Source organism: Camarhynchus parvulus, chromosome 1 (assembly GCF_901933205.1).
Source record: "Camarhynchus parvulus chromosome 1, STF_HiC, whole genome shotgun sequence".
Taxonomy (NCBI): Eukaryota; Metazoa; Chordata; class Aves; order Passeriformes; family Thraupidae; genus Camarhynchus; species Camarhynchus parvulus.
In genome coordinates this window covers 42,474,887-43,628,319 of record NC_044571.1, presented here as the reverse complement: position 1 = coordinate 43,628,319, position 1,153,433 = coordinate 42,474,887, and the positions used below count along the sequence as shown (strand labels likewise).

Sequence of the window (1,153,433 nt, the reverse complement as noted above, 5' to 3'; positions counted from 1 at the left end):
CTTACTTAAATCTTTCAGTTACCTCCATAAACAATAAAAGATTAGATAATCCTTTGTGACTTTAATTTACTTAGAGCTTTTGTACAGAATGATGCTACTGTTTTGGAGACCACTGCACTGATGACAGCTAACAACAAAACACTGATACAGCTGCACACTTCCTCCCTGCTCCCGTGGAACAGCGTACAAATGAGAGTCTTGCCTTGGAAATGAGAAGTGTTGTGGGTCAGGTCGGGTCTTTCAGGTCTGCCCCCTCCCAATGTCTTGCCCACCCAGCCTGTTCTCTGGGGAAGTGCAGAGTGGGGCAAAGCGAAAAGCCTGAGTGATGTGCAAAATCTGCTGATGACACCTCTGGAATACTGCACTGAGATTTTGGATCCCTCACTCAAGATGGATTTTGAGATATGAAGAGATGTATATGCATCATAAAGCTACCCAAATCATCCATTGTCTGGATAGTATGTTCTACATGAAACAGGGAGAGGGAGCTGGGGCTGCTTAGTCTCCTGAGGAGGAGGCTAAGGAGTCATTTCACAGCAGTCTACTAGTACCTGAGGGGGAGTTACAAACATGAAAATGGCCAGATGATACAGCAAAGACAAATGGCCACAAGCTGGGTCTTGAGAGGCTCATATGAGGCATTAGGAAAATAATTGTAACCAAAAAGGTAGTGCAATACTTAAACTGGTTGCCATGAGCAGTCCTGGGCTCTGCACCTCTGGGGGTCTATGAGACTCAGCCAAAGTCACAGCCAGCCTGATCTTATGGCAAACATATCTACTTCAAACAAAACATTAACAAAATGGCCTTTAGAAATATAAATAAAACAGCTCTTTTTATAATGCCATGACTATCTGTTTCTTGGGTTTATATTATAAACATCAAGAATAGTTCATTGCTGCTGACAGCAGCTTGGAATCTGTTTGCCTAAAATTTGATTTGAAAAGAAATTACCAGTTTCCAAAGAGTAAGGTGTCTAAACAAACATATATTTAAAGCTTTAAAACTACAATCCTGAATGTATCTAAGCATAGTCAAGAACTGAGAATTACATCTAACATTTCAGAATGTTTCAATTTGTTAAAATCAAGATATGCTGTCAGGATAGTGCAGGATCACCAGTGCTGTCTAAACAGTCTGTGTTATCTGTTGTGTCAATACAAAAGGAATTTCAGTTCCTGGGATTCGTAAACAGGATCATTCAGAAGTGTAAATTGAATAAAAAATATTTTAAAAAATATATAAAAAAGAAGGAAAGATTGTTCAATGTCAAGTTTGTCACCGACACATTAGTTTAAAGCTGATTTATTTTATTTCATTAAAAGGACGATCATATGAGAGGCTAATTCTTTTTCTGGATGGTTTTGAATGGAATCAACTTGAACTAGAACTTGAGTGGAAATAAACAAAAACTGATGAGCAAATTTGTTGAATCTCAATGTTTTGCTTATTTAAACAGGCTGATGATCGTCAATCAAAACTTTCTTCAAATTAAGGTAACAAATCTTTTCAAGAACATGTAAACATTTTGTTTATAAGACATTTCTAGACAGCACTGAGGATCTAAGGTAAGAAATCAAATATGCCACTATTGCAACCTGTTTCTCACTCTAAAGATTATTTAGGCTGTATCTTGCTATGGAAAACTGTGAGGTTTATTAAAAAAAAAAAGAAGAAAAAAAACATGTCGTGTTCCCAAATTATGGGAAAAAATATACAAAATGCTTCAAGCACTTTTTTTTCTGATTCACATCACTTACATTTGATTAGTTTGAATGGATTAAATGTAACCCTTAAAAGCAGAAGTCTTCTAGCTATTTCAGCATTTATTCTCCAACAATGAGGTCTTCTGTACCCCAGGTGGATGCAGACAGCTAACATGGAGAGGAAGGCAAGGGGCATGATGCAGTGGAACTGAGACACAAGCTTATTATCAGAGAAATCTGAGGGAACACAGATATAGTTCTGCTACCACTGTTTTCTATTTACTAGCTAAGATTAATTATCTGTTTGCATGTAGAAAGCCAAATGGCTATGAAAGTCGTATTGGCTCCCTATAAAGAGGTAAGAGACCTCTGAATCAGATACTCTTAAACACTTTAAATGGTGTAAGATACCTAAATGACCATTTTTAGACTTCTGAATTATCCAGTAATTGCAATATTGCAGTGCTTGCACTCAGCTCTGAGATCTGAACCTGACTTCTAATGGCTAATCTGAAAAACTGATGCAGTTATCTCTTTCTAGAATTAGAGCATTTGATTGTCAAAGAAGAGGAATAAAAAAAATTTCAAAAAAATCTGTGAATTTAGACTAGCACAGCTGCTGCTGTTTTTAATGAGGAAAAGAACATGAAATGCAAAAAAGGATGGTGAGTTAGTTCCACTGACAGGGCATTCAAGCTGATTTCCAGTTGTTCTGCCCTGAATAAATGTACTGATACTGCAGTAAAGACTTCACAATGATTTCCATGTCTCATACTTGGCTTTGTCACCCATACACATCAGCTGAATGCTGGAAATAAAACTAATTAAAATCCTGCCCCTTTTCACAGTAAGAAAAGATTTCAAACAACCATTGCAGTCTTAAGCCAAAGTAATTATAAAATACAAACCTGTATCAGATATATTGGTATCCTGTAGTTATTAATGTTTATAGCCAAGAGAAACTTAATTTCAAAATCACAGTTTCTTCCATATTAGTTGCACTTCTCAAAAAGAATATCTTTCATGTGGAAGTCCTAGCTTTCAAACTTTTCAAGCCTTATAACCCTGACATTATCATGCTTCCTGCAGACTTTTGCTCCTATTGTAGTAACATGGAGATGAAAAAGACTTCATGGATTACTGAGTCTGGTCCCCTGCTGTGTATATAATCCTGAGCCCACTGAATTCAGTGGGAGTTTTAGCTTTTTCTTCAATAGTAGCATGATTAGGTGTAGAGTATCTCAAAAGTGTTCAAATTAAAGTCGGGGGGGGGGTTTGCACATTTTTCTAATGACTTGTTAAAGACAGTATTAAAAGGTCTTAAGTTCCAAATGTAATTGGTTCAGTGTAGTTGCATTTTGTTTCTAAATTCCTTATTCTATGAAGAAAATCTGAAAATAACACTAAAGAATTTATTCCCATTCATTCTACTCACGAAAGGTCACACTGAGCTTATGTGTCTCAACCAAATGACAGACTAGAGGCAAAGGGCCACAGCCTTTAAGCTGATTTAACTCTTCATAACCATAAGGATCCAGGGAATTGTAGCAACAACAGTTGCAGATAATAATCATAGGGGAAATAAGAGTTTACTGTCCCTGAAGATCTGTATTTATCCTGTTCTGTTTCCTTAATAAGGTTAAAGACAAAAGATTAGTCCACTGGATTAATTTTCCAGATCCACATTTTCACAGAGTGAAGAGGATATATCTGAGGTACTATCTCACATCTTCAAGCTGTATTAGGAAAGAAAGACAGCAAAGTAGAGTCAAAACATATGTTAGCTTACAAAACCTGCTGAAACAGTTAGTTTTCCCCAGTATATTTAAAATTAAAATTTATGAGCCAACATCAGTTATTAGAAGTTACTTGTCTGGTCAGAGGCAGTGAAATTTCCTTTATATGATCAACAGAGAGAAGTGGAGTACCTTGGGAATATAAATCAGCATAAGCACCTGTATTAGATTGCATGGATTCATCCTACCAGAGAAAAAAAACAAAACAAGCAAAAAATCAAACAGCCAAATATCCAAAATCAACAAAAAAAGAGCATCAGTTTTTTTGTTGTTTTTTTTTAAGAATGTAAAACAATTGAACTGATGAAAAATATTAGCTTGTAGGGTTACTTTAACCTTGATTTTAAATTATGCCATTATATTTAGGACATCAACACCTTTAAAGATTTTATAACAAACCTAATATAAACTCCCAACAAATGTGTGCCTTTATTCTACAAAACTGAAAAACCCCACACTATAGTACAACATGGATCCTCAAATTAGGTATGATAAATTTAAGTCAAACTTCACCAGCAACTTCTCAGTGTGAGAATTAGGAAATTTGCTCACACCTGGTCTCTTCCATCTTTCTAAAATTCCATTGGAAATTTTGTAGTTCAAAACTTCTAGCTATTACCCATAGGGGTTTGTAGCTGAAACCATGACTCAGTGTCTGTTTGGTTTTTTTTTCTCTATTTTGTGTCATAGTATATTAATTTTGTGAATGTCTCATTTTTCATACCATTAAAAATATTAAAACATGCAACACTGTTGTTTCTGAAAGTAATTCCAGAACTTTCTGCATTGATTAAGGAAAAGGGAAAATTATATTTCAAAAAGCTTTACATTTGTTTTCTCTCAGCAAGTGGTTTCAAATTATATAAAGCAGCTCAAAGGAAAAACTGTAATAAGATAATAAATTCATTCAGGTATATTTAATTCTTTCTAATAAAATGCCAGAGTAATTCAATAAAAAATATTCCTGGTCTAATTACAGAGTTTTCATGATTGACACAAATCCATATGATCGCTTTGAAATATAACACCTTTATTTGAGTAAATTAGAACAAAATCTAAAGCACTTAAATATATGCAAATCCAGAGTTAAAAATGGATTAGGTACCCCTTACAACTCCCATGAAAAATTACAATTTTACCATGCTGTAGGAAGATTTCACTTTGTATAGATCAACATTTGTATTTTTCATATTGTTGGAAAAGGAACTAGTTGCTTCTCCAACCATTACTGTAATTTCTTTTGCTAATTGTGACTGACCATTTTCAATGTTGATTCAGTTCTTTAACATAAATATTTTTCTCTTTTCTTTTTTAAGTAGTAGGTTCTCTAAGTGTTGTCACTCTAATGTTAACACTATCAGAAGATTACTTCATATGTTCCTTTTTTTGATAGAAAATGTCTCATGTTGTTTTAATGTTGTCTTATGTTTTCTTCAAATCTTTTTATTTTGCCTTTAAAGAATCACACAACCATTTAGATTGCAAAAGATCCTTAATATCATCAAATCCAACAATTAACCCAGAACTGCCAAGTCCACCACTAAACCATGTCCTGACGTTACACATCTACAATATCTTTTTAATGCCTCTAGGAATGGTGACTCAATCACTTCCTTCAGCAGCTTGTTCCAATGCTTGACAATTTTTCCAGTGAAAACTTGTTTCCTGATATCCAATCTAAATGTTCCTTGACCCAGCTTGAGCCCATTTTCTCTTATCTCTGTATCTCTTCATATCTGGGAGAAGAGACTGACCCCTACCTTGCTACAACCTCCGGTCTTGTAGAGCAATAAGGTCCCCCATGAGCCTCCTTTTCTCCAGGTTAAATAACGCCAGCTCCCTCAGCCACTCCTCACATAACTTGTGCTCTTATCCTTTTACCAACTTTGCTGCACTTCTTTATTCTAAAGATATGTCTTGATCAGCAAAATGATTGCAGGTATGTTTTAAAGGCAGCTGTTGGATGATGTGATAAATAAAATTAATTTTTTTATAGACAGTTGCTAAGATGAAGATTTGTTTCTTTGAGACCTGAATTTGATTTCTTTCAGAGCTCACACGAGTCACCAGGAATTACTAATATTACATCTATGGTATCTATATTATCTTTAACCTAGTGGTAGTTTGCAGCAACATATGTAAATTGCATAGCATTGTGTGATATAGACATGTACAGAAAACCTCAGGAAGGGAACTATAGCAACCAGTACTTGTGCTGAAATTAAAACATTATCACTTCACTCAGACTATTTACCATGTCTTCATTTGAGCTCTTAATATGGGGATATGCTGAAAATCTTCCCAGACCAGAAAGCATTCCTGATGAGACATCTAGATTACTTTAGAAAGCATTGTCTTAATGGAGCCATCCTCTTTTTATGTATTTATAAGACACTCAGATTCAATTCATTGCACTACTTTAGAAGATTCAAACTAACTTTTCTGGCATGAAAAATGTTTTAATCATGAAGCCGTAGGTGGGGTTAAATTTAAAATTATGTTAGTTGTTTCCAGAGTACTCGGACTTACCATCTAAGGAGTTACTTCAGGGACCTCAGTGTAGCTCTGAGCTGATAAATGGAAAAGAACTAAGATCGCAATATCTTCTGATTTTCTGCATTTATTAAATGTTAGATCACTACCAACAACAGGTTGTCTCTGGCACAAGTTTATAAGGAGTGCTAGAATTAAACAGTGTGGGTGTGAGGTAATCAATGTCATTTGGCTTCAGGTTCTTTTTTATTTGCTAGCAGTAAGCCAGCTCAAGTACAAACAAATTATGCAATGCAGACATGCTGTTGCACAGAATCTGAATGAAGATTTCCACAGTTAGGGAATACATTACTGCATATTACAATAGAAATAATATTCCCTTTCCACTTGGAGTTTTCATTTGCAGAAGAGCCCTTAACAAAATAAGTCATATGCAGTTTCTGGATTTTTAGAGGTAGCAAGCATAAACCACAAACCAAAAAAATTAGTTTCCTTGTATTACCTATTGTACTCATGGCAGTAATCCCAGTTCTGCAAAACATTTCCTGCAATAATTAAAAGGAGATTTAAATTATCTGAGATTTGATTATCTTATTTACAAACCATGAACAACTGAGGTGTAGATCTACAAATGAACACACGAAGCTTTGTGGATGCTGAATTAAAAGATCACATTACAGGGAAATACCTGATTTTTAGGAGTCCTGCTATTTGACATTGTCCTAAATTACTTACCTAGGCTACTCTTGCACTCATGCTGAGGGAGGATTAAGTGCCCAAGTCCAAGAGTCAAAATTAGCAGTTGAGTGTGAGTCACATACAATAGATTACAGAGTAAATCATAAGATCTTCTCTCTTCAAGGTTTAATTTTGTAACTGTAGGAATGCACTTATCTTCAATCAGGATCCCCAACAGACTTTATGTAGTCCTTAGCTGCTTAGGCTTAATGGTAAAAATGAAAGGTCTCAGACTATACAGAAGCTGAATAAAAAAGGTATTTGCCATTTAACATCTTGTCTTTATTTCATATGCAACTGCCTACAGGGACAATTAATCAGGATTTAAGTGCCTTATTTTTTTGCAGACCAAATTCTTATTGTGTGCTATCTAAAAAAAAACAAAGAAAATACAGTGTAGAAATGCACTATAAAATCTAACAGTCTTGAACATTACTGTTTTAATTGTATAATAATGCTCCATGAGATGGAACAGGGTCATTTCTCTGACACGCGTTTCAACTCCACAAGACTGCAGTCCTTTAGATAAAATAAAAGCTGGTCAGTATCCTCTTCTGATTCCATTAAATGTTTCTGATAAAAAGATATATGTCTATATATGTCTATATATATGTGTCTATGTGTAATAAATATTAAAAAACCCCAAACATAAAAACTTTTTTTACCCGGCTGAAAACCACTATAAGATATGCAATAGAGCCACTTGCATGATTCTGAGGTGAATAAGAGAGGGAAATATGGATAAAATACCTGACTTTACATCTTGCAAAACACAAAAATCCCTTTCAGAGTAAAGAAATCCAAAATTTTTTTATAGCCAGAATATATTTTCATAAACGGTCAGATACTGAGTTTTTTAAGTGATCAAGTAAACATATCCACGATTTATTTCTTGCACCCCATGCACTTCATTTTAGTCCCTGAAAAACTTCAGTATTATATCCATAGGAGTTATATATTACAGCAAAAATTACTTTTGATAAACTTGTCAGTGAAAATTAAAATGGTATTTTTAAAACCACTAATTTGTCCCTCTTCAGAATATAGGCATTTGCACTAATCAAATACAGTGTAATACAATGTGATGTAATGGCATCATTACCTCTCCTGTCTTTTTCTCTGCTTTTCCTTTTTTTTTAAACTGAAGATTTAAAAAAAATTTATAACCCATAGAAAACCCACAGGAATGTGAAAGAAATGTGTATACACCTGTCTGCTCCTGGGAAGCAATGAAGTAATTGCTTATTTTGTTTTACTTGTTTGCATGGTTTTCTTTTCCCTACTAAACTCTCCTTACCTCAACCCACAGATTTTCTGGCTTTTAGCCTTCCAATTCTCTCCCCTACTCCACTGGTGGGGAGGTGAGTGAGTGGTTCCCTTGTGCTTGATTGATGGCTCAGGTTAAACTGTGACACTCACTTTTGATATATCATGTGGTGTGGACTCACAGAATCACAGAACAGGTCAGTTTGGGAAGTACTACAGTGGGTCATGTGCTCCAACCTCTCTGCTCAAGCAGGGTCGTCCTAGATCACATTGCACAAGCCTGCACCCAGGATGTTCTTGAATAACTCCAGCGAGTGGGAATCCACATCATCTCTGGACAATCTGTTCCAGTGCATGGTCACCTGTTGGAGCCCTGGACGCTGAGAATTTTAAACTTTCTGTGCTGAAAGGCACAGATTCACAAGAGAATGCTACATCTGACCTAAGGCTGTGGAGAAGGCTTCCAAAATTAATTGAAAACACTGGGAATATGGGTGTGTATTTTGAATAGAAGTGTGTAATATCACAGGGTAGAAAACTTAGAGTTTAAGGTTTTAGAATATACAATATATATAAGGCAAGATGGGGGTTTTAGGGCAGCAGCTGGCGTTTTTTCTTCACTTTCTTCACGGGTCTGGGTGGTATTTTGTAATTGGACAGAAAAGTCCACATTGAAGGACACGAGTGGTTAGTTATTGAGTTAAAAGTGAGTAATTTAGATGTCATTTCTCAGCTGGATAGCTTTTCCTTAAAAGACCTTGTAAAGATAGATACGGGGCCATTTTTGTAGCTTGTTAGTGAAATACTGCAGAACTCACAGCTTGTAAGACTGTTATATAGATAAGAAATAATAAACACCTGAGTCTGAACACGAAATACCATCTTGAGCACTTTCAATCCCAATCCTGACAAGGAAAAGAAATGAAGATAGAAATGCCATACTCACTTGCACAGTAAAGTTGTTCTTCCTTGTGTTCAGGTGGAACTTCCTGTGCATGTTTCTGACCATTGCCTCTTGCCCTATTGCTTGGTACCATTGAGAAGAACCTGGAAACTGCCTCTTGTCACCCTCCGTTCAGATAATGGTAGACATTGATGAGGTCCCCTCTCAGTCATCTCTTTTTGAGTCTGAGCAGGCTCAACTCCCACAGCCCTTCCTCATAAGAGAGATGTTCCAGCCCCTAATAATCATCATAGCCCTCCGCCAGACCTGCTACAGGAGTTCCATGTGTCTCTTGTACTGAGAAGCCCAGAAATGGACACAGCATTCCAGATGTGTCCTCATCAGGGCTGAGCATGTGGCAGGATCACCTCCCTCATCCTGCTGACAATGCTCTTTCTAATGCACCTCAAGACATCATTGTCCTTCTTGGCCACAAGGGTATTGCTGCCTCATGGACAACTTGTTCTCCACAAGCTCCCCTAGGTCCTTCTCTGCAGAACTGCTGTCCAACAGAGGGCCCCCAGCCTGTGCGGTTGCACGGGGTTATTCTTCCCCACGGGTAGGACTCTGCATTTGTCTTTGTTGAATTTCCGATGGTTCTCCTCTGCCCATCTCTGCTGACTGTTGAGGTCCCTCTGAAGGGCTGCACAGCCCTCTGGGGTATTGGCCACTCCTCACACGTTTGTGTCCTCAGCAAACTTGTGGAGGACACATCTGTCCCTTCATCCAAGTCATTGATGGATAAATTAAGCAGTACTGGATCTGGTATGGAACCCTGGGGGATACCACTAGTGACAGACCTTCAGCTAGACCCTGTGTTACTGATTGCAGCCCTCTGGGATCTCCTGTTTAGCCAATTCTAAATCCATCTCACTGTCCCCTCATCCAATCCATGCTTCCTGAGGTTAACTATGAGTATGTTGTCAGAGACAGTGTTGAAAAAACCCAATCCCACAAAAAAACCAAAACCAAAAATCTCTATTCAACAAACACCTTCTGAGTGAAAATGCAATGACAAAGCTTCAAAATGCACCAGTGGAAGGCAGTGAGGATAATGATACATTGCCTAAAGTCTGTCACCAAAGCTTCAGATTGTGTGGGCTGTAAGAAAAAAGGCAGACTAAAACTGCAAAAACCTTTAACAAATATTAACGCGTTAGACATGCAATATGTAAAGTCTTCTGTTTTAGATTTTCATAAAAGCACAGGCTCAATATCTCACAGAGCCAACATTTTTTCATGCAAACCTGTAGTATCTTCAGGAATATTTAACTTTGTGCATGAAACAACTTTGTCACATCTGCTAATTCTCCAGGCCTTGAGAAAGTAGAGTTAGGCCAAATAGCAAAGACAATAATTAACACTAGGCAGAAATTTCCTTGATTTTATTAGTCTGAAGCCAGAAAAAAAAAAAAAAAAAAAAAAACCTGGGCATGCTGAGATATTTTCTCCCAAACAGTAAATGAATTTTTAAAGATAAATGCCCTTAACAACATAAATGGAAAAAATTACACCTAACTATTTTTTTTAATTTTAATAAGATGATTAATAGTCTTCTCTCTTTGTCTCTCTCTGAGTAGTATCCTTAAAATAAAAGTATCTCAAGTTGGGAGATAGGTAGAAAGGAGATGGAGAAATGTAAAGTTAGCATAGAAAAACCATATGCCTTTCCACCAGAAACTCACTTTCTCAGTAGATATTTCTTTGCTCTCATGCTTCATTAAGGTTATTTTAGAGCCGTGGAAATGAAGTCTTGTACTTTGTTAATAATCTATAATGAAAGAAAAAGGAGGAAGGTGTTTTCTTTCTCCTTTTCCCATTAAAGTTAAGTATAATGTTTCAGGCTAGCAAACTTTTTCATTGTAATGGATTTTCTTCCCTGGCAAACAAATGGGATATTTCATTTGCTCAGACAGATCTGTGATGATGCACATACAGCTCTACATATCTATTGTGTAGGTGTTTCCAACTGAATATAGTAGCTAAAGCCAGTAAAGCAGAGCCAGAATGTTTTGTGGAATTGACTCAGGGAATAAGGTCAGCACAAAGGGACACCCCACACCATTACCACCATGTTTCATCCACCACTTTGAATTTTTGCCATATTTCTGATTTATAATTACATTCTATACCCTTAAAAACTGGTTAAGCAGGAAATTGGTTTTTGGCTGGAATAATACAGGCACATCGTTCTTTCATAATGCTCAGAGCCTGCATCTGGATGATCTGAGTCATATTATTTGGTTGGTATTATTTATACCAGAGATGTTAATGGTTTTAAGAGCTTTAGAAAGTGGAGGGGGGGAGGGAGGGGGACAGTGGTCCATTCCTTCATATGGACGCGGGTGATTTTATTAGGTTGTACCACAATGATATAATGCATTCGGGTTTTCTTTTGCATGATACTAATATTAGTATAAGGTTATTGCTTCAGCTTTAGTGAAGCTAGATTTGGGTTTATCACTCCATGGTATCTTTATCTCAGCAAATTTTATCTATGATATGAGTATCAGTCTAGCTGTTGCCATAGGCATAAAAGATTAGAAGCAAAAAGGAGCAGTAAAGAACATACACATGCAGACTCATTTGCAGAGTTCCAGCAAGAGCTTATCTGTATTCAATCACTTCAGCCAAACTGCTTCTCTGCCAGGGTCTGCTTCCAGTTTCAGTGTTACTGGCTCATAATACCACCCTAGATACATCAAAGTACTGTTGTAAGATTACATATTTGATTTGTCACTCAGTCATGTGAGTTGTGGTGTTCAAGTGCATGTGTTGCCTCTGGATATGTTTGTTGTATCAATATATGCCAAGTTGTTTCATTACCCATTTTAGACCCTAATATTTGAAAGGAACTCTACTTATGTAGATAACAGCACACATTCTAGTCAGCATTGTTTAAATCAGGTGCAGAAACACTGAAGGATAAAAGTTTTAAAAAGCTTAGAAGGAAGATTCTTGGATCATGTAAACTGTCCACTTATAGTTTGTATCTAAGATTGTTTTATTTGAGAAAATAAATTAATGTCAGGGAAAGGAAAATGAAACAGACATTAAAACACACACACACAAAAAAAAAAACAACTAAAGTTCAAATTTAAAGCCATTTTTTACAGGTTTGTTTTGGATGGGGTTTTTTTTGATACAGAAAATTCATTTGGACTACAATATGAAATAATCAGGTTCTTTATGTAACCTCATTTTAAAGTTTATAGTATTCAAACAATGAATCTAAGATGATGCTATTCTCAAAACCCAAGTTTTTTCAGAATTAAAATATGCAAAATTTTGAAATCAAACTCCTCAAATCCTCATGTAAAAGCTTTTATATGCATACCTTATGAGGTTAGGTGTTATAAAATGGATCTCAACAGTTTATTAGATGACATTGTTGGGAAAGCTATTTGTCAGTAAATATGTTGAATACCTTCCTTTTAAATCACACATTCTCAAATCCATGTAAGACATTAATGTCTGCAGACACTGTCAATGATGAAGTCTGGAGCAGAAAGTGGAACTGCTACTATAACTTAAATTTTTTCTTATGCCACAAAACACATATTTCTTACTCATCCCCAGAGTTTGCCATATCCATTGTAAACAGATGTAACCAAGCTTTTCTGCTTTTCTCAGGTACATTTCTGAGCTTTCATAAATAGAAAATATTTTTTGAAACATATTTTTGGAAACTTATCAACACAGATTATGTAGCAGAATATTTGAGGGAAGGTTCTCAGGCAGGATATGTAGGACACAATGATTACATGGATGATTATGATTAGATGTTTGCTATTGCTGATACCGCATCTAAATGTTGTTAATGACATATCTAAATAATAACTCTGTCATCTGTTACATCAGGTTATAATATCATCAATGCTTCATCCCTCCTGTTGTGCCCCAAGCTTCAGTGAGACCCCCTTGCTTTCTGAATTCATCAAAGAATGACATGCAGCTAGGTCCACTTAGTCTCAGATTTGGTCACTGATTCTCAGGGCTAATGAGTTATATTATAAGCAGATTTGGCTAGAAACAATTTCACTCTTTGATCTTGCAGAATGTACAATTACAAAGCAGTAAAACTCCTGTGTAGATATTTTAGGATTTTATCTTTGTATTTGACCAGATCTCAATGCTTTTTTTCACTCATTCAAGAGTGAGTGTTCCCTGTCTTTGGGCTGGACTACACTGCAGGCATCCCTTTGGGAGGGGGTATCTACCCAGAAGCTGCCTTCAGCCTCAGTAGGCCAGTTTGCCCAGATAACCCAATCTCTAGAAGTATTTTGTACGCTTTTGCAGGCTGAAGTGCACCAAAATCACATCTCAGCCCTGCCAGTCTCTGGAAGGACTACATCAATTATGACAGTTTCTCCTGAAATACCCACCTGGTATTCTTGTTTCAGGTGATTGCTCATCAGAGAAAGTAGAAATGGACAGGGGTGCGTGGAGGGGGTGGAGTGGGGGTTGTGTGTGAAGGACACACTTGAAGACTCAAGTCTCTTTTCCCACCAACACGTACTACTACTCTAATGACATTGGTCAGGAATTCATAATGCATTTTTGCTATTTCATCTGAAATACTGGTATTCTATGTGTTCCTAATAGCGTGTTTATCAGTACAAAAATGTTTCCATAGCAGCACTATTAGAAGCAGTCCTTGAAAAAGTTGTCAAAAATCACACTATACCAACTGAAATTTGCTGAGGTAATGTTAATTTAGCAGTACCTAAATGGCTAAGTTCCTAATACCTAATTATGTTAATAAATATTTACTAAAAATAAAAAAAAACAAATAAACAAAAAAACCCTTTAAGATCCTTGAAATGTTTTAGAAGGGTTTTTTAAGAGCTGTACTAAAAATCCTTTATCAAGTTTTGGATATCTAAAAATACTTGCTACAGAAGTATTTTTAAGGTGGATTTCAATGTTGATTAAATGTCCCATGGGACTTAAGAATTTATGATACAGACACTAGTATATTCATCATATTCTTTAGAATTTTTAATTTTATTTTTGTATTTTTGGTCATTCCCAACAAGAAATCTGCTTGCTTAGGAAAATGTGATAGCAGATTCTTCTGTTCATCTCAAAATAACTGTTATCTTTGTAATAGCAGCATAGCTCCTCCAAGGTTGTTGAGGTGAAAATCTACTTTATGTTAAACAAAAACAAGAGCAAAAGTACACACCATCTCTTCTTAAGCCCCATGTGTCATCTCTACTTTTCAAAGGCACTACTCGCCTCAGGGAGATGAGCAATTAGTTGCTCCCTCCTGATCTGCCTTAAGCGACTAGAAGCTGGAAGTACTATCAAGACCTTAATTCTTTTTCCCTTGCACCTGAAGGCAGCCTGGTTTTGATCCTCTCTGGCTCTGCAACAGGAAAAATAGGGGACATTCCCATAAACGATGCGGATCTTATTCATTTGCCTATTGCCACACCTCACAGATGCATAGGCACAGGTATGGCCAAGACAAGGCCAGTTCTCAATGCCAGGATAATGCTGTCCTGTTGTGCACAGGGCATACCCTCTTCCCCAGTGTCATGGTCTGCTTGTGCTTGAAGAGATAAAAATGTCAGATACTTGATGGGAATAATTTGAAGGGCAGTAAAGATGTTGCAGTTTCTGTTATAGTATCTGATTGTTCAGTCAATTCACTTACATACACAAGGTTGATAATGAGCATACTTCCAGTATATGAGAATTATAAAAAAAAATGATTATTTATTATACCCTTATGTTTTACAATTGTTCACTCAGACCACAGCAGTTACAATTGCACTGGATATTCACCTGGCAAGTCGGCATCTAATGCCTAATGTTACAGACAATTATTTAATTGTCTTCTGTTCTATGAAGATTAACAGAGAGCAAGATCTGTGAACCAAACTCACAGTTTAACAAATAAGAATAACAGTATTAAATAAGTTCTATTTTTGATCATCATTGTAATCCATCAAAGAGTCAAACGCATTGTTTTCAATAGTCATTCTTATCAAAGATTAACGAGTAATCCTTGAAACAGGCACACTCAGGTTAATTTTTAATATCACCTTTGAGGAAGGCTACAACAGTAGCTATCCTCTTTTCTGTGTCACCTGAAATTCAGTTAATCTAATTTAAATAGTACAGAAAAAACAGAAATCAAAGGGCGCTTATTTTGTCTGGGGATCAACTGATGTGTTTCAAGATTTTGTAAGGATGATGCCATGAGAAGAAAAGCCAACAAAAGTTAATCCAAACTTAGAAATGACACTGTCATTGATCAATTAACATTCCTAGTCACAGAAACATGTCAATATCTCTTTACAGAAGAAAAAAGAAAACAAATGAAAACTGCATCTGATGCCTATTAAAAAAAATATGTATGTTTAAATGAGTTTTCTGTTTGCTTATTTAGTTTTCTAGAATTAGCACAACTAATGGTGGGATGGAGGCAATAATTCTGATTGTATTTTTAAGCCCCAGGCAGCTTAATTTTAAATGTCTGCTATATTCTTTGTTCACACTTGCAGAACAGTTTGGCATCATAATCAGATGGAATCAAGTTCTCTGGAGGCATATACAACTATAGCTATAACTCTACTTAAATCCAGTGAGTTTTTTGTTTGAATTTGAAGAATTTTTTGTATTTGCTTACTTTGTTAATGCAAATATTTAAGATAGAAGAATAATCAAACAAGAATAAAATGAGATGTTTGGTTTTTTGGTGTTTTTTTTGCGATTAATTTTCTGTTTATTTTGGAGGCCTTTCTGGATTAACAAACATAAAAATCCTTATTTAAACATGTAAATTGGAAGGAATATATTTGTTTTTCAATTCTATTATATTAGTCCATATCTTGTGGTTGAAGAATAGGATATGTGCTAAATTTTTGAAAGTCTATTGTAAAAAAAAGTATAATAATGATACTTTGCCACAAAATCTGGAGGATTTTGGAGGACTGCACTTAAAATATACTTTTATGGGGGGAGGGGGCAGCCTCCTCGCTCAGACAATGGGTGATACAAAAAGGGGAAATAGCCTTAAGCTGCATCAGGGTAAGTTCAGGTTAAACGTCAGGAAAATTTTCTTCACTGAAAGAAAGGCTAAGCAGTGAAACAGGTTCTCCAGGGAAGCGGCAGAGTTACCATTCCTGGAAGTGATATAAAAATGAGTGGATGTGGCACATCACAATATGGTTTAATGGACATGGTGGCAAGTCAGAGGTTGGATTTGAAGGTCTTGGAAGTCTTTTCCAACTTTAATGATTCTATAATTCTACTGAATGCTGTATCTGCAGTTGAAAATGGAAAAATACCCACACGCTGTTATTAGCAACAAATTTTCTCAGCCTGGACATAATTAAGCATGTGCTACTTAAGCATTTCTGGAACTCAGCAACAGCAAACATAATAATTATTGAGAATGTTTAGGATCTTGAAGTCAGGATATTAAAGTCCAGAGTATTTCTGGCTCTGAGAAATGTAGCAATGCAAAAGTTTGAGGGACTTTGTCTAGATGTTGTTAGTACATTATGTTGTTGATGAAGTTCATTATAAACAGGCTGAATTATAACCTCTTATATACCAAAATACTCCTGGGAAAAAAGAAAAGATGGTTTGTTGGTTTTTTATTTGCTATGGAAGCTTGTGTAATCCACCCCACGTACAAAACTATGAATTCTCTGGAATACAGGCAGTAAGATTACATTGCTGGAGGACTGCTGCAGGCATACTTTCTGAAATATGAAGGACAGACTCATCTTGACACCTGCCTTACAGCCTTTTATGATACTTCCAAAAATATTTTGTTAAATTTCAAGTAAAAATGTATGTAGATTTTTTACACAACTATCTTAAAATACAATGCAATATCTGAATCATCAATTTTTATTGGTTGAAAGTGTTAAATCCCTGGCACAGTGCCTGTGTTGCTTCTCTTTAGACCTGATTTTCTGTTACAGTTTTGAATGAATCAATAGAGAAAAAGTAAAACTGATTATTAAATAATTTACAGGAGACTGAATAATTTTTACAAAAACAATTTTACCACATGAATGCTGAGGCATGTTATTTGTCCAAATGCAGCCTGTTAAAATATATCCCGCATGTGTACCTGAAAATTAAACCTGTTTGTAAGTCGGGAGTCTAAATTACCTTGCATAAAGGAAAAATGGTAATTTTATTGTTGTTTCTTTTTTTTTTCCATTTGAATAGTCAGTATCATCTAGTTTCATATCATGAATGATCATATCCCAGTGTTGCATCAGCCAGGCTACCAGGGGCTCTCCTGACTGGTGACCAAAATATTTTCATATATCTCTCAGTTCATCCAGGCGTAGGGATTTTTAGGTAAACACCTTGAAAGTATTAAGGAAGACAGAACTATTCCTGGTATGGGTATTTGCACTGGTAATTAACATTACTCATTTTATTTATATCTGCCAGGCTGTCTTTTTCAATTTAAGAGAGTTCAGGGTCACAAAATATTTATTTCCATCATATTAATTGTTTAATAGCCTACATTCATGGTTAGTAATCTTCTTTTACATATTTTATCTCCTTTTTATTTAAGCTGAAATGGATGCTGTCAAGTCTATTGAAATTTTTCTCCTTGACACACAGACAAAATTGAAAAAATTAATGTCTGGATTTTTTCTGTCTCATTTCCTATTTATTTCTCAATAACAGAGAATAGTTAAATATTAAATTTTATGCATGTATTCCTTCACCTCCATCTCTCATCACCTTATTAAGCAGAAATTAAATACTTATTTGGAGGCACTTAATTTAAATGACTGTCCTTTTACTTGTTCTAATTGAGTTCCCAGATGCCAAATGTAATTAATAATCAAAGTCTGTACTTTGACAGGGTGCTACACAATAAGCTTCTTTTTATTTTCATATAAAAATTACTTTCTATTTAAATTCATTATTCTCATATTCATTAAATTTATTTTCATGGCAAGAGGCAGCAATTTCAGTTTGTTCAGAGATCTACATGGCAGCATCTAATGGGAGAAAGTAAAGCGACCCAGGAGAATTGGTTGATCTTCAAGGAAATCCTTCTCAATATTAAGGGAAAAAAAAAGTTCCACTCTATTGAGGGGGGAAGTCAAGGGAACATCTCACTGGGACAACATGAATGTGCAGAGAATGTACAGGTATGTTCAGCATGTCTGAGCTTTCTAGCAGAGAAAATCTGCTCAATTAATAGTACAGATATGGTTGATTGCTCTATTAACAGTCATTGTTCAGAATGAATGCAGCATAAACTGTTTCTGACTTCCTGTCCATATGTACACCTTTGCACACTGGTGTGAGTATTTAACCACCCCTTGCAACCAGCCAGGTAACCACATTCACATTGCCTCACACCTGGGAGTGCAGGTTCCTCTGTGTGCACACCCTTCCTCTTGGCGCTGCAGGTGTGCCAGCTCGAATTCTGATTTCCTGCCATGGAAGGCATGGTAGGTATCATCTTTGTAGGTCTGCCCACACGACATCAAGTATGTGTGCCAGGCTGTGTCCACTGCAGCCCAAGGTGAAGCTCCCTGTGTGCAGACCCTCTGGGATAGCTGCTTCTACCACTATCTCTCCTCACTGTTACAAATACTCATGTTCTTTTATTTTCTTTTCCTGTTGAACTGTTTTTTTCCTGTTGTCCCAACAATCTCTTGGTCATTCCCAGATCACTGCCTGCTTAGTGCGCCTGATCAACAATATTGTTTTGTCTAGGAACTACTGTTTCCATCATTTAACTGGCACAACTCTGTTTGCACTTTTGTTTCTATAACAGACTGGGCTATTTCTTTATCATCTTCAAGAGAAAGGCAAACCTTAAACCTGTCTTCAGTTAGGTAAGTTGGAGGATTTAAAGAGCTAGAGGCTGGAGTGCTACACGTCAGTCCCAAAAAGAGTATGAAGCAATTTCTGCTGAAAATCGCTTTCATGCACATAAAGGGCAAGAAGAAAATTAGGAACACCTAGAATGGATTATCCTTTTTTTATGTTAAAATATTTATTTCAACAAGAAGAGAGCCATAATTACAACTAAAAAAAAAAGACAAAAATATTTTATGCTGCAGAATGGATTTGTTTAAGGCATCTTTAAAATTGTGATTGTGTCTTGAGTCTGGCTCTACCGATAAACAAGATTTGCTGACAGAAAAAGCATAAGTTTTATTGAAGTGAAGGCCTATAGCAACTGATGTGATATTTCTCAATTTATAACAGACTAACATAAAAGAATGATTTTCAGACACGTTGATCATACCTCACTTAGGAGTTGGGTATATTCAGTTTATCTACTTATATATTTTTCAAGGAGAATTAATTAGTACAAATCTGACCAGATAGATAACAATTGAACCATGATCATAAACCTATGTAAAGGTGCACAATTTTTTTTTTTAAGACAGCCAATAGACTTCGTCTGATTGAAGTCACGGAAGCTATATTGTACTGTTTTGTTATTTTCTGTTTTGGGTAAGAGATAAAATATTTTTATTGAATCATCTGCATAATTGAAGGATCTGTCATCAGATGTAAACTTTTGGGTATCCCAATTTCTTTCCTCCATGCATTATGATTTCTATGTAAGGTAGGGTGATGATTCCAATCTTAAATCTGACATTTTATGAATTAGCTAGAACAAGAGAATTTGAAATACAGAATAACTTAAAACTTAAATGACATTGGTCTAATTCCCTAGATGAGTGCCACCTTATTCAGAAATACTTTTGTCCTTTCATGATAATTTGCAAGCAGACAGCAAGTAGAGTTTCTGTGCTGTCCCAAGTAGAGTGATCTTATAGGTATATGAATTGTTTGAAGACAATTGAGTGTTGTTGTGGGTGCCATTGAACACAATGTTGTACATGTACCACATCTCTGATTTTCCTCAGGAACACTGGCATGTATCACTAAAGTTAATGTTGACTTCTATCTGTCATCGGATGGATTTATTTTATCTTTTTGTAGCAGGGTGTAATGCTAGATGATCAGTATTAAAATACATTTCATACTTACATCTTTCAAAATACAGTACAAAATCAGCTTATTCATGTTCACTACATTTTGCATGTTGTTTCATGATACATTAATGTGACTCAGGAAACCCTGTTTTATGAAAAAATATCTGCACCATTGATGTCAATGGGAGCAGTGAATACAATTGGACTAGACTTCCTAGAAATCTGGGCATCAGATTTTTAGTTCTGTAACTGCAATGCTTCTTCTGAAGTGTCTGTTTTTTAAACTTTTGGGGTTTTTTTGACAACTATGAAGACTGACTACACATTTGTATATCATCTGTAATTATGATATATATTCTTGCCTGGCTTCATCTAATTTAGTAATTCCACAGTGACTGTCAGGGGGCTTATTTACCATGCAGTGCAACACTACTTTAACAAAAGCTAAGCTAGCTGTGAATAAGGTTTTCTACTGGGCAGCAAGAAGTCTTCTTGCTTGCTTTACAAGGCAGAGCAAGTTAAAAACAATGTTAGTTGTGCATGTGGAAAAACAATATACTCTGTCAACACATCATTGTGCCCGGAGTGATGAGCCTTGACTTAGTTTAGATCTTGTTTCATTATCTTTGTATGGCTTACACCGTGTATGTAATGACAGTAAGAAAACTGAGGAAAAAGTACATCTTGTAGCACAGCATGTTCTGAGGTTACCAGTCCGTGTCTCTCCAATCACAACAGATTATTAATGCATGGAATAGAGGTATTGAACTAAACAGGACTCTTAACATAACTATTCTAGTGGAAACTAAGTAGGAGAGGGCATAGAACCACTCCAGATATGCCTGTCGGACAGATTCTGCATCATCAGAGTAGACCAATCTCTAGTCTGTCAGTATTTCAGTCATCATTTGATTTTGAACTTTTATTATGTTGTTTAAGTCTCTTAGAGGCAGTTATGGAAAGAATGAGGCAGTTGTGGAAAAATGAAAAAGAATGAGGCTCTTATGGAAAGAATATATTTTTGTATTCCCTTCTCAATTAAAAAGTGTTCTAATTTCACTATATTTTAAACCAAGTCTCCAATACCATGACCAGTCTCACTATTTGCATCTTGAAGCTGAGCCAAACGATACCACAACTAACAAATAGCATGTTCTTATTGACAACAATCAGGGTCAGGCCTTGGAAATTGGTTTATAAAGCAACCTTTTTTTCTTTTGAATATATATTTCATTATATGTATCCACTTTCACTCTTGGGGATTTCTTTTCAGTAAAAACTTTGTGCAGAAAAAAATGCACATTTTGGTGAACTCCCCAAAGATTTGGTTTTCATATAAATATACTTTATTTTCATTTTATTGAAAGTATACTAAATATGTGTACATGAAAAGGAGCTCGCCTGTTCTCTGAAGTTAGACAAATTGCTTCTAACATCACCACTTTTCATGTTACTCAATCAGTATATTGTCATGCAAGATTTATTAGCTTGCAATTTATATTTAAATTTAATTTTATTGTAGTTATTTCTAGTGCGAATTGCTTTTCCTCTTGTGCTTATTTATATGTCATATCCATAATCCTTTCAAAAGTTTAGTAATAATCCTTTTCCAAAAGCTGTCCAAGCATCACTAATGCGAAGTTGATGCAATCTGCAACATTGGAAAACTTCAAGTCCTCTCATCCACAACAGAGGGACATCAAATTTTCACAGAAAAAAAAATCTATTTTTCTTACCTAAAACACCTGTTGTAATTATTAATTTATTACCTTCAGTACTTATTTTCTGATTGAAGGGTTGTGAACAGTTTTTGAAGTTGTATTTTGGATGTAAAGATATTTCATGAACAGGACAACATAAGATGGCATCAAAAATAGAGCTCCAGCATTTTAATTTACTCCATACAAGCAGGGCATTGTAGAGAAACTTCTGGCTTCAGTGAAGCACTGTGTGGCTGTGAAAGAGCTTGAACATTCAGAACACTATTGAATCTATGATGAAAAATTCAGCCTACTGTAACTATCGGAGAATTCCACAATGCAAGTGAGACAGTTGGCTTACAGAGCATTTCTCACGTGCAACACTGCAGATCCAGAACTGAACTCTAGTTCTCCAATTCGAAATGTTTAATCCTGTATGAGGACCAATTGTCCCAGCACGAAAAATTGTGAGAAGCCAACTGTGCAACCCAATATGATCTTCATATATGGTTACTCATGTGGAATAATCTCAATTTTTAAGATATTAAATGTGTGAACATAGGGTCACTTATGTAGATACTAGCTGTACAATGCAACAGTATTGCAAACTTTAGATACTGGGAAGTTTTTTTTGTTGTCTTTAACAGAACAGTATTTTCTGTTTTTTATGGTTGTGAAGAGGCATGGCTTTTATTTTTCTGTGCTTTATAATTAAGTATAAGCCTCAAAGCATCAAGAACTATATACTAAATTCTGATATGTCTTGAAATTGATAGTATATTAATGTGTTAAAATAGTCTCTTTTACTGAATTTAACTAAGTTATCCATTGCAGTTCTTTTCCATTTTAAAGCACACTGCTTTAATTAAATTATGTGTTGTTTCCCCTTTTTCAACTTTGATTACAGCAATAGAATCAAAAATGTGTGCTGTGTTTCTATTTGAAATATATGAAGATCAAATATGGTAGAAAATTATAATCTAAGTGATCAATGGTATTTGCTGTTCAAATAATGAGTTTAAACAATTAATTTGTTATCAAGTGTGCTACACAACAATAGTCTAAGTGTGCATTTCCCAGCTCACTAAGTGAGCTAGATGAGAAGCAGACATTCTTTTCTTCCTCCAGTATGCACTACAGGCTACAAGCTGTAAAACTGGGTGATAAAAGTGGCAAACCTTCAGGACTACACTGGAGGGCACACAGACATGACAGTGCTGCTGCTACTTCTCCTGTCCACTGTCCATAACATATCAAAACTAAAAACCATAGGAGAGATAGTTTGCACTTCCAGAAAGATATAAGAAGGTGACCTGTACTTCCTGAGAGAAGCTTGAAAAAAAATGCTTGTCATTGTAATTCAAGACTTTGTTAGGTTCATATTAATTTTCATTGCAAGTTAGGATCCCAAAAACTTTGTATTTATGGTTTCATTTACTGCTGAGCTCTTAAAGGGATGCAGAAAATACTTATGTGAAAAAATATTTTTACTAGAAAGCTGAAGTGTCTCTAGAATTTCATGAAATGTTACTGCCTATTATGTGCTTGTCAGATGAAGTCATTAATTTTCATATAATCTTTTTACCTAATATCAATTTTTAAGCATAGAAAATGTCCTAGCTTCAAAATATTCATATTCAAGAAGACAATTCAACTAAAATTAAATGGGCCTTACCATAAATAAGTATTTACATAATAAATAATTGTATATATTTCTATTAGTTACTCTTAGAACACATATTTTAGCTGTCACATTTTTGCAGTGATCAGTACTAATAACCTAGGTGTCCTAATCAAAACTGGAACTTCATAAAAATAATTCTTTTGGTAACTGATAAGGTTTTTTATAAAAAAAAAGATAAATTTGGGCTCATTGGTTGCATAAATCTTAGTGTGTTTTTAAAAAAATACTAATGTTAAAATTTAAAGGACTTGAATTAGTCTTGTTTTTAACTATTTTTCATTAATTTTGGCATATGCTTACCTTTCAGGATGTGATTTTTTACATCTTCCTGTGCTAATTTTTAGCAATGAGAACAATGGCAAAGACAACAGAGTGAGGAAAAAACCAAAACTTTTCTCAGTTTTTTTTTCCTCATTGAAAAAAAGTGCAACTAATCACCTGAAAAATTGAAATAAAATGAGGCATTTTACAGAGTGGATGTTGTTCTTTTTTTCTTGTTCACAAAGAGAGTTACTAAAAAAGTGAATTATGGTCCTGGGTGATCTCTGATCTTCAAGTGAAGACACCGTCTATGCTCCAGTAATTTAAAGACCATAACTTGGTAATCACAAACCAAAAGTGAGATACAGAGTTGTTCAGATGTATGATATTGTAATTGCTAAGTTTCATCTGCCAAGTGTAAAGATTTAGGAGAAAATTTTAATTATATTTTCCTTAAAAAATAAATTACATGGAAAATGTGGTCTAAAGGAACCAGGCATAATTCACCGAAAAAGATGTGTGTCATACAAAAAGCATTAGAAATTCAATTATTGCATTCCATTTTTTGCACTTACAAGAGCTGCACAGCTGAACTTGTTTCTCATATCCATGGGGAAGCCTTTGGCAGCAGGAGTAGTGAGTGTTCCACAACATGAAACAGAGATACTTGACTGGGTCAACAAAGAAAACGTGCTTCCATTGGAAAGGTTGTGTATCTAGGCTAATTAACCCTGTTCTTCTACGATTACCTGTACAATATAATTAGACCTTCTGAGTTAGCTCATTTATTGCTTGCCTAGATATCTGTGCTCCCCATGACTCATAGTTCAGAGAAGAAATGTTTATTAGCATAACTAGGCTTTAAAATGTGTGGTGATTTAGCTAATTAAAGGACTTCCAATATCTGTACTTCTGAAAGTCAGCTCTTAAATCAAAAAGAAGATGATACCATTGTCCAGAAAATATTTTAATGAGTTTTTTATAGATCTCACAATAGAATGTTTTAACATATAACTTGTTGAATAGACTATTTCAGAACGTCTGAAACTCTTAAGGTTTCTATAAATTGTTCAATGCATTTAATTGGAAGCTATAAATGCATTATAATTGCTATACTTAATCTTAAGGGAAATTTTGAACACAGTCGTTAAAGAAGCACTGTCATAGGTTGGGTAAGCATTCAAGACCAAAAAACAGCTTTAAAATGGAGTTACATTTAGCCTAGTTAGTGTTTTTTGAATGCTATACTTTAGCTTTGAGAAAAGGCTATAAAGACAATTCTAGGCACCCAGAAACCCTGGGAAAAAAACCTGTCTTGATAAACAGTGAAAGGATGACAGTAGTTGTTTTGTTTTCTTTGATCTGTGTAGTCATGAAACGAATATGTTTTTCACTTACAAAATATTATGTGAAGAAAGGACTTATTAAATAACTCGCTGAATTGAGCAAGAAATAACACCCTCTCCTCTCCTTTGTTCTCCTTCCTCACCACAGTGGGTTCATCACAGACTATCTTTTCCTCTTCTATAAGCAGTTGCAATCTGACAGGCCAACAAAAAAAAGAACAAAGGAAATTACAATGATCATAAAGAAAAACAACCTCCTAGACCTGACAAGTAGAAATTCAGCACTTAATGGAAAAAAAACCAAACAATTACTCTGACTGGTAAAAGCAGACAACCTTGAGGACTCTAAAAAGGCTAAAATGTCATAGGTCAGAGTGCATACTGAGACACTTTGGAATAATGTAATTCACATCTTGTTCACAGCTGTGAGCTCAAGAATGCAGCTGTACTGTCTTCTAGAGAACCACTGTCCAAACACTCACTAAAAGAAGAATGACAAAATTGAGTATCTCACAGTAGTTCCCTAAAGGTTCATATGCTTCACAAGATACCATTCATTACTCTTTCTTATGGTTCTTGGCCATTTTACCTCTCTTAACCTGTTTCCAGAAATGCAAATAAAATGTCACCAGTTTACTCTTCAAGTGCTCCTTAATGTTTGTGCTTTTCTTTCCACAAATGGAAGATAAAAAAAAGAAATCTTTCCAGATGGGTTGAAAAGGCTACATTAACTACATTAATATAATTCCTCTCTTTCGATTTTCATCCTCTTTATTCAGATCCCCAAAGAAAAAAGTCTGACTTTTTTTTTGTTTGTTTGTATTTTAGTTAAGAAAAAAGAGTAAATGATGGGGAAGAAAACAGTATAGTTGGCTATAGATAAAAAGAGATGTGAAGAACAGGTGTGATTTTCTATGTTAAAGGGAAAGAAGCATCTTGGAGCCAAAGGAAAAATAAAAGACACTGGAGTAAACAGAATTTTTCCCTTCTGAAGTTTGGTAGTTGTTGCATCAAAGTGGTAACTGCTCCATTTGCATGTTCTTAAAATTCTTTGCTTAAATTGTATGTCAAAATACACTTTTAAGTTTTAATTATAACAAATGTGAATGCATCTTTGTAAGTAAGATTTATTCTAAGTTTATGCATACAGAACTATAATATTTAAATTAAATTTTAAAGGGATTTTAACTTCCTACATAAATCCAGATTAGATGTTAAATAGGTTTAATCTACTCAGCAAGTATATTTTTCTCTTTAACCTTCATTGGGAAACCCACAGTTTTTACATCTGCAAAGAGTGTCATAATCTTAGTTTGGTTTCCAATAGACCTACCAACTAACTTACTCTAAATGTGGAGGCGATGATTACGGAAATAAATTTTTCATCCAGAAAACATTTGGGCCAAATGAAGAGTGTATAGTGATGTTTGAGATTTAGAATAGACAATGCAAATTTCCTGGTTTTATGTACATAAACCAATTTCTATTCTGTGCTGTTTACTTCAAGAAACAACAGAAAAACCAAGTGATTGACGTGATTGTGGACTGTGGATTGTGGCAGGTATTTCACTTTTATTTCTCAATTGACTCTGACTCTGCTCCCCAGAATGAATGACAATGTCATCCAGAGCCAGATTATTGAGGAATTAAGCAATTTACACCATCGGCTATGATGCATCTCAGCTCTGTTCTTTTTGCTCACTTCACATTCACTCCTTCCCTTAGGAGATTAATTACTTTTATAGCTTCTCTCTGTCTTCTTTCCTCTCAACATCCTCCACATGAAACTGGAACTAATGACCTTTTGCATCACAGACAATCTACTTGACATTTGCTGTCCTGGAGGAATTGATCTGAACCTGGATAGGTTACCTTCTCTGATACCTGAGAAGGTAAACACCTGGAGAAATTTTTCACAATTTATATTGACTTCTGTCCATTTTTCCTAAAAGTGTTACTTTGCCTAATAAAAAAATATTAACCTTAACATACAAACAATGGATTACCCCGCTCATGATATTATTCTGGGTTCTGAGAATTGCATTTTAAGGTGTCTAACTCTTCTGACTTACAATATGAAGATTTTAAATTCCCCATCGAGATCTGAGACTTGTACCCACCAAAATGAAACAGCAGTTGTTACAATGGTCAGAAATACTTTCAAAGCTGGAAAGGGTTTGAGAATCTCCTTTTCAATTTAAGAGTTAAGAGTAAAAAGACAGAAGGTTATCTTATATAAAATGCAAAAGTTTTTTAGTGTACAGAACAAAAATACAAAGGAGTGGAGATTTTCATATATGCAGCTCTAAGGAAAAGAAATGTTGCAGGGATTAACAGAGGGATTATTTGAAACTAACAGCCAGAGTCTGAGAAAGCTTACAAAATAATATGAAAACTTTTGCGATCAACTACTGTAAATTATATATTAAGTGCTGTACAGACAATCCACAATTAGCAATGACTTATACATGTCTTATAAATTCTGCTTATGAAAATAAAAATTAAAATATGTCTAAAATAATATAAAAATGACCAAAAAATATCACCTCATCCATAATAAAAATGTTTGCATGCTTACATAATATTTAGTTCCTGGTACTGTTTTTTTATTATATCTATTATGCGGAGTAACATCCATTTTTGTATCAGAAGGGGAAAACAGATGATATAAATACTTAAGATCAAAGAACGGCATCAGAAAAACATGCCAAAATCAAATCAACAGAAATGCACATAAATACTTGAAGGCAGATTGTTTCTCTGATGAATTGCATCTCACAGACAAGAAAGAACCTTCATGAGATAATTAAGCATTAGCCAAATGCTCTACTTTTCTCAAGACTGATGTTGAACAAAGCAATGGTTATGAATAGTCTGCTGAAGGCCACACTTCTGTGAGCAGACTTCTCCCACTTCTGTCAGCCTTCTGCCCCATGACACAAATGGCTCATGGTGTCCCCACCCTGAGTCTAGAGGGCTGGTGTGTCTGTCTGCTTGGTGGGCACCCTGAGCCAGCAGCCGCTCCTAAGGGCTAGTGACAGTCACAGGAGTGTGGGTGAAGAAAACAGTTTTCAATGGGTTTCAACAGTCTCCAACCAGCCAAGGCCACTCCAAGCCTCCAAGAGAGACAAGAGACCTGCCCTGTCCCTGCTACCACAGATGTTTAGCACTTGCTATATTTCGTGATCAGAATTATCTGATAAACTGCAGAACTACATCATAAAATAGTTATGCATCTCTGAACAACTTTTACCTGTAAATAAACTTGGGATTTGTTTTCACAAACCATAATTCTTGGATGCCCTTTACCTCTCATGAGAAAGAGGGGCTACACTGAAGTTTATTTCTTATTCTCTGAAATCTGACACTGGTGCTGTCAGAAAGAAGCCCTTCACTTCCAAAGACATAACACTGTTACAGAGTGTTATTTCTACTCGTAGAAAAGAATAAAATTAATGTCCTGACATCTGATTTTATAAGGGCTCAGTTTTGTGAGAGGTTATGGTGCCTTTCTGTGCCCCTTATCTCTCCTAATAATTAGGGTTCCTTGCTTTGAAAATGCAGAAGGGGAAAAAAACCCAGGGCAAGAGAGCTGCAAGGATACAGAAATTGATGCCATGGCTTGTGAAATGAATTCTCCTTTCAAAACCTCTTCAGGATGAACTGCTCACATACAATATGAGCCAAAAAGCCCACAGAGATTGTGATGCCAGATCAAATAATCTACTTGCTTCAGAACCTTAGCTGAATACTGCTATTTTTATCTGGTGCTGACATGCTAGAAATGGGGTGGAGGGGGGTGAGAAGGGGGAAGTGTTCTTCAGATTCAGCCATTATATTTATACATAGGAATATTTTTTCTTTCCTTGGATTAGGTATCTGATATTGGCAATTTCTAAGAGATGCGTGTCCTAAGTAAACTCTTGTCCTGAATAAAACCTGTTGTGACTGATACCTTTATTTTCAGTATCATCTGATAAACCCACAACGAGTACAATCAAATAAGAGAAATAGCTAGAGGAATTTTTTTTTGTTCATGTGTTGAAAAAAGACTCAAGATTCACTATGTACATTCCAAAGGCTTCCTTTTATTTTTATGGTAAAACATTCAGACCTAAATTCTTGAAGACACTAAGGGTAATGACATTATTTCACAGTGCAATGCCTAATGGGCAGGCTATGACCCAGACCTCAGTTAAGGACTTATATTCTACAAGCAATATAAAGGAAGCATATGAAATAAATAAAGGAATAAATAAACAAAATCTCAGCAGAATGATGAAAAAAGAGTGCAGTACAGTGGAAAGAGAAAGCTGTAACCATTACAAATATAGAACACAACTAGCAGTTTGATTTTCACATGCATTCACACTGCATGATTTTTGATATTTCATTTGGTCACTTCTGTTAGGAACAGAATTGTTCATGCAGGCAACACAAATTTCTCAGAAGATTTAGGTAAAGGAAGATCTCCATCTAAACATAACAGACAAATGATCTTACATGCTTTTTTGATTCTTGATGTAAGGTACTGGTGAAATTTTCAAAGCAAGGGGGAAATTTGCTTGTGAAACTCCAAGGCTAAGAGCTGTGGGAAGAAACATGACACCGGCTGTAATCCTAGACATTAAAGTCAATTTATGTATCTAAATATTAGTTTCAGGAGACCATTTCCCTGTGTTCTAAGAGAAGGCTTTCAGCTTGCCCAGATTTCTAGTGAGTTCAGCTACTCAAAACAGAGCTGCCTGCTTAAATAAGAGAGAAGATATTCTTTTGAAGAAATGTAATCATTCAAGTTATTAGGATATAAAATAAGTCTCTTCATTTATGAGTTGTACAGCGGGTGATTAGGATTTTATTCTAATACAATTTATAGAAGTATTTCTACTTCAGTATTCTATTGCAAGCATAGGAGGTCTAAAAAGAGATGGACTAGAGACAGTTGAAATAATTTCTTGGGCTTCTACCTACAATACTTACACATAGTAAGTAAGAGCTCTGAAAGGAAGGCTTAGGCAGTAGACCATTATGAAGCAGGTCACCCACTCAGAAGGACAGTGTGGTCTCCTTCCTTCCCTCTCAACCTGACCTCTATTTCCCATAACTCTGCTCAAGGGATAACTCCCAGTGATGGTCCTAATGCGTGTGCCTAGTCCTAATGGCTGCATCTAGCCCAAAGTAAATTCAGGAGAAACAGATATAAGTGCAGCATCCATGGGCTAATTTGGGCAATGAAACCATCTAATTGTATTGCTGGTTGAGATCTGGCTCAAAGAAAGTTTAGAACAACCTAATATTTGGAGTCAGCATGTAAATATGACAATAAACTCATTGTCTTTTGCAATACATACTGAAAAGCCAAGGGTCCATTGAGGTCTTCTGCACAGTGGAACCTTTCCTAGGGAAGTTATGCATCCCAAGGTTACTCCTTGAGATTGAGAAGATCCTTATCATGTCAGATACTCAGTAAGTGAATTTAGAGTAAGTACACTAACACTTTGAAATTTCGCTAAGTCATTATAAGGGATTGATTGTGCACACATTATCCTTCAGACCTAAAGCATTGAACAAGTCTGGGACTAAATATGGATCCAGATGAACCTATACTCACCTCTGAGAAGGAGTTTAGAATATAAAGGGTGCTTTTGTGAATCTCATGGCTTAACAGGCTCCCTGACGATTTTGTCTGATCCTGTCCTCTATGCAGTAAATAACCTAGTGTACCTGACCATTACCACCACATTTACTGTCAACCTTTTTTAAATTGCTGCTTTGTATCAATAAACATATTGCAACTTCTCTGGAATGGGTCACTTCACTACTTTTGCAACAATTTTGTAAGCTGGAGAGAGAAAAGAAGGATGCTGGTTGCTCTTCCAATGAAAAACTCAGTATGTCAAGCTTCAAAATTAGAGGATGACTGGAAAAGAAACTTTAGTCTTCTGTGTACTCCCCCCCTTGATGTATCAGGATGCATAAATTCTATCAGTACCTTTGTAGTGGTACTGTAAAATCAATGAGTAATTGCTATTTCAAGTTGTAACCTCCGCTTTTCTGAGCAGGCCTGCAAGAAATTGTCAATACTCTAGAGATATGATCTCCTGATTTAATAATTCTAGTTCAGCCCTTCAGAAGCTGAATCTTGTCCAAGAGTTCCAAGGTGTTTGTGAGTAGATCAGTTTCATTTCTTTGACGACTTCATACACAAGACTATGAAGGAATGTAAAGGGTAAGGAATGCAAGAGGTGAGTGATAGGTTTAAGAACATCAATAATGTTTAAATTAGGGATTTATATATCCAAAGAAGCAAGGAGAAGGAACATATAATTTTAAAAAAGCATCATGCATTTTAGATCAGAACAGATTGCTTTTCATATTGGGTAAATTTGTAACTCTCTAGTTTCTGAATTATTTGCTTAAGGTATAATTATTGTAGCAAGCTATGTACACTACTCTAAACATCACTTGTCTTAATCAAGATATTCCCATTCAACCTGCCATCTGTACTGAAATCTCCATCAGTTCCATCTGTGTGGAAGCATCAGACATCTCAGGAGCTTTCTCTGTAGAAGCACTGCTTTAACTCTCAGCTGAGTGTCCACATTTATAGAAGCAATCTCTTATTCAATATATTACATATTCCATAGAAAATTTGCTACTGTTTGTGGAAATTGACACAGCTAGAGACAAAAAAATGGGCATGAAAATAAAATATTTTAAATAAATTTTCTTGCCTATATTTCAATTACAGATTTTCCTCCTCCTGAGGACAAGATATGTTACAGTAACATTACTTCATAGTGAGATAGATCTTCAGAATTCTTGACAGGTCACACAGTCTCCGTTGACATGAAAACATAAAGCTGTGGCTGCAACTAAAGATGTTAAGTGCTGTCCCTCAAAGGGGAGGGAGACGCAGCCACCAAATTATTTACAGCATTACTGCCTCTTGTGGTGCCCTCAGAATAACTGAATCCTTTCTACATAAACTACCCTGTTTATTTTTCCCAGAATATGATATGAAGCTGCAGACAGACAGCCTCAGAGGCTACCTTCTTTCCTACTTAGTCCTGGATTTGTGCATTTCTCAGATCTATTCAGGGTTAAATTATTCTTCATATTCATTTCATCAATCCCTGAAAGTATCCTGTAGACATTACTGTGGTTTTTTTCCGCTGGAAGTAGGCTAAGATTCAACAGGTTATGTATGCAATTCTTAATTGTTTGTCTCTTTTAAAATACACTGAAAATCATATTTAACTGCTAAAGACATCTGATACTTGAACATCACAAAGCATATATGGTAAATAGTACACAGCAGAAAGTATGTTTGATTTATGATGCTAACTAAATTGATGTAGAAAGCCTGCTGGGATCCCTTCCAGCCTGTACCTGACATCATGCTGTGGGTGTTATACTTCATTTGCTGTGATAAGTTTAGTTTTCAAATGACAGTAAGAAATAATATTGGAGTGAGGGAACACACAAAAGAATAAATTCCATCATTTTAAAGGCAGATTCACTGCATCTAGCATTTCCAGCCAAGATCAGTATTCAGTCTAAGAATGCTTAGTTAGTAGAATTCAACTTCTTCATCTTTCTAGATTATTTGAGGCTCGATCATGGTATTCTACCAAGACATATTTGACAAGTCACACTCGGAGAACTGGATATAGGAAGGATTATACAAGTCGTTAAAATGTGAAGAAACAGTACAGAAGAAAACAGAAAACAGAACTGTGCAGAAAGAATAGTTTATTGCATTCTTTCCTCTGACATACTCTGTATCAATAAATACATCATCAAAGTAAGGCATCAACTAAACCAATCTGTTTGACAAGACCACAGTTTTTAAAGTTGATGCTTCTTTGGGTTGCCTCCATACTGGCTGGCATTCATCAGAGAGTTAAAACTAGTGCTTCTACAGAGAAAGCCCCCAACAAGTCTAATGCTTCTGCACAGATGGAACTGGTAAATAAAGGAGCCTTCAATATAGATAGCATGTTGTAACCAGTGGCCAGATCCCTCTTGTGGAGACATGGTAAGTACCTGCGAACGATGTGCACAGGTTGCTGATCTGTTGGTGAAAACCAAGACCCACTGTCGGTGAAGGAAGAGTTGGTTTGTGAAATGATGCAGGTCTTTTTATTAAATCAGGAGGTCATATCTCTAGAGTATTGACAAAACAATTGGCCCTAATAATATCCACCCGAGGATGGACTGATGTCACTGCAAGGCTGCTTCTCCTAACATCTGAGAACCTGTAGAAATCTCTGAGAGGAGTTGTGAGATCAAGAGACTTCCTAAAAGAGTGGATGTAGCGGGTTGACTGCTGGCTTAGATAGTCAACAAAGCTATGGTCAGCCCTATCTATAAGAAGGGCATAAAGGAGAGTTCAGGAAATGATAGGGTCATCAGTCTTACTTCAGTTCCCATGAAAGTAATGGAACAAATCCTCCTGGGAGCTATCACCTGTCAAATGAAGCACATGACTGGGGAAACCAGCATGGTGTCACCCAGAAAATTGTTCTTGACAAAGCTGACTACCTTTTATGACAAAGTGACCCACCCAGTTGGTATAGGGCAACTGGTGGACATTGCCTGCAGTATCTACTCCAAGGCTTTTGATAATGTATTCCAGAAACTTCTCCTAGAGAAACTGATGTATTTGAGTTTAGATAAGTGGTCTGTGGGGTGAGTGGGGACATGGCTGACAGGCAGCACCTGGAGGTGGCATTAAGCTACTCCTGTTCAAACTGGCAGCCTGCCATATGTGGGGTCCCCCAGAGACTAAAATTGGACCTAACACTATCTAATATCTTCCTAAGTGACCTGGATGATGGGATCAAGCATATCCTGATGGAGTTTGCTGATGATGCCGAACTGAGTGGGAAAGTGGGCACTTTGGAAGGGACAGCCACCCTACAGGAAGACCTGAATAGACCTGAAAAGTGGGCTAACAAGAGCCTTGTGAAGTTCAACAAGTACAGGAGTCACACCCGGGAAAACAATCCAAAATTGTAGCACAGGCTGGGAGTGCTACCCAGTTGTGGAGCAGTTGTGCGGAAAGGGACCTGGGGATTCCAGTGGGCATCAAGCTCAATATAAGCAAACAGCGAGCAGCTGCTCTGGCAAGGAAAGGCAACAGGGTTCTGGGATGCAACAACAGTGGCATCACCAGCAGAGATTAAAAAAAACATGATTCCACTCAGTGCTTGTCAGGTCATGTGTGAAATATCATGCTCAGTCTTGGTCCCTGCCATAAAACAGATGAGGACAGGCTGACAGTCCACAGAAGGGCCACAGAGATAATCAAACAAATGGGAAAAAGTATGAGGAAAAGCTCAAAGAACTGGGTTTGTTCAGCCTTGAGAAAAGAAAGCTTAGGGGAGTCTGTATCATCATGCACCACTATACACAGTGTGCCTACAAAAAAAGATGAAGACTTCTTTTTCTCAGGAAGCAACCTGGAAAATACATGGGATAATGGGTACATATCCATTCTGATTGGACATAAACTTATAATTTCTCTACAATGAGAACAATCATCCATTGGGATAATGTCCCCAGGGAAGTGGTGAATTCTCCAAGAATAAGATTTTTTAAGATTTGCCTGGACAGATTGCTGCCCTCTTGTCTACACCATGTTTTTGCCAGGAAAAGTAGGACCAGATGGTGCATGAGGTCCTTTCCAACCTGGTATTCTATGATTCTATGATAGAAGTATTGGGGTACATTTCTGATGACATTAGATATTCTGCTTAAACTATTGATTTCTAGATCCCCACTGACTGCATTTAAAACTTATATACCTAGCTGGTATTATTATGCCTACATTCACTCTTCAGAATTCAGTGTCTACAGCCAAAAATCACACACCTCTTTAACTTCTATTCAGTTGCCTGAAGACATCTGAGATTCTATCAGCCATCTAAGACATTGAAACAGATGGCTGTCAGATATGATGTGATCAGTGAGAAAGCCAGGCACTTCTGCAGCAGCAGTTAGAGGCCAGGTGACCCTGAAAAACATCTAAATTTTCTTTAAATAGCTAAATTTAATCAGCAATGAATCAAGGGGACAGTGCATTTGTTTGTGAATGACAAACAGTGGGAACACTTGGGAAATTGATGGATATTGTATAACAGTTCTAATTATAAGCATATAGATGAGTAAAGCCTGTGTACATAAAACCTTTTTAGTCTCATTATTTACGGACAGACTAGACTTGGAGGAATTTTGTAATACTTTTTTTAGTAAGAGCTATTCTCTGTCTGACTTCACACAACTATTATACTCTTGCAGTACTGACCTCAAAGAAACCATTGTTCAGTTCATATCTGTGAGTTATATTCTCACGAGAAGAAAGAAGAAAAACTGATGAACTCTTATTCCTAAATGCATACATGATGTGCATGTTAAGTAGAAAAATATTCTGCCAAACTCTACTGTGTTACAGACACAGCTCTTTAAATGGCAGGAATGTACAACTGGGAGGACAATACCACACTCCAAGATTGACTGCTGCAATACTCAATTCTGATGAATCCAGGATCTAGTAATATTGTGTTACTAGAATATCTGCACTGTTGCCATTTATTTTCTTCTTTAATATTTCAAAACTTGAACCAAGGAGCTTATTAAAGGTAACTTGGCAGGTAATTTTTCACAATTTGCATCACTAAAATCATATATCTTGAGCTGGAAGAGACATACATTGTGTCCAATGCCCCACTCTTTGCAGGACTACCTAAAAGTAGACCATATGACTAATACGTGTAGATGTTCCTTGAACTCTGGCTCACTTCTTGCCATGACCACTTCCTTGGAAAGCCTGTTCAAGTACCCCACCACCATCCCAGGGAAGAGCCTTTTTCCTAATGTCCAGTTCATCAAAATATAACCATTATATTTTTGAGATATTATTTGCAAAACTCCATTTATAAGTAATATTACTGCGGTAATATTTTCACAGACATTGCAGATTACAAGAAAATGCTTGTAGTTCAGAATTTATAAGATTTTTATGTGAAAATAAGTGTGAGTCTCCCTTTCTTAGGAAAGTTAGATTTAGGTAAAATAAAATGTCTATTGACATCTCTGATCAAACTTTGTATTCAAGCAGTAATAGCACCATGCTAAATTGGACCAATTATCTACTTAATTCATAGTTACTATGATCTCCATCACTGATTTTGTATTATTTTATCCCTTTATTCACTGACTCCTCCCTGCTGGAATTTTCTTTCCTAGCCTGTTCTTAACTAAGGTAAAAGTTGGTATTATGAGATAAAAAATGGACCATCAGAAAAGGCAGTAACTAACAATCAAAGGGATGGTCATCTTAACTTTATTTCATATTAGTTTTGATGACGTCAGAAAACACTTTTTTAATTTATTTAACTTCAGAAACCCAACAGGGTTTACAATTTTGTTCAAAGATCTCTGCATCAGACCTATTTTGACTCAAAACGATCGGTATTTGACCACTAAATATTTGCAAAACTGCATCTTACTTGGTCTGGTACCTTCTGTGATTTTAATTCAGTACAATAACACAACTTTGGGCAAAAGGCACATCAAAAGGCAAAGCAAGAGATAAGAGAAAAACAAAGCAAGGCAAAGAACTCTTTCATTGTAAATCCCTGCTAGTAGTGGGAAAACAGAAAGCACACTGTGTGTGTATATATATATATATTTATATATATATACACCTATGTATACGTATAAAATTAAAATTCTGTGACTCTTTAGAGAAGTTTGTATCTGTACAGCTATCCTTATGCTAATTTTGGAAAAACACTTTTGGTTTTACATTTCTACTTATGACCAGTGTTTAACCTTAGGAATTCATTGTATTATAGCACTGAGAATTATAAATGAAATATTTGTTATCTTTCCTTTCTCATCTTAATAATATTAAGATGAGAAAAGAGAGATAATACTTAACTTTTTTTCAAAAGTTTTCAATATTTCTGATGAAGCCATTATCAACATGACTTATTAATTGAAATCTTAAAATAAAAAGATTTTCCATATTTTGTCCTCATGTTTATGTATTCACTTAAAATATTCCTAATGAGGTCAACAAAAATAGTCTCCAGGCACTCTAAGCTGGCACTTTCTGGACTCCCAGCCATAATTGCCAGGTAATTTACATTTGACCTGTACCTCCAAGTCAGAATGTTAATGCGTTTTGCAAGGTGAATTCAAACCTGTCCTTAATTAGGGTGCCAAATAGGAAGAGTTATATTTTATCTGGAATATAACCTCAGCACTTCTGAATAACAGAATTAATGTGGAGGATCATAAAATATGCATTGGTAAGCACTTCCTCTGCTATAGAATAATAATGAATTGATTTTTGAAAAGTTGAATAATTTCTGTTGCATCATCAACTATTGGTTTTTTTCTTTTACTTTGGAAAGAAAGAGACATACATATATATAAATGTGACTACACATATAGCTAGATATTACAGACATGGATGGACTGAAATTCTGTTGTCTCAGAATGATAATTTTTATTTTTCATACTTTGTGTTCATCCCTCATTCATGTATATCCAAAAATCTCAGCATCTGGAACTGCCACAGAAAGTAGTAAAAATGGTTACCCAAAAATTCGAAAAGAAAGTAAATTACTTTTTTACACCTAAGGAATTTATTTATTCTGAAGTACGTTTCTACGTATCCGTTGCATTTCTTGACCACAAACTTACAAAAATTGAGAGCATAAAATATCACAACTAATCAAATGCCTACAACAAATGGGTCTACAATTTGAATGTAATCCAGTAACTGGGTAATCCATTTCTTCAAGATGCTGCTATCTGTCTAGCCTTTCACTCAGTATCTTCCAGTGATTATAATCTCCCTGCAAGATTTATGAACAGCAAAGTCTCCACTTAACTAAGTGCTTCTTTTACTCTGAATCCTGACCCAACACAGAACTGAACCGGTGATTTTCCCTTACTATAAAGAATTTATCCTGTTACTATTTGTAAAGCAATTATCATAGCCCACAGTAAAGGATGCTTTTAGTTGGCATAAATTATTTCTGGGAAATAAGGGTTTCTTTACAGAAACTTTCTTTTAAAAGGATATATATATTTTGTGAATGTTGCTATTTTTTTAGGATTGAAAGGAAATAGCTAAACAAGCAAATTAATTAACAAATACCAACACAAAGTTTCTCTTGCTTGGCAGTCCTGTAAAGCTCAATTTTTGTCAATGTATCCGTAGGCTTTTTATTGTCTGACTGACCAACACTGGCTTTGCTAGGCCACTTCCACATGCAACAACACTAAAAGGAGAAGGAGATCTTATAAACTACCAGTGAAAGCCATAAAATTTGGCACACAGATGGGAGAGACAGTTGTAGACCTCTAACATGAAGCAAAGGATTGTTCCAGTGTAAAGCAGAGCTGGTTTTGGTTTTTTAAAGAGATCTATCATATCACTGAAATATGACTCTTTTTTTCCTTCTCCTTTTTTTTCCTATGGGTTCCTTCCTTTGAAGTGTCTCTGACTGATCTTTCCCTTGTAGAAACATCCTTGTCCTTCCTGGAACCCGTGAAAGATTGAGGAGCTGTATTCAGAAACGATCATTAAAATTGAAGTTTAAGAACCAATAGGTCTGTACTGAAATAATATAGCCCTCTCCTCTGATGGGAGCAGATTATCCCTGTGCAGCCACTGCAGCCATGGAGTTCAGTTAAATATCCCCCTTTCAAAGAATAACTTACCTTTAAAAGGTATAAATTCTTTGGGAATACATCTGAGCACTTTTGTCTTCCAACATTTCTAAGGATTTCCAATATTTCCTGTTCCCCTAAATTTGACTGTCTCTAAAATAAATAAAATCCATTTTAATTTAAAGAAATTTATTTTAAAAACAAAAGAGATAACAAAACCCTTTAAAAGGTTTTAAATAGATCCAATGTTTTTGGGGCATAGTCTTTAAGTAACACTATAAAGACCTTGAATAACATCAAAAAGAAGAAACAGCTGAACAATTACACTTCTCCTTTTTGACAAAACTGTCATCTCAACTAATTTTGCCAGTGAAGTATCACTGCAAATGTCCCCATTCCTAAGACTCTTGACTTTGACCTTAATTTTTCATATGTTGGGTCAAAGACTCATTGTATTAACAAATCCCTTGAGGAAAGATCAGCTTCTAAAAATATCTATTTTTAGGTTGACATTTTATTAAATGAGTTTAGATCAAATACTGGCACTTCAAAAAGACAGAATTTGGTACTTGCAAAAGCTAATTCTCTGAGATATTTTTGTTTTCACTTTCATGTAATTTTGTATAGATTGGAAAACAGGAAATAATTTTCCCTGAGATTATTTTGTTTGTTTTTCTAAACTCCTGAATTAAAGAATTAATTCCAGCTGTTCCAAATATCTTCTTTTTTGTCATGAGTTTTTCACATAAATCATATTCAAATCCCTTTTTAGAAAGTATGTGGAATTCATCCCCTAACTGAAGAAATTATCAAATTCAGAATTCTGAAGTGTAAAGGGCAGCGGAGCTGGACCAGGAGCCAAAAGTCTTAAATGAAGAACAAATTATTGGTTTTCCAGTTTGGGAGATTTTCAGGTGTGATTTATATTATATAATCCTATATATGTCTGAATATTGAAAGCATGTTAGGTCTCTACATGTAACTGACTCAGCACAAGTCACTGATGTTTAATCATATGCATTTCTAAGTCTAGTTATCTGCCCAAGAAATGATTGCTTCTAAATGAAATTGAGGTTGTCATGGTTGATTTCACTGAAATCAAAGATGAATTTGATAGATATCTATCAAGGATTGATATAGAAAAGAGGTTATTACATACAGAGGGGAAATATGGCATTAAATTCTATACAGCACAGCGCAACGCGTGGTGTTGCGTGGTTTTGTCCTCAAAGTCTAATCTCCCACGTCAAGATACAATTATTTTCTTTCTGAATGAGTAGTTTGAGCCAGAAATAGTAATCAAATTATTATGGTAACTGAAGCAGCAATAACACTGAAAGGAACAGATCATTTTCCCATCTGTTCATCAGGACATGAATACAAGTAAGAGCGTCATTGCACATGGGTATTTCACAGCTCTAATTTATTAATTGGAAATGTAAACAAAACTGCCATTCTAAAGGATCTTGGTGTGTATAATCTATTGCTCTTCAACCTTAAACTGAAGTGACTAAATACATTTCTATGAATACAAAAATAGCAGATTTCCATGGAAATTTCTTTTAGAAATAAGTATGCAAATAAGAACAAAGCAATTATCTAGGAGCTGATCGTTACTTTCTCCCCTACTATATGAAACATTAAAGGTTGAACTACTACTGTGCTCACTGCCTTTGTGACCCTCTGATGTAGTAAAAATCTCAGGTGTTGCAAAAGAGGTCATGTGTGTGAAATGTAAATCTGGCTGCAGAGCATTAAACTTCTGTTATTCTCAGCTAGTGGACTTAGAGATGACTGCTAGAACATTCACAGCACCACTGCATTGATATACTGAGCAAAGAATTAAAATGATACATTATTTTCTTGACCCACTTAATATTTCAATAAACAGCAGCTGAGCAGAAAAAAGAATTTGGTCTTGCATATAAAAAAAATTGCAACACCATGCATTGTATATTAATAGTTTTTCCACCTCAGATTCTGGAGTTAATATAATCAGCCAACACTACCAAATATAATCTGTTTTAAATTTTAATTTGTTTAGATGCAGCACTCCTAAAGCTTTTCCTCAAAGGCTGCAGCAGAGTAACTAGCCTGCTTGCCATTACTAATTCTGTCCTTTACCACAACAGATAGGATAAGTTTCAGCTGGAAGAGATTGCAACCAATATTTTTTTATCCACACCATGCTTTTAAGATATTGAGGAAAATTGTTCCTGCCAGAAGGCTCAAGGCTTGTTTTTCACATCATATTCAGTGTTTTTTTGGCTGAGTATCTATGTTCTGCTGGATTTGATGGGAGCTAAAGTAGCTAGTTTAAGGACCCACTGTCTAGTATAGATTAAAACAAATGCCCTCCAAATGTTGAAAAAACTATCACAGCCAAAGTTTATTTAATGCAAAAAATAGAAATGTCTATTACAGCTAGATAGCCAGTGCAGAGAAGCATACACTCTCAAGAAGGTATTTATCAAACTTTTTTAAATAGTACTGTAAGATGAAAAAAGTTCCCAGCTGCAGGTATCTATTTCTCACTATTGGCAACAAAAAGACCAAACAGCAGATAGCTCATATGTGGATCTCGAGTGTCTGTATGTCTAAATTAGAGCAGATAATTAATCCTTTCTCAGAGATGCCAGAAATTCTTTTAAGTTTCTAGTGTTATATACTATATGATGACAAAACTTCTTTTCTGCATTTGCTTCCTTCCTGCTCCATAGTCACATGAAAATTTCATACTTTTCTGCTACAAATATTTTAAAAAGCCTCAGTCTAGAAAAGAACTGATACTATTATTAAATTTGAGATCTAGGGACAATTATAGAAACTTATAAGGCAACAATTATAACTTTAAAGAAAGCAACCAGAAATGGGAAATAGCAAATATGAAATATTATTGTGGTCTTGCATTCATTGCCAGAGATTTTCATAAATGCTAAAACCTAAGGTTGATTCAAACAGGCATTGATTCATGTGGAAGGGGGAGATTTTCTCAACCCTTAGTGTGAAGAGGCTTCTTCAACCATTTAATAGTTGATTTGTCTGTCCATGCCAAAGGAAATCTGAGACGCTTGTGCCTGACCAGTCTGTCAGTGTCCTATTGTGAGGACATTTCACTGGACAATCCCAATTGATTGGGGGATGGTTTGAGTGATTTATTCATGGACACACACCAGCACCATAAGGGAGAGCCCTCAATGGCTCTTCCCCTTGTATTTGGGATACAAACATACTGAGGATTGTAGGCAATAGTATCTGATTTCAAAAACATATTCAAAGCAATACATATACAAGCTCTAATCCCCAGTAAAAGTGCTCAGCATGCATAAAGTGTGGTTCTAACCCAATAGGTGTCCCTATGGGGGAAAAGACAGGTTCAGTCTGTAAACTGATCCTAGCACTTACAACGGAGCTTTTAATTTTTCCCCATTCTCAACTTACTTTTATGCTATTTTGTTATGTGTAGGTGGAGCTTGAATCACTCTAGCCATACATACCTTTGTTACTGATTGGTGTAAAATTCTCTCATTTCAGTTTTAAATATACAGTCAAAAAAATCACAGCAGGCATGCCCAGTGAGGTGTGGTCATACCTTGGAAGTGGGTAACTTTGGCATAAAGTGCATTAATATTACAATTAGGTTATAGTGAAACAAGCTCATCTCAAGAGAGAAATTCCACCACAGGTGCCAGCTCAGCAGCAGGAAATCATCTTTCTCCCCTGGTTAACAGATCCTCTGCAATGCACCTTTGACTTCCACTCTTCACGGGGGTTTCAACAGAGCCCAGCCAAGGTATCTCCACTCTGCTCCAGCATTTGTTCCATCCCCCTTGGCAGGTGCTTACAGTTGCACATTGCACATATGAAGAATCATCGTGGAATAGGGTTTGAGCATGGCAACAGTGTTCCGTTCAGGGAGCAGCAACTACATTTCTCTCTATAATTCCTGTACCATTGTAACTTCTGTTAGGGAATGCTAATTTTATCCCCAGCCATTTTTCCATGCAGGCATTAGACAAAATCCTGAAATAAGATTTTAATTTAGAAAAAGGGAAATCATCTCCAGTTCAACTGTCTTAAAATATATATTTCCTAATTTATCAGAAATATATGTCATCTGTAGCATCAGTATTCTAAGAACACCTCTTACTCTCATGAACTTCAGCTTTAATAGCTCACTGAGCTATGTATTTGTATTGCATCAATGGCAATCATAATTAAGAGAAAGGAATAACCTCCAGGACATTTTGATATTTAGGACTGCAGTGGGTTGCACTTAGCTAGCTGCCCCATCAAGGTGGTTTCTTCAGTAAGATGGTGGGGGAAATGAGACAGAAAAATTTATTTGTCAAGATAAAGAAACAGTGTTTACTTACCAATTGTCATCACAGGCAAACAAGACTTGGGAAGAAGTAATTCAATTTACTGCCACTTAAAAATGAAGAATGGTAAGAAAAAAGCACCAAAACTCAAAACCCATTTTGGTTTTCAACTGTCCTTCTTCACTCGATGTCACTGCTGCATTTCCTACACTTCTTCCCCCTACCGTGTGGCACAGGGTGATGTGTACTGGGTCTGGCAGACAGCTAATAGTATTTCTTCTGTGATACTCTTTCAATCTCACACTTTGCTCCAGCATGGAGCCCTTTCCCACTCCTCCTTCTCTGACATGGGTGATCACAAGGTTTTGCACCTTGCTGTCTCACAACCACTGCATACTGATTATTACTGTTTTTTAAGTATGCTTCATGGGCTCAGCCATTTCCTGAGGTTGTCCAGGACTGACTGGAACCAGCTGTATCCAATCTGGGGCATCTCTGCCCTCTCCTTGCAGAGGCCATCCCTGCAGCTTACCCACTACCAAAACCTTGACACCTACATCCAATAAACAGCTTTATAAAAGACAAGAAGAAATCTTGCTTCAGCTAAAGAGAGCATGCTGGCATTATTTTAATGGCATATCTAGCATTACAATACTAGTATTTATCTTTTAAAGTATTAATTTTGGGGCTCTATACCTTAAAAACACCGTGATCAATCTGGCAGCCTCAGAGGATCTCTCCAGATATATGTCTAATGTCTTCAACAGGCAATCAGTTGGCTACATGCGTAGGTGTAATAGAAATGTTTATTGTGTGGTGGGTAGAAAATGGTGAGAGAAGCAGAGACTGAAACCAATTTAGCAAATGCACTGTACTTGAAGTCTGGCTGGCTGTTATTCAAGTCATTGATTCTTCAGGAGAAAACCTACATCAATATGGCTAATGGAGAAAATACAATAACCTAAAGCATAGCTTTCACATTTCTAATCTCTCGTGCATAGAAATGGTACAAGTTTGAGCTACACAGGCAAAAATTCTTCTTTTGAGGAAGCAATAGCTTGATACTGTTCAGGACTGGTGACATTTGATGTTAACATTACTTTTATCGATCTATATATCATCTATATCATCAGCTAGCGCATTCTAACCAAGAAAAAATAAAGAAGACATACTTTTGTTTTCCATTTTGCTCTGAAAAGAAGAAGGAGCAATATAGGACATAGGAATGACCTCCTCCAATGCCAGCTATCTAAAAATAATTGTTGCCTCTTTTAGGCATGCTATCCATTGGTTAGACTTGATAACCTGAAAGGCTTTTTCCAGCCTAAATCTATGACTCTGTGATCTAGGTTCCTTCTATATCTAGTGAAAGGCAAAAATGTTTTCTGAATTTTTCCTGTTCGATAAAATATGTAGCATGGATAGCTTTCACAGTGTCTCTTCACCCCTTTATATGTAGACTCAGGTTCCAGAGTACTACTGAGGTGTAACTGCACTGTCAAATTTGACACCCTATTTAAAATGTGGCACTAAAACCTTGTGCTTTATATTTGTCTACTTATTTTCTGTTAGACAAAATATCAAGAACAACTAATGCTTCTTTAGAGTGTAGTAATTTTCTCCCTGTTCAAATTTAGTTTCTTTCTTTTCTTCCTGTCAATTCAACAAGGCTTAAGCAGTACTCATTAAAAATTGGCTTTTTTTTTTTCCTATAATATTCCTTATCAGTGATGTTATCAGTCCATATAATCTTGATGGATTTCAGTAAAACATTCAATACTGCCTTTCACAGAATCTTGGACAAAATGTTCAGCCCACAGCTGGGTAAACACATCATGTGATGGATGAGCAAGTGGCTCATGGGTTGGGCACAAGGAGTTTCAGTGAATGGGGTGACCTTAGATTGGTGGCCTGTGACTAGTGGTGTTCCGCAGGGCTCCATCCTTTGAGCTGCATTCTTCAAAATCCTCATAAATGAGTTGGATGCAGGACTGGAAGAGATACTAAATAGGTTTGCGGATGATAAAAATTGGGAGCAGCTGTTTAGTCCCTGGAAGGGAGGGAGGTCCTGCAGAGAGACCTTGACAAATTAGAGGGTTGGATAATCACCATTTGTATGAAGTTCAACAGGGGCAAATGCCAGATTCTGTACCTGGGATGGGGTAATCCTGGATGTATATACACACTGGGGAATGAGATGCTGAAAAGCAGTGTCATGGAAAGGGATTTGGGGTTGTGAGTTGACAACATATTGGAGAGCTCACAGTGAGCTCTGGTAGCCAGGAGGGCCACCCGTGTCCTGGGGTGCATCAGGTACAGTATTGCCAGCTGAGCAAGGGAGGGGATTGTCCTGCTCTGCTCTGTGCTGGGCCCACTTGGGTCCTGTGTGCAGTTTTTGGTGCCACTATATAAGCAAGATATTAGACTACCAGAGAATGTTCAAAGGAAGGCTCCCAAGAGGGTGAAGGACCTGGAGGGGAAGCTGAATGAGGAGTGGCTGAGGTCACTTGGTCTGTTCAATCTGCAGGAGACTGAGGGGAGACCCCATTGCAGTTACAGCTTCCTCATGAGGGGAAGAGAAGGGGCAGGCACTGATCTCTCCTCTGTGGTGAACAGTGACAGGACTGAGGGAATGGCCTGGAGCTGTGTCAGAGGAGGTTTAAGATGAGTATTAGAAGAATGTTCTTCACCCAGAGGGTGGGTGGGCACTGGAACAGGCTCCCCAGGGCAGTGGTCACAGCACCAGATTTGCAGAGTTCAAACAGCATTTGGACAACAGCCTCAGGCACATGGTGTGATTCTTCTGATGGTCCTGTGTGGGGTCAGTGGCTAGACTTGATCCTTGTGGAATTTTCTAACTCAAGATATTGTATGATTTTCTAGTTCTTTGCCTTTGATATTTCAGGTGGAAGCTTGTTCATCTGATCAAGTTGTCATATTATAAGAGTCATTCAGACATTTATGGATTTATGTGAACTTACACAGGTATTAAAAGCATCAAAAGACTGGAATATTAAAACAAAGTTACTCCTCAGGCAATAATTTCACTAGATAAATGGTGCCTCGGGGCTAGTTTGTACACATTACTTATATTGTGCGCTTTCAGGCTTGTTTGTAAGGATATAACAAAGAGGTTCATTAGGAGATTTGGATGCTGCAAGAGTATTTTAAATTTTACAAAATTTGAGCCCAATACTTTAACTGTGAAAGAGAGAAATTTTATCTCCATTCAGCATCTTTTCTCCTTGCATTCCAAAACTTCTCCAGAACTCTCATTTACCCATATGAAGAGATATTTTATTCAGTCTCACAAGTTTTTCTTCACAGAGCAAATATCGGTTTCTCTATAAGAGACAATCTCTTAGGCTGAAGTTGTGGGACAAAAAATAGACCTAGTTTGTATATATACACATACTCTTCTTTAGTCTGGATAGGGGCAGTCTGTTTTCCTGCTTTCTGGGACAGGCCTTCCATGAAAGATTTTTGCTGCTTCCCTGAAAAACCAGAACCTTAATAGAAATTGCATATTATTTTTTCTTGCTTGATATATTTAGTAATTATAAAACTAATCAAAGAGAGTGCTAATAATTGATTTCTTTTAGTGCTTTCAGCAAAGCAAGAAACTATAACGAATATATATATCCCTGTGTTTTTACTGTTCCAGGATATCAGTTGTAGTTACTGGTGCTACAATTGTGTCAGGACAAGATATTATGCTAAATGAACTTGTGGACTCAGCAGGTTGTTTGCTCTTGGTTGTCTTCATTATTCCTAAAATGTTTCTCAAACTATACATATATCTTAACATATGTAATCCCAATACTAGAAGCTCAAGACAAAGTTAACTTACCCCAATATTCTGATTCTGGCAGTATGATATGATTTGAGAAAATGTAGAAAACCACAATACATACATTGTAATTCTTTCCTCCAGATCCTCCAGGATCCTCTTCTCATTTAATTAATAGAGAGACTAGGACTTCTTAAAATAGATTTTACCTCTGTGTGTTTTAATATACTAGCCTTCATAGGTTCAGTCTTTCTTGAATATTTCTAGACATTTTCTACATACTTTTTTTCTCCCCAGGAATGAGTTGTACAATTTAAACACAAATAAAGAAAAAAATACTTTTTTAAAATTTGAATAAAGATCATTAGGGGAAGAAAGATATTTTTTAAACAGCCTAAAGAACAAAAAAGTCTGTAGTGACACTCTTGGTGGTGGTCGGGACAAAAGCATTTCTTAGAAATGTCACAGAAGAAAACTACCGCATTAATCAGAGAAAGAAAACATACCCTGAGGCAGGAGGACTTGTTCGGTTAAAATTTTATTCTCTTTCATAAAATATTTAAAATACACTTGAAGAATAATGTTTACAGTTAGTCGCTAAAGAAAAATGAAATTACTACTTTAGAATATGTGGTTAATAATTTAGACTTGATATTCAGGATGAGGTTAGAGTTAAAAGTTGGACATAAACCACCAGTGTTTAGAGTAGTGTTCATCACCTTCTGTTTGTACTCACTTTTTAATTATTATTGTTAACAGGTAGTACTGTGAACAAAGGAAAAATAATTTATGTTTTTAAAACAGATTTGAAACAGAGTTTAAAATATCATTGCAGCAATTAATAAAGGTCTTAGATCCACCTTGTATTGATTAACAATGGAGGCTTAATAAAATTTCTGTGCTATTTCCACCTCATCATGAAATAAACAAGGTTCTTCAAAGGTGGATGGGTCAGATGTGTGAAATATAATTTTATTTTAAATGAAATGGTTTTGCAAGACACTTGGGATATGGAAATAGCTCTCAAAATGGACCAATATTAAGTAATTATTCTTGTCATATGAAATGATATTACCTATTTTAACTGCACGTGCGTAATTAACATTAGTGATCTGACATAGTCCTGAATTTACCTGGCTTCAGCTCCCATTTAACTTTTAAATATAGATTAATAATGAATGTTCAATCTTTCCATACTAAATTAAAAATGCACTGGTATATAAACTCTAGTTCATGTCTACTGGAATCAGGGATATTTTAATATTAAAAAATTAATCACGTGTCAATAAAAAAATAGTTTTTAGAATGTGTTAATATTGTGCCCAGCACCTCAAATTCACTACTCCAGAAATGCCTGGTAACTGTTTGCCAGTGATTTGTTCAAGTAACCTTATTTCCTTTTCTTTTTCCTTTACCTTGCATAATCAGTTCAGTCTCTAAATATCACAAACCAGACTCTATTACTTAAAAACATTTTATAAATGTGAGTAAAAAGATGTTAAATCTTTTCTCTGTAAGTAATTTTTTAAAGAAAATTCTTACACCCCCATCTCCCAGAAACTTTACAATCTATTATGAATATTGTCCTTGCAAACTGGGCCCTAGATATTAGAAATATCAGTCTGTGAAACATTTTACATGTTCAAAATTTGTAGAAATCTTATTTTTTACCTTTTTTTGTTATTTTTTTAACCAGAAGATATTTATTCCAATAATATGCATCAAAATTTAAAGTTAATATTTTATAACTTTTCAAAATGAGATGTGTAAGTATAATCTGAATATTTGTCAACTATATTTCGTATGAAAAGCCTACACAAAAGACTTTTTATAAAAATAGAATTTTCTCTAGAAATTTTTTCCTTTTAAGAACATACAGGACCAGCTTTGAGTCCCACAAATGCATCAAAATGTAGAGCTCTTATTTTAGTATTAAAGATTATTCCTGTATCTCTTTGGCAACACAGTCTTTTCCTCTATTTCCTAAGCTGAATTATTTCTCTTTTCTGACTTCTTAAACTATCTTTTCACTCCTTGAGTCTGCTCATAATTTCCATAATTTCCTTAACTCAGAACAGCTTCAACATTCATTAATTCAGTTTTCATTGCATCTCTCTCACACAGATTATTAGCTTAGCAAAGACTGAAAACATTTATTCTATCATTATGTCTGATATCCAGCAAGAAACCCTGATCAAGAGTCAGGCTGCAAGTATCCTAGACACAGTGAAAAAACCACACCAAAACTGCCAGAGTCCCTACCCTAAAGATATTCAAACTGTGTACTGGCAGTCATTAACTTCCTCCCAGTATAGGAGACATAAAATTACTTTCCACCTCTAATGAAAAAAATACAGCAAAAACCTTTTCCTTCATGGAAGCTATTGATTTATTCTAGTTGGATAATTGGTCCCAAGAGTCATGATCAGAAAGTGAAACAATTCCTGTGTCTTGTTAAGTGTATTAATTTAGCAAACTTGCAGTACCGTTGTGAAAATTACCTGTCTTCAAATACAAGCTACTTTCCCACTCTTTGCTTCAATGACTGATGACAATTAAAAAACATAAACCAATCTTTATTCCTACTTTATTTGTCTTTAAAGAAAAAATAAGGTAGACCTTGTCATATCCATTCAGTACCAAAAATTCCTTCTGATTTAATCAGAAACTCTAATTTGGACCTGGAAAACTTACAGAAAATACTTGCATGAAAAGTTGGAGTGTCCTTATGGGAGAGAAAATGGCAAATAATTGTATCTTGAGCATGTATTATTTATTAGACCATTATAAGAATAACAAAGCCAAAAGGAGAGCCAGAACTGTCCTTTTGCATGTGAGTGCCTAAGCCAGAACTTCGTGAGTAATTTATACACGAAGCTTTTTTTTTTTTGGTTAAAATTCTTGCATCATTAAAAAGTTGCTGCATGGGAGATAAAAAGGTTCCCCTTTCCTGATTTATTTCTGGTCTCAGTTACCCTTGGATACTTGATTGCTCAGTGGCTGGGTTTGCACATCCATTTTTACAGAATGATTCTTTTTAATGAAATTCTGTTGTCCTGAGATGTGTGGGATTCATCATTAAAACCTATAAACACTTTCTTAATCTCAGGAAAAATTCTAAATATTTATCTCCTATACAAAAAATCACTATCACTACAACCAAAATGCAGTCTGAAAAAAAAGTGTCATGCAGAGGACAAGTGGCTTCCCACAAATTCTAGAACATAACAGACCTTATGTGAGAAATTTAATATGTTCTTATAGCACAGCTTGTCTAAACATAGGTATTTTAGCAAGGTGCAGACAGCTGTCTGAAGATCTAGGCAAGACTCCTGGAAACAGAACCAAGGGGTATTTAGATTCCTAAGTCTACATATAAATTAACTTTGCAGACTGATATTTGTTTGCACATGACAAAAAGTATAAAAATAGAACTTTTAAAGAATTCCTTTGAGATTCAGCCACAACTAAAACCACCAGCAATCAAGTGCTGCTGCATTTATATATGCTGGAGATTGTGTAAATTTTGTAATCACAGAAAATCAATAATATTAACTGACAAAATAAAGCACAAATTACCTGAATCTCACTTTCTATTGCAATGTCTCTTTTATAGTCTGAGACTATGAAATGGCTTGTCAGATCATGACAATGGGATGCATTAACTATAATTTTATGTCTTGGTTTAAGCACATTTTCAACTTCAGACCCTACGCAAAGTTTTCAAACACTGAGCATTTATCTAGTGATTTTTTACAAGGTATTGACTTTAATTATTAAACTGGTTGAGCTACTCAGTCAAGACATGGACGCAGTGACACCCTGTGACTTCATTATGAAAGAAACAAAACAACAAAATAAATTTTATTTTTCTTTTCATGCGAGTTATGATTCCATTTGAGAAAACAATTAAAGCTGAGAAGAAATCGTGTGTGAGACTCTTGAAAAAAATTCTACTATTGCAGAGTTCTGCTGGCAGGTACACACACCTTCTTTCTGTGAAAACTTCTAACTTTAAAAAGTGGTATATTTTCATAAGACTCTTTCTGTGCAAAGACAAAAAATAGGAAAGATTTTTCCAAATGTAATATTTAAGCTTCCTTTCTACAGAAAGGAGTTTTATTGGTTTTTGTTATCTGCAAATCTTGTTCAAAGTGCAATTTTACAACAGCAGTATCATAACCTAATAAAACTCAGGATTCTAATTTTTTTTTTCATCAGTAACAGTCTCAGCTCTGCAAGCCAATTAATTTGCGATAATTTACTAGGCCCATTTCTTGTCTAACACAGTAGAATGCATCCTATATGCCTTCAGTTCCTTTTGTTATTTTCTCCTTTGACTTATCAATAAAACAACATCTTTCTTTATCCTCTACTTATTTTCCAAAATATTTTACATATTTTTATTCAGAACTGTTTTCTTTATTTATTTTGATGACTTTGATTCACTTTTTGGTCTTTTTGAGTACATGGACACTCTATTTTTAAGATCAAAAAAAGATTAGAAATAAGTTTTAATTTTAGTATTGCAACATCTTATATAAACCATATATGTTAGTTTTCCCTTGTTGAAAGAAGGCTATTTCTTTAAAACTATCAGCTACAGCAAAATTGACCCCATAAATGAAGGTCATTGAATTGATTAAAATATCAGAAGCTGATACACAGAGCCTTACACTTCTAAACTGCAGTTAATATGGTCCTAAATGCATTTGAATCTTGCTGCTTGAATTGTATTGCTCTCAGGCACATATTTCATTACCACTGAAAATTTCAGATAAAACTAAGTTCTTCTTACGACTAGTGATAAGCCTTTAAATCCAAGCCCTCCGACTGATAATGCTGGAAGGTTATTATTTTATCCTTCTTTATGATTAACCTTTTTGTCTTTAAAACTCAAGGTATGTCTCCAGAGGCTGGAGGACAGCTGTGATAACAGGAAGGGAAGAGTGTTTTGCTTTTGATTCTGCAATAGCTTGTGTGTAATGTTCAAACGTGCAAGTTGCAGTATCTGATATTCCACGCTAGAAGGAGACTCTACTCCTCAAAGGTCTCTTTGATACTGACAGTGAACCATTGCCACAGCTCGGCTCAACAGCAGCCATGAAATACTGGGAACCACTTCACTGATTGTTAACATATGAATATCTCTAGAAGTAAGCAACAGGTTATGTAATATCAACAGTTAAACATTGATTACCTAAACATTATTAATGAGAGACTAATAAATTTCACCTACCCCTAATTGAAAATGCCTTATCTTATGTTTTGAAAAGGAAATAAGCTGAAGTTTTGTCTGTCTATAAATGTTTGTGCCTTCCTGTTATATCACCTGAAGCTGCAATAAAAGAATGAGGCCAATAAAACATGCAATCTTGACACAAATAACCTACCAGCTGAATTATATTTGTTAGCTTTCCATAGTTTCTTATGTTTTTGTAAACTAAATCAACAGACAATCAAAATTGTAGTAGCGCTGTGGTTGAAAGGACTGCATAATATATCCCTGCTTAGTGGGTGATCAAAATATTTTGCTGACAATCAGCAGTGAAGAGTAAAACTTCATAACATCCACATCAATATCTTACCATTTGTTCTCCCCATGTCTGATCATTAAAGAAAACAGAAAAGCAGCAAGGGTGCAGTGGTTTGGTTTGGGGGTTTTGTAGCTGTTTTATTCAGCTTTCAGTCACAAATATCAAGAGTCTGTGATCAAAAACTTATTAACTTTCTTGGTTTGTGATTAAAGTGCTCTTTCATGTGGCCATATTCCCTTATGCCTGTCACTTCTGTTGTATTTATATACTACAGAAAAATTATTAAAATTCATACCTAAGTGCCTTAACTTTGGTAAGCCTGACCTGGAAAACTACTGTGTAAGATCAAGTTTTCTCTTGCCAGCTTTGTCTCACTGCTTGAACAATTGATATTTTCTTCCTTTCTCATATGAATTTGCTGTCAGCATTTTTCCACCTGAGAAAGCCCTTTATAAAAAATCAGCAAAAATATATTCAAAGAGTAGGTCAGAGCTTTGGTGTCTATCAAAATCTTTTCTTCAGGCACTCTCCATTCCCATTGTTTTACTATGATTTTGGTTTTTTTTTCTGGAAGAAAGCTTTGTTTCTCTCATCACAGTTGAAGTCAATTTGTCTTAGTGTTTGCTTTTGTTAGAAGTTTTCTCTAGCAAACTGACTGGCTTTAGTATATTCACAAAAAGCCTAGAGGAGGTCTTCTTTTATGTTTTACAGCTCTTAAATTTCATACATGTTAGACAAAAATGCAGAGGCCAAAACTTTTCAACAAATGATGGCTTGCAGAGCAGAAATCCTTTATATCCTTCTAAATATAAGTGGCTGAGAATGTTAAGACCCTATTCATATACAAGTGAATTATACTTGCCCTGAACCTCTGGAAAGTGTGATGCACATTTTCAAGTGCATTTTTAAGTATATCAAGACACATTTTATTGCCATTTACAACTATTATAAATTTGATAGGTGAAGTTTTGTTAAGCCAATAGCATTCGCTGTATACATAAATGTGATAGGTTCAAGTTTCCATGTATTTCCCTCCTTATGTTTTCTGGGTTTTTTTATTATATTGTTTATACATATTTTCAGAGGAACATTTTTGTTAAATAATAGCATGAAGTCATTCTCTTCTGTGTATACTCCACTGCTGATAATGTCTGTTTCCTCACACTGTGTCAGATTTGCTGAAACCAATCTCAAAGTGCCAGGGATGATAAAAAATCAGGAAAGGATCAGAAAATAAATTCTTTACAAACAGTAACCCTAAATCCTGGGGTTTATTTTCATCCAAAAGTCTCTGGAAAACAGCAGTATCAGAACAGAAAACATGGAAATAGAGGGAATAAAATAAAATTCTGAGAGGGAATAGAATGTTCTTCTTCTGTTACACATACAGATAGCCACAGTGGACTTTACCCAATCCAGCGACAGCCACCTGCAGCGTAAGCTTTAAGTTATAAGATATTATCAAGCTGATTTGACACAGGAAGTTCTAGAAGATTTAGCTTTCCATACAATTAGATTAGTTACCCTGTGGAAGCATCAATCTATATTGACTAGGAAAAAAACCTGAACAAGCTGCCTTGTACTCTAAAGTCTTCTCTTAGACAGCTGTAGTAATAGTAAATACTTATTTGTGGAGAGAGCATAAGTAGCAAAACTCTACTAAAATCCATGGAGCTATCTGATTTTACAGCAGCTGCCGAAAAATCTTCTTCCTCCTAATTTTTTTTACATTGACAGGCTTGTTATAGTGGTAAACTGAAGCAAAGTACACTCTAAATTATAAATTGTAGTTGATAAGAAAGAATGCAAAGATCTGTTGGGAGATATGACTAAAGAATATGTAAGTATAAAAATTAGAAAAACTTAGAACTATTTAGTAGTAAGTCTTCATAGACAAAATTTGTAAATTGCTTACAGGTAACACAGTTAAATTTTTTTCTCATATTTCAAATGGATAAAATAGACTGAATAAAATAGAGAACAATTGTACCATACCTTTTGGTTTCTTTGGACTTTGATCCAACTGCCTCCTTCTTCCCAGTTTGACTTCTGTTCAAGCTATCTGAGATTATTTTCAAGTACATAAAAGATGTATTTATGTACATAAAACTTCACTGGTATTTTTCAGAAGTAAAGTGTAATTTTTTAATTACTTTTTCTACTGGTTCTGACCAGGAACGATTTAACTTTCTTTACAGCAGACTATATGGTGCTGTGTTTGGAACCTTTGGAACCTTTGCTAACACATCAATGTTTTGGTCATTGAGAAAGAATTCTTGTAGTGTCAAAGTTTTCCCTTTCCCTCCCTGCAACTCTGTTTCCTGAGTGAACAGACTGAGGGTGTGTTTTCATTTCAGCCAGTACAGAGATTATTTTCTCACAATTACCATGAGGGGAGAGGAGCCTGGAGGCGTGTGGGAATGTATAGGGTGTTATTCTCTACCATGTCCCTTTATCACCAAAGAGGTGGGGAGGAAGGGAAGGGGCTGCTTGGACTTTAATTTCCAGCTAGTTTTAAACTGCAGCATGGAAATCAAGAAGCTGGTAGAGGACACAGATGGGACAGTTGACGTAAATGGGACAAAACAACAGTCCATATCACAAGGTGTGATATTTAGCAATAAAAACTGTATATAAAGGAAGGTTGTTGTCTTCCAAAGGGGAAATTACTTAGAGGCTGTCTGGGCGTTATTTTGCTTGTGGGAGGTGCTGAGTGATTTTTGGGTTTTGGGTTTTTTTCATTACTTGTTTGTTTTTCGTGTGTTTTTTCCTCTTTCCCCCACTTAGTGATCTGTATTTATCTTGATCCACAAGCTTTTCTGCTTTTGCTCTTTCTATTCTCTCCACCATTTTACTGGTGGTGAGGAGAGTGAGCAAGAAGTTGTGTGGCTGCTCAGCTGCTGACTGTGGTCAACTCACCCCACTTCTATAAACAGTTTTTTCATTCAGTGGTTTATATTTTGCTGAATCTTTGCTCTTTAGGAACTGAGTTCAAAGGCTGTCATCACTACCCAAAGAATGCGCTGAAAATTGGTTCATCAAAATAATTGCAATTAAAAAAATACACAGAGAGAAGAATTTTTTTGTTTTAAATCCCATAGTTATGTTGTAGTCTGTCTAAAGTTTTGAGTCCAGAAACAGAATTTGGGTAATTTAACATTAACATATATTTTTCTTCTTAAGAAACAAAATGATAAAATCAAGATGTAAAGTAACTTTAAAACAGAGCAAAGAGTTTCTGTGACACTCCCAGTATTTCTTAAGGGTTCTAGCTTGTCTCTATGAAGAAATTACTTTATTGATAAACTACTAGTTTGTATCTCAAAAAAAAATCAGTGTCTACACTCAATACTGTGACCTCCAGAAGTCCCTTTCATCCAAGCCATTCTGTGATTCCATTATATAATTAAAATAAAATATACAGATCAATTTTTAGCATGAAGAACTTGACATTTATCACAATATTATAATGCACTTCCATGACTTTTGTTCAAAGTTCTGTCTTTGAAATACATTTACTGAGACATCTTGCAGGTTTGGAATTTGGAACAATTAATTAACCAGCTGAGAACAGGAAATAAGAAAAGTGTCAGATTTAAGGTGCTTAAGACTTTCTTAAGTGACTGCAAGTTTTTAAAATATTTTTGGGTAACCTTAAGAAGCATGACTTGATGCAGGTTAAAGAATGAATAGGTATTTAGCATCATGTGGTTATTATAAGCACATATATATTACTTAGATCCTGACTCTGATTCCATAACATGTTTAATATTCTGGTTGCTCCTGCTGAAGTCATATATATTTCTGCAGTGTTGAGGTCAAATTAAAATAAAAGACCTCAGGACATAAACAAGAAAAATGCCTGAAGTTAGCTGATCACATTTAGAATTAACAAAGTGATACAACTTCTAAATTAATCTATTAAATGTAAAACATCTGCTTGTGTTGGGTTGAGCCATCCAGTAACAGATTTGTTCCATTCATCTTTGTCAAAGTGAGCTACTTTTGCTTGCATACCCTGGAGAGCTACCCCCATTTTTCCAGCTGTGCTAACATTAGTGATTTAACCAAGATCCAGGTAACTCTTTACCTGGAGCCTTTTGTTTTCTCCTTAGGATTCAGCTTTTTTCCAAAGTTATTTTTAATTCAAACAACTCTTTAGTCACAAAAAGCACAGTGTCAAGCACAGAATAACAAGATAGAGGCACAAGCTCAGCCATAGCACCAGGGTATCTTGCCTTCAAGGCTTTCCAGTTGGAGCTGACAAGCACCTGGCTAGTGACAGGCTGGTCTGTAACACTGCATGAGCTCGCTTGTTTCTGTTTGCAAATTACCATGTAAACATGGGTAGAGTAAAACAGAGAAAATCATTGCTGTGACTCGTCTGTCAGATTTAGTCTCTCTGTGGATTCACTGTGCTGATAAATAAACTGAAGCTTTTAAGATTCTCACAAAACAAATAAATGCTCAGTCCTACAGCACTTTTCTCCATCTCCAGCATCCTCAGATAGCAGAATTCCAAACACAAATTACACTGGTTTTTGTAACGGCTAGAACTTCAGTCATAATGTTAGCAGAAAATGAATATAAAATAAATTCTATTTCCTTTTACATGGATACAAATTTAAATCTACCACAGATTGTAAGGCTACTTTATTATTTTTTTTTATTTCCAATATTCACTAGTTTTTTCCTATCATTAGCATATTTAGGTGATAATACTTTTGGGCTGATTAGAGCTCAGTACTTGTATTCCTTCTGTATGCAGCTGGTTTCATTTTGATAGTCAAAACAACAAATTTTGTTAATTTCTTCAGTAACTTATCTCACTCAAATTCATTTTAAAGTTCCATATTGTGAACAGCAGGAGTGCGATCCCTCAGCTAGCAGAGGCCAGGAAACAATAGTGTTATTTGAGTGCAAATGGTAATTCTTTTTTTCTGTCTTGTTTTTTTAATTTCATTTGGCTTGTATTTATGGCTAAAGGCAAACAGCATTCTATTTTACTTACCCAGAAACCAGCTGATATATTGAAATAATCATTTTTGAAAATATTTAGTGTCCTTTGTTTGCTGTAAACAAAACAGGATATTGACACTAAAGATGTTGCTGATGCTTACATTGCATCTCCATCAGAAGTGGGTATATTGTAGCTGTGCATACACCCGATGAACTAACTAAGACCATGCCATTAAAATTGACAACATATGAATTCATAATGTCAGAATATTTTTATTGTGTCTGTATTTCATTTTAAGTTTCCCACCATTACCAATACTTTTGTTATTCACTGTGTAATAGAGATCATCACTAATTTTTTCAGAACTGTCATGAAAATTTCCACCAAAATCTCACCATAATTGCTATTTATGAAAACATTTAAGCCCTATCCTTAAATAAAGCTGTCTGATATTATCGATGAGTTGAAGTTAAACAGTTAAGCTACAAAATGTCACTTCTGTTCTGATCTTTGAAAATATGTTATCACAGACACAAAAAACTTCAGATTACAATCATGAAATAATAAAAGTGATTTTTCTGCAGTCTTGCAGAATTTTCATACTTTAACTCAGAAAGATAATTTTTGGCCTTTGATTGTAATAGTGTAATTATTTTCTGATTTTGTAGAAGGCAAAAAAGACACCAGTATATTTACAACACAGGCAATGATAATTTTCAAGTTTGTTTGTATTATGTTTATGTAATAATAAGCTGAAATAGGTAAATTAAAAATGCATGAATGTATGGAGCTGCAGTGGAGCTTTTTTACCACATTTCCTGATTGCTATTGTTGGCAGGAAGGATTATACTATTCACTGAAACCTTGGATTGGATTTTCTTAGAATTTATTCAGTAGGATCTTATTTTGTAAGTAGCTACACTGGCTACACTGTTAAGAACATCTGGCCTTAAACAGATCCAAAATTACATCATAGAATGTGAAACCACATATCGGATTAAAAAAAACCTGAACCTTTATAGGTTGTGGTGCAACTAATCACTATAGAGCTGCTCACTTACTGCCCAATCCTCTTTCCTTACTGGTAAAGAGGACTGGAAAGGTCAAAGTGAGAAAACCATTGAGTTGAGATAAAGACAGTTTAATCACCAAAACAAAAGCTGTATGCAAAAGCAAAGCAAAACAAAGAATTAATTAAATACCTCCCAAGGGCAGGCAAGTGTTCAGGCATGCCTAAGACAGCAGGGCTTCATGATGTATAATGTTTACTTGGCAAGACAAATGCCATCACTCTGAGCAGTCCCTCTTTCTTCTTCACCCTGTTTTATAGACAGCATGACACCACACAGTATGGGATACCCCTTTGGTCAGCTGGGATCAGCTGTCCTGGCTGTGAACCCTCCCAACTTCTGTTGAGCACCACCTGCTCACTGGTGAGGGGCTGTGAGAGGCAAAAACACCTCAACTCTGTAGAAGCACTGCTCAGCAACAATCAAAGTGTCTCTTCATTACCAACTATTTCCAGTACAAACCCAAAACACAGCCCTAGAACATCTACTATGAAGAAAATTAATTCTTTTCCAGTCAAATCCATCATGGTAGGTAATTTAACTGCTAAGGTGTTCAACGATGCTTCTTTTTTATGGTAATAATGGGCCAAACAGGCTTTAATTATTTTGCATTAGTTCAACATATGTGTGCTGTGCTATCACTGAAAATAACTTGCACATTAGTGAAAGATGAATGTTTGAATGTGTTGAGAAATAAAAGATACTTGAACCTGTGAATTACACGTCTAGGGCAAGGCTCCTGTGTACACAGGTGTGAATAAAAGTGAGCTTAACACTTCCAAGTATGTAAAAACTCCAGGTATTATTCTGGAAATATTTTTGTTACCAGCACCATATTTTTTGCTAGCCCAAGGCATCTCAAAAGACACCAGATATTAAATGGAGACACCTGAATTTTACTCTTAGAGTGGTATTTATTTGCAAAGAGATAGATATCTAATGTAATTTCAGTTTCTGTAAGATATTTCTTCTGGCCTTGAGCAGTAGCAAAAGATGACAATGGGTCATCTCATATATTCTGTGTCATTTTCATTGCCTGATATTCTTGTCTCAGATATTCTGGGGCATCTGCCCAATTTCCACTGACAAAAATGAAATTATGAAGGTGAATTTGAACAAAGTGCTCTCATTAAAGGCTCACCTACATGCTCCTGTATTTAGATACTTACAACCTGGAGCTAAACTGTGCCATTGAGTCTGGATTTAAAATGATTCCATTCTTTTTCTCATTGATTTGAGTTGTATTTGAAAAATACAATCTAAAAGTACTTCTGAGTCTAAGACTGCATAATTTAGATTCTATTCAGTGGCACCCAGCTATTCTAAAAGCACCTCTTTATGATTTTGGACACTCTTTTGACAAGCTAGATGAATATGTGAAATAATCAAGTAGGGTAAAAGCTCTAACAGTGATACTTATTAAATAAACTCCAGTAATCCAAAGCCACCAAGGGTTAATCTGGGTCACCATAAGAGAAAACAGATGCCTGACATTGCGATTCTGTGGCAACTCATTGCTCCAAAATGCTTTCCTAACTTTTTGCGGCAGTGCTGTTTTACATCAAATCTAAAAGCAATAAGCTGTGAGACCATGTAAGTATATTTGCTTTTTTTGGGGAGAAAAGGGAAGAGGGAACAGATCTCCTGATTCCAAAATCAATCACTGGACATGTAGTAACCTCTGGAATCCCTTTGGTTCACAGTATTGACAGGTCCTTTCTCTGTCGCATGAGGACCAGTTTGAGTAAGCAAGCCAGGCCCTGCTATCCCAGCTGACTTTCATCTCACAACATTCATTCTCATAGGACTTACTGGTAAGGTATTTTTAAATTTCATTTATCATTCTCATTTCAGGTAATTTAATTTTTCTCTCCCCCAATGCCATCATTGTCTGTGTATGAATGTATATGCTCCACAGCTTCTTTGAAGAGGAAATTGCCTTTTAGCTTCTTAGTCTCGATATGATATCACATTTCTTTTCTTTGAAAAGTCTAGGGTCATATGCTAAGGCAAAGTGAATCCAATTACTGCTGCAACCTGTTCATTTTTTTTCTTGTCTACATGCTTCTCCAGAACATTGTGCATATATTTCAGGCATTTCTAATTTATCAGAATTGCATGATTATTTGTGGTACCAGTCTGAACTTGTCCTTGAATTTGTTACAAGAGGGCAGCTGTGAGGAGTAAATGGATTCTAATATTGTATTAGGTGTAGTTTTTGCCTTCAGTGATGGAGTCCTTTGTCCTTAGAACCTAGTTTAAAACAGCTAGAGTATTCTTTACCAAAATAAAAGATATTAGGAATACAAGTAATTTCTATGTTAGAACACCAGAAAGTACATTTGGAAACAAATACTTAATTCTTTCTTGCATCATACATATTAATCAAAACTTGTTTTATTGATCTCTAGTTATGAAAATGCTGTAATCACATTTAATTAATTTGACACTTTGAGATCATTAGCTTAAAAAAATTAACTAGAAATCTGTTACTTAAATATTCTTTATTTCTCCATATTTCATATTTCTATGTAGCAGGAATGAAAACATTCTTTCTTCCCTGCTCTTCACGAAATTTTTGTGTGTTTTTGAAATTTTTCAGCTATACTATCATGCCTTCTCCACAATTCCTTTCTATTAAAGTCACCTTATTCTTTAAATTTTTTTAGTACATAGTTTTTTTCCCTTGTCAGAAGTTATTAATGACAAGACCAGCTTTAATTTAATTTCCAAATTTCTAGATGCTTGTCATTTTTAGAAGCAGTTTCTTTTTTCTTGATAAACCTTTGATATTTGCTTTAAGATTAATGTCTTTCATATTTTGAGCAAAATCAATATTGCCGTTTTGATCACATGTGTTTATTGCATATACAGGATATATAATAAATATCTGGAGAAATATACGACCAAAGAGTCAGTATGTGTCTACTTACAATTACTGAAAATAGGCTTTGGCATTTTTTTCCTAACATATCTTTTCTATAGTTCAAGGCAAAGGTCCCTGTCAATGTTATTTTAATTATCTAAATATCATGATATCTAAAGAAAGCATGTCCTTTCTTCCTTTTAAAGACTTTAAACTATATCAATTTTGAATATAGTAGGAAGATGATTGATAACCAAGAGATGTGCTGTCTGAATATAATTTAGTATTGAAAGAATATTTTTTCTTTCTTTTTGAATACTGTAAAATTTTCAGCCTGAAAAAGAATATATGATCTCATTAAAAACAAACAAACAAACAAACAAAAACAACATAAAATATACAACCAAACAAAAATTTTAAAAATTCTCTGGAAATATTCTAAATACCATTAGTTTGAAAGAGCCTTTCTGACACAAACCGTGATGTCACTGTTGCATGTGAACAAAATGGTTAAATGACTGAAATCAAGAGAATATTTCAACCATGCATACTCATTTCTAGTGGGAATAAAATTATAAAGAATTCTTTTCTTAATTTTATTATTTGTGAATCAGGCCTTTAACTGACATAAAAGAGTCGTATACATTCCATGAAAATGAAGTAACATAGTTAGACAAAAAAAAACCCAACCAACCTATTAACCTTCATCACATTAAGATAGGTGGTGGCATTCAATCTTATTTACAATTAGTTGCCAAAATAAAACAGTGATCCATGTGAACATCATGTTGAAATAAGGAGCTTTAACTGACATCATAAATTCTTTTTTAAATTAATGGATTTTCAGAGAATAAACCAGGTACCATTCTGTTATCACCCACACAGAGAAAATTAGCAAAGTTCTGATAAAGCTTAGCCTTCAATGAATTATGTAAAATAAATCTGACAGGGAAACAAAGGCAGAGCTACCAGCCTGTTTCAAGAGTGAATATTTTTTCAATACTCTAGGCTAGGTACGCAGGCAAAGAAATCCTAAAACTCAGTATGTGTTATTAAAAAAAACAACCAAACAAAAGCATGATAAGTACAGGAAATTTTTCAAGTTTTATAGAATTCAATCTTATTTACATGCAAAAATTTATAGGAAAATTATCATCATATTTCAGGTCTTTTATTGGGCCTAATTAACTTGCATGTTGAACCTCAAGGACACTAAAAGTTTTAGATTTTTTTTTTAATAACAATGGAAGAGTAGACCAACACATATTTTTGGCTATAGTAAGAAGTATATTCTTGGCAAGAACTATTTTGTAGTTAAATTTGCTGTTTCACAGTTGTTTATTTTTATGTTTTATCAATATAAGAAGAAAAACTTTCCTATTGCAAACACTGTGCACTACAAAATAGGTGATCTTTGTACCTTAATTTCTTGTTTCTTGAGAGATTATCTAATTTGCTTAGCTGAATATGACATTACAACATGTGATAGTGCAGCCATTTTTTTGTTTGTTTTATAGATATCTAACAGAAAAAATGCTTCAGAAAGGAAAACTTTTATTGAAAGGAAAACTTTTTATTGAAAACTTTAAAGAATTGGGGTAGATTATAAAGGATTTGAATGTTAATCAAGCTGATCTCAAAAGATTTTCTTTTCCATTTCTTAATACAAGGTCTTTCAATGTCTAAAAATCAGGAAATCAGCTGCTTTGATGCTTGAAGTTTTGTATTATGTAATGAAGTATCTCCAGTGGATTGAACTTGGTTGGATGGCGCATGCCCACCAAGCACCTTTATGACTCCCTCTTCATAAAGAGGATAAAGGGAAAAATACAACAAAAGTCTTGTTGATTGTGATAATGAATGGAGTGTCTTTAGTGATAGTACAAGGAGTAATGGGTGATTAAAAGAAGGGACATTTTTTAGAATAACAGGAAGAAATTCTTTACTGTGAGGGTTTTGAGATATTCAAACAGGTTGGCCAGGGAAGTTGTGGATGCCTCACCTCTGGCAGTGTTGGACAAGGCCATGTTGGGTAAGGCCTTGAACGACCAGATCCAGTGGACAGTGTCCCTGTCACTAGAAAAAAATAACTCTTCACCTGAGAAACACCGATCTCATAGAATGCCAAAGAAGAAATTGTGTTTGTAATATCTAGCAGAGGAACTTAATCTTATGTAAGAAATAAAATTTAAAATAAATTATGACATTTTCTTCTTCCTCTGCACTTTATAACTTACCACACTTGTTTTCTTATATCTTTATATTGTGAGATGATTTTTGTAATGCTGCAGATGTTTAACATGCATTGGATGCAACAGTCCCTATTGTTACAAAGCAGACACTGTAAATCACAACAAAACCATTAATGCAAAGTCTGGATCAAACTGCAACAATAAATCATCTTAAAAAACATTTTGTCACTTCTGTTCTTCAGTTTTCATTAAGGCCATTGAAATTTTAAGTACAATCTTTTGCAAGTGAAATTTGTCTTTTGCCAAGTTTTAACTTTTGAAGGTGATCAGACTTCCTGGAAAAGTTGAACTGTGCTATAGCTGAATTGACTGGTTTTTGAAGATGAATGGAAATCATAGACTTTATGCACTTATTAAATTCGCTTTTGCTTAGATATGGAATATGACAGCATATTTTAATTTGCTCAGTTTCTTTACCATTAGATAAGAATATAAAATGTAGCCTTTTACATTTTCCATGGTAAATCCCAAACAGTGTTATAATGATGAATGTCCTGCACTTTCTCATGAACAAATTGATTATCACAGACTCATCAATTCAGAGAAGGTTTGGGTTGGAAAACAATTTAAAGATCATTCAGTTCCAATGCCTTTGCCATGGATGAGGAGACTTACACTAGACCAAGTTGCACAAAGTCCCATCCAGCCTGGTCTGGAACACCTCCAGGGATGGGGTATCCACAACTTCTCTGGGCAACCTGTTCCAGTGTCTCACCACCATCACCGTAATGAATTTCTTCCTTATATCTAATCTAAATGACCCTCTTTCAGTTTAGGGCCATTCCTCCTTGTTCTTTCTCTACATACTCTTGTAAAATGTCTCTCTCCAGCCTTCTTTTAAGTCCCTTTTAGGTACTGGAATGTGTCTCCTCCTCTCCAGCCTGAATGACTTCATAGCAGAAGGGTTTCCAACCTGTGATCAAATTTGTGGCCCTCTTCTGGACTCATCACAACAAGTCAAAGCCTTGCTTGCGTTGGGGGCTCAAGAGCTGGATGCAGCATTCCATAATGTAATTCCTATTTTGGAGGAGTTTAAGCAACATCTTCTAGTAAAAGACATTCAGTCTATGGTCCTCCTCCCTATGAACCAAACACCTATGAAGGGAATATCCATAGTGCAACTATGACAATAGAATAATTTTTCTGAACATAATTGGATTTTCAGCCAGTGCTTTGCTTCAGCTGGGAGAAGAGCTGAAAAGTGCAGTGATAAAGACACATCACTTGAAAGACTAAACAAAAGAAGTGTTGATGAAAGGGGACTTGGTACTTGTTTGGCATTTTTTCTTGACTTCATGGAAATTAGAGACAAAAACAAACAAAAAATGTGTTTGAATATTTTGTGTAGCATATTTAAATTAATTGGAAGAAAATATCTGACATAATTAGTGCAGAGAAGGAATGGTGATTTTGAAATATGTCTTTTTGCTATTTCCTTGTTTGAGAAATTGCCATAGTTATAGTCATGTTGAAGAAGACAGATTTTGGTCATCATAAATACTTGAAAAACACTTTATGGTAACTTTCTGCATTTTCAAGACATATTTTAGTATTCAGTTACTTTGCAAATATCTGGGTGGCTAAGCTAAATTTCTCAGAGTTCCAAGTTTTTAAAAATTAAAATTCAATATTTTTCTCTGATGGTAACATGCTAATAATTTGCCATTGGTATGTAAAAATTTTGAGAGCCTAACACTTAAAATAGGAACCTAAATTACATCCTTCCTGTATAAATATATATTATTAAATTATGTTTTCATTTTTCAAGTATTTGTCAATTTTTTAATTGTTAATAGCTAACACATTTTCTTATCATATCTGTTAAACAGCTATCTATTGCAAACCAGAAACTCAGTATATTCATTTTTTCAGAGAATGATGAGTGCCATCAAAGAGATGAGCTGTTCTAGAATTTAGTAATTACCACCCCTTCTCTAATTTTTTAGGGATCTATAAAATATTCTAAAAGAAACTGTCCTCCCTTATATTCCAAAGGAGAGAAAATAATACCTAGATAATTGACATAATTTTCCATTACTGTCAGGGACTACACAGAAAATTGAACAAGTGAAATAATGCATAATTACAGGTCAAAAGCTATATGTTATCCAAGGTCTCTAACTGCCTCAGACAATCCCATTTCATTTCCAGGTTTCATCCCATTTTTTTCTGCATGTGATTTTACAAAAATAGCAGTATCCCTGCAGTTAGTTTTTTCTTGGATGATACTTTAATGCATTCCCATTCTAAAATATGACAGGAAAAATGGCATCAAAGATTAGATGTCAAATTTCTTTTAGTGGTTACAGAAAATATGGTCTCACTCCAGTTCTATTTAAATCAATCAATAATAGATCATGAATCAGCAAATATAAAGGCATGTATTTTTCATTTTTGCTTTCCTATCTGTAAATTAAATATTTGGCCCAAAAAACCACTCTTACTTTCTACTCTTCTTCATTAATCTCAAATGGATTTTGCTCATCTTTTACTTATGTTAACACTCTTCAAATATTCTGATCTCCTGATTTAAAGAGTTGATTTGCAGCATCGTTTATGTCAGTTATTAAATGTAGATTTCCATAGAATCAGAAATGGAAGATTCATAAACTCAAATGAACAGACAAAGGTCTGGATTCAAGTCAAATCACTGCCCTATTACAGAAAAATTGGCTGCTGTTCTCATAGTGCTGAATCCATCAACATCAGTGCTCAGTACAATCTATGTGTCTTAAGGAGAGTCGAGGTCAGTCTCTCAAAGGAAGATAAATGCTTTTTTTCTTCCAAATGGCACATCTGGGAATGCTTGGACACGCAGGGTATGGTGCTTTGTAGGACTTAAAGGTCAAATTGGAGGTAACTAGAAAATGTAGTGACTGACTTTTACTGTAGGCTGTGCTTGAATTGCTGGTTGAGACTGGGGTGAGTTTTATTAGCAACCATTTCAGCAGACAAGACTTGGCTAATTGATAGCACTTCACTTTCAAATCCAAGACACAAATCCTAGCACACTCATCTGGTCTGTGAGGCCTTCTGCTCTGCACTGGTGAGGTCACACCCAGCTTCATAGAGATGATTAAGTGAAGACTGAGGGTAAAAGTATTCTTTAACGTAGAGAAGAGAAGGTTTGGAGGAGGGAGATCTCATTGATATACATAAATACTGAATTATGTTTGTTAAGGGTCTGGATGATGACTCAGCAAGTTTGCAGATGACGCTAAACTATGATGAGTGGCTGAATATGGTTCCTGAAAAAGTCAGATGTATCAGAAATTTATGGTACGTTTGCTTTTACATATCTTCAGGAACTTTGCTAGTAAGATACATGCCTTGATAATCACAGGGACCATATGTGATATAGGAATCCCAGCAAAGGCTACAGTTCACTGAGAATAAGTTCACATGGCTTAAACAATGCTATTGGTGAAGGGTTTGTTTATCTGTTAAAGTGTAATCTTTATTGCAATGCTGATATTGTGCCAACACCAATCATCTTAAACAACATGTGCATGCTCAAGATTAAATTGAAAAGTATCTCAGAAATAGAAAATAAACAGTTCAGAGTAGAAAATAAGAGCCTTTAATAGCACAAGAGTTCATATATTAATGACTAGTTATTTGCAAAGCTGGAATGTGAAATCACTTTCAAAGAAATAAAACTCCTGATAGAGCTATAAACTCTAATGTAATTTTATGTTTAACAAACACCTATAATCAAGGTAAGAGAGGGATATGAGTTATGGTGTGAGACATCCAGAACATAGGGAACTCTCCAAAAAATATTTGTTAAACCCTAGCCACTCGTGTCTAACAGAACATTAAAATTTTGAAAACAAAATCTTTTGAAGTACCAGGAATGATACCTACAGCTGAGCATATGCTAGGATGCATTTATGATTATTTAACTTGTAATCTTTTGTTTCCCACTGTTAGCTAATTGCTGACCTTCCCTCTGGTTAAATTACCCTTTTTACTTTTTTTTTAAGAGTGTCTAGCCATCTAGACAACAAGATGCATCTAGATGAAACTAATATAGAAAAACATTGACTCCCACCTTTGATCAAAGTCAAGTCCTGTTTTTGAGGAATATTAAATGGCACATTTCAGGATAGATTTAGTAAAACATAGATCTGTCAAGGTGAAAAGATGGTGAACTTACATCTCCTTTTTGTGAGGAATACCCCTGATTTCTGAGGGAACCAATTTTTCAGCCTTTCTTGGAGTAGCATAATTTGATTAATGAATTATGGAGTAGCACAAGTTTATTAAATATTTTTTGAGCAAAGAATTCAAATCGATGAAACTAATTTTCTAATTAAAAAAAGCTAGCCATACTTCCCCAAAAGCAAAGAGTCAAACAAAAGAAGTGGTTTTCTTTTCTTTTGTTCTTCATGTCATCTATGCTTCCAATACCTATCTAATAGAAAAATATATTAAGAAAAGGTTTTAGAATACTATGATCAGAACTCAGGATGTAATACTCAAAACTATTTTTGACACTAGAACTTCATAATCATCATGAAAAACCCTCAAAATAACTTGCTTCGTTTAACATAGTAGGCAAAAATAGAAAAAGAATTAACCCAATCTATCTCTGTACCACAGCACTGAGCTACCCTTCAGTATGCCATAAATATGTACTTGTAAATCAATGTCAGTTAGTTGCACCATTAGCAGATATTTTTAATCTGGCTCACTGAGTTGGGTTACTGAAGCATATGACCAGAAATATTTTCATCAGATTTACTCCCATATGCAACTGATTTCTTCAGTCTACAAGCATGTCACTTAGTTTCTGGCTATGCTGATTTGTCCATCTTTGCTAAAATTTTATCTATGTGTCTAGTGGCATTACACACAGAGGCGAAAATGTTTGTTCTGGAAATGTTCATCCTGACTTAATGTAGTACAAAAACATTCTAAATTATCATAACACTAGCACTTCATGAATGCTATAAAAACTAATTAATTATAGTTCATAGAGTATTTTTATTTCTTAAAAGTGATTATGATTCCTATTTTCTCCCAGTGAAGGACTTATTTATAAAATACCCAATTATTTCAGTTAAAACTTATGGTAAAATCTCACTTGAAATTATAAAAATTTGTGAGTTTTAATTAGTAAATTCTAATATAATTTGCATAGAATATAAGAATTAGGAGAGAAACTAGACTGCAAATGAATGGGTTTAGTCTCCACCAGTATTTCTGTATTAGTATGCTAAGACTTTAAAAATTATATACCGATGTTTTACACTAATTTACCAATATAAAATATTTACACAAGGGAAATTAATAAATATTTACTTATCTGTGGTTCAGACAAGATAAAGGAGCACAAGAATTAATGAACTGCTTTACCTAATAAAACCGCATTTTTCAGAGAAAGAGGAATCATACTGTCACAGTAAAAGCCCTTAGTTTGACTTCAGACCAACAGATCCATAAACAGAATGAATAAATTTAGAATTGAAACAAACAAGTTTCTAGAAGTTTCTTCAGCGATATTCAAGAATAATCTTTAAATTTGATAGTGAAAAGCGCTGGCCTTCAGTAAACCTATGACAGGGATTGTCAATATGATAGCACAGAGAACAGGGACACTCGGAGTTCTGTGCTTATATGGATGATGTTCCCTTTTCAAATATATTTCCTGAAGAACTTTTGAGAATTGTCTAAGCATCACATGTCTGAGGTTTTCACTAACAAAAAAGGACAGTTATGCACCCATGAAGAAATTAACATTTGTTTATGCACATTGGTTTTAGAGCTAGTGCAAAGATGAGAAGAAGACAAATCAATGTATGGTTAAAACTTCTTAGTTTTAACTACAATTAAAAAGAAGTTCCTGTTAAGGAGTAGGATCAGCTTCTGACGTCATCCCTCAATTTAAATCTAGAAAACTGAGAAAAGAAGAAGAAAAGGCTCTTAGATGAGGTTTGTTCTTCCAAACATACATGAACTTTTCCAAGGGAAAAGAGCTGATGTTTCAGGCACAGCTCCTTTCACTAAGCATGCATTTTTGGAGGGTGAGGACACAGATGAATAAATAAATAAATATAAAAATAAATGAAGTATCTTTTTTCTCAGCGTACTACAATCAATTGAATCAAATCCCCGAACAGCTGCCATGCACTCCTACTAGGACCTTTCTAGGTTTGTTTGCTTGAAGAGCAGCAAAAGAAGTATTCTCTTCTCATTGCCAATAGTCAATTGATTAAGCCACTTTCCTAGATTTAGGAACTATGAGTTAATTTTTGTTCATAAGAATCTACCTGGGTAAGAGTGCAGAACACTCAGGTTAAAAATCTATGTAAAAGAAAATAGCTGCTGCCATCTCTCTGGTAGCACCTCTTCATCTGCCTGTTTATCTACAATAATCTGATTTATGATAATCTAATTTATGCTAGTGCCAGGAGTGAGAGAGAAGCTATCTCTATCAGAATAGTTTCTGAGAATATAGTGGAAAGTAGTTAGTAGGAATGTAGATAGGGTGACATTCCACTTTTCATGGAAAGTGGCACTAGTAAAACCTGTCTTTTATTTTGTTGAGAAAAAGAGGAAATAATATTGTCTCACCTCTGCTAATATGATATTGTGTCAAACTGTAGTTGCTCAGGATGGTGGGATCCCTTCTCTCAACATAAAAGAAAATCTTCATCTTTAAAAGGCAGAAGTGCAGTACTGCCTCTTGGATACTAGATATTATGGCATTATTTAAAACATTCTTGATAATATGGTATGGTTTTGCACCCAGTTGTGTTTTAAGGTATGCAATTGACAGACCTTTAACTTGGAGTATTAAGGAAATACCTTCTGTACAGCACTTCTATTTCAAACTCAGGTCTATGAATATGAATTGCTTTATGTCAAATTTTAGGTTGTATTATGTTTCTCTCTTTTTGTCTGTAAACCAAATCATACTTTTGGTATGTTTGTTCATTTATGAAAGAAAATAATTAATGACAGAGAAAGGAAAGCAAATGAACAGATTTTTAGCAGTTGTATGGTTTAGGTTTATTTTTTCTTCTGATCCAACACATGGACAAACTGCTGTCAGCAAGTGCCAAGCTGCCTGATCATGGGTCTGACTAGCTGTTACATTTTTCGTCTGACATGGTAGGCATCTTCCTGCATCAACTTCAGATGTCAGCAGCAATGAGGGCCCTTGCTTTTTCTGGAACTATAAAGTTGGAAAAGACCATCTGCTCAGCCTTCTGTTATCTGAACTCTTCCCTAGAAATAGTTTTCAAGAATATATTAAGAACTGCAATAAAAGAGATAAAGTGTAAAATATTGGTAAGATAATTTTAACCCTTTCCCTTCATGAGATATATGTTTTGTTACAGATGCTTCAGCAATGAAAACCAAAAGGAAATTTGTGCAGTTAACAGCAATTTGGTTTAGGCCATTGAAATGTTCAGCACTACAGTTTTTTACCTCATAATGAAATGTTTTCTGTACAGTTTTAAATGTTATTGCAATATATTTAATAGTTAAGATTCTTTTGATGTTCTGCTCCCATACGAAGTTTGGAAAGTGCGTATTCAGCAGTAATCTGTGCCAGAACTAGAAATCTACTAGAACACTCCCAAAATAGCAACAGATGAAATTTAGCTTATATAGAGTTTTATTTAGCCTAAGGAATGAGTATGGATTTAATGAAAATTACTGTGTACAAAGTATTGGCTTTTCTTTCTTAAAACATCCACTCTACTACTTATATACACAGTTTTTTAATTCACATTTTGTGGGCTGTATGCCCTGTTACCAAATTCAGCAATGACAGCACAACATAAAAGCTACCTAGCTGTGTAAAGAGCACTGGGGTCCCAAATATGAGTAGTGCCAAACACAAAGTTAATTTTGAAAGCCAGCAAATGAGAGCTCAATTTTATAAGAGTTGCAAATAGTATAAAAGAAACTTTATTTTAATTTTCAGTATTTATACAGACATAAATCTGTAAAAGACTTCACATTAAAAAAAATTAAGTTTGTGGGAACATTTTCATTGTCTTGAATGAACTGTGGATCGGGATTTCCCTTCATTAGCCCCTCACTGATTGGGAAGCACGAGATACCATAGGCTGTAAAGCTATTAGGTTTTTCAATATGGTCTTAGTGCAATGGTTTTTAACACTGAATATTTTTCCTCTTTTCTTTCTTTTGAAAGCTATTATTACTGGGAAAAAGAGGAAAATCATAATTATGTTTTCCATAGAATAGAATTAGTTTGAAATGCACTTTCACAACAATTCATTTTGTAAAGTTTTAATTAAAGAGCAAGAATTATTATCTTCTCAAACAAAACAATGAGTGCAGTGGGGTGCAACGATCACCTTATCAATTTTAATTATCCCAATGCCTCACACTTATCTTTTCCTGATATTGAATCTCATTCTTGAACTGTACTGATCAAAAGAAATGGTATGCTTTTTTATACAGTTCTTTTGCTCTCAGCCACAGCCAATGTTTTTGTTGCCTTGGTAATATGTATCTTTATATTTAAAAATGAATGAAAAATTTATGAAGTTTTTCCCAGTCCCTGGGATATTTGCAATGAAAAACTCCTGCTTAATTTCCAGTGAAATGAATTATCCTGATGTCATGAATTGCATAAAAATTATGGAAGTACCAACAATGTTTCCTACAAGTATGCTCATAATTATTCTTTAAATTCAAAATCCCAACTAACTGTCCCCAAATGCTGTAAAGTTTATTGCATGAAGTTGGTCCTATGTTCTATTTTGACTTAAACATGATTAAATTATCAAATAATTTACTGTTTCACTGGAACAGTTTGAACTTGTGAAGTAATTATTTTGAGTCATGAAAACCCGCTGCATGAAGTCAAACTACCAAACCTCAACAATGTGAAGTCTGGCATGTCTGGCCTCCATCTCCAGAGACCTTCAATTTCCTTTCTCCTTGGGGATATCATATATGATAGCATGAACATAAAAATGGAATTTAATTATCATCCTTAGGAGCGTTTACAAAAACAGAAATTTACTGTATTGGTGGGTTTTTATGAGAGGCTAATTTACCAGGGAACTGGAAGGCCATTGGGGATTGTTCAGATTAGCAGCCAATGAAAAATATAGACAATCTAGGCTTTTTAGAAGAGAAATGTAGTATGAACAGAAGACAGTAAATAAGGCAACTATTGCTTTAGGCAAGAACTGTGTGCTTCTCCAGTCTTCTCTTCCATTTTATTCTTTTAATTTAGTAAATGAAAAAAAAAGAAAACATATACACACTACTTTCTTTCTCGAAAACATATATTAATTATATAAGCCCACCTGACAAGTAAACCAACATGATTTATTACTTTCAATGTCAAGACTCAGATCAGGAAATTTCAAGGAAAAGAGGGAACAGGAACCAGTATGGTGTTGCACAGGAGAAATGACATCAGCTGTATGTTTTCTGCATTCTGAATACAAATTTGCTGTAGATTCTACAATGTCAAATGAGCAAAATGATTATGAGGATTACAGCTTTCTCCTGACATTACTATCATAATTTTTCCTGATGGATAATCCTTTAGATATCTTTAATTCATGAGTGTCAGAAATGTGACTTAATTCTTCCGTTTCTACTAGTGGTATTATGTCTGATTTGTCACTGAGTCAGTGCTTTTAGTAATACCTCATGCAGAAACATTGAAATGAATAATATAATCAATACCCCTCCAGGTGAGCGTTCACCCATAGAAAAGAATATTTGGCATTTACTTTGTGTTCAGTCTTCAGTTGTTTATTGACCTGGTTTGAGGTTTTGTAGGAAGTCAGTGACATAGGGGATACATAAAATACCCAGTTGTGATGGTATATTTTTCCTATGCCTATGGAAAGACTGAAAAAGAAACGTAAGTATATGCAAATTTTTAATTACTTTTAAGAAGTAATATACAAGACTGAGGCATTCTGTGAAACAAGTCACATGTTCATTTTTCGCATGAACATTGTTCATTATGAAAAAAAAAAATTACTATTAAATATTAAAATTTAGTTCTGACAATTTAAATACAATCTGATATTCATAATTGTATGGCTTTTAATAAGCCCAAGATGTCTGAGATCAGAATGAGTTTGGGAAGTCCTTGGCAAGTCTGAAATAAGCCCAAAATATTGCAGGGTACTTATTGTAACTCTTTCATGCCTGGATTAAAATGTTGTAGTTATCATTGAATAAGAAGCAAGCTAAGGGTAAAATTATGGCCAAAAATTTGATGTTTTTTAATTATATGTCATTGTTTTCAGTAGTATGCTCTACAGTTTAGGAAATTGTTATTCCTTGACCTTCCTCTTCAGAAAGAGAACATATAATAAGAATGTTGGAAAAGCATTAAAGAGGTGCACATTCTTGAGCTTTTCTATTTTTTTTTTGTCTTTGATATAATGTCAAATTATAGTTACAAACCTTTACTACACCTTATTCCCAGGAAATTTGGGAAAATAAACATAAAATAATAAGGTCAGAAATCTAATTTTCCATTGTAGCGGTAGTGCAAAAGATTTTGTTATGTTTGTTTGTTTGTTTGTTTTTTTAATCTGAGCTGTGTCTGTTGACTCTGTTTAGATACTTCAACTTTTATGTAGTGACAATATAGCAATGGTAATTTTGTAATTATAGTCATCAATGTCCCACACGACAGTAGTCACATTTTTCTAGTTATACCAGAGTACAATAAAAAATGACATAAAAATAAATTTGGGTACATAATGGGTAATTTTTTAAAAATTACATGTATATTTTTGCTGTATTAGATGTCTTCCTTCTCTTCCTTCATTAAAATAACCTTATGTACCATTTTCCTTTTGAGTACTATTTTATGGTTACAACTTGAATAGTTCAGTCTCTGATTTGGTGGGACTGATGAGTTCCATAAGTCCAGAAAATGTTTTGGATATTCATTATCCAAGTGATTGCTTCTATTTACTTCAGCATTGATTGTCCAACCATAACCTGTGAATCCAGAATAGAAAGTTCTCTCCACAGTGAGCATCACTTTCAGAAAGCTTCTTCTTAAAATCCTGTTTATGTTCCCCTGTTAGTGATTCCAGTAAGTCATGAACAGCTAGTAAGGTTGATAAATTTGTGTAGTTATTTGTAACTAGTCTTTCCAGCAAGACCTTCTGCTTGGCCTTTTTAACATTAAGACATCAACAGACCTATTCTAGTTTATTTATAGTTATTCAATTGTATTAAGTCTTTCAAAATCCAAAGGAAAACATTTCCCTGTTCAGCAATAAGATAACACATGTCTCAAAGAGTTATAGTTTGAGACTGAATGCTGGTTCTGCTGCCTGGAGTGAGATTTTTCTGCTGTCTCCTTAATGTACAGATATAGTGGGATTTTTTTTCCTACAAAATGACAAAAGGCTGAGAGATTTCCATGTATTTCCATTGAAAGTGTTTCAGTAGATAGAAAATGAACTAATTGTATGCAATTTTTCGAAGTTCACCATACACAAAAGTCCATGGATTCATGGGATAAACAGAATTATCATGTAAGAACATTTACTGCCCATAACAATAACAGCAATGCTTTCAGCATTCATACACATACAGATAAAATGCCACTGTCTCATAGATAAAGTTTATTTCAGAGATTAAAATGAGAAAGTATGAACTTCACTAAAGTGCCATAAAAATTAATCACAACCACTGATAATTTAAGTGAGCATTTTTAGCTAGCAAACTTAAAAAAAAATAAAAATTCAGGGAGACCCTGCAGAGAGACCTTGACAAATTACAGGGCTGAGCAATCACCAACCATATGAAGTTCACTAAGGGAAGTGCCAGATTCTGCACCTGGGATGGGCAAACCCTGGAGAGTTGAGATGCCCTCTGGGAAATGAGTGGAAAGGGTCCTGGTAATTGATGAGTTTAATGTGAGTCAGCATTGCCATGGCAGCCAGGAGGGCCATCCCTGTCATGCAGTATGTCAGGCACAGCTGGGCAAGGGAGGGGATTGTCCTGGGGTATCTTCATCTCAAGTGCTGTGTGCGGGTTTGAGTGCCACAGCATAAGGAAGATCTAGAGAGTGTTCAAAGGCGTGCAGTAAAGATGGTTAAATGCCCTGAGGGGAAACAGTATGAGGAGCAGCTGACATCACTTGATGTGTTCAGCCTAGAGGAGACAGGGGAGTCCTCATGGCAGTCTGCAGCTTCCTCATGAGGTGAAGAGAAGGGGTGGAGCTCAGCACTATGGTATCCAGTGTGCAGAGCCAGGAGTTGGACTTGATGATCCTTGTGGCTACCCTTCCATCCAACTCAGCATATTATGTGATTGTGTGATTCTGTGAAATTTAAGCAAGAGGACAAATGAAAAGAAAGCTTATCTGTGATGTTCAAATTTATTTAATTTTTCACTTTTTTTTCATCTTGAAAAAGACCACTCATGTAGAAATTATTACAATATCAAAAAAAAGGACTCTCTTAAACACTGTACAAACCTAAGAGTTTTCTCTGTTGTAAGATGGTATCACTTTCATTTCATTTAGGTTGCAGATTGAAAAGTATTAGTTTGAAGCCATAGAATTGATCCTGCATTTCTCCTTGTTGTTGAAATCATAAATGTGCAAGACATAATACCATTTATCTTGTAATAGAGACAGCATTTAACTACAAAAACCCTTTGCAAGAGCTAGGACAATAGCACGCACATTTCAACATAAGGCAAAAGCCATTATTTCTACAACATATCAAGAACAGGGCATACAATTCTTGATGTCCAGATCCTCATGTATTTCCTTTTTCCACTTGTCAAGTAGTCAGTGAGAACCAATTAAGGCCAGTATTTCTTCAGGGCAAAAAAAATAATTATCTGCTCAATTACTCAAAAGTGATAAAGCTCTCCATTTCATTTTCGCTTGTCTTTCCACTCTTTTATATTTCAAATTCCATGATAACTCAGTCTCCTCTTTACCTGCTTTTCTGTTGGTTTAGTTTTTTTGGTTGGGTTTTTTATTTTTAGCAAGGAAAAGTACCAAATTCTGATCTTAATTCTTTTTTTCTCTTAGTAGTCAAGTCAGTGCAAGTCTGAGGTTCATTTTTTGTATAACAGGATTATTCATTTTTTTATCTTCTATACCCAATATTATTACTTTATTTCCCAGATATTTTACCCATTTTTTCTCTAATTTATTCTAATATTTACACATACAGCAGCTTAAAACTTTACAGTGGGGATAGAATTACAAAACAAGATAGGATGACCATGCATCTTTTTGTAAAAGATATGCCCCTTAGAGTGATTGTACATCTTGTGTTTTAAGGACAAAATTCTTATTTAATTCATTTGTCACAGCAAGGGAAAACTTCAATCAATCAAAGCTTCACATGGCAGCACTAGGGCTGTAACTGATGATTAAATCTGGCTCCTTTTATAGTATTCAAAGAAAAAGAGGGTTTCTTAATAAGAAATGCAAGGTAAAATAGTCTTTTTTGTTTTGTTTTGTTTCTTGGACAAGGCCCAATAGCATATATTTAAGAAAAAACATTTAAGTTAAATTTGCCAGTTAAAATGTGACATTAGTCTAAACTGGTGTATTTCCTACTTGAAATCCTAAAGTAGTGAAAGAGAATGAGAGAAAAAAATGGAGATGTACTTCTTTCCTGGAAATGTTGAGTGAGCACTGAAAGCAGAATGCATCTTTGTTTTTCCTTAACTATAGGTTCATTTGTCATGGCCAAGAATTCTTTTATGAAGGCTATAAACCTTCATAAGCTGGCTCTCAGGAAAGTACATTCCAGTCTCACCCACTTACAAAGAGAGGAGGACTCAGTTCTCACAGAGATTAGCCGCTAGTGGTGTGTTCTTGGCTACTGAAGAGATGAAGGCAAGCTTCAGAGATGTGTGTGGAACAAAAGGCAAGGCAGTTCTTTTGAGCTTAAGCACAGGCCAGCATGACTTTCAAAAGAGAACTAAAGAGGAAGACTCCTGCAAAAAAGAACCACTGTGCTGGTATTACTTTCAGAACCTTTAGTAAGATAATTTTTTGATGGATGAAGAACATGAGATGGAAGTAAAAATCTGGAAATTAAAGAGCGAATAACACTATTACACACTCCTCTGGCATTTCTTCAAAACAGGACATGAACTGTTTTCACTGAAAGCTATAACAAACACTATGCTCTGATCGCAAGAAATAATAGTATGAATTTCTTTAGAACTTTTCATACTGAAAGATGTTGAAATTCTTTTAAAATTTTATCAAAAAATTCTTCAGAAAGAAAGAAAATAGAGAGCAAGAAAGAGATCTGATTTCTAGAACTGGAGATAGAATCCTCCCATATGTTCATACAATGTCATATAAAGTTGAAGTTTAAAATTAAAAAAAATCATAATTCTCGCAATAGGTATCTGTCAGGGTATAGTTTGCATCCTGAATTCAAGTTAAATCGATCAAGGTGTAGCCGTAACAATTATGAATATAATAATTATAATTATATCGCCAAAAGCTAGCTACTTTAATTTGCTAAAATTTTATTGTCTGGTCTTAAAAAAAAAAAAACAGCTTTAGCCTTAGCTTTGTCTGAAGAATTTCATAAGCTGCATTTACTATACTTGTACCGATTTCCTCAGGTTACAGGAGCCGTGCCAAAGAAATATTCAGAAAACTGTGCCAAGAAATAAAAGTTCAGCACTCTGGTTAAGTGGTCTTTCTCTGACCAAAGATTGCTTGTAAAAGTATCAAACTGAAGTGTGCAGTTTATGCTGAATATTTATGCTAAGTGACTTGCCCTAAAACTGGCAACTGCTATCACCTCAGCTCCTGTTTAACAAGCTCTTTGAAGTAAAGACAGTGAGTAATTAGAAAACCAAAGTAGAACAAACACAGGGAGAAAAAAACCTGCAAGGATACTGTGAATTCTTCTAACCCATTACAGAATCATTTGGATACGTAAAATATGTTGTAACTACTTAATATGAGTTACCATCAGGTAACAACTGGTAGTTTGTAATACCATATCAGTTTTTTGAGAAAAGGGAGATATTAAGCTATATATTCTTTTTATATGATTATCACAACATTCTTTATCCAGGAATTGAAATTCCATTGTCTGGAAAGCACAGAGTTTTTATTTTCTCATGTCAAAATCTGTTGTGAATTTTTTACAAATACAAATCCTGTAACCCAGTAAACATTTGGATCTTCATGCTCTCATTCAGCATAATTTCTTGCCATAAAACCTGATAAAAGAATCTTCATATTTGAAATGAAAAAAAACCTTGAATATAGAGATTTAAAGCACTCATTTTGGTGTCCCACAGTGCGTTCAGCAAAAAAAAGTCTGTTAGTCTGTTTAAGACTTTTCTATGACTAAAGTGAGATTATTTGTCTTAAGATGAAAAGAATATGGACCATGAATTTGCAGAGTTACTGTTAGATTCTCACTTTCATAATTTCTGGCTTTTGGTGTTAAAAGATCTGTTAGAGTTAGAGCATACAAACAAGGGAGAAAACTGAATAATGTATTCTGCTATAGAATCTGAGAATAATTTAAGTTGGAAGGGACTTGCAGAGGTCATCAGGTCCAAACTCCAGCTCATAGCAGGTTGAACAAGATCAGGTTGTTTGAGGATCTTTCTGGGGAAGCCTTGAACACCTCTGAGATTTCGCTATCTTTTAAATCACTTGCTGTAGTGTTTTACCACCCTCACAGTGATTTTCTGTTCTCCCTTAATCATGGTTTCCCAAGTTCTGACTTGTGTCTATTATCTTTCATCCTATCACTATGTACTCTCACTCAGAAAAGTTTAGCTACATTTCTTTATATATGCGCACTAGGGAAACAAGAAAATAATAAAGTGTCTCATTTTTCCTCTAAGGCTCTACAAAACCAGGCCTGTCAGCTTCTCCTCATGATAAGCCTGCAGTTGCAAACATCTTCTTTCTTTTTTTGAAATTAAGCATGGTCATCAGGTAAGTAATCACCAAGAACTTTCAGAGATGACAGAGGCCTCATAGCATCATCAGCCACCTTCTGTAGCACCCCTTTTTATAGTCTCTCTGGACTTAAGCACATATAAATGGTTCCTAACTTTATCTTCCTTCATTGTGGGCAATATTTCACTCTCAATAGGCACAACTTCGTCAAAAAAGGCCTGAGAGCAAGTTTTATGGAAAAAAGAAAGGCAAAGAAGACATCCAATATGTTGTGTTCTTTGACACTTGATTTCCTGCCCTGTTGAACAATAGGCCTCAGTCTTGATGTAGAGTTCTTTTTTCTGTCAATGTCCATACTGAAGTTCTTTCAGTTGTCCTTTCTATAGTTTCAGCTTCAGTTAGTTGTTGGAATTTTGAGAGTCTGTCCCAACACCTTGTTCCTTAACCTACCTCCTTTCAGTTATCTCTGTCGACTCTTCAAGTCATTTTAAAGTCTTTCTCACTAGAATTAGCAAGCCTGCTAGCAAAGATGCTATTTTCTCAATTTTTCAAACATACTATGTAGCAGTTCTCATTCTTGAGAGAAAACCTGAAGCCCTAAGACATCACCTGCCCAGTGAGGTGTTGAGCTACAAGGTGCATGCAGTCTTAGCTGAGTCCTTCTCCCTCACTGGAAGGACTGAGGAGAACATTATCTGCACCCCTACACCCAGAGCTTACCATTTCACTTTCTTTTTCTTTTTCTTGTTCCTTCCTCTATTTCTACCTATCTGAATTTTTTTGTTTGACTGGGGTTTTTTCTGACAGTGGGGGTCAACAGCAGCTCTTTTCACTCATCAAAGCAAATTTATATTATTCACAGACTTATAGAGAAGGCTTAATTTGCAAGTCTAAGAAGACTGTTTTTGAGAAATATGAACCTCAAATTGGAACTATTTTATATTGGAACTCAAATTGGAACTATTGGAAATATGTTCAAGTATTTAGAACTATGTTTGAAATTCAGGGTTGCAAATATGAAATGTAAGTAAAAATGAGGTAAAACATTTTCAGGAATACATTTCACCTACAAAAATTATGCTGTGATTTGTTAAAAGTAGACACCAGTTCTCTGCAAGGATTCAAAAGATTATTTTTTTAAGGTTTTCATTTTCTTTTATTAATATAGTTTCTTCCTCTCTTTTATGAGAAAATTAATGAATTTAAAGTAATGAAAAATGGAAAATAATTTTTACTTTGCTTTATTACTCTCAGTTTGGCATGTCTAGAATTTCTAGCATTAACTCTTCAACTTACCTTAACATGCTGATCCATTCTGCTCTTTATTATATAGAGAAAAACCCCAGACTTTCACCCAGTGTATATTTTGAATCATAACAGTGGTTTGTGTGCTAGCAATAAGTGACAATTTTTAACACTATACATTCAAAATTTTATAGATATTTAATTTTCTATGAGTAGGGAAGATAAAATATGGGAATAGGAAAATGTCTAGATTAAATTAAAATTTAATGAATAGCATTGGTTCATCTCCAGTTGTAAGGCTGGATTCAGCCTGCATAAATTCATGAATAGCCTGAGACAAGAAATTTTTATGAGATTCTCAACCACATATTTATCTTGGCTTTGAAAGAAAGGGTATGTATTATGCTGAAGTCTCTCTGCACTTGTTTTCACAGGCAGAAAGAAAACAAAATCCATTCTATGTGAATAATTAGGAAAAAACAGGCAGCTTTATAATAGTGTTATTTTTTACCTCAGTCCCACGCAGTCTTTCACATTGATTTCTTATATTCTTATCCTGAAGCAGAAAAGACCCTGCTCAAAATTCTCATCAGCCTGACAATGTGAAAAGGATTCTGTGCAAACAAACATAGTAAAAACACAAAAGGAAGGATGAATCATAAGGTGGCAGCAGCCTCAGAGAGTGACAGGTAACATGTTATCAAAGGAATTAAGGTAAATTGGAAGCAATACAGGGACAAAATCTTTTTTTAATGGTACCAAATTTTGACTTACTTGGAAACGTTTTATTTCTGCATTGCTCTATCTACTCTTACACTTTTGATAAGGAGACTTCTGATAGACCTTTATAAATTGAACCATATAGAGCTGCCATTTTCCTGTATGATCAGAGAAGGGTTTGGGCTGAAGGGCACATTTAAAGGTAATCTAGTCCAAACTCCCTGAAATAAACAGGAACATCTTCAACTAGATCAGGTTGCTCAGAGCACTGTTCAATCAGACCTTGAATGTTTTCAGACATGAAGCATCTACCACCTCTTTGAGCAATCTGTTCCAGGGTTTTACACTCTCATTGTTTAACAATCATTTCCTGGTGTAGAAATGTGGAAGGAGAATTCCTATGTTTTCAGACTGTTTTTTAGAAAAATATTAGCTTCTCAACTTGAATTCAATGTGTCAGAACTCACAAATAAGAAGAGCACAAGATAAAGGGAAATGTGGGGAACTTGTTAGATTAAATACAGAGGTACCTTTTTTATTCTTGATAATTAGGCAATATTGGGACACAGTCATCTCATCCTGTTAGTGAGACTGTTCAACTGAATCAAATGAATCCCACTGTACCAAATGCTAACTTAGGGGTACTGATTTTGGAGAACATCTAGACAACTTAACCATAAATCCGTACACCGTAGAAGTGTTAAATTATACAAAATGGACTCACACGCTGATGCAGTATTTTAAAGTGTTTTCAAAAGAAAAATCAAACTTTGGAGTAATATATCAGTATCTTATCTTGCAAAACCATCTTTCCACAAAGTGGATATTATTCCTTTAAGACTTTAAAATCAATTTAATACTGTGTTGGTTACCCCCAAATGAATGCTTGCAAGTGACTCAGAGTATAGATGTTACATATAGTCAGTAGTGTGTCAATAAATAATGCAGATATTCTTCTTTCACTAATTCTCTTCTACTATATTTGTAAATTTTAAGAAAATAATTTTTCGACAAAATGGCATTTTCCTTGCCAATTCAGAAGGCTAGCCAGCAACATAATTAGCTGATTAATAACTGTTTTATTTGTAAAAGAAGTCACCTTTGAAATGAATTTGTTCAAATATGAAAAGCTATATATTTGACATACATTTTTATTCCCTGCTGGTGAAGTGCCAAGGAATCTATTTTGGTCTTGTTTCACCAGCCTACTTAATCACTATAAAAATCACTCAAAGGATCAACCAATGCCTAAATGACATAGGGCAAACATCTTGAAACTTATATAGAGAATTCCAGATGAAATACCACAAATAATATGGTTTTATCTTCCTTGTGTTGCTGTAATTTTTATGGTTATCAGGCTTTCAAGTAAATCAGAAAAAGGTTTTTTTTTAATATCAAACTACTAAATATAAAGAGCTTGTTTGCTCCTTTTGAAAACTAAACCTCTTTAAATACTTACCATAAGGTGTTTCATCAGTCATAGGAGATAGATCTTAATTAACCTTTCCAGTACCCTTGCATTGTAGTTAATTAAACCTGTACAAATCACACTAGCTTAATTCTGATTTGCAAACTTACAATGATCAAAATGGTGAGTATAACCCCATTTTGAAGCTTTCAACTCACCTTGCAATTTAGCTTTTATTAAGAATACACACTTTTAAAGAAACAATACCTTCATATTAGGTTTTTCTTGGTGTGTTCAGGCAGCCATTATTTCTATAGCAAGTTGATGGCAGTTACTGCTCCCATACTGTGACAGTTACCTTGAAAATAATTAGGTATAATACACAGATACACATTCATACACATAAACACAGATTTAAGAATAGTCTTTATACAGTTTCCTACATGGGAATAAAAATTCTACTGACCACCTATACCATTATAATTAGAGGTAAAATTGAACATTTAAATCTTTATACTGAATAGCAAAACATGCCAAACTTGTATTTGGGAGTATGTGAACAGGAGCACATGTAAGAGCCAGCGAGTTTTCAAGATGAAGGCAGCAGATCCACCTGAAGTTCAAGAACTACAGTATGCTGACTTGTAGCCAGATTCTCAGTGCTCACATTTTCTTTCCCAGCATGGTGTAAACATGGCACCCCAGAGAATTTAGGAGTTATTCACTTAGCCTTCTTATGTACAGAACTGCTCATGTTTCTCTGCTTGCTCTCCCCTTGCTCCATTCATCGAACACTGCAACCTATTTTGTTGTAAGTAAAAGTAGAAATTTTAGGAGGAGATTGATGTATATAAGCACAATGTTCACACCCAAATAACTCTTCATCTTCATTGAAAAATGTCAACAAGCTATATGAAAAGACCGGAACAGAAGAGTTGTAAAAGACCTGCATTCTTTTTTATTTTATTCAAATTAAATATTTGAAATGTACACAACCATTAGTTTACAATTCAACAAAGAAGATGTAGAGTACCTTCCTTATTTTTTAATCTTCTTATGGCTATCTTCCTGCTCCAAATCTTAAAGCAAAATATCTTACAAGCAATGTTAGTTTTTTCACTACATAAATCCTCAGCAGTTTCTATTTGTTCATATGATGCTGATCTGTCTTGTTTCCCCAAATGAAAAAAATTTAGACTTCAGTTTTAATTTAAGTCTTAGCATATCAGTATAAATTCTATATTTCATTTAATAAGAAGAATGTATAAAATAACCAGAGTTGCATTTAATGAAGATGGATTACAATCATGCAGAATTATACATGGATACAGTTAGGACTTGATTGTGTTATGTTTTATTTCCATGTCACTTTTCTCACCTAATCTCCAGGCCAAGGTGTTTTCAGTTAAAGAATTAACAGGATCATATTAAACTGGTAAAATACATATTTTAAAACTTTATATTTAATTTTAATCTATTTTGAAGTTCCTGATATTAGGTAATCTTATTTCACTTATCAATCAAATACACAGCCTCCCACATACACAAAAACAAACAAACAAACAAACAAACGAAACCCTCAAAAAGTAAACATGAAAACCCAAAACAAAATACCAAAATGCCCCCAACCTAACCCTTTTCTATCCAATACTTCATAGGTCTTGAAACAGTAGCCACATAGGGACTTAAAAGTGAATTTATGCATATATAACGTCTATATTGAAACTCTGGCATAATGTCAGAACCAGTGAAAAATTCTCTCCTCAACAATATTATGTAGATTGCTCATAACAGTAATTTTATTAAGAGATAAAATGTCCTGCACTGGTGGAAACTAAGTAAAAGCCTGAGTGTATTTTATGAATATATGTCATCCACAATAAAATCTTGGAGCGTAAACGATCAGTCACTAGTAGTCTAGTCTAGAGTGGAATGGATTATTTACATTCCACCATATAAGAGCAAGCTGTTCTAAATATATTTTCAGCCTTACTGATAAGAGGGCCTCAGTTTCATAAGAGCTCCTAGGAAAGTCCAGGTCTCTTCCTTGAACAGTGTAATAGATTTAGACTAAGTTTACCTCAAAATTTGCAAACTGTAGTGTTCACACATTCCATGCTGGGGCACACCTTAATTAATGAGCAAAGATTTTCTTAATCAGCGTTAGAAAATAGTGAGTTTTAATATTTTTTATTCAGACTTCCATAGGAGAATGTTCTATGAAAAAATCCAGCAAGACTGAAGAATTTTATCTCCTATAAGATCTGCATGGGATTATATGGCAGGAAAAACCCTAACGTGCTTAATTGGATTCTAATCTAGTACAATGACATTGTACATCCATAAATATCTGTCCTACAGGCCGAAGTTTTCATGCATCTTTCTTTCATTTCTGTGCTACCGGGATGTAAAATGGATGTGTAGTCTCCCAGGCTACATTTACATTTACTTTCTGGACATTCTGCTGTGATCTGGAGGGATTGGATGCTCAGCTAGCCTATGTTGGTCACCAGAAAATACACTGTTTTATTCAAGGTTCATTCTAAGGCCAAATCTTGAAACTATTGTGCCAAAAAACTCCCAGTGACTTTAATACTAAGACATTTATTGTTCTGTTGACAAAATATAGAATGCCTATGAACAGGCTATATTGAGAAAGAAATGTAGGCAAATCAAATTGGGAGAAAAGTCCTCAAATTTAGTGATCACAGGACCTAATCTGATCTGTTTGGCAGGAAATTACTAATTTTCACACAGCTTCTCAATTGAGAAAGACAGTATTATCCCATCTTTCTTGCTTGCTCTGAGCAGAAGGATTGTGCATCTGTCTTCTTTCACCTCCAGCTCATAAAAAGGATGGGATGGACAGCTTCTATATTTGTTATGCATTAATTTACTTCAATAGAACAAGAGTTCAGGTGACCTCATTTCTCCTTCCATTAATTTATCAGCTTGGCATTTTTTCTTATGACATTTTTAATCTATGTGGTTTGTTCATTTGTGACTATAAATAAGATTATCTTAAAATAATGCTTCTTGACTTTCAGCATGGCCATTAAGTACCTACTTCACACACTGAGAAGCTCAATAAAAACTTGAATTGTTGTGTTTAGGCATTGACCTGTGGATAAATTAATTGATAAAAGAACAGGAATATAATTTCTTTGCATACATATGTTTTCATGATCAGATTTCCCTTGTAGGACAGCGAGTGAACTATATTTTGTTTATTTTTTGCTTTTAATATTCCTTTAATTTTTTTTAATTAGGGTCCAATGAATTTAATTTCACATTAATTTCTAGAGTTATCTAAATAATTTTATTAAAATATTGATTTGGGTATTTGAATTCTCAAATAAATCAGTATTTTTAGATATATGAGTTACTTTAAAATTTTAGTGAAAAAAAGCAGTCATATAGCTCCCACTTTCAAAATCCATGTTTAGCAAGTTAAACAATGGGGATTTCGGAGGGAGCCTTTTTAGCTTCTGTTTTGGTCAAATGAGAGACTTCTAATACAAACACCCTGATGCTAATAGGAAACTTTCTAAACTTTTCCCTTTGGTTCCCCCCTTAAGAAATTTATAAATAGGAAATATTACATATTGAAAAAAGTATTCTATTGTTATCAATGAAATCTTAGTAGAGGAACATAAACCTGTTCAATAGTGTATAGGGATTTTAAAAATTCCAAGAAATCCCAAAGAAAAATCAGGAATTGCATCTTGAACATATAGTAAAAGGAAGTATTTTCTCATTTTTATATGTGAAAAGAATAAAATGTTGCACTAAGGTCTATCAGAGGAATTCTGTTTTCCACCTGTCAGTATGGAATATCTTTACATGCAAGAAAATACCAAGCATAAGATACTGACATATTTTTATGTGTGATAATTTTTAATTCTTTACTGTGTGATTGCATGGGATGGTTTTGATACAGCATAAAAGGTAAAGCAGTAGTTGTCAAAAGTTTAAATTGTACAAGTCTGCAGCAGCTGACATGTCCTTCGTAAGACGCATTAGATATAGTCTTTCCTTGAGGTTTAAACAAATGTTAGGTTTTGTCGTGTGCTGGGCAGAAATAATGTTTTATTGATCAGTTAGAAAAGGCACAGACGAGATCACAAAAGTTATGAAGCATCATGAAGCATTGTGTGGAGCCCTTGAACATTAGTGGAACTAAAAGAGCATAAATAAACAAATAAAATCAGACAGAAAAGAAAATAAATCCGGCAAGAGGAAATAGCATTGTTCCAAAAATCAACCATCACAACAAAGCAAGACAAGTCTTGGAAACAAATCAAAACTGACGTAGGAAAAATGAGAAACACAAACACATGGAATGAATCATTCATAAGTTTGTTTGAACACACTAGGGAGCCCTGTGAGGTTTATAATTCACTTCAGTGAGGGTAGAATTAAAATTAGAGACAGGCTTTTAGATGTACTAAGACATTTCATTTGCTAACTGCCAGAATTTAAGCACTATACTAATATTAAATGTAACTGCCCTCCTTTCCTGTCTGAGCTGCCTTTAGCAACTTGGAGGCAATATCTTTCCTGCTTTAGACATCTGAGTTCAGTAGATGATTATCAGCCTAGTTACCAGAAATGTTGCCTAGGTTTCTTTTAATAAAAAAAAACGAACCAACCAACCAACCAAAAAAAAAAACCCTCAAAAAACCAAAGAAAAAGAAAAAAACAAGCAAATAAACAAAACAAAAAACAAACCAAACCAAACCAAACTAACAACAACAACAACAACAACAACAACAAAAAAAAACAAAAAAAAAAAAACCAAACCCAAGTGTCAAGTGTCTGAGAAATTGTCAAGAAGTAATAATAGGACATCCCAAAGACACAGTTAAGTCTGAACTTTCACTTCTCACTTTAGTTAGTGGTCTGACTAAAGGTGAAACACTGGGCATCTCCACCCTTTCACCCTCAAGATTTCTCTCAAAAGATGTTTAGACACTGCAGTGTAGCTGAGTCTTTCTGAAATTATTACATTTGGGACTGAGGGAGTGAAGCTGACCCTGAGAAAATGGGGAAGAGAGGTGTTGATTTAGTGCTGATTTTGTTTTGCCTACTTCTACTTGAAATGGTGATTAAAAAATTAACAGGCAATAAATTAAGTTTGTTTTGCCCAAACTGATTTTTATTTTTGCTAATAATAATTAGTAGCAATCTCATTGTCTTTCTATCTACCTTTGCTTTGCCATTCCCATTCTTACTATTTTCTACCCTAATCCTGCTGAAGGATGAGAGTGAGAAGGTGGTTAAGTAGAAGCTCAGATTTTCACCAAGGCTAACTTACCTCAAACAAGTGAATACAAACCTCCACTGTTATTTTCCATGGATATATTAACTGAAAAGCAGGAAAAATATATTTAATATGTATATAATTTATTTTCATCTTCTCCCTTACTAAAATATTATCTCTGAGTTTATCCAGTTCATTAACAGATTGTGGAAAAGAGATGAAAGAATAATTTTGCTATTTTTCCTCACTTTCACAATATTTTATTCAATTTAGCACCACTTATCTTTTAATAAATTTAGTTGAAATTAAATATTTACAAAACAAATCAGGTGATTTCAGACACGGAAAACCAGTTTGTTTCTCTTTGGAGCTAATGTTGTTTTGCAATGACAGCAAATACGTTACTCTTAACCCATCCAAAAAACCTCAAGTAAACTTCACGTTTTATCCACTATCATATGCCTGTCACTTAGTCAATAAATTTTTTTCTACAAGACTTTAGACTTGTTGAACACTTAGAATTTAGTAAATAAAAGGAATCTCATGTGTTGATTAATATACTACACATAAAATTAATTTAGTTTTTCTGTTGAGCAACCTTGTCCTTTGTTAGCAGTGTGCAGTCAGAGCAAAAAAAAACCAGTGACTTGTTTAAAGTGTACAATGCTGTAAATTCTATGAATTTCAGCTGTTTTGTTTCACATTGGAGCAGAAACATGAAAAGCTAGTGACTACAGTAAACAGTTTTGACTTGAATTAATAGATAAGTCTCTCAATAAGTACAAAATGTAAATTTGAGGGGAATTGCTAAAACATGCTAGAGTTTTCTAATATAGATACTGTCTCCAGGGGTGGAAATATTCTACATGCCCTTGCATATATCATAGTCTAATGAATATTCAGTATACCTCAGTCGTCCAAAGAGTGAACAGTGTCTCTGTTATGTTGTAAAGAGAAAACAGTAATCCAGACAGTCTTTCTTCATAAAACTTGATTTTATGTAGTCTTTTCACTTAGCCACCACGGCTAAATTTTAAAAGGAATGATTTTTTGGAATTTTTTAATAACTTAAAATCAAATGGGCTTAAAGTTTGCTAAATTAATGCTTTGAGGGGTGTTTTATGTTGAGTGAATTTGCCAAAGCTCTCTGATTTTCTAAAGTTTTCAGTAAAGCCTTTTTTGTTGTTTGGACCTCTTGAGAATATTTTCTTGGTAGAAGATATTCTTCTTTCTCCTGTGCCTCTTACTCAGAATATGTAAACAGCCATAAGCCCTGTTGTAAGTCTCATCAAGTGAGTTTTTTGGGGCCTTACATGCTCCTTACCAGATTGTGTAATGCCAGCAGGGTACATGAGCAGGGGCTGAGGTATCATTGCAGCCACTCAGGCTCCATGTCAGGAGCTGGACTCCCCCAGGCACAGGCCTTGGACAGCCTCAGACAGACCTGCTTCCCTTCTCCTCTCCTTGCTCTATTTAGTTACTGTGATTACGCTTCTTATACTTGGGGAGGCAATAAAACCCCCTCATCACTACTGGAGGAGGAAGAGGACTGTACATCCCCACCCATGACCTCTGGTTCCCAGTGGGAACACTTCAGCTATTCGTATGTTTTTCCAGATTACCCTTCTCTTCCTCCAGTTTCTGTACTTTTTTTTCCATGAAAAAACAGCATAAAAAGGAGCAAGTCCACAACAATGCCTTCTATTAGGGAACCAGGGAGTTTTTATTTCTTATCCTGTTCATAATTTATTGCCTAAATATTTTGCCAAGTCTAATCCCCATGCACTCACATTTTAGGATTTAGCAACAAACCTGAGCAATGCCTTCCACAAGGGCATCCCTTGCTGCACCAAGCCGTTGTTGAGGGCAATGTCCAGCTGCAGTCTCAAATCCCTGTCGACGGTTGGTCACAAGGTTTTCGGGGTGAAGGAAGAGACGAGATGGGCTCCATGATCAGAAGGCTTGATTTATTATGTTATGATATATATATATATATATTACATTATAACTATATTAAAAGAAAAAGAAAAAGAGAGTTTCCAGAAGCTGCTAACTACCTAAGAATAGAAAGTAAAGAATGATCAACAAACCTTGCTCTCTCGGACTGTGTCCGAGAGAGCTCAGTTCTGGATTGGCCATTATTTCCAAACACTCAATCTGGGCCAATCCAGAACTGACCTGTTGCATTCCACAGAAGCAGATAACCTATTGTTTACCTTTTGTTTCTGGGGCCTCAGCTTCCCAGAAGGAAAAAATCCTAAAGAAAGGATTTTTGTGAAAAGGATGTCTGTGACAAATCCCTGCCCCTAAAACCCACAGAAATCATAGTACAGTTAACTTTGGTCTGAGAAATTGGTATCCCATTGCTGATGGTAAAATTGATTTAACAGAACTCTTTTGACCAAGAGAGAAATGACATAGGCTGGGAGTAAGGTTGGTTGAGCCAATATTGGTGTCCCCATCCATACAGTGCTGGCTGCTGGTTACTGTGAGATTTTCTACACATTTCTCTGAGACACTAGGACTGCCAACTCTGCATCGTTGTAGATCACCTTTCAGGTCCATGTTCTTACTATTATTATTTTTACTAGGTAAAAGTGGAAATGAGTTTCCTACACTTTATTTTTGTATCCTAGTGGGTAACTCTTTCACCTGAGATTTAAATTTCAAACAGTCTTTATTTTAAAAGAATTGGGGTTACTTAGTAAATGCACCATCTGTAACTAAGGAGCTACAACACATTACTTTCCCCTGAGTATAGTTTAGATTCTTATTTGCTGAATTCGAAAGTGCTTCCCTTATAACCTTCTGGCTGACTGCAGCTTTTGAAACAAACTAGGAAAAAAAAGGCTCTTTTCTTTATGCCAGAATTTTGCTACAGCTGTGAGGGATATCATCTGTTTAATGATACTAAATTAACTACAACATTTTAAAAAGAATGGTGAAAATTGTATTGTTCAAGCTTGCACATTCTTCCTGCTGAAATATTATCCAACTTTTCAGATGCCAGATCTTGCAGTATGTATCAGTTAATTACAAATATTAGTATATATAAAAATAGAACTAGAAGTGTGAAATAAACTGAGGTAATCAATGCCAGAATTAAAAGAACAGAAACTAGGTGGAAACAAAATGAAAACAAAATGATAAATACATAATAAAAAAAATCTCTGAATATACTTGGATCTGATGAGCAATCAGATTGTTACTATAAATATATCCCAATTATAAATATTTAAATAGTATTTTCTATACTATATTGATTTATATGTAAAATATGCATACATAAATATTCAGACTATTTTTGTTAAACTAGATTTATCATTTTCAGCTTTGAGGGAGAAATTGTTATTTCTTCAGTTATTCAGCTGCAGTCAGCTTTAGAGAGTAATCAAGAATATCTGTTACAATTATGTCATAGTTAACATTAAAAATCAACTCAGTACAGTTGTAACATATTTCTAAAAGTACTAAACTATAATACAGAAAAGTTCATATATTTTTTTTCTATTTTGATCAAGTAATTAGGTCTTGTAAAATAAATTTAATGTAATAAATATTTTCTCATTATCAATCATGTATATCCTAGTAACACAGAGTTTTAAAAATTCATTACACCTAGTAGTCCCAAAGGTAAAAATTTTATTCACTTCTAGAAGCATATGCCTTACCTATTTTCAATAGTTTATTTTTGGAATAATGTTTAACCTACTTATTAAAAGCTGTATAATGACATGTGTAACACATTCCTTCAGAATAATTCTCTTCAAAATTATTAGATTAGGAATGAAGGGCAGTAAACTGTGATCACATGAATAACAGATAAAATTCCTAGAGAATTATTTTTTTAATCTGTTTCAAAGATGCTAATAATTATTTTAGTCATATTTGAAAAGCAAATAAAATGTTATCAAGAAATAAAAATATGCTCAATATAGTGTATTTGAAAGTAATGGGTTTTGTGATATTTGAAAGCCAAACTTAGCAATAAATTAAAATATACATAATTTAGTGTATATGGAAGTGTGATATGGCTGGTATCATCCAGGGCAAGAGTAACAAATCAGACAGCTTCTTTCCTTTGTCAGAAGCCAAGCTACATGCTTCACTGATGAAAAATTATGTTTAGAATGTATTAGAAAATTGAATGTGCTCTGTGGTACTCCTTATTCTTTGATTGAGCTTCATTGTACAGAGGTAATGAAATTTAATTATGACAATAATTCAATTACTAGTAAACTATTAGATGACAGCAGGTCAGCTAGAATGAACTGGAAATTTCCAATTCAGCAATTACACAGTTAAATCAAGATTAAAAGAGAAACAAGGAGGAACTGCTCAAATAATTGGCAAATTGAAGCTTTAAAAATCACTTACAGAATAAATTTATTTACTGGAACAAATTAACATATTCTTATAATACTTTGGCCTAGAGATTGTATTTTAAATTTTTTGCATAAGATTAATATCTGTCTTATTTTTGCCCTGGGTATTGTTTTATCCTGGATGCTGTTTGGAAACCTGGGAAAAGTGCCTACAGCACGTTGAATCAATTACAGAACTGCCCCAGCTGGTGAGAAGAATTTTGTTCTGTTTTGCAGCTGAGACTTAATGTAGGATGCTAATGGCTACAGAGAAACTAACTTGATTTATAATCCCCAATTAAATCTTCCTCTGTAGTAGTTAATTAAGAGCAATGCAACTGCAAATTATTCTCATTCTAACTTCTATAAATCATATACAGAATAAAGAAAAGAATAATTATTTAAAAAACTGTACTTGGAATATACCATTGGATTCTTAAGTGTGAATTTAAAGTGAAAGATGTGACCTTTTTTAGAGAAGGGAAACTTCCAAAGGACTAGTGGAATGGCCACTGTTCCTTTTAGTCTAAGCATGTCCTACCCTAAACCAGGACAGCATCATTCAGGTTGCACCATTCTTGCAATGTGTGAGAAAGACTAATAAACTGTAGATTGGGAAATACAAGAAAAGGAAAATTAGCATGCTTTGAACCATTACAGTAAAACTGATGTCATAGTAGCTCTGTGTTTTGTTGTACCTATATATAGTGCAGTTTTGAGGAAAGAAAGAACTTGTTTAAGCTGAATTTTATGTTGTCTTGAACATACTCTGTGAATTCACAGGTGTATAGGTGTATATACAGGTGTAGATACAAACATCTTTGTAATGAAATATTTCTTTACCACCTAATTATCATTGCAGGTTTATTTGTTCTTCTTTTTTATTTTAGTTTTGTATGACTTCACATAAAATATAGTTTTACTCAAATTAATAAAACTATTAAATCATAAAAAAAGAAAAAAGCTATAACTAGTTAGAATATACTTGACCAAAAATTAAGGCAGCTAGATGAGACTGGATTAAATACATCACACATTTAACCAAGACAGATCATGTCCAGTTTAACTACTGTATTCTTAGACAGGATAATTGATTTTTTTTCACAGTAGTAAAATATTTTTGATCTAATCTTTCTAGACATCAATAAAGACTTCGATATACTGCCACATCACTAGGAAGTCTGGGGAAAGTAGAGATTTGTAAAACAAAAAAAAGGATTGCTCAAAGGGAAAGATACAGTTGTTAATGATGAAAGGGGACAACAAGTTTATTTGTTCAGGAAGAGGCTCCTCAACAGCCTTATTTAATATTTAATATTTTCACCAATGATTTTTAGTAAAATAATGGTTTAAAAGTTAATAAAATTGCTGACAGACAATAAGGAAGCAGTAAGACTTTGGATGATTGGAATATTATTAGATTATTTTGAGAACTTTATTTATTATCCAGAAATGTAGGTCACACACTTCGGCATTAAAAAAAGTGTTTCTGACACAATATGGAGCCTCTTCATTTAGGAAAGAGAAGAGGAATTGAAGAATGCAGCTATGTGTGTAAATCATCCAGGGGATGCCTATATGTTTCAAGGTACAACAAGTCTGGGAAAACAGCAAACACATCCTCAGAATGTATTCTATATAAAGATTTACAATAATTTAGTACTAAGAGCAATTGACTTTTTTTTTATCTGTTTAATGACTGAATATAACAGTTGGTTTTCAGTGTACTGATGCACTTCACATAATTTTTTCTTACAACAATGTCATTTTTTTCAGCTGACCTTTAAAGAAACACTCTCAGAGACTTTTTCTGCCTTCTATAGGTGAAAAGTCCCTCATTTAGCCTAACTACAGTCCTCATGCAAATTTATTTTTTTATTTGATTAAATGGATAGTAATTATATAGAAATACAGAAAATACTTCATTATCATTGTTGAATGGAACATCATGGAAAGTGAACTGTTCAGAACCACCACCTACTTTTATTCAAGTTTTTTAACTCTGATTCCTTTTCCTCTGTAGCTCTTCCTATTCTTTTTAATACAGAATTAATAAACAATTTTAATTTTCTTCATTATAGACAGTAACAAAATCTTATAGTTTTGTAGACAATTGTTAGATGACATAAAACATTTCATATTCTAAATGTAGATGTGTTGTGTATCTTAGCACATTGTATGTATAGATATATTTCTTTGCCTCTAAATAACATCTTCCCTTCTGCCATTAGAAGATTCTTCTTTACCCAAGGCCTTGCAATCTGTGTCTTCTCCTATCTTCTTTATGGAGTGAAAATATTCAGAATTCAGTTAATACATCATGTTTGACCCATTAAAACTTACCCTGCAGAGCAATTGCTTCTGTAGCAAAATTCCAATCTTTCTTCCTCAGGCACCCCTTTAAAATTTATTCTTAGTCTGCATTTTCCCAGGTTATTTTACCCTGTAATGCGACTAGCATTACCCAGAGCTAAAAAATGAGTGATTCTTAATCTGTGCTGAAATGCGTAATTTTGATATTATTTACTTTTTACTGTTCATATTTATAGATGAGTAAGTAAGACTTGATTTTAGTAATATATATTTATTATATAATAATTAATTATATGCATATTATATTTACAGGTGCTAATAAAATCTGTCCTCTGTTTTTGTACATGAAATTATAGGAGGCGTCATTTCAGACTGCTTATTTGTTCATTTTGTCACAGCTTGGACCTAAAATGCAGTTTAATAAGGAGCCTGAAGCTTATTTGTTTTTGAGTTCTTTGAGTTGCCATTAATGTTTCAGAGATTAAACTCTCTTCAAAATCCAGTTTGGCTGCATTATTTTATTTTTAATGATTTCTTAGAGTTTTTTTAAATTATTGTTTCAATAGGAAACAGAACTGTGTCGTTTCATTTATCACTTCTCATTAGATTAATTATTTTTATTATACTGGAATTGAAATGGTAGATAATAACTTCTCCTCTATGAGTTAAGTGCAAACAATCTGATCTATGCTTTTGTCATACTTCAACTTAATTGCGAGGCTAAAGGTTTCTGCTAGCTGGCAGGCTTAATAGTGAATGTCCTGCCAGCTCTCATTTTTCAGTCCACTGCTTGCATTTTTCAGCTCTGCAAAGTGAAAGGGTTGTTTTTTAAAATTAGACTATGCTGAAAATAAAATGACAACTTTCTCTTGTCTGTTGCTTCTTCCTTCCTAATCCTTCAAACCAAAATATTTTCCTTGTAAAGCCTGATGTAACAAACTGGATTTGGATGATTAGAAAATGCACTGCAGGAGTTAAACACTAGAAGAGCAAAATACCCAATGGGTTTAAGAGAAAGTTTTCACTTCCTTGTTACGCACAGTTCTCTTCTTATAAGTGATAGCCACAGATGTAGCTAAAACTTTTTTTTTGGTGAAATGTAACCCCCACTCAAACATAAAAATTCTCTTACTGCCACAGGGGAATAGTGCCTGCCTAAGACCAAGTCTCAATGCATCATATAGTTACTTTAAAGACTGGCTAATATAACTGAGACATAAAAATCATGCTTATATATAATCCTATTTCATTTTCGTAAGTGTTCTAGTGTCATGATGAGTTTTTGTTGACTGGCTCAGATTGTACTTCCTCTGTATTGATGGTCCTAGTTACAAATCACCTGATGCTGCCATGTTTCTCAGCAAAGGAAATTACTGCTAGCAGAGATCACAGTTGTATTTGCCATGTATTCTTTATTCTTTCATGTCAACATGAGAATTTTTTCCTCATGGCCACTTTTATATCACTTTTCATGAAAAGAATACTTACATTTGTTCTAATGTTCTTTTAAAATAATTGGTCTGGAATTGCAGCTTATGAACCAATCTTCAAATTCCAGTAAGTGTATGAGATGAATAGGTCTTTTTGAGGCCAAACCCATTTATCACATCACTGGTTTATTACAAAATCCTTTAGTCTTCTGGCTGATCACTTAGTCTGCAAGAGGAAGTGCTGATAAAAGCAGCCTCTGCTATCAGAAGGAGAAGCTGAAACGTGGTCATGAAGCAAAGACATTCATATCACTATGCATGTCAGATATGGGAGGGGAGGGAGGGTGGGGGAAGGTGCCATAATGTGTTTCTATAAATAGTGTGGAAAGTGGAATAATAGACACTACACTTCAATGCCCCGCTGACAGAAATTATATGGGAAGCTGGGACAGACGGTAACTTTTATATAAGATAGATTAACCAAGGGAGATAAGAATGAATTTTCATAAACTTAGTGTTTCTCTCAAGACATGAAGGAGAACTGGAAAATAACAAGCCTGCAGAAAGGAGAAATAGAAGTCAGGAAGAGGTAATGATGAAAGAGAATGTCACTTTTACTTTGAAAAAAAACAGAAAATAATGTAGTATTTAAATATTCAAGGCAGAGAAAGGATAAAAAAATATATGTTCTCTGAGTCTTAAACGGAATAGACTACACCCAGACTACCTAAATAATACTATATGATGCCAAAGTTACAGGTTTTATGTATTTAAAATGCCAAAGTAAATCAGCCTCACTTCTGTGCCTCATGAGATCATTGAACTGCCCCTTCTCAAAGACACATGTAAACATGGGAGGCAGAGAGGTTATCTGTAACAAAGTGGAGAAACTAACAGGATAAAGGCTCCGTGTCTTTTTGCATTGCATAATTCTGTGGACTCATGTCAGGAACCCCATACGCCAAAAGCATGGGTAAGCCTTAGGTTGTGACAAGCTGAAATGAATGGGTTTTTTTTATTCCATCAAACTGGTTGAATAAAAAAAGGTGTGATTATATCCTCTGCTGGACGTATATGAAAGTTGACCTATTTCCATATGGGTACTAAGGAGAATAGGCTAGACTACAGTAATTTTCTATTATATTCTCTTTGAAGAAGGTTTTTTTCTTTAATTCCTAAGACACTCTATGCCTATTGCACTTACAGAAAGGACCTAAACAAAATTTTCAATACTATACTTGTAAAAACAATAGCTTATGCTAGGATTGGGCTTGCAGAGTAAATTCTAATTTTGAATAAATAAAACCACAGGAATTAAGACCTTATAAAACACGCCCCAAAAGCTATTTATTGAACCAACATCTATTTAATGTATTTTAACAACTAGTAAAATTATTATTTTGAAAAGATTTCTCAAACCAAGAAAGGCATAGCTAAAATCTGAAGAAAAACTGAAATACATTTGAATGACAAATAAAATAACATACTCAGTAATTTCCATTGAATGAAGAACCTTTATGATTACTCCAGGAAAGAGAGAGGGACATTTATCCAGGGAGTGGGTTGAAAGCCATATCCTGCGTTTCCTGAGCCTCCTACATAGTTGGGCTATATAGCCACATATCCAAAGAGCTTTTAGAGACTATAGATAAAGCAAACAAATGGAAACACAATTCTTTATTATCAATTATGCTTTTATTGTAATTAATGATAAACATTCATAAATAACATAGGGAAGAGGAACACACTGTTGTTTGGTGGGATGTCTGTTACCGTTTTTTGGCATGGCAATTTTGTATTCCTGATTGTTAATTGTTTCATCTCAAGTGATAGCATTGTGAGTTCTCCTAAATAGATACACAGAGGCAATATTCAATCTAGAGTATCTCTCTTTGTATTTTGATCTTCATGCATTCCAAACCTCTGAACAGAAATTGCTCTGCAATATGACAAAATTATGTTTTATCAATAATGCCAAAAGCAAGCTTTAAAGCCTAAATACCTTAGTCTAAATTTTAATTCTGCCATTAGATTGACAGAATATGCATGACTTTTAAAATATTGATGAATATTTTGTTTTCATATCTCTATTTTTTAATCAGTATGTCATGTTTTTATACCTGCATTCTCATATAAAGCTGGTAGTTTACTTAAAAAGGAATTATGGTCTGGTGTAGTCACAAGTTTTTAAGACCCGAATCCCTGAAAAGCCATGACTTAAAAAAAATCTTGTAATTTGTTTGATACAGATACATTACAACTCTGAAGGTCCTTCTCTAGCTTAAATCTGAATTTGAAAACCATAGTCTACATTGACTTCCTGAACAGGCATTAATGCCTCCTGCTAATTTTCCCTAAGATAAAGCAAATAAATGCTACATGTATAGTTCTTATTGTACTCTGCTTAATAATGTATCTTAGGTCTTTGCCTACCCTGCAAGAATTGGAAGAACAGACAGTTTTTTTAAGAGAAAAAATGCTCCTGTTCTCATTAGTAAATAGACCAAAAAAGAACAAAAGATGCATGATAGAAAAAAGCATGGCATGAAGTATTACTGAGGAAGTGAGGGATAAATTCTTGTACAGTTGGAACAGAAGTCCCTGCAAAATAAGAACAAAGGGAAGAAAATGTTTTTTAGAATGCATTTAAATTCTATGTGCTTTAGAAGCTTTGGTTTCCCCCAGTCTATTAATTTCCTTACAGTGCTGCTATTGTGTTTAGTTATTTTTCAACTCTAAAAATTTCATGGTTTACACAAGTAATTTTTATCCATTATGTTTATTTCCATAGAAAAACAATAAAAATTCTGTTTCAAGTAATAATAATATTACCTAATTTATTTTAGTGGCACTTCCATGGATTGACATCTATGTAAATAAAATGACCATCACACCCAAAGCAGGAAAACTATTCTCTTTTAATCACAAATATCTGCAGAGGACTGCCATCTCAAAATTGTAGGTAATTTCTCTTTTCATAAGTTAATGCTGGCTCATTTTCATGGTAACATCCTATTCAACAGTGACCAGTTCTGCATTTGTACTTAATTCTCTCGGCATTTTCAGTAAATGCTTGAGACCTGCCAAATGGGTGCCATGACAAAAAGGTCTTAGCTCAGAGTTTCATGAATACAAAACTGCTACTCTGGTATTTAAGTACGTGAAAGATTGTTTTGCCACAAATTATTTAATTCTATGTCTCTTGTCTGGACTAAATTCTTTTTTACAATTCAAATAATGTAAAATAACTCCCTAATTCCACTCTTCTTTCCCCAATACTGTTTTAAGTAACCTCAATGTATTGTGCCATTTTAGAAGCTGCTAAGTTATTTTTTCATATAAATTCTCTATAAATCTGTGTCATTTATCTGAGTGGTGCTACACCTCTCAGAAATATGTTAGTATTGGTAAAATCAGGACTGAGTTTTTTAGCTAATTGCTTTTTGCTCACAGAAACTGCTGGAGCTCTCTCAACAGACTGAAGTCCTTATAAGACATCAGTGTCAAAAATGTAATGAGCTCAGCTAACATTCTACCTTCAAATGTCAGAGTAATTTACAGACATATATGCCTGTTTAAAAGATTCCTTTTTCAATCCCATCATGGGCTTAATGGCTTAAGGACAATAGGCAATCTTCCAAAATGCATAAAATTTCATTTATTACAACATTCTCTCCATTCTCCTGAAACTCTAAAAGGACAATCAAATCAATATTACATAGCATATAAAGCTCTGACACCTATATCTCAGCTATATCTGAAGTAATCACAATTAACTTTTTATATTGTTTCAAAGGCATATTTTTAGAAATGTCTGATTCATTTAAATGTATACCCTGGAGGGCAAAGGGGTTAATTTGCTCCATAAGGGTCTCTGTCTTCCCATTACCTACAAAGTAATCTGACAGTCTCATTCTCTCTCTACCAAGTGAGACCAATGAGTCATTTGTTTACATGATACTCATCCATCAAAACTCCTGGAAAGACAAAAATGTTGTTACTTGGCTTCAGTCAAACAAGTTAGGCAAGAGACCTAGTAATTAATAGCCCTGCCATGGCTTACATCTTTCTTTTAAGAAAAATAAAGCCTTTGAAATTACTTGGTGTGAACAGAAGTTGTCATGCTACCTTCCTTTTTCCTGCTCACTCATTTGTTACGGTATGCTTAAAAGGATGCATTAAAGGCTACAAACAAATTAGGCTCACTTGTAAGTTATGGACAATTATCAGAGGAACTGAACAGGAAGATGCTGAACAAAAAGGGGAGAGAAGCTTGCTTTGAATTTCTTGTGTGGTTCTGTTGCAAAAGGACTTTTAAGACCCTTGTGAGCTGTAATTCAGTGACGTGACATCAAGGCTCAGTCCCACAAGTCACTGACCCATCACAACAGCTGTTTGCCAACTTGCTGTCAAGAATCTGACTGTGGGAAGTTACTGGTAAAGAATCTATAATGCCTTTGGAAAAAAATTCAGCCCCACACCTTTTCATGATATTACTGGATAAGCTCTTATTTCCTTGGTGTCAATCTATAATGAGACTTGCTGGCTCAGGCTACAAGTTTGCTGAACTGATGTAAAACAACAGGTACCTATTACTGACCACTTGTTTGGCTTGTTCGTTGACTTTTTTTGCTCTCTTCAAATCAGAAAGAAAGATGAAAGTCCATATTATGATCAGAGTAAAGACATATTAGTTATATCAGCATAATATATGCTAATATAGCATAAGCATATTAACATGAGAGCAGTGGCTGTAACAGGATTGACACGATCTTATAACTATGCTGTTGAAACAGTCCAAGAAATATTTGTCAATTCCAAATTGAGACAGGTGGTGAGAAAAGATAACTGATGTTGGTTAAAAAAACAGGAATAGAAAGATATCCCTGAATGAAAATTAGCTATTTATGTATATTGCTTTCTACTTATCTTGAGGAAAGAAAAAAAGTAGATTACATCCTATGATCTGCACCACTGTGTTCTCCCCATATGCAGTTTGCTTTATTGATGTTGAGGGTGTTTAGGCAATGGCTAATTAGCAGACATTATTTCATGAAGGTAGTCCACTTTTTTTTCAGATAAACAAAAGCTGCACCTCATAATAATACCTGAACAATATTACTATCCTAAATTAATTAACTTTCAACTAGCCATGAATTGTATGAGTGTGAGAGTCAGCAGCAGATGCTTTTTTTTCTATTTTGCAGTATAGACATGGGCACTGAAACCAGCCTGTCTCAGTAACAGACCAATGCAAAAAGGTCTTATATCAGAAGTCTGCAGAATTGCTGTTGTACCTGACCCTACTTAACACCAGTTGCAGAATGCTTCTAATGGCCTGTAGCAATATAAATGTCTGAAGTACAAAGGAGTCAAAACACAAGCCAGTATTCTCCACAGAATAGATGTCTCAAAAACGAGACCTGAATTTTTCCAAAGCAGAAAGTTCATGATCTGACATGATCCCTGGGAGTGAGCTGTGCCTCACAGAAGAGAATAAAAAACTGTCCAGGAGTCTTTGTAGATATGAAAATTCCATCTTGATCCCAAATGTGATTTTACAACTAAGCTGACCCTCAGGACAAGGTGACTAAATGCTTTAAAGATCCTTTGCAGCAGGCTGCAGTCCAGAATTATAACTGTCAATGACCTTTGTTTGCTAAGTACCCATGCTAGCTATGGTTTTAACCTGTAGTATGTTGATTCCTTAACCTGCTATCAGGAAAAAGGTACTTCTTTGCTTTAATATAATGGTTTTCTCATTAACATGTGTTTTCATTCATGGTGCCACTAACATTTTCTGTTATCAGTTGTAACTGTGAGGCTGCTCTCTGAGAGGTGACAATAGTTGTAGCCCATTGTTAAAACACCCTTGTCATTTGTCAGTGGTTAGCATTGGATTTACCAACACAAGCCAAGGATGTCCTTCTAATGTTTTTTTATATCTTTCTGATCATTCAGAGTTGTTAAGAAACTTTATTCTAGCAGCAGTAATTGTAGGTATTTTAGCTAAACCTTTGAAAACCAATGTCTTAGAAAAAGAGTTTATTGTACTTGTAATGGAGTTTGCAAGGGAAAAATTGTGAGCACTCATGTTTAAAGTTACCATTACTTCACAGATCATAGTGGTAACTGTGCTTTAAGGAAAATGTTTTTAATCCTCTAAGGAGATTGGTTAAGGAGAGGAAAAAAGTAGGAAACCAGTCAACTATATTCCTCAGAGAAACGTTAAACCCTTCAGCTGGATGATAATAACATAAAAAGACCAGGTCTGTTAGAAGCAGCAGGTGGGAATAGATGAGGTTACAAAAGACATGTTTTTGCAAATAAAGTATTATTTTATACACTGAGTGGAGATAATCTATGGGCATCTCATTGTAAATACACACATTTCTTCAGCATTCTATGGTCATTTATACTCAGTGAAAGAGATTCAGGCACTCATTCTGTACAGTTTCACAGTAAGTAGAAAAAAATCAAGCTCAGATAATTCACATCAAGAGTGTGAAATATGACCTCACTGTAGACCCTCAAAAAGCTTCAACTTCAAGTGTTAAACTTGCTGGAAAATATTTTTTAAAAACCCATGTTTTCATAGTCAAATTATCAGAAAACATTTTTTTTCTATGTGAAAGAGTTCAAAGAAAGCTTGTTGATTTCAAATAATTATTTTCTGTGTTTTGCTCCATAACATTGAGTTTTCATGGTTTTTTGCTTTTCATTAGAGAATGAATATGTAACTAGCAGCTGATTTAGACCTGTTTTTTTAAGCCTAAAATTTGATTTTATATGGGTAGTTTTGGTTTTTTTCTGTGTGTTGTGAGTCAACCCTGCTTAAAATCTGGTATAATCTCAATTAAATCCTGAAAGACAAACAGACACTGTGCTGCTTCTGAAGCATTTTAAATAGCTTAGCTACATTTTAAGGGTTCAGATGCTTTAGGAGAAAAATAAAGTAAGAGAATTCCCAGTGAGTAAGTAATGACTATGTTTTGGTGTATGCCAGTTTTCATGCTGGCCTGCAAACATTACAATTTAAATACTTTCATAATGGAAATGTGAAAGTTCAGGAACTTTGCTCTTCTAAATGCAGAGTCTAGAGGCCTTTAAAGTTAGACCTGCCAATGAAGAGGGAATTTCAAGGAAGAATTAATTTCTTTTGAACTAAGGAACCCCAAACCTCTCAAATTTAGACACCCAAATAATAAGGTGGGACTTTGAGCTATGTCTTCTACAGTAAAATACTGCCAACACCAGTAAATGAAATCATACTAACTTAGTCCAGATTATTTTAAAAATCATTTATTAATGAAACAGAGGTTAATGAGGTGTTCTTATATTTCTACCAAAAAAACAAAAAGACTGTAGAGAGAAGGAAAAGCAGAATATACTGCAATTTTAACTAGGCAACATAAAATTGTTGTTAAAGAAACAATATCAGCTAGTTTTTGTAGTAACATTATAAAAGACATATTAAATAAAAGCAAAAGTAAAATGTCTTTGCAAACGGAATCCTCACATTAGTATAAAATACAGAGTGCAAGAGTAAACAGAAGGATTTGAATTAAAAAAAACCTCCAGTCCTTCACACTTCAACTATTTTTGTCATAGAAGTACTTTGTGTCTGCTTTGCTCTACAAGTTCTAGGTAAGTAAAAGCACAAAATTATTAAAAATTAAGATTGTGGGGGTTTTTCTGATAAATTTTCTTTCTAAAAATTATTTTGAAATAAAACTTTATTTTCCACCACCCACACCATGGCACTCTAAAAGAAGGTCAGCTTTTCTCCTTTCTTCCAGAAATGCAAACATTTACAGTCTCCTTTATTGACTCACATCCAAGCTCATAATGTTTGTTTGCCACTAAAACAAGACAACTGTGTTTTTCTGAAAGACTCACACTGTGAGCAGGTGTTGATTCTGCTGGGGAAAGAATTAAATATAATTTATGACAGACAGGCATATGAGCTGTTTTTACCTTATCCTGTTGAAAGAAGGCAATAGCAACTTTTCTGATAGAGAAGCCAGACAACTGGTTTGATAAACCACAAAGAGAAATTCTTTGGATCAATTAAATATCAGAACATGATTTCCCTGGATTTAATGCTGTACAAGCGTTTGTTACCCAGGGTGCTATCTGCTAAAGTATTCTATGTAAAGAATCTCTTGGGAACAACTCATGGGAAACAGTAGGTGTAGCCTGGGTATGGAAAAGGACAACACAGATATAGGAACTTAGTTGTGCACTACTGCACAGGAGTGAACTTAAGGCAACTTCAGGTTGAGATGGCTGTAACATTCTTTGCCTTCTGATTAATTTCCTTTCATTGAAAGACCCAAATTTTTTCAGCATCCAACCTTGTAGACAAACTTATTCTTAGCAGAGGAGTCTCAGGTTTGCTACATTCTACAACTGACACAGCATCACTTAGTATTCAGTACACCTTCTGTCTTGGTTTCTGCATTGTGTAGAGCTTAGATGAAAGTAAGTTGACTGGTCTTTGAAATGTTTAATAGAGAATTTAATACACAGTAATCCTATTCTCATGTCAGCTCAATTTTTTTAGTTGCTCTCAAAATCATTTTGTTGGATGCTTTGAACCTTCTGATTAAATCAGTCGTAGCTGTAGTAGCCAGACTATTGTGTACTATATATAAATATTTGATTTTGTAAAAGAACATTACCAAATTAAGGAAGTATATTTTATATATTTTCAAATTTTAACTATAGCATTTACCAGAGCTATGAAACAAAAACTCTTGTTACAAACCTGTAGGAGAAGTTCAGTCTCATGTATGAAATGGAGTCTGCTCCTGCATTAATCCTTACGTTCCTCAGATTGTACTAAAATATCTCATAATCTTGGTTTAGAAGAGACAATATAAAACTTCGTCAACTTGTTTATGGCAAAAGGTGCACTCCCAGAGGAAAAAGGTGACAGCAAAATATCTACACAGAAAGCTGACAAATTTGACGTTTGCCTCAGTAATATTCTTGAGGTAAATATATAGTAAGGTCCCTTGAACAGCATTATGTTTTAAATTGATACAATAAAGTAGTTACAATGAGAAAACAATGTTTCTTGACTGTTGTGATTTTTAAATCTCGGTCTTGTGTTTGAATAAAGTAGACTTCTGCTGTGTCCTTGAAATATGAATTTCCTAGTGAAATCAGGAAAATAATATACCAGTATGGTAGTTTTGCTCCTGCTGAGAAAAATAATCTTTGCTCCAGCTAAACAAGTTTGTTTTGGTTTCTTTTTTTGATGCAAAAATGCTTGTATAGTATGTTAATATTCATAAGAGTTCTTTTAGCATAATTATAAATTATCTTATAGTTGGTTTAATTTAGCCAATAATTACAAGTAGGCTTCCCAGTAAAAAATTGCTCTAAATAATTGTTTTTAAAATGTGGGAACTATCAAATGGAACATAAAACATATAGCAAAATACATAAATTATTCTTTGGATAAAATATGACTGCATGATTAATGTATAAAAAGTGCAGAGCATAGACCTTAAAGTAAATGTTGTATCTGCTATACATAAGTGAACAAGGGTAATCTAATTATACTTTCATACCTATTTTTTCAGAATTTAAAGCACTTAAAATCCGAACACGTCAACATACACGCACACACACACACATATATGACTTTGCCCGAACAGGATGAAATGAATTCTCTTTCATTCATATTTCCCTTTATTATCTTAGGACAAGTAAGTGAACAACCAAATCTTTCTTTTGCTAGTTCTAAAAGTTACACAGATGTTATCCAGAGAGGTTTATAAGGGAGTTCCTCTCCAACAAGACATTCCCTGCTAAAAGTTTTACTTAGGTTTCTACATTTCTTCCCAGTAATTCCCTTTTGTTTGCCCACTTTTAGCCTTATACCTTTCAGTCTGCACTTACAGCCAAAGTACTGTTACTTTTGAAGAATCCTATGTGAACTGAGGTGAAGTTTCTCTTAACGCAAATGTTGGCACTTTCAGTTTAAAATTATTTGGCCAAATGAGGTACCATTTCAGTTTCAGCATACCAGTTAAATAGTCAGTGCTTGCATATGTCAGCACTTGTCTAAGCCTATGTGTCTGTTTGTGGGTGTAGATGTCCTTTTATATGGGATCAGGAAATGGGATGTAAATAACCTTGCTCAATTGAAAAAGCTCTGGAAAACCTCACATCGTCCTGCTCTTCAGGAACTCTTGGAAAATTTCTCTTTAGTGTAATGAATTTAAGATTATTAAACTGTGCCATTCCATTATTACTACTTTAAAGTTTGTTTACAATGCATCGTATGCTTAGGACTCTTCGGCACATAAACTCTGTAAAGCAATGAAGAATATTGAGCAGGTGTCAATTTTCATCCTCTGACAAGCCTCTGACTAGTGGGCTGTCTTTAAAAACGTACACCAGGGAAAGGGAATTTGAATTCATGCTTTGCAAGAAATTGATGGTTGACATATATTCTGTATGGATTCTCACCATTTTAGAAGGCCAAACATAGAGCTGCTGATGGCACAGGGAAATTTACTTTGCTTCATCTGCAGGATTTGCTGTGACTTGTTTAGTTAGTGTATTTTCGTATTTTTTTTACTTTTATGTGTAAATTTAAAAGTTCTAAATATATATTTTTGCCTCAAATAACTCATGGTAATGCTCTAATTTTTAGTAATACAGTTATTCTCAAAATTTTTAACTTTTTTAAAATTCTTTGTTATTGATTAAAATTTTTGATTAAATTATTGAATAAATCAAATATGTCCAAATTTTCTGAAAGATATCTTGAATGTTACTTTTCTGTTATATTTTAGTGTTGCTGCCTTGTAAGTAATCTCTAGGATATTGCAGCCAGTTGTGAAAATGAACTAATGAAAATTTTAATTTTATGTAAGTACAAAAAAACCTTTTTCAACAAATGCTCACAATAATAAAAAAATTATGGAATTCATTGTTTTAGATACAAGACAAATATGTCATTTATCTGTCTATTTTAAAGTAAATTAAAAAGAGAAAAAGTATAGGAGACATATATGGAGTCTCGCCACAGAAATATATATGTTTGTTTCAATGGAGTAATTTTTAAAGTTGAAATAACATTATATTGTTGTATCTCTTTTGACATTTTTAGGCTTCTTGAGATTTTACTATTTCAGGAAATTGAGCTGATTTCTTATACATACATATATAGATGACATATGGATATTCTCACACAGTTCATCAGATGTTTATACAACTGCCATAAATAACATCTGTAGACTGTAAAGCTATTAAGGTCTTTGAAGAGAGCAACATTTTCATGTCACCAATATAACTAAAGGGACCAGAAGAAATTAGTTATTTGGTCTCATCTCCCCTTAAACCAAGAAATCTGGTGTATAGGATTTATATAGTATTTTCTTTTCTCTTTTATAGAACATATGGAGAGAACTCTTACCATTTGGTGCTATGACTCTACCACTCAAAAGTAGCCAGAAAAGGTGAGACAGCTCAATTTCTGTAGAAACACTGACTGGCAAGATAAGATATCTGACTGCTGCTAATAGTAGTGTATAAAACACTCTTGCTTAAATCTATCTACTACAGTCCTCTCAGTGATAATGGGGTCCTATAGATGGGTCTCCTGAGGCTTTTAAGTGTCTGAATTCACAGTACTTAATATAATTAATTTCTGAAGTCTTTAATAATAAGAATACCCACTGAGATTTTTTATTAAGTAGACCCATTTTATACTCTGATGTGTTTTAATTCATATTAGGCTTTTTTTTCTTTTTTTTTTAATCTAAAACAAGAAACCAGCAGTGCTAGCAAAGGAATGTCTATCTTACATTTAAGTGTATTTTTCCATGTCTTCTAACATTCTTGTGTAAAAAAAGTAGTACTAGAAGAGATCAGAACAAAACTTCTCTCAAAATTCAGCTAGTTATTCGGTAGCAGATTATAGTGATATACAGTATTTGGTCCTAAATCTGGAATTCACTACTATAGAGGAATATTATAGGGTCTTCAGCAGAAGAACACTTTAGAAAATAGCAGAATAACTCAGTAATGAGTTAGAGATGTTTACAGTTGGAAGGCTTGCTGAAAATAATGCCTCTTTTTGTAAAAGCATTCCCTTGGGAACTTTCTTCGCTGCTGTTTAACCATAAAATTAACATCTCATCACATAATTTGGAAGCGTTGTAGCAAAAAAGCTGTCTCCCATTTCCAGATGGAGTATGGCTGTGAACAGTTATTACTGAAAGACACATAATGGTGTCCTGAAAAACATTTAATGAAAGTCCAAGCAGAGTAGATGGCTAATGTTGTTGACTATATGGTGCTAGATGTGAAATAGGCATTACCTTAATTATTATGTATACTAAACTTTAATAGATTCAATTTGATGTTATCTATATTCTACTTTATGTGGAAAATCAAATGAGAATGCATGGTATTGAACTCTATAACACATGACACTTCATTTTCACTAACAAACATAATGTAGTTTCAGTAATCTTTAAGGATTTTGTAATTATTTAGAAAAGAAACCAGAAGATGCTATTCAGAATGGGTATGCATGGGCAGATCATAAGGCCTGCTCTGGAGGAATTCGGGAAGACAGAGAAAATTGATGAACGTATTAGAGGACATCTTTCAAGTACTAGAAAAATAACCAGTACTTTTTCAGTACTAGAAAAATAACCAGTACTTTTTCAGTACTGCGGAGAAATAGAAAAATAAGCGAACAGGTTTGTCAGGGATATCACATAATGTATCATTTTACAAACCAGCATCTTCAGCCTCATGTCTTCAATAAATTGAGCTGATAAACATGGAACTAATCTCTAGATAAGAACATATAGAAACCCATATTTTTCTCATTGGAGAATGGGATAATTAGAAACAACTATTTCATTGTATTTTTAGGACTAGAACAATGGGCAGTGAATGAAAGTGAGGATGGCATGCTCAAAGAAAAATAAATAACAATTTTTTGCTCATTATTTTTCTTATGCTGCCATTTCTGTCTCATAAATTAATCAGTGGTGCATATTATGTGTTTCTCATCCTCTGTACACTAAATATGCACGTAATTCCTCACTAATCTCAGGAAAGTAATCTGAAATAATCATACTTGTAATTATAGACACTGCATTTACATTGCTCTTTTTTTTTTCAAAGAACCTTAATGTCACTAATAATCTGCTTTATGCAGATAAATAGAAATGGGGAAAATTAATCCCTGAGAGCCTTTACAGCAAAGAAATTTGAAAAGCTGGGCATAATTTACCTTGTCCCTATTGTACCTTTCAGCACTGAAACACAAAATGTCTTCAAAAACACAAAAAAATTAACATTAGAATTAAGTGACAGATATAAACCCCCAGATTCCGCCACATGAATTCAGGACTTTAAATGATTTATGAATTAGGCAATGACTGATCAAGATTCACATTGAGCTCAACGGAAAGTGATAAAACATTCTCAAAGTCATCTTATAATGGTGTGTTTCCCTATTATGACTTTATTAATAGCTGAAGGAAAGCTGTGAAGTATAGTTTAGTTTTCAAAACTAATTTGAATGAACCCAGACTTTAGCCTTTTTTACAAAAACTGGCCTATTCTCTTTCAGTAAGCATGATTACTGACAGTTCAATGGTATAAAGCAAAGGTATGGCTTTTTTCACTTTTTTTCATCATTGATGACTGTTACACCAGATTTCTGAATTTCCTAGATATCCATATATCAAACTGCAGAGATAAGGGAAACATCATTCTAATGTGTAATTTAATTCCTAATCTGAAGAATTTTTACCATTAGCACAGACAATTATGTAAAAATGTTTCTGTCAGTCATCTTGAATGATATCTTGAGTACGGAACAGAGGCAGCTACAAATTACAAGTAAATCCAATTATGGAATAGAATGTCATTTCATTCACTTTTTGAACTACTTGGCACATTACTTACTATTTTATTTTGTTAAATTTTTTTAGATTAAGGTTGTGTGAAAAAAGGTGCTATTTGGAGCTGAGCTTACATGTGAGCCTGGTAAGGCTGTAAGCAATAGTAAAAAAAGTCATCATCTCAAGCTGTATGAGAAGACAAGTTCAGTAGACTAAACAGACCTTAAAAGTGCTCCATATTTGTTTATGCAAATCAGATAGAGAAGTCTTACTTGAAAGTTTTGACCAATTTGTAATGGTTTAATACTTTCAATGAAAAATATAGAGCAAGTACAATAATAGTTTACACCCACTATTTGAATAGTAGTATTTAAATAGGGGTAAAAATAAATGTTTGTATTTTCTTCTATGTTGCTATTTGACTTGTAAATTGGTCCTTTGTTTGAAAAAAAAATCCAGAGGAGAAAAGTTATTTAAATATACTTTTGTCTTTTTTTTTTTCTGTTAAGGGATTTTTCGCTGAGATTTTCTGAAAATAATAGTTTCACTGTACCAAGGGTACCAAGGGACTGTGTTATCAGCATGGCAAAATAGCATACATGCACAGAACTTATGGACTTCAGTCCTTTCTTTTTTGATCGTTATTTTTTCTCTTTTTCTAGTGGCTTTGTATCAATAGCGGACTTCTCTAGCATTTCAAATTTTCAAGTGCAGAATCTTGGTGAAGTACATGCTTTGCCAGTTTAAGTCTTCTTTTTTGCCTTGCCTTTGTCAGAAATATATTTCAGCTTATTTCAGCTGTGCTTTTAGAAGTATAATATCTTAAAATAGGAAGTGGAAAATTTTATAAAAGATGGGTATTTCTGGATGTCATTCCTAATATGCCTCCTTCTGAGTCTGACAGAGGTCACTTTTTAATAGAAGTCAAGTATGTCAGCTTTTAAAAGAAAATGCACAGAGGCGATAATCTTAACAAAATAGTTACAGTCTAAGGTTCAGTGAATACCAACTGGTGTCTTATATAGTTGCTTTACCAGAATACAGTAGGTGTATAAATAAGAGATGTAAACTAAATGTAGGAAAAATTTGCAGATTTTGTGATATATTGTAATGGTCCTTCCATTTGAGTTGGATTCTGAGGAAAACAGTGCTTGAGATTCTAGAAAATTACTGTTCTTTAAAATGAATTCAAGTAACTGAAATGAAGAGAAGAAGTATTGCATTATGAAAGGATGATTCTCATATATATACGAAAGTGAGATGATCTTACAATTTTCAATTTGGGGAAACTAGCACTCTATATAACAATATACTTCACTGAAGCAAAGTTACTACATATTAAATCATTCTATTTCTTTAAAATAGTCCCTTCATAAAGTAAGTTACTTCCAAGTAGCTGTTAAATTACTGGCAATTTAGCCCTAGGGATTTTTTCAACTCCTGCTACGTATTGTTCATATAAATTACTGAGAATTGACATTATCAATAATCAATTTTCTAGGCTCTTTTACTTTCTTTTACAGTTTTTCATGTTTTTGGTGTTTTCTCTTCTTCTTGTAGTAATGTCTTTTTCTACAGAATTATGACTTTATAGTAGTATTTTCTATTGAGAAAATTATATTTGTGGAAATATTTGAGATGAATACTGCTGGGACTTTACATATAAAGAACTTATCACAGAGTCTTCAGTGAGGGCAGAAAAGTTGTATATATTACCTATAGTTGCTGGATATCACAACTTCCAAGTCTTCTTCCTGGTATTCCTTTTTAATTTGGATCACAGCATCTGTGAGTATACTGATATCTCTTGATAAGGAGTATCAGCATTGTCAGGAAAGGTTTTTTTTCAGTATGTACCAGCTGTCACAAGATAATTTTCAGTTCTTGGAAGTATTTTGATGTTTATTCCAAGTCTAAATGTAAGTAGTTCTGACAATGTTATGCACAGCGCTGTAAACTTCAAATGGAAGAATTCTTTTCCAGGGAAGAATTTGTTTGGTGGGTATTTCACTCTATCATATTTCTCTGTTTGCATATTATTGTTTTCCCTGCTTTATTTATGATTTCATTAGAAATGCCATCTTCAGGCAATTGCCTCATAATTTTAAATTGCATCCAGATCATCTTAGATAAAACTGTTCTCCCTTCTTGTAAAAGAAACACAGGAAACTTAGTTTGAGTACAATCACTTAGTACTCAACAACTAGTTTGAACAATTTTCCAACAATGACAGAAGTCAAAGAATAGTGAATAAATAAATGAATGAACAAATAAATAAGCACGCAAACCTCAAAGTGTACATAACCAGCAAAATCATCATTCTCTAAGCTTTTTCTAGGGAAAGGTTCTAATAAAAAGCAGCTTGCATCAAGATTACCTGTAACCTATATGAGTGACCAAAACAATCGTAGTTGTTGCTATATCACATTAACTTCTCTCTTCTTTTCAAGAGACAGCATGCTTTTTTTTTAAGTGTACAAAGAGGATCATTAAAAAGAATACAGAAGAAAGCAAAGGGAAACATGGAAATACCACTGATACAGACAATTGTAATGTTGAAACAGGAGGCTGCTGTAGGCTGCTTTAGCTTGCAGTCAATTTATAATAAAGCATAATTAAATAGTATTAGTAGTGGTGTTGGTGGTGAGCTATTTGAATTGAAAAAAAAACCAAAATGCAAAAAAAAAAAACCAAACAATTCTTTTTACTTGGGTTCTGGAGCAGATGGTTACATTTAGTCTGGATAAGAGATTTTAAGGTGATCTCATGTTTTTTATATCTTCCCTTGTTTACCTTAAGAACCACCAAAATTATGTGCAATACATCTAGTTTGAAGGGGTTTTTTTCATTAAAAAGAAAAATGGTAACATGAAAATAGCTGAACTTAATAAATAAATTGCAGAATTATTTTGAACAGAGAATATTATTTTATTTTGAATAATAATTTTTCTGCTTTTGTTGTGGTACAGGAGGTAGATTTGTCTCTTGTTTTGAATCTGCATTATCTACATCATTGATCATAGTATTTACTGTCTTGATTTTTTAGGAAATAAGGAAAGAACAGATATACATAAATATGCATATTGTGAATAAGTTTCTTATGTTTATATTTGAATTAAAATATATTTTACTACTTACATGAAATTCCTTTATTCTGCTCAGAAACATTCTACACAGGAAGACAAACTCATGCCCACTTCAAGAATCTGGTTTATTACACGTAGAGGGAGGGGAAGAGGTGAGAGGAAAATATCTCCGATATGGAATACCTTTGTCTCTAAGGTTAAAATGTAGATTTTTTTTTTCAGAACTAAATAGATAAATCAGATATTTAAAAAAATAAGTATTTTATCTCTGCCTCACTCAAGCCATACTAAGAGTACATTAAATTGAAAACTGAGATTGCTAAGGTGATTCATGTGCTTAATGACCAAATTGAAGATCCCCAGCAGAATCCTTCTATGTTTAAAAAAGAAGCATGTTTTTGTGTGTGAATGTGACATATTTTTAATGTACTTTCATCTATTTTTTTTAATACTAACAAATATATAATGTCTAATACTACTTGTATTCTAATACCTTTTCTTTTATTTCAGCTTTTCACCTCATATCTAATCATCTGGGACAAAATCCCTATATTAGCTCACAAAAGTTCCAATCACAATCTTCAATTACTAATATTTTTTTCAGATCAATTTTATTCTAACAAAATTTGGAATCCCTCATGTGACTGCTTTGGAAAGTGAAAAACAAAAGGAGCACTCAGTATAACAGTTAAAGGCCCAGTGATATCTGAGGTACCCTGCTGTGCCTGAGATATTCAGTGAAGATTTAACACATATGAAACAAAACCTATAAGAGTCTGGTGAGGTCTTGGGGAGGCAGCTGAACAACAGATGGGAGACTTAGGCATCTAATGGCATTGAATCAAGTCAATTCAGTTATGTTTAAATAAACACTTGGTACATGTGGAAAATGTGTCAGTAGCTTCACTGTAGTAGCCTCGAAAATTCTGAAAAAAAATTGAGATTTTTAAAGTACAAAATGCTTTCAGTTCTGACTCAGTACAGCTGATGTAAATTAAGATCTTATCACTATAGCATTCTTTTAAAACATATATGTAATTTCAGTATATGCAGTATATCCTTCATATATGTGATCCCTGTACTTATGTACTTGTGTAAAATGAATAGGGAGCTGCTCTGTTGCCACGATAAACCGCCTATATTAATATACGGAATGACTACCTAACAATTAAATAGAACCAGAACACTACTAAATTGATTCTTGATGTAATTCTGAGAATCAATCTGGTTTTTGGTGTATCAACCAGGCCTTTATTATATTCTGGAAAACAAAAATATTATAGGAACTCAAAAGTGCAAATGGAAGAAGTTTGCTGTACTTCCTTTAAAGAGTTACAAAAAAGTGTTGCCAGAAAGATGTCAGTGGAACTGTGAAGTCTTTCAAATTAAGTTTTGAAAAGAATATGCATTATCAGACAAACAAACTCCTACTATAAGAGTAGTTTGCACAGTAAATCTGGTGGAATGGACTTTTTTGTTGAGTAATTGTAGTAAATCATATGTGTAGTAAATCATCAATTGTAGTAAATCATGTTGCATTGTAGTAAGTCATCAGGTCTGGGTTGTAGTCGTACTGAAAGTATAAAGGTCATGCCATTCAAAGCAAACCATATTGAAGTAGATATGCGACTTCTTATGCAAGTTATAGGCCCTTGCACATTGTATTACTATTCACTTGATTTTTTAAAAAAAAAAATTTTTAGTGTTACTTCACATTTTGCTTGCAGTTGTCATAAAACATAAGGCATTAGCAACCTCCTTACATGTGTAATAGGAGCTGTCAGACAGCATCCTTCAGCAACCCTTCATTTTACCTAGGCAGTTTTAAACAAAATAAAAAGCATAAATCCTAGTAGAATTTTCATCCCAGTTCCCTCCATCCTTTGAATTTTTACCATGAATGCTCTTGATCTCTACCCTTATCTCAGCTGCTATTCTCTAATCAGTGTTTTAAGCAGTCTTTCTGCTTCTAGAAGGATATGAATAGGTGAACATAAACCACATTACCAACCAAAAATCTTACCTGAGTAGAATAACATTAGGGAAGCGATACGATCTACTTTTTTAAAAGAATTTTTATGGGACTGTAATATGACAGTCTTCCCTTTCAAGGCAACTAAGAATTAAGATAGATTGTGGATCATTAAATACAGCTGTGACATATATATACAAGGAATGGACACACAGTTCAAGATTTTGGACCCAAGGGACAGCAAAACATACTTTAACTATCATTTATCATTTATCAGGTACCTTATGCTCACTAATCAGGATTTACTGCCTAGTCAGAAAATGAAACTATGTGTATACAGCTGTTACAAGATACCTTCAGATTCCATAGTTTTCCTCTTGAAATCATTAGTTTGTTCCTGAATATCAAGTCAGATAACATTTTTTTCTGTATTGCCATACACATTTATTCTGTTAAACTCCTAAAATATTATTTTAGTCAGTGTTAAAAATAATGTTACAAAAAATTTCTACATTTTTAAAGATAAAGACCAAAAATTAAAATAGCAATGTTTAAACAAAACTCCAGTACCAAGAGTGGTGTTTCAATACCTAATTCTTTTTTCAGTCAATGTCCTTGCAGGAATTCCATTAGACATTTTTCTTTCCTGAAATTGCTTGAGTAAGTTACTTCTATTTTAAATCTGTAAGAAATATGCTGATTTTTAACACTTGCTGCTTGCACTAAGCGGTTTTGATTTTTAAAAGTGAAATTTGGCAAGTGAGTCATACATATGTCCTGACTGCTTGCAAATTGACTTTGAAAGAAGGACGTTATGCCTTCACAGAAATTAAAACTTTCTGAGAATATTTTGAGGGGTTTTTTTTCAGAAAGATCTGAATTACCTTCATTTTGGTTAGGAAAAATGCTGATTAGTGTCCCTCTGCACACTATCTGATCCTTTCAACAAGGTAATGAAGACCTTTTGACACCATATAAGTTGTTCATTCTTTCAGAAATGCTGTCATTGTTGGTGTTTAGTTAAATTTACAGATAGGTTTAGATATAAAACCAAGGAATTCTTTCTAAATCATGTCCAATTCTTTATATATCATTATGTGCCAGAAGAGTGCATTTATAGAGTCTGCTTATATTCAAAATATGTAATATATACTTAAATAGTTTTACATCCCCTTTTTTACGGTAACCTGATCCCCATATTAATTTTACATTAAAGATAACACATAGTTCCCAGGGAAGTCTTTTGAAAAAGAAATATTTTGCTCATGGGAAGAACAAAACAGAGATTTTTGAAGGTTAACTTGGTAGGCCACCTCACTGGAATCCTTCCTGCAATGTTCATAGCTTCTCATTAGTGTGTGGTCTGATGAGTTGTAGAGACACTGTTTTCTTGGTGTAAATGGGGAGGTGGATATATAATTTTCCACAGAGCATTCAATTATTTATGGTTTGATTTAGAAAAGCAATGAAATTAAAGAGAGGAAAGTTTAGGGAGAAGTCCAATGTTAAAATCCTTCATGAAACAAAATTACTATGACTATTTGCCAATATATTCTCATGTGAAACTATTAATTTCACTTTCCCAGGATCTCTATAAAACTACTCAGAAGGTCTCTTCTCCTTACAGGGTCTGTTAGGCATATGAAGTTATCAATATTCTTAAACCTTTCAAACAGCATAGATATTATGATAGGCACCATACAGAAAGCCTGCAAGAACATGAGCATTTGGCTGTTCAGAACAGAGGCAGAACAATATGGGCTAAGCAAGGGAAACAAACATAAATACTGAACAGTTGCTTGTGAGGGAAATCCAACATCTTTTGTATTGGCTAATAAAATGGTCCAATAGGGAAAAATACTGATAATTAATAGGATCGTTCATAATGAGCCTATAGAGGTGGTCACACAAACATCTAAAATGAGAGTGTGTGATCCCAGGTGTGCTCTATTGCAATGAAACAATAAGGAACTAGATTTTCCAAATGGCTTTATTGAAACTGAAACCTTGAAAATTGATAATAAAATCTCAAATTTCTTTCTGAGGCTAAGACCTACACATATTTTGCAACTGATTTATAGGAAGAGCAAAATTTTTACCTTCAATTGAAAAAGGCACCTTGATAACACATTTGGAGAGTCTACTGAAAAATACCAAGACGAAACATTATTTTTCATTTAAGTGTTTATTCAAGACTTAGTGTTTGTTTGAGCTCACAGCGTACACAATAAAAAGTATGCAGTTTAAAATTCTAGAAGTCTGCCTTTGTATACACTAGTCAGAGTCTGGATAACCAGATGGTTTGTTGATCAACAATCAACAAAAATCCCATGCCAAAGCCTCCAAACCTCACTAGATAGGAGAAAAAACCTTTTATTCAGCCTAATAAATTTCTTAATATTTTTTTTCTTACTAGCACCAGTGAAAGACACAATTTTTAACATGTTATTCAAAGCTTTTGTTGATGACATAATACTGCTGCAGTTTCCAGAGAACATGAAGTAATGCTGCAGTAGTATTCTTTTCCTTTAGTATTACATTATTTGAAATATCATATTTCACTTGATGAATGTCATGAATCAGGGAAAAAATGTTTTCCTTCTCTGTAAGAAGATATGTTCTAAGAGATTTAACTCAAAAAATAGATGTTTATCATATAGAATCCTAAAGTTAGAAATAATACAAGCGGATGTATGATCTTCATGCTCTGTGGAATAAGCAGTCTTGCTGAAATAAAAGAAATTTGAACACTTCTGAAAACCATTTTTATAAACCACCCCTTTTTGTGTTAAATGACAATGTCTTAATGTTTCATATCTGCATAAGTTAATATATTATGGGGAGAAAAAAACACAACTCCAAAAACCCACTGAAAATAGCGTCACTTGCTGTATAAAACTGTGCTCTTTTAAAAGACAGGTGTTTTAAAGGATAAATTTATTGCCTCTAAGGAAATGCAAAACATTTTTAGCACTTTTGGTTTTTCTGCATCTCTTACACACACAACAAGCTCAACCAAAATCTCAGCCTTCAGATTTTGCACATAATTTTTTTCTCTTGAAAATAAGATAAATCAGTCATTAAAAAGTGAAGACCTGCAAAAGTAAACCTTGTTTCCTTCTGTAGGGTCTGTTTCATATGCATAGAGACTGAATAACGTCTTTTCAAGACAGAACTGGGTTACACAAATATTTTAAGGAACCCATTTCACCTATGCAAAATTGTTCCCATGTTGCCTTCAAATGGCCACTTGTACCACTCTTCATATCACTTAAAAGGATGCGAAAAGCAACACTGTGAACATACTTCATAGATTAATTTATCCTTATGTGCTGATTTAGCTGTTATCATTTCCCCATGGAAATGGGAAAACTGCAAACAAAACAATGTGCATGTAGATGTTTTTGTTTCCTTCAACCAGACAATTTCTTATTAATTGCTACTCATGATGTTATTTTGCATAATTTGCATTCTGAATAGTCCAGGAGAGGAAGAAGAAATTAATAAATAGGGGACTTCTGTTTTCATACTGAATGGCACTGCCAGAACACATTCCAAGAACAAAATAAAATAACAATAAAATTGGATGTGCAACTTTACTCAGAGGCACCTAGGAGAGAATGCAATACTGTGCCAGTAATTCCTTTAAGTAAGCAGATTAACTTGTATTTTACAGTTTTACTTAATGAAAGAACACTTTCTCCAAATTCGAAAAGAGACAGTTGATTTTTCTTAATGTTGTTTTTGTTGTTCATATAATTAGGAGTTACAGAATCTTATCACTCAACATATAGTGAAGAGAGATACTGCTACAGGGGGTAGGAAAAAACCCCACAACATCAAAACCAAATTTACTCCTATATGTAGAAGAAATACTAAAGAGAAAGAAACAGATAGTGATAATGCTGCTTAATAATATCAGTTTCAATTATTTATATGCTGCTTTTTTGTGTTTCTTAAGGTAGTAATTGCAAGTTTTACCAATATTTTCCAAACCTTCTGAGAGAAATAAAAAATTATACTATATTATAATAAATAATTTCAAGTTAAAATCTGCTGGGGTGTTTATTTTCTTATTTAAAGAAAATATCTTGTTTTATTTAAAATTTATTTAAAATGTAGGTGAATTTCATGCAGACAGCACAGGAGCCAAAGATATATATATATATATATATATGGTGTCTGGAGAAGAGGAGATTTTTATTTATTGCATTGCTTGAGAAGAAAAAGGCAATAGAAAAGAAGTCATGGGATGCATGACTTCAGAGAAGATCCTGATTTAACATATTGAAAACACAAATGAAGTAGCCTTGGGATCATTTCAGGAAAAAATTATGCAGTGATAGGTTTTATACTGCTGGAGGAGTTTAGAGTTCTGGAAGTTACCCATGCATGTTGCGACGAGACCTTCTCAAATATCCAAATATCCAACAGTTAGGAGCATTAGTTCTTGGTTCCTCTGCAGAATGGAAGCATCCCATCATCCGTTCAGCATAATTCATGGTACATTCAGAGTTGTACAAATGTAACTGATTTTTGCAATGTGCAAATCTTTTAAAAAACATTACTCAAGAAGGTCCAAAAACATACATAGCCATATATTTATCAAATAAAAATAGAAGTACAGCTGAAAGAGCAAATACTTGAAAGCTCATGCAGATTACTTCCCTTCTGGTTTTGTGTTTTATTCATTTAAACCATAGTCATATATCAATGACAGCATGGCTAACTTAATTTAATTTCTGATTGTGGAATCAGCTGCATTTTGTGAACACGATCTTTGAGACAAAACAGGCTATGGTGCTTTTCCAAAGCAAAGTGTCTGATGTCTTACATTTAGAAGAGACAGATAGAAGCCCCAGTTCTCATTTGGACCATGAGAGTTATTAAGGTTCTTCACTTGTTATGTGATCCAGCACATTCCTCCATCACTGCAGAACGCAATGTTCTAAAGCAGTACCCATCCCTCACATGAGCTCACACGGGACTACAGCATGCCTCAAGAAAAAAAGGATGCTTCACTGCTGTGGAAATGAAAGGGTTTCTTTCCATCTCTCTGTTGTCCTTCTAAACTGAAGAAAAGCAAATATTAAACTGACCATTTAAACTAAGATAAGCACTGTTCAGCAGCCTCTTCACTAAAGTAAATAAGAAAACTGCATGGTTCTTTACAGTACTGTATGTTGGAACACCACTAGACATAGGCTTAGAAAATAATGTTTGTCTTCTCTTTGCTGTCATTTTAAAAACAACTCTTAAAATATATTTAAAGCCTCTCTCTGGAAAAACTACCCCGTGGGCTGTGCTGCCCTCAACGTCATAAACTCCTATCTTGCTTTAAGACAACAAAAGGGCAGCTTAAGCAAAACCATCTTAAAGCTTGGCAAATTTTTGCGTTCACCCACATGGAATCTGGAAGAAAAATTGTTGAAAACACATCTGTCATGCTGTTCATAAGGATATGCAAATTTAATGGGAAAAAATGCCTTCTCTCATGCTACATATAGTTTCCAATATCCTGTTTTATTAACATATGGGAAAGATTTTAGAGGAAAAAAAATGTCTTGATAATTTTTTTAACATTTCTGTTTTCTTACAGTATTTTCTACGTGCATTTTTCATGTGCAATTATCAGTAAGAGGTTTTGCCACCAATTTTCAAAGAACTGATTGGTTTGGTATGGCTTACAAATTCATTGCTTATAGAATTTAAAGTCTATCATATTTTTTCAACTGGAAGACAGTTCCTAAAATGAAATCTCTGTTATCTATGCTGTCATAAGTAACATTTCAAGACTAAGAAAGGCAGGCAAATAAAAGGAATTTAGGTCTGAGAGAATTTCAGCTGAAATCTCTTAAGATAGATGTTCAGATAGATTCTGCATTTTAATTTGCCATGTTTCTGAAGTCTGGCTAAAGAACATGAAGATATAAATTAGATATATATATATGCACATGAAGTAACTTTAAGGGACAGGAGCAGAAATAACTAGAATATATATCAGAACCCAAAATGAGAGTTAACTGAAGTTTCTGCTTATTTGGTTTAGTATTTTTTTTCTTTACTTTTTTTTGTTTAAACATGCATTCTTGCAAAACCAAAATGGGGCAAATCCAAATGCATGCAAATATTCATCTAAGCTGGAGTTTAAACAATCTTCTATCTGCTGGGAGATGTTCTACAGAGGATGAAAATAACTACTTTCATCCCATTTTCCTAAAGAGATAAGGCTGATGCCATCATCCTGCATGCAATCTGCCTGCCTTTACCCGTAGTACCCATTAGCAAACTTGACTAAAGCAAGGCTTTATAGTTACATTCTCTGTAAAAATGAAAAAGAAGTTAAAAATGAGAAGAAAGAGTGCACATGAGTGCACATAAAATGACTGACCAAGAGAAAAGCTTCAGAATGAGGTCATGTGTTCTTAGAAATCAGACAATCCAAAGAGGAAAAAGACTTCATAAATGGGGTACAAGTTCAGTAGACCTATGCAGAATATTAAAGAAGAAAACCAGCCAATGACAGAGCTGGAACTGGGTCGAAAACTTAAGAAGAAAAATTTTTAAAGTCAGTCTTAAATTCTTAGTCACTACGGTGGTGAAGAAATAAGTCCATGATATACTCAGAAAATATTTTTTCACTGATAAAAAATAATTCCTTATCTTATTAAAAATGTTTAAAGTATTTATAATTTTAGCACTCCTTTACAGAAAATTATCTTCAAATTATTTTCAATCTTCCAAAATCTGGAATTACAAAAACAGAGTGTAAAATTTAATATTGGGTTTTACTTTTTTTTCACTCTGATTTTAGAGTGTGATCAGTGATGGAGATGTTCTGAAATTACTAATCAAGTATTATTTGAATTACTCTTTTTTCTGCCTTCTATACTTACATTTACAAGAAAAAATATTATGTGAGAGTCAGTATTTTCTTAATTCACCCTCATGCTAGCAAGGTAATGACAGGTACAGTGCAAGTTCTTCTGACTTTACAAACATGCCATTTTTTAAATACCTGAAACCTGAGTTGGAATTAAAAACTTTGCTGAGGTTGTCAAAGAGACCATTATGGTTAAGAAATTTACATACACAAATTGTACTTGCTTTTCCTCCTGAGGTCTTCAAAGACAGCTACTTATTTTCCCTGATTCCACAAAAGAGTTAAACATTTCCCATTCTAGTTGGTTTTGGAGCTGGGCTTGGTGATGCCACACATGCTGGTCATGCTTAGTGCGAGAGAAAAACAAGCCACAGAAAGATGCTGGGGGTTGTATTGCTTAAACCAAAGAATGTTAAATTCTGCTAGGAACAGATATTGCTATTCCCAAGGGAAGAGCTGGCCCTAGATATTATTAACTCATAGGTCTAGTTTTAAGATGTTGAAGGCAAATTTATTTTAGTCTTTCTGACTTAAACATCCAGATCTTTCTTATATCTGACCCAAATAATTCCCCCTTGGTGACAAATAATAGCAAATGTACAAACTACAAATCTCCATAGTGATACTTAGCTGTTAAAATAAGGTTATTCCTAGGACATTCTTCTCTCCAGGCAAAGTTTAGAATGCCATGATTTATGTTGTTTTCTTTTGCCTCGTTTTGCCCCAGTTAAAATGCAACAAGATTGTTATGTCTTATCAGTTGTCTCAAAGATTGGTTTTTTATGCCTTTTCCATTTTTCTTAAATATTTTTTCTTAATGATTCATGCTCATCCTATATGTTCTTTTTGTCTATGCAAAGTCCTTTGACTTTGTTTCATGAGTAGGTAAAAGGGAGAAATTCCTCTATTACTCCATGCCTGAACAGGGAAAATGCCAAAAAGGAAAAAGCAATGAACAACTGGTTCATCTGTTGTTTACCTGTTTAGACTGACAATATTATACTACTTCACCTCAAATTGGTATCTGGTGAAATTTCAGAATCTGCAGATTTTGGTTTCCAACAATGAGTGAGGCTAAGTATGTTTTTCTAACTATATACATGTACATCTTTCTTACAATATACAAATCATAAATATGAAAAAATGCAAAATAAGGCAAAGCTCTGAGAACAGGTATACAAATTTGTTTTATTTTAGATTTCAGAACAGATACTTTACTTCACAGTTTACAAACCTCTCAGAAAAACTGTTGACATTTTACTGCTAGTATCAAAAGGAGTAGGTTAATCAATCTTAAGATACTTAGAAATAAAATATTGCTTCAAAATTTTTGTTCTAGTTGCTTAAAAATTACTTGGAACATATTTTCATAGGATAATTTTTGTTTACTCTAAAACAGGAAACCAAGGTTAGATAAGTTACCCCTTGGAACTCCTTTTGTGTTAAGGCCACCTGAGGTGACCATTTCAGATTTAAATACCCAACCTTTGGGCACCTAACATTAAACTAGATTATTTGCTTCCTTAGATTACAAGGAAAGAATAAAAAATGCCAGAAAAATTAATTCAGGACAGCATTTAAAAATTCACTGATAAATAATTTTAGTACACATTATTTTATTCAAGTTATACACTATTATAGGGTAGTCATCCAGTATTTTATGCTACTTAATTTCAGCACTATTAGTATACACTAATAGTGCATACTAATACACTTAGTATACACTATTTTTTTGTGCTATTTAACTTCAGCAAAATCTATAGTAAGCACATTCATGTGTTGCTCAGTATACTCGTAGTTATTGTGATCTCCTAATTTAATGGGGACAGATGAAAAAACACTACTGATAGTCTGATACCAGTAGCTAGGGATTTATTTTTTCACCAGCTGGAAGACAAAAAATTGCAGATTACAGAATTTTATTCACTTCAGGTGTCCACAGAGAATTGCTTGTTAAACTGAAAAATGCCACAAACGTGTGTTCCATGGCTCTGAAAAATACAGATATTGTTTTCTCATAGACATGTTAAATTAAAAAAAAGGAAAAAGAAAAATAGCCAACTGGATTGTAGGTAATTGGTATTTTATGGCCATTTTCTATGTCTCCAATCTAAGTTTTCAATATTACATTAGTTGTAAAAGAATACAAATGTTATAAGTATAAAATTCTTGATTCCATATTTCTCTGTTTATTTGTTTGTTTGGAGTTTTTTGCCTAGAAATTTTATTACTACAGAACTTTTAAATTTCCTTCATGTGAGTTATTCACTCCAGTGTCTTGAGACTTGTATCTTAGAAGAAACCAAACTGCACTGTGAAAATCCTTATTTCCACTGGGATTTTTATTTTTAGATTTTTTTTGCTTTCCCTCCATCTGCCTTTGAGCAATTTTTTGTGCTTCAAGCATGAACAAGCAATATTAATCCAATTCCTAGTTTTTGTGAGGCACATTAAGTTAGATGAAATGCACCTCAGATCACCTCTTTAGGAGCTATGCATTTGTTTAACTGTTTCATCATTTCACTGACATAAAATCTTTGCAAAACCCAGAGCTATATACTATGAAAAATATGAATATGTCTGAAGTGGATGTGAAGATGAGAAGGAAAAGCAAACATGTAGGCACCATATTGCTTTTTTGACTCTGAAGGGTTCTACTCTGATTTTCAAGCTAGCAATCAGTCAAAACCATCACATTTTAGGATTATAATTCAGTCACCTCAACTTACTCACAGGTAAGGTACAATAGCAGACAGTTAGTACTTGCTTTCAGAAAACACTTCAAGGACTATGAAGAAAAAAGGGCAAACAATCAGTCTCTCCTTTTCCCCCTTCCTAGTTTTGAGTCCATTGCAGCAGAAAGAAATGAATGTTGGCTTTTTCCTCCTGCCCATCCACAGGGCAAGGTATTATCTTCTGTACTCAGGAGGAGAATCAAGGTTGATCAAAGCATTTCTCACTTTACCCTGCTTCTATTAATTAAGATTCACATTCCCTTTCTGTTACAATGTTGTTCCTTCAATATTTTGTATCAGTTTTTATTTACTGGCAGTAAATATTGTGTAGAAATAGCTTCAGATGCTCTACTCTAAATGAAAGTAACCCTTCAACATACTTAGCTGTTTTTTACTATTTGTAGTTGTATATTTATATTTATATGTATTTACATGCGCTCTCTCTCTCTCTCTCTCTCTATATATATACTGATTTAGACTTATAAATTCAAGCCAGGAGGGACTAATTTGTAGGCCACTACAACAGAGCTTGGAACTTTTGTTTGATTTTTGCTATTAAGCTGGATAGTCTTTCTTATTTCTTTGCCAGAAATAAATAATTTCTTTGCTTTGTCTGAGTTCTCAGTAAGTTTACCACATAAGAATTATGTGCGCTTGGATTGTTTTCCCAGAGCACACAATATTCATCTATTGCAATAGAGTTGTGTATATGTGGTCAAGATCTTACATACCTGAGTGGTTCTTTTGGGTGGGTTTCACACCTGAATACATTAATGGTCGTTCTGATAGAAAATACTTTCAAACACTTGCAGAAAATTTAGTCAGATCTTTGATTGTTGAAAAAGGCAAATGAATACAGAAATAATACTGGATCTTAGTATTTCAGTCAAAAAATTAAGCAAACTCATTCATTAACTGATTAAAACTAAAAACTAAAAAAAAAACCACTCAAAATCCAATGCTTCCTTTCAAAAACCCTATTTTTTTGCTGGTTCTTGTCTAATGAATAAACTATTTGAGAACTTACTGTAGTAAAAATTGGACTGTGTGTGTGGATAATAATTTTTTTTTTTTTTTTTGCTTATATTAGGATCAGAGGATAATTCAGACTGGGACATGAGGACTTTAGAGTCCAACCACCTGCTCCAAGCATGGCCATTTGTGAGGTCAGACCAAAATGCTCAAGACTTTGTCCACCCTGGTGTTCAAAACCTCTAAAGATCTAGACAGAGACTACATAACTTCTCAGGGCAATCTGGTCCACTGTCCTAAAGAGGATAACGCTTTTCTCCTTATAGCCAGTCTGAACTTCTCTGGTTTTAGCCTCAGAATCATTATCCAAAGTCCATACCATCTTTACGACCCTTTGCTGAATATTCCTACTTTTGATATATTTTTTTTTATTATGAGCTCCAAAGTGGATGTAGGAACTAGACGAGGAGTGCTGAGTAAAAGGGGATAATCACTTTCCTTGATCTGCTGATTGTGTCCCCATAAATACACCCCGGGATTCTGCTGGTCATCTTTGCTATCTAGGTATTCTTTTGGCTGATGTTCAACTTTTGTCCATTCCTCAGCTGTCATTCCTCAACTTGTATCACTGGTCAGGGGATTTTACATCCCAAGGGCAGGGCTTTGCTTTAGTCCTTTTTGACTTTCACTATGTTCTTGTCAGCTCATTCCACCAATTTTCTATTATTCTCATAATGACAGAGTTACCCTCAAGAATATCTACTGGTTTCTGTGATTATTAATTTGAATATGCCTTCCGGTTATAAATTACTTAATACCAATACTCTTGGAAATGAGGCACTGTGCTTATACAATAGAAGTAAAGGTTTTTGGCTCTGTTGAACATACATATCTTGACCTTTCCTAAAAAAATATTTGTCATTTGCTTTACATCATCCTTACAACTGACCACCAGAACCTGGATTTTTTAGCTCTTTTAATTCTATCTGCACTCTAACTTTACTCAGAGATTCCTGTTATGATTACTCCTTCATGGTAAGGCTTGCCACAGTGTTGAAGATGAGTAAGAAGGAGGACCCTGATTATTAACAGTCCTGTCAGTCTCACTTCAGCCTCTGGTAAAATTCTGGGAAGGGTTATTTTGGGAGTTATTGAAAACCACTTGAGAGACACTGCTGTCACTTGTCATAGCCAGCACAGATTCACCAGGGTTAACCATTAAGTTCTGCTTAACCAACTTAATTTCCTTTTACAATAAGATCCTTCAACTAGTTGACCAAGGCAAGACAGCAGATGTGTATTTTTTTAAAATTTTCTTTTTTTTTTATTTAAGCAAAGCTTTTGATACTGTCTCTCATACTCTCTTCAGGACTAATGTCCAACATACAGATAGACAAATCCATAATACATTTGACGAGAAACTTGCTAATACATTTGGCTCTTACATTGGGATGGTGGCAATCATCAGTGGGGTGCTGCAATGTTTAATTTATAAGCCCTGTCCACTTCAGTATTTTTATAAATATTCTGGATGAAGGAATTGCACATTAGTTTTGTCAACAATATAAAATTAGGAGGTTCCATGGACTCAAGGGTAAAGGCCTTTCAGAGAGATCTGGATAGAATACTGAACTTCAATCACCAACCCTATGAAATAGAGTAAGAACAAGTGCTGGATGCTACACTTAAAATTGTGTAGTCCTTGTTGTACATATAAGTCGGGAATGAGAGTTTGGAAAGAATTCCTCTGGAAGCAGATCTGGGAGTATGGGTTTACTTTAGGTACTCTTGCAAGGAGCAGGGAGTTGGATTTGATGATTCTTACTAATCCCTTTCAATTTGAGCTATTATATGATTCTATGAATCTTTGACTTTTGTATCATTGAATTAAATATCTATTGTTACTGTGCTCACAGCTACGGAGTTTGTTTCTCTGAGACTCCCATGCAAAGTTTCCCTGTCTTGTCATCAGCACATTTCACAGATATACTCGTGGTTTAGTTCCAAGATAATTAGAGTATTATTTAAAATCATTTTCTCAGTCAGTCATTGTGGAACTTTGTTCCGCAAATAATCACTTCTTATAAGTAGAAAAACTCATATTTCTCTAAAGTGTTTATTATGTATTGTGTTAATCAAGAGTTTGCTGTAATAGAGCATATTTGTAATAAACTTATGAACAGTTACTTGAAATACCTTTTCAGAAATTCAGGAGTGAATGGCACTACAAATGACAACTAGGAGCAGAGTGCAAATACAGTACTAAAGTCATAGACAATCCCATTACTTGGAACACGTCCTTTTGTTTATTTCTGTGTACAATATTCAGCACATATTTTTATAGCAGGACATTATTAATAACTTTTAAATAGAGCAGCAATTTATTTTGCATATTATTTCATGATAACATTGTAGAGTACTAAAAGCCAAAAATTTTAGTTTCCATTAAATCATGAAGTCTAGAAATCCCCCTTATTAATACTGGTAATAATAAAAAGTTGAAAATTTTGATTAATTGTTCCTGTGTTAAAGTGACATCTATTTAAATTTGCAGAGTGCAGCCATGCTTTAGCTGTCATAACTGGTTTGTTACCCACATTCAGCAGATCTTTCCTTTTACATGGTACTCAAACAATGCTAGTTCAGATTCATTGAGATAAATGGAAATCATTATGTTGAAATTATTCCCTTAATTAAATATTTTATGATGAAGACTCTATATGTTATATGAGGGATTAAAAAGAAAAAAGTAAAGTATCATGTATGATGCTAAGTCAAAGACAAGCTACCACAACAAACTGAGAAGGGCATTCAGTGATAAGCCTCAATAATCAATCTTAAGTATTCCAGTGGTCTGTTAACACAACCTGTGGTAGCACCCGTGATCAAATGGTATTCGGCTTTCCTTGGCAATCTTTCATGAGTCCTTTCCTACCTTTTAAAAAGCTTCAATCTAAGAGTCCCTATTGTACTGTGAAAAACAGATGTAATGGATGCTTTACTAAAACCATGATCTGGGAGATGTAAAAGCAGAGATCAAATTTATAAGAGATACCCTGTTTCCAGTGAAATATATTATGTTGTGACTCCCTCTGGGATATGCAAACTTTCTTTTATCTTAAAACTGTTTCTGGGAGCTGGACAGAAAATCATATACAGCTTGACCTTTACCGATTCATGCACACTTTCCATGGGCTACTTGAGTTAGTTAATAAATTCTTTAAATCACTCTCGGAAATCATATGGACACATTTGGTGCACTACTCTGCTGTCTCCATAGAACTTGAGCTTTAGACATAACAGATTAAGATAATATAGGCCTCCCAGCTATGACTTCTGCCTTCTGTGTGTCTACATGATTGTTAGGAAAGGTATTAAAATTTAGGTGTATTAAATTCCTTTACACATTTGTCTCTGAGACAGAAGCAGATAATGATTACAAGCCTCTGATTTCCCAGGCGGCTGCTCTAATAGTAAGAGATTCTTGTAAAGGGAGTAACACCATTTCTTCTGTAGTCAGAGATTCCTAAATTTCTTTGCAGCTGAACACAATTTGCAATGTACTTTACAGAACCAGGGGAAGACATGATTATACAAATACCCAATAAACTATAACCATAATGGCTACTTAGCCATTCTATGATTCTAACCCCCTAGTTAGATAATTGCCATGCAGGGATCTAGCAGAAAAGTAGTTCTTTAATAAAGAATATGTTAGTTGTTTTTAATCTAACTGTGTGTTATTCCAAATTATTCAGGCAGTTTTAAGTTTGAAGGAAGCAGAAAAAAATATTTTGCTGACTGGCCATGTCAAGCATGGAAGACGAATAAAAGAAATTAATTCTGCATATCAACTGAGAACCTAGGGAGTGGCGAATGGAAAGGGTTTAAGTGTCACAGCCCAACACATGCAAACAGACTTCTTTGTGGTGAAAAGTAAGTTCTGGTCAAGTCTTGTTACACTGTGACTTTATTTGTTTGTTATATATGTTGATTAATTTATCCTCGAAAATTATATTGTATTATGAAGGTAATATTTGCCAGGGAACTTGGAGGACTAAAAGACATAAGCATCAAATGAAAAATTTGGTATTCAGTGCAATAGAAATAGGCTCAAATATTAAGGAATTTCTCAAGAAATACCTCCAAAAATGCAATCTTTTGGTATGCAACAGAAACATAAGAAAATGTCTTAAAATATGTATTTCTGTATACAGATATAAATGTATATACATAAGTATATATTTGTAACTGATACACTACTATGGCTCAAGTAATAAAATAAAGCAAGAAATTATACATGCTACAGAAGTACATTTTGGTTGGAAATACGAAATTGCCTCCACAGGAGACTGCTTTAAAATATATAATAATAAAACATCAAGGAGTAAATGCAAGAAATACATGTAAAATAACTTCCAAAATATTTAACATCCTAATTTTCTTCTCTTCCATTCTGCCACATATCACAAAAATATTACTCTTCTTTGTTTTGACATCTTTTGCTCTTGAGGAAGGAAACAGGAACAGAGCTGTGGAAAAGGCTCATAAACAAAGTGAAACTCCTTGAAGTTGTGTGCATTACTTAAATGAATACATGCACATTTGAAACTACTGAAGAAATTATTTTTTAAAATAGATGAATTGCTTTAATTTGCTGTTTTATGATAAGTACTTATGTGAAGTGTCTGTGGAATAAAACACCAGAATCTTCAGCTAAAGATTTTCTTCATTAGAATTTCAATATAGGGAAGAGACCCTATTAGATATGATATTTACTTCTGTCTATAATTCTTGTATTTTTTTAATTTAATCATCCTATAGAAAGTAGTTTAAAAAATGCAAGAAAGACAAGAAAAATGGGAAGTCCAGAGATTTTCTTGTCATTGCTCTTGCTGCAGATATTTTTAGGAAGTTATGCTCTTAGCCTCTTAACACTCAATCAAAAGAGTGTTAATATGAATTAAAAGATCTGAATTGTACAATGTTTCTAATACAACAGTTTCTAGCAAAAGAAAAATTATCCCAATTAGAGATTAAATTACTTCTGTTAATAGGTATGAATAAGTATGAATAAGTACTCTGATGTGCTCACGTATTTTAATGATCCCTAGCATTTATTTTTGGTGAACCACAGTATGTCACTCTACCTCTTCAGCTACTTAGGTATATTGCCCACAATTCACTCACACTTCATCTTTATTAATAAAGCTCTATAAATATTTAGGCATATAGGCTAAAGAAAATAATCTAGACTTATTCCACAGTCAGTGAAGAATTAAGTTTTTAAAAGGCTGCTTCACCCTAAGGTTGTTATTCAATTACCTTAAGAAGGGGCAAAATACCCTCTGCAGGTTCAACTCTTCTCTACTGACTAGAGAGCTGGAATTAAATGGCTGCATTTGTATGCCTGAAAGACATAAACATAAATTGCATCCTTATTGCGCTGGACTCTAACAAATGGTTCTTATCTGTTTGTTTCAAATAATTTTTGTACAGTATACTTTGTATTACCTCCAAACCCATAAATTTAAGGTAATGTTTTATTAGATGAAGCAGTATTTGCATAAAAATAATATATTAATATTTGCTATACGTGTATTACTGCTCCTTTCTACTTTTCTCCATATTTACTTTTTCCATTGTCATTTTTTCTATTTTTACTATTATTGGTGAGTGAGTACATGATTAACTATTTAATTGTATCATTAAGAATTTACTGAGCCAATATTTTGTTAACTATCTAGTCCCTTTTAATGCTAGATAAGGCTTCTTAACTAGTCCTTTTACAACACCATAGACAGATTCTTCCTTTTCTTGGCACATGAACAATAAAACATCATTTTTGTGGTTATTTTATGTCCACAGGAGATAATTATGAAAATGATATGAGTATAGCAAACATAATGCTTATTTTAGGTTTTCCTGTATTATCTGTTAACAAGTCATCAGGTAATCATCACTGATTTATACGCTATGAAATGAAGTTTTACAATTCCATTACTTTCCACTGGAGAAAGAGATAAATTCTTATTGCTACCCAGGCAGACCAAACTACATGAAATGGTTTAAAAACATTGAGCTATCATGATGTACCTAACTCTATATCCTAAATCCAGTGTTCAAGATTTTATTGAAGTGAGACTGAGTTGTCAGAACTACAGAGTAGATATAGCTTGAAAATTAGTGATGAGCATATAGGAGGCTGCAGATTTATCATGTTCTTGATTCTAAGAATAAAATTAGTGTCACCTACAGTACAAGATACTCTTTTTAATGCACATGGTTTCCAATTCAGTAAATGCTTTTAATTAAAATGAAAGTGTTTATTGTGCATGGTATATAAAAGGGAGAAAGGAGCTTATTAACTTGAACTACTACTTCTGAGGTAATAGACCTTTGAATCCTTAAGCAGCTTTTATCTGATCAAAGTACATTTCTAGTATATTGTTTTCTGCATCCAGAGACTGAGTCTTATAAGGATCCCAGAAGTAATTTTTTTCCTAAAATTACAATTTATTATAATAAGGATTCTAGAGGCCTTGGTTTAACTCTGCCAAAGAGATAGAAAATATTAGTGTGGACTTTTGTTTACCCAATATCGATGCCTGGAACCTGGTTATTTTTCAGGTGCTGAACTTCTTATTGCCTAACTTAGGCTGAAGTTCACTAATGGTTACATGCAGATGTGAAATACAGTCATGCTCCCCTGTAGCTGGCTTCAGTCACTCATTGTTTCCAGTAGCTGGATCTAGACCCTACTCTCCTCTGGTAGCTGGCATTTAAGCCTTCAAACTCCCTGGCCACTTTGCTCTCTTGTTTTATCTGTCAGCTTGTGTGACTGTGAACTCTCTTAGTAGCTCATATATGAGGCTGAAAATGAAGAGATCACGCCTGTAGATGATAGTCAGAATTAGAATTTATTCCAAAGCCAAATTAGACTGTGATGATAAGGTGTGAGGCTTAGTCCAGCAAGGAGTTAGGAAGTTAGCTATGTAATAAGAATAGGTAATGAAATTGTACAAAACAGCACAAATGGATAAAGTAAAATCTACACCAATCAGTCTTGTCAGAATTCTACACTTGCCATTCTACCTGTTACAGCAGTACTGACACCATACAGATTAATGGACAAAACACTCATTAGTATCAGAGTCAAAATTGTGATATAGAAAGTTTTTTAAGCATCAACTCAGATTCTCTTGTATATGATTCTCCTTCCTAGGTCATTTTGAGTGTTACATTTAATGGAGACAGTCTCTTGTAAGCAGCGAGCTGGTGATTGTCACTCAGTCCTCAGCATCTTGGTTTTCCCAGCGGGAAGAATGTAGGGCCAGGAAAGGTCCCTTCCCTTAATCTTAGGTACATGTGGGCTTGTATTTATACACTCAGTGGTCACAGTCTGCTCAGCTGTCCGAGGTTCCCAGCTTAACTGAGAAAGCAAACATTTCCTGAGATTCTGTAGTGCAAAGCCTGTAGTTTTTACTAATAAATGGGGAAAAAATGATCTGACTTAGTGAGTGACAGTGCTTAGATTTAGTTTATTAAGTTTGCCATCAGAAAATTAACTTTATATAACTCATTATGAAGGACACAATGGCCTAGGTGAGAAACGTATAGACTTTAAAAACTTAGAAGTCTTTTCATATCAGTTTTTTTTTTTACCTTTTTGAAAGTAAAAAATGTTTTGCATTGAGACAAGTACATGGGCTTATTAATCATTGTCCATAGTTCCAAGAACTCAAATCCCTCAGGCAGTAAAGCCCTCAGGATTTGGCACTTAAGCACAGTTGATATACAGGCACTGTAGTTAAGAGTTCAGTCTAACAGTGGGAGAACTGCATGATTCCACTTGAGAAGAGATAAAGGCAAAAAGACTGACATTTGAGAAGTATAATCAGAGAAACTGGGAAGAATTGCAGCCAGACCATAACTGTGATCTCTCTAAAAAGTTTGTGAATTCTTTGTCTATAGAAAGTCACGCAGACTGTCAAGTCTTCAGGGATTAATGTACCAAATAAAATTTGCCTTTTTTTATATGAAGAATATTTCAGCCCTTCCTGCATGTCTGGGCATTTACATGTCAGCATAGTGCTAAATGTTCTTCTTGCATTACAGACTGAATGGGAGGTCCTTAAAGGAGCTGCTAGACTTCTAGTTTGGTTTGACAGAATAGTTATATCATTAAATGAACCAATAGGACTTTATATCTACTAAATTTGATTCTGAGTGGTTACTTATTAGTTCACAGCCCCCAGCTACCCTAGACACATTTTTGTGATTTGGCAATTAATTCATTAGTATTAGTACTATTTTTGCATCAACTTTTAAAGAAATTCTTATTGCCATTTACACAAAATCACAAAGTAAAGGTTACTTAGATTTGCAAGCAATGACTCAGGAGCCATTCATGTGCCATTCAGCTATTCAGGTCCCCAGTGAAGCACAACTCACTGTATTGCATTATTTGATACCTGTTCATATTAGAGCATTTTATTTTAGGGGGAAGAACCTCAAAAACACACAAAACCCTCACCCTTTATTTTTTTTTAATAGCCATGATGTCAGATGCATTATAGGCATGCTTGGATTCCTTATATGGCCAATCATTTTTATACAAAAACAAACTACCCTCATTTTCATTTTTATTTTCTTCTTCAGTGTTTAAAATCACTGCTGAGAGCTCTCAAAAAGTCTGCTTCCTCTATTAGGTGCCTACTGTTCAGTGATCATTCTTGCTTAACATTTATGCAAGAGACAAGCTTTGCCTTGCTTCTGTTTCTAACTGATAGTGCATAACAAGAGCTTCACAATTTTTGCTTAAAGACTTAGGAAATCTCTACTTTTCTCCTCTTTCTTCTGCCATCTACACACAATCTTTCCTAAGCTAAAACAAAGGAATGTTTCCCAGATATGTGTTTTTATTCCTATACATTTCATTAACATTTTATATATTATTATAAACTTATATTAGACACAATTTTTTGTTATCTTCTGCTTTTCCCACTGAACTTGGAGAGGAGAAGGGGATACTTTTTTTTGCAACTTTTGTAAATTAAGATCAGAATAATTTTTTTAAAAAATGCAAAAGTGATTTTCTCTCATTTTGGATGATTATGTAAAACTTGTTTTCATAGATTACATGATAACTGTTGATGGTTTCATTTTAAATTTTAATATGGTGATGAACTAATCCACTAATCCTTACTGAAGGCAATGGTGGGAACCTTCAGTTATACATCAGAACAGCAGTTCAGCAGGCACTCACAATATGCCAGAAGCATAAACTCCTATAACCAAATATAATGATTTATGGATTTCTGAATCTTCAAATGCCTAGAATTGGTACTCCTATTTCTGCCAAAATTAAAGCACAAATCTTATTCATTTGAATAGGAATCTTAATCCAGTAAAATATTATGCATAGCATTTGTAGAAAATTATAGCTGGATAATTTTCTGAAGAATTCCACATTATGTTCAAGAATATTTAAATGCCAGAAAAGTAAGGCATGTGAGAAACTCCCTGCAATACTGACAAAAATAAAATGCAACATTTTATGGTGAATTTTCAAGGAAATATACTGCATTTGATTATTTTGGGTTCCAAAATCTCATTGAAGTTATCTGTTACTGAGGAATGAAAGACTGGCACAGAATCAATAAATATTCAGAGAATGTAAAGACCTCAATAGTATTCTATAAAGAAAACATTTCGGCTGCTTAGCATATGCATGCTTTGAATACCCATTTAAAACAGGGAATTAGAATCAAAATGTAATTTTTAGAACTCACACTTTTTCTAGGCTTCTAGGGTTTGACTGGTGAGAGAGTGGGTACTCAGCTCATTGGTAAATAGTATCTCAGGAATGGACAGGGTCTTCTTTAATTGTAAGATCCCTAACAGTGAGAGAAGCCAGAAACCAGTAGCATGACATTTTCAGCCTCCAACATCTCCAGATATAGTTTATTTGCAGAAAATAGTTTGGGCCAAACTACTGCATCTAACACAGCCTACCATAAACCAGGGGGAAATGGTGCAGCATCTCATAATTCTATAAGATGCAGGTGTAGACAGGGAAAGGAAAAGAAAGAGAAGGGTCAGACATATCAATCTTATGTCTGACATATACAAAGTGATGTGGTGGTTTTGGGGTGCTGGTTGAGGCTATGTTATGTTCAGCCTGAGGCATGGATTTCGATCAGTAAAGCTGAGTTTATGTAAGGTTAAAAATTGGATACCACACATAATACCCATTCATACCCATTAGTGGCTCCTAGGATGGCAATTCTTCTCATACAATCTTAATATCTACAGTCTATTTTATTGCATTTCATCTGGTCAATTTCATCTGAATTCCTAATTCATGCAAATAATTAGAACTTTAGAATATACAGTTCAAGTATCCATTTTGATTCTACAGTTTAATGGAGAACAGCTGTAATTTAGCTTTACACAGGTAACAAGATAGCTGAGATTAATTTTATCTCTAAAGGCTTCATTGGGCAGAAAAGTATTACTCCATTTATGTCCACATAAATAATCTGTATAAGGATTACTCACTTGAGGTATGCAAAAGTGGTAAAGAAATGAGGACTGATTATACAGAAATGTGAAAAAACAGATCATCAAATCCCTGACTTCACTGCAGTACAGACTTCTCCCTCGAGATCTGGGATACAGTGCTTTCTACTACATTGCAAAACAATCCTTAAGTTCCTATATCAGTTGAGAATATGGTCTCCCCAAAATTGCCATGCCAGAGCAGGTGGATTCCTGAAAGGAGGCTGTGAACCCATGGAAAGCCCATGCTGGAGCAGGTTCCCGGCAGGGACCTGCAGATCTGTGGAGAGAGGATTTCTTGCTGGAGCAGGTTTCCTGGTAGGACTTGTAACCCTGTGGGAGACCCATGCTGGAGCAGGCTGTTCTTGAAGGACTGCACCTCAGGAAAGAGTGATGCACGTTGGAGCAGTTCATGGAGGACTTTTGGCTGTGGGATAGACTGACACTGAATGGGTTTGTGGAGGACTGTCTCCTGTGGAAGGGACCCCACACTGGAGCAGGGGAATGACTCTTTGCCCTGGGGAGCAGCAGGAACAATGTGCTATGAACTGACCATAACTCCCTGTGCTCTGTGCTGCAGGGAGAGAGGAGATAGAAGGAGGAAAGGGAAGGTGTTTTTAAGACTTATTTTGCTTCTCATTATCCTGCTCTAATTTTGTTAGTAATTAATTGAATTAAAATCCCCAATTTAAGTCTGCTTTGTCCACACATCACAGCTGGTGAGTGATCTCTCCCTGTCCTTATCTCAACCCATGACCCCTTGGTTACATTTTCTATGCCCTGTACATTTGTAGAGATGAGTGAGTGAGTGGCTTTGGTGGGTGCTGAGCATCCAGGCAGAGTTCACCCAGTACATATGGCATCATATTTTGAATCATTCTTTTGTTATAGTTTGACATTCCAAAACCATTGCTTTTAGCAAAACAGTGAACACAAAATTAGAGAATTAAAGGCAGAATTAAAGGCAGATAGTATGTCTTAGAAAATTCTTATTTAAAAAAAGATTAAATTGTTAAAAAAATGATTGAATTCCATTCCTGCACAACACTGTAAGTTAAAAAACCAAAAATCTTTTAAATAGTTTTTTGACAATTTATTTTCTAAAATACCAGATTTTACAATATCACCCCCCTACTACCCCAGTTATACACCATTTCATAGATTAGCATAAAGCAAAACTAGTTACAATCAAAATAAAACATGTTAGTATTCTCCTAAGATGATTTCATTGACATTTCATTTCTACTAGATTAAATCAGTTCTTAACCATTGTCATTAGGTTAAATCTCTTCTTAAAGAGATGTCCCAAGAAAAATTGCACTTGAATTATTGAATGTCCTTCTTTTCTCTTTTTCCATTGGAAATGCACATCAAACAATGCAGGTATAGAGTCTGTAAAACATAAAATAACCTGCGCAACTTTAAAAATGCTATCAAGTCAAGAGTTGCAGAATTTTATTCTCAGTATTGGTGAGACTTCCTTGGACTTGTCTGCCAGAGGGTCTGTGAGCCACGAAGATTTTTCATCACTATAATCCATCCTGTGATGAGTCTGCAGACAACATTCAATGCTCTACACTGTGTTTGCATAAGTAAGGCTTATCAGTTCAAACAGGACTTCAACACTGAACATATTTTTGAGGTCATAGCCTTAATGTATTCTGAATAATACCAAATCACAAGAACTGAATGCTCTTGCTCTTTTGAAGATGATTTAGCCCCAAAAAAATTGATAGCCACACCAGTAGAATACGTAGAACAAAGTGGACAAGAATTGTTTGCTCACAGGAATTGTTCTCTATGTTTAAACACAATAGTCAGGAAATAGCAGAAGAAAGCATAAGAAGGGACAAAAACCGGTTTTTTTCCTTCACATACACAAGATATAGTTAGACTGCGAAACTTTTTCACAAAAGTTTACATAATTAAAAAGAATGCTGTGTTAGCTTATGAAAAAGGGTAGTTAGGTTGGTGCCTATGGGTTACATAGGCACTTAATTAGACAAATTACAATTTTTTGAAGGACAAAGATTATTAGAGGGAAATATGTGCTTTCTCTTTTGTTATGCCCTTTATGACAGACTGACATTTGGCTGCTATCAGAGCTAAGATGTTGATCTAACCCAGTACTTTTGACCTCATGTTTTTTATGTTCAAGAAGAAAGGTACAGGCCAAGAACTGGAAATATCCCAAGCATTATTATGATCTGAAGACCTCTGCAGAGTGATAGAGGAGAATACTTGCTGAACAGGCTAGGAGTCTGACTGTGGTGATGAAAGCAAGAGCTATGAAATTTTAGGTTTTACACCAAAAGAGTTTCAGGAGGAATCTCTAAACAGAAATGGCTTAAAATTTGCTTCCTTCATATAGGGCAAAAAAAAAGTATTATTATACTCAAGATTTTATTTGAAAATGTCCTATTTCTGACTGAAGATTGGCACATTGAATGAAAGCGCTCTAGAAAAACCATTGACATACATACTAGCAAAATTAATCTTCTCCATGTACTTCAGACAAAAGCACCATGTTGCCTAAATCTAATTCTAGTTTTCATGCTTGTATCTTCTAGAGTTTCAGTATTTTTTAATCTACAAAGATTGATTCGCGTTTTCTGAAAACTTGTAATCAAAAGTGTATTTTTCATTCCTGGAAAATGCCTCTTATGTGCAAAAATGTTTTTAAGATTGGAAATAATAACCCATTTTTAAGGTTGGAAAATTTGTTTTGTTATTCTGCATTATTGTTCCATTTCTCTTTTAATACTGGGAAAACTGGGTTTGATTCTGTGTCTTACCAAAATCTTATGGGAAGTAGTCTTCCTTCCTGAAGTTCTTGAGACAAGCTTCAATTCTCAAAGAATCAAAGAAAAAAAAATTATTTGTTTTCTGCAAAATACACTTCAACATAAAGATTTGCCCACAATCTAAATTGTACTTGAACTGGACCATACTTATCTATCATTTGAGTAAATACTAACATTTTATCTAGCAGGCAGTCTAAATTTCATTTTCTCAATCCCTCCTTCTGTCCCTGTTTCCCTACCTGCCTTCCTCCCTTTGGCTGTACATCCGACTATCCCATCCTTACTTCCTTTCTAGAGAGCCAAACAGCTGATCTTGGTAGGAATAACCATGTCTGTATAAGTTTGTAGACATTGTTATCATCATGGTCCGTCTCCTTTTTCAGCTCTGCCAAAGCAGAATGTTAGAAGTGCTAAGGACATTTATCAAGACAATCTGCAGTTGATGCATTTTTATATCCTTTTCCATTTGAGCTCAGCCAAGAAACAGGATTTGCTCTGAAAATAGAAATGCCCAATAAATCAAGCTACACTCTTTTGCAATGTATTTCAGTATTTAATCCACTATCAGTAAGCTTATACACCATAAAACTTTCTCCCCATTGACTGCTCCAAAAGCAGAATTTGCACAAAGCACAGAGCATAAATTTTACATTATTGATATTCTCTCGATTATATGTCCAAGGTTTTGCAACCTGATAAAACAACAGAGTTCACAGAGAAAACGTTTCCTGTAAAGAATACAGAAATTGCCGATGTAAGAATTTTAATCACCAAAATAAATTTGTTTAATAATTTCATAGTTTAAAAGTTTATAAATCTGAGGGCATATTCATGTACACATGAACATGTGAGAATTGTTCTCTCTGTTTTAAACAACATGGGGAAAAATAATAAATTATCATGAACATATGAAACAAAATAGGTACAATTTTGAAAACTCTTTGGCATCTTCGCCAGGACATAAAGATGAATCCAAGACAGCATTTACAGAAAACTTCTAATATTCTTTGATAGAACTGATCACAAAATTTGTTTGTGAAAAGAATGTTTTAAAACACAATTACTAGCAGTCCCAAATAATGGTACCATGCACAGTTCAGCTTGAAAAGGTGTAGAGGGTCCTGAGAAATGGTTATAAATTAGACTGACCTTATGCTGCCATCCATTAAAAAAAGCCAAACCTATGTCCCAGCAACATGTATTAAAATATACATGCAGAATTGTGAAGTCACAACCAAATAACTGCAGATTTTTCTGTTGTCTTTCTTATTTAGGATGTATCTCTCATAGGATGCAATAACTCTCTTGCTCATGAGGAACACAAAATAACTGTATTGCACTCATTTTGTGTCAGAACAAGCCTTCTAATTTTTTTCCCAAGCAGCTATTTCTTTACATTCTATAAGGAAAGAAGCTAAATTCAGGAACAATCAGATTACAGAATGTTTCACATTTTAATTTGCTTCTTTCATGATCCTGAAGCCCAAAATGTTAACTAGACTTTAGCTTGTGTTGCTAAAGCAATGGGGAAAAAAGCAGAGATGTTCAATTTGGTGTCTTAATAAAAAAAATCCCTTGGGCTTTCCAGGAAATTAATTATGGTTTTGAGACAGCTACATATTGCAACTGATGTTAAGAGAGTTCTAAAACACATCTTGTTGTAAAAATTAGTTTCCACAAGGGATACATTTAGATGCCCATCGTGTTTGTTCTATTTCATGCAATGGTGCATTTTTTAATGTTTAAACACGTAGTTGGATTGCTTCCTGAAAAGCTTTTAAAACCTGTCTTCTGTTATTTTCACTGTTACAGCGTAAGTGCATTACTGTCTTCCACTTCTCAAATATAAGATTTACTCATGGTGAACAATTTGATCTCTCAAAAGACAAATCCCCTGTACTATTGTTATCTCTAAGGTTTAAAATTCTGTAAAGCTACTACATAACTTTGCTCAGTAATTAAAATGGGTAGTGCAGTTAGTACCATATTAGTATTAAGTAAAGCATCCTATGTTTTTGCCAGAAATAATTAGCATGTCAATGTGATAATTAATAATTAAAAATTCAAATTGTCATATTTAATGCCTTGCATGTATTCATAATTGTCATTGACTGTTTCAGGACCTTAATTTTAATTAAAAATAAACAACAATGAAAGTATGTAGCATTTTCAGATAAAATATTAATTCGCTTATTGTGAATTACAATGTCCAGTGGGAAATAAGGAATTTGCTAAGCTGCCCTAATTGCCCTACAAAGTGTCTGTAAAAAAATTAAGTTTTATGAAAGGCATTCCAGTTATTTGACAAAAAGCAGCATCTACTGGTTTATTCAGTGCAGCAATTTTTAGCAGTCTAGCAGAAAGTAATGGGATCATTAAAACTAAATTCTCCTCTCCTGTCTGCACAATAGACCACTTATTATCTATTCCGCTCTTCTTCCTTGCAGAGAACTCTTATTGCTGGCACTGGTGTTTCTACACATGAAGGAAGATCAGAGTGGCCCTATGAATCTGTCCTGTTCACATGAAAGAAGAAAATTTAGACAGAAGAATTTAACAAAAGATTATGACTGAATTTTTCTTTTAGACACTGAATAGAATGCCAGCTGATACCTGTTGGAATTTCACATAAAGATTGAGAATAAACAGCTGGGAGTATATGTCCCTAATTTCCATGACAAAAAAAAAATTCCTTTTTGTCTGTCTCACAGGTTTTTAACATAGTCCACTGTTGTAATAACTTAAGGGTTGCCTGATTCTACTTTTCCTAGATGCCTTGTGATGCTATAGCCTTGGCTCAGCATATTACCATGCAAAACTAAGCCAGACGGGACCCCAAGACAGAAAATATTGTCCTAATTTCTCAGACAAAGTGAATGTGTCTAGAAGCAGAGAGCCTATGAGACATTTCTCTGTTCAAGGGACACCACTGACAAGCTTCAACACACATGAGACACAGAAGAACATATTTCTCTTAATTTTTTTAATTGCAGTCAATAAAGATGCTGGGAGTTAATAATGAAAGGTAACTGGCTGTTTAATTGAAGTGTTCAGAATTTCTCTCATATGCTCTGCTCCATTTTTTTTGTTGTAAGCACTCAGTGTGAGGTCTATCATAATATGGTGTTCAATATCTAAATTTCCCATAATTCAGAACATGTTGCTTCTTTTACTCGGAATATACATAGTGATTTCCTGTGGGACATATAGTATTAGGGCTTCTCTTTGGTGTCCATCCAACCTGAAATACTTGTAACTATTTCTATTATTTACAGTTTTCTCTATTGATTGTTTTAATACACTTGCCATGACAATTAATTGTTCTGCCCTTTTTTCTCTCTCTCTCAAACCCCTAAAAAGCCCAAAAACTATAACCACCATAAACCTCATCCAAACCACAAAAAAAAAAAAAAAGCACAAAAAGGCAATCCTCTGAAAAAGACACAGACATATTGAAAGATTTGGTTCTTACAGAGACTAATATAAAGGAATTCACATTAACAGAAAATGCATGAAAAGAAAAACAATTTCAGCATAGGATGATGTCTCTAGCATTCTCTATGTAAATCAGAAGGAAAATGCAAACACAATTATTTCCCATATGTTCTGTCAAAAAATAGAATAGAATTTGCAAGGACCGCCTTCAAATACATGTCTATTTAAGTGAGCTGGAACATCAGTTTAAAACATATACAAAGACAAGACTTGTGGGTGTGTAATTTTAGTTGCCTTTGATGCAATTGGATCCTACTACTTAACTCACATGCAGGTATGTATGTATAAAATTTTTATCTGCTCTTTGAATCTAGATTCCATCTGTGAAGTGTGACATCATCACCACTCTGTTACTTGATACTTAGAAGGGCGAATGAAAATTCTGACTAATGAATCTAAACAGCAAGTTACACAAACAAGGTGAATAAAATGTGACTTTTTTTTCTTTCTTTCTCCCTTTTTATGGCAATCCTGAAATAGAGAGTGTGATCATATAATTAGGGACTATATTATAAAGCGTATGCACAAAGAACTAACATTTCATCTGACCTTAATGCTAGTATTTCCTCCTTGCATATGCTCAACAATTTAGCACTCTCAGAGAATCTGAGTAAGTGTACTAAAATGTATGGGACAATTCTGTGTATCATGACAAAGCCATTTGGATCTTCCCTGACTGAATTCAATTCACAACTAAGTTGCAAAAGCCAGATACCAAACCAAAGCCCCAAGCAGCTTAGATGGGTAAGAATACATAGCTAATATGTACACACAATAATTTGTTGATAGTGCAAATAAAACACTGAGAATCTGACCATGTCATTAGGAATAAAGTTGTCACAATACTAACACATACCATCTCCAGTATTCTATCAGTGCTACTTCCCAATAATAATAATTTAAACTTATATATGCAAGCTTTCCAGTTTATATCCCTATTTCTGCTATTTTACCCTTGTTGAGCTGATCTGATTCCTTAAGAAGTTGGGTGTTGGAAAGGTTGTGGCAAATTTTCAGTATGACAAATTCTTTGCCAATGGACATAGAGTACTAATTGTCGGGAATTATACCTGCTTCCCCTAGAATTCACTGAGGACTACTTTAGGACATTTTCTAATACACAGTATGCCTTGCTCTTTCTTCATACATGATCTTTTTTTTCTCTTTTTCATCCCCATAACCTCTTCACCCGTCACTTTAAGTTGCTTTCCTTTGATGGCAAACAACTGGTGATCCATGACCTTCAGGAAGCCCTGGGTTTTCCAGCTTCATCCTGTGCCTGCATTTTAAAGACTGCTCTCATGTATTATATTCTACGGTCATAGGTCGTTCTGCACTGAATGCCTACTGGTTAGTACTATTAGTGAAAGTTACGGTGATAATGGTCTAACAACAAACCTGAACAAAGATAAAACAACAACTAAAATGAATCATCTAACAGTCATCTGTCTGTGCTACTGTTGCTGTTAACTAACGAAAACAAATGTTCCCAGCAGACCAAGACACGTCCCTACAAAGCAAGCCTCACAAATCCTAGTCCCAAATCCATGCAGAGTTAATGAAAAGCCTGAGGTCTGTTACTGGGAATGGAAGTACTATAATTAGAGGTCTACAGTGTTATGGTCTACTCTGGTGCCATATTTCCATTTAAAGGTTAAAATTCTTTTCCCAGGAAAGGTCCTCTTAGAAATTGTACTTCTAGTTAATGAAGAGAAAATCATTGAAATGACAAAACTGTAATTATTTGACAATTTTCTTTTGTAAAATCTTTAAAGAAAATGAAAAAACTATCCAGCAAATTGAAATATAGCTCTTCAAGTGTAACTATTACAGAAAATTCATGGTTTATCCCAGAAAATACTGTAGTGATTTGCCCTATTCCATTTAGTGAAAGATCTCAATAAAATTGTATTCAGATAGCTGGGTTGGGAAAGGAGAGATGGGGCGATGATAAGAACTAAAGTTATGTTTGAAATGTTTATGAAACTTGTCAGAGATTCAGAACTTTATGCGACTTTAAATAATTCAGCAAAATCCATGACATTTCAGGTTATCAAGAAGAAGTATTTTTCCTAATTCTGGTGCAGATGGCTTTACTTTTGTACAATATAAAGCTGTTATCACAATGTATGCAATTGCATTTGCAAGAGGTTTTATTATCTGGGTGTCTGCCTTGACAAATATTTTCAAGAGCTATGTAACTGCAGTGGGTAAATGCAAAATGCAAATAGCTCTTTGATGATGTGTTACTAGGTCTTCGTTTGAAAATTTTTGCAGTGATAGTGTTTTAGTAGAAAAATATATATTGGATTCCTTGTAGAACTTGTCTTATTGATGGTCTAATGCTTTCTGAAAATGTCCCATGCTTTATATGTAAAAAACCTAAAACAACAAAACCAAAAAACAATAACAACAGCAACAACAAAAACAACAAACAAACAAAAAAACCAACCAACTCAAACAAAGAAAATACAGTCTTTTGTAACTATAGCTAGCTTATATATGGAAGTTCAGCAGTATCACAAATTCATTTATTCTGAAAGAATAAACAGTAGGTTGAGGTTGAGATTTCTCAATCCTTAGAGATCTTTATGAATGCAACTGGACAAGGCACAGTTATCTTTCTGTAACTAGACCTGCCTCTGAGAGGGAAGTTGGACTAACTAATCATCTAGATTGCCTGAGGTCTGTTAAAAAGATTTTATGATGAGCATAGGTCTCTAATGTGATATAGAATCATTAAGGTTGGAAAAGACCTCCAAGTTCAACAACTTCAATCCTAATATGGGAACTTTTGAGTTTTTCAAGACATCCACACACAGAGCAGACATGGTAAATGGCTTCCAGGACACATAAATCATTCTGTAGGGTAAACAAAATAAAGAAACCTTAAAAAGGGAAGCAGAAACTTCCTGTTTTCTGATGTTGAGGTTTCAGTAAAAGACTGTGAGGTTGGGAAGCTATGTGTGGCAAAATTGTAACTTGCCAATCTATAATTCCAGATAGTAATTATGCCTTGGGTGATAACATGTCTTCCCAAATAATGTGCTTTCTGCTTAAAATGACAGCATGCACCCTTTAAAGAGCAGATGACACAGATTTATTCTTTTCAGCATCCCACAGAGACACTTCTTATTAAGACCTTAAACTAACAGTTAGAAGTAAACTGAACATCTTGTTAATGTGTTCTAGATATGCTGATAAACCCTCATACAAATATATTGTATTTCTAAACTACTTATGATATTCTCCACAGGTTGTGTATTTCAATATTACCATCCATCAAATTGGTCTATCTTGGTTAAAAGCAGCAGAAAGCAAAACATCAAACCTACATGATCAAGCCCTTGTTTTGGAGAAGAGACAAGTGCTAAATGACCTAGAACTGCACTTAGGATAAGCCAGTAGGAAAAGGACAATTTAAAAAAATAAAATTAAAGGTGAATGTAGAAACGCACCCACTGTTCTTCTGGGTTTCTCTTAAGGGATATGCTTGTTCTGTAATAATCTGCTTAGTTGCTCTTTAAAGAACAATTTTGTGGGTGTTTACTTTTATTCTTCATACTTAGCAGCGTCGGTATAGCTGAAATATTTAGTTGCCATTATATCACCTCTGCTAATAACAAGAGGTAACACTTTCTCCTCAGTTACACCTTCTGTAGAAAACCTCATGTTATCCCTCATTCACCAAAATGCAATGACTCTGGGAAATCGCTAAGCTGCGACAATAAAACACAGCTAAAGGGGATGTTAAGCAGAATATCTTTTTGCCTTGGAGACAGAAATCCTCTCATAATCGGAACAGAAACCAATGCCATAGACCAGGGACATATAAATGCATTATATACACCTGCCTGGAGACCAGCCCCTTGTACCTGCTATGTTTCTTTCTTTTATAGGTACCTCTTCACCAGAAAGATAATCAGTAGTTGGAAAGACTTGAGAAGGTGTGTGAAGAATTGACACATGGGCATAAGTCTTAATTAAATTCGGTGTATAATGCTTAAAAAAAAAAAGTTACAGTGTTGGTACTGTTAAAAAAAAAGTTACAGTATTGGTACTGAAGACAGAGAAAATATCTTAACCATGTGAAAATAAAAATAAATAATGTGATAAATTTTGAAAGAAGTTGTTATATAAAATATTTTTCATAATGAAATATAGAATGGCTTTGCAAGGGAACTAGAAAAAATTTCTAGTGCCTTGCACACTTAAATAAAAAAATTATTTTCAAGCATTCAAAAAATTCAGCATCTATCCATAAAAGCTTTTTTAAAAGGTATAGTCCCATTTGCACTCCCATTTAAAATAGCTCTAGCACTAGATTCAGCTGTACATCTATTTTTCAAATATTTTATTATACTTAATGCATATTTCATGCTTCTGCTTATCACTTGCAGCAGATAGGGAAGATTTTTTCTCTGGCCTTCATATACAATGTTTAAGGTTTTTTCACTTTCATATCAAACATTAGATGGTGATCACAGAAAAAGATAGTGTGCACAGCAGAATGTATAAGTTTTTTCGCTGCTGTTCAGATCTGGAATTTTCCTTATTGATGTCTTGCTCAAGTACTCAGTGTTTATGTGACTTTGGCACAGGAAGAAATTCTCAGCACATTAATTTTTGACAAACTGCTAGGGATTATTATTTTTACCCCTTTGGCATGGAGATCATCAAATTGCATACTGATGAAAGTAGAATACTTGCAACACACTTGATGTTTCTTGCTCTCTTTTCCTAGAACTTCACAGCTGTGAGTGTTAGTCTTTCTTCAAGTGTATATATATGTATAGATTTCCTCGGTTTCAGAAACTGCAAAGTACTTGGTGAGCTGTAGTTTGCCAGTTTTTACAGTGGATTCTTTACACACACTGCAGATAAAATTTTGACTGCTTGGGTGTATGTGGTTGCAATGGACAAAATTCAGTGACAAGTTGACAGCTTATTCTACTTCAAAATACTTTCTGACAAAATCATTATTCTTCTTTTTCAGTGCAATAGTTCTGCAAGCTTTTACCAAATACTCTTTGTCTGGAGCCCTCTAAGATTTCTTTTGTTATGTTTCTTTTCTCTTAATGTTCCCTCCAATCCAGCTTTCATCACCTACTTATCCCTACCTATACGAAAATCTGATTCAATTTATTTAAATGCTTCCAATTTAAAAAACCCAACACGTATAAGCCTGTCATTGCTTCATTTTGGATTTTCTCACACAGGTATTGGAGATACTGGCTTTTACACATTTCTGTAAATATTCTTCCTTTTCCATCTTCTTTGATAGTTCTCAATCTGGTTTCCAACCTACATTGCATGAACATTAGTCGCTCCCTATACATAATAGAGTTTTCCTTTTGGTTGCCATACTTTTTGTTGATTTTCTTTGTTGGGTTTTTTTTTCCATTACATATAATTTTATTTGTGACACAATTCTAAAATACACACATTGCTGGTTTTCTTACCTGTTTCTGTTTGTTTGTTAAGCTATCTCTGCATGCACATAGCTGTATCATTGCCTCTGTTTCAATAATTTGACTTTAGGATCAAGTTTCTTGAGCAAGGCTGTACAACATCCCTAAGTTTTTCCAGTCTAGTTATCAAGCCAGCTGAGCTGAAGCTGTACTCCCAACATGGGCAACGGATGGACCAGAGAAAAAAGTAACTTAAAATTATATCAGAACACCGTGTTGTTTAGAGAGCTATGCTGAACTTTCAAGTGACATCAGGGAAAAGACTCATTTTACCTTGGAGCATCTCTTGCAGGAGAGTCAAATCCAGCCACCTGAGCCAAGACTGATAGAGTTCCACATTCCCTGGACCAAGAATAATGAACTTGAGCTTGTATTCCCAGTAGGCACAAAAACTCACATCTACAATACATATGCACATATAAACACCTTCAGCCACACAGATCACACAAAGCACTCACATGAACACACTATCAAAGGCCTCATCCTGTGCCTGTTTTCTATCACACATCCATTAGTGCAAGATTTATCCATACGTATAATATGGATAACATCCACAAGTTGGACACAGCCTCTCTAGCTATCACCTGGACGTAGGAGAGCACCTGAGACCATAGTGCCACTCTGCTGAAGCCCACTGGGACCGGGGCTAACTCTGTACGCTCCTGTAGCCATGACAGAAGTAGGGAAGAGCTGGAGACTGGAGTTTGCCCAGGTAAACCCGAAGAACTGCAAAATCTACAGTGCACACTGTTACAGGCCCAGCAGCAACCAGGACAAAGAAAAATGCAGAAGAGCCCCAACCACTTCCGTGCAAGGGGTTAAATATAGCCACAAACCAGGGGGTGGATACAGAAAATTCACCAATAGGAGGATTTCAAGGGTGTAGCAAGGTGATTACATCAACACTGTGGGACCAATCAGGATAGGGGAAGGAGGGGGAAAATTCATATGGGTCAATGGGGGGGTATCATGGATTAGGGGATTTCCAAGTGGGTGTTTCAATCGGGGATTGGCCCAGGGAGTGACTGGCAAGGAGCATTCAGGAAAAAGGGGCAGGGTTGTCTTGATAGGCAGGGAAGGGACTAGAACAAAGGGCAGAGAATAGCTTGAGGGTCAGCTTTAAGGGAGGGTACAACTTAGGGAAAAACCAACTTGGGGAAAACATGGGGAGATAACAGAATGAACTATTTAACAGTAACTTAATGAAATAAACATTAACTGCAACACCACTCCAGATCCCCTTTGCTAACACACCTATGAACTGGGAACCTACAAACGCACACCCCCCCACACTGACACAGCACAGATTCCTCAGGAGTTGTCCTTGAACCCATGGTCCATGCAGCAGGTGGTCTGAGATCCTTAGCCTCTCCATCTGCCTCCCCCTAGATACAAACATGCACAGACTCCATGGTCCCCCCAGCTGCTGGCTTTGGTCCCACGGATGGCCAGCTCCTCCTGTGGTCCTGGTCTTAGAAACATCTCTCCATCTCCTAGGCCGCTTCCAGCTGGCCACTTCACCAGCTGGCCAGGTAGTCTAGTTTGAGCTAGCTAGTGATCACACTGTTGGCAAACCTTTGAACATCAATCTCTCTCAGTTTTCTGGAAAAGACTCCATCATATAGGTATGATGAGTGACAGTTTTTAACATTACAGCCCTCAGCACTTTAGGTTTATGAGATCAGTTCCTGTCATTTCCCACATTGAACAATTTCCATTTCTATTTCTATAATTTTTATTTCTTTCTTGAAAATGTTTCTAAGATAGGACATAAAAAGTAGATATGGGAGTCTAAGCCAAAAAATGAGAGTAAATATTTAGATATAGACATATGAACTAATCTGACATTCACTAAATGTTATAAAAAAATAAAAACACTTTGCAAAAAACCCTCTAGCACCATGCATTTTATTTCTACTCCTTTCCCTAGTTCTTTTGTTTTCCTCTTTATTAAGATGAAAAGCAGTAAATTATAGGCCTTGACTTCACCAAAGCCATATCCAGAATACAGTACTTTAGATATTATGAAAAATATCTAAGCATTCTTTTTATGTTGTGAGTTTTACACAGCAGAAATTTCCTCAGACCATAGTAGTGAATTCATTTTATAGAAACTAAAGAAAGTCTGATGTGTAAGAATAGCATTTTAAACTCTACTTCTGAATATATTAAGGCTTAAGTAAACTGTTAAGAAATATTATAAATAGGAACTTCTGGAAAGTAAAAGATACTCTTTAGACTTTGCAGAATATCTTCATGACTTGAACAATGGCAGCCATACCAAGCTAAGACAATTAAATTTCTGCAACTTTTGCAACTGTAAAAATAAATTAATACATGAGAAGTGTGTGCCATAATTTTAACCAACTTCTGGAACCTTTATGTTCATTTCTTGGTTACCAAGTGTAAGAGATAAAACAGAGAAATATTGGAATAGACATTCAGCCAACTGGAATGACTACTGGAAAAAGGTAGGGAAGGGGAAGATTTTAAAGAGATAGAAAACTTACTTGTAAAATATAGGATGTCACCGCTAAATCGTTTGATAACAATTTTCTAAATATTAAAAGAGAATGTAGGAGTATTTCCAAATTTCTAAAAGCAACTTCTATGACTTTTCACTATTTTAGAGCCAAAAATTAAAACATATTTTTTCGTAGGTAGTTTTTTGTCTACAGCAAGAACCAGACAAAACCAGAACACCTCAATTTCTTATTAGACCTACACAGACCAAGTTTATCTATTTTCACTAATACTGTAAAATTTGAAGTGTAATATACAACTTTTCAGGAGATTAAAATCTTCACAGTTAGAACACTTTCCTATAAATCTAGCTTTAGTTATAGTGCTAAAGAAAGTTTCTGTAACATTACAGGCTTTTCTCACAAGTCAGCATATGACACAAGTAATATGTGTTAAAATGTGAATAAAAGGTAAAAAAATATGCTCCAGCAGCTTTATCCTAAGACAATAAAGCAAAAAAAAATTTTTTTTTGCCTTTGATTTTTTACTCATTCTAGAAAAGTGGTGGTTATATTTCTAATTTTTCCTTTAAGAAAAATAGAATTTAATTCATATGAGGTTTATATCTGCAACTATCAGCTTCTACATGGTAGTTTTATTTTTCATGTTTCTTTTTATCATTGAATTTCAGAAAATCTTAAAGGGTTCTGAATTAGAAGGGACCCATAAACATAATCAAAATCCACCTCCTGGCCCTGCACAGCACCATCCCCAAGAATCACACTATGTGCCTGAGAGCGCTGTTCAAATTCTTCTTGAGCTCTGTCAGACTGGTGCTGTGACCACTTCTCTGGGGAGCCTGTTCCAGTCCCCAAACACCCTCTGAGTGAAAAACCTTTTCCTAATATCCAACCTAAACCTTCCCTTACAGAGCTTAAGGCCATTCCCACAGGTCCTGTACTGGTCACCACAGAGAAGAGATCAGTGTCTGGTCCTCTTCTTCCCCTCAGAAGGAAATTGTAACTGCAATGAGGTCACACCTCAGCCTCCTCTTTTCCAGGCTGAACAGACCAAGTAATGTCAGCCACCCCTCATTTGGCTTCCCTTCAAGGCCCTTCACGATCTTTGTTCTTGTTTGAACGCTAATAGTTTTATATATATATATATATATATATATATGTATGGGGTTTTGGTTTTTTTTGGCACTCAAAACTGCCCCCAGCACTTGAGATGAGGCTGCCCCAATGCAGAGCAAAGCAGGACAATCCCCTCCCTTGCCTGGCTGTGATGCTGTCCCTGATGCCCCCCAGGACACGTTTGTCCTTCCTGGCTGCCAGGGCACTGCTGACTCACATTTGTCTTGCCACCAACCAGGACCCCCAAGTCCCTTTTCCAAGGCATTGCTCTCCAGCATACTGTAATATGGACTGAAACAAAATATAAGAAATTGAGAGGTCTTAGAAAAGTAATAATGGCAGAAGATTGTTATTAGAGGTTGGAAATTTGTAAACATAATCATAATTTGTAAACATAAACATAGCCTAGTATATTCAGGCATTGGAAGACGACGCAGACACAGTAGTTGTAAATTTGTAGCATAGTGATTTGATGTTCCATTTAATACTGTAACAGAATATATAAAGGACAACATTATTTATATAGAGAAGATATAAAGCTGTGTTTATTTCCTCGAATTTTATATGGTTTTTTGAAAAATCGCTTATACCTTGTCTTCAATAAGATTTATATAAACTCCTAAAAACCCTTCTGTTAACTGATTTTGGGGAATCTTTCCTTGGAATGATGAAATAATTCTTCAAGTTTAGTAAATAAAAAAGTATTCAAACTTTGACATAAAAGAAATTGACATGTTATGGGGGAAAAAAAGGATTTGTATGATTTGCTATGCACTGAGAAGTTCAAAAATATTTTCTTCTCATAAAAATTCTTTCATTATATTTCTGAAGCAATATGTGTTTTTGGAAGATACCTTTTTGCACATTATGTTGATGCATAAATATCTAAAACCTCTACAGGTAAGAGTTCTCTTTCTGATGCAATCTTATCTGAAATTCTTTGAGATGACATAACAGCACTAGTTTGAACCCTTAGAAATAGCAAACAGCTTCCAGCAAGTGCAAAGCAATAAGCTGATTATTATAATCACGTCTTAGGGTTTCAGAAGAAGCTATGCAGTCTATGTTCTCTGATATGATGTCTTTTGAAACACTAGCTATTTAGACCGGCCTTATAAACATAACATGTGAACAACTATGACTGTCCATCACATCACATTATTAACTCTTGTGTTCTATTAGTATTGTTCAATCACATCAAATTATCATTACATTACACCGTGATGATATTAAGGCTTTTAACATACTGCTAAGAAAGAAAAGCTTTTAAATAATAAAACACAGCAGAGAAATGTTTCTTGAGCTTGCCACAAGAACCAGTACTGGAAATATGTCTGCATATTTTTCCTTTCTTTCTTTTTTATTTTTTTTTCTTTTTCGTTTACTTTATTGTACATGTAAGCAGGATCTGAATTCTTTTGGGATTATTATATTTTCTGAAAGAAATGGCAAGTAGATAAATATTTCTTGTAACCTCATAGATTGTGGAAGACTTAATGAAGCACACTGCAGCAGAACCAGTTCTCTCCCTCTGAAAAGGATGGAATAGTGGCAGCAAAACATGCTATTCCTCAATGAAACAATGAGATGCATCTTGAGAAAAGTCCATTACAAAGATAAATACTAAAGCATTAGATGAAAAAGAAAAGCAAATAATCAAAAAAACCTCAAATATAATAGACATAAAAAGAGTACAATAGATACAACATTCAAGGAATGAAGTATCCATGGAAATATACAGATATGGAGGGAAAAAGTGCCCCCCCCCCCAAACAAAAGTGAAAACAAAACAAAAAAACCCAAATGCTGTCAAGAACTAAGCTAGGAGATTGATACAGAATCAGCATTCATTAAGAACTGAGATATTTCTTACTTTTCAAAACCAAATTGAGGAAAAGTCTAAAATCTAAAGGAGAAATTTCTATATATATTTGATCATCTTACTTATGTTATAGAAATGGTATTTTCCTAAAATGACAAAATCTATGAAAAAATACAGGGCTTTCTGTTTGGAATTTGGAAATTTGGAATTTTTTCTAGAGTAGTCTTTTCAGAACTGTCATCAACTCCAATAAATTCTCTGGCTTCTATGAAAGGGTGTAAAATTTTTCATTGAAGTCTTGTTCATGGATCTGTTAGAGAGTTTTCAGTATCACTGAAATATACTTTGCAATTTGAAAATGTTGACTCATGGATTAGGCTTGGCAGAAGAACTCACACAAAATGAATTTAGATATAAGGAAAAGTCACATTTGATCAAGATTCAATGGAAAATTGGCCCAGACCTTATTTTCAATCATTTTGTCATTCTGTCTTCCATAAGTTCCACTTGCAGACAGATGAGAGAAATGAAGTGCATTTATCATACAGGTAATTCTTTCACTACTTTGCTGCTCACAAATGTGAAGAATTTTATTCAAAGCACTGCATCCTTCACAGAAACAGAAAAGAAACAGTGTATTCCATATTTCCCCTTAGTTATACCTTGCTCACAGAATCCCATGTTATTTTTAATCAAGGTTATGGTGCTCCTTAATTCACATTAAAAAAAAAACAAACAAACACCAAAAAAACCAAAGAAACGAACAGAATAAAACCAAAAAATCAAAACCACCTTACTTCCCTTTGGTTAACCTGAAAATTTCTGTTCATTTCAGATTCAGTTAAAAAGATACTTTAGATGAGATTAATGATCACTTCCAGCCTTTGAAAGGAAACAAGTTCCTTTATAAGGCAGAAATTTTTTTGTGTGATATAATGGACTTTAAAAATGATGCAATTATAGGTTTTTGTTTCTTTATGAGTACCACTCTCAATCCAGCTCTCAAAACAGCAGGGAAAACAACACCAGTAAATTTGAACACTTCTTGGCTGTTTTTTGCATCCCAAAACCAGAGCCATATTTTAGAAAATACCCGCTAATTTCATACTGCTGATCAATATTTTTTGAAAGTTTTTGGTTATGTTATTATTTCCTTTAATCAGGTTGGCTGCATTGGAGTGGCCACAATTCATGTTTTACCTAGAGAAAGCCAGAAGAACACAGGGTAGAAATACTGTCTAGAGAAAACTAGTAAAGGACAGCATTTATCTCACCCTGCTTCAAGTCTCCAAGTCCCATTCTGGACAGACAATTCCAGTGGGTTCCAACAGACCCATCCTAGACACAGCTGAACCCCTATGCGTAGGTGGTGGTGCCTCTGGGAAAATGTGTTTGAGAAAATGTAGCATGGTGGCAAGAAAATGCTGCCCCAGGAGGGAGAAGTGGAAAATTTAAACTCAAACAAACAAAAATAAACCAAAAAACAATCTGAAAAATAGCTCTTCAGACATTAAGGTGAGAGGTGAAGTAAGGGAAGGAGATGTTACACGGAGAGGACCACATCAGCATGGATGTCCACACTGCAACCATGGAGGTTCCCACACCAAAGTGGGGGGATAGTTCCTAGGGGAATTGAGGATCGAGGAGAATACATCTGCTTGGGTAGGGAAAAAGCATTAGGAGGAAGGAGAGGTAAAGTTGAAATGTGAACTGACCACAACACTATTTCTCATCACCCCTGTGCTGCTCAGACTAAGGGTAGGTAGAGAAGTCAGGGGTGAAAGATTAAAACTGAGCTGGAGGAAAAAGGGATGGGTTTGGGAAAAGTGTTAAAATTATTTTCTTTGTTTCTCACAATCCAGCTCTATTCTATTTGGCAATAAATTGAATTTCTTTTCCCCAAATCAACTGTTTTGCCTATTACAGTAATTGATAAGTGATCTCACTGTCTCTATCTTGACCCTTAGGATTTTCCATTTATTTTCTCTCTCTGTCCTGTTGTGGAGAGAGGATGAGAAAGCTGTTGGATGGCAGTATGGAAGCCGGTCAAAGTCAATCCACAACTGTTTTTCAAAGAATTTGTTGAGCTTTTCATAAAAGAAGCTCTAAGTATTGTTATCTTACAGAGAGCTGGTTTTAGATAAAAGTTTTATGTTTTAGTGGAAGAATAATAAATAAATGTCTGTCAAACACCTTTTAAGAGTTGATGGCACAATAAATCAATATTCTCTTAATTTACCTTTTATTGATAATCCCATTTCTCAGTTCTATCTAGTTTTTTATGTCTTTTGTATAGACTATTGCTGTGATTTCTGGAGGAGAGAGGTGTTTCTTTGATTGTTTATTTTGTTTAGGTCTTGGTGTGTTTTGTTTATTTGTTTGTTTTCTCCTGTCACCTCTCTTCTTCACAAGTAGACTTCTATAACCCTATACTCATCGTTATCTTCCTGCAAATTGTATTAATTCCTCATAAAACCAATTTTCCTGAGTATCTAATTACTAGAGCTGCTTTAGTTTAGTTTTGTTTTTTACTGTTTGTGCTGTTTTTGGCTGGGGTAGGTAGATTTAAGTTTTTTCACAGCAGCTAGCATGAGGCTATGTTATGGATTTGTGCTGAGAACAGTATTAATAATGCAAAGATGTTTTTGTTAGTGCTGAGCAGCACTTACACAGAGACAAGGCATTTTCTGTGTCTCGTGCTGCCTCACCAGTGAGGCTGGGGGTGCACGAGAAACTGGGAGGCAACACAGCTGGGACAGCTGACCCCCAACAGACCAAAGGGGTGTGTCACACTATATGGCTTCGTGCTCAGCATATAAAGCTAGGGAAGAAGAAGAAAAGGGAAGGAGAAGAAAAGGGAAAATCTTTGGAGAGATGGTGTTTGTCTTCCCAGGCAACTGTTACATGTTATGCATCCCTGCTTTTCTGGGGATAACTAAACACCTACCTGCCCACAGTGATAAAATAAAAAACAACTAGCTGAAAACTGGAGATCATTTTCACTGTGAGAGAAGGATGATCTGTCTTAAGTTGGTATCAGCTTTGAACTTTGAAGTGCTAGTCACAAGGCCGAGTCAGACCATGATCGGAGTTGAAATAAATTTTATCTCTAAAACATACTTTGTAAAATCTTGGTAGAACTGAAACTATTTACCACAGAAATGGCCTGGAAGAACATATATGTGAAGTTAAAACAATCTGAGAAGTTATAACCTGGAGAGTATACAGTATACTGTTATACCTGGAGAGTATACACTATACAGTAGTGACCTTACTGTTCAGCAGAAAAAATTATTAATTCAGTCACTAATTTTACATTTCCAATACCATCTATATATCATTTATCAGTGAACAACTACACAGTGTTTACTGGTGCTGTTTATTTTCTATTTTCTTTGTTTGATTATTGTTTCTTTATTTTTAATGTTTTCACTAATTGCATACCTCTTACTTAAAGCACTTAAAAAGAACAAGCGCTTTAAAAAGCCCCAATCTATCAATACATGGATCCCTGGTGGTAGAAAGCATATTTTTAAAGGTGTGAGCAGATGTCAAGCTAAAGTGGAATGGTTAATCATGCTAATTGCTCATTTACCTAATTTCTACAAAAATATATCTAACATGAATACCACTCATGACTCTGTGCACATTTCTGGCAGAAGTTCAGGTTGTCCTGAATTTCCATATTAAACTTATGAACCGATGCCAGACTCCCCTCCACTTTTTTTTTCCCTAACACAGAAAGAGCAAAAGGGTAATAAATTGACAATGATGTTCTTTGCCTTACTGTGATCCTAATTCCTCTCCTGTTGTTTCCAGCAACCCTGCAATTCTCTTGCAAGTGTAAACTGTTGCTGAATGAATATGGATTTACTCAAATAAACCTACACGAATTTTGAATAATATTCTTCTAGAAAAAATTGCTGTCATGAAGTGCTAGGAATAACTGATGTTAATAACTAAGAATAGAAGGACAGTTTACATATCTACAATTTCTACAAGCAAAAAGATCTCTTTATGCTTCTTCTACAATTTCATTACATATACCTTTAAATATCCATGTGTTCCCTTAAATACTAATGCTACTTTTACAGAGATAGCCTTTAGAAATGGTCTTGTGATGTTATAATAAAGATTGATTTTTAAATGAAATTTACTGTCGGATTTCTGTTGGGTTTTGTTGTTACTGTCTCTAGTACAGCATGTTGACCTTGGTAGAAGTGAAGGAACAGGGATATGAAAAAAAGAATCGTAAATGAATCCTGGCACTGTGCAGCACTGATGTGGAAAGTGGCAAAAATTAAATAAAATGTCTGCTCTCAACTCTTATTTCTGCTAGAGATGCCTGATGTGCTATAAAGTTTTGTGATTTACATGGAATCTCATTTTGGTCAATGTCATTAGGCTTATGTTCAGTAGTCCATGGCAGAAGGCCATGAAGTAGGAAGTACTCAGTTTTGGATTGGTTGAATAAAGGTCCATGAGTTTTGGAACTTAATTTTCTTTCCATTAGAAAACCCCTGAGAAAAAAATATTGTTATTCCTTTCACTTTATTAATAATAATAACAAAAGACTAGAATTTCTGGTCTTGTCCCATTCATGGCTAGAAATTCTGCAATAAAAGCCTTTTTATTAGTATTTTATCATTTCTGGATCTGAGTTGCAGATAGAATCCTTAACAGGAAATTAAAAGCAAAGGCAAAGAATTAAGAATCTCCAAACTGCCCAGTGATTCAAAATTAACTTAAACCTTGGTTCAATCTTAATTTACCCTGTGTTTTTCTATTATATCCAGTATTTAAAAGAAACTTTGTTGCATTCTTTCAATATTTAAATATTACAGTAGAGTCAAAGAGGAAAGGATTAATTTATTTTATCTTGAGTAGCCTCAGAGGCAGTCATCTTGATTCTGTCTTCAGTCAATGGAAAAAGCTAGAAACCAAGAAGATATTGATCTTATTCTGTGTTCTGAGTCACTCTCTAATCTAATTTATGATTGATCTAAATTAGATGAGCTGAATCTTGGATCATTGGTTGCTGTTATATACAGTTAACATATTTAGCTATATGTAAGTCTGCAATCTCAGACTTTGAAAACTAATTGCTTAAATTCTTTCTTATGCATCTACATTCAAAAACATTTCTTGGGTGTTCAAGATTCTGGAATCTGTCCTAAGATTTTCTAGGGTTTTGAATAAAATTGTACTCTAGAAAATGAATAGGCAACTATACCTGAAAGTCTCTCCTCTAAAGTTCTGACTTGAAAGATTTCTGTGATGTTGGTATAAACACAACCAAGTTAAAGGTGCTCATTGAGATACATATGCCCCATAAAAAGACAACAGATACCTCTTAAAATAAATAATTTTTAAGAAAACTTAGGGACAGTCATTACAAATGCTGTATGTCTGCATCATTGTAAAACTCGAAGGAAATAGTTCTTCAAATTAAAAACATAGGAATAACAAGTAGGGCAAGCTCACCTGCAAAAAAGCCCCACTTCTATCACAGCAACTATTAAAATGACACCAGTCCTGCAAAAGAATTTATGTCAGTTTTAGCAGCTGCCAAGCAGTGTGCCTGTCCTGAAGTGAGATAGGTACTCTTGGGACTCTGTAGTCTTCTCTACAACCTTTCCTGTATCTCCCATGGGTGTTTGCAGTTGCATCACAGAGATGTTTCTGAAAATGACAAGGATTTGGTTTCTAAAGTCTCTACATAGTTTCTGGACATAAAAAGGGAAATTCTGTAGGAAGAGGAAGTTGGAAGCATCTCACACGATTTTTTTATTGTGTAAACAGATAGGTCGTTAGTCTAAGCCAGGTATAGCTGTATCTGATGAGGAGAGATAGGCACTTTTAAAAGTCCAGGATAGTTATCTGAGAAAAATAGGGTAACTATCTTCCACTAGATCTTCCTGTTCACATTGGAACTTTTTCTTTATGTGTATTTTAAAGTACAATGTTTTATTAAGATATTTCTTTTCAAATCTCATTTAAAAATTACCACATAGAAATACACAGGACTATCTTTGGTAGTGGTGATATTACATGTTGGAAAAAAAAATTGTACTTACTAAGGCAGCATATATGCACAGGGAATACTGTTCTGTGGGAATCTGACTCCTGTGAGAGGAAGGCCCTTGATTGGTTCATGGGCCTATGTGGTTTGGTATAAAGGGAAAGTAGGTCTGATTTTTTTAATGAGTATAATTCTGGCAGCTCAAAATGGGGAACTCTGATTACGTTTTCTTTCCATAAGAACATAAGACATGAAGGAACGTTCTGTACCTAAGTCTTGTCCCAACACAGATGCAAGCTAGAGTCATAGTCTGTCTATCTAATGTTGGAGCTGGACAACCATCAGGATTTCCCTGAGAAAGTATACATTAAGATTTTGATATTTCAGTGGCAAGCACTCCAATTTTACAACTTTTGCTATTTAAATTACCTAAGAGACATTGCAGTTAAAAGTGTTGGGCATTAACTGCATATACACATCATCACTAAAAAAGAATCAAATTAATTAAAAAGCAAAAAGTCTTGGAAATATCTTTCAATTGTAACTTGGAATCCAAAGGCATTCTAATTCCTTGCTAATAGGTTCCATAAATAAGACTAGTGCTTTATCATTTCAGGGTTAAAATTGCCTAGAAAAGGACACTATGCACACAAAATTAAAATGGCCTGATTGAATTCAAATATGATGCAAGAGAGAGCCCTGCTGGCCAAGCTTAATAAATACAATCCCTATTTTAGTACCCTAAATAAATATTTTACCTTAAAATAAATAAGTGAAAAGCACATTCTGGAATATTTACCTTCAATTTAAATGGTTCATTGACAAATCCAAAAACATATTCATACAGTGCTTCATTATCCCATTGCCCTTGGTAGTGGTGCTATTATGTAACATCCTCCCCAGTGGAATAAATGGACTATGAAATGTTTTACCACAAGAAAGCAGGCAAGCCCCCTCACTCCCTGCTTCTGGGTGCTCTAAAAATGTGAGAATAAATACGAACTTTTAAGTTGCTAATCACTCTGTATTGTATACCCAGGAAGTTTTAGTTAAGAGAAGCAAGAATTATGCACCCAGAAAAAAAATAGAAGGCTGAAAAGGAAATCCTTTTCTGCTTCAAATGGGCAGCAAGGAATATAAAAATATTTATGCAGCTTGACTAAAAATCTAAACTATAGCTTTCTGAAATATACTTCTGTCATATGTGGGTGGTCATGGGGGTTCCGGGTGTTTCAGCAGATTTTCCATGTACTTAAATTTGTTCTCCTGCATAAAAGCAAGGAAAATTTCAAGAACAGTTGGATTTAAATAAAGCTGTATTCAGCAGACCAGCATCAGCTCCAAATGAAAGTCAGCATAAGTAGGATACAACACATACAGGAAAGACTTAATTACTGGAAGAAAATAAGAAGCAACAAAAAAATTCTTGTCTCAATTTATTTTATAATTTAGTAGATATATTAATCTCAGTCATCAGCTTATAAAAGAATCACTACAAGAGAAAAAATTGAGACTGGAGTAGAAGCAAGAAGATCTCTTTATGCCTGTGCATTTTTTAAAGAAGATTTTTTGTAATATTCCATTCAAAGCATCAATAATATCCCAGTGAAAAGCAGGTGCAGCACTAAATACTTTTTAATGTGGAATATTAATTTCCTAAACTAATTCATCCAGTAGTTCAACTAGGCATCTAGTGCAATACGAGGCACAGTAAGAAGCCCACAGTACCTGCATGTGGTTGGCAGACTTGACACAGAACCTACAGCAGACCCACAGCCAGCTGCAGCACCAGGTGGAGGTCATATAAAATATGTTACAGCCTCCCAAGCTGCACTAAAAACCTTTGATTAAGTCATAAGATACTTTTGTGCACAGAGGTGTCTTGCTGCAGTTCAGGGGAGAGCTAAGGGAAGAGTCAGTTACCCCATCAAAGTTGCCTGAGGGAAACCTTTCTGGTCTGTGAGTGCTAGTTTGTTGGATGAGGATATCCCTGGATCATACCTGTTTGCCTTCTGTAGATATCCCAGACAGCCTGAAACACCTCAACACTAGAAGTCTACACTTAGGCAAGAGGACCAAACTCCCTCTCAGTACTGGCAGTAAAGACTTGAGAGCAATCCAGCTCTTCAGGCAAGAGACATTTACATCTCCATTGGAGAGCAGCCCTCAGAATCAACAATTGTATTGGCTGAATTGCCCCTAATTGTAGTAGCACCTTGGATGAATTAGTAGCTGGTTAAGTAACCTTTTGGTGTTTGTTCATAAGGAAAAAAAATTAAAAGTTCATACTGATTGCAGTTTTTTTCCTGGGAAAATATAAGGCAAGAAGCATACAAGGTAATGCTTTGAAATGTTCATTTTGGGAAAAGGTTAAATAAGCTAAACAGAATAAAAATAAAAAATAAATTAATTTCACTTATAGTTTACAGGTGCAGAACTCTGGTTGTTTTTAATGGAAGGAGTTGGTCATGTCAAGATTATACATCCACATTTTAGATATATATGACTTTGTACATAAAATGAGGAATCTAGAGTGTGAATAAAGATGAATACCTACTTGAGGGCAAAACAGGAAGAATGGTCTGTACAGCCAGTCTATACATCTTGTACCATAAACCCACATGTCAGGTTTTGTGATGTTATGCCTAGAATTTAAATAGGAGATTAGCTGTGGTCCCAAACAATATATACAGGAACTAAAAGATATCATTAGCATTTACAAATATGCTCACCAGAAGTATATTTAACCACCTTTTGTATTTTAGCAAGCTATCATTGGATGCAATCCAATTACTTCCTGCACAGATGCTGTGCAGGTACACAGTGCCCCCATGACAACTGCTTTCCTATTGTTGTTGCTGACAGGCTGTGTATCCATAAATTCACAGGAAAAATGCTGGCATTTTCATCTCTTCTTTTCATCCTTCTTAGTTTCTGTATCTTTTGAAATACTGTGACCAAAAAAAGAGTGAACAGATTATGTATTTTTTATGTATAAAATGGCAATTCCCAATGTCCAGTTTCTTTTTTGATTTTCATTATGCAATGAGCTAATATTTTCGCAAAAGTATCCACAGTAAATTCAAGGTCTTTCTTTTCAGTTATAGTGGTCAGTTCTGAGCCCACTGATACTTTATGAGATATAAATAAAGTAACAGGAAATTTAAAAGCTAGGTCAGATCATGTCACTAATACAAAGCTTACTTCTACATATGAATGAACCCCTACGCAGGAGCCAGCTCAAAGTTTCTCAGCTGTGTAAGCAAAAGTGAATTTAAAATAGGCTGGCTGGATGAGAAATGTTATGTGACATTTGAGTTATGGTAAGGTATACATGAGAAGTATCCATCCCTGCCATCACTTCAGGATGGAGAGTCTGATTCTCACTAGAGCTCTTCATCCTTCTGCTGTGCAGGCAGGAGAATACTGACAGCCATCAAAGTCCAATGTATTGGTTTTCCTCACCTGGAAATACTACTATAGCTTAGTAGCAGAAACTTCCACCTGCCTCTGCCTTTTTTGTCTGCTTTTTATCTCACAGTGTCTTCCAACTGCTTCAAGCAATTCCAGCCAGCACCAGCTGAGCATACCTTCTGTGCAGTAACAGCATGACTGCACACCAAATGAAGAGTATGGCCAGTGACCCACAGGCTGGCTGGCTGGCTGAGGGAGTACTTTGAGCTCATTCACCAGTGGATCCTTAAAGGTGGTGCGAAAAGGAATTTGTGCAGCAGGACAAGAAGGTATTGAAGCTTGCCGTATAATTTCAAGATACAAATGAATTGCACTGTAATACCCAAGGTGGGACTTGCAAGTTATACGGAATAGAGCAGATCAGTCCCACATCTACTACAAATAAGTAAATCCATGGTTAAGTGAGGTTTAGTCAGATGTTATGCAAATGCTTTGGGAAATCCAGGCTTTACTCCAGTTCTCAACCTTTAGTGCTATTCTTTGGTGATGTCCGATCAATAAATTATTTTTTGTTTGCTTGTTCTGTGTGCTTTTCCTCACATTCCTAAATCATCAGTCACTTCTTATAGAATCCTTCATGTCATACAACACTGAATTCTTCTACACATTTTGAGCATACCCAGCACAGTCAGCCATCACATCACACTCCGCAGACCATGCTGCAGCTTACAAAATTATAGCTGACCATATTAAAATAGATTCAGTGTTCCTTTGCTTGTCATGTTTTTTGACCAGGTCAGTCCTGATGCCATTTTTGTGATCTGCATGATAACATTTGCCACTGACTACAGTTCATCGGTTATTTACCACATGCTCTTAAAAATTCTTAGAATCTCTGTGTTAGCACTGTCTTCAAACTAGATATGTGGAATATTTTTTTTTTTATGATGAGAGTGGTGAAACACTGGATCAGGTTTTCCACAGAAGTAGTAGATTCCCCATCGTGGAAATGTTCAAGGTCAGGTTGAACAGGGCTCTGAGCAACCTATTCTAGGTACAAATGGCTCTGCTCATTGCAGGGTGGGGAGAGAACTAGATGACTTTTAAAGGTCACTTCCAACTCAATCTATTGTGGTACTTGGTTGCCTTGTGTCAGGGAAGAGTCCTCCATGGCCTTAGTGTTGTGCTCGATCATCATGGCTTTCTACAAGATAAAATACTTTCTTTTCATTTAGACATCTTCCTGGAAGATCTCAAATGAAAAATTAATTCCTTTCTGTCTACCTAGTGTAGCTCATTAATCAGTATGTCGGGGCCATTTAGTTTAAATGGAACTTCTGAAGAAGATCCAAAGGTATGTTCTGCTAATTAAATGAGTTGCTCAAATCTTGCCTCCAAGAACGATCTCAGGTGATTTAGTGGGAAAGGTGGGGAAATGTAAAGGTATGCCCACTTATTGTGCAAAAAGAAGTTTTGGTTGGGAGAGGATGGAAGTTCTGTGGATTTTTGCTATCTTCTAGTCCAACTAAGCATAGTAACTGCTTCAGGTTACCCCAGTCTTAGAAGAATTTTTTTTCTTTTCAACTGAAATCTATAGAAGCAAGAGGCTCAACAGTGTGACAGATTGTTTCTAGTTATTAAAAAGTTTGATAAAATATTCTTGATATTTTCTAGTTCCCATCAACTCACTGTTATACAGGCATGATTTTTTTTAGAAAATTGAGGAAATCACTGAAAAAACAAAAAGCTCAATAAAGAAAGGGAAAACACATATCTACTCTGAATGTCCCAGTCTTGCAGTCAGTCAGGTGTCTAATGAACACTTCTGAGATAAGATCCAATGCTATTTCACTGTTAGCGCACATGAAGGTGTTATTTCTTAACAATTGCATGTCTCTTACTCTTTTTTTTTTTTTATTTCATTCAGCAGTAATTTTTCTGCTTCAGGAATTTGTGCCTGAATTACCTGCAAAATTGTATGAAAACTTGCTTCTTAGATTTGTTATTTGCTTGTTCCTGTTCAGGTTTGATGTTTCTTTTCATCATACATGCCTGTGCATTTTAGTGGGGCAGTCAAGTGTGCTGACACTGATGAATAATTTAAAATTCTCAATATACCTCTCATGCATATTTCTGAAGCCTGCTTTTTGCATCACTGTACAGCCTTCTCCTCTGTTTCTGTCATACCTGCTTGCAGCATGAAATACAAAGTGTGTGGCAGGAATTTCAGCCCCATAAATCTGACTTTTTGCCATAGATCCCCAGGCATTGTGGGGGCTCTGCCCTCTACATCCCATCTCCCCCATGGGGTCCCCAGGAGGAGACAAAGGAGAGTGTGGGGGGAGAGATGCAACCCCAGAACCCCATGCAAGGCCCTATCTGAGGAGTCCACACTCACCATGGGCGTGCTGCTCCTCAAGGACCTGCAAGCACCACAGGTCAGCTGTGACTCAGATCCCTGCATGGGTAATGCTGTAAAACAAACAAATGGTTACCGAAGATACACAGATTTCATGAAACATGCTGGAAAGCCTGGCTGTTCTTTTAGATAAATATAGATGTCTGACTACAATGAAAAAACAGACTATTTTAACATCATAAGATATAGGCAATAAAGAATAGGAAAAAAAGGCTTTACTTTTAAAAAAATAAAACAAGCTAAACAAAAATTTAAGCTATAGCAGTAGATTCAACACCCTCAATTTTTACAGAAAAGAAAATAAAAAAGAAAAGAAAATATTAAAAAGGAAGCCCCAAGCTCTGGTCTCATATCCTTACAAACAAATCCCTGTGAAATCGATGAAAACTATGAAAACATACAGACACAGAGCTGGGGACCTTGCTGTTATGTGGCATAGCATAGGAGTGAAAACTGGGAATTAAATATTTGGAATGTAGAACTTCTGTATTGTTCCCTACATGCATCTCAGTGAGCCTTAAAGGAGCATTCCAGCTGACCAGGAATAATCACTCAGTACTATGTGGGAGCCTACAGTACTTGAGTTACCTGCTCAGGGCTGGATAGTATCATGTGGGATCTTGAGACCAAGGCTTAGAGCATCACAAATGGCACTGGGCACCTGTGAAAGGAGAAAGCGCACCTGGGATGCTTAAAAATGAAGGATGGTATTCATATTTTCTACTCTAGGTCATCTGAATATCAGCCTTCTAGTCTAAATTGACAAATAGATGTAGATAAGGTCTTCCAGAAGTAATTAATCTTATTTTTCTTAGAAACTTGCTATAGGATAGAAAATTGAGGATAATCTGTCTCATTTCTTTGACCTAGAGGGAACATAGTTTATAGATGTGCATAAATATATATATATACACATTAGTTACCATTTACCATAAAAATGGCATTTTCCTATGAGGGGCTGCGTCATGGAATCATAGAAACCATAGTTTTGGTTGGAGGGGACATTTAAATGTCACCTAGTCCAAGCCCTCTGCAAGGAGCAAGAATATTTTCTAATCCAGGTTGCTTAGATATCTGTCCAACAAGACCTTGAAGGTTTCCAGGGATGGGATATCTCCCACCTCTCTGGGCAATCTGTTCCAGTATTTTACCACCCTCAGTCTAAAATGTTTCTTTCCTATTTCTAGTCTGAATGCATTACTCCTAGTAATTACTCCTACTCTAGTTTAAATCCATTACTCCTGTAAGAGGTCCCTCTCTGGCTCTATTTTAGATCCCCTTTAGATACTGGAATGCTGTTTCAAGGTCTCTGTAGTCTTCTCTTCTTCAGTCTGAACTACCCTTTCAGCCTGTCTTCATAAGAAAGGTATTCCAGCCCTCTGGTCATCCCCACAGTCCACTTCTGGATGCACTTGAATAGGTTCATGTTCTTCTTGTGCTGGAAGCACCAGATCTGGATGGAGAATTCCAGGTGGGGTCTCAGAGTACCAGAGTAGGGGGAGAATCACCTCTCTGAACCTTCTGGCCATGCTACTTTTGACTCAGCCCAGAATACAATTGCTTTTCCAGGCTGCAAGCGCACATCATTGGGCCACGTACAGTTTCTCATTGGCCAGTTCTCCCAGTCCTTCTGCTCAGCATTTCCCTCAATCTGTTCAGACCCCATCCCATATTGAGAATGGGAGTTAGCCAAACCCGGTGCACTTGACCCCATTGAATTTCATAAAGTTGCCATGGGCACAATTCTTGAGATTGTCAAAGTTCCTCTGGATGGCATCATGTCTCAGAGGTTGTCAACAGTGCCATTCAACTTCTATTATCTGGTGGAACACTCGATCCCACTCTGTCCATCCTGCTCTTAGTTTGGGTATTCACACAAAACCTCTGCCTTACATCTGTGATTCCACAGGCAATAATACTGGAGTTAAGTTCAGGATTGTGCACACAACCCTTTAAGATGACAGTATTTTTGCATATCATGGACTTGCTGTCTGATATCTGATAAATGTACCTTGGCCAGCATAGCCCGTTTTGCATTGTGTAGTCATCCTTGTGTCATTACAAGTGTACACATAGGAACTTGCCTGCAGCAAGGGTAGAACCTCTGGTTTTCATTTAAACAAATACATTTCGAAACAGTTTGATGAGAAGAACCTTAATAGCACAAAACTGATACCACGTCTCACATTACTTTTGCCTCTTGCCTGACCCACAGCTGCAGAATGGGTTTGTGACTAGCAGTGGTAGTATAGCATGGCAGTAAGTGAGGCTGTAACACAGTTACATTATATTTTATCACTTTAGAGAATGTGTTTAATTGGTGAATAGATCGTTCATAAATGTTCAGCTTTACTGTAGTTATGACCAACACCATTAAGCTGTGTAGATTATTAAGATTCTCTCAGCTGCTTACCTTTCATTTTCTTAAGATCTTGAGCATCCACTGCATTGTAAGTCTATATCTCAGCTACATTCAACAAATGTTTCTTTACTGTCAGTATATTTAAATCAGCTGAGTCCAATAAACATTCACAGCCACTAAAATTGCTTTTTATCCAAATAAGCACAGATCAAGCTGCCTCTGATCTAATGAAACCTTGTTCAGAATTTTACCCTTTTAAATGGTAGTAGCACTTCAATTTTTCAAGTCAGTGTACTTGAACACTATAGTCAGTGTATTTGGAACACTATATTTGTTCTGTTCACAACCAATGAGAGCCATCTAGCAGCTTCCATCCAGTTGTCATTGAGAGAATTGTCCTGGTTTTTTGGTCTTAAACTCAATGAGCCAAATTTTGCATGCTATAACTCGAGAAACATTTGCTACAGACTGACTTTTGCTGAGCACACAGCAATGTAAAAGACGCTTAATGTCATGTTTTATAGCTGGTGCCTTTATAGCCTCTGCTTTTTTACAATATGCAATGTTTACTGTTGCACTTTTCTACTTCAATATCCAGCAAAGAAATTAACTGAAAATATTACAGACATACCATAGTTGATGAGAACAATAAAGCAGTGAACTGTGTAAGTAATGTCTGAGCTGTGAAGAGATAGTTTCAGCCATAACTTTTGAAGGTTTTGTTTGCTTGTTTGCCTCCTTTAAATTGAAGAACCATTAGTATATCCAGATAGAACATCTATGTCGATCATTAAAATAAATCAAAAATTTTTGAAACACATTTTAGCACTAAATTTCTCCATGCAAAAACCTTGCATAAGATTGTATATATATCATGTAATCAGGCTTTTCTGACATTTCTGTGCTTCTGCTTCTATTCTGTTCTGCCATTCTGCCTCATTCACAGAAGGGAACAACTACAGCACATAACAAGACAGCTGCTTAAGGGAAATTTCTTTCTAATATTGGATATAAGACTGAAGTACTTGAAGATCATAAAACAGGGAACTATTATGGCTCAGCTGTATTTTTCATTTAATGAAAAATTTTCTTCAGTGCTCTCTTGCTTCCAATTTTCGGGACAGCCCTCCACAAAAGCATCTATAAGTGCATCCTTATATGTAGCTTTCCTTTAAGAGTCCTCTGACGCTAACAAAAAAATCTTTGCATAATCATATAAATGCCCACAGGTGATTGCATGACTATAATCCCCTCTGACTGTAATCTTCTTTCACATTAATACTTGCTTGAGTATAGTCTTGTCTTACATTAACAAACTGCGTGTGCAAACAAATTATTTTCTTGCAAAGAAGTGATTGCCAAATTTTGTTTAATGTGATGATTACTATTTTACTCTCTGTGGACATTATTATTGTTTCTCCACAATCAGACTCACTTGTGTCTTTTGTGATTGTTGACATTTTAAACACACACAATTAAAGTCTTTTTGTTTAGTTGATTTTATGTATCAAATTTGTATTGGAGCATTTGATGCATTTAAAAAAAACAGTAGTGAGTTGTTAAGCAGAGATGCTCCAGAAATGTTATCAGTATTAGGCTAGTAATTGCCATATGAATATGTGTGCATAAAGGATCTTCTGTCTACACCTACCTCACAGTCTTACATTTTTAATCCAAGAATTTTCTTTGCTCTTTTGTTTACAGTATCACATAACGATCTATTAACTGACATAAATCGATAACTCTACTTGGAAGAACGGCTTTCTTTTTATGGAGAGGTGGTGCAAGTGATGTCACAACGATGTTTCTAGATGACTAACATATATATTGTTTCATAATTCTTCAGATTTTGGAGGACTTACTTTTAAATAAATATAGAGACATCCACATTTAAAACCATGCTTTCTTCACGCAACAAGAGTAGCCAGAGGATATATATTTATATGTAGGCAATTATGAGGATTTAGTTGATCTTAAATAAAATTAGTTCAGGTAACTGGTGTATTTAAAATGTTAATAGTTGTACAGCAATTGTAATGACATTACACAAGGCACAAAAAATGAGACTTTCTTGTATTTACTGGCTACTCTAAAATTGAGTAAAATAAAGACTTTTTAAAAAAATCCTTAATTAAATGAAGCTTTGATTACTTATCTCTCTGCCCGTCTGTTTATCACCTGTTTCACAATATTTTTTTAATGATTAATAATTTCTGTAACATTTGAGAAGAGTGAAATGCTCGAAGAGTATTTATTTTGTGTTTCATCAGCCAGGTGGCTGGAAAGGAACTCCTGGCCTGTATATTTGCAGCCTGAGAAAGGCTTAAGCTCATCAATTTTCTACTCTGTTTGGCCTGTTAGCAGCCAAAAAATTACTAATGGATCAAGATGCACCCCTTCTTATGTAACGGGTAATTAATGAATGAATGAGTGAGTCTGAGTGATCCTGGAAAGTATGTGCAAGGTTGGAGAGAAAAAATGTAGGGAAATGTGGGAAGTACTTCAAGGGAAAATACAGATACAGGACATACATCAGGGGATCTGAATTTGTTCAGTCATTGAAGTATAGTTCAGCAAGTTATAGGAAATCAAGCTGCACCTTTTTCCGTGCTCAGAAAACAATTTCATCACTCTTGTTAGAAATAAATGCTAAAGAAACTGCTCATCCTGTTGCTTGTCTTATTTACCAGTCTACAGATGACCTCTGCCAAAGTACCATTGTGTGCCTTGTTCCATACTGTATTTATATCGATTTCCACTCACAGTACCCCTGCTCATTTCTAACTTCTCTATAAAGTCTATGTCCCTTTCTTAACTTTCCAGACAAGGGTAACTGAAGGCAAGCATTCCTATGGAATAAAGAATAACTGAATTACACTGTGTCCTGGAAAATAAGAGGTATTTTGATTTTGCTTCTTCCTTTCTTGATTATAAGCTCTTATGCTAAGGACATTCACTCATTTACTCTTTGTTTATATGACAATAAGTAATTAGAGGCACAATATTTTTAAGTGACAACAACAGCCAGCTCTAGTTAAAAGGGAGTGACAGTGAAAGCACTGTCATATGTTTCATTGAAATTATGTAAAATATAACAATATTTAAAACAATCAATTTTGAAAATATGTGCCCATTGGCACTCTTTCATTACCCATTTATTACATTTATCACATTTGTCAGTGGTCTTGTTTAACCAACAAAAGAACTGCTGTACAGGATTATGATCTTCACAATATCCCCATTGGGACATGCACGTTAAAGAAAGGAGCAATTTAAAGAAAAGGGGAATTTATCTAAAGAGATGGCAGAAAGTTAACAAGCTGTAGTGAAAACATAAATGCCCATTCTGTATTAATACAGAGGCTTCACTGCTTCACGTGTTATAATATTACTAATTCCCATACTTCAGTGAATGAATGTTTTTGGTGGGTTTTAGTCTTCTCACTCTAATGAGTCCATTTCTTTTTCATTTTTTCACCCTACAGACAACACTGCTGCAGGAGTACAGCAGTGAGTTGGAGGCTGCAGTAAATAGGTCACAGCAATTATTTCACAACTTTTCTTTCAATCTCCTATGACTTTAGAACATTAGGTGTAGACATGATGATGAAAATATCTTTGTCCAGCTCAGCAACATGCTGTGAGAGGCAGTTTGTGGAATAAGATCCTGAAAAAGACAGCAGCATGAGAAAGTATAAAAATATAACATGAGGGACAGAAAGAAAATGTCTTTGACATTAAAGCAGTATAAAAGGGTAAGACCTGATTCTCTTTGCAGTTGCTACTCTAAATCAAAAGCAGTAGAGTTAACATTAGTTTACCTGAGAAGACATGCAAAGCTTTAACTTTCAGAAATACCTGCTCTTTTGTCTAGAAAAATAAAATATGAAAAGAAAACGTGATGAGGCAAAGGGTAATTCCGGAAGCAAGGGCACAAAAAATTAATTCTTCTTTAAGTTTTGATCTTATTGGTAGCATTTAAAAAGTTGTTTGCTTGTGAAACTTGCAGGTCAGTGTACAGTGTACACACTGAAATCAGTTATCTTTTACTGTTTTACTTACAGAAACAAAAACCTGCAAATTGTGACACATAAAAAGACATAATAGATAGATGACTCCAGGCTAAAGCAGAATTATTTTTGCTTTTTTTCATAACTGTGATGAGAGGAAACAGTCAACTAACTTGAGCTGAAAGTTAGTGGTTTTTTATGCACAGAAATAAACATTGAGCAATTCAATCAACAACCGAAACTGATCAATCAACCCAGTTCCAATGTCATCAATATATGAGGCCTATTAAGAATTCTGCAACCTCAGACATTACATTTATGACACTTAAACCAGAAGTCCATTAGAAACAGTTGTATCTCTTTCACTGATCCTAGAACAGTTTTTGCCTTGATATATGTCCTGTTCAATGTGCTTGAGTTTTTTGATTTTTGTTTGTTGAGGGGAATTATTTCTTTTTCTTTTTCTTTTTTTAGCAGTATTGATGAAAGGATAAATATCTATCACAAAACTGAAGGATTTTTTTGGGTGGCTCTCTCTGTTATTGGCAGCTGATAATTTCACCTATTTCCAAAAATATTCATAAAAGAGATCTGGTTAAAATTCAAAACCCAAAAACAAATCAAAGGGAAAGGATGAAGGTAAATGGTCCGCTATATTTTAAGTGGTTAGGAAACAAAAACCTCAGATTACCCTAAGGTTTCATAGGGTATAATACATGCTTATTTTTGACACTAAGTATGTATTTTACATGCTTATTGTCAAAAAATTTATTAACTTATTCCAGGTCCCTGCAATCAATTTAAATATAAATATGATTGGTTTTTTTCAACATGCTTTCTGAGAAAAGCCTCTTTATCTGGTTGGAAAAATTTGAGAATATACCTAAAATCTGCTTATCTCAGTATGAACTGCCTCATGTCTCACTATGAAAGAGTATAAATTCTAAAATTGTGGTCCTCTGCAATTTTCTTTTTCCTATTTTTTACCTTTTTGAATGCTCGCTCAAGTAGTCATTAGACATACTCTTGCTGAGCAAACGTAGCTGCAACAAATAAATATGGAATGACTCCCCCATTCAAGCTGTTGTGATTTTCAAATTGAGTTTTAAGAACTACTCTTTACTTCTTGGGTTGTTTTGTTCTTTTTTAAAAAAAAAAAAAGTTCAAAAAAGGTTGGTTATTCAAAGTTATGACAGCCACATAGAAGACATGTTGCATGATGTCTTTGGGAAGGCCTGGGGACTTTGGAGCTTGAAGCCTAAGTCTGCTATCTGCTAATTGCATAATGAAGTGCTGACTGAAAGTTTGAGATTGACTTGATTGATTGATATATTTTTTGATTTCAAAAAAATAAACAGGAAAATAAAGATGAACAGGACAGGACTCATGCAGATTTAACAGCTGTACAGACAATATGAACAATCTAGACTCAAAATTAACAATATGGTGAGATGAATGAAGTATAATGCCTTATCTAATGATGACCGTTCATTATTTATACATGTTCTTTACACTGGATATCAGTGTGCAAAGCAAAGCGTTTAGACAATAATATCCTTCTGGAACATAAAACCAAAAATAGGCATCTTTAGGTCATTATTCTTGTTTGTTTGTTTGTTGATCTGTTGCCCATAAGCCGAAACTGCTTTACATCTGCCTGTTTAATAAAGGAAGACTCATGCTATAAGTTAAGAAGTAGAGCAGCAACGGGTATTAAATGCCTATTTCTTTGGAGCACTATCTATTTACCTATGCATCTGTTATTCCTGTCAGATATCAAAACCTCAAAACTTTAAAAACTTTAGAAACATAAAAGACCAAAACGTCAATCTCATTACTTTAAAATTTGATGCTGACCGATCAAATGTTATCAAGGATCTACAAGGATCTACAAACTGAGTTTTTAGGCATTTTGCCCCCTATGGGCTAGATAACACCCCGCATTTAAAGACAAGGCATAAATGTGTTAGATGATCTTAGGCACAATAATGAGCATGAAGAGCAAAAAAAAAAAAAAGGCAGTATATTTCTCCCTGACCTGGTGCATCAGATCTAGTAATACACTGCTGAAATGTAGAGGAAACTTTGAACAAAGTAACGAAGTGATAGTACCTTCTATAAACCTTTCAATAATGCACGCTGAACCTGATCATTAATACCAGGAATATTGCAATTATAGACAACCAATTATAGACAAGAAGGATAGAGCCCCATCTTAGAGGTGTAAATATTTTTCTGCTATGTAATGCTATGTCATGTCATGCTCTGAATGGATATCCTTTACTTTCACAAACAAAATGAGGATGACTATTAGATTTGGTATTTTTCTCTAGAATTAGACTGTAGCTACCCAGGACAGGATTTATTATTCACTGTTTAGCTTCAGCAGAATATTAGCCAAAGATTACTAAAACCTCCTCATTTAACCACCTCTGTGAGATATCTTGGATGGCTAAGAGCTATACTTCTATGTCTCAGAAGTCTAATTTGTTGGGGTGTGTTTGCGTTTGTACTTCGGTTTGCACCCAGTTTTACAAGGTTTTACTGTTCATAAGTCAAGTTTTATAAGTTTTAAGTTTTATTTCCATAGACTTGTATTGTGTTAAGATGGCGACCTGAGCAAGGGGAATTCCAGTGCCCCTCCCCACCTCCAGTGTCCGTTACCTGTCCATCGTGCCGGGCCCTCCTTATTTTATGTAAAATCAGTTGTCATTCTCCGTGTCCCCTCCTTTGTTACCCTGGCGACCCCCTTGTCCATCACCCCCAACCCACTCCCCAAGTCTAGAAAGTTCCCCGGGGTTTGGGAGGTGATTGGGCTAGGGGGGAAAGCCACACCTATGTTCTTATCTGATTTGTCCTTTGTGATTATGTAATGTCTTGTAATTGGTCATGTTCTGTTTTCCCTCCCCCTGGGGTCGGTCATAAAAGGCCAGACCAGGGGGAGGATCGGGGTCAGTTCTCTGTGACTCCCCACCCTTCTGTTCCTTCCTTGCCCTCAATAAACCCGTCCTGCTTCACGGAGAACTGGCTGGCTCACGCCTCTTTCTTCACTCCACTGCTTCAGCGATTGCCGCCCCGGAGGTTCAGGTCCATCCTCTCTGGGTCGCCTCCTGACGCTAGACCGCGCAGGGGACCCAGGTGGCCGGGGGCCAAGTCCTGCTCTTCCGCAGCTCACTTGTCCCTGGCCAGGACAGACTGTGGCCGCTCACTTTCTCTCCTTTGAGTCTGTGCTTTGTGGAGCAGCCGGCCTTCTGTCACGAGCAACCGCACTAATTCAAAGTGATATCCTTTTTTTGTTTTTTTCCACAATAGATTATCTGTCAGGAAGCAGAAGAATTTTATTCAAGACCCAGCTTAAAAACAAGGGGCTTAAACCAGCAACTAATACATTCAAAGAAAACAACTGTAAGCAGAGAAGGCATTTGGATAGCAAGTTTTCTTTTCTTCAATAAAAGCTGGGACACTGTTTAGCAAAGAGGGAAGAGGATGCTCAGGGGACACCTTGTCACTCTCTACAACTACTTGAAAACAGGTTGTAGCCGGGTGGGGTTTGGCCTCTGCTGGGCAACCAGCAACAGGACAAGAGGACATAGCCTCAAGCTGCACCAGGGAAGGTCCAGCTGGAATTTCAGAAGGAATTTCTTCACTGAAATGTTTTTCAGACATTGGAACAAACATCACGGAGAGGTGGTGGAGTGACCATCCCTGGAGGTATTCAAGGGATGGCTTGGTGTGGCACTTAATGCTGTGCTGTAGTTGACAAATATGATGATCCATCAAAGGTAGGACTAGATGATCTTGGAGATCTTTTCCAACCTTAGTGAGCTATGATTCTGTGATTCTAGCATGGCAAGATCCTAGGTTAGTAAGACCTATCTCATTGGGAAATTATAAAAAAGAAGGATAACTCAATTCCTACTAATAACTGTGTATTGAGGAAAATGGCTCTAGACATATTCTATTCCATGATTTTTCACATACATATATATATACACACATATAGCTTAGAATACAGAAAAAATACTGTTCTAAGTCTCTAAAATACCAGTATTTTACCAGTATATGATCTAATTAGTGCCTGACAAAAGCCTTAGACCATTTCATATTTTTTTGTTATATCTAAAACACTTAAAGAAGCATTAGGACTGCTGTTCTAGTGCAAGCTCAATAACATGCTCTAGAATGAGATAAGAAAAAAATAGCCGTGTAGTAACTTGTTTGCGGGTTTTGCTGTTGGTGAGTGGTCGCTGAGAGATATTATTCTGCTTTTATTTATTGGATATAGTAGTACTGACAGCCACACTTCTCTTGCTTTGACCAGATAGAGCCAAACTGCAGGATTCTTTACACTTTACATTTTTGTAAATGTCTTGAAAGATTAATATTATTTTCATGATCAAGTCCAGTTTTGTCTTTGGCATTATGCGATTTGCTAAGTCAGCACTTAGTGTGTGACTTGAATTAATGATTAACACTATATAAAATGTGTTAACTTTTCAGTTGTAATTGTAATTAATGAAAATTAACAGGCCTATCGGCTATAAATCAAAATTACCATACAGAAAAACAACCATCTAGCTAATTTTTTTTTCAGGGATTAACTTTATTTTTATGGAAAACTGTTCCACAGTAAAAACATAACTGCATAATGTGATAAGAAAGATTGTAAAATTGCATAGTAGTGACTTATAATAGTTTTCAAAATTACTTGTCCTTAGCAAAGTCAAACCCATAATGTAATATACAGGATGCAATAAGAAATAATATGGTTTGCCTTAAAGCATTTTTATACCTTTAATTTAAGTAATGTGTGTTATAGTCTTAATAAAATAGTAAAAGAAGTCTCTTAAATACAATAAAACGTTACCCTGTGTCTGCAAAAAGAAAACACTGGTCAGCATAAGGTTTGCAGAATTAAAAAACCAAAAAAATAAGCCAAGCAAACAAACAAAAGAAAAACCCTCACATCAACAAATTACCCAAGATATTTTAAATACAGAAATTATTAGTGACAGTGAACTGAGTTACTTTTAGGATTTTAATTTCCAGTTGTTCCAAATTATTGATTGTATAAATTCTGCTTGCTTTTCTGCTAGTTTTATATTTGTCACAACAAGTAAATATGAAAATGTGGCCTCATCTTTGTGGTATGTCAAGCAAGGACACTATCTTATAGACATGTCATAATGATGAATTAAATAAAACTTGAGAAGTGCTCATATTATGCTAATGAACTCTACTGCCAAAGCTAAAAATAAATAGTTTCAAAAATAGCCATTTAGAAACCTTTAGAGTGGCAATTATTTAATTACACGGCACCTTTAAAGAACTGAACGATAACTCAAGTGACTATAAGTATTTATCCAGTTATGCAACTTCAAACCTGCAGCTAAAAACAGCATTCAAAGTGTAGAGTTCAGGTGACATAGATTGAGGCAGTTCCATGGAGTTAAGTTCAGTGACAACTGTTTGTGATAATTATGCCTTGTTTTAATTGTTTAGTTGCTGTAACTGTCTTTGATTTTTGAGGTGTCGCTCAGCTTTCTGTTAAATTTATCATTAAAAATATCATGAAGGTGTCATGAGCTAAGCTTTTAATATGTTGTTACACATAAAAGCCCTGACTGTAGCTTCAGAAAGGTCCCAGTGGGGCTGAAAGATGCATTAAATAAAATAAGTATAATGCTCAGATATTATGATAGTCCAGTTTTAATGGATTATTGATGATGTTTTACACTGTTAATTTCTATTTGCTGCACAGGGGAGCAAAATGAAGCCCCACAGTGTCTTTAATTTAGGTCAGACTGAAAGAAAAACTTGGTTATATCTAACTGCTTTGATCCAGCTTTTGTGTTTGAAGACACCTGGTAACTGTCTACATAAATTCAGTAGGTTCTTCCCTTTTTGATCTGAATTCTTTCTCCAGAGCTTTTGTAGCAGTAGATATAACTTCCCCTATCACAGTAGTCAGATTATTTACTCTTGAAACAAGACCCACTGGAATTAGAAAATAGGCTGACAAGATCTTAATGTCCTGAGGGACACAAGTGACAAGCAATGCTCTAAAACCACTCTGCATTTACAGACTTCACTGAGATGCCAAAAGCAAACCAAGAAAAAAACAAGAGTTTAAGTCTCTTTCATTTAAGAGGTGAGAGGTAGAGATGCTCTCTTTTTATATGATACCCTACCAAACAGCTTGGGTAGATTTAGGCACCCCTCAGCCCACCATGTTTTCAGTGCTTAAGCACTTGACCCAGCCTTCTGACCTGGGCAGAAACTAAAAGTGCTGCAGGTGTTCTGTTCTAGTGAGATTGAGCTGCTGTGGAGCAATAAATAGGAGACATGGCCAAAAGACAAAGAAAGCCTCATATATGATGCCTACATTTCCACACTTACTGCGCTGTTTCTTGCACAGCATTTGACTATGAGCATTCAATACAATTGAATTTGATGGTTTTGCATTGCAGCAGTATTTTCCTCTATTACTGAGCTATAAAAGCCAGAGATGTCAAAAGGAACAAGGCAGACAATATTATTCACAGGTTAAAGCTCAGACAACTGAGCCTTTATGCAACTCCCAACCAACCAACACATTTCTACGCAATGGAAATACAGCAATTGTTCTTAATGTAAATAAGGCCAAAACAAAGTGTGTTGAAATTCTTGAAGTTGCTAGAAGAATCATTATAAATATCTAAATTACTAGAACTGATAGTAAATTTAAGGGTTTCATTCTAGAGACAGAAGAGGATTTATGTTTCACCTCTAGATAGTTCTACCGTAGATTCCTGGCCTTCCAGTATCAAAAGAAAACTGAGTTAAACTGTCTGTGACAGAAACTAATAGTCCCTGAGACTCATCAGGGAACATCTGTTAAATAAATGTACTGAACTCAAAGATTTTACTACAGTTTTTAGAATGCATTTCAAAGAACAGAGAAAGGGTATTTTGAGTGATAGGGAATTTTGCCTGTTAACATCCTGTCTTTTGGGGGTGACTGCATTTTCTTGGGATCAGCAAGCAAACAGTGTAATATTGATAATGTTTGTACCTCTCAATAAGGGGTATGTTAATTTTAATAATTTCTAAAAAAATGTCTAAACATGAAACAGTTATTTAATGTTTGCCACCTAGCTAGTGGACACTCCTCTCAACACACTATCCATATAGTTCATACAGCATCATAAAAATGAGATCTCAGGAACATCAATAGTATTAACCATTTCCAGTACTTTAGGAATGGGCTCAAGATTATTTGCTGTGTTTTGGAGACTTTTATTTTGTTTTGTATTTTTTCCCCATTGTCATCTCTTTGCAGAAGTTCAAAACTGCTAAAGAATCTCCACCATCTAGATTTATTTGTAATATCTACCATCATAAATATTAACATATCTATTCCTAGCTAGAGATTGTTGTAAGATGTGAAAATATAACACCAAATTCTCATTAGCAAGTATAAAGACAAGTTTATTAGCCTTTTGATCATTCTTTAGCAGCAAATTTAGCCCAGTATTTTAGTTGTTAGAAACCATGGATTATGGGCCAGATTTCAATACTGACCTTAGTATTTGTTTTACCTTTATTTGCTAAAAATGTGCAGTCACTGTTCCTTCCTTTCCTTTTTCTGAGCAAACCCACCAAATTCTGCTAAGAAAACACATGATATTACTTTCATTCTAACCAGTGGTTTTGTATACTGCTGAAAGATACATCTCCTACTTGCTTAATGTCTTACATGTCAGCAGTGCCCTACTATACAATAGCTGTCTTCTACCACATCTTATGCAAAACTCTTGCATATCTGTAAAACATGCCCTTCAATCTTTTCTTCTCATATTGTGCTGTCACAGAGACTACAGATCTCCAACTGACTGTAAAACTTCAGGTTCAGAGACTTTTGATACAATTACTAGTTTTATGCAAAATGCATAGAACTGCACCACAGCCGAATCCCAGGGTTTGTATTTATCACTAGTAGAATTTCAACAGAACTCCAACTGGTCTATTTTTTAATTAAAAAATCTAAATTAAATCTACAGTCTAAACAAAACTAATTAAAATTAAAATCTCACTGAAAAAAAATCTTGATGTGGACAAAAATGTTAAGGTTCAGTAGTCAGTAGTTTTCTATTCCTTGCAAACTAATTTCAGGATAGAGATTATTGGCTTCCCTATAATAGCAGGTAAAACATTGATTTTAACTGAATTTTCTTGGAGTTTTCTATGTCTGTAAATGTTTGACTAAAAATAACACTTTTTCTATGAACCTAGACTATTGAGCACTCACTTCAGAGATAAAAAATAATTTTGATAAAGTCTGTGATAAAAAAAGGACCAGTTTCATACAAGTCTGAGAATACTTTCTTTACAGTTAGATGAAAGAAAGAAAGAAAGAAAGAAAGAAAGAAAAGAAAGAAAAGAAAGAGAAAGAAAGAATATCAAAAAAGTAAAAAAAAATAGTAAAGTCCAAAGACCTTTATTTGACTTACCTGCTAGAAAAATGCTGAGACTGACCCTGTCAGCATTCATAGCTATCTGGGATTCCCCAGATGTGTAACTTTTCTGTTGCAAGCTGACTCAGCTTTAAATGGAAACTGAAATGGATTTTGAGGATCGCAATAATGGCATTGAAGTCTGAGGGTGCCTTAACCTAATGCCCAATATTTCATTCTTTAGAGGAAAGAAATAAGGAGGGATATGGTATCTTCTCTACCATAACCATGTCTGTATTCATTAATCTGTATGTAGAGAGTAGCATGTAGTCATTTTTGTATGTTGTTTTGTTATAATAATAAAAATGCAATTAAAAAGAGAGTGAAACTAATATATCATTGTAAAAGCACATGTAATATGTCATTAAATGCATGATAATATCATAATCAGTTTCTTTTTATGTCATAAGGAAAAGTATGATTTTGCTTAGAATAGATTAAATCTTATTTATTGTTTTTACTTCAAAAAGAGAAAAATCTTTAAATAAACTGCAGACCTCAAAATGACCCTCACTTCAAATGTCAGTTACAACTAACCTCTGTTTCTTGTGTATCATCTATGACTAATGCATTTGCCTTAAACACATATTTTTATTCTGATTATCAGATTAAGTGAATTTTTTGATCCTGGAAATTGCAGAAAAACTCTATTTTGGTCTTCCTGATTATGGTGAAAATTCAAGGAAATTTTTCTTTCACTTTTGCTAGAAAAGAATCCTATAAAAATGGCTTAGCTCCTCTTTATTAAATTTGGAAAAAACCCTGAATTTTTCATGATAACTAGTTCAACACACAAATATAAATTCAATTACTTGCCTTTTTTCAGCCTTACTGGGACAACAATCCAAATAATTCTGCTTTCTAGAAATAGTTATTATATCCTCCCTCATGCTCAGATATTTGTAGTATAGAAATGAAATAAGATGAAAAGACCTGGAAAGAAAAGACAATATATAGAACACACCAAGAGGCAACCTGAAGGGAGATGGAAAACTGTAGGTCAGGGTGGACTCTTGCAGGGAAAAATCTCTTGTAAACTGAAGACTCATCTCCCCAGTTATATTCCCCAAACCCCTTTCAGTATTTCAGTCTCTCTCCTTCTCCCACCCCTAGAGCCCAAATACTATTTTGATGATAAATGTGTTTGATGTTCCAAACACAATAAAAAAAAATGAAATGCTGCAACTCTATTTTGTCTATGCTCCTTAGAAGTCTTGAGTTCATTCTGCTTTCTATATTCACATACATTCTACTTTCATATTCAACAGTGTTTCATATGTGTCTCATAAAACCTCTCTTTAGCACATCAAATTTCAATGAAGATGTGAATTGACTTCTGGAAATAAAATAAGTTGGACAAGAAGCTCTCAGTATTTTCACTCAGTATTTTTACTTGGCATATTCACTCCTTTTACTTTTTCTTCAGAAATGTTGAAGATTCCACAGCTCAAATGCATGTGGGAATTTTTTTTTAACTTCCTGATTTTTTACTAACTGAAATCCATTGTGTTTACATGATCAATTTTGTGTAAAAACCACAGAATCTTACAGTGCATTTTGGCTCTCACTGTACTGTATGTGCATTTTATGGACAAAAATAGAGTTTCATACCTCCTTCTACCTCCATTCGGAACATTCTTTAGTGTCTTGGTCTGTGTGGTCTTGTATTTTCCCTAAAGAACTTGGACACTACAACTAGACATGAAAATACAAAAGGATCTCATGTCCTTCAGAACTGAATCATCAAAACAAATAAACACAAACCCCCAGGATGATAAAAAAATCTTTCCTTGCTTCAAAGAATTAAATTATCTTTTCAAACCCTTCTCATTTTTGTTTTTATCCCACAATGTCTGATTTCTGTACAAATATAGGGAAAATTGGAATAAAATGTTAATAAGATCTTTAGGAAAAGAGCCTAAAACAACATTTCATGTCTAATTAATTATATTCTCTATTAAAATCTGTAATGGATTTGTGCAACCTGAACAGAGAAATTGCAAAATTCAGGAATAAGCATATTTACCTAAACAAATTTGAGCCGAGGAAGTTCTTATTCCCTTGAGGACTTGACAGGGTTGTGTGATTGTTTCTTAATTAGCAGCTCAGCCTTGATAGTGAAGATACAAAAGAAATTGAAAGTCAAAAGCTGCCATTTATTCTGACTATATGTTATTCATTGCAGTTTTCATTGTAAATCTGTTTAGCCTAGTGGCTTCTTGTAACTATTTTGTTGAAATAAACACTGCTGAAAAAAAATAATAATTGAAGCATGAAATAGCTGAAAGAACATAGATGACTAATGTTTCAAGGTCTCTAAAACTAAGAGAAGCTAAGCAACATGCATCACTGGAGATGGGCTTCTGAAGTGGGAGGAAATTCATATCCCAGTATGCATGAATGCTAGCCCTTTCTTTCCAGTCCTGCTGGAAAATCATTCTCCTTGCAGGAATATTTGCAAATGAATTCACTCTGTCTTTGAAAGATACGCTTTACCAACCCTGAATGATGAGCAAATTATTTGGTAGCTGGAATAAAAAATGTCTCAAACATAGCTGAAGACTCCACAAAGGTGTTGTTAAAATGAAAAAGAAGCAGTTTGTAAAAAAATAAAGCATAAAATGACAGAAGTCTCCTAAAAATCTAGTGTTTTAAATTCCTCCAACAGTCATGTCATTTGTCTGAAATAAATAAGAGAAACAGAGATGTTGAAGCAATTTTAGGGATTTAAATTGAGATTTTTCAGCTAATATCTATATGCCACAAATAGAGATTTCAGATCATACTTTCTTACTTCAGTTTAGAAGGAGAAAGTCCACAAACTAACCCCCTGACTGATTTCATAGAATTTTTAAGGTTTTCCTAGCATGAATATCTCTCATAATTTTTATCTCATAAGAATTTGTTCACATATCACAAAATATTTTTAAGTTCAAGTACAGTATCTGTACCTTAGGTTGTTTTCCAGATTTATAGATGTGAGACATTGCTAAGTAATAGCACTAGATGCACTGGAAAATAGGTAAATTAGCTCTTAAAGATGGTCAAACTTGAACCTAAAAGTGCTTGTGAATTTAAATTTCCATATTACAGCCTCATATTTCAAGTTGAAATGAATTTGTAACAGTCTGAACATTCAGGCATCTATTTAATTTAGTAACTTAACTCTATTTAATTTTTAGTCCACTATATTACCTCAAAAAATTTGTACAAGATTTCCTCTGGTAAAAGAGATATGTTTAATGCAGTTGGGGTACATTTTTAGCTTGATTAACACATCTCACAATCCTTAAAACAAATTAGTCTGGCGTACCTAATATTCTGCCTCTGGATATTCCCCATAAGCCTTCAATTGCTTTACATCTGGGGCAAAGTCGTTAAAAAGCTTTTATGTTTGAAGTGTAAATTAAGCAGAATTTCAGAGTCAATGTCCAAAGTAGTGTTAATGTTCTGCCTCCTGCAAATGTTGAAGTATTTGACACACCTGAGTTTTTCACAGAAACATGAAGTCACGCACCTGCAGTTTGATTTTGTATAAGGCTACATATACTGGAATGTTGATTGACCTTTGAAAGTATCTGCTACCTTATTTTTGAAGTTATTTGGAGCATAAAAAAAAAAAACAAACCTGCTGTGATCTAAATTTAAGCTTCTTGCTCCCGAGGTTATTTATATGTTTAATCATAGGATCATAAAAACAGGGCAGGATAGGATTACAGAAGGTCAGCCATTTTCTGTCAGGATCAAGTCTAATAAAACCATTCTTGACAGGTATTTACTGAAGATGTATTTAAAAACTTCAAGTTATGTAAATTTATCAGCTATGTAGGCAAGGTATAATTTGGAAATGGTTCCAATTTGTGCCAATCTACTGGAAATAGTGTCGGTGTACTTGAGCTTATTGTCCTCAGTTGATCTGCTCTGAGTTTCTGAGGTCTCTTCTGGAATGCAGTTCTTTTAGGAGAAGAGAAAACCAGGCCTCTCCCTACAAAGCCTGTATGACTATGGTTCACAAGTAATTTCCCTACAAAACTTCTCTAGTGTCCACGGATCATGCCAAGTCATCCTCTTCCAGGCCATGGTTGTTTGCTGGCACCTTGGTATCTTGACTTAGAAACCTAAATGTTGTATATGTGAGACAACCAAAATAATACAATTAAGTTGGCCACATTATGAAGAATGTAGCCTTAAAAGAACAATATTTCTAGTATTAAGCAGAACTTTTCTTGTAAAGTGTTTTGAGCGACTCCAAACTGAGTCTAGGGAGAAGGGATGAAGTAAAAACTATGTGATTCTTCCTATGCATCTAACAGGACATAGAAGGACAGCTTCCCACAGAGGGATTTCTTTGCCTCTTTAATCATTACACAAAGTTAAACTCCCTTCCCACTTGGTGAAATCTTCCATAGTCATGCCATGAGCAGGAACAAACAAGGGTGATGCACACAATGCACCTGATGGATAGATCTCTGAACAAATGGGTACAAACAACTTAGTGGTACCAAGATTATATGCTAAGAAGCGTGTCAGGGACAATACCAAATGCTAGATAAAAATACCTGTGTCTCTGTGGGTCTTCTAGAAGGGAAACAGGGACTTCTTCCTAAAGCATGTTATTAGAACAGTAATGTGTAACCACTGTAATTTAATACTCATTCAGTCAAGCTGTTTTGGGTTTTTTTTTCAATTTAAACCCACTATCATGACACCTAGTTTATTATCATCTTCTATGGTTAAAAAATTAGGATGTATATTAAAACAGTTAACTTTCTTTTTTCACTTTGGTTACATTTTCCCTAAACTCTATTACTCCAGCTCTATCCAGCTGGAAGTCCTGATAAGAGTTGTGTTATAAACCTTTCAGCTTAAAGAAAATTAAGTCCCCTGAGTCTTTGTCTCTTGATTATCCATATGGCTTAATTTTTAATTTACTCACAAGCTCTCTCCTCAGAGAAATCTCTAGTCTCCTCTAAGACAAACTTGGATGCAATTCTGCTGTATAGTTCACACCAGAGTATGAACTATATAGTTTACTTCCAAAAGCAAATTTCAAAGACTACATGATACTGGCTTTTTTGTTACTGACACGCTGTAGGCAATGCCACACTTAGTAAGTTGTGCACCCTGTAACATCCTCATTAACACTCTCACGTCATACCATGGGACACACTATATAGGCTTTGAATTTAGTGCTGCAAAGACACTATTTATTTTAACTAAATTAAGTTCCTCACATTGCTTGAGAAACTTTATACTGAGTCAAAGTCCCATTATGCACATGTAAGAAAAACAGTAATTAGGCCCTAGGGCTAACAAGACACTACATGGAGGCAAAAGTAGACCCAGTCAAGTTCTAGGCAGTGCAAATACCATCACTCTGCTTTTGAGCGTTGGTCTCTCTGTAAAAATACAGGCATGAGCCATCCTGCAGCACTAAACTTCAAAGCAAGAAGCTGCTTCCTGGAGATCTCTGCAGTAGCATAGATGAATCTAGTAGATCTGGGATGTCTGCACTTTTATTGCAGATAATGTATTTCAAATATTCTGTAGAGTTCATAGATGAAAATAATAGTTTGCACATAATAATAATAATTTACACAACATAAATATATTTAGCAATAGTAGTGGGGCTATTGGACTGTAGGTTTTTTTTTCCTAATAGAAAGGGTTTAAGTTCATCATAAAACAATTGACAAAAGACTATCATAACTTTTGCTTCTAACCTTGATGTATTCATCTTCAAAATTTGTGGAGTATTCATTGGGCTTTCCACAGACCAGTCTTTATCTTGAAGTAGAAGTACTTGATGATAAAGTGAAGCAGAAACTGTTACCCAGCGAATAACCCTTCAACTTGACACTAACTTCACAATGAGAAAAGTAAAAGAGTAATGAATTTGACTAAGTTTCAGGACAAATTTAGTTGATTTTTTACAGTTTGCCAGTAAACTTTTGTGTGATTTTTACCTCTTGAGACTATCTGGTCAGTACTCCTCCCATGTGTCTACCCAGAGTAAAAGAACCTCGGTTTAGCCCCACACATGAAGTGTCCAGGGCATTACAGAAGGTGATAGCGCCTCTTTGGAAACATCCTTAAGATGCCATTGATGGCAGTTTCCCCTAGATAAAAAAAATGCTCTAAAAAAGATTTGGTTATGGTGTTTTCAAAATCTGTTTGTACTGTTTCTTATGTTTAGCATAATAAAACTGAAGACAGTGTATTTCAACCAGGTATTGCTCTACCTTTTTCATAAATATTACACTTAATAGTACAACAACATTCAAAATATTACAATGGGAAACGTTATTTTATTTTTATCCTTATACTTGCATGTTCTTATTCTGTTTTTATCATAGCTTCCAGTACTGTGATCACTTTAGGTTTATATGGAAAATGTTTGAATAAATTAAAGATTGCAGTCTATTGTATTCCAGGAAGAAAAATCAATGGGCTTTCTGAAGGCAAGCTTAGATAACAGAAAGGATGTATTTAGGATAATGAGAAATTTCTGCCACAGCTAATATTTATTGAAATTTGCAATTCAAACCTGATGCTGAAAGTCATATGCACACCACTAATCTTTATCTTGTGTCTTATCCATCAGCTTCAATATCACTGGATACTGAAGCTTTAGTATTATGAATCTCTATAAAGATTAGGCAATCAGCTTTATGAACCTAAAAATATGTCACAGAAAATATCACTGATTCTTGGCCAGAGGTGCTCAGGCAGCTGCACACGAAGATTTTTGGAAGTGTGATTCAGAACTGTGAGGCAACTCCAAACACACTGAGATGTCTGTGATCTAAGTGTCTTGCTGAGCCAGATGCTTAAATCTCCATTGGAGATAATAGAGAACTAGTCACTGGATGGATGTAGTCATTCAAAGGACGAGAACTACCCAGTAGACCAAATTACTGTATTTATTTCAGCTCTCTAATCTCCATTTGATTGTAGTTACAAACCAAATAAAATATGAAGAACAATATTGGTTTTAAAAGAAGATGAGAGGTACCTAATATATTTTGCTCAATTATCATGGAATAAAACAACATGTCTTATTTCTACATGAATTTGACATTCTTCTTTTGCTGCCAATATTCATATCAAATATCTTCAGCATAACTGAAAAGTCTTTGCAAACAAATACCTCTCTGCTGCATTTCCTATTTAGTAAAGAAATCAGAAGTAAAACGTGTTCAACCTTGGATCTATGCTACACATCCAATATTCATCTTATTTAACTTTGAAAATATAACTAAGGAAAATGTCTATGAGTGTCTCTTCCAAGGCTGCCATCATCGTTTATCTTTTCTTATTTACCTAGACTGTGGTTGCTTTGCATAACATTTTAACCTTTAGTGTGGTTTTGTGTAACTCTCACATAGTGCCAGCAAGGTCAGTGCAAGTTCTTATTCTGTAGTACTCCATGTCACAGATCAAACAATGTCTGAGGAATTTCCTGCTCTTGCTGCATCAGGTTCTTCATCACTATTAATGCACATGTGTTTCAGAAAGCCCTCAGAGAGCATGGGAGCGAAGAAATGCAAAACATCAAAAACCTACTAAAATGAAATTCTACTTGTTTATATGAGAGGAACTTTCATTTAGAATAAAACTTTAAGGTTGAGTGTTATGAAGGGTGAAGGACTTCCTAGTCACTGGGTATTTCTGACCTTGATCCTTTTTTTAATGGGTACGATACAAGACAGGAACAGTAAAGAATAAAGGAATCCTAATTCTGCACTAAAGAGTGAAAAATTTTAAAAAATCTTAAGTTTTGGCAAAGGAGGATGGTCTTAAATATACACAAGATGTATTTTTTTAGATGCTTTCCTGAAAAAAAACCATTACTTAGAGGTTAGTGTATTTTCTATAGTGACAAATACTTGCATAGCTTGCCCTTAGATTTATTTTTTTTTCTCCCACAGATATCAAAAATTCATACTTGGATAATTTCAAGGAAATAATTGCTTTGTGTGCTACCATTTTTGTTGGTTTGGGCGGGGGTTCTAGTTGGTTGGTTGCTTTGTTTTGTTTTGCTTTTCATTAAGTGGTTTTGTTATTTCCCCCCTCCCCCATCCCAGCATTTTGGTAATCATAGAGGAATATAATTGTGCATGACATAGTACTGAATGAACTCCTGTGTAAAGGGAGTACATAATTTCTCGTCCTTAGCAAGGAGACACAGCTGTGGTGCTGATACAGGTAATTAGCTGCTTCTTACAGCTGTTATAGGGTGCATTCACTGCTGCCTGGCTGCTCTGTGCTACATAAACAGACTGCTCCTATTTGAACAAGGTAGAAATATTAATATACAATATATACAGTCTAGAATTCTATCCACATTAAACAGTGCAAATAGCTTTATGTTTAAATGGTTATAGTAAGATCTGACAAGCTGGAAGTCTTGTTCTGTGTGGCTAATGTTGAATTTGTCATATAAGCAGGCACAACTGATGTCTTTTAAATTATTGAATAAAAATTATTCAACATTTTTTACATCTGTAGAATGTAAATAAAAGCATTACTAGCAGTCAAGTGCAATGTTTGCATGATACTTTTTACGTGTTGTAGCACCTGGGGAAGACCTGTGTGGTAAATGTTAGAAATCTGAAATTTGGCAGAGATATTCATTGACCAGGGAAAACCTGTTTGCATTTAGTCAAGAGATTTTGAAGCAATCCTCTGTATATTTGACAGCTATATTTTTATGGGCAACTGAAAAATGACAAATGTAATGACCCATCAACATTTTATCTCTCTTATGCCACTGTATGAATACTCATAGTGGAAGTTTTCAGTTTGTGATTGTCCTGCCACTATCAAACTGGAGCAGGAAAAGAAAACCATGTTAAGATAGAGGAATGTAGAAGTTGTTTTCCACATGGGAGAGAGACATGATGAAATGTTTCAAATGAGCACTGTTATCCTAGAGTTAGCAGGGCATTCATTATGTAGTGACTGCCTTGATACAGCAATCATTTGATATGGCAATCAGAAGGTAATTTCTCATGCTGTGAAAGTGGTATGGAAAATGTAAGAGCTTTCTCTGGTAAAAGAAGCAGACTTGTGTCAGGCAGGACTGGAAATCCATCTGCACATTGTCCTGAGCAAATCGGGAGCATACAGGGATATATACAGAAGGATTTGTGCAGTCATATTAGTGCCTATTGCAAAAGTATAAATCATAAATATATTGTATAATTTCAGAAAAGCAATAGCACATGACTTTCTTCAAATAAACCAGTACCTTCCATAGAAAAAGTTCATTATGATTTGATTTGTTAGTTATGTTAGCTCTTTTTTCCTAATTTAATTACATTCTATGAAATTAGAAAACAAATAATATCAATCTATAAACTAAAGTACAGCATGCAAAGGAGAAAAGTAATTATACTGTGGATGTCATTCTGCAATCATATTGAGCCTTTTAGTGGGCAGATAAAGTGCTCTGGGTGCATATGCAAATATGTTCATATTTGTTGTTCTATTCCATATAATGGAATGCATTTTGTTTCATAAAATATTGCCTGCAGTTTCTTCAAATAACAATACAGTAGAAACATGGTAAAGAGTAACAGAGAATTAGAAGTGCTGCTAATAAAATACAGTCTAATACAAAAATTTTCATATTAAAATAAAAATTTAAAAAATTAAATACTTTCTTTGGTTTTTTATTACAGGACTGGAATATATAATTTTGTGGTCTACATACACTTTGTGTATGTATCAAAAAATCAAATCTGGCTTGATTTTTTGCCTCTCAAATTACATTGTTGGTTATGGATAAAATTTCAGACACCTGCACAAAGTTCTTATTAAAATCTATGTCAATGAGAACTGCCATGTGTTTCATTCTTACTTCATGTTTCATATTTATATGATTATGAGAACACTTGAACACAGCCTGCACAGGTGATTTTTAATCTCTAACTATCATTATGTACTTCCCAGGCCAATTCACTAGACCGCCAATGAAATTATCGTTCAGTGGAAAGGAGATTTTAATAATCTAATTGCATTCAGACTTATACCCTCTGCATCATTATTCAGTCAGGTACAGTACAAAAGGACAGAACATCCTGCTGACAAATGATATCCCTCGCTCTGAGTAGTTGTTTACTTGTATTTAAAAACTAAGCTTTCGCAGTTCTTGCAAGAAGAATATCTTTCTACAGAATCACCAGCTTTTATTATGTCTTAATCTTTATGTGGATGTCATTTTAGTGCAGCTATTCCACATCCAGTCTTCAATTCTTATTTTTCTATAAGATAAATGTCTGAAAAATGTTAGGAATGTTTTAGAAGTGAACCTTAGTTCCAATTATCTTCAAAAAGCATGTATTTGATTGTTGTAGATGAATGTCCAGATATAATAAAGAAAGATACATGCATAAAAAGAGGTGTAAGATATCCTTGATATCAACATGAGGCTAAAAATCTGGGAGGCTGGAAGAATGGTGGGATGCAATGGAAGCTCCAAGAAAGAATGCTTTCGAAGGCATGTTTCTTTTTCTTTCCATTTCTGTCTATACATTTTTGAGTACTGAGAATTGCCTATGAGTGCTAAGTAAACACTGAGGAGACTGAAGGAGGGTGGAGTTACTTAAAAATCCTAAATGCTGAGTTGATGTTTTCTAGATAAACAACTTTGTATAGAAGGATACTTGAACTGGAATTGCTTTCTCAAAATTATACTGCTTGCATTTTATTTACAAGAATATTCAGAAACAGTCCCCTAAAAATACAAGTTCCAAAGACGCTGTTGTTTGTTTCAGTAGTACTACTACTGAGCTAAGAAAGGAAAATATTTCATCTGAGTGTGTGTCATGAGAGCATATTCTTCTTCTTTTATCACTTGCTCAAAGTTAGACAGGACTACAAATTAAGCAGCTTGTTTATAGGCAAAATGAGACAACACAAAGAAGACATGAGACCGTCCTTTTGTAGAAGAGTTTCCATTCACTCAGGGCTCTGAGGTTCACTCACTGTATTGGAAATTTGCTGTAAGGTTTAGCCTGAAACTGAAGATGGAATTGTGTACTGAGCTTTAACAGATAACATGCAAGTTCGCCTTTGTGGGCAATTGCCCAGTAGGCACCAAACCACAAAACCCTTTGCAGAAGAACCTGCAAGCTCATTTTCAGCCATTAATTAAGATGGAGCTCATAGTGAAAGAGGCCCCTGCACGTTGGATTTTCTGTCATATGTCCTAACTTCACTCTGATTCAGTCAAAAGTTTTTAAAATCTTGCAACATAATGTCATTTTTGTATCATTGGATTATTGTACACTGTCTCACGTGGATGACTGTCAATGAGCTGCATTTCATTACTTTATGCCTTTGATTTTCAGTGAGCCATTATGAGTCATTAAGTGATCAGAGTCATTTGTGCAGAAGTGCAGCTTCTACACTTTTCATCTCACGGTCTATTTTTGCACATGGGATATGTTTCCATATTTGTGTTAAATATATATGTATATCTATACACATATATATAAACACTTTGCAGTAACCTGTTGTGAATATATTATTATAGATTAATGCAGAGTTTGTAATTACAAGGAACCTCAATCCATGAGAAACAGATGATAGTAAAAATTCTCTCTCACTTTGCATGTGCAACTGATGACAGGGAGTTGGTATTTTTGACATGATTACCTGAACATTTTGCTTTACAGCTGATGCTAATGAATATAACATAACTCAGCCATGCATTTGGATTTTACATAGTCCTCTAAGAGTCCTTGAGCATGGGAGTGAATCCTAGCTCTGAGTGAAAGTCAGGGAAAGCAGTCAATGTTGTAAATGCTCAACACTTCATGCAAATCTCTGCAGAGCTGAGCCAAAAGTGAATATACCCCAGAGAATTGACAAAATTGCTTTGTTTCAAATGCACTTAGTCATGGCACCTTAAGGAGAAGTAACAGATTCTTTTCCTCAAAACAGCCAAACATGTGAATATATGTATATTCATATATGTGTATATTTGTAAACCTTTGAAAAGCTGATGTTTAGAACAGTGCTAAAACACCTTTTGAAAAATCAGTACATGAACAATACTCGAGTTCATATACTTTCATCAAATGGTACAGCTGAAAAAAATGTATTGAACTTAGATCTTGAAAAGTTTATATAAATTTTTTTCCTAAGTAAAATGAACTAAATTCATTATGCTGTTGTTTTAATTACCAAATAACAAGCATTTCAACAACTAGGTGTTGACCAGAAATTTATCCATAAAGAAAATGTAGGGATAGTTTTTTTTCAAAACAGAATTAAGTGTAAATTATTTTTTCTAGACGCAATCTATTTCATCCTGGCAAAAAACCCCAACCCTTTACTAAGCTCCAGAGCTCCTTCTGAATCAACATTTACATCTTATGTTTCAACTGAGACTGGAAAGCAGTGTTCTAGACTCAATAACACATTTCCCTGTCCTGTTTTTATGAGAAGGTCAAAATCAAAACTGGAACAGGGCAAAGACAATATAAAGATTATATATTGTGATCTGAATAGTAGTAGATGCTTTTTTAAAAATATATAAGCCTTTAAGCACAGGATATAATGTTGAAATGTTTCAAAGCTCATTCCTATTGACTCCCTTTGCAGTCTAAGACATTTCCTTTTTTAAAAAAATAAAGGAAATTTTATACATCAAAGTGAAGGTGAATGTTTACCAAGGAAGAGGAAATAGGATCTGTGCTCAGGATCCAGGATCCATCCTGCTGGTAATATAAAGGCTAATCACTGTAAATGTGGGGCTGGGACACAAACAAATGAGGTTTGTTTTATCAGGCTGGCCTCTCGGTGTGTCTTGCGCATGGCTATTTTTAGCTCCTTCCATCAGCTTTTAATCTTAGCAAAGCACTAGCAAAAAACCTTCATCAGCGTTGGGGGAAGGTATTTTATGCATAAAGAAGTTAATCCCAAAACATCTATTCTAATACATTCTTCTGCCATCCTTATTCATTGTTGGAAATAGAGAAGCAATATACCATCAATAATAATTATTATGGTTAAGCTTTATTGGAACAGCACCAGAATTTCCAGATGATCTTTACTTTCTAAACAGCCCTACTGATTTCCCAGTGTGCTGGAATAACACTTGTGCATGATTTATGTGCCAGATCTTCAGCTGGTCTAAAGCAGTGCAATTTTATTAAATCCAGTGGATGTATGTTGTTGCACAAGAGAGGACCTGAACAGTCTTCTGTTCTTCAAAAAGAACCCCAATGGATTATTGAGTTTACATGAAATAATGGAACTACTTGCAGAACAAGGTGAACTGTGGAGACTAACAGCTGATCCATGAAACCAAAAAGCTCCTTAAAAATTAATAAAAATATACTTGCCTTACAAATGCTCTACAGATTCTCAGTGCAAATATCCATATGGCTGCTTTTCTGTAGTATCTAGATTAATGTTATTTAAAATGAGAGGAAGCTTTAAATGTCACTTGAGGATGCAATTTTAAGAAAAATTGCTGAGGAAAAATAAAAATGGCTCTTTTTCTGGTGTTTATTTTCACAGAAATTCACAGCACCAATCAGTCACTGAACCTGACTTACTTTAACCCAAGGCATTAATGCAAAAAAGATGAAAAATATTGGCCACAAAATAAAATTTAAAATTCCTCACTAAACAGCACTCTGCCATAAGTAAGTGAATGTACTCCTAGAGCATCATTTTAACCCCTCAAACAGAATCATTAAACACAGAATCATAGAATGGTTTGGGTTGGAAGTGACCTTAAAGATCATCTACTTCCAACCCCCTCTCCCATGCCATGGGTAGGGACACCTTTCACTAAATCAGGTTGCTCAAAAACCCATCCCACCTGGCCATGAACACTTCCAGGGATGAAGCATCTGCAGCTTCTCTGGGCAACCCATCTTGGTTGAGCCTCACCTCTCAGTAAAGATCTTCTTAAAATGTAATCTAAACCTATTGCTTTCTGTTTAAAGCCATTCATACTTGTTATATCACCACTATTACATGCCCTGTAAAAAGTCCCTCTCCAGCTTTCTTGTAGGCTCCCTTCAGGCACTGGCAGACTGATGGAAGGTCTACCTGGAGTCTTTGCCATGCTGAACAACCTCACCCCTCTCAATCTCAATTCATAGGAGAGGTGGCTCAGTCAAGTGATGATCTCCATGTCCCTTCTCTGGATACACTCCAGCAGGTCCGTCTTTCTTAAACTGCAGTCCCTAGAGCCGGATGCAGCACTCCAGGTGAGGTGTAACAAGAACAGAGGCAGAAAATCACTTCTTTCCGCCTGGTGATCTTGTTTCACATACTTTGCAGACACAGATTGGAGAAAATCATCATAACATATATGTTATCATCATAACATACATGCAACAAATTTTGGGTTATGTCACATTTTTTAATTCCTAGAATTTTATTTATGTGAATGTTTTCCTGTGGCTCATGAGAGTCAATATGTGTTGACCTTGGTAGGAACATGAAAGTCACCAAGATAAGGCCATGTAAAACATTGTTGTTCTGACTTAGATCTAGAAAGAAAAGTTTTTGAAGCCACTGTATGTTACTCAATGCTGTCATTTATCGGTAGGGTTTCATAGTTCAGAAGTAAGACCATACGAACATTTCCAGACCATTTCAAAACAAACTAGTTGGCAGATGAACAATAACTTTTTTACTGATACATCTGAATCTGTGAGAAAACATTTGTCCAGCTCTTAAAGGTAAATGATGGTGAATCAAGCACATGTTATTGAGTAAAGGAGGAAAATCACCACCCTAAAGCCCACAGTGTTTTGAAAATCTGTAGTATAAAACATTAAATTTTACCTTCAATTAACTATTAGCTCTAGTGTAGTTTGTTGTCACTCAAGGTCACTATTTAATTTTAAATTAATTAATTATAATTTCACCTCATCAAGAGTCATTACCTAATTATTCTTTGATTGTGTATTACTGTTACCTAGCTTAATAAGACAGTTGAAATGAAGCCTTTAAGTAAAATTGAATTTAACTGTTTTTTTTAATGGATTTTGCTTTAAAAGATTATAACAACAATAGCTAATAAATGGTGAGTAAAAAAGTGAGGTAAGATAGGATTACGAGGAATCAAGTCATGCCTCAAAATATTTTTTGTATCCCAGGACAGAAGTTCTAATTCAGGTGTTGAAAATACAGCTTAAGTGTAAGTCTTGCACGGGTATGTAACAGTTAGATGAGAACATCTCTGCAGAAGGCTGAAGGATGAATGGGTACAGATGCGGTTTCATCTGTGCTACACCTTGGACTACTAGTGATAGAAAATGCAGATATATACCAGCCTACAATCCATTATACATGTTGAACTTGTTTGGAGGGGCTTTTTTACCACCCCTGACTCTTATCTGTCAAGATTTTATTGGAGTTAAAATGCCTTGGGGAAATAGATTCCTTTTTTTCAGAGGGTTGGTCTATCAGAGTTGTAATTTGTAATTTTCCTTTTGAGACTGTCAGAGGCCCTCTTTGCAACTCAAAAGTTTAATTACTACATTTGCAAGAGTCATCACTCAGCCACTGCAGGGAAGATGAATAGTGCAGCGCTATTAAATAAAGGATACTTTCTAGAGCTATTTTTAAAAGCAGTTATGACAAAAGTGCCACTGTTCTTTGGGACAATACCTTGATGTCTCATCTAAATTTCTACTGTCGCTTAGAATAAAATGACCTTCTGTCTATTCCATGGACTTACCTTTTAAAATGTTCCATAGTTCACAGCTATTGCTAACGTCAGCTTTGCTCATATCTGAAATTTTATAATGATAAATTAAATTGTGAATTCCTTATTGGTTTTACTATATTCAGCTAATTGGAGGATAGAAATGGAATCTTCAAAGACTCATTCATACATAGATCCAAATCAAACATGATTTGCTGGGCAGGTTCAAAACCTTTTTCTGCTTTCCCTCTGTGGACATTTAGATGTTCAAACAGAACAAACACTAGTACATATACAAAGGACTGTATTTCACCTCAAATAGTTATCAGAAGTTCTCTTCTGATGTTTTGCTTCACTTGTCTAGACAAAGAACAGCAACAGCAAAGAGTCGTACTTTTGTAACTAACCCAAACTCTGTCAATTCTAACAACAGCTATGAACTCAAAGTTCTTATTTGTAAATTAGCAACAAAAGTCAAGAAATATTTATTTCTATATTGTTGTCACTTAACTCATATCTTTATTTAAAGTATTTATTTTGACAGTTCATCATATCACTTAAAGCATCTACCTGGGAGATCAACCCATAGGAAACAAGTTTCTCTTTGTGTCAGGTGTTTCCTGGAAAAGTTAGTGCTTACATTAGACAATGATGATGTGTTCGTTGCATGATCTCAATTCCATAAAACTTTGCCCCTACATCTATATAAATCAAATATTCCATCCACATGCTATATATTTTAACACCATCCCTTCAATGAACCAAAATATTACTATTTTGTTAAAAGTAATATTTTCTTCATAGGGCATTTCTTCTTCATTTTCTCAGCTTCAAGGAATTTCCTCACTTTTGACTTTTTGATACATAATGTTTACTTTATATATCAAACAAGTAAAGTAAACATATTGTATATGTTTACTTTATATATCAAAAAAGTAAACATATTATATATGTTTACTTTAGATATATAATCTTTAAATTAATAATTTTTAGCTGATAATTAGCTAAGGACTAAGATATGCATTACAAATCGTACAATGTGATGGAAATTGTACTGTCACTGACTGTCATTTCTATCAATATTAGAAAAAAAGTTACTTTTTCCTGGCAATTTACCTTCAAAGAAACTGATTAAAAATTTATTAAATTTCCATCATTTATAGCTGGGAATTTTAAAATATCTGCAAAACAATACATTATATTTATTATTTGGTAAAATTATTTACCTTTTTAAAAAATTTCTCCTCCCTTACTCCTCTCTCCCGCACCCCCTGGTGATTCACTGTGATCACTCCTCTAGGTAGTCAGTGAGAAACACAATTTTTCATTTTCATGTCTCTCACCCTCTCTCTCCTTCTTCTTAGCACCATTTTATTTCTCAATATTTTTAAAGACTGCTCTTGAATATTGATAAAATCTGCATTTAATAAATATCAGTCAACTCCTTTCTTAGTGTAGGACTACTTTAATTAGTGCAGTTGTACCATCTTGGAGGTTTGCAGAAAAATACACCCCAACACTTAATCATGTTGGAAATCCAACCAGTCATTTTAATGATGGAAAGAATCTTAAATTCCACAAGCACAATGACAGTTGAAGTATATATCTCTTAACTGTGATTTCATGATTCATGGTTTCAAGTATAGTCTGACATAGCCAATACCTAGAGTGAGTGCTAAGAGGTTTTCCTGTTTGATTATGTTTTCCCTGTGAATATCAGTGAAATTTCATGGTTCAGTTTAGCTTGATCCATAAGTTACTGTAAAAAATGTATAACTTCATTACAAATATAATATCACAAAATATAGACCCTCATTGAACACTGAACACAGCATACGTATTTGAAAATTTGATTATCTACTTCACTGCTTGCAATCTAGTATTTTTAACAAAAACACAGTTGTATTTCACTGAAATTTGTTTAGACTTGCTATACAAGGAGACTTAGCTAGAAATACAAAGAATTTCTGTTCCAGTTAAAATATATTAACAAAAAAACAACCAAACAAGAAAAACAAACAAATTTACACCTATAGAATGCATAATCCCTTTGTAATGATGAAAGGCATAGACTAGAAGTCAATTGAAAGACCAAGATTTTATTAGGTATTTGATTAAATTCAGTGTTTCACAACCACTGGGAGAGTGTATGTAAGGTAAAGGTAAAGATAAAAATACCTTTTGGTAATGTAGCTAGTTTGGCATTTGTGTAGAAGCCAAATGAGATGGAGCTGTCTTAAAAACAGGGAGTTGGAAAGATTGATCATTTTAGAGAGTCTGTTCATTTACCTATTTTAGGCTCAAATCAATGATAGCCATATTATACTTACTGCATCTCACATTCTCCTATTCCAAAACTTAATTCTTCTTCAGGTGGGAGCATGGTAAGAACTTAATGATCTGTCATTGGTAGTAAGCACAGAAAGAGCCTCAAGAGACTAAGCTGACATCCAAAATTATGTTTAGCTTGATTTATTTTTTTTCTGTTTTGTTTTGGTTTTTTTTCACAAAGAATGAAAATAAAATCAAGTAATTGAAATAAAATGGATGCAACTGCTTTTATTTACCTTTGAGATATACCTGGAGAAATTGTAGACACCACTTAAGATTCTTTCTGTAAGTTATCACATTTCCTTAGCAACGTACTTGAAGAAGAATTGAAATTATAAACTTTTAAAGACACCAGCTACAAGTTTGTAGAGGCAGAATTAGATATAGACAAGGGAATTCTTCAGAGTATTTTTTGTCTTTAGTTGCTCCTGTGGAGATCTACATCGTCCTTCAGGCTGTCATCCCCTGCAAGACATTTTCTCTCCAAATAATACATAATTTAGTGAAGTACTAAGTCAGAGGTGCTTTGTGATCCATCCTTGATATGAACATGGCAAGGGAGCCTTAGAATTCAGTTTGTATAATATCCTACAATATTTGTAGTGAAAGATGCACATGATATGTGTCCTGTTGAATTATAGGTCACACATATCATCAAGAGCTAACATCTTCATATCTTCCTTCAGTTAAAATTTGGAGACATTTAAATCAATGGAATCACAAAATGATAATACTAAACCTGGTTTTCTCCAAGCCCTACCAAGGCTCATCATACCTAAACTGAAAGCAGGTGAGTTAAAAAAACATAGCTGCCATACACTGACTCAGGAACCTGTGAAGAACAGACACTGAAGATCAGCTGCAATTAGATGCAAACAATCAAAGGGGAGCAAAGTTTGAGGTTAATAGATTTTATTTCAAGGGATCCACAGGTCTAAATAAAAGAAAACCAGGGAAGTTCCACTGGATTCTGGTCACCTACATTACCTCATTGCAAGCTGTCTGACTCTATTTCTGTCTGTTCCAAACTCTTAAAAGCCATTATTTAGACATAGTTTAAGTGATAGTGGAGCCAAAATCCTTATCCAGAAGGCTACATCAAATACACTGTCAATAACACCCCACGCTGGCTTTCAAATATTCTTTAAAGGTACCCTGAAGCACTCCAAACCATTCTTAATGACATGCAACATACATCTGCAATTTCATGTTAAAAGGAATTCCACTCTGCTGGATGGAGTAAAAACCCTCTTTATCATTTCAGACTATGAACACAAAAAAGCACTGTTTGCAGAAGAGCACAAGGCTCAGAGGAGATTCATGTGCTGCTCAACACTAATATTTTAGTATGCCTTAGCTTCAGTTCTACTTGTCCTGGAACCTGCGATAATTCACTATCCTTGTTTAAATTAGCAAATTACAAATGCAAATACATAAATATAGAAATACAACAATAATAAAAAAATCCCTCAATAATAACTTGGATTAGACATTTAATGATTTCTCACTGGAAGCATAGTTTAATCTTTCTCACTTTGGTATATCCTCTTTGGAAATAAAGAAGTCTTCTGACAAAAGAGGCCATTTTAAAGGCTAGCTTAGCAGTAGGACACCCTTACAGCCTGCTTATTGATCACTCAGAGAGGTAGGATAGGTAGGATTGGCATTGCTTAGTGTCTGCCATGTTCATTAAGGCAAGTCTGATTTAAGGTGTCTGTAATGTGAATTCCTACTTCTCACTTAGCCATTCTGGGTTACAGAAACAGGCATTTCCAAGGAGCAATAGATCTGCCCTGTTCTGAGCAGTTTTTAGAATAGGATGAAATGCTCATTACCTTCTGTCCATTAAGAGTGAAACCCATCTCAGACATTGTAAAGCCAAAAGCTGAACATCTGAATCACAGTATGGACATTGGTTCGCATAATGGTAAAAATCCGCTCAGATCAGTTTTATAATTTTAGGTACTCAGGAATTGGCACCCACCAATTTTCCAGATAAAATTCTCCATTTAAAAGCCCCCTAAACTGAGCTATGCAGCCTAGGGAAAATCAGCAAAATACATTCTATTCCCCTCAAGCATGTTTAACAAACCTTTGTCATATATTTACATATGACAGGAAAAAACTAATAATTGGATAAGCCCATTCTCTTGTCAGTTTTTTCAGCACCACTGTATTATTTTCTTTCTTATCAAGTGAAATAATACTGAAAAATAAATGGTTACTTTTGTTAGAATCCTAGCAAAACCAAGAAATCTTGTCTGTCAACATTTACTGCATGAATACAAATTTAACCTATTTACCACTACATCGGAAGGATAAGTTGTTATTAAGATACATTTTTAAAAAATCAGAATATACTCAAGTTATGGTATAAAATCCACACAGTCTTCTATTCAGTTAATGAAACTTTCCACTGCAGCATGAGAACACTGTGGACATTATGTGTCTAATCTGTCATTCCCACATCACTTTTGGTAGAAAAATTAAAATTGATTAAGATTGTAGAGCTTGTTTAGATAAATATTTTGAAGGTTTTCCTACTTAATTTCATTTTATTTTGTTATTGAGAGCAGTATATCTCAGAGAAATACTGTACCTTTTGTGAAACAAATGCAATTTATCAGGAAAGTACAGCCTGAAAAAAATTGTGGTTTTTTCTTCTATTTGCCTGTATATGACACGAGTAAAAATGTAGATAAGAATAACTCTCACTTACTTAGGTATTGAAAACTTGAGAAAAATGGTCAATATATAATTAATGGATACATGAAAATGCTATTACAAAGGTCACACAGGTTATATTTTACATATAACTTATTGGTTTTTATTTGAAGGCGTTAAGTAGAGGATGCTATTTAAACCTTTCTTAATTTTAGCATTCACTAAACCATTCTGGAAATTGTCTTCTTTGACAAAAGATGTCCTTTCATGCTAAGTTTCAAATAAAAAACTTTCATTATTTGTTGTAATACTAAGCTACAGTGTCGCAGAATTTAATGAGAGCACCTCTGTGGGAAGGTACTACCCAGTCAATGTGCAGCCTGAAACGCTGGTTTTACAATTCGTAGTTCTTTATCCCACATGTATTTGGATAATAACCACAATCTACAAAAGGTGAATAACTGGAACTTTCCAGAGGATTAGTGATGAGCATTTTCCATTAAGTGATTATTTTCAAGTATCTTTCCCATCTTGCACTACATCAAGTGCATCAAGTATCATTCAGTGTCTCTACGGATTACAAAAAATGAATTTTCTTGCTTTTCAGATCTGTAAGCTATGGTAAGTATTTGAGTAACCAATATCATCTTCATAATTTTTATCATACTAGTTTCAGGGCAGAGCAGAATGTGGGTGCTGAAGCACAATGAAGAAAAAGTGCTCATGTGGCTTATAAAGTTACCTCTACTCAGACTAACACATTGTTGAGATCAAATAATTCCTAAAGTGTAGTACCAGCATGCGCTTTAGCTGTAACTATCATCCTACACACACCAGAGGAAAAACATCCTGTGTTTTTGGTGATTTCACACATATTACAAAAGGGATATAAACAATAATTAAAAAACCTGCCAATCTCAAGCTGTTCTAAAACTTAAAGAGGAACAAGTTTAAGAAAGAGGAAAAATTTTAGTCACTGTGAAATGTTATGAATTCTTTTGAATTTGTCTCACTGTAAGAAACTTCAGAGAAATATGCTAATTAAAAAAGTTAAGGAAAGACACTCTTTTATTCATTAAGTGACAATCAAATATCTCTCTTTGATAGCTATAAAGGCTTGTAACAGATTGCTTGCCATGTTGCTGTCCTCCTACTTCAAGGGCAGTTGCATTACAGGATTCTACCTCAGATTGTATTTTATGGCTTGCCCTAAGCTGGGCAGCATTAAAATTCAAATATTGTCATACTGGATCAGGGCATCTGGGTCCACTGTCCTAACCCTGACTGTAAGAAGTTCATAGAATTCATACTCAAAAGTTTCTGAAGCAAACTTCTGATCTGCTGTACAGAGAGAAATGTTTCCTTATTTTTTCTCTAGTTAGTGGTTGGCCTAGGATGTGAAGCTTGGAGGGTTTATTTCCCTCTGTGCATGTGCTCACACAATACTGTATGTGGAGTTTCTGAATGTGTGTATATGTAGGTGCGGTATGATGGGATAATTGGTACCTTATTACCCCTCTAAACAGACAGACAGTGATTTTTTAATAAGATGGTAAGGCAGTAGCTGGATAGCTAAAAGAAAGAGGGAAGGGCAGAACTGTGATTTTTTTCTCACACTGTCCTTTCACAAGGGGAACATGAGACAGCAAGTTGTTTTTTCAGCTGTCTAGATAAGGCTACCTTAAGAAGACCATCCATGGAAACCACTGATACATACATGTGGCAGCAGTCAGAGCAAGTTATCTGGTACAGATAAATTATTTCTAGGTGCAACCTTAAAAAAAAGAATAATTTGACTTGGTGTCAATAGTCTCACCCTGTAGAAAAAGTTGCTATCCCCTTTGCAAGTATGTATTCTTTGTGGTCTTGGAATACACTAAATACCAGACATTAGTCAAAAGACTAATGTCTTGTGCTTTGCTCTGTCAAAGCCCAATAGTCACTGAAGCAGCAGAAGTAAAGCTCAAAAGCTCACTAGGCACACAAGTTTGTTGCAAATGATATATTAGGGTTATATTAGAAATATCAGCTAGATATTTCATTAAGACTTTATCCTGTCAGAATATAGTTTGGATAAATTAAGGGAAAGTGTTGGAGCCCTGGGCGCTGAGAATTTTAAACTTTCTGTGCTTAAAGGCACAGACTCTCAAGAGAACACTGCATTTGACCTGAGGCTGTGGAGAAGGCTTCCAAAATTGATTGATAGCACTGGGGTTATGGGTGTGTAGTTGGTTAGAAGTGTGTAATATCACAGGGTGGAAAACTTAGAATTTGGGGTTTCAGAATATAGAAATAAATATGAAGCAAGATGGAGGTTTTAGGGCGGAGAGAGGTTGTTCTTCTTTGCCTTCTTCCTTCTTCTGCGTGGGTCTGGGTGGTTTGTAATTGGACAGACAAGTCCACATTGCAGGATTCAAGGGATCAGTTATTGGGTTAAAAGGGAAAATAATCTAGGTGTCATTTCTTAATTGGATAGTTTAGCTTTAAAAGACCTTGTAAGAAGTGATAGCTAGCCATTTTGTGCCTTGCTAATGAAAGGCTGCAGAACTCACTGTTCTGGAAACAATGAATAGTTCAGTCTGAACGTGAACTATCATCTCAAGTACCTTCAATCCTGAACCCGTCAGAGGTAGAAAAAACAAGCAGAGAACCCACAGGAAAGTATGTGTACAAAAGCTCAACATTATAAAAGTAGAGGTGCTGTCCAGAACCTTTTGAAAATACTTCCTTCTAGCAGAGAGCTTAGTAAATGTTTTGTGTCATGATACTTTTACAAATTTTCACTTTCTTTTTTATAATTGTGTATCTTTCTTATCTAAAAATTGTTATCTATTATCATAGAAATTGATAATTACTATAGTTTTGTTTGATTTATATAAATCTTCTTTCTTCTCATTCTCCATCTTTGTAACTGCCTAAATTCAGATAGCTTTTACTGCACTTACTGCTTCCCAGTATTTTATGGAAACAGTCTCACTTGGTTGAGAAACCACAATTTCACTTTTTTCTTTTAGATATACTTCAGCTGAATTTTTTGACAGTCACATTTCTTTTCACATCTGATTTCTATTGTGATTAATAATGTAGCCTACATATTCTCTTCTTTATTTGGCACCAGATAAGTTGCCATCTTACAGCTGAAATTCATTTGATATTTGTCCTTGTCAGTGTGTCCTTGCATGTTGCCCTACTTCAGTATCTTCAAGATCAATTGTTGCTTCCTATGTGATATTCCAGTCCTTCTCCATCTTAACATTTCCTCCTAGCTTTGATGCTGTTTTTCTTTTTACAGATTTGTTTATTGACAACACTGTGAGCCTCCACTCCTGCTGAATTCCCCTGCACACTTAAAAAAAATCAAAATTGTCTGCAATGTAGGTATAAAACCTTATCCCATTATAAGCTAGAAAGTTTATTTCTGAAATGCAAAGCATCTGACACATGTAATTAAAAATACTAAACATTTCAAAGCAGTCTTGATATATGACTAGTCAAAGAGCTTAGAAGTCTTGTAAATTAATTTTTCACTATGATCATCTACATTTTTTTGAAGATGCTTCATTTTTAATCCCAGCAAGAAGTCTTGAATGTAATATACTTGAGAGTCTCTTTGCAACTGTCTTTTCAAATGCAATAGCATCTGGACATATCTTAACCAACATTTTTAAAGTCCTTGATTAAGCTTTTACTTGATAAGTTCAAAGACTTGTAGCATACAAAAACAAAACTCCATGTAAATATTATTCAGTCAGACATATTTTTTACTCCCCAGTGACAGCTATGAAATGAAATTCCTATTACATTTTTCAGCTGGGTTGTATACCAAGGAGTCCCAAAAGACTGAAGCAAACACATATTTTACAGTGTATGCATGATAAGCATTTTGCCTCCAGGATATCTGCCATTTGACTACAAAATGTATTAGATTTGCGTTCTGCATATCTAATAATTATTATAATGTTTCCTATCAATAAATTAAAATATAACAGTTCTGATAGTAAAGGAGTAAAATACCATTCAAAGTCAACTTATTTTCGTATTTCTCTTGCCAAGAAGTACTCAGTAATAAACCTTGAGGAAAAAACCCTAAAGGCAAATAAATAAATCAAAGAATTGTGTGGGTTTTTTGGATTTTGGTTGTTTTTTTTTTTTAATAAAATATGTACTTGGTGATATGCTTCCCACCCTGCGATAGTTTCCTCTACTCAGAACACAAAAAAAAAATAAAATTGATGCTTGAATTATTGTATGGTCTACTGACACAGTTTCCACAAGAGAATGCATGTCGTTGCTAAATTACTACTTGGACAATTCAATATCTCTATGGTCTAGGCAGTTTTATTTCAAGTACTCACTTCTTTTACTATTGACTGGAGTTAAACTTCCTTTTCTGAACAGTAAATTATCTCAGATACCAAAGAGATGTTGCTGAGATTCAGTGATATGATACAGATATGTTGACATGTCATCCCACTGGAGAGAAACAAAATGAAAACATAACTCATGGTTCCAGGTTGTAACCCAGTGACAAAGACTCCTCCGTTCTGTGCTCAGTGATGCATTCAGGAGAATTAGCCTATCAAAATTTCAGTTACAGAAAAGAGCTCAGTATTACCCAGTTAGTTCTAAACAGAAACATATAAAAATAAAGAATTTAATTGATCCTTTTTTTTTTTTAATACATGAGTCCATTGAAATGCATTTGTTGATTTATGACCAAGCTGGAAAAAAACATTTTTTAAATATTCAATTTGGCAATATTTTTCAATATAAATATGCAAGTTTTATGTACATATTACATCTGTTTTCTCTGCAGCACTGTACATTTTGAAATAAAAGTCTTCATAAATTATAGCAAAATGATCATTTATGGAAAGTGGAACATTTGGCAAGAGATACTTTTTGACTTGTCTCCTTGTGGGCTCCACTCACACAATTGTGGTACATTGCCTAGCTTCTTCTTCTTCTCTGGGCTTCCAAGTGGCTGGGGCAAAGCTGTCAATGTGCGTGCAAGCCAGCCCAAGGCCCAGGGTCTGAGGTACCAGGTGGAGGAGCTCTGGAGGAGTTGAGCAGGCTGTGCAGCAACAGAGACTTGACTGAGGCTTCACAGACACCCAAGGACTTGAACAGCTCACTGCAGGAGAGCAAGGACAGAAAGAGCCTATGGTTGAACAAGTGGAAGAACGATACTCCAAGGATGGAAGCTCTTGGAAGATTTTGACTTCTGGCATCAGGAGAGAGGTGGAGGGGAACATTCCAGACAGGACTGGATCCATCCTGTAAATTAACAGCTACTGGTACAGCTGGTGGTGCAGGTATTGCTTCAGAATTTATGAGCGTGGATCCCTCTTAGAAGTGTAAGGAGTGCTAGCAAGAGACAAGATATATCTGTCACATTGAGGTAAAGGGAGCTTTGCTAACAGGGTGAGGGCAAACTTTAAGTATATCAGGGATTAGAGTGAACAGTGAGGATAACAGTCAGGGGAGCTTAATATAGAAAACAGTCAAGGCAAGGGACTATGGGCAGACTCATCTTAAAATAACTTGATGAAGTCTCTTATGGGGACTTGAAGCCTCCTGCTAGGAAATCAACAAAAACAAGACAGCCCTGAATTGTCCTAAACCAGCTGTCCCCACTGCAAAACCCACTAATTGATTCAGCAGAAAAAACCCTAAATTTCCAGGGTGCCCTGTAAAGTACAACAGTTTATGATCTAAATTCCTATAGATTTTATTGTGGCAGGCAGGGGCAAGAGAGTTCTGGCATGGAGCAGAGAGAATTTTTGGGACTATGTAAAATTTACTATGGGGTGTTTTAAGGAATTATTTCAAATGTATTGCAAGATGTATGGGGCATGGAACAAAGGAAAGGAAAGAATGACAATGCATAGGGATGGAACAAGTATGGAAAAATGAAGGGACCAACTGTTATACATTCATATATTCTTATATTTTCATTTTCATGCTTCATATCTCATTTGGGCTCTCCAGTGTTCCACAGTCACTCCAACCATATTAGACAGACAGTCAAAAACATCCTTATCAGTAATCCATCCCTCTGAAGCCGCTGGATTTGACTTTCAGTGGTTTTCTGGAATCCAAGCCCTTTATTGTTAAGAACTGACATGCTTCTTTCTCCTTAATTCATTATTTATTTACTGCTAAGGTTAGCTGCATTTTTCATAGATTCATCTTAATCTTCACATAGCAGAATTCTCCTTTTTTAAAAACAGTATTCCCTGTTCAGTCAAACTATCCTTTGACTTGTTGACTTTTTTTAAGCTCATATTGAATTAGAATGAGACTTTTATTTTTGACATCATTAATTTCAAGATGTAGACCATATAAATCTTAGTAGAAAAAAAATTGGAATGTATTTACTGAAACAACAGAGGAGAAATTACTCTTGATTTAGTCCTTCAGTGGGTGGAATTCTGTACTTAATACAGACTATGAGGTTAATGAGCTAAAATTTAATATCTTTAAGCAAACAGAAACAACAAAAACAACAACAAAAAATCCAAGCCAACAAAAATTCTTAGTAACTTTTATTTTAAGACAAATATGAACTTTAAACTGAAGAAGAAAATTAAAAGGAATATCTGAAAGATTAATGCTAGCTTGCAGACAAAATGAAGGTGCTGTAAAGATTAGATATTAGAAGTTCAGAGTAGATATATGGTACCTATCAAAAGCCATTCAAAAGCCATTACGTTTCAACAGGAAAGAAAAGACAGCTATTCTAAGTAAGAAGTGAAAGTTTTAGCCAAATGAAAAATTAGACATGGACATAAACTCTAGAGCTATAAAATAAGGGAAAGTTGTTGAGAAGGACGGTAAATACATTCAAGTGATCTGCAGCTGAGGTATTGAAAAACACATAATAATATATGTGCACTAACTGTTGCTTAGCCTTGTGTGATTGATAAGTAGAACATAGAATAATAGAATAATTATGTTTGGAAAAGACCTCTAAAGATCATTTAATCCAACTCCCTGCAATGAACAGCAATATCTAGATAGGTTGTTCAGAGCCCAGTCCATCCTGACCTTGAATATTTCCAGGGATGGAGCATCTGCCACCTCTCTGAGCCACCAGTCTTTTATCAACCTCATCGAAAAAACTTCTTCCTTACATCTAATGTAAATTAACCCTCTTTTATATCTGTGTTTAGGTAACATAGGCTTGTGATAGACTTAGAGACACGCTATTGAATACGGTTGAGACTCCTGTCCTACTGTGGGAAAGACCAAAAACACAGTGGTAAATTACACCTGCCAAAATCCCTGGAATACAGCTGAAAACAGCAGAGGTGGTGATCCTCTAGCATGGACTGAGCTCTGCTATCCACCTTTGATTTCACTTGTGTGCCTCTGCCTGGGTAAAGCTTTGGGGATCCCCCAGCTGGTGAGGAAATGAAAATAAATTTTCCCGTTGCATTTCATCTGTGGTTTCAAGGTTTTTCCTGCAATCTGCCTGTGCCAGCTCACATATCTAGGAAGTTAAATATAGAATCATAGTAAGACGTTTCAAGAAATATTTGAGCAAAAGTCTGCCAAAAGTGTAAGAAAAAACCACTAAAAACCTCGTAAGTGCTTCAAGAACAGGAAATCTTCCAATGAGTGGGTGCAGCCACTAGATGGATGTAATAGGAATATCCTAGAAAGGTAAATCAAAACCAAAAGGATTACATTATTTTTTTCACAATATTGTTGAAATACTGTGGAATATTCTCATACTGAAGGCATTATTTATATGGATGAAACAGGTGGATAATTCCAAATCAAATCTAGGTAGCAGCAGTTTTAGAATAAATTAATAAAATTAACAATTTGGCCAAATGCCGTTTACCCAAGTAAGACACTGAAGGGACTCAAATACAAATGTCAACAACCTATCTGTTTGAACCAGCCCCAGCAGAAAGTGAAAATTATTGCATTTAATAGCACATATTTGAAAAGGGACTTTATCAGTAAAGGAGAAACTACAGCAGTTCAACCTTCATTTTATTAAAGATCAAATTTATAGACACATAACTATATGCAGCATGCAAAGGGGAAAGGACTACAAATATTATGTGTCAGAAATTCTTACCTCAAAAACCTATGGGAATTTTTAAATAAATCTAATAACATATCTATTCATGTCATCTAGTCATAATGCATTCAAATTTCAAAATTCTGACAATGGTCTTCAACTCCAAAGGCTTTTAAAGAAAAATAAAATAAGGTAAACAGAAGGCTGTGTAAAAAGATGGCCACTTAGTACTTGATAGGAAATAGAAGGTTTAAACAAAAGAGAAGTTTTCTCTCTCAAGGAAATTTGCAAATGTTGCTATTTGAGAACATTGTGGCTCAGTATATTTGTAAATATTATAGAAAAAATAATAACAAGACTACTAAGCTTGCTGGTCATATTGAATTATTCAAGATATATGATTAGAGAGAACTTTAAACAAAAATCCCACTATATTGACACAGTGCACAGTGAAAATGAAATCCTATGCCAGTGAATGCAAAAAGCAATGGAGGAAAATGTTTCAACTACACAGATAAAATATTATCTGTCAAATCAATTAATATAACTTAAGGAAAGAGGTAAATTTATTTAATGGGTGTCTAAATAAAAATAAAAAATAAAGGATATGAAGGTCTTTCTTCATTCTTTTGACATAATTAAGTCATGAAATTTGTAGTCTGTATACAGAGCAAAACTATAATGGAATTAAAACAGGACCAGAAGCCACAGAGGACAGATTTATTAGTGAACTTCAAGAACAATAAGTCCAAATGAAATCTATATCTGAAAAAATCCTTAGAAGAATAATTTCCAAAAGTAATGACAGTAGAAACACTATTCTTCACTTACTTTTGTACTGATCATCCTAAGTGTATGCTAATAACCTTTGGATTGATTTTATCAACTTTGCATTACAAGAGGAATAATCCATTTAAAGTTTTGAACAAGCTCATACATTGTCTGTATAAGCCAGCTTTAACAAAATAATCTCGGCTGATATTTTTGTATTTTTATTAATATACATAAAATCATTTTTCCTTTCTGAAGTTGTCTAAGATTTATTCATTTCTAAATTGACTCTATGAGAATTATCATTTAAAACTAGTTTAGAAACAAAATTCAGAACTGAAATTTAGCATATTCTAGGTAATTTTTTTTTGAGATAAATACTATTTTGCTGTGATTTTTCATAATTTTTTTCATTAAACAATAGCAGAAAGCTAATTTTTAGTCTTGGTCCCAGACTACCCACCTTCCCAGTGTATCCCAGACTGTATGTTCACACAAATTATGATCATCTGTGTATGATGGGAAAGAATTTGTTTTAATAAACATTTAAGTTTTCCTGTTTTAAATGGAAGACATATGGACAAAACTACGACACATAGAGACTCTACACACTGAAATACTAAAAGTTATTTCTGCTCATGCTGCTCAGAATCCTCAGGTAATAGCTCACCACTTTAAGTCAAGGAGAAGCAAAACTTACAGCTTGTACCTAGAAGCAAAGAGAAAGTGATTTGCATAATGCCCAATTTTAATGCAAAATTAATTTTGAGATGAAGATTTTTTTACACAGCCATTCAGAACCACTCAATCACCTGGGAACATCCAAAGGTATTATTGAGTTCAACTCATCTTTCCATGTGAAATTCTGAGTAAACTGTGTTTTATATATCTCATTCTTTTTAGATTAAAACCAAATTATACCTCTTACCATGTTCATGATTATCTGCCTGTTCTGGAATGTAAGAATTTATTTCTGTAGACTTTAAATGTATTTTGCTAGTAGGAACAAAAACATTCAGAAGGGTCCAAACAGATGCAGTTATAAATCTCACAATTACTCCATTTTATCACATTTCATCCTGCACTGCACATAATCAAACCCTTCCTGCCTCGGGTTTATATTAAGGATTGGTTTGGGGATTTTTTCTGTGGCTGTGGCTGTGGCTCTGGCTCTGGCTCTGGCTCTGGCTCTGGCTCAGTAAGGAGTTCACTGTTCATCCATGCTGACTGTCTGCTGAATTTGCTTAACTTTCTCTCCAATTCAGTTTTCCAATGGAAATTCCAAAAGCAAGCTGAATTTTACTCTCCTGAAATCCAGGGCTGTGGCTATGCTATTGATTTTTCTCACTTCTCTCAGGATTTTAATCTCCCTAATCTCATGGTTATACTGCTGCCAAGGCTGCCCTCAGCCTTCACATCTGTAGTGGGATACTCTTTCTTTGTAACAGATCCAACAGAGCACCACAACTATTTGACCCATCAATCAAAAGCATAAAGGAATCAATATTTTATTTTAGAGTAACATAAACCTGCCTGTTGACATTAACTTGTTTGTACATCTGATGAGGTTCTAACCCAATATATTCTCATAGAACTTACTTTCTTAACGTGATTTAATCACATGGTTATATCAACCACAATACTGCTTTTAAATCTTCTGCAAAAGTATCTATCGACACAAAAAATACCTTTTTAACATTATCACCTTCCAAGTCATGTGTAAGCATTTTTTTGGGGACAAATCATGAGCTGGCTGACAGTGAATCTGAGAAAGCCAGGTGATCCAGTTCACTTTAATATCATATTTGCTTCAAAAGCTTCTTTTAAGGTAAAATGGCAAATATTTTTAGTCTACAGGAAAAATGTCCTAGTAAACTATTCCAGATCAAATTAACAGTACTAACTCCATTTTTTTCCTATTGTTTTACCATTTTAAATTATTTAAAAGGCTACTCCATTTACTAACCTCTCCAAGGAAATTTAGAATCCCTCATTAAATTCTTCCCCAATGTTATCATTCTTATCACCTTGAAGTAGCCTCCCACTACACTGTCATGCAATCCCTTAAGGGTTATCTAATTTAATAATCTTTTAGAATTTTAGTATTATTTATATCAACTACACTACAGAAACTGTTGCTAAAATGATTCTCAATAATAAATATGTGTTCATCTTTTGTATAATTTAGTGGTTAGAGAGTAAAATTGCAAAAGATCTCTTTTTCAGGACCTGTCTCAGATGTGTATCCAATTAAGATACTATTCTGCTCTGCAATTTATTTATTTATTTATGTATTTATTTGCTTTGGCACTTCATTTGGGTTTTAGCACTTATTTTAGTCCATTGTAATTTATCTTATTCTTTTGTGGAAGATTTGGTCTTCTGATTACTGATAAGTCCCTGAAGAAATTATGCACACTCATCTAGATTGTTTATCACTGCTTAAATGGAAAGAGAGACCTGTGGGGAAAAAACAGGGTTTCTTTGCTTGAAAACTTTAAAATATTAAAGCTAATACGAAGTCAATTACTACTGCTGACAATGCTCATTTTCTTTTAAGAATTACTTTGATACAACTTTTTCGAGGGAAGGACAAGAATTGCAGATAGAAGGAAAGAATTACAGAAGGAAAAGAAGGAGAAGAATTACAGATTCTGTAACTTTGTTTCATGCTTAGCTGAGATTGAAATTGCCCTGTAAAAAAGAGGTATCTGACTTTGCAACTGTTTAAATATGTTAATAAATGCAAATGTATCCAAACCAAAAGAATAAAAATGCTAATGGCCTTCAAATATTTACAATAGAGCATCAGTGATACATAAAATTAATAGATTTGCAATCTGACTGCTGTTTATATGTGTGGTGAGAATAGATGAGATTTTACAGCAAAATTTTGACTCTGACAAAAAGACATTCTTATGTTCCTGGAATATTCATGTAAGATTGCACATAAACACATATTCTTCAAGTATAAAACTAAGCTTTGATATACTTGCATCCTCTGTTTTGAAAGAGGAACCCATATACACTTGTAATTACTAAGCCATTTTTAATGCAATTATGATTGCAGTGCAAGCTGCTGAATATTATCAATGTCTTTAACAGATATGATGTGGTGTATTCATGTGGGTGTATGATACTCAAAAATGTGATTCTGAATGTTTTCACTAATATCCTGATGTTGAAGAATTTTTTTTTCTAATGGGAGAATAAATGCAGTTGCATACACAAAAAAAAGACAGAAGAAATAAAGTACATGCTGTTTCTTTTACTATAACATATGGATCATTTTCATCCCTTCTCACTATCTCTTTCCACCTTTTCTTTTTCACTCTCTTAGAGGATTGAGGAGATTTCAACAAAAATTTTCAGAGTAATGGATGGAAACAGCTGTTTTTCAGCATTTTTTTCTTTTTAAAATTTGTTTGCAATACTGTTAAAATTATATTTTAATCAATTTTTATTAAATTCAACCTTAGTATTTCCTAATTTTTGGTAAATAGCTCTTCTCTGGATTTAAGAAGTTGAAGGAGGAATTGTTGGGTAGAGTAGGTTTGTTAGAAGCTGGTGTCTTTATTGTATTTAACTGCCCAATTTTGAATCACCTCCAGTTCTAATCTCAAATATCCACCTAGCTACACTATGTCTTTACCAAGAGACTCTTTTAAGGGAAAAAACTTTGGAATGTGACACCTTGGAAAAAAAGTTATAAAAACTTAACAGCAGGAAATTATCTGGGGAAGATAACAGCAAGATGACAATGAATACACTTGCATAAAGCACAGATGGTGAGAACTTACCCTGGTGTCTTCATTGCCCACTCCTTCACTTTGTTTGCCTAATTGCAAATCAGAAGATAAAGCCCTGAGCCACATTTTGAAGATAATTTAGTGATGGCAAATATAGTGTGACAGTTTTTTATCTTTGTGCTATCCATCTGCATCTTCTGTACCATTATTCCACTATGGTTTTTAACAGACAACAAAATCAATATATGCATAAAATTCCTAGCTGAAAGATTTTATAGAGAGATTTTATATGGAAATATGCAAGCACATAGAATATACATTTCTCTATATATTCATATTAAATATGGATGTATATACACACCTCCACTCACACACTTTTTAAGATCTCATTTGAATTTTTCACAGCTTTTTACCCATCTAGGCTTCAGCTTAGAAGGACAAAGAATATTTTCCTGTGGTTTTGGCTGAGGTAGAGTTAATTTTCTTCACATTATATGGGGGTATGTTTCATATTTGTGCTGGGAGCATTGTTGATCATATAGAGAGAGGTCTTTGTCATTGCTGGGCAAGGCTTGAACAGAGCCAAAGACTTCTCTGCTTTTTGTACTGCCATGCTGATAGGCATGTTGGGAAAACTGGGAGGAGACACAACCAGAACAGCTGACCGCAACTAACGTATGTCCATATGATATCATGCCTAGTATATAAAGCTGGGGGAAGAAAGAAAAATGGGGATAAGGAGACATTTGGACTGATGCTGTTTGGTGTCCCAAGTCACTGTTACCCATGGTGGGGCCCTGCTCTCCTGGAGATGGCTGAGCACCTGCCTGCCCATGAGAACTAGTGAATTAATTCCTTGTTTTTGCTTTGCTGATGTGTGTGGCTCTCCCTATTAAGCTGGTTTTATCTCAACCCACAAGTTCTCTTCCTTTTACCCTTGCGATTCGCTGTCTGAGCCCTTTGCGGGGAGTGAGCAAGCGGCTGTGTGGGGCTCGGCTGCTGCCTGAGGTTAAGCCATGGAATGTCTTTAAAAACTAAACTTATATGCTCTACTCTTCCTGGAACCTCTCAGTGCTAAGGAGAGATAGGAGAATTACTGCAAAGAACCGAAAAACATTGAAAATTCAGGGAAGCTATGTGAGCTTTTTTACAAAAATACTCCTATCATTCATAGAAGAATCTGATATTTATATGACAATGAAGCTTTCATGAACACAAATGCACATACACGAAAAATCATGTTATTTTAAGGTCTTGGAAAGGATTTAACAAAGGGACAACAAACATTTTTGATTGCTACATATGCTGGGTTAGGAATATTCCAACCGATGAATACTAGAGAAATCAAATTACTCTGTATTTCTCAGAAACAGTGATCAAGCTTCTTTCATTCTCTCCCATTCTCTCACCTTCCTTCCCAGGTTATAGGTGAATGCGTAACAAATATTACAAACCTTTTTGTTAAGCATGTTGTGTATTTTCTGAAAGAACTCCTCTATATTATTCATTCTTTATCTCAAGTCCGCGGGCTCGCGCACAGAACACACAGACACATAGATGCATATGTACCTATGCACATTGTTTATTTGTGCTTAATCAATATAATCAATATGTACATGAAAATATACCTATAACATTTTTTTTAATCTTACAAAATGGTTAATATAGACAGACTTCTTTCAGATTCTATGGTAGTATAAGGATCTGATTTTCTAAATTTATAGTTGATATTCATCATTATTTGGCTAATTTCTCTGTAAATCTCCAGCTAAGTTACAAATTTAATGTGAAAAAAGAGCTAGAAATACTTTTTAAAAAGGAGAACTTAGCCTTTATATCAATAACATATAGAAAAGATTCATTTTCTGAAAGTATCTTACACAGGAACTGGAGGTGATTGGATGACTATCAGGTATGAGCACCCCTGTTCTGCAGATAAATTTACTATGCCACATGAGTTTCAGCCCATTTCTCCTGAGTACATAAATAGTATTTACAAAGGTAATTTAACGAGATTTGCAGCTTGATTCATAATAATTATAAGCAGAAAATCTTCTCTGAGTGCTGTCTTAATGTCATATTACAGTCTTAAGTAACTGAAGTATTGCAAAGGAATTGCAAATAACAAATTATTTTCCATGTGGCCTAATATGTTCAAAAGAAAAGTGCTGGCAATAAATTGTTATTCATTTGCTTGACACACATTAAGAAAAAGAATAACATGAATAAATACACCTTTACTGTGGAAATGTTTTCTCTTTTTATCTAGTTGTCTTAATTTTTTTTTAATTTTTTTGCTTGTTTTTCTGGTTACCTAGCCATTTAAGTAGCATTCCCTTCTGCTGATCAGAGAATAGAAGATGGCTGAGAATAGAGAATAGAAAGCTTATCAAGTCTGATGTGTAATGTGACAGCAGTATTAAAGGTATTTCTTGAGTTACTCTGTTAAATTCCCATAATAAAACAAAATTGCTCATACTGAAAAAAAAAAAGGATATATAATCAGTATGATCTTGAGATACATTGACCAGTAAATGAATTACAATACAATGTGTACACACATTCTTATTTTCCACAATGACCTGGATTCATTCCATCCTCATTTTAAAAACTTCATGGAGGCTGGAAAGTGAATTTCTGTTATGTTTTCTCAATTTAACAACCTTTGAATGCCAAAACTAGATAATTCCCAGAAGAAACGATGCAGGAAAATGCAGGTCGGGAGAGCACCTGGTGTATTGCAACCCCTATGCAAAACTTAGCCATGGGAGCACTGTATGATCAGCACACATCACAATGCCTAAAAATAGTATGGCTTGGGCTGCTGGTCCTCACACCAAATATTTCACTCTTTAGGTCCACTCTAGTGGTGCTGCATCATTTGCTAAGGTACACACAGCCTCTCTTCAGAGTTTTGAGGACAGCCTTGTCTTCCCACTGGGAAGGGTGGCTTCCTTCAGAGTTTTTTCCTGTCTTGATAAGATGTGTTACCTTTCAAGCGACTGCAGTCATTGTGGGCAGCTGGGCTAAGGTTTAGTGCCAATTATAAGTGAAATGTCTTGAAGACGTGTCTGTTTTCTTGCTTTGACCTCCATCCTGCAAGACCCTTTCTCAAAACGAAATCACCTACTTGCATCCTTTCACCTTAAAGTTTCACGAGCACATTCTGCAAGTTTCTACAAACAACCCAGTATTAAGAAAATTGGAATTAGTGGCAGAGAAATGTGCTCTTCTACCAAGTGGAAAACTTATATAGGCTGATCATCCCAATTATATTCTACAAGCTAATCTAATTTTTATATTTCATCAAGAGCAAATAGTGCCACATACCAAGAGTATAGTGTTTTTCTTTAATAGATTTATTGAAAGCTGAAGGAAACTCCTGGCAAGAATTTGAAGTAATCTGCAATTAAAATACTGCATGAATATAAAAAATATATTTAAAATTATTAGTGATGCTTAAAAAAATAGAGTGAAAATTAGGATAATCTCTCTGTGAGATTAAATTTTTGCATAAACTAATAAAAATTATCAGAACTGAGCAATAAATAAATGACCCTGCTTTGTTTAGTCAAGAGTTATTCTTCTATGTTAATACTTTCTGAAATGCTTAAGGCAAAAGTAACAATAAATTAATGGATACAGGTTTTTGTTGGGTCATTTGAGATTTTTTTGGTTTGGGTCTTGTTTTTTGGGGTGTATGGGTTTTGTTGTTTGCATTTTTTTCCATCTGAAAGGAGTTATTTTATTTTTTTACAGGCTCTAGATGAAGCTGTTAGAACAAAACAAAAGGAAATAATCCAGGGTAGGAAATAACCCAGAATTTATACAGATTGTATAGAGTCCTTACGTTAAAACACTAAATGCATAGTCAAAATATAATTTTTTAATGATGTACAATTCTCTGCACAAATATCACCTGAACATTAATTTTTCACACTCATAATAGTTACTTATGCAAGTGAACTTTCAAATATTATATATTCAACTGGGAATGCTTCTGGAAGTACAACTCTCATAGTCTCTCCAGCCAATACAATCTTTACTACTTTCTTGGATTTCATTTTTATCTATAATTCATTAATTCATGAAGGTCAAAAGTCCTTCAGCTAGTGTGAAAAAACTCAAGAGTTTAAAATCCCACAGCAGAAAAAGTAAAAAAAAAAAACCTTAAATATCTTTAACTTTCCACTTCTGCCTTTTAAAAGGTTGATCAGTCCCTATGTGACAGTAATAATAATGATGATTTCTTGAAGAGTAGATGTCCTCAATTATGCAGTATAAATTGAAGGTAAAAACAAAACTCTATTAGTATGCATCCTTGTCTTTTTTTTGCTCTTTCACAGTTTCCTCATAACAATGCACTTTCTCTTCTACTTATTACAAAGAACTATTCCTTTAACTACTCAAGAGTCTTTCTAACAGTAATACATTAAGCTCAAAAGCACCCGGATTGTGGTATTTGAATAGCTGAAGGGAATTTTTATTTCCCTTTAGTTTTTTGTCTTAAACAAAAACAGGATAATAAATTAAAAATGTGAATGTCACAAGAATTGAAAAATTATTCAAAAGCATCACCTGGAGAAAAACAAAAATTGCCATCTGCATGCAATTTGAAAACCTTGTTCCTTTGTTATAATGTATCTTGTTTTATTTTCAGTAATTGTAATTAAAACATAGCAGCAGTTGTAATTTAGTAATGCTGATAAATTTCTGGACACATCCATTCAGTGAATTCATTCCAATCTATTGTTCTCTGATGATCCAATGTAAACCAGGAAACCAGTCTCAACTAGGAGAATTTGGATGCTGAAGCTATGAGAAAAGAACTGCAGTACTCAGTTTCCCTCAGTCTCAAATTTATTTATAAACAATACAAGTATAACAGCTGGTTAGTGATTTCTATGTTTTCATGTGCACAGAGTTCACACTAATGAAAAATTATGGCTTCATCCTCCCTGGTCCATTTTAGACCTCTATGAAGGATCCAGAGTATCCCCCTATTCAGAGCTAATTAGCATTTTTTAGTTAGTTCATAAGTACAGCTCCAAAATAACACAAATATAAAGCTGTCAGCAGTTGTCTGACAACTTGGGTCATCTTTTCTTCTTTCTTTCCCATATGTACCAGATCAACCTAAACAGACAGAAATGAGTAGGCACACTCTAGGTCTCATTTACCTGAGTAGGCTGTACTCCTTTGCCAAAGGAAAGTTATGACTGACCTGGGTCAAAATTCAGTATGTAAGGCTTGAATAGGGAGTGAGTCCAGTAAAGGTCACAAAGGGAATCTTTGGTTACGACTGGGGCATCTTTCATTCTAGAAGAGATGGAAAGGGCTGTGATTGTTCAGCTTGAAGAGAGGCTCAGGGAAATGTATAACAGAAAGACAGACTCTTGTCAGTGGTGTCCTGAGACAATCCGCGTAAATTGAAACACATGACATTCTGTCCGAATTTAAGGAAACATTTGTTTACTGTAAGGGTGGGCGAACACTTGAACAGGTTTATAAGGGAAGTTATGGTGTCTTTATCTGTGAAGATATCTAAAACCTGACTGAATGCTGTCCTGGGAAACTTTCTGTAGGTAAAGCTACTCTTATTTGGGTAGAGGGTGGCTGAAACAACACCCAGAGGTGTTTTCTGACTCCAGCCATTTTGTGATTCGGTGATTTGGCTTTTAAACTTTCCTTTTCAGCCACCCCACTACTTGCATTGATTCTCTTTGCCCTGTCTCAAGGAGGTATCATAAGCCTGGTGGACACACATGCATGCCACCTCTAATGAGCTCACATTTCTTGGTGAGATTAAAAATAATACTCTGGAATGAGTGGGTCACTGTTTATATGGTCCACATTATCTCTGTGGGTTTTTACATTTGCAGCTGCGGAATGGGTCAGCTTGATGAAGAGGGGTGCTCAATGCCCCTTTCAGAGCCCTAGAATTATTCCTATGAGAAATAGGTTTTTTGATCACTTTTTAACATAAAATCAAGTATCTTAAAAACTTCCTTTTAGGCTAGGCAACACATCAAGGAAAATATTAATCTTTCCTTAAACACAAACTTCTTAGAATTAGATAATCAAGTTTTTCTGGTTCTTGTAGGTTGACTTTAAAGCAAATGAATGCAGGTAGCTCTGTAAGGTAGAAATTCTAAACCTCAGGATTGTATATCAAAGAAATTATTTTAAGCTTACATTGTGAACAAGTTATACATTAATATCTTGCACTGCATTTTTTAAACTCTGTTAGGAAATTATTGTTCTCACCCAAATGAGGCTACATAATCACAAAAAAAGGAAGTCACATTAAATCATATTTAAAGAAAATTTATGTTTCTTATGAGGGTTAAAATATGAATCCATCTATTAACCATTATTAAGTTGTAAATTCACAAATAAGGTTCTTATCTGGGTCACCTTTATTCATAATTCTGTTTGGGGCTTTTGCTGTTTTTTTTTATTTGGATTTTACTTGGTTTTTTTTTGGAGGGAGGTTGGTTGGTTGGTCAGTATTTTTACAGGCATGTTTAAATATCACTACAGCTTGCTGAAAAATCCAGAGCCTGATTTAGGAAAGTCTTATTTATTCAAGCATCTTCTCTAGTTTGAAAATATATAGGTTATGAAAAAATAATTATATGGGTAATGAGCTCAAGATATGTCATGGAACAGGGATGTTGTGAAGTGAGTGCTGAAAATAATTAAGTTTTCATTGTTATGTGAATATGGAGTAGTAGTAAAGCAATTAAAACCTAGAATCTAATTGCCTTACTTAGGCCTTACCATCACCTTAATTGATATTTAATCATATTTAAGCATAGATTAAATATGAAGCCCCATCATAGATTAAATATGAAGCATTGCCTTTTGAAGGCTAAGCAAAACAAAATCTGTATAATTGGTTCAAGTGCAATAGTTTTTTATCAGGAACTCTTAGAAGCAAGACAATTATCTGAAGAATACTGTGTTACTGTTAAAAAATGTAAAAAGCCAAGAAGAAAAGAAACACTGTTACAATGACTGAATCTGTCTAGAAGTAACGTAAATTTGTTATGTCTTTAAGAATTTTTGCTAAATATGAAGCTAAAGAGAGTTCCAAGTAAAACGCTAAGTTGAAATACATTGACAAGTTTTGTTTCAACAATGAGAACCCCTACTCCATGTTCCCAAATACTTATTACTTCCAAATTAACCAGATATAATTCTTCCATAGAATGGAGTCCAATATTCAGACATGAATAGTGTTTATCTGCTTTAAAATATGAAACATAATGTTCATTTGATTAGACAAAAAACTACCTACAATTAACCAATTGGAACTGTAATTTTAATATTCATGTAGAGATGGGTAGACATACATACAGATTATTGACAATTGTTGACACGCTAATCCAGGTGGTGGAATATCTGACTCTTTCTACCTTCCTCAGATTGAAGAATCAGGAATGCTATTAGTATCCAAAAGAGGTGTGTGAACTTCTGTCACCTTCAGCAATTCGGATAAATTATACTTTAATTTTTAAAAACTACATTTTAAAGTTCACATCCAGTGGGGGTTTTACTACAATGTGTATAAATAAACCAGGCAAAAGAGCAATAAGAGTTACAGTTCTTTCATGACCTTTCTAACTGAAAAGCCATTTGTCTTTTTTTTTTCTTCTATTTATGAACCTTTATCCTTTTCTACATGTGTTCTCACTTCAAAAGAATGACATAATGACTTCTTGTTTTTAAACACCCATCTAGATCTACCACAATGAGCTAAATATTAATAAGAGACCGGAAAGACAAAATGAAACAAGAACAAGATAATTGGGGAAAAAAAAGCCATTGCTAGACACTAAAGGTAGATAACCATCAGATTCACTGTATTTACAGAGGCAAATGTGAGAGATATATAGGTGACTGCTTCTTTGCTTCTCCATTTTTTTCACACATCCAATTTTTTTCCTAAATTAGTTTCATTAGCAGAGATGCACTACCAGGGAAATCAAAGATGTAAAAAGGACTGGTAGGTCACCTCATCTTCAGAGAATGTAAGCATCTTAAGCACTGCACAAGCAGGGCCTGATTCATTCTGGCACCTGTATTTTCATCTATTGAATGTTACAAAAATTCACAAGCAGTACAGATGTTTCCTATTAGAGGGGCGAAAAAGATATTGTGGTATTTATTATTCTTCTGTTTATTTTTCTTCTACCAAAATAGAAAACCTTTTTTTTTTCCTTAAGATTCCAGCTCTTCAGAGAGCAGTGGTGAAAAGACCTCCTTTTCCTTTTGAAATGTTCTATGGTTTGTCTCAGACTTTTGTGTGGTTCATCCCCCATCTCTATTTTTATCACTTTCATGAAGAATTAGAATAACCAGTTTAATTTTGAAAGTGCTAAATGTTCCCATTTGAAATCTAATTGCAGTCCATCTGGCCTTAGTTAAAGCAACTGCTAAATAGAAGATATTAAGTAGAACATAATTACATATTACATTTCAAAATTTGAAAATTAGAAAGTAACTTGATTGAACAAACTGTGTTGCAACACTATATATCACAGAGAATGTGTATTCATTCCAAAACTAACTGCTAACTAGGATAATTTATATAATTATTATCATGTGCTTCCTCTTTTTGAATTTTTCTCTTTGACATTTTTACATTAAGAAATCATTAAGTTTTGTATTTTAATGTAATTTTTTCATTTAAATTACCCGCAGGTACTCATTATGGTTATGACTATGCCTGACTTTTAGCACTAATATATCTCTGAAAACGCACTGTTTATAATTCCAAATCCTCAGCTTTATTATTTAAAATTTTAACTCCTCTCTGAAGCTGGATTAATATGGTTCCTTTTTCTTCAGCAAAACTATTTCAGTTTAGAGAAGCTGGGGAGTTTTTTCCCTTTTATTGCACATTCCTTTCTCATGGGCTTAAATTCAGTTATAGAGTTAAATATGTATTTCCCATACCTGCTCTAGAACTTTCCGTTTTCCTTTCCAGTTGTGAGTGTGGACATGTTCTTACACCAACATGTATGACATGATGTTGACATTAGATTTTCTTTCTTTTCACCACTGCTTACCCCAGCTTTTCCTTTCTGCACCCCTTCGGTTGTGTCTTCAATTGTTCTTCTGTCCTTTATTGTTTCTTGTCAGTGCAGACTGTTACTTGGTTTAACCTCCCCTTTTCTCATTTTCAGCTGCTTTCATATTTTATTTTTTCAGTCTCTCTTGCATACAAGACTGCATACTTGGCCCTTGCCTATCCTTCTGCTAGCCACCTGTTTTCCCATGTTTAAACAGTAGGAACTGGCGACAAGAAACAGCGGAACCAGTCTGGTCTTCTCTCATGCAAAAGGTTACAAACCACTCTGGACACCAATCACAGCAGACTGGTAATAGGAGACTATGACCACATCTGATATACGGTGATATTTTCATTTAAAAATTCCAGATAAGTGCATGTCCAGTCCCAGTATTTTTAAAAATATTAAGGTTTAATCCTAACACACATCTCTACAGTTTAGAATTTAATGCCCAGCTATGTCTGCAGTGATCTTTATATCAGGTAAACAACAAAAGAAAAGAAAAAAGAATGCAGAGACCTGCAAATGTATTGTTGACATATCACTCTGAAGACACGAAGCAAATACATATGAGAAACTGCACCACTCCCTGAAGAATTCTGCCTTAAATATACCCCATAAAACTGGAAACACACACCAACCTCTTCACACTGCATCAAGTTTATTAAATTGTGTATTTACCAAAGAAGGATCTGAAGACATGGCAATTCATAAATACATATTTCACATAAACTAGTCAGTGAATTGCTCAGTAGTAGGTGCTCTTTCTTTTCCTTTCTCTAGCAGAGAAGTTGACTAGAGCAAGTATATGTAATGTTTAATGTTTAAAGAGTGCTAGAAAAGTCTATTTTCTTTTGTAAAATGACTTTATTCCTCTTAAAAATAAAATGTTCTGTTCACCATTTGACTTAGCGTAAGGCATTAACTGCTAATCTGATAACGTTCATAAAAGTCAAGGGTTGCTAAAGTATCTGCTAAAGTATATGGATTTCAGCATCATGAAAGAAGTACGTGTAGTATAATATTTTTCATCAGAATTTTTAGGAAGAACGCTACAGATACAAAGTGACCAATGATATGAAATAAGGGCATTTAAGGCATCAGCAGTACAAGTGCTTGGCTTTGGTGGACTGCTGATGAATTCAATGTTATGCTCTGCTGTCAAAAGAGAGAAAAACCCTAAAGCCTGTTTAACTATGCATAATGATCTGCTTTTGACTGCAATTTTTTGCTGTTACTGGGGAAATCTGTGATGACAGGATCACATTTCAACATGGAGTTTATCTTTTTGCTGTAAAAAACAAATGCTCTTCAAAGGAGTACAACCATTTACTTCAAGTTGCTCAAACTGGGATGTTCTGGTTTTGGGTGGGGTAGAGTTAATTTTCTTCACAATGGCTAGTATGGGGCTGTGATTTGTATTTGGCTTGGGAAAAGTGTTGATAATATAGAGGTGTCTTTGTTATTGCTGGGCAGGGCCAAGGTCTGTTGCTTTTCTGTACTGCCATGCTGTTGAGGAGTCTGGGGGTGAGTGGGAGGCTGGGAGAAAACACAGCCAGAGCAGCCAACTGAGCAAAGGCATGTTCTGTATCAGATATGTCATGCTTAATATATAAAACTGGGAGACAAAGGAAGAAGGGGGGACCTTTGGAGTTTGTCTCCTCAAGAAACCATTGTGCATAACAGAGCTCTGCCTTCCTGGGAATGGCTGAATACCTGCCTGCCAAAGGCAAGTGGTCAATTAATTCCTTGTTTTGCTTTTCTTTTGCATGTATTATCTCTGCCTATGCATTTTCTCACTTTTAGTCTCCAGAATCTCCACCCAGTCCCATAGCTGGAATAGGAGCTGCATGGAGAGAGGCTGCATGGAGCTTAATTGTCAGATGGGCTTAAAGCACTTAAAGAGGGATTGAACAACATTTCCTGTTTCTTTCAAGACAGCAATTACTCAATTTTTGCAGTATCTCCTTGCAGATATTATTCCATTTGTTTCCATTGAATGACAGACACGTAATTACCTCTAGCAAAGATGCAATAAAAGTTTGAGACACCTAAAAAAATATGGGTTTTTATGCGGAGTCATAGGTTAGAAATAATATCAAGATCAGGAATGTGTCTGTAGACAGGTAGTTGTCCGAATTTGGAGTTGAGGATCCAATTACACATAGAAATCAACAGCTCAATTACTTACCTAAAGTTGAGTTTGTGCTATTTGAGATCACAGATTAACAAAATGGTTTGAGTTGTAAGAGACCTTAAACAAAATGTAGTTCCAACCCTACCTGCCATGGCCAGGGACACCTTCCACTGGTTGTCAAGAGTGGGCCTCGGAAAGATACTTTGGCAGATTCCTCATGCTTGAGGAATGATCATGCCCTCCTGCAACGGCAAACAGAGGCTGAGCAGATTCGTAGCTTGCACAGACGAAACCCACATTTTAAAAATGCACATCCTAATTTATGCACAATTTATTGAAATGGAGACCGCCAAATCGGATAAAACAAGTGTTTTCCTTTGAGCTTTTAAACTGTTTAGGAAAAAAAAGCTAAGATCTCCAAAGCAGTCAGCTTCTTAATTCAAGTCAGAATTAAAATACAGATATTTAATCCTATCTTTCTTTTTATTTTCCCATATCAGAAAACAAAAGCAAAAATAAACCCCAAACCTATGAAAAATCTAAGTTCAGGGATATTAAATACAAAGATATACAATAGAATGAAAGAATAAGTTCTCAGCAAGTGCCTTACTTATAAATGTCTCTCTTTTTTCTGCTGTTTTTCCTTTTTTTTTTTTGTTTTATGTAAGGATAAAAGAAAAATCACACAGAAATTATGCAGTCAAACACTACCTTTGTTTCATTCCAAGGCAGCTGTGGACAGAAGACAAAGGGATATGCCTGATTAGACCATTGGATACCATAGTAAATCCTAAATGTCAACTAGGCCATATGAAATAGGAACCTTTGAAAAGAATATTTTGTGGAATGGTTTAAATGTCTTCCAAACCTCTGTAATTACAAGAATGAACATGTGTCAGTGATGGAAAAGCCATCTCTCTTTCGTGGTTATAGCAAGAATGGGGTGAATTGTCACTCAATGTACATATTTTTTTTACCCTAGATACCTGAAAGTTGAGTATGTTTAGCTACTAGAGTATATAGATTTTTAAATATTAAAATACTGATATGAAATTTTAGGAGTGGAGCTAAAATACAGAATTTGCTGATACCTTTCTTGATTTATTTTTAATCTCCTTACTGAAGAAAGAAGTCACTCTCAGAATAAAACTAGTGAAGAGAAAGACATTTAGTCTTCATTACATCAGTTCAGTTAGAAGGAAAACAAACATGATAATGTGGGTTGTTAGTTTTCCTCTCCTTTGTAGTTAATATAAATGTGTCTTTTTAAACTCTCTATTGCCTAGAGCATTCCAATCAGCATTAATGTTAGGCAAAATTACTTAATGCACTTGAAAATGAAAGACAGAAAACACAGTTAAAAAGAGGTAACAGCTTGTTCATTAAGAGTATTGGAAAGTACAGAAGTCAGAGAATGTGAAAAAGAAGGAAATTTTTTAACAATAAATATGTTCTCCAAATTTTCTGAAATTAGCTTTTAGTTCTTTTACCTATTCCAATAGTAATTCAGATTTACTGGCCACAATCTTCAACTTGACTGTAATTGAGAACAGCAAGACAAAGTCCCCTAATGGAAAGAGCACTCGAGAAAAGCTCCTAATAAGTAGCACAGAACATTCAGGGGTAAGGATCTAGTGCATTTTCCCGCACTTACCAATTCAAAGTGCTGCATTTATACCACTTCCTAAGTGGGAAGAAATTATTATGTCAGAGCATTTGGTTATCTAAGATGATACCAAAAATAAGTCTTAAGTTAACTTAAAAATCAATAAAATATATGTGTGAGTAAATGATAGAGTTGATGTGCTTAAGCCATGCCTTTCCTCTTTGCAGGACACTGTTGCTGATGAGGGGGATCAGCTTCACACTTGTGTGAATGACTAGGGAGGCCCCCTAGGAAGATCATCCTAATATGTTAGCCAACAAATAGAAAATCCAGCAAATAGGAAAGGAATTTTATTTATGGCTATGGAAAGAAGAATATTTCCTTGAATATCCATATCTTGAATAGCTTGATTATGAGTGTTTGAGATCAACAAAATCCCTCACAGAAGCACAGTCCTGATGTAGATATTCACAGGAGAAAATTGTGGACTGTGAATCGACAGAAAGGCAGAGGCTTAGTAGTGATCTTCTCTCTTTTATGTAGACCAAAAACAAGTAGTAGGGAAAAAATGAAATAAGAACTTATTTACTTGGGAAAAGAAAGTTAAAGGGAAGTTTTCACCGGAAGTGATAGGAAGGGAAGGAATGGATTCTCATGTTGGCATAAAATACTATAATAGACAATAAATTTAATGGATGAAAAAAAAAATTACTTTTTTTTCAGACAAAATCTATTACTCTTGAGGGAATTTATAAGAAAAAGTGACAATAATTTAAATACAATTACAAATATACCACCCATCACATCTTCAAGACTGATTTCTACATAAGACAAAAGCTGAATCTGAGATCCCAAAGGTAAATAGGGCAGGATAAGAAAATGACATATGAGGAGTAAAGAAATAAATAAAAGCCAGAGAACCTTCATGAAACTAAGATTGCACATCTATGGAGAAAATATTAACCAAATCTTTCAGAAAAGGTGCCATGACTCATTGCTACCTAAAGTTTTTTAGTCAAATTTGGCTCCAAACTTCGGTGATACAGATAAAGAACATATGAAATAGGATTTTTAAATTGTAACTTAGTGAGACAGTGTTGAAGAAAAGAATGCTCAGTTTGAATGACTAGACAACAGAAACAAAGATATTTATTTTTTGTTTGACTAGATCATGTAAGAAAGAACTATAACCTGAAATATAAGCAGGTTTCAATCAAACATTATTTTCATCCACATAAAGAAAATTGTTTGAGGACAAAATATATTATTTTTATTATAAAAATTGAAGTTAGCTCTTCAGGTGTGATTAAAAGAAGATGGACAAGAGACAACCAATGTGAGTAATTCATATTTTGAATCATTTCTGAACTACTTAGTTATTGTTTTAATGAAGGAATTTATCAGCATCAGTCAGATGTCTAGTGCAACTTGAATGCTCTACTAAATTTTACATAACAGCTGCTAGTCCAGAAAGCACAGGTTTTCCTCGTCTTATGCTTTACCTCCCAGTTCAGTTCAAGTGTCTCTTAAATCCGCGTAGCAATGGCACTAGACACTGTTCAAGGAGGTGAATAAATCCCCAAGTGTTTTCTGTACCAATTAGGGACAGAAAAGCATGGACGACCAAGATTATTATGGCTGACATGTACAGTCATTATCAAAATAAAAGCACTTTAAGTGCTTTAGAAAGTAGAAAACTGACCTTTTCACAAATGTTAAGTGTCATGGCAGAAGAACCTCCATCGTAGTGCAGAGTGCTTCTGTAAGTCAGCATTTTAATTACCTGAATGATTTACATTTCCAGTTTACTTGCCTGCTCTCCACAGCCAGCTCATCTTTCATCTTATGTGTGCAATCACAAGCAGTGTGAAATGTTATTAAAATGCTTAGGCATAATTGATAGAGTCAAGTTCCCAGCATGCCTAAATTACTTTCATCAGAACATTTTTTCTAAATTTATTTTTAAGATCCTGCCCTAAAGGTTTTCTAAAGCCTGGCCTCCAAACTCAAGATCACCGTGGTTTCTTATAAAGGACAGTGTCTAATTCTATGAGCCAATGTAAGCAACTAGTGCAAAAAAAGAATCCCAGTGCAGAGGCAGGGAATGCTATGCAAAAGAAAAGTCTGGGTAGGAGGAAAAAAAATATAGTCTTGGAGGAAAGGAAACACAGAATTAAATGTGTTGGTTATCCCTATTCACTTACAACAGAGGAAATTGGGATAAATGCCTTCTTAATAGTGATTTCAGAAAGGTATTCCTGCTTTATCTTTTGCATAAGTGTCCCCATTCAGTCAAATGTAGAACGTAGACTTTTCTGATTACCCAAGGACGAACATGGTAAATATACTTAGCTTTCTTCAACTACTTGAAAACCATTTCCCCCCAGTATTAATTAAAAGGAAGTTGATTATTTTTCCAAGGTGATTCTCATTTTCTGGGTCTATAAAGTGGCCATATAACTAAAGACTTTAATCTACACATCTTGTTCTGAGAAGCCTTTTTCTTTTAGGCAAATCTAAGCTCATGTTCCAAACAGCCTAATTTCTAATTACTCCATCCCGAGTAAGAGGCTGTTTTATTCTTATCAGCAGAATTTTATTAAAAGAGAATCTGCAATCTTCAGCAGACAAGATACATTATCTGAACTCTGCCTTCATCACCTAATCAAAGCTGATTTATAGAAACTTGTGCATCTCTGTGGTACTGAATATTTTGTTGAAAAGACCATATTGCAAAGGAATGATACCTACATCATCAAGGACAGAATGTTATTGGATTTATAAGCTGCCAGGCACCACAAAAAACATTGCTGGCTGAAGCTATACCATTTACCGTGTGATGTCACACTGGATACAATATAACAGGATCTGGTGATATCATTAAAGGATAATAGTAGTCCTGTCCCTTTTTAACTAAGAAATAATTCAGCGCCTAGGAAGACAAATGAGGTTAAATAGCTAATAGCTTATGTCCTGAGATTATTGCAAGGAAATATAGTTAATGACTGCCTTAACTCTTATTTTATGAACAGGCATCAAAAATTGGTTTGATAATTAATATTTGCAACTATTTCTGGGGTTAAATTATGCATTTAGAATTTGCTTTTTAATTACCTACCCTTACTTAAAATAGCTGTCTTGTTAAACTAAAACGTTCATTTTAGGAGAATCAGTGCTTAGAATGTAACTCCAAGAAAAGGCAATTCAGTCTCCTTCACTAAACAATTCTGGTTATAAAGGGGTCAGATTATCCATCTGTGTGTCAGCTCTTCAAGCTGATACCTTCTCACTTTTTTTTCTGAAAGGCACAGTTTTCTTGAAATGAATTACACTAGCAGTGTCATGTTTCTCGTAGGTAATTGCTTACTTCATATATTGCAACATAAAACCTTAAACCATAAAGCTGATTCTCTCTCTCTTTGGTCTCCATATAAATTTTGTCTTGTGTTTCGTGCTTACAGCTGTAGAGACAGTATTTGATGTGCTAATAATACAGATAGCAGACACCAAGGGCTTTGTTGGAAACAGCTTCTATATTTTATTGAGAAAATAAACTCCTTAACTTCTACTGCCAGGAAATCATTTAATCACAGAAACTCAAACTGAAGTACTAATGCATTGGTGGCAAAACTGTATCTGCAGTGAATCTAGGAATTTATCTTCTTTTATTACTATTGCTTTCCAAATGATATTTTTAACAATCAGACAACACAGAGTGTAGTTTAAGGAACATCATTTGCAAGGGACTGTTGTTAATGGGTAACCTGAAGGGGAATCCCACGGTGGGGGTGTCTGGGACACGGGAAAGAGCCTGGAAGGGGAGGTATGTATGCTGTTTTATCCTAAAACCAGTAAAAATATTCCTGGCTTGTTTATTTACCAGTGAAGACATAGCTTGGAATTAGCTTTAGTTCTCAGTTCCCCAGATTTAAGATACTACTACCAAAGCTTTTTGCAGTGCATTTTGTTATCTACTCAGAAAACCATATACTTAAACCAAGAAATTTAATTATTATGCTCTTTAGACCAGCAAACCTTCTATTCTGGAAAATCTAAGTTTTTTATTTTATTAAGGTCTCCCATTTTCAAGAACCTTCTCAGCTCAATTTATCCATAATTACAGATTTTCATCTCATATCTGTTGTTGTTTAAACCCAGCTGGCAAGTGAACACCACATAGCTACTCACTCCCTCCCTTCTATTAGTATGGGGGAGAGAATTCAAAGTGCAAATAAGGGAGAACTTGCATGCTGAAATAAAAGACAGTTTAATATTTAAAAGCAAAACCCATGCAGTCAAGTGAGCAAAACAATTGGTTTATTCACCACCTCCCACAGGCAGGAAGGTGTTCAGCCATCTCCAGGAAAGCTGGGCTTTGTCATGTATGACAGTTCCTTAGGAAGACAAAACCCTGAATTTCCGCATTCCACGAAACTCTCCCAGACTATTTACTGGGCATGATGATCTATTACATGGACTATCTCTTTCTCAAGTTCTGGTCACCTGTCCTGATTATTTTCCTCTATTTTAGCTTTTTCTGCTGTTCCCCTCTAGCAGAGTATGAGACACTGTAAAGTCCTAGGCTAAAGGCTGTTTTGGCTTGGAAACAGCCAAAATATCAGGGTGTTACCGACATTGTTCTCATACCAAATCAAAAACCCTCAGCATTGCAGCAGTACTAAGAATATGAACTCTGTCCCAGACAAAACCAGGACAGTCACATTACCATCAATGAACTGCCTCTGCTCTGCAGATTATGCCAGCCTTAGTTTGTTTCTTGCTTTTTCCTAAAGAAAATCTCCCTGGGTCTCCTACTGAGGCAGTGCTCTAGACCTGGCTGATAAATTTAATATATTCCTACCTTCAGTCATCTCTGAGTACTCACTTTTATGCAGTTTTTACAGTTAATCATCAATACATAACTTAGAAGTGGACAGCTCAAGAAAATTAAAGTTTATTTTGTAAACAGTAAACCCAAAACATTAATAAGAAAACATGATCTATATGGATTTTTTTCCCTCTATTAAGTCCTTTCTTTCTTTTTCAATTTTATTTGCTTTTAATTAGACATGTACTAAACCTATCTCTTTATGTTTATAAGTTTATAAACTTAGAAGCCCCAAGCAAAGGGGTACAAGATAAACAAACATAAATTACATCATAATCACTCAGTGCGTCTAAATTATTAGCATACAACCACACCTGTATGGTTCAGTTCTAAACATAACATAGAATCTGTTTGTGCTTGTGCAAACAGGTATAGCTAAAAGACAGAAACTGAAAATATTGTGGGACTAGGTTTATTCAGGCTTTTTAAACTAGTGTGTGAGCATGTTTACAACAAAGTCAAAATCAATAATCCCTTTTATCAGGTGAAAGTAGCAACAGGTGTAACTTTTTTTGTAAATTTCCAACAACTTTCCATTACTCTGTTTATAAGTTATATAAAATGTTCTTACAATTTATGCCTGCATAAATTGTACCTTGGTACTCCTCAGAGTTTAATATCCCTGTTTTGTTTCTCTAATAGGTCTCCCTCCATATAAGGGGTTTTTATTTTTCTTTCTTAAATATACTGCATCTCTTGGTCGAATACCTGTGTTTCTATTTTTGCTGACATTTTCTTTTCATCTACATAATTGCTTTACTGTGAGTCTTCTTATTAAAGAAGAAAGAGAAGGTTTTATTTATGGAGCTAAATATTTAGCTTTCTTCATAATCTAATAGCTCCTCTATTGCATGCATTTTTCATAATTTGATCACAGCTAGTCAAATCCAGCAGTCACTCTGAGCAAAGGGCCTATTATTACATATAAGCTGGTATGTTATGGAATACATAGAATTCCAAAGTATTATTTTCCTCAAAGCACTGTTATTGAAGGTAGTTCACATCTCTAACTGTGGAATAAATACGCAGTTACTACCCTAGTTAAAGTAAATTGCCATATCAGTTCTCCTTCTTGAAAATAACAGTGTGAAATGAAATGATCCTTGTTTGGAGCTGTAAGGCAGGAAAACTATCCAAGGATAGCTTAAATGTCATGGGAAGTTTTTTCAGGCTAATTGAATCTAAATCTTTTTGGCCTTCATTTTTGCCAGGTGAAGATTCTTTCTGATATTAAGAAATCTAAATCCAATTATTTACCTGTGGGTCAGGAATCTTTTCCTTTAGAAAAAACAAAAACAAAAAGCCAAAACCAAAACCAAACCAAACCAAAACAAAAAAAAAAAAAAAAAAAGCTGTTTCTACTCTCATAGGCAAAATATGAGGAAGAAAGAAACTATCCATAGCATCTCAGATATGAGAAAAAAGTGGATTTATATTACTACTTAATACTTATTACTTATTACTACTGACAACTATGCTACACTTCCTACTGTGTGATCACAGTGTCTAATAATTTTCCTTGTTTAGTTCTATGAATAAAGAACACATTTCTAAAAATTAAAGGTTTCTTTTGTGTTTTTCAGAAGGCAGAATGTATATCTTCCTTCATAATGAATAATTACATATTCAGAAACAAATATGGCTCTAGTATTTTGACAGAAAAATATTGAGGATATTTGTTTAACTGCTACTTTGCAGATCCCTGTTTTAGGTCAAAAAAACTGCAGCCATTGCATAAGTACATTAAAAGTTCAGGTACTCATATATATCTAAAGTAGCATGGCAGCAATAATATTTTTGTATATTTATAATTTTTGCGTATAATCAGATATTCCAACACTCTTGATCAAAGCCAGTAGTAGTAGTAAAAAAAAAGTAACATGCTCTAAATATCTCCAGTGGCTGCCTGCTTAAAGATCTCTTAGGGGATGTGAATGAAGTAATTCCTTTCACCTCTGGGGAAGGGATATGAACAACCTGTCATCACTGAAAACAAATAAAAAAGGCTGTCTGGGATGACAGAGTTAAGAAGACTCTCAGTTCCCTGCAGCTAAACAGAAGTATTTGTATTCTGTGTTGCTGGAATAACTCACTGTACTCCATACAACTGCACGTCAGATAAAGGACTGCTGAGTTGCAGGATATATTTCAGTTACTTTAAAAACGAAATTATTTATAATAGTTTGGTAGTGCAGGAAATGGGAGCTGGAAAGTTCCCTAATCACAAGCCCATAGAGGGACACTAGATGCATCGTCTGCTTAGCAGAGACAAACTGAAAGGTACTGTAGGCTTCTAGCACTGTAATACTGAATTCTCTTTGCTAGGAACGGCCACCTGAGTTTGCAGATCCTCCTCCAGAGCAGGGGCTTGTCACACTTGTCTTGTCTGAACCTTGTTTGCAGTTTTACTTTAGCTGTGAAAATATTTTTTCTAATTTCTTTCTTTTTCTAAAATATATAATACATTTTTTTCTTTCTCATGACTGTATCTAAGTTAATCTACTTTTGCTTATTTCAATATGTAAGGCTTCCAGTTTTTGCACAAAGAGTAGCAGTAAGCACATACTCTTTTTTCTAGCAAGCTACTTATGGCTCAGATATTGATGTTGTGCAGAGAAATACAATTCTGGACTCGCAGCAGAAGCTCCAGGAACTGGGGATGCACAATGTGGAGGAAAGAGCACAGACGCAGGATGATGGGAAACAGAGATATGGTTGACACTGGACATCCCACAATTGTAGGAAACACATTCATGATAGGTTTAAGCAATGCAGCCCAGGATCTGAACTATTTTTTGCCATGAGAGATCAACAGACAAGTCTCTGGCATAAAATGCACCACATTATAGTGTAAAATTGCATGTAACTTGCAGACCAAGAACAAAGTATAGTTTTATTAAATCCATTTAAAAATACAACACAAAGGAGACTCCTAAAAGATAGAAAGGGAAATAGCTGATGAAAACATTATGCTCCTTTCAAGCAAAGAGTGATGCTGATGATTCCCCACATACACACCAAAGAGATTGCATTGACCTTAAGACCAAGAGAGACAGTGGAAGGGTGACATGGCAAGAGGACTGAATACTGGGGTACACACAGAGCATGTGTATCTTGCACTTCCCAGGATTTGCTGGGAAATCCAGCATCCAGAGGAATTCTTCTGCATTAAGTATAGCTTTCTTCTTGCTATGTTCTTCCAGCACATTGATTGTCCACAAGAGACACTTGGGACACCATCTAACATAGTCCTGTGGAGGTTCATACATGAGCCGCCTGGAGAAGAACACCAGTTCCAGAAAAGAAATGTTTGCAGCCCCAGGGAGAGTATGGTGCCCTCTAAAAGGGCCTGTACACAGAGCAGAATGTCTTTGGTGCAGCTGGATTGGCTTCAGCTGTGTTGTTAGATTCACACTTGGGAAAACAAGGAAGGGTGAAGCCAAGCATTTATTCAAATTAATCTGTGCTGTCTTTTTTTCACTGTGTTTAGTAAAGACACTGCCAATGTTCTTTGAATAAGAAGTGCAGGCAACTGTAGCCACTGCAGGGCTCGATGATCTTAAAGGTCTTTTCCACCCTTAGAGATTCTATGATTCTGAGATTTGAACTGAATTAATAAACAGAAATTATTTTGAGAAAGGGAGATACTCTTTGCAAATTTAGTCTGAAGTATATTGTTGATTTTTCAATTTTAATTTCTCCTATTAAGTGATAAAATAGTGGGGAAAATATATTCAGGTAGACATCATACTTAACAACTGAAAGAGATGGCATTTGAAAGCAAATAGAAATTATGCCTTTCATTTATATGCTGTTTTTTTACGGGGTTGTATTTCTCTTGAAACTAGATTGCACAGACTTCAAATATTAGAGTTTCACTTTAAAGCAAATGAACAAATGATTTATCTTTGCCATCTACAGAAAACAGTTCCAAACCTTTTTAGAAAACATATTTTCAAAGTGATAAAGAAATTGCTAGAAAATGAAAAAAATTATATCCCATGGATCAATTTATACTTTCAAAAATACAATATTTCTCATTCTTGTCTGAAAATCATGGTTTCTTTAGATAAAGGACTTTTTCTATCACCAGAATTACACACAGTTCTAATCTAGACTTTAAAGAACTCTCATGTTGCTCTCTTTTTGTGGGTGGTGATTAGGTACTATATGATTTTTCTTTAAATAAGTACAGTCTGAAGGATGCTATTTTCTCCTGACAAACTAATATGAAGTCTGAGACAATAAGGAAATAAGTAAAGAAGTTGTGCAAATGAATAATTTCAGTCATCCACCATTCTGTGTCAGTAAGATTTCAGTTGATACTGAAAAAAAATTATAGAATGCTTTGATGTATTAAAACTAGCAGAAAATAAGAGTAAAAGCTGGTATTTATTTCCAGCAGAGTTCAATACCTTAATCATACTCAATAATATTTTGTTTTGAAAATAACATCAATAGAAGAAAAATAGCTAATTATTTGAGTTAGTTGCTTCTCAGCATGTGTAAATCTTCCACAATTTGGCCCTGCATATTTCTTCTAAACTTAAGGAATATGTCAGTTCTAGAAATATTTAATTAAATTTATCACATTAGTAATAAAATATTTTGAAACTTTGAAAATTTATCCCAGGAACTGAATTTCTGTAAAGAAGGTATTACACAGTGTTTGATTTAATATGAAATGCATATCTTACTGGAAAAAAAAATTGAATGTGATTCTTCCAGTAGGGTTTGATCATCTGGTCAAAATAAGTATGCTATTTGCAGACATCACTTGGATTAATTCTGCAAGGGCATGTCTTTGGGGAGGACTTAGTTAATTTTGGTGATTTTTTTTTTTTTTTTGACAGTGCCTGGTGCAAGGCAGAATCCAGGCTGCTGAAGCCTTTGAATGCTATTCTGTACATTTTCATAGTTTCTCAGGGCAGGAATGACACCCTTTCCTACATAGCCAAAGATGGTTTTTTTTATAAATCCTTCGAGTTTCAATCTCTTTGCCATATCTAGAGTGTTCTGTCATTGATTCTGTCACAATTCTGTGAGTGATCCAATTTCCCTCCACCACAGCTCCACCCATTGTTAGAAGCAAGAAAACTTTGGCCACTCTAAGAATGTAGAGTAAGCAGCAATTTAAGAGATAGTGTATAAATATTAATCACCTATGTGTAGCCATAAAGACTAAGCACCTTTTCTACCATGAATCTTATAGCATTGGAACGAAAGGCATGGTGAAAAAAAAAAAAAAGGACTAGCTTTTTGGTTCCTGGGAGAGAAGGACCTGCATCCATGCCTCCTAAAATATCTCCCCAAACAGAAGGATCATGTCTCTAACTGTTAACATGCCTTTGACACATTACTGCTAGGTCAATATTGCAGACTTCCTTTTGCTCTGTGCTGTATCTGCCAACCTCACAAGCATATTTTTATTGTTTCTCTGTCTGATTTCAAAAGCTGAATCTAATCTATGATCTCCACAGGAACCCTGATATTTTAATAGTAGTTTGCATGAAATTCCCTATGTAGTAGGGTTCAGTTCTAGATTTGGAACAGAAAAATATTTGTGACTGAAGATATTACAATCTCTTCTACAACACATAGTATAAAGAAGAGCAAATGTCTGCTGTCTGATGAAATTATTGACTGGTGAAAAAAAAGTCAGGTGTGCAAGACGCATTTTTGTAAGTACCTCTGCATATAAAAAATAGTAGCAATTCCTCTATGTCCTAACATAGCATACAAAAACAGAAGTCCAACAGCTGTGACAAGCTGCTTCTACTAAGCAAAAAAAGCTCCATATATTATAAAAGGTACTTTTGACACATGGAAGATAACTTGGAACACTGGGAAAAAAAGTGGCATTTTTTCTGTCCTATTCAGAGTCCTGGGATTCTGAATTCAGCCCTTTGATATTTAACTAACTTGCAGGGCATATGCTTTTTGGAAAACAGTGTATGGATTCTGTATAAAAGGCATCCCAATATTTGGATTTTATTTCCAATACTACCTCAGTTAACATTTACAAAGGTTTAGCCTCTAGGAAATATTTAGCACATTATTTAGTATGGACTTTTTTTATCACTGGTCAAAATCATATACTCATTCTTGAAGATTCAGGCTCTAATTCCCCATGTTTTAATGTCAAACACAATAATTCTTTCAGACACCTCATATGTTTGAATGTAAGCATTCAACTAAATATTTACTGTAGTAAAAGTTCAACATTTAGCAATCATAAGAGTAAATCCCATTTCTTGGGTTTTTTTCTGCCCCTTTTTTATTCTTTGAAATACAGAAAATCTGCCTCTCTTTCATTCAAAAAAAGTCTTAGTTGAACACATGTAAATTTTTTTAACATATATTTTCTCATATGTGTATAACTAAATCATTTAAGTGCCTAATAGAAAGTTTCTCATGGTCTTTTTGTCTTTTATTGGAGAAGGCAGCTATACAATACAAAACTCATTATACAAGTCTTTTAAAAAAGTAATCAACATTTTTTCTTCTCTATGGCAATTATCATATATTTTCTTTATGTCATTTGTCCTGCATGTATAAGTCATATTAAACATATCTGTTGTATTTCTGAGTTAGGATTACTTTAATTAATGTTCACAATCAGGTTTTTATGAGAAATAATTCCCTCCTTTGGCTATTTTAGGAGTAATTGATGTCATAATAATGACATTAAACTTGAAATAATCTGTATATATTTTATGACTGGTCTATCCAGTATTTCCAAGACATTTGTGTATACCATATTATTACAACTAGGAAAAAAAACCAAAGCCTTTTAAAATATTACTTTTTAAAAAATGAAACATTTCGTATAGCTCCAAAAGCAATGCAATTAGTTATTGAGTTTACTTACAGTTAAGAAATGTAAAAATGGCATCTAATCTGTACTCTTCAGTATTTCAGATATATTATGAAGGCATTCAGATACATTAATAATCACTGTGAACTTTACATATATATGGAAAATCATAAAAGTTTTAAAAGGAAGGTCTTAAAAGCACTACATTCATATTAAAATAAGTAGGGAAAAAACCTCGGAAACCAGCAAAACCAAACCATCTTCATTACATACTTAAAATGGCACATAAAGACTCACAAATCAAGAAAGATACATTTAATGCCACACATATAACTGAGAGAACTTGGTAAAATTATTTAGGAAAAAATTAATTTGAAATAAACTGCTTTTAATTGGAATTACTTGAATTTCACTTTAGAAAATAACCATGCTTGTAGTTCTGGAAACATCTGTAGACTTTAGTGAATTATACAATGCAGGGGGACACAATGGAATAACAGAGCTCTAGAATTAATGCAGTAGGCAAAGAGAAAACAGAGAAATATGCATTCAGGAGGAGAATATAGGGCAGAAGATGATAATGGAGATAGACATGAGTGCACAGGTAAGTGGTCTAAGGATGTCAGATTTCCTGAGAACAGCCAATGGCAAAACAGAGGCTAGTCAAAAAAAAAAATTAATTAGGGAGAAGAAAAAGCACATGTGCATCATCTGGTATTTTTGCACAGCCACTACAGGGTCCTTTTGCTGATTAGAAGAAAAATACAAACACCAGGTAGGTTGTTTCAGTTTTGACTTCATTGCTACTGAAAAGAAAGGAACATGCTTTTCTCTGTTACCCTGCATCATTTATAGTTCGCCTGCACAGCTGGTGGCTGAGAATTATTTCTGTGCTATTTCTCCCAGCTTCCCTCTGATATTTTATGATTTGTATTCTACTATCTTACTCTCTCGAATGCATCAAGAAATTAACTGAAATGCCATACTGAAACGAGGGACAAAACTAATACTAGCAAGCTGAGTAATATCACTTGTTTATAGAAACTCATGAACATCCCCCCCCCCCCCGCCCACCGAATTCTCCCTTGGCTTTGTTGTATTATTTTGAAAAAAATATTTTCTTTTTCACAGGACAGGATGTCTCGGTACATACCAGTGCCTTTGAGCACTACATGGATGAATGTCTTTGTAAGTCTGCATGATATATGCTGGCAAACTAAAAATCCAGATGATCCATTCTGCGCTTTAAAACTGGTTCCTTTCTTCTCATACCCTTCTGGTTTCTTGCAAAGGACATGTTAGGGTCTTTCAGAGGTGGAACTTGTGTCTGGATCGTGAATGGTTCCAGTCCATGTAGAATAATCAGAACAAATTAATTATATGCACAATTTAACATTAACTTACATTATATATGACAAAAAATTAAATATGCAAAGATTTTTTTCTAATTCTCAATGTCTTTAATTGGGAGATATAAATATAGTCGTTTAGTAGCTGTGCACAATGATACAGCATGTAAAAGTACCTAATATGTACTTGCTTGTTGGAGGTTATTTTGCCCATTTCTGTACAAGGTATAAGCAGTAATGCAAGCTGGAAAGACAAGATTAATGTATTATTTTGGCTTGATTTGAGCATTACAACAATGATTACACACAGAAATTCATGTATTTGTACATGCAGCTCAGTAGCTTGCTAAGTTCAAGCACATGATAAAATGGAGACAGAAGTCATCCTTAGTCACTCACCATAAAAATATTTAATGGTTTTGAAGTAACTTTGAAGATACTGACTCATCAACGATTAAGTGACAACTGTGAGCCCACATTTCCCCCATTCATAATGTTCAATAGCATCTCTAAGTGTTCGTTGATTTGTTTTTATGATGAAAGCTGCATAGAAGGATTATTTATTGCCTCTGTGTTCTGTGCTGTTATCCTCTTTGCTCTTCAAACCTTGCCAGGCCAATTAATATTCCTTATCGCTAAGAAGGGTAGTTCTTTTTATCCCTGAATAAATGTAGCTTTACAGCAGCTCCCAACACACCAATTATTCTAGAATACCAGTATGATTCCATTATATTATGGATAAGCGCAGACTTTGCTCTACTCATCAAACTTGAGACACTCAGAATATGTTATATAAAGCATTAATAATAATTTTTGCTTTCTCCCTCAATTTTTTGAGCTTATCCTTTCTGAGAAAAATGATTTCTCGACAAGGCTAAAAGCAAAAATCTTACATCTATGTATCTATTGTAATGATTTTTTGTTTTTCACAAGTGATATTTTCATTTTCTGTTTACACTTGAAGCCAAACTGATGAGAATTTACCGAAGTAATTGACTGATGGAGAAAAGGAACCTAAATAACTCAAATTATGCACAGGAGTGGATACCCAGCTTCACACAGGTGACGTTCAACCCAGTGACCTGGATTTTCAGTGGATGTCACATGGGTCTTCTAGACCTGTTCTAAAATAGATCAATATTAATATTTCATTCCTGTCTTTCTTCTCTAGCCACTACAGCTATATTATAAAACTCCAGTGTAGTGCTTCTTTGGCACCACATTTAATTAAAAAATGTACCCCATTTCTCCAGGTCCTACAACTGTGAACACCTTCTCTAACACCAAAGTATCTTGGCTCCTGTCAGGAGTGATGATAACTGAGATTGCTTAGCCCTATCACACAATAGTAGTACTAAGTATGGAATGAAACAAAATTTAGATTATAATTTGATACCTTTCAAATTGTTTGAACCAATAATTAAGTTTGTGAATTGATAGAAAATGAAGACAAAATGCCTTTCTGACATGGGCATGACAGTCCATTTTGCAGAATCTCTTATGAAGGGGTTTTAGGCACCATTTTACAAGTCTCTTATCTGAACTCTTCTCAGAAGGCTGCATTACAGCATTACTTACAAACAGCGGAGGATTTACCCTAAAATGAGAACATTTCAAGTTAAAACCGTACCTAAATTGTGTATAAAAACAGCCTGAACTACGATTTTCTCATTGTGACAGTTCATATAACTAATTTTATGTCATTAATTATTAAAATTCACATTTTTTCAGAAATCTTAGAAAGTATCTTTTATTCATCAAGGTATAACTCAATATATATGTCAGTCCTATTTCCTATAGGACAAATAATTGAAAAAGGTCAGACTAAGATTCACTGCCCATTCTTCTAGTTCCAAAATATTTCAAAGTAATTTACTGTTGTGACTTTTTGCTTACTCTTAAGATTTAGGTATGATTAACTATCTATAAAAAAAATATCCTTGCAAGTTATTTCCTTAGTTTTGTCACTTCTTATGAGCATGACCACATAAGGGGATGATAGACCTGGCTGTGCAGTAAAATGCATTTAGTTTTGAGAGTTCTCTGATTTATGTAAAAACTTTTTAGGACCACAATTATATATATTAAAAACAGTAGTTAAAAAAACAAACAAAGAAACAAGACAAATGAAAACACCACAGAAAACAGAGAAAATAGTCTTGTTCACATTTATTTTTTTTCACATCACCATAATTTTACCAATTAAGTTTTTTGTGTTTGTATCTTGATGGAAAGTGCAGAAAAGAGCTTTCCTCATAAGAGTCACAAAAGATATGATCCATTTCAATCAATGTTAGCATATAATTTCAGACTACAAAGTATACTGAGGATATTTATATTTTGTTATCTTTTTTGAAAGTATTTCAGGATCCTGAAGACTACTCAGAGCCTTGACAGACCAAGTTAAAAATAAAATCATAATGTTGTCACACATTTTCTATATCAGTAACTGATTTGATATATTCGTATTTGTGTAATATATGAACAATATCGAAGACACATATTCACATTTGTCCTCTCCCTTTCTCCTGAAATAACTTGTATTCTATTTATTTGAAACTGTTCCAGAGATAACCACAGGATTTTGATAGTGCATCCAAATCAAAGAGAGGCACCACCTATAATTTTGATCTTTAAAGTGGAACAACTTATTTTACAGGAGAACATTTCTGACTTCTATAACATCTTTATAATGTTATAAACTGCACTGTGGGTTTTTTAATTTTTGAGTTCTTGCTCAAGGCATTTATCTAAAGGTTCATGCTACAGAATGCCAGAAACAGTATGATCCTTTTATTCAGAAAAAAGTTCCAATGTCACTTAGAAGCACGTGGGTGGTAAAAAAGGAAACATATCTCAGTAGCCATAAATAGAATTCTAGATATCTTGCTCTGCATTATAGCTGCATTGTTGTATTCCATGGTTAGGGAGAGAGGTTCATGTGGATCATATTGCAGACTGGCATAAATAGATAGCCCAAATCTTCAAGGATCAGGCTGGAGCAAAGACTGACTTGAGTAAGGAGAGGGAAGATAAAGTCATTGATGGGGTGAGGGGTTTGCTTTGAAATTTGAAGAAGATGCTTTTTTGGAAACGTTGTTATGAAGTTACATAAGTAGGAGGAGAAGAGAGATAAAAGTGACGAACTGGAAAAACAAAGTTTTTCCAGTATTTTCCATTAAAGAAACAGAACACAGGCAGAATTCTATTTCAGTGTCATCAGGTACTTCAGATTCCTGGTAGTGCTCTACATTTTCTGTATTTTCTAAATTCTTAACACTGTCACTGGGTGGTTGGAATTAGGAGACATATTTATATATCTCCTTTTATTGAATTAATTTTTTAAGAAAGAAAATACAAAAGCAACATATCACATGATTAAATTATGTTCTCCAAGGAAGAAAATGATGTCCTTGTGAGGATATTAAAGGCCAAATCATGGTCTGGTTTAATGATAATTTGTATTATTTCCATGGGTGTTAAATTCTCAGTTTTGAGGGGTTTCAGATTTAGAGATGAACTAACTTTTCAGAAAAAAAAAATATCTATTGGGAATACTTGTGGTAGATTTAATTTCTTTGTCTTTGAAGATAAAAATCATGACCGAGAGAAGAAATTCTAAGTAGATGTGATTGCTTATGTAGAAAAATACCTTCACTATGGTTTGAGCCATATTTCCAAGAAAAAACACATGGGATGAATCTAAATTTTTGAGAAAATGGAGTCCATCTATGCAGTCCATTTTAGTAATTTTTTAGTTTTGCTACCTTTTAAAAGGTTGCCAGGTACTTATATCTTCATTCTGGGCTTAAACGGCTAATCCTAACTGGTTTGAAGTTTAATAGTTCAACATTAGGTCTCAGAATAAAATATCATGTACACAATGCTTCATTTCACAGATGTACATATATATTTAATTTATATAAGCAAAGTATATATAGCATAAATATTTCAGATATTTATTGAAAAAAGGAGAAAAAAGAAAATTATTACAGGAGAAATGCCTGTGTCACAAATATAACTATAGGACATGGAGAGGGAAATTAGATTTTATTAATTTGTGGCAATTAGACATAACCTGTAACAATAAGGAGAAATTTTTATCAGAAATTGAATTAGTTTTTTAATTATGAATCATGAGAATTTTTTTTATATTTCAGCAAATACTTTTACATTATATTCCATTTGCAAGACTAATGTTAAATACTGTACAGGTTAATAGCTGTCAAGTATTTCCTATATTCAGTAATACTGAACAGAAATTGTTCTTCTATTTAGAACACAAATAAACTACATTGTTTATAGCCTGCTTTTTTCTCCTACATGCCTGCATAGATGTGATACTCAGAGTAGCCATTATAATGCCTTTTGAATTTGTGAGGGTGAGAAAATACGCATCTCGTAATGCCATAATGCAGAGTAAAGAGACCTTGTCTCAAGGCACATGAAATGGTAAATGCTGGAATAGGCAGTGGGCAGGCTCTTGTTCTTTGACTGGCGGCTGCTTTAATACTGTTAACACTCTCAGTAATTTAGTTCTGACAAGTGCTACTGTCATCCTTAGGGGTGCAGATAGACTGGAACTGCAGTAGTGAGCAAACCTGCTGATATGGAGAAAAATTCCTGTTATTCTTCTGGCTTTTCTCTCTTCTATTATGAACCAAGTTATTTTTAACATGTGCAGGTTTTATGCAAAGGCATCCTTGGACAGGTTCTGTCTCAGTTAAAAACCAACTCAAGTTCCCACAGCAGCAATATCCAGCCTTGTTTCTTCATATCATTGACTGTAGTAGTGAACTGAAACGTGTGAATGTGAAACAGCAAGCATTGGGATCGATTTTTTAATATATAAAAAAGAGACCAAGTGGAAGAGAAATAATTGTATTGTTTCATCTACAATTAAAAATATACGACAGCTAGCCATTGATAGTAAACTCTCTCCACAAGAGTCAAAATTTTATAATTTTACTCTGTATTTTACTCATTGTTGATCACATAAAGGAGAAGTGTGTGGTAAGTAGTGTTCTCACAAGTAAAGTCACTCCTCAGGTTCATTCAAGAACACAAATGAAAAATAGAATCATATGGTTAATGCATAATATCATCTTGGGACAAATTTAAGTTGTATAGATAATTTCACTTTGCTTCTCTATGCCTTAATATTTTTTAAATTTTTATGTACTCTTTTTTATAGTTTAGTTTGCAGATAATTTTAATATATTCCAATAACAGATTGCAGGGAGAGTTAGTAGTTTTGTTGGCTTTTTTTAATATAAATTATTCATATTGTTAGACATAGGCTCTTATATTTAAATCTTTTGGAGTAAAGCTTTTCTTATTCTCAATGTTTTTTTCTTTTCTGCTCTTCCTCTTAGAACACAGAAGACTGGCTTTTTTGGGTTTTTTTTTTCCCTCCAGAGCTTTTTTGTGTTGTTTATCTCTACCCATTATTGCTTCTATTGAAAATGTTTTTACTCCTTTGGGCTTCTGTAAAAACAAGCCTAGAGCCTGGCTGTAGAACACTTAACCTCTGATTCTGACCTTTCACACAGAGAATGAAATTCTTACAAGAACTGTTTTCTAACAGGAATTGTCAGTCAGGGTAGAGTTATAACTTATGCTGAAAAAAAAAGGAAAAAAAATCAGTGTACATTTTTTTCCTTGACTAAAGCATGCTGCTGTGTTTATCTCTGTGGGATTTAATACCACTGAGATTGCAAGTCTTAACGTTTGTGCACCACATACCAATAGACCACATGGGGAATAATTTCCTTTTTAAAAAATTAAAAGCTATATCTGGAATGTAATCAAAGGATGGATCCATGCAAGAAAGAATTGTATAGTCTTGTTCTTACTGGGCATGCATGATAACCATGGAAGCTATTTGCAATCAGACAAATGTCTACTACTATAATAATATGGTTAAACATCTCTATATTGATTGTATAGTCTGGTCACTAAATAAAATATGGGGATTTGTGACTGAGTCTGGGAAGGGAATATTTCTTTCTTCTCAGCTGTAGGGAATAGAATCCCTGTAAAAAAACAGAACAAGATTTATTCTGTGAGAAATGTCAGGGTTCAGGTTTTGTGCCTAAGGCTCTTTCTCCTAACTCAAGGTGACCTCACCCAGACTGCATACAGGAGAAAATTTCCAGCCTTTCCTGAACCCTGTAATTTACCTGTGTGCTGGCAGCCTGCTGTCCAGCACAAACCTAAGCTGTGCTTCCCCACAGTTAAGAACACCCACTACCACAGGCACGTGCTTGAGCTGAATGCTCTGACTTTCCTAGGCTTTCCCCCAGTGGTTTAATTGATCAGACTGTAAATGGACCTCACCCTTTCAGCAAAGGCACAGCTGCTAGTACCAGAGCATTGGTCCATGTTAATTTTTATTCAACACCAGAGGGAAAAAAAAAAAACACAATAAACTTCAAGAAGATTCACACAGCAGGGAGGAAGCCTTGAATAACGGTGCTGTGATTCCCTCTGCAATGGGAAGGATTCTATTCTCCTTTAGGGAAATCTGGTATTACATCACAGAGGATTAAGACACAGCTTTTACTGAAGTCCACTTGTAAAATTTTCCTGTCTATTATGATGTACTAGGCTATAATATGCTAGGAAAAAACACTGTTCAAATAATCCTCAACACTCTGATTTCCTTTGGTAACTGAGAATAAGGCAGTGCAAGGCAGTTGCTACCCCTGAATCAAAAATATTGTTCAGAAATATAATATCTCTTCAATGAATATTTAGGGTCTTGGCCTTGACATAATCATCCATGGTTGAGAAAAAGCACCATATTTTCCAAATACAGTGAACAGGCCTTTCAGAGAAGGATCACTGGGTAATAGCAGGATAAGGAATTACAAAACACTGCAGGTTTCAAACTGAGGGCTGTCTTGGGAAGCATTTGGAAGATCATTTCTCTGTCAAAGAGAGGCTCATTATTTTCTCCACAATGTTATTCCATCTTTAAAGTCAATATATATTAGCTTTACTTTGAGGTGAGTCATTTCAATTGTTTCAGAACTTTTCCCAAACAAAATTCCTACTGTTCTGAAAAGAGTACGGAATTCTAAATAGACAATAGGGTGTAATTTCACATTTTCTTACCTCCTTTGAAATATATTTTAGTCCTTGAACAATTTAAGAGTTTAAAAGAGCCAAAACCCCTATCTCTTCGGTGGATGTGTTACAGCTTTTCTTGCAACTAATGAGAACAATGAGATGGAGATTATTATAAACAGCCACACTGAGAAGTTTAAACACAGTTTGAACATTAGTGGCATGACTCTATGACTCATTTTATAATGTAGTGCCCAAGGCTGTTTAATTAAATCCTCAAATGGCAATAGTAGTGTTCTCCAATTTTATCAAAATAATTGCTGCCAATGTAAATTAGTTTAAAACCTGAGAGTTGATGAAAATACAAAATGTTGTCAGGGAGGTCAAGACGGATAAATGCAATTTTATGCGCAAGATATGTCACAGTTCTGAATCTTTCCTTAAAGTAAAGCTTTTTTTTTTTTTAATTGGCTATGTGAATAGTATTTTTACCTTTTTGTTGTTTGCTTGTTTGTTTGTTTGGGGCGTGGGGGGAGGAGGAGATGTGATAGTGATGACTTGAGCATATGTGGATTAAGATTCCCTGGAACAATTGATGAGAAAAATAGGCAACCAAGGTTGCTTCATATAATGATAGAAAAACAACAGACACAAGAAGACATGGATTGCTCCTTTGCCAATTAGAAAAATAAAACATTTAAAGACAGGAAAACTTTGAAAAAGGGATATTCCTTAAGATAATCAGGAAAGACTAAATTAAAACTTAAGATCTTACTACACTTTTTACTTACTCAATAGACAAAAAAAATCTAGATTATCCATACACCAGGTGACTGCTTATATCCAGCCAACAAGGTGTAAAATTAGCATCTCCTTCAATTTTGTATAATATTTTCTGTATATTTGTATATATAATGTGTTACAAATGAGTTTGGTTTGAATTAAACTCCTCTGCTAGTTCCCATGGACAAGACTTCGACCGTCCACTAGACAGAGACCTGAGAAACTCAGCATCACCTTGAATATCAATCAACAGTTGAATGAGTTTTGAAAATCAGCCTTTTTGATTTTTCACCTACAATGGCAAGTAGGCGCTTTATCTATCTACTTTCTTGCTCGCTATATCTATCCATTAAAATGTACTAAAATCCTTTTTAATGTCACAATTTAATTTCACAATCAATCACATGCTGCAAATAGATAATCAATGTTTAAATATGCATATGGTTATATTTCTTCTCCAAGAGGCGCTGAACGCTCATGTTACTTTCACAGCCATGATATAAAGAGCACTAAATATCTCTGTTCCTTAAGGTGACTGCAATAAGAAAGTCTTATTTTGACTCAGAGGAAATCACAGTCTCTCTTTTGTTTCCCAGTCCTTATGCTGCTGTGATTGTTTTTTTCAGGTATAGTATTTTCTCTTTTCCTAACAACATCTGTGATCTCTGCTTAATAGTATGATAAAGTGCATTGCAGATTCTGATTTGTTTAAGTAAACTCCAGATCCCTTTGTCAAGCTATTGCTGTGACTTTACTATTCCTTCTCTGCCTTAAAATTACTCAAGAAATATTCTGTGGTCCATTATGCTAAATCAATAGCTTTTAAAATGTGAGTTAACAATCCACACACTGCATTTTCTTCTCCAAGCAAGAGCAGCATATCCAAATATCCCCTCATAGACCTCTTCAGATTTGGATTCCCACAGACTTCAACATTATTATTCATTATCTTTTTTAAACTGCTTAGTAGAATTGTTCTTGCCATGCTCAGCTTGAGAGAATAATGTACTTTCATACCGTGTAAAACCTCTCTGTATAATAGTTGAAAAGATTTTTTGCTTGTGAGAAATATGAAGCATTTTGGTTTGATTGCCAGTGAAATGCAGAAAATACACACATAACCATTTGCTTTTTAGGGGGCTGTAGTCAGGGGATTAAGCATCTATGAAATCAATTGCATGCTTGGTATCTCTACTATGCATCATTCATTTCCCCTGCTTCTATTTCATTAGATTGCAGGATTTTTCACCTCATAGTAGGGATATTAAGCATTTCATCAGCAGTAGGAAAAATACTTGGTATCTGCATTATGTTGAATTCAATCTCTAAATTGATTCAATTTACAATAATTTCAACATAGTCAAAATCAAAGTACTTCAAAATTCTTTCAAAACCTGTCATCAGGGGGAAGGGGTGGGGGAGAGGGTGTAGGAGGGGGAGAGGAAGAGGAAAGTAAAATGCGAACATCCAAAGAAAATTTTCTGAACAACTTCTGAGTCAGAATCCAACACCTGAATACACATTCTACATCAAGCAGTGACATATAACTTTTCTTCAAGTACATATTTGTGCAGAGAAGAAAAATTGACCTGGGATCATTATTAGCAGGAACTGTCATTGTAATTGTTTTTCTCTCCAGGGTTCATCTCACAATGGAAGCTTCTGCTTGAAATAAAAAAATGAAGAAATCACATATGTGAGTCTGAGACTATGTAACATAAATAATCTAAATTCATATCCTTATGTAAGTTCTCCAGAAAAATACAGGGAAAAAGATATCATTCAAACATATTTAAATTTTAAGCATAATAACACTTTCATATCACTATGTCTTTGAAAATCTTAAAAATAAGTAAATCAATAATGGACAATGAGTATATGCTTAGGATTTTGAATTTGCAATATATCCTAGACAGGTAGCTAACACCAGACCATTAAAATTTATTCTTTATTTAAAAAAAAAAAGAAGCTTTTATGCAAACTTTTAGTTGACATCCATATTTTAAAAGAAATATAGAATAACTCTCTCTTTCATATAGTAACATTGTTGTGACCTTTCTTTCTAGGTTACATTATATAACACATTCTAAAGTATTGTTTTCCAGCTAAATTGAATAATACCAGAGATAAAGGGTGTTAAACTGTTTAGAAAATTCTTTATTACTCCTTAGAAGATGAGAGATCAGGCAGTTGGCAATTCTGGTCCCTTAATAATTCTGCTTTATTCCATGGCATTACTTCACTAGACTTTCATATTTTTACCCCACTGCTACCAACTTCTCCATTCTTTAAAAACAAGATTGTGCAATATGTACCTGTGTTATCTTCAATTTCTACTGTAATTTACCACTAGTCCTTGACATGTATTAACTTCCTGCTATGGATGCATTTCTTTAGTTTCTAGAAAACAGTTTTCATTTATTTTAGTCTTCTACAAGGGTGACAGTATTATTTTTGGTTTTTAAACTATCTTGATTCAAGCTTCTGTTCTCGTAAGTCACCAGTTTATGGAATAAAGGACAATAGAATGAATGTTTTGATTTGTGGGGGACCAATGCAGTGAAACAAAGGATTGCATTTCAAAGTCATGTTCATTTTAACATTTTTCTATGCAATATTTCACTATCTTTATATTTATATATCAATCAGTTGATTGAACTCCCCCAGGTTTTCTACTGCAACTCAAGGACTTGAAAATCAGAGACACATGAGATTATTCTTCTCATCTGACTATGCACATAAAACCTAGGGAGATTAAGGAAATACTTTAAACTGTGAAATTCTCTCTAGGTTTTCTATTTCATCTTCTGAGAAGAAAAAGGCTTCTGTGCAGAAGTGTCATCCTGAACATTTATTTTGTGATGAAAACAAAATAAACCCATTCTAGAGGTATGCTTTTTCTCCACATGCTAAGAAGACAATCTGGTATCTGTAGCTCAAAAGCCAATGTCTGACAGGATTATCTCAAGGAACTGAATTACATGTCAAGATATTAAAAATTTGTGCCTGTGATTTTTCGACTCTTTGGCTTATTTCTTAAGCTTCAGTTAAATTTCAGGTAAGGTGTTTATAGCTGCAGTTGATACATATTATGTTCTTCTAAGGCTTCCATATGTAACTTTTGAGACTAAAACTGGTTAAAAATGTCAGAACATCTTTATTGACAGTTTGGTTTTGAAAAGCCTGCTCAGAAGGAAAAACACTTGAAAGATTGATATCTTTCTTTTTTAAATGTCATTAGAAAAGTTATTTCTTAATTGATATCCAGTTTTGATGCTTTTAATAGGTTTTTTAGAAGCATGAAAAACATAGAATAATAATACATATAACTTGATAAGAGCATATTCTGAGTGGAGGATGATTAGTGAAGACCCAGTTGTTGATCTACGTCTGAAGAGTACTGTCTGTACACCCGTGTATTTGGTACCCTTGTAATCCTTGTACCAAGGATTTAGAATGTTAAGCACAAGAATTTAGGTGATTGATACCAGTTTAACTGTAGATCTTCATTAATCCATCCTAGATAGCCTTAATCATTTATTCTTGGTCTGCTCTTGGACCTCAGCACCTTCTCCTATCCTTTGCAATTGGATAGCATGGTACAATTCTGTAAACTGTTTATTTTGCTATCTTTTCCTGCTTTTCCTGAAATTTCCGAAGCAGAAAGTTAACCCTTATCTGAGTGGCCTTTTTATTAAAAAAGAAAGAAAGAAAAAGAAAATTACGATATATCTTTTAAGCAGCTTTCCTTCTGTCTTTGTGTTTCAGAACTGCTTCAAGAAAAACAAGGTCAAGTGGATGGTATGTAACAGAAGTAACAAATTGCTGAGTTATGGGAGACAGCAAGGTGGAGGAAAAAAACAAGGGACCAAAGAAAAATCCAAAAGTTAAGGCTATTAATGGCTACCATATAAACAGTTAACTACAGATTAGAACACAAATAAAATTACTAGACAATGAGTAAAGATTTGTGTATCTTGATCAAGATGTTTCATTTCTAGATATAATTAATACGCTTTTTCTTACGTGAGATTACTTTTTATGCCATAATGATTCAGACTTTCATATTGTCTATTAGAGTTTTCAGTGTGTTGCTTGGAGAGGATAATGCTTCTCTTGTGTTTAAGAACTGGTTCATTTTTAGGATGTTTTTTAAAGGGAAGAAATATACAGTGAGACTTAAGAGAAATCTGAATGTGTGGGCAGCAAATTAGGAATGAAAGACCCAGAATCAGCTCTTTAATCAACAAACTAAGACTAATATTTTGAGATAAAAGTGATATCTTCTGAGTCACTGTCTGACTGGTTACATTAAAACTCATTATTCAACCAGGAGAGTACAAAGAGTATGAATATCTAAGGTATTTTAATTTGTATGTCATAAATAATTTTAACAAGTCCTTAAGTTGTTTTTTTTTGAGTCAGAATTCTCAGAATAGAGAAAACTTTCATCAATGTCCATTTAAACTATAAAAAACCAAGAACTTACTATGCTTGCTTGAGCAGTTTCACTGACTTCATGGCTTTTGATATAAGGAAGCTGAAAAGCTCAGCAACTTTAGAGCTAAACTCTTTATTTAGGCAATTTGCCAGAGATGACTAATTTGTATTGTGTCCACAGGAAACAGAGTGGAAATGTAAGTAAAAGAATAGCAAAGGTAAAGATTTTAGATATTATTATATAAGTGAACACCTGTCTGCAAATTAAAACAGTTTAAAATTCAGATTTGGTTTGCCTCTTCTGTTATGAAAAATGTCTGTCTCTTTAAATCTGAGTATAGAGTTGAGAAAACAAGAGCAGTTCTATGTTACTTTACAACTGAAAATACATGTGTGTATATATACACACATTGAAAAACAAAGAAAAAACCTGATTACCTGAAAACCTGACAAAAGTGCTTAGAAAATAGACAAGCCAGATTGCCTTTAGACTTCAAAAACAATGTCTACTAAATTCATTCATTAACAGCACACTTCATGACAGTGCTTAGTTATTGAACATTAACAATCAATATTGTTTTAAAGTTTATTACATTGTCTTCAACAAAGCCTCAACACAAAGTTTACAATGTGTCTTCAACACTTAAGTTCTGAATTACCCTTGTGTGTGTGTAAAACTCCACATCACCGATGCCACTGCTGGCTGCAGTTTGTGGTGGTCCTTGGTGAGAACAAGGTGATCAGCCTTGAGAGCTGTTGGCAGGATAAGTCAGATGTGCACTATTTTATCTTCTTTCTTCTGCAGTTTTTCTCACTTGTCCCTGCTGTTTTCATGCTGCTTGCTGCTACAGTTCCCTCTCCCATCCTCGGGAGGGAAATCATCTCCTCCTGATGCTGCTCTGAGGGTGAAGGATATCTTTCCAGTTCTCATGGTATATTTGGTTGGAAGTCCTGTGGATTTGCAGACCCCTGTGATTATATTGTCCTCTGCAACTGTGTCTTACTTGGGTGCCTCTTATATGCAACTTCTCTTTTCCCCTTTGGTGGTCACATTATTCTCATACTTATGTAAATTGCTGAATTGTCTGGTTCACAACGTTATGCCCTGACAATGCAACAGAATGCTTACATACTGTTCTTGCTTACATTGTTTCAATGTGCTTATATTCAAGTTAGAATTAATTGCATGATGATCAACTTATTTATAATTCCTAGATGTCACAGTGGTTCCTAGTACTTGTAAAAACACTGTCTCTGCGCCTGCTGTGGAACATACAGTCTTCTCAAAAAGAAAGAACACCCTCTGCATTCTCCCTGTCCAAGCTACATAAAGCTTTTCTGGCAAAGGAATTCCAGCCCGTATCTCTATAAACAGGATTGTTAGAAACCTCCAACTTCTGGCCTTTCATGTTTAGCAATCACTATTTATACTTCCTCTTTGCAAAGATTATTTCTAGGATTTTGTCTAGACCATAGTGTAAATTTTGAAGAACAAACATACTGATCAGATGTGTGCAGTTCAGATGTGCTGAGGTCTTTTGTGCCTTTTTTTCTTGCCACGAAACCTCAAATCTTGCTGGCTTGCTAAAATAAATCATCTTTGTCTATGCTATTGGGAACTGCCTTCTGTTCCCAATAAAAAGCTGATTATAACATTAGGGACACTTCAGCATTGAAAGCCAAGGAGATTAATGTCTGCACTGAAAAGTCTTGGCTAAGAAAAGGTAAGTGCTGAATGAAAGAGATGTGGCTGTTTGCAAAGAGAAAGAGATTTAAATGGAACTCAGAAGAACTGGAGCTACATATTAACCATGATGGAAGAGAATTCTACTGATAATTTTTCTTTTAGTTCTTTGGGCACACAAAATCCATAAATCCTAACCAAAGAGCCACATTTGTTAGGTTGTCTCTCCAAAGTAATTAGGTGCAAAGTGGTGACATCAGCTAAACTCTTTCCTTTGTAATTTAATAGAAAAAGAACATGGAATTCCATCCTGCAAGTCATCAGTAGAACTTTTTATATAACCGAGTCTTGCCTGTATTATCAATTGCAACTAAATCAAGTATTTATCTTCTTTTTTTCTCATTTAAAAAAGAACTGCAAAATTATTCTGATTTCTCCATACATGTTGGAGAATTATTTTTGAAACTATTCTAGTGTGGGTTGAAAAACATAGTATAGGTAAATTAAAACTTAGAATTCTTCACAAACTATGCATGCTAACTGCTTGCAGTGTTATATATTTTTGGTATCTGATGACCTATTATATTTAATTGCTTCCACTTCTATCTGCTGTCTCATTTAGATGAAAAGTAAACAATCAAAAGTGCATGAAAAATGCTGTGTCCACAATCGAATGCAAATTTGTACCATAGGACAGGTCTTCTATATCAAAATACCATTCAAAAATGCCTACATTGACAATATGTGAAATATTTAATATAAAATATGGCTTTTACATCCTCTAGGTTAGTTTTACTCAGTTTCTCTAGGTAAATGTCCCTTCCACCCTCCTGATGTAAAGATTCCCAAAAGGAGAAATTGTTCGTTCAAACTCTTAAATCTGCCCCAGCACTGTAAGTGCATCTAAGGCTGATCTGAGACCAGAGCTCCTGAACTGGTTAACTTTAAAAATAATCAAATACTTGTTAATGCATATCTCTTTCAAACTGAATCAATGCTCAGGGGTAGCCAGAGGATTCACTTTGAAACCTCATTACTGCTCTTAGCAAGCACACTAATGTGGACACAGATATTTAAAAGATGTCTGTGCTTTTATTTTAATAACTTTTGTCTAGAAATGTAAGCTATTGCGCTTATAAATACAATAACAAACTTTCTTAACACATATTAAAAAAGCCCAAACATTCCTACAAACACACATTATTTATAGGAATAATATTCTTAGCAACAAAGGGATGTGAAAGTGTTTGAGAGAAAAAAATGTGCAATTGAAACAAATATTCACAAATAATCTGTTTTTCCAACTTTCCATCAGCTTCCTTTCCTTTTTGTACTTATTATTTTTTGGCTTGGTTTCAGTTGTTTGCTTTTTTTTAAGTGTTATGGTATTGCTTGTGACATACCAATAGCTAATTTAGTTTCTTTTAATTTAAAGCAAGTTCACATCTTTCTTCTTTTTTTTTCCTGTAGTTTCTTTTATCTTAGAAATATTTGGGACTGTCTTAAGACTCAAGCTTAATTTTGCCTGCTTTGACCTGTGATTATTAGTACACATATCAGTCATTTAGTCAAACATTGTAACTCTGCCCTGAAAGATTAAGTGAATTTCCATCATAGAACACATTTCTTTTCAACTAGAGACAGGTTTTATTGTGCTAAAGACACAGATGTGTGTTTCATTATGCAGTTTCTCAATGCTACTAATGAAATGACATTAGAAAAACATCAATTACTTAAATATAGCACAGAACATACAGAGTTTATCTACAACAGAATTAATTTTGTCCATCCTAAATTGATTTTTGGATCTGAATTAGCTTTTTATATAAGTAGCACTACAGTAGCATTATTACAATAATAATCTATAAATTAATAAATCATGCTGCAGCACTGAACAAATCCTAAAATGCAGAATTTTATTCAATAAAAATAGGGGAAAAGTTTTGTTTCCATGGTTTTCTAAAAAATTAATATAAAAATTAATGAGTATTGTAGTGACAGAGATAATGTAACTATTAAAGATATAGATGCACTTGAAAAATAGTTAAAATGGAAGCTTTCTGAAAGTATCTATAAAATGCTTGACTGCATTTAGTTATATTCCTTTCTTTGTTTCTTTTTATTTTTAATGGCTTTTATCCTTTTGTGGTTTTTTTCTGTTCTCTGTCCATAAGATTTGTATTACTGTCATGATCTTCTGATATGTAATGTTATGTTTGTCAGGTATTTCGGCTTAAGGCTAGAAAAGATTGAGTTGCTAGTAATTTTAATGCCTGTGCAAATAATTCTGATTTAATCTAAACTCATGTATATTTAGAAAATATATACTCTAGATAAAAACAGACTTTAGAAATACTTATATACAAAGTTCTTCCTGTACTGGACTATGTTATTGCTCTAACATTCATATTGTCCTTTCCATGTTCTACCACCACTAACTTGCTGCCTCTAATAGTGAGGGGAAATCTACCAAATTGTTTCACTGAAGATTTGAATGTAAAGCACATGATCTCAAAGGGATGAAGCTGATTAATCCGGAAACATCATATTTTCTCTGGAAGAAAATAAGATTAAATAAATGAACTCATGTCTACCTCTGTGCAGTATAAGGCTGTTTAAAGACTATCAAAATTATCAAATTATTTTCCCATAATTCTGTAACAAATCCACTGAAGACTGTTTTGTTGGAGGGGATTTTTTGGGGATGCTTTATCAGTTCTTCTGATAATGGCACTGAGGAATCATTCTTCCATTTGTTTTTGCCAACTTCATGCTAGGTTTAACCTTGTTTAGCCTTACCTTTATCATATTTAGTTGCATCAGCCCAGCTGCTTCTGCTTGTCAGGTTGTACTGCTGTAGGTGTAAAACCATCTTGATATGGTTAGGGAAATGCATCCCCCCTAACTGAAGCCATGTAAAATGTTGACAGTCCGTTTAAACTCTCATCAGAATCATTGCTGAAAGAGAGAAAGAACAAAGCATCTATAATTCACACTGCTTAGCAATCTATATCTCTGAGGGGAGACAGGAGTCAGCCTTTGGAACAACCTTCTCTGCAGACTATCAGGGGAACCAAGATGATCATATCAGATAAAATTCCCAGCTTTTACAAGATTAGAAGGAATGACTTGAAATTGACTCTTTATTCCAAAGCAATCATAACTGCTGTTTTTTATTCTAATTCTTCCTGCGCCTCTTCATTATTTTCATTCTTAAATCTCTCTCTGCCCTTTTGTTGCCTCTCCCCTCCATCAGCTTTCTCCATTCTCATCATTCAAACAGGTGATTAACAAATGCTGGTTTTTCTTTCCAGCAAAATGCTTTCCTTCTCTGACCCTTGAAAAGTTTTCCAACAGCTGTAACAGCTAGTTTAGTTCTTCCTTGCAATTTTACAACCTCAAATAATTTTTAGAATCTATTTATTACAATTCTATAATTCTTCCTTCTAGAATGCATTTAGTTCTTCATTACACTGCTATTGTAACTGAAAAACATTATGTATTTCTGGTTTCAGGAGCTCTTCAATTTGACTTAGTGACCTGAATACAATTTTAATATACTGAAGATAAGCATGCAAAAAACTATATGTTTGTGGAATGGCATTTTCCCCGCAACATTTTTAGAATAAATGGTGGCATAAATGTGTTGACAGCAGCTAATCTCAGAGGATGAAGTATGCATTCCTAATAAGCTCTTTACTCATGTTAAAGGAGAGTGAATGACAGGCAGTGCAAGATCTTATCTAAAAGGCAAAATACATTGCAGTGCATAATAATGCACATAACAGGTCTGCTCACTTATGAGCTGTGGATAAATGCAAGAAATCACTACAATAATATGCCTGAAGACAGAACACTTTTTCTCCTTGTGTGGGTGAGTGTGCTGTAGAGATCAATTAGATCAAGTAACTCCTGCAGACAGTAAGAATAGCAGTAATAAAACCTAAAGCAAAGAACATATTGCACAGTGAGCTGACAAGGTCAAATTGATAGTAATGATGTGTGGTGGCAGCGCTGCAATAAGGTTGTCTTATACTGTATGCATCTGATATTGCCTTTCATTACCAATATCCTGGTGTACAGTCAGAAGCTTACTAAAATGATAGTGATTACCCAAAGGGCAAAAGCAAATAAGACAGGCATTTCAGTTCTTGTGCACCCTTGCAAACTGCATGAAGGCAGAAAAAAATTTCCCTCATGCTAGATCTACAATGTTTGCTACCACTGGGATAAAATTGAGTTTATACTGCCTTTTGTCCATTTTTAAGCTGATGTAGTTCTTTAAAGCATGTATGACCTTAGTGAGTTTATTAAGCTAGACTGTCAGAGACCATGAAAGCTCTCTTCAGTACAAGCCTACAAGCATGTACTATAAATCAGCCTGTAAGACATATCATACTCAAGATGTACTGTTCTGGAAACTTCAAGTTAATATTGGGTGGGCACTTGAAATCTTAGGGCCGGGCCTGGTTTGAATAAACCCCAAATATTTGGATGAGAGTCCAGTATTTTTGCAACATAGCATTTTCATAGCTTTTTAAAAACCAAACCAGACCAAACTAAAATTAATCCTATGCTTTACATGAGATAAAATACCTTCTACCACTCCCTGAAATTCATCTTCCCTTACAAAATAAGTAATTTAAACACAAGGCGCTTTATTCTGTACTGAATAAGACCTGTTCATAGACAGAAAGGTTAATGAAAAACAGAGTGTCCTTTGCAATGATATACCAAACATTTCAAAGAAATGCATCTGGGAAGTTACTTCTGGTCTTGTCTGATGTCCTCGCAGCTTACACAAAATGTGAAGGGCTGAATAAGATTAAGCAGAGAATTTTTCCATGAGGTATTTCTCTGGCTCATTTAAGCATTTAGGGGAAAAGTAGGTTTTGTAATGTGGTAATGTGCAATGCTCCTGTCCACACAAAAAGTTTTAACCCTGAAAATATTGAAGTGATATTCAAAGCAGAGGTGAACATTCAGAAAATGGGAATTTGTGAACTTGACTGCTCTTGACTTTCCTTCTCATTACAACATTAAAATGAATAGCTGCTCTTTCCCTAATGCATGACATTTTGTGGGAATTATGATTCTTCTCTTTTGTGGTGTTAACTATTCAAGGAATCAAGGCTGGCATAGCAGGACTTCAGTGAAGTATGCTAGTCAGGTCTGCCCACATACTCTGGATTTTTCTGTTTGTGCACTTGACAGTGCTTTGAATATTTGTCTGACACAGCTGAGAGCATTTTTTGGCTGTGACTTCTTGTACAACTGTGCCATGTTTGGGGAAAGACACCTGTGAGGAAAAGGCTGGGTGTTGACTATGATTCAGACGTGGGTAGGAACAAGAAGGAAACAGTGCCCCTGACATTTGGACTACCCAGATGAGTCACCTCAGGTATTTAGTTATTGCAGAAGAAAAAACATAGAATCACAAAATGGCTTGAGTTGGAAGGCACCGCCTTAAAGATCATCTAGTTCCAACTCTCCTGCCATTTAAAAAGGTTGCTGAAAGACCCATCCAACCTGGCCCTGAACACTTCCTGTGCCTGTTCCAGTGCCTCATCAGCCTCACAGTAAAGGATTTCTTTCTCATATTTAATCTAGATATTATCCTCTTTCAGTTTACAGCCATCAACTGTTCTACTGCCGCTAAATGCCCCTTTAAATCATCCCTCTCTGGCTTTCTTGCAGTCTGGCTTTTGTTTCAAACGCTAATTTAATATTTTAAATAAAGGTTTCTGAGTGTCAGATGCATGATTCATACAGACTAGAGGCTTCTGAGGAGTTGGTGTGTAAACCATGGCAAGCATATGCCACTTCTCTCTACTCAGCGATGGCCGCATTTCTACCCTCAACATCCTCTTACTATGCAGCACTGACATGGCTGTAGCTATAATGCTGTCTCCTACTATCATACTCCTAGTCCCTTGTTCCTGTCAATCTCCTGTCAATCACTTCCTTCAAAAACTTATTTTTTTTTAAATGTGTGGGCCCTCTCTTCTGTCATTACTCAATGGAAACTTATATTCTTTTTGGAGAATCACTACTGGTTATACATATTCAGGGAAGTTATCTCATAGTCATTGTTACATGTTTGGTCTTAAACATGTTTGATATGCTTTCTGAATACTGATTAAGTTTTTAATTTACGTTATACACTTTTTCTTCCCAAAAGCTGTATTTCTCACAAGACTTCTCAGGAAACAAAAATGTCATCTTAGAAAATACCACAGTAACTTGTCCTTGTAAATAATTGCTTAAGAATTCACTTTCACGCTTGCAAATATTCGGGAAAGTTGATGTAAGTTAATAACCCTTCTGAAAATGTATCCAAGCTCATAAGCAGCTAAATACACCTTTTAAAAAAAATCTTAACATCAATTTTTCAGTTCCTTTTTAACCTATGCAGGACTTTTGTAAAAAATTACACATACTGCACTTCAGTTACTAAGCACAATATTTTCTTTTTCCCTAGGTTTTCTTTTTATAAGACGAAAATCCACTTTCTTAACATGTGTCTTTTTTATTATATTCTTCCTTTTCAGATTAACTGTAAACAGACAAAGTCATTTCTTACCTAGATACAACATTTTGGAAGTTTGCTAATATCACATTATTATTAAAAGAATATTATCCCAATGTCTTCTTTTACGTACATTATATATCTTTGATCAAAGAGCCTAAAGATTTTTCGGTGCTTCAGTTATTCCATACACTCTCCTTGTAACAGCAGGTATGATTATGACTAATGCAGCCTGCATCAAGATGACTTCCCTAATATGCTGAGATTAAAAAGGAAAAACAAAAACACATTCATTATGTTGCAGCTCTGAGTTTTTGTGCTGAATAGGAAAACACATACGTGTAAGCAGTATTACAATGGTTGTAATTACTTCTGCAGTAAAAAATGCATTACAATTTGCTGTTCTTTATCAGCTGGAAAACCCTTCCTTTTGAAACATTGCATGCGCTTTCATGAAGAACAGAACAAGAGAGACTCCTGCTGGTTCAAACTCTACAGAAATTAGCACTATTTTACTAACTCTCTTTTTCCTATTCTTTGTGTACTTACACTGTCATTCTTCCATTACACCAAAAGGCTTTCAAGCTGAGTGAATGCACTAGATACTCTCCTGCAGCTCAGAAGAGCTGACTATTTGATTTTGTTTTTAATTTCTGGGATAAATAAGTAGAAGGAAGAAGGGCAGAACTTAAGGATATACACATACAATCACACAAATACCACATAGTAATTTATAAGGTTCTATTATGTCTATAGCAAATTATGAAGCTACTTGTTCCATATGTGCTGCTCTTAGCTGAGAGTGTGACTATTTGGTGAAAATATTTATGTATATACATATCTCTTATGCAAAAGTAAACCAAATCAAACCATGAAGAAGAGCACAATTCACAAAATTGTTTCATTTAGCTCAGTTCTATTCTCAGGCAAAATTTTAAATTACTGTGACAAAGTATTCCTAGTAACAATGACTTATACTGTTGTTTTTCTCACAGGATGTTTGCTTTGTTCTGTGCACAGGAGGATGGCCACTGCTTAGAGAAGGAAGGAAGAAATTTTGACTCAGTATTCCCTCACCCTCCTCCTGCAATATGTGCCTACGTACTTCACAAACGTGCACTAGAAGGAAGTTTGCACTTTAATTTTTATAGTGCTCACCTTTATATCTGAGGGCTAGATATTTAAAAGGATTTAAGGGCTGGGCAAAGGTGCTTAATATCCGAGTCCCAGTTGATGTGGTGAGAGCTACACATTATGCAGAAATACTGGTGTGTTTTTGAGGACTACAGCTCAGGAGTGTGAGTGTGCCCTAGCACAGCCTTTACTGCACCACAGGGACAGCACAAAGACATCTATGGAAGCCCCAGATCCAGCCTGGTATTTTTAAATATCAGAGCAAATTCCCATGCAAAGATAGTAGTTGCATTCCACAAAATACTAAAAATGACAGTCCGCCTGAGCCACCCCAGAAGGATAAATGACTTCAGCAACCCTTCCTTTTGGAGTAAGTGTTTCTATCCATTGCTGGGTTTTGTACACTACAAGGAGATACTCTAATTCCAAAATTAATATTGCCAAACCTTTTGCCCAGTTGCCCTTCAACCCCTGAAGTACCAACCTTTACTCGTAATAAATTTTTGGGGTGCTTAATTATCTGCATCAAATTATGGTGTTTTGTCAACAATGAACAGATCTTTCCTGATCGCAGCAACCACTGGAATTTAATATTAAGGGTTTTCCCTATTATGTCAGCTAGGGTTAAAAATTAGTTTTCTCAGAGATAATTAACCTTACAGAAAATATAAATGGAAGAACAGTAACATTTTCTTTTATTGAATAAATTAGCAGCCATACAGTCTTCTTGGAAATGGAACATTCTCATTAAAAACCTTTCTCTTTAAGGGGACTTGAATGAACATATTCAGAGCCCTCCTGGCTCCCACTCATTTCAGATTACAGTTGTCAAGATGAGACATTTCTGAAAATAAATTTTATGTACTTCATCTTGACAAATGCTCCTGTACTACATTAAAGCAAAGGGAGAAACGTCAGTGATTTTTTTCAGTATCACAGTACATATATATAATAGGTTTTACCATAGAATCCTTTTTGCAGAATTTTTCAAAAACTTTCATAAATCTGAGTCATCCTCTCTCCCTGTCTCTCTCCTCTCTTTTTCTTTGATGTCTTTCCTACCTTCTTCTAGGAATAGTAAAGGTCTTCACTAACACATGAAGTACAAGAGGGCAGCAGTCAAAAAGGAAAGGTGATACAACACCATGCAATTAGAGTTGGCACCGAAGTGTACAGGACCATCCAACTGTAAATGGCATGGTGCAGTGGGCACAGCAAAAGACATGTTGCTGTCAGGCGAGGAAGGGCTCAGGCTGTCGCTGAGGTCACAGGCTTCACCTCAGCATGATGTATCCCAGCTGGGAGATCTCAAAGCACCCCCAGGCTCCTGTCCTGGGGGCTTAGAGCACATGCCCCCTGTTAGAATGCACCTGACACACCAGGCCCTTCCTGGCAAAGAAGTTGCAAGCCTACAAAGAACCTCAAGGCAGGTGGTCCAGCTCCCCAAAGGGAAAGCAGCACACAACACTGCAGCACACAGAGCCCAGCTGAAGCTGTGCTGTCATCATGGAGGGTGCCAAAGCAGGGGAGGAAAAGCCCAGCACAAGGTGAGCATACTGACACAGTTTGCACTAGGGGAAGCAGCTTTTTCTCTCATTCATCTGAAGTGACAGGAGGCCAATTTTGTTTCAACGTGCTGATGCTGATTGAGTTTTAATTTGTACCTGTGAACCAGATACAGAATACAGTTTTGCTTTGTGGGTACAACTGCATGACAACTTCCTACAATATATGCTTTCTGGATAACTACAGGCTGTTCTATTATTCAGTATCATCAACTTTTTTAGCAATCAGTTAAAGTGCTAACTCGCACTGCATCTGTGGGCTAGACTAATTTTCAGCTACTCAATACCAGTAAATTATTTAAAGCACTATGGAGAACTTGTGTTTTCTTACTGCTTGACAACTTGCAATACATGAGCCAAGGATTTAGTAAGGCTGGGAACTTCCACAGCAAAAGTGGATGATTGCAAGCATTTTCCTCTGAAGTCTGAAACAGCAGGGTAGAGGGTACTTGCAGTAGACAGCTGTCACCTGCTCAAGTACATTTATGTTGCTTCACCCTGGCGACACTGGAGATGTAAGTTGGTTCAGAGAACTCATGTTTTTATTTAGGGTTTTGATAGTGTGCTATTTAGAGCTTCAGCTTAGCCTTCAAAGCAGAGATGAAGTTAAATGTATTTTACCACCTAAAGAGTTATGTGGGACATTGATGTATTAAGTTGAAAATACAGAGCCAGGCTGGAAGAGAAATTCAGCTTGCTCTAGGAAGTCAGGGGCAAGGACAGGATGGTGGCAGGACAGAAACTCTCCTTGGTTCCTTTCACATCATTAAAATAGGACACGAAGAGATATTCCAGGTATAGTTATTTCACTCTTCATTTCACAGAGGCAGTTGAATTTCTTCAATACTATGATGGAAAGGTTTTAGTGATATCAATATTGCTGCAGCTACTTCAGAATTTGCAGCAGTGAAGTGATACTCTGTGAGGATGTTGCAAGGAGCATGCTTGACTCTTCTGAGCCAGGTGCTAATTAAGAGATAAGCAGAATTTACCTCTAAGTAAAAAATCATTAATCTTAAAAGTTTCAAAATCTCTGCTTACCTTTACGCAATCCATTAAATTTTCTGCAGTTGGGCAATGTAAACATGTTCATTAAAAAAAAGTTGTATTTCACAAAACTAAGCTGATTGATCAAGTTCATTAATATTGTGTTATTTATAAATTTATCACCACAGTTACAAACAGATGGTCTTGTAATGCTTTTCTACTTTTGCATGGCTGAGATAACAGCAAAGCCTATTATCAGTTGTTATAGCTGTCTAAATGTAAATATAAAGCTGAGCTAGGTCTCTTATATAAATAGGAACTATTGTTTGGGACCCAGAAGCTTTTAAAAATATACCCAAAAACACAAATATTTTTCTCTTGCTGCTGTTAGGCCTGAACTTGAAGTTGTTAATCAGAACAAATAGATCCTTTTCTCTATTCAGACTCGATGTAGTCAATATGTAGTATGGTGCTGCATGTGTTTATTAATCTTGGTCTTCCTCTGCATTACCACTTTGGACTCATTAAAAATAGCAACCTGGCTTTTAAGTGGAGCTGTGAAAATTAGATAATAAATGCTTTTGCCAAAGAAATACAATGGTGTATTTATTTCTATGTTTGACCCAGAGGGATTGGCATAAGTTTTCAAATTAATTAGCATCCCTTAGGTCACCATAAATTTAACACTCTCTTGTTTCTGTTGAGAATATACTAATTGCAGATTTTTTTTGCTGATGAGCATCATATTGTATAATAAATATATGGAAGTGTCAGTGAAGCATCCATTCTTTTCAGCATATTTGCATGCAGAGGACATTCCCTAAACATACTCATTATAATTTTTAAGAAAGAAAAAATACAAGTTACTTCTAGATTAGATTATTTTATAATACTTTTGATTTACAATTTCTGAACAAAACTAAAATTTTGAAACAATGGTTTAAATGCAGATTAATAATATATAATTTGGTTAAAAAAATTAGATTGTCCCGCCTCAGATAATAACATACTTGTCCAAAAATAGTATGACTGACATTGTTAGGGTAATTTGCAGGGAATGGTACTATTAAGATGACTTAGTGAAATAATCTAATCCAAATGTATTTTACTTCAGTGATGGTTTTCAAATATTTTTGTGCTGAAGCAAATATTCCAACTACATAAAAAATTTATTTTTAATAATTTCTTCTCATTCTGATCACCAAAATGTTGCATATTTTGTTCACACATGGAAATCTTAGTGATATTGATGGGTTTCATATTTAGGAGAGACCATATTACCTTCTGCATCTGCACATTCACAACCCATCTTCTCAAATAAATCTGTAGTGATGTTTTCTATTCCATTTGTAACACAACATTAGGGATTCTGGAAGCAGTAAGAGAAGATGAAATTTGTGATAGAAAGATTTTGATAAAACTCAGATTTCACAAAAGCAGAAATAGGCTTGAAGTTAGATTTTGAAGAGTCATCACTAGGTTTCAATATGTGAGCATAAGAGCACAAAAATCAAAAATAACAGTTATGCTTTCAGAGCAATTGTTTCTCATTTTAAAATTAAACTTTGTTTGAGAGAAAAAGAGAGACAGAAAAAAAAACTCTTTTTGTATGAGAAAAAAAAAACCAACAAACTCAAACCTCAGATTATCTTATTATTATTTGCATGATTTGTACAGTGCAACTTTTAAAATCAGGAGATTTAAAAAAATAAGAAAGAATCTTTTTTATTGCTGCTTATTACACTGTATTGGTGTGCATTGTGTTTAAAAACACTACTTGCATCCTGTTTCAGGCATAGTGCAGTTTGATAAATGAGTTTAATACACAGATGTTTACCTCAGAGAAAATTCTGCCTATACTTCGGAGAGGCTTTGGTGCATAAAATCTGTTTATCACATTTTCTAATACAGAATGTGGTCAGCATTTGTACCATGGGAAAAGCTGAAATATTTCCCATTAGTCTTTACAAAAATCATTTATTAATTACAGAAACTAAAATAAGTGTAACCAAAGACTTTGTGCATTGAGAAATACCGTGATACATTTATTTATAGGTTGTTTCAGGAAACTGATGCGCATATGTATGCAGATGACAACACCTTCCTGGCCACCAACATACTAATCCAGCTCTCATTTCACAGGAAAACTGAGTAAGGGGGGTTTCTTTGTTTTATGAGGGTTTAGTTTGGTTTGTGGTGGTTTAATTTGAGGGGTTTTTTTTAATAATATAAGGCCAAATTCCTTCAAAGAAAGAAGTTTTTATTACAGAGAAGCTATTGTTTTTCTGAGGTGCATGCCATCATTTCAAAGGATGATCTAATGACATTGACATCTGAGAGTGATTGAATGAATGAGCCGACTTGGAACTTGCCCAAATCATGTTTTTCCAGAATTACCTATCACATCCAATACTAGTGCCATCCATTACACTCTACTTCATTGCATCTTCACATCACAATTTGCAACAGAAATATGTTCCACAGAATCTGCATTTTGCGATTTTCCTTTGCTAAAGACATTATTGTTTTATACAGTTCGTGGTCATATATACTTAGTGTAAAATCCATCAAGACATACTCCATGATTTTCACTTTTTCTGCAGTGATTGAGTCATGGCTTTGAAAAAAAAAAAAGAAGCCATTTTACCAGTAATTCTTATATAGAAATGAAAAAGCATATTGCTACAAAATCAGAATATTAACATGCATGCCTTTGTTTTTGAAGTTAATGGTAAGGGGACTACAGAATTAAGAGGTTATAAAAAGAACTGGACATTGTATATCTTTATATACTTAAAATTTTATAAAACATTAAAAAATACATATGTGAAATATAGATGACCTAGTGTACTTACTTTTTAGGACCTCTGTGATTTGATATTTTAAAAGATGTTGACTTCCATGCATTTCAATCAATACCATATTCAATATTTTTCCAGTAATGAAAATTTTTCTTTAAATGTCTATACTTAAAAAAATGTATTGATGTAAGACTGACTGTGAATCTAAATAGTAATGGTGTGTAACACTGTAAAGTATAACTTTATTGACAACTTTATTGAAAGATTTATTGTATCGTGGTGTGATTCTTGGGCTGTCCTGCACAAGGCCAGGAGTTGGACTTGATTATCCTCGTGGCTCCCTTCCAACTCTGTGTGTTCTGTGGCTGTATGAAGCTGTGAGAAAGACAAGGCACAGTGTGCTCTGACTGACAGAGCAGAGGGTCACAAGTGATGCTATGGCTCTGCTGGATTGCCTGGCATGCTGAGTCTGGGTCATCTGGCAACAACGCTTGGTGACACGAATGACATGCAAAGGTGAGTAAGAACCACACCAGCCCCTGGCTCCGTTGATGTGGAGACTGTGCTTTGAGGCAGGCATGGCCTTCCTGGATAATAGGGGCAGCATTCTGCCTATGCTGCTGATATTTGCCAGGGGGCAGGGTGTCAAGAATGAGTACAAAGTGGGAGGAGAATAGATTGAGAGCAGGCCTGAAGAGAAGGCCTTGGAAGTCTTGGTGAATGAAAAACTTGGCATGAGCCTTCAATGTGCATTTTCAGCCCAGAAAGACAATCATCTCCTGGGCGGCGTCAATAGAAGTGTGACCTGCAGGTCAAGGGCAGTTGTTCTCCCCATCTTATCCCCTCTCATGAGATACCACCTGCTATCCTTCCAGTGCCTAAAGAGATCCTGGAGAGAGTTGGATGGAATTTTTTCACAAGATGTCAATAGGATAGGGGTGGTAAGGCACTGGAGCATGTTGCCCAGAGAAGCTGTGGATGCCCCATCCCTGCAAGTGTTCAAGGCCAGGATGAATGGGGCTTTGAGCATCCTGTTCTAGTGGAAAGTGTTCCTTTCAGTGGCAGGGAGGTTGGATCTAGGTGATCTTTAAGGTCCTCTCCAAATCTCTGTGATACTGTGATTAATTAAATAACCTTGCATAGGTGAAAAATCATTGAGCTTAGTTTTGTAGAAATGTTTGACAGCGACTAATTGCCAATTGATTATGGAAGACAAACTTCAAGAAGGCAGAAGTAGTCAGGTATCAATGCTCAAAAATTAATCTAATTTTCTGATAACTGAAAATTGCTATGCTCAATTCAGAAAATATAAATCCACAATACCACAATTTCCACAAATGTGGGAAATTATTCATACGATTATATTTAAATGTTCTCCTGTTTAGAATTAGGATTGCAAGGTGTTTGTTTTCCTGTGTTACATTTAATAGGTTGTTCCTGAAAATGAAGAACTTGGTAGTTCCCCTGAATGTAATGAAAATGTAAATATAAGTTACTTGCCTGAATATATGATCACTGAATTGGCTCTGAACATCTCAATTTTCAGTGTAGAGTATGTTCATTTAGGTATGTGATATATTCTAATAGGAGACATGCTACTAAATCTCTGTGAATCCCCTTGAAAATTGAGCTATGTAAGAAAAGGTATTAAAAGCTTTTATTCATAATACTACCATAGCTATTATGATGAGTAAATGGCTTAAGATATTTGACCTTTTCTAGGAATAGATGTAATGCTACTTTGTTCCTCAGCCAGACAAGAAAAATTATGTGTTTTGAGTTGGTTTTTTTTTAATAAGTTATTTAACAGGAATATATCTTCACATAGTGCAAATTATTCTGTACTAAAAATCCTTCTTTTATGTGTTTTTTGATTCATACAGGGCTCAGAATTTTGCATGCTTTGAGTTAGTTCACCATTTTTCATTATAAATCTAGAAACTTTGAAGACAAAGACTAAGGTAAGGGAAAACCAATAGTCTTCTGAAGATACAGGGAAGCATTCCTGTGTATTTCTCCACTTTAAAAAGTATTACTTTGTGACCCCTGAGAAATAAATAGTATTGAGGAATTGGGGGAGGTTATATATTTTTTTCTGTTTGGAATGGAGCCTTTCCAGGGTTGCCTACCAAACAGGCAAATTCAGAAAATATTCTGCTGGATGTAATTTTATCATATTGTATCATGTTTCTTTTTCTGGTATCAAATTAATTTATCCTGAAACATCTCAATACCATTGATTCTATAGCAGCTGATATATCTTTCTGGCATAAATACTAGCTAGTTTTAAACACTGTTGGTGACTCGTATGTTTTGGATATTAAGCCACAAGCCTCAATAGAAATAAGGTTAGTAACTTTTCTTCACGCAGGACTGGTAAATTGCAGATTATTCCAGCAATATTTTCCATCTGTGCCATTTCTTCTATTACAACTTGTCTGATATTATCAATCTTATACCTACAACAACTCTTTGGAATTTCTTTACATCACCATCCACACAAAAGAAAATTACAACTGTCCTCAAAGGCATAAAATATATAAATGCTGTAGTCACATTTTTAGATATATTGACTCCATTTCAACTTTTATTCCTTATTCTATTTTTATTATTTCCATTTGGTTAACACAGTCCTATTGATGTTGCATGAGAAATCTCTCTGTGGCTTACATTTTCTCAAGAAGATCACATTTATTTCTTATTCATTTATGTGTCTTTGTTCCCTTCCTAGAATATTTATTTATTTATTCCCTTGAAGTATCCTACATATTTTCATCTTTCTCTAGAATAACATAGGTAAAATTAAACTTACTCTAGGAGTATTAATTTTCCTCCAATAGCAGTACATTGGCCTTGGGTGAGTCACTGAATTGCAGGTTTCGACTGTAATTCTATTATTTATTTAAAATTAGCTTTACCCTTATGTGTCTTTCTAAATCCAAAACAAAAATTCCACGGCAGTAAGTCTTGATGAAGATGCATAAGATAGTGCTTCTTCATACTCTTTTCCCTTTTACATTTTTAAGAGTTCAGCTCTGTAAGCAAATTGCTTTAGCTCAATTCATCTCTTGACGGTTCTGTTGTAGTCAATAGTTAGACTAAAAGAATGTTTCTGGGAATACTAGAAAATACTGCTAAAACACGGATTTTGAACTCAATAACATGAATATTCAATACAGAACTGCAATCCCAAGAGTTTACTTAATAGTTTAGTCAGTGAGGTCCAAGACTTGCATAACTGAAAAAATTCATTTAACTCCAAGTTATTTATTTTCCCTGGATAAAAAAGCTGGAGTAGACCTGTGAGGAAAGGAAACAAGTGAAATCCATGTGTTCCTGACAGTGTAATACTCATTTATTGAGACAAAACCTGTCGTCATCACAACTTTAGTATGAATTATATATACACTGATATGTAAGAACATAGAAGGGAACATTTGATCTTGGTTTTTCTGGTTTATTTTGCTCCTGAATTTGATTACAAGCAAATTGAAAATGGGGGAAATAGAATCTAAATCTCTAACCACTGCAAAACACTCACCACAGGAACTGGACCACCACTAGGTTACAGGGAGGTTTTTATGTTTACAAAGCCAAAGAGACACAACATTTGGTTTTTCTTAGAAAAGTAGCTAGAAAGTAGAAGAATTTATCTTGGAGAAGAATTTATTTTAAAATAAATTAATTTATTTATTCTTCTTGGACAATAATTTATTTTGGACATGGCCCTCAGGATCTAGGCTACAATGTACTGCATGTTTTTATATTTTCAGAAGATTGTGGGATCTTAAAAATCATGTAATTAGAATGTCAATGGGGACAACATAAAATTATTCAGTTGGATTTATTTGAATATGTTTATGCAGTTCTGTTTTCAGAGCCATCACTGATTAAAAATTTGTGTTTACCTCTAATATATTTCTTTTGCTGCTCTTTAGTATTAATAAATCATTACTTTATCACATATGTCTACATTGCATTCAGATATTGAAATTAAGTAGCCTCATGAAGACATGAATCACTTGTCACAAAAATGAATGTAGAAAAGATAAAATGTTAAAAAAGAAGCTTTGATAAGTACATATGTGAGGAGATATAAATGGAATAAAATTTATTTTCCTGTGTAACCTAATCTGTTCAGTTCGGAAACACTGCAGAAACTTTTCTATGCAGTTGGCAAGCTATTCATATTCCAAAAGTGACTGCACTTTTTAAGGGAAGGACACCTTCAGGTAGTTACTGTGCTAAATAAATGCCAGTAAGGCTCTTACTTCTTCATTAGTTATAATTCTATTATGTCAAAAAGAAAGACTGTAAAATTCCAGAGAATTTTTTGTGACAGAAAACAGACTATAGCACCAAACATGTATTGCAGGACTTCAAGAGATTTATTTTCATAAGAGTTGAGGAGCTACATAGAGGTTGTTTCACCACTGCATGTCCCATGAGCATATGGTGGGTTGAGGTGGTGTCTGCCATTTTTAAGAAAAAAAAAATTATTTGCATGTGCAAAAGCATTAACAGTAAAGAGAGAAAATTAACACAAGAAATGTATAACTTGGCAACAAATTTAAATGCCTTGATTATTATGATTAATGCTGGTGTGAGAAATATTCCAATCACCACAAATCAAAACCAGAAAGATTATATAAGAATTCTCACAGCATGGATTAATTTTAACTACATCTTTGACAGCACAAAGGGCTTTCAGTATATCCCTGGACACTTTCCATAGGTTTATTTCCGCTGGGTTTGCTTTCCAGTGTACACTTTCCAACTTTGACCTACCTATTGAGACAAGGACCATGTCCCTTCCTCTCTCATATCCTGACTACCCTCACTCATCATAGGTGTCCACATGCCATTTTCAAGTATATCTTTCATCTGTGCTTCAATGCCAATATGACAGTCTCCCTAAAATAATAATACTAAAAAAAAAAAAAAAAAAAAAAAAAAAAAAAAAAAAAAATTGGAGGACTAAGAAAAAAGAAGAAAAGCATCCTATAATTTATGCTACTATGATCAAACTTCCACCATCTCCACCATTCAGTGGAACAACTTTGATAGTCCAACTGAAATAAAAACATCTGAAAACATTTTATCTGACTTCTTTTACTGAAATGCAAATCTTTAAATGTTATAATTTCTAAGTAATTACTAAATAAATATAACCTGAATATTACTTCAGCCTCCAGAAAATGCCTAAAATATACTCTACATTACTTTCATTTTCCAACAAACTTATTTAATGTTCATTTTCTTTACTGTTTTGCTTTTAAAATGCTGAGCCACTTGATTCATCATAAAATAAATTTTTGAAGCACAGAGAGGAAACAAAGCAGGCAAAACACTTTATTTAACACTGGATAATTTTTTTTAGAAAGTTTTATCTTGCTTGTTAAAGTAAGATGAGACGTTTTCTATTAACTAGGCTGGGAAGCCTTAGGGGCCACTGAAAGCTTTTTAATTGCATATTTAATTAGAAATGTGCTAGAGAGCTGGTGTTCAGCTTTTCTGAAGCTCATGGCTCCTGACAAAATGTCTGCTTTTAAGCCATTTTGTCTCTTGAAATGTTTTCTAAAAAGTGGGTTAAACAGAAGAAGCTTTAATTTTGCCTATTTTCACTTCAAAGGGATTTTACTGTTTTATCAATCCTACTGTAAAACCAAGGTGAAATGACATCTTCAAAAGTAAGCATTTTCAGGTAAAATAAATCTCCTAAAAGAGCAAACTTTAAAGATTCTAACAATTAGTTTCTCTGCCTATCCCACCAGAAGGATGGAAGATGAAAGAAGGAAAGAAGAGGAGGATTGTGTCCGGTTACTACAGGTGCAGTTTGCAGAAGCAAACCAACAGCGACTTCATCCAGTAGCCAGTGTCTGGAGGTGAAGCAAAGTAAATTCATAAATATTACCTTTATATCCTGGGTAGAACAGTGTTGACAGCCCTGCCTGCAGTTGTGAGGATGCACAAGATTTGCTCTATACCTGGACAAAACATGACAAGCCCAGTATGTCTTGTGCCCAGTTCTTGGTCAGGGCACCTTTTCCAAAAAAATTTTCTGACAGAAGTTTGCTTGGAATTTAGGTTTCCTCAGAAGTCCTACCTTCCCCTGAGGTAGTTTAGTGGATAAAGGAGGGCAGTCCCAACAAAAGCTGACAGCACTTCAACCCTTAGCATTGCAGGTATGAATACACATTAGTTATGGTTGGATAAAAATGCTTCTGAAACACAGGCTATAGCCAGTAAAGTAAGCTGCTGACTTTTTAAAGAAACACAGCATTTGAATAAGCATAGTCTCTTGGAGGCAGAAGGGAAAGCTTTTTTGTTGTTGCTTTACGTGACAAGCACTGTTTTTTAAATATTTTGCATTAAATAGAAAAGTTAGAAATACATAGAAATTTGTTGATAAAGTGTGATCTTGTACAATGAAAGGTAAATATACGCTGAAAAACAACTCAGTAATTAAAAATCGTGTTATACTAGACAGTACATCTAAATGAACAGAATGTGGAAATGCCTTTTGATACACACAAAAGAGAAATTTAGCAAACATGACATAATATATAAATGGTAATATATAAATGATAGTGCTAATGCGTTGCTGTCCTTATATCATTTTCACCCAATAGCACGGCCAGAGAATTGAGACTCCCTAGACTACCCTACTCACATAACTTAATCTATGAATTTCATGGCTAGTAAAATACAGCAAGTAGCACCCAGACCTTGTATTAAGACCAGAACTGGAATGTTTCTATTTTTTGAGTGAATCAGATCCATACATCATGATTGCCCGTGTATTTCATGACAAAACTTGGCAAATATATTTGAAGGGTAGGAAATAAGATTTGTTAGAAGTAACTTGATTTGAGTAAATAGACTTGAATATCACCCAAGACTGACTCTTATGAGGCACTGTCATTTAATTTCTGTCATCCATGATTAATTATAAAGTTTTTCCAAAATGTGATCCATTTGGAATTATTTCAACTTTAAATTTAAATGCTCAAAGACTGATCTTTGACAGTAATAATATTTCCAATTTTCTCTTGCTCTGCAACCTCGCAATTTTTTCATTTAACATTTTATTAATTCATTTATTTATTAATTCATTTATTTATTTATAAATGGGGAAGTTCTTTAGTATGTGTTTGTACATTCATTCCAGTAGCATAGGCTAAGCAAATATTTCAGACTTGACTATGGAAAAAAGAGGAATTCGGGTTAGCAAATATGTTCATGCAATAACCAGAAGTGACATCACTATTGCTATTAGGTGCAAAAATAATACTTATAATTTAATCATTACTTATTCAAATAAAAGTTACAGATTTGACACAGTTTTATGAAGTTAAAGTAGGGTGAGTTCATTCACACCTTTTGTTATGAAACCAGAGTTGAATACATTGATTAATTTACCCTCTGCTCTTCAGATTAACACAGATAGAATTTGGTCTTGTCATATCTGCACAAACCAGTAAAACCAGGGTGTGAGGCGAGATGAGTGCCATTATTATCAGTACACCAACAATGCTCAGCTCTGTGTTTCCACATCAAAACCAAATAGAGCTGATTCTTCAGCAACTCTGTGTTGCTCTGCAGTCCTGGGAGGAAATTGGCTGGTTTAGCCTAAATTCTGTTACATACTGATGCAGTCTGGCAAGAAAAATTCTTTGAAGTCGTGACTGATGGCCATGACTGCACCTTCAGTTGAAAGCACCTGCCAAAGGAGTTCTTATGTTTGGGACAGTCCTAAACTCTTACTAGATTATTGTTGATATTGGATGCACAGACAGCCACAACATCTGAGAAAAACCTGAACGCCAAGCAGCCAAGTGTGACTCAGATTTTGCCATATCTTTCCCTCCTCCCTCAAGTTCCCAGGCAATGCTAAGCTTCTCTAATGCAGTCTGTGTTGGATGATCCTTCTAATTACGTTTTCACATGTGGGGATCATTTTATATTAGATATCACACAAAGACAAATTGAAAGAAGGCTTAGGCGATTATGTTTGCCTTAGAGTTTTCTGAGAGAAAGAGAAGAAATTTGTCTTAGTGGCCCTTCAATCCAGGGACATCCAGTGCATCTACTGAAAACCATTTGCAAAAATCCCAAAAGACTGAAAAGGCAAGCACAATAAAGTTGAAGCTATCATCTGTCACAATCATTTTCCTTAAAAGCTGTGGTGAATTAGTTACCCTGAAAAAAAAAAAATCCACTGGGTATTTTGTGTACCACAGCAACAGATTTAAGAATCAAACTCAATGTTTTTATCTCAAATATTTTTAATCTAGATTGACATTTTAGAGATGAACAATGGAGAATGAGATACAGTTGAAAGCGCTATGAATAAATGATAATCTTTTACTCATTTCATGTTAGTTCCACACTCTTAAGCTTTTTAGTAACCAAATTTGTTAACATGTCTCCACAGATATGCTTAATCCATAAAACTTAAAATAAGAAATGTCTTAAATGGAGCAGGGCTGAAAAGCACTCTGGCTGTTTGCCATATTGGTTTGAACTACTGACATATTTTACCCAATGTTGTAACTTTTCGTTTCACCGGTAACAAATGACTAAAACAGTGTCCTTACAGAAAAGAATTCTTCTTTCAAATACACCCTTGTTTATTTCCAACATGAAAACTCATAACTGGTGGAAAAAAACAGCTTCAATGACATTTAATTTAAGGCTTCTCAGATGAAGTTGCTCACTTTAGTTTAGAAAGAAAAACTGCTCCCTACACTGGATGAAATCCTCAGGCAAAGTCTGTGGAACACCTTCCAGGTTTTGTTCATCAGGTTTAAGAGTATCCTATTTACATATGTTGGCATAACCCCTTTAACTTATCAAACAGGCTGAACACCATTGCTTTCTTCTTTAGGTTTTTCCAAACCGTTCTGGATAAATGCAGATTTCTTTCTTTTATTTATATTTCCTTTTGTTTTTTTCTTGCTGTCTGTGAAGAGAGAAGTCTTGTGATTTCTAATTATTTTTCTTTTTTTCTGTGGGCCATAAGACCACTCCAGAGTTTCTGGAACACACTTCTACTTTTAAGTTTCAGGGAAGACATAGTTTGCTTTGAATGCTTGCTTATTGCTCAAGGAATGATTTACTAGAAGCAGCAAATAAAAGACTCTAAGGCCATAGCAGGTTTTTAGCTGGATGGAGTCTACAGAGGATTAGAATACATTAAAAAAAGTGCAAAAAGAACTAAAATTAGATATGGAAGCCAGGAAAAATCTCAAAGGCTTCAGAATAGGAGATGAAGCAAAGTGAAACGTCACTACACTGCATTTGCGAACAAGGATTCTGATTCTCAATAACAATTTCTGTATTTTTCCTTTATTTTACTTTCTGACAGCACCAGATTTTGCCTCACAAAGAGAAAGGCAGACTGCTTCATTGAATATGAGAGAACTCAGTAAGATTAGGAAGGCTTTCCTTTTCTGAGAACAGATGATTGTCTACATGTAACAAGGCACCTGCTCCTATCTAATAGTTTCTCCAAGTTCCCCTTTTGCACAGATTGACAGCTTGTGCTATGTAAGGCAGCAGTATTCCCATCATCAAGAGATCAGCAGGAGTCCTGCAAGGTAGATACTATCAATCAGTTGATCATAAGTCAGTAAGTGCCAGGGATATCTCTTTGCACAGAGCCCAGCGCTGCTTTCTAGCAAAACAGCTCAGGAGTCAGCAGGAACTCAGGGGCATACGTCCACTTCCCCATTACATAATTCATTGGAATTGCTAGAGGAATTAGAGCAAGATGAACACACATGTCTATGTCTGTGCATACCTTGTCATGCATGTCTGTGTGTGCAGGTATCTCTGTACATAGATCTGTGCTTCAGGATATGATGGGAAGGTTGTTTGGGGTTTTTTCCCAGTTAACTTCCTTGAGATCAAAACAGCTGTGTAAAGTACAAGTGGCCTTTTGCTCTAACCACGTCCCCTATGTCTTAAAATCACCTTTGAATTCAGCAGATATTTGCTAGGAGGGTATCAGAGGAGCCAGTGATTTGCTTTTCCTCATCCTCACCAGTTTATCAGTTTTAGATTCCTACAATGTTGGATTGAGAAACAAGGTGCAAATACTTGAGTTCTCATTAATTTTGAACCTTGCCTATTTAATTAAAAGAGAAACTACCTAATGAACAACAGAAAATGTACAAAATATAAATACTTTATTAGAAGTGGTTGCAACATTTATGGTTGGAATAAGGTATTTCTGTTTTGCAGTGCCGTATTAATTTCTTCCATCTCTCCCTCTGGAGGTCTTGTATTTTATAATGATGTCTCTAAATTTCAAATTTAGTAATGTTTTTCAGCTACAGAGTCCCATTTTGACTATCCAGTCTCATGGATCATTACTTAACAGTTTACAGTCAGTAATTATGCTCTTTGCCTACTGAATATTTTGTATAAATAGATTGCTTTAAAATATATACATATGTATATTAAATAATAAGGAAATAAAACTCTTTAATAGATTTTTTTATTATTATTTCCTGGTGTGTTATTTAAAACCAAGAGTAATTTTAAAACTTAGGAAAATGTTGGCTAAATAGACAGAAACTGATACTTGTGGTAGCATTCTAGTGTTTCATTTATTCACTATAGTCCTAAAATGAAAGAGAGTTGCACTTTTATATATAAAATATGAAAGACAAATATCATATAAATTGATTACTTTTATCCAAATATGAATCTTTTAAGATTATTTTATTGCTCTTTCACTTGCTAGTTCATTCTTCTAGTTTCTCTTATCATGTCGTTCCATAGAACTGAATCAAAATTATGTATGCATATAAATTTCCCAAAACTGTAAATGCTAATTATTTCTTTGAATGCAAAGTGTTTCTGGAGGGTTTCTTGATGAAGAACCAGATGCTTATTATGAAAAATAAATACTGTTTATTCCTGTCGGAAATTCCAAAACAACATCTAAAGCCTTGGGACATCTGTTGCCTAAACAGGCAAGAACTGCCACAGGAAATCTGTGCCCCTTTTATTAACCTCAAACTGTGACGCTAAAACATATTTGCTGTGTAAGTATTTGAACCTTGAAATGTACCTGAAAGGGAAACACCTTTCCCCTTTCCTCCTGTGACTGAAATTTCAAGACTAACTGATGCCCAAGCATCTTATCAGGACTAAGGACATTACAAAAGAACACATCAAATTAATAATCTGCATTCTAGTACCACTATACAGGGTACTGAATCACACTATAAAACATTACACTTCAGGACCACTTTGATCCTGCCTGAGACTCCATACAGAGAGTAAGAAAAAATATAATTGTACTTGAAAAGGAATAAAAGTGATTGCTTATGCAAAACAAGCCTTTAAAATTTCCTACTGTGACAAGCCTAGAAGCTGTGATATATTTAGGAGTAAATTAATAGTGACATGGTCTTCAAACTCATCTGAATGCGCAGTGGGAAGCAGCATCAATCACTTTTCTTACTTCTTTTCACTCTCAGTTGATTCCAAAACATGCATCTAATCCATTTATATCATAATTAATCCTGGCCTTCCCTTAAATGTTGCTCTTTTCTACTTGACATCCTCTGACTTCCACAAATGTATATTAAGATGCATCAGAGAACAGTGTTTTGATTGCAAAAGAGACCACAGGTATCTTCATGCAGTCTACATATGAACAAGTCTATGGGAAAGAATATTTGTGATGTTACCTTAGATAAAACCTAGAATCACAGAATGATAGGTTGAAAGGGACCTTAAAGATCATTTAGAATAAATTGCCTGTTATGGAAAGGGGAACCTTTCATGAGATCAGACTGCTCAAAGACCCATCTAAACTGGTCTTTAACACGTCCAGGGATGTGGCATCAAGAGCTTCTCTGAGCAATCTGTTCCAGTGCTTCATCACTCTCACAGTAAAGAATTTCTTCTGAATATGCAGCCAAAATCTACTTTCATTATTATCTACTGCCTCTTGTCCTGTCACTAGAGGAGTTGGTAAAAAGTTTTTCTCCATCTTTCTTATAAGCCCACTTTAGATACTGAAAGGCTTTTGAGAAATCCAAGTAGATGACATTTGTGCTTCTTCTCCTGTCGCATTCAACAGACCAGGGAAAATGAAAGGGAACATAATTTTATTTCTAATATTATTTCTATGTTTGGAGGTAGATCTATAAATTCTATCAATTAGAATTGGGTAATATCTTTTAACCCAGCAAAGAACTTATGTCTAATTAATAGAGATGGTGAATTAATTGTGCAGGTAGTTTGTGTATTTGGAGACTGTTATTTATTTATTTTATTAGCATATCAGTGAACAGATCAGAGAAGAAGCACCAAATCTTGGAAGTCCAAGCTTGCCCATCAAGATCCTTTGGATGCTCTCTACACTGTCATAGTTTTCCTTAGTGGAACTAACAGCTCTTTTAAATTCTCGGAATCACTGTGTTCTGCTTCTAACTAAAGGACTGAGGTCTCTTCTCATTTTCTGTGTTGATGAGAAGAGTACTCAGGGAATGAAAATGTGTAGATTTCAATGCTATCAAGACTGTTAGAAAAAAAGCTTCAACACTAACAACTGCTGTATGTCTAACTATTTCTGTGCAGAACTTCACTTCAGAGACCTAAAAAGGGGGCCTCTACTCAGTGGATCCCAAACAAAGACAGAAGATATTTGTCTAGGTATCCACTTAGCTCCCTTAAAAGTTTTCAGCAGAAGCCTTCTAAAATGTCAAAAAAGGCTGCAAAGGTCATTGGGAGGGTGGGGAGATGTTGACTCATCTAAAATCACACAAAATTTAAATTTAGGTGTTGAAAAACTATTTTAGTCTTATCATCAATTCAAAGATGCTTTATAATTACTGAAAGTTACTTGCAAAATTAAGAGAAATCAGCTAATTGCTTAAATGTTTAGACTAGTCACCAGATCTACTGATAAATCTTAGTTCTTACTGGAACACCATTACAGACTTTAGGGATGTATTCTTTATTAAATCTCTGAATAAAATTCACCTGTTTTGAAATTTTTAAGAACCTTTGCATTAACATATTTATTCTCTATGTCCCTAATCCGTATTTGAAATCTTTTTCTGTATTTTTTAAGATAAAGAAAATTAAAGGATTTCTATTTACTGTAACATCCACAAGGTATAAATCTTGTGATGTAGATCCTTTGAGTAAAATGCTATTATTTGTATTGACTCATGATATTTTGATTTAAAACTTAATACATATACTGATAATTGTTTCACTATGTCAAGTGCAATGTCAAAGTATTTTCTGAGCTGAAATGTCAATGTCATGCAAAACCCCTATTAGCCTCTATTAAAATTCAGCTAGGTTAACAGTAATATTTGGACATTCTCTAAGAATTTAATTCCTAATCAGGCCTTAATGTATTCAGAAGGACTAGTCTGCAGTGCATGCATTCAGGACACTGTATTATGGATTCAATCATATTTTGTATGTCCAGAACAGAAGGAACAAAATGCAATATAACAGGATAATACTTCTCTAATCTAGAATGAGTTGTCATGTAAAAAGCCAAAAGGTTTTTAATGCAGATTAAAATTAATAAATTCCACAAATATCTTTGACGTAAAAACGAATTTTTTTCAACAAATACAATGCTATTGGAGAGCATTCAATATTTAAAAGTGCTGGCTGTTTGCTCCAAGACTCTGAGAAACTTCACTCCCTCCCCCAAAGTCCATCATGAAGTGAAAGATGCTTGGAACCTTGAAGAAGCAAGCCAAAAGCAATTACTTAATATAAAATTTGTCAAACTGCCTACCAGGGGTGATGGGGAGTAAGATTTATTTTTATGCTGTGGAAAGTGTGCTTTGTGCTTTGCAGACAGAATCAAGAAAAACTGTTTGCCCTGAGGATCTTGCAGGCTCCTTACAAAAAGCTTTCAGTGTTTGCACCTTCTGTGTAAGCCCTGAGGAGCAAAGATCTTTAAACATTTGAGAAGAAGAGAAAATATATAAACTATGTCTTCAAAAAGGTCAAGAACAGGAGTTGATATTGTAAATGCTAGAAACCCCTCCTGTTCCAGGCTGGTGAAGGAAATTGAACATAGGGGTCAAGAAACAGAGAATCTTATATAAATCACAGAAAGATAAATAAATATATCTCATTGATATCTCTGAGCTTTGTAAAAAGGCTACAGTTACCTATCTAATCAGTTATTCTTTCTGTTAGTCCCTCGGGGAAACTGGAAGCAGTTCCACATCTATCAGTAGACAACTTCAAGTTCTCCTGACTGATCACTATTTCTCTCAGTGCACCAGAAATAAAATAAATAATTCTGTCCTCTTTACAAAATATCCCTTTGTATCTTTATGATCTTTCCAAAAGAAAAAGGAAAGACTTAAAGAGATAAGAATATACAGGCTTTCATACAAATTGTATTAACTTACATTGCTAAAGGCTAAAAAGGCAACTTCAACATTTCTGAACATTTATGAAAATATACTCGCACTTTGTCTATATTAAGAAAGGTTAATGTCTGTGTTGAGTATTTTACTTTGCTCTAGAAACCTCTATTAAAAATGTAAGACCTTTTCTGAATTTTGAAGTCTTAAATGTTCTTTACTTTTACACAGTTACACCATCATACACGGTTTGCCATACATATTTTACTGTATTTTTAAAATACCATTCTATCTATCAGTTTCTTCAGTATTTGTCCTGAGTAAAAGATGTCCAACATTTTATGAAGTATGTCTCTTTGCAGTTTGCTATTGGCAACTTAGTGAAAGAAAAGTAAAGATAACTCACATTATTTCAGTCTGGATATAACTTTCATCAAAATACTCTGAACAATTAGAAAGAGGTCTCATTTTCCCCTTCTGAATCTGAAATTAGTAAATTTAAATACATATATTGTTTTCTGCTAAATAAAACTTCAACACCTAAGTTCTACATATTTCTAAATATCTCATATGATCCATGTGCATGTCATGGTTCGGTGTGGAAATTGAAAATAGTGTGAAATGTAAAGCTAAAATTCAAGGGGAAATATTTTACATCTAGATTCCTATTGTTCTTCCACTAAACAGTGTTCTGGCAAAGAGAGGGAGTAGTGTCTAATTTCTATCTTAAGGCACATTATGTCAATCACAAAGCTTATGGCATTGTCCTGTATCTTTTTTTTTTGTTTGTTTCTTTTAACCTTTCAGAGCTGAAGAACTGACATCCATTATGTATACATTTTAGATCAGAAGGAAAGTAATGGAAAATGGTTGATTCCAATAGCCTTGAGTATTTTATCCTGCTACTCTGCAGTGCTCAGATGTTAATAATGATGGTAAAGAGTTACCAATCAGTTAAGTAGAAGGAAAGAAATCCTCAAACTGTAAGACCTTTCCTACAGGAGAGATTTTATATCATTATTTTTGAAATATGACCTTCTCAGCAGCATATGTAATTTTACTTCAAATTAAAACTAATATACTGTCAAAATCAGTCTCCCAGTTACTGAGCATAGCAATTCCATTCCATGGGCAAAAAGAGAGCTTGAAAAATATTGTTGAAAACTTTATACCACAAAGAAATTAAGATATCCTTGAATCCTAAATAATAATAAATATCATCTATACACTAGCAGCGAATATTAAATGCAGATTCATCTTGCTGTCAGACTTGAAAATAAGATGTAAAATGAAATAAAATAGAATTTACTCATATTAGGAGCATTTTTAACTCTTCTGCCTACTTCTATAAATTAGTATAATAAATAGTGAAATAAAAACATCCATACTGCTCATAGGCTAGCAGTTATTTGCTGCTAGGTTTCTTTTGGCAGATGATTTAACTTATATTGTGTTATATTTATGGTGCTAAGCTACATCCTGAATCATAAGTTAGTTAAGACCTTACAAGAAGAAAAGAACAAACACAATAGGAAGAAAAGTAGGATATTCTAGAGCTTGTGACTGAACTTCCTTATTTTCAGTGGTTGTGGATCTTTAGGTAGAAGAAAACCAGTTCAGGCTAATGAAAAAACTTTTTGTTGTGACTCTGCGGTGATTGATTACTTCAGAGTGAGAGGGTAAACATTTCTGAGAGGTGCACAAACCACTTTCCATCTTCTTTACTTTTATTTCATCTTATAAGATTTGGTTCTTTTCTCTAGAAAGAGAACACCTCTGTAAGTACTCTCAAACATTAAATCAATTCAGATAGAGATTAGAGGTAATTATATCTTCAATCTGTGAGGATGACCTCATGTTCAGCTTGCAAAAAATGTCATCTGAGTACGTGACACTCCTAACGGCATTCATCCAGCTTCCAAGGTATTTATCTCACACACGAAGTCACACAAACTGCACACTGAAATTCTATTTTGACCATATGCATATACATCTTTTCCCTGTGGCCCCCAGAGGCATAGTTTTAGACTAAAAATGATACTCTGAAAGGAGGACCCAAAACCTTCCCCATTGGCTGAGCCTAAGCTGCTAGGCACTATAGATCAGTGTATCTGCTTTCCTGCTCTCATTTTAATCCTCTTATTCTTACGTTTGTATGATTACTCACCAAAGAGAAAAGGCAGAAGACTATTTTGTAGTGCACAAGGCTAGTCTTTTAACTGCCAAAGGGTTTTTTTGGAGGATGGCAAAAATTGACATGGGGGTAGAATCAAGCTGTTACTCTTCCCAGGAGAATATTTTTACCAAGAATCATGCAATAATATATAATCTGTCTTTGTTTTGTGTTGACAACCAGTGCAGCTGTTGGGCACTGAACCCAGCGCTACCTGCTGTGCAAACATCTATGAATATTAGCTCCAGAAAGATTATTTTGAAGCTAATTTCCTGATTTCCTCCACTTACTATGCTTTGTATGACAGAAATGGTTTATTCTTTTAAGTGAAACTAGAAAAACAGAAGAATGCCTGATTTCAGACTGTACTCAACACTGAGGTCACTTCCTGAGTCCCATGTCCAGTTCCAGGTCCCTCACTTCAATAAAGACATTGAGGAGCTGGAGCACTTCCAGAGAAGGGCTGGTGAATGGTCTGCAAGAGTAAGTCCGATGAGGAGCAGCTGAGGGTGTTTAGTCTGGAGAAGAGGAGGCTCAGAGGAGCTGTTATCATCCTCTACAACTGCCCAAAAGGATGTTGTAGCAAGGTGGGGGGCAGCCTCCTGTCCCAGGAAATTACCAATGGAAGAAGAGGCCACAGCCTCAAGCTGCATATGGGGACTATCAGGTTGGACATCAGGAAGAATTTCTTCACTGAATCAGTGGTTAAGCATTCGAATGGGCTGCTGGTGGAGTCACGATCCTAGGAAGTGTTCAAGAAACAATTGAACATGGCCCTTGGGGCTGAAGTTTAGTTGACATGTTGGTGTTTGGTCAGACTCAATGACCTTGGAGATCTCTTCCAACTTTAATTATTCTGTGATTTGATGTGTCAACTTTTTATAAAGGGAAAAGTCAGTAGCAACTTGCAGCATCCAAAGTCACTGTAAAGTAGCTTAAGTTATCAAAGGATAAATTCATACTACATAATATTTTGAGCCATGCTGAACCAGGCTGTGGTGCGACTCTGACTTTCGATGGCACAATCAGACCTTGGCAGAGATTTTTGGAAGCTGAATTACCTGCACCAGCTATGCTTGGGTGTCACCCAAGAGCAGGGCCTCACCTGGCATTATGCAGTCATAGATTGCCCTCCCTAAGTGCCTTTAACACCAGCTGAGAATGAGGACTGTGGTCAAATGGGGCAAGAGCCACCACTCCTTTATAGCACTGTTGGCTGAAAAATGAAAAAGGAGGACATGAGTAAAAGGTTCATTGTCACAGGGCAGGGAAGCCACCTGAAGAGCTTCTATGCTATTTTAATATACACATATAAATGCACACATATATAAATAGCTGTGTATATGCATATGAATTTATATATGTGTGTGTGCATGTGTATGTTTATATGTATGTGTACAGATTATATATATTTCTGTATACATAAAATAGTTGGAAAGATGAAAATGAAAAGTTGACTGCTTATATAGAGTTGACCAAGGTACTACAGACACAGTAGATTATGAAGGATGTTATAATATATTAGAGGGCAATAATATAGAAGATGAAGTTAACTGTAAATTATTGCAAAATGTAGCACACAGAGAGAAATTATTCCACCTTCATATGTTGAAATCTGCACTTGATAATGACCATTAGTACTCAAAATCAAGACAGAGTTTAATAAAAATACTTGCTCAGTACTTGGCAAAAGTAAAAAACCCAGCTGAAGTGTAAAGAATTATTAGGAAGGAATTAAGGAACACCTATTCATTATACAAATATACATATATACTTTACAGCACTGTGAAGTTCTTCTCCCCTCACCTCTGAAAAGGATACAGGAGAACCCCAAGTGTTCCAAAGGGATACAAAAGCTAACCTAACCACAGGGTATATTATAAAAATGTGTAGAATGAGAAGTCTTAAAAGCATCAACAAGAACAAACTTTTCTCTGACTTTTCCCATGTAAATTCTAGGATGATGGAATGAAATGTGTGTATTATATAAAATAACAAGCTGTCTAGAAAAAAAGGCTTTATTATGCTTTGAGTTTTTACAGAACAGACATTTTAATCCCTTCCTACAACTGAGCCTCATTAACTTAGAAAACAGTTAATTTACCCATGAAAATAGAAATGAATGCCTTAAGGAAAAGAAAGAAAAAAAGAGAAAGTATATATTTCAGGCTTGTTTAGCAACCATCAAAGTTTATATTGTAATAATTTGGGCTCCTGATAATCAGAGACAACATATTACTTAAGCCCACAAACTGCAAGGCAGGCTCCAAAAGGATCTGCATTACCATTATGTCCTTAAATGAAAAACAAAAAAAACTTTTTGCACCATTTCAGGACTATATCAGTGCATATAGTCCTGAAATGGTGCAAAAAGTTTGGTATTAATCACGAGGTACATTTATACTAGTCAATTTTCTTTTTTATTTAATATGAATTATTTTTGTTTCATTTAATATGAACCATTTGTTTATACAATACTGTAGAATACTCTGCCCTTAATGGCACCCCCAGAAGTCTTCACTTTCAAGGAACAAGGATAAAAACACTTAAAAATTGTTTTCCTAGTTGAGACCTCAGATCCAGCAACACAGCCATTCAAAAATATTTGACCATACTTAGGCTTAAGATTTTGATGCTCAATCAGTTTGAAAAACAATTTCCAGAGACTAATTTAGGTGGAGCATAGATAACTAAGCCTGTACTCTGACTCTCAAGACTTCTTAAGAACATGAACCCTTGGGAAGCTCAATTCTTCAGATAATCAAAATTCTGCCTATTTTCATGTCTAAAGGCATCTGAAATTGATAGTTATGATTAACAGCTTTCCAGACCAAGCTTGTCTTCCACAGAGTCCCCAAAGCTCTTTATTCCCATTTTTAACTTTCTTCACTTTGAAGGTCAGAGGTTTGGAAGCAGCACAAGAAAGAGGGTGTTCACAGAACACATTTATTGGATAAGTACAATAAAACCCCCCCAAAACTTAACTACTATTTTCCTGAAGAAGGAGGCCAGAAATGTTATCAAAGTCTTTTAGATAAGGACTTAGTGCTTAAGACATTCATCCAGTACAAGAAATGTTCTTGGTTTATTTCTCCTCTCTGTGAGGAGACTTAAAACCAGAGTTTCTATTTATGTGCTTTACATTTCAAATACTTAATCAGCCCTCGAAGCTGAATACAAACTCCAGATGGCCCAGGGGAAAGCTGTAAGCACTAAATTACAGCCCTTGTTCTCTCACTTTTTCTGTATCCCATCTTGTCTTCTCCAACACAGTCCAGAACTGCTTCAGACCAAGCAGAAAAACTTCCTACAGTGCATATGGAACTCCTCAGACTCTCATTTCTCAGCCTAACCCAGAGTTACCTGGCTCCATATGTCCATCACATGGCCCCAGATGTGAAAATATGGCAAGACCCAAGAGGTACAGTCATTGGGCAGTGCAGTGTTTCAGTACTTGCCCAACTAGTCTTGGACTAACAGAGGCTTAGTCTATTCCTCTTGCACAAACCGTTTTAGTTTAAACTGTATCTTGATATTATAAAAGCCCAGCAGTTTTTGCCTAAGAAAAGCCCTGTTGTGCCAGAGGAGAGTGAGGAAGGCTGTTCCTCCCCTTGCAAAGTTTAGCCAGCAGTTGAAAAAAATCAGGTTGTTTTAAGAATATATATGACATATCATCCACACAGATGTAAGACTGCAGTGGAATAAGTCCTCAGGACCAGCCCAGAATTCCTCCTTTGGACACTTGAGGACATGTTAACCCATCTCTTTTCCTGAGGAAGACAGTCTGCACTGACCTTGAGTCAGATTGAAGGAGTCTTTTCAAGGGTCAGCCTAATGGGAGAGAGAATAAGATACAGTAGCTTGTCCTGTGTAACACTTTCAAGAGTTTTTGAAGCTCTTATGTATTAACAGGTTATGGCTGTTAGTGTTATTGTGCCTGGACTAGTATAACTGGTTTTATTATCACTAAAATGCTAACTAGATTTGCAACAAATTCTTAAATACCTATACATGGGGTGATCTATTTCATATAATCGAAGATTTTGTTTATAACAAAGAGAGTGACTATTGCCAATTTTTTTTTAAAGTCTATTATTTAGCTGCCGAAGGTTACAAGCTGGCATGAACTGTGGAAGATGCTGAATTTTCAGTGTGCAAAATACTTAATCCAAAAAGGACAGGGTTTAAGATACATAATTTCCTTCTTAATTTGCTTTTGGATTTCCAAATAAAATGGAAACTTTTTGCCAGTATGTCATTTCTCATACTTATCACGTTCATGTGAGAAACGTATTCCAACAGTTGGGTAACTAATATTTAAATATTAAAAATTTTTGAAGCACCCTTTGTTATGATCTTTTCTTTGTTTTATGAAATGACCTACTGAAAAGTAGTTTTGGTTAAGGTTTTCTTTATTGATATTTCAATATCCTAAAAAATGCGCATTTTAGGTTCCCAAATACTCATCAGGTCCTCTGCTGCACAAACAAATGTAATTACCTTATTTTTAGTCTAAGATTAAAGGTTGGTGATAATAAATGTCAATATAAAAGAACATTCTGATACTTACCAAGCACATAAGTTAATTAACTATTAGATCCCTTCTTCAGCAATTGCTTCTCAAAATCTGTTACCAGCAGTTAACAGCTGGTATAGTAGCTAATCAGAAGAAGCATTTCCAAGGACAAAGATAATATAAAAACAGGCACAAGCTTTGGTAGAGATTACTTTTTCCCCCAGAAAACTGCTAATATTGTACAAGGTAGCATTTACTCTGTAAAATAAGATAATTGAGCAGCAAGCAATACTGCAATATATCAATGTAGCATCATTAAAAATTTTTGGTTACAAAGGTACAAATAATTTTATTAAATTTAAGACGGCATCTTGTTTCAAATATTATTTAAATTTACTGCATAATCTTGGGCATTAGTCTGATTCCAATAAGAATATTTAGCTCTTTCACACACATAGAAAAAAAGCATTTTCTTGAATAACAAATGGTACTAATATTAATGCAAACATTGTCAAAAAGGTGAACTTATTATCAGTGTATGTTTTATCCAATGGAAAGTGAATTAGAATTTCAATTTGGTGTCCTGAATTTGCAGTTATGTTCATCTTAGTGATTACAAGAAAATGCATTTTAAAAATTATTACATAGAAATCTGTTTTCAGTGCTCATGTGAAAAAGGATAAATGGAAGTAAACATTGATGTTCTTTTTAAAATCTGTTTGTGATTTTGCTTCTCAATTTTAACATTTTTTATTTAACAAGACCTGAAAATAGAGCTATTTAAAAAGTTCTCATTTTATGACATTCAAATAGTACAACATAGGGTTTTGTCTTGTTTAAGAAAGCACAAATTCATATAAAATAAATAAAGCTTCAAGTAGCATTTTACGTCATCTTTAAAAAGGGGGAGAAGAATTTTCAAATGTCAAAAGTCTAAGAAGCAATTTGAAAGTAGTCTTGTTTTCTCAAAGTGAACAACTACAGCTTTTCAGAAAAATGCCTTGTTTTGCATATTTTTACCTACAAGGTGGAAACAAGTAGTAATCCCTAGAAGCTTCATGTCAGGTTTATAATATCGTTGCATAATTTTATTATGTCCAAGAAACCTAATAGAGTTGCTACAACGTTGGAATTGGCATTTTGTTTTCATGAATGTTTGGATTTTCCTGGGGAGAAAAAAAAATCTAAAGGGCAGCAAAAACTCTTATATTATCAATAAATTATTTGATCTGTAAATTTTTGTCTCATACAGCTGTATCGTTCAAAGGAGAACACGCAGAGTTCACACGAACATAAGGCCTTCGTTATATAGTACATTATACATTTTACTTCATAGAACAGAATCGTAGAATGGTTTGGTTTGGAAGGGCCCTTGAAGATCACCTAGTTTCAACGCCCCTGCCATGAGCAGAGACACCTTCCACTAGACTAGGTCGCTCAAAAGCCCTGGCCTTAAACACTTCCATGGATGGAACACCCACCAACCTGTTCCGATGTCTCACACACCTCGCAGCAAAGATTTTCTTCCTGTCACCTAATCTAAACCTACTGTGTTTCTTCCTATTAAATGGAGGTCTGATTAGAGAATGACAGTGACATTTAACTTTCAGCAGAAATGGATTTGGTTTACAGTAGTCATTTAAAAAATTAGAAAGACAAGCATCATAATATTATAACCAACGTTGTTTAATCCATTTATATTCATGAATTTAAGTGAATGTGATAGGTAGAACGGCAAGTCAGATCTGCTTGAGACTAAATTACCAAAAAAAAATCCTTCATAAAGTAAAGCATAGAAAAATGTCCATGACTTAGTTTTTTGTTTCCTACACAGTTCTAAAAATCAGTTTTACTTTTCTTTTGCAGTATGTTCTGAAACACAATACATATTTTCAGTATGGCTTGTAAAATATTTTCATGGTGTATCTCCATAATCACATACACTGTTATTTCAACAGTGCGTAAAAACAAACCAAAAAATGAAAACATTTTGATATAGAGAGAAGGCCTAAGTGACTCAATTTACTCTAGATCTCACAACTGATAGTTGATTTTTTTCCAGGTTCTATCTCTGGCTCATTCCTTGACATAGGCAAATTACTAAGGAATGCCTTAAAAATAAAAGTCTAGAAACACTGACTACTTCTAGAAATAAATATAAAATTCTCAAAATTTAATCTGACAGCAATGAATGAGTATTTTACCCTGTTCATATCTTAACATATTTGAAAGTAGTAGAAATTGTGGTAAGCAGTAAATACTAAGGGGAAGAAGAAAAAGGATGGAACATTTTGGGTGATGGCATTTGTCATTCCAAGTAACTGTTACTCATGGTGGAGCCCAGCTGTCTCGGAGAACACTTGCCTGCCTGTGGGAATGGGAAATGAATTCCTTGCTTTGCTTTGTGCCTGTGGTTTTTGTTTTACCTAATAAAATGCCTTTATCTCACCCCACAAGCTCTCTTACTTCTACCCTTCCAATTTTCTCCCTATCCCACCAGGGGAGAGTAAGTGAGCAGCTGTGTGGGGTTGAGTTACTTACTGGGGTTAAATGGTGACATTCCCTCTTTTTGGGAGTGTGAAGCATTTGCATAGATTGTTTTCCTTAGAAGTGATTTAGGCAAAACAGAAAAAAGATACATGCAATATTAATAGATATGCATGACACAAAAGCAAATATTTCTTAGAAAGAGATTTGTTACTGTATAAAACACATCAAGTTACAAATTGCTTTACTATTTAGTGATGAAAAATTCAGAGAAACGATCCCAAGGTTATTATTCCATAAACAATATGACTGACAACTTTACAGAGTGCTGTGACTCCTCCTAGCTCCAGTGACTGTTAGTAAAAATTCTAATTTCCCTTTAGAGATAATTAAGAAGATAATTTCATATTCCATTGAAATTAAATTGGAGACTATGTGAAAAGACCTGAGAATAAGTAAGTTTATTTTATTGAGTTTTATCTTTATAATGGAAATTTTTTATCTGTTCTCACTTAATAGTAACATAATGAACTTGTATTAACTTTTAGCATCTTGGAGTCTTGCATTATAGGATCTGCATATATGAGGTCATCTACTGTGTCATCTTATTGCAAAAGTTCCATACCTTCTCAGCAAGCTCTCACAGGCAGCTCCTCACAGCACTGACTCCTTCTTGTTCACAGCACAACCAAAACACTCCAGTTCTCTTTTCAACCAGCTAACCCACTCTTTTATAGCACTCATCCTTATTGGACACAGCTGAGGCCTGTTAAGGGCAGGCCTATTCCTAATCTTTGGTAATTAGGACAGCTGCAACTCGTCAGGGGTGAGACTACGTTCTGCACTATCTTTCTCTTATATTCCATCGCCCCACAATCTATATGTGCAAAGGAAAACAAAAGAAAAAGTTATTTTTCCAAGAATGGTAACTTAGGATTTTGAACTCCAGATGGTAATCTTCACTGGGCTAAGATGTTAATTTCTCTACTATATGGTTTTATGGGTAATCATAATGCAATTAGTCCTATCTTCTGTAAATTTTCTAATTTTTTCTCTGGATATCTCTATCACCTTTGAAAACAAAATTTCAGTGATTAGTTGGGACCAAATCAATATCTTTTGCATAGATGAAATCAGCACTGTTTTATTCATTTTCAAACTCCTAGCAGTGCAGGGTTTTACCTAAGTATTTTGAATAAGCAATCTTATTTTAGTGCTTTGAACAGACAATTTCAGGTATGGAGCTGAACAACTGAATAGAAATTAAAGGATTTGGGAACATTTACTTTAGTTTAGCATTATTCCATTCAAATGTGCTAAACAATGCCTGGTTGTATATGAGGTTTTGTGTTTGTTTATTTTTTTAACATCTGTAATTTCTGTCTCCATCTTCCCTGTTTTACCTCAGTAAACACAGTATATTTGTGCATTAAATCTTTTGTTTTTAAAACATTACAGTTAGCAAAGCGTACCTCAATTTCTACATAGATTAAAATTATATCAGTCTTGTCCTTTGCCAATTGCACATTCTGCTTTCCTTTATATCCAAATCACAAAATCATAAAATGGGTCAGGTTGGAAGGGACCACAGTGGCCCTGGTCACTTGCTCATCTGGTCCATCCTTCCTGCTCAAGCAGGGTCATCCTTGAGCTCATTGCTCACGTTTGTGCCCAGACGGGCACAGCAATTTTTAGGAAGAAATGTTGGCTTTGCCTCGGTTGACAACCTAAGACCTTTTTAACATCTTGTCAGTTGTTCACTAGTTTTTTGTTTTTTTAAATATCTGAGTCATGACTAATGTGTTTGAAGAAAAAATATAGAAAATCTCTGATAAAAGACAGGCTCAAACTCATTTGTTTGCATAGATGATAATATATCTAAAGCAAATCACAAATATACATATTTAAGGAGTAAATTTTTCAAATACCCACATAACCTGGAAAATCATATGACTTCAGACAAGATTTTTTTGCATTATTTAGGATAAATATATTTTCTCTGATATCATATAGAAATATCCTTTCTCCAATTCCATTTTCATTTGAAAGAAAAATAAAACAGTTCTTGATACACACAAGTCCCAATGTATTTGCAGGTTTCCCTAAATGCCTGATTAAAAACTCATCTAGAACTTTAATCCCAGGCCATCAATGCCAAATATAAGCAAACTGAAATATAAATTTGTATAGATTTACTGATCTTTTCTTTTGTTCCATTCAATCCTATAATTTATTCAAGTAGAGATGCAAACACATCTTCTCTTTTGGAACTGTTTAGTTTTCAGAATGCATCTTGTATTACATTCCAAGAATTTTGATTATTGTTGTAACAGTGGTAGAATTTTATTATTTTTTTGAAAATCACAAAACCTTTTCTAAATAGGAATTAATTGTATCCATCCTGTGAGATAAATGATACATTAAGGTCTTTTTACTCAGCATGGTGTACAACTAAGCAGCTATGGCTCAATATGCACCAATAGGTTGAGATGAATATCATTCATTCAAGGATTATGTTAGTATTACCTGTAATACCTGCAATAACACCCCTGAAGTTGGAGAATGAGTTGTAAATAGAATTTGGAATTTATGGTCACACAGACAACATTTTTTCTGCTTCCGAAAGCAAAAATTTGATGCCTTTAATGACAAATGGTGATGAAGACCTCTTTCACTCTCCTACCAAAGACAAGAGTAAAGCTATACATAGGTACATCCTGTTGCAATAATTCACACTAAGAGAGATACTTTGAATATTGTGTGACAAATATTTGTCCATAATGACAAATATAAGAAGAATACCTCTCTTCTAGGTGTGAATGGGGACAAGGTCAATGCCATCACCACTGGCAGCTCTTTGCAGTTTTGCACTTTACCAGTAGGATTTTACAAAAAGCATTATTTTTCCAATGTAGAAGCTATTCCAGTATTTCAATGCACAGTGGAATATGTAAATTTTATTACTTGTGCATAACTTATGTTTACATTTTATCTTCTGTTCCTAACAGGAGAGAAATTGCGACAGAACACAATAACAGAAAACATTAACTCATAAATATCATTACTTTTTTATTCTTCTCATTGCTATATAAAAGACAGTTGCAAAGTCATTTCATGATATACATATAGAAATAGTACAATAAAAAATCAGTCTGATGGTTCTGAAGTTAGCAAAGTAATTTTAAACTGCCAGAAAAAAATGCCTTGTTTATTCTCCAGCAACATTCAAAGTATTGAATACCACTGGAGTAAACTGATATGAGACTGAAATTGGTAATACCATTTTAATAGAATATTTTTATGAATCTGCTTTCTGAATGCACTAAGGACTTAGAAAAGCAGAAATTTATAAGGATGCCTAAATAGTATATACTGATAGACACCCTACAGAATCAGTGAGCACAATAACATGCCATTTTTTTCAGAAAAGTTTAGAAAATTGACAAGATAATATAAATTTTAATATAGAATTCCAAATAAAAACTATTGGGAAATATACTTAGGACTTAATATGCGAGAGAGGGGAATAGAACTGTTAATTGTCTTTATCATCTCAATTCTGACGTTGTCTCAAAAGTATTGAAATCATTGTTCTAACGTTTTCAATTCTTTCTGTTTTTTTGCTTCAACTTAAGTATAACTTTTACTTCCTAACTCTTGTTTTGGTCTCTATTTTTCTTATTACAGTATTTACCTTCTTTCTATTTTTGAGAGCAGTCATGACAGTTTTTATGAGTTTTTGTCCTGTAGTAGATACTTTAAATGTATTAAATCCTATGAGTAAGTCAGTAGTGGTCTGGAGATTTATTTATGCCATTCTAAAGCACACATATAATTTGTGTTCATATTATTAATTTGGTACACTCCAATTAGCAGTGTAGCAGTGCAGTGTCACGTGTCCTACTCAATGTTTGCAAGCTTAAGGACATCAAGAAGTCTGACTACTACAAAAGATTTTAAACACCCTCTACCATAATATTTGACTCTTTCAACCTGCCTTAAGTATAAATGTTTACTACTGGTGTCAATTGTGACATCTACACCTCCTTTCAAATCACCAGGCCAAAGCCACAAGTCCATTTTATATCTCCCAGGGTGAGCTGCTGGCCTTCAAGGCACCTCATAGACCAAAAGTGCTGGGACTTGTCACTGTCTCAGGACTAGGTGTGTGTTGGAGGACAGCTTGTATTCTTTTTAACTGATGCAATGAGGGCTTGGCTGGTTGGCTCATTTTCTTCTGCCAAAAATCTATGCAGCTCAAAATAATTCTAAATTCATTGGATTAGTTTGAATTTGAAATTTTGTTCCTTTTTCTTTTAGCAGTTACAAAACTATATTTTTTTTCTATTTCTAGCCTTCTTTATTTCCTAAACTGTATGGAGCAGGCCACTCATTCTTATTATGTGAGATAAATCCCAATGCCTGCGTAGTACTGACAAATGCAAGACCTACATGTTGGCACTCTGTTAGTTGAAAAGCACAGAAACTGAAAGAGCCTGGTCTGTGTATCCTGTTTGACCCTGTGGTAACACCCAAGGCTAGGTTTTTGGTTATACTACATTAACTTGGAAGACGTTTCATCCTTTCAGTCAAAACCTTTTTATATTGGTTTCTCCTCTTTGCATTTCAAACTAGAACTTATTGACAAGCAGTGTGAGAAAATCAATTAATATACTATAAGAATTGAATAAAATTCTGTTTTTTCTAATATTATTTAGTAACTGATGTTCTACAAGAGACAGCAATGGCTCTAATAAAAGAAAAAGTAAAAGAATTAATGCAAACAAAAGGGTATCTATTTGTGTAGAATCAGTGCTTAGAAGCAGTGAGTCCTTCAGCATCTTGTGATGCTATGTGCAGTATGATGAAGCCAAAGCATTTTGTTTCATCCACTTATTTCACAGTCAGTATAAGACTCTGCAAATCCCTGTCCTAGGCAACATTTTGCCATTGTCCTAAGATGTGGTATTGACCAGCTTGCTGTGTTTCTGATTCCCTTCTCATTCTTTTGAGCTTTCTAAAATTTATTTATTTATTTGTTTGTTTATTTTTGTGACTGCAAGGACTTCAACAAAAATAATTTCCTCATGTCTTTACAGTGTTCTTGGTAGTAACAGAATTGCTATGTAATAGTAAGTGAAATATACTGGGGACTCAGATAAGAGAAGACAGATCTCCAGGGGATAAAATTTTGTACAAGAGATAGAGGCAAGAAGATAAAATCCCTCATCCACCCATGTCCTCAGAATAAATATTTCTAAATATGTTGGGAGACAAAAAATATGTCTTTGTAGAATTGGTAAGAATCCATTTTATAAGAAAATGAAAAGTAAATTAGTCATTGAAACACTCTATTAAGGGTCTGGTAAGACTGAAATGTGCACATCATCTTGTGTGGAGATTCACACAAGTAGCCTAACCATTGCATCATAAACTTGCACAGGTTGAGATGTTAAATGCAACTTAATCTGAGAAGTCCTATTTTCATAGAACTTGAAAGTATACAGAAAAGGCTTTGTATGTACTTATAATAATTGTACAAGTCTTATTTTGCAGTTAATTTGTTTTATTGTATTTGTTTGGTTTTTGTTTAGTAAAATAAAACGTGTAAATCCCTGAAGATTAATATATTGTTCATTGTCATTTTACTGCCTTGCTGTACTTTTTAAGTCTTCTTCTGAACTTCATTCTTGACAGTAAGGAAAGCTCTGAAATTGGATATATATTATCTTTGAGTACTCTCACATAGGAGCCAATTGTTGGCTCCTATAACAACTTTGGGTCCTTGGTGTCTGTCAAATGACATTATTCTAGGAAAAACATGTAAGGTAAAAGCATTTGACATAAACACTTAATCAGGATTCAGAGTCTTGACAAAGTTTTACTGTGTTCCTAGAAAACTATTCTAGCTTAGATTATGGAAGTATCATCCTTCAGAGGCTTAAAACATTTGAATTCACAAAAGAGTGACTACTAGCAATTCCCTGGTTTTTGCTCCCTCCATCCTTTAGCAGAAACTATTAATATTTGCACATCACTTATTGCAAAATATTTCCTAAGATACATGTCAAAGACTGTTGTAAATGCTCAAAGTGCTAGGTTCTAGCCTTCTCCCTACATATTTTAGAGGATTTCTGAAAGGTCAGATTACTCTGATTAAGTTCTAAACCTCCTCTTCCCAGGGACCTGGCTAGCCATCTAGGTCTCAGACTTTCCATTCTTACAGAACTGGGTTTAAAACATAGGAAAACACATATGGACTTAGTATGGACTTATTAACTATTTTTGACTGTGTACCTGTTTTTCTAATATTCTTTTTTATATACCACATATAAAATTGTTGCAATGGAAACTACATTCCATGCAAATGTCAATAAAATTGTCCAAGTCAGTATCTTTAAAAAATTACATTTTGTAGCACAAAAAGCTAGCTCTGTTATGGTCATAATTCCCAAAAAATATCATCCTTTGAATGACAAGAGTGCACAGCTTTGATATTAATATATTTTAATATATATACTTGATCCTCTTCCTGTTTCTCATTAAGCTTCCAAAAGAGCTAATGTTCCTTTTGCAGCCCTCTTGGTCTAATGGACTATAAACCACAGACTGTGGATTCATATTTTCTTTGTAATATATAGGGTTTTGGGATTTTTTCATAATAATTACTTTAAACAAGGGATTACTTCCCTTGTTCAATCAAGCAAGAGACAGCATGCTCAAGTGAGTAAATCTAGTGTCTATTGCAGCCCCAGTGACCACCCTCTAACCACTGTTAAGCTCTTGTCTGGTGTTAAACAGGTCTAGTCAGGCACATCCCCTGGTAGGCCCACTTACCAGTTCGATCAGGAAATTCTTTTGCACACACTCCAGGCACCTCCTACACTTCATGCTCTCTGCTGTGCTCTATTTCCATTGGGCATGTGGCAGACTGAAGACCCCCATGAGCAGAAGGGCTGGTGATAGTGACAATTCTGCTAGGCACCTGTAGAACTTTTCATCTGCATGTTCATCCTGGTGAGGACGTCTCTAACAGACACCTACCAAGACATCCACCCTGGGGTCCTTCCCCCTGATCTTCACCCAAAGGCACTCAACCTTGTTGTCAAATTCATCATCATCATCATCACCATTGATTTCAATACAATGAAAACGTGTGGCTAAGATGCCACTTTAAATTGCATTTCTATATTAGTGATATTTTCCCCTGTCTTCATGAATATTCAGATTTCATCAGTCAGTGCATGCTAGCCTTTTTGGCCAATGAACAACTAAAGCCATCAGAGGTTTCCAGAGTAGTAAAAAACCACAATAGTCACATTCAAAACAACCACTCAATTGACATTCTGAATTTGATTTTTTGGGGGGGGCTGAAAGTCATGCAAAGAAGGAAAGTTTGTACTATAGAACCAGCCACATCAATCTTGACGTGGGTATGCAGGTCTTCTAAAAATCACATACTGTGAAAATTCTACACTGTAATAAGAGCTACCAGATAACCTTACAATGCTGAAGTTTACCTTTCTTATCTCTTAGGGCATTATTTCCCAAGGTAATTATTATACAGAAGATATATGTCTATAAGGTTCTAAATTCATTTATCAAAGTTTAAATATGAGCACAATGTAGTAAATTTCACATTAATGTCAAATTACTTTTTAAAGCAATCTTTACATGATTACTTTATAATGATGTTTAAATTTTTAATTGCTAATAAGAGTGTCTTAAGGAGGTATAAAATAGAAGGACTACTATTGGTTGGTCTGATAAAATCACCTGCAGATATCTTTCTACATTTGCTCCCTATTAAATCAGGAAAAACATCTAAATCAAGATTCCAGTAAAACTAACAAATCCTCCTTCACAATTTAAGAGCCTTATTATTTTCAGCAGTGAAACGTATCACCTACTCTAACATGGGTTTTGAAAGCATACTTTATTGGTATTGCTTATTGATACATATAGACAAACCACACACATCCTCATGGTAATACAGCTATTTTACTCTCGGCAAATAGAGAAAATTGACTAGAAAGAAAGGCATTTAGTAACCCAGGCACAGAAACCAGTAGCAAGCAGTAATTGGAAATTATGTGTTTGCTTGGAAACTGCTGAGAATACTGCCTAGTTTCAACTGAAGAGAAAAATAAAATAAGCAGTAAAATAGGAAAATCTTTTTCTTCTTAGGTGTGATTGATCTCAGTTTGAAGAAATAGCATCAGAGAACATTAGATACTTTCTTCAGTCTCAAAAATTTCTCCCACAAATATTAAAAGACATCCAAAGATTAACTAGATAACATTAGACAATTCAGATGGAGTTATTAGGTTATGGGTGCATAGATTTAAACTCAGATTAACAGTAATGAAATATGCCTACTAAGAATAATGGCCCTTTCAGAAAAGAGTACATCTAATCAACTGTGTTATGCACCATTGAGTTTTTGTTCAAGGGGCTTGCTGTTTAATAGCTGTTTGGTGGCATTTGGAACTGGATGCAGTTATTAAACAACGTAAAAAGCTAATTTGTTTCTTGGCAGGAGGAGTTAGCCCTTTTGCTCTCACTCAAATTCAGATAAAATGACCCACAAGTAAAATAACTGCAGAGAAGGAAGGGATACGCATGTGATAATGAAGAAACTGACAGCCTATTATTTGCAATCCTGCAGTCTTCTGTTGGAAAATTAAATTGAATAGAAATGTAGATGTATTTCCAAGTACCCTGAATCTGAAATAACTCGGAATAAAATCAAGAATATTTTCTGTAAAACAGGTTTGTTTTGCTTATTTTTCATTTACCTAATGACGACATACTACAATGTAGCCCATGATAGAACATCAGAAGGTATTACAACAGCACAAAAGCTGGCAAGGATGGCAAGATGCCTGGCCTGGCACCTTTATTCAAGAAAACCCTTCCTGAAATTTGTTTAGAATGATATAAGAACAGTATTCATAAGAAGTATGCAACTGGTTCATTAATGAATCCTTTCAACAATTATGAGGTTTACTGTAATTTTTACTTGGTTTCACAGTATCAGGGATACCCAATATACAGATGCAATGAATTCAACAAAGCAATTAGCTTTTGCTAGAGATTCAGATATCGTTCCCAATAGCTTCTTTATAAAACAGCAACAAAAATATCATTACTACAGGTGTCAATGACTATCTGATCTGTTATACTCAAAGGTGGTCTACAAAGAAAGAAAGAAAGAAAGTTAGGATAGGCCCTCCATAACTGCCACACCAGAATCATTCATTGCATCTGTTTTGAGGAAACTTGAAATTCATCTGACCAAACAGGTACAGATAAACAAGCAAATACACATCATTCTAGCATGGGTGTGAGCCCACAGTGTCTATTCATTTCTATTGTGTAAAAAAATTTTAAATACCTGGCTCAGATTTTGCTATCCACATCCTATTAGATGACTTCCAGACACAGTGATTGAGTACATCTGATCATGCTATGGGCCAGGTCAAAACTGAAAGTTTAAATTGCCTCTGAAAACACTCATATTTGATTTTGATTTTTGAAATACACTAACAAAATTCATAGAATAGTACATATGGTTTTGTATCTGTGTATACTTAACTAAAGTGGGTCCACCTCCGTGTTATGCCAGCCAGTTTAAAGCCCATACTGACAGAATCAGCCTGGCTTTATTGTATCACCTGAGAGTACAGAACTGAAATTGTGTGGAAGGGTTTAGAGCTCTATTATTTTGTAAATGTGGATGGTCATAGAAGCTTCAGTTCAACTTGGAACAAATTAATTATCCAGCCACTGAGGTTTGCCCTTGTTTCTATGGAGGTATTTGCAAACTAAATGGGGACAGATTGCTTTTGGCACCGGTATGAAATTTTCATACTGTTAAATTATTACCATTGTCCTTGATCCTGTTTTAGCCTGTCCTAACTTGTGGTCTTGAACAAATGCTCAGGTAAGACAAACTCTGCATGTTATTGGGATTATTCTCAGTAGATAATTTGGATATAGCCACCCTGTTTGACACGGATGGATTCAAAATGTGCCCTGCAACTTATTTTTAAGGTCAGAAGACCACTTCTAATCTATTTTTTTTTTACTAGTATAGGTGTATTCTGCATGAATAGCACAGTCCCTGGATCATTTTGGTCCTTTTCAACCATTACTCTCAAAACTACTACTACTCTCTTGTATGGGCAAGTCTGTATCGATTTATACTCCATCCTGTGTAGTGCCCTAACACTGTTCCAGGAGGCATTGGTCTATAGCTCAGCTTTCCCTTCCTGCGGACACTCCAGACTAACATGCTCCCCCAATTATACTTACCTGTGCCCTGGAAGAAACCCATAGCCAAGTATCATGAAGACATTCAGACTTGAGCTCAGAGTTAGAGGACAGCTACAGCCTTTGTTTTACATAACTGTCTACTTAAGCTCAGTTATCATTCTTCTACCCTTAATTGTGTTGTTTCAAAGATATGGACTGCCACGTCAGTATGCCTGTCAATTATTGTGATGAGCACCATAAAGGACTTGAGTGAGTGATTCTTTTCCCCATATTTCAGGATTCATATTTTAATTTTATTTTTCTGCCAAAATTTAAATGAGCCCTCAAAATATCAAGATTACACAAAATTTAAAGTTTCAGAAAAATTCTCTTCAACATCATCAATTCAATTTTATTTTTAAAGAAAAGAAAAGAAGAGAAGAGAAGGAAGGGAAGGGAAGGGAAGGGAAGGGAAGGAAGGAAGGAAGGGAAGGGAAGGGAAGGAAGGGAAGGGAAGGGAAGAAGGGAAGGAAGGGAAGGGAAGGGAAGGGAAGGAAGGAAGGGAAGGGAAGGAAGGGAAGGGAAGGGAAGGGAAGGAAGGAAGGGAAGGGAAGGGAAGGAAGGGAAGGAGGAAGGAAGGAAGGAAGGAAGGGAAGGAAGGGAAGGGAAGGGAAGGAAGGGAAGGAAGGGGAAAGGAAAGGAAGGGAAAGGAAAGGAAAGGAAAGGAAAGGAAAGGAAAAAAGGAAAGGAAAGGAAAGGAAGGAAAAGGAAAGGAAAGGAAAGGAAAGGAAAGGGAAAGGAAAGGAAAGGAAAGGAAAGGGAAAGGAAAGGAAAGGAAAGGAAAGGGAAAGGAAGGAAAGAAAGGAAGGAAGGAAAGGAAAGGAAAGGAAAGGAAAGGAAAGGAAAGGAAAAGGAAAGGAAAAGAAAAGGAAAAGAAAAGGAAAAGAAAAGGAAAAGAAAAGGAAAAGAAAAGGAAAAGAAAAGAAAGGAAAAGAAAAGAAAAGAAAAGAAAAGAAAAGAAAGGAAAAGAAAAGAAAAGAAAAGAAAAGGAAAAGAAAAGAAAAGAAAAGAAAGGAAAAGAAAGGAAAAGAAAAGAGAAGAGAAAAGAAGAGAAAAGAAGAGAAAAGAAGAGAAAAGAAAAAGAAAAGAAAAAGAAAAGAAAAAGAAAAGAAAAAAGTATGAGATAGGGAAAGTTTCAATCTTTAAGAAATTGCATGGAGAAATTTCATGCATCCATTTCCTTTCATGTGTCGCACAACTGTATCTAAGACTACTATAGCATTATATATGTATTCTCATTTGCATAAATCCATATGAACCCATATGGGAAAAAAATTCCATATGCTAACCTAATACTACTATTAGTTTAGCTGATAGGATTTAGAGCATGATATTTTCTTCCCAAGTGTTTAAATGGATGTTTCCAAACAAATTTCTGTCTGAGATAGATGTGGCACAAAGGAGGTGATGCCACAAGATGACTTTTAACAATCACCAATTAAGTCCTGACAGAAAAAAATGCCAGAACTGCAGACTCACATAGGTCTGAATTAATTGCTATCAATGCCTTAGATGATTTTTAATGAAAAAACTAATGTTGAGGAAGCCTGTTGACGAACAAGTGCTTATGGGATTTACAGGCACTGTTTTAGAGGCAGATATCAGAAAGTGTAACTGTTTTGGAAGGACACTTAAAGAAACCCATGTAAATGACAGAAAACCAAGCACATCATAGCATCTGTTTTGTGGCACAGAATCATTTCACATGTAGCCTATTCTTAATTTTCTCAGTCTTTTTCAGTCTGATATAGTGCTTTGAGAAAATGTTTGGAATATTGCAAGACAAAAGGGGTAGAATGTCAAATAGTTTACATATTTAATTCTACTGTTATGGGAAATACAGTTTCTGTCATTGTGAAGTATTTACCTCAAGAGGTATACATACAAGATTTCTCATACAATAAAGCATGGCATTTCTAAACATGTCACTTCCATTTCAATACAAAAGTAATTAAACATAATTAACCTGGAGAACACTTTTCTCACATTTTCAGCAAGTTTTTCCTGAAATTTATTTTATAATTTTCTCCAGAATTTCCATCTGAGTTTCTCTTCTTTATGAAGTACCAGGAGCAAATAAGCAATTTTAGCCACTTCAGATTCTAAGGAATATGAAATTTGGTATCATTTTACATAAAAAATCTATTCTTTTTTAAAACATGGAACACTTGGAAAATAGTTTCAAATTCTTAATGGAAACAATATTAATATTAAATCCTCTGAATGGTTCAGCATACTTAAAATTATTCCTTTCATAATTATTTTAAAATATCAAGAGAGATTTTGACAGTGAATTATGTTGTTTGTCATACTGCTATTTATCACAACAAATGAAGTTAAATTTGGAGAAAATCAAACATAATCCTATTATTCACATCAACCTGTCCTTTGCTGTACTACCTACCTTAATTTTATTTTAGCAATGTTCTGTGAATCCACATAATGTGTTAATTAAGATGTTAGGTGGGTTAGGCCATTTTAAGATTATATGTTTAGTAGGAATTCAAATTCAGCAAAAGGCTAAAGAATTTATAATAATTTTTAACTGTCAGTCATTGTTTCTGTTTAGGGATATTTCTGTCAAACTACAATTTCAAATGAAAGAGAATATATTATCTGATAAAAGTCACATTAATTTTACAGATTACTAGAAGAAGAAATTTGGCACGAGATATTAATGCTGAATTCGGGGTGCACTCAGCAGTCACTTTCTTAGGGATTTGATCAGTGTTTATCCCCAGAAATGAAATAAATAAATGAGCTTTCTGAAGAACTTAATTAGAATCCACTTGTAAAGAGAGAAATTTTTTCCTCTAAAACATAATATTCCAGACTTTCGTATCAGATGGCAGCTAATAACACTCTCAGTGTATAAATACTGATCCTGCGTCCACTTCAGACTAAGTTATGTTTTCATACTAAGCACAGTCCAGTAGCAATCCTATTATAACTCTATTTTTCTTTTCTAGGTCATGCCCAAAATTAACCACAGACATGGAATGTTAGGATGCCGACACTGAATCCCCCACACATAGTATTTAACTGTCAGCTCACTGTCAGGATCATTTTGTGCTGTTTTAAAGAGCTCTCCTCAAAATAAATGTGCCAGAGAGAAGCCCACTTCTCAGCAGTGTGGGTGGAAACAAACTTGTTGTCTCTCAGGCTTGGGCTAAGGACCAATCCCCCTTTTATTTTAGCAATATCATCATAACTGTAGGATTCTGCTGCCTCTGAGACATATACACAGTGTCATGGTATTTCAGTACATATCTCCCACACCCTAAGGGAAGACTCAAAAGTGTTTCTTTACCTTGGCTTTATATCATCAGCAATTTTCATTTTATAGAGAGAGTTGAAAATAGGAGTTTTTTTCTGGTGGCAAGTTAGAGCTAGAATCTCGACTGAAGAAACAAAGATGTTGGAACACAGTACAAAGTCTAGGTGAACTAGGTCAAGAGGCTTAGATTTTTTTCTTTCATCAGGTCTTCAGTAATTTCCTGCTCTTTTGTGAATAAAACATCCTTTTTTGCAAAATATAAAATTATTGATATCTTCTGTTTGTTTTTCAAGATAAGTCTATCTTATTAATGATTGCATTCCACAAGTATTCTCTTTTCAATTTTTCCTGAATTAAGGTGAAACTGTTAGCAAAGTAAAAGACCATAATTTTTTAAAAAGTGTTTGAATCTTCAGTCTCACAGTTTTGACAATGCTGTTATCAGGATTTAAGTGATGACTGCTAGAAGCCAAAATACTTGATTTAGAATAATATAGATAACGTAATAATAGAAGCCAGTAATACACAGAATGATGTTTTAAATAAGTCAGCAGACTTCAAAGGCACCAAAAAGTTGTTGCTACTGGATTATTTTTTCATACTGAAAACTACTTCACACCTCTTCACCAGTCTTGTGATGGTATGTCATATTTTGATGCAGTTCTTCTCCAAATTAATTTTGCCCTCATATCTACTTCCCTTTTAAAACAATGAAATCACGTTGGATATTGATTAATAAAAGCCATTAGGGAATTTAAATTCTAAACAAAGGACATGTTTGTGGGAGCTTTTGCCAAGACAAAATGTTAAACCATTTAAATTTTTCAGACTTAAGGAGTAAACCTAATATTGTGCTCCATTTTAGATGACTGTTCGTGTAATAAATGCCCTATAGCTGTAAGTAAACGTTTTTAAAATTGTAGATAGAAGCAATATAATTAAGGATTTCAGTCTGGATTCATGGTGCTGAAAATTATTAAAATGCAATAGACTGAGAGGTTGGCAGTAATAAGAATAAATCTTTGCTCAGGAATCTTTTAGAAAAGAAAAAATTGCATAATTCTATGAACATAAGTAGAACAGGCATATAGAGTTAAAGGTTTTAATTTTTCTATTGTACTCTCTATTGTATCCATCCTACATTTTAAAAGATGCCTGTGAAACTCGTCACTCCTGGAAAAGCCTTTAAACAGGAAAAAATTAATGACTTTCACAAACAGCATTCACTTTTCTACATTCCTATCCATCACCCTCCTTTAAAATGGTGAAAATAAGTAAACTGTACATTTTGCAAATTTTTTGCCCTGTAAGGTGTTTTGCAACTTCTAGAAAGCTGTTTCAGGGAGCTGTCAATCTTAGGGTGTTCTACTTTCACACAGACTGGGCAGAAAAGCTATATCCACAGAAGGAGAAGATACTGCTAATGTATGTAAAAGAATTTGAGAGGGACCATGGGCAAAATTCTCAGAGATTATCAAGATAATTGTGACACTGCTACAGAAAAGTGTATTAAATATTTCCAGGTTTTTGTTTTTCTTTGTTGTTCAGTTTTTAACTCTGAGCAAGTGTAGTGGTAGACATGTTATGTACAAAGCATGCTATTTTACTCACAATATTTTTTCCTATAGTAAAACTCCACTGTAGTATCATTACAGTATCATACTATACTAATATCATCTGAACTGATATTTTTGATGAAAATTTATTTGAGATTTCCTTAATATATTAGCTCATTGTGTGATTTTTCTTTTAAGGGAGAATATTTCCTTCTTTTAGATTTAAAAACAAAATATTTTAAAATAAGACCTGGTAATGTTGGAAGAACTCTGCTATGCCTACTGAAAGAACAGAAAAAAAAATATAATGCTTTAGTCCATCATGATGCTTCTTTCCAGACTGCTTCTTCCTATATGTAATTGAACATGATAAACAAAACTACCTCCATGTAGCATAGGAGTCCCAAAAAGAAAAAAATGTGGGGATGAAAGGATTGTCTTTATTCATGTACTGCAGTTCAAATTAATTTATTAAGAATTAATTTTGGGTTGTCCAATAACCTTATCATAATGGTCCGTCCTGATTTGTTGGATTAGGAGTACACAAACATAGAGCACTTTAACAGATGTCCTGGCTTTGTATAAAAGAAACTCTCCACCATATATTTCTAACAGTGTCAAGGAAATCTGCAGGGAAATGTCTGGGCCATATGTTTGATGTTGGATATCAGGCAAGAACTGACCTTCTAGATAGAAATGTTCAAGCCAAGAGCCTTAGCAATGTCCTTTTCCTTCGCTTTACTTACTCTGTATTCAATGTAGAATAAGCATGCTGGGGGATTGAGAGCTGATGTCTGTCTCATGTGAGAGGCAGTAATAGCTCTCATTACATCTGCCACTGCAAGTGAAAATGCAGATTCAGCTGACAAACCATCTAAATTTGGCTGAAGGATGGAAAGCAACTTGGCAAATCAGAAATTAAAACTACCATAAGCCTTTGTTTAGTTACCCCATCTTTACATAAGTACTGAGCTAAGTTCAGCAAACTACTCTTGCAGAAAATAATAAAAAAAAGCAGGTCAGGCCTATATCTTTTATTATGAGAAAAGTATTAAATCTCTTAATATACACATAATCAAAGACAAGTGAATGTTTTGCAGAAATTCAACTTTTTTCCTTTTTAAAATTGCCTTCTCCACTGTAATGTCACATAATTTTTTAAAAGCAGTTTGTAGAAGTGCGGTTTCAAAGGCCTACATATTTCAAGTTGTCATAATCTTTAAGGTTGCTACTGGGAAGAGTCAGGCTGATGGATAGTCATCATAAAGACCCTTTTTTCAGCTTGGCAAAGAGGTAATTACATGGCTTCCAAATGCTTCCAAATGAACAAAATGGACTCAAGTCCCCTTTGTTTCAAGTGAACAAAACCCATCTTCTTTTAGATCAATATTATATCTATTTAAATGGAGGTTACTGATTTTTCTCACTGAGAAATCTTAAGTCTATAGAGTTTCAACTATATATCTACAGTCTGACTATCTCATATTCAGTAATTTGTTGTCCTGAGTGAATGCTGCTTGAGGGGTTAAGGGATGATAGAGGTACTTCTCTCTCTGAGTGAAATATTTCTTATTGCACACATGGAATATTAATGCTTCTTTCATTTCTGTCAGCCCTTCTTTACACCTAGCAAAGAGAATGCATTAACACAAAGCATTTCAATTTACAGTTTGTATTATTTCAAATGACCAGAAGGACTAAATACATGTAAAATGCGTCTCAGGTTTTGACTGTAAGCAAAACCATCCCATCCTTCAACATGGCAAGAAAACCATCCCATCCCAGACATCCGGAGAAAAGAACAACCCTGAAAAGGGAGTAGCTTAAGTGACAGATGCAGCTGTGGAAATAAAAAAAAATGGAAAGGCCTTAGACATGCTTGGATCTGGTAGTGTTGTGTCACTATGTTTGAAAGATATTCCTATTAAAAATCAGTCTATAGCATAAGAGTATGTTAGCAGTGAACAGAAATCTAAGCCACCTAACTCTGCCTAAGTGGGGTTAAGATTGCTTCAACCTATAGAAACAGCTTATTTTACTGACATACAAATTTTCAAGAGTCAAAGAATTCAGTAGCTTTTCTGTAAGGGTCCTTGAAACTAGGGGGAAATGGAAAAAGCTGTGAGCACACCTCCTGCGTAATGGGAGATGGCATTTATTTTCCAACTTATTTTCCAATTTTGTGTATATTCTTTGCAATAAAATATAATAATAACTTTTATTCTTAACTACATAAAAATTTTGGCACATATTTTGGAGTTTTTCAGAGTGTCTGGAAGAGTACAGTGTTGACAGAGCCATGGCTAGAAGACATAGGAGCACTGTGAGAGGTGGGTAGTGATAGTTGCTAGTGGAAGAAGTGCCTTCTGGTAGAAGAAACAATGAACATGTCGCAAAAGCAAGTCCCAGTATAAGATTTTCAAAACATTAAAATGTAAATAAAGGTTACTGAAGGAAGGGCAAGTCAACTAGATGGTCAACTGCTAGAGGAAAGACTATAAAACCATTATGATTATATAGTAAGGATTAATTATTATTAGCGTTCTTATTTCTTTGTACCCTTATTAGGTTTTTTAATATCCCTTGAATAAAAGCATTATTTTTTAAACTTTCATGCCTGCACATGGAAAACTTAGATAAAACTTTCCCAAAACCTTAATACAATTATCTCAGGTCTGCCTGACCTAGTGTTTTAGAAGTCCTTAAATATCATTTCAGCTTCTGTTGCTATCTGCCAATTCTTGCCAGGAGGATTACACAATCTTTTTTAGAAAAAGGATTATATCAAATTATGAAATTAATCCAATTATCAGATCAATAATATTATTTCTAAATTAATCCTTAGGCTCCATAGAACAAATTTGGATTGTGATAGTTTTGCTTAGCTATCAGTCCTCAGAATAAAAAAGTATTTTCTATTCAGTGGCATTTGATATGGGAAAGTTTCAACTACATAACAGATGCAACATAAACAACATAACTTGCAGGTTATTGTGAATGTTGATACTATGGCATAAAGGTAGCCTGCCTGAATTATGTGTTAATTAGTGTCAGAAAACTACCTGATTCCCAACACTGAACTATCCTACAAAGGATTTAATATAGGCATTAATTAAATGAAAAACATTAATTAAAGAAATAATCAGTGGGTACAGGTTGATAAATATCTGCTGCTAAATACACAGAGACACTATTGCATACAAATGTTGAACACAGTTCAGCAATTCCTGTTGAGATGTCTTAAATGTTTGAAAAGACTCTGTTCTCAATGGTGGTCACAAAAGATGGAGTTTCAACCTAGTTGAGAGTTGATAACTTAGAACTTAAGTTAATGACTTTTAAGATTCCAGGATTAAATGTTGAAGAGTATCTTGATGGGTGAGAGGCTACTTGCTTGTGATTGTGTAACATAGATGTTGCTGAAGCCATCAAATGCTTTTAACAATGCAGAAAAAACACAAGTCTCTGTATCAGATATGGCGATTTTAAGAGGCTAGAGAGTAGAAATCATTGCAAAAAGAAAAATGAAAAAACCCAACAAAAAAAAAAAGAGGATTAAAACTGTTTTTTAATAAGAGATTGAATTTCTCCTTGCATTTTTTAAGATGATGGTTTCATTCATTTCCCTCCTTGTCTAAGAAATTAGGTCACTTTTCTCACCTTAATAATTTCCCTGAAGAAAATCTCATTATTAAAAAAGGTCTTTCAGTTTCAGATATTTTGGGTAAGAAATTGTGTATGTATATAATAAATAAATAGACCCAATGGATAAATCAGGTGTCACACAGAAGTTGAAAATTGCAAAGGTAAAGGCATTAATTTGTTTCATGAAAAGCCCTAGTTCAAAATTCAAGACTCAAAATAATTTTTAAAATACAAGTTAGGAAAAAAAATATAGCTGGAAGAATACAGTAGTTATGTTCCAAATAAAGATATATATATATATACACATATATATATTTATAAAGTGTTAAAAGTTCTTTTCATCCAAATTATATTTTGAGGGCTTAATATTTGTATGCTTGTATGCTTCAAAGGGATAGATTCATGTCTGCTACATCTCTTGCAAAAATTTATCTGCAGTCCTTACATCATGGTTCACATGAAGTTTTTTTTCAGATCTCAAAACTTTACTTAAAAATAAATCTTCAGATTTCTTTTCCAGTACTTTTTATCAAGCATCATTATGACTGTGATCCATGAAGCATAATAAACTTTTAATATTCCCAAAAGGGGAAATGCAAAATATGAATCTAAATTGCTAGCATGATGAATATCTATGAATATATAAACATTTAAACTACAGTGATGTTATAAAGAAAAATATATTTCCCTGGAGTATATGTTCAAATAAGGAAGACTGGACAAACGTGTTATCTCACAGAGAAGATAGGAATTGTGAACAGCTTTGGAATTAAATAGTTTCCCTAATCTGCAGGAACCTAATAAAGCCTCTTGATGAAGCCAATTGCCAAGACAATCTCTTCTGTGCAAGTCTGTAAGAAGTTTAGACTGGAAATAAGTGAAAGGATCTTCTTTCCTTTAAGAAGAATCTCTGCCCTTTTCACACTGCTATCCTCCTGTGCACATTTTAGTGGGCAGCTTTTGTCTTATCATTTTCTCCAGACCTCCATGACTTTAGAGGTCAAGCTGAAACACTTGCTAAATTAATTAGTACCATAAAATGTTCCAGCCATAGCAAGGAGTAGCATAACTCTCGCCATTTAACCTAGTATTAGGGGGAAAAGGAAGGAGCATCCTTTCCTTCTCTACCCCATCTCTGCTTCTAGTTCTTTCTTCTCATCCTTCTATGCTTAATGTAGCTCTAGCTAGAAAGAGTTTTGTGCATATTTACCTCTCCCCACAGATTATTTTCACCCTATTTTCACTGACACATAATCTGGAGCTACCTTAGTTTTTTGTAATTCATCTAAGTAACGAGCAGTCTGGATTTCTATCAGCACACCAAGTCCAAGATGATTTCTTATAAAACTGGGAAATACATTTTCAAAATTTTCCATGTTCTCAAAGACATGCTTGATCCCAATGAAATTAAAAATAAAAATAGAAAACCTTTAATTTAAATTGCTACAATTTGGACGCTAGATAGTTTTCTTTAAGGTTCTGTCAGAAATCACTTCCATCATTGAATTTTAAAAATCATGCCTCTGACACTTGTAACTTAAAACACTTTCACCAGTCTGAAAACTTTTGCTGCTTCAACAGGTATTTTCTATCGCTACTTGCTGTAATCTCTGGGAAATTTTAATTCCCTCCCCCTTTGCTACTACCTAGCACTATATTATGCAGATACTTCATATGATGGTTAATTCATACATAGTTTCAAAGTAAAATACCATCATAAATCATAGAGTCACAGAATATTCTGATTTGGTAGGGACCCACAAGGATTATCAAAGTCCAACTCCCCAAGAATCACATCATGTGCCTGAGAGCATTGTCCAAATGCTCCTTGAGCTCTGTCAGGCTGGTGCTGTGACTACTGCCCTGGGGAGCCTGTTCCAGTGCCCAACCACCCTCTGGGTGAAGAATCTTCTCCTAATATCCAACCTAAATCTCCCCTGACACAACTTCAGGCCATTCCCTCAGTCCTGTCACTGTCACAAGAGAGAAGAGATCAGTGCCTGCCCCTCCTTGTCCGCTCACAAAGAGTTTGTAGGCTGCAGTGAGGTCTCTCCTCAGTCTCCTCTTCACCAAGATGAAGGTGAAGGATCCAACTGACCTCAGCTGCTCCTTGTAAGACTTCCATATGGTTAAATGCAAGAAGAAATAGGTGGCTGACATGTCAAAACTGATATAAGTTCTATCCATTAAAAATGCAAGTCAGCAAACATTAAGAGGCAATCTAACACTTTTACATTATTAAACTGTTTTGCATATTTATACATATGCATGATTTGCATGCCAAATGAACTTGGAGTAATACACATATAGCAGAGGCACTTCTACTGACCCAGAGTGGAAATGACTGAGAAGTTCTTAAAGGTCCCTTTCCAGTGATAGCTCTTTCCTGAGGGATGACAGACACTCATTCCACATGATAGGAAATATTGTGATGATGCATGATACTAAAAAGGCCAGGCCTGTCTACTTCTGGTCCTGCTTGGCCAATTAATTACAAAATTCTAAAAAAAGCTACCAAGAAACCAAGTCTTTTAGATTTGATAACTAAGATTTTTTAATTTTCTTTGTGCCAAAGATTAGAAATTTAACAGAAACTACCCTAAGTCGCATACTAGAATTGCAGCTAGTTTCAATGAATTCATAAAGAGAAAAATGGTACACAATTAAAAAAAAATGTTCTAGGAAACCTTATAAAGGAAAAATTACCACACAATTAGGAATACATGAGTACTGATCATTGTCATTGACATTATGTAAAACTGATTTTTTCTTATGATTTTTCTTCTCAAATGCTTTAAAATGTAACTTTAAAATCCTTAATATTTAGTGAAGTAATAGTTTTGGAAAATTTATAAAAAATGATACTTTTAAAAATTTTAAACATTTATGAATTTTTTCTAAAATTATTGAACTGAATTCTGTGATGCTAACTAGCCTTGAGATGCTTTTAAATATAAAAAAAAGCATATCTTGAAGGTATCCAACATTAACCTGTATAAGATATCAAAGAGAATTTCATATATAGTCATACATACAATGTCAAACTTTTTGAGAATTATTACAGTAAGAACTTCTAGTGTTAAAAACTTCCTGATATCTTTTTTTCATCTCTGTGCTTACAGTCATTATAGATTTTTCATTGATTTATAAGTGAGTCACACACATCTCAGTTTCCTTACACCTCTAGCCATTCATTCAGGGCAGGTGATGGTAATGTATGTTTGGAGTTAAGTCTACAGCAATATTTCACACCTTGATAAAGTGGGGTAGGTTGGATTATTAGTTTTCATATTATGTAGTGGAGCAAGACTGCTTTTACTAGGCTTAATAATTGCTCTGTTTAGGACTCTTTTAACCATAAAGCCTTTTTTGTTCAGTAAGATGTCTTTCACTAAAAAAGCATGTGTCCTATAATTTTTATCAAACCTGTCATTCTCTTATCAGTCAAGTACAAACAGTCCTGCATCAATTACATCTTAAATTGCTATGTTTTATTTAGAGCAGTTCTATACACACTTCCATGTAACTTAAGGGTGACTGAATCTATTAAACTGCAAATTCTTCACAAAATTATGAGGATTTTCTATATTATTCTTTCTAGGCATTTTCTAAAGGACTTCAGCAGAATTTTTGCTGGATTTTTTTATTTTCTTCTTTTTTTCTCTGGATTTTTTTTCTCCTGAAAGAACAGGACTCTCCTACTGTAGAAGACACAAAATAAGCACCAGTTTATTACATCAGGTATCGCTTCTACCTGGAAATGACAATTACATTTGCTCAGGAGAGGTGGAGAGAATTGTTGGAATATTATTATGAACAGTCATGTAGCAGTTATCATAGTCAGGACAAAATAACCTGTTATTTTCCTTAATTCAATTTTGGTTTTTAGCACCAGCTGTTCAGTAGAACCTACAGACTGGGTCTTAAGGATATTATTTTCATCTGCAATATTTTTATTGCAGGTGATTTGTAGCAATCATTTAAATTCACATCTCTTATGTCAGACAGGGCATAAAAAACAAGGACTTTGCTGTTTTCTGATTGGAATAGTTGTGATTTCTGCTGGTAATATTTATGCCCTTTGTCCCAGAAATCCTACATCCATGTTCACAATTTTTCATAGACCGGGTAGAGTTCTGAATATTGGTTTTCCAGTTCAATTCGGTACAAATGCACAGAATTCAATAGTTGTTCAAAAGTGTGACCTCAGCATCTAGATATGCTCTATAATTAGTGGAGATCACCAGTGCACTCAATATAGTCCAGCCTCATGATAGACACATCCCTAAGCTCCATTAAGCTGCATTCCCAGCCTCATAGGAGATATGCTTTGGATATTGTAGGGAAGACTCAGTTCTTGAAAAATTGATTTCTTACACATTTTGTGTACCTTATTGTATCCTGTCTGTCTCCAGCTGCCACCAAGAAAGCCACAGGTCTTCCCCAAGTTCTGTATTTTATCTTTCAAATGTCTGCAGGTGCCTCAGAACTATTAGGGCATAAATAATGATACTAGACAGATATGCTTAGACAGGTGAATCCCTCATGAGGCTATCTGGATATGAACTCTATTATTCTGGCTGAAAACCTCATTCCCTTGCTCATACTGTTTTCAAAGAGATATTAGAGCATGAGAAGTACAGCCATACTTTTTCTGAGCACAAGCTGACAACACCTGTGTTCTGATGACAGATAGTAGTGAAGGCTTATGGAAAACTACAAGAAAAAACTGTATGATGGAAAGGCTACTGAGGTACTACTGGTGGAGCCAATCTCAATCTTCTTTACAAGACATTTTTAAGGCGCAGATAAGTCAAATGTCTCTGACAGTGACTGTAGTGATCCAGAATTAATGCCTGGGCTTGGGTTAAATAATATCTTGAAGTGCATTCCTGCCTTTCATTCATGTGTTGCTCAAATTGTAGACAGCAGAGAACAGCAGAAACTAAGATAATGGACTTGAGTTTGTTTAGGGTATTCTTTTCTTTTGGTTTTTAAGCCAAAAAGAAAAAATCTTCATCAGGTATTTGCCACTCCTGAATAGCATAGCAAGTAACCCAATGCTCTGAATTTCTATAAAAAAGTAGATAAAAATTATCAATTTTAATATAAATATATGGATATTAAACTTTACCATTATGCATCTATAAAATTAAGGTAAGATCTACCAAAAATCCTTGCAATTTTTGATAATCAGTGGAGGAGATTAGTCTAAAAAAAAGCCCAAATCTTCAACAACAGATCTGACCATAATGGTTATTTACACATATCACTTCTGAAAAGGAGTAGTTATTTACCAAACACTGATAGGTGGAGGGTTTTTTTTCTTTATTTCAAACAGATACTTAGAACATATATGAGTACAAAAAGCATAATTTATTTCCTCATGAGAAAGGACTTTACAGGTCTGCAGATAAGCCCTTTTCTTAATTCAGGGTGGTATCAAGATTTCACAAATGATGTAAAATGTATTTGGCCTCTTAGAGACTATCAGCTAAAGTGTCAGCTAAAGAAATTTCTTTCTTTGCCTTTCCTCAGGGTGCCCAGCCCAGTTTTGAACACAATTACATTAAAAAAACACCTGATACAGCACAATATGTTCTATCATAAATATGTATAAATTCAGCTTCCTTTTACTTGTTTCTGGTCTGGCTTTTAGGAAAAAAACCTCTCTTTTGTTCTAGAAAACAATTTATGAATAAACATGAGAAATACTTATGAAGGACTACAGACTTTTGAACTTGAACATGGTTAATAATTCTGAACATGGTTTCACCATACAAAGGGATAAGGAGAATTTTCAACATAAAGGCTCACCTAAATAGGGAATCAATCAAGTAATGTGCATCAGTTTAGTCAGAGACCTGTCTGAACTCTTGATCCAGTAACTGTGTCTGGGCTTCAAAATCCCAATTTTAAAAGTTTCAGTGGCTGTTATATAGTCATCAAGCCACCCTCATCAGAGCTACTTAAAGAATTAGTAAAATCTTAGGAGTGTGAGTTGAGATTCCTGTAATGTTCTCACTACCACTACTGATTTTCTATAGCTGGAAAGTAATCAGTTTTCTTCTCTCATGGAGAATCTCTCCTTTTTATGAAGCACTTTAGTCTATCTCACAAAAAAATTAGTTCTGCTTCTATATAGTACCCTCATTTTTCACTTGGAAAATGACTCAACATAATCCCACCTTCACCACTGTAAACTGGGGAGAGGGGGCTCATGTTCTTTAATCACTTCTAGCTCAAGGTGCTTGACAGAGATCCACTTTATCTTTTTACTTAGTCAGTATTAACTACTGTAACAGAAAATGTGTTTTTTCACTACATTTTCTTCAGAACCTTCTCCCTGATATGAAGCTTTATCAGTTAAAAGTGTAATTCCCAGTAACAAAGATAGCACCAAAAACCCCGTAGCTGTATATTCCTTTAAATGGATTCAAGTTCCTACAAATCCTTTGCTTTCATTTTGGCATTGGTTTTGTAAGGGGTATCTCCCTAGCCTGGAAGTGAGCAAAGCAGCTTTTAAATAATTACAGAAATACAATGAAGGGTTTATCACCTCCTATGAATCTACATGAAGTTGTCATACTCGTCAACAAACAGAAAGAAACTGTTTTGCAGAATTAGAAAATAAAATGTTATCTTCAGGAATTGCTGGTTTGTTTTTTTTTTAACCTGGGTGGGGCAGTAGCCTTGACTGATACACTGTGTGTTTAAATATATATTTATTTATTTATTTATTTATTTATTTATTTATTTATGCATATAGGTCTAGCTAGTGGATCTAGAAGTCCTATCTGTGGATCAAAGAGATGGAGTCTGTCTTAACAGCTGTTTAGAAGAAGGCAGGAAGAAAAAAAAAAAGGAAGGAAAGGAAGGAAAGGAAGGAAAGGAAGGAAAGGAAGGAGGGAAGGAAAGGAAGGAAGGAAAGAAAGGAAGGAAGGAAAGGAAGGAAGGAAAGGAAGGAAAGGAAGGAAAGGAAGGAAGGAAGGAAGGAAGGAAGGAAGGAAGGAAGGAAGGAAGGAAGGAAGGAAGGAAGGAAGGAAGGAAAAGAAAGAAAAGAAAGAAAAGAAAGAAAAAGAAAGAAAGAAAGAAAGAAAAAAGAAAGAAAGAAAGAAAGAAAGAAAGAAAGAAAGAAAGAAAGAAAGAAAGAAAGAAAGAAAGAAAGAAAGAAAGAAAGAAAGAAAAGAAAGAAAGAAGCATGCCTATAGTATCCTTTATGTGACATTACTTGCCATGTCGCAAACTGTGAGCTGCGGTTCAAAGGTGAGAAAAAGATTTTAGTAAGCCAAACAGACATCTCTAGTCCTAATGGAAATAACTCATATTCCTACAGATAGTACCAGAGACAGCTCACTAAACACATAGTATTTTCCAAAAGAAAAAAAACAATGAGGAAACATGGCTTTAAGCAGCACATATTTCCATGTGATAATCTCTGCTGCCTTTCACAGATAGCATGCAAGCAAACAAGAAAAATTAGCAGATAGCATGCAAGCTGCCCAACCCTTGCACAGCTGCAAAATATCTGCACTTTCTACAGTGCTTTTTGTCTATTCAAGAAATCTTTTGTTAGGGTGTGGGATACTGGGAGATGAAGCACTGGGTATGAGGGTGGCTTATTATTGTACAGGACATGAAGGAAAGATTGGAATGAAAGGTAGGAACCCAAGGAATATGATGATAGAATCATAGATTGGTTTGGCTTGGAAGGGTCCTTAAAAATCAATTCCAGACCCTCTGTGATGAACAGGGATGCCACCCACTAGATCAGGTGGCTCAGGGCCCCATCCAACCCAGCCTTGAGCACTTCTAGATTCTCTGGACACCTGAGACACTTCTCAGAACCCTCTGAAGATCTTCTGCCGAATATGTAAGATCATTGGTCAGCTGGACCAGATGTCACAAAGGCATACCAGAGGAACAGGCTAGAAGGAGACAAGATTAAAACTGACAGAACAATTATGGACATTGACAATGGGCTGTTGCAAATGGAGAAGACTGAAGAAATTAGTATAGTTCTAGAGAACAAATATCAGGAATTTGTAGGAAACTAGATACAGTGAATTTTATTAAAGATTAAATATTTTTGGGGGGTTTTTTAACACTATACTTCTTTACAGCAAAAATCCCCTGATTTTCTGACAATGCATTGGCCATGTCTGGTAACTAGTAGCAACTTTATATTTAAGTTATAATAGAATGCATGATTCTGAATTACTATTTTATCATTCTTTTCTGTCTTTATCCATATGTAATACTGAAGAGTATTTTATTTTGGAAAACGTTACTGTAAACAGAGATTGAGGTAATAAAATGACAATTAGAGAGAAAGGACTCCCTAAATTACCTAATGCATTGCACTGCTATTGTACCATGGATGCCCGAAAGATCTGATACATTTTGTTCAGAGCAGTAATAATAGTGCTGAACAAATCTATTTCTGGGACTGCCTTAGAAAGTTAGCGCAGAGATTGATTTCTCTCTATCAAGAAATTTTGTACTCTTCATTCTAATTTTTTCTGCCCTTTTTTTCACTCTGGTTTTCTATATTAACCTTCATTTATTGCTCTAAATAATTCTACTTTCTTCATTGAATTTTGTCTTCTGAATATTTGTAGATGCTAAGAAATCTTACCCTTTTCCCTCAGAAGTTAATCCCTCAGAAGTCACTGTTTCTACTCCACTGATAGCGATTATTTTCTTCTATTCTGAACTCTGTCTAAATTGTCAGTACCATTCTGGAATGAGGTGGCAAATAGAAAAATTCAGCTGGAGGAAATAATTTCAGTTCTATGTTAGAAATTCTGTTCTTTGTTACAAGAGCCACAAGGATGACTAAGGGGTTAGAACATCTCTTGTACGAAGAAAGGCTGAGATAGCTGGGTTCGCTTGAGAAAGGAGTTGACCTCCAGAGATCCCTCCCAGCCTCAATCATTTTTTGATTCTGTGAATCCATGCCTTTATAGAAGATGAAAAAGCATTATGTCCTTTTCCTGATACAAATGTGCACTCGTACAAACCTTGAAGATTATTTTTCATGTTTCTTCATTCCAAACTTTTCATTGCTATTTTCATACTCAATCTCAGTGATTTAGAATTAATTATGTCACATAATTAACAATTATGTCGCAGTGTCTTCTGTTCCAGAAAAATATTATGTCGCTTTAATTTCTGATCTTTAATTGTATTGCTTTTTCATTGACATTTTCAATGTTTCTTTAATTATCATCCAGAAACTTGTATGAGTGTGTTCTATTTCACATTTTAAAACTGAACTGCATTTCTCAGCAGTGAATCAGGGTGATCTTAAAATGTTTCTCCAAGAACTACCAGCTGAGACAAGAGAAAGGGGAGGAAACAATGAGTTCCAGGTCATCTTCTGCATACTCCTGATCTTTGGTTGTCCCAGGACCTGAATGCCAATATGCACACAAAGGAGTGTTCAAATATTTTCTTTGGCAGCTCCAAAAAATATCATCTTAATTGGAGACCCACAGTATGAGAGAAGAACATACTTCTTAGCAGAGAGATTTGCTACTTTCTTCCTCTGTAATATATTTAGCTGACAGAGTTGTCAATTCTTCATCTTTTCTTTGTCTATCCATTTTCTTGACATTTAAAATAGGGAAAATATCACATACGCAGTTTATTGTGTATATATTTGAAAACCCCATAATTAGTTGGCATACAATGCCTTGCAATGATGCATTCATTATTCTTTTGTGATTTGGAAATAGCTTTTTTGATTTTTAATTTTTATTTCTGTACTAATTTTCTCCACTAGCATATTGTTTAAAATTGTAAGAGTCTGCAGCTTGATATTACTTTTTATTTTCCAATCTAAATTGGCCTCTGTTGTCTTTTTATGTCTCTTCAGACTTCTTTGGGTTACATTTCAGCTTTTTCTATAATCAAAGCTGAAGTCTCCTGGAAAATGTTACAATGCATTCTATTAAAAATCAAAATTTTATATTATTGTTTAGAGACTCCTGCTTTGTTAAAAGCATTTGGATAAACATGATTTTCTTGCCATCTATGCTTTCACTTGTTCTTGCTTTCCCATATGCACTTGTCTATTCTTTCTCTAGCTTGTAGAAATAAACATCTTGTCACTAGGTTTGGGGTTGTTTTTTAGTCCTTCAGCAGTTGTCCCATGGACATACTGGCTCCACAAAAAGGAAAGACAGAGGTCCTTGCAGATTCTTTCTGCAGCTTAGTTTCTGTAGAAGAAAACTTGAACATATTTTCTAGTGGATAACCAACATATGTAAAAAAAGACCCTTCATCTTTTTTTTCTCAGGCTACTCTGTAAGTTGCCTGAAATATACCATGATATACTGACATTGTGTCCTTGTCTTCTTCCTGGACATTATTTTACCCTTTCCTCTCTAAATGACTTTAAAAGATATCAATTTAGCTTTCAAGAATATTTTTTTTTATCCAGCCTATTTTTACTGCTACCTGTTTTTCTGATTCACTCTTCTCTTTCTGTATAACACTATTCTATTCTAATAATACTATTTTTGGAGGGCTTCTCATAATATTGCCTTTTTCAGAAGTATTAAAAGCTGCTCACATAAAGAAAGCTACAGTGAGACCTTTTAAGGCATTGAAAAAACTTGAGGGCATTTTATTTATTTAAAAAATTCTTTTAAAGTAAAAATAAAGTATTCATCATGTGAAAAAGTTTTGAGAACTGACTGCTATCTCCACAACAGCCACCCATGCAAAAATCTTCATCAATGGGTGGTTTCCCTGGGTTCCAGAGCAGTAAATACATTTTCACTGTTGTTGAGAAAGAAAACACAGTAACAATAAACTTTCTGATGGCTAAACATTGATAAGAAATGTGAAGAGCAAAAGAACAGAAAAGTCCAGCTGAATGAATTTGAAAAAAATTCACTCTTCAAACAGAATTAATTCTAGAAGATTAGGTACAAAGCAATGATATTTAATAACAAGTAATGCCAGCTAATGGAGTATATATTCTGGAAATACCTAAATTAGTGATGCAATAAACTGTTAAGTCAATGCCATACCCACATGATTAAATGTCAGACTTATTTTAAAGCAAGGAGAAAGAGGACCGACTTTGTGTTTTATGCATCACTGATGAGATAGCACAGAAAAAGTCTTCTGGAGTTGCCATTTGTGGATAAATATCAGTCAGTCTCTCTAGCTCAGTAATTGGGAACTGATAAGAAATTTCCTTATATTGTTCCAATGCATCTATGACCAGAAAACAATTACTAAAGTTTTTGCTAAGAAGTGGAAAAGGGAATAGTGAATATACCAAATCAAAAGGGAAGCACAAATAATCACTTTGATTATAATAATGAACAGATGCCCTGGGGGGGTTTATCTGCAAATGCGTCATCATTTTTATGCACGTATATAGTAAAGGAGAGTTTAATGGTTCCATGCTTCTTTTGGGAGAGCAGTGAGATGTCTCTATGGATGTTCTGAGTCAGCTGTTCTGATACTGAGTATTATGAGAGAAGTTTAGCCTGAGGAATTATCAAGAGGGAAAGGCAGACAGCCTACAAAGTAATCTCTTGACAATTCTTCACATCAAAGAGTACGAAATTAGACCATGTAATTCTGAGTCACAGAATCACAGAATATCCTGAGTTGGAAGGGACCCTCACGAATCATCAAAGTCCAACTCCTGGCCCTGCACAGCAACATCCCCAAGAATCATACCATGTGCCTGAGAGCATTTTTCATATTCTTCTTGACCTCTGTCAGGCTTGGTGCTGTGACCACTTCCCTGGGGAGCCTGTTCCAGTCCCCATCCACCCTCTGGGTAAAGAACTTTCCTCTAATATCCAATCTAAACATTCCCTGATGCAACATCAGGTCATTCCTACAAGTCCTGTCACTGATTACCACAGAGAAGAGATCAGTGCTTCACCTCTTCATCCCCTCAGGAGGAAGTTGTAAATGAAATGAGGTCTTCTCTCTCCTCTTTTCCAGGCTGAACAGACCAAGTGACCTCAGCCACTCGTCATACAGCTTTTCTTTAAGGCCCTTCACCATGTTTGCTGCCCTCCTTTGGATGATGTCTGACAGTTAAATGTCTTTCTTATATTGTGAGACCCAAACCTACCCCCAGAGCTCAAGGTGAGGCCGCCCCAGTGCAGAGCAGAGCAGGACAATCCCCTCCCTTGCCTGGCTGGCCATGCTGTACCTCTGTGTCCCAGGACAGCCCTCCTGGATTCCAGGACACTGCTGACTCATGTTCAACTTTCCACTGACCAGGACTCCCAGGTCCCTTTCAGCAGCACTTCTTTCCAGCATCTCATTCTCCAGTCTGTACATGCAGGGTTGCCCCATCCCAGAGGCAGAATATGGCACTTTCCCTTGGTGAACTTCATATGGCTGGTGATTGCCCTGTCCTCTAATTTGCCAAGGTCTCTCTGCAGGATGGTGCCAACACTTACTAGGAGTAAGGATTTGATAATATTTTGCCTATGTTGAGCTTGGACTTCTGGGTGGAGGGAATTAAAAATACACAGTGTTTCAGTCTGCTTTATTCTACTCATCCCATGACAAGTTTTTAGTCTTTTCCCCTTGTTCACTTTCCAGTATGTCCAACTGAAATGCAATATGCTCTCCATATTTGGAGGCTTGAAGGCTCATATTGCTTTAATATTAGTTTGCTCTCTGTATTTCTTTCTCATTTACAGATTTCTCTGCAATTTTTCTCTTTGTTACTGCATTTTTTTAAACTAGTGTGTCTATTAGCCTGAATGGCTTACATACTGGTTCCCATTCTTGTCAGCTTCCATTCCTCTTGTTTTCACCATCTATCAAACATGTCAACTCTTGCTCTATGCAAAGCAAAACAAAACAAGATTGTGTTATGTGCCCAGGAAACCTGTTAAGATGTTTTTCTTTAAGTAATTTTGCACAGAACTTTGGTATTTTTCCAAACTGAAGAAAACTCTATATTTCCAAATGAATTCAGCATATGATCATGCAGAAATAACTTTTCTTATATACTGCCTATAAAGATGGATTTATTTGTCTACAGCCATGATTATGGGTGGAGAATGGAAGATGGAAAACACACTCATTCCTGTTCCTTATTGCCACAACTTAACAAGCAGCTATAGGGCCTGCAAGTCAGACAGCAATTCTGGACATATCTGTTTGGCATACGTGGAAAAAATGGAAATTGGCAGTCAGAGGGAGTAACTACCAGTTTTAGTGCAAAAGTGGCATTGTAAGAAAGAATACCCTGGATGAACAAAAAACCACATCCATAACTCACCTCACAGGCACCTGCATACAAAGATGATCATCCTCGTTTGTGTCCCATTCAGCATTGAATGAAGAGGTAGCAGAGCAGACACCTGGCCAGAGGAATCCCACAGGACAGGGCTCTAGAAGAGAAGGAAGTCCAAGAGACTTGGTCAATATTTAAGCACCACTTCCTCCAAGTCCAAGGTCAGCATATGCCATGATGATGAAATCAGGCAAAGGGGGTGGGATGACCATGGACCTCTAGCAAATATCAGACAGAAGAAATTTATGAGATGTGGAAAAAGAGACAGGCCATGTGGGAGTACTATAGGAGCATCATCAAGGTATGCAGAAATGCAATGGAGAAGGTCAAGGCCCACTTGGAATTGACCCTGGCAAAGAACATCAAGGACAACAAGAAATGTTTCTACAAGTACATCATCACTAAAAGATTAGGGAAAATGTGCTGCTGAAGCATGTGGGTGTCCAGGACAGAAAAAGAGGACACAGAGAAGGCAGAAGTATTGAATGTCATCTTTCCCTGAGTCCTTACTGCTGACCTCAGCCCTCATGAGTCCCAGATCTCAGAGGTAAGAGGACATGATTGGAGAAAGGAAGATTTCCCCCTGGTTATAGGGGATTGTGTTACAGGTTAGCTGGGCAGACTAAAAATCCATAGGTCCATGGGCCCTGATGGGATGCACCCTAGGGTGCTGAAGGAGCTGGGGGCTGACCTACTAGAGAACAGCTCTATACAGAAAATCCTGGGAGTCTTGGTGAATGACAAGTTGGCAACTAGTCAGCAGTATGGCCTTGTGGCCAGGAGGGCCTGGGGTAAATTGGGAAGAGTGTGGCTGGCAAGTCCCAGGAGATGATCCTGTCCCTATACTCAGCTTAGCCTTAGTGAGGCCACATATGGAGTGCTGTATCCATTTCTGGGATCCCCAGTACAAGAGAGACACAGAACTGCTGGAGAGGGTCCATTGGAGACCACAAAGATGATGAGAGGTCTGAAGCATCTCTTATGAGGAGAGACTGAGGGAGCTGGGCTGGTTTATTCTAAAGAAGAGAAGACTGAGAGGGGATCTCATCAATGCACATAAATATCTCAAAGGTGTGTGCCAAGAGGATGGTGCTAGACTCTTTTCAGTGGTGCCCAGAGACAGGATGATGATAGAATGGCCATGAACTAAAACAGAGGAAGCTTCACCTCAACATGAGGAAGAATTTCTTTACATTGAGGATGGCAAAACATTGGAACAGGCTGCTGAGGGAGGTAATAGAGTTTCCCCCCCTGGACATTCAAAGCCCACTTGAACACATTCCTAAGCCCTCTGCTCTAGGAGACCCTGTCTTGGCAGAGGGGGTTTGAGTGAGTGAGCTCCAGAAGTACCCTCCAACCCTAAAAATTCTGTGCTCATAATTCAGAAGTTTAAGCATTAGTTTTACCTTTTGTTTGGGGCATATTGTGAAACCAGCAGCACCTTAGAATTTTGTTATTGCATTTTGCTTAATAAAGAGGAATTTAAGAACATGCTTAAAAGATATGAGTGAACTGAGGTCCAAGATTGAAATCAAAATTCTCATAGTAATTGAAGAGTTTCTCTATTAAAAACGGTAGACATTACTCTGATAATGGTAGACTGTGTGCATGCCTCAATGGTCTGTATACATAAGTCAAAAATAAAAAATATTATCTGAGTGCTCTGAAGTGAAAAATTGTCAAAGCAGAAGAGATTGGGCAAAGGAAAGATAAAAAAATTTATTGGAATAGAAGTAAAGGGAGGCTGTAAAAGGAAACTGCAAAAACAAGGCTGCCACTACCTAAATCAGTGGAGACTGACTTTGAGATCTAGAACACAACCATATATAAGGAATATATACAATAAAAACTTATTTTTTCATATAACTATTTTTTCTTTCCTTTTTTTCCTTTTATTTTTCCGTGTTCATTGACTACACAATTTCGTATTTCTCTCTTTGAATGGGAAGTTTGGCTTACTCTCTGACAAGACAATAAAAAAAGAAAGAATATATTTTATAACTTTCTATCTGAAAATATGGGACATCTTCTGTAGGTTTGAACAACATGCAAAAGCTGGGCTCCCAAGTTTAAGTTTCTCACATTTGAAAAGACATTGAAGTATTGTTCCTGAATTCTCATGTGACTTGCACATGTGCCCCAGTATTGGTGAGTTTAAATTTGAGGCCCTGATTAAGTGTAATTCCCAGTTCTTCTTGTGTCAATGAGCATGATGTTTTATATTTTTACGTCTGCTTCCAAAAGCACTAATAATTCTGTTAGATTTTTCAAGCTTTCCTGCTGTAAACCAGAACTGAGAAATAAAGGGGGAAGAAAAGCTGTCTTTAAAAACAACAACAAAAACAACAAACAAAATTAGAAAAAAAATCCCTCAACGTCGTGATTTTTCCCTTCCCCTCCTATAGGTTTGATTTCTGAAAATAGTCTGACAAAATTTCTCTACTAAAATTACTGAGAGACAATGAATTCTTGTAGGAAGATTTTTTGCAAGAATTCCATTTTAAATCATCATGAGCACTATGTCATATATGTCAGAAACTATTTATCTTCTCAGTCATAACTGTGAAACAAAAAATAAGCTTTGAATCATCACAAGCAATGTCAAAGAGGTAAAGCACAAAGCCAGTAATCAGTCCCCAAAGGAATGCTGTGACTTTAGATAAGTTACATAAGGAGAAAGAACCTGAAAAAGATTGAATTTATTGTTTCTTGTGAATTCTTAGTGCAAATCAATCAGCTCTAAATCTTTCTCCAAATACAGAGTACATATTTTTCCTTATTTTTGGTTAGGTTTTGTTTGGTTTGGTTTGGTTTTTTCCTAATTACTTAGTTAACAAGTATATCAGGTACTATGTTGAATGTTTCAGCTAATTAGAAATGCCTGACACTACAACTTAAAATAAGAAAATGTGCGCTGTGGGACAAAGATGCCTGGTTTTACTGCCCATCCAACTGTATTTTTTATATATTTGCAAAAGTAGCTTATAACTGAAGCAGTATAGAACTTGTGATAATAAAAACTTTAGGGCTTACAAAATCTCATAAAAAGCTCATGGACTATTTCTAGAAAAGTCATGAATTATTTATGAAGCAACTTTCAGAACTAGGTTTTCTGTTCTACTTCCATTTATATGTCTCAGGGTCATCAATTTCAGTTTATTTTAACATATGAAAGATAATCTTTCACTTTTTCACTAGAAAGTAATAAACTTTGGGCATAGTTTCAAATAAAAAGAAGCCAGTCATTTATGATATATATGTAAGACACATTTATTAAGTAAAAATAGACATTTAAAAAGAACAAACTTTTAAGTGTCCACAGCTTCAAGACAGCTTAAAATTTGTGAGAGCTGAAATGATTCATTCCTGTTTCATCTGAAAATTAAAGTTGAATAAATAATTTGCAGCTAATATTTTTTTTTCCTAGCAAAATCATCCTCTTCTCTTTGAAAACTGAGTAACAACTTTTGAGTCCTGCAGTAGGTTGATTTCAGTGGAATTCCAAGTGTCCACCAAGCTGCTCTATTACTCCCCCTCCTCAACATGACAAAGGAGAAAAAAATCCTTGAGACAAAGGCAGCTTGACAAAGAAAAGCAAAAGCAATGCTGAGAAGCAAAGGAGAAAAACATTAATTCTGTGTTTCCCCAGTCACTTCTTGAGAAGCAGGGCCTCAATATGCAGAGCAGTTGCTCCAGAAGGCAAATATCTTAATGGCAAATGACTTACTGAAAAATGCCTGCCCAATCCTTCTTTCTCTTAATGTTTCATGCTGGGCATGATGTTATCTGGTAAGGAGCACCTCTCTGGTCAGCTTGGGTCAGCTGTTCCAGCTGTGTTCCCTCTCAGCCTTGCTCACCCTCAGCCTACAGGCCATTGGAGGGCAAGTTAGAAGAGGCAGCACTGATGTTGTTATGTGCAATGCTGCTCAGCAGTCACCAAAACACTGGATTGTTACCAGCATTGTTCTGGTTACAAACACAAGGCACAGCACTGTAAGTGCTGCTACAAGAAAAGTTAACTCCTTCCCAGACAGGCTCAATAGAGTTTCCTGGTAAGAGAAAAAAAGGTCGTGTGCTAGCGACTTCCACCATATCAGCATATAAATAAAAAGGGCAGAGTTTCTGTGGACAAAAATGCTATTACCTCACATACTGTTAGACAGATCAACCACATTCCACCCTCACAGAAATACTTAAAAAATCTTTATTAGTCTCTAGCAGAACTTTGGAACCAACAAGTGCGGAGACATCTCCATCAGACATGGACCAAGGAGTAAAAACGGATCTAGAAGGTGTGTTCATCCCTGAATGTTAGCATCTCCATGTATGAGGCAGTTTTAAAGTTGTTTCTTTCAACCATCTAGGGGAAGTTAATGAAGGAATGGAGAATAAGGGAAGCCTGAATTGGAGAAGAGACTCTCTCAGTGTTTATGAACTGAAAGGGCAAACTGGTCAGCTTTGGTCAGCTCAGTAGTGGGGCGGGTAGGAGGGTTTCTATTTGCATTTTAGTGCAGACTGTGTATCTCAGATCATCTATATAGACTACCCCTTATAGAACATGGGGAGCAATTACAACTTCTACAGTACAATTTATTTCATTTTAGGGAGATCAGCTAAATTTGATCAGATGAAGTTTGCAACAGATGCACATATTTCTCTCAGCTGAACAGAAACAGAGCTAAGGGCAGACATCCCATCAGTAGATGTTGAAAGCCAAGTAAGATGAATCCTGCCTGGGGTCTCTTGCCTTCAAAATACTCACGAACTCATAATCTGTCTTTTGAGATTGGATCAAAATTCTCAACTAATTTTCTCCAGCAATTGTGGAAATTGTAGCATATGGCAATGAATCATCAGTTGCTGACTACTTTGAGTCACTGCACATGTAAACAACATACTGTTTACCACTTCTGGAAAGACCAATTCTCAATATCTGTTCAAATAATGAAAAAGTTTCAGTAGCAAAACAATGAAGATAAATCACTGAATGTCTATTTTATGGGGTAAAACTCCTGGTATGAGTTGACTAAATTAATATCACTGCCCAAAATATTTTTTGGGGCTCAAATAATTTTCACCTATCTGTCACAACAAGAAAATATCAGATTGTACAGCACTGAACAGCATGTAGAAAGAAGCTGAATTTTCTAGCTCAAACACTGAATTCTCTGCCTTAATGCTGCAGTTATTTACCTCATCTAGTGAGGTATTCTAAAGCCATTATCAAAAATGGAAGGGCAGGGAAAGGAGGGAGGGAGGATGGGAGGGAGAAGCAGCCAGAAATTAAAAACCTATTGCTAAGCTTAATACAGTCACCTTTGCAGCTCAGCACAGGAAAGAATTTTTCTAAGTAAATATGTATTCTTTAGCAAGAAAAGAAAACTAGACCTATGAATCAAAGACTATCACGGGTTGAAGGGGATCTGCTCCTTGCAGTGCGGCTTCTCTCCAGCCTCTCATACCCCAATTTGTATGTACAGCCAGGATTACACTGCCCAAGGTGCAGAATCTGGCATTTTCTCTTGTTGAATTTCAGATGGTCATAGAATAATAGAATCATAGTATCACAGAATCATAGAATGGTTTGTGCTGGAAGGGAACTTAAAAGTCATCGAATTCCAACCACCCTGCTATGGTCAGGGGTGCCACCTACTAGATTATATAATTGCTCAACTCCCTAGTTTATCCAGATCTCTCTCTAAGGCTTCTTTATCCTTGAGGGAATCTATATCTCCTCCTAATTTAGTATCATTAGTAAACTGCCTTCATATACATGCAACTCCAGCCTCTAGGTCATTTACAAAGGAAAGAGAAATAAAAAGGGAATGGACAGTATGAAAATAAAAAATTTCTTGATAAATATTATTTTTAAGTGGCATGAATAATGAAAGTTTCGGTCTTTTGGATAAAGAAAACAAAACAATGAAGTTAATTTATAAATTTTATTACAGGTGGTGTTAATTTCATTTAATATAACATTGACTTTACCTAATTTCTTCAGGTATTTCTGTAGTCATTTGACTACACATACTATTTAAAATCAAAAGTAAGCCTTTACTACGCCTCTTTTTATAATACTGTGAAGGAAGAGACAAATTTTCTGTTTCTAACAGAGGTTACCTTCCTATATTGAAGTCTTTACTTCTGAAATGAGAGAATCAAATACTGTATAGAGTAGGTAAGCCACTTCTCCAGGGAGCTCAGTACAGCATGACCATTCAGTTCTCAAGGAAAAAAAAAGCTTAAAAAATGGCTTGAAACACATAGTAACACTACTTTCTTCTACTCCCTTAATTAATTTTTTCACTTGGAAGCTTTTAGGCAAGCAAAAAACTTTCTAGAAATAGCATCACATCACACTTAATAACTTACTCATATACCCACAAGAAGAGTTAACTTTCATGGTGTTAAATGATAATTCCTGCTAGAACCACAGCCAGTCAAAGAACATTTCAAATAGTGTTGAGCTGCAAGTTTAGGCAGTGTCCTTCCAGCCTGATGGATAAAAAGGATTGTCTGGTTAAAGAAATTGAATTCTGCATGAACATACTATGGTATTACATGGATCTGCAGTAAAGTATTGATTCACCTTCTTCATAAACAATAGGCAGAAATATATCCAAAATTTAATATGGAGGTACAAACATTATAACAATGAATAAAGTTATATTTTGTTTTTATATCTCCATTCAGAATTACAAACTGTTTTTATCCTTCTGCATTGATCAATTACTAGAGCATACTACAACAAGTACTACTAGAAAAATTCTAGAAGTTGATCTATTTGATTTTTTTTAAAAGTATTAATTCCCTTTCAGGTTATGGAATCCTTAATATCAGGTGATAAGTCTATACCATTTTGAAGTTCATGTAATCCAAGATCTGTAAGCTGTACTTTGCTCTAATGCTCTATTTGATGTCCACTGCAACTACAGAGTCTGAAACCCATAAACTGCACAAGTTTGCTCTGCAATGCTGCAACACCCTGTAATTACTTCAGACAGTTTCATCAATGACTGCAAATCAATTCTTCACAATACTTCTTTTTTAAATGCTGGCAGGCACATGGAAGTTTGTTTTCAGTATAGCCGTTTGGGCTGTAGACAGTTTCCAAAAATCTGCATATTCAATCACTATTTCTTTACTCTTTGATATACTGCCAAAATATCTCTAAGACATCACTATAGAATTCTAATGACTCTGTCAACCTGTTGCATATAACTGACAGTTTTAACCTTTATGTTTTGAGAAACATTCAATAGTTTCTCCCATAACACTTCCCCAAAATAACTGGTTTTGTATTTATTGATGATGGGCTTCAACCAGCCTCCTGCATGCCAGGCTATTCAAAGCTGCAATATAACACACAGTTAAATAGAGAATTATATTACATAGATTTCACCATCTGGCATAGGAGCATGATTTTTTTAGATGCTCAAAAATTATTTTTCATCAAAGAAGACTTCATTAGATAGTTTTTATACAGCCATGACACTCTTCATCATATGGAAGTGTGCAAAAAGAACATTAAAGTTCAAGCTGTACACACTTGAGGCACATCTATATAGGGTGTGAAAAAAGAAATTTTGATGATTCCAAAACACTTAATCTTTGTGGCAACTCAGTCCTGTAAATACTATAGCTACATTTAAATAACAACAAGCTGAAATCTGTAAGTTCAATTTACAAGGAAAGCTTACAAGGGTGCAGTGCAATTTCATATTCACAATGTGATTAATACGTAGGCTTCAGGTAAAAGGTGATCCAGACATTCTTGTGCAATGTCTAATACATGCCAGCTCTTCACTAACTCAGAAATTTTTCTACTGGACTTCACTCTATTTGTCTTCTGATATCATTCTTAATTGGTAAGAGGAATTAAAAAGATATTATGGTTTGAAATTTTTGTTAAGGTTAGAGTCTTGGGTCACATAAATAAAGTAACCCCTTGAATTTCAACAGAGCTGTATCAATATGGTTCTGTCATTCACTTACTGAAGGAGTATACCTATTTACAAGTTTATTTTAATTTGCATTACCATAAACATGGTTTTCTGTAGAAATCCAAACTAGAAACAGGTTGTCACTGTTTTTCATTAGTATTGCATGCTTTAATGTAGTACACTTTGAGGAATTATATACTGTAAAAGTGGAATATGATAAATTGTTAGAAATGTTTTTTCATGTAGTTTTAGTGATTTAAAATAGACTGATATACAAGAAAAAAACAGTGATAGAAAAGAATCCAGGAACAGTTTTTTAAAAAAACTGCAAATTCACAGAGATATCTGTTAGCACTGGTCAAGATAAAACTTGCAACTCTCAAGGGGTCTAGTGAAAACCTCAGTCAGTAAGTGTCCACGTCCTCTTATGAGTAACTTTTCCTTTAATCTGGTTGACAGTTCTTAAAAACCGTGACAAATATTTTTAAAAATTAATTTTTAGAAAAGAATAAACTCTGTTTTGAGCTCTGCAATAAAGAAAGACAACAGATCAGTGAAGTTACCCTGCTGATCCATTGTTTTGACACTGCCAGATTTGTCTCACTAACTTTGCAACACTGACTTCTAACTCAGAGTAACCAGAGAGAAGGCTGAAGCAAAACAATAAAATAGGAGCCATATAATGGGGAAAGGAAGGTAAGCTTCAGGCAAAAAGGCTTGAGTGGACAGTTGCTTTTGTTCCAGGAAGCTGGTGTTCTGAGGAGCCACTGGTGCTTGAACAGCTCATGACTGATTGTGCACAGGAGAAGCCAAGTCATTTGAACTATGAGTTGGCCATCTAAGAAGGAAATCTGAGCACAGATATGCTCGGCTGCTCAACTGCAGTGCAGGGACTCCTTCAGCTCACCAAATCCCCACACTGTAAACAAATGGTACCAAAAGCAAGCAAACGTGATGGATTCTTATTGCCACCTCTAACCTTGTCAGCTGCAGCTGGCAGATGGATTAATCCAAACAGTGTATTTTACTGGAGCCTAACAGTGTGGGGGCAAGAGCAGTGTAACTGAATGTCTAAAATCTATCCTTACTGGAATTGTTGAATTATTAGGACAATAATCTGCACTAGCATTTCTGTGTCAAATTATTTGATAAGTGAGTAGTCAGGAGAAGTGAGAGCAAGAAGACCTCAATTTTATTCCTTTTCTGCCAGCATGCATATCTTATTTCTGCTAAAAAAATCTATAGAGTACTTTCTGGTTGGCTACAGAAAGCTTAAGGTATTTTTATTTATCATTAAATAATCTAACAACCTATTTCCACATGTGATTGGAAGGTCAGATGGGCTCAGTTAAAACTCATATCATTACCTATTTCAACTCTTCCAGGTACTTGGACTGAATCTGTTATCCTATTGGCTTTTTTCTCATCAGGATTTGATGTGCTTAAGTGTATGGATGCAATCAGCTAAATGTTGGCGTTTTTTGACAGGACATGAATAGTATTTGCTTAACCAAAGAAACTACAATTAGAAGTCATAGACTATGTTTTAAACACAGGGTGGTATGGTTTCAGCTACACCATTTTAGCGCAGACTAGGTTTTTTTCTATAATCTGAAACCTTTGAAAAGGAAGTTCTCGTTGCCCATACTGAGGCAACTAACATGAGTAAGAGAGTCAGCATTTGGTCCTCAAACCAAAATTATATTTCAAACTGTAAATTTTTGCTAATGGATCTGTCAAAATCCACATGAGGCAGAAAAATAGATGATTTTGTGTACAAATCTGAATCCCTTCTCCTGGTAAAAGGTCTTATAATGAAAATATCTGAGGGGAAAATGCTGTGATGGGCCTTTATATCTAGAATATTATGGATTGATAAATATAAATCACAAAGCTATTATTCATAGCATGTCTACTTTCTACTGGTAGAACTAATCTCATCTGGGTGGGAGGGTGGGGCTGGAAAGGGGTAAAGCAATGGACTACCTCTATTTTTGTGAACAAGTCACAATCTGTCTAGAACTTGTTTTCCTTTGCTGAAGCATGGCTTTGCCTAGTAACTACTGTTATTAGATTATGTTTCTTTCCTAGCTTTCAAATATTTTATCCAGCTCAGCACAAGCTTTAAGGCCCCAGAGGGATCTAAAACTTCTAAGAGCTTTTGCAAAAATAAATGCCTCAAACCAAACAGCACCTCAACAGGTAAATTATTTGAAGTTGGTTTCTCTCAAAGAGAATTTCAGCTCTTAAGGTGAGCCAACATTTTAGAAACATCTTATATATCCATCATCAAACTCAAATTAATAAATTCCCTAACATCTCTGTAAAACCAGGACAAATTAACTCTTGTTTTTATTTGGAGAGACTTTCAAATATTTTTTTGACATTCATTTCATCTTTTTTTTTCATTTTGCAGAACTATGATTTTTTTTTCTGCTTACTTCTATATCTAGAATGGACACAATTTTTTTCATTGCATATGTTTCAGAATCACTTAATTATTAGTGTGCTTTTTGTTTTTTCTCAGCATCATTGAAAATGCCAGAATTTATTTGGGAAAATATTAATCAGCTAATGCTTCAAGAGCATAAAAGGGAAAAGTAGCTATTTTTTGTTGATGAATTTTCTTCCTCCTGAGGAAGAAATTGAAATATTTAGGGAGGAAATTTGTTCTGTCTTCTTCTTGGTGATATAAGAATACAGAAAACATTACTCAAAATAAGAGATTTATTCTGCCTGAAATGCAAGCACAGGATAATCTGAACTACAAGAAGGCATTGAAGAACAGTTCTTATCCACACAGGAGGTCAAAGAGACAAAGGTAGTGCGTGCTTTAACAGATCCGTGCAAGAAAACCCCTCATCCGTTCCTTTGTGAAGAAGCCATCGCCTTCAGTGTATACACAGGCAATCAGATGGAATTCAGGAAGTGGAAAGCTTCTTTTTCTCTGACAAAGCAACTCTGTCACACAAAAGTAATGGTTTTATTCCTCTAAAGTAAAAGAGGAGTAGTCCTGCTCAGATAATAATGAAATGCTTTTTTTAACCCACTCTGTTTTCTTTGGCAAAGGTAATTAACATTTTCCAAAAGTGGAATGCTTCGTCGTAGGTCAAAGAAGGTCCACACATATAAGACAACATATTTGCAAAGATTGGACTAATCCACCTGGTTTAAAAAGGCCCATTGAAATTAATGTCTTCACATATATTTAATAATATGTATTATTGAACAGGGTTTCATTTTTATAATTGTTTTGCGGGAAGCTGAATGTCGCAGACATCTCTTTGTGAAAATCCTTTTCTTTAGGATTTTCCCTTCTGAGAAGCTGAGTCCTCAAAAACAGAATGTAAACAATTGTTGTCTGCTGCTGTGGAATGCAACAGGTGGATCTGTGATTGGTCTCGTGTGGATGTTTTGATTCAGTGACCAGTCATGGCAGAGCTGGGTCTCACTCTCTGTCCAAGCCAGCTACTTTTGTTATCATTCTTTTCATTTCTATTCTTAGCTTAGCCTTCTGGGGAAACCTTTCCTTCTATTTCTTTTTAGTGTAGTTATAATGTAATATATATATATATATCATAAAATAATAAATCAAGCCTTCTGAACATGGAGTCAACATTCTTGTCTCTTCCCTCGCCTGACAACCCCAGTGACCACTGTCACAGCTGAATTAAGGAAAAATTATATATTTTGAACAAATGAAAAAAATTATAGGCTTACATTTCTCTTCCTCAAAGTAAAATAACCTACCCTTCAATCACATTTATAGGTTTATAAAAAGTGTCCTGGATAATTCCAAGGAAAACCATGTTTTGTGCAATATCAGTATTACAAGAAAATCCAGAAAAGTAAAGCAAGTGAGCCCCCTTGTGTCCTGATTCACATCTAATAAAACTGTCATTCAGAGGTTCTAATAAAATACCTTGGAAATAATTACATTTTCTATAAGCAAGTATGATAGATAGTACACAATCCTAAATGCTCATAAAATCAATATATAGATTTTTGGCATAAGTTAGCATATCTTGGTTTTGCTCATGGATTAAATAGAAATATATGGTTCTCTTCAGTCTCTAAAATTGAGACTGCTATCTCTCAGATAATTCATGGTCTAAAATGTCCCATTGATTTTTTTTAACTGAAAATGAAACCTATCATTCTACTTGCAGAATATTTTGATGAAAAATACAGTCATTTCTACATGGATTTTTAAACTGTGTTGAGCCTGTAAGGTAAAGTATTGCTTGTTAAAATTCCAAACATTATTTTCTGACTTTTGTAGAAAAAAATGTGCATGAAATTTTTCTGGTGTCATAATAGACATGGTCACTGAATTGTTTTTTGTTTTTTTTTTTTCCACAAAATACCTATTAACTAAAAAAATAATAAAATCATAAGTATCTGACAACAGGTATGGTAAAGCAGGCCGTCTAACAAAACTGCTCAATTTTTTTGATTTGGGCTTGGTTTGGAGGGGTTTTTTTGTTTTTTTGGTTTTTTTATTTTAATTTAACTGAAGAGTGTTTGCTGTAGAGAAACAGATAATCCATGAGCACTCAGACAACCTCCAGCAGAACCTAAGATCTCTGGAAAAGAATGAAGGGAGAGAGAGAGGAAAAAGATTAGAAAAAACTGTCAGGCCCTCAAGATGAATTCATAAGCAATAAGGAAAGGGAATTAATGACTTTACAAGATGAGGGAGTAGCTTATACATAAAGGAGCAACTATCATCCTATCTCATTTAGGAGAAAAATTATAAGAGCCTGGTGGCAGTGAGAGATCAATGACTTAGCAGTGCTAGTGAAAGATACAGCTGTTTTAGATTGCTCAGCAATGTGATTTTCTCATGAGGGAATAGGGGCACAAGAGGAATCAGCCACTCTGCTCTCAGCTAAAATGGGTGATCTCCACTTGTCTTTTCTCTATGCTTTTGTTATAATTAATTCTATACAGACACAAGTAAATCAAGCCACAAGTGACAGATACCTTTTGTAAAGCACAGATCTCTTCTCACCAAAGTTCCACTTACAGCATTAACTATCCCCTCTACACAACTTGAAAATTTGGGATATTTTCAAAAGTAAAACACTTTAATTCATGGGGCACTAATAAAAGAAATAAATACACCAATACTTGGGTCCTAAGGCAATCGTGCAAATATTTTGACTCTTTTTACATATTATATAAACATTCTGATGAGAAGCTTGGCTGCTGTAGCCACATAGACCTGCAAAAGGAACATACATGTCTCAAACAGGCATGTCATGTTATCACCAAAGCACCCAAATTGCTCCTGTAATCATCCCGAAACTCATTTGCGAAGGCTTGGAAATGTAAAGCTAGATGAAAACAGAAAGACTGGCTTCCTGATTAAGATATAAACTGAAGTTACTACACTGTGACAATTGAGGACATTGTTCAAGATTGCCTCTAAGAGATTTTTCTTCATTATTAATGCCAGGAGCTATGCCAGGGTGAGATGGCAGCCCCTGTAAACACCTTGGCTGTGCCCAGCCATGGACTTGGTGACAGCAGTCCTAGGGTGGATCTTCTGCTCTTGCAACTCTCAGAATCTCATTATGGCATCAGCAAAACACCTCTCCTGTGAGCCAGGACCTTATCACAAGTCCAATTAATATTTTAACAGTCTAAGAGTCCACATAATCTAATTATTACAGAAAGACTCATTAATCATCTTCTTACATCTTTTAAAGAGAAAATCCTTAGATTCTACCATTTTTCCCCTAGTATTGCGCTTCTCAGTCCAGTACTTCTTGGGAGCATTTTGTGCTGAATATTTCAGCCTTCCTCAGGAAAGTCAGGGCCCCCTGAAATGAGTGGGGCAAATGCAGAGGGTATGGTCCCATGGCCACTGTCCTGTTTGGGTCTCTGAAGGTACATTTCTTTTCCCTCCCTGTCACTTCCTCCTGGACACCCTTTGGGGGAGTGCAGTAAGTGCCCCTTCACCTAGAGGCATAAGGGGCAGATTTTCTCCCTGTCTGCTGGCAAGAGATAATTAGTTTGTCCTCCTTAACTTCAGACTTTTTCATGCTTGATATGCATATCTTTGTTCCTAAGTCACACCTTGCTTTTTTTCCTGTAACTCATGTCCTCAGGACAAAAATTGCATTTCTACACGTATGCCTGCACTGGATCAGCCCAGTAAATTTTGTCCATAAGTGACCCCTTGAGGACTCCTATGAAGAGCAATATCTAGATATACAATGCAGTTCCCACCACTCTGGCAGTCTAAGATTGTTTTCAGCTCCCAAACACCATCCATGGATTGAGGATTGTCTTAGACCTGTTAAAGCCTCTTTACAGTGCCCTGCATTTGATCAGTCCTTGAATACTTTGACAAATGTCTTGAATCTTGAAAGCTTGAATCTGCAATTCCTTTTGGCAATGTTCCACAGGCTATGGACAGGCACTACCCTTCAATGTTTTTCTAGTTCTTGTCTAGAAAAGAAAAATTACCTTTTACCAACCCTCTTCATGATGCTCATTTTTCATTTCTTTGCTACATGCTTCCAAAACTGGGCCAGACTTCAAAATATTTAGGTAGATAGAAATTCCCTAGACATTTAGAAACTGTCGTGCAGGTAAGTCATGCCACAGAAATCACACTATATGATTTGCTGTTATCTTGGTATGTCTAAGCACTTATAAAAACCTATGGGAAATTATGAAAAGCAAAAAAATACTTCTATTAGCAGTGTATCTTACTTTAAACCATTATAATGTAAAGGGCTTGCATCAGGCTGACTGAATTTACCATGTGACTGAATGGTTGCTAGGATCAGAAAGAAAATTCTTCTCAACGAGGATATTGACAGATAATATTCTGAGCTTCCTTTCACTATGGAGGCATGTTGTCTCCTCATGTCATTTATGAATTACATTGATTTAAAACTGAAACAGAATCATGCCTTGGCCCTCATCCCCTGTCCTTCCAATTATAAGTTACCTCAGAATTCTGATGACTGTGCAGTGCCATTACAAAATATAACTGATAGTGTTGTTTTGGAGATTGTGTTGTTTCCTTTTTTTTCAATTTAGCCTGGGCAGATATTTGGATTTACACATTGCCAATGTTGAGCCAAGACATAAAATCTAATAAAACATTTTTTCAAGAGTTTTAATGGTTCTGTAACCAGCATGTAACTCTCTCTGAGGCATCACACGTCTATAATCTGTCTTTTGTGGTTATATCGTACTTTGTATGCCCTTTTTATGACTCTAAAATAAGAATGATCTCATATGACAATTCCTAGTTTCCACAAGGAGTATAACGTCCCAAATACTACTTTTTAAGTTACACATTGCCTGTGTAAGTCTCATTAACCTTTCTCACTGGTAATTTTTTTTGTTCTCCACTTTTAAGCTGTTAATACCATGACAAAATGCTAATGTAATTCCCAGTAACAGAATTTAGTAATTGTCACAGAATTCCACATTACCTAAATAATTATGCACTCTGGTAGGCCATCTAAACCAGATTATTCTCTGTATCACATACATAGCTAAACCAAATTTTTAAAATCTCTTTCAGGGAAATATTACATAGAGAATACCACTGTTCCTTTTCCTTAATTAATTTTACAATCTTAATTGCACTACATTTTGAAGAAAAGAATATATACAAGCTGTTAACATGTCAATCATTGAGAATGTTTATAACCAAGTAAATATAATAAATCCTATGTTACTTTCTTTTATCAGAAAGTAAATTGACAGGGTTTTTTTAAGAAGACACTAATTAAGCAGTGATAATATTTTTACTCTCCTCTTTCCTTTTTTCCATAAGGAAAGCAGTGCTTACTGGCCAAGACATTTGCCCTTTATACACTATGTTCTGTCCTAAATAACAGAAATAACAGAACTAAAACAGAAGCTGAAGACATCTGCAATGGTTGAATGAATTGATGGATATTTAAGTATGCAGAAAACCTGTTGGATCCCTGTGTGCAAAGAATATGAGCAATAGTACAATGTCCAGATGCCAGCCACTGACAAGTAGAGCATACAAGGGTCAATAGTGAGGCCTGTTTTTTCAACATCTTTATCAGTGAACTGAAGGATAGCAGAGCAACAGCAGGAAAGCTTTTAAGGAGACTAAATTGGGTTGGAGTGGCTGACAAAATACATGGCAAAGTGTCAATTCAGAGTGACCTCAGAAAGTAGAGGACTTGATCAACAGAAACATCATGAGATTCAAGAATGATGGAATCACAGAATCATGTATTTGAGAAGGGACCTCTTCAAATTATCCAGTCCAGCTCCTCAGTTCAGGCAATCAGATTGAGTATGTTTTCTGAGAGTCTTCCTTCTCCAGGCTGAACAGTACCAGCTTTCAGGCTCTTCTCATATGAAAGATGTTCCAGTTCCTTACCACAAAGCTTTATTCTGGACAAACTACAGTAAGTCTACGCCTTTCTCACACTCAGCTGCTCAGAACTTAACATGGTACTCCAGACGCAGTCTCACCAGTGCTTAGTAGAAAAAGGTTGCCTCTCCTGAACTGATGGTAGCATATTTGGCCTTCTTTGTTATGGGAAAGGATTTCTGCTGTCCACCAGAACCCTAAAGTTCTCTTTAGGGCTGAGAAGTGCTTTCCATACTTGGCACTCAGAGAATCCTGGTGTCTGGAGTTACTCAACCCAGGAAGAGAACTTTGCTTTTCATTTTGCTGAGCTTCACAAGATTCCTCTCAGCCCATTTCTCCAGCCTGTCTAAGCCCCTCTGGATGGCAACACAACCATCCATCAAGTGTTCCTCTCAGTTTTGCAATATCTGTGAGGACTTGCTGAGGGTTTGTTCTGTCTCAGTATCCTGGTCTTTAATGAAAATATTGACGTTTTGTCCTCAGTATCAACCCCTAGGCTATACAACTAGTTACTAGCCTCCAGCTGGACTTTCTGATTCGGATCAAAACTAAGTGGATCTGGTTATTTACTCAATTTCAATGCACCTCACTGTGTACTTATGTAACTCAATTTGCCTGCTTATATTTGAGGATGTTGTGGGAAACAGTGACAAGTGCTTTGCCAGTCAAGATGAAATTCATGCCAAGCTGAATTTGATCTATATTCAGGATGCCTTTGTTTTTTCTAGAAGACACATGTTCAGGGTGTTTAAATCTCATTTATATTAAAAAAGAGTACAAGTACACTTCTTTCTCTTCCTGTTTATCTAGATACAGGTAACTTTCCAAAGGTCCAGCTCACTAAATTTCAGCAATGACTACCAAATTCTGCCTTCAGTTAGGAAATATACATGGGATGAGATTCTCGTGTAGACAGAAGGAGCAAACACTGATTCCTACAGACACTGCATGCAGTGTGTAATTCATGTGGAATTCACAGTTGCAGGATGTTGAGAACTCTAAAAGTATGTTTGAGTTCAAGTAAGGACAAGTAGAAAAATTAATGTAAGAAAAGAGCAGGTAGATAGAGACAGTAAGCAAAATAGAATATCTTGCTCAGGAAAGCAAGAAACCTCCGACTTCTACTAATTGAAAAATTACATGATGTACAGGATCAGTCTGTACATCTTCTTTTGGTTATAACATTTCTCTAAAAATCTACTATCATCCCCAGTAATATTGCTAATTTTTTTCCTTGTACCAGTATCATGGTTTATTGTTGCTATACTTAATGGAAAAAGGATAGAGAAAAAAAAAGAAACAAAAAGCAATAAGAGAGCTTGAATAATATCGGTGAATACAGCAGGATTACCCAAATACTACAAGTTAAGAATGTACATAAATAATGCCTGGGATATGAGCCTCGCCTTTCTCATGTTTAAAGTACAAGTATTTATTTGTTGAAAAGCTAACATAGGTCAAAAATTTTGTAACATCAAAATTCTACATCATAGATAGATGGTGCTTCCTTTTTTATTTTTTTTTAAACAGGGAAGTACTTCATTTGACTTTAAATGTATATGGCTGTAACTGCAGCTCAATCAGAAATTATATCACCTCTGTTGAAAGAAATAGGGGTTTCCAAGGACTAGTTCCACAGATGGCTGAACTCTGAGTGGTTTGTACTGCTGTGTTGTAGGAATTTTGAAAACAATCATTATTTCTTGTTACCATTCAGTGACAACATTTTACACTGCCTTCAAAATACACACTTTGGTTGTCAGGAGGTGATTTGATTTCTTTTTCCAATTCATGTCCACATAATATTGCAATAGAATACTCTCTTTTGAAAAAAAAGTCTCCATTTTCTTACTGTGAACTGCAAGATTATATGTTAATTACGGTCATACATCCTGTTATTTAAAGAGAAAATTAAGAGTGGTCTACGTCTTATGTTCTGTCGGCCATTAACTGATATCTGAAATCTGCACACGTTTACATGGATTGATAAAAGAAGTTAAATCATTAGGCTGCAAGCAATGAAAGGTTGCTTATAATAAGATTGACAAAACAATGGCAAATAAAACTCAAGTGTGGAAAGACAAGGAAAAACAACTTATATTCTTTCCTAACTTACCGGTGAAAGTGTTAGTAAAGGCAATGAATATGTATGTTATTACTGTTAAGCCTACTTATATCATTTCAACTTGTTAAAATGGAAATGTTTTTAATATTCCTTACTGATGGTAGTACTTATGCAGAAAGAATAATAGTAGTTTATTCAAACTTCAAGTCACAGAATTATTAGTGAGAAATAATTTGGCAGGTAATGTCTTTTTTGTCTTAATGAATTCTTTATACATTGATGTAACTGTTTTCATCATCATTAATATCATTGCAAATTTTCATTATTCGTAAACTATGAAATAATAAGAAGGCTTCATTTCACCACCAAGGCAAAACTGTTCACTTCAGTTGCCAGTGCATGAATGAATCATTCCTGGAGAATTCAAACTTCATGATAGATTTTTCTATACAGGATATTAAAACCAAATTAGCATCGGTAGTGTTGTCTTTCTATTATTTGTATTTTGTTAAAAAAATAACAAACTGCAGGAGTGTTTTTGTGAAACAAAACAGATTTATATTTGTATGTAATTCAGTGTTCTTTTTATGGTGAGTTTCAACAAAAAAATTAGCTCAGCATTTATGATAATGGAAACTTAAGGAGTATGTTTTCTGCCAATCAGTGTGGTCATCGAAGGATATGCTTCATTACTAAGGTTAATAAAAAAGCAATTCTTGCAAATATTCCAGTAATAGCTGAGCTTTCTAACTCAATATGAGGACCTCCACATCTAAATTTACTTATGAATAAACATGACATAAACTTATCTTGTAAATGCAAATTAACTGATCAAGAATAGTGTCTGAGCCATACTAAAACACCTGAAATCAGGTGTTCACTACAATTATTCTTTGTTCTAATAGCAGGGGAAATCACAGAATCACAGAATGACTAGGTTAGAAGAGACCTTCAAGATCATCAAGTCCAATCCATGCCCTAAACAACTTAACTAAACCATGGCACCAAGTGCCATATCCAGTCTTTTATGAACACACCCAGGGATGGTGATTCCACCACCTCCCCAGGCAGGCCTTTCCAATATTTTATAGCTTCTTCTGTGAAGAACTTCTTCTGTAATATCCAACCTATATTTTCCCTGATGCAGCTTGAGACTGTGTCCTTTGGTTCTGACAGTTGCTGCGTGGACAACAGGCACCTTTCAGGAAGTTGTGGAGAGTGATAAGGCCACCTCTGAGTCTCCTGGTAGAGTAAAATCTGGAACACAGTCCACTTATTTGAACTTACACTGTTTACCATTCTTTAATTCTCTTTAACATTTCCAGGTGTAAAGTAAGTTTTTGGTTGAAAGGGAACGTATTTGGGCTCCTGTCTCTTGCATTTAGTTTTATTGTATTATAGGATGCTGTTTACTGCTCTGGAAGTGTAACTTATATGGTTTTCCTTGACCTACAAGGTCACCTGTGTTTTCCCATAAGAGTCAAAACATGCGAAAGAAATTCAAAGGTATCATGAAATGTAATATTACATGGGATTTTCATTTTAAGTATTTTTGGTTTGATCTCAATGAGAGACACAAACTGCATTTCTTATTATACAGATATTAACTTAAAAAAAAAATTTGACAAAGAACCCTCAATGGAGCAAATTTAAGACCTGTTTCTCATGTGGATTCTTCATCTACTAAGTTAGGAACAGATTTTTCTTCTGTTCTCACTTCATGGTACCTTCGACTTTGAATGTTCATCTACAGAAGTATAGGCAGTCCCCAAACTTGATGATCTTTTCAGCCTGAACAAGGAGGGTACAAGCATAACCTTGAATCCTCCTTTTTTTCCATACTCGGGAGAAAGAAGCAATTTAACCGGACCTTGCACTTCATGCTCGCTGGAGAATTGATACTGGAGAATAAAAGGAATTGATGTGTGCACTGTCTTTTTTCGAAGTGGAGAGCAAATGGTTCCTTTCTCTAAAAGAGTGGTTATTAAATGCCCATGGTCATAAAAAGATTCAAGGTAAATTGTCCCAAATAATTTAAGTGCCTAATCTTTCAGGAGGAGTAAGATTTCAAGGAAACCTGCATACTTAGCATTTTTTCTTGACTACCTCTACCATATCTAATATCTAGCATGTAATTGGGACAAGAAATTCTCCTTATGCACTGAATAAGATACACAGGCAGCAGTATTTAGATTTTGGGTTTTGGCTTTGAGGTATAGAAAATGAAGCACCAATTCTTTTGTTTTGATGGCATCAACTTTCTGTTTTGGATGGTCAATTATGAGTTTTTAGCCAAATTTATCTGAATTCATTGAAGAAAACAAAGTCTACAGCTGCAGTTAGCATTTTTATCAAATCATTGAATGAAATTGGGTGGGAAAATAAAAGAAAACAAAATGACATTTTAAGTTAAAATTTTTGACTTCCAGCTGTATAATCACTCAGTGAAGTAAATTATGTAAATAATTTCCCCCAAAACAGACATACTAGTTTTCAATTTAAATGACATAAAATGAAACAGATTTAGATTATTCAAAAACCCACCTTTTTTTTTCTTATTTATTTGTAATAAATTATGTTAGGAAAAAAAACCCACAGTAGTCTGTGCCTCAGCATTTTTCTTTTGCTTTTGAGCATTTCTAGCATTTCTAGTTTCTAGCAGTTAAGCAAGTAAATCCAGAATTATTTATATTTGTGAGTCTCATGTAGTTATTCTGTAACAGTAAATTGATCTAGCTCTTGAGGGACAAAAGGTGCAAATAAACGAAAGCAAACAAAAAAAAACCTTTCTGTTGGGTTACTTCCATAGACTAATTCTAAAAAATTCTATGACTTTTTCTTTAGTTGAATTTATTGTGTTTGTCCTGTATGTCACCTTTTCAAAAGAAAAGAGAATATTTTCTTGCCCATTTGTTTGGTCTGCTAGGAGAATAGCCAAAGTTTTTTTTCAAGTTTAACTATGTAACTTATACAGTCTTGATATGAGGCTTTGATTCTTTGTTTGATTCTTTGTCAGTTGTTTCCTGCATTGTTTAATGCCACTAGGAAAAAAAGAAGGAACTTTAATCACCCACTGAGATAGATTTCTATCCAGCTGGATCTCTGACCAGAGACATCGCCTATCAAAGACAAGGCAAAAAAATTGTCCTGGAACTGTCAAAAATCTTCACATTTACAATCAATCCTTGAGGGAAAAACCTTTTTCTCTCTCTTTTTAAAATGTTTTCCTCTGGCCTTTCGTGTTAATATATGTTCTCTGATCATAGTTGACTTTGAAAACTGATCTGTAAAAAAAAAGGAAAACATTCCTTTTTGAGTAGGTTAGGACCAGTTTGCTGTAACCCAGTTTACACTTTTACCATTGAAGAAATTGCTAGGAGAAAATGCAAGTTTGTAATTTGGGTATTCTGTTCCCAAGTTGCAAACTTACTTTTAGAAGATCATTTAGAAAGGAAGCTCATGCAATGGGGTGATAGTAATACCAGCTGATACTGAACAAACAGAAATTTCTTGTTGGGTGTATACTATATGATGCTATGAAGACAGAAAAATAAAAAACATGCCAGCCCTGTCTTGACTTAGCACTGCTGAGGCCAAGCATTGCTGTGTCTTGGGCTCCCCAGTGTACGAAAAGCATGGAACTACCACAGACACTCCACTGAAGCTTACCAAGGGACAGAAAACATCTCCTCAGTGAGCAAAGGATGAGAGTGCTGGGATGCTTCAGCATGGAGAAGAGAAAGATCAGGAGGAATGACATCAGTGTACACAAATAGCTGAGGATAGAGGCAGGCTTTTTGCAGTGGTGCCCAGTAACAGGACCAGAGGCAATGGGAACAAACTCCAAACCAGGAATTTACATATAAGCATCAGAAAACACTGATGTTTCACACATTTTCACTTAGAGGATGATCAGGCTGTGGAGCAGATGGCCCAGAGAGATTCTGGATTCTCCATCCTTGGAGATATTCAAAAGCTGTCTCAACAGGGTCCTGGGCAGTCAGCTCTAGGTATGTGCTTCTGTACTTTGATATTTACCTCTTTTACACCACCATCAGCACTTAGACAGTTATACAATCCAGGAACTGATCCGGGTGAAACACAGACCACCAAAAAAAAACAAAACAAGAAAAGAAAAATAAGAAAAGGAAAAAACAAAGGTTCTGATTCAGCTGTCTTGAAGCCACTGAAATATCAGTGCCCTATCATGGTTTGACACTGGCGCAATGCCAGTGCCCCCATGAAAATACACTCTCCCTGGTTTCTGCTGTGAGGTGTGACCAGGAATAAGCAAAGCAGACCCCCACTTAGAAAGAAAGAAAGGAAACTTTATTAACTAAACTACAACTCTAAGTAAAAGGAAACACACAGGGAAAATGAAAACCTTCCAAAAATATTTCCTCCTCCCCCCACCAAATTCCAATACATCCATCCCCCAAATCGCCAACTCTCGATCCATCACCACCCTTTAGATAATCAATTCTCAGTTCATCAAGAGGAGAGGAGTCCTTCTTGTGCCATAGGCTTCCCCTGGAAACACCGTTGAAACCTCATGTGTTTCCATGTCACTCGTGGCACCACCTGGAGAACATCTGCCATCGTGACCTCTTCCTTCCATGTCCAGTGCTCTCACCACTGCACATGCATCAGAGCTACTTCTAGGGTTGTCCTTTTAAGGATGTTTTGTCCCGTTCCAAAAAGAGCACAGTCTCACCTTTGGGACACCTGTCCCCCCCAAATTTCACCCCCTGGGGCTGAGGGGTACCAACACTGAACCCTCTTGGCTCTGAGCCATTGCCTCCCCCTGGATGCAGTCTCTGTGTCACAAGGAACATGGTTCTGTCCATGGCTATAACAAGAAATGTCCAGCTAAGGCCACTCCATCATCTCTTCCCACCTAAGATTCTTCTCTACTCTTCCGCATCTTTCGCTTGCACGAACCTTCATCATACTTGCCCATTTCTTCCTCTATTTCATCTCTATCTCTCTTCTAGGAAGGTTAATGTTCTGCAAAGTTTTCATTGTCCAAAAAAGGGTTAAAAACTTGGGCTCTGCCTGCTCATGAACTCCCACAGCGGCTGGACACCTTCTCGCTGCACTCCCCCTTCTTCTTCTTGGCTGTGCTGCTGGCACATATTATCAACTTTCAAGGTAACACAGTCACAGGCACGGGCTGTACTCTCTCTCTCTCTCCTGAGGGGGCTGCCCAATGCCTCCTGGTGCATCTCCCACCCTTCCATCCTTGGGGCCTCTTCACCTCCCATGTCTGTCCAAGCCCCGGCCTACCTCACCCATCCGCATGGCTTCCCCTCCCGGGCCCAGCGACAGCAGCTGGGCTGGGGGAGGTCTGACCTGTCTGCCCAGCGGAACCCAAGAGAGGGTTTCCTGGGAATGCTCTGCTTTTAACCCCTGTGTTCTCAGAGGCATAGCCATGTCCCCAGTGGCCACACCAGGTGCCAATATTCAAATCTGAGCATCCATTGGTGTGACCACAGCATCCCAGAAAACTTACTTCCTCTCAAACCATGACATGCCCAAAGAAAGAGAACCCTGGCTAAAGGAGAAGAGGAAAAGACCACTTAGCAACACAGCTAGGTTTTTGTAGCCACAGTGGGACCTAACAGGCAGCCTTATCCTTTACCACTCAGCTACTGCTGTTTTAAGTCTGCTGTACAGTAAGCATGTAATAAGCCAGGAGCAGAGAATAAAACCATCCATAACCATATAAACGACAGATTTATTACATCCCCAGACCCAAAAGTACTGTGGAGTCAGATGTAGAGACATCCCAATACGTACAGTCAGCTTCACTTTCGCAAGGGTTATTAGTTTTGCCTCAGCCCCAGCTTTGCAGGGCTCAGACAGCTTCTTGCACGGCAACTCAACTGTTTCTCCTAAGCCCTAGAGTCAGAAGGGCTCATTACCTGGGACACTGGAAAAATACACAGAGACAGCTCTTGCCTGGCACTGTGACTGACCTAGTGAGCTTGATCAAGACTTGGCTCTCTGGAGACCTAGGCCAAGAGCAGCTGACACTGAACCAGAGCTAATAAGCTGTGCAGCTTTGAAACTTCTGGGGCATTTGGATCTCTTCCTGCCATCCTCCTCTGTGCTTATTGCGGGAGCACAGTGGAGTGCTATCAGTGCCTTTTAGACCTGAGCTGTCTGTGGAAATAATAAACTTCTAAGACATAATATATGCATATATACTGTAGCTCAGTAGCAGGACATCTAACTCCCCTAAGAGCTTACCTATTGTCTGTTAACTGGTCAGATAACTCTAACAAGACAAGCTGTCTCCCAGTGTGTTTTTTTGGCACAATGGGGTTAATACTGGTGTGGCATTTCCCGACCGACAACAAACATCTTACTCTTGAATGAGATTTCGCAAGGTAAGCTGGATTTCTGACAGATGGCCATTCACTTTACAACTGTAAAAGCCACACCAAACTTCCACAAAGTTGAAGGCTTCTATATATTTTTCTGGAAATGTGTGAATTTTCTCACATGAGTGGGAATGCCGATTTCACAGTTACTTCTCAAGGGATTAAGTGAAGAAACCTGTGTGCTTTATGTCATCTCAGTGGTAAGTTACATTTGATTTCTAATCAATACCATTTCTTTTGCTAGCTTTAATATAGATACTTTGATATAGTGAACTATTTTATGTAATACTGAAACATAATAGTAGTTCTTTTCATCTTATACTGTGCAGTAAGCAATTATGATCCAGATCTTTCATCCAGAATCTTTTGTCTGTTCATTTGTCTTAATAAATAACTTACCTTTCATATGTAATTTGCCATCATTAAAACCTGTGGGGCAGTTACAAAACTTAAACCATTGTTAATCTGAGGCAAAGATAAGATCCAGCCCCCCCTAGACTTCTCCCTCTGAGAAGAGTTTTAGAAAGCAAGGGGGTACCCTTGGCCTCTCACGACTCAGTGGCAGTTTATTGTTAAATTTTGTCCAAAGCTCCCACTCTGCCTGTGACAGGCTCCTTTATAAAACAGGCCTTTTCCATGCCTGCCCTGAGTGTTTCTTTCCATGTTTCACACATTACCATTAGCTTGCTCCCAGAGCAAGAAAAATAGGCAGATAGAACAACAGTCAAAAGAAGGAAGTTTCAAGAGTAGGAGTTAGAGAAAAAATGTAACAAAAGAATAACTTGAGCTGCCAAATAATTATATGCAGAGTGAGAAACCCTGAAACTGGCATCTGACACAAGCATAAATATGCTAAAAAGACCTTAGTGGATGAATCTGAGAGAAGCTAATCCCATATAATTCCAATATTTCCACTAATGCAAGAAGTCCTGATAAGGTGATAATGTAATTAACAGCTATTATTAATTTCATGCCTTATTTTTATTTTGTCTAAATACTTTTTATTAGTAGTTTCTTACTTACTGCACATAATCCTCTTTTCTTGGTTCTCAGAGGTCTGGGTTTTTTCACTTTGGTTTCCCCTAATCTTTCTAATTACTTTTGAACTGTCCTTGGTTTTATTTTTTAGAAATACTCAGCTGTGGCCATTTTAACTTTTTCTTTTTTACTTTATAATTCTATGTTTTCCTATAGCAATTTAATTTTTCTATTCTTTCTCTCCACTCACTTTTTCTGTTGATCTGTCACATCTTTTGTCCTAGCCTTCCTTCAGCCTCTAGCTCAGAACCCTTTTGCCCCTACTCTTTTTCATTTTAGAAAAGATTCAGGAATGAACTAGAATGTCTAGAGAAAAGGATTTAGCAGAAGAGATGAAAGAATTAGGTGAGAAAGCTGACACAGACTTCTAAACTTATACAGTTTCCTAAAAACAGGAGGCAAAAGTGTATCTTAGCATTCCCTGTGCTTCATTAAAAAAAAAAAAAGTCCTATGTTCCTATATAATAGGAACATTTTATGTTCCTATTTATGTGTAGATCCTTAAGAACTGAAAGCAGCAACCTCCCTAAACTAGCCAGTTAGATAGTATGAATAAAAAGAAATTATGTGAAAATATCTGTATCCTTGGGGGTTTTTTTTCCACTGCTCCTGAGACAGAGGGGTATCCAGACTCCTTACAGTATGTAAACATTGTATCTGAAGATGTTTTATCTTCTGTTCCGCACTCATGTGCACTAGCATGTAGCCAAGATAAGTAAAACAGTTATCTAAGTTTCAAGAGTGTAATTCAGGCAGCTGTGACTTAAGGTAAACACACATAACCCAAATTTCACCTGGAAAATGAATCAAGCATATAAGTGAAGGCTAATGGGAGTGACCTTTTCATTCAAACATCTCAGAGGCATTTTTGAGGAACTCATACCCTGTCAAAAACGTTCCCACTGCTCTCTATGAGTTTTTAAGTCAGAGTCAGTCTATCAAATACACAGAAAGAGGCTACAAGGAAAATATTTATTCTCTACATATGGCTTTGTCTGAAAAAGAAATCTAGTATTTGAGAATTCTTTGACCTAGAAGACAAAAGCAGAGAAAAATTCTGCGGCCATATATATCAATAATAAACTTGCTTACCTTTGACAGAAGTTGCCTCTGTGTTAAACTTTGGAGTTGGTTCCTTCAGCAGGGTGGAAGTTGTTGGCAGGTGATGCATCCACAGAATGATTTACTGAGAGAGGATATGAACAACTGATGCAACAGGAGGAATAAGTACATGACCATGCACTAGATTACACAGCATGAGATCTGACTTCTGGGGGACAGAAAATATCACTGGATGGGAACACACATGGATCAAGAATTCAGTGCACTGCTGGAGAACCATTACATTCCAGGAAGATGCTTTTCTTGGGAAATAACTTGCAGACAGCATCAAATAATGCATCCCCAGTAGAATACATTTTCTGCCTTTAGATTATTATAAACTTCTGATTACAGGCATCAGAAAAAGAAGCAAGCCTAACTTAAAATTGCTAATTATAAATTCCTTGTCATGTATAAACAGTTGATTAAATTGAGTTTGTTATGTTATTTTCCATTTTCAAAGACAGTGCAGTAAAACAACTAAACTTAAGAAGAATCAACTGTAAGTTCAGATAACAAGCATTGTCTAGCATTGTATTAACCATAACTAAAATATAAGGAAGAAGGAATATATGGGTAACAAAAATTATACTACATAGTCTAGATACCTGAATCAATTGAAAATAAGTTCAGAGAAAAAATTCCTACAGTAATTAATTTACACTCCTATGGTCAAGTTAGATAAAGTTATCAGCCAGGCTAAAACAGTGCCAGTGAGACTTCCAAGGTGCTTAAGATGATGTAAAATAATGTCAGGGTCAATGGTATCTGGAGAAGATGTTAAAATGAGTAAAATGAGCCATGAAAGAACATTGTTAACAGCCTGAAGATGAAGAACATTACAAATGTTTTCAAGGGCAATGTTGACAGAGCCTTCCCATTTTAAATTAGCACTATTGTCAGGAGATAGTAGGCATGGAAGTGAATCTCTGTGTTTTTTTGGTTTTTTTTACTTTGAGCACCTCTGCAGGAAGAATAATCAGTTCTTCTGATGGTAACTCTTGAAATTATTAAATAGCTCATAACACTTAAATTTCAAAATTGAATGTGCTTGTAACTATATAAGGTATTACCCCCATTGATAGGAAAATAAAAAATTAACACATTACAAAGTAAAAATAGATACAATAGAGATAAAAAATTGTAGCATCACATAGTAGAAACACAGGAAAACCTTACTCTATTCTTGGAATAGCTTAAAATAAATATTGTTGAGTGCTGCTTCGAGGGAGGAAAAAAGATTTACATTAGAAATGTAAAAGATGTCATAGAAAATAAATGGCTTAGCACTGCAAACAGCTTTTTCTGAACAGTAAAAAACTTATATGGGTTACAATCTATATTCTCACATAGAAGGAAATATTAAAATCTGGTGTGTAGGTTATACTTGTCACTGTTTACAGCAACATGGATTATGTTTTCACAAAACCCACAATAACTACCAATATTCTTACACAGTAGGTGGCAAGAATTTCCTTGGTTTCAATTGATTTAGATGCTAAAAATCATTAGTGACTTTGAAAATCCTTATCATTATCCTTATTTGGAAAATTGAAAATAAATATCTAGGGAAAATGTCATCCAGAACTCAATACACACACACATAAGTCAGAAAACCTCAGTCTTTTCTTAGTTACATATTCTCACTTCCAGTGTTTTGAAGAAAATGCAGAGCTGAATTTATTCTGAAATAGAGCAAATTACAGTTCCTTGAAAGAATTATTTAATATTGGTGTCATAGTAACAAAATCATAGTCAAAACACCAGAAAAATTAGAAAACATTGTGTGAGACAGATAATAGTAGTAGAACAAAAGTAGATATTTTAAGGATTCATACACAGTAATCTGAAAAGAAAAAGGGGGCTGGGGAATGGGGGAGTTGTGGTCATTTTTATAGTTTTTATCTACCTTTCTTCCTCTGCATGCCTTTTCCCTGTTCCAGTGTGGCCTCTCCACAAACCACTGTTCTTTTAGGGTATATCCCGCTGCTCCAGTCTGGAGTCATCCACAGGCTGCAGTGTAAACATCTGCTGCACTGTGCTCCTCTCCATGGGCTGCAGAGACCATTCCTACTCTACAGAAGTCCCACAGAGAAATTCCTGCTTCTCTGTTTGGGTAGAGGTGGGGATACGATCACAATGTTTGTATTCTTTTTTATTGTTATTTCACACTCATACACCAATTTGAGGCTTTTTTTTTTCCTATAGCCTGCTTACTTGGTATGAAGATAAGCATGTAAGCCCAAAGAAAGAAACATTGAGATTGAAATGAAGAAAATAAAAATCTTCTCTTTATAATTTTGTTAACAGATATGAGAGGACCCTGATGAAGCAAGGACCTTCAGTTCCTTCTCCTGTGGTATCTATAACAACGGAAATAAAAACAATCATATTTTCAATTTTGTATAAATAACTAGTTGTCATAGAATTAGATTTATATTATATTCTACACTTTCCACACATAAGTGCTTTATATAAATCATACCTTGGGACATGATAAGTATGATTTTTAGCAGTGTTGCCTTTCATTAATGATGACAGGGTTCACAGGACACTCATATATTGTTTTGACAGTAACAGTGTTTAATGCAGTTATCAGTGAATTCTCAGTCTTACAAACCTTTATTCAAGTACCTGATTTTAGTAGTAAAAAGCAGGTTTTTATATCAAACTGGCCACACAATAAGGCCTGCCATACCAATTTTAACATACAATAAATAAAAATCAGTGCACAATACATGTGGTAAACTACTGGACTTTCTCTGAATCCTTAACAACTGTGAGATTAGAACAAGTGTATGTATTTTCTCCAGCGGCAATGTTCTTTGTGAGGAAACTTAATAACATTTTTGCTTAGTAAATATTTAATTATTGGAATTTTCTTATTTTATTATCTCCCATTCTTTAATGTCAGAATAATCTTAGAGATTGTTATGCTTTTTGTTCTATATAATTAAACTACATCTCAGCTGATATCCTCAGTATCTAGTAGAAAGCCAAGAGACTAAGCAAAACATCTGGGTTTATAATAGAAATGTTGACAAACCATTAAACACAAAGACACTGTTGGGAATCTCTCTTTTTCTTTTAGACTTTCTCAGTAATAATTTGTCCTTCACCAAGGAGTTTTACTATAGAAAATAAATCTGGAATGTTTTAATTTTGATTTCAATAGGAATTTGATATCAAGACTGCAAAGGAAGCAAATTAAACCAAAAGATAAAATCACATAATGGCAACAGGTTTTCTGTTCTTTCTACTCTTTTTACACATATTGAGATCTGAAATACCTTTGGAGGCAGAAATTTATTATCCAAACTCTTTATGAAGAGTCATTAGTACTATCTAATTCTATCTAATACTAGAACAGAATGATTAAAAGTCAGAAAGGTCCGAACAATTTTTTTATTTCTTAGTGATCGTGGTGTCTTCTACTATCCCTTTTTGATAATTTTTGAGTATAATTTTGAACACTGATCCATAAAGCAATGATTTGCCTCACTTTGTGCCTGTGGTTACACTTGTGGTGTGCCAGCCCAATAGTCCATCCCTGCTGCAGGTCTGTGTTGCCCTTTCCCATTCACTACAGTTATTTCCAGATAAAGCTCAGGCTGGAGTTCCTGACTGTGTGCATGCTAAATGTACAAACCACAGAATTTTCCTGTGTACCTGTATGGAGACATCAGGAGACCACAAGACAAAACAAAAAATAGTTAAGTAGTAGGAATACTATGTCAGCATTGTACCTATAATTTAATTAATTCTACTGCATGTATAAAAGGAAACCTTGAAGACCATGCTAGTGTGCAATTTGAAGGCATCATCCCTATTACTGGAAAAGAGGGTTTTATGGTTTTTGCTGAGCTGATAGAATTTCGCTGACCTGAGGGACCATCATGAATGGTTTGAAAAAACGAATGCATTTACCAAATGAGTTTTTCTTCCTGCATAATGATGACAACAGGATTGTAATTTTACACACATGGGAGCTGTATTACAGCTTATACCTTTCTTGTAAACATGCATATCCTTACCATGATTCATGTTAAATGTAGTAATTATTTTAAGTCCAAACTCCTTAAATTAAATGATAAGTTAAAGTTTTCTATATTGATTTATTTGTAATGTAATAGGTACAAAAAAAAATCCTGGTAAGAAAAAGTGTTCCTATGCTTCCCAATATCAACAATTTAAAAAAAATTGAAATATCAGAAATTGAGGAATTCTATGGCCTTAGTATTTGATATTTTCAATATTATTGTGTAATGTATCTCGATGACAAAATTAAAACATTTCTGAAAAGCAAAAATTATAGTCATGAGTTATCACAATATTTTTTAATTATTTCTTTTGGTTTAACATAGTTGGCATGTGTAGTAAGAATTTCACCTGATTCAGAGGTATTATTGCCCATTGTTGGCATTACTCTTTAATTAATCTTGATTCTGTCCTTAAAATACATTAGAAATTAAAGATTTCCTGTGATTCTTTAATGAAGGTTTGATTTTGATTATATTCACTTACTATGTAAATTAGGTCTAAATTACTGCATTTATTAATAACATATCTGGATATGCAAAATAAATGTCATATAAATTTCATTAAACATGCTTGCAGTTTTGAGCTTTTACAGAAATGTATATTTAATTGTGTCACAAATTAACAGATTGCTTTACTTGGTACAACAATGTTTCTTGTTAGCTGATTTAAACATTTACAAATGTGGTACAGATGTGGACACTTTTCTTCTCTCACAACTAATAGGAGAAAAAATCTATGAAGTTAATTTTCATTTCAAAATGCAGATTAGGCTACACTGATTTCCCCATTGAATTGCAATCTGTAATCATATTAAATTTATACCATGTTCCTTCATGCTTTTCTGAACTGTATTTTCTGATGCAAACTTGTTTCTAGTGCAGGAATCAACAGTTTCTAACAATGTTTCTAATTATTTTGACTTTTAATAATCAAATATTTAGAATTTAATTTTTCAGACCTTCAGAACACTTGAGTTGCATTTCAAGAATTGAAAATGAGGACAGATTATATGTCAATGATGCATACATACAATTCAAAATGAAAAGTTAACAAACTTAATCTTCTGTTTACTTATTCCAATAAAGGAAAGATGAGGAAACAGTAAGTCTTCTTTGCAGTTTCTTTTTAAAAATCTGAACTCAGATGTTAAATGTTAAATATAACTTCTGGTTATACTCCCATTTTCAAAAACCAGAAAAGATGCTGAGAGAGGTTAAGAAATTTGTTTAATGCTTTAAGAGAAACTAGTGGCAGAACTGTCAATAAAATGCCCAAGTTCTTTAACTGTTAGGACATACAAATGTTTGGCTAAGCCAGGAAAACTTCCCTCTGGTATATGCAGACAAGACTGCACTTTACATATTTGAATCTGTTACAGAAATAAACTTATATATTTTGTATCTTTTTCTTTAACCTTTATTCTGTCTATAATGGGGAAGGTCTTAATCCTGCAAAGATTTTCACAAGGTTTTACACAGCATTAAGTACTGCAGGGAAGTCACTGGAACAGCTCACAAACAATAAAGCTCAGCCTATGTAAATCTTTTATAAACAAAGCCATAGTTTCAGTACCCCAATATTCTGTGTCCTGCAAATTACTTCTATGTTGCTTTTTATTAAGATATTTTCAGAAAGTAGCTATAATATAGTGAAATGGTAATTAATGTTCAATTAATTTCATTTAATTAGAAAGAGAAATGAGGTATCTGTTATATTTATCTGCCTTAAATCAAAGGAGTTCATCATGATAAGTACCATTATACCTCATGACTAATGAAGCCAGAATTAGAGGACAGAATGAAATTCTGGTGAATTTCTTTTTCCACTTTCAAAGCAAATGGAAGAAGCCTTACAAAGCCTTTATATCTCCATTACTAATATTAGTGTAGAATTGATAAGAATTATTCAGCTACTATTATGGAGCAGGGAAGTGGCAGATAAAGCAGCTTTTCTCCTATCTCACAAAGTATGTTCCAGTTCTCAAATCCTCCTATTTCTAAAAACTCTCCTGTTCCCTGATGTATATATGTGATTCTGCATAGATAAAGGAAAGTTCAGTCAGGGCATGTCTGCCTAAAGCTCACTGTGTCAAGCAGCTATTCAGTCTGCCCGCTTTTCCAGCTTAGTTGACCTTGGTATTTCCTCCTTTTTAGCTAAAATTTAATTACATCACCCAGGCATGATCAGACCTACTTGTTCTGAAGAGATGGGCCCCTGCCTCTTGAAGAGAACAGCACTGAAACTCTGGGTAGGCACCTATTTTGTGGACTGTGTTTTGGAAAAATAGTCTCATGGTAAAAATCTGCAATGTGGGAAAAACTAATTTTCCCCCCTGAGAGTGAAGAGACAGCAGAATGGTGACCTGGAAGCACCAACAGCCCTTTCCTGAATGCAACTTACGTTAGATGAGCAGTGAATTAAAGAAAAACATTTTCAGGAGTCATGATTTATCAGTGTACTAGTTCTGTCTTTTTTTTCCTTTTTTTTTTCCCACTCCATTATGCTTGGTTACAGAGAGGCTTTGATTCAGTGTCAGATTAAAAAAAAAACAGCCCAGAATAGAATTTTTCAGTTTCCAGGAGGAAAGCTTCAAAGAGCTAGATCATTATGCACAAGGTGGGCAGTCCTGCCTTTATGCTGTTTTATTACATCGCTCTCTTTGGTGACCCTCTTCAGAACAGGACTCATTCCCTACATGCCTACAGGACCATTCTGACATATCAATGTTCCCAGCAGTCAGTGCAGATTGGATGACTAAGGAACGATTATTCTTTGCTTTTAGATGTACCTTCTTCCTTCCTCGGACTTTATAGGGATTTAAGTGGGATTTTTAAAGTAGGTCCAATCACCACTGTTTGGGAACTCATCTAACATTTTAGTTAGATGCTAAACTTTAGTTAGTGATCATGAGCAATGATTACTTTCACTACTCATGTAAAATTGGATTCCAAGACTTCTTCAAGTCACAGCAATATAGATCTCCTTATTCTGTGCTTACAGCAGAAGATATACAGGCTTAACCCCAATTAGATTTTAAATAGAATCTCAGAGTAATAACAGCAGGAAAAATTGCTGCTGCACTTAAGGGCTTAAGTACTGCTGTATTTAAGCAACTGAAGAGTAATCGAGAGATCTATATATGTACAGAAGAGAATCAGAAATATTGGAGTAGGTTTTTTTAAATCTTTCGTTTTCACATTATTAAAAGAAGTAAAACTAAACCTCAAAATTTTGCCCAATTAATTGTTTAAAATTAATGTAATTTTAGAATTATTTCTCCTAATACTTAATTTTGCCTGTTCCTCTATGGTTTTGGTTACTGTTTTAGCTATTAATTGCAACACATGGGAAATTCTTGGTGGAAAACTCCTATGTGAAAATAATCTAAATGTCAATAACTTGTCTGCATATCTGTTTTGTGTGTTAATAGTATTATGAAATTTAGCTGCCAGGTGACAACACGCTCAGAAGTAGTTGCTGTCCTTTTCAAACTGGAGATTTACCTTAATAAGGCTTTGCTAAGATCTTTCTCTTTCATTTTTTTTCTTGTCTGTTCTATTGTCATTATGGAAATGTCGGATTAGAAAAAACCAAAACAAAACAAATGTATCCATCTTAAAAAGTGTGAAATTACTCCATCTAAAAATTCTGTAAAATAATTTCAAAGGAAGCCATGGTGATTTATTTAGATTTTAGCAATTTAACTATTTCACATTTAACAATCAAACTACATAAAGCTTCTAAGAAATTAAAGGAGCCATGACTTAATATTAGTACAGCTTTAAATTCTACACCTAAAAGTACATTTCAAAAAAATACATTTTCCACCAGCTGGAAAAGGTGTTGTGGCACAGCATGTTATTAAGCAGCCTTTCAGATCCTAATACTGCTAATTTGTTACAGATGTTACTTTTGAAATGTTTAATGTCAGAGATGATGATGATGATGATGATGATTATTATTATTATTATTATTACTATTTTCAAAAATGTGCAGCTATTGTTCCTGTGAATTTTTCATCAATTGCTTTCTGGTTTACTTTGTGTGGGGTCTGCTGTTTTACCTATTTCTTAAACGTGACCTCTGAAAGATGTTCCTTGTACAGGAGATGCTGGTCCCAGCCTGCTGCAATCCAGGAGAGCTCAAAGGCCTTCACTTCGGACTACTGTTTATAGGGTCACAAGACAATTGGCTTCTGTCATCTGTCAGTTTCCTTCCTGGCTGTAATCTAAAATGGTAATTGCTAGAATTTTTCAAAAGTCTAGTAAGAATAATGCTGTTCCACTCTGGCTATGACTCAGTAAATCAATGTTCCAAGGCTAGCAAGGGATGACTGATTCTGTCTCATCCCCTTCCTTGGTCAGGCAGCAGAAGTTCCTGGTACAGACAGTGCTTCTGATAATCTCAAGGGGAAGAGCATCACCTGCAAGTCATTTATCAAGGCCCAGGCTAACAAGAATTTCTGACGCTGTAGAGCAGTCTGTGTTGGGGGAGGCGGGGATGCACCACCCCAGTGCTTTAAAATAGAATTTTATAGATAATCAGAATTGACACAACTCAAATGTGCTCTGTGTAGAATAAAAGACATTTACTGTTTTCATTTCTGAAATTAATCTCCCTCAGTGTTAGACCCATACCCATAATGGCACGTGCCCTTAATCACTGACACAGAACCTCTCCACAGAATTATCACTTGCAAGTGTTAGATGAGAGCAGCACGAGAATAGATCTCCTTAAAAGCACAGCATAGCCATCATGTCTTCTGGATATGAGCATATTAGTTCTGCAAGGACAAAGCTGTGATCTAATAATGGCATTAGAAGGAATCGGGGAAGAAAGCTCATTCATGAAATATTGCTCAAAATGGGTAACCCAAAGAGGAGGCTGTAGGACATAGATCTTTGGCTCTGTCACTTCGCTCATAACAGCCACACAATAAGCATAGGAGAAATCCGTGTGCCTGTGAATTACCAGTTTAGGTAATTGCTCTTATACAGGTCCCAAAAACTATGGCATAAGGAACAAGGACAGAGGCTGAACCAGGAGCTGAATGCCGTTGACTCCAATTGTTCTACAGGAGTGGGATATAAAATGATTTTTGACTCATTCCTCAAAAGAATACAAATAATTTAAAATGTATATTTAGGTGGAAGGGATGGCGGCTTTGTTTATTTATTTGTATGGTTTTTTCTGGATCAAATTCTGCCCTAGTTACTGCTCTAGCACTTAGAGCACATTTGTTGCAAGTAGTTTGGTCCAAATATTAAGACATTACTTTTCATTTACACACACAGATTCACAGCTAATTGGAAGTGGCCACTCACTACTTCTCCAGCACAGCCGCGAGTTTTACAACCATACCAGGAGTACCTGGTGCCCAAGCTACATCCTTTATTTCCTTTCAGACATTTCTTTCCACTCCCTAGTGTTTTTCTCTTCATTCTAATGCAAGAGCTCAGTTATCTCATGGAACTGGTCCTGGAATATAGAATCATTTGTTTTCAAATGGTCTTCCGCTGTTCAGTGATCTGTGTGAAACTAACCAGTAGCTGAAATTCAATTCCTGCAGCACAATTGCTTCACAAAAAGTGCAGCTATCATCAATTTTATTAGAGGGATTAGGCAAACCCTTAGAGACAAGGTTAACACTGAGAAATTTTTCTGTCAAGCACCTTGCAATATTATTATTTCCTCTTTGTGTTACTCTGTAACTACATGGAGCACTACAGTCACAAATGCTGCCAACTTGTCAAACTTGTCAAAAGCACTCCCGTAGCTTTCTAATTATTATATATCTGATATAATTATCAGGTAGCCCCTAGTCAACATTTCCATGCAAGGAACTGAGAGAGAACATAGAATGCCACATAGCTCGCTTCTATGTTTTTTTACTAGAATTACTTTTAGTAGAATTACAGTTTCTTGGGACACCAGCTGCTCCAAAGACCTAACCCAAGTCCCTCCTTCTGCGCCAGCTTTGTCCTCAGGAGAATGCAACTGCTCCATCCCTTGTTGGCACTGCAACAGGCTGTTTCAATAGGCTGCTCCTCAGGCAGGAGGTTTGCAGCTTCCACCATGACACTGTGCCCTGCTAGTGGAGTGGCCCAGTCATCTAGTCAGAGGGGTTTTTTGATATCTTTGTCCAAAATTCTTCTCCACACATTTGGCTGCCTAGCAACCTGCTTCTCAGGAAGAGTCTGAAGCCTTCTATAGCTCCACACCATATCCCTCAGCTGCATGTGGATTCCTTGGATACCTTAGATATTTAAAATATCATTCAAAAGAACATTTTTAAGTAGATATTCTGTTATCTGACTCCTCATTTTCATTTGACGATCTTGAAAAAGTGGTTTTTATTTGGTGCTTTCTTTTCTTATGTCTCTACTTTTATGTTAAAATTAGATTTTTGCTGTGGGGTTCAACTTGGTTTTGTTCCTAAACATGAAACAAAAGATCTTGAAGGTCTGGATAAGAAGGCATGGATACTGTCCTGGTATTATAATGTCAAAATTCCAGCCATAATCCTTGTCTTAACATTTTTCTTTACACTTAGTTTTTAATTGGTCCACACAACTCCTGAAGGCTTGTATTACCTTATCTAAAAATGTATTAACAGTTCAAAGTATATTTGCTTTCAGTGATGAAGTATGCATCTTGAAGGCAATTTATCTTACATAGGCTTAAAGATTTGTAGGTTTTTGTTGATAGGTTGCAGAGCATAAAACATGGAATGAAAAATTACTGCAACATGACTTTTGAACTATTCTGTCAAAACACTTCATCACTCAGCTACTGGGACTAGCTTTGCTGCAGTGAATTAGTGCCTCTTTCCTCTCTTCTCCCTCTTAAAATCTTTTGATGTGAAAGGGTGAATGTTGCCACTCTAGTTATCACCAAAGAAAGGATAGAAAGCCTAATATACAGGGTGAGACGCATCAGGGTGACAAGTGCTATTTCAGCATCATTAAAAGGAAGTAATTTTCAGTTGTTGAAGTGCAGGGTAGAACAATTCAGTAACTGGATGGCACAAGATAGCTTGAGAGCACATGCATTTGACTTGTGTTCTTGCCAATTTCTGACCTTAGTAGTGGTGTCTGATAGACACAAAGTCATCTAGATATCACTCATTACCTATCTATCTAGCATGAGCTAGGGAGGGAGGGGGTGTTATTATTTTTTTCATGATTGACAGGCAGACAAGCATTATTTTTCATGCTTCTGTAAATCAAAATGAAAGTCAGATATCAGAAGCTACATTGTCCATGGCCTATTTATTTTAAATTATTTTCTCAGTTATGCTACTGCAAACTAAATAGTGTTACTCTATTGAATATAAAGTGTTTTGGGTTTTGTAGCAAGATTATAAGAAAGTACATGAGTTAATAGGGTTGGAAAAATACAGCAGGAGTGTTACAAGGCCTTCTGAAAAAAATATCTACATTCTGTGATTCCAATTTTTAGGAACTTTGAAGAACCCAGGAAGAATGTAATAACTTTTCTCTATGCAGAAGTCTTGGAGATCCAAATCTATAATAACTTTCTTTCTGAAATTTCCATTGAAGTCAATGCAGTTTTGAACCCTTATCAAAAGCAAGATTAAGCTTCATTGCCTCTCAATGTTTTCTTTTCTATAATAATTTCTTTTTTATTTATTTAATAGGAGTACTGAAAATACTGAATTTAGACATTATAAGGAAAAGACAAATTAAAATGTTTGGTCCCTGCAAAGTTTTGGTAAATGCAAATATCCTTACCTCTGAGTATCAGGATCCTTACTTAAATGTCTGGAAACAGTCAGAAGAGTTATTCAGAACACTTCCTACAAACTGTAGCATTGTGACTATGGTGGGATGAGAGCTTTAGGGAGCACACCTTGACACCTCTTGGTAACAAGGACTAGTCCTAGGATTTACACCTGTCAGGGAAGAAAAACACTCCTGATGTCAGCAAAGCAGATATTTCAAACACACTTTTCCATTCACAAGGAATGTGATAAAAATGTTGGGAATACTACTTAACCCCTGTATCATTGTTTCCTCTTTTCTCTTTCATAGAAGGCAGTGTTTTAGAAACTTGCTGCCTCCAATGCTGTTACACTGCATTATGTGACATCAACAGGATATGTGCTGAGGGTAACTTGTGCAGTAACCTAGAAAGACCACATATTGAGACTTTTTGTGGAAAGTCTATAACTAAAATGCTTCATTAATTGATTAACATTTCTTCCTATCACCCTACAAATTGATTAGGCTACAGTGTTTGTCCCTTGTTTACTGTGGTGCACAAAGCAACTTCTTTTTAGGAGTAATCTTTTTTTTTCTCCCTTTTCTGGGAAGAGGGATTTTTTAAAGATTAGGGAGGCTAAGTGTACACGTGTAAAACAAAATGGACACACACACATGGAGCTTAGCAGTGATACATAATTGTCCACACTCTTGATTATTAGTGCAGGCCATGTCATACTTTAAACTCATGCAGGCTAGTTTATTCTAGATTAAGACAGGGGCAAGTTTGGGGTTATCTGTTAGATCTAATCCTAATAAACATTTAAATTCTCTTCCTTATTTGGGGAGGGGAAAAGAAGATGTGTGCAAGATGTATGTATGTGAGTTGAATGGATATGGGTTTACCATGCTATTTGGCCCCATAATCAAAGATGATTTCCTAGATCATTTAACTAGAATAAATTTAAATGTTGAGTACCACATTATACATTACAAAATATCATTTGTATTCATCTTAAAAGCAAATACAGTTGTGACATAATCTATGATAAATTTCTATTCAAAATCAGTTATTATGAAAGACAGTAAGCAGAAAGATCTTAACTGCACCAGTGTTATTATTCCTGAAAATAAGCTATTAAATCATTTTGTCTCTTTGTTCTCTTAGGAGTTTGTTTGCAAACAGATGCTGATTTCTATGAATGTATTCACAACATATTTACTGAAGAACTGAAATTCACAATACACTTAATGCACACAATATATTTACTGAGCAGGTGAAAACAAAGTACAATTTATGTCATGATTAGCATGGCATATATTAGCACATATGACTGCTGATTTGTAATAAAGATAGTCAAGTATACACTACAATGAAAAGAGCATCTGAATTACAGATTAATGTCTTTGTAGCAATGGCTTACTGCCTTTCTACTTTAACAAAATGCTGATACAAATGCAAATGCACTGATGTGTGTTATGAGGTGTTCTATGAAAGCCATGTCCTTCTGCCCTCTAGTTAAACCTGTGATCCTGTTTCCAGTTTATAATGATGAATTTGAGGTATCACTGCTTTCAGAATCTAGGGGGGATTTAAAATTTTATTGTAGAAGAAATAAAATTAAAGAAATTTTCTAAATATATCCCTTTGTGATAATTACTTTATGCTCTAATTTTCATTAAACTTGAAGCTAAAAAGTGCTGGATTGAACTCAAAGAAGGGGATTGAACATGAAAGGATGACAGTTTCTCATTTTTACTTCATAGAAGTGATATTTGATGCCTCATTCTCTAAGGAGCTATGCTTGTACATATTCAGTTAAAATGTTGCTGACCATTTAAAAAATATTTTCTGAGTCAGCTTTCTTAATTTCAATCCACTAATTGGCATGAATCTATAGAAAGATATGGGCTTTTTCACACCACAGTTTAGCCAAAGCACATTCTTGGTAAATCTATTTATGTTGTATTTCCTCATAATGAAAACATTGCAAAAAGATGGGATAAAACCTGATATATTTGGGGTTATTTACTATCAAATTCTATCAAATTTCACAAATTTTATGCATACATTTAGAAAGCAGAGTAAAAGTAAAATGCCTGTTACTAATATAATAGTAGAGGAATGCTTATTCCAGTTCTAAACAGAATGTTCTTCCACAAACCATTGCTTGCCTAGCAAATAAAATGACTTCTGTATTACTTTCTCAATATTTCAAATAATTTTCTAGGATGGTTTTGCTAAGTAGGAAAGTTTACAGCAAGGAATACTTCCAGAAAGTATATATAGGAAGAGAATTACTGTTTTCAGGGGCTGTATTTCCACAAGTCATTTGCATTCAAGCTGATGAGCAAGTTCAGCAGGGATTTAGGACCAAGGGGATTAACTATGACTGGTAATATTCATCTTCTTGCTTAACTTTTTGTTTACTTTTCTACAAGGTTTGTTAAGAAGCCTGAGTCTGCACTAATCCTTCAGTATCTACTCTGGACAATCCTTGACAGAGAAAGGATAAATATGAACATAATAATTGGTGTCACTGAGACCCTCCCATGGATTACAATCTGTTGCTCCTCTTCTACACTGTAGGGAAAATTGCAGAAAAACTTGAGTCTATACTAAGGAAGTTAAATGTTTTATAACCTGCATCTGTTTTCTTGGTTTTGATTCCAAATTATTCTGGCTATTTTCCTAGTTTTATAAGATTTGTAAATTAAGGTATTTTCAATAAGACTGCAGCAAATATGAGAAGGACTGGAGATTTTGACTGAAAAAGCTAAAAATAAAAGTAATTTAGCAAATCTTTCCAAAAATATTAGCTATTCTACTATCTGTATCCAAGAAGAATTTTTATCTTCCTTACATATACTATTTTCAAAGCAAACTCTTCACTTTGTTTCCCTACGTAGCATTTTCTTCATATGTAAAAAAGCACACAGAAAAGGAAAAAAAAATTCTTGAATATAAAACTCTACATGTCTTTTATTAGTTGTGAGAATTTTTTGCCAATTAAGAAAAAATTTTGAAAGTAGATATTACACAATAAAAGTGAGGCAGCGGATACAATGAGGACTCTTCAAAAAAGAGATAGTGGGACAGAATGTAGTGAAGATGGTTTGTCTTCCACAGAAAAGAGGAGTAGTAACAGTTTTGAGATTTTATTTTACACTGAACTATGAATTAGAGAAACTATCACTCTGCTCAAGTAAAACCCACGAGATCCAAGGAAGTGCCAAGGCTGAATAAAGTGTGAAGCATAAAACCTACATATTTCTCTCCAGGATAGGCAATCTGGGAAACAAACACTACCACAGAGATTGCATAAATGTTAATAAGTTATATATTAGAAAAAAAACCCTGTGGATCCAGAATTTTTGGGCAGGAGTCTGCATGAGTAAGACATAAGAATTTCTATAAAGATCCGAAGCCTTGACAAGTCTTTATAAAACTACATCAAGCAACAGAGTGTAGAATCTAAAGGAATTCAGAGAATTCCCAATTCAGTTATTTTCCTGCAGACAGGATGCCATATGGCCAATTCCATAATATAACCTACTTCATTTTTAAAGCTGTTTAACTTTCCCAATTTTTGCCCTTCCAGCACTGTGTTAGAAAGGCTTTTCTAAAACCTTATTTCTTTTACTATTATAGGTCTCTTTTTATTATCTTACTCTAACATTTGTTATCATGTTTAGTTGACTGGGTTAATTTATATGCAAATTATTACGAAATGAAACAGCGATAGATAAATGTTATAAAACCATCATCAATTTCACAGTTAATGTAACACATTTGAGGTAGGAGGCCAAGGAGGTTATAGGAAGCAGGGTGTCAGCTGCTGGTTGCTCTTACACATGGAGAAAGCCCAAGAACTTGACTTGGGCTTAAGTGACGGTGCCTTAAGCTGCCTTTGGTGGCTTAAGCTAAAAATCTCATTTATAAAAGGAATAAATAGGTGAAACAAAAGGTACAGAGAGGAAGTGGCTTCACACATGAACACCTGACACTGCATCAATGGCTCAGTATGAGTTAGACCCTTGTACCTATGAGAAAAGCCCCCAAGGCAAGACCTGCATGAACATTTATAGAAATATTCATAGCCCCTCACCTGTGCCTCAAAAGTTACAGAGCAACTCACAAGGGTGTTGACAGCTGCACATAATCTAGTGGAGTATCCAAAAATCTAATACTCATCCATTTCTGGATTCCACAAATAGTTGACAGGTGTCCTTGTTAGAGCAACACTCCTACCCCTTCTTTCTAAGAAAACTGAATGAATGTTAATGGCTAATCACATATTCTATCCACAGATCTGTTGTACAGGATAAATTTGTTGTTTTAGGGATTCAATTAGATGTGTCTATGATGCTGCTTATACAACTTTTTTTTCCTAGTCCAAGTAAAATATTAAACAAAATGTTTTAATACTGACAATGAATTCAGGCCTTAGTTGGATACTATTAGGAACATTAAGATTATGGTGATGGGAGGGGAGAGCCAGTCCAAACAAAGCTCTGTCAGTGGTATGAACCTATGATCTAAATCACGGTTTCATTTTCCTTTTTGTTTCTCCTGTGGATTTTTATATATTATTCCTTAATTTTTGGCTTGTGTACCTCCAGTTAAATTTCATTGCTCTATTTAATTAATACTGGAGTTCATCTTTGGAAAATATTCAATTTTTACATAACTTTTACTTAGTTGCCTCTTATAAGAATTTCACATCTTTACTGCCTTTCCCACATTTGTCAATAAACATGGAAACTGCATCCTCATTGTCTCTGCTGTGGTCTCAGCAACTGAACAAACCTTTTTACCTTTTTGTACAAGCCTCCCCATTATCTGTGCATTACAATTATGAAAAACCAACTAACAAACAGGTGTCTGCATTTTCAGAAAGCCAAAACAAAACCATAAAAACCCAGAAACACTATTCACAAGTATTCTCTAATGAGGATTTAAGTTCTCATTTTAATGGGACATGAGATGCATACTAAGCTGTAATGTGTGATAAATAGGTAGCAACAAACTTTTTTAATCTGAGAAAAATTCATTACGCATTTTAAAGGACAACAAAATCTCTCATATAAACCATAAAAGGTTACTTTTAATTTATTCAGTAGGATGTCATGGTTAATAAAAACAAAATTATTTTTCAATATCCTACAGCTTTGAGATGTGCTTAAAGCCTTCATACAGATATTCACCTGATAATATAAAGTTCATGGTTTATTCATCCACAGCAGCTGTTGTAAACCCTAGACTGTCATTTATTTTTCTGCTCTAGAAACAGATTTATAGTCTGATTTTAAATACAACAGATATTTAGCCCTCAGATCTGTTGCAAAAACAATCACTTCAATACTACTAGATCCAGAAAAAGAGGGGGGAAAATATTGTCATGATAATAAAGAAAAAAGTAAAAATAAATTGACTTTACTCTATTTTTCTTTTAAATATCCCTTCTGAAATCTTCAGTAAGAAGACAAAAAAAAATTAAAAGCATGTTGAGATAGTACCAAAAGAATTTCTTTTACTTATTATTGCAAAGCACTGATGAATATGTTTAAAGAGGATTTTCTTTGTCCCTCTAAGAAATTGAGAGATTTGCTCAAAATCACAGTGATTTAGAATGGCATTCATCACAAAAACATGAGGATTTCCATATATAAAATATACTTTTCCTGTTTTCATTAAGAATTATACCTCCATCACCTCCTCTGATGTCTTTGGAAAATTTTAAACATATTTTCAGGAGTAAAAAAGCAGTCTCTAAAAACTGTTTTAAGAGAACGGACTCTCTTAAACCCAGCAGGAAAAACTGAACAGGAGAAAAAAGATGCCTTTTCTGAAATAATGAATGTTCGGACGTGCTTTATGTTATAGGTCATAATTTGTTACCAGCGACAGCGGTAATGTACTATGAGCAGTCATTACAGAACTTACGCATTTCCACCACTATGCATCTGCACAATGCATATATTATCATTCTCTGGAGTCTTGGCACTATGGTGTTAAAAGACCAGACACACCAATTTAAAAATATTCAATAAAATAATTAACACATTATTAAATCCTCATATATTTATTAATCCATTTATTGCATTAAGACATTCTGATGAGTCTAAGTACATGAAAATGATAACAGGCACCAAGGATCTCCATTTCATAAGAGCCCTCCTCACAGACTAGGAAACAGGTGGAAACATTTGGACTTTTACACATTGCTCTCCATGTGGAAGCCCCCATCCCAGTGACACTACAGCAGGGCCAGTTTCCAACTCCCCAAAGTCCTGCTCTGCCTGGCCATCCACAGCCAGTGTCCCAGCCCAGACTTAAACTGATCATGTCCCCAAGGAGGGGACCAAAACTCATGGCTGAAACTGCCTCAGTGTGCCCTGGCTGCTTTGCCCCTCACTGGGGAGTGGGACAGGCCCTGGTTCCTGTCCTGACACCCCACAGGGACACCCCACAGGGACATCCCACTGATCCCAATACCCCTGGAAGAAACCAGCATACAAGGTACCTGATAAACTAATAATTACTTATACAGGAGGCCATCTGTATTTTAATTATGGGATTCATAAACCTGCAAAACAGAATTAAGTACATGCAAAGTCTTTGTGTTTGTATTTAAAAAGGGAAAATGCCTAGAAAGTCATCATATCAAAACTTTCCCAAAATATGCTTTTTGCTAACATAGATATACTGCTGTAGCAAAGTTGCATGAACACTGACAGTAACTGTCAAATTTTGTTTGGGTTCAGGATCAAAAAACATGCATGAAATAATAATGTTTTCACATGAATAGCAAAAACTTATGCTTAAATATCCTTTCTGTATCTACTGCAGGCTACAAATGTATACTTTTCATCTATATCCCTAATCACTTACTCTAAGCCAAACCTCAGATCCATTCGTGTGAGTGATCACCTGTTTCCTCAGGCCAACAAGAAAGTTAATCCACACCAAAACTTACTCTTCAGATATGCGCAGTCACACTTCCTCATCTTCCTGTGCATTCCCAGCGGTGCTGTGGTTTAATTAATACCCACTGTCTGAATATGTTTGGCTTCTCTGAAGCAGTGGCTCTATAAACAAAGTTACTAGATTTTTATTAATTTCATTTCATTTATTCATTTTATTTATTTTTATTCAAGAGATAGAGGTTCAATAGGTTGAAAGAATATAATGCACGATATTAATCATAATTTCTCACCATGACTCCAAATTGGATGCTTGCTTTAAACTTTTAAAAAGTTATTTAAGGCCTCTAGGTAAACTGACCACTTTGCAAAGACACTAGAGATTCTAATTACATTGCAGTATTATGAAATTCAGATCACTAACTTAGGAGCTTGGATACAGATATACCAGAAAAAGTCATAGAATGCACTCATTAAAAACTAGGCTGTGATCTTCCTTTATCAGTTTGAAATAAGAAATATTTTCTCTACTATTTTATCAGCCATGAATGTCTTAGACACTGGTGCTGACTCCTCAGGTCAGCCAATGAAGAAAGTTATGACCATTTTAGTTACAGTACTTTCCTCAGCCAGTTAATAAATATATATTAAACTTGCTGATTAAAACAAGTGTGTAACACCATTAGATTCGCTCATTGGCTTCAGCTACTTCACAAGCATTTGCCATAAAATTACTTTTCTATCCTCATTTGGATAAATTAAACAGATTGTTTTACAATCTGCCTAGTGTCTAGAACTTCTTATACTTCTTTTCAGAATCTAGTTGTATTTTCAGTCATCTTCACATGTGCAGCCTGAATACATTCACCAAGACTAGAGGCAGCGCTTATGACACCTTCCTAAAGCTTTTTCTCCAATATCTATTTGCATATTTCTGTTATTTAGAGCACCTGAACAAGACATCTTTTTGAAGGATTTATTGACAATGTTCACAATCTGAGATAGAATTTCTGTTTTGCAAATGTGATCACCATTCTTAGACTGGATATTAGAAATTGCAGGCAAATTCCTACATTGAATCTTCTCTTTAGAAGATTGGATTAGGTAAGCATAATGCTTTCAGCTTCTCTCTGAACTTCTGACTGAAGCCACTAGAGGAGTCATAAGGAACTAGGATATCCTACAGTGGAAGTACAAGTATTTATCTAAGCATATAGCAGGAAGTAGTACATTCTTGACGTATTAAATAGTTCAAATATTATATATAATAAATCATATTCGAAAGATCACTTTGGCAAAGACAGTGTTGGGCTACACCCCATGTCCTTAACATGTCACAGGAGTTTATTTAATAATTTTCTATTCTTTGTTCTCCTGTACAGAAAGAGAGAAGCAACAATAAAATCAGCCACACTCTTCAGTAAAAAATGTAAGATTCACTTTCTGATTGATTCTACTCTTATCATCTTTCCAAAACAGCTGTGGCCTTAGATGTTCTTCAAGTTTAAAATTGATATAAAAGCTTAGTGCACATAAGTATTAGTTCTTGTCTCCTGCTTTCCAGGTTGATTATATAACAGTATTGCTAAGACATCTCCTCTAGTGTCTTAATCAGCACATACATGCAGCTGATTTTAGTGCTCTGTTTTGCCATTTTTTGACTTGGGACCACTGCTCTCATTCTCCCTATTTTTCTAAGTCATTCTGAACTACCCTCTATTGCATACATGATCTCTCTCATATTCTTGCAAGTATAGGCATATGCATTTTATATACATTTATGTATATTTTATATACATTTCATATCACTTCTCTTCCCAATTTTGTTTAATTACCCAGAAATATGTTTCAAGATCCTAATTTTTTTTCATTCCTTTGGAGCTACAAATTCACTAATAATTTTAGAGCAGGAAGGCAACCAACAAAAAAAAATCCAAATTTTCCAGACTTATCATTTCCTGACTGGAAGTGACTAGTAAATGCAAAGGAAAAAAAAAAATTAGGCTAGCCTTTACATATCCATGATGGTTTTTTTCCCCTGATACTCCAACATACTTTTGCTGTATTGCATTAAAATTGATGAATCTCTATGTCACGATCTGTGTTAATCAGGACATAATTCTGTTCTTTGGCACCTCTATGTTCTCACTGTCTTTTCCAATTTTGCATACTTTTATTGTTATCGGTAGGCTTTCTTACCTTTTGTTGACCTTTTGTTCTATATGAACACCGTTATCAGACACACAAAAGACTTCTGGTGTCTTCTCACAGAAGCCACTCTTTTACCAAAACCTTACCATGAAACTGTGCAGGAAAAACAGAGAGCTCAGCTAGAATGTTAACTTAGGTCCATCATTTAAATGCCTGAATTTAGATTGGCTAACATTTGATCAACAATAACTTTTACATGAAAATTGCCCTGATAATAGAATTGATGGTGGCAAAACCAAATAATACTGATATTTACTTTTAAAGGTATTTACTTATGAAGAAAAAAATACATTGTCCTTGCATAGAAATTCACATTTCAATCATTTTTATTGAAATACATTATTAGAATCATGATTCTCATAACCTGAAATTAACTATACTTAACAATAATTAAGCTTGCCATAAAAGCTTTTTTAATCTTTCTTGGAAATTTAAAATTCTAATTCCTTGTATCCTCCTTCCACAATTTTCTATGCCAAGGATTAGCTCACCACCAACCTCTCTTTCTAGGTGAAGTAAAAAGCTCTTTCTGGGGTGAAAACAAAGTATAGCACAAAGGACAATATATTCCAGAGTTGAATCTCAAGAGGAGGGACATGGAACAAAACTACAGCATCTGTACCCTTTCACATCTCAGCAATCTACAGAATGTTGTAGCCTGAAAAGTCCACACATATCCCTTGTGCCAAACTTCTGCAAATTCATTGCATGCCTTCAATTTCATAGTATACCAACTTAATTCTGATAAGCCAAAAGATACTCTCATATAATTTCAAGCACTTTTAACAGATAAAAAGCATCAACACATTAAGAATTGTGTCCTAAGGCTAGAAGGGTTAAAAGAAGCCTCAGGACCAAACACTGTGTACACAGATATGACAAATCTCTGCTAGACTGTGTTAGCCCTGCAGGGTGGCTTACACTAAACCAGTCACTTCCTGGTAGTGAAATCAGAATTACCTCAAGTCATATTCAAGTTCTTTCTTCCCTTAGGAAATGCAATTATATAAACACTAAATGGCAAAGAAGCCAACCAAGTATTGCCCTCTGTTATTACTACATTGAATCAAGCAACATTGACTTTCAAAAAAGTCAAAAAGTACTTGCCATGACTAATGAGCAGGAGGGAGGACACACACTCTTCCAGGTAAGATGCAATAGTAAAATTATTGATATTAATAAATTTAATTCTTTCAGACTTTGTAAATTCACTTAAATTCCAGATTGTAGACATTATAGATATCCTATATTGTCAGCTAAATGCATCTTCAGATTTCATTTCCTATTTTTATTAGAGACTTTATTTATTTCCATTCATGCGGGCATTTAGTGCCAGTTCATACAGTCTGAGGAACAAAAGATGCAGAGATATTGCTGGCAGATGCAAAATAGCACCAACAGAAGCATGGCTGTTCTGAATATAAGGTAAGGGAACAGTCAGGAGAATCTCCTGAGGCCCATCATAGAGTGTTGGATGCCTATGTTTGGGCAAGTTAATTAAGTCATTGACTTCCAATGACTACAGGACCTTAGACATATAATTTAAATATAAGTGCTTGTGTATAATCTTCTTAATTTGGAGCCAAATCCCACTGTGGGCATCTGCACTCTGAAATCTCTTTGAAATCCCTCATGCTTGTTCCATTTTCATAAGCGTAGGTGCCTAGACTAATTTCAGACATCTAAGGTCTCCAGGACATACACACAACATGGCAAATAGAGTCCCTGAACTAAGGCAATATGAAGTCTTTCTGGGATGCACATAAGCAAGGATGAGCAAAATAGCATCATAAACATTATTGCATCCATTAGCAGAAAAAGATCTTACGGAAAGTGCTATAGGAACTCTACATATAACACCTGGCAGGATTCAGCTAAGTTTTGGGCAGTTAAATTAAGTTCAGTCAATGAATATAATGCCAGGTGACAGTCATAGATCTGTAATTTTTTTATAGCAATGTCACTATACTAATTGAATTCTAATTCACTAAATTGTAGGCTATATGCCTAAAACCTTTCTGGGTGTTCTATTTAATACAACTGTTTTTCATTTCCTTCCTGGCATTGTTAAAAAATTATTTTGCATACCTTATTTACTCAGCTGCAGGTATCACATTGCTGTAGGTTGAATTTCAGTAATACACTACATTATTTCTATGCGATCTTCATGTACCTCAGAGGGATGCTGTAAAAAATAATAAATGTGTTTGAATTATTTGGAAAATTTTAAATTGAGACCAATGGAGAAAACTAGAAAAACTTAAATCACAAATGAGAAAAATCATTGGATCATAGAATATCCTGAGTTGGAAGGCACCCACAAGGATACTCAAGTCCAGCTCCTGGCCCACAAGGGACACCCCAAGAGTAATACCACATTGTCCAAATGATTCTTGAGCTCAGACAGGCTGGTGCTGTGGCCACTTCTCTGGGGAGCCTGTTCCAGTACCTAACCACCGTCTAAGTGAAGAATTTCTTTTAATATCCAACCTAAACCTCCCCTGACACAATTCCAGGCCATTCCCTAAGGTCCTGTCATTGGTCACGACAATGAGAAGAGATCGGTACCTGCCCCTCCACTCTCCCTCATGAGGAAGCTGTAGGCCACTCTTATTCAGGCTGAACAAAACAACATCAGAGGAAATTGTGCTAAGGTGCATCACAGGAGGTTCAGATTAGACACTGAAAGAACAATAATTCACTGAAAGTGTGGTTAGGTATCAGAATAAGTTGCCCAGGGAGGTGGTGGAGTCACCAACTCCAAAAGCATTCAAGTGTGGGGGTATGGCACTGGAGACTATCACTTAGGGGTGACCATGATGGTGCTGGGTTGACTGTTGCACTAGAGGATCTTGAAGGTGTCTTCCAACCTTAACGGTTCTGTGGTCAGGCATAAGACTAGCATAAATACAGCAGAGTCAATAGGTCCTATCGTAGATAAATAGTCTTACCCTACATATTTGTAACAACTGTCATAGCAGACATTTGGGAAATGAAAAATATAATTTGCATTCCATTAGAATTAAATGCACAAAAAACATTCTCAGTTAAAATAGAGATTGTCCATAGTATGATTTCCATCAGATTAAGCAGACTGGTTTTAGGAAACTAGTGTAAATTCTATTTGCAACAAAGGTCCATTGTATACCACTTCTGAGTAAGTGTTATGCTCTTTCCCAGGTGCTTATATATCTTACAATGCTAACAACATAACTTTTCAATACTGACAAATAACTATTTTTAAAATTAAAATCTAAGCTACAAAATTTGGACTTCAGCAGTATTTAATACAAACGGTGGAATGGTGAGAAGATTAACAGGCTAAAATAAGACTGTCAAAATCAACACAAGATAATGAGTGGTGAGGGATTTAAGTATATAACTAGAAAGCCTCAACTCCTTGTGAGGCTTCAGAATATGTAATCCTGTAAGAACAAGGATGAAGTGAGATAACATTGTAAAAAATTTAATTTTTCCCCAACTATTCAAATTACAGGAAGAAATCTTTTTTCTTGTAATCCCTTGTAATCAGGCAAGATCCCATTGCTTTCTACAGCTACCTGACAGGAAGGTATAGCCAGGAGGATGCTGGTCTCTTCTACCGTGCCTGCAGTGAGAGGACTGGAGGAAATGGCCTTAAACTGAGACAGGGGATATTCAGATTTGATATTTGAAAAAAATATCTTTACCGTTGTGGTGGCCAGGCATTAGAATAGGTTACCTGGGGAGCTGGCGGAGTCATGATCCCTGTAGGAGTTCAGAAGATGTCTGGACCTGGCATTGTGCGATATCATTTAGTGAGTCAGGGGTTGATGGGTGGATTTGATCTTAAAGGTCTCTTCCAATCTTGATTCCATGAGTCTAAGTGAAAGTAATAGAAGAAAACAATGGGAAATCTCACAGAAAAAATTAAACCCTCTCATATCATTTGACCTAGTCCTTCTCTCAGTGTACTCAACCTTTACAGAAAGAATAAAACATCTCATTGTTGTAAAATCTCTGAAGGAAAATCAAAATGCAGCACAATCAAGTCTTGATTATGTAACTGGTTTCATTAAAAATTTCACGGATATTATACATTATATTTTAAGTGTATATTTTATGGTAATTTATTATTGAAAAAAAAAAACCCAGACAAAAAACACACAATACCCCCCCACAGAAAAAAAAAAAAAGGAACCCCGAAAAATACCCCAAAAAAACACAAAAACCCCCAAAACAAAGATAACAATCAGAAAAAAAAAACCCAGTCTTCTTGATTTGAACTTACTCATACTCTCAAAAGGAAATGTACTTTTCTGTAATCATCTTGGAAGACATTCATGTAATGACAAAGTTATAGCTAGAATGTTGTAGCTTGCTCTACGACAACTTTTTTCCCAGCCATCTTAAAAGCAGGTTTCCATGGCTTCAATTTCCCCAAAAATGAAAGCAGAGTCAAATAGCATTCGAAGACCACTCTCTCTCAAAAATAATCACTAACATGGAAAATTACTTTGAGTAGTTCTAAACTTCATCCTGTCAATACATCCACAAGTTTTCTCACATTTAAGTTTATATTTATTGCTTTTTTTTCTCTGTAGGCTTAGACAAAATGTCAAGAAAAATCAATGTGACAAAATCAACTTGAAGATGAAGATGAACAATTTCCATTGCTGTAAAAAAAGTCACGAATACATACATACTTGAGAGCAGATTTTGGCTCACTGGATATAGAAAAAACCCAACATTATGAATTTTCATGGACAATGAATATAAAGCAGTAGCAGCTCATTCCTTTTCCATATTCCACTCATTAAGGTGATATTCTAAATTAAAGTGCAAAAACTGTGATGAAATTAGCATTTCCCATTAAATACCTTAAGCAATTCCCTAAGCATCTGCTGCTTCTCTGTGCTTGATATCTAAAGAACCTAAGCATTTTGTCTGAAACAGTGAAGTAATTTTATTATTCATATGGCCAAGTACTCAGAAGTCAAGAAGTGAAGTCTGTTTATTGTGTCACTGACTCCATATGAGAATGGCTGAAATGGAAGAGTGCATTGGCAGATGTTATTACACAGGATTGATGAGGGAATTCAGAGGAAAGAAAGGACCATTCAATTGCATTTAGAAGGCAAAGAGCATAGAACATTGCCCATGAGGCTGGCCAGAATGGCTCAGATAAAAAAGATGTCTGCTATGTATTACTTCTGCTGATAATAGATGAATTCTGCTATGGCGTGGATTTTTATTGCTCCCAGACACAACACAAATAACATTGCTTAAGATGTGCCTTAATTTCTGCACGACTCTGACATTTCATCTACCTGTTTGAAATATTTAAGTATGGATCTGTTTACAGAGCTTTGGTGTCCTTTTCCACAACATTATTCACCTGCTCTATAATTAACCTTTTGTTTAGCAATAGCAATTAAAATAATTAAAATTAAATTAACATTCTGAACTGTATAATATTTCATGCTAACCCTACAGCTCTGGACTTCATTGTAATTTGAATTTAGGCAAGGTTCTGAAATAGATTTTCCTCCATATCATCCTATTAAAATAATTATAAGCATCTTTTAAAAGGTACACTCTTCATGAACCTAAGCTAACTTTAATTTTGACATCTGACCTTGCCACTAATATATTACAGGTGTTATGGCTCACCAGGAAACATCAAATATTTAAGGAATTATATGGAATATTATTTTAATTGTATCCTTCATACTGTTATGGTATTCAATTGATTCTGATTGTTTAAATCTGTTATAGAAACTGTTTGGCTTTTATCATATCCCTTATAATTTCTTGTTGTTCTTTATTTTTCACTTATAGCCTTCTTGAAACTTACCTTCTCCACAGAACTCTTTGAACATCTGTTAAAAACTCTCCCATAACAGTCCAGAACATTTATCTGCTGAAAATTCTGTTCTGCTGCATTAGATAACAGTTCTTATCTATTACAGAAGTCTTTAGCTCAAATTTATTTCATTTTATATCACCTCAGCTGATTCACAGCTTCTTCCTGCCAAAGTAATTTGTTTCTATTTACATTTTTTCCCATTCTACTGTTGTGAATGTAATGTCTGATTTGAATGAGCCCATTAATCTATTTTCAACTTCTTAAAATATAAATTTATATTCCATCCACAGGTGAATACCGTAATCCCTTCAAGCATTGGTCTGGCTGTCATACAGCAGGAAACAAAAGAAATACATTGGTTTCCTGCTAATTGCTAGATATGTATTCCCAAAATAGAACTTTCTTCTGTTGTGCAATAATGTTGTTGGCCTTTCACTTCAAGCCTATCCAAGTCATCCCTCAGTTATTTTATCCTTCTTGCAACTATAAATTACTTATATTTCAGCTTCTTGATCAGTTGAACCTTCATTAAGAAAACCTTAGATGAGACCTCGACTACTGACATGAAGCATGGAATTCAACTGACTATATAGTAAGAAATACATTTTGAGTGGGTGGTCCATCTCATGTTGGAAATCTGGAATAGGTTAGATGACTCATTTCCTGTTTCTCCCATTCAATACAAATACGTGTCACCTGAATTACTTGAAAGAATTCTTCTTTGGCTTCTTCCACAGTAGTATTTATCTGCTAGAAACGTCTCCACTGTGTGATAGGCTGACCACTGCCAGCCATGAAGCACTCACACAGCTGCTGGCTGTCTTCTCCCCATAAATCCAGTGGGCTGGGAGAGGGGTAGGAACCTACCTGTTCTGCAGTAATAAACACCTATGTGTTTACAACCCTTTTAGTCAGAAATCCAAAACAAAAACAAAACAAAACAAAGCAGAGAACCACCCCAAACAAACAAACAAACAAACAAAAAACCACCAAAAACAAAACCAAAACCCAATTCTTGGCTTTTATCTCCAGTCACAGCAGTCTGAACTGTAAAGAGAGGGGAGGGAAATGTTGCCTTATGAACTGAACTTCTGCATCTGGGAAGAAAGAAATTAATAGCTTTTGTCTTACTTATTTCATGTTTTATGCCCTCTTCCACACAGATCATCTTTGCTTGTGCATTTCCTGCTAGTAGTAAAAGCTGATTTTAAACAGAGTAGCTAATTTTCTCATCTCCTCTACCCTTCTTTCCACCAAGCATAACAAAAGCAGGAATAACCAGCCAGTTGCCATACTGAGAGCCAAGCAAGTCTTTATCACTTCAAATATAAACAGTCATTATAAACTTCTTTTTAACTGAGCATATTTTCCATATTAAACAGAGCTATAAACTAGGTACAATTTCATAATTTCGTTATAAATCTTAGAAATTAAAGGAAGAAATAGCAGATGACTACAGATTAAACTTTTTGTGCATGTGTTTCCTTTCTCTTGTCCTCTATTATGTACGATCCTATCAAGATGCTAACAAAAGTGTCTCAGCTTCAGAAAAAAATCCACAGCACTCCAAAATTATATTGTTTTCTACATTTTTTGTTAGAACAAATATAGCCTGCTTTGAGGGTAGTAGTGTTAATTGAATGAAACGAAACTGATCTCTGTAATTCCCTTTCTAGTTCTTCAATTCCTTAGTGGTCTTCACGACCAGCCTAAACAAACAAAATAAAACAAAACAAAACAAAATTTAAAAAAAATAAATAAAACAAACAAGCAAAAAAAAAAATGCTTTTCCAGAAGGTTTTCCACCTCTCTTCAAAGATTTTCCATCTATTTCCTTTGGTTCTAAGTTAGCCCTTTTTTTTTTTTTTTTAAATCATTTCAATATCTATATCAATACATGCCTTATTTTTAGACATTTAGCAGTCTAGTGCAGTGTAATTTGTTCTGATACACCCAGAATAATAAAAAAAAAAGTTAATTGATTAAGAAAGGAAAAAGACCCTTCATGCAGTAGGAATGGAATTTACCTGCCTTATACTCAAGTTATTCACCCTTTCTAATCACTGGGAAGAGGTAGATTTGTTCAAAGAATAATTCACCTGTCCTATCCCAGCTTTTTTTCACCCCTCAAGGATGACAATTTCTCTCTTTTGAATATAAAGGTTGACTGGAATGACCGAATAGCTTTTAGTTAATTAGAACAGAGAACTCTTGGGCTTAAGAGTACACCTTGAAGTATGCTCCATCTGTTCTCAGAATTCATACCCCTTAGAACAAAACTGAAATTGATATCTCAATTCCTTCTTCTAAAGGGTGACTAATTTCTTCCAAACACTGCAGGAGCATAGAAGATTTTAATTCCATGCCTTATTCTTCCCCTTTCATTTATGTATTTTTATGTTTGTTTATTTATTTATCATAGAAGCATACATATGTAGTGATCTTTGAGTAAATGCATAATCTACCATAAAAACAAGGACTTGAACCTGGAAATCACACTCCAATTACTTAATGAAAAGTAAAATAATCTTGCCAATGTGAATCTGAATATATTTATGACAAAATCTAATAATGTTATGATGTAACAGGATAAGGTAGATTCAACCAACCATACTCCAGCCAGGAAACTGGAGTCCAGATTCTGGAATTGTAAATCCAAGTATTTTTTAGCTCTGGCACATTTTGTTCCAAACAGACCACTAGTCCAGAACGAGGCACAAATCTGAATGTGAAAAAGACTCTGTTGGATGCTTCTGTAGTCATTCCTATTGCTTGAGTCTCCACTTGGCTCTTTTCACTGTCTCATCAAAAGCCTGTTTTATTTGCATCTGGGAATGCAGGACAGATCTGAGTTGGCAGACAAGGCATGCAAAGGAACGGGCTGTAGATTTTACAGTAGAAGCAGACCTATTATGCTGCACTAGATGTAAAACGTTTTTGGCACACTAAAATTCTCATATCAAAAATCTCTCTGTTTTGCACCAATAAATGTTTACATGGTCAGTCAGCAGTTAACAGGCTCAGCATGAAGGCATTAGCAGTTTTGGATTAGGAAAATATGTAGAGATAATCAGACAGTTAAATCTCATGCAAGTCCTCATATGGACCCAGAGAGCAGATATTTTTTAATATTTAACACATAGGGGCAATTTGCTTTTGTCTGCATTCAATAGCAATTCATCCATTTCCATCTAAAATACCCCTCGTAAGGTCAGATTCCTTTTGAAGACAAGCACAATAACCATCTTGTTCCATTTATTTGTGGCACACTACCACAGACACAGCCCAAGCTGGTGGCTCCAAGGAGGAACCTCGAACAAAGGACCCCCTGGGTTTTTATCCCCTTTTATCCACTCCAAGTCCAAGCACACACAACTCTCATTCACCTTCCCAAGTCTTTGGCTTCTGATGTGTTTCTCAGTGTCCATTCACCTGGCTGCCCTTTGTTATCCCAAAATTTGGCAGCTCCCAGCCTCTTTTTTGGGGCTCCCACCGAGAGCTCGAGCCGCATTTCAAAGTGCATCTCAATCTGCATCCTGCAAGCCCAAATACCTGACCAGGGCTATTCCTCAGCAGTGCGTCAATCCTCGTGGTACACTGATGTCAGTACAGATAACTCTGTATAGATTCACAGATTTATATCAGCTAGGATTTTTAATTTCCTTTTTCTGCCTTCACTGGTATGTGCTGTTGGTTTGGATAGATTTGGATAGACAACCTCTGCCTTGTTTACTTTCTGAAGATGAGCTGCACAGTACAATGAAATTATGCTGATAGAAAAGTGACATCAGAAAGCCCTTGGGGAAATTTCTTTGTCCTGTCATCCAAGTTTAATTAGGCAAAACTAGAAGATGAAGAAAAAAAGCTTAGCTGACATTGATTGCCATTTATGTGTTTCTAAAGACTATAATTCCCTGTGACTTTCTACAGAAAATATAAGAAGTCATCTTATACTTGATTATAAATCAATTTTAAGACAGCATTTTATTTTTTCAATGTAATTAAGTGAATAATGAAAAATAAATTAATCACTTCCAAAGTGAAAATGTTTTTGCAGCTCTCCCAGGCTCTTTTTGTTTTGCAGTATATGATACCATTTCATCCTTTTTTTTTTTATGATTTAGGTACTACACACAGTATATACAGAAATAAGTGACTAGGTTTCTTTTTCACTCATGTGGAAAAAAGAGACACTAAGAACTTTGTTTCAGTTCAAAACATTTGAATTTTTTTGTTTCATGTAACAGCTTGATAAAATTCAACCATTACCACTGACATTCAGGGTAGATAATTTTTTGTAACTATAGCTATACACAAAAAGAATTTTAAAAATCCTTCTACAGTGACGGTCTCTGAGATGACTATGCTATTCAGGGAGAAGATCCTAAAAGTACCTTTTATTCTCTGAAAGATGTCTAGTGTTCAGTAGTAATGAAAAATTCAGTTGAATTTTAAAATTTGTTAGGAAAAAAATACAGATAGCAAAGGAAACAAATACTACTGCAAATTAATATTACATGTGGATCTATTAAACTTTGTACAGCTCTTGTCCTGCTGTTTCAAAATGGATGTGATTAAATAAATCTTCAGAGAGGAGAAAAAACATCATCAACAAGCATCTGAAGGAACTTGGAACTAAGAATCTACAGACTGGAAGAGCAAAAAGCAGAACATGAGAGAGAAAGAGAGAAAGAGAGAAAGAGAGAAAGAGAGAAAGAGAGATGATGTTGAAGTTGGTGGCCATGAATATCACAAAGATGAACAGTGAATGATGAACTGCTCATTGTTTTCACTTTTCAAAAACTAGAGATACATTTCACCTGGTTTTTCTACATTATGGTCTCATGCAGAAGATTAAAAAAAAAAAAGAAAAAATCCAAGGAAAGTGGACTTAATTTATAACTTTTACACTCTAGTCAGCATTAAATTTCTCAATGGTACCACTGGCCTAATAAATAATGGAATTTTTCATGTGTGAAAACTATGCTTCTTGAGTTCATCCAAAATTCTCTGAAAGTGACCTCTTTGTAGGAGCCTATGGAATGCAGATCAGAGATTTCAGAAAGTGCAGGGAATATGAAGATCTCGTACATTAGAATTAAATTTTAGTAACAACTCTTTGCAAGATCTTTCTTCTTTACAGTCTCTTCCTCCATTTGAAAAGGAAATCACATTGTTCTCTTTCTGTCTAACACTCTGAACATAAAACATTTTCATATTACATGGTGCGACATAAGGTGCCAGAAAGCTAGGACATACTGGAGGAATATATTTAGTATGGGAAGGACCCTGAAAGAGTAAATTCTGGAAGACAGATCGTAGTATTTTAAGTGTTTTGCCTGCAAAAGCTATTTTTCCTTTTACTATTCCCTTGTAAGCAGTGTTAAGTGTCATGATTATGGTTCCCAGCTCAGTCTTCCATGCTTCTGAGCCAGATGGTGAAAGAATTCAGGTTACTTACATCACAATAATGTAGCAGTTTTATTTTCCAATACTAAAACAGCATTTCAAGAATATGATATGTTTCGTATTATATGAATCGTAGAAGAGCTGAGGCCTTTTAACAACTACTTTATTTCATTTAAGTATTTTCAATGTAGAAGAATTAATGAAATAAAACTAGCTCATTGAAGTCATTAAACTGAATGGTTTCTGCCATAAGCTATAGTAGTTGCTGGATAGATAATGCAGTAACAGCCATTCCCATGGTTTCAAAACAGCAAGTGCAACATTTTGCAGAAGGGCTCTATCACAGGAACTCTCTTATCACATTCAAATACTTGGGGCTTTTACTTGCCAGAGTAAATTGTCTGCACTGTGTACCCCATGGACTTTAGATATAAATTTTTTTAAAAGCCAAATGGACATTTAATATTATTTTGTTAACAATATACCCTGCTCAGTTTTCAGCATAACCTTTTTTCATTCTTATGAGGATCAGTTATTGTAGCTAAGCAAGATCTTAGTATTTTACTTAGATATTTCTTTCATTATCTTGCAACCTTTCCTAAAGACATTGAATTATTATGAATTATAGGTAAAAGTGTATAAAATTATTTACAAAATGTGGTGCAACAACCTTATTAAAAATGACACCTGTATGCTCACAGGAGTTTGCCCTTTTTTGTCACTCTGCTTTCTAGCAAATAATTTCTGTTCCTTTTAAAACCTATGTGAACTTAATAGCTTTACAGACAGATAATACTGGGTTGAAATTTGCTAAAGTAGGTGTCCATGTTGTAAGCTTTCCTTGCAAATTTTGCTGGTACTAGTCCATTCAGAGTGGCAGCCCCAGAGGCTTGCTGTGTGATCAGATTCCAGGCTGTCCTTTCTATTTAAAAGGAAAGCAAATCAAAGATTTAGACATGTGCATAGCAAAGAATCCTGTTGGCTTGATGTACTTTGTGAAGCTAAATATGTAATTGGGAGGAATGAGCCATGTGTCAGTTTAATTAAATATATTAATCAGTCCTGTAGGCTGTGTTATGCAGTTTTGAAGAAGTTCTGCAAGTATGTAAATTTTCTTGGTGACTGAATGAAGTAATACCATTTTACTGCTCTTTCCCACATTCTTCTTAGCTTTAAACAGTTTAGGCTGAGAACTTCAGTTTTGGTAATCCAAGGGTCTGTTTGTTCTGATAAAAAAAATATGATCTAGCCTGGAATGCTGATCAGATCCACACAGCATTTACAAAGTGGATAAGTTGATTGCTCTGTTATGAGGCACTCAAATGACTCTGCTGTATCCAAGCAGGGCATATTCAGGAGTAAATTCATCTCACACCTTGTTTCAGAAAGGGCAGCTTGCAGAAATCTGTTAGTGTCAATTCTCTCTGCCTGCAGTAGATCTCCAATACTACTCCAGAATGTTTTGTTGTTGCAAACAGCCTGTGTGCCTTAATGCCATTGCCAGATAGAACTGTTTAGTAATTGAATCCCTTCTTGAGTTCAAGCATGGATTTCAACTCACTTTAATTTAGCTTAATATGTTTCTATCACACTCAGTAAAAATCTCATAAGTATTATAGGTGAAATTTGGGCAGATTTATTATACACTACAACAGACTACATTTATCTGATTTTTTTTGTTATCTGAATATCCTTCTAGACTAACAATTGTATTGTTATGGGGATTATTTCCATTTCCTAAATATGGGAGTCTAACACTGTACAAAATACTTGAAGCTTTTCAATCACCTGCCTCATGGCAGCTGACACAAGATGGGACCTGCAGGTGGGCACATCTCAGTGGTGCCCAGACTAGGGGAGGGCAGGGCTGAACTGGAGGCCAGCCCTGCTCCAGCATCACTGGGGCAGGGGCTGGTGGCCCCAGGAGGGAGTCACATTGAAAAAATCTAGAAAACAGTTATATGATCCTGATCAATGAAAATCCAAAGAGATTTGCTGGAGTAAATTTAGACATGACTAGACTCAGATGATAGAATTTTAAGATGAACGTAACCAAGACTTCCTACACATTTATTTTTCAAAAGCTTTAAAATCACTAAAAACATTCAGAGACACCAAAAAGCACATTCCAGACAAATCTACCAGGAAGCTCTTTTGTATTAATCAATATCTTACTCAATGACAGAACCACAGTATTAGTGGTTTTATATTAAAACATTATCCAAATTCTTAACACACCCTTGAGGTTCTGAACAAGTTATTCTGTTACAGCCCAAAAATAATTTTTGTTCAGGTTACCCACAGGCAATGCAGAGTTAAGCAAGAAGCAGTGAATTGCAAATATTACTGAAATACCCATTATGCAGATCTAAAGATAATTTATGGTTTAAATTAATTTGAAAAGATTCAGAAGCAATTTCTGAAACACATATGAAGGGATTCACTTAACTCTAGATTCAACACTTAAGTGCTAGCATATGGCTTAACAATTTGTGTGAAATATACAAGTGCTGACTGGCTGAGAAAAAGCCATTTTTTATTCTTCACTCATTAATTTCAAACAGCTTGAATTCCTCAGCAGAAGGGGGACAATAAAAATAGATTTTTTACCATATGCCATTAGCAAAAGACAGTCCAGAAATAACATTGGTGTGTCACTTGACAATGGCCACCTCACAAACAAGGCAGAAAAGGCAGAGAAGTGTTATGCCTTCTTCATTTTGTTCTTTAGCACTCATGAAGGACTAAAGGGATCGCAGTGCTCTGAGCTGAAGGACCAGAATGACAAACTCCCAGTGGACCCTGAAGTTGTGCAGGAACTCCTCCTCAAGCTGGATTCCTATAAGTTAAGGGTCCTGATAGGATTCATGCAAGAGTATACCCGAAGAGCTGGCTGATGTCATTTTTAAGCTTCTCTATGATTTCTGAACAGTCTTGGGAATCTGAAGAGGTTCCAGTTTACTAGAAGCTGGCTAATATTGTCCTGGTTTTCATGAACGGCAAGAAGGATGACACTGGAAACTAAAGGCCTGTCCGTTTCACTTCAGTGGCTGGTAAAATTATGGAGATGATTATTCTGAGAGTTATTGAAAAACGCCTGAACAACAATGCAGTCATCAGAGTGTCTTCATGATGGGAAAATCCTACTTGTTGAGCTTAATTTCCTTGCACAACAAAGTAACCCACCTAGCTGATCAAGAGAAATTACTATATTCTCTTTCAAGAGAAACCATTTGATGTAATCTTTTTGGATTTCAGTAAAACTTTTGTTGCTCTCACAGGATCCTTCTGGACAACAAGTCCAGCAAACAGCTGCATAAACACATCATGTGCTGGGTGAGAAACTGGCTCACAAGTAAGATTGAAAGGGTCACAGAGAATGGGGTGACACACGCTGGTGGGGTTCCACTCATTCAACATCTTCATTAATGACTGGGATGCAGGACTTGGAGAAACACTATGTTTACTGATGGCACTAAAATCTGAAGAGTTGTGATCTCCCTTGAAGGCAAAGAAGCCCTACAGAGAGATTAAATTTGATGACTGGGCAATCATCAACCTTATGAAGTTTAAGAAAGGAAATTTCCACATACTGCACATGGGACAGACCACTGTTGGAACACCATTGGATGTATGCACAGTCTGGTTAACTGGGCTCTGGAGAACAGTGCCACGAAGAGCAGCCTGGGCTTCCTGGGCATTGACAAGTTAAATATGAGTCAGGAGTGCCCTGGCAGCCAGAAGGGGCCAGCCCTGTCCTTGGGGGCATCAGGCACAGCATCTCCAGCCAGGCCAGGGAGGGGATTGTCCCACTCTGGTCTGCACTGGGGTAGCCTAACCTTGAGTATTTTGTGCAGTTCAGGCCGCCACAATACAAAAAAGACTGTAAGCTATTAGGCAACATGCGAAGGAGGGCCAAAGAAAAATGGTGAAGGGCCTCGAGAGAAAGTTGTATGACAAGCGGCTGAGGTCACTTGGTCTGTTCAGCCTGGAGAAGAGGAATCTGAGGGGAGACCTCATTGTAGTCTACAACTTCCTCATGAGGAGAAAAGGAGGGACGGACACTGGTCTCTTCTCTGTGGTGACCAGTGACAGGATCCAAGAGAATGGCCTGAAATTGTATCAGGGGAGTTTTAATTTGTATATCAGAAAAATATTCTTCCCCCAGAGGGTGGTTGGGTGCTGGAACAGGCTCCCCAGGGCAGTGGTCACAGCACCAACCTGTCTAGGTTCAAGAAGTTTTTGGACAATGCTCTCAGGCACATGGTGTGACTTGGGGATGGTTCTATGCAGGGCCAAGTGTTGGACTTCCATCATCCTTGCATTTCCCTTCTAATTCAGGATATTTTATGATTCTTTGACTTACAGTTTAAAATTCCTTTTACCTTTCAGTGCGTACATGGAGAGTGTTTGTCATAATCCAAAAAAAGGTACCATTAAAAATTATAACTCTTTTTGTACCCAGCCTTATTGTGGAAGTAGTGAGTTAGTTGCTAGCTAGACAAAAAGAAAAATGAGAAATCTCAATTTATAAAATTGAACTTCAGAATTATTTATTTCAATATGAACTATTATAGAAGCTGTCATTATTGTAGCTTATTTCTAGCTACAGCACTGTGACTTTTGTAAAATATTAGTGTAAATTTTAAAATTGACCTTTTTCTGACCCTTTTTCTGGTTGGGTTCATATAGTGTCTTTTAATTTGTAGTGCGTTTTTTCTACTGGTTCTGGTACACCTTAAGTGGATATTAAGACTTTATGTGTATCACTTCTTTTTTTCTTTTTATTCACTATTGCTCCTTTATGTTACTTGAAGTCATTCTGACCTCTCAAACACCCAGAAAGCACAACTTGAAGAAGCTATTATAAGTGATGTCTATTTGAGGCAAAAAAGAACATGTCATTTTGGCAGAATCACAGTGTATTTCTGTTATTGTGTCACAGTAAGAGAACAGTCTCTTCTCAGGGACAGCAGGGGAAAGGGAACTGTATTTTGCCTTATAGCTTTCTCTTCTGTTGATCTGTTAAAAATGCACAGGTTCATACATATGTAAGATTATATATGTTTGCAGGAATGAACCTTTGAAAAATACAGCTATTGTGCTTTCTTTAGGACTTATTCAATGAGTTAAAAATTATTTCAAAGAATTATTCTAAATGAGCTCCAGTTTTTTCCAGGTGAGGACAAATGAACTGTGTGGGTCTTAATATCTGGTTATTAGACTCAATGAGAATCTGCCCTTTCCTATATTAACTATATTATTTCCTATATTAACTATATTCTCTTTCAAGAGCTAATAATTTCAGTGAAATCATCAACTATAACCTCTATTTTTTTCCTAAAATTAATGTTAAATTATTAAATCTCATGTCTTTGTGAAAAGGAAAATTAAATAAAGCAACAACCTAGTCTTCCAGACCTTGGATGCACTGTGAAGATTTCATACTATCAGTGTTTTTCCTTACCTTCCTCCCCTGTCTTTCAGCAACTTAAGTATTGTCTCGTGACTTTATCATGTTGCCAAGTGATAGATTTTTATACCCCAGAAAAATTCTTCTCAGAAACAGCATGAAGTTTAGCTGAGTGGAGGAGTTCAGAGTCTACTACCTTTTTGACAAAACCTTCCTTGATCTGCTTAAACTCACTCCTCTAAGTCTCTGTCCTGAGGTTTAAGGTCTGCAACTAAAAAAACCATTTCGCTGAAATAATTTAACTCTCACTTCTACCTGCATGTGAATCCTTTTATGGCACTAGCATCGATCAGCAGGTCAATAAGTATTTTTCCCGACCATTGTTTGCACTCCAGTTGCTAATAATGGTATGAGAAAAGACATTACAGAACAGAATGGGATTCTTTCATATCTAGTCATATGAGATTTCATATATTTGAACCCCAAATATATGATGAGTGAAAGTTTACATAGAAGTCATTCAGCTGAACAGCATAGTGTGTCATTTTTAGTAGCATTTTTAGTCAGCACAGATTAACAACTGTGAGTGAGATGGGTGGGTGAAGTGTGGCATAGATACAAGAAACTAGCACAGAAACAAATAAACTCAAATTTTTTCCAGATATAAACATATCATTACTTTTTTTTTCTTTTCTTATAAAAGTGTGGATAAATTTTCCAGTGATATCATGAATATGACCTCTGGAATTGATTCTTGAAATCTGAGTGGAGCTTAACAGAGATCTTGCTCTGACCTGGCTTCTCTTTCAAGAGCTAATAGAGAAAAAATTGATACATTATTTCTTTACCCAGCTTTTACAGGATTTAAAATATATTTCTTTCAGCACGTTTATGTATTTGCAGGTGATAGTTCTTTCAGTGATGACATTTTAGAGATATGAGGGTCTCTCAAAAGGCAGACTGGAGTTGTAGGTCTGAAACTTACTCTCACAAGAATGGCTTGGCAACTGTCTCTGGTCTTGACCAACATCTAAGACATTTAAACTAATGTGTTTTATCTCTTGTAACTCTTTAATACAATCCATTTATAAATTTAAGTATACAAAATATGCTATATATGATAAGCAGTCTTCTCTTCCACTGTGAATAATACACAGTATTCACATTATGTTAGAAATTTGGTGTAGTCCAGTCAATTATCAGGACTATTAACAACAATTTTTATCTGTGATCAGATTGGGAGCTAGACCTACTTACTAAAGCCTAACTGACATTTACAGTGGAGTGATAATGTCACTTCTGAAAGATAAGAAGTGGCAGGGAATAATCTTTCAAGAAAGCTGCCAGAGCTTATATTCAGGTTTAGCTGTAGAAAGGAATTTTTAAACTCCATATACCATACCATATGAATTTTCAAATCCAGATCATTTTCAGCAAAACTATACATAAGACATTTTTTTCTATTTTATAATACAGATGAAGCAGCAGTTTTAAGGAGCTAGTAAGATCCAGGTACCTATGAACTTAATTCCAAATTCTTGATGCGTCAAGTGTAAAACAAAATATTGCTTAATTTCTACTCAAGTTTGTCTGATGCAAAGAGTAATTTCAGACTAAAAGCAGCAAAAAAATTATTCCTTCCATTCCTCAATGTAGAAAATAAAAATCTTAGAGAACAAGTTTCAAACCATCTTTTCAAGGCACAGTGACCCAGCAGTCATTGACTGTTGTTCTGTTTTCACCTCTTAATCACCATGGACCACTTGGTGCAGAGGGAGTGTAGCACAATCCTCTCAAACAGATGTTTGCCAGTGCCTGATGTTAAACACAGTTTTTAAAATACCTTTCTGGACGCTGAGAAATATGCCTAAACTTCAAGATCTCCCAGGGAGTTTGTAAACTAAGTGAAAATCAACCAGCTTTTTTAATGTTTCCTTAAAGAAAAACAGTATTTGTGGTAATGTCTTTCTTTACTTTTAAACTGTCAGTTTGGGCAATTTATTAGGGTATATGATATTAAAGTGGACCAGTTGCCTGACCTATAACACGTCATTCTTTTTTACATATTTTATTTTTCTCTTGTAGCAATAAACCTTTTTACCAAATTGTATTTTAACATAACTGTGTTGGCTTTACAACCACAGAAATGTGAGTGATAGTGTTGAAAAAATCACTGAGCGTAGTAAATCTTTTGAATTCTGCCAACATCCTCAACATTTCCCTTAAGTTTGGGGTTTTTTTTTCATTCAGAATGAAATTTACTAGTCAGCAGCAAACAGCCAACACCTGGCTTAACACCAAATTGCTTAGGCTGGTTGTGAATTAAATCATGCTAACAAGTTCTTTCCTATGCACCACAATAAAGATAGCTGACAGTATTTTCAGATTCAGCACATTCTCTTTGATGTTTCTTCATGACCTTCTGTCTCCACTAGGTTTCAGTGCTTTCAGAAATATCACCACTGCAGTTATATATGCTGTGGTCTGCCATTTGTCTGCATCCACAAAAATAATTTTCCTATCCATTTACATTACATCCTACAATATTTATTAGGTTTTGTGTAGGCTTGCAGGAAAAACTTCTTGAATATCTCATGTAACTGGAAATGCTCCCTCTGCAAATGAATTTATGCCATTGAGAGAGCTGTGGCTATAAGTTTTTAGCTTAGTAATAGGTATAGCTTTGAAGTCCCCTCTAGGAACATTTATGTATAGATGTGTCACCATATGAACATGAAAAAGCCCAAATTCAAGGAAACACAAAATTTTTACTACAAGATGTTTTTTAGAAGCTACATGATTTTTTTTTGCATTATTATTACTTAATGTGATATTGTGCAGTTATGTGCATTCATAAAATTCCATAGGGTCCTTATTTAATTAAATTATTTTGGTGTGCCTACTGGCACAAATAGACAATGACTTATGATTCTATACTTTTGAAGTATGAAATGATCTCTGTGCAAATGGAGAAAAACTTACCCAGTTGACTAAAGTGATGCTGATAAATCACCATGCACAGTGAAACAGGTTATTCAGCTCTCTGTGGGAGGTAATCTTAGAATACTGCTCCATGTTAAAGCAAACCTTTTTCAAATACAGGGACTTAAAATCCCTTAGAGACAGCAAAACCCCATTAAAGTTCTCTGTCTTAGGTAATTTCTTTTCACTAATGAAGATCATCCAATCAACTGGGATATTTCTAAAAGGTTTGAAGAAAAAGAAATTAAGATTTCAAGGCAGATATAGTACTTGTACTAAGCAAGCACTTTCCAATGTCTAGATAACAGTGATATTAGTTTGATAATAGTTTTAAAAACAAATCTTCTGAATCTTTCAGAAATTAATCTCTGAATTTCTATTCTGTGAAATCTGAAGAATGTTTTTTGTGACAAATTCCAACTTCTTGTAAGGCACAGTAATAATCATATAGAATAGATGAAAATATTCAAATAGAATAGATGAAATAAATTATCGATCTACAGGATAGAAAAATTTAAAGCTTTAAAAGTTATAATAAATGTTCTATAATAATCAGAAAAAACATGGAAAAAACCATATTGATGAATTTTAATTTTTCTTAAAGCAGATTATTAGTGGATGCTTTTTAAATGAAAAATACATGGAAAAATACTGTTAGAAAACAGCTACAACACTGATAAATGGTAAAATCTACACGAAAAATAGTCATATCATAGATATCAGTGTCAGAATAGGGACACAAACATAGGTGCAAATTTTAGCTTTTTAAAGTCTTGGTCAGAAAGTCTAATCTGGCATTCATTTCAGCTCAAGTCTGAGACACACAGAGTCAGGTATTTGAAGGTTGTAGCTGAACCTCACACTTGAACACTTCACTCAAGCACATTTTTAGGCAGTTTGTTTCGGGTTTTTGGGGGGGTTTTTATAGATTATAGGTAAAGAATTTTGATTTGTTTCTCTCTACTTAGCATTTCATAGGCTGTGGCTACAGATCTGAGTTCAGAGGCATGGTATATTTTGTATCACAGCAACCAATAGTACTGACTCCAGAAGTCTCCAGCTCAAATTCAGAGTGTCTGCTAAGATAAAGGTCCATACAGGTAAAATTGTCCAAAGAGCACACATAGAAGGTTACACACATGCCCTGGTTTCGTAAATTTATGTAAATTTTTGTAAATCCATTCTCTCAGTGAAGTTAAAGGTGAGACTGGAGGGAAACAACTTCATCTGCTTCCTTCATCATCTGGAAAAATGTTCCAAAGGTTTTTTGACCAACATACAGAGTTTGCTGCCACTTTACAACATGTTTTTAAGCCAACAAAGCCAACAAAGAGACTGAACAAGAATACTTACTGAATTGCTACTCATGCACACCTACAACTTCGTTGCACTAGTGAAAAGGAAGATTTCATCCAGCTTTACTATATTTCACCTTAATATGCCCTCTCGCCCTCCCAAAACATTATTAAAAGTGCCTGCCAGGGGATCCATCTCTTTCAGACTGGAGCATGCTCATCCTGATCAAGCCAGCTAATTAATTATGGTGATCTGCCAATGACTGGGAGCAGTTACCACCTCTCAAGTAATTATGTTTTATTTACAGTGTGGTTTGATTATTTTTTTTTTTGCATTCCTTATTAGCCATAAATTGATTCTTCAAGTTAAAAAAAAAAACCAAAAAAACAAAACACCAAAAAAGGGTAGAGCATGGGTTAAAAAACATCTTCTGTTTCTCTGTATGGATATATGGAGGGAAATGCCTGCGTGGTGCAATAGTAGTTGCAATATTCTTGTTTAGATATTCATCAAATTCAAGGAACATCAGTCTTCTAGCTACCCAAAAGATTATCCAGAAAATTGAAACAAACAAACTGCAAATTAATCAGTGAGGTGTCTGGGAGGCTTTAACTCACTCCAGCTGACGTGTTCTGGTAAGGGAACACACAGAACCTCCACTGTCATCCTCCACATCCCTGCAGCTCTGCCCACTGTGTGCACTGATAAACACAGTGTGTTACACAGATTGTGGATACAGCTTCTGGGGGCTATTGCTATGAGAACATTCACAATACAATTCCAAAACTATATCCACACATTCATTAGGGAGAAAAAAAGCATATTTTTTGGCAATCAGAATGAGATCTAAAGGTCTTCACTTCCTGAAGGGACGGTACAAGAAAGATGGGCATTTACAAGGGCATGTAATAAGACAAAAGGGAATGTCTTTAAAATGAGAGGGGTTAAATTTAGGTTAGATATTAGGAAAATTTTTTTTTACTTTGAGAGTGATGGCATACTGGAACAGGTTGCCCAGAGAAGCTGTAGATGCCCCATAATGAATACAAAATCTGTTTAATCATTTCTGTTCCCAGCATACTTTAAAATCAACAGAAAATCCAGAAACTCTTCGGAGAATTCAAAATCTGGCTGACTGCCTTCAAAATTTTCTCCTCTTTTTTTTTTTTTTTTTCAAGTTCTAATTTGTCTTGAAATACCAAAAAAAATTAGAGGTTTTTTTCCTTGATAGCTTTAAAAAATTGTCAAAGGGCATTTTTTTCTGCCTGGTAGAATTGGACCAAAAATTCTGTTTACTAGTATTTGTCCAAATAGAATTTATTCTATGAAACTGTGTGAAGATTTGCAATAGCATTTACCTTTTCAGCAATTTTTCAAATACCATCTAATAATCAAATACCATCCAATAATCAAAACTTTGGAGCTCTATATTAAAGTGCTGGGGAGATGATCTCAAGAGAACAATATAGCATTATGCAATTATTTTTCAGTTTTTGTCATCAGTTTCTACACAATGTCACACTTTACAAACCTCAGTCAAATAGATCTCTAAGCAAAGAAGCTGTAGTAAATGGAAATCACTGTAAGTCCAATGGATTTCATACTGACACAAGACATAAATGAAAAAAAATGTATATGCACAGTTCTGCCTTATTTTGGAACACAATCCAGCTGTCTCTGAAAAGTGTGGCAATTTTTCCGTAATCTTCTGAGACTGAAGAAAATTCATTATGCCTTTGGTATTTATAAAATTCATTGCACGCTGGCACCCAGGACTCAAATTTTCATAAATCCGTTAAATCTATTTTCCATCATTCATTTTTGAAACCAGGGGAAGTACCTACAAAATTAGATGCAGTTTCTTATGAGGATAACAAAGTCTTGGCATTTTAGAAGTTAAAAGCTCTAAGTAGTGTGGGCTGGTGATAGTGGGTTTGTTTCCAATTATTATTCTGTAAATAAAATGTGATGGTCTTATAATTAGACAAGATAAATATACCGTTCAAAATCTAGGAACAAGAAAATGAAGTTTAAAATTATGATCTTGCTAAACTAGTTATTACCTACAACCAATGTGAGCTTGACATGAAGAAATTATCTTAAACAATATTTAATTCAATTAACTTTTGTCCTCCGGTGTATTTCCTATTACACTGTAGAAATACCATTCTTCTAGACATGCTATTTACTGTTCAAGATTTGGGTAACTCAAACAATGAATTCTCAAAAGAAAATCATATAGTCCTTTTATGGGTAATAACTTTCCAGAATTTGTTTAATCTCTCCAATCAGCACTACTTCTACCAAAGAAGCAAAATGATGGTTAAGGGTGGAATACGCACAGACATGAGCAAGGTCATAAAATAAAGACAGAAAGCACTTTGGCATTTAAATTTTCCACAGTGATTTGATATTTTGCTCAGAAAATCTAGGCCAGTATTTCTTCATCATATACACTTTTGTTTCCATGTTTATTAATTGTCCTGAACAACTTTGCTACTGGTAAATGCTAATTTCATAGTGATGGCTCCATAACTTCTATTAGTATACACAAATTTAAACTCCCTGCTCTGTCCTGAATAGCTCCTGATTTTTCCATGGAAATGCATTGCCAGTCTAGTTCATTCTTCTTAACCCATAAATAAGACTGCAGTCCTGGGAGTTCAGCACGCATCACTGAATTTTAGCCTAAGCCAAATGCTCCACAAATATTTTCTAGATAATTTTCATATTCTTTGCATTTTTCAGTGTGAAAGAACAATAGAGGCTGCCTCTGCCTCCATCTTTGAATATGTTTTTACCCTGTCATGTTATTGCTCATACTTATAAATTAATTTTAGAACTTAAATTTTTTTCTTAGGTTTAGACCCTTAGCTTGAATTGAAAAAGTGATCATAGTGTAATTTAAATCCTCAAACACCTAGTAAAAGCTTCAAGCATTTAATTTTGTATTAAATCTGCCCTGACTCATCCAGTCATATATAATCTTTTGTAAGACTTGTTTTTCACACAAATTGAGTGTACTTTGAGGTTTCTCTGAGAAGCTCAGTCTGGATCCTGCTGAATCCATCCTGCTGTACACAGTGTTTAAAATGCTTTACCACTTCAAAGGACTGCTGTTTTAGTCTCCCATTTCCTAGGAGTTTGCCACAGCTATCAGGCATTCAAGCTTAGTGGGATAGCTGATGGACAGCACTGCACAGATGGGACACGTGACACCAGCTGATCCAAGGGATATCCCAAGACACCATGTTCAGCATTGAAAAGCAGATGAAGAAGGAAGAGGGAATAATGGAATTTGTCTTCCAAAGGACCCATTGTGTGTGATGGATCCCTGATTTCCTGAGGCTGTCTAAACACCTGACTATCCATGGGAAGTGGTGAACGAGTTCCTTAGTTTGCTTTGCTTGTGTGTGTGGCTTTTTCTTTACCTATTGAAGTGTCTATATCTCAAATCATGATTTTTCTCTTTTTCTCTTCTGATTCTCTTCCCCACAGGCAGTGAGTGAATGTCTGTGTCAAGCTTAGTTGCCAGCTGGGGGTAAATCAGGACATTCCTTTTGTGTACAAGTGATTATTTATTAAACTGAAGATAACTGTAATGAAGTACAAGACTGTTACTTTCACTGAGAGTGTGGGCTATGCACCTCTGTGGAATACTGCATCCAGATTTCTGCCCTCTCTCCCAAGACTTGTTGATGGAGTCTGTGAAGTGTTTAGGAATTAAGAATTTACTAGGTCCTTCTTGCTAAGCAGGTAGGAGAGTGGCAAGAGAGGTCTTAGAGGCTCCAGAAAAGTTGGAGCCCTCTGTGAGGACATTTTACTGGATGTTTCAGAATGCACATGTGCTCAATTAAGATGAAAGTTTTTAAAACAAAAACATAAATTATTTATGTTTGATATTAAATTATGATATCAGAAAGCAAGGTAAGGTGTTTGGCAGGAAAAATTTCCCTTCACCATGCCAGAAACTGCAGTGATGCCTTATAGGTGCCAAAAAGGAGAATCAGAAAGGGATGACAAAAGATGCCTCTGTTTTCCAACAAGAGCTGAGGTCTTGCTGAATTTTTTTTCTGCTTCAGACAGCTGTCACACAACAAATGTTCTTTTAGGTGCCCAGCAGACTAGCAGACATTGGCACATGGGTATTAGTAAACTGAGCTGAAGAAAGATCCATTCTCTGTCCCCGAGGCAAAGTGACACAGCAGAGCCACCTCCTCACAGCGTAGCACTTGGCTACGTGTCTTTTTCAGGCCTTATGTAGTATGTTTCTGGCAAGGAGACCTGTTTGTTATTTCTATCTATTTTTGCCAGTTCAAAATCTCTGAAGAACAATCTACAGCTCACTCTGAGATTATATGACACATACTCTGAAGATCTGCAGTGTATCATAAAAAATATATGGAGGAGTATGAGAATTCAAAGTCTGCTGGGACAGGGCTAGGGAAGTAAACAGAGCAGAGAGACCCAAATATGGAGCAGTGCTGTCCATAATGCCTTTTGGGAGTGTTTCTTAGTGTCTTCTCTCATCAGTTTGTATTCAGACAAAACTGGAGTGAACATTTTGGAACAGCCAAAACTGTACCAGAGATGACACTAAGAATTCAGTAGCCAAAACAATCACAGGTTGGTGCAGAAGTTTATCCTTTGGGGATATCTTTTTGTGGTGGTGTTATTTCTTTTTGTTCATGTTTTGGTTTGGTTTTTCTTAACAGAGACATAGTCAGCAAAGGTTTAGTTGAAATCATAGCAAAAAACTGATCAGAGCTGTCCTATTTCAGCTAGGAAGAAAAATAGTGCTCTTATGCCAAAGAAAATACAATTCTTAATGATCTGGTAAAGTTTTCAAGCTAAGCCAGAGACTCACTACAATTCACCAGACATAGCCAGAAGGACAGATTGGACAACAGAGGCAGTTTCTACAAGCATGTGTGCTGGCCTTCTCTCACAGTGTCAAAGTCCATAGTTGTTTCAACAAAAAGAGGTCACACAGACCTAAGATGTTTGTTGAGCTCCCTTGTGTTTCCCTTCCCTCTCTTGATGGCACCCTCAACTTTACACCCCTTTTTCTATTCTCTGAGTGTGATAAGTTTGGTCAGGATCACAGATCCAATCCTACCCTCTACACCTGTGGTAAATTTAGCCATAGAAGTCCTTGCAGCAGTGAAACAAAAGTAAGGTGCAAAAGTTTTTTAAGGAGTTTTTCCATCTGTATTTAGGGTAACTGTGGGGATTAACTGGATGTGCCCTCCACTACAAACCAAATAAACAGAGCTGAATATATATTTTTCCAGGTTCTAATGTGCAATGTTTGAAAAGACAATCGATCACCTGAGTTTCTAAAGCTGTTTAGGACTGGCACAATGAGTTTAAACCAAGCTCTTCAAATGCAGTTCTAACATATATTGATTCACACATACTAAGCTGACAAATGTGGTAGAAAGTACCTTTGATTTTAGTTGTTCTGTTAAATATTTTGGAAAATTGATCTATTCATGCACAGTATCATTGCTAGCTTTTTACCCCCTTAAGAGTTCATCTTTGTGTTTTAAATCTTAGTATACAGTTTCTGGGGATTCTAAAAGCATTTTTTATCACTAATCAGATCTTTATCTATCATCACATGCTTTCCTTCAGCAGTAATTGTCCTTGAAATCTGAAAAATAAAGTCTGTGCAGCAGCCTAACTTAAAGTAGTATGCAACACTTTTTCCTTCTCATTTAGCACTCCCAGAAGACATCTCATTATTAACTTCTTGCCTTAGCTTTAGAATTTCTTCTTCTAACATCTCTCTGCTTTATCTCAGCTTTTTTAACATAAGGGAGAAGCACTTGTTACAGTAACAGTTTGGCCCTATTAACTGGGACAGCTTCCTATTCAGCTGAGCAACAACACACTTTTGATTTATTCTTTACATTTCTCTTATGCTCTTTAATAAGTTATAACAGTTGTTTTATATATATTTATATACAGTTCCTCTAAACTGCATGTTCGTTGCAATTTTTTTTCCTCCTCTGACAAGGAACTATCCATTTCATTTTCATTTTCACTTACTTCATTAAGCACAACTACTGTTGGCATTTAAAGCTCTAGCTTACAGCAAAAATTAATTACAATTAGTCAAGCTGCTTTGCCAAAGGACAGGAGTTGCTCCGTTTAACCAGAGGAATAGATAACGAGGGCAACTGGTACTGCATATGCAGATCATCTGTTCTACTGCTTGAGATCATTGCATTAAATCAGACTTTCATCATTTCGGAACAAGATGTTTTAGGGTCTGAAGAGAAAGGCATCTGAGGAGCAGCCACACATCTGGTGTTGTTTAGCCTGGAGGAAAGGAGGGTGTGGGGAAACTTTATCACTCTCTACAACCACCTGAACAGAGGTTGTAGCAAGGTGGGAGTTGACCTTTTCTCCCAAGCAACAAGTGACAGGACAAAAGGGGAAATAGCCTCAAGCTGCATTAGGGCTGGGTCAGGTTTTTCACTGAAATTGTGGTCAGGCATTGGAACAGGCTGGCTAGGGAGTTGGTGGAGTCACCATCCCCAGTAAATTTTCAAAAAATACCAAGATCAGACTTTTTAATATAAATTCCAGACCGGTATTTAGCGCTATGGTTTAGTTGATATGGGAGTGTTGGAACAAAGCTTTGACTTGATGATCCTGGAGGTCTTCTCCAAACTTAAAGATTCTATAATTCTGTTTGGCCTTTCACTTTTTCTACTATTTCTGCCTCAAAGAAGATGAAACTATTCCACTTTCCAGCACTCCTACTATCCTTACCAATAGCTAAGCGCTTAGAAATATATCAGGTGTCCCAAAAGTCAAAAAAGTCACTTCCATTGAATAAGTCCTGATATAAACTGTGTTTTTCTCACAGAAGCTATACATACACTCTTTCAAAACATCCCTACACCTCACATTCTTCATTCTTCCCCATCCTAGACTACTCATGAAGATGTTGAAGCCTGAGATCTGGTCTCATTTTTTCTATCCATCTTTCCTATCTATTGACAGAAGTGACTTCTTAACCCTGCATGAATAAACTCCTCCCTCCCCCTCCAAAAAGCAGTGAATTTGTGAATTTCAAAGCTGCTCTGCTACTCAGTAACTAGAGTGTGAAAACTTTCCCTTTATCTAGGTCTAAGCTCTTGTTGTTTCTTGCTGCTCCCAATCTGCCACTGTTTTGCTCCATTGATCTCCAAGGTTTAATTTTAGTAGAATTCCTTTCCTGACCCAAAGGACACCTAAATTCAACGTAATGAAGCACAAAATAAAGAGCTAAGCCCAGGATCTAGAAGGTAATGATTTGACTTGTATTTGACTCAGGTCCATTCATGTTCCTTACTCCCACACATTTCACCAAAAAATTAAAACCCAGCTTCATGGGTTGGTGGTCCTGCTTAAACAGGAGAGTTGAAAGTAATTAATGCCTGAGGTCCCTTCCAACTTCAACTATTCTGTGATTCTGTGATATGCATGGTTTTTGACTACTGGTTTATGGGGCTTGAAACAAAAAAAAAAAAAAAAAAACAAAATTGTCTTAGAGAAAAGAAAAATCAGTGAAAAACAATGCTCTGGATGAAACTGGATGACGAGAAACTGGGACATCTAGATTTCCAAAGCTACAATATTTCAGAATAAATATCTCAAGTAGAGATGGATTGTAACTTGTCTTCCTCTCTTTTGACAAACAATTGTTGAGACAGAATTTTTAGCTTTTGAGTGGGGTTTCTGGTCAGCACATGAACTGCCTATTACAAGTGGCCTCTGTATTGGAATGCTTTCTTAAAGTGACTGGATTCTTCTAAAAATCAATTTTTAAGATTTATGGGAATTTGAACTCTTATCCATCCAGTCCAGTCAATACCCGTGGGATGTCCCAGAGAGCTTCCAAAATGTGTTGTTCAACTGTGGTACATTCTAAGAAAACTACGGCAAAAGACATTTAAACTAATGCTAGCGTGGAAAAGGACAAGAGTTCAAAACTGTAATTCAAATAATATAGCTAATGTGATATTTTTTAAACATTTATAAGAGATGTTGTTCCTCCAGATGGTTCCTCTTCTAACTTTCCAATGAAATTTTGCCTAAACTGGAAATTAAAAATAATTTAAATTATTTTTTAGCAAAACAAAACCTGGGAAATATGCAAATGCTGATAATTTCTGTGTCATTCCTACAATGTCTCTAAAACAAAACAATAAAAGCTGCAGAACTTTAAATGCTTTAGTAATGGGTCTTTTCTTTTTGATTCCAATAAAATTTTTTCAGGCTAAAACCATAAAATTGTGATTTTGGTTTTTTAAGGCTATTTTAATGGTGCTTTTTGTACTATACATAGACTGGTTTTCTTTCTTTCCTTTTTTAATCAGGTTGCTTCATTTCAGTGTTTCTTCAGAGTACAAGAAAGATATATTGTATTGTGTTCAGGAAAAATACATTCAGTCTTTTCAGATAAGTCGGGAAAAATACATTCAGTGTTTTCAGATAAGTGGCTTATATGTGGAAAAAAAAAGCAGGATTAAAGGAAAAAAAACAAGGACAAGGAAAGGGAATGCATACCAAGTGGCCTTCCATCACACAAGAGATAGAAGAAATCTCCAAAACCTGCACGTCAGAGAAGTAATAAAGCAAACAAGAGAAAAGTGAACAACTGCAGAGTACATAAATGCCATGAGTAGATACAAACACAGAGAAATTAATGAAATGTTCGTTTAGAAGAGGCTGAATTATAAGTGCTATTCATATTTGTATTTATCTCTGAAGAGAGCTTACTGAAAGGCAAAGTAACAGTGGGGAGCAGGGAGGGTAATATAAGAACTTAGGCTGTTATAATAATTGTTCAGGTGGTTAAGAGAAAAGTGTGTATAGGAAAAAAACGTGAGGTTCTAGGGGTGGAAAAATTCTGAAAACAGTTAAAAAGTTACTCTAATCAGGGCTGTTATGTACCACCATTATAAAGTTACAGAGAAGACTTCTGAATTATTAAATGTTTCACAGTATCTAGACTCATTTTTGAACAAACATCTATTCTGGCTATATGCTGATTTACAAAGATATAAAACAAGATTATAATCTATGGAGACGTACAAAATGCATGCTTCTACCTTCACATAAATCACATTTCTAGGAGTCCCCTTTAAAAAAATTGTTGCCATTTTGTAGGTAATAGGGACATCTTAGAGCAGATACAGACTATCAGTCCCTAGATTACATTAATTCCCTGATTAATTTGATGTCAGGCCTCAAGCACACAAAATAAGGAACAGGGAGGGTGACTGATTACTTACCCTCACCCCATACATCCGATTCCATTTAAAAAAGACAGACTTGAGCACGTCAACGCTTATGTCCTCCACTTAGTAATGCCTACTGGACTGTCCTTTATCATCCTGTCAATGCTTGGAAAGTCATACAAGTTTTCAACTGGAAATGTCTCCATCATCATCAGAATTATAAGGGGCATTTCATGCATGTGAGGACATACTGACTATCTACAGTGATAAGTAGTAAAAGAGCAAGGGATGATCCTAAGCAAAGTGATACCATCTGATTTGTACCCATATTGCTTTGATTTAGATGCCTGTAGGCAAGTGTTACTTTGGAGAGAGCCAGCCCAGCCCAAATCCAGGGAGCAAGCTGACATTTAAGCAGTGAAGGCAGTCATGGCTCCTGCCCCTGACCATTCTTTATCTAGTAACACACACATACTCTGTTGAGGGCAAACCATTTGCCTTATAATACTTCATCTAACTGAAGGACGCCTGTAAACAACCTCTTGAATGGTTCAGCTGTGCCGTATCACAGTGCCATGCTCTCCTCTTAAAATCATAGTTCCACAACAGCTGTTTTTCCTAGAAATAAACCCTGTGCTTTTCCTTCATTTCAATTTGTAACAGTTTACAAGTCCATTATTTTCAGACCTGTATCACATCAATGAATTTGTAACTAGCAGAAAAGGAGACCAGAGTATTTATATTTGAAGATACTGAAAAAATAAGTTGATTCAAACTAGAGGCAGCTGAAGAACTGGATCCATACACTACATCCATCAGAGCTGGGTAGTAAGCTATGCTATGGTATAGAATTAGTGGCTTTGAAAAATTCAAGTGTCAATGTGTAGCTGAAATATAAAACCCTGTCTTATGTGATAGAAGGAAAGAAAGTGTAGAAGCAGGCTTTCTTTCATGAGCTTTATCTAGATTTTAAAATGGACACAAAAGTTCTGACATTGGACAGGACTAAAGTAATCTTCAATCATGGTGTCCTTATCTGAAGTAAAGTGTGCTATGCTGTAAAGACAGTGTCAGGCTTCATAAACTGGCCATATTAATATTTAAAGAAACAGTTTTATTTATGTATTTATTTTTTCATGGAAAAAGGCTTTTTAAATTTTATTCATCAATATCATCGACATAGCTATAATTTAAGCTCAAATATTTTACCCAACAAAACATTTTCTCTGAACTCATATATACTTCTCCATGCAGTGCAAAGGACAGTTGCCTCCATTCTTTTCAGTTCCAGTTCTCACTATCACAAGATTAATGTGCTAAAGTATTGACCAAGACTCAGAATCTTGCTTTATAATTTCAACTTGAATGTTTTAACATAATGCTGTTTATATTCTAAGTGCCCAATAATAAAACAAAAAAATTAATTATTATCCATTTTTAAAACAATAAAACCTTAGAGATTTCTTTTTCTTTGTAGCCACACTTACTCATTTAATTGTAAGCAAAGTTTCAATTTTGTTTTCAACAATCATCCCATGATCTTCAGATAGATTATTCTTTTCTATAAAAGTATCCATAAAATCAAGTATTTTTTGGGATTGAGGACTGAGTCTGTGTTTTTTTGACAATTACTTTCTTTGTCTTTTTGATCTACTCTTTGTTTAGTTCTGGCTACTAATTCAATGTTTGAACAGGTATTTTTTCCGATCTGTTTTATATTTTCTCACAATAAATATACATATTTATAAAAGCAAGGATCTAACTTGACAAAAAAAGTTGAATTTCACAATGCCTTAAAAATATCATGGATTTTACTACCTGTCCGTATAAAATATGAAAGAACAGCAATTCAATTACATCTCCATCCCAGATGAAAGTTGTGGGAGGAGAAAACAATGTCATACACATTATTAAAGAGATTTCATCACTGCAGATTTAATGAAAGATGCACCAAAGTGAACCCTAGCATTTCATTACTTACAAAAAGCTCCATGTGCTTACATGAGGCAAATCAATGAGACTTAGACAGCCAATAATTCTGCAGCTTTAAAAAGTCTACAGGAACAAAATTACTTTTCTTCACCACAGACATATATGCATAACAATGGCTTTTATCAGTATTGTATTAATCTGTGCTTAAAAGGAATTCATTTCCCAAAGTGATAAGAAAAGTGATTGTTTCTATCAAGAGTGAAAACATAATAAAATGAGAGAGAAAACACATACTGCTAAAAAAACCCTTTTATTTTTTTGGCTGCAAAGCAGCCTTCTTGAACAGAAAACTCAGTTAAAGATATTTGTGGGATAGGGGCTGAATTTGTTGCATCTGTTGTGATGCATCTCTTTTTCCTCTTTTCTATAAAAATGAGTGTGTAGAGCACACAGGTAGAAAGTGTTTGTGTTGTTCTGTACCAATATTTGGTACACAGAATACTTGATAAAATTCTTATTTTAAAAAGAACAAGCTGAAAGACTTGAAATTCCTCTTCTTCTGTAGTAGATGAAAAGGCCATGATAAGTCTACACGAAGCAGTTTTGAGGACAATAGAAAAATCTGTTAAAATTATAGGTCATACCATGGAAACAATGTACAACTAAAATGTTGATTCCTAAGAGAAACAAAATGCGTTTTTCAGGAACAAGTAAATAACAAATACTCAAAGAGATGAATAAAGGTATTGTTAATAACACTAATGGAGAGACATTTAATCCCTTTGCCTCTGTATATAAAGTATTGGAGTGCTTCAACACCAGTTAGAGATTAAATTTCAAACCATTCTCCTTCCCCCCACCCCCTCTGATGTGAGAGGGACAGAGGCAGACTTATGGGTTGAAATAACCAATTACTGTAATGCAGTGGAATAATGCATAGAGCAACAATATTGACAGCAAAAGTATACAAAAGAGAAAGTGTTTTACACAAAAAAGGTGTTCAACACTTTGACTCAGTTCGCAGAGTCAGAGACAATGAAAAACAGTGATGGACAGACCCCTGGAATGCTGGATCATCTGCACTGCACAGCATCACCTGCTTCTGGACCACTCCTCTGTTCTGGTTTGATTGAGATGTGGAAATCAAATGTGCAGGGCAGCTCCTGTAGCGACAACTACGTAATGCAAAAGATATTATGGCATTTCATATCCAGAGAAATAGATCCTCTCAAAACATTTATTCTGTAACATGAGAATGATACAATATAGGATTAAATCCAGAGGATTAGAAACTAGACTTCCTTTTGAATAAACTGAAGAGATTGGCAAAGAGTTTTAGCACTTCTAAATCTTATCTTGTCATCAATTAATCAATACTATCAGGATTATTCTTAATAAAACCTTTTAAGCACACTGGATTACTGAATGTCTTAACCTATGGAGCTCATTTGGTACAATTTGTATCCAGACAAGTGTGTAAGATTGCATTCTTCTTCAGCAACCTTGTTTAATTGTTAATTGTATAGAAAATTTGGGTCCTTAAATATTGACTCCTGAGGTGAAACAGGTAATCAATGCACAAACATGATTTATTCCTACCAGTAAAGTATTCCCACTACCCACTTACCCACTACTTCACACATTAGACTGGCAACTTTTCTGGTTCTCCATATTTAGAATTTAAAAGTCACTTTAATTCTATATAATTTTATTCCTTGGAGAAAGTTTTATGCCTGTAAATGTTATCCCTATTTGCAGACCCCTGATTTATTTCCTACACTTGATAAAAAACTGTCCTCACAAACTGAGGAAAACTGCAAAATGTTGTCAGGACATTCCTTCCTTCTTTGGGAGCTTGGTAAGCAACCATGTTCTATTGAACTGATTCTCTCAAAATTACAGGATGGTTCACAGAGAATAAACCAATCGTAAATTCTTAAATAGTGCTAAAGCTTCTTCCTAAACTAGCAAGACAAGCCAATATAGCAAATTCCCACATTTGATCTGCAGTTTCTTCACCCAGACCATCCACTACATTCCTGTTTCTGTATTTTCTTCAGTGAAATCATTATTTTTTCCTCATTGTCATCTGTTTTCTTCTCTCATCTAGGTTTAGATTGACTGTTAGGAAGAAGTTCCTTACCGTGAGGCACTGGAGGAGATTTCCCAGAGGAGTTGTAAATACCCCATTCCTGGAAGTGTTCAAGGCTGGAAATCTGATCAGCCTGGTCTGGTGGAGGGTGTCCCTGCCCATGGCAGGGAAGCTGGAACTATATGGTTTTTAAGGTTCCTTCCACCCCAGGCCATTCTATGATTCTATAGAAATCTCTTTTTATAACAGTTCTACCAAAGGTTTGGGGAGGGTACAGCTGAATATGTTCTTTACTGGATCTGGGTCTTGAACTTTTGCTTTGATATGGAGATATCTATTCTTTCACATTTCTTTTTTTTCCCCCTTCATTTATATCAAAAAGTTCTTTGAGGCATAAGCAGTTTCTCTAAAAAAAAGCAAAGCCCGGTGAGAATCACAACATCTGCCAGGGCTTACACATGCTGTTATACACCATTTAGTTAACACTAATTGTAACCAGTCCATGAGGCTCAGCCATTGATTGATGAAATTAATGGTCAGTTTCTGGCTGATACTAACTGAAGCAGTAGGATTCATATATATCTATCCAACTACAGAACTAATGAATCACAGGTCACAGCTGCATTGCTATTACATGCTTAACAAAAACGTATTGTTAACAGGGCAACCAGGGAATGTAAGGGATGGCTGCTTTTTACTACCCACCTCTTTTTGAAGAACAGCCAGGGCACTTGAAGGGTAGTAAATTGGCCTGTTCCCTCCTTACAACAAATCTTTTTTTGTCAATGGTACTTGAAGATAGCCTGCTGTTGTGGTTTAACCAAAGTTGGCAACAAAGCACCACAGAGCCACTCACTCACACCCCCACCAACAGGACTGGGGAGCAAATCAGAAGAGTAAAAGGGAAAAAGCTGATGGGCTGAGATAAAGGCAGTTTAATAGGGAAAGCAAAACTCATGCATGCAAGCAAAGTAAAACAGGAAATTCATCCACCATTTCCCATGGCAGGCAGGTGTTCAGCCGTCTCCAGGAGAGCTGGGCTCTGTCATGTGTGACAGTTACTTGAGAAGACAAATGCCACCACTCTGAATGTTCCCTCCTTCCTTCTTCCCCAGGATTTATATGCTGAACATGATGCCATAAGGTTTGGGAGATCCCTTCAGTCAGATGCTGTTACATGTCCCAGCTGTGTCTCTCCCAGCTCCTTGGTGGGATGTAAGAGAAAGAGAAAAGACGCTGTGTAAGCACTGCTCAGCAGCAACAAAACCATCCCAATGTTATCAACACTGTTTTCAGAACAACTCCAAAAGACAACTGTGAAGACAAAATTAGCACACCCACTGAGCTGATTTCCTGCATCTTGTCTCTGCTGGTCTCTGTCTGCACAGAGGACTGGCCATAATTTTGCTGGGGGCAGCTCTCCACTCCTGCAGAGATGGCCTATGGCAGTGCACATAACAAAAACACTTTTGCTTCAGTCTTTTTAATGTTCACCTCTCTTTCTTATGGAATTATAAACACTAAGACATGCCTGTAGAGATTCTGGGCATTGGTCTAGAAAGCTTCAGTTGCATATTTTCAAAAGTAAATGACTCTTCTCCATTAACTTTCTTACAAAGAACAATATGTACAAATCTTTCTTGCATAAGACAACTCCCACTTCTTGAAAGGTGATGTGGGATCACAGCATTGCTTAGTCACGTCTAATAAAGAGTTACCAGCACTGTCTGTTTAATTTTTATCAGGTGTTCTTGGAATTTCTCTGTGAAAGTTAAACTTTTTCATTAAATTAGTGTCATTGAATAAAAAGAAAAGCTTTGAATACATTTAGAAGTTTTGTTCCAAACTCCAGTCAATACAATTAAGGAAGTAAATAATTTTGCCTAGCTATATGCCTCCTGAAGATGAACAATTGGTGAAACTTATTATTTAGTGAATTCACTTTTTTCTTACCTGCAAAAAGGTTCCTGGTCTTTCCAGATGTAGTCTTGATGGATTGAGCAAGAAGCATGTACACTATAATTTTTCACTATATTTAATAAAGGGAACTTTTTCTAAATGTCACCATTTAAATTGCATGGGGCATGAAATCTACTTTTGAAATGAAAATTAAAGCCCTTTCCCAAATAAAAAGTCTAATCTTATAGCCAAAACCACTTCATATTTCCTGACATTATTAACTTTGGAGGGCTGCCTGTAAGATGATAAAACTATCTGACATACTAAAACTGAATTTCCTTCATATAATTACGTTAAAGAATACTTTAAATATATAAGGTTCTAAGACTAATATTGATGTGAATTTAGCAGTATTTTCATTTACTAATAATAAACCTAAATGACCTTCATTTAAGCATGCTAATGGTAAGATAAATACTAACATATTACTTCTGAAGAAAACTATTTTTGGACTTGAAATGGTGCTTAATGTCAAAAAAAGATAACACTGCAGTAATCTCAAGGAAGCTCAACATTAAATATACTCACTTGCTATTGAAGTTATAATACATGCTGTATTTTCTGTTTGAAAATGTGAACAAAGATTTTTATCACATTCTAAACAGTTGTAATAGCACTCATACTTTCTAGCAATCCATAATTAATTTATTCATTATTGTACACCTAAAGCCAAGGGTTTTTACAGTTATTTAAGAAGAAACATATAAACAGAACTGAAGATTTTCAAATGTCCTCAGCTCAGAGTTTCTAAAACTCAAACTAGATAGAAAAAATAAGAGAAACCCATAAAACACTTACATAAAAAAACCCATATATATATATATATATATATATATATATATATATATATATATATATATATATATATATATATATAAAAATATCTCTCTTTAACCCTGTATATAATATCTCTTTGGAGGCTATTAGGTCTTGATTAAAAAAAAAAAGTTGCCTTTTCTGTAGTTTTGTTTTTGATCAAAAGACTTGGTGCTATCTCCATTTCAACAGTCTGTGTTATAAGCAGAACAATAAGATAGACAGATGTATAAAAATAAAGTTTACTTTTTATGTCAGTATAGCATTCTCCCCTGATGCAGAACAAATACTGAAGACTTTGATCCTGTGTTATTTAATATCTTACTTTACAATAAAGCCCAGATATATATTTTAGGATAAAACATCTTGAGAAAATAAACATGAAATATCAACTGTGTTCACAGCTTTTTTATAGTGGAAAAGTATGGAAAAGTTACCAACTTTTTTCATAGGCAGCAATAAAATGTGCTTTCAGATGTTTAATTAGAAAGGAAAAATAAGTCAGATGACTTAGACACTGGGCTGAATTTTGAAAACCCAGTTTTAATTTCTGAATTCAGAACTCCTCTCTACTCACATACTTGTTAATTTTATCATCACCTAATCTACAGTGAATTTTACTGCTCTCCCAAGAACTGGCCCCAGATCAATTCCTTCACATTCCAGCTGATAGATCTATGCTTACCCTGGCCCTTAAAACTTGCAAATCTTCTGTTTACTTTTTTTTTCAGGTAATGCATCTTCCACAGATTTGTCCAGGATAAAGCTGCACTCAAACCAATCTGTTGGCACTGGGTGCAGCGGTCAGAAAAGCTGCAGCCAACCAAAGATTTTCTTTTATCTCAGTTGTATCCCTTGTCCTGAGCGCAGTGGATGCATCCCGATTCAATATTGAAAGTCCCCAGTAAAAACTTGTTTGGTTTCATTTTCCTCCGGGGCTAAGGGCGGTGACACATGCTAGCACCAGTGCCAGCACTGTGACACACCACAAGAGGAAGTGCACGGTGGCACAGGGAGCACAGACCACAGCTGGGATTCCCCTGGCTACCCTCAAAGCCACGGAACTGGGTGTGCTGTGACATGGGCTGAGCCTGAAAAGCAGGGAGCTCGTCGGTCCTGCTACCCCTTTTCTCCTGTGATTTCATGCATGAGGTGATTTGTGAGACTTTATTCTGTGTTTGCTTTGACCCTCCTTTGCATTACGAAATTGAAAGACAGATGTTTAGTGCTGAAAAAACAAGTCCAGTTACAGCGCTGCTGAGTCCCCATATTTCCGTGCACCTGTGCTGTAGAAGTGTTGCCAAGTGCCCAAAGTTCACAGAAATGAGCCTGTGGCAGCACAGGCTGACAGTGAAAAGGAAGAAAAAAGAGAAAGTAGCAATGCCCTTTAACATTGATCAGAGTAATTTTGGGGTGTTTCAACAGAGAACCTTTAAATATCCTCCTTGAGCTAGTACTGTCATGATACCTTGAGTAATTTATACTGTTCTTGTTTTGTATAATAGTGTTCTCTTAAATTTCAAGTGGGTTATATGTAGGGATGCACAGACACACACACACACCCCTACCACAAAATATTTTTTTGACATTTCCACTAGATAAAAAGCACTTGAGTCACTGCCTCTTGCAGACACCCAATTGCAGTTGCCAGCTATAAAAGAGCATTAGTGATCTCTCTGTGAGTGTTTCTTATCTCATTCCAATTTAAAAAAAAATTTAAAAAGCATAAAACCATCTTTATCAGCTTCTTAAACTGTACTATATTTGATGTGGACTGTTCACAAGATTCCGTGTACCATCTGAAGCTTCTGTTGTCTTTAGGTATCAAAATTTTGAAGCTCTCAAGGATAAGTTTAAAAATAAGTAACTTCAGACTTGAAAAGGTTGCATTCACATCTGAAGCCAGAGTATCCTTTGCTTGGAGAAAGACACAGTCCTAGACAATTCAAGGAACATATCTTAAACACTCCTTAGGAATGAATCACCCTTAGGAGGAGCATAACTTTCTTACTTGGCTGACAAGGGAGTCTAAGCTGACTAGATCGTATTTCAGCTTCTGACTTTCAGACGTTTAACAGAGGACAGAGGAAGAAAACACATTTGTCTGTGGGATTCATTGTCACTATGAATTGTTACAACAGAAAAACCTAAGTTTCCTGCCATTAACAATCTTAGAGACAAGGGTTATTGTCCATTAAAGAAAAACATTTTGTCCAATATCCTTCAAGATTTCTTCTGTGAATCTGAAATTTGAAGCCTGCCGTATGTGCAGACACCAGATGTCCTTTTCAACTGCCAGATAAGGTAATAAAAGACAGCAAGGAATGTGGAAAGCCATTATACCTACCTGAATACTGCAAACCTGCAGGAAATGTAAAGTTGTTGCTACTGCAATACACGCCAAAAATGCATGTGGCATGCCACAGCATATCTGTAAAGAACAGTAGCCAAAAAAATGTTTTGAAGATGTCAGATCAAGGGAAGTACATTCATTCCTATTTTACTGGAAGCATTTTCAAATTACAGTGCTGTCTCACTGTCATGAACATAAAGCTGTGACTTCCTTTGGTTTTCTATATCACTTCACACAGATTTTCTAAAAATGCTTATGCGACAAATGTTTTCAGAGACTAGCTCTATCACAGAAGCTCCAACTGAGCTTTCATGCAGGCTGCAAACAAGATCTCATTTAAGCAGCACTGCACTGACTTTTATCACCTTTATTACCTGTTGTCTTTTCTGTTGCAATCAATATGGTGAATGTCTATGTAAATGAAACATTTTCAGAGCCGAGCTCAGATCTGTATCCTGCAGGAGGCCACCGTACAAGTCTTACCCACCCAATACAGACTGCAGCATTTTGCTTTTGAAACATGAGGCGTCTCTGAACCTGCAACTTTATCAGACCATGCTGAATAAGGAAGTGAAATTAAAGCAATATTTTGCCAGAGTCCAGAAAACTTTAACTCAATCTTGAGAATAACAGATTATTTCTAACCTGATGTAAAAATAATCACTAAAACCTGCAATTTTTTGTTTTCAAGGGCATGGTAGAAATGAAAAGGGAAAAAAAAACAGAGACAGACATTTCAAAAGGAGTAAATAAACACATCAAACTTGAAGTTTCTTTAAACCTTCTGAGAGGACATTCTATGGAACTGAGAAAGGAAATACTTCTTGATTTATATTTTGGAGGATGTGGTTCCATTTCCTCCCTTATATTATGAGGAGTCAGAAAGACCACTTCTGTGATCAATCTATGATGAGGGATCTTGTTTTCATTAGGCATGACTTATATCTAAAATCCTAAATTACTACTGCTTCCTACTGTGCTTCTGAATATGCTACCATAAAGATATTAGTATTCAAGGTTAAATCACTTTTTCCATGTTCTTTGAGAACACAAAAGGTCCAACAAAAGTCACTAATTTGCCAAATAACCATACCAAATTAGATCCTTCACAGGCTCACTCAGTTCCAATGAATTCATATTGTGTCACTTGAGTATATGATAAGAACTTTTGAAGGTGGGGGTTTTTGACAGTATTTCTTGGGTTTTTTTCTATCAGCTGATTGAAGGCTTAACTGCTGAAAACTGTTAGATATTGCACGAACGGATTTTTATAGCTAGTCAAACTAAAGTCAAATTACTGAATTAATGTATTTTCAAGGGAGTAAATTAGAAACCACATTAACAATTTTTCCTCTATATTCTGGAACACCAAAAAGACAGAACTAAAGCTCTACCAAAGCCAGAGTGATTTGCATTTTTGAAATCGTGACATTAGTCAACTAAAATAAGAATTAATCTTGTACTACCTAAAAGTATACCTCTCCTAATCAAATCACAATAAGCCAACAGATTCTTATGGTTTACATCTGTTTATACTGAAAGAGAGGCATAATCTGTTGCTGTGTGTTTTTGTAAACAAAAATGGCAAAATGAGGCTGTGAGCTCAGCTGGGGACTCCAAATGTTCTTGAGATATTTTTCAACATATCATGATCATAATCATTGATAACAATAATAACAGCAAATAATTTATGCCAGTGGGATCACTATACATATAAGAACTCAGTAAAGCATTACAAAGCATTCTTATAATTTATGATTACAATTCTACCAAGGATAGTTATAACTAGTAATAGTGATATTAATAGCAACTAATTGTAACAGTAAGCAAAATGATATCTCTTGATGCAACTCTTATAGAAGCTTTATAAATATTTTTTGCTGAAACCTAAAATAAACCTCCTTTAAAACTTCAAGTAGTTGGACTTGATGCCTAAGAAGATTTGTGTGCTGAAGTCTTCAACAGCTGCTTAAAATTAAATATCAAGAGTTTAAGAGCCTCCTTAACACCAATATCATAATTTACATGGAAACTGAGGGAAATAAGCTGTCACCTAAAGACCCCTATAAAATACCATTACAGAATTCCAAATCTGAATACTCTGCAGGCTTCTACATTGTATCTCTTCTGACTTGTATTTTACAACCAATTTCGTCTTGTGCCAAAAGCAAGCGGAGGCAGCTTATATACTGGGATTTCATGTAAGTGTTCCTTCTTCCTTGAATAAAGCCCATAATTTAGAATAACTGTATGGAAATTCTAGCTTTATATATCTGCCAAAAGCCCAGAAAGACTTTCAGTTCCTAGAGAGAGAGAAGTTGTGAATGTTCCAGCCTTGAAATGGTTTAAAGCCAGGTTAAATGGAACACTGGCAACCTAGTCCAGTGGAAGGTGTCCCTGCCCACAGCAGGGTGTTTGGAACAAAATGATCTTTAAGGTCCCTCTCAACCCAAACTAGTCCGTGATACATGATTCTATGATTCTATGCTAGTGATGATGAGTTTGGTGTCAATGCATCAGCTAAGAGCAGGATTCAAAAAATTAGCTTCCCTTCTTTCCCTTCTTTGACTTGTCTAATGTATTTCTTATTATTATAGTTCTTATTATTTCTCTTACTTAGGTAGGTCAAAGTTGGCTGTTAGTGGACATAGTTTATTGAACTAAAGATTTAGTATACTTCCTTTTAAATAAATAGGTATTTAGAATTAAAAATTTATATACAGACAAATAAATCCAAAAGATTTTTTGAACACTATCCCTAAATCTTTTGTGGATCTTAAGCGTGATTTTGATTATCAAGACCTGATGTCTGAAGACAGTGAAAAAAATCAGAAAGTCAAGTCAATCAAGGCAACAGGTGACAAAAGAGCCAAAGCCCCTTTCTAGTGCAGATTTTGCACTTCTTTCTCCTTTCTCAGTGCAAATGCTTTAACTCAAAATACAGAGAATGATCCCAGAGCAATACCAGGGCTGGAGCTCTATCTCATCTTTTCCAGAAGAAAGGTCTGACTTTAAGACCATACCCTTTCTAGCATTCCCTCTCAGTGGTTCATTGCCCACATTTTATTTGTCTCTGGAACAGTTTCCATCAGGACAGGGAAAAAAATCCCCATCTAATCTTTGCAGTAGCTTACATTTCCTATGACAATCTGAAAAATGTGAGAAGCTGACCAGTCTCTGCATCCACTACTCAATTTTCAGAACAGCAACTTTCTCTTGGCAATTCTGAAACTCTTCCCTGTCCTGTCCTGACTTCTTACCAGTTGTTCCCTCAGCATTGGAAAGAGCTGCCTATAAAGCCAATCTTCATTTTTGATTTTTGTTAATATAACTGTCTTTCATTGTTTTAAATAACTTGTGGATGAGCATATTTTGGTTTTCATTATGATTTTTAAAAGTAATGTGTTTTTCTGCAAATGCACAAGCACAATCACTCAAGCTCATGGTGAGGTCCTGGATTACATGTGTCTTTTAGGTCATGCCTACTATTGAATTAATTTGACATTTGCACATGTAAGAGCAAGCTGACAGTCCACTATGAACTGCAGAGGAAGCAAGGAGTTGAGCAATTTGGGCTCACTCTGACCTTAAATGTAAATCAAGGATCATTTCTAGCTGCAATTTAGACACAAACACAGTCTGCTGAATTGACCATAATCAGTAGCCATCCACTCAGTGTAATTGTCTTACCTAGCAGAACAGCAGCACATAATATGTCTTACAAAATAAACTCCAAAAACAAAGTAAAACAAAACAAAAAACCCATGTAAACATTTGAAGCCCTTTCCAAGACCAAATTCAGAACAACAGCTCAAGATGTTTTCAGATTCACCAGATAATTATCTTCTTGCTTGAAGGATGGCCAGGAACAAAATACATTCAAGAATTTAAATACAGTGAGCAGAATTTAATTGGTCTGAATCTGCTAATCAAAGCATCAAAGCAGATGGACTAGATCTACAGGAATCTGTGTTTAATTTGAAATAAATTGTATCATTCCAATTTATTTCGACAGTCTTAAGTTATTCCAGGCAGTAACAATTTAAGACATCAATATAAATTGAGACAGTTAAATATAGGGCATAAAGGGGTCAGACAAATTAAAAAAAAAAAAAAACAAAGAGCAACCATTGCACAGTATTCCAAAGCAATAAAACAGAATGCAGGTTTGAATAATGGCTCACAATTTGAATAAAGCATGAGAATATTAACACGTATTTAAATACAAAATAATAGTGTGCAAGGACTAGACCAAATTTTTTGTCTTTGGGAACAAGATTAGTGCATTTGTATTTGATTTGGTTGACTGTCAGAAGTTTTATGTCTGTGAGGCAACCAAAATCACCAGACATTTTTTAAATGTCATTACAGCTTTTGCCAGCTTTTGCCCCATATTTTGATTCATCATTACTGTAAATTACTAATGGCTGAGGACTACATTCTGTTAGCTTAGTATCAAAGTGGATTATGTCTGAGGATTTAATGAAAGATAGAACTCATAATTAAAAAAAAAATAAGGTGTTTCTTCTACCCTTTCTTATGACAAATCTAAGGTCAGCTTCCTAAAAGTCTCATAAAACATGCTGAGGTGGAAATCTAGACAACAATTATTATTTATTATTTTAATTTCTTCTTAGGCCATTTTATGGTTTATAAGAAAGGATCCAGCTACTTCATTATTGTTCATGGCAATGTTTACCCTGTCAAGACTCCAACATCCAGTAAAAAGTCAGCAAAGCAATCAATAAACAGAGGTGAGAGACAGCATCTCAGCCTGTCTCATGAAGGAAGGTTTAGCAATATTATAGACATCTTTTCCACTGTGTGGTTTTCAGTGTCTTGTGGGTTTTTTTCCATTCTGTCGATGAATAAAAAGCCAGGATTGCCTAATTCAAAATGGAAATCTTGTTTTTCCTTATACAGATTCACTTCCTGTTCCTTGTTGTATATACTGATGAATGTATATACTGATACTGTTGTATATACTGATGACGCTGAGAATTTTTGTTCTGTTTTTACAGTACTGCACATAACAGAAGTACTGGGGCTATGATTCCTAGATTCTATGACAATACAAACAATTATCTGTAATAAGGACAGAAAAAAAAATCTCTTTCAGTTGTTCTATTTTTCTTATGAGGGGTAAACAAGAGGTTTGCATCTTTGTTCATTAGCTAAAAAAAATAAAATTAGAATGAGATTCCAGACTCTGACTGTCAGTCTAATGGGAATAAGGGAAACAAATGATCACAGAATTTGCTATTCCTCTCTACTTGCTATTGCAAAACGTTGGTAATTGGATTCAAGTACATTCCACTAATATTAACTATGATCAAGCATCATATGAAATGGAATCATCTGTAACATCAGTCGGAGGAAGGTATGGTGAAAAGTGGAATCTGTCAAGGGAGAGATAATCTGCTCTTTATTTTTAATGTAGTTAGAATAAAATCCAGAAGAGGTTTGGATAGGATCCGACATCACACTTAGCCAGATTTCATTCTCGATGGCAAGGGCTCTCATCTATCCCATCCACAGTGGCAATTGTTACAGAAATTGGTCAGGCGGTTACTTATAGGTGAATTTATCTTGCACACAGGTTCCAGTAAATAGCTTGATTCCCCGAAATAGCAATCATGAAAACATGTATCACCCTTGGCTAATCTGTCAATACAACCATCTGATTAGCAAGGACAGAGGGAACAATGAAAGAAAAAAAAAAAAAAGAGAAAATGGGATTCATATCAAGATAATATACTTACTTCCTACAGAAGAACTTTAAATAATTCTTTAAAGAGTACTGGCACAGTAAGACTGCAACAATTAATGAGTTATAAATTGTACAGAGAACAGTATAGGAGTTCCTTCCAATTCCCACTGTAATTCTACTGATTTCATTGCAAACCTATTAAATAAGCATCCACCATTTCTACATTCACACATACCAGCAAAATTTATACAAATATGCTCTCACGAGACAATGGTGCTTCATCCTTTTGCAAAACACCCAAATGTAGAGAAAATACAGCTAACAAAACAACTAAAAGCCCTACTACAGGAACTAAAGAATCATCTGCTCTCTCTAATTACAAGCCATATTTCTCAGAATGTGCCCTCTCTAACACATATCAGTGTGTGCCTGTGCATTGCTTTAATTGCCTGGAAAAAAAAAACCCTCTCTCACACACTTACTTGCCTCCTTGGGAGAAGCTGACGGCACAAATATGCAGTGGATGTTAATTATTCAATGCACCTACCCTAAGACACTCAGGTATTATGACGATAAGTGCAGTGTAAGAGCACATATAAAAAATACTAGAACAACACACACTGCAAGAGTCTGACAAAGCTGGAATAAATTAAAAGCTGGAGCAGCAAGCAAACATTAATCATTCCACTAGAAAAATGTTCCTTAACAGATTTTGAAAACCTATGTCCATGCTTCTTTTCTATTATTCATATTAGCACTAACCCATATTGCTTTTCAGACTGATTGATTTTCCCTTGTTCTTCCAGAGTACTTAAGAATTGTGCGCCTCTCTGAGGTCATCTGTGCCTCAACAAGGCACGTTCAGTGTCTGGCACGCCTTCCTCAGCTGCCACTGAAAATACCTGTGTAATACTTTAATTTGGCCCTTAAAATTCTACGACTGCAAATCTATTCTAACCAAGACAGGCTCTGTATTGTTGCATAAAGCCACTAGAAGAAATTGAAACAACTCCAGACAAGGTATTATGAGATCCAGCACAGCATTTGTTATATATATGAAAACAACTGTTCTTTTTACAGAAAGTTTTTTGTTCACTCTTAACTCCAGGAAAATGAAAACATGAGAAATGAACAAGTTTGACTTCAAGGTTAATGCAGCAGAAATAATTTCATTCCAATCCATTCTCTTTCTAACCTGTGATTTACTTATTATTATTATTAATATATAAGGGATTGTGAGAGTTCATTGGTACTTAAAACAAAATTTATTAGGAAGGAATAATATTTTTAACATGCAGGTGCTCCTAAACATCAATACCGATTTTTAGAAAATAGAAAAATCCTCTAGTTTAGATATTTACAAAATTACAAAGAAATATGTAGTCTACATCTGCCACCTACTGCAAGAATAAAATATTGCAGCTTTCCTGCCTGAACCAAAATAGAAAGATTAGATTGTTTTACGATTAAAAAAAAAAGGAAATAAATAAAATTTAAAGTTAGGACCAAAAATTTTTAAAAAATTGCTAATAAAAACGGGATGAAAACATAGGTGCACTCTAAAAAGATATATATCTATAGTTTGGAAAATGCATTTTTTATTTGCTGTAATTTTAAAAATGGGGATTCAAACAGCATGAAGAAAATGACCCTATAATTTCAAATGTTTAACTCCATTGGATGATTGTCTATGAGTAACAACTGTAAGCATCATAGTGAAAGTATGAATGTTGGACTTTCTTCAGTGTTTGTATACTTCTCTTTATATATAAATATAATCCAGCTTTAAAATCTCATTAATATATGCAGAAACAGCATAAAAATAACTCTTTTTTACAACTCAAAAAAAAACTCAAAAAAAGTTGTGGCGGGATTTTGTTATTGGGTAACCCCTATAGATATTTCTACATTCGAGCACTGATTTCCCTATCATCTACACTCTTTTTAACTTTCTCCATAGACCTGTGTTGAATTAGTCCAACTGTATATACGTATGCCTATAGGCTTTGAGGCCATGAAGCTTTTTCTGACTGCCCTATTTAGCAGCAGAGACCAAATTTGCATGAACTGACTGCAGTGGTGCACAGCCATCAGCTTTTTTTTTACCTAATCAGGCCAGTAATAACATCACCTGGGAAAAGAGATGGTGTCAAAGTGATATTAGTAGAGCTCTCTTTAAAGCACAGGCAAATATTTAGTGTTTACCTGGGCAGATTGGGGCACATTCCTTTTCACCCCCATCAACAGACCCAGATCCTGATGAACAGCAAAGAAGAGTCTTCAGTTCTTCACAGATTCACAGAATGTTCTGAGCTGGAAGGGACCCACTAGGGTCATCAAATCCAACACTTAATCAGCTCCTCCTTATGAATACTAACCATCAGCTTTGAGGAAAACCAAGATGGCTTCCTCAGGCTTCAAAAACCATTTTTTTGGAATTCCATATGAAGAAGATTTTTAAAATAAAATCAAGCCAGCTTGGAATAAGACCATGACAAGGCTTCACAGAGACAATACTTCACTCAAAGGCAGCCGTCTTCATCCTACCTCTTAACAGAAATTTGAGCGCTACCTTTAACAGACTAATGCCTGAAGAAAGTTATCTGCTAGCAGAATAAACCTTAAGCCACATTACAGATGTCAGAATTCTTTTATTTTAATCACAAATTATCCTTCTAATCTATTTCTACCTGGGAAGATAATATTTCTCATTTTCAAGGCATCCATCTAAATTTATTCAGCATTTCTTAGGCCCACAATACCTACAATTTTAATATCATTCTTTCTGTACAAAGATGTGTCATGAATGAGACCTCTGCCTTCCAAAGAACAATGCTATTGAGAAAGTGGAACTTTTACAGAATATGTTTCATTTGAAGCATGTCAAGCATTTTAAGAATATATATATTTTTGTATAAGCATTTAAGTTCATGTTCCTTTTTTTAATTATTTATTTCATTTTTTAAAATATTGCTCAGAAGTTTGAACTGTGAACACACAATGTCCCCCTTGGGGGGATTGCACCAAAGAAAATTTAGTCTGCTCATTTTCTCTTCTCTTATTGGCTAACTTTCAGTTCTTACTCTCCAAGTCCATCTATCACACTGGTCTCTTTCTCTAAAATACCAGAATGGGCAAAGTTACTTTGATTATTTACTTCTGTTTTCCTGGGAAGGAAAAAGACACTGGGGATTTTGTTTTTGCTAACACTGCTGGCAACAAGACTGTTTTCAGATGGGCATTTCATCCTTCAACGTGGCTGTTTTCCACTTGGATCAGGGAGATGCTGCTGTTTATTCCTAGCTCGGATAACCAGCTTCTTCTCTTTCATGGAGACTGGGGAATAGGTGAGTAGAAGATGGTATACATCATATATCACCTGGGTTCAAAATGTAGTCTCAGGCCAGGCAGCTCATTTCTGTCCCACTTGCTAGTCTTTCTCTTACTCACTGTAAAACTCAAGCCCTCTTGTGTGCCACTGCATCCAGTTCTGCTGGGGAAAAAAAATGAAGGGAAAATAAGGAAGAGAGCATACTAATGGAAAAAGGCCTATCTTTTGTTGAAAGACCAAATATCAGCAGAGTGACAGAATTTATTCTGTTTGACAAGAATCCCTCCCAAACATGACAGGAAGCTACGTTATCCGAATAATGAGGATTCCTGCTGGGGTAATTCAGGGAAATGCATGGACAAGTTTATGCAAATACAATGCCTCATTTAACACCTAGGATATACAGACAAGTTCAAGAAGGCCTAGTGTTAATAAAAGCACATTAGAAGATTTTGAGCATATTCAAAATCCAGTCACATTTTGCAATAGACATACCTGTCCTAGAAATTCAGTATGGTCTCTAGGGGATTTACTGTATATTTCTGAACAGCAGAGCAAGTGCAGCATGGTTTATAGAGATTTACTACTATAAAAATGCAGAAGGCAGCGACCTGTATAACTGCATATAATGATGCTATCCAAGCTTTGCATTAAGAGGAATTTCTTTCTCTTACCCTACCCACCTTCCTCTGCAGAAGGGGATTTGAATTGGAGATAGCATCAGTCATCTTAATGCCACGCTGTTAACCACCTGTGTGTTTCAGGTACTAGACACTAATTTCAATAGGAAACTACTGTACCAGAAGGTGTATCATGTAAGAAATTACCTTTATTTTTCTTATTTTTTCCTTATTAGGAGTTCATTTCTATCTGCTCTTTGCATTTTAGAGGAGCCCTTCCTTAGACACTGTGTGACACCAAGTGGCATTGGAACTTCAATACTTGTGGAGATGATTGCTCTGAAAATCACAGCTGAATGCAGTCAAAATGCCCAGGGTCATGGCAGGGGAGAGCCTTGCTCTGTTCATATTTCAAGCGAAGCATGCAAATGGGAGAATCTACATATGCCCAACCTTTTTCATCTCTTCATACACACAGAAACTGAAAAAACATTTGTCAATTTAAAGTAAGTTTCTCTTACTTTAAGTGACTGAGAACACCGTGCATCTCTTTTCTTCCTCAAACAACAACTCCCAAAAAACATAGTTAAGATTGCAAGACTAGATAAGTGACTGCTTTTTTCACTTACCACTATGAAGGACTGTTGTAGCACATCTTGCTCTGGATACCACCTACCTTTTGTTTTATTTTTTCAGTCCACAAAGTGAGCACACAAACACCCTTTCTGTTATGCAGTTGCAGTATCCCCCTCAGATAAATAAGGGACCTTGCAATAGCTTGTTCAGCCCACTGCTAAGTTTCTTAATAATTGAAATTAAGCACAAAAAAGCAGGAACAAGCGGATTATTCCCCATTAAAAGCAGTGTGATAGAGAGAAAAGTTGCTTCAGTTTTCTATCTTCCAAATATTGATCCGAGGCTTGCTGTCTCTGTTTCTGACACAGAATTCAAATTTGTATGCTGTGTGCATATATAAACCTTACTACTAGTTTTGCCACAGAGACCTATTCTAGTTCAATAAAGGGCTAAATTTGGCCCAGTTATTTGCTGCACATTATAGCAGATGACTTTTATGATAGCTGGTGACCTTCCAGACACCTCTGTCTTTGGAGCCTTTCTTCAAAATTGAACATAAAATAAGTCGATAGTGCAAGACAAAAATATGCTATAGATAACTTATATTAAAAAATTATATATTTCTGAAGAATCATTCCCAGACTGGTTTGTGGTTTAAATATGTCAGCTAAATTAAACTACAACTGAGGAAACCATGAGAAAAGGATCAACCTGCTGAGTGTCATGGTGTCAAAAAGACAGGACTAAAGGGGTCTTTGCTAACAAATTATCAGGTCTCAGGGTTACCACTGGAGAATGCAGCAAAGCCAGAGATCCTTTGAAAATAAAAATGTCCATTGTTGCAATCACAAAGAATGGGCTAATTCCCTCCACTCTCTTTTCTCTAATCCCTGGTCAGTGAAACTTATTGCTTCTAGTTACAAGGGCAGTATAGAAGAATCATTCACCTTACGTTGCACTATGAGACTATAAGAAAAGAAAAAAAAAGGTCAAAAGCTGGATTCTTCAAATTATATTCAATATCTATTGTTAAAACAAGCTACATAGCTAATTTTTCAGGATTCTCTAGAATCCCTATGAGTACTTTATCAGATGTCAGATTAAATTGGTTATCCTAAACAAAACACAAATATTAATCATGGTTTCCTACTGAAAACTAACTAACTAACATAATAAATGAAGTTACTTTGTGCCACTCCTGTGGAGAGAAATAATAGCTATCGAGTCAGTGACCCTGTCTCCTTTGGGATCTTCTCTTCCCCTGGGATTGTATGGATGGCACACATCTACTGCAATTATCCCTAGACTGCAAGAACACCCCCTTTTCTGTTGAGGATGGCTCCATGGGGAAGTACCCAGCTGCTTATACACCCGTATTTGAGAACATGAAGACTCTCAAGGAGAAAGGAATACTTCAAAAACTTCTAGATTTGTCATCTGTGGTTTGCTACCTGTGTTACAAAAGGTCTGCCTGGCTTTTGACTGAAAAAAATTACCTAGAAAATTCACAGCATAGGAAAAAAAATTGTACATACTGTAGGAGAGGTGCTCCTGAATTCCCATGTATTTCATAGTGCTTTCATCCATAAAATACAGTCTTCAGGTGCTACCTGCTGGGGACCAAGGCAGTGTGAAACGTGATCCTGCACCTACCAGCCGGCAGAGGGAGCAGGATGAGTAAGGGACAGTCAAATAGAGAACGAGAAATTTGCATTTTCATTTTTTAGGGACAGCACTGAAAAAGTTATTAAAATCAGTTTTGAAAAGTAATTAGTTCCTTCCTTCTAATATTCTTGTCTTCTCTGTGTACAGCTTTGATAAGTGTACAATCTGATGTCAGAAGTTCTTTCAATTAAAATGTAGACTAGAGGTGATAGATTCCACAGGACATCTGTAAATCTGCCCCATAAAAGAGCCCACTTTGTAGTGGTGTATTAAAGAGAGCTAGTCCTGCATGGTCCCTTACATTCATTAAAACCTGGATGTTTCTACACTAAAGAGAAGGATTACAGCATGGAACTTAACTAGTAGTATACAAAAAATGAGCAGAAGCATGATGTCCCTTGGCAAGTAATGCTGTGTAAACTCTTCTGCCTCAGAATGAATATTTCTAAAAGCCTAAAATTTGTCATTACTGATTAAAAGTCAATGACATAACACCCACAAGGACTGTGGCCTCTGAGTAAAGGTGGAAAACACAACACAAAAAAGATCCTTATTATTATTATTATTATTATTATTATTATTATTATTATTATTATTATTATTATCATCATCATCATGATCATCATTATTATTGTTGTTGTTGTTGCTGCTGTTGCTGTTGTTTTGTTTTATTTTACTGTGCAAACGCTTACACAGAGAGCAAATCAGCAAGGGGGTAAAACACATGCAGCCTACAGCAATGTCTAGCTATCTCAAAGGAAGTAATATCTATTTTACAGCACTGCAGCAGTGCAGCCTCCCCCTGCACTGAGAACTGTCCCTTGTGTGCGTTGTGCTCTGCTGTACCAACACAAAGGACAGGGTTTGTCTCACCTAACATGAGCTGCTCTCTGCAGGATCCAGGGAGAGAAATAGGCAATTCTAGAGCACAATCCTCGCCATTTATTTCAGACCTTCAAATTAGGATAAGATTAGCTGCACCCTAGAAAGGAGCCCAGAGTGATTAGAGCGCATGTGGGAGTCTGGATTTGAGAAATGAACCCCACCCACGCTGTCTGCTCCCGAGGGCCCATTGTCTCCACACGCTCGGCAGGCAAAGAGCAGAAGCTGAAGCACTGGCAAATTAAACAGTGCTCTTATGGCTCACTGCTCTACTCATTGGAAAAGCTGGCTTTGGGGAGATTTTTGCCCATAGTGCTAGTCTTAATTTTAATTAAAATATTCTAAATTCAATGAGCAAATTCATCACAAACCTTAAAGAAATAAAAAACTAATAAATCAGTATGATCTCCAAAACTGAGGTACACTCTAAAGCTGTCTTCATGCTTCATCAAAGAGCCTCTGACTAGAATTTTGCTCCAAACTGGCTGATTTCCTGATACAGCTGTACAGAAAGATTACAAAACTGGTCACAATTTGTACTGTCATTACCCCTCTGCAACCAGCACATTAAGGTTGCCATTTACCTGCTATTGTGAGACTCAGAACATTTCAGCCACTATTTTAGCAAACTACCTTAATCACAAAAGTGATGGAGTGATAACAAATGAAAAAAGTTTGTGATTTGGGGATTCTAGTGGTCATTTTGAACTCAAACTGAATCACAGCAATGTTAGAGTGAGTGGAAGAATGATATTGGTTCCTGTGATTGCAAAATATAAGAGTTGTATTCTATTTTTAAGGGTTTTTTTAAGGATGAGAAAGTCTATTTGATGTTAATGTTGAGGTAATAGTTTCATTCGTTTGTTGGTTGGAATTACCTGAGACATCCAGACATTCCCATTTTCCCTCCAGATTCTCTGAAGGGAATAGAATAGCAAGCAGCGTCTTGTGTCATTTGCTGACTGCTTCCTTTTTTCTTTCTATTGCCTTTAGAAGTTTATTTTATTTCAGATGGTTTATTCCTGCCTAATAAACTGTTCCAATAGCAGTGGCCTGTTCTGTAGGACTGTCTTTTGTAATAATATAATGGAAAACAACACTCATCTAAGAGCAAACACTAACATTGTTGCATTCTATATAATCTCTAGTCATAAAGGCATTAAAAGTATTTTTAACTACACAGAAAATATGTCTCTTTCCATACAATATTTCACTTTTAATGCCACTATGTTCATGACTTTGAGTATGCAGAAGATAGATGAGTTTTGGTCTAGTTCTGAGAAAAGAGGACCTGTCAGAGTTCTTGCTGATTCAGGCACATCCCATATAGCAATCAAATCATTTTCTCAAGCTGCATGATTCTAATGCTGCGTTTCAATATTACTCTAAAGCTGCACAGTGGCATAAAAGAGGTTAATTATATACAAAGTCTCTGCAAAAGCAGCTCATATTCCAAGATTCTACTCATTAGGGAATTTTCACAGGTAGTTAATTTCAGGCACACTTTCTTTAATTTCATGGGGACTACTTGAGCATTTGAAGCAATGTGTCTCCTTCAGTACCCTGGTGAACTGGGACCTAAATGAATAAGAGGCCATTAGGCAATTGAATATACCAAGGTTATTATATGTTCTTATAGAACTGATTTTGAAGAAGGCAAATATTATGCTCTCCCTGAGATCAGTTTCGTGGGTGTTGCATCCACAGTATAAGTGGAATTTTATAGCTCTTCTAAAAATTCTGGAGTTAGAGTTTTGCTCTGAAGATTGAAAAATCCATCCATTGACTTTTCATGAGGAAAATTAAATTTGCAACAATCTATGTTCTTAAAGAGGCATGTAAGGACATTTTAGTTTTAATGTACTGCACAGTCATATCTGTATGCATAAAAGACAGATTTAGCTTTACCAGAAGCAGTTACTTATTTAAATTAGGGCAGTTGCAATTCAAACACACATCTACAGACAAATGCCACTAGGGCTTTCCTCAGACAAAAGCTCAATACTAAGCAAGTTCCTCAGACAATGCACCAGGCACACTGACATAGCACGGTCATGCAGTGCAGGAGTTCATATATAATCCCTGCTTTTTTTTTTTTTTTTGTAATAACAACAATCCCACTGTTAACATTAATTATTTTGGTGCTGTTTAAGTATCAAAAAATCCTCACTGCAAGCATCAAAGAGTTAAGTCAAGCATTCATCATTTCAAAATCCTGTAATCCTCCTGTTTGAACTCCTTTACCCAGGTCCTGCAGACACATGTCAAGCGACCCATCATAGTCAGTTCTCAGTGCTGTTACCTAAAAGGATTCCCTGCTGCAGAATGGCCCTGTGCTGCAATAGGAATGGCAGGATACTGAAAACAGATGCTTTTATAACAACAGGAGCTTCATTTATAGTGCACATGTACTGTGTGAGCAGTCCTGGGTTTCCTACCAGCATGCCTGAGCTTAATTACACCTGCTGTAGTCCTGAATCACCAGGCAAAGGCCTGGAGTAGCACTTCAGTGCCTCGCTGAATTCAAAGAACAGCTGAGATGGAGCCTGCAGACAACTAATGTGCTCCAAGAACAATGCACCAGTCATTTCATGGGGTGAACTGAGGGATTTCAAAGGAGCTGCCACAGAGACTACACATTGTTGAGAAGCCAGAGATACTGTTTTGTGTACTGCTCTTCTCTCTAACACTTGCACTTGGAGCTAAGCTTTTCAAAACGAAATGAAATATGATGTCTCCTGGATTAAATGTTAACATCGGGAGGTTATTTGTTTGTTTTTCAGCTGCTGGGTTGGGTTTTATTTCAGTGTATACAACCATCATTTTTCTACCTTATAAATAAGTCTCTTTCAAGTTTTCTACCTTTGTGCAAGTTCCAATGATTCCTTCATCTTTTGTGTGCTCACTGTTGCTGCCTGGCACAAGTGAAAATTGGGGTCAGCATTCTGGTTTACCCCCCAGAGATGTTTCTGTAGTCTGGAACTTCTGCTTCTCTTGCAGTCCACCTTTCTTGTAACGCAAGGGTGGAAATTCTCTGGCTCCTGGGCAACTTCTGACTCTCAAGACTTTCAAGGCACAAGATTTGTTACTGTCACAAGCAGCACATCTTGCTAGAAAAGGGCTGTACTCTTCATGAGCCAAGGAGCCTCAACTGGCTTTACAGAGGAGAGTGTCTCTTTCTTCATGTATTCATTGCCATCTCTGGTGTCCCTGCAGCTGCATTCAGCGCCCAGAATGTGTTTTAAGGTTCTCAACCAAATAAAAATAATTATTTTCAAACTAATTTTTGGGAAAGCTCCAAAATCTTACTTTACTCCGCCCTTGTTTTTAACTGCCTCCACTATATTCCAGAATTTTTTCTGGTAGATCAGATAATTCATTTTGTCCACAGTTGCACTTACATACTCTGCTAAATTTCTCAGTTCTTCATCCTTGTTCTACATAAAAATTAACAGTATCTGTTGACTGAAATCTCTCTTCCACTGAATAAAATAACTGTTGAAAATGCATCGGAATAGAAATACAGACAATAGTGAAAGTCATGACAAGTTACATAAAATTTCTGGTTTCATATGATATTTTAGGCAAACTATATGGTAGCCCAGCCTGTATATGATACATCTCTAAGACACAAAAAAATGGAGAATGCATATTAAATCATTTTTCAAGGGGTTTCTTTGGGACAGCAGACTGATAAAAGCAATATATTCTACAGAAGAAACAAAGAAGGTGTTGGGGGAAATTCCTACAGGGATTTAAAAATCTAGGGATAAGGAACTTTGTGGTTAGCTTACCCTAACTTGAAACAGCTTCAAAGAATAAATATGTCTTTATGAATAACATAATAGTCAACCATGTTTGACCCCACCATAAAAATTTATGCCAGGATTTCCCTTTGGATACAAAGTAAACACATCACATTTTCAAGTTACCTTTCCCAGAAACTCAAACAGAAGCTGAGTTATAACCTCACTGGGAAGGCAAGGCATCACTCAGTGCATCTGAAGTACTGCTAAACAAAAACACTCAAGGCAAGAAGCTTGAGCAGTGGTGCTTCCATCACCTGGACTGCTTAACCCTTAGCTACAGAGGTCAGGTTTAAACTGTGCCAAGTAGCATCCCCTGGGGCAGCGCCTAGGCAGAGTTCAGGACATACCACACGCCGTCTGTCATTTTTAATGTGTGGTCTGGATCAGACTGCATCAGCCTTGGCTCCCTCCACTCACTGTGTCTCAACAGGCCTTGCAGAGCCTGAAGTGCCCCTGCTGGCCCTTGTGACACATCCCAGACCTTGTAAAATAAATTCTCAGACTTTTAGTATGAATTTACCAACCCAGTGAACTTCCTTCATGTTGTTTCAAGCACTTTGAACTGAAAAACAAAAAGGAAAAAAACCCAAACAAACAAAACTCCCACAAAATTATAACTATTTTCTAAGAACAAAAAAGCATGGCATGAAGCCCAGAAGAGATCCAGAGCCAAGTGAAGTTTGGTTTCAGCCAAGATGTAATACTTGGCCTTAAGACCAGAGGAAGGCCCCTTACCGTGTTTTATTTAGCAGTAGAGAAGCAGTCATTGCATCCTCCTATTCTATCACCTTCACAACATTAGCCAGTAGCAGATGTTAAGAGGAAATGTGTATGAAAAGGTTCCACAGGCACATCTTTCCAAATTGTAGAAATCCTCTGGTTCAGGATTTCCAGGTTCAGATGTCGGCTCCAGAGTACTGTGCTTGATAGATGATTTTGTTCAGTACTATTATTTGGACTAATGCGCTCTTTCAATTTCTGGGATGCCTTGTCACAGATGAGCCCTACAACTCAATGTTCTGTCTCTGTAGAGGAAAAAAAAAAACAACCAAAAACTTTCCACCATTTAAAAATCTACAGTGCAGTTGTTTCATTGGGTGACACCTTGAAACTCTTCCATATCTTGGCCTTATGTTTCTTATCTTCTCTAATTATATTGTGGGCCTTTCTCATCCTGCTTAAATCCTGTGGATTTTACTGCATACCTTAATCAAGATGTGGATGAATATATGTTGTTTTAAATATATATTTATAAAAAACAATAGATATACATTATATGCAGTGGATACACCATAGCAAAATAATTCCCTTTATTAATAGATCTACCATTTCCTAACATTGCACTGCATTTTGACCTATTGAGCATTGAGTGGATGTTGTCAGAGAACAACCACAAGGTCTCCAGGACTTCTTCAAGGGAGTCACGGACAAATTACAGCTCAGATGTGTCCATATAAAAGTCAACAGACCACCACCTGTTTTTTCTCTTAATTTTTAACAACCTGTAAAGAAACTAATTCTTCATTTTAAAATACTATTAAGGTACAATAATATATGCATTTATTTTAAAAAATATTGATTTTTCTCATGTTACCAACTTCATTGAATAAATTATACTTACCTACAAGAATAAAACAAAAACTTCTGTTCATTAAGTAGTTAAACTTCTAACTCTTTCAGATCTATGATCCTATGTTGTGCTGATGCCTTAAGGCTGATTCTGCACTACTTTCAAACTATAAATCAAGAGCAGAATAACTCAGATAACATGACTGACCAACTCAATATACAAACATCTACTTACATAGTATAATTGTGTTTATGGAGAAGCACAATTCCCTACCATTAATAGCAGCTGCAGCTATTTATTTCTCTGTATTACTCATAACAAAACAGTAGCATTTTCTGCCTCCTTTAGTCTCATGTAAATTACTTTATAAGCAAGAAGACAATGATGAAAAAGCACCCTTTTTTCTTGCACACTCTAATTTAATGCCCCCTGAGGCTGTGCAAGACAAGATTTTTGTCCCACATAACTTGCTTTTACACAGAAAAGACAATAATATATGAAAATAAATAAATAAATATTTAAGGAGATTGTGTGAAGCAAAGATTTTAATCTTAAACAGGTAAGAGCAAAGAAGGAACTTTCTGTCATGTAATCAGCCTCCCTTGGCTACTACTTGAATTTCTTCAAATAAACATTGCTGCAAAAATACTACTTCCACAGCAAAGAAATAACAAAAAATCCATGTGACAACCATTTCCCAAATAGAGGATCGAAGAGGTCTCTGTGGACCTATACAGTGGATTCCTGACAGAAAAAAAATAATATACCACGTATTTAAATCAACTGAAGAAAGAGAGCATTCAACTTTCATTCAAAACAAATTCATAATATATTTAATTATTCATAAAATCTTCCTTATCAAACTCTATAATTTCTTATCCTGAAACTGTAGTTCACATGTAAAATAACAGGAAACTTTTTGTAAATCATCATTTAAATATAATTTTATTTCTTTTCTACTGAATTACACTCCATCCAACAATAACTGTCTTTACTGTATCTTTACTTAATAATTCATCTTTCATATTAATCAAGTGCTTTCAGGGCTTTGGAATTGTGTTTCTGGGGTTTGATTTTATTCATTTCTAATATAACCATTTTACAGAGTCTCCAAAGAAAAAGTCAGAAAGGAGTTGGCACAATAAAATAAAAATGGCACTATAATGTAAAAAGCTGATTTTTGGAGGGGGCTCCTCTGTGAGATTTGAAAGTTATCATTATCCCTATAGGGCAATTCAATTTGAAATTTCTGAACTTAGTTATATACTTTATAAGGCATTCTAAAGACTAGAAGAAAGATTATTTGGAGCTTTAAGAAAATGTTGATGGCATTAAAATGAAAGACTACCCACTCCTTTTCATATATTTGTTTCGGCACATTATCCTTGTGTAAACAGGACTACCAATCTCTTCTTAAGAGTAGGCAAGTACTGAATAAGTTTTTTTTAAAAAATCAGAGAAATAGCTTTCTACAATTTTCTAGGTGACTTCATTGGATCTCAAGATATAAAGGATCTAGGCAAAAAGAGTGAATTTTAGTTAAGTCTTTCCCCATTCTTTCTTGTAATATACAAAGAGCTATTGTCAACTGGGACCACTACTTGCTCTTGCAATAAAATGCATGGCCTCATAGTATATTTCTTAACATTTAAAGGAACATTTAAAAAGGGATCAGAGGATACTGAAATTCCAGGGCTGAGGTCAACACAGATGCACCCAGTAAAGGCTAGTTTTTACTTTGGTTCACAACCTGGGGAAAAATCCACTGTTTATCCTTGATGAAGAGAAGTCGCTGCATAACTGAGTACACCATCCACAGTCCTGCCAGTAGAGCAGAGCCTGGGAGGCACCCAGACAGGCAACATGTGCAGAATTGCAGGATCTCCACTTCCATTTCTGGATCAGAAGCTGTTTTATGGCTTGGTATATGACATTGATAGGTACACATAATTTAGATAAGGAGAACAGTTGCAATGGAGTCCAAATTCCATTTTCTACTGACGTTAAGGCATAATTTTTCTTGCAGTTTTAAACACTAGAAATTTGTGTCATGAGTTGATGCTGGCCAGATGTCAGGCACTCACAAAAGCCACTCACTGACTCACCTCTGCAGCTGAACAGAGGAGAGAAAATTTAGCAAAGGGTTAATGTGTTGGGATAAGGACAGAGAGAGATTGCTCATCAAATATCATCGTGGGTAAAACAGCTTCAGCTTGGAGATATGAAAGGAATTTCCTAAAAAATCAGAGCAGAATAATGAGAAGTAAAATAAGCCTTTAAAAAACACCCCCACCCCTTCCTGCTTCCCAGCTTTACCTCCTACTCCAGAAGCACAGGGAGACAGGGCATGGAGCTTCTGGTCAGTTCATCACCCGAGGCTCCTCCCACTGCTCAAGAGAGAAGTCGTTCTCCTGCTGCACCATGAGGTCCTTCCCACAGGAGACAGCTTTCCATGAACTTCTCTGATGTGGCTCCATCTCACTAGCAGCAGCTCTGGGCAACCTGCAGAATATGGATCCATCCCATGGGCAACACTCCTCCCAAAATTGCTGCTGTGTGGGTTACTCTTCCACTGCAGTGGGCGCAGTCCTCCAAGGACAGGCTGCTCCAGGGATCAGAGACCTCTCTCTCCACAGTTCTCCCATGGGGTAACAGCCTCCTCCAGGTTTCCACCAGCTTCAGCACAGGCACCTCCACAGGCTGCAGCTGGATCTCTCCATCCCTGTGGACCTTCATGGGCTGCAGGGGCACAGCTGCCTCACCATGGGCTGGCTGGACCACAGAGAGCAGGGGAATCTCAGCTCTGGTACCTGCAGCACCTCCTGCCCCTCCTTCCGCACTGACCCTGGTGTCTGCAGAATTGTTCTTCTCACATGTTCTCACTCTGCTCTTATCTGGCTGCACATAGAACTGTCCCTCACTTTTCTGGTTTGATATCACAGAGGCATTGCCACCATTTCTAATTGGCCCAGCCTTGGCCAGAGGCATGTTCATCTTTGGAGCCACCAGGGACTGGCTCTGCTGGACACTGAAGAAGTTTCTGGCAGCATCTTACAGGAGCCACCCCTGTAGCTCTCCCACTACCAAACCCATGGCCATACAAACCTAATACAATTTGATTAAATCAAAATCATGACAATGATTTTAAGCTGCATGAAGGTTATAATGTACATAAAAGGATATTTTCAGTCCGAGGATACTTAAAACTCTGACAATATTATACATGCCACTGTTTCTATTGCCCACAACTTACAGGGTTTGGCTGGAAAACAAAGAAAAATAAATTCTTCACAGTAATTGTCTCTATGAATTTGATGGCTAGAGATCTATCCAGCATGAAGCTCCCATGCTATGTTCTGCATGCCTTGAGCTTCCAATCAGTGGAAAGTTAGCAGTGAGTTTGTCACAGTTTTGTGCTATCAGGCTAAAATAAAGACCCTACACCAAGATACATTTAAATATTTCCCAGAAAAAAATTATACTGTTTCTTCATAACATAAGAGAGACAGTTTATTGCCACCAGCATTCATCCTCCTGTTCCTTCTGAAAACATTTGTGCCGCAACCTTTAGGAATAGAAAATCATGTGGAAGCTGGAGAAATGCAGGGTCAAATCTAAGATGGGGAAGCAGTTGCCTTTAGTTAGCTGCTACCTGGTTATGTAAAAACAGACACAATATTCTTATCTGATGAAATAAGTACTACCTTTCACACTCTTTCCCCAGGTGAAATGGTTAAATTATCAGACTCCCAGTTTGAAAATTTAATATTTACATACAGGCATCAGGCTTTTCAAGGCATAGATTAACAGCAGAAAAAAACCTGCCCAGACATAATTACCATATTAAAAGACAGCAGGTAGCAAGCTTTTGGAAGCTTTTTTACTTAGAACACAGCAGAGGGTAAAATTAATTTCTCAATTATCTTAAGTCAACCTGTTAGAGCACACTTCTGAGTCACAGGTACACTTATCAACAGCATCAATTTTTCACTACAGTTCTCAGTTTTTTCAGTCCCAGAAAAGTTAGCTAGACCTACTGGTGAGCATTAATCACAGTTAACATTAAGCATTTTTTCAAAGTATACTTTTTCAAAACTAAACTCTATGAGGCAGAAGTAGGAGTGAGAAAATGTATCAAGAGGAAATTTTTGTTATTCCATTTCCCACCTCCTACTCATCTCTCCTCCTAATTCCCCCTCTCACCCTTCCCCTCCTCTTCTTCCTGGAAAGTATCACATATAAAATTCCACAAGTTCTTAATTAAATGGAATTAGGTTGATAGAAATTATCAAAAATGATTTACTGACAATTTAAAGATAACTAAATATACCTACTTATACAGTCAGGCATTTCAAAAGCTGGTCAATTAATTGTCTCAGAACAAAACCCCACATCCCACAAGGTAAGATGACTGACATAGTACTCAGTATGTTGGAGGCTTATTCAGCACCTTGTTCATCAAAACAGACCAATTTAGTATTCTTTACAAGTTCATTAGTATGTTCAAATGAGTAAGCACTTGGCAAACTAATGTGTTGAACCACATAGTAATCAGCATGAAATATCTAAAAAACTGAAAACATCTGAACTTGTCCCTCTCTGTTTTAGAGAAGTGGAGTGATAAAGATAATAAGTCATCTGGCTCTAGCAATACTTATCTGTAGAGAACTCTCATTCAGACCACTGGCAGTTAGATAACAGTACAAGACACAAAAAGAGAGAGAGAAACAAACAAACCAAACGATTTTCAGAGGCACCCACAGGCTATTAGAAAATCTTAGCTTTTATCAGAGCTAAGATTTGCCAATGTTAGCTCTGATAAAATCTCAAACTGGCTCAGATAACCATCACATACTAAAGACGTCTGATTTCCTTGTTATTAATAATGAAATTGCCATTAACATCTGAAACAGAAAGACAGGAAAAGAGGAAAGATGTACTTCTGGAAGGAATTAAACACTTCTGAAGATCATTAGAGTTGATGTCAAGCTTTTTATTTGAAACACTGAGGCCGAACTTTCAATTAATGAAGCTCAGCTTTTGGATTTGGGCTTGATTAATTAAGCCTGTTACTGAACAAAAATAATTGCAGCAAGGAAGAAAATGCAGAGCTCAAAACCAGATTGTCAGTGGCAGAAAAGGCACAAACACTCTGTGAATTCATTTGGAAATTTAGGGAAGTATAATATCAATAAATTCAGTCACAATACTGAACTTTAGTAGATGGACTCCTGATTTCACTGTAACTCTGTGGCAGCTTCGTGTGCTACAGGTCCAAGGGCAGGGCTCTGTGTGATCTATGGCTTTCGTGGCTTATAACCACATGTGCAGCTCTACAGTATCCATTGTGGGGTGGCACAGATGTGTGTCCAAGTGGCTTGACACAGGCTCACTCAGGCCATTCCCAGAATCTGCTGCTCTCAGCCAGTGTTTTCTATGTTTATACCTAGAGCTGATCCTGGAAGACTCATAATTGCAATGAGAACTGCAAATGATTCAGCTCTGAGAGGCAACTCTTCTGCCAGTTTTTCCATTTTTCTTAGCTGGGAGAGCAGAAATGCTGACATTCCTGTAGCTTAACTTTAGCATGCATAATATGAAAGTTCTGCCATCTTTTAATAAAACACTTTGAGATCTAAAAACACAAACAACTATAGAAATGCATAATCATGTTGTGCAGGTTGTTTACATGCATGAATGTCACTGTATCAACAAGAACATAGAAGGCACACAGCACTAAAGCAACAGGTTTGCAATTGTAGTCCTTGAGCCTTTCTCACTGTATGCCTTGAATTTCAAGTAATGAAAATGGTAACAGAGGATCCAACAGTCTTTTGCTTGAATAGAGATACTAATATTTAGTTTGAGAAGTTTTTATTTGCAAATCTTCACATTTAATAATTGCATGGCTACTGATACGAAATAAAAAGCCCTGCTACTTCTGTTTCTGTAGAATTCTCCCATACATAAATATGTGGATGTACACTCATACCCTGTGGAGACAATCTTGCTACAGTACCAAACTCCATTTATAAAAACCAAAACAACTAGGAGTTATAAAATAAAAACTAATTTTAATTCTTCAGGGCAAATAATAATAATGAGATTAAGAGAAAAACTTTTTCCTCTAGACACACAATACCAGCTGACTGAAAGATTTCCTGTGCCAGGTATCTGGGATGGGCCAGACTTGCACCCATATTTAAGAAGGGTAGAAAAGAGCACCTTGGGAACTACTGACCTGTCAGCCTCACCTCTGTTTCTGGGAAGATCGTGGAGCAGATCGTCCTAAAAGCTGTGCTAAGGCAAAAGGAGAAGAGGGAGGTGATTCCAGACAGACAGCATGGTTTCTTCAAGTACACTAGTGGGTGGACTAGATGGCATTTAAAACATCCTCTTCCAACTGAAACTATTCTGTGATTCTAACAATTACTATGCCACTCAGTATGACACTTCCCATGATCCTGATCCCATGTATGAGTAAGGAAGAACTAAATATTGGTTGTTTTGAGGAAGTAACTTATCAGCTGTTCTTTCACACATACCAAAGAGCAATTATTTACAGTAGAGAATCAGTCTTATTAAATAACCTCATTTGGAATACCAAATTTGTGTCTGGTGTCATGGGTTATGATACAGAAGCCAAAACTTATTTCATGGGTTAGTATGTGACAGAAAGTGGGAGGAAGATGCTCAGAGCAAGTGAGAACAAGGTGTCACGTATACTATTTCCCTGTTGCTCTTTATTGAAAGAAAGGGTTACCCTAGCTGAATTTTATTTCTTGCTTTTATTGGCAATACTCGCACATTTAACGTGTTCAACAATGACGATAAGTAGTCAGTGGAGGTACCTTGAGAAGCAGGACTATATCTTCATCCTAATGGCACTAGAAACTATTAATTTTAAGGACACCTTTCCTTTCCTTTCCTTTCCTTTCCTTTCCTTTCCTTTCCTTTCCTTTCCTTTCCTTTCCTTTCCTTTCCTTTCCTTTCCTTTCCTTTCCTTTCCTTTCCTTTCCTTTCCTTTCCTTTCCTTTCCTTTCCTTTCCTTTCCTTTCCTTTCCTTTCCTTTCCTTTCCTTTCCTTTCCTTTCCTTTCCTTTCCTTTCCTTTCCTTTCCTTTCCTTTCCTTTCCTTTCCTTTCCCTTCCCTTCCCTTCCCTTTCCCTTTCCCTTTCCCTTTCCCTTTCCCTTTCCCTTTCCCTTTCCCTTTCCCTTTCCCCCAGCCAGACTGGAGAGCAAGTATCTGGTTTACACTAAAAGGGAGAAATATCACTTTCCTGCACAATTAATCCCATAATCATTTTTAGGGTTCTCAAGATTAAATAGAAGAATTAAGGTAATAAACCATGTAAATGGGCATTATAGAAGTAAAACATTTTCAAAATCAGATAAGAGACTGGAAATTAAATGAAATTTAGAATTGCTATCAAATATAATAAAAGACAGGTGTTTAGCAATTAAAAAGGATGATCATTGTAACTGGGGCAGCTGAAAATGGTAAGAGAACAGATGTTCCTTAATAGTACTTCCATATTAGTTCTATTTTAACAAAGAATGCTTGATTTTCATTTGCTTCCCTGAAAATACTGCACTACTACTAACTAGTAAAAAACTGGAAGCTAGAGATAATAGTTTCATTAGCAGTTTCATAATACTATAAAATGGCACAATAAAAATAATTGTGCAATGGTTTTAAACATCAGTTAGGAGGCTATTGCATAGTTATTTGCTAGACTTACTGAATATTAAATAATGCTTCTCAACTACAATTTCTAAAACCATCAGACGGTGGAAGAAATGAACAAAAAATTCTTCTGGAGAATCATCTGTTGACTTGATGAAAGTGCTTTCCTCTCTCATTCTTTCTGATCCTACCAAGTCCTAATGATAAAATATCTCACTTAATATTAGTCTCTCTTTCCAGAAGAAATTTTAATGACCAGGTATTTTACATTATTTATTTTCCTATTGGTGAAATATTTAGAAGAATTATATTTGCACTCTAGAATTTCATAATGCTAAATTCATAAGGATGATTCACGATTTTTAACAGGGTAATTTTAGAGAGATTTTCTACTGACCAATGCTGGCATTATACGCATACAAATGTACAACAGACATAAGGTGAGATTTTTAAGATTTAGCTTTTTATTTTTGCAAATGTCATTTCACACACAGCTTGAGTGAACAGGCATGTTTATATTCTTGATTGAATATCCGACCACCAAAGAATCTGACAGCAAGCTGAAGAGAAATGTTTCCCACTTCTGTAGATTTATGTCTATATCCAGAAGTAATACTGTAGGTAGTGTATTATAGACCACAGAGATATGTCAAAACCCACTTTCAAAAATACCTGAAATATAATGATGAAAAATACACATGAAATAAAATATTTAACTCAAATTTATCTGTACCTGATGCAAAATTTGCTTCTTTTTTTCTCCCCTTTTCCTAATGTAATTCTCTTCTGCCTTCAGTGTTGCAGCCTAGTTGGCTTTCAAAAATGTCATGTGAACTGAATGGCAGGATTACACAGACTACTCAGAAGAGGCCTGTGCTGTTCTCTGATAACATGACCTAACACCCAAGTGAGAAAGTACAGACATCAGCTATTGAGTCCATTTGTTGTTCCAAAGAAGTGCTCCTGGTGAGACCACAACAACCGTTTCTTGAGTTTGCTATGAGCCAGCCAAAAGTACATCATTTTCACATTGTTCACAATGTTGTTCACAAATTTAAGAAGTTATCAGAAAACTGTAACTGAATTTGTCTTTTGTTTATTTTTTATGCAATTGGAATTTATTGTAGATTAATTAATTTGAGGGGGGAAATACTAATCTTTCTAGAAGATACACTAAGCACACATATTCAGAAGTAAAATATTCATATTGGGTCTTAACCTGCTGAACAGGGATTTGTGTCTTCAGTGTTGTTACTGAGATCTAATACAGTTCTTCTGTGCCTAAAATTCAGAGATGACAAAGCATAGCTTTTAGATGCCTCAGGGGTGATTTAGGCTTATATACTATAGAAGAAAATATTGGGACAAAGGAAATTATTCTTGTGTCAATGTTGAACTCTTGTTTTTTAATTTCCTGAAATGGGATTAAAAGTTTCATTCTGAAAAAAGCAGAACTGACTGATGTGGAGTCAAAAAATTGCATCAAACCACCTTCTAATCAGCTTCTAATGTCACCTTTTGAAAGGAAGATAAAAGACAATGATAAGATAATGGAAGACCAGGAAATGTGAAAGAAAGGTGTGAATTATATAAAGCAACAGATAAATTTGTCTAATAACTGAAGTAAAATTATAAAGTGACATGGCTTTCTCAGTCTGCTTAGATGAATGTGGTCAAACAAACTGCATATTAAATTAAGATGTATTTTTGCTTTCAGTAATTGAATTTACTAATAATTATTTGGAGAAAAAAGCTTTTCAAAGCAAAGCAACAGTATACCATTTACATCAGTATTAGCAATGTAATTTGGCACCTAATTTAAACATTTAGAAGGGCACAAATTATTCCAACTGTATAGAAAGACTTTTGGTGTGACGTGTAACTTGGTACTGAGATTAAATTATTCTCTTGTCTAAGATTTCCATTTTAATAGTCCAATTTAAAGAGAGTGATTAATACATTTTAGTGGTTCTAAGTATAAAGGACAAACCCAGCATATTCTCACAACCATTTCCCATGTGTTTGGCATTCCGTCCATATAATTAATGCTGCATTTAATCTAAAAGGCCTTTCGAGCAGTGACTCCAGTGTACTTCACAGTTATTAAAACCCCCAGCATTTCATAACACCATATGAACAAACAAACATACTGAGATGAAGCTGCTCCTTCTACTGCTTATTGATGTTACTGGTTTTGTACCACTGACCTAAACGGGGCAAAAATTTTGCGCTTGCAGGTTTCCACACAATTTGTGCCTATTCAAACTGAGTATCTGCCACAGAATCAGAAATTAGTGTGGGTTCTTCACAAACTATTTTAAGGCACTTTACAGTCTGAATGCAAGGAGAATGAGGCCTTTCAGCAACTGTATTTCAGCATGGTGATTTAAATGTTTTAATGATTTCATACTGTTCCTTTCTCTGCTCTCAGTGTATACAAAAAAGTGAGTCTATGCCAGAATAATATTTATTTTGCTTCACCAGGAGCCATTCACTTAACAGCAGGAGAGATACCTATATGAGGTATTTGGAACAAAAGTTACCTCTAGGGTTATGCTTTGTGTGGGGAAAATCTTAATTAAGTTACATTGCAATATTGAAACTTGAGAATGAGGTCGTAGCCTGCTGTAGCATGAAAGCCTTTAATTTGCACACTTCTGTTGTATTGAATAATCAAGGAAAGTTTAATTGAGCACTCTAGAGCCCTGGGTGTTCAGGGTTTCTATGCACTTATATTGTGTTCTCTGTGCTGTGGTTTAACTCCACATAGTTATTTAGGAGCTCATTTAAGGCAATTAAAAACTACAGCTGGGTTTTTGTTGGACTGGCTGTGCTCAGCCTAGTTGGGTAATTAGACTCAAATGGATACCTTGCACCCACTTCAGCCTCAGAGTTGTGTGAAGCAAAAAAACATTTTTTTCCTCAGATTTTTTGCTCTTACAGAGAACAAACAAATACGTGTGATTTACAATAGGGTCATAAAATTATTTCTTCATTGCTAATAACAATTCCAAACTAATGTGACATTTTAAAAAGAATCCAAGGTAGCTTATATTCAAAATATTTTGGCAGCTCTTGGGATTTCTTAGTATTGGCTTAAATCCCATTTAAGATTCTTTGAAAACTTTACTAGCCTCAGACCTCATAAACTGAAATGTTTGCTGGGGCTCATAAAACCACCTAAGTGCCATTTATGTGTCAGTAGTTGCCTAGGTCTGAAAAGTAGGTCCTCAGGAACCTGCCTCAGCTGCCAGGCATCCTCAGGGCTCCTGCATCACTTATGCAAACAGCTTCTGAGAAGCAGGTAGGCTGGCAGCTGAGCCTCTGCCTCCAGACATCCCCAGGGGACATCCTGCTCAGGGCCATCAAGAGTATTTCACAGCTGTGTCCTACAGGGAGTTCCAAAGCAGCATCCTACCTGCTCTGCCTCCAGCAGCTGGAGGCACAGAGAGGCACTGCGGGGACATCTGTGCTGCTTGGCACACAAGCAGCAGGAGCTCAAGCACTGAGTGCTTCAGCACAGAAACTGCCCCTGCATTTATTCCCTGGACATGTTTTGTACCATCCCAATTCACCCTCTTAAGGATGAATCTGCAGCATAGAGGGCTGGCCCTCTCTGGCCTGGAGGCAATCAGCATCACACAACTTGTAAGGTCAATTTCTGACTCTATAATGACTGGTCACGGACAGCGAGACCCTTTATATTGAAATGTGCTTCCTCCAAAATGCAGCTGGGCCTATGATAACATTCAGAGGTTTAATTTTCAGCTACACCTGAGGAGATGTAGAACACCCTCAGCCCATATTTTAAGGCAGAAATTCCTTTCTGAAAGTAGTGGGAGGGGAAAGTCATACAATAAGAAAAAAAAAAAGGAAACAAAAAAGGATTCTGCAGTCTTGTAGCCTGCCCTTGAGTTGACAAAGATCAGCTGAAGCACAGAAGAGTTTAAATCATATCCCCAGATACCACATATTTTGTATGAAATGGAATAAATTCATCCAAGAAGCCACACAAGGAATATGCTGCCTCAAACCACCCCATAGCCCAGCAAAAAAAGAGCAGTTTTAGAAAGCTGGAGTTGGAATTCAAGAACCTACTCTAAATCACTCAAAATAAAGGCTGAAAAGCAATTTTCTGAACTTCAGACATGGACATCTTAAATCCCATTGTGCTGCTTCATTGTGGAAAAGCCTGAGGAAAATGTTCTCCTCTTTAATATTTACTGTTGATTAACTTATACATCCTCTTCTCAATAAATTGACCCCTGCTAAAATCATCATCAGAATCTGAATTTCCCCATTTATGCTTACAGACATATGTATCTCTGACCCTTCCAAAGGCAGAAAACTTGCTTGCAGCAATTCAACACATTTCCATGCCTAACTACACTGAGTACAGGAAATACGGGCGTGTGTTTTTCCCCGATTTGGATTTACACTACACCCTGCACAGGCTGGTTACCCTGCACAGGCTGGTTACCCTGCACAAACTGTTGCAGCAGTCACTATACTGCTTCTTGATCTGAGATCCTTTGTGGCTTTCCATAGTGTTGTTACAAGGTAGGCTGCAATTTCTAAAAATAAAGCATCTGTGTCTTCATCAAATTCAGGCTTCTATCTTCAGTTTTCAGAAGAGCATATATTTAGACCTAATAAAACATGTACATGCCTGTGCATAGCTAAAAAGAGAGTCAAATATTCAAAGAGATGGCAAGGAGAAATATGGTAAGAGCAAGAAGAAAAATCTTACTTCTAACTTTAGATTTGATGTGTTCTGAAGAAAAACATATATTGGGGGACTGCAACAGTAGGACAGAAAGAGAGAACTTACTCATAGAATCCAGGAGAGGAGACATGAGAGTATCCACACCTTTTTTTCCTTTTCCTGTGAAGCACTTGCAGTTGTGACTTGCATAATGAATTGCATCAGAAAGAGAATTGGGTATTAAAGCTGATTTTCTCTATTGAAGAAGTTTAGACTTTCTGCTCCATTTAGTTATTCTTTATGATGCCAAACTCTGAAAGTAGAGAGCTGCAACAAATAATCCTATTATGCAAGATAATATATGAGTAGTAAATGTCTGCAGTAAGGAAACTATAAAGGAAAAATATTTTTCTTTATAACACCCTTCAGTGATTTCAAAGAAATATAAAGAAGCTGTGTTCTCTCAAAGGCACAGAATTAAACCAATTTTAGAGTAGTGTAACTACAAATGTAGTTTTGCTTACTTGTCCTGCTTACATACGTTTTCTCCTTTTACATTAAGAGATGCATGCCAATTTTATCAGTTTTGCACTGTTTTTCTTCCTCACAGGAAATAGAAAAAAGTTCTGATTATAGCCTTCATTTTCATGTTAACAAGTTAAAAGAATTCTGAAGGGAGATTAAAAAGGATATGTATGCATCTACATGCGCATGCACTGTGACCTACTTAGTTATATTAATAGGGCAGAATGTTGTGATAAAACTGAGGCAGATCTAAAATACTCACAAACTGTCATCAGTAACAAAGTCATAAAACATTCCATTTATCTATTAATTTTGTACTTCAATAGCATTGGGTGTTTGTTTACAGCTGGTGAAGTGTAACTAAAAGTACACAACCTCTTGGATTCAGAGATAACCAAAGAGAAGACAATAAGAACTGAAAACTTCTATGGAAAACGGTCATGAAGGGAAATTTGACCTTCAGAACAGCAGATTTTTTCATTCAGCAGTATAATAAGAACAATGAGCATCTTTTAATTGGCTTGTGACTCTTTTCCAATTTCCTGAAATTATGTTGATTGAGACAGTTAAGAATATAATCAAGTTTGCAAAAGTAGCTGATAAATTACCTGTATTATTGCTATATAACATTAGGATTAAAATCTTAATTAAATAGACTCAATTAAAAAACAGTTCATGTATGCCTCTGTGTTCCACCACTGAAAAAGGAATTTACCAAATATGTTCAATGAAGGAAAACTTGTGCTGAGAAAAGTAGTTCAAAACTTGAGTGATACTTTCTACAGTCCTAATTTTATGGTCTTGAAAGTGGATAGGATAAACCTTCAGAAAATAAGGGTTTTTTTAAAGCTTCCGTTTCTTTACCTCCAATTTAATTTACTCCTCAGTCATGCCTTTCTCTTACATGGTTCAACATATTCATATTATATTCCTGCTTGTTTTTGGCCTGTACTGAGAAATGAGTTGCCATTAAACAAATCTGGACCTTTTTCATATTTAAGGAAAGCAAGCACTCTATGTATTCATGTCTTTATACTGTTTCAGAATCCATTTTTATACATATATCTCAGTACAGGATGAGGAAACGGGATTGATGCGCAAAAAAGAAAGAGTAAGAAATTTCACTTTCATAAAATAAAGCATTTGAGAATGGTAGTTCCATCAAAGCAACTGACCTGCTCAGGACAGCAATCAAAATTTTTAAATTACATACAATGTCTGCTATTGTATTGACTGTAGAAAAAAAAAAAAAACCAAAAACAAAAAAAGAATGCAAAATCAGATGCTATCATAATAACAGTCTTTTGCTTTGCTACTCTTCATGTTGTGCGACAGTGAAGTTAGACCCCACTCCAGCCTCAGCCCTCTCAGCCCTACCACATCCAGGGGTCTGAGTTCACATCCTCTCCTTCCCTGTCAGTACTGTTAACTTCAATTGGAAAATGCATAATTGTGGCAGTGACTTCAAAAGATCTAAACTTTCACATAAGAGTTCAGCACCAATGGAATTTTATGGTTTTTGAAAGAGTTGCAGAATAAAATCTTATGACCGGCTCTGTGCAAGAGGTCAGGCTAGCTGGCCTTGGAATTTATTATTTCTTGAATTCTTCTTATCAGGATACATTTGAGACATCATGTATGGCACAGAGGTCAGCATTGTTTTGATCACAACTTTTCTTTCCTTGGGTAAGAAGAATACTCTCAGATGTCATGAGTCAAATCCTGTACAAGCACAAGATATTTCCAGACATGTTCACCAGAAATCCAAAAGAGCAAAAAGTCCTTAGTGTATCTTAAAGAGCTTTTGCTTTACAGACCCTAGGGAGCAGAGGGCCAGGGAACAGTCACTTCACAATGTCATGAGTACAGCCACAGATACATCCGCTGTGGCTGGAGATCACTTATTCCCACACAGCCCTTTGCTGAGGCAGTGCTGCTTGAGCTCTGAGCAGATCTGCAGTTATTCTTCTCATTTTTCAGAGAAGAGGTGGGTCAGCTCCAGTCCTGAAGTCTGTATTAGCTGTAACTTTATAAACCCTTCCTCTTTAGGTATGATACCAGCCTCATTGATGTCAGGTTTTTGTAATCATCTCAGAATAACCCTGCACTCTTACTGAACTCTCATTTGCCTTACACCTGCCCTCTGTACACTGTGTCACACTTCAGACTGCAGAATAACAAGGATGTCCTAAAAGGCCATGTCATCATCATCTACTTTTAACTATTTCTATTTCTACCTAGAGAATGCTTTAGTGAACATTACCTAATAGAGAGAATAACTGTAATACATCTTCCCTCATCAAATGCAAATGTAAGAAAATTCATTATTAGAAACCTACTGAATTAGATCAGTAATTACAGGAAGTTATAATCCCAGAATCACCGATTCTGGAAGTTATAATGACTTAACAGGAAGCTATAATGATTTAACTGGAAGAAGGGCATATAACCAGGAACCACATATAAGACAGAAAAAAAGGTCTGGTCGAATACATAGAACTCCTCGATGCAAATCTCGCATAATTGTGAAAAAATTAGTGAGAGGCAAAACACATAAATATGGGAGTAATCCATACTTCTGCAGAGGTAGTACAATCTCACAACTGCAGACTTATTTTTGTTAAGATGAAAGAATTCTGCAGGCCATAAGGAAAAGTAATGGGGCGAATACATGAAAAAAAGAGGTGCAAATATCTCAAAGTGTCTGAAAATCATTAGTTGAATAACAGTTGAAAGTAGGAAAATTAGAAAAGAAACTTCTACTTCAGTGTGCTGTAGTTAGGGGTTGTTCTGAAGAAGGAGACTATAATGCAATCTCCACATTTTGAAATATACAGGAAGACAGATGTACATTTTAAAACTATTCCCCAGTCATGACTATAATTCCTGTTCTGTGCTTTGGTGTAGCATTAATAATTACTAAGAAAGTCATAACCCGAGACAGAGTATTTAATAAGAACATTTTTCTGTTAGTAGAGCTTGCTGAAAATGAACAAGAAAAAGATCAGTCTTTGGAAAATGGAAAAATACAGGGCTTCCTCTGTTTTAAGATGAGTAGTCATCAGGGTTTTGATAGGAAATGACATACATATGACTGCGTGAATATACTATTTTCTTTGACAGAACCAGAGAATCCAGTAACATTGCAAGATCAGGAACAAATGTTAAGACAAAAAAATAAAGGAAAAAAAGATAAACTAGTGACAACAAGGCTAAAATTTTAAGTATAAATGTGGAAGTCCTAAAGGAAGCCTAGGAAGTATGATAAGAGTGATAGCAAAGCATTTAAATCCTTTTATTTTTATAATTTCCTAAGGCGCTTTCCTCAGCTTCATCTGAACAAGTCAGTATTTTTTCTGGCATAAATCCCAACTCTCTTTAGAGGACGTTTTTAGAGGACTTTGAGATTGATAGCTCATCTATATATATCAGCATCTGGTATTCTTTGGCAATTTATGACAGCTGAACCAAAGAAGTGACTACCTAGAAACAATCAAGTTTTAAATGTCTTTGCTATTTTTTTCCCCAAAACACAAGAGTATTCCAGGTCATCCTGGGCAATGACTGATTTCCCCCATCCCAGCTTGTAGATTTCTGCACTGTTCAAATTATTATTCTGTGCCAAATGCCTGTTTGGTCATATATTGCTGCAGAAGGAAGATGAGAAATTAGATCAGTGTGCTGGAGGTATGGAAGAACAGAAAACCAGTTAAGGGCCAGGCCATGCATCCTGCAGCCATCAGGTGTGCTACCTCTGCGGTTGATGCAAGCTGACTGGTTTCAAGGGCATGGCATGAAAACCTCACTTAACTTGTTCTATTTATCCATGTATGGGTTTTTTGCCTATTAAAACAATTCTGAAAATGAGTAAAATGTTAACAATTTTTTTTTCTTAGCAAGCTGCTCTCTGTATAATGGTCCTATATTAAGTTAATCCTCTGAATCTTTCAGTGCTTCCTGGCTTCTCTTTGCTCCTTCAGTTATTTTCTGCTCAGCAGGGACTGCATTGGATTTTTTACAGTTGCAGTTCAAGTAGAAATAGAGAAGAGAAGAAAATCTCACAGAAATCCTAGATCATCCCTATAACAAAACTCAAAGACACTTTTCATTTACAAATATTATAGCCAGTATCATCTGATTTTTACCTCTTCAGCAAGATTTTAAGGTATTTGCCAGGTTTTTATACAAGCAAGGGGAACGGAGATTGCATATGTAGTTATTTTATGTGTTGATGTCAAAGTTTTGGCAGTGGGAGACTACAGGGTTGGCCTCTGTGAAATGAGAACAGGGACTGACCAATGCCAGAGCAGCTGACTGCAGAATGGACCCACCACATGACGCTGCTGAGCTCGTCAGCCAAGCCTGTGGTGCCTTTGTGGTGACATATTTAAGAAAGGACAAAGACACAGAAGAAGGAGGAGGTGCTGCATGCCCAGGAGCAGAAACTCCCCTGCAGCCCATGAAAGACCCTTCCTGGAGCAGGTATTTCTCTGCAGCCAGTTGAGGATCTCATTCCGGAGCAGGTGGATGAGGACCATGAGGAGACCCCGCACAGGAACAGAGGGAAAGTGTATTGAGGGAGGAGGAGTACCACAACCCCCACTTGCCAAACCCCCTCCCGCCAGTCTTCTCTGGAAGAGATGGGGAAGTTTGGGATGAAGTTGAGCTTGGGAAGACAGGCTGGAGAAAAATTGTTGGTTTAAGATTTGTCTTTTTTCCTCACTCCATGAATCTATTCTAATTAGCAGTAAATATTTTTTTGCCCTCGCAAATGTTCTCCCTGTCTTTATCTTGACCCTTGAGCTTTCTTGTCCTATCTTCTCCCAGTGCCCCACTGAAGAGAGTAAGGGAGTGTCTTGGTGGAAATGTAGCCCTTAGCCAAGGTCAGCCTACCACAGTTGGACATGGTAGGCATCACTCCTACCCCAGTCTCTGTTATGGACAACAGTGAAACAGCAGTGAAATTGGCTGTCACTCTTTTGTCTTCTCCATTTTTCCATCTGCCAGGTTTGTTCTTAGAGCAGCCTTAGCACTTCTCCTCTCTATATTCCCAATGGGGTTTTCCACTGTCTACAATTCTGCATAGATAATTGAGTTGAGCGGTAACACTCAACATAATTTTGAAAAGACAATGATTAGATGTGGTTTGCATTCAAAGATAGAATTTCTCTATATTGTTTAAAATGGGATAGAGCAGAACATAATAGCAAAGGGAGCATAAGGGTAACTAGAGTTTATTGAGAAAATCTTCCATTTGGAAGAGCCAATGTATGCTTGCATGGCATTAATCTATTTTTGTGATTCATGGAGCATAAAATGTTGAGCTTTGATGTTCTAATAGATAGCTGACTTAGCCATAGAGAAATGTCTAAGAAAGCCAAGGTGATGAAAAGATGATTAAGACAGCAAAGATGATAAATAAATACTATCTTGCATAATATTGTATAGACTGTATTTTTGTCACCACAAATATACCTAAATATTGTGAAAAGAGTACAACATAATTTCTTTGATTTAGAGTGTCAATAACCTGATTTATTGAGCGCATCTAATGCAGGTCTCCTACCAACTATTACTGCAATTATTTAAAGATTAAGACTCCCTAAAGGTACACAATATGATAAACTACAATAAATCCTTTAAAATGTATGGTCTGAAGATATCCCACTGAACTACAGATAATGATTTACGGTCTGTTGGTAAGAGATGCAATTTAATTGCACTTTGAAATATTCCTAAAGCAGCAATCATCATGTCACAGAGTACCTGCAAAATGTCAAACTCTAATTTATTTTCATGACAGTGTTTCTCTAATTTGTCTGTGGTAATCTTTCACTCTGAAGGCTTATCCACAGAAAATGAAATATCAAAAAAATTATGCTCAGCTGTCATCATTACCATGTGCCATTTTGTCTAAATTTTTTCAGAATGTGAAAACAGGGAGGTGACCTGGACTGTTATGGAACTAATCCTAATTTCCTTCATACTTACCAAGCTACAGCTAGAGCTACACTTATAGAAAATTATGCCTAGGAATTTACAGGTAGATACATAGATAGAAGCTATATGTATTTAGGGGAAAAAAATAACTAATTTTTAGGCCTGTGGTTAGATTCCAACCTGCTTTCCTGTATTTTGGCACTTCTGGAACTTTTAGTATTGCTTTTAGTGGAATTAAGGTATACATCAGCATACATTTGGCCAGAGTGAAAGCTGTCTTTCTCAGTTTCATCGGGGGAAACAAAACCAAACACACACTCCCAAAAAAGCAACTAACCAAGCAAGAAAAAAAAAAAAACAAACACAAACCCTCAGCCAACAGCAAATTAGGTACTCTATTAAATCCCTATCCCCTTATCACAAACTCTACATTTGCAAATACATTATTTGAGTCCATCCTCTTCAAGTAGATCCACTGTCTCTCTTCCTGTGCTTCTCTAGCTGTTATTTGTGGTGGAGCCTCTGATGCTTTTTTTACTTGGAAGTGCCCCAGAGATTTTTCCCTTTATCTCATAGTCGCCCTTTGGTCTTTATCTCACAATACCTCCTCAGCTGGTGCTGCAGGTCCTTGCTGTGATTATGTCTGAATACACTCTCCTCTGGTATCCACATAGAGGTCGTTCTTAGCTGTCCTAGAGGCATGTTAGTCAAGCCACTGCAAATCAAACAGAAGCCTTAGGGGAAATCTTAGTTTAAAATTCAGTAATTGTGAGTCTGAATGAAGTTATTACTCTTTCCTGTATTCATGTCACGTGCTTCCAAAAGTCTCTGCTCATGGGCACACACCATAAAGTTAGAACACATGGATAACAAACCTGAAAGGCCTGCAGTCAGAAAGTCTGGGGGAAGACAGGAAACCTTATCTGAAGGTCAATAAAAAACTGTGGAAGAAAAGTTGAAGGACTTCATTGAAAACAGTGGTACTGTGTCTGGGCACTGCAAAGCAGTGCACATGGCTCTCAGGAGAGACACGGACCCTGTCCATGCACTTTGAGTCCAGGACTGACTTAATCACTTATCTCAAAGAAAAGAGATAATTAGTCCCCTTCATTTAAACCAATGACAACTATTAGTGATTTGCTTTTTATACTATTCAAATCGTATATAAAGAACTGGTAGAAATGCAGAGATTTTACTATACAGACATATGCTTATAACAGTTTGCACAAGCATATTTCCAAGAAATTCCAGAGACAATTTATAATGTATTTCTCATTGTGTTCAGTACAGCTCAGTTGCAATGGTTTTAAAGTTATTTTGCATATAAAGTTTTTGTAATCAAAGATAAGTAAAATGTCTCTTTGCAGAGCTTAATTTTTATGTGCCACGTAAGAATTTTAAATGAAACTTTTGCATGATTTATTACTGCTCTACCACCAGGAAGCTTCGAGTCATGAAACAGAACCACTGAACAACTGAGGTCAGAAAAGGCCTCTAAGATTATTGAGTTCAACAATTAAATGATCACTTTTAAGTCCACGACTAAACCACTTGCCTAAGTGCCACATCTACATATCTTTTAGACACCTCCAATGATTGTGACTCTATTACATCCCTAGGCAGTCTGTTCCAATGCTCAACAACCTTTTCAATGTAGAAAATTTTCCTAATATCCAGTCTAAACCTTCTCTGTCACAACTTGAGGCCATTTCCTCATCCTGTCACTTGTTACCTGGCAGAAGAGACTGACCCCCATCTCAGCAGGTAGTTGTAGAGAACCATAAGATTTCTTCTGAGCCTCCTTTTCTATAGGCTAAACAACCATAGCTCTCTCAGCTGCTACTCAAAGGACTTGTGCTCTAGGCCAGAGGTTGCCTTACTTCAAGTGTATCTGAGCCATGGGCTCAGCTGCACCTTGCAGGTGAGGAGAGTGGAGAAATCATCTTCTTTCTGTATTCTACAGTGTTTTGGGCACTGCACTAGCCCACAGTGAGTTGCACAGGAATAGAAATGGATAAGCACAGGGAATTTTACCATTCAGCACATATTCAATACTGCTGGGTATTCAAGGTAGTCTAGATATTAAATAAGATGTTAGAGAACCTACCTTTTGCACATAAATTGCCTAATTTTCTTTGTGAGTCTTCCCCTTATTTCTTAGTTGTAATACTGTCCAAAGACCGGGTCTTACCTCGTAAATGTTTCCCTACACAGAGAGAGAAAGCAAGTCCGCGTTCTCAGGTGTATTAAACAAATGGCTTTCTTATTATCCTTTTATGGATGAGCTACCATCGTAACCCTTAGAAGGAACAATTAAAACAGTTTGAGGCAAAGGAGGTTTGTTGCAAGACGAGGATGTGTCACTGAAAAGTGTCCTATAATGTAATATTAAGCTCTAAAATTTATGGCTGTTTTCTTCCTTCTGGTGTTTTTCAATACACTTTTATTACAGGCTCTAAATTACACTCTCACAGAAAAGGTCTCTCTTTAAACCTTTAGGTCAGAATTGTTCAGATCTTTTCACACTGAATCAAACAGTTTTAAGCTGGCACAATCCTTGGCAGGCTTGTAAATCTTTTAAAGATCTTATCCAATTACCCTTCATGGTCCACAGGCTTCTACAATGTGATTGTTTCCTACCACGTGAGGAATTAAGTGCTCATGAAAGGTTAGGAACCAATAGAGTTGAAAAGTAAGCCAGCACATTTTTCTGTAGTTCAGATACCATGGTTGTACCTTGAGAGACAGTGTAGAGATCTATGAAGAAATTCAGTCATGATCAAGAACACTGACCGTTTTGAGTGCAGAACTCAAAGGCCAGAAATTTTTCGTTTGTTTTAACCTCTGACAAAGGATATCAAGAGAAACCCGAGGCTGACCATTAGGGTTTTGTAGCCAGGGTTATTAAGGATCAGAAACCCTCTACACTCCAATTGAAAAAGAGATATTAGCATCCTATGAGAAGGTTCAAGCCATCTCAGAAGTTGTTGGGGAGAAGCCTGTCCCTTCCTGGGGCTGTGATTGCTGTGCTACACTGGATGTTCAAAGGAAACACCCCCTCGACACATCACAACCAGTGCTACACTAGGTAGCTTTAATTACACAGTGACCCCAAATGGGAAAACCCAATTCCCCAGGAAGACATTATGGACTAGCCAGAAGGAAGAGACTTTGGAATATTGCCTGAGAAGGTGACTTGTGCCCAAGAAGCCCACCAAATAACAAGTTATCAGAAAATGAAAAAGGCTATGCTCTATTTACTGATGGATCCTGAGATGAAAAGCTTTTCTGTGGAGTCCCACAAAACGAGTCGTTGGGGCTGCTGAAGAAAAAAGCAAGTCAAGTCAATCTGCTGAAGGGAAAGCCATCCGACTAGCCCCAGAGATTGCTGAATGAGCAAAGTGGCCTGCACTCTATCTCTACACTGACTCCTGGATGGTGGCTAATGCCCTGTGGGGGTGGCTGCAGCAATGGAAGACAACTGGCAATGCAAGGATGAACCCCTCTGGGCTGCTGCATGATGGCAGGACCTCGCTGCACAGGTAGAAAACATGACTCTGAAGATATGCTCATATGCCCAAATTCTAATGTTCACATGCCCAAAAGTTGTGTCACTGAAAAACATCAAAGCAGGTAGATAAGGCTGCCAAAATTGAGATAGCTCAGGTGGACTTGGACTGGGAGTGGAAGGATGAGCTATTTATAGCTCCATGGGCCCATGGAATATCAGGACATCTAGGAAGAGATGCAGCACACAGGTGGGCTTGTGACTGGGGGGTAGACCTGAACATGGAGGCCATCAGAGAGGTCATTCATGAATGCGAGATGTGCTGCAAACAAGTGAGCCACATAAGTAGAATCTTGGAATCTCAGATATAAAATCTAAGGAAAAGGAGGAGGAGGAGATGCTGTCATTCATTGTTTACAATGCTTGTCTTCCAGAGAAACTGCTACAGGTGTTGAAGGCCTGCTTCCTGGGAAGGTGCTGAACATCACTTGCTGATAGGAAGTAGAGAAAAACCTTTTTTTTTTCTCTGCTTGTGAGGTGTAAACTTTCACATTTGCTTTTGTAAACTTGCCTCATCTGAACCCATGAGCCATTTTCCACCTTATTTTCTCTCCCTGGTCCAGCTGGGAAAGGGAATGATAGAGCAGCTTGGGCACCTGGCATGCAGCCAAGGTCAACCCACCACAATATCTAAAATTTTAAATCTTGTCTAGGACCACAAAATCGATCTCATTTTATCTGTACCTATTATAAAACTTAGTCTTTGTTATATGTAATATACTTTCTTCAGGAAAAGTGACAAGAGGTCACAGACTTCCTAGAGTTTTTAAATACGAAAAGGATTATAGTGAAGAGTAATCTCTGAAGAAAGCACTTTTTTTCATTATTTTATATACTTTTGTAACATCTTCATTAACTAAGGGAATATAAAAACTAAATATTTACTAAGGTATTTGTTACCATCAGAAAGAATTTTTGATGTCAGCAGGCTTAACCTGCAGTATTTATTCCAGTGACCTAAAAACTGCAATTACCAGGCTCTTGCAGAAATAGAAGAAAATCACTAAATCAGTTTCACATGTAGCATAAAGAAATATTATTTCATCTCACTCTCTTGGCCAGTATTACTAGAAAAATGCTCCTCTAAAAACATGACACGGGTAATAAAATCACAGTTAAGAACAAATGAGTAAATGCATGCTGGATCTTTGAGGGAGAGCTTAACAAATAATTTTTTTAAATGCAAAAAAAAAAATTGCAGTGAAATATTGCATCTTGTTAGTGACATGTAACTAAGCTCTGACATACTGTAATTTCAAATTTATATATATACACATAAATTGAGATATATATATATATTCATTTTGTTAGGTACGTATATGTTTATGTATATAAAATTTTCTCTTTTTTTCCACTTCACATTAAAAACGACTGTTATTACTCAGCTGAAGAGTTATATGGCAATCAACCGATATTCCAGGACCTTTCTTTGGTACTCCAAGACCTTTCTATGTCTGATTTCAATTGTATCTTTTATAATTATTCATTTATATTGGTACAAGACAGCAGGATCTTGAAATGGGAAACTTCACACTATGGAACTAACCGAAAAGCAATCAACACAAGTAGAATTGGCTCCTTGTTACTTCATTTCTTTCTAACACATTTCCATTCTGAATGGGGAAATCAGGTTAAAAGAAATTTTCCTATGCAGCTTTTAAAAAGCTTTCAATTTAACAGATTGTGCTTCATTGTATTTTTACCTCAACAAAACTTGTACTCATTTCAAACGGGAGTGTAAAATGGAGGGAGGAAATAAAAGCTCAATATGATGCCAAAGTCCATAATTAGAGGGCTTATATATGTATAAGAAAAACACTGAAAAATATTAAGGTGGTCTGGGTTTCTGCAGAGTTCAAGCTTTCTGAGACTTTCATGTTTATAGATAAAAAATATTCTACCTAATGACATTTTGTCCAGTTCAGATCCTTGCAAGATTGTCAGTGTCATGTCACCCCAGACCAAATTTCATTTATAAGCTCATCTGTCATATGAATAAAAGGTCACATCTTGGTTTGCAGCAAGAAATTGCTCATTATTTAAATGGAATTTTCCAGATCCAGTGGGAGACTAGTGCTGCGTTCTGAAAAGAGAAAAGTTCATTATTAATTGTGTTTCTCATGCTTATTCCACAAAATTAAAAAATACAACACAGAGTTGGAATTAAGAGGACAAGTTTTATCTATGTTTTATTTACCAGCGCTGTACTTTACAATTTGAGTACCCACATAAGTTGTTGGCAGTTGCACAGAAGGTCATATGGTGTTTAACCATAGCCTTGGAGTTTTTCATCTTAACAGATGTACAGGAGAAAAATGGAATAAAGAAGGTTGCATGGGAGCACTCAATACAGATACTAAATTTGGATGGTCATCAGCAATGTGAGTTATGTCAAACTTCTGTATAGAACTGCGCTTCACTGAAATCACATGCATAAATGTTTCACCTCAACTGGTAATGCCTATTAGAGCAGGATCAATAATTTTGTGTACCATAAACATAATCAACGTCTTATAAAAATTGGTGTTTGTTAAAGAAAAAGAAAAGGAGAAAATATTTCAGTTTATGAATGCAGAAAGGAGCATAATTTTAAAGATGAAGCAAATAAAATGCTCTAAAAAGTATATTGGTGCTTTTAAGCCTCCTCTATCTGTTTTTTTGCTAAAAGGAAAAAAAAATAACTACTGAGTTCCATAACATTTTCATGGGTTTGATTTTTTTAAAGGCTATTTGCATAATGATTGTTATTAGAAAAGATTGAAGACCAAGTAAAGGTCCAACAAGGGAAACATCACCCCTCTTCTTAAAAAGGTGAGAAAGGAAGGTACAAGTAACTGCAAACTGGTTAGCATCCCACCTCTCCCTGGGAAGATGATAGAGCAGAATCTCATGGAAACAGTTTTGAGACACATACATACATGGAAGCAGAATGGCTTTTCTGAGGCCAAATGTAAAAGACCCTCACAGAGAAAAACATCAGAATGTAGCGAGCAACTGAATATTCTAGCCTATCATTTTGCTTCTGATACTTTCAGGCTCTAATTCAACTGATTCAACTTAATACGAAGACCTCAAGAGTAAAGAAAACTTTTGTTTATATATTTTGTCTACAGTCGTATAATACTTTTGTGGAATGAAAAAAATGTTAACTATCCTCAAAGCACTAAAACTTGATGCAAAATCATGGCACTGTTCCAAAGATTATATTACCATGTTGTAGTTATGTCAGTCCTTAAGATGGAGAGTGTCTGCTTTTACTGTTAGCTTTTGCTAACACTTCAACCATTTAGAGTCAGGTTTTTCATTCAATTGTGGGTTGACAATCATTATTGATGAAAATGTATAAAGTGCCAGCTCAAGCTGTTATGTCATGAGTAATGTTTCAAACCTTGAAGGATTAGTCATTATGAAGAGGGAAGGCACAAAACAAAAGGCATATCTATCCAAGCAAATGAGAGTTATTACAATAACCAGTATAATTCAGAAAGGTTTTTGAGCCTGTTCAACTTGTGAATGGCCACTTAGGGCTCCAGAGGCATTCTGTGATGGGTTGGGTTTTTGGAAGACCTATTTGTGTCATCCCTGACTGAGGGAAACAGAAGATTGAGTCGTTCCTGAATTATTCTGCAGTGTGAGCATTCACTTTGAAAACAGAGATAAACAGGGTTTTCCCCAGAGGCTTTCCCGAGAAGAGGTATAAACCATTTTATGCACACCTTCTACAATTTCAAACTGAGCTTTTATAATATCTTATTGTCAAGTTTGAATTAAATTTAAGATGAAAAAATGTATCCCATCTTTTGTTAAAATTATGACTGACTTCAGTAATTAATCTGTTGATTTTGTATTTTCTCATTTCATCTGTCTTTCTGATTTATTAAACTGTGACTAGTACAAAACAGAGTAAATTTATAAAATGTCAAAATCTTTTAAATAAGGTCATTCAGGTAAGCTCAAGACAGTCAATTTATTTAATTCATAGTACTTAAGAAAGGGTAATTTTATTATTTTTTTAATTTAAAAGTGTCCATTTCGTGTGATGTCATTATTCTACTCCTCATGCTGGTCAACATAGATCATTTAGACTTCCCAGGGTTCATGGGAGCAGACAAATCTTCCCTTCTACCTCAGAATCACTCTATGGTTGAGGCTGGACAGGACCTCTGGAGGTCATCTAATTAAATCCTCCTGCTCAAAGCAGGCAGCTAGAGCAGGCTGTCCAGGATTATGTCCAGTTGAGTTTCTAATATCTCCAAGGATGGAGTCTCCACAGACTCTATGAACAATCTGCTCTAGGGTTTCATGGCCGTCACAGTGAAAACTTTTTCTTATGCTTAAATGGAGTGTGATGAATTTCACTAATGCTCAGTGTGGTGAGTTAACTGACATTGGTCTCACACATTCTGACCAAGCCCTTCTCACTCCTGCTCAGCAGGATGGAGAGAAAATAATATTTTAAATCTCATGGGATCAGATAAGGACATGGAAATCCCTGACCTTTACAATTACCATCACCAGCTGCACAACCAGTTTAATGTAAAGGATCCATCCACTCATCCACAATCCTTTCCCCTTTGCCAGAAAGATTCAGGATACAACCATTACATTAAGAAATAAAGCACCAGTAAAATGAAGGCAGCAGATGTTCTAGTTTGAGTGACAAAGCCGCAAGTCTCATTCCAAATAGAAAGGCTTCTGAACTTGGCTGTTGTAAATCAGAATCTGCCCCATGAATTAATAAAGAAAACAAACTAGAAGTTCTATTTTGCTCTATTCTCAGTCCTTTGTTCTATTTTTTTCCTCAGACTATGAACTTCTTATTGATTTTTTCGCTATCTGCACCACTCATTCAATAAGCTTATCACCAAACATGGCCCTAAAAGATGCTCACAGCAAAAGAGAAAGTGTGATATCTATTCTCCCTCAGTAATGACTAAATTCTCCTTAGTTGCAGAGGAGCCCTTATGGAAAAAATCAAACTCCAGCAAAAAATTAGAAGATGGAGTCAAGCATCATATTTACCAGCATGAGCACATAGGAAGATCTGGTCAAAGGACAAAGGAAATTATTTGCTGGGATGCATCTGTGAAGACAATAGTTTGACAGTTAAGGTTCACTGCTTCTCCCATATGTTTAAAATCTGAAATGCAGAAGGGGGTAGATTCTTTATGGAATGAGATATGCCTGAGTCATCCCTTCATAACCTAAAACAGAAAAAGCAATGACAGGCCAAGATTTTCTTGCAGGAATCCTCTAGGATAATTGTAGAAGAGATAATATACGGTCTTCTATGGAAAATTTAAAAATACACCAAAAAAAAACCCAAATCAACTCACAGACAGTCCCATAATCCTACAAGGATCCACAGATCTTTTTGCCTCCACACAGGCACTCATAATATGGCTGTGATATTCTTTGATTTAGACTTCTTCTGTTCTTTCTACATAGTCCCAATCTTTATGTTTTCAGTGTATCACTGTATATTTCAAACATAAAGATACTCTTTCAATATACATGGTCTCTTAATATATTTTTATAAAAATTACATTGAAAGTAACAAGATGCCAAAGTTTATCTCTTTGATCACTTTTATATATTTGACGACATCACAGAAAGTGTGTTATCTGTGTTACTTGAAAATTGACTCAGTTTATCTACTTAAAAAACGTGATTTGACTGAAAGGAGTTGTACAAAAAGAAATAAGCCAGAAATAAATTGTATCAGACAGAAAAACCCAGAGGCCGAGAAACTTTAAGGGTTGAAAAGGGTGAAAGTTCCTTATTTGTGTTCTAGTATTAGGGCAAATATCTCTGAGATGTATACTTTGTGAGTATAGCCCCATCTCACTGGCTGTACTCATTTGGGTGAATAAATAGTTTGTCCATTCAGAATTAACTAATATGAATCACTTTTAATCAGCTCACAGGATTCAGGAAAGAGGTGTCTTAAAGATGATAATTATCACTAGTAGGCAGATAAGGCATTATGTGAGAACATGGAGGAGGGCAATGATATCTGGCATTCTTTCTATTTAACCCTGACAGAAGAGCAAAATTATTTGGTTTGCAGAGATATGCTCCAGATTCAACTTATCTACAAAATTTATAGGAAAATATTTGAAACTTGGAGGCAGGGTTCAGGGGGTCTAGGGAGTATTCATACACTAAGCTTTCCTGTAGGTCATTACATGAACTGAAAAAATATCTTATTTGTCTGTTTCTAAAAAGTCTTAAAACTTTAAGAATTTATTCTTTAGTACGCTTGAAGAAAAGGCCTCTCATATACAGAAAAGCTTTCTACGCAACTCTTTATAGGCATCTCTTACTGTTATTAGCTTCTGGGTTCAACAAAGCAGTGATTCAGCAGCAAGCCTTCTAGAAGCAAACACTTTGGGATTTGTCTATGTAGGATTTCTTACAAGATTAATTCTGGCTTCTTTTAGTGACCATTCCTTTGGTTTTTTGAACCCATTGTTAACTAAAGATAATATTCTATTTTAAAAATTAATCCTCTGAAAAAATGTTTCTCATTTATTTCCAGAAGTTGAAGGAAAACTGGCATTTTTAACGTCTACTGGAGTGTTAAATGTGAAATTCTTTATTATATATTTATTCTGAGATAACTTTCAATACCTTTTTACCTTTGGATACAGGTTAGGCTTTCTTACTTATATGTGCAAACTTTAAAGAAAAAAAAGAAAATACATTAATTCTTAATCTGGACAGAAAATTATAGTAGTGAGGCTTTCAGGCAGGGTTTTCTACAGAATTATAATTGTATTTTTTAAATAATATTCTACTGATATGCTTCAATATCAGAGACACCAATTATTTAAAAATACTGCAATAAGTTCTGCCTTGATGCTGTAGAGACAACCCCACAGACAGGAAGCTAACAATGCAGAGCTCAGAAGTACCTCTGTTTAGGTACTCATTACTATACCTCCTACTGGCTTTCACAACTTCAAAGGAAAATCTGGTCAATTATTTCCTAATGGGTGGACATGGAAATCTAGAGAGTTATAGATATGGAACCCCTCCATTACGGTATTGAGCCAAGTTTGACAAGTCTATTGCCAAAGGAAGAGTGAATAAACAGTAGCACAGAAGGTTTAGGACTTGATGATAAGACTTTTTGATGTCCAGAAGGACCAGCTGAATGACATAAACTTTTCATATGAAGAATAATTTTCAATATCTTTGAAGGAAAAAAAAGGGGCTTTTATCCTGGCTAGCAAGGTAAATTCTGGCCTAATTTATACTAGGAATTTGCGGCTCTCAAGTGTCCAAGGATGCTTACACTTGAACAAGGATTTGTACAGTATCAGTTAAACCATCAAGAAAAAAAACCAAAAAAACAGGGAAATGAAGCAAAGTCAATATTTTTATAATCTTATAAATTTTCTAATAATTATGCTTCTGATAACATAATATTAATTTGTAATGTTGAACTGTCTAAAATCTCTCTAAGGAGTTATGAAAGAACAAGTCTGTCGTGTCAGGAACAGTTCAAATTTAAAACAAGATGCAATCACCACTTCAGAGAACTTTCCATTCCAAAGATTGAATCAATAATCTTTAATCCACTTGTCTCACCTTAATAATTCTGTTGAAAACCTAGTAAGAGGAGCTAGGTACTTAGCAGAATTACACCAGCTGAGCTAAATTATCCTGTGGCATGCCAATCATTTTCTCCCAACAAAGAAATAACCCACTGCTGAAATGTCACCTGTGATCCAGGAAACTGCTATCAAAAAAATGAGGCACTGAATGTAATACATTGCAGAGGACAGAAGAAATCATCCAGGGAAGGATACCTTAGGAAACACAGATGAATGTCACCAGAGATCATCACCTCTACCTGTCCTGCTGAACTTTCCTCTTTCACCAATTTTAGCCTTAGATAACTTCTTATATTTCCTGCTGGACTTAAAAGAGATCCAGCTGATGTTAAAAGGCAATTTTGAATTCTTTGGTTACTTGAAAGTCCTAAAGTGGAATGGTTGCATTGGGTTTAAGATAGCTGAAAACTTTGTTTCCATTGACCATTTCAGTAGAACACGTTTTCACAGTGAGTACTTTTAAATTCATCAGAAACAAAATGATAGTAATATGAGTTACTTCTTGATATGATCTTTTTCAGATTACTTGAGATCTTCCCTGAACAGAACAAGAAAATAGTCACTAAATAATGTATCCTCTTTCTCAGGACAAACCAGCATCATATCTCAGATTACTTGATATTAATTATCTCTCCTAATTTTCTGTACATAATTAAGACAGTGGCATAGAACACAGTAATAAAACATGCTAATAACATTTTACTTCCCCTGGATTTTTTACTTCAATCTAAGATTTTACTTAGACAAGTTGGAAACCTCTCAGATTCACAGGCATAGATAAATCCCATGATTTTTAAGAAGGTTATAAATTACATGCAGATTTAATTTAGATTGATGGGAGTTTTTTCAGTGACCTTCATGCAAAACAGAATCTACAGAGGAGTAGATTATGCAGATTTGCAAGATGGACAGTACACTTTCAACACACATAAAATAGCATTATTTAGGAGAAATTCTTCAAAACTACAGTGTATATAGTCTGGGGATGCATTTGCTTTTCCAGAGAGAAGCAGTTGCAAAGACAGTTCATACATGGCCAATTATTTAAATCTAGATTGACTCCTTGCAGCATGCTTTTGATTGCTCATTATTCTTGTGATAGTCTACCCTTAATTTCATTTATCTGAATATTTCAATGGACTTTAAACATTTTGAATAACCAGAAATAGGTTTCATGAATTTTCAGTCCACAGGTAATGACTGGACACAGCTTTGATCTTTCCTTAACGATAGATCACTAATTTTCATCTACTTAGTTCCAGCCTTAATAATCTGCCTTCATTATATCACCTCCTTGGAAGTTCATTCTAATATTCCTATACTCTTGCGAGGAAAATCTTCTGCTCATCATTTCCTTTGAATTTTCCCAGTCATCTACAACATGAAATTTCAGACTATGGGCTATCTTCTTTCGTGTGCCTGGGTGAAGAGTGCCAAGCACAATATCCATGGTCAGCACTGCTGCAAGTCTTCTATCACCAGTAATAAAAGGCAAAGCTGTGCCTGAGTGTGTGGGCTACTTGCAACACGAGCTCTGCAGTCCCTCCGAGGGTTAACTGAAGCTGGAGGAACCTAATTTAGCTCAGTGAAATTGTGGGTGTGCTCATTTCCTGGTGCTGAGCATCCTCACTTGGGCTATTTCAGTCAACACAAGGCTGCATTCGGGGTGTCTCGTGATCAGAGCAGCTCTGGAGAGGTCAAACCCCCTGCTGCAGGGTCAGCCTTTGAAACCGTAAAGCGCAAAGGAAGCCGCAGGGAGCCAGGCCTCTCCTGCAGGGCAGGTGGCAAAATGGACTTTGCTGTGTTTGATTATTGTGTCGTTTGTTCTCCTGTTAGTGGGCCTGGTCCTGCCCACCTTCCCAGAGAAAACTAGCCTGGTTTCCAAGAATTTTTTGCTTTTCAGGACCAACAGGTTTGGGCTTAGGTTTTTTTAGTGGAGTGAAAAAGGGGATCTTGATCTGTTTTCTGTATCAAAATGTAGTTTCATTTGATTATCCTTGAGGATACATTAGGACAGTACTTAAGGAAGAGGTAGAACTATCAAAAATTAATCAAAATTGTTTGGATAGGGTAGAAATTCATTACTTTGAGAGAGTGCATATATTTTATAAAACAGAATACACACCGACATGTTAGGAAACCTAAATGACCCATGAAAATATCTGTGTGATGGTATTTGAACTCATTTTAGTTTTTATTTGAATTAATTACCATCAACTGGAGTTAAGCTTTCTGCTACCTTTGTAACAACGCACAATAAACACTCCTGATGTGACAAGCCCTACACTCCCTTTAACCTTGTATTTTAGAAAGGGTAACCCTACAGCAAACTAACAAAGTGAAAAATTGTAAACCCTACTAGCACGAATTATTTAATGACAGTGATTTACAAAGCCTGTTGCAAAATTACTGTTGATTTGCTGAAAACTTGAAGAGTTTTACGACTTATAGTGAATTTCCAAAAAAGTCTGTATTTCTCACAGGGGAAAAAATGTACAGAGGGAAGGGAAGGTTATCTTAAAGTTGATTTGAAACTGTTTTAACTGAAAAAAAGATATGGTTTGCTTTGTGCCTGGAAATTAAGCACCAGTACAGTAGTTTTTGTATTCATAAATGTTAAGCAAAGAGATTGATACTAACATTAATGTAATTCAGAAGAGGCAGCATTAATAAAAATAAGAATTAAAAAATGTAAATTTATTCTATCTAAACTCATTAATAATATGCTTTTCTTTTAGAATTCTCCCTTAGAAAATATTAAGAGAATAATTCACATCTCTGAGAAGAACTATATATGAAAAACAAGGCAGAAATACAAATGCAAATGTATAGCTCATGTGGAGGGAGTGCCAGGATAAATAGCATATCTGGGGACTCTTTTGGCCCTGGAACCTCTCTAGCATGCAGGAACAAGCAAGGGATGGGACACCCAAGGAAGTCAGCAATGTCACAACCTTTTTGCCTGTGGTCTCCCAAATGGAAAATTTTCAAAGGCTGTCACGATTGCAAATCCTGTTTCCAAATCAGTTTGAGAGGTTCACACTGTAGGGACCCCAAGAGTGAGAGCCTTTAATCTGAGTCATAAGTGAGCCAACAGCAATATAGAGGGAAATTAACAATTGCACCTTAAAAATACATTTGCTACATTTTTTCAGCTGCCAAACCCTTAAAAATGACATTGCTTCCGACCTGAAGTAAAGGCATCTTGAAAGACAACTTGATCTTAGAGCAGAAAAACCCAATTAGCAAACTCTAAGCAACCTATTTGTACATGAATATTTGAAAGTAAGACTTCTGTGTGTCCATTCATCACATGTGCCCCTTTTACCAAATGAGAGAAGTAAGCATTTTCAGAAGGTGATACGTGTGATTTTAGACAGATATGTGAAAGATGTGCTGCCTTTTAGAGGTGACATTTTTCTCTCCATTGATCACCAAGGTGACCTAGCATGAACTAGATCAGGTTCTGATGTCTGCTTTGTAGATAAGTTGAGAAAAATTGTTTCTCAAGTTAGATTTTTGCCCTTTCTTTCTGAAATAAAATGTTCCGGTCTCTCCAATCACAGAGAAGTTGCGAGAAATATTTTTCTTCAAGACTTATATTTCCCTTTCCTGGAAATATTTTTAAATTTCTATTTGATCTTTGGAAATCAAATCAAACAAATTGCAAAACAAATTATAAAAAAAATTTAAATGCTCAAAAATAATTGAAAATAGAGAAACAGATTTCACCCAAGCAAAATTTTTAAGCCTCTTCTTGTCTTTTTTGCCATGAGCATATTAACAGTTTTGAAAGACCAGCTGTGACAGTCCTAAGATATTGCATCTTCTTCCCTCATTCATTTGAGAAAACATAAAGAATATGATGTTGTGCCCTCATAATAAAAAAACCTGTATAAAAATGGAAAGTCATATTGAATAGGTAATTCATTTACAGGTCTCACAGATTCACTAAAATAATCCATTTTTAAATACACTTTTTTTTCTCTTAATATATTTGCTAAAATTATAGTGAAAGAGAGCCAAGGGTTAGGGGTTTTTCCCATAATTTCCTGGAAAAGCAGATGTGGAAACTATGTTAATAACCTCAGGTGAATTTTGCTTGTTAGAGTAAAGAAGTGTGTTGGGTTTGGCTGGGATAGAGTTAACTTTCTTCACAGTAGCTGGTATGGGGCCGTGTTTTGGCTTCACGCTGAACACAGTGTTGATAACTCAAGGAGGTTTTTGTTATTTCTAAGCAATGCTTGCACAGTTTCCTTGCCTTTTCTGCCTCTCAGCCCACTCCAGCAGGTTGGAGGGCACAAGGATTTGTGAGGGGACAGCTGCCACCACTGAGCAAAGGGAGCACAGCACATGGCTCAGCCAATAAACTGAGGGGAATGAGCTTTGCTGTGACTGTGCACACAGCTTCTGCTTTCCCTATTGAAATTCCTTTATTTCAAACAACGAGTTCTCTCATTTTTACCCTCTCTGTTCTGCCTTCCATCCCATTGGGCCAGGGGTAGTCTGCAAAAAGATGCATGGGGTTTAGTTGCCAGCATGAAGTTGTGTGTCTCTGTTTGGAAAACAGTGATTTTGGCCATGCTTTAGTTTTAGCCCCTCTTAACTCCACCATCTTGTGCTGTACCAGGGTGAAGTGAAAACAAGGTCTAGAGCACAATCCACATCCATCTTACTTCTTGTCTGAGACTTTCTTTTGAAATCCTGGGACCAGTGCTAGTGCAAGATGCAGCAAGGAAAAGCATCTGTAAAGAATTTAGAGGGTTTTAGGCTGTCTTTTTCAAAGCTACTTTCTAGTGACATTGTCTCACAGGCATATCAAACTCAGGTGAACAAAAAAAGCTCTTGTTGGTCAACACAGTATAAACATACACAAAGGGGGTCACAAAGACCTTTTGTGGCATAGCTTTACACTTAAGACAGAGGTGTACTATAACAAAACAAACAACAAAACCCAAACCAACAAACAAGTGGAAAAAAATCTATTTTGTGGCATTCATTTTCTGGAAAACCTGAATGTTTCATACCTAAGGCAGACTACCTGACCTTACCCATTTCCTATGTGGTGATCATTTCTGTCCGCATTTGATGACCGTATGTCAAAGTGATAGTGATGAGAATGGGAAATCTTTATAGACAGCATTTGAAAGTTATAATGCAAAGGCTCCATCAATACAAACTGTCACATCTATAGGGTAAAAAAAAAAAAGTATTCATAACAACTGATGATTTGCTTCAAAAATATATGTTTTCTCTCTTTAAATTGGCTTGATACATGGATAAACCTGTATTTCTTTAAATTTCTGAACAGATAAGTTTTCCTCTTTCTGAACAATTTGAACAGTCCTTAGGGAAGAGTACCCTAAGGATCGTACCCAGACTCAAGTCCACATGGTATGTCTCCAGCACCACCATTTTTTAGATTTTAACTACTAAATAATTTTCCTGATGAAATTATTTAGTTAACTTAGAGAATCATATGTTGAAGCTAGTTCTTTTTTTATTTCTTGATTTAGAAGCTTCATTTTATTGTATTTAGTGCAGAAGATTGCTATTTTGACAAGTGAAATATCCTGAGGGGAAAAAAAAAAGTGAAGTGCTTAATTTTCACTAGCAGAATGCCTATGGCTTTCCCCTAACCAAGATACTGCTTTTCTTAAAGGAAACGAAAATTTAGGAAAAAAGCAAAGTCCACAGAGCAGGAATTTAATAGAATTTAAACAGATAGCATGAGCAGAAGAACCTTTAGCCTACCTAAGAGAAAGGAAGAATTTAAAACTATAAAACAGGGGAGTCAGTAACAGAAAGGAAGGACCTTGATATTTACTTCTTTCTTTCACCATGCATTATTCTACCTTTTTCATAGTCAGAAGTTGAATAGAGGCATATGATGCAAACAATGAAATAGGCTGTCTTCCTCTTCCTAGAATAAACAAATTGAATTAAAATGTTAGCATTGAATTATAATTTTTAGAATATAGACATAAAAGCGATGATTTTAAAAGTAAAATCACTTTGTAAATTTGACTGATTCTAAATTAGCCATTTAAAGTGTGACGCTTAAGCAGAACTTAAAAGCTTTCAAAGAATCACAGAATGAGGTTGGAAGGGACATCTGGTGGTCAGCTTGTCAAACCCCCTGCTCAAGCAGGGCCACATAGGGCCTGCTGTCCAGGACCATGTCCAGATGATTTTTTCATATCTCCAAGGACAGAGGCTTGGCAACCACCCTGCGCAACCTGTGGCATTGCTCAGTTACCCACAAAGCAGATGTTCAGAGGGAATCTTCTGTGTTTCAGTTTGTGCCCATTGCCCAGGGCCTCTCTGGCCCTGTCAGTGGGTACCACTTAGCAGAGCCTGCCTCTGTTCTCTATATACCCTGTCTGAAGGTGTTTACACAAACTTTGATGTGATTCCCCTGTGCTTTCTCTTCTTCAGGGTAAACAGGCCCAACTCTCTCTGCCTTTCTTCATTTGTGAGGTGCTGCAATTCCTTCATCACAGTCTATTTTCTCTCTACTTATTCTTTAAGAATTCTAAGTTTATTAGCACAGACATGCACAATGGGGACACCACACTTAAGACATATATGCTGAAGTGACGATCCTTCTTAAAACAGCATTGACTTCATTCTATTATGAAAGTATTTATTTCTGCTTTATCCTGCACACCTATTAATGTATTTAACAGAGAAAGCTTTACTGAAATCTTTGGCATACATAATGGACAGCTCTCCTAGCAGCTTCTGTTTTGAAATGTACTACCTTTTCCTGGCTCTAGAGGATTTGTTTTCTGAATGTTTCCAAAATGTGATCTTTTCATACAATTCCCTTCTGATCACCACAAAGAATACTCAAATGCTTACTGCCAAAATACTAGCTTGTTCTGCATCAGTGGATGATGTGGTCCCTTCTTTGAATCTCAGAAGCTGAGCCTTAGACAAAACACAGCCAAGTAGCTTAACATGACCACTCACCTCTCCAGAAGTTCCACTGTAATAACCTGGTAGAGAGGACAGCATGAATCCTGCTATCAGTACTATAATGTCTTTGGACTTTATGGCCTGTGTAAGGCAGAAAGAAGCAACATACAAGTCTAATAAAGAACCTTTTTGGATTAAAATTTTGAAAAAGACCTGACAGATTAATAATAATATTAGCATTTTAGAAGAAAACTAAGTACAATCAAAGAACTTCAGAGATACACAGGAATTAGTTTACCAGCAATTTTTTATTATATTTTCAAAATATTTTTAAAATCAAAGGATATTAAGGGTCAATCACATTGAGATTTAAACATTAAAACTCCAGCTTTTCATTTCTTTAAATGGATATTTTGTTTGCATTATAAAAAAACAGATGAGGTGGTGATGGTCTTTTTCCTCATGCCTCATTACACAGCTAAGGTGTGCATAAAATCTGACTACTTGATGCTCCGCCTGGCCTTGCCCTAATTACTTAAATGAAGTTTTATTGGGGAAACTATATTAATAAAGACTAAGCTGCAGCTCTGAAGCAGTCCTGCAGTGTATGACATTATAGGAAGAGAACCTCAGGGGTTTTTTTTCATGTCTGGTTTCTTTTAGCCTTGTATTAAAAGGAAAAAGAAAGAAAGGAAAAAAAAGTAGAAAAGTGATAAAACACTAATGCTTAGAATAAGAAATAGATGAATGTATAGAAATACACAATGCCTTAGAGTTTCCAGCAGTGCTGCAAAGGTACTGCCATGTGAACATTGCCATCTAATGGTTTATTTGAGACTAGTAGCTAGAACAATTTAGCAGCATTCCCATGTTGAGGCAAAGTATCTAAGCAGCATTAGGAACATTAACAAAATATTTATTGGTAGAATCCTGCACTGTCATAATTTAGAGAAATGACATTTTTATGTTACTTTTATTGGGTTTGACACTGTTCTTATTTTAATTTATAACATTAAGAGTTGATTGCAACGTGTAACAATCACACGGATATTTGTTTTAAAAGCAAACTGCAACAATCTCAGTATTGAAATAATAAAAATAAACATATTTTTGATACCGTATATTAAAATATTTTTAACCTAGAAATCAAGAAATAAAATGTCAGAATGAAAAATAAAGGTGGTACTGGCAAAGCAGAAAAACAGGGATAAACCTCTGAATTACAGTTTTTTGCCATTCTTAGCTAAATGCAAAAGCTGAACCACAAGAACTGAAGAAATCTTATTTCTCTAGTCCTTTTGATCTCTGGCTTCTTATTCTATCTTCCTTTAATAATAAAGCACATATTGGGGTGTTCTTACTTCATGATTTTACTTCAAGTTGATTTTCACTATGCAGCAATATTTTCAGTTATATTCAGGGAATTTAATGTTGAAAAATAACATTTATATACAGCAAGAATTCTACACAAGGAAAACACTCTTGCACTAAGATGGCTTAGAATAAATAGAACAAGAAGCTTCCTATGGAGCTTTAAACCATCTTATAAAATCCAATATTCCCGTCACAATATTCTGTAAAAATCTGTAGGGATGACAACACACTCCCAACCCATACAGTATTTTTTTTCTGCAGGGGAAAAGAAAAGATCAACTGTAGTCACAAAAAAAAAACAAACAAAAAAAAAAAAAAAAAACAAAAAAACAAAAAAACAAAAAAAAAAAAAAAACAACGAGGATGATTGCTGTAATAAAGCTACAGGCCATTTTTTATTACACTATAAACACAACCTTCAGCCACAAAAGAAGCTACCTGTCTTTAGCATGCTCACTAAATAGATATGTTTTCAGATGCTGCAAGATAACACTGAGATTCTAATTATTAAAATTCCTAGCTATAACCCGTGCAGTTCAGGTAATGCAGGAAATATCTCGTAATGATGTGTACTTGATGCTACTGATACCTATGTTGCAACATCTCAAGGAACTTTAACAGCAGTTAATGAAGTGTAATAAAAGATGACCTTGCTCTTGAGGGCTTGAGCTGTGTATACATCCTAGTGCAAAATTCCATCTTAACATTTCCACTAAAGGACCTCGAGTACTCTGCTCTCCTTAAAATGGAGACCTGCCACTAATGTTAGAGAAATAAGAAAAAAAAAAAAAATTAATACAAAATAAAAGAAATCAGAAGTGGCTCATATCTGACATGCCATAGAAATGAGGGTCTGGAAGATATTTCAAGAGATCAGAAATTATGGAGGCAGATCATTCTCTATACTTACTGTGCAAAAATTCAGTGAAGAACATACCACAGCCTCACAGTGTTGTACCATTCTCAAACTTAGAATAACATTTCTCATACTAAAAATAAAGCTGTTTTATTCTTCCAATTAAACTACTGTCATAACTTGTTCTCTGTATAACTTGTCATTTCCTGAAAATTCCTCTTAACTATCTTCAAGATCAAACAGTGCAGAGCAGGCCTTCCCCCTGCCTGCTTCATGCTTTCCAAACCTTTTGGTATATTTTATTTTTGTCCTGTGAATTCTGTCTAAACCATTTATGTCTTCTTTAACACCTGGTGCTGAAAGTGAAACGAGTACTCTGTGTGAGGCCTCTCCTGCTCTGGTCAGAGTGCGACAATGAATTCCTCCCCACAGTTCATGTGCAGCGCTGCTGCTAATGCACTTCAGAGTGGGAATTGAGTGTTTAGTGGCACACAGCATGGACAACTCAGTTTTGTGTTCAAGCATGATTTCAAAATTACTTTCCCCAGTACTGTTGCTTATCCAGGTTTTCCTCAGGCTGAGGGCTCCCCACCAGGCAGTGGGACAGGGGCTAGCCAGCCAAGGATCATCACAGCCCCCTGCCAAGAGCAGGACAATTTAGGGCACTGGGCACATCCCTGGGACTGGAGACAGAATGGGGATGAAGACAGGCTGGGGCCAAGCCAGGTCAGCAAGACAGGGTCAGGATCAGCAGGAATGAGGTCTGTCAGAGACATGATAGCTCAGGCCTGAGTGGTTCCTACGGGTAGGAAGCAGGAGTATCCCCACATCTCCCTAATTTCTCCCAGCTCTTTCTCCTCCCACACTTCCTCAGCAGCTGGGTTCAAGGCCACAGACCCAAGGAGTATCAGAGCTGGCCAGTACAGCTCCTGGGGAACAGGAAGAGCAGCCACAGCCCAGGACCCTGTCATTTCCAATCCCACTGTATGAGGTTTGTATGGCCAAGCTTTGGAAGCAGGGGGGCTACAGGGATAGATTCTGTGAGAAGCTGCTAGAAGCTCAGTGTCCAGCAGAGCCAATCTCTGACAGCTCCAAAGATGGACATGAGACTGGCCAAGGCTGAGCCAATCAGGAATTGTGATAACATAGCTAAGAAGAGAAAAAGAGATATTGTGCAGATGTAATTGTAGCCAAAGAAGAATGGAGTGAGCATGTGCAAGTGGAAGAGCTCTGCAGACACTCAGATCAGTGCAGAAGAAGGGGCAGGAGGTGCTGCAGGTGCCAGAGCTGAGATTCCCTGCAGCCCCTGGTGCAGCCAGCCCATGGTGAGGCAGCTGGGACCCTGCAGCCCATGGAAGTCCACAGGGATGCCAAGATCCCTTTGTAGCCCATGGCGGAGATCCACACTGGAGCAGGTGAGTGCCTGAGAGGAGGCTGTAACCTGGGAGAAACCTGTGGTGGAGCAGGGTCCTGGCAGGGGCTTGCAGGCCCATGGAGAGAGGACGCCCCACTGGAGCAGGTTCCTGGTAGGACCTGTGAATGCATGATTCCTGGGCAGCCTGTCCTTGAAGGGTTGTACCCCATGGAAGAGTGACCCACATTGAAGCAGTTTGAGGAGAGCTCTTTCTTGTGGGATGGATTTATGCCGGAAAAGTTCATGGAGAACCGTCTCCTGTGGGAGGGAACTCATACTGGAGCAGAGGAAGAACTCCTCTCCCTGAGCAATGGGAGAAACAAGTGTGATGATCTGACCATAACTCCCATTCCCTGACTCTCTGCACTGCTGGGGGAGGAGGAGGGCTGGGAAGGACAGAGAGGGGGATGAAGGTGTTTTTTAGGACCCATTTTACTTCTCATTATCCTGCTCTGATTTTATTAGTAAGAAATTCAAGTCATGTCTCTAGTCTGATCCTGTTTCGCCCATGATAGTAATCAGTGAGTGATCTCTGTCTGTCCTTATCTCAACTCATGAACATGTCATTATATTTTCTTTCACCTGCCCAGCTGCAGGTGCCTGGCATCCAGCCAGGATCAACACACTAAAACCACCTAAAACTAACCCCCACTTTGACCAGAAGTAACCAAAACTGCTTTTTGGTCTGTGGCTTTGTGACCATGTTGTGCATAAATTTAATGGTAATTTCCTCACTGTCATAAAATTTTGATTCATCACCAGCACTTGCTTTTTCTACTGAGCAGAAAAAACAAGCTGCAGAGACTTGTTAGGTTGAATAGGACATTTCTTCTTTGCTCTCCACTGAGCAAGGGGGTTATGGTCACAGAGGTCACCCTAGTTTGCAGACAGGAGTTCACAGAATTTTGACCAGTTTATCAGGCACCAGCTGCACAGAGGTGATGGCTTGGCAGGCAGCTTTAGCATCCAGTTGGGAATTAGTCTGACCAGCAGTTCTGTGACAGGTATGCGGGCAGATGGATTTCAAGGTAAAAAACTGTCCTGAAGCAAGTGTTGCTAAGATTTGGGAATGACTCAGGTGGGTGAGTCGTTTCGCCATCACCATCTCATGAGTCAAGCAAATAAACTGTAATGACTCATTTTGAAAATCCAGGCACTGGGCAACGACTGCATAGCTTATGATTTCATCCTTGTCACTTATAGAGAAAATACAAAGCTTGAATTTAAAATGTATTTTAAAACAGTATTAGGGCACCGAAGGTGAGTCAGTTAAATGATCAGTAATTCTGATATGTAAGGAGCAAAATCTGTTGGTTTGATGCTCAGATCCTTTACTCAAAATCTTATGATCCCCCATGCTTTTCCACTAATCTCCACTGCTTTTTCTGGCATTCCCTGTGACCTCTCTAACCTTTACTCCTCATTTTGAAACGTGTGCATCCTTTATCTCTTCCACTTGTATCAGTTCTATATCGAGACTTTCACCACTTCACTGTCTTTATTCTCACAGGCTTTTAATTAATCTCCACTTCAAAAGCACTATTTGCCCTTTCCCGTACCGCTCACACAAACAGATTTTATGAAGTCATAAGCCCTGGAACTTGCATACGTTTGCAATAAATATTTAATGTGAATTCTTCTTCGAAACGGGAAAATAAAACTGAACGTTTCACACGATTCTCCGGGGGTGTCTCGCCCTTAGCGGAATGCCCCGAAGTGCAGCCGTACCTTGATCAATGCTGCCATCTCGTGCCCGTCGGAAAAACTGAAATCCCTGACCTACTTTAGACCCATTTAGCTCTTTCCTTGCCTCAATTACTTCAGAGCAGGCATCCAGTGAAGTGTGTAAGGAGATAGCTCCGAAACTGTCATTTAACATTATATTCTAGTTTCATGTGATGAATTTAGATTTTGTGCCAAGTAGTGCACTTACTAGAAATATTTGTGGGGTTTTCTCCCATAAAGAAATATGTAGAGGAAAAACAAAACAAAACAAAAACAAAACAAAAAACAGCAATAACAAAAAAACAACTAACAAAAAAAAAAACAAAACAAAAACAAAAACAACCCCCCCGGAAAAAACACCAAAAAAACCTACCAAAAAAGTCAACAATTTCTTATTTAACAAGAATAAGGGTTTTTATTCAAATGTTTTGTAGATGTTTCATTTTCTCAAATGTCTTTTCCAGCATCAGTTTATATGACAAAGGATTCTTTTCTTATACTTTGAAAAAAAATAAAATTATAGACAAGTGCCTCTGACTTCAGGGGATGAAGACCAGACCTATCTCAAAAGCTATAAAATAATTGCAAGAATATAGTTTTATTTTAGAATAAATCTAAAGCATGAGTGTTCAAGCATTTTTAGGGTAAAAAATCTGTCTTAACAATTCATGAAACATATTCCTTTTCTCCCAGGATAACTTCGTTTGTGTCTAAACTCGAAGTTAGAATACTGAACAAATCTCTCTCAGGAGTCTTTCAATAGCATCTGCTTTTCTCCATTGATTTTATGGGTAGTTAAATGTTAGCTTTAAGAGGACTGGATCCTAAAACTTGAAATGCCTTCCTCCAACAGAATCCCTGCTAGATTTTTTTCCATCAGTGAGAGACTGTGCCGTAGATTAAGAGCATTTGTCCTAACAATCAGTCTTGCACTGCCTGCAAGTGTTTTGTATCAGTGCATGGGATGGCAGGCAGATAGTTTGGGGAAATGAAGGGGGATGGAAGTGCCAAACTTCTTGGGCACGAGCTGGCTGAGAGATAATAAAAAAATTACAACTCTGAATGAATATGAAAGCCAGAGTCGAATCTATTCATTATCGTTCTAAAGAGGATAATGTTTATTCTAAAGCCTACTCATCGCTAAGAATATTATTTGTCTTCCCCCTGTATTTCTGTGACAAATTCCCTATAAGTTAAATCTTTATCCAACAGTGGTATTAGTAAACAACATAGATATTTCCAGTGCAGATACTTACCATAAAGTTATCTTCCCTAATTCATAACCCTGGAATGGAAAGGGAGTCTGTTTTCTAAAAGCCTTGTTTTCATACAGTTCTGTAAAATAAATGGAATTGGTCTATAGAATTACACCATGCTTTTTCTTAGATATAAGCCTAACTATTTTAGATATTTTTATACCTAGTCACAATACTGTGAATCATTATCACTGTGCTGAGCAGCTCCTTCAAAATAACAAGGATAAAATAGTTCAGTGCATTTAATAACTAAGCTTTCATTCAGATGTGATGTTTTATTCCTTCCTTCTTGACAACTATCAAAATAAAACTGGCATTAGGAGCAGTTCACAGAAAAGGGGAGAGTGAAATGGCTATATCTGTGCTTATCTGTACCATTTTGTTCACAGTGATGAGAATCAGCTGCCAAATGAGAAAATTGTTGCAGGCTCAGAGGACTGGATGAAAGTGGTGAAAAAGATCTCATCTCTATAAAATCTAGCAAAACAATTGATGTCATGCCATATTGAGAAGCTTGTTATTTACACAAGGATGCTGAGATTAGTAGATGAATTTGTAAATTAGTTGAGCTTAGTAAATTACTTCCTAAAAGTGAAGGGGGCAACAAGTTATGCAGAAAGGGAAGTTTCACCATCCAGATAGAAAACAGGGGAAAAATACATTATTCCAGATCATTCTTGAAACTGGTTTTATATAAAATTTTGGTTGTATGAGCATCACACTAAAAGCTGGGAGCTGTGGATGGATTTTGAACATAGTATAATGGGGATGTTCAATACTGGAACCAGTATTAACGTCTGGATTAGTGAAGTGGGCAGAAGTGAAAAATACTAGATCGCAGCCAAAGACCAACTAAATCAGAACATAAAAGAAAATGAAAAGAACATTATCACTCAGAACATACAAGAAAACTAATACTCTGAACAGAAAATTTAGCAGCCTTTAAATGAAAGAGACAAAAACCAATTTTGTTTCTCCCATCCTGAGTTACCACCATAGTACAGCCAAAGCAAATATAATCCTTTCCAGCTAACAAACTGGAAGTTTGTTAGTTCTGTTGTCCTGCTGAGAATTGGAGGAACTGTGCATAATTCTGATGGACCTGCTAAAGAAAGGGGTTGTTCATAAAACAAAATTTCAAATAGACATAGAGGAGATCATGTGGGCTTAAGAGGAAAAGGAAAAAAGCCCCAAAGACCAGGCTAGCATTGTTTAGTGAAACAAGAAAAAGGATATAATTAATGGTCCCTTACTTCTCCTACTGAAAAAGAATTTAACTTTTTCTAAGTGAGAACTTAAGTTAGTGTCATTTCTTGTGATAAAACCAGATATATTCTGTCTAGTCTGCTTGGATATCTTCCAGTGAGAAGAGAATTAAAGGGGAGAAGAGGAAGAAAAAGGCAAACAGTTTTGGCCCAATGGAATGATCCCTGAGTAATCATTCCTCCCAGAATGACTTTAAAATTACTTGAAATTTTCTATAAAGCTATTTTTACACTGTACTACTAAGATCTTGGGGCTTTCACTCTTCAGCTATGCCTACCATGAGTTGAATCACAGTGTGAATGTCTAATTATATCAACTAGTGTCACGCATTCAGAATGCAGATCTCTCACTAGGCACCTAAGGCTCCCTTCAGAGTCAACAGGAGAAAAGTGGGACTTACAGGCACATTTTATCTGCCTTATCATAAATTTATCAGTTAAATAGCATCCCAGAAGCTCATGCTGAATAATTAGCTGAGAAGTGGAATTCTAAAACACAGAAAGCAAGATGAATCTCGCTCTATCTTTCTAAAATACACATATTAAAACATGGGCTGTACGTGGTATCCACGCTCCCCAGATACCATGGGCTCAGGAGAAAATGAAAGCCACTCTGTCTGTGATAAAGACAGAACTCAGAACAGCTGTGGTCTGAGCCATTTATTTAATACATATTTTTGGAAGAGTTGCATATTCTAGAAGCATTTCTCACAGCATCAAAAAAAAATCTCCAGAATTAATGCGAGGACTGAAATTATTTAGGGAGTCCTTTTATTATCATAAGCTATCATCATGAGAATTCAACTGGAATCAATTTCTGTGAGTCAGCAAATCCAAAGCAATGAATGTAGCTCTGCATGCACTTTGGGATTGTATTATGCCTTTTATAATTTTTGTTTACCACTTGGCATCCTGTATCATGAAAAATCAATGGCCTTCACCATTCTCTGTGTAGGGCTCTGAAATGCTGCTAAACAGTGATGAGCAAGAATGAATACTGCCCAATTAACTTCTTTTATAGAAACATTCTGTCCTTGAAAGTTCATTACTACAGACTATGGGTTTGATATTTTCCTTCTTTTGCACACAGATTGCAAAGGGATGAACCTTTTTCTGTGGTTGTAGCTGTGATTACAAATGTTTGTAGCTTCCTTTTGTTAGTTGAATGTAAACAACAATGCTTAAGTCTGTGGGGTGACAGACAAGCATATAAGTGACCACTTTCCTCTGCTATTAACAGTTGTCTAATTGATTCTAAGATGAATAATAAAATGACACTGGATAATTTAGTCAGTTAATAGTCTATGAACTATGTTTAACTAATAATAATCCCTTCTTATAACATAGAGTACGTAGGTCATGGGAACTCTAATTTTTTGTTAGTTCCTTTTTCTGAATTCAATGCAAAACAAAATAATCACAATTATCACTGTGAAATCAGGATATACACCTACATACTCTTGTAGATAAAAGAGATTTAGTGCATATATCTCCGTTATCTGTTTCAGAATTTTTCAAGGGTCAGCAAAGCCAGATTTTCTGGCACCTTAGTTTTTAATTTGAGTAGCATATGGATTGGCTTTAAGCAATTTATTTTCCTAAGTTAATTTTTTGTAATGTCCAATGAAGCTCAGAAAGAGAAGTCATGGGTTTGTGAACACAGTGGCTCCCCAAGTCACCTGTGAGACATTTAATTATATAAAATCCCACAACCTAATAAATAAGGCAGCTATCCTTAAAATGATACTCCTTGAATTTCAAAAATCTTATTGCCTTTTATTAAATGAACTGGATTGAGATATACTGCTTTACATACATCTAGGTAGAATACGACATCTGAAACAAAAAAAAAATCTTAAGCATCCATGTTTTGATTATTTGTGGAAACACAATTTTCTGTTACAGTGGCAAGGCACCTAAGAGCTCAGCCATCAAAACAAGCCATGTTCTTGTGAGATGCTGTAGCAATGTTGTACAGCAGTGTATCTCCATAAGCAAAGTGATCCAGGCATGTAATTCCTCTGAGATCAGTAATAAAGTCCTTGTTTATGTCAGTTGAGGAGTTGATCTAATATATGAAAGTCATAAATGAAAATATTTAATTATCTTCTCCTAAGTTGTCTGGTTAACAATGGCCTCATATCTTTTTGTTTTTAACCAAACAATATTATTCCTTGCATTTCATGAGATGAATGCTGTGGAGGTTTTTAAAAGAATACTTGTGAGAGACCGGAATGCATCATGCAGGACTATGCTTTTTTAAAATTTCCTAAATTCACCAGGTCCTTAGTTCCAAAGAACCCAGAGACCAACTGTGCTTCTGATACCAACCCAAATGTATTTACATGAACATTTCTCCAGATTTCCTGTTGATCTACAAGGTCAATAGGTTTTTGGAGATTTTTAAGAAAAATAACTTAGAAAAATTTTAAATGTGGACATTTTCTTCACTATTTGCTGATTAATCAGAAGAAATTTAGGGAAAACCCAGCAACTTTTATCTTGAAATGAAATTATTAAAGAATAAAATTTTTAAGACTTTGCATACACAAACAAAAAAAAAACCCCTAGGAACTCACATTTCAGTGTTCTGAACTGACTACTAAAGCTATTGATAATGTCTTGGATCCTGGAAGTTTTCCCACATCTACTTTACTTTTGGGTATTATGCTAATTAATAAAATTGTTGTAAAATATAATGTCTTATCTAACTTCCATCATTATTATGTTGCTTTTGCATGATTGTGCCAAATGGAAAAGAAGGAAAAGGAAAAGGAAAAGGAAAAGGAAAAGGAAAAGGAAAAGGAAAAGGAAAAGGAAAAGGAAAAGGAAAAGGAAAAGGAAAAGGAAAAGGAAAAGGAAAAGGAAAAAACCTCTGGAACAAGCCAGTCAGTTACAGTCATATTTCACAGGAGATCTGAGCTAAATTCTAAGAAAATTCCTCTTTAATATCCTCTCTTATCCATGTTACCCTGCCTAAAATCTTCATAGCTAGGAACAAATACAAGTAATGGATGATCAAAAAATATGGGCCATGAGTTTTCATGATTAGAAGCAACTTGGGTGAACTATTTGACACTTGGTTGGGAAAAAAGAAAAAAGACTTGCTTTTCTCAGCTTTATTCAGTTATTTACAATTTTGAGAAACAGGAAAGTATGTTTAACACAATCAACTACAACTCTTCAATTTAACAATTAAATTATTATACCAGCCTTCCACACATTAAAATGTGATTTTAAATTCCTCTGAAATAAAACATGAAAATGAATCAGTAGATGGATAAAATTAATATTTTAGGCCCCAGTATAATTTTTTTTTTTTTTAACTAAGAGTCTTATGAAGTGATTCCTTAGGAACAAAATACAATTCAGCTATCTTACCACTGCTAACACAAAGTGCCAGCTTAGAGCAGACATGGCCAAATCCATAAAAACTTCACAGTCTCATGTCATTTACTCCATAGAAACCTGAACCATTGTTTCAGCAACTCTTAATAGTGTAACTTCCCTGGTCTGCAATTCAAAAAGGACAACTTTAAAAGAACATATGTTTCTTTTAATTCTCTCATGATTTTAAACCAACCACAGGGACTTTGCTCTTGGTACAGAGACCAAGCACAGAACACTTCAGCTCCAAAGGGAGATGTGTCAGAAAATTGTGAGAACACCAGGATACCATGGAAATTGTTCTATGACCTTCACAACAGTGGAGACAAGTAACAGCTACCGCAATTAAGAACCCCAGTGGAAGTAAAGTGACAGAAGTCAAACTGTGTGTCCCTTTTGATCTCTGTAAAGTCCTGATGCAGAGATAATAAGAATGTAGACCAAATTCTATCACTGTGATGTTGAGTTTCAGGAGAAATTCACAGTATAGATACCTGCAGGATAATAAAGACTTTGTGTCACTCTTCCAGCATCAGCTCTGACTTTAAGGTAACTATTTGGTCCATTATCTTCTGTGTGATGCATTATGAAAATTATATTTTCATGAAAAAGTATTTGTACACTGATAAATCTCTGCACACCAAAATTGTATCTCTGGGGATTTTTTAGTTGTACTCTAAATAAATATTAAGGGTATAATATTTCTTTTCAAAAGAATATGCAAATTATGCTTTGTTAAAAATTGTGAATTAGAAAAACTCTGAAAAGTCAGAGGAATATAAAAAACAGTATGAAAGAGATACAAATTCCAAGCAGCTGTTTCAACATCTACCCAAGAAATTATTTTCACTTCTTCTGATAATTAGGATCTTCTTAATTGGTAAAAGATTTACCTGAATTTTTTTCCCCACCCTATTCTATTTAAACTGAATCCTCATATCACTTTTTCTCACTTTTTTTATTTAACCAAATTTTTGATGTTTTCTCTACTCCAATTCTTGGATTTTTTTTATCACTTGCAAAGAATCAAATCTAAAAGCATTAGTTATATTTATTATCCACATGATAAATGGAAATTTAGGATCTCCCTAAACCACTCAGTTTTGATTGCTGCTCAGTTATGTATCAAATCTTATATCTCTACTACTGTCTCAGCCTAACCCTGAGATGCCATAGCTAAGGCTCTGTGCAGGCAGTGCCTGAATTGTAGTTGTAGAGCTGCCAAGGATGATTTTGGATGTGCTGAACACATGTGCCTTCATGCACACACAACTCAACAATTCTAGAAAATGTGTCTTGCATTGCATTCGCAAATACTTTAAAAATTTGTATTTGCAAATACTTCTCAAATAATCTAGAGTCTTGGTCTGAAAAATAGATTTTTTTCACCAGTGCTGATCCAGAATATTTTCCTAAATGTAATGGCGGGTGAGGGGGGCTGGAAATCCACCTAAACTCTCTAAATGGCAGAAATCCTGCAGCTGCAGCAGTGATGCCCTGGACTGCCCTGCTGGACTCTGTGTGTTTTCCCTCTGTCCCGGTAGGTGGCAGCCTCAAGAGGCTCTGGTTTGCAATGATCACCCTTCCAGGCTCAGAAGGAAGTTTCATTGTTACATAAAATATTGTTCAAATACCCAGATGTAAACGATTTTTTAAGACATCCACTTAAGCTGAACAAATTCATGAATACTCAGCCTCAGGTAACTGTCAATTATTTAACAGAGAACTTCCCAAGACAATTTATTACATCTGGTGGATTTCTGGCATGTGTCCACTTCACAAATCCTGTGCTAAAGACACAGTCTGTATTACACCTCACACAACATAGTCAGTCTTACTCTTAAATAACTAAATATACTTTCAGCACTTCATTAAGGGCTTTCAATCTCGTGTGTGGACACACTGGCTTTAAATGACGCTGAAATAATAAAAACTGGGGCTACTCTCTTAGCTGGATAAAAACAAATAGAAAAACTTTTTTTTTCCCTATTCCTATATCAATTTTTAAAAGCTTATTCAGGATAAAAAAAAATCTTGAAAATAAAACACATTCTGAACCTTTAAAAAAAAGTATTAATAAATTTGCTTCTTGCAAAGACTGTGTGTCTGGAAAGGTGTTGTGTTAATTCAGTGCTCCTGTGCTCCCACTCCCAGCCTGCAACAAGTATCTGATAAACAGATTTTAAACTGAGGATTTTGTAAGTTGCAGCTGTGCCCAAACTGCCATTACTGCTAATGGAAGCTACCTACACACTCTCTGGATATTTTTGATGTTTTTCTTAATTTCCTTGAAAAGTACATTATCTAAAGCACTTAGCACTGTGGAAGCTAATAGCAAGCACAATTTAAACAGGGAAGCACTAGTGATGTGTAAAGTAGATCTCAGTTTGTCTGCTTGACGTGATTTCTGCCGTCTTTTTGCAATTTTTTTTCTGTGATGTTAAACATTTTGATTTACACTGAATGCTGCAAATAAAAAGCAAAATTACTCAAGAAATAGTTTATTTCTCCGTTTGGAAAAGTACTAAGATTTATGGCCATGGGTGTTTGCTGTTCCCTATTTTAAAAATGGATTCAGTTTAACTCCACTGACAGCAGAAATTTTTAGCATTATCAGTAAAAGAGGAGCCTGACCCTGTTTGTTTAAGCAAAAAATTTTTGTTCTACAGCCTCAGCCAAGGAGATCTATCCACATGGGGACTCTCTTCTTAGTTATACAGGGCATTACCTAAAAATTTTCATAAACCTTGTGCTACACTTTCTTCAGCTAAGCTGCATGACTAGGAGTAGACCAAACCCCTGTATGGGTAACAATATGAAAGTTTTACTTGACGTTTTTATTTTATCCCAGGGAGAACAGTTTTGCACGATATCTATGTGCCTCTAGACATACATGCAGAGGAGACAAACTACTACATCACCTACAAGTAGCTATGCCTTCAAGACAACACGTTTTTTACCAGAACTTTCAGGTTAATACACTTATTTAACACGTTTGTACGTGTCCCTTTTTCTAGTACACACTTGTATCTCTGATCTTCTCATTTTCTGCACGCACATAGGAATCAGCAATCCCTCCTCCCAGGCCCTTGTATGGCTCAGCAGAGGTGGTAGTCCCTTACTGTGTGACATCTTTCCATGTAAATCTTTATAGAATCATCACACAAGCTGGGCTGACAGAATTATTTCCCCCCAAAGAACAATGCATCTCTCTATAAAGAAGCATGATGTGGGATCTGTAAATGAGTGGAAGAAAAAGAGGCACAGAGAGAAAAGATTGTTTATTCAGAGGAATTGGACACATTTCATAACATGCAAGAACATGCTTTGGTTCAAAGTGCCATAATTAAGTGTCTATTTTTTAATACAAACTATTTTCAAGTCATATTCTTGAAAAGTGATCCTTTGCATTTTAAACCAAATGTAAGTAGATAATGTCAAGATATGTAAAGCTATTTATAAAGATAACTTCCCAGATGAGCTGTTGCTGCTGCTGGGAAACAGCCAATGTCAGGCTGTTCCCAACAGCAACAACAACAAACCAAACCAAACCAAACCAAAGGAAATTATTTCAGGTTTCTCTTTAATATAACTCTGCTTATTTTTAAAGGAAGATTACAGATTCTCCTTTCTTCAAACAGAATAAACAAGAGGAGACCACCTCTTTATTCATAGCTCCAAGTCTGGTTTTTGGTCAGCTCTGAGACTAAAAGGAGCTCTCCTATCTCTCTCTTGGCTTCCTTCTGAAGCAGTGCTCCCACTGCTTCCCTCTCTGTTTTTGGGGACTTGTTTTCAGACCTGCATTAATACACTTGATTACTCATGGCTGGGGATGTGTGAGAGCACGTGCATTGCTTTGTTCATTTTAATCCAAATACAGTAGTGATCATCTGCATTTATGCAAAAAAAGCATCTTCAGTTACTTGGGGCAGCTAATGTTCAATGCTGACCTATGACTGGGCACAAGTGTCCTAACACTTCAGGCATGAATTTAAAAAGGCACTTACCTTCACCTACACCTACACCTGCTTGAATGAAACAGAAATTAAAAAGTTATTCTCCGCATGAGCCTGGCAGCAACATCATTTAATATCATGATTTCAGGTCAGAAGAAGTTTGATATATTATTTAGCTCTCACTTAGTGTCTTCATCTTTTATGCAGAATTAGTCACTTTCTAAGTTTGTTGCCTAAACTGAACACTATCTGGGGGACACCTCACCTATCCTGTTCTGGTTTTCCTTAGATTTCTTTCATATGCTGCTGTGAAAGAAATCCATCCTACTCTCAAGTCCATGTACTGGCACAGCAGTCACTGACCTTTAACTCTGGGCACATGAGCTGACTTCAGGATGCTTCTCTTAAAACAGCTCTGCTGGAGCTGTCTTTGCAATGCCTTTACATGTTTCTGCCTCCTGAGGAAGGATGACTCTCCATGAAATGGTCTCCTGAGATGTAGATTGGAGTGGATTGAGACATGGATCATCAAGGGGGAAAAGGTAAATTACTGCTATCAGAGTTCAAACAAATAATAATAACAATAATAATAATAATAGTAACTAGAGCATCAAAATTATTACTTGCATAGTTGACTATAGCATGCAATCATTTGCTTTTCAAGGCCTATTACATTTTTCTATTGTTTTAGCAAATTTCAGTATTGGTTACAGAGTAAAACTATTTCCTTGCCAATGTTCTAGACTTAGCCCTCTATTTTGATATTGAGTCTTCAGGCAATCTTGTAGGTCGCTTAACTCAAATATAAACTACCTACCAAAAAAAAATCTTCCTTCTAAATACTAAAACTGTAGTGGTGGGGGGTAAGGGAGATGACCAGAAAAAATATTTACAACAAATAATTCTTTGGAAATCAATTTTTAAAAATGAATATAAAAATAAGTCTGAACTATTCTGTTAAGAATATCCAAGTTAGGAATGAGAGAGCAGCAGACATATTTAATTTTTTTACATTCACCTCCGCATGTGCAGATCTCCTCTTTGGCATATCCACGAAAGCCACTTTCATGACCTTGTTTCAGACTTTTGTTCCTCATGTCCTCAGTCCTCAGCTGAGAACTGTGGTAAATTGATTAGAAGACATGGATGAGAATTTCTTTGTGTTTAGAAGCAGCAGTTTTTCAGTGAAATAAAAAGCAGATAATTAGCAAGTAATGAAGAAAGAGATGATAATCAGCAAGTTTTTAAGCCCTTGTTTTTTGCTGCGATGCATGTATCTCACGTGTGATCCTGTACTGATTTTCCATTCTCACTTTCATAATTTACCTACAGGTAATACTGTATTTCCAGAGACACCCATGGCTTCAGAGGTTTTCTAAAGGAAAGTTCTCCATCCTGTCAGTGATGGGATCACCCAAAATGCCTTTGCTATATCAAGTGACAAGAGCATTTCTTTACTGGAAGACAAATTCACAGCTGATGTTTGTATCTTATCTCTCACGCTGCTTTTTTAGGAATACCTGACAGAAGATGAGCACAAGTTTTATCCTTCAAAGAAACTTTGTCATTAAATTCTGAGAACCTAAAATAGGTAATATATTACTATGAGGTCAAGGAAACCCTTCAAATCAAGGTAGCAGCCTGTCTTTCAAATACCATTTTCCTGATGGAGTTCCTCTGAAATTCACATCTTTTTACTGTTCCAATCTGAAAGTTCTCATTTAATTTTTTTACTCCATATCATTACTTACAATATATTTTTCCTCTCTTTCACAGCCTGGCACTGTTGTTGGAGGACAAGAAAGTTCACAAAAAATGGGACAAAGCTAGTCAGATTAAAAGATGTAAATAGCTATTTAGCAGAATGTCTAGCAGTCAATATTGAATATATAATAAACATAGCATTCAAGTCACTAAAGATTTTTGCATCAGTACAGAAAATTTTGGTGTGTAAACATACCATCATTTAATCCAAATGTCAATGATGAAAAATTAAATCCTTCCCTTATCTGGAAACTGGAATTGCCCTATGGATAAAATTGTGATTAAGACTATCCCAGTATGTCTCTTGCCATGTCAATTATTTCCTCTATCCTTGCATACACCATTATATGTATAGACAAAGAAAAGCTCCTTCTTCATTCTGTAAAATGAGAGAATGAATACCTTCTAATCCCATATGGTATTGGGAATTAGGGCTAATTCTCTACTTTAACTTCAAAATCGTGTATTCTAGTAAAGTAAGGGAAATTACTTTTACATACAGTAAATTAGCCTATGTAAATGAGGTTTTTAAGTTGCTGTCATCAGGCTTCTTCTGATGACATGTGTAGGTTTATATATATATATTCTGTAGGTTTTTATATATATATATGTGTGTGTGTGTGTGTGTGTGTGTGTGATATGTGTCTCTCTATAAATGAGAGGATGTACACAGATTACACAAAGTAGTCAAAACAATCCAGCATCATATGCGGATTTCTCAGTGTTTTTACAATGTACTCATTGAGCTTGTTTTTAATAAATTCAGCTACTTTTCATGACCTGACCCTTGTAATTTATAGTATTTTCATGTGCTGTTGAAAAGCAACCATTAATTTAGCTACTGTAACTCTTGGATGCTATATTCATGTAGAATGCCCATTATCCAAGCTGTGTTAGTTAATTTTACATAGATAAACTAAATATGCTGTTTCTTCCTTTCCTATTAGCTAAATATACAGGATATATGAGTTACTGACTATTTAAAGAAATGAGCAGTGCAGGAAAAGTTTGTGCAGTCTTGCTTCATTTTATGAACACTTAATAAACCACACAGTTCTTAAAAGCTGCTAGCTAGTTAATTGTGAAGAGTCCACTCTTGAGACTACTCATTTGTTGAGTAGACTTGAGTCCACTCATTTGTAGTGAATGCATTGCTCTATGTCCCATTGAGGACTTGTCAACAGAAGAAATTTAAAAGAATCTCTAAATTTTACTTGTTAGGTTTGGGTGGTTTTTTATTTTCCTTTGGCAAACTAATAGTGAAATACTTCATTTTTTAATGTATTTTGAAATTGAATATTTTTTTAATAAATTCTGAGATTTACAGAAACATATTTCAACTGACCAAAAAATAAAAGTGCTTGTTCAAAGAATGTCAACACACAACTTTTCTGTTTTCTTTAATAGGAGGAAGTAATGATTTCTTTTTGTCTAATATATCTGTAGAAAATTCTTTTTTATTCACTATTGTCTAATTCTGAACATACAACACCAGATGCAAAAGGAATGCAGTATTGGATACCACTTGCAGTCCTCATATCATTGTGTTAACTAGCTTATTTATGAAAAACAAACAAGCAAACAAACAAAAAAACACCCCTCTTGAATGCCTTTCACTACTTTTTTTTTTTTTATTAATTCGATTTATGCTATTCTCCCACCTTTCACACCTTTGAAATGTAATTTACTTTCGTTTGTATATAGGACATATATATGTAGATGACTAGCCCTTAGCTGATGTAATGTATTCATTTACTCCAGAGAAATCAAGGTCTGCATATGTACACCAGCAGTGGTTTGGAACACTACAGTAGTAAACTAAACTCTTCATAAAACAGGAAAAGAGAATAATGATTCTTTAATATCCATGCAGCTTCTTTGAAAATGTCTCTGGGAAGTCCCTTCTGTGAGTCCAGGTAATTGTCCATGCCTCACTTCCTTCAGCATTAAAAAATCAAAGAATAGTTGCTGCCATGCTATGCTCAGCAGCAAGTTAAAAAGCCCAGATTCTCATTTTCATCTCAACTACCGTATTAAATTTTTATTCAATGCCTAAATATCTATTCAGAGTTAGTAAGAGTTTTGCTTCTGATCCAATGAGATGTTAGCTGTCTGTAATTTATTTGAAGTGAAACCCCCTGTTCTCCTGGAGACAACGGCCAGCAGTAATCAGATCCGGTGGTAACAATGATCTTCTGGCTGTGACTGACATGCCCCTCACCACATCCTTCAATGTTTCCAGGTTATAAATTTATTTGGTTTTGAGGGTTCAGTTATGAAATTAAAGCAACAGTCTTTGTTTGTATTTACTTGATTTAGTTGGAGGGACTAGATAAGCTAGTTAGATACCCAGCTAAGTAAGGCTGAGTCTTGTTAACATCTTCAAGATTAAAAGGGTCAAAAGGCTTATGAATATGTAAATATACCTAAATATAGAAACATGTAAGTATATATATAGTTCAAAAGCAATGGAATTATCATTGTGGTGCCAATGCAGGGAACATGCTCCACAAGACCAATTAAGTATACTTAGCTTTAATTTACTAAGGACAACAGAGAATCATTTTTTTTTTAACTAGTTCTAGTTACAACAATTAGGCATGGGGGCAGGGAGGAAAGAAATAAAGGTCTCCAAGGACAGGAAGGGGAGTACGCCCAGATCTTACTGGCAAACAAACATGCCAGAAACTAAGAGTAAACTATAGTAAAAAAAAAAACTGAAGCTCTAATTCTTTAATGAATAGAAAGTTTTCAGCTATTGAAACTGATGAAAAACAATACCAAAATGGAAATGAGCTGATTTATTCCATTGTAGTCCATAAACATAACAGCTAAAGGTTTCCATAGAGTCATTAACTCATAAATGCACAAATTGTTAAGCAAAGTACACAGTAGTCCAGTCAACAGTTGCATATGCTTCAGATACATAATACTGGCAAATTATTATTGCTATGGAAACCTTAATTTGTATTCTCCATTTATTTTTACTTTAGGTTTACAATGCAAATAGCCTAAAATATCATTTTCTATTGCACTTTCTCTCCACCACCTCCCCATTTAACTTAAAAGGAAAGCAAAAACTGGACTTAAAGGTGGTTTACCACAGCAAAGTATGCAAGTACTTTTCTTTAGTGTCAGCTCACAAAATATTTGGGTTTTTCTTTTTTATTACTTCAAGTCTGCCTCTTAAAATTCATGTATTTCTCCCACTTAAAACCAAAAATATTTAGAAAAATATTCCGATAAATTGCAGATGATGTGCAGTAGCTCCACCAATACATGGCAAACCCAAATGTTCCAACTAGATCCACGCTTCCACTGCAAGTAGGTTGTAGAGTTGGACCCTGATGCTCCCAGGAAATTTTGTTTGCTTGTTTGTTTGTTTTGTGTAGTGCACAGGTTGCCTTGCCAAGCACTGGAAGTTCACCTTTTCCAATATGGATTTACCAGTCATGAAGAGAAGCCTCTGCGTACTGCACACCCAGTACCATACCTTGAACTAATGCCATCTGTAACATCACAATTCCTTGGACATGATTTTATAAAGCATTCAACTCTATCTCCATCTGGGAGCTCTCACAGGACACATTCTAGCTTAGCCCATGCCAAGCACTCTTGCACATATGCAAATAAAAATCTATCAAATTATGTCAGTGCCGAGACAAACCTCAGCACCTACTCCTGATTCCTATATCATTAATTAGGACATATCCATTATGCCAGCTAAAATCTGAGCATAACTTAAAATGGTAAAACTTAATCCCACAAATTGCTGTATGTATTATGTCATTCATGGAAAAAATAAGGAAATAAAATTGATTGTCTCTGGTCCATGATCCCAGCACTTCTGGTTTTGGCCTCAGGATAAATAAAGGTTTATTTGGTGTCTCCAGCTTGGTCAGGGGTATCTTTTGCTTCACAGTGCACTGGTTTCATTGCTTTCATGTTAACTAATCATTAATTAATGAAGAACAAGTAAACAATTAGAGAGTGCCTAAATAAAATAATGAAATAAAATCTAAAAGCCTTCTTGAAGTCTTATTAAACTGTAATAAGAAAAGGCTTATTTTTTCTGTTAAATCTGAAATACCATAACTGTGAAACTCTCATTTTACTCTGATATTTAGTTTTCCAAGACCAAGAAATCTACAATTTGTGAAAGTATTTTTCAGCTCTTCTGTTTTCTTTATTCTCATTGAAATTCACAGCCCTAAAAGAGTTCAGTTCCACCTAACTGCCTGCTATTTCTCCCAATCATTTCACAAGTTTCCTTAACCTGGAATATCACAAACAGGAAATGCCTTGCCACTCTCTGCTAAATGTGTTTTGATATCTGGAGGCAATGATGTTGGCAGATAATACATCAGTGCAGATGGCAGTTGGTGCTCAATGCAAACCACAGGTCAATGTGCCACACTGTTAGTAGCCATAATAAATTATTAAGAGGAACTACCTATGACACTTTCAGGATGTGTGTTAGCCCTACATGGAATGTTTTTATCACAATTCATAAATATCTTCTTAATTACATGCAAAGTGACACAGTCTTGCAATAATCTATAGCTGTTCAGGATTTAACTAGAAATTATTGAAGGAACAGAAAAGAAAAGCCTTTCTGGTTTTTTTGCCAATTTAACCTTTCAGGCTAAAATGCTTAACTTATGCAATTCATTTTAACTGCTAAAATGAGTTCCTGACCTATGTGTGAAATGTACAACCTAACTCTTAATTTCTGAATGAAAACTAAAAAAATGTAAATTGATAAGAACAATACTGGTATTTTATATAGAAATTTTGTGTATGAGTTCTTCCAAGACTGCCATTCCATTTCTTTTAGAATCAGAATGGGTTTTTTAATACCAGAAAAAGACATTCCTAGATCTTATATTGTAAGACATGTTGTTATTATAAAGTAATTTCTTTCTTTGAGCAATAGTAAACACTCAGTAGGTTCCTAGACTCTAAATAGCTCGATTTTACTATTAATGCAATGCAAAACAGCTGCTGTTCACCCAAATGAAAGGGCTTTTCAGATACATATGCCTGTGCAGTCTATACAGCATTTGGTCTGTATGATCCCATGTGTGTTTCCAGTCTGGGTGGATTACCTCTGGTGTGAGGGACAACCTGAATCTGATTGACTCAAGTGAACAACAACCCTGCAACCTCTTCAGTAGATTTTATCATTAGCTAAATATTGACTAAATATTTTCTGTAACCATTCTTAATGGATCGAGTAGTTTCATCACTTTGGATTACCTAAAAACTTATGCTGTGCTACTTAAATGGTTGTTCATTATTACAGACATTTGTACTTCAGTTATATTCTGAGATACAGTCCCTCCTCACAGGGCAAGTAATCCACTTCCAACCAGCCTGGTGACCATCCTTTAGGTTTGCCCCAGCCTGATGATGTCTTTCTTGCTTTGGGAGAGGAACTGTATGCAGTAGCCTGTATGTGGCCTGAAAAATGGAAGATTAAGGGGGATATTCAGCCTCCTGGCTACAATCAGTTCAGGTCACTCTGCTCACATCTGTTTAGACATCTATCAATGCCAAACTTCTCTGATTTTCCCAGAGATCAAAGGAAGGAAAGTCCTTTTGTCACAGGAGCACCTTCTAGCTTGCCAGATACTGTTCTTTTTCCTCCAAATATCATTGTAAATTATATCATAAAATAAGAAAAATGTTCAGAAAGGAAATGTATTTAGGTATTACTGAAAAGATTCTATATTCCATTAAACATTTCATCATCTAAATAGGTAAATTTCACAAGCTAAGTAATGGACTTCCAATTTTAAAATTCTCCCATTCGTCTTCATAACTGTCACAGCTACTGCTAGTTATTTGTTGTATGCAAAAGTTTATCCAGATGCTTATATTGACTCTAGATTGATTCTGCATACAGCATAAACATCATGCTTCTTGGGCATTTTCCTGGAAATCATTATTACTTCTTTGCATCTCATGACTTTATTACGCTGAAACTATAAATTTGGCCAAAATTTACCCTTAGTTTAATTTTCTTCAGATCTGAAGTACAGATTTGGAAAGAATAATAACAGAAAAACTACAAATCTTCCAGAACCGTATGGAATAAGGCTGAGCCTTACCTTCAGTGATTTCAGTTTTTTGTGACTCACAGAGACAAAAGACTTGCACAATGACCACAGCTAGTGACAGATCTAAGTCCCAAACACATTGTGTTCTCCAACAGACATAAACATGTTCTGAGTTCCTACTTGCTCAAAGGATGATAATGACAATTAGGACTGCTCATGTAGGCTAATGCTAGAATTTGCAGTTTCTTAGCTCTCTCTCTCACTGCATTAACCCTAACAGCGTATTCCCCTCTTTTACAGGACTGCTTTTCCTGTTCATTATTGTAGCATCCAACATGAAAATATGGATTTGCTTGCATACACGCCAAAACTCTAAATTCTGTCAATGGGCTTTGGATTGCATCTTTTTCTCCCAGTTCCAACTAAATTTGGTGTCATACACAGCACCCTGATTTTCTAAAATATCCCTGTTCAATCAGTAAAAGAAAGATACAGTGACAGAAAAAGAGTGCATTTTTAACTGAAGGGGTTTTGCTCCCTAGAAAGAAGAACTTGTGCTGAAGAGCCTTTTCAATTTGCTTCAGTTTAGCTAAAGTGTCAGATGGCAGCTTTGTTCTTCTCCCAGTCCTGCTCTCTGTATGTCTTCTCTCTGCTGTTCAAAGGAGCTCCACACTCCATACAAATTTCAGAAAAGGGAATATTAAGGTGGTAGCTGAAAGAAATGCTTTCATGAAAAGCAGGAAGCTGCTCTGTGGGGAAAAAAACAAGCTTGTTGTTGACGGAACAGGATGGGGCAGGGGGCAGAGCAGCGCAAGTTTGAGTGGTAACAGAATGCACCAGAATTTGAGTATCACCCTCCAGCACTTACTAATATCTGACTAAACATAAATGGCAATAATACTGAAAGAAAAATGGAGGCAAATATTTCGGAGTCTTTTAGTACATTAAGAATAATTTCTCACCTCACATGGCATTTTTGTTGAACAGGAAATTCAGCTTGTGAATTTCCCAGGATCAACTGTATATCAATATTTTGTGAATGCTCATTTTATTTAAAAAAAAAAACCAGTTCCATGTGAGTCTTTAATTCACTTTAATTAGCATAGTAAATCCAAATTAATGGTATACATTCTGGTATGAGTATCTAGTGGCTTGACATACTAATTTCTCAGAATTTAAGTAAAACCATATAATTCTCTAGCTATATTTTTTTCAACTTTTAAAGAACTTTGTGCATAGATAACTTTATAGATTTTCAACAGGTAGCTTCCACATTTTAATTTTGACCAAATTTATCCACTGCAAAATAATTAAAGAGTCTATTTCCTACTGTCACTTCACTTACTAATAGTTTGCTTCTGGCATATCTAAGGTTTGAATATCATTCAGATTCCACTTTACTGTGTGTATGCAATAATAAGACATCCTGAACTACCAGACTTCCACTAAACATAGAAAAAAGCTAAGAGGAAAATCGCAATTTATTGATTTTAGATTAAAAAATAAAATGTGTAAATGCTTATGCAAAATTAATTTGAAAAAGGTCAGAATTTTTAAATATTTTGATTTTTTTTTATAATTTAAAAACAATAATGCTTCAAAGGGTATTTTTTCCCTTCCATGCTCCCTTTTATTTAAAAAAATTAAATTGGAGGACAGAATAAAAACACTTATTTACTCTCTTCCTTTTTCCTCACTGAAGATTAAAAGAAAAAGTTTAATGCTCAAAGACAAATGAAAGACACCATAAGATTAAGAAGTGGAAGGTAAAAGTGGGATTCAAAAGGAAATTTTTAATCAATTTTCCAGAAGAAAGGAAGGTAAAGGCATGAAAAGGACACTTAAAACCTTTGGTTTGACTCCGGTTGCTTTTTTCCACAAATATAGCTTCTTCTCTCAGATAAACAACCATGAGAAACAGTGAATCAGTAGAAAGACAAGCCCTGAAATCCTAAAAAGATGTTATGATTTTGGAAATAAATACATATCTCTGTTTCAAAACCATTTTTTCCTTTTACCATTTAAAGCAAAAATGAATTCAAGGTCAAAGCATTGACTAGAATATTTTAGTGGGATTCAGCTTTCTTACTAAATTTATACAGCTACACTCCTCCAATACCATTTATCTTTGCAGCTGATCACGAGACATGTACCTGAAGGAGCACATCAAACTGCTTTACAACCCATCAATTGGAAGAGTTAGAGGAAAAAAAAAAACAACAATGCCAAAAAAACCAGGTTTATATGTCCCTTTATCTGCTTTTCTCCATGTGAAATGCGCTAATCATATGAAGAGAGGGATCAAATGAACAAATTCTTAAACATAATTTCACGTTGTTTAAGGAAGACAAGCATAGGTTACCAATATTTTTGTCTATAGTTTTATCCATAAAGAAAATTCACCCTTTATTTTATCCAAGCAATCAGATTAATCTAAAGTTTTATGAGGTTTTGGGTTTGGGTTTTTTTTTCCTATTAGGTAAATAAAATATTTTTGTGTCTTTCTTGCTTCTAAATGTCAACAGATTAAAACAACCACTGTTGCTTAGAACTCCAAATCTCATTTTTCCTAGCACTCTAGTCTCTTGTGGCTAAAGCAGTGTGTTGCAAGATAAGGGTTATATTCACAGATTCACAGGATATTCTGAGTTGGAATGAATCCACAAGGATCACTGAGTTCAACCCTTATGTAAATGTGTATGGGGATTGAACCCACAACCTTGGTGTTGTTGGTACCATGCTCTGTTCTGTCTCTGGGTCTTTCTCTATGCCTTCCACAGGTAGGTCATTTTTTTAGTTTGTCATGCATTTAGCTCCAGCAAATATTGTCACAGTGCTTCGTCTGAATTTCTCTCTTAAGGAAATTCCTTCTAACAAAATTTTACTTCCAAAGGTGCTCTGTGTTTTGGATGCTGGCTCCTATTTTTCAGTTACATATTCCACAAACCAATGTATTTGCCTCTCTATCCTGGATATATGGCAAAAGGTATGTCCATAAGCTTCAGAAACATTTCCATTGTCTCTGAGAGCAAACATCAAGTTGCCCATAGGGCCTCAGGGTTGGCTTCCGAAGTATAGCAGGGTCTGAAAGCTTTTTCTTTCTCAAAGGAAACTTTTGCTCTTCATTCCCATCTGCACTAGCCCACACTCCTACAGCTTACTTAAAACAAGTGCTGGTGATAATTTGATCACAAGACAAACTGATTCACCTCATTAAATTGGCAAAAAAAACCCCTAACTTTACAGGAAAAAAAAAAAAAAAAAAAAAAGAACTAAAACCAACAAGTGCTTCAGGGAGGGCTTACCCAGGTTAAAGATACAGAATGTTAAAGCCAGTACCAGGCAGGAGTAAATAATTCAGCTGATAGCAGGAACAAGTACAGGAAGGAAGCAAAGAAAAGATTACTTCAATGAGCTTATAAAAAGGCAAACTTTTTCATTTCTTTTTTCTTTTTCTGTTACTGCTATCCAGTAATTTGGCACAAATATAAAGAGAAATCAAAACAAATTAAACTGAGCAGGCATTGTCAACTCATATTTCACTTTGAAGCCTGTTACTTCTACAACAGACTTAAGGGATTGTATGTTCTTTTTCCAACTATATGGGCTATTCTAAGATCTTGACTCTACAGACATGTCACATCTTTTCTCAGTACAACTGGCTGCTAGATTTGTCTATTATGGCTCCTGAGGCTGCCTGTAATATGCCAATGTACAGGTAAGACATTAAAATTGTTAATTTTTGTTAATGGTGTCAGTTTCAGTTGAAGGCAGTAAGACAGACAGTATGTTCTTCCTAGCAGAGACAAAACCTCTGTCAGAGACAGATCCTTTGTCTCAGGATTAGGAACTGTGACAGTTTGCAGAGGCTAACCAGTACTGCTTAGATCTTCTATGAAAAGTTGCATCTTGTGTCACCAGTGTGTTAGAAAGCTCCACGCTGGTTGCCTGTTGCTAAAGCTTCTGTGAGGAAGCTTCAATCCCATCTGAAGTGTAAGAGAGGAGATCTGGAGATGACTAAGGAAAAACAGGTGTAAAATGGTTGAAGATGCAACTGAGATATGGGGGGCCTTATATATGGGGTGTTAGCTGGGAATCTACAATTTTTAAAAGTGCATCAAATAATTACAGAAGCCTTGGCTAACTGACAAGACCTGAAAATTCAGCTCCTTACAGGAAAACTGTTAATACTTTTCTATGGTAGCGTGTGGCAAAAACTTGGACTTGGTGTCAGGCAAAAGAAACTGATGGCTCTGTTCTCTTTGTCAGGAAGTCTCACTGAAGAGAAACAGTGACAGCCTCAATCACCCCTAAACGAACTGCTTTAACCAACTATTCCACTTACCTCTATTGCCAAATTAATTTGACACATAGTCTGTTCAGGAAAGTCACAGAGAAGACTGTGTCAGTGATGAATCCCACTGCTTTCCCACTATGTCATAAAGCCAAAAAAGTTCCTAGGTCCTGACTGTGAGGATGCCAAACGTCATTTTTTTGAAAAGCATGTTTGAGAATCACTGAATTGTTGGGGTTGGAAGGGACCTCTAGAAATCATCTATATATTTTATAAATGATTTCCCAAATCACATACTCAGGAGAAGGAAATCTGTTGATCTAGGACAACAAAGAAAAAGTCTTCTGTGACCCAGAGAGAGGGAAACAGGGTTTTCAGATTCTTCATGCTTTTTTTTTTCGCATGTGCAAAAAGTGCCACTCCATTTGATTTGGTCCATTTTATCCATGCTACTTCAAACAGCAAAATTTATTGGTAAGGTCTCAAAATTGCATTACTGAGCAGTTGCTTGGTTGAGCAAAAGCTACATGCTGGGGCCAGTGTTAAACAGAAACTGAACCCATTAAGATTATGAGATAGTTTGAGTGACAGCTATAGGCTTTTTATTTGCCAAAGTGATTGTTTGCCCTTGTACACCCACTACACAATTGCCAAACCTATTTTAAAAATATCAAATATTTGAATTTTCACTGCTTTCCCTGAGAGACCATTCCACAGCCAAATAAATTTAGCTGTCATGACGTAAAAGACTAATACTGAGTATTTTCTCTCTCTTATGTACAGTTCTGCCTACATTCATTCTAAGCCTAAATCAGCTATTTTTTTATCCTGAAAATTTGCTTCAGAGTTTTACTAATGTAGCATTGGAAATTTTAAATGATTCATGAATAACCTACATCAGGGACCAACTGGAAGTACTAAAGTTGGAACCACTGACTGTTTCTAAATATTGCATAATCTTGAGAGAATGAGAGGAAACACATTTTCTTTCAAAGGCCTCTGCAGAGAGATCCCTCTTAGCATGTGTCAGATTACATCTCTGACATACATCTGGGTGAGCCTCAACACTAACTTCCTTCCAAAACAGTATGTAGCTTGATGTAAATGTTTACTTTTTCTTTTTTTTTTTAATCAAATTGTATGCAGTTCTTTTCCATAAATTTCACTACAATGTTTTTTCTAGTGTATTATATTTAATATATGTTGAGAATGTTTTGGAAATGAAGACTAGTCAACTGGAATGAACTGTTATTTCCTATTTTATTTCTCTCAATCTGAAAATAATAGCCAAAAATTTATATATATATTCAATATGATCTTCTGTATCTTCCAGTCATCCTTTTGTCAGAACAATACCCAGAACAATTTTTCTTTTTTGTGTTTGTTGTATTTTAAATAACTTTGGTCATTCACTTTGTGCTTGACTGCTTTGCCTTTTATTATTTGGCACCATTACTGCCTACTCATATTCTGGCATTATAAAGTCAGACTTCCCCGGTTGAATGGATTCTTTTTTTAGTACACATATTGGAAAAGTAAACAAATTATTCTATCACATGATCCTTTCAACAAGTCAGAAAAAGATCATCAGGAAGTAAAAGGATTGATTTATGCTAATTTCTCTTGTGCCTTAATGGTTAAAATCAGATTACAATCTGAAAAAATAATAAAAATATAAGGCTACCTGAAACATAGTACGGACACAGTGCTGTGTCACTCCCAGCTCTTTGGAGCCTCAGTGGTATGAGAAGGTTCAAATTTCTGATTTGATATCAGCTAATAAATTAATACATTTCAGCTGGTCAGCTTGACCCAATTTTAAAAATTAGGGTCTGTCATGAAGTCTAGTTTTGGTTTATCCAGAGGGAGCTGATTCAACTTCGGAGGATTTTAGGAGGTTCTATCAACTGATTAGCAGCTGCCTCTGGTCATTGTTGGTTCAAATCTTGAAACGTTCACCATTAACCTGCTCCTTGTTTAAAAGCAATTATATCCTTTCTGTGGGTAGTGAGATGTCTGTTCTCATACTTTAGTTCAGAAAATTAAAGCTATTAAATGCATTTTAAAATACTCAAAATATTACTATTACAGTAATATTTTCAAGTATCTCTGTCGTCTTGTTCTAAACGCAAAGAATATTGTCTTACTACTCTACTGTGCCTGAAGTGAACTTGCTTCTTCACAAATATGTGGGTTTGAACCTATATTTCAGTATTTAGTTTAATTAGAGGAAACCTAATATGTTCCTGTAAAATAGGATGCCCCCGTACCCTGTTAAAAATAGTAATTTAAACTCTTGCCAGTAACTGATATTAAGGTTAACCACCTCCTCAGGAATTGCATTAAGCTTGAGGATGATTGATATAACCAAACCCAACTTGAGTAAAGTAATTTAACATGCAGCAGATGATATTCACAGATGGGATTTCCCACTTGTGTCACTTTGGGAATAGAGCAAGTGTTATGAAAAAAAATAAATCATACCATTTTTCTACATACTTACTATAGGAACTCCCCTAAAGAACACTGAAACTGACAAGAATTTTGTTTTAACACATTCAATCAATGCTTTTTGAGATAGAGGCAACTTTTCAGAGAAAATCAGAATTTAATCCAACTTAATTTATGTCTTTTTTGGATAGTAATTTGTCAAAACTACAGACAAGCATTGAAAACATATTGATTTAGTTGCCTTCTTTGATTACTTTTTTCAACCAACCTGTTCACCCTTGTCACACACTAATGAGCAACTGTTCCACTTAAACTCTTAGCAGATCATCTATAAGCAAAATTAAGAACTAAAATTACATAGTTCAGAGAAAATGTGTTCAAAACACGAACTCACATTTTATTCTAGATATATAAGTTAATATATGGAAAAATATAAAACTCATTGACTTTCAGTGTTCTTATGTTAAGGCTGTGAATAGAAATATGAACTGGGAATTTGCATCATGAAACCCAAAATACAAAGGTAATAAATATTTATTGTTCTTATTTAAATAAATACAATTGCTTATGTGAGTAACAACAAAAGATCAGTATCCCAGTGTTCACAGTATTCAATAAATACAGGAGAAAATACATGACACAGCCCCATTCCCCAGAAGCCAGAATAAGAGCATGACTCATAACTTCGTAATTTTGAGTATTTACAGTTTTATCAACAACACTGTTTGTTTAGGTATTTTTGTTTTTAAAATCACATCATAATATATCCTAACAGAAAGAAGCATATACATCCCTTCTTGCCTGACAGCTGAAACCTACATATTCCCAAAAACTTACTATCTAGGTCTCATTCACACTGTAGGTTATGCATCCTCCAGGCTTCCCATAAAAATGTTCCAGAGAACAGGATTAAGATTTATCTTCAAGATAATCTTTTTTTTCTGTAACAGTTGGTTCAGTTTTGTTTTTTAAATCATTAACACACTCCAATTTACAATGGTAATACTGAAACAAGGTACCAAACAGGTGAAAACTACCTTATCATTATTGTCAGCCATCTGTGGGCAGAAGCAGATCATTCATTAATTCTTGGCAACCACTCTTTTGTTCATATTCCAGATAAGGTTACACTACTGCACCTGATTTGACTTTAAAATCCTGTTACAGAGTTGTATTTTCCTTCTATCTGAAGTAGACTGAAATACTGAGACTGCTTTGCATTAAAAGTTATGCAACTGCTCTTCAAGCATCTGAAGAACTTCATTATATCACCCTATGAACTCTAGAGTTTGCTTTTCCACACCTTTCGCTACTTTGTACAGCAGGACAAGTATTTGAATTTTTCAGTGATAGAATATATGGAGTTTGATTTCCAACTGAATTTCCCAGTTTTATGACAAATGAGGTTTCCTGAAATCAATGAGATCCGATTGCAACACAAAATAGCTCTTTGCTGGCACAGTGCCATTTGGAACAAGGAGTTATAGAAAGTAGATGACCTGTTTTTAGCTGTACTCACCTCTGAGGGGAAGCAATATTGGTGAATTGAGTAACCCCAGCATATGTAACTCAGAACTTGAACTGAAAATTAGGTGTGTTATGGTTTACATACTTGACTGTAAACTGCACCCGCTCAGGTACAAGTTCAATTCTGCTTAGCACAAAAGGTAGGCTTTTGGGGAAGAAAAATTTGGCTTTGACCCAACTCAGCTAAATCCGTGCACATATTTGAGCTACCATCCTAGCTACTATAACTAACTCCCTAGAACTCAAATTAAACCTCTCCCAGTCTGATTCTTTTGCATAGAGCCAAGAGACTTCTTTTATAAAATCATAATATACAGATTATCCTCCTTTTCAATGATCAAAGCAGAAATCTATCAAGTTAAAATTTGGTGTGTGGAGTGTGCAATTGGAAGATAACTTCTATAAATATTAATTTTATCTCATTGAACATTAATATGTTTCAGGTAATAAAAGGAGGGAAAATAAAAAAGACTTAAGAAAGAGAAAGGGATGAAAGCTAAAATTGGACACAACAGAAGAGAATGAATTAGCAAATGCTCTCAGTGTACTGTCTTCGCAGCAAGAAGAGAAGACATGTTCATTTGAGTGAGGAGCTCATTCTGCAGCCCAAATAATGTGAGGGATATTCAGTAACCTTTTAGTGCAATGGTGTGAAACTGGCACCAGTAACAGACAGTACTGCACTGTGCCATTGCAGCTGGGTAGGAATCCAAGAGCTAGCTTTTGAAAACCTAACAAAGATTCTTTTGGAGTCTTTACATTTCAATGTAACTGAATTAGAGTACTGACACATTCCAGTTTATCTGCCATCCTTCTGCCAATGCAGAAGCTTAAACAGTAATGGATACTGCATTTTCCCTGGGTAGTTGCTTAGAAAACATTAACATTTTCACTAATTTGGGGGTTTAATAACTACTGTATCAACTAAATATGTTACAATAAAGAGCTGCTTTTAAAAAAACATAATCCACAATAAAATTCTGTGCGTACTATACCTATAAAGAACCAACAATACTTTAAAATTTTCCCTCTCCTTAGCTATATCATAAAGAATTTATTGTAAGCGATTGAAAAATTGTTCTTCTGATATTTTTTTCCAAGGTAGGGAAAAAAAATTTAAAAATAAATAAATTGTGGAAAATATATATATATATTAAGGAAAAGATTGCAACGCCCTTACTCACTCTGAATAGTAATGTTGATCATAACTGGTTCCACTGTAGTCAAAGAGATTGCTCACAAAAAGAAGGCAGTTTTTATGTGAGGAAGAAAAGTCTAGATCTAGGAAAGTAATAAGATTACATGATTAAAAAATATACACAGATAAATATCATGGTGACATTTAATGTTTTCTACAAGCTGAATCATAAAAAGCTCCTTCTGTAGGCAACCAAGAAATATTGTGACCAAACAAGATATTTAGAGAAAAGAATATGAGTCGTATACTCACCAAAGACAACACAAACACTCTATTTTGTTTTGTTGCATCACAAAAGGAGTGCACAAGTATAACTCCTGGGGGGCTGGAACCCAAAACATAGACACATGCTCCTAATATTTTAGTCACAACAACATCTACATTATATCTCTTACACATCAACCTGTCTTCATTTTTTAAATGATGATGTCATGACTTATCAATTCTCAAATATTATGTTCCCATTACTGCTATATTCCCTGTTCCACAAATTGCATTTAGGATGATTTCTCTATTCACTCAAAAGCCAAAATTATTTTAGAAGTGCACAGGGCTGCACTTCTAAGGTTTGCAGCTTCACAAATTTCAGAACTCAGAGGGATCTAAGCTATTTTCAAGCAATTTCAAGTGCAATTACAATTCTACCTAAATATTTTAAATAGATTCACTGCAAAATTGAACCTGTTCCAACAAAGTCTCAGTTTACAGAAAGTAGGTAACAGTTGCAAGAATACCCTAATCCTATGCAAATTCTTTGTGTGGTGCAAATATAAAAGCAAGATCTTTCTTCCTGGAGATCGATGACTGCGATTTTTCAAGTCTATCAGACTTTCCTACAGTTCGTCTTTGTCAGCAATTTGACCAGTTATCTTTGGAGGACACCTTTTCTAAATAAGAGTTAGGTAACTGGCCACCTATTCTGTCTGCCTGCTTTATTCTGGAATCATTTTAGCTGTGCTTCCCTAGACAACTAGAGAAAATCCTTCTTGTGGGCCAGAATTTTCAAGGAATTTATTCCTAAAAAAATACATCTCTGCTCTTACTGTAAAACCAAGTAGAACAATGTCTTTCATGAAAATGCAGAATCCATCCAATAGGACAGATGAGATACAAGTAGAAAATGTTGACATCTTTCCAGTCTTGCTCTCCATCTAGCAAATTTCAGTGGGGTTTTTTTGGTTGCAAAAAACATACTTCATTAGAGGTCTAGGAAAATCTCTTGGTCACTGTCTTGAGTTTGGCAATTCATGGCAATTCATCTGTTCCTGCTTTAGGGATTACCTCTATGTATTTTATTTCACTCCTTTCTCTCATAAAACTACAGTGAAAGTTTCCCACCAAAGCCTACTCTGAGCTGTTTGGTGGCATTTTGGGATGGTGTTCCCTGGCACACATCTTTGACTTTACAGAATCTGCTCCACCTGGAAAAGGCAAACAAGCACACTGGCTTTTCTGAACACCCACAGAAATTTCTTGGACACAGTATGAAACACATGTGCTGGCTCTGGATTTTGTTTAGTTTGGGTTTTTTGGGTGGTTTTTTTGTTGTTGTTTTTTGGTGGGTTTTGTTTGTTTGTTTGTTTGTTTTTGGTGGGGTTTTTTTTGGTTGGCTGGTTGGTTGGTTGGTTTTTTGGTTTTTTGGTTGGTTTTTTTTTTTTTTTTTTTGAGACGAAGGCAGTATCAGATTGTCTTTAATTTTATTTGGCCTTCATTTCAATACATAGGGGTTTTTTCCCATTTTATATTTCTCCAGGAGTTTTTCCGGAATCACTAATTCACTTTGGTTCAGCACAACTTGCTTCTATTTTGTTAAAAGCACTCCCATCAGTGACAATTTTGCTATGCCTTCTGTGAGCTAAATAGCCATAAACAAATCACAAAACATACACAGTTTCCTTTCAGAAAAGAAACTGATGAGTCACTTATTTGGTGTAATTTTATATTTTTCTGTAAGGGGTGTACACAGTAATGCTCCCCAGACTTAGAGTTGTAACTATTATCATTTCACATAAATGCTCACTTTCTTCAGCTTTTACTGAATGACAGATACCTTATCACAGAGGTTATGTCATGTTTTGTTACTTCCTTTTTGCTCCTAGGGATTTCTCTCTTTCTGAAGGTGTAGCTCAGTGACAGGTATGAGCCAGCTGTTGCTACAGGAGGTGGCTGTGGACACCAAGTCCTTCTCCTCATTGTCTGCCTGCATACCCAGCTGTGCAGGTCACATTCCTCTCCTGCTATGTCTCTGGCTCTTCCTGGAAATGCCCTTCTGATTGATTTCAGCCTCTGAAAGATCTGAAAACTAAGCTTTCCTTTATCATGGTAATTTTCTGTTCATTAATTAAACAACCTGTTCGGCATGTCTGAAAAGTGCTAGAGTGGATGCAGAGGGGGACCACCAGGATGGGCATAGGAGGAGCAGAAGAACCATCTCAGCACTCAGGGGGCAGCTGGATTTTGCATTAGCCATTTTGTTGATCTGTATCTACACATGAAGCACTTCACTAGAACAAGATTCACAATCTCTACACCTGCTTTATTCACATTTCTGTCAGAACCTCACATTTGTGTCCACTTGGGGTATTAACATGCAGGTATGTTTGAGCTGTGGACTCTTTTGTCTTACTATTGGGAGGGAATTATAAGGGATTCTAAAAGGCCCTTAAAATTAAAACTAGACATTTAAATGAAGAGTAAAGACTTCACTCATATGCCTCATTCAGTGCATATTAAGATATTCAAAATTTGTTAAAATTTTGTCAAAATTTGTGTTCTGACTGATGAGGCCAATACTAGGCATATGCTACACATATTTCTTGATAACAGCCCACCACCAACAAAAAAGGGATTAAAATAATTAAAATAGCAACCCCTAAGAAGCATAGAAAGAAATAGGCAATGTCAAAAAATGGATAACAGCACAGACACAAAATGGTATTTGGTGGCAGTATAAAGGATGATTTGCAGAATTCTCTACTTGACCACAATATGAGATATAGTGTCTCTCCCATTTCCACTGGGAATATTTTATCTCTGACCATGTTTTACAACCTATTCTGGGTTTGGATGTGGTCCCTCGTCTTTTATTCATTTTTGGACCATATTACTCCCTCCTTGCTGCTGTTATTTTCTTTGAGTGCTATTGTTTTTCTTCTTCTGCCAGCTTTAGCTCTTGCTTGATGTTAAAATTTCACTGTTTGTTTCTTTCTATTCAGCAATAAAATACAGCATTTAGTTACTGTATTTGTGCCAGGCATAGGTGGAGAAAGCTAGCTGCAGGCTGCTTTTTTGTTCCCTGAACTCCTGACAAACTGAGGGTTCATCTGCATGCTTTTGAGCTGTCTGCTGTTATGCCATTATGTATAAAACACAAAGAGAACTTTGGCACATTCATCCATTGCTTATACTGTGTCTGATTCTTTTAGTGTTTTACTGGTTTACCTTGTCGTGAACAGGGTGACACTATAAAAATTAAGATCTCAATAACCAGAAAGCCAGTGTTTTCTTATTTTTTTTGTTGTTGTTTAACATTTTGTATTTTGTTTTTCTTATTTTCTACTTATTTAAAGCAGAAAGAATAGCTGGACTTGCTACTAGCACCGCTCACTTCTCATTTAATAGGTGATATCTTTCATTACATACATTTAGCAACAGAGGCATCATGTTAGGACTATAGTCAAACATAGCAGGAATGCGAGTTCCTTATTCACAGAGTAAAACAGGCTGTAATCTACAATTACTCACATCCTGATAGATTTATACTTCTCTTAAGTGGATATTCACACAGATTTGAACAACTGCGCTCTTAACTGGGCACTTTCCTCTGAGTTAGCTGTGTCAGTCTGTGTTTACCACTGTTAGAGACAAAATGCGTCTTTGCTTACTCCTTTGTTAATCAGATTTAAAATCCTTTTTTACAATTATGTGACCAGATCTTGTCCCATTATTGTTGGTTTGTAAAGAAAAACTCATTCTTGACATATGGAAGATGAAGTTTGCTTCAAAATAATCATGTCAGGTATTTTCTGTTCCATACCAGGAGAAAAATATTCCATTTTCTCTTAATTTAACTAGTTTCCATGATGCACTGAGTTTTAGAGATTCCGAATTTTTTTTCACTCTTACAGATTGATTGATACCTACATATTTGGCAGAATATTATCCAAGTAACATACACTGATAGCTGGAACAAATTTCATGGAGAACTAACTTTTTTAAAATTCCATCTGTGGATTTCAAAGTGTTTCCTAAATATTAGTTAATTGTGTCTCTTTAAACCTCTGTGAAAATTAAAACCATTTTAGAGTTGAAGAAACCCAGGCCCAAATAATTATAAAAAACTTACAGAAACACATTCAAGTATTCTGACTATTAAAACAGGGGACTCAGCGTAACCAGATTTTTCTTCCCTTCAGCAAGCAAAAAAAGCAGCAACTGATAGCAACTCATTGAAAAGAAACTGAACTATTCTGATACATTTTATTTACTATCTCTGTCTTATGTCACAATAATTTGTAAGTTATTATCTGGCTCTTACTACTGGAAACAGAATCCCTTGGCAAAATCTGTCTTAAAAAAAATATCAGAGGTTAGAACATTTTCCATCACTCCTTCTAGGCAATCCTAATGATCCATCATATATAATTACCCTAGAAAATTCAGAGTTGATTATTAATCAACATCAGTAGATGGAAGTCCAAATAGCAAAACAGAGGAAGAGATTGCTGTCTGACCCAATGGGTTTGGTTTTTTTCTTTAAAATAGAAATACACTGTCAAGAATGTTTGACTGATTAATCTTCCTTTTAAATGTGCAAAAGAACATTATTCTGAAAGTTTTAACATCTTTATTTCTTTCCACAGGGAGTTTCAGTAATATGATGAGAGGAAAATGGCTGCCAGTCTCTACCACTATGCAAATACTTTTTCTTCCATACAGTTACAGAAATATATTTAAAAATATTAGGGGTATGAAATAATAATAATCCTTTCCTCAGTGCCAAGGGAAGGTTTTATTAAGGAGTACGGTGATGTTTATTTCCTACCAACAGGAACAAGAGCTGGTTGACTGACTCCTATAGGCAAACACGGTATTCCTAATGCACTACAGTAAACATTTAAGGAGTTTAATAAAGTATTGCACGAAGCATATTTGGACTGCTGACCAAACACCAATACCTTCTGCAGAAGATGCAGCACTGCAACAATGCCACACTCCGTCTCTTTCCATAACACATCCAGGATTTCACCACATAGCTCAGTTCCAGTGCTGCCTGCACTTGAAGAATTTTGTGGCTGGACACTACAAGCAGGCTCCAGAAGCCTGAGTACACCACAGTAGTGTGATATTCTGAATTTTGGTGGCAATTTCTAAAACTGCCACTGTTCAAACTGGGAATTTTGCATTCCAAGCAGCTAAGAGGCATCCTGGAGTTCTGTCTTTTTCCATTCTTCCTGTACTTATTTCTTTGTTTCACAAGTATTTTGTCCACAGAAAGATCTACAGACCTCCCTAGGGTATTTATGCTTTACAGCTCAGCCCCTCCACTAGTCTTTCAACCTTCAGGTTTTTATCTCAAAGAAACCAGCTAGGAAACTCCTTACTCCGCTCTTAACTCTCCCATATCTGCAGCTTTTATCTGTTTGGTACAGTGAATTCAGGTAGTATTTTTTCTACTCCCTTGCTTGAGTCATCTCAAAATCTGTAGTAAACAGAGAGCTCATCTTCATTCTTTTGCCATCTCAAAGGAAATGCCCACAGCTTTTCCACTATCAGTGTTCACTAAAGTCCAGATGTCTTGATCTGTGCCTTCCCTTTCCATATTTATTAGCATCAGGTACCCCTGCATTTCTCCTAATCATATCCAGAAGGCCAAAAATACCAGTTCAACACTTCTTTTTTAAGAGGGTAAATATACAGTGCTAAGAAATCTATCCCTAAACCGACAGAGTTATCCTGAGGCAAACTGTGTGACTAACTTACAAACATTTGCAGACATGTTGCCATAAAACTGCCATTTCTGCCCCTTTCACTGCCCCGTCCCATTTTTTCATACAGCCACACTTCCCAGCTGGTTGTGCTCCCCAGATGCAGAGTGTATCATCAGTATACTCAGAATCATATCACCAGATCATCTCGTCATTTAACTAAAGTTAGGGAGAAAATATTTTTTTGAGTAATTCCTCAGGAATCCAAACTGGAAGTTTCAGGGGAAGATACTAGGAATAAACCTTCTGGGCTGATTTACTGATCTGTCAGATTCTGCTGAAACAAAAGAAGGTTAAAGTCTTCCAATAAAGTATCAGTATTTATTTTTATAGAGAAAAAAAGTCAAGCTTATGTGTAGAAACAAGGATATCTCAAGTGTGTTATATGGTTGAAATAGTGTCTCAATTCATATATTTTTCAGTAGGTGCACACAGTATTTTCTGAAAGGGTATATAAAAATATATGAGCTCCAGATGTGGAGCATGAACCCCCTGAGTTTCTACATAAAAATGTTTTCAAGAAAATACAGTCTATCTTTTTATTATGGTATACTAGAACAGAAAAAGATTAAGCCAGGTTTAAAATGTATGAACAAGGGAAAATACAAGTTTTTGACTGAGATGCCTGGAAAATGTCTATTTTGATGCTCTGCTTATATCAGCTGGTATATGAAACATACTATCTATCCTGACTGATTAGGTCTTCCTATATTCTTTAATCATCACTTCTACAACAGCACCTCTACCTCTAATACATTACAAATAATTTTCCATGTTAGTATTTCTTATTGTTTTGGAAGATTATTTTTGCTATACTGTATTTTAATTTGTAATCAAATCAGAAAATGCCAATATGGAATTTTAAAGTCTTGATATGGAAAAGTAAAAGTCACATTTCCTACAGTAATTTACATGAAACAGACTAGTATATTTGGGAAATCCTTTTACAGGTTATCTTGATGTAAAAGCCCATTGGTTATAGGCAAGTATTTATACACCGAATGTCGTATAACTGACTATTTTGTGTTTAACTCATTTATTTGTTCCAATTTTTTAGGATTTTCTTAGGTATATATTATGTTACACTTAACAACCCTCAAAAAAAATTCAAGTGAAACGAGTGAACAATTCACTTTAAATACCTTCTGGAGACTGCCAAATTCCATCTTTATAAGTACTGCAAACAGATTGACAATATTTCTTGCAATATATTGCCATCTAGAGGAAAAAATGTATGTTGCTACAAAATAAATATGAGGGTTTAGATTCTATTTATAATTCCATCATTTTAGTGTGGAAAACACACACTGTGTTTTTTAGGCAAACTGATGTGTCATATTCACAAAGTCAGCTGGATAGAAACACATAAGCACAAAATATGCAATAAGACATAAGTATGCAGTTGTTGAACACTGTATGTGATCCAATCTCACACACACACACAAATACACGTATATGTGTGTGTGTATATATATATATGTATATAAGCCAAACAAATATTATTGGAAATTTCAGTCTGTCGCAACAAATAAAACAGTTTCTAAATAATTCACTTTGTGGATCCCTAACCTGTAACTGAATTTCTAACTAAGGCTAAGTAGCACTCTTTTCAGATAGTGGCACCAAAAAAATTAAATTTGCTGATTAGATGAATAGGAATAATTGAGATGCACTGCAGGGTAGCTCTGTAGTTGATTGTACCTAGAAATAAATGGGATATATGAATCTAATACAAATAACTGAGGGTATTAGGTCTGAGTTCTTTCATGTAATATATAATAAAAATATACTGTATATGTTGCTGAAGCAGCTTAGATGTTGAATTCATTTGAACTGTCAAGGTCTCAAAACTGAATTAGGCACTAAATACTTTGCTGAATCAAGACCTCTATACTCAACTGTCATTCTTATCTTAAATATGAAACTACTCTATGGATATTTTAAATATGAATGCAAAAAATACTTTGTTACACATACAATTCCTTTTTATTGACGGTTTCTAATATGAAGGTTTTTAATATGTTTCAAATATTAAAACAGTAAAAAAGAAATACACTCAAATACACAAGTGGGGGAAACAGAAAATAGGGTTTAAAACTCTCTAACCCAGAATGAGGTCAATTAGTACAACTAAACTCACGCATAGCAAACTCCATTGCAGGTACTTCTTATCTCAGACTTCTCAAGTGCAGTTAAATACAGACTGATCCGTACATGCAAAGCAGTGACCTTAGTTTTTCCAAAAGGTGGCAAAAAATATGAAGCACCTCAAAGAAGTAAGAATGTGATTCCTTCTTTAGAAGAAAAAGAAAAATGCAGACACTGGGATTAGATGTTCCATAAGGTGAAGTGCAAAGTCCTACACCTGAGAAGGAACAACCCTAGGCACAAAGGACAGGCTGGGGGCCACACAGATGGTAACAACCTGAGTGTCCTGCTGGACGCCAAACTGAACACGAGGCAGAGATGTGCCACTGGGGCAAAGAGGGTTATCAGTGTGCAGGGTTATCAGCATCAAGGGTAGTGTTACCAGCAGGTCAAGGGAGGTGGTTCTTCCTCTCCACTCAAGGCTGGTGAGGACACATCTGGGTACAACATCCAGTTCTGGGCTCCTCATTAGAAGGGACACATGGACATGCTGGAGGAAGTCCAACAAACAGCCACAAACTCACCAGTGTGTACAAATACCGGAAGGAAGGGTGCAAAGAAAACAGAGCCAGGCTCTTCCCAGTCATTCCCAGTGACAGGACCAGAGGCAATGTGTGCAAACTGAAACACAGGAGTTTCCCTCAGAAAATCAGGAAACGCTTTTTCATTGTGAGGATGACCAAGGACCGGCTCAGATTGCTCAGAGAGGCTGTGGAGTCTCCATCCTGACAAATATTTTAAGAAGCCCATCTGTACACACACCTGATAAACCTGCTGTAAGTGGCAGTGTTTGAACAAACAGGTTGGACCAGCTGACATACAGAGGTTCTGTCCAACCTCAGCCATTCTGTGATTCTATTATATGAGTACATATTGCTGGTATTCAGACACTTCAAGATGGGAAAAATATATATATTGACAACCAGTGCATACAGTGGGGGTACTCCATCCTCCACTATTTTATTATTGTCTTTTTATATCCCTCAGAGGAGATGGAAGTGCAGAATTCACTGATTTTCACTTCTGGTTTCTTTCTGAGACATAATATATACTTATATACTCTAAATTTACTAAATTTGTTTTTCACTGAAGCAAAGCAATACAAATATATAACTTTATATTTTGTTAGGAAATAAAGGAAATCATGCATTCACAGCAAGAAGTTTCACTGAAGGTCATTTTTCTCCTGAAAAACAGAACTGATGTCTTCCTCTAGATTGCTTCCTTGCATTGGAAACTGACTTGAAAATTAAAAATCAGGCCACAAGGAAGTGTGGGCCTGGTTATTTTAGCAGGAGACTGAGTGAATAAATTTTTAATTAAAACACTTAGACCTTTTCAAAATGAAGGAAAAGAAAAACTTGCCTTTGTTGGCCAGAGTGCTGCATTCAGAATTTGGATGGCCTCTGGAAATCAAATTATTCCAGTTGTGTTTTGTTTGCTTTTCTTAAGCTGTTATTTTTGTAAGACAATCAGTAGCAACTTAGGTAATAATATGACAATAGTACCTATAACAGAGATTTAAGTAATTCTCTCAGTGTCTGTTTCTATTATACATTAATGTTAGCAAAATAAAAACAATTAATATTAATACTCTAATTTTATTCTGTTTTCACTTTTAATTGAGAGTCGGGAAAATCAAAACTCATGTTCAGTTATCTAAAAATATATCAAATATGACATTTAGTGGGAGTTTCACTAAAAAAACTTGAAGCTAATAGTATAGCTAGTAAATAATATACTGCAAGAATATTTCATAAAATGATAAATGAAACTGGAAAACTATTTTTTAGACAATATGCAGAGACTTACTGTCTGGTGATTAATATGTATTTTAATATAGCAGTATACATTAATATGTATTTTAAAAGCCACCAGTCCACAAAACTAACAAAAGGCATAATTTCTCTGAAATCAATTGTTATAATTATCAAATTTTGTATATATTTAGATAGATTAGATATAGCTTCTGTTACAATTCTATGGACACAAATGACCACAGCACTTACCTAAACTATAAGACAAGAAAGTGAATTTTCATAAATTCTTGATAATATTTTGTTATCTTGCCTACATATGCTTTGGCATTACAGAGAGCCAGTTTAAACACACCCCAATAGAAGATTTGAAAATACTGGAATTGCTAGATTTTTTTTTTTTTTTTTACAGAATTTTGTCACACTGTTTAGAAATTAGGGCCATATACAGTCAGCTCCTACTGCATCTACCATCAATACATTGAGCTTTGTTAAAAACAACATAGCATTTATTTATTTTGATCGCTGTAGTTTATGCACTTGAACAGAAACATAAGAAAATAACTGGTTTACACTCAAATACTGGGTGAATCTAATATCAAGATTGGCTAGTCTTGGTAATAACCCTTAATTTAATACTACTGTTTTTTTAATAAAAAAACAAACCACAGCCATTAAAAACATCACTTTGCCAAGTTTAAATAATCACTGCTTACAAAGCATATTCTGACAGTCAAACCCAAGGCTTTCAGAAGTTACTTTTGGCTGTAGTGATGTGGCTGTTTAGACCTGAAACTGAGATGCTGTAACAGTATCTAAGTAAACCAGATAAAGAATGAATTCTGAAAATCAGGGTCCTGTCTACAGGCAAGCAATCACATATATGGAAAAGATGAGGATAAGCACAAGGCTTGGAAAACTAGTATGTAGATAAAGTGTACATATGCATCTTTGAAAGCAAAGATGCATATAGGTGTATGCAGCCCGTGACAGAAGCACATTGAGAGTAAGTGCAAGTTCAAGCCTCATCTCTGAACCTGCATCACATCACAAAGCCTCCAAAGGCACTTCTTACTTCCTCATCAGTTATTTTAGTGATTTGAAAAAAATAAGAGAGCTAGCATGTTTTAAATGTATTTTTTAAAAGCAAACTCATTATATTCCATATATTTCTTCTTTTTTTCCTAACAAATCTAAAATAGGATGGAGTCAATTTGTTTTGTTTTTAAGTTAACGCCAACTATTACAGTAATTAGTCATTTGATAATGAATAACTAGCTATAACAGAGGGTGCCAGTAAAAGAAGTGACAGCCAAGAACATAAAATATTTTTCTAAGAAAAACTTTCCTTCCAAGAGTCCCAAATGACTCATGATGTATTATTCCCTCATAGGCCTATATTTCACTACAAGCAATTTTCCCCTTGCAGCTGTCCCTGCACAGTCTTCCTTAAAGTGCTTCATGGCAATGTGTATTTTGTTCCTTGGCTTCTTTTCGGTATAATTTCTGTACAGTGTGTGCCAACTTCCATTTGCACTGGCACTCTTCCTCTGGTACTATATTTGCTATAAAATTCTACCTGCACTGCTGTCATCGCCACGCATCAGCAATTAGTGACTGTCTGCTTCCAGCTTACTGGAATCAATTGACCAAAAGTCATTTTTCTAGTAGAAAACCAATTTCCTGCTCCTTCGAATTTGGAAAAAAATGCACCAGTTTAATCTGAAACCTTGTTTTCACTCAATTGAAGACACTGAAGAAGTATCTGCTCCAGTAAAGGCAAACAGCAGAGATCCTGCCCCTTCCTCTGATACTACAATCATGTTTAAAACAAACCCAAACCCCAAAGCTGTGTTACTCACTGGAGATAACACTGAAGCCCATTTTGCAGCTACATTTTACTATTTTGCCACTTGTTGTCATTACAAGCATGAGTACTGATCTTTTCAGAAAAAAATCCTCTGAATTTCATATTCATCATGGTGAAAGAGCAGTATCTTCTAGACAGACAAATATATTAAAAATTACCGTTTATTTTTATTATTTTATTTAATACTATAATATTTTAATCACCTTATTCAAATGAAGAAGAAGAAAAAGCTGGTTTCAATACTAGAACTGAGCTTATTCTTACTGCTACTTGCACGTTAATTGGCATTTCTGTGCACCATGAGAATTGCAGGTGACTGAGATTATACTGAGTGAAAGAAAACATAGGATTAAATTATCTCTCTTTAATTGTCACATAATAAAAATATACAATTAAAAGAGATCATATCAGAAATACCAGTTAACATTTTTAATCAAGCTTGAACACTTAATGGAAGCTCTTTACTCCTTAAAGAAAATATAAATTGCCAGTTTTAACAGTTAAATCTAATCATGTCTTCTTTGGCCATTGCTAGAGTCTGAGTATCTAGATACCAGTAAATCTAAAAATCAGTAAATAGTATGGTAAATTAAATAATTAGTATTTCTTTTAGTATTAAGGTATCCAAAACCGCTGAAAAATACTATCCTGTAGATTTTATAGAAACAAAAGTCATCACAGATTGCTATCCAGCGCCCAGATTCCCTTTTCTGGGCAAGCATCAGTGAGCACATTTCAGTAGCTTCTGTCCTTCTGTCCTTACTCCTTTTTGGTCAAGGCTGCAGTCAGGACACGCCAAAATGAGCTCCTTGTTTGCAAACTGCAGGTGTGGAGAGACACAGTCCTTCATTATTGCAGTTCTGTGTGTCTCTGTAATTTATACAAATTTATGGAAGGAAATAAAGCAGTGCTCTGGTATCCAGGGTTTAGTTTTTTTCAGGTAGATTCCAGATTATCAAAATTCTGGAGTTTTACGAGTATTAATATTTTACACATTTGTACATACTACATAACATGCACAGCTTGACAAGAATACGCAATCTAAAGACCTTTTGCACATTCCTTTAATAGAGTGAAGGATAAAAATCTTTCTTGTTTGATACATTTCATGCATATTCTTCAAAATCCCTTTTTTTTTTTAATAGAAATAAGCAAAACCAAAGTCAACTTTTAAACTTATAAAGTGCTAGAGTTTGGAGGTAGCTGCCATCCCATAAGATTGCTATTGCAGCAGTTACACTTCCAAATGGAATTGGAAAGGTTCGGAGAAATTACAAAGATCTCAATTTGTAACAGAATATTTCCACTTTGTAAAATATCTAACTTTCTAACTTTTTTTTTTTCATTCCTAAGAACAGTAACACAAATTCTAAGATTAATGAAAATTTAGGAGAGAAGAAGCATAAGGTGAGCTGTTTCCAATGTGAAACACTAGTGCACATGGTTCCTGGGCATTCTTCCTTCCTAAGTCAAACTTAAAAGTCCTTTTACTCAGTCTCCCGAATCACTCTAGGTCTGCCTGAAAATTAGGAACTAAATTCCAAAAATAACCAAAGAGATAAAGATTCCAGATTCTCACTGTTATATACCTGGTGTGTGTGTCTCTGTGTGTGTAGGAGGTTACACATGGCAGGACACCCGTTATGAAACTACTTACTGAGGCATTACCACTTACTTTTATCTTGAGCATGTTCAGATCAAGAGGCAGAACCCACCCCCTTTTTTCTTCTGGTTTCCTGTTATTGTTGCTGCAGCTGTATATTTTTTCTTCCATTGCACTTTTTGCCTTCAATAAAGAGCTAAGCTGTGACTCTTGCTTTAAAATTCTGTCAAAATTGTGAATGCTGGTTTTGAATTACTTTGCTACCTGAAGATTGTTGTCAAAGTGACTGTTTCTTCTTAGGAAAGAAGGTAAGAATATATCTACTCTACCTACATCATGTTCAGATTCTTGAAGTTCCAGGTATCTCTCTTGGGTTTGACAAGTTGAATTTGAAGTGGTTGATGAAAAAATAAGTGATGATACAATATTTAAACCTTCTCAAAGTATTTAAAACATCTTTCCTCAAAGTTTTTAACCACAAGAAGCAAAAGATTCCTTCTCCGGATGATTTTTTTTCACCTTACTGTAGAACCATGGAAATGTGAGGAGGTGGCTAATATCCATAGGAGATTGCTCTCATTTCCACTGTATTTACTGACAAATTTTCTGGAAGATAAAAATGTTAGTTTAAAGCAAACAAAACATGCATTTGCAATCTTTTGCCCGCTACACAGTTTTTTTTAAAGCAAGATGGTTACATTTCCTTCTAGACTGTTCTGTTCTACCATAATCTTGATCATTTCACACTTTTCAGTTTATAATATAGATGTCTAAAATGGTCAACAACTGAAAAATCAGATTTTTTTTTCTTTTCCTGCATAGTTGAAAATACATGTCTCATTTTTTCACAGCTAAAGCATCCATCTGCAAGCACACATCCATGCACAAATACACACATATATTATACAAATGAGAACATAATTAACATTTAAATTTTAATCACTGCAGGAAAAGATTTGTGTTATACTTTTCCTTGCCTTTTTTGGGGAGGGTGAGGGGGGTGTTGGTTGGTTGGTTGGTTTGGTTTAGTTCTTGAGTTTGGTCTTGGTTGTTTTTGGTTTTTATTTTTTTGCTTTAATAATTTCTTTGGATGTCATCATACATAGAGCTTTTTACTAATCTCAAGTTAAGTAGAAGTAATTTGCTGTAGAATGCTGTGGAATAAAATACTCAAGCTTCATGACTGGTTGAAAATAATTTCAAAAGGAGATGAGTAGTACTTTTTAGGGAAAAAGCATTACTATGTGTTTCCTAAGTGATCAGGAACGTGGGATTTAGAAATGCAGTAACATTTGGAGTCTAAAGTAAAAAACACACCACCTCCTGTTTGGTTACAGCTGAGCACTCAAAATCATTTTTTTATCATTCCTTCAACAGCTATGATTTTGCTTCCCTTCCAGATTATTCATCCAAGGGGAAAAATACAACCCTTTTTAAACTTGGTCTCCTTCTTCAAATGCTACCTTCCTCTAAAGCAGACAAACCCATTGCAATCAAAATCCCTCTTCTCATTTTATATTAGCCTGGATCCATATTAACAAGCACAGTGTGAGAAGGAATAATTTTTTGTTTTAAGATCTATTATAATATTCTGAAATTCAAATCCCATAAATACGAACTTCCAGTTCATGAGATGAGGCTGTTCTGTATACTACCCGTGCAGGTGATACTTTGTTAGGTACATAACAGGCGGTTCCTATAGCTGATATGGGAAAAGCAGACTGAGTTAGAATATTGAGCCATGAGAGGATCTGTACAGGTTGTTCTCTGGCAGGCAGCTGCCTCTGGATCATGTTCAAACTGCCCAGACTAGGCTCTGAATTTTCACTTTTGCAGGATAAGAAGGACAGTCAGCTAAACCTAGAAACCTGATTCTTAGCACATGAATTAGAAGCCTGTATTCTGAATATAACTAGTAGAAAAAACTAACACAACTGGTTCTTGAAGAGGCTTTGGTTGAAATTTATCACCCACTGTAACAAAATATGTGTGGTTTGCTAACATCAGAAGCTGGGATGACTGAGACATCTTTCTCTTTTCCTCGCAAACCATTTTTCCTAAATGTTTTTCTTCTACTTGCTGTTACATGAAACACTCATCAGAGTTAAAAACATTAATCCTAGCTCTTTACCAGTCTATCAATGAAGAAGACTCTACAGCTTCCTCCTAAGGCATCTCTGTGATCCTACAAAGAGTAATTTGGTGTCTTCATTCTCCCTGCTTACTGTAAGCCTCAATGTCTCTGCAGAAGGATGGAGTCATCTCACAGTGAGCTTCCCAAAGGTCAGCAGGTGATGCTGAGAGAGAAGTGTGACCAAAACAGGTTCTGACCCCCAGGCTTCACAGCACTTCTCTTGTTCAGGAGGCAAAATCCTTTTCCCAGGGAGCAGCGCGGGAAAAGCAGGAGCACAGGTGAAGACTTACTCTCTTGGGTAAGTCCCAGGAGAAGACTTACCTGGGAAATGAGGGGCCTGAGCAGCTGGCCAGTTACCAGACCCTTCAGAGTGGATTTCAAGCAGTAACTCTGTTTTCCTGGAAGCTGCCTTAAGGGCATGTATGGCAAGGCTGCTAGGTCACCCCACAAGAAACAGTACCATGAACTCAAAAGAGAAAGCCAGAGAAGGGGCAGCTTTCTTCCCCTGTCTCTGTGGGAAAGCAGAAGCCCTGGGGTCTGCTCACTGTAACTGAAAGGAGCAAGTAGGTTGTGACTGGTAACAAAAACAGGCTAAGTGGCAGCAATTGCAGGTGGCATGAGAAACGTGAGCTAGGGGGATCAGGGAGCATAGAATAGATTGTGGTAGTTACTACACAGCTCCAGGGGTTGGAGTGAGAGGATGAGTTTTGGCTTCCCTGAGTTCCCAGGTGGTGATGGAGTATCGCTTCCCACAGCAAAAGGGTGATAAGAGAAGCTGTGCCCCCACAGACAGTGAAAGCTTTTCCTTCCCCAACCTGAAGCTTGAGAAAGATCTATGAGCTCTTTCCCACCACATCAGCAGATTGCATAGGAATTAAACAAATCATAAAGAGCCTTTACTCCAGTTGTTCTCAAGGGCTTATCAAAAAAAAGGGGAACCATAATCCTAATCACTAAGTACACACAAACTAGATTCCAACCAAAGTTATAAATCTTGCTTACTTTCTTTAAAACTACCTTTTCCACTAAATTGCATACATAGATTTCTGGATTAAAAAGAGATTTAAATAACTGTATGTAGTAGGGCAAATCTGTGACTTCCCTATTACAGAGGAATAAGATATCATAAAACACCTCCTACTCGCCGGCTGGAAGAAGAAGAATACGTGAGGCAATTTTCCCCTTTCCCATGCATGTGGGCAGAGGGTGGGCTGGCAAGGGGAAAAAATAGGAGAAAGACTGATTGATACACTACTGAAAAGGCAAAATAGACTAAATAGGACAGAAAAAACACTATTAGCCCAGAGGTAAAGACAGACCAGTCTGCCTAGTGAATAATAGCAAGAATAGAAGTGGTCCATTGGATATTTCTTATCAGACAGTTATCAGAAGCTTTACTTAAAACCTGAGTTTCTTGAATAAAATAAAAAGACCTCCAATTTATCTAAGAATTATAAATGAGTTAACAATTACTTGCTTATCCAGCCACTCCAAAAAGAAAAAATTGCAATAACTGAAGCAAAATATGACAAGGACAAAATTACTCCAACACACTTCCTTAAAAATCATTTTGGTTTCCAAAATTAATGTTCATTTGAGTAGAGTACTATACTGTAACACTGACGTTAGGCAGGATTTGTGCTGATTGATGCCATCTGTTCACGACTCGGATGTTACTTTCTCTAGCTTTCAAATAGGGAAAACAAAAAGCAAAACTAGCTCTTCCCATTCTCAGTTAAGGTGTTTAGTGAATTTAGTAGAATTTTCAACATTTACTGCACCGTTTCTTTGGGGCAAAAAAAAAAGAAAAAAAATAGTACTGGTACCATAACATTCAGTCACCGTTTAGCAAAAAGGAGTCTCTGCAAGTTATCCGTGCTATAAAGAGAAGGAAGCATTGTAATTAGCAAGTGTTTTGCTAACAGCTAGAAATGTACATCCACTCCGTAGGCTTGTCGGAACATAAATTGCTTTTTTCTCTCGACATCTGGTATCCATTAAAAAAATAAAAAAGGGGTGAGGGGACCTAGCAACCAAACTTTACATACAGCATCTTAAAGAGGCAGCACACAACGGATCACTCCCTCCCTTAAGTATCGGAGAACCCTCTTCCTGACACAAACGGAATGAGCAGAGCTGAGGGTATCGGGAGTGCCAACCAATTCAGATATAAATCCGCTGTGGGTTACCAATCTGCTGCCAGCGATGTGAGCCTGGGATTATTGACACTCACAATTTTCAGGCAGAATTCCCTCCCGCCTTAATTCCTTTGATTTCATCTGATTAGCCCGACTTCCTTGCAGCCGCTCTCCCGCGGAAAGCCGAGCGGCCTCGCAGCCGGTCCCTCAGCGGCATGGGGAGCCGCTCCTCCCCGCACCGGGGCAGGGCGGGGCAGGGCAGGGCAGGCCTGTCCCTCCGGGTGTCCCTCACCGCCCCGGGGAGGAGCCGCCCGGCCGTCCCGGCCCTCTCCCCGCTGCCGGGGCTGCGCGGGCCCGGCCCGCGGCCACTGGGGGGCGCCCGGGCGCTCGGCGCGGCGGCGGCAGCGGGAGGGGCTCGGTCGGTGCCGGCGGCTCCCGTCAGGGCCGAGGGGCGGGGGTGTCCCGGGAGGAGGAGAGCTGAGGGGAGCTGTGGATAGCGGGAGCTCGGCGGCGATTCCCGGCCCCCGTTCCTGGAAGGTGGCAGCCGGGGGAGGCCGAGAGCGAACTCAGCGCCTGCCTGTGCCTGTGCCCGCTGCCCGCCCGGGCCGACACCGCGCTGCTGTGCCGGGAACAAAGAGCCCCTTGCCGGCACTCAAAGGTGTCCCGGCCGCTAGTGCAGCTGCAGAAACACCTTGTCCCGCCTGGGTCACGGCCAGAAAGCTCCTAGGAGTGGTGGGGCTGGCAGTGACTTGCTGCATGCAACGACCACTGATGCTGCGCCCGCTATGGCATCAAACTTGGCTGGCACCAAGGCAGCACCAGGCAGAGGCCGTGGCGCGTGTGCAGAGCATCCTGTCACTGCCCCATCGCGTACAAAAAGGGTGGCCAAGAGACTGGGGAAAATCACAGCGCCCCTCTTCTGGACGCTGGGAGCTGGCAGATGACAGGGAGTGGTGGGGCCCCTCACAGGAGAAGCTGGTATGGTAATGGGTGTCTAAGATAGTCGGTGCCTAAAACATACCCTACAAGAAAGATGGGGTGGGGGAACTGAGCTTTGGTGGTCCTGAAGGGCTTAGTGATTACTTCTAACTACTTGAAGGGCCACTCCGAAGGTGACAGTAGTGCCAGATGATGTAGCAAGAGTGCTACATGTGCAGTCTTGGGAGGCACAGTCAGGAGGGTTGTTCAAGACTAGGAGTTGTCAGGACTGTCCTTGGAGCGCTTCAGACATCACCCCTGACCCGGGGTGGGGTAACAGTCCTCCTTCATGTAGGAGATTGGACTCTTACCACGTCCAGAAACCTTCCAACCATTATTTAGCGACTCCATGACTTGTATGCTTGTCAACTTTGACATCTCTGTTTCTCTACACAAATTAAGAATATACAGGAAAGGAAAAAAATGTGTAACTTACCAATAAAGTTTTGTGTTTATGTTGTACAAAGAGTACAGTACTGCACAGAGTACAGTACTACACATGCTTTATTATTTTTGCATATTTCTGTATGTCCCAGCATCTGTAAATCCCTTTATAGTTAGGTGAATGAGATTAAGAATTAATTTGTTTCTATGATGGAAGAAAATTCCTTTGAGACAAACCTTCTGTCCTTGGTTAAACTATGATACCTTAATACAGGAATTTTCAGCTTGTAGACATCCCTGTCCTGCAGCTGCTTACGAAATAAATTAGTTGACCCATTTTGAATCTCTTGGCTCACTAGGTGTGGGTAGTTTAAAAGCACTTCATATCTTAGTATTAGACAAAAGCTTTGCCTCAGACATCAGGTGCTGCTAGAAGATAATAAATCTGAGAAGCAGGTGTTACGTTATGCCTCCTCGTTCCATGTAGATCTTTGGATAGATACTAGGAGTAATCAAATGATAAATCTGAATCTAAAGAACAGTGATTTTTTTCCCCTCAGTAGCTCAAAGGAGCAGCATTACCAATGAGAACTGTATCTATTAACTCCTCACTAAGAGGAGTCTAATTTATCAAGATACCATATAAACAAAATTAATTTGTGATAATACACTTGACTGTATTCAAGTGGCCTCCTCTAGAAGCAAACATGAGTCTTAGCAAAAATTTAATCTAACAAATTCCATTGTAGTCCAAACGTGTAGGTTTTCATGCTTTTCATTTGTTTAAAGCAAAACTGACCTTTATTTTCCTTAGAAACTGTAGCTTTAGGCAAAAGTAGAAATTTGAAGCATTACTGGTGGCACCTACAATGAGAAATACCTAACTGCAGTTTTTAACAAGGAAGGAAAAACTAACTAGCTGAAATATCCGTACATTTTTGCAAACACTGTTTAAATTGGATTTTTTTTATAATTTTACTGATTTATAAGTAATGAGTACGTTTTAATACATTAAAAGAGCATTCCAGGTTTCCTGCTTTTTAGCCAAGAAAAAGGATGCTGTTTTGTAGGATCCAGAAGTGTGGTATTTGATCAGAAAACTTGTCTCTTTATGGTTCAGAAGCCATGGACTAAACATATATTTCAATGTATTAATAAAAAAAACCCAAATAACAATTAAATTTTCAACTTTATCTCTTTTTTCTCATTCTTCAAGCATCTCATTTATGTAACTGACCTAACATAGTTCACAATATTTGTTTCTTCAACAAAATGCCTGCTGGAATTTTTTTAGGGTTAATGTCTCTGTGTCACTTGGGATGACAGGGACTAAAAATGAACTCATCTTACACTGGATGTCATACTAAATAATATTTACCATTGCATTCTACATCGTATCTGTGCTCTGAGTCCTCAGCTGGCTTCTGTCAGGAGTGCTGTGGCTCTGGTGGTTAACTTCATCCACAGAAAACCATGAATGTCAGGTTTTCCCTAGGAAGCAAATGCTATCTGCACAAGCCCCCTTTTTCAAAGTGTAAGACAAGGAAGCAAGAAACAAGTACTAACACCCTTCTAAGAGGTGAAGAATGGCCTCAGGGAATTCCTTTCCCATGAGCATTCTCAATCCTCTCTGAAGGCAAATGGGTAATAGAAAGAAAGAGGTATGTCTGAATGACATTTTTCTTCACCCTTATGACCTTAATATTGTTCTACAGCCTGTACTGAAGCACAAAAAAAATGTGTGAAGGTCTTCACATACTCACAGAATGGTTGAGGTTGGAAGGGACCACTGGAGGTCATCGAGTTCAACCTCCCCACTCAAGCAGAGTCCCCTAGAGAATTTTACTCAGGATTGCATTCAGACATCTTCTGAGTGTCTCTGGGGAAGGAGGCTCCACAACATCTCTGAGCAGCCTGTTCTAGCATTCAGTTTACTGCATAATAGAGAAGTTCTTCCTCATATTCAGGTGGAACTTCTGTGCATCAGTCTCTGCCTGTTGTCTCTTGTCCTATTGTTTAGTATCACAAAGCTAAACATGAGAAACGGAGTGTAGGAAAATGTTATCAAATCTTTTACAAGATAAAGGCCAAATTTTATGTTTTCCAACATAAAAAAGCTGAACGTTCTCAAGTTTTTTAGTGTTGTGATAATAAACAGTGATAATAGATAGAATAACAAGTACTGTTTGTGCATTGTACAGATTTGTTTTATCAAACGTCTAGTGTGAATATGCATTTTCATGCATGCACAAGTAGACTACAAAGGTTTCTGCTAAGAGCTATATAGTGTTACACCTAAAAAACATGAGAGCTGCCAGTAGAGTGAACTGTCCCCAAAACTGTTGGCTTTGTTGCAGAAGAAACTGGGCTTGTTTGTTTGGGTTATTTTTTTGTCCAGAAAAAAGACCATAAATGAGTTAATGCTTATATACTGTGAACGTTAAGGAGGTGAGGGCTCAGAAGTAAACTGGGGAGGTATGCCATTTCATAAAGACGCAGATATATCTTTTGAAATCTAATTTAATTTGGGATTTACACCATCATCCAAAACAAAATTTAAATAATATTTAATGGTTGATATGGATTGGGTGGTTTTTTTCAGCTTTTCAAAATGGTAAAGAAACATGAATGATAAAGTCTGCACATAATTTTTATAATGGAATTATAATGGAGTTGGGCACTTCTGGAATTAGTCTTAGACTGGTGCTTTTAATGACATTTGGACAGAGCATTTCCCCAGTTACACCAAATGGCAATTATTTATATTTATAATGTTGGATTTTACTTTTTTTTCTATGAGGGCGTGTTTTTGAGGAAAAGCCATAAACAGAGGGGTTTTATTTTACCAGTGCTTCGGTGGTTACTTAATAATTGCAACATCCAATCATAGATTAAACTTCGAACAGCTTCGTTATAATCAAAGGGTTATTCTTCATATTTCAGAATGTGCCAAAGGCCTTATGTTTCCAGCTTAATAAACTAGTTAAACAAATACCTTAGTAAATCATATTGCTTTACTAAAAGACAATATAAATAATAATATATAAATAATACACATATTAAAATGGAAGAAATTAGCTTTAATACAAATATAATGTTAGATCTCTTCAGAATATAAAAAGAAGATAAATATTTTTAAATGGTAGAAATAATTTTAAAGACTATGGACTTTTAAGGCATGAAAATGGTGTTTATGAAAATTAACCAACCAGTCTTTATTAATTATGTGGACAAAACAATAATTAAGAATGAAATTTTAGAAAAAAGACATATTTGGACAAATTATTTCAGCTAAATTTAAAATTTCGTTGGTAACTGTGTGAATATGATGGAGTCAGTACTCCCAATTCACCCCAGCTGCGCAGAGAACATGAATATTCCAACGCATTACTTTAAAAACAGCTGGAAATAGTACCAGCTCACATTGCTTTTACAATTAAAACTGGAAGACAAACTATTCTTTCTATGAACAGGTTACATTAATGTCTGCATTAACAAATTCCTGTTTCATTTGAAACATCCCTAAAGGTGTCAGTTTTTTTACACTTAAAACTTTCATGTATTCAAAAGCTATGAACCTTCATTCCACAGTGATTTTTAGGATAAAATTCCTCTCAGCAGATTGTAGACATCAGTCACGTAAACAACTGCACCTGAACCAATCATAGGCTCTTCTTGGAGAGAACTCTTGGGATACAATTCATCTGACCAGCTTAAGGTTTCTTTAGTAATTTTTGTTATATTACACCAAATAATCACGTACCTCTTTCCACCAACTGTGAGAGAAAGGACTGGGACACATCCTACCCTTTGTCACCAAGCTGTCCTTTAGAGCTCTGCCTTCTATTTAAATGTAATCAGCAGAGTAGATTCTGCCTGCATTCCTAAAATACTAGATTTATTGGATTATATATTTTGACATGTAACTGTTTCAACATAATTTGATTTCTCTGAGCCTGAATAACCATGAAAATATACCAGAATCAGTTTTATCTACAGTACCTTGGATTACTGAATATTTTCTTCTTTTTCAAGACTTTCTTTTTCTATTTGGCTTGTTTAGGTTTTTCTTTCCCCGATTTTCAATAGTTGTTTTGAAATATTTACAGATACTGTAAAGTTGTTTCTATGGGTGTCTCAAATTGAAATTTTCATCTCTCCAAAAGAACAAATATTTACATAAAAACCAAAATTTATACAAAAATTGCTGGACAGAAGGATCTATGTATGTAGCTGGAACTGTGCTACATGAACAAGCATTTGAGAGTGTGTTGTACTAAATGTTGAGTTTGGGATGGACATAGAATACCAAGAGCATGTTTCAAAGCTGCGTTTACCTGGTGCTCTTCTGCATATAAGATGTCATCACTGACTCAACAACATACATAAAAACCTAATACAGCACTCACAGTCTGTAATTTTAAAAACTATCTCATCTGCATCACTGACAGATATATCCGTTTACAGAATTTTACCTCATAACTCTATATTGTTGGCAAAGCTAAACAATATGAGCAAAATTATCTGACTGGTAAAGTAACAGAAGATTTTATTTTGTGTAAATGTGAAGTTGTATTATGGCATCTACATCACCAAAACCTAAAAACCTCAAACCCCCTAGTAAACTCGTTGCCTTAATAACAGAAAAAAGCAGTGGTTAATGTAATCTGACTTTCTCATGCAACTAATTTTAAACAGATTGTTAAAATTCCTTCTTCCATGTTTTTACAGCAGTATGGAGGGAAGAGAGAAATCTTCAACAAAGTAAATCTAACATTACAAATTAAACATTCATCCTTGACAGATGAGGCAACTTGCAGGGGGAATTGGACTAAATGATCTTTATAAGTCCTTTCCAACTGAACTATTCTCTATTCTATTCTCACATTATTCCCCTTTCTACTGTGTCCTCACAACTATTTCTATATCTGACGTTCTAAATGCATTGTCTTGGTCTGCTCTTCTGTTTTATCCATTTTATATCAGAATTATTTCAACAAAATCTCAAGCTCAGGCTTCCAGGCACAGAGAAGCCTTCACTTTTGAAAGATTTTCTCTGGTCCTTCAAATTTTTAGGAGACTAGCTAATCATGTTCAGCTGTCCCCTAATCAGAATGAGAAGATGTTTCAGTCTTTGTTTTACAATACATGCATTCTGTTAATACTTTCCCTGGTGGAAAATCCTGCAATATTGGGTGATCATTGACTGGAATCTATTATATAGTTAGCTATAGCAGATGTAGAGTGATGCATCAGATGTCAATTTGAAACAATTATTATTACATAGTTAATATTTTCATAGATAAATATATGTCTCTTCTCCGGGCCGAACCTTTAATTTCCCACCACTGCAGCTCTAAAATTTTCAGTAGCACTGTCATCTTCAAGTGACACCTTTATCAAAATATTGCTAAGAGAAACTTTCAAAAACTATTATTTAACTTACTAGCTTTCCTATTTTTATAAAGTAAAATTATAGAACTGACAAAGTGCAGAAACTGTTGCTATGTCTGTTTGGAAAAGTAATTTCATTTTGGCTGACTTTGTACCCGCTTATTTCACTTACCCTAAAATTTCTTTGTATCTTAAACGAAAGGTTCTCCAGAAACCAAAAACTACATGGCTCAGTTTTACTCCACTTTGGACTCTGAAATTTGTGCAGTGGCACTAGTAAATAGTTTTGGCTGAGGAATTGACAGCCTAATATCATATTTATCTGTGAAGGATGCTTGAACTCATTAGAGAAAATATTTATCAATACATTACAGACAAAACTTTGTCAACTAAAACTGGATTTTGGTTGAGTTATTTGGTAGCTATTCCTTTTCAAAGAATAAAAGAATGATCCCAGATATTATAGATTGAAAAATCTATTGAATTCTTATATAAATGTTGAGAAAGATAAAATAATGTTTTATGAGTTAGAATCTCAGCTTCAAATAGCACTGACAGTGGCAGCTCCTCTGAACCAGATTCTTTAGAAATCCATGATGAGCTAAACCTCTTGATTCTTGGTTTCCAGACAAAACTGGAAAACTGCACTGCTGAAAAAATTATGTTAAAAACATAGATCCACTTTCCAGCATGTCTTTTCTTCTGTGTGTTTCAGTACTTTTTCCTAAAGTACAGAAATTGATGAATGCAGCCACTTGTGAATACTTACAAATATTCTAGGTACTCTGTGACATACAATAGCTAATGCTAGTGGTATGTTGTATGCTATTAACCAAAGTGATTAATTATTCTAAATGTGTTAAGAAAATGCAACGTATTTATTATGTAAGGTTTTTCCTTAATACCCCTACTTAACAGAGGAAGTCTTTTTCTTATATTTTAAGTAGGACTTTTTACATAAATGCACTTCTGTTCTTTTTTTGGAGATTGGTTTTGATTTTATATTGGAAATAGTGACTCTGTATTAAAGGTTGCTGTTTCCCTCTATTTTCTTCTAGCAAGCTTTTGGAGGAAGGAGATGGAGGAAAAAAACAGGCTTGGAAGGAAGCCTAAAATGTACAGGGGGGAAGTGAATGGTATTGATATTTTTTCTTTCTTTTTAGCTCTACTTCCTCAGTCCTAGTATGGACAACTTCTATTATATGGCAGATACAAATTCTTTAATAACCTAAGCTAATTAAGGAACTAGAATTTTTAAAAATGCTATCCCTTCAGTCATACTGGACCCTGCCGTTATGCCTGTAGTACTAATAAACAGGATGAGGGCATATAGACTCAAGCACCACCAGCAAATGGTCTCCTGTACAATGTGATTTGCTAGCACACAAGCTTCTGTACTTCTGGTCCTTCAAGAGGCTCTGTCAGACACAGTTTAGAAGCTGACTAGGAAATACCACTGGACAGAGATTTCCCTCTGCTGGGCAGTAAGCAAGAGGCCATCTTGTGTGGGAATGAGAAAATATTTTATCTTTGTGGGTGTATTTGCTGCTGCCATCAGGACCAGTAGACCAGCTCTTATCCCTTTCATTTATTCATATATCTGTAGCCTCAGGGTTTGCCCTAGATGATTGGCAGCCAGATGATAACCAAATAAAAGATCATTGCTTTAATGAGAGTGCCATTGGTTTAATGGGCCTATGACCTGCTTGTTATTCTGCTAAGGTTTGCAGAAAAGCCTAGGGGAGGACATAAGATTGTGCTGGCAAAGTAGGATAAACTGCTCAGTGAAATAATTGGAAAAAAGAATTAGAAAGTTAAAAAAGGTACAAAAAAAGTAAGAGGGATATTTAGAATATGCCTTTAAATAACTCCTTAAACTCTGCTTGTGGTTGATCATAAGGATTTCCTCGTGTGTATGTGAGCCATAGAGACCAAGGAAACAATTCAGCTACAGCCCATCCCTGAGTACTGCCTTTTGGAATTAGTTCCAAACTTTCCCAGGGACAGGAAAACACTACCATTTCTCCCAAGCCTCCACAGTGCTGCAGCCTTGAGCAATTTTATTTCTGTCTGGTACAAATGCATCCTCTCCTTTTTTTTTTTTTCTTTGCCTTCTGCTGTTATTCTTGGTCTAACATATCTGCTGTTCAGAGTAAATCCATCAAACAGACCTCATTGTTCTTTCAGGTAGCTTATTTCATCCCTAGTGTATTATTTATTTGCATGTTTCTTCTACCTTAAGCGATCTACTAATTAACAAACTGTTTGCAAAACTCATATAATGTTTTATGGATATTCTTAAGGAAATATTTTTATATATGTATGTGCATATATACACACACACCCCCCCACAAAAATTGTTGTTCCTAAACTTCTGTTTAAATCTTCACAGCATAAATTATGACGATGGTGTGCCAAGCAAGGGTCTTGCTGAATACACCACAGTTTCTTCTCTACTCATCCAAAGAGCTATAATTGCTGTCATCCAACTAGAAAGCAGCTGGATCACACCTGGATCCACTGGAAAATGTTCCTAGGTTCCTCAATTTAGCCAAGTTCTTAATAATACAAATTATATTAACAGTATAGGTGAAAAATTGGACATGTTAGAATCGGACATGTTTTGCCTTTTCCTGCATATCTTTTGTAATTTTTTTTGTAATCTTCTCCTATTGTGGAGATAATATTGTGGAGCTGATAAAAATTACAGTATAAACATTAGTTTTAATACTACATACTAAAATTTAACAACTCTAATGTTGTTAAGGTTCTTCAATGAGCACAAGAACTAAAGAAATCTGAGAAAAGAAATCTGCTCATCTTTATTAGACACCTAAATGTCTTGAGTTTGTTGAAGATAGCTTTCTAAAGCAAGTGGTTAAGTTTCCTGGATATTCAATAGTTAGACTTAGTTTCTCAAGAGGGTGATTTTGCCTCATTCAGTTTAACAAGCAAAGTTAAGCCAATTGGATTTCCTTATGGTATCTTCAAAAAACCTAGTCTTCATCATTGACTCACTAAGGAACTCAGGTATTGTGAGAACAGTTCAGCAATCCAGGATGGGATTAATCATACCTGATTTAAACTGTTTGAAATCAGATTGTCTAGTCTAACCTTTTTGTGTACATTTCAACTGTCATTAACAGCAAAGGTCTTTTCTAGCACAATTCATCTTATCCTCTTGAGATGTCTGTTAGTTCCGCTGTACACGGATACCCTTTTGTGAAATAAAAAAATCATCAGGGAATGAGTTCAAACACTGGATAAACACTTAAAATACTTAATTCTTTGCCATTTGGAAGTGCCTCAGATTTACAGCTTATTTTCTCCTAGCCAAAGCCACCATATAAGATTTGGATGCTACTATCAACATTAAAATTGTTAAGTGAGTACCAGAATCAATGAAAATCTGAAGCTCAACTCTATCGGTCTTTATCAGATCCCTTACACCTGGGTTTCGTGTGTGTGTAGAAGCAGATCTCAAAAAAGTACCTAAGTTTCCTGGAGAGAGAACAGTGTTATTAGTCAGGGCTAGTCCTTAGCCATGTTTCACTCAACACTACAGACATAGCCAGTACAACTAGCCTGGGTAAATAACTCTCAGATGGCCACTATTGGTGAGGTAACTCTTACCTAAGCTGTAGGTAGGAACAAGATATCCAAGTCAGGTAAATTGAATTCTTGTACTGACATGTTCATAGCGAGCAGTGAATTGCCCTACCAAAGCTGCTTATTTGGTTTGATTTGTTTTTACAGCTCTTTCCCCTGTGCAGTCCCTGGCCTTTATGATGGGCTGAATTCATGCTGAAGATTTTCTTTTGTGTGTATTAATTGGGTCTTCTCTTCCCAAGTACCAATTTTTATGATAACTCCAAGAGCTTACATATCTTTGGTACTCCCAGCTCTCTGACAGAAGTAACTGATCAAGCAGAAAGTCACTGAAATTAAGTTAGTAGCGTATACATACCATTCACACGGCCAGTGCTGCCACAGGAGTCTTCCCTAGGAGATCATCTGAAGATGATTTACTAATGATCAATAAAAGCAAAGACAATGTAATGTGTTGTCCCTAGTTTTGGGACAAGAATTTGAGATATTTGTTAAAAAATAAGTGGTCTTTCCATATGCCTTAAGCTTTTATGAGAATGCATGCACAGTTGGCCTGATGATAATTTATCATTGCACCTCATACTAGCTTACTTTTATCAATATTTTTATAAACCAGGTTTATTAGGAAATAATTTAGTAAGAAAAAATATTGGAATAATAAAGCATGTTAAGCATACAGAAAGGCATCATACATATTGTAATAAATTTTTCCAAAAAATATCATAATCCACCTCCATCCTTAGAGTCACAGGACTGGTCATTCTGAAGGTTTTCTACATATATTCTCTTAGGCTCACTGCAAACTGATATAAGTGAGAGCCTGACAGAGTGCTAACAGACTCAAATAGCAGTATGTTTTTCCCAAGAGTTGCAGCAAAATGAAAGCTTCATAAGTATAGTTGCTTAATGTATCAAAAAATACACAAAAGCTCTGAAATGTGCTTTTCTCCTAGCTTATCATGCTGTGAGGTTACTGACTCTCTTTGAGACCTTTCGACTTCAGCTAGTGTCATTTATACCATTTCATAAGACCAAAGGCCAAAACTGTTGTAACCAGCTGGAAGCAGCAATACCCTAACATAAACAGAAAGGAAAAGATTTTTTTTGTTTCTGCTCCTTCCCATAAAACCTCTGTCTAAACCAATTCATTTTAAATTCTCTTACCTTCAATTTCATGGATTCTTCTATGGTGTCCTTTAAGTCTTGAAGAAAATAATATATATCACTGAAATATTTCTGTAAGACAGCCTTTTATTCCTTTTGGCAGAAATCCATGTTATAATCAAATTTAAAATAAGATGCCCACCAATTTAAAACTTCGTCTTTAAACTGGACAGCTGGGAAATTTTCTGTTTGGACTGCAATATCTGTCTAATTGAACTGCTTTCTGAGCAATGCAGATTGGGGTGAAAGATGCCCTCTAGCAAGATGGCATTTCTAATTGACTCATCTGAACTGTAACATTATTGCTGCCTTTCATTTGATTGTGTCATGATGAGTACATCATGATGCCTGCGATCTTTAGGGAAGGTGGATCACCTCCCTAAATTTAGGATGTTATGAATTATGGGCTGCAAAACTGTCCTTTGCATACAAACAACCAACTGAATTTCTTCCTGACGTGGTCTGTTACTACAAAGACATTAGAGATGCTATTTTAAGTCACATGTGCAAGCTGCCTGGAGACTATAATCAGGTTGACTAATCAGGTGGCATGGCAAATTTGGCCTGTCATATGGTACATTGAATCCACTGTCTTTGTATTCAACTCTAATATTTTTTACTTACTGAGAAAATAAAATCTCTTTTCTCTTCACTTCTGTTTAAACTCAACTCATCCAGAAAAGTGGGTATACAGTTGCACTAGACTAGTCAGTTATGTGTAAGCATCAGATATAGGGTAAAACCTCGGGGTTTTATCCTATATAATAACTAGGGGCTCTTACAAGCATTATTATATTGCATCTGCTCTTGTTTCAGAGCCTTGATTAAAGACAGAATGAAGTCTGTGTTGCTAATGGTTTGTCAGTTTGTGGCTCATTTGCTAGTTCTTCCTTTCCAAAATATTGCTTGCATATTTGTAGTCCATGATTATGCAGAAACAAAACCACAGATATTTGTGTTACTGAGGTTTCCCTCTTCTAACTGCATACTCTCTTAAGCACATCCCATGAAAAACCTATGTCTTGCCCATTCATTTCATAATCACATTAGAGAAGCAGCATTTTATGGGGTTTTTTTGTAATTCTTCTCAATCTCTTTGCCTTCCATTCTTCATTTCTTTCTTTCCTGCATGTCTCCTATCTCATTGGCATGCCTGACTTTTGGCAATATTGTTAAGACATCCATCCGCTTCTGTTGTTGTGCTTCAGATTCATTAATCAGTCACTGGAGTGATTATCCAGTGGCCAAACCTTGGCTAGATGTTCTTCACAAGGTCAAACTAGTCCCCAGTGGCACAGTCATACCAATGGTAAAAACTTTGGAACAAAAAAATATTTGTTGTCTTTCTCCAAAAATACAATACAATGGTTTGCCTTCTATCTAATCAAAATATTTCTGTAGAGAAAGGGGGTTGGGAAGGATAACCAACAGAAGGATCAAATTAAGAGATCTGACTAAGCAGTCTAAATCATAGCTGGCCTATATTTTTCATCTAGGCTTCTTACTGTAGAAAAATAGAAATGTAAGGATGGTGCATGCCAGTTGTCCTTAGCAGACAGGAGTCATTATTTTGAAAGACCATGCATCATTGCCCATAAAGGGAACCAGCTTATAATTCTAATGCATCTGCAATGTTAAAAGGATGTTCTGCTTCAAGATCCAGTGGAGGAAAGGCTAGCTATTCAAGACAACTTCTACAAACCTTGGAAAAATAGTAACAGGAAGGGATTTCAAGTTACAACGAAGATAAAAGGAAGCTTGTTTTATCAAATAATTTCAGAGTTCATGTATCTCTTACAGAGTTAGGAAAGAATATTTCATAATTTCTAGAAACTGGCTAAAGTTGGAGCAATGATAGAACAACTGCTATGCCAACAAGAGGCTGTTGCATTATTCAAGGAGCTTGAGATAATACTGAGAGCGTTAATCACATTTTTCTCATAATTTTTTGTTAAAGACATAGATGTATAGTCTTAAATATTGACATAAATACTGTTGCTCCATATAAATATTGCTGTTCTCTCCACTAAGGCACTGCTGTTCTCTTTGGTTTCAAAATAATCTTAAAATACATTTTGCTTTCCCTTGCCACAAGAGCATAGCTGAAAGCAAGAATTCAAAGGAAGTAGAACTATGAGTGAAAGGACAAACTTGTTGGTACCACAGCTACCCGCATCTGATATTAAGATTGCAGGTTGGTAACAAGTAAAATATTTCATAATACAGTCCATGATAATTATAAAGAAAATATCTTCCTTTTATGAAAGTCAGGTTACAAACCACTGCCATTTTTTCCAGAACAATTACTACCAAGTTAAGTCCAATCACATCATCATGATCATTCAAGTTACAAAGCCACATATTTCCATGCTTTAAGTAGACTTCTTTGCTCACATGAAAGTTCTCCTCAACTGATCACAAAATGAACAATGGTAAGGCACAAGAATGTGATTATTTCTGCCTCTGCTCTGTTTCTAGAAATATACCTTGAACCTCTTTATCTTCTTTCGAGAGAAACATCCTTTCTGAGTAGTGCCAGGCTGAAACTGTGCAGGTATACTTTGACACAATTCAATATTCTTCTTTGAACTTTTAAAGTTAAACCATTTTCTCACTTCAGTTTGAACTCTTCAAAATTCTTCTATTTGCAGACAATAAATACACCAACATAGCAGTAATAACCCTTTTGTTTCAAACTAATAATCCTGTTGTTCCAAAGTCTAGAGACATAAAACCCGAAGAAAGATTGAATGAGATGGGAATGTAGACACTAAGGAACTTGGAAGTTGGATCATGTTTAGACAGAGTTTAGATCAAGAATAGTGTGTATATGCAGAAGCATAGAAGACTGTTGTGCAACAGGTGTTTGGAAGGAGTTTGATGATCCATCACTTATTGTGAATGTCACATGCAATGTTAACTTTGGGGTAACAAAAGGTGATCAAAGGTATTTGTGGGTTGCAAGACTTCTTTGGATTAGATCTTGGTGGCTGATCTGCAGATATATGAAGGCATGCTATTTTGAGTGGAAAAGGAAATTAAACGTTTGCTAGCATATAGTAAATACAACTCAGGTAGTTTTAGGTATCTGCAATACCTAAGCTTGAGCTAGTCAGGGTAGGCTTCATTTGTATGTAGAGGAAAGGAAAAGGCATTTTTAGGAATTTATTATGGACTTCAGTATGTAAAAAGTCCACAATAGAAGGAACTGTTTACTACAGTATAAAAAAGGAAGGCCAGATTACTACATCAAGTCAAGATGTATGAGAATCCTCCAGTTTACATATGTGTATGTACTAAGCAACTATTTGTATTTACTAGCAACATTGTTTAACTTGACTTCATCTATAGCCAAAAAAAGTCTTGACTTATAATGGCTTGACCACCTCTCACTAACTAAACACTGAAATTATTTCTCAGTTAGTGTTTGATTAGGAAATCAGTTGGAATTCATATTAACTCTTTGGCTATTTTTTGGTTCAGGAAATATTTAATAGAGTTTTTGTTTTGCTTTAGCTTTTTTGTTTATTCTCTTTTTTATGTAGAGAGTCGATATCAAAAAACCAACATATTCAGCATGTTTACATAAATTAAATTTATAAGAATATTAGAAGGTAGAGATAAACCCAACAGATTTTAGATAAAACTCAAGATAAGTTCTACATAGGGTGGAAAAACATCAGGACCAAAATAGTGAAATTTACAATAAAAGAAACAACCAAAGGAAAAATTCTGTAAAAAACACACACCTCTTCCCATTTTTTGCAGTAGCATAAAAAATAGGCAGAATAGAAGTCATTGAGTATTCAAGATCCACATCCAAAGAGTAACTTTATGGGACAAAACTTAATGTCTTCCTGTCTAACTATTAAATGTGTGAAACAATTTTGAATACACTAAGCCAGACTCCTTTGATGTTGATCAGTTTGACCTAGAGTCCTATGAATGAGTTAAGCTGTCTTCTACACTAAAGGGACATTTTGACAACATGGAGGTGTGCCGTACCAGAACCATTCAATTACATAATAGTTCTTTTCTTTTTCCTTCCTTTTTTATTTTTTTTCTCTCTAGAAAGCTGAGAATTAGATTCTTAAACTTAAGAACACAAGTCTCTCACTCTGTCTAGTCTCTCACCACTGACTAGTGGTGTAGTAACTTAGCACTAGCAAAAGGCAGGACCCAGCACCCGCACAAAATGATAGAAACCATACTCCTAATTACTGCTGTTTAATGTAATGTCATCTATTCATGCAGCTGTTCTTCCGGCATGCAGCTGTGGAGACACTTTGAATCTCAAATGGCTGTAGACAAGATGGGCAACTGAAGATTTCAGTATTTTCAGGTTTCAGAACCTGAAACCTGAACTTCAGCAACAACAGTACATCTGGCAGAAAAAAACGAAGATGCATTTTTGCATTTCACTTTTATCTCTGATGGTGCTTGCAACAACTCTACTTTATTATGTCTTGTTCCAAGCCAATAAAGACAGGATATCCTTTCCGTGAAGCTTGGCCCTGAGAGGCCCCACATTGTCTTTTGTACCAAACTCAAACTTAACATGCCAAAAGCTAACAATAACGTAGTACATGATACACATACTTATAGCCAACTGGACACTAACCATGCTAACACTGCAGCAAAGTGGTCATTATTAAGAGTCCTCCAGAATTACAGACTTGCTGTAACCTGGAGAGGTTAAGCTCTGGTGTACTGAGGCTGTGCAGTCTCACACGCTCTGAAACTTTAAGGCCTAATTTATTTCATTCTTCCACTTATCCATCCACAGGTAGAGATGACTTTTCCTTTCTGTTTCTGTTGAACAAATATCAAGCCAAGACAAAACATGCTGTGTAAGCGCTATTCGACAATATGAATAAATATGGACTAGAATTTGGTTTGCCATCATTTTTTACTAAGTACCTTAATAATGATCCCATTGTATTACATAAGGTAAATGTAGACCCTTGCTAGCATATCTAAACTTATATTTCAAATCAAAGAAAATTCATTAAATCACAATCAAACAGTGTCAGCAACAATAAAAACAGACCAGACACACAATCACCTATTTAGTTTCTAGTTGAGCAACTTTTTGAAAATGAGAAAATCTAGAACAAAATAGTCAGATTTCTATTATATTTTAAGAAACATAGAAACACTTATGCTTTGAGAGCGTTTTTCCCCTGTCATCTACACAGATTCTTTCACTTCATTTCACTTTTATGTGGCCTTTACATTCTGTATTTATAACTATGAATAAATAAACTCCATATTCTCAGGGTATAGCAAAGCATTTGCTAGATCTTCTTTGCCAGTGGTAGTATTGTTTTCTGATTAATGTCTGTTAATAGCACATGCCTCTCCATAAATAAAGAAACAGAAGCAGTTACAGGCATGACATACAAACAAAATTTCCTTCTTATTTGTGCGTGCTGATGCTCAGGTGTTGTTAATATTGATGCATAAACTGTGTGTTCTATTTCATCCATACAAAAATGAACCAATTTCTAAACATTCCTGGAGTCATCCAACAGCAACTTAGAGAACTGTACACATTTTCATATCATATCAGTATTTACGCATCTAAGTTATGCCTTCAGTTTGTCAGCTTTTCCTAGATGAATATGTGAATCTTGCTGTTTGCCTTTGATTTTCAGTAGATACCTTTGCACAGCAACAGTGTTTAGATGCCAGTCAGGATACCTATATTGCTAGAACTAATTTTATAGCATAGGTTAGCACTGCAAGGATTTATATGTAGCTAGTATATTTAGTATAGCATCTAATGGTATACAATACTTGAGATGTTCTTTTATTCTCTATCGATTTCCAGCTAGGTATGTATGTATGTATGTATGTATGTATGTATGTATGTATAAAAACAGAGTATTCAAGCAGGGTGTCCAGCATGTCTGGGAAATTCAGTCCTTAAGTTTGCCTTACCATAAGCAACAGCCTTCTCCTATTTTTTCCATTTTCTGGATTTAAAAGTTTTGAACTATTACCAAATTGGGTATGCATTGGATATCTATTAAATAATCATTTACAAGAAACGAGATATCAATAGCAAATAAAAGATAAAAACACACAAAGATGAAACAAGAGTCAGAACCTAAAATTGTACTGAAAACCCAATTTAAAAAAAAATCAAAACACAGAATCAAAATACAACCTCACTGAACTAAACCAGAACACTGATTCAAAGTAATATGAAAATGTAATTTTCTTATTTACATTCACTTTTACAGCATCCACGGCTTCAAGTTTTACTCTGCATCCAGAAAGATGAAAACTTTTTATAAAAGAAAGTTCGACAATTGTGTGATTGAAGAGGTACCTAAATAAAAACCCTCACAAAAATTGTCTGCATTTGGTAAGACATGGAGTCACATAATGAGAGAGCACATTATACAAGGTTGAAAGTCAACAATTTATAGCAACAATTTATAATGGGTGAACAGTTAATTTTCAAAATGATGAACTGAGAATACAGTGAATTTGGAGAAAAACCTTAAGTAAGCTCATACAGCAACTTTCATACATTTCAAGGAAGTAGATAAATTAGAGATTATTGTGTGAAAGAAGATGTAGGAACAAGCAAATTTTACATGTGGGAAATTAAAATAGCTATATTTGAAAATTTAGCATTGAAAACCTTGAGAAGTACAGATTTGTTTACAATAAAATATTTAAGGATTTCAATAAACAAGATCAAGACACCAGGAAAAGTAGTAGCATCAACAAGAAGGACTAAATAATGGAGATAATGGATACATTTTGTTAATGTAATGAAAGATGACAAAAGTAAAAGTACTGTAACAGATAATTCTGTTTAGTGACTTTTAAAGTCAGGAACTTGTTTGTAACCTCCAGGCTTGCAATTAATTGTATCACTTACCTGTTCTGCAGAAGACTTCTTGTAAAACAATGGGGAAACAGATGCTGGCTTTGAACTCAAGCAGAGTAGCAAGCCAGAATGTGAAAAAAAATGCTGTGTCTGAAATCAAAACATTTGAATTAACAAGACAAAAATACATTTAACTATTTAAATATTAACTTCATTACAAAAATGTATATATGTGAAAAGAAAAAAACATTAGCACTTTCAAGGCTATAATGATATTAAGAACACTATCATAATATGATTCCTGATATCTTCAAATTTAAGCATATATGTGCATACTCACATACATAATTTCCCAAATATAGTATACTTTGGGATTTGTTTTCCATAAAGCTACAGCATGGTCATTTAAAAAAGATCCGGCATGGTGGTTTGTTTTTTTTTTTCAGACCAAGCTGTAGAGATTAATATCCTAGTGTATGCAAAAGTCTATGTTTGTTGTTAGTTTTTATTATATCTATTTGTGTTAGAGACCCATAAATGCTGTCATTCTGGATCGTTTGATGCATCTACCTCCGTCTATTTGCCTGTGTTAGTTGACAACAGATGTTATTTCATCTTGTAACAGATGTTGTATTTACTGTAAAGTACAAGTGGTACTGAAGAAATCATAAAAACAGAAGGAGAAGGTAGAATCCACCTTTCCCAAAGATAACTTCTTGACAGGTGTGAACAACAGCACATGGCAATAAGGACATTTAGCTCTCTGTTGTGGATGTCTTTACATCTCTGGCTCAATTCTGGCATGACATTCTAATCTTGGTTTCATATCTGGTCACCTCAGCTGTTAAAATCATGTTGTCCTGTAGTGGGGAATTTTCAACAGGATCATCCTATCTCATTGTTGTGCTACCTTCTTACCAGAATCAAGAACTTACAAACATAGTGAAACTCACTGCAAAGTCCAGTTAATTAAGTTTTGTGATGAGTTTTTGGTGTTTGAGGGTTTTTGTTGTTGTTTTCTTTGTTGCTTTCATATGTATAAACACAAATAATTAAATGTTGTTAAAAAAAAAAATCTGTAATTAAGTGGGAAATTTCTGGAAGACAGATTTCAACAGAGTTTTCCAAAGAGCTGTCTCCTCATTTCTCTCCCCTCAAATCAGCATATTGGAAGTATGCACTTGTACTGTAGTAATGAGGAGTTAATTTACAGCTTCTTTATTCCTTATTTGGAGAAATCCATACGAAGAGGGGAAACTATTTTTGCTATAGGAACATATGGAAAGAAACAGGGGAATTCACATCTTACATTATCCATAATCTTCAAAATCAGAATAAAGACAATGATATTAAAGATTAACTAACTGAACACCTTTGTATTTTTTTAAAAGTATGAATAAATATCATCGCATTTCTCTCACTGTTCTATTTCTCCTTATTATTATGATTACATCTACAACTTTCTTATTCTCTTCTGTTTTCTACGAAAGTTGATTCCTCAGTTTGATAGAGCATAAGGTCTTGGGTTGTAATTCACTTTATATTGTCAGTATCAGTTTGACTACACCCTCTTCTATTCTGCAATGAATTTGTTTTTATCTTCAGTCTTGCATTTGTTGGATCAAGTTGCTAGCTACCATAAGGTGTCAAAATCTACTAAAATTATGTTACTGATAAATCTGTCTCATGTTTACTGGCCAGAAAAAGCTATTGAGAAGAATCAATATTATGTTAAATATTTTGCTTAGATACTGGGCTGCGGAAAAAGAGCAGAGCAGAGTAATGCAACTTTTTTTCCTCCTTTTGTAAAGCACTATCTTAAAAAAGTTTAGATTACAAATTTTAGAAAAAATCTAATAATTTTTAAACATTGTACAAGCTCATTATTTCATGTAGCCTTTCTTATTCACAAGAGTTTGAGCCTGATGTTCTCATTTTAGAGCTCCTAGAATACTTCTTCCCTGTTGTGATAAAAAGTAAACCTTTTTGTAGGTGCCACAATGGCATAGGTACATCACAACCCCCAAAATATTCAATTCATCCAATATAAAATGGAAGAGTTTAAGTTCAGACTACTTTTAAGCTATTAATATTGCTTGTCTGCTGATCAGATAAGATTACTGGAAGGACATTGACTGGTGTAACTGACCAAAGCTGAAATTGTTTTGCAAAAATAAAAGGTATGCGTAGTTTCTTGTGCTGCATTCATCAGAGAAAAATTACACTATCTAAGGAAATATAATAATAATGATAATAAAATGATAATATCTAAGGAAATATTCATCAGTCTAACACAAGAATCACTGCAGATTTTTTTGTCACAAATGTCAGTTGACCAATAACATATGCATATGTGCATTATGAAAATAATTTTTTTTTTGTTTTGACATTACAGCAAAACATCATTTTCACTTTTACAGACTGAAAGACACAATAAAGCATGCTGCTAATATCAGTTTGCAAATACAGCTATACAATAAATATTTGAAGTACATTTCTGAAATTAATAATAACGAAGTATAATGCCATTGCCAAAATGTTGCACTCATATTTCTGATTTGTTCTTATTTGAGCACATAGGGAGCCAATGAAAGTATTAAAACCCCAGCAGGAGCAATCAGGGCATTTAGCATCTTGCAAGTTACTGGTGCTCAGCAGTTTTAGGGGAAACAAAAAAAGTGCTTTGCAAGTGCATGCACAGGGTACTATGCTGCAGCGTGGTGCTGTGATACCTAAAGGAGCTTCCTTTGAGTACCAGAAACATGCTCATTATGCTTGGGCTAATTATAGCCTGAGAAGTCTTCTTGAGGGAAGAACCTAGAGAGTGATACAGATGGAAAAAGAGATGATGGAATAAAACAAAATGAGAAAATATTTTGAAGATAAGTAGAGAAAGTATACATCTGAGGCTTTTCTTAAAAATATTTTCATTAAAACATTAAAACTATTTTTATTTTACAAGGCAGAACAAGATTTGATAATTTTGATTAATTTTCTTTTTTTTTTTTTTCTTAAAAAGAAAGAAGTAGGCTAAGATTTTTTTTGGACAATCAGCATTTCATCAGAGCTAAAAATAGAGATTATAATATTGTTTGTTCATGTAGGGAAATGGTGCAGCTGAGGTCAAAAATAGCTCTTTTACCATTGCTCCAAAAGGAACATGACTAAACTTTATTAATGTGTAATCCTGCAAAACCTTTTTTAACATATATCTAACAGTCATAACTGTTATGTCTCTTAATGATTACAATGAATTCTTACAGAAGAATGGGATAGTTTTATTTTTTTTCCTAATAAAATTCCTATTTTACCTCTTCATTTGTCTTGTATTTGTTCCATTCCAATCATTTTATTAGGTCAAAGTATTACAAATTATTTGGCATACCAACAAAATTATTTAGCATATTTTTAATTTTTAGCATATCATTCGATGGCAAAAAAATTGATTTCTTCACTGTTCAATGTCTATGGGGTTTTTTTCATTTTAATAAATCTGAGGCCATATTCCATTGATTGAACTTAGCATTACTGCCAGGTTTTTTTCACTGTAAAAATGACCAATCAGCTAGCTGAAACTGCAACAGATTTTTTATTTTGAGAACTATTAAATATTTATTTTTACACACACACACCTGTACAACACTGAAAATTCAACACTACTGGCTTCAATTTTTAACTTGTCAGTTAAGAGTTGTAATATGTTGCTGTGCAAGTCTCTTAACTTCATACTCAAACTCCTGTATAGCATAAGCAAACTAAAATTTACACACTATGTAACTTCATTCACATCCTTTCTTTCATTTAAGGAAATCTGTAATTTAAATTATATGTAGTTAATTTATCCTAAATAAAAAGATGAAGATAGCAAATGCTAACCCAAATGGATTTGGTTTTTGTTTTTTTTTAAATCCTAATGTATTGGCTTCTGAACATTGAAATAGTACGAAACTATGCTGTTTATTTATGTCCCTGAAGAAATAAGGAGTTTTTACAAATTAACATTTAACAGCTCTATCAATGATGGAAACAGAACTGAGAAAAGTATACCACAATCTTTCATGGACACTTTTTTTTCTCTTAGGTTTAATGAATAAGGACTAATCAAACAGATTTTTTTAATCAGTAGACTAAATATGACATGGATTAAATGCAAGGAGCAGATCCACTGAATAAGCTGAGTCAATTTCTACAAGCATGCTTCACACTGTAAACACACTTGATCAACTTCAATTCTATTGTAACAAGAAAAAGTCCTTAACTGAATTTATTTCATTAGAAGAAACTAGGGGCTCTCTCATTTAAATGTTATGCATGTCTTACCGATATGCATGACATTTAAAAGTAAAAGTTAAGTTTATATTAAAAAGATATTACTTCCCAGAGCATTTGAAGGAGTCTCCTAATGCAAAGCAGTTAGTACATTTAAATAAACAGTTATTTTTAAAATTAATTCCTATTGTAACTTAATAAAAAGTTATCTGTCCTCTGAATATGAAAGTTGTGATTCCCATATTTTTAATTTTCAAATAGTATTTATCAGATCCTCCAGAACAGCATTTATTCATTACATTTTTATATCTATATTTTCATTCACTCATTACATTTGTATTTATAATCGTTTCCACATTTTGCTATCTTCAGATAAATATGTGAGATTTTAAAAAGTGTGGATTTATTTTGTTTTTAAAAAACAGTATAATTTTTTTTTAAGATTTACTCTGCTAATGAACACTGTGTATCAAGGGCATGACAAGTGACTTGTAGTATATGAAAGCTCACCAAATGTGGCATTTGTTTTGCTGTATTTCAATATTTTAAGTTCCATGCTACATTTTAGCCCAGCTCTTGAACACACAATATTCAGTCAAGATAAATCTCTGCTCATGAAAGAATCTAGATTAGCTTCAAAGCAGTTGCAGACAGTACTGGAAAAACACAGCTGAGATACACACAACTGGAAAAAGATTTAAGAAGCTAACAAAAAGGTGATGAAATTTGTCTAAATGTAGTTGAAAATACATCTTTATTTGCATCTGATATGTATGTACCTATCTGCACAAGAAGACTGCATGTCTAAATTATGTGTCACAGATGGCGGTCAAACTAATTAATCACAGGTCCTGACACAGAACCATTTTTTATTCTTTTTCCCCACTCTGTTACTACTCTGCTACTGACTGCATCACTCTTGTCCAAGTCTCCATTTCTGGAAGAAATTAAAGTTTCTTTCCTACTGATGGAATATGAATTGTAGAATAGGAGACACAGGGAATAGTGGGTTTTGCTGTCAGTGCAGTGACAGCATCTATTATATTATCTCACTTCTAAACCTCTCAGTAGCCTCTCTACCACTTTGAGTAGGAGAAAAAACCACAATGAATAATCACAAAATTCAGCTAAATGTTGTCTACTCTATACTAACTGTGCACTATGGGCTAGTCAGAAATTCCTTCCAAGCAACAGAGCTCTCTCCATCAGTCAGGTGACTGATACAGACATCTCCTTGCTAGCAACACCTAGTGAAAATCACCATTAGAATAATGGAAATATTTTTTGTTCGTTGCTTGCAGATATCTAAAATGAGAGGTAAACAATTTGGGAATTCTTCTTAAGAAATGTCCTATAACTTTTCTGGAACCAGTGTATTCAACCTAGCTTGCAACTGTTGAAAATTCTCACAGGTTGCTGACCTGACAAACGATTTTAATCAATGTGCGCATTGATGTCACCAAGAACCACTAGTCTCACTGGCACAAAGCTATGGAGAAAGATAAAATCTTGGCTAAATATTCTACAGTAGACTAAGGCAGGTTGAACGCTTGTGCCATCATTACCATTTTTATTGGTGGATACATGCATCGACACATATGTTTATTTTTGTATAACACTTTCAGCACAGTCTCACAATGAAGGGTAGAGTCACTGTGTTCTTCACTACATACATATGAACAGCCATACACTTGAATTCAGTGACTATTCTCCCTAACAAGAACAAATGCTTTTCAAAAGTCTGCACACAGCTAGCTTACCTGCCCAGATAATGCTGGGGAATAATGAAACTACTATATTTTCCTGTGATAGAGCAAGTTGTTTGAGCTAAAGCTACATTAAAAGGAGGAAAAATAAACACCTGAAGTCAAGTATTTTAAGACATTAGTCAAGTTTGTTCCTACCTTGACTAATGTCTTAAAATTATTTAAAATGAGAAGAGTATGTAAATCCTTTTAATCCATATTTTTTCTTCACAGTTTCTCACCTTAGAAGAAAGGATGGTTGCTCCACAAAGCTTTGTAAGAGCTGAGGATGGCACTGGAGAGGAAAAGAAGGACTGAATGTTTGCAGAAGCACTAAATAAAGGCAGGGGCCTTTATGATGGAGAGCAGGCAGCTCACAGAGGCTGGAGAGCTTCATTCTCCCTTGGCATGAGGACATGCCGGGTGTACCCAGATCCAGACACACTCCTAACGAGGGGTTGTCAAAGGATGTCTTTGATGTGTAACGCTCATTGTCAACAGATATGCTGACAGTAAAGGGAAGTATAATGTTTATTACTATACATTGTCCGTAAACACTTATTTCTCAAGTATCTCAGTCCAACGTGCATCCCAAATATTCAGGACTCTGACTGGACAGCAGGGTTATGTTTAGTCAAAAAAGCTGCCAAATGCCTCCAAAAACATTAGCATCATGTCCTCTGAGGTATTACTTTGATCCTGGTGCCGGGGCGGTCCTTTACACACTGACTTATTTCAGAATCAAAGGCAGAAGACCTAAAGTACAATTTATCATCAGTACTTCAGATTCTGGGAACAGACAGAGGTATAAATTTCTTAAGTACAAATATCAAGAGTTTACAGATATTATTCTGAAGAACATCTATAATATCTACAGATGTTACTGTAACATTCAAAAGGTCTCACCGTGCCTTGGCATTCAGCTCACGCTCTCACGTGAACATAAAAAGTCTCTCAAATTCCCAGTTTTTTCACCACTCATCATTTTCTCTTCATTACTCAATAATTCCCTCTTCCACACTAATTCTCTCTCTCCCTTAGTCTATTAATCGCCATATTCCCAAATCAATGCAATTCATATGTTGCCCCAGTCCTTCCACCTACCATAGTCATCCTTTTCCACTCCTTCATTGCTAATCTTCATTCTCTAATTAATCTAGGAGACAGGTGGCTGTATTAAGCATTTGGGTTAGCTAGCCCAGGTACATCCCTAAAAGACAGCCATGTCTCTATAACCACATGCATCTCACTAACTGCTCTTACACACCTGTGAAGGTATTTCACATAATTATTTGTATTAACATGCCAGGATTCATTCCTATACAACAGTTTAAAAATGCCCCCACTGATGTGGAGAGGGAATTCTGGGGAAGGGTGCAACAGCCACTTTGCTTTATCTCTCCTGGCATGTTCATTTATTTAGCCTCAATAAAGCCACTGTGAGGTTTGAAACCATGTTCTTAGGAATTCTGAATGTTTGCAAGCAAAACAAGAAGTATCTGCTTTTTGCATGGATGCCAAGGGAAAGAAGACAAGAATTACATCTATCAGTACTGAGAAAGGCTGAAGGATAGAGTAACTTATCGAACATCTATAAAAACCGTGTCAGGGCACAACTTCATCCTGGAGAGATCCTGTCCAAATCTCTCTCAACCTTTTCTCCCCTTCTTACCATGCTCACACCTGTGCTTTTCCCCTTCCTCTCCCCCCACAATATTTTTAGATCCAGTTTGGTGTGAAGTAAACCCTGTGGCTTCTGTTCTCCAGCAGTTCAGTGTTTTTCATGATACCTTCCTATTTCTCTTAGGAATTGAGAAATGGAAAGGCAGTGAATAGGTTGAAACAGTAAACAAGAGAGAAAATTTCAACAGCCAAGAAAGTAAGCTTGTGAGACAGAGGACAGAATACTTGAAGATGAGGCAGCTTATCTTCAGTCTTTCTCTCCCCAGCAACATTTGCTTCCAGTAGCTGAGTCTGGATCACAGTAAGAGAAACATCTCTCCAAACTATTTCATAGTAGCACAACATCCTATTGAGGAATATTTCCAGTTTCTTATTAGCATTCTCAAGAAACCTAAGGCAGATCTTGCAGCAAAACTTGTCTGTGTAAAAAAACACATCAGCAGAGGCTTTTGGCCAGCTTGAAAGAGAGAGATTTAAGGATCCTCCTGCCTGTACCCAGCCACTCCAGCCTCAGAGAGCACAAAACGAATTGCAGAGGACAGAGGTAAGGGAAACACTGCTGCAAATGCAACACTCTCCAGTTATAAACGTTTCTTCTTTTCATGCTGCTTCAGCTCTTAAATTTTCAACTCTGCAGATGGTGAAAAATATCCACAGATTAGAAACTTCCATACCTCAAGTGAAACTAACATATAATGGGGAACATTTTTACAAGTGAAATGAATAGCTAGAGTCTGTGCAAACACTGATCTCCAGATAGGATAACATCATAAACACTGGGAAATAAAATTAATGGTTGAATGATAGCAGTACTATGCTCCCAAGAATAATAATCAGATATAGATGTTTAACTGCCTGTGACTGAGGACTCCTGTATCTTGTTATAACTCACCTCCCTACAGAGTACATGCCTTCTTCTAAATATAAATATTTGAAATTATGATTCATGTGTATTTGAGTATGCTAAAATGAGCAGGAATTTTAAAGGTTTGATTTTTTAAAAATGGTATGACTGAAAAGGATAATCTAATCCTAAAAAACAGCCTCCTTGCACCATTATATTTGTTGCTTGGGCACTTTTATGTTGTGTTTTTGAAACTGTTTTTGAATAGCAGGAATTAGCTGTGAAAAAATCAGTAATTCCAAAATGTTTTACTTTAGACGAGTTATTTTTTTTTAACTGGTTCATGCATTAGCAGTGCTAAGTAAATATAAAAACATATTGGGGAATTGTTTGTCCTGTTTTCTCCTTTTTGACTGAAATCTACTAAATCTGTCACCACTGTTACAGATAAACAGTTTGCAGTACTTTGAAATAATAACACTTTTTTTTAAGGGAAATTTTTAAAGTTGGGAGTAAAATACCAAACCAGAGCACCTTTTTTTTCAGAAATAAAAGACCCTAAAAGTACCAAAAAGAATGTTACAAATTCTTTTTAATAAGTCTCACTGAAATGAAGAGCGTGAGGACAAGGAGCTGACATCACTACTGTACATCTCACTAGTTAATGCTGTTTTTTTAACAGACTGATGAAAGTTTTATTTTTTCTTCAGGTGATTTTTCTTTTCTTTTTAGAGATAGCTTGATAAAGTAGCAAATTCCTAAGATTTCTTAGTAGTGTGTACTGCATAACATACACATTACCTGTGATCCTGAGTGATGTATAAAGGATACCGATTTATTCCTTATTCTTTTTATCAATTTAAATAGAACAAACTGGCCTTTGTTAAGGAGCCAGTCTTGGCTTTGAATATGCTAATTTCTGTACCTTATTATATCAGATTATCTGTTACACAGGAATAGTAATTGCCGCGCTACACTATTGTGAAGGTAAATATTACAATGTGATATTCTCACCTACTGTAGCAAAGGAAAATAAGATGGGCAGTGTTTTATAAAGGACAGATAAGTTCATACATGTTAAAGGACAGCAACCTTAGGGCCTTAATATCTGAGTGTTTTTTTCAAGATACACAACAGTATTTACTGTTTTAATTTTTTTTCCTTTGAGGGCATTTAGAATTTCCTCTTTAGGAAAGCTGTTCTCAGTTTAGTAGATTCTACTGTGAAGTTACATTTAAGTGAAGTTATCTGTAGGAGAAACCACTAGAGCTATGAAACATAAAACACAAAACAGCGACGTGTGCTTGTGGATGACAAGTGCACACAACAGCTTTATGAAGACCATTCCACTGGTTTCAGTAGCAGACAGATTGGATTCTATGAGCCCAACCAGTTGAATCAGTGAAATAATACATTTTTCTTCATCAGTAGCCTGCTTCTTCTGAGTGTGGGGAGAACACAAGACACTTAGGTCCTGAATGCAGTATCCTCTCTGAATAAAGTCACTGGAAAAGAAAAAAGAATCAGTCTAGTCTTCTTCCTCACTTATGCTTTTGTTGGCTCCTTTCAGCCAGTGGAAAGTTTGGTATGCTGTGATGTTACTTTCCCTATCACTTCATTTACTCTAGATTCTGAGAATACCTGCCCAGCTTTGCAAAAGCCATTTGGAATCTTTGGATGTAAGACAAGGGTTGAAACTTTACCTGTTAAATAGCGGAACTATTGCCACTAACTCTGGCAAAGTATGAAGATCATCCAAAGCAGCAAGACAAAAATATTTTTCTATTTGCATCTTACTATCTTTTTACTATCTTACTGGCCTTTTTGCCAGAAGTTAGAGGATTACAGAGAAAAAAAAAGGAAAAAAGAATTCAAAATTATAGAAATGGTTTTGGGGGTGTGGGAAGGTAAAGAGGGCTAAAGGTGCAAGAGAGGAACTGGGTGCAAGGAAGAACAACTTCAGTTTTACTAAAATAAAGTGTAAAACCAATTGCATTTTCCATTACTGTGGTTTTAAAAATCAGCTATGGTACTGAAAAGGCCATTTATCAAACACAGAATTGTAAAATATTTTTTGTGTACATCAGTAAATATATATTTATGAGAAACAAAATCAAACCAAAACTACAAGGTGTGGATGAGAAAAAACTTACAATCTACTTCTGTGACATTTGACATCAGATATGAACTAAAACAAAACACCAAACACAACTCTGGTTTATTACACTCCTAAGGTTCAAACACAGCAAAGTTGCCAAAGCGATACTGTTGTAGCTTTATTGAAATGTATTTACGAGCATAGGAACTACTGGTGTCCTAGTCTGAAAAGCTACAAAATAAGGACCAACTGAGAAGAGGCAAACTTTTTCTGCTATGTGAGAAAGGTTACTAGATTAATTTATAAAAACAAATATGTTACTGTCTGCAGAAATCACTGGACAAAAACATAATATGAAATCAAACAAGCCCTCAAAGTGCGTTAGAAATGGCAAATTCAGGCTATGGATTTTCTGGTGTTGTATTCAGAAGGCAAAGTGATTTTTCTGTTTATAATGATGCCAAGAACTGTAGATCTGTAAATGCTGATCTGTAAAATATCACTGTTGTGCAAAATAATGTAATATAATAACAGTAACTAAAGGCACTTTCACCTTTTAAAATATAGGCTTGATCTAGTCTGTAAAGTATCTATGTGATGGAAACGTATGTTGATCTCCAACTATCATTTCCTATCACAATCCAGCAAACTGAGGCGAAGACTCAAGAAAAAACACAACAAAAAAACAAACCGAGGTCTACAGGAAAACCTAGTCACACACTTCACTTAAGCACTTTGCCCCCTCATCTAGGCAGCTTTATGACAATGAACACCCATCCGTCCCCACAGGTCCTGGCACCTCCGCCGGCCCCGGGTCTCCACGGGCCCTCGGGGCAGCCGCAGCCGACGGTGGCTCCGAGCGGGACTCAGCTCCCGGGGCTCGCCCGCAGAGCGCCTGCCCAAGACGGCGGGTGACACCGGCCAGAGCCCAGCGCAACCTCCGGGATTCGCACCTGGCTCCGTCTGAGCAGGACCCCCATCCGAGACCGCCGGCTGGGCATGCTGCTGATGCTGCTCGCCTTCCCACATCTCTCCCACTCGCACCCTCCCGACTTGGGTTTCCTATCCTGCCTTTCTGCCAGATCCAAGCGCAGGAGTTTCCTCCGGACAAGTGCAGCCACATGCGGCACCACCCCCTTGCTCCCGCAGCTCCGCGTGGGGCCGGGGACGCGGCCGGGGCGGGACGGGCGCGGCGCTCCCAACCGCGCGCAACTTCGCGGGGCGGCGGCGGGCGGGCCCAGCCCTGCCCGCCCCCCACAGCCGGGCCTCCCCGGTCCTCCCGTGACCGCGGGGCCACCATGTGCATCTCCCACCCCGAGCCTTCCTCCCTCCCTCCTTCCCTCCCCTTCCCCACCGCCTGCGCAGGCAGGATGCGCGCGGCACCGCCATCCGCCGGCGGGAGCTCTGCGCGGTGCGGTGCGGTGGGGCGGGCACCCCGCTCCCCCGCCGCGGCCCGGCCCCAGCGGAACCGCGGAGACAAAGTTTGCGGCGGCAGCGGCGGTGCCCGTGCAGCGCGGGGCAGGCCGGGCGGGCGGCGAGCTCGGTGCATGCCTGGTGCGTGGATGAATCGCAGCAGGCGGCGGCGGGCGGGGGCGGGGGCCGCGGCCGGCGATTGGGCGGCGCGGCGCTCGGAAGCACTTTGTTTTCTATTCTAATGAGGGCGGAGCGGGGCTTGTGGATATTTACGTTGAGGCGGGAGCCGCCGCCCTTCATTCACCCACATGGTCCCCGAGCCCGGCCGCTGCTACCGCCGGGACCTGCCTTCGCGCCACTTCCCTCCCCCCCCCCCCCGGCCTCTCCCCCCCTCCCCTCATCCGCCCCGCCGGGGAGCGGCGCGGAGCGGCTCCCCTCGACCGGGCCGGCCACGCCGCGCTGGGGCCGCGAGAGAAGGAGGAGGAAAGATGGTGGCGGCGGCCGCTGGCTGGTGAGTGTCGCTGCCGCGCGCGTGTCGGTGACAGGAAACCTGTTGTGAGGCGGCGGCGGCGGCCGCCCGGCGCGGGGGGCGAGCCCGGGAAGGCAGCGCGGCGGCGGGAGGCGGGCGGGCAGCTCGGAGGCGGCGGCGACGGTGGCTGGTGGGGCCGCTGCGAGTGGCCGGGGCGGTAGGGGGGGGGTGTGGGTGGGCGGCGGGGGAGCCAGGAGAAGGGCGCATGGCGCGGCGCCTCCCGAGCTCGCACACGGGGCGGGAGGGGCTGGAATGAGGGAGATTTGAAAAAGCGTGCGCGCCGCTCGCCGCTGCAGTGAGTCCCGCCGCCCCCTTCCCGCCCGCCCCCCTCCTCCCGCCGCGCTCCGGACCCGGGGCGCCTCGCCGGGCCAGGGTGGCGCGGGGAGCGGCCGAGCCCCCGGGACGGGCAGGGCAGGGCGGCGTGCGCGGCACAATGGCAGCGGCGGCCGGGGGTGGGCGCGGGCGGGGGTTCTGCCCCCGCGGCCCGCGGGGGGAAGGCCCGTCCGGGAAAGTTTGAGCCGTGCCCGGCGCGGCTGCGGGGGGGAGCTGGCGGCGCCAGAACAAAGCCGCACGTGGGGCAGAGGCCGCGGCGGCGGCGCGGGGGCTCCGCTCGCCGCCCACGCCCAGCTCGGGAACGGCAGCGGCGGTAAAAGAGGCGGCGGGCGGGGAGGAACGGAGGGGGGAGGGCGCGGGTCGTGGGGGGGGGCTCTCGGGGAGTTCCCGGCGGAGGCCCTTTTGTGCTCCGTCGCCCCCCGGGGGAGGGGGCGCGGGGCCCCGGGGAGGGGGCAGCGCTGCGGGCTCCGAGCGCGTCCCGGGCCCCTCCGCATGGGCTTTTGTTCGCAGGAGGGGCGGGGGCGGCGGGCCCGTCTCTTCCCCCCTCCCCCCCCCACACACAGTTCTCCGCCGAGGTGCGGGACCTCCCGCTTCTCCCGGGCAGGCGGACGGGGGACAGCGGGCGCGCCCCGCGCCGCCGCTCGGGAGCCGCGAGCTTCATTACGAAATCGGCGCGGCGGCGGCAGCTGCGGGCCCTCGGCGGCGCCATGTTGCTGGGAAGGGGGAGGAGGCGGGGGACATGGCGGCGGCTGCGTGCTGAGGCCGATTGTTCCCTGTTAGGCCCGGAGCCGCGTGTGGGCAGCAGCGGCCCGGGGAGTCGCTTCCCCTCCCCCCGCCGCGGTCCCTTCCCGGCCCGGGTGGCCCCCGGGCGCGGGCGGGCCCGACCCTTTCGCGTCCGCCCGGGCTGCGGGGCTCGGCGGGGCCCGGGCGGGCGCGCGGGGGGGCGTCACGCCGTAGCCGGGCTGTGACCTCCGCGCTGCCGGCGGCGGCGCCCCCTGGCGGCCGGCTCTGTGTCCTCGGCGAGCACGTGCTGCGCGGTGCGGGGAGCGGGCCCGGCCCCGGCCCGGCCAGGCCCACGGCACACACTCGGCAGCACGGGAGGGATCCCGCCTAGGCGCACAGGGAATCCGCTTACCGGGAAGAAAGTGTGAGCCCGCGTGCGGTGTGTCGCACGAGGCGGTTCATGGCCGCCAGAAGGGGTACGGAGCGTTTCGCGCCCTCCCGGGAAGGGTGGAGTGGGGATGGGGAACGTTGGGTTTGGGAAGTTCCCCGGTGACTTTGTTCATTCCTCAGAAACAAAATGCAAGTAACTCGGTGGTTTTTTTCGCAGTGTCCCCACGTGCAGCTGGACGTAATGAAGCTTTCTGTGGATGTTGCAGCAGTGTGCTTGCAGAGGAAGTTAGTTTCAATGGATGATGGTAAGTTTTTATTTTTTAATAATTTTTTTTTTAAATATGGGGACAGAAGCAGTTCTTTTGCGGCTCTGGCTTAGATTACAGTTAGGACCACTAAATTCCAAAGAGTTCCTTGGGATTGGATGCATGTGTAGCAGTCCACAATTTCACTCATTTAGAGGAGACTAATGTAAGTTTCCCAAGCAACCATTTGATTGACTAAAGCAGTTTGACAGTGAGGAAGTTATAAAAATGTTAAATTTGATATCTTAGATTTTTGTTTTTTTACTGAACCTTTTTTTTAGTTAGTCTAATAGAAACTAGTTTTATTGTAGTTTTAAAGTATTGTTAAATTGGCTGTAAGTATCACGTAAGGGAGACATTATGTGTTCCTTCAGGTCTATCTTCCTGTTAGAGAAGGAATCAAATACATTTTCAAATTTCGAATATGGTGCTGTCCTGCATTGCTGAACCTCAGGTCTGTAATGAGGTGTAATTTGGTTGTGGTAGTATATTTTACAGGTATCATTAGAACTTGCTTTTTGTTGCTAGGTACACTAACCTAAATGCCATGGTAGAATTTGTAATTTGAGACAGGGTGTCTGTGGCAGTAGCAGCAAATATTCTTAACTGGACAGCAAAATGAGTAATTGGAAAACTTAGAAAGATACCTGCTACGTCATAAGGTGGTTTCTGGACATTAGAAAGCCAGTGGTAGGATATGTTGACCTTAATTTTTAAATTCCTGGTTTTCTGGAATTTGGTTGTAAACTTTTTAAATTGAAGATTTGGTGGGAGCTCTTCACCAAATTCAGGTTTGCTTTGAGAAGTCAGGTATTTTTAACTCTTCAAGTTGTTGTGGAATTCTGAAAATAGTGTGGGAGAAGCATTTATTTAATTTTCACATTTGGGTCTTCTACTGTGAATCAGAATTGATTTTGATACTGCTTAGTGTTGCATAGGAGTGTCCTGGATTGAGACTGATGGTTGCTTCAGTTTACTCTGAAGGAGATCTTTAGCCCAGAAATGTGAATATTTGTTCCAAAGCATGTAATTTGAAACCTGATCAAATACTCACTTTGTTCTTTTCTTTCAGCAGGTACAAGGTAGACAGCATATCTTGGATTACTAAAAAAACGCTGTTTGCGTCAGAGTAATGTCAAAGTGCTTACAGTGCAGGTAGTGATATATAGAACCTACTGCAGTGAAGGCACTTGTAGCATTATGTTGACAACTGCCTCAGGAGATCTTGCAGGACTTCAGAGAATGGAAAGGTACAGTGTGGTGGTGTCAAGTGCTTTTTGTACTAAGGTGCATCTAGTGCAGATAGTGAAGTAGATTAGCATCTACTGCCCTAAGTGCTCCTTCTGGCATAAGAAGTTATGTCTTCATCCAGTCACTCAGGTTGAGACTGTAGATGTTCCAGTAGTTTTCTGCTTTGCAGACTTCTGTTAGTTTTGCATAGTTGCACTACAAGAAGAGAGTGGTTGTGCAAATCTATGCAAAGCTGATGGTGGCCTGTTATAATCTACATCAAGGACTTTGAATGCTTTCTGCTGGTTATGGGATATTTTGTGGCCTTCTTTATTTTAACAGCAGTCTAGTGAATGACAGCTCTTGTAGCACTAAAGTGCTTATAGTGCAGGTAGTGTTCACTAATCTACTGCATTATAAGCACTTAAAGTACTGCTAGCTGTAGAACTACGCAATAAGAATGTCTTAAAATTTATTTATTGTTTATTGAACACTGTTCTCTGGTTAGTTTTGCAGGTTTGCATCCAGCTGTATGATACTCTGCTGTGCAAATCCATGCAAAACTGACTGTGGCAGTGACAAGTCAGTCAGTGAGTGTGGAAAAATTATACCCCTTTCTACACAGGTTGGGATCAGTTGCAATGCTGTGTGTGTCTGTGGTATTGCACTTGTCCCGGCCTGTTGAGGTTGGTGGGGATAGAGGCTGAAACACCCTTGTAGCTTTAAGGAATTTCTCCTTCACTGATCCATGAAATTTTAAATTTGTAAGATTTTTTTTTTAATGTCATGTAATTCTCTGTGTAACCAAACTTGGATTTTTTTTTGTATTTGGCTTCTTGTTTGTATGTATTGGATTTGTTTCTGACAGTATGTATTCATTGAAATTTTTGAGTGTTTTTTATTTCTTTTTCAAAGCTTATACCATTACTTTTCTATTAAACTGAGGTGTATGCATGTTTGCAGTTTTTTTCATGAATTTGTTGGGAAAAAATGGATCTTGGAGTATCAATCTGCATGAAAGTTCAGACTTTTTCAGGATAAGCTTGCTTTGCAAATGCAAATTACGTTAAGGATTCAGCAGCTTTCTTTTGTAATGCTTCTTACTATATTGAAACTCTGCATTTTCTAAATGATAATGGGGTGCATTTTTAGCCTCAGTTCTTCCATCCAGAATGTGTCAAATTAAAGAGCAACAAATAAGGTTACAGACAGAGCCTTAATCATTCATCACCTATGGAATCTTAAGATGTGTCCACTTATCGTGGAGTGTCTACATTGATGAGTATACCAGTGGTCAGCTTGTAACTTTCTTAGTGAATCACTTAGGATGTGACACATAGCAATGAAGTAAAGCATCTCTTGAGCTTCTTGAAGAACTTACCTAGAGGAAAACTCATCCAAATATCTGCTTCAAAGAAGCTGAGATTGGTGGTTACAGCAAGATTTAACTGGCTCTATGAGGAAGGGTCACTAAAATCTGGAAGTTGAGCATTCAAACATATCTTGCATTGTTAAATGGGCTGCATAGTAGTAAACTGCACTCGTAGCTCAAATGTTGATGGGTTTAGTTCTCAAACAGACTTACAGAGGACTAATGCTATAAATTCAAATTACTCACTTTGCTGCTTTAAACTGCTAGACCCTATATAGTACTTTAAAGTAGAATAGAGTTCCTTTGTGGTGGGAAAATATGGGTCAATGCTGCCCTTGCTCTTCTTACTTCAAATTCAAATGGAATATGAAGCTAAATGGGTCGTTCTTAAAGAGTGTTGAACACTGGGTACTGCAGTGCTATCTTTCCATATTACTCTGTCCTCTAGCAAGAAGTTAAAAATACATAGATGCCTATGACATTCTTAAACTTTCTGAAGTAACCAAGCCATGTTGGACTTGTGCATGCTGCTCAGTTTCCACTGCTTTTGGTGTCTATCTCTGTTCAGGAAGTATTGCTCAGATAGGTTTCTTGCCCCAAATACTCTATTCCCAAGCTTAAAATTCTCTTCTTAGTCTTGCTGATTAGAGGAAGCTTGTGTTTGTGGAGTCAGCAGATGAGGTGTGTGTCTTGTCCTGATTTCTAGATGCTCAGTTTCTGCAGTAATCTGCTGGTGATTTAAGGTTTAACTCCTTAAAGTATAAAAACAGTGTTCTCAAAATGCAGAAAATGTTTTAATATGTGATCATGTTTATACTGCCATGTAAGTATCAAGTTTGGAAATGCCCAAAGATGTTTATTAGTTGGACAATGAAGCCTTTTAATATTAAGTGCTTGCACAGGGAAGTTTTATGTCAGTGGAGCCTTGTCCATTGAGTGTGTTGCAGTCTACCTAGTTTTAATGCCTTTATGTGAAAATGAAAACTTTGTGACAAAAATTTGTATTCCCATCATAAATTCTTTTAATGCCTGGAAAATACTTTGACATGGTGCAGGTATGAAAAATGATTTTGTAACTTAAACAGCATCTTCACAATGTAGTAAGCTCTGCTTTAGTCAAAAAGCAATTATGGCACTGCCTTTCTAATACTAGTCTTACTTGGCATGCCTTCAATACAGCGCTGGCTTATTAGTTTTTGAACTTGAAAGTTTCACGTTAGTCATGTGCTCGTTTTGGAAAACACCTTAATACTCTGTTTATACTTTTACACTTCAACTTGCTGTTCTCAGTGATATGTAGTAAGTAAATCCAGTCCTGTCTTACATTAAGTTCTGTGTAAACGGGGCTTTTCTGTCATTTGAATGTTTCCTCATAAATAATCATCAGCTCTGTACATTAGTTTCAGTGTAGCTGAGACTGAAGTAGTTAACAGTAGACTGTAGGGAGAAAAGTAATGCTGCTAAGTTCAGCTGGTTTTACTGAATTAAGTTGATCCTTGTGTTCAATATTCATGTAGAAGATGTTACTAGAGAGGAGTGGTTAGATGGCCGAAACAAGTGCAAATTCTAAAATCCTGCAGAAATATCAACAGGCATTTTCTGCAGATATATTCAGCTCTTCTGTTGAAGATGTCACATGTGTGAGAAGCATATTTCTACTGGCTTTGATACAGTTATTTTCACAGTGAGCTGTGAATTAGTCTGAACCACGCAAACTTCAGGAGAATGGTCTAATGAAGATAAGCCTGTGTGGATTTTTAGGAGTTGTCTAAAATGAGGTTATTTTTTCAAAATGTATATGCAGGAAGAGCATAGCTTACACTGTCTTCCTAAACAAAAAGTAAAAAATTCCAAGCAGTATTAACACTTCCTGTAGTCCTACTATAGCACAGTTAGCCTTATAAGTAAAACCTTTTCTGTTAACCATAGAAAATTTTGTGTACTCAGTATCTGAAAGCATGCTGGGAAATGAAACATTTTTCTACAAATTTGTCGCTGGGTGATACTGAAAACAGCTCAGTTCTTTAGAATTTACTTTCTTATGCTGACATTTGAATATCAAAATTGACTAGTGAGATGACTGGCAGGCATAGACATTTTGAGCTTGTTCATAAGACATGAAATGAACAGATCTAAAAAGGAGTCTCCCCTGCTGTGGTGGCACAGAGTTGGATTTCTCTGGTATAGATGACTTTCTACCATAGAAAATTATTGCAATGCTCTATGTTCTACAGTACATCACTCGTATTTGTGTAGTTCATAAGTGGTCTTGTGTACGAAGTCTTGGTAAAGACTCAGCTTTCTTTAAATCTGGGATCATTGGAATTTGTTTCTATACCACTTTTCCCTGTCATCCCTCAATCATAGAATTCACTCTCTGAAGCTTTTTCTTTTTTTGGTCCTGGTATCTTCATGTGAATAGGCTAATAGCATTCAGTATGTGAAACAGATTCAGAATAGGAAGGAGTGTTCTGACTCTTCACAGAAACCTTGCTATAAAATCTGCAGTTCTCTGAAGAGCCAGTTTCTGGCAAATTTCCTTTCCTGTTCCTATTTTTTGGTGATGTCTAAAGGAAAAGATACTGGAGGGAAGTAAATGTGTGCTATTGGAATTCTTCATTTACTACATCTGTTCTGATGGGTATTTGCTGTGCACGTGTCTCTTGTATCTGTGTAACATCTGTCTCCAATGATACAGCAAGAGAAGTGTTGAAGCAGGTACCTGTTAATGTGTATAGGAATTGTCTGGAATCGGAGATGATGCACATGTTCCCACCCATGTTGCATGCTACACATTCTGAAACTGCAGTTTGGAACAGGACAAACAAAAAATGTTGCATACATTCATTCCAATAGAGTAATACAAGACTGTTTAATACTACAGCCAGTTGGGTTCTTGGTGGGAGGAGAACTGACTAGGAGGTAGAGACTGAGAGTTTCATTTTATAACTTTTTCTGGATTTTCACTGCTGTAAAGAAGATAAAACTACTAAATCCATTGTAGTTTTTTATTCTTACTGTTAAACAAAACTTAATTTTGGCTAGTTTCCCTTTTAAATGGGTGAGCAATTATGTGAATTTTGGGCTCAGGTGTTGGGGTTTGGGTGTTTTTATTGGGATGGGGTGGAATGTTGGGAATTTTCATTTCTGCACTTAGCTTACTAGGATGACATGACTAGGATGCCTTAAATGCCCAATGCTCAAACACAGAATGCTTGATCAAAAAAATTTATTACTAAATTATTTCAGGCTCTGTGGGAGTGAGTCAGGTTCTTCACATTGGTAACAAACTACAGGCAAAGCTGTAAATGCAAATAGTTGTGACTTAGGTAGCCTTCAGTGGCATTTCATGACTGAAGGAGATTAGCACTTGAAGGACCAATTCCTTCGAGCATTACAAATTTGTACCAGGTTCAGACATTACTTTAGCTGAGGGAGGCAATCTCCCTAGCTAATTAAAGGAAAAAATGGCTTTTACATGTGGCCAACATGCTTTGCATGGAACAATTTTGACACAAATTCTGTAAACAAGAGGCTGAGTCTTTGAAGTGAAGAAATGGTTACTTGGATGATTGGTGTTTTGGTAGTATCTGGGATTCAGGCTGGTTTTGGTTACTGTGAGCTGACCCAGCTAATTAATGCCTGGCTATCAATGTATAGCTTGAATTAATGGGGCAGTGTTTGGTAAGAAAAAAACAAAACCAGCCTGTGATGAATGCTTAAGATTATTATACAAATAATCTATATTGTAGTCAGTGCAAAATACATCTAGTGATTTAGAAATGTGTTGGAGGAATCTGACCTACAGGTAAGTGGTAGCTGGTCATGCCCCACTTCTAATAGAAAAATGTAGGCCTATAGTGTGATACTCCCTGGGAAGTGGAAGGTGATCAAGGATGCAAGTAAAGGAAGATGAAAAAACTGAATGGATGGTAAAGAGAGTAGAAAGCTCAGTTAAGGCAGAAGAAGGGTAGCATGACTTGGGTTACTTAATCTCTGTTTTGTATGCTTTGTATGCTGCTGTGACCGACAAGAATGTTGGAGCAACTGTCCTGCTGTGGGACATGTCAGCAGTTGGGACAGAAACGATCAGGAATTTAACAATGGATAAGATGCACAACAATAAGAAATCCCTTGGGTGACATGTTATAGAATCTTTAAAAGATTCCAGATACCCCCTTCTTTTAAGTGTATTTATGGCAGTCCTTTTTCCCGCTGCAGAAAAAATTAACTAGTTCCTGTTTATTGTACTTGATGCAGAGAGAAAGCTGCTTCTACTGTTGCAGAGGACTGGTATTTTTCTAGTTACTTCTGTAATTCTTTAACTGTCCTCTCTGCAGAGATGTAAAATATAAGCACTTAGGAAGTTCTGAGTCACTAGTTAGTTGTTTTGATATACGTGTATCATTTTCTCACTCCATACTACTTTGGCAAAGGCCCATGTTTTATGTGGGAAATAACACTGTAGTTCCTGAATATTACTGTAATAGTTAGAAGATAGTTTTGTTAAACCTTGTAAAACGGTGAGTTCAAGTTGGTTTTATTTTTTTACCTTTCCTAGTAGTTTTCCACAGACTAAAAAATGTCTTGAAGAATTTCTTTTATGTATCTCCTTTTCCACAGACAAACTTGAGAACTTGGCACTACAAGGTGCCTGGTAATTTTTTTTCTAATTTGATAAAGGGTTTCATAATGAAACAGTAATGTCTTAGGGACAACTTTCTTAACTGCAGAAAAGAATGTCAGTATGTGTGATAAGCTCTGCTAATAGGGTTTTAATTTAGGTAAAATCTTAATTCTTACCTAGCAAAAAGTTTTGAAAAGCTGGTTGATTGAACAATAATTTATACCTAGATTTTATGATTGAAATTACTCCATGTGGGGTGAACATGTATGGTACTGGTATATTAAATCATTTTTGATAGAATGTAATTTAATGAGTGACATACTACTGTTCTGGGGTGTAGTTTTACGCATCAGTGTTATCAGATGAAGCATAAAAGCAAATCATTAAATCTTTGTGTCTATCAAAATAATGCACTGTAAGTCACAAATATCTTTGAAATTATATTATGCTTATGTTCTCAAGATTTGTGGAGGATTTTGGGTTGAGAAGTGCTCCCTTTCAGTCATCACAGGGAAATTTGGCAGTATAATACTGCACAGGGTGGTTCACTTCCATGAGCAAGTTATAGCCTCTGAACTGCTCAGTTCATAATTTAGTTCCAATCTGAAGGTCCCACGGCTGGTTTTAAATCTTCTCTATCTCACCTAATTGTACGCTTTGTATTTGCCAGCATCTTCTGGTAGAGCTTTAGTTCTGATCTTGCATTAACAGATATGTGGTGCTTCTAAATGTATTGGACTGGATATGTGTGCAGGTGAGTATGCTGTAAGAATTGATGAGGCTTTGGAAAGCCCAAAGATGCTTACTTACATAATTATGAGAATGAACATGGAGTATTTTGTGGTTGCTTGATTAACAGTCCTACCAGAGGTTCTTGAAGTATTTTCAGTGGTCACCAAGAAGTTTGAAATACCTTTGACTTTGGGAGAAAACAGACCTAGAGATGCTAAAAAAAAAATTGTGCTTTAGTTACTGAGTGCCTGGGGAAGTTGTTCTTTCCAGTTCTCCCCATTCACGTGTTTTCAAGAAATTCACTGATCCCGGCTTAAATCCAAATGGTTGAGTTATGAATAGATCCTAGCAGGCAGTATTTGAGAGGCTGCTCTGGCAGTATAATGAAAGGAGGTTTTGCTCAGGGAGATCGCACCAGCATTCTGTAATATGGGTTATCCATGGAGATCAGTGCAAACAGAAGTGAGCATGTTCTTTGTCTGGCCAGGTCTGAGTCAGCTCCTGTTTGAAGCTGTATTCTGAATGAGGATGATTCTTTTTACCTTTATTTCCTAGCAACTCACATCCAAAGATTGTATAGATCACTTTGACAACAGGTGTTCACTTGTTGGTATCTACTATTCTTGTCCCTTTTGAAGGTTTGTTTATTAAATTCAGCCAGTAATTAGACACACATCTTCAGTAGAAAGATGCAGTTACATATGAATTCAAATATGTACTGCACTTGAAATTTGGAAAGGAAAACATACCATATTTTCATGTGACTAACGTGTTTCTAAATGGGAGGTTGGGGTGGATGGAGGTTAAAACATAAGGGTAGAGTAGGGGAGGAAAGGGAGAAAAATAATTGCTGGAAAAGAACCTTGTCTGTTGGGGAGACAAGAACTATGAACTCTCCAAGAAAGCCTAGAAAGTCAAGGTAAACTGTGCTTGGAGTGATAAATAGTGTTTTGCCATTCTTGGGTTCACAATACTGCAGTAGTTGTATTTATTGCAAACTAAGTTTCATTCTAGGAGTGGAATTTTCCTGCTTTTTGTCTAGTGGGTTTGGTTTGATGTTTTGGGGTTTTTTTTTTTTTTTTTGGAGGGGTGGCAGACTGGTTTGTTTTCGAGAGATATAAAAAAGCCTGCAGAATTCTACTGGACTGGTAGACTAGTCTCATTTCTTGTCTTAGTTCTAACACAGCTCTTGAGTGTGCCCAAGAGTATTTTGACTTTTCTGAGGTAGTCCATTCCATTCTGGTGATGTATTTCACATAGGGAGACTTAGTAGTTTTGGGGGAAGGGTGTTTTTTTTTGCATTTATAAGAGAAAATACGGGAGTGTTAAGAGTTTTGAACTATTTCATTAGTCGGGTAAGTGAAGTCCTCTTCATTGTAACGTGAGTTTCTTGATTACAGATAATAGAACATAGGTCGCTGCTTCAAATTGGTGGTTTTCAAATTATGTTTTTCTTTGTTTTGTAAAAATTAAAAACTTCTGTCAATAAATTTTCACTGTGAGAATGAAGAGTGGTTAAAAAAGGAATCAGAGCTTTGGTGAATCCTTTCTGCAGTATTTTGTGATGGAGTATTCAAAGACTGTCCTGGATTCTGTCTGAAGATGCAGATACTCTTGTATTAACACTGCTTTCTTTTCCTCCCCAAATCAAGTTGTTTCCTGGCAACATTCCCTAGTATATCAAAAAGTAAGCCTTCTTGCACTGATTGGTTGTTTCTCTGGGTTACTTTCATGTAGCAGTTGGGAAAATAGTGTGTCTGGACTTAACCTGGAATTTGAGCTCTATCATTCATCTACTGAGGAAGTTCCCATCCAAACTTAAGCAGCATCATTGGCCATGACAGACATACTTCATACTTCGACGTACAAGTGGTTACCTGGGAAAATAGTTTGTGGGAGCTGCCAAAAGTGTTGTACATGCTGAGGTATTCAGTATTGACAGCTGGGAGCCACATTCTGGTATCTGTAACCATGTGGAGCTAAGCTTGAAAATTATTTGCTCCATCTGTCCATGTATAGTTCACTTGCTAAGTGCCTCTCTAGTACTAAATTAAGAGCTCGGTCTAAAGTGTACAGATTTTTAGGCCTGTTCTCCTTTGGGAATAGGAAAGCTATAGGATGTAAGGGATCACCTACTTCTAGAAATCTGATTTCTAGGACATTTAAATTAGGTTACGTTCTACCTTATATTCTTTTATAAGAAGTTTGGGGAGTCAACAGGAATGTAAGCATGTTATTACAGACATAAAGAACTGTCTAGAATTCAAGAAAAAATGAAGGGATTATCTATATTCATAAAACATGAACTAGGTATTTCAGAGTTTTGCTAGTGATAAACTGAGCCTTCCCTCTTTAGCCTAAAGGGAGCCTTGGCCAAAGAATCAAAACAACAAATGGGTAAAATTAGTTTACTGTTAATCTTTTGGGGAGTTCTAATAAAGCACAAAAAAAATCTAGATCAAGATTTTATAAAAATACACAGGTGTATGTCTTGCCTGTCTGTGTGGCTGCTCAGAAGCATTCTTTGGGATTAAGTGGTCCTTGGTGGTGTGAGAAAATCAGTCCCTTGCATGAACATGAAATCTTTTTAAAGTCTTGCACTCCCAAGTTGCTTTGAATGTCTTCTTTATGGATGTCTGGTTCTGATGTGAAGGTGGCATTGCTGAGGAGTACACCTGGTGCAGGTACCTGGGCTTGAAAGCTGCACATAGAGATGGGAGTTGAGCTCTCAGGGCAAGGAGCCAGGAGCTGCCAGCCTTTGGGATAACAAAGGACATGAAGATGGATGCTGCCAGCCAGGTGAATGGACACTGAGAGACACAGCAGGAGCCGGGAATTGTTTGGATAACAAAGGAGATGAAGACTGGTGACCCAGTGAGGTGGATGGACACAGAGATGGGGCAGGAGCATGGGAGACTGAGGGGATAAAAGCCCGGGAGTTCCTTAGTGAGGGGTTCTTCCTCAGAGGCACCATCTTGGGCTGTGTCTGTGGAACTGTGCTGGGAATAAATAGATTCCTGTAATGAGGCATCTGAGACCTTGCTGTGGGTAACCTGGTCTGACTGTGTGAGTGGGGTGAGCAGGGAGCCTAGCTGGGCTCCCATCAGGTCACTGGAGCTGTCTGCTGGGAAGGGGCTTCAGTCCCAGCAGTGGAAGTCTGGCCTTGGGGAGTGTGACTGGTAGGGAGCCCCTGAATGGTCAGAGTGGGAAGCTTCCTTACCAGCACTTGATAAAATACATGATGCCACAACTTGAGCTGGTGTGCAGTGTGCTCAAGAGACGAGTGCCATTTCCATAGGGCAGCAACACCACCATGTGTTTGACTGGCAAAGCGGGGCAAGTGCTGTTCTTTCATGTGGTAGCTGTAACTTGCAGAAGTGGTGCATTAATCAGTATTTGAACACCCTGTCAGAGCTGCAGCTCTCTGCTCTGCTGGTCTTTTCACTAACTAGAGATTTAGCTCTATTTTACTCACTCAGAACATCCTCATTGATTGGCTTTTTATGGCCCCAACAAAATCAAACTTCCCTGGTGTCTGGATTTCTGGTGTGCTCCTGATTGATAGGTGGGAAATTGCACATATGTGGTAAGGATGTAGACATTTATCTTGATTCATCTGATTGGTCAGTTCTAGTATCAGGGTTGTGTTTGTCTTTTGCTAAGAGTTCTCAGGCTCCTTTAAGATCTGCCCACAAGTCTGAAGTGCAGCTTTTTTATCACTCTTCCTAAGCTTTGTTTAAAAGTTTTCTAAGAAAGTTTATCTTTGTATGGGGATAATTAAACCTTTTATATAATTGTTTAGAAATATTACAATGTTAGTTTAAATGTGCTGTATTTTAGTCAGAATTTTAATAAGTATTGTAGATTTCAGGGAACATTTTGGGGAAGCTTTTAGTAAACTACAGATCTTTGCAATTTTCTGATTTCCTCTGACTTGCTTTTAAAGCTAGACTTTCCCTAAGCATACAAGGTCAAAAAAGTAACTGTGCTCCCAAATGACATTTCCTCTTTGTCCTTGAGGGGCCTAAGAAATGAGTTATAGACAAACCAGGAGCTTTTTTTACTTTCTTCAAACTTCAGGAATTGTTCTTCACAGCTGCTTCTTGTTTCCCTGTAATAATCAGCTTCTTGTAGTTGATTTAGTAAGATAATTGCTGTAGAGTCTGCCTCAGTGTATATATTTTCTTAACTGCCTGAGCTATTATTTTATAGTAATGAGTGCAAAATTGCATTAAGATAAAGTAAAATTGATAAAAGTTCTGGGTTTCTCATAGTTGAACTGTGCAGTTGACTTACCTTGTAGCTTTCTTGTTCTGTCTTCTACCTGGAGACTGCAGTGGTGTAATATAAACTCATCTTGTTCCAAGATGCCTTGCAAACTGAAATTCGCACTGTATACTGTTGCCTAATGGTTAAAATTCTCAAACTTTGTTGTACTCATTTTCAGGTGTCCCTTATCTTGTGCTGATTGAATTCAGGTAAAAATAGAATAGTTCAGTTGGAAAGGACCTACAACAATCATGTAATCCAACTGCCTTGACCACTTCAAAAAGTTAAAGCATGTTCCTCAGGGCATTGTCCCAGTGCCTCTTAAATATTGTCAGGCTCAAAGCATTGACCACCTCTTCCCGAAGCCTGATTCAGTTTCACCACCTTCTCAGCAAAGAAATGATTCCCTGGTGCAGCTCTGAACTGTTCCCACATGTCCTATAACTGATCTAGGAAGAGATCAGCACCTCTCTCTTCACTTCTCCTCAGGAAGCTGTAGAGAGCAATGTGGTTGTTCCTCGGTCTCCTTCTTTCCAAACTAAACATCAAAATCCTCAGTTCGCTCCTCATGGAACATCCCTTTCAGCCCTTCCATCAGCTTGGTTGCCCTCCTCTGGACACATACAAGGATCTCAATATCCTTCTTAAGTTGTGGACCCAGCACTGCATACAGCAGTCAAGGTGAGGCCACACCAGTGCTGAATACAGAGGCATAATCCCCTCTCTTGACAGGCTGGTGATACTGTGTTTGATGAACCCCAGGGTGCGGTTTCACCTCTTGGATGCCAGGACACATGGCTGACTCACATTGATCCTGCTGCCAAGCAGCAACACCAGACCTCTTTCTACAGGGCTGCTCTCCAGCCACTCATCTCTCAGTTTGTCCTGGATGCAGAATTTGGTATTTGGACTTGTTAAATTTCACCTCATTGATGATTATCCAATGCTCCAATCTATCTAGATACTTCTGCAAGGTTTCTCCAGAGAGTCAACAGCACTTTCTAAAGAGTCCCAGTTTGGTGTCATTAGCAAACTTGCAAATACTGTGTTCAACTCCACAGAATGTCAGAGCTTGGGACAACTGAGACATTTGACTGCCTTAACTGAGTTGGTAGAGCTCAATTATGGAAATTTATGGTTAAAGTAGGCACTGTAAGGAAATTAAATAGAGGGAATTAAAACATACGTGTATTTGAAGATAAAAGTTCAAGATAAACTTAAAAAAAACAAGGTGTTCTTTTAGCAGAACATGTGGTTGTTTTAAGAGTGTGCTCTGAGATAACTCTGCATTCATTTTGCTCATTAATATAATAATTATCTTCAAGTGTTTTAAAATTCTGGATATAATGGTTTGCAGTAACAAATGTATAAAATTCATTATGAAAGGCTTGCTTGAACTTATGATCTAGTGTGCGAGGAAATGCGTCTGCATAGTTATATGTAACTTTCATTTGAGTGTCTAATTGAAAGGAGAACTGGAAGAGCTTCTAGGGTATTAGATAAATGTCATATCTTTAGAGATGGAAATATAATAATTTGAGATATGAAATATCTTTTTATGAAATACAAAGTTTTCATAATTCTAATGGGATAAATATGATTTTATGTCTTAAGTAATGAAGGAAACTCAGTGGTCCCAAAACTTAGCATGATGTGTTCTTTATTTACTGTTCTGGAATAGAAGTTAGGTAGCTGTTGCCATGTTTGAACAGTTGGTGGCTCCAATGCTTTGCAACTATCACAATATACTGCTGAAACGAGTTAGTTCAATTCTAGCTGTACCAAACTAGTTAGAATTGTAAAAGGAAAATTAGAATCAGGAATTTAGTAAATAGCGAAACACTTGCAACTTGCATTTTATGCCACTAGGTAAATATCCCCTTTTTAGCTCTTAGATAAGCATAAACTCTACTATTGCTGTCTAGCTTGAGATAAATTATAAAGGGAGTCCTTTACAAAGTGCCAGTTCATAATCAGTAGCAATATTATTAAAAACGGCATTGCTGCTCCATATTGCTGGATTATACAGGCAAAACAAATTACAGTTACCCTGACCAAGAAAAAGGAGGGAGAAAATAATGAATCAATTTCTGGGAAAGAGGCAGAGATGAGCATGTAGACAGTCTTTAAACTGAGACTTGCTCAAGTGCTTATGTACCTAAAAGGCAAAGTACTTTTGTTTGTGGAAATAAAGGATTTGTTGGGCACTGGTACTTGACAAAACTAGATGACAACTTCTAACAGAAGAGCAGGTGCTACTTTCAGTCATTGCAGGAACATTTAATAAACATAAAACTTGAAAAAGGTTGTGAAAAATACCAGTCCTAGAAGTCTGGAGAAAGTCTTAGATAAATGTGTAGACATGAGACTAGAAATGTCTGGTGATGACTTCTTCCAGCTTTTTGACCCCCAAAAATATGACTGGAGAGATGGAACATTACTCCAGAGGTTTTCCATGTTCTAGAGAAAAGGAAAATGTAGATTTTTTTTTTGTTCACCACTGTTGGAAAACTACAGCCAACAACTGTCTGGTTTTAATTAAATATTTGCATTATGGCGTCCTGAACTAGTATAGGTATTCTGTTACGGTGTTCTGCCTTGTTTTTCATCTGGATTGTTATTACCATGTTTTGTTCCTGAAACTTCTATAGTTGATGGTAGAAACAGCACTGCAGGACAATCAGAGGGAATGTAGCCTTGCAGGTACAGCATGGCTCTCCAAACCACAGTGAGGTAAAGAGCAGTTTGAGAAGACACAGTGAATGAAATCATATAGTGACCCAAAGTTACATGCAAGTGCGGTCTGGATGTAGCATTTTCTTTCTGTACAGTTGAATGTTAGATGCTAAAGAAATTCTTTCTGGGGCTGAAAAAATGGGGGAAAGGATTTGAGGAGTCTTCATAATGTGCAAACCTAAGACCCTTCATTTTTATTTCCTTCTGTTTCTGGAGGAAATGAACAAAAATTAGCCCTGCTGATCAGAATTTTTATGTCCATTTTTATTGCTATATAGCATTATACTATCCTAGCAATATTTCATCAAACAACATATACTAGCAAGGTGAAGCAAAAAAAGGTATCAGTTCAATACCTACCCTCACTTCTATTTTTCTTTTTAAATTAAATTTTTTTCTATTCAAAATTCTTTATATTCAAGTCATCTAAGAGCTGCACTTGAAGACAAGGCTTGGAATATAGTTAGAGATACAATATTTACTGGAGAACTCCCTTAGCTTTTCTTCTAAGCCTGTAACATTCTTTTCAAGTATGTTCTGTGATCACTTTTTTATATTTTAATAATATTTCTATTAATATTAATTATTGATAAATTTTATTGAAACCAGGTAGTACATAGATGGAACGTACATGCTTGTATTATCTACACAGTACTCCAGAACAGCCAGTGGACAACAGCAGACTAACATCTCGAAGTATTTCCATGCTGCACTGATTAATTCTTTTTCCTACAGTGGACTCCAAAGTTACTCACATGTAATATATAGCTCCCATGAAATATATATGTTAATGCTATTGAGAAGATGGGGAAGACACACCAATCTGAGCCCCTCATTCAGAACTAGTCTGCTTATTAGTGGGGATGAGTTTGGTTTCAGCTTGTGAAAGGATTTGTGTCTTTAAGAAAAAAATTTGTCTTCTGTGTGGCAGTAAGATGTAGTAGGAAAATTTATGCTAGGTATCTCCTTAAGCACACTATTTTTTTTTTCTTTAATGAGGACCTTGGCCTTACTTTTCCCAGGTACTGGTTGCATTTTGCTGTTTCATACAAAATGAGAAATAAACTTGAAGTACACTTCACAAGTAGTTCAGGGATAACAGTGTTTATGAAACTTTGTGTGGTGGATGGCTTTGGTATTCACATTATTTTCACATGAAGATTTTTCCTGCAACTGAGCCATTTTGGATACCTCATACCTATAACAGCAGAGAAGTACCTATTAACAAATAACTATATGCATTAGGCATATAGCCATTAACATCATTATGTAATTGCCGTAATTGACATCGTTACAACTGACTTGAATTGTGAATTTCATTATCAAGTTAATAAAGTTTTTGTGCTGATGGAAGCTGTGTCCTGATAAATATAGACTGATCCATAAAAAGAGCTCATGATGTGGTTTGGTAGGAGGTTTAACAGCCTTTGAATAGAAAGCTGTGGCTGTATTTTGTGTATGCAGGAAAAAATCAGTGCTAGCGTTTTTAGATTAAATTCTTGGTCATGTGTAGCAAGCATATCCCACTTGGTAGACTGGTGTTCTGGTTTTCCCCAGACCAGCTGCTGCAACTACTACAGTGCATGTTAAGATAATATCAGAGATTGATTGCGTAGCCTTGCCACTTAAAAAAATACATTAGTATCTTGCATGTTCACTTGGGAGGTGGGAAAGTTTGGATCTGTGTCAAGCAGACAGAGACAGCAAGTCACTTGAATCTTGAATGTGTGAATGGTATTAAAGAAAATGAAGGTGACTGCATTAATTTTCTTTGATACTTAGTTACATCAGGTGTAACAGAGTTACTGTGTTTTGGTCTAAATTCGAGACTTCCTACGAATTCCTTACCTTAGTGTGCCAATTCAGGGGGTACCTAGTGGTGAGGTAGGTCACCTGTTCAACACTGGCAGCATGTAGCTCCTAGTAATCTAAAAATAGATGCATGGGAGTTGTTACTAATGGAAACGTAAACCTTTGCTGCCTTTCAGGAGTGCCTAGGTCTGTCCTGATTTTTAAAATGAAAGGAAAATAAGAGATTAAGAGTGTTCACCCCAGAATATCTAAGGAAGTCTCCATGGAAACAGTGTACCTAGCAGTAAGAAGAAGTACTTTTGAGAGTAAATGGCTGACTGCTGAGCTATGTTTGAAGTATAAATTATTAAATGAATAAAACCTTTATGAAAATAGATGTGCAATTACCTTCTGGGTACAGTACTCTGAAGTGAGTACTGGAGTTTGGAATTACTGTGAAGAACGGAAGCTGTGCCTGTGTAGGCAGGATCCCCGGTCTGAACTTCTGCACCCTTTTCAACTGAAGTGGGAAGCCGATCCTGCAGAGCTCGGTGCCGGGGCTGTGGTGGTGTAGGACGGGGAGAAGACCTTTCCCCCACCGCCATGTCCCCAGGCCGAGGGTGGCCCTGCGGGAGCGGGGCAGTCCCCGGGGGCAGCGGCAGCAGGCAGGCTCAGCGCTTCCTCGGCTCTGATGCCAGCGGCTTTTCCTGGGTGCCAGCGGCTGGCTGACTTCACCGGGAAGATGAAGGGCGTGTAGAGAGTTATGGAGAGGCCGGGAGCTGGGACAGAAGGGATGCTGGGGCCGTAATGCGCGGGGGAAGCCTCAGCTGAAGTTAATGGAAGAATAGCATCTGCTCCATGCTTGGGGGCGGGAGGAGCAATGCTGGTGGTCTGTCATTGTTGAAGATGTCCCTGCTCGTCACAGGGGAATTGGACTAGAGGACTTTTAAAGGTCCCTTCCGAACTTTACTGTGTTTGTAATACACTCCTCTGTGGTCTGCATCTGTTTCCCCAGTCTTCTCTCTCTCATGTGTCCCTACCTGAGTTCTCAGCTGACACCTCTTTGTCACTGCAAGCATGAAACAATAATACAGTTTTCTCATTAAGAGTTCAAAAATATTTTCAGTTAAAATTAATATTTTTCCCTTCTTTTAAAAAAATCAAAATATCCCAACCAACATTTTTGAGAATTTATCTCAAAATCATGTTACAATTTTACAAGACTGGTATAAACTCTTTCAGCTCTACTTTTAATGAATCATTAGATTAATTAAACTTAAGAGTTGTGTGTGAAGTTTTACAGGCCTCACTAAGTTTATGGTATCATTGGCAAGTGTGGCATTGTTATGAATACAAATGCTGTATAGCTTTTAGTTCTAGTTCACCAGCTTTAGTATCCCAACCTAAAATAAGATTACTGTTTAGGGTGGGTTTTTTTGGTTTTGTTTTTGTTTTTCTTTTTGGTTGTGGGTTTTTTTTTTCTTTTCCTTACTATCTATAGGATCATTATAATAGCTCTGTTTAACTGAAGAAAAAAGTTGGTGATTTGTTGATTGGTTGTGCGTTTTTTGTTTTGTTGTTGTTTCCCCATGCTGTTGCTGTAACTTCAAGAAGTTCTGTTTCAGTCCCCCTCTGTTCAAAGCTATATAAAAATCAAAAGGATAGTATCCAGAGAGCATATATTAGATCAGAAATAGAATTTGACACTGGGAGATTATGTGAACATAGCAGTCAACACAGACACTAGTCTGTCTCCTTAATCAATAAAGATCGATTTCCTTCCTTTACTGTGGTATGTATAAAAATAATAGTCAAAACACTTTTTCTTCTAAATCGCTCTTCAAATCTCTTTACTATGAGGCAGCTTAATAGATGTTTGAACTACTTTCAGATACATGAGAATAAATAGCATGAAATATATGATCATTTTCGAATGTGGAGACAGATGCTGTAGTCCTTGGGAAGTAGAAACTCCCATTTGCATCCTGAGAGGGGACCACTTAGAAGGATATGCAACTGAAGCCAAGCAGCTTGTGTTTGACACAATAAGGAATATGAGAAAAGCAAACATAGTCTAAGCAACAGGTTGGAAAGGGTTATTTTTGTAGTAGCTCTCAGAAGAGATGAAAACAGGAAAGGTGGCACAGCCATATAAAGTGTTTTCAGTTGTTACAAGATGACAGTCCAGAGGAGAATGTCATTTGCGTAGATGAGGAGGAAACTTAGCTGTGTTCCAAAAATAATAGAAAGCTTCATTTTAGCTTCCTGTGATTTAGAGGGATAAATTGAAGATCCTCCTCTGGCCTTGTGCCAGTGTTTCAGGTAATAGAGTGGTATTGTTTGTGATTAAGGAAATTAGACAAAAGGAGAATTTGTAGAAGGGGTATTCTTAAGTCATCTTGTGCTAACAGCTACATATCCATGAGGAGCTATCAGGTGTGTATGTTCAGGCTTTGGCCAAGAAGATTCAAGTCTAGACAATGCTAATATTCTCTCATAAACTTCATATATATGTATATATATTCTCATGTTAAAATGAGAGGAGTTCCTTTTTTCTGCAAACCTGCTCCATCACAGGCATCTCACAGGGTCACATCCTCCTTCAGGCATCCACCTGCTCTGGCATGGCATTCTCCATGGGCTGCAGGTGGATCTCTTCTCCATCATGGATTCACTCACAGGTCACAGACCTTTCAACTCAAGTTCAGACTGAAGTTCCAGCCTGTCCAGTACAGCAGAACAGGAACAGCAGCCGCCACACTCTGGCCACCTGCCATCCCTTGGAGCCACATCTGAACGGCTGTTATCAAAGCATTCCCAGGCACAATACAGTAAGGTGATAAAGCAAAATACAGTAGGCAAAAGCAAAATGTGCCCACTAAAAAGCAGTAGATTCAAAATACAGTCACAAAAGTGAGCCCCATGGCAAGAGACAGGAGCTTGCTCATTACTAGCTAAACAGCACTAGCAAATAAAATTCAGTCTAGTATATCCCAGAATAATTAATTCTTGAAACTTGTTAGCTAAAATACACATTTTAAGACTAAAATGAGGGAAGCTTTGAAGCATAAAACTTGAAATTAAATTCAATCTTTTAATGGAGCAAAAATTAATTATTTCCTTCACACTTCCTATGCTAAAGCTATTAACAAAAAATAAAAATCAAAAAACCAACTCTCCAAATCCCCCAACAACAAAAACCCACCTCATCCTTTGGACAAAACTAGAATCTTTCTCATATGGTAAGATCTAGTTAAAACATGTACATTCAACTTCTTACCAAAAACTTTCCTTGTCCCTTAAACTGTAGAGTTGCAGGATATATGTTTCTCTGAATTGCTATTAGTGGAGGACATGGGAAAGTACTGGTTCCATTCGAAGCAAAGGGGTTCTAGAGATTTCCCACCATAATCTACTGCTGTAGGCAAACCTCCATGTGGTTGTGGGGTAAACGAGAAATCTGTAAGTAGATATACTTATATGTTTTTCTTAACTTGCAAGAATTTTTCCTTGAATACTAGTACTTTATTTTCATAAGTTTACTATGTGTGCTGCACGTCTTGTATTAGATGTTGAGGAAGGCATTTCAATATTTCCAGAATTTGCTCTACAATCTTCAAATTGCTGAATAAGGTCCTGTATTCTCTGGCTCCCATGTTCAAGTTGTTTTCCCCATTGGTATTTTTCAATATCTTAAAAAAAGACTATTTTACTGAATGACACGTTCACTGCCTACTACTAGCTTCCATACAGACATTGCAATTTATTTTTTATTTATTTACTTTAATCTAAACCAAATCTTTTTATTTGCAGTAGGACTTGCTGTTTTCTTCCCTCCCTCCCCCCTTTTATTCATGAGGGCCGAAAATGTCTTTTGCTGTAGTGTGCCTTATCAAGAAGATTGTAACCTGTCATCTGTGTACAGACTTTATACATCAATGCATAAGAAAAGCACAACAAATTCTGTTAAAGGACATTTCATATAATCTACATTGGAGCTTGCTGACAGAAGGAAGTTGCCAAGCCCAGGAGTATGGATGATTGAGAAATACTAGTCCTGTCCCCTTCTTATAAGCTGTCATTCAGTAGACTGGATAATGACATTGTTTTATTGCTTTGCTCAGTAGTGGTTGATCTCTAGTGCAAATTTTAATAACTTATGTTTTGGTTTGTTAACTGTATTCAAATGAAAGTGTGGAATAATCTGCACTTAGAACTGGGTTTGCAGTCTTGTGTTGAAATTGCTGACACGGATTAAAGATTTCTTTTAAATTGAAAGCCTTATGTTTTACAGTGCTGAATGACCACTTGCAGCTTTGAAGCACACTAAGAAAAATTTCTGGCTGTCAGGGGTAAGGTGTGACATATAAAATTTGTCCGTGGAAAAAATTCTTGATTTTACCATTAAGGAAGCAGTTCTTAAAGATAACCTGATGCCTCCCAGATGCTTCCTTAGCTGCTCTAACAGCTCCCATCGGACTTCAGCTTATAGACAGGACAGGAGTTTGTAAATTGGTCCCGTGTCACGTTTGCCTCAGGAAACTGAAACTTCTGAAGATGCCCTGAAGACTGCCGAATTCTTGGAAACTTTTGTCACAAAAACAAGAGTTTGGCATTTCAAGCCAAACTGAACGGCTTACCTTACTGACAGTGTTAAGCTTGTTGCTAGGAGTTCCCCAAAGCGCTGTAATTTTTTTTTTTCGTGTTTTTGGGTCGAAATTGCTCCCCTACCATGCCAGCGCTTCCTTTGGCTTTGGGTTTCTCCTCTGCAGCCCGCACTCCCCGCACCCCGGGTGTACGTGGTAGGGCGGGCGCGGTTCCTCGGGTCCCCAGCCCCGACATGGGCACTGGGCAGCGCCCTCCCGCTGCCGCCCTGGGCGCGGGGCCCCTCCTCGGGCGGGGCCGGGCCGGGCCGGGGGAGGGTCCCGGCGGGGCTGCGGGCGGTGCCTCCCCCGCGGCGGCTCTCGGGGCGCCTCGGCCGCGTCCCTGCGGCAGCTGGCGGCGGTCGCGGGCCATGGGGGGGAAGAGCTTCTGCCTCGGCGTCCTGACCGTCGCCGTCCTGCTCCTGGCCGCCGCCTCGCAGGGTGCGGAGCCGCCGCCGAGTTGCGAGGCGGTCCGGAAAGTTTTCCAGCTGCGGCGGCTCGGCCCGCTCGGCGGCGTCCCGGAGTTCCCGCGGGCAGGTAAGGCAGAGCTGGATGGGGCAGAGCTGGATGGGGCAGGAGGCACCGGGAGCGGCGGGGCCGCCGGCGGCGATGGGTGGGTGGTGCTGGTGGCCGGGCTGGGCACCGCAGGCACATCGGGTCCCCCGTTTCGCAGCGACATCGCGGCTGGCCCCTTACTCGAGAGAGAAAACGCTCTTCCTGGGCTGTGAGCGCGGGGGCACCTCGACACCTGCCTAAAACCCCCTTGTGCCCATCCACTTCCCCTCCGTACCGCTCAGAGCAGAGCGAGCCGGCTTCAGCTGCGGTCATCCTGCTTCCAGCCGGCCGTGGGCAGGCACTGGTACATAGATGCGAACCCTGTGGGCTGGGGACAGCTACCGAACTGCGGCTGGGGCTGCTGGAGTCACTGTGCTGTGAAATGAGAGTGACTTACACCGCTGCCAGTGCTCGGGCTGCGGATTTTCCATGCTGGATATCTGCCTGTCACTGGAACGTAATGGAATAAAATTCCTGGGAAAGTAGAGTCTTCATGACAATTTGAGTATATCTAGCATTTGTATCAGCAGTGATTTTTTTTTTAAGTAGATGCTGAATGACGTTGCAAAGCATGTATATAGTAAGGTGTGTGGTTTTAGGTTTGAGGTTTTGGTTCCAGGTTTGTGAGAACCTCAGTTGAACTCAGAGGATTAAAATGCAGGTATTTTAGTGATCAGTGGTATAAGATGTAAAACCAACTTTTTTTTACACATCTCTAAAGTGTGTTCATGTTTGGATGACAGGTTAACTAGTAAATGTGAGTCAGTGCTTTTTAGACAGAGAATGCAACAAAAGCTGAGTTAATGTCCCCCTCACTTTAAAATATCAATAACTAACCTTATTCATTTTTTAAAAATAATTTGTGTGTTTTTTTTTAACTGTGGAAGTTGAGATAAGGCATACTAGGTTTATTTTAAAGGAATCCCTCCAAAATAGAGCTTTTAATAACTCTAGCTTTAAGTGTGACAGATAATGCTTAACACAGTCAATATTGCAGTGTGTAGTTTATAAATTGGAGTGCTATATTTATTAACAGTACATTTATCAACATGCATGGTTGTCTTCTTGCATTGTCCTAACCTAAAGATTTTATAATTGTCTTTGATAAAAAGAAAATAAACACTTCAGTTGGAAAGCCTGATGAGACAGGTACTGTGCAAATGAAGACGTCTGGAAAGTGAAATCTGAGTTACAGTCCTGTTGGCGATTTAGTTTTTCTGTGCTGATTATTTGTGTGAATAATCTCAGTATGAATGATATGATATCACTTTGTCTATGTTCTTCTCATTCCATAGCCTAGTGTAAATTTCATGCTTTCTCTGTTATTATTTATTTTGATTACTATACTGTTCATTTGTGTACTAGGGATAGGGAGGAAATATGTTGACTCAACAGAAAAGAAGTATAGTGCTTTATATATGTTTCTTCTGCTCTGCTCCTCTGATTTCCTCCTTTCCCCTATCATATTTTTTATACCACCACTCACTTTCTTCTTTTGATTTTGACTTTTCTGCATTTCCCGCTCGTAGGAAAAATCGTGTTTGAACTGTACGAATATAAAAGAATTCCTTTCTCTGCTGCTGTCCTTGCGAACAGTGAGCAGCAGGAGGTGTGGTACAGCTGTATGGTCAGCAGCCTTTCACTCTTTGAAGGAATTACATTGCTGTGGGCTGCCTGCGTTCTTGTTCTAAGAACTCTGTTCAGCTATCATGAAACAAATAATTGCAAACAGTAAAATCTGTCCAGAAGTGCAATGACAAGAAAATGGGGATTAAATGAGTATTTTGGAAGGTTTAGGTGTGATTAAAGGTATTAGGAGGCTCAAAGCGTAATGTGGAGAGAAATGTCAGTTTTTGCTCCTGATCTTCTATATTAAGCCTTCTTTTGAAGCAAGATGTAAAAATATTTTAAAACCTTTTCTGATGACACCAAGAAATGTGTTTGTGTGTAAGATGCCCACCTGCGCCCATACAACACACACATTTCTTGTAGGTGTCCACTTACAAAAATAGGTGTCCAAGCTGCCTTTGCAAGGTTTAATTTTGGTGCTGAAATGTGGGCATCTAGCAGCATTTTCATTTTCTCAGGGTTTCCATAATGTTCCCACTGGAGCTGACAGATGCAATAACTCTGGGAAACTTACATCTTTCTAGTAGAGGAAACTTACATCTTTCTGGTAGAGGAAACTTACATCTTTCTGGTAGTGCAGTGTGCGGTGGGTGGGATACCTTTGACATTTCAGGTGCTTCTTGTGGGCAACCACAGTGGACAGCCAGTGCAGCTTGTGGCATCTTGGAGCTACTCCATTATCAAATAAATGTTCATGTTGTCTTCGGAATAAGTTGCATAATGCCATAAATGCCTGTGTCTTTAAGAACACTTTCATTTAAATGTCTTAAGCTGGCTCGTTGGAGTAGAGCTCGATCACCAGCTGAAGAACAGCAGGAATGCTGGTTGATGTATGGTTTCGTATGCATTGGCAGTCAGTAAAATTGTAGGGTTTAGATTTGCCTTGTTTTTGTTGCATGTATAAAAAAAGGCTGTACCATTCCCATTCTTTCCTCTTCTTAGTAGGAATAAAAACAGCAGCCTTATATCAGTAAATCATGCAAATTCTAGTTCTGGAGATTGTCATGTGTTTGTATTTTGAATATATGTTAGCTCAAAAACCTATACATTATTTTATATAATTAGTCTTGCAGCTATTGTGTAGAGGTTGTGTATCCTTAAGGGAGAAAAAAATACCTCTGTCATCCTATGCAGAAATGACATATATATGTACGTGAAGGTGATCTTGAAGGATATGGAAACTCCAAATTTGAGTTCATGTTATCATCCACGTAGGACAGGATATAGTTGTGTTGAAAATGGCAACTAATAATCAAGATATATAATTTTCTTTTTACCAATCTCAAGATGCTTATTGCTACCCCTAGCAATCAAGACATTTGCCTAACTGTTCTTGGTCTTTTTTACATGTGATTTGGGAACTATAATACAGACTTATGCTCAGCCCCATCACATGCTACATTGGAACATTAATCGCATTCATGCTGATTTCAAGTGTTAGTTGCAAAAATACTTTGTTTTTTTCCTGTCTGGTTCTGTGCTACAAGAACATTTTTGATGGGACTGTACAGAATAACCTCAGTAATTAAAAATCCTGAAAGACACTTTTAAGTTGTATGAAGAATTAAATAAATATAAAAAGTACTTAAAAGGTTAGGTCTGCAGTTTTTTATTTTGTTTTTGTGATATGTATGGATATTGGATTACAATATGTCATATTGTAATCCAGTATGACTTGGATTATTAAAAAAAAGAAATTGTTGTCTGCAAAATACTTTTTAGCATATTTTTATTTCCTATGTTCAAGATATTGTATATCCCTTCTGGTATTGTAACCCAAGATTTCTTGAAGATTTCCACTCTTTTACCCTATGTGCTAGTAAGTCTAGAGCTTTTAGCTAATTTCAGCAGCTCTTTTTTTTTCCAGACAGATTAAATGGGAGCTCTGAGCTCTTCTTGTTATCTTGGTTGCAAATAATATTTATTTTTTGGTTTCTTTCTCTCAGAATACCTAGAACAGAGAAGTTGTGGATCCCCAGTTCCTGGAAGTGTTCAAAGCCAGGCATGATGGGGCTTTGAAAAACCTGGTCTAATGAAATATGTCCCTGCCCATGGTGGAGGGTTGAAACTAGATATTCTGTAAGGGTCTTCCAACCGAGACCATTCTATGATCCAATTTTAGCAACAGCAGAATAGGGTGGCTGGTGAACATTTCACTCTTGCCTTCCTAACAGAGAGCCTCCAGTAGGTATGTCAGTGAAAAAAATTTCAGGCTTCTGTTTGCACCAAAAAGGTGAATTTTATAGCTTATTGAAAAACGTTACATTTACTGTCACTATAGAATCAATCAATTCCCAATGAAGTGGGGGGGAAAAGTGCTGGAGAGATTTTTTTTCTCAGCAGTTTGTTTTTGGTTGGTTTCTGTTTGTTTGCTTTTTTGGTTTTGGGTTGGTTTATTTTTTCAGAGATCAATCTAGACTTCTTGTCAGCAAACATTGGGAGATCATGTGTGCAATTATGAGAACAAGAAGCATAAAAGACAGTGAAGACTGATTATTTAAAATTTTACTGAAAAGGCTTTTTGGTAGAGAACCATTATGAAGATGAAGTTCAATAAATGAGAAAAACCATGCTGGAAGGATGAGATAATGTCAGAAAAAGTTGGTCTGTGGTACTATTGTTAATTCAAGTTAAAATATTCTTGCTAATTGCCCTAAAGGAACAATAGAAGACAGTTTAAAATCCAGCAGGTTACTTTAATGCAATTCCAAGATCATATTCGAATTTTAATTTGGGTTTCTAGTATAATTTACATTCCAGTAATTTGGATTTTGGTTCTACCTCAAGTCAAATTAATTTTTTTTTCTTTTGTTGTATGGAGACAGGGACGCTTCTAATCACTCTATTTGTTTAGCAGGCATTCAGAGCTCTGGAATATGATTTAGTCAGAGACAGAAAGTGAATTGCTCTGTCAAATAGGTTACTGATATTCATTATATCACATCTGTTTTTGTAAGGACTGTTGCCAACAGCATAACTTTGTGTGTGTGTGTCAACATTTCACTTCTGGATCCACAAAATGATCACTGTGAAAAGAAATTTGACAATATTTTGAGATTAAAACTAACAAAAAAGTAAGCTCAGCTCTATAGCAGTTCCCCTATCTCAGTCTCCTATCTTTTAGCTTCTCTAGGAAGTCATCAGTGCTCAGTAGTCTTGATCTGGCTGGGTTGGCCTGAAGGATGGTTCAGCTCAAGGAGTGCCTCCTGACTCTCATGCTGAGTGGAACAGACAGAGTTACGTCTACACTGTGTAAGGCTGGTGTCCTGTAGAAGGAATGGACTGTCCTCACTCCATGGGATTTTCTCTTGAATCTTCCTGGGAACCAGTACGATGCTTTTGTAATGCCAAGTCTCTGTGGCATTCAAGCAGTCTCAAAAATAGGAGGGCTTTTGGACAGGATGACATGTTTTGTTCTGTGAACTGTAGTGTGGGTGTATGAAGGGATGGTTTCACTTTGCTGGAGTGCTTCTTAGTAGGCAGGAAGATGAGCTTGGAGTGTATAAAGAAGGAGCCAAACTTGTACTACAGTGTTGTCTGGAGTGCCCTTTGAAAGCAGTATATAGAATTCACCATCTCTTGAAGTGCAGGTGAGAGAAATACTGACTCCTGCTGAATAGAGCCACAGAAAAAAGTGAGATGATGGTTCAACAGTATCAGCAGTCAGGGCCAGGTGCTTGAGGCTGATCCCCATCTCTTTTACTGAGCCAAGCTGAAGTACTTTACAACAATCATAGTGATAGCAAGTAATGCTAAATCTGGAGTGGTGCTTGTAACAAAAATAAGTTAATAAATATTCAAGGATAAGCATGTGAAGGACTTAGGTCTGATACAGGTTCCAAATCCATTTTGAAATAAACCACTGATTTGACAATTGTGTCCAAGCCATATGGCATTTCGCTGCTGGCTTTTGAAAGACTGTTTGTCATGACAATTCAAAGTCTGTTTTGGGATTTTTCAGACCCTGAATTTGATCTCTTGGAAGTCTAAATAGGCAGAAATTTAGGTCTGGCATAAATAGGTCTGGCATTTGCTCTTCCTGGCAGTTAATGGCCTCATCCTGTCAGCATTTGTTTATCTCAAGGTACTGAAAGTAGAGATTTGTACAGCTGAGACCACGAATAAAAGTTTGAAATCAGTTCCAGACAGATAAACCTGCAGCTTAGAATAATTACGTTTTTCTTCCCAAACTGTCTTTCCTAGACTCAGATTATTTTCGGTTCTACAACCTTTCTTATACCATAACTGTTTACTTCAATATATTTTTATTACAGGCTAAGGTATTTCACTTCTAGCTGTCTTGTGATCTTGTTTCAAAGTGGATCACAGAGTAGAGCCATCAGAATTTGGTACTGAAAAGGGCCAGTATGCCTTTTTGGAGTAGAAGGTGTTTTCTCCCTCTATTTCAAAATTGGTTATTGATGAAACAGTTCTTGTGGAAGATGGAAAGTTTTCCAGAAAATAATTGTGTGAGTTTTTAAATACTGCTTGTACTGAAATGGAAGGACCTGTTTCACATTCTGGCTTATATGTCTTCTGAAACATTATCTGTAAGCTGTTTCTTGTTCTGTAGATCTCTAAAAAAACATCTGTAAAACCGCTCTGCGGTTTTGAGCAACAATTCAATTTTTAGTCAGTTGGGTTCTTTGTATGTTGTATTTGGTTACTTTTTCCTGGCCAGTGAAAGCAGCTGTGTTTAATGAGCTGGAACAAAAGTAGATCAATAAAATGTACTTCATATGTACATGATTAGCAGTCTTAAAACTATAAAACAAAATTCACTTAGGATTGGGAATGAGATCCATGTTCAAAAGATGCTGCTTAAAAATACTTTTGATAAAATTAAGGAAATAAAATAATACTGATGTTTCATCTGAAGCCATATAGAAATATACATTATTATTTTAGGATTTGGCTGAAAGTGTGTCTTCTTGAAGCTATACTCAAGTCCATACAGCCTAGATAAAGTTTCAAATTAACTTCTGTAGCAGTGATACCTGTATCTTCTGCTTTACAGGTATATCTATATATCTATACTTCTGCTTTACAAGTGGAAAAGGTTTGAAAGCTAAGCAATGCCTAACAATTATTTAAAATACTAAGAAGAGTTTGGGTAATAAACCTAATATTAAGTTATTTCATTTTAATATTAGACAAGTATTATTAATGTGTGTGCCTGTGTACACAGGGAACTGCATGTGAGCAGTTACCCTTTATATTATTTGTTAATAATGAAAATGTAGAAGTTGAAAGCTCATGCAGATGAAAATAAGTTTCTCACTATGTTTCCACAAAATCTTGTCATATCTGTCAGTGCAATAATGTGTTTGAGAACAAAATTTGGATCGGACTGTTAAGTTTTGTATTAATATAATTTAAATTCTCATATTTATTCTTTCATGATATGTTTGTACTTTGTATTAGAAAGCATTGTTTAGATACAGTATTAGGAAAAGATTTTGAATACCATGTGATAACAAGGAAGGTGAATAATGCCTTTTATGCTTGATTATGCTCCAGTTGTAAAGTTATAAAAGTATTGAATTTTCCCTCTGGGATTTCAGTGTGCCCAAAATTAAAAAAAAATACTCCTTTGTAGAAGCGTCTCCCAACCTGTTAGAGAAGTAGGTAGTTGGTGTCAGGGATTCATGGGAATGTTTGGCATTAGAGAAAGACGCAGTTAGGGAGATTAGACCGGAAGTTAGGACTGCTCCATGTAGAAGTTAATATAAGCATGTTCATTATGCACCTGTCAGGAATGGACTTTCCACCGGTGTGTTTGTAATGCTTGGAAGTAGTTAGCTTTTTCTAGTACAAGATTTACAGAGGGACAGGAGTGGCAGCCATGGGCTGCCCCAGCAGTTCAGTATTCTAGAGGATCATAGAATCACAGAGTAGTTTGTGTTGGAAGGGACCTCTAAAAGTCATCTTGACTGCAATGATCAGGTTGCCCAGAGCCCCAGCTAAGCAGATCTTGAGTGTTTCCAGGAGTGGGACATCTACCACCTGTATCGTGATGTATGATGCACATTCAACATATTTTACTAACATTAGCTAGCAATATTCATAGCTGGAACAAGATTACATTGTCAGGGAAATTATATTATGTGACTTTAATTAACTGTAATAAGTGTACTCTTCCCACAGAATTTTAATTAGTGTCCCCTTCTGTTGAACAGGATCGAATGTTTTAAAGTTTTGGGCATTTCTTCTGTGTGTCAATATCCATGTTAAAAAAAAAATCTCTTTGGTGTTTGTGTTTTGCATACTTTTGTTTTATATTAATCAATGTAACTGCCTTTCCCTTAGGTGTTGATCTCCAGGTTTGTGCTTCTAAAAATCCAACATGCTGTACCAAAAAGATGGAAGAAAGGTATCAGATTGCAGCAAAGCAAGATATACAGCAAGTGCTTCAAACATCAAGTGCTACATTAAAATTTTTAATATCTCGTAATGCAGCTGCTTTTCAAGGTAAAACTTTCTGCTTTTTGTTTCCAAACTTGTTCATACTTTTCTTGATTTTCATCTTTGATTATTTATGATGTAATAAAAGTTATCTGTTAATTTTTAGCTTCTCCCTATGCTTTTATGCTTTCAAATAAGAAGTACTAAATAATACAGGTGATTAGAAACTGCATTGCTTTTGGAATTTGTGGCTTTTAAAAAATTCTATGTGATAAAAAATAAGAAAACATTCTAGTAAGATGCTTTGAATTTAATTGTAAACCTGTAACTTCACATTCCTTTTAACTTCCTTAACTTGGGCCATACTAAAATGTGAAATTAATGCCTGGAGTGCTACAAAAGAGATTTTTTTTTTTTATACCACTGTTTCCACCCACTATATTCTTTGTCTTTTTCTAGTAGACATTCTTGGGTAGTTTGATTTTGAGATTTTCAGATTATTTTTTCAGGTCTAGTTTTTCAGACTCTTGAGTTTCTAAATATGATTGAAAAAATAATTGCATGTTGAACCATAGTTGTTTTAATAAACTACAGGAGGTTACCTGATAAATAATAGTTATTTGGACTGGTGGTGGCGTTTCCTTTTTACTTTGTATACTGTTAGTTTCTTTTTTATTTAATTAGTGAGAAGTTAATGCAGAAATTGGTTAAGGAGCTGAGAATATGTGAAAATAGAGATATGAGGTTGTTTGTGATGGAAGGAGATGCAGAGTTTACATGTGTTGAGGACAAAGCCGTAAAGTCTTGTCATTTGTCTGTCAATATGTACTTACTAACCTTTATGGCCACTTCATTGGAAAGGATAACGTGGTAACTTCATACAGGCTTGGAAAGTTGTCCTTGTGGCAATTCTTTTGTTTTTAACCTGTGATACTGAGATAATTAGCAGCATGGGGTCCTAAAATGCAAAGTTGACTTTGGAGTCCTAAAGCCTGCTCTTTTTTTTTTTTTTAATTTAGGCTGTCTAATGCTAAAAACAAGCTGGAGTTGCGAGTTGCTCTCCACCTTTTGGGAGTTTTGCCATTAAGCCTGCCTAACACAGCTGTCAAAGGGTGTTGCAATCAGGGAATCGTTGATAAAATGTACAGAGAAATCCATCTCTCTTTCCATCTCTTTTCTGCCTTTGTTCTTCCTTTCAAATTCTGTGTGTTATCTTTTTCTTGCTGCCATAAGAGCCTAGAGTTTGGTACATATTATAATATGTTAAATTTGGTCTGCTGTCTTTGGCCCATCATTTGCATTTAAACAAATACTCCTCAAAGCATATACTTAAAAGTGAAATCTATTTTATATATCTTATACACTTCACATATTTTCGAAGTGCATGCTTCTTTAGTAGTCTTTAGTAGTTTTGTCTTTATTTTCTTTTTATGTAAAGAAGTATAACAGAGAGAATGTTGCAGGGATTCTGGTATTATTTGGCTTTAAACTTGTTTAACTTTGAAGTAATTATTTGTGGAAAAGCATGCTATTGAATATACCGCTAATTTTGAAGAATTGCAACCATTGGTAACTAAAATTGAAGCTAAATTATTTCAGATTCAGAAACAATAGTAAGATGCTGCTGATGTTTTTTCAGCTTGGAATTCTAGGTACATGGTAAGACATTCTATCTGATCTGAATTCAGTTTTGACCCTGCTTTGAGCAGGACTTTGGGCTGGACACTTCTTTAAGGCCCTTTCCAATCTGAATTACAGTACGACAGGGTGCCTATCTCACCACCAAACGTTTAGACATGCCTTTTATGTTTAGCCAAGGCTGGGCTGGGCAGATAGGAATGTGATTATCTCTTCTGCTACTTTGGCAACTGGACAGACATCTCAGGAGTCACACAGAAAGCTTGAAGGGGATTGTTGGGGTGTGTAGAGAACGGAGCAGATGTCATGGATTTTGTCACTGCTGTCGCCTGCCTCTTCTCAAAGTATGTTGAGGTTGGCTTTGAAGGGGTGGACTAGATCCCAACAGAACAAATAGCTAAATTTTTGTCTCATTTTCTTACATATTCAGTAGAGAGAAGTAGGCAGTTAAAATAAGTGATCTGTATCTGACTCTGGAGGTCTTCAGAGGTGTGTTTCCACTCACCATTAAATACAGTCTAGAGATCCTGAGTCTTCAGGGTGTCTAACTATCAGGGACTTTATGGTGACTGTCTTGGTGAAATGAGGAAGCTGTCTGCCCATCTGTCTATCAACTTGTCATGTGTGTGCATGTGTCTTTATATAAGAGTGAATTAATCTATATATATTGACATATCTTTGTCACCTTCAAATGTTTGTGAAAATTCCATGGTTCTGTATTGTGGTAAGTGCTGCTTCCTGACAGTAGTATTGGCAATTTTCAAATGATTCAAAAATTGCATGCCTCTTAGGACATGTCAAGCTACATGGTGCAAATTGCACCACTTGTGTACTGGGTACTACTGAGTACTGATAGTTTTTTCCTTATGTTTCGGGGTGTTTCGGAATATGTATTTTCTTTTTTGTTGAGAATCTTCGATTTCTTTTTTAATAGCTTTGAGGAATGGTAAGGGAACAGAAGGATGGGTGGCAATGAAGTTAAATAAGATATTAATCCAGTAAGTGGGAGATGCATTATGGAGAGCAAGAAATAATTTTTCCTTTGGGAAAGGTGACTAGAGAACTTAAGCTGTATGGTAATTTTGTTTCAAGATAGTAATTTTGATAGGATAACATTATTGTACATTTCTGATTTTTAGTATTTCTTATCTTAATATTTGAGGAAGAGATTGTTGCTGCTGTACAGGGATTGCTGTAACATCTCCATTCTGGTAGCCATGAACCCAAATCCCTTTAAACCTTACATTTACATGTCATAGACATATCTCAATATGTACACACTCATTTTGTACAGTTCTTAGATGTTACTCAAAGTTCACACTGATGTTTGTCTGTACCTGTACTCAAAAGATTAACAAGTGCCACCAGGGTTACAGTGTAGTCACATTGCAGTGCTGGTTTTTGTGTAGAGAAAAAAAGAAATCCCTACAATTTCTGAAATTTGGAGAGGAATTGAATAGGCCTTTTAAGAATCTGGTGAACTATGGTAGGATGGAGTGCTGTGCAACAGAATAGCAGATCTTGTGTCACTTCACTATTTTTCCACAAGAGAGCTCATAAACCTTTAAAAAGTGGCTATATATGACATAGAGCAAGATAACAGCTTGTCTAGTTGAAAGGGAAGTTTAGAGATAAGAATTCAGTTGTGGAGTCTAAAGCAAATGGACTTTGTGCTGCTATATTTGGCACCTCTAGCAATGTAGCATAGTTTTCATAAATATGGAAGCATCAATCATTTCTGAATGAGGCTACCTGTCACTGAAACAGAGGACTTGGCAAATGTGTGTCTGTATGCAATAGGTAATAAACTGCATTCTTCAATAGAGCATTACCTGACACTTCCTACTGTGTAGGAAAAATTTAATACCTTTGCGGTGTAAGTTCTGGAGTATATCGAATCAGGCTGTCTTGATGCAGTTTCATACTTTTCTATGAAATTATTGCTACACAGTAGATCAATTTCCACTTTATCTTAGAGCATAATTAAATGAAGTAAAATTGTTGCATCATATTGTTTGAGATCACAGTACAAATATTATATTTAAATAGGAAAAAGTTTTAGTCAGTAGCTAAAGTAAATTGTGTGAACTAGAAAATGGGTTGAAATCTTCTGAGCTGCTTTCTCTGGTAATCCATAAGAAATAATGGAATTTCTGTTCATCTTTGTGAAACTAAATGTGCCATGGCACTAATTCAATTGCTTTCCACTTGTGAAATTTTCTGAAGAATGATTTGAAGATCAGAAAACTTCCAGCTAGAGCTGCTATTTCTCTCATGGTTTCAAATGATATGTTGCCTGTCAGATCATTTGCAATACAAACTGCTTTGATGTTCTAACATTTTCTTCTTTCACATCTCCATAATCCTGTGTATTTTAAGTGTGATATAAATAAGCCTAAATCTAAATACTGGTGAATCCCAATTCTTTTAATTAAATGGAGTTTAGGGATTCTATTAAAAGACAAAAATGTGGACAGGTTGAGAGACTCCATTTGTCACTCTATTATATTGAGGGATGAGAGTCTCAAAAATATCTGTGGTTCACCAGAATTATGTTCTTCTTTCTTGATTGCTCTGCAGCCCTTCCCCACAGCTATGATCATGCTCCCCTCTGGGCTGAAAAAGTAGGTAATTTTAATAACACAGAAAAATCATTGTACCCACTGATTGGTCTAAGGAACAAAGCTGTTCTACAGACTTTATTAACTTCAGAAATCATTTATTCATAGGGTATTTTGAGTCCTTTATAATAAAAAAGCAGGATAAACATTATGCTAATATAACTTAGATTTGGACCCAGTATGTCTGTATATATGTAAAACACAGCACTAAGGGACTGCTTTAAGTGCAGAAATGTAGAGATTTAGATTAATACCTAAAATTTCATTATTAATCCTGAGTTTTATTTCTATATTGCAAGCAAGTCTTTTATCATTCCAAAGGAGTTTGGTTCTACTCTATGTCATTCTTATCTTCTTGCCTATATGTGGGCTGTAGGCGCTCCTGGAGTATATGTATGTATCTATAAATGCACAGGCATTTAATGGGCTTCTGTAACAGTTTTCACCACATCAGTCTTTTCTTAAATTGTTCTTTCAAGTGTGCACTTGTACTCCTGTATTCCAGTCTCAGCCTGTTCATTTACCATCAATTATTTCTCCTAGTTACAGTAGTGTCTGAGTTACAGTTAAGCTGATGTCGGTGCACTGTTCAGTCTCATACTCAGTGAGTACTAAGATTTTTTTCATATTTTTCTTAGTACCCAGCTAACTACTATTTTGGTTTATGTTTCTGTAACACAGTGGTCAGTACAGATATGTGCTAATTTAGATTATTTTATGCTTTATGTAGTTCTTATGCATTTGAAAAAGGAAGTGAAGTACAGATTTAAAGCATCATTCCCTTGGGAGCAGTGGCCATAGAAAATTTGTATTTTCAAGGATGCCTGCTTCCTGCTTATTCTGAGAACTTTGGGAAGCTAATAGCTGACAAAATGCAGGAGTTTGAAAGACTGAACTCCAGCAGAGAAGGTAGTATAAAATTGATGGTTTTGAATGAATGTTTGATATTATTTCAAAGGTAGAATTGCCTGCAGCCTTTTAGATTTCCAAGATTTTCAAATACCCATTGAAGTTTGCACTTAGTGTTTTAATTCTGTGTTAAGAAAAAGTAAATAACCAAAAAGTTAGGAAGTCTTGTTGAAAGACAGAACTCCAAATAGTTCTGGCACGATGGAGACAAAATGCGAAAAAATTGTTATACAATAGGAACAAATGCAAAGTGCTCCATTTATCTGGGGAGGAACAGTGGAAGACATAATAGTATGGGAGATTTCTTGCAATGAATTTGTTCTGTAGGAGAGGATCTGTAAATAATGATAGATCAAAAGATGACAAAAGTTAGCAGTTTCATACTGTTGTCAGGCAGGCAACTATTTTAAGATTCCTAAACAGAAAGACAGCAGAGATCTGTGAATTGAATCTTCTGTTTTGCATAGGTAAACTGGAGAACATTGTTCAGTTTTGGGTAGTGTACTAGAAAGACATGGACCAATTGGAAAGAAGAGAGAAAAAATATGCTCTGAAATCTACATAGAAAATCTACACATAAGAAAGTGCTTATCTGTACTCATTTATAGTAGATAAAGCCCCAGTGGTGTCATAGTGCAGCAAAGAAAATACAGGCTCAATATTAGGAAATATTTTCCAATGACAATATTAAAATACTTTTGGTTAACAATTTTGGAATTCTACATCTTAGAAACAAACTGGACAAGAAAACAGTTGCCAAGAATTATGTTGTAAATATGATTAATTCTGCTTGCAGGCCAGGTTTAGACTGGACTGCTCAACAGACTTTTCTTGGCCTTAGGACAGGTTTAAAATGTGATTTACAGAGGAAAACTAAGTGATTTGAACGTTTTAACTAGTTTTAAGATTAATCTGTGGGTGTTATGCTCTAGCAAAAGGGGTTTGTTCATTAATCTCTCTCCAAGAGGATTACACAGTTCCTTACTATAACATAATGGGATGGATTGCTTCAGTCATAAAGACTCTTGCAAAATGGGTTTAAATTTAAAATATTATATGTCAGTATTAAAAGAACACGAATTTGTTCATAACTTGATACATGATTTTTTTTTTTCATTATTAGTTCTACAGTGGAACTATTGTGTATAGAACTAATAGATCTGTACACTGTCACTTCAGCAGATACCTATGCTATTATGAACTACATAGTCTACATGGGAAATTCAAAGAATTGTGCAGTTTTTACAGTACAGACAGTCTTATTTTTAACCTTTTTTAGTTTACAATTTGTGTCTTGGTGAACCTGACATACTGCTTAGAAGTGGAGTCATGTACTGCATTTTAAAGGCTTTGTGAGAGGCAAAACCAGTTTGGTTTCCCAACAGACATAAACCTAACATTATCTGGTGTGACAGGGAATTTTTAAAGACAGGTATGTTTACATTTAGAGTGGATAAATCTGATTGTACTTTAAGTGACTTTTTAAAATAGAAAACGATTGTGTCAAAACAGCAAAAAGGAAAAGTGAGGAAGGGTAGAATTGAATCAAATTGGAATTAGTCAAGCATTAAAATACATTATTACAAAATTCAGAAAACCAAGCACTGACTTTTCCTGTAAAAAAGTTATACCAGTACTTGAAGTAGATGAAGTATAGTAAAGAGAGAATTAAAAGAACTGTTCTGTACACATAAACCTGGGAGGAGAATTTTGCTTCTGTGGAGACAAAAACTGAAGGTTGTCACTGAAGACCCCAGGACTTGCCAAATATCACTGGAAACCTAAGCTTAGACAACTGAGCTGAGTCCAGTGTCACCATTGACTGTAATGACAGTTTGGACACTTGGCTAAATTTCACGCTTTTAGATACCTACACTGAGGTGTGTCTGAAGCTGTGCCCCATGAGTCTATTCTACACATCAAAGTAAGAGCCCTCAGAAGTTCCCTACTCTCTGAAACCTTACAGCCACCCTATCTGACAGTGCAAGCTGTGAGTAAAGTTTGGAAACAAAAGCAGGCTACTGAGCAGTGAGCTGACACTTGAGTTTCCAGCCTATCAGCTGCTTGGAGATGATTGCTATTATCCTGATGTAAATGAAAGCTGGCTTACTGCTTCCCTCCTGCTACTTGGAGAGGTAGAAATGTGCAAGAAGATTCTGTAAACATAGTGTCAAATCTATTGTTTACTCTTTTGCTTATCTTGTGGCAATTTGCTTGCATGCGAAATAAGAAGTGAATATCTACTTTTCTTTCTGTTCTTCTTGAATTAAGCAGAAATTTATGTGTGTTGTGTAACAAAGTAGGTGACCGTGATTTTAACAGTGGTAATGAAACAAATGAGCAAGTGTAAGTAGCTGTACTTTGATTCTTAAAAGAGCTGTTGATACAAGTAATATCCGTTTTTAATAAAGCTACAAATTTCATCTTGTACTGAAGGCTTGAACTTAGGTCTGTGCAGACTAGAGGAGTGCCATGATAGAAATCTGCTGATCCTCGAGTTCTGGAAGAAAACATTTTGCATTTCACAATTTCAGTGCATTTGAAATGCATATGCATTGCCGGTCAAAATACAGCATGCTACAGATCTGCTGTAGATCAGCTACATAGCCATTCAGTACTTGCACAGTAGCCATTTATCTAGGGGTTTTCAGTAGTGTCTAAAAATGCAGCAGAATTTACTGAGGAGAGTTGGCTGTTTTCTGGGTTATTTATTTTGCAGTGTGTAACTCTTTACTGTTCCGGCTGTCTTTGTCTGTATATCTACTTAATATCCACTGTGATAGAAGCAAAGTGAAAAATTAGCCCTGTAGTAGTTTGGTGATTAGGGTACTTGTGTACCACAAAGCAAGGGTACTGCTCCAGTGAGTATTTTAAATGATTTGTATAATTTATAAATGTAGTCTGCACTCGCAGGCCTGAATCGCTTTAGAACAAGTGTTTTTCAAGATATATAGGAGATCTGAGGTGGATATACTTCCAGTGTCCAGATCTCATCTATTTTATTGCCTTTTTCAGTGAATCCTCTAAGGTCACCAGACTTCTAAAAAAAAGGAATTATTTGCTGATTGGGAGACAACTAACAAACTTCTCTTAAGAATGAAGAGATATGTATCTAAATTCCAGTGGACATTTCCCTCCACTGCTACCGCTGTGATAGCTATGGGCTGGCTGCTTGTGGAAATAAACTTAGGCAAAGATGTTCTGCAGGGCCAGACTTGCTGAGATTTCTTTAAAATCAAGTATATATGTTATTTTTAGACCGAAGTATACCAGTCTTTGTTCCATACTTGTGTAAAACACATTATGAATATATAACTATATTTATTTATTGTTAGGTGTCTGAAAATAATTAAATATTTGAAGTATTCCTTTTTCTTTATGTTGTGCCTATGAGGTCTTTTGAATTTTGTAAGATGGGATAATGTAGTTATAATTTACAAGGTTTAGAGACATACAGAGAAGGACTAGAAATTTGAAGTTATAAAATGGCTTTCCTTTGTGTTTGCCTTATGTCATAACAGTTTCAAACTAAAATAGTTTATAAGCGAATTTTCTTTGTATTCCCTAACACAATTTTAATATCATGTTATTTTAAACAAATATAAGAATGGTAATATAAAATGCATGATTATCACCAATGAGTAGTTTCTTTAACTTTGGATCTGTTGCTTAAAAGCTGCAAGCCAGAATCCTACAAGCAAAGTAAGACCTAGTTCAACCATATTAAAATTCTATGTCCATTTTAATTTGATTTTGGCTGTGTGACCATGTTATACTGAAGCTATTACCTGGCTCAGTGGTCCCACAGACAATTTCCCTTTCTCATTCCGATTTTATTGTAAATGATTGTCAGCATAGTACAGGAAACTGCAAATTCAGTTTTGTTCAGTCCCACGAGAGACTTGATTCTTCATGACTTACTCTTGTTGTTTTGAAGGTAAATTGAAATAGCCATCTAATTTAAGGATTTCCTTCAGAGTAGAGGATTAAAATCTGTAATTTGTTTTATGCAAGGTCTTTTTCTTTATTGTGTTATTAGGTAGAAGCTAATATTTAAGGAAATTTTGTAGTGATTGCTCCCATGGGAAAGATGTAGTACTTCATTTAATAATTCCATTTTATATTTAATGTTTTTTAAGCTGGCTTTTTTCCCCCTTGTTTTTACACCTGGGGATCACAAACCTGCTGTTTTCTTTTAAAGACAATGTGCTTACAATAATTTATGATTTAAAGATAGCTCTTCCTCCACTCACTGCACTTAGTCCTTACTGTGAGGCAGATTAATGACCCCTTTGGTTTAAAGAAATTTGATTTTGCTTCCTTTTTCAGTGCTGTTACTGTGGTACAAACTAGCTCAGAACATGGAAGATGAAATAGTGAGAAGTTAGAAGGGCACCATGAAGAGAAGAAAAGGTAACTGCCTAAGAACAAAATGGTTTAATGGCATAGTTCAGTGTGACCCTCCCAGAGGCAAAGGTGTTAGCAGTAGGTCATTGGGATGAGATTCAGGGCTTGATTCAGCTGCACAACAGGCATCTCTCTAGTGCTGTTTTAGCTGTCTTAGAGTGTCCTTTCTGTCCTCCTGGCCAAACGCTACAGCAAGGTGCTGATCCTACAGAGGATATCCTGCAAAACCTTGAGAAAAGCAAATTACTGTATTCTGGACAAAAGATTCAAGTTCACTCTTTCAGAATGTAGAAGTCAACAATGCAGTGTCTGCATGTGAGGTAGGGGCATTTAGTCCCATCATGTTTGAAGGAAATGGGATCAAATATGTCTGTTTTAAATGGAGTCAAGTAACTGCAATGATTACTCCTTTTTACTTACATGAACTGCATATATGTATATTCTGAAAGTAAGAGGCTAAGTTATATTGAAGCCCTAGACAATATCTCTGCTACAGAAGAGTCACTAGAGCCTTTGGAAAGAAGATTTTAAAAATTGCAATGAAATTGCTGCTTTTGAGGAACATCCCAGTTTTTGAGTTAAGATGCAGAACAGACCAGGTAATAGGTTAAAAAAAATTATGATCATAGGTTTGGTCTTGCTTCTAACTACAGATTTACTTTACTAGCTGAAATAGTTCTTTGATACTCAGCTTCCCTCCCTGCAGTTGCTATGGTTCCTAATGCAACTGGAACAGAATCTTACTGTCAAAAGGATTTGGTAAGATGTACAGAGGTGCAACCTTTTTGCATATTTTCTTAAAAATCAACACTTATAAAACCAATCAAGAGTACTTATACTAGTGACAAAAATAATTAAAAATTTCGATGTCAATTAAAGATCTTCAGAAAAAAACTGAACATTAGCTTATGTCTGTGCACTCATCACAGTAGTGGATTAAAGAAACCAGATAAAAAATCTGAGATGAACAAACCCTAAAAAGCCAATCTTTAGAGAAATAATAAGAGAAGTATAAAATTAGGACATTAAGCAGAAAGAAGAGAAAAGGGAAAAGTAGGTCTGTCTTTTTAATTTCTTCATTTCTTTAGAGCTTTACAGTTCCCTCACCTGCCTAGTGCATAACTAAACCCAACAGTGCTTTCTTCAGAAGATCACAACCTAAAATGATGGTAAGTATCAGAAAAGAAGGTGAAAATCAAAGGCAGTATTAAGAACTCATCAATTGCTTTTTGCAGAGAATCCAGAAAGCCTCTTTTCTGCTTCTCAAATGAGGACACTACTCTCCTCATGTAACCTAAAGAAAAAAAGTTTGGGTTTTTTTAGGAGACTATGACTCCTCTGCATTATCTAACTTTAAATTTCAGTGAAACCCAGTACAGCTAGAAGCTGCAGCTGCAGTAGAAGGAGCAGTGTTCCAACTTGGCTCATTTACATGGAAGTAACTTCTGTGACACTGAAAGAAGTCCAGCCCTGGCATCTTCGCACTGTTCATGCTGAGAATTCAGAGCAAGTGATAGCTTTCAACTTGTGACACCTGAAAATGTAAAACCTCATAGAGCGTGAGAACAGCGTTGTAGCATTTTCCTGAAAACTTAAAAATGAAAATTCTAATGACCAAGAAAACTCTATTTAATGTTCTAGGAAAACGAAACAATTCTGAAGAGACCATGTAGAGTTTAATTCAAAGTTTAAGTTGTTTGTCAAAAAACCTTCTAACTTACTGCTGTTCCCACAATAATATAGGAGAAGGTGGTATTGGTTAGTCTTGACTCAAAGCTTTAGAGCTTGGACAAATTCTGGGGAAAAATGTGCTGGTTTCTTCTACAGCTCTATTTTCCTATTTTCTTTTTTTCCTTTACTACTTCACCTTTAGAAGTTGACTCTACCTATTTAATATGGAGATATGCAGTGTTAGTAGCATTCTTTTGCTGTTCCTTGGGTCCACATTGACGGAGTAAATACTCAGCATATGAACCTGGTGAGCTACCAATTAAATCCACAGTGGTGAGTGCATCTTCTAGGCAGGGTGATTTCTGGCATTGAGGAGGCACTCAGCTGGTTGAGGTGCATTTCCAATATCTAGGCATAAGCAGTATCTAGGGCAGTGCTACCCAGTTGGTTAATATATGTGGACCAGATGGACTCAGGTAAGAAATAAGCCATACATTTTAATAGTCAAGGGGATTAATCACTGGAACAGGCTGTTTGGGGGTGATAGAATATCAACCCCATCTCAACTTCTTCACTGCAATCAAATACCAGACACTGCCCTGTTTTGTAAAGAATTATTTTGCAGGCTCAAAGTGTGTTACAGCAGTGAGATCTACAATCCTGTTCCAGTCTTAAAAATGGTAAGTGTGAATGTAGGAAAGCATTTATCATAGTACAGTCTGGCACTGGAGTGATTCTTTGAAAGATGTATAGTGTCAATTTAATCAGAAAATTGAATGCAGTCTGCTTCACACACTTCCCTCCATGTTACTTCCTCATGTAGAATTTTAAGGGAAGACCGCTGAGTTATTCAGTCTCTCCAAGGAGCTTTGCAACTAAGTGGGATTTAGCATTGTATGTGAATCACAAAATTAATATTTTGTTTTCTTATTTAGACAAAAGTCTAAATACCACATCAAGTGTTTATGGTTGATTTGGATACTCTTTGCAGGCTTCATAGATTTTTTAGGACCTTACGATTTATGCGTTTTCATATCCTAAATGAATCATTTCTGGATGGTTTGGGTTAGGAGCATCAAGTCACGTTACCTATTTAGGTGCTGAAGTCACTTATTTCTTTCAGCATCACAGACTTGTACACCACTGACATTATTGCTCTGCACAGTCAGTTTTTGCATAGTTATTCATTAAGGCTTTTTTAAAAACAGATAATAGCCAAAATTTCTTCTTTTTATTTCACACTCTTCTCTGTGATTAATACTGTCTAATGGAATTTGTCTCAGGTTTTAAGAAAGTAGTAAACCTGGGATCCATTGATGGGACTTCAAACTGTTGAGTTTTACAACAAAACAGGACTTCAAAGATTTTGTCAGAGCTTTTGTTACTTGGTCACGGAGAAAGGTTGTGCGTGACAGCTACTTTATTTTTTACAAAACTGAGATACTTTAAGCATCTTGACATCTTAGAACGCTGCTATTTTACCATGAAGAAACAGTTTCTGCCTGTTCCTGCCTCGAGTCATCTTCCCTTTATCAGATTAAATCTGTAGCACTATGCAGGGAAAGAATGACATTAGAAGCAAGCTTCCATGATTTATTATTAATTGCCAAATGAGTCTTTTCCTTATGTAAGTAATATTGTACCTCGATTCTTTAGCAGGCTAAAGTTTAATGTGCCTTATTAAGTGAAACCAGATTATTTTTACTGTGATTCTCTAGTGAATATTATTTTGAGCTGTTATTTGGGTTTGCTCTCAACTATCTCTTTTGATTCATGACTCTTGCTATAGTAAGTATATAGGATTTAGAACATTCCTAGCTGAAGGAAGTAAACGATGGTAGGAAAAAAATAGGACTTGTATAAATCATCATTAAAATTCTAATTTTTACTGGATTTTATTATATAAAATAAGTTAAGCAGAAGTTTGTAGATGGAGATAATTTCTCTTATGATATGTATTGAGTGGATAAAGTTTCAGCTATGTTTTTTGAACTCATAAAAAGTTATTATCCGTATCTACAAATACTGGTCTTATCTGTGTAGTGAGGTCACCAGAGTTAAAAGAATAGTATACTAGTACATAGCCTACTTTAGATGTAAGAAAATTAATCTAAAGAGAAAATTCTTGTACTCCATGCTGTCTGCAGTGAGTTCTACTTGAGGAAATTTTCATTCCAAGGGTCTTTTCTGTTGTCTGCTCCCAGATTTATTCCAACACCAGTATCTAGTTGCCCTTTGAACATCAAGGCCTGTTCTAATCTACTTGTTGTTACTACCCTAGTAAATTATGACTTGGAGGATGACTGAGAAATGGATTAAGTGAAAGCATTTTTACTTGTGATTTATGTTTTTCTCTTGTCACTTTGATGAGTTTTCAAAAATTAGATGTAGCAACTGCTTCCAAGTATTTACTTCGTGAGAGCACGGTAGCCAGAATCTTTCCTAACCCTTTAATTGTGCTACTTTTTCTGCAAAACTTTCTGTCTGTTTCCCTACCTTTCTGTTCAGGGAGGGAAAAGGCATCTACCTAGAAATGGACAGTAGGGGAACCCTTTAATTGTGCTACTTTTCCTGCAAAACTTTGTGTTTGTTTCCCTGCCTTTCTATTCAGGGAGGGAAAAGGCATCTACCTAGAAATGGACAGTAGGGGGTACTTGGACGCTGTTCTCTTATATATTTATGTGTTTTAAACAGCTGGTGGATTCAAAACCTAGAATGCTTCAAGCACTGAAGCATGACAAGACATCCCTGCTCTGTGTCTCCATAGCAGAGCTTAATCCCCTAGTTCTTTCATTCTTTCTGTCTTTATCTCTGAGTTTTTGATGATAATGCTAGAGATTAGATAGATAGATAGATAGATAGATAGATAGATAGATAGATGATAGATTGATATCTATCTATCTATCTATCTATCATCTATCTTTTTTTTTCTGCTCTCCTTCCCACCCTGAGAATTTTATATCCCAGGACAGAGGCCAGCTAGCTGACTAGGACTGGTGAGAGATACTTGCTTCCACATGGTTTGTTAATCCCACAAAGAAGCCCCATCTGTCTCTTTCCAGATTTAAAGAAAATAATTTGAGATTTGGAATAATGTTTGGGTTGTTGTTTGGTGTTTTAGATCAGCATTTATGTATATATACTTTAATAAGCTAGTTGCTTTTCCTCTGAGTGATGTGTGCAAAGAGTTAATCTACTTTTATTGAGTTTTAATACATCTTAAAGAAAACTATAAATGCTTTATGTGTTAGATATTTTAACAACATGGACATCCAGATCTATTCTGTTGCTGATTTTTTTCCTGTCTATGTGTAGCACAGGTATCATATTCTTCCTTGCCTGAAGAGGCCACAGACAACTGGCTTGGCTAAGGACAAAGCCAGGGCCTAAAATACAGAGGAGGTTGAACAATTAGCTAAAAAGTGATTGAAAGGCTTGTTGTGAAGCTGGTGGGAGAAATGTATTCATCAGGGAAGAATCTTAAACTTTATTCCCAAATATTTTGCTAGGAAATTCTAGCATATCTAATGTCAGGAGAATGCTGCAGTATGTGTACAGACCTTTTGTTTTAGTAATTTTCCTTTGTGTCTATGGATAAGTTTTTTGGGGTTTTTTTCCCCTTATTTTTCTTGAAAAGAGATTGTAATGTGTCTGTATGATCTTTAGACCAATTTCAGAAAATTAATCTTGCAAAATAAAGCCCATTATTTTGCCAAGGAAACACAGGTGGTAGTCATTCTCATGTTAGAATCCCTGATGATGCTTTTGATAGATACACCAAGTTCCTCAGCAGATCAATGTGGAGAAACAAAAACATATTCAATCATAGATAACAATTCATAGCTAGCTCATAGAGTAGGAAGGATCCTGGGTTTTTTTCAATGTACTTTTCCTTCTTTATATCAATTTTTTTTATTCTCTTATCGATACATGTACATTTCCTGTCTGATTTATCTGATGTTCCTTCTTATGCTCATAACTTTACTTTCTTTATCTGTTTTTAGTTTGGTTATTTTTACTTAGCACTTTCATTTGCGATTAAAATCAGTAATACTAAAAAAAAGCTGTTCTGTTCCTGTGTATTACACAAATTAAGTTTTCTTTCTATTTGGTTTCCTAAGCATGAACATTAATACTGTATTCAGTGATCTGAAACCTCTTACCTGGCCTCAGAGGTTCTTCTGGAGAAGCACGTCTCCTGTGCACCTTGTGCCACATCTTCCTATCACAGATACTCTGGGGCTCCTTCTGTTGCTCTATATATTTATGGTTGTTCAAGTTGCTTTTAAGCAGATTTTATTGATGTTAGTGTTGACAGCAGTTGAACTGCTGGACAACAGCATTTTTAACACTGCTGTTTAGAAAGTAGCTGAATGCAATGAGACTGGGGGAATAAGCTATTTTTTACTCAGGAGGTATAAGTTTAGTGTGTATATATATATATATATATATATATATATATATATATATATATAGTTTGCTGGGATGCATGCAGAAATCTGACTTTCCAAGGAAGAACTAGGTGCATGATACAGTTGCATCCTCTTAGAGTCTTTACTGAAGTCATACAGTTGTTTTGCCATGTAAAGCTTACAGCAACCCAATAATGACTACAAAATATCTTGACTCTCCCAAAGAGAGAACTGATGTCAGTGGTAGAATTGCACAGATGGGCTAATGTCTAGTCATATATTTTTTGAAATTTTCCTTTTTCTATTTCAGATATTGTTCGTCATTAAAATATCTAGGAGCCAGGTTCAAATCCTGGTGGGGTAATGTTGGACAATGCTTTGATGTGGATCAAGACTTGAAACATTCGTTCTGTTTGATACGCCATATGTAGAGATAGAATCTCATGCTCCCTCTTTTCTGTGGAAGTTGGGGCTGTTGCTGAGTGAGTGGGGATATTTAGCCTGGAGGAGAGAAGGCTCAGGAGTGACCTTACTGCTCTCTACAATGCTTGGGAGGAGACTGTAGCAAGGTGGGGGTCGGTCTTTTCTTCCAGGCAACTAGCAGCTGCACAAGAGGAAATGGCCTCAAGCTGTACCTGGGGAGATTCAGGTTGGACATCAATAGGAATTCATCAGGAGGAATTTTTTTAACTGAGAGGATTGTTAAATGTTGGAATGGACTGCCCAGGTACATAGTGGGGTCATCATACTTGGAGAAGTTCAAGAAATGACTGGAGGTATGGTCTAGTTGACAAGGTTGTGTTCAGTCAGAAGTTAGACTCAGTGATTTCAGAGGTCCTCTCCAACCTAATGGATTTGGTGGTTCTTTCAATGTTTAGTGTTAAGGTAGCAGAAACTCAAAATAACTTGATAACATTGATTGTTTCAATGTACTTTTTTTCTAACTAGACACCATCTGTTTCATCATTTAGATTCTTCTGATGGTGGTACTTATGGTTTTTGCATCCTTTTGCAGAAAGTCTTAGAAGTCAAAAAGAAACAGCATTTTCTTAGGTGTCTCTGAAACCCTTTAAAAAATAAGGAGCTCTCTTATTAGACAGTGTGAGTACTTCAGTCAAAACTAACTTGATCAAACATAACAGATGACAGAGATTTTAACTGCAGTGTCAAAAGACAGCTTTGTTGATAATGTGAAAGTTAAGCAATTAGTTTGCTTTCCAGACTTCTTAGCTGTTACTCACAAGGAAATTATTGTGAGAAATTCTACTCTTGCCTTTGACCCTTTCCTTCACACTTATAAATACATGAAAGTGAAAACCAATGTTCTGTTCTTTATAAATTTTTCACTTAAAGCTCTCTTAAGAATAACCATGAAGGATTGCATGTAATGGTTTATATATAGTTACTCTAATACTTCTCTTTCAAGAAGAATAAAGAAAACCATTGTGGTTACATTTGCTTCAAAAGTTAAAATTCCTTGTGTTTAATGACTGCAGTATCAATTTGAAGGAAAGTAGTTTAAAAAAACATTTTAGAACTAAAGAGTTTTCTGTACTGTAGCTCAGAACCTACAAGCACAGTAATTCATCAATTTTCAATTTATGTTGTCTTTTCTGGTACAGTAAAAGCAGGAGGTTTTGCAACATGCACTAATGTGTTCAGGTTCTATCCTTTTTTCTTTTTTTACAGATTCTTAAAGAAAGGATAGGTGTTTTTCCTACCCTCCCATTCATACATTGAATATGTGAAGACCTTGAAGTCCAGGATTTATATTTTTCATCTGAGAGGTGGCAAGTGCAAAGTACAACTCAGGGAGATCAGTTTCATAGCATGGTGATTTGGCATTGAGTTACTCAAGACAGCTGAGTGGTGAAGTCACTGAGATAATTAATTCATCTGTTGAGGATCTGCTGAAAGACTTTGCCAAGACACAGCATCTGAATTTGCCATTGAAAGGTACCTATTTCTTACTGTTGTTCACTCATACTTAGCGATTACAAGTTTTAGAAATTCTGCTGAAAGTTCTGTCCTAAATTAGCCAGTTCAGCCCTCATTGTAGGCTGTGGAGAGAAAGGACAGTAAGGTGCACCAGTCATGACTCCTGGAGGTATCTTTCTCTATTAGCAAGAGAAAAAGCCTAGAGCCATAAGACTCCTTGCTGTCTGTACTTAAGTGGAGTGCATTTGTGCAGCTCGATTAAATCCACAAATATACCAAAACCCATCTTCCTCCACATTATTTGAACAACTAAGTTAGGGGCCTAGCTTTCCTGAGTTCTTCTGTAGTCAAAAGTGGGAGAAAGGTACTTGCACAGGAAAATTAGCCTGTGTCTTCATCTCCCACCTCAGTTGCTCCCCAAAGTTAGACAATGTTAAATGAGGTATCTAGTCACATCGATTTCCTACAGTAGGAATTGGGTTGCCATTATGAATTTGAGTATTAAAAAGCACATTCATTGTCTTTAAATATTTAGTTTTCTAGCATCTATGTTCAAGCTTCTTGTGCAAATAGAGGTTCAGTGGATTCAGTTAAGAATCTGCTTCTCTCTGTTGGATTTGTGGGGCGCCCTGTAATTCCAATTTCCTTATTTAATGTAAGTTCCTGAATTAAAGTCAGTATGAGTTTTTAAAGGATGGCTTTTGTTTTCATGTTATGTGCTTGCACACCTCCTAATACTTTAAGTATCTGTGACTCTGGAAGGATAAAATTTATTCCAAGGCTTGTTAACCAGCTGTGTATTGGAGATCACTTCACTTTCATTGATTTGTATCAGAAACATTTATGCTGAGGAATAGTATTCTGTTCAAATGGAATGGGATACCTTTGTCTGGCAATTTCTCAGTGAAGTGCCAGTTTTCATCATGGGTATTTCTAAAGCTCTTTCTTATTTTTCTCTTTATTTATTTTTAGCCTCAATATAAACTTTAAGTTATTCATGTTCCTTCCTTGCTGACTGTTTGACAGTATGTGCTGTCCTCTACCCTTTGTAGTATCCCAACCACTTTTGCGGTTTCTTAGTGAAGTGCAGTGAGAAACTAACCCTGGATAATTTTTCCTGCTGTACTGTGTTTAAGTTGGATACTTTCCCTGATCTGCTTCATGGAGCAGCTGCACAAACAGTTGTGTGTCTGTCTGGTACTGCAGCCAGAGACTTGTGAAACCATAGCCTAAGTCATGGTGCTTTTGAGCTACCTCCAGTGCTTATAATTAAAAGGCAGCTATGATTACATGTCTGCCATAACTTCTGTTTTTGTAGTCTTTCTTTCTTATTAGAGTAGGTACTCATATTCATCCCAATGTAGTTATTAACCCCATCTGTTTTACTGTAAATCAAATGGGCTACATTAAGTTCAGGAAAGGGAAGCAGTAGGGCAGTCTTGTAACTTCCAGTGCTTTGTATAACTAATGCATTATTATTAGTTATGCAGTGCTTTTTATGATAATGCATTTTAGCAAATGCATTATTTAATTAAAAGGTTGACATAGTTTGTCTGTAGTATAGTTTAATTCCTGCTGATTATTTATAATTAAGTAAATGCATCAGAACTGTGTTCTACTTCATACAGATTGTTTTGGAAATTTTTTGCGTGAGTTCTCTACAGTGCAGACTAAAAATATAGTAGTATTTAATTAATATACAAACTTCTCTCAAGACAATTGACAGAAACAATTCTAGTATAAAATAGAACAACTACACAAATTAGATCTATAAATTACTGTAGAATTTCTGAATTGAACTCTGAAATTCAGCAGAACTTAATCTAGGAATAAATTTTAAGGTGCAATGGAAGATATAATAATATTTAATTTAAAATATTCTATCCTGTAAAGTTGCATCCATCTGAAGAAAAGACAGTTTTGAAGTTTAACATCTGTTTCAGCCACACCTAGAGATGTGGTTTCTCAAAAATATTCATATTTAAGGTGATAATTAATAATTCAGAAGACAGTTATTAATCAAAAGAAGAAGGAATGTATTTCCTTACTCTTGCATCTGACCACCAAAATCTCAAAACAGGGAATTAATCTATAAGTAATATTTATTTAGAAATTAGCTCAAATACCACGAATTCTTTCTCTTTTTCTAGATTTTTTTTTCAAGTCTTTCCCATCCAACTCTTGCTTCACATATACTCCAGACATTTTCTGGGGATTTTGGACAGAATAAGCTTGGAACTGATCCATGTTCAATTTTTGCATTATGATCTGAAAGTGTTGTGTTTTCATTTTATCATTAAATAAACATAAATATGTTGTTCTTAGTCTCAGCAGATTCATAGTACTCCTTAGTCATGTTGCACTCTGACTCTGCTAGATTTTATTGTAATTGTTTTCCAAAGATTTTGTTTCTTACCAATGAGGAGTGTGAAATATGTCTTTTTTTTTTTTCTGGGAAGCAAGTATTACAAAAACAGAGATTTGTGTAGAGATTTTAGCAGTGAAGGAAAAAAAAAGAGGCAAATGTTTGTACTAACTGGGGTCACAAACATTCCTTTTGATCCAGATGTGGCAAGTCCTTCTGGAGGTCTTGTCCTAACCAAGGCTCTGCTGCTTGCAGATGCACCAGCTCTCAGCGATTTGCAAAGTGTAGCAAAGGAGTAAAATGGGAAATCAGCAAGCTTTTGAACAAAAGGAATTCTTTTAGCAAGCGTAGGGGGTAGACTTATGTGAGAGAGGGGGAGCTCACATTTGCTCACATACGGTCACAGAGATGGGACATCACACCACGGTCATGCCTTTAGCACCAAGTTATGCTCACTCAGGGTGACAATACTATGATCTTGGGCTAATATTCATAATTCCTAGCTTTAGTTTGAGCTGCATCTCTGCTGATAAATAGCACATTGCCTGGGAGGAAGATTGGAACTATTGCTCATTTGTGTTGCCTGATCATTAGTGTTTTCACAGGTAATGTTTGACTTGTGCCATGTTGTGCTTGTTAAAATGTTCATCACAGAGACAAACCCCCAGATGCCATTTGGATGAGGCTGTGGTACATTTGGCTGTATTTACCCTACGTGGACCTCAGACATGATTGTCACAACACATTATGTTCTGTTACATGCTGTGGAAAGGTGCAACTGACTGTGGCACACCTTCAGACACTTTTGAAAAAGGAAATGAAAATTAGGTGCTGATGGCATATGGTTCACCAGCTACTTGATGGGCTGAACCTGTGCTTCAAAGGTGGTTCAGGCCACCCAAAGCTGACCTGATCTCCAGGATGTGTCTCTTAATGGTACAGAGTCTGAAGTAGCTTTGGTTTTCATTTAGGCTCTTAACCCCAATTTATTAGGAGGTCATCTTTGAGTTTTTTATATCTGAACATAGTGAGTTTTATGAAGAGCTTCCAGAGTACATGGAAATGGAAGATAGTGTGATACTAGTACATTTTTCATGTCTGCCATGTATAAGAGCTTTCTCATTCTCTATAGAGGCCTGTACTTGAGGTATCAGCTGAAGAAGAAAAGGTATCTTGCCATGAATATAATTTTCATGGAATTGCTCATACACTTTGGCAATGAGTATGATAGAGTGCATGACACATTTTTTTCTTCTTACTGCATTTTGTAGCTGATATATTTTTAAGTATTCCCTTAAATATTTTTGTGTTAGGTCAGAAAAATGTGGTCTCTTGCAGTTACTGCATGCTTTACTTTTCCACTTACCATCACACCTAAACAGATGCATTCTGGTGTTTACATCTGTTAAAGCTTTTTTTCCCTAGTCAGCTGACTTTTAGTAATGCACATTAAAAAAGTTGAATCCAGAATACTGACCTTTTTTCTCTGTGTAATGTGCAAATTCACTCACACCACAGAAATTGATTTAAAAGCTGTCCTTCAAATCACAAATTATTCCTATAATTGTTAAAATTACACAGAATCTCTTCTTGTTGTTTTCAATTTTTGTGCATTAAAATACATATCTAGCAAGTGAATAAACATAAGAAAAAAGCAACATTAAAAAATATTATGTGATGGATTAAATGTAATAAGCTCAAGGAAGCAAATTTCAATTTTCTGTTGTAACACCTGCAGGTGTTAATTCAGTTGTAGTTTTAATGTACAGGTTCGGGACTGTGAATTGGAAAGGATGGATGTGCTAAATGAGGTCGAGTCTGCAAGACTGAGGTATTCCTCTTGAGCCCTCTACTGTTTCTACAGAAATCCAGATGTTTTAAGACACATGATGCTATTTCCTGTGTCAGCTTGGGTGTCTTGCAGTATTAATGTATAACTCTGTGATGTCTGACTGGTTTGTACTTACTTTGTGATTATCTGTACACTACAGCTCTACTCAGATCCTGAAAATATACAAAATAGAGCTGACACTAATAAAAAGTTAAAGATGGAAAGTTGAAAACTCAACCCAGCTAAGTTAAAGCAAATAAAGTTATCATAAGTCCAATAAGCTGCTTTTTTTTTCTATAACCAAGGAGCATTAAGCCCCCTGAAAACACAGAGAGTCTAGGGGTTTGGGAAAGACTTGGTGGTAAGCTTGTACAGTCAGGATGAATACAAGATGAAATGATAGGATGATAATCCTTTCACAGTAATTGGGGCGATATTTCCTATTGTCCCTTCCTGACATGAGAAGAAGTTCATTTCCAATCTAGCCATCTTCTTCCAGTGCCAAGAGAATGAGGAGAATTTCCTGGGATTTTTCCCATCATTTCCAACATCTTGGAAAAAGAATTAGAAGAAAAATGGGGCCCATATTCTTTTTTTTTCCTTTGTGTATGTGAGGAAAGAGGAAGGCCTCCATGTCCCACATCAGGTGAGGAGAAGAACGCAGAGAATCTTCAAGACATCTTAGGCTGAAAATATGTAACAACAAATTCTGGCTCCCTTGGTGTATAAACGAAATTTTAGTTACCATGTTCCTGGAATGTTCAGCAACGATGTTAGCTGAAAGGTAGAGAAACAATGTTGGGTTTTTACTTTTCATGTGAGGAGTATACAGATGAGGGAGAAATCAAGCTGGAAGCCAAGAATTTCAAAATGTGGACAAATATGGAGTGCACGGAAAGGCTGCTCTACTGAGAGGCTACACAGGGAGTTGAACAACTTTTAGAGAGAAGCCCAGTGATGTGATATGTATGCCTGAAGTCTGTAGGCAAAGCAAGCTCAGATCACTGCAGGCTTAGATCACTTTGTGTCCTTCCACTCACATTCCTCCCAATTCTAGTCATGTAACTTGTGAGGTTAAACACAGTGGCCTAACTTGTTCAGTCCAGGGAGAGACTTGGACTTGGGCCCTTGGGGCTATGGGAACATGACTATTCCCTGTTCTGAGGTTGGAATAATCAAACAGGATGTTAGAGACTTCTCAAAATGGCACGAGGAATAGATGTTCGTGACAAATGACAGTGCATGACAGAAACTGCAAATAAGAAATGTCTGGATTTCTTAGGTAGTTAAGCAGGAGTTATGAGAGAAATGGCTGAATGTTACAGGCAGTGGGAGGGGAGCACTGGAGAAGGTTAGAGGAGCAGAGTCTTGCCAGGCTGGCAGTTCATACCAGTTGCAACTACTTGGTAATGGTATTACATGTTCTGAATTGGAGTATGAATGTGGCAAAACAGGCACCAAAGGGGAAAAGCTAGAAATGGGTTGTGTGAGAGGAGATTGAGTGGAGTCAAGGAGATGCAAGAGTGGAAGAAGGGGAAGCACAGGAATGACAGAAGGGATTAGATGCTATTCAGGCTGTGTGGTAAATGGTGGCCAAGAGCACCTGTCAGGTCAAAGCAGATAGGGCAGGACAGTAGACTAAACCCCTTGGCCTGACCATACTAGAAATCAAACTTTTATGTCATGGAGGATTGGATCAGGGAAGCATCCTGTGTTTAATCATTTATCACAGATCTTTCTTAATGTTCGCAGTCTATTTATTGATAATTTACTTCTGCAAATTTAATACACTAAATTCTGATGTATTCAATGACTTAAAGATGTCTCTGTGAACAATTATGCATCTATTGGTCTTGCATGGTAATGCCAAAACCACTCTTTTTTAGATCCCTATCACAAGTTTTTTCTCCAAAGAATGTATTCTATCTGCATCTGATATATTCATCTAATTCCCATTAATTTACACTTTATTTTACTGAAAGTGTAGCCTTTGCCCTTAACTATTGCTCATCTTCCTTTTAACAGTGTGAATAAAAGACACTTATTCATACATCGTAGTAAATTGAGAAGCCTTTCTTTTGTAAGAGCATATTAATGTCTTCTATTTATTAATTTACAAAGCTATTCTAATTCCTTTGGGAAAATAAGATCTTTTATTTTCATTGCAGTCTTGCTAAGATCCCTTTATCTTCTGACAGCTTAAATCTCTAAGGAGAATGTTGTATAAACAGAGTCATGCTTGCCTTTTAAACATTCTCATGGTCATTTCCTTCTGGTGTTTTTGATATTCTGTATTTGTTTGTCATATGCAAGATGATTTAGAAACAATTTGAATCATAAGCTAATTGGTATCTCTGGTAACACAGTTGTTTGGAGTTTTTTAATGCCTCTGTGGGTTTTTTAAATTTATTCTAAATTTTTAGATTATTTATAGTAACCTAAATGCTTGTACCCCAGGAGTCCTATTAACACACACAGGCAAAAAAATTTTGTAAGTATAATACCTTAAATTTCATATGTATGTGTTTTCCTTCGCATGACTGGAGAGAATTCTTGAAGTATTCATAACCATAGACTATTTATCTTTACAAAGGTTAATGAACACTAGTTAACAAATAAAAAAATGTTTCCCTGACATTTGGAATCTTTTCCTTTCTTCTGAAATACTACATATGTTCAAAATGACTGTGGTTTGGCTGTCCATGCAGATTCAGTTCATTTCTCAGTTAACAGAAATTTCAGAGATTAGCTAATATATATTAAAACCATTCAGGAGGGAAGAATAATCGAATGTTACGCAGGATATATATATGTACAGGATGTATGTGCAAAACGGTCTTACTTAGACTTGGGTACACATATATCCTGTCTGTATGTATTTTGTTGACTTTGCACAATGTTGGCAGTTGATAAAGTGTTCCTTCTATCACATACACAAATCCCAACTCTTTACCTTATATCTTCCCTTTAAGATAGAGCCTTCAGTGTTTCAGCAGACTTCTATTTCCAGTTCTGTTCAGCCCATAATGATTAAACCAAGTATGTGTTAGCTCAAAATTTTATTTCTTGGGGATCATGTCAGTTGTTTCCACAGAGGACTAATTAAACAATTTTCAAATTCTTTTATTTTTTAAAATATTTTTTCTTGAGATGATAGTCCAGTTTACACAGTCAAAGACTGCAGTACTTGAAGATAAGCTGTTAGAAGAGTGGCAACTGGGACTTCTTACGTCAAAATTCATCAAAGTTCTTCCTATCTTTTTATAGATTAATAGGTATTAGAAAAGATACTATGCATGTTCCTATATATACCAGAAGATAGAACTGGTGCTGCATGTTAATAAAAATGTGCTCAATGAAGTGTGACAAGTTACATTTATTACAATATTTTCTAGTTGCTGTGAGAATGAATCTAGACTGATAGGATTTCTGAAACTCATGACAGTGTGACCAAATAGCTTTTAAGATGAGGGGGAAGTAGTGTAGCTTTCCAGAAAACATTGCAGAGAAATGAGGATGGTGTGAAGGTGGCAGATTGTAGCTGTAAGTAATATGAAATTTGATAAATAATATGAGGATTTTCAGGTGTTGAATCAGAATAAAGGAGAACCTTGTTTTCCTTTTAATCAAGAAGAGTTCAAAGGAAAGTACACAAGGAAATAAATCAAGAACTGCAAACTGTTGTTGATATCTCTGTTAACACTTAGTCTTCTGTTGGAAATCCACTGCAATAGTTTTCAGTGATTTACAGGATACTCCTGTTCCATGAAGCTGGCTGCTATTACCACTCAATGAAAGTGTGATCCAGTACATACTAATACGTATTCTAGAGCTGCGTAAAATAGTATGTGAGAAACGGTTTTCCATACCTTTGTACTGACTCAAGTACAGTGGTTTTTCTGAGAAATCTACAATTGAAGTCTGTTAATATAAAAGATGGAGAAAACATTGACATTTCAAATGTCCTAGGTTTCTGAGTGCAAAATGCCATTTTATTTATAGATTGATTTGTGATTTCAACCTTCTGGTTTGAAAAGAAGTTAATCTGTTTTTTTAATATGAGAGCATAAGTTATAGATGCCCTGAGGGAATTCATTAAGGACAACTCATGAAGCCAGCCTTGCATCAAACAGTTTAGGGATTTATCAGTGCAATGCAGAACACTTTCAAGAAACAAACACTTCACATCAAAGTGTAAGGAGAATCCTGGATATTTTCATAGAAATGCTTAATGCTGTGCCACTACATTGAGTAGCATATAGCACCGTGCTTCTAAATTTAATATGTTTTTGCTTCCCTAGATGCTTGGATTTTGGTTTGTTTCTTTTTGTTGGTTTTAATTCTTTTCTAGTTGTGGGTTTTTCCAATAAATAGAAAAAGAATGTATCTTCTTGAAATGTTGTAAACTTTTATATAAAGTTTTGTATGAAGAGTTCGTATAAGAACGAAGTGTCTGCACTTTTATTATTTATTTTTATTGCAAAACAGAGTGTAATAAATGAAGAACCCCATTAGTTTGTTACTTGGAAAGGATTATTTATTCTAAGGTGACAGCCCAGTTTTGTCAGCAGAGCTTTATGGGAAGGATCACATATCAGATATTGACCTTGCACATCTTGGTGATCTAAGCAATATCCTTTAAAGTTCATAAAATTCTTTCCTTTGCAAAGCAGCAGAGTCTGATTATTCTATTCACCAGACAGGGTGAATAGAATAATAATCTACACCTCCAGAGAGGGGAGCATTAAAACAAAGGTTTGGGTTTTTTCCCTCCTCTGTAAAAAAAGCACTTTCCAGATCATAAAGTCAAGGGGCTCTCCACCAAGATTTTTTATGAGTGTCTTAGGATGGAAAAACATTTTATCACCAAATGTGCAAAAAAGGAAAGAAAGACAGAAGTGTTCCCTTTTTTAGTACACTAGATTGTCCACAGCCCCTTCAGTTACATTAGAAAAAGAAAGGAGCCAGCCATGCTATTCTATTACAAAATTAACTGAAATCAAGTTGCCATTTATGTTACTCTGGGAAGAAGTATTAATATTTTCCTGTAAGTTTCACACTTGTGAGAATTATGCTGAAAAGCACATTTCATTTTTTTTCTGTTCAAATGTGATTATGTTTGCTATATGCTAATTGGGAAAGTTCAGTGTCATTTAAGATTGAACTATGTTTAAAACAGGAGCTAATAAGGTAAATATGATTTAAAATTTTATTTAGTTTTTAAGGATACATTTTAGAAATTTAGAATTAAATTTCTCTTCTTTAAATTTTCTGTGTTCACCAAGAAATCATTTCATGAATTCAGATGGAAGTCAATCCTGTGTACGTTTACCAAAATTTACACTTTGTATGTTTCGCTAAAGATTTTAAAACCAGAACACGGCAGTGATAGATCATGTTAAGAAGATTTTGTTGATTTGCAAGCGTTGTGTGGCGTGTTTACAAAGAACATCTTATATTAATATATTTATAACAGATGTACTTTGAAGTATGCTTAAAAACATTCAAAGGATTGTTGTGGTGAATGATATATTCTCTTGCATTTATATGCTGATTTGCAGTGTTGTAGATGCTCATAACTGTTAAGCCAGAAATTATTGTGAACTAACAAAATTCTGTCTGGTAAAAATTCTGTCAAAGCATGACTTTTTAATATGTCCCAGGTGAGTACATGCTTATTAATAGAAAAAAAAGCTAAAATGGCACATTAGAATGCAGTTGGATTGCTAATCTCATGCTTTGATATATTTGTCCTTACTTCCTTATGTATTATTCACTAAAGGAATTCTGTTTCATCCTACTGACTATATCCTGTGTATGTCTGATGAATAATTTTCTTGGGTAAGAGTACACATGTACTTTTTTCTCTTAGTGGTCAGTAATGACCTGTTTTCCTTTGATATATTTTTGTTATTTTATTTAAGTTATCCCTAAGTTTTAAGCTGTATATTTCTCTGAAATGAGAATTAGAAACTATAATGCACTGTCTTCAAAATAAAAAATGATCAGTCACCCCAGCTGCAAAATTTTTATATCTTTATAAATTAAAAAATACAATTTTCCTTGAAAATTAAATCTAAGAATTTGAATATCTAAATTTCTTACTTTCTAGAACACAGGGAACTAATGCTACAGTGCTTCTTCCCTGAGAAAGATGGAGGTTTTGTACACTGCTACAGCCACCACTAGTGACATTTTAGGACTTAATAACTTTAATTCCAAATTTCAGAATCTGATTTTTGGTAATGGAGAGTTAAGCAGGAAATAGTTGTGGCAAATAGACATACTAAGGCACAGAAGTTCCACAGAAGATTGGAACTCCAAAATAGTTTTGTGTTCAGCATTTTCCAGCATTTACAGAAGATATCTGCTGCAGGTTGAACAGCAGCAGAGCTTATCTAGCCAGCCTTACTAAAAGATTAAATCAGTATTTAATAGATCATTGTACAGCTCAGAGGTTTACACCTAGCCCCATTTGTGTGGGGTCTTAAGTTACTTACTGCCTTTCCTGTGAATCACCTTTCCAAAGCCAGGACCTAACTTTCAGATATTTTCTGGTCTAAGTTAAAGATGCTAAAGCATCTTCTCTGCATTCATCAGTGCTGTATGTTTATTAATAGCTGTCCACTGATCACTGTTTACCTGTGGAAGGGTCAAGCCTCCAGCTAAGAACTTTAGGTCTATGAAAATACAAGCTGTGTTTTTACTAATCAGTAGCAGAGTATCCAGGCAAATGCCTGTGTTCTAGAATCATTCCTATGATTGACACTTATGTCAGAACATAATTGCTTGTTAGTCACCCAGCACAATATCAAAAACTTCCTTTGTAGACTTCTGGAGTAGTTATGGTTCAAGAACACCTACTGCCAGAAGCCAGCATGGTGGTTCAGAGTGGATGTGGATTCCACACAAATTGTCTTCCATGACAAAGTACACAGCCATGTTTAATTCATTAGTACAGGTGAAGCTTAAGTGTCACAGATTTCTGTAGGCTTGAAGTTCTCAAAATTACGTTTTTGCCTCTTTGATCAATCTGTTCATAGTCTGCTTTTAAAAACCACTGTTGTACCAGCACATAATAATTAGAATTCTTGGAAAGTTTATCTACTAATATTGGCATTTGGGAATTGTTGGTTTTTTGGGTTTTTTTGTGTTTTTTAAACCAAAAAAGATTTGAAGCTGTGTTTTAATACTGTGCTGAAGCGAGCTTTCTTTTTGCCTGTGATATCTAAAGCAAAGAGCTTTTATGTGGGATTTTTATCAGAAGCTGCATCTGATTAGGAATTGTGTTAATGCGAATTTAATATTAGGTAAAAGACATTTTTTGCCTTTGCTTTCTTGACTCGCTGTGGTAGAAATTGAGTACAGTGATGAAATGCTCTATTTTTAATCTTCCCACTAAGAATCAAGTGATCAAGCTGCTACCAAGCAACATGTTGGTCAACTGAATAAGTCTCCTAGACTTTGTAAAAGAATGTGCTGAGCAAATGTGAAGGTTTCACAAAGCCATTTAATAGCAAACTGCTTGCAGAGCAGTTCATTATTGTTTGAAGGAATCACTGTCGAAGTATGGGTCATGTGCTTTGTATTTCATAAAGGCTTTTAAAGCAATCCTCAGTCCAAAGGTGAGCCTGACATTGTTCAGAAAAGATTAGGGAAATAGTATGTGATAAACCATAGCTCTGAGTTTCAGTAGTTTCAGTGGAATCCTACCATAAAAATTATTAAGTCTTCAGTTTAATCCTAATGAAAAAGTAGTTCATTAGCAATGGCACTACTTTATGTCTGCTTCAGAAGTGAAGAACCAGTTATGGCCAAGAAAAGTAGGGGATCAATCAGCTTGTTTTTTCTGGTAAGTTCTTGGAAGCCTGATATAGTCTATTTATTCAGTTAACATATATTTAAATATTAAACTGTTTATAATGATCTAATTATTTGTCAGTACAGAATGATGACTTAGGTGATTCTGCAGGTTCTTAAGAGGCTAGGATCTGTGTAATGGTAACCTTACCCTGCAGATTGTGCCAAAGAGCTGGAAGAATAAAAAGCTTGCATCGCACTGAGAATGAGGAAAAAGAATCGTGAGAAGTCCTTCGGTTTTATCGCCTCTACAGTGTGTATAAAAAGAAAGCAAGTAGTTTTCTGAACTTTAGCATGTATAGGATCTGTAATGTTTTCTTTGTGCATATTCTCTTCTCCATTGAAGTTAGCTGAAGCACTGGACATGGCTCAAGTAGGATAAAGTTACACATTTTATTTGTAGCTAAAGGATGTGACCTCTGAGTGAAAATAAAGAAAAGGATGGAACTGAAAGTATTTGCACTCACATAAGGGAATGTTAATAGATTCTCCAGGTACATAATAGCATGAACATATACTTTAGGTCTTAAGAATAATTAGGTACTTTTATAGCCTGCAGGGTTTTGATAATGTGATTTTTCTGTTTATTAGCTTCTTTATAACTGTCCTGTGTAATAGTTGTTGATATATAAATTTTGCATAATTGTAGCATCCCAATACTTTATCAGAACTCACTTGTTTTAATATTTCAGTATCATTCATTAATATTGAATATACTCAGCAAATGCAGTCTAGCCAACTAGAATAAAGGTAACCAAGCAGGATGAAGTTCATAAAGCTATATTTATACTCATAAATTGATCTTAATTATCACATTTTAAAAGTGACAAGGAAGTTTTCATAAGGATTGTTTAAATGAGATAAGTTCACACTGTCAAAGGAACCCAAGTCTGCTCATAAAGCAAATAAAATTTTGCCAGTGATTAAAAAAAAAGACGATACTGCGTTTTTTTAGCTTAAAAGGAGATTTGAAGGAAAAAAGTATGAATAAAATCAGTTTAATTGGGTACTGTGACCTAGTTCTTAAATGGCTGTCAATACTACATGCAGAAAGAGAGATGATTAAAATGTCTTGCTTGTTTTCTTTGTACTCAAGATACTGAAACAACGTGTTACTGTCATCTGCACAGAGTAATCTCTACCCAGTTGATCTGTTGTCTCATTTCTGTGCGTCTTTGACAATGGTTGAAGCAGGGGTTTCTGCCACGGTTAAACACTGCAGAGAAAACGTGGAACTTGTAAGGAGAGACTGTCAGGTACCTGAATTGTATGTTTCACTTCTTAGCCTTGAACCCCCAATTTACTTGCCAACTCTGTGATTAGTATCAAAATTTGGATGCAGCCAAGATAAGATATATGTGATTCCTTATATTATCAGTTAAATTTCTGGAATTGATGTTTGAGGTTACCTATTTGTATATATATCATCAAAATATGTTTATTCTTGTATATGCACATAAAATCTCTCATGGGTTATCAATATTAAATGCAACTTTTAAGAGATTACTTCTGAAGTTATTTTGTCACACTTTGCTTGTTGTGGTGTTTTTTGTTTGGTTTGTTGGGTTTTTTTTCTGTTTGTTTTGGTGGCATTTGTTTTTCCCTGTCCTGTGATCTTCTTGCAAAGAATCATTTCTCTGTCTTTGTTTAAAACAATTTAAACGGCAATGCTTCAAAACTGAGTTCTCCCTGTTTGTTTTAGCCAATCCCTTTCCACCAATAAGAAGAAATAAATACGAGTAGATATTAGCAAACAAATAATAATTTTCTAACAAGTGAAACTGCAGTAGGAGAAAATAACAGTAAATAATCCCTAGATATAAAATTCCAAAATCTCACAATCCGCCCAAGGACAGAGAGACGCCCAGAATGGTGCAAATACCCTTTCGAAGACATCATCCACCATGGACAGCTGTGTGTGGTGAGGCAGGGAAAATGGCATCAGACCCTTCTCCCAGGTGGTGACCTTTGCAGTTGACTGTGCCCTTTGGGAGACAAAGAGAAAGGATGGCAGCAAACCCTCCTGGGAATGTGGGAGAGTGCAGAGGAGGTCAAGTGGCAGATGAGAGGTGCTGGCGTGTGTGGGGTCAGCACTGCTGCCTGCTGCCCTCTCCTGCTGCCCCCTCCTGCAGCCCCCTCCTGCCTCCTGCCAGACTCTGTGGTACTGGTGCTGGTGCTGCTGTGCTTGTGTCGGGTCTGGGAACAAAATATGTGGGTGCCAACACAGGGTGACCAGGCCCCAGGGACTGGCTGGAATAGAGGACATTTTGGGTTATCCACCACAAAGTCTTGACCTGGAAGGAACCCGGAATGACCTGGACTTTCAGTTAATGTTGTGGCTTCATTAGTGTAATTTTTAGGAAATTCTGAATTTTTATTGCAATCTTACGCAAAATTAAAGCAGAAAATAAGCATAAAAGTAGGAAATACAGGCAGATACCTGTCTGATTTTGAAAGCACTGAGACACAATTTATTTGAACCGTGTATAAGCGTTCAGATAGATGTAAAAGATTTTGGAAACATTTTGATATTACTAAAGGATCTAGTAATCTAAAGGCTGCATACAGAGAGCTTTTAAAAGCCAGTGGTAATCTAATGTTAATAACTTCAATATACTTGGCATGAAATTTTGCCTCCTAATTTTCGCATTGGCGTGAGTTTTTTGACCTTTACCATATCTTATAAGGAGATTTCCAGGCTTGAATGAAAATACTCAAATTATAAAGGATTTGTAGTATTTTTAAGTAGATCCTTTTATACCAGAGGATTTGTGGTATTTTTAATGTACATTTAATCAGTAATTAGTATCCTCAGTCCCAGAAAAGGTGTATCTTATTTTTCTCACTGTGTAGCCTAGTTTGAGCTTTCATTCACTCAGTCTTGTTTTCAGCCACTTACTGTCAGACATCTCTTACCCCCATGCAGGTTGGGGTAAGATATTTCCTGGCCATGGTTTTGCCTTTGAAGATTCTATAGTTTTACCACCATTTTCAGGGGGTTGGCATTCATTTTGTGTGTGTATATGCATGAGGAAATAAACTGTTGTCACTGCACTGCTAATGAGTGTGCTTAGTCTGTGATGAGTTACCGTGACAACTTAGTGCAAATGTCCTTGACCCTTGTATCTGAGGATTTCAGGAGGCAAAGCAGTCACTATTTATGTGCAGCTAAAGCTGTAAAAATATGGAAAACCCTATGGTAATGTGTTACTCATTATCATGTCATTTATTGACCTAACTTTTTAATTTGGGCTGAACTTCTTAAATCACTTGCTGTAAAGTGTGGATTATAGAACTGATTTGATGTTGTTGTTGTTGTTGTTTTCTGAATTGTTTCTAACTTTTCTGCATTCTTCTCAAAAAGATGGCACAGGATTTTAATACTGGTTGCACTGGGTTTATGTATGGGTGCATCAATTCTGACACATTATGATCTCAAGGACTGAGTTATAAATGCACTGTCATAGAAGCAATTTGAACTCAGCTCTCTGTATGCCAATATTTCTAGGTCCTTCAATATCAGATTATTTAAAGATATTGCATTGCCTGTCTTATATTCCTTTGAACTCTGCATTTGGCAACTATATTTCATCTCTGTGCAAATGTCTGCATATTACATACAGAAAGATCATGATTTAGGTGTATCATTGGACTTACCACACCATTATTTGTATTCCCTCCAATTTTATCTGCAAATTATATCAGCAAAGATTTTATCTTTTGTTCTGTTAAATGCAGTTAGTCACAGCACAGGATCGTAGATAATCTGGTCCACTTTAGTGATCCAAAAGGAATATTTACTTCATTTTTACTTCAAGTCCTTGTTCTTGTCTTAATTATTAATTCACGGGTTTTAAGTTCTCATCTCATTTACTTTTGTGAACTGAAAGATCTTATGATCTCGTGATATAGTAGCAAGAAGACCTATCTTCCACAAAGTCACACTTCTGTAACAGAATTGTGATTTTACTCTTACTTAAGAACATTTTGTTTTCCCAGGAAAGCATTATTTTGCCTGTAATCAATATCAGATTAGTGAAACAATATCCATTTAGCATACACAGTATTTATGAGCTATTTATCTTTTTTTAAAAATAATTATTATTACAATACACATGGTTTTGGATCTTTCAGAAACTCAGCAGAATCAAATATATTTGGAAGACCTGAATTATTTCTTCCAGGGTTAATTTATAATAGCCTTGGATAAACATTATGTTAGTTTGTTCATTTAATAAAATTTAATACTTTCCTGTCGTTACAGAATAAAGTATCTTTCTTGGTTGCTCTTTCTGTAACAGAATTTTCCTTTTCCTATCAGTTTTCTTGAAGGCTCTCAATACTCTTCCTTAACTCGTGATTTTAAACCCATTTGGTGTTGCTCTCACAGGGAGGTTAACCTCTCCCAAAGGGTCAATTTGCATTTTGTGGGGAATTGGAACTTTGTGCAAATTTAGTTATCAAAGCTTTGAAGGTCTATATCTGAGCCAGGTGCCCAGGTAACATTTAAAGTCAGTGGAGAGAAAGAGACACTTACAGAAGAACCTGTTCATACTTTAGGAGCAGATGAATGGTGCTTTAGACAGCCAAGTTCTCCACATCAATTCTACAGGTATAGACTAGTAGAATTAGTTCAGGTGCAAAAATTTTAAATCGAATTTTAATGTCTGTCATAGTTTTCATGTACATATGTGAATGGCTCTTCTGTGACCTACAGAATCATCAAAACTTTGCAGTGGTCAAGCCATTTAACCTGTTTAGCAAAGGAGTGAATTGTCTTCTGGATTTATCTCTTTATTTCTTGTAAAGTGAATGTGTAGAATCTATTTAAATTAAAAAAAAAATTTGAAACAACTGTATTAAACTCAGTGAGATGAAAAACTCATCATGTGCAGCTAATTTCCGTCAAGGATGGACAGAATTGGTGTATTTTTTGCTTAAGACAGAGCTAATTCAAATGCCTGCTATGAAGGTGGCTCTTGAATGAAATACTAAGCATCCAACTCTGTTCAACTAAAATTAGTCTAGTGGTAAAACGTGTAGCACAACACTAAGACATCAAGATCCAGAGGTATCAGAATGGAGAAAAATAAGTTAACAGTGTGTTGCTGCCATAGTTCATGTTGTGGAGCTGCAAGGCATACCATTCTCTTTGCTAATAGTTAAGGTATAAGAATGCTTTTTTCCTGTAATCAAATACTACTTCTTACACTCTTCTTGCTTTAAAATACTCAAAAACAGAGTTATCAGAGGGAGCAGAAGCTGTCAGAACATCATTGCAAGTAGCTCTATGATCTACTTTGATCTACTGTGGTTGAAAGCTAATTGTATGCTTGCCACAGAGAGGAGAACCACAGTTTTACACATCCAGCAGTATGTGAAAAGACACTGAGAGTCAGAAGATTTAGCAGATACTATGTAAGATTTGGTAGCAAAATACAGAAGGTATTTAGAGGCCTCTATAGTACCCTGTCTGACCATTAGCTGTGCCTTCAGAAAGGGCCTTACAGGCTCATGTCACACCTGCCAGTCTCACAGGGGATTCACTCCTAAAACAGCTTCTGCAGTCACTCAGTGCTTTGGAGAACTGACCATAACCTTTTGGGCTGCTTTATTAGAGATCCATTTTCCGTTCCACAGGACAGAATCAAATCCAACTGAAATAAAATAAAGACAGAGGTTGGCATGTAAATAAACATTCAAGAACTGTTATTGTATATGATGTAAATTATCACCTCTTTTAAGGACTTTGGAAAGATTCTGTATTAGGGTGTGAAGAGGGAAAGTCTGAACAGCACAATAGGAGTATGCCGTAGATGTGAAATTTGACCATTGTGCGCTTAAGTGCTATTCAGCTCACGATTTTTCTTAATTCAGACTTGAAGTATGTTGATTGCAATGGACAGGACAAGGGGCAATGGTTTTAAATTGAAAGAAAGCAGTTTTAAATTAGATTTAGGAAAAAACTCTTTACTCAGAGGGTGATCTGGATAAGGTTGATCAGGAGCACTGCAGCACTGGATCAGGTTGCCCTGAGAAGTTGTGGATACTCCACCTCTGAAAGTGTTCAGGGCCAGGCTGGATGTGGCCCTGAGCGACTTGATCTAATGAATTGCATCCCTGCACATGGCAGGGAGTATGGAACTAGATAATCTTTAAGGTCTCTTTCAGCCCTAACCTTTCATTGATGTGTCACTCTCTATCTAGATTAAAAAAAAAAAAAAGGAAAAATGGAACTTACGCTAACTAGTGCTGATATTTGCACCTTACGGAAGTTGTTTGTAATTTCTGTTTTTATGATATGAGGTCAAAGAATCCACAGTTTTCAATAGGTCGCGCTCTGTTTTTTAGGTGAAGATACTAATTTTTGGGGCTGAGGTCATTTTACTGTAAATTTTTGAAGCATCAGATACAGTGTAACAGATTGCTTGCTCTTGAGCATCATCTCTCAAGCAGATTTGCTCTGCCAGAATTTAAACTTTACTCTTTGGAGTCAAATAGGATTAGAGTTGAAAGTTTAAGAAGTCATGAAAGCAATCAAAAATTCACAGTTCAGGCAGCTGCAACCTCATTTTATCATCTTAATAGAGACTGTGTAGCAATAGCATATGGTCAACTTTTCAGCAGATAACTTGAAGAATGAAAAATTATCGCCTCTCGTGTCACTGTGTGCCTCTTCTGTTCGTGTTTTCCAAAGTCCGTCACTAACAGATCTTCAAATGAAGAAATAGAGAAGGACACGAGTAATTGGTCTTATCTTTATACTATCAAACAAATGCGTGACATTGTTATGAAAAGTCAGTGCTATTCAGAAAACTGTGGTCACGTTATTTAGGCTTCACATAAGGAGGTAAATAGTAATTTATCAGAAGAGTGACTCCCATAGGCATAATTAGTGTTGAGATCACAGTAAATCAATTGCTGTCAGTTACTGACAAAGGTAATTGCTCTCAACTGTAAGCTCAGGGAAAAAGATTTACTGTATATACCTGTTCTTGTACTTCTTGGTGTTAAAAGAGACCTCTGCTGCATGCTCAGTATCTTAAGAAACATTAAGGACTCTGTCTTCACCTGGCAGCTATTTAAAAGCAGTAATGACAGTAAAACTTGGGCTTAGGACTTGCCTCATGAAGTTCTCTGGAAAAACAACTTGCATTGAGAAGTGTATGTGTGTGGATGATAATGCTGAGACTGCTTCTCACTTGGCAAGAGTTATTCAACAAAGTTATTTTTTAGTTCGTGTTGGTCGTCTTATTTGTGTCGTAAATTAAGGTTTTTCAGTGCAGTATGAAAGAAAAATACAAGGATTTGGCATGTAGAAGAGAAAAGTTGTCAAATTAATTAAAAATCAAGTAATTAAGGGAATTTGTGCTATTTCATGTCACACTTGCCTGACTACAATTCATTCTTAAGCAGCAAAAACAAACTTTGAAACCAATGAGATTTTTCATCTAGGGGAAAACTAGAGGAAAATAGTGACATCTTATAGTACTTTGATGTTAGAAGAATTTATTGTACAAAATATCTGGGAAGGTCTTTGATCCACTTTCAAAAAAATCCAAAGAGAGTTAGGAGCACTGAATATTGCACAAATATTAGTGCTCTCATTTCCTTCCCCTGAGCTTTTTCTTCTTTGTTCCAAATGGTTTCTAGTTTTTGAGAGGGGAGTTTTAGGAAATTCAAATAAAACAAAAGCTCTGCATATAGCAGATGACTAAAATGAAGGAAAAAAACCCCTAGGAATCTTTCTTGTTTTTACTCCTCATTGCTTTATGCATTGTGATTGCTGGAAAAAGTAAGGAAAACAAGAAAGACTTCAACTCAAAGTAGCAAAATGTTACAGATTGGAAAGATGGAGATGTAATCCTCATTTGGTAGAAACATACAGCTGAAATTATTGTAAATGTGCTTCATTATTTTGATCCTCAGAACTTTCAGTGGCTGTAAAAATGCTTAATCTTTGGTTGGGTTGTAAAGCCTCTCTCGTGATCTGTGATTTTAAATTAAGCTTTATCTTTAAAATTTCCTTGATGCTCAAGATAACATGTACATTGCTTTGGATTTTGATATCTTTTTTGGCTTAGGAGAAATTATTTATGAATATGATAATGTCAAGGAAGAAGTTAAAATTTGTTTAATTAAAAAAATAATAGTATAGTAACAGTATTTCTTTATATAGTGATCTTTTTTATTAGTTTAAGTGATTACCTTGGGATAGCATTAGTTTGTCATGGCATTTTTAATCTTCATTATAAACATGCTCTTCTGCTAAACTTTGATAAAAATCAAAATTTCTAAGATATTTCCCTGATTTTTTTGAGATTGTTATGAGAGAATAGAAGTTGATTCAGATGTGTGCAAGATGTTCTGCTTGCTTTTTAAGAAACAGGTAAATCTACATACATTAGATTCTTTCTTAATCTGAAAAAAACAGTCTGTCTTTTCCAGTTCCAGAAAGATTAATTTTCCTTTGGTTTGCTGAGGAGTTGACACCTATTTCTGGTATCAAAATTATTATAGAAAATTTAGGTAATACCTGTTACCCTGCAGGTACCTGCTGCAGGTGATGCAAGTTTCTGGGGCTTCCCTAGGGTTTTTAGGTGGGATTTGGATGCCCATCTATTTAAAGAAGTATTGAAATGCCATTCTAGGAAGGAGAAAAGTGTAAAACTCTCAGAAATAAGCTAATGCAGTGGGTTGTAATTAAATGGCAAAGACCTTCCAGAGCAAAGAGGATGCTGCATGAATAGGCACTCACAAAGTTAGGCAGACTCAGAAAGTAGGGGGATGTATTGTGTTCTGAATTATTTTTGGTAACCATGTAAAAAGATAAAGGAGATTTACATAAACTAGTTCCCATATTCATTTTTTGTCATAAAGCCAAATAAGTAAATTAATTTAAAAAGTAAGTGATCTGTTTCAGGACTGGCCACTTGGCCACTGAGAGCAATAGTTGGTATTCATGGCCATCCTTTTAGTAAGTAACAACTTTGTAGTTTCCACAGACAACTGTACCACAGAAAACAACATCCCTCACACTCTTTTTCCTGCCTTTTCTTCACATTTCCTTTTTTTTCCAAATATTGAAAATGCATCTAGAAACAAATTTTATTACTGAGCAAACTGATTAAAAAAATGTCTTATAATGAGAATAAGCTACAATTTTCCTTTTTTGTTGCTCAGACTTATCTGGAGTTCATTGCCTAAAGCTAAGTGTAAAAGTCATGTCTGTATTACAAGGATCTCTAAAGAATTTCAGTTCCCTGCAGGCTTTCCCATACATAATTCTAAAAGATTTTGATGATAATTCTTGTTATATTGAATCAGATCCATGTATTGTTTAGTGACACTACTCACTTTCTGTTTTTCAGTATGCAGCATGTGATTACGCAGTATTTATTTTTTTTTTGTTACAGAAAGTACACTTCAAAAGTCCATGAAGACAAAAGCCTTTCAATTTTCTGCTTTGTAAAAAATAATGGCTTAGACTACAATACAAATCCTATTCTCAGAGTTTGCTACAAGCTCATAGATTTACTTGTTGGTGATGAATAACCATAATAATTTTATATCACATTCTTGCTGACCTCAGGCCCCAGTGAAGCTAAAGGGCATCAGTTTTTGTGAATAGGCCACTGGAAGACATTAATACAAAGTTTCCTGAATCTTAATCTTAAAAGCTGAAAACAGCTGTTTGAATTCTCTAGCATGTTGTGTGGGTTTTCAATGAAGGCAGCTTTTAAAAAATTGGTTGATTTTGCTCCCTGCAGTGGCTTTTGCTTCAACCAGTGGGAAATTATTTCAGAAGGATTTAGATGGTGCAGGAATAATTGGTTTAATAAGAACAAGTAAGTCAAAAGTTAAAGAAGTCAAGCACTTTTTCACTACATTCATATATCTCTTCTTACATCAACAGTTCTTTAAAAGGAAAGTATTATACCTTATTTAATTTTCTTTCCTGCTAGCTTAATGGCAACAGAACAAAATAAAATTTCTCAGTTATTACAGAATAATGGTTTTACTAATGCACATTTTATAGTATTTTCATGATCATTAATTTCTCAATAAGGAATATTTTCTCATTTTAATTTTCCCTCTTATTCAACAAGCGAAAAATGTATTTAAAAATGTAAAAAAATGTATTTAAAATGCATTTGTATTTGGGTCTTGGGTACCTGCAGTGCTCCTAAGTCCTAATCAACAGTTCAGTCTGTCTTCCTTCCAACATTCTGTGTCTTGACAAATTCTTTAGGCACTTTTGGATTTTGGCTGGTAATCACTTGTTAGCACAAATTTAGTTTGTTAATGAAGAAGTGCCTATTCTAGGGAAAGGAAAGCACCTGCTTTACTCAACAGATGAGTTTTGCAGACAGCCTGAAGCAACCTCATGTATACAGGGCCTATTCCTCATGGGGAATTTCATCCATCCCAGTATCTGCTGGAGGCACAGTGCAGCAGGACATAGGAAATCTAGAAGATTCTTCGAGAGGACTGATGACCAGTTCCTGACACAAGTGATAGAGAAGTGCATAACTAGACTTCATACTCAGGAACAAAGGGCCCCTTGGGGATGGGGTGACAAGGCAACCTTGGCTGCAGTGACCATGAGATAGTGGAATTCAAGATCCTGAGAGGAGAGAGCAGGGCAAAAGGCAAGATCACAAGTCTGGACTTCAGGAGAGGAGACTTTGACCTTTTCTGGGATCTTCTTGAAAGAGTCCTGTGGGATGAGGTCCCTGAGGGCAGAGGGGCCAAGAAAGCTGGTTGATATTCAAGGATCCAGTTTAAGAGGTGTCCATCCCACTGGTCCTGAAGATAGGAAAAAGAGGCTGAGAGTAGTTTCTGGCAAAAGTCAGATTTAAGAAGGAAGTATCCAGAAAATCACGGACACATGATCCATGAGCAGCACAGAATTGCTGACCAATCTTAGAGGGATGAAATTGGCAAAGTCAAAGCCCACTTGAAGTTGAAGCTATGGAAGAATGACAAAGGCAAAAATAAAGGAGACTATAAATATATAAACAGCCAAGTAGTAACTGGGGAAAACCTGTACCTGCTGCTGAATGAGCAGTAGTCATGGTGCAAAGGACATGGAATATGCTGAGGTATTCTGTGGAAGGATAGAATGTAAGAAAATATAGTGCAGAAGGTAGTCTTACACCTGAGGAGTTGCAGCTGTACTAATCACCAAAGATTAGGAACAGGCCTGCCCTTAACAGGCCACAGCTGTGTCCAATAAGAAGATGAGTGCTACAAAAGGGTTAGCTGGTTGAGAAGAGAGGTGAAGTTTCTTGGCTGTGCTGTGAAGAGAGTTGGGGTTTGTTAGTTGTGCTGCAAGGAGATGCCCGTGAGAAATCACTGAGAAGGTATGGAAGCTTTCACAATAAGGTGACAACAGTATTCAATTCCTTCTTCTCCTCATTCCTTACTAAGAAGACCAGAATCCTGTTTTGGCTGCTCCTCTCAGCATGTATGAGGCCATACCTGGAGTACTGTGTCCAGTAGGGGCTCTTTAGTACAAGAGAGACATGGATATATTGGAGAGACTGCAGCAAAGTGACACAAGGACAATTAAGAGACTGGAGCATCTTCTGTATGAGGAAGGGCCGAGAGAGCTGAGGCCGTTCAACCTGGAAATAGAAGGCTCAGGGGGATCTTACTAACATCTGTAAATACCCAGAGGGAGGATGCAAAGAGGAGGGGGTTAGACTCTTCCAGTGGTGTCCAGTGACAGGAACAGAGGCAATGGGCACATACTGAAACACAGAAGATTCCTTCTGAAAATAAGGACACTTTGTCATGTTGGGTGGCCAGACATTGACAGAGGCCACCCAGAGAGGTGGTGGAGTGTCCATCCTTGGAGAATATAAAAGTCATCTAGACTTGGTCTTGGACAACTGACTCTGGGTGGCCCTGCCTGAGCAGGGGAAATCAGGCCTGCTGAACTCAAGGCGTCCCTTCCAAGCTCAACCATACTGTGGTTCTCTGATAGGAGGCAATTTTTAACTGTGTCACACCATTACTGCATGTTTTTCTAGCTTAAGGCAGACGCATATGAATTCTTTCCATTCCAACTGGAGAAACAGAGAAGTTAATTGCGGTCAAGACTATAAGCTGTTTCAATTTATTTTCTTTACATCCTAGAAAAGGTCTCTCATCCCTGATCTGGATTATACTGGAGATAAGTACTTAAAATATGTTTTTCTTTTTTGTTTCCATCTGGCTATTTTACATGGGAGTATAGGTTGTATAGGTAAGTAAAAAACTGTTTTCAGTGTGAATGCACTATTTTGTTTGGAAAGGGAGGTGTTCCTAGGAATATTATTTTCAGGGTACATGCATTCAAAGAGCAAAGATGCAAACCCAGTTTCATCCTGGAACATTAGGATTATGTTTTTCATGAAAATTTCTATTTAATGGGACAGCAATAATTTTGGCAAGAGGTGAAACAATAAGTTTAATTTCTGATTTCTTGAGGTAAATGGAGATGAGTTTCATTTGTTGCTAGTTTGGGAGCATTTGTGTGACATTTTTTAGGCATTTCTTTGTATTAAGTAATAGTAACAGAAAAGAATCAAGCGACCAAACTTGAAAGAGATTAACAATTATACTGTGGGTCAATGACTTTATATTGGGATCTTCTTAGACTCAGTCTTGTGGATGTCTAAATTGTAAAAGGAGAGTGGTGTGATTGAGAGCTGCAAACTTGGAGCATTTCCTGGTAGGGCTCTGCAGTCTCACACTTAGGTAAAACTCTTCAAAAAATCACATCACTCTATATCTTATTATATGTCAGTTATCTTATGACTTTGGAAGTGTTCAGAAGAGGTTGTAGCACAGAAATGACATAGTACTTGAGGTTTGCAGAGATTATGACATGGCATGCCGAGCGTTTAACTGTGTCCCTAAATCCATTCCAAAGTGGTAATATACGTAAGGCCACATTTAAATGCTCAGTTATGTTGAAATTTTAATCCTGCCAAGTCAATGAACTTAGCAGGCTCCCGTAAGAGTTGATGGAAGCAAGACAGGTAGTAAAGCTAATGCACCTGTTAGCTTTACCAGTAACTGGAGGTTTCCAGGTGCAGCCCGTAGTTGTTGACAGTGTTCAGCTCTCCATAAGGACTGCAGGGATGGCTGGAGTCCCTTTATCTCATATCTCTCAGTCATTTTTGAGTGAAATTTTTCAAGACAAAGTAAGAGGACTGAATTTTTTATCTATTGTCAATCAGATGGGTGGGTTTTTAACCCTAGCTGAAGTCCAGCATAGGAGTTCTTAAAAGGGCAGCTCCAGAGAAGACAGAGGCTCTCCATAAAAAGCCACATGGAGGTGACGTGAGGAAATGGCTCCAAGTGGCATTTGGAGTGATTTCATCTCAGTATAAGAAATAATGTTTTTACAGTGAGTAAATGCACTTTTTAGAAGTAAGTACCCATCGTTGCAGGGTTTCACGATTCAGTTGGATGGGTTGTTTGATAATCTGATCTAGGCTCCCTTTCCCACAAAAGACTGGACCAGTTGATCTTTCAAGAGCCCTTCCGGCCTGGGCTGTTCTAGGATGGTATGTCTTATTCAATTCTCTTTTTTCTCTCTTCTTTTTTTGACCTTATCCAAGTCACCATCTTAAGCAAAGTGAACCAAATTAAAAGTTTATGCATTATCAAACAAAACATGGTATTTTCACAGTTATCTGAAATACATACAGTACCCTCCAGAATGATAAATGGCACAGCTTCCGTGATTCCTTTCCTGAGGCTGAAATGAAGAAATGCTCATTTTTCTTTTCTAAAGCAATGTCTCTCTGAGGGAACTGAGAAAAGCATCATTAAAGATTGTGAAGAAAAACATTTATTGTATATTTTCATATTTGAATTTTTAAGTCTAAGATGAGTTTACCTACCTTAATTGGCTTATGGCAATAAACAGTACATAATATGTACTTTCACATCCCTTGTACAAGGTGAAACAGATGGTGATGTCCCAAAAATACTTTGTTAGACACTATTTTACATGGTTTTGCTCTTGACATTTTTGAAGTATCTGGAAGTTCAGATGCTGAGCATCATCTCTGTTTACCTGAATTAGAAGCCTTATTTTGCATTGTTCTGGTTTGAAAGCAAAACCAGTGAGAGACTCCAAGTCAGAAATACAGTTTATTAGGAAAAGAAAACCAAAATACATGCAATAATACGAAAGAAAAATCACTGACAAAGTCAGAATACAACCTGACACCCTGATGGTCAGGGTGTTGGTAGCAGTCCAGTTGGATTGGTGGCTGCAGTCCTCCTGGAGTGGCAGATGTGGTTCTGTTGGAGTAGTGATCCTGTAGAAAGGATGTAGGCTTCCTCTAAACAACCAGTGGAAAAGACAGCCACTCATCTGGGGAGCCAGTAGAAAGACTGCTTGTTGTATCCCAAAACCCCAGATCATATCCAGGTGGGGATGTTTGGCTCCTCCCCCGTGAGTGGAGCATCTCACAATGGGCTGTTATCATTCTGTGAGTCATGTGGTGGGTCCATTAAACAGAAATGGCTCCTGGAGGGAGTTATCTCTGAGTTATGTGGAAAGGCATTGATGACCCATTAGCAGGAGGTAAGGAAGAAACAATGCCCCTCCTAGTTTCAGCAGCTGTTGAGGATGGGAATAGAATGTATCTTAATATTGTAACCTAGGACATGCATGTATATATGATTTGATTTATTTAATTTATGCTAAAAATAAATGTCTGTTTAGCCTTCTTCTCCGAGCAAAGCATAAGCAGGTAAAAACCCGCTTTGTTGTTGTAACTTTTAACTTAAAATTGATTTTGTCTGCTAAATTATTTTAATAATTTTCATTATTAATTTCAAATAATTAATATACAATAAGTATAAACTGCAAATGAGAATGACAAAATTTAAACTACTGCCAAAAAAAAAAAAAGAGCAAGAACATTCTAAAGACAGATTGCTGGTTGCTAGATTTCATTCTAGTCTGAGTGGAGAAAGTTAGTGTGTTGATAACCTGAAAAATGCTTTTTTTGTCAAGCATTCAGAAAAGAAGTTGTGAGGCCAGAGGCAGACATTGGTTTCTTCCTGTTGTGTGCTTAGACATTTTACATGAATCTGAATAGAAAGTAAATGAGAGTTTTAGTTTTCTCCCTTTCAGCTTACTGCCCTTGTGACAAATTAAAAGTCAGGCTTCCTTTTCCTTGCTCTCTGCTGGAGCAAGGATTGTTGTGTTTCTGCCTTTGTCTCCAATGACAAAGGGACTGTTGATGGATTGTCTGAAGCAGAAGGATGTGTGTTAGGGCTGCTAAGGGTTGTTAGGTTTGCAGGTTCAGGCACTGGTGAAGCTGAGTCTGTCTCGGGGACACACGGGCACACCAAGGAGACCTATGCAGCTGATCACCCAGGCTGCCTCAGGACATCACCAGCAGAGCACACACACAACGGTCTCCAGGTTCACAGGCACATGGACATTTGTGAGGTACCCTGGTGTACCTTTACACAACTGGCACCTCTGCCTGGATCCCTATCCCACTTACGTGTCCCACAGGCTGCTGGTGCAGCTGGGGGCTTGCTGCAAAGACGCAGCACTCTCACTCTCATCCTGCAGATATCCCGCATTAAATACCAGCGTGGACTCTCTGCCTGTCTGAGGCTCCTTCACAAACACTCACACTACCCCATCAGCCAACACCAGGCACATCGGCTGTGACCCAAGACCCACTCCAGCCACCAGCTCTGAGCCGCTCACTCACCCCAGTACCTCAAGCTTATTTTTATATGTACACTGTTCACAGCGGTTGTAGGATAAATGCCCCCACTGCCTCTGTCCACACTGATTAGCAATGCAAATGTCTTGTTTATAGCCCTTTCTGCATACCCCTCTGCCTGTTTCCCCCTGCTCATTGCCCACTGCTTGACACAGTCCCACCAAACCCTTCCACAGTGCTGGACCCCCAGGTTTGCATCATCGTCTCTTGAAAAGTACGGTTCTTTGATAGCCTCGCCTTTTTTCTGGTTTGTTTCTGGTTCTTGTTTGCTAATGCTAATGGGCCTGGATTTATGTCTCTCTGTATTTTGTCTCCCTTCCTTGCCTTATCCTCCCAACTGGAAAAATATTCTCACACTCCTCATATCCTTATCAGTTATGCCACTGACACACTTTGTTCTTAACATGATTGCCCTTACTATGCATTATTCATGTCTTTATGGCTTCTTTGGCCAGAAGCTCTCAAAAGGAGCAGGCACTTGTTGCATGTACCCTGAAAAGAACCTCCACCTGAGATGGAGTATTTGTGTTTAAACTATATCAAGTTGAACATCTAGATTAGAATTGTCTTACTTGCTAGGAAGATGGTGTTAAATACTGTCATTAAAGCAAAATTATGTCTTACTAGCAGTAGTTTGCAGGAGTTGTCGGTAGCTGCAATGAAGACTCAATAATGAGGGTTCTTTCAGACCTTTAGGCAGGAGGAAGATGTAATTTAATTTGACCTTAGGTTACTTAGGAGTATAAGAGGGAAACAGCTGGCTGTGTTCTTGTCTCAGGATGCTTCTGACTGAGGATATGTGAATATCAAAGTATGGCTATCCAGAAAACTGGTAAGACAAGCGAGGGAGTATGTAAAAGAGTGTCTAAAGCTCTATGAGTAAGCAGTGGTGAAAAATAAATGTTAGAGCTCATTTTGACTAAAATTGCTACTGCGTCACATTGAGGTACGTATTTATCCAAGTCTCCCATGTTACTAGTGCTGTGCAGAGACATAACAAGGAAAGTCTCAATCATAAAAAGTTCACAGTGTAAGTAAATGAGAAAGAGAAGCAAAGAACAAGTAGTGCATTTATTTCCTTTAACTCCCACAGATGATAAGTGGCAGGTGAAAGAACAAAGTTAGTCTTTTTCTGAATTTCAGTCTAGAGTCCAATAGTTACATTTCATTACATATAGGGTATTATTGTTATTCCATTCTGCTCCTCATGTTCTTAATGAATGATGCAATATAACATGAGATGCTGTAGAAGTTCCCCTCAGCAATATTGAGTCACTTATTTTGAGATTTTGTTGCATACATATCAAAAAGCAATGTTTTAATAGCAGCATAGTTTGGTGTTTTGCATGCCTTTGTGGTAGGATTTTTACTAATCTTTCCTGTCACAGTTGGATTATACCTGTCATGCTTCATGTAGGTCAGCAAAGACATTCTTGTAATATTGTAGAATCCCTAAGCATTTCTTTGCACCTTTTGAACTGCATTGGGCTGTTTTTTTTAGTTCTTTTGTTCTTCAGATTTTCTATTGAGCATGGAATTCCTTGAATAAGCAAAGATTTTTGTCAAATACCCAGGGGTAGTAGTGAAATTTACATCATTGTGGTTAACCGTGAGAATTTCCAGTAATGATTTGTGACTATGTCTTTTAGAAAAAAGTCTTACTTTGAAAATGTTGAGAATAGTAACTTGTAAAGAGTTAGCTTATTATCAAGTTTTTTTACATCCTAATGCAGCAATGTTTCAGTGCAGGGGAATCTGTATGGGTTCCCAGTCCTGTCACTTGTAAGACAACAGATGTGTACCTTCTGAAACTGCAAAGCTGTAGAAATTCAGAATATTTATAGTTAATACAAAACTCTACATAACAAAACATTCTTAAATGGGGTATTAATAACTAGATTGTAAGGTAACTGACTGATTTAGGCTGTTGTAGGCTGTATGCATTTGACAAACTAGAGGAGTGTACTGTGGACATGAAAGCAGTTGGCTGTTAGGTCTTTCAGAGAGTTATAAAGTTTATAAAACTTTACAGAGTTTTCATTATAGTAATAAGGAGGACTGGAATAATTTGTGACATTTCGAACATTTGTGTGACAAAATATCCCTCTTTTGCTGTTAACTTGTCATCAGCCGTTTATGAGTCATAATTTTGGTTTATTGTGTGATGTCCAGAGACCTGTGCTATATCATGGACCATTCTGTAGTGGGTGCAGCTACATGCATGTGTGAGCTCCTTGAGCTCAGATGTGGTGCTTGGTCCCGTCAGTCTGGCACAGGCACAGCCTGCAGTATGGGCAAACCCTCTGCTGTAACGTGTCTGGAAAGAGCATTAGCTTCGAGTTATGGGAGTAAATCAGCCTGAGTCAAACTTTGAGCGGTTCAGGCCATTAGAAACACTTTATTTTGAGAGGGTTTTATTTGATCTGCTTATCCAGAAAGAATGATGCTTCATGAAGGAAAAGTGTAAGACTATGGCTTATTTTCTTTACATATGTAATAGTAATGTAAGATTTCTACCTACCTGTATCATTCTTTTGTGTACATTCTTAATTCTGTCTTTGCTTTCATACACCCACAGAAAATGTCTCAACCCTCATGCTATTATTTCTGTGTCTGTTTTACCTGATTTATATCATCTTCACACCTGCTTGAACCCTGTGTGATTGCCATCCTTAATGCATCCTTTCAGTGTCAGTCTTATATTGCTGCCCCACAGCTGCATTGTACTGGTTTTATAGTTCCTTAGACAATAGCCTTTTTATTGGTTAGAGATGTTACTTTAGGTGTTCTTTTTCTCATGTAGGACATTATGTTGTACTTTACCACTAAAATTATCTCATGGATTTGAAGAAAATTTTAAACAAATCGCATGAAATAAAAGATAAATTTGATATCAAAAATGGTGATCCAAAAGATGTCCTTAATGCTTGTACTGTAAAGATAAAATAAAGCTTTGAAACCCTAGCAAGAGAAAACAGGCTACAATGAGTCCTCACATCTTACATGCCCTTGCAAGGGCACTGCAGCTCCAGGGCATTACTGACTCTGGGGCTAATCTGTCCAAGAGAACAGATTTAGCATGATAATTCTGCACACGTAGAAGTATCCATGACTAATGGTATATATTTAGGTGGTTCTCACCTCTTACATGTTAAATTCCTAGCAGAAACAAAGTATATTAACATTCCAAAGTCTGTGTAAGAATTGTGCTCAACGTGTGAAATAATTTGTATAAGAATGATAAGATTATTAAATACAGACAAAGCTAGTTTTTAAAAGAACAAAGGGTTAGGTAATTCACATCTCTATACTAGAACACCAAAGAAATATATAGATAATTCTTGTATGAATCGGACAGTATCAAATCTCTCAGCTGGTTCAAATTAATATTTTGTTGTAATGATAAATAAAATCTGCCCTAGAGTTAAGCATATTAGCTAAGTGCAGCAGAAAAAGAAATCCCAAATCAGTCAACCAGTTTTTTTTGACAATATTTTTTTCCTGTTAAGGATTATTACTGCACTGGCATAGGCAGTCAGTCTCAGTGGGAAGTATTCCTACTTAATTTAAAGCACAGACTAGAGTTAGCACTGATGCCAGCAATCATCTAATTTTTTTTACATGATACATAAGCTCTATGAACAAAGACAATACTCGCCTGTCTCTTTTCATTATTAATTTTATAGTTGTAACTTGAGGTGGATGAAAATACTGCATTTTTTTTACTTTTTTTTTTTTACTTTTGAAAAAAAAAAAAACCCTGTGTCTCATGGTATACTTGTGGATATTGTGGGATCATTGAGACTTTGTAATGACATTATCTGGTTCTGACATATTAATGTGGATTTAGAGTAGATGTTACTTGGCTATCTTTTTTAAGTGACACTGCTTAGAAGAGGTTAACTATGAAACGCTGGATTCTCTAAGTCAACTTTCTAGTCTAAGTTTAAGGCCAAATTTTCATGCCACACCAGCATCATTCCCTAAGTTTTAAAATCACTTGGGCTTTATCTGTCAGTTAGAAGGTGAGAAATACAATCAGTTGTATTTTCTGCAGTGATGCTATGGTAGTCATGTTCATAGGAAATAGAATTGGTATTTCTGGTGGGATTATGTTTTAGTAGAGCTCTTATTTCTGAAGCTGATTGTGAAACGTGTATGCCTTTTTTTGCACATGAAATCTCTTGTTAAATTTTTTGCCATTCTTTTCAAGGTTTTCATGACAGTATACAATAATTTTTTGCATTAGATGTGTGCAATTATCAGGGCACAGTGAGAGCCAATTTCTCCTTACTGCCTTTCCAGTTCAGTGTTGCAGGTTTTTTCCAAAGAGAAGATGATTTTATTGTCTTGCAAGCTGCTGCAAGTATCTCTTAAAAATGGAAGAAAAAAATTTTTGTATCTTGTGTGAAGAGGTGTGTGGTGCCCAGAGTTTTCCAGATTAAAGACTATATTTCAAAGAAGAACTGTTGTGTAAACTACATCTTAATTCCTGTAATCAGCATACACTTAAACCTGTAGAGTTGAAATTGCATTAATTTCATGTTGCTTTTCATCACTTACATATGTTATTGTAGCAGTGGGTTTTTTAAAATCTCTGTGATTCTGTGTTTTTTTTTCTTAGAAGATTCTGCTCATTTATTTATAGCTTGCTTGAAGAATGGATCCATAATTGGATCAAAAAAGAAACTGCATTAACTGGAAGTTGATCAAAAGTGAAAAAAACTCTGTGTTTCAGTGTCACATTTCAGCCTGTCTTACTGTTTTTATAGTTCCACTCTCTTCTCACAGGCCTTTTCAACCATCTGTACTTGCTGCTCTCAGGCACCCAGGCTGCAGCTATTTCTGCAAGTACCTTTCTGAGTGACCATCGAGTAGATAACCAGCAGTGAAGCAATTATTGCATGTGCAATCTTTCACCCCTTTATTTAATATGTAAACATGAGACTGTGCAAGAAAGAAACCAAGTGGTGTTTACTTACTTACAAGTCATTTCTAGGGGTACATTTGAATGCATTTAAGGTAATTTATAATTCAGGAAAAAGGTAAAGATAGGAAAACATAAGAACAGATTAATGGCACTTAGAGCAGTTACAGCCAATACCATTTTGCAAGAATATCAAGGGAGAGTGGAGGGCTAGAGAGAAAGTAAGCTTATTAATAAATAAGGTAGATTAAATTAATGATTAATGACTCTTAAGTAGCCAAGTGCTTGAGTGATTTTAAAAAAATCAATCTTGGGGGGAAAATAAAAGAAAGCAAAAGGAAGGGAATGCGCAAGCACGATCAGGTTGGCACATCAGGATCTGTTCCAAGTCTCAGGAGAGACACAGCTGTGCAGTCTGGGTGAGAAACAGGTATTGAGTTGGGAGGCTGAGATCCACACCTGACCGTGACTTGCTTTTTCTGCTAAATCGTGCTCATGCTTATCTGCCAGTGCACACTGTTTCAGCTGTGCAGAGAGGAATGGCAGCTGATGAGGCGCCTCTGCAGGGCTGGCTGCTCCATGCCTGGTTTTGGTTGGCCAGGCAAACTCCTCGCTCTGCTTTTCTCTCTTACAGCCTGTATTATGGCCTGGGCCTTAGTAAATGGCAGCTGGACTTAAACCAAGTTATACAGAAATTTGCAAACTGTAAAAACTTGTATAGACCCAGTGAATTTAAACACAGTTTGTTACAAGTGTAATTTATTCTAAAAAAGAAGAAAATTAAGAAAAAAATGCGTAGGCACTGGAGGATTAAGAGAGAAAGTTAAGGTGGAACTAATCTTCAAGAACTGAAGGGGACAGGAGGGAAATGATCATTATTAATTCTGTCAGTATAAATTACATCTTTAATGATGAGAAGAATACCCTTTGAAACAAATAGTAAGTTAAAGTGTGGGAGCAGTTAGTTTAGCAAACAAAAAACCCCAACCCTGTGCACTAAGTAAAATGATATTTTAATCATTTAATCAGATTACACAAATGTTATTTGTGTCAGTGATTAAAAAAGAAATAATAGGGGAATAGATCTGATACATGTAGATGTCTGGATCCCTTCTATCCAATTCAGGATATTGCTGAGCCCCAGCAGTCTACAATGTAAAAAGTAACCAGAAGGCATCACTCACCCTGTATCTACTCGAAGAAATTATTTCTTGATACGAGCTAGGTTTGCATTCATGTTATGTATATATACTTATAATATATCTGCATATAGATTAGCACTGTATATTTGCGGTGTTTGTCTTTTTCTGCATGTGTAAGTACACGTCTTTGTGGGTTTTTCTTCCCTCTTCACTTATTTCTCAGTCTGCACAGTTGGAATGGGATAGAATAATAATAAGTTATAAATAACCCATTCATCTACTAGGAAGAGCAAAGGGTAAGACAAATGGGTTTATTTTAAACAACTTTTATTTTACATATTTAATAATATTTAAGTTAGAGTATGCTAGGTTATAAACAATTCAATGGATCTGAGAGAGGTTAATTTGGAAATAAAAGGAAAATAAAACTGTAAAAAAACTACACAATAAAATCTTAAACACAGCCAAGAGTGAGAACAGTTTTATTGGAATTGTGCCTCTTTTTCAGCATTAACATCTGTACAGTTATGTCAGATGGTTAGGTGCTTTAAAAAGCTTGAATCTACATTTATTTCTATAGTTTTTTCATTAATATTGAAAAATATTTTTTGAAATGGACACCAGTTTTCTAGCAAATAATGCTGAAGGACATCTCTTACAGGTTTCACAGATATCGAGGAGTATTTCTAGGAGTGAGAAATATCCAGGAAATTGGTTTGCAGTGCCAAGTTTTACAAGAATACACTACTGGTTTTCTCGGTAAGGCAGCCAAGTGTATGACATAGTGGGGAAATCACTAGATGCAGTCACTAGCCAGTCACTTATGGATCAGTCCTACAGCATGACTCACAGGGATTTTCTTTCTGTTTCATCTTTGAATTGCAAAGGCAAAAGTAGAAATCATACCTATTGCCCATTCTGTAGTTGTTTGATCTTTAACATATTCTGGGTATTCTCTTCTTTCCATTCTGTGGCAAGTGCTCCTGAAAACTGGGAGCAGTGCGTTTGTTGATAAAGCCATCAATATTACCCGCTTAACCTCACTTCAAAGTACAACATGATATATTTGCTAGGTACAGTTATACATATGTATCAAATGGCTGAAAACCCTTCTGGCACTCGGGTCTTATTACCTTTCTTGATTACTATCAGTTTGCTGCATGTATAGTTCCTTCTGAATTTTATTAATGGGCTTAGGATCATTACCTTAAGCAGTGTGCATTCACGGTAATTTAAAAATCAAAATAGACATAAGACATCAGAAATTAAAATAAGTAGCAATTGTGTTTAATGTATTTAATTTTTTTTAACTTCTGCAGTGAGATAATTAGTTATTAAAAATGCACAGAGAAGTAACATGAGAAGGAATATATCAATTGATGTCCATACTGCTTTTAAACATGTCTGTTCTTGGCTTGGATGGGGTGTAGTTTTCACTGAATGAAAATCTTCGTGGGTAGCTGGGCCTAGAGAGTGTTGGTGAGTGGAGTTAGACACAGCTGATGGACAGTCATCAGTGGGATTCCCCACAGCTCAGTATTGGGGCCAGCCCTGTTTAATATTTTTATAAGTGATATGGATGAGGGGATCAAGTGCACCCTCAGTCAGTTTGTAGAGGACACCAGGTTTGACAGGAGTGTTGGTGTGCTGGGGCTAGGAAGGCTCTATAAAGGGATGGGGATAGGATGGATCAGTGGGCTGAAGCCAATGGCTTGAGGTGCAATGATGTGAGGTGTCAGATCCTGCACATCAGTCACAGCCCCAGGCAGCACCACAGGCTGGGGGCAGAGTGCCTGAAAAAGCTTTTCTAGAAGAAAAGGACCTGCAGGTGCTGTTTGACAGTGGCTGAACTTGAGCCAGTGAGTGCCCAGGTGGCCAAGAAATCCAATAGCATCCTGGCCTGTCAGGATGCTATTGGATTTTCATCAATCATGTGGCTAGCAGGACCAAGGCGATGATTGTCCCCTTGTAGTCTGGCCTGGTGAGGCCGCACCTCCAATCTCATGTTCAGGGCCCCTCATTATGGGAAAGACATTGAGGTGCTGGAGTATCCTAGTTTAGGGAGGAAACTTCCAAAGAGGTCCCTCTAGAAAGCAGATTCAAGCAACCCCTTCCCCTACTGGTTCAGGAAAAGATTTCATTGGAGAAAAGGGGAAAAAAACTGTTTATTTAACAAGCAGAGTATTCACAAGCTTAAAAAGCGAATAATACTAAACAATAAAACCTCTTGTTGTTCTGAAGAGATGGAAAATTCAGAAAGTCCTTTTTGTGGGTTGTAGCTCAGCTCTCTCAGTCTCTTATCAGTCCCTCCTGAGCTGGAAAATGCCACGTCCCAGGCCCTGATGGGCCATAGGTGTGAGCTCCCAGTGTTTTTGTGGCTTTTCAGTCCAGGGCAGGGCTGATCAGTTCCAAGAAAAGCCGCAGTCCAGGGAACTTCTCTGCCTCAGCCAGCTAAAAAAACTAGGAGAGCTCTTTCCCTCTGTCTATGCTGCAGAAAACACAGCCTGTGAGAAGGAAAGATGAAGCTCTTTGTGTTTTTTAATACAGCCACCTCAGACATTCCACCACTTCTCCTTCTCCCCCCTTCACTCTCAGATCTAATTTTAAAGGTGCAAAACTTATTTCTGGGCTAAACAGACAAATGGGGATACAATTCAGCATCTAAAGTCACCCCAGACATGGAACAAGTCCAGTGAAAGGCAGTGGAAGTGGTGAAGGGTCTGGAGCACGAGTCCTGTGAGGAACAGCTGAAGGAGGTTGAGTTGTTCAGCCTGAAGAAAAGAAGACAGCTGGAAGACTTTATCACTGTCTACAACAATCTGAAAGGAGGCTGTAGCCAGGTGGGCATTGGCCTCTTCTTCCAAGTAAGAAATGATAGGAGAGAAAAAGGTTTCAAATTGCGTGAGAGGAGGTTTAAACTGGATATTAGGAAAAAATTTCTGCATGGAAAGGGTTTGTTAAACAGTGGAAGACACTGCTCCGAGAAGAGGTAGAATCATCATCCCTGTTGGTATTTAGAAGACTTGTAGATGTGATACTCAGGGACATGGCAGTGCTAGGTGAATGCAATTTTCCAACTGCAATTTTGATTCTGTGACTTTTTTTTCCTCTTAAAAATTACATAAACCCCAGTGGTCCCTGAAAACAAACATTTTTAATGAACTTAATCATATTCCTGTTAACAAATTAAAAAATGTCATTTATGGTAAATAGATGTCCATTTTTTTAAATGTAGTAAGTAAGCTGATTGTTTCAGGACTGCATAAGTGATTTCTTTTTCTAAAATAACCCATAGAAACTAATTAAAGTTTCAGATTTATGGCTATTCTCAATTTCTGTGTGAAGCCAAAAATCTCATTTATAATAATGTTATTGAGTTTATTATAAAACTGTTAAGCTTCATTAACTTATTACAGCTTACTTACTACGTATAACTGAGAGCTACTGTGTACAAAAACCATCATTAAGTCAGCGGACTTGTTTTATTTGTTGTTTGTTGTTGTAATTTAAAATGAAAAATTGAAGAATCTATTCCCTATCATTTCGATTTCTGCTTATACACAGTTCACTAAAATCTGTTCTCTACCAGATTTTTTTATGATTCAGATGTGGGGCCAGAGGACACTATAATTTTACAATCAACGTCAGAAGGCAAATCTTTAGAAATTAAGTTTTTAAAATTGACACGACAAGTTACAGTGTTCACTGAAAGGTAATGTATTTTGAATATGTAATTTTGTAACTGAACTTTACCGGTAGAGATTGCTCTGCAGGAAAAAAAAAATTATTTGCCTTGCTAATTCAAGGAATTGACAATTCTAAGTTTATGCATGATACATGTGCTGTATAAATTTTCGTGCTCCCAGTTTCAGATAGATACTTCATAAAACACATAGAAATTTAAAGGACCCATTTTTGCACTGAAAGATAAACTAGTGTTCCTTTTACTTGCTTAAACATCTGAGTCTTTCTAGGTCTAATACTGACTTAATTTTTTTCGTGAGAAAATCTGTATTGGCCAAAGTAGCTAGAAGATGTAAAAACCTCTTCAAGCTAAAGGCAAATTTAAATAATTTCATTTTCTTAAGCAAAATCCTTTTCTTAGCTCTCAACTTTTCAGCACATAATTTAGATTATATCTTTAGTAGCGGCTTGAAAGAGTGAGATATAGGTGAAAATACGAGAGCACTTGTATATGTGTATTTGAATTTGGTCAATACCAGAATTCAGATTCTAAGTCTGAAGCATTAGCTAAGTAATATGTAGCAGATGTAAGGGACAAATACATATTGAATACATGTTAGAGAAAAAGGGCTGAAACAATAGTATAGCCTGGAAAGACAACCAGCTAATGATGACACAACCTAAACAATGAAGGTGCTTAAATTTTTATTTAAAAAAATAGCTACCCAGTGGACCAAATTATTTAGTAATTTTGCATCTTTAAAGCTCCTAATCATGCAATCAGTTCATGCAAAGAAATCCACTAAGTTAATGATGTTAAACAGGAGTTTTCAGGATTGGGACCCTGATCAGCATTTTCTTGCTTTCTCCCTCTTGCAGCATGTGTGCAGCTAATTTGTGTTTTGACTGAATCAACGTATGAATGGTAACACCAATGAATCAAAGGAAATTGTTCTCATTAGAATGTGGAGCTAGAGAAGTACTGCTTTCCAAAATAAATACTGTTCTCAAAAAATATTAAAACAAATTGCCTTTTGCAGCACAATGAAATTTGTGTAAAGAGAAACATCTGGCAGAAATATATAACCTACTGTAGTGTAACATTTGGAATGAATTAATTTATTTTACTGTCATAAACTGTTTTTTAAGCTTCTACATATTTTACCCAGATTTAAATTTATCAGTATGTTGGGTTATATTATTTTATTATATTCAACTTGTAATTCCTCTAAAATAATTTTATTCTGCACATAACCCCTGGAAAATGAGACATGTTGTAGTTAAAGAAACTTCAGGAAAGGTTTTAGACTTTGTGTACAGTAGCACATTTCATCACTAAGTATTTTATAAGGCTTCCAACATCTGGAGGCACTAAAGTACAGGTATTCCAGTGCTGACAAGAAAATTTGCCTTACAGTAGGCAATAGAAAAAATCATGTTCAGAAACTTAATCTAGAGTTTATCCATTGTATCTTTTATGCTTATAATATAAGTATTCCCATTCCTTTTATCGTCAATGGAAAAAATGAGCCATAGTCCGGATTTACTCCACTGGAACAGTATTGGAAGCCTCTGTAAAAACAAAATCTAGAATTTTTATCTGAAATACACACCTACACTAAAGATGTCTGTCTTTCCTTAGATGAATTGTACCATGACTGGTAAACTTTGATGAAAAGATGAGATAAAAAAGTGACTCTGTTTTTTTTACATTGTTGTGAAATGTGCTCAGAATGGTCACACATTTTTATCATGTCCATGTAGGTGCTGGACACCTGAAAATATTTAGTTTATACAGATCGTAAAGATAGCAGAACATATGCTGAATAGATATCTTAAGTGTAAATACACAGTAACAATATGGAATGTAAATAATGTAGAATAATATAGATGCTGAAGAGATGCCAAATCAACCAACTGAATTTTATACCTGATCTTCTCAGCATTTCTAACCTGAGCCTGCAATCAGCAGGCTGCCCACTTCACAAGCAGGGCATGTTGCTTATCCATCTCTGTTGTATGAAGCAATGTTTTTGTAAATTAAGCACTGATTCACGACCCTCTAAGTAGCAAGAGAAAAAGAAAAACAAAACATCGCTTTTATTTAAAAGAGAGAATAATAGGTTGAGACAGAAGAGAGAAATATAGCAAGATTTAAATCCAAAATAATCTAGAAAGCCAAGCAGAGCAACACTTTCTAGACCCACCTGCCCTCTCAATGCCCAAGGAATGTTAAATCCATCTGTTAGTTGGAGATAAAGGGAAGTTATTCTGAGGAAAAGAACTGCAAGCTTTTATGTTGTCTCATTAAGAAAACTACATTACAAATTTCACACAAGGACGGGATTTATAACATATAAATGAAAGATTTGATATAACCAGCATATATACAAAGGCTTCATAAGACTTCATATGCCCATCAGAATGGTGATATAAGTTCAGTGTATAAGTGTTATAAACTCATTTTCCACTGAGTGTGCATACAGCACTATGTTCAGATGTTGTAAAAGTTCTACTTTAAAGCTGTTTCTTTGATAGGAATGAAAGGGAGTAAAATAACAATATTACATTAAATGAAGTAGAAATTTTCATCTGTTGTATTTTCTTTTTCTATTAAATTAGTCATCTGTTTTCTTTCCAAGTATGTCAAAAAAATTCCATCTTGCTAGCAAAGCTGAAGAACCGCAGAAGTTTCTCATCATTCATAAGATACGTATAGTAAAATGCTTATTCAAAATAATCATATATGCCCAGATTCTAAATTACTTTTCATCTGACAAAATTCCTTTCATTTGTTCTGGGCAGCAAAGAAGGAAGTGAATGTGTATTTTCTCATAGTTGTTCTCTATCAGGCTGCTCTGAGTTTCTGCAGCCAACCACACAAGAAAATGAATAAGCAAGACATTGATAAAGCAAGTGTGATACAAAAGTTTAAAGGTAAAAGAACCATAGATCCAGTTGTAAAGTAATAATATTGCCCAAGGACATGCTAGTGGATTAAATCTTATTACACATATACCTACATACGTACATACATATGTATAATGTTTTTTTTTTTTTCTTTTGATGACCATAAAAACTAATTTAATGCATACAATTTTGTGCTCTTTGCACTTAAAAATTATTTTGAAATATTCCTGGAAGCAAATTTGGTCTTCTGACAGTATTCCTCTATTGATGTGTGCATGCTGAATATTCAGTGTATACAGATAGATATAGAACATAAAAGTAGTTTTATTGTCTACTCCAAAGTCTGTTTAGTCAGCAGAATTCCAGTAGTTTTTATGGGTTCTGGAGACAGAGAGGCAAAGAGCCCTCTTTGCCTGTATTTTTGATCTGAGTATCTAGCATATACAAACCTTACTCAAATCATTCTTCCTAGGAACATGAGTGATTTCTTCAGGATTTGTGCAGGTTTTGAGGTTATTTTTTTCCAGTTCATGATAATTTGACCTTGATCATGGAATCTTGGAATTGTTAGGGCTGGAGGAGACCTCTAAGATCATCTAGTCCAGTTACATCTAATGTAACGTTGCCAGGTCTATCAATAAACTGTGTCCCTAAGCAACCATCCCAGTCATCTTCCCCTCCCCATTTTAGAAGTCCTAAGGAGCACTTTGAAGTCACTGAAGTAGTGTGAATACTTTGTGTTGGGCATCCTTGGTAACAGTAAATGCTTTTAGCAGTGTATGGCTTTATGGTGGTGGTTCAAGCATGTTTTGTCTGCTAATCAAATTACATGAATTTGAAAAAAAATTATGTGAATACATATTCTGTTTTTTCAGTAATTGGTTTGTTTTAGAGCTAATTTTGTCATGCTTTGAACATTACTTCTGAAGTAAATTGATGTATTTGAAGCATTTAAAAAGTAAGGTAGTGATGTTCTTAATAATTTATTGGGTTGTATTTATTGTTAGTGTACTTGTTATGTCTTTGCATCAAGAGCATGGCTGCATGAGACAGAGAAATGAGGAAAGGAAATACATACTTAAAGGATCTTTCAGTATGAAACACCCCTTCCCCCAAATATGATACTGAAAATTCTGTTTGAAAATATCACCTGTGCTTAATGATTTGCCTGTTGTGGAACAGTTCTAGAAATGCAATTTTGTGAATTCAGATATTTCCTTTAAAATGGCTGATACAGAGCAATAATTGCAGATGAGAGACTATATAATCTTGTGGTTTTTTTTTTTAATGCATTGTAAGTAATAAATAGAATATGTCTGGTAAAGTGATGTAACTAAATATTGCAGCAGCTTTCATGAACAGTTCTGATAATTGCTTTGGTGTTTTCTGACAAGTGAGGAACAAGTGTAGAACTTTTAACCTCACAAAGGAGTTGCCACCCTTCAATGAACTGTTTGTATACACAACTGATTCCACAAGGCACAGCAGAGCAGTAGTTCCAAATGACAGTGGTACAACAAACAACATTATGTTACTAGTTAATGAGGGAAGTTTCAATCCAATACTGTAGTAACAAATGCATGATGGAACACTGGCTACTGCTGTTGGAATGCAAAACAGAGCAGCTTCTGATGCAAAATGTACTTACCATCATTGGCTTTTCTGGGTGATATGTAGAAGTTGTGCTGTACTCCTAAGGTCTTGCAGGGATTCATTTATTAATCTTTTGAAATTGAGGCATCCTTCTGGGAGTGACATTTAGAATTCTGTGTGGCTATCATATTGCCTATTAAAAACATAAGAAGTTAAAAAAATAATGGAAAGGAGGTAAAAACATACACAGCTGTTTTATCCCAACTTGAGGATGAGCTGTGTGTGTTGATCACTCAAGATCAGGTTATAGATGTTTAGAGGGAGGAGGAAGTTTTTAAATCTCATTATTGTCCTGACTCAAAGCCTTTCACATGCCAAATCATGATTTTTGTGCCTAAAATTGAATTATTGCCACAGCTGCACTAGAACCTTGAAGATTTCTCAGTGCAGAGGTTCATTCTTATCTAAGTCTGCCTCTTGTGCTAGCTCTAAAGCCTAAAGTTCTAAAGCCCAGAACTCCTTATAATTCCCTCTCTCAGACCACCCCAAATTCCATGTCATCTGAGGCTCCAGCTCCTACAGTCTCCCAAACCTTATCCACAGTGAGTCCTACAGCATGTTCTGTCCCAAGACTTCTTTCTTGTGAACCCACTTAACACACCACTGAGCTTCTCCATTCCTCCAAGTGCATGTCCTGCCTGTGCTGACTGCTCACCCCAGGGCCCTCAGCAGGGCTCTCTGCTCCTCCTGACCCTAGTGCTGCCAGCATCCATGTCTGTGCCCTGCTGTGTTACTCACAGCTGCTGTACTCCCCAGTTGGTGCAAAAGTTGGCAAAAATAATCTCTAGATTTGGTTTTTCGAGCTGAAATTCTGGGACAGGTAAGCAAAACAGAGCCACTAAGGAGAGGGAGCAAAACATCCGGGTGAAACATGGCCCAATCACCCCTGTAATTATCTTCGCTTGAAAATGAGATGAGTAAGAAAGAAGATCAAACATTAACAGTTTGATCATTTCCTTACTTTCTCATTTCCTTACTCAAATGTTACTCTCACTCACTTAACTGATACTCCTGTACTTAAAAATATTATCACTTCATTGTCACCTGAACAAGTATTTAATATTTTTTTTCTTTAAAATTCTAACACAGTCCCTTGCGACTTGGTGAGATTTCATTTCATTACAGAAAACTGCTTTTCAGTATTTTGGTAGGTGGTGCAGTTTCACTGGAAAATTGTGATCCAGTGGCAGTTCACACATTCTACTGGCATATACTGGTAGGAAAAAACCTTTCATCATAAAAAACAGTAACTGTTGAGTGTTTCTGGTCTCATTTTCTACAGAGCTGCTGTATTCTCTTAGGTCTTTGGCCTTTGGATCTTGTGACTTTTTTTTTTCCCTCTTTAGTATTGATCTGTGTTCCAAACTCTTCCCTGTCCTATGATTATCCAGGATGAAATGTTCATTTATCAGGCATCCTGGCTACCAGACAGCTGAGCTCAGGTGGAGCTTTGGTTCTGTATTTGCTGGGCTATTTGCTAGGTCACCTGTCAACCTCAACTTATCATCTCTTGCCTTTGTGACCAACAGTCAGCATTTCCTCACAGCATCTCCCTTCCCATCTTAACATGATCTTAACATGGGGAACACCAGACTTCTTTCCTGATTTGTTGCAATGGTACCAAGTATCATAACCAGCTCAAGAATTCAGAAAACTATAAAGTCTGGAAAATGTCAAGACAGAGTCTCTCAAAATGTTTTAGGTTGCAAACCACAAAGGACAAAACTAAATAGCTTTTGTCTAACTTTGTTTTAAAATCTCACTGAGGTTTACTCTGCACTCTCATAAGGCAATCTGTTCTGGACTTTAGCTATCACTTCTAGTAAGCTTTTCCTTATGCCTAAATTAATCTCCCTTTCCAAAGTTGAAGCTTATTACTACTTGCACTACCCACAATAGACATGAAGAATATTTTTTCTGTCCCTCTCTGCAGTTACCTTCTATCATGCCTTTCCTGTTTTAGGCTGGATTTAACTTATATTACTTGTAGGTTTCATTACATGTTATATTTAAATCATCATCTCAGATTTTTTTTTTTTTTGTTATAGTCCCCTCTATTTCTTCTAGACAATCCAGATACTTTGGGGATTCTAATTCCAAAATCAAATTTAATGTTGCAGGGTAATGCATCTTAAAGCCAGCTACAGCAGAAGGATTATTTACATGTTTACAGGGTATCTTCTCTTTTTTTTAATGCACTAGTTGTCCAGTCTCTTCCTTTCCTACATGGCATAGAAGACTCCTGTTCAACTTCATATCATGAAAGCCCCCAGATGTTTTATTTCTTGTAGGCAGTTATTCTAGAGTCTGAACTTGTGCCATTGACTGCTTCTGCCTGAGTGAAATATTTTTCACATCTCTTTGGGGAAATTATTTCTGTTTTTGCAGAACATGTATCCAATATGTTCTGGTCATTTTGAATTTTAGTTCTGTGGGCAAAAGTGCTTACTGTTAGCTTCAGCTTGGCAATACCTTTGTATTTCATAACTTCACGTTTACTAAAACTATGCCAAAATTGCTTACTAAGGAAAATACTGATTCAGCCAACAGTAGTTTCCCAGGAATCACAAATCTTATATTCTTGTTTTTCAGGGAATCATTTTCATCTCTCTCAGTGTATTGCTTAACAGGGAACCAATTCCATCTCTCTGGAAATACCTGGCCTACTGGTTTTGCTAATTGAGAGTAACCTAATTTAGACTATTTTAAGTCATCTTATGAGAACTTAGAGAACATTATATATCAGAAGCTTTACTAAAGTTTGCTTTTTTTCTATCAAACAAGTAAAATCTTGTTTTGCCCCTTTGCCCCCCATAGAAATCTGCGTAAAAAAATAGTTTCACTCTTACTTATCATCCCTTCTACTGACGCTTGCAGTTTTTAGTTTGCTGATGTATTCCAGTGTTTTTTCTAGAAATGAGTCTTAGTCTGACCGATACATATAATTTTCCAGCTTTTTCTACTTTCTGTTTTTCAAGGATAGATAGGTGGGTTGTTTGGTTTTTTTCACAGTCTTCCAGAATCCCATTCATCATCCTTGAGGTTTTGAAGTACCTCTGAAATTGCTTCAGCAAATTCTCTGTACTCCCTGAATTTCATGATTTTGGAATGATTTAAAGCCAGCTAACTAATGGGTGTGTTCCCTAACCTGCTTCCTTTCTTCTATCTTAAATGCATTGATGTTTGTGTTATTTACATTATCTGCCTGATTACATCTAAAGCTATTAGTGAAGACTGAAGCAGTAAATGCACTAAATATTAAAGTTTTCTTAGTGCCATGACTTGATAGCTTTTCCCTGTTGAGTAATGGACCAGCTTTCCTTTGTCTTCCCCTTGCAGTTAATGTTCTTACTGATCTTTTTCTTTGTTTACCTTGCATGTTTCTTGCTAGATGTTTCACATTTTGTGCCCTCACTTTTCTCTGTGTGTAGGTCCATCTCTCTTCTTTTGTAAGGTCTATGTCTTCTTGCTTTCTGTTTTGTGTAACAAATTATTATCAGTCCATCCAGAGAGATTGATGATTAGTCTGCATTTCACTATATTACTTTCCCAAAATATATTTTATTTGTTGGAGATTGTAATTGTCTCTGATTTTATTTTTCAGGCAGTGTTTCTTAGATGTGTGTAAGAATTATCTTGATCTATTTAGTCTTTCTGGTTTGTCAGTGGTGCAATAGCTCCCACCTTTCTTTCCTCATTGTTACAGAAGAGTATAGAAGAAGCAATCAGTAATAGAAAACAGGATAGTCACATATAGCAAGTCATACATTTTATATATTTTTGGAATATGTAAACAAAGATGTAATATTAATGATGTTTCAGACAAATTTCCTGTCTTCATTTAGTCATAAGTGTAGATAGAATATTTATGTCTCTTGATGTATAAAACATGCTGATCAAGCAATAAACAATCGTTATAGCCTCCTTCTATTCAAGTATATTATCCCAACATTGCAAAATAATGGGATGGTTTAGTGGTGGACACTGCAGTTCTGAGTTAATGCTTGTACTTGCTGGTGTAAGAGGTGTCTTCTAACAGACAGAATTGCAGGACTTCCCCAAATCTTCACAGATAGTCAGGATCTCAAAATTTCGGAGATGCTGGAATTTGAGTCTTCACAATTCTCAGTACTATTCAGTGATGCAACCTACCCTACATTATTGTGGTAAATACTATTTTACTTCTATTTCCATATCTTCAGCTCTCAGTCCTAAATCACATAACATAAATTTCAATCTGTCATCTCAGAACACAGCTTCCCACTATAGCTTGACTCTATTGCAGTACTATGAAACAGATTCTGTACAATACCCTAATATATGAGCATGTATGATGATATTACCCATTAGTATTACATGGAGTCTGCCAGTATTTCTGTTACTGAAACACACACAGCTCAGAAGTAGACTTTTCCTTGAAAATGGAGCCATTTTTGCATGATGTAGAAGCTGGTCAAGTTTTTTTACAAAATACTGTGCTGTTAGCACCTATCCAATAATCTAGTAGATCTGGTCTTAGATTGGATAGCTTTAAATAGCATAAGCAGTCTAACCTGTTCACTCAATTAAATACACCATTTCAAAGCACTATTAAATTGCTCAGTGTTGCTGTAACTATGACTGACAAGTGATTTGTACACTGTATTATTTATTATCACACAGTAAGAAAACTAGAATTTTTGTTCAGATTTTAGCACTTGACACTCAGTGAAAGCAAATTCTAAGTCTGCAAATCATCTTTAAAACATTAGATCAAGAAACCAAGTCTAAAGAAGCAATTAAACACCAAACAGGTAGTTAAGCACCAACCTCAATGGGCTCCCACATTAAGATCTGACACACAAATTGCAGTATGATGTGTGACAGACTGATGAAGCATAATATTCTGTATCAACCTGTAAACTGACAGACATTCTTGATACAAGTGAGTGAATAGGCTTTGTGCGTCCAGCTAACAGCTATCTTTCATGTGATGCCAAGAAGTCAAATTCTATTGTACAGTAATATTCTTAGATGAGGCATTGACAAACTTATCTTTGATAGCAAATACCAGAAGCTGGAGAAAACTTCACTGTCTACCTTCAGAACTGTAATCTGAAAACATGTAATTTAGCTGGTGCCTAACTCTACAGGTGCTGCAGTTTCTAAATTCCCAAAGATACTCAAATAGTGTACTTCCATAAATTGTAGGAGCACCTCAGTTTCTAATGTTTCAGTTTTTAGATTAAATGTGGTGGTGGCATGCAAAAATTAGAGGTCCCAATGCCAAAATCTCTTGGATCCCGGCTCTCACAGAGTGTGCTAGATTGATCTCAGCACAAAATACTGTAATAGCCCTGCCTATGGAGGGCTTCCGAGGAACTGGTAGTCTTATTTTGTGTACTAATAACACTGAACAAAGTACAAAAAATCCAGCTGCACTTGCTTTCTACCTGAAGGAATTAGATACATTTATGTAATAATTTTTAATGCATTCAGCATGAAAATATAAGCTGCAACTCAAGCAGCTTTGAAAACTTTTCACACTCTCTTCTCCAAAGTAGATTTCTTTCCTGCTTTCTAAATAATAGAACAAAACTGTTCTCACTATTACGCCAAATAATTGATTTCCTTCAGATAAGTGTACTTAACACATTACTTGAAAATGCAGTATGGTTTTTTTTGTCAGCATTTGATCCAAGATCTCTCTGACTAGCTCAGGTTTTTCCTTCCTGGGAAGAAATAATCACTGAGTTCCAGAAATGCACAACATGAATGAATTTCCTGTATGTTTCACAGTCAAGGATCAGACGTAGTGCAGCACAACAAAAAAGATCAAGGGCCAGTAACATCAATAAACAATGACTTCTTATCACTATGACCAGTATGAGATTCTAAGCTCAGTCTCCCTTCTGGCCTTTGATATCAAACATCAGCAACTGATTATGTCATAAAAGAGAAATAGGTGATCCCACACAACATTGTTTTTCTCAGAGGAACTTAGAAACTGTTACTGGGTAATTTCTCTTCTGGTGTGAAAACTATTATGTGTGGAGCATTAGTGGAACTAGGCTATTTATTCTGTCCCATGCTGTACTGGAAGCCACTTTGGGGCACAGATGGATGCCACAACCTTGTGCCACTTACACATTAACAATATATTATGTTGTGTGTTATTTTCAACTGATGCTCTAAAGTAGCTCTCAGAATTTTTTTAGGACTTTAGCTTTTAAATAATAAATAATCTTCCTAAGGCGAGATAGATATGTGTGTCAGAAAAGGATATACTCTGAAGAATAGGGTGAGCTGTTTTCTCCATCTTCCACTGAAGGGAGAAGTCTCTGCTGGCCCAAGTGTTGGTAATACTCAGACTTCTCTTCAGATCGTAGCTAAGTGAGAAAGACCAGAGAACATCAGTGTACAAAAAGGTTTCTATTCACCTCCAGGATGCTTGGATGCTGCTTAGAAATCTCTCTGTAGAGCTGGCTCAACTTCATATACAAGCAGTCTTAAAAAATTGAACTGTTATTATTTAATAATCACTGGATTCCTACTTTCACGTCTTGCTTTCCTAGATGTTTTGATTGTAGACCTTCTTAGGAAAATTACTTTACTTCTGGAAAATGGAATTGCTACATACCTGGATTTTATCCTAAATTCAGGAAATTAGCTGGTCTTGCAGAGAGACCTAGGGAAAAAAAATCTGGAATCTTAACATCTATGGAGATCCAGGTATTTATAATACTTTATTTTAGGTGGATTTTTGGAAATAAAGATTTAGTTCAGAAAGTTGTTTCAAGTGAGACTTCAGTGGAAATAGTAGTTTGCTAGTAAAAGTATCTTAAAGTCAGCAAAGTATTGCTGACTTAAAGTCAGCAAAGTATTTCACTGCAAAGTGAAATACAGGTATTTCATTATTCCATTTCTATGGAATAAATTTTAAAAAATCATGTCAGTATTGTAGATTATTCTTTATGAAAAAATGTATTGAAATAGCAGTGTGTTGCATCCCTACTGTAAGAATGGAAAATGGGTGTTACTAAATTCTTAAATGGATGGTAACAGACCTGTGTATCAAGCAACACATATTTATTGACGTTAAAAGCAAATATATTAGTGGTAGATATAAAGATTCCCAAAGTGTAAAGAATCCTGTAAAATACTGTTCCCTTTTTATTTCCTCTCCCCTCCCCCAGTGTTTTAATTAATAGAAGTTATCTTTGTGGCAATTGAAGACCTATGAGCTAGGTAAACTCAGTACTAAATCCACCTAGAACTGAAGCCGATTGAATTTGCAGACTCTGCGAGTGGAATTATTCTTTTTTAAGTTTAGTCACTATAAAGTAGCTAAAAGAGTGTCTGTTGCCTCATTTAAACTCAGGCTTGTTCATAAAGGAAGGGAATTCCAGAGTTCAACTTATCCCATCCTAAGGTGGATGGTTGCCATGATCAGAATGAATTGTGTGAGTGGGAACTATGGCTTGCACAGTTAAAGCATCTTTTTAATTAATCAGTAACCTTAGTTTGCCTCAGGGATAAAATATGAGGAGGTGCCTGTCTGATTATCCACTGATTATTCAAATAGATAGGGTGGGTGAAGTGTTTGACTTCTGTATGGCTACAGTAAGATGAAATTAATCCTGCTTTAAATTTTGAAAAAATGGTGTTTTGGCAGTAATTGTCTCGTTATTTTGATACTACAAATTACAGTATTATTATTAATATAAAATATTATTCACTTTATTTTTCCCCCATCCCAGTACACTGTTAAGAAAGAATACAGTTGCATTGTTGTGTTACCTGCCCATATAAACTAAGCCATACAGCAGTACTTGTTTATTTATTTATTACTGAAAACTATTGATTTGGTGAGATTGTAACAGCAAGTTATAAATGATGCATAAACTGTATCAACAGATAAAAGACAGAATAAAGCCAGGACTTTACTATTTTAAAGTTGTGTTATTATTTATTGTGGGTTTAGAAAAGCTAAAACCAGTAAAGCCCAAGAAACAGGGAACATTCTGCTTGAAATAGAAAAAAAAATTCTTTTATATAGATTTTTTTCGCCTTTTTTATTACTCCTCTGAGTCTTTTTTGTATGTGCTATCTATAAAGACATATGACTGTAATATGAGTGTTCACAGACCTGTGTCTGCTCAGTGGAATGGTTTATGGTGTGGTGTGGTTTTCCACAAAAAATATGTATGGGTGTCATCTTTTCTCATGTAGATGTAAGTTTCCTAAGCCCCATATTTTCAGTTGATCCACAGTGACTCTTACAATGCTACTTTTTTTTTCATGCTTCCTAAATGACCCCTGATTATGGCTCATGTACAGAAAGCCAATTAATTTATGCACCTGGAACCAAACCATGCAACAAAATTTCAGGTGAAAAAAAATTTGAAAAATCCTCATGATAGGAATAAGTCAGAGAATGTAAGAAATAGTTGTTTAAAAAGTGTGCTGATAGTCACTTCACATAGATAATGCTCATTGAAGCTTCTGAAGCACACTTCTGAAGTGCTGTTCCTTGCACACATGCTCTGGTTTTGAGCCTCCTACTATGTGATTAGTTGCATCTTTATTTTAGGGTAGCATTAAGATATATTAAGGTACATTGATTTGCATTATCTGCCAGCTAGAAGAAAAAAGGATGCCTTCCTTGCTGTTTGCTCTGAGTCAAATGACCAGTTTCTGAGGGCAATTTCTTGTCTCCAAGAAGGAGAGTCCTCCATCAGCAGTCATACTGGTTTGAGGAGTCTTCTTGAACCACTGAGAGCAACACATAAGAGTCTCGAGAAAGAACGGGATGATCCTGTGTCTCTGCTGTAAATGTCATCCCACTAAGATCCACTAATAAAGAGAGGAAGGAAATTACTTCTCAGAACATTCCTGTAATATTAAATATGTACAAACTCCCCATATGAACTTCTGGTCACAGAAGAGAATAGTGGGGCACTTTTATAAGAGTCTCAAGAGACTGAGAAGTTCTCTGCTGTTTACCTTCCTCTTGTTTTCACAGTTTATTATTTGCTAATTTGGAAATATAATCCTTCCTGCGTGCATGGAATTTGAGAAGGGAGTATTTTATTGCTTTAAAGACATGATTTTCATGGTTGTGGAGAAAGGTTTTACATCTTTTGTATATCCTGTGTTCAGAGTAACAGTCTGTGTTCAAGAGCTGGGATTAGCACTCATCCCTCAGGATTAAAGTGGGACTAATTTCCATGGCTTTCTTTTAAAAGACACATACCATTGGAACTGAAGTGAAAATTTTCTCTCCCTGGATGGTCACAGCAGATTGGTGCTCTTGGTTTTCCTACTCCCATCCCGTTCTTCATAGACTCCAGTGTGGAAAAGAGCCGTGGTTTTGTCACTGCTAGGAAAATAGCCAGCTCAGAAAATAGTTTAATATTTGATCTTCTTGTCAAACTGGATTTGGCAAGGAATTGAAAGGCATTTGGTAAATTGAATGGAGAATAGAGATGCTACTTCCAGTCTTCAATAGACAATACACAACTTGTATTGCTTTTCTCTCCTGTACCTCTTTTATCTGTTTGAGCTCTGTTAGTGGAGGGTGAGGGAGCCCTGTGAGGAGTTCTGAAGCTATATACAATATTCAGAAGTTAAATGAAAGGCACACAAGAGGAAGAAAATACTATAGCACTGTCCTCAACATTACAGGAGGAAGATTGCCCAGAACTGAACGTTTGCTGCGTCAGCATTGCTAACTGCACACGTCTCTAGAAATATCAGACTGCAGGCCAAGTAATACAGTGTGGCTCATGTCCACACCACCTAGGACTCCTTTCTAGAGCAGGCTGACCATATCCTTTTCATGTACTGCTTGGCTGTGTGTGCACTCTTGATTTTACATGATATTTTTTAAATACATTTTTTTAGTCTGCAATAATAAGAAAGGCTGCAGTGCACCTACCAAAATAAACCCAAGGTACTTTGCTATATGCCGTGGGGTGTCAGTAGGATAAAGGAAATGGGAAGCTTTAAGGAGCAGTATTGGAAGAGTGTGGAGAGTGCTGAAGCTTACAGTTTTCAGCTATAGTTTTTTCAGAGTGGTCCCTGTAGTAAGCCTGTCTACAGAACCACACAAGCATTCTTGGAAAGAACTAGTAGGAGTCATCTGAAACAAATCTGGGAGTAAGCTATTAATTGTATGTCTAGTGGTGAATATGCATAAATAAAAGAAGATGCATACACATTTATTTCATGTGACTACTAAATCAACATTAAACTAAGTGACATCAAAAAGAAATGGAACATGACACTCAACTTGCAGAGGCATATTTTTCTTTATTTGTACAGGTTATATTTGTTTTTTAAGAGTTCATTACTTTTAGCAGAAATTTATTCTACGATATAGATTGCATTCATGCAGTGGAAGTTAGATGAATACATAATAAAAACATTTTATCTACTTGCAAGAAAATAATCTCTGGGCAAGTAAACCTCTGGAGCAAACAGAATTTGATCTAATTTTCTACAGCAGGAATTAAAATACAGCTTTTCTAAAACAACAACATGGAAGTTATAAGTAAATTTGTAACTGAGATAACCAAGATGTACATGTGGAATAGCAAAACTAATGATGATTGGTGTAATAGAGTGGATTGATAAGCTTGTCACTATCAGTTCCCTCAATATTAAATAGAGAGAGGCACTTTTTTTGGCATGATTCATGCCCACATAAATATTTTTGCATGATTCATTTTCCCATAAACATCTGAAATATGTCAGATGAATCATACCTTAAACATCCCGTAAGTTTCTACTTTTGAGAAAAAGAGAGTATGGCATTTAGCTGAGGCGGTAGCTGAGATGAATCACTACCCTGTATACTTACGTGACAGGTGTAATAAACAGATGTGATCTTTATCTGCTGTCTTGAGGATTTTGAGTTTGGCATTGTCATTATTTAGTGAATATTAACTGCTTTCATCAGTATTGACCTGCATGCGTTCAAAGACACATATGAACTGGACATATAAAATTAAAAGCTCTATAATGAAGCTTTTACTTTGTATTACAGAGGTAAAATGTGTTTTAATAGGTGATATCACAATATATGATACTCCAGGGGCATAAATCAGATGCTCATGCAGATCCATTGAAAAAAGGAGGAAAGGGCAAAATGTTCCCACATGTCCTATCAGGATCCCCTAGAAACAGTTATTTTTGTTGAAGCCCATCTATCACCCATGTTGATCAGTGTATTATCAGGTAAAGGACCCCTGTGTACAGCTAGGGAGCAGCACTTGTAAGATGTAAGCATGTTCACTTCAGAATTGTTTTCCACATGGTTTTCATTGATTGGTTTCATTTGTCAATATGCACATTCTGAAGTGCCCTAGTACTTGTCTTTGGATTTCTAGACATGGCAAAAGACTGAAAAGTGTGAATGTTTTATTTTTTCTTAAACAGAAAAGGAGGAAACTAGAGCATTTTTGGCTTCTTAGCCTAATTTCAATTATTGGGAATAAAATTATTATTATTTAGGCGCTAAAAACAAGAACATACCAAGCAATAACAATGAAACTGTATTTACTGGTAACAAGTTGGGTTAAACTAATCTAATTTCCATGTAGGGAAATGGATCCAAAATGTGGGTATGTGAAAAGCACAGGTGTTAAGTCAACTAGCTTTCCTAAGTCTCTTTATGATCTTCAACGTGGCATTCACATAAATAATTTGGGAATGATCTTGATTAAATTACCACTAAACAAATGCTAAAGATTTTGTAAATGTTAATTTGATTGGTTACAGTGCTCACAGTCAGACTAGAAAAAGGCACTTCAGATGTGGTTCTTAGGCAGGTACAGAAACCATTTTCATTCCTGTGTTGAATGGTGAAATAATCAGTGTGCTCTCAATGAGGGAAGGCAGCAAGAGCTCTTTCATAGGGTGGAAAATAGAGCTAGAATTCAAAATAAGGATGTATATGGATTCTGCACTGAGGCGGGAATAAGATTGAGTTGAAGACTGAAGAAGGACTGGCTCAGCAGTTGTTCTGTTGAAATAATGTATAAAGCTTAGTGTTTCCCGCAGTAAACATGTCTTAGAGAAACCATGCAATTCTGAAATAGTTTAGCAAAACATTTTTGTAGCAGCCAGTCAGGCAGAGCTGAATTTGGAACTCCTAAACATCCAGCTTTTCCACTTAAACACATGATTTGGGCAATTTAGACTTCCTTTTGGTAGTATTTAGAATTAAGTTCAACTACATAGGGGTGGAATGTACTCTCCTTATGACTCAAAGAAGATTGATCCTTTTAATAAAAAGAAGAGGAAAGATTTTTAACATTTTTCAGGAGTAAGAGTCATCTCCCAGTTTCTCTGATCTAATCACCCTCTTTCTCTGTACAAATAGAGGAGAAAAGCAGTGTGATTCATCTTATTTCCATGTGGACATCTAAACTAGGTCAGATGAATCATGCCATCATCCTGTCTACTGGTAGCTGAGATGTGGATGAATCTGCTTTGGAGAGGTATTTGGTCTTTAGAGATGTCTACTGTCATTTGCAGAGGATCTAATCTGAAATAACTAAGAGGAGGAAGAAGAAAATTATTTGTTCTCATTGGTAAAAGCAAATGAGAATATGGTGAAGCACTGGAATGATTTTCTTGAAGGTTGTGGCTTCTCTGTTAATGTGCATATTTTAAGGATAGTTTAAATGAAGATGTTAAAATATAAGGTCATAAATCAAGTTGAACCTGCTCTGTGTTTAATAGATGGATTAGAACACATCTTAAGTGCCTTCTAGCCCTGTGTTTCTACATGGTTTCATTCTTTAGTGATAGATCTTCCAGTCCTGTGTAATCTGGGATACATAACTGTGAAGGGAGTGGGGAGGTAATGATCCACTTTTGAGTGATGCCAGAAATGCATATCCCTTGTCACGTTGCACAGTGGGGCAAATCACATGAGGGGGTAGAAATTACTGTGGGCTTGTAGTTTGGAAAAGACACGTATTTCCACCAGCTAGTATCTCCAGCTGCTTCCTGGAAAGCATTACATGCCTTGAGAATGTGTGAGTCCTCAGTGCTTGAAGGACAGGGCTAAGCAGAGCATCTGCAAACAGTGTTCGGGTGAAAGCAGGTAAAGCTATACTGTGAAAGTAGATAATGCTCTGACTATACGCATAATCTTTCTGAAATGAAACAAAGTAGCATCATTTAAAAAGGCAAATTATCTTTTGTGTATTTGAAAGGAACGTGGTGCAAAGAGCATTAAGATATAAATTTTAAGAGAATAATTTAATTATATTCAGCCCATACTCCACCCATATTTATGCAATTACACAGTAAGAAATTGATATGCATTTAAATCTCACATCGGCTGTTCTCTGGTCCATTGAGTGAGCTCTGACTGAATATTAATAGTCATAAAAAGTCATAATGCAAAACAAAACCAGAAAATAATAGGTGGGATAATGATCTCATTAAAAATGTATACATGTATTAGTATTTAAAAACAGGATTTAAAAATTTTCAGAGCAGTCTGCTTCTTGAGAATGTGTGTAGACTATTGGAAGAAATCCAGACTAAATGAAGAAATCTAGGGTTTGACTTCTTCCCTGTTGCCATGAGATCAGAGAGCTGGACTGAGAAATCAGATGGGAGATCTTTTGTTCTGCTGCCTCAGCAGAGAGACAGCTTGGAGATTCATGGCCTGCAGGAGACAGAAGGGGTCTCAGTGAGACCTAAACAATTCTTCTGTTCTTTCATTCTAAGTGCCAAAGCTACTAGCAACTATGGACCATTTAACATGTATTATTTTATCCTTATTTTCTAAAGAATGAGTCATTAGTTGGTGTAGAAATCAATTGTACTAAAATCAGGATTCATACTGGATAAGGAAGGATGAATTGAAGTAGAGTGAACTCTTCCAATCCATATCACTATTTGATTTTTAAGATGTTATCATCAAAAGCAGCTACACAGAATATTCCATACATTTGTCATTTTAGAAGCAATTACTCTTTCCTGGATTTTCCCTAGAGTACAAGTACCTTCTGAATTTCACTGACCTTAGATAAACTGTATGTCCTTTCCTAACCAGTGCAGAGAACTGAAGTTTTGTATTTTTGGCAGGTGCTATTTTCTGCTTCTAATTGTGAAAGAGAACATTTGGCTGCCTGGTTATCCACTTGCTTTGCATCTTGTCAAGTGAGATGCTACGCTCACTTACCTGTCTGAAACTTGGAAGTGCACACTTCATTCTTTTTTATCATGTGCCAAAATAGGTACTGAAATACATAGTGTAGACCAAAATGCTTTTTGTATCACCTGTGTTAAGCAGAATTTTACACATATCACTAATCATGAACAGTGATAAGGTCACTAACCACCAATATACCAGAGCTATACATAGGGACATGCAGTTTTTCTTCTTGATATCCAATATTTACAGAGGAACACGGAAATAACTTCAGTACAGTATAGATGCAGTCATAAAATTGATTGTTCCTGCATCTTCCATGAAAAACAAACAAAAAAGTTTGTTTAAGAAATGAAGACTTAAGGATGCTTTTTAATCTTTTTTTTTTTCTTCTTCAGTAAATTTGAAGTTAAGCAAAGTGAATTGAAAGGTAATAAATTCATCTAATCTCTCTTGAGGATCTTTGAAACACATTACGTGTAGTCATATGTCAAGTAAACAATCTCCTTAAATTCATTTGACTTAGTGCTCTTATAATTTTTAGTGTTGAATTCCTCTGACTATCAGATGCAGGAATTCACCAAATCTCAATCAACACTTAGAAAAAAACTGTGAGATTAAATATTCAGTGATACAAAATGAATATATTTACTTGTTTGATGTGCAAGAAATGTTGATCTGTAGTGTTGCATGTGCTAGAACCTGATTAAAATTTCACTTTAATTTGTATAAACCTCCCCCAGCTTACTGAAGATGAGTATTGTCACCATAAAACTAGGAAAACTGAAAAATAAATAGAAAGTCTGGTTTTAAACTTTTAAACAGAAAGACAAAAGCTTCATCTGATGTCAGTCATCATCGTAGCTTTATGGAAATCTTCCTGAGGTTGTTCTTTCTTTTCAAGTGTAATTTCTCTGTGATTCCCAAATAATTAATTCCTATAAAGGTAGCATGTATAGACATAATGCTCCAGCAGTTCCCTGGAACCAACCATATATTTCATTCTAAGAAAAGGTGTGAAGAGGGAAAAAAGATTTTCATAAATACATAAGAAGTTTGTAATTTATCTACCATTACGACCACTTTATAGAAGCATGATCATCTAAGCTGTTTATTTGTATAAATTGCAGTACTGCATTATGTTTACGGACACTTCCTTAATACCAGTTCCCTACAAAAATCTTAGGGCTTCAGTGTCACATCCCTTTATAGTAAAAGTGAGAGGAACAAGCACTTCCAGTGAGCACTTCATCTCAGTCTAAAGTAGTCAGAAAGATGAATCATGCCTCAGAAGTGCTTTTTAACTCACATATATATAGTTTGAAAATTATGTGAAGTGAATTTATCCTTCTAATCTGTTAATTTTCTGGCCCTCCTATCTCAACATCATCCTGGTATAAATTCTGAATAATACCATTTTCATACATCTGAGATGACTTGCTGTCATTTATTATGGCAGATGTGTAAAAATGGTTATCTTAAATCAGTATCAATTTAATGTCCTTTTGCAAGCCATGCACAGCATTTTACATCAAAATATTTTCAAACAATTTTGTTTATAAGATACCAATTTTCAAGCTCTGCTTCCCTGGAGTGCCCTGCTTGCAACTCTGAGCATATTTTGTTCCACAGCAGTAAGCAATCTATTCAGAATTTAGAAATATTTCCTCTGGGAAAGTATTGCCTTGAGAGCAATGCAAAATCAGAGAGAACATAAGCAGAATTCAAGAGGAAAAGAAAATGGTTTGGTCGAGCTCTGTTAATTGCTAGTTATTTCTTCTCCTGGCACCATAGAAAACAATCTGTTCATGTTGCTTCCAAAATGACAAGATGAATGGTTCCATAGTCATCGCTATTAAAAGGATAACACCAGACTGAAAAGGAAAGAACAGTTTTGATAGAAAAGTGGAATCACTGCTTATAACTAGATAAAATGATAACCTTGCCTTATTCATTCATTCTTTCATTCATATGACAGACATTCAATATTAAAATATGATCTGTCGAGGTAAGATTAAGTACTTTACATTCCAGTTATGACTTAGGAGTATGTTAAATATCAAATTCAAAGGCTAGATACTTTAAAATCAACAGCTGCAAGTTTCACTGAAAAGTTCAAAATAATCTTCTGAATCAATTGTGATGATTTCCATTAAATCATAAAAATTAATGTAACTCCGAAGAACTGGATAAAAAATAAATTTATTCCAACATTTTATTGAAAAACAAAACAACAGCAAAAACCAAAACAAAACCCCAAACTAACAAAACCCCCCTAAAAAGAAAAACAAACAAAAAAACCTACCAAAAACCTCCAAGCAAATTACAGTATTTGGATGATCGTGTCAAATCACCAGAACTTGAGAAGTCTCTCATTGTTGGGCCGTTTCTCAAATGCATAGCTAAGAAGATGGAGAAGGAAAGGAAAACACACCTAAATTTGTTGATGTAGAAAGTAAATTCTACATAGCAAAATAGTTTGTGTCAGGTTTAGCCAGGAAAAATTAACACTGGGTGATCATACTGAGTTGATTATAAAACAAGAATGAGAAGTACGCTTGCCAATTCAGACTAGTGAAAAGATGTAGCATGAAAATGAGTGAAATTCATCTTTGGACATTTCTTTAAATTCTATGTATTGGTTAACTTGGGAATGAGTTTCTTATGAGTCCTCACAATTTCTTTGGGGGGAAAAAAGATGAACATACCTTACATATGGACTTGAGACAATTTGCTATTTCATTTCAAAGTAGCCTGAATTATGTATGATTATGTATGATTATGTATGATTGCTAATTCCTGTTAATATTCCAACTAAAGCTGTCCTATGCCAACTTCCTTGTGCCCTAATGCTAAGAAAAAAGCCCCAACACAAGCCCCAACTAAAGAAAAAAATACAGTATGACTAAACCAAAGTCCAAATCACAGGATATGTAGGAAACTCCTGGAGTATATGAATAATATGCCGCTGAACACAGAACAACTTAGGCAATGGTCAACCAATTCTAATTCAAGTTTATTGGATGTTTATGTTTTTTTCAAAGACAGCTAAATTAAATTCAAGACCAACCAAGACCTCGCAAACTCTAAAGTCTGTTATGAGTACTTTGAGCTATAAGAGCCTGAGGTGCATCGCTATCCTTTGGCAACACAAAGCTGGTTATGCTGCAGGTTTCATCTGTTATACCTGTTTTCTTGCTGACTTCCTTGGTGAGTCTGCAGTCTATGAAATGGATTAATTTGAAATTTGTGTTAATGAGAAGCAGTTTCAGTGAGTCCCAAATCTATTTGACTGTCACTTACCCTATTGATCTTTCTCCCATATAACCTTCACAGGTAATGCCCTAATGAGTTCATTCTTTATAATTCACTTATATGTCTTGAAGACATGATTCTTCCAGCTCATTTTTCTAATATGGTAAATGATTCAGGGATTTTGCATTATATCTGTGACTTACTAAATAGGAATAACTACACTGAATTTCCCTCGTATCCATAGTTCTCTGTTTGATGCATTTAAAAAAAGATAGAATGAATGTAATGCTGTGTGGATTAATTTCTTCGCCATTTTTTTCATGACTTTTGAATGCCTTTTGCTTACCTGGCTGTAATTTGCACCTGAGACATTCGTTGTGACTCTAGAAGGACAATGCATGCAAGGTACATTTGATTCTATTATAAATCTTTAGAAGAGGGAGTATGATGCTTCTGGTTTATTTGTGCTACCCATAAACAGAAGCAAAACCTACAAGATCACCAGACATCAATGGCAGCTGGCGATACTTTCCCATAGAATTTTTTCAAATCATAATAAATTTATAACATTGCTAGGTTTTCCAGGTTTACTTGGATTTAGTTATTGATTCCTGTATATTATGGCCTGACCCTTCAGATAGTCCAGGCTCATCAATTTTGGATCTCCTCTGGACTGTGAAAGGCAGTCTTGCTAAATACAATGTCATAAATCAAGGATGGATTTTAACCTGTCTGGTTATAATTTATTGAGTTTTATATGTTACCCTAAATATGAATTAATTTATAATATGTAATTTAGGCTGGTGAATTATTGCCAAATTATAAGACTTCACAACTTGTTGGACCACTACTAATACTGGATTTTTAATTTATTAGACTATGTCTGCATTAAGTACCATATGTACTTCAAAAGGTAGTGCTCAGCATTTAGAACCATGCATTTTCTCATTCAGCAGATTTATAGAACATCTGTGTAAAGAAAGGGTAAAATTAAAAAAATGTAGTTGTTTTACAACATCATGCTTCCATAGAAATGTATTTCAGATTAATTTTCTAAGGTACCTATAGTATAAAGACCCTTTGCCAAAACTATTATGGGTGAAAATTGCAGGGCTGATTTAAAATCTAATCCAAGTTCTGTTTATTCTGTGCAATGTTTCCATTAAATCTGATTAATGTCCAGGAATGAAAAACTGGACTTGTTCTCTTTGTTATAGTAAACAAGTCATGTGTATACTTCTGATTTTTATTTTAAACCCATTCATCCACTGGACTGATTGATACCTTGGAACTTCTTTGTAATGTAGAACTCCCCATGGCTCTAAGGAACTGAAAGGCTAAAGGAAGAGAGCAAATCCTTTAAAGCAATGACCTGGTAGTTATTTTTACATCACTTTGTAATCACTTTTTAAAACACACTATTATAAAAAATAATGAATATATGTACGGTTATGAAGTATCAGCTGAAAAAATAAAACAAACAAGTTCTCATCTACAAATTTCTTAGCCTCATGGTTTTTTCTTAGTAAAATCAGGAAGAGAAATACTACTGTTCTTAAAAAAAAAAGAATTGGTTAAAATATTGACTACCCTGAAATTTGATTTAGAAATGTACAAACAATCGTTTTAATTGTCACCAAAGAAAAACAAAATTGACATGTCATCTGTGTAAAAACTAGACATTATTAATAGTAGGGTTGCACAAAATATCTATAGGATATTGTATAGCAGTTACTATGAAGATCTCATAAATTATGGAGACAAGAGACACTGACCCTGAAGATTAAAAATCATTTGAAAACATTAGAAAGAGTTTGTCTAGCTCATCTTAGTTATACTTAAAATGTATTTTATATGTATTACATTTATACTGATTAAAAACTCTTCACTTCTTTTATGTTGCTGAATAATTAATGCTGTTTATCGTAGTCTCAGCCCATAGATTTAAAAGATAAAAGATAAACACATTGCTACAGCTTGTAGTATTGAACCAGTATAACTTGACTTGTCACTGAAATTTCAGAATGTGCTGTAAATGACATAGATTGTCATTGTAAGGTATTCACAGGAGCTATTCAATACTGAAAGTAAACATAGGTGTGATTTGCTGTCTGTCAGCAAATTTGCTGAGAGCAAAACAAATCTCTGAAATAGCCATGGTTATAAAGTAGAAAATGTGCCAGTAGAAAAAAAAAATAACAAATTCTGTAAGAAATCGTAAAATGACAATTAAAAACTTGATGCAGAATTGTAAACACAAGTGGCCAGTATCATCACATTCTATTTAAAAAAGTAGAAATAGTCAGTAAATTATGTAGTTGATTATTGTACTCATTCATCTGGGGGTTGCTGAGGCACCAGAAATATAGTTCAGTATTGAAGATTTGTTATTGTTTAGACCACATTGTAAAATCTGTTGATTGTCCACATGCAGCATGATTTATTCTTTCAACTAATATTTGTGCACTTTGTAAAAGGGTACTGCAGCCATGGATTGCAACAGACATTTAGATCACAGACTATATGGTAATAATAAAAAAAGCTTTAATTTTCCTTACATTTTATTATTTTAAGGCGTCTAAACCAAGAATCAATTTTACTTCATTTTTTTGGTCTTTGCTCTTCTGGGCTGCTCCAGGATTTTATATGAAGGGTTGTCAAGTCTATGATAACTAGTTACCCAGAATTTAGTTCAGTGGTCTCATCTAGTACCATTTTAAATGCAGAATGTTTATAATAAAGAGCCTACAGATATGACACAAGACCTGCAGAACACAAATGACCTTTTAGACAGGCAAATAAAAATGGCATCTACCATTAAAAATGCTATCAAACACTCTTAGGCGACTAAATAAAATTTCTATAGTAGGCCTGCTTGTTCTTTGCATTCCTCATTTCCCCCAGTAAAAATGAGATATATTGTAGTTAGATATTTAATAATTCAGGGCTGTAATTTAATTTCCCATGTACCCATGCCTCCGTGGCAGCTGGGTGTCCAAACTGCCTGTACAGCTGGTGGGGATCTCATCCTTGCTTCAGATGCCTTAAAGTCGGCATCTTGATCAATTTCATCTGCCCTGTCTGATTTGTTGTGCCTCGTTGTCTGCTCCAGAAGGAAATGGGTCTCCTGTAGCTCAGGGATGAGATGTGAGGGGCTGGTGGAGGTGTTGGGAGCTGCAGAGGTACTCAGCTGGCACTTCTGCATGTTCACTCCCAGGATAAACCCAAGAGGCTTTTCTGTGTTGAATAGGTCTCTATTGGTGGGAACATAGCTTCATGAAGGGTACTGACTTTGGGAGTATGACTTTTGAAACAAATTAATCTCTTTGATTTTTGACATTATCTCTTTGACATTATGAATTTGGCATCTATGAATGATTATAGTGAAATTCACTTAAGAAGTTCACATATGTATGTGACATAACAATAAAAAAAACCCAAAAAAGTGAGATGCGCTTTCTGACTCTTTACTGTGAGCTGTCAACACTTTTTTCTTATTGTGTGAATGCTAGAAGAATAGAAAAGAGAACAGCAAATTCAATTTAAGAGTGGCATGAAATATGAAACTAAGACAGACAGCAGAGGAATGATTGTGATTTAGAAGCATGTTTCTTTTTTTTATTGGAGAAAAGAGAGACTGAATACAAAGTATATGTGATCTTTTCACAAAGCATGTAATTTTAAACTCTCTGCAGTCAGCGAGGATCCTTTCTGAACTGACCTGAACAAACATTTCATCATAATATAAGGCACTTATGCATAGGTATTTATCAAATATGTAGTAGCCAGTTTTGTCTTTTTTACATTTATTCTGGTTTTTCTACTATGCCTTTCAGTCAGTGACTGACCAGCAGACTTCAGATTGCTTCAGAAATTGCTTGATATGGTTTCACACTATTTGATTCTGCCTGTATTTAACATCACTGTTTAGACAGTATTAACTGTACTTCATGCATTTCCTTACTTTATTTTTACAGTCTTATTTAAAAATGAATGTGAAAAAAAATACGTGAAAACTTGTAAAACTTGAAATAAAAGTTACTGAGTTGTAGTGTTCAGTGTATTCATTCAGTGTAAAAAATGGGTTAGTATTTGTAATGTATCTTTCTGTGTTTCTATTCTCAATAAGCCAAGTTTCTTTTTGATCCATATATTGCTTCATTGCCTTCCCTAAAGTGCAGCCTTCTCAGGCAGATCTAGGAATTTCCTCAATGTAAACACTTGTTCTGTTTTGAAAGCTGATGTTTTTTCTTACCTGCAAATCACAGATCAAGTCAAAAGAGGATATTTTTCCAGTATACTTAACTGCTTTATTAAACAGTACTCAGTGTATTTAAGGATTACCACTTAAAGTGTGAAATGCAAGTTTTTCCATTCAGGCTTTATTCATTATCCAGTTTTTGAGGCTCAGCAAGGGATTATCCATCAGTTCCTGAGGAAAGCAGGTCTTTCCAATTACCAGACCAAACAGCACTGTTTAAAATCACGTTCTTATGTGTGTTTGGAACATCTGCTTCCTCTGGAAGACACAAAATAAAAACTGGTCTTTAAGAGTTATTAAGTTTTAATAGGATTGAAAAGTTGTTTATACTGTTTAATGTTAATTTTGCCCATCCATTTAGGCTGGTAAGAGGAATGGCTTGGAGTTACTGAGAGCATTCAGCTGTTTCTTGCAACTTGCAGAATGAGTAGTGAGATGAGAGAGCTCATGTGTTTATATACAGAGATACAATAGGACTTTGCTGTATTTTGTAACTTAATAACTCAGCTTACAATTATTTCCTTTTATATTTTTTTAGGTTGTGTTTAATGTAACCTGCAAAGAAAATATGGATTATTAATTGTGTTGTAACATTACATGTAAGGTGCTTCCCTATATAGAATAGACAGTTGTTGTAGTTTGTGAGAAGTTTGTCTCCTCAAAATTCTAACACAAAAATTATTTCAGGGTATATGTAAGTTGTCCTAATATAATTGTTTTATGTTCTTACTCTAATTTCTTTTTTTTTAACCTTAAAAATAATGATTTGTTGATTGATTTATTGATTTATTGCAGAAACCTTTGAAATGCTCATCAGACTGGCTGAGAATTACACCAGCACACTTTTCTGCAATGCATATAGAAACATGGCTGCTGAGGCTGCAGTGCATGTGCAGGAGTTTTTTACAGATGTTGGACTCTTCTTATTTGGCACAGATGCCAGCACAGAGGAATTTGTGAATAGATTTTTTGACACCCTGTTTCCAGTAGTCTACAACCATGTGATTAACCCTGGTCCGACTGACATTTCCCTGGAGTACGCGGAGTGCCTCCGAGCGGCGAGAGGAGACATCAGGCCCTTTGGCAACATTCCCAAAAAGGCCTTGGGACAGATGGCAAGATCACTCTTACCCAGCCGGACTTTCTTGCAGGCTCTGAATTTGGGAGTTGAAGTGATCAACACGACAGACCACCTGCACCTCTCCAGAGAGTGCAGCAGGGCTTTGCTGAGAATGCAGTACTGCCCCCACTGCCAGGGACTGATGCTGAGCAAGCCCTGTATGGGCTACTGCCTCAACATCATCCGGGGCTGCCTGGCCAATGTAGCAGAAGTGGATCTCCACTGGCAGGGGTACATCCAGGCCCTGGAGGAACTCTCAGGAGCCCTGAGTGGAGCACATGGCATTGAGCACGTGCTGCTGAACTTCCACTCCCTTGTCCACGATGCTCTGGTACAGGCTCGGATCAATGGGCCAGAGTTATCTGAGCAGGTAAGACACTGGTTTTATCCACCCTCAGGGCAAACATGGAAGTAGGAAAGGTATCACTGATAGCTGTTATTTGTTTGGCCATTTTTATGGTGAGGTACACATTTGTATCTGAGTTCAGCTTTATTTGACTAAGCAGTTTCTGGGAGCACAAAAGATACTTTTCATGAACGCAAGAAAATGGTTTGATTGTTATCCTATATGCACATTATGATAAATGTAAAAAATCCTTATTTTAGATATCAGTGGCCTGCCTTAAAGAACCTATGACTTTGCATATATTTTTTCCCATCATTTTGGAAATCAGTATGTTTCAGAGGAAACAGCACAGTTCATTTGGAACATGAAATAAGTCCTATGTTACAATTAAGAGAAAAAAAAAAAGTTGTGTGAGAGCTCTGTTAGCTGTGAATGTGTTAAGAATTTTAGGATACTGTTACGGAAAGTGGACACTATTTAACTCCACTTTAGGGAAAAAAGCTAGTATATATGCTAATTTATGAGGGTAACTACCAAAATCCACATTTTTCCTGTATTATATTTAATCCACATTTTTCCTTGTATTATTACATGCAGACTTCACTGACAGTGGCATATTCTGTATTAAGTACTGGATTGGATAGCTTGGTTTGAGGAGATGCCTTTAGTTTTCTAGTACACCCTAAAGAGGGTGTCTGGGTGTCCCTGTGCTGTGACTTCAGCTGAGGTGCAGGAGCACTTCTAGGACTGCCTCAAAACGTGATTAGCTGAGGTTAAAGCTGTGTCTTCTCCTCAGCAGCTGACATGACCTCTGATAATAAACAGCTTAGCCTAATATCAGAAATAGAGGTTTCTTCATTTCTTACTAAATCCCAGAGTCTGATAAAATGGGTTCTTTATCCTGCTGTAATCTGTGAACAACAGGGTTCATTTGTACAGATTTCCCACTATATCTGCTTTATACCAGCCAACTTCATGAGCCGTAATATCCTGCTGCTCAACTTCCTTGAGAAAAGCTGTCCTTTTTTGTAAAGGGGTTTTTCACTAACATTTTGACTCAAAAGTGGTTCACTGATGTCTCTCTAATTCTCAAGTTATTTCAGACCTACAGTTGCCTTTTAGGGAAATAACATGTTGTTCCTTTGATTCATTTGGGATCTTTCTTGCCTACCATTTCCAGGAACAAGCTAGAACAAGCAAGTAAAGGTTCAAGGGAAGGACTTGTGTTGCCTACTTCATCCTGTGCCATTTAATTTGAAAAGTTTTAGACTTGGATTTTCAACAGTGAATTATCATTGGCCCAGACTTAAAAATCTCTCAGCACACTCATGTTTTCAAAATGAAAGTTTTTACAGTCCAAAATAGTATATTTCACTGAATTTTAGTAAAAAATTAAATGGGTCAAGAGCCTTCCACTTAGTGTTTTTGCTTAATGAAAATTCCATATTGATCCAAAATAAAGTGCTTTATTTTGATATTTCTGAAAACTCCATGCCTTCCTTCTCTCCATCCTTCATTCAAGGTAAGAGATACTAAAATTTTTTATGTAATTATATTTGTTGCTAATGTGCTTGTTCAAAGATCATGTTTTTACTAATGCTACATTAAAATCATCTGTGATTTTTATGTGATGTGTGCATTAGAAGCATTTCCCAGCTTCAAAACCCACATACTTCATTTTTGACTCCAACTGCACCAGACCTAGACTTCTCTTTCATCTAATTTCTCTGTTATAATTGACCAGTTCTTTCTCTCTTTGGTCACTAATTTGGTCAAATAAGACTATAATGCAATGATCCCTTGAAAAATGGTTATCTAGTCAGTTTATTTCATATTTTCCCATTTATTAGGTATCAAGACTTAACTCTGGCATGTAATAAAAATAGTATTTCAACTTTAAGAGGCAGAGGATGGGAATTTCATTGAAATTGTCTCATTAATATTTATTTTATCTTTGGAGTGACTCATGAACTGTTTCAGGTTTTGATAAGCAATTAATGCATCGGTGACTCTAACAGACAGGGAAAAGATGATTATGAGCAAGCAAATAATGGTTTGCTTAGGCACACAGCAGTCTGCAGTTTTAAAAGAGAATTTCATTACTTTTTGTGAGTTTTAAAGAAGGAAACAGAAAAAAATTGAATGTTTGGAAGTATCATGTACAATTATGCAAGTGTTAATGTGAGAATCTATAGAGTATCCTGCTTAATGGTACATGTAGCTGTGTAGTCTTTTTATTAATTCATTGCTATGTTTGTGTAAATAACCATATGTAAAGGATTTTTTCTAATGCTTTGCAAGAGTATTTAAATCTGATGTATATTCATGCTCTAAGCTCTGTGTGGTGTGGAAAGAATAATGCCTATATAGCATGGCTTCCTTTTACAAAACTTTTTTCCAGTAATTTACAGCTTGTTCCATTTTCTGCTTGGGTCAGCAGAGCAGTGCCAGCTCTGTGTCCATCTGAAATTTATCTTTCACTTTCTTGTTACTGTTTCAAAATTGCCTTTAATTCTGCCTCCCACAGCTCTGCTGACTGACAAATAAGTGCAGCATCTGTTCATCATCTCGATACCTGTGCATTATTTGATGCTATTCTGCAGAATCTAGTGGAGATGTGTGGGCTGTGCAACTATTCATGTATTTCTGTATTTTCACACCTACATATTGTCATATATTTAATGCCACTTCTGTTCCTGAAGTCTGTATATGTCCATATATTCCTCAGTGCATAGTGTACCCTATGCTTTTTAGCTGGAACATAATTTTTATAGCAAACATCTGTGTGAATGTTCATGTAGATATAGTGTAATAGAGGTTTAAGAGAGCTGCACCATACAAAACAAGAACAGTTGCATTATTAGGATAATCTGAAGAAGAGGTTATGTAGTTCTTACACTCTGGATAACAGCTAGAAGTGCCCATTGTTACAGAGCATCTGGAAGACTCATCCTGTGCTTCTTTTGTGCTCAGCCCAAGCTGCCACATGCTGGTCTCTGAGCTTGTGTGTAGCCAGAGAAATCCCCATGGAGGGCACTGTACAGCCTGATGAATGCACAAGAACTTCATGGCACATTTAAGCCTTACATACATGTCAAAAACCCCAAACCAAACCAAAATACCACAACAAACCAAAAACCAAGCAAACAAAAAATCCATGGATTTTTTTTTTACAATTTATAATAAATTGTTTCATGTAACCTCAATTCTGTTATTGGAACCACTGTCAATGTTAAGACAGAAGGACAAAGAGGTATTTCAGCAAGATCTACAAAGTTTTGGTGTGGATGGAGCCTACTGTCCCCAGCATAGGAGCATTTTCCCACTCCCTTTATGTATGGGTTTATGTCACCAGCCCAGGCCACGGAAGACACGCTCCAGTGTCACAGTGTGATTCAACAGCAATTTAATCCAGTATCACCCTGGATTGCCCAAGTCCTGCTCTGGCACCATCCTCAGCTCTCTGTTCCCACCCTTTTGCCTCTGTGCCTGCTGCCCTGGCAGCTGAAAGTCAAGCTGGCTGAGGGAGTGTCTGTGCTCTTAGCCAGAGTTTCATTTTGCTGTTTGAAGACTTGTGCTGCCACGCATTGAGTAACCCGCAAGGGAGAGGTTCATTGAAGTGGAACAAACAGAGGACCTAGAGGAGGAGAAATGGTCTGAGGTCAGGCAAAAGATGAAGGAAAAGGGGAAAGGAAAAGGAGAAAAGAGAAAGCTAAAATTCACAGGGCTTTATAGTTAAATCTTCCCTGCAAAATTTGCATACGAGTTTTGTTCATGATTCCCAAAAGATCAGTGGTGTCTGAGTTTAATATTGAATAAAAAGAGATGAAAAAGAATATTGATTAGTTGTTCATTGGCTATTCTGAGCACTGATGATTTTGGGATCTGAAGGAAAACGAAGTATGTGACCATGATACTAAAAGATACATTGCATATAAAAATGTGGGAATCAGAAACACAAAAAAAATCACAAAAATTCTGTCATTTCCTTATTTTGAAAGTGAGGAATCTGTGCTACAGGTTTGGTAAAATTCTTGTATATATTTTTTATATGTAATATAAGTCTACAAAACTCAGAATGGGATTTTCAAAAGTGCTATGTCTTCACTATGTTCTAAGAAATTTCCAAACAGTTGGAGACAAGAAAAATACCAATATATCCCAAATACTGTGGAAGCTCTCAAGTCCATTCTTCTCAGTCTAATCCTGAAAGAATATCTAAGTTATGTGTCTTCTAAAAAATAGGCATAATTATATTCTATTAAGAGAGACTTTTGTCTTGTTTTTTTTTAATCAGCTGTCTAATACTGGAAAGAAAGCAAGGTCTTTCTTGGGGCATAGAATGCTAGCAGAAAGAAGAATTTAATAGACTTTATTTTGAGCCTTATTTTTCTTCCTAGTTATTTTTGCTGGAATTGACTAGCTATAAAATCCAGAATTGCTATAATAAAGTGATATCTTCAAAGAGAGTGATACTATATTGCTATAATAAAGGGATATCTTCAAAACTGATGAGACAGGAAAATACAGGTTAGTCAGCCTTACCTGCATCCCTGGAAAGGTTATGGAGTAATTAATCCTAGAAACTATATTCCAAACAAATGGAGAAAAAGTTGATTGGGAGTAATGGTTAACCTACTTGTCATCCTTAATAGGACAGCCAGATTGATAGGATATGGGTAGGGCATTGGATGATGTCTACAAATTTACCTTTGAGACTGTCTCCTACAACATCCTTAAGTATAAACTATCAAAATGCGTGGTGAGGAAGACTGAAAAATGGATGGGTGTCTGGGCCCAAAGGATTGTCACCAGCAGCACCAGTAGCACAGCTGGAGGCAAGTCACTAGTGCTCTGACCCCCAGGGGTTGATACTGGGGCAGATACTCTTTAATGTCTTATTAATGGACGGGGTGATGGAACAGTTTACCCTCGGCAAGTTTGCAGACAGAACAAAACTGGGAGGAGCAGCTGATACACCAAATGGTTGGGCCATTCAGAGGAACCTTGGCAGGCTAAAGAATTGACCTGAGGGGAATCAGAATAAGTTCAACAAAGGGAAAAGTCTTGTACCTGGGGAGGGATAATCCCATGCATCAACAGCTGCTGAGGGCTGGCTGACTGGGGAGCAGCTTTGGAAGAAAGGGCGTGAGGCTCCTGGAGGACACCAAGCTGAACATGGGAAATGCACCTGTACAGTAAAGAAGCCTAACAGCCTCCTGGATTTCATTAGGAAGAGTGCTGCCAGCAGTTTGAGGGAGGTGATCCATCCCTTCTCAGCACTGCAGAGACCACATTTGAAGTGCTGTGTCCAATTCTGGGCTCCCCAGTATGAAAAAATTACAGAGTGATTGAAGTGGGGTCAGCCACAAAGATGAGTATGAGGCTGGAGCATCTTCCATACATGGAGAGGCTGAAATATATGTATATATATAGAGGTATTCCATATATGGGGCTGTTGAGCCTGGAGACGAAGAGGCTCAGGGGGAATCTTATTAATGTGTATGAATACATGGTATAAGCCACTGAAGAGGAAAAAGCCAAGCTATTTTCAGCCTTGCTCACTGGCTGGACAATAGGCAATGGACAGCAATCATAACCCATGAAATTGCATGGAATGGGTTGTCCAGAGAGGTTTTGGAGTTTCAATATTAGAAAATATTAATAACCCAACTAGATATGAAACTGGACAACCAGTTGTATCTGACCCTGATTGGATAGGGATGTTAGACTATACAAGCTCAAAAAATCCTTCCTAAATAAATCTGATTCTGTGAAATGGTTTAGAAGGTGGGTACATCAGGGGAATATTCTTACTGAGGAGCCAACCATCTTTTACTCAGTAGCTGTGGTGGGATAGGACCAGCATGAAGGATCATGGACAGGGCAGGAACATATCCTATTCATGGTGTTCTTAGAGTGCAGGATGTGGCACTGGCTTCATCTTGTGGCTGGTGAACATTGCCATGCAAGCATGTTGCTAAAACTGAATCTTCACAAGTCTGTTCTACATATTTATTTCAAAGATCTTTGGTCAAAGCAAAAGAACGAATTGCTCTTTATACAGTCTCTAAGCATGGATAAAATTCCCCACAACAGGATGATAAAATTTGAGACTAATGGGGTGATAGCCTGGAGGTTCTCAAAGGAAGTGGTAGCCAAGCTACCACTCAGCTGTAGTACTTTGGTTCTCAAGAGAAGTGGTGGTATTGGTGGTAAGCTATGGAGGAAAAATGAGCTTTGGTTTAGAGCTTGGACAGATACTACCTAAATTTGACATTGTGGGAAAATTAATTATATTGTTCCTGTCACCAAACTATCTATATGGACTTAGCCTTGTACTCCTTTAACTTTTAGTGGGAGTGTGATCCCATTACCAATTTGTAAAAGACACCCCCCAAGTGAGCCGCTTGCCATAAATTTCTTTCATACTTAAAAAAAAAAGACCAAAAATCCCCAAACCTCTATCACTTTCAGCAAATCAGATTTTGGAATAAAATTGTGGAATTCTGCCTGATTCTTTTGGCACATGACTGTGCCATCATATCTTTGCTGAATTTAAATTACTTGATACACTGATGAATTTAAATTACTTCACAAGATCAATAGAAACTGATTTGTGAAAACTGCTGAACAGTAATTGGATTTAAAGTCTAATACAATTGTGTTTGAAAAGAAGATTCCTGCTTCAGCTAACACAGAGTTAAGACCATCACCTTCCCTTTCTCTCCATTCAGATATGCATCTGGCCATAGCTGAGAAAAACTGTACGTCTTGTATGATGCAGTATGGTGTATTTTTTTATACATCTGTCATTTTTTTAATGTAATGTGAAGTAAGTCTATTGCGCTTATGACCTCCATCAAATTCAGATTCTTCTAATGGTGTATTTCACTTCCCCATTGTTTAATCGTGGAAAAGCTCCTTGCATCTATCAAGAAGTTTTCTTCTGAAGCTAAGCTGGGTTTTGTTAGTCAGAAAAGAGAATGGAGAACTTTGAAAACAAAGTGAAAATCACCAAATAAAGTGTTTATGGCTTGTTTCTAACTAATGAAAAGTTGTTTTTGTTAAATAGTAGGCTTTATTCCTACCTGAACATACTTAGCAATTGGACAGCTCTTCCCATCTTTTTTTGTTGGATCCATCCTTTCTCTATATTGAAGTAGCTTGCATTTACTGAGGTCTGATGTATTACCATTATTTCTGGCATTTATACCACACACTGTATATTGCTACAAGTCCCTATGCTGGTTTTTTTTTTGATCACTGAAATCAGTGTTTATCCAATAACTAGAAGATACCTGCTACAACATTTAACATAAAAATCCTGGCAATCACAACTCATTTTGTGTGTTGGAATGGCAGTTGTATGCCTAATGTTGCTGGATTATCCTTAAAACTGGTGTCCTTTTACAGTGCAGTTGTTCTACTTTTTTCTAATGTGTAGAAACAGGGTTTGAAATCATGCACAGAATATTGGCAGAGGCAATAATACATGCATAGTTATGTGCACATTGTGGAAAAATGGGTGTTGGGGTTATGATCTGCTCCTTCGATATATCCAGGCATTGTACTCAAATACAAATTGGAAAGACAAAATATTTACATTTTGCTGGACATACACTTGATAATATCCTGGTTGTCTTTTATTTTAAGGTTTATGATACACTGGGAGATGTGTGGAAAACACTGGAAGCACTTGTTTCCATCAAGAAACTTGAAAACATAATGGCAGAACATGAAACCACAAAACCATGACTGTCTAAACAAAATCAGTGCTATGTTCCTTAGCTTCTCAGAATTTAAATATATGGTATCTCAGCTTTTTGTCCCACTTTCAAGGTACATCCTTTTCTATACCTCTTCTTTTTTTCCAGTTTTCTTTTTTTTTTAATGGAAATGACTGGGACATATTTTTCGCCTTCAGTGAGAAGACATTCAAATCCAGTGTCAAGTTCATGTCTCACACTTTTGTGAAAAGTGCTTTTTAAAAGTTCATTTGCTGAATTGCCCAGATTCCTCCCCTGTCTCTCTCACAGTGGAGTTATTTGTATGGGCTGCAGTTGCACTGGCAACAATCCCCAGTCTCTGAGCCCCCTGCAGTACCTGGGGGATTGAGGGGTAACAGAAGAGCTGGAAATGAAGGAATGAGACGAAGGAGAGAAGATAGGAAGAGGGTATTTCTATTCTGAATTTTATTTTCCACCATTGTAATATCTTTTTAATTTGCAGTATATTAATTAGTCTTCCCCAAACTGAGGCTGTTTTGGCCATGACATTAATTGGTGAGTGGTCTCCTTGTCTTAATCTCAACCCACAAGCTTTATCTTCTTATTTCTCTCCCCTTATTCTTTAGAGGAGGGGGAATGAGAGAGCAGCTGGGTGGGCCTTTGGCTCTTAGCCAGGTCCAACCCACTGCAGTTATCAACACACATGCATGGCTTTGGCAAGCAATGCTGAGTAGCGCAGGTTTACATGAGATTTGTTCAATCTAGACTGCCAAGTAAATAATGTAGGGCTATTCATGGCATGCATTATGCATTCATATTTAATCTGTTTTAAATGAACCTTCTTCACAATTTGAAATTACTTGGAACTTGCTAAATTGTTCGATTTTGCTGCATTTTTTTTTAAAGATTGAGATCTGGTATGTCAGGAAAGCATAGGATCTTTAATATACCTTCCCCTTTTAATCTTTTTTAGTAACAGAAGGCTAGGAAAAATTTGTGCAAAATGCACAGATCTGAAATGGCTTTTCACTTTCCATTGACTGCATGAGGACTCAGAGGTCTGAAAAATGCAGAGTAAGCAGTCTGTGCTGCCGTCGTAGTCTGGGTTTAGGTGATATGATAGACATCTAACTCTGCTTTGGCACAATGGCAGGTTTGCCTCAATGTGCTACTGGGCACTTGGACTGAAGGTGAGAAGGATTCTCTCAGAGACTGAAAGTACTGCAATCTGATTCTTCATATTTGCAAAAAGAGAAGGAAGGAGACTTTTCACTCCTTCGCCAAAGCTGAGTAGAAGACATGAACAAGTGAAAGAAGAGCACTAACAATCCTTTCTGTAAGCTGTGTTTGTGTTTTTCCCCTGCTCTTTGTTTTTCATTGTGAAACAGAGGAACTTCATGAATAGAGAGGTACTGATATGAGCAGACTTCTTCTGATATGAGCAGTCTTTAAATCACTACCAACTCTTTGTAAGGGAAAAACTTTTTTCAGGGCAAATCCAGGGATTTTGAAGCAAATGAGCTTTCTGGACTGTTTTGGTCCCTGAAATGATATGAACATGTATGAGTAAATGACTGTTGTATATGTTACAAAAGATCTGCAAGGAAAACTGTTTTTCTCAGGTACAAAGAAGAGAGTGAGGAGGCATTGAAACACTTAATATACAGATACAGCAAACAGAAACACATTGATCTTGTAAGCTGCAGTTTGGAATGGGGAAGAAACATGTAGGTTCTCTGAAATACCAACTGGATAGTGGGGTTTTCCCTCCTTTTTTTCTGACTTTTTTAATTCTTATTATCATAAAAAGGTGACCCTCCAGTTATAGAAAGAGTTATTGACAGTTTCTAATGCTAAATGAAATAATGTATTATGACTGATAGTTTAAGTGAACATGATTTTTATTAGCTTACATACTTTTGTTACGGAATGTTGCAAAACTGCTCTGCTCTTCACAATTTTGGAACATAAATTGCAACCTGCAATAAAGCGTAAACATATTGTGCAGATATGCTGATGCAGCCAGCTTGCTTTGCTTTCACTATTTCTTTATGTACTGTAAATTGAAATGTATTTTTTGTTTTAAGTGAGTTATGTGCCTGATAAAGGTTATAGGCCCCCGGTTCTGCTTTCATTGACAATCACACTTCTACTGAATTTCTTTTGGTTTACACAGGTGACCCTGGATAATTTTAGACCTAGATTTAAAGAACAATTCTGCCTGTGTCCTACAAGACAGAACAATGTTAGCCCTCTCTGTCAGGGCTATATTTGCTGGGCACACAGAAATATGGAGTAATAAAGTATATTTGAACCACAAGGAAGCACAAATAAATCAAACTACACACAGGCAGCTGATCTTTGGAAAGGGCTACTGCTGGTTTTATATAATTGTTTTTGGGAGGAGAACCACAGAGTGTTTTCACTGAACAGAAATGGAACACCTTGGCATCCACTGAAGCAGACTTGGATCAGGAGAGCTGGCAGCCTCTCAGAAGAAGCAGTTTTTGTTGAACTGCCTTTGAAGAGTTTGAACTGGCAGTGCTGTGTTCTGGCTACAGGGTAACTTGGCTGAGAACATTTGGATTTCCCCTGACATTAAGTCATTTAAAGTAAAAAAATAAAAAAAAAAAGAAAAAATCATTTCCTTCCCTTCCAGCTCCATTCAGGAGGAGAAACTATTTTTACTGCCAGACTTGCTGAGTGTTAGTCCCTCATGAATGGAGCAACAGAATTAAAACCATTTACAATTTTAGTGATTAAAGACCAGAAGACACAAATTAAAAGTATATTAAATGGATCATATTTAATGGGCTCTTAGATTTCATTTTGCAATCCCCAACATGCAAAATTATGAAGGAAAGCAGAGATAATTAAACATTGATAAGATATGAAAACAGAGCTCTCAAGAACTTGGACAGGATTACTGATTTTGATAAATGTAGTAGGAGGAGGAGGATATACATCTCAGTCATGTGAAAGTTGGGAACTGTGACTCCTAGAATCCAACAGCTTGAACAGCAGTCTCTTACAAAACCATATGAAAAAATTCTGATTATAAAAAGCTGGTTAGCAAACTCTTTGCATTTTTGTCTCTTTCCTTGGTCTTAACTGAAGATTTTATAGCCTCACAGAATGGTTTGCATTGCGAGGGACTTTAAAGATCATCTAGTTCCACCCCCCTGCCATGGACAGGGACTCTTTCCACCAGACCAGATGTTCAAGGTCCAATCCAGCCTGGCCTAGAATACTTCCAAGGATGGGGCATTTCCCCATGGCAGTGGTGCTGCATAGTGCCAAACCAAGTGGAATTATTAGTTCAGTATCTCCAAGTTGTACTTCAATTTATATAGCACAGAAAATTACTTTCCTTTTATTTCCAACATGTAATCCTTTCATTTTTTTTCCCTGAGGAGGCTACCACTGCCTTGCTGGTGGGTGTGCATTCTGTACATCTGCAGTTTACATTTATTTTTCCTCACTACCACCTCCTTGGGTGTGAGACAAACTCTTATATTTCACAAGTTTTCTTTGACTTGGATTTGTCCTTTTTGAGCTTGAAACCACTTCCAACTCTATCACTCTTGAAAAAATTATAGCTGCACATTTTTGTGTATCACCTGAAATTTCAATTTCAATTTTGAATAAAATTTCTTGGAAAATATCATTAGCTGGCAAGTCTATTTGAGATTTGTCTTACAGGGGATTCTAAATTGTTTAGTAATTTTAGCAGGCATTATTCTAAGTGTCTAATTCTCTAGGCTTTTTTTCACAGTGTTTTCCTCCTCACTTGTCATGGACTTCTGCAAATTCTGTAAAATGCTTAAGCGTAGGTATGAATTTTGTAATTTGCCACTGTAACTCCAGAACTTGCTTATTTTCCTATGTCTGAGACATATTGTTAGAGTCAAGCAGTCACAGAATAAGGGGACAAAATTTGCAAAGAAAGCAAAGAAAATAATACAGAATTTCTTCATGGTTTTCCTGGGTTGCAAGCGTGGTACTTCAGCAGTCTCTCCTCACATTAATGGTTGCATATTAACATTTTTCCTGTTCTGCAGGAAAAGCAGATGTTTATTACCTCATGGTTTCAAAACCTTGGATTTTGTCTCAATTGGGAGTACTTTAATCTCCCGTGCCATGTGCACCCTCTTATATATCAAAATGCATTTTTCTTTGGAACAGAAGTTTGAGATTAAATGAGCAACTGTTCCAAAAAAAAAAAAAACCAACCCTAAAACCCCCAAGCTAATAGAAGGCTGCTGAAGTGCTTGGGAGCACTGAAATACTGATGCTCCCTCTTGTGGTTTAGTTGAAATGAAACAAACCGGGGAAACTATAACAGTTTAATGCATTATTTTCCTTGATCAAAATCTTTGGTATTTTTGATTAGTAATCTGGTGCTGAAAATGCTGGCAACTCATCAAGAATCTGTTTCTAGAAGAAAGTATTCATTTTGTATTTCTAGAAAGGAAAATAAAATTAACCACAATTTTACTTGTAACAAATAGGTTTCCAACCAGCATGATATTTCGTTCTAGGGTTATTTTGGGGTTGTTAGATTTCAGCTGTCCATTTGCTCACAAATGTTTGAGGGGATTTAACTGTAAGAAATATGGCAATTTTCTGATCTGACAGCTAGAATTGAAAGCCACCAGACTAATCACTAGCTAAAACATGCATTAAATAAAATCAGATTATAGCATAGCTAGTCACTTAGACTGTGCTCTGCATCGAGGAACAGGGGAGAAGAGGGGAGAAGACACCTCTCTGGGTACAAAGCCTTTTGGTCTTTTACTCAGATCTGGCTGGGTGTCAGAATCAGGAGTCTGAAAACTGCCCTTTCCTCTATTTAAAGAGTTCCTTTAACTCCTTCATGGTTTTTTTTGTTAAATTTAGCAAGCACTGTAAGTTTTTGATACATATATGTATATATCTCTAAGATTTCCTGTAAATGGATTATGTGTTAGGTGTTTACTAGATTGATCCAGGCTCACAAACCTTCAGGGCATCAGTGTGGCCATAGTCCATGCAGGCATTTAAAACTTGAGTCTACTGAGACTTGATAAATCTAGTTTGAAGTGCATCACAGGACTGTGCATTATTTACTTCAGTTGTTTGATGTAAAATAACTTCCGTAGAAATCCTGAGGTCGGAAAGAACCATTTGTGTTGTGGGAAAAAAGAGTAGAAAGCACAAACCAAAACTGAAACAAAGAATGTAACACATTTCTCATATTGAGTACCTGAACTTAGAAAACAGTGTCTGATCATTATTGCTGTGATGCTCCCACCATCACAGTCCTGTTTAAATACAATGGTTTATAATGCTCCAGTTTTCCAAACTGTGAGTAATCATAAGTAGGCATTCTAAGGAGTCACACCAAGGAAAATCAAACTGCCATAAAGTTCATGTGTGGCACTAATTGCAATTTAACTGCATGGTTATTACAAGAGCTTTTAATTAACTCAGTCATCATACTGTGGCATACAAATTGTGTGTAATAACAGCATGCTGACTATAATGACAATAGGTTTGTCTGAACTGTGAAAATCAGGAGTTTTATAATTTTCAGAGGTTTCTTTTTATGCCTTTAAATATTCTGTGGTATTTAAGAACATTTCAAAAAAGAAAAAAAAAGAGAGAAAAAATCCTAGCAAGTTTCTGAGGCTTGCCTGTTTTAAAATTTTGTGGAAGTCTTTAAGTCTCCGTGAAATTCAGTGAGGGGTATCTCACTGAATTCTTTTTCTGATGATTTTCAGTTTCACTTTTCTATTTTCATCCCCTTTGAGCATCATTTTTCACACTCTCTTGTTTTTGAAGCCAAGAAAAATGCTCAGTTTGTGGAAACATTCAGAGGAAATCCCATTTCAGTGACACTGGAAGATAGTAAGAAAAAATTATGATCAGATATTGCTGCAAAATGGTCATTTATTAATTCAGTAGGATAGTGAGAGCGTTGCTCTTCTCTCAAAGTTATGATTCCATTCTCTCAAGACTGGCAATAATAGCACTAATGATTTCTTGATTTGAATGTTAATTCTGCAGTCCAAAGACTAAAAATTAGGAAACAATGTAGCTAATGAGTATAGCTGAAGTCCTTCAGAAAACACAAGAAATACAACTAGGTGGTATTATGCTTATCACATGTACTTCTTCCTGTAGATATAAAGAAAGCATTAAAAATCAATATAAAGCAAAAATTATTATGGGAATTGTATTTATCTGATTTTAGACTGTCATCAGCCCTGTACTGGGAAATGAAATACCAGAATGTTTGAGTTATAAATTATTTGGCTCACAGACAGAGCAGGCACCTGAAGGCAAGGCAAGAATACATGACATTTTCATATGCACAAGTTTACTGCAGAAACGAGGTGATAATGAAGATTGGGCTAGTGAGGGAGGCACAAGTAAATTTGTCATGCACATTAAGTTAATGACATAAAAGTGACAGACACTACTGAACAGTTAAAAAACCCCAGGCTGGGTTTGGCTGGGTGAGCAATATGAGCATGGTGTAACCAAACACAGAAAGAAGAACCAACACCACACAAAGCCAGTGGTCCCAGAGGTTTACATATCACAGATATGGGAAAGGTTACAGAGATGCTGACATCACCATTGTAAATGCTGAAGTAGGTCATCTTCAGAAACTGTGTCTGAATAAGTGGCTGCTAAAGAGCAAGTTTTGTGCTGCCGCCCTCATTAACAGAACTGAGTTCTCAGCAGTATGATTACTGTCATGCATATCTTTGTGAGAATGGCAGAGGTGTATGTGGTGCAAATGCTTTATATTACAATTTTCAGAATTTTTCAACACTGGGGAAAAATCAGATCTTAAGAAGGCATTTCAGATAATTACTGGTTTTTAATGTTATTTTTATATATTAAGTTTACCCAAGATTATTTTTTAAGAAAGATTTTGTATTTGAAACTAAGGTTTGTATTTACATGTATCAGTGAATGCAGATTTCCTACTGTTGCAAATGCATTTCTTGAGACATTGACTCAAAGAGAACAGAGAAAGGCTGTAAGAGACAGTATTTTGAAACAACTGTCTATGTAAAGCACATGTAAAACAAGTATCATCCATATTCCAAGGCACTATGACTGTAAAAATTATTGATTTTTTTTTTTTTTTGTTCATTTTAGCCAGAGCAAAATATAATGAGACTTTACCGTAAATTCAAGAAACGCAGATAGCTGTGGATTCTCTTATTTTCCTAGTGAAGGTGAATGTATATGAGGTTTTTTCAGTTTACTATAGGTGGAGCTAATTTATTTATTTTTGTCTTCCTTTTTTTTCCCCTTGACCTGAAGGACTGTTCCTCATCTGCTCAGGGGCTGCATTAGCCAGCAGGTCACCTCCACCCTGTTTCTCCTCTGCCCAGAGGCTCTCACCCTGCAGTCAGGCTCTGTGCCTTGTTCAGATGTGCAAGGCACCTGAGACCTACAACACCCTGCACACCTGACCCAGGCCTGTCATGAGACAAAACATCTGGGTATGACTCCTTCCCAAGCATCTGGATCTGACTCTCACTCTCACTCTGTTAAACCTTATTTTTATTTTTGGTAAGACAAAGAGTAGCTGAAGAGTGAATGGGAAGCTGGAACTGAGGCAACTCAATCAGTTGGTTTGTCATAGAAGCTGATCATAAGCATAATGCTCCCTGTGCCACATCAGTGTACATAAAAGAATATGATAAAAGTGAGACAAATAAAATGATGGAAACATTTTGTGTCTCTGGTATATCTCCATTATATTGGCATAGTGGGGCTGATGTGATAAGCTGCTGCAGAGCAAACTTGCATAAGGATGCATGAAGCATAGAAAAGGTGTAGAGACTTGCAAGGGGGTAAAATGGGGAGTCCAGTTAAACTGCTGGAATATGCTTTAATGTGTTCTGAGGAAGAAGTTCTGGGGGAAATAGAGTGAAGGAGGTTTGAAACTGAATTTGAAGACAAGAAGGGATGTAGTAAGATGATGTCTGGAGAGACACTGCCTCTGAGAAGAAACGTTGAGATTAATGCCTCAAGAGATGTTTACAGTCTAATCCCTTAATGGACATTAGTCATATGTCCAGAGATCATGGTCTTGCAGGTAAATTCAGGCATGTCATTTGAAGGGGGTCTAAACTATAACTTGGCTGCCTGTGTTGTGACTTGTGAACCACGCCCTAAAAGGACTCCTCACTTTCAACTTTACCTTCAGTTTCAAATCATAAGGTGAACACTAGTTCTTATGTAGTAATAATGCTGATTCTTTCTTCTTTTCACTGACCTAAGCAAGTGCATTCAGTGAATCTTTCATTATCGCCACATACAACATGCATGCCAACAAACTCATTAAAATTAAATGTGTTTATTCTATTTTAAATTTTAAATGTATTTCTTAACTAGCTCTACAGGAGTTCTTAGTTAGAAAGATGGTCCATAAGATTGCATTTCTCTCTTTAATCCATGATGATAACCTGAAAATGAGATTTATTTGCTGTCTCTGTTCTTACATGTGGGAATATAGAATAGGAAACAATAATCCTTGTTGTGTAGCATACACACTCCTTTCTTCACATGGCAGCATTTTGAATATGTTTCTGCTTCAAGATTGGATGTCTGCCTTAGAGGCCACTCTCTCCCTTTTTCTCTCTAAAAGTTGACTACCTAATGACTACCAAGTTTTCATAAGTCACATACAGTATTAGTTTTTCATCAGTGCCAGCTTACACAAAAGCATGCTGTTCAGCCTGCTTAATATATCTTATCAGAGGTGATTACAAGCATAACTATTTCTTATTAAATAAAGATATATATATGCCTAATATTTTATTCAATGACTAGGAAGAGTAATGAGGTATGGATGTGACGTCCTATGCCATACAAAATGCTCAGTATCACGTTTTGCAAAGAAGAAAATGAGACTTCATGTGAATTTTTATCTGTTGACATCTAGATCAGAAAGCTGGACATAAAATTCCTTGATATTTTCAACATCTGTGGTCCAATATCATTAAACTTACATCCTGGGTCACTGCCTTGACATCTTTCAATGTTGTAATGCAAGTTTCCACCATGCTAACTGTTCACTGTATCTTTGTGTAGCTGGGCTGAACATGCCATAATAATTCATCAGCCCTGAAAGAAGGCACAAAGTTCAATGCATATTAAAAATGTGATTGGGATACATTACAGAAAAAATGGAAATATGCTGCTGTTCACAACACATCATATTCTCTGAGGATTCTGATACAGTCTACATAAAAATACACTTCCTTATGGGAAAAAAGCACCACAATCAATAAAATACATGGTGACTTTCTTATACACTTGGTATCCCTTAAAAAGGAATGCTTTTACTATTTTTTCTACTATGAAATGACTAATTATGTGTTGCTGCTTTCATTATGAATACAGCGTTACACATATGATAATTAATAATGCTTTTCGTAGCTTAGTCTTTCTTATTAAAATGTAGTGAAACTGAATTGAGAGATACATAACAATTGTTGCTTACATGTGTTCTTTCCTTCTTCTTGTGGCTTTTTTTCTTTTTAGGTGAATAAGATATGTGGTCCTCCTGTAAGGAAGGCTAAACAGTCTCCAGGTTGCTCCTTTGATCAGAACAAAGATAATCAAGTGTTGAAGATGTTCTCCAGGGACAGTGAACAAACGCTCACCAACAGAAGAAAGTAAGACATTAGTTTTACAGCCAGAAAGAAAGAATAAAGTAAGCCATTAACTTTACACCAGAGTAGATCATGCTCAATGCAATGGCATGCATTACTAGAGAATAAAGTCTCCAAAGAATGAAACATTTTAGCAACACAGTCTACTCTGTTACATTTTGGAAAGGCTAATTTCAGGACTAGATTTTGTTTTCAGAAGTGATGGACATGTGACCAGAGTCATTTGGTGTGGTTTAAATTATTTAGGAGGGTGGATAACATTGATAGAATATGCGTGTTAGCTCTATGTGCAATTTTTAAAATTATATTTAACTTTATATATCACCAGGCATTATTAAATCTGACAAAAAATGACTGTAGCTTTTTACAGAAAACTATTTGTACAAGCTGATAAGACAGAAAAAATTAATGACTTTTCTTACATACCTTTCTGCTGTAAAAAAACAGACAACTAAGCATTCGGGACTTAATCTTGAAAGCCTTGTTCAAGACCTGCTGATTTTATTTTTCTCTGACTCTTTTGCTGGGATGTAGTGAATTGAAGTGACTACAGAGGCTTGGAGATTTCATTTCAGCCTGAGTCAGCATTGCAGGGTGAACTTTGTGTAACTGTATGAGTAGGTGTTTGAGCTGCCATTACAGCCTGTGGGAAGGAGAAGTCATTTTAGCTGTCCACACATCTGTAAGCATCCAGTGCCACTCAGAGATACCCTGGGGTATCCCAGCTGATCATCTCCTGCCAAGTAGGATGCAGGTGTCCCATAAGTTGTATCATAGAGTTCAAATCTGACAGAGTTGAAGTGTTTGGAACATACTCTCAGGCACATGGTGAGACTCTTGAGGATGGTCCTGTGCAGGACTGAGAGTTGAACTCAAAGATCCATGTGAGTCCCTTCCAAATCAGTAGATTCTGTGATTCTGTGGTGGTTTCCAGCTTTCTGCAGATATCTTAGGTAGTTGCAGGAATCTCAAAGGCCAGTCTATATTTAGACAAGTTAATCAGGTTTTTCATGACCATAATAGCACTCTAAGGCGTTAGGAATGTTGCAGTTAAGATTAAAGGCTCCATTATGCAAATAAAGTACAAAGTTAAAATCAGAAATTTCATTTCTGTCATAGTGTTTGCTAAAGTACAGGGAAGTTTTCTTTGTCCTCTTTTTCTTCTCATTTCACTTTGTAGTGCAGAAGGAAACAGAAGTGAGAGAATTGCAGGGAATAATTGCTCACTCCTGATGTCTGGAGAGCAAAAGGTGCCTCTAAGCTTCAAAGGCAAACCATTCTTCTCAGTGTAAGGACCTTCAGTTACTAAATAGTGAAAAAAAACCTCCAAAACAATGCAGAATATAAATAGAGGGTTTTACAAACATTGTGGTCACAGAAAGATATGCAAACCAGAAGTTTGATTTAGCCAGCACAAATGTTTTTCAGGGAATACCCATTACATGGGTGCATGTTTCTCAGTTACATGCAAGTTCTTGATGTTTTCTGATTGCTAACACTCCGCAAACACAATACCATATTCTAAAATCTCACTTAAAGCAGGACTGTTCCATGTTTAAAGCAGAACACTGTGTTGACCTCAGGGAGGTTGTCTGAGAGACCTTCAGGGGCATGAAAGGCAGTGGGCAACAGAAAGCAACACTGTTTTCCCTTTCCTTCCCTTCCCTCTCACATGTCTGAGAATCTAGAGACGCTTCTTCATGGCATGCAAACTGCACCAAAAAGGGGAAGGCAAAGAAATTTTGAAATTCACTGATGCAGATTCCAGTTTAACAACTTCCTATCTGCTCTCATCTGCAGTTGCTACCTCCTGGATCACCTCCTACCTTATTAGGCACAGTCACTTTACATTTCACTTTATATTCCCATAGCAACTGTAAGAACCTCACGTGGAAGTGACTTCACAAGTGCTTGCAGCCTGCTCTTAAGGAAGTGCTCTTCTCTAACTCCACCTTATTTACCTCCTCTGGTGCTTCTGTTTTCCAAATGCATGTCCAGATGAAAGTTTACATTTTAAAGTACATGTTGGGCTGCTGCTACCTGAACTTCTCCTGAATTATTTTTACCATTGGACCTAAGTTGGTACTTTCTGATACTATTTGGTATAAGAAGAAAAATAAATTTCCCCTTTCTTTTGATGTCAAAAAATTGTTAGATGAATTTTAAAAAAATCTAAGCAAACCCTTCCCTAGCAACATACCAACTTGGAAGTATGTAATGCTTTTTTCTCCAGAACTGTAAACAGCTTCTAGTACAGAGGATGAAATTGTTAAAAAAAAGAAGAAGAAAAAAAAGAAAAAAGAAGAATATTTCTGAATAAACAGATAAAAAGTATCTTCAGCTTCCAGTGACTGTAATTGCACATTTGTGGTCAGCTGTCTATAATTACATGCTGTCTGGTGTAGAAGATGATTATGTGAAAATTGACATTCATACCATTTGCCCTTCTAACTACTTTGGTCAGACATTAACAGGGGCTGAAATCAGTTATTACTTCTCTATTAAATTTATCTTTGCCTCTGGACATATTTACTAATAAACCAAATGACCTTTCTGTTAGAATGCAGTTTGTGACAAGATATTATGACAGCTATATTTATTTATTTTCATTTCTTCAGAAGAAGAAATTCCAACTGTTCACATTGAGAGGACTTTCTAAACACTATTTTTCAGCCAGAATGTAAACATAAAGCATAGACAAAATCAAAATCAATCCACTCAATGGCATTTGGAGGGAAATTGCAAAGCTGCTGTGCACACTGGATTCAATTTTGGGTGTGGAGAAATAAAATATGATTATTCATGGCTAGGAGAGTGTGGATGAATCATATTTAAAACCTAATGCACATAGGCAACTATATGTTGCATAGTCAAAATTGACCCTACATGGGATTTTTCAGAACTGCAGTTTTAGAATTAGTAGGGCACTCACATCACATTTAATAGACACAGTAAATCAAAACCAATGTAGTTTGTGTAAAATATTTGCCCTATTACATGGAAGAATGTATGGCTTTTTAAATGATGGACTGCATAAATCATTGATGTTTTATCTGTTTAAATTTGAAGTAAACAATACTGAATAATTAAATTCCCTGTAGCATATAGTCCTATGGTAACTAAATATAGGGAAATGTATATACTATTTCTGGCATTTTTTCACAGCTCCAGACTCTATAAAAGGAGTTGACATAAAGTGGTGTTTGCTGGGTTACAGAGCAATGAGTACAGCATTTGGTGGGGCTTTTCTGTGTGCCTGCAGGTCATAGATAACTCAGTAATGTGTCATGTTCCATTTCAGAATGAATAAGTATTTTAAATTTTCCCAGTAGGAAAGGGTCTCCCAGGAAGAGATTTTCAATTCATAAACAAACAATTTATATTAAATACCACAATTCTGTTAAGAACATACCAACTAAAAAGTAATTCATTTGTTTTGAATTAAGTACAAAACCTTATCACTACCTCTGGGCATCTTTAAAATTATTTAGAATTACAATACATAATTTATAGCCTGCCAGCACAGCACATGGTAGAACTGATACAATTCTTCAGATGGTTATTTAAATCTTTACTAAATACTGAACTCCTACATCATAAGCCCATTTTACCCGAATCTTGAATTGCTGCCTAACTTTAAAATTTTGTAGTATTTGTAAAGATAAGTAGGGGACTTTTTGTCAGCACTTTTGGAAAACAGGAGACTTATTCATCTGCACCTATTTTTTTATTTGCCATGCATTTTTTTTTGGAACATTTTTTCATCTGTTTGTCCAACGATAGCATTGCAAACTGCATCACTACAATGCAAGAAAATTTCAGGTTGAAAGAAATAGTTCCTGTTCCAAAGTATATGTAAAGTAGGGTTTTTAATTTGAGCAATGGGAGTATCAACTTTGTAAACTAATGAAGCGTATCGAAAAGAATCAAACTCATCTATTGACGGATGGATTTAAAATATCACCGGAACCAGTGGAGAGTAATGGAATAAACACATTCCCTATGTTTTAGAAATGCACAGCAGCAGGTCAGCTCAATGTTGTTGGTTGGCAGTGACAATTATTTCTGGTGTCCCTGTGTGCAGGGAGTTCATCAGGCACCTGCGGCTGTACAGAGCCTTTTACGGCAGCCTGGCAGATCAGCTGTGCGCGAATGAGCTGGCAGCCGCCGACGGGCTCCCCTGCTGGAATGGAGAAGATCTTGTAAGAAGGTAGCTTTCTGGCTCACTTCTGTCTATTTTCTATCTATTGTAAGTCAAGTTTTGCTAAAACAGCTTCTGTTCCAGTCAGGTGTGGTGTTTCCCTGTGTCTGTGTCAAGATGAGTTTGAAAATTAAATTAGCGTGGGTTCCCTTCTCTCGGGCTTCACTTGTACACAGGAAATAAAATCTCCCCACATCTCTGTTTAGGAAAAAGAAAAAAAAAAGTATTCCAATGTTCTTCAGACATTTTTCCTTCAAATTTGCAGCACCTAAACACTGGAAAAGAAGCTGGATTGGCAATTACAAAATACAGTTGGACAAAAGAATATGGATTTCTGTTTGAGCTTTGTCTTTATAAAATGCTCCTTTTAATGCAGTGTGTGGTGAGACTCAAGCTTAAAACCTTCTCTGGCTCTGAAGTATGAAGTAATCTCTTAATGTATATTGTTTCCCATGAGATAACTAAAAGTTAAACATGAAGATAAAACATTTTAAAAGTGAAACATGTATTTTTTTATATATGCAGCAGCTTGGGAGACATCATTCAGCAGCAGTGGCAAAGAAGAGATAATAAACTGCTACAGTCCTAGATGTGTGTCTCTGGAATCAGTATATTACACAGCTTATAAAATACTAGCATTTTTGGATGGCAGAAGGATTTTCGGAGAGCTGATCTCTGTGGTTTTGCTTTATTGCTTTGATCACCAAAACAAGTATTTCTCTGAGCAGGAAATCCTTCCCTTCCTGATGACAGAGACAAAAATACTGAAAAGTTTGTTGCAGTTATTTGTAATAAAAATAATTATGTTAATGTGGTGTGGAATAGTAGGTAGTATCAAAAGTCATATCAAAGAAGGCTGTGAGGAGAATTAGTAAAGTGTGAGCTAGCAAATAGAGAGACCAGTAGGCAAAATGCATCTTTAGGTATCTCTAAAAAGTTAGGTTGGAGCTGTCATTTATTAATTGATGCATGAGGAAACTTAGTGGCCATCCTTTTATCACACAGCTACAGGCCCACTTTTCTTTATCTTCTCGATTAGTCCCGTGCTTTGGCAGCACCAAAGTCCAGTGGGTGGTCGACTCCCTTGACAGTCTCACTGGCAACCTTTGTCCGGGGATTTCAACAATCTTCTGAAGAGGCCCTGTTCTGTCTTTAGGTAACTGTATTTGAGATTTAATCTCAACTGTTCCTTCTTGCCTTTGTTTTTCTGATCATTCCCTGGTTCACTTAAAGTATTCCTACAAAATATTTCAGTAACAATATAAAAGGAGGGTCTTGTAATTAAATATTCCCTAAGAACAAGGTTCTTCTATCATTACTTGTGGCTGCTTATATACTTACTATTAATACATTAGTTATTTTCAAACCCTTTCTTATTTTATCATATGATATTATTGTACTGTATCTATTATGTTATATAGTTATGCTATTACTTTTTTTATACTATTATACTGTACTGTTTGATTTTGTTTGATTAGACACTCAGGTCCTGATAAAGAAATCAAACATTCTCTAAATTTTCTAAATGCCCTTTGTTCAGTTTTATTTGTTTATATTTGTTCTTTTGTGGCTGAAGGGGGGAAAGCTTTCCTGCACTTTGACCAAGACAAGGTTTTTTTTTACTGTTAGGATTGTTATTACAGAAGTGATGACCTAGGAAGAAGTATCTAGTATCTGATTTTATAAAGGTTGGGATGCAGAGTAAGCATTTAAAATATATTCTGCTTAAAGATTTTTCTAGTGACAAGGACAAAAATAAGTAGCTTTGTTGTCCAGCATCTACATAAAGAGGGATTTTTAAGAATAGGTAAGGCAAGCAATGAGAAATGATGCAGCAAAAGCTGATTTTTCTTAGGATTTAGATAATCCTGGTTTCAGAATCATAGGACTAGAGGAGATTTTAAGAAGTTATCCAATTTATCTCCACATCACTGTGTTGCTCAACTTCTATTGTCCTGATGCCAGGATACTGTGACATTTTAGAAGCAGTAATGACTGAGGAGGCATCATTGCTTTTCTCTCTAAACACTGAAGAACCTGTACACTCACTCTCTTTACTCTTTTATTTTTTCTCCCCTCATCCTGCCTTCCCACTAATAGAATAATAAATAACAATACTGATGAACTCATCAGTGAATCTCACCAGTGTTTCTGGCACTGATGGGGAAAAGTCTACATTGTTCAAATTAGTTAAAAACAAATAGATTTTACCTGTTTTGAGATTCTTCATTCTTTTCCATCTGTTTTTGCCTTCTGTTTCAAAAACATGTGCCGTAGATAGCTGCTGATGACTGAAATTTGGGCTTGACATGAAAAAACAATATAATGAACTATGTATTGCTGGTGTATCAGGAGCTGAGGAGATTGTTTAGCCTGCTTGCTGTGTCTGTGTTTCAAGCTCCAAGTAGCAAAAAGCCCTGAAGACAGATGAATGAGGAAAAAAAAAATCTTTGCAGTTTTTCATTTTCCTTTTTTGTGCATCTTTCTAAAGGAAGCATTTCAAAGGTTTTAACACTGACAGTATTGGCTATCAGTTAAATCTTATAACCTTTGCCTTCTCTAATGCTATCCAAGAGATTATCAAGCCTGGATGGGGAAAGGTCAGAAAATGAAAAACAGTATTATTGAAATGAAAGCTTACTTAACAGTTTACATTTCATACACTTCAGCTGTTCCATTTTTGGTTTAAGCCTTCTTTTCTTTTTTCTTTTTTTTGTTTCCCAAATCACAATGGAAATATGGCCCTTGATTCTGCAATTTGAGAAATTGTTCTGGATCTCATCATTTCACCCAGTACAGGCTCATGCTTTAATGAAGACCTCAGACCAGAATTCCCACATTCCTGCACTCATGCCTGGCAGGATCAGTAGTGGCCAGGACTTGCAGGAGCAGGACCAATCTCATGAAGTCTGTGTCCCTGCAGCGTGAGATGAGGCACAAGACATCTCAGAGGAGTCTTCAGCCCCTCCCCTGTCTTACCCAATTGTGTGACTGCAGTGGTCTAGCATGAAATTGAAATTCAAACTTCACTTTCAAAGCCTCAGCCAAGTGTTGTGATGAAGCACTTGGAATTTAGTGTTATAGGATTCATTAAGTTCAATGGAAAAAGAGGAATTGAAAGTAATAAGTTATGCACTACCAAAGCATGAGTTTGGATTTTCAGAGGCATCTTATCATTAAACTAAAGTAATAGGAGCTATGTAAATAGACTGAGATTGTTCCACTTCACAAACATAAAGATATTTAACTGACATTTATACAGCTTTGGTTGTCCAGAGAGCCTGGCTAGAATGTGAAGAGAGATAAATTAAAAATACACAGAGGAGAGCATAATATATACTGTACATCTCGGGACCAGCAATTTAACTGAAATAAAAATAGATGTGAGTGAAAAAAATTGTAATATTTTGTGTGTTGAAGGATTCAGGAGTAATGAAGATTATTAAAAACAACTAATCAAGTTTTGAAGGAAGAGTTTCATATAAAGCGCATATCTGAAGTATCCAAATTAAGAGAAATTAAACAGCATGATTGATTTTAATTGCTGAGCAAATCATTGAAAAGTGATTATAATAAGCATCTCTCATCAAATAAATGCTTAGCTTTAGCACAGCTCTTAGGCTGGGGTAATTTTCTCTTTTGGTTCTTAAATATTCTAAAACTACTACAATCCTGTTCCTGTTCTTACCCAACAAAAGAAGATAAATGATTATATAAGGGAAATTAATAAATTGATTTCAGTTTCCTTCTATTTGAGCTAATCATCACTTTTTAAAACAAGGTAAAATGTATACTGCCGTCTAAGGGAGCACTTGACACCTGATGTGCCTGAGCAACTTAAAATGTAGGAACAGCCCATTATGGCTCTTACTGCTTTGTCCAATAGGCTGCTGCCAACAAGGACCAGTGACAGATCATAGAGAAAAAACAACTGTAATCTTATACTTCCTCAAAACATGCAAATTTGTAAATGCCTAGCCCAGAATTGTGAGCATTCAATCTTCCCATGAACTCAAAAATCTTCACGCCACTAGCTTTCCACAAGGGAACCAGAAATTTTCAGATGCCAAAGCACTGAATCAGTTTAAGAGGGGCTGATGATACATATTTCTGTGTCAACATAGAAAATACATGAACTGGCATAAGATCCCTTTGTTTATAATAATTTTATGGTTTGTTCCCTATTTTGCTGAGAGTTATAACAATAAAAGTAATTCCTGCTTTAATATTGGTAATATCTGTTCTCAGTATATGCTTAGATAAATCTCACATCTCTTCAGGATGGAATGGATTTAACTACCTAAAATCAGCAAAGTATGTATTGCATTTGATAACCTCAAAATAAATGTTTTACTTTTCCTTTTGTTTGCTTGAGCAAATATGTCATTTTCTGTACTGTTTGCCCTAGAATCATTGCACTTGTTTGTCATGCACAGCAGAGCCTCTAATAGAAGTGTTCTGACAGTGGGTGAATTAATTTCTATTAGATTGGTAATAATTTACAAATTGTATTGAATTTTAAAATTACCATGATTAGCACCATGCTAAATAAACTGTAGCATTTATAAAGTCACAGAAGACTATTCAAAGGTAGGCATGAGAAGGAACAGTAACAAAGAAAATTCCAAGTTTGAATTATTGCATCATCATGCCTTCATTTTGGAAGGTTTTGGCTTTTCATTTTACACAATCATAGAAAAATAAGAAGCACAATTTAATATTAGTGATCTGATGACTTTTAAAGGTTTACCAGATGAATTCAGGACTACTTTATTACAATTTATAACATGAAAGAATGGAGGCAATAAAAATAAAAATCTGTTGTCTTCTTTTTGTATAAGGGTTCATATTAAAACCAAGGAAAACTCATGCAGGAGACTTTGATGCGTAGTTCAGAAATAAACCTTGCATAGAATAAATAACTATGTGTCATAGTAGATTATACTAGACAGAAAGTTTGTGCCTCGTTGAAGTTCTTATAAAAGAAATATGCTCTTACTGAATTCAACTTAGATATACAGGTTCTCTTTTAAATAGTAAGTTTAGCGATTTCACACACTGATACTCTGAAACATTTTATATTTCTAAACCCAAGTTATTTGTCACCTCTATCCATGGCAATTTTATACAGCACCCTCAATGAGTTATTTAAACAATATTTTGGATTGTGAAATATTGTCTGTGGGGTCTTCTTTCAATGTAACGCCTACAGCAGTTTTCTATAAACTCTGCAACTTTACCAGTCCAGAGAGGAGACTTCAGTGTTATAATGTTCAGTACTGCAGCATTTACAAATGTTCCTTTCAACCTTTGTATTGTTATGTAACCACTGCTGAAGACTTTTTCTCTTGGCAGCTTTAGGTCAGATTTTCATTGAGCCTCCTATACTGACTGTAAAAGTGTGCTTTTGAAACTTAGATTGTGCTGGGGGTTTTGCTTTTTACATTTTTACAGATGACATAGATACTCAAACAGGGTGCTTTTAAAGGTCTGGAAATTGGTTGGGAGACTTTTGTGAAAACCACAAATTTCTCTTGTGAGCCTAATTGTGAAACTTTGCAGAAAGTTTTTCTTTATATAAGAAAAAAATGCATTATGTAGTCCTATTTTGATGAATATTCTATAGATCTTTATTTGTACAGATTGGTATTTTTACTGTTATTTATATAATAGAGATGACAAAAGATTGGTATTCTTATAGTTTTATTAATGCATTCAAAAATTAGTAAATTCATTCTTTTTTCTAAAAATAAATATTATTCTTTCCAGTTTTATCAATTATTTCTTGCTGCTTTTGTAGTGAAAAGAATTATTAGATCCTCTCTAATGAAGTAAAACTAATCTGCCATTTAGAACTGTTAGTCTATGAGCATGTACTTCAAAATATCACTTTGTCCTTCTTAATAAAAGTTATGGTTTCTTATCGCCTTTAGCAGCTCAGCTTCTACTTGTGTTCCTTTAGAATTATATGACTGGAAGCACAAATTGTCTTAAATTCATTAAAATTACTATTTTGTTCTGTTTCCATTGTAACACTGCATTTCTAGGGTCAAAGTTTTTTAGCACTACTCCACAAGTAGGCTCTCAGGAAAATTAAGCTGCATTAATGAAGACTACGAATTTAGTAATCAGTGATGTTAGCTCATTTTTTTCTCAGTTCATTGAATAACACAAACTGAAGCTACTTTTATTCAGAAGAAATTTTAATTTTTAAAGTATAGTATTCCACGCAGAAATGTAATGAGGCAACCCAGTTAATGCCTACCTGCTGTGAGTGCTTCTGTGACAACTCTCTCTGAAAAAAAGACTGAAGCAAAACCCAGTAAAAAAGGACATGGGTACACCCATGAGTGCCATGCAGCAGCCTTAGTAAATGATCCAGTCAAGCACTAATGTGAATAGTCACATCCAAATCTGAAAGGTCTTCATGTTCAGGTAGCACCTAAGATATCAGAAGTTATTATAACAGATCAAAGCAGCTGAACTAAATTGTTGCATTCATGCACCAGAAGACTGTGCAGATTCTTCCTAAAACCGTGCTTTATACATATGGGAGAGAGAAAGGAAATAAGAAGCATAAAAGCCAGTCCAGTATCACATGAGTTGTTTTTCTTTCAGAATAAACAAGATATCTCTGCTACCAGCAAGACCTTCCTTCAAACTGTTGGGAATCTTTATGCATATTTGAGAAAATCCCTTGGATGGAGGGGTTGCATTCTAGTGCACTGCTGTGTAATGAGATGTAGTTTCTCTTCCTTAGTCTGAGGAGTGAATCTCTGTCATGTTAAACACATGTTAAACACAATTAGTTTAGTCTTCCAGATAGTTGGGTAGAACTTCCTAGAAGGACTTTTTCTCCCCTTTGTAAAGGGCATCAGTCTAAAAGTACTGGTAGAATTTATTTTATAAAAGATTAAAATAACTAGTAACTCAAGCTAATACAGAATATTTATGCTGACACAAGAAACCAAAATAACCTAAAGACTAAATATTACAGGTAGTAGACTAATCCAAGGCAACTATGTCTAAATGTTTGAGATATTTCACTTGAAAACTAGGTACCTATATTTATCCATATACTGCATGTGATATCTTATAACATGGTTGATTTATTTTTGTTAGTACTGATCTTCTGGTCAAAGTGATGTATTAAGCTCACTGAGCTAAGCTGTATAAAATAATTACACAAGACAAAGCATCAGTGTGATTCTTTCTTAGTGCTGTAGGTCAAGGATGAAACATATTCTTGAATGAGGCACCAATCATTGCATTTTACATAGTTTCTCAAAGTTTCAGTTTAAATGCACAATGAAGTTGGGAACAGATTTGGAGAAAATTAGAGTGTTTATGAAAAGAAGATTAACTTTAATTTTCCCTGTTTCCTTAGCCTTTTTTCATTGTGGGTGATGTTATGCTATCTAGAGCTCCAGGTTTTAAGCCTTCAGCCACAGAATCACAAAATCATGGAATGGGTCAGGTTTGATGGGACCACAGGGGTACATCTGGTCCAACCTCCCTGGTCAAGTAGGGTCCTCCCAGAGCACACGGCACAAGATTATGTCCAGACAGTTCTTGAATATCCCTAGTGATGGAGACTCTGCCATCTCTCTGGGCAAGGTTCAGTTCTAATAAACAGTTATTATAAACTGTTATTAACAGTTCTTAAAGCAGTTTTTATTAAGTGCTATAAAAACCTGTATGTTCATGTCGTTTTTGCAAATATGACAATGACAATATTTGAGACATTCCTACGTTCCTGTATAAAATAGGTTATGAGAAATTGTTATTTTATTATGCATCATTCTCATACCCTGATGTCTTTAAAACATCTGAATCACACTTTAGTAGAACAGTTACAGATGAAGTAACAAGCCTAGCCTATGTTACATCTAATAAAAATGCATTTTTTCATTGTTTAGTTAAGTATTGCTGGAATTTACAAAGATGGTAGAGCAGACAGCTAATATTATTCAGTACAAACACTAAAAAAACTTGCTCTTTTCTTCTTAAGGAAGAAAAGTATATAAGCAGTACCTCCTGAAATCCTTGAACAGATGTTTAAAATGAATAAAAACTAATTTAAAAAATCCTAACGATGTTTTTGATATAAGGATGTTTTATCTTGCAGTGAAACATATTAAACATTGTCAGTTACACTGACATTTCTGAATGGTTGAAGAACAACACTGAATGGTGCTGGGGAGCTAGACAGGTGCTAGCTGTTGGAGAGAGGTGGCATAAACCATTGTAGGGTTTTTTGAACAAGAATGTCTAGATAAATTTTACTAGCCCTGGACGACATATATTTCTAGTACAGGAAGGGTTTTACTATGATGAAACCCAACAAAATCTGAGATTAGAAAGACTGCCATTCAGTCTTTGACAGCACAGACTGTATTCACAGAGATCCACAGTGATAATTTAATTGCAAATAAATATTTTAATATAGAGACAATTAATTTTTCAAACAAGAATTTTTTACCAGTCAGTTCAAGAGCTTATAGCTAGGCTGTCTTCCTCATCAGTAATTTTAATTGCTTAGTAAAGGAATATATTTATAGTGAAAATGAGTTGAATCAAACAGCCAGAAGTTGTTTGCCTTGACACCTGTGAAGAATTTAAAACTAAAATTATTTCAGCTTATGTTTCAGTCAATATAGTTAATTCTTTTGTATTCATATGATGACAATGCCATATTTGAGTGTACAAGGAAACGTACAACAATTTGAGTGTACAACTTCATCTTTTGGGGTGAGATTGAACAGACATCTATAGCAATGCAAACACAGGCATCTGATTTGGACTTCTTGAGTCTGTGCAGTCAATGAAGTGAGACACATCCTACTTGGTGCTAGTGGACTGGCTGTTTCTAACCCTTGTAATCACTTGGGAGTGTGCAGCGCAGAGTGGTTGTGTAGCTTAGATCATCTGAATCTTCTCCCCAAGAACATATAAATCTGATGGTAAAACATTTGTGCCCCGAGGGAAGATTGTTATGGTTTAACCCCAGCCAGTTGCTGAGTTTTACACAGCCACTTGCTCATCACCCCAATAGCAGGACTGGGGACAGAATCAGAGGGGTAAAAGATAGAAAACTCGGGGGCAGAGATAAAGACAGTTTAATAGAGAAAGTAAAAGTCACACACACAAGCAAAGCAAAACAAGGAATTAATTCACTGCTTTCCATGGGCAGGCAGGTGTTCAGCCAACTTCAGGAGAGCAGGGCCCCATCACATGTAACAGTGACTTGGGAAGACAAAACTTCATCACTCCGAACACACCTCCTTCCTCTTTCTTCCCCCCCCTCTATATACTGAGCATGATGTCCTATGGTCTGGAATATCCCTTTGGTTAGTTTGGGTCCCCTGTCCTAGCTGTATCTTCTCTCAGCTTCCCATTCATGCCCAACTTCCTTGCCATCATGGCAGTGCAAAATGCAGAAAAGGCCTTGACTCTGTGTGAGCCCTGCTCAGCAACAACAAACACATCTCTGTATGATCAACTCTGTGTAGCACAAATCCAAAACATGGCCCCATACCAGCCACCTTGAAGAAAAATAGCTCTACTCCAGTTAAAACCACCACAATTCAGAGCATATTTCACAGCTACCAAAAGGAAAGTACAGAAACGGGTCTCTTCTACCCTGTGCCTCACAGAGCTGTAGTTACAAGTGCACCACTGTGCGCCACCTTTAGATGTTATCAGAAGGCAAGAAATCCTGCCAAGTTTCCTGGACTCCAGCTAGAGCTCATTGATTTGCTGTTCCCTGCTACCTTTCAGGTTCCTCTAGGCTCTCAATTCCTCTGTAGAGAGCGCCTGTGTGGCAGATGCTTCAGCAGTTCCATTGGAGCGGTTCAGTTCACTGTGGTAGGTGCAGCACACACCATGGGTCAAGCAGATGCTCATAAAAGGAAAATCTCTTGTCTCAGCTGTGTACACAAATTGTACTGGAATACATGAAGAAAAGCCCTATGTAAAAAGATTATACAGTTCAGATGAGCAGTTTTCTCTAATAATTGCGTCAATCCCCAAAACGTTTTAACTATTTACACTGCCTTTCCCCCCCTCCTTTTTCCAAAAGTATTAAATAGACCTTGAATAAAATAGATTATTGTCACCATGATATTTTCTGAAAAATCCCTTTGCTAGAATTTTTCTCCTGAGAAGCTGAGAGGCCTCAGAAACAAAATGTAAACAATAATTATCTGCTGCTGTGGAATGCAACAGATGCATCTTTGATTGGTCTCATGTGGTTGTTTTTAATTAATAGCCAGTCACAGTCCAGCTGTCTTGGACTCTCTGGTCAGTCACAAGATTTTATTATCATTCTTTTCTATTCCTTGCTAGCCTTCTGATGAAATATTTTCTTCTATTCTTTTAGTATAGTTTTAATATATTATTTTCTTTTAATATAATATATATCATAAAATAATAAATCAGCCTTCTGAAACATGGAGTCAGATCCTCATCTCTTCCCTCGTCCTAGGACCCCTGCGAACACCACCACAGATTATAATTTCATAGAAAAAGAACAAAATCTTTCTCTAGGTAGAGAACAACTCGTGTCCTAGGAAAAAATCTCCTGATAAGTAGGCAGTGTTTTAAGTTATTTTTCTCATTTTTATGTGGATTTGAAATAATTCTGAGTTTATGCATTTAAACTTGTGTGGATGTGAGAGTAATGCTCCATCACCTTCACTAGTCTTCTGGCAATTAAGAGGTACAGATACATACTGTAATTATATTCTAGGGAATTTTATCAGAAAAAATAGATTCTGTATTTTAAAGAAATCAGAGGCATAGTCTTTGTGGGTTTTTTAAAAATCTTATTTGTGTCTTAAATTATCTTGCTACTACTTCAAATGACTTTAAAAATAATTCATTATAAAAAAATTGCAGAACTGTAGCCATTGGGTGTATACAAAACCGCTTATGAGAAGTCAGCATTAGTTTCCAGCACATCTAATGTACATTTCATCACATTATTACAATCAAAAACAAACAAAAAATTGGAGGGGGCTATAATAATACTTGTTGAACTGCACCAAGTCTGATTAGCCCATAATCAATTACCCGTGTTCAAGGCTGCCTTTTCCCCCCCTCCTCCGCATGTCACAGCCCTGCAATGTGAAACAGCAACAGGAGAAAACTCCCCTGTTTTGGTGGTTCTGCGGAGAGAGCTGTTCTGTCTGATGCTGTATCCTGCGTTGCCACCCAGTGGAGAAGAGTGTAACTTCTCCTGGTCACAATCCCAAAAGTGAGAAGCTTTATCACAATCATAGATTGTCCTGAGCTGGAAGAGACCCACAAGGATCGTCGAGTCCAGCTCCTGGTCCTGTGCAGGACACTCCAAGAATCACACCATGTGCCCAAGAGTGTTGTCCAAACACTTATTGAACTCTGGTACTGTGACCACTTCTTACCCCCTGCACAGTAGCCCTTTATTCTGCAAGCAAATACTTGGGGGTGATCTTTTTGGGGAAACATTGATTGCTTTTGTTGTTTTCACTTGCCCGGGTGTTTGCCCCTGCTCTGTACATATTTGCCGAGTTTGGCTGGTGTGCTAATGCCATATAACATGGAACTAAGATGCAGTTCCATTTACAATAATGTAAAAACTGATCAACATGGCGCTGGATCAGAGCTGCGATTTACAACAGTGTCTTATATTTTAGAAAAAAAATTATCTTAATTTTGACTTTCTTTAAGTTATGCCATGTGTTGTTAAAATCTCTTCTAACACAAACATCTTTTAGCCTTAGCTATGTTTAAACAAGCAGCTCACAACTTTGAGGAAAGAAAAACAAACCACCCAAACTCCAAACCTGTTTTTCACTTCATATTACTGAATTTTCTGGCTCATTCTGTCCTTATTTCATCTAAGTGTTTGCAATTGCTGTACAAAGCTAATATAGGCAAGTTTTGGCAGCCACTGGTATTTAAGTAGTGTATCATAAGGAAATACTCTGAGTATTTAGCAAAAGGAGGATAGAAGAGAAGGTTGAATTAGAGTACAGAAAAAAAAAGGAAGGACACTGATGGACTCTGAGGAAGAGAGATATATGGATGGATGGAAGACAGTGACCAGTAGTTTCTATGACCAGTAGCCTCCCTGAACAGCCATCACTTTGCCCTGGTCCACAACCCCAGCAGTGTCCAGAGGAGACCAGTTTCAAATGGAGAAAGATATCTGGTAAATCCTTTATCTTTGAAAGTCTGTAGTAGGCCATTGCTGTGACAAAAGCCAAATTACCAAGTAAACAATCTCAAAGAGTGCTTCCTTTCTTTAGAAACATTAAAAGCAACAGAAACTCAGTGTCTTCAATTGACCCTCATATTTTCAGCTGACAAGAACCCTACTTATCTAGCCTGCTACCTGGTATCTCAAATTTTCAGTTTCTTCCCCCAAAGACTTTTTCAAGGGTGGGAAGGAGAGGAGGGCAGGGCTGATTTTGCCCACAAATGCTCACGGGGGGTGTTAAAACTTCTTGTGAGATATTCTGTTTATTTAAAGCCTTCTTAACATTAGGATTCTCCTTTTATCAGTCTTTTACTCACGAAACCAGGTTGTGGCCGATAAGGCAGACTTGGAAGGATTTAAAACCTATGTCTCTGTATTTTTCTCATTGTCTGCAGTATGAATAAATAAAACCAAAAAACATGCTATTATTCATAATTTTCAAGATAAAAATATGCATAAACTGCTGCAGTTAAGGATTCCAATGGGAAGAAGAAAGATAATATATTTTCACCTTGTGTGTAGAATTTCTTTTGTTAGTCTGGTCTCAGAAGCACAGAAAAGCTTGCATTAAGAAAGGATCTCTGGAACTGCTCGTACAAGTTCTGTAACCAGTCAAGGCCATAGATTAGTATATTCAGGACACTGGCAAGTTAAGTAGTGTTTTCAATGGCCAATATTTTACTAAGTTTTATAGCAGCCTATTCCAATGCTCAGCTGCTTTTTCTTTCCATATGTCTAGACAGCATTTCCTATAAGCAACTTGTGCATTTTAGCTCTTGTTCCATCACTGTGCATCCTTGTGGAAAGATTATACCCTCCTTCTCTGTACCTATAATTTAGGTATTTTTATAAATTGTGTGGGGAGATCCCCTCTCAACCTGGTCTTTCCCAGGCTGAATAAACACAATCTCTATATGTCAAGTTCTCCAGCTCTCTTAATATCTTGGTGTCATCTTAATGGATTCACTTTTCTTTTCAGGTCTATAAAGGCCCGTATATAGCTGTGACATTTGCAATTACCATTTTGGTTTGTGTTATGTCCTTTTTTTCTTCTCTTCAGTGCTCTGTCTTGAGGGTAGGTTGGGCAAGGTAACAAAAACACATTCTGAAATTCACTGCTCACCCTTAAAATTACCTCTGTCACACTTTGGGTATAGATTTGATTATTTTTCTAAGATCAATAATTTTATTATTCTATTTATTTAATTTCCAGAACTAGTTACATCATTATTCAGCCTTCAGACTATTTTTATTCTTATGTATTCTTTAAGATTGTATCCTATACCATCAAAGATGTGGAAATTGTGGCCAGATATTATTAATGTTTGATATACAGATGTACATAACAAATGATTAATAGAAAAATAAACAATCAACAGCTAAGACTGGGGAGAGTTCTCAGACTAGAAAAAAAAATCCCACCCACTTTATATCCTGAATATATGTGCAGAAACTGGAGAGGGGTTAATTTCTCCTAAATTATGGACTTTTTACTGCCGTTTTACTTGAAGAATCAGACACAGAGGCATCTACAGCAGCATTGTAATTTGGATCAAGAGTCCGCTTTTGACATAAATCTCTCAGTCATCTCTAGTTTCTTCAGTTCATATTGTGAAACAGTCTTGGGCCAAATAAACAGGATTCCTTTTAGATTAAGCTAAACAGTTAGGCGTGCCTGAAGATCACATCTAACACAGCCTGACTACTAATGGGCATTCAGTCTCTTGGGATTAAACTAGATCTAATCAAGTATTCTCTCCCCCACAGATATCTGTAGTGTAGATATTGGGCCCTAAGCATCAAGTTCTGACAGAAAAAAAAAAAAATTAAAAAGTCTGTAAATTGGTGGTTACATAATTTAGCTACTTGCTAATATTGGACACAACTTGGCTTGTTATGGCTCACCATAGGGAGCTGTGCATATGTGTGGGAGGACGGAGACTGGTAGGAAAAGAAGTGTACAAAACCTGGTAGACCCAGGCACATGAGGGGAATAGTTTGGATTTCATTAAAAAAAAAAAAAAAAAAAAAAGGAGGGTCAACATGTGATATATTTGTATTCAGCCTATATTGCTTGTTCATTATTCTAAGACTCATTATTTTAATGTTGACACTTGTATTGAGAAGGGAATTGTTAAATTACGTGCTTGATATGAAGGCTTGTGATTGTTTGAAATAATCATGTTTATAGCAACACAAATCTCTAATGAGGCATGATGAACTGGGGCATCTACTTCAATGGAGGAAAATGAAGTGAAACACTTTTCCTCCAAACAGAGTACATGCTCTGTTGTTTCAGTGGGACAATCATCATGTACAAAGCAGTGTATTGGGATGTTTTTCAGCCTTAATTGCCCTGTCTGTTACAATTAGAGGTGTTAATGTGACTGTGAAATGCTACAAATTACTTGTAGCTTTTGCTCCTTATGCATTCTCAGCCTGTCTTGCACAAAAGGGTATCAGAATGACTGAGATCTCTTGCTGAGCCTGTTATTAAGGTTTCCTTGTTCTGCTCCCTGGGTACAGTTATTCACTCAGTGTGGATTCAGTATTATGGGTGTAAAGATGCCTGCAGCAGAATGGATCCTTTTAACATAAAGGGAAAAACCTTAGCACATTAGGCATTTCTTCTGAAATACCTGGAGCTATAACAGCAATTTTAATAGCTGTACTGGTTAAAAAATTACAGTTTTTACAGCCAAAGTTGTTATTGGCCTGAAATAATATCATTTGCAAGGTGTTACAGGTGCTTACTGATTTATAGGGTTTCAACATTGTTTTTCTATTATACTTAAGGAGCAGATGTATTTCAAAATCCTGCCAATGTGATTGTCTAGAACAAAGGGATCATCTCAGCGAATAACACAGAAATTTTTGACTCTTGGAGGAAACAGAAACTTGAAAGGGGAGGTCTGAGAACAATGTATTTGCTAATGCTCCCATTCCATTAAGCAGTATCAGAAGGTTGTCTGGTCCAACACTAATAAATAAACCAAAGGGGACAAATCAAATGTGAGCAATGTGACTCTACTCTGTGATAGACAGAGAAAAGGAAGAAATGCAGAGGATTCACAGAAGGGTGGCCAAATGCTCTTGGTAGGTTAGATTTTATTTTCTTCCACTACTGAAAACTCTGAGTGCAGCAGTCATTCAGTGAACTAATAGACTTACTTCATCTTGTTTTGGAACAGCTGCTTTGCATTTCTGCAGTCTTAGAGATTGCATTGCTCTTTGAAAGGGCAAATGTCTCTGACAGTGGATTAAACTCCCTAGTGTTTACTTCAGAGCTGGAAAAATCTCACACTGCAGGATAGTTTTATCCTATTGCCTGAAATCTTGGAACACTGAATAAATTGTACACAGTCAGGGACACTTCAGTTTCATCATCAAGTGATGGATGACTGGGTAGAGTGACAGATGTGTTCAGATTTGAAGTATATATAATACACTGCTTAGTGAAGGAATTTAAAATACAAGTCATCATTATTGTTTGTTTCTTTAGATTAAAAACTGATTACCAAAGCCCATTATTTATAAGGTAACACTTTAAATGGGTTTAATCCAGATGAAATAGTTTCTCCTTAATATTTTTCTTCTTTTACCTATGCAGTACAAGCATCCTGGTAAAATAAATGTAAATTTTAAAGACTGTAAAGCCTGCCTATGCTTATAAGGGAAAATGTATTTGAAAATATTTTGAAAATGGGGGAAAATACTTCAAAGTCTTTATCAGTCTTCAAAGACATGAACAGTTTTCAAAAAGGTGTTTTTAATTGTCTCGGAAATTTGGAAATTTTGAGGGCAAACATGTTTTGTATGTTAGGGAAGTTGTTATTTTATACTATTTTCTTCAGCAAAACAAATGAGCAATTGGCTAAAATGGTGCAATGGTTAAAAATTGTAAATACATAATTGTTTACAACAATTGTTTAAGCCATGAGAAATAAGGATAAAATTGGCAACTACTAAGACTATTTTTTGCATAATGACAAGTATAGATTCTTAGAAATGTATTGACCCTGCCTTATGCATTTATATTCTTTGTGTGTGTGTGCTGACATGTGGGATAGGAAAAAGGAAAATTCTGTAAATTCAAAGCATAAATATATTCTCCAAGTAGACTAAAAAGATTGTATAACCAGTATGTGACATAGTATGTAAATGAAACCTAGCATGATACTTACCAACAAAAACTTAATTAGATAGGCAAGTCAATCCCATATATCTGTCCGTGTATGTCAATTTAGCATATTAAAGACCAGGTAGCAAATTTGTCAGATCTACAACATGAAATAATAAAAATTGGCTAATATTTTAACTTTTTATATCATAGTTTGATTTTCAGTACTTCTTAGCTATAGAAAGTGTTTTGAGGTCTTGAATGCAGCACTACCACTATCAGCACAAATACAGATTATGAAATATTTTTCTTGCTGAAAGGAAATGTTTTTCAAATTGGAATATTTGTATGCCTGGCCTAGGGAGAAGAAGAAAGCGGAACCTTTTTCTGTCTATAATATCTTGGGGATGAAGCTTTCGTGTTTGCTACTTTGCATTTCTAGTCCAGTCAGGGAAGTGGATTTAGAGCCTAAAAAAATACATTTTATTGCTGCCACAACATGGTGGATTATGTGCTTCAGTTCCTGGTCTGCAAACGCTGGGAATAATGGAGCATGGTTTTAACCTGGGCTTTAGGCATCTGACTCTGGGCTTTTTCATAGGCTAATCTCCTAAACAGCAGCCAGAGCTGGACAGACTGCAGGAAGGTGATTGGGAGGCCCTGAGTTAAGCTTCTTCTTTAAGCAGCTCTTTTGGAGAAGCAGCCACCTTTCCCCCGTGATAACATAGGAAGCCTTGCCCAAATCCCTCCGATTCATCTTTCTTGCAGGCTTCCTTTGCCTTGACTTTGTCATCTGCTTAACTCAGACAAGAAAAAGGCTTTTTGGAAGGTAAATGCAGTCAGAGCAGTATTGCTGAAATCAAAGGAACTATTTATGTGTGTAACCACACACACACACACAAAAAGTACTTGCAAAGCTGAATTGTAAGATAATAAAGTTTTTGAGGAATATGCTCTCTGTTTGGCAGAGTTATTTGTTAAATAAATAGTAACCAGACAGCATTACTTTTGCAATCAATAACTGTAGCATTTCTTGTGTTTGTGTTTAGATAAAAATGTATTTATGCTGAAGCTGTTGCAAAGACTGACTGAGACTTTAAAAGTGGCATAGTCACTCAAATATTTCTCATGTGCTTTTCACCAAGGGATGACAAGTTTTATTTTTGTATAAAGGCTCTTATGATAAACAGAAAGAACTATGCTGCTATATTTCATAGATATGGCTGATTTTAAAAAGAATTTTCAAATATATTTTCACATCAACATGCAGAAACATAAAGACATTAATTATTTTTATTTTAACACTACTTGTTCAGATACTGGACAGTTACAGTTGACCCATTTCTGATCTCTAGAGAAGAAGGTGATTAACTGCAGGTTTTGCTTCCCTTCTTCAATGTAACTATCTAGAAATAAGCTATAAAAAGGCCTATTCAAGGGAAAGAAAGAAGGCCAGGCACTCCATCAGGCTGTATAGCTGGGGTTTCTGTCAGAATGGAAAATCTTTTCTATAAAATAATAGCTTTCTGTAATAGTTTTTTCTATTATTAATATAAAATCAGCATAGGTTTTGTACAAGTTTTTTATTCTCATTTGAATCTGTAATTCAAGTATTACCTGCTGACAGAAAGAGCAGTTTAAGCTGTGGAAGACCAATAGCACCCTGAAATAGAATGAATGATGCAGTATTGGAGGTTTCTGGGTTTTGGGTATTTGTGAAGGATCCCTAATGGCTCATGCAGTGGAGAATAACACGAACATTTTTAAATTACATTGGCATAGCATAGAAAATATCTGAATAAAAAAATAATAGGAAACTTCCAATTAGCAATTGTAGGTAGACAGAAATAAATGTTGTGTGCTTACATTGGACACAATGGACTGGTGGACTGGTTAGGTAGCAGCTTTCCAAGGAAAGGTGAAGAAGCTGTGCTGCATCACAGTCAGAATGTATTCCAAGACAGATGTGCTGTAGGGAAAGAGGAAAGCAGGCATCACAGGATGCCAAACAGTTGCATATTTTCAACTCTATCAGGACAAAGGAAGGGTCAGCCTGAATAGTGTGGCCAGCCAGGGTAAGCAGGGCATGGAAAGAGCAAGTTCCTGCTGAGAGCTGTGTGACACAGTGTTCATAAAGCAATGTTGGGCTGTGGCACACTCACAGAGTTTGGCGTCTGTTTAGTTGTTATTTCTGTTGCGTAATTTTGTTGTGAGACGTAATACTGACCAGTGTTGCTATAAAAAAATAAAACACAGCAGGATTACCATGGGAAAGATACAGAAAGAAGTAACACTGATCAGAGATAAATCATGATAGTTATGTCTGAGGAAATAATTGGTGATTTGTGGAGGTGTCACATATCTCAGGTCCATCTAATTTATTCTGGCAACGCTCCATTTACTCCACATTAAATTAAGTGTCTCCATAATGGTATTAATAAGTAAGGGCATTCTCTCTCTGCAAAGGCAGAAGTCTTCTCTAAGTTCTGATATGCACAATGGTAAAGGTGCAAATTGCTGTATTTTGTATTTTTGCACAGGACAGAAAAGTCTTTATCTGATTTAGGGTAAAAATTGTAGTTAGTGTTTCACATTTCCTTTGGAAAAGAAAAAGCGAGCAAGAATCCTCCACTGTCAATGACACCTGATGAACAGGACACAAAGTCCCTTGAAGTCAGCCATGGCTCAGGGATTTTACAGCTATATAGCAGATGAGTATGCTGGGGTTGTCACACAGTCATGGGATGGTTGCAGGGGCCTCTGGAGAACATTCAGTCTAAGTCTCTGCTCAGAGCAGGGTCACCTAGGGCTGGTTTCTCAGGGCTCTATTCGGTCCCACATTTTCCTTAGGCTTTATTTTGCTTGTGATTCTCCTGTAAAAACTTCCCTTCTTATCCTTTGTGACTCTCTCCAGATTTAACTCCAGGTGGGTTTTGACTTGCCTCCATCCTTGTACCCCATCCCTGTATTTATCCTTGGTGCCTTGACCCTACTTCCTCCTCCTACAGACTTTCTCTTGTGTGTGAGGGTAGTCAGATGCTTCTTGGTCATCCGTGTAGGCCTCCTGTCTCCTTTGCTTGATTTCCTGCACCAAAAAGTGGACTGTTCTTGAGCTTGGATAAGATGAACCGTCTTTTTTGGACCTGTGTTTTTCCCCGAGAACCATCTCCCATGACAATTGTCCAAGCAGATCTGTGAACTGGCCAGAGTTTGCTTTCTCTTCCTTTGTCCCCCATTAAGCAAGGCTTTTGAGAATAAAGAAAATATTTTTAAAGCTACTTTGAAGTCTTTAAGGTATCATAGCTGGGAGTTGAGCTTCAGACATTGCTACACAGCTTGCAGAATGTTGACTCTGTGTCCTGTTCTTGTGCCACCTGACTTTTAAATTGCAGTTATGTACCTCATGTCCATCCCTGGTTTTCAACCGTGTTTCTGTATGGAAGCAACCATCTTCCCTTAGCCTGGTGGCTAAGGGTTCTGCTAAACTAAAGAAACTCTTCCAGGACATATCTTACCTGCTGAAAGGAGTGTATTGCAGAAGGTTCCTAGCTGAGCTGACGTGTCCACCCTGCACTGTGTGGAGGTGTCATCCCCTGGCAGCAGTGTAGCTTCAGCTACTACTATTAAGTCACACATAGCAGTGTTTGTTCTGCTGTTGCATTTGAAGATCCTGTTGTCATGGCTGCAGTGTTTGGTAACTCACTGTGATTATGTGATCAACTAAACTTGATAGGGAAAAGAATTTCTATTAAGTACATAAACATAATATTGGGAAAAATGTAAATAATACAAAGTGTAATGATACAGAGCTCTGACACTTAATTTCTGCCTCCTTCTACTGTACTTGTATTAACCACCCCTGACAATCTCTGGTACAAATATCAGACACATGAGAAAGGCAAACTGGGTGCAATAAGGTAATGTTTACATTTCAATTATCAGATCATGTTTTTGTGGCATGAGCTAGTTGAGTTTATCTAAGATATACCTATTTGGCTATCTGTCAAAGCGGTTTTAGAGCACTTTAAAGATTCTTGTTTTTATTTTAGATTAAATATGCATTTCAGTACTCCAATACCATTCAATTATCAAAAGTTGTTCAGTTACAACGCACGTTTGGTTCGCAAGAGGAATAATTTCTTTTTTATTGTATTGATAGACTTGTCATTATTAAAATCAAGATTCCATTTTTTAAAGCATAACCTCCACATTTTGTAAGCTGTGAAGGAGTCTTGGAAGTGATTAGAGTGATAAATCCACAAGTTAGAATTATTTTCCTTAGGAAGCTCAATGTCTCTTTCTTTCTTTCTGTTAAAATCTTGTCCTTTTTGCTCTTGCTGTCACAGAAAAGAAGTAACTTGTTTTTCTGAGTCTGAGTTTTTCTCAGCGCCTTTACTAATAAGTAAGTGACGTACATATGATTAATTTGAGTTTTCAAATTACTGTTGGTAAAAAATCTTAAAAGATGAAGGATCTTTGAAGGCAGATAAACACAAAATTTATGGAATTTAAATGTCAGCCTTCTTGGGAAAGAAATACTAAGTCCAGCAACTTCTATGAAGATTCAATTAAAATTTAGAAGGGGTTCTAAGTGTTTTGTGTGTAGAAGGAGTGAATTTTACAGAGTAGTAAAGTGTTACCTGAAAAATTGCTAGCAATGGAAAATTATGCCCAAATCACATATTAATATTGAAGATGGTGATTTGTCAAACTGTGGGCAAAAGTTTTTACACAAAAAAACCCTGTCTGCAATATTAAAATATGCTCAAAATATTCCTGTTAAAACGTTTGTTTGTCTGAAATCTTCAGGTTTTAAAATTTTCATAATCCTTTGTTTAGTCCATATTTTTTATTAATTTAAGATCTTTTTGGGGTATAGAGCACTACATTACTCTTTGCATTTTGCTATTATCATTTAAATTTTAAGCTGCAGGTTTTTCTTCATTCTAGAAGCTATTACCAATCACTAATTACAAAAGCCAGACAAGCAAATATTGAGTGATAAGATTCAGTTCTTAAACTCATTTTCCTTTTCTTCCTCCCATTTATCTTGCCAATTGAATCTATTCCCTTACCTAGATAAAAACAAATTTCAATACATACTAATATTTCCTGACCATTTCCCCAAAATACTAATTATAATATCAAATAATAAAGTGCAGAAAAAAAAAAAAATCTGCAAATTATCAATCTCTACAATGTTCTTTTATTCAAGTGTATATGAATATTGGGGATGTCTATAAATCTTCTGAAACGGTTGCCTATGTAGAGCTGAAATATTAAAGGGTATAAATTTAATTATTTGTGCATAAAAGTCACTACTTGTGCATTTATACTTGTATGAAAATTATTTACATATTATTTATGATTAAGCTTGTAACTGGGAAACATGCAGAGTGGTGACCTATACTGGGTCCCATGAATTTTTCTATGAACTGTAGTTTAAACCCATCAATTGAGCAAAAAGGTTAATAAAAATGCCTCCCAGATTCCCATATCAGCTGTTTTCTTCCTCCCTGGCAATGTCATAAATAAAACCCCAGTGCACCTACTGATGTTGTGCAGCAGTCACAAGAGCTATCTTTTATCAACCTGTAATAATTCAGGCTCACCTCACTGAAGCTTTTTGGAAGGAGTAGAGCTGGACATGGCACCACCTAAGTTTATCTAAATGATGTTCACATGAAGAACCTTTAATTAACTCTCCATAACTATGCTGAATAACTTACCAGACCCTATTTCCCTGTTTGTTTAGAAAACAAATAGTACAAATCACATGGAGCAGGCAGAACCAGAATGGTTTTCATCCATCCATCCATCCATCCATCCATCCATCCATCCATCCATCCATCCATCCATCCATCCATCCATCCATCCATCCATCCATCCATCCATCCATCTTATCGATCTATCTTTCTATCTATGGTCCCATACCACTGATTGACTCCCAAAATCCTTGGGGTAGGGTGATGTGTTTAACAGGATGCCATGCCCTGATTAAAGCCCAAGCCAGTTAAAGCAGCCCAGTGTGTGTCTGATGATCTGGTTGTGAATCAGCTGTGGTCAAGCTTAGCTCCAGTCATTGGATGGAAGTGTGCTGAGGAAAAGGCATCCTTTCATGGTTGTAACTAGCCTGCTGCATCTGAAACAAGGGGTCACATCCATATTTTTAAAACTACAGAAAACTCAGAGTAATTAATTCAACTTGTCAGCATCTCATGGAGTTAAATATACATAAGCTTTCTATCACTGTTTCCCAGGGAGTATCAGAGATAAAAAGAAATGCAGGAAATGCAGAGGCTGTTGAGCAATTTTCATAACTAAACAGTCAATGATAACTACAGTATGCAGCCAACCAAATATTTACCCTTTTCCTAAAATATTTGTATGAGATAATATTTCATAATGATTGTTTTCTTTCTTCCTGTTCAAAGATTCCTAAAAAAATAGGAAGAAATGACCTGGTATATATTTAAGCACTCATTTGATACATGAAATATTTTTTATTAGCCAGGTCTGTGTAAGCAGAATTGTGCATTATCTTGAAAAATGAGGGCGTTTCTTTCCTTACTGATTTAAGTCCTAATTAAATTTCTTATCAGTTTGCAGTATTCAGAAGTAGCCTTTTGACAGTCATCTCAACATTTAAAGTGCCTGTCTGTTCTGTTTGGTAGCATCAGCTTATGCCCTAGACCTTCATGAATCATTGAAAATGAACAATCAGATTTAAAAAATATATATTGTCAGAAGATTTTTAAGAACATTGTTATTGGTTCTGACTGTTTAACCTAAATATAGTAAAAACACATTTCATACAGTAATTTAAGATATCTTATCCATACAGTAATCTTAAGATATCTTTAAGATATCTTAGGTTAATGTAATTGTTCTGTGGATTTGCAGAGACAATTTTTTTCCAGAAGGTGTAGAACACCTAATTCTTTCCACAGCATATTCAATTCTTGGAAGTCTGTCTTTCCTAGGAGTATTTTCCTAAGCATAAATTCTTGAGTTTTATTATAAGAGTAATAATTTTTTCTTGGTTTTTCTTTTCCATTTATTATTTTTTCCCTGTAACCTTAAGGATACCACGATGTGAATATTAATTTTTGTAAGATACTACAGGTGTAGGAGATGTGGGAAATGGGGATGCTGAACACATGGTGTGCAGCTGTCCCAGTGAAATTGGGTCTGACTCCAGGCCTGAATAACACATTATATCTTAAGCTGGGTTTGTTCTGATTTGAAGCAGTCTTTGATGAAGTCAGGAAAAGTATCATAGGAGGGAAAAAGGGATTGATTAATTCCAGAGGTTGAAAAATTAATTTCATGACTTGTAGCTCATTTATGATGATTTTCCTACCATATCCTCTAATGTTTCTTTTGTATCTGAAAAAGCATGCTAATGTAATGTAAGCTACACTATGGAATTCTCCAGTGTGCCATCTCAGAAGAATCACCCTTTTCCCTTTCTGCTTATAATGCACTCAATTCACAAGAGAATTAGGAGAGGGTACTCAGAACCTATCTCTGCTTTCACTAGCATTATCTCCAAGGCACCCTTATTAGTAACACAGTGCAGTCATGCATTTTAAAGACTGGTTTACCATTGATCAGTTTTTCTTTTTTATATGTCTTCAAGCAATTCTGTATATTGATACAGCACCTGCCACTCTGATATCCAAATACTAAACAATATTGAATGCTGCTAGGCCGCAGTATAAGTAGCACTTTCATCTCTTCTTCTGTCATGAGAGACAGGGAAATGTTGTGTCTGCAGTTTGCTTAGTTGCACTTTTTAAAATAGAAGCATCACTTTTAGGGATGCAAGCTGGCTTGAGGTTGTTAAAGAATGTAGAGTCAGGCAATTCTCAAAGAATATTTTGTGGATAAATATGTGACACAGTTGGCCTTTCAGTGACCACTGGGATTTCTAGGCCCTCCCTTTACCCAGGGAAAGAGCTCACTAGTTTTCTTAGAAAAGTTGCATTGTGCTGTTATCCTCTAAAATCTGGCAGCATGGCATTAGAAGTATGGCAAGGAAGTCTCTTCAGTGAGTGTTCAGTATCAGCATCCCAGTAAAGGAAAGTAGGGATCATCAGTGAGATTTGTGGAAATTTCATTATAGGAATGCCTGAAAACTGAGAAATTTCCTGTTTTCTTGCAGTGATTTATTTCACTATCCTGATAGAAAGGAAAACAAACCTATGCAAAAGGAAAAAAAAGTACATTAAAGCCCATGTCTGTAAAACAGTCTGTAAATGGAAAGGTGGTGTGGTGTTTTAAATGTCCTCTTGTTATTGAAATCTCGTCTTAAAATTTAAAATCTATACCGAAATAGATTAAAATATTCCATAAGACGTAGATTAGAACATACCATTAGAACGGTCCATGGCATTTTTAGTAAAATGTTAAACTGCTTTGGAATGTTGTGGGCAGCTGTTCTGGTACTTTCTGTATGTACAAAAGGCACAGATAAATGGAGTAGCAAAATGTGCCTTAGGGCAGCCTAAAAATTTATAAATGGCATATTAAAATATCGTTGGGGGGCCAAAATGGTTATTGATACTCAAATGAGTTTTGCTCAAAAATTCATATTATTTCTTCATGGTCCAAGCTGTGTTGATAGGATGATATCTGCTCAATAGGAAACAGATAGAATCATGCCTGTGTGTGATAAGAAACATTAATTTAGGCATACTTTCTTCTGTAGATAATGTAATTCTCAGCATGAGAAATAACTGTATGATTTGACCTTCTATAAGGTCTGTCCCTCCCTAAAAATATTATTATAAAGGTGCAAATATTTATTTAATATATTGCAATTGAAAACAGAAGGTAGGATATAAAATACCAGCTAATACCAAGTCATATGAATTTCCAATCCATCACTTTAAATCCATATTCTGCCTATGAAAATGGAGAATTCAGTAGTTTTTGAACAATTTGATGGAAAAAAGACAGGATTGAAAAGAAATACTGAAAAGAGACTTTGAAACCTGAAGAGAAATAAAAGAAATGCACTAAATGGGTAGCAGAAAAAAAGTCAAGTTTTCATCTGTCTATACTCATAATCAGAGATCAAATGTCAACAACTTCCGATACCTTCAGCTCCCAGTAAAGTCAGTGCAAGTTTATTTTAATTGCACTGCAGCACTACAAACAGGACCTTACAATTTTGGTGGTGAAGTTCTGAAAATACGAGTTGTATCCCTAAGCAGATAATTTTAAAGTCAACTAAAGTTTAACCTCTAAGAGGGTTGGAAGTTGAATGAATGCACATCAGGGAACAAATTACAGAGACTGAGAAGGATCTGAAGTAATGAAGAAGTAATGTAGGGTCTTTAGTAAGACCCTAAAGATGTTGAAAAGAAGGGAGGAAAAGGAAGATGACAAAGATGACAGGAAGTCCAAAGAAACCGCTGTATGTCATGCAATAAAACAGAGTTGAGCTGAAACTTCTAAGATTTAAATGTATGAGACAGGAGAATAACACCAGGAAATACACATAGAGGAGAAAACATAACCTGTCAAACAGATCAAACATTAATTTACCTCTGAGTGACATACTTTATGCTATTTGGAAAAAAAGCACTTCCCTACATTCACTAGAAGGCAGAGAATAAATCTGCCTATTTGCTCAAATGCACCCCTCCTTTGGCCTTATTGTATCCTCAGGCATGAACAGGCATCTCAGCCTTGCTAATTCTGCTGAAAATATTTTTCACTACTCAAGCAAGGCTGTCATTTCTATCCCCCTGCCAGCTGGCCCTCTGCTGATATATTGAAATAACCTGTCATCTGAATGACAGCTGGCAGTAAGAGGACTTCTGGTGATAGAGTTGATTACTAAGCCTCATTGACAGAAATAGGTGTTTTTGCTCAATCTTTCTTCAGCTTTCCTTCCAGGCAGAAGAATAAAGATAAATACTCATTGACAGACTTGGAGTTTAATGAGAACACTCAGCCATGTGGATTTATTTTTTTCCCCTTCTTTTCTCTTCTCTCTTTATTTAATTGGTATGATTCTTGGCCACAGTTTCCAAATGCTTTAAAGGTGATTCCTTTCTCTGAAGCTGTTTTTATCCTATAATAATATGTTTACATGCTATACTGTATGTTACTATAATACAGTTAAAGTTACTTGGATTTTTTTTTGCCTTTGTCTCTGAAGCATAGAGACAGAGCATGAACTGATATTATTTTATGCTTTCAGATGAAAACAAATGTTTCATTATTCAGACTATAATATTGGGTATATTCACAACCTTTGAAGGCAAGAAGTGACAGTGGAAGATAAAAGGAAATTATATGCTCTTTGCTGCTAAAAGATGCTCTCAAAAACATGCAAGCAGAGAGCATATTAAGAAGGATATGGCTGCAATTATCAGTGGAACTTAAAGACACTCTTTTCAGTGACTTCAGCAGCTTATCGTAGATAAATAAACCCTCAGATACACAGATAATAACAATAATTTGAAACTCAGCAAAGTTTTGTGTTCTCTTGGCTACATATCATACTGGCAATGATCATACTGGCATTGCATAAAAAAAAAATTCAAACAACAACTGGTGTATGATTTTCAGGACTTTCTTCTTCTAAAGAAATGTCCAATACATTTCTTTTAAAAACTATTTCTCCTTCTCTGACATTCTTCTTCTTCAAAAAAATAGTTAATTCTTCCTTTTAAAAACACTAGATTTCTTAAAAACCTTTTTATAACTAAAGTGTTCAAGCAAATTTATTGAAATGAGGTAGGTGTGAGCGACCACTACACCCTTTAAATCAGGGTGGTGAGGGAGTCAGACCACAGATAGAAAGGACCATGCTGCAGTGCAGAGGATAAACACTTCTTAAGTAGGCTTAACTCCAAGGAAGCCTTTGTGGCATGAGATAAAGTGAAGTGAAATGTCTATTTTCATATAGCGCATACTTGTGAAGACTAAAATTTTCTCAGGTTTTTTTTTTAATGAAAATAAAAAGTTTGGACACATATAATGAGTTAATATTTTTAAGATCTTGGATGTTTTTCTGGCCATTCAATACAAAGTAATCATAGAAAGAGCAGAAGGAGAGATGACAATTTGTTACAATGCTCCTGCTAACAGCTTTTGGGTTTGGTAATAACAGCTAAACCCAAAATACCCAAAGCTTTCCCAGAACTATCAGACTCGCTTAAAAAAACTGTTATTTCTCACTATCTCTCTCATATACAATTTCTTCAGATGCTTGATGACTGGAAGGAGTGCGTATTTGATGTTGCCAGGGTGACTTTAAAAGAGATATTTCAAACCCTAAGTCAGGACCAGTCTTTAATTAATTTTAATCACAGAACTAAATGTGAATAAAAAGATATATTCACAACATCAGTGTGCTTATATTTATATGTTGTAAAAATGTAATCTTAGTATCAAAGACTTTTATTATAAAATCACAGAATAATAGAATGGTGTAGATGAGAAGGGAGATTAAAAATAATCTAGGTCCAACCCTCAGTGCCATGGGCAGGGACACTCCCAGTAGACCAGGTTGACCAATAAATGTGGCAGGAGCTGGAATCCAGAAGAGAGGATATATGGTTAGAAAAGTCTTGGTCTTATGGCTATGCATGAAATCATTGTACAGCCTTTTGCCAGCCACTTTGCCTTTCTCTCATTCCCCACATAAGGGTAACATCACTTACCTAGGCACCTTATGGGGGTATAATGAATATAAATTAAATCAGGCTTTTCAAGTATTCGGATAAATTATCATTACTGTGTTAGTTATCGTGAGGATAATCAAAACTGGGTGAGCAAAATTCTGCAGTGCATTGTCAACTGACATGAGAAAAGACAGGATAAAATTTGTCATTGGATTCTTAACTTCATACACCCTTGTCAGACTTTGCAAGCAGACCCAGGATAACGTGTGATATTTCTTATCTAGACATAGCAAGCTGAATACGGAACAGATTGTCAGCCTAATATATGTATCACAGTAGCCCCAGGGCACAGCAAATCTTTATGGTCAATTTATGAATGCCTGAAAGGTTTAGCTAGGAATAGAATAATGCAAACTGGCAACCTTAACTGTATTGTAATTTCCCAGTTCAAAATCTTCCTTGCTAGAATGAATCAGTTTGGCGATGGTAGTGCAGAATGGATTGTATTCTTAAACCCTCAGAATAGTCATCACTTTTGCAGTTAACACTGAATGAACTTTTAATGCATTTATTCTAATAGTTCATTTCAATAAGTACTTGTATTGAATGAACAACAGATCTGTATTGTCTCCAGTCACCCTCAGGCAATGTTAGATCTGTGGTCCAGCTTTAAATTAAGCAAGCTTGTGCACGCACATAGACACTACAAGAAATAACCTGAATTGTTTTACCTTTAAGAGTCTCAAAGAAATAATTCAGCATAAGAAAATAATTGTAAGTAAATTTAATGATCAATAATATGTAATTCAAAGTAGTGTATTTATGTCACTTAGTAGATTGTTCCAGCAGAAAAAGAAATAATGGCTAAAGTGTGTTTCTGTCTTACCAGAGCATGAATTTGCTTAAAAAATGAAAAGCTGTTCTATTAGGCAGATGTATCTTTCATCTTTGTCAATACTATATAAATAGTATTTACTTTTTTTTTCATTATGACATTTTATATGGAAGCCATCATTTTACAGGATATAACAAAGGCGTTAAGCTTCCTGAAATTAATGTTGGGAAAAAAATTAAATCAAACCCATTAGTATCCTGTAGTCTTTCCTACTGGGAGAGGAGGCTATGGACAAAGCTGTTGATATCTAACTGAGAATGAATCCACATAGCAACTGGAAAATTCTCTCCTTCAATATATTCTCACATTGGCCACACCGTGGAGCTGCAGCTAAATGAGTCAGAAACTTTGAAGCACCCTACCAGGTCCACTGAAGCAGCAAACATATAATTGAGACAAAGCATTAGTTAATCTGCAGAGTGTGTAAATGCATTTTAATTTTATTCTGATTTTTTTTCCCCTTAAGAATAATATGCTAATAGGAAGGCCTTCTACTTGTTTCAAGACTGAGATAAAACATTCTCTGGAAAAATAAGATACATTTAAACTTTCCTCCTGGTTCATGCAGCTATAGTTTGAAATTAAGGCACATTACCATAAGCAACCAGTAATGGAATACCAAAAGAAATATTCCTTATTACCATCAGTCTGTGTCCAGAGAAAGAAAGTTAAGAGTCTGTGCTTTAATTGCTATAGTTACTGAAATTGCAGTTACTGTTCTTAATTCAAACATTTGGTCATGTTTTTTAAGAGGTTTCAGTAAATCTTCATAGATAATATCTTAAATGGTGTTCCAGGTTCTTTTGCCCTTTCTTGTTATCTTTACTGCTTTTCAGTGTATGTGCATTGCTGGTTTTCATAGGGTATACTGAAGATCTTTAAACAACTTTCAATAAACTTTCAATAAAATAAGCAACTTCAATAAATTTTCAAAAAATAAGCCAGTCAGCCTGAGAGGCCCTCACTCAGTGTCCAGATTATTGGCTGAAGTGGTAAAAGCTTGGAGAAATTCCTGTCTTTAAAGAGATGCCAGTGTTCATTTTCAGAAGATTCTGGGGTTTGATCTGGGGGTGAATAAGTGATTCTCACTTATCAGACAGGCTTTTGGAAGTATTTGCCTTGAGAAGACACTTCTCCCCAGTCTGACTGCTTCACAATAGCCTGTTGTCCAAGCAAGTCCAGTTTGGCCTGAAGTGGATGATTTTGTAAAGATCCCAAAGTACTCAGGTTATATTTTTTCTGTTGAAATAAAGAACTTGGAGTTTTGGAGCTGGGGTTTGTTTTTTGGGATGGGTTTTTTGGTGTTTTTATTTTTTTAATTTGCTTGTGTTTTTTTCTTCACTCATAGCTACTTTTTTCCTTTTTTTTTTTCCTGTCTTCTTTTTCAAGTATCAGAAGTGAGCAAAGTGGTTAAAATTTGTGAAAACAAAGGGGGGAGCTCTTGCTGCACTGGCAGGTGCTGCAGAGAGACTGCAGGAAGGTTTCTGCTCCTTGTTTAAGCCACGTATCAGAAGGGAAGATTTCCTAAAGGGCTTTGGAGTGATCCTCTGGCTGCTTCTCCTCTAACCCTTGCTTTGCCCGTGTCATTACAGGTGAAGTTACTAAAAGATTCGTGCTTGAAGCAACATTTTAGAGCAAATGCCATGCAGGAATTATTTTTTCCTCCTTTGGATTCTTTCCGCTATCTGCAACTTTGTAAATATTGTATAAAATGTACCTAGGTATGTAGAATTGAAAGCATTAGATTTATATTTTTTGTGACTCGTCATTTTCTTTTTTGGTGCATTATATTAATATCAGAAAGCTTGACTTATGTTTGAGTATAGCTTTTTTATACAAAACATAAAATACAGCTTCTGTTTCTTAAGCATATTTGTCTTGATTGTTAGGTTAATATACTAAAAATTTTAAACTCTTAATAATTTTAAAATGGTCATGACAAAGCAATCCGCATGTACATGGAAATTCATATCATTTTAGCACATTTTTTTCTGAGCAGTATGAAGAAATTTTAAATGTAAAACACAGTACATATCCAAGCATGGCATCTAATTCCCTTTGGGTCTGCAGGCTGAAAATATACTCTCTTTTTAAAGACCAGACTATGGAACAGCTAAATATTTGCAGTTCAAGAGGCATTTACACTGCAGGAACACAGAATGCCATCTGTGTTTGTATGTTTACTCTTTGGTCTTGACAGATTATTAAATGTTTAATGTTAGAGGTATTTCTTCTGTCCTTAGGAAAAAAAATCACTTTCCCTCCTCTGCTAGCTCCTTTAATGGAAACAACCTCCTGAGTATTGGGAAAGATTTTTTCTCTTAAATTACATGTATAGTATTTTTAACCTTCACTTTCAGTTATCTCCAGAAAAAAGGCCTTCTGTTTTGTTGCTGTTATTTGTGGTGTTTTTCTTTTTACTTAGGTGCTTCTGTTATGATTCCACTGACAGCTCTGTCACTTTCTGCAGCTTCAAGAAGAGCCTTGTACCTTTGAAATTGTCATTACCTTTTGTCTGGCTGCCAAGATTTCTGCCACTGTAGTCTCGTGATGCAACAGCAGTACCTCGGACTGCCAGCCCCGAGACTCCAGATTATGGGGAGTGAAACTCCAGAATGGAGCAAGGGTATCAACGTCCTTATTTTTTAGATAAATAAATAAAGTGATATTTTTTCACTGTCTGATAGGTTACAGGGGCTTCTGGTAGAGCAGGGATTCAGCCTACTGCTGGCATGGAGTTAGCCAAGAAAAAAACCCACCCCAAAGCCCTCTGGATTTAGCAGTCTTCTTCAACAGGTTGGAAACAAAGGTGAAAGGAAGGAAAAAAGGGAAGGACTATTGCCACCTAATAATGGCAGTGGTCCTTGTGTGTTGCATTAAATCAGATACATATTTAATGCCTTCTTGAAATGGATAGATTAGAAACACCAATATTGTTATAGAGGTCTTATTACATACAAGGACTGTTTTAACTGAAGAACAGGTGACTGAGAGGGAATCTTGCCAGTCTTAAATATGTTAAATTTGGGCAAGAGTATGGGGCCAGACTCCCTTCAGTGGTGCCCAGCAACAGGTCATGGGGAAGCAAGCATAAACTGTACAGTTTCATCTGAACGTGATGAAAAATTTCTTTACTTTGAGGGTGACAGAACACTGGAACCAGCTGCCCATTTTGAGGTTCTGGAGTTCCCTTCCCTGCAGATAATCAAAATCTGTCAGGATGTTACCTTGTAAAACCTGCTCTAGGTGACCCTGCTCTAGCAGGGGGATTGAACTAGAGGATCTCCAGCTTTTCCTTCCAAACCCAACCTTTCTGTGATTCTGTGACATTACTGCAGCTCACTGTCCAATATATATATGTTTGCACACATACTGAACTGATTTAAAACTCGAGGTGGTGTGGAGTCCAGGACACATTGGACTGACAGGAACCTGGGTGAATGCTCAGGCTTCTGGCTGCAAAAAAACCCCACTACAGCCAAACTCCTGTCAGGATTTCAGTCATCTGAGTACAGATGAGCTGTAGACATGTCTGTGGTTACACTAAGCGTTATATTAGATAGTTATTTGTTAAAAAGCATCAGGTGGAGGTTACCCCCCACATACTGCTATTAAACATGACTTGCTTCAGAGTACTTTGTCATTCAGAGGGAGTACAACCATTGTTTTGAGCAGGGCTCTGTCCATTCTTGCAAAGCTGAGAGAATGATGTATGCAGCCCTAGTGCCTTCATCTATATGTTGTAAGAAATAATGATATTGGTAACAGTTGCCTTTCACATGGCATGTACAGTGGAAACTCAGGGAAATTACTCTTATTAAGGTTACTACTAGTAAGTTGACTTTTATTTTTCTGTATTTTTTAAAGCTTGTTATCATTTATTTTAGAAGGTCCTCTCCCAAAAATTGCCAGTCCAGAGCTTGTGTGCCTCCCATCTCAAAACACAAAAAAAAAGCAGGTACAAACCAAACTTGATCAAGCCAGCAGCTTTTTTGCTTCCCTTCCAGCCAGATGGTACTCATTAGCAGTGGACCAACTTAAAAATTTCCCACTGCATCCCTTTTTTTTCCCCACAGAAATTCCACCCTGTGTAGACTTGATGGACTGTGCAGCTTTTATGAAATATTATGGAGTGTGCTAGATCCAGAAATAAATGGATAATTTCAAAGGGAAGGAGTTCACATGTGTGATGCTGCGTTGGCAGCAATTTCTTTTACATATACAGGAATTCTTTTACACCCATTGCTCATCATAGCAGTGCTGCTTAAATTGAGGAGAACAGTCTGCAAAGTGAGTTGCAAGACATTAGTGAATTTATAGATCTAAAATAAAATTATATACTCTGACCAGAGTCTGGATAATTTATGTCTAAATGTTCTTATAGAAGCCAACATGTCCTTCAACTGCTGATAATTTTCCTTTTTATTTATTCATGGTGATTTCTCATTTGTTATTTAAAATTCAGAAACAAATAAGTTTAAATTATTGTTATGTGCTGTACCAGTTAGTTCCCCATCCATAAATGACACTTCTATAAATAGAAGTTCCTCATTAGAATGGGCTGAGCTGGTATCCATTCCCAAAAGTCCTGCTTTCCTGTTGACAGTTTCCAGTGGGGTCTGACAGGAGAAGGTAGGTTAAGTAAAACAATTTTTTTGAAGTTTTTCACTGGGGTTTCTGTGAAATAAGGAGTGCTTAGCCAGTCAGAACTTCTGGTCACATGAGCAACCATTTGAATATGTTTTTATATGTGTAGATGTACATATTTATGTTTTATATGTGTGTATAACGTAAGTAATGCTCAGGACTGTATCAGGGCATTGGAAAAATATCATCTGTCCTGTTAGGTTATTAGAACAGTCCCTGGAAGAGTTTTGATTTATATCAACTGGCACTTCCCCAAGCAATTCCCAGGCATAATTTGGGAGTTTGAAGGTTCTAGGCACTGTTCCCAATAAGCAATATGCTGCAATCACCCTGTTTTGAAGGCTGGGAGATCTCACTAGCATAGGCAAGGGCTGCTTCACACCTGTTTATCTTGGTGTCAGGAAATGTTCCCAGCACACAAATGTCAATTTAATGTAATACAGATAGATCACATACACCAGAGAATGAATTGAAATATTCAGGCTCTCTGTGTGTTGGACACTCACCATTTCAAAGCAATTATCTTTCCTTCAATTTTCCATCTCCCAAACTACCACTGTCTTTGCTGGAGAGTTTAGGGTTTGGTTTGCTCATTTTTTCATTAAAGCAAATGATTACAATGTATCCTAAATTGAATATACCTGAACAGATGCATTCTGAATGAGGTTCTAAACTGAGATGTGGCAACACCATGTGTTAATAGCATCTGTGGTGTCAATATTAGAGAACGCAAAATCGTTTTTGTCTTTTTATTAGTGATACAGGGAATACAATTGTGTGATAATAAACTGATGTTGCATGTTTAACATATTGAGCTCCTTTTCTGAGGTTTTCAACGCATCTCTTCGGCCTCTGAGCTGCATCTATAAAAGCAAAGTAACCGTCTACATCGGCACTTTGCTGGAAAATACCATGATTGCTATCCTATGGCATGTTCCTGGATATTCTTTGGGAACCATCAGGCAAGGGGGCAAGAGGATTGACAATGTGCCCTTTTGTCTTACTTACCTTGCAAACATTTGCAATTGAGACAAATACCAAACTGCACTCGAGAACTTACAAGTGTTTGTGGCTTGTGCAGTCAGTCAAGTATTGTTAGGTGGTCATTTATCCATTTAATGATTTGCTTCCCAGAGTTTCAGTAAGAGAACGACAGTGTTATTGCACTCAACAAATGGAAAATAAAAACAATAAGAAATGAAAAAGTTTTCTGAAACTATTGAGCTGTGCTACACCTGCCAACTTATTTCTGGAATTTAAAGTAGAGTTTAAAGGAATGCACATGGTCTGTATGTGTGTCTGGTGTATCAGTTCTCTTGTCCAATTACAAAATCCTCCAGCGTCCATCCAAATACTAAATTCCAGTCTAACTGTCATGGTTGAGCTTTGACTTCTTTGTTTTCACCTTTGGAATTCAGCTTTACTGGATGTAGTGTGCCATGTAACTGAGGCTCCTGTTGGTAGATCCCTTGGGATGGATTAGGGTGAAAGAACCCTGAATGATGGCTGTTTATATATATATATAGCACTACTCCAGATCCAAAGGGTCTTCTTCTTATCATCCTTTTTCCTTACCTGGCTGAAACCCCAGGTTGCTGCAAAATGAAGGTTGGTTTGCCGTGGTCATCCTGTGGTGGCAGGAGGGCAGCTCCTCTGCACCTGGGCAGTTCTTGGGCACATCTGTGGTTTTCCTACCACCAGCCCTAAAGCTCTTCTTCCCTTTGGAAGAGGTGCAAAAGGTGCAAACCTGTCCTCTGCAAAGCACCCGCTGCTTTTGCAAATGTCTGATTGTTTGAATCATTAATCTTTAACATTTCAGTCGCTCACACATGGGTGCTCAGTGCAAACTGTGCAATAGATGTATACAACTGACCCCTTACATTTCTTGTTCTATTCATTAATCTGATATTGAGTTTCACCTTCAGTTTCCTGGAGTTTTTTTTTCTCCCTAAATCCTTTCTTCACCATATTTAATAGACTGTACAGATTATTTGTAACTTCCCATAGACTTTATGCTGCAGTGACCTCTATATCCAGCTGAGATGGCTCCTGTTTATTAATAACCAGGTAGACTTTTCCTTCTTTTGCTGCATCTGCATTTGTAATAGCTTCCTGCCTCCAAACAGTATTAGAGTGTTAACAAATATTACAGATATTGGTCACCCTTTGGACGACCAATTCTCCTAATCTGTCTTTTGGGGGCCAAACAGTTAGCCCTTCCTCTAGCTGTTTAGTGGTTATTTCCATACCTAGTCTGTGGTCTTCAGCATAGAAGAAACCCAGCTGTTACAACAAGTCTGAAACAGCCAAAATGTACACACCCAAATACCTTAAATTCCTGCTAACCTGTTTCCAGTCTCTTGCTCACAATCCAAAAGACATAGGCTGTTCATATTTTGCTTCAGCTTTTCAATTGTTAAATCTTTGAATGACTTTGATAGCAGTTACAGTGGAACTTCTGCATTAGAGTTATCTGTTCATAACACCGAGGCAATAAGAATTGTCCTGGTGGTGTTGAGATATATAATGATCTAAATGACTCCAGGCAAATATACTTTTGCATTTTATTGCAATGGAACTTAAACAGAGGTTCAAAGTGAAATTTATGTTTAAAGTTCAGGTCTTCAAGATCTCCAAGATGAAGCAAAGTGATTTCCCTGGCTAGCAGGTGAAGACCCCAGACAGATTCAGCATCGTGGTCTCACCATTTTGGTCTCTGCTTGCTGTGAGTGAGATCCTAACTCAGCCAGGTCAAGATAGCCCTTCTGCCTTTTTGGAGAAAAAATGTAAAAAAAATTCTTTGGCTTTGGAGCCACTTTGGGAAGCCAACATGAGAAGCCTAGGGTTGGAGCAGGTGACTTTGATCAACTGTTTTTGTCAGCAGCAACTGTGCTATATTATTCCTTTCATAAACTTAGTAAGTTCTATTTAAGGTTGATTAGTCCTGAGTCCTGTTTCTCATGTTTGTGTTTTACTAATGATTGATAGCACCTTCATTTGCATTAATTTTTTTTTCATTATTCAATTTATCTTTTCCTTTTATTTAAGTAATTCTCTTTTTCTAAAGAGAGAACTGTAATATTCTGTTATAGTTTATACAAGTATATTTACTCCTTTCATCTCAGATTGTTGCTGAGATTTAAAAAATGAAATCTTTCTTGGTGTATATTTCTATCTGGTGGTATTAATCCTCACTTTATCATCCTCCAGCTATGCTCCAGCATTCTGATGACTGGAACTCATCTTTCCAAACTTTAGTACTGTACACATTTTTTCCACAGGAAGACTTTTCATGATGTTATTTTTTTTCCCTCCAGTCTAATCAGTTTTTCTTTCTCTTTCTTTTTGATTCCCTTGTCTAATTTTCTTGTCCTCAACTAATGTATTAAGGTTTTTCTTTTATTTTCAGATGAGTTCTTAGCTTCATGCATCTTAAATCCAAGAATACTTTCAATTTCAATATTCTCTATTCCTGTTTCCTTCTTTATCTCCTTTATTCCTTTTGCTTCCTCCCTCTTTCTAAAAATTTTTAAAATGTATTTAATTTTATTTTATTTTATTACCTGCTTCACAGTTGATGGTTTGCTTCTCTTGTGTTTCATGTTAATTCCATTTTGGTTAATACCATTCTTCCTAATAGAACACATACATGTATTTAAATACATAATTTCTGCATCTAGGCAAACAATTACCAAGTTTTTATACTTACGAGGGTTGTACCAAGTAGTGGTGTCAAAAACAGGATCTAACTCTTACCTGTTAAAGGTATCTGACATCATGGAAAGTTCAGTCTGGCTTTAGATGTTCCTAAAATTTCAGTAGAAATCTTCTAGTCACAGTGTTGGCTCAGTTCTTGATTGTTCTTACTATTCTCTTCATTTAAAAGAAAAATGTAAGTAAACAGATTTTTTTATATATATTTCCATATGTCTGCAGCGCAAAATGTCTAAAAATGAGAGTCTTTTTCTAGAATTTTTCTTTGTAAACTGCAAAGCTGACATCTTATCAAAGTATATATATGTGGATTTCTGCTTTAAGAAGGAACTAGCTGTATCCTTTACTGTTAAACCCAACCTAGAATGAGACAAAGTATTTCATGAAATCAGGGTAGTCCAAGTGATTAGGGTTTAAAATTTTTTATTCGTTTAGTTTTTAACCTCCTGGTGTTAGCATTTGATGTAGAAATCAGGAATCCTGCCTAACGTGTGCTTTCCTACCACAGGTTCTCACGGTGATGCCTGTCTGCTCAGTAGGTACCCAGAAACCAGACATCCTGTAGAGTTGCCTAGCTATAAGTGTAGGAGTAGGACTTTGCCTTTCCCTTCCTTGAACTTCAAGGGATTCCTGCTGTCCCATTTCTCCGAGTCAGGGATGCCTCTGAATTGCAGCCCAATTCCAGCCTGTTGATTGCTCTTCCACAATTTGACATCACCCACCAACTTGATGAAAGTGTGTTTCCTTCTTTTGTAAAGGTCATTAATAAAGCCATTAAACAGTACCAGCCCCAACTCTGACTCCACTGAAGTGGTTTTCAATTAAATGCTGTTCTACTGATCCCAACTCACTAAAATTAGTGATCCAGCCAATTTTACAACTACTTTACAGACCATTTACCCAAAATATATCTCATCAGCTTGGCTATAAGAATATTATGCCAGGCCATTTCAGAGTCTTTGCTGAAATAGGTTGTACACTTTGTTCTCCCCTCACCCACCATGCCAGGTGATGACCCCAGGAGGGTCAGGCACTTTGCCTTCCCTGTACCTGTGCTGCCTGTTCTCAGGGCTGCTTTCCTTTCTCCTCTTTCTACCCATTCAGAAAAAAAAAAAAGTATAATGAACTTCAAAATCTTTGAAAACATATCATGATGCATGATAAAGACTGTGAATTATTTACATGAATTTATTTAAGAGCATACAATCTCAGAGCAGGGGGAACACTGCAGTTACATTCATCCTTTCAGATTTCTGATAATCTCAGTTAGAACCTCCTTCCCTCATCAGACCTTGTACAGGAGGTAGTACATTTTCAATGCCAAGTCCACTAGAAATGCAAAAAAAGCTTAGCTGTTGGAAATTAACTAGTGACTGTGTCTGGATTCAGGATGATATTTGCAGAAATAGAGAGTTGCAGTTTTTGCTCTACAAAGTATATCTTGAACAAAATTATAGTGACAGGTGAGATAGTGGAATTCCCTAGGGGATGTAATGAAAGCAAAGAGAAAGCGGGGGAAGAACAGGCCACAAACCAAAATCCAAATCAGATTGGACTGGACTTGTTTAAGCCCAAATCAAGAAAAATGAGTAGAAGACAAACCTCCCAAAGGTTTGGATGATCTGTGAATGTAAAAGCAATGCAGGGCTGTGCCTGACTGTAGGAATTACACGTCTAGTATTTTCCTGGAATTTCTCAGGAAAAACTGTAGCAAAACAGTTTAGCTCTTATAAGACTTTGGTAAGTCTGTCCAAATCAAACAAAATATATTAACTGGGCACAAGGGAACAGTTTGTCTTGTGCAGCAAAATTTGAGGAAATAATTTGGTTTGCAGAGGAGGGGGTGGTGTGTGTGGAGGGGGTGTGTATGTGTCTATGTTTGTGGTGTGATGGTGGTATTATAAGAAAAACTGTTTCAGGGCCTAACTCAGTTTCTGCCAAACTGGTGAGAGCCTTTTATTTGATCTTAATCACAGAGGAACTCATCTCCAGTGATTAAACTATTAGTATTCCAGTCTTAGTGAAATAAACATATTAATTAATATCCAGGAGATAACCTTCATAGTTTGAATTGGATGCATTTAGGAATGCTTTTACACATGTCTGTAGATGGCATCAGTGTACTATATGCAAGGCAAAAATAATTAATTACAACAATAAATCTTTCTTTCCTGTCTTCTGTTACCAAGTAATCAACCTGGACAGTTGAGCAAGTGCTTTAACATCTAGGATAGCAATCTTCTGAAATAGAATACAAGGTAACAGGAAAAACAATGCATTCTTTCTTTTGTTACAGATAAGCATGGACTCCCTCCATATTGTTGGAGTCAGCATTTTTCATAACCATTGTCTAGCAGGCACTCAAGATCAAAATTTATTGATTTTTCTCCTGTTGGGTTATAATAGAAAATTCTTCCTGGGCTCTGATTTACAAAAGCAGACGGTAGACTTGATGTTCTAAAGTAGGATATAAGTAAATATGTTTACAGAATCTAAGGAGAGAAGAAAAGCTGTTTGTGCTCTTTCTACCCTCCCAGAAGTAAATATTTTTTACAATAAGCAAGATACTAGAGAAGAATATTTTTAAATGAAGCTTTTAATAGTAGAGATTATGCTGAGGTAGAGCCTATATTGCCTGCCCCTAAGCAGGTTCCAGGCATCAATCTTTTTCAGCAGCAGCTGAGAAATCTCCTCTGCAGCACAGAGTATATTTTACCATCAAGTGGGAACTAGTGACCTGTCAGGCTCTGCACTTTTGACCTACAGTGCAACAAAAAAAAGATTTTCAAGCTTTATACTAGGCTGAAACATGACACTTAACCTCCTAAGGGCATTGAACACAGGACCTATAAAATTGTGACTTAAAAAGTATACACAAATGTGCAGCTTATGTTAAAGAAATATCACAGTATGGAAACTGTGCGATGGACAGACTAGTTTTTCTTCAGCAGAGACCAGAAACTGCAAAATGCTGGAATAAATAATCAGTCTTTTTATATTAATTAGATTATTTGGAGAGTCTTAAGCAATCCTGTAATACTTTCAGAGTAGGGTCCACAATATTGACATTAAAATGTTCAAGGCCAGATAGGATGGGGCTTTGAGCAACCTGGTGTGATGGAAGGTGACCCTGCCCATGGCAGGGCTGTTGGAACTAGGGGTCCCTTCCAACCCAAATCTTTCTATGATTCTGTGATAGCCAGGATGATTGGGATTGCTGTATGCTCTCAGCTGCATAACGAGGATGTATTTTACCAAATCTTTTAAAGACATTCAGTAAATCCATTGCCATATTTAGGATGAATTCTAAGAGTAGATATCTGTAATTGTGTTAAACTCTTCTGTTTAGGCAACTTAAACAAACCCCAGCTAGCCAGATATAATTACATAGACCTAGAAGAGGTCTGCTGAACCTCAGCTGTGCTCTGCTATTAAAAGGAAAATCACACAATCAGTCCTGCGTGTTTTGTAAGCTTTGTGCTGCAAATAGTTTGGCTGTGTAATCTCTTCACTCTCTCGAAAAGCTTTTTTTTTTTCATTTCCTCATTCAAGTTATTTCAAGGAATATGTCTTGGCATATCAAATTATGCAAAAAATGCAGTATTATTGATGCACATTTCAGTGATAAGAAATGCTGATAGTTTTGGGTTTTGCTGTCTCCTGTGCCTTCAGCTTTTATTTCCTCAGCTTTTTTTAATTTTAAGTTAATTTCCTTTGCAGACATGGACTTAATTATCATTTTTCAATAATAAATACTCAATGTTGTAACATCACTTAGTTCTAAACATGAACTTAGTTTATATGGCTTCAGTCATTCTTAGTAGGTTAAGGTGACATTTTTTGCTGTTTCAGGTGTGATTTTTAAAATAGTTCCTCAAGTAGTAAAGCCATAACCTTTCCTAGGTTTACCTGTTCTAAGTGACCTAGGTTGTGTGCATTCCCTTTTCTATGCAGGAACAACACTGTTTAGTGTCAGGTTTTCCTATTTATATTTTCATATAGTTTTTACCACTTTGAAGTGTCTGAATAGCCAGGGCAGTTTTATTCTGCTCTTCCTTTTCTCTCACCTGGCAGTTAACATAAATTACTATAATTTTAGAGTAGAAGATAAATTACTTGTAAATAGTCAGCATTTGCTCAATGAGTTGAGGCAGTGCAGACTTTATTTTTGTGGGTTTTTTCCATTGTACCTTGAAGATGCTTTAGAATTTTCAAAAACAAATACTACACCACTTTCTCTTGAGCACTGTAAATACACCGGCTGGGTGTAGTCTCAACAAATGCCCAGTGGCTTATACAGAACACCAGCTATTTTATATAAATTTGTAATAAGCAATTTTGAGACAGAGATTGCTGTGATCTTAAAGAAAAAAAATCCCCATATGATGTCTGTGTACACTCTAGCATAATGGAAACCATCATAGTATTCCACTCACAAGTTTCAGAATATTAGAAGAAAAAAATTGCAAAATGTGGGTCTATTTGTTTTCCATTCTGCTTTTACATTTTGTCGCAGTCTTAACCTGCTTGCACTACAAAATACTGTTGTCCAAGAGCTTGATGTTTTCAATACACTCAGGATTTTAAGAATGTCACTGTTCCAGAGAAAGAAGGCCTTCAGTCACACCTGCCATCCTGCAAAGCTCATAGGGGATTTGTCAATACATCCACATTTTCCATGGAGCACTTTCTCAGCTTTCTCTTTAACAGCTATATTCAAATCGCATACTTCATCTCTGTATCCTCAGATAGAGGGCTGTTTTCACAGGGGAGTAGTCAAGGTAATATTTTCCTTGCTAATAAAGAGCATGGAATACACTCAGCACAACAAGCTGGGTGCGTTAATGCCTTGGTTTAACACCAGCCAGCATCCTTGCCCCATGCAGCCACTTGCTCACTCCCTCACCAGCAGGATTGAGGAGAGGATAGGAAGAGTAAATGCTGGAGAACTCATGGGCTGATGTAAAGGAGCAGGGTCCTACTTAATGGTGACTTGGGAAGACAAACACCATCCTCTCAAATGTTCCCTTCTTCCTTCTCCTCATGCACCCCCAACTTCCTTGCCAGCATGGCAGTACAAAAAGATGTGTCTGTGTAAGCACTGATCAGCAATAATGAAAACATCTCTACAATTCTGTGTTCAGCACAAATCCAAAACACAGCCCTGCACACAACACAGCCATGGTGAAAAAAACTACCTCAGCCCAAACCAGCACAGCCAAGCAGAAAGAATTTGCACAGCCAAGTAAAGAGAATTTGCTGTAACTGGACTTGGTTCCCATTTGGTATAAACTGGCAGTGTGGGTTTACAGCATCACAGAAAATGCCCCAAGTACTGCCCGATTCTCTCAAATGTACTTCCAGATTGCTAGTGACCCAGTAAGATTATGAACATAGCTGCTCTAACTGGGCTCACTGAACTGGCTTGTCTAATTTTACTCCAGTCACTCATCCTGCATAGATAATTTTCTTAGACCATCCTTTGGCTTAGTCACTCTTTATTAGTCTTCCACCTTTATGTCAGGTCCACTTACTCCATCACATCTCAAATGATGCTTGTACTCATTAGTGCTGATGTTCAATTTTATTGGAAAACTGAATATTCTGATTAAAGCAGAATACCAAAATACTTAAATAAAGCATAATTGGCAACTTGCTTGAAAAGAATAATACAAGGTCTAGATATGTCTATGGTTGGTCTTTTTCTGTGACCAGACCAATACTTTGCTGATGGCAGTATCTGTGCTACATCCAGATACCCAGATTAAATCCTGTGAGAGAAACCAATGCACCAAGTCCATCAAAAAGGAAGGCTGGGGATGTTACCCAGATAAGCACAACACTGCAGTCAATTGCTTGAGTGATCTGAGTAGCCAGGACCCTGAATGCACTGTAGTGTGGGCACATCCTCCTGTAATACCTGTGGGGCTCTAAGGAAGCTTGGCTGTTAAATTGAGATGAGTCTCAGAGTGAAAAGAGGGAGGATTAGGATTTAGGGTATATGCATCTCATTCACTGCTTAGAACTGCAGTGGTTCTGCTGCTGTCCACTCTCATCCTGGTTGAGAGGATGTCAAGGGGAAATGGCATTAAATGTTGTTGGTGTCTTCATTGCTCATGCTTCAAAATCTACATTCATGTTGGCTTCAATGTATTTTGGCTGTTTTCTTTAGCTCTGTCTCCAGCATTTTGCTGTATTGCTGACGTGAGTAGGTATGGCTTATAAAAACTATGAGTGGATCTGAAAAGTCAGTAGTGTGACTATTTGAGTCTTTGTCATTAGCAGTGAACAGACTGTCTTGGAATACAGAAAATAGATTTTGTGTTTAAGCAGTTGTCTCAATAAGTCTTTGGGATGGGTTAAAGTTTTGTCATAGCAACAGCAGGACAAATCCTATTTTTTCATCTCTTACTATCAAGTGACTTTTTTTTTTCTGTTTTCTGACTGGTTTTGCTTTGATATATGGAAATAGGTCAAGCGGTATGGAAATAATGCTGAGCAGATGGTGTCACAATGATTTAGTAAAAAAGAAAAATTTCACATGTTCATGTTTGCACAGCAATCTCCGTACTATATAATGGATTTTCCCTCTGCTTCAAGTTGCCATTAAAAAAACACATTTGGGACAGAAGTGACAAAAAAGATCTGGATCAATCTCATGGCACATGTTCAGCTCTTTCATGCTTTTCCACAGATTTGAAAATAGAGCCAATGGAAAGCTGCAGTAAAATATAAAAGTATCTTAGTGGATTAAATAGCAAATTTTCTATTGAGAAGCTATTGAGTCTACTACTGTATAAATTTTCAAAGGTCTTCAAGCCACTTCTTTCAGGCATCCCTGTTCACTTTCCAAGCCAAAAGTTAGGGTTGTGTGCCACTCCTGGTTTTGTGTGCCTTCTAACTTTGTTTTTACAAAACTTTATGTTCTATCTTTTGCTGTCTTTGTTCAATGATCAGGTCTCTAGGGAATGAGGAATATCCACAAATATATGGATGGGTTCTGTGATTAGAAAGAATATCAAACATCAGGCCTATCAGCAACCAAAACTGACTTCACAATTTGCATTTGTTTATTTATTTATGTTTGTAGTTTGTCATATAACTTCTGTAGTTCATGTGATTATTCTTAACACTCAGCATCATCTTCCAAAAATAAATTAATTTTTCTCTCAGTCTTCAGATGTAGAGCTCAACTGATTTAATAAAACAGAATGAAGTAGCAAGAATCCAAAGATGTTTCTCAGGTGCAGTGGAGAGGATTGGATGTGGTTAGTATGATCTATTACCAAGCTGTTGGCTTTTTTTTCTTGTATGATATTTGTTGAAGGACAGCATCAAATGTAATAAAATCTGTGTTAATGCTAGGTACTGATGAAAAGTTATCTTTTTATATTTTGAACAGAAAAGAATCTTTATGGTATTCCTACCAGAAATATGATCATCCTCTGGACATCTTCCCTGGCATGAACAGCTTTTTAATTTAATTGGCAGATCAAACTGCACATTTACCAGTGGAAAAGGTTACTGTTCATCATATAAAATAAAGGCCACCTAGCAACATCTTTAAAAATGAAGCTTGGTACTAAGTTGATGTAGGATTTCAAAAATTAATTATTTTAGCTGACATTAATGATTCAGTTATATGTAAGTTATGCATTAGAATGGAACTGCAGAACAGGGAGAGATCAACTCTTCATTTTTGGTTGAACATGAATTACATTTACACTCATTGAAAGTCCTCTTAACCCTGCCAGTTACATGTAGATGGCCTTCAGTATAAATGAGAAACAGGCTCACTATAGGATCTTGTCATAAGGAAGGAAAAGCTTTGCTTTTTTTTTCCTTTTGTTTAATTTCTACATGAGGAACTAAAAGTACAAAACCTGTAATTGTTCAGTGGCTGTTTTGCTTTCACATACTTAAGTTATTTAAAATACAACCTTTAAATATTGTCTTGCACTGATATCTAAGTCTTTTCACTTTCCTTTTCCCTCTTAATTTATGAATTTTAATATTATTGCAGAATGAGTATTTTCAATATTGTTACAGAAAGTGTATTTTAAGACAGTCTTTCTCTTTTAGGAACCTCCCTATATACTATACAGCATGCTGAAAGCATTATTTAGGAACCAAGAAGGCTAAACTGAGTAGTACAGTGCTGCATTTTAATATGCAACAATGGCATTGGAACGTAATTTGTAGCCTATCAAGGGGTTATTGAAATTTGTCGGAGTTATTTTTATTTGTTTGTTTGTTTGTTTTATTTTAATGTGAGAGAAGACATCTTTTTGTTCTTCTGAAGATAGAAGTAATTCGAAGCAGGGCTTTTCCCAAAGGGAAAAGGGAACACAAAGTTTTGTTTCTTTTTTCAATGATAAGAATTTATAGATCATTGAAGGAAGAACTACATTGTGAGGCCCTTCCAGTGTAGGACAGAGTTTGCTAAAAAGTGTATTTATTTGTTACACCAGTTGAAGAGAAGGAGTGTGTCTCTTGAGTCACAGAATTCATGTTAATAGTTGCAGTCCACATATCCTAATGGAGTAAATATGTTAATTTAGAACAGACTGAAATGTTCCATGAAATTCTTATTGGAGTTTTAAATAAATGAGAATATGCTGTACTGGTAAGAATTTTAAATGGCTTTCCTAGGAGACTGTAGTTTTGTCAACTCTTCCGTTTTATGTGACTCAAAAGATTTAAAATTGGGTATTCACAGTGCTCTGTACCATATTTTACAAATCATTAGTTTCTCAGATGAACAAGTAAAAAACATCATTCAAAATTTGTGTTTGTGGGAAAAAAGTGATGTATTCTGTTAAACCAAATGACACACCTGAAAAAATTTACTTTTTGAGGATATAAATCTGAAAGAGCTGATCAAGTAGAAGTTTTTCTCCTTCAGAGAAAAACCATGACTGATACCCATTTGGTTGTCTTGGTCTTCACTGCACTATCACCATAATATGGGAAATATTAATATAATTTTTTCAAGAACATTCACTGCCCAACTGATAAAAATGTCCTAATTATTATTACAGAGAGAAAATAAAGTACTCAGTGGTAATTCTCCAGTGACCTCCCATTATTTAAAACACATATTTTAATAGGTTGTTGTTTTTCAGAATTTCCTGTCTTGTTAAGTAGTTAGAAATACTCAGGAATACCAAAATTTTTCTCCAGAGTGCCAATAAAATTAATGGTATTTTGAGTATTTGCTGGATAATTGTCTATCTATTTTTTAGTCTGTCTATGCATCTAAAATAAAAGCTGAAGATTTATTCAACAAATATTTTCTGTCAGATTCCAAATAAGATTATTTTATTCTTTTAATTAAAAGTTCGTTCCATATTTTGTCCTCTTTCTTCTCAGAATAAAGCCTTCTGTCAATTTTGATGAGCACTTTTTATTTCAGTTTTTGGTCTCATGGGAATATTTTCAAACATTTGAAGACAAAGGCAACAACAGCTGTGAATTAAATAACTGCAGGTATTTAAAGCAGGTGTAGACATCAAGCTTAAGTAGAATGCACACACTTTATTTGTACCCTGACTACTTTACAAAGAAAAAAAAAAGAGCAACAAGGAGCTCATCTGCCAGCAGTAGAACTGAAAAATATTTCAATTTTTCAATGTTGGAGGAATGCTGTGTTTATGGAATGCAGTTATGAATATAGAATTATCCATTAAGGTAGTCTTAAGGAAGCAAAATGTGGATGAAGCTTCTCAAAAAAACAGATTAATTAAGATATTCTCTGACAGGATTGTTTCTACACTTTTGATAATAAAAATGGATTCTTAACGCAGGGTTGGAAAATATGTGTTTGTTTTTTTTTTAATCACAGATTAGGTGTAGAATTCAATGAATCTTGTCATAAATTGAATGCAAATCATGTATAACCATGCTGTGCAACAGGAGATGTGAAGACTGGGCTCTGCAACAGTAAATATAGTAAGCAAAGAGAAATGTGTTCTATTTAACAGAGTGGATTTCAGAATTAAAGTGGAAAATTCAAAGTATACATTATAGTTTACTTTACATGTCATGGAATTCGATTTATTAATGTTGCCCAAGAGCTTTTGGATTCTACATCTGAAACACAGATGTGATGCTTAAGCAGTATGCTTCATGCTGCCTAAATTAGAAGCCTGTGCTTACCTTGTATATTTTCCCAGAAAGTGAAGTGCCTCTGACAGCCTTCAGAAAGTAATCCAGAGGGCTTGGGTTGGGAGATTTCTTCTCCTGATTGTGTGTAACAGAGCCTGGTGGAACCTGCAGGACAGTGCCAAGCTTCTTTCTGTCAGTGGGGAGCCAAGCAGCGCTACACCTACAGAACATTACTAATGATGAGCTTAAGAGAGCTTTAGCATTTGACCCTGAGCTAATGAACAGTATATTTATATTTCATCAAAAAATTTAACAGAGGTGGCCACCAGATACCTATGGTACTTTATGGAGAAGGATATGCAAGTGGGAGATGAAATGGGAGATGTTAAACTGTGGCATATCAAGGTAAGCAGTATGAGCTGTGCACAAGGTGTTATTACTCAAGGCTGTGAAATATTTATACTTACGGGCAATTTAATTAATCAATTAGAAGATGAGAGATTTACATATGAGCAAAATATAGAATCCTGTGTTGAACTGATTAAAAAAATATAGATATGTATTAGATTACTTGGTTTGAGATTTCCTGTAATCTATTTTTCATTTTTTTAGTACACAGTAGTGTGCTTATTATCTTCCAGATGGCCCTAAATAAGGAAGCTTGTGAGTGGGATTCTGTTTGATATAACATTTAATTTAGATACCTATATACACATGTTTATTCAGTTTTGACTGTTCTTTGCAAGGGTTATATTTTAGACAGAAGGTATTTTCATCCATATAAAATATATGATGATACAGCTATGCCTGAAATTTCTTGGAAAAATGTGTATTTTTTTAGAAAAATGCAAGAGTTGCAAAGCAAAGGTCAGTAGCAAAATGTGGGCTTAAGAATATAATGAAGAAAAAAACAAGTCCAGGAGATTATGCAACAACAATGGGAATGTAAAAAAAACCCTGAGGGAGTGGGTTAAAAATGGATCATCTAGGCAGGAAGCAACTCTTGTGCTCTATGACCATATTTCTTTCTCATGTAGTCAGAAATTCAGAAGGAGTTCCAAAGGCTGCTCGTGATATCTTATGTAATGAATAGGTCAAAGGACAGAAGAAGCCTTTTCAATTCTGCACCTCATTGTAGTCATTGCACCATGAAAGACTTCTGATGAAAGATGGAAAGTTTCAATTGTTCTGTAAAGACTGAAAAAGGTCTCTGCAGGCATTTCAAATGAATAGAACTGAGGGAAATCATAAGTCTGCTAAAGAGAAGATTGCAAACTCCAAATCCTTGCTAAGGAACAATTCAAAATACAACTTGACCCTGCATGATATAAATATTCTCTTTTCTGTTTCTTATCCTACCTGGCTAATTATGTATCACCTTGCAATTTGACATGTTAGAAGCAAAAAAATCTACTGTGATTTTCTAAAATGCATGTGAAGAGAATATGAATATGAAGCTAGGAGTTTGTGTCCTTCTTTATAAAATGTAATGATATTATGTTCCTTTTTTTCAATACCCAGACATCAAAAAGATATGACCAGTGTACAGAGAATTCAATTTAGTTTTGACTAACTGGATGTGATAACAAACTTTTGTGTTGAAAGATAAAAAGATACTCTTCAATATATTGAAAGCAATGTAAAGGCAATAAAAGTAAGAAATGAAATACATTCCCACTGAGAGAGGTCTCCTGTTATAATTTATTTAAAAATTAAGGTATTTCATTAATTAAAATACTGTTAACTAGGGTCAAAATAGTACAAAAAAACTATTTTAAATAGTGTTCTTAAGTTCTCTTATCTTAACGGAAAGTAAACTAAATTTTATTATAGGCCTAACCTGTTCCTTTTTCTTTCATTGTTTTTCCTTTTAAACATAACTTTGTTCTTTGTAATTTAAAATAATTTATTTGAAGATCATTTATTTCAATGTAGGTAAATCCAGAAAAATTCTTTCAAATTGCATTACTGACCTGGTACAATTCGTGGTGGTCTTGTCTGTAAAAGAGATGGCCCTTCAGATTTCTGCTGGATCACTAAATGCAGAATTAAAGACGAGACAAAAGTCAAATACCTGCATAGCCAACAGAGCACACATGAATTCTTTTGAATATCTAAAGGGAAAGCATGTGGTAAGTGTCATTAGGGTAGAGAAATGCTCTAGAGTTGATTTGCAAATAAGGCATTTTTAGATATGGATACTGCCTTTAGTTTTGGCAATATCCCAAATATATTTTTCAGTTCTTAAAAATTTTATTGCCAGTTGGATTAATTTTGTTAATCTTCCAAGCATGGGAAATGAAAAGCAGATGAATCCATGATGTGCCCAATTATCTACTCCTTAAATAGCTCTATTAGTTGAAATAATAGCCAGGAATACTTGATGACTGTACTGTTGAAGCTGTTTCTTTATGAGGAAAAGATGATACACTGGGACAACTTTTCTTCCCCAAATGAGATTTCCAAACTTGAATGTGTGTCTACAGGGTTGTTCAGTAGGTGTGGCTTTTGCATAGTGAAGAGGATAACACAGGCTTTTTGAATTATACTGGATGGAGCTATGGTAATTGGACAAAAAATGATCAAGATTTTTAAATAAAGTCTTTTGAATTTCTGTACCATTCCTAAAAGTTCTTTCTGCCACGTTTCCTGTTTGAAGTTTAACTACAGATAATGTTGCCACACTCTCATTGGCAACTTGTATGACTTAAGAGTGGCAAAAACCAATGCCAAACTAGCCTCCATACAGTGCTCAGTACTAAACTGGCTATCAGATTGGAAATTTTTATGGAAATTACCAAACAAGCATTATGGAAATTAGAATTCTTAAAGGCTGGCACTCTTTTTCAAAAATGCTTGTCAAGTGATGAGTCTGCAAAATTCAGATTATTGCCCTTATTCTGTAAAGTGGCAAAATAACAGAAGGAGAAGCAGCTGCAAGAGGAGGAACAACAGCAGGAGGGATCATAAAAACACCAGTTTGGGGGTGATTTACACCCTGCTCTCTGGCTCCAACATACTACTAATTGCAAAGGGGACTTGAAAGGAGAGCATGAGTATGAGAAGAGCATTGGGAAGCATTAAGTCATGACCATATGTAGAAATGTTTTGAATTGACAGGTGATCCAAACCCATATTTTTATAATGATCCCCATGGGTGCCTGTTCTTAGCCATGTCTTTTTGCAACAGTTCAGATTGTTCTTAGCTTGGTAAGATTGGGATATATGCAAATGACACCTTACTGTAATTAGAAGTCATAATTATCTGGGGCAAAAAAATCTCGATAACTTATTATTAATTTTGGGACATGAGGAATCTCTATTTATTTTTTAGCATATTAAGTCTGGAAAATGAGCTCTCATTGCTTGTAGGATATGCTATTCTTTTCGCTTAATAGCAAAAATAAGTGATTTAGAGTAGAAAAATTAATTTTGCATGTGAAGTACTTTTTCTAACCTAACGTCTGTTGTACTTCATTTGCATTTAAGCCTATAATGCAGTAGAAGGTGGAGATTGTAGTAAGATCTTTCTACCTTGATGGAGTATACTGCAATATAGTGAAGACAGGTGTTCTCAGCATTTGCTTTTGGGGTCACTGCTACCTGGGAGAGCTGTGAAGATGTGTCCAAGTGTCTGTAGTGATGTTCACTTCTGCTTGGGTTTGTCATCCTCACAGAAGAACCCGCTTTAAAAAGAACTGGCTTAGCATGAAGGTCATCCAGGCTTTATGTGAGCTTAGTCTCAGCATTGCTATAATCTCTAAGGATTTTGTGTCTGAAGTTGATGTCAGGATTTTACTGCTCAGACCATGCACTCAGCTTATCTGCAGTGTCCAGGATACTGCAAAAATCTGTAGTGCCAAAAATCTGTTCCTATTTGGGGATTTCAACAATTCTTATGATGATAATCATAGGTAATAGGTAATTGATATTGTATAGGCTTTCCTCTTGCTTTTGCCTTTATTTCTTTATGAAAGACACTGTCCATTCTGTAGTAATTCTTACCCAATTTAAATTTCACCCAGATGTCTACCCAAAACCACACCACTCAGAACAGCCTCCGGGGCACTCCAGAACAATGAAGATGTATGAGCTCCTCAAACTCTGCTGGTCCTTGAGTGCTCCTAAGAAAAATTCAGCTGTGCTTATAGATTTGGTTGTGTCATACAGCCTTCCACTTCTGGAGTGTGTAAGGCGTTAAGGGGGAGACTGCTAGGAGGAGGAGGAGGAGAAAAAAGATGTGAAGAAGATAGGTGGGAAGACTGTTTGAACTCTGTAAGGAAAAAGGACAGGACCCCACATATGTTGGAGAAAGCATATCAGGTGTTTGAAAGAAAAATTCTATAGCAAACAGTCATCTTAGCTAACTGGAAAAGGCTGGCAGAATATTTGTTCACATGGCCTGAAGCCAAATGATTTTCTGGCACACCACCGAGGATAGGATTTAATGGTCCTTTAGATAACATGTAAATGTAATTTATTTATTACAAACATAATAAATTTTAAAAAGAGAGACTAGAAAGCAGAAATTCATGAACACATAAAATGTGAGTTTTTTCTATCCTGAAGTATTTATCTGAAAGTAATAAAGAAAAAAATAATCAAAGTAAGATAGAAAGGCATGGGAATATCTGCCTTTCTTAGCAGCCAATGCTTCTAACAAGGAATGTGGATGCAGCAGGTGAGAAATGAATCAGCAGTAGATCCATGCTTGGACACTAGCAATTTCTGTCACTTGATATATGACTTTAGAGACAGAGGTGGAGCATGAACTATCTGGAGCAGTCTGGAAGATATACTTAAAAAAAAAAAAAAAAGAAGAAAGAAGAAGTAGTCCCTGTAAAGTCTGTTCCCAGACACTGAAGTTTCTTACAAAATCTTCTCTCTAGACTCAGGTAAGCAAGGAGCCATTCTTCATAAGCTGCAGAACAGAGCAGTTGCTGTGGATATAGGCTGTAGGCTTGGCACAAGTGATGGAGGAACAGGAAGGAATATGCAGATTTTACTGTGAAAATCAGAAATTATTAAGGACAAACCGTTCAGGGAAACATTCAATCCATGCAAAACCTTTTTCTTTGTTTGAAACTAAAACGTATATAAAAGAAAAAAAATAAAAATCATGGGGTTGCTGCTCTTCTTGATCAGTTTTTTCGGACTCAGGTATTGAGGCGTGAGTGCCTGATCACCATACAGACTTTATCAAAGAAATAACCTGCCTGAGATCTAGGGTTGCTTCTTTACTAAGCAACACTTACTGGAGATTGTTATATTATTATAATTATATATATCTATATTATGTGTTTATACTTCAATTAAATATTCAAGTATAGCTTCTTGGCTCTGCAGGAGTTAATGCACTGTGTAGAAATTTGTTTCATGTTTGTTTCCATGACTTGGAACTGTGAATATAGCATTCACAGTGTGTCCCATGAGTCAGAATAGTCTGCTATACAGCTCAGACATAATCTGCATTTTTTTCACAGCAGCAACTGATAGAGAAGGCTATTTTTGCTTGAGAATTTAACTGAGATATGTCTCTGAGCAAGAGGAGTGTTGTTTTTTTTCCCCTTGCTCACTTGAAGTTAATTACATGCATAGCAGCATGCATGAATTGACTGTGACAGCCAATAATACCTTCAACATTTAATGAATGAATAGAAGAGTTTGCTTTGGTACATTTTTAAAGGGCATTACATGGCATTTAAGCATGTTTTCATAAGACAGAATTTTCCTTGAATTATTAGTTTTCTTTTATGCTTTAAAATGTCTGTGCTCTTCAGCTGACAGGACTTTATGGATTTCTTTTTATATTAAACATTTTATGTTGTATGAGTATTATAATCTTCTGAAATACATTTCAAGTGGTCAGTATTTAGCTGATCCATGTTGGAGTCAAGCACATTAAGTCATTCAGAGGCCTGTACCGTAGAGAGCTGTTTCTAGGTCATAGAGTTTTATTGTCTACAATCACAAAATGTGGTGTGGTTGGCAAGCCCTGCATTGGTTTTTGAAATTACTGTGCTACCAGTATGTTCCAATCAATGAGAACCTCTGAGCCATGAACTTTATTGATTTGTATTCTCCTAGGTAACATGAATGGCCTTCTTTAAGTCTTCCAATTTCACTATCAAGATTTTTTTTTTCTGAAAACACAGCTTAAAAGAATGACAGGTTTATTCATGCAGTTTCTTTGTCACCCAACTCTCACAGAGCCTGAAACAAAAGCAAGTGCTGCAATAGGAATAGAAATCAAACAGTAACCATACTTTTGATCTTGAAACTGTCGGTAAGGACACTTTCGCTGTAGTTTCTGACTTTTGTAAATATGTAACATCACATTCATCCTCTTCAATCCTTTTTGGATTAAATTCTTTGGAATTTAATATAATGTTTTCAATACTTTGAACCAAAGAAGTGCCAAAACCAAAATTCTAGTTATCCTATTTTGTTTCTTTATTAAAAGTGTTTGAACAGCAAATTTCAACTTCATAGCTCAAGTCTCATCAGTAATGCCAAAGACAGGAGAACCATGGCTATCTTTGGAATTAGCAACTTAGTGTTCTGTACACATGATTCAGTGAAGTTTCCTTCTACATTTGCTAAACATTCAATATTGAAGTAACAGCTCTGTAAGGAGTAAAATATAACCAGAAATACCATCTGGATTGTGTCTGTATCAGAGTGATGGAAGTGTCTTTAAATAAATATTTGATTCATGCTAAGCAGGAAAGAAGTAGAAAAGAAAGTAATGGAATGGCGAATGGCTTAATTGGGTTTTTTTAAGAAAAATCTTGTAACTTCTAAAACTTAATTATTTTAGATATTTTCAGACCTGAAATCGGGCTGATAAGGAATTACTGGGAGAGAAATTGAGTGAATTAGCTTCCAGAGTACCAGGCTTCACAGATCTGTGTGTATGCAACTTTGCTGCTTCAGAGGTTCACAGTGATTCATTCAGAAAAAATCTGGAGATAGATACACATATAAATAGATGTATCCAGCAGGGCTTGGTGAAGGTCACAGAAAGTTTGTGACAGAGCGGGGAATTAAACTAGCCATTTCCCTTAATTCCAGATCAGGTCTGTAATCATGAACTCCTTTGCTTCCAGGAATCAAGTCATTGCCTGCCTCTGCCAGAGATTTTCTGCATCACAGGTTGGTTAATAAATTTGGCCCTGGTCCACACAATTTATGTGCACATGCGAAGCTGTGATCATCAAAATGCCTGCCTCAACACCAACAGTCATCAAAACATTTAACAGGGAACCAAAAGTTCTGCTTCTGTGTAGGCAGAATTATCTTAGGCAATTTCAAGTGGAGCAGCTATGTGATTATCTCATGTCAAATCCAAACACTGATCATTAAATTAGGTTTTCTTCTCACTAAGTCCCCTACAGGCCCTATCTGAAGGCATGTTCTTAACACACCTATCAAACACTTTCTGGATGAGATCCACACCTAACATTCTAATGATAGCCAGTTTTATCTTTAAGAAAGGTGGTAACTGCCACTTGCTCTGTTAATTAATTCTCTTAAGTAATTGTTCCATTGCTCAGCATTGCAAAAAAAAAAAAATCCTGTTTCTAGTTTGGGAATAAAACAGTGCTATGCCCTGCTATCTACTGCTATAGTTTAGTGTAAATTCTTCAAGCAAATTCAGTCTTCCTATATTTTTGCTTCATGCTGTACATAGGAGAAAAAAGACTCAGTTTGCATTGAATTATATAAGGTGCTTTAAGTGATGGGCTGAAACAAATTGTGGCAGTGATTTTAGGTCTGAAAACTACTTGCTACAAGATGTGTAAGGCAGCATGTATACATAAGTTTTTAAATTGTCTATAACTGTAGACTTGAAGTAATGCCACAGATATAGGTGATTTTCTATACACTTTGGATAAGAGATGTTTAAAATTTTCCTCAATTATGCCATGTTTTTTCAAGTCCTTTAATACCATTTTCCAGTACAAATGATAGCTGTTCTAATTTTCCTGTCTATGTTTGGCTTTTGAGCTCCTATACATATTAGCTTTGCTTCTGTTGCTCTTAAAGTTTATATGTTAGATTTCATTCTAAAATTAAAATTTAAAATATAAAATTATCTTCCGTATTCTCATTAGTATTTTACTTACATGATTCTCATTTCAAATTACTTTTATGAATATTTTAATTTGGAAACACAAATCTACCTAGAAAAGTTTTTACATGTACTTCTCTGTCCTTGAACTTTTTCTTTTCCCAAAGGTTTATTTAAGCAACAATATTTTGTTTATATATCTGGTTTTTATATATATTGTTCATATATCTCTACCTAATACTCACACCTGTTCGTGGACCAAGTGCAGTCTTTAAAAGCATGAAGACACAGAGCCAACTTTCTTTAAACCTCACAGGTGACTCAGCCAAGCGAGTAGAGTTCTCCTAGATCTTCATTACCTGGAAGTGCACAGAAGTGGAGTGGTGTTTATGTGAGGTAACATATGGTGTTGGCATGAGCTACAGTGATTGTACTGACAGCAGACAAAATTAAAAATTCAGGAACCTGGGCCAATCAATTCACTGGTCTGTAAATTACATGATACTGTGATGAATTTTTTCCTTGCATAATATATGGTTGCACTTTCTCTTCTCTGTTGAATCTTCCTATTAGAATCAGTTATTTTGACAGCCAGAAGCGATTGCTGAAGTGCAACTCCTGCACTGATAGAACTGTCCCCCTCTTTTACCATAACATACATAGCACTTGCATTTTCTTTAATGTGACTAATACAGTTACATATTCTAGAAAATATACATTGGCTATCATTTGCTCACAGAACTACCTGGAAAATGTCTATTACTGACTAAAGGATAAGGCCCAGATGTGAAATAGACTTTTTCCTTACTTAATTTTTTTTTTTTTGCTTACTGACAGATAATCACCCACAGAACATCCAAAGTTCACCAACAATGCCAGTGTACCCAGTATATAGGGAGACACCCATTTGGAAAAATGCTGCTCAAAATGGAATTATGTTGTATTCTTTCCTAAATGACTGTCCTGTATTGATTAAAGTCAGCTATGTGTAGTCCATGAAATCCTATTAGGTACCCTGCTTCTTGAAATCCAGTGACCTGAATCCTGAATATCTCATTTTCCCTTATTCATCACATTATAATTAAGACTAGCCTGTCTCCTAAACAAGGAGTCTGTGTCCTACTGCCTCCTATGTTCAGTGGTGTCAGAGTCCTGTACTGTTTGATTGTTTTTTTTTTAATATTTCACACAAGGAGAGCTTAACATTTAACATCAAATTTACTTGTGTGAAGATAGCTGGCATTACATGTGATTTTGACATAAAAAAGAAATCACAGCAAAACATAACAGAGGTATTGAAATATACAGCTGAACCACAAAACAAACATGATTCCCATTACTGATCATTGTATCCTCACCAACATGTCACGACACCAGGTGTCCCCAGTTGCTGTGAAGGAGCATGTGGGTAAAAATCATAAGTTCCTTTCATTAGTTGTGCAGCTTTTATAATTTTTGCTGAGTTGATCCATTGTATGGTGGTCTGGGTAGCTCAGAAAGCATTGCTGTCTCCTAATTATCACGGGAAATGCTGTTTACAGCCTGCAGACACACTGGTACAATAGATATCTGCCAGAAATGTCACCCTCCTGTCCCTGCCATGTTGAAATGGGTTCAGTTTTCTCTACAGCAACTGGTGACCACTCCTTCCTTCCCTGAGCTCATCTTTCCTGCCCTTCTCCTGTCAGTCTTCTGTTGTGGTGGTGTGTTGGTTATCACCAGTGGAGAGACCCAGGCTCTTCAAAAGCTTAATCAGACTTATTCGGGAAATTCTCCCTTTTAAATTGCCCCTGTCTCTCCTCTGACTATAGAGGGGCTCAGCAACTGAACAAACAGTCTTGGCACTTCTAAAGAATTACTTAGGCAGAATTAACCCAGGTCAATCTGTGTACCCTCAGATAATATCCTGCCACTGGAAAACTGTCTAATAGCTGTAAAGCCATTTTTTTAAAGAGGATCAAAAGTCTTTTTTTTCCTCTACATTACAGTCACTCTGACCACTTTATTACATACTTTGTTCTGCTAACAGTAGAACAAAGCAAGCTGTCGCAAGAAATGGTGTGTAAAATCCCACTTTGGGGATTTGATCGATTGCTCTGTTTTTAGTTTGTTAGACATATATGTCTGCTCATGCATATATACAGGTTCATTCTGCAGGTATGGGCATGTTCACTGTGTATGTGAGTGCTGAACAATTTGTGTGGATGGTAGATGATGGAAATATCATAGAATTACATCACAAGATGCATCGCACATTATGCTACACTGTAAGAAATGTGTGAGCAGCATAGGGAATTTTCATCTCTCTCTGCTTTGAAATAATGCACATTTTATTTGGTACTTTTCCTGGATTATTCACTTAAACTATAGTCAAAATCTGCAGGCACTTTTTGTTTGCCTACTAAGTATGAAGAACCTGATTGGTGTGAACTCAATTTTGCTCCAAACATAAGGAGCTCTAGTCAACTGGATGTAGTTAATATAAAATCCACAGGTATTATAAGTAGCAGAAAAAGTTTGTTGATTGTTTATTCTGTTTTTTCATACCACATTTCAAAATGTGGTATGTGCAAAATGTGCATTTTAAAATTTTTACTTCCTGCTTATGTAGGAACAAAAATTCTTGTTCTGTTCATTCCCTCCATCCAAATGTACATAACAGCATAACAATAGGAAAACGACCTCATTGTATATATTGGAAGTGGCAGCATCATTAAAATTAATATTGATGAAGTCCTTAACTGATTCTAATTAGGTTAAATAGAACTATAAACTTTTGTTGTGTACATCTTTTTATCAGCCCCTAAAATTATTGTAAAATATCACACATTTCACATTGCAGAAATATGAAGTCATGAGTAAACATTATTTTGTTCAAAGTTATTCTTTTCCATAAAAACCAGTAAAACAGACAAAGCAACAACAGACAAAATCTTTTCAAATTCTGTTATTTATGCTTATATATAAAATCTTGTTTTCTCAAGTGATGTAGCTTGACAAAAATGAGTTGTCATGATGGTATAAGTATAACTTCTCATAACCACCTTTATCATATTTTATGCTCTGCAAAATTTTCATTTTCCAAACATTTTTAAATCATGTAAGTATGAAATAATGGAATTGCATTCATGTTAGTTATACAGGTGGCTTTTCAAATTTATTTAAAGATATTTTCTGGTACAAGTACCTGATTATTTTAACATTCGTGGCTTCCAAAGTGCCCACATGTGACATAGTCCAGATATTAGGTCCACACTTCTAATGAACAACCATTTTTATCTTTGTAGCTCATGCCCATTTATGTCTCTCTGGGTGCAAAACCCCCTGTATGTATAACCCTGATATCAAGTAGACCTTTCTAGTTTCCTAGATCTCACTGGGACTTATTTTTTCCTTCTTGCATTTCTGTGTAGTTGGCAGTCTTATCATGCCAACAAAGGTCTCTTGATGCATGACATATTTATTCAAAAATTAGCCACAGATGCTTTCAGAGATTTTGCCGTTCAACACCTGGCTGTGCAAAGTGTGATCATTCCATGAGGTGCTGGGAATCTGGAGTGCTGCAAGTCACAGCAAATCTTCCTGGCGGTTTGCAGACAAACCCACACTCAGTTCCCATGTGCTCTGAGCTGGCTGAAGGCCAGCCTGCTCCGGTCTGAAAGCCCTGCATCTTTGTTAGCACCCTGCTGTACTCTCATTGGGGTTACTAAAGTAGCCGGAGCTCAAATCCCTCAGGTCAGGATTGGCTGGCATCTATCCAGCTTGGAGCTTGGATAAAAGAATGTCTCAAAATCCAGAGGTTTTGAGAAAAAATTCTGAGAATTGGAGTTTTCATATGAAACAAATACATCAAAAAAAAAAACATAAAAGATCAATCCCCCCCCAAAAAAACAAAGCAAGAAATCCAAGGGCTAAATTTATATCTGATTTATGTCCAATTGTTATTTCAATGCAGTCATGATTTAAAGAATAAGTAGAAAAACCCTGTCTATTTCAATATAGATGTTAGAAACCACTGCATATATTAACATTAGTGTCAGTTTACAACTATGGCTAAGCATGTTAGGTTTTCCCAATGCAATCCAGGGATTTATAATACTGAATTTTGTTTAATAACGTACAATGCTTGTAATGTGCTTTTTTGCAATACCCAGAGTAACTAGAATGACCTGTTTGGAGCAGGTAGACACACCGTGGGGGATTTCCACAGGTCTGAAGCAGCAGCTGTTGGCCAGCTGTGGTACCTGACAGCATCTCAAACAGCACATACATAGCTGAGGGAGAGAAAGGGTCCTTCTGGACATAGCCAATGTCTATGAAAGTCTAGTCTAAGGAAACAAAAAGGAAATACTTAAGAGAAATGAACTAAAAGCTTTTCAGAAAGAGTTCAGCTGTTTAGAAAAATAAACCCCTTGCCCAGTGTGCTGCCAAGTTTATGGTCCATGCTGTTTGCAAGATAAATCTGGAAGTGAAACTTTAAAAACTGAGAGGATCTCAAAACTCTTATATGCCTTCTTGATTTTATTTTGCACAGATCTATGGTGGGCTGTTCCTGGCTGTACTGCTGATGCCCACCAAAATTTCTCTATCACTCCCCTCCTCAGCTGGACAGGAGAGAGAAAATATAATGAAAGGCTCCTGAGTTAAGTGATTTGGATGATTTAGTGAAAGATGTGTCCTGGTACTATTGATCACTGTCTGTGATTAATAGTTAATCAGAATGAGACACAAACTAAAAAAAAAAGTAAAATTCATTAAGCTGATATTATCCTTAGAAGCAAACTGGTAACCCCCTCCTAGTCTACAGTTAATTATATATCATATCATATCATATCAAATCAATATATTGTCTATTCCTGAAATTCAGTATAGAATTTAGTTCAAAGATATTTAGAAATTATATAAAAATAGTTATATAAAATCTGTTAAATATTACAGATGAGAAACATTTAAAATATAGATAATTTTTTAATATTTATTTTCCTAGGGTTTGAGTATATTAAATCCATTAAAAAAATTAGTTTAACCATGCCTGAGAATTGGCCATAAATCTAAATTTTACTGAAGAGCTAGTTTTTACCTGACTATTTGGTAAATAATTGTTGTAATTAATATCTCTTTTTCTCTGGGAATAAATAAGCTTCTGTTGATATTCAGATTTCTGTCAACTCATATGAGTTTTAAAATTACACAACTAAGTTTTTTCAGAGGAAAAAAAATAAACTTCATAATTGTCACAACTTGAGAACTGAGAAATATGAGTTCATTTCTGTGCTTTATTCTGACTTCTTTTCAATCTCTTTCTCCAAAATAATAATTTTTAAAGGTATGTTTAGTTTTCAAACTTTGCCAAAGGGAATTAGAGTGTTCAAAGTCACTGATAACAACCACCCTACTTGCCTCCATCAAGGGTTTATAGAGCTTTTAGAAACAGTTGAGCTGGTAGATCTGTAGCAGAATGTCTAAAGGACTCTGAAACTGTTTCTTACTCTGAAACTGTTTCTTACTCTGAACAAGGGTTCTGAATTCATATACTTGAATGACACTTGCCAAAATTCATCTAAGAGAAAAGAAAGTTGAGGTCCCAGGGCAGGATATGCCCATGCCTGTTGTGGTGAGCAACACACTCATTTGATAATATTGGAGGCTCTTTAGGAAGTTCTTGTTATGTCTTCTGGCTTATAATATTTCTGCCATATTTTAAAAGCACTCCAGTAAATAAAAAAACCCAAACAAACAAAACCAACAAAAACATGGCACCTTTTTATTTCAATATTTTTCCAAAGTGTCCAAAACAGTGATATTAAAAAAATAATCCAGTATGCAGTTGAGGTCCGCATTTTCAGTGCTTGCCTGGACAGAGATCTCTTTGAATAGACTCATTAAAAGTTCAGGACCTTAAATTGAAAATTCCTTTGAATGAAGAGAATAATATTGTGTCTTGATTAAGTCAGAGAATATAGGTTGCATTAATACTGCTCTCTGTGAATGCTGGGAGTTGAAAAAAAATATTCAGTGTTATTTAGTGACTCAGTCCTATTCTGAAAACAAAGTAGTAAGATCAATGACCTGAATAATGAGTATTTCTGGGATGTGTTCTGAATACTTTGACCCAAGTTTTTTTCCTTGACTTGACTTTCACTTTGTTCCATCTATATTGGTTGAAAAGATGTATTGTAATGAAAAGAACATCCTAGTGCTTACTCAAAATTAAGTAGGAAGAGGCCAAAAAAGTTGAAGTAATAGACTATAAGACTATATTATTCATAATATTGGGCATATTAGAATTTTGTGTTATCGTGTGTAGAGCTCAGCAATTCAGGTGAAATTGTTGTTTCTAAGCTGTGTTACAGTGTTTACAGCAGACTCACAACAGTATGGGATTGCCAGCATCAAATTCCAAATGACAATTCCACAACTTTTCCCAAACCTATTCCAGTGCTTCACAGGATAAACTTGTGATAAACTTTCCCTAATAATTTGTATTTTAGGGTTTCACCTCCTTCATAGTGAAGCATCTTTTGTGCAATTAGTCAAGGCCTTATGGTATAGGGAGGGTGCTTAAGGAGAAAGAAAAAATATGTGTTCATTTGTAAATGAATATTTGTAATGGTCAAAATACTGTTGTTTCAACAATTATTTTACTGACAGACTACAGTCTCCTAAGGAAAATATAAAATCTAGGGAGGAAACCCTGCAGTCTGAAGAATGGACTTCAGATATTGATACTAAGGGCCACTTATACAATAGTTCTAGCTCCTAGAGAGGGGAGGTGATTGTCAGTGGCACTGATTTAAAATAAAAAAAAGCACAACCCCCTTCACATCAGAAGTTTGCATGGCTATTTGGCTATTTGTGTTGCTCCATATATTTATTGCTTGACTTTATACGGCTCTTCTTCTTTAAACTGCTTGCCAAGTTTTGTTTCATCTCTGGCTCTTAAATGCCTATTCCGGGGATAAGAGTGTGGAACAGCTCAAGCACCAAGCTCTTTGGGCTTCACAATTTGAAGGATTTGGCTGTTTTATATGCAATAATCAATCTGTTAAGTGTTATTAGAGCATATGTAATGGATTAGGATGCATCAGAAAATACCAAGCCCCAAACCAAACCAAGACACCAAAACAAAACAAAACAAAAATCTGGCAGAGTTTTCTGCTTCCTTTAATTCAGCAGTTAGAAACATACTACCAGGGTATCACTGAGGGTTCAGGGCTGCTGCTCATCTTAAAATCCACTGGGGTATAGGCCATTGCAGGCATCACAAACACAGTTCTTAGTCTGTCTTAAATTTCTTTAGATTATATGCAATAATTTGAGATTAATGAGTTGAAAAACTATTTCAGTAATAGGACCAGGCCTCTAGTCTAGTGATTAGGATGTTTTGCTAGGAATGAGATTCCTTAGTTCATTCTGTCATGCACATTTCATCATTTTATTCAGGAAATGTAAAAGAAAAGCTATGTACTTTTATGTAAAGATATGTGAACTTTTATCTTCCTTCATTTCCTCCCCAACTATTTACAACAAACCACAGTCCTTTTTCTCTCTGATCAAATTAGTCTATAGGTGAATGGCCTTCTGATGTGACTAACACTCTGTCAACAGAGAGGAGAATTTCCTGCTACCAGCTCTTTCTTGTGTCACAGCATGAAATAAATCTGAGATACATCAATCACTCAAATCATTATGTTTAATCCTATCAGCTGACAATGAAGTAAACTCCACAGAATTTATAGAATTAATAGAAAACAACCTACTGAAGAGAATTATTTTTAGGGTGACTTGAAGTTTGTGTGTATTGATAAACACGAAATAATATTTAGCTCAAGCAACATATTAATTTCTTTGTCTGTGCTAGTTATCATGAATCCTTTTTAAAGCTTCTCTCTCTCTCCCTCCAGAGATTTTGCATAAGAAATTAGCCTATGGTTTTCCTGACATCAACCAATGACCTAAAGTTTATGACTAAAATGTCACTGTAACGCTGTTGTAGTGTGGAAGACCTAGTTTCCAGTTGCCTGTTCACTGTTAAATCAGGAATGCATAGTGACGCAAGTGAAACCCTACTTTCCCAAGTCCCATGATACAGAAGCATGTTTTTATCTCTCAGTGAAATTCCTCACTGTTACAATGCTTTTAAAATCCAGCCATAAACATTCTGACCATTTCATGATACAGAACAGGGATATTTGAGTTTGGCTTAGTATGTAGATCATAGCAGAAATGAAATGTCTGTACACGTACATGCATACAAATACATAACTATACAGAGAAACTGTATATAGTTTTGCAACACAAGGTCCATTTAGTATTTTCAGACATGAAATATTTGCTGTAGGGTACTGTTTTCCTGAAGAATGTTTCTTGGCAACACTTTGACTGCCCTTTCTTGTCTTCCTTTGACAGCGTTTCCCATAGAGGAGATAGCTGCTCGACTTACATTATCCTTGAACCCCTTGTTGCCTACTTGACATTAATTTCTGTAACCAAGGCAGTATCACAAGTGAAGTTAAAAATCAAATCCATGAGAATAGCCTTATCTAGATTGATTCCCTCTTCAGACTGCATACTAAGCAGTCACACAGAGCTTCCAAACTTATAATAGATGATAGAATTCTTCTCCTTTTCATCCCAAAGGAAGAAAGTGGAACCCTTCTTTTGCTTGCTTTCAGTATTTCATTACAATCTATATTAGTTTCTTATAAGTTTTGTCCTTCAATTTATCTGGTTCTGCTGAATATTTCAGTAAATCAAATACTTTGGGCTTCTTCAGAAACAAAAGGGAAGATAAATCTTGTCATTATCTGTCCTGTTTTCTAGAATGCACTGAACTGCGTGTTCCAGAAAAAAATGCCAAGTTCTTTGACATTTTATTGATGCTTAAGTATACAATTCCCATTACTGAAATAGCTGGACATATCATAATGTTTAGCTCTTGTCTTTTCATGGAGCTTTCCATGATGCAATAATTCTAATGACTTTAGAATGGGAAACTGAAAAACAGAATAATAGGCTTGCTTCAGGAAGCTTACCACTTCAGAAAGCAGTACCCCAAGGGTAAGGCAATCTAATTTGAGTTTAGTTATTTGAAAGTTCAGTATTGTGTCTAGACTGGTTGTCTAGGAGGCATGTCCAATGGAGAGGACAAGTCATCATTTCATCCTACACTATTGCTTTATTTCCCAAAAGAAGGAGGGCCTTCATTTTTCCTTTCTTTTTCTATACTCTGTGGGAAGTAGATGCTTAGGGGTGGATGCCTAATTTTACAATAGCTAAAATAAGTAGGTGGAGTACAGTTGCTAAATATTTTGTAATATTTCTTGTTCTTATGGGGAGCATTCTCAGGGTAAAAATTTGTGGCATTTATTTAAAGGCTGTATTTTGTTAAGATTTGATTGAATAGGAGTCACTGCTGCATTTTTATTGCATTTTTTTCACAATGGGGCCAAACAAAGAGCAATTACTGTGATTCATATGACAACAAAACTGAACCAAGGATCTGGAAATATGATCTTGATAAAATTTAGTTAAAATATTTTTACCACTAGGGTCCTATGAACCTTTTCCTACTGAAGAGAAAATAAATGTATTTACATCCACTCATCTCTATCTAAAAGAAAGAAATAACTGAATGTGATAAGTATAATTTGTAAAAAGACACAAGAAGGGGTGGTTGGGAAGAAAGGGAAACCCCTATGTTTATTAAAGCTCTTAAACCTCCAATACAATCCCTGTCTTTAAACACTTAAACATTCTCTATATCAGCTTTCTTAGCAAATCTATTTATTGATTGTGCCCACAAAAGATAAAGAGTGAGTTCATCTTTTAAAAGAAACATTAAAAGATGGCTCCATATGACACATGAATGCAAGAACTGTTGGGCTGAAATGTTGCGGCCAACACTGAAAGATCCTTGAACATGTTTTTATCCCTGCTCATGTCCCCTGTGTCATGATATGCTTTGTGTATAGTGTTTACATTATTCCTATTCCATTAGATATTAAAAATGTGCATCTAAAACACACTTTTGTGGTACTGATATAATTTTGTCTAACAGAATTGGAAATAAAGGACACAAGCCTTAATAGGCCAGTTTAGATAACTGCATAGTGACTTCCAGAACATCCATCAGCCTTCCCCAGAAGTTTGTTACTTGGAACAGAAGTTCAGCTCATTACTCTGGTACTAATGGCTTCTGAAACAGAAGTTCTTCATGCATATGCCACTGTCTTTGAGTACAACTTTATTTAAAGTCCATATTCTTCATGACCTGTCCTGAAATACTTTAAAACATATCCATCATGGCTCTCATGGAGGGTGAAAAGCACCAATGATTAAGGCAACTGTACCTGTCTTTCGTATAAAGTTAGTTAAGCACCAGTACGAAATGAAAAGTTACTTTACTGTAATTGCTAAAATATGGCATTGTACAAAAAGCTTAATTTCCCATGAAGATTAAGTAACACTATCACATAGTCGGCATTATAGTGTAATGCTTGTTTCTATTATTTAATAAAATACAGCATGCTGTAGAACTTCTGATACATAACTCTATATTTGTTCTTCATAGGAGCTATACACAGTGCTCTGAGAACAGGCAATGCGGGTAGTTTGCAAATCAGGGAATGCAAATGCTTCCAGCAAAAGTGCTGTGAATAATAAAGCTGTGAAATGAAAAAAAATTTACAGGTTGACTCATGAACAAACTTGTAGTTGCTGAGAAAAATTTTCTCCAATCCAAAATGTGGAGTCATCCAGAGGACTGATTTTCCTTCCACACAGATGCATATGATGTAAGTGTGCTTGAGTAAGTGTAAAACTGTTTGAATGAAGAGGCAATTACATCCTCAGGAATCTCCTCAGGAAAATGTTACATTCTCCAAGACTTGGTAGTATTGCAAATGGGAACAGATTACACTGAAGTGTTTTATCTGGGGGGAAAAAAACCCCAAACCAACAAAATCAAAACAGCAAGCAACAAACAACAAATCCCTTCCCGTCCCCCCATCCCCCGTCCCAATTACTATTAGGTACATAGGTTTCAAAAAACATTTAAGTAAAAAGTGTCATCTGTTGTGTGTGAGTCATCAAGTCAGAGTATGCATCATTATCATTAATCCACATTTAGATAAATTAGGAAGATAAAAGGAGTCCAAAGCCACAGAGATGGATTGGCCGCTTACACTGATTTATTAATAATTCACCAATATTTTGCTAACTCTGGGTGTAATTAGACAACAGAGAAGGACAGTATAAAGCAGCTTTTCACATGGGATTTAATTCTTTAGAATAAACAAGAAAAAATCTATTGAGTGGCTCGTGTCAGTGAATTTGCTGAAATAGCACTTCACTCTTAGCGTTGCACAGTGACTTAGGTTGATTTCTCCATATGACCTTTATTTGCTGAATGACCTTTTTTCTTTTATCAATAATCATATTCAAGTTAATTATCTGCTTGATTGTCCTTCACCAGAGCTTTACTCTCATTTTGTGCTAATTTTCCATAAATTACCTCAGAAAAAACCCCAAACCATTCAATAACAAAGAACAGATTGTAGAAGTGCACTTTTGACATCATTTGTAGTGGTGTACTTCTTATGAGGCTGAGAGATAAACATTGGCTGTGTCAGATATCAGTCCCAAAATTATCAGGTGCATTCCAGGTCCCTAGAGGACCCTTTGGTCTCTGCACTGAAGCATTATGTTGGACAAAATATGGCATGTCATGCTTCTGTCTTCAGGGTTTGATGTTCTATATAATGCCACAGTTGCATGACCCTTTTGTCATTTCCAAGCAGAAATATTTCAGTATCCTACAGGGGAAGCAGGCTTCTCAATTTTACACTAATTGGGCTTGACAGCTTTGTATTTCCAAGTTGCTTGAATTGTTTTTCCAAGGTAATTCCTTTTGTTTTGCCAGCTATTTGCTGTAAACATTTATGTGCTTGTTTATGGTAATTAATATCTCTCATTTCCTTGCTCCATTAAATGAAGGTACAGTAGAATTATGATGGTTGTTAGAGAATTTCCAGAATGCTACAAGAAGAAGGAGATACTGTTGTTCTCATTTATATAGATTTAGTGCACTTGCATATGTCGGCTGTTTAGTTATTTTCTAATGTAATAAGAATTTATTTTCTCAATTTAAACATGTGACTTACCCAAGGCACCTAGTTTAAATGAAATATCGGTCTCAAAGCTCTTCTTTTCTCTTTGACAGACCTTGCAATTACTAGAACACATTTATTTTTTGAGGTGCATTGCAGACATATTTTGTCATGCTTTTTGGGGCATTCATTTTGCATCACATATAAGAATAGTGTCTCTGTCCAGAAAAGAGCAACATATTGCAGGGATAGGTACAGATAGATAACTGTTACTGTAATTACCATTAATGGACAAGAAGACAAATTTCGATGGCATCTTTCAAGTGAGAATTCTTCAAAAGTTCTGGAATTTTTGAAACAGTATAAAATTTGCTGTGGTAGAAGAAAGCTTTAGAGAATGAATTTTCAATATGTAGGTTACAGCATTTTTTTTTTTAAGAAAACGTAGCTTTTAATAGAAGTTACATTATTTGCAAAACAGGATAGTCTGACTCACAGACATCCTGTAGAGGATTTCAGATGCATAGTAAAACAACCCTTCTAAATACATGTTCCATGCATAGCAGCTGGAGACCAGTTGATGCTTTTGGAAGTCTCTAGAGGGAGACCTGTCTACCCAAGGAAGCCTTCAGGACATCATTAGCACTTCTTAAGGCCTATTAAGAACTAATTTTTGAAAGACACAGCCGACATTAAAACTTTGACCAATTGGCTTCCAATAGCATACAGAATTCTCTCAAAAATTTTAGTGTTCAAACAAAGGCCGTGATGGAATGTTGGGGTTTATGAGCTTTAGAAGAACACAAAAATATTTTGTAGGATTAGAACATAATGGAAATTATTGATGATAAAAGATCTTGTACTGTACAAAATAAAAAACAGGACTTGGCCACACTTGGAAATTCATTGAAATAAATACTCTAAAAGACTCTATAATATTTTATTATATACTTCAATGTTGTTTTATTCATGTGAACCTAGTTTAAAATAGCTATGTTAAAATGGAATATCTGTTTTAAAAACACTATTTCAAAAACATGTTACTTAGTCTTCAAATGTAGAAAAATCTTAAGACTAATCTGCTATTTTTTGTTTTCCTTTAACAAGGCAGGTCTGGTCAATGATAAAAAATTATATACCTATCTTTTTAAAGACATGTTTTAGCCTAAATAATTATAGGAGCATATTTTTTTTCTGAAGCACAAACAGTGGTACAACTTTACTCTGGTTTATTCCACTCTTCATGTTTAACAAGTGTATATGCAATCTGGTTTTTTTTTAAACATATACTAAATTGCAGGTCTGAAAACATTGAAAAATTCAAATACATTTTATTTTATATTTTATTTTACTGCATTTTTTATCAATTAAAATGTACTGGAAATATCTAGGGGAAATGGGATCTGCCCTGGAGTAACTACAAGTACTGTCTCTGATAGATAGGTGTTAAGATATTTTTTACAAACTTTCTGAAGCTAATTTTGCAATATCTACTCTTAAAAAACTATGTAACACTAAAAAATAGCCAGCATATCTGTCTAAGTCCCAGGTAGTTCTTATTATTGCAGTGATTCTTTGATTTGTTCATCTTTGGTAATTAAGATTTACACCACTGAACACTCTTACTCATTTGTTGTAGTGTATGTTTATTTTTTACTTGTATTCAGGTAATTGTTAATTTCTCAATTAGCATTACCCAGAATTTTGAAATGCCCAGCCATGATGAAGATGCTAACAATAGCAGGTGTACCCCAGTAACTATCAGCAATCATAAAGCAAGCAAGCTGAGTTATTAAAAATCATATCCCATGTCTGAAATAAAACAAAATGTAGTGGGCACACTGTGGTATTTTACCATTCTTAAACACAGTGAGACTATATAAATACAGGTGCTTGCTCGAAACTTGTAAGTGCCAACAAGCTAAGTTCTGAAGTAATTTGGAATTCAATTAATGTGAGAAGCTGAACAAAACAAATCCCTTAACAAGACCAGTACATGAAGACTTACTTTTAAAAACTAGTGGATACAAAAAAGAAAGTCCATTTCACAAAGGAGAGAACATTCTGCAGAAATTGCAGCTTGGTTACTGTATTAATGGAAGTTAAAGGATATGAAAACAGGGAAGGTAAATAAATATACTATTTTAAAAGTTGTTTGGTCTCTTGAGCATATAGTCTCATCATCTGGATCTTCTCAAAGAACCCAGTAGAAGCAAACACTTTAAAAAGAGTTCTCTAGCATTTCACTGCTTACTTCAAGCAGACGAAAGCCAGCATTGCATCATTTACACCAAATTGGTTTCAGATGCAGAAAATTAGGTGGATGGAGAGAGACTTCTCCATTATTACCAGATGAGGAGTTTGTGGTTGTTTTCTGTTTACTGTCATGAAGATTACTCTAATGCAGTAAGATCTCATTTGAGATGAAATATCACAAATTAAGATGAGAATTCTATTGCCACAAAGTGATTAACAAAACAAGCTTTGTCAGGCAGTGTCTCTGTACAGCTGCAGCAGCTCTGGCCCCACTGAATGTCCTACAGCTGTGTGACTACCTGACACACACAGCTTTTCAGGGGTAAGGCAATGTAGCCCTGTGTGAGCCTTTCACAACCAGAACAGTCGTCTCAATTTCATGACCCTCTAACTTGACAACTTAATGCAGAGATTCCTGAGTAGCTCTTGATAGTGGCAATTGTCCCAGGCACTGAAAAGCACAAGAATCACACAGAATCATAATCAAGGTTGGAAGAGACCTTTAAGATCATCTAGTCCCACCATCAAAATAGCAGCCTTATCACCATAAAGCATATCCCCCAGACTCATCTCAAACACTTCCAGAGGTGATGACTTTACCACCTCTCTGGGCAACTTATTCCAATGCCCAACCTCTCTTTCAGTGATTTGGGCTTTTTTTTATATCTAATCTGAACTTCTCTTGTCACATCTTGAGGCCATTTCCTCTTTCACGTGAGACATGGCAGAAGAAACTCTCACTGCAGCCTCCTTTCAGGTAGTTGTAGAGAGCAATGGGATTCCCTCCAAGTCTCCTCCAGACTAAACAGGCCCAATTTCCCCAGCAGCTCTTTATAAGACATGTTTTCCAGATCCTTCATAAGCTTTGTTTCCCTTTTCGGAACATGTTCCAGCACCTCAATGTCCTTTTGCCCAAAACTGAACATAGGATTTGAGGTGAGGCCTCACCAGTGCTGAGTACAGAGGGACAATCAGTGCTTGGCCACCTGGGCACATGCTGGCTCATGTTCATCTGTGCATCAGCCAGCGCCCCCAGATTCCTTTCTGATGATCAGCTCTCAAGCCACACTTCTTGAGCCTATGGTGCTGCATGAGGCTGCTGTGACCAGGTGCAGGACTCAGCACTTGGCCTGGCTGAACCTCATGCCATTGTCCTCAGCCCATTGTTTGAATCTTTCCAGATCTCTCTGCAGAGCCTTCCTACCCTCTGGCAGATCAACAATCCCACCTAATTTGGTGTCATCTGTGAACTGACTGAGGCTGTATTTGAGCCACTTCTCCAAATCACTGATAAAGGCGTTCAAGAGGACGAACCCCAGCACTGATTCCTGAGGAACACCACTGATGACCAGAAGAAAGCTGTGACATGTGGTGATGGTAGCAGTTGGAAGAGATACATCAGGATGGAGTGACCAGCTAAACTTGCTAAAGTGTAGAATATCACCAGGTCTCTTGGGAGAGGCTTGACTGCCAGTGCATGTAGGGATATTCTGCACAATAACTTTTCTGTCATAGTACACCTTTCATTACTTTAATCTCCCACTTGAAACATGGTCAGATTGCCTAAAAGTAGCTCGAAAAGGAAAATCATAATCAGTTGTTGACCATAAACATGATGTATTAGTTGTCATCACAAGATATGTAATACAGATTATTTTGTGCTGGAGGGATATACATGTACAGATCTTCCTGAAGCACCACATCCAAAAGGGCTGAATCATACAAGAATTTATGTATTTATTACTTCTAATAGCTTTTCCAACTGCATGTACCAAGAAATTGGTGAATTGGTGATAGCAAATAAAGCATGATTTTCTCTTTTATCAGAGATCTTGAGAGAATCAAAAGTAAACCCCACCAATTGTATTCATAAATACAATAGAGAATAATAGGTAATTTAGATGAATATTCATATATTGAGCTCAGAAAATGGGCACCTTGTTATTCATCATTTTAAAACATGTTTATAGAATACAAATATATTAGTTCTTGGGTTTTTTTCCTAATGCTGATGAAAATGAATAGTACTTGGGGACCAAGTCTGCCTATTAAAGTGATGTGATACATTACCATGCTTGTACAGAAATGAGCACAGATGGCGGGTCTATTATTTCACTAGCAAGAAATTTGTCATTTTTTTTCCCCAGGATTCAAATCTGAGCAACACTTGCTTAAGTCATACTACCTCTGTGGGGATCCTTAAAATATTTTTCCCATTACTTGTACATTAGGAGTTAGAGAAACAGAAAGTGATTAATGCCATATTAAAAACTTAAAATGAATGAAGTCTCTCAAACCAAGAGTCTGAGATTTTTATATTTCCCCTCATCCCCAAATAAAGGGAAACAAATTTTGCATGTAAATGTGAGTCTACAGGGATGAAGTTTTGTGTATCAAGCTCATATTCCCAATAGCCTGTTTAGTTTCAACAGATCATTTAATTTACAGTAGAATACTTGAAGATGTTAGAGGTTTAGACATTTGTTAATTAAACACAATTAGGTGGAGTATGAAACAACTTATGAGTAATTTATAATTTTTGTAGGCAAAAGATACCATTTCAAGCAGACAAACAGTAGATTAAACAAAACAATATTGACTTTCATGATCTTACTTTTATGATAAGAATCAATAAAGCAATATTTCATATGGTTTTGTCAATGCCTTATTATACACCCAAAGAAAGAAAAAGGTTTTCAATCTGCCTTATGACTTGTCAGAGCATATAGTTACAACAAACTCAAAGTTAAATGAGAGTTTTTAATGTCAATTGGTCAAAGCTGGATCACCTTGCAGTGAAAGCAAATTTAATACGGGTTAATAACAAGAAAAATGAAACCGTGCAAATTAATTTACTTCAATACATTGGGTGTACTCACATTTGGGCATTCATTACACACTGTCTCTATCACTCCTTCCTCCTCACACTCTTCCCCTGCTCCAGCACGGAGTCCATCCCATGGGAGTCAGTTGTCCATGAACTTCTCTAACTTACAGGCTGCAGTTCTTCACAAGCTGCTCCAGCTGGGTCTTTTCCACAGGGTGGAGTACATCAGGGACAGGCTTCTCTAGTGTGGGTTCTTCCAAGGGTCACCTCACCGCAAACCTGCTCCGGCATAGACTTCTCTCCGTGTGGGTCTGCAGGGCTGTTTCTCTCATGTTCTCAGTTCATCTCATCCACCTCCTCTTGCTCAGCAGTTTTTTCTCCATTTTAAATCTTTTGTCACAGGAGTACTACCACCATCACTGACGTGCTTGGGCTTGGCCAGCAGTGGTCCATCTTGGAGCTGGCTGGCATTGGCTCTGCTCTGGGGAAAGCTTCTGGCATCCTGTCCCAGAAACCACTCCTGCAGCCACCCCTGGGCTTTGCTTTTTCAAGCAAGCCAAATATATTTTGGGCAAAATATTCTGCCAAATTGAATTCCATTTAAATGAATCTTAATTTTTGAAATCCAGCTCTTCATTTTCCATATGTGATGGTTACAGTATGTTCCTGGGGGAGAACTCACATCCAGAACCTGGAGGATCAATTTCAAGACTGAAGTCTTGGAATGTAAAATTAAAAACTCTCAAAGGAGTAAAATCATTTCAAAGCTTGAATAACAACTCATCACTTCAAAAGTATGAGGATTTTTTAAAGAAGAAAAATATCAACTCCTTTAAGTGTCAAGTTGGGAATGTGATAAGTATCTAGTAAATTTGATGAACCAGAAAACTGTGGAATGTGTAGCGATTATACCAATACTGGGTCCAAAGTGTTGATATATAAGTATTGGTATTTTCTTTATTGACATAAACTTGTATGTTAATTGGGATCTTCTAGAGCCTGTAACAGACAAAAATGTCAGGAGAATGGGATGAAATGTGTCAGTTTTCACAAAGCAAGGTTTGAAGAGTTTGGGGGTAGTCAGTGTACTTGGGAAGGCTTTAGGTGGAAAGGTGTACTGTTCTGTTTGAAAATGGAGGATAAGGAAACCTGCAGGCAGCAGAAAGCAGGGAAAATAACAAATTCATTCTGTATACCCTGGAAAGGATCATGTCAGCTGTTGGTGAGAGAAGGATCAGTAGTGAGAAAGAAGGTGGAAATATGCTAAACAGCTCAGGGAAATAAGAAAAAGTAATACCAAGGTTGTTACTACCACTACTTACTGATCCAAAAATTTGTTTAATGCAAATAGACCTAAAGATCTGGTGTTATCAAGCACTAGTGTGCTAGTTGTCACTGTTTCAATGCATGTCACCTCTGCTTCAGCTTCTTACCCTTCCCCACTCTCAACTGAAAAAAAGTGAAGAGGAATTTAGAGAAAGTTGACACTGATGAGGTTGAAGAACATGACTGAAACTCCTAATATCAGGTCCATTCTCAAGACAGCATTACTTTCCCAGCTACTTTCTCTCATGTGAAAGAAAGGAGTCAGTCCTACAACAAATACCAGCTGTGCAAGACTTCTGATTTCATTGTAGAAATAGCTGAAAAATAAATGATAGTCAGTCTTGAATGAGTCATTGCCAAATAATTCTCAGGTGAGTGAAACTAATAAAATTGTAGTCTAGGGAACTTTCAGCTTCTGCATGATTTATTTCTTCTTGCATGGTTAGAGAAATGAGTATCATTGAATCAAGAAAAGAGGGTATTCTTTTTCACAGTTACGCAGTTCACAGGAAAATGGGCAATAGTTGGGTTTGCAGCATTTGAAAAAAAGGTGTTAATTGGAAAATTCTGAGTGACAGTGAGAACACAGATTTTGCATGCTGTGAAACAGAGCAAGACCACTGGATTAAAAGAATAGACATAACCTTCAAGAATTTTTATAGTGTTATGGTGTGAAGAGAAATTTTGGTGTTGCATTAATCTAGTATGTTGAGTTAAACCAGTTGTTTTTGCTGGTCACTGCAGCATTGTTCAGCTGGAATTAATTCCTTATTTATTTATATATTTTGTTTTATACAAATGACTGCCAAAGAAATTTTTTGAAGGTTTTTATGTTTAATTTTTTCGCACTTAGAATTATCAGAACGTTTGTTGACCCAGCCCAAATCGCTGCATTAAACAATGGCCCAAGACTAGCAGGCAGACTGGATTTTGTACACACCTCCACATACAAAGCTTTTCCCCATCACTTCAAGCTGGCAAATGGCTCCATTGCTACAAGGCAGCACAAAAAACTGTCTGCTGTAAATCAAAGTAACACCTTTCAAGAATATGAGCCATTCATTTATTCACTATGTACACTTCCCCAGGAATATCCTAAATCTCATTTAGGGTGAAATTTAAGTAAAGATCAAGGGCAAAATATTGTTATGTGGCAACCTTGTTTTACTGAGCTGCATTCATTGTTTAGCATATATGCAAGCTTTTCCGCAGAGCTAAGAGGACATGTAATGTTTTTCATAAAACAAATTCTGCAAAATTTGAATATGCAGTGTTGTCTGTGCTTATATGTGGATCTAACAGGCAGGAATTAGATATTTCTTTACTCTGATAAGGTTATTTCCTTTCTTTTCCTTACAGCATAACAGCTGGCAAAATACTTTTGAGACAGAGAGCTATAGAGCTATCCTCTTATAGAGTACACTGAAAAAATATAGCATATGGAGAGTATTTGCATAAAGTACAGTATCTGTGATGAGAAGGTAGATATTCAGTTTTTCTTGCATAACTTGAGTGTTACGTATAATATGGTAAGTTGAATGAAGAATTGCTTCTTAATAAGCTACAGAATCCTGCTCGGGGGTTAGTTTATTTGCTGTATTTTGAGTTTTGATGTATTATAAACAATGGTCTGCTTACTCAAGCAGTTCTTTTTTGAATCAGCTTATATCTGTTTTTTACTTCTTTTTATATATCTATATATCAAGTACAGTTTGGCCTACTCTTACTTACATAATTTATGCAATGCTAAATAATTAATGCAAAATGTGGCTGTTATCTTTCAATACATATTCTGTCTGTGCATGCACTCACAAAAACAGTAAAAATCTTCAGGTTTATTTCTGAACATACAGTGTATATGGAATCTAGAGTTTGTTTTAAGACCTTGAAATGTCACACATTAAGGCAATCATCATGTTGTTGTGTTTAGAAAAATCAAAATGGAGCACAGTCTTTTTGCACACACACAAAAAGACATGCACAGGGATGAATGTTTCATGCTACAAAATGTAGATAACTTTCCTTATTGAAGTTTGCAGTAAACTTAACATGCTAATTAATAACAGAACTTTGTGGAATGTAATAATTATAATTTTTTGTATTTCTTTTTTTGTGAAAAACGTGCACAAAATTAATGCATCTCCTTCAAGAGGTATTCTGGTACCAGGAGAGATAATACAAACTAGAAGATGACTCACTGAGAGTAGAGTAAGTTACTAAACCATTTTTATGTGTGTTTCTGTATTAAACTAGCTATACGCACCGTGTGGTTGGCAGTGGAATCAAAGCTCAGTCTGCAAATCCAGAAGTAAAAGTGAAGGGAACAGATCCTCTAATAAGCCAAATTATTGACAAGCTGAAACATGTTATTCAGGTAAGGAGCTTTTTCCTATGGATACAGTATAGTTCTAACTATCACTCTAGTAATGAAAGTATTAATTTACTGCACTATAAAGGTTAATTCAAGTTTCTGCTGAGTGCACATCCACAGCAAAACACTAGTTGCTCTGTGTCTCACTTCAGTTATTAAAAATTATTTAGTTAAAAGGCTTGCATATGGCAGATAAGTGTAGGAAGTGAGGCTCTGGTAGCTGGGCCATCTGCACCTGCAAGTACCACAGCTCGGCATTGAAGTAAGCATATAGAAGCACCAGCGGGATGATTTAGGGATATTAAGTGGATGCATATGTTTACATAACAATAAGACATAATTTCTCTCTTCCCTCTTTGTTAAATCTAGGTTCTTTCTTAACTTGTATTGCTTTGAGGTTTTTTGTTTAGATGGCAGATAGAAAAACTAGGAAGTTTGAATGAAAATCACATGCCTGCTAAATGAGTTGGTGTTAGTTACCTGGTGTGCATATCTGTGACTTACTAAATTTAAGGCTTACAAGGAAGTCAATTCCAATGTGGTTCTGTACAGTTATATTATTGCAATAGGTTTACAGGATTACAGGTATCTCTGGTTACATGCCACATTTATATGCACAGATAGTCAGAACTAGAGGACAAAAGCATAATTCTGTTGAAGACAACATGACAACAGTTATTTTGACAACAACAAAAGAAAAAAAAAAAAAAAAGAAGAAAAAAGCTCTGTATTTCAGTTAAAAATACAAGTAGTTACTCTGATCTGAAGGCTCACTGACCAGAAAGGTTCTACAGGCATTTTTTGTCACTGGCCCATTTAACCCAGTCTCCTCTTCACTGCACTGGTAAAAGGAGAGGCTGCTTAGGGCGGCCATGGAGCTTCTCACTATTATTGTCTCAAATTCCCTTCTCTACCCCATTCCCCAAGCAAGTGAAGTATAGATATTAAATGTCTTCTCCTTGCCTAGTGCATTTATATCCATCTAAGGAGTTGCTTTAATTCTGTTTTTACATCCTCTTGACAGGTTTTAAGTACAGTTTTCTACATGGTTTCTGGAGTTGAAATATTACTGATAGCTTCACGGTGAAACCTCTTGGTTCTTATATCTCTAATTGTGAACAATAACTCTCCTCTGACAACAAAACAAAGAGTGCTGAAATAGAAAAAAAAAAAAAAACCAGAAAAATTTATTTTCCATCAGTAGTGTTGTTTTCTGGGAGAAGTTCAAAGGCAATCATTATTCTTTCCTTCTTAAAAGAAATATCTTTTTTATCCCTCCAGCTTCAGCGTCAATGTTTTTGTCTCTCTTCTTTATTAAAATGCCATCTACAATGGTGGGAAAAATCAATGCAATTTTCACTACAAGAGATGCCATGGTTTAATTAATAACTACAAAATACTATACAAAGATAAACTTTCTAAATATTACTTGGTAAGTTCCAACTATGAGGAGTGTTTTCCTCCTTTTATATTAAAACTGCTCTATATAGTTTATTGTGTTGGTTTCCTCTAGAGACTTGAAGTTGTGTTGTTTTCTCCTTGAATGAGTACCTAAAAGACTGGAATTGAATATTTCCATTATAAAGTATTCCATTTTGAGAGCTTACTTGCCCTTGTCCCTAAAGACTTTAGTGGATCTCGGGGAAAAGGACATACAATTTACATACTGAAATGCTTACCAACCTTCAAGTATATTTTCTTGGGATAGTTTCTTTCCTTGTAGCTTTGAGTATGAAAATAGGGTCAAGGGATAAAGAGAGCATCAAAATCCTTAGAGGCCTGACATATAACTGCTTTTCCCCAGCTGAAGAAGCTGCAAAAAAAGCTTTCTTCTTCACCATTTACTGTTTGGGAAAAGAAGATGAGGAGTGTAAGTTAGAGACTGAAATACAAAAGATCACCTTTTTGTCCTGTGTGATATGAAAAAAGATGAATCACATACTAAGCTTACAATGAGGCAGAAAATAAGGGGAGCTAAATGGATTGTGGTGATGCCTCAGAGACAGACAGAGTCATACTTAAACCTAACACACTATCCAAGCTGTATTTCTGAACTTCAAAATTTTAAATAGCTAATTTAGTAGGAGTAAAACATATTAGTGAAGTTTTTCAAAACCAATAATTTCTGAAATTTACAAATTATATACTTTGATTAATTTTCAGGGTGAAAATAGCAAAAGGGCAGATATTTTTGAGATCTTTTTCTGCTCACATTTAATGTTAACTTAGGAAAACAAATCAAGACCAATCTGCCCTGCATACAGAAACAGACAGATTTCTCAGCATCTCCTCCATTTTTTCCTGTTGGTTATACAAAGACATAAAAATCCCAAGCAAAGAATTTGCTTTAAAATATGTAAATATCCAGTGTTTAAACTGTATTTTCCAGGTTGTCCCCTGTTAAAAACTTTAAACCCCTGAAATCAACCCCTGGTGGCAGAAGTGACAATATCTCTTTTCAGCAGGCTGTGGTTTCTGGGCAGTTCTCCTTTGTGAGAGGCTCACAGTAATCCTCCTTTTTCTGTAAATACTGGATTCACCAAAAAATCAATAGAAGTTTTTGATTCTGTTGGACCCCAATGCCTGTAATCTGTGCCCTGGACTCCACAGGTTCATATTCAGAACAACAAAGTGAAATTACAGGACCTGAAATGAACCAGTCAGTGCTGAATATGGCTTGAAAAAGTCACCTTCTTCTGCAAAACTCCTTACTTGTACAGACTGGTACTTTTGAGAGTTTTAAATGATGGACTATTCTCATTCATTTATCTTCTTGGCAGGCAAATTATGGGTTCAGTGCATATCATTTTATGTACTGCAATCTGCAACTATCACTCTAATAGGTAATCAAGATAAGCAAAGTCAGTTTCATGTGGTGTAAATAGTAATGGGAGTTATTTTCCTTTCTTCCCCAATAATTTAAAACTGTGATTAATTCATCATTCCTGCAAGTACAAATACTAAGGTTATGAAGTAAGTATGATACTTTGGAGCTGTGATTACAGGCAATTGGACCTTGGTCTTTCCAGTGTGTTTCTTCTTTCCAAAGAGAATCTCAAAAGAATACTGCTTTTGAAAGTAATAGACATTACTTGGAGCTTGTATTTACAGGTTAAATAAAGTCTTCCTCATTTTAGGAAATCTTGCCATGGCAGAAGATACTCCTATGTCTGCCTGTCTAAATTAGGCAGACCAAATCTCCCTCTGGAGATCTCCAGAGGCACCTACCATTAGCGACTATACTGGAAATTTAAATGCTTCTCTCAGGATAAATGATTTCCAATTTCTCGGTGCAGTAAAAGGCATGTCTGAACTTATTTGGAGAAGATCCCATCTTGCACTGCTATACCACTAGAGTGCTAGCTGATATGCAGAAAATAATATTTACCTTCTCCACAAAGGGCTGCAAACTGTCCCTAATGGAACTGATGCTTACATTCCTTAAAGGAGTAAATGCCATTACTTCATATGACATTAAATGCTGGTGACAGTCCAATTTTTCCTTTACTACTTGTCATTATTACTGCATGGTGAATGCTCTGTTTCACCATGCTGCCATTTGCCCATTTACCTGTCTCAAAAAGGTTGCAAAAATAGTGAGATGAGACTGTTTTTTTGACACTGATTTGGCATGCTAACAAGCAGATTTTCCATCTGCAATTTTTAAAGCTTTTATCAATGTACCACAGCACAGTCAAGTTAATATGTGTTTTTCTAAGAGCTGTTCAAGTATGAATTGGAAATTGAGATGGAATATATTACCTGAATCCTCATCTGCTCATACAAAGAACCACGTTTTGAAATTATTCATACACAAGGTGTGGCACTTGCAATTGTGCCTACTTACTGTAGTGTTACAATAACCACCTAATAGTTAAAACTCCCCTGCCTCTTAAACTAGTGCCAACAGCTGTATACATGTCACAAATTAGACATTTTGATTACTTTTTTAATGACTGAAATGCAATTCTTTCTCATTGAATGAAGGAATTCTCAAGAGTACAGCATTAGACAGATACGTAGTTTGACCCAGTCTTCGGTGACACCTTCTTGGAGACTCACTTTCTAAACTTTTCTTTCCCTTTCTCTTCTTAAATGCTTTTTGTTGATATAGTGTAACCTGCAGTTATTACCTTTCAATAACAGATAAGTGGGAAGCAAAATTTCAGTGCATTTTCTGCAGCAGCCATTCAGCATTCACTGGTATTAGAATTGCTTTCAGCTGTGTTTGCTCCTAAACTGCCTATTTATTTTTTTTGCACTAGGAAAAACTTCCTCACAAGTTTTTTATTTCATATTACAAATGCATATCTAAATGTTAATTTTACCTTAGATTTTGTTTTTATTGGGTTTTTTTTACACTTTTTGGTTTTGTCCAAAGTTAGAACAAATCTGCAGGTAAAGAATAGCTCAGTATGCTGATTGTGTTAATTTTTTTTCCCCAGTGATTTCTTGGCACTGCTTCTTTTTTAATTATTTATTTCTGGGAGAAATACAAAGCTACTGTCTTTTTGAAAGCAAACTCTTGAACATATTCTTGTTTTGGCAAGTCACAATAGTAGAGTACTAGTGATGTAGTGATACCGGGATATTCCTACCTGACAGAGAAGTCTATTTCATATTTCATTGTGTGAGCTGTTCCAGTCTTTTATCCTCTCTATGGAGAGCTGCCTCTGACTGCTGGCTGGTGCCAACAATATGTTAAGTGCTTGACTATTACCACTGCATGTAAAATATTGGCAGAATTCCTGTAAAAACATTAAGCAGTTAGAGATTAGGTGGGAAATTTTTTTCTGAGATTCATATTCCTCCCTTTAAAATGTACTTCAACTTCCAGCCTCAAAAGCACACAAAGGAGTGCAGGATTGCTGATGCTTTTGTATCTCTTGGGAGTGAAAAGGTTTTCTTCACAGTTTTGTGGTGATAGTGAAGGTATAAACCCTTTTTGTTGCTCACAAAGGTGGTCTTTCTGTATTTGTAAGTCAAACACTAGAAGTTACATGAATATTCTGAGATGACTGTATGTCTTGGAAAATTATGTGTAAACTCAAAACTACGTATTGTTTACAGGCAGAAGGCAGAAAAAAAAGTGATTAGGAGGGTATGCAGTTTAGCTGATGCATCTCCCACTGCTGGGATGCTTAGGAGGTAAATTGAGAAAAACAGTCACCAGCCACATAGTCCTTCTGATCAGTAATTTAATTACAACACCAGTAATAGTTTCCCTAGCTTACTCTGTTTTTCACTAACTAGATTACCAGAGTTATTACAGGCTAATCAATCCTGTTCATTTAGAACAAATGATTATTTTTGTGAAGTATCTTTTTAAACTAGGATTTATGCTGAAATGAAAAGAGTCTACATTGCAAAGGGCTTTCTGAAATTGTTTGTTGTTCAAATTTGTATAAAGCTCTTAATAATGGGCTAATTAAAAAAGAAAAAACCTAAACATTTGATTTTTTAGTTATTTTTCTCCTTGCATTTCTTATAAAGCCTTGCACAGTGCACCGTGAGAAAACATATTTGTTGATAGAGCAGGGAGATACTGTCAATTCTTATCCATTTTTTAAAGAGAACAGTGGCTGAGAAAATAAAACAGCCTTTCCTAGCTACTTAGGTGGATAGTGACACTAACTGAAGTATTCATTATGGTGCAGATCCTATCTACAAAAGTCTATTTTGCACCTAAATTGTTTGCTGTTATAGCTGGTAAAAATTGCTTGTGTTAGGTTTTTTAGCAAAACAGGACCATTGTTCTACCTTCTCTTTTTTAACTACAATATAAAGGGAAGGAGAGTTTTGAGATTTTGGAAGAGCCTGGAGTAGGCTCCACCTGCTCCTCATAGAGACCACCACACACTGTACACTGTTCTAATATGTTCTTCTGAAATCAATATTCTTATTTCATTAATAACAGACAGAGGAATATTCTCAAACTGACATGCTTGGAACAACATGTTTGGTAAAAAGGGAAGAGAAATGTAGAGCAGTATCAAACAGAACTTTAAAAGATTTTTAACAGGACTTTCAGAAAGATTTTCAAATAGGACTTTAAAAGTTAAGCAGGATATCAACTCTTTATTCAGAAGTGAAAATCAAGTAGTGGCTTTAACTTATGAAATCTGACACACATCACAAAGCCTTCCCACAGTTACCTTAATTGACAGCTTCTTAAGAGCAGAAGCTTAGCTTAGAAGATAGAATAGTATCACATCAGGATGGAAAGTATCAACAAAAATTTGAGAAGCCACTTACTGTTCCTGTTAGTATTAATTAATGACAGATGTAATCTATTGACATCTCAGTAACATTAAGAAGATACTTTGTATTCAAGAAAATACATTAAAAAGGAAAAAGAAGAGTGGGATGTAGGTGCCATTAAGGTGTAAGTGCCATTTACATGGTCTTGCAGTGGTCTCCTCAGTGCCACGGAGATTCCCATGTGAGGGGTTCCCCTAGGCTGACCTATCAAGGCAATAAGCAGGATGGCTGTGCTGGGCGTCCATTTATGCTGCCTGAGCACTGTGTCCCATCTTGGTTTGCCAGCTGTGGATTGTGTACAGGAGCAGAGAGTGTTCAAATACAGCAGCAGTTCCGAAAATATTGATGGGAATGCATTGCCTTTTGTCAGTCCAAGTGTCACAGCTGAGGAGGGTGCTACTGGTGGATTGGAGGTTGGGCTAGAAGACCACTAAAGGTCCCTCCCAACCAGAACTATTCTATGATACTATTGGCTCCATGACTATACTGTGTGAACTCATATGCTATTAACACCAAGTAATACACATGAGAAGAGCTGTCATAAATACTATGGACATGAAAAGATGTTGTCAACAACTATAAAACAGAAAGCACAAAGGAAACCGGATTCTTTATCATCAGTGATCATTACACCATTTCTTAGAATATGTGCAACAGTCATTATACATAATTGTGACATCTAAAATGAAACAGATACTACAACAACACAAATCACCTAAAAAAAAAGCATTTCAGAAGCATTTCAATGGTTAACTGTTAAGGGGAAAATGTTGCTGATTATAGACTCTCTGGCCTGAAAAGTAATCCATCCTTTTTGAACATGTTGAATGTCTCCTATTTGAGACAGGCTATTTCCTTTTGGTCTCAGTCCGGGGAAATCCTCGGAGGCAGTGACCTGTGGAGAGCAATACAGAGCAAGTCATTTGCTGCAAGCATCATCATAATTTGTTCTCCTTGCCAGTTTGCAAAATAAGCAATGTGTTCTGTAGGCACAAGAAAAATCCGTCTGGAAAGCAATCTGTTGCTCTGAAATCTTATAAACAGAAATCTCATGTTATCTATGAGGGCTGTGTGTTGCCTAAAGAACTCGTCTGATCTTTGGAAGTTTTGGAATTGTGGAAAGCAGCAGCACAGTATGGAGCATTCAAGTGCTTTTGAACACTGTGGGTCTGAAATCCATGTGGATAACACAAACTGTATTTGAAACTGTACCATATAGTTTTAGGTCACAAATTTTGCTTAGCACAACCCTGGTTTTGTCTTGAGAGACTAAGTCAGCGAACAGTTGAAAAATCAGTACCAAAGGTGAAGTATTTAATTTGCATGAAGTCTCAGCAAAGCTGTTCAGGACTATGGAGTAAAAGGAAGTGTCAGAAACAAGCTGTGCTGTGCATTTTTTAAAGCAGTTTTTGTTTCAAAAGAGAATACAGAAAAATACAAATATATTCTGGCAGATTATGATTATGCACTAGGTTTGTGGGTAGGTTTCTTAGCTACAGAAATATTACACTGCTCTGTATTTAACTCACTGAAACATTTAAAAAACAAAATCTAAAAGAAGTCTGATAAATATGCTAATTCTAAATTCCTTCTAAAACAAGCATATAATAAAAAAGACATTCACAGAAGACAACTTGTAAAGATAGAAAAAAATAATAGCTTTGATAGTAACCTGATTGAATAGATATTTATATATTTCTTTTCAAGATAGGTTAGCTATTAATTTGAAAAAATATTTTTCAAATTTAGTCCTTAAAAAAGCAAACCAATCTTAATATACTTTATCAAACAGATTGTGCAGTCTTAATTTAAATTCTTTAATGTGTTCATTTCTTTAAATGACTTTTCCAAAACTTACATCTTGAAAGTAATATTAACTTATTTGTTGGCTTAAAACCAGCATACTTACCAGTTCCTTAATGCTGTGTTTTGGCCTTTTCAATACTTTTCTGTGTCTGACAAGCTGCATCCTTAAGAGCAGACCGAGGAATGCTTTGAAGAAGATCTAAACATTCTGCTGCCAAATACCCACCCTGACTTGTTTGCAAAGCTCATCCTTGTAGGCCATACTTTGTAGAGAAAATGGAGACACCTTTTTCTCATTCCTACTCTGAAGCCAGTGATAATTGTAGTAAAGTGCTGTTCTGGCAGGGGGACATTGGTGGGACACCTCTGCTTCCTCTTTTTCCTGCACTTTTATTTTTTTCTCTTAGTGAGTCATTCAGCTTGATCTATGGCCTGCCTCACTGCACTGATATAAACAACTGTAGGATAAAAAACCCCCAGGCAATGAACAATTCATTGCATCTCTAAAGAGAACCCTAAACCAATCCCCCAATGTCTGTAAATTCCTAAACAAAATATACAGAGCCCAGTTTTTCATGTATGATAGTGTTTTGATTAGAAACTTCTCTTCTTGTAACTTGCTTGTCACTTCAGTTAAGCAAAGGTAATTAGTCATTAAAAGTAATCACTATCCTCATCTAGTTTACTTGACGTGTGATTACTGCATAAATGTCCTCATGGGAACACTGGCCCATAGTACAGGCTGTGCAAATGATGAAAAGAAATTTTGTGAGGACTAGAGGCTTTTGCTGATAGAAGTACTGTAAGCTAATTTTAGATAAAAGTGTTTTCCTTTATTTTCTGCCTGTTAATGGGATGTATATTTGCAGTGAATACAGAACTGTTCTATCCTTCTCCTATAATCCTTTAAGTATTACTTTGCCAGATCCAATTTCCCCTTGTCATCTTATTTCTGCTTTCTGTCCTTCCCCAGTTCATCTTTCTCTTTCAAATAATCACATGGTTTTCATCTCGTTTCACAAAATACTTCCCTGTCATATTCAACATTTCTTTTAACAGGTATCTGATCTTTATGTTTCCTGCTGGTACACAGGTCTGGGACAATGACAAAAAGCTCAAAAACAAGAAAATTGTTTCCCATTCAGTCAGGACTATAGCTGAAAAAATTAGTTTAAATATCGGAGTTAAATTCTTACTGTTAGGTACTAACTATTCATGCAGGAAAGGAGGAGAGAAGTGTATCATAGCCTCTGTGAAAACTTTTGTCTTTATTGTGATGAAAGATAGGAAGGCATTTCAAAGTGCAAATAATGAATGACTATTGTAAAAACACAGTGATAAGATCCAAAGAGGCTGCAAAATTCCAATTCTGTTACCTTGAACTGTAATTTCCTTCTTAATGCAGCTGCCTTGCCCTAACTCTGCCTTGCAACAGAACTATTTACTCAAGTCTATGCTCAATTTATTGGAGCACACAGATCTGGGCAGACAAAAACCTGCAGCGTAATATGTCAATAAATATAGCAACATTAATTTTTCGTGAAAAGTGTGCAAACTTCTCTACCAGACCTGCATCACAGTAAGGCTACTGTTTATAAAACTATCCATCATTAATTCCTTTATTTCTTCGTCCCCTGATTTTACACCCTTGTCACATACAGAAATACAACAATCTGCTTTCCAAATAAGTCTCATACAGATTTTGAAGAATCAGGTAGCATCATAATCATGGAGCATGGTATTCAATAGTTGCATGGAAGCACTTTGGGAAGTGTTTTTATTTATTGTACTAATTTAATCCATTTCATCTGGTTTTTTTTTCCACCTTCTGTTTGACTGTTGTTCTCCTCTACCATTTCATTCATTAGAAGTCCTCCTCTAAACCTCTGTACCTCCATGACACAGTTCAATGTTACATACCTAAACATATGTACCTAGTACATATTTTGTCATAGCTGTCAGTTTTTCCCCATTCTTCTCTTTTACAACCTATTTGAAGCATTGTTTGAAGTGCCAGCCATCTGGTTCCTTTACAGTTCAGCTGCAATTAGTTCCTCCTGTAACAGCTCTCTTAATTTCTACTGTCTACTGTTATTAATTAACCAGATTTTCTTTTTCCTTGCACTTTTTCTTCAATTTTAGATTAATATTGTTCCTCTGCTTCTGTTTTTGGAGGCATGTGAGATTCGGAAATTATGTCAGTAAATGCTACTGTGGAGGGCTTGGGCTTCAGTTTTCCTCCCAGCAGTTTAAATGTTGCCTCCAGAGCTTTTTTGATTGGTTTTGTATAGATCTACATGTAGCCTTAATATTTTTTCATATCCAAAAGTTAGTACATATCTTATCTACACAACTGACAGGGTTCACCATAGCCAGGTGAGGTCCTGTGATTTCTTTAGTTACTGCATGTAATAAGAGTGCATTTGTTATTGCTTTTATTGCTTATACTGACATTCCGTGCAGATCCTTCAAGTAACCACTTGTTTGATTTTCCTTCAGCACTTTCAAGGAAGTTTTATATGAGGAGTGTGCTGAAAGCAGAATGTAAAGTTAGGATTTAGCTGGTGAAGTGGGGACATATCCATTTAGATACTTTTTAGAACATATCATAATAATCAAGGAACAGACTTTTCTCCTTCTGCAATCCCAGACCACTGGGCTGGTCAGATTTAAGTGTATTTTTCTGCTGGATAACCATAGTTAAACTCTGCAGGTGTTGCAAACAGACACTTGTATTTTTGGTGTAAGTAAATTAATCTCATAAAATAGTCAGCTTGATATATCTTGGGGGTTATATGTGAAGAGGTCACCTCATAAAACATCAGTTTTAAGAAAATTGTTTTCATGCACATCATGCACAGTAAAAAGATGTGTATCTTCCTATCTAGGAGGAAATCCCTTCAGTTAGAAACATTTGTGTGACAGTTTTATCAAGAAACAACGGTTTATGAAAACATAACAAGTACTGAAATAGACAGTTTGGGGGAATTTTGAGGAAGCATTTGGAAGTTCTAAAAGAAAAAAAAGTATTGGTTTTAAATGAAACTTCTAACTGCAAAAAGAAAATATTTTAGCATCATATACTTTTCATTCCTCCTTATGTTTCCCATTTAATGAAATTTCTATTTTTCCTAAAACCGTTTTTCAACATGAAGGAAAAACCCCTAGAAAAACATTATTTAACAGAAAAAAATAATCAAAACTGTTAATAATTGAAATATAGGAACAAATAAGCAGCTATGAATATTTAAATTCTATTTTAGTTTTATTTGATATTTATATAATATTTTCTATTAAAAAATTTTCCCCAGTCATTCTTTTGATTCCATATTCAGCTTTAAAAGACTTAATTGAAGACTTGTAATTTTAAAATATTTCATAATATGGAGAACGATAACCTCATTTGATTATTTCAAGCCAATTTTGCATAAGACATTTTGGTATTATAGATCAATGAGGAATGTCATCTGTGCACCCTGAGATTGTGCTCTTTTCCTCTGTAATTCTATATTTTACAGGAATGGGTGACTTAGATGGCTTAATTTTACAAAACTTTATTTTTGATGCTGCTCAATTTCTCTTTTCCTCGTCTTCTCACTCTCTCTTTTGTTTACCAATACATTTAAAATACTAATAGGTTTCAAGCACTACAATTATTATTTTTGAGTCTTGTCTTTATTGCTTTCTAAGTTATATGACAATTTCATTATTCAGGCTCTGAAATATGCAAGTTCCTTCAGGATAGGAATATAGTATATTGATATTGCTTGTATTTTTAGAAAAATACAGAGTAACATGAATATCTATCACTACTTTGATATTGAAAGCACAGTTGCAGCCTGGGCTCAAATCTTGAGTCATTTAAATCTTAAATACTGTAAATTGTTCGCTTTTTCTGCAGGAAAGGGAAAAAGACACCTCTAGAGGCACTTCAGGCTTGAGATATTGTGAATCATACTCTAGAATGTCTCATTTTTTCCATTTTGGCATTTTAGTACAACCACAGTCCAAACTGAGGTACCTTTGTTAGATATATTTGGCCAAGGATATGGAATTTGCTTCATTTTGGGCAAAACTGATTTCTGTTTGCATTTGTTCATGTGGCCCTAAGGCATCTGTTTTTCAAGAACAGATTGCTTTTCTGCACCACAAAAATCCTGTATGTTTCTAAAACCTTTTAGAAGCTCCCCAGACATGTAAATGCCATTAAAACCTCCTGATAAGCTATTTTCTTGGGAGTAATTTGAATGACCATAATAAATTCAGGATATATTTCCATGACACAAAATTTTAGCAGAAATGCCAGTCTTCAGGACACCCATCTGACAAACATCTCAGCACTCTTCTCCTTATTCTTGTTTTCAGAGTTTTCTATAGCTGGTTTGGGGCATGTTGGAGAATTGCTTTTGCCCAGCTCTGACCTGTTTGCAGTATAAAATTAGGGATATGAGAATAATTCTGGAGAGGTAATGGTTTGGAGTACAAGATGTATCTGAATAGTAGAAATTCAAGTATACCTACCAAAAAAAGAGAGGAAAAATAGTATCACAAAGTCATGATCCAATTCAAAATCAATAAGCAAAAAAAGTCCTAGCGAAAATAAGGAACTCCATGGAAAGGTATTAGGGCAGGAATTACACTGAATTTCCAGAAGCCATGCTGATTTAAATTCACGGGCAAGAGTGGAATAAATAGTAACAAAAATCTTCAGCAAGAAAAGTAAACAGCCTCTTTGAGAGATCTCAGCTTCTGCTCCTCTATTTTACCAAGAAAGATGATAATTATTACAGAATCTGAAGGGTAGTGAATGGGAATGAGGTTTTGGAAATAAAATATACATGATGGAGTTCAAGTAAAATATTTTAAGTCTCAATTTGTGTTTCTAAATACCAAAAGATGGACCACAAAACCATGAATCAATTTAGGAGAAAATGGGGAGGAAAGGAGAAAGCAGAAAAAGTGCTAAGAGACAACATGTGTTTACAGAGAGCCTGTAACAGAGCAATAGAATATCTTCGTCATCAGGATAATATCTTCTCAAGATACCATTCATACATCATGTTGTAGAATCTTTGCTTGAAGGAGTACCACAGAAAAGTTTCTGTAATTCAGTAAGATGGTTGCTGAAATATTATATCAATTAAATTTGAACTAGTTGGAAGAATAAGGATTATAGAGTTTGTAGTGAAGAAATTAAGTTGAAAAAAATTAGGAAAAGTGTCACCATCTGTTGTCATCATAGTGCAAAGGTTCTGTTATCAGTACATTGCAAGGGTTCCATATTGCTAGAGTTTCTTACCTCCTTGATGTTTCTTGTAGGCAGATCCTCTAGTCACTGACTCCAGTTCCCTGTTCCAACCAATCCATTCTTTTATAGCACTCTTCTTCTTATTGGCTACAGCTGCGGCCTGTTAACATCAGGCCTGCTCCTAATCTTTAGAAATTGGCTCAGCTGCAACTCTTTAGGGGGTAAGATTACTTTCTATACTACCTTTATTTACTTATGTTCTATCACCCTACAACCTTCTCTGTTTAAAGAGCAGTTATTAGACTGCAGAAAGATTATCAGAATAGTAGGTCAGCATTGCAGCCAGTATTAAATGACTTTGGCTTAAAAAGGTGGTATTTTACAAATTTGGAAATTACAAGATTTGGCAATCTGAAGAAAAGTCAGAAAATATAGAAATTATTAAGAGCCAAAACAATAGAAATAGAATTATATACCAAAATGTGACATGAGAGCTTTTGCTGGACAGGCTTCCCTTTACAATTCAGAAATTCTATGAGGCTAAATCACATCAGCTGGAAGCAAATGAGGGCATCCAAGTCTGGCAATCTGATCAAAAGATGAATTTGAGCCACCTCTATTTCCCACTAGTTTGGATTCATAGAAGGCTTATTATTTTTTTCACAGCTGCAGGTCCAGAAATGGATTCTTATCACACATTCATCTTCTTCCCAATTATTTTCTATACAGTATTTAAATATGGTGACATCTGCACTCAGGGAAGTACCTGGAGTGGAATGTACCTGGGTTTTATTGTTTTGGTTTTTAAAATGCTATTTCAAGTTTATATATTCTTCTTGAATAACAAACTAAATAAAAATGAAATTTGATATTTTTTCTACAAATTCTCAAAGCTAGTTCTGTAGATTTTTACTTTTAAGCCTTATTCTATAAAAGCTTGAATAAGGGTATTAATATAGTAGTATATTTCAGTGTGATTGATGAACATTTGGATAAATATATTAACTGTTTATTTCATTAATCCAGTTGCACTATGGTATTATATTGAACATTTCCTAATTTATTTTCAGACTCTATATTTAATTTTAGTGTTTCATATTGTCACAAAAAAAGACAGTAATGAGAATTTGTGTTTTCAGTTCTTTCTGCTTCGTTAGATACCTAAATATTTTGAAACCATCTATAAATATTAAACTGTTCTGTTCTAATGCTGGATATGATAGCCTGATTCTTGAAAATAAGAGTTTAAAAATCTCTTACCTGCTTTTTCAGTATCAGCAATGTAAAAAAATGCTGGGTATTTTTAAAAAAATGATGATTGTGTCATTTTATTGAGCTTTTAATGAAACAAAGTAGATACTCCTGGGACTTAGAGAAATAGCAACACTACTTTTAAAAATTACTATAGTAGTATATCTCCTACTTTCTAATGAATGCTTCTGAGATGCAGTAATCATCAGTGCTTCAGTTGATGAAGTGATTTTATTTCAGAGTTTATTGCCTTGACAGGATCAATAATCCCACTATTAGTAAACTCAGTAGAACTAAGAGGCTCAGAGTATTCCCAAACTCCACCACTTCACTAAAATATATTAAAAAATTTATTAACATTGAATATCTCCTGACTCTTTAATAGTTGTAGATTCATTTTAACCATTTTCTGCTCTATTGACATTTCTACATCTAATTTCACAATTACATAATTTCAAAAGGCATAAGTGAAACATAAGGAACTTCTCTCTACATTGAACTTTCCATACAAAATAATTGCAATAAAAAAAAACATTTAATGGAAGTGTTTTGAGAACATTTCTTTGCTTTTGCTACCCTGATGGTTGTGAACATTTTAGACTGTAGAAGTGGTGAAATTTGAGCCATATTTTTTGTAAAAGTCTTTAAGAGACATGAGTCTTTGCAAAACAAAAAAAAAAATTAAATCTTGCTTTTATGCCATGTCCAGGTAAGCCAATATTTTTTATTTCCTAGCTGGATATGGCAAAAAAGACTACTAAAAATATCCTTTTTTATTTTTTTATTGTAGAAATACTCTCTTAGGAAAAACCAAAAAAACCTCTTGAAGTCCTAAGATACTTTCCAACACTTGTTTGTTAAAGCAGTTTTGAGATTAAAAAAAAGTAGAAACATGCTTTGAAAAAGATGTTTAATACTTATTACTTGTATCTTTTTCATTTGTGTCAGACTTGATCAGAGGTCTTTCTCTCCCCTGTTTTAGAAAGTTTAATAATAATGAAAAGGGTTGACTACAGTACCTACTTCTATTATTGGCATATGACATATGGCATTCAGATGTTGTTTTATTTTTCTATGTTTTATGATTAATGTAAATCTGGATTTAATTTTTTTAAAAAAAGTTTGTATAATGCTACTAATGAATTTAATTTTACAGAAAAATATTTAAATGAAAATTCTGAAAGAATTGTTTTGAATTATGAGTTACTACACTTTTGGAAATTAATTCTATTACTATTATGAATACTATGATGAAAAAAAAAATTAGTAGTATTCCTTGTTTTGATTTAGTGCCATTTTTTCCTTAGGCATAGATTTACACAATTTTCTACAATTATCAGTGTTAATTCTTGCCAAAAATATATTTTAGTGTTTGTATTTTCATTGTTTTCTTCAAACTGCTGATGAAACTTTTGTTTTAAAAAATGCTGAAACTTCATTCAGAAATCCCTTTACCACTGAAAATTACCAAGAAAGTGGTTTGGAAAACATAGTGTTAACATAAAATGACTGGTTTTGCAGACTCTTCTCAAGAGGACCTCTGAATCCAAAATAAAAAAAAGAGAAATTAAAACCTTTTTTTTTTTCTAAGTGCTGACTAGCTTGCACATATCATTATCTCTGTTGGAAAAAGAATTACTCAGATGCATCTGTATAATCACACCTCCTTTATCCTATTTTTTCTTAAGAAATAATATTTTTATTTCACGCTAATACAAGTCATTATTAGATAATAAAATTAATATAATTATTTGTTTTATATTTAAAATTTTGACTATGAACCTACTATTTTTGAAAAGGCACAATATCTCCTGTTTATCACAATTAATTGTCTACTGATAAGAAAAAATTCAACATTTCTCTTTAATTTCTGGTTTTAATGGGGAGTTTGATTTGAAGTGTATTCAGTGAGACAACATAATGTATGTGTTAGGAAGAAACAACAAAGGACAATTTTCTAAACAAGATGTGGAAGACAGGAAATGATGCATTCCTAATTGTTTGTGAAATTTTTTTATTGTCTGTCAGTTTTTATTTCTTTTGCCATAAATTTTAATTTAAGCTTGGTTCTTTAGGTACCATAAATTAGCTTAAATGTATATGGTGTATACTGCAAAATGCTTTACACTAACACATCTTTCTCCTTCCCTTGGTTTGTTTGTTATTCTGAGATGCTCTTCAAAATATTAAATCTCCTTGTTTTGTGAATTCTGTCTTTCTGCAGTTTGAATTTCTGTTGGGGATTTCAATATGGATGGTATTAAAATTTGGAAAATTGTTACTCCATTAACATAAGGTAAATGAAGTGATGACAATGTCGATTAGAAAAAAGATAAGCCTTTATTTTTCTCTTCCATCATATGTTTAAGGTGGGCATATAGATGCTAGTGAGACAGTATTAGATCAGACTCAAGAAGAGTTGCAAGAAATGAAAACTAAAAACAACAGCTAAAAATGGGCTCCCACATACCACAGCCATCCTGCAAGCCGTGTTGCAGCTGCACAGCAGTACACACAGTCTAAGAGCAGCTCTGGCTGAGAGCATTGGAGCCTGAAGACAAATTATCACAGAATCATGGACCTGCTGAGGGTGGACGGGACCTCTGGTGATCGTGCGGTCCAACCTATCTGCTCAAGCAGGGTCACCCAGAGGGAACTGCCCTGGACCACGTCCAAACAGTTCTGGAACACCTCTGAGATGGAGACTCCAAAACCACTTCAGGCAGCCCATTCCAGTGTATGGTCACCCTTACAGGAACAAAGTGCTTCCTGAGGGAACCTCATGTGTTTCAGATTGTGCCCATGGGCTGCCACTAGGCCACTAGGTGCCATCCAAAAGAGCCTGGCTCCTGTTCTTTATAATGTGTGGTCACCAGCCTGTGCTTGTGACTGGAGTTATTCCTCCTCCCCAGGCACAGAATTTTTTTGTAGTTTGTGTTTTGGTTTTTTTTTTTTTTTTTTTTTTTTTGGTGGGGATTTTTTTTTTTAATGACTGTAACTTTGATACATTGGAGCAGTGTATTGCTGTGAATTCATAGGTTTCATACAGGCATGTCTTGGCAACATTTTTAATTGCACTGTATTATTGGAAATGAATCTGTGCACTTGGACAGATAACAATAAATAATACATACTTGATCACAAAATGTAACTCATTCAAAATGTATATAAAAATACTTGGTGAATAGTGAATATAGATACTGTGCCTTCAAAGACAAAGGTATTTAGATCAATCTTCAACTTTTAAACTTCAAAACTGCTCATAAAAATTGCAATTCCAGCTCTCTAGTCCATCACACTCCTGTCTCTCCCAAATAGAAGAAAACAAAAATATCCAATTTCCAGTGGAGTAGTAATAGAAAATACTGAAAAGCGTCCTCCAGAACTGTTTAGTATAACAGTTGTCTCTGCAATATGCTATCTGACATGAAATGGCAAAAAAATGCATTAGTAAGTGTTTATAGCACAGTTCATTCCTAGAAGTATCCAAATGAAATTAAATTGCTATCTTAAAAAATCCTTTATTACAGTGACCGCAGCAAGCAATCTGTTTCTGTATTAGCAAGAAAAAAATAGAGTAAAATGAACAGTAGAAAATAAGTCAGAAAGTGCAGCTATTATCAAAAGACCTTTGAAAGTATTCATTCTGAAAAATCATTAATTCACTACTTCTTGCTCCCACACTTTCATAAAATGTACATCTATTTGAGCAAAAGATTTTATTCCTGTGGTGCCATTTTTCTATTATTTTTAGCACTGTTTTTTATGGTTTTTTGATAATATTTCTGAAAGCACTCAGAATGTATGTCTCATTTTATGTAAGTTGTTAATGGGAAACCAAGTGGTGGTGAATACTGAGGAGTTATCCAAACTAACCAAAATATCAGCAGCTTGCAGAGTAGTCTGCAGGGATAAGGCCATGATGTTCCCAATAAGCCTACTGCCTTTGGAGTACTGCACAGCATAAAGTCATGGGAAACAGAAGTGAGAGAACACTGAGAGGTGCAAAAAGGAACGCCTGTCCAAACAGCCTTTACCATCTTGCCTGCCATACCCTTTGATTTAGAGTCTGGAAGATCACTTAGACTTTGAAAGACTTTTCCTCAGCTGATGCCTCCTAAGAGTTTGCCAAAATAGTAGAGGTCTGCTCTCTGCAAGAGCTATGTTAGACCCTTGATTCCTCTGACTTACCCACGTGCACTCCATAACTTTTGTATTTCCACCCATAATGCAGTCTATACATGTTTTTTTCCAGCCAGTTTAGCTGACTAGAAAAAGCAAATGTATAAAATACACTGGCAGTGTAGAATAAAGCAAACTATAATCTTCATGGAGTTCTTGTGGTTTTTTGGGAAAGAATTTGCAAAAATTTTATTGTTGGTGATATCTCTGTATTCCAGTGCATTGAGAAAAAAGAATGTTCTACCATTAGTCATAGTGATTTGTAACAGTAGTGTCTTTAGGGCTGCCTTGTAACACTCAGATATAATGAAGCTTTTTAAAAGTAAACTCTTTACTCTTATATCTCTTTACTTTTATAAGCATCTGGAAATGATTCTCTTGTTTTAACCCAAAACTGCTCTAAACAGGCCATCCATGGTGCCAAATAGAAAATTTGGCATTTATCTGCCATGTTCAAGGAAAAACAGAACCATCTTCATTTTTGCATATGTGATTGCCTGCAGAAATGTGTACTTCCAGGATGTGAAGAACTACACAGGGTTCTCTTTGCCTTTTTCTGTAGTTTTCTTATGGTAACACAGTGAGGTGCTTGGTATTTATGACATTTTCCTCTTTGAAACACAGGAAGCAGGGAAGAGTTGTCTAGAAAAGTCTCATGCCATTGTTTGTGCTTGCTTATGAATCTGACTGCATATTGATCTTGTTTCACTAGACTGTACCATTATATATCTATCTACCTGGAACACAGCAATCAACATAATCAGCTGGCTTCCTCCCATGCCTAATTATGGTCTTCTTAACAGAATGTAGTTGAGAAAACTTGTAGTAACCATAAAGCAATCTGGAAAAGGAAAGACTACACTTGTTGCACTCATCACAAACAACTGAGTAATTATATTCATTCATCTTGCTTTACTCTGTTTCTGAACTTATTAAAGTATGCATATACTGGTTGTTTTCTGAGTAGGCGGTTTGCCAGGATCAGTTTTCTGTTCAAGCGCTCTGATGGCATAGTATCACTACTCAAGATTTTGACGTAATATTTTACTAGGTTTTTTTAAACTATGTTGTCTTTAAAAAAGAATAATTTCTAAAAGAGACTAGCTGATCATAATCAGTTAAGTCAGTTCCAGGAAACAGATGAAATATCAATTTGTAAGCTGTAAGTTCATTAATCATTACAATATATTCTATCATTAACAAGGTCTTATGATACAAACATATTCCATGATTGCTGCTTTATTTTTCATTTAAACTAGTTGTCTTATAGATAATTATGGGGAAAAATACATGATGATATATGAAAGCATAAAAAAATCTACTTAATGTCTGTTTTGTTATAGGTTTTCTTATCAATTTCTTTCTTCCTTTTAGTAAGTTATATAAGTGTATACACTTACACACACGCATACAGAAAGCATCTTTATGAATAATCACTCAAATATCCTATAACATCTGTCTGGTTTTGTGGCTAGAGAAAAATAACTATGGTGGGATTGTCCTCTGCTTGAAGGTAGCAGATAACAGGCACCTCTTTTGTCTTGTCTGTGAGGCAAAAGAAATGAGCACTGTTTGGAATTTTATTTGTGGTTCTGTCCTGTAATAGTTCCAGTCCAATGGCATGAAAGTAGATTAGTTTACACAAATTTTGGCACAAAACTGGTATCTATTCCTGTAGTCCAACATTTCCTGAATAATTATTTTTAATAGAGAAAAAGCCAAAAAACTACTTGTTCAGCTCACTATCCAGCAACCTCCATTTCAATCACAGCTTTCCTTAGCAAGTCTAATAACGTTTTGGCCCTTGCTGAGATAGCATTTATCTACATGGGAAAAACAAAAGAAATTCAATGTCCAGTAGGGAACAACTTTGTGTGGTGATTCTTGTCAAACTAGTCCTGTGTACAGTGGAAGTGTTTCACACGCTGAATGCCTGTCACAAATACCTCAATTAATTTCTTTATTGCCTCCCAACCAATTTTTTCCCTTGCTGAAAGTTAATTTCTGCAATAGTTCTCCTTTCTGAGCTGCTCTGTCTGAAATGGAAAATGTTTTCATTTCTGCTTGTTTACTTTATAGGCTCCTGCAGACTTTCTTACATTAGATTTGATTGTTGAATTTAATTTCAGGAAGGCTTTAATTCTTTAAAGATGGCCTCACTTCTCAGTCACTCCTAGTTACAGACATTTAATCATTCACCTCAGTGCAAACGGTCCATCAGGTTTTTAACAACAGAACAATGACACACAAAAATGGAAATCCATATTATGAAAGAGGCCCTAAATCAACCCTTACTGATTAATTTCCCCTTTATTCACAAAGCCTAAATCATTCTGACTGAATCAATCAAAAAGCTATTACCTTCATACTTGCAAGTGTTACTTTCAAAATCAATGAAAACTGAATTTATTTTTAAGATGCGATATATTACCAAAATAAGAGTTCCCATTTACTTAAGCTAGAGATTTATCAAAAACTGCTGCAGGTGGTAAAATCTTAGGGTTTTACCCTGTATATTTTTTTGTGTTTTTTTTTTTATAATTTTCAGCTTTGTCTGCATTTTCCAGTTTCATTTACTTCAACAGCTGAATTGCTCTTAATTTTGTGAAAGTGTTTTTATTGCTTCTGTACATGAAGGCTCTCAGACAGAACAGATATTCAGTAACAAGAACTTCCTAGGGATATGTCAGTTGGCAGTAGCTTTGGCTGCAATCACTATAAAATCAGGGAGTTCAGTATCCTGAATGAAGCAAGGAAGGACAGAAGCAGTGTACAGACTTTGGGGCAGCAACCAAGAGGAATTAAGAAAGTTGGCTGATGTCCTTGCAAGGCTGCTCGCTGTCATCTGTGGAACATCATGGAGATCTGGGACAGGAAAGAAATAAAAGCCTCAAGGTCAGCCCAAGGAACTACAGGCTCATCTTTGCCTCATTCCCTGGGAAAATCTTGCAGTTGTCTTACCAGAAGTAAATTATGTCTGACCACCCTACTGTGATAAAATAACCTGACCAAAACTTCAGAAATCACTTTGTGCAGTTGTACAGACTTTGGGGCTTCTTGTTGTTATATGCAGAGCCTTATGTGTATCTGAACCATCTTATGAATCAGATAACACCTTTCAACTAGCAAACAAGCTGAGATCTTTGACAGTGAAGTTCCTTCCAGCATGCTAAGCTCAAATTTTTTGTTTTCAAATAAACACATCCAACATCCTTGCCTATAATAAATTCAGATATTATATTAATCATTAAAATATCAATATCATAGTATTTCATTGAATTTAAAAAAACATTACTATCTACTTTTACTGAGAGAGGGTGGTGAAGGGCAACTATGAGTAAGCAGTCTTACTCGGATAGAATCTCTTGCAGGGCAAGAGAGGAAAATTCTTGTGACCAAAGGAGCAAACTCTTGCAGAAACTGAATTTAAGCCCTTCAGGAATGGATTCATTAGTCTTGTCATCCTCTGCTTCCTCCATAGCACACATCAAAATGGTTCTTCTGCTATACAGAATTTGGTCATGGCCGCTGCTTCTGCTACAGGTGTTCAGAAATTAAACTTCTAGATTTGCAACTGTATGTCCCTACAGGTATTACTCCAGTGAGGATGGCAGCTTTTCTTCCCTATCAAGAAGGTATTTTAGTGAAATCTATTCCACTGAAAGGAAACTGTATGTTCCTATGTTCACATTCACATTCATATTCAAGGCAGCAGAAACTCAGGCAATACTTGACTCACATTTTGAAGATCTTTTAATTTGTGTTTTTAAATAGAAAGCATAGAATTTAGTGCAGTTAGTCATGCCTATTTTGGAAAACTATCTTTCAAATTCAAACAATAAGATCCTTCTGATCTTCCTAGAAGACTTCCTATCAGATATTCAATTTCATTGCAATTTGCTCTTATCAGATTCCAATTGGCCTTTTGATTTCTAAGAGGCACAAATTAACAGGAAATAGAGACTTCAGTAACATTATTGCTATCCTTTTCTTTTCTATGACAAATTCTGAGAAAAAAACCCAAGAAAATGATTTTCCATATAAATTGCAACTTAGTTCTTTTTTGGTAAATTGAAACATGAATTATTTATATTTTTTTTCCTTTTTGCATCTATTTTGGGGGTGGGGCAGCAGTTTGGTGGGTGTTTTTTTTTTTTAGTATACTGTCTTAGCACAATAATTGATGTAGCTTTGAAAACTTAGTAATAATTGCCTCTCAAGAAAGTATGCTTTTTCTTATTTTTTTCACACAAATTCTACCTCCTAAATTTCTTGTACCTCTAGTTCTTTTGTATTTCACAGCTGCTTGTTTATTTTGACAGCTGCATTTTTTCAGTCACCAATTCCCAACACATAGAGGAAATATAGAAAGTGATATGATGAAATTATAAAGGGATAAGCATGTATGTCACATGTGTGAGAAAAACTGTGCAAAATCAGGACTGCATTTGAGAACAATTTTTTTTCCTACTTGTGTGCCTGCTTATTGCTCTGGAAAACTTTTAATCTAAGGAAAAATAGAGATGGACTGTATTAAATTTGTTTCAACTCTAGTTCTTTTTAAAGGCAGTACCATAGAAGAGATTCTCCTAAGAAAAATAAACCAGTTATCTCCTAAGAAAAATAAACTAATCACTGAGATTTATTTTAGAAAGTAGACAAAATGCTGTCCCATATATTTTCCTTCCCATCCCAATGCTGTGCTGATTAACTTTAGTTTTTACAATACTAACTAGATCTTGGTATGTCTTAGTACTGCTCATTTGTGTGCAATCCTGTTTTGTCCTTTAGGAAACATTTTTCTTGTGCTAATACTATACTAGTTTCTTTGATCAATACAATGCCACATTTACTATATATAAACTAGTTTCAAATTTATTTTAAGAGCCAGCAAAGTCTTGGCTTTTTTACTTATTTAAAAAAAAAAAAAAAAAAAATTGTCTCGGATAATGGTTTTGGTCCCTCCTGTGAAGAATAGCATCTGATTGTTTTGGATCTTAAAGGATCTATACACATGCTTGTGCATTGGAATTACAGAATACACAGCAATTAGATGAATTCTTAGATGGTCGTAAATTTCTATCACTGAATTAACAATAGCAAACCCATGAATTTCGTTTGTACATATGGGATTGTAGCCAAAGTAAATAAATGAGTGTTTTAATTCACTTGGGTTCAAATTCATTTAGACTTGTCATATTTAACAAAAGAAAATCATAAGCCATAAAGGAGCAGTCAGGCATGATATTAAACAGCTGAACATGTCAAAATGATCGGCATGTAGTTATGATGTTTCATTCAGTACATCACTGCTCTACAGTTATTGTTATTGTGTTTGATTTGTACATACTTTAGTTAAATTGATGTTGGGTGTGGAAGGCAACCTTTACTTAGCTTTTGTCCACTGAGTTAAGGCATTGCTTGGACAACATTTTTAGGCACGTGGTGTGACTCTTGGGGTGTCCTGTGTAGGGCCAGGAGCTGGACTCAACAATCCTGATGGGTCCCTTCCAACTCAGCATATTTGATTCTTTGATTTTATGAATAGTGCCTCTGTTTCCTCAAAGGCACACTGATGTAAAGATCCCTTTATTTCTGTTGTTATTTATTGATATCTATAGCCAGTAAATAAGGTATTTACAGTTTTTTTGCTTATCATATTTCTTCGCTGAATTTTCCAGCAAACAAAAATTCTTGCACGTGTCGCACATGTATGTGCAAATCAAATTGAACACTTTGCTCAATGCAGTTTTATAAGAAAGAATTCAGTTCTAGGTCGTTTGTTACTAATCCTTTTTGATCTCAGTGCCCTGTTAAAACCTTGACATTTGAGTTTTCATAAGCAGGCAACTATTATTAGTAAGTTACTTCATGAATGGTAAATAGCTTCACAATAGTTCCAAAGCATGTATTTTCCTGTCAATACCCTTTGCAGCATGTTGTGCTCTGCCTCATCAAAAGAAAGGAGAACACCTTATGTATTATTAATAAGCAACTCATTAATAGATAGAAAGTTGGTAATCTTTGAATATTAATTGGAAGAATTCTAAAGGAATTATTATAACAGAGACACACAGAAGAAGATTCCTTCCTCTAAGTGTTGAATAGCATATTACTTTTGGACTATAAATTATTTACATGGAGTTGCTGCTTAGAACCAGGAATCTTTTATCTTTCAGTGCTTGTTTTAAACCCGATCAGCAAAATGACATCTATCTTCACATTTCCCCTAGAGCCTGACAGTCATGAAAGCATAGCCATTTTTAGGCAGATGTTTGCTGCTGATAAGATGCATTAAAGCATGGACCATTAGCTGAACTGTTTTGTAAGTCATCAAAGATTCAGATTGTTTAACAAATTGATATCTATGCAGAAAACAAAAGACAGAGAAGGTCTGTGTAATGCTGCAGTAGTTCTTACTGACTGTCTTTAAGATCAACAAGAAGTGCTACATTGGGCAGAGTACGAACAGAATGGCAATGCAGTTTGTTTCAAAACAAGCTTAAAACAGAATGAAATACATCATTTATTAAAGTAGTAGATCCCACTCACTACATCTCCCAAATATGCTGAAGCAGACTTTTTTTTCTGCCTACTCACATCTATTGCTGTCATATTTAAATGAATTAAAATATAACTGAAGCTTTGCATAGAAACACATCCTAAAACTATAATGTGATACTTCTGTATGTGTGCTGCATGCAGTTTACAACTACACAGATAGAGTGTGACCTAAAGATAAGATTACAAATGGAAATCTGAATAGTAATAACTAAATAGCTGAATGGAGGAAAAAAAAAAAAAAAAAGCAAAGGTTCCGGAAAAGAGTAAAGATGAGTAGAAGCAGAAAATATTCACTGAAAGGCAGATGAAAATTGTGGCAAAATGCAACAATTGGTCTAGGGGGAAAAAAACTGAAATATGAGCTATGTACTAGTAAATATTTAATGGAGAAGACAAACAAGAGGAAAAAACATTGGAAAAAAGGGAAGACAATACATGCCCCAGAAATAAAAAAAGAATAAAAGAAACAAAGGAGGGAATTTGGCTGAAAAGAGAGGCAAGCAAAGCAAGAAAGGAATAATGTTACTCTGTGTGTATGTATCTAGAGATGAGAAATTTCTTACTCACATGCAGACTATTCATATATATATATATATGTAATTTCATGCTATCAACTATGACTATATATATTTAAAGTTTTTAATGTCACAGAATCACAGATTGAGTAAGGTTGGAAGGCACTTGGTCCAACCTCACTACTCAAGCTGGGTCAGCCTAAAGCATGTCACAAGATTGTGTCCAGACATTCTTGAATGTCTTCAGTGGTGGAGACTCCACAATCTCTCTGGACAACCTGTTCCAATGCATGGTCACCCACACAGTAAAGAAGTTCTTCCTCATTCAGATGGAACTTCCTGCGCAGCAGTTTCTGCCCATTGCCTCTTGTCATATTGCTCAGCATGGAAATACCATCTTGACACTCTCCTTTCAGATACTTATAGATATTGATGAGGTGCCCTCTCAGACTTCTCTTCTTGAGGCTAAGTAGGCCCAGCTATCTCAGCCTTCCCTCATAAAAGAGATGCTCCAGTCCATGCAACCATCTCCACTGCCATCCATTGGACCTCTTCCAGGATCTCCATGTTTCTTTTCTATGAAAGAACCCAGAACTGGACATGGTACTTTATATGTGGCCTCACTAGGGCTGAGTAGTCCCTTGATCTAGGGGCAAAGCTTTGGACCCCAGGACATCATTGTCCTTCTTGGCCACAAGAACATACTGCTGGCTCATGGACATGAGAGTGTAACTTTGTAAAAAATGGAGAGAGTTAGGAGATTTAAAGAAAAAAATCTTGGACAAAGAATCAAGTAAATCTTTGCAGTTGTAATCTAGTGAGGGTGTTGTGGTAGCCATGCTAAGCTCAGCAATACCAAATCAAAATTCTTTTTCTTCCTCTAAGCTTTAGATTGCAGCCTGTGACTGGTAAATAATATATGTTAGCTCTGGAGTTAGTTTTGTCTTATCTTTTAACACTGCTTAGTTTTTCTTTCTTGTCTTTTTGCTACTAGAGTCCATTATTGCAGATAAGGGGATAGATATATTACATTGGTTAAACATTCATTAATGTAGACAGCATTAATTAAAAACACTTTGAAATTTACTGCTACTTCAGCAGCAATGGAATGGAACCCCTTGTACTAGTGCTATGAAGACTTTATTTACCTTAATGAAAAAATATTTTAAAAAATATATATACACTTAGAAGGTTGCTTTGTTCTAACTTAGAGGCAAAAGAAATTAAATCTTGTGTAAACATTAGAAGAAAAGCCAAGGCAGGTATGAGGATTGGAATAAAGTTCTGTTCAGGCTTGCAGAATGGTGTTATGTCCTTGCCTTTGTCTTTTCAAATCTGGACTACCCCCAGTGATCCAAATATGTAAATTTAATTGAAACCTGCGTTCCACTTCTCTTCACATACCTTTTAGCCTACGTACTGTGCTACAGTTTCTTCAAGCAGTCTCCATCTGCTGCCTCAGTATCATTCCTCAGTTAAAAATTAATTTTTACCCTTCACATCACTTGAGTCCACAAAAGTTTATCAGTCAGACCATCCATTTAAAGATATCTGATGTGTTAGCTGACTTTCTCTTAGATCCCAGATTTCTCTGAATAAGGGTTTCACCCATGTCAAGGCAAAAGCTCTGTTAACCTCTCATGGAAATGTCCATTCCAAATAGTTTTGTTAATCGGTGATTAAGTGGTTGGGGAAAGTTTCCTACACATTTTTAAAGATTCTCAGTCAAGTTTTTTGCTTGAAAGTAATTTTCTAACTTCAATACATGGTCTCACTAGACACTAGCTAGTTTTTTATAGCAAGCATCTAAAGGAAGTGCACAGAGGGACTTTATGTCTAAAATGTCAGTCTTCTGGAAAACTTCAAAAGAAAATGAAATAACTAGAGAATCCAATGCAGAGTAGTATAGTTTTAAATACAATTAATAAAAACTGCCTTGGAGCAGATAATATGTGTACATATGTGTCAAAATTAATTTCATTTCTATAGAAAAAAAACCTACACCAAACAATCCCCCCCTAAACCTTATACAAGTTTTAGTGTGTTTTCCTACAGATTTCAAGATGAGTGAATGAGTATTTCATAGTGCAGCTGACATGGGCTGTACGCTAGAGGCTATATATCAGGAATTAATTGTCACTTTGCAAGCAAATGAGATAACAGTCAGGCTTGCACAAAAATTACACTGTCTCAAAAAAATCAATGATTCCTTGGAAAGCATAAATGAACTGATAATCAGGAAGCTAGATATTAATGGCAAGAAATAAGCTCCTTGAAACATCTCTACACCCTAAGAGGATTTTAATAAGATATCACAAACTTCAGTAACAGAAAACCAAGCACCAAAAGAATGGAATCTGTCAGAGTGATCATCTAGCTGTGTCTAGAGAAAAGCTGTGGAGACTTCTCATAGTTTTTCTTGTCCCCTATTTTAAGTACATTAAGGCAAAGCAAGTTGCTTAGCTCTACCAGAATAAGATTTTTAAGTTTCCATGCACTGAAGATTTTATTACTTTGGCATAAACTCAGGAGATTTTCTTATAGTAGATGTGTCAGGAGAAAGATATTAATTTTTTGGCAGATAAAAGAAAACTTTGTTTAACACTTGCAATGTCATCATGCAAACTGGCTTAGAAATCAGTATAATTCCATAACTGCTGAAAATATTATGGGCCAGATTCAGCCTCAGTGAGGCTGAATATGAACGTCTTTCCTGATTTGATAGAAGCTGTAAAAACTTCTATAGAGCTAGTTAACTGAAACAATAGAAGCCTTGCCCTCAACCCCAGATTGGTATCACTTCCCAGAATAAACACATAGCAGACACTTATTTGCAGGGCACAAAAAACAAAACACAAAACAACACAAAAAAAAAAAGGACAGAAGGAAAGGATAGAAAAGCCAAAAAGACTGCAAGACAGAGACAACTAGAGAAAAAAAATGGTGGGCCAAGTGTGGCCTGAAAGAGATTTTGTTTCTTTCTTTGTAAATGAACTAGTTTGCACAGGGAATGTTAGACCCCACACAGGCCCAGTGTTTGGGTAATCAAGTAGCCAAAAAAGACAGCACTGATGGCAACCATGAGATTCAGTTTCCATGAAGACAATGCATCTGCTTGTACCTTGCTAAACAAAAATGAAGAACAAAAAATGAAATTAAAAACAAAAAAGAAAAAATAAAATATGTTCCAGAATAAGTAAAATAAGACAAAGCTAGCTGAAAGCCTCACAAAAGGAATTAAAGCAAAGTCTGTATTTTTTTCTAGAAAGTGGCAAATAACCAAATAACTCCAGACAAACTCATTCCTCATACAATTAAAAAAACCCATTTCCTCCATCTCTTCTGCTGTGTTTTTCTTCAGAAATTGTCCAAATCATTGAGTCCTAGAATCATAGAATTATTTGATTTGGACCGTAAAGATCATTTATCTCTAACTCCCCTGCTGACGGTAAGGACACCTTCCACTACACTAGGTTGCTAGAGTCCATCCAACGTGGCCTTAAACGCTTCAGGGATGGGGCACCCACAAGTTTCTGGGCAGTCTGTTTCAGTGCCTCAATCCCTCTCACTGCAAAGAATTTCTACCTAACATCTATTCTAATATCTACCTAGTAGAATAGATACTATCTGCTATTATATTGCAAAAGTTCCATATTGCTAGAGTTTTGTACCTCCTTGATGTTTCTCATAGGCATCTCCTCTAAGCACTGACTCCTCCTTCTTCTCACAGTAGCCAACTAACTCCAGTTCCCTCAACCAACCAATGCACTCTTTTATAACACTCTTTTTATTGGCTACGGCTGTGACCTGTTAAAGTCAGGCCTGCTCCTATTCTTTAATAATTAACCCAGATGCAGCTCTTTAGGGGATAAGATTACTTTCTATACTAGCTTTATTTACTTATATTCTATACCCCTACAAATATCTATTCTAAAGTCTTTCAGTTTAAAACCATTTCCCCTTGTCCTGTCTCTGCATGCTCATGGAAACAGTCACTCTCCAAATGAAACCAAAGTTGTTAGAAACAAGCACATGCCAGCTATTCCTAGCTGGTGAATTACTGTTTTTATTTAAAGTAAAATCAGTGGCATAGGAAATTAACGTGCCAGGCTGTGAATTTGAATGTCTGAGCAACCAGCACACAATCTTTAATTGCCAGTAATTTAGGAATGGTAATCTGATGCACAAGAATAGATGAAGCCTGGGGGAGAAATTATTCCAATCAGTCCAATTCAAAACTTGGCTGGGAGCTTTGTAGTAGGTAACTTACAGTCAGAGATGGAATCTTCATTGGAGCATCAGTTATAAAATTCTAGTCACTTCAGGACACTTATTGCTTCACCAATGTTTCCAGGAAATCAAGATATTTCCTGGTATATCTATTCTGTATCAGGGTCTTACAGAACTGAGAAATAACTGGGAGAACAGGAGAGCAAATCCTAGATGTGAAGGTCAACAAGGAAGTTCATTTTAGGATGAAAAATTAAGTCAGCCCAAATACATAGGTAAGATTTACTGTTTGAAGCAATTTGTTATCTTCAGAATTGCAAACTGAAGGACCTGGCCAAACCCTACAACTTTTGAGAAAGAGAACATAGAATGTTTGAAGTTATACTGATAAAAATCAAAACTGATGAAATGACAATTTTATGTTCCATGAAGCAAGTTTTTAGTTTTGGAACTTGCCCTGAGGAAACAGACCAAGATATCTTGTCCACATACATGTTCAGAATATATGATCTGGATCTAACCATAAGTTTTAAGTTGCCTAGCCAAATGATGAAAATTAGAAAAAAAAATCCTGAGTTGGAAGATTTTATCTCTCATGCAACGTGGTACTAATGGGGACTTACTAATTGTAGACAGCTAACTCAAAATGGATATATATCTTAAGATAAGATTAAAAAAAAAATAAACAACAAAAAACAACCAACATTAAGAGTGTGGTAAACTTTTTGTTGCAGAGGGAACCAGCAAGGAATGCAGTGATGAGTGAAGAAGATGGAAACTAATGCCTGAGAATGTTACAGATACAGCTCTGATGTCAATATGCAAGAGGCGATTCAGAAGCCACTTATATTGTGATAAGGGAAAGTAATGCATTTAATTTGTAGAGTAGAGGAAGTAGGCATTTGTCCAAATGCTAAGATAAGCAGCTCACTGAACTGAAAATTCAGTAATTTGGCTGATATTTTAAAGAGAATTTCACAAGAGACAGGATCATTCCAAATACAAGTTCTGCTCAGTTAGCAGAGCTTAATGACAGTTTCACACTTTAATCCACCACCTCCAAACAGCCAACCCCCACCCCTCCAAAAAAAAAAAAAATTGTAGAAGGGAAGCAAAAGGGCGAACCTTGGTGCTTACAGAATAACTCCTCTTTTGTTCATAAAGGCTAATTAGAAATAAAAACAAGGTTTTTTTGAAGATGTAAAATGTTGCTGACACTGGTTCAAATATGTGTACTGCAGAAAAAAGTGATTAAGAGATCACAAACTGTATGATCAATTTTAGTCATCATAAAGAATAATTGATGAAGTTTTGCCCATACATTAAGGTGTCTAAAAACCTTGGATGCTTTTCCAGTAAATTCCATTGTAACAATGCACAGTGCACAAAATCACAGTGAAAAATTCAGTGAAAAATAAACAATGACATAAATAAAATAAAATAAATGATTATTCATTTATGTGTCTGTATAGCTTGTAAATAAGGTTTTTATACTAAACCTCTATTTTCTCCAACACATTCTTAACATATTCATAATTCTTTTATCTTGGTAATGCTGAGCCCCACAATCTTGCCTGAATAAACACCCAGAAACCTTTTGGAATTAATACTACAGTACGATAGCAACTTTCTTAGTATGAGCAGAAAGACATCTATTTAAGAGTAACAAAAAAGGAATATCTGAATCCTTTGCAAAATCTGCTCCTGCTTTTGTATGATCAAAATAGAAAATAATTAGAAAAAACATATTAAGCTTTTTTTTTAAAAAAATTTATAGATAAATATAGCCCTTGCAAAAAAAGTAACATTTTGGACCCACAAGTCCAAATACTTTGATTATTCATTCTAATTCCATTTTGCAGCCTAAAGTGAGACACAGAGCCAGCAAATAAAAGACTCAAACACAGAAAAAATAAATTGGTTACTTAATTTGGTTTCATTGTCATAAATAAGTGAAAGACAAATTACATTAATTCTGAAAAAAATTAATAAAGCTTCTTAAATTAAGTTCTAATAATCTAAGTGCTTATTATAACTTTTTTTAATATTAGATATTGCTAAATCTAATAATGAGGAGGTTGTAATGGGTGTTTGGGAAAGCAAAATTGTTTGGGAAAAACTAGTTCTGCAAAAAGGTTGGGAAAACTAATTGAATCCTGCTTTTCTGTTTTTAAATCAATACTCAAAGTACACCTGAAGCTTGGACATTTAAAGTTATAAAATTTACAATTCAAAATTGCCTTTTTAAAATCCTCTAAATAAAAATTTGCTGTCATTTTAATTTATACCCATCACATAGTTCTTAACTTAGCGAAGCTTCCCAGCTGTAAAAGATTAATGGCTGCCTCATGAAGTGTGTACAATGTAATTCCCAAACATAAATAGCTAAAATCCCACTTCTGTCTGTTTCAAATCACACTGCAAATATTTAGTGTAAAACTAGTAGAAATAACTGATTTACCTGATGGAATAAAAATGCATAATTTTTGCATTGACTTTATGTCAGTCTTGTCTATGGCTGTTACTACTTAATCACCTGTATTTGATATTTCTGCATTACAATTACAATATTAAAGTGCTAAAAGAATGCTCAAGACTAAGTGTGAATAGTGTGAATAATATCACTGACCTTGATATCTAAGGCTGTATCAAATAGTGTTAGTTAAATAGTTTATACTATAGACTATTGTTTGTGAATTTAATCTGAATAAATATTTTTTTCCTTGCCTCCCAAACCCTGATTTGATGATGGTACTTAATAATGAAAGAGCTTAATTGTGTCCCCAGTTATTTGGCTCTAGATAATGGGGAGAAGTGTGAGGAGGGGTCTGGGTATTGCCATTGTTCTGACCCCACTTTTGACATCAAAATAATGTGATACACTGAAATAATGTTAGGGTCCAACTATTAAAGGATGCCTCTGCACAAATAAAGGTGCAAATGAGACCATTAGTATGGACTTTATTAAAAAATAAATATGAGGTAGAGACAGAAAGGAAGAGAATGGGGAAGAAGAGGATGAGTAAGAGAGAGATATTAAGCAAAAGATATCACCACCACAGGAGTTCCTGCAGCTTCCTGCTGGCCTTTCTTTACCCTGGTCTGCTCAGTGGTGTGGGTGTCTAAGTGAGGTACTGCTCTTATACAGTCCAATCCCAGGTATCCACGGGGTGTATGTGCCATTCCCATGACTTGGGATGGCGTGTGTGTAAGTAGTTGCCTCCTTTTCTCACAGTTTGCCATGGTTGGAATTTTCAACTGGATAAGTTACCTGGATCTGCTTCATCAGGCCTGGCATCTTCCTTTTGTTGCTGCCTTTGCTTTTCTCACAGTCTGCACAGTGGTGCTTTGTCTGGTGTGCTAATTCCAAACCTTGCACCTTTGTGTAGGCCTGAAATTAATGCCTCCCTTTTTACATCTATGCCCATTGTGTTGGTTTATCTTCCAGGAACTTTGACAGTGAGCTGAGACATTTTAAATGTATTCTTTAAGTCCTGACAGCCATGGAATTCACCTCCTTTGCAGTTCACACATTGAGATGGTGAAGCTCTGTTCAGTTGCTCAAAGACTTCTCTGAAATGTCTTAGCCTATCTCAGGCACCTGCATGTGGCTGGCAAATATGGCATGGGACCCACAGGTGTCACAGGAGCAGCAGCTGGAGGCCCTGCAGGATAGACTTTGCTGTCTCAGACGACACTAAATCAATGCCTGCGGTCAAGTGAATTGAGCCTCTTGTCAGCACACCGATAGTGTCTAGAGAACCAGCAGATCAAATGTCAGTGTCTGGTTTTAGAGTGACACAAATAGTTCTGTAGACTCTATTGACTGTATTTAGTGGATCTTCACTGACTGTGATGATAGTTTAGATTCCTATCTTGGAAATAAATACGTGCCTGTGGTACGAGCGTTTTTATCTACATCAGAATCTTTGCATAAGTGAATTTACTCATGTAGAGAATGGAGTGAGAAAGAATATTGCTTTAGCCATGGAACACATTGGTTTCTCATGTCGGTTTTCATCTTTTGCTCCATCCTGTAGTACAAGCAGGTCTTCTGGCATACAAAATCTTTTTGTTTAAATTAAGCATCTTGAAAAAAAGTCTCATTTGTGATCTGGGAATGTGAACGGTTCTGTGGCAAGAAGCTGGAAGATGCAGGTTAAATATTTGCTTCTATTTCCTCCTTCATTTTACTTTCCCTAGGAAACACTAAGAATTTTTTTGTGTTTTAATTTGCAGCTAAATTTTTTCTTTTTGTTTGGGTTTTTATTTGTTTCTTTGTTTTTAAAAGGATGTAGTGGTCTAAGCAATAATATATCCAACTACCACTCCCAAAGAGCACTGAGTTAAATTAATCTTAAGAAGCTGCAAAAAGGTGAATTATTAGGCCATTAGCCTTAAAACCTATGTCCTTATATATTACTGCTGCAAATAATCTGTGAGTGAAAATGAATTGCAGTGTTTTCACTAGCTAAGGTTGTTTTATTCATTGATAGTAGTAGAGAACTCCTAAACCATGCACTGACATGAATTGGTTTCAGTACTATTAAAGAAACTAAAAATTCAGATTGGTGTCTGACTTTTATGTTGCAAAAAAAAAAAAAAAAAATAGACATGCATAGAATTATGTTTTGTGGGTAGGCCATACCCACAGAAACAGTGGCTGTGCCTTTGCAAGCAGTACTCCTGGAAAATGTTCAGCAGTCTGAAATTACAAGAAGTGCAGGCACGTTTATTGCCGTCCTTGAAAGGTTCAACAAAATTGTGTACAGTAGAAACAGGAAACATTATTTTTCATTTAAATCTGTCCTTGAGGAGACCAATACCACAATGCAGACCTGAAGTCAATACTTTAAAGTAGTGTGGAAACATACAGAAGATACAGAGAAAGCCATTATTTTTGGAAAAGATAACTCTCAGTCAGAACCTGCTATTTATACATCTTTAGCCTCCTCTTTAAAGCAAAGAAATATGGAGGATGGTTTGGGAAATATATTCCTGGTTTATAATAATTTTCAGAAAGAAAATCTGGAAATTGAGCTTTAATCTGAAATTTATGAAGAATAATGATGAGAGAAAGAAGTTAGACACATTTGAAGAGAAGATAATTTTTACTAGTAAGGGTGGTTCACTGGTGCACTAATATGAAGATTAACTCTTCATACTGGGAGATCAGGAAGTTATGACTAAATGGCTTTTTGCATTTTATGCTTCAGTCACACCATGGTGCGTTTATTCCATGCTCAACTGGATGATTATTAAGAGCATGGTTAAGTCTTTTTTTTTTAAACTGCAAAGCTATGCATTTAGATGCTAAACTATTGGCTGTTAAAACTGTAGGAATGCATTGTGAAATAACTCGTCCAAAGAGATATGCTGCATCTTTGTTTTACAGCAGTTTCCTTTCCTTGCACTTCAGTTCTCTCAGCAGTGTTGGCTCATTATCCAAGAACCATCATTATCCTATTGCTAAATCCTTTCGATTTCTAAATTTTTAAGAGATATTTTGAGGTCTGTGGTTCTTGAGTTGGGGCTTTCTAAACAAAGTGCAGTAACTAAAAAGGCATGGTCTCCTGAAAGGTTACTCTAAAAGCCTAAGCAGTGGGAATCAGAAAGAGAGCTGTCTGAATTTGTTTGGTGTTATTTTTTTCCCAAAATATTTTATAATTTTTTGTTATACTTAATATAAAATATAAACCACTCCTCTCTATGCCCCCTCACTCTCCACCCTCTGAAAGCCTATCACAGCACTTTCCAAAATGTTGGCAGAATCTCTGAAAAATTTTTGATAATTCTCTTTCTGCAATTTCAAAGTCAATATTCCTTTGTCTATAGTTACCATAATACGTAAACTTTTACTTTTCCCGTTTTACCTTTTTCATTTTCAAGTAATATTTGTAAAACTAACTAGTATTCCTCCCTCATTTACTTCATAGCTATTGTATTCGTAATCACTCACCTATTTTGTATAGCAGTGAAAAAAAAGGAAAAATGTACTCTCAACCATCACTTTTAACAAATCCCATCTTTCTAACATTCCCTTCTCTCTGGCATCACGGTTTTGTCATACACTCAGTTTCTCTTCTATGTACTACATGACTTTGCACTTAATGCTCAGATAAATGGGCTAGAATTGAGTGTCATTCAAAACTACTGGCCTCCCTAGTTCTCCTTGTTGTTCTATAAAGTGCACAAAAATGGTGGTTTGAAAAATGTGTGGGAAAAAAAAGTTGAAAAAACATAAAAAGAGTTAGATACTGATAAAAATACTTTAACTTTCAAAAATAATTTAAAGTAGGTGTAGCTGTGTTTGCCCCAGGGGGCTCTGAGAACATGAAAACAGATTTTAGAAACGGCTGTGGAAAATCCAAGGAGCAAGCAACATTATAAGACACCACCTGTGTATTCAGCAAGCATGAAAGATTAAATTTGATCAGATCAAAAAGCACAATGTGGATGACACATAAGAGATGCCCTTGGGAGTTCATTCTGTTTGACTACAAGGGAATGGTTTTTCATTAAGGTTTTTCATATCCACAGCTAACTGCACACTACAACAAAAACAATAGCCGTGTTCTAGAGTTAGAAGTTTCATGTTGTTAGACTTCTCAGATCAAACCATTTCATTTTCCTAATGGTTCTCCTGCTTTTTGAAAAAAAAAACAACTAAGGAAAGAAGTAAATAAAAGAGAAAAATCTCTTTTTATGGTGTCTGTCACCCATTCAAAGACTTTGTGAAGACAGCGTTTTGTAGTTTCTCATTTATTCAGCATATCAACTGGATAATTATAATATAACCAAACTGTAAAGGTGTTTGCAACAATAAAATTGCTTTTTTTTTTCCCCCGGGATAAGCTACTTTTTTGTTTCTGTGTTCATTTTTCAAAAGGAAGCCATTTTCTTGAAAAAAAATCCTAAAGAAATCCTTCTTTTTCTGTCACAGCTGTCAGTTATAGAATAATAGATTTGTTTAGGTTAGAAAAGACCTTTAAGATCATTGAGTCCAACTGTTAATCCGCACTGCCAAGTCCACCACTAAACCATGCCACTAAGTGTCACATCTACATATCTTTCAAAAACATCCAGAGACAGTAACTCAACCACTTCCCTGAGCAGGCTGTTTGAGTTCTTGACCTCCTTTTCCATGAAGAAATTATTTTTAATATCAAATGTAAACCTCCCCTGACCTAACTTGACGTGATTTCTTCTATTTCTTGTTACCTGAGAGAAGGGAGTGACCCCCCACCCCAGTAAAATCTTATAGTAGAAGATGATTGTTGTAGAAGGTGATGAGGTCCCACCTTGAGCTTTAATTTCTCCAGACTAATGAACTCCAGTTTCCTCAGCAACAGCCTCACCAGTGCCGAGTACAGGGGGACGATCACTGCCCTGGTCCTGCTGGCCACACTATTGCTGATACAGGCCAGGATGCCATTGGCCTCCTTGGCCACCTGGGCACTCACTGTTTCTTGTTCCGTGACTGTTGACCAACATCCCCATGTCCTCTCCTGCCGGGCAGCTTTTCCACCACTCTTCTGTCAGCCTGTAGCACTGCGTAAGGTTGTTATTACCCAGCTGCAAGACCCAGGACTTCACCTTGTTGAACTTCATACCATTGTCCTCGGCCCTTAGATCCAACCCATCCAGAATCTTCTCCAGAGCCTTCCAGTCCTCTAGCAGATCAATTTAGTGGCATCTGCAAACTTACTGAAGGTGCCTCCAATTCCCTTGTCCAGATTGTTGGTAAAGCTAATTAACAGGGCTGTCCTCAGTACTGAGCCCTGGGGAACACCACTTGTGACTGCCAGCTGATTGTAACTCTATTCACCATGACTCCAGTCTCTTCAGGAAAATTGTGTGGGAAATGGTGTCACATATTTTACTAAAGTACAGGAAGACAATATCCACAGCCTTTTCCTCATCCATTGAGTGGGTCATCTTGCCATAGAAGGGATCAGGTTATTCAAATAAGACCTGCCTTTAGTAAACCCACACTGTCTGAGTTTATGAAAGATTCAATGGTTGGACTTAATCTCTTCAAACCCCTAATGATTCTATATTTCTATAATCCTATTCAGACCCTTAGAATTTTGTGTGCCTAAATGGTGCAGCAGGTCATTGATAATTTTATCTTGGATTTGGGAGTCTTCATTCTGCTCTCACCCCTGTCTTCCAGGTCAGAGGGCTGGGTGTCCAGAGGGCAGTTGGTCTTTGTATTAAAGGCTGAGGCAAAAAAGGGCATTAGGTACCTCAGCCTTTTCCTCCTTTGTCACTGTTTCCCCCCATTTTCAACAAAGTCTGGAGATTATCCTTAGCCCTCCCTTTGTTACTAATCTATGTATAGAAACAATTTTTTATTGTCTTTTAGGGCTATAGCCAGAATAAGTCCTCATGGGGCCAGGGTTACTTTTGACATAGAAAGAGAAAAGACAGTTTCATGTCTCTTTTTGTCATGCATAAAAGCTTCCAAGTTTTCATTGCTTAATCGAATTTAGTTTACAGTTAACTAGCTACAACAGAACCCCAAAAGAATAGAATCTGTAGTACTAATAGCTTAAATTCTCTAGGCAATTGATATTCTTAGAGCTAGAGCATTTATCAAAAACTAAAACTATACAATTTTTTCTGTCTTTTTATTATTTTTGTCATGGTTGACTTTACCTAATATCTTTGTTTTTTTTATAGATCCACAGCTTTGAGTTTCCTCTGGGCATTATGGAGTGAATGCATGCCCAAAGAGTCAAACTAAAAGGAAAACACAATTTTCTTTTGATATTAATACATTCCTTTTATATATTCTTGCTGTCTTAAGTATGTATATAGTTAGCTTAATCGTGTGGTTTCAGGCTGCAGTACATAAACACAGAGGAATCATAAATTATTAAAATCAATGCATCTCAATACTCCAGACAAGCAATAAATTTTTGTTCATTTTTTATTAAAAATATGAAATGACTGGAAAACTGTTAATTTTCTTATGCTATACAGCAAATTTAATGGAAATGGTCTTGTTGATTTCACTAGGACCTAGACCAAGGCCATTGGGAATATATGAGCATAAGGACTGTGTTTGTATAATACATATTATGAACCTAATAGAAACTTTTATTGTATATTATACCATCTGTCAGCTCTTATTTATCCTTGCATGTATTACAGGAAAATTATTCCCTTTCATGTTAAAAGCATGGGGAATTTTTAGTTGTAAAATAAGGAGGATTTTTAAAAGTAAATCAAACCAGAGCACCATAGTGCTTTATTTTAAATTACAGTGATGTCGTAAACACCCCTTGGTGATCCAGCACAAAACACGTATCTGAAATTTTCCCTTCTTATTCACTATGTAGCAATATAAAAAGAAATATAAACACAGTAATTGTTATTGACTGGTGTGCTTTAATTTTCTGTATATTATGTGATAGTCTCACTTGTGGCATATGGGTCAAGCACACCTCAGAGGAGGTTTAAGCTTTCCAGTACCTAAAGGGGAACTACACAAAATCCAGAGAAGGACCTGGAGACAGTCCTTTTTACAAGCTGGGATCAACTTAAAGAGGGTAGGTTTAGGTTGTATATTAGGAAGAAATTCTTTACTGTAAGGTTGGTGAGGCACTGAAACAGGTTTCTCAAAGAACCTGTGGATGCCCCATCTCTGGAGTTTTTCAAGGCCAAGCTGAATGAGGCCCTGAGCAACCTGGTCTGGTGCAAGGTGTCCCTGCCCATGGCAGGGGAGCTGGAACAAGATGATCTTTGAGGTCCTTTCCAATCCAAACTGTGCTATGGTTCTATGATTATGACATGCAGATTAACTGTCCCACAAAACTTAATATGGCTATCCTGGGTCACACTAGAAGACCTGTGAAATCCCATGTCCCCATCTCGAGTATTATCTAAAACAAATGCCTGAAGAAGAGCATTTCCTTAATACATTCAGTGGCTGGGTGATTTTTACATATTCAATAACCATTAGATTCCTTTAACTGGTCATGTTTTCCTGTGAAATCCATGTAGCATTCACAGCACTATATATCAATTACTTTCACAATTCTGTGCCTCATTCCACAAAGTATCCCTTTTGCTTGTTATGAAACTGGCTTCAGTTGACCTTACTTGATGTTCTTCTTTCTTCCTTTTGAAAAGATGAAGAATAGTCTGTTTCAATCTACCATATCAAAGCTAGTCATGTTTTTAATCTCTATAGTATCATCTGCCCTGACTTTATATATTTTCTTTATTGAGAATGCTTTCTTAATGAATTGCTCAGAGTACAAAATTCTTTGCTTACTTCTCATCAAATATCTTTTGTTGTTTTAGTGATTCTCTTTTTTTTCAGATAATGAGCCAAACTGCACACAGGTCTAAATGTGAGTGTGACTTGTGAATTTTGATGCGGTGAACAATGTTCTCTAAGACTCTTTGTGGTTTTTCTTTTTTGTAGATTCTTAATAATTTCTAGCAAGTTGCATGTATTTCTGAGTTATTCTATTTATTGGTTTGGTGTTTTGGTGGAAATAGCTGTTGTGAGCCCAAGGTCCTTAATTGGTAATGATTATATCAAATAATTTTGTCCTAGATATTGTTAGAATTCTTTTTCTTCCACATTATGAAACAATTTATGTTTGTTTGTAATAAATTCTATGAGTTGTTTTATTGGCAAACCACTCACAAGGTTCTTCCACAGGTTATCACAACTGAGCCTCGACTTTATTACTCTGAGTAACTTTATGACATGAACAATCCTTCATCTTTCACTCCCATGCTCTTTTCAAGGCATGTATTCATAAAGACATTGAAAAACATAACCATAACTTGGGTTGGCAGGGTTCTCCAGGGGTCAATTCATTCAGCTGCCTTCTCACAGCAGGTTTCATTAGACCTGATAGCTCAGAGTAAACGTCTAGTAGAGTCTTGAGTACTTGTAAGGACAGAGATACCGCAAGCTCCCCATGCAATCTGAGCCAGTACCTAAACATCCTCACAGCAATTTTAATACTTTGTATCTAATAAAAACTTAGTGTGTTCCATCTCTGTTTAAGCCTTTTGTACCTCAGTGAGAAGTTTAAGGAGAACAACACCTAGGCCCCCATCTTTCCACCCCAGAGCTCTGTAGCTCGTGTCGATAAGATCCAGGTTACTGCTGGCAGTATGATTGGTGCCTGTGGTGAGGAAGAGGTGACTTTCCATAGGCTGAGAAGCCTTGCAGAGGGACTGCAAGGAGCTTCACTAAACTTGGCCCCAACCAAAACATCTCCCAAGTCATGGGATCTGGTTAGAATATTGGTCCCTCTATCACATCTGCAGGAGAGAATCCAGTAACTACTGCTCACCTTTTCGTTTTCATGCAGACACAATCTATGACTTTGCAAAAATCACACTGCCTTTTCCTATAGCAAAAATACCACAATTCAGAAAGAGACCTCAAAATACCAACATGAGCTGTACGTGAGAAGCAGTGGTGAAAATAAGAGGACTTTGCCTTTTATAAGAAGGTGTTTGATATGTAACTAAAGCTTGTGATAATTTTTAATTTATTTTTTTCAGCAATGTTCTTCAGTAATAAAAGAGATCTATAACATATCAGCACTAACAAACTGTAACACAGTTACTAATTAGACACAGCATAAACACATCAAATAAGGAAAAGAACTGGTGATAACCTACCATAAAATATCTGGTATAAAGTGAATTGTGGCGAAAGACATTCTAGCTATATTTCTGCTATCCAAGTAATTTATTCTCTCTAACATAGAGTAGTTGTTCTGGCATAGAAAGCAATGTGTCTCTTGTTGACATTTTAAAGACTTAAAAACAAAGAAAAAAGAAAGTCAGAAAAGTGGCAGAAACCCCAGTGATGAACAGGTAGAACATTGTACTTTGTAGTTTGATTATCTTCCTAATACTCATGTATTGGCTGTAATGGAAGCATTTATAGCAACCCCATTTTAAATGACTAAGTAAGTACTACTAAGGAAGCATGTCAAAACAACATTTGGATGCTACTTGGAGAACTGTGATTATGTGACTCTACAAAGCTTGAATTGAATCAGTTTGGGATAATTTGTAGTTGTCCAATGCCCTAATAGTAGTCATGTTTTATCAACTAAGCTCTATTGCTGGCTAAATATAAGAGGAGAGAACTCAAAATGAGTCCTAATTTCCTCTCCTTTGTATTTGTATGGGAATTAAGATGCATGATATAAAACTTCTATTTATGGTGAGTAGATAAATTGCATCATGTGGTCTATGTGGTGGCTTTACCTTTGAGTAAGTTTAAAAGAGAAAAAGAATGGAAAAGAGAATGACTAGGGTGGAATTAGTTAGTATTTTATATACATATAAAAAGCATATAGTCTTTACCATTGAATGAATTAGCATTTGAAACAAGAAAGTCTTGGCTAGTTTTAACTAATTTAAATGGCAGACTTGGAAATGACTGCTGTACAGCTCCTCCTTGGAGTGTGTTAATCAGTAAGAAACAAGAATCATGCTTTTTCTAACTTAATACATATTTGTGTTTGTATGTTAATGTGTGGAGGATGAGATTCACATGTAAAGTGTATAGGTACCTTCCCTTCCACCCCAAATACTTAAACCTGATCATTTGGCTTAAGCATTCTTAGAAAAAAATGTGCATTTGAAGCCATAAGATAAAAAAAAATACATCTCAGCATTTTCCAATGTTTTGGAGTTCTTCACTTATATTGGGGATTTAGGATAAAAATAGCCCATCGAGTCTCTTTCATACAAGCAGTCATACTGTGCTGCCAATTTGCTCAGAATGGAAGTAATATTTTCCTTTAAAAATAAAATGCTTAACCAAATGTGGGTTAGAATTTATCAGTAAGAAACCAGTGTTTTTTGGGAGACTCGGTGAATATGACTTTGTTCAAAGACAGGGCTGATGAGTAAGAGGCCATAGTGAGTGAGACAGAGAGTTTCAGTAGGAGAAATATTGTTCTTTGGTGTTGAAAGTATAGAACAGAAATCCTGTATTAAGGAGCTGTCTACTTGGCCATTTCCAGGACTCTCATTTTAATTTTTAATAGATGATTATAATAGCAGTAAGAAACTGAATTATATGAGTATGGCAGCCTTAATTCTGTTTGATTGTGCAACTGCAACATTCAAGTAAGGTTTATAATATATAATTTTATTTACAGTACCAACTCTAAGAACAGGTGGAATACCTGACTACTAGCTCCAGAGAAGAGCTAGGTAGAAAAAATTCAGATTCCTCTATGTGGAATATTTATTTAACTTTGCAATCTCTCATTACTGAGAGAATTCATGAATTATCAAGAATGATGAATTATTTTAGGATTTTTCCTGAGAGTCCAAAAATCTGCCAGAAAAAAAAAAGAAGAAAGAAGGAAGTATTAATTCCTGCATAAAAATAGGCTAAAAATGTCTTTTCTTACAAAATTGCAACTTTAGGTTCATTGTGCTGCAAATATAATAAAAACCACAAGCATTACTTGAAACTGTGGACATGAATTATGTGGAGGCCCAGAGATGGCTGCCATTTTCTAGTGGAACTTTTTGAAATTAAAAATTGTTGTTTCCAAAATGAACTTGTCAGGCTTGAGATTTCAGTTTTGTCTTCTGTTTTTTTCTGTTGAAATATCAATTAACATGGACAGTTATTATTCTACAGAAAACCAAAGCAAGTGTTTGGGGACAATAGTAGTAGAATACAAGACTCTCCAAGTCAGTGTACTTTGTACTGTAGAATAATGTGCTGCATACTGATAGAGGTGCCCTTGGTAGGAGTGTATTTTTTCTGAGATATTAGACTATTGAAATTCAATCCTCATTCCATCCACAGATTAATTTTCTTTTAAATTGGCCTCATCTCACTAATAAAAAAATTATTGTTTTAATGCGCTGAGCCTATCCATTACAAGTATAACATTTATTACAGAATATTAAGTGGATTTAAATATAATTAACTGAAAGTGAATTTGAGAATTAAGTTTAATATCGAGTTACATTTTACAAGTAGATTGATTTCAGCACTAGAAAACAACCCATTTTCAAGGTTTTTTACTTAATTTTGTACTAACATCACACTAGACTGAAAAACTCTCTATTTTGTCTCTTTGCTTAGTGAAACCATTTGAGTTGCTTCAGAATTGAATATGATCCAAAAGATTTAATGGAGTAATATTTATGTGCTAATAAAGTCACAGTATCATAGCAGTCATGTCAGGCAGAGACATCATCATTGTCTATCAAGGCGTGTTCAGCATTGCGTGTTCATAAACACGAACTGAAGTGCAGTAAACTGTAATAAAGCATACTTGGTTAAAATAGTCTCAGTGGAGAATTCAATCAATCAGCTCTTATCTCTTCTGAGAGTAAGTTCTTTCCCAAACAGCATGACTGTGTACACAAAATGTTTTCTGAAGTGGTGATTGTGACATGCAGGATGGCTGCTGTAATTGCCTCATTGTTCAGCCTATGTCACAAAATTATGCTCATCATGCACCATAGGTGCCTCTGTGAGCATCATGTGTGCACAACGGCAGGCTTCATTCTTTCCTCTGACATGTGACATTGAGTGTATTTCTGTGATGGCACTCTTAGAGCTGTTCAGATAGGGGGCTAGAAATGTATTGCATAAAGGCAGACTGATGAAACTTTTATGCAAAAGTCATGTGAAATAACACAAGGACACAATGACTGGAAGCACTGCCAAAATGATAATAGGTGTGTTTGGGATTAGGGCCAGGTTAGTGATTTTGTGATGCTGTTTCATACCAGCTTGTCCCTCTGATTTTCTCAGAAAAGGAAAGTATCTAGGCAATATCTGGCTGTGCTTAGGGAATTTCTAGCAGATACAACAGTGTTTGGAGAATTCTCATTGGGTGCTGTAAATCTGAAGGCTTGTCACTGCTCAAGTTAGCACTGGAGTGAGCTGCCTTCAGGTAGCCTCAGAATCTATGGGAACATAAACCTACCTTATACCTACTTATTCCCTCAGCCATGCCAATAAGTGGAATAAGTCACTATTGCTTTTCTGGTCCCTACCATATAATTCTCTACATCATAGAACAATAGAAGCAAGGTTACATGGGGTGCAGCAGATGAGAATGTAGCAAAGAAGTGAAGCAATACTGCCTGTTGTCCCAGATATTGAGGAGAACAGTCCAGAGGGGGATTATTCAGAGTATCTTCCTGTGCATATATTTTGGAAGTTCTGGTCTTTTGTGCTTGAGGTTTTGCTATGTGTCATTTGTGGAGCACAGGGAAAGACTAGATATTCCTATAGCATAATAGCATAATTTAAAATCCATTTTAAATTATGGATTTAAAATCTCTCCTGAATTCTCACACTTTCTAGTGTCATTTGTTCAGGATAGACTCAGCTCAGACATAAGCAGACACAGCTGTACAACTGTGGCTGTACTTAGGTGATTGCAAGTGCTTATGAGTTATAAGGTTTTCGATCCCAACTTTTGCCATTAAGTATGTATTTGATGTTGTGCCTTACCTTTCTAAGCAAAACCAGAGTAAGTTTCTTGTCCACTAAGTTTAGCAGCTCATTTTGTGACACAGAATCCTATATTTTATGGCAAAGCCTTGAAATTAGGTGTGCACACTCTACTCTGGAAAAAAATTTGTCTCTTCAGCTGTGGAGGGATAGAATGTAAGAAAATAAAGATAGTGCAGAAGGTAGTCTCAGCCCTGAGGAGTTGCAGCTGTACTAATCATCAAAGATTAGGAACAGGCCTACCCTTAACAGGCCCCAGCTGTGTCCAGTAAGGATGAGTGCTATAAAAGAGTGGGTTAGCTCGTTGAGGAGGGAGTTGGAGTTTTTTGGCTGTGCTGTGAAGAAGGAGTTAGTGCTGTGATGAGCTGCCCATGAGAAATTGCTGAGAAGGTATGAGAGCTTCACAATATGATGACAACATTCAGCCATTTATTTCTACTGAGCCAAGTATGTGTGGAGAAGTTGGTTATGTTCCTTAATATTTAGATTACTTTATCAACTGAAATACTATGATATTATCAGTAATTCTTCATGTAGAAGGGCTGTATGTTAGGCAATGCTGATAAAGAAAATCTGTCTTCTCATGAATTGTTTCACTAACTTACTGATAGTAATTTCTCAACTGCACCTGAGAGTTCTGTCAGTATTTCACTTCACTTTCCTTTCTAACTGCCTTGTGTAGTTTTTTCCATGCACTCTGTTTTTCTGTCCAAGACGAGGAAAAAATTAAGGCCCCTTCTTTTATAATCAAGTTGTTTATGTGTTTGAAGATCTAGGCAAAAGTAATCAATAAAACAAATGTGTTTAAATCTCTTTTTTTGCCCTCTTATGACTTGACTCCCTGCTATTTCTCACTTCTACCTGAAATCGATGATACAGTTTCTATTGATTTTCTATAGCAGGGAAAAGATCCAGCTGCCTGTTAACCAACTGTAGCATATTGAAACTCAGCGAGGTGAAAGCATTGGTTAAAGAGATGCTATCAAAAAACCCTTTTTATTTTCCTGTGAGATTTATTAAAGAAAAATAATTTTGTTGTCATATTTATATGCTATGCTTGTATAGTAGTTTGAATTAATTTTAAAAAAAAAATTCATGTTGCTGAATTTAGAAGCAACACTTTGGGGAAAGGTGTCGCTGTTCTTATTCAGAGTTTGATTTGAGCTCAATAACGTTAGTTAACTTTTTCCTGTGGACTTGAATGGTTTCAGATCCATCATATTTATGGGCTTTCTGGAGATTATTACAAATCTGGTAAAAACCAGAAAAGCTATATGAAGAGGGTGGTACTTTTAAATTATCAGTCTTGATTTCCCTAAACTGAGACAGTCCCAGCAACACTCACTGTACACCCCAGTCTATCTGAGAGTCCTCAATCAAGTGAGCTTAAAATCAAATGGCAATGACATGATTGAGTAGTGCCTAGTTGGAAGGTGTAACTATTTGCCTTACAGGGAAACAATTGAGGTTAAGTTTGCATTATTAAAAAATACTATACCTATTGAAAAGTAAAGAGGGAATAATTAGTGGATAAAGTGGTTGAGAACAATGTGCAGTGAATAAAATATTACATTATTTAACATAAATATTGCAGTGCTTAATTGTGGTGATTTTTCACTTTTATCAATAGAGGAACTGGCAAATTAATAGTCTACAATGCCAGTGTTAATTTTTGAACATTTGTTTACATTCTTTTTAAAAAAAGTTAAAAACTGCCTTAAGAAGTATAGAGGTTTTGTGAACTCCTTCACATTATGTCTATTGAAAGTTCATATTTCCTTTTCCAGTGTACAATACTGGAAAATGTTCCTAAGCTGCCAATGAAGATTTGTATGTCTTTGTAGGACAGTGACCGTGACCATTTACTTAAAGGTAACAAGACTTCCTTTGAGAATTCATATTTGCTGTTGCATGACCACATCGTAGTCTTTGTCCACCCCAATACAATAGTTACCCACAAGAATAGATCATTTACTAAATTTCTCATTTTTATGGAGCTGTGATTTTTTTTCTCCCCATCATTCTACTGAGCTTTCCCCCACACCTCTGCAAAAGAACAAAACCAAAAACCCCAAACAAATACGTAGACAAAAAAAAAAGGAGGTGATGGGGAAGAAAATAATATTTTGGGCTTTTTTTATGTGTGAAGAATAAAATATTTATACATTCATTTTAAAGCCTTTAATTTTTAAATATATATAGGTAAAAGTTTCTGTGCTTTTAAAAAGGAAAAAATTATTTTCAGCAAGACTTGCAAGTTTGAGTTCTTGTCTGATGGTGGCAAAATACTGTATTATAACTTTTCTTGAATGTGTGATTTCACTGCATTTTTTTATTGATATAGTTTTTGAGAAACTACTATGCAAATTTCATATAATTACAATGTTTTTGATACAGAAATCTGCATCAAACTAGCTAATTTTATTTTGGTTTTGGTAACATTCACAATATGCAGAGGCTGAACTTACATTGCAAAAACTGGCTGTAAATCACTTTTTTATAGTAATGTCTGTCAAAGAAAGTCCCCCAAATAGCTCTGTGTATAAGACTATGAGGAGAAAAATTAGAATACACTGATACAGTCACTAGTATTTTAATTATCCTATTTATAAATCTGATATAAGAGAACCTTTCAATGAACTACCTGTCTGTTTCTTCAAAATGTGGTATTCTTAAGTACAGACTTTGGGTCTCTACTTTGACCTAGATTACTGATGAAAACAACACTGAACAGATCAGTCCTTCAAATGTTATATCAAATTTCACTTTTGTAATTATGCTAATTAAAAAAAACACACTGTCAATGACACAATATAAAATGGCAACGAGAGGTATGGATTTCACATAGAAGTTGTCTCATTTCCTTTTTTGCTCAGCTGTTGCAATAAATAATTGTTTGGGTTTTTCGTTTATAAAACAAATATCTTGTCAGATAGTGCTGGGAATGCTGCTTAAAATTGCAAATATGAACAAAATGTTTGAACACTAAAGTAATTCTGTAATACATGTTAAATCCCAAAATTAACTATATAATTAAATCTCTTTAACCACAGAATAGATTATTAATTGCACAGAATACAAACTAATGAAAAATTAGTTTATTTCTATTTAAGAGTAATATGAAGTTGTGAATGATGTGCCATGTGGCATATTGTTTTATGATATATTGTTTTGCCAATTATTTTATGAAAGATTGTATCTACATTTTTTCTAAAAATAAGGGGAAAAAAAGGGAAATCAACTGCATGTACACAATATGAACAAGCCTTTCTGCTTTTATAAATAGCTGTTGGTGGTAAAGGGAAAATTGAAAAGATTATCTGTCCTGCTGCTATAAGTGTATTCTCTTAAAGGTCCTTCACAGATCAGTTTCTCAATTCTATTAAAAAAAAGTTTCAATTTCCTTTTGCAGCAATCTGATCCATTATGCAAGATGCTTCACCAGTTGTTCATTGTGAAACAAATTACAGTATTCTATATGTGATCTTCAGGAATAAAAAGAGCCTTCTTCAATGTACATGATAACAGGTTTTTGCAAGTTTGTCATATTGGTACATTTGTCCTCAGGTAATTCACAGATTCTAGATATGTAACAATGCTTTACGATTTCTAAATTTTCACTTTAAAAAAAGAAAAAATGAACTGAACCCAAAACTTACTCTGAGAGAAAGCCAAGATCACTTAGTTGATCTCTACATAAATGACTTAGACTGCACTTTTCCCCTGAAGTTTTCTGGTGAAACTTGTTCTAAATGAAAGAGAAATTGAATGAAACAGCAGGAAGGCATATAGCAAGGGTGAGAAACAAGCAAGCTCAACATTTATCTGAAAGAGGATATAGATCTAATTTAGGATTTAGAAGAATCCTAAGGAGAAGGAAATTAGTGTCTTCCTCCTGCACAGTCTTTGCTGCAGAGAACCACTGCTGGGTAGTCAGCATATATTTATTTCTCTAGAGTTGATACACCTCATTTTGTGATGATTTCTGCACACTTTGTGCACACACATTCCCCATAGTTCTAGCCAAACTCTAGGTTATCTTGGTGCTTCTTTATTATCAAGAAGGTTTTCACTTGAATGCATAACCTTTATTTTCTGTTCCTACTTCACCTAGTCCCAGGCAAGGAATTCCCAAAACCACTGCAGTATTAACTCTCTAGCAAGTAAAAAATCTCTGGCCTCTGTAAAGCTCTTAAAGTTTTGTTTTTCTAGCAGCAAATGGTGAAAATATAGATTTGTCATGTTTGTGCTTTATTTTTTTTATGAAAGAAAATAGGAAAAAGAAGGAAGAGGAGGCCCAAAACACCTTTCTCTCCTAAGAAAGAAAAAAAGCTCCATATTACAATAATATAGGAATTTTTTCCTGACTTTCAATAGCTAAACCAGTTTCTTCACTGAGATACCAGCATAAGAAATTTTAATATTTTACTGATTTGTTTGAATAGATGATACAGATATTTTAAGATGACAAAAGAATTATTTAATGTAAGCTTTTTAATATTATGCCATGCGAGGCTGAAATAGAAGGTAGGTTGGTTAGTAAATATCTCTGAAACTGGAGTGCTTTATTCCAGGGAAATCCGATTTTGAGTGGTTTTCTTTGCCTTGAGTCATAATTATGTATATGAATATATAAGCTCTTATAAATGATCATACATGCACACATAAACATGAGTGGGTATTAGAATACACATATGTATCATTCTTGCCTGAGAAATCATTTATCTAGATGTATAGGTGTTTAGATGTATGCTGTGCTAAGTTTGCAATGATTTCACTGCTATCTGTTAAGTATTTGTAGATTGCATCACATATATGTTTTTCTTGGGTTTGTTTGGTTTTGATGGTTTTTTTTTGATGGGATGTACATTGGTTTTTTTTGGATTTTTTAAAAATGAAATTGATGTGGAGCTAACAGACCTATACTTACCTTGGTCAGCCAGTTTCAAAATGTTGGGGAGAACATTAGCTGGTCCAAATCCCTCAGGCCTTGCACTTTAGTCTACTTCTACCATTTATTGAAGTATCAACACCAGTCATCCAGATTCATAATTTCATAATTCATGCTCCTTGATTCATAATTTCAATGTTCTTGCCAGCAAGTTATTTGGATGAGCTTGCATATATATTCTGACTTGTCTGCTATAGACTTTCAGTTTGCATCATAGTGAAATTCAAACTCCAAATTTTATTATTTTAAGCATAGGATCTAAACTATATTTAAAATATTTATCAGGTGTCATTTGAAAAGATTTTGTTTACTGATGCAATAAGGAAGGGTTTTCTTTTCATTTACAGTGAGATATTTCACCTGGCTTTGCTCCAGATACAGGAATGTTGTTATACTATTTTGACATGCTGTATTATGACTGATTGATGAATTGGCCATCTATGTCAAATTCCAGTCACATATCTGTGTTAGAATATTTTGTTTCCAGTCTCATGTACTACTTATTAGCTTTAATATTGGCCTTAGAACTCTCATGAATCTCTTTGGTTTCCTTTAGCAATTTCTTATATTTCTCAGCTGACAATGTATACCACGTGGCTGTCAGCTTCTTCATTTTTCCATTGGTGATGTATGTTGTTGGTGGTTCCTTGTCATTAAGACTAAACAGAATGCAACCTCTGTAAAAGTATTCAATGCACATTTCTCTGCTCGTGTTTACCCACCAGATATCCTAGAGAACAAGTATTTTTTTTCTATTGATAGTTTGAAGTCTCTTACCAGATGTCCACAAAGGCAGAGTACTGGAATGCATGGGTAACTAATATGCCAAAGGGCCCTACAGAATAGTTGGAATTAGGATCAGTGTTAAAAGTAGGTGTTTAAAGAGCACAGTGGCAGTTCATCTTCCCCAGTCTAGTCAGCTACTGCTATTCCACATTTTTGTACTTTTCTGTGGTAGTGCCCTGATAATTTTTGTAGAAACAGGTAAGATAAAATCGGACATTGCTATTATTAAATTTTAAATTGTTGTGGTTGTGGAAAGTGTAGGCAATCAATAGTAAACTATAAACCAAAATTAATCATGATCCCATAACCAATGATAAATTGTATTTCTGATATAGACAAATGTGCATATTCCCAAGTAAGTCTGCACACAGTTTTAATGAGTTGATAAACTTACTTTTTCCAGATAGCACTTGAGTCCGTAAGAAAAAGGACAAATGTACACAGATGTTTTCTACTCAGCTATGATAGCACACACCATAGTCTTTCTTTCTGTTTTTGATTTGCACATTTTTCTGAAAAATACTGTTAAAAAACTCTTACGTAAAACTTCTGAAAATACTAAAAGAATTTTTTGGGATTCAACTGTCATGTGAAGTCATGACAGTTAAATGAAGTCATTCCTTACATAAGTACACAAGCATATATTTTTATATGTAAGAAAATTTTAATTCCATGTGGTAATGGACTTTAAATGAATGAATCATAGATATTAAAGTTATGATGTAATTTAATTTAATTAATTGTTCAATATTTCTGATTAGGAAAAAGCAAACAAAAATCAGTCTAGTCATTTTAGTCCTTTGTGCATAATGTGAAATAAAGGGAAGTCTAGTATGAGGGTTTGAGAAATCAACAGAAGTTCTAGGAGTTGAGAATAGCAGACAGTCATTACTGCTTTATATGAGTGTTTGAGCAGTGTATTCCTGCCATTTGGTTAGCTGTATTATTTTTAACAAGTAATATACCAGGCATATTTATGTTATTAGTACAATAACCAGAGAACATTATATTGTGCAAGAATTAGATTTTTGTTGTTTCTGGTTGAAATCATAAGTATGCCATAAATGGTGGAGAACAAAACAGTTTGAAGCAGGTTAGCAAACAAAATGGGAAATGGACAGGACAAGTAAGAAACTTTAAATAAATTTTTATGTTACCAACTGCATTTTAGACGATGTGAAGCACATTAGCAGAGGGAGGAAAAGAGAAAGTACATTACAAACTATTTCCTCTCTGTTTTATACCCACTGCCATTTCTGGCCTTTCTTGTCTTAGGTTCTGCACAGTGATGTCTCATTGGGATTGGTCTGGTTAACGTAGCATAAAACATCCAGTGTCAACTGAGATTTTCTCCTGGCTTCCATCTCGTCCTACAATAGGTTGCAAGTTCCATTTCTTCCTGTGTCATAACTTTCATCTCAGTTTGTGTGTCTTAGACACCCTGGGACTTGTTAAATAGTACAGCACATTAATTTAGATAGTTCAGCCCAAACCACTGGACTCAACAACACTACTGTTTTATGCCTTTTTAGGGAAATTTTATAGAATTATTTATTCTAACAACACCAAGAAAAAAGCCATCAGCTACATGAACCAGCACATTATATAGAAAGAATATAGAAAGCCTGGTAGAAAAGGATGTGTGGGTCCTGGTGGACAACAAATTGTACATAAACCAGCATTGTGTCCTGGTTGCAAAGATGGTATCCTGGTATCCAGTGGTATCCTGGCCCATGTTAGTATGAGTGTTATCAGCAGGTTGAGGCATGTGATTCCCTCTACTCAGAGGTGAAGCCACCCCTGGAGTCCTGTGTCCAGTTCTGGGCTCCCTGTTATGAGAGACGTGCATTTATAATAGCGGAAGGCTACTTTAGCCAATATGCTGAAAAAATACTATTTCATTGAAGTATGCATTTTATTCTTTACACTCTTTCCAGTGCAGTTTAGATAAATGTAAAACAGTATTTTGAGTCAAAAAAATAAAAATTATATATATATTTATGCATACATATATATACACAGAGAGAACAAACTAGCACAGGATTTTTTTTTCCATGTCAGTATATTTTGCTGAATCCACAAGTTACTTCAAATGTATCCATGAATTCCAATTGTTAGCCCCAGTCATAGCAGCACAACTACTGTGCAGCACCACTCTATACATAAAGCCTTCTGCTCGGTCAGTACGACAAGCAGAATCTGCTCACTGTGTTTTCCCTTATCCCCTTCTCAGCCATAGTTCATCTGCTTTTGTCAGGGCCAGTTCTTAAGACTGAGAGGAGCATTTTTTTTTTTTTTTTTTCCTGAACTGAACAGCAAAATCTATGCAGTTTTTTTCCAAGATCTCTGAGTTAGATGATAAAGCTGTTAGCAAAGCACTGTGCAAAGTCCTGTAAGCAGTAGTAGTCTAGGTCCCCAAATCAGAATTGGTAAAAACTTTCTTCCTTATACTGACAGCTAACAGCATGCAAAGTAGCTTCAGTCAGCAAAGCTTACACGTTAAAAAAAACCAAACACCACAGATAGATCCAGGGTGACATTTTTTCAGGCTATAAATTTATTTAGATATATAAATTTATTTTGCTCATAAATTATATTTATTTTTGGAGGAGCTTGTTTCAATAGGAATTCTTGGGGCAAGGAATGATGAGAAATTGTCAGCAAATGTATGTATAGCTATCCCAAACACATGCATTGGGTCAGAAAAGTAGAGAAAGATGTGCTGCCCAGTTTAATCATTTACCTAGCCAACATGAAAATCAACATCTGCCTTCCTGATGAGGATAGGAAAACCAAACAGAAAGGAAAGAGAACTAAATGACTTTGTGACTGGGATATTTCCTGAAGATAAAAAATGCTGAGCTTGATTCAGATGAAACAGGCCATATCAAACCAAGGATTTTGAAAGCAAAGATTGATATCCTTATAGTTTGGAAGGGGAATTCTGAGCTGATGCTGCATCTTGTAAATTTTATGTCAGGGTACCTTAAACAAAATATATATCCTGTGAATACTTAGGTGCCTCAGAATAAGATCCATTATTTGCAGCACAGAGACTAAAATGCCTCAAACTACCTAGAGCAGAATATGTAGACTGACAGTGCTGTGGTTTCAGTCTAGTCTTTCTCAGAGCATAGGGAACCATATTTATGGGTTTTAAGTCTGCCCTGGAGACAATACTTATCCTGTCTTTCAAGTCAAGAAAGTGAAATGATCCTTTCTTGCTTGTAAAAGACAATTCAGCCTCTGTGGAGGTGTCCTGTGGGGAGGTGCAGGCGAAGCTATTATTTAATCCTCTGGTTTACAAAACACATTGCAACCTGCAAAGATGAAAAAGGACATTTATCCTATCTGCATTTTAATCTTATGTATTTCAAGAGAATTATTTATTCCTTGCATACTCTGGCATGAAAACTGAAGAAAGTGACTATTCTTCTACAGTCATAAATATTAATTCTTTTGTCCAGAGAAATGGGTATTCTTTTCAGAGCTAGCAGTTAAAAATACTTCACAAAGCTTCTCTGTGTCTTGAGTCCTAAATTTTTTTCCGTTTTGAGTACTTCATGAAACAGAAAATCCTGAAATGGGAGGGTTTTGAGAATACTCTTTGTACCTATACAGCCACATTTGCAACAAGTTGGTATCTTAAGTTTTTAGACTGTATGTGAACAACCAAAAATTCGTGATGCTTCAGCATTTTTTTTTTAGACTTTTCTACGGTAACTGAAAAGCTATGCGGGAAGTAAAATCTCTAAACAAAAGTAAATGCATATATGCCTGACCAGAAAATGAGTGATGATGGATGGCAGTACATGGCTGTAACTATAACTGATATATGCTATGACTGGAAAAAAAGAATTTCACTTTTCTATATAAACCAGTTAATTCACTGACATTTCACAAGAATAAACATACTCTGAGTGATAGTTTTTCATAAATCTTGTCTCTGTTCTGCTAAGTAGCCATTGGATAACTTCCAGCCATCTGGCTGGCATCTCAGGTCCCATGAAGGTACAATTCAGCATGATTGTGTGAGAATAACTACTGAAGAATTAAAATAATTAAAGTATTAAATATTTGGTATATTGGCAAGGGAGGAGCATTTGGGAACTTTAAAGAAAGCAAATACCTTTCTGTGAGCAAAAAGACACTTTGGTATCAAAGAAACTTACCAAGCTTTCTGTTTTCCTTTGGATTTTTGGAATCACACTGATGTTCTTCAAATCCAAGTTCATAATTGTGGAAGAGCTAATTAAAGAGCATAAAGATGGTACATGCTAACATAAAGACCATTAAAGATGGTCTGTTGTATTCCCATTTTGTACTAGGGTTAGATATTAAAGTAATGTGGGTCTTCTTATTTTATTAAAGCAGTCTAGTATTTTAAAACTACCTGGTGGGAGAGGGTTGGAGCTTAGCCAAATGCAGTGGGAGATGTAATTTGCAGACAACATCAAGAGTATTCTTAAAAAAAAACATTAAAATGCATTCAGTCTTGCTACTAACTTGGTTTGTTGAAACCATTATCAGAATTGCTGACTTGAAATACAGTGAAAAAGCATTGCCCCTCAGTATTGTAGTTGCTAAGGAAAATGGTCCTTTATATTAATACAAGATAAAGAAAAAAGTGTGCTTTTCAGTTTGCTTTCTCAATTGGTGTGCTTTGATTTTTGCATGCCTTTTTCCATGTCATCTCTGTAAAAAAAAAAAGCTTAATTTCATTTTTGCCAGCATATCTTGTACTAGCACTAAGAAATGCTTACCTAGAGCATTTTAATCCTAAATTTGGAATCTGTCTTAAAAAACAAACCAAAACACTTCCAGAAATTCAGTGTTTTATATAGTAAACAAGACCAAAAAGAGCAATGACTGCCTTGAGGGTTCTGTTTCTAGGCACTGCTAGAAACTGAGCCTGGCAACAGCAGGAGTGGGAGGCTGGAATGAAAGATGTGCTGTCACTAAGGCAAAGACAATTTTTAGCCAGTCAAAAGTGTTGTAATTCTGTCTCTTTTTGTACCACAGTTAGTACAGTCCTCATTCTTCCAATGCATAGGCACAGAAATGAAAAATTTGGACTGTATTTGTTTCTGCTCTGATTCAATGAAAAGTGCTCCAGTGAGACCGTGTTTAGTCTGATCATCTGTGTTAGGAAACTCTTTTCAGCAGTAGAACATGTCTTGATCATAATCTGTTGCTTTGGCGTTGCTTGTTTCAAATAAATATCTGGATTAACACTGTAACTGATTTATTGCCATTCGATTCAAAAAATGACAAGTAGCTGAGGTTGGAAGGAGTCACTGGAATCATCTAAGCTGACATGCCTGCTCAAAGCAGAGCCAACTAGAACAGGTTGCCCAGAACTTTGTTCAGTTGGATTTAAAATATCTGCAAGGATGGGTGCTCCAAACCTTTCTGGACAACCACCTCCAGCCTTTGATCACTGTCACTATTAAATGTTTTTTTCTTATACTTAGATGGAAGTTACTGAACTTCACTTTGTGCTTATTGCCCTTCATCTGTCACTGGGTGGTACCAAGAAATGTCTGGCAACATCTTTTTCACTCATCCCTGTTAGATATTTGCATGCTTTGATAAGTTACCATTGAGGCTGACAAAAATATGCTTTAAACACAGTAAGAATTTTTCTGTGTTTTCTGTAGGGATTGCTGAGGTAAAAACAATTTTATGAGTTTATATGAGCAACATATTTGGTCACGTTATCAAAATCTCATGAAAAAGTAATTCAAGAAATACAGATGATACAAGTTAAAAGTAAAATTTTTATAATATTTTCAGTATTAATCACAGTAAGGTTTTTAAAAGTAAAACTACTCCATCTTTTTGAAGTTTAAAAAAATATTTTTTTTCTGAAATGAATTGCTCCTGTTCATTACAGTTTTAAGAATTATAAACATAAAGACTCAATTACTACATTCTCTCTACACTATTACAGACAAAATATACAAAAAGTATTAGAATCTGAATATCTTTTTGCTTTATTAAAGTGAAATCATACTTCTGTAAATCAGAAGAAAAAGACCAAGCCATCCAAAAGTAACCCAAAGTTAAACCTAAAGTATCCAGAAGTATCCAAAGCTAACCCAAAGTTTGAGGTTTTGTATACCAGTATGGAAACAGTGCAAATGCAGGAGATTTATATTCATTATTACAATTGTAGGGCTTTGTTTGGGGTTTTTTGGGTTTGAGGGTTCATTTTTTTTTCAGATAATGCTCTTTTACATTTCCATTTATTGAAACTTTTTTCCCCCAGAAGTACTACTTGATCAGACAGTTTCAATATTCTGACAAGGCCACTGCTATTAGTTTCTTATTAATTTTAAGAAAATATTATTAATTACTATTATTAATTTTTTAACATAAAAGATTTGATTCAAAAAGAACTTCAACTTCAAAACACTTAACCTTTATCCACATTGCTTCTGGAGATTTCAGGTTGGTGATGTCAGGTCTACAAAGTACAGGATGAATGGGTAAGAAATACACCTTGAATGGGAGCTGTTGAATCAGCTCTGTAGGTGAAACCGAAGATCTATGTATACTGACTTAAAGCTAGCTGTATGAGAATCTGTTGAAGACTAGCTAGTTTAAATTGTAATAAATTTTGTGTATCATTTATATTTGCAGCTCCAAACAAATCCCATTGTTTCTACTAGGCTCAAACACAGCCTCTCTTTATTCTGTATTGCTGTCATATCTTCCATGTAGAATCAATTAAAGATCATCCACAAACACTTTCAGTTGGGTCTAACTTATGTTAACTGTGACAAGCAGCACAGTAATGCCCATCTGTAGTGTTGGTAAGAACCTGAGGCACAATTCACCCCAGTTAGTATTAGAAACTTAAACATTAGTAATCCAAATTGTCTTTAAAATAACTATTTCTCTTCACTAACTACAAAATGAACCTTTTTCAGGTATAGATAACATTTAGGTCTCACAGATCCCATTTTCTAGTTCTCTTTATTCTTAAGGAACAACTCAGCAAGGTGTTCATCTAGAACCCAATATTTAGGTTTCTAAGGAAACAGCTGGATTTTTTTGTTCTTTGGCATCCTCTAAACCCACAAAATCAACCTTTCCCTTTTAAATTTCCATTTTTAAATGGAAAATACATTCCATGTATTTTTAAAGCATACATTTGATATAATTCATCAACTCTTCATATATTAGCTGCTGACTGATTTCTAAAAGTCCATTTATGCAATCATCCAATATTTTCTCAGACCATTTTTGCAAATAATTACTTCTTCTTTACATGCTGCTCTCTCCTAAAGATGGCATCTTTCTGACAGTTTGGGGCAGTAACAAAACAAGCATAATAATATCCCAATTTGTCATTTATACACATGCACGTTTGTCATAACCTACAGAAGAGTATGATCATGAGCTTTCATGAGTCCACTGTGACCAGCACTCATCCTGTGCCATTACTTGCACATACTCTTTCTCCTGAGTTACTGAAGTCCTAAATGGGAAATACTTAAAGCATTTTTCTTCTCTGCATAGAGGTGTTGAAAGCTTATGCATAAGAGCTTTAATGCCATCCCAGAACATCATTTACTGTATTCTCCTGGGCATAATTCACATTGTAGTATTCAACAAGGACCTTCTTTAATTCTACACTAGAGCCATATTTTTGCACATTAAAAAAAAAATTGTTCGGCATTTATTTAAACAGTTTAAGGCTGAAAATGTCTAGGCTCATGTTATATTGTAAGTGCATGATTTGGTACTGAACTCTTACTTACTTCATGAGATTTAACCTTATACCTTGTGCATTTATTATGAATTTGCTGCAACAGAAGAGAAGCTAGTGTCTTTATACATTTGATGTCTGTGCGTGTAAAAAGTACAACTGCACACATTAGCATTTAATTTCCTCCAAAAGTCTACCAGTTTAAGATCTCTGAGGATTTTGTGTAATTTGTAAGTGAAAGCTGGAAACATTCTGCTTTAGCTGTGTGTGTTCTCAACACCAGAAGTTCAATTAAACCTCTCCCCCATGGTTTCCTTCACCAGCAAAAACAAAGCAAATACACCAAGAGAAAGGCTGCCAGCATCTGAAATGGGTGCATGTTGGTTAGGTGGAGATAATTGCAAGCATGTAGCCAAGGTGTCATTCCTCGCCCTTGCCTCCAATGAAAATAAATCTTCTCTGTTTATTTCATTCATTGAATCATCCAGAAAAGCACTTTTTCTGTTGATTAAAACAGTTACATCTTTCTCCTTTGAGTATTGGAAGGTTGTGGACAATTATTTTTTTCTTTTGTATTTGTCATATGCTTTTTTAATCAACAGAAAAACATGAAATGCATTTTCAGCAAGTGCAGCACTTTCACAGATTGGCCTCTTATATCTTCAGATGCTGAAACACAAGTCAAAGCTATGAAATGAAAATTGATCAAGAAAAGATATATTTGTTCTAATTTAAGAAAACTGTATTATGTGACAGGAAATTACATTTTGTTTAAGGTCAGACAGCTTATTCACCTGAAAAGTAATCTGATTGCGCCAATAAGAAATAAAACTTTTATCATGATCAAACTTATGTCTGTTCGAAGTATATGAAAATGTGTGAGTGCCATGTAGCACTGGCAATCACCTTAGCCACAACAGGATAGACAATTGCTTATTATTTTGTTTTTTCCTCTGGTGGCATGATTATTCTATGCAGCATTCTGAAGTTTGAGTTCAAATGCTCTGTTTGTATGTTCAAGTGCAGAATTGTGCGTATAAATACATAAAAAGAAGCAAAAGAAGAAATTAATATAAATCATGGGTCAAAAAATGTTAGTGGGTTTAAAGATAGCCTTCTGAAACAAGTAGTGAATATGATAAGGATGGAAACACGTGCTGTGAGAGAAAAAAGGTAATTATATTACAAGCAATTTCAGTAGAATTTTGTACCGAAAGAAGAGGGTAAATTTATAATATTGCACTAATACTTTTCAAAAACATAAATTAGGTGCCATAGGGGACCGTCCAGATAATGAGACTGGACAAGACTTGAAATACTGAAATCAGATATAGAAAATTAAAAAAAAAAAATCTGGTTTGAATTTTTAAAAATGAGTTTGGTTTGACTTTAAAAAAGGTCTTCAAAAGAATCTTGGCATATTTTAGGAGATTAGTGTCCCTGCTGGAAAAGGTTATAATGTTACACATGCCCAATACTGGATTTAGGTGCTAAGGTACAATGGTGACATTTTCTTTCAAAAAAGCAGTCAGAGAAGTGGCTTGAACAATGACTGTTTCCCAGATTCTCAGAGATGAAATGGTATCTGAAGTATGTTGAGGCAATATACCAGGAATCAAAGGCTAGGAGTAAATTTTTGTTCTCCTGATTTGTCACTGCACATTGTTCAATGGATGCTTTACAGTGTGGAGTCTTACTGTCCCCAAACCTTCCTTAGACATAACTGGTTTGGGTTTTTTTTAATATCATAATCTTCAGATTATAATAACAAATTATTATAATTTCAAATTCTTATTTGGCTTAAATAGAAGGAAAGTATTCCATCACTTTTCAGTGCCTTTTTTTGTTAGGTTGCTGCAGAGCTAAATAACCCAGTAATTTGGTTTCCCTACCAGTTTTGCTTGACATCTGTGTGTCTGATGGAGATTTATCAGTGTGTGTACTAACCATTCTTGAGTAAGGGGTGCTTGAGCTCTTTCTTTACCTCAGGTCCAATGGATTAAAGGATCTCATGTAGAGCCTTTTGCTGTTTCTTTTGTGATCTTTTTTACAGCACAGTTCAGAGCTTAATGTAACCAGCTATAGCACTAACTCTCCCTCTGCCCTCTGTGTGAGCCCTTTTCATTATTGTATTCTTTCCACATTGAAGATGTCTGTGACAACTTCCTGGAATTTACACATTATAATAGTCCTTGGTGACTGAGGTAGATGGTAGCTATTAGCATTTGATACATCTCCAAAGTACATTCTGTGTGTTTCAAGGAATGGAATGAGACTTTCAGACAAATTATGCATGTCCTCAATAAACGTATAAGAAAGTAGCACAAATTCGCCTGCTGATATATCTTACTTCTAAAAAAAACCCCAAACACCAACAACAAATAATCAGTTGTGAATGCTGCTGTGGACATCTTGAAATGCTGTCTAACAGGGAAAAAGTTATTGTCAAAAATTACATCCTGTGTAATATATACTAGAAATGCAGTCGGAAGTAGGGAATCACAGAATCAGCATCATGAGATGTTATCTGGAATGCGCACAACTCACTGATAACAGGGGAGATAGGAAGAAGACATGATTTCAACTAGGTTGCCTACTACATGTTTACAAGGAGAAATTATGTGTAATTTTTACTTCTAATCCTGACAAATCTCCATCCAAACAAATTGACATGTAAAATCCCATATTTGCAGACACCACTTGTCTTTATGGCACTTTTTAGGCTGCTGTTTGCAATTAAGGTGTCAATCTTAAGCCTGAATTATCTTGCCTTTTCAGTTCTTGACAAAGTTGCTTTGCAAAATAGTTATTTTTGAAAAGAAAACCAAAACCAGCTCCATTTGTCATTTCCTTGAAGCCACCTCAGATTAACAATGTTGGATTTTCTATGTGTACTTTTAGCCTATTGTGCCTCTCATGAGCTACATATGTGACAGAAATAGATGACATGCCCTCTCCACATGCTTGTAAGACTTACGTTTTGCTAAATTATTTCAAAGTTAATGAGCAAACTATGAAGCAGAGGAATAGTTATAGAAAGGAATCATGGTTTGGGTTGAGATTTATGAAGGGGAAGCAGGTCTCTGGAACAGTAGTGTGAGGAAAGGAATCTGTGCAGCTGAGTGTCTGTAAGCACATTGCAGGACTGAGGACAAATGCATTGTATCAGGTGAAACAAAGGCCACAGATGCTCTCACTCCCTTTTCCCTCAGGGCAGTCTGTCCTTAGAAGTTATCAGGGCCTCAAATGACTTTAGCGATCAAATCGCAGCAGATCTTAGAAATTTAATCATCCTTTTTTTTTTTTAACATCACTTCATAGGAAAAAAGCAGATAACCTATAGAGTGAAACACATCTTTGAGGAATCATGCAGGTTTTTTTGACAAAAAGTATGAGGTACAAATGCTGAAATGGAGCAGTATGGTTCTTTTCATTTTCCATTTTTCCATCTTATGAGAAATGATCCAGACACATGATGTTCTTTCATTGCCAGCTTCCTTTTTCTGTCCTTACACACCAAGCTGTCATTTATACAACAGGAAATGAGAACATCCCCGGCTGTGGAAAGCAATGAAGCCTAAAGAAAGGCCAGGAGAAGGTCTAATGTTGTACACAGCATAGCATTTCTTTATCAGTGAAGAACCTGCAAAATTATTTGGCAGAAAAGTTGAAAATTCGAAGGCAGCTAAGTATTCCTGATTTAAATTTTAAAATGCTTGATGATTTGTATGACTTATTGTGATAATCTGTGATTGATATTGGGCATTTTTTATTGTTTACATTGGCAAAATTGGTTGCAATCTGCAGAATTTTGGTCTGAAGGGTTAACATTTGCCAAAGTTATTAGTACTAGAAAACTAATATAAAATCAAACGCATATAAAATCAAACACAAAGTGTAAGAGATGGTAAGGCCAAAACTCCCTTTTTTTTATTTGAGTAGTGTAATCCACATAACTAAACAGAAAAATTTGTTTGCTCTGTAGACTGCAGTGAATATTGTTTATGCCTATGGCATATTTGCCTTCTGTCTTGAAGATCATTCTTTCTATCCAGCTACATGACAATTGCAAGTTTTACACCGTGTTTATGCTGTGAGTCTGGAGGACCAAACTGTCTGCAGAAATGGACTGACAGAGCCCTAACAAGAGGAAAGACATTGTCCTTTACCTGGCAGAGAATAACCCCACACATTAGTGTGTGCTGGGGAAGGCCATATAAAGAGCAGATAGCTGTGAAAAGAACTCAGGGTTCTCATGTTAAAAAAGGGGAGATCTCCTCAACCCTTAGTGTGGGGGGATTTCCTCTACCCTTATTATTCAATTTGTCTGTCAGCTCTTCAGAAAAGCCAAGAGCCTTGTGTCCAACCAGTCTGTCAGAGGTCCTTCACTGAGCAGTCCTTCTGGATCAGAGAGCAGTTTGACTTTGGGACACACACCCCCTCACACATCACCTCATGAGCCCTCAGCACATTTTCCCACTTTATTCAAGTATATCACTGACGGTGACTGCCAGTGCTCTTGAAAGACTCACACTAAAAATTTACAGAATAACACTCCTTGTTATAAAAGTGGCACAGGTTAAGGTTTGAGGATTGTTGATGAAAGCCTCTGACTGCAAAGACATATTCAAGCCAATACACAGACAAGCTGTAATCTCCAACAAAAGTACTCAGCATGCACAGAATATGGTTCTCACCCAATAGGCATCCCTATGGGGGAGAGGACAGGTTCAGCCCGTTGACTGATGATGGAGTTATGATGGAGTCTCACATAACTTTTCCCACATTTTTGACTTTATTTTATTTCTTTGTTTTTAGATGGAGCTTGACTTATACTAGTCATGCATACTTTTGTTACTGATTGGTGTAAAATTTTCTTCCTTCACTTCTAAAGGTAAAGTCAAAATCAATAAAGAGGGTCTGCCCAGTGAAAGGTGGTCACACCTTGGAGGTGGGTAACTTTAGGATGAAGGTGTGCATAAATATTAGAACTAGGCTAAAATGTACTAAGTTTACCTGAGAAGAATGATTTCTCCACAGTTTTTGATTCAGCAGCAAGATATCTTCGATCTTCCCTGGTTGACAGGTGCTATGAGATTTCCCTGCTACAAAGAACCTTTGAGTTGCCATCCCTGCTAGGATTTCAATAGATCCTCGTCCACAGTGTTGCTACTTTGCTCTGCCCTCCACTCCATTTCCCTTAGCAGGTGCTTATTCCATTATGTTCTCCACACAGGTTGTGTGGAGGAACATAATGGAACATGCCGAATGCATTCCATCCAGGGAGCAAGAACTGCATTTTACCCTATAATATCCATATAATTATAAATTCTGTTATGATGTGAACATACCTTCTCAGTTGTCCCTAGTTTTAATCCCTGCCATCTAGGGGACATAGGAGTATCCCTCTTAAAATCAGGAGACACTTTTGTACTGTGAGGATGATCGAGCTCTGGCACAGGTTACCCAGGAGGTGATAGAGTTCCCATCCTTAGAGATATTAAAGATTTGTCTCAACATGGTCCTGGCAAACCTATTCTAGGCCACCTGCTTGAGCAGAGAGATGGACCAGTTGAACTCCAGTGCCTCCTTTTAACCACAACCATTCCATGATTCTGTGATTCTTCAGCAATATTTTTTCCTAGTAATTTCCTAATAATTCCATCATCCTGTTTGTCTTCTTGAGTTCAAGAATCAGTAATCCATAATTACTCTATCATCACTTTTCTATGTGTTACAAGCTAGTATAGATCCCAACTGACTTAGGAGCAGCTTGCTTTTATTTTTTTTTTTGCTTGGTATTTTTCAACACTTTAGCCATTTAATTCACCTGCTCAGTCACCATCCTCAATGCATCTGGAATACTGCATGGTAAGTGGTTTGGCTTTGACTAATTGATGAAGAGTTGAAGAAATATGTGACTACTGAGTATTTTAATACTTGATATTTTGCCATTTATTAGCATAATATACTTAAACACACAATATTTTAAAAGTTGTATATCTTTCCTATATTTATCAAATTAATCTACTCCAATTTTCAATATATTTTTCAAGCTATGTTAATATTCTTTGTGTTTTTAAAGGAAAATTTGATGTATGTATTTCAAATTTTAAAGGTTCCACATAAATCTAATCCTATATCAAATTTTATAAAAATGAATTGCCCTTCTGACTGCTAACAATTATTTTATGAGTTTTGTATGCTTTGTTGAAAAGAAAATGTACTTGCACATAGAAAGACAATTTCTAACCATTAATAATAACGCTAAAAAAACCTAAATGGCCTTCTGTCCCTATACATGTTCAGCCAAAGAACAGTTGCATAATGTAACCATAATTAAAAAAAACTTGAAGAAAGATTATTTTTTTTAGAAGTAAACACTGAATTTTAAAAAGCCTAGACATCCTTGTACCTGAAAAGAGAAAAATTCAGTTTATCTTCCAGGTACAAAGAGAGAATCAGCTGAATTTTGAATGTCTTGGCAATACACACTTGCTCTACTTTTGGATATTAAGAATTAATTACTGCTGGTTTTCTGTTTGTTGTTGTTTATTTTTCCTTTCATAGTTGAATAATAGTTCAAAATTGCTAATGAGATCTGCCACTATCTAATTAAAAGCAGCACAGTTAAATAATTTCTTCATACTGATTTTGATTTCTCTTCCAAGTGCACAGGAAATTTATTCCCAGCAATTGCATTTAAGAGAAATTCTATAGAATAATAAACTGGGGGAGGGGATGCTTCCTTGTTTGTTTGTTTGTTCAGATATAGTTATTATTTGAGCATATTATGAGAGGAAGAGATAAACTAATGAGGTAAACATGTGCAGCCCAATGCAGTTGTTAACACGATAATTTTATGGTAATTTTTTTACAAAATACAAGCCATCACCTGGCATTGCCACCTCCATTGTGTGCTTGGTTTTGGGATATCTTGGGTTTCTGTGCCTGCTCTGTGCTCTACTGCAAATTTTCTATAGCTGGCTTATTTATCATGTTGAATTCACTTAGTTGTACTACAGACCTGATGCTTGGTTGGTTCATTTTAAAATGAACATCTGGGGGAGGAAAATATTCTTATAAAGAAGTGTTAATGGCCATTCTAAAAATAACAGCATAACCATTTATATTACGTTGGTATTTTTGTTCTTTTGTTCTCTGCCTTCCCTCACCCAATTCGATTAATGAAGTGATATAAGATACTAGGGTGGCCTTTTTTCCTTGATGGATTTACCTGAAAAAACCTAAACTAGTACTTGTCTTCTAGGGAGGTAATTGCTTAATAAGGTATGCTTATCTAGATAGAGAACAAGATTATACAACTATTTAACAAATCATGAGCATCAAAGGCTCAACATCAGTGCATCTATTTTCTGCAGAGCTAAGGCTTTATAGTAAAAAGTTAAGGTTTAATGTTTGAATTACTTATTTGGAATTCAGGAAACATGAATTACCAATGCTGAAATTCACATTGACAGTGGCCTGAAGACCCTAAATGTAACTTAGATCAGTCTAAACACATAAATTCTCCTATTCTGATAGGAGTCCTTGCAACAAGCATGTCTTAAGTACCTAGACCCCAAAAAAGGATGTCCCTTTAGATAGATCTTCAACATTTCTTTGTGGTTGATTTCTAAGGCACAGAAAGCTTTTGGTGATTTCCAGCCTCTACAGTGTCCTGAGAGTCTAATGCCTGATGAGAAAAAAGTCATGGAATTCAGTACACCAATGCTTCAGGCTCTTTATGGATCAGTCCTTTAGGAGAGGATGATTGATCTTTTACTGTATTTACTGATAGCAGTACTCCATTATATCCTGTTCTAGTAAATGTTCAGCTGGTTACTGAGAATCTCATTAGGTCTAAAATCAGGATTTCATAAATGTGGACAATAGATTTTTTTCCTATTTTTTTTTTTCTTGCTCATATTTTATGCTTTTTGAGGCAGGACTTTTGCAGAATACCGATTTTTTTTTTATGTCTGTAACATAAGAGAGTTCCAGCTCTGATATGTAAAGTCTACCTTTGAAAAAAAAATTGAATTTAAAATCTGACTTTGTTTCATCTCATTGTACCTTTGGTACTTATTGCAATGACTGAGTGCTAAGTGGTAGCTTGTGGCTTCTGCATTATACTTGTAGTTGAGTTTGTGATGAAAGGAACCTGAAAATATCATCAAAATTACTACACAGACTGTAAGTTATCATTCTTAAAAATATTAATTATACACAATGTGATTTTGTAGAATAAGCCTTTTTAATGCCACTGCTTCAAAGGGGCACTGATGTAATTATAAATGTGCATGTGTGGGGGTTGTTTGCTCATTTGTTTTTTTTTTTTTATTTTTTAAAAATTATTATTTGTTGTTTAGGGTCTTTTTTTACTAGGCTGGAACTTAAATAAAAAGAAGCACAGCACTCAGTTATGCACGAATATTCAGTGTATCTTTTTACTTAATATATTTTTGTCTTTTAAGAAAAAGTGTTTAAGAGGACAAAAAAGGCTTCTGCTGTAAATTCTACTCATATGTCAAGGTCTCTAGAAGAAGCATGCTGTGTAGAAGAGGTCTCTGCAGAAAACTTGAGTAGCCTGAGGTCAAAACTATCATTGTTAGAAGATTTGGTATGATTCATTGACATTTCAATGAGATAGATATGTAGAGCTATCATTCTGTCTTTGAGTTTACAGAGACTACAACAACTCATAAAAAAATCTACACCAAAAGGAATACATTGCCAATTTTGAGAGCAGGAAAGGGACCTTGCACATTGTATAAATGTTATTAAAACAAAAAAAAACCCTCTTTGTTCTCTCTGGTCTTGGAGAGGGATAGAAGGGAGTACTTCCTTTCCCAGAATCTTTTACCTTCAGGAATTGATAATGGTGATTTCAGGTCTGTTCACAGCAACATGCCTTAGTTCATTTGAAGGAAATACAGAGCTCAAATCCTGAAAATATTTATTTTATTTTTATTAAGACTGCATATTTCTCTGTCTCAGTTTCATTTCAGGTGATTTCAGTAAATTGAAAACTTGAAAATCTTAAATAAAACTATAATTCTATCCTCTATTCATAAAATCAAGATGTAATTTTTCTTTAAAACAATGGATATAAGCGCAGTTTTTCTGGTGATGCATGGTTGCAGCATGTTGAACAGAGTGATGGCCAAAACCATTCTTCTGTAATTGCAGAAAAGAATAGGTATAGCAGGAGATACATATCTACACTAAGGGAAGATTTTCCATAAAGTAGTCTAAATGTCTGAAAAGCACACCACTGACTTTCACTAGGAATGAAACTCCCACAGTCTGGTTTTGAAAAATCCATGTAATATCTAGTTTTTGTATGCTTATAAAATATTAATTTTGGAGTACAATGGCAAAACTAGTTAGTGGCTGTCAACATTTTGAGCTGCTCTTTTGTGCATTACATCAAGTACTTTTTATTTCTTTTTCTCTAGTCAGAAGGCACATGCCCTTTGTGAGGACTAGTTATTTCCTCAGAGTTCACAGAATTAAATATCTCCAAGGTCTATTTATTCTGGGAGACGTCTGTATTTGAAAATTTTCCAGGGATACCTGGTGATCTCTTCTGGTACTCATTCTGAAAGCACCCATGTGATATTTATTGCTGTTTATTGCTTCCTTATAAGCAGACTTCATTTGTGCAAAAAGCTCCTGCAAGTGAATGGGACACAGTATTTTTTTCATTTTTTTCATTTTTTAACATTGTAAGATTTTGATAGTCTCTTTAGTGTACTAACTTGGAAAAATCTCTCTAACAGCTAAGGATAAATATGAAGCTTTTGCCTCGAAATAAATGCAATCCTTTTAATTTTGAGATATCTCTTTAATATATTTTATACAATATTTGCTAATTGATTAATTAAAACTGCTGAGACTAGGTCCCAGCAGTCTTTAGCTAAGGGGTTGTTGTAGACGGCTGCTTGACTGCACAAAATATTTTTAAGGGAAATGCTTTGTTAGGATTTATTTGTTGCCAGCTGTCATTTTAAGAAAGCAAAAAAATGTTTTGTAACCTAACAAGCAAACTAAGATTTTTCATGGATTTTTTTTTGTTGCTTTGATTTTCCAAACAGAGAATTTAATCAAGATACCAGGCAGGAGAATTCTACATTAGAAATAACTGAAAGTTTTCTTCCCATTTACGCCTGGAATGTGAGGCTTACTTGGCCTATGAAATATCCTACAGGCTGGCTTTTACCTCCACTGCCTTCTACATGAAGGACTCTGACTATTTTCCCTCTTAAAACAGATGTGAAGCCTGTGGCAATTACAAGTACCAGCATGTGGTAATCTAAACTGAACTTTAAACCACTAAGAAGCCTGCAAGAGTAAAGTTCATAACTGTAGTGAAGTTACAAAATAGTAAGGAGACAAGAGTAAGAATTCAGAAGGTTAGCTGTGACATTTCTCTCTGGCCCCCAGCACACCAATTGCTGCTCTATAATGTCATGCTGCATTTAGTTTCTTTGTGATTAAGGAATTTTACCTTTTTCATATTAATAGGCTGATATTGTAGAACTGATTTGAAGGCTATGGGTTATGGGAGGTCAGATCAAATTATGCTGTAAGTAACTGGTTTCATCCTGAACAGTCACAAGGTTGTTAGGTTTTCTTTTTCCTACTTGTTGAAAAAGAAGTTGTAATATTGGTCTGAAGTTTGGCATGACAAAAATAGAATTTATCTAAAACAATAATAATAAAAAAATGCATTACTAATAGTTAGTAATCAAATAAATGCTATATACTATTTAGCAATTTAGCCTAATTTTCCTATTGGTAAATGTAGATGTGCAATCCCACCTGTAAATGCCAATTAAATCCCTTTATTTCCTTTACTGCAGACTCAATGAAGTCAAGAGAATATGCTTATTAAATTATCAGGGTTTAACTAAAAACCTTAATTATAAGTAAATGTATCAGTTAACTTCTGTAATGTACTTTCATATATCACAATCAAATTAAAGTGTTTTCCAAATAAAGCTTAGCTGATATGAATACCTGCAATTGCTTCAATAGACAGGCTGTGATTCCCCAATGATTCTGTTATAATATTTTAATTACTGTGCCTATTCACTCTGAAATATGTGCAATATTTTTTTTATTACGAAAAAGTCTATGGTAAAAATAATTTTTGCATACTAACATAGATTGAAACTGGGTTACAACTTAAATAATTTAACAACACTCTCTTATAATCTCATTTTCACTGCTCCAGAGCTGATAATGCAAAATATGTGGTTTGATGTTTTCATAAACTTTTACACTAAAATTTTGTGGTGGTGAAAGGTGAATTAAAAAGTGAGAAGTGGAAGGAAGTAATCACTTGTGAGAAGTTAGTTTTAATTTCTTTTGACAAATTTCTGTGTCCCAATTATATTATACAAAACCTGAAAGTCAGAACAGATGTTTTGTCCTGTCCCAGGACAGGGTCAATTTTTTCCTGTAGCCTGAGGGAGCATGGTTAGGACACAGAGGTTATTCTATGCCACCTACATCATTGACAGGGGCAGGGAAAAGGAACTCTCTTCCATGGAGGAGTGGTTCTTCTCAGTCCAAGAAAACAGTGGAGGAAGCTGTCTGGTATTGTCTATTACCAGGAGGTTTTTTTCCCATGTGAATAGTTTAGTTTAGTTTAGTTCAGTTTTGTTTGTTTGGTTGGTTTGATTGGCTTTGGGATTTTTTTGACCTTCTGTCATCAGTATTTCTCCTGCTACTGTTTGCTTTCTTATCTCTCTGGTTTCCAGTAAGTTGATCTTATCTCAACCTGTGATCTTTGCCTTTTGTGCCTCCAATTCTCAACTCCATCCCACTGCAGTGGGAAGGAGGGAAGGTAAAACAGGTGAGGAGAGAAACATTCCTGTGGTTTTAGAGTCTCAGTGGAGGCACTGAATTGTGGAGAATCATTCCTAAACCATGATGATTTGCAAGTAAATCTCTTCTATATGTACTCATTTAAAGCATTACAGGTCTTTCATATGTGAACTCTATTCCATTCCCATTGATAGCTAAAATTACAAAAATTGAATCTTTTTTGGCAGCAACAGAAACTTCAGTACTATTACCTGTATGCTATTTGCTCAGTCTGTGACTATACAACTGTGATTGTTATTTCTGTATGAAAATATAGGCTGGGAAGGTGTCATGTGGATCACAGAGTTCTGATGCCCTCAGTCCACAGCCATGCAACAGAAGACTGAGTTAGATCTCACAGACCATTCATTCCACTCTACATGGGACCATAACACCATATTAGAAGCAAATGTTTTCTTCCTAAAAACTCTGATGAGAGTAGCACTATTAAATCATTAAAAACAAACAAAAGAGCCCATAATCCCTAACATCTGGAAGTGGACTGGGCTTCTTATAATTGACTGAAAATCTCTTTTAATTCAGGAAACACACTTCTTACGTCTTCTGATGCTTGTCTTCCTTTTTGGTCACTAAATAACAGAAATAATGCAGCTTTATGTTACACTGCAAGTTCTGGTCAAAACTTTTACTAGTTAATTTTATTAAATTTAACAAAATCTCATAAATTTTAACAATTTAAAAAAATTGTGTGGACCATTTCAGTTTGTCCACGCAAATAGATTTCAAAGAGCTCTGCGCACTCTTCCAGGTTCTTTTATTCAGCAGCTTTTAAAGCATTTTCACTGTAAACTGACTTTATCTTCAAATCACACATACCCCATCACGTTACATCTGTTATTCAGTTATCATATTTCCATTGAAGTTTGTTTTGCAAGTACACAGCTCTTATTCAAAGAGGTTTCTTAACTAAGGACTTGTATCATTGGGCTGGTCTGTCCAGCAGAACATGCACTGAATTCAGATGGGAGCTGGGTGTGAAGTGTTTGAAAGCAAGGCCTGATGATAGACATTTCACCATAAAATGGGTATACTTGGAAGGATGCAAAATCATGTTTTTTTGTTGGTATCTCAGATGAAAAAGTCTTTGAGAGAATTTCTGGAACAAATCAATTTAGTGAGGGATTTCAGAGCTTTTGGGTTATATTTTACAACAACAAAAAATTCCTGAAGTTACCTATTTTTATCATTAAAGTGCAGGAAGGATGGTAGTATTCTAAACATTTTGATGCAGCTGTTATCAGTCCAGTGTTCAAAGCAAAGGCAGTCAAGTGATAAAAGTTTGTTTGGCTTCCACCATCCTTTCAGATATCTTTTTAGTAGACCTTAGAGGTTTTCCAATGCCCATAAGAATCTCTGTTATTTAATCATCAAATAAATCGAAATTGCATTTGAGTTTTTAAGTAGCACAGTGATTTCAGAATGATTAAATACTGTATAATTTTCAATGGACTGAACACATTTTCACACTTGAAACTTATATTTGTCTCTTCCTTAGGCTTGCAATGAGGTGCTGAAGCCTAACCACATTTTCCTACACCTCCTGGATATGTAGCCTAACTAATTACTATTTAAAAATTTATGACTAGTGCACCTCTTATCCCACCTTTCAATGGGCTGTCACATTTTAAGTTGTTATCAACTGAAATGGTTTCTGAAAGAGACAGTTTTTCCTCTTCCCCATCCTGCACAGCTGGATGCTTTTCACCCGCAGGCATGTTAACATGACCACGTGGTGAACAGGATCAGGCAACCAACACAAGTCAAACCTGATGTATTTGGAGGATTTCTTTGAGCAGTAGTTAATTTTCAGATTCAGCTCCCTGCCTGGCTGCAAAAGCTCTGTGTGAAAAAAACCAAAATGGCAAAGTCACAGACACGTCAGAGGCAAGATGGCAATTTTTAGTAGCAGTGCAAGATGATGATGATTGAAGTGCTTGTGATATTGGTATCAGCACAAAGATTTACAGGGCCTCTATTAATATCACTTTCTTTCCTCTTGCATTTTACTGAATAGAAAAATCAATTTGGGTTGGGACACAGTGAGCTGCAAAAAGGTAGAGTACATAGCTGAAAGCAGAGAGGAAGAGTCTGTAGCCCATTTCTCTTCACAGAGAAAAGGAAGGTACAGTCCTTCCCAAGAATATTTTTGGGATTCACATTCTCTGAACCTCAGAGAAAGAAAACACAATTTTTATCATTAGCTGTGCCTGTGTTTGTGCAAAAGTAGTGTGCAGTATGGAGATTGTTTACCAAAGTGATGGTGTTTTGTTTCCTTGGCCCATCAGGGCCAAGTGTGTGTGTGTGTTGGGACTGTCAGGGGACAGTCACAGGATTCTGGGCACTGGAGTGCAGTTGAGTGCAGAGTTGAGTGCTTGGCAGATTCAGTTTTGATGTAATATAATATAATGTAATATAGTATAGAATAATATAGTATAATAAAGTAATTAATTAGCCTTCGGATAAGGTGGAGTCAGATGCATCATTCTCTCTCCCTTCATCAGGGTTCCCTGCAAATTCAATAAGAGTTGGTGTGGCACCACAGCTTTTTAGATATTCCCTCTTTCATTGGAGCGAGCCAAGAGCTCATATGTGACTTGCACCTTTCCTATTTTGAGTCTTGGAGAAAAAAGAAAAACTGATACTAGTTATAAAATTAGAAATAAACGTGGTGTCACATATAAAATTGAACCTATAGACTTCATCCAGTGCTGTATAAAAACAGCCATAAAACTTGAAGTTCTCTCTCTCTTTTGTTCTCTACTCAATAGAGAACAAAACTGTCCCATCTAAACTAAGTTTTAGAAGTTCAGTAATCATGATAGATATAATTAGTACAACTATCTATAAAGAACAAATAAAAATTCCTTAAAGAGCTATCTTAAAACTTCAGTGTTTTCATTTCATAGAAAGGCCAATGTCTTTATTCAAGCAAAGGTGATTGATGATTTTGGGCCTGTATTATATTGAAATATTGTCTTTCTATATGATTTTTGACTACATATATTTACAGACACTAGATGCAAACAAGCAAAAAATACATCTCTTAGTGGTTTTTAGGTTCCAGTGCAAAATGTTTTGTCAACTTTGTAATGAATAAAGGAAGTGATTTAACATTTCCTGGCTATAGACAGCTTCAGTCATTTTGACAGGATGAATTTTTACATACTGTGTCTGCTTGAGACTTTTACTGAATTAATACATACAGGTTATACAGAGGATCTTGGTGAAGAGAAACTTCTTCTTTGAGGATGTCATTTCTCTGAGAAATGGGTGATAAATTCTAATTACATAAAGCAGAGTAGACTGTAATATGTAGGCTCTGTGATCATAATCACCATCTCAATCATGAGCTTTTGCATATTTGAGATTAAAACTGGTCAGGTTTTAGTGTAAAAAATAAAATAATTCAGTTTTGAAAATTTCATGTCAAATAATCTCTGGCAATGATTGAATACCATTTGCTTTGCAAATAACCAGAAACAGCTTTCCAATATTTATGCTTGACAGTATCATTTGAAACTCCACTTAAAAAAAGAAAAAAGCTAGCAATGTGCTCAGAAGAGCTAGCAATATTGGGAGAGAGAACAAAACACGTGGCAGTGAAGGAAAGGTAAAGCTGCATAAGATTATGCTTTTTTTTTTCCCTGATAAGTCCTGCATATCAGGGACTTCATGAGGCCAGACTTAGCTGAAGTTAAGGCTTATCCACCAACCTTTTCTGTAGATTTTCAGGTTAAGTGGCCAAAGGTTAGAGGATAATTACCTAAGTTGGATCATTTTCTGCTTTACTTTTTGTCATGGAACTCAAGTCATTCACACTAAACTTAGTTTTCGTCCCTTGCTTCAGTCTGGACTATTTCTTTAATTTCTACATTGTGGGCACAGGGGAGAATTTTGCTCAGCAGTGCCTTGGCAGGGAGCAAGTACTGAGGTCCAGGACCAAGGCACTGGTTTCTACAGGGTTTCTACATTTTCTAATGCTTCCCCAGGCTTCATTACTATGTCCTAGCATCTGGAAAGCTCAGCCCTGGTGGCCACTGTCCAAGGGACAAGGTATTCTAATTAAAATCTCTAGAAATTTAGAGGAGTAGGGGAAAAACCCTCTGAAAGTTGCTATCTGGTGTATCTAAGTAGATATGCTATATCAACTTTTGTCAGGCCTTTGACTGTAAAATCATTGCCAAAGCCCTACCAAAGCTTGTAGACAATTGGATATAAATGACAGAAGACATTCAGAGGGAAGGGGGACAGGCAGATACTATCACCTCATTTTGGCAGTCAGGCTGATGTATCATATCTGTAGCAGGTAGGCAGACTGTGCCTTCCTTCCCTTCCCTTCCCTTCCCTTCCCTTCCCTTCCCTTCCCTTCCCTTCCCTTCCCTTCCCTTCCCTTCCTTCCCTTCCCTTCCCTTCCTTCCCTTCCTTCCCTTCCCTTCCCTTCCTTCCCTTCCCTTCCCTTCCCTTCCCTTCCCTTCCCTTCCCTTCCCTTCCCTTCCCTTCCCTTCCCTTCCCTTCCCTTCCCTTCCCTTCCCTTCCCTTCCCTTCCCTTCCCTTCCCTTCCCTTCCGTCAGACTGGCTGATCCTGCAAGCTGACAACAGATTATTAGTGCCTTCATTTTAAGATACAATATCCTTTTAGAATGGTTTATTGTAAATCAGTTTGCATTTGGATGCTGTGTGCTGTGCTGTCTTTTCCTCTCTGGCGAATAGTGTGGCTCATCTCTTTCTCTCCCTACAGTTACACTGCTCTGCATGGATGGGCAGTCTTCTGGGAAGGTGTGAGCCCTTAGGGCTCAACATTCATGTATTTCATAGGACATTAATTTGCTTCCCTTCCTGAGTACTGGGGAGGGGCAGCAGTTGCCCCAGTCTTTATTGAGTTGAACGAGGTATTTTGAGCTCGTGTACATGGTGTGGTTCTCCAGACTTCTCTCAGAAATAAATCAACATGCAATAAACCATGATAACCCTCATGGTTTCAGGGATGCAGGTTTCTAAACTGTCCTTAGAAGTCCTTCAGCATCAATTCATTTGCCTGAAGGCATATATCCATCTTTAGCCTTACAGGGTTCAGAAGTGGCTGAAAATTGCAAGAATCCAGACAAGGATATATGGCTCAAAATAGCAGGAGAGTAACATTCACAGTGCACACTGGCAGTCTAGTAACACAGAGATTGATGTTTTTACGGCATATGGAAGCAGACAAATCTCTTTTGGAAGACCTAAATGCTGAAGGAAACCAGATATCTTGAATCTGGCTGTAGATTGTGTGCATAAGTATCCTAATGAGAGCTGAGCAGTTCAGCTTGGACAAAGCTGTCTGATGCTGTGGAAGTGGTTGATGCAAACCACAGAAGTCTGGAGTCATGCAGAACAATTATTTTAGACTTTGATTACCACCAGGTTCATCTTAAATTAGGAACTTACAAGTGACAGTTTGCAACAGTGGGGAGCATTTTCTGGCTAGTCAGGTGTTCTTGGAATGCTGAAGAATATGTATTGAATCCTAGGGAAGGACCTTGGATGCTGCTATTCCTCATTTAAAGCCTTGAAATTGAGGTTCTTCTCAGCATAGTAGCACAGGATAAGATCCTAGATGTAGGTACAGATGTCTCTTGTGCCAAATCTCCTGTCAAGGGTAGAGGGAACTCCTGACAAGGAGGGCAGTGCTCTGCTGTGCAAAGGGGAAGCTCTCTGTCTCTTGGGTTAGGCTTGGGATATATCTGTCATGGGTCAAAGAGATGGATATGTTGTAGGACACTGGATGTGGGATGCTGGACATCAAGCTCTAGCATCTTTAGGGAAGATAACACTGTGGATGAGTAATGAATGATGTGGATTCTAGGTGGAGCTCAAATGTGATTTTAAAAGAAAAAGAGAAGCTAAGTATTTAAAAAGTAAAAAGTAGGGCTTTATGTAAGTCTTGATTGTGGCCTCATGTTGTCTAATATTTGTTCTGGTTGCCATGGTCACTTTCCATTTATGTGGCCCAGAGTAGTTTTTCTGCAGGAGCTCTGATTACACATCAGCAGGAAAGAGTGTAACTTTTCCTTTTCTCAAGAACACAGAGGGAAGGAAAAAAAAGTGAAAAATACAGATTTGCCTCTGTAAACTCATATTGTTTTATCCAAATGGGACCTATTAATGTCAAGTATATAGTATTTATTTTTGGGAATATACTTTTAAAAACCTTGTTGTGATATAGAGAACAAACTGTATCTATAGCAAAAAGTTACTTGCTTCAAGCATAAATCATTTTAAGATCATTATTTTTTCTTTACAAACAGTTTTAGCTCTGTTGTTTTGCTTTGAAATGATTACATGGTGTGTTATTTTTAATCAGATCTGCAGTTTCATTTTACTTTGTGTTGAGAGGATGCAATCAAACATATAATAGACAGTGTCACATTCACATTAATGATGATCCAGCAAATTGAGGCATTTTACTCTGTAGTTCTGTTGTGTTTTGTGGTTACACAGTGAAGTCTTATTTGAATTGATAATATTTTCAAAGCTTTCTTCAGGATTTATGTGTTTGCCAGTAATCTTGACTTGACGAAATGATAATCAATGGTTAAAAACAAATATCCTGGGTACTAAGATTATTTAAAGCTACTTGTAAATCTCTATTCATTTAATTTTAAGTACAGTGAACTGATGAGAAAGGTGCACACAGATCATCACAAAAAGAAATTTTTATGAGAATAAGTGAGAGGAACTGAGAGAGGTGAACATGAATTTAATTTACTGAATAAAAATCTTGGGAGAAAATCTGTTCCTCTGCAGTTATGGTAATGTGAATGGGAGTTATTTACATATATTAGGAGGCCTGTTTTCCCCAGAGATCATACACCTTGTATCAGTTTCTGCTTAAATAGGCATCTTAGAGTAGTTCTTTTTCCTTATTCTGATATGGGAAGGCAGAGAGGAAAATTAATTTCAGATGGCTTTAAGCAAATGTTAGAAAGGTTAACATTCACAGACTTCTAAATATCTTTTGGGCAGCTGACATTTTCAAATACTAAGCTTTTTCCTTTAACTGAATTACCATGCTGGGCAGAAAGCAATGGACGTGTGAATGAAATATGCCATTCAAATACTGAAAAGAAGGGGGAAACGGCTTGTAACTATTACAGAGAATAAAAGGTAAAATTGAAAGCCTCTGCTACAAGCTGAGGGTTCTGTTTGAGGCATTTCACACGGACTTGATATATTTTATGTATGAGAAATGCTTGGAAACTTTTTTCTCTCACTAAAATACCTCCAAAAGTAATTTATTTCCAGATAAAGAATTTGGCTATTCAAATGAGAGAAAGATGTGGTTTTAAATTCCACAAAACCACATTGCAAGATGAACAGCAGGCATTGTTACTAACTTGACTAACATGTCTGAGTACCACTTTGGATTCAAGAGGGAGCCAATCTGTTAATTTTTTTTTTTGCTTTTAAAACTGAATTGCTTGTAGTGTGCATCCCATACACTGTGGGAACTGAGTATGCATTACCAACATGCATTCATTTATATAAGATATGTAAATATTGTTCCATACAACAGATTGTTCCTGGAATTAAGAAAAAGAAGATATTTCTTACTACTGTACAGATACTTGCCCATCATTGGCCTAATTTAATATAACATGATAAACACTTTCCCAGCAGCACTGCAGCAAAATATTTTAAATAAATCAATTTGTACCATGATTCCAGTTACCTTTGCAACACAAAATAGGTTTTGCTTAGAGAAATATGACTATCCAAATACTACCTCCAGTAAGATGGATTTGTTAATCTGATATGAACATCTTTTCAGCCTCCTAAGAAACTAAAACCTGTGCAGTGGTGGTGTGTTTACCAATGCTCCTGATAACTTCTATGCCTTTTACCCTTCTTCATCCACATTTAATGAAGGAATAGATGTCACTCAGCAGCAAGACATTGCAGTGATATTGACTTCATTTATCCATGTACCAAAAATGGAGAAAGGGAGCTAGTACTGCTGGAGGAATGTGCTGCTAGGGGAAAGTGAGGGGATTTTAGGGAGGATTTTGTGATGAAAGTCTGCTAAATTATGGCAAGCAGGCAATAGGGATGTCAGGAGAATCTGTCATTACTGTTGAATTGGGAACTGCTGGAGGAGAACTGAAGAATTGCTGTGGAGTTGTTTTAAAGATAGGATGGAGGTGAGAGCATGTTTCATTTCAATGAAAATAGGCAGAGGAAACATATGGAAAGGTGGACAAATGTCTGTGACAAACTAGGTTTCACTATCGCTTTATGATCAGTGGGACAATTCAGTAATATTTAATTCATAAGATAGTTATAATAACAGCAGCGCTGATATCATGGAATCATAGTGACTTGGGTTGGAAGGGACATTAAAGATCATCTAGTTCAACCTCACTGCCATTGGCAGGGGCATGTCCCACTAGACCAGGTTGCTCAATATTGAAAGCAGTAAACAAAAAAAAAGGTGAACTTCTCTTCTACATTCATGAATTGGGCTGTAATTGTAGGTGTCAAATCTAACACACAGGCATTTAATTACAACCATAACATAAACTCAACTTGGCATTTTATTTCAGGAATGATTAAACCTCATTTCAAACACCTCTGCATAAAAACACAGCCTTTGTAGCAGGTACACAGAGCAAGAGCACATGCCAAGTATCTTCTCAGCCATAATTACTAGGCTACCAAAGTAGCCTTTTCATCTGGCCTTTTACTCACCTTGTTCATTAAATTCTTTGCTGAGCAGTAAAAGCAGTTCCAACAGGAGACACATAGCCATACACATAGGAAGTGGCATCAGTCACAGCCTTAGAGTGGGAGGTTCTTTGGTTACTTATCCAAAAGAACGGCTCTGATTCCTGGTGATGGAATCCTTAAACTCTAGAAAAAAGATGGTATTTCACACCCCTGTTTTTCTCTGCACATTTTTTCTATGAGCTTCACCTTCTGCCCATGGATAGCTCCATGTTTAGTCTCAAAGACATCTCTTACTAGTGTGAGCAGTGTAGACAGCTCTGTTACCCAAGCTGGCATTGATTCTCCTGAAGGCATAGAGACCTTTGCTGAATTCAGCCCTGTATGTCTTTTCCAGAGCTCCATTCCTATTAAAATCAGATGAACCCACTGAGAAGAATTTTGTTTTCTATAAATTCACAAATGCTTCCAATTATTTTTTATAGGAACCTGTTTAAACGGTTAAGATTATGAGACCAGACACAACTTCTTTCCTTCCTTGTTATATGTATCAAAATGAAAGATGAATCATGGTGCCTATAGATGTGAGTAAAATAAAATTAATAGTTATCAAGACTTAATTAATTCATATCTTTTTATGGCCAATCATGATTAAGTGTTTGTGTGTTGACTTCTTAGAGATAAAAAAATCCAGGTTTTGTCTGTTATTTGACAGTATGTCAGCTAGTATTGCCTCTTCACACTTCTTTTCAACAGTGCTAACTGAAAGGACAAGATCTGATAAATACATATTTAAAATAAAAAGATTTTCCCATACAAGGTGAAGAATACTGTCTGTATAAAACTTGAGAAATACTTTAAACCCCATATCTTTTTAGTTATCTAAGTATATAACTCATAGCAATAGATTTAAACATGCAGTTAATATTTTGTTGAATTATGCTCTAAATATAACTGAACATATGTCTAGTTCTTCAGAGGAGAAACATTAAAGAGTGACAGCAGGCTAGACTTAAAAATTGCATGCTGTCAGAACAGCATAGCTCAATGAAAACAATATACAAGTAACACCAAAGCAGGGTTGTGTGACAAAAGCCTCTGTGGATGTTGTTGGGGACTGAAAAGGAAAAGTAAGTCAAAATACTCTGGTCCTATGGGAAAAATAGACCTACTGGGGCTGAAATATTTAATCACAAAATGCCCAAGATGAAAGTGAAAGTTGTTATCAGTGTAATCTACACTTCAGTGAAAAACAAGGTTAATTTGTAACATTAGTATTTCTCATTTTGTACTGCAATAAAAACAAATCCTTTCATGGGATTCCCCTGTTCACCTTCCCTGTTGGTTCTCTGCTCATCTCAGAGAAGTTTGGAACCTTGGTCCACGTTCTACCTGAACACTGTAATTACCAGCTCATTAACTATCACAGGGTTTAATTTTGAATTTCCACAGTGAAATCTGAATAACTTAATTTTTAAATTATTTTAGTAGTGATTTTGTCCCAGTAGCTAAGATTTGTTATGATTTTGGCATTAAGTCTTGCATATGGTTTATAAAATTCAAGGATATGAAAGCACTTGTGTAGGGGAGCTCTAAGTTTAAGCATAGTGGCTGCAACTTGAAGGCAAAGAATGGTCAACTTTTCTTTTCCTCCAAAAGTTGCATATTTTTATTTGTTTAGATTTTCCTGTTCCTTTTCCTTTTGCGGATTATTTGTCTGCTTGGATTTCCTAACTGCAGGGATCTTACTGCCTCAAAGTTCTCTACATTCACTTACGGCTGTACTTTGTCAAAGCTATTCTACTCATCTGTACTACTTGAAAAAATATCAGGAGACATGGGGCTAGGCTTTGCTGTACTCATTTCTAAAATTCTTTCTGAGATCAGTGAGAATTGATGTGGAATAAGCAGCATTGGAGAGAAAAGGACTTTAGCTCTGCACTTGCTTTAAAGCTCTTTCAAAGTTGCCGTAACTATGCTGAGATTATGGAAATTGGATACAGGATCTCTTATGCTGAAAACAGTGCAGTCACCGCATATATGAGATCAGTTAGTAATTGTCAAGTATATCCTGCGTAGTTTTAGGACCAGATTTATTCGTTTTTACACTTTGGTTCAGCATATATCTGTCTTGTGCAGCCTTTCATAAGGGTTTTTTCCTCTGCCATAACCACTAAATGTGCTTATAGCTTAGCAGGATACTATCAATTTTTAAATCTTTCCCTGCATTTTACTGCTACCTTTGCCAATGGCACTGCAAAAATGCTGAAATTTTATGAGACTAAGGGAACAAGAGTTCTCTTTGGGATAAGTTTTTATTTCTTGAAATATATAATGCATCAAATTAACAAAGGCTTGTCTGACAAGAATTCTCTGTATGAGGTTGGAATGTATGTTGCCAAGGAATTGGCATAGAGTGAATGTACTCTTCTATTTCATTTTGAGTTCTAGAGGAATATTAAAACAATTTTAACTCTTAATTGACTTAGTATCTGATGCAGGATTTCTTGTTATGTTTTACTACTTTTTGCCTTTATAATTTTATACTTATGTTGAGTTAATATAGCAAGTTTACACTGTCTAAACCCTTTCTTGTTTCTGCCATTTCTATTCCTGTCTAGAGTATTGCATTTGTATATCTGCAAGTTAGAGCAGTTGCGACACTATGGACCAACATGACCTTTTAAGTTTTATTTTTGTTGAAAAGAGTGCAATACACAAAACCAGAAAACATTATTTTAGAAACAGTGATGAATTCAAATTTATATCTTTTGAGAATATCCAAGATGCACATGGCTTCACAAGGGGAGAGTCCTGCTTGTCCAACATGATTTCCTCCTATGATGGGGTAACCCATGTACTTGTTCTAGGAAAGCCAGTAGATCCAATAATTTTGGACTTGAGCAAAGATTTTGATGCTGTCTCTCACAGTATCCTTGTAGACAAAATATCCAGCACTCAGCTGAATAAGTTGCTCACACAATGGGTGAGCAACTTTAATGGCTCACAGGTTGGGCACAAAGGGTTCTGGGGAATGGAGAATATCAGTCTGGCATCCAGTCACTGGTGGGTTCTACAGGGCTCCATCCTCAGCCCAGTTGTCTTCAATGTCTTCATAAATGACTTGGATGTGGGACTTGAAGAGGTTCTAAGTAAGTTTGCCAGTAACACTAAACTAGGAGGAGCTCTCGACTGCCTCGAGGGACCCCAACAAATAAGAGAACAGAGCAATCACCAATCACATGAAATTTAACAAGTGCTGGGTTCTGCAAGTGCTGGGTTCTGCACCTGGACTGGGGCAGCCCAGGTTGTGTGTATAGACCAGGGGATGGAGGCTGGGGAGCAGCATTGTGAAAAGAGACCTGGGGGTCCTGGTTGATGGCAAGACAAATGTGAGTCAGCAGTGTCCTGGCAGCCAGGAGGGACAAACGTGTCCTGGGGGGCATCAGGGACAGCATCACCAGCTGGGCAAGGGAGGGGATTGTCCTGCTCTGCTCTGCACTGGGGCAGCCTCATCTCGAGTGCTGGGGGCAGTTTTGGATGCTACAGTATAAAAATGGCATTAGGAGTGTCCAAAGGAGGGCCACGAGGATGGTGAAGGCATTGAGGGGAAGCCTTATGAGGAATGGCTGAGGTCACTTGGTCCGTTCAGCCCGAAGGAGAGTGAAGGGAGACCTCACTGCAGTCTCCCAACTTCCTTGTGAGGGAAGAAGGGGGACAGGTACCAACTCCTTCACTTGTGTGACCAGTGAAAGGATTCAAGGAGAAGGCATCAATCTGAGTCAGAGGAGGTTTAGATTGGATATCAGGAAATGGTTCTTCCCCCAGAAGGTGGCTGGGCACTGGAACAGGCTCCCCAGGAAAATTGTCTCAGCACCACCCTGACAGAGTTCAAGAAGCACTTGGACAATGCTCTCAGGCACATGGTGTCCTGTGCAGGGCCAGGACTGGCCTTGATGATCCTGATGGATTCCTTCCAAATCAGCAAATTCTAAGATTCTATGACTCTGTGATTCTATGATCTTTTTTTTTCATTATAATTTGTACTTTTATGCTTTTCTTTGTTATTAAAAATGGTTCTCATGCTTGTAGGTGAGTTGTGAATGGCACTGTTTACTGGGCTATAATATTAGCATCACAATGTAATATATAGTGTGAGGATGCCTGGGATGTCTCGGTGTCTCAGAAAGTTTGAACTGACACAAAATAAATATGTCCAGAATGCTCTGTGTTTGTGAGAGGCAAAAGAACAGAAGGTTTTAATTGCCTGAGTGGAAGTGTTAAACTTTTTCCTTTAGAACATTTATTATTAGGTGGCTATACTAGTACCATTTCAAATCAGCAAATAATATTCAAGGTAATTTTTATTTTGATCTAATTTCTGCTTAGGGATAGTCTAGAGACCCTCCTTATTTTATTTATACAATATGGTGACTTCATTTGACAGTTGGCAGATGCATGATTTTTCATGTTATAACAGAAAGATATGGTTATGCATTCAAATGTAATTGGAAGGTCTATTTCAACTCTCTACAAAGAAATTGTCTTTACCTTAAAGCTATGGGGAAATATCTCAAATTGTCACATATTTTGTATGATGTCCCTTGTACAAAAACCTTCTTAAAACTTCAGAATTCTTTAAGAACTTCTGGGTTTTTTGCTTAGAGTTCAAAGTTCAGAATGGACAGATTTTGTTTTGGCATACACAGTTGCAAGCACTCTCTTTCGTTACTGTGTAGGTACACAGTATCGAGATTTTGATTTTTTCAGTGAGCTTGTCCATGTTTGACACCAGGCTTATGTGTTTAGTGATTATATGTGACAGCAATTCACTCATTTTCCTTTGGGCATTTGAGCGCTGCTCAGACCTGGAGTTTCTGCCTTTATTGGTTTCCAGCAGGTGGCATCAATGCCTAGTAAAGCTCTGTGAACCTTTTCTAGTTGGAGTGGTTTTGTATTTCATTAAAGACAAAATGTTATTTCAGTACCAAACTGTATTACTCATTTAAAAAAATTAAAATATTTTACTTGAATTATGGCTTCTCAACATGTTTTGTTTCTCTTCCCGCTAGATTCTACCAGTTTTTTGAATAACAAAATTCTTTGAGAAAACTTCATAATCCATCTGAATTTGTAAAACGAGATCTGCCATTCTCTATTAATAGTCTTACTTTCACTTCACCATTTCTAGATGTTTCACAGTTACTAAACACTAAATTTAATGACAAAATTAAAGCAAACAGTGGAGCTAAATATTTGTAAATTGAAGTTCAATATTAGAGGTATGGAAGGAATAAGCTACACTAGTTCATTAGATTGGCTAGAGATTTTGATTATTTATTTGGTCCAGATGAAATTATAATCCATAATATAGCCACAGTTGTAACCCACTGCCATCACAGGCATGTTACTAGTGTATAGTGCACACATGATCTCTGGACAATTGCAATTCCTTCCCCTAACATCTGTGATGTTAGGTTGCTGATTCCACAGCTGAGTAGTTAATCAAATACAACTAAGCTTTCCCTTCTTTTATGAAATATCTGTTAGTCATTGATTCCCAAAGATATGTGTAGAAATGGTAGATGCCAGTCCTTCTATGAAATTTTTCTGGAATTCACCAATTCTTTTAAAAGATTTTAGGGGTTTTCTGGCAGGAAATGAAGCAACACGATCTCATTTTTTGTCTTCCAGGACAAAAAAATTCAAGCGCTCCAGTCCTTGGGAGAAAAATGGACACTTGCAAGTACAGTTCCCTGAAAAAACACTTGCAAACTACTGGTTTCAGTATTCTGGATTGGACAGGTCCTGATTCTCGGGAAAAGTATCCTGATTAGATTACAAAATTCTAGGAAATGACAAAAACATGCAGCAGCACTGATTTATAAATCTTTTATAAAAGATAGTGCTTTGGCCACCCTACAGCCTTCCTAGTGCACATAAACCTTGAAATGTTCTTATGGGAAACGGATCCATATGATTCCACACTGCCTGTGTGGAGAAGCTCACCTTAGTTGCAGGCTATATCCCTTAGATAATAGAGATATCAGTGATTAACAATTGCCTCTGTGGAGTTCTTAAACCTAAATCTCCGACACTCAGCAATCTCGGAGTAATAACTGACTGTCTGGAGGTGCTGACTTCTGGCTGTGGGATTACATACATCCCCAGACATGATTACAGCTATCAGTAACAAGGATGTGGCAGGAAGTTAAATGGATGGATAGGGTATCAGTTTGAAGGAGTGGTAGAAAAAGGTGGTGACATGGTGTTATCCTCTGAGTGGGGACTGTAAAATGGAGGCTTGCTTAGGATCATAGTGCAGTTAAAGAGTGCAGGGCATGAAGGCTATGGTTTCCTTATGTGTCGGAAAAGGAACTGCTCTGGGACCCATATGCTCTGAATTTCCTGGTACCATGAGCTGTGAGCACCAGTGTAATATGGGAGGACTGTAGTGTTTACTGTAGGCTCATAATTTACAGAAAAACTTGGAAACATGCATTAGAATTATTTAATCTAGCAAGCCTTGTTTTTTTAGCTTTTCTGGTTGATTCGTGGTTTGGCATCTGAAATTTTTGACATGCTGATATTTAATCCTTGCATTTTTCAGTTTTGCTAACAAAGCAGAGTAAGTCAAATGATTGTAAAAACTGCTGGTTACTTTTTAAATGCCATTCTGAGCCCAACTGTTTCAACTTTTATTCTTGAAATAAGAGGAATTTCTCAAAAACTGTGATAATAATAGTCCTATCTATCTCATGTCCTGAATACAGACTAATGCAACAAACATGTCATAGGGAGTTAGATTTGGAACACAGCATGAAGGAAACACTTCAAAGAGTGTTATTACTCCTACATGCATATTCCCATATACAGTGTACTGTGGGCTGCCCTGTACATTATGAGCACTTAGGAGATAAACTACTGATAAATAATGAAAATCCATCCTCAAGTATGTGCAAAGTCTTGAGTGTAATTAGGAATAGGGATGACACTGGTCAGAGACAAGGTAAAATAAGGATGTGAAAAGGAAAAAAGAAAATGAACACCAGATATTGGACTATAAATGTAATGCAGTAGCTGGCAGAAAAGACACAGTAATTCTGTCTAGTGCTCTTATGTGACAGTGATTCCATCTGAAAATCAGTCAAATGGGAAAATGTAAAGTGAATATGATAATGCAGAGATTGATTACATTGTTCAGAGCAAAAATAGGTGAGAGAACCTGACTGAATAATCTGCTAGCTTTTTCTCCTCCCCTTCCTCCAGAGTTTGATTTTCCTTTTTTGATTCTATACTTTATTTTTACTTTTAAGTTTTGTTCGAGGGAAGAAGCAAGAAACCTTTTTTCATTCAGAAGCTCAGAAGCTATGTTTCTGCTGGTGAAAAAATTCCAAAGCTCAACTTCTGCTCCCTTGGAGCACTGCTGATTGATTGCTAAAAGTATCTGTATAATGGTGTTACTCCTCTGGTAGTACACCAGACTAAATGAATTAAAATTCACAGGAGTGCTATCTGTTGCACAAGACAGTTTTATAGTTAAAATGAATTAACAGACCAGATCTGCTCCTCCATGTCTTTGAAGGTACTGGTAGTAAAATAATAGTAATTTAGAAAGAAAAAGCTACTTTGATACAGGAAAAGTTATGCAACTGGATAATGCATCATTTTAGATTCTTTGGAATTAGACTTAGTGATCTTTTAAATGGTGATCAATGATGATTATATGAACCTCTCTATTGAGCTATACTTCACAGCATTGAAGAACCCCAAGGAACAAGTAGAATCAGAGACATATTGTCAGAAGTTCAGTTTTTTAATCATAGGGATTATTTGAGGCTTAAAATAAGATTTAATATATGGAAATAAAATCCTGATATATGGTTGCTTGGCAGACCCCTAAACTAAATAATCCACATATCAGGAAGATTAAATTTGGGATCTGCCAATGAAATATGGAAACTACTCTCTACTGAAATTGACAATACATGCAGTTTCGAGGAGGATATCTGGAGGAAGTACGTATGTTGTTAAATACATGTTCAATGGCATGTGGAAGGCTGTAAGCACAGGTGTGCTCCACTGAAACCAAGTCTGAGTATATTACTGTGCACAAAGAGCAGCAGCATCACCTGCATTTATTCAGAATCCTGTGTCTAAAAGCAAGATAAAATTAAGGCAATGACTGTGTTTGTATGCTGTAAAAAGTTTTTCCTTCATCTGTAGCATGATGTCAACATCACGTATCATCCCTTTTCATCTCCAAGGATAGAGAAGCAGTATGGCTAGTGTTAATGCTTGAGTCCAGGAAATCAGAAGTGTCCCCACATTACATAGTCTTAATATATCCTAAAAGTCTGCAGATTCTGTTGAGGAAATCAGATAACATAAATAAAACAGTTTTGTTCCCTTCAGCTTGCTTATCTGATAAAGTATAGGTCAAAATTCTCTAAGTGATTAAAAAATAAAGATCTACAATGTTCAACTGCTGAGTGCACATCAAGCTATTTCTTAAAGACAAACATCTATATGACATGGAGAAAGTCTACCCTCTTTGCATATAAACAAGCATCTGACACACCTAGTTGGAGTGCCTTCTTGAGCAGCTGTCATTCAATAATCATAACCTTGTCAGTGCTTTTTGTCACTGCTCATTCTTGTTGCTCCAGCACTTTCAAGAGGAGGACATGCCTCAGAGCATTCTCCAATGCTTAACACATCAATTTCACAGAGTTTTGCTTCTCTGTTCTTTGATGTCAAAAGTGTGTGCTTTCCGTCAGTAGTGAAGGGATGAGCGACAGTCCTTCAGCTTTCCTCTATCCCCCTGAGAAGCTCCTCAGCAATCTGTCAAAAATGGCACCACCATTAGTCCCTGAAGCTAGCCAGGGATCCTCCTCAGCAAATGGCCAAGCAGGGAACCTGACAAGATGGCTCAGGCCCCACTTCCCACGTGTCACTTCTTCATTGTCTGGTCACCAGTATTACAAGATGGTGTGTCCATGTCTCTCCGTTCCCTACATTGCCCCCTAGCTGCTCCACCACTGGGTAAATTCCCTCAGTGGAAATTCTCCTGCTGGATTTGAGACAGAGTAACTGATATTTCCAAACCTCAAAGGTGAAGTATCAATTCTTCATGCCTGATATGCTTTTCACAAGGTAATTCCTCTCTGAATAAATTCCATCTGTTGACTTTGCCTTCAGCTTCTGTTTGTTGCTTGATACCCTTTTTGGGAAGCATCAGGTGATGGGTTGCCATATTAGCATCTTTTATGTTCATCCCTTGTCTCAGCTTTTTACTTACCCACTGCTCTCAAATTGTAGGTGAGGAGCCAACAAAAAATGCTTTTCTTTGCAGTTGCTGCTTTTTTTCAGATTAAAAAATTCATAAAACCCCAAACCCACAAACCCAAGCCCATAGCAGTTAGCTCAGAATGCAAACCACACCTGAGTTAGATAATATTTTTCATGATTATGAAACTCAATTTTCATATGAAATTTTTTTGCATACCTTCTATCAGCTCATTTACCTCTTTACATAGTGTTATATTTCTAAAGGACAGAATACTCTCCTCACTGTAGGGACAGCTCTGGGCATAAACACTTTGTCGGTTTCTTTTCTTTAACTATCTGTGTGAGACAGTTTGGATTTAAAAGCTGCTGCCATTCTCTTTTGGCAGATGCCAACAGGGGTTTTTTAATAAATCAACTTTGCAAAGTTTTTCTTCAACTTTCCAGGAAGGCACTTCTGTGGCTGCAGCATCTTTTCCTGCTTGGGTGACATAATTCTAGTGTGTCTACCTTGATGCCAGCAAAATGTTCAGTCATGTGTGGTTCTTTAGTGATTTGAATGGATAAAGTGGTGTGGTTCTCTAAGTTCCTGATTCTGTGTTTCCTATATTCATCTCATAAATTGTTATGTAGCATCAGGCAATGAAAGAGAAAGAATTTAACTCTATGCTTAAACTTATGAAGTTTACATGTTTACAGTTTTGGATGTAGTTAATGTTTTAAAGAATTACTGTGTTAAATGGAAGTAGATTTTGATAGAGAAAATTTTATATTGCACTTTGTAAGGGCCCAAAAATTTATGCCGAGATAATTTTCCTTTCAATTTGAATACTGAAATACAGAATTTGAGACTGATCCCTGTTTAATTTTTTTTAATTATATCATAATATTTTTCACTTTTCGGGGTTTACATATCCTGTAGGGAGAACCATTAATGAGGATTTTGCTTGCATTTCTGTATTTAATCACGCTAAATGAGACTGTTCAAGGTATATGTTCATGATACCTAGGAGGGAACTTCTTATACCATAGCTGCTAACACCAATCCAGAACCATTTTTCTTTTCCCGTAGTCTAAAAATCAGTGATTGTTGAAAGATAAATGTCAAATTCATTTATTGAGCTAATTTACAGGGCTCTCATTACTAAAAGGCACTACAGGTGCAATGCATAAAGTAATCCAGTCTTTTTAGTCAGATCCAGTAGCACAGCTCATGACACAGAACATTTCTGTGCCATGTGGTAGGGAAGTAAATCAGATAAACTGCTCATGAATCAATTATTTCAAACTGGAATTATTTAAAGCATGACATGACTCTAAAAGTAGCATTTAAAAATGTCAGTAGAGGCCAGGTCGTATATTTAAGCACAAAATAAGAAAGAAATAAATTCAGAATAGATTGTATTCTCCGGGGTGGTTTTGGACACAATTTATTTCAATGCTTAAATGATGTAATTTTCAAATTCCTTTTATTTGATTTTTGTATTTTAGCATCTTTCATATCTTTAATGTTTTTGGATCTTTGAGAAAAATTGTAAGATAACTCTTTGTGAATAGGTTAACTGTTTTTCTTGATCTTACTATATTATAGAATTTACAGAATCTATTAGCTCACTTTTAATAATTTACCTTAAATGTTCTAAATGAATGGAATATTATTACAAATGACTGTGTAATCAAGGCCTTATTTATAACTTTCTAAATTATCTTTCCACTTTGTTAGAGATAAAATAATGATTAAATGGTTGCACCTCTCCCAAGAAGTTGCATTTAAACAATTTATATGCCCTTACATCATCAATGGCTGTAAGTCTATGGAATTAAAACAAACTTAGGGGATAATAGGAATCTGCAGCTACTGAGAATAAGGTTCATAATGTTTAGGCTATTCTTTGCTCAAGCTAATTTTTCAGTGCTATAAAAGGTTCAAATGCTTTTTTCATCCTGCAAGTACTTGAATTATCTCATTGACTTTGATGGAAATATTCAAGATGCTAAGTGTGTAGAAAGGTGTTTTGCTTTATTAGGGCATGTAGTCAGCCTGCTTAAAATCAAAACCTTTGAAAAACACTACTGACTTACTGTTTTCTTCTGGACTTGTTCCCTTTTCTACCTGGAAGGGTTTTGCCTTTCAGTAATGTTGTAACTACAGCAAATGTCATGGTAGGCAATTTCTTCCTTCAAGTGAAGGACTCAAAGTGTAAGTAGAACTTTTGTGCTAAGTTCTGCATGATTTAATAACTGCATTTGTACCTAAATTCTGTATGGCCCAAGTTCTATTAAGAATTAAAGCTCACAGCACAAATGAATTTTAATGGGAGAATTTTACCTCAGATGGCCATTTCACTGCATGGTTTCTGTCAAAATGAAATTGGGTCATATGTCTTTTTCATAAAAAGCTATTATGCACAAAAACTTTTAGTTTTAGGTGGCTATTTCTTTCCTCAGTGTAAATGGGTTCTTGGTGCTACACAGAAATGTGGCTGTCTTTCTATGACTGAGGACCCCATTATGTCATTAAAAGCAATGGAAGTTTGGTTGTGGAATCTGGATTAACATTCATGTTGTTTTGGGAAAAGGCAGGTGGGGCTTTTTTACTTTCTTTCTCCTTTCTTTTCTTTCTTTTTTCTCTTTCTTTCCCTCATTCCTTCTTTCCTTCTTTCTTTCACTCTCTCTTTTTCTCTTTCCATCAGTCATATTTCTAGTCCCTCTGACAACTACCACTCTCATGTCACTGACAAGATATTTGTTATGAAAATATTTTCATTTATAAATGCCAGACATATTTTAACAAAAGTATAACTGTACTTCCTTTCTTGCATGTCAGGAACCACCACCCAGGAGTAGACCTGTTTGGAAGATTGACTTGAGCTTAAAACAATCCTTCAGCCTGAATGCTAGCAGCATGTTCTGTCTGTATTTTTAATATGATGACCAATATCAGAGGTTACCCTTTACAGAAATTTTTGGTATATCCCTTAAAGATATTACCACAGTTTATATATGGCTGCTAAGGTTTTATACCAAAATGGGGTTTTGTTTTTTAGTTACTGTATCTAATATATGTATGTCAAGATAACGACCAACAGCAAAACAGAGAATGCCAAAAATCAAGATTTTAATATTTTGACCAATTTTGCTAGATTTTAGTCTGGTGGAAGCACTGCATTATACTTAGAAATAATAAATCTTAGGATATATACTTCTGAATCATCTGTAGTGTGCTTGGTCATGCAGCCAAATAGTGGAATAATCCAGAAGAAGTTTGCAGAAAGGAGTGCATGAACTGTCATGAACCTCCCAATTCAGGGGAATGCAGAAATTATTTTTTCTTTCATTTTTGCATTATGTTAAATAATGACTTGCATGTGGAAAAAAAATATGACTTTCTTTTAGTATGACTAATCAGAAATTTGTTAGAATAACACCAGTGGATCCAACTCTGTTTAAAAATTGTAAGCAACTTAACCCTTATCCAGTTTCTTATAGTATTTAATTCAGACTTTTTGTGTAATGTAGGTGTCTAAAGAGATAAATTAATAATATTATCTTGACAGCATTTCTCCTAATTAATGCGCTTGTAACTGTTGTACAATAAGAATTACTGATTTCTTAAAACTTCAGTTTAAAAGCTGAAGATGGACAAACTAATATGAAGACAATTGTGAAGTATTCAAATGAAGTAATTCCCAAGACCTGGTCTTTTCTTTCCATTTTCTCATCAGGTAAAGTCTGCAGTGTAAATTCACAAATTTTGTGGTTATGCATCTCAAGTCATATTACTGAAAGACATCTGTGTCTGGTATAATCTGTTTTCATCCCTCCCACTCAGCTTTGGTTCTTAATCCAAATGCTCAAAAGCTATTTCAAATACAAATGTTCCTACTGAGTCACTTCTGTGCAAATATTTGCCTTGTATTTGTGTCCCCATGAGCTTATAATTCATATGTCTGAAGCTTACTAACGTGCTTATACTCAATGATATCTATGTCATCAAATGCTGTATATATTTGAAAGAATACAGTATAGTAAGACTCTTTGTATCCCCAGGCTAAAAAACAGAATGTGATTTTAGTCAGAAATAGGTTATCTTTACTGACAAATGCAACATTTAAAAATATATTAAAATATAGCATCACACTTATTCTAGCCGAGATCAGAGGAGTTAATCTACCTTCTAAAGTTTCTTTTTATTTTTTTTTCCTTTACCATAACTAATACTAGTTATTTTACATGAAGGGCGTTCTGTTATGTTGACTCCTCCCAAATGGCTATCCCTTCAGTGTCAAATGATTAAGAGTACCAGAAAAGTCCTTTCCATTTAGATTAGTGGTCCATTGAGTTCAGTACTCTTGCTTCTACAGTAGCACTAGGAGATACTGTTTAGGGAGAATGTGATCCTGGTAATAATCTGTGCTCTATTTCTGTTGTACTCTGCCTGCACACACAATAGTTGTATTAAAATTCTTAGAAGACATTCCTGTCTCCCTTTTGATTTGGGCATGTTGCCCATTAGAACCTCCCACCTGTCACTTCCACAGATATGTGTCTTCAGCTTTGTATGTCAGGCAAAAGTATACAACCCCAATTAATTTTCATTGTACTGAGAGATTTAATTTTGAAAGTACCATATTCCTTGGCAGTTTTCACAAGAATTTTTGCAACAAGAATTCTGATTACATTTTCCTTCAGAAATCCTTTCTAAAGAATGTTTTTCCTTAAGCACTGCATATGATGCCTGCTGAGTACAAGAAACTGTAAGGGAATTCTGATGTCCTATGTAAACCCTAACATGGTGTGCAGTCATCTCAGGTCAGTTTTGCTAAATAAGAAGTAGCAGCTGTGTTCTCTACACAAGCTCTTCATGATGTCTTCCTTTCACATGGATGGCCTCTAAATGACTTGTGTACTGCATTGTCCTGATTTATAATCAGTGCTTTCTGTGAGGACTGTAAAACACAGCAAATGTATGTGTAAATGCTATTTTCCTGAATGTATTTTTTATGTATGTAAAACCCAATCTTTCTCCAATGCATCATTCAAGATTGCTTCACTCTAGGGAGAGCTTTGTTTAGGTAGTTCTGTGATTCAGCTACATTGAGCTCCTTGGGTCTCTGCAGACCTTCAGCAGTACCTCAGGCAGGCTTTACACCACCAGGCACCACCACATAGTCACATGCCACAGCCAGAAAAGTTACCCTATGTATTTGCTTTTTAATGCATAAACCCCACATACCTGATTGGCTGGCACAGCTTCCTCATGCTATTCTGGACCCAGAAGTTAAAAAACTCCCATGAAAGAATTGTTAGGCCTTAGAGTCAGAGCTTGCTTAAAGCCATATGAAGCTCACAGGAAGGTCTGATTCTTTGTCCTCAACTAATAAGCATTGCCAAGGTCATAGACATATCTCTCAGATAATTTTTTAATCAGTTGGGAGATTCTTTCTCTGTTTGGTTTTTCATGTTCCCTGTGAAAAGACAGACTTCAGCACAAGCTCAGGTGAAGTGATCTGTCTTTTTAGTCACTGTAACATAGGGGAGGAAGGGAAATAATTGCAGCTGAGATGCTGGCAAGGCAAGCTATCACAGTTGCCTATATGATACTGGAGTGCTTCAGAATGGGTCAGTTCCTAATGGGGCAAGAATTCTGTCAGCCTTGAAAAACACCCTGTGCCCTCTTCTAATGTCTTGGGCCTTATACAATCCTTCTAAGTGGATATTCCTGAAGTGTGGATGAACCAGGAAATAGTAGAAGTAGCAGAGACGGAGGTTAAGTTTGAAATTTGTATCTGCACTCAACCAAATTTTATTTTGCCAGGTTAGTTTCCAGTGTGTTTATCCCAGAATTGTCTGAGTGATCAGATAGCTGGTTCAGTCATCAGCATATGAATCCTTGTGTGTTCACTTTGAACTGTGCATACCTCATAAGAAAATTTGGTTGCTTACTCTGTCCCCTGTGCTCCCTTGAGCACCAGCAGATGTAGAAAAAAACTCCTGAATGTCTTGGAATGCAATTCAGAATATGCAAGACTCTGGAACAGTAACTGTGGCGCTTACATGTTGTTTGCCTCTTTCCTTCTGCACTCAGGGGGAAAATTGCCATTGGAACATATGTTTCTCCTCTAAATTTTCTCAGTAGCAAAATCGCCAGTTGTCCATTCTTTTTCTTTAAACATAGCAGATGGTTTAAAGGTCCTAACATTAGCTTCACTGACAAAAAATAATAAAAAAAAATTTATTCTACTATGCTGATTTCTTCTTCTTCATGCTGGTAGGCAATAATGGCTGTCTGGGAAATATTTAACTGAGAATGATATGAATCATGAATTCCAAGCCGAGTTGTGCTATGGCCTACCTGGAGCCAGACAATGAATTAAAAAGACAAAACATTTATTTGAAAGTGAACTCTCTGGTATTTCTTTGTGTTTTGCATGAAAAGTTTCCCATAACTCAACTTTCAGATTTTGTCTGAGGAGGTTGTTACACATTTTTAATGTAATGTAATGTATATTTTTCTTGATTCTTGTATTATTGATTTTTATTTCTGACAATTACTTCTAGTCTGAGTTCTGCATAGGAAATAACTCAGTGTTTTTACAGAGGATAGATTTAAAACAATTATACTCTTCTACTTAAAGCTTTCACTTTCTTGGACTACACCTATTTCATGCTTTTGGAGTGATTCACGAGCCTCAGTAACCAGATAAACTCTTCTGATTGATTTAAAAAAAGATTTCTATTAAGCTCTTTGCTTTTAATTTTTTTAATAGAATAGAATAGAACCTCAATGAGGCTAATTATTGCAATAAAGAGTATCAACATTCAGAGTAGAGCTGCTGTTCAAATTTAACATGTTCCCTTTTCTATGAATTTGAGGTTGTAAACCAGGCAGTGTAATTCTGGGTTTTGACAGCTATGTGATAACTGCTGAATGTCTCAGTCATCTGTTTGTGAATATTGCTTTTATAACAAAGGATTCATGTTGATACACAAAGTATTCAACCTGCTAGATTGGATGGCTGTATCCACACTAGGAAGTTGCATGGAGACAAGTGCTCACTTCAGACAAATTACAATTTAAGTATTATTTTCTTCTTTGCAAGTTGTGGCCCTTGCCAGCTGATGCAGGCTAAGGGATATTCTAGATGATATTCTGCAACATTCTCAGGAAAGTAGGGATGATTATGGCTGAGAACTGAACAATGGCCACAACTTGTTTATTAAATGATATGGACACCTTTGTGTGGTCTTCAGAATTCAAGTTAATTATGCAAGTAAAATTTTGCAAGACCCTGACTTGAGAGAAAATTCCTAAACTCAAAAGTGAATTAAACATGAAGACAACACCTATTCCAAGCATTTTTTTGCTAGGCCATACAAAATTTTCAGACTTTATTTGTTTTAGCAAAATGCATTTTACAGTTTCCATGGCTGTCTTTGAAAGTGTTCTGCTTCTTATTTGTGCCAACATTAAAATGAGTCCTCAGTGTGTAGACTACTTAATATACCATTGGTACAGTTACAATGCAGCTTTGTCAATATGTGGTGAGTTTTCTTTTAAATTTAGAAAGGGAAATAATACAAGTGCTTAGCATCAGTGTTGAGATATTAACTTTCCATAGCATTCTATGCATGTTGTCATTGTCTATATTTGCTCATTCTGTCTCATAAAAAAATGTAATCATTCCTTTACATGGCCTACCTTCAAAGCAGAGAAAATACAGTAGCTCTGAATTAAGCTGCAGTCTTTAATATTTTCCCGTGATTTTCTGGAGAAACAAATTAGTCCTGTACTTACTTTTTTGTTGTTGTTGTTGAATCTTTCAGCATGCTGATTGTTTTGCAGAGAGATTTTCAATAGAGTGTGAGTCAGTTTCAGGAAAAATGAGATTATGCTATATTTTTTCAGCTGTGAAGTTAAAGATTTTTGTTGAAATCTAAGAATTGCTTGAAGTTAATGTATTTCATTTGTGTTTTGGGGGTTTATGAACTGTGAAAGTGCCTGGCAGGAATGCAGCCAGCTGTTTTTTATTCTGTTTTGCTTCTCAATAGCTTTTTCTGCTATTAAATCAGACTCCTGGAATAAACACTATCTCAACAGATTGTTTGCAAGGGTTAAGAAAAGATTCTGTATATGTTTTGTTCCAGTAGTGCGTCATACTAATATATTTGGCTTAATTTTTACAATCTTCATGTTACAGGAAGAAAAATCTGAATAGCAGGGTAGTAATTTGCTACAGAGATATTACCAAAGCAAATTGGTGGTACTTTAAAGCTAGATAACTGCATGGAAATAACAGAATAAAATTAATATATATAGTCTTGCAGATATTGGAGCATTTGGCCTTGAAAAAGTACTGTCTCCATTGAAAGAATTATTCCACTGATGTATTTGACTGCTGTTAGGATTTTATTTCTTTGCTAGCTTAGTGTTCTCTTCAGATTTGTTTTTGAGGTTCTTTTTCGTGGTTTTTTTTTGGGGGTTTTTTTTTTTTGTTTGTTTGTTTGTTTGGTTTTTTTTTTTTTTTGTTTTTTGTTTTGTTTCTGGTTTTGTTTTTGTTTTGCTTTGTGGTGATGATGGTTTACAATTCTGAGCTAATATGCTAGACCTAATTCTGTTAATTCATTCACGTCCAGGAATATTTTGTAGTTCCTACTGACAAAAAGCAGTTCTGACATCACTCTGCAACTTTGTGAATGTAAGTAGTGGTTGTTTATCTATCTAGTTTGCTTGACAGCAAATGCACATAATTTGTCTTTCCTGCAATCTTCTGCATCTACTATGGACTCTGAAGGTATTGGTGGGCAAATCTTACTGCTTTTAAAGCATTCTCTAGCAATCATTTAATGAAGCAACCAAACAAAATGCTGTGTAATCTGCTAATATCAGCATTTACAATGTAATAAAGTGTTTGAAAATGAATGTCTTATAGTTTTATGTCTAATTAGTTTTTGCTGATTGTCACAAAACACTTAAAACTGTAATAACTAAACGGAATAATTGAATAATTGAAAATTAGGCCTCAGTGTCCAAACTATATAGGTGAAATTATGTTCTCTTGGATTGTATATTGCTCTGCATTCTCTTGATAGAAAATATATCTGCTGTAATAACTGGCCCTCATTTCAAAAGTCCTGACTTAATGCTGCTTGCAAGCTGTAAATCAGAGAAAAATGATCTGGTAAAAGAGACAGTGACTCAATGGAATAATAGAAGTAGCAAGAGAATGAAAGCAGATGGTTTTATTATTGAGAATATGTTTTATCTCAAAATATGGTGAGCTACTGCAACCTGTATTTTTTGCCACATATATGATTATCCTCTTAGAGCTGAGTATTTGAATGGGTTTTTTTGTGTATTTTACAGGGTGTATCCTCACAGTGTTCTGTGAGTATAAATTGGAGAGTAAAGGCTTTTTGTTTAAATGCAGTAAAATATGGCAAAGCAAATATTACTTTCTTTCAAATTGTGCCTGTTTTTGCAAATCAAGGGAAGAAAATGAGGAAATTTACCCTAACAAACAATTCAATCTATGATTTTTCAGGTTAAAAAGATCTATGGAAAGGTTAATTTCAGATAAGTAGGGCTGAAATGTAGCAGGGACACAAATGTGTCTCTGGGATCTTGTAGTATACATAATCTACTCTACCAACATTTACATTTTAGTTAGTTAGGCAATGGGTCGTCTCAAAATTATACATCAAATGAATAATTAATTATATATCATATTTGGCCAGATAGTAACCCTAATTTATGTTGATTTAGTGATATGTACCAAATAGTGCATAGTTGAGGTTTGGCTTGTGAAGTAGGAACACAACAAGCGAGAGTGTGTTCTAAAGGAATAAAAAGAAGCCATTGCAACTCTAGCATTCATTTGTGCTATACTAGAACAGGAGTGATATTTATATCAAAACTGGTTTAAAACAATAGAAGTATGCTGAAGAATATCAGAGGCTGGCCAGTATACAGCCTTTGATAAATGATGCAATTGTTTACAATTTGCATGAAATTTTCATAAATACTGTCTTATATATGCATTGTTTCTTCAGGTTCTGGCCTGGAGCCTTTTCTTATTTGTGTGGAAAAAAAAAAAAGAAAAATATGTCTGAATTTGGATATCAAGATCAGGCATTGAAAGTAAATGCTCTGTGGAAAGAAGTTCAAGCCAGGAGGAAGGTCATGTGGCTCACAGGGAATTTTTAAAATTATCTTTGTACTGCTGTCTTTTATTCACCAGTACACACAGGGCTCTAACAAAATGTGGAACCTGCACAGCCTACTCACCAGATACAGGTATCTGCTGTGATCAATGCCATTCCTCAGGATTCTGTTCATCTTCCTCAAAAGGTAGATGGACCTCCTCTAACCCTGAAAAAAAAAAAGAAAACCAAAAATCTAAAAACCCAAAACCAAGAAGGTGAGAATCTAAATTAAAATTTCCAAAAGGAAACTTTCTGCATATGTGAAGTTGTCTTACCCAGAAGAGATTTGTGACAACCACAAAGTTTTGCTATTGCAGATACAAAAATAAGACTTCTCTCTGTGTAGCAGTCCTGGAAAGCCCATTTTTACAATCATTCTCAAAGATTGCTGAACACACATGGACCAAGAGTGAGGTGTCCTTAAAAAAAACCCCATTAATGTAAATGCCTAATGTTAGGGCTTGTCAAACCTGCTGCAACATCGTGTCCCCAGGTTCAGTCAGTGCCAAGGCTGAGCATGTATTCCCAATAAGGAAATGTGTATCAACACACAACAGGGCTACATGCAACATGTCAGCATAGATGGCAAACACAGTGCTCATGTAGACACAAACTACACCAACTGCCTCATTCTCTTCACCTGTCTGACTGGTCAGGATGAAAACCTGTTAATGAAAAATACAGATATATATATTTATATATGTACGGTGTATATATATATTCATATATATATATGTACTGTATATATATATATTTATTTATATATATTTTTTATTCATTTTATATATATATGTAGTGTATATATACATACGCACATACACAATATTCCTTCAATAACTAGCCTTTGGACACCTATCTTGTCCACTAACTGAAATTTGATGTCCCCAGTTGCTGGCACTTGAGCATGCTGTCCCGCTTACAGTCTGACTCCTGCTGGGACAGGTGCCCTTTGCCCATCCATACCTGCAGGCACACAGACTAGAGATCCTTTTGGTAACTACCCCAGGCATTCAACATCAGTCTGGGTCCCTCTGGTCTCTGGTGGCATCCCACACTGACATGAATGTGCAAATGGCCTCCTGGCCCTTCTACTAACCAACTCATAGACTCTCTGATCTGTCCAGTATCTCACCCCAAATAACACTAAGAGAGGGAGCCGAATGGAATACAGGGCAGGCTGTGGAGGTCATATATAGAGTATAGCCAGTTAAGGGTACAGATGAGACTCTGCTTAAAATTAACAGGTCTTTTAATCTCTTTGCCCCTTTATTTTGCCATGTTTGTTTCTCCTCAGTTTCCCCATCTTTGTTTCTGCCTCTAAACATCTCATATTAAGCTTTGTACAATCTCAAAATGCTCTTCCCCTGCATCCTAGAAGTGTCTCACATTTCCTAGGAAATAACTCCTTCAATATATGAAGCGATCCATGGAGATCCTTCCCCAGAGAGTCTGGAAGACAGATAAACCCCAGCCCATTGCTTAAGTTTTTTATGGGATGGCTGGGATGGGGGCTTATCTCCATCTGGCTTATTTTGGTTCCCCTCCAGCAATTGGAAGGGGTTTGCTCCTTCATATTGGCAGAATTGATAATTTAATCACTTATTATAAACAGTACAGCCTTTAAACAATGATCTAAGAGAAAAAGCTGCTGATTTTTTCCTTCTTCCCCCCCAAATAATAGTTTGATGATTGAAGTACAAGTTGAGAAATCCTAGTTCAGCTTATTCCAGAGAGAGTGTCTCTATATCAAAACTAGAGGATCTTTGAGGAGGAAGAACTTTATTCTTCAGTTAATATAACTTTCAGGTCTTTAAGAGGTTACAAATCTCAGATTTCTCTTCAGTACTTTGGGTCCATGAAGTATTAAGAATTAATTCTTCACTGATACGTTTTTGTAATAATATCTTGAGAACATGTCTTTTTTAATGGAACTAGATTATAGTATAAAATTTAGGGTAATAGGAGAAAATATGGATAGGATTCACTGTGAATAGGGTGTGGGTTTCAGCCTGAATCTCTCATTTTTTTGCATGAAAACCCTAATAAATAAGTTATTATATGAAAGATATCTATGATATCTGTTCTTCTGTTGACAGAATTTTAACATAGGGTGAGGCACGTAAGTGCTTGATTTCTGAGCTGTATCTTCTTCCCTAAGGCTGTGTTTGTACAAATAATCTTTGCCTCTTGGGGACATTTGCCTCTTGGGGTGGATGTCCCAACCCTGGAAGTGTTCAAGTCCAGGTCGGATACGGTTCTGAGCAACTTGTTCTGGTGAAAGGCGTCACTGCCCATGGCAGGACTGGAACTAACTGGTCTGTAAGGTCCCTCCCAGCCCAAACTATTCTATGTTTCTGTGATTAAGGAGATAATTTTTTTCCCAGGCTGGAGCACAAGAACTGGCAGCCCCCAGTATTGCGCTGTAGTGCACAAGCTCACATTAGAACTGCTCTGCTTTCTTTGCAATTTATAGAGCAGTATAGCCCGGCCCTGCCTGCAAAAGAACACTACAGTAAAGCAAAAAAATCAAATCTCATTATATGTGGTGAATTGAAGGTCTATTATTAGAAACACAACTGTATTTTACTAACATTTACACTGTGCATATCCAGTTGATTGTATGTAAAAGTCTTGACCTGAACAACTTCTAGGATTCTAAATTATTACATATTCAGTTTTTGAAAGATATATATAAAGAGAAATGGGAACACTAAACTCTAGAAAATAAACCTCAGACTTAACATTTTTATATATTGTGTCTTATATTTTATCAAAGGCATTCTATATTTTCTTTACATTGACACTTGATCTCTTAGTGATTCCTGTTTCTACATGAATTTACATTACAAAACTATGCAGAAATGAATACATTGCAATAACGAAATCTGTGTCAGGTTAAGTACAATACATAAGTTTTACTAGCATTTGAAACAAAATTCAGACTCCATCTGTCATATATTATCTCCAGAGAAGTTAGGACATGCACATATGTAATTGGATTATGAGAAATTGAAGAAAACCCAAAGTGCCTTACAAATAGTATATGATATTTAAGCTTGGCTTGAACAATGATATTTTTTATTAAATTTTGTATGAAAGCTTTTAGTGGTAGAAATTCATACTTCTAATAAAATGAAAAATGTATAACTGCATTGAATAGGAGTTTGCGGTATTTCCCCAATTAGTTGCTCTGTATGAGAGAAAATAAAATACAATAATATCTCAAAGGAATTCAATATATTTTTGCACTTCTTTAGAATGCTGATTCATCTAGTTCTGATGTTGGATTGTTGAAACACTTTGTGTGAAATATTTTTGATACAAAGAAAAGAATTGAAAGCTTACTGTCACTGTGCTAAAAAATGCATAAAAGCTTGCCATAAAAATTTGTATTAAGTGTAAGGAAAATTAATTTAAATAGCTTTTTAATTTACTCTCAAAAATTTTTAAATAGTTTCTCTGTATCTTTGAAACAGTAGGAAGACTGACATCAAATGGCTGACATTTATTTTATTTCCTTCCTTGCTGGTTCATTCCTTCACCAGACTTTGAAGGAAGAGATTATCACACCCTCTTGAAAGGACTTAGTATCCTATTACTTCATGGCTACAGTTTTTGAAGTTAATTTCTAAGGTTTCTTATTTTCACTTTGTTGTTTTAAATGGCTGCCTTCTCCCTCCATTTTCTGCAGGACAGCAGTTTGTGCCACAATGAGCTTTTAGTGAAAGAATCCAGGCAGGAAAAAATTTAACCTTCTTTGGAATATTTAGCATCATGTAATGCTCTTCCAAAATCAGCAATGCATATGTCCATACATCCTTGCATGATTTGTTTTAGGATGAGATCAGGCTTTTGATGGTGCTTGTTTCTTTCCATTGACTCTAAAAGCTCTGGTGACTCTATAAGGTAACTAGTGCCACTTAAATATCCTGGAGGTGTTCAAGTTGAATAGAAATGTCATACAGTGGGGGGAAAATAAAAAAGTAAACTTGCACAAGTTTTTTTGTTGTTGGTTTGGTTGCAGTTGTTTGACAGGCCGGTTGGTTGGTGGGTTGGGATTTTTTTGCAAAACTGTGTATCAGCAAAGAGTCTGACTTTTGACTTTAATAAACATCTTACAGATAACTTTAGGCTGAGATGAATTACCCACTGGACTTGCCTGTCTTTCTGCAGAGACAGATGCCTAAGTTTAGATTTCTAAAGCTACATGAAATGAGTCCCACCCTAACAGCTGAAAAGATGTGTAAGCAGTTTTTCTGACTTGTGGGATCCCTCAGCCTTCACCTTATTCATTAGTTTAAGCCTACCCTTGGACATCTGTGAAGAGCTCAGATAATGTATTTCCTAGATGGTAGTTCTTTTAAATGTTACCCATTTTCTACTTGTTTTGGGTGTTTTCTTAATAACCAACTACATGAGAATTTCTGAGTTCTAAATAAGAGGAACACGCATTCGATTTGTGTGTTAATGAATAGTCTTGCTGGATTAAGCCTGTTTTTATGCACTGTTCATGGAGAGTTTAGGGTTTCTATTGATATCTTCCCTGTAGCAATGAGAGAAGATGGGTGATTATGAATAAGGAGCACAATGGCAATATTTAATAACTGTGAGCACATGTGCTAACACAATACAATGTACTGATGAAAAAGTACTCTGATTTCCACAGTAATCAAAACTGTCTGTAATCTATGCAATATTCATTTCACTTTAAAAAGAAAATGGTCCTTTTATGTCTTCAGATAACCTAAACAATAAAATAGTTATTAAAATGGAAATCTTGAGTTTGCATGTGCATATAAAAGGATTCAGAAAAGACAGACTAATATACCTGGAACTTTTGTGTGTGCTAGCTATAGGAATATGTGTGGCTTTATAAATATTTATACATGGTTCAAAGCCATCTGTCAACAATTAAAATATATGTCACGTTTAATAACATAGTCTGCATAGATTAGGATTACTATAATTAGACTTTTACGCACATATTACAGCTGCAAAATGTATGAGCCAGGCTTTCTCAGGAATTTCAAAAAAGGCTTCTTCTATTTTATAATATTCTCCATGGTACTTGATTGCATCTGAATAAGTAATGCTGCAGAGAAATGGCATAGGCAGCTACTTGAACTTGAAGCTAGCTTTTCTGAGAAAAGTTGTAATTTTATCACACATACAAAGACCCAATGGGATCTAAAGAATTGTTCTAGCAAATCTTTCTGAGAAGACTCTGATTGTAAATGGTCCACTTCTTTATGCACCAAGAAACCTGTTCTCAAGTAACGTACATGTCTGCTCCTCGACCACTTTCGTATTTCAAGGATGCCTTAATTCTCTTGAAGATTTTGAAAAACAGGCATGATGCATTTTGACAAGACTAGGCAATGGGAACTATTTTAAGAATAGTTTGGAGGCAAAGAAGATTTAAAAACACAGTCCTTCATATATGATATCTCAATTTATGCAAAGCAGCCTTACTACACAAATATAACCAGAGAAGTATAGTTATACAGAAATCATGAAAAGAAATGACAACTTGAGAATGGGGACAAGGAGCAAATTCTGTGGCAGGAAGGCCTTGTTTTAACCTCATTAAGAATTCACTTGTCTTTTGGAGAGTGCTGGCACGCAGTCTCAGTGACTGGAGAAATTGTTGCATAAATTATGTAATAGAGCTTATACTGTCATTCTGCCTGAAGGATATATTCTGAAAACTAAGAGTATATATTGGACCTTAAGAAAAACTTGGTAAATAATGCAGAAGATTCTGGATCCATGTTTTTTCTGTGGTATGTTTTGTGGCAATCTCTTATTCTAGGATAGGGCCAAACAAAGTCACAGATAAGGACTGGAGATACGCTTTTGTGATTGATACTTGGTCTCACTAATATAAGGAGATTCCTGGCTATAAGTTATATTAGTTATATTAAGGTTCTGCATATTATATTTTGTATTGTGTGGGGAGGAGGAAGGAGAGATGGGACATGACAATATTTTTGAACAGAAAATCCCTCCACACAAACAGACAACATTGGTATGGTCTGTTATGAGATAAATGAATACTGAAGGATTTTGTTTCGTACTGAGTTCTGCATTAAATTTTTTAGGTGTCTACTGTCATATCATATTCTAGATCAATTTAGAATGCTCTGATTTAAGGAAAAAGTATATATGCAGCTACTGAAGAGGGAAATCTATTTTTAGTGTTTCAATTTTTTGAGTATATGGGACCATTTTTCACTTGCATTATCTATAGAGCAATGCCTAATGCAAAAGTAAAGGCTTCCTTCTATTTTATTTTTGGATTTAATTTGCTTTCAAATGTTGCTAGAAGCATACTAGTTTTATGAAGTTACACAATATTGGCTTTGCTGTCAGCTTAATCTTCATGAATTTTACACAGCAGATGTTGCTTTTCCTCACTCACTCAAGTCCACTGATGTGAGGGCTAGAAATGTCACCAAGCAGAAGACAAAAGTAGCTTTATCATGCTGCTGCTGGATAAGGGAAAGCAGCATGTTAGTCAGCACTGCTGGTGGGTCCCCTCCACTGACTGTCTACTGAATTCCATTCTCTGAAATCAGTTCACTGGATAAATCACCAATTTATTCACTCACAATAGGGTAGCAAAAAGAAATGTACCTCTAACAGTATAGTCACAATTTTGGTCATGATGGCATCACAGATTATTTCAATGCAGCTTTTCCTATAATGTCTTCTGAATGGCCCTCCAGAAGAAATGTCAAGTAGCATATTCTTATAAAGTGAAAAGTGTTCCAGAAGGTCCTTCTTCCAAATGGCTTAATATTATGCCCTTTCACTTGCAGAACTGTGAAGTATAAGAAGAAGTCAAAACCTGAAATAGCCTGTCTGTGATTTTCATTATCTATCATGAAGTTTAATTTACTTCAGCTCTAACATCAGACTTCTGTTTCTACTGATAATAAGAAACTAGGGTTTACAGATTATTAACTCTTAAGTAAAAAGCTGTGTCAAAGGAGTAAAATGAAGCTTATGTGTTACTTTTGTAGACATAAGCTCCAAATTGCCACAGACTGGAAATACACAGGTGGAAAACTGATGTAGTATAGATAATTTGCTGTAGAACCCATTTATAACTTATTTTTCAGTAGCAACTTAATAAAAACATGTTGAACCATGGAATAAACTTTATTCTTAAAAAATAAAATTGAACACTTACATTTTGCTAATGCCATCATTTTTATTTCTAAGTAATAGCCAGACTAATAAGAGATTGATGTTACTATGAGAAATCAGTGCATGATAATGAGTTAATGATCATGTACTCATGTCCATAATGTCCGCATATACGAATCTTGCAGGTTGGTGAATTCTCTTTTGTGGAGACATTAGTTGTTATTTTTTTGGGTTTGGATTAAAGGTATTTGAGATAGTAATTTATGTTTGGATTTAAGAGTTTATTATTTTTTATTAGTAAAATTGTTTTACTATTGTGAGTTTGGTAGTTTTCATTAGAAGGCACAAAATAGTTAACAATCTTTTGTTGCAAGGTTTTTTAAGACTAAACTTTTTAATTAAGAATTAGCACTTAGATTATTTTCTTTTTTAACTCAACTGATTTCAAAGAGCTTGCAATGCGGACTTTTCTGCTTAATTACAAAATGCTGCTCAAATTGATGAAGAAGAAGGAAGAAGCATGAAGAAGAAACTTAGGACAATGCTTTGTGTTTTCTATTTTGTTTCTATTTACAACATATTAAAAATCTTAAAACTTACATTTTTTACCTAGTGATACACTTACACTACTCTCTATAATTTATTTCGCACTTTTGTGGATTCTAGTCTATCTTGAAGTCTAAGAAACTTTCTCTATGAATGAGAGTCAAAGTCAGTGCTCCCCTGGGTGTCAGGGTACTTCAGAGCAGACAGAGAAATATTCCCGGTGCCCTGGGTTTCCATACTCTTCCATTCCCCAGCTTCACTGATATGCATTGGTTTCTTATTTTATTTGAAAAACTGTCCTGTGTAATGATAGTCATGAGATTATTGAAACTGGCTGTAATTCTGATTAATTCTCCGTATGTTTTTCCAAGTTCTAGTTGTTAGCACTGAAAATGTTTGCTTTGAAACTTTCTTTGAGAAAATTTAATTCTTAAGTTGTATTCAGCATTTTTCCTCACAAATAATTTGATTTTTTTTCTTGCTGTTTATATAGAGAGAGAACATACAGAGAAACAGTGAATTTTATATTTATAGCATCTAGATAAATGGTTGGGATCCCACTGTGCTTTTATCCACTTGGCCTTGTTGTGCTATGAGCTGTGTTGTTACCAAACAAAAATTGCACTGCCTGGCTAAAAAAATTAAGAATCCTCTTGGTAAACTTTTTTGTTATTTCTTTTCTATAAATCTGTTTGGACTCCAGCCTTTGCTTAGCTGAATAACTCCCAGCTTTAACTAGCATTATGGTTCAATTGCATGTGCTCAGATGCTGGAACCCTTCCAGCTGCTCGGTGTTCCTTGGCCTCCAGCAGTTGCTTGAGAAGGTCTTCTCCAAATTCTCTATCACTTTTGTCTCTCTGCCCCAGATACTCTAGGTCATATCAAAAAGCACTAAACAATGATCTTCCCAAAACTGAATCAAACTTCTAACTACTGAAGACTTTAGACACTTCACCTACATAAAAACATGTCAATTTTTTGACATCTGCACTGAGGTGTATGATTCTGAAGCCCAACCCCACCCAAAATCCTGGCTCTGTTTGTTCAAATGAGTTTTATCTGATCAGAGTATGCCGTGTTATTTAAATCAATCCTTTTACTTTTTTTTTGTTATACCTCATTAATCGTTCATTAAAGCACTAGATATTAAGCTGTCTAGTGATTCACATATTCTGTTCTGGAAAGGCATAATTTCAGTCTACTATTAGGACCAAAGAAAATGCGCTAATATGTGTCATATATGTCTATCTATATCATCCCTTGCCAAGGAAGAAAGGTCCAAAAATTCAGATAAGGATAAGATAAAGGATAAAATTATTTTAAAATTATATGAAAAATTATTTGTAATATCTACTGGAAGGGGTTATAACCAATAAACTTCAAACAACTAAGAGGAAAGAGATGAACAGAAAAGAATAGTTACAAAAAAAAAACCAAGCATATGCATGGATGACTGAAACAGGCTAAGAATATTAGTCTCTAAACATTAATCATATAAAATGTGACCTTTTTCTGATATTTCAGCTATTAGACAGAAATACAAGTACATGCTATTGTTGCGGGGTTTAGTTTTGCTCTCATTTGTTATCTCAGAAATGTCTAACTCATTCACTTAATTTTCTGAGGATGATTTAAACCTGCAGTGAAATGTTAGCAAGATATACATTTTTATGGATGGAAATACGTAAATATTTTTAAACAAATCAAGTTGATAGTGTGCATAACGGTGGTGGCAGGGATTGCACCAAGGGATAAGAGCCAAGCTTTTCCTCTTGTACTCACTCTGAACCAGTAACAACAGGAAAGAAAAGTAATTGCTCATGACAGAACTCAAGTGGGAACCTGAGTTGGTGGGTTTAAGTTGTAAAATGCAATCCCAGATACAAAGCAAGATTTCTATACATGAAAAAATTAGAAAAAGGTTATTTGTGAATGGACAATTCCATTTAGGAGCTGTATCTATATTACTAAGTAAAAAGAGGAAAAAGGGTGAGAGCACACTGCTCCACATCTCCAGTGATTACAAACAGCCTCTTAATAAGTGATTTACCTTAGGGAGGACTGGTTGGTGAACAGATGCGAGTTAGAAAGACTGAGAATTCAGTGTCTATCACTGTACCTTATTGCCTGGTTCTCTTTTATTTGGCACTGTAGGCATCCCAAAAAACCTGCAGAATAACCATATCCAGGCTGCCTATTCAGAACAGTCTGTAGACTATGCTAAGGCTCAAATTGGGGTCAAGCATTTTTGTGGGGAGTGCTAGTTAGGTCAATTCAACTTTGTGATGGTCAGGAAGCATGCTAGGGATGGAACAAAATGTACACTGTGAACCCATAGTCCCACTGTGAGGAATTGTACCTTCAATGAAAATCGCTAGTCATTGCTACCTAATTTAGCAATTAGCTGTCTTTGAAAATTTTGTTCTCTTACTAAGTGGTTTTGAATGCTACATAAATAACTACTGAGAAGGATTTTGAAGTAGTCGTGTAATAATAAGCTGGGGTGATTCTTATTTTTGCTATTCAGGCAGCAACTGATTTGATCCTGAGGTAGTAAAGGTATGTCAAGAAAGCACAAAGAGTAGGTTAAAACTGTGTTGTGCAGTGCTGGTGCTCAGCCACATTTCTAATTTTTGCAGTTCAGTAAGCAGAATGAATGTCTATTTCTTTCTTTGCTCAGCTGAGTTAGCTTGGACTCGAGAGAAGTATTGTGTTACTTCCCTCAGAAATTCAGGCTACTGGTGATTTTATGGAGAAGAATGAGTTTTCAGGCTTGAAACACAGAGTTGTAGCTCTAGATCTAGGCAGGAAACAGTGGGTTTGACATAGCAATGTATACATTGCTTGTACTTAGTATCATCTCAAAGGTATAAAGGCTATAGCTGATTAGAAATCTCATCCTCTTTTTGAAAATATCATCAAAAAAAAAAAGAAAGGAGGTGATGTACTTATGTACTTCACACAAAAATACATATTTTTTGTGTGAAGTACATAAGTACATAAGTTTTTTAATATTTTTTTTTCAATTAAAAAAAAATCCCCACAGGGCACTCATTATTCATAAGGGATTATGAATTCTCATACTAGTGATCTAAATACCAGTCTCCGATATAAGCCGATATAAGGATTTCTAATTTGGAATGCACAGTTTTGTTAAGGAAATGAAACCCTGCAGGACATTCTGGTTTACAGGTGTATGAATAATTTTTTTTAGAGATCACCAAAGGAAATTCTGATTTCTAAGTATTAACATATGTAATGCTAAGCAGAGGTAAAAAAATTAGCAGTTTATTCCTCACATTTGAAAGAGTTCAAGGAAGTAAGACTTCTAGAAATAATTCTTCTGGATTTGACTTGATTAGCTAAATTGGATTCACTGCTGAGCTAATTTAAGATACCCTCCAAAAGTACTTATGATGTGTACATCAATGAAAGAGAGGAAGTACTATGACTGAGCTTAGTTCCCACTGAACTGCAATAGAGCATCAAGATATTTTCATTGAAATACAATACAATAAAATTTATAGAAAGTCCATATTTCCCATTAAGGTCTATGATGTAGAATAAGTGAATAGCATACTAGATTTTTAAATCACATCTGTTTCAATCATGTGAATGTAAATTTTATTGCCTTTCAGTGTACATCATTCATTAGACATTGTCCTTGTTTCAGAAGGGATAGAGTTAATTTTCTTCCTAGCAGCTGGTATTATGCTGTGTTTTGGATTTAGGGCAAGAATAATGTTACTAATACAGTAACATTTTAATTGTTGTTGAGCAGTCCTTACTCTGTCAAGGACTTTTTGTCTTCTCTTGCTGCCCTGCCAGCGAGCAGGGTTGGAGGTGTGCAATAAGATGGGAGGGGACACAGATGTGACAGCTGAGCCCAAATGACCCGAGTTATCCCTTACCATACAAAATCACACAAAGAATATAAACTGGGGAGAGCTGGCCAGGGGCTAGTGATCCACTGAGGTCATCAGTCAGTGGGTGGTGAGAAATTGCATTGTGCATTGCTTGTTTTGTACATTCTTTCATCATCGTCACTATTATTATTTGCCATTCCTTTTATGTCCTGCTACAATGTTTTTATCTCAACCCATGAGTTTTACCATTTTTCTGATTCTCTCCCTCATCCCACTGAGGGGAAGTGAGTGAATGGCTGTCTGGTGTTCCTGCTGAGATAAACAACAGGGATTAAATCACTTGTAACTTCCTGCAAGCAGAAAAATGCAAAACAGAGTACACTCTTGCCATTTTGGATTTACTTCTATGAATTAATACATTTTTGAGAGATAGAAGGGACTATTTCAGTTTTTTACTTTAACCTCATACATACCATGTCCTTGAACTTCTGAATTAATTCATGCTTTAAGACCAAAACCTATGTGAACCAGGAAAGAAACCAATCAACAACAACAACAACAAAACAAACAAAAAACAAACAAACAAACAAACAAACCCAACAAAAGCCCAAATAAACCAAACCAAACTAAAAAATCCCCCTTACCCCAGCTGTTGATAATTATTGTTAATTATTGAAAAACTATTTTTATATAGACCAACCTGAATGTTTTTACATGTATGATTTCTGTAGCATAGATTTTTTAAAATTCACTTTGAATATTTAAATAAAAAATATTATTTATTTGCCATTTTCATATGCTTTAGCCTGCCAAATCTGTTAAATCTGTATTTTCCATATAGGCACTTCCAAAGCTTATAAGGCTGGTTAAATCTTGAGATCAAGGGTTTTCTGAGTGTACTATAGGATGAGCTCTGTGGCTAAAACAAAAGGATTTTTGGTTCCATTTTAATCACTGTAATGGAATTCACTTCTGGGCCATCCTTTCTGAACAAAGACAATGAGAATGGGATTTAGGAGTAATATAACACCCCTAATCTGACTTAGTATTCCTATTTCTGTCCCCAAAGATATCCTATTAAAATCTTTGGCTAGAACACTGCTCTGGGTAATTCATATTCTGCTGGCTACACAGGACACCCACAATTAATTTACGAAACAGAATATTTTGTCTTTTAATATGCATGTAATACAATATTTAGACTTGCAAATTTACTTTTGTCTGTATTTTATTGTAGCATGTAGTTTTAAAATTCACTCAATTGCCTCGCTTGCCAGTTGAGATTTTCTTAGTTTGTCACTTTTTTTTGTTATTCAGTAGTTCTCCAGTTCCTGTGGCAATAAAACATTTATCATTACCAGTTGGTTTTTCATTTTGCTTTCCAGATCATCAATAAAAGTCTCAAATAATCTTGAAAGATTACAACGCCCTATAGGATTGTACAATAATCATACATCCTTAGTGATAATTTTCCTAATTATGCTTAGACTCTGAGATTTGTTGAGAAGCTTCAAGAACCCTCATAAGGTGCCTTTGTAGCTGCTGCAGGCAGTTCATTTTCTTACTGAAATGTTACAGAGCAGAGTCATATATTTACAGAACCTTGCAAGTACTTTAATACAACAATGTAACTTCTGTAACGCAAATATTTCCATTCTAAAATGTGAAATGTCACAAAATTTATTAATGGTACTTTTTGGTATTATAACCTTGTTCTGAATTGCTTTTGGGTCAAAGAAAGCATTTCACTAAGCCATCAGTACTGGTCCTGAGAGGTATTTTGGCAACTGAGCACTAAAAGATCTAAGGGGGAGGCCAAACTTCCCAAACCTATGTAGGGAAGCTGTGAAGCTGAAGACTCCCAAGGACCTTTCAGTTGATTTACACCCAAATCATTCCCCCATGCACATATACCATAGTAGTGGTGCACAAATTTTCTGGGAAAATAAAGCGCCACTAGCAGAGGGCATGCTTTTGATACCAAAGTCTTAGTTCAATAAACTTCCATCAACATTAAGAACCAGCAAATCTGTAATATTGGTGTATCTACTGCAGTCTCAGAACAGTGGTGAATTAAGCCTTGCCATAACTCATTCAATTAAACACAGTTGCCAAGAGTATTTGCTGCCTCTTTAATTGAAATTGAAAGACAATAATGTGTGATTCAACTCATGGGGTTTGTGGTCTCAGGGTTTTTGAGACAAAAAATTGATGGAATGGAATAACTTTTAGACAAAATAAAAAGAAAAGAAACTATTACACCACAACACAGTAGGAAAACAGTCATTTTGCTTTTTGGAGGGGCAGATAGTATAGAGCTAGTAACCCTGCTCATTCAGCTGAAAGACCCAGAAAGTATATACAACAAAATTTTCCAGTTAGAATATGTACTTATTTTCCTCTTAAAGAATAGCTTTTATAAAGTGCAGCAGAAGAGAACAATTCTTCTAAACAACTTTTATCTTTATTTATAATGTGAATCAATTTAGCTTTGAAGCACTACATGGATTTCTGTTTAATAAAGAATTTATACTAGATCCAAGTCTTGCTTAGTAGACGACCAGCACTGAGACTTGTGAACTTATATGGAAACAATATTTCTTCTTGTACATTTAAGGAGACTGAGTTGAGAATAACAAAGTCCAAATAACAAATGAGCTTAATCATTATTTAATTTCTACTATTTCAAGCAGAGTGAAAGGTTTGAAAAAAGTCAGAGTATTTTTCAATACTGAACCTACCTTTAAAGCAATTAAATGGGATCATCTGTATTTTTAGGTTTGTAGTCATAAGTCAATAATGCATAATAATGAAAAGGAAGAAAAAGAGAGGAAAGAGAAATAAATAAGTTGTGCTGAAATTTAAAGAAGCAACAAAATATAAAATGCTATTAAGCAATATATTTCTAAGACTCAGACAGAGATATAGAGGAGGATGCATGTTCTCTGGCTGAAAAAATGTGTGTGTGTATATATATATATATATATATATATATATAAAGACACACACAGATAGATGTGTATATATATATATATATATATATATATATATGTATATACACACACCAGATATATATTGTATATATGGTATATATGTATATGGCATATTGTTGAAAATTTGGCAACACGTTTTGTTTGAAAAACTGTCTTGCTGGCAGTTCCTGTCCATGTTTATGCCACAGATCTCAGGGATAGGGTACCTTATCATACAACTGGCCCTGGGAATGTGTCACAATATGAATTGGGGTGAAAAAGAAGTGTGCTCTTTAACTGAGTGTAGTTCATTAAACAGTCTGTGTTTTGTTTCAATAAATACTGTTTTGTAGAAGTATGGCATGCATTACACAATGAGCAGGGAGCAGAGCTGCAGCACCAAGGAGCTTTTTTTCCTCTCAGCTAGGTAGTTTGTCTTTCAGGTAGCATATAAATGTCTAATAAAACTTTTGAATTAAAAGTGCTGCATAAATTGGCTCTGCTAATTCAGTGGTGAGTGGCATTCTCCTGTTCTAACACAGAGGAGCAAGTGGATTTTATGGAAGCATTGAGATTTATCTGAATGATCTCATTGCAGTAGTGATTAAAATATTTTTTGTTGGGCACTGTGCAGCACTTAAGAGATCCTAGTCTGGGAAGTGACTCCATAATCGGAAAATAAACTCAGTATATAGGTTGAAAATGTGAACCCAGTATCTTGTTAAACAACAAAGCAAACACATTTTTGAAGGTATAAAACAACTGAGTCTAACTAATTAGTATCGTCTTTAAGGAAAAAGTACAATCTGATTATTAAATTAAAGAATCTGAGACAGTGAGCTTTTGGCCAGTATAAAGGAGTCTTCCTAGATTAAAGAATGAAAAATGTACAAACCTGTAAACTGGCATTTGGATGAGATGAGGTGATAAGAATTATTAACATTTGTAGGAAGCTGGGTTTTTATAGGTTATGATGTTCATATTTATCTGACAGATAAACTGAACTGAATCTGAATGGGGAAGAGGGCACATTGTTTGTCTGTATATGACAATTGTACCACCTCATATTTAAATACTGTATGACAGCACTTGTGCATTTGATAAATGAGAGACATTAACATTATTCAGAAGACTGCTCAGCACTGCTCAACAGAGTGGAGAAATGTTTTAAACAGATCTCTACTGCTTTCTTATAAACCATGCAGATATCATCGGCCATCTCTATAGTGAGAAATAAAAAGGAGCCAGAGAACAATCTTATTTACTGGGACCAAATAATCTACACTTCTTAGGCCAGTACCAGCTACCCCTTTGTTTTATTTTACCTCACTTTTATTAGTTCTACCCAAGTAATGCCTGGATGTCCTTTGGAAATAGTTCTCTCCATGCCTCTGAATGTACAAGTTTGGTCTGCTGTTCCTTGGTCAAGCATTTGATATAATCCCAACACTTTAATTTTTCTTCAGCTTCTACCACATATCTGTATGACACACCCAGAGCAGAAAAGTGTGTTTTGGATTCACCAATATAGAACTGCAACACAGCTCTCACACTATTTCAGATATTTCAAATGTGAAAAATTCACATAAAACAATAAATATATCTTAAGTGTCTGTAGACACTACATGGGTTTTAAAAGATCCAGGTCCAGCTGTTAAGTAGCACAGATGCTGTCTGCTCTAAGTGGACCTATAAGAAAGAGGCAACAAACATTTTAGTGGGGTCTGCTGTGGTAGAAATAAGGGCAATGGTTTTAAACTGAAGAAGATATGATTTTGACCACATATAAGGAAGAAGTTTTTTGTAATGAGGGTGGTGAGAGACTGGAACAAGTTTCGCAGGAAAGTGGTAGATGACCCAGCCCTGGAAATATTCAGAATCAGGTTGGGTTGGGGCTCTAAGCAACCTGATCTAGTTGAAGCTATCCCTGCTCATCGCAGGAGGATTTGCCTTTAAAGATGTCTTACAACCCAAACTTTTCTATGATTCTATGTACTTAACCATTCCACTTGGCCTCTGGGCAAGAAATTGGTGCCTGATTCTCTCATATATTATTTTCTTATATAGTGATAAAGATATTTTGTGGGTTTTTAATTAAAACTAAACTATACATCTCCAAATCTCCAAATCTCCATATCTCTGTAAGTCAGGGTTAAAAAAATTGAAAAATAAAAAAAAATCAAAATTCTCATTCTGTCAATCCTGAAATTTCCATTTCAAATCAGGTAATTACTAGGGACATAGATGAAATTTTGGGTACTCTCTGAAGCTGTCCACATGTACTGCTAACTTGCACCCTATATCTTGTCTTCAGCTGTTGCAGGGCAAATCATTTCCAAAATATGACAAATGGGATCTCCAACAAACAGGCAGTGGTGGAGGTGTAGATGAACAAATCAGTGGTGATTGTGATGATGAAGATGGTTGTGGAGGATCTGGAAGCGGAGAATTCAAAAGAGTCCTGAAAATAACAGACTGTAAGTCCATGATTCTGTTTACATGCATTTAAATGAATTACATGCATTTAAAGAGTGAATTGGTATGCTTTCCACTAATACATGCCACTGAATTATCTCAGAAAATATGTGAAAAGTTGCCTGTGTAGCCCTCCAAGGTTTACAGAAATAGGCCTGCAATTACAGGATTTCTGTGAGCATGGTTTCAAGGAATATCAATTTTATCATAACACATGTTAAAATACACTTGGCACAATACAGACTTAACACAGTATTTTTGTCAAATAGTAGGTATAAAGTGACATGTCCCTCTGAGTTATTAAATTAACACAAGAGATTTGGCAGTTAAAAAGAGAAACTGTACTAATTTTTGATGGAACTGTGGCAAACCATGAGGTTTAGTCCAGGTAGCTGCATTTCATGGAAAACTATTGGAACCAATGTACTAAAGCACTCAACAATAATGCCACTGCTGTTTCTTATGCATCTTTCCACTTTTCTTAAAGTCTTATTTTTATGTAGTTTGGGGTCTTATTTGGTTGCATTGTATTTTTGTTTTGTTTATTCTCTGAAACACATTTGTAATAATTTTCATTAAAAATCCTGTGGCTATGCACTTGATAGTCGTAGAACTCTAACCATAAGCAACGTAAATTACTACTTGTCTGAATCAGGACATTTTCCAGCATGTCTTATTTCTCTTCTTATTTCTCTTCCAGTTTAGAAATATAGGCAGAGAGGTAGCAATAGATGTTTTTTTTTCATCTACACTCTATTTCTCCATTTTGATTTTTTCCTGCATTTTGCATTATCTATATTCATTGAATTTGAGGGATGCTGCATGTTTTCGGGCTTAGATGTGAACCCCAGGTCCTTTTTAACTTGACAGTAAAGAGGCAATTAAAATTGTGGCTATAGAGAACATGTAGTTTCCCATTTCTTTTTGAACTGCTGGAAAAATGTGACAAAACATTCTGGGGCATGCCTTAACAATTCAGTTTGGAATCAGCCTAAGATCTTCTTGCACTGACACTTAATCTATATATTTTCAAGTCCTACTAGAAGTCTAGATGGGATTTTGACCAATATCCAAAAAAGTTTGGACACTTACTTCCATAGCGTGCCCTTGGAGGTTTAACTTTGGAGAAAGAAGTTAGGAGTTCAAATATTTAAAACCAGATGTTCTTTGTAATACTGCATATATCTTATATCTATTTGATAATGACACACTGTGGTATTGAAGTACTGTAAAATAGTCTTAGAATGTGACTAGAGCTATTAAGAAAGTATTAAATGACAAAAGAATTTCAAGAACAGTATATTTCATTTCACTCTCTTCTACTGCATTAGAATTTTCTTAATATTGATATATTCAGTGCAATCTTTTCAAAATGTCAAAATTATAATTAGCCTTCATATCCTCTTTTATACTACATCTTTTAAATTGCTAGAATTATAAGCTGTGTGCTAGGCATAGTGAAGTTTGCATGTAATTCTGTTTCATTTGAACATTTTCTAAGATATTATAGAGCAAAAATATGAACCCATACTATACGATATTTTGACTTGTGCATAAATCTTGAGCTACTAGTACCTTCCATGAGCTGTTGTGATTTCATGGATTTATGCTGGCATGCATTTTCTTTTTAGAATTCAACTTAAAAGTTGTCTTTAATGTGTACCAGAAAGAGTCCTACTTTGTTCTGGGGTATCAGATATGGGCTGTCCAACAGAACAGTTAAAACATTCCATTTTGTAGAATTTTATTACAATATAGATCAAGATTTTTTTTTTCCAGAAATCACTTGAGTTTTTAAGTATACGTTAAAATGTATGTTTAAGATAAATGAAACAGGTATTTGAAAAATTCTTCTATTGCATCACTGATATATGAGTAGGACTTTGGGAATTTAAAGTTAGATTTAAAGTAGAAATCAATATATTTTAGTAAGAAAAAAAATATATCTTCTCACGATTTAAGATTTTATGTGAGGAATTAAAGTTGAAAAAATATAAACATAAGAATTTAGGCTTATATTTTTAATATCTATAGTTTACATATACTTATGCAACATATATAATTTTGTGTAATTTTCTTAGCTTTGGATGACTGGTATCAATTAAAAGCTAAGTAAGATTTTATACTCCTTGATTTTAAACTGAAGAGATAGATTCACTATGATGATATTGCTCACAGCAATGTATCTTGAGAAGTATTTATATATACTTGAAAAGTATGTCTGAATTTCAGGCAAGCCTACGAGTTGACCACAGTAAATTTGATCCCCAGCACTAGCTTCTCTACAGAGTCACAAATATAGTATTTTTTTTTCCTTATCAAAATCTTTCTGCATTCTTTTACTTCTGGACAACTTTGCTTTCTCTCATAACCAGCCAGGAAAGAAAAGGGGATTGCTGTGTATTTTTTTCCATAATTGAGTCTGAGGTCCTAGCCATAGCCCAAGGTCTCTTTTTAGTAACTTCTGCAGACATTTTCACCAAGGAGATAATCCTGTCTGCTACAAATTAATGATCTTAATAAGCTATTAAAGAATGATACAGAACCAGCACCTTTTATTACATTGCTGTGTATAAAAATAAAGACACATCCACCTTTTTTTTGATGCCATGTCATTGCCTTTTGGATGTGTGTCTGATACTCAGAGCCAGAAGGAACAGAGAGGAAGGGAGGGAGTATACTTTTGCCAAACAAACTTGTACCAATTTTATGTGTACGTGTAGCTTGTGAGGTGGAAGATTCCTTGTTTCCACATTCAGTGCTAGAGATGTAAGAATTTATCTCATTTGGCGCTGAAGACTGACAAATGTGTGGTGACAGCCTTTGGGCTTTAGAAGGCCAGTGAAGAGATCTGGTATTTGTAATATAGAAATGATAGCCTTGTATTACAAAAATGTTTAAAATGTGTTATATTTTGAAAAAATATAGTTTTTCAAAAGAATCCAGTTTTTCAAAATCTAGATTTCAAACAGTCCAATCATTATATTATATTTAATGCTTGAAAGTGCTACAATTGCACTGACTGGTTTGCTCTTTCGAAAGTACTTTTGAAATATGGTAAATCATGCAGCTATTTGAAGAAATGGTACTAGAAAGGATAGTGTACTTTAAATGTATAAAATAAACAGTAGTATAAAGTCTTGACACTTCATTTGCTAGTTTTATTCTCCTCTAACCTGGGAGCTCCCACAGGACTATTTCATGCGTCACAATGAATTACCTCTTTGAAACCCCCTGCGGAATGCAGCAGTAATAACAACAAATACTTATCACCTACATATTGATTTGAATCTGTTTTCAAATAGCTCTGTGAGGAGGGGCCAATCCCAATATCACTCCACTGAGGTTCTCAATACCATCTATCAAAATTCTCATAATACTTCTAGCAAGACCACCGATTCACTGAAAAGTGCTCTACCACTTGTTTGTCTTTCTTTGCTCATTTTAACATGCAACACACATGCTTCTATACTGCAGCCAGAGCTCTCCTAGTGATCTCCCTGATCTCAGGGCTCAAATATTCAGAAATATCGAGGATATCTTTGTGCTTAAGATATATATGGGCAAACCTTGTCTCCCACTTTTTTTTTTTAATTGACCTGATATTCATCCTCTTTGAAGAAAGAAGTCTCCTAAATGTTTTATTTCTCAGGCTTCTTAACCTGTGGATTATTACTTTTTTTGTTCAAATCATGCTGGAGAGGTAAAATGCCTTGGAAGAGGCTTTATGTTTTGATCTCTATATAAATAAACCAGTCTATGTCTCTTGCCTGACATTACACTGCATTCTCAAGTCTCAAATGTCCTTTCTCCTCTTTCTGCTCCTTCATCCACTTCAGTATAGTTGCTTTTCTCATTGTTAAATCTGATTCTGGCGGCATATTCTGGGACCAAAACTACTTAAAGCTGGCAATAAAATCTCCATTATGATGTTTGCCATCTGTTAAATTCTTTTTAACTCTCATCTACATTCTGTTACCTCAGTAAAGTAAGACATCCCTTATGTCTGAGTAGGATTTCAGGTTTTATTTACACACAAGAGTATTCTTCCTAATTCCTAAATGTTAATGTGAGGTGTTATTCAGATGTCTTTGGAAGGGCTACATGACTTCACTGTTCATAGTTCACTCAGTTCAGAACATGTCAATTCTATTAAAAATGAATAAGAAAAAGAAAAGTTCTTGCTGTGAATGCCACGTTTCGTCTAAATATTGCAATAATAAATTTTAACAATAACATTCTCACAGGCCATTGTTAATTGAGAGGCCGGGGGATCTCACCCTTTTCACATAAAGACTATCATAATCTGAGCTCTTTTCTCTCATAGCTCTTGTCTTTTGTGGAGCTGAAAATCTTTTGAAGAGAAAGATTTATTGCAGTTAGTATGTTCCTGTGAAAAATTTGCATTTCCAGAATTAGTAAATACTAAGCAAGAAGATACATATTGTCAACACATATGAAGTTCAAAGATTTTTCTGTGTGCATGATCAAGAATTGGCACAAAAATAAGTGATGATATAAATTATTGAAGCATAAACAAAGACAAAGGATGAACGAGTACCAAAGATTTCCACCAAAAAAAAGAAAAATTCCCCAAACCACTTTTGCGTTCTTAAGCATAGACCTTCACCAGCCAGTGAAGTTTGAACAGGTAAAGTTGCCAGATGTAAAACAACATGAAGCACTGTGGTGGGTTGACAGGTGCCAAGCCCAAACTGCACAGCACTGTGGGGGCTGCTATGGGAAAATGAACTCCAGCTCAGACAGAACCAATACTTGCAGTGAGAGAAAAACCAAAAGGATTCCACTTAAAATGCCTTTGAAAAACTGAGGAAAGTTACAATACAATTTTCTTATGCAGTATTTTGCAAAAAGGTGTGACCTGCATAATGATATTATGCATTTGAAAAAAGACAATATTTCAAATTTTGATTGCTTTCTATTTAAAGAGTATCATCTCTCTCTCTCAGCATGTTGTCTCATGAGTCAACATTTGTACTTTTTGACTGATTAATTTAACCTGAGTAATGGATTGAAACTGTACTGTCAGGATGGACTGTTAATTCGAAAACAAATAAGGGGAAGGGTTATGTAAAATTTGCTGAGGGAATTTACACAGAGACCAAAATTAAGTCAGATAATATAAAAATTCGTATTTTGCAGCAGTGTATTTTTTTGCCTTGTATTAATATGTTACATTGACATGAAGATTTTTATGACAGCAGCTATCACACACAAACAAAGCAGCACAATTGCTCTTCAAAGGTTTTAAGTTATCATGAAGTGTTTAATGAGCACACTCACTGGTCTAAAGCAGCCCATCAGAGCAGTGAATTATTACAAACAACCTGCATTAATAACATGGGGTTATATTTTGCTGGGAATTTCTTTATAATAATACCACTAATTCTGAAGTTACCAGAAATCTGGAGTCTTTTACTACATGTATTATTTCACTGAACAAATGTATAAATATTTATAATGTACAAATGTATAAATATTTTCACTTGCGGTTACCAGTAAAGAAACAAATTTCTGGCAAAGTGCTAATGTTTATTGCTTTCTCATCCATTCTATAATATTTCCCGATGAAAACTAATAAGATAACAGGTGTCATAGCTACTTATCAGGATTAAGAATGTCCGAAATGCTTTTTTATTTCCAAAGCAGTAGAATCCAAGTAGCCAGTGCCACTCTTACAAAAGTGCTATTGTACAGCACCTACCTGTTGAAAAAATTCTGGTTTATTACTTATTACTAGTTTTTAAAAACTTCCAAAATCCACTTCCTGCCTACTGCTTTATGCCTCCCAAACTTGAGGACAGAAGATATACTCCAGCATGTCCTTCTCTGCTCTGGATTCTCCTGTGAAGAGAGGAAAAAAAAAAGAACAAAAAATTATAAATAAAATACTATATTTATATATAAAGATTATAACTCTTCAAGAGCTCCTTTTTGGAAATATCAGAGAAATACAGAATATGGTATTGTGTGATCAAGGTATCATACAGGTTGTGTATCATCTGAACTGGTAAGCTATGCATCAGAATAAAGTTGATATCTTTGTGGAGATAGACACTTTATGTGGTAATGCATTAATAAAAGAGTAATTTATCATTCTGGAGAGCACTAAGGTTCCAATTAACTCCTCTCCATGGATTTATGCATTTTCTTCTAACTTTTCACCAGCATGGACATCCTTCAGGCTATTTCCTTGGACAGACAGAGGGGAAAAACCCAGAATTCTTGTGATCAGTCTTCCAGATATGTAAACACTTCAAAGTTTTCAATCAACAAGTTACATACTGATTGAAGAATTAATACACCATTTCCTTATTTCACCTAAATTTTATGTCAAAAAGCACAGAAGCAATTACAGAGGTAAAGAAAACCAAGTACAGATATAGTCCTTGCTTAAATTGACCTGACCGTGAATGTCAAGTTTCCTACTGTGGACTACAAGATTTAATTCTGAATGGTACTGTTAAGAAAGGTGGAGAGTAAAAACACCTTCTGCGTGGAAGTTTTTGCCCTACATAAGGCAAGGCTGTATTCCCTCTTTCAAAACGGGGTGGATTGTTTTGTGAGTTTTCTCATTTCCTACTCCTCCTCTACAAGGATTTTTCAGACATATCTCAAACACAAATTGCCAGCTAGAAGCAAAATTTTGAGATGGGGAATACAAACATATTTTCTTGATAGATTTGTAAGGTTAAAAAAAGCCGACATTGAATTTTTTAAAATGCATCAAGAACAATCACTAAATGCCACTTCTTCTAGCTAAGCAAGAAATGGTTAACCATATCCATTCCACAAACACAGAATAAAATCTGACTATAAATGCAAATGGTTTATGTGATAACATAGAATTTGTGTTATTTATTAATCCAACCCCCTGAAATGAGCCAGTGGCAAACCAGTTAAGGCTAATCCTTCAAAAAGCAGCATGCTATCCAAAGTACATTGTTTCCTACCTTTACCTACTGTAAGTGTCTCTCTCTGGCGCAGACTCTTTAGTCATTTGGATAGAGTAGGAGATAATAATCAGGCAAAGTCTCTACAGCTATGATTAAAGCCATTCATCTGGCAGATAGACTAAAATCAGAATAACCGCTTCACCAATGTCTGACCTGAACTTAGTTTTTTTTTTTTCCTAAAACAACTTCTAAAGTTTTATGATTCATCCTCTTAACAGAGAAGAACTTTGAAAATTTCATCAAGGGAACAATTCTTAAAAAAATGAGTGTACCATCTTTTGGGTTTTTTTCCATACTAGACAATAATATTCTTTATCTATTCTATATTAGGTTATGGACTATTTATTTTTGCATGTGCATCTGATACATGCAAAATCAAGCCAAAATACACTGCTAGTTTATGCAAAGTATGGTTAATTTGAAAAGAATAAGGCTAATTTGTTAGGTTTGAAATTAGTTCTGATTGACTTTATTCTGAGTAGGCGTCATTTCACTGACTTCATATGAGTTTGTATTTTCCAGAGAGACCACATAATAAGTTTAGATGGAGTTAAAAATTTCTAATTGTATTTTTAAAGGCATTACCTTCTAATAATACCACTATTTCTGAAGTTAGCAGAAATGTGGAGCCTTGTAATGCATGCAATATTTAATTGAACCAATTTCATTATTAGATTTTAATATTTTCTGACTAGTCATTGATTATAATTCAATAAATGAATAAATATTCATTATTTGTTAATGTGTTCTTTGAAATGTGTTTCATAATAATGTATGAAGGATATGAAGAGAAAAATTGTTTATAATTCTTGATCCCTGTATTCTAACCACCTTTACTGCTTTATCAAATACTTCCATTAATTCAGTGGATGAGAATTTATAATGTTTTCCTTTATACAAAACAAAAATGAGCAGGTATTTTGCTGCAAAAATACATTCCTTTTAATTAATTGTATTTTAAATCAATCCCTTTCTCTAAGTAGTGATGTCTAATCCTCAAAGACATGAGAGTTTTTACTTCAAAAAAGCCCTCAAAAGTCAATGCATTTTTAAAGAACAGACCTTTTGAATAGTCACTTTCATCTCCAGTTGCCCTTATGACTGATTTTATTGTGCCTAGGAGATCTTTCTATAAGAAATCCTTCATAATTCTGAAGTGTTCTTTTTAAATCTGTCTATGTTTTAATTTTTTTTTTTTGGCAGAAGGAGGGGAAGAGCAGCATCTCACTCTTGATGTTCCATTTCCCATACTACCTGTGATAGCTTTTATTATCCACCATGGATGATTCTTTGACTCTTCTGGTTTACTTCTACTCTACTGACCAAAAGCCTCAAAATGAGTTGTCCTTTATTTTTTTTCTTTTTCTAGAAATTAACTGGTTTTATTTATTTGAGTAAGAGAATATATAAAGCTAATCTCTGTAGTTTGAAACTATTATATTCTAGTAACAATTCCCTTAAATGATCATATTAACTACTTCAAGTTTACAGTAAAAATGCTGCTTGTTACCATCCAAAATCTAAACATGAATATTGGAGGCAGCTATAGCCTACCATGTATTTAATTTTTTTCCTTAGTATGCAATCCTACTTTAATAACAATAGATACAGAGACAGGATTTTTTGTCATGAGCTAAAAAATTTAGACTTCTTTTATAGTCACTGTAAAGAAATTAACACGTATCACTGAAAATGAGTGGGCACATGAGGGCATAGTTCATTAGGCCTTTAAGCATGTCTGTTGAGAATTGTGCCCTACAATCCTTATTTCTCTCAACTGACTCTAAAGGGACAAGCTTTAGTACCTTTAGTACAGATACCTCAAGTTAGAAAATGCCTTCCCAAAGTTAGGTTCTTTTGCATTCACTCTGGTTCTGACTCAATATTGATTTTTATTTTTAGATAAGGGTTAAATATCTTTAAATGTACTTCACAGTCTTATTGTCAGTATCACTAATTACTTCTTGCAATAAAAAATAGAGGGGGTACTTGCAAACACAACTAATAAGACCTGTAAAACAGAATTCATGTTGTCTCAAAGCTCTAGTTTGCTGGGAGAAGAAATCATTCCTGTTCTCCATCATCTGGAATGTAGAAAATGGCTAGTGGTGTAAAAAGAATTGGGAATGTCTGTAAATTCCATGGTGTGTTTTGTTATCAAACGGTCTTGGTATCTTTTTTACCTGTTTCTCCTTTTAGATTTTGAACACTAAAGTAAATGTAAAAATACAACAACACAAAACTTTCATAGCCATTACATGCATAAGAAATTACTTCACTAAATCAAAAAGGAATTTTAAAACACTTTTAAAATCTACTTATGAAAGAATCTGTCCTTTTTCAGAGTTGTGAATGACTTCAGACTGTTATCTTTCTATTTCTTAGACAGACTGTAACCATGATAAATGTCACACTTTGATTTACTCAAAGGTGATTTATAGTCAAAGGTAGCTCTTCGGCCTGTCATGCATCTCCAGGCTTTATTATATTCTTTTAGAAAATCAAAGTGTGTGTGATCTCCTGAGAGTTCCCTTTGCAACCTGTGCAGAGACTTAAATTAGATTAGTTTCATATTTGTGTCTTCCACTATTAATGATTATAACTCCAATGCCTTGACTAATCTGCTTCTCAGTAATTCATGCTCAAACCATTTGCTAATTTTTAAATAAAAGAGAATCAATTAATTTTTGTTTGCTACAGAAACTTAGAGTTATCTTTTTTTTTCCCCCCCAAGAAACAATGTATTGCAGATATAAGCCTAAGAAAGATCTAGATCCTAAAATCTGCAAAACTTGTGTGAACATATACATATATATATATATACATATACACACACTTATATAAATAATCAGAAGTTCTGTAAAAAAGAGTGAAAGTGTTCAAAATACTCAGTTATCACCTGTATTCTGTAAAATAACGTATCTGGAAGACAGCAAGTGGACTTCTGTTTTTCTTTTGTTATTTTGAAGGGAAGTGGTGAGGTATAATTCCAATCTGGTTCACGATTGTGATGTCTCATTTCTACAAGCAGTCTGATAATAGGCACTTATACTAAGTTTCCAGAATTAAATGTATGGAAAAGTTTTTTGCAAGGCTGTGTGGAAAAGATTTTGCAAGGCAGAAACTATAGCAGATAGCTAATTGGAGAGGTGGGCCTCTGTTGCTTAGGCATGCTGTCATTTCAGCAGGTTATTTCAGGAGTCCATTTCTCTATGTTGTCACTGGTTTATTTTGATTCTATGAACTGTTTTTCCAGTGCTCATGGCAGAAGCTAGCTCAGATTGATTAAACCTTACACGCTAGATACCTACATTTAGATAATTTAAACTGGACATAAATTCCAGTTGTTGGGTTTTCAAAGGTTAGCTAACAAGAACAACTTTCCCAGATATTGGCCAGTAGCAGTAAGGTTAGACATGCTTAACTTTAGTTATTTTCCCTATTTAGAGCCCCATTAAGCAGACACTTCTCAAGGCCAGTAGATGTGCTTAAGGAAGGGAAAAATCTGCTTCATTGTGATATGCTGAAAGAGAAGGTTACGCCACAGCTCAATAACCACAGACTTCATCAAAGCATCCTTTGTGGAACCATGTAGTCACTACCATTTTTTATGTCAAGCCCATTACGTCTCTGAAACATGGATCTTTTCTCCCTTTTTGATTCTTTTCTCAAGTTTTTGCTGCCTGCAGTCATCTCCAGGTAAATGCTTTTACAGCACAAACTGAATTCAGGGCCTCCTGAGTAGCTGCTGTGTTTCTCATACAGGCATATGATGTGGGTTTGTTATAAACATAGAGAGACCATATAGAAAGATAGGTCAGATTTCTAGAAAGGGCATGAAATATTTGTTTTTATTTTATTATCACTAATGCCCTAAGGATTATGGACATTGGTCAACCAATGTCATTTTAATTCAGGGCCAAAACGTCTGTGAGACCTGGCCTGGAGAAGCAAAAATGTAGCCTTGAGAACAGGGATAAGATGAAATAAAATGTCTAAGAATAAGAAACTACCAAAGAGGATTTTTTGGAGGAAAATGTTTGATTGAGACGTCTGAATGAGAACAAGTCTGAATAGAGGAGGATGTAAGACAGAAATGCAGAAATGTGCTTGTACACTACCTTTACCACATCTCTTCCACCATTTTTCATTTTTTTCCCCAGTGTTCACAGTCTAAAGTAGAAATGCTCATAAATGTAAGTCAGCATCTCTGAGGCTAAAGAGTAAATCCTGTGATCAGCTTTGGGATGTGAGAAACACAGTTTATGGCACTTGCACAGCTGATAGTGATGTAGAAAGTATAGTATTCTTAAGAGAATCTTATGGATTGTAACAGTGACATTTGCAAAATATGTCAGTTGCTAGAGTGGAGACAGCTAGCTGTTAAAAAAAACCTATTTCTGAAATGTCAGGGAGCAAAACCAGATTGTGGGAGTTGTTCTAAAAGGAAGTAGCTACATATGAACGAAATAGCTGCAAAATAATGATTTACTACATATTGTGTTGTTGCCTTACATATATAAACACAGTCATTAGCAAAAAAAAAAGATTAAAAGGAAGGAACTATTAGGTATTTCCTAATAAAATTGTTCATCAAAAACTAGTTATAGAGAAAAATATTGATCATATGCTATGACTTGCAGAAGACCTTGAGATTTATTAAAACATTTATTGTTTGTTAAGGGTTTACTAATTAAAAGTGCACATCAGGGATTTTGCGTTCAACAACTGAAAATGCCTACTCATATATTTAAATTAACTGAATGATAATAAAGAACTTGAATAAGTTTGTTTCCAGGTTACAATTTGCTTCTCTCTGGTAGTTCCAAGACTTAGACGCATAAGACACACCTCAAATACAGGCAAATTAAGAGTACGGACCATCATTTGCCAATTAATTTAGCTGAGAAGGTGGTATGTGCTGCCCATCTTGCCCATCCTCTGGAGCTGTAACTCTCCTAGCCACTATAGCTGAACCACAGATGATGCTCTTTAATACAGACCAAAACTTCAAGGCAAACTGAATGTGCTTCTGCTATATATTAATATAGATTTGCAGGGTTGATTGGGTTGGTTGCCAGATAGCTACTCAGCTGTTCTCTAACTCCCTGTCCTCAACAAATGATAAAAAATAGTGTGATAAGACAAAAACTTTCTTGTGTCAAGATAAAATCAGAAAGATCACTTACCAATTAACATCCCAAAAATAAAAAGACTCAACTTGAAGAAAGTTAATTCCTTGCCAATTAAAATAGAGTCAGATGGCAAAAACCAAACAGCCTTCACCCCCATCACACTCTTCTTTTCAATCTATGTTACTGCTTAATTCCCAGCTCCTTTGCCTCCTTCTGGCACTGGGTGTTGCAGGGGTGACAAGGAAAAGGGATTGCTCACAGCCTGTCCATAACAGCACCTTTCTGCTGCCTTTTCTCCTCACATTTTCTTCCCTGTGCTGTGGGGGGATAGAATGTAAGAAAATATAGTGCAGAAGGTAATCTCACCCCTGAGGAGTTGCAGCTGTACTAATCACCAAAGACTAAGAAGAGGTCTGCCCTTAACAGGCCACAGCTGTGTCCAGTGAGGATGAGCACTAAAAAAAGAGTGAGTTAGGTCGTTGAGAAGCAATGTGGAGATTTTTGGCTGTGCTGTGCTGTGCTGTGCAGAAGAAGTCATTGCTGCGAGGAGCTGCCTATGAGATGTCATTGAGAAGGTATGGGAGCTTTGCAATAAGATGACAACACTGCCAGCATGGGTCCTCTCCAAAAGCTGCAGCTTCCTTCAGGGCACATCCACCTGCTCCAATACGAAGCCCTTCTCAGGCTGCAGTGTGATAATCAACTCCTCTCTAAGTGCTGCAGGGGAGTCTCTGCTGTGGTGCCTGGAGCACCTCTTCCCTCTCCTTCTTCTCTTACTTTGGTGTTCAGAAGGTTGTTTCTCTCAGTTTCTCTTGTCCTTTTCAGTGATAAGCAGAATTTTACCCTTTTTAAAATACATTTTCCCTGGGCCACCAGAGTCCTGATTGGTGGGGCTAAGCCATGCCCTGGATGGATCTGTTGAATCCCACTGCAAATGCCTGTGTCAGGCATGAGGCATCCCAGTCTCTCCTCACAGATGCCACCCCTACAGCCCCCACTGCCAGCACTGGGCACGCACACCCAGTGCAACTGCACATTGGGCACTGGTGTGTCAGATAACACAGGGCAGTTCTGTCTTTACCAAGAGGGAATCACCCTTGGAAGTAGGGCCAAGGGGACTGGCTGAGGTTAATCACTTGCTGAGGTCATGAGCTGTGAGCTCTTTGGCCAGTCCTGTGGGCTCAGCTGAGAGCTGCACACACAGGCAGTGGTTTGGCCTGTCGAGGGCAGGATGTGGTTTTTTTTCTAGGTTACCAAGTATTTGCTTGTAGATCTGCTTATGCATGCTCAGGACTTCAGCTGCCTGTGCTCCTGTACCAACTATTTTGATAGAGTCAGGATTAGGTCCTTTGAGACAGTCACAAACTATCAAAATCCCAGCGGCTTTCCATTGTGGAAAATGGCCCTGTGATTGATAACCTGATACTGGTGTTAACAACTTCCACAAAGAAGGGAAAAATTCAACAGATAATAGAAAAAATGTAACTTCTCACGACCCGCATTCAGAACCTGTGTGACCTTCAGGCTCTTATGTGTAGACTGAGGAAGTTGCTGCTTCTGCTTCTCAAGATTCACTTATTTGAATGCATTTAGCAAGACATGTGATGCATAATGACACAGAATATATCATAGAAAGGGAAAATATAATATATAATTAAAGAGATTCTGATTAAAAGCTGTGAGTTCAGTAACATTTTTATTAAGTTATAAAGTAGTTTTCTAGTAAAATTTCAAATGTAATATTCAGTTCATTAACAACTCTCATCATCCCCAAATCTATAAACATTAATTTATTTTACTGTGTAGCAATTTCAAAGAAATGTAAGTCATAAAATGTAAAAGAAAGTGTTTAGCTATGGATTCAAAAAGAGAGCCATCAGATTTTATTTCTCTTCTAGTTAGTGCTATCTATTGCCTTTTTTCTTCCTTTTTTTATTGCTCCTTCCTTTTTTCTAATTAACTACCATTTGTCATTTTATGTCAACTGACATAATTATAAGTCATTATGTAGGATACTAATAGCCTTAGGAGCAGTTGACTCACACATAAACTCTGTGTCCAAACGGCCACTTAGCACGGAAGTGGATTTTAATTTCTCACCATTCATTACCATTTCAATTGCTCTAAACAGAATAATTGAAGAACAGCAGGTGCTTTTTATTTCAGTTCTTCAGTCTTGTTTCTTAACTTACCTTTTTAAATAGCAGTGTTCTTTCACAGCAAGAAGGCAATTAATTCTTCTGTATGCCAGAAGATGCCACTGTAGCACTCGCTTAAAAACAGTAAAGACTGATGACAGGGGAGAAGAACATGAATATTATCAGATACTGCATCTGATTGATTGCACCTGAGAAGGTATTACTGTGAGTATCCTAAAAGTACAGGGTGTTAATCTGGTGAGAGAATGAGATTCTGCAATATTTTTTTTTTAATAAATAAAAACAACTACATATGGGGAGTTAAAGGAAATAGTTATTTTATGGCATAATTTCATAAACTGCAATCCTAGTCCTGTATTTGCTGCCTTGGATATTTATGTGCTGCAGCAGTGTACCAAACACTAATAGGAGTATGTGTTCTTTCTCCAAAGGATTTTTCTAGAAAGGATTTTCCTGCTGTTTAATATAACATATAAATCACTTTGAAAAAACAGTATTCTTAGGTTACTATTTAATTTTCTTCTGTATCCAGTTAATCGCAGAGAGGTTTGAGATCATCTATCTACTTCAGTGTCATGGTTCTCTTTTTTTCCCTTTTTTTTATACTTTAAAAATTCTCATAGTGGGCAGTCCATCACTAGCTTTAGAAACTAGGTTTTCCCCTAGGTGATAAAGAAACAGGGCAGCCAGAAAATATTTCCCCAAGAGGTCTACCTAAAAGGATGCTGTATTTTATTTTGATTTATTTATCTTTTAGGAACAATTTAAACATTTTACATTTTGAAAGCTGTGCTACTTGCTGGTGACAGAGGAGAAGAGGTAGGAAGGTTACTGTGCAATGCTATGATGGTCAAAAAAGGCTCAAATTGATAATCTAAAAGAATTACAATAGGAAGAAGCACTTTAAAAGCACTTCTTTTGAACAAGCTCTCTATTAATTAATTGTTTGTCCTCAGGGTGCCTACATAAGAAAGCAAGCAAAGTGTGTGTGCCCTTAAGTTTTCCAATGGGACACTGCAATCCACTGTCAAATGTGAGTGTCATCAAATGGACAATCAGAATGTTGCTGTGGAATTTAAGTTATGCAGGTTCTTCTGCCACAAAAGGTGGAAAAATTACAAGCACTGCACAATGCAAATTTTATGCCACATATTATCAATATTCTCTATTTTCAGTTAATATTTAAAGATCTCATGTCCTGAGATCAAGCAGGTCTCTCATCCAGAATTTAGAATTTTTCAATTCTAGTGACTGGCCACCAGGGAGGTGTTACCTCATTTACTGTAAGTCTTTGAACCTGACCCTTCAGCAAGTTGTTCACCCATCATGTTGTGTGCATGTCTAGCTGTATGCTGGACATTTTATCCATTAAAATGCTGTGATAGTATCAAAAGCTTTTCTAAAATCCCAAACACCCATGTTTACTGTCTTCCCTTTGTCTACTGGTCAAAAGTGGTTTGTTTCCACATCCAGCACATCTATTCAGCCTGTTCAGTGCACTCAGTAGCTCCTCTGTTAGTAATCATCTCTTTGGTGAAACCACAGAATTTGTTATCAGAATTCATAAGTTTCCATACAGACTGAAAGCCTGGTCTCTGTACTGTGGCTTTGAAAGGCACATTGAGCTCTACCAGGTGGTGGAGAAATTGGGGATGTCTTTTACACTGAAATTTATGCTTTCTCACCTGTCTTCATGAAACACTATCTGATCATTCTGTCCTTTTTTTCAAATTTCTGAAGAAGTATGTAGGGAGGAATGGGAAAGGATATTTAGTCAAGTGACAGATTATTGAAGAGTTGATTACTATGAGGAAAAACAACTCACATACCTGCCTATTGTTATTTTTGATTAAACATCTATAAAAAGTTTTTGCTGAAACAATCAAATGACTTGAATACAACCTATGAAATTGGTCTAATAATAGCAAATGGTCAGTCCTAGGCACTGAACATAAGTGCTCTTACTGGACCCACCAATAAAATGTTATACAGTAATTACACTTTGAGACTTTTTGTTTTGCTTAGTATCATTGTAAAACTTTCTTCATTACTTCTCCATAGCAACTCATCTTTGCATCTTTTTGTTTTGCAAATACTAAAATACACCCTAAAGTTGCGTACTTATATTTTTAACTTATAGTTGTATAATTAAAAGGTGAAAGTGCATGTTAAATGCATCAGCAGAGTGCATTTTTGGCAAAGAAGGTAAAGTATATAAAATGTGTATCCCATCTGTTACAAATGTATGCTGTTTTCACCAGTAATTACAACAATTTTATCTGGAAAATAGAATTTATTCTACCCTAAATACAGCTAAAAATAAATGTGAATAAAGGTATCTTTGGAATTAAATAGAACCCACATAAAACCTAATTTTGATTTTAGCAAAAACTAACTCGATTTCTACCACAGTCCCTGGGTTTCATGTTTACCGATGTTCACATACATTATTCAAAGACACCAAATATAAGGTGAGAGACAAAACACAGTGTGGCTGAGGCGTTTAGTATGCAATAGAGATTTTTTTTTGATGACTCATAGGTAGGGCCAGTGATATAGGCAGTGAATATTATGTCAGTTGCAGCAGCAAACTGCTTATTCCTGTTTTGATGCTTTGAATTCATCTTTATCTTTAGAAAAGTATGATGGATCCAAAATAATTTGTGATGAAGCATTTAGTCACAGCTGTGGCCACATCTCTTTTTTGGAAAACATCACTGGTAAATATTATTACAAAATGTTGAAAGTAATTAAAATTAAAGATTTTGATGGACCACTGCTGAATATTCCTTTTTATGAAATAATCTAAATTTCACTATGTAGTGAGTTGACTGTGCCTGGATGCCATGTGCCCACCAAAGTCATTCTATTATTTCTCTCCTCATCAGAATAGGAAAGAGAAAATAAAAGGAAAATCTTGTAGGGTGAGATAACGACAGGGATAGGTCACTCACTGATTACCATCAGGGGCAAAATGGACTTGACTTGGAGATACTATTAAAATTTAATATCAATGAAATCAGAATAGGGTCATAAGAAATGAACACAACCTTTAATACACCACCCCCTCCCAACTCCTCCCCTCTGCCTGGGCTCAACTTCATTCCTTATTTTCTCTACCTCTCCTTTCCCCACAATGCAGGGGGACCAGGAATGGGGGTTATGATCAATTCATCACATATTTCTGCCACTCCTCACAGACTTCCCTGCTCCCTTCCATGCATGGGTCTTCTTCATGGGGTGTTTTCCCTCAGAAACAGACTGCTCCAGCATGGATCCCCCAGGGGATCACAAGTCCTGCCCATAAACCTTCGCCAACAGGGGCTCCTTTCTCCATGGGGCCACAGGTTCTACCAGGACCATCACCTCCTTTAGGTATCCATTTGTTCCATGGGGTCTTCCATGTGCTGCCAGTGGAACAGCGCTGCTGTTCCACCACGCGCTCCAGAGGCTGCAGGGGCACAGCCTGGCTCGCAGGGTCTGCGCTGTGGGGTGCAGCAGGGGAAAATCTGTGCTCCAGCACACAGAGCGCCTCCTGCCCACCCTTCTGCCCTGACTTTGATGTCTGCAGGGTTTTTTCTCTCAGATATTCTCCCTCTTCTCTCTGGCTGCTATTGCAGTGGGGTTTTCTCACCCTTTTTAAATTACATTTTTCCAGAGGTACTAGCCCTGTCACTGATGGGCTCTGCCTTGGAACCAGCTCACCTATCCCTGTCAGACAGTGGGGGAAGCTTCTGGCAGCTTGTTACAGAAATCACCCCTGTAGGCCCCCTGCTACCAAACCCTGGTGATGAAAATTCAACATATACTAATATTTTATTAAAATATAACAAAAATACAAAGCAGAAAGTAAGAGAAAATAATGTACTTTTAGTTAAATTTTGTAGTGTGTTTGAGAGCTGATTTTGATAATAAGCTAAACCAGTAGTTTACATACAGGACTGAAGTATGGTCATATAGCATATTTTATTAAGGTTGTGTGGCATCATGTGTTGAAGGATGCTGCTTTTTCAGACTGTGATCTTTCTCTTTTTTTTTTTTTTTTGGCTGCTTGTTTTAAAAAGTTCAATATTTACCAAGAATGCCTTTTCCCTTAGATTTTTTTCTTTGCATTGAAAAAAATCCTGTAAATGCATTCTTAGATTGTATATAGTTTTTTAATCCAGTAATTAAGTCAATATTTAAAACTGTAAATATAAATTATTTGAATTAATATTATATTTAGCATGCTACCAATTAGAAGGTTATGTAATAGTCAATCTTGAGAATGGCTGTTCTCATAATAAAAGATTAAAGAAAAATATTTTCTCTAATTATCTCTTGCATGAATTATGAATCTTTGATCACAGAAAACTTTCAGTCATTAACATGTTAATTTTCCTTACATTATCTGCAATTAATTTCTTCTGTGATTTAAGTATTTAGTGAGTTTTTCTTCATGTTTGTGCATACTTTCACAAGGAATAAAAACTGACATAACCTCTTTTGTTCTTAATTTATGGAAGTACATCTCATTATTTTCCTGAGTACAGTAAGAGGCAAATAGCAGATTTGTTTGTTTTGGTTATAATTCAGAACATCGGTCTTGAAGGTGCTCTCTCCCTTGGTTCTTTTTTCTGAAGTATTTTAGCAGTATTTTCCTCACCATATCCTTTGCTTTCCTACTATCTTCTATGGCTATTTCTGGCACAGAAAATTTCCATTTCACCCATATATCTGAAGCCAGCTACTTGGTCTCCTTTGGTCTGGGCATTATCTCTGCACTGTGATGTTATGCACAAGTAATCCCTCATGCTGCTTTAACAAGGTTTCACTGAATATACATTGCAAAAATTAACATCTCAAAAATTGGATTTTGAATAGGTTTGAATTTCTTCTTGAATATTTTAATGCATTTTGTTTCCTTTATTTCTACTTTTATTGTCATAATAATTTAAAATTTTCAAATTTCTTTCACAACAATAAGCAATGCTAAAAATATATTAAAGGCCATCTTCCTGTGACCCCATGACTCATGAAGCTCTGCCTTTTACAAGGGCAGCAAATATCCAGAAACTGATCATTTGAGACAGCTGACATAACTTCAGCTGCCTTAATCCTTTAACAGACTTTGGGAGCAGAGAGAAATACAGCCCTGGTTGTGGCCCTTACTTTACCTATTCCTATTCTCAAGTTTACCTTTACAATCAGTAAAGGTAAGGACAAGAAAGGAGGAAGGGGATATTACATACTGTGGTATTACCATGCATTCATATGTGGGCAAAAATCCCCATTCCTAAGCCAAAGACACCATCTCCAGCTTCAGTAAATATTGGTCTAAAAAGTTGTTAGATTGATCATATTGTTGAATTCAGTGAATATAGAACACAGATATTGACTCTCTTCCTTCTGTTAACCTGTATAAACAAAAAACTAGTTTTCTGCCAAGTAGTTTAAGAACTGAAGAAAGAGCTAATGGATTTCTGCTCCTGTTTTCATACTTTTCTGAGGCAATGAAGAGTGAAAAAATACTCAGATGTTGGAGACTGGTTTGTAAAAACGATCAGATCTTGTATTTTTCTTTTATGCATAGAGTATTTAGGTGAACCATACAGTATGTAGAATGAAAATTGTTGGCTTGTTTGATCTGAGTACCCTTTCTTTTGCAAAAAGCAATCAAATTATTTTTTTAACACATTTAATATCAAATATTGATTCCTCCACGAAATGAATTTCAACTACCAGACTCTTATTCTTTAATTATTAGGACCAGTAAAAAAAAAGAAAAATCAATAAACTACTAAAGATTTAATTGAATCAACTGTATTGGAATTATTTCATTCTTTACATTGAAATTAATATCCTATTTATAGTGGTGGTTTTGCAGCTTATACGCAATAGCATACATTGGCTAACGACCTACATCCTTTTTGCTTTGTACAGCTTAGTTAAATACACACAGCATGATGCCTTATAATAAAAGTAAGACAATGCCTTTTCTACTTTAATTAGATCCACACTGAACAGGAATGTATTTTTTAAGAGAAGGCACTCAAAGACTGAAAACAAAAGTGGCCTTTTCTGTATTTTAAAATTATGTGAATCAACTAAGGCCATATGTTGTCTCATGAAACTACATAAGAGAAAAATGATGAAAAAAATCAATAGATAATTCTCTTTTACTAGTTGATTGAAAGGAAAACTTATTATGCCTTTAGCTTCTACTCAGGTTCCTGTATCATGGTTGTCATTACAGGGCCAACAATAATCTTAAGTAACATGGCATAGTCTGTCACATCACATTTGCTTTTCCTTTCTCTCCTCATGGAGGAATTATGTGTGCACACCAGAATTTTTAATTCTTTGCAAACCAAGGTCAAAGAATTGTGTCTCACATCTGAAGTGTGAGAAGCTGTGCTTCTGATGCCCTTTATCCAGCTTGGCTAAGGACGTCAGTAAGACTGATGCTACTGGGGGGCCAGGCTAGAACTGCATATTTTCTTCTAACAGCTCTCCCCTGCACAGAATTAAACAAGTTATCTGTTGTGCTGTTTTGGGCTGGGATAGAATCAATTTTCTTCATAGTACTTTATAAGGTGCTGTGTTTTGGATTTGTGACCAAACCTAGATTAATAACACAGCAATGTATTAGCTATCAAGCGTCAAGGCCGTTCCTGCTTTTCACAGTGTTCAATCACCCTGGGTGCTGAGGAGCTGGAACAGCTGTGACCAGGTGACCAGATATTCCACACCCTTCTGGTGCCACGCTGAGCAATGAAAGCTGTGGAGGGGGAAAGAAACAGAAAGTGGGGGTGACTTTCAGAGTGATGGTGTTTGTCTTCACATTGTTGCATGGAATCCTGCTTTCCTGGAGATGGCTGAACACCTGCTTGCTCATGGGAAGTGATGAAGGAGTTCCTTGTTTTACTTTGCATTTGTGCACAGCTTTCACTCTTTCTATTAAACTGTCTTTATCTTAATCCATGAATTTTCTTACTTATACCCTTCTGATTCACTCTGTTCTCCCACTGTGGAGGGGTGAACTAGGATCTGTGTGGGGCTGTCTGCTGGCCAGGGTTAGACCACACACCTTCAAAAAATTTTGTCTATTTACTCCATAAATATCTTAGCTTATTTTCCACAGCTCATTACTATATATATACTTTTTTTTTTAAATTTGAAAGCTTGAAGAGTGATAGGAATGAATACAGAGATTGTATTTGTGTTTGTTCTGTGTTATCATTAAAGAGACCTTTGCAATGGTATTGTATTTAGTGCAGTGTTCTCAGTTGAAAATTAAAGTATAATTATCCACAATGTATGTATGCAGGGCTTAAAATAAAAAAGTTTGAGGGATACTAAGCCTGCTATCCATGACCTCTTCACATTACTCTGTAAAGTTCAGTTTAACAGTTTAACATCAAAAGAGAAGATACTGATATACTTTTAAACTCCTGTATAGCAGAAAAGTGATTAGAGAAAAAACTACATTCAGATGAGGCCATTAGAAATGAGAACAGGAAAAATGGATATGAGGAAGTACTATGGCCATACTAAGTTATTACAGAGAAATTACTGTTCCTGCTGGTGAGTTTCCTATTCAAAACCAAACCCAACCAAATCCCTCAAATGCAGTGTGGTATGACTTTGTCTAGTATACATCATTAAAGAAATACAGTCTTGAATAATATATTTTAGATTTATTTTTATCTTTTCTGATAAGATCTGTAGAGATTTTCAGATCTTCCCTTCCAAAGTGTTAACATTCATTCCCTACAAAATTAAGAGCTGATCTTTCCTTGGTGAATAATTGAAATAAAATGTTTACAAAGGAAAATGTAGAAACAGAAGATATTAAATTACTAAGTGGTAAAGTAGATTTTTTTAAAAACCAAATCAGCATACATCTTTTCTTTTAGTGACATTTATAAGCCATAATTGAGTTTGGAGCTTGACATATTATCACTTCACATCTGAGTCTTAGCAGGTATTTTTTAGAGTAGGCTGTAAGCCCTTCCCAGGTACAAGACAGTATAAATTGTTTTGAACTTAGACTAAATTCAGAAACATCCTTTCACTGGCGCATCATCTTTTATAAGTTAAGAAGAAATCTTCCAGGTGGATCTACTACCAAAAAGGAATGGTTCCAAAGAAGAGAAATTCTGACCTTTTTGGAGGAATCCTTGCTTTTTCTAGAGAAAACAATAACTTTTCATTTTCTGGCCTCTAAGCCTTTCCTGTTTTATTTGCTGTTCTATTTGTTTGGGCTTTTTCTGTCCATTTATGTAACACAGAATGTGCAACAACTCACTCGTACAAGTGCTTCAAAGTTGTGAAAAACGTTCCAGTCAGAATACAGGCTTTTTCTTCTAGTAAATCGCTTTATGGATCTCACCATCCCACCTGTAATTCCAGTATCGATATTGGTTCTTCAGAGACTAATTTGCATGCACACATGAATATATCCAAAATAGAAATTAAATTATGTACTTACTTCTCTGTTAGCCCTTTGGTTTATTTCAAGTACAGTAAAACATTGGCAACTCTGTACTCCCATGGTATTAAATCACATTTCCTACTTTAAACTTCTATAAATCACCAAATGCTTCAAAATTTTCCATTGCTTATCTTACTTTGCTTTATCCTTAATACATAGCTGTCTGTTTTCCAGGTTTTTACTCCTATATCTTCCTTTTCTGTAGATTCCAGATTACTCTTAAAAAAAATCCAGATTACTCTTTAAAAAATAGCCCTTATTCTTAAGCCCAATTGAAAGACTTCTGAATCTATTCCCATTTGTTTTATCTTGGGTTCATGGTGACTGTTGTGCTTTTGGCATTCTGACATTTTCATTTTGCTAAAGCATGTCAGTTTGGAGGATCATAGGAAGGAAGTAATCCTTTAGTAATTAGCCAGAACTAACATCTAAAGGAATAGAATCACTGCTAAAACCCACCTTGTCTTCAAATTTATGTGATTAGATAGATTAAATGTTATGTATTTTTATAATTCTTAAAGGCACATATGATGAACTTCAGTAAAAGTATTTTACTTCTGTAATTTCTGAAAAGCTAATATACAGCATTGTTGTACCTGCCTATATGCTGTTTCATATATCATTAAAATATAGGAAGACCCTCCACAAAATATATTTGGTAATAAATATTAATGAGTGTAAATAAGCTTTTTTTCCTATACCAGAATTTAGGATTAATACGTTGAATGTATAAAAATTGTTGTATTGAATGCATATATTTTTGATGGTAAAATCATCTTGTCTATCACCAAACCTAAAGAGTATCAGACAGATCAGTTTGAGGGCAGCAGAAATCTCCAAAATGTAACTGAGTTTATCTTATTTTTGTGTATTCTAACCTGGCCCTATCCTTACAGAACTTTTTAAACCTCTCCATATCCCAGAGAAAGATCTTCAAACAAATGAAATTATTGAACTCCTGAATTAAATCTCAGTGTAACCGTGCCACTAATATGCTTCTCTCCAAAGTATCAAATTTGAGAGAGAAAAGCACATATGTTAATAACTGTATCAAGAAGTATGAAAAACTTATTTTTAGAATGAAACATTTATCCATGTAAGCGTGGATAATCTGAAAGGACATATTTATGTTTATATGGATATGAAATACATTCTTTAAAAAGAAACATCCTTAATTTTCAAAATTGTAACCAAACTTTATAGCCCTATTATACAATACTTGAGGAGTATTATATATTTAATCTTTATTATTTTTTCTTTCAATTTTTAATTGAACATAGGAACTGCATCACAATAAAATTAAAAATCAAATAATCATTAAATTATCTTGTTATAAAAGATATAAATAAGTGCATTAAAATCTACAAATAAATATAAATTTAAATATATTTTGTATTTGTCTATCAGAAGCAAACACCCATAAGCAGGGGATATTTTTTATCTTTTAATTTGTAGGTTTTTTCTTCTGTTTTAAGGTGCTGGGGATTACATTATAGAAATTCAGTGTGACAAACAATACTCTTCTTTTTGCTCAAGAGTTTATAACTCAATGATTCATTTTAAAATCTAATTACACAGATTAAGATAAAAAATATATAAGTTTATGTAAGAAATGGTATTTTTTTTTGTATTTGTTTCCATTTTGCCATGAGTTTGCATAATGTCTATTAGCTACAGGTGCTAATCCAAAAGAAAAGACCGTGTAATAGCATACTCAGAAATATATGTCAACTTGAAGTCAGTGAAAGAATTTTGTATTTTCAGTTCCAAAGTTTCCTATAGATAGTTTTCTTGACACTTGGATCCATGCTGATCTGTAGATTTAGTAGACTTGAGGACCTTGATATAACCTGCATTTTGCAAACATTAAAAAGACTAAATTAATTCTGACTCTTTCTAAGGTTGCTATGAACTCATATAATTTAAATATGAATGAGATGGAACATTTGCTATAAAGCATTTTGCAGGCTGAAAGGGAAGATCTTAATTTAATGTGCTACATTTAATATCTAAAAATTTTCAGCTTGTAAAATTCTATTCTTTCTTTCTTTTGATCCTTTAAAAGGGAAAATGAATGGGTTATTCAATCACTGGTGCTATAATTGTCTCAGATTCTATTACAGAGAATTTTCTTTTTGCTGCTTAATCTCTGTCAGGATTCTTTTCTAAATCCTTGCCTTTCAACAAATTGGTTACATTTCTTATTATATTTACACAGGTTTTTAAGTGCTATTAACTTGCAAAGAAACCAAAATAATGTAAATATATTTGAAAATCTATTTTTCATGTAAAAGAAGTATTTCTGAATTAAATAAAAACAAATCCTTCCTAGAGCAGTTTTCTGACTCTTGAGTAGTTCAGTATTTGTCACTGTATTATAATAGTCTTGGTGGTGTTTTTCCCAGTTTTTAATTGCTGTCATTTCTGCTGCTACTGAGTGGGTTGCCTAGAAGTTGAAATAAGAAAACCTCAATTTTCTGACTAGATAGTCATATAGGTTTGTACAGACACGTTTAAAGAAACCAGTTTATTATATTGTAATTGCCTTGAACCCTGAGCCTTCTTGGTTTCCTTCTATTTCCTCTGTCCTGTGGGAGAGTGAGTGAGAGTCTTGGAAGGCTATTGCTGAGGTCAGCCCACCACATATACAGTGTCAGATAATTACACCTATACACACCAGTTGCAAATGCTACAGAATGTCTAAAACCCATTCCAATGACATTTCCATTATTTTTTTTATTCTTCAATATGTGTGATTTGTCCCGCAAGAAAAATTCTGACTTGTTTTGCATGACCGCAACACATTATCGCTTTTTTAAAAATTTGTTTTAATAATGAACTATGAGTTCTTATGAAAGAGTGACTTAAGCTCATACCTAATGTTATTCTATTTGGCTATAGAGAAAAGATAATTTTCTTACAGTTTTTATTTGGCTTACTAAATAAATAAGCCATGTGTTATATCACTCTAGAATTTAACTCTGTGTAGCCACTGTAATCTATTATGCCCTCATGAATGCCTAAAATATAGAGAAAGATCTTTTCCCTGTGCTGTAAAAACAATGTCCAAATTTGCAGTGCATCATACAATAAGGTTCCTAAGATTTTATGCTCAGAGAAAATTGATTTTTTTTACACTCATTAGTATTTTTACTAATCCTTTTCTCAGATATATAAGTGAAATGCAGAGCCCAAATTTTATTATTAGCCAGCTTATATATAACTAACTTTCATTTCAAGTATAAAACAAACTATGGGAGAAATACAGATTTTTTAAAAATTCTTTTCTTATTCAAACAATGAATATAAGTGACATAAAATGGGATTTGTCTCAATTTAAAGCTTATTTCCTAAATCTAGAGTACTCTAGATTCACTTTATATTCTATCAGGAAAATTGGATAATTACAAATAAAGTTTTCTTGATCAAAAACTATGGCATTAATAAAACCTGGATTAATTTTTCCCCATAGGTAGCTATTTTTTTATGATGATGAGAGAGACTCTAGATTACTCAGAAAATTGAAAGATGTCTAAATATATTTCTGTTAAAATTCGGCTTCCTGTATAAACCTAATTTTCAAAAAATATCAGGCATTTTAGACAAAGTCATCTTGATTTCTAAATGCCCAAGTTTTTGGTTTTCTTCATGGAAACCGGGATTCTTATAGACTACATCCTCAGAAACAATTATGTGCCTACATATGATTTAATATTCAAAAAAGGAATCAAATTTCTTTCTAAAAACTTTTATGTGTACTTTATATTAAAAAAATAGAAAACACTAGAAATAATATATTTGAATTTCTGATGAACCAAAGGTATTAAGAAAACTTGAACTTGCAAAAGGGCTGAGCTCAACTGATAAACAAATAGAAATGTATTTTTAGAAAAGAATTGGGAGATTTGAACTCCAGATATGTGATGAGGCTAGCAATAGGTAACAGAACATATGACTACTTTTTGCACTGTTTTTTTTGTCGAAGAAGTTGATACTGGTGGAAACTAACTTCTTCTAAAGCAGTCTACTGGTTTAGTAATGACAGATAATAATAACCTATGCTTTTCCACCAAAGGAAATTTGCATATTTAAAAAATACTGACTATAATAACTTGCATGCTGCGCATTACATAATTATGCATATAATATTTCAGTCTTCCTTTTTTAAAAAATAACTGTGTTTGTATTTACTTTATCAAACTCTGATAGTGGGCATATTGGCCAAGTTTTCATTAGTAACATCTTAGAAGTCCTTTGAGAACTCAGTGTTTATGTAAATTTTCTTAGCAACACTGGAGAGCTAAATCTCAAGTACATTCATGAGGGAAATTCTAAGAACATAAGTAAACAGATGGAAAATTATTAATATCTCAAGACTGTTTAATGTAGTATAATAATGGCTCCATGTAATTTTCTTCATACTTTTGGTATAATTTTTCATTTCTAGTCTCGCAGTATAAACATGTATTTTTTCTGTCTGTTCCAGTAAGAACAATTATTACAAGAACCAAATAAATCTGATCCCCTATGTTTCCATTTTTTATCCTGGACAATGCCACTCCTTGCTCAGAACTTTAAGTACTGACAAAATTGATTACAAAAGAAGTTTCTAACTTAAGCAGGAAATGGTTTTTGCTGCTTTGCAAGGATAAACTAGGTATTAATATTACAAATGTAGAAGAATGTTTTACAACCTCTAAGGGACTCCTACAGATTTGACCAGTCAATTATCTGCAGACTTTTAACTGTCTAAAACAGCTCCTCAAAGAAAACAGCTGTCTCATCTTAAGAGTCAGGATGCCCAATAGAGGCTGTGGAAGGAAACATGCCTTCTATGAATAACATGAATTAATTAACTATGAAAGAAATAAAGTCTTAAAATGTGTTTATTTTTCCACAGTATTTAATTTACTGTCATGTGTTTTTTAACTAAGTTTTTGTTGAATACTAACCTTAGCCTCTGGTGAAATCTTTTTCCTACTTACATAGACATGATGAATTTAGTGTCTCAAAAATGCTTGCGTTAAGTTTTGCAAAGTAGCAATATGTAATTTTTCCTTTTTAAAATTGTTTTCCTATTAAAATATCTATTTAAGAGCAAAATGTCAGGCAATGCTATGAGATCAGGAGACTAAAAAAACTTCCTATCAATTAAATTTTAGTCAGATTTCTTTAGCCTTTGCTCTGTAACCAGCAATTGGACCCTGTTTAGAATCAGAATGGGTCTTTTGGACAGAAGCTTTATTTCTATTGCATTTGCAAAGGTTTGCTACATTGTCTCTTTCTGAATGGGTGCTACTCACTCTTTCATAAACCAGATATTTTTCTGAGTCTAAGTCTTGTCACTTTGCTCAAGTATTCTGTTTTAAAGTGAGATGCTGACGTAGGCACTAGTATCTTCTCTCTGGTGACCAGTGACAGGACTGAGGGAATGGCCTGAAGTTGTGTCAGGGGAGGTTTAGGTTGGATATCAAGAAATGTTCTCCATCCAGAGGATGGTTGGGGACTGGAACAGGCCCCCTAGGGCAGGGGTCACAGCACCAGCCTGACAGAGCTCAAGAAGAATTTGGACAATGCTCTCAAGCACTTGGTGTGATTCTTGGGGCTGTTCTGCTCTGGGCCAGGAGCTGGACTTCAATGACCCTTTTGATTCCTTTCCAACTCAGGGTATTCTATTATTCTAATATAAGTGTCTTTTCAAGTGGATTGAAATATCCATTCCTTCCAGTAGCAGCCTATAGTTGATGCCATTACTCCCAGAAGCACTAGTGCTCTGTAGAAACTCGAAGAAACAATTTGGAGCACCAGACTTTTAGTTTGTTGTCTCTTTAGTGCAGCACGTTATCTTCTCTTTTAGGATTAGTACTGTTCTGGTGCCTCGCATTCTGTCTTGATCCAGCTATGCTTTGCAGTGATATTGCGAACCACTTTAATGTGCTTGTGCCTTGCTTAAGTACCCTTGCTGTGCTCCACCAGCATTGGTCTCTCTATGTTCATTCTTTCCACTTTGTAGCCAAGTGCACCTGCTGCCAAGAGCTCTCATAAATGTCTTGTGTTGTCATCTTTCCTACTACTTTTATTGACTGCTGTACTTCTTCAGCAGAGAAGGGAATATTTAACGTGAGAGTGTCCTGACACTTCTGAACAATGATCTAAGGCACAGTGCAGATCAGAGAGTTGCTATAATAGATTTGGTTGGCTCTTTTCAGGATTACTATTTAAGCACTGAACAGCAAGTGAACTATTTTCTTTGCATTTAGTTACTATCATCTACAAACTGTAACACTAATAATGATAAGTAGTCAGACAGCAATAAGATTTCTTTCAGCCCCAAATGCATTTATTGTAATCAGAGAAGATAATTTAGGGTGAAGTAGTGATCATTAATCTAGGATTTCTAAACTGTCTGAAGACCTCCAGCTGCTGTGAGAAAATTGAAGAGTTCTTTTGCTGGAGTAGTTCCTTTGCTGCAGAAACTCTGCTGAGATGAAAAATTTGGCAGTTTCCCTTATTTGGTTAATACCAAACACAAAGCCCTGCTGGTTCCTTGTGGAGATGTGCCCTGTACTCAGTATGGTTGCTTTGTATCACTCCAAGGCTCAATACTTTACAAAGCTGCATCTCTCCTATCCCTTAAAAATTGTGTCATTAGATTATTTTTTAATGCTATTTTCTTTTTCTGGAATTGTTTGTGAATTGATTTACATACTATCAGAGGCAGGTAGATACTGTGCTGTGAAGAGACTGACCTTTGGCAATATACAACACACGTGGTGAAAATTAAATTACCTTTTCCTCTCTCAGTCTTATAAATCTAATGTTATTAGTAGCTAAGGAAATGACATCCACTAAAAATACTACTTTTATCCTGTTAGTGTCCTTTTTAACTTTGTATTTTGCAACTTTTTTTTTGGCTTTATTCATAGCCAAAAGTGAGTCTCATGACCTTTATTTTTGGTGATTTTTTTTTACAGTGAGTTTAATGCAGTAATTCAAATCCAAACCTATTAAATAGCCTGAAAATAAGAATTGCTCTAAACAATGCCCCCTCTTCAATATTTGTGAGGTGCTTGCAATATTCTTTGCTCTTTTACAATAAATAAATAAACTGAAAGAAGCCAGTTTTTAATTGTGAAGCCCCATATTTCTTTGGGGACAGTGAAATGTAAATCTCATTGAGAATGCAATGACTGTGGTGATATGGCATCCCAATAGAAATCAGTGTCCTCCTTAGAGAATACGGGACTTACAGCTGTGGGAAAACACCTTGGAATTGATAGGAAATCCTGCAGCAGGCACAGGTCTGTGGCAGCATATGTTTAAATAGAAGCCACAGACTCACTGAATTTTCATATTAACAGGAGCAGAGAGGTGCATCACTTTGAAAGAAAATCCCTGGTGCAAGTGTTCACAACAGAGAGTTACTGGACATTTTTCTTTGGCAAATTATGCTCTTTTCAACAGAAGAGGTCTCTTAACAGAGACTTCAGGAGAGTACAAAATAGGATCAGATCCTTTATCTTCCATTCTGCCCAATGTAAGCCTTCTAGTGAAGTTGAACTCACTCCACATTCACTCCCTGGACTCACTGAGTAGTTCAGGCCATATTTAACTCCTTTTAAGGTAATCATTTACTTTATTTATATTTAATTCTCATCTGTGTTATGGTATATGGCACAGTTATTCTGCCATATAGGATGAAGCTTTAGCAGCTCTGTGAGGATCAATAAGGCAAAACAACAGTATTAATTCTGAAAAACCACTATTCAGTCTGTAAAGCATTACATCTGTATCTCTACCTTTTATTTAATAATAATAATAATAATAATAATAATAATAATAATAATAATAATAATAATAATAATAATAATAATAATAATAATAATAATAATAATAATTTCCTTTTTTTAATGGTTGATATTATAGGACTTAAAGCTCTAATGGTTAACCTTGAAAAAGTACCCTTTGTACACATGGACATGTTTTTAAAGACTAAAAGTCACTGCAGAGTTGCTGACACAAAGTTGTGGACATATTTAGAAGACTATGGATAACTTAAAATACTTCTGACAATTTTGAAATAACATCAGTCTCTCATGATGAATCTATTTTCATTCAAAATGAGGACAACCATAAAAAGGCATGCTGATTTTTTATGTTTATTATTTATTAGTTTCCAAAGTGTAAAATCATTTTTAGACTACCATACTTATCTAAACTCCTTTTCTTTCAAAGTTTGACACTGATTCTTGATAGTTGAATTACTTTTTCTATGGCTTCTCTCTTTCTGTGCTGAGCTTCAGACTGAAGAACATGTTTACTGTAGAGTTATGAACCTGTGAAACCAAGGGCTACAGTAAAACTGCTGATGCAGTGTTAACTACAGCAGCATGAACAATTTAATAGTTATTTTATTCACAATGAAAACACTTTAAAGGACTTGCTAAGGTATTTTTAAAGGTGGCAGATAGAGGACTGTGGGCCAAGAATATGAACTAAATGGTCTCATAAACTGCAGCAATACCTTTGTTTAAATGATGACCTTCCTTTTATTTTTTCCTGATAATTATTCATTGTAATAGTTAACCTTCTTGTATGGTATGACCATAAGTAAATATTTATTCTATATAATGAGAATTCTTTGAATTCTTTACATCTGCTTGCTTGGTAAGAATACCACAACATGTATGTCTGTGGTTCTTGCCCTTATGGGACATGAGAGAAAAACTTAGAGATAGTAACTTGAATAACTTAAGGCTCATTATTATGTTAATTATTGATTTGTCCTGATCCAAAATAGTTATTCTGAAGGCAAATTAAAATAAAATTATAGAGGAAAGTAAAATGAAAACAGTGTCAGAACAGTTCTGGAAGGAACTGTGTGGTCAGTAAGGTGTTTGAGTTGGGGAAGGAAAGAAAATGAGAGAAATGAACCATGATTGGTTCATTTGGATACAGATACCCTATTAATCAGTCTTAAAAGTAAAATCAGAACTAATCTCCTTTATGTTTTTCCATATATTTATTCCTGAAATCATTGGATCTGGGAGACATTCTTGCTGTGAGATGATTTCAGCTTGTTTTGACACATATGATCACACACAGGACTGATACAAAGAAATCCTTACTGTTTCACTCAGTGTATTTCAGTGGAGAGTCAATAATTATCAAAGTAACACAGAGACATAGAAATGAAGAAAAGTATACATATAAGAAGATATAATCAAATCTGCTTAGCCACTCTTCTCTCAAGATTTAAAATTGATGTTTCTCCACAAATTTACATAATTTCTCCAAAGATATCTTTTGCCTTTACTCATCCTTCCCCTTTCCAGGATTTTAATTTTATTACTGACATATTAGTATGTTAAAATACAGTTTAGAACTTTAGGACCCTTAGATTCTTGCCATTGGCAGATATCTAAAGTTGCAAGGTGTGTCTTTCTCTGTCTTTTAATTATATGAATGAACTCAGAATGACAGAGTTTTGTAGATTATTTGTAGTTTCAAAGATCTCCTGAGTCCTGTTGATGCACACTTACTACGCTTCATTTGTTCTCCTAAAAAAATCTCACAGAAAACATTTTGAATAGTTTTTGAATACTGGAACATTTTGGTAAGAAAATGTACAGCTGAGGCAGATAAGATAAAAAGATAATATTTACAGTGGATGGGGTATCAAGTATTGCATTTGCTATTTCTCAATTGATGGAACGTATTAAGCAAATTCATTTTTGCAGTGTCTCAAATGTCTCATTTTCAATGTACAATGAGAAGTTATATTTTCTTATCATGAAATAAATCACAATATAATTTCTCAGTTCCTAATTTTTCCCATCCCATAGGCCATAGTTTTGTATTCTCCCGTCTCTCTCTCCATCTTAAAAACAAAAAGAACCAAAAACTCCAAATAAAAACGCACAATGAAAAAACCCCGACCCTTCTGTAAAAGGGTTTATTTTATGAGCTGATAATTTTAATATATTCAGGGAATATAAATAATTTTTTTTTCCTCAGATTTAAAAATAAAGTTAAGTAGCAATACCTTTGTCAAAGACCAAGTTGATAGTGACAAATGAGTGTCGTCGGTTGGACACAAGGTTTTCGGGGTGAAGGAAGAGACGAGATGGGCTCCATGATCAGAAGGCTTGATTTATTATGTTATGATATATATATATATATTATACTATACTAAAAAGAAAAAGAAAAGGAGAGTTTCCAGAAGCTGCTAACTACCTAAGAATAGAAAGTAAAGAATGATCAACAAACCTTGCTCTCTCGGACTGTGTCCGAGAGAGCTCAGTTCTGGATTGGCCATTATTTCCAAACACTCAATCTGGGCCAATCCAGAACTGACCTGCTGCATTCCACAGAAGCAGATAACCTATTGTTTATGTCTGGTTGCTGAACTTCTCAGCTTCAGCAGGAAAATCCTAAGAGAGGATTTTTCATAAAAGAAATGTCTGTGACAAATGAGACTCAAGTAAAATATGTAGTTCCATGTCATCCTGTCTGTCCTCCTGTTAATGCAGAAATCTTTCTCAAAGGGTATATTAAATAATAAATCCCATTTGGCTTTAATAATTTTAGTAGTGTAATTCCTACTCCTTCTCTTCTGGTATCATAGCATAGCACAGGAAATCTCCTAGGACCTAATTCTGCCAGTTTTACCCTGAACAGTCATTTAATCCACCATAATCCCACGGAAATAATTTTAGGGATTCGTTAAGGAAGGTGCTAGTCAAAATGAAAGATATGTCCTATACAAACAAGTTATGATTGCTATTTTTAACTTTCTAAAATAATTTTACTTCTGATGTGTACTCTTAAGTCAAAATGTGTTGTGGGAAGAGGAGGAAGACAGGTTATTCACTTTGATTATTTACAAATCTTCATAGTTTTCACTTTTGCAAATCATAGGTAATCAAGGTGATGTAGTAATTTCTCTTATAAATCACTGCTCTTCCCTGCTTATTGATTGGTCAAACATTATACTTCTCTGATTAAGGCTTCTTCTTCTGTGTGGAAATCTGAAGGAAAAAGAATTACCTCAGTCATTTCCAAAATCGAGAAAAAATAAGGGAATTTTTTCCCACTTATTGTTCCATTAAACATGTCTGTGAAGAATTTCCACAATTTGAAGCATTTTGTGTGCTGATTATCAGCAAATTCTGTGACTGTCAACCCATCCAGATCTGACCTGTTTGAAATACTAAACCTATTAAAAAAAACTATTGAGTCCCTAAGCAGTAAATTTCAACACAGTAGCATAATTTTCCTGGTGTACTGTTAATATGTGTGTAAGTGCAATGGTAATTCTCCACACAGAGCATGGTGCAACTTGAGTAGAAATATCTACAATTTCTTTTCTAGGGGAATACTTGTTGGATTTGAAGCAGGAGACCAGAACAGGACACAAGATAAGATAATTATATTTGCATTTCTCACTTTTACTACTCATAAAATGCTGATCTTATTTCATTAGGCAAGGTAGGCAAGATACAGTCTCCCATTTTATAAATGTTGCACGGGCATTTTTCATTTTTTACCCGTACTACTGAAATGAAGATACTCATTCAGAATTCTTTAGAGGATCTGTTTATTGTATTCCTTTTCAAAGCCAAATAAACCTCATTGACAAAATTCTGCTTTCTAGAATTTCTAACTTTGGATCATCAGTATATTTACCAATAATGTACAGAGAAGATATCCTCAAGTCATGATCCTATTTCAACAGGGGGCTTTCTGGAAGAAACAAATGTGTTAAATACTCATTTAATTCTGTTGACATTTTGGTTCCAAAACCCAGACAATCTACTTTCTTCTTTCAGGCTTGAGTCCTTGCTCATAGTTTTCCTGAATATAGTGTGTAATTATTTTTAAATTGCAACAGTGATTTCCTTCAAGAACACCTGGTGGATGATGCCTCATATTTATCTGTCCCTGTAGGGGCAGATAAATATGAGATTCCCCTGTAGAGGACATGTGGGCAGAATTACACTTCACCTATATACGCATTCCTGTTCTGCACTACTCCAATATATATTTTCTCAGATGCCCCCATAGAACTTAATATCTCTGTCCATCTCAAACACAGAGCAGAGATTTTGAGTTTTCTAATATAGAAAACTTGCTTGGAAACAATAGGTATGTGCATTTTCAACAGCTATTTCATTTTAATTTTACTTGAATATCTAGTCCATCAAAACATAATCTCTCCTTTCAGAGGCTTTCTTCTCAAAGCCTTGTTAGCCATGAATCAAATACTACATTATTTCCTCACACAAATAACAACTGAAGTCATTAGTGGAAGACAAAGCAGCAGAATGAAAAGAAAGATTGGAAGGACAGCAAGTTAGAAGGTTAAAAATAACCATGGAAAACAGCATAGCTACCTGTGACAAATTACTAGAGTGGAGCTTGGAATCTGGCCTTCTCATTCCACAAAATTAAGAAAGATTGGCAAGACCTTTTAGCTGCAGAACTAGTTAAAAGTGGTCCTGTGCTTTTATTTGAAAGCGTGCTAAAGCACAGAAATGCTGGCTTTACCTTTCTTTTTCATTATTATGAACTGTATTTTTCCATTTCATCATTTTTCAGCCATAGGGCCTTCAAAATAGCGTTTCATTTAATTAAATCCAATCAATTTAAATTAAATAATGTGTCTTCTTTTGAGGAAATTTATTTAATTATACATGGTTTTAAAATATTAATTACTTGTGGCCCATCTTTTACAGAAGTAACTGGCATTGGCCATAGATTGATTATTTCATAGTCCTACTTTGTCTCCCAGGAAATCCAGAGTTCAGGTGGATCTTGCAGCCTACCCCCAAACACAGGGAGACATAAAATTAACCCATTTGTCTGTTGATCAAACTGGATTAAATAAAAAGGGAAAAAAAGTGTTTCTGGATTACTTATCTTGGGCCCAGAAAATAACCTGCTTGACTGCTGTCATCCAGACTTAGATCAACCAAAACTTAGTTCAATCAAAACTTACCTCTGGAGTGTAGTTTTGTTACAAGAGATAATGAATGACCTAAGGGTGTAAGAAAGACAGAATTGTAGGTAGATATGAATTAATTAGATCTATTTTCTAAATTTTGAATTACTTTACACATGGCTGATATAAAACCTACTGACTTCTAGCCTACTGTGTTTCCAGCATAGCAGTTTCAGATTTGTGGAAGCCAATAGGTGACCAGACATTGGCACTGTCTTGCTTGGTGAGGACAGAAAGTTCTTCAAATATCCATGGTAAAATGGGAGTCCATCCTAATACAAGTGGGGAGGTTGTTTTGTCTGGAGTGTCTGTGAGTGCCAGTCTTGGACTCACATTTGAAAGAGCAAACTGAGGTCAGTGTGCTGAACATGTGAGTCTAATGAAGACTTTATTTCACTTAATGCTGGATCAGCATCTATCAGAAGTCATGTGAATATTACAATTCATGTCAGAGGACTAGGCCAGTCACTGCTGTGGTTTATTCTATTTCAGTTCTCACATGGATTGGGAATTTTCTGACTCCCTCTGCTGAGGATAAGAAAATCATGTTTTATTTGAAGTAAAGGGGAGTTGAGTAAAGCTTCTAAGTGTTATTGGGAGGAGCTAAATAAGATAAATAAATAATCATTACTTGTATATTAGAAATATAAGACATGTAAAAAAATGCTTGCATGATTACTTAATCAATTGAATTGTTCATTAATAGTGGGATTCATTCAGTAATAGGGTGAGCTGTCCCTCATGCCATAATGAAAAGAAAATTAAATTAAACTATTTCCATTTTTGCGTGCAAAGAGTGCCCAGAAGCAAACATATTTCATTGTAGTTATTACCTCCTTCCTGATCCAGTTACATCCTTTATACTGTATTGTATTCAGAAACAAATTAAAATAATTTAATTGAGATTTTCAAGGCCAAACACATGGAAGTTAGGAAAACATAGAGGTGGACCCTAATTTTTGTCTTATGTGCTTGAATGGGCTTGAATGTACTAGGATCCTGTGGAAATGCTCATAAGGTAGGAACATACTACCCTGCACCACAAGCTTTTATAATGTTGAATTTCAGGACAATTTCTTAACACTTGCTCCTTCAGGAAAATAGTAAACATTTCCTGTGTGTAATTTAAGAGTCTTCTTGCCCTACAGACCACATTGCTTTCACATATATAACAGCAATATTACATCTGCCATCTAAGTATGTGAACCAAAGGACTATCCTAGAAACCAAAGAAGATGGTCAGAAAAAAGTCAGTTTGTCCTCAGTTTCTTTTTTTCTGACCTGAGATTTAAATGATCTCTACCTTCCCAAAATCTGGATACAAACCAACGGTGACCGATGGCATTTGGAAAGAGCACATTTCTCCTTCTATACTTTGCTACTCTCCCTTTGAGTTTCTAGTTTAAAAGGCATAGTTTCTATTGTTTGATTGGAAATACAAATTGAATCCCTAAATGATGTCTTTGGCAGTGCTTGGCATACAGGAACCTTTTTCTATTAGTACAGGGACTAGGGAAAAAATGTTGGCAATTTAACTGTTTGCATTTTAGAAGAAGCTCAAAACATCATGGAGAAAACGGCATCTCAGTAACAGAGAATCTCCATGAAAAACACAGAAAACTTTCATACTAGAACTACAAGGAGTGGGTCTAAGTACAAGGTTCATGGATAGTGTCCCAAGAAACATTGCAGTAAACTGTTACTGCAATGTAAAAATGTTACTGTCTTCTTATTTGCTGCTTTCTAGAGAGAAATGGGAAAATAAGGTTCACTGTTAGGCTGAATAGGAGAGGAAAAAAGGCATCACTGCTAAAAATGGTATTAAAAAAGAAAAGAAACTTTTTTTCTTTAAGTCCTGCTGGTAGATATACCTGACAACATTCCTTTAATTTCTCTGGAGTGCTTCTTAAAACTAGAATTCTTAGTTTGTACAAATGGCGAGAATTCTGTATTGTTTCTTGGCTTTCACCTTATTTACCAACACTAAATATACGCTCTGGGAAGGAAAGGGCAAGAATGCTGTCACTACATGTCTTTGTGTATTTCACTCAGATACCTAAATTAACAACCCTAATTTATTGCAGTGTTAATGAGGCTTTCATGTGATTTCAGCTGTAACACGTCATTAACTTTTTTTTGGTGTCTCTTTCATCCTGTGAATCTCTCTTCCACGCCAGCTACCTCTTCCTGCCCCTGCATCACTCCTGCTCTGGCATAGGTATTAGTGCAGCTGTGCAGGAATCAAGACTGGGAAACTGCCTTCTCTGAAATTACAACCATTCATATAACTTTTCCTTCTGTGCAATCACACAGCTTTTCTAGGTGAACACAGGGTACTTCACCCCGCTCAGCAGACAAGATTAAGGGGCAGTTATTAAAATTACCACTGAATGTAAACCTGTTTTTAGGGCACCTGGTGTATAGCTAGAGAACTCTCATTTCCTAGCTTTGTAAAGTCAAAATGTGCCAAAAATGTACTAAGTGTTTGTTATTAGCACTAGTTAATTATATACCTAAATGATCTTGATATTACTTCTAGAGGCTCAGTAAAAATAGATATTTTTCCACACAGAAATTTTGAATTATTCGCTAACTTTGAACATGGTCTAATGCCTAACACTTAATTTCAGTAGTCAAAAACAGAGTTTTCTTAAACTAAGATCAGCATTTTTTTAATTACATATACATTTTTAAAACTCCCTAAACCCTCTTCTGTTAAACGTTCAGAAAATGCTAATTCATAAAATCTCCGGTTAGAAGAATCTATTTTCCACTACATTTCAAGTTTATTGCATTATTTTTCATAATTGATTTCTAAATTAATTTATCTAAATTAAAGAAGATTTGGTACACTAATTCTTATCTTTTCATTAAATAACAACACTAAAATTTTCAGTGTGTGATGTATAGTTTATTCACCATGATATTGGTATGATGTGAAAATTCCTTTTCTGTGAGAATGTTTTACTGAATAGTCTGTCAAATTGTCTTCCTTCCATTTATTTCACATGCACTGAGAATCTTTAAAACTAACTGCTTGTGATTTTTCATGGAACTTCCATACCAATGCAGCCAGCATAACAAATAAAATTACCCCTGAGCTTTCAGCATTCTAATTCCTGCACTCTAATTTTATGACTACTTAAAAAAAAAGAATAGCATTTCAATGATTTTTTAAAGCAACATAGAAATTTATGTCAACAATAAGGTATTATGAGGAATGATAATAAGATGTATCTTACCTACCTCATTCAAGTTTGAATTACTTTTCTGTTATTAATCAAAATGACACTGTACAAAGAAACAAAATAATGAAGAAAATATTGCCCAGTATAATGGAAAATAAATTGAAATTATCAGTTCAGAATGCTAAATGACATTAACAGCTTATCACTATTTACCTGTAAGAATGAGATTAGAATATTTATGAATCCAGACAGAATTAAAGCTGGGGGTTTTTTTTATGAATTGTTGCATTTTGAACAGATTAATGTCAGCTGGATTATTGAAAATCTAATCTAGTTGTTAGAAGTATCCATTTCAAATGCATATCCTTGTATCTATTTTGATGCTATGTTGAACAACTTTATATAACTTCTAGAGTATAAAGAACTTGTAATCAGTATTTAAAACATTGCAAATAAAAGTTTAGAACAACAGAAAAAGAAACAGGTAGAGAGAAGGTAGTTCAGTATGCTTGTTATTATAATTTCCAACATGCTTATTACTATAATGATTTCATGTTTTTCCAGTTATACTGCTGGTTGAAAAATAAATACTAAAAAGTAGGATGGAGCCCCAGCCTTTTCTAGATTGTGGTCTTGACATTGCAGTTGGTCCTGTATAATCAAACTTCATTCAAAGAATAGCTCCTCTTGAAATGGACTTTAGTTTTTAAATGGTGCATTCTTTTCTGGATCTTCTTTGGCAGTTTGAAACTGCATCTTTCAAAAACAATCTGCTCTGTGTTGATGCAGCAAGCTAATAAGAGCAAATAAAAGTTCTGTTTATGAAAACATATGGAAACTCTTATTTTTGTAAGATAGCAAAAGTTACTATGAGGTTCATATATAAGTAAAAACTTAATTCAAGGAAAATATGAACACTTGAGAGGAAATAAAACATGGAGCAGCTTTGATTTATAAAATCTGATAAAATATTATTTATATTGAAAATGTGGAAATGGGAACAATTTCCCTTCCTCTCTTCATGATTCATATACATTTATATGTTCCTGAATAAATGATCAGTATGTATCTTCTAATAACCACTCATCTATTAATAAAACAGATATCATATGCAAGTTGAACTAATAATTTATTTTCCATGGCACAAAATCTTTTTGCACATAACAGTTAAATTAGTGAGATGTATTAGGATTTGAACACTGGAAAATAGAACCTAAATAAGCAAAAGCTGGAAAAGAAGAGGCTGCTGAGACTAAAAGCTTCAAAAATCTTTGTGCATATTTCTGTCCACCTGTGACATGGTGATTATTTTGTTTAAAGAACAAGCAAACTTGCATAGGGGATTGTACATATGGCCCCCATTAAATGATATGTGCACTACTATGATTTCATAGCATTTCCTGTTCCAGGGCTGCAGGCTGCCTTGTTACCAGATGCCAGGGGATATGTAGACCCGTAAGAGCAGGCCAGATGAATAAGGTAGGCTAGTTCAATTTCAGGATTGCAATCTGTATGTAAAGGTTTATATATTTAGGATAAAAATATGGAAAATTGCAGAATTATTAGAAGGGAAAAGTGACAAAGTGGAAAAAAGGGGTGAAAATAAATGGTTAATGGGTAGAATTTAAAAACATTTTACCCTCCAAAAATTGGCTTTGCTTTAAAAACACATATATAATAAGGATTATTCTAATTTCTTTATAACATTCACAGGTCTGGTTTATAATATTTTGAAAAAAAAATCAAGTTTTCCTATTTTTATAGTTGAATAGTACACTGAAGAGAGGGATTTACTCCTATATTATTAGGTTATTGATATTGCAAAATGTAGTAGAGGGCATAATAGAAGGAAGAATATCAAGCATATATTTTATCCAGGATCTTCTTTAAAAATGCATTTTATCTATGTCAGTTTGTCTACACCTTCTTTTAATGGGGATTTTATTACAGCAACTTGTATGGGAGTTTATTTGGAGTACTTGCTCCAAAACCAAAAGGCAAAGATTGTAATGCAGTTAGAATTCATTGACTGCAAGAAATTAAAAAGATATTTGTTCTTTGCTTTACAACAGAAGTAATCTCTTTTATACTGGAAGAGGCTGAAGTGGTTAATGTTCTTTGGAGCTGAAAGTTCATTTAATTAATTGTCAATTCAGCTTCACAGTATCCAGCTATCAAAGCCAGGCATTCAGCAGGAGTCCAGTGGCAGAGGAACACAAATGGTTTCCTTTTCAGTGTAGCCCCTATCACTCACAAGCTTTTCCAAATTACCAGATATATATACAGTAAATTGTCAGTTCTAACATGTCCTGGATCTTAATCTTTCTTTTTTTATATGAACTTAGAGGCCAACGACTTAACTGAAATTTCATATGAATCATGACTTCATACTTCATGTAGCTACAGTCATATTGGATAAGTGAGGATGCAAAAGAGAGCTGGGCTTTGCCCTGTGCCTACCTATTGCACATCTCTTGGTGAAGTGTAAAGTAATGCTGTCATGTATGTATGACACATTCCACGTGGTTTTAGAATCCTCTCCATATTTACACAACCATAGTGAAGACTGCTCAGTCCTGTTACTTTAGAGCTCCTGTAGCAGTTACTTGCAGGTCTGTAGCTTACTCTGAAGGAAACCACATCCCCACTCTACTCTTTGGTGTATACTACAATTGCTCACCTTTACCTTACCTAGTCTGGTACAGACTCCTTAACTCATGTAACCCAGTTCAGACATCTATTAAAGAATGAACTGGACGCCAGCAATCTCTGTTTCTGTCCATGTGCTGTACAGAGAACTATCACAGAGCTATGTAATATATCACAGAGATAATGTAATATGGCCACAGTTGCTCAGATTACGCATTTTCAAAGTGATGACATTAAAAAAATTAGAATGCTCTTTCACTTAAGGAAGCTTTTGATCATAATTGAGAGAGCAAAAGGAGCAATTCAGACATAAAATCAAGGAAAAAGGCTTTAACTCAAATGCTAGCTGAGGGCTGTAAGTCACTTAGGGAAGGAACCTGAGAATTATATGTGTTACAGACAAGCAGAGACATTACCAAGTGCCTTGTGGTCTAGACCTTAATGGAAACAAAAAACGAGTTTGCAGATACACTGTCTTCTTTCTACCTGAGAGAGAATTAGTGAGGGAAGGATCTATAAGTAAAGAAGGAGTATGAGGAAAGGGGATAAGAATGCTTTGGGATTCTTGAAGGTAAGAGGAAACAAATGTGAGGAATCAAATTCCAGATCTAACAAAGTTAGTGGCAACATTCCCATTTACTTCATTAGGAGCCAGTATGAACAGAAATATGAACAGAATATGAATAAAGGAAGATTTCTCCAGTTTTGTGATGCAGCATCTTATGTTTATGTACAGTCTGTCTCCCACAGGGAAGAGCTTTAGAAACTTCATACAATAAATAGGGTTCACATTTCTCTGAAATGCAAGAGCATCAAAGATGAAAGGTTTAAACTTTTCAACACAGCAATCCAACAATACATAATTGTTTGCTACAGAAAACACAAAGTTGTTTCAATGACATATTTTGAGAACAGTGGAAATGTCCTTAATAAACTCAAGTGATCACCTTTGAAAGTCTGCTTTTGAAACAGTTCATGAGCTAATGCTGTAATTTACATTGCTATAACAGCAGATTCAGAGAGAAAAAGGTCTCCTGAATGTCAACATCTCTTCCTTTATCATGCTTTTTTCCTTCAAAGGATGTGATTGCACTTTATTTATTTATTTATTTATTTATTTATTCATAGTTTAGAGTCTAATCATACCTGGAGCTCCTAGAGCCAGTAGGAAAATAGAGTTGTGCCACTTACAAGAATTTTTTTAACTGGTGCTTTTTACTTCACTCACATATCTATAAAACTATATATTTATAATTCAGGCTACATATGTCTATGCATGTATAGATCAAAAATATAGCTATTTTTTTTTCTCTCTCCATGGAGAAAAATGTCCTCATTTTTTTTGTTGGAAGTTTTTCAACTGATGTATGAAAAAGCCCCATAGACTGAGGTATGTCAGCTCTTTCCTCCCTTCCTTTCCTTTTCACTGAAAAACACATGAAATATACAAATTCAGAACATGAAGCTCATATAAACAAGGCCTTGGTGGTCTGGGATATGAAGCTTTTTACAAAAGTAATCTGTGAGTTTTAAAAGACAAAAAGAAATCAAATTTAAAGAATAAAAATCTGGTATGTAGTAATTACTGCATCCTAAAAAAATCTCTTAAACTGTGGCTATATCAATAATTAAATATCTACTGTTGATAGTTTATCATATAGATAATATAACTTGATTCCTAATGAATCAACATGTTGCTGTTAACCATTGTGTGCCATAAATAACTACTTCTTTATTAAATATAGAAGTCACCCAAACTTGATTAGATGCATTACATTTTGTGTAGGAAAAATTGATTTTAAAATACACTTGGAAAAGGGCACACAACAGCATAGCTTTCAGTGGCTTCACAGAACTATAAACCAGTAGACCTACTTAAAGTATAGCTTTGGAAAGCATGAAGTAATGCTGAGGAGGGGACATGTCTGATTTCAAGATCTTAGGCAATATCTGATTGCAAAGCTAACTCCAACTATATTAAAATGAAAAACTTTGACTATGTAAGACTCAGTATCTGAGAAAATTGATTATAATTTTTTATCTGCCCTATAGTCTGCAATACAGAACACCTATATTTTAAATGAAATACATTATTTTGTGACCTATAAGCATAAATACGTACTTTAGAGAATTATTCATCTGACATATTTAATATCTTGTGAGAAAGACAAAGTTTTAAGCCAGTTCTTGGGAGCAAAGATGTAAAATGTCTATGTATATGATGTGGGGCAGATTACTTGTACCCTTAATTGTTATCACGCAAAGCACCACTGCTTGCTGTGTAGTATTTTTGTAAAATGTGCTAGTATTATCACTGTAGCATTAAATACTCTAGCAAAGTATGATTTATTTTTAAGATAAGTTATTAAGTTCCACAAACTGTCCTGATTTAATGAAAAGTTAGTAGGTGCATTATCTTACTGATTTTTTAATTTACTGTTATTAGTTATTTGTACATTTGGATTAAAAATGTACTCAACTTAGTTTCTGCTAGGAAAGCTATTTGTGATTACACTTATACTCACAGATACATTGATTATGTTTTCTGAAATGTTGAATATATCTGTTTGAGAAGAGTTACAAAGCCATAAGTGGCTTAAATTTAGTGTTAACTATTTGGCTAAAAAGGAAATGTTGTGGTTGGTCTTCTTTGATTGCAGCTGTACCCCACCCAGTGTTGCAGAAAAGCTCCTGAAGATGTTTGCTATAGAATTTAAAGAGTTTTTGAACATCCACATTCTTCCACTCAGAGAACTGTTAAAACTCAAAACCAGTTAAAGAACTGGTGAAGCTAAAAAGGCAACCAACCACTGAGCACGACAGTAAATACAGCACGTCTGAGAAACACTTCTTAAGGAAATAGTACCACTGGGATTTTAAATGTGTAAATTCTTTATTTAGCTATAGTTTACTCTAAATATGATTATATAAGTATTAAATATATATGCAAACTAGGTATACTTTTGGAAGTGAAGATATAATTTTGTTTCTCTTTTCTACAAAACTATAAAATTACTGCATCCCTTTTCTTCAATGAGAGATGGTTTAATCCTAAAATTTGTACTTAAATTGAAATGAAATTATTCTAGGAAGTTTTTGTTAATGACTTCTGACTTTGAAGGAGAAACCTACTACTTTTAAGAAAATAGATGTAATGGATATTTTTCAAAAGGCTGTTAATTGGAAATATTTTTTTCCCTGTGTTTATATACTTGAAGGTAAATCTCATTTTCTGGAGGAAGAAATATGAAAAATTACAGAAAAAACCCCTTGTGTTTTCTTCAATAAAGACAGAAATATTTGCAACCCATATAGGCATTCATAACCATTTTACTGAATACAAGTTCTTCAAAATTGTATTTGACAGGATGTTGTGAATTCCAAATGTACGTTTATACAGATTATGCCAGAATGACACTTTTAAATATTAATTAGCTGTTCAAACATGTTGCATATCAAAGCACATCTGGTCTGTGGCAAAATGTGAAAAGAAATGGCACATCAGCTTTTAAGATACATTGATAGGGTCACATAGATCAGCTTGTTCCTATCTCTACTCAGGGAGTTTCATCAGCATCTCACTTTTTATGACATAGTTTGTGTTTTAGGAGACACTATAGTGTATGCTGACATGCCAAAATTTTCTCAACAAAAAGTTGTTATCTGAGTGGTGAAGTAGAGCTTCAGGACTGGAATATCTGGAGCTTTTCGTTCCTGTCCCCAGGGGCTTTAAACTTGTATCCTCATGAGAATTTGAGAGTTCTCAAGCACAGAGCACACAGGCATGATGTCCTTCTGGCAAAGCTGTGCCACTGCACAGCCAGCAATGCGAGGTGCAAAGGGCAAAACTGAAATCAAGGAACAGAAGTCCTGGTAGTTCTGCTGGATAATATAATTGCTCTTGGGGAGATGGAAAAGCTGGGTTTTGTTTCTGTTCCCATGATGACATTTTAGAGTGTTGACCCTCACTGGAGGCCAGGCACCCACCAGAGCCACTCTATCACTCCCCTAAGCAGGTGGACAGGGGAGATAAAATATAATGAAGTGTTCATCAGCTGAGATAAGGACAGAGAGAGGTCACTCACCAAATACAATCATAGGCAAACCAGACTAAACTTAGAGATACTAATTAAATGTATTACTAACAAAATCAGAGCATGATAATGAGTAGTAAAACATACCTTAAAACCACTTTCCCCCTTTCTTCTTCCTAGCTCAACCTCCTTCCCCAGTGGCAGAGAGAGACAGGCAATGGGGGTTATGATTCATGGCCTGAGGCTTCTCCTGCAGATCAGGGAGAGGAGTCCTTCCCCTGCTGCCCAGTGGGGTCCCTCCCACGAGCAACAGCTCTCTGTAAACTGCTGCAATCTGAGCCCATCCCACGAGTCCTCCCAAAACTGCTGCAGCATGGTTCACTCTTCCACAGGGTGTAGTCCTGCAGGCACAGCCTGCTCCATGTGGGTCCCTTCACAGGCTCACAAGTCCTGCCAGCAAACCTGCTCCAGAGTGGGCTCCTCTCTCCCCAGGTCTGCAGGACCCTGCCCCAGCACAGGCCTCCCACGGGGTCACAGCCTCCTCCCAGGCACCCACCTGCCCTGGTGTGGGTGTCCTCCAGGGGCTGGGGGTGGATCTCTGTGTCCCCAGGGCCCTCCATGGGCTGCAGGGACGCGGCTGCCTCACCATGGGCTGGCTGCACCATGGGCTGCAGGGGAATCCCAGCTCTGGTACCTGCAGCACCTCCTGCCCCTCCTTCTGCACTGACCTTGGCGTCTGCAGGGCTGTTCCTCTCACATGCTCTCACCCTGCTCTTCCCTGGCTGCAGTTTCATCTGCACAATGACTTTTTTCCCTTCTTAACAATGTCATCACAGAGGCTTTACTGTCATTTCTTATCAGCCCAGCCTTTGCCAACAGAGCTGTCCTAGAGCTGGCTGCCATTGGCTCTGCCGGACATGGGGGAAGCTTTGGGCAGCTTCTCACAGAAACCACCCCTGGAATCCCCCCCCTACCAAAATCTGGCCATGAAACCCAATACAGTCTTGTTCATCCAAAAGCTCCTGAATGCAGTGGGTAAAAGCACATGTTAGACACTTTTGTTGTAGATCAGATGAACCATATAGTTGTCTGAGAGAGGCCATCTTTGACCCTAGTCCATGTAATTTTACATGTAATTTCAACCCCTGTCCAATTTAAGGTCATGATAAGTAGGTCCCCTAAAACCATATCAATTCCCTTCATCCTTTCACTTCCTTAGATCTGTAGTTGTTTTCAGGACAGGTAAAACAATTTTAAGTGAAATCAGCTTTTCATGTACAATGGAATTGCTATTTTACAGTGATTTTTCATATCTGGAAGTCCTCGTAATATATGAAACTGGAAAATGCATGAAATGTAGGTGTAGACCTATCTGGAATAGTACTGCTACTATGTAAACACTTTGGGGAAAAGTGGTAAATGACAAAGCAGGTTTTGAGATAATATCCTCCAAGATGATTTGATACAAGCAGATAATTTCAGACAATGTCTTTATTATCTAAGAGTCAAAATTAGGTACTCAGACACTAGAAATAAAAAAAAAACCTACCTTTAAATAAATATTTCTTTGTAAATGAAATTATGCAACATGAAGTTGAAATTGATATGAATTAACACAAAATTTTTGTGATCATTCACTGAGATTATAAAAATTCCCTTGTGGCCATAGATAAAATTAGAGAAGCAAGAGTGTTATTGACAAGGACAAAAATGAAAGAAAAATAGTTTCCTTTACAAAATTCAGCAATACTAGTGCATAGCAGAAAAACTTCAGAATCTCATAGCTAATTAGCTGCTACATCAATAAACTGTCCAACAGTAAATAATAGAGATAGTCTATATTTTATGTGACTTTAGTCAATGTTAGATATCATATTAAGTTTGTGCCGAAACTTTATTAAATCAGATTTGTGTTATCACTTAAATGCATTTTTCAACTTCATGTGTGCACTAAAGTCCTGCTAGAGAAGCACTGATAAGCACTTTTACAACTTATTTGTGTCTGTAAAAAATAAACAATGATGACTGTAAAATTTATCCTGCTTTCTATACAATGTCCTTTCACAAATCTGTGAAAACATTTCATAAATGCTTGGAAATAAATGGGTACTTTCTTGGAGAATTAATTCCTAAAATTTTTGAAAATGCTGTTCTTAATATGCTTCCTTTATTGTACCTCCCTTCCTCTTTTCTATAGAATTCCAATTTTCTTTTAAACAAATTCTAAGAGAGAATAGCCAGAATTCATGTTTTATGAAAAAAAGATCAGTGATAGGTCAAGTGATTGACTGAGCTGTGCCCCAAGCAAAGCTCCAGATTGTAGGAATTTACAATAAAATAACCAAATGTATGTTCTTTATTCATTTGTCCCAAGCTAATCAGGTAGTGCCCACAAATAATGTCTGCATGCGAGCAGCTGAACTGGGTTCTGGGGGTCCCCTGTCCTAAATCGCCTATAGACATTTATGTCATGGTCCAGTTGTGGTAATTATGGTGTTTAATGCATTTTGAGATTCAATTTTCTTCTCCTTCTGCTGGTCCAGAAGTACACAGGCCTCTCATAAGACTTCTGCAATATATGCCAACCCCAATGGAGGTTTTGGATCCTCCTGACTTCTCAGAAGGTGTTTTTGTCTAGGTATATGGCAGGTTTATAAACTTTTATCTGAATCAGTGGAGATCAAGGGCTTAGTCCAGTCTGGAATGGGCTTTGCCACTAAAGGCAACACTGTAGGCTAAATGTTGAAGTCCATTCCTGCTTTCAACTCTCCTAAAAAAAATTCAGTCTGTGCAGTGAACAAGCAGCAAATCTGAGGAATTACCCTTGGGCAACAATCTCCCTACAAGAATGCATTTTTTATTTCTTGAGATCTTTCTCTTGCATTCCACCATCTCATGCCTGAACCTTTAACTGGCACTAGAGGCAAAGGGGAGCACTTTAGAGCTGGGAATAGGCTGTTGACCACTGAAGAGTGTGTATGGTCTGCATGTCATTCAGATGAAGGGCTATGAAAGAAGCACATACACTGCACACTCAGCTATGAGGAGTGGAAGGCATTGCCTAAGATGAACACAACTAATTTACATTTTTCTTCCTTGGGCCTGCCTTTCTGCCACAACTGAATTTTTCCCTTTGGCATCTCATTCCATCATTCTTTCTATTTTCAAAAGTACTGCATTGAAAAGTGAAAAGTAGTAGTTCAACCTATCTAAAAGGTTTTAACGGAAGCAACATGTTTTGAGGGGATATAAAGTAATAATATAAATGCTTCTTCCAGTAAGCATAAAAAAGCTGCTTGGAACAATAGCAATTTCTCAGTTCAGATTAAATGGGTTAAATCTTTGAGAACTATTAATGAAAAAGTACTGAGTTACTCAATAGCCCAATAATGTTATTAATTCGTTATGTGTTGTGCCACATATGCTTAGAAATGCAAAGTAATGTTCAGACTAAGTCACAATTATGGTAGTAAAATAAGTCCTATTTGAGGAATCTTATTTCTGACTGCTAGACAATTGAACACACTTCTTCAACACAGTGGAGTATAAACGCTACTTTTAATTCTGTGATCATCATTCTCAATGCCAGCAAATTACTCCTTGTACTTTTTTGAAAACAGATGTACATACAGAATAATTTTACTTTTTTTCTTTTAGTAAATAAGCTCCCTTTTTTAAAGAGTTAGTTACTCTTAGGGCACTTTCTTAATGGCTGCAAATTGCAGTTACAGTATGACACTCAGATGATCAATATATTTTCTGCTTATATTTATTGAATATTTTGGAATGTGTGTTCCTGGTGAGAAAAGTGAAAGAAAGCCTTATTTACACTGCCAGGAAGAATTTCAGGACTAATTTCACTGCTAAGAAACTGAAGAACACCATGAGTTTCTCTAGGGTATTAGTATATTTTTTTTCTTCTACCACAAGGAATAATATTTTGAGGGCACATACTAATGTTAAAGGATTTTTTTTAAAATTCTAAATATGCTAAATGTTCCAAAAAAGTCTAGGTACATCTGGAACAAAAATATTTGCCTTTCAAGATTATTTGCTTCCTATCTTGGGGTAATGATTTGTTGCTTGATTTTTTTTTCTCCCTTGGATGCTTGAAAAATTATGGTTGAAATGTATATTTTTTCTTCTCACTTTTTTCTTCTCCTCAAGAACTAACTTGTAATATATCACAGCTGTCATTATAATGAGAGAAAACATTATGATGCAGCAGAACTTAGTCAATTCAATTATATAGAAAATGCAGTGAAATTATTTTGATAGAAATGCACCTGCTGCGGCTGCCTGCTAGGCTAGTCCACAATTAGTTACTGTGTAAAAAGTTATTAAAAAGTTCATTTAGATAATTTATCTCTCAAGTGTGTCTGGGGAATATTTCCCTGAAGAAATGGTCAAAACTCCAGAGAAATGTTTGTTTCATAAGTAAATTAGGCAGCCTTGCCCTAATATGGTGAAGATATACACAGTCTTAAAAAGAAATTCAAAGGTTTAAAAGATTTTGATGATGGATGGGATCAAGCCACCCATGAACTATATAGCCTTGGTCCATAGGTCTGAGAAAAACATGAAAGAATGAGGATTTCTTAGGAAAAAAAAAAATATCTCTAATGAGCATTCCACTGATTTTGTATTTCATTGGTAGTAATAACACAATAACAAACAACAAAAGAAGTTTACTGTAGAAACTGACCCAGAAGTATAAGTGAAGGCATAGTCTGCTTTGTCTGAAGAGCTATACTTTTGAGTCAGCTTCTCCACTGCAGGACTACCAAGAAGAATAATATATTTCCCTCTGTGAATGGCTTTTTGATGTGCCTCTCACTGTTCCTGGTTGGTTGTGTCGCATCAGCAACTGAGGCAACAGCATATTGAGCTGACATGAAGCAAAAGCTTTCCATAAAAATACTCATACTTGCAATTAGTTTATCACACTTTGCCCATTCACCTCCCCAGAAAGGTAATAAATCACTTTTGGAGCTCACATCTTCATGACTGCTAGAATCATTAATCTGTGATTTTATTTTTTAGTAGCTTTTTTTGCTTACAAGTTATGACAGCTTTGTGCCATTTTTCTCCTAAACAAGAGTGATTGCTTTAATGACAGGATGCATTCTTACAGTTCATATTTTGAGTTTAAAAACTGCTGATTGTTTTAATGATGTTTTATAAAATGGCCCTGTTTCAGTGCTGGCTCTCGGGAGTGTGAAAAAGACACACAAATCATCTTCTCTAGTATGGTATTGTAAACTGCCTGTTTTAAATGAATTTAAATATTGTCACTGTAAAAAGTGATTTGTTCCTTTGGTTGTTGTCTTAAATTTTCAAGAATATTTATCCATGAAGGAAATATCAGGAAAAAAATTATATTTGCTTGGTTTTGAAGAATGACAGTTCACTTCCTAAAGCTGGACAGTAGTTGGCCAGCATGCCGTTGGCATTATTGCTCTATAAATGCATGTATGAAATCTAGCAAAAGATACATACACAGAGCTGTTTAGCATCTTCCCTCAAATTATACTAACAACCAAAGAAGGTTCTCATAGAAGACTTTCTACATTATATCTTTTCATCAAGTATATTGAATAAATGAATTAAAACATATTTATATATAGTAAACATTTAGGTAGACACTTAGCAAAAAATATTCTTTGTATGCTGTTTATGTAAGGATAATTTTAATGCAATACCCAAAAGGAAGACAAATGTCTGCAGAAACCATTTGGTATGCAGAGAAGTCAAGAAAAAAAATCTTGAATTGATTTATTTAGAAAATTAAACTATGTGACTAGAAGATTGAGTCTGGATTCATACCTTCTGCTCTGAAAGGCTTCTCTGAAGAATTTTGGTTCCAATTCAAAGCAAACATGGCAAGTATTTGAACACCATCTTTTTTGGGTTTTTTTCCTTAGCTGTTGGCACAAAATTATGCTGGGCCTGCAAAAACTAATGAACTTCATAGATTTTTGGTTTTGGGAGCTGCAGTTGTACAAGAAAGTGTCATAATTTCTGGCATCTTAGAATGCCTATCATATGATGTATTTCAAACATTACCTTGAGATTTGCAGTTCATTCATATCTGCAAAATATCAGGACAAAAAATTGTCCCATTTTCAAACACATATTTTATCAAATATTTTAGTTTATAATTGAAAATGAAAAATATATGTCATTTAGCCTTGTTTTTAAACAAACATGAAGGTGTGCATAACTGAAGAAGATTCAGGAATGATAATGATAGGCCAAAAAGCCTTATTTTCACTTAGAAAAATAGGATATCACAGAATAATAGATTCATAAAATCATTTAAGCTGGAAAATATATTCAAGATCAAATTCAATCATTAACCCAGCACTGTCAAGTCTACCACCAAACCATGCCCACAAGGTCCCATATCTACCCATTTTTTAAATACCTCGAGGGAAGGTGACTCCACCACTTCTCTGGGCAGCCAGAAATGTTCCAACATTTTGGTAAAGAAATTTTTCCTCGTGTTTAAGTAAACCTCCCCTGCTGCAACCTGGGGCCGTTTTCCATCTTACTCAATCTCATGCTATTGTGTACATGTATGGAAGACATTTGAGTAACTGTTTGTGCATATACAGAGCTCAAAATTATTTCTTCACAATGATGAAGGAGACTCAAACTGGCCAGTGAAAATAAATATGTAAACACTATTAATGATTAAATCATAGTTTCAATAATATGAATAAATCAATTAGACTTCATGGCTTTTTATAGCATAATATATGCCCTTGTGTTCATGAATAATTGATGTAAGCAACAACAACCATGACAAAAACAACAAACAAAGATAAATAATCCCATAATATATGTTGGTTAATTCCTGAAAAGGTTAAGAACATCAAATTTTCAAATATCATGACCTGACTTTAATGACCCAGTAACAGGCTGACATTTGCAGTACCGTTTTTATGCAATAACACATCACATGCAAAGATCAGCAAGTGCAATGTAACTGCTTATCTCAAAGGAGAAAAATAAGTAATAATGGTACAAGAGAGGTTAATAACAGGTACAGGTCCAGCCTGGCTTTTATCAGTCTCCTTAGAAAACGAATGGGGAATTGCTGTCAACTTGATTGGAAAACGGAGAGGAGAAATAGATACATATGGGAGACATCAGTCAGAGTGGAGAAGAATGGTCTGTGTGAAGGTTGTTTGCAAGGTTACCTGGTCTGATGCAATGGAAAGATGGAATTTGCATCTCAAAGCTTTGTTCCTTTCTCAACATAGTGTCACATAAATTGTCCGCCCTGGGGTTTTAATTTCACAGATGTCTAAGCTCATTTGGAAATTAAAGTGCAATAATCTGTGATCCACACTGTATCTCATCATTCTGTTTTTTTCTCAGGAAATGTTACATGGTGATTGTTTTGTTTACACATCAGAACTGTACTCAAAGTTACAGGCTTGGTGTTTGGGTTTTTTTGGTTTAATATATGTGTGCTTTTATGCAAAGGTTTGACCATTATATATTTTTCTCTAATATTTCTGTTTTATTTTGGGGAGAACTTCAGATTTGCTTTTTTTTCATGTTTCATACTCTGTGTGGTTTTTCAATCCCTAATGAGTATAGCTGGATGACAGATGCTTTATAAAGATTTTAATTATCTCCTTTTTTTTTGTTAACAGGGATATTATCCTCTAAGGTATTGGCTCTCACTCAAAGCAAAAAAATGTGTTTTACTGTTCAGTAGCTTCTTCAGCAGTTTAATTGTACTTTGAATCCTAGTAAAATAGTGTATTATTAATATACTGAAAGAAATTTTGTGATTAATTTTCATTTGACACTATGTTTTTAGATTTCAATAAAAAGTATGTACATGTTTATTCCAGATTGTGATTGGCAGGACTGAAGACAGAAATAAGCCAGCAATTCATCAGCAAAACTTTCATGAGCAAATATTAGCATGTAAGGCTACAACTGCAATCTCCCCACATTAGGAGCATAATTAAAAAAAGAAATTAGAGATACAGTATTTTATATACATGTGCTAGTTCCAAAAATCCAATGAAATAAAGATTCTTTGGAAATTGCTTTTGAAAATCTCTTGATTTTACCTTTGCAGATCATGTGCAGCAGTTTTAGAATGCTGTAAACTATCCTGCCAAACAGGAGCCTTTCTTATGTAAAGCTACTTTGAACAATGCTCTTTCAGCTCTGGCACCACTTCATGCAGCAGACATGACCTCTCTCAGTAATCAGGTCTTCCATTCAGGCTTCATAAGCTGAAATTACATCCCCAAAACATAATACAGGTCGTGGAACTCCATTACAGTGTTTAGTTGGCACACTTCGGTTTCTGCAGGGTTTCCTGTCTCACAGAGGTGCACAAACAGACCTGATAAATGTACCACTCCAGGTCACCCTTTAATGTGTCCTTAGACCAAAAGCCTTTTACATATTCTAATATGGTCTTAAAAATAGTAGAAAACCAAAAATTACAGCATCATCTATAAACATCCTAATTAGCACTTTCAACTGTCTGACAATTTCAATTTCCTTTCTTTCTCCTGTCTATGCTGTTTATTGACAACTGGCCAGACAATCTTGTTATATCAGTGGAATTGCAATACACTACAATACTAATTCAAAGCAGCAGTGAAGAGCATTGTATTTATTACTGATTTAAGGTTTAATTAAAAAAGGTAGGGATAGAGTGAAAAAGAAAAAGGGAAGTTCTGAGTGAATTTTTTATAGCCTTGTTATTGCTAGTAAATGTCTACATCATTCTTGCATATCTGCAAATACTGTTTGTTTAATAGAACCTTTCCCTAAGAAAGAACTATGGGTGGTATTTATGCCACTTACAGGGTGATTATTATGAAATGTGCCATATCAGAGGCAAATTGCCCCCAAGCCAGAGTATTCAGACACCCCATGATTTCCCCAGTAGAGAGACCTGGAAGTTCTGCAGTTTCAGTTGCTACAGCATAGCTGCGGGCAGGGTAGGAGAGGAGTAATAGAAGCACTCCTATACATTTTGTGGTTGATGTTTTTCAAAGAAGTACCTAATTACCACTGAGAGTGGTACTCATCTCACTTGACTCCAGTCGTCTGTATCTGATCTAATTACCCTTGAACATCTTTGCTAAGGAAAGGAATAAGCATTGCTAGGGCATATCTTATTTTCATATAGACATCTAGGGCTAATTTGAGGGCTTTAAAGGTATCTAAGATGCTTTAAGGAATCCAAAACTTAGGGTTTGGCAGATGTTTGAAACTGCTCTCCTGATGCTTCCAAAAGACCTCCAACCGCAATATTATAGGTTCTGCAAAAGAATTTTTCTCTTCTGGCACATCAGTGGAAGACCATGTGGGATATTCTAGCTCAAATTTCAGCAGGCTTGTTTAGGCAATTTAACTGAGTCCCTGGATTGAGGTGAGTAATTTCCTAGTTGAGAACATTTCTCTCCATTGTCTGAGGAAGGAGCCTTTGGAGTCAGCTTGGATGTGTATTTCATCCCACGGATCCTCCTTGGAAGCTGCAAAATGACCCTCCTTAATACTACTGGACTTAGAGCTAACCTGGAGTATGCAATTCCTCACTTACAGTCCTTGTATCCCTCAGAGTTACCTTTGCATTTCCTCTTGACAGCTGATCAGGACTATAAGCACACCAGAGGCTGGACTACAACAGGAATCAGAACAGGACCAAGTACTTGAACACTTGTGTATGGAGTTTTATAAAGTGGTGATGTAGTGGATCAGCAGGATAGTGACAGTAAAGAGCTAGAAAATGGTAATCTTATTCAATGTGAAAAATAATACATGAGGCCACACCCTGATAGTAACTGCTTTAAAGGCTTTATTTTGAACACCTCTGTATTCCCTTGACTGTACTGAGAACTATAAGACTCCTCAAAGCACAGTACTGTGTTAAAAAGGCTTTTAATAAAATTTGGAGCAATGGCTCCTGGAAGATATGTGGTTCTAAACTGCTATTAGAAATAGTGAAGAAGATGGTGTCTCAGTGCTGTGAGAAATGAGCTTAACTTAACACAGGATCCTCCTACAAACTGAAGAATTATTCTCTTTGCTTTCAAAAGATTTATTGCTTTTGGAGACAGGACGCTCTCTGGGCATTAATAAAATATTGAGTACAATTTTTGTATTCTTTGGGTACTTATACTGACAACAACAGTAGAATCTACTGTAAACTGAATAATTCATTCTCTACTCGCAGTGGGCAGGCAGACATTCAGCCGTCCCCAGGAAAGCCTAGCTTCATCACACATAATGGTGACTTGGAAAAAAACCACTATCGCTCAAAACTATCACTCCCTTTTTTCTTTTTACCCCAACTTTCTATGCTAAACATGGCACTATATGGTGTTAGATATTCCTTTCGTAAGCTGGGATCAGCTGCCCCAGCTGTGTCCCCCTCCCAGTGTCCTCACACAGCCACAGATGGCTCACTGGTGGGGTTGGGGTGAGGAGCAGAAAAGGCCCTGACTGTGCAAGCACTGCTCAGCAACAGCTGAGACATCCCTGAGTTTTCAACACTGTTTGCAACATAAATCCAAAGCAGTCCTATGTCAGTTACTATGGAGAAAATTATCTCTGTCCCATCCAAAACCAGCCTATGTAAAACAGAAAGATATTATTTCAAATATAGCACAGTACAGTCCTGAAAATGTGCTACAGTTCATTTTGGCAGGACCAGATAAAGATGCAGTGCAGCATGTTGGAATGCATGAATTCATGTATTTTATTCAGCAAATGAATAAACAGATCTTGCTGTGACAGAAATGTACACACTGTGGCACAGGGGTTAGATGAGACCAGATTACCAGGATAGCATTTGTCTATGTCTGTAATATAAAACTTGCTTAAACTACAAAAGATTTTCTCTTTACAGGGAAGAATTCCCCTGTATCAGAGTATGTATATGTACAGTGTGTATATGCTCTTCTGTATATACAAGGTGTGTACATGTATCAGCTCTTGTTTCCACACAAGATCCCACTTGGATCCTAATAGCATGACAAGCTTATCGCAGTTTGTTAACAGAAGCTTTCTATGAGTAAGAACAACAACCATCAAAGGCATTAATTATAATTACCTCCATTGCTTATCCTTTGCTTCCCCACAGTCTCCAGATTTCAAATTAACAAAAATCACAAAAGTTTCTACTTTGTAATTTTCAAGTACATTATGCAAGTCGACAATATTCCCTTCTTTCCTTTTCACACAGTGTAATAGAGGTCTCTGCAAAGATACATTTTAAATGATGCCTACCAGCACTTCAAAGCCATCTCTTGCATGGTAGACCTAAGTTTAGCTTAATCAATGTTTGATGTAATGAAAATCTCTTGACAGAAGTTGATATGCTTAGAAATAAGTCTCTGATGCTTCATTATATATTCACAGAAAGGTGAAATTTGTAGTGATTATGCACACCTCTGAAATGTGTCTCATTGGATTAGCAGCTATAATTAGCATTCACTTTTATGAAAGTCAGCTTAATAATATTACTTTCCCTACCACAGGTAATATTCTTCTTGGTAATAATATTTTATTCCATGAGCAAAAAGAAAGAAAATATCATTATTGTGCAGAATAGCATGTATTTTATTTAATTTATCTCTATTTTTAAAAGCCTAGATTTTCTATCTATCTGAAAGTCTTTGCTGATCTGAATTAACTGTGTGTATAAACACATATTTTTTCCCAACAGCACCCTTAAAATGTTGAGGGAAACAGGCTTCCTCATAAGTAGGGAGTCAGCTGGGACACTGGGGGCAGTCAAAGGCTACCTTATATTCCATTCACAATGCATTGGTTTTGTAGTGCAAATTTATTCACTACCTCTATTGGTAGATTGGTAGTACCAGATTTTTCATTTGTCTTTGTATCAAGTCCAATCTGAGGTAATAATTTGTATGTTTCAAAATATGGTTTTACAGAAATCCTGTAGAACTATGCTAAAAGTACTTTATGTGATGAAGCCAGCACAATGCTGTTTTCCACCATTACCTTATCCTGATGGTTCATAGTCATTGTACAGTTAACCAACCCAAGAGAGAGCTCTTTTTGTTTCTCTTCAGTCCCTAATTATTTCAGTCAGTCTATAACATTGGTGATTTTCATCCAATTACTGGTATTCATACATCAGAAAGATCCAGTTATTCCTGTAAGAAGTTTCAGTCCTTCTCCGTAGTGATGAGAATGTCATCAGCAGACCTCATGAGTACGGTCCTGTTCTTTGTGACAAGGTGATTTAATCAAAAATGTTAAATGTCTTCAATGATAAGAATAATTGCTGGGAAATTTAACAAAACAATTTCCTGTAGGGAAAGGTTTGCATATCTATAGCACCCAGGTGTCTTCTTGACGTGTAATCTACCTGTTTAGATAGATCAAATGAAATTAAGAAGAAAACTGGTAGTACTCATATTTCCAATAAATCAGCAATAATAGATTTTTAATTAACTCTCACTATAGAATGAAAATTTGAGGCTGTAGTTAAATTATCCTTTAAAGAATAATTTTCAGCATCATAACTTCATTCTGTAGCAGAGAGTAGGTGAGAACACAGAGAAATCCTGGGGGCTGTATGTACTGTACAGATTTCTACCTGCGGTACTCAAGTGTAAAGGAGAACCAGATCAGATACACAGGGTTTAATTGCTATCTCAAATATGTTGTGCTTTTACTAAGTTTAAAATTGGGAAATATTAGCTACACTCATTTCAATGTGAAAATAATTAATTGTCTTTCCAGGGTTCAAATCAAACAAGTTTGTATTCAAATCTACATGCTAGCAATACTTTATAAACTTTTTGATTTATATTAGACCCCATACCAAAGTGTTCCCTTAAGTAAGATTGCACCTATTACTGGAATTCCTAGATTAATCTCACTTTTGTGTCATTTTCCTGAACACTCTATTAGAACAGGTTTTTTTCTAGTCCCTTTACAGGTTTTTATCTTCTAGCCCACCTTATACCTAATGCAATGCTATAAAATTGTATCAACAATTAGTCTGTTATAAAAAGCAGCTACTATCATTTGTCATACCAGTGAGTGTCACGACCCACAGGTAGGGGCTGTGGTGTTCCTTGTAAATTCTTATGAGGCTGAACAAAGACATTGGACCATGTGTCAGGGAAATCTTGTTTTATTTTACAGTTACCAAAACTTTGGCAACCAGCCCATTGTTTAGACTGAGAAGGTGCTGGCTAAAAAGCCTGTAAATTCATACAGTAGACTTCTACAAGTGACAGATAGCAAGCCCTTTATTTTGCCCACTACACTTCAATAAGTTCTCAGCTCCCACCAGAAACTCCCCACAGGTCTGGCTCACAAGCCACAACACACCCTTACACAAGCAGTGTAAGCACTCCCTCAGCGGAGTTAAACATGGAGTATGGAATAGAATATGATAGCTGTGCTTTGCTTGGGCAAAGCAAGGAAAAAACCTAACAATGTCACCTGTCCTTAGATCCTCCACTGGTGCTGCTGCCTGGATGATCCAGAGCTGGGGTAAACAATGAGATGGAGAAAGTGAAGGAGAGGAGAAGAGAGAAAAAAAGAGATGCCAGAGAAAAAAAACAGCAAGGAAGCATCTTTCTAATCTGCATTTTTTTATAGTTTACCTGGTGCATGCTTCTTGTGTGAATTAGGCTTTTCACGCATTATGTGTATCATGCACAGCCAGACCTTCTCCAGGAAATGACTTGGGAGGGTGGGAATGAGTGCCAGTGTCCAAGCACAGCAGGAAGCTGGGTCTGAGCAGCTCTGCCCCACCTCCATGGGACCCTTCACTTTTGATCACCTCTCCTGTAGCAATGCTCAAAATGTTTGAGACAAATAATTCTGAAGTATGGTCCTCTACAGAAGGCTGCTGCATATCTACAAAGGTATATGAAATAAATAACTCTTGACAGAAAACAAGCTGGTTGTTTGAGTGTTTAAAATAACTGCTTGGACCTTTTATCATATAAAGACCAGAGAATTTTTCACTTTCCATAGTCTTTGCAAGATTTTAAGTGCCATTTGTCTCAGTGGACTTCTTGCTATTTATCTTCTTTATTATGTCCTATGTTATTCTGTTTGCAAGTCACTCCATTGCACTGTATTTTTAGACTAAAAAAATTATAAATCTCTGTTTAATGTAAGTTGCCAAATAAGGATATTTCCCTAATACATAAGCAGTTTAAAGTCTGCACAAAAAAAAAGCAGTCTTGAAAGACTAAATTTTCAAGTAACACTTATGAAATAACATTTAGGACAGTGTTTATCACTTTGGCTCCAACTCTAGAAATGCCTGTGCTCTGTGAACAAAAAAAAGATTTATTGAGTGCTTAATCATACTGAATTGAGAAATAGTTCTCTATCCCTTCTCTGTAAGGCATTTCTGGACCCCCTGCAACACCAATGTTCACCAAGGTGCATTTAGATTGCACATTAAAGTTTCCATATGGAAAAGCTCAGCTCTTACAATCTCTGTGAACAGCTTGTGTTACTCATCTCATTAGAAGCAAGCAACTCTGAGATGGCCGAGTTGTGAAAACACTGGTATTTCACTATCAGGCACAGAGGATTCATTTCAGATTATCATTTTAGGCAGAGCTGAAGGGGGATCAGAATTTCAGTGTCTGATTCCTGCTATCACTTTTTTAATTGTAGTGGCTTCTTAATGTGCAACTGTAGCTTAATAAAATACACTAGATAATTGGATGACCACGGCATGTAACAGTTTCTTTTTGCACTGCATATGTTCAATCAATTAAAATAATTGAGTGACTGAAAATATGTTCAGTACTTACTCAAAATAAGTGCAGTAAAAATAAGATAAATCAATCCTTGTGTAAATCTGTCTGGTATTTTTCATTTCCAAAATCCAAAATGCCCCATTTTCTACATTTCTGGTGTATCTTTTTAGCATATTAATTTGCAATTTTTTTGCTGTCTTTAAGGCTTAAGCTTTTGTTTTCTGTCAAACGTTATTTATTCATATACCCTTATTAGTATGCAATAACTAACTGGCATAGAAAATTATATTAGCTGTCCTTTATAATAATTTATTTCCAAATATCTGTATAGTAGTGATGACTATATTATTTCATGTTCTCCCAGTACTGCTTTAGGAGTGGCAGAAATCCTACTCCTATCAGGAACTGTTGGCTATTGGAGACACTTGTCCTGCATGACTTCAAAGGATCACTGCGCTACAAAATCAGTCAATGCCTAAACAGTACATGATAGGAATATATATAGAGTTTGGGTTTTTTAAATTTTATGTACAGCTTATTCATTAATGTCTATGAAGAGGTTTTTTCTATTAAAATGTACAATGACATTTACAGGAAGCATGGATTGAATGTCCTCCTTTTATTTTTTTTCATTTTACTGTTGCTTTCTGGTAAAGAACAGGCTATGGTGAAATTGACTTTCTGTCAGCTTAATAACTATTAATATATTGGATGCAGTGAAGCATCACCCTACATGATCCATCTTTAAAGGTAAAGTTGTTTTTCAGGAAGGTCACAATTTATTTATTCTCCATTCATTCTTTCATCTTTGAAGAGAAATCATTATATAAACATTGAATGCATTCAAGAATTCATAACAAAATTTTGTGTGTTCTCTGCTTAGAAATTTAAACTGGTAAAATTAATAAAGCTTTCAGCAATATAGTGAGGCAATTTTTTAAAATTTTCTGTAATGACTGATACTTTTACATATTTTTTCAATGTGGAATTTTTCAATTCAATTAAATGAGTCTATGGAGACATCTAATTATGTGCTTATTTAATTATATTCTTTACAATTATATTTAGTATCTCTAGATTTTCCCAAAGTAAAAGGGGTCTGAAATCTAACTTGGGTCAACATTATTCGGTTGGCAATATAATAATACTTCCAGACAGATGCAATTACAAATTCTTTAACATTTTGGAACAGTTTCAGAAGTAAAACCTTTATTAGGCCTTCAGACTGATTGCAAGTCAAATGCATTCAAGGTTCCAAAAGGCAAGGTTCATCACAGTTTGACTCTCCCTAGGTCTGATATAATCTAAGTGATAGAAGAAGAAAAAGGACTATGACAGAAGGATTTTGTGATATGTTTTGTAATTTAATTTTTCAAGTACCTTCAGTAATCCATATCACAAGTAATCCAAATTAAATTAATCCAGAAAGGTAAAAACAAACTTAAAGTTGGAATATAACAACAGTGTTGCCTTTGGCTGGCAGCCTTTAAATAAAATTTCCTGCAAGCTTCTATAAAAAAATGACCATTATTGTTGGGGTGCGTTTGTGACCGCACATTATTGTTTAAATTTCTTGTTTTGAACTAATCATAATTAATCATGATCAGTGTTCCAGGACATATGCAAGTATATATAAAATGGTTTCAGAAGGGTGAAATATCTGATTTGTCCTTACTGAGATGAGTTGAGCCAGTTGTGTTCATTTACTGGATTTAGGCAAAAAATTATATGTTGTCTTAACATTTTTCCATGCAAAACGTGGCAATATTCATTTCTATTTTCTGCAGACTGAATGCAGTAATCCCACTTCTCTGGTTTCAAATCCAGCTCAGTTTTCAGGTACAGCTGTTTATCATAGAATGCTTGTTAATGGGCAACTGATACAGCCCAGTGGATGAGAAGATTATTGAAAAGTGTGTTGCGAGAGAAAACATAGTTTTCAAATAAAACTTGTCTTGCTATAGAATTCTGTAAGGTAAAACTTTTTTTTCCCATAACTTCCAGAACATTTTAGAACACCTTGGTTTAAGAGTGTTAAAAGCTTTCTTTAATTTCTTATGCTACTGAGCAGTTATTCTTTAAGAATTTTCTTTAGTAAGTAATTTTAAATCCCTATGTTTTAACCAAGCAGGACCTTCCTACAGTTTAGTAATGCATTACCACTACTACAGGAACTTCAGGGGAATAGCCATCAACAATTGCCCTAGAAAAATCATTCACTCTATATCTGGGCCTCATATCTCTGTTTTTCAATGGTATGTGCCTACTCTGCACCAAGGTCAAACAGTGGAAGATTGCTTTCACTCCCACATGCAAAAGAGAAGGGTGCAGCAGCTGCAGAGTTGCCTGTGCCTTTGGAAGTTGTTAGAATAATATTAACAATATCCAACACAGAGCAGTGAGCTGTAGAAATGAGTTTATTAGAAATGGTGAGGACAGTGACAGGAGTGTTTGCAGCATCTCTCCAGGGACCTGATTCAGCAGATAACATATAACCCTTATTTCTTGCCTGAGTGTAAGCATTTGAGCCTTTTCAGAGCAGGAGAGTAATATTTTATTTTAAAATTGCCTCGAAAGAGTAGGTGAGACAAAAGGCACTGGAAGCACTCTTGCTTGCTTGGCAGGTGCTGGAGATGTGATATCAAAAGTCCAAAAGCTGCCTCTTCCAACACTCGGGAGAGTGTTCTAGCATCACTCTTTTGCCCTTCCTATTCTGTCTTCAGTAGTTTTAACTAGACTTTGCTCCCAGGACTAAGAAACATGGCATTTTCCAACTAGAAGTAAGTTTCCCAGGTATTCCCAGCCAGCTCATTATTGCAATGCTTCTTACACTGACCAGTGTCTCGTTTTCTGTAAGAAATAGCTGTGCACTACTATCAAGAGTAGAAGTTGCAAATGTTTCATAAAACCTCGATTTTCATGTCATACTTAGAGGTTATTAAGTGTGAAGGGACATGATTTAATAACTTCTTAATACTTTTACCATTGGTGCTTCTTTTTCTTAGTTACTGTAGTAATAATAAATGGTTTTCAGCAATTTAGTTCGGTAGACTTTTTCCTGTAAGCTATACTCACCAAACTTCATCGTTTTTCAGCACATGAAAAAGATATTGAAAAAGATTTGGTTATGATGTCTTATTTTGACTGGTTTAAACCTAGTTTCTGACTCCCTCTGTGTGCATTTAGACTGCAAAAGTAAGGGAGGGAAGACACATGGCGATCTTTAATTTAGCAGTGAAAATTTGGTAGTGGTTCAATTTCCCCTTGATCAATCAATTCCATCTATCTAGGTTTTAATACTTCACACAATATAACCAGTTTCTGAGATAGCACATTGCAAATTGATGTATTATTGTTCATTCCTATATATTGTATTTCTCATATATGGCCTTACGACAGTTTATGGCGTTTTTCTTCAACACTTCTTCTAACTTTGAAAAATGTAAGAGCTTGACTGTCTTTATTATCTTCTTATATTGAGACAATATTTTTAGCCATTGTTTTAATCTGTTCAACCTTATTATAGCTTTCTTTCCTCATCAGAACCCTTAATTTAGCAAGTAATGGCATTCCTAATCTGTTTGCTTCTACTTGCAGATAACTTTACCTTGCCTGAAAGAGCAAAAATAAGTTTGTAATGATGTCCCAGAAATTCTAGCAAAAATCCTTAGATTTTGGATATTGATGAAATAGAAACTGCATACTGAACAGTTGTGGAAGAACAAGGAAGAAAAGAACAGTTCTCATTTGATAGCTTAAAGACAGAAAATATCAAACACAAAGAAAAAAAAAAAGATGTGTTTTTATGAGATAAACAGAGCATACTGAGCTAAATAATGTTTGTACAAATAAACCAGTTTAAAGGGAATCAAAAGTAAAATGTTAAAATCTGGAGTAGTGATACATTTATAAACAGTTTTATTTTCCTTCCTATAAAAGTTCCTATAAATGAAACATATAGAAGTTGAAGTATAGAGTTTCCTCAATATATGATGTTAAAGTATTTTTGAACATAAATTCCCATTCAGTCTGAACTCTGAGTATTTTCAGCTTACCATCTAAATGGCTGATAAATATTTTTTCTCAAAGTCCTTCTTCCTTTTTTAGTGTCTAATTGACTTTTATTTTATGTTCCAAATAATGAAATAGCACATTAAGTGCAGGGAAAAGTATGTCCAAACTTCTTACATTGCAATTTCCTTTGCACGAGATGCAGTTCCCATGTGAGTTAACACCAAATACATACTAAATAAATCAAAGACCTCATTTCCTCAGATGAAACTGCAATATAACCATTAATGGTTCTCCAGAATTTTCATTGTAAACAAATGAGTTTTTCTTTTCATGTACCCTTCTTTCCACATCTTTATAGATGTCATAGCAATTATCAGCGTCCTGAATACAGCTATTAAACTTTGTGATTGTTTTTCCATGTTTTTGAAATCTCAGAAACACATATAAATCTATAGTGCTTGTTTGGCCTTAAAATAATGACTATCATATGTTCAGAACATATCTAGCTAAAAAAAAATGGGATGTTAGGGATTACCCTTTCTAAACGAATTGCCATGTATAAATAGCTGCCCGTCAATATTCTTCTGCCCAGCCCACAGAACCACACCACGTTTATTTTACTTAATCTGGCAATTTTTCTCACTTCAGTTTGAGTTACAATTCTTTAGTAGGTAGAAATATTGCACTTTAATTCCAATGTAATTAGCTGCACTCTTCATCAGAAAAGGATTTCTCCAAGGCAGGGCTTCAGAGAGTAAATGAACTTGATTACACCTGGATTGCAGACGGAATCATTTAAACTTTTTCTTGCTGAGAGTCAAAGCAATTCCTTCCACGTATGAGGGAAGGCTGATATCATGGTAATATTTTCCCTCTCCAAACTGCTATCAGGAATAGAGCTTTGAAGACCTTCTAATACAGTCAAGAATTTAGCAGATTCATTTTTTTATGGAAGAAGTGCTATCAAAGATGAAAAAAACCCAATTACATAAATTGAACATTCAGATACTTAAATATGAGCATTTTCTAAATATTTTGTCTGTAATATGGCACATTTGGTTTGCCTTAATCTCTGTAGACCTGCTTTCAGGAAGACAGGTAGATTTTGTATATATTGTTTCTCTAGCTGATTTTTCTCCTTTAGAATTTCCTCCATATTACCACTAAACGATCTTGTTATGTGTTAGCTTGGTTATTGAGAAGAATGTGGAAATGTACCCTTTGCTTGAATATAATTTTCCCTCTCAGAAACTTTTTGTTAGGGTTGTAATGAGTAACAGCTTGAATGCTGTAAGAAGCTTTTTCTTGTCTGTTGACCCTTGACACACATGAAACCACGTTGTCTTGGATCCCTCTTTAATCAGAGGAAAGGTCTCCTCATCCAGTCATCCACCAAATAATGGTATGTGGTCAGTAGCCAGATTAGCCTGAAGCCAGTGCTCTAGTTTCTCTAGAGGCTGCCACTCACACAGGAACACACACCAACCCCAAGCCCCAAACCAGCCAAAACTCATTTGAAGTGTTGAAGATAAAGTGAAAAATTTAAGTTGTGGGATGCTTTTTCTACTTGTTAATAGAGGAGGGAAGGACTAAACCTGGTTCCCTTAAATCCTGCATGACCTGTACATTGGAAAACTAAATTTCCATTTGGGTCCCAGCCACCACTTCATTCTACTTACTTTCTAGCAGTCCCCAAGCCTTTAAGCACCTACCAGAAGGCATCTACCTCACTGCCCCAGAAGTGTCCCAAAAACCAGCTTTCAATCACTACCATGGAGCACAGATGAAACCTGAACCTTTTCAGTCCATATGAGGTGAGGATCCCCAGTGGGTCACCATAATATCTGCTACAGTAATTACAGCAGAGACATCATGAGAAGAGCCCAAGTCTTGAGCTGCTAGAGCGTGAATAAGCACAAAGACTGTTTGAAATCAAAACCAGCTTTAAACTGAAAGGGGGTACATTTAGATTAGATATTTGGAAGAAATTCTTTAAGGGTGGTGAGACACTGGAACAGGCTCTCCAAACAAGTTGTGGACCCTTCATCTCCCCATCCCTGGAAATGTTCAAGGCCAGGCTGGAGAGGGAATTGAGTAACCTGGTGTAATGAAAGATGTCCCTGCCCACAGCAGGGGGTCCAAACGAGGTGATTTTTAAGGTCTCTTCCAACCCAAAGGGAATTCTACAGTTCTATGATTATACAATTCTAACCTGATATAATGCACAAGATGTGGGTGGACCTTTACTGCTAGTTTCATGCAAAGATGAAACTTTGTCATTGCCAATAGTCTTTGTTGAAGGGAGTACAACAACTTCAAGAAGAAAAGCAGATTCAGGGTGATTTTTTATGTAATATTCTTTTGCAAATTTGTTAGAGCTAGTTCTGGGAGCTTCTGTTGAGATTTAGCAAAAACATTTGCCGTGTGCCACATTCCCCTTATTGCACACAAAAGAAAAATTGCCAAGTTGTGCATTGTATTTCAGTGGAATGAGCAAGCTTCTTACGATGATGAGGATTTAACAGGGTGCTGAGATCATGCTTCTTTTACTAAAAATTAGGATGCATTTCTCTTATGTTTATTGTGACTATGGAGGAAAATGGGAATGAATAACAGCAATGTCTAGGAGGCTGAATACATACCACGTATTTGTTACACTGTTCCGAGAGAGGCATTTACTTTCAAATGAAAAGTATATTATGTGCAGTTTAATTACCCACTAGAAAGAATAGTGGGGTGGGGGTGGGGCAGGGCAGGGTAGTAAAATGGCTATATATAGTCTGTATTTTGGAATCTATAAACCTAATTTCTGAAGTAGGGCAGTATTTTGGTACATGAACTTCAGAGTGATTATTTATTTATTTATTTATTTATTTTGACATGAGAATGAATAGATCACTACCTGCCCCTCCACTTCCCCTTGTGAAGATGTTGAAGACCACAATGAGGTCTTTCCTCAGTCTCCAGCTAAACAGATCAAGTGACTTCAGCCACTCCTCATTTGGTTTCCCCTCCAGAGTGTTCACCATCCTTATTGTCCTCCTTTGAACACTGTCTATAGCTTAATGTCTTTGTTTTATACTGTGGTGTCCAAAATTGCCCTCAGTGCAGAGCAGAGCAGGACAATCCCCTCCCTTGCCCAGCTGTCAATGCTGTGCCTGATGCACCCCAGGATGCGTTTGGCCCTCCTGGCTGCCAGGGTGCTGCTGACTCACATTTGTCTTGCCATCAACCAGGAGAAAAAAAATGAAAAAAATGTTCAATGTATTTTTAATTCTAAACTGAAATAGTAAAGCAGAATTCATAGTAACACCAGACTGCAAGTTGGAAGGAAACCCCTCTTTCTAGAACAAAGCAGAAAATTAACAGTATATTTGTACGTTGATAGTCGCAGAACAGATTGACAGATGACATTAATGTCAAATAGTAAACTTGAACACACCTAAATAAAACATAGAAGTAAACAGTTTATCTACAACCCATGGAGTTATTTTTTTTGCATTTGAGCAGTCGTTGACTCTTCAGGTACAAAAATAATTCATTATTATTTCAGTTTTTGATACATCTTGCCTACAATACCTTATCATATAGAAAATACATATGTTATAAATTAGGTAAGTTTCTCAGTGAGAAAACACCAGGGATCTTCCTGTAATGTTTATTTTAAGGAGACTAGAGTAAATGGTTCTCTTGGGTAAATAGCATCACTATATTTTCACAGATGAATTCAAGTGTGCGGTCAAGTAGTAGGTACAGTTAAGAATTTCACATATGAAAATAAGCAGATGCATGATAATCTACTCATCTGTTTCCAACAGAAAAAAGATTATTTATTTACAGAACATCTAAAATTGGATTAGGAGATCTTTGGAATATTGTGGTTTGGAAGAAGTAGACTCCTTGGGTGATCCAAGAGGCCAGTGATGGGAGAACATGCTGCCACTATCTGTTGGGCTCTTCCTGAAATCCAGTCGAGGTCAGCAGTGGTTAAGTATGTAAATTTATATAAAAGTAAAATGTATTTTAAACTTCATTTCTAGAACTGTAGTATAAAAAGTGCTTCTTTAGGAGCTCTTACAAAATGAGTGAATAGTTTGTCTTTTTATTCACAGATGATTGAGAGTCATGAGCCATCTAACCTTTCTTTTGCACCTGACAGCAACCACTCTTTTGACCCTTTTAAAGTGCTACTTTATGTTGGAGCAAGTAGTGTGGCTTGGTGGGATTTGTGGAGAAAAACACTTGTTTTCCAGGACCAGCATATATATATGAGGGGTTTTAATGAAGTCTAGCTCCAGTCTAATTTTTATTATCATCATCATCATCAATTATTGTTATTATTATTTTTGTTATTGTTATTATTGTTATTATTGTTGTTCTGTGATTAGCTGTTGGAATGCACTAGGAGTACTCCTAGAGTGCCTCCTTCAGTTCAGTTTCACCCTGGCTTGAAGTCAAGTAAAAGGGCTTTGAAAAAACCCCAAAGCTAATAGTAATCTATCTTTCAGGTATTTGGAATATTATCTCACAGTGAAAGAGTGAGAAGGAAAAACTAGTCAGATATGCTGGATCTCAGAACTCTTCTAACCCTTAACTGGGAGGTTTAGGAAAACTGACCAATTTCTGACAAAATCTAATTGTATAAGTGAGCAGACCTGAATGAAAGGAAGACTTACAAATGGACTTTGTGGTACAAACACTGTGTTCTAAACACATTTGTCTTTACAGAAATCTTGATGGGCTGAAACAAGGCTGGCTGTAACAAGGAGATCAGCTGGGTAGAGAGAAATAATATAAACAGATTTTTTTTCCACTGTTAGACTAAACTATTTTGTCACAGAATAGTTGAAGCTGGAAGGGATCTATGGAGGTCATTTGGACCAACCTCACTGCTGAAGCAGACACCTAGAATCAACTGTCCAGGACCATGTCCACATAGTTTTTGAATATCTCTAGGGATGAAGACTCCACAACCTCCCTGGCAATGTGTGCCACTGCTTGATCACCTCCACAGTGAAAAAGTGTTTCCTGATGTTCAGAGAGTATCCTGTGTTTTAGTTTGTGCCCATTTAACTGCCGATAACTTCATCATAGGTTATCAGAATGGTTTCCAGGATTAGTTGTTTGATTACCTCCCCAGGGATTAAGGTGGGCCTTACCAACCTGTAATTCTTACTAACATAATTTCTCTGAAATAGGAAATGAGTGAGTTTACTGAACTTTTTCTTATTTTTTTTTTCTGTTGCATAATGGACAATGGACAAGAACCCAGCAATCAGCCTTAGAGACATGACAGCTGGAAATTGAAGTTGAGGAATCCAGATTTCCAGGCTCTTATATAACTGCTAGATTTTTTTTTTTATGTGCTACTATTCTCAGGAATATAAACAAGTGTTTCATAGGTAATGCTGAACAAGTTAATCACCCTATGCAGATGTCTAGTGAAACAATTCAATTTTTAAAATATCCCTATTTGAAAAATCCATCATTTTGTGGACTATTTTAGCATATTGGGTAATCACAAAATATCACTTCCTAAGCAGATTTTTAAGGGAGGTTAAATTTGAAATTAAAATAGTATTCTCTGATTAACCACCATACAGTGAGCTCAATATAGACTTACATAAACACAAAGATAGATAGATAGATAGATAGATAGATAGATAGATGATAGATAGATAGATAGATAGAAAGACAGACAGATAGAAAAACATTTTTAGTATGTCAGCCCTCTTTCCTATTTTACATATAAATCTTATAGGTTACTGTTAGCCTTTAAAAGTAGGTCTCCAAATTTTCCAACATTATACTTCTCAAGTACACTGTTTAGTTTAAATAAAGTGAAAATCAACAGGTCGGTAAAATTGAACACTTCGTGTCTCTAAACTGGATAATATAAAACTAGCTGGGAGAAAACATTTCATAGCATACAATTCACTGATGTTCAGTAACATATAGGATATATTCTGAGTTTATTGAGTTAGGAAATAAAACTTGTAAGTCATTGCAACAGAGGGAATATTTTTATTCATCTTGTTGGAATCTGATCAGCAGAATATCTGCCAGATATTGAAAGAATTGTTTTTAAAATAGGAATAAAATACTCTCTAATCCTTGAGGTGCTGTAAAAAGAGTTCTGAATGCATCTGTTAATGTTCTGGGCACATAATAGAAAGGGTATTACTTTTTTTCTAATACATAATAAAAAAGAAAAAACAAATAGAATGAAATTAAGAAGAAGCAGGTGAGATAATAAAATCAAGACACACAAAATTATTTCTGTATCTCTTAGGAAAGCACTGGAACCCCGAAGAATAGCACTATTATTTTATAACAACTGCATTTTGGTTCCATGTGTATTTTACATAACATTTTCAAAACCAGAAGCAGCTTCAAAATCCTGTCCTTTGGTAATCTGTGATCTACAGTAGTTTTAAAAACTATATTGGTAAATGAGAAAATGCATACCAAGGACACGCTTTATTACCTGAAAGTTAAATATTTGTTGGAACTTATTGCTGTTAAGGGCAGTTGTTCTAAACCAGGGAATGAATTCTCTAAAGTCTTTTTTAAGCCTTTTTTTTTTCCTCAATGTAGTGGCTGTTGCATTTGTATTGTATTTACAAACAGCTGGGAGTAGTTACTGCTTCATTCCCAGTGGATACTGAAAGTCCTCCCAATGTATTTGGAAGTTCCCTATCTAAACAGGACGGGAAAATGACCTTATTTTCTGTCCTCCAACAGCAAGATGCAATATCCAAGTGGAAAAGTGTAATGGGAGGTAAGATCCCATAAGTCAGACTGCCCAGCTGTAAATGGGGGTTGTTGACATACTACTCTAGCAGTTCATGGTGTTATAAGTACAAAGAATAAATACTATTTTTTAACAATTTGTTTGTTACAGAAATACACCAAAAATATTCTAACAAAAACCATTGTACCACATGTATGTACCAATCTAAGCTAAAGCTAAAACAATTTGGGCAATAACCAGCTCTAATTGTCTTGGAGGCTGGTAGCAATGAGAGGACTCCATTTGGACCCTGTAAGGCTGCAGAGTCTGACATTATCAGAAGCCTGTGTCATATTTTCTGCTTGGCTTCTAATGCTAAGTCACAGCAATGGAAAAAGTCACATTACATTTTCCCTGCTGTTTAGTCATGCGTAATTCATATCTTTAAAACTGCCTAGCAGTTCTTAAATTTTTGAAGTACAAAATAGTATAAAACACTGTTTAAATTATTTGCTTTCTTGTACAACTCCTGTGAGATTTTACATTACGAGTAATCAATAGATTTTATTTTTGCTAGCTCTACTTTTTGGCTTATATATGAAGGATTGAATAAGAATACATTTGTTTATTTCAGAAAAATTATGGTCTAGTAGGAAACTCCTTTCTTGTTCCACCTCCCTCTGAATCTGATGAAAGGGCAAAGTGTTTAAATGGCATCCAGACATATCTTGCCAACTGATGCTTTAGTAACATTTTGATCAATGTGTCTGCCTCTTCATTCAGGAACCACAGGGGGTAGGAAATTGATAATTGGTGATGCAGCTCAAAAGATCACATGAAACTCATAGGAAAATGAGCACTTTCTATTTTACTGCTGCTGTGAGATTTGCTTAAGATATACTTTCTCAAACTAAGTTACAAAAGGTTTTGGTTTTGTTTCTTTTTTTTCTGTTTTCAAATATAAGTATTTTTCTCTATTGTTTCTCTGGTGGATCTGCTTTGTGATAAGCTGGGTACTTCCCTGACAGTGAAGTACTGTAGATACACATTAATCCATAAACCTTAATTTCCTTAGAAGTGCTGTTGATGTTTTATTTGTTATTGACACAACATGGCTGCTTTAGTTATAAACAATTAATGTTGTAACTGCTCAAGGACTGCACATACTCATCGTAGTTATTTCTTTCGCTTAGAGCTCGAATTTTCCTTGAACAATTTTTTCATACATAAGCCCTAAGTAGAATAATATTTAATTGCTGCACTATTTACTCTTGATGTTTTGTTTCACTGACTGGAATTATAAAGAGTTAACAAATCTTTCATTAACTAGAACTATTTTCTATTAATAAAAAATATACTTTATATGGAAGTATACAATTTTGGAATTTCTTTTTGCATTACACTCAGCTGGCTATCTGAAGAAATTAGATTAGCTAATGTGATTTAAATAAGGAATCAGTCTTGCTTATGTTACCTCATTGGACAATCTTTTATTTTGGCTTTCTTTGGTTTTGGTTTCCTTAGCTGTGCTCTGAAGAGCCAAAAGGAAATTAGTTAAAATTTCTTGGAGACTGAGTGGTGATGGAAGGCGCATTAATGACAATCATTGTCCTAAATTATCTAGTACACAGGGTATTCATGTCGCTGTTGAGGCGGTCGCGACACAAAGCAGAGACTTCAGACAGTCTCAGTTGGCAACAGTTTATTTCTGAACATATTCACATGGAGCACCTCTTAATGTTCAGGTTACTGTTCAAAATACTGTTAAACTGGAATTTTACATTGAGTGCATGTGTGTCTGTGTATTTAAAATTATTATAATAAATTTAATGTTCTTTTAGTAACTGAAAGGTAGCATCAGTCCAAATTGATGGAAGTTTGTTGGAGTACTGCACCACTGGTGCTGCTTACTTTTCCTCAAAGACAAAGGAGAAAAGCATGGGTAGTTACTGACTAATGAAGAAAACCACTCTATGCCAGGAACATTTTACTGTTGATACTTTGAATCATAGAAACAGAATAACCTGAGTTGGAAGGGACCCACAAGGACCATCAAGTCCAACTCTTAGCCCTGCACAGAACATCCCCAAGAGTCACACCATGTGTCCAAAAGCATTGTCCAAACACTTTAACTCTGTCAGGTTGATGCTGTGACCAGTGCCCTGGGGAGCCTGTTCCAGTGCCCAACCACCCTCTGGGTGAACATCTTGTTCTAATATCCAGCCTAAACCTCCCTTGATTCAGCTCCATGCTGTTTCCTCCAGTCCTGTCATTGGTCATGGTTAAATATCAGCTGTGCACTCTGGAAGACAGAGCAATCCCCTAGGTGTTAAGCTCATAGCAGCATGATTTTGTAGATCCATATTTCAAAATTAATTGGCGACAGTCATTGGTTTTAGTACTTTCACATGGTGAAACATTTTCATATCATGAAACACCTCTGTAGAAGTAAACCATGGAAACTCCCAGTGGCTTTGTCCACAGAGCAAACCTAGATGTTCATTTTACAGCAGATATTTATATTTGGACATAAATGCCGGCCTGTGCTGCTCAGTTATTTCAGTGTGTTCTTCCTTGAGTTATGATGTACTCTTATTCTTGGATGTCAGTCAGTAGAGTTGCTTTCACCGTCTTATTCCTTTCACAGTCATGTTGGTTTGCTTGGCAGTCATAGGGACAAAGCAGACCCTTTCAGAGGGTGATTATTCATCCCAATTATTTTAGATATTTATCTTCAGATTGGAAGAATCACACTCTGAAGGTGTATTTGTCTTTTCATAAAATTTTAAAAGCCCTCTGATGGGTTTAAATTAGGTCATTATTTCAGCAGCTAAATATGTTTGGAGTCAATTCTGGTGAAGGTAAAATAAGCCCAGATAAGAGTCATTATATGTAAAATCTGTTTGCAACCTTGTTGTTACATGCAGATGGAAAGATTACTTTGGCCACCACATGTCAGCTGGAAGTCAAAATGAAACTGCAGTCTATACTCTGCAAAAAGATGTGAATGTTAAAAAAATAATATCTATTAATAAATGAAAAAAATTCATGCCTATCAATAAATGTTGGCTTTAGTGTTCTAGTCATGATTTAAACATAGATTTTCCAGCTTCATCAGGTGAAAAGATGAAGTCATCTTTCATTCAAGAACTGATTACAAAGTCCTTTCTAAGACACAGAAAGTTTAAAAAATATTATATTTAGTTCCAATTTCTATTGTATCACAGATACTTGTAACAATACTGTCTGATTCCTTTAGATTTTGAACTTCTCAGCTTTTCACAACAGTTTTATACTCCGTTCTAGAAATTTATAGTCAGCCATTTTCTTGAGGCATGTAAAAAATAGCAAGCTTCATGACTCCAGCCTCTTCATTACTGCATTTGTATACCTTTGAGTATTTTTTTTTTGGTGCACATCATTTTTGGGACAACTTCTCATGTGAGCTGTAGGATTTTTGTACTTTTAACTGTATATAGGAATATATGTATCTCCATAGTTCTCTATGTGGAAGTGAGAAATTTGAAATACATAAAGACACTTTTAAAATACACTATTAAAATAGTTATGTTGTTATACTGAATATATCTTTATCATATTTAAAAGTGACATTTTGAAAAAAATCATGTTCACTAACCCGGATGGCTTTGTCAATAATAATTCATCACATTTGCTATAGATGCTCATCCAAGAGCTTGGTCACAAAATTAAGATGTGAGATAGATGGTGACCTGGAACCACACTGCAACCTTCACCATGAAATTAAGGTACAAAACCATGACATTTAAAAACAAAGAAAAAGAATATTTATTTTAAAATAATTCCTGGGTTTTGAGGGAGTGTTTACCAAGGAATCAAATGTAAATGGCACGGGTAAGGGACAGAAATGTGAGCTATGCTCTGACAGCAGTGATTGTGTGAATTATATAGGAAAGCATATATCACAGACAGACTTCTTTATACTGGGATCCTGCTGAGTTAAGAATGGTCTCCTTCAGTTGGAAGCATCTACTCTTCCCACTGTGTCTACCAGTAACCTAAGGAAAATGCTTGCATAATCATTTTTCTGACAGCTACATTTATCTGAAGTAAGTCCTATCAAATACAAGAAACAGACAAGGCTTTCTAAAGATAAAGACAACTGTAAATGTGTTCACCTATCACTCAGTTACATAAATAATGACTTTTCCTTCCCCCATTATTCTTACTCAGTTTTTAAATCCTCTAAAATATCTCAAACTCTGCAAAGTGTGTGTTGATTTTTTCCTCTCATCCCCCCTTGACAAGGAGCAGCCTAGATTTGCCCAGAAAGCTCTTGTCATTCATCTTTAACCAGATCAAAAAAGCAAGATAACTTGGAGTATTATCATGAAAATCCCATGTCCAGAGCCAAAAAGAGCAACCATGAGACAAGGGTACAGATGTTGCTAGATAAATTGGGTGTTTCCTTAATATTTTTCATTCTCATTATTTTTTTTCAATGACAGGTGTTTTTTTACAGTGCTCCTTTCTGAATATAGTACTCAAGGAATTAGAGCCAAAAGGAATAAAAAAAGATTGTGGTTTTCTTCTTTTTAATTCTGCTGGGTTTTTTTCCTTGGTTTTTTTTTTTTTTGTTTGGTTTGGTTTTTCTTTTGTTTGTTTGTGTGTTTTTTGTTTTTGTTGTTGTTTTTTTTTTTGTCAGGAGAACAGAATACTTGAGTACCATTTGTCAATCTAGCCGTAATCCATCCTTCCTTCCTTCCTTCCTTCCTTCCTTCCTTCCTTCCTTCCTTCCTTCCTTCCTTCCTTCCTTCCTTCCTTCCTTCCTTCCTTCCTTCCTTCCTTCCTTCCTTCCTTCCTTCCTTCCTTCCTTCCTTCCTTCCTTCCTTCCTTCCTTCCTTCCTTCCTTCCTTCCTTCCTTCCTTCCTTCCTTCCTATTAAACTATTCTTATGCCAATCCACTAGCTTTTCTTGCTTTTGCTCTTCTAATTCTCTTCCCCATCCTGCTCGGGACAAGAGGACTGAACAAGGTGCTGGCCAGGGTCAACCCACCCCAACCTGCTATCAGCAGGTGAGGTGAAGATCAGCAATATAAGGTGGGATTTAGTTTCCTAAATCTGCCATTCCAGGTGCCCTAAAGTATCTTGCCTGGACCCTGCTACTTTTCTAGAGAAGTATAGGAGTATGACTTCTAGAGGAGTATGTCTATCACATCCTGCTTTCCTTATCCATTCCCCCTCTTCCTATGTCACTGGGGCTTTTTTTTTGGTGGAACCTAAGAAAATATTGACAGGTGTGCACAGCACAGTTCAAAAAGCTACTCCTTCATCCCTAAAGTAGGTCACCTGAACATGGAGTCTTTGGGGTCCTTAGAGCCAATGAGCCTGGATGCTGTGGTACGGTGCCAGACCTCAGATATGAAAAAGAAGCTGTGGTGACAGTCAAGCATGGCAAATTACACAGTGTGCCTCTATTAAGGAAATTGAATAGATCCCCAGATGCCCTTTGACTGTGATAGATGCACAGATAATTAGTGTATAGTCAACCTCCAGGCACTTAGAGGTTGAATGCACAGAATTGAATCTAACCTTGTACATACTCACCATTCATCTAGGACCAAGAACTGGTTTTATATTGCTTTTCATTATTTAATATTAGTTTTAAGGAGAGAATGGCTGGAATTAACTATGAGGTTTAAAAACTACTTTGCTAAGGCCTCTACAAGGAGAAATTCATAGCATTCTTTTTCATTGTGTGCTGATATATGACAATATATACAGCATAATAAATTGGGAGAAAAAACCTGCAGAGGCTGACATGATAACTATGCATATTTTATCTACATAATCTATGACTGTTCTCTGGGCCACAGAGTGATATTAAATTAATACATTAGAATTTACTGCTAAGATTCATAATGGAAGACTATTCAAAGTATCTGCCCTTTGTTTAACAGTGCATTGAAATCTTTTACTTTAATTCAGATGAACAAAATAAAATCTCTTTAAAAGCCAGATGAGAAGCATTGATATTGATAATAGGTGAAGGGGTTATAATGGGAAAGTAAAATTTACTGGACTGCTTCTCTTTTTCCTAGAGAAAGTCCATGCTAAATGTAGAGGTAGGAGAATTTAAAACCAGGAAATTTTGTGAGAGAATGTGAGGGAGTAGGCAGAGGAAATAAGCAAATTTATTAAAAGATCACAACAACACAGCTGAATAAAAAGTGTGTACAAGGGGGGGCATGGCAGAAATAACTCATATCTGCATAACAAGTAAATGAAATAGAGATGAGACAGTAGGAACCTAAAATTTTTATTCACCCAGTAGTCCAATCTCTACATTTGTAGTACTATAGTTGTAACCCAGAGTCCCTTTAATTTTCTGAGATCTAAAAGTTTCAGACCCAGCTAAGTTATGAGTATGTAATTCATTAAATAATACACCAGAGAAGATAAAATGAAAAATTATATATTTTTTTAAAGGCCTGAGATTTTTACTCAAATTACTCAGGAAGAAGGAGGAAGAGATTTTAATGGGTGATGTGAAGCAGATAAAACATTAAAGCTCAGATGAAAAGTGAAAAACTATGATACAGTGGACAACAGAAACAGAAGTAAGCTGCAAAGCACATGACTGTGAGGAGAATTTACAGGGAATCTGAAATTACAGAAGGATTTTCTTTAGTGAAAATCAAAACCTAGGAAGTTAATAATTTCATGTACACAAGAGTGGATTAGGCAAGCAAATTATCATGTAAAAATGTTGTTAAAAAAGAGGCAAGAGCACAGAATACAGTGCTTATGTCTCTGTTATTAGCCAAATGACTAAATACATGGCATTCCAGACAATCTTCCCTGAGAATTCATACAGAATCTGTTCGTGGACTGAACTTTGATGGGCTTGGTTGCAAGACACTGTTTTCTTGGTCTTTTTAGTCAAGGGACATCAAAAGAAATTAACTCTTTAGCTGGATGTCATACAGAAAAATATGAAGACACAAGCCAAAACCAAGATGGCACTAAAACAATGTCTGCTTGTTTGGAACGCCTTCTTTTTTCTAGACAAAAAATTTTAGCAGCGTTTTTTCCTGAAGAAAAATTAAGCAGCATCCATTATCTTTTCCCTTCAAAATACAATAACTGACTTTCTAGAAAATAGAATTCATCTGTGGAAGGACAAAATATGTATTATTAAAAACACTTTAATTGGCTAGCTTGTCATACTGTATAGTCATTAATTCCTTATTCAGTACTCAGAGCTTTTTGACCTTTGAAAATGTAGCTCATAATATATCACAAAACCTCTTGCAGTAATTCAAACATTTTTGTGCCACTTGTTTCTTACTGTGTCCATGTGTGTGCACTGGTAAATGTTAAAGTGACTTGCTATAAGGATAGCACTCAGATTTCATTCTCTGAAGTGTGTGAACAGATAGACCCTGCATTATGGTGCTACTACTGACATTTCAATTCACAGCCAAGGCCACCAACACTCTCTGCCCCTGCTGTTCTGTTAAATATTTGTCAGTGAAAGAGACTGAGGATTGCATTTCATATTTCTTGTACACGCTGAGCTACACCAAAGGCAAAATGTCAGGTAAAAACCAGTGCATAGCCTTTTTCTGATAGCAAAACTCTTAGCTTGCATATAGAGGCTGTGGCCTTTCAAGAATATGCTATCACCATGTGCACTGTGATCCTTTAATTGAAAATCGGTGTAGGTAGATAATTGTGCAGATTAGAGACAGAGCCACGATGTGTGCCAATTATGCATGAAAAAAAATTGAGACTTTGTGTGACAAGGGGAATAAAATCAGGCTGATATAATCATAGTAGAGACAAACTTTCCAGATAACTCCCACATGAAATTAGAACTTGTAACTTTTAAGTGACACAGTGGGGGCTGGTTTATTGCTAATGCTTTTGAATAGGCCCTGCAGGGCTTGTTCACTTTTAGTTTCTTGGTAAGTACTTTGAGCATAAATGGAGCTTAAATGAACTGGCATGATAGACTCTCATTTCTGTAACACCTGTAAAATTTTCACTATAGTCATCCCCTGCTCTGTCTCGTCCTCTTTATGGTCCTGTGTGTGACAGTATAAAATTCAGAGACAGGATTTATTTGTTTATTTGTTTAAAAATCTGGAGGAAGTGGAGAACAAGAGTTTCAGAAACCAAGTTATTTAGAAGTAGTAACCACAATCTGCTCAATGAACTGGTAGCCTTCTAGTGAACAGTTCTGTTTTTACCAGCATCCAGCATTTCAGTTAATCACACAAACTATTATCAATGCAGTCAGCCATAAAAATCAACTACAGATAAGTGTGTCTTAATGATTTATGGCACTGATGGCATTTGTGGTTTGTGACATGACTGATATTAAAGTGGTTAGGCATAAGCTATTATTTTAAGTTTCTTTATTTTTGAGATATTTTAATTCTTCATAAATAAGTTCCCTCCATCACCCATTCAAAGAAAAAAGTATAGGTTTTTTTCTTCTCAGTCTTTTGGCAAGAAGATAGATTTTAAGTGTCTGCTCTGTCAAGGAAGGATTGAGTGAGAAGCAATCTGAGAGTCTCACTGTGACAATTGGGAAAGCAGCTGTGTGTGAGATAGGTTTTGGGGGAAATGGAAAAACCCAGAGATTTGTTATGTTTCTCTTTGGTACAGTTTGAATGTGTATTTTTCTGCTCAGCTGAGGAAAGAAAGCTTTTTTTCTTAAATTTATGCTGTAATTTTGGGGATAAAGTTGGAGAATTTTCAAATGCCAAGAAATATAAATTTTTGAATTTTCTGAATATTCCTTTATCATTAACCATAGTGAACCTCCAATCCATATTGCTTCATGCACCTTTGTGGGAGATTGTCTCCTGTGCTTCAAAGTGTCTCTGACATAGTGTATCTTTATTTCAGTGTTTCTGTTTTGCTAAAGCAGAAAGGAGGCCATAGACACAAAGAGGGGATACGCACTTTAAATTTAATACTTAATATGGTAATGTCATAATTTTTAGTCATATAAAGTACATGATGTAAGTTCCCGACATAATCAGCCTCTGTGCTGGAAACTAGCACAATGGCTGAATTATTACAAATAATGAGTAATATGTTGAAGAAAAAACATGATGCTATTTTACACATTAAAAAGCTTTTGAAAAATTAAAAAAAGTTGTGTGGGTCTAAACCAATTAAAATCTAGTATCACATTGTAATATTTGAAAGTTAACTATATGTGAATATGGATGTGATATGAATCAAAGTGGAAGAATTAAAGAGTAATGGGTTTGTATAAGAGTGTTTTATTTTGGTTTAGAATACTTTGCTTTCATTTTATGAACTTATAAACTGCAACTGCTAAACAAACCTGTGATTAAAGCATATTTTCCAGAGGACCATGATAGCTATCAGGTCCCCTTCACATAAATTGTTTATCACTCATTTCCTTCAGAGGCAGTTGTTTAAAACAAATAGACACAATGAATTATTGCTTAGCAGGGAGAAAATTTGTCATATGGTGCACCACACTGTTTTGTACACAGGCATTCATTTAAACAGACATTATAAGATTTCAATGTGTCTTCTGAGAACCAGAGTGATACATGTTTGTAGGTAGCATCAAAATAGCTGCACATTTTTTAAATCCAGATTATCATATCACTAAGCATTGAACTGCATATTTTTAGGTATTTCTGATTAATTCATAAACAATCTCTAAGATATTTACCTTGTTTTCAGAATCCAAGGAAAAAAACTTTTCCAAAGGGCAATTACAACTGTGCAATATGTAGATGAGAAAAAAGCACTCAAAGCCTCTGTTTATAATAATTTTCAGTGTGGTCCCAGTATGTGATTGCTTAAAAGCTCTTTCACCCCAAACCCCTCCTATTCTACTCTCAGAGTTGGTTTCTAATACACATTGGTGTGATGCCATAGCAACACCAATTTTAAAGGACCTACCTTTCATACTGATGTTCATGTGGCTGTGGTGCAACAAGACCATCTTCAGGGTGAAAAATCTAAACAGAAACATAATAAATACCAATGTGTAAAAAGGAACCTCACATAATGTGGTTTGGATTGACATTCTTTATTCAGAATCATGGAATTATTCAGTTTAGAAGAACCTCAGGAGCTCTCCAGTCCAACCTGCTCCAAGCAGCCAGCCCCGATGTCACACAAAGATTGTCTTTGACTTTCAGGGGAGTGCAGAAGGAATGCAGAGGAATGCAAAAGGTCCAGGTCTCTCTACAGTCACTAAACAAAGTAGGCCAATTAGTTAGTAGTCCAGGATTTGATGAGATGAACTTTAAATATTGTCTCAGTACCAATTATTGGTTTAAACTCTTATCAGAGTAGCTTTCATGCTTTAAATTCAGGTAGTACCTTAAAAAACACTAATCTGCTAAGATAAAAAATACTTCAATAGTTCCATGGAATCTTAGAAAAAATATTTAGCATTTAATTTTTTGGTCTATACACAAAAGAAGAAAAAGTTTATTTCCTTGAATAATATGTCAATGTTGTAAAAAAACCACGTGAAGCACTGGTTGATAGCTTTCCCATTCCTTTTTAAAATAATCTAAAATTATATTAAAAATTTTGCTGATCTATTGAGCTACATTGCATCTCAGTGTGTTCTGGCTTATCCTGTATCATTCTACTTGACCTCATCAAACAGCAGCGGTGTTCAAAGTTATAATGATGTATAGTAGAATTGCTGTAGTCTCTGAGGAAAAATTATGGAGATAAAAAATTGACTTTCCTCTTGCTTACCATAACCAATCAAATTTTAATTAAAATTGTTTTAAATTAATTGACTTAAGTAATATCTTTCAAAGCTCATGTATCTTTGTCATAGACAGGTGAACTAAAGATGGTTTTGCAATGTATTCACACATACAGTGCAAGCTCTGTTTTTACCATCTTTTCTACTGCCACAGGTAGAAAGAAACATTTTTGTGAAGAAGCCTATTAGTCTGAATGCAGTGAAAAAGATCCTGTGGGAAATTGTTTTTGAACTGTAGCACGTCTATTGTCAGGAATCATACATTCACAATTTATCTTTGATAAATAAATATTTACTTCATTCAGATAAGTAGGTCTGTCAAACTGCAATTCTTAGGACTAGCACTTCTGAAAATTGGCTTATGCATACACAAGTTCACTGGAGACTCTTTGTTCTTTTTTTCTCATTATATTATTGAAAATGCAATGTTTGACATATTTGTGCACAGAGATTTTTATGTTACCTGGCACTATAAAGGAGCTGAAACATCTGTTGCTAGAGTCTAGTCTCAGCTTTGCTCACATTGTGAAAGGGGAAGAATGGCTAGAAAAGCCATTTTTCCAATAATAAGTGTGAGAAAGACAGTTCATATTACTACTACCTTGAAGAGCCTGAATATTCAAATAACACCAGAACATTTTTTAGCTGAAATTAATGCATCCATATCACTTTAAAAAAAAACAAACCAAAACCAAAAAACATATATATTTACATGCTGGGAGAGTATACTACACAAGGGAAAAATCACAGAAGTATTCAAGGCAAGAATCCTGTTTACCCAAGTGAAGCTTACTCAGAATGGGATTTTCAATGTTTTGACCATTGTTTACATGAGATGGGACTGAAAGGTGGGTCAAAAAGTGAGAGGGCTTGCTCTGATGTCTTATTTTCTTTGCATACTCTGCTGAATTTTCATCTCCTGGAGATGAATGCTTTTAATGCATTTTTGACAAATGATTTCTGGTTGGTATGTTCTTTAGGGATGGATGTAAGATGTAGAGTTACACATTTTCTTCTTCTTCTCCACCAAAACTGTTTGAATCACAAAATGCTACTTTGTGTGTACTGGACTGCAATGTTAACTGCCAATGTATGGTATCAGATACAGTTTCTATTTTAATAGAAAATGGCCCATTTTTAACCTTCATGGTGAAACCAAAACATGCATTCTAGAAATATTTATATTATCACAGTATGTCAATATCCTACATATATTTTTTTGTCTTTTCTAAACCAAAGAATTACAAAATTCACCTGCAAATAACTTCTGGCCATTCTAAATACATCTGGGGGTTTTTAGATCAATATACAAGAAATGTTGGTGTTTTTATTCCTTGATCTACACAGAGAAGCTTGGAGGGGGTCCCAAATGAGATGTGAAAAATGCCAGAGATTTTGTTTAAAATTGGAAGATGTCACTGGGAGACACTGCACAACAGGCTGACAAATGAACTGCAGCCAATTACCAGGACCACATGCTAATCACCTAACATTTTTAAGCATTTAATTTAAAAAATAGGCATGGACACTTTTACTTGAAGCAATCCTGGCAGTTGCCAAGACACTGCCACAAAAGGGGGAAATGCCAATTTTTAAAGGGAGCTTCAAAAGAAATCCTGAGGGGAAAAAAATCTGATGAGTTTGTTATGAAAGTTGTAGAGACTGTTTAGAGGAGTGGGTTAGCTAGCAGACAGACTAACATGATACATTGAGAAACAGCTAAAATGCCTTTTGTAAAATGAACCCATGATTCACAGGACACATTAGAGCGGTCTTGGATTTAAAAAAAAAAAGTTGACAAGTTCCTACTAGAGACTTGTGAAAAGTTTAGGGATGAAGTTTTGAAAAGAACAAAAAAACATAGGGAGCAAACAATTAGCTTATCTAGATGAAGAGGTTGTTATGGATCTGGATGTAGATATCCCATGCTGTTCATAGTATTAATAAAAGGTTTCAAGAAGAGCATGAGTACTTAATATATTTATTAATAACAAAATTATACTGATGGTTGACATTTGCAAAATGACCACACAGTACTAAATAACTGGTGATATTACTCAGGAATTAGATCTTAAGATTTTTACAGGCAGCTTTTTGAAACTAGCAGCGCTTAGTAGGAATGGACATGAAAGAAAATAAAATTCTGATAATATTGATGGAGTGGAGTAAAAAGCAGGAAATGTCCTTAAGGATCTTGTGCAAACTCACTGGATGAGTGTAATTAGGGAACTTCTCCACATATTCCCATTGCAAATGTGTATATAAGGTTCACAAAGGCAGCTAGGCAATTAAAGCTATGGTGTGTCTTCTTCATATGACATCAGTAAATACACTTCAATGAAATATGTGGCTGATCTATAGTAAAACAAAGCATTTCCCAGAGGAAAAACATATCTTGCTTGCCTTAAAGTTAATTTCTTTGTGCTTCTTTTTCAAATATCTTGTCTCAGTTCTTTTGTAATCCATGTTTTTATCCATGATGCAAACATGCTATAAACAATCAGTTTAAAAACTCAAGAATCTGATAAAAATCTCCTAATATAGCTATGCAAGAAGTAAATTAATTTTAGATAATAAAGTAGGTCATTTGTAAAAGATAATTTTGCTTAATTTTGTAGCACACTCTAAAGAGTCTCAGTCTACCTCTTACAGTTTGCACAAATAACACATAGTCATAGGCTGTCAAAGCCTTGGTAGACCAAATTTGCACCAATATCAGAAGACCTGATGGGCCACTTTTAATACCTGAAAGAAAAAAAGGATTCATTTTTTGTGTTGAAATGTTTTGTTTCTTTCTTTCTTTCTTTCTTTTATGCTTTTATGTCAGTTTCATGCTGGAACAGAATAATCCTGGAGCAGATGAGCCACAAGGATTTCAGGGTTATAAAATATCATCATTTTATTTCCAGAGAAGACTGAAATATTATCAGACAAAAATTGTTCCATATCTGTTAAACACACAAAGAAAGCAACTAGCATTGCTAACTAGATCAATGCCACTTGTCATAGGTACTTATGAACCACATCAGTTCTTGAATTGCTGGTTATAAGTGCCTATCAATTATTTCCTGTCACGTTTCCTAGTATGATACGTATCTCTAATAGCAAGAGTTTGTGTTTCTTGTTTTTCAATGTTTCAGCCTTTGTCATCATGAATGTAAAGTACAAATGGTCTAGTGACCAAAGCCAGCCTTTGCTTCCTGCCTTTATCGCCATTACACTTATTAAGGATACCAAAACTTTTGTCAAAGGACTATCCCTCCAGAAAGAAAATGTGAAACAAAACCACAACACTTAGAAAACTGATAGAATGGGTAACAGCATGAGAAACACAAGAAATAGAATTTCAGCAATATCCATGTAACTTCATGAGTTGATGGACAGGAAACTGACCTTTGACAAAGTCAAGTTTCACCTCAATCTCAAGGATAGTAAACCTGAGAGAATCTTTAAAAAAAATCTTCTTCCTGTACTCACTGCTGGTTTAATACAGGAAATGTTTTTCAGGAGTTCAATACACTTGTTTTTCATTCACTCTAAATCAATGAAAAAAGAGCACCTTAAAGATCATAGGACCTTAACAACAAAGAGCCTGGACATTTCTAAATAAGGTTGTCTAATGATTTGCAACTCAGAAAGCTAAAAAAAGCATCAATACAAAATTCAAGGAAGATCTCAACAAAGAGATTCTGCTTACTTAGAGACTCTGGTTTGATAGGCAGAGAAAGGGATTTGTAAGAAGATAGAAACTGGGGTTTATTTCTGCATAAATGCTTTTGTAAAGAGAAATATTCGTTGGTATTTTAAGTACTGGAAATTTGCTGTGGTTCAGCTGATAATTAAAGCAGTTAGAAGCTGACTTTCCACATCTCAGATACTGTTTTGTTTTGTGCCCATCACTATAAGAAAGACATTGAGGTGCTGGAGGGAATCCAAAGAAGAGCAACAAATCTGCTGAAAGGGCTACAGGACAAGTCTTATGAGGAGCAATGAAGGAGGTAATTTTTAGCCTAGAGGAAAGAAGCCTGAGGGGAGACTTCACAGGTCTCCTGTAAGAGGTTGTAGTGAGGTGGGTATCAATCTCTTTTCCCAAATAACAAGGGAAAGGATAAGAGAAAATGGCATCAGGTTCACCAGGGAATGTTTATATTAGATATTAGAAAAATTTCTTTACAGGAAGTGTTCTAAACCATTGGAAGAGATATGCCAGTAAAGTAGTGGACTCACCATCCCTTGAAGTGTGGCTCACATCCCAACTTTGTGCTTCCTTCTTTGGGGTTTAAAGCTACTTTTTTACCTTATGATGCTGAGGCTCGAAGTGGTGTGTTTGTAAATGGAGAAGTTCCTACTTAAGGAAATTAATAAAGTGTAATACTGATTTTTCTTACATAGAAAAAAGGCAAAGTATTATTTCAAGGTCTGAGATCCTTTCTTTTACAAACAAGTATTGTAGACACAAAGAAGAATCTTCATCTGGCCAAGTATATCTCTGCACAAAGTAGTCTTTTACCTCTGAGCTGACCATCTGGACACTCTTTACAGGCAATGAAAAGAAACAGGTTCTATGGGGCATGATTCACCTTCTAAAGCAGACTTACAACCGACAGTAAATGTTTGAGAGGTATCTTAATCAAGCTTATTACAGGAAATTGCCTAGTACACTTTAATACTATAAGATAACTACAATTAAATTACAGTAATTGCTGAAGAATATGTCAAACCTCTTGCCAAGAGCTATTAGACTTCAAATGATCTTAAATTTAGCCGCAGTCCAGTTGTTTAAAGGGTTCAAAGAGCCTTTCAGCCTGCTCAGTCTCTCCTCAATTTTTTTCTGAGGTAGATTTTAGAGCTTACTCTATGTCAAACTGTATTGAAAGGGGTCCTTCTACATCCTTAACTATCAATTAGCAAAAATGATTATCAATTATTATCAAAACAAATTATCCGTTTGTTTTGTGGTGTGCAATAGCACTTGTCCAGCTAGGTGGAATAGGAAATAACTTGTGTTCCCCAGGAAAATTAGAATCCAAAATCAAGCCGTAGAATCATAGAAGATCTCAAGGTGGAAAGGGTCCCATGAGGATCATTGCATCCAACTCCCTTCTCCTGGCAGGACTACCTAAAATTAAGTCATATGACCAAGAGCATCATCCAGGTATTCCTTGAACTCTGACAGATTTGGTGCCATGACCACTTCCCTGAGAAGCCTGTTCAAGAGACCAATCCCCTTCTCAGTGAAAAGCCTTTTCCTGATGTCCAATTTGAACTTTCCCTGATGTAGCTTCATTCCATTTCCTTGTGTGCTATCCCTGATCACCAGAGAGGAGCTCAGCACCTCCTACCCTGCTTCCCTCCTAACACCAAATCATAGGCTGCAATAAGTTCATCCTTCTGCCTTTTCTTCTGCAAGATGAACAAACCAGCTGATCCTCATAACTTTTGCCCTAGAGACACTTCACATTTTGTTTGTCCTCCTCTGGACACACGTTGCTGTCCCTCTTGCATTGTGTCACACAGAACTGCACACAGAACTTCAGGTGAAGCCCCACCAGCACAGGGCAGAGTGGGACAATCCCCTCCCTGGCCTGGCTGGTGATGCCGTGTGTGGTGCACCCCAGGAGTCAATCACTCTCTCTGAGATCCATTCCTGGCTTTCTTCCTCAGTAAGTGTTTAACCATACAGACCAAGGAGGAAATTACAGGGATTTTTTAAGGTGCTAAATACAGTTTAGATTCAAGCCAATGATCCTCTCATGAAGCATGCAGGTCTTCACTTCTGCTGTAAATATTGATTGCTTACCTCCTTCCTCTTTCTAAAAGTGTTTCTAATCAGGTGTCTTTGTAACTGGAATGCTGCAAGCTATAAAACATTAAAAAGTTTCTAAAGAGAGAAGAGGATAATTCAGTCCTTTTTTTGAACTCTGATTTTTTTTCTCATACCAATATGTCAAGTTCATGTTATCTGACTGTATTTTCTCTTTCTTATTTCGTCTTGAATGCTTCTATCTATCAGAATCCTGCACGAGTCTTATTCTTTCTGGCATTACAGGAGTACACTGTGAGTGGCTGTAAAAAAACTTTAAAACATGCAGAAGGAGCTAAGCAGTCATCACAGTGTTTTTGTGACAAAGAAATACATGAGCAAATAAACATGTAATCCTGATTTAATTAACTTTATAGAGGAGAAAAAGGATTATTAAATGTCAGCCAACTGGAGTGGTAAGCTGGAATTTAAAAATTATGCTTACCACTAACATAGCTTCATGTTTTCTGTCAGAGGCACTTGGTGCTGCTGCATTTTTATTGGTATGTCTATTTTCTCAACTGATGCGTTAGTAAACTTTTTTTTTTTTAAATTCTAGCTTTCTCCATCTCATAACATATTTGTCTCAGAAAATTTGTTCTTTGTTGTAAAACCTCTTTTGATTATCTGGATAAAAATGAGTCTCAGGATGAGAACTGTCTGGGCAAGTACAGAAATTTAAGTTTTGTGAGACCTGTTTTTTAGAATACTTGAAAAAGACAATTTAAGTTCAGAAATTTTCTATTTTCCTTGTGAGGGGAAAATTGTTGTTTTTCTATCTCTTTCTTCCCCAGTTTGTAGCTCCTACTTTTCATGCAGTGCCCAATCCTGTACTTCTTATACAGTAATATGTCTACAAATGATACAAGACTTATGTCTGAGAAAGGTCCATAGTTCTGGTGCTCACAGAATTCACAAGCTGTTTGACATTGTCTTATAATAATTAAATTACACTGTTGACTTTTTTAATAAACACAATCAATCTCTTTCAAAATATAATGGGTTTGGTGTGGGGAAAGGGTTGCAAGGTGAATGTGCTTCCACTTCTTGATTAATTGGTGTCATTACTGGTTAACTGCCCTGATTAAATATCTATTTAAATGTTTCATTTTAGACTCGGAATATCTTGTATTTTTATACAACATTCTAATTCCCGTTTCACTTGGTTTCTTCACAGTATTGTAGCTGACATTTGCACATTATTTTAAATTGACTGTCTTTAGCACAAAAATAATTTTTGGAGGCTATGTTAAAAATTAATCTGAATTTTAAACCCAGAGTGTTTGTGCATGGTGATCCCTAGAGTACTGACTCATTTTGTCTTGAGGCACTATTTGGAAACAATCTATGCATATCTTGTCCATTCCTTGTACTTCTGAATCCTTTGGGAAGGTGTTTATTTTAATAAAGAGTGCCTATCCCTCAGTAACCATAGTTCAGGTAAATTATCTCTTCAAACAGTCACCTTAGTCATAAATCTAGATTTAGGAAGAATTAATCTGGATATGATACCTAAGGAAATATAATCCTTATTCTGTGGAATTCAGTGCCAGGCTGAAATATGTGGATTTTGAGACCATTTTAAAGTATTTGTACTTCTTCCAGAAGTGCCTGTTGTATGAAAGGCTATCTGTTCATGACCATTGTGTAGAGTTTCATCTTAGCTTAACACTGAAGTTTTAATGATTCTTTGAGATTTTTTTACTCCTTTTGCTCCAAAAAGGTCCAAGTTGTAATGTGATTTTAGGGACCAATATTGAGTCTCTTTTGAATGGTAATCACTGGTGCAAATAATATCTTCTACAGTAATTTGAATACCTGAGCAACACTTCTAAGTCAAAAGGCAGAGATTAAGAAACTCAGAAAGGATGCTAGGAATTTCTGTGGGAAGAAAAACCTCATCTATTATATTGCAAACTTCTTGGAAAATAGACAAGCACTGATAAGAAGGTTAGGTTTTGGAAAGAGTAGGAATACTGATGGGATTTTGATGGGCATAGACTTACAAACATATGAGATGATTAGGTCTATAAAACCAGGTGAAGAGCATTAGAACATTCAAGTTAGTACCCAATGAACCAGGAAAAGGAGAGAATTCTGAGGAGGATCCTGTCTCATCCACAAAATATGTGACCATTTGCATTACCACATATTGTAATTTATGCTGACTTCTAACTGTTCATTACATAAAATGCTTAAGATTGTTTGAGTCAGAGAAAAACATGAAAATGAAGGAATCCAAAATCTCAATTATTTGAATATTAAAGCAACTATTTGTGTCAGCTAAAACAAAAAACTTTTTTATTCAGCTTTAAACGTGGGATGACCTAAAGAATCTGCAAGCTTGTGTTTTTCTCCATAATACCCTCAGTCTATGTCAATATTTTCTTCGTATTCTTTTCGTCATATAAATATATAGATACATTCTAAAGTAGAAAGAAACACAAATTGTCAATCCCTATCATATGACTGTCTTTTACTATAAAAACGTGTTTGTAAATGCAGAAAGATGTTAACATGATTTATATTGGTATGTGTATATATATATATATAAACTTTATGCACATTTACAAACTTTATATATATATTCGTTTGGTCTACATAAAGAAATACAGAAATATTTTGTGTATATATATATGTATTTAAAATACATATAGAATATATATCTATAGAATATCTATATCAATATATGATTACATGCTTAGTATATATTTCTAGATGAAGCAATGCATGTTTGCACCTTCTAATCAGCATCCTGAGAATGAGCTCCCAAATAAACCAACTACTTAACAGCAAGTATTATCCAAGAAACATGAAATATTTTTTCAGCCAATTCCTTGCTGCATGCATTCTGTGCTGAAGCTCAACACAAAGGACAGGGGACACTGCAAACACATCGAACAAAAATGGCAATGTTGTGCTGAAATGCACTAAAGGATAGTTATGCATATAAATTGTTGTCATTAATTCAGTTTCTGAAATCGATACAATTTCTCCCTCCTGAAGTACTAGAGGTCAAGGGAATTGTATTTACTAAAATAAATTGAAGATAATTTTCTTTTCCTAACTGGGAAAAACTTCTATTAGGCAAACACAGAGCCGAGGGGAGCAATAGCTTTCCTTGATAGGGAAATATCCTGATAGCCTGTGTGAGACTTGCAGAACTTTAGCTGTTATAAGCTTCCTTATATGTATATTATTTACATTTTTATACAGGCTAGTAAAGTGTTGTTATTATTATTCCAAATAAAATCTTCTGCAGATGTCTGAAAGGCTTTAGAGCTGTCCTGTCATTTAGGTACTGTGCACACTCAGCTGTTCTTCATACATGTTCTTTTGACAACTTAGTACTTCTGGAAAAAAACCCCAATGTATATATTCTGAAAATATGCTGTGGCTTAAAAGACCACCAAACAGGAACATTCAGGTGTTGTTTTTATGCTAGGGATTTAAAGGGGCCATTTTTGTTTCAAGTCCTCAGACTTTTCCAAAGTGTATTTCACTTCTGTTTTAGAATATCTCTTCTGATACCACAAAGTATTTCATTGTTTTCTCCTTTTTCCTCACTTCCCAAGAAACTGGCAAAATGTTATGTCATGATCCTAGAAACTTTGTAGTTATTTTATTTTTCTATAACAATGAAATTATTTTCAGTGCAAACATGTTAGGCTCCATGATTATTTAAAAGTATTCTATCTCATAATAATTAATATAATTAGATCTAAAGAATAGAAAATAAATTTTCTTTAAATGGATAATATACTTTAAATCTTAAATACATATTTTATTAATTTTATCTTCTAAGACCCTCAGTTTCTCTCAGGAATCATATAGTGTAACATCCGTCTAGTTTCCTATTCATTTACAACCCAGAATTTCTGATCCAAACAGGTACAGAGGCAATCCTATTTAATCCTTATATAGATTACAATTCCATGGCTTTTGAAGGGAATTTGTGTTTGACTGTTATGGCTTTGTCATAGTGGAATGCTTCCTGTTCTGCAAAAAACAAAACAAAGCAACCATCAAGCCACCAACCACCCTCAAAACATCTTCAAGTCAGGGATCTTCAGTTCTGCTCTTCTGATGTTGCTTTGGCTGTTATTCATCCAAGGTTTCAGTATTATTTACTTGTACAATGGACCTTAACCTTATATTTGTCTTTAAAAAACTTGCTAATAACTTTGTGCTAACATAGTCTGATTTATGTCCAAGCACCCAGTGCTTGAAAGTGTCATTTTCTGGAGCCCAGACAAAATCAAAGATTTAGAGCTAATACATTACGTCAGGCTAAAATGTACAAAAATAGGGATTTAGATGGGAAATCCATGGTGAGGAAAGCAGAAGTGAGAATCCTAGGTGGGAAGAGAGCTCTTAAATAAATGATTCCAAATTAATAAATCTCAAATTAGTAGATCCCTCAGACAATCAGACATAAAATTCAAGTGCTGTTGAATTACTTTTTATTACTGATAGTGGGAGCCAAATGCATGAGGTGATTATGCTCCAAAAATGATATTGAAAGAACAGAACATATTTGTTTTAAACTGAAGAAACCTAGAACAATAGAAAATAATTCCAGACTCTGACCCTGGATTTGCATGTGGGATTTTTGCGCTCAGTGCCCAGAGCCTGGCCATAGCAATGTAGAAGGAAAAGTACTAAAATAAAGATTGCCTGCTCTAGATGTCTGAGCAGTTGGAGATCAGCTCTGCAACCCAGAATCCCATCACCCTCCCAGGTTTCTGCTGCCAGAGCACGTTTTCCTTCTGCCACAAAAATTAACAGCTGATTTTTAGCTCTTGCTAAAATAGTGTTCTGCTTCAGTGCTGAGGGAGAAGTTGGGCAAGAGATAATGCTTCAACCAGGAGGTCCCATTTTTCATGTGTTAAAAAAAGAGAAAAGTTTATTTAACTTACTAAGACTTCTTCCTTTTCCATTATTTGTTCATGAAGTGCAGCTGGACCAGATGACCTCCAGAGGCCCCTTCCAACATCAACCATTTTGTGATTCCATGATTCAGTAGGCTTTAGTTCTGTCAAAGCAGGTATACAGTTCCTATTGGTTTGTTCAGGACATAAAAATAAAAACCAAACCTTTAAATTCAGGCTTGATACTGGCACTAAGGGTTTGTTGTGGGCACTCCACACATTGTAACCTGCTGATAATGTTTCATTTTTTTCTTCCATTGTGTTCTTTCTGCAATTAGTTGATATGAAAATGACTGAACAATACTATTATATCAAACAAAAAATGGTGCAATTTTGCATGAAGACACCTTATTGGATATACATGACCAACAGTCTTTTAGGGCTAGTTTCTTCTCCAGATTATAAATACCTATGCAATGCAACCTAAAGTATGAGCAAAAGTAGAAGTTATTTGGTTTATTATAAAGAGAACACCTAATTTTTTTTTTCATCTCAACACCACTGAGACTGTGTTCCTGAATAAATATCCAATTACCCTAAAAAAAGATTAGAGCTAGTTCACATAAAGACTTTGCACATGTATACTTAAACACAGGAGGTGAAAATGTGGCACCAAATTACTCCTGTTGGCTGTATAGGCAATGGAAGGTATATTTAAAAAAAAAGTCTGTTTTATCCTGAACAAGGTACCTGTTATGTGTCAGAAAAATGCAGCTCAAGAATGCAATTTGCATTCTCTGTAAGGAACTAGCTCAGCTACAAACATCCTTTCTGAAAATCTACAAAAAGCTAAATGGCTGTTATTTGATAATTGGACCAAAGGACATATAACTGGTAAACTACAATTAAGCACAAACTATCCTTGCTAATGCTTGAAGCACAATGTTATTATCAGGCAAAGAAAAAACAAGTAAGCAAACAAAACACCTGCAGTGTATGATAACCATTCAATTTCTGAAACAAAACCACCTTAGGGTAAATATTTAAAACACAAATATTTCTCAAACTATTGTTCAGGGAATGCAACATGTCAAACATTGTACACAATTAAAGAAAGTAAAATCTGAAAGAGATTTACTTGTTATTTTTGATAGTTGCTAACAACAGGGACATTGTCTTTTCTTTCAGAGTAATTTGTTTGGTGCCATTTCAGCTCCTTGCTTTTCAAGTGTCTTATCTAAAGTGAGTACTCATTAATATAAGGCTATTTGCTATACCCAAGATCAAATCTATAAATAGGTCTTTGCAAGATTATTGTTAATGTCTGAAAATCTCTCCTCCTTGTGCAAGCCAAACAAATGTCTGTGTTGGTCTTCATATCAGCCAATGTTAATTTTTCCTAAATGTGTATTTCTTTACTCATTCTTTCCTGCTGCTTTCTTCCTTCTATCATGGTCTTCCTTTGGTCAGTACCCTATGTGCTTCAGGATTCTCCACTTCTCATTTATGCAATTTCCCTTCTCTTATGACTTGTGTGGCTTGCATCTGATATATACTATGTTATCTGGAAATCAGCGCCCATGTATTCCAACCTGAAATATTTCCCAGTTCTCCACCAAGGAGTTGATGTTAGATATGAAAACAAAGGCAATAAAGTTAAGATGAATAAATATATAGAAATGAAAAATGCCAGTGCTAAAACAGAAATAAAACTAAAGAAGTGCAATGCACTAAATTCAATTTTCCCCACAAATGTGAATTTTATCTTACCGACTATTCTGACACAAGTGACATTTTAAACCAAAAGAAGTTTGAATAGAATAATTTTAAAATCTGGAGTATTATCCTATGTCTGAAGAATGGAAAATGCTTAAAAAGCCAGGAGAAACAATCCAGGCAATCTCACTAGGCTATCATCCATAAGTTTTAGAGTATATTAGAAAGAAAAGAGTAAAATACTGCATTGATTTACAAATATAAACAATGCCAGAACAATCTAATTTTATACATATACCATTCTGTATCTCATATATATAGCTGATATTTCTATATCTATCTCATCTGAGACTCTAAAATAAGAAAATGCAGCAAACTTTATCATCTGGATTTCAGCAATATGATGTATTGGTGCCACATGAGAGTTCATATCTCAAGGTGGAAAAATGGGGATTAATTAAAATATTATGAAATTGATAACGAGTTGAAAATCAAAGTGATAGCAACTGGTCCATCAGGAGAAATACAGAGCTGAAACATTAAAAATGGTGTTAACAGTGGGGTTTCTTAAGATTACCCTTGAAACTATGCTTACATAATTTTTACAGTAAGAATTTAAATGCAATGTACAGGAAAATTCTGAGGAAATTTCTGCCTAAGTTGGAAGCACCATTTATATCTAAGACAATAGGAATATTACTTTCCTTGAGGACTGGAGCAGTGACAATGTCATGAAACTTAATGATGTTGAACACAGGACCGAGACATATCTACAAGGAACATGCTTTGCTATAAATGAAGACTTTTTGAGCTGGAAATGAAAAAAATAAGAAAAATATTTGGTATGAAGATTATTCTTATGAATAGCAAAGAGCAATCTGAAGGTTATTAGAGGAAAGAATTGTATTAAGATCTTGTTTTTCTATTAAGTACTGTAAAACAAGGCATTGTACTTATATCATCTAGACTCCTGTGTGTACTCATGCTCATTCTTATTTTAAAAAATGTATTTTTTAAAGGAAGAGATGCAGAAATGGCTTTTAACAAAATCAGGAGAATAAATGAATTTACTTTACCAACTCTACCAAAATTGAGGTTAGGAGAAGAAATACAGTTACATTACAGAGACATTGGGGGAATAAGCAATGGGGAGAGAGGAAGATGTTAAGCTGAAGGGCGTTGTTGAATGAGAACAAGCATTTGTCACTGTTCAAGAATAAATTTAGTCTGGAATTTTAGGAGGTTTTTATGGTTTTTCAGGGATGTGTAAGCAAAATTCCAGTATATCCTTGCAGTAGAAGCAGAAACAACTGGAAATCTAATTCTAATTCCAATTTCCATGTAATGCCTGATAGATATTTGATGGGTGTACCTGTAACACAAAGGAACTGTATTCAGCAATCTGTGAGATCCTTTAAAAGCCTATGATCATGATAAACATATAGAAAAATTACACCTTTCAATTAAATGTTATATATTTCATTAGATCTGTAGCATAATAAATATTGATGTTGAGTACCACAATGACTTCATCACAGCTCAGATACTGGAAGATAAAACCTTTGCTGAGTGTAATGTTAGGTTTTGAACCAAATAATGACCATTTAAATCTTTTATAAAAGCTTCTCTGATTTCATATTCTCAGAAGACAGTAAACCTTAATATTTATTTTATAGCATTTTAGTGTGTCTGCAGACCTTGCCTTGCCACCATTTAAATTAACATAGATTATTCTAAAATGTTCTTAATACATGCTGTTTACAGGAATTAAGCTTTTTAATGAAAGGCTAATTTTAAAATAACTAAGATTACTGTCATGAGCTATGTATACTGATTTTCCTAGATAAACTGCCAAAGTTGTTCTTTGGAGGCTGCATTAAAAACCTATACTGTTAGCAAACTGTGGGTGAAAAATAATTACATGTGTGCTATGCAGAGGAAAAATAATCTGGTATTTATTATTCTTTAGGCTGATGAAATTGGGGAGGATAAATGAATGTGTTTAATAAAATATCATTCAGCAGAAAAGTATTCAAAGCAAATATCCTTCAATATTAACCTGCTTGAAGACAAATTATTCTGGAAAGAAATAACTAAAATAATTAACTAACTAGCTAACTCAAAATTTTCATTATGGTGTTTTTTTGCTGCTTCTTTGCTTCCTTACATAAAATGATAGCTTTATGAAAAAAAAAATAAAAGTACAGGGTCGTTTACTTGCTTTTATCATACCAAAATTGCCTATTTCTATTGATGAAGAAGTTACTTAAAGATACAAACTCAGCAGATCCCTACTGCTTCATGAAACTTTATCCTACCTAAATTTCGACACTTAAGGTGCAGGAGCCAGTCTCCTCCTGTACTATCCTTGTTTGTCAAAAAGCTTGCTTAAAGCTGAAATTACCTTACTCATTCTTTCTTTTGAAGATTAAGTGGCAAAAATTGAGAAGGCATTAGGTTTTGACTCAGCAGAGTGCTAAAGTATACCCCAAAATGCTTTACTGAGTAAGACACAAATGCCTTAAGTTATTTAGAACCCTATGTGCCCTTGAAATCCCTGGGAATTGCACAGTCACCTTCCTTTATGGAGTTCTACCTTATGACAGATAGTGCAAAGAGATAAAATACTTTAACATAAGGCTGAATTGCCTTAGAGTTATGTGGCTCCCAAATGTAACAGATCTATAAAGCTGCTTAACATAAATGGCTTAAGAGAGCTGGTGAATTACCATCTTCTTCATAAAAAATTAAGGCTGCAGGTACACCAAGGCAGATGCTGTGTATTGCTTGATAGTATTTAGATAGCTGAAAAATAATCTTAGAAGATGTAAAATTTAGAGCTGAAAGCATCAATTTCAAAATATTTGCAGTAAATTAAGTTGGGGATCTTTTTCTTCAGTTGGTTTTGTTTCAGGGTTCTTTTGTAGTAACATGAATATAATTTGAAAAAAAATACAGGGTTTGGTAAACTTATAAACCTTTATCCAAGAGGCTAGGAATCTGTTAATCAAAACTTAACAAACTCATTTCATAATTTACTTGGCAATGATATTCAGAAAGCATAACACAAGTACAAATACCATTTGTAAAATCAGTTTAAAGATGTGGTACATATAGTATATATGGTGATAGCTGGAAACAGCTGGCTTTTATCAGAATATATAGTTATTAATAATAAATAACCCAGACACCAAGTGTTTAAATCAGGCATAAGTTTTTAAAATATGCATAAAGCCTAAAAATACAAAACACATTTTCTATAAAACAACATCCTGAAAGTTGATCAAAAAGTAAATTAAGTATATCTAAATACTAATATAACATAACACTATATGTGTTACTTATAGTATATGTACACCAGTAATACCTTGGTAAAGAAAGTATCCAATACCCAGATGACCATTCAAAATTTTGGTAAAGCTTTTTCCCCCAAATAAGTATTTTTTTAAATTGGTTGAAAGCTACTGTGTAGCCACATGTAGTAGACAAAAACCAAATCAGTTTTACAATATGAGGTGTCAAGGTAAAATAAATGCCACAGATTCTTGTAATGCCTGTGAATGCTGGACATGTTTTTTATGGTCACAATTATGCTCAGATTTGCCTTCAAGAGAAGAAAAATATCTTTATATTTTTACCTCCTGTTTCTTCCACTGGAGTATTTTGGTATCTGCACAGGCCTAGAATAAGATAAAAAAAGGTGGTACTGACTGCTGATGGATAACTTCTGTTTATGTTTCTCATATGTTTCTCTGTTTTGGGGGTCCAATGTGCTGGGTGCTCTAGACCAACGAAAATAAACGACTCAAGGGATTGCCATAGACATTTGGTTATTCCTGTGGCAATGCCCCAAAAATGCCAGACAGGATTGAATTTCCAGTTTGCATTTTAACATACATGCTCTCCTACCTCAGGCTGTGGGCAGATTACTGCGGTTTTGTTAAAACAATTTAATTGCATCTCCTGATCCCTGATGTTCCTGAAAGCACAGTTGCCAAGTGTGGGTTTCTTACTGGTCTGTTGCTTTGCAAATAAAATGCATTTATTTAAATGACCTTGGTAGTGCTCTGATAATTTTAGATATACTATCTAAACTAGAAATACAAGTCCAGTCCTGTTGATAATATTCTAAAAATCGTTTTTTATCAAGAATTATTGAGAAGTTTGAGGGGGTTCCAGTCCAATTTTGAGGTATAAACCATATCTCCTTGAATGACTCACATCTTTGTACAGTGAAGTGTGCCCATAATCTGAGCTGCCTTTCACTATTGCCTGACAGATGGACCCAAGCACTTAATTACAAAATATTTCTTATTCTCACATAAAGATAATGAAATTTAAACCTGGTGTTTCTCTCTAATGTCCTCTCTAAAGGACATTCTTTGAGGTGTTTCTATTTTTTAGTTTTGTTGGAATAGATAACTATGACATTATCCACATAATATGATACATGAAATTTGGAGGACAATCTTTGTTAAAGCTAACTTGTGATGCACTATAATCTTTTGGACTGAATGAAATGCGTACTCTTGACTTATAAACAGAAGAATTCATTAAAGCATCTTACATACTGTATAAAAATTTTGAAATAGCTAAAAAGTATATTTGCTTTTTCTCTAAAATAAAGTGCTTTTCTGCAACCTAGCAGTGCAGTTCAAATAAGGTATTTCTGTTCAGTACCAAGATACATATTATTCTGCAAAATAGCAGTAAAGTGGAAAAACATGAGGATATTTCTTTCGGATCAGACATAACTATTTTTACAGATTTGGATAGAATTAATCTGTCACTATTTAGGCCTCCTAAAGTATCAAAACTGTAGTCTCCAAAAGTATTTTTATTTCCTCAACAGAAAGACACAGTCATTTCAAGAGTAAATTTCATTCCAAGGGAGATAAAATGAATAATCAAAGATTCTTCTCCATTTGAAAATTGGACATTGTCAACTTATTCAGACTTAAACATCTTATTACTACATATATAATAATACATAATTTTAATACATAATTATATATATGAGTATATGTGTATGAGTATATGTATTATTAAAATTTAATTTATTGGATATTACTAATCGATAAAAATCTAATTCTTTCACTAAAAATCATATCAACTTAAAGTAGGAAAGAAAATAACAAAAAGGTCTACTGCTTCCTTAAGTTCTTTTTCTAATAAAGACCTTGTCTTAATAGTCTCACAACACAGATCTTTGGATAAAGTGCAATCACAAGAGGATAAGTATAAAAAGCTTTGAGAAATAAGAGTAACGGTGGCTATATCAAATGGCCCATCCATGCCAAAGAAAATGCCCTCTTTGTCTTAGAAGTCAAGTCATGATACACACGCTCCAGAGAGCCAGCTATATTGGATTAATATCACACATCAATGCTGAATGTATTTTTACTTAACTTCTAAGGAAGATGAAAGCATCTGACATGGGTTTCCTTTATACCAAACAAAATATTGCTCCCTGTTTCAAGTTGTGGTAACTCTTGATGGACTGTAAATATGGTTACGTAATTATCACTTCATGTTGCAGAGTGTTGCTTGAAATGACAACCATAAGGAAAGTCTGTGAGGAAATTTATAAGGTTAGTCATACCAGGAAGGTGCTGGGCTGGGACTTTGAGTTTTTGGTTCAGTTCCAGGGTCTGATGTATCATTAACTGTGTGGTCTTTGACCACAACTGTAGAAATGGAGACAATATTTTTCTGTCACCATTGGATTTTGTAACAATAAATGGACAATGTTTGGGAAACATGAAAATAATGCATTGATGGTGGTCATACAAAGTAATAAATAGAATGTCAGTTTGTTAGAACATGATTCAGCTCTAATCAAAATAAATATCTACATGAAAACCAGGAAACAAAAAATTCAAAATGTTTTGTGTGTGGTCTAAAGAATATAGACAGCATAGACAGACCTAATTTGGTTTTATATTGCCATCACAGATTATAGTTGTTATGATCCTTTGGTCTATCTACTACAGAAAAAAGAGCTGCCTTTGTTTTGTATAACAGTGATGTTGACAATCAAGTTTCTTAACTGATCTTACTATTTTAGCACAGGAATAGAAACTTGGTATCTCTTTAAAGAGCCAAAAGCAAGGGATCCTTAACATAATTAAAATGTTTCTTCACATTATGCATATTTTATACATAAAACTGCAGGGGATACTTGTTTAAGCTTGTTGCCACAAAAGGCAGTGAGGTAAAGGACTGAGGTAAAGGACAGAGGTAAAGGACTGGGCATTTTAGAAGGGGAAAATATTCTATGCAAAAAGTGTCCAACTGAGCCATCTATTAGCAAAGACATACTTCTAAAATAATGGTGCTTGCTATGCATTTCAAGTGAAGTTGTCTCTTTCGCATGACAAAGGCCTGAATGGCACAGACAGAAATTACCCCATGTTTCGGTGTAAAAGCAAAAATACCAAACTTCTCATGATGAAAATACAGGCAATTTTCTTGTCTGTGAGGATCAGAAGCCTATTTCCTACAATTCTGCATCTTGTGGTTGATTGACTGCCATTGTTGGCTGAAGTATTTCTAGTGTGTCTCTGGCTGTGTCTAGATGACACTGATCCAGCAGCCAAGAGGGCCTCAGACTGCAGGCCAGGGTTCATCATCTGCCTCTGTCAGGGCTATATACTTTCTTCACACTGACATCCACACAGATGAAATCTTCTTATGCATCCCAAAGAGCTCCCATGAGCAGGGAATCAAAACTCCAGGGTTATGTGCCAGTGTGCATCAGAGATTAACTGAGATGTATCTAAAGTATGAACCTTCATGAAGAAGGTATTTGTGCATGCCTCAGCTTTTCTATCAGAGAGGCTCTTCCTCCTTTCTCCATTTCCTACATTTACAAAACACAAAACCAATACCTTTTAAAATCCTTTTCAACATTTTTTGTTGATGCTGGGATTGGAATTAAAAATGTACTGAGGACAGCTCAAGGGTTTTACACAAGTACACATACACACATGCACAGAGCATAGCTGCATGGACCTAGCCTCTGTATGACACCCGTCTTCAAAACTGGATAAAGAAACCAGAATGTATATCATTGTAATTAATTACTTGCCTTCCTTTTTCTACTCTTCCTGAATTTTGGAGGTAAACCACTTCACATATAGGTCTAACAAAAAAACTCCATATCTCTCCATCCAGAAAACTGCTCATACAACTGAACAATACAAAGAAATGGAGTACAATGGACCATGCAAATGCTGGTATCTTACCGATTGAGAAAATTATGGGTATGTAGTTATCTGTGTCAGGGAAAGTTCCTGCAGGAAGTATTGAGTCTAGAGACAGATTTTACTTACACTTATTTTAAAAAATAAATTCAAAAAAATCATCTACTGTGAAAATGTTCAATGAAATTCTTCACTCTCCCATTGATGGATGAAATTGATTTTAGGCTTTGTATCACAAAGATGACAAAAGAAACACTTGATTATGTTTAAATTAGAGATTCTTATGATATTGACTGGAGTGGTGGAGTGCATATTGTGGATATTTACTCAATTTCACATTTATTACTTAGATGCAGATTTGTCTATTTACAAGAACAGCTGTGGTTTCTAAATCAAATACTCAGTTAAACAGTAGCAAACACTTCTGGGAAAGACAAGTGCTAAAGTAATGCAATTCCGTGAAAGATGGATAGAGTGTTTGCAAGTGCTTGTTAACATTGTTGAAACTATAGAAGTCTCATATGTTTGTATAGAGACCTACCAATGTGTCAAAAATTTCCTGCTGGTTCATAATTTCTTAGAAGGAGTGTTTATTCTGTTATGACATTTATTTATTTATTTATTTATTTATCGGGATTTTTCAAGAAGGTAGAGAAATGAAATTATATCAAATAAAATATAAGCCTTCCGTCCCATTGTATTCTAACTCTAGAAATTATTACTGATAAAAATGCGTAAATGCTTGTGGACAAAAAGAGATAAAGAGTCAGCTCTCTGAGAAGCTGCACATCTGGGATAACAAATAAGAATTCTGCTGGTTTGGCTCTAGTCCTGATATTTAAATCCTCTCTGGTAAATGCAGTTAGGTTTTATTACTGTCAAAGGAAGGTTTTGAGGAAGTACTTGAGTCTACAACCAGGATTTGGTGCACTAAAGCAGAATATAAAAGGGAGGAATAACAGCAGAGTTTGATAGTGAGATGTGAAAAGTGTTCTTCATTTTCCTAATCTAACACACGTTGCCAAATTCTCATTAATTTTAGTAGAAAGTGAGTTAGTGGCATGCCTAACACATTAAACATTGTACTGAAGTGGTTTAACACTGTTTTTAGTTTTAACATTGTTTTTTCTACTAGGGGAACAAGACTTAAAGGATAAAGCAGGAAAGTTATTTTATTTCTTCTCAGAAAATCATTAAGGACATTTCCTCACAGAGGAAGAAAGTGAAAATAAAAATTTGTCAATTCCCATGAAAATAAGGACTGGGGAATGTATTGTCACAGCCCAGTTCTCACCAGATTTTAGTGTGATTAACCCTGAGATGAAGACAGGGAATGTGTTTGCATAGGTCGTGATGGATTAACTTCTCTCAAAGGTGAGTACAAAAGCAGAGTTAGGGAAAGTATGAAAAATTGAAACCTAACTGATTTGATAGAAAGCCCCTATGATGATGTACCTTGTTGCCAAGATCAAGAAGAATGTGCTGAGGCCATATATTTTAAGGGAAATTCTCCATGTAGAATTACATCCAGCTTCTTTTGCATTGTTTCCCTAATGAATTTACACATCATGGGTGGTACTAAGACTAAATAAAAAGATCACAAAATGTAACTCAATACAGAATCTGTATTATATATAAAGCTTTAAGATACAAGAATCTAGGATTAGACTCAGTGGAAGCTTCTATGGGTGTTATCTAAATTTGAAAATAACACCATTCTTTTCTATGCTTTGAATGTCAGGTTAAGATGCCCAGATTTAGGTGTATGCATGCAAACCAGGTGTCAAAATCAATGGAAGTCTACAATTTAATGAAGTAGCCTCAGCTGGGGTATCTTATTGCATCTGACATATCCTGGCTATCCTATTAGAACCTTAGGATGACCTTAAGTAACCTCCAGTCTTCACCTCAAGAAAGTCAAAGAATGGCCCATACATGCTCAGCAAAACCTGGTAGCCTTAAGTGGATACCTTGAAAGCTCACAGATATCTCAGATATTGCTATATTTAAACATCAGCCTTTCACATAGAGCAGGAATATATCAAGAAATAGGTTTAGGGTGTGAATCATCGGGTTTTCTGCTCAAATGCCTTACATGTTTTCTTATGCTGAGGATGCCTAATGCAGATTCACAGGATCAGGTTCCAGAAAATGTCGTGGTTCCTGCTCTCCTTTTTTCATAAAGGTGGAAAGATAAAAGGAAAGCTTTCTGCTTCAGCATGGTCTTCAGTATGTAGATAGTTGGGTCTCCTGATTCCTATCACTGTGCCCTGTCCTCCAACAGATCCTGGTGCACTCCCCATCCATCCACTCTAGGATAAAATACATAATGAAACATTATGGTAGCCAAAGAGATTCCATACTGCCATTAGGGAGCTCATCTGGCACTTATTCCAGATATGGCAATTTATACTGCTAATTATGACAGGGTAAAACCCCTCTTCTACCTTTCCCTTTGAAAAAAAAAAAAAGTCCACAGCTGTAAGAAACTGTTGCTGATGTGTATTAGGCACTCTGAAGAGATAGAGGAAGAATAATATCTAAGGTGATATTCATTGACCAAATTTATAAAGCAGGTATCTGCATCAAAGTCAGTTACCTGAAGTTGTCTTCACTGTCAGTAGGAGGAAATATACTGATCTAAGGCACAGTTCATCAACTGATAAAATATATATAAATATATGTATATAAATGGTGATAAGTAAGTAATTCCCAAAATAAGATCCTGTCCATCTAACATTAGAAATCTAACTCAGGGGAATAAATCCTCCCTCTGTAAGAATCAAAGGGAATCCATTAGACTGAGTGTGCAAGGAATGAATATTTGTCTTCAACAGTCTTAGACCCCTAAAATCAAGGCACAAGTTAGGCAATATTCCTCTCCCATTGCTACATCTTAATGGAATCCATTTAGATGGGAAACAAATAGTGAGATTTTTAAACTGGGACAGCTCAGGGCATGTTCATAAAATAATTCCAGGTTTCTTAGGAAATTCAATGAAATAGTAAATAGAGGGTTTTTCTTGTGAGAATTGTTTTGGACTCATTTCTCACGAAGGCTTATATTAGCTGTGCCTTACTCTTTCAGTACAATGCAGCAGGAGCTTACTGACTGCTGCAGGATTCTAGGTGACTGACTACCAAAAATATGAGATCTTGATTTTGGGTATTGATGTCCTTGACTGGCTATATTTCCAATATAAGGAAAGTGACATGAAAAGTCTCAGTCACTGAAGAAAAAAATATGAGACTATTACATACAAGTGAAAACAGAAGGCTCACATAAAGCACAGCTTTAACTATAAATTTTATTATCATATCAAGTAGGGTGTTTTGTCCTCAGAAAATATGAATAAGGATATCAGCTTCTTCCTCTGGAAGTTCCTCAGGAGTTTGATGATAGAACACTGACTTTTTATACATAAGGTCCTTTTGGATGGTTTCTTCAAAGGTTCAGCTTCTTGTAAGGGTACCAAGACTTGCAATAAATTACAGTTGCCATGCCAGTCTGTTTCTATGATGGTGTGCCTTACATGTGTATGCTTGCACAATAAGCTGAACCATAGGAATTTTCTCTGCCTATTGTATTTTAATAACCCTGAGGAACTGGGGCTTCAGTGTAGGTTGAGGCTGTTTGTTGCTACAGGTTGGCTATTCCTGTAAGACAATATGAGCAACTAATGATCAATTAATATTTACTTGCCTGTGTATTTTGCCACCTCCAACCTACCTGCAGAATACTAAAATAAGTCTTGACTTGCATAATTGTATTCTGCAAGTAGCACATTTTGTTTTCTAAATGCCCAACACTGTCATACAAAAGTGAGGAAAGAGTCCGTTTCCCCAACTCTCAATTAAAAAAATTGAATTGAATAATAGAATTAAAATTCTATTAAAATTTTAATATATAAAAATTAAAATAATAGATTGAACTCTCCTTGTTTTTGTTTCATGATTGCAATTTTTTTTTCCAAATAATTCTGCAGTGAGGAGGCTCTTTGTAGTAGCTGATCTCTTCTATAAAGGGGCCTAGATATTAGATTCACACATTTTTCACTTAATTCTCAGTATGGAGCTCTGACCTGGGAAATTAATTTTTCCTAGATGTTGACTGGCAATTCCTTGTGTACCCTTGAGGATATTGCTTTTGTGGTGACAAAAATGAAAATCACAAGCTTCCAGAACAACCAGACCTAAACATCTGTCCAAGTAATACAGGAAATTATCCATCTCCTCTTGTTTCTAGTAGTTCTGGGTAAATTCCTGAGCAGAATTTTCCTTCTAACACCTGGAGTGCATTTGTAACATTAGATATGGCTCTGTTCCAACCCTACAAATCCATCATCCTTGAGAAGTTCATGCAGCTAAATGTAACTACTTCTGATAATAAAAATGTTTCCACATTTTTATTGGAACCATTTGTGTATACAAAATTCAGTTCTGTGGATGTTGAGATTAACTATACTGTTATTTAGTGCCTCGGAAATGTTTTCTTTCACACTGTGTAATAACCTTTTGGTTGATTTGGCCCCAATGGAAGATTTAGCCCTAAGTGTATACTTTGAAAAAATAACATCTGTTCCTATAAAAATAAATTTGAGAAAAGGCAATTAAATAACAGAACATTTGTGACTATGTTAACTCCATGAGGAATTCCTGAAAGGATCAGGACCTTTGTGCCATAATATTATTGTGATTATATATAGTCTTTAATCAGGAATTTCATAAAAACTTAGAGTGTGAGTCTCAATAAAGAGGAAATATTTCAAAGTACATTCATCCAAACAATTATATTGTTTAGTTAGAGAAACAAGGAAGAATTGAAATATCATAACAGGAAGAAAGATTATTATGCATCTTCACAGAAATGATGATTTACAAAGAACATCAGATCCTCCTGACAAACTCAGGAGTAGGTGTCTGACTTGCTAAGGAACTGATTCATGCCTTTTAAAAATATATGAAACTTTGAAAATACTTTGGCTTCTAAGCTTACTTAATATAATTAAAGCATCTATGAAATTGAAATTCATATCAAGAAATTGAATAGGTGACCATTTTTGTCTCATATGGAATTTGCACTTGCATTCGATGGTAAGAGGAGATAAATTTTAGTATAACATGAAGAACTCTGACCCCATTACTAAAAATGAAATTTATATTAAATGTTGCTTTTTAGAGATATAGTTCAATCTAGTAAATTCCTTATCCTAATTTAGATTTCAACAAAACAGATTCTGAAACAGTAGTGCTTATTATGATCTCAATTTTGCAAGATAATTCACACATGGATAGCTTCAAGCATATAACCACTCATGCTGCATATAAACACACCAATGTGTGTATGTCAGATAAAAACTTGAATGAGTGCAGTGGGACTAGTTCTTAGTTAAGTTTTGGTGCAAGATGTTTGCATATAATATATATTGTAGGTATATTTATGTTCATAAAATAAATGTTCTGAGCCAAAATTTTTCTCAGATAGTTGAAAAAAAAGAGCATATTATAGAATCATGGCAATCAAGCATCTCTTTCTCATCTTTGCCATTTAATTCCCTCCTGTTTATAAGGAATAGAAGGCTTACATGGGCCTAAAAAGTTGAAATTTCTAAAATGGAAGTTAGATTTATGCTCTTTAAGAAAGTGGTCAAATCATGGGGTAGGAGATGAGATTTAACTATCTTTTTGTAGGTCACTAGTACCACTTTTAGCGTCTTGGTGTATGTGCATGACTTCTGTAAATCTTATGTCTTTAGTGGTGCCTGCGAATATCTCAGACAAAATATATCACTTCAAACTACTAGATACCTATGATTAACTGGCTGAAATAAGCTCACTATTACACAGGTGCCTACAGTGTGGACATGTAAATTAAAGCTAAGCAAATCACACCCAGAGTTATAGAAAACTTAGAAGATACAATGAAGAACAAGCACCCCAAATTGGTGGTGGGTGATCTCAAGCAAGAGCCATCTGTGTTGCAAATGCTTATCCTACTTAGATGTTTATATGCTGTATATCATTAATGTCCAGATGATACTGAAAACAATATCCAATGCAAAAGTAACCCCTGAAACAGGAAAAATAAATCTGTGCTTCCATGGGTCAATCAGCAGCTGAGGCTCCTGTTCCTCCTCTCTCTTTCCTTCTACCTGTGTCCTTCCACTTTCTCTTCTGCTTTTGCAGTTTCACCTTTTCCTCCATGCCAAGTATGTGCAGCCACTGCCAGGGATTGTCCAAAAATACTAATTCAGCTGAAAAAAAAATCCAGTTTTGATTCTCCACTTTTGTTTTCAATAGATTTAGAGAGCTAAGAAAATGCACAGAGGAGTTCAAAACAGGTCAGATATGGTGGCTGAAGTGGAAAAGGAAAAGGAAAAAGGAAAAGGAAAAGGAAAAGGAAAAGGAAAAAAGGAAGGGAGCTGAATGGGAGAGAGAGAGGGACAAAAACTAGAAAAAATGAAGGAGCTGGGTTCAGGAAGAAGGAACAGCACTTCCTTTTTTGTCATCAACAAGTGATGTACCTAGATCTTATGCACATGAAATCAGGGCCTTTTTTTCAACCTGTTTTGTGAAACTTAGTATTCATTGGCAAAGGAGAAGGAAAAATGAGATTTTTTTTTGTAACTCATTGAGGAAACATTAATTAGTCACTAAATTACAGGAGATGTTATCTAATCTAACAAAGAGATATCCCTAAGCGAGTCAAATGATGTTTACTTTAATTAAGAAGAATAAGCAAACTGGCTCTTGAATAAGGAGGAAATAAAAGTTTCAGGTAGAAAGATTAAATTTGTCTGGACCCTTGGAGGATTTCAAAAGTGAGATTTGTTACCACAATTCAGCAAGAAAATCTAATCTATAGTTAATTCAAAAAGTGTTAGTGCAGAAAGAATGCCTCAAAGCCATGAATACTGGCAGAAAGTCAGGTGGATAAAGTTGAAACAGTGCTTTTCATATATGTTTGTAACATTCTGATGTGTTTTAAATGTGGTGGATAATATCTTTATTTACTTGCGATATTAATTTAGTTTTAATTAGGAATAATTTCACTGCAATTACATAACAGTATTTCCAATTCAAGAATCTGAAAAATCTATCAGTGATGCATCTTCGACATTTTACCAAGTAATTGCAGTAAAGGTTACTTAAAAAATAACTTTCAAGTAACTTTATCTATTAGAATTTCTACACAACTCAGAGTTCTCAAAGAGAATTCTCCTATTTCTCTTGCATTGGCTGGCTGGATAACAACAAATCTGGAGGGTCAGAAAACGAGCAATTACTAAGAAAACAGAGTGGCATCAAGGAGATATTTGGCTTAACATTTGAAAGCAAAGGGTCCTCTAGCTGTTTGCTTCAGACTTTATTTTTCTTTCTCAAATTCAGAGAAGAAATGAAACAGAGGATTTGGAGATATTGGGTTGAAGATTAACTTGCAGGAACAAATTGTCATTCAGCTTAGTGCTCAATATTTATTAAACCCCAGTATAGATGCTGTCTTGAACTCTGAAGAGAGGTCTTCCAATTCTTAGGCAATTGACATCTTGATTTTGCTATGAAAGCCTATGAATTGTACCAAATTCTCAGGAACAGCACTACACCCATTGTGAGGGAAGACAACGGCCTTAAGATCACTATTCTTTTTCAATAACTGCAGTAAGAAATATCTGCCAAGGACTTTATCATGAAGATTTGTGTACCCTACATGGATTTCAGGATATCTAGCACATCTTTTACTTATTGAAACCATTTTCTGTTGCAAGTATTGAATGATATTCAAGATTTGTTCAATGGACCAAGCCAATGGTATCTAAGAATTCCAGGCTGAAAATCAAGACTGATGTTTGCACAATTCTTACACTCAGAAACCTTTCAAAAAAGAAAATTATTTCTTCTGGGTATAAAATTTCCAGGCATTCTGGTACTAAATCCTGGTGGAGATACACATCATCACAAATTCTGATACTCCTTCCTGTAAATGAAAGTCCCTTGCAGCTCACCTTAACTTCTCCAAGGTAATAGTGTATTTGTCTTGCTGATTTGGAAGAGAAACGAAACTGGAAACAATCAAAACAAAGCAGCATGCATGTTCTCCTTAAAGACAGGATGAGAGAACACAACTGTGAACAGCACATTTGTGACAGGTGTTAGTACCATCACTCAGAATGCGATTGAACATACACTGATGCAAAAAAGTAAAGAATTATGAAATAAGAATTTATGCAGCGTAGAAAAGAAAAATTTTTATTATTACTGCTCAATAAATATTCTTTTCAAATCAATGTCCACATGTTTAAAGGTTGGGATAATGCTGCTTAATGGACTTAGATGAAAATTAGTTTAATATTCAGATAATTTCTTTCAAGTACTATATGCAGTCTAAATAAACACTTGCAATACTTTCTGGCAATTCTGTATCTAAGCATTACTTATAAAATTTATGTTACATATACAAAGAAATTAAAATACTTTCAGGGTTTGGGGTTTTTTGGGGTTTTTTGTTGTGTTTGTTTGTTTGTTTGTTTGTTTTGAGAAGAAACTAACATCCATGATTAGGATTTTATTTTATTAATTTTACTCAATGAAGGAGGTCAAAATGGAAAACATTTCCATCTGTTAGGGAAGTATGTTTATTTATATTCCTTTTTATTCTTTAGTATTTTTATTTTATTCATTTTCTGATGTAATTTTTTTACCAATTGCAGTTTCTATACTGGGCCAAGGGCCAATGTTTTTACAAGTTATAGGTCAGCCCAATATATTAAAAGGACATATAAGTTGTTCTGTTACATCATAGAACTAATTGCTTATCTCTTGGTCATAAAACCTTGTATCAGTGGATACCTCCATTCCTCAGGACTCCATTCAGAAGCTAAAAGGATGAGACCACACACTTTTGTAGTATTACAATCCAGTTAATTATATTTCAATTCACCTTATGATTTTTATCATTTTGTAACATGATTGTTTGGTTGTGGGTTTGATTTTTCCCCATATTGTGACCCCAAATAAATTTCTGATGTATTTTAACTTTTTTTGGGTCTAAAAACATGAAAGTATACAGTGGTTCTCAAAGGGCTGAAACTAAAAAGAACCACTCTGTGTTCTCAGCTTGATCTTTGGACTGTTTATCCTTTTCCTTCTAAACAGTCAGTTGATAGAAAGCAGAAATAATTGAAAGCACAAAGGATTTAGCGCAATGCTGTGGGGTTTTTTCCCTAGATGTATTATTTAAATAATATGTTACTAATCCTGTGTTTCCACAGCAGCCTAAACTAGTGTAAACACTGGCTGCTGTAGTCCCTCTCTGCTGCATTTCTCATTCATGTGCTCCACCTCCCTTCTTGACCTGGCTTTGGGGTTTGTTGCACCCCTCATTTACCCATCTTCTATCAGTGACACAAAACCCCACAATTTGGGTTTCAGAAGGAACCAATGATAACTGAATTGAGTCCCAGAAAAGATGTATCAATTCATACTTGAGATTTTGGTTAGTGCAAAATTGCAACAGCTGCAGCTATAGACTCATAGTCTGCATCTGACTCCTCTTGGTTGCTCTTCTCTTTGCTCTTTTCTCCCCTTGAATTTTTGACTCTATGGGGATCTAAAGTCAGTGTAAAGAGACTGTCATTATAGAGGCTTATCTGAATCTCCCAAGCTGTGGTAAGAATTTAGCCTAGGAAATTAAATGGTGATTTATATAGCAGGATATAAAACATAGTGTTGATGAGCAGACTAGTTCATTTCATTCAAAGGAGATAGCTTGCTGTATCACTGATATCTGTTTTACAATTTTTTTTGCGACACACCATAACAACCATAAAAGCTCACGCTGATGAAATGGCAAAAGAAGTGCACATATACAGCTATTTAAAACCATAAATACAAACAAACCCATACACATTTGTTTATATATATAAAAAGCTATATACACATATAGGTATACATTAGTACAGCAGTTGTTGTCTCAATACTCATTGCATCTGAACTGTGCCTGAACTGTGTGTGCAGTTCTCACTGTTTGAGGACAAAGAAAGTAACTTCTCACAGTGTATTGGGTTTGCCTTTGAAATAAAAGCACAGAGCTATTGACAAAAGGCTCACCTAACAGCAGAGCTGAGATTAGGTGCTGAGGGTTATTGTCTTCCTCTAGTCTCAAAGCTATGTGAAATGTCAGTTAATTGAAAATGGTAATTGTTCCACACAACAACATCAACTGTTTCATTCCAGGAAATGTGCTGCTCTTAAATTAATAGCCATCGATCCAGAGGTATTTCATGATCCTTCTCCATCGTTTTCTCAAATTATCCAGCTATCAGTCCTTGGGAGAAAACCTATTTCACCATTTTTATTGACCATTCTTTACTGAGTAACCCGGCTTCCTGTTCAGATAGACTAAAATAGGTCTATCCATCTGAATGTTTGTCAGGCACACTGAGACACCTAACTTTCAAAACATCCACTACTTTTTACTATAAATACTCAGAATGAAAACCATTAAGTAATAGTACAAAGCAGTTACATGGTTATTACTGATTAATACAATGAAGTACACTCTCATGCTGGGAAATTGCTTTTGTGATAGCAAAAATAGTTCCTTTCAATAGTGCATTTCGGTAAAATTTAAACTCCAATTTGATTTCTCATGAAGGAATGTAGGTTATTTTGGTTTCTTTGTTTGCTGAAGGAATATATTTTTTTTACAACCTATTTGAGTAAAAAATGACAATATGTCTTTGTTATTGCACAGAGAAAAATTGCAAAGGCCATTGTATTCCTTAGCTGTTCCTTTGAAAGCTTAATAGAGAAATTAAGTGGTGCAAAGGTGTTCCATTAAGAAGACAGTTAACCTTCTTTATATAGTCATTAAAAAAAAATTAAAAAATGCTATTTAGATAAGCAGTTGAAAACATTTCTTGAGATACAACTCAAAATGCTTTCTATGTTTTTTCAGTAAATTATTTTCTAGTAAATTTAAAATTTAACTTCAAAATAAATTTTAAATTCTATCAATTGATAATTTTTGGAAGACAACAGTCATATTTTTTAAAGCTTTCATTTCTGTTTTAACTTGAAACAGTTTCACCTTCACTGATATATTAATAAACTGTTGTCTATTTATTCTAATATTTAGATTTCTAAGTGAAATTTACATATAAAGAATGATGGCAAAATTGTACAGAAGTATAACATTTTAAAATACATGTATATTAATATCAGTTGTGCAGTAGCCTAGAAAATGCCTCCTTTAATCTCAGAAGAAAATACTCTACTTTTCTCTCTTCAAGACCTTTTTCTTACCAGGGGATGAAATTTAATGTAAACTGAAACAGTTGCCAGCAGGAAAGAAAAAGCAGTCTTGGGTAATATGAGATACCTTTCTATTGTTTCAAAAATAATAGGCTGGTTGCAAAGAGTTTCTCTGTGTGATCTTAAGTTGCTGTATTTTTGTCTTCTTTCATTTATTAATAGACAGTTTTATATTAGAAATGGAAAGAGAAAATCTGATTAAAGTTTCTAGGACACCTACAGTATAAAATCAGTTGAAATTACATTTCCACATAACATACATAATGACTTCTGATGTTATATACCAGTTTTAATGCTCAATCTGGTTTATAGTTGATAGAATCAAAAGGTATCTGAGCCAGGGAATATATTAAGAAAAAATTTTTAGCAGCTCAGAGGGAGTGAAAAAGATCCTTAGGCATATGGGGCTAAGCAAATGAAAGTGAAAATTACTTTTGTGAAGAAACATAAAGGAGTCAAAAAAAACCTAACTATAGAAGGTAAGCACGTTTTGCATCATTTATACTTGTGACAGTGAACACATGCACAGTTTGCATCTCATTTCTTGCCATTTTGTACATATTTTCTTTTTCAGTGAATTTCAGCTGCATAGTTGGAAGGTAAGTGTGAATCAGAAAGAACTGAATAAATTATTTGGTGATTATGCAGTGAAGGGTAGTTTTGGTCATAGAGGCAAAAGTTCCTCTTCAAAACCAATTTTTTTTTTCAGATCCTGTGTCAGATTTGTCTCCCTCCTCTATTTTCTTCGGTTTCACAATCTAAACTTGATCACCATTGTTTCATTTTTGTTTTTTGTTAAAAGAACCAAGAAAACAAGGGTAATTTGAAATTATTGTTGAAATCATTTCAACATTGTCCCTCACATGCCACTCTAAGCCCACATTATTCCAAAAGCTTATCTGTTTTTTGAGAGCTTTTGGAAATTTGAACGTGGACAAAATTGTCCATTGAACCATGTGGACAAATTTGTACAGCAATGATACTCAATTTGAAATATATGAAAATATTTGAATGCATAAGCATAGCTGTAAGTGTGTTGCTGTCATTAATAAGCCTTGAAGATCCCAGCCACTTCCAGCCTTTGGAGCTTTATCTCTTTAAAGCTTATATTAGCAGCTAAAGGCTGTCTCTCTCAAAGTGATTTCACATTAAAATATCATAAAAATAACATTAATTATAGAGATGAGGATTACAGATGTAGATAACAGCTGAACATTGAAAGTGCTAAGCAGATCTGCAAGATAGCAGTAATGACTTAATTAAAACAAAATGCATCTGTATCTGAGCACAGCAATAAAGGAAAAAGAGGCAATCCACAGTAACAAAAACATGAGTGATTCAGCTGAAGTATGTAAGAGTAGTGAGCAATAGATTGGCTCATGTAAGTCTAATTTATGCCAACCTTAAACATTAGCATTCTAATGGCTGCCAGAAATTTAGAACATGTTATCTTTTGAGTGCCAGGTAGTTTAGAGGGTAACTACCAATTACCCATAAACTGAGTCATATCAGAAATGACTTAATGTTTTATTTCCTCCCATGGCCAAGCTGGCTCCGATACCTTTGCAACAGACTTCGTTAACTCTGCTTCCTGATCTAAAGGGAAGCTGTCCTCTCCTGCTCATCAAATGGACTGAAATGACCTCAACAGGGAATAAAGTTGGTGCCAAGAAGCAGAGGAGCATCGAGGCCTGTTCATACCAGGTGATAGTCTATCTAGTGCATATGGCCCACACTTGGCCCACACAAAGCTCATCTCCAGTTCAGGCCTGGTTCTAAGAAACACTCATACGCTGTATTCTGCACGTTTTGATAATCCAGCCATTTGTAGTCTATATGCAATAACATTAGTGTTTTTTAAAATACATTAAATTCCTGTGACAAAGCTTAAAGGGAGCTGTATTTTCTCTCCCTGGTGTGGAGGGGACAAAAAACAGATTCCCCTTGCGTTGACTTTTTCTACGTAGTCTTTAGATGGAAAAGGCCACAGAAAGATTCTCACTGGAGGTACAAACAGCAATACTTGCAGTTGTTATAATAATCATAACTACCATTTTTACCACCCTGCTTCTGTTACAAACTGTGAGACTTGATTCAAGAAAGTGCCTAATACAAACCCTTTTATATTTTTTTCACAAATTGGAGACCAATTGCTTTCTTTTGACCATGCAATATCATCCTCTTAATGAAGTGAAGGAGCAACAGCCTGACTGAATCATGGCAGCAGAAGTCTTTGGCTGCATTAGTCCACACTGTATGCTGTCTGTGAGGAAATTATTTATCTATTTTATGTCTCATATTGATGTTGGTCAGGTAGAATTGATATACTGTAATAACATCCAAAATGGCTGATTGTGCATGGATATGTGTTGTTTTCACACAAACAATAAAAGAATCACTTAAAATAATAGAAACTAAGTTAAGATTAACTGGAATTTACATCACTTCAATAGGACTCTATAGATGTTTACTGATAAGAGACTAGAAAAGGGAGCTTTAATTTGCATATAGTGTACACGTTCCATTTCTCCATGAATTAGTAAACTTATATTGAATATTATTATTAATATAGAAATCCGTATTGGATGTGTTCTTTTTTTAAGTGAAAAGACTACACACTGTATTCAAATCACAAATTTTAACTATAATGATACTAATACTTTTCCCTCCCTGAAATATTTATCTTCACTGGAGGAAAAAAAAACATTTCCTTTCCTTATATATGTGTCTGTCTATTGAGGATCTCATATTATGTTCTGAAACTATTAAAAATTATTTTAATGTGCGAAATATTTAATTGTCTTTGCAAAGGATAATGCAATTTTCTTCCCTTGATATAAAAATACTACACTATTTTATTTGAAAGACTGTCTGAAAAATGTCAGTTTAAAATTACAGAAAATGTTTTCATGTAAATAAGGATTTACTTTATCTAGCAAAATCAAAATTAAAAAGTTAACTTTCAGTCCATTAATTTTCATAAATTTTGAAAGTCATTATCTAGACTCATTCAGTTACTTTTAAATTCAGAAAAAAGCTCTGTATGACTAGGTGAATATAAAGGAAGTTTAGATCACTAACTAGTAGAAAAAGTGCAGATGCTGCCTAGACAGCTAGGTCTTCATTTAGATAAATAAAAGTCCAAAAAGTCCAATATTTGAAAGAAAAATGAAAACTGAAAATATTATTTTGGCTGCTGTCTGTAAATGAATGAGAAGGAAACCAGCTGTGTTCAAGATGTGCCCAAAATAATGAAAATTAATTGTGGCACCCATCAGTTCTGAGAGAGACTGAATATGCAAAATATGCAGCATTTCCACTGCCAATGAGAGCTCCTGCTCTGGAAGACACCTACCCTTAAGTAAACTTTAGTTTTCCATCAGTCTTTCCTCTTCAGCAGAATTACTTTGCTAGGGTATCTGAACTACATGGTCATTTTCATGCTAAGTAGAAAGGTCCAATTTTCCTCCTTTTTGATATTGCGAGTGTCATTTTACTGAGAGAATGAGATTTTTGGTGCAGTATACTCTGAAAGAATATCAATTTAATCTCATTCAATGGCTACTTCAGAGCTGCTTCATTTTCAAAATATCACTGAGGCATAAGTTAATTAAATTACATAAATTTAAGTCAGTGATGGAAGAAGTAATATTTGATATAAATAGCTGTCATTTTTTACTGAAATCCCTATTAGGATAAAAGTATGATGACATATCACCAACGTAATTAACAGTCTTTTTATGAGTCATGGGAGAAGACATATCAAAAGCAAGTTAGCAGTTCCTGGGCAGGTAAGCAGGATCATTGTTGTTTCTTCTTTCTGTGCCTCTAGGGCAGAACTCAGTCAGACAGTAAAATTTAATGACGTACAGTCTGATATTAATTGTGCATGTACTCATGGGTCACAGTAAAGAGTTTGTCAGAGGTGGCAGCTTGCCGCAGGTGTTTAATGTCACATGATCCATAGTGAATGACTTGAAGCTCCCAAGTATCTACAACTAAAAATAATTCTGCTCTTTGCAAGTGCCCTCCAGAGCAGAATGGCTATCTGTCAGCACAAGATACTGGGTAGTAATTGACTCTAGTTAGCACCATCTATGAGCCATTTCTCAAGGATAAAAAAGTGATAATGGCCAGCTCTGTCATTAGAAACCATTTTCTTAGCACTGGTTTAATTTTTAATATTTCCCCTTACCAGCAATATAAAAAACTAGCTTCTATCTTTACCATGTGTAATGTAAAATTGCAAAAGCCCCCAAACATCAGACTTTAAACAGAATAGCAATATTTTTAAGCTTCTTTGGATGTGCTTTCAAAGATAGAAGCTCTCTTTCCCATTTATTCCCTTAATTGGGACTGGAATGTTTTCCTTTGGCTTCCATGCTTATCATACCCAAAGCAAATTATGGGGTGGGGGACACTGGAGATTTTGCATCATTGATGGTGCTAAGCACATTTGAAAATTCAATCTTTTGAAATTTTACAGTTGACCTAAAACCTTCATGACAACTTTCATGCTTCTAAAACTTCTAGTGCAACTTATTGCTTCCAGTTCTACATAGAATTGATAGGAACCATAAAACATATTCTTACCTCACACTGTCTATCTTACTCAGCCCAGCACAGAACCCAGAATAATTTACTGTGTAAGATCCCAATTTCCAATTTATGATTTAAAATTTAAAAGAAACTTACAAGCATACAATAATTTTGAAATCATAGCTTTCTATTCAGAAACAACACTACTAAGTTTAAAAATATGTCAAATGCTAGGCAGGTTTTCAGTGTGAAAACTTCTAAAACACATTAATGATTAACCAGATTTCAGCAATGTGTCTAAGACAGACAAAGACACCTTGTTGTGTGAACAAGCACTCATCTCTGTCATCCCAACACTGGGAAGGGGAAATATGGTAGATCTACAGCATCTTTTGCACTCAGTCTCTGCAAAAGCATCACAAACTGGTCAAGGGACGTGATTGTCCCGCTCTACTCCATGCTGCTGTGCCCTCACTTAGTGTCCCAAGTGCAGTTTTGGGAACCACAATATAGATAAGATATAAAGCTATTAGAGAGGATCCAAAAAAGGGCAGCAGAGATGGTGAAGTATCTAGAGGGGAAGCTGTGTGAGGAGCTACTCACTTGGTCTGTTCAGCCTGGAAAAGATGAGACTGAAGGGAGACCTCACTGCAGTCTGCAACTTCCTCATCAGGGAAGGGGAGGGGCAGGCACTGATCTCTTCTCTGCAGTGACCAGTGACAGGACTGAAGGAATGGCCTGAAGTTGTGTCAGGGGTGGTTTAGGTGGGATATCAAGAAAAAAGTTCTTCACCAAGAGGGTGATTGGGCACTAGAACAGGCTTCCTAGAGAAGTGGTCACAGCACCAGCCTGACAGAGTCCAAGAAATATTTTGACAATGCTCTCAGGCACAATGGTATGATTCTAGGGGCTGTCCTGTGCAGGGACAGGAGTTGGACTTTGATGGTTCTTGTTTGTCCCTTCCAGCTCAGGATATGCTATGATGCTATGACAATACAATAAACCTCTATAGCAAAACTGACTGTCATATTTACAGTGAGTTAACATGTCAGTGTCTCTGAATAACATGAAATTCCTTCTCCATCTCTGCACCATGTCCTTTCACTAGAGCTTATTTGGAACTTGCTTGCCTTGTTTCCAGTAGAAACCTAGATATCAGACATCCTCTGACATCTAGATATCTGGCAGATCTCATCCCAAACATCAATGCATAAGGCTGACTTTCTTTTAAGACAGGGAATATACTGAGCGACTATATGGAGACTCTCAAATTTAAGTGTCAGAGGTTGAATGCCTGTGCACATGCTCAGTCACAAGATGCGCAAATGTAGGCTCCAGTCAATGGGAAAGGAAAAAAACACCACCAGAAGAAGTCTAGATTTAGTGCCCCAAATTGGACTGACTCTCCTGAGGAATGTTTTAGCAGTTAGTATAGTAAGAGTAAAAAGAAAGATTATTGACAACAGAAAGCTTCCTACCTCCATTTGGCAAGGAAACCTTAAGGTGCATATTGTACCACAAAGCTCTTTCAAGCAGAGCAAACAGATTCATGTTTTCCTTTTAATGGGAAGGCATGAACTGGTGCTACTCCTTGTACAGCACATGTAATTTAGGAAAGTTTCTTCTTTCAGCTGCCTCAATAGCTAATTGGAAGTGATAAACCACTCCAGAGATTTTAGGTCTATTAAATTATTCCCTTAAGGGGTGACTGGCTAGGGAGGAAAACCTTGGTAATTAAGACTGAGAATTAGACACTTCAGTTAAGAAGATTGAACACAAGCTAAGGCGATTTAAAGAAAAAACATATAAAACATAACAGGTAAGAGAAGGTATTAATACTGTATATGGAAATATACATATGAGCTGTATTCTTTTTCACCCCAGTGGAAAAAAAATTCTTAATATAAGCATAATGCGTATATTTTAGTGATCCTTCAGGCTGCCAAAACTTTTGAAATGGTATCTGTATATGTACCTAATCTTTCATCTGATTTGTAAAATTTGTGTTACTGAATTTCCAGTCATTCTTTACTATGACCGTGAATGGGGTCACACAGACTGTGAAATTGGTTGCAAAAGGTTTATGATCTGAGTGACAGGGGAAAGGTAAATAAGTACTGCTTGGTCTTTGCTAGTGAAGTTTATTACATAAAACATGTTACTTATAGATTTTGATAAATTTAATATATGTAAATATATATATATTTATATATACACACGCACATATATAAATTTAAGAAAGGCCCTTTTCAATTTGAAACCAAATGTGACCTTTAAAAAAAAGAGGGGAGGTGGGAGAAATGATTAATGGTCTTAATTAATATGTAGAATAGGCGAGCTGGAAAGGTTACAAGTTAAATAATTTTTCTCCCTGTAAATGCAAATAGTTCTTCACATAGTTGGTTATGCAACACTAATGCATGAATATCTGCAAATATTTTCACAAATTCTATTCAAAAGCCGCAAAATACCAACACATAATGTTGGTCAGTAAACAGACTGGAAGACAAAGAGGGCAGTGTGCAATTATAAGTCAAGGAAAGAGTCAGGAGGCTAATGTTATGAGCGAGACGAGGCAGAACAGAGCCAAGGAACTGCAGAAAAAGTATATATTAATGTATTAGAGATCTGTGGATAAAAATCCCGACAGTCTTCTTTCACAACTTCTGCATGCTAAATTTCTACTGCTAGTCTGTTGCTCTTGGAGAACTTACTTCCTGTTAATTCTTGAAAGCTGTATGAAGGTAAAAACCTTCTTTATTCAATCAATCACTTTCAGTACTTTTTGATAAGAACAATTAAGAGAAATGAACTAATATATTTTGACTAGATCTTCTTTTGTTCTAACATCGTGGTGTTTATAGACAGGCTTTGCAGATGTGCTCGTAATCTAATATCAAAACAGAAGCAAAAAGTTGTATAGACCAGCTGTTCCATAGAACTGCATATAAAAGTAGTAGTTGATACATCAAAATCTGGAGAAGTGTACAAAGATTTTAGAAATATTCTGGAGAATGGAAGCAGAAAGTAACCTTTTAAGGCACGTTGTAGACTCTGTCTGTGATCTTCTCTTCTTGAAACACACAATAAGGCTAAGGTTTAAAGACTATTTTGTAGATTGTTTTAAGGAGTACATGCAGTTGCATAATGTAATTTGGAAGACACTGACTATGCAACTTTCTTTGCTCTAAATTATTTAGATCTCCCATTAATATACTGATTCTTTTAATAATGATTTCACTCTGCTTGTATAGTTCTAGCTGTAACTGTAGTTCAGTGTACGTGAATTTAGCAGTGGGGTGAGAAGCAGATCTTTCCAGAAGACAAAACACAGTCTGAGTACTGTGTTTAACCTGACCATGAATTTTCTCAGAAGTTTTGCAGGCAGTTTTTCTCTGGAAAATATGATTCTACAGTCATGTATTCTATTATTTACAAAGAATTGGAAAAACAACTGTAAGATTTCTCTGGGTGCAGCTGGCAAAGAGATACTACCAGGGAACAGGTGTCAATTGGTAGGAAAAGTAAAGACAGAAAACAGAAGGCACTGTAATCTAAATGTTTAATTACAGATGTTTGTATTCAACAGATCCGTTCACGACTTTGATCATGTGTGATACATCCTTACCCATCATACCCCTTTGAATGGTGAGACTACTATTTCATCTTTGTACATTTGCCTGTGATGATGCAGAGTGACACAGAGTCCCCAGGCAGTGCAAAGGAGTGCCCCTTTATTGCAAAAAACTCAGGCCTTTTCAAGCAATTAGCCAGTTGCCAGTTTATGCAGTTTTAAGGCACAACAAGGCCAACCACCACACGCCATGATGTGGACACATGGCAGTCACGCAGCACGTGTCTCACATCTCTCACATCTCTCTACCCCTCCCTATCCCAGCTGAGTCACTCTGCCATACTTCCCTTCTACTTAGCTTAAGTAGCAGGCTTTTATTTTTATAAGGGCCTTATAAAACAAGGCCCTTATTTTATAAGGCTTTACCTATATGTAACACTAGTCTGACTAATAAACCTAATAGAATTTGAGTAGAAAACTTATATGTTCAATTTATTTCCCTGGTTTCCTAAAATTTGGGTTCCATTTCTCTAGTGGTGAATTGTTCCAAGTGACCAAAAATTCTTCATTGGATCAAGTTTTCCCTGCATGTAGGAGGGGCATATAAATATTCACAGGAAATTTATGATGTTACAAGACTCTTCTGTCTTCTGAGCATCAAAATGAGAGAACAGTTAAACTTGATATTCCTACCTCATAACAGTTTTAGCGGCCAGATTGAGATCCAAGCTTGAAACCTTCTATTTCTAGAGATACATGAGAACTACTTCAGGGAATAACATGCACATGGACCAAATACTTTTGTCTTTGGATGTCCTGACAAGGAAGCTACACTGCTGTGATGGTGGCACCAGTTCAACTCATACCCATTTGAAGAAGAAATAGACAGTTTAAACATTATACTTGTACTACCTACTTACATTCCATTTATTGTTGTATTAAGTGTTCCTAAGTTACCCTGCAGCTAGACCATTAAAGTGTGGACTCCATAATGACTATATGGAGGAGTTATAGAAATCACAGTTATCTGACTTAAGAACTGAATGAGGAATAACATATTCTGTCATTATTTCTCTTTACATAAGCAAACAGTGAAGACTCAAATGTCGTTCATGGAGACCACCCTAGAGGGAAAAAGTGATTTCTGTAGTTGAAAGAAAGTTACAGTAAGAAAAAAAAATGTTTTTCTTAGATACTTTATGTATTATGGCTTAACAAAACAGTTGACTGATGGTTGCATAATATCTTGGAAATGACAATTTAATAAAAACATTTTTCAGGCTGTGAGCAATGCTTGCAACTTAATTCTGAGAGACTAGAAAACTATCTATTATAATTGATTTAAGCAATTTTCTAATTAGCTAGCAGAAGTGGAAGAGATTTTAATTGATGTGAGATATTTATTTAATAAAATAAATACATACTCTTTTAAAAATTTTTTAGCCATTGCAGATGTTGTAATTTGCTCTAAGCGGTTTATCCTGTCCTTAAGCATCCAGAGGTCTGGTTGCAACGCATATGTAAAGGCTTCCAGAAGAAAATCTATGATGTTCCTCTATTGTGATGACAAGTAGAAATAATATTCTTCTCACTAAAGTAAACTTATACATGCTCTTACAGTTTGTGAAGGATTTATTATGCTTGGCTGAACTTACATGTATAAAGTAGGAATGAGTCTGAATTTTAACATAAACCTGAACTGAATTTTCTGCTTTTCTTTCTTATATTGGCTCAGAGTAGATTATCTACTTTATACACATAATTAAAGGTCTATGACATATTCTTATAAGTGTATAGTTGTTATGAATTTAAAATATTGTTGTGGTCTATACTCATTTTGGAATCTATGCCTTTATGCTTCCTACCATTACGTATTTTAAATGGCTAATCGGGAGATTTGCTGGTTGAGATTTGCTGGTTCAAATTTGCTGATATCATAGTTAAAATAAATATTTTACAAGACCCCATAGGTGTATAAGGGTACTAATAGGAAATACCAGAATTTATGTCTTTCAAATCTGGATCTGTATATCAGTCTATGTCCTGGGGCCCAAGCAACAGAAAATCCTTGAATGCTGGCAGATTTCACCTGTGTTTTGCATTTTGCTAAACAGATGGGGAGCAAAGTCCCTGTACTTCCTTCCTGAAAGAAGCACAGAGGAAGAGTCTAATAATAATTATATAAATGAATGGCATTTCTGCTTGAAACATTTCCGAGAGAGCACTATACACAAGCAATGAACTGGTATAACTGACTGCAGATGGTAATTTAAAAAATGAATACATTATTAAGTAGACTTGTCTTCCCTTCTAAAACTGAATAAGGAGGTCACTGAATTAGTTTTCTTTAATGAAGTCTGTGACAGGTATTTCCGACAGAGAGCTAGTAATATCATCAAAACCAAATATTAATATTTAAGACTTTAGCTTTAATCGCAGTCTGGTTTATGTCCTTTTTAATTTTTTTAAGTATGAATCTGTTTCTTGTAGATATTTTTAAGCAATTGGCAGAAATATTAGTCTCTGAAGCTGTAGGACCCATTACCATTTACACCTTTTTTTCAGCACGGAAACTTTGAGGTAGGTATTTCACAATTCAGTGAATCATGTATGTTTTTAATTTGGTTTTCTTCAGCTTCTTACAGAGTTCTTGTTTCCTCCATCATCCCCAGAAAGTCAAGTTCAGGGGCCTCCAGGAAGTACATTTTCACTGCTGCCCTGATTGATTAGAAATTAAACAACATCATCATTGTAAAAAATTCTTTACAAGGAAGACATTCCTTACTGTGAGGGTGGAGAGGTACTGGAACAGATTGCCCAGAGAGGCAATTGATGATCTTAATGATCTCAAGAGAGAACCTCGATGATCTCAAGGGTCTGTTCCAGCCTAACACTGTAGATCTGTGAACTAGATGGTATTTACTATCCCTTCCAACACAAGCCATTCTATGATTCTATGATAATTTAAATCTTGGATCAAGATACTACCCTGCAAGAAAAGACAAGGACCGTACCCACTGTGCCCTACCAGAATCCCTCAGGAATTCTGTGGTCCATGTTATGCCTTTCACAGAGTGATTTTGAACACTGTTCTTGTGCTTTACATGACTTTTAATGTAAACAGAATATGCTCTGATTTTTTTCTTTGCCAACTGCCGCCTGCACACTGTGCCACTTTTGCTCACCTTGTGTCAAGACTTAGCTGATGGGTTAGAAACGTGCTTACTTCAGAGATCCTTTTTGTGCCTTTAAATCACATACTGAAAATCAGCAGCCCCTTTTAGAATCATGAACAGCATAGGAAAGGGCTTGTTTCAGGGCTAAGATCATGTATAAATAAATGCTGAGCAAGCAGGGCTAAGCATTTAAATACTTTTTACTAATTGGAACCTCATTCACTTTTCTGAACATGCAAGGCTTGTTTCAGAATTCTGATTTATTTGTTATTTTTGTTCCTGACTGAACATATTACTTACTTATATTCACCTTTATGTGCGTGTTTATTCCTGCTGACTGAGAGTTCCATGTCTGGGACATGTTCTCTCACATTAAAGCCTATATGAAATTGTAATAAAAGAGTAAATGTGTCTGATGCATATATCATGCATTACATACTTTTATATAGACTTATCTGTTTTGTATCCCGTTACTAGAAGGCATAGAGCTTCATGATAGTTCTGTAACAAACAGAACTAACTGGATATTTTCTTGGAGACAGCTGGAGACAGCTTTTAGCAAAAAATCTATTTGCTAAGCCCAAAATGTTTTCATTCCTGTATCTTATTACCATATTTATTTCCATGGATTTTATAATAATCCTCTGAAGTCATTCTTGGTTATATTCTTGCCTTGGGTGATGTCTAGTCACTACAAGTTTCTGGTCTGTGCAACCCCGAAATTTTAGATCTGTGACCAGATCTAGGCAGACCAGCTAGAAAAATAACTTTGGATAAGTATGCCAGATTAACTGCTTGTAAAATGTCAGAAGTAAATATGTCTAATACAGCCAGGAATACCTGAGTATTTTTTATCTTGGAGGTGGGAACTTAAAGTACTTGAGAGACTTAACCTTGGCTCTGGGCTCTGCCACAGAGAATTTGGATACCAAGAAATTTCTCTCATTTTCATCATGTTATGGAAGGTGTTTTGTATGGTCTCTGTAAGAGGATATATTTACATAATAAGGAAACTGCATATGAATTATATGGAAAATGCATTAGCCAAGTAAAGTCTAATGCCCTGATCAGTGTTAGACTTGAGTATAACCATGCAGGTATGATTATGACCAGAAATCACTGAAAAGGTAGAAGGAAAGCACCAAGAACTTTGTTTTGACCTAAAAGTTTTGTATATAATGCAATTCTTGCAGTGAAGAAGCAGAATGCCTTCACTAAATTGAGAAAGATTAAAGGATGGACAGGTCTTCGTAAAAACAGATTAGCAGGGCAGTAGCAAACATCTTCAAGTTATCAGGATCGACTTGACAATGGAAAAGAACAAATGACACTCTGTGAATTTGAAATTGCTTTCCTAAAGTTCTTTTTCAAACATACCTGTTTATCTCCAGACTGTAGGAATTAACATCGCACTACTTAATAGCAAAGGCTGACCTGTTGATTCATTTGAGGGATTAAGGCCAATGTTGCTATGACTTTTACCATAAAAGGAGGATCTGGAAGGGTAGAAGAAAGACTTGCCACCCTCAAAGTCAAAATAAAATAATCTTAAAGGTACTATAGTCATTGCCATAATAGCTTTTGTGGCCCAAGTTTAAAGAACAAAAATTGTCTTTCCAGGATTGGCAGTCCGTTAAGAATTCATTACTTGTTCCCTTCTCTAATTTTGACTGACACATTTTCTAATTTGTTTTCTCTAAGGTAGTTTATTTAGAAAAACTTTCAATGTATGAAGAAGTGAAAACTTGGTCTTATACATGTGGCCTCAATGAAAATTCCTAATTATGTCTGATCAGGAAAAATACTTTTGATTAAGTAATAAGAAGATGAAGCCAGGGGTTTATTTATAATGGAACACTGTACCAACATAGGGTGTTTAGGTAGCTGGAATGGGATCCATGAAACCAGATATATTTCTCAAAATTCTTGCCCAGGAAGACTCATTGTAACTAGGTAACTCAGGCACCTCATGACATGTTGGCACAGAGAGGCAGAGGCGTGACTCGTGGTCTTCATCCACACTATGAGGAGACTGGATATAAGATAGATCCAGTCCAAAAATAGGTATATACACTATGTCAAGCCTATGCCTGCATATAGATCCATCAGACTGGCCTTAATAAGTCACTGTTGTGGCTATCACCTGCAAGAGTGCAGCTGCAAGGCATTCACAGACTGAAAATAACTTGTGTTCCATCAGTTTGGGCTGCTGTCATGTTAACTCAGCTTGGCTCATACTGACGTGCTTCAGATAATCCTTTCAGGTACTGACAGATGGTTCTCTACATTCACTGTGTGGACACAGAGGAAGGATCAAAAGGTCAAGTCCCATACCTTCTTTGAACCAAATCTGCAAATCCTACTTCTCCACCCAGAATACAGACTGGGATGGATGCACACTTCAGGTTGAATCTGGGCCAGGTTGCCATATTGCACAGCCAGTAAGAACATAAAAGTCTGAACCAGCAAGGAAAAAAGAAGAAAAGAAAAGAAAAGAAAAGAAAAGAAAAGAAAAGAAAAGAAAAGAAAAGAAAAGAAAAGAAAAGAAAAGAAAAGAAAAGAAAAGAAAAGAAAAGAAAAGAAAAGAAAAGAAAAGAAAAGAAAAGAAAAGAAAAGAAAAGAAAAGAAAAGAAAAGAAAAGAAAAGAAAAGAAAAGAAAAGAAAAGAAATTTCTCTGGAGACAGGCCTTTTGGGCATACCAGGAACAAGAAAAACTCCAGTGTTCTGACTGTTTCTTTTAATCCATTTATGAATTTTATCTTGTGACTCTTTTGTGCAGTCAATGTAATTTGACATAGTAAGAATTGAAGCACCTGCAAAAACTCAACCAAAATGTAGTTGAAGGCATCTGGATCACATTTTTAGTGTTAAATTTTGCATAAGTTGCACTTCATGATCATAACACAATATTGAATATAGTCCTAAAATTCTTCTGAATAATATTGTGCTCAGAAATTATTTTAAAGTTATTTATGACTTCTGAGTACAGTTCCCTTTTGCTTTCCTCCCTACACCACATATGCTTCTTAATTAGGGTTCTTCTTTCTAGAAATTACAAACTCAATTCTGTTTGGCCTAGGATTTCGATTTTTCAGGGAAAAAGTAATGTCCAAAGTTATTACTCAGTAATATATACATAAGTGGTAATTTCATGCGAATGACTTTTTTTTGATAAAAATTCTTTTCATTCCTTGAAAGTTATGATACAACTTTTGGTACATATAGTTTAAAGGACTCTAGTCTCCGAAGATTTATTGTCATGATTAATTTTAAACATCTGCTTAAGTCATTGGTTTTTATGAGGTTACTTGTGCTCATGTGCTCAGAGTTAAGCACATGAATATTTTATGTAAGAACAAGGCTGTGATTTGCTACAGCCTAACACAGTTAAATAAAAATAAAAAAAGAAATTAAAAAGTTTAAAAGAGAACAGTTGCAAGAGCTACATTACAAGAGGCCCAGTAAAACATGTTACTGCAATATTTGAAATACTTTAAAATAATATAGTTTTTTTAGAAGTGCAAAAGCCATATTTTCACTATTTAAAAAATCAAATAGAAAATTAAAATGTACATGTAAATATGCTAAGTGAATGCATACGAAGAGATGGGGTTAGTCTAGGATCTCAAGGGTTTCTCTGACATTATTTTCTTTTTATATATACATAAATGCACCCATACATATGCCTGTCATAAAAGTGAACTTTTTTCTACTTTTAATTCTTGGTTTTTTATTATTAAACTTATTGTAGGTTAACCCCATAGTCACTAAGCCCTGCACAGGCTTAGCAGGGCTCACTGCCCTACTGTGGGATGCAGGAGAGAATCTGAAGGGTAAGAGTGAGGGGCCTCATGGATTGAGGCGAAGACACTTCAATAGATAAAGCAGAAGTGGCACATCAGAAATTACCCCACTGTGGTCCCTTCCAGCCATACCCATTCTGTGATTCTGTGAAATGAACAATTCCATATCTACCAGAAAAGATTCTACTGACTCTATAGAAATCTCTTAGGCACAAGCAGAAGGACCTGTCTGAGAGAGTTTCTGTAATTGTCCCCAGGGTGTTGATCAATGTATCTATCCCAGGGTGTTGATCAATACATTTATCCATACAGGCAGTGCCTATCAATTGGTGTAGGTCCAGAAAGATCTTCCTACAGTAAGGATATGGTAGGGCTGTCTGAAATTCCCACCTGAAGAGGTTCTGTGATAATTTGTTGAATGTATTCTTTGAAACTAGATAGCAGTTCAGTCAGCCACTTTGTCTCACCTCAGTTCCTTGTCTCATTGCTCACAATAGATGTGACATTCTGGACCACCCCAGGAACAGATTGAATGTGCTGCTTATGTGTACAGGAATAGACCTGATATACTGGTAGTCCACAAGTGTAACTGAATTTTCTTGTTATTTTTCTTATTTTTCAATTATTACTGTCATTCTATAAATTTCGCTAGAGGATCAGCCTGTTTACAAATAGCAATTTCTTTTCAAAGAGACTGGGATTTTTTTAAAGCACACAAGATAAAAAGCCTATCCCCATGTAAATAGATTCATTCTCTTTTGTGAAAGCTGAATTAAAGCATTTAAGCATTAATGTCTTTCAAGCCTTTCTTAACACCATTTTCCCCTGTTTCTAAATAGGCATGTGAGATCTACTCCCAGGTGAAATAATGAACTACAACTGGAATTACAGCAGTTGCAGGGATATCCTTCCACTTTATTGAGTTAATCTTTATCAACTCCAGGAAAGTCATTCCTGACAGATTTTGTCAGATCTGGTCTTAAGGGTCGCCAATCTTGAGTCTCTACAATTTAGTTCAGTAACCTGTTTAGTTCTTAGAAGTCCTTCTGATAGAAAATCTTTCTCAAAGTCTAGCCTAAAGTTTTCCTGCTTTATTTCAAGTCTCATACTTTTTGGCTTTTCTACTATGGACATGGAGAACAGAAGATTTTACATAAATTAAGGTAGTTAATATGTCTTCAGTTTTCTGTTCAGGCTACAACTCCTCTTATGAAAATGCTCTTACAAAGTCATAGGTGTTAGAGCTCTGTCACTCTTATGGGTTTTTTTTCCTGCATTTTCTTAAAAGGTACCGTATCTTTTGGTTCTGCAAATATCATGAGCATTTTATCTTTACAGTAGAAGATATGTATTTTGAGACTAGAAAGCAGATTTCTAAAAGGTTAAAGTGCTAAATGAAAAATGAGTGAAAAAGTTACAGATTTTCACATGGAAAATCATCATAAATCATATGGATAGAAATAGTTTTAATTTTGTGGATTCTGCCAAAGCCAGCTTTGATTTTTGTTCACTATGGCAGAAATTCAGGGAACATCATCCTGTAGTCACAGATTCAGCAAAATTACGTAATCATGTACATCAAAAGTAACGTGGGAAGATTTATATTTCATTAAGTAGACTGAAGAACTGGTTCATAAAAAAATATAGGCCAAGGGCTCCTGGGTACAATGTACCAATTGATCCCATGCCCATTGGTTTCTTTTCATATCTTGGCCACCTGTGCCAGTGCAAAACTTGCACATCACTTCTGATTATTCTCCCACAGCCAGTTTCTGGTTGTGCTTCATGATTTAGAATTAAAGTATAGAAGCAAGGAAAGCTAGAGAAAAAGATTTGCATTGATCCCTTTTTCTGCTCAATTTCTCCCAATTGTTTGCCATCACAAAAGAAGCAGCAGCAGCACCTTGCACAACAATGATATAGTTTGTTGCATGGAGCTCTTACTGAATACTTGTTCTTCAAATAGGGACAGTTCAATTTATACCTATGTTGTATATTTTTTTAATCTACATATCTGCAGCTGACCAAAGAATGATTTTTGCTCTGATCCAATATCATGGTTCTTTATTGCTATGTTATACATATTTGTTTAAATGATGATTAATTTTGTACCATTGATTTTTCCATGGCAAAAATCCGAATCTATAACTATTGCATTTCTTAACATCTAAATCCCTTTCCTCATTCTTTGTTATTTTTTGTCTTTTCTCTACCAACTGATCATATTTTGCAGTTTCCCTTTCTTCCATTACCTTTTCTCTGTTTTGTTTCACAAAAAAAGGAAAATAAAGACAAAGAGACAGAAAAGCATTTTCATTTTTTTCTTGGGCTGTTGTGTTTATGTAAGTCTTTTGCTGTCCTTATTCTTCATCTCTCTATCTTTCTCAAGTGTTTTTGGGACTGTGAATGTTCTTTGTTTGCTGATGCTGCCAATGTTTATAACAACATTCTTGAAATTTTACTTCCCTTTTTGCAGTTCCTGTATTAGAAAAAAACACAGTAATAAAAATCCCACATTTGTACTGTCCCTTCCATCTATTATGCCGCTGAGATACTACTCAGATGGCACTTAGAATAGGCAATGTCACAATGCATAAAATTCAGCAGGAACCAGCAATAATTAGGTTAATACTGTTTATTCCTCTAATTGCAGTACTTTTCTTGTTGGGCTGTCAGTGTTAGGATAACTTGTTCTTGTTTTCAGACTCTCTGCTATTATGGCTTTGAGCAACTGAAAGAATATTTTGTGAATATAAAAAATTAGAAGGCAGCATGTGCTCTTTATGGCTTTTGATAATTAGCCTCAGCCACTGTAATGTCCTCCATTTTACCTAAAAGTTTGTCCTTGAACAAATTCTAGGCCTCTTCTGTTCTCATTGTGCTTTGTGATGATCTTTGCCTTTTCATTGATTCAGCACTTACCTTTGAGCCTTACTTTTCAAATATGTTGAATTTGCCTTTTATCAGCTTAAAAATGTGAATCTCATGCATATTTACATTGCAAGCTGTGACAGCTCTGGAAGAGGTCAGTTGTGTCAACTGCTCTATACATCCACAAGAAACTCTATTATCTCTTGAACAGACACAGCTTTACAATGTGTAAAACTAAGCATATTTTTCTGATAATATTACCTTCTTATTTTGAAACTCATAGTTTGGGTGTTTTGTTTTAAAGTTTTAAATTAGAATGGTCTTAAAATAATACTGTAAAAGAAGAAAATAAAAGTTTGAATGAAAAAATCTTTCTTCCATTGTAGTTTTGTGGCTGTCACCAAGGAACAGTGTTAGCTTTAAAATTATAGCTGTGACTTCCTTTTCATTGAAACATTGATTTTTCTAATTATGGGATGATAAGGGCAGATCATCTTAATCAAAAAAAAAAAAGAAAAAAAAAGGAACCAAATAAAATAAACCAAATAAAAATAAACCAAACCCCAAAAAAGTCTGTTGAATTAGATATTTCATAGGCTAGAACCTGATTCAAAACTATTCTTTGCAGTACAGGAACACAAAATATTTGCAGTTCTTTGCTTTTAATTTTTTCTTCTCTTTTGTGTAGCTGGACTTGGTCAGTTAACTAATTTTTTAAATATATATCTCTTTATGATGATCAACACTGGGGTAAATTTTTGGTGAAATTGAGTTTTGTCTTGAACTGGACTTAAAGCTCATGGGAAGAGTCAGGACAAAGGAAAAATTACACAAATACAGTAGGTGAACTCAATCCTGACCTTCAACACTTCAGAGGAGTTGCATGAAAGATGAATGATGAGGCTAGTACAGTAACCTAAGAAAAGAAGAAACAAGGCAAAGGTTTACAAAAATAAATAATAAAACTAACCTCTAGTGGGAACTGTTTTATTTGTTTTAGAGAAATCCTAACCTATCTATACATATGTTCATAATTGAAATTTCAAAGTTCTGCCTGCACAGTTTCCTTTGCTGCCATTTTGCTTGTTCCTATGATCACTCTGAGTGATACTGGTCACTTATTCTGATAAAAATACTTTTATCTCTTTTAAAGTTCCAAAATACTCTTTTTACAGTATTTATTATGTTTCAAAAGAAGTTATACAACAATATTTTTGGAGCCTTATGTTGATCTGATTATGACAGGCTGAATTTATCCAGAAGGAGACTCTAACATCTAGTGAAAAAAATATCCCAACTATTCCCAATGCTGAAAAAAATATTTAGAAAGTAGAAGTAATGGTAATTTATCATTTATGACAGCATCTGGCAAACATTTTAAACCCTGTTGTACAGCTTTAAATTCTATACATAAATTGGCATGAAAAACTGAAGTTACTATATTCAGAATTGATTAAGGGAGATTTTCAATGCAAAAGTACAGAAAAGGAAAGAAGGCAGCACATGACATTTTTACGTTGAGTTAGAACAGACTTGTGACAACTTCATGAAATATTTTGATAGAAGGAAGAACACTTCCATCCATCAAAAATGTTTCATTTCTTGAGTTCTTATTAATATGTGCCTCAATCTCTTGTTAGACTATGGAACCATATGTTCCATAGTCTAGTACAGCAGAATTCAGACAGGATTTCTGTGAAGTGTCACATGTAATGTCCATTATTTTATAGAAGATTCATGTTTGGGGAATTGACCTTTGTTTAAATATTAGAAAGTAGTCACAACTATAGGAAAGAAATTATCATTCTTCTTCAAAAGGATATGTTTGAAAGGACAGCATAGGAATATCAGCAGGTATTGTTTCTCATATTACAGAACATACATATTTCCAGTGTTATGCCTTCCATTTCTTTGGTCAAGAAAAAAGAGAGAGGAAAAAAGGGATTTTTCCCAAGTCTTAGACTAAAAAGTTACTGTGTTTGGAAATGCATATTTTCAGATTTCCTTTGGGACCTTTTTATTTCGGGAGATGCTATGAAACAAGTTAACTAGAGCTGAATGTAATCTCTCTGCCCAGGACTCTTCAATGCACTGGGCCACCTCTTCTGCCTCCATTCATATTCTCAGAATTTTATCAGAGGCTCTTATAGCAACAGAGAAAGCAGTCAAACTGATACAAAAAGCCAGCAAAAAATACATCAGCATACTGTTCCTCTTACATATCTACCCAAAGTATCATCCTGTCACTTTCTGATCTTTCTGGCTTGCTTTAGTTAACAAAAGATAACCAAACCTGGTTTTTGTTTCATTGCTATTAAACCATAGGGCATGGCGTTTAGTACGCATAGAAAAAAAACGGATGTACTTGAAACAAACCAAGAAAAAGTGTTGTTCCAAATATCCTTCATAATTGTGTCTATTTTAGAAAAAAAATATTTTTTATGAAACATTTACAAACTCATTTGAGCAACTTTTAGCACTCTTCCATACTGAGTAGCATTGCCCTTGGTTAATGATGTCATTGAAAAAATCACTGAAGGTGGCTTTCATTATCACTAAGAATAAAAATATGGTCCTTACATATCTGTCATTTTTTCTTAAACTACTAGGAATCCTTAATTAGCACGAAAAAAAAATATTAAATTTTAACCTTGTTTTGTAGACTTTTCATTTTAAAGGAGGTAATTCTAAATGGTCAGAAAGCAGGCTGTCGTTGCCAATCACATGCACACTGTGCCATAAAAATAACAGAAACATGAGCCAGCTGCAGATTAAGAAAGGCAGCTACATGAAAGTCACTTCTTTACTTCTTTAGCCTTTATACACACTTCCACTAAACTGCATGCTTTAGGGGAAAAAAGAAAAAGTAATTTGTTGTGTTTTGTTTTGTTTCTGTGTTAGGAAGAAAATGGAAATGGTATTGAAAACTCTGTAGATATCCAATAAGGGCTCCATTTGGCCACTGCATCTTTTCTCTCTGTTTCTTTCTATATTTTTCATTTGTATTCTTTTTAATTTTCAGGGCACTTTGAAAAGAATAATTCAATCTGAATTAGTCCTCTGTTGGAGTTTCCACACTAGGACTGCAGTGAAGGATGTTCTTTGTAGCCCAGGCTCTATCACAAGGCAGAGCAGTTTTATTTCTTTGTCTGAGTGTCAATTGAAACAATTTGAAGACTTTGAGAGTGAAAGAAAAAACTAAAAAGAGGCTAATAAAAGTCAATATCTTCCCTTTGAGCAGTGTCAATCAATTTGAGTGAAACAGATTCCCTGCTTGTTCAATAAGAAAATTACTTTGTGCCACAAATGACCTGAAGAACTCTTGGGTGTCCTCATTATCAAGAAATACCTGGTGTTTTGGTCTAGCATTACCTATTTAATTGGCAATGGCTTATTTGTATTAAGTTATCTATTTCAGACAATTTAGAAGAAAATATCATTTTATTAAATTATGTCAAACTGAAAGATAAGTAGCAGTTTCCATGACAAAAAGTGCTATGATAAGTTTGGAATTATTTGGCATTAAAACAGCTTGGTAAATTGATAGTGTGTCAACTCAGCAAAAGCATAGGTTTAAAATTATCGTAATACTTTTGTAATACTTTTTGTAACACACCTATTCAAAGAGGGGTTCCTTTATATGCTTAGTCGCTCTTATCTGGCTCATATTTTAGTGGTGATTGTCATAGCAAAAATTAAATAGGAAAGTGTAAATTTGCTTAAAATGTCTTTTTCATTAAAGTGGTAAAAACATTCAGCTTGTACATTGAATGCAGCTTTCTGGACAATATTAATCAAATCACAGTGAGACTTTAAAACAGTAAAAATAATAATTTAAAAATAAATTTATTCTTTTTATAATAAATTATTCTAATGAATAATTTGTGTTTAGGTAATTAATTTGCATCTAGGTACCTAAGAATTTTTTTTGTTTTTAATGGAACATTGGGTTATTATATACTTAGCATATGCTACAGTGGGCTTCATTTGGGGAATGCTATTTTGTCTAAACTTTCATAACAGGGTTGTTTTATCTGCCTTCTGATTATATATATATATATATATATATATATATATATATATATAATTTTTAGTTCTAATTTCTAGTCTCTAGGCTTGTTTTTTCACTCTTTACTGATCAATAAAAACATACAATCTCTATGCTAAACAGCATTAGAAACAGTTCCTCTGAGGCATCTAATGAGATTTTTGCTTGTTTTCAAGGATATTTAGGATGCTTCTTAGTCCTTGTTCACACTAATCTTCTTGAGGGAGACATGTTAAACATCCACACATTCTTTCTATCCCTACCATAAATGTTGTACAATACACATATTACAATACACAGCTTGACTGTAATTTGGTCCCTGGCTGATGGAAGGCTCCAAAGATCTTGTTACTGCTGACAATCTTTTAAAGAATTATCCTCTTCCAGCATAGACAACTTCTCTGCTAAGTACTATCTTTCTTATTAATACTGGGGTGGAGTATAAATGTCTGAAAAAACATCTGGCAAAAATTCCTTATAGAAAGTTGATATAGGATAGCATGCCTGCTTTCAGGAATTAATGAATTTTATATATGGACAATTACAGATAAGATCTGAATTGTCAAAAATATTTGTGCCTGTTTGTGAAGTACTAAAAATGTATTCTTAGATGACTTGTATTTTATCTTCCCTTTTTGTGGTGCTGCATTTTATTCTGGACTTTGTAATTACTCTTGTCCTTCCTTCTGCTGTGTTTGCCTATACATTAAAGACAAGGAAAGATAGCTGCCGTACACAAACTATTTTTCTGCAAGCCAAAAGTAAGTTAAATGTCTCCAACTTCAAAGCATAGCTGAAAAGCATGGCATTCTTTACCCACAAGGCTGCAAATGTTCTTCTTATGGCCACACCTATAAAGAGTAGGAGTAGATTAATTAGAAATTCTTATTTTCTCAATCAGTCTCCATTTAAGGAAAATTCCAAGGTGATGTTTCTAACTGATTTTTCTCTCTATCATTCACAATGTCTCATGAATCACTGTATTCTTTCATTATCTTCTTCACTGAGAAATATGGATGCAGTTTGCCACACGGGTGTTTTAATTGATATGCTTTTCCATAGGTGATAACTGAAGAAATTATTCAATTCAATTCTTGTTTTCAAAATGGTGACCTTAGACTAAGTAGATAGCTAAGAAGGGGGAGGGATTGGGAAGGAATATTTTTGCACTGTTATTGTGTGTCATATAAGTATTTCAAGGAGCTATTAACATGCAAAACAAGAACTCTTTATTCTAGTTTTCTTTAGAGATGAGAAACAAAACCAAACCAATCAAACAAAATATTTGTCACTCTGTGCAGAGCTGTAAAGAAGAGAGAAAGTGCCTTTGCAATATGCTCTACCTACACTTCCAAAGAATTGAGACGTGCTTGAAAAGAAAAATCACTTTAAGAAGCTTTTTATGGCTGTTGTACTAGCACATCTCAAACATTCTTCCAAAGCAAGCCCCAAAGTATGGCACACCACTAAACCTAAATTTCTATTTTAGTATTTATTATTGGATTTTCCAACTATATGTTTTCCTTCAGTACTTTAAATTAACTTTTGCAACAAGGGAATAATAACACGTTGCTCTGTTACATTGCCTCCATCTCACAACATAAAATGATGAGAAATTGAATATATAAAATTAAGTGACTCAGTTAGCATTAGAAATTGAAGGGTTACTCTGAAACTTGCCATAAGAAATAAGAAACCTTTGTTCATTCCTTTTTGTTAAGACACTCGACATGTCTTTTGAAAGGATGAACTGCAGGATAATATTTACACCCTCTCTAGCTGAAACTTGAGAATAAAATAGGAATATGTTTTCAAAATATCTGAGTGTATTATTACTCTTTGCTTAAAGAAAATAAAGTACTTGACAAAGGAGAGGTATGATCATATAAACTTATGGTGTCAGAGGACATGGAAATTCCAGGAACTAGAAATTAAGAAATTGATGGGAAATCAAGAAAAGGTTCCAAGAGGAAAATCACAGATCTCTGAATGTATCTGAGATCCATGGGAGTAATGATGAAAATTTGAGAGCAACTGCAGTGAAGACAAATGCAGGTGGATAGCAACTTACCCTTACTAAGCTGACAGCAGAGAAGGGAGAGAAAATACTGGAGGATGAGGGAAAGATTCTGGAACAAATAAATCAGAAAAAATACAGAGTGATTTCTAAGCACAAACTGCATTATCTAACACTGAAGAGAGTATGAGATGGCAAATGGCCTCAGGAGCTGAAAACTCACATAGTGACACTAAGTAAAAAGTGTAAGAATTTAAAAATACTTGTAGAGATTGCGTGCTAAACAGCTGTTTGATTTTGACTTGGTTGGGTTTTTTGGTTGGTTGGTGGTTGGGTTTCTTTCTTAAAGGGACATTTCTACAATTGCAAAATTACAAAATAGTAAAAAATGTTGGCAAGGTGTTGCTTGCTGCAACTTATCCTTTAAATAGGGAATCTAAAAAAGACATATAGTAAAGCTTCTTCATTTAATTGAGTTTAAAGCCTCCCTTCTTCATTTTATTGAGTTTAAAGCCTCCCTTTTGCAACTATTGCACTGTGTTTTCTATATATCCTTTAGAAACCATTGAATGACCTTGGGTGATGTATAAGAGTGTTATAAATTACAGAGGTGAATAAGGACTATATCCTACAATATGAGAATGTGGAAGGATCTAAAAAACTTCTCAGGTAGCAGGTTTAAAATAAACAACTGTAATAATTTTTCCACTCAGCACAAGACTTTCTAAAAAGTCAAAAATTATTTCAACAAGTTCACAGAGAAATGGTTTGTCTGTGGCCATCAGACATCACATTTCAAATAGATGTTCCAGCTGTAAAAGGCACATGCTGTAGTTTTCTGGAAGAAAAGAACAAGGCAAGCCCTGTGCACATCCTGTCTTGTGTTTTCCACACATACAAGTTATGGACTGCTATTAGTGGTGCTGCACTTTACTCTTCCTGCACTTATGGCACTATAAGCATGGTGGTATATACAGTTCACTTGGTAATTTTAGGTAGCTCAGAATTTGAGAAATTACTTAATTTGGAAATATCCAATCTGTGATTTCCACATATTTTTCTTGCGCAACTCTCCTTTTTCCACCTACTTCAGGATTTTTTTCTCATTAATTTCTGATTTAATTCTGTTCTTTTTTTTTTAATTTAAATGAACACTCTTTTAACAGTGACTGGTCCCATGTTTAAATGCTTTTTATTAATAGTTTTGTTTGTCTGTAATGCCTCTGCATACATGAGTTCAGGAAGGAAAAGCCTAATGTCTTTCACAAGTAACATCTGAACTGTAATAAAAGAGTTAAATCAGGTCAAGCTGTAAAACATAAGCAGAAGCATGTCTCATTAGGTAATGAATTGATAGCTCTAGTATTAGAGGAACTTGTAGCATGGAATTCCTGTCATACCTAAAAAGATTTAAATGTATATTTGCAAATATTCCAAGGACTGTGAAATACTTAGTGACAAAATAGACAACAGACATTATTCCTGTCCTACGAGTTACCATTTAGTACTAGAAATTTATAAAAAAGTATTTGTGAAAGAATAATGTTAAAGGTAACAACAATTTTTTATCCACATTGCTTGCATAAATTTAGATTAATAGCTTTCTCAAAGTAACAGCAACAAAAACAAAATAAAACTACACCCATATTTTCTGAGTTTGGCTTGCCTTTATGCAGTTTCCCTCAGTATCAAAGAAAAATATTATGTATTCAAAAATGCCTGGACTTTCTAGCCCAAAAAACAAGTAAAAAATTCTATCAGATTCAGTTAAAAGTTTCTCACACAAAACTTATGGTCATGCAAAGCTGAAGTGAATAGAGGGAGAAAGCAGACTAACTGAGCATTTCATTTTATAACTGTATTGCTAAAGTGATAGAGAGAGGATATTTTCTTTCCTAAAATAATACATCACTGGTTTATCTCATCCTTTCATTATCTTGTAGAAAGATCAGTTTCAACATAAATCTTAACAGGTAGATAAGAAACTTGACTGTACATGTTCAAATTACTATAGAAGAACTAGATGTTCCCAAGAAACATCTATTTTCCTAACCTTTTTCATTAAACATTCATCTTTCATTGTGCCAAAAAGATGAATGGTTATCTTAATATTTCAAGCACCAAAACAAATATACAATCTCATTCTATGAAAGGTGAAGCAAAATGATAGCAGATATGATTTAGAATGATATCATAATGTATGCAGATATAAACTTATGAACTTTTGTATGATGAATTTTACTTCTTTTCCTACATTGTTCTTGAGAGCTAAAAGCCATCTCTTTTTTTTTGTTTTGCTTTTTTTGTGACATTATGTTAGTAAATGTCTCAGGAGATAACATATTTGCAGTTATTTTCTGAATTCAAAAGAGCTTTGGATATATGAATAGAGAAAAAAGTATTTAGGCAGGAAAGAGACACAAAACTAGCATTAACTTGCTTTTCACTATCACTTGATGAGGAATATTATAAGCTTCTGTCTGAATTATATTCATACTGCTTTTCCTTCATAACAATAACCAATAGGATACAAAATCCCTGGTAGGAATATTGACTAGAAACACTTTCTGGTGAGGACTTATCATAAAGAGTTCAGGAATGTTCTTAGATCCTGGTATATTATGCTATTGAGAAATATGGGGTAAAGTTCTATCTGTAGGTGTCTTTAGTATTCCAGTCCTTCCTTTTCAGGAAAAGGCACACACACGTGCCTTTCCAGTATTTAAACAAATAGTGCTGGCAATACCACAAATGTCAGTGTTTGCTGTCCTTGCAACGCTGTCTGTCCATACCTCAGGCAGGATCAGGAATGTGTATTCTGAGAAACAGAGCTCTGAGAAGTCAATAGACCTTGAAACACTCTGGTATCCCTTTAAAGCAATGGACTTCACAAAGTGACTTCTCTGACCTGAGGAGGGTAATCTTAAAGACAATAAAACTGGTTTAAAGAGAGCTTAAAACAGATGCTTGGTCAGAAGTTTGGACTGGGTACCCTGCTTTGTATTGGGTGTGGGTGGCAAGGTTTTGGCAGGAAGCGGGCTACAGAGTAATCTCTGTGAGACCAGGGGCTACCCTGTGCCAGACACAATTGTGTCCAGCTGGCTCCACAAAACATCCACTGCAGGACACAGCTGAGCCCGCCAGCCAAGTGTGTGGTGCCTCCATAAACACATTTAAAAAAGGGAAGAAATGCCTGACAAAGAGTAGTGTGATGGGGGTAAAAAGAGAGAGAATCAACAGTGAAAATATCAGTGTCAGAGAAGGAGCTGAGGAGAGGGTGCTCTGTGCACCAGAGAAGAGATTCCCCCACAGACAGTGGGGCAGAACACAATGAAGAAGGGTGTCCTACTTCAACCCATGGAGAACTGTGCTGGAGCAGATATCCACAGTGTGGCTGGTGGACAGCCCTATGCCAGAACACATGGACGTTTCCTGAAGCCCCTGGAAATACCCCTTACAAATGGAGAAAAGGTGTGAGAAAGAAGGATGGGCATAGAGGCGCTGCTGACTGATCATGATACCCCATTCCTCATCTCCCTGTGCTGTCACTGTCATATTTTCTGGAAAAATCCCTTTGCTAGGATTTCTTCTCCTGGGAAACTGAGACGCCTCAGAGAAAAATGAAAACAATAATTATCTGATTGCTTCTCCCTGTTTTGCTGCTTTGGAATGTGAAGATTGTTTATCCAACAGGTGGTTGTTTGATTGGTTTCATGGTAATTGTTTTGACTTAATGACCAATCACTGTCCAGCTGTATCAGGACTCTGGAAGGAGTCACAAGTTTTCATTACCATTCTTTGTAACTTTCTATCTGCATCCTTTCTCTATTCTTTAGTATAGTTTAGTATAGCATTCTTTAATATAATGTAAGTACGTAAAATAATAAATTAGCCTTCTAAGAACATGGAGTCAGATTCATCAATTCCTCCTTCATCCTGGGGACCCTGAAAATACTACACTGTGCCACATGAAGCAGGGGTAGGTGTGGGAGCTGGGACTGAACAAGTGCACTTGGATCTGAGAAATAGATGGCGGGAAAGTATTTTAAAATTTTCCTTTACTTCTCACTATCCAAATCTATTTTAATTGCTAATAAATTACATAAATTTCAAAAATAAGCTGAGAATTCACCTTTGGTAATATAGCCAGTCCCACTCAATAGGTCTGTTTGAGGCTGTAATACGACATCTTGTATTGCTGTGCTCCATCCTTCTCTAGAGAGTTGACACAAAGCAAGAGTGCCCAGATCATAGAATGTTTTGGGTTGGAAAGGACCTTTAAAGATCATGTAGTCTGACCCATCATCCATGGACAGGAATAATTGCTACCAGTTCAGATTAGTCAAGTCCTCATCCCACCTGATTGTGAACACATCCATTGTTAGGGCACCCACCCGTTCCGAAGTTCCACCACTCTAATTGCAAAAAATGTCTTTCTTGTGTCCAGTCTAAGTTTACTCTCTTTTAATTTAAAATCACTGAGCCTTGTCCAGTCACTACAGCCCCTGGTAAAAAATCTCTCTTCATCTTTCTTATAAATCCTGTTTTAATGCTGGAAGGTTGCTATAAGGTCACCATGGACCTTCTCTTCTCCAGCCTAAACAACCCCAACCGTCTCAGTCTTTCTTCAAAGCAGAATTGTTCCAGTCTTCTGATAATTTTCATGGACTCTTCCTGAAGTGAAATATATTTTGATCATTGGTAAGTGATATTCATTTCTTTATCTTACATAATATTTTCTCCCCCTGTCCCATTGAGAAATGGGAGTGAGAGAGTACTGGGGTAGTATCTGACATGTTTCTATGTATCAGGATATTAAAGCTAGCAAACTTCCGTTACTTTGTTCTCTCACACATTTCCATTTATTACATTTAAATAGTATTGCTTATAAGTACTGATGAATTATTTAGTAACTTCATTCCCAGTCTCAAATACAAGTGTACATCGCAGGGGAAAAAAAAAAAAAGGAAGGTAGTAAAGCTGACAACAATAAGAATGTCAAAGATCTCATTGTTAGGTAAATTGTAAACACTGTTCCCTCTGGATGAGATCTATATATATCTGAGACAGGTCTTTCCAGATCATTTTATCACCATCCCTGCAGTTAATACAGACTAGCATTATAGCTACATCAGTGAAGGATTATCTTGATAAATCAGCATGTTTTGTTAAAAAGCATTTTATATCTGTTTTGGTTGTCCATTTCAGCCCACTGGACACCAGTAGGTGTATTCATTGACATGCTATTTGAATTGTTACTCCTAGGCAGCATCTATCATTATGAAGAAAAACCAGATCAGAGGTGAGATTTTCTAGTTGCTGTGTGAAAAGCAATCACTTAAAATCAGATGGCTATTTTTGGCTACAGCTCAGTCCTTGTTATTATGCCCGTTATGTTTTCTTTTAAGTGTGGTTAAATTACTAGCCCTGGAACCTGTAGCGATGAGCACAATGTTGTGAAATGCAGATTTTTACATTATTAATCTCATCTAGCAGCTCTGTAAGACATTAATCTCTGAATAACCTTCAAGTCATACTATAACATGGATGTTAATGGTAGAAATTAGAGCTGAAAACAGCTATTTGGTTTTCTGTTTCATGTAGTCACCAGATTGTTCCCTAAAGAATATTTCACAGGGCTTTGTCTCATCTAGACTTAAGTGTACTGAGCAATAAAGCTTCTACTACTTTCCTTTGGAGACTGTGTCACTATGTAATAGATTTCACCACTGGGATTCTTTACCCTATTCAATCACAGTAAAATATTTCACCTTCTCTGAAACAGGAAAGAGGAAAAACATAGGAAAAGCAAAAATATTTATTGGCTAGAAGCTAGCAATAGGGCTCTTGAAAAACCAGGGATGTTGCATCTCTTAAAATCACATTCCTTCTATTTTAATTTCCCGTGATATGAAACCTGTCATTGTATTTTCAATCACATTTTCCTAAGGTAAAGGCAAATCCCACCTGTTCCCTTTGGCTGTATCACATAGCTCTCATTTTGATTCTCTTATTTGTGGTTTTAAGACTGTCTTACCATTGCAAGTGAAATGCTGAAATAGCCACATAACCACCAAATTTCTTTAAGTTAGATGTTTTAAAAACAGTGAAAATGGATTTAAGACAAATAAGTGTATCAAGATTTTTTTCAGATTAATGAATCAGGGGCAAGGATGAGGATAGTAGTTACATTAATAAGGCTGCTGGCTAGAAAATACCAAAACGACTGAGAGATACATATCCATTTCTAACATGTTCCTAAACACATGTTAGGAACATGTTAGGAATGGGTATATATCTCTCAGTCATTTTGGTATTACATATTTTGATCATTTCTTAGATTCAAGAAAATATATGTTCTGGGTTGTAAAATAGTATAGGCACTGTCAAACAATATTATATGAGGCTACATGAAGAGAACATATTAAGGTAAAGGGCAGCTGAGGAAACAATAGAACCGTTTATGTGTAATAAGGCTTAACCAGCAAGTTAGAGAGTTACAGGGAAAAAATACATAGAAATTGCAAGACAGACACACCCACACCTGCATGCACATGCATGCCCTCCCACACACAGTCCTGGACAGCTGCAGGTCGAAAGAATGAAGGGCTTCTGCAACAGGCAGAGAGAGCGAGAGTTGCTGCTCTTGGAGCAGGCAGCAAAAGAATGCAGCTCTCTTACTACTCCAGTGACCTCACCAATTCTGCTGAAACAATTCCTGTCATAAATGCTTCTTCCTCTAAACCCCCATTTCTAATCCTGTCATTTTACACAATGTTTGTGCTTCTTGGCAGTTTCAGCCTTTAGTTTCTGCTGACAAGACTGCAATGTGCACTGAGGGTGTAACTCGCGCAGGCAGGTGCCTTATCCTTTTGCTCAGCTATTTTTCTTTTGCTTACCCGCTTCTTTTCATTAGTATGCTGAAAGGAGTCTTTTCCCCATTGTCAGTGTCATACGTCCCCAGTGACCAGTAATTAATTGACATCTGGGGGTTGTTTGCAGGTCTAGGTCCTCTGTTTTCCAATACATTTTGAAGGCACTCGCTATTATCCCATGCTTGAACTCGACATCGTAACAAGAGACACCTGGTATCAAGCTCAAATTCACACAGCCACTTCTCATAACAAGTTGGTAACACTTCAAAGGTCAGGGCACTGTCTTTGCACAGTAGGCATAAGCTTTCGTTTGCACTTTTACTGGGCCACTGTACAGTGTCCCTGTTCTGAATTTCCTTTTTTTGTTGACTATGTAGATGGTAAGAAATGTGAGGCAGATGGAAAAATAAGAAATCAAGTCACCTTCACTGCTAGTGAGTGCACCCCTTGCAAATTTAAACAGATGAATTTAAGTGGCTTTTCAACCTGTTTAAACAGGTCAAAATATTGTGGTTAAAAGGCCTTTAGCTCTGTTCTCAGAGAATGCAGTTTCTTCAGACTGAAGTTTTCTAATTTATGCAACTTTTGTATCTTGTTTAAGAAATTAAGAAAGAGAAACTGGTGTTTCAAAAATACATAGCTTTCATTTTTAGCTTTCAAAGAACTGAAACTTTTGTTTTAAGATAATTTTGCAATTAAGTGCAGATTTGACCATGAAATAGAAGCCTTCTGTATTTTATGTATTTTCATAAAGGTAATTTATTTTTTATCTTGTTGGATGGTTAAGTAGAAAAACTTACAGCATCCCAAATAATTGTGTTCAGCATTGATATTTTGTAGCTATCAATCAAAATTCCTTGACATAATGCTACATATATCAGTGAAATTACAGCTAAGGCAAATGTGAGTGTTTTATTTTCTACTGAACAATTATCTGGTTATGAGTAGATGCAAAATATATATTTATGGAATATAATTTCAAACTTATCCCTTCCTTTCTTTTACAATCTATTTAATAAAAGTTTCCTCTAGAAATCTGATTATAGCTAGTTCTAGTAACTTTGGCTCCTTCAGTGTGCTGCCAAATGCAGTAGGGATAATTCTGGCATATTCAAATTACTTTCCTGTGAATATTTATAAAATTTAAATAATATTTTTAAATGTCATGTCTGTTGGAGAAATTTTTTTGCAATATAACCAAACTGCTAATATAAAATATAGGATTTTCTTGTTTTCGTTTGTTTGGCTTTTTTGTATGGATATATTTGCCTCAACTTTTAGAGAACTTCTTAAAAAATATTAGTCCACTGTAAAAGGAAACAGGGATTTGTCAATAAGGTAGGGTATGACTTATCTCTTTTATCTGAAGAAGGCAGTTAAACCTAAACACTACAAAACAGTGTGGATAGTGACAGTTTAGTTGCCTTGAATGCCTAACACTGCTTTCAAATCAAAAAAGGATTATTTAACATGTTAACCTTGTAGTCATGCAGGACTGCTGCAAGATATAGTCTGAGCACACCAAGCATCCCAGATTTTAATAGTATTAAATGTGTTTAGGACATGGTTCTGTGGGAATGAGATTGGCCATGCTTTTTAGCAGACTGAAATTATGTGCTATGCCTGCAGACACAATCTCTAGGATTTATGATTAACATAAACTGCCATTATGACTGTTAAATTCTAGACTGTTCTGGCAAAATTGGATGTGCTGCATAACTCAGTCCCTAGAAAAATCTTTGGTGTAGAACTGCTAATTTTCTCACTGATTCAAAGCACCAAAAAGTTTGAGGATATTTTGTTCCTGAGAATCTTTTACAGTAAGAAGGATTGAGACAGCACTGACTGATGTCCTCTGGCTTTCAAAAAATACCTCTAGGCCTGCAAAATACATGGTATGTCCTCATGCCGTGTCTCCAGTGTCCTCTGTTTCATGCAGTAAATCCTAGCTTGGTAAGCTTCATCACATTGCTCCCAGAGCAACACAACACTTGGAGAGGTACAAAATATTATTGTTATATTTGAAGAGAAATATTATTGTTATATTTGAAGCCTGCAAGAGATGCAGGAGAAGTGCTGGATGATAGAGAAGTACCTAGTCCTGAGCAGGATGCTAAGATGCCTTCTGCAAGGTTAAGGTTGTGTATTGTCTACTGCTTGTAGCATGGAAGATGTGCAGGAGCTGTAACCATTCAAAGTGAGTGGCTCTGCATACTGTGATCCTACTCAGACTTGCATCTTCAACCTCTAAAGAAGGTCTTAAGAGCAGAAGCTGTCTTGAACCATTATTTATTAAAACTTCCATCTGATTTTCTCATTACTGTGAAAAAAATCCCAAAAACGATGGAAAACTAATTCTTGTGGTTTAAGACCAAATCACAAAGTGAATACTAAATGGCTGTGGATACCAAAATAATTTAATCATAGATATATGCAACTTTATGAATTACACAATGCCCATGCTCCATGGGAGAGATAATGCAGCTGTGAAGTCGTGCAGGTTAGTGCAGCAATCAAAGCCATGGGATATACGTTTCTGGGGCTGGGCCACAAGGTCTGAAGTGCTGGAGTCATGGTCCCAAATCATGCTTCAGGGTCAGGCATTCCCATCAGAGTTTCACATGATCTCCTTTTTCTGTGTCCCAGCTGGAATCTCTTCCTTTGGCTTCTCTGAGTATTTGTGAGTGTCCTCATTTATAGGATTGGGTAGAAAATATCTCATTGATGATCAAAATGAGATCAAATTGCATTCTTTTCCCAGCTAGCTGTCACTGTTGTCTACTTGTTCTGGACACTCCAGGACATGTTTGCATGTGATGATCAACTTTTATAGTTTGGCTATCTATCTAATTGAACTCACACAGCAAATATTCTGTTGTTTGGAACAGATGGATTGTTGCATTTTACTTACTTCTACTACATAAGATAGTTGGTACACTACTTTATTCTATCAGTTAGGCTAACTAGACTAAATTCATGAAACCTACCTTGGTGGAAGGGGAAAAGAGAGATTGTTTCTGTATGAAAAATTTTGAAGACCTTTTCATTTTCTGAAGCAAATATATGTATGTCTTTCTGTGAGTTGTGTTCCCACTCTTCTGCCCAAAATACATAGACAGTTCTCACAATAAATGGAACAATTTGCTGTAAATTGTATCTGTCCATAAAAAGTCACTGGTTATGAAGTTTTCTGACATTCAAAGTCAGGTTGTGAAGTTTTCTGACATTTGGAATATATTACTGAAGGTAGTACTGCGTATTCCAATGAGACATGTTCCCACTTATATAACAGTACAGCTATTAAAGTACTTTATGATCAAATGTCAATAAAATTTGAAATTGAACAACTTTTCTTTTAATGTTTAAAAAATTAAGCTTTATAACCCATACTTCTTCACTAGTTCCACAAGACTCTAAATGTACTTCTTACCAGAAACTTTAATTAGGCAAGACATTGCTTTGGACATTTTTCCACTTACCTGTATAGAACATCTAGCATGGAGGACTCATACCTTATTGTCAAAAAGTTTGTATACACTAAGATAAAAAAAGATAACATTTTATGAAACAATATAAGAAAGCATATAATTCAGTGACTTAAATAATTGTCAAAATTAAGAAGAGTGTGCTGATATAAACTAATAAATACTAGATTTGAAATATAATATTTGCTCACAGAACTAGTGTTGGTAATTCTGAGCAACAGTTATCTAATACATTTTCTTTTAATCCCAAGGAATTGAATTTCGTTATGCAGGGAACCCAAATTCTTTTAATTTAAATGGCTTTTTCACAACTGTTCGATCTGCAATAAAAAATATAAAACATTAGTTAAGGTAATTAAGGTAGCAAGGTAAATAAGGTAAATTTCTCATAATTATTTTCCCATTTGCTCTCTCTGATCTTACTTTATGATGTAAACTGTGACACTTCAGTGGGAAATGTTCTCATTGTGCCATTATAATAAATCCAATATCAATTTCATCAAACTATGAAATTGTTTAGGTGGCTAGTTCAGAATTTTGATGGTATCTCTTTTTTTTAATCTCACTTAAACACATGACGCTGAGGTCTTCTTTTTAGAGTTCAAGAGATGTAAATTTTATGGAAAAATATTTGAAGCAAAGGAAAAAAAAAACAGTGTGGTCTGTGTGTGATTTGTGAAAAATGTAGTGCTTACGAACCCAAAGCAGAAAAAATTTCTGCAAATAGACTTCAATTTCATCCCAGCGGTATGAAGTACCCCATCTGGACTATTGGGAGTTCAGAAATCATAGCCATTAGTGTCAAATAGGTGGAACCAAAAACAAGTCCAAGCAGAGTTATGATTTAATCTTCCTGAAAGCTAGAAGATTTTTGTCCTTCATTTCTCTACTTATATGAAATTTGACAGCTTTGCTTGCTAAATCAATGGGAATTGCAGTACCAGGGCAAAAGTGAAATAGCTGGACTGAGCAGTAAATACTTTTTTCCCTCAGTTTTTGTGAAAGTCCAGTTATTGATTCTAAAAACAAAACAGCAACAAAGCATTTTTGCTTCCCCAAGCACTAATTCTAATACATTTTCTTGTTATTACTCTTCACACACTGATTTTCAGAGACCAGTCACCTAGTTTTAATATAAATACTAAATGTACTTTTCTTTCCCAAATTCATAAACCTAGATTTCTCTCATTTAGAATAGACTTCAACATTACCCTTTTTAAAGAGTGAATCTACCAAGCAGGTTTTGAATGCCTGAAGAGGAGCAGAAAGGAAAAGTAAAGAATATTCTATCTCTCTAAAATAAAATTTTAAAAAAGAGTAAGGATAAAAGTTTTATCACAACAGTAGACATCATACATAAAATAAATGCCATTGAGGAGGAACTGGGCAGACTTGAGAGGTGGGCCTCTTTAAACCTCATGGGGTTCAGTAAGGTCAAGTGCTAAGTCCTGCTCCTGACTTAGAGATTCACAAACATGAAAAAAGGCTGAGTGATGCTGGAATTGACTGCAACCCTGAAGAGAAAGGCTTGGCATTAAAAACTGAGTATAAGCCAGAAACGTGTGCTCACATCCTGCGGCTGTGCGTAGTCTGAGCCCGGCTAAGCCCCACAAAGCCGCAGCCAACAGCCTGGTTGGGCCGGCCAGCTGACCATGTCAGCGTAGGCTCTAGGTAACGAGCGGCTGGGGTAGCGACCGGCTGCCAGGGACCTCTCCCACGGCTGGGTGGGAGAAGGCATCCCTGACAAGACAGACCTGAGCGCACGGCAGCAAGGCGAAGAGCGGCAAGGTCAAGGAGAACATGAAGCAGGCAGTAGTCCGCAGCGGGGGAAGGGTTTATTTAGGAGAAGGAGGTACAGGACAGGTAGGAAACCACAGGCAACTCCCACAGTCCACCCCTCGGGTGGGGCAGTTAAAGCATCCCTGAGGGGAGGAACAAATCACAAAGAACCAATAACGTTACAGAACAAAATTATGAGCATGGGACACAAGCAAATCACAACATAATCAAGGGAGTGGCTTCCCACCCTGCTCCAATCACCCCCTGCCCCTGGTAGAAGTTTCTAGGGTTGGGGAGTGGGCTGAGAGTGACGGACAGGGGGGTTGCCAGGGGAACATGGGAGGGGAGAACTGAGATAATTAGGAAGACAAGGAGGGGGATGGGAGAACTGAAACAAAAGGGCGGGAGTTGCTATAGAAACTTTGTGACTGACAGTTAACCAGCAGGGAGAAGAAGGAGGGGGAAGCCCTGAAGCTGAACCTTAGGGAAGCCATCTTAAGCAAATTACAACAACTTGTAAAAACTGATCAAACAGAACATAGAACTGAACAAATACAACATGGAACTGTTTAAAATGAACATCGTGCGCACCGCGACACATCCCAAAAGGCAAGTCATATCCTGGGCCACTTCAAAAGAAAAGCAGCCGTCTGGTCAAGGGAGGGGATTCTCTCCTTCTATTCTGCTCTTGTGATCATCCACCTGGAGTACTGCACCCAGCTCTAGGGCCACCAGGATAAGAAAGACAAGGACCTGCTCAACTGGGTCCAGAGGACGAGGTCATCAGGGGTTGGAACATCTGCCCTATGAAGACAGACTGAGGGATTTAGGTTTGTTCAGCCTAGAGAAGAGACAGTGCTGAAGAGACCTGATGGCAACCTTCCAGTTGAGGCCCATGGGTAAGAGGGGGAAGGACCCTGTGTCATGGAGCATAGTGATAAGAGAATGGGCAATGGTTTTAAAATGAATGAGAGCGTGTTTAGAATGGACAAACATAAGACTATTTTACTATAATGATGGTGGGACACTGGAACAGGTGAATGCCCAGTCACTGAAAGTGTTTGGGATCAGGTTGCCCTTGATTAACCTGAACTAGTGGAAGTTTTGCCTGCCTGTGACAGGAGGGTTGAAACTAGATGACCTTTAAGGTCCCTTCCAGCCCAAATCATTCTATGATTTTGTCATCTAGACATACCTCCATTGGAAGATGGCCCACACACTGGAAGCAGATGTAGCATGGCAGTTTGGGTTGTCTCTTACAGTCTCAAACAGGGATATCAGGCAGCACTGGCTAACTTACAAGGGGTGAATTCTCAGCTGCCATTTTTCAGAAGCTCTGGGGATGATGTTTCTAACTGGCCAGGTTTGGAAGCATGTCTGGACTTTAAATGAGTTTGAACCATTTCTGACATAAATACTACCAAGGATGCCATTACCCACAAAGTCCACCATTTTTCAGGTAAAACAGAGGAATGATATTACATATTGAGCTCTTGAAGAACCCAAGGAAATATGTCTATAATTTCAACATTGATCAATACTGATGCCATCTGCCCTCATAAAGGTAATGCTGCAAGTGGCAATCATGCCTCCAGATAGGATGATCTGTGCTGTATTATGCCTACCTTATCTCTTTTTCTTTTGTCATCTCTCCATCTATAAAAACAGTAGTATACTTCCAAAACAGAATCAGAAATAGATGAAAACTCATTGCATCTTTACAAATTTACCATCACTTTGTTACAGTATTTACTGGAAATTTAGGATGAATAAAGAATATATTGTAATACAGATGAAGATATATGTTCTCTGTATTCATTGAAAGAGCAACAAATCTTTTAAAACTCTGAATGTTTTATCATTAGTTCCTAATAAAAAATACATAAGAAAAATGGGAGAATTATTATTTTAGCACAATCATAAGAAAATAACTATGTTTTGGTTTGGGGAGATGTTTGTTTTTTTTTTTTTCCAAAATATCTAACATTTAACTCCATAAAGTCACATTCCATTGTGTAATTCAGATGCTCAGCTTTCCTGTTGATAAATAGTTTTTGTTCCTTTTTTATGTTTCTAGGGTTTGAAAATATTGAAACATTTTTCCATGAAAGGTTACAATGTGAAGAGTTCAATAGCATTCATATGCAAAACTGGAACTTGACAAATAAGATTGGAATAAGTGTTTTCTCAGTATGTAATTTCATGCAATGTATCATTACTGTTGCTATTCCGAAGTGATCATGCCCTGCTCTGTTGGCATCTAAAACTCCCTTTAAGCCCAACAGGCAGGAATGTCCTCTGAGCATGTTGTCTTGATTATTTATCTTAGCTAAACATTTAGATAAAGATTTTAAGCAATTACTGTTCACTTCCTTCTGTAGTTTAAGACCCCCGGTGATTTCTAGGCAATTTTTGTGTGTGGTCTCTGAAGTTTCTTCCCCAGATCCTTCATTAGCTTCAGAAACTATAATGTGTGCTTTAGTTTAAATTTTATGGCATCTAATATATTGTAGACACAGTGATTATGGTACATAAATGGGTAGATTTTATAACCTTGAAATAAAAGTGCATGTCATGCTGGGTTTTTCACTTGTATTCTCCAACAGTTTCTATCATTTGCATGCAATTTTGGGACTTTAGTATAAACATTCAAACAACTTCCTGATAAGCTTTGTGTTGATAATGCCTACCTGCTAGGTTCTAAATTTAATTAAATTATTTTACTATTTTATATCTTTCTTCTGAGTTTAGGATTGATGCTTAATTTCATATTGTATTTATTTTGTATCCCTGTTGAATCTGTAAATAGCATTATAACCCTTGGAGTCATGTAAGATATGAGTTTTAGTTTTGTTAAAAATATGACAAATTTTACTTCTTTCATAGTGCAGAGAAATAACATTAAGGACCAAATGCATTTTCATAATAGTAGATGTGTATGTTTGCATACAAAAGTACACAATGGGAAGAAACTCATTACGCTTTTAAACTTTGCAGAAAATTAAGACTAAAAGCAATTAAGGGCACAAAATCTCTTCAACTTTCATGTTCTTTCCTAGTATCTGTTTACAAGAGATTCAATTGCATTGTGCTGCTGGTCACGTACCATTCAGGAGGCATATATTTTAAAAACACTTCCGTGTCTTCTTGGTGATGGAACTACTTTGTCTGATCCTTGCAAAAAAGGAATTATCTACTGGATTGTATTAATTTATCTGCAGACATGTCAGAAACTGAATATTTATAATGGATTTCAACACAGTTCCCTGAGGAAAAACTGCCTGGCAAAGCATCATGCATCAGACTAAATATGCATGTAAGGTAGATTTTCTATTCCTTAAAAAGTCTACTCTGATACATAAAATTCCCTGGCTGTGAAGAATATGTCACAGGTTTATCAGCAAGGGAGCTTGTTCCCTCATCTTTAGTCTTAGAATGCTTATTAGGTAATTCCAATGTTTCAGTATTACTTTAATTTACCAGATGGCTAACTAAGGTCATCAGCAAATTAGTTGAAATACATTTGGTTTAGCCTTATGCACCTTTTGATAAAATGTTTAGCCAAAATCTATTTTTCAGTACACTCAGGGACAGTCTAGGCTGCCCCAGTGGGTTTTGGGCTTTTTTTTCCCACTAAGTTGTGAAAGTCTTTGTCCAACTGTTTGAATGAATCACCAAGAGAATGGTGATCAGATATATAATTCTTGCCTGTGTTTAATTTGAACAGGGAATAAGCTGCAACTCAACTGAGATGTGTTTTGAAATAGTTCCCAAAGTATAAAACACTTCTGAAACCAGCCTGCAATTTTCTGTGTGGATAAAGGACAAAGGAAAAAGGCTGGAGGGTAAGCAGGGGAATCTTGCCATGGTTGGATCCCTGATATAGGAAGACTAGGATGACCAAGAAGTACACAATAGGGCAGAAGTCACTGAGGCCTGTTAAGACCAATGAGCTGCTTCCCAGACCTCTTCCTTTGTCCTCACCTGTACTTTAATCTATACCTCTCTGAAAGGGCATTTGTTCCTCTGGGAAAAGACTGTTTGGTCTTGAAGATGTCCACATCACTCTCTTGTTTTCTGGAGGCAACAGGAATGATGTAATTTACAGGTCAATGGGTTTTGGGCAGACATTTGGCCTTAGAGACCTTTAATCACAATGCTGCAGTATTTTGTGGCCAGGAAATATTTCCACATCTAGCTCCTGTTTTCCTGGCACTAGAGAAGGACAGTGCTAACGGGAGGCATTATATGTTGTCTTCTCTGCCTTGTTCATGAAGGGGAAAAACCTTCCTAAACCTGCCTGTTAACATCTTGATAGCTCCAAAAGCACTCTTGTCACATGGTTAAAAGTAATCATCCTAAGACTTGGTCCTGGGAGCTTCTGGTAGAACAAATATGCCATTTTGCTAATTAGCAAAATACACAATGATTCAATTTGTAGGTGTCTTTAACAATGAAAAAGTACAGTTTAGAGACTCACTGAATTCTTGGATGTATTAGGGGGTTTTTGAGTCTGAAATTATTATTTTTGCTCAAGTGAATCTCAAGACTACATGCACAGAATGAACTAAATTCACAGTGAGACTAAGAGCAACAATAGAACCCCCACATGGATATCTAAATTATTGAACACAAAGAAGAATGTTTTGCAACTTTGATTAGGGAATTGTTAATCAGGCCCATAATAGAATGTAGGTCAAAAACCAATTAAAGGAGTCTGACTAGAATTTATGATTAGGCAACCATTAAAAACACTGAATATTAAAAAAAAATTAAAAGAGGGAATAGATCCACAAATATGAATTCTTTTTTTTCTTGACCTCTGGATACAATGTGACAGTTTGAGCATCAATAAAGCAGTTAAGTTAGCGATCAGTTACTAACTTCAGGAACAGAGAAATTGTTTGGCTGATAAAAAGCCTATTCAGCCTTTGACAAATACTTGGCTGTCACTATCATTTATTTGAAATACCACTGGAGCAACCCTAGCTCTGGCTCTTTTTTTTTATATCTTCCAAACAAATAAACTGTGTATGGTGGTTTTAGTCAGGCTTTGAAGTTCAGTCTGTTCTGGCAAGGAAATGGTACTTCACAAATAGTAAAAATACAGTTCCTGTTGTTACTTACCCTGCAGAACCATTCTCTTATCAGAGAGCCTTGCAAAACAAATGAGCCGTTGGATCTCTGGTAAAGTTTTGTAAAACTGCAGCAGTGTGACCATAAAAGAACATAGCAACAACTCCAGTACTTCTGAGTGCACAAAAAAATCCAAAGAAATATATATTTATCTGATTTTTGATCACCAAAAAATGTGTTTGGCATACTTCTTCGTCCCATCTTCACTTGAATCTCCAATAGTAATAATTTCATTCTATTAGGATCTTGTTTCAAATAGTGTTTTGCCAGTCAAATCTGACTGTGTATGCATAAAGTGCTTAAAATTCTGTCTTTAAAATTTAGCAAACACCATCCATTTCACTTAAAAAGAAAGAAAGAAACAAACCAACCCCCTTTTTTTTTTGTTTATTGAAAGGTTTATGTGGGAAAAAAATCAAAGACAAAAGTAGCTTTTGATATTAGAAGAATACTAAAGTGGGAACATTCTTTTAAATTACCAATTAAAATTCAGTTTCAGATTAATTCAGATTAAGAAATCTCAAATGGAAGTGAGACAATGATGTGATTGTCATGCATGCACTATACTCAGTTTAACAGGATTAGTTATATTGATATGCTCATGTTCTGAAGAGAAGATTTCAGAGGAAACTAAGGGAATAAAGTGGGTGTTGGAAGAATTTCAGAGCACAATCTATGTCTTGCCTCTTTCAGTGTAGTATGTTTATTCTTTCATAAAAATCCAATTAGGAAGGTTGACAGTGTTGTCCCCTCATAGATATATTTTGGAAGGAAATGTATGAAACTTCAAGAAAAGTTATGGTTTTTAAAGAAATAAATATATTAATAGGAAGAGAGATATTATGAAGGCAAAAGGGAAGAAGTACATATCTATCTTTTAAAAATAGTTTTGATGATAAGATACGGTATTTCTGTTACTAATTTTTAATAGATACCTGTATACATTTATTCTCCAAACAGAAACCTGAGATATTATGAATAGACAAGTTTTTTGTTGAAATAGTTCAGGGACCAAATCAAACCTTCTGTAGGTAGCTCATTTGAAGCTACCTTCTGTAGAAGGTAGCTTCAAGTAAGCTTTTTGGGAAGAAATGATAGCAGTAATTTTGGACACAGCCCTGCAAACACCTTCACAAGGTCTGAAATCAGTGCAACACAAGTGTTTCAATTTGCATTATAAACAAGGAGAGCAAGCATGATATAAATGGTCTGCTTTATCAAGAATAGAGTAGCCTGGAAGTTAAAGGAGGGGATTAACAGCATTTGAGCATGATGGATAAAGCACATGAATTTTTTTCCTGGCCTTGAAGACGGAAGAAAATCAAATTTGTTGTGTTCTCCATTCATAGCATCTAGCCCTGGACTGCCTCTGACTCCAAAAATTACAATTATCATTTGTGTGTACGGTTTTTAATAAGGCAATATGAATACTCTCTTGTAGCTTGCCACAGTGAGATTTTTCACAACATGAAACTGAGGGCAGAGGAAACATGTGAGGGGTGTTCTGGAATGGCATGAGGCGTTTGAACAGCTGAAGTTGCAAAGAATGCTATAATAGTGTTGGAAGACTGGCAATGGTGCCAGGATACCAGTTTTGAAAAAAACTGCCCATAGATGCTAATGTTTGGCAAGCAGGTTCCCTTTAACTGTGCCTGAGTGTTGCCCAAAGCATGATCAGAAGGACCAGGACTAAGCCAGGAACTTTTGCAGAGCCCCTGCTTGATGTTCCTCCTTCCTCTTTTATATATGAGTACAGACATGACTAAAGGGGCCAGGGCTAATCTCAAGGAGTAGATCCTTCAGACTCCCCTTTTGATGAATGAAGAAAGAGTTAATAAGTTCTACAACAGTTTTCTCTTCTGAGTCTCTAGAATTGTCTTTCTTCATGGATTGTAACGAATAGTATTTGCACATATTTTTCCACCTTGTGGAAGTCTGCTCAAGATGTATGCAAATTACAAATGTAAAAAACATTATTAAAAAACAAACTTAATTTAAATTTTTCATAAAAATCACATGGGAATAAGTAAATTTTATAATATACCCTATTTTACCTTGAGGGAAGCAGCACCATATTTACATTTATGGCTAATTCAACTGTTACAACTAGCAGGCTAAATTTCAAGGAAGCTGTTTATTTTTATACCATGTTTCAAACCCCTTATCTATACTATCAATACAGCTATGATGCCTAGGACAATTGTGACTAGGAGATGCCCAAGTTATTAGACATGGTCTAGAGTTTGGGCGTGACAATTCCAGAAATTTATGTAAATCAAAGTAAGGGATGTAGAAAGAGAATATGCTCCACACAACATAGGATGAGACATGACAATGTGTATCTAAGAAGCTCCTGGTATTCAGTTTCTTTTTCATAAATATTAAATAGGGCTAAATAAGCTTGAAAATAGCCAGTTGCCATTTTAGTTTTTCTCTGTGGTGACTCTGAACTTTCTTTTATATTTCTCCAGAGACACAGCTGGAAGCCATGTGGACACCCTAGAATCTCTAAAATTGCACTCAAAACCTATTCTTAGGTAACTGAAAACACTATTGGATTAATTTGACTTACAATTAGAATTTTATAGGAGATCCCAAGCAGACCACAGCAAGCACCAGCTCAGAAAATGAGCTATACATCTCCATTGATCTTTCTTCACATACATGAGTTATCCAAGGGAAATGTTTTGGTTACAACCTCCTGGCCATATATGTAAATTTTCAAATGAGATTTTGGCTGCCTTTACCCTTGTAATAAAAATAAAGCTGTCGAGTCACACAGAACTCTATTGTTTTACATTTTCATATATTGACACAGAATCACATAATTGTTAGGATTGGAAGAGAGCTCTGGAGATCATCCAGTCCAAAACCTCTGCCAAGGCAGGGTCACCCAGAGTAGGAGACACAGGAATGCATCCAGGGAGGTTCTGAATATCTCCAGAGAGGAAGACTTGGTCATCCACAGAGGCTTGACAGCCTGTTCCAGTGCTCTTCCACCCTCAATCTAAAGAAATTTTTCCTCATTTGAGATGAGACTTTTGTTTTAGTTCATGGCCATTGCCCCTCATCCTGTTGCTGGGCACCACTGAAAAGAGTCTGGCACCATCCTCTTGGCACACACCTTTGAGATATTTATGTGCATTGATGAGATCCTCTCTTAGTTTTCTCTTCTCTAGACTAAACAGATCCAGCTCCCTCAGTCTCTCCTCATAAGAGATGCTCCAGACCTCTCATTATCTTTGTGGTCTCCAACAGACCCTCTCCAGTAGTTCCTTTTCTCTCTTGTATTGAGGATCCCCAGAACTGGCCACAGCTGGAGAGATGTGGCCTCACTAAAGCTGAGTAGAGGGGCAGGATCATCTCCCTGGATCCACCAGCCACACTCTTCCCAATGTATCCCAGGATATCGCTGGCCTTCCCGGCCAGAAGACCATTCTGACAATTTATTGCTAACTTGTCATCCCCAGAAGGACTCCCAGGTACTTCTCTGCAGAGCTGCTCTCTAGGAGGATGGTCCCCAACCTGTATTGGCACTTGGGGTTAGCCTTCCCCAGGTGCAAGACCCTACCCTTGCCCTGTGTTTATCCCTGGGGAATGCAAATGACTACAAGACTTCACCCAAATCCTATTCCACTGATCACAGCCTTCTGAGCTCTGCCATTTAGCCAGTTCTCAGTCTACCTCACTGTCCATCCATCTAACCCAAACTTCTTGAGCTTACTTATGAGGATGATGTGGGAGACAATGTCGTAAGCCTTGCTGAAATCAAGGCAGACAACATCCACTGCTCTGTCCTCATTGACCCATCCTGCCATGTCACCATAAAAAGCTATAAGATTGGTCAGCATGATTTCCCCTTGCTGAATGCATGCTGGCTACTCCAATGACATTCTTTTCCTCTACATCCTTGGTGATGACCTTCAGAATGATCTGCTCAATCACTTTTGCAGGGATGGGGGTGACAATGACTGCTCAGTAGTAGTATCCTCCTTCTTGCCCTTTTTGGAGGTGAGAGTAACATTGGCCTTCCTCCATTCATCAGGTATTTCTCCCATTCTCCATGATTTTTCAAAGATTATGGAGAGCTGCAGAGAAACAACATCTGCCATCTCCTTCAGCAGCCATGGCTGCATCCCATCAGGGCCCATGGATTTATGGATGTTTAGTTTGCCTAGCTAACCCGTAGCACAAACCCCTACAACCAGGGGGCAATATTCCTTTCTTCAGCCTTCTTCTCTTACCTCTGAGATCTGGGATTCATGAGGACTGAGGTCAGCAGTAAAGACTGAGGCAAAGAAGGCACTCAGTAATTCTGCCTTCTCGTATCCTCCCTTACCAACATGATTCAGCAGCGGCCCTGCATTTTCCTCAATCTTCCTTTTGCTGCTATTGTTCTTGTAGAAGTCCTTCCTGTCCTTGATGTTCTCTGCCAGACTCTATTCCAAGTGGGCCTTGGTCTTCCTCATCATATTCTTGCATATTTTGCATATTCTGACAGTGCTCAATAGTCCTCACACATGGTCTCTCCCGTTTCCCACATCCCATAAATTTCTTCTGTTTGAGATTTACTAGAAGTCCCCTATTGATCCATGCAGATCTCCTGCCCCTTTTGCTTGATTTCTTGATCATTGGGATACACTGGTCCTGAGCTTGGTGGAAATGGTACCTGAATAATAACCAGCTCTCTTGGATCCCTTTTTCTTCTAGAGCCCTAGCACATGGGATTCCTCTGGGTAGATCTTTGAAGAGACCAAGCCAGCTCTCTGTAAATGTAGGTATCTAGTCCTGGTTACTACTTGGCTTCCTCCATGCAGGATCCTGAGTTCCACCACCTCATGCTCACAATAGCCAGGACTGTCTCAACCTCCACATCCTCAACCAGTCCCTCCTGGCTTGTCAGTATAAGGTCCAGCAACACACCTCTCCTCACTGGCGCCTTCACCACTTGCACCAAAAAGTTTTCTTCAGTGATCTGCAGGAACTTCCTGTGTGTCAAGCCTTGCTGTCCCTCCAACAAATATGAGAGCGGTTCGTGTCCCCCAGGAGACCCAGGGCCCATGAACACAAAGCGAATTCCAGCTGTCCACAGAAAGCCTTACCAACCTCCTCCTTCTGATCAGGTGGACTGCAGTGAAAACCCACAACAGTGTCACCCTTAATTCTTAGCATGTCCCTTAATTCTTATCCTGATAACATCCTTATCTGTTATCTCCTTCATCTGTGCCTGAGTAGAGCATTCCAGTTGTTCTCTGATATAAAGAGCAACTCTACCACCTCACCTCTCTGACACGCTCTTTTTAGAAAGTACATGAACATCCATGACAGTATTCTAGTCACGTGAGCTATCCCACCATGTCTCTGCAATTCCACCTCACACAGATTTGTCGTTCTTCTTGTTTATTCCCCATTCCCCAGCCTGCACTTGTGTACAGTCATTTCAGACAGGTAATGAAAGCATGAAGTTTCCCTAGAAGGTCTGTAAGAAGAACAGCAAAAATGGTTTTGCTCTCTATTCTTTACCGTACCATCTTCTGTGCCTTAATTTACTCAGTTTGTTCTTATTACTATTACCTCCTTCAGCTTTCTCAACAACTGCATTTTTGTTGTTCAGTAGGTAGAGTACCTGTCATTACCTCTAAGAATCCACAAATTACCTTTCTGGTTTTACTATTTTTTAAAAGTCAGCTCAAAGTTTTGTTATAAATGTTCTGGACTATATGTGTGGCTTTTTCAGAAATAATTATACTCCCTTTTGGAGGTATTACTCCCTTTTTAGACAGCATGGTCTGAACAGATAAATTGCTAATGTGGCCTCTAACTGTCACAGTGTGCATAGGCTAAAGAGAAGGTAGCAAGGAAGAAATCACCTGATTCAATGGGACTGAATTTTTTAATTCTCAGTAAAGATACATAGGTCTGTTGATTCACTGAATTATTATGCAGAAAAAATACAGAGCCAAGGCACAAGCAATTCAAATTCGTGTCTTCAGTGAAGAAAACAATGAGAAAATTTCTGATTCCTTACCACACATTTACTCTTAAAAAAAAGAAACCATACAATTATAACATAACCTTGAAAAATCAATAAATAAAATTTATTTTATATTAAAAATATAGGATACAATATCTACAACATTTCTGTTGCTATAAATTAGATACAGAAAATTTTGATGTAAGATTTGCTTATCAATAGCTATTTCTGCTTTAATTTTCAGATTGATGTTGCTATAGAGACACAACCACTCTTTTAAAGCAATTTTATTTGCAGATCAAATTCACATCTCTTCTGAAGTCTGTCTGTAGCAAGACAGCTTCCTCAGTCAGCTCCATCAGATGGTGCACATTGAATTTGCCTTATCCTGCTCGCTTCCTCACCTACGAACAGGGGAAAGAGAGGGGCCTTTTTACTTCTTAGGCCAATATGCATGGTCGTGTCTAGATTTGTTAATGTAGAAAGGAGTGAACTGAGCCAGAAGGTTTCTCTGGTGCTTATGAATGAACCCAGAGAAATATTGCCTATTACGCTTGCCTCATGTGCATGCTTAGAAAAATTAATACTTTTGGATGTAACATACGCACATGAACAAACACAAAAGGTCAAGTATACATCTGGCAAATAGAAGTAATGTAAATTCAGCAGCTTGGATCCATCTAAATAATATGTAACTCGGGGATACTTTGTTAAAAAAATTTCCTTTCTCTTCAGTGTTATGGAAACTCCCAAGTCACAGTATGGTACTATGCTACGGACTCTTAAGCTTTGTGTTTTCTAAGCAGATAGACACCTGAAAAGAAAAGCAGATAGGAAAAAAAAAAAAAGAAAAGCATCTGTAAGCCTTGAAATAATTGCAGAGGCTTTTAATCAAAATTTCTTAGCAATGAAGCATATGAAAGAAGACAGAACACTACCTATCTGCTTTAATGTCATTATTCATACCTATCCTGTTTGCCTTACTGTACTTAAAAGCAACATGCTGTAAAAATAATGATTCTGATCCTGGCTGGTGTATGGTATGCTCTGTGTGTGCTTTAATAATATACACGCTGTGGTAAGCTATAGTGTTAGAAACATGCTGTGAACAGTTATGATCCTTGTCTGAAGTTGGTAAGGTCTGACACAAATACCAGCTGTAGGCAGCCCATGTGGAACCAGGACTTTAATCATTTAAACAAGAGTAAGAATTGCTTCCCATTTGTAGCATTGGAGAGCTAATGCTAATATACACCTGCCTGTTACATGAGTATGCTCACATCTTCATCAGTATTGAGTCACTCCCCTTCTGCATTCTTTTTTTCTGGAATTGAAGTGCACATCCTTGCAGCACTGTTATGCTACTCCCACCTGAACATACACACATTTATACTTCTTTTTTCCCCCATGAAAATTTAAATAGCTGTACATAACGTCATGCATGCCAACATGTGCCTATGAGCCATGGCACATGCATTTAAAAGGCAGAAATGGAAAAGCTATTGAGTCCAAATAGACTTAGAAAAATTGTTGTATGAGACAGGAGATAAAAAAAAGTGTAAGCTGTTTTTTAGATGTAATTTTTCACATCATCTCACAGATTGCTTAACTAATAATTTTTACCTTTCAGTATATATTAAAAATCTGGTAATTATTGTAAAAATATTATTGTAATCTTTAGGATGAATAGCTTGAAGCTCTCCATTTTTTTAAATGCTGAAGATGTGATAATGTTATTCTTTTACTCTGATTCTTGTTTTGTTTGGTCTTTTTGCGTTTTTTTGGTTTTTTTTTGTTTGTTTGGTTTTTTTGTTGTTTGTTTGTTTGTTTTTTTTTCTCAAGGAAGTTTCCACCACTTGCATATAATAACCACAGAATTTTATTTCTGTCCCCAGTACATTGTTTAAACTCATTCATTTTTTTAAGCGTGAGTAGTGTGTACCTGTCATAAAACCAGCTTCGGGCTGGTTTTTTGAGTACCATGGGGTTACCTGCCTATGTTTAGATGCATGAATCCCACCTGTGTCATCAAAACTCTTGCCCTGTTTAGCCAGAAACTAAAAAATCATGTGTCCAAAGAATCTCGTAGGAATCAGCTATAGAGTCTACCAGTTTGCTAATTTTAACAAAAGCACAGGTTTTTCCTCAAAAGGAATTGATCTTATGACCCTGAGCTTGTAGGCATATTATATTTACTTTTAAGTGTTCTTCAATGAAATATCTTATTGACTTGAAAGGTTTTCTCTGGCAAATTAGTCTTGCTCTATTTCTGAAAGATTCTCTCATAAAGTCTTCTGGCTTTCATGGAAAACAAACAGGAAATGTATTTCAAATTATCTTTATGCATATTAGACTGACACCTTTGCTTTAAATGCTAGATCAAGGCTGTTTGATATCCAACCCTCATGTAGCCACACCTCATCTGACTGTGCTTTCAAGGGACCCACTGATAGTAAGGTGAGAATCCCATACTGCTGCTCTTCAGAAGCTGAGGAGGGGTAGCATATTGTTGAGAAAAATAAAGCATTGTTGAGTGCAGAAGAGTTCACAAAGTCTGATGATGCACAATGCCTGAGTACTCTGAGGACTCCAGGCCCTATGACAGCTTTCAGCCACTCCTGAGAGAGCATTCCTAGACATCCAGCCTTCAGACACTCCTTCCTTCTGCTGTAAATTTAAGTTTGAACAACCATATCTTAAGAGATCATGATCATATTTTTTTAAATAAACACATTTGATTTTCAATGGATGGAAACATTTTGTTATTTCGTCTGATATGACAGAATACTGGTTTCCTTACTTGCTTAAAAATTAGAGAAACAGAATCACAGAATGATTGAGGTTGGAACGGACCTCTGGAGATCATCTGGATCAATCCTCCTGCTCAAGTAGGGCCATTTAGAGATGCTTGCCCAGGACCCTGTACAGACAGATTCTGAATATCTTCACAACCTCTCAGGGAAGTCTCTGACAGTTAGTCACCCTCACAACCCAAAGGCATTTTCTGATTTCATTGCCTCTGGTCCTGTCACTGGCACCACTGAAAAAATTAATCAGATCCACCCACAGGCCTTCTATTCTCTAGTCTATACAGTCTCAGATCTCTCAGCCTTTATTCATAGAGGAATATTCCAGCCTCTTTGTCATCATCTTCATGGCCTTTTGCTGGACTGCCTTTGTTTTTCCATGGCTTGTACTGGGAACCCCAGAACTGAAAACAGGACTTAGGTGTGTCTGCACAGCGCTGAGTATAAGGGCACGATCACCTTCCTTTTAACCTGCTGGCACCACTCATGCTAAGGCAGCCCAGGATACCATTGGCCTTCTTTGCCACAAGGACACATTCCTGGTTCATGTTCAGCCTTATGGCAGAAGGGCACCGAGGTTCTTTTCTGCCAAGCTGCTTTCTGGCTGTTCCAGTGCCTGGAGTTGTTCCTCCCCAGATGCAGGACTTTTTGCTTCCCCATGCTGAAATATATGAGGTTCCTGTTGGTCCATTTCTCCATCCTGTCAAAGTCCCTCTGGCCAGCAGCGTGTGTCTCTGATAAATTAGCCCCTTCTCCCAGTCTGATGTCATTAGCAAACTCGCTGAGCATACACTCTTACCCATCTTCTGGATCACTAAGGATGTCACACAGGACTGCACTCAGTATTGTCCTCTGGTGAGCACCACTCTAACTGGTGTCCAGCTGGACTTTGTACTGCCAATCACCACTGTTCAGACCCAGCCATGAGGTCACTTTTCAGTCTGTCACACAGTCTGCTTGTCCTGTCAGTACATGAACAGCCTCTTTATGCACATCTCATGGCAGACAATGTCAAAGATCTAACTGAAGTCCAAGTAGTATCCACCACTTTCCCTTCATCTACCAGGCCAATCACTTCATCATAGAAGTTTGTCAAGTTGGTTAAGCATGACTTCAACTTGAAGAATCCACGATGACTACTCTTGATGATTTTCCTTTTGTTAATGTGCCTGGAAATTGTTTCCAGAATTATCTACTACATCATCTTCCCTGGGAACAAGGTGAGCCTTACTAGTCTGGGTTCCTTGAGTCCTCCTTCTGCCCTTTCCTGAAGGAGGTAATATTTACTTTCCTCCAATCTTTGGGCAAAATACATTTTTGGGTCTGGACCTAAATAAATGTACTCCGTATTGTCTTACTAAAATATAATTCTCAGTGCAGCATGCTCAGACACTACAATAAAATAAAGGTTAATATTTTATAGGCATCATTTTATCAAAAGTGAAATTTTTGTTTGGTGTGCTAATTTGCATTCCAATACTTCTCTTGTTACTATGTTTCCAAATTATTATCTGCATGTGGTTCTGTGTCACTCAATGCATTATAAAAAAATCCTGAAAATTGATACATTTAGAGAGTGCTGTAATGTATTTTTATATACGAAAACTACACTTTATTTATTTTTGTAATTAAAGCTGTATAAAGAACAAAGTTAATATGTAGTCCTTGCACCGTACAAGCCAAGACTTATTCTTGCAAATGTCTACGTATGTGTTTAGTAATACTTGCATGAGAATAAATATTTATCAAGTACTCTGGATTATTTTAAGGATAAATTAAAATTTGTCTTTCCATAAAAGTAGGTTCTGAAACAGCCTTCACATAAAATTAGCAGAAACAGCAAAGGCAGTTGGTTTAAAGAGTCTTAATGCTTTTCAGATTGACTAATGTAATTGCAGGCATACAAAGTACAGAACTCAACCACTCAGGACATGTCCTTTGCTTTTATTTAGTAGACTTGTGCACGTATATGGTAAATAGGTTTATCTTTGACGGTGTTTGTGGGATCAGAGATTTAATACTTGTTGGATAGTTCATTTTCAGGAAGCCTGCTGTCTTAACTTAAACACTAACTAAAAAAATTTGTTCTTCCTGATGGATGTAGAGATTCTTTCTCATTACATCTTGTAAAACACTTTTCAAACTACTTCCAAAAAGAAAGCATATGAAAGGGTAACACAATACTTATTTTTATCTTCATATTCCTATGAAAAAAATGGCAATTTTACTGTATTCATTGTGATTTGAAACCAGATAAATAATAAATAGTTCAAGTGATAATTACCTTATTTCAATATTTACAGAAAACTGGCGCTTCATCATCATCAAAGCACATTGAGAATTGTCTTATTATCTACACAAGTGCCTGGTTTCTATAAATATTGAAATTTGGAAATTATCTCTAGCTCTATTTCTTCCTTATCTACTTTTCAGAATTGAGCAAATAGAAATATCTTTTAGTTATTAACATTTTCCAAATACGTATCTGGTTTCTTTTTAATGAGAGTGCATATGTAAAGAAAGCTAATTGCAAAATAAGGTCAATGAAATGGAATGGAATATCTTTGTATCAGAGGCATCCGAAAGAATGGGTTAAGACTTGTTATTCAAATAGCTAGATTTAGCCTGAGTCCATTTCTAAAAGGTAAGACCTCTTCACTAAGAGACCTAACTTGAAAAAAATGAGTAATTGACATACATGTATCATGAAATTAAACCCTTTTTTTTCTCTCTAGCACATATTGAGCGAGGTTGTGCAGAGCCATTCAGTGTGCTTTACTGAGTCAAGCAAAAAGATGACATTTCCCTAGGTTGTTATCCCTTATAAGTCCCTTTGAGACAGGGCAGACAGGACCTGGCTGAACCTATAAGTTGCAATTGGGTTTTTCCCCCTATGTTGGTTTATGATCACACTGATCTGTACCTCAAATTATGAAGAATTTATCTATAACAGAAATGTATAGAAATCTGATAAACTCTCATCCTTCATAATAAAAACTCAAGTAATGGAATGTTGTGAAAGAATTTTCGTATGGTCTTAAGGGAACCATTCACAACCTGAAAATAGGGTACAGGTTACTCCATATCAGTATTAGGTGCACTTAGTTACAGACCTTTTCAGTGGCCTAACTTCAAAATCTCTTTTTTTGTCACTGTATTTGGGCACATTCTGAAGTGCAGCTCTAATCTGGAGGGATCTTTAGATATGTCTGTACTGTATACAAATCAGGGCCTGTGAACAGGCTCAAACACTGTCCAGTGATTGTCCATATAACTTCATTATTTACCTGCTCCTCATCAGGTTTGGTTCAGGTTTGCACACTCCTGGGGCTGGGGCAAAACATGTAGAGAATGCTCCTGAGAGTAATTTAGATTATTTATTTATAGCTTTATGTACTTATTATCCATATTCATTTTTGTTCTTCTTAAACTAGATGCACTGACCACTAAAATTTTTAATGAGACTGATTGGATGGGACTCATCTTCCCTGCCAAGTGACTTTATTATCTTAGCATAACTGAACTGTAACCAGGAGTCCTTTTTTGAAAGGATATAGGTAGAATCAAAACAATCTGTATGTAGATGTCAATGACACATAATACATATATTGAGGGTGGATAAGATTAATCCCACCCTTCCCTGTTTTCTCAGCTTCTTCTTTGACACTTTTATTCTCATTATGATATATACAATTGTTAGAGATGAACACCCTTCACATCCTTCAAAAAATTCTTGTTCATCTGCCTTATAGAGCAGTTCAGTTAATCTGCACTTCTCAAATTCTTCCACCCCTAAAACAGAATCACTTGAAATAAAAGAAGTATCTGATCTTTTTTACCACCTTTCCCCATACAGATACCATAAAAGAACTGAAATGTTGTCACAGCAGTGCTGATGTTACGGCAGTTCAGCATAAAATGATGCCATAATTAAGACCACACAAATTAACACTAATTCCCTTCCTTCTTTAAGATTCAAGTACCTACTGACCTAGATAAGACAAATGTGCATTTTTGGCATTTATTTTATCTTTCCATTAGAAAGAGCAATGTACGTAAAAACCCCATTATTCATAATTTAGTGACACATAGCCAGTCCAAGCTGTCTAAAGAGATAAAAAACTGTGGAATTATTTTCCCAAATCCCTGTCGTAGTGAAAATTAATTTTAAGTCCTTATGTAAATATTGTACTGGTGAAATGGGTGACAAAATTGTTTGGGTATCCTCTTGCTGTCATTTAATTTTAAGTCTTCTACTGTGGGAAGGAAAGGAGGAAAGCTACCTCCCTGGTTATTCCATATATTACAGAAGATAAATACTAGTATCAGTCCCTGTGTACTTTTCAGCAGCAGGAAAGCTATGAAACCTCTGCATTTTCTTCAGTGGCTTTTGAGGCAAGAAGAATGAAATCAGGAAGACATACTTTGACTTAATATATGATGAGCAAAATCAGAGGTGCAATTTATAAAAGGAAACTAGAAGTGAAAAACACAAAGGGTGCTCTTTCTATAAACAATTCCTGCTATTAAAAATTAGTTAAATACATAAAACTGGTAATATATCAGGTCTAGGATAGTTTAACAAGTAATAGGGCTGAAAAAATCAGCACTATGAAAAAGAATACATATTACATTTTTGCAATACCTCTTTTTTATAAATAAATCTGTAGTTTTTACTCTCAAGTTATATGTAAAGCAATGAAGCCTTTCTTTTTCTTTTTGCCTTGTTGCACCTTTTATCCCACAGCACCAGAGACACACATAAAACAGGCTCTAGACAGGAAGTATAAGATGGAAAATAAGATGAAAACCCAACTCACTCAGTAATGTGTTGTCTTGCATACAACAAACATAGTAACATAATGTGTAGCATGTGCCCCTCTCTGTACTCCTACAAGTTCCTCACTTTTAATTCTGGCAAATTCTTGTCAAACAGTGGCAAAAGCTGCTCCACCAGACAAATGTCTCTGCAGATCCTTCTAAAAGGGGCCTCACAAAGAGCACCTCAACACTCAAGGGCTTGGGCAAAACAAAGATCTGTCTATCCACCATAGCAGGCAATCCTATCACAGAAATATAGTCCTGAAATCCAGTTCCTGAAATTCTGCATCCACCTTAATCCACAAAAGGCTTTTCCAGCACTGCTAATACACAATATCTATAGCAAAGTGTAAAAGCCATAAATTATAATGTGCCATAAAAAGAGACATGAACTTGTGGGTATATTCAGCAAAGTCACCTAATAAAAAGCGACATATTCCAGATTTCTATATAATTTTCCAAGGTTCTCAAGGCAGCTTTATAAATGTGGTTTTATTACTTTGGCAAGTGAAGACTGTATGTTCAAATAAAGAACATTGCAAACATTATGCGTTTTTATAAGGAATCAGAAGGAAGTATACCAGAGCATCTTGACATCAGAATCTCAAAATTTAACAACACAATATGTATTCCTGCATAAATGGAAAACTGGGCTCATACCATGAAACTGATGACAAAAATTATTTCTTTTCAAAGTACAACTGCACTATCTTCCTTGCTACAAATAATTAAAAAATGTGTTCTAAGCTTCATATTTAATATTTTTAAAATAAGGAGTATCAATTTCAAACAATTTTGCCATTTTAAAATGTTACACAAGAAACAGTCTTGATTTAACTGCAGAAGATGAAAGGCTTAAATCAGAAATAGATATCTCAAAGTGTATCAAAGACTTGTCTTTCAATGACTCAGGATAAGTTATTACATTATAAGCATACATAACTTACAACAGGTTAACACAAAGGAATAATTTTAACATATTAACTACTGCTAATGCATTCTCTTTATTTAAAAGATGCATATTTCATTATAAATGGCTTACTGAATTATGAGATGGCTTTTATATATCTTTATTTCATTTTGAATGTGTTGAGGTTTATTGTATCCTGTCAGCAACTACCACAACTATCCTTACTTCCCTTTCAGAAAATGTTTTCATTACATATTGCTTCTAAGTATATTTAAAGTATTTACAATGATTTTTTCATTTACAGTGAAAGTTCATCTTATGTTATCACATTTGGATTTTGTGTCAAATGAAGGAGCACTGTTGATGTTTAGAATTAAAGTTTTTATGGGTTTGTCTATTTTTATCTCCATGTGCAAATGTATACCTGTTACTAAAACTGTAACTGATGTGTGAAGGACTGGCTGAAGGGCAGAGTCCAAAGGGTTGTAGTGAATGGGTCACTGGCTGGTGACCAGTTGCCAGTGGCATTTATCAGAGCTCAGTTATGGGGCCAGTCCTCTTCAATCAGCAATCTGGATACAGGACAATGGAATATGCCATTAGGAAGTTTTCTGACAACACCAAACTGGGAGCTGCTTTTGACACTCTTGAGGGACAAAAGGTCTTGCAGAGTGATCTGCATATGTTGGAGCATCAGCATGAAATTTAACAAGTCCATATGCTGGATTCTGTACCTAGGAGAGAGTAAAGCTGGGCAAAAGTAAAATTTGGGAGAACAGAGGCTTGAGGCCCTCTGTATTCAGCGCTGGTATGGCCTCACCCAGAGTGCTGTGTGAGTGCTGAGCCCCACAGCTTAAGAAGGATAATGAAGTCCTTCAATGCATCGAGAGGAGGGCAACAGTTCTGCTGAAAGGACTGGAAGTCATGTCCTGTGAGAAGTGGCTGAGGACTTTGGGCTTGTCTAGTTTGGAGAAAGGAAGCTGAGGGGCCATGTCTTCTCTCTGCCTTCTTGGAGAGGTGTAGTGGAGAGGGAGGAGCTGATCTCTCCTCCCTGGGATGAGATGATAGAATGTGTGGGAACAGTCAAACCCTGGAAAAGGCATCCTAGACAGGTGGGCAATGCCCCACTGATTAGGAGACGTTTGGCCAATGCCCTTTCTCAGCATTCTTGGTCAGCCCTGAAATGCTCAGGTAGTTGAACTAAAGGGTTATTGTAACTTCCTGTCAAATTGGAACTATTCCATTTATTCTATTGTAAGCTATACTATGCTACTCTAAATGAATGAAAATATGGTTGATACTGCTGATGAAGTGTAGAGACTGACCACATCATCATCAGGGAAACACACAGGACGTGTTTAAGTTGCTTAAACATTTGAGATGTTTTCCCACACGCTGCCAAGCCTCCAGCTGTGAGTCCAGAAGAATACAGTTCTGTTGTAGGCCTAGTATAATGTCTGTCATGTCTGAGAAAATGCCTCTGGGTACTTAAAATGGCATGATATCCTTTGGCTTATGTATTGGAGTAGCCCACTCATTGAATCATTCCCTTACTCCTTGTGGAGATATTCCTTGAGTCTCTGTTGAATGTGGTGGCAATTTAGACACATATAGCTGACGTGTAAACATCTGACTCTTAATAGTAGGGCAGGTTGAACCTCCTGCCCACTGCTTACCACTGAGTGGTTTCCCTATGATTGTACTCTTTCTTGTCACCTAGAGTTGAAGTCAGATGTTTGATTTGTCTCATGGATACAAGGTTATCATTAATTTCTCAAATGCCTATGATACAATGCATTTGACTGAAAATTTGGCTGGGTAAGAGTGATTACCTGTATTAGACTACAAAATTTTATCCCTAAAGCAATCCTATAGGTATAAGGTGATTTGAAGACAACTTTAGGTGAAACAGTTCCCTCAAGACAGTTCAAAAGGGAGAGGAAAATTAGTTTTATTATTTTGTTTTCCATAAAAGCCTCTATTGTCTTTATTCTTTGTTCATAGCTGTCTTGTTAGGTTTTGGAGATTTTAGCATCACAGTGCAATTGATACTAGGACATCAAAAAAGATTAACCAAAGATTGAGTTGGCACAAGATTTTTTTCTGACATGTACTAAAATAAATGCCCAGAGAAAAAAACCCAACAGCATATGGTAATACTTCTTCAAGCCTACAAGATTTCCTGAGGCAGAAAAGGTTTGTATGGATTTTTCTGACATGAATTTGTCTAGTCTTCCTGCAAGCCCATTTACATTTTTATCATCCACAATACTTTGTGTCAAGGTGATACACACTCTATCTGTAACCATGTTTTGAACCTGACAGCTGACAGCTTCATTTGATGCCTACTACTGCCTTTGCTGTCAAGGGGCAGAGAACAACAGATCAGTTTTCTACATGCTCTATCATTTCCCCCTCAGTCATTTCTTCTTCAAGCAGAAGAGTCCCTGACTACTTATTTATTCCTTGTAAAGACATAGTTTCATACTTCTTGTATTCTTTGTTGTCCTTCTTTTAACCTTATCCGGTTCCTCTCTATCATTTTGTTTTCTGGGTACTTAGAGTACAGACAGTAGGCAAAATGCTTTATGCAGCTTTATAATAGCATTATCCATTTTTTTATTCTATGCTTCATTTCTAAAAACTGAGTAGTTATTGCTACTAAGATTCACCTAATATCTTAATGATTTTCTCTGGTAGAACTTCAAGATCATTTCTTTGACTGATAAAAATTTACTCAAAATTCAAAAGGGAAAGTGGTTCTTTGCCAGAAATATCACCTTATATTTACCTACACTGGCTGCATTTTGCTAGCTATTTTCTTCCCTAATCCCCTAAAATGCTGCGTTGGATCCTTCATAGTTGACCCCAGTCTTCACTATATCAAATGGCTTAGTAATACCAATATTTTCACTTTACTTTTCACCTCTTTTCCAGGTAATTTATGCATGCTTTGAATGATATGGGGCCCAACACAAAGTCTTATGGAATATCATTGATGTTCTCGTCCCACAGTGATAACTGGCCATTTACTGCCCTTTTCTCATTCTCTTCTTGTACCACCTTTATATACTTACCAAGATCTGTTAGTCTGTAGTTTACCTAATAAACTTTTGTGATACACATAGTGAGCCAGATCTCCTTCAGCACTTGCTTGTTATAGTCCCATAAAGTCAGTTATGACAACATAGGGGTAAAAGTCTGTGTATATTCGCCTCTAAGAAGTGAGACTAGGTGATAAAATAACTTCCTTGGCACACAGCTCTGTGAAACTCTGAAGACAGCTGCCATCTGAGAATGAAAAAGAATGTGAAGAGCATGAACGTAGGGGATTCTGTGACTGTGGCTAGATTGTATTTATAAACTAACAAGCTCATAAAAGTATTACAACTAGTACGTTTTAATATTAAAATGCAATAAAATCATACTGAATCCTCACATTTTCCCCACATGTCCCAGAAGGCTTTCTACAGAATGAATACAAGAACAGCTATGAATCAAGTATAATTCTGGCTGCAATAAATAAGATCAGCGAGCAGCCCTAAGGGTAGCTGCAGCACAGTAGTTTACCATCTTTTTTATTAGTTATATAAACAGCCTCAAGATATTTTGTCATGTGATATCCCCCTGGCATCTTTAAAAACCCTGAAACCTTTTAATCTGCCTGTAAAAGCTTGTAATATGTAGCTCAGTCTTGCAGCCCTGTGCCTTATCTCCATGTACAGCAAAGGCTAATTTGTCCCCTTTAAGCCTTTCACTGCAACCTGATGCTCTCTTAATCACCCCCTGAAAGTCTGCTCTGTTTATCCTCTTTTACAGAGACAGGTGCAAAGGATTTTATTAATGCAATACCTTCTTAAGTGGTTTAGTTTATCCCTTACTATTGATCCAAGGTTTAAATCCATTAAGAGGGTGTGAATGGACACTTTTATTCTTTGCTTAATAGAATCCATTCTAGAAAAAAATGGACATAGTAGTCTGCCCTTTTCTACACCATTTTTTCTCTCTAAAACCTGAGACCAAAATCAGATTACAGAACATCTAGGTGCTATGTATTTTGGTTGACATTTGTTTTTCTGTCTGTTAATCTCCAAGTAATTTATTTAGATTTTAAAAATTCATGTATAACATTTTGTAATAATATTAATATTCTAAATATGACTGCATACTAAAAACCTGCTGAACTTTTCATACAGGCTATATGTTACACAAGACATGGACATACTGAAGAGTCTGCACTGAAGGGCTACAAAGGTGATTAAAGGTCAGAAGCATCTCATTTGTGAGGAAAGTCAGAGACAGCTACACTGCTCATCCTGGAGAGGAGAACCCTTAGGGGTAATACCATCAATGTACACAAATGTCTGAAGGGAGGGTGTGAAAAGAACAGAGACAGGCTTTCTTCAGTGGTGCTCAGTGACAGGACCAGAGTCAATGGACAAAAACAGAAATACAGGAGATTCCCTCTGAACATCATGAAACAATTTTGATGATGAGGGTGATTGCTCAATCACTTGCGCAGCTTGCCTACATAGATTGTGCATTCTCCATTCTTGGAGATCTTCAAAAGCATCCTGGGCATGCTCCTGGGCAACAATCTCTTAGAGGCCCAGCTTGAGAAAAGGATTGGTCCAGATGACCTGCATTAGTCCCTTCCAACCTTAACCTTTTTTAATTCTGTGAAAGGGTTAGTGAAAATTCAGTCTTTTGTAATCTGAGCACGTAAATTTTTTTGCAAATGCTCAGAGATCTCATTAATTCAAGATAATACTAATTTTTATCAGTCTGGAGAAGCCTTTGTGGTTTCCACTTGAGTTATTATACATAGCAGAGTCAATCCAAACTTTTAGTGTGCTCTGCCCTGGAAAGAAATGCAATGATAGCTTCCTGCTATAAGCATTTTAGCAGCTAAAGTAAACAAGCATAGTAAGAGATGACATTAAACAAGACAGGTGTAATTTTTCTTTGACTCTTTAGTACCAATAAATAACAGTAATGAGGTTTTGAGTAGTATCTAACCCCTTTCATGCTTAGCCATGGAAAACACCAAGTCTTCATGACAATGGCAGTAGAACTAGAAAAGAACACCGTCTCCATTAACAAGACCTCAGGGATGCAGGCTGGTTCACTGCCTTTCTTGATGACTTTTTAAGCAGTTATTCCAGCATGACTGTCAAAGAATGAGGCATATATATGTAAAGAAAGTGTGTTTAGAACCATTCAGGCTATTCTAATGAAAAGCAATATTAAATTAGCAGCCAAGAAAAATACTAGTGTGCTACTCACAGATTCAGTGGAGATGTATGGGATGTGTGCTTGTTTGCATAACAGAAATACATCTGTTAAAGTAAAACAGTTTACATCCACAGCAGTAATAGTTCTACCATAAAATATCTATGTTTTGAAAGCTATCTATTTTTTTAAATATGTAAATTTGCTCTTTAGAGGTGAAAATCTTGTTCTTTATCCAAGTTTCATATTTATCTAAGTTTTCTGTGAGTTTCATATTTATCCGAGTTTCATATTTATCTAAGTTTCATATTTATCTAAGTTTTCTGTTTTAAAATTTTGCTTGTTCTATAAGGAATTTAACAACCTCCAGGTTATATCACTCAGGAAAAAAAAAGTACTATTTCCACTGAAAGAGTAGTACTCCCTTCCTGTAAGACAAGAGGAAGTTTGCAGTCTCTTGCACTTTAGTACATGCTCTCAGTGAGGTTATTATGCTGCTATTGGCTCTGCAACAGAGTGAAACCTGGTTAAGTACGAAATAGCTCACTTTAGCTTGTGTGGTGGGCTTAGATTTCTGAAAGACAATATGGTGATATTTTATATTCCTGCTGTCTTCAGGAGCTCTGTTATTTAAAACCCTCTCGACATCTTGCAGTTTTACAGATGAAATAACCATATATTTATACAAGTGTTTGCAATACCAGAAAATAGAATGGCCTTCAAGTATGAACAGAAGAAGCTGAATAAGATGGCAGACAAAGGTTTTGTGGATTTATTCTTCTTTCCACTTTCCCCTTGTATCTTCTCACCTTGCAATCTGGTTAATGTCAGTGTGAGCTGACAACAAACAAATGACACGTACCTGCTGCCGTGCAGTCGCTACATGCCAGCTGACTGCAGCTGGTGCCAGCTCTAACTGAAGGCAGAAGAAAGAATCCTTCCAGCCTATTTCTCCTTAAAGGATGAGATTTCTGTCCTGTGAGGATTCAAGTACTTTAAGCAAAGTCCAAAAAGGTACAAAAGAAAGCTTTACAAAGGCACTGCAAATCTGATTCATTAATAGTCACAGAATAAAACATGTGAAGGCTTATGCATGAAGGAGTTAGTGAAAAGGATTAGGGAGAAAGCACAGGTTGTTTTTCCTTCTCTCTCAATATCCTTTTTCTCAGGTTTCCACTTGTAACTCCTGCAGTATTTTTTTAGGGTGCTGACAAGGCAGTGCTGGCGGAACTCTATGAAATCTTTTTTCACTAATGCAGGAACAAAACATTATATCGGCTCTTTTTTTTACCAGATGTCAAGGGTATTTGGTTATGCTCCCAACTATAGGAATTGGAGGGGTTACTGTCTAGTGTAATTGCTGCCTTCCGCCATTCTATTATTGCTGCCAGTTTCTACTGAGCCAAATCAATGCTGACAGCTGGCCAGATGCTTCTTGTGCCAGTCAGCAGGATTCTGGTCTCAAAAGAGCATCTGGTTATAAGGAAATTTTGCAGCAAACTATATAGTCAATCTTGTTTTCTAAAAATATCAACATAAACACTGGAGAAAAAGTATTTAGTAGCTTCACTAATACATTGTGTCTTTTAAATGTGGGGGTGAGCACTCAGCTTTTTCACTACAGATTCTATTTATATCGCATTAATGGAGACTAGTAAAAAGTTGCATTTTTTTGGTGGATAAGCTATGTATGTCATATCTTTATTACAGTCTGTGCAGTCCATAGACTCAAAAGTAGCTGCTTAAAGTGTAAGCCAACAGCACAGAACACATTTTCTCTAGCATTTGTTTCATGAGGTCACAAGTTATTTTGATTTGGAAGAGCTTTGGGACATGGATTCTTCAGATGACTTAGACATTTTTTTCTACTACCATATAAATAGCAAATAATAGGAGGGTTTGGCTTTTTTGCTGATCAGAGCAGTTACAAAAGTACAACACTTTCCATAGAAGGCATCATTGTGTTCTCATGCAGTTTTTTAGGCAAACCTGGATTCATTTTCCTACAGCTTATTTTCACTTAACTCGCAAAACCTTTTTGAGGGAATAATGAAGAATGCATTATTTCCATATTGTCTTCACTGCTTCTGCTTGACAAGGTAGAGTGCTTCTATATTTCTTAACACAGAAAAAATGCTAAGTATGGATAGGCTGACTGGTTTTTCATTCAATCATTTTCTTTCCTCAATGGAAGCAGTTGGCATTATGATTTAAAAATATGTCTGTTCCATCCAAGGAGTGAAGAAGAGGGAATAAAAGTTCCATCCAGGGTAAAGGCTATTTGCCCTTCTTAGTGTGTTTGTCCATATGTAAGAGAGTATTCTTTGGATGCCTCTGCATGTGCTGGAACATACATATGTTTCTTGCAAAACTAGAAAGCAGGTACAGCTGGTGAATCCCTGGTGAGCCCTCAAATAGGCCTCCCACTGCCACTTGCATTCAATTGTTCCCACAATACCACATACAATGGCTTGTTCTGCTTCCATTTTCTGTCATGAAAACAAGCTGATATTGTCCATATATATATAAATTCCAGCATCTGAAGTCCACATGCTGGATGTAGTTATTTCTTCTTTGCTGAGGATATTTCTGTTGGGAAAAATAAGATGCCACAAAGTCAGAGCATTTCTGGGGCAATTTGTTTATTGAGTTAACATGATACTTCTTTCAACTAAGGCATTTATAAATTGCAGCTTCCTTCCAATGGAAGCCTCAGGTTTTCAGCATTTCCCTCTTTTGGACTTATTTTGACAGTATAAAACATCCTTTAGAGTCTTTATACTAAATTATACCTCCACTAAAGAAACTCTGGTAGAGTTCACATATATGGTGCACTTGAGCTAAAAGCAGCGGCAAGAAGAAAGGAGTGAAACAAGAAATTAAAAGTCCTGGTTTCTCATGGGACTTCTCACCATCTCAGTCCTGAGTTATTTCAATTTAATTTTACCATATTCAAAAGGCAGTTACCATATGTCCCCACTTTTTTTTCCCCTTTAGTCACATGGCTCATACTGAGAACATATGTTAAGTGATTTTTTGTCTTTCTTTTGTACTGTAAGTGCTGTCTGGTACTAACTTTTATACCACTATATAATGGATTTCTCACAGTCATTGTTTTTTCCAGTTAATGGAATGTCCTGATTTGAAAAGTTTAAATATATCTTGCATTTACATCACCTCAGAAATAAGGGCACAGGAGTTAAATATCCCGTTCACTTAGCTTCATCTTTATTTCTCCATTTTCAATTTACAACTGAAAGTGTGGAAATTTTACATCTGTTTACTAATGACCACACACCATTTAATCTGATAATACCAGCCAAATGAATCTCTCTTAAGTATAGTGCTCTTACTTATGTCAGAACTGAGCAGCAGTTATTATTACCCTCAGTTTAAAGGTAGTGAAATTGTCTCCTGGGGATAAATTCCTTTAAAGCACCAATTAGTATATATCTCTTTTCTTTGCATTGCTACTGCAATCCACTGTGACCAGTGAAAAGCACTTCAGAAGACCTAAATGTTCACCCAACCCTTCTACCTATTGTGTTGGGAGACAGTAATTAAACTCTTTGCATTTCCTCTCCTTTTTGACAACGTGATTTGAGCTTTTATCAAAGAAAAAAAGTCCACATGAGCTGTGAATCCTCATTCTGAAGTTAGCAGGAGGTATTTCTGGTTAAACGTTTTGTCCATAACCCTTGTTCTTTCTTGTTTCTTCAATGCCTCACCTCTGTGCTACCTTTTCTGTGGGTTTCCTGCCCAGGATTAATCCCAGGATTAATCCATTTGCATGTTTTAGATGAGGGCCAGAGCAGCACCAGCTGATTGAGAAGCCTATTATTGCTGCTATGGAGACACAGTTGAAGAAAAAAACCTAATTTTTTGATGCCATTCAGAATTGGAGGAAGATCTATGTGAATAGACTAAAAGGCAAGCCAACACAGGAACAAAAGAGGACCTGGGACTTGATCCTGCACTTGAGGAGATTGGGAAGTATGGATGCATTGCTAGGAATGCTCTGCCAGTACCTGAGAAAGTGTTTGGGAGGACAGCTTGTAGTCTCGAAGAAGTCCAAGGGATCCTGAGTAAGGTGATGAACAGAAAGTTTCAGTACTGTTGTAACCAGCCAAGGGAGTATGACTGACACAGACTTCCACTTTCTTAACCATTTTCCAGCCTCTCCTCATGACCTCAACTAATCACAGCCATTTTGCACAGTGTGTTCAGTGAGGTGGCTGGGCTTTCTGTGTGTATTTTTGCCTCTCTTTTCCCCAGGACTGCCTGATTCTGGAGGAGCATCATGCTGTCTCCCCTTCTTGTTCAGGCATCTGGCCAGAGCATAGAGGCAGATTTCTCTGCTGCTATCACAGGTGTTTTGGACAGCAGCAAACAGGCCTGTTAATTTTCTTTCTGCCTGTGCCTTTGCCTGCTTTTTAGAAGTTCAGCAATGATCTCTGCTCCACATAGCATCGTCAACATGCATGAAGAGAGCATTGCTTAGGACTATAATACCTGTTCCAGCTGTGCATTTTCAGAATTTGCATAAAGATTCCTGCCTATGGATATCATGTATATTTTGCATGAGAAAACAGTGTGAAGTGACTTATAGAAAGATCTAGAGAAATTATCTGAAAAAAATCACAAAAAACACTGCCAAACCCCAGGTTTCCCTTTTTGCTGGGCAAAGGGCTTTCCTGGTTAGCATAAATTGAAGTCTAATATGTTCTGTCTTGAGAGAAGTCACTATTTATAATGCCAAGTTTGGTTTTTGCATCTTGGTGCTCATTTCCTTAAAAGTAAGGCTCACTCAGAAAATCAGATTATTTCAACTTGACTACCAGTTGAATGACAGGTAAAAATATAGAAATGTTGAAACAAGCATCTTTGTAAACTGTAAGTTTTATTTCAGTTTTTTTTTCAAAGGCCAATTCAAATTCTACCAAGTGCTCAATGGGATATCATAATCTTTATTTGGGTACCCTGTTGTGAATTACAACTCATAAGAGAATTTAAAGTGACAGAATAATAAAGATATTTTTGTTGGTAGGTATTTAAAACCTCTGTCTATCCAATTTTCAAGTGAAATATTTCTGAAATGCATGATTTAGTGCAAAAAAAGTTTTTGTTTATATCTGTTAAATTATTTTAATATTCACTCCTTATATTATTTCATAAAGCTTGTGCTATATATGCAGTCATTAGGTAACTCCTAATATTGATTTTAGTTTTTCCTGAAGATGGAAGAAACCTTGCAACAAATGTTGAAAATATAGACGAATAGGCAGGTGCTAAATGAGTATAAAAAAATTCTTAAAATACATTTACTGTTTTCAGTCAGTTTCTGTGCTTAATAAACTTATAAAATTTAACCATGTGGTATATAGAATTAATTCATTACAGTCCTACTTAATTCAGTATGTACCATTTTGTATTAGCATAAAATCTTTGGGTTTTTTCAACTCAAAATTAAATTCCACTTTAAAATGAATTCAGATTTTTTGGCCAAAGAAAAAGCTATAAGAAAATAAAACTGCATGACTCTAAGTCTCACTTCTACTGTACAAAAAATATTCCATTGAATTTCACTTTGATTGACTGCCACAGATAAGAAGGTTTGACATTCTGTAAGTAAGGGAAAGATAATACCAGGCAGAGAGAGTTTTGCTGAGGAGCATCCAAATTCTTGGTATTGTACCTCCCTTCTCTGTGTCTTGCTGGTTTATGACTATCTCTCTTTTTTATTTTAATTGAAGACTCTTATGATGTGACTTCTAAGGAAGGTATTCCATTGTAGATCTGAAATAAAAAATTCAGCACTGAAGCTGTCATCATAATCATAATCTGTAATTATGATTATGTAGTCAGATTGCTGGAGTGACTTGTTAAGAACCATAATCTTCATAAATAGGAGGATCTAGCAGAACACAGTGATGTAAACCTGCTCTTGTGAAGTGATTAACACAGAGAAAAAGGCATCTCCAAAAAGTGGTTCACTTTTGTATGGCTACCATGGATCTACCAACAGCAGAGTAAGAATGGGAGCTCATCTGACGTGGGGCTGACCCAGGCTCCTCAGCACACCTGCAGCCACCCATCTATGGAGCTGGTGAAAGGCTTCAGCTTCTCTGATGGAGACAGAAGTCACAAGCCTCTCCTGATGCCAAACTGACGTGGTGACAGCATTGATTTGGGAAGAGGAAGCTGCGTGCTTGAGTTTCCCAGAGGGATGCTGCAACCACTAGCTGGTCAGTAACCAGCTGTGGACAGTCAAGTATTTAAAAGGTATAGAGGCAAAAAGAGACAATAAGAGCAGTGGTCAGAAAGCATTTACTCTGCAGCACTTATAGGCCAAGCTGTGTGTCTTCCTATGATATTATATTTATTCTGGACCAGAGCTTATTTCTATTTTGCTATTTTTTTGTGAGGTATGCAAGGAAAAATAGCAGGAGTGCTTTGAATTTTATGGGTATTTTAACAAACACTTTCAGACATGTTTCTGTCAATTACCTCTTCCATATAAATCAAGCAAGAATTGCATTTCCAATTCATATTCAGATATGTTAACACATCAGATCTCATCATGATTCATCTCATCAGAGAACAGAAATATTCCATGAGACCTACCTAACCTTTAAAAAACAGGTTGTTCAGAAGTTCAGAAACTTGCTGAAACTCCCACAAATGATAGAAGGAATCATATTCTATTTTTTTTTTGTGTAATTATTTCTGATAATTTATATCTTTGAAAAGTTGCAAAGGATTCATGTAGCAAAATGTCACTTGCTGAGTATGCTTTGTGAGTTACTCATCTATGCTAACTTAATATACCATTTGATTAAAGTCATGTGTTCACAGACTGTTAAAACAATAATTTCATTGTTAGGAAAAAGAAACTTAGCAAACCATACATTTTTAATACGTCTTGCTTTTTTTTCTGTAAGTACATTTTACTTTCAAGAACCAAATTTTACAATTTTCCAGAGACTGTTCATTTTTGTATGATTCATTTCACCTAACTTTAGATGCCTAAATTGCCTAAGCTTCTACAGCTAACGGAAAGAGCAATTCCAAAGCATCCAAGGTATTTAACTTATCTTATGGATACTTCTCAAGATGACCTGGATTGCCTTGTGCTTTTCTCTACACCTAAGTTAAATTTGATTTTTAGATGCAGTCTAAGTGCATTCCTGCGAAATTAATGAAAGGTTCTTTTTCCCCCTGTTCTGCAGAAAGGCTTAATGTGGTCTCAGTTATTTGAAGTTGCAAGAGTAGGATAAGTAATATCCATGGTGTGTTTGACTCTGATTCTCTTTTCCTAAACCCACAATAGATAAGATAAACTTATTTTCCTTGCACAATCTTCTAGGGGAGTTCATCTATATTCAAATGTAAGTTCAGTTTTCGTACTGCTCCAATAAATAAAGCTCCTCTAGCATGGCTTTTATAAAGCTTATAGAGAAGCTGGGTCATTCAGGAGTGCCACGTGGGAGGACAAATGTATATTCCAAAGGCTACATATATTCATCCCTAAATCATAGGAGAGAGATAACTTCAGCAAATTATGTGAGAGAAAAAAAGCAGTCTTTCACTCCTTAATGTAAGCTTGATCTAAAGCCTTATGATGCTATATTGAATCTTTTAATATGAGTTTAATGACAATCCAGACATAATTGAAGAAAACTCATTGAACTGGAACTCAGCTTCTATTTTCCTGCACAGCAAGAGCTTACAAAGATAAAAGGCCTCAAGTAGAAATTTATCTTAACTAAAAGCATTGTTTTCCCTTACTAGTGTTTAGTTCTCATTTTTTTTGTTATAGTCTTTTCTACTATAATTGAAAAACTAATGAACTTTAAGAAATAAATTTAAGTGATTGACTCATTTTCTCATGGAAAAGGGATGGAGCTTTTCTTTAGGGATCTCTGGTTGTCTTTGAAAACTGAGTGCTGTAACTACTGAGCTTCTTGCAGTTGTTGAAATAACTGTGATCTTTGAATTGTAACAATTCAGCCTCCAAGCAATTGGAACTCCTTGCTCATGTTGATGCAATATCTATTTACTGTGAGTTCAATTAAGAGACAAAATTAGAGAAGACAAGATCCAATTTCCTTGTTTTCAAAAGTTGAATATATTTCAATACCATAAGGGTAACTGGCAACCTTTAATTCCAGAGCGTGTTTTCCAATGGTTCTGCTGCTGCGCACCAACCATAGACAGATTTATGTTCCAATTTGATATAGTGACAGAGGTTGATTTTTTATAGGCATAATTAAAGAAAGTGTTCACTAAGGTTTGTAAATTCATAGATACTTCACAGTATATAAATTTATTTCATCAACAGTAGCTAACCCAAATTATCCAACAATATTTTATAGAAAAGGGTCTGTTGACCCACACCAGACTTTGATTTTATGAAAAGTGCAGCAATGGCTGTCATGAGGTTTTACAAGTTATTCATTATGCTTTGTAACATCAAATCATCTTTCTGGATAGATTTTTCCATTGTTCTCTTTTCTACAAATGAACTCCTGGCTGTATACATATCTACATCCATTGCTAGTAAAAGGAACAACAAAACAGTGCATTATTCCGGGTTTATGCAGACCTATCCTTGTTTCTGTAAATGAAGTTATATCATTATATATCTAGTTTATCACAAGCATGAATTGCATTTGCATTTTTAATTTAGGTCTTATGGGATAGTATTCATAGTTGAAAATTCATTCTCTCCTATTAATGATTAGATTCTGTGTATATGTATTGAACTGATCTTAGTTCTATCTAACAATACTTAACAGTCTCTAAATAGTCTTTAAAATTCTGATTATCTGCTTGTTTTAAATTTTAATATTTCACATCACTAGACTTATTTTATATACTCATTATATTGGGATAGTAATTGTTCGTGCTGAGAAGTATATGAAAAGATTAATGGGTTGTGACTCAGTACCTGCTGAGGCTTCGAGGAAAATAATTTATGCATTCTTAACACACTTAACTTTGAATTTACTCCCCAGCAAAAACTATTATCTAAGGTGAAAGCATTCATTGACTTGTAATGGTAATAATGCTATCTGGATGTAAGGGTTATAATATGCATATTATTGGTGTCGAGGATAACATAAAGGAAACAAAAAATCAAAGTATGTTGAGGCTAACCATAAAGGTCAGTGGGAAAGAGCCAGTCTTGCACAAATACATCAGTGGAGAAAGAATTACTGAGGAGAAAGTAGATCTATTAAAAGAATAAAGTAGTGCAGGCAATTAAATAAATGGCAGAAAATGCTGCCATGTTATTTTTATTCGAAAATTTTCTTCAGAAAAGAAATAATATGAGTAATTAGCAAGGAAAAATTGCCTGTAAAGTTGAACATGCACAAATCAGTCAGCTGAGATACTGTCCTGCCGAAGATGTTAATATTTCTGTTTAAAAGGTAGAAGAGATTTTCAAAGCCGTGAAGGACAAATGGTGTGCTACTCTCTGCAAGTCAGTGGCAATCAAGAGCCTCGTAGCTGCATGTTCTGCTATGGTCACTAAATGTGATACAAGTTGTCTTTTCAACCTAGAGAAGAAAAGATCCAGGAAGGTCTTATCACAGTTCCAAGTACTTAAAAGGCAGCTGCAAAGATGACAGAGGCTCTATCTTTACAAGAAGCCATAGGGAGTAGACAAGGAGCGTGGGTGCAAGATGCATTAAGAGATATAATATGGAAATTTTTTACACTGACAGCAATTGATCATTGGAACAACTTCACTAGGGATGAGTCCTCATCACTGGAGATTTTCATGACTTGGTTAGGGAGGATGCTAAATAACCCAACTAAGCCCCTTTTCCCATTGAATGTTGGACCAGATGGTCTTCCAAGGTCTCTTCAGAGAGAGGGCTATTCTTGGGTTTTATGGTTCTATTTCTGAGGAATCATGGACAGTGAGGAGCAGTAGCAAAAATCTAAAGGCGCGGGTAGGTAGTCTCCTTTTTGCTTTTTCTTTTTAAAAATAGAAAGAAATGAACAGCATGGACACATGAGTCCCACACATGTGATTTACATTTCTGCAATACTGGAAAAAATGCTCTAGGGTGAGAATAACAAGCAGCTTGAAGACAGTAAGGTCTTGGTAAGCAAGCAACATGGAATTTTAGAGTCATTTTATTTTGCAATCTACATTAATTTCTTATGCAGTATTTGTGGGTAAAGCCACCTTATTTTATAAAATTATGCTGATCAGAAAAGGTCATCACTGAAAAAAAATATTTCAGTCAGAGAGGAGGGAAGAGTTGTGACCTGAGAAATAAGTCATCTTTCATGTATGCCATACTATTTTAAAAAGCTTGTTTTCAGGTATCTGTCAATAATTTAGCTTTTGTCATTTGAATATATGCTTCCAACATCTTGCCACTGATTGCAGTGCCTGCAGTGTGTACCCACATCTTGGTCTCAAGAGAATATTTACCCATCTCTCCCATGCCTTGTGGTAGCCATAAGTATGCAACACATTTACAGCCCTGATCTGGATAGGAATCTAGCAGGGAATCTCTCTGAGGGGAGAAGAAGAATTGTAACACAAATCAACTCCAATCACACCCAAAGGCTTCATTCTGAATTGATCCAGAAACTAATGCAACCCTCAAGATACATTAGTGATGTATTGTCTTCTTATTCTCAGGCTTTTCACAACCACACCACCAAAAGGGTTACCCCAGCAGTCAGAGTCTGCAGCCAAATGGCTCTGCTGAGAACAAGACAGTAGCCTGTCCTGAAAAACAAGATCTCATTTCATGACAATTCACCTTCCTGCAGCTCTTTGGAGTGTGAGCTTTCAGAAAGAATCCATAAAAAGATTTAGAAAGATACAAAGGATTCTGAGGAAGAAAATATTTAAGTAATTTTGAGTACTTAACTGAGGAGAAGTAAAAAAACTGGATAGATATATGTATTACACAGAGGTACTTTTTGGGTCATATGGCATTCTTTGGTGCGTGCCCCTTTCTGATGGTGGTAAAACAATAACTGGCAAGGAGGAATCTAACTGAGGCAAGGAGATTGTAACACGGGTGTTCTATGACATGCATCTCTTCTGTTTCTGCTTTTTGGATGCTACTTTCAGGAAACCTGGGACTACATTGTGTACAAGGCACACACAGTTATCCTGACACATTGGGATTCACTTGAGCAATTGCCTGTGAGCTGCACAGATGGCCAGAACACACACAGTATGCTTTATGTGTTCTGGATGCACTGCACTGATTGCATATGCTCAGCAGTCTGTTATTCAAAACATTTAAACACTGGGCCACTGATCAAAGTTGAAGCTACTGCTTAGGCCAGGTTGTTGATGTTCAGTAATCCTGGAGAAGTGTTCTTCTCTCACTGATCTAAAAGAAGGGTTAAGCCTGCTTTTCCCTCACAGGTAGCATGACGTTGTTGTGAGCAATGAGAACCTGTGGAATCCACTGCTTCAAGTCATAAGGGACTGGAGGAGAGGCCAAGTGCATTTGAAGAATCAAAACAAATTTGCATGTGAAGCATTGTCAGATGGACTCTCAGAATCACAAAAAGGGTCAGGTTGGAGGTGACCACATTGGGTCAAATGGTCCAAATTCCCTGCTCAAGCAGAGTCATCCTAGAGCGCGTGGCACAGGCTTGCAAACAAAGAGTACTTGAGTAACTCCACTGAGGGAGACCCCACAACTTCTCTGGAGAGTCTGTTTCAGTGCATGGTCACTCACAGAGTAAAGAAGGTCTTCCTTATGTTCAGGTGGAGCTTCCTGCGCATCAGTTTCTTCCCATTGCCTCTTGTATTGCTCAGCACCACCGAGAGAGCCTGGCTCCATCCTCTTCACACCCCTGCTTTAGGAATTTAGAGAAAGGGTCTTTCTGAGTTGCCTCTTTGCAAAGCTAAACAGACCCAGCTCCCTCAGCCTTTCCTTGTTAGAGACATTCTCCAGACCCTGAGCCAACTTATTATCCCTCTGCTGGACCTGCTCCAGGAACTTCAAGTCTCCCTTGTGCTGTGGAGAACTCCCAGAACTCTTCACTTTATTTTACGTACTAGATGCTGACATTACTATATCTGTATCTCCATGGGAAAATGCAGGAGGATGCCCAAAGTGACATCGTAGAGGTTGGTACCTCTCTCAGCAACCACAAGAGTACTCTAAGACAACTTTAGACCCCCAAAACAATTCGCTTAGCTAAATTCTGAAAGTAATAAGGGTGAATCTGATAAGATATGAATAAAAAAAATCCATGGTAGTTAAAGTAGAAAAGACTTAATTTTTAAAAAAGAGATATGGAACAAAGAAAGGGTCCTTTATTCTCTGTGTATGGGAATAAACAGAGAAATAAACAGAGAATATTCCATGTACAAGCACACGGATGCCTTTTTACGATGTTCTGAAGCTCTTCGAAATGGCCTCAGTTGGGCATGACTTATTGAGGTGAGTTGTTACCCTGAAGAACTTTGGGGGTTAATGTAGTATAAAGTAATGAATGCTATTCATCATTTGACTTGATAAATATGGTTCTGATTTATTTATAGCAAATAGAGAATGAGGATTAAAGTACCTAACACTGTAATTGAACTCAAGTCCTTTTCAAAATCCCTGTGAGAAAAGCACCACTGTGCCTTTTATCTATTGTGATATAATCTTTTATTATATCTGTGCTGCACTTCACAGTTCTTTATTAGCTCCCTGTACAACTATTTACTGTTCAGAATTACTTCAGGTGCCTTTCTGAATAAAAGTATCCTGGCTCTGGTGAAAAGAGGAAAAAATTCCTCATAGAAGCTTGTCATGTAAGTGTAAGGCACTTGAAAGAAAGACAGTGAGTCAAACAACACATCGAACATAGTGTTATGAATATAATTCAAATCTAATATTTAAATATTCCAAAATTAATAATGAATACAACTCCTAAAACTAGAGAATTAAGATAAATAATATTGCAAAATCACTATTATTACCTGTAATTGTCACCACTTTGAGTTCATTAGCATTTTAATAATAAGCCTGTATTTCAATAATTACTTTTTTTCTTCTTCTAAATTCTAAAGAGCACTGTTCATTTTGTAGACTGGTTATTAAAGAAATTATGACTTTTGTCATAAGGGCTAATTCTTCAACTGTTCCTGTAATTACAGGCATGAAGGCTTGGCCATTGCAATTTTCATAAAGGTCAGACTAATTCTCAGCCTAGGAGTACTCCTTTACTGGATACCTTCATTTGTGTTTTTTGAAACAAGCATTGTTCAAAAAGTCACTGCTTGTCTTTCCCTCTCTGATGTATTATGCAAAATACCTGAAAAGGGCAAATCAAAGTACTGCTTCAAAAAAACTAAACATAAAATAAAAGAAGATTTTAATTCTGCCTTGTTCTGAGGAAGATTTTGCCCCCCCCAGCACTAATTTGAAAGGCGACCAACAGTCCTAACAAGTGTGGGATTCCCATGCTCTATCCTAGACATCATATTTAATACCTGACAGCTATCCATCTGTATTTTAAGAAAAAAATTAATTTAGGGTTTTAAACATCTTCATTTGCTGAATGCTTATTCTAGACTACCTTGATCAGATACATTTTTTTATCAGTTCTCTACCTCTATTCAACTCCCTGGATGGGAATGTTCCAGTGCTGAATTTTCATGGGGTTACCAACAGTTCTGGCTTTTGCCCACATGTAGAGGAACAATAAAATTATCTACATCTTTTCTTTCTTTGTGTGATCACAATTATAATTTGAAATCTAAGACTATTCATCTTATCTGGGATTCAATCCTGCATGAAGCTGTGCATCATTAAAAACTGCTTTTTGCTTCAATGCCTATTGGCTGTGGTTCTTAGGGTGTTTGACATCTGATAGGAAACACTTGGCTTTATACAGATGGGGAAAGAAGGCTGCATATGCTGATATCCCACAGGACAGTTCTTAATTGCCATCTATGCTTTTATGTCTTTACTGAATATATATAAATCCCTTTGCATAGGTAAATCTATTAGAAGGTGACCTGCTAAGTTTTTAATTAAAAAAAAATTAAGTTCTGCAGTCCCCCACTGTCCCCTTTTTATGATCTTTAGGTAAGGGAAAATAATGCATCAGGGATTTGTGGTATCATAATTACCTTTTAAATGCAAAATTAACACCTGAACTATCTGAAAACCAAAGAGTTCCTTAAAAAAGGTAAGTGAATGACTGCAGAAATTACTCAATTTAAGATCAGCACAAGGAAAAAAAGGCATAAAATCTTATCTTTATATATTTAAACACCAAAATTGTCAATTTATCTATCTATACAGCAGTATGTTTTGATATGAACACTTGGAACATCTGGGATTAAAAAAATCTCAAAATCTGAATCCTTTTGTGGGGTCTTGCTCAAAATCTCAGAAAACAAAGAGTGGAAAAAGGATTTATTGCCATCATTAAACTTTTGATCTGTCTTTACAATATATTTTTATTCTTCACGTGCTGTTCTGTGCTGCAAATATTGTTTGTGAATTTATTATTCTTTAACAAATAAAACAAAGCTTGTGGAACATAGAACAGAAAACAGATTTTTTTTCTTCAACTTTTATGTAGAGGCAGATCTGCACTTCTTTATTACATCCCTGGATTTGTGCATATGGCACTTATTTTTGTACATTCTTTCAGCTGAAGTGAAAGGCTTAAAAATAGTCTCATTTGAGTCTTCCTCCTACCAAAGAGTAGGGTACTTGAGCCTGCCTAAGAGAAGAAACACCTGGAGCACAGGTTTTGCCACTTGTAGATCAGCTCTAAACATGACTATACTTTGTTTCTTATCCTCCTGGGACACATTGATTATGTGTCTTTAATACCTGATAAAACATCTTAGTGACCTGAACTAGTCAGGCCAGTGGAATGCAGATATTGTGGAGAGCAACTGGATGCATTGAAGGAGAGGCTGAAAACTGGTTTGAAATCCTTTTACTTACTTATACAGACAACAAGCGTTTCTCATAGCTCAGACTGCTACCAGGAGAAAAGGGAACACTTTGGTATTTAATACCCTCGTTTTTATTTTCATTGTGGCTCCCTGTATTTTGGCTCTTTGCCAGTGAAGCATTAAAATCTCTTTCTCTTTTTTTTTTTTTTTCCCTGTGCATACTGCATGAAACCAAGCTTATCTCCAGCCAAATAAGTCAAGACACAGTTTCAAGATACCAGAATTTGGGTGGAATCTTCCATTTTATTTAGCAAATAAGTTATGCTGGTGGAAGTTGGGGTGACAGAGAGCTGCTGGCTCTGCGTGTGTATATGTTCAACGAGAGAGGAAATGGAGGTGGCTCAGTACCATGGCTTGCTTCCATGGAAAGCAGGAGGTAAATCTGGTACTGTCCAATTGATTTGCTCAAGATGTTTGCTGGAAGTGGCTGCTGTCTTACCCATATATTGCATAGCGTGAACCTTGTATATTTGTCAGAACGATTATTCTGCATTTTCCCAGTGCAGCATGAGTTCTTTCCAAAACCAACTGTACTAGGTGTCCAAAGCAGATGGTGTCACCAGACTTTTGATTGCAGGCTCTCACTAATTTTGTTTTGCATTAACTAATAAATATTATTCCAAAACAGATGTTTGAATAGGGATTGTAAAAAAAAGAAATCCATGTTAAAGTGTTGTGTGCAACTAAAATCCTTTTTGTCAGGAAACTGATCAGATAAAGAATTGGGAGTAATACAGGCATAATATGACTCTCTTTTTGTATCCAAAGTAGTGGAGACCAAATGCAATTAATGTTCTCCTTCTCCCTCTTGCTTTCCTAATATTTTTCAAAGAATTTACCCACACAAGAGATGAGGAGACCCGTTTTAAATGTTGTGCAAATTAGCCAGGGGTTGGATATGTATTAGTAAGTTTCTGTGAAGGAAAATCCATAATTGTGAATATTTCTAATGGAATCAGGGATTGCTGACAAAAAGCAAAATGGTATTTCAAGAGAACTTGGTTAAGGATTTGGAAGAATCAAATGCAGAACAAAGAAATAAAGGGCTTTATGTGTCTAGCTTCTCCATATGCCAATTAAAAATGCATATAAAATACATATAATGCAGTTATTCATAACAACTGAAAGCACGGTTCTAGAAAAGTTTAAGATGATTTAAAGAGGTGCTGCTGCAATTGCTTCTTCCCTCCTGTACTTGCTCTTGCACTTCTGACCCTGCTTTGCAGTCTCTGACACTCTTTTGTCCTTAGTTGTGGTTATTTCAGAGAACTAAACTAGAAGAAAGTCAATATCTGGTGGTAAAAGAACATATTGTGAAAGGCCAGAATGATAAACAAAGTGTTGGGAAGGAAGATAATTTTGGAACAATCTAATGAATTAAATAACAGTTTAGTTTTATTAAAACACCTAGGATTAATTTCTGACACATACTGTTTCTATGAAGCCTCATCATGCAGGATAAACTAAACTTTAAAGAGCAAATGTAAATATGATGTGGGAAAAAATCCCATATAGCTGTGAAAAAATAACCATGTTTTTCACCATTTTATTAACTTTAATTAGAAAAGGTGAAAAATAGTAAGTGAGATTTAGATATTTCCCACGACTAGAAAACTTGTGGAGGAATTGAAACTAGGAGGAATCATTCAGTTCTAAAACTGCCATTAAGTATAATTTTTATATTATTATTAAAGAAATCTTTAAAAATAAAACACTATGGAAAAAAAACCCTTAACAAACATCCTAGACTACAGAGACCATTGCATTGATTATTAATTATTATAGCTGTTATATTTCCTTTCATTTAGAGATTTGTTTAATTAAAATAATTCTTCCCAGTCCTGTGCATTAACATATTTATATTATGTGAGCAGCTTGCACCAATTTCTTATTAGTAGAAATGTAATACAGCATTGAGTATGTAAAGCATTCAGTGGAAAATAGTTATGGAGTTGAATTAAGTTATTCTGGATATATCCTGATATAGTGGATTGCCAATGAACACAAAGAGTTTGGAATTCAGCCACTAATATCCATCTGCAGAGCATTAATTTAGTTCCTAAAGGGGAAACCTGGGAACTCCTACCAAGAGGGAGTCAGAGGATTCTGTGTGAATGAGGGCAAAGGAGAAATGATTGATTGTGCTGTACTTGAAAGGAAGGACTTATTGCTCTACTATACATCTTTGAGAAGACAAGAATTAAGAGTTTTTCTTGTGAATAAAATTTGAATATTTCTTTAGTTGCAGTTGCATGCAGGGAACCACTGGAAAACTCAGATAATTTAGATGTTTGTAAGCAAAAGATTTGCCATTTCTATCTGTTTGTTCTCTATCCCTATTCCTTTGGTTATCTGAGTACCTCAGGGCTGCTCTTCTTCTGACTTTTCCCTGCTGCTGTGCTCAAGGCACCTTGAAGGGTACCTCAGGCAGGGGTTCAATGCCTGCTGCCTGGTAGATTCCCAGCAGGAGTTATTCAGGATGGTGATGTGCATATAAGAAAATAGAGTTTGTGCAGAACCCTAATTAATTCCTCTTAAGACTACAAAAACTGGTGTGTAGTAAGCCATTAACTTAGGAGAAGTGAGTAATTTCACTTTATTGGAATCTCCAGGCACCATTTTTTTTTATTCCAGACACCTTGACTTCCTTATTGTTTGCATGGCAATGAAAATTGTCTATTTTTTTAGTTTTAGCTCTTTCCTTTGGTTTCTAAGATTTACTGTTTCATCTAGGCTCCATCAACAGCCTTGGAAAATGATCTAGTAAAAAACAAAGTAAATCATACGCTAAGCAAATATTTTGTTCAATAGACTTTAGGCAGGTCTGTCAAGAAAACATGCTAAACTCCTCTGACACAGAGTTTTAGCTACCCAAAAATCTCATCAGCAGAAGAGCAGTTACAACTTCTCATCAAATATGCTCTGATACAATCAAATTCAGATTTGCAGTTGAATATTCCACCTTGCTGTTACTGGAAATATGAAGCATTAGTCACCAAGACTGATGCACAGAAAAGTGAATAGATTCTCTAAGTTGGAATATTCACAGATTTTCCACATTATCATAAGCATTTTGAGAGAGTGACTAGGTTTTATTAACAATAAATTATCTTGAGCTGTTATTAAATCGTTCTCTTGGGCACAACACTGATAATGCCATATGTTACTTTTTTGTGTTTCTCATTCTCAGGTTTTTTAATTAAGGGTGCATGGGTGAAAGGAGTGAAGTCTCATTAATTTAATTAATGGATTGAAAGGCCATATGACCATGAATTAACATGAATTACTCTATGGAGACAACATTATTTTTTTGAGAAAAGAAACATTACACTGACTTCTTGTCACCTAACTAAATGAGCAGAGATAATCAACAACCTGAACACAATAATTAAGAGATCAGGAAATTTAAAAAAAACCCCAAACTTTAAAAGAATTCTTACACATTAATTTATTTTAAAGTTGCTACTTCAGTGTACTGAAGTTTGAAAAAAATCTGCTAATTCATTTTGGTTATGATTTATTAGTCACTGAGGTACTTGCAAAGGAGAAAAAAATTGGTTTTTATTTGGGCTAAGAAAACAAAGGTCAAGATATATGTGAGAATTTTTGTTTTACTTTTTCTGCCAATGAAATGGGACACTTGATGAGAGTTTTTTCTGTGCTTTAAGTTTCTCATCTGAAAAATTAGGGTGTTCACTCACAAGCAGGTTTTTTAAGCACATATTAATGAAGAATGTGATATGTGGGAAAATGAGCACTATTTAGCATGTTAAGGAATTCTAGAGGAAAAAGTTGAATTTTTAAGGTAAGCACTTGAAGGATATTCAGAAACTCTAAGATTCTTCTTTGTAGTGCACTAGTTGATACCAGCATTTGTTCACCAAAATAAGAGCTAGCTTTATTTAGGGGCTTTTTCTAAGATTTAAGCATTTTGTCAAAATGTGTCTCTAGAAAAAAGTAATTGCAACAGATGAATATACACTAAGCAGTAAAGTGGATATTTGAAATAATTAAGCAGAAGATATTTCTATAGCTAATCAGCAGTAAGTCATAATGATATTTAGGATGTAAGTGGTTCTGAAGAACAAGATATATATTTTTCTTCTCTTTGATTTCTTAAATAAATAGTTCTATGGGATTTAAAGTGTTTTGGTTTTTTGTGTGTGACATTTGTCATGGATTTTTAGAAGGGTGAATGAATACACTGTTATCTAAATATTTGGACATCAGAGTTTTCTATGCATCTGCTTCCTTATTACAGCATGATTACATGTCTGCAGTAATACAAATGAAACAGTCATGAGATTTATATAGATGTAATAAAAATACCTTGGTCCTGTCCCAGAAACAAAAAGAAAGAATACGAAATAATATTTTTTCTCAGTTTGCCTTTTGACTTGAAGTATCTCCTATCTTTGAATCATTTTCTATCAGAATGCTTATGGTCGATGCAAGTATGTGTTGGAGATTTTCTATTTACAAATGCTGTCAGAGTCACCAGTGGACCACTTACAGATGTATAAACTGAAGGGAAATCTGCATCTGCAAACCACTCAGAAAGTGCATTTATGAAAGAACATGCCAGTTCTGCTACTGGTAGTGTTTTATGTGCAAAGAACTACTGCACTAGTCCAGTAACATTTTCTGTGTCTTCTGATTTTTTTCTTTTCTTAGTACAGTTCAAGGTCTGGTATTTTGCCCATAAAACCTTTTACCTTTTGACTCCGAAGTATCTTAAAGACCTGCTCTGTCTTCTACGCTTTATATCAGTAGCTGAGATCAACTGAGACATTTAAAGTGACAGCCTCTATATTTAGTTTAAATGTCATGGGGCGGGTGACACATTCGCCTTAGAGAAAAGCCTTAGATTTTTACAATTCACTTCTCCTGTTGTTACATCAGAATTAATTTTAGGCAGACTTCATTCACAAGCTGTATTCAGATAGACCAGGTTGCTTAGGAAGGCTTCTAATCAACTGGGGAATTCCTTTCAGTCATTTGCCATTCTCACTGTCAGTCTGTATTGTTATAAGACATGCCTTCACGAAGTCTTGCTACATTTGTGCCTACATCTTTTTTATCCCATCCACTGGGAAAAAGAGCAGTTATGCTGAGAAGTTGCCAGGACAGCAAAAATAGCCTCCTGAGTGGGTACACAGAATGCTTTTTGAGACCTCTGGTGAATGGGAAAAAACAATAAAAAGCATTTTGTAATTTTAAATGTAGAGAATAACTCAAAATATTCTCTGCAGTAGGCACAGAGAATGCCTCACAAAAATGAACCCATAGCTTCTATTTTGATCAGACTTCCTTATCTATAATACATTTTCACCTCTCTTATACCTTCCATTAGGCTCTGGGATATATGAAGCTCACCAGCATGTGAAACATTCTTCATTGTTCTCACTGAGCTACTTTAGTAACTCTGTTTAACTTTCAGCTGAAATAAAGGAAGCAGGCAGGTTACGAAGGAGAAATTCTCTATGCAGCCCATCTCTTACCACTGTCTGCAGTGTCTGTTGGGTTGACAGTCCAAATCCTATTGAAGTAAATGAGGATGATATGATCAAAACCTCACTGATTTAAAAGTTTATCTCCGATTGAATTTCTGACCTGCAATTTAGGAGGGGCCTAATTATATACTTTGGGAATAGGTCTGTATTTCTCATCTGAAAGACAATAGCAGGTTTACTAAAAAGTTGTAACCCAATCACAGTACTCTAGTTGTTAAAAATCTTTTTCTGATTTCCTCTTTGAATATATTTTATGCATAGTACAGCTTTCCTTATGTCCTTCAACTAAAGTAAATCTTCTCTGAAGTTTTTGCTTCGTTTGAATTCCAAAATATCTATAAACAGCAAATATATCTCATGGGGGGTTTTATTAGTCTAGATAAACTAAATTATTTTAGTTCTCATCCAGATGTCCAGTCTTTTGAAAAATCCAAATTGTCCTTCTTTGTAGCTATGCCAACCTAAAGATGTATTTGACTACACCACAAGTAGTTCTCTGTGTATTAGTGTAGCTGCAAAGTACATATAAGCACTACCTACAGCACTAAGCTTATCACTTGATGTAATAATATTTCCTTCTGCAGCCAATAGAGAGAAATAATCCAAATAAGTTGTAAATCACTCAAAATACCTGTGTGTCTACTCTGAAAGTAGACAGAAGGCTGAAGCAAATAAAGTCATAAATTAGGCATGTTATGATCTTTATAAATATAGGAAATTAAGGAGATAAGTACTTTGAGTACTGAAACTGACTCTCTCAGGTCTAACCACAAGAAATATTTCTCAAAACAGAGGTTTTAGTGCAAAAAGCATCTTCCTCCTATATTAGGATACAAATATCTTCTATGCCAAAAAAAAAAATCAAAATATGCATCTTTCAAGACAAGTTTCCCTCCCAGCCTCATGTTTGTCTGATTAAAAAAAATATTCATGCAACATTTAAAATATATTATTACTCTAAACAGTAAGATAGGATAAAGACATTCTCAAAATTAAGGAAAAGAAAACGTTAATGAATAATGTAAAATCTGACCTAACCTCATTTTTGTCGACATTTATGTTTAGTTTATTCTTCAGAAAAGAAAGTGTTGAATGAAACTGGTTCTATATCAACCTTAGTGCTAGAAGCTATGATTCCCAAGATAACATAATTTCATTTATTATCTAATAATAGATACATTTGTTTTATTCTAATTTAATCTTGGGCTAGATTATTTTATTCTAATTAGCTTCTTACTTGTTCTTACCCGAGAAGTAAGAAGTGTGGTAGTATATCACTATTTTGCTTAACAGTAGAATAAAGAGTGCAGGATTTGTCACAAAATAAATTCTGGGATTTCATAGTTTATAATAGTGTAGGTCAATTTACAAAGAAATTATTTTGGGAACCTCCAGAGCAGTTCCAGCTCTAAATCATTAGACTTACTGTCATGAAGTACATTTCATTCATCATATTTTGTAAAACAAAAAGTTATCCAACCTGTGCTAGCTCAGCAGCATTCTGATGACAATCACTAATGGGTTGATTCTAGCTCAGAAACTTGTTGACTCCTGGAAGATAAATGAGTCTTCAGAAAGATAAAAATGAGCATTAGTGATACTCCCTAAACCAATGTGGTTTTCTGACCTATGTAACACAACAGATATTGTACTTCAAATTTACTGTCCACTGCCACGTCCCATAGCAGAAAGCTTCAGGGAATGATAACAAAGTGTATTTTAGGGCACAATTCTTAGCTCTGCCAGTGGGATTCATTAACAGCAACATGGAAATCAGATAACTGCAAGGGGTTTAAAACTGTGGGAGTAAAGCTGTCATTGAATCTCAAGGTTGTTGGAACTTGCTGACAATAAGTATTCTGCAGGAACTTTAATCTGTTATTTCCAAGTATCGACTGCAAAGTCTGTTCTAAGTATTCAGGAAAACAAAAACAAAACTCTCTCCCCCCAACAACAACACCAAAAACCCAAAAATAAACCAAAATAGCAACAACAAAAAGAAAAAGAAAAAAATGTTATTTCATATTTGGCAAAAGTGGCAACACAGCCTGATTGACATACACTTAGTGTCATAAAAGCACTGGGCCATATGAAGGAGTTACCACCCAAGCTGCTCATAGACATGCAGTTAGTGCGCCCTTGCAGCAGGGACAGCCAACCTGCAGATGAAAATGTGGTCTCACAGCAGCCTACACAAACTTGCATCAGGTTTTGTCCCTGCTACAGGCTTCTCTGCCTCCTGGAAAGAACGGGTACCATCACAAGCCATCATACTTTCTGATTCCCCAGTTCAGTTGGATGTCCACAAATGTCAAACACCTGAGGTCTCTTGCCTTCTGGGGTGCAAGAAATTATAAACATTTTATAAACTCAAGGGAAATAGGCACAATGGACACATACCTACAGATCCAATATGGAAAGATTGACCTCAAGCTGCTTTCCCAAAGCTGGGTATAAAATCCATGGCAGAATCTAGAAAAAAGGATTGAAATCTTGACACATTTTTAAGCAGTGGCAAAGATCAATCATCCTTAATAGCATTACTATTAGTATTTCATAATAGATCTCCTCAGTTCAGTCTTGGGTCTTGGTTTTAGATTGTGAATTACACAGTATCTAAAATCATTACGTAAAAAGGAAAAGGCAATGTACACAGACATAAAGTGAATTTCGGGTCTGGAAGTCTTCCCAAAGCCAATGTAGAAATACCAAGGTTGTCAAAACCTGATGATTGGATATTAAGAAATCTTTCATCTTATATTTCCATGCTAGTGTTAGTGAGTGCATTCTAAATATCTAGGGAAGCCATAAACACATGCAGTACAATTTTGTATATCATAATAGTGACAAAGAGTAGATACTGCATTAAATTAATTGTGAAAGCAAGTTTTTGTACATTTTTAGGTGTTACCAAGCACAACCTTGAATGTCAGTATCTCAGAAATCATTGATTGCACCCTATGCTAAATTATCATCTAATGTCAAGGAAAAAAAAGTTAAATCAGATTGTATGAATTATTCATCACCTCCAATTCAATATGTAGACTGCTCTAGCTGAGTGTTAAGCACTTTTGAATAGTATCATAGAAGGTGAACACATTTCTGAAACAGAATACCAGAAACTGACCTGACCTTTATAAAATACAGGTCCCAAAGAATCAAGAATATATACTTCAGGAGAAAAAACAAACTTATTACTAAAGATATTAACTTCATTAATAGGGTCATATACGTATTTGCATAACATGTTTCAGATCAAATCCACTCACATAGAATTAAGGCTCTCAAAAATAATGTTAGAAATCTCTTAATGTATGTCTCTCCACTATCTGAACAGTTTCTTCAATTGTGTTTTCAGGTAAGGTAGAGAGCCTGTTTGCCATATGCTCATTAGTAGACTAACTTGCTTTCGGGGATATTCCTAGAGCAATTGTTCCTACTGCCCTGGTTTGGTAGGATTTTGCCTCTACTTTGCTGAAGATGCATATGTTGGGGGAGAATGGTGAATTGGGCTGCTGATTTTTATATCTGTCATTCTTAGAGTAACCATATGTACCCAGAGTTAAATGTTTGGTGTCAATTAATGAAGGTGCTTTTTGGATAAAACATAATTGTCATGTGACTGCTCTATAAGCTTCCACATTTCATACTGCACACTTCTTTGCTATCCAAATAAACTTGGGTCTCACAAATCTTACTTTCTGGACTGACCATTTAGGTGTGGGCATGGAAGGAAAAGTTAAAAAATAACTACAGCACAAAAGAAAAAAAGAAAAGACACAGTAAGAGACTGTTGCCAAAATCCAATTACTGCGTGAAAAGTGGAATGTAAAGATCCCATTACCTGAAAAGCCTATAGTGATCTGATGATCTGAAATTTGAAATTTCCTATCTGAAGTAAGATTATGAGACTTGCTTTCTTAAGCATATTTTAATTATTTTTTAACTTATATTAGTTGATGTATAGTATTAGTGTATAGGAAAAGCATCAGATGTCCTTAATTCACCACAGTAAACCCTGCTCCACAGAAGCTGCCTTACATACTGTTTAGAAAGTGACCAAACTCCATCTGGCCTATGAGTCTGCCAGCTAGGAGGAAAAACTGTAGAGAAGTAGAAGGATACAGCAACAACTTTATGCAGTACAGCAAGAATTTTTAGTCCAGGAGAAAGTAGAACCGTTCCACTAGGCCTTGTGTTCTCTCTGTGTCATTCTACACATTACTCTCACTCTGAAGCTTTTTTCCTACTAGTTACTAGCTATCTGTTAATTCTAAATTCGTTTATTAAAAAGTTGATTGTAAATGTTAGTGTGATAGAGTTCTTCCTTTGCATTTCCAGATATCATTTCCTGCACATGATATTTGCTTAACACAAACTAGTGAGACACATTTGTGAACCTGACATTTAAAATAATATCTTCACACAAGTTAGGAATAGGAAAGAAACCAAGAAGTTTCCTAAGCCATCACTTCCACAAAAAGCTCAAAAATCATCTATTCCTGAATAGGGGAAGTAAATGTAAAGAAATATTTTTTCTTGGTGTTTTTTTTTTTCACTTAAAGCATTGACACAAATCTATGGTTCCTTCAGCTTCCTCATGAATGCATTCACTTATGCTGCTAGGTAAAAGAGACCCAGGGAGTGAAATTGAGGATTGGATGCTCAATTGAACTTGCTTTTAACTGATAGCTACCTCTATATTTAGTTTGGGCCACCCTGACCAAGATCTCAGAAAAAAAAAAATTGGTGTAGAAGACAATAAGTCTAAGTAGTTTAGGTAGAAGTTAGTAGTGTAGACGTGTCGTCAAGCCTGTTGTGCTTGACTTCAAGCTTAAGGACTCATATCTGGCCCCTTTCCTAATTAGTGGGACAGACAGAACCTATCCAGATTCCTAAGCACATCTGCATCTTGAAAACAGCAGTCTGAAAGCTAGGTAATCTCAGTCACCTCTTCATCTCACAAGGAATCTTGCCTGAAGATAGATCTAAGGTCAAAAGCTGTCTAGCTCTAATTTAGTGTCTAAAACAAGATAGAAAAATTTTAATTCCAAAACAATTATATGGTATAGCCATACAGTGTATATATTTATACTCAAAATTCAGAAGTCATGCTAGAGTTTCAGCAATGCTCAGTTTGCAAGGGACAGAGGAAAAGAGTCAAATTGGATAGTTCTTTAAAATAAAAAAAAAATTATACAAAATAAATAAAAATGAAGTAATACAAAATTATGATAATTAAATTTTACTTGCTTCTATTTAGGATAATTTTCTTATTGTCTGCTTAATGGAAATCTAGTTTGTGCAATGTTTCCTTAAGATTTTTTAATGAATCAAACAGACACATAAAAGGAAGGAATGTCATTTAGACGATAACCAGGCATTGCATGATGTATTTTGGCAAGTTACTGAATTTGTTTTAGGCAATTGTGTAAGACCAGGGTTATGCAGCATAAGCTGATAGTACATCTACTATGGTTTACAACTATACAGATAAATATTTATCTACAGTAAATTCTGGTACACTCTGAAATTTGAACAGTGTGGAAGTCTGTGTTAAAAGGAAAGTGTCTATGTTAAAAGGAAAGTGCCAGAAAATACATAAATGGGTGAATTTCTAGCTTATTTTTTCTTTAAAAAGTCAAAGGTTTAAAACAGCAGGCATATATGAAATGAAAACATTATGGTATTCCATATATCCTGAACATAGAAACATCATGTACATTGGTCTTTACATGATAATACAGCAGTTCTGGCTGTCCTGGTAGATTTTTTTTTATACAAAAGAGTAATAATAGCATTAGTTAAAAAGGAATCTGATAAGAGTACACAGAGATTTGAAGCAGCTGTCCATATGTAAGTATCTGGTAAAACCTGAGATGCTCCAGGGAAGGTGACACGGGTTTATCAGCTCTGACACAGGATCTGCATGAGAACCTACCTATGAGAGGATAATCTAAAGCTGGACAGGCTATTGCTGTGAATCACTCTCATAACTATCACCTCTGTGTGGCACCTGAATTGAGCCCAGGGATAAGAAGTTAAATAGCAACACAATGAGAAAAAGTAAACCATACTGGAGTGTAAGTTCTTTTCCTAAATATAAGTATCTTGTGCATTTTCATGTGTTGAGAGTTGTCCCACCTAGTTTCCATCTCTAGAAAACTGCAGAACTCCTATGGCTCCCAACTCAGGAATATATATATATATATATATATATATATATATATATGTATAAACAGCTTCCTCAGATGCTCAGATGTCTATGCTGCACAACTGAATACAGTCCCTAAAATCATAGTCATAGTATAATTTTATGCCAGATCATCTCTGATGGATCTTATTTCCACTCCTTCTGTTTTTTAAGGTGGTCAACTGCTTATCTGTATTTGTGAGCTCTTTACTGAACCGAGACATCTCTCCAAGAACTGGAAGTGATGCATAGGTATCCCAACCACTACAAAGATGTTAATTCTTTCTGTGATTCAAGAATAAAATATAGTTGCACCAGAGACAACAAGAGTTAGAAAAATGAAAAAAAAAAAGCACCAAAATTACCCAGAGAGCTTTTCTATTTCATTATCCAAAGGATTTCTCATCAGTATGCTGATAAGAAAAAGACACAGATGTGTGTTTCCCATATCAAATAGTGCTTGTTATTCTGTTCTTGAGGCTGCCCCAGCAACCAGTGACCTGTGTGAGAACCTGTGCTGACAAGCTCCACAGGTATCCAAGCTTAATGTAGCTCGGGAGTGCTTTTAATAGATAAGCATAGTCTATCTGTTCTGGCAAAGAAAAATAGGGCAAGCAATCAGACAACCATCTTCCATAACATGAGTGGAATATTTAACACAGTCAAGGGTAAAGAAAACAATCTTCTCAGAATAATGCCTTGAAATGCCATTGAAAAAAAAAAACTATCAGTGTTTATACTCATTTGTGTGTATATATATACACATACATGTGTATATATATATATATATATATATACACACACATGTGTATATATATATATGTATTTATGTATGTATGTATGCATGTATGTATGCATGTATGTATGCACTCATAATAGGAATGAGAGATTGTTCCTTTGTTTGCTTAAGTATATTTACAAAACAGAAGGCCTTTCTACATAATAGTCTAGATATTCCACCTAGTAAAATGGCTCAGAGATATTATATAAAACCAGAGCAACATAATGACAAAAAACTGGTGACCCACAAGAAAATGAAGTTTTCTTTACTCATTCTAATTGTCTAGAAATGAAAATTCTTATGCTGCTGCATAAGATAGCACACAGAAAAAACCCATAAGATTTTATTTTTTTAACACATTTTCCTTTTTATTGAGTTTTATTTCCTTTTTATTGCCAATAAAATCTACAGTAAGATGATTCTGGTGTAATACGGTGTATTGCAAATTCCCTCCTACTGAATTGCTTTGTTCTTTTTGTTGATTTATACATGCAGACAACTGAACATAGAGTACAACAGATTTTTTAAAATTGTAGATGACATTATTAATTTTTTTTAAACCCTAAATTTTAAAGGCTTACCTATTAATCTATATTTGCTATTTTAAGCATGTTTCTGTAGGGAATAAAGTCTGTGATCATTAATTTAAAAGAACAGAAAACAGATTTTTAGCTTATTGGTTAGAGAAGCTCTAATTATGTTTGAAGTACAAGACATCCTGAAAATTAGAAAAAAAATCTTTGAGCAATGGGGCTGGAGTACCAAAATGCTGATAAGACACAGAGAGATGAGGAGTTTGGATATTCCCATTCTCTCTGAGTGGTCATCTCACATGACATGATCCATATCTTACTAACATCAGTATGAATGGAAGATGAATAATTCTCTGAAAGTAGATACTGGCACCTCATCAAGTGTTTGGACTCGTACTGAAGGAAAATGGTGCAGGGAGGAAAAAGAAGAAAAATAAAAAAAATAAGCAGAGAACAAAAGGCATACAGGAACGAAGAATTAAGTCAGAGTCTGACTGCAACCAGGGAAGATTTATAATATAGGGGAAGACTGCCCATAGGTTCATCATTACTGATCCCAAATATCTAAAAATCATGTTTGAAAGCCAGCAAAAGGCTCTAATGCTTCCTTGTAAGTTGGGGGCTACTTAGGTCTTCAGAGCTGTAAAGATAAGACCATAAGACATGCTTTTTAATAAAATCTGAAATTATTTACACAATCATCACTTTCAAGAGGAAAATACTTATGTAAAACATTAGCGACTAAAAAAATTTACAATAGCATGAAGGCTGACAACACTGTGCAAGTTTGTTAAAAAAATGAACAAAGGAAAAATATCTTGTGTGAGTTGATAGCATCCCTTTGCTGCTGTAATATGAAAATCAGGTGGCATGGGAGAGTATTCCTTAAACTCACTGTCATTCTTGCCTATTTACAGCCACTTAGGAAGCTATCACAAAATAAACACTTTGCTATCATCATTATCAGAGATATAAGAAAAAAAGGGGGGAATAGAACTTTGTTAAAAATTAGGGTTTTTTCAAATTCAGATATTACTTTTCTCTCATATTTTATGCTCCACACAATATTTTAGGCTCCTTTTCAGTACTGCCATCAGTGAAACATATTCTAAGATGATAAAACAAAGATAGGTTAAACATTGATATGTAAAACTTAGTCTGAAGCCTGCATTTGTTAAAAACAAAGATATGTTTCATGTAGTTCTATTTACTTGTCTTATTAAAGGGGTGGCAAAATTCCACTCTGCTGAAATCAGAGAGATTTTTGCCATTCTTTTCCATGGTGCCATCGTTTCATTTACAGATCCAACATCCACTCTATTTCAGACAAAGAATGTTGACTCAACATTTCCCTTTACTCTCTGTCCCATCTCCCAGAGATTGCTGTTCTCGTAAAAGAAGGGGAAGATGATCCTGAACTACTATAGTCTACAGGATAATATTTCATGCAGTGGTCATAAATTCAGATTATGTCTGTATACTTTTAGGTTTTTGAAAGATAAAGTCTTAAGAACTTCATCTATTTCCAAAGACATTCTGGCACAACAAAAATCCACACCATATAAGACAGGAAAAAAAATGAAACAATGACTGTAGCTTGCTACAAAAATTTGTATTGTAATCCAGGAATAAAAGTTACCAAAAATAAAACATTAAGATAATTATTTTTTAAACCAGAGTATACTTTTTCTGTTTTTCTTTACCAGTTTCACTTAGTGTTCCTTTTGAGCATCCATAAGAGTAGAAAAAGAGCACAGAGAGAATAAAAAGGAGAGTAGGAATCTAGGAGAAAAAAAATAAATCGAAAGGTGAACATATTCAAAATGAAGATATAAGTAAAGGTATAATTCAGACATTGAAACAATCAAATTTTTAAAGGAAAAAAAAAACCTAGACCACAAGAATAGTCTCTTACTTGTCTTAAGCTGTAACCCTGAGGGGCATCTAGACACTCACACACCATTCTATGTTCTCTAAAACATGCTGGGACGCAAATTTTTAGAAACTAAAATCCAACAGTAAAAACATGTTCATTTTCTCTCTAGACAAATATTTCAAGCACAGAGGTCCTGAAATGTAATCATTGTTCTCTGGTGAGGCTTTCAAGGACTTGTCCTGTCTTACTCATCAGTGGAAGCAAGCTGGCAAGGTCTGGAGCGAACCCCAAGTTGGTTTTGTGCTGTTTTACAGGAGAGAATTTAAAACCGAGTGTATATTCTCTGGATAAATATTCTAAGAAATTTCTGTCAGTAAAAAGCCTGAAACATTTCAGGAGCTCCTTTGCTTATGAGCACAGCATCCGCAGGAGTGATGGGAAGTTTATGTGGTTGGCTGCAAGAGGAGGGAAAGGTGCCACTGGTCTGCTCCATAGAAGGTTTATTCAGCCAGCTTATTTAGACTGCATGTGCAGCCAGGCTCTCTCTGTCCCTGCCTGGAGCACACTTAGCTTTAAGCTGCCCCTTGTTACTTATTTTTTTCCTATAACAGTTTAATCTTAGGTCATCCAGAGGTCAATTCAATGTGTATGTTCCTGAGATAGGGCTGTAAGCCATATGGAAGAAACAATACACTGGTTCATGATTATGGAAAAACACAGTGTACTTTCTTCCTCCTATGCTTCCTTTCAGCTTTAATAACAGCTACATTGGTAAAAGCTACACATTAGGCTTCTCCTTTGGGAAAGAAGAGGAAAAGTGAGATTTTATGCACGAACAATAGGATTCAACTAAAATGAACTAACAAATTTATTCACTGATGTACATGGAAGTCATGATCTTTTTATAATATGTGTTCTTAAGGATTTAAGATTCTCAATGTAAAAAATGTGTGTAATTAGTAAATCCCATAATATATGAAAAAAAGTGTGATTTTGCTAGATGATTTTGTAGATCATATGTAAAACAAAGAGTTTATTATCACATATCACTCCATATCAGTTTCAAGATATTGGTGCATTCTGTGGGGCAGAACTTGTCTTGGATTTACATTCTCTGACATATCTTGCCTTAATAAACAGGCAACTTTGCTCTGACACAATGAAAAAAAGACATCTCACTACAAATCTGTCTTTCAACTACTTTGTATAACACCTTCAAATTATATTTTGAAGTTATCTCTCTGCTGGGCTACGCTTGAACAAATATGGTCATTCTTCTTGCTGACATTGGTGTTCCTTTTGATAAAATGCAACTCATCCTGCTTTTGATTGTGAAACCAATGTAAAGCACATTTTGCTTCCATTGCATCTTGATATTTGAAATTGCCCGTTCCAAGTCACATGATATAAGCCCATTATGATCATAAACAGGAAAATACATTCATTTTTTTCTTTAAAGGGACTATCCAGAAACTGATTAAATCACATGCACTGCCCAATTACTTCTTTCTCAACCACAACAGCAACTTTTACTTTCTTGTCAATAAACTCGTTGCAAACAATCAAGTCATTCACTTGGAATAAATGATTGGTTGACCTCTGATAGCTGTGGAAGACAAATGTATCAACAAAAAGATATCAGGAAGTCCCTGTAGTGCAGATTGTTTAAAGCTGCAAAAATAGCCTGAAAAAAAACTATCACACTTTCAATTTTTTTCCTAAACTTCATCTATAAACCATTATCAGATGAATGATAACAAACTTTGGTTCATGTAGTATGCTACATGAACTTTGGTCTGACCTATGTAATCAATATTTTTTGTTGAGTGGTTCGTTCATTTTTCATGCTTCTGTGCCTTTATTATTTAATCTTTAATGTAGTAGCAGTCGGAAGGAAGAGAGGCTGGGGTAAAGAATTTAGAACCAGTCAAGAAGCAATAAATTCAAGTTTTCTATGGTATCATATAGAGACTAAGAAATGCAAACTGAAACTGCACATATTAAAATGTATTCTGAACAATGAAGGTGTCAATTGACCACACAGAGGAACCTGGCGCTATTTGACATAACTTAAGGCATCCTGGACACCACATATGGGTGGCAGATATGATACAAGGTTGGCCTATGTCCTTCTGGAGTTGCAGACAAGGGTCTAAGAGTATTGCCCAGGCTGGCCCAAACAGCTCTAGGCATTTTTGGTTAGGCAAAGCAATTGAATCTGTTGGTACAGCACTTCCTTTTCCTTATTTATCTCCATGAACTTGGAGCTTTGCTCTGCAATCTGCCACTAAGTAGTTTCCACCTGAGCCACATCTTGCAAATTTGGATGTTTTTCTTTAGTTTTTAAAGCTTAATTGATTTACTGTAACTCTATCTGCAACTTCACCTTACTTGTATATTTCTATTATCACATCCACAGGTTATCTCAACAAGAACACTGTATGTTGCTATTTTATTCTTCATGACAAGAACAATATCTGGCAGTCCTGAGAACAGATTCATGTAGGGATTTCAAGCAAGGACCATCTTTGCTGAAGTTGTGGGTTTTTGTTAGAGGAGGCTGCACTGATCATGGAATCAATAATAAATATACATTGACTATTTTTGTGTCTGTTAATAGATGATAACTCTGAAATTATGCTGCCAAAGCTAAGCACAGTTTTAGAGACTTCTGATAGCCTCAGATATTTCTGTACTGAGTAAGATACTTGCAATTCATGTATCTTAACAGAGAGGAACTTAAGAATATTGTGATAATTTTTTATATAACTAACTTTGTTCCCCTGAAGAGAGAGAACTACATTACAAATCTGATATTCAGGATTCTGAATCGCCTTTTACTTTTATGTTAAATTTCTGCATGGTTTCCTTTACTACTTTATTGTGTTTAATTGTCCTTTTGCTCAGCTCAAAACACCATGAGCTTTATGAGCATCCTTTAGTGACAGTGTTGTTTTGTTTTGCCTGAATAAAAGGTGGCATTTATGTTCTATTAAAGGAAGAAAAGCAGAAGATAAAGAGAGGTTTTGTTTGCTTGTTTGCTTTGCTTCCATTTCCCAGAGTCCATTCCAGGATGCAAAATACAGAACACAGTGGTAGAAACTGCACCAACTCTACGTGATGCATTATGAAAAACCTTTTATCACATTGGGAAGTAAAGGCAGGAAATTGTGTCACAGTTTATGGGACATAAAACAGTCAGCCATCCCACCATGATTGAAGGAATATGGCTTACAAGTGCAGCTTCTTCCAGGTCTGTGTGCCATGATCTCTGCTGGAATGCTTTGAGCACTGGGAAGGCTGACACCCTCTAGCATCTCTCCTGTGGACTAAGGGAAAATACTGCATCATGAGCCAATTGCCTTTTCCTTTTACCTTCTTTTATAGAATCTTCTTTCAGCAAACAAGCAATAATACCTTGCACTAAGACACTGCCATTTCAAATGTTTGCTGCACAAGCAAGCAAACAGATTGGTGTATATACTGTCTACTCACCCTCTGCTGCTCATTTATATGTAAGATCAGTGATGAATCAGACTTGGGCATAGAACTGTGTAAATCTTGTTTTTTAATCCCAGCTTACTTAATTTTTGGTTGAAAGACAAGCCAAATTTCAGAACTTATCAGAGCATTACATGAAGTTAACCTCCAGAGCTATTCCCCAATAAAGCTCTGATAAGCACATTTTAATAGTTCACAGTCAGCTAGAGTAAGATAGTCACAGAGAGTTTTTCTCAAGAAATTAATGTTCCCTGTAAATCAATAGCATTGAAAATACCAAAGATGAGTATATGGAATTCACTAGTTGTGCTTCAAAAGTAGGTACAGTCCACTCTGAGAAAGGATTAGCCACAAAGTTTATTTGTGTTTTTGTTCACACTCCACTGCTTTTATTGGTGTATAACAAGTATAGAGCACCACTGCTGCATGCTGCCAAGTGTTTAAACATGGAACAGCTGTATAGATTTACATCTTGTTCAAGAAATCTGACGTTCTTCTGAGGCATTATTGTCCAAAAATTCTACTTTCCAGATATCATTATTCTGAGAAAAAGGGATGGCTCTTTTTTCTCAAAACTTTTGAAAAGCTTTGCTAGAGAATTTGACAAGTCATATATGTAACTGCCTACTCCTTATTTGATTCAAAATAATGCTAAAAAACAGCACTAAGCTCATTGTCTGGGTTGTAATTCCTTTCTGATGGAAATGTACTTGAAGAGTGTGCTACACTTTTTCTTTTTGCTAGATTTGAATTAATAATTATCTGATTATTCAGGAGCTTCCAAATAACTGGAATATGTTGCCCTTTTGAGGCAACAGTAGTTCATGGACTAGGAGTTTTCATTTTATTAATTTAAATTATCAGTGTTACAAGATTACCCTTTTTTCTTTCAGTCATTCCAAGTTTTGTTATGCAAGTACCATGCTACTTCATCAGAAGTAAATGAGAGCTTTGCAAGCAACTCAGCTGTAAAATTTCTCCTGAGGCAAAGTTTGGCTTCCAAAGACTGTATCAGCACAGGGGCTTGTATTCAAATTAAGCTACAGCAGTAGCTAATGACAATGACAAACTAAAAAACTAAATAGACAATAGAGGGAACATACAGGAACTGTTAACCTGACAATATAGTATACAATAACCATGGATTAGGTTCTCACAAATTTTAGCATGAAAAGATTCCCATTAAAACATCCTTCTGATTCAAGAGACTTTGTGCCACATGCCATTCAGGTATTTATTGTAATGAAAAGTGAGATGATCATGATTATAAAACCTTGAAAACTAAGGAGATAGCAAATATTGGGGTCTTTATATTTGGGCATAGATTTGTTGTCCCTAGAAGAGGGTTTATATATGCTTGTGTTCTGAGTGACAGTACTTGTGAAATATGAGACAAAAAGAATAAGAGTTTATTCTCGTCCCTGGGCTTAATTGTTTTCCCTCATGAAAGCTGTTGTAACATTATAGAAGGGTAGAGATAAAGGATGAACCACATAAACTATCACCATCTTCAAATAATCGGCTTTTGGTGTTGAAGATATATTAATTTTCCTCTTAATATTTCAGTCCTCTTTTTTTTTTCATATTTCACCACACAATTTGTTTGAGATATTATTCTTGTCTTATACTTTACATAGTATTTGTGTTTGCTACTGCCCTATCAGTACAGGAGATTCAATTACAGAAATATTGCACGCATAGCTGAACTAAGAGTATATTAAGTATAGCATATCTGAACCAGTTTCATATTGTAACATTTAAAAGAGCTTAAAAAATAAACCTTTTCCTATTAGAGGGGCACCAACAATGATGTATAAAAAAGAATTTTGGTGTGTAAAAGAGGTTCATAACACAAACAGGTTTTATGGTAGGATATAAAGCTGGAACGTAAGCATAAATTCAAGATAGTGCAAAACCCCAAGAATGTGAAAGTACATTGCCTTTTATTTTAAAAACACATAATTCTAGTTTGTTGGGAAAAAAAAACATCATCCATGCTTACAGTGCATAGCAGAGTGCAGTGCAAGAGCAGCTGAGCTATCGCAGACCTGATTGAATTTATTAGGCTCAGTGTTACAAGGTAGACTTAGCAGGAAGTACCTTAAATGTGTGCTGGCTCTGCCTGCCTGTTGCTGCACCCTGCCCCGTAAATACACTGAATCCAATATTACCTGGGCACTACACCAGCCTGCTACCATGTCAATGAGTATGTTGCATGAATAGCTTATATTTCAATGAAAACTGGCTCACAGAGCAACAGTTTGATTTTATATTCCCACTCCAGGGTGTCTGTCTCTACTTTTGCCAGTAAGACTATAAACAGATTGGTCCAAATTGAAATGTCACGTGAAACAAGCCTCAGTTACACCAAGACTCAGTGCAAAATTACTCCAAGTTTATATGATATTGCCCTTAAGGAACTGTTTGTCCCAAAGGGACATATTTTGTAAGTTGTTTCTACCTAAAGAAGGGGATTTTTTAGGTACTTTCCTAGGAATTTTCATCTGTGAAATAGACAAGTAATAAAATTTAGTCTCTAAATTCAGTTCATCCAATACAAGGCCAATTCTCTATGGCAGCTCCATTGAAGAAGTATTCCAAGATAGAACATTTATAAAATACAAGCATGGATTCACTATGTGGAGCTTCATTTGCGTATGTTTCATTTTATATATTCATGTACTTATTTATACAATCAAACATATGCAGAAAAAAAACCTACAATGGAAAAGTAGGGAAATGGAACATCATTAATGTTGAAGTAAAACAATGTTTGTATAATAAACATAACAGAATTGAGTCAGTGAAACAGAGGAATTAATTGGTAGATTTAAAACAGAAGCAAAAGCAAAGCTTCCTGTTCTGGTTTCTGCCTGTAGTAAGTACAGTGAAAGCAATTTTGAATTAAGGTGTTTTTTCAGTTTAATTCAAGCATAAAGGAAGATCCATCAGTTGTTTTTACAAAGCAAGAAAGATGACATTTGTCTCCCCATTGCTGGGCTGCAGTGCCCCTGTATGTACCTCCTGCTGGTTAACAATGTGAGAGGACTCATTCTTTCTGAAAAAAAGCAGCTTTTGTTGAAACAACCAGCACTGAAAATACAAGAAGCTTCTCTCTACATTTGCAGTCTGCTTTCTGTTGTGTTTGCTACAAAATCATTGCTGCTATAATTTGTGAGGCTTCCAGTGGGCAGGCTCTAATTGTCTGCTTTCTGCAAACCCTGTCATCCGCCAAAGAAGATCCATCCAATCTCTAACATGCATTTTGGTATCTTTCAGAAAAGGAAAACCTTCTGCAAACAAAGCACTTTGGTATTTTTCTGTGTTCATAAAGAGGGCTAGTAAAGCCTTTTATTGAGGGCTCAGCTCCCATTACTTGTGGCCAGCAGTGTGAGTCTGTGCAACATCCTAGTGTCAGCACTGGCATGGATGTTGGAGGATGTCCTAATGCTCTATATCTGGCCTCAGATGTGCTAGATATGCTTTCAGACCTGGGTTCTGGAATGTGAGGCAGCTTAAAATCAACTGTGCCCTAAAATGAAAGAGGGATGGTGATCCAGCAAGGAAAGGCATAAAACAGGGAGGCTGAGATTTGCACTGAACAGAGCTGCCTTTCACTCCTCCCAGGCCTTCCAGGGAGCTAGATCTGCCCAGGGTTGTGACAAAATAAATGAACCAAAAGTAGTCTCTTTATCATCAGCATCATTTCCCTCACCTGAAACTTCATTCTCAAAGAAAGAATATTCTGTTGGATGTTTTCTTATTTGGTGCAATCCTACCGCAGCCATCACTGAATTATTTTCTGAATGCAGATGTGAGAATACAAGGAGTACCACTCAGTATATAGCCTTGCCCATCTACTCCAGTAACTATCTCTCAAAAGGGTCCCCCATGCAAAGTTTTGCCATCTGTGGAGGACCAGAATGTACAGTCATGCTTGCCTGCATGAAACAGTCTGCACTTTTGATGATCTGAAGCAGCCCAATATTGTTTCTTACTATTTAATTGTCAATAATGTACTTTTCTTTCATTAGTTTAATAATTACTTAACGACTTCTTTGTAATGACAGGTGAAATGGTTTAGTAAGGTTTATATGTATTTTTAAAAGTCCACTATCATGTCAAAAATCATGTTGATCCCACTTCCTCCTCTGAATAAGAACTTCCAACTAAATTTCTCGTGTAGGTGATTTCATTTCCCATTATTCTCTAGCTCCCTCTTTCAATGAGTTTAGCATATTTAATTCCTCTTAGCACAGAAATTATTGCATATAAAGCTTCAATAAAACTTGTTTGTTTTCTCTCTCTCTGAGTTCTACTGTACTCCTTTCACAAGCCAGAATCAGTAGTCCATATAGTCAAGATTCAACATGTTATTTTTCAAGGGTGATTTAATCTGTTTTTACCAATATTTCTTAAAATTTCCATTTTTTAAAACAATGAACACGAAATCAAAATGTTCATGTTACCATCTTTAGTAAATCACAGCTCCCAGCCCTCTGTGGCAGTAACTGGTTAGAATCAGTCATTGTATATAGTTTGGTTTGTTTTCCTACGCGTGCTAATTTGCACTAATCAACACTGAATTTCATTTGCCACTTTATTACATAGTCAGTCAATATTTTGACATCCTACTGCATATCTTTACAGTATTTTTTTACTTTCATAATCTTGAATAATTTAAAATTATCATTAAATTTTATTCTCACTATTTACCTTGTCTTTCAGGTAATTAATGAGTATGATGACCAACACATACTAGGAGAAAGAGGCATCTTATTTGAGTGCATTCTAATGGAAAAAATATTTATTTTATGGGTTTTTTTCCAAATTTTTTATCTGCTGTGACTGATATAATTAGAGGTTTTCTGTTTGGTTTGGTTTTCTGTTTTGTTTTGTTTGGGATTTTATTCTCCTTTCTAGGATACCCTGAAATTTAAAATGTATGATGCTAATATTTGTTTCTATGATTTTTTAGGCAAGACCTCATTCTGGAAAACTTTGTTGACTTATCCCTCTTCAAACATATTTTTCATTGTGATTTTGATAATACCTTATATTCTGGGATAATGCTGTTTTTTCTATGCAGTGTCCTGCTGTTACAGCAACATTTCAATACATCTGAACCTTCAGTTCTCAAGGTAAAATGTTGGACAACAGTAGTTGATAATTATGTGACACTCAAGGCTTCAATCCAGTATGTCTCAACTGGTTTAAAATATATGTATTAAATCATAGAGTTTCAAGACTAATGTTTTCTTAAACAATACAGCTATCATCTAAGTATAGGTATTTCTTTTCAAAATTTTCCCATCAAATTTGAAGGATGGCAGAGGGCATTTAAGGTAGAGATCCACTGATACAAGTACTGAATACAAGACTGTTTGAAGCTATGATTTATTCACTGACAAAATAATTCCAGAACATGATTAATAGGTGCTGTTAGTCATTAATCTAAGAGAATATTGCTACTAATTTCTCTGTACTTGTATTTGTCTCATAACCTGAAGCGGTGGAACGTGTTCAATGTTTACAGTCAACAGAAGACTGCATTTGAGTAAATAGAATCTGTGTACTTCTCTTCAAAGTGAATGGTAACCTGTGCTTGATAAAGTAATGTTTGCTTTATAAACCCCACAGTACCGGGAAAAATTCATTATCTCATTGAGGAGGGAACAAGCTAAGAGGGATGGAATATTCTGTTTTCATATAAATAGCATATAATACAAAAAGAATATATTTTAGGAAAAACAATTAAACACATCTTTGAATTGTACAAACACTAGGAATAGGTGGCTGGGAAGGTTGTGTAGCCTCCATCATAAGGCAAGTCTCCCAGGAAAATTATTTAAGGATATCTGAGCATAGCATATGGACAGAAGTTTGGCTATATGATTACTTACATTTCCTACTCATTTCCAACTCATTTTTTTTCTGATTCTAACATAACTTTTAGTTACCCCATCAGTAAGCTCTACTTTTTATGTTAAAAGTAGACTTATCACCTTAAGATAAATAATGTAGCCTGTTAAAAGGAGACAATGTGCATGTCACTGCTTCTTCTTTTATCTGTAATTGTCAGACCTTCTATTTGTTTTGAAGTTTAATTTTTTAGCATTTGTTTAAAACTGCATACACCAAGCTTTTAGAAAATCTTGTTCTGTGCATGTATTAAGCAAAAAACAAATGTTTTGTCACACAGCTGGAAATTCATAGACTCATTTTAGCTTTGCATGTTTTGCAGTATTTGCTCACAGTAATAGACTGTGGATTCCAGAATTGTTTCCACAGAAAAGGCAATACAAAATCTGTTTCAAGTAATTTTGGTGAGGGCTGAGTTGGCACTCAATAATACGTTTACCAAAGTGAAATCCTTACTTGAATGAGAAATCCAGAAGTCTTTACTTTGCATTTCTTCCCTAGTTTCATTCTAATATTCCCTTACATAGAGTGGAATTCTGTTAAATATCTAAATTCATTTGACTAAATGTGTATGTCACCTACCACTTGAGATGTTACAGTGTTTCTAAGGCACAAGCCTGGCAAAAATTTCATGAGTCACGGGGATTCTGCACCCTTTGAACGGAGCAGCTGAAAAGCCAGTGAGGATATCTTGAGGCATCTCAAAGCATCAGACATTTGTGGTTAGACATCAATTATCCCACGATACCTGAGACATGCCTTTTTAGGTCTTCATTTTACCACAAGGTTGGCAAACAACAGTCAAATGGTGATTTCCACAGCTGATAGAAAATCACTCGCTGAGTTTTGCTTTTCTTTCTTCACACTATCACTCTGCTTATGCTGACAGTTTTTGTTTTGTGGATAGTGCTTTTGCATTTTTGACAAAAAAGAAAAAAATCTGCCAGTTACACTCTTCTTTCTTGACTTTATTTGAGTCCAGGTGCAGTTTAGCACACTCTTAAGTATCCAAATATCCAGAGTCATCTGCAAAGTGCAATCCACATTCACAACATGTGTGTGGTGATTTGCTCGTTAATTATAAGCAGACATTAACAAACTCATATTCCCTGTAACTGAAGTCTTAGAGCCCATGCTCTAAGACTTCAGAGGACTTTTCAATTTTCTCAAGCGCACAAATAGAAATGCTCTTAGGCTTCTGGATGCAATAGTTTATGAAATTATCCTTCACAGCTGCTTGTTACCAGCCTTGCAGCTGAGACGCCATAACTGATCATGTTAATTTCCAGTCCATTTTTGTGCAAAGTGAAATAGATTAGTTTAAGCTAACACTGAAGCTTTCTTAAACAGATTTACTCCTTTGCATTGAAATGGAAGACATTTTTCCAGTGAAGCAGCTGTGGCTCAAACCATTACTGTTACATGGAAAGGAGCAAAACTAAGAAAAGAGGAGATATTTGGGTAAAGAGTACACTTCAAACTGAGATTGAGTCAAAAAGTAATGAAAGTTTTGTTTTAGAGAAAAAAACCACCCCTGATTTCTTATATCATTTGCCACACACCTTGCATTGTGCAAAATATGTTCTGTTTGACTGAGTAAATTGTTTATTAAGCCAAAAACTATCTAAGGTTTTTTCTCTGAAGCTCTCCTAGCCCCAGCATTTCCTTTACAACACTGACATTTGGAAAGTCACTGAATAATTGCATCAGAATATTTTTTCAGAGCTGTAAAAAATTGACAGTACGTGGCCTGAACAACTAGCCATCAATTGCCATGAACACATGTAGCAGAAAAAATAAATCCTCTGGGAGACACCTATCACTATGGTTCCACATTTCTCATATTTTTCCTTTCCCTCTGGTTTGCCTGAATCATGTTTCCTATGCTGAGGCTATATATTCTGTAGCTAAACATCCCCATCAAGGAGGTAAAAGGAACTGTTTTCCCTGCTTGCTTTCTTCCGGGCCTATTTCACAGTCTCGGTGACTTCCCTTTGGAAGCTGAACTTCAAATCTTTCCTGTTCAAAAGGCATTAAGTTCAGCGTATATTCTTTATCTTCTTAAAGAGTCTCTGTACATGCAAAAGTTTATATTCAGAAACATGAACACACACACACCATGGAAGCAGAGACAGCATCATTGGACACAGGATCTATGTAACAACTAACATAATTTGTATTGTGAAATACTGTGGATTCCAGTGCAAGCATTCATCACCCAACACAGACACTCTTCTCTGTTTTTCACAAAAAAAAAAAAATAAACAAACCAAACACCATCAAAATAATCCAGTCCTTACAGTTATCAGCTCCCAGATGAAGAAGTCAAGCAGTTGATACTGAAGGTAAAAAGGGCAGATTTGACAAGTGCAGAAAATACTTGGATGTTCTTGCAGCTACAGCCACGTTCTTCATGGCCACAATTAATTAGGTTGGGAGGGCTGCTGGATTGCTCTCTGAGGGACCTCAGCAGTCATAAGAATGCATTTATCCAGTTGCTCAAGGCCTAGCAGGCTATGTCCTGCTCTCAGACATATGTGTTTTGCCATCTGGACTAAGACAATGCAACATACCTGGGCATCAAACCATCAGCCTGTAGGAAACACCACCTGCTTCACAATTTATAGCACGTCCTGTCGCCAAATGAATCAGCAACTGCAAACACTCCCAGTTCTCTCACGTATCTCTGCTTTCACAGAATACTGAAATATGACAGAGGTGAGTTATGTAGTCAGGAATTCCCAGAGCTCTGGGAGAGACACTACATCTGGTGAGTTAGCTTTTTGAGCCCACTCTGACTGATTGTGCATAGTGCCAAGGTGACAACATCATCTTTGCAGATGCAAAGTTATGGGGTTTAGTCTATATATAAGTGGTCTGAGAGTATTTCTGAGAAGTTAACAAGGGTAAATTTCTGGGAATTTGACAAGGGTACTGGGTCCAGGAGTCTGTGTTCTACATACTTATATGGTGTGCATATGCTGAGGATCTGGACCATTTCTTTCTCTGAAATTTTATTTCTCGATTTGATTTTTATATTAACAAAAGAAATTCTCTTATGTTCATTAGAACAACTTAGCAAGGAAATAATAGCAGGAAAAGTGAGTAGTTAAGGTGATCTAAACACTGATTTAATCATGACATGGATCAACTAAATGAAAAATGTTTATTGGAGATCCCTTACCTTTCCCCTTCACTTTTTTTACCTTGGAAGAAAATAGAGATGTTGGACTGGGACCAAGCCTGATAAAATGCTAGGGGTGTTTTTATTTTGGGGTGTTTTTTTTTGTTTGTTTTTTTTTTTAATGAAATTTCTTTGAGCACTGCTGGATTTTGCCTCTTCATAATCCTTGGCAGATAAATTACAAAGGCAAGACTTATATATTAAAGTATAAGGGATATGAATATCTTCCTTTGAAGTTTACTTCAGTGACCTCAGGAATGGGTAAGCAAAAGGTTTTCCAGAACACAGCTTATTTCTCCTCTAATCTAGTTTTCCTGACTTCTAGGTTGAATCCACTCTGTGCTAGTCCAAGAATAAAGAAAAACAGTCTCTAAAATCAACCATCCACTTTTGATACACCTTTGAATAAAAACACCCTAACCATTGTATTCTGTTTCTCAGGCTTGTAAAAGTTTCTGTGATGGAGCTTTGATCTTCAAATTTTACTTTCCCAATTTGTCTGTCTTCTTTCATTCTAAAATCAAATGCAGTTATCAGAGAAGTCCAGGGCTTCTTTTCATCTTGGAGATAGAAAAGAGCTCAATCTGCATCTAAAAGCAAGCTCAAGCCATACAGTTTGTTCCTATTATAGAGACAGATACTGAATTATGCAACAAGTTCCCAGTGAGCAATTACATTTTAATCACAGTAAAGATTTTTTCTGCAAAGACACTTCTATAGATGATTTATTTCAAAAGATAGAAATTGTGTCCATATAGCTTAACTGGAAAAGTGTTCAACTTCCCCAGACAAATTTCCTGGCAGAAAGATTGTTTGAGGAGACCAGTAACTAATATTTAAACCACCTTTTTATTTAATTTCCCTTTTTTTTTTTTACAGTAAATCTTTAACACAACCTGATCTGTGGTTGATAAGTCTTAGTCTGCAGTTCCATTTGGTCACTCATAGCTTGCTTTCTTGGATTAGAAGCTCCATGAATTATTTTCACTTTTCATTAATAGATTGTGGTGTTTACAGTACTTGCCTTCTGTGCCGCTAAATTAAATAACCATCTAGTGTTTCAAAGAATGGCTGAAAATAGAAGTATATTATAGAGGAATGTTCCAGTGTATTTACTATCAGAATGAAAGTCTCATAGTGAGCAAATACTTGTGATATTGTTCAGAATTAGAGATATGCTTATTATCATGCATTAAATATAAATTAAAAGATATAAGAAGTTATGTAAAAATTATAAAAGTAAATATTTAAATTCAAAATACTTTAAAGATGTTTATAAAGTTCAAGCTGTGCTGCCACAGTACTACCAGAAACTTTTAGTACTTTCAGTCAAAGGAGGAACAACATAAAAGAGATGAGTGCAACAAAAGAGATGAGAACCCCTCCTTTGTTGGTCTTTCTTCCAAGAATTTGAGCATAGTTAATAATTGGTATTTGTGTTTCACTCATAACTGAAATCCCCACATTCGGTTGCTTGCACAGCCACTGAAATTCAAAATTTAGTTTTGGTTTTGAGTGGAAAAAAAAGTCAGACTGGGCTAATAAACATGCAAAATGAACCAGTCCTTTTTACAGAACATGCTTTTCTAGCAAGTATAAACAAGCTTTCCTGTAATTGTTTAATCTGTCTGTGACATTTTCAGCAGCAGAAAGGAGAAAGCTGTGAAATGGCTAATGCCAACCCCTTATGGATTTACAGAAAACACTCAAAAATTTCACTGACACTCAGGAAACCACTGTCTGGTCAATGTTGCTCATGGGCTTCAGAATTCTGCCAGGCTGCTGCAGAATGCACCACCCTGAGATTCCAGATAGATTTCCATCAAGCACTTTTTAACTAGCATAGGCTGCATAACTAGTTGCCTGAATCCATGTGTATGGCTACTTAAACAAACAAATAAGTGAATAGATAAGCAGATGCTTAGTGGATCAATGCCATGCATTGCACAGCTGTGCTGTTTCCATCACAAGAGGAAGATTCAGGACTTACATTTCACAACTGGTAACCAATTTTATTGAACTCTATGAAATATAAATGGATGAAGAAATTTTATAACCTGGACTGCAGGATGCCTTCTGAGCTTCTCTTAATGCTGAATATTTGTAGTGGTTTTGTACAGGGAAAAAAATGTAAAGCAAAATCTTTGACAGTTGCAATGCCTTGCTGCAAAAAAAACACACTGGGCATTGGGGAAATCACTAAATCACTTAGCACAGCTTGTTCCAATTCTTTTGTATCCTGGAAGAGGCAGTTTGAAAGTGCAACATAATAGATAATATTGTAGTATTCCATTCTAGAATTATCTCAGTATATAATATTCAGTAATAACCTGAATGCAATTATTTATACGTGTACAGTAACTTCAGGATGAGACACTTTTAGCAGTACATGTTGATTTTGGTCCTTTCAAATATTTTTGTCCAGCTGTTAGCTGAAGTCTTTACAATTTCTTGATCTTTAAAAATCTTCAGTATCTTAAAGAAATATCCAGGAGAAAAGATAACTCTTTCAGTAATCCATATTATCCACACTCACAATTTCAATATGTGAATAAAATTAAATAATTTTGATCAAACCACAATTGCAGGCACAGCAGTCCAAGAATTATTTTTTTTCAAATACACAGACTGATGATAAAGCAAGTGTAATTTAACAACTCAGAAATGAGATGGCAGCCTACACAGAGACCTGACATTTATTTATGTGACTTCTTGACTACTTAAAGAAAATGCTATGATTTTTGTGCCACATTTTCTATTTTTGAAAGTTTGAGGTTGTCAATATGAAGCTGCAATAAAGCTGCGATGGAAGATTTTCCTGATGAGACCCATAACATTTACCAACTAAAAATAACCGAAGTAAACAAACACATTATTAACTAGAGGTGTAAAAGAAGTGAGGGAATTACATTAACGCACTCAGATGTGTTAGCAGGGTTTGTTATGAACACGAATGTTGAAGGTCTAAACAGTATTTTTTTCTCCTGTGTGCTGAAAATACTCTCACACTTATTTTTTCACTAGTTTTTTGGTCTGTCTAAAAATCTGTCTTGTCTGGATTTTTTTTCTTTCCTCTTCTGCAGTGAACTTCTCCACCTTCTTTTTACACCTTCCATTTTTGACTCAGGCTCACACTACCATGACAATTTTCCTTCCTATAGTCATTGACAGAAAAGCTTTTCCTTCACTTAAAACAAATTTTTGAGCATGCCTGTTGTACTCAGTCAGTGTTAGCTCAAAACTTTGAGGACAGGAAGTGGTGTGTAAAGTCTTAATGCACCATTCAGTACAGTCAGACTCCATTTGAATAATGCACTCACTGTATTTATAGAGTAATTCAAAGGTTCTTGGATCCCTGAAATAACAGAAGCATGTTTGATTTTCTACCATCCCAATTAGAATATGTTATATTATTAGAGGTAGACCATTTTACTTCATTGAAATGGGAGGAAACCTCAAGAGTGAAACCAGCACAAAGTTTGGTATTAGCATAGCAATAGCCTCTGATAGAGGCTTGTATTGCTAATGGCACTAGTAAACCAACTTCTCATTATGCTTTCACAACATGAGAGCTTTGAAAGGTAAAGGGTAAAATACTACCTGCTTTATAATTAATTGAGATTTTCCTGCTGAATATATAGGTTTAGGATTTCATCCCAAAGGTTTAGTTGTGGGAAATTACCTGATTTATTTATGAAATACATTTTCATTACAAGTGTGCTTCAGATTAGTAAATCTGAAGGACAACCCAGGAGGACAGCCCTACCACATACAACAATGCCGTTACTTTATTATATGAAGAGTATGAGCATGCTAGCTCAGAAGCTGCAAATTTTGATCAGCCTCCTTAGTTTTGCAATGTTTTTCCATAGACGCTGTACTGTAGCCTAAGGAACGGGATACTTAAATAGGTTTTCTTCTAAACTTAAAAGATGAATAGTTATTGTTTTCACCTTAGATGATTCAATCTTTTTGTCCTGTCAGCTTGTGAAGCCACAGTCACCTACCAGAAAACTTGCCCTTGCCATGGATTGCCATTTGCCCGAAGTCCTGCTTCATTTATAAGACTCCTGACTAGTAAGCCCTTTAAAATTTTATTCACAGGCACACAACAAAAGCAACTAGGAAATCTCTTTCTCTCTTCCCCTAGTTTCACTGTGATCTCATAAATATATCTTAGATATGTTTGTATAGCATCTGTACTTTGATAGCAATTTTTCTGAATATGTACTTTTACAGAGCATTTTACTATTTCAATAGATAACATCCCTTCACTTGGAAATATTAGTTAGAATGAAGTCGTTAAGTCACTAGAAACAGCAGCTTTGATTAACACTTTGCACTCATGAGAATAACTGCATGAATTTAATTTAAGGCACAACCTCTCCCCCCAAACAGTCAAAACTCCAAGGTACATAATATCAGAGATGTAAAACTGGTGTGGGAATAGCTTGTAATAGAGTAGCCATTGAAATTAATTTACTTACAAAATTCCATTGTGACTTTCCCTTTACATGTAAAAATTAAGTGCCTTTTCTTTTTGGTCACTGCCTTAAAATGGAACAGAATATAGCATAAATTTCTCAACCACTGTCAAGATTTTGCATTAAACTCTTTTCTCAAGAAAAAAATGTAACAAGTTCAAAACCTGTAAAGGAAAGATTGTGAAAATAAACAGTCATGAAAAGCTGGTTTTGTTTCTCTTTTTCTTTTTACTGAAACCTATTTTCCCAGTTAACTTCCCAGTTAATTTTCCAACTATTCCATGACCTGAAAATGATCGAAAGAAACCTGACAATTAATGGATTCACTTTTCTTAGAATTCTGAAATATTAATTTCTCATTACTAGAAAGATTTTTAAAAAAACCACAGGCTTTTAAAAATATTTGTCAGACGACTTTTGCTGGGTCAGCATTTTGGCACTCTGATGACACAGAATTATTTTCCAACACTCTGGGTGCTGCTTGAAGGATTTTGAGATGCCTGATTTCTTGTACATTTTGCCTTTTTAATATTGCTGAGTTTGTAGGCAATTTGGATTTCAGAGTCACTCTAACTTCCAAAATCTGTTTCTAGGCTTTCATTACGAGATTAGCGAGATTTATAGAGATTGCTAATGATGCAACAATGTATTGCAAATAATACTGAGGTATTGAATAATTGACTTTACAGAAACATATGTTTTCTGATACTCTTGTGATTTTCTCTCACTTAAAAAAATAATCGGTTCAGATCAACCAGAAATGGTTATATTTTCTGGTAGAATGTGGGGAAGGAATGTCATGTTTCCCATTCTTGATCAAAATCTCTCTTAACTGCTAATGGCAAAGGAAAATGCACATAAGTACCTGGTACAAGGGCCAGGACCTGGTGCTGTCCTCCTGTAAATAACGTGTCTTAATCATCAGGCGACAGAATCAGGCTCCTTATTTGTGGTTGCCCACCCCTCCCAGACAGAAATGATGCCTGTCTGGAATAAGAAAAGGCAAACATTTGGGCTTTTCACAGGCAGTTTAATGCACTCTCAGTGACCATGAATATAAATTCTCCCAAGCTGAGAGAAGGTGGTGCAGAACACAATTTTGTGTCTAGGGTGCTCACCTGAACCAACTGGCCTAGGGATATTTCTAACAACTGATATTTAATGGTGATGCTTGAAAAATAAGTTGTCCAAATTGCATCCTGAAGTTCTGAATTTATTTAGGCAACATAAATTTTTCCAAGCTGGTTGAACTTCAGCTGGGTACGGTTTGTGCTCCACACATACTGACAGCAACAGAGTGTATATTCTTTTCTGAGAGACAGGAAGCATTGTCTCAGGGGCAGGATAAATGCAACTATGACTTCTGAGCTGGGCCATGGTTCTTCAGCTCAAATTGCAGAGACAGAGGCTTGTGTCCATCCTAACCAAGACAAATGTGTCTGAAGTCTGCCTGCACTACACTTGGGCAGAATATGATACTCTTAATGTCACCTTTAGAGATTTGGGATTGAATTCTTATGTTTTTGGGAGTTAATATATGCCATCCATGGCTTCACTTAAACTTTTAGAATATGGGATTTGGGAAAAGATAAATGGGATTTATGTCAAATAGTTTGAATAATTTCAATCAGAAATAATGAGATTTGAACTTTAAAATGGAGGAAAAGCTATTGAAAGAGTTCAAATTTATTTACAATGTGAAAACCCAGATATATGCAACTTACAAAAGGCAAAATCAAATGGAGAATTATTGTTACACTGAAATTGTGAAGACAGAAAGTGATGCTATGACCTCACAGAGTAGTCTGCTTTTGGTCCAGGGGCATTTTAATTAGCATTTTTGGAGGATGAAACATGGAGGAGAGTAATCTAATTCAAAGAAGAAAAAATTGGAGAGGAAATTGTGAATACTTTTGAGGTAAATGCTTTTAATGAAAGAACTTTATAAAATTATTGTCTTGGTGAGCTGGAGGAATTGCTAATGTGGTGGAACTTAGATTCAATTACAAATTTCTAACATTCACTCTTCTCTTAAAGGAAAATCAAAGCCAGGAATACTTTGCAGAGGAAGTCAGGGAGGAAGGAATGATGATACATAATTTGAGGTTTATTTCTTCCTTCACTCATATTTAATAAACACTTGTCGCAATTGTGATCGAGGTTCCATTTTTTAAACAGTACCTTATAATGAAGTATTAAGTAAACAGTGGATACTGCAAGAGCAAAATCAAGTTCTGAGTAAATACACATAACACCCACCTTTTCTAAAGACAACTTTTCTTTTACATGCTTGCTGCATTTAAACAAGACATGCATGCATATGTAACAATATTTTAGATATTAAATAAAAGATAAATAATCATTTGTTTTCACCTTTCTAACACTAAAATGCTGCTACAAATTTTGAGGTACTACAAATATACTGACATCTGTAAACCAATCTCAGTGAGTTGTGTCATAAGAGCAAATACTTATTATATTTTAGAAGAAAAACCTGCTTAACTTACAGAAATTTCACATAACCTTTTTCAAAATGGAAATAACCGCCAAGCTTGTACACTCAGTATTTTTACAAGAGCACATATTTATAGCTAAAAGCATCATTCTTTTTATAAAGCTGCGGCAAACCCTTTGTATTACAAAGGTGGCGAATACAAATTCTTAACTATAGTATCGCACACATTCTTTAACACTGTAACACTAAACACATAATCAATAAAAGCTCATTAAATACTCCCAAACAACAGAAATGACAACAAAAACCCAACCATAAAGGCCAGTCTAATCGGGGGAATCTGCATGTTCTAAACAGCCAGTTGAAGGTCTTGTCCATCAATGTCTATTTCAATTGCGAGGGCACCACTGACAGGCAGCTCTGTGCTTCACTGAGAGACACTGGTCTGTGAACTGATTTGGAGGTCACCTGTCATTTTGAAAACACGATCAATACAATCCCGAAACGGTCCTCAGATTCATTTAATAAGTGAGAAAGGAATAGGTCAGTTATGCCCCAGTGAGTTGCCTGTTATTTTCTGAAAGGTTTTATTTTTTTTATCAGTGTGTATCAAATTCCCTTTGTGCTTTTATAAGTAATGGAATTTGCGTACTTTCACACTGAGAAAATCCCCGAAGAAGACATATTAACATGTTCTTTAATAAAATATGGGTGAGATTTCCCATATTTTCACATCCATGAACTTGTTTTTAGTTCTAAAGTGATAAAACAAGCCCTTCCACTGATTGCTTAATGGTTTGTTAGTCTTACACCAGAGAAAATAACATGAAGTGAATAGCAGGAGGCAAGGAGAACTTAAATGGCATTTCTGATTTCCTTTTTGAAACCACAAAAGTCTACAGGTAAGAAATGGCGTTTAAAATAAAAAAATACAATGTCTTGCTTAACCGGTTGTCAAAACCATTATTTTCTGTTAAATGTACCTGACAAAAACAATACTTTCTTTTCAGTTGAAAAAGTTAATTTAAGTCTGTTCTATGAAAAAATTATTATTGCTTCTTTGTGACAGGAGGAAATAGAAGTTTGCATAACAGTGATGAAAAGTGGTTTTCCACCCATGATGTCTAACCACTAAATTGATTGCTCCACCTATTTTTGTCTACAGGTGAAGATTTAAAAATTGCACATATTTCCTTGAAAACACGGAGGCTATTTTGCAGAGTACTGTTAGAAAATAGCAGCAGAAATTCACCAAGCCTAACTGAGGGGCAATATCTCAGAGAGAGAGCAGCCTTGAGCTGCACATATGGTCCCAGGTGAGCACAAATGAGATCCCTCACTTCCCACTGGCTCTGGGTGACTCAGCAGGATCTGGACATGAGGGAGTAAAGCATGAGGGGAGAAACCAAAAGAAGGTGGAGCCCAGACTGTGGGGCTCCAAAATGCAGTGTGCTCTGGACCACTGGAAGATGCTTGAAGTAGACACAGTGTGGTATCCCTTCTTCCTCACCTTGTCCCTTTCAAAGGGACATGAAAATGAAACAAACGTGTGTGCCTGTCATCTTGGCAGATGCCAAGTCACCTCCTTCACAGCTATCTGTTAGCAACAGCCTGTCTTCTACCTGGAATGCAGCTGTCTCCTCTTAAACCTAATGAGATTCATCCTCAGCAACTCTTTAGCAAAGTCCAATCCTATACATATCCATCATCCCTCATCTCTTGTGGCATTTGGTCCCAGCCATTTGACCAGCCTTGAACTTCTGCTTTCTAGGCACTTTGCTGGATTGCCGGCCACATATCAAAGGTGGGAATTCATTGTAACTTCTTGTCAGAGTTCTGCTTGTTCTGCAGAGTTAGCAGTTTGATGCTGTGGAAGAATAATGGCCCACACGGCATTCTTGCCACCACTGCTGACTTCCCTGGCCTCTGTCCCTCAGACTGTAGGTCTTCAGTCCCAGAGCTGGATCAACTCACATGACCTCAGCAATGGCTTCATCCTGGTGTTTTCCAAGGACTTTTGCTCAGTCTGCCTTGTGATGCAGTGCCTAGAAGAGGTGAGCCCAGAGTGTGACCCCCGCAGTTGGTGAAAATATCCCCTGCCTGTGCAGGAGATTGCTGAAATTGCTAAGACCTACAGGCTTTTTGATTCAGGACTACTTGTACACTGCTTTCTAAACACTTCAAGCTGCCTGGCACTGTAGTGGAGGGATGTAAGATTTCAGGACTGGTACTTTTGTTCTGACTTCCTTAGCTTCTTGTTCATCTTTTTTAGGATTGGAGCAACATGTGCTAGCTGCCTCAGGGTTTGTTTCAGATGTGTGTGTCCTGTGGAGGATAGCTTGGCATCCTTGCTGCTCACTGGATTCTCTTCATATCCTGTAGATGACACTTTTTTTTTTTGAGGTTCATGTAAGCCAGAGTTTCTCTGCTATGTAATATTACTGAGCATTTGTCCAAAATATGATCAGAGACCAAGACTTCAGTATAGCTGGGAATAAAGCAGCACATCTTCTTCATTGTTCTATGGAGTGATCTTGAAGCCATGCACATCTTGTGATGACCTATGATGTTTCATATCCTTTCAAGGCTTCCAGGTACACTTTGGTAATTTTTAATACCTGAAGATATTGTTCTTCTTACATTTCCCAGATAATCATCTACAAAGGCAGCAGTAGGAGCCGTGGGATATTTCTCCTGGCCTATGTCTAACTCTTCTTGCTTGCAGCCTACTCTTCTGTTAATGATCTCCATTTAAGTTGCAATTCAAATAAAAAAAAAAAATTAAAAAACCCATAAAAATCACATTTACTGAAAAACAATTTCTTTTGAAAACTTCTCTAAGTCATCTATCTAGACATTCTTGCAAGGAATTCTGTTAGGATAACTTACTGTGGTTGCTTTGTAAGAAGAAACGGTACTCAGATCCCAAACACCAGGTTTCTGTACTTGGCATAGGACACAAACAGTTACCCCATGGTGTAGTTTTGCCATGCTACACCAATTAGTTCAGAACCACAGACCAAGAAAGATGAGTCAGACTCATGGCCAAGGACTAACACAATGTTGAATAAAAATTAAAACCAAGACCAGGCTTTGGATAGTGAATGCAGTATATCCATATCAGTAAACACGAGACTCCATCTGACAACGTGCACAGCTGCCCAACTGGTCTCATTTAATACTGGGTCATATTGGAAGCAGGGGCTTGTGTGACAACTTTTTTCACACACAGCAATTCAGGGGTAAGTTTTGTTCCCTTCTTCAAATTTTTTGTGTGTGTAAGTAAAATTGCACGTATATTAACCTACTATTCTAGTAGGAAAAGAAAATGAAAATCAAGCCAGTGGGGGTTTTTAAAGTTTCTTCTGAATCTACTGTCTCTAGTAGTAATTTGGCTTTCACAAGGAGAAAAAAGAATAGAATATGTAGACTGACAGTTCAAGACAGTTCAAAAACCTCAAGTGAGGTTTTTTTTTTTTGTTCTTATATCTTTGGCAAGAATATATTGCCTTATGTTTGTAGATCCTCAGAAGTTGTGTAGTGCTTTTTTTCTTTTTTTTTTTTCTTTTGTTTACTAGACAGGCAAAGTCGAAAGCCATATTATTTTCTGAATAGATAAATTTCTTCCAGTTTCAGCTGGAAACTTTCTTATCTTGAAAAGCCTTTATCAATTTCAAGAGCTGTTCATATTGCTAAAGTAGGAATCTTTCTTCAGGTGACAAAAGCGGACATATTCTGTTTGTTATAAGGAAAGGAATGTGATTTGTATTTTCACCTTTTTGTACTTGCTGCATTCTCTGCTGTTAAAGTACAAGTACTTTGTAGCTGTAGACATTTGCTCTTTCTATATAAAATAAAAACCTATAGACACACTTTCACCACAGAATTCTTCTTGTGTCAGTTAGTGGTTTCTCCAGATAAAAAGTCAGTAAAAAAGGAGTAAGTATTCTCTAAAGAAAGGCAATTGCACCAGAAGCTACATAGAAATACCTCAACCTTGGGCATATCTATTTAAATCTACTTGATCCAGACAGAATTCTAAAGATGCAATAAAGCCGTACAACAGCCAGAATAGCTGTTAGGGCAGGCACAAGTGAGAGGGAGGAATAGGAGTGAAAAATCCCCAAATGACAATTGTTATGGATTTCTCTGCAGTGGTAGTTCTCATGAGTCTTACCCACAATATTGGCATTTGAAAATATTCTGAAAGACCCACTTGGGTAGTGCACTTGCACCTATCTCTACCTCTTTTTTCCAAAATATACTGACAAATAGTTAGTAGTGATTTATGATGAGCCAATGAGCCTTTCTCAGAGGTATTGCAAATCTATTCATTAATTCCTGATTCATGGAAGTAAACTCTTGCTCAAAATCTGAATACTTTATTCATAAATAAAGTTATATGAGATGGAGAGAAAATAATTTGGTTTGGTTTATTAAAACTCCAGGTGGCACAGTGTATTCATCTACAAATACATTTCAGATCTTGTTCTCACAGTGCACTGTGTACTGTATGCATGAGAGAGATTGTTATTCTAAAAACAGCATGTATCAATTCATCGCGGATTTCCTGGTGTGAAGCATGGGGATTCTTATTATTGTTACAGAAACTTGGAGGCTCTTCATCCAGCCTTAGTCCTAGCTAGACTCATCCTTGCTTTGCCTGTGTCTGGATGACACCTAGATCATATCTAAGTGCAATGGTGCATCACATCCCACACAACTTTTCATCACGCAGCTGCACCCAGGCTACTGTCAGCAGCAACCTGAGTTTTCCCTCCTCTTGGTCATTCCTGAGGGATACCAATCTCATGGACCAAAGCTCCTCCACAGAGCTGATCCAGCCAGCTAGGGACTGGTAGGGCAGGTGTTCACTGTGGAAGCCTAAGACACCCTTTGGCCTCAAGTGCTGAAAGCAATGCTCAGTTGAAGAAATTATGCCAATGTTGTTGCTTTCTGCTGGCTGAATAGCATATAACATGGGGGATCTGAATAACTTCCTTGGAATAATAATGTTTCCTTATAGAAGTGTTTCAGCTGGCATAGTATAAACATAAATGCAAGAAAGGCTGTAGGGGGAATATCTATTATTATGCCAGATGCTACCCTTGAGGAAAAGTATCCAGAAGACAGAAGTTACCCTCAATCAGTAGGGTCTAGTTATTTCACTGAATCCTAGTGAATCTGGACATGCAGACATCATCTGTCTATTACATAAGTTAAATACGAGTAATATGAGATTTAAATGCTTCATTTTTTGTTTTGAGAAAGGTCAAAAGGTCTGGCAACTAAACACTCAAAATTGGAAAAAGATTTGTAGTTATTATGTATTATCTTTTTTTTTCCCGCACTCTTTTAATACTGTGCTCATTTTAATTCTGCATTTGACTCATTTAATGTTTTTTAACCGTGTAGTGCTTGCGTCTTCTGTGTGACATCCAGCACTATGTGAACATTTCCCAACTTCCCAAAGCAATTTCCACTTTCAGCATATTTCATGAACATTAAATTTATTTTACAAAAGTTCTTTAATGTTTTGTCTTTGATTTTGAAGGCAAGGTGCTTTTTGTTTATTTATTTGTTCTGTAAGGGCTTTTTTCTTCACTTCTTTTAAGCTCTAATGAGGCATCCCCCTTCCTTTTTTATCTTTCTCCTTTTTTTTTTTCTTAAATTGGAGAATTAATAGACTGGCAAAAGGATCACAAGTACTCATTTCATACATTTTCTAAAAAACTTTGTGGTTCTGATTACTAATTATCCTGGGAGTGTTCTCTGCTTTTTTGGAACTTCATTTGCAGGGTACCAAGAAACTAGCAATATCAGCACAAGTAAAATGAGTTACCAGATCATTGAAAATGCTTTCATTTGGGCTTCATCTGTTATGTGTTGCATATTTCTAGTGGTCTGCTGAGTAACTTGCACCTCATTCAAAAGGAACTGAAGAGGCTGCACATTTTGCTGGACTGCTCATTTCTTTGTGAGCTTCTGCCACTGTCACTGAACAGCATTAATGACCTTTTGGCTGGGGTTTTGAACTTACGCTTGACAAATATTTTTCACCGAGAAGATATTTCTAGGCTACTTGAAATTTACTAAACACATCTATTTAGAAGAGCTAAGTTTCTAAGTCTAGCAGCCTAAGATGACTCATATACTTCCTGAATACAAATCAATGCTTTGGATAAAAGAGGATGGGCTCCAGCATTCACTGTCAGTCAGACAATGAAACAAAGCAGATGTCAGACAACACTCTGCATTTAGCCTAGCAGTTTGAGGTAGCTGTCTTGCTTTTAGCAAAATAAAATATAAATTCATAAATGGAATTGTAAAAAATGAAATGAACCAAAGAGTATCCCTGTGTGCACACATATACATTTATTCCTAGGTCTCTGTAGATTACATAAAAAAAGTCTTACTGTGCATATTAATGAGGGAGCTCATTTTTCTTTTTCATTTGTCCAGCCTTGTAATTTTGAAAAACAATAGTGTTATACATTATTAAATATATTTCAGACATGAGCATCTGAGCGAATGGTCAAAATATTGCAATATGGTGAGATTGCTTCAGGAAATATATATTCAGGTAAATTCTCACAGATAATAGTGTATAAACTATTGTGACTTTAATATCTGGCATTAATGTACCTGAAAATGTTATAGTTTAGGTTGAGTCAACTTCTGTTAAAAGACATTTGTGGTACAAAAATAAAACATAAATCCACGCTGTATGCTTTTGGATTTTTTTACCCATTTTGTAGCAAAATAAAAATCCCATTATTTTTTGTGGGTATTTTAATTTTTAATGATAAGACAAATAAGGATACAAGTTCTAATAGTAATGCAAGTAGGAGAAACTAATGTGATAACATGTGGAAAGTAAACTCCTAACAATCAAATAGACATGGTCATCCCTCATGAATATGTACCTTAGGGCTGGGGACATAAAGGTCTCTCTTCATTGTGTGAACATAAATTAGAAGAAAATCCAAATCAAGCAGTAACTAGTGCATCCATATCACATCACTACAGGGATTTCACTTAGGACTACAGTCACATTAGGTTCTTAGATAGACAGTGAGGAAAGAAAAGGCACTGTTGCCTAAAAACCTCTTTTATGGCATCCTAATTTGCACTGTTGAGGTCTTTGCTACTTCCCATCAACTATAAATGAAGCCATGGGTGACTACATTCCTGCCTTAGGGATTTATGTTATGTGCCACAAATAGGTGAAATTGAATCAGATCAAAGCAGTCAAGTACATGGAACTGGTGGTGTGTTTTGAGACATCTGAGAACATGATGTATATAGAGCACTTACACATCACTTTTGGGAATCTCAAAAGCAGACAGGGAAGCAGTTCAGTCCATGCAGTCAAACAAGGTTTTCGCAAGTAAGAGAGAGGCCAGGGGGGTAAGATGAAAGCATCAAAAGAGTGATTTTATCCAGTGAGCACTGCAATGCTAGAGCAAGTATTAAAATGGTGGAATTGACTTTAAAAAGTGAGAAAGAAAAGTAAATATCAAAATGCTGCAGAATGTGGCTGAGCATCCAAGGAAATCTTTAGTATATTTACTTCACCTAATTACGAAGTCAGCAGAAGCTACAAATTTGGAGAGGACACTGCACTGAGAGAAGACCAGAAGCAATACAGCAACAGAAAGATCTCCTTTGTAACTTCAGTCAGGAAGAAGATGAAGGGAACATTCACGATGCTAGAAGTGACTGGCAAGGGATTTTCAGCTCTAACCTTTTAGCCCTGCTCTTAGTAGTTAGGAAATGTAAATAGCAAGGACAGCTCTTCAAGTCCCACACTCAGGAAATTATACACAGGATTCATCTTTCTACATGAGTGGTATATTTCTAGAAATATTGGTTTTATCAGTACAATCTGAATACTACATTGCGTAAATCAATTAGTCAAAAAACATTACTTTTTTTGTAATGTTTTACAAAATAAATAATTATATTACTAACATACCTACTTCATCATATATTTGTTTTGAACTACCAGCTGCAGGATACAATGTGTAATTAAGGATACTCTGAGTGGATTCACCTTGAGATTGTGAAGAGTTAACTCCTTCCATAGATTTTGGGCATGATTTCTTGGTTCATTTTCCTAGTATTGATTGGATTGGTATTTGTTTTTTGTGCTTTCAGAAATTTTGCTGTTTGCATTAAAGCAGGCAATATTTTCCTTCTCCCTGCATCACCCACACTCCCTCACCTTTACTCCCAGCAAAAGACTGATTAAGAGAACACTCTTTATATGGAACATTGGTCTAAATCTTCTGCCTCTAGAGAATTATCCTCGGGAAAACAAGTAGAATACATAAAAGTGTTCTGCCGTCAATTACATGAATCACCACTAAACCTGTTATTTTTTTTTTTAAGTTCTGAGTCCACTGTTTGCCATCCTCTATTTCAAATATGAACATAGGAAACAATAATCTTTTGGAGGAGTTGATTTTCTGCTAAATGTATTCATTCAGCTGAATCCAAGACACATGCACTGTCAGTAGCAGGAATCTTGTACCCAAGCAAGATTATTTTCACTTTTGCTGGAAGCTTCAGACATCAGATGTTTTAGAACTGCACCTAAAAAGCTGTTCTCCATTTCCCATTAGGGTAGTCCTTTGCTTTTGCTGTTGCTGCTTCCAAGGGCAGTACACAAGGGTCTCCGTGGGTGTCTTGGACTCTCAAGAATCAGGGATCAAGACTGAGCCTTGGTAGCCCCTAGGCTATGGACAAAGGTCCCAAGGATGGCTTGGTGTTCTCAAAGACTCAGTGCCTACTGTCACTGCCAAGAACATCCTTACTCTTCACAGCAGCTTCCCAGCTTGGCCAAACGCTTCTCAAAATCTGTGTGATTCCTTTCAGCCACCGTTCACCACTGGCCACTCATTTGAACTTATTTGGCCTTTGTGTTGGAGAAAGAGACACTAATTTTTTTCTTGTGATGCTAAAAAAAGCTTTTTACTGATTTTAAAAGTAATTGATCTGAATGTTGAGTAGTCACTTCAAGGTTTAGTTTAAAATAAACAGTTTTCATCAGACCAGACACAAGAGCAAAGGATGAAAGGTTTAAAAAAAGAGATAGCTCATCTTGACTGAACAGAACATCTATAATTTATAAAACATTTGTCTAGACAGGTTAAAACCCTTTCTTGGGTGTTTCAGATGCCATTTGACTGTTAAATGATAAATACAAAGTGTCAAATTTTCCAAAAGTTCATTTGTTATTTAAAAGTATGTAAGCAGTCTTTCCTGGGAGCTTTGGGAAAAGCTCATTACACTGTGAACAATTTCCTGGAGCAAAAATACTATGTCTCTGAAGGAAAGTCACAGCTTCCAAAATATATCTATGGTCTCATTTTTACAATATCCTACATTAAAGATCCTAGATCAAATTAATAATTTTATACAATTTGACCAAACAGTTCTTTGAAAGGTTCTGCTAGTGAGGAAGGGATATCCTGGGACATAAATCCAAAGAAATCAATAGATAAGTGACAAATAATTTCAAAGGGGCAAACATTTCTTCTTAGAAGTCAGTCTAAAATTTATCTTTGGAAAGTTTTATTCCTTACTTTATTGGAGTAAGTATCAATTCCTTAGACAGTGCTAACCCACAGAGTTCTCTGTTATCTCAAAATCTTTCTGTGATTTTGAGACACACATTAAAAAAAAGCTGAAAAATTCTGGTAGAGTAGGGGAACTAGCAATGAAACAATGATGGATCAAGTACCAGAAAATTAAGCCTGATTCAGCTAAATTCAGCTAACAGCAGCTCTGAACTGTTCTGGAGAGGGTTTTCTGTGTAATTGGGAGCAGGACTCACACCTCAATTGTGCAGCATCCTCACTGCTGGCAACACTTGAGGCAATCCACCTGGCATCTTTCTGCCACATCTGCCTACAAGAGATTAATCTGCTTGTTAAATGGAACACACCATATCCATTGTTCTGTTATTCCCACCTTTTCTTGAGTGAGGAAGTTTTACCACGGTGTTAAGCTATCTGGACATCTCATTGCCAATAAACTGGTGTCATTGCACTTTATTTGTTAAGTAGCATTCTTTAGTGTTGAGATATATATAGAGAAAACTAACAAGTTCAATTATAACATCTATTTTCTTTTCCAATCTTTCTCCATTGATCATCATCTGCAAACTCTTCACTTTATTCTTTTTCCTTATGAGATGTTGTTTCAAAACAGTTTATTTCTTGTAAGCTTAAAATTATATGGGTGAAAATAGTACAACTTCAGAGACTGGGAGCTTCTGGAGGTATAATGCTTATTTGATACTGCATTCTTGGAGCATGTCTACAACATCCTATTTATAGAATCATAGAATCAAGTAGCTCAAATTGAAAGAAATGTTTGAAGTTCACCTAATCCAATCCTTCCTTGCCATGGAGAGAAGCATTTTTCAGTAGATAAGGTTACACAAAGCCTCACCCATCTTGGCCTTGAATGCTTCCAGAGATGGAGCACCCACACCTTTCCTGGGAAACCTGTTGCAGCTTTTTACCATCCTCATCCTAAAAAAATCTCATCCTTATGTGCAATTTAAATCTACCTTCTTTCAGCTTAAACCCATATCCTCTTGTTCTACTACTACACACCCTTACAAAAAGTCCCTTTCCAGCCTTCTTGTTAGCTTCTTTTAGCTATTGGAAGGCTGCTCTAAGGTCTCTGTGGAGGCTTCTTTAGCTGAGGCTGAATAACCCCAACTGTCTCAGCCTGTCTGCACAGAAGATGTATTCTAGCCCTCTGGCTCCTTTGTGTGGCCCTTCTAGGAAATCATTCAAATTCCTCCATGGCATTCTTCTACTGGGGAGCCCAGGACTGGATGCAGTTAGTATTTAAGTTTTAGAAAAACACATTACTTTTGGTTCAGTTGCACTGCCTGTGACTTGTGTGACTCAATTAGCTATTTTGGTATTGATATTGAATTATTGGGTGGACTGTTTAATGCTCTGTCTTGAAATATGATCCGGACACAACTGTACTGCACCATCTGGCTTTGAAAATTTAAGCCTGGATTTAAAAACTGCTGCCAAAACCACCATGTGGTGCTATATAGTGCCACAGCTTCATTGTTTTTCTGCTCTGGAACTTGTTTTCTCTGAACTATAGAGCAGGAAGGCAATAGGCTGCCTGTGATCCTTAGAGGTGAATGAGGCTTTTGTGGAAGGAATGCACAGAAGTACCTGACCACTGAGTGGATGGATCTGTTTTCAGATCTTTATGCAGATTTCAGAGATTTTCCAGTTTCTGAAGTGTCAGAAATAGACCAAGGACTTGAATGGGAGAAGAAACCACTGGGGGAAACTCCTCACCTTCTCAAAAAGCTTTTCAGAAAAAATTGAAGTGGTTCTCAATGATTATTTCCAAGTTGTACTATCAAATGCTTACAGCTGTTGCAGCTGATCAGTGAAATCCTAACAAGGATAAAATGAGAGCATTCTCCATTTTCTTGTTAATAGGGAAACTGAACAGTACAAAGTAGATCTATACTAGCTCATTTTTATTTTCTTATTCTTTTTTTTAACTTGACTCAAGAACAGGTTTTTTATAGTAATTCTCCATTTTTTATTGAGTATATATTTGTCTCTACCAGTGAGAAGATTAAAAAACACCCTCACATCATTAAATGAATGCCTATAGGAGTCAGCACCCTATGATGTGTGAATGCTGAGCTGCAAAATGCATCCCATGAGCAGCAGAAAAATACATTCTTTCAGGTACCTTTGCCCCTATTACTCACTTTGCTCAGATTCATGTTTCTTCCACTGTGAGACTGGGCTTCCTGGGGCAGGCATTGAACTATTCCTTGCAAAGCATCAGGAAGCCATTCATTGAAAATTAAGTGAAAGGAGCATTTTTCCTTTCTTGTGGGATCAGTTTTACTTATGAGGAAACAAACAGAGAAGTATTTTTGTTCTTTAACCAAAATAACAACTATATTTCTGTGTTTGCCAACTCTTAAATAGAAACAGATTGAAAACAATAATAAAAATTAGACTGGTCTTCTCACATGTTTTTTCAACAGTCTCAAAAAAAAAGCCATTTATTTTGGTATTTTTACCAGCATAGCTCTCAATATTTTTCTAAAATATTGCTTATATTTAGTGTGCATCTTGTCACATTTTTTATTACTGCAGAGGCAAGCCTAGCCTGCATTAAAAGCATGGGAAATCCTGTGTTATCAGATAAGATAGGTTATCACTAGTCACAAACTGCAACATTTTCATCCTGTTTTGTTGTGGTAGGTTTCCTCAGAAACCTTTTTGAAAGCATTAAGTTCTCATTTGGATATATTTAGGCAGTAGGTAAGGAGTTTTACCTCACCTGCCAATATCCTTTTCCTGTCTGTACAGTATGTACAGAATAGGGTAGGACACAGCTCTGGTAAGATGCAGGTGACTTGAAGCAGAGCTGGAGAGATGGGAAAATGCGCCACTGACACTGATAAGGGTCAGCTTATTGTAGTATTTGTAACTGGGAATGCAGTGCCAGGATATATTCGTATGTCCTTCCATCCCTATCAAAGAGAGATGGAAAAGCCAGGGAATAAATAATCGCCAGGCGCTAATCAGGCTCAGGTTCTTTCTGTCCCTTATTTTAATCCAACAGCAAATGGCTTCCTTGTTCCTTTCCTATGCCAAAGTTCGAGAAGGTTAAAAAAAGCCCCAGCAATCTCTCTGAAGCATAGCTGCATTGGTAATGATGTAGTTTTACTCACTACCTCTGGCCCTGCTCAGAGTCACCACCTAACTTTACAGCATCTTTTGTGTGTTCCTTAAAGATTATGCTTTTTTGGGTTTTTTAAGCAAAGTGAATTGCAAAGCAGCTCTCCTTCCTCTGCCACTACTCCCAGTGGTGGAAAGGTAGTTAAGCAAAAGCCTGAGCACTCTCCTCCCTGCTCTTTCTTCCAGCTGCTTCTGAGTACTAACAAGCATCTCAGCTAATGGAGAGCGAGTGCTATGACACACAATGTCTTTGAATCTCCAGAAATATTAATGTAGCTGGGGAAAATGACACAAAGGACCTCACCACCAACAACATATGACATTGCACTCTCTGAGAAAATCATTTGGGATTTAGTGTAATTCAAGGAAGTTGTTTCAAACCTTTAGTCAACGATTCTGCAGTTAAATGACTTTATGAGAAGTCTATCTTCTTTATTTTTACTTTTCTTTGTGTGTCTCTAATATAAGTGGAGTTTATCTCTGTGTGCTGATATCAACACAGTGTCAGTAGAAATTATTGGTTGTCTTTAGTCTCACCGCTCTGCATACCAAAAATTTTTCACTCTAAGAAAAGCACAGTTTATCAATTGTATGACATTGCATTTGCCTTTGTTTAATTTCAGATGGTTAAAATTAATTAAAGTGGTGTCAGAAGTCTCTACTGCTAAATTGTTTTTAATTTGAAAAAACAGGCAGTAATTTCTAATAATCATTACCATAGCTAATAATAGTGAAATTTAGGCTTCAATTAAATACCTTGAGAAAGCATGAATTTTCAGAAATACTGAACTCTACCATTCTGTAATTGGTAACAATATAGGTGTGGACAGAAACTGGAACTCTCCAATTAAACATCTATTACATTTTAATGCATTGTGTGGATAGAGGGAGAGTGATGTTGCTGTACCTCTTTGCTTTAGAAGTTATCACATAGACAAACAATGGAAATACTGTCCAGATTAAATAACTGTAATATAGATATGAAATTAGTGGAAAACTATTTTAGGAAAGAATTAACTGTGACTCTTTGTCAGAGTGAAAAAATGTTTGTTGTGGTATCAGAAAAGTCTGCCCAAGGCTCTACAATATTTTTCACTTGTGATAGTGGAAGAAATAATACCTTTATTAAATTTTCAGATGCTATGAAGCTCTAGGTGTGAAAATACTTTGGAAGATAAGATTAAAAAAAATTATCTCTTTTAGTAATGTGCTTAAGTAAAATACAAGTCAGCTGGAGGAAAGGATTGCATGGTGGTAGGGAAAACTTGTGATACAAATGCAGACCAAGAAATAATGTGTTTTGCAGAAAAGGACCTGAGGATTATTATGGACTACAAAATGAACTCTTGCCAACATTTAATGTAGTATTGTGAAGAAACAGTTTCTCTGTTGGGACATACAATCCACAAAGCCTCACAAACTTTTACAAAATAGCTTTCACTTTCCTTACTTCCCTCCAATTATTTACTTTGAGCAGTGATCCAAAGAAACAGAATAATTCAGATTGGAAGGAAGCTGTAGCTGAACTTCTGCTCAGAGCCTCTGCCTTACCAGCCTCCAGGTAAGGTGTGCCCCTTTAGTCCAGTCATCCAGATACTTTTTTTATCAACCTGGATTTTCACTATTCTGAACCCAGTGAGATGCAATTTTAGGAATGGACAGGAGCCAGATGGGCTTGGGAAGACTGGGAACCAAGAAGCTCTAGAAAACAGGACCTAAGGCAAAAAAAAATTAAATATTTGGGTCGCAGAGTCAGAGAAGGAAAGCCTAGAAATTGCTGTAATAACAGACTTCCCAATGTGTTATGGTTGCCCACTGAGGAATTGTAACTAAATTAGTGTAATCAAATTCAAAACCCTTCTAGAAAATGAAGGTGCCTTCCACCCCCCTGCCTCCCTCCTCCCCATCCCCCCCAAGGTATGTCAATAGATTTATTTTTCACACTTTTACTTTCATAAATTTCATTTATTCAACATGCAGTCATTCTCTAAGTGGTCTGTTCAGGATTGCTTATGTGCAAAAGAGAACAGGATACAAGTCCTTGTCCTGTCTTTGTTTTTCTCTATCTGGTGGCAACAAACCATTTTTTGACAGATCTTTCACGCACTGCAGGAGCCAACAGCTGGATGGTCATTTTTCTCAGAACCTTGCTTAACTCAGCTTCCCTAATTCTTAGGCCACTTTGCTGCCCATTTCATATTTTTTCTTTATTGATACACCAAGTTTTTCTGGTGGGCTAGAAGGAAAAGGATTGATATATATGATATGCTGTAACCTTGTTGACATCCTCCTGGAGCTTGTATGTAGGTTCCTCACTGATGAGACATCTATTATCAATACAGACCACTCTTACAACTCTGTGATGTGCAGTTTCTTTTTCAAACACATATTTCTAGTCATACTTCATTCATAACAACCTCCAGATTTTTCTTCAAAAAGTCTTTACAGCAGGTAATAATAAAGTTGCACTTATGCTTGCTGTGGATAGGGCAAGAACTGATGGGCTTTAAGTTACAGCAGGAAGAATTAAACTAAACATCAGGAAAAACCCAAAACTTTCTAAAAAGGCAGCCTTAATCTAGGTTGCTAGTGAGGTTGTACAACTCTATCACTGCAGGGTTTGAAAACCAGTTGTTATGGGTTGACCTTGGCTGGAAGCTAAAGCTCTCACACAACTGCTCACTCATCTTGCAGTGGGATAGAGGAAAGAGTCAGAAGGGTAAAACTGAGAAAAACTTGTGAGTTTAGTAAGGGAATGAAAATGAATGAAGGAGTCAGGGGGACCTCAAAAAACAGCAAGTGATGCAAGGGTAATCATTCATCACCTCCCACAAGCAGACTGATATCCAATTGTTCTCTTGAGCAATAGCTACTTGAAAAAAGGCCCCTGCCTTACATCCATCGAGTTTTATTGGTGAACACAGTGCCCTGACATGTGGGACATCCCTTTGGTCAGTTGGGGTCAGTTGACCCAGCTGTGTCCCCTACCAACCTCTTGTCCACTGTTAGCCCACTCACTGCTAGGGACAGTGAGAAACAGGGAAAGCATCAACCCATGCAGATGCTGATCAGCAATACTTAAAACACTGGAGTGTGGCCAACACTGTTTTGGTCATGAATCCAAACCCCAGCAAATAGGGGCTACCATGAAGAAAGCTACCTTAATCTCAGCCAGACCCAGCACATTAACTTTACTCAAATGTACTCAGGAGATATTTTACTTTTTAGCTGTTCTTTTCTTTCAGGGTTCAAAGATTGAAACAAGCTAAGAGCAACACATAAAGTCACAGGTACAGCTTGGCTCACATCCACATGGCTAAATCCTCTTACACCCAAAGGAGATGGCGACTGTGCCCAAATTCTAGTGAAATATTCCTGCCATAAGTTATTACTGGAGCTATGTCCAGGCATCATGTGGAACTATAATAGCTAGCAAAGACCAAAACAATTAACAGAAACCATGTTAGAAATTAAATAGTGTGAGGGATAGAATATAAGAAAATAAAGATAGTGCAGAAGGTAGTCTCACCCCTGAGGAGTTGCAGCTGTACTAATCACCAAAGATTAGGAACAGGCCTGCCCTTAACAGGCCAGAGCTGTATCCAATAAGGAGATGAGTGCTACAAAAGAGTGGGTTAGGTAGGTGAGGGGAGAGCTGGAGTTTGTTGGCTGTGCTATAAGGAAGAAGGAGTCAGTGCTGTGGGGAGATGCCCATGAGAAAGCACTGAGAAGGTATGGGCGCTTTACAACAAGATGGCAACAAAATAGCATGAGTAGTCAGGGACTAGGCCTTTTGTTCAATTGTATGGACACATCTTCAGAGTTCTGACCAAGCTGCTTTACTGTATATAATGCATTGACGTAAATGTTTGTGTATTTTATCTCTTTTGATAGGAGTGTTGAATTATTGTTCTTTTGTCAGAAGGAAGGACTTTACCTTAACACCTTGATAAATTGTCCAGCAGTGACACATGGAATAAAACTGTGTTCTGGAAACAATTTTTCATTAACAAAAAAGAAAAAGGGTGCCAAAGCCCCTCATTAAACAGCTCTTTCTTTTCATTCATATGGGAGACAAAGTATGAGTAATTTTATATATCCCCACCAAAGAAATTTGTGCAGAAGCAGTACAGCCCAGAATTCCTTCTAGTGGCATGTCTGTACCTCTGTGCATTCTGCAGGTAGTATTGACACATATATGGGAATTGTAGGAATGAAGTCCCCTCTATGTATCTGATGATGAGATGATAATTACATAATGTTTTTTACGTGTAATTTTTTTCTGGGTGTAGTAATTTCCTGCAGCTTTCAGGGGGAATTAAATTTTAATCTCTTCTAAATATTTTATCCATTTTGTCCATATATTTCTAGACAGTTCTGTTTGAAGGTTCAGACCGTTGTTGTTTCTAAAATGTCCTTATGTCCCATACTGAATAGGACACCAGTACAGCACATAGGAAAAATAACTTGCAGTATATTCACAAATAAGGTTTATTGTCCGTTAAAAAGTTTAAAGAATCTATTTTAAAATTGAGGATATTTATATAATTTAAATATTTCTTTTTCTTATCAAATACAATAGGTTTATCACACTCTGTAAATTTGGCATATGCAAACATATCAGCAATTTTCACTGATTACTTTAATCTCCAAAGTCTTTTTTGTTTGATTAACATCCATATCTCTATGTAAACTAATATATGAAAAATTAATTAATGTAATTTCATCTGTAACTCTCTATATTTTGCCTATTTATATTTTGCAGTTAAAAAAAAAGAAAAACTGCTAAACCTTGTTACAAATTACAGCTTTCTATTTCCTTTGAAATTCATGTCCAGCTCATTTTAGGTCTGGTTCATCTGTTGACTTTGTAGGTAGAAAAAGATTGCATACTGCCTATATGTCAGCTGTGCCAATGATATTAAAAAAAATTAGATCAATGTTTCTTACATTTAAATTTCCTGTTATTTTATTTGGGACTTGATATTGTCTAGAGGAAATACCACTTTGTTCTTTTTCTACACTTTTTTTGAAATCTACTTTTCCATAATATGACTTTCACAAAGAAATACTAAGCCTCACTGAAAATGTTTGATTTTGTTAAAGTGATGCATGTTCCCTGTGGATCTAAAATGTACTTCACTAAACCAACTACATAATTTCTCATGGAAAATAATTGTTCCAGTAGTGTAAATGAAATTCAACTCGCAAGCATTTTCTCAGAATTTAAGTTTTGTCTGCTTTTTTTTTTACTTTGCTTGGTTTACTTTACTAATGGACTTGGAGATGCTGCTGAATTAAAAACTAACTGTAGTTTAACTATTGGCAAAAGCAGAGGAAAAAAGGATTGATCCTGTTAACATTTGTCCTTTAGGGTACAGAAAGCCATAGAAATTATTGCATGTTGTTGAGAACTTTTGAAAGAAAATTTATTAAAAAATGAAATGAATGCACAATAGGTTACTTAGTGTGGATTTAAATACAGTTATCTTATAACTTGCCGTCACAAATTTGTGTTTCTTGAGAGAACAACTTGTGACTTATGAGAGTGTCATTAGTAGCAAATTCAGAAATTCTTTCCATTTGTCAGGTTTTTAAGACTTTAACTCATTATATGCATTTTAAGTCTTGTTGGACATGTAAAGGTTTCTTTGCTACTATCAAATAGGGTAATGGTGATTGCAAAAATGTAAATATTCACAGACAATGGCAGTCTGTTTAACAGATTAATGATCAGATTTATAGCTGTAACATACATATTAGTGCATAGAACCCAATGTACATTTTGGCATTGTAATACATAACTGCATGAATTTATTTGATCTTCATTCCAGTGGACATCAGTGGATTAGGGAATTTTTGAGAGAAGAATAAAAATATGTTGCTTCCCCAAAGTTTTTGGGGTTTTTATACTTTTGCAGATAAGGCTATAATTTTTCTTGGTACACACTTTTCTAAAAATCCATGCATTATTTACAGGAAATATTTTGTCTTTGTACTCCACTGTGATGCAGCTGTTCCTGAAAACTGGCTACGTTTGTACAGGGAGAGGATTACAGTAACAGAATCTGTAGGATCAATGCCTTTAACTACCTGCTTCACAAAAAACATGGTAAGGTTTTATGTGAACACTAACCACCTGAAAGTCATGGTAGGGTCAGCCACAAATGGTAGTTAAAATATAAAGGCGAAAATAAGCACAAGGAAAGCACAAAGGTAAGAGAGAAGAGGATAATAAAACTGTAAAAAAAGGATAGTGTTGTGGTATTCTGGTGGCTTGGAGCTTTGCAGGAGTGCTGTAAACAATTTCTGGGGTAAAAAAAAAAAAGTGCAAAAACCCCAAAACCAATAACCAAAAAACCTGCTCGGTTACATCTGTTTTAGTAAATTAAACTTGACAGGCATGATTAGAAGATAAATATCAAGGAATTGTAAAGACAGATGAGCAAACTCCTCCTTCTTTTCACTCCTAGAATTAAAATGTGTTAATCATCCCTTGTGTTGCAAACAGCCTGCATTGTATTGTCTCATTCAAATGACTCCTAGGTTCTGTCTGGAAATGTGGATTGAAACCCTATGGTGGAGCGTGCTGGCCATTACTGAGGACAGGTTGCTGTGTCAGTGATCAATGCTGCACTTTTGGTCTGTGTAAACTGCTGCTACAGAGTTGGGGTGATCATGCAAAGTGTGAGAGAGTAAGGAAGATTGCTAGATCAGGCAAGGGAAGTGAGATAAAGATGCAAAAGTCTTCAGTATAGGGGTAACTGATGCCACAGAATGGGGAAAATAATCTGTTTCAGCTATTCAGACTTAATAGTACCTTGATATTTGGCATGTGTTAGTGTCTTCATATAAAGCAGATTACACAATTCAAGGTACTACCTGAAGTAAGCAAGATCTTTATTTTAGCAAACATCCAGTCCTTTCAGAAGAAAAAGTTTGTTTCATACAGCAGACATTAAAACCTTTTCTTCTCTACTGATCTCACTTGGATTTCACTGGATTTCTTGATAATCTTTTTTTTTCTAAGCTGACTTGCCCTTAACTCCTAACTGTACACAACACTGTGTTTCCAGAGAACAACACAAGGGCATTTTTATTGCTGTTCTGAGTCAGTTCAGGGTCCCTCAACCTCATCTACTTTACTTGTCATCTGTCCCCATTGACTAATAGTAGCTGCTTAAAGAAAAGGATTTACAAAAACAACAAGGCTAAAAAGTCATTGATCATTTCCTGGAATATTTTCCCTGTTCTTGTCAGTCTCCAACTCAGGGCTTTCTTGATTCAGAGGCAGTTGCTTTCAGTAGTTAGCAAAACATTAATACACTTTCATTTGAATGTCTCCATGCAACTGCTTAGCTGTGAGCTACTTGTCTAAGCTTTAATTATGGGTAATGCACTGAAATATAGTTAATGAACTGTCTAGCCCAGACAGTCAATAGAACCTCAAGAGAGATTCAGTTCATGCTCAAGTAAACATCTGATGCATAAGCATGAATGCCTGGTGTCACTTGAAGTACCCAAGATTATCTCACCAGCTCTGATCAAAAAAAAAAATAAAAAGGTGTCTTTCAGGTTTAACATCCACCTGAAAGTTTTAGGGTGCCTAAAACAACACTAAATTCTGAAGTTAGAGCAAATAAGCTGAGGCTTTTTTAAATTGTTCCGGCTGGACTTTCCTGTAGTAGTTTTACCCAACTGCTTCTCGAACTTAAATAATTCAAGTAAGTTCACAGAACCTATGGCATGTATGTTTTGTGAGAGGATATACTTTTTTGTTGCTGTTTTGTTTGTTTGCTAGGTTTTGTTTCTGTTTCTTCTTACTACGTTTTGCATCTAAAACCTCTTTTTCAGCAGGAAGATTGAACCTTTGCTTTCTATTCAATTGATAATAATTTTTTAGATTGCCTTATTGTCTAGTAATCTCTCCAGCTAGTAGGGCTACACAAGGATAACCACATCTAGTACATCCTGACACATTTTTTTTTTATAAACTTTGAAGCATCTTGCAAGCTGAATTAAAACTTTCCATATAACTTAGTTGTCCAAACACTGCTTATGCAGTCTTGGTCAATTTCCCTCTGCTTGATTTTTGAGGCTTTCTTGTCTTGCCAAACTCTAAGTGTCTTGGGATCTTTTACTTTTTGAGACAGTCTTCTACATTGTCTCATGCACTGTCTACTGTCTGCCTCGAATGAAGCTACTTTCCTTTTAAACACACATTTAAGTGCTTTTCTGAAATGATGCCCAAATTGCTAGTCTTCTCAACCAACATGTTTTCTTTGTCTAATTCTGGTCTGTTGTTGTATTTTTTTTTTCAATAAAAACTTCATTACATTCACAAGTGTTCAAGATAGAAACATATTTTAAACCAAACTAAAAATCAATTAAAATTGAGTTTTGACTAAAAAATTGGGCATAGGTTAAACAAAATTTTGGAAACCATGCATCTTTGGTGGAAGTTCAAATTAAGCAAAATGTTTTGTTCGGCCTATTAAAGAAGCATATATCTTGAAAACAAGAGATTGATTTTCCGGGGGGGGAAAGAAATATATTCTGGAGAGCAAAACTTTGTGAAATTAACTCAGGGAAAGCATTTATCACGCTCATGAAGAATTGTTTTTAGGTAGTTATAAAACTCAAAGCAAAATTTGGACTTTAAAACATTAAACTTCTTATGAAGAGGAAAAAGGGAGACTAAAAATTCAGAAAATCTCTCCTGCCAAGTTTTGTACAGACTTAGTAAGAATTCATGCTGTGCTTTGAATTCCTATACCTCAAACTCAAAAAATATTTTTAGAATAAACTATTTCACTTGGAAGGGACCTACATGGATCATCAGCACTTCTTTCTCCACTTCCCCTCCTCAGGAAGCTGTAGACAGCAATAAGGTCACTGCTCAACCTCCTTCTGTCCAAACTGTACAAGCCCAAACTTCTCAGCTAGTTCTCACAGGACATTGTTTCCAGCCCTTTCACCAGTTTTGCTAACTTCCTCTGGACACTTTCAAGGACCTTCACATTCTTTTTAGAGAGTGGGGCCCTGCACTGGCACTCCAGGTGAGACCACATCAATATTGAATACAGAGGGATGATCACTTCTTTTGACCATCTGGTCATGCTGTGTTTGATGCACCCCAGGATGTGGTTTTCCATCTTGGCTGCCAGAGCACATATTTTCTAAGTATCTGAAATGTTGCAATGAGTACAGAGACATTTCATTCATGTTCTTGTACACAGATTAAAGAAAAAAAAACCCAACCAAACATAAAAAGAATAAAATATTTTTCAAATGAAAAATAGCTCATAGAATTGTGTAGCTTTGTGGAAAAAAACACAAATTAAACATAAAGATTAAATGCCATGTATATAAATATATATGTATCTAGAAATATACATAAATGCATGTACATAGCTACATATACATGCACACATGTATGTATATACATACATATTTATGTGCATATAAGATAAGTAGCTAGATAGGTATAAAAAATTTCCAAGAGAGAGGATTCTTTTTATTAAATCTGTGTATTTTTTTTAATTCACCTTCCTCTGCTGAATAAAAATTTGAAGAATACTAAGGGCCTCACAAGAAGTACTTGCACCTATGAAGAGGCAGACAGCCTTAGAGATGGATCTTGCTTGGCATTTTGAATCACAAAATTTCAGAAAATAATGTACAACAAAGTGAAATTAATAAATCTTTTAGTCTCAAATGAGATATTCTCTTGACCAATATTGAGTAGATTTGCCACCTAATATTCTGCTTCTTGTAGCACTGCAATCAATATAAACACTTTTCTTTCATACAGATGTCTAAATTTACCTGGAAAAAATGTAGTTCACTTTAACTGGCAATATTTTGCTTTAAATTTCCACATACAAATCTGATTCTTCTGGATGGGTAAAATTGAGAATAAATGTAACTTTCATATGCCTAGGAACAAGATTTATAAAACAGAAAATCATAGAAACTCTTTGCAGCTTCAAAATATAAAAACCTGCTTTTATTTGTATTTTGAATATTTTTGTCTCCAATATCACAGAATTGTGATTAGCCATACTTTTGAAGAGTACCCTCAGTAAAAGAGCAGAGAAAGTTGGCAGCAACACCTTGAAATGTTTGATAAATAGTTAAAATTCTCCCATTCAAGGATATGACTGGGACAGATTGAAAAGTATTTTAGACTTTCAGAAAAGAAGAGATTTATTTAAAAGATAATGTACTTTTCGAAAACAATAAGTATTTTAGCTACAATGTGCGTAAAAAGATTACATTAGGAGTTCTTCCAGTCTCCTATTTCTCCTATAGCCTTTTATTTCATCTTCTGATGAACATAAACTTAGGGAAACCTTCATGATAAGTGAACATGTTTCCTTCCATGAAAGTTCTGTGTACTCTTCATTCTCACAAGAGATGAAGTTGTATTACTGAGAGTATACATCAAATCACACTAAATTTTTGAACACTTATTATTACTGTTCCATGAAGTTGGACTAGAGTACAGAAAAAGGAAATTTGTGCAGCATTTTTTTCCAATTCTCCATCTGGGATAATTTTTGTCTTTTTCTCATTCCTGTCGTGTTAGAGATGTGACAAAGTATGATTCCATCATTCTAAAGCCATGGAAAAGAATGCTATGTTGATTATCTCGCCTTGGTGGATGATAATGAAAGATGCCTTCCTGTTTCTCAGTTCTGTGTTAAGGGTCTAGTCTTAGGAATATCATCACACCTATCTACTGTTGCTCTGTAGTTTGTAGTTTTATTTTGTTGTTGTAATTGTTTTAAATCTCTGCATTAAAATGTTTTTTATTCCATTACTTAGATTTAATATCTGCTTTCTTTAAAATTTTATCAATTTTTACTAGGATTTTTTTCCAATTATGGACCTGCTTAGAAATAGAAAGACTATGAGAACTAGTCCCTGTAATTTCTTCACTAATGTTAAGGTGCTGTAGCCATAGGAATCTGTTCCTCTGTGAGGTTAAGTGGCAATAGAATTGCTCATGTTGACTGTTTTTCCACTCCGTTCCTGAGGGAAATGAAATCATAATCTAGTTTCTCCTAAATATGCTGATATTTCAGCCTATTATTTGTTTACAGGACAGGCTGACCAGTTAGGAAGATGAAAAATTATTACCTTTCTTTCTGTAAAAATATCACTCAGTGTGACAGGGGAAATAATAGTTCACATATGAGAACTAACTTTTTTCTATGTTGAGGCAGGGTTCATGCCACTACTTTTGAAGAGCAATGTAAAACCCATAAGCCAAGTAAAGTGGGCATGAAACACATTTTTCAAATTCTGAAATACATAATGCAAACATTTCTTTTAATTTTATTTTAAATTAACTTAAGAAATTAAGCGCCCTTGGGCTGTAATCAATATCAGAAACTAGGTGATCTATTTATGGAAGGTGACACCTCAGATAAGTTTTTGGGAAATCTAAATTTAGCATCCCTATTGCTTTCTGAGAAGAGTGTTTTAAGATTTGCCATGTTGCCTTGGTTGTGATAAAGATATTTTCCATGGTAAATGATATAGTTGAAAATATGATAGAAATTGTACCACTGGAATTTTCATAATGGTTTAGAAGAAAAACAGAAATTGGAACAAAATCTGACAGATTAGGGCTCTGTAGAGTCTGATGGATGCTAATATTCAAGTCTCTGTTGTACTTAGGGCAGATAATTGAACTTGGCTTTACCTCTTTTCAAATAATCTACCTATTTATATTTGTTCTGGCATTTATGGCCTTGCTACATTTTTGTGGTAAAAACAACAACAAAAGCATAGAATCAAAGAACAAAGAATCATAGAATCATTTATGTTGGAGAAGACTATTAAATTCATTGAGTCCTGTTAACCCAGCAGTGCCAAGTCACCACTAAACCATGTCTCATGGAAACGCATCTACATGTCCCTTGGATACCCCCAGGGATGCTGACTCAGCCACTTCCCTGGGCAACCTCTTCCAATGCTTGACAACCCTTTCTGTGAAGAAATATTTTCTAGTATCCAATCTCAACCACCTGGTGCAACTGGAGGCTGTTTTCTCTTGTCCTAGCACTTCTAACTGAAGAGGGGAGGCTGACATCCCTCTCACTATAACTTCCTTTTAGTTAATCACAAAATCATTTAATTTGTAAAAGACATCTATGGTCATCAAATCCAGCCTTTGCCTGATCACCACCTTGTCAATGACACCATAGCATTAAGTGCCAATTGTTCCTTGGATAGGTCCAGGGATGGTGATTCCACCCCACCCTGAGCAGTTGGTTCCGAAGCTTAGCAACCCTTAATGTGAAGAAATTCCTTCTGATGCCCCACCTGAACCTCCCCTGACCCAGTTTAAGATTTATGTCTTCTGGTTCTGTCATGAGTTGGGACAAGAGGACGACCCCTGTCTGGCTACCACCTCTTTTCAGGCAGTTGTAGAGAGTGATAGGGTCTCCCCTGAGACTCCTTTTCTTCATGCTGAGCAACCCCAACTCCTTCAGGTGCTTGTTATAGGACTTACCCTCCAGACCCTTCACCAGTTCTGTTGCCCTTCTTTGGACACACCAGCACTTCACTGTCCTTGAGGTGGGGATCCAAAACTGGACACAGAACTTGAGGTGTGGCCACACCATTGCTGAGTACAGGGGAAGAATCACTGCCCTGGTTCTGCTGGCCACACTATTTCTCATACAAGCCAGGATGCCACTGGCCTTCTTGGCCACACACTGGCTCGTGTTCAGTGGCTGTCAACCAACACCCCCAAGTCCTTTTCTGCTGGGCTGCTTCCCAGTCTCTCTGTCCAAAACCTGCAGCATTGGATTGGGTTGTTGTGATTGGGCAGGGCCAGCCCTTGGCCCCTACAATTGGCTTTGGCCCCAAAACCTTTATATTTTTTCATAACACAGTAAAGAAAAAAATATAAATCTGGAATTTTTTTAAACACAAGAATATTCTCATAGTAGACAGATTGCCCTACTTACTTTTTTGTCCCTCTTGAGTATTCAGCCAGATTTTTAAAGACATTTAGTTGCCTCAAGTCTGTTGTGTCTGCAGGGGAGAGTTACTGCGTATTTTAAAAACCTATTCTTAGATTTCTTTTCTCCTAAAGTAACAGACTCAGTTGGATAGCAATGAGCAATTATTCCTCCTCACTGAGTTTAGAAAAAGGCTCTTGTCCAATTTCTGCTGTTGGCAGACAATGTCTAATCCATGCTTTCTGTCACTATTACAAGCATTCAAACTGGGTGCATTTTTTTCAGGCAGATCGGTGACATTAATTGTCACCTTACAATGGCACATAAGGAACTGTTACAGAAGGCACATAACAGAGGAGGAGATTTATTTTTAGGGCGATAAAGGAACTTCCAAATTTCAAATCTGATCCGACATCTAAGTCTTCAGTATTTTTCCTACTTGGCAGGCATATCTGACAAGCTACTCGGATTGGTACTGATGTAAATACAGTTTTCTTTAATTTCAGAGCATGTTTCATCATTAAAAATAAACTTGAATTATTTATTAGAATTGAAAACTCTAGAAACACCTTTGTGGTGAGTTGTATATACAAGCGATTACTTATTTAGGATTGGTAATATTACTTATCCTTGCAATGCACAATTTTAACTGAATTTGTGTAGAGAGAAAAAGAGCAGCATGTGAATTTGAACTTAAAAATCTCTTGGGTTAGATAGTAAGAATTTGTCTATATCTGTAAACTAAATGGCCATGGGACTCTTAAACAGCATTAAAGCCAACTGGACAGAAAAATTTAAGCCCTCTTTCCCTCCAAGACAGGGTGACTAGACCCAAAGTGACTATTTGCTTACATGTCTCTGCTTCATAATATCTTACAGCCTGTGAGTGGAAATGGGTTTGGAAAGACCATTAGTCAAAGACCATTCTGACAATTCAGAATTACAAATCTTCTACTTTCAGTCGCCTAAAACACTCCCTCACAGTGTTTTATTAGAAATAAAGATGTAATAAAAAGTACAAATCAATTCAGTAGAAGTGACTTTGATTATTACTTTTAATTTTTTTAACTAGTTGACTTTTCAGTCAGATATTAATGCTCTAACACTTTTGGTTTTATGCATTTTGCATTTTTCTCTCATTTTTTTCTGTCTCAAAAAAAAAGTTGAAGAAACCACTCCAGAACAAAAAGAAATCCTGTTGCTTTTTTCCCTTATTTTTCATACACATAGTTAAAATGACAATCAGTGGGTCTTGAAGTGGGTCTGCCAAAACTCTGCTGTTTTAACTAAAAGATAAAATGAGAATGAATAAACAAATTTTCTAAAGCAGCTGTTATACAATTCCACTGTGTCTCCCAATTCCACAATATAAGTCTCCATCTTACTGTAGGTTTTGGTACTTATTTAACTCAATGGTAACTGATCTTTAATGGTCTCTCTTCTCAAAGGTTTTATGCAGTTTTAAAAAAGTAACTATTTTTTAAAGTACTACGCTTTTAGTTTCCATCTTGTTCTCATTCTTTCACCTTTTCCTTCTAGCTTCAAGTCAAGGTCAATTTGCTTCACCAGCTGATCTATTTTTCATCAGATTCCACTCTATCATTGTTTGCTTAGCTCAGCTACTTTCTTCATTCACAAATCTGATTTTCCTGTCAGTCTCAGCATCCCCTTTGTCACTTTCTTCTTTAGAACGGAATGCCCTTTTCCAGACAAAGTTTCCAGTCTTCCCTATATTTTCTTCTTGTTCTAAGCTCTTCCTTCCCTAGTCTCATAGTCTTGGTATAAGCAAATTCAACCAGTGAATTCCCTTCTCTACATGATATTTGTTTCCACTGCATTTGAACCAGATTTTTTTTCTGTCACAAATTTAGGTTGTCTGATGCCACTCTGTCACAAAGGGAAGGCCACCCTTATTTTCTTTGACAGTGCTATAAGAATAGCAATTGTGGGAAAAAATATAGAGGAAATTTTGAACTTGTGCCCATGTTAAACAGGAAGCAAGGTCAGTTACCTGACTGTAATGATGCAGGAGGAGTTTAATCATAGCAAGGAGAACCAAAGAAGTGCTTTCTTCAGAAATATTGAGGAAGAAAATAACTTTTCTACAACATAAGCGTACTCAAAATTATGTAACTGGGCATAGTTACAGATTTGCAGTGAGGAAATGAAAAAAAATATCCTTGCAAGTCACTAAATGTCCATTTCTTTAGCTAGTGAAACATTTTCATAACCAAATGTGACTAATGATCCCATGAGAGAAGATGTAAATGAAAAAGGTTCAAATGTTTGGGAACCAACGTGTATCTTTACGGGTGTCTCTTTCACGCCTATTCAAATATTTTTTTCTGAATATTTACAAATAAATAGTTGAATTTTACTTCATTCTACAGTAAATATGATGAGATTTTTAAGTTATTTATACTGTTATTTATATAATAACAGGGTTATTTATACTTAAATAAATAATAATAATTATAATTAATAATAATTATTATAATAAATAATTCTGGCAAGCAGGAATCTTGCCATCTTTAATGACGAGTCCAGAAAGCCATTATTACAGATGACACCAGTGCCAACACCACTGAATATCTGACGGCAGAAAACATTAAGCTCCTTTCAAGATACGCATTTCTATCCTGGAATTATAATTCAGGATACACAATCTTATTTGATAAGTATTCAAGAAATAAATTTTTACTCAGTTTTAATAAATATGTGAATTTGGATATCTTAATAAGGGCATTCCGTTGAACTTGAAATGTCATATACACTTAAAATCAGCATGATTCTAGTAAAATAGTGAGCAAGACAGTGGAAAATTAAATAAGTTTCACCCCCTGCAGAGATTAAATTTAGAGGAAATATTGAAGAAAATACTATAAACACAGGTCTGACCTGTATGCAAAAGCAATTGGAGCAGAAATTAAACGAGATGCTCACTTTGCTCCTAATAGTCCTACTAGCCACTGTTTTTGATGCACACACTATTCTTACATGCAGTATAGAGGAAGAAAGCAGGAAGTACATCGGTTACTGTAATAGATGTATCACAATGTACTTTAAAAAAAAAGAAAAGTAGAAACAGATGTTCCTTGTGCAGGTATAAAATTCAAAAGAGTAATAAAGCTATCAAAGAATGTGTAATGAAGTCTAGATTAAAGAGTGCAGTCTTGTCGTTACAACATATGTTCTGAACTTTCATGAAATAGGATGGTTTAAAACTAGACACGTTCTCATGAAAACAAGGAGATTGAAAAGACCTGCAAAAGAAATGTTCTTTTTATGTTCTGAAAGGTACAACCTGCAGAAGGAGATGAATGCAGCATTAATGTGCTGTAGGAATTGTGGAGCTGGACTGATGCACTAGCATCCATTATCCAGTTCTCTGCAACTGAAAGTCACTTTGATTGAAGGTCATTATGACCAAGATGCAGGTCTTTACAGTTCTTGGAATTTTTTCTGGTAGAAACAGTCAGTGCTAATTCTGTTAATTATCAGTTTATTTTGATTAACACTAAAATGAAATTACTTTTTTCAAATATATAATTCTTTTCAGACTTTTTGGAAAGGATTCATTTCAGTTACAGATGGAATGATCAGTCCCTGATTTTTGTGCCTAAAATTATGTCTTCATGTACTTTTGTGTTAACTACACACAATATAGCTGTAGAGAAAAAAAATTATTTAACAGGTAATAGTATTGGGATAAAACCCAGATGTCAGTAACATATGTACATGATAATGTCATTTTTCATTCTATAGTCACACTTAGGAAGTGGCAACAAAACCCGAGTTTCTAAGTAATGTCAGTGAATAACTGTAACTGTGTGGTGTGTGATTTATAGCAACTGATCATAAAATATAGACATGGAAAATTATATGCATATATTGCAGTCCAAGGATGAGAAAAATATGAGCTAAAAAGATATGAAAGAGAATGGCTTTGTTATGTATGAAACATTAGATAGTCAGTCTTTTTGTACACGCTTCCATATAAATGCAAGTATCTTCAAATTATGAAACAATCTGAAAAATGAAGAAAAATAGGAACCCACCTTAGTACTTTCAGACAACCAGCATATTATTTTCTTTCATGACTTTTCAAAGACTCCATCAACATCAATTATACTCCCATTTATGAAAGCCAACTACAGCAGCCATCAGACAATCACCAGAACTGCACATTCTTCCTGACAGTACTGGATCTGATAGACTTGGAAGAAATTTAGAAACATTTTGCTGCTGATAAATGTTTCTTTGGATATTCATCTGGATGAGACACGGCTTTCTTTCAATTTCAAGTTGTCATTCAAAGAAATTGATTTGTCCACAGGCAAAGAGCAGGCCTAATTATAAACGGATCATGTCAAAGGACAAGAATATCTATGATACCTCTAAATATTGGTAAGCAGATATGGACCATGCAGTGTCAAGATGACAACCCAAACCAATTTTGATTGATACCAGAGTGGAAGACAAAAACAGTGGGATTCTTCCATGTCTGTACTGATAAGTGCATAACGTCTTCCAAGGTATACAAGAGTATCCAAGATTGGAGGCCAATAGGTACAACACAGATCCCCCAGCAAGTCACCATTCCTCTCGACTGACAGTAAGTAGCTAAGCAGGTTACCTGGCAGGGCCTGAAACAGCCCTTACTAAATGTAGGCAGGCAACTGAATCACATACGTGTCCACACTCAGGAGATGAGTGCTTTTGCTATTCTGCCAGACCAGTGGTTCCATAGTTGAGATGCACAGAAAGCCCTTAGGAACTTGTTTATTCCCTAAGGGAATTCATCTCTTACCCTAGTTTCTCCTATGAAGTGTCATTCTACATGCCACGAATTTTCTAGAATACTATGAGAAAGCCCTCCCACTGTAGCTCACTAGTCGTGCATCAAGGCCTCTATTGCAAAAGCACAAGTAATGTGAAAATTCATAATCTGTTTGGTTCTGTTCTGAGCTCCATTCAGAATCCATGTCCCGTCAACTCCACCACCATTCTTTCTAATCACAACAGGCTGCTTGGAAAAATTAAGGTACTGCTTATGAAATATCAGTACTCACTCCATGATATGGCAGAGAGTGAGTGTACAAGCACATGTACTGGGGAAAAAAAGAAAAAAACCCAAAACAACCACAAAACCATCTAGCAATGAATTGCAGGGAAACAACAGAGCTAGAGTATATGTCTAAATGTAAAGCATGTATCATGTTCTGGTTCAAATGGATGAATCACCAAGAGGATTGCTTAAAAGCACTAAGTCTAGTATCTTTGTTCAGTAATTTCAAGAGCTGAAATCTCTTGTTCCTGGAGAGGTCTGACAGAAAAGTACATCCTACTCTTTGGCATCAGGATATGAGAACAGTCATACTGATTGCAAAAACTTAAAATAATTTCTGAAGATTCTATTAATCTAAAATATTTTTGAACCAAACTTGCTTCACTTGTCAGTAATTTCCCTTTTTCCAAGCTATTATTTCACTTTATTTAGCCCCAGATGTGGTCACAAGAACGTGTTTACTTGAAAGAGGATTTCCTTCTCATCGAGGGACTTTGCTTTACTTCTGCATATGCTGACACTTCATTTCTTCTTGTTACATTGATTGGCCATCATGATCTTTCCCTAGTGTCTCTATAAGTCTGAGAGACGATAAAAAACCCTCTCATGCACTGAGAAGAAATGTTTCAAGAAGCTGTTTTCTCATCTGGATTCTTGGACAGCCAGCCAAATCAACAGTAATCAGGAACATTACTGGGCAGTGGAATTCAGAGATTAGTATTGATAAATTGTTTGAACAGTACTTAAAATATAGTTAGCCTGTACCAAACTTTTCCAATACATTCAAGGGTACTGAGTGGGGTGTGCTGTGCTGGAAATGCAGGAATTACATGTGTCATGGGAGAGATCTTTGCACGCTGGAGTCTAGAAATTTTGCACGTAATGCTGGGCTTTTTTGTAGATGAACACATCTTCCAGCTGAAAAGATTCAATTTGTTATTTTTGCTCTGTTACAGGGCCTTCTTTTGGAAATCTGTCCACTTTAGCCTGCAATGCCTGTATTTTATTCACCAATTGCTTTGAAAACAGTGGCCTGTATTCAAGGCTCTAAGGCAATTTTACTGTTCAGACTACCTGTAAAGGTGCTTTCAATGCTCAGGCAAAATTGAACCCATCATTCGGGATAATTTTGAAGACCTGAAGCTCTGAACATTTTGATTGTTCATCTGTCTCTCCTTACCTGTACAATTTTTGTAGTGTGGATGGACTCCTGTCCCCATTACAAACCTGGCACAAACAGGAGGCTTGGCTGGGGCTATTCATGCTCTGACTGGGTGGCCAGCCCGCAGCAGCCTCCTCTGATTGCATCTGTACAGAACAGCTCAGCAGCAAGCACACAGGTTTGTGTTTTTTACCTAATCGGTTTTCATCTATAAGTATTTGAAAGTCAATCTTCCTCAAGAAAAAAACAAACAGAAAACGCCCATAAACAAAACAACCAACAAACCAACCAGCCAAAAACCCAACCTCAAACCAAACAAAAATATAGCACTTTTTAAAGCTGAAAATCTATGACATTTGTATTATAGTTGAATGGGTTTATATCCATTTCCATTCAGAACTGAAACAAATGGAAAAAAACTTTACCCAAATACATTAATTTATCAGGCAGATATATAATTTTCCTAATGTACATGTGTACTCCCAGAAGTCAAGTTACACATAGATTTAAACAATTACCTGTATTAAATATTAGAAATCCCTCTTGCCCGGAGAATTTTCCTCCAGATGCTCTGAAATAATTACATTCAGTTGAAAGTATCTGTAGTTGTACTGTTGGATAAATTGGTTTATTGCCTACTTTGAATTCATTGAATATTATTCCTGTTTCTTCCTCTGTGTGAATCCTTAATTTTATATTCCTTCTTGCCAGAAACAAATTGAAATAGATGTGCTGAACACATGGATATGAAGCAGTCTGCCCAGCAATAATTGCTTCATGACAGTTTTGAATTCTTCCAGCTCTTCTCCCTTTGGGATGCTTTAGTGGTTTGGATGGCATTAGTAAGAGATAGACAAAGTACTGACTCGAGCTAGATATTATTAGTGCAGACTTGATAAAATCTAAACATTTTTGAAACAATTGTTCTCTGAATAATTAAGTGGATTCTGAAAATCTCCAAACATTACTGACTTTTACTACACTTTGTAGTTTTTAAAAGATCACAAAAGAAAACCAGTCTTGGAGAGAAGTCAGCTTTCTAATGACACTGGAAATATTTCAAGAGCAGAAGATATCCAGGGCAATGGTTCTTTTTAATGCACTTTGTTTCAATATTGTCCATTCATAAATAATTACATAAATGGTGCATATAAATAAAAGCTTTCTTAAAGTAACTTTCCAGCTTTTCTTTACATTTAACAGATATACTATACTCAAGACATTCTCTTGTTTAGATTTCAATATGAAACAAAATGCAAACACTCAGTCTCTAAATAAGTAAATAAAAAAATCCATCTGTAAATAATTCTTGTATATCAGCTATAGTGGTTGTACAAAAAAAGAATAAATTTGGCAAGGAACTACAAAATAAATTATGTAGAGATTTTTTTTTAAACTCTCCTGAAAAAACAAGTTTGGGGTTTTTTTCACTAAGCAAGGTTTGCTAAAATTTCAACATTTTCACACTTAATGCTTGGACGTAGCCAGTGTATCATTGACCTTGTAAATCCAGCCTTGGCATTACTGGTAGACTCAAAAGTGGGTATAATCCATCTTATAGCAGACTTAGTGGGACCTGCTTTGCTTTCTTTTTCTTTCTGTGGATGCAGAGGGAACAGTGGGCTAGGATTTCTGGGTTTTCAGTCTCCTGATGGTCATGCAAACATGTTTGGGCAGTTTGTCCCTAAATAGTTGTACTGCTTCTCTATGGGGAGAGTGTTGTAGGGGGTAGCCATTAATTAAACCAATTAATGTGAACATAATCAAAAAGTTATCACTCTAACCTTGCACCTTCTCAACATGTAACATCTTTAACATTAATATTAACCTTGATTTTATAGTCTTTTTTCCTTTTCTTCTTTTTTTTAATAATAAAGAAGGTTTCTCTCTCCTTCAGAATACCTGGAAATATGCCTGGGGATGCTAAAATAATTAATTACATATTAGCATAAATAGTCTTCTTAAGCCAAATGACCACCTCAAGCTGCACTTCAATTTAAGCCAAATGTTTCAGAAAACCTGGGATATGTTATAAATCATGGTTACACTGGGACCACAGTATACTGGAAAGGATACTTAAAAAGTAATAATAAATTACATACCTTCTGTTATACAAGCTGAAAATGTGGTTTAGGAGATGCAGATTTGGGTAGCAGTGTTTTCTTTCTTCATAATCACTCCACAGGGCAAAAATGCTGAGCACAGCCTAGCTGTAATGTTAATATTGTTATTGAACATTTAGACCGTGAGTTATTTTAAGATACCCCTTTAACAATAGACAGAAAGGTCTAGAACACTGACACAATAGTCATGGAGGAAGGCCTCTCATATTTAATCATCTGTTTCTCAGGTTCTTATCACCAATAAAGAACCCGCAAAAATCACCTGCACTCCCAGAGGTACAATATCTTTCCAGGGAAAGTATTTGCATACAGGAAGACTTTGAAAAATGTCATCTGAATACAAAACATGGGGAAGAAACGAGGTACAGAATTTCTAGTGCCTAGGTGGTGCTTGGGGACTTGGACAGTGCTGAGTGTAGCGCTTCGGGTAAGTGTCTGTCAGCATTCAGCTAGTAAAGATCTATTTTCAGAAATTTATCTCTTTAGAAGTTATGAATTCATTTTGATGCAAAAGTGCTCCCGACAAAACAGTCTCTTGTGATAAGAAACATATCTTTGAAAGATGATTGTCGCTTGCAAATTATAAAAGTTCGACAAAATATGGCAAAATATGTAAATGTAAGAAATTTATGGTAAAAATACATGTTGAAAATGTTGGTATTACTTTCAATTCAAAAAAAGAAAAAAAATTTCAAATAATCCAAGAATTAAAAACTACCTCCATGAGTCTGGTCAAGTCAAGTTCACCAGTTAAGGCTACCCTGTTTGTGAGCATTTATATCTGATTTCCTATAATTAGAGAGTTTTCAGTTGAAGAGATAATGTGGAAGTCTGGCTAATAAGTATTAATTCCAGTTCAAGAGGATTTCAATCTGCACATAGCTTATTAAGTCTACAGCTAAAAGGATTCCATTTTGATCATTTAGTCTGATTTTGTGCATAGTGCAGGCCATTGAATTTTAATATATCAAGATATCCATACACAGCCCAGATGTGTCATCTGAAAGTATGCTTGGGAATGAATAATTATTTATGTCTGTGTGTCTCCATTTTCCCACTTACAACTTGTTTTCAAATCAGACAAAAATCAGAATGAAACCAACTCTCTGTCTCTAACATGCTATTTTAGGTGATGCAGTTTAAGTGTAAAACAAAATGCAATTTTAAATAATTTACAGTCAAAATAGAATGCATCTCTAATTCTTTATTCCTGAAGTTTCTATATTCCCAATTAAATTAAAAAAATCTATTTTACTGATAGGTTTTAAAAGAATACCAGGGCTAAATTCACTAAATATAGGAGTAAAAGAATGGGCTTTTTTACATTTAGAATTAAATCAGTCTTTAAATTGCAATTTTATAACAATGACTAATCATACTTCCTTTGGATTTGTATTGATATATGGTGTTACATATATTTGTTATTCACTGTCTATTTATAAATCAGATCACCTGTGTGGAGAAAAATCTCCTTTATTTATGCTTCCACCTTCCAGATGCAGAGAAAGCCACTAAAAGTAGTTTGCATCTGGCAAGCTGATCACTGCAGCAATAAAAGGTTTAAACAGCAAGATATTTCTCTGCTTTCAGTAACATCTAGCAATTTTGTTCACTCTATGTACACCATTCAATATTTTCAAGCATTATGAATGCCACACTTTTCTTTTTTTTTGCTCTGGAAAACTGACTACGTTGTTACTAAATTTGTATTTTTTAAGGTGTCATGGAAAGCAAAAAATATCCCTAAGAATGCAGAAAACTTACACAATTTGTTTAAAATAGCCAATCTTTCAGACAGGGTTTTTCCCAGGAAAACTCTTTTTAGAGTAATTTAGTACCTGATTTTTTAAGATATAATAATATTGTTAAGATATTTTTCCAACAACCAAAAATCGTAACAGGGTTTTAATTCTTGATTACAATTTTTAGAAATTGAGAGTTTTTTGTTTTATTTTGTTTGCAACAACTTTATGCCTGATACTAGTGTGGTAAAACATTACCTGTAGAAACCTGCATAGTTTTACCTCAATCCATTATTTTTTAATAGGAAATTTAAGGCTTGAACTACAGAATAGGTTCCCATGGAAAAGACTGGGAGTAATCAAGCAAGAGGCATTATATTATTCACAACACATTCATCTGTCTTTAATCTCATTGAAAGATGTGTCATACAACTAGTCAGATCTAGACTGAATTGTTTAAAGCGAAGCTTGAGGAATGCAAAGACTCCAGCAAGGGATGATTGGATCAAGTGGCAGGTGCACAGTTAAGTGACAATATCAGCATGCATTTGACTAAACAGGCTACTGAAACCAACTTTTGTTATAAAGAAATGTGAGGAATTACAGTAGTTTTGCTCAAATGGACAGGCGTCTTCCAATAGGATTGTGTTCTTTTGCCCATTTGCTGGAATCATCAAGTCAGTGTAAGTCTCTGTAAGTTCCTCCTCAGAGAGTGCCCTACCAGTTACTCGCATGCATGCCCAATGCCAGCAGGAATTCCCTGGGTCTGGCTTTATAACTGCCTGCCTCTCTTCCAAAGCCCATAATGCAGAGGGAGAGGGCTGAGATGGCTGCCTGCACCATAAGGAATGGAGGAAGACTTCTGCTGTGTGAGGGGCACTGTACCAACTGCTCATCCAAACTGCGCTGCCTGTGCTCTATTCAGAGACACAAATGGAACAAGAACCTTTTTTCAGCATCAGGGAGCCCTCTGGAAAGCGGATGAGGTCTCAGGCTATTCCTTGGAAGATGAGGGTCTGAGGAAAACACACAAATTAAGAATTAATTTCAGACAGCTGCTACTGAGATTTAACCATGGTCCCTATTCCAAGCCTTGATGGTTCTGACTGGCCTCACCTGTGAGTCCCACCCATGCCTTCTTGGCCTAAGAGCCCCACAGCGGCTCTGTCCTGTGCACCTAGACCTTCCCTGAGCTATCCTGCAGATACAATCATTTCTAGTCCTGTTCCCTGAATGGCCCCAAGCCAATGTAAAAGGAAACCTCTTCTCCAGACCCGATTCTGGCCCAATTTCCTCCTCTAGCCTCTGACAGGTATTTCTTGATGGACCTTGGTCTCAATCAATACCTCAATTTGCCTTGGTATGGCTGAGCAGTGGGCAGCAACTGGCTCAGTCACCAACCCAGGACTCCTCAGGTGCTAAGGACTGCACCCCACAAGCATCATCGTGGCCTGTACTAGGGTCACCCTCAGTGCCCAAAGAGACAGAGCAGTAAACTCTGGAAGAATTAATCCCATCTTTCTCCTTTCTGCAGCTCTGCTCCCAAAATCAGAGCTGTTTATTGGTATTTTGTCTGGCAAAGTGAGGAGACATCATCTTGTTCTGATGTCTGGGAGGGTGTTGCAATTTGATACTGTTCTTCCTGCTGTAAACATTGAGAGTCTCTGCTGCTCCCTAATTCCCTGCTGACTATGGAAACCGCTGGAGCATGACTGGAGTGTGCTGAACATGCCCTGGAACTCCTTCTGTGTGGAGGAGAAGCATGACATGATATAACTCATCCGTGAGACTGAAGGAAAAAGAGGGGACTCTTAGGAAGAGAGCACACCACAAGGGAGGAAATGCCATTATTACCACTTAAGCTTACATGACATTCCCAGACTTGTAGTTTTATTGACTTATTAAAAACCTACACTCGGCATTTTCAGCAGTTTAACTCATCTGCTTATTCTGCTGAACTATTCTTGGAGAATTTCCTTTGTTGTTTAACTCACATTAGCTTTTAAATGCATTCATTCATTCTGTTCCATTTCTGCCTCTTTACTCATGTAATTATTTCCATGTTTTTCTGCCAAATATCTAGTTTGTGTAAGTTCAGTCTTGGTCTTACACTGGTTGTAGATGCTGATGATAGTACTTCAGTAGCCTATTTTTTTAATGTTTCCATTGCTTCTTTACCTTAAGTTGTGGCCAGATTTGCCAAAAGCTTTTATACACATTTATATAATTGATATCATTAAAAAAAAAACAAACAACAAAACCACCCAACTCGGCTAAACCTAACTTCCCAAAATCAAATGCTTTAAAGTACACATGGAATTATTTTAACACTTGAGTGTATAAGAGAAGATCTAGGTAATTAATTCACTTTTTTTAAGATGCAGGCTTTTTTCACTGTAGACTGAGCTTATATTTTTTTGCTTTAGGAGCCAGGCACTCCAATTCCTCACCTTACACATATGCTAATTTTCTTCAGAGGTGCTATTTGGAGCCCCTTAACAGAGAAAAATCCAATTACCTTGAGAAGATACCTTTCTTCAGAACTGTCTGCACTGCTAGAAATAGGTATAATTTGAACCACGTTGTGTTTTCTCTGTTTTGAACATTCACCCAAACCTATGCCATGACCTTTAATCTCTCCATGAAATCACAAATCCTTGGTGTCAGACTGAAAAGCAAACCTGCGGTGGCCTGTAAAGCAGCCATTTCATTATTCAGCTGCCATTTTTTGGAAGAAGACTATTTAAAAACAAAAGCAGTTTCAGGGCACAAAGAGCTATTGTGCTTTAAAGTGCCTCATATCCAGGCTTCACTCCACTGGAATGATTCCCCTCCCTACTAATTCCCAAGAAATTAGGGAATTCTACTAAGGTAGGGACATCAGCTTATAAAAACCTCTGGGTAACAAACTTTGGGATGTCAATTTTTGTTCTCAGTTAATCTGGCATACATTTGTAGACTTTTGGTTGAGGCTTCTGGCAAAACTTTCTCTGCTGCACTGACTGTAGTATCTGAATCCAATCTTCCTTCTCTTTATCTAAAAGAAGACAAAGGTGAATATCTTGTCTGCCAAGGTCACTGTTACCATCTCCCCTTCTTTTGCTGCATGCTGATGCTTCAGAGAAAACAGGAGGTAAAGGAGGGGAGGAGGTGGTCTTGGTCTGTTGATACAGGGTTTCCCCTCAGTTCCCATGACTCACCCATGCATGAGAAAAAGCATTTTTTGCACTTTGACGTACCTTTTCACTGACAATGGTACAGTTCAACTTAAATGCAAACCTATAGTGTCCTTAACTTACAGTCCACACAGAATAGCTTTAAATAGAGGTCACCTTTCTCTCTTCTCTCCGCTTTTCAGCCCTCATCCATTATTTACTCAATTCTTTCTCTCTTGGATCAATATCTTCAGGCTAAAAACTTAAACTGTGAAAGTTCAGCTGTTTCTCATCCATCTGTGTTCCCGTTCTCTTTGAAGAGCTGTGTTGTGACTAAAATCCTGTTTAGAAAATATGCCAAAATGATCAAATTAACCAGAAATAGCAGTTCCGTTTCATTGTTTATATTTAGGTTAATTAAATGAGGTAGCATAGATGGGCACTCAGTTAGAAGAAAGGATCAGGCACAAGTGACATACTTTCAAGAAGAAACACTTGAAGTCATATGGGTTTTCTTTTTATTTTGGCTTTCCAAATGTCTACACTACCAGTCTGGGAAACAAATCTTTTCCCCTCAATATTTCTTTTCCTCTTTCTGACATGTTATGTTTAGAACTGTTACTACATTACTCGCATTGCTGCTAGCCTGGAGACTGATATCTTGCTTTTGTTGGGAAGTACTTTTGTCCAGTCAACCACAGCCAATGAAGTCAGTGGTCATCCTTGCTGGGCTGTGGGAGCACAGGGTGATCAGCAGTTATTTTCTGCTCAGGGATGGATGCTTGGGAGCAAAACAGAAGCAGCACTATTCGTGTGTTGCTGAATTGGAGCTGTGTATTTGTGCGAAACCTACAGATTTATATGAATTCTGCAAGGCCAGCTTTCCTAGGGAGAGGTTAAACTGCTGCAGATATCTGGTTGGTTCTCTGAATTGCCCAGTGGTTATCTCTGAACTTAAAGAAGACACATATTTTGATGTTTAACTATTTATGTTTAGTGACTTCAGATCAAAGATCTTGTACTTGTGGGATACTCTGAGACACAAGACTTCCCTATGGCATTTCATAATACTAAACACACTGAGGGGTGCAGATCAATATTAATCAGTAAGCACCATAGAATTTATCACTGATATTCATCCTGCCTGAAAGAAATTGAAATGCTCTGCCAGAAAGAACTGTCTCAGAAATGAAAATCAGAGAGGAAAAATTTCTGTGAAAAATTGTGGTTTTAAAAACTTCATAATCTGATTAGGAAGTGCATTTCTAAGATGATACTGGAAAATTTATTCTTTTCAATTCTATGCTTTTGACATATTTTCAACATAGTGGCTGAGTTAAAACTTGTGGAACAGAAAGTAAACCTAGAGAGGAAGAGAAAGCAGCAACTGAAGAGAATCTCTATGTTGCATTTTTATTTGTAAAGAGACAAGCTGTGCTTTTGTTTACGGTGAAGGAATGGAGACAAGGACATCTACTTTCTTTACTGCTTCACACTTCCTTTTTTAGTCAGTAATCCAGTCTTTGATGTGGGATGAGTCAGATATCAACAGCAGATTTTACATTTTCTTAGTCTCCTTCTGGGTGCATTACAATGTTTTGATTAGCTGAGACCTTAAGTTCTTTTCCAAATTATAACAGCATGGTTCTCCTTCCTCTTCCCAACAAATACTAGATCCCATTGTGGGGTGGTTTTAAAAGTGAGTTCAAGAGGCAGTAAAACCAACTCATCAAGAAAAATCGCAGATCTGACCACTCACCTTTGGGAACAGGTTCACAAGGGGGGTGTTAAATGTGCCACTGCATGGCAACAGGTGAGTTTAGTATCTCCCATCTGCAGGCATGATAAGGAAATGACTGTAAAAACTTCTCCCTTAAATAGTTCTAAGTTCTAGAAATATGTCATTAAACCTGTTTTCCAGGAAAACTTAAGAACTACTTAATGTATCAGTATTTTGGGGATCAAGTTAATCTACAGACGATGTTTTTTAACAGAGAGTGGAGTGACTGGAATGACTGGAATTCTAGGTAGATTGATGGGAAAAAAACTGCCAAGTTACTTGAACATCTTGATAATGGAAATTGGTTTAGTTCAGATTTATTTTCCAGAAAATAGTGATTTTCTTTTTTTGCTACTTTAATTTTAGAAATAGCAACAAGACAAACAGTAGAATAATGACCTGCTGCAGTGAAATTGGGCCATAAATCAGGGGAATCTGAATGATTAAAAAAACTAAATTGAAAAATATTTCATTTGTTTTAATGACCCTAACTGGTAACATTCTTCCTCAAACCTAGTTCACACCTTAATTTCAGGAGCTTCAGTTCAAATTAATCTCCTTCTTCTATATGGTTAGTTTTATATAATCGACAGTTGTTGATTATAAATCTCCTACAGAAAAAATGAAAAAAAATATCAAAGAATAATGGGTAAACTGTTTCAAAGGACAGTAATTTATATAGGACATCTGGATATCTGACTCATAGGAAGGAAACTAGTACTAATAAGAAAAAAATTCAGAGAATGAAGAATTTGCTTACTTTTACACAGACTGATTTATGGAACTTTAGCCTTATTTTAATTTTGCATTGATTACAAAGCCTTTGCATAGGTTAATGATAAAGGTTAAAACTCCTTCAATAGTGTAAAGGATTGAAAAGATGGATTTCTTCATTTAAAACAGGCATTATTGGCAATGCTGATTCCAGCACCCTAGAGCCTTGAAGTTATAATGAACATGCCTTATAATGAACATGGATTTAGAAACTATGGCCCAAGAAAGCAATAGGAGTAGATCTAATGAAGGTTACTGTGGGTCTCTCTACTTCAGACATAGTTATTTTTGGTCTCTGTCTGGAAAATAAACCCAAGTCTTTTAGGCACCTAAGACTTGCTATTTTAGCAATCTAGTTTTAACATATATGTTATTTATGCTAAAACTGACCTACAAGTTAAAAAAGTACATGTTAGCTATTTCAACAGATGATGTTATCACTTTTTTATTCTTAAGAATGTGAAACAAATGGAAATGTTTTGGTCTATGACACCATTTGTTTGTGTTACATTAACTCATAAAAGCTTTGTTTTCTCAATGGAAATACTGAGTTCATTAATGTGTAATGTGAAACAAATGCCACTGTCAACTTTGAAATAAAACTTTCAAATACTGGACTAGAGACTTAATGTCTGCTGCTCTTTTAGTTAAAATGACTTGCCAGACTTATGGTAAGATCATTGGTTACACTCTGTTTCTTGTGTATACAGACTTCATAAAATATGCGCAGTTAAACGTGATATGTTGGATTCATTTCCTAATATATTGTTAGCTATGTAGAATTTTCTTAGCTAATACCATTAGGCAGGTTTCTTAATTGGTTTCTAACAATAACAGTAATACTATTCCTTTGTTTGTATGTGATATTACTTGCATCTTGATATTCCCTTTACAATTAAAATTGCTATTTGTGTTGGTTCATGTATTATTACAATGATTGTTAGGATTTACAAAGTTAAAAAAAAGGAGGATTTTAGACAAAATTATTTCCTCCAAATAAATATTACAGAAAATTTTTTTAGTATTTATGCAGTTTGGTTAGTTTCTAAGTGAGCATGATCTCTCTGTTCCACATCACCTTGTGGCATACAGCTCAGGTTCAGCTTTTTGGTACTCAGAGCTCTCCTTGGGATGTTGATACAGGTTGCATGGGCTACTTAGGAGCAGCAATGAAAACTCAATGACTGCTTTTCACTGAAGGAAATGACTGGCCAATTGCAGAGGTGAGACTTACGAAGACATTGAATATTTTCTGCTATGTTTTATATCCTTCCTATGATACTAAGCAAGACTCCAAATTTAAGTGATTTCATTGGCTATGTCTGCATTGTCAAGTAACTTAGCTTGTGAGTTGTCTCCTGGTTTCAGCTCTGCTCACCCACATTGCGTGGATGTTTGTTCACTTGATGCCTCAGGTTTTAGCTTTTACATTTTTCACGTTCTGTACTGCTTTAGTGTGTAATTCTGAGCTTCATATGAGCGGATAGCAAGCTCTCTTCACGGAATAGGTAGACAAAACAATTCCTTCTCTAGCTGGGGACCAAGGACAAATGATCCAAATCTCAGACCCAAGAGCATATACAATGGCAGAATGAAGAGAGAAAAACAAGAAGAATGGGACTTCATGGGCTAAAGCTGTAATTGGACAATTAACTCCATTATGCTAATGGACCAGAATTTATAAAAGTGTGAGACCCCACAACCTATCATCCATTTTGTGACCATTTTTGGGTTCACCTGGGGTGTAGCCCTGGCTGGGCTCTTGTGCTGCCCAAGGTGGATTCATTGAGGCCTCCTAATAAATACCTACTTTATTCTTTAGCTCTGTCTAGTCTCTGTTCCAGGTCAGCCTTCATAAGGCATCACACTCCATGGCTGAGCATTAAGGAAAATGATTTTGGTCACTCCAAAGTAAACTTCAAGTTCTGTGGATAATTCATTCCAAGGACTGCTTCCAAAAGGCAACACAAACCAGGCGGCTGAAGGCTTGGGTTTCTCTGCCCTGTAGAGTCCCTCAACAGCAGGTTTTTTATTTTCACACACTTTCCCTTGCCTGGATATCATATCCCAGAGTTTGTAATGCGTTCCTTCAGTTTAATGTTACAAAAACACCACCTGGTGGGTTGCTGCAGAGCCCTCATATTTATTTCGGACACTTTGAACTAAAACAAACAAACAAAATGATAACTGGATCCCTGAGCCTGGGAGATCACTGTGTGTGGCTTAAAATTCATGCAAGGCATTGTACCATGTAGAGGAGGTTTGTTTAGCAGTTTCTTCTAGGTATTGCTGTCCCTGAGCACAGCAGGCATGAGCCACTCAACAGCACTTTGCCTGAAGGATCTCCTTCTGGGACACGTATTTAACTATGTAAATGTAGCTGCAATGACGCTTTCTGTGCTTTAACAGGAAACACTTTCATGAAGTACTGGCTTCTCATGAATGTTTGCACACATCAGATATTGGCAACTTTCATGGCAACATGCAGCCCTTGATCCTGCCCTTCAACAGCAGGTGCTGAAACCAAAATTGATTAAAGGCAAGGGTTTAGGCATAAAAGTGAAAATATACTACTACAGGTGAAAAAATATGAACTTGATCAATATTTCACTTTTTTTTATTATTTATTATTTATTTTCCTACCTAAAATTTCTAAAATGTAATCTATTTGCCACAGCTACATGATTCAATATTTAGTTTTAGTTTTCCATCAAAGATATAAAGATTGATGGTAGGGGATATATTGGGAAACACTCCCTGATCACTCAGTGTTGAACCTGTTATGTAACTAAGTGTAGGGTTTGTCTGTTCAAATTCAGACCAAATATCTACATCTGAGTATTCCACCATCTTCTTCTGCATTTCCCTATTTCTCTGTGTTCACTGTAATGCAAGCTGCTCTAACAAACTTTGATTCAGTTGTCTACCTAGAAGGGTCAAAAGTCACTGGAGATTCTCTAAGATGTCCAAGACATCTTTAAGGAGTTTTATAAGAATCAGGCTACTTTTGGACAAGCAGCTGTATGCCAAATGGGATACCTCTCTTTCCTATACCTAAAATGCCTGTAGGTAGCTCTTTAACCAAATGACCCCAAGGTGTAAATGCAGACTCTACAAACACCAAGAACGAAGTGGAATTATTTGCCCTTTACAAATCTTACAGTCTTCTAAAGCTCATCACTTCAGCATCAACATAATGTTACTTTATGCTGTGTTCGGGGTGGTGCTCACACTTATTTAACACTTTTGACACAAATTGAACTGTTTAAACAACATGGCAAATGGATGAAATTTTTCTCTGCCAAAGTATGAACTTGTGCTCTGATGCTGTAATATTAATCGCAATGTTTGTGGGAATTCTTTTGCTGATTATTTTTTTCTAAACCAGAGCAGGACAATATTTTAAATTGCAGCTATTTACACAGTTTCAGAGCTGATGCTGGAGACACGACTGTGACACTTGTCAGCTTTGTTTTATGTAGACTTATGCAAACATGGTATTTGGATTTTAATTCCCAAGCTATTTATCTTCTCCTCTGCTGAAATTATAAATTCATCAGAAAAAAAAAATCCCCCTGAATCTCACATAAGACTTCTGAATTTTACCATCTTCCCAGTCAAAATATTGGTTCTAGTATGATTTTATTACTAAACTAGGCATTTATCAGAGATAATTTGAGATACTTGAGAAACTTAAATGCCTTTTCTGTAACATAATTCCAGCTTCAGATATGTGAGGAGATTAAAACCAAACAAGCTTGCTTTATTTCTGGTCTGTTCTGCTAAAAATGATTGGATATCTCTCATGGCAAGTATGCTGTGAACTATGAAAGTTAAATTCATTTACAGGGAAGGATCTCTTCTTTTACAAATTATGATATTTAAAAGGTGGCATATATGTTTAAATCCCGATTCATAATGGACAACAGAACCTACTAATTTAAATAAAAAGACAGCCTAGGTTTAGGAATTAAATCTATGGTTTTACTTATTAGAGCTAAAAAAACCCCCAGCAACATAGCACAGCTCTGTTGAAATAGACTATTTTAAAGTAGTGTTTTTCTTTTCAGTGATTTTTTTCGCCAGATGATATCTATACATATTTTTTTTACTTCTTATTTCAATAAAGTCAAAGTGTGGCATAGACTTATGCGGCTGAATAGCTGACAGGTTTGCTGTATGAGTACACTACAGTTCTAACAGTGTATTCATTTAAGATCAGAGATTATACATAATGATTTATGGCATTTTGATGGATCAAAGGAAAACATATAGATAGGTTTGAACATTTTTTTTTTATAACACTGCTTTCATGGGAACTTCCAAAATCTGCAGTTTTCATTTGAGGCTGGAAAGAAAAAAATAAATTCCCATCAAAAGAAATCCCTATTTTTGAAATACTGTAAATTAAATTTTCACTAGAAATTATACCTGACTGTCATTGATTATTATCTAGTCACATTGTCTTCAGATTCAAAACATATTCAGTGGAAGCTGGTTATTTCTTCAACTACAAGATCTAAGAATATTTTTCATCTATTTATGATTTAGCTTTTATAATTTATGTCCTGCATAAGGCCCAATCTTTCACTACTCTGATAGTGTATCTGTTAATCTTGGAAAAATCTACTTTGTTCTATGTATAGCACTTGCTGAACTGCTTTGCTGCGTAGGTGAGGGTTGAATTTCTCACTTACTGAAATTAGTCTTTTTAAATATAAGAAGACCTCACTAAATCTCTGAAAAAATTATGAAAACTTTTTTTTTCTTTTGTTCTACTTACAAAGAAAACCCCTTGATATACCTTGATAGTGATGATCCACCCAAAACACTTTCAGTGAAGCATTGGTTGACTGATGTTTTTCTACACCGGTTACTGAAAGCACATGATGAGGAAAAGTTGTATTCCCTCCTTCTCAGCATCTGTTCTGTCACTCTTCCTTCTTGTATGTCCACTTGCTTTGTACTCATACAGCTAATTTTCACAAATTCCAAGCAAGAGAGTGGGATTGATAAATCCACACAAAATATCAGGGTACACTGCTTAGTACAGCAGCAAAGAAGATTAATTCATTCTAGCAGGTTTTTTTCAGATAGCATCCAGCAGTTTTTTTCAGACAGCATGTTTGACTTTAGCTGACTCTTCCCTTAATGCTTTTTTCCAAGGCTGCAGGAAGGATATTTGAGTACATAGAGCAGAAGTTCACAAAAAGCAGCTTTCAAGCTGCTTTTAGAGAAAAGAATACTTCTAATGCAAGCACAAAAAAAAAAACCATTGTTCTTTTTAAGAATGACTGTCCTCTGCAGCTTCTGCTAAACCAGCTTAACAAACATAACACCATGACTAAAATATTTATACTTTGTTATAGTTACTTTGAATAATAATAAAGATTCACAAGTTTATCCATCTTTCCTAATGATACAGAAAGGAAAGAAGCACCTAAACAATGAATACTGATGCAGAAACTCAGACTGTAAAATCAATATATCAGCTCAGTAGAGCTGAGCTTCTTTCTAATGCTGCTATTCCAGCAGTAGAGTTTACCTTCTGAATTATATATGTATTGACCTAATTACATAAATATTGACTTTGCTTTATATGAAGCTTTTTTCAGTCTCAGTGTAATTACAATGTCAATATTTGTTGTATGTAATAACACTGAATTTAGACTTGTTAATTTTGATTGATAGTGGCATGCCACAAGTTATTATATGGGATAAGGCAGTTAGTCTACAAGCATGCATAGCAGTTACAAGCAGCTGACAATGCTACCAAATTTCAATGTATCTCTAAGACCTTCTGTTTCCCATGTTTAATCAGGCAGAGGAAATATAACGGGTGATTACATCCTTCTTCCATAAGAGTACTGTTTTGAGGTAGAGAAATATTTACCCTGGTAAAAAAAAAAAAAAGTACAAATATTCAGCTGGAAACTCAGTAAAAGGGTTCCTGTTTAAAGTTAGCTTTAGAACTTTTCTTTACAATATTGTAAAGTCTATTTAAATTGTGCCAAAATTGAGGTTTAAATAGCTACAACTATATTTTTCTGCATAACTTTTCTGCATAACATGAATTATACTTTATTTTGCAATAATATTGGGACCCAGACACAAGAAATTTCACATTAAATTATTTCCTTTTTCTTCAAATCCAAGAAAGATGTGGGCAGTGGACTTTTAGGTACTACTGGGGCTTGCAAAACTGTTCACTTCAGTCTGTAAATGTGTGTTGAGATATATTTCTACAAGAACAACTTTGTTCAGAGTTGGCAGACCTCAGAAATGCTTCCAACGATGAATAGCCCTATAGTATAGTGCTTATTTCTAGATGCAATTATAAAGCATTTGAATTTGGCAGTAACATGAGAATTAGAAACCAAACTGCGACAGTCTGTGCGCTGAGGATATTTAAATTTTTTCTTGCTATAATATGTTGCCAGTAGTGACAAGGCATGCATCATACTGTATTTTCTTATTTGTCTCAGCAGGGATGCCAGACAAGACGAACCTCAGTGACGTAAAGCAAATCCATCAAACCAACGATGGCAGCACTTTAGACACAACTGGAGCAGGATGTACAGCAATGGCCGATTATATGACATTTATGCTGATTAGTTTGGTAATACTGTTTCTCAGTCTTTGGTAACTGCTTGTTTCTGGCTTGATATATGTATCTCATTGTCATCTATTTATCCCTACTCACAAGCCTGGAATAAGGGATCTGGTGAATATAGCAATATTTATGGTATCTTGTATAAGATCAGCCAGTGATCTTAGCCCTGAATATTAACAAAGAGTTTTGTGTAATATTTTACCTGTGGGAGTTTTTTTTAAGTACCTGTATAGTCATAAAAGGTCATGTTTTCTTTTTTAATATTTTATGTTAAAAATAAGTTGTCTATGACAATCTTTCTCTTAAAAGCAATTTGTAAAAAAAGAGTTTGAAATGGTTTGAAATGGCCTCTGGAGATCATCTAGACCCACCCTGTGCTCATAGTAGAATCACTTGCAAGTTTCCTAAGACCAAGTTCAGTTGACATTGGAATGTCTCCAAGGAGGAAAACTTTACTGACTCCCTGGGCTAACTGTACTAGTGCTTCAACACTCCTAGCAGATATTTTTTAGCCACTGTATTTCGGTTTGTGCCTCTTGCCCGTTTTGCCCACTGAATCCTGTCATGGCACCAAGGACAAGAGTTTGACTCCATCTTCTTTGCTGCCTTTATCAGATATTTATACATTTTCAAAAGATCTCACTCTGCATCTTTTCCAGGCCAAACAGACCCAGCTGTCTCAGCCACTCCTTGCACAAGTTTTGTTCCCATACCTTAAAAATCTTCATGCTCTTTGGAGGAATCCATCCAGTATGTCCATGTCTCTCTTGTCCTTGTCCTTGAGAGCTCAGGTCTGAACATAACATTGTAGATGTGTCTCACTAGTGGAGAACAGAGGGGAAAGATCAATCACCTTCTTTAACCTGCTGATATTTTCCTGATTCAGCCCAGAAGGTAGTTGGTTCTCTTTGCTGCAAGGGCACAGTGTGAGCTGTTTTTCAGCTTGGTGTCCCTTAGGACCACAAGGTCCTGTGCAAAACTGTTTTCAACCAGCAGGCACCAACCTGTACAGCTGTGTGGGGTTATTCCTCCCCAGGAGGAGGACTAGGCATTTCCCTTTCTTGAACTTTCTGAGATTCCTATCAAGCCAATTCTCCTGTCTGTACGGGTCCCTCTGAATTCGGAATTATTTTTTTATGTTCAGAAAAACCTAACTGTTGATGCTATATATGTATATGATAGCTGATTTTTACCTAGGGATAACAGCAAGGTTAAGATTCAGTGTTGGATTAAGTTATTTTAACATATATGTCAACATGCAGATATTTACATATGTGCTTTTCAAGCTGTAACTGTAGTCATTGGATTCACTTGCTAAAATACCAATGAGTGCCTGTTGTGCTGCCCCAAAAAACCCCACCTGGTGTCCACTACTGTTCTGAACGGCCTCAGGTCTTTCTCTGGGCAAGTGACCACAGCCCTCTGTCAACACACTCAGTGAAGCCCAGTGCATTCTTCAGCTCATACAAAGACAGACACCCAAAAAAGCAACTCAGTTGCCCAAAAAGAAATGACTGGTGCCACCTAAGATTTCTTGGAGTATCTGAGGACATCCTCAGGGGACTGGCATATATTATGCAGGACTTCTGAGATGTTCCAGAGGCTTCTTTAAATGGGAGCCATGGGGAGTGGCAGCTGGCAGATAAGTGGGACATCCTTAACTCAGACAGATCTAGACATTCATGTGTGGGCCCATGAATAATACACCAAACCTCCACCAATACTACTGGTCGCTAAGATACCTGGCTGGAGTTGTGACACATGAATGCAAACCTGAATCACGACAATCCCAGCTCAAGTTCTTATGCTTCATAAAAAGAGGCAAGAAAAAGTGTGCTGCATTACTAATGGTACGTTATGTAGTACTGTTATAAAATTTGATTGTTCTGCCATGACTAATTCTTGTTTTATTTTAACTAGGAAATATTTAAAAATATTTCATAGTTATTTCTCCTGTAGAGTATTTTGCAAGAGGAAAAAAAACTACCTGTTCATATTGTATGTGTTCATATGATAACTAGAACTCTTTCCAGACAGAAAATATTACTCTTATATGAGACTAATATAAAGAAACATGCATAAATATTTTTATTCCCAAATGTATATGTTAGTCACTAACACACACAGTATAACATACAGTGTAAAGAGGTAAACTGATATAAAAGTTAGAAAAGCAAGTGAACATTCCTATGAACAATTCCATTCCCAGATAAATATCATTATTAGGCATGTGTGCCAGTGTGTACATTTTGTTGACCTCTTTTTTCCTTTGTAGATTTTGCAAATCAATCTTTCAAATTCACTTGTCTTGTTTACTTGAAATTATGACATTGGTAATTCAGGGAAAGAAAATGAGAATTCATTCTTTTCCTTTGTAATGTCAATTCACACTAGTAATCAATCCAGTTTGGCAACTTTTTTTTGAACAGTGGCCAGTATCAGTCACTTCAGTGAAAACGGAATAAGGCTTTGAAAAGGAGACACAGAAATGCAGAAAAAAATCCACAATTACTCATTACTCAGAATTTTATATATGTCCTGAAGCACTTTGTTTCCATTCCTAACTTTTGTGTGTTGTTCAAGACTTTACAAAGACAGATAGTCCAGGAATAGTAGTTTTTTTCTATAGAATCTGGGAAACACAAGCCTCATTTTCAAGTACTGATAGTCGTAAGTCCTAAGACCTCCTCAGGCATATGTGAATTACTAGTCTGGTGTACTCCTTTCTCTTGGTTTTCTTGGCCTATTCCCATTACCTTCAAGACTGTACCTACATGGAATAACTTCTAAGATTCCTTTGGAGTGGAAAATTAGGTTTCTCCTTCCCAGACACATATGAACAAACTAGTAGCAATATGAATAATAGTGTCAGGTCTGGACACTTCTCACTCACTACTCTGCCATGAGACCTCATTCACCCTCCTGTTCCATCCATCTCTAGGCATCACTGCACACTCCACATCATTGCTCAGAGTCATACATCTGCCTGAATCAAGGCAGAACCAAGATTTTTTCATTAAACTACCATGCTACGAAGAAATATTCTAGTTTCTTAAAGAACTATTGTATAATCATTAAAATAGGTCAGAGCAAGGAGAAGGGAGGCAAGGCTCTTTGACAATCTGTCCCAGGGTCACCTTGCAATGGAGGTACCATTGCATGAAAATGTGGAAACCTGCAGAATTTTGTATAACTCCACATTTGGAAGGCAGGGGGGAAAAAAGACCAAAAAGCCCCAGTGTTGCTGTGCTATGCTAAAACAATGGAAAGAGGAACAACACTGAACGGAAACATGAAGAATGCTTTAGAGAAGCCAAGATGAGAAATAGTAAAAAAAAAAAAAAAAAGTTAAGCTGGAGATTGTGGTAATGGAGTATAAAACCACTTCCATCCACATAAAAAGATGGACTGATCACAGTATGTGTGTGAGTCAATCTGGGTCAATTGCCTGGGCATGCAGAAGCTTTTCCCAGCATAAGGTCACACAGGCTGCACAGGGCTGCCCCTGAACCCCTCAGATGACCTCAGAAATGACATGTAACTCTTGTTTGCTCTGTTTCCTTTCCTTTGTTTGTATTGGGACATTTTTAACAGTTGGAATTTTCTCTGTATTTCCCAGAACAGATAAGCTTTGAGCTTTATTTTGCCTTCTTTTAAATAATCTTTTCATGTATTATAACTGTTATTGTCCAAAACCAGAACACTTTACTCAAAGTGTGCTATTTCTCAGACAGACACTTACTCAAAGACTGATCATACTAAAATTGCAATATTAGAGTGGTGTACCTGGCCTCGGGACCTTTTTTTTTTAAAAAGAGCAACCATAAAACAAGAGAGCCTTGTAAGAAATAATTTCTTGGAGGACAGTCTGGTTACTTACAATAAAATTCCAGGAAAGGAATAATTCTAAAAAAATACAACACTTCAGAAATCCATAATATTTTTATTTGATGAAATTAAGATATTCCTCTTCTACCCTGAGATTAAGAGAGGCCCTATATGTAGCACACCCATTTGTTAGGGAAGCCTGCTGCCTCCCTGGGTACAGCCCTCAGATCATTGTCTGTTATTGGATTTCCAGGAAGCCCAAGGTCAATCAGAAAGACTGAGGTGCCACAGTGTGCCTGGAGAAGTGTAAGGGAGCTGGTGACAGGTCTGGAGTGTCTGAGGGAGCTGGGATTGCTTAGCCTAGAGGAAAGGAGGCTCAGAGGAGATCTTCTCACACTACAAATACCAGAGAAGAGGTTGTAGGAAGGTGGGGCTTCTCCTCCCAGGAAACCAGAAACAGAATGAGGGGACACAGCCTCAAGCTGTGCCAAGAAAGGTTTAGATTGTATATCAGGAGGAATTTCTTCATAGAAAGGGTTGCTACACATTGGAATGGACTGCCCAGTGAGGTGGTGGAATCACTATCCTCAGAGATATTTAAAAGACATGTCGATGTGACACTTAGGGACATGCCTTAGTGGCAGACTTGGCAGTGCTTGGTTAATGGTTGGACTCGAGGATCTCAAGGTTCTTTTCCAGGCTAAATGATTCTATAATTCTTGACTTTCATTTTCTATTTTCTGTAGATGTACCTGTGTTTTTAAATGTACTTGTATCTCCTGGGGAAAAGGTACTGACTGGACTACTTATTCTCATAACTAATGTCCTAGCACTTTAAATAAACATTTCAAGGTGACAACTTTCCTGTGTGTAGCTGGTGAAAGAGAAAAAGAAGCACCTGTTTCCTTAGAAAGCAAATATCATGGTTCTTTTCATGAATAATAAAAGATGATGCATAATTACATCTATGTAAAAGGTTATCTTTTTATTTCTTTCTGTAGATAGATAGGCATATAACTTCTTTACGACTCTGTACCTGTATATTTATATTTATATTATTAAAATAATATTCTTGTTGAGATTATAACAGGGTTTAGATTAAGCTATTGAAGATTTCAGATTAACCTTATTTTTTCCATATCATCTTCTCAGGATAATGAGATAAAATATGTATTTGAAGCCATCTCTATTTATTTTCTTTTACATTCAGTTATTCTTTGAAATAATTGTGTAAGCATTAATCTTATTTAGAAAATGGTGTGTTTTTTTCTATGTGCTCTGGCTCACAACTGATTATAATATGAATTAAAATAAAAGTTGTTTCTAACTATGTTACACTAAAAAAGCTAGCGACTCTAGAAAAATCCAGATTTTCTTCTTGAAATTCTCAGCAAAATTAATTAAGTTTTAACTCTTAATTCTTTCTTCCTGGTCATACATGAACAAATTTTGGGAGAAAATATTTGCATTTCAGGCAGTTAAAAAATTTGTCTTCAATTTATTTTACTACTTTTTAATGTGAAATGCTGCAGACAGTATAGCTGGTACCCCATGAGGCTCTTTTCCAGTTCACATTGAGGAGGAAGCTCATGCTGAGCTTCTGTGGCTGGGAGGACTTGGTCGATGCCATCTCATCACCCCTCACAGTGCAGAGGGCTGTGCTAAGATCACCTGCTGTGCATGCCTAATTTAGGTGTCACAGCGAAGTCTCTCCAGGTTTGTCAGGCAGTCCAAATCAATTGTTGGTCTCTTGAATGTAAGTCACATGGAGGTCTTTCTCTGCGGCAGTTTCTGATTTTCCTGCTCCTCTCAATGTCACTCTCTTTCCCATTTGAGCTGGGACAAGAGTTTATAGGATCATGCAGTGAAACTCGCCAGGGTATTTCTGACTCAAAGGATCTCCTTGATCCAGTTCACCTTACATCTTCAAAGACAATGCTAGTGGTACAAAGGACGGTGTGGCCATTGGGCTCCTGGAATTTTAGCCACATATTTATAGCAGGTGGACACATTAGGGACAAAAAACCCACTTAAATAACATTAAAAATTACTGCAAAGCTGTTTTCATAACTGTGCTATGTGTGAGGATTCATACTTCAGTTTCTAAAGCAGGATAGGGCCATTAAAAAAATCATAGTAAAGTCTGATTTTATTCATGCCACACTTGAAAGTGCATAACAGATCTCTTTTGCTCATGGGCAAAAACATACTGCTCAATACACACATCAGTGTGCCTTACCATGAGTCATTTCTCTTCTCTGCATCTGTCTTTAGGGGATTAGAATTGTATAGAATGTGCTTTCCTGTTTACTTTCAGTTCATCTTATTTATAAGTATAGCTAACACCTTTGTGATGGCTGTTAAAAATATTTTTCATGCCTGTTTACATCCCTGCTTTTTAGCAGACAGAGGTGTTCATGAAACCCGTGTATTTCATGCTCTGTATTAAAAAAACCCAAACAAACACAGCTTATCAATTGGGAAAAAAAAAAAAAAAAGAATGCCAGGCCTTCAGAAAGGTAAAAAACAACATCATCCTAAAGCATAAAGGTTGCTTGTCATGTATATCTTTAGCAAGCTATAAAAAATATGTTATTTTTTGTTTCAGAACAATACCAGACTGCACATTAGTTCATGGGCCAGCTCCTTCTTTAAGACATTTGCAATGCTACTGAATTCCATGGATATAACTGTAAACATACTTTGTATTATCTACATGCAAAATTGAATTGATACACTTAATGCAATAAGATTGTTCTCAGAAAAGCATCACAAAATTACAGGTAATAGCAATTTGTATTTCTCTGCTCTCTCCTGGTTATATGTACACCATAACAAATAAAAAATTAATTTAGAAAATAAATATTTATATTATAAACCCTTACCTCTGTGACTCTTACGAGAAAGTGTGAATTATGTAACCTGGTGATAAATTTCAGCATTTCAGTAATCTAAATATACGGGAAAGAGGAAATTACGTAGTTTTTATCTTTTTTCATAACTTTATAGTCAGCTTTCCACTCTTTGTACGGGTGTTAAAACTGGCAATTTCAGACTGCAGAAGAGGGGTTATGTTGGGTGGGCAGCATCTGGGGCCCTTCAAAGGGAGGAATATCGCATTGATGCTTTATTCTTTCTCACTTCAGGACTGATTTTGTCATTATGTTTGCTAACATGCTTTTATACCTTTGCTCCTCCTTCAGTCATCTGTTGCTCCAGATTACATCTGAATCTAATATATATGGTGCAATTTACATATGTTAGATGCTACCTCTTGATTCTCTTTGTTACCCATAAAACCAGTTTTTTCCTGCTTCAGAGCTACATTTCTTCAAAGATCACAGGTCTGTTGTCTATAGCTATGGGATCTCCAGTAGCAAACCTGTTCCCTGTACTTTGGCATCCCATGTCTGTTCTTCCTCTACACCACAATCTGCGTCTGCAGTTCTCTGCACTTGCACTAAGCCTCTATTTCTCTATGTTACAACATTGTCCTAGAGTCATAAATATCTCATTCTGCATGCAATAACTGCTTGTTACTGCTATCTATATAAAACTGTTGTTGTCTCATGCAAAGATAAATGAAAGTAAACCCAATTTGCCATAGTCATCAGGTCAGTCAGGGAAAAACCCTCTTGTCATAGTTAAAGTGAGCAAAACAAAGCTGCAGACAAGTAAAGAAGCATTCAGACAGCCAGTCTGAGAAGTGCCAGTCTGGAGGGATTGACAACTCCATAGAAAGCCATAAGGGCCACTTTAGCCATGGCAATGTCATATTCCAAGGCTACACATTTATACCAGGATGGTCTGAGACACCTGCCTCAGCATGGCCAGATCAACTGAGTCCTCTGGATCAAAGGGTCACCTTGAAAGTGTGATTCCTCTTATCCTGAGAAAGGAATCTAGGATCATATATGTCTCTTCTGGTAAAGAAGAGATTTACCAATTCAGGGATATCTAATAATTAATATGTGAATTTACAAGAGAAAAAATTTACTTTTATCCTGGGATTCAATCCAACCTTTTCCTTCTAGAACAAAATCTTCTTAAATGTTACCTCTCTTCATTACTTGCACAGGGAATTTGAATACTTACCCTAGCAGGACTGGTCCTCTACATCCCCTGATACTCAGGTACCATCTGGATCTGCTGCATAGCCTTCTACAGCAGCATGGGCCTAAAACTGTTTACAACTTGAAACTATGTAATCTTGAAACTAAGTAAAAATAATTATGGAATCGTTTCTTTTTAATGTGAGAAAGCCAGATAGAGGTACTCTCCATAAATTTCTGGAAAACTACTGGAATTTCAAATTGTATTTGAGAGTTT

At 35.8% G+C, this 1,153,433-nt stretch overlaps 2 protein-coding genes across 2 annotated transcripts; both read left to right on the top strand.

Moving 5' to 3' along the window:
• The first annotated feature begins 544,468 nt into the window (after positions 1–544,468).
• LOC115908327 (protein enabled homolog) lies at positions 544,469–548,083 on the top strand. The gene is made up of 3 exons (XM_030956826.1): positions 544,469–545,184; positions 546,866–546,953; positions 548,026–548,083. Exons 1-3 carry the CDS (start codon positions 544,915–544,917, stop codon positions 548,037–548,039), a joined length of 372 nt encoding a protein of 123 aa, XP_030812686.1. The 5' UTR covers positions 544,469–544,914; the 3' UTR covers positions 548,040–548,083.
• Positions 548,084–568,681: 20,598 nt separating this feature from the next.
• GPC5 (glypican 5) lies at positions 568,682–1,145,309 on the top strand. The gene is made up of 8 exons (XM_030958608.1): positions 568,682–568,890; positions 576,847–577,008; positions 659,138–659,832; positions 677,094–677,227; positions 681,309–681,434; positions 757,641–757,761; positions 873,708–873,870; positions 1,145,152–1,145,309. Exons 1-8 carry the CDS (start codon positions 568,725–568,727, stop codon positions 1,145,307–1,145,309), a joined length of 1,725 nt encoding a protein of 574 aa, XP_030814468.1. The 5' UTR covers positions 568,682–568,724.
• The last annotated feature ends 8,124 nt before the right edge of the window (positions 1,145,310–1,153,433 follow it).

Coding starts and splice junctions, on each gene's coding strand:
- LOC115908327 (XM_030956826.1), top strand. CDS start 544,915: ATGAGGGCGGAGCGGGGCTTGTGGATATTTACGTTGAGGCGGGAGCCG. Junction 545,185..546,865: donor GTGGCGGCGGCCGCTGGCTG/GTGAGTGTCGCT, acceptor TTTTTTTCGCAG/TGTCCCCACGTGCAGCTGGA.
- GPC5 (XM_030958608.1), top strand. CDS start 568,725: ATGGGGGGGAAGAGCTTCTGCCTCGGCGTCCTGACCGTCGCCGTCCTG. Junction 677,228..681,308: donor ACGCTCACCAACAGAAGAAA/GTAAGACATTAG, acceptor CCCTGTGTGCAG/GGAGTTCATCAGGCACCTGC. Junction 757,762..873,707: donor AGCTGAAACATGTTATTCAG/GTAAGGAGCTTT, acceptor TCTTGTCTTCAG/CTGTTGCAGGGCAAATCATT.